This window comes from Macaca nemestrina, chromosome 11 (assembly GCF_043159975.1).
Source record: "Macaca nemestrina isolate mMacNem1 chromosome 11, mMacNem.hap1, whole genome shotgun sequence".
NCBI classification, from domain to species: Eukaryota; Metazoa; Chordata; class Mammalia; order Primates; family Cercopithecidae; genus Macaca; species Macaca nemestrina.
In genome coordinates, this window is record NC_092135.1 from 92,951,597 (window position 1) to 93,980,508 (window position 1,028,912).

A 1,028,912-nucleotide genomic window follows, 5' to 3' on the forward strand; every position below is an offset into this window, starting at 1 on the left:
ACCACGTAGACAAGACTCCTCCATGTCTTCTCTGCTTACCTTTCTAGCCCTACCTTGCTGTCTAACCACCCACACCATCCTAACAGTTAAATCTCCCTTGCTGTTTGACCCTGTTCCTGGAAGCATCTTGCCTAAATCTCTAAATGGTTATACAAATCACAACTTGTAGACAACTCGAAGACAGCAAATTCGTTTCCTCATCTCTCTCTTTAGCACAGAGCATGCTACCAAGCACATAGTGGTTTCTGAATGAATATTTGTAACATGAATAAGTGAAAAGTTACACTCAGTGTTTTTGCTTAAAACACAGGCCAGGTGCAGTGGCTTACGCCTAATCCCAGCACTTTGGGAGGTTGAGGCAGTAGTATTGCTTGAGCCCAGGAGTTTGAGACCTGACTGGGCAACATGATGAGACCCTATCTCTACAAAAGATAAAAAAGTTAGCCAGCTATGGTGGCACTCACCTGTGATCCCAGCTACCGGGGAGGCTGAGGTGGAGAGGATCACTTGAGCCCAAGAGGTCAAGACTGCAGTGAGCCATGTTCTCAACACTGCACTCCAGCCTAAATAACACAGCAAGACCCAGTCTCAAAATAAAAATTATATTTAGTCATCTTAACATAGTCAAATAAGTTTGAGGGTTTTTTTTAAACCTTTATTTAAACCTGAATTTCTAACAAAATTATGTTTTGTGAATAACAACTGTAGTTTTGCACTCTACATACAAAAGTTTTTTATTAATCATTAAATAATTTAAAAGACTTAGAAAAAGTCTAGACATAGATAATCTCAGAATCTCTTAATAATAAATTCTATCCCTTATTTTTCCAACTTCTCTTTATCTTTTAACAAGGACTGCTATATCAGCAGCAGCACACGCGCACGCGCGCGCGCACACACACACACACACACACACACACACAGAGGCACGTTTACATTTTCCTTTTTTTCCTTATTCTCCCCCCATAGAGTAAGATGTGGCTATTAGTCAATCAGTCAACCTATGAAATGCAAATAGCAGTTCACAGTGATTTTTTTCAGACTTCCTAGTCCAGGTAGCAAAAATAAGATATATTTCTCAGAGAAAAATCAAATGAACCTCATGTGAATAAATGGTTTTATTTACCATTTTCATTTAAAAAAAAAAAAACAGAAATGCTTTTAGCTGGAAAGTACTTTCTTTGACTAAGTTAGTATCATGCCAACTGACCTTTACTTTATTGTTTCACCAGCTCGCTGGCATTTTAATGTTTTGGCCTGTAATAATAGCCTTGAAGAAAGGAATGGGCTTGCTGAAACAATTTTCTCCCTAAGGATTTAAAAAGCAGTCTTTATTTTTCACATACTCAAAACAAAGTACTTAAAAAAATAAAATGGAAATACAGTCAGAGTATAAAGTGGGCTTACATATGTATTTTATCTTTAAGTACTGAATGAAAAAGAACACTGCATATAGACTTTAAATTTTTCCTTTTAAGCTTAAGTGATTTCTGGATTTAGGATCAAATGCAATATATTATAACAACATGATCTTTTCCTTGCAGCACTTTCCGGGATGAAGAATTCTAGGATAGTGCAATAACAGGTCAGACTTTTTCGTGTGTGTGTACATTTTGCTCTCTTGGAAACATCCTTCTGCCTGGCTCTAACCTGACTGTGTTTATCATCTGTCTTCAAAAACCTGACTTTCCCTGGTTCCACAATTTCCTTTGGTATAGACTTTCAGCTGTTTCCCAAATAAAAAACGAATAAAAAAGAAAATAAAAGCCTTTTCCTAGTTGCAAAACAACCTTTTCCTGCTGAGCTAACAGATTTCTCTCTCTTGTTGCAGAGAGGAAACCAAAAATACTCATAAATTCTCTATCCCCAAATGTTTGCAGATGTTCTTTTCTCAAAGATTTGTGACTGCAATAGTCTCCCCAAATTCTTTTTTATATTTTAAAATATTATATTTTTATATTTAAAATTTTTAATAACAATTCAAATAAAATGTATCAATATTAAATGTTAAACTGTTTTTGCCAATTTTTTAATTTACCAATATGTACCCATCGATAGATTACCTAAGAAAGATTTTGCTTAACATCACTGATAAAAATGACAAATTTGTTGAAAAAGATCATGTTCTTAGTAAATATTTGATCATAAGTATATTTTCTAAATAATCATGAGTGTACTATTCAATAAGACCATTTTGAGCTTTTGTGATGGATTAAATATTCAGAATATGATCTTTAGTTAACTAATCAGTAAGTACTGTGTTTTTATTTAAAAAGCATAGCATTCAAGTAACTGTCTTAGGCACAAGCTTAGAGTTTGGGTTTTTTTTTTTTAATCATAATACACAAAATTCCCGCCCAAAGAAAAGATCACACTCTATTTGTGAGATGAAATAATAAGAGAAATAGCAAATAAAATAGAACTGTCTACAGGTCCCAGCCAGACTGTACACATCACCCACATAAAAGAACAGTATAGCAAAAATAGTAAGTAAAGAAGGAATCTAAGAACGAGATTATCATGAGCCAAAGGCAATAGAGAAAGGTCATAATGAATCCCCCAACTCTTGTTGGATTCCTCCCTTCACTAGTGGTCTTTGACAAGCTTCTGGATTGTGGTTGCTCAGTTCTCATTTTTGTTTCTCTCATGACCAAAGACTAATAATTTCCCACAATTGTCAAAGCCTTTATGTTCTATTTATTCAACACCCAAACATATAGTCTCACAACCTTTTAAAGGTTTCAAATTGAAGTGATCCCCATTAACACCTTCACCAAACCCCTGATGGTCACTGTCTAGAATTTATTGTCTTTATTGAAAATATGTAATTCTATAATATCCTTCTCCTTTACCACAGTTTTCTATATCAATATCTCTCCATTTATATGCACTCCTTGACCACATCCACTTCAGCTTCTTGTTCCCCATCCGCTCACACGAATTATTTTCTTCTTTTCTCAGTGTCTGCCTGATCTTGTTTTCTTCCCCATGGCTGATGCCTTCAACTCCCCACAGTCCGGTCCTTTCTTCATGTCTCTCTTGAAAATCATCACCACTTCTTTTACTAGTCCAGGACTTAGATACCTAAGTGCTATTATAGAACATCCCCAACTCTTGTGTATTCTTAGTACTAAAAATACTGTTTAATGAAAGAACATAGACTGTGAAGAAGACAAGCAAAACGTACTTGTTTATTCCAAGCTTTGGATGGAGTGCCATGAAATTGATGTGCTCATTAACATCACAGAATAGACTTTGACTGTGACTTTTGGCAGAAAATATTCAGAGGAGCAATTGTTGCCAAATTAAAGTAGATGAGGAGATGAATCTGGGGTGGCAAATAAGTAAGAATGATCATACTATATATTTCCATGAGGACTGGCAGTGAGGAAATGAAAGATAAATTGGTAGTGAAAGAGAGAGGTGAGGTCAAGGAAATTCTTCCTGTAAATATGGGTGATATTTAACCATTCAGGATAGTGAGGAGAAGCTAATACAGAGAGAAATGTTGACAATAATGGAGAGAAAAAGCATCAATGGATATACTAAAATATCAAGTAAATTGGTACTTGAGATCAAGAGTCCAGTTAAGGAAGAATACCTTTTATTCTAGAAAACTGAGGAAAGGAGATTTTAGTAAATGAAGATTTAGAGGAGCTTTTAGATAAAAGAGATAAAGTTGAAGGCGTTCCAAGCTGAAGGTCTGGGGTGTGTGTGTGTGTGTGTGTGTGTGTGTGTGTGTGTGTGTGTGTGTCAGAGAGAGAGAACTAGAATCTAAGAGAGACAGAAAAACTGTCAAGCATCACTCAGGGTACAAATAAGACTAAAATGCACTCATTCATGGTATCAAGAATACACACAGTTGTGTGTTTTTCTGTAATAACTTTCTATGATGTATCAGGTACTGTACTAACAGCTATATTCAGGTCACTTTACTTCAACCTGCTTATGCTTCTTTCCAAACTCTTTGTTCCCACCATGTTTCCTGTGAAAAGATTCACGAGGTCCCCTCTTATCTAATGCTTTGTACCACTTCTGTAATCTTGACTGCTGGCTTGATTCAAATGTATCCTTTGGTTGCCTTGTTTCTACTAAATCTTTTAACCCATAGCCTGTACCAGCTCTGCCTCTTGAATCCTATATGACATAAGCTCATCAGATGCTCTATATCCCCTTGAAAATGAAACAGAAGAGCAATGAACATTCTTTGGGCTTTGTTTGATTTGAGTCTCTATAGCATTTGGTGCTCTAATATTTTCTATTCCTAGGTTTCATTCATCTATCCGTAGTGTCTCCCTAATGCTGATGACAGATACAAGACAGATATTATTGAAAGTCACCATCTAAGATTATCTAAAATGCCTGATTTACCTCCTCAGTAGTAAAACAGCAGAAGACTATTTGTGAATCCCACTAGCCAGAAGGGAAAGAGTTACTAATGTGCACTAAATAGTAGGATGCTTAAGATTTGAGAACACAGTAAGAAAAACATGAATGAATGAATAAAATTGAATCAAAAAATGATGAGTAGAAAACTAACAATAAAATGGTAGACTTAAATATGTCAGCTTTTTCTGTGTTTACCATCACATCCTTTAACTTAAATAGTAATCAAGGTTCAGGCATGGTATGCTAAGAAAACAACTGAAACTGAAAAATCATTAAATAGGCAAGGAACAGTGGCTAATGCCTATAATCTCAGCACTTTGGGAGGCTGAGGTAGGAGGATAACTTGAGCCCAGGAGTTCGAGGTTGCCACGAGCTATGACCATGCCACTGCACCCTAGCCTCACCAACAGAGTGAGACCCTGTCTATTAAATAAATAAATAATAGCCATTTAATTTACTTTCTCTTTATGAAATATAAACAACTTTAATAACACCAAACTCAGTAAATTGTTAATTATACAAATATTTAAAATTTATGTAATAAAAATTAGCTGACATAATCTATGAAATTTCTATGTGAGTTCCTCAAATGGAAATAGAACTGTTAGGTGGTACATCGTGTGAAGGAGGAACCTGAGGTAAATGCAAAAGAGTAAATGATGAATCAGGAAATAACTTTCTTTGGAGTTGTCTGTGTATTCATTTATTGTTATTAGGAGGAAATGTATGGCATAGCACAAGAACACACTCCTTAAAGTCAATTAGGCATGCACTGAAACTCAACTAGGACTGTTCCTAGCTGTATCACACTAAAGCAAGTTTTTCAACTTTGGTGCATTTCCTCATGTGAAAACCAGACAAATGCAATCTGTAAACCATGGATTACAATCCTTTTCACAAGGTAGTGAAGATTAAAACAAATAATATATGCATAAAGTTATTGGCACATAATTATTATTCATAGATGCAAGCTCCTTGTTCCTTTTTGCCCAGTCTAAAGTGACACTCTACCTTAATTTTTTTGGCTTTGTATTTATTGAGAAAGACAGCTGTTTTTCCTATAATTATTAGAGAAGTAACTGCCCCTCTCCACATCCTGCTCCACCCCACAACCATAGGGCTATCATGATATAGTGACTTTTACTCCCATTATTCTAATGTGTTCTTTTTTATTGTTCTATGTTGTACCTATAAATAAAGCTATTATACGTATGTTAGACTATATGATTGAATGTGTGAGGAGAGACTAAGACACAGTCAGAGACTAAAGGCAAGAAAGCCAATTAGCAATTAACCATTTTGGGGAAATAAAGATATAAATTTGTATAAGAGCAGTAGAATAAAAAGCACGTATCTTTGAATAAATACAGAACTATAAATAAAGTTTTTAAAAAATTAAGATAAGTGGTTCATCTTTATTATAAAGAGCAGCATTGGTCTATTTACCAAGTCACAGAGTCTTTACATAGATTAACATATTCTTTTAAACTCAATAAATCTTGACTATTTTGCAATTGAACAGAGAGTTTAGCACTATTATATATCCTCTCATCTAGGCATACATCTTGTATTGAAAGTTTTTTTGCTTTTTCTTTAATAATTTGTTTAATTTAAAATATAATTATTAACAGTTACTAGTATTTGATTAGTGAGTAATGATGGACAAGTCAAGGCTGTGAAAATTAGACAACATGTAAAAAAAATCTGATTAAAGGCATCAGTGGACTAACAAGGTAAAAAGTCATAAAGCTCACTATGTATGAGAAGGAAACCTAGAGTGGTGAGCCAAGTATCTGGGATCACTTTTTCAATGCCGGAATCTTTAATTACTGAAAAGACACTGAAAGGTTAAAAGCTTAGCACAGATTTTTTTTGTTAGCCTCTCAGAGGCTGACTAGAGGGAAAAATATAAAAGAGGTAGCGTTGCTAAACACTCCTCTTTTTGACACCCTGTAATAATAGTAAGAGAAAAAAACAGACCTGCCCTGTGGGACCTGCTGTCAAGTTTCAAAAATTTCCTCTTCTCAATTGGATTAAAAGCATTCAAAATTGCTGCATCTCTAAGTCATCTGCCAAAAGAAAACTCGAACTCTCTATTGACACACAAACTCTTACCTCAGTTTCAGATTATTGCTATTATATTTTATTTATAATATCTGCCACAAAATAAATAATAAGACACATGAGTAAAAAGGATAATTGCAAAACAGCAGAAGAAAAAGACATAAAAACAGAACCATACAGTATACAGATAATGGTGGTATCAAAGATTTTTAAATAACTATATGTAATATATTCAGAGATATTTTTTAAAGCTTGATAGTTTTAGCAAGCAATTTAGAGTGATTAAAACAATTGAATTAAAATTTGATAACTGAAAAATATAGTAATCAAAATTAAAAACTCAATGGATGGATTAACATCAGGTTAGACAAGGTATCTAAAGAGTGAATTAGTAACCTGGAATATAGCTCTAAAGACAATATTTACAACAGAACCCATAAAGCAAAATGGTGGGAAAAAAAGACGAAATGATAAGAAATATAAGAGCTAGAATAAGAAGTCACCGTATATGTAACTGATACCACCTAAGAGTGAAAAATCAGAAGGGTATAGAAAAAATAAATCTAATAGCTAAAAATTTTTCAAAACAACCAAAAAGCATTATGCTTCAAGCCCTAAGATTCTACAGGCACTACAAACCCCAAGCAGAGTAAATCAAAAGACATCTACAGCTAAGTATATCATAGTAAAACTGCTGAAAACCAAAGACAAAAATAAAACTTTAAAAAAGCAGCCAGAAAGGGGGGAAAAGGGCCACATAGAGCAACAACTTGATTGACAGCTGACTTCCTAACAAAAACAAAGTCAGAAGAAAATGCAATTGCATTTTCAAAATGTTGCAGGAAAATAACTGCCAGCCTAATATTCAAACACCAATACAAATATTGTTCTTGGATAAAGATAAAAAGGGGACTTTTTGCATGTACGTTTTGTACGTGTGTTTCCCAGTGGACTCACAATGTAAGAAATGTTAAAAGATCTTCAGTCAGAATGAAAATAATTCAACACTGAGATCAGTAATTAAAGAAAAAACACAAAACAATAAAAATGGTAAGTATTTAGAGAAAGCTAAATTACTCTTGACTACTTAAAACAATAATGATTTTGTGGGTTAAAACGTATGAAGAATTAGAATATGCAATTGTACTAGAAAACAATAGTGATTTTCTAATAGCTACTGTTTTCTAGCATAATTGCATGGAGTGCAACAGAAATTGTGCCAAGAGACTAATGAATAGCCACATATATTAAAAACAGGAAGAGCTGAAAGCAAATGGCCTAAATATCAAAAAGTTAATGATAAAACAGAGTTATAAATACAAACAGCATAGACAAAAGGAAATAATATGAATAATGTAGAAATTAAAGAAATTTAGGGCAAATCTACAATAGATGAAATCAGTAAAACCAAATTATGGTAATATCAATCATAAACATATATGCAAAATTTTCTAAATAAATATTAACAAACAAAATTTAGAAAAATATAGAAAAAGTTAATATACTATAACCAGTTCATATTTGGTCCTGGAATAAAAAGCTGATTTAATATTTAAAAACTACTCAATATAATTTACCCCATTAACTGAATGAAAAAGAAAGAAAATCATATAATCATCTCAATAGTTGCAGTGAAAGTATATAATAAAAAAAACATCCAATTATGATATAACCCCTCAGCAAAAGAGAAATATAAGATCGTATATTTAAATTTGTAGAGGGTGCTTACAAAAGAATCTTTACCAAACATCACATTTAGTAATAAAATGTTTACAACTTTGTCCCTAATGAAAACGATATGAGAATGTCTTCCGTCACCACCATTTTTAACATTTTACTAGAGATCCAACTAGTGCCATCAGACAGAAAAGAATTAAAATTTTATGTATTGGAAATAAAAATAAAAATTTTTTCATTATTTACAAGCAATCTGATTATATAGGAAAATTTCCCAAAGAAAATTACAATACATTATTAGAATTAATAAATGATTTTAGTAAGATCGATATTCAACAGTCAATTGTATGTCTGTAAACCAAAACAAAGATTGTAAAAAGCATTATTTATAACTCTATCAAAAATACCAAATACATATAGAACATTTTAGTTTAAAAGGTGCATAATTTCTGCATGGAAACTATAAAACATTAGATTTAAAAACTTAGGAAACCTGTTTAAAGGGATTAATAGACTTAGACATTTCACAAAATTGAATATCCAAATGGCCGAGTACAGGAATAGGTGACAAGGCTCTTTAGTAACCATGGAATAACATATACCCACCAAAAGAGATAATATTATAAAAATATGCAATAGCAAGTATTGCCGAAGCTATGGAACAATGAACCTCTGATAGACTACCGGTGATATGTAAATTGGTAAAACCACTCTGGAAAACATTTCAATGTTATTATTAAAGTTGAACATGTGCATGAACTCTTACCCAGTAATTCTACTCCTGGTTATAAACCCAACACAAATCTGTAAACATGATGAACCAAAAGACTTGTTTTAGACTGTCCACAGTATGATTGCCAAAAACTGAGAACAATCCAAAGACCAGTAACATTAGAATGCATAAGTTGTCATATATTTAACAATAAAATGGTGAGCAAAAGAAGCCAGACATAGGAGTATATGTGCAAAATTTCACATATCTAAAGTTAAAAATACACTCTGCTGTTAGGTTGGATGTGAGGACAGTGGTTACCTTTGGGGAGGATGGAGAAGGTAATGATTGAGAAGGGAAATTAAGGATATGGGGTTTGGGTTGGGCTGCCGTCAATGTTCTGTTCTAGACCTGGAAATAGTAACATATGTGTGTGATGTTTATATTCATTGGGCTATACTCATATTTTGCATCCTATTTTGCACTTATATTTCAATAAAAATTTTTAAGTTTTTAATGCTCAATAAACAATAATTCAGTTTACTTTATGTATTAGGCATACACGTTGGAAGGATAATGGTATAAATATATTAATTTAGTTTTTTAAATCCCATGGTCCTAGTACCAATAAAATCATTACATAGCAAAGCTTATAATTTTATTTTTTCAATTATTTTTAGTACCTCACGATTTGGTACCAATTAAGACTTTAAAGCATACAGAATTTCATAGATGGGGCAATCAATGAATCTCCCTGTAGCAAACTGTAGTTTGTAAAACATCATTCTAACCATAACACAAAAAGAAGGCTATTTTCTGTTTTCTGTTTTGTAGCCAAATCTATAAAAGATTTAGCTAATATTCACAGCTCTCTAGGTTATCATAAAATTACACACTTTCCCAAAAACCAGCAATTTACTGGAATCTTATGTTGTCAAATATAAAGAAAAAAATGTAAGGAAATCAGGGAGTGTTCCTGAAAAATAATCAGGACTTTAGCTTCATGTTAGATCTCTCTGAAGCTTTGGTGCCACACAGAGGAAGAAAAACACCTAGACTGATTGAGAAGACCACAAGTTGAAATCTACATAATGGAGCAGATAATTATAAACTATTTCATGTGATGTTTGTCAAAAAAGACTATGTATAAGCCAAATTCCACATCAGCCTCATTTTCATTATTGGTCAACTCTATCTATGAACTGTTTGTGTCAGTTTCCAAGGACAATTACTAAGCGCTTTCTCGAAAATGGGTGGAGTCCAACATCTGGACCACTCCTAAACTTTAAAATCATGTCCCTCCACTGATCTCTGCTTCACCATGGATTCAAAACTTTCAAAAATATTACATTGCCTTAACAATTCTGAGTTGTTTTTTCACTACCAAAGATTTTATATCCAAATATAAGGTCTTGATACAGGCCTTAGTGTTATATCATCTAGCCTGGATCTAATTAAATAATAAAAATGTTCTTTTTAAAAAAATCTTCTATTTTGTTCGTTAGCCATTTCCGACAACTTTAAAGCACCTTAAGAAGCTTAAAACTATGGTTGTTATGTACAATATTAGTAAAATTAAGGAAATTTGGAAAGGAAGCTTATTGAGGGAAGAGAATGAGTTATCCAGCTCATTACATTTTGTGCTGGTTATTCTCCATTTGTACCTCCATATCTACTCTCTGTTCTTCTCTAGCCCTACCTGTGCTCCAGGAGGAGGCTGAACGATATGATTTGCAACACTCGGTGCTCCCTTACTCTCTGATTCCTGTTAGATTTAGCTAATGAGAGGCCCAGAGGCGAGACAGTGAGAGGAAATAAGAGACCAGGTAGAAATAGAGGCCAGTATACGTTCCCCACCCCAACCTGCTTCCCACAAGTTGAACTGTAGTTTAGCAAGGGCTGCATCCTTCACCCATGACCACAGATTTTCTCAGGAAGTCCTTCTTTCATATCTTTTGTTCTCTCCAGGTTCTGGTAACCAGTCTCTTCTCCAGACATTCGGACCTTGGAGTGGTAAAGTTTCTTGATATTGTTAGTCCCTGGATGTATCACTATTTTTTAAATTTCTTTAATCTGGCCTATATTTTTGTAGATAGTTTATTCATTAAATGTCTGCAATTAACTGCCATCTGTAACCTGCCTGAACCCTTACTGATACTAAAGTGTTTTCTTTGAAATGACACAGAACATGCAAACAATGAGATGGTAGCATTTAACTAAAGATACTGCATGAGAACAATGGAGTAAATTCAAAACTGAAAATGCATATTTAGAAAAATGTCTGCACAAATGCGATAATGGAATCCACAGCAGAGGGAAAAATCTCTGAAGAGTGACATGGACAGAAAGTACAAAGTAAAGAACTAAATATAAGCCATGAGATGTATCCACATTTATTTCTATCTTCTAAGCATATAGTATGTATAGGGGTGTGTGTAATTATCTTTTCCAAACATATTTCAACAGACTGTTTGCTTTTGTCCTCATAAACCCAGCTATCTGTGTGTGTATATTTATACAACTTTGTCTGGTTAAGCATGTTCTTTTATATAAAAATAAAATAGTCTCATATAATGTGAAATAACTTGCCTAAGCATGGGAATTTATCAAGTGATCCATGATCAACTCTGGTTTTGTTTTGTTTTGTTTTGTTTTTTATTCCATTCCCACTTTTATTTTAGATTCAAGAGGTACATGTGCAGCATGGGTAAATTGTGTGTCATGGGGTTTGGTGTACAGATAATTTTGTCACCCAGGTAATCAGCATAATATCCAATAGGCAGTTCATCAGTCCTCACCCTCCTCCCACCCTCTGACTTCAAGAAGGCCCCGGTGTCTCTTGTTTCTTTCTTTGTATCAATTTGTACTCAATGTTCACCTCCCACTTATAGGTAAGAACAAGCAGTATTTGGTTTTCTCTTCCTGCATTAGTTTGCTTAGTATAATGGCCTCCAGCTGCATACATATTGTGGCAAAGAACATGATTTTGTTATGTTTTTATGGCTGTATGGTATCCCATGGTGTATATATGCCATATTTTCTTTATCCAATCCACCATCGATGGGCATTTAGGTTGATTACATGTCTTTGCTATTGTGAATAGTGCTGTGATAAACATATGTGTGTATGTATCTTTATGGTAGAATGATTTATATTCCTTTGGGTATATACCAAGCTATGGGATTACTGTGTCAAATAATAGTTTTATTTTAAGTTCCTTGAGAAATTTCCAGACTGCTTTCCACAGTGGCTGAACTAATCTACATTCCCACTAGTAGTGTATGTATTCCCTTTGCTCTGCAACCTCAACAGCATATAACATTTTTTGACTTTTTAATAATAGCTATTCTGACTAGTGTGAGATGGTATCTTGTGGTTTTGTTGCATTTTCCCAAAGATAAGTGATACTGAGCATTTTTTCATATGCTTGTTGGCCACGTGTATGTCTTCTTTTAATAAGCTTCTGTTCATGTCCTTTGTCCACTTTTTATTGTGACTGTTTGTTTTTTGCTTTTTGATTTTTTAAGTTTCTTATAGATTCTGGATATTAGACTTCTGGTGAATGCATAGTTTGCAAACATTTTCTCCCATTCTGTAGACTGTCTGTTTACTATGCTGATAGTTTCTTTTGCTCTGCAGAAGTTCTTTAGATGAATTATATCCCAATTGTCAATTTTTGTTTTTGTTGCAATTGCTTTTGGAGTCTTCATTGTGAAGTCTCCAATGTTCTGAATGGTATTTCCTAGGTTTTCTTCTAGAGTGCTTAAAGTTTGGGGTTTTACATTTAAGTCTTTAATCTATCTTGCATTGATTTTTGTACATGGTGAATAAAAGGGGTTCGGTTTCAAATCTGCATTTGGGTAGTCAGTTATCCCAGCACCATTTATTGAATAGGGAGTCCTTTCTCTATTGCTTGTTATTATGGACTTTTATCAAAGTTTTATCAAAACAGGTTTGTTTTTGTTTTGAACAGAAATAGCCCTTAAGATTACAAATAACGTTTACCCATATAAAGAAAATGTTATGGTATGGGAGGTGTTTGAAGCATTGTTTTATCTTGTTCTGTTCTGTTTGAAGCTAGGGACTAGAGTCAAAGGTAGGGAAGATGTCTGCAGGAAGTTACAGAGACCAAGATGACAAGTCAATTCATTATAGGAGTTATCACCTATTTTCAAAATTTGTCTTTCCAATGAAGTGAAAATTAGTCAATGTATTTGAGGATGCAGTTCAAATACAGAATAAAGCCAATTTAGCATGTGAGAAAAATGTGCAGTACTCTTTTCTCAATTCTCCCTGTTTTGGATTTTCAGTGGACATCTCTATCAGCGCAGGGTCTGCTGGCCTTCACATTCATTCCTTGCTCTTCTGCTGCTCTCTCAGTGTCCTAGTGGGGGCCGATCCCTGCAGTTTGCATTTACCAGGCTCCCTGTCAGAAGATTCTAGGAAATCACTAATGGGAGATTGGAACTAAGGAAGAAGAGAAAATCCAGGATGTTTTCCCTCTCTATCTGTATTAGAGTGTCTCTGGCAGATGCTGTGTTCCTTCCATGGTTTTGGCCCCTGCCAGACAAGCTCTCTATGATTCTATCTTCCACCCAATGGCCCAGTAACTGAGTTAAGTGTCTGGGCTCCAGTACCACTGTTTATTTTTGTCCCTCCAGCCCAGAGTTGGTAGCAGCTTTTGGTTCTTGCCGATCTCTGGATTGCTTCATTGTCCCTGAGTTGGCTTCTCAGTCTCTTTCATCAACTGGATAACCAGTTTCTCTCATTAAATTCCCTCTGTCTTAAATACCTAGAGTGTTTTCTATTTTCTTCATTGGTCCTTGACTAATAAATAGTCCATATTCATCTCTGTTCTATTAATTTGCACAGTTTATTCATTTTCTCCATTGATCTTTGAGATTATTCCCTGTAATGCCTGTCACAGTGCCTAGCAGAAAGTATTTCACAGATATGTAGAATTGCATTTCTGAAGAGAATTTTGTGAAGTTTACTATTTAATGGAAAATTAGAACAGAATCAGGAACCTTAATCAGAGACACAGTCTTTCACAGTAAATGTAAAAGCAGCTATTAAAATTATCCAATAATGACTTATCTCATCGTGACATTAATTGAGGGGAAGACCACAGCATAACCGACCTACTCCTACACCAAACTACCACAAATCCTTTTGGAATTAATAGCAGTCATAACCCTTGTCATGGGTGAAAATGCAGCACGCTTAAGAGAACAGTAACATAACAATTGTAATGGTCTGTAATTTATACCATGATTTGTAAAATGCAGGCATTTTGTGATGGTTTCCATGGCTACATGCATAGAGAGAAGAGTGAAATTACAGATGAAAATAAGCTATGACTGAACTGTAAAAAGTATAAAGAGTGACTCTCAGAATGAGGGGGAAATGTTTTAAAAAGTGAAGTGTTACGATTGAAGCCACATAATAAAACATGTGATTGTTATTACAACTTGACAGTGTTGTGATTAACAGGGAAATACTATCAGATAAAGTAAAAAGAAATGAGTTACTTAATGCAAGTGAAAGATAAGTCTACAATTCATAGAAAGCAATCAGAGCTAGATACTCAGCAGCACTCCCAGGTGGAAAGGCAAGCTTCCCTACTTTCAAGATTCCACCAAAGCACCCAGATTCTGATACCACTGTTCCTCTCAACTGTTCTGAAGACTTAATTCTGCAAGTGACAGCCCCATCACATTCTGTGGTGATTACTATAAACTTGGGAGAATTAAAGATTAATTCCACAGGGTCAGTTTTCCAGGATTTATTTCCATCTCATACCATCTTCACTCTAAGAAGCTTAGGCTTCAGTGCTGCCTGAATTCTTATGCTGCATAAAATAAAGATTTGAAAGATGAAATAAAAATATGCATATTAATCTAAATCAATTAAAACTTTTTAGGAGTTTTTGCTAGTTTTAATATATTAATACTAGAACAAACTTAGCAATAGATGACAATCACCATATTAAATGAGCAGCTATGAAAGAAAATTTAGAATAAGAACAGAAAATGGACAAGATAACTTTCATTTATTGTTACATGATTGATATGCAGTTATTTAAAATTTGACTCCTCATCACAAAACTCTAACCCCTAAATAGAATTTATCTTACCATACAAATAATTGAGACTATGACAAGAGAATCTAACTACATTACAAATATATGAAATGAAGAAGGTGGGAGGGAAGAGATGCTGATCTAAGTAACTTTGAAAACAGGTATAGTCTATTAAGATGAGAGCCAAAAGGAACTGCAATTAAGCATTAAACTCGAGGTGATAAAGCTGTTTCTCATGTAAATGTTAACAATTCTAATACTTCTGTACATGCATACTGGAATTCAACATGTAAGTATTGAATGGACGGTGAATGGTGAGAGCCATTTTCTTACTACTAGAGTGGGAATTTATAGATAAGCAAGTGAAGGAGGCCAGAATGATCCATGTGGTAATGGATTCCAGTTGGAGACATCAATAAGACCCATGTCTAAATTTATATGGATACAGATGGTTTATACATATATATATATAATATTTTATTATATATAATAAAAATATATATATATTTATATATGTAAAGATGTGTGTACATACATGGGCTAGTACACAAACATTTCTTGCTTTGGTCAACTGACAGTACCTAAAAAAAATAATACACCAGTAACACTGAACACCTCTAGTACATTACCCAAATCTTGGTTTCCATTATCACTGTCCAACAAAAAGAACTAGGACTTCTTAGAGAAATGGCTGATTCCAGGACTGAGATTAAAAAATATATAAAATGAACATGGAGCAACTTATAGTTCCAGAAAGTAAGAAAGTGCTCAACAAACAAGCAAAGAAACAAAAATACTACCAGATTGAGAGGGTATGTCAAAGGGGCACAGAACCCATTGAAACAGCTCCCAGGAAACAAAGCTGAAATAACTGAAGCAAGAAAAAAAATTATAAGGTAGTACTGGATTATATAGCCTAAAGTATAAAATATATATCCATTAGTGCATACTAACATAAATAAATGAATTATTGAATAAATAAATAAATGAGGGAGAGAAGCTAAAGTTTCCATACATAATAATTTCAAATATCTAAATATTTCATTCTTAAGGAAGATATTACTTCTTAAGTGTAGATTGTGCATAGTAATTTTCTTCCAAAGAGTACATAGTTTGGAAAGGGTGTAGAGAGTAGGGGAGGGAAGAATAAACTCTACAATGGAGAAACCTGAAAAGCATTACTTCCTCAGATGACTAAAGTCAATGTAAGCAGTGCTAAGTCATGTTGGTGGTATGTACCCTGGATATGATGTGATTAAAATGTCACTTTACATTTGTGATCTTCCTCCCCAAAACTCATAACCCCAGACTAATTATAAGAAAAACATCAGGTAAATTCCAGTACAGGGACATCCTAACATGTCATCAAAAACAAGTAAAATCTAAAAAACTGTCACAACCAAGAGGAGCCTAAAGGGATGTGGCAACTAAATACAATGTGGTAACCTAATGGGACCGAAACAGAAAGGAAAAAAACAAAATTAGGTTGAAAACTAATAAAAACTGAATAAACTAGAGACTTCAGTTAATAATAAGGTATCCACATTTGCTTATTAATTGATAACAAATGTATTTTACTAATGTAAAATGTTAATAAGGAAAACTGTGGGTGAGCATATATAGAAATCTTCAGTACTATCTTCTCAATTTTTCTGTAAATGTAAAACTGTTCTAAAAAGTAAAGTCTATTTAAAAAGTGGTCACCATAAATATCTCAAAATATAATCATTTTTAAGAAATACTCCACAGCATTATTTTAAATCCTAAAAATGATAAAATGCATTCAAGTATCTTTAATCCATGACACTAAAAATAATAGTATTTTATAACACTACACATTGAATTTAGATCTTCAATTTTCTAATTAACTTTTTTAATTCACTGAAGAAAAAACTCTAAGTTATGCAATGACGATGGAATGGTTTTTTTACTTAGACTCAACTTGCAGCTATGACTTTCTATCAAAGCCATCATCAAAATCAATTTATGTATTGTCATGATCACACTATAGTGTTTAAGAATGAGACTCTGAAACTGCAGTAAGTTGGCACTCTGATTGCACTACTTAATACATTAATGATCTTGGCCAAATAATTTAATTCATATGTGCTTCAGCTTTTCGGCATATAAGGTTACACTCACTGCATGAAATTGTGTGATGATTAAATGAGTTAATATACATACATCACTTAAAACAATGTCTAGCATATAGCAAATGCTCAATATGTATTAGTATTTTATTTTATTACCAAATCATCTAACACACTAGAATTTAAGCTCCATGAACTTTATGAACTCAGCTTTTTGTCTGTTAGTGTCACTGATAGTTCACATGCCTGGAATCATGCCTGGCATATGGAAGGTGTTCAATAAGTATTTGTTGAATTATCATCGCAGATCCAAATCCATATACCAAGGTACTCAATTGCATAAAAAAAAATTAGGCAGAGCATTTTAGCTGTAAAGTTTGTGAAAAAAAAAAATTCTGCTGCAGTGGGTATATAGTCAAGAAGTTAAAACAGATAGTCCCCAATTCTGCCAGTTTTTCCTCAGAGCCTCTGCAAATCGCTGTTGATAAATGGTTAGCCTTACATTTTTGTGGGAGAAACTTCTAATTAAGGAAGTAAAATCAAGCCCTTTTTTTATTCTACTTTCCTCCCTTCAAATTCACCAAAACTACCGAAAAATGAAAAAAAAAAAAAAAACCGGAACTCCCTCCGTCTTCAACAAAACAAAAGTAATGGCTGTTTACTCCAAACAACAACTCAGTGATGGCGATTAAAAAAAAAAAAAACACACACACACACACACACACTGGGAGGAGCGGACTAAAATCAGGGAGAGGCTCTGAGGGAAAAACTAGCTTAACTGAGACTGTTAAACTTCTTGACTGTTTCTAAGAGTGAGTTGGGGATGGCAAAATTTAGCCCCCCTTCCCGTTTTTTATCAACAACCTTCAATTTACATCACATTAAAAAAAAGTTTCTTTGCTTACTTTCCTTCCTTTTTCCAAGTCATTTGACAACAAAACTTTTAGTATAACAATTCTGGGGCTTCTGCTGCCTTAAAATGCAAAGTATATCTGTCAAATCCTACTGCAAATGATATTAAATTTGACATTTCACTCAAGGGACCCAGATGTTACCAACAATGACATGTTAAAATGAGGCAGGTGATCAACACCTTAAAAACTGTTACATGACTCTTAAATTCCTCGTATCCTTCCAGGTTACAGCAGGCTAAAAAAAAATAGTAAAGAAGCTCTAACCTACAAGCTAATAGAGGGTGAATGGAATTATAAAATAAAAAAAAAATCAGATTAATCAAAAAGAAAACAAAAGAAAGAACACTAGATGAACAGACAAAATAGCAAGATAGCTAATACAAACTCAAATATATGCAGCTTATAAAAGACATATATTAAATATAAGAACATAGAAAGGTTGAAAGTAAGAGAAAAGAAAATGATACACCACGCAAACACTAAGCAAATGATAGCTAGTATTTCTATATTAATGTCAAACAAAATGGACTTTTATGCAGGTGGGACTCTTAGAGACAAAGAAGAACATAACATAATGATAAAGTTGTCAAACCACCAGGAATAAAAACAGCTCTATATTTGTGTGCATTGTCAACATAAAGAAAATATAGAGACAAGAATCTCTAAATAAGACATGTTTTGTTTGTGGGTAATATATAAGAACAACTGCAATCCGGGACGTATATACAGACCAGGTGATCTCTAGTATGTCTGGAGGACAAGGGAAAAGTTAGAGTTTATTGAGGATAGAGGGGCTTACATCAGTTGTTTTGAAAGCGAGTTTTTTGGTGCTGGCAGTGTTTTAAAAGAGCTGGCAAGCTCAGATTAGCAGGTGCCAGTAGTTGTTAGACAGAATTTGTAATCTTGGAGTTATGATTAGGCCCTTTTAGTTAGGAATTGGGCTTGGGAGACAGTTTTCGAGACAGGCAAGTGTTCTTGTATGAGTGACTAGCTGTCCTTGTGCTGCCAGCTGCTATTTGGAAAGATTTCTTGTGATAGTTTCTGTTATCAGGCAAATCATCCATAAGATCCCTCCTTTCATGGCCTTTCCTGGCTCCATTTACCAGAGTTTGACACAAATGACTCTATTTTGAATCTTACAACTGTCACAATACCTTATTATATGAAAGTTTATGAAGCTAATATTATTGAAAATACAGGAGAAACAGCAATTATATTAGGAGGTCTTAATTCATTTATCTCAGAAACTGCTAGAACTAGCAGACAAAAAATCAGGTGAAAGGTATAAAATTTTAACAACACAATTTGTAACATTGACTATAGAACACTATGTAACACAGAAGAATACACATTATTTTCTGGTACTCACAGAACATTTACAAAACTTGACATTCATGTCTTTTTCGGGGACATAGATGAAGCTGGAAACCATCATTCTCAGCAAACTATGACAAGAACAGAAAACCAACCACCACCCGTTCTCACTCGTAAGTGGGAGTTGAACAATGAAAACACATGGACACAGGAAGGGGAACATCACACACCAGAACCCGTTAGGGGTTGGGAGACTAGGGGAGGGATAACATTAGGAGAAATACCTAATGTAGGTGACGGGTTGATGGGTGCAGCAAACCATCATGGAACGTGTATACCTATGTAACAAAACTGCACGTTCTGCACATGTACTCCAGAACTTAAAGTATAATTTTAAAAAATCAAACCTGAAAAAAAAAAAAAATTAAAAAACCCTGACATTATGCTGGCCATGAAAGAAGTTTTGACAAAACTCAAGGATTGGAAACACACTCTGCATGTTAACACCAAAACTTGACAAGGGCATAGGAAGAAAGACGAATTACAGGATACTCTCTCTCATAACAAGTTTGAATCAGTTTCACACTGTCTCCACATATTTTGAAGGACAGACCAGGAATTACCCTTCTACAGGACATGGAAGTCTGAACACTGTTGAGGCTTGCTACTTTACATCTAAGCCACTAGCTTTTCAATTATAGCCTGTGTCTCCTTTAAAGGCTGTGTTCCAACCTTTTGGATTATTGCTTTTTCTCTTTGTTCTCCACTCCCACCCCTAGCTTTCTGCATTCCAGAATATCTTTCTCTCTGTGTTTGCTCTCTTGCCCCTAACCTTGTGAATGTGGATGCCTTACATTCAGTGAAGGTCCAGAATGCTTCAGTGGGATTTTTCTCATTCCTTCTCTCTCACTTTCAGCCTTTTATGTAGCTGAAATTCTGGAAAGTCTCATGTGGATTTCCCTCAGCTCTCTTGACATGCCTCCAGTCTGGGAGTCTAAAGTTCCTTGGATACATTTCTCTTTATATTTCTACATGTTCCCACCATCAGAAGGAAACTGAGATTTCAGAGAAGCTCTGCATGGCTGAGAACAGACAGCTCTCCTGCTTTTTTCCCAGCCTTTGGCATACTACCCCCAAGACTGAGAGGATCACGTTGCAGTTAGAAGGCAGGTGCAGATTAGGTCTGTGTCTAGACCTTCTCATAGTTCTAATCTGTCATGCAGCCCATACGTGGTTATTACAAATCTTTTAAAATTTTTCTGGTTTCTCTTTAACCCTCTCCAAGGCAGATTTCTTCTTCAACTATCATTCCACCTGGAATGAGAGCAGTGTGGCTTTCTTCTCCCCTGCATAGTTCCTACCATTTTCTGGAATTCTATTCAGTCAGGTTTCTTCTCTTTCCAACTCTCTAACAGATTTTTTAAATGATATTATAGTTTATCTGGCTTGTTCAGTTCTTAGGCTTAGAGTGACAGAAACTTAAAAGATTTTTAACAACTCAACCAGAAGTAGAAGCAACCATCATATTCTCTTTTTATTTCAGTTTAAACTATTTTCAAATTTTCACTTGATTTCTTCTTTGACCCATTTAGTATCCAAAATTATATTATTTAATTTCCAAAATTAAGTGGATTGTCTACTATTAAAATATACAGAATATGCATGAATTTCAAGAAGTTGGATGCAAGAAGAGTTGAAGAGAAACACAGATAAAAACAGAATTTAATAAAATAGAAGAAAAACACATCAAGAAAATGAAAAGCCAGAAGTTGGTTCTCTGAAAGGACTAACGAGTTTGATAAACATCTAGTAAAATTTTAAAAAGAGAAAAAGCAGGAATATCAGGAATGAGCAAGAAGGTATTATTTAAGAGCCAAAGGAAAAAAACAAAACAGCAAAGAGATCTTAATAAAGCATTTGAAGGACTGTGCCAAACGATAGAAAACCTAGATGAATTGGACAAATTTTGGAATAACAAAACCTGCCAAAACTGACAGAAGAAAAAATGTTTAAATTGAGTAGTCTTTTATTTATTAAGGGAATTAAGTCCTTAATCAATTCTTCCAAAAAATATTTCCCAATGATTTCAGTGGATAATTTTTTTATTATTATTATACTTTAAGTTCTAGGGTACATGTACACAACGTGCAGGTTTGTTACATATGCATACATGTGCCATGTTGGTGTGCTGTACCCATTAATTCGTCATTTACATTAGGTATATCTCCTAATGCTATCCCTCCCCCCTCCCCCCATCCCACGACAGACCCTGTTGTGAGATGTTCCCCTTCCTGTGTCCAAGTGTTCTCATTGTTCATTTCCCACCTATCAGTGAAAACATGCAGTGTTTGGTTTTCTGTCTTTGCGATAGTTTGCTGAGAATGATGGTTTCCAGCTTCATCCATGTCCCCACGAAGGACATGAACTCATCCTTTTTTATGGCTGTATAGTATTCCATGGTGTATATGTGCCACATTTTCTTAATCCAGTCTATCATTGATGGACATTTGGGTTGGTTCCAAGTGTTTGATATTGTGAATAGTGCCACAATAAACATACGTGTGCATGTGTCTTTATAGCAGCACGATTTATAATCCTTTGGCCATATACCCAGTAATGGGATGGCTGGGTCAAATGGTATTTCTAGTTCTAGATCCTTGAGAGATCACCACACTGTCTTCCACAATGGTTGAACTAGTTTACAGTCCCACCAACAGTGTATCAGTGGAGAATTTTTTAAATGACTGAAAGAAAAATAGCAATTGAATATAAAGTCTTCCAAAGAATGAAAAAAAAACAAATATTAGAAAGTAGTTCTATGAAGCCAGTATAACTGGTATTGAAACCTGAAAAATGCGTTAGAAGAAAGAAGAATTATAGGACAATCTCTCTCATCAATATAAGTGAAAAAAATTTAAACATCGTATTAACAAATAAGAAACTATGAACCCCAAGGTCATGGTCTCAGGACATTGTCAGCCAGACATACAACACTTCTCTCTTAACCCAAGGTGGAGATCACATGATTCTTCATTGAAAAAAGCACAAAAAATTTTTAGAAGATCTTAATATTTCCAAACAAAAAGGCTGGCTTAATAATATAATTATACAGTAAAATCCATCAGCAGATAAGCTCTGCTATGCCAAAACTTCCATAGAGTTTTTATATATAACTTTTAAATTTAAATGAACAAGAAAAGAATCATCAGATAGAGGAGGAAAAAATCATTAAAAAGTAGAGAAAAAAACAAATCAAGAGAAATAAGGGAGAACAGAAAATGCAGTGATCAGAACAAAACTTGTTAAGGAGCTACAATTAATGTACTTGAGGAAATAACAGAATGCTGTATATGAAACAATAATATGCTATACAAAAAGGAGAAATAGTAAAGAATTTGAATGCTAAAAATATGGCAATTAAAATTTAAAAATTAATAGGAAGTTTGAAAAAGTCAGAAAAATAACAATATGAGACAAAAATTTAAAAGAAAAAGAAAATCAGAAATTTAAAGTATTAACATGGAAAGCTCAATATCTAATTAAAAATATTTATAATAAATTACTAATAAGTTGTTATTCAATAAGACAAAGAGTAGAAAGCAGGGAATTATGTCGGGAAACAATGGGAAAAAAATCTCCTAGATAAATTGCTCAGTATAATAAAGGAAAAGTTTTTTAAATCTAGAGCAAGGCTTATAACCATGGAAATGCAGAGCACAAAGGATAAAGGAAAAATATTGAGCAATTAGACAAAACAACTTAGCTCTCTTTTACTCCTGCTTAGAAAATCTACTGGAGGATGTGCTTCAAAAAAAAAGAATATGTAAACGATTAAAAAAGAAACATACGGGATCCTGTATATGTAGATGAGGGAGGAGCCCTAGAGTGATAAACACCGACCTAGGCCTTGGAAACAAACAGCTGGTCCAAACATTAGGCTATTTGTGGATGGGAAAAGGAAATCAATCATGTGATACATTTGGCCTTGTAGAAAATAATAGTAAAGGATTACAAATCTCTGCGTTGATTTGAGAATAATTTTAAAAATAAATGACAAGGTTAGGCAACTGTTAATTCTTAAAAAACTAAAAGTTGTATAAGAAAGTAAATTTAATTATAATGTGCTACTTGACTAAACTATGAACAATATGTTACTAGTTGTCATACTATATACTCTAATTCAGGATTCTAATACAGCAGTTTTTGGATGGGAAAAGCAATTACGCACATGAGATAGTCAAGAACTATGATGTGAGAATTAAATGTTCCTGAATCATAGCCACCAGTCAATACATAATGTCTGAAACACAGAAATAAATAAATAGCAACGGTGCAGGTTGGGTTCCCTGGCAAGTCAACTTTAATTAACTTGTAGCTTATTAAAGAGTGTTTTTGGGCTCCAATTTACAGATAGGAAGGAGAGGAACCACATTTGAGCAAAAGGAAAAATTAAGCAGCAATACAATTTCAATCTAATGCCTCAGCTAACTCTGCTCTGAAGATCAGATGTGCACTCAGAGCAGTTTGGAGTATCAGGTTCTTTGGAACAGTCCTGAGGATTAGGAAGAGAATAAGGCCTTTATGCCTCTCTCCACTGCTGCAGATAAAACAGTGCTTGTGGGCTAACCAGAGAAGAAGGCAATATATCCTGATATTAGTGGAGATAACTTTTAAATGAGGCAATTTCTGGAAAACAGTGGTGACTGAGGACTGTCTACCAGTGACACACCCAGCATGTGGGTAATAAGTCCTGCAATAACGAAGGGGCAGTCTGCACAACACATCGCAGTAGCCACCCCAGCAGTATAAGTGTATTACAGGCAGACCTCACTTAATTACACTTCACTTTGTTGGGCTTTGCAGATATTGCAATTTTTTTTACACATTTAAAGTTTGAGGCAACTTTTTCAAGCAAGTCTATAGGTGCCATTTTCCAAAAGCATGGACTCACTTCTTATCTCTGTGTCACATTTAGGAAATTCTCACAATATTTCAAACTTTTTCATTATTATTATTATATCTGTTGTAGTAATCTTTGATCAGTGATCTTTGATGTTACTATTGCAATTGTTCTGGGGTGACACAAACCACACCCATATAAGACAGCCAATGTAGTCAGTAAATGTTGTGTGTGTTTTGCCTGCTCCACCAACCAGACATTTCTCCATTTCTTCTCTTCTCAAACCACCCTATTTCCTGAGAAACAACTGTATTGACATTGGGCTAATTAATAATCCTAAAATGGCCTGTATGTGTTCAAGTGAATGGAAGAATCTCACATTTCTCACTTTAAATCAGAAGCCAGAATGATTTACCCTAGTGAGGAATGCATGTCAAAAGCCAAGATAGGATGATAGCTAGGCCTTTTGTGACAAATAGGACAAATAGCCAAGTTGTAAAAGCAAAGTTTTTGAAGAATATTAAAAGTGCCAGTCCAGTGAACACACAGATGAGAAGAAAGTATAACAGCCATACTGTTGATATGATGAAATGTTCATGGCCTGGATACAGCAAACCAATCACAACCTTCCCCAAAGCCAAAGCCTACTCCAGAGCAAGGCCCCAACTCTTTTTAATTCTATGAAGGCTGAGAGTGATGAGGAAGCTGCAGAAGTTGAAAGCTAATAGAGGTTGGCTCATAACAGTTAAGGAAAGAGGTCGTCTCCACAACATAAAAGTGTAAGGTGAAGGAGCAAGTGCTGATGTAGCGCCCGCAGCAAGTTGTCTAGAAGACCTCACTAACATCATTGATGAAGATGGGTGCACTAAACAACAGATGTTTAATGTAGATTAAACAGCTTGGTATTGAAGGAAGATTTCATAGACTTTCACAGTTGGAGAGAAGTCAATATCTGATTTCAAAGCTTCAAAGGACAGGCTGACTTTCTTATTAGGAGCTAATGCAGCTAATGACTTTAAGTTGAAGACACCGTTCATTTACCATTCCAAAAACCCTGGGGGCCATAAGAATTATGCTAAATCTACTCTGCCTGTGCTCTATAAGTAGAAAAAAAGCCTGAATGATAGCACATCTGTTTACAGCAGAGATGTCCAATCTTTTGGCTGCCCTGGGCCACACTGCAAGAATTGTCTTGGGTCACACATAAAATACACTAACACTAACAACAGCTGATGAGCTAAAAAAAAATCTCATAATATTTTTTAAAACTTTACGAATTTGTGTTGTGCTGCATTCAAAGCCATCCTGAGCCACATGCAGCCCATGGGGTTGTGGGTTGGACAATCTTGGTTTACAGCATGGTTTACTGAACATTTTAAGCCCACTGTTGAGACCTACTACTCAAAAATAAAAAGATTCCTTCCAAAATACTACTGTTCACTGACAATGCACCTGATCACCCAAGTGCTCTGCTGCAGAAGTACAAAGATAATAACACTGTTTTCATGCCTGCTAAAACATTATCCATTCTTCAACCTATGGATAAAAGAATAATTTCAACTTTCAAGTCTGGTTGTTTAAGAAACACATTTCCTTAGGCAATAGCTGTCTGAGGTAGTTATTCCTCTGATGAATACGGGCAAAGTAAATTGAAAACTTTCTGGAAAGAATTCACCATTCTGGATTCCATTAAGAACATTCATTCATGGAAGGAATTCAAAATAACATTAACAGGAGTTTAGAAGTTGATTCCAACCCTCATGTATTACTTTGCAGAGTTCAAGCTTCAGTAGAGGAAGTCACTGTAGATGTGGTGAAAATAGCAAAAGAACTATAATTAGAAGTGGATCCTGAAGATGTGACTAAATTGCTGCAATCTCATAACAACACTTGAATGAATGTCAACTTGCTTCTTATGAAAGTCCTTTCTTGAGATGAGAAATATTCCTAATGAAGATGCTGTAAACATTGTTGTAATGACAACAGAATATTTAGGATATCACATAAATTTAGTTCATAAAGCAGTGGCAGGGTGTAAGAGGACTGACTCTAATTTTGAAAGTTCTACTGTGTGAAAAATGCTATCAAACTGCATTGCACTCTACAGAGAAATGCTTTATGAAAGAAGAGTCAATTGATGGGGCAAACCTCATTGTTGTTTCCTTTTAAGAAATTGCCACAGCCACTGCAGTCTTCAGCAACCACCATCCTGATCAGTCAGCAGCCCTCAACATTGAGACAAGGCCCTCCACCAGCAAAACGATTACAAATCACTGAAGTCTCAGAGATTGTTAGCAATTTTTTTAGCAATAAAGTATTTCAAATTAAGGAATGTACATTATTTTTTAGACATAGTACTATTGCTCACTTAGTAGCATTAAGTGTTTATAGTGTAAACATGACTTTTATATGCACTGAGAAACCACGAAGTTTGTGTGCTCACTTTATGGTGATACTTGCATTATTGCGGTGGTCTGGAACCAAATCCACAATATCTCTGTAGTATGCCTATATTTGGAAATATTAAGTTAAGAAGCACTTAAAAGACCTGACCTAGACTCAGAGACCTAGTTGTCTCTGAGAAGCTAGTCTTATGATGTGAGGAACGGTCAAAGAGAACTGCTATGTGCCATTTTAAACCTATTGGTTTAAGAAGCCTATTGATAGCTTTTTAATTTTATTTATTAGTTGACAAAGATAAAAATAATTTTTAAAAGCAAGAGACAAAAACTATTTAAAGTAAATCTATACATATAAGAATAAATAAAAACAAAGACTTCAAATTTCTTTGTTATGTTAACATGGAGAGAATATCATTAGGTATATATGTAGGAATAAAGGTAGGCTATACATAGATATCCAATGTTTAAACATTCTATAAAGTCATTTATTATATTTTTAATTTTAAAAGATAATGAATTAATTTAATGAATAAATCAACTTGTGAAATTTTACTACTTCAAATAACTTATTGAATTGTTTATTAAAATAGACTCATCAACATTTGTTGTATCGAGTTGGATTTTCATATGGGACTGAAAAATATCTATCTATATCCATCTATCTATCTCTGTTAACACACTGCTAATCGTAAGAGATTCTGTTGGAGGCATTTATACCTCCGCCTGTCTATATTATATACATAATCTGTAACATATCACAAAAAATTAGAGATTGGATAGCTCAGCACAGGAAATCCATTTTATTTTTGCTAACATCAAGCAGTAAAACACCTCTCTGAAAAAAGCCATTACCAAAACCTCTCACTTTACTACTTAGCAAATTTTTATTCAGCTATCAAGATCAAATATAAAAGCCACTTTCTTTCCAAAGCATTCATGTACATTCCTCTCTCCTCCACCCAGATGAAATCTCTTTCACATTCATAATAAGCAGAGTATATGCTTATATTCAAAGTATCTAAAACTTGCTTGATGTATAAAATGACAGAAGTGCTTCCAAAAATATAGATTCTCCATCTCCTGCCCTAGAGGAGCTGAATTAGTACCTCTGGTGTTACGACTACCAATACGTATTTTAAGACATTTCCAAGCTGATGTGTTACAATAGGCAAATGTTGTAAACATTGCTCAAGTATAAAAAGCAAATGCTTTGAAAGATGAGAGATTTTAGTTGTAATCACAGCTAGACTCACTCGCTACATGGCACCAAACAAACATCCTCAACCTCTCAGTTTTCTCCTCTGTAAAATGGAGATAAACCTAATTTCATCAGTCAAATAATATATTAGGACCTAACACAGTTACCAGCACTAAATAGTCTCGTCTTTCTTTTTAATCCCCACTGACTCATTAAAGCACTCACCATCTTGCATTATACTCAGTTATTTATGGCTACATTTATTGGTGCCACAAGGATAGGCACCACATTTTTTATCATACCTACCAGGTACAGTAGTAGGTACATAAAACACTTTACCATGTACCAGGTACATGGTTGGTGCACAAAAACTATTTACGAAATAAATTAATTCAAGACAACCTCCTAATCGCAAATTTCAGTTCTTTCCCCCGATTTATTCCCTTATCTAATCTCTTCCACTTCTTCCCACTCTCAACAGATTGTATGTAACAAAGTATATTCCTGATAATAAAAAAAGATAAAATAATACCCTTGAAATATAAATAAAAATTAAATTGGTGATGAGAAACAGAAGAAAATTCAATTAAAACTTAAAGGGATGAAAGGAGTTTGAAATGATTCGCCATATTTTTCCTGTGCCGTAAAATGTGTGGATTTCATTGTTTTAATATGCCATATTTCTGAGAAACACAGTTCACTTAGGTTCCTAGAATAGAAATGATCATTAGTGTGAGTCTAATTTAGTTCTCGCTAAAGGTGATAAAGGCAGCTCATTTATCCTTCCTAGTAAAGAAGTCCTTTTATTGTTTCAAAGTCTTCTCATGATCTTAAAGGTGCAGCCAAATGATGGGATTCAGTGATGACATAGGGGCAGGCAAAATTAGAAAGACTATTTTTCAAGTATCACGTAATCCATTTTGGGGGAAAAATTATATTTTTCAGTAAAGTAAAAATGAACTGGTTCATTATTTAGTATTAGCAGCTGATGGATGTAGGAGGATTACTTGACAGCTAGATTTTTAATATCTAAAGATGAAAATTAAGCATTTTTATAATAATGATGTGCTTGTAAAAATGTATTTTCATAACCACCTTTCATTAGAAGTATTGTTATCTCAGGAGGCTGTTGAAGAAAAAGATCACAGAGAGCAAGACTGCAGCCTCACACTCAGAGAAAGAGCAGCACCCAAACACTGTTGCTGTCATTTCTGTAGAACCTCACTGATAAGTCATTTTCCCTGATACTTCCTCTTGGATTTGGAAGTTGCTCAGCAAAAGAGTTAATTGCTAAATGTCAGAGTAGCTTGCATGTATCAAGTACAATCTCACCATTTAAGTTAGAATTTGAACAAGTATTTAGTACCCTTCCAACCTTCTGTTACTTATGAAATAAAGATACTAATATCAATGTCATAGGATTAGTTCGAGAAGGAAGTTAGCTAATGAACTTATAGCATGTCAATGTCTGGTTATTGTCATTAATGTTAGAGTGAACTAGGTAATTCATAAATCAACATTTATATTTCTGATGGACATTTCTGGCTGTCCATATTTCCATGTACAAAACTCTTAGGTACTACTTTGTATCTTCCAAACTCTGTAATAAATTTTTATATTTATTTTTCACAACCAAGCCATGAGATACATTATCTTCACAATATAAGGGAAAAACTGAACCACAGAGAGGTGAAATATTCTGTCCAGAGGCAGCAGCTTGTAAGTGGCAAGCTGGGATTTGCACCCAGTCAGTCAGTCTGCGCTAGAGGATTTTCTCTAAACTACAACATTCACTGCACCTTGCTTAGTACAACCTGACCAAGAACAGGAAGAACCACCAACATAAACTAAATTTATACCAATTTAAAATTAGAGGAGAGAAAATCATACTGAGATGAAATAACTTCCACAAAGCTTCAAAGAAAAACTGCATCAAAGGCTTGCTTAAACTCTGATGTACCAGTGCCTTGGGTTTTTTGCACTTTCTTGCAAAGTTTGCCCTTGATTTACAAGTGAGAAATGGGAACTAACTACTCTAAAAACTCGTGTCATAAGTATCTGGCTGAACTTAAGGAGATTTTCTTTCATTTGTTTTTCCTTTTTCTGAAAAAAAAATGCTAATAGCAATAATTTTCTAAGTACTTTAAAATATATATATTTTAGTTTCCTAGCAGAATGCTATTGGAACTGAGGACTTTACCTCAAAAATTATAAGTCTAATTATGATTATAAGTAAATGTTATTTCATGACTCTGAAAATTTTATTTCTTTGCTTTGACTTCTTCGAGAACTACAGACATTTTCATTCCTACTTTACAGATAACCAAACGAGAACAGCAAGGTTAGGGAACTTGATGAAACAGTTGAATATAAAAATACTACCAGCTCTGATGTTTCTGTACCTGAAAAGGAATGACACACATAATCTCTGTGCCTTGGTTGTAGACCTCCAGGTGTGTCTAAAAGACATTTGGAATTATCTGTTCAATCTGTCTTCAAAGAATTATCTTTGCTTATGATATTTTAGCTCACAATAAAATGTAGATTTTTGATTAATTGATCAAGAAGCTCAACCAAACAAATAAGAAAAACATTCACATCTCACTTGTACAATTACAAGTGTACTTAAATGTTTTAATACAATAAATATTTCAGCAACCATAAAACAATAGAAAACCGAGAATGGAATATTTCCCAGTAAGATTGCCAGAGCTAACCTAGGATGTCCACTGGTAGTCATGGCAAACATAACCCTCAAGAATGGTAAGATTAAAAGGTATTTTTAAAAGCTATTAAATCATTCACTCAGTATTCAAACACATGCTGTTATCTAAAATAGGATTCAGGTTTAATTCCTTCTCTTCTTTCAAAATTGGATTCTATCCTATAAACTCTATCTTAAAATAATATATTTTCCTTTTTATTTCCTTTCAGTTGTCAAGACCTTCAATTCAGACACTTCACATAATTCCTCAGTGTTGGAATATTCTCCAAATTGATTCATGGTTTCCATTTCTTACCAGCATTAATCACATTATTGCTTCTTGAACATACCACTGATTTAATTAAAAACCTTCACTATTTAAGAACAGTGTTCTCCTCCTTGTATTCAATATCCTTCATAAATATTTCCAACCTGCCTTTTTTTAACCTTATCTTCACTACTCATTTAATTTTACTCTATCCAGTCAGCCCTTCATTTCTCTGGGTTCTACATCCATGGATTCAATCCACAGCAGATCAAAAATATTTTTTAAATGGATGATTGCACAATGAGATACCATATCACATCGGTCAGAATGGCTATTACTAAAAAGTCAGAAAACAACAGATGCTGACACGGCTGCAGGGGAAAGGGAATGTTTACACACTGTTGGTGGGAACATAAATTAGTTCACCCACTGTGGAAAGCAGTTTGTAGGTTTCTCAAAGACCTTAAAACAGAACTACCATTTAACCCAGCAACCTCATTACTAGGTAAACATCCAAAACAAATCATTCTTCCAAAAAGACACAGGCACTTGTATGTTTATCTCAGCACTAGTTACATTAGCAAAGATGTGGAATCAACCTAGGTGCCCATCAATGGTGGACTGAATAAAGAAAATGTAGTACATATACTCCATGGAATATTATGCAGTCATAAAAAATTGAAACCAGGTCCTTTGCAGCGATGTGGATGCAGCTGGAGGTTATTATCCTAGGCGAATTAATACAGAACATAAAATCAAATATTGCATGTTCTCAGTTACAAGTGGGAGCTAAACACTAGGCACTCATGGACATAAAAATGGCAAGAACAGATACTGGGGACTACTACAGGAAGGAGACAGGGAGGTGGGCAAGGGTTTAAAAACTATTCCATACTATGCTCACTACCTGGGTGACAAGAACATTGATACCACAAACCTCACCATCATGCAATATACTCATGTAACAAACCTGCACTTGTATCCCTAAATCAAAAATAAAAGTTGAAATTATATTTTTTAAAAAAATGAATGGATGTAATGAATGTGTACAGACCTTTTCTTGTCATTATTCTCTAAAAATTACAATATAACAACTATTTACATAGCCATTTACATTGTATTAAGTATGACAAGTAACCTAACAATAATATTATTACTGGTTATATCACAATTAAATTTTAAGTCAATTTTTAGTAAATCAATTTCTTTCTGTTGAAATTTTTAAATTGAGTCTTTTTTCTACTTCATGTTTTGTATACCTAGTAATTATCTACCCCCAAACTTTCCGCAGAAATATGTATGTGTCATCTCAGCATTGTTAAATGCATCAATCTATCTTTATTTCACCCTCAAACTTACTTGAGAACTCTAATGAATATAGAATCCTAAGTTAAAACTTATTTTGTTGAGATATTTAAAGGCATTTGGGTCTTCATCTTCTAACTTTTAGGTGTGTTCTTTATGAAGTTCAGTGACATTCTGATTGTCAGTCTATTCTGATCCCCAATCCTTGGAAAACTTTTAGGACCCTTTTTTTGAATCACTCCTATCCTGATATTTCAAGAAGTTGGGCCTTGATTTGGGCCTTTTAATTGTGGTAGGCATTTTCCATCTGTAAAATCAAGTTATGTTCTGTGAAATACTTTTGCATCATTTGTTAATAAATTTATCCCCTACTTTTTCACGGTTCTTCCATTACAAAAGTCTCATTTGAGAAATGTGGATCTCTAAATTAATCTTGCGTTTTTACCTTTTTATTTTCTATCTCTGCATCCTTTTATTTTTCTCTAGCTGATATACTCAACTATATCTTACAATCTATCTATAGGTTTTTAAAATTCAGTTCCTAATTTTTAACTTGTAAGGGCTCTTTCTTGTTCTAAGAATATTCTCTTTTTTTAAACTGAACTATTCTTGTTTTATGGGTGCAATATCTATTCCTCTCTCAGACTATCCAACACGACATTTTGGATTTTTTTCTGCTTTCTGCATTGCCTTTGTTTTCTCTGAGTTCCTTCTCATCTTACTTTCCTTACACACCCCCTTGTCTTTCATGTCATCTATTCATTAAAAGCGAAATAATAAAAATCTGATTTTTATTCAGGTTTGCTAAATAAACAAAACAATATTGAGAATAACAAAATTTAGGGGCTCATGCTTCCATTTCAAAACATATTACAAAACTACAATCATTAAAACTGTGGTACTAGCATAAGGATACGTATATAGATCATTGGAATAGAATTGAGAGTGCAGAAACAAACCCACACAGCTATAGCCAACTGATTTCAATGAGGCTGAAAGATTATCTAATAAAGAAAGAATAATCTCTTCAGCAAATGATTCTGGGACAACAGGATATCCACATGTGAAAAATAAAGTTCAACTTCTACCTCACACCACATACAAAAAAAAAAAAAATCCAAAACAGATAAATGACCTAAATAGAAGAGATAAAACTATTAAACTTTTAGAAGAAAACAAAGGGGTAAATCTTCATGATACTGGTTCTTAGATTTGACACCAAAAGCACAAACAAAAGAAGATAAAAAGATAAGTTGGACCTTGAGAAAACTGAAAATTTCTGTTCAGCAAAGGATGCTATCAAGTACATAAAAATGACAGTCAACAGAATGGGAGAAGATGTTTGTAAAAAATATATCTGATAATGGTAGTCTAGTATCAAAAATATAAAAAGGACACAACTCAATAACACACAGAAAAATAATGAATTAAAAAATGATCAAAAGACTTGAGTTGACATTATTCCAAAGACAACATATAAATGCCCAACAAATACATGAAAAGATGCTCAACATCATTAAGGTAAATCCAAGTCAAACTAATGTGATATCACTTCATACCCACTAGCATGACCATAATCAAAATACAGAAAATAGTAATTGTTGGTGATGTGGACAAATTAAAATATTACTCACACATAAAAAGGAATTAAGCACTGACACATACTACAATGAAGATGAACCTCAAAAATATTATGCTAAGTGACACAAGCCAGACACAAAAGGTCAAGTAATATGATTCCATTTATATGAAATATTCAGAATAGGTAAATCAATAAAGACAGAAAACAGTTTAGTGGTTAACAGGGATTGGGTTCCACAGGTTTCGCAGGTCTGCACATTTTGTTTTATCATTGTTTGTTAAGCTAAAAAAGTAATAAAAATATAAACATGTTCTGGAATATCTCAACTATCAGCTTTTTTTTCCTTTAAGTTTTAGGGTACATGTGCACAACGTGCAGGTTTGTTACATATGTACACATGTGCCGTGTTGGTGTGCTGCACCCATTAACTCGTCATTTACATTAGGTATTTCTCTTAATGCTATCCCTCCCCTCTCCTCCCATCCCACGACAGGCCCTGGTGTATGATGTTCCCTGCCCTGTGTCCAAGTGTTCTCATTGTTCGATTCCCACCTATGAGTGAGAACATGCGGTGTTTGGTTTTCTGTCTTTGCTATAGGTTGCTCAGCATGATGGTTTCCAGCTTCATCCACGTCCCTACAAAGGAAATGAACTCATCCTTTTTTTATGGCTGCATAGTATTCCATGGTGTATATGTGCCATATTTTCTTAATCCAGTCTATCATTGATGGACATCTGGGTTGGTTCCAAGTCTTTTCTATTGTGAATACTGCTGCAATAAACGTATGTGTGCATGCATCTTTATAGTAGCATGATTTCTATCCTTTGGGTATATACCCAGTAATGGGATCGCTGGGTCAAAAGGTATTTCTAGTTCTAGATCCCTGAGCAATCGCCACACTGTCTTCCATAATGGTTGAACTAATTTACAGTCCCACCAACAGTGTAAAACGTTCCTATTTCTCCACATCCTCTCCAGCACCTGTTGTTTCCTGACTTTTTAATGATCGCCATTCTAACAGGTGTGAGATGATATCTCATTGTGATTTTGATTTGCATTTCTCTGATGACCAGTGATGATGAGCATTTTTCACATGTCTGTTGGCTGCATAAATGTCTTCTTTTGAGAAGTGTCTGTTCATATCCTTTGTCCACTTTTTGATAGGGTTGTTTGATTTTTTTCTTGTAAATTTGTTTAAGTTCTTTGCAGATTCTGGATATTAGCCCTTTGTCAGATGGATAGATTGCAAAAATGTTCTCCCACTCTGTAGGTTCCTGTTCACTCTGATGGTAGTTTCTTTTACTGTGCAGAAGCTCTTTAGTTCAGTTACAGCCCATTTGTCTATTTCGGCTTTTGTTGCCATTGCTTTTGGTGGTTTAGTCATGAAGTCCTTGCCCATGCCCATGTTCTGAATGGTATTGCCTAGGTTTTCTTCTAGGGTTTTTATGGTTTTAGGAACTATCAGCTTTAAGCATGGAATTTCAATGCCTGGGTTTGCATTTTTTTTTTTACTAAGATTTTATTGGTATCAGGTAGTAAAAACTGTATTGTCAAGGATGATGAAAGACTCAACAAAGTAGGTTTATTAAAGATGCATTGTACATTAGCTTATGGCCAAGTCATGTCAAGGCATATTCCTGAAATAAAAATTTTCACAGTAGTTCAAAGAGAGAAGAGATCAAATCCATTCAACACTAAAGCCTCAGCACCTAATTCAAATGACTAATATAATAGCATAGAGTTCCTACAAAAATTACATCATCAGCCCATCAAATTAAGGTAGTTTATTTGGATCTTATTAGCACTGAAGTTTTGTTGGCAATTAATTTGCAAATTGATTTTGTAACTTGTAAGAACAACAAGCATAAAAATTGACGTTAGTTTTACGTACACATATTTTAAGTTAACACCTTTATAATAAAAATAACTTAAGTTTGTCCGGATAGGGGTATCTGTGAGAATTGTTTTCCACATCATCCGTTTTAATAATAAGAAGAAAAAATTTAAAGAAATTTTGATTAGGAAAATATTTTTGTTTTATGGGTTACATAAGAATAATAAATAAGTCGATGATACACACTGAATATTTACAAAGGTATGTCACAGGAAAGAAGCTGCATGATATTTTAAAGGAATTCTGCAGAGTTGCTTTATTATGCTGAAAACTGTTGTATCATTTGTACATTCCTATTAACAGGATGGGGTGCAGGGAGTAAATTTTCTGAAAAGCAAAGACTTTGTAAACTAGACAGTTTGGAATAACTACATTTGGCATTTGAGATTATTTTGGTGAAATTCATATATTTGTGCAGTTTAATTTTAATAAGAAAATATATCGGCTTCCAACTATCCTAAACGGATTTCAATTATCTTACTCTTTTTTATCTTATTTGTAAAATGTATTCAAAAAGTGCAATATTAAGTCAGTTCACAAAGACGCTAGCTTTTCAAAGCCACAAATATTGAATGTGATGCTTATTTTTGGCATATCCTGTGGAAAATACAGAGTAGAAATATTATTATGACAGCTTATATAGTTGCAAAATATTCACTGATACTGTTCTTCAGGCTTAGGTAATAACGTTCTTCTGCCATTATATTTTATAGACCTAGCATCACATCTGATTCTCTGATTTGCATATTACATGGTTAATGATCGCTGCTGGGATATTTTTAATTTATTATTTTATTATTATTTATATATAACACCTTTTCTTATTAGCTATACCTCGAATCATATGTATAAGATGAGATAATAGTATTATTCAGGTGGGTTTTCTCACACATTACACACACAAATATACTAAGTGAAATCGTGAGTTTGCTTGCAAATGTAGTGCTATTTTCCCATTTTTAAAACTTTTTGTTTTTCAGGAATGAGGGCAATAACAGGTTGCTGCATTAAAAGTATTTCATTAGATTCTAATTGTGATTAAGGAGTATATTTGCAGCTCACCTTATGGGCATAGATTAAAGATGTGAAGTAGCCCACAAGGGACCTCATTAGCATGGTGATTACAAGTTAATCAGTAATACAAAGAACAGAGAAATAATGAAACAGAAAAACAAATTTTTGATGCATTCATTATTAGATTTTCTTGGCTTTTAAAGGTTTAAAAACTATCAGGCTAATGTTTGGTGCTTTCATCTTTTTAGATTATGCTATCCTGAGGGAATAGTTCAGTGCTGCCGGGTAAAAGCACTGAGGGAGAGGCGTCATTGGGTCATTTATTTTATTTTATTTTATTTTTTCAAGACAATAAGCATTTAGTAAATGACTACTAGCAGCAAGGCACGCTACTAGGTTCTGTGATGAATACAAATGCAAGCAAGAATGAAACTTGAATATAAGAAAAACACAAACAACAAAGCAAAGTGTAAGTTCTCAGTGAAGAGAGAAAATTTTGATGGGGATATCAGAGAAGGATATGAAAAATATTAGGATTCAATCTAAATCTTGAAGAACAGGATTCTAAGTGGTAGCATAAACTGGCATTCAAGGAAGAAGAAAAAAGATAAGCAAAAACAGGGTAAAAATTGTTCATTTATGTTTGAAAAAACACAAAGTAGAACGAAATTTTTTACAGAGCAAAGTACCTATAGAACAGTGACACAGAATTGTTAAAGAAAAAATGGGCCCAGATGCAAGAAGGTACGACTAAACACAATATTAAGGAGTTTGAGTTTTTAATCTCTAAGCAGTGGGGGGTCTGTATTAGTCCATTTTCACACTGCTATAAAGAAATACCCAAGACTGGGTAATTTATAAAGGAAAGAGGTTTTAGTGACTCCCAGTTCCACATGGCTGGGGAGGCTTCGGGAAACTTACAATCATGGCGGGAGGCAAAGTGGAAGCCAGCACCTTCTTCACTAGACAGAGGAGAGAGAAGGGCAAGCAAACAAGGAAGTGCCATGCTTTTAAACCCATCAGATCTCGTGAGAACTCCCTCCCTATCATAAGAACAGCGTGGGGGAAAACTTCCCCATGATCCAATTACCTCCCTCCCTCCACACGTGAGGATTACAATTTGAGATGAGATTTGGGTGGGAACACAGGGCCAAACCATATCAGGGTCCAATAGATGAGGGGGAAAAAAATGCTCATTTTTGAAAATTCGAAAAACAGAATTAAAATATACCACCTAAAGTCATTTAAGGTTTTTTTGTTAATGGAAATGATAGATGAGCAGAGATATAAATGAATCACACTAGGGTTTTGAAAATATTCTATAAGTTGCCAATGTGAAGAATATGTTTGCTGCATGCATCTTTCTTCTCTTTTTTTCTTTGAATGAAAAACAGGCCTATGAATTTTTCATCATTTGCACGGTACCTTTTCTATATTTCCCGAGGTACTTTTGAGAGGTAACAGCGTGCTGGCAGCCCTCGCAGCCGTTGCTGGCTCTCGGCGCCTCCTAGGCCTCGGCGCCCACTCTGGCCGCGCTTGAGCCCTTCACCCCGCCGCTGCACTTGGGAGCCCCTCTCTGGGCTGGCCCAGACCGGAGCCGGCTCCCTCTGCTTGTGGGAGGCGTGGAGGGAGAGGCGCGGGCGGGAACCGGGGCCGAGGGCAGCGCTCTCGGGCCAGCGCGAGTTCCAGGTAGGCGTGGGCTCGGCGGGCCACCGCACTAGAGCGGCCGGCGGGCCGGCGCCGCCGGCCGGGGCAGTGAGGGCCTTGGCACTCGGGCCAGCAACTGCGAAGGATGCGCCGGGTTCCCCAGCAGTGCTGGCCCGCCGGCGCTGCGCTCAAATTCTCGCCAGGCCTCAGCTGCCTCCCAGCGCGGAAAGGCTGGGGACCTGCAGCCCGTCATGCCGAGCCTCCCCGAAGAGCGCCGCCCCCTGCTCCGCGGCGCCTGCTCCCATCAACCGCCAAAGGGCTGAGGAGTGCGGGCGCACCGCGCAGGACTGGCGGTCAGCTCAGCCTGCGGCCCGGTGCGGGATCCACTAAGCGAAGCCAGCTGGCTTCCTGTGTCTAGTGGGGACTTGGAGAACCTTTCTAACTCAGGGATTGTAAACGCACCAATCAGCATCCTGTGTCTAGCTCAAGGTTTGTAAATACACCAATCAGTACTCTGTATCTAGCTAATCTAGTGGGGACTTAGAGAACTTTTCTGTCCAGTACTGTCTAGTTAAAGGATTGTAAATGCACCAATCAGCACTCTGTCAAAACAGACCAATCAGTGGGATGTGGGTGGGGTCAGATAAGGGAACACAAGCAGGCTGCCCAAGCCAGCACTGGCAACCCGCTTGGGTCCCCTTCCCCAGTGTGGAAGCTTTGTTCTTTAGCTCTTTACAATAAATCTTGCTGCTGCTGACTCTGTGGGCCCACGCCACCTTTATGACCTGTAACACCACCAAGGTCTGCAGCTTCACTCCTGAAGCCAGTGAGACCACGAACCCACCAGGAAGAGCGAACAACTCCAGACGCACTGCCTTTAAGAACTGTAACACTCACTGCAAAGGTCTGCAGCTTCACTCCTGTCAGTGAGACCACGAACCCAGCAGAAGGAGGAAGCTCCAGACACATCTGAACATCTGAAGGAACAAACTCCAGACTCACCATCTTTAAGAACTACAGCACTCACCACGAGGGTCCGCAGCTTCATTCTTGAAGTCAGCGAGGCCAAGAACCCACCAATCCCGGACACACTTTTACATCCACTCCTTTGTCTTATTTCTGTAAAACATGTAGCAGGGATATTATTAGCATCATATTTTAGTGAAAATATTAAGTGACTTGTCCTAAGTCAACCAACCAGCTTGAGATAGATTCAAAATTAGAATTCAGAATTCTCAGAACATGTTTCAGTGTTCTTACCACTGTATTTATTCAAACCACCAGAATCAAGGCATGGAATAGCAGTGTTCTGTATAGTATTCCTTCACATATTCACCCACTCTTCCAGAATATTTATTAGTGTCGGATGGCAAGGTATCATGAGGATAAGAGGTAAAGAAGACATCATCTTGACTTCCAGGTTCTTAGACTTTAATGAAACATTCATAGTGAAAATAAGATGGAACATTCAGCAGAAACTTCTACTATGCATGGTACTGGCCTCCATTTTATGAAAAACTTTCTGCTGGAGAAAATTCAGAGTAGATCATTATTTCTAATTCCTCTTTGTATTCCTTGTTCATGCCAAGGAGGAGAAATGACGTCTCTAATAGGTGAGTTTTGAAAAGGTAAGGCTGAAGTCCATCCAGGCTTGTTTAGGAGCCAGTCTGCCAGGCAGTTGGGTGTACTCTGGACTGCCCTGCTATGCAGTGCCCCTTCAGGGGAAGCCTATGGTAACTCTGTTGCACTAGTGACTGGGTTAGTAAGTCTGATTGAGCGTAAAGTACTGGTAAACACACTTGGCTGTAGGTCTAAAGTCAGGCCTTCCAACTACCTTTCTCATAATGCAACTGACATCTTCACTTCCTTATGCCTCATTATGCCTATCTCAATTGGATCTATACTCAGAATGGGAAGGTAACCATGATTTAATGGCCATCTAAACATGTGTGCCTATTATCATCTTATCAACAGCCATAGAGGAATTGATTATAATCCCATTACTGTTTTCACAATGATGAAAATGAGGCATAAAAGATTAAGTAACTTATCCACATTCACACAGCTAGTTAGTGACAGAGCAGGGCCATGAGCTAATTCTCTGTAATTGGCCACACCGCAACCATAATGCAAGGTGAACAGTAACAAATTCCTTAAAAGACTCATACCATGTTATTACATATTCAATTCCATAAACAAAGATCATAATTTGTCTTTTAATAGTGGATCATCTCAAAGAAGGGGCAAAAATCCTTTTGAGAGCCATGTTGTTCATTAATATGACCCAGGAGAGTAATCTTTTAAACACAAAAAAATTATTTTATTTATGAGTCAGATGCCATAATTCACCCAATTCTGTTCTATATGACCTCACTCTCAGCTCCTATTCCAGTTTCTACTAGGTAGCACTAAATATGAATTCTAGTTAGGCCAATAAAATAATGTAGTTTCCCACGGTCTGTCGCCAATACCTAAATTACTTTTCAATAAGAAGAACCTGGTTTCTGGTTTCTCAACCAAACCGAAGACTCAGTCTAATTAGATTCAGGGAGTGTGTATTTTACCTGGAGTCTGATTATACTTGGAGATTCTCTCTCTGAGAATTAGTTAAGTACAAGAGCACCATCAAGAGATGTATGCTATAGATTCATTATTGAATACTATGGAGGAGATACAATATATCTTAATCATAATATAGCTACAATAAATATGTGAAAGACAGGCTAGAGATCTTACTCTGTATGTTAGCTTCTGTGTCAGAGAGTCCTCAAGACCACCCACAGGTTTAATGATTTGTCTCAGGATTCAGCATAAGTTGAACCCAGGATTATGATTTTTTTATAGCAAAAGGATACAAAGCAATATCAGCAAAGGAAAGAGGTAGATGCAGTGAAATCTGGAGGAAACCAGGCACAAGCTTTCAAAGGTCCTCTGCTAGTGGAATAACACAGGATGTTCTTAATTTCCCAAAAACAAGTGATGATGTATGTGAAATATTTTCAACTAGGGAAGTTCATTAGGGACTCAGTGCCCTGGGTGTTTACTAGGGGTTGGTCATATAGGCAGTTTCTGCCTGGCATATGCCAAAATTCCAAACACTTTAAAAGAAAGCAGTTGTTCAGCATAAACTATTTGTTGAAGTTTAGGCAGAACCTATTGTAAGGTTTAGGCAGAACAGTTTAGGCAGAGTAAATCACTCTTATAAGTTAATGTTGGGAAATCTAAGTTCCCAGACAGCAACCAAGGGCTACGCTTCTCTTTCTAAGAACATGAAGTCTCAGACCTGCTATGTTGAAGATTTTCTGTACAGCTTCCAATGGGGAAAGAAAAAGCATTAAAATAGAGCTCAGTGGGCACTTTATTTAGGAATCACAGACAGAGCAGAGTTTGGTCTTTTTAATTTCTGAAAAGAAGAAGAAGAAGAAGAAATCTCAAAAAGTTTTACTTTCTTTGGATTCTATTCACACTAAAAGACATTGTGTCATTGAAGAATTACACATTTTTTTTTTGTTAGGAGTTCAAAATTGTTCTCTTGACTTATGAATGGGCTAGTCCTTAAAAATAGGATGATACCAAAGGTCCATTCTCTCCTTTTTATACCAAACTACTCTTTCTTCAGCAAAGCTGTTTTGAACATCCTATTTGGTTTCCAGTTATAAAAATAATTTAACTAAATTGAAAAGGAAGAAAAAAGTCACCAGCTTTTCCATCACGCCAAGATTACCATTTTAACTCATTGGCGTGTATATTTCAGAGCTTTCTGTAAGAATATATGTGCTCATTTTCTTCTTTACAAAAAGGAATCATGCTTTCTTGACCTAACAATATGCCTTCCTTACTACTAAATATATTTCTATATGACTGTACCTTCCTTTGTACAGAGGCACTGCAGTATATTTAGCTAAGCATTGTTATTTTCACATTCATCAGTTTTACACAGTATTCTAGGTAAAATAGGCTGAGAGTAATCCTACTCTCAAGGAGATGACATTCTACTGGGGAGAGAAAGACAGAAAGAAATGAGGTAGTTACAAGAAGTAGCAAGTACTAGGAAAAAAACAGACAATGTGATAGAGTAGGGAGGAGAAACTGCTTTAACTTGAATGGCAACTGAATATCTCAGGAAGACAAAACACGTGTTTTTACACCTGAATGATGAGAATAAGGTCATCATGGGAAGATCTGGAGGGAGAGCATTTCAAGCAGAGTAACAGCCGTTGCAAAGACCTTGAGCCAAGAATAGTGGCCATATGCAGAGAAAAACATTTGGAGATTTCTGAACAAGGTAATGATGAGTTAATTTTTTTTTTTTTTTTTTTTTTTTTTTTTTTTTTTTTTTGAGACAGTCTCGCTCTGTCGCCAGGCTGGAGTGCAGTGTCTTGATCTCGGTTCACTGCAGCCTCCACCTCCCAGGTTCAAGCAACTCTCCTGCCTCAGCCTCCAGAGTAGCTGGGACTTCAGGTGTGCACCACCACGCCCAGCTAATTTTTATATTTTTAGTGGAGACAGGGTTTTGTCACGTTGGCCAGGCTTGTCTCCAACTCTTGGCCTCAAGTATTCTGCCCACCTCAGTCTCACAAAGTGCTGGGATTACAGGCATGAGCCACTGCACCCAGCTGAGTTAAACTTTTAAAAGCTCATTCTGGGTATCAAGGATCATCAATTTTAGGAAGGGAAGAGTGACATCAGAAACTGTTATAAGAATGTCAGTAAGAGGTAATGGGGTCTTAATATAGAGGTGTAATAGCAGAGACGGAATTAGCTCATCATAGTTGGAAAATGCTTTGCAGCTAGAGCAAGTGATACACTTGTTGACGCATTGGATATGAAGTGTTAGAACAAGATGTAAAGTTTGGCCCATTAATTTTTTGCTTGACCACTCATTTGAAGAAGCATTTTCATAAATTTGGAATCATGCTATTTGTCATATATAACGAAAAATATTTTTCCATCTTTATAGTTTATCCTATAATTTTGTTCATGCTGTTTTCAATATATAGTGCTGCTATATTTAATTTTATGAAGTTCAGTGAATCAATCTATTCCTTATCTTTATTTCTTTCAATAATAAGCTTATAAAGTAATTCTCTACCTCCAAAATTTGTCACCTATTATTTTCTACTGAAATTTTTTTCATTTTTACGTGTTTGTAATATAGCTAAAATATATTTGTGAGATGTGAATAATGAATATGCTTTCCTCTTCCGTGAGTGGCTGCCTAATTATCCCAACATCATTAGTTAGATAATCCATCTTTTATCCTCTGATTAAGATGCCACTTTGATACTATACTTAGCCTTATTTTATTTAGGTCTATTTCTGTACTCCATTTATCTGCCTAAACTTGGTCTAGTACCTAATTATTTTCTTAATTATTAGATTTTTATTATATACTTTAATATCTAATAAGGAAAGTCTGTCCTCATTACTCTTATTTTTCAAAATTACCTGGGTTATTCTCACATTCTTTCTTCCAGATGAACTGAGAATCATATTGTCACATTTGAGGGAAAAAAGCAGTTTAATATGTGGTAAATTACCAAGATGTCAGCTCTATATTTGATTGGAATTAATGTAAGTTTTTGGAATATGGCATGCTAAATCTAAAAAATGGCCTAATCACTTAATGAAGAAAAGAAACAATCATTATCTTCTCCTTTCTTTATGCCCTTAAGGTAAGTTCAATTTCTTGCCATTTTTAAGAAAACCAAACTTTAGACATCCATCATGTTTTGTAATAGAAATGATATTGCAAAAGTTTCTTTAATCATAAACATTTACATTTTACAGTACCACATGATTCATAGGAGAGCATTTGTACATGTTTAGCCCATTATTTTAAACTTCGAGATCACATTTTTGTTTCTTCAAAGGAAGAAAATAATCTGATGTTATTGCTTTTATCTTATATTTTAAGCCTGACCCAGAACTCAACACTTAAATACTTCCTTATTGCCAGGTATCCCATACAAACTTTTTGAGTTTTCCAAGCAAGATACTTTCTGATAATGCAATTGTATGGTTTTGATTCTGTTTTTCATATTTTAGTCTTAATTTGCCTATAAATCACACTCACTCTTTGAATATCTTATTATTCTGAATGTCTTATTACTTCCTACGTATGACAGAGACATTACTTAGAAAGTAAAAAATAGGAATGAGATTCAAAAATCTTGCTTTGATTTATTGGAGGAAATTGCAGCATCATGTATATATGCATAATTGTAGCTGTAAAACAGTTTGGCCAGCCTGAAGTAGAGTGAAGTAAGAAGTCAAAACTACAATACCAAGAAAGGGATGGAAACTTGGGTTCAGTTCAGGCTTAATAATATTAAAGAAGTTAAAATGCACTGGTGATGCTTACAAGCAGTAAGGTGTTATCTTCATACCTCCATGTTATGTTTTTATGCCAGTTGGACACAGCCGCAAGCCTCATGCTTACTGACCCATTAAAACAAACCAGAGGTATGAAATAGAGTTCAGAGCAATTGTCCATTGTTTCTCCTGCTTTTCCTGCTTCAGTCCATGCCCATCATCTACCAGACTCTTGATTTCATCTGTTATTCATTTAAAGATATAGCTCCTCCTATTTGGAGTTAGTTTCAGCAATGAGTTCCTCCAGTTTCTAAAATGTCCTGTCATTCCTCATCTTTCATCTTTGTCTTGTGCGGATGCCTTCCATTTTCCCACTCATTTCATGCAATCTCAGATAGGATTCCACATCCTGACTAACTCCTCAGAACTCAATTACTGACCCTAAGGCCTCCACCGAATGGTTATTATGAAAATTAGATGATGTAACTTTAATAAATATGAAGCATTTTTCACTATATAAAGAACATCAAAGACATTCAATTAATGGCAACTGCTACTAGATACAGTGTCTTACAGCAACCAGTTGTAAAGTAAAAGCAAACTGATGCAAGTAATTGCTTTTTTGACCAACAGCTTAAAAAATAGTTTGACTGTTTTGTTTATATTTAATTAGCTAAACATTTAGTGTCACAAACAGAATCAATATCCATGTGTGACAGCTGGTGGTCACCCTTATGTTCATTATGTTTTTATATAGGAACAATTTTCACATCTGCAGACAAAAAAGGAGCCATTAGAGAGAAAAGTTGAATCTAAGTAGGGTGAGCATATGTTCTCGTTACTTGTGACAGTACCAGTGAATACCTGTTATCCTAGCATTATTATTAATAGTGGCCAGTTTCACTCTCCATCATGGCATTATCCAATTGAATTTTCTGTGGTGATAAAAATGCTCTCTATCCAAGCTACCCAATATGGTAGCTGCTAGTCAATGTGGCTATTGAGCCTTCACAATGTGACTAATGCGACTCAATTAATTGTATTCAATTTAAATTTAATTAGCCACATGTACCTACTGGCTATTATATTGAACAGTGTAGCTCTAAAGTGTCATTGATTGGATGATATGTTCTATGGTCATACTAACGATAAAGTGTATTTGGTGAACTGAAGTCCTTAAGGCCATTAGAGGAATATAATCCAGGTGGAAGGATTAGTCTTTAAAATAAGATGTCTTCAGAAAGTGAAGAGTAGGTGTTTCGGAACCACAAATTACCACACGTCAGAGGAGAGAGCCAAAACTTCAAGGGGGAGCTAAACCATCCTAGCTGTGATAGTGGGACCTCATGTTCTTGCTATGTTCCTCATTCCTTATATGTTTCTATCATTTCTTACCTACCACAGTCCAATTCACCTCACAAGCTGCACTTTGTGTTCCTGACTAATTAACATGCAACTGGCACAAAAAGAAGTGACCTTTTCTTGACTAATTTTCTTTCTTCAATTCAACAAGAGCCTGTGAAGTACTGTGCAATTAACAAGAGTGTAGGGAGAAGTAAAGGTCTCATTTTACGGTTTAAAAAGGATTAATTTCACAAAGAGGAAACTAGTTAAAATTCTAATAGTAGTTAGTATGCATTCTGTAGCACAGAACCTAATTGAGCCATTTTCCATGTTTTACAAGAATAACAGAACAAGTGGTTGTTTAATTTTTTTCTGTATTGCATTATATTTGAATGTAGTTTTTCATTAAATCATAATTAGGAGTGACATACAGACCCAATTCATTACCATAGCACTTACTGGCACTCAACATGTGACTTGTTAATATTTGTTCTTATTTAAGGGCAAACAGAATTATTTCATTTCAGATACAAAAAGTTATTTTAAATACTTGAACAAACTGAGATTGCTCTATTATTACTTAAATTTACTTTCCTTCTGCTAAATATCCATAGAAGGAACACAAACTACAATATTAATTTGGCTTTTTTCTATTTATGTGGAGTTCCCAGGAGAATTAGCTATATATATATATATATATATGTATGTATGTATGTGTGTGTGTATATATATTATATATATATATTATTACTGCCTCTAGAAAATATGACTTTGCAGCAGAGGCGGAAAACACTTTTTGCTTTTTTATTTTTCACCTTTCTGAATCTCCAAACAGGCTAACAAAAATAATATTACTTTCAGTGTCTCTTATTTAAAAAAAAAAATACTGGGCCTAAAAACCACACAGCTGGTCTTTTCAATTTTCTTAACTACTGAATTGGATTAACTGCATGATCTGAGTCAACTGATTCTGCAGAAATCAATGGCTGAGAAGGCAAGATCTTCTCTCCGGGTTGGCCTCATTCCTAAGCCTCTGAGCATGTGATATTCACTCAGTGCACCATCAACTATTAAAATAATTGCTTTGTAAATGCCCAAGTTACAAACCTCGATGAATGATATTTGTCTCAGTAGTATCCCGTAGATGAGTAACAAATATAATTTAGAAATTTACATTAAAAATAACATTTATTAACTTTTTCTAGTTGTACTTATTATAGAAAATCTAGATGGTAGAGATATGAAGAAAATATAATCAGCATAATTCAGTCTCCTACTATTAATATTAGGATACGTATCTTTAGAATCTTTTTTCACATGTATGTATATATATATATGTATGTGGGGTGGGGGTGTGTGTGTGTGTGTGTGTGTGTATGCCCCTGTTGGGGGGTGAAGGTAGATAGAATAATGCCACCCCATCAAAGATTTCCACATCCTAATGCCTGGAACCTGCAAATAAAATAGGTTACATGACAAAGGGGAATTAACATTGCAGGTGGAATTAAGATTGCTAATCAGCTGACCTTAACATAGAGAGATCAGCCTGGATTAACTAGGTGGGCTCTGTAAAATGGTAAGAGTTCTTAAAAGTGAAAGATGAAGGCGGATGTAATGTAAGGAGGACTCAACTCATTGTTGATGGCTTTAAAAATGGAGAAAAGGGGCCAAAAGCCAAGCATTGCAGATACCCTTGCAAAGCTGAAAAAAGACTAAAACTGACCTTGACCAAATGGACCTAGTAGATATTACAAACATTCTACCAAACAACTGAAGAATATACATTTTTCTTATCTCTGCATGGAACATTCTCCAAAATAGACCATATTCTTGGTTATAAAGCAAGTCCCAATAAATTTTTTAAAAATCAAAATCATATCAAGTATCTTCTCAGACCAGAGTTGAATAAAATCAGAAGTCAATACCAAAGGAAAATCTCAAAACTACACAAAGACATGGAAACTAAATAACTTTTCCTGAACGATCTTTGGCTAAAGAATGAAACTAAGGTAGAAATCAAAATGTTTTTTGAAATGAATAAAAATAGAGACAAAACATACCAAAACCTCTAGGATACAGCAAAAGTAGTGCTAAGAAGAAACTTTATAATGTCAAATGCCTATATCCAAAAGATAGAAAGATTTCAAATTAACAACCTAACATTGCATCTCAAGGAACTGGAAATACAAGAAAAAACTAAACCCAAAGCTAGAAGAAGAAAAGAAATAACAAAGATCAGAGCAAAACAAAAGGACATTGACAGCAAAAAAAGATACAAAACAAATCAACAAAAGTTGTGTCTTTCAAGGATAAATTTATAAAATTGATAAATTAATAAAATTGATAAACTGCTAGCTAGATTAACCAAAAAAAAGAGAGAGAGAGAGAGAAAGAAAATATTCAAACAAGCACAAAGCACAATCACAAATGATAAAGGAGACATTGCAACTGACACCACTGAAATACAAAAGATTATGAGGGACTACTAGATTTTTAAATGTGTTATTCCCTACTGGAAATCCTAATGTAATCAAAGAATCTTTACACCATGCAAGTTTCACTGATGCCTAGTCTGGTCTTATTTTACAAATAATGAAACTCAGGAACACAAAATTACCGAGGTCAAATCACTATTCAGTGACCATCTCATTACAAAGATTTTGATGCTTTACGAATCTCTTTCTTCATAACGTGTTATAATAAAGAATGAAATGAAGCAAAAAAGTAATGTGAGTAAGATGCTTTGAAATATTTAAAAGAGAAAATGCTGATTTTTGTGGTCCTGAGCATAAAATCAGCTAAGGAATGTAATATGGTCATTTGATCTCATATGTAGATGGATTAAAGTGTCTGGTTGGTGGCCTAGATGTTTTGATCTGAGAATTCTAGAAAACACCTCCCCAATTCCACCTTCAGTTAACTCCTAAAACAAAACAATGATTTGAGACACTTCCAGAAATCTACATCCTACAGAAGCAATAATTCAATTATTTAGCCAATTAATTATTTGCCTTTATATTTTTGTGCCAATCTAATTATTATTTATAATAAATATTCTGTCTTCATTTGGCCATTAGTAGGTAGAGATATGTTTGTAATTTTTTTTTTTTTTTTTTTTTTGAACAGGATCTCACTCTGTCACCCAAGCTGGAGTGCGGTGGCACAATCTCAGCTCATTGCAACCTCCGACTCCTGAGCTCAAGTGATCCTCTCACCTCAGCCTCCAGAGCAGCTGGGAACACAGATGTATGCCCCAACACCTGTTTTTTGTTTTGTTTTGTTTTTGTTTTTGTTTTTGTTTTTGTACTTTTGGTAGCGATGGGGTTTCACCATGTTTCAAGTGATCCGCCTGCCTCGGCTTCCCAATATGCTGAGATTACACGCATGAGTCACTACCCCTGACCATGTTTGTAATTTCAAATGTTCCTAAAATTCATAGAAAATACATTTCATACACTGAGTCATGGGCTCAGCCAACACATTCATGTGTACACATAAAGCTCAAGTGCTTAAAACTTAGGAGTAGAAAAACAAACACCATCATTGGCAATTGTAGAATTTGACTAGTTATTGCTGCACTATGATATGTTACTGCATGCTGGTGTTATTTAAACATAATCTATAAAATACTCATAAAAGGTTTTGGAAGGTTTTTTTCAATATTAGGAAGCTAGTCAGACAAATTTTTAACATTGTTTGATACAAACACACAGAGACAGATATGTGAATAGTATATTTTTATGTAAAAATGTCAGAATATTTATATAAAATGTATATAATATAAGCCTTTATGTATATAAATAACAATAAATATATGCATGTGTTTCATGTCAAATAAGACAATGGATGTATAAAAATAACTATATAAGAATTTGATGATTAAAATTATAATCACACACACACAATAAGATTCAAATGAAATGTATTCTACTGTAGCTAATATGCCATCCCTACCAACTACTTGAGACTCTTCTATCTCAAAAGCTTAATGGCTAAACCTTAGAGATTTAATATGCCACCATGTCTTGAGAAATGAGCAAGACATGCTTGATTAGTTTCAAAATGAAGTGTGCATTTCTATGAGACTATTTAGCAGGCTGTGGCTTGCGTGTATAAAATGTCAGGATTATTAAGTTTGATATGAAGTCAGTGTCTTGGGATCAATTAATTTAAAGTTTATTAAGAAAAGAAGAAATCTATCATTAGGTATATTTTGAAACACACAAAAAGTATTGAATGAGGATGACAACATGTTTAATTCAATATGCATCTTCATAGAGGCTGTCAAATGGCTCTAAAAGATCTGATACATCATAGGTCCTATAGGTGTCTTTGTCAGCTTCGCATACCTCTTCTTTTACCACGTTGTGACAATCCAGAACACAGTTGTGTTCTGACTGCCTTGAAGTTTAATGTACTTCTATTTTGAGGCATTTACTGAATCATATTCAGAACCATGGAGCTTGAGGTATATGAGCACTATCATTTTTCTTTATTCTATTAAAAAGGTCTCTCATCTTCTTCCTATATATTTTCCCTAGCCAGAAAAGAAAATATTGCTGTCACTTTCAGTGGGGTTTGCCTTTCATCTCACAGTAGCATTTCAGGTCTCTAAGTGGTATCCAATTTATTTGTATTCCAATGCCACTTCACTGAAGCATGCCTCTCTGTCAGCTGAGCACAAGATTCAGGTGCTCCGTACTTGGAAGCCATGCTATGAACAAATTGACAATATCAACTGCAGCTAGTCGTCTTGCAAGCAATTTTCACTATCTGCAGGAGAGGAGTTCTCAAAATTATTTAGTAGCTCTACCTATAATATTTTTGAAGGTATTCCAAGATTCCTTTCCTTGACTTTCTCAAAGTATGATGTTTTTGTTTTCAATTCTCTTTTATCATATTGAAGACGCATTTTAGTATAATTTTTATTCTCCTAAAACTAGTTTTTATTTAATATCTGTTATTTAATATCTTCACATTTTTACAATTTACTATTAAGATCACACTTTAATTATTCCTTGTAATTTAAACCATATGTCAATAGGATTATTATTTCACAGTTTTATGATGTCTAAAATCTGAGGGATGGTCCGGAATTACAACATGCATAACATAGCATAGTGTAATATTACAGAACAACATATTTTCCTATTCCCTTTTTGCATCATTCACTATATACTCATTCACTTCAAAAGGATGCAATAATTACAGCTCATTGCGTGACTAGTATATTATGTGTAAAATATTCCTTCTCATTTATGCTGGATTAACTGCAAATTTTTCACTCTTTCCTTGCAATGTTCCTTTTCAGTATCTCCCATCATGACCTAGAGCCTGCTTCAGTGCTCCTTTGAATCTGGGCTGGCTTTGTGGCTTGCTTCTCACACTAAAATGCAATGAAAGTGACAGACTGCCAGGCTGCAAAAGCCTTTGTGCTCCTCCACTCTCTCGGGATTCGTACGTCTACCATGAGGTCAAGCTCAGGTTCACATTCTGGAGGATGAGATACCACTTGGAGCAGAACCATTTTTTTCAGCAGATTCATGTAAATCAACCTGTCATCACCCAACCCTAGGTGACCACAGATGATGAGTAAGCCTAGCCAAAGTCACCTGAGCCCAGTGCAGCCAACCTATAGAATCATAATAAATAATAAATAATTCAAATTTGTGTTTAGATAGAGTGCAAAAAAATGTGGCCTTACATTGGGCTAAGACACATCAAATAGACCAAAGAGAAGGCATGACTTCTAGATATTTGCAAGAAAACTAAAGACATGTCTAACCATATACTTTCATTTTCTCCATGAAAGAAGATATTTAAATTTTTATTTAATTTTCAAAATTAATATCTTGTGTTTAGGCACCACTGAGGAATTGAAGAATGCAACATAAAGAAACTAATATTTAAGCTGGGTTTTGAAGATGGAAGATCATTTATAAGACAAAGAGGGAATACAATAGTCTCAACAACAGAATGAAGCACTTGAGCAAAGGTGAAGAAGTGGGCACAGCTAGAATAAAGTTGCACATAGAGGTTAGTGGAAGAAGAGACTGAAAAATGGGTTTAGACTATATTGTAAAAGGCTTCCTCAGGCAAGTTAAGAAATTTGGGCCTAATTTTGCGGGCATGAAAGAGAATCGTTTTGATAAAGGAGTGATGATAATTTAGGAGACAGAGTGAAGAATGATTTAAATGAGGGTGATTAGATGCGGTGAAACCAGATAAGATGACTATTTTAAGTGTGCAAAGGAGATATGATGATGGCTTCAAAGGTAGTGTCAGGGAAGATGAGAAGAACTAGTTTCAATAATTTTTTCAGAGTTAAAATTACTAGAATTTAAAGACTTATTATTGATAATTTGGGTTAAGAAAGAAAGGAGGAGAAGAGAGAGCAAAACAGGCTACCATTTTCTCTAGATTTTCAGATTAAAAGATGGTGGTGGACTGTGATACTTCCACTAAAATAGAAAATATCAGAATAGCAACTTTAAGAGGAGAAATGAACTATTTTCAACATATTAATTTTAAAGTAGCTTGAGGACATACAGGTTGACATGGCAATTTTAAAAAAAAACAGATAAAGGTGAAGTTAATGAAATTACAATTGCCTATCTCTGCATTTTGATGGCAATTAAAGGCATGGAAGCCTGAAATACCCAGGGATAATGCTAGGGTGAGAAAAAAAAGAGAGTCAAAGAATTGAACTCTGGTGAATACAAAAATCTAAAAAAAAAAAAAGCAAAGGAGAAGAAGCTACTAAAGAACACTTAAAAGCAACTTTCCAATGTTTATAAAAATTTTAAGATAATAATGTCCTGGAAACTGAAGGCACAAATTCCACAAGGAGATGGTGGCGAACAGTGTCAAGTGCTAAACAAAAGATGAGTTAAGATGAGGTTCAAAAGGGCAGTCCTATTGGGAGTTAAGAGGTGACAGCAGGAAGAGCAGCTTTCTCAGGCACTAAGCATGCCCTTCTTGTTAGAAGTAGTTAATGGATAGACAGTAATTAATTTGAAAAAGCAGGGCTTAAGCTACACTGTCATACATTTCACTGAAGAACTGAAGGAGGGAGATTGGGCTTCAAGGAAAGATAGATGAAAATTGAGAACATCTGAGCTTACTTACATTCAGAAGGGAAAGGATTCTTGAAGAAAAAGACTAACCAGGTTTCAGACAGCTAATAGGATGTAGTCTCTATGGCATGAACATAGCAGCTACCTTAGAAAATAAGCAAAGGCACCTCTACCTCTGGGCCATAAGGGAAGAATGGGTGTCCCTATAAGAATGTTTACAAGAGGGAATGCAAAGTCATGGATATCCCATCTGCTAATCTTTTCTCTGTGAGGTAACAATCTATTGAGTGTGATGGCATTGAAAGCACAACAGGACTCAGAATAAAGGCTTTGGTATAGACATTATGGGAACTCAAAAGGAAGTTGAAAAGAGAAAGAAAAATGATTTCTAAACAGTGCTGATGGCTCACTAGACATTGACAAATCCTAAATTTATAGTCGTAATGATGTATAATCTGTGTGAAGTCATGGGGCAGTAGTGGAGGAAGTGGATTGTTGGATTCATTTTAGTGAAAACAGAAAAAATCGTGTGGATAAAAACACTGAAAGTCATAATGACACTGTTTTGAAGACAGACTGAACCTGGAGTGAAGCAAGAGTACAGCTTATATTTACAAAGGGGATTGAAAATGCAAGCTCAATCCTCTCGAATCCAATACTACTTCAATTCTGTTACGGTGAAAATAGCTTTTACATTGGCCTTTTCATATATAAAAAGTTACATTTTAGTTCACTTATGCCTGTTCTACTTAAAAACTCAGTTTGGTTTTTCTGTTTTGGATATTTTACTATCCTCTTTTAGTGAACATTCACAATTATAACTTACATAAAACATAATTTCCTCTGATAGTAAGGCACTATTTTATTTACCTTTCCCATGCTAAACTAAATGTCAAGCATAGTTCAGCAAAATAAATCAATAAATCTCAACAGACACAAATGCTTATTTTATTAATGCCAACTCTAACTCCAAATTAAAATCATATGAGATTGACATTGTGTACATATTTCAGATAAACTAATTTTCCTTTTTAATATCAAATACATAAGGAGAGTAATTAAAGCATTTTTTGCCCTTTTCTCCTGGTTCCATATGCATGGACTGAGAAGGAAATAATTAAAATGAATTTGCTCATCTCAAACAGACAATATAAAAATATGAGGATAGATAGACAGATGGGAAATAGATGGATAAACAGATGGCCATATCACTTTGGAAAAATAAAGTTAAAACTTGTTTGTCATTCAAATTAACAGCGAACAGCATTCTTTAAACTTGCACCTTGGATCAGAGCTAACAGTGTAAGTGCTAAACCATAGCACTATATCATGTGACCTTTAAAATAAAAACAAATACAAAGCCTATTTCAATATTTTTACTGCAGATCTCAAACAATTCAAAAGACTGCTGATACAAGTAATTTCTATGTTTATGGTAGAAAAGTAATAAAATTTTATAATTAATATATTCATAAACCAAAGATATCCAGAAATTAGTTTACCTTCCCCACTCAAGATTGAGGTTCAAGGGATAACTCTGTTTTTAAAGGGACTGAAACAACCAAATGGAACCAAGGAGTAGGGGGCAAAGTGTAAATTCAATTCCATGGATGAGCCAATGTGTGCGAACGGGAAAAATGTTGAAGGTAATTCCTAAGGAAATATAGGCTCTTAAAGCTTATTCCCAGATTTGATTAGCCTCAGAGAAGAGTCAAGGAAAGCAACACTAAAATTGAAGAGTTAGGGCCATCAGATTCCATATTTGATGGGTTATTTCCAATTGGGAAGCAGAGTCATTGACATACATTAGGATTGGTTCAGAAACTATGACAAAGCTCAGATGCAAATAGAGCAAAATACAGGCACCATAACAAGGAGAGGAAAGCCTAAGGCAAAAGAAATTAATGTCTTATATAATTTTTAAAAAAGAAATTAAGGCTTACTTGACCTTACACTACTCCATGCGTAGGTTTCAAAATATAATTCAAAAGATCATAAAAGGCCAATATAGATAACATTGTCACTAATACACTTGTGTTCTTGCTGAAGCAGTCTACAGTTGGTTAATAGAGCTCCCTAATAAAGCTTGGTAATGACTGCCAATGAAGTCATAATTTGGCCATCAGTAACCATTCTGAGCATAGTTTTCATAATCATAGACTAATACATTAGGAAAGTAGAAGATTGTATCATAATGCCTGTTGTCTTGTTAGTATCATGTAGTATCTGGAACATAGTGGATAATCAATGTAAATCTGAAAGCATAAAGTAATAAAATGAGAATATAGTTTTCATTCACTTTTAGTTTAAATATAATTTTGATTATATATCAATAATAGAAAATATTTATCAAAATTTTAACTGTAACTGTATTTATGAGGCATTAAATAACATGCCTGAGATCCACTGATAGCCAATGCAATCATAAGGACAGAAAAAAAAAACTTTAATTCAAAAAATTAAATAAAGCATTGACATTATAAGCAGAGGAGTGTTAATGGTCATTCAAGTTAGCAGGCATTAAGATACAATTAATTGTGTATCAAGTCAGTACAGTGGCCAGAGTGTTAAGAGGTATGCTCTGTAATCAGGGAGGCCTGGGTTTGAATTCCAGGTGACCATTTTACTAACTCTGCAGGTCTGGAATTTGCTTCTACCCTACTTGCAAGCTAATAAATTAGCCTGTAACAGAGACATAAGATTCCTGCATCAGAGACAAATGTCTTTGTTACAACACAGAAAGCAGTATAAGCATCAGCATATTTGCACTGGCTCCCCTTGCCCCTAAGTCCCACCAGGGCAACATAATAGAACAGGATAGAAACTACATAAGCAGCGAATTTGTGTCACAAATGAGAAAAACTGAGTTTGGGGATCCATTGGTTTTATAGCAAGAAGTAAGCAAGCCTGTTCTTTGTCCAAGTGAGAAAAGAGACATAGCTTCATCTCTCAACCATAGGAAATATTCTACTTGTCAGGGACTTAAAGTCTGGCCCACCCAGCAAGATATGTAAGAATGCAAGAGAACCAGAGTATTGTCTCTGCAAACATTATCTCACACATTTATTTATTTATTCATTCACTTTCTCTCCCTTTTCGCCTATTTTATTTTTCTTCATTATTCCTCTCATAACTTTTTTACGTTGTTTGTCTCTCTCACCAGAATAGAAGCTCTAAGAAGGCAGAATGTGTTTTCTTCACTGTTACATTGATAGAATTACTATATTTACTTGTTTTATAAAATATATATCTGTTTTATTTTTGTAATGTCAAATTTAAATATTTATCAGTTCCTAAAAGCTGGTTGCTTTTCTAGATATCAAGGATATAGCAATTAACAAGATGAAGAAGGTCCCTACTCTAACCTTCTAAATCTCTATCAGTGAAAAGTAGCCTATAATAATGCCTATCTATATGGTTATTGAGAGGATTTAATGGATAATACAAGTGAAATATTTGGTAAAATTTTGTCATATAGTATGTGCCCATGGATATTAGCAGTTATTTATTCAAATATAATGCTTCTACCATGGATAGTTTTTGCATTTCACTATTTATACTTTGAAATGTGTCACTACATATTTTAAATTTTTATTTTTAGTATTTGTTTAGAGATAAGTTCTGGCTATGTTGCCCAGGCTGGAGTGCAGTGGCTATTCACAAGCACAATCATAGCATACTATAGCCTGTGGCTCCTGGTCAAGCAGTCCTTCTTCTTTAACCTCTCCAGTGTCTGGGATTCCAGGAATGTGCCACAACACTCAGCTTACGTTTTTATATTTAAAATAAAATGTTCTAACACAGAGACTCATATAAAGCATAGTACAACACAGGATTAACTGATGTAAATATGTTACCATTTTTTCTCCAGAATATTATCAAATAAAGAAAAACATACAATTAATGTCCCTGTCTCTTTCTCTTCTCCCCTTCTCCAGAGTTAACTATGTCATTTCCATTCATGTTCTTGTACAATTGAGGATAATTTTTGTATCTTTAAATAAATGTCATCACACTGAATATACTATTTTGCAACTTTTAAAAACTTAAATTCAAACAGTATTTCCTTTAATATATCTGTCAAATCTTCTTGATTATTCCCAAATCGTCTCAATGGCATGTTTGTGAGGAGTGAAAGAGTGTGAAATGGACCTAGGTTTGTCATAATAAAAATATCTTACTAAATCCTGTGCTTTGCACTTTTAATGTCTTTTACTCTCACATATAAGTTTTACCAGTATACTAATCTTGCATTAAGAAATGGTCAGATTATAAACACTATGACTTTAAGACATTGACCTTTTAAGAAAATTTTATTTGGAACATTTTTCTTCTTATCTCTAATTCACACTTCAGAGACTGATTAAAATCTTCTTGCTAATTTCACTTGCAAACTATATCGCTATTACTGGTATTTACTGCACTTAACCTTCACCTTTCTGAAAGTAACATTAAAGTGTTATTTGCATAAATGAAAATCATTGCGTTTGAATGCTGCCCTGACTGTATATACTTTAACCACTTCTCCATAAATGACATTACAAAAACATTGTTGAGAAAATGCCATTTTAAAAGGCTATTGAAATAATTTTCCAAAATAAATAAACTACTTTTGATTTTCATGTTACAGATGGCTCTTCATACAACGTAAATTCAATGTAAATGTTTGCTGTTAGTTTTCCTACTACTCAGACTCTCACTTACTGGTGTCCTCTCTTTTAAAGACTTTATGTTTTTAGAGCAGTTTCGAGTTCACAACAAAATTGAGAGGAAGGTACAGAGATTTTCCATAGACTCCCTACTCCCACACATACGTAGCCTCCCAATTATCAACATCAACCACCAGAGGGATATATTGTTACAATTTATTAACCTACATTGGCATATCATAATCACCCAAAGTCCGTAGTTCAGGGATTATTCCTAGCATTGTATATGCTACGGGACTGGATAAATGCACAGTGCCATGTATCCACCATTAGAGTGTATCCACCATTATAGTATCATACAGAATATTATAGTTTTGCTGCCTTAAAAATCCTCTGTGTTTTGCCTGTTTATCCTTCCCTCTTACAAACCCCTGGAAACTCTTTCTTACTTTTTTCTCTCCATAGTTTTGCCTTTTCTCAAATGTTATACAAATAGAATCATACAATATACAGCTTTTTCAGATTGGCTTCTTTCACTTAGTAATATGAATTTGTTTCCATGATGTATTTTTATACCTTGATACTGCATTCTTTTTTAGTGCTGAATAATATTTCATTGTCTAGATATACTACAGTTAATTTACCTGTGCACCTACTGAAGGACATTTTGGTTGCTTCAGAGTTTTATCAATTACAAACAAAGCTGCTATAAACGTCGACGTGCAAATTATTGTGTGGACATACGTTTTCCACTCCTTTAGATAAATACCGCGGATCACAATTGCTAGATCAAATGGTAATGGTATGTTTTGTTTTGTAAGGAACTGTCAAACTATCTCCCAAAGTAGATATACCGTTTTGCATTTCCACCAGTAACAAAAGGGAGTTCCTCTTTCTCTACCTCCTCACTAGCATTTCTAGTGTTATTGTTCTGAATTTCAACCATTCTAACAGGTGCATAGTCATATCTCATTACTGTTTTAATATTCATTTCCCTGATGGCATATGATGTAGAGCATTATAATATGCTTATTAGCCATCTGTATATATTTCTTGGTGAGGTATCTGTTAAGGTATTTGACCCATTTTTAATTGAGTGTTTGTTTTCTTAATGTTGAGATTTAAGAGTTCTTTGTATATTTTGGATAACAGTCCTTTATCAGGTGTGTCTTTTAAAAATATTTTCTCCCACTCTGTGGCTTGTCTTCTCATTCTGACAGTGTCTTTTGCAGGGCAGAGATTTTTAATTTTAATGAAGTCTAGCTAATCCATCTTTCATGAATCATATTTTGATGTTGTATCTAAAAAGTCATGCTCACCATACACAAGATTTCTCCTATGTTACAGGAGTTATGAAATTTTGCATTTTACATTTAGGTCTATCATCCATTTTGAAGTTAATCTTTCTGAAAGTGTAAGATCTGTGTCTAAATTCCCTTTTTGACATGTGGATGTCCAGTTGTTCCAGCATCACTTGTTAAAATCACTACCCTTGCTCCATTGTCAAAGACTGCCTCCATTGCCTTTGCTCCTCTGTCAAAGATCTGTTGCCTATATTTATGTGAGCCTTTTTTCTAGGTTCTTAATTCTATTCCATTGCTCTATTTGTCAATTCTTTCACCAATACCACATTGTCTTAATTACTGTGGCTTTATAGTAAGTATTAAATTTGGGTAGTATCAGTCCTCCAACTTTGTTCTTCTTGAGTATTTTGTTGGCTATTATGGATCTTTTGCCTCTCCGTATAAACTTTATAGTCAGTTTATGATATCTACAATAATAATTTGCTGAGAGTTTTATTGGATTGCATTAAATCTTTAGAATAAGTTGGCGAAAATGGATGTCTTAATGATATTATGTCTTCCTATCCATTAACATGGAATACCTCTCCATTTACTTAGAGTTTCTTTGTTCTACCACCAGTTTTGTGGTTTTTTTCATATAGATCTTGTACGTATTTTGTTAAATGTATACTTCAGTGGTTCATTTTGGGTGGTGATAATATAAATGATATCGTTTTCAGTTTCGAGTTTCACTTGTTCATTGCTAATATATAAGATGGCGATTGAGTTGTACATATTAACCTAGTATCCAGCAACCTTGCTATAATCACTTATTAGTTGCAGGAATTCTTTGTCAATTTTTTTCTGATTTTCTTTATGGACAATCTCATTTGTAAAAGAGTGGTTAGGTTCCTAGAGAAACTTGAGCAGAATATTGACATGCAGAAACAACTGCCATGTTGATGGTTTCACATTCTTTAAACTGTAAGTGTGCTGTTAAAAAAAAAAAATCTCACAATGATTTGATTTACAATGCACATGTACCCTAGAACTTAAAGTATAATAATAATAATAATAAAAAGCTTTTGTACTATGTAATAATATTTTTAATGTACAGCAGCTCTTGTTTTGTTCTCTGGGTACTTCACTATTTCATGGTTACTACATCTTCTAACCTTAATTAATTAATTAATTAATTAATTTTGAGACAGGGTCTTGCTCTGTCACCCAGGCTGGAGTGCAGTGGCATGTTCATGGCCTCAAACTCCTGGGCTCGAGTGATCCTCCCACTTCAGCCTCCTGAGTAGCTGGGACCATGGTCGTGCACTACCATGCCTGGCAAATTCTTTTGAAATATATTGATAGATGCCTTACAGCCTAGTACATGGTCAATTTTTATTAAATGTTGCATGTGTTTGAAAGTAATGTTTATTCTGTTGGTAGGTAAGTTCTCCATATGTCAATTAAATAAAACTTGTTAACTCTGTTTTTCAAAAAAAAAAAAAAAAGATAAAAAGTTATTTTACTGGTGTACAGTTGAGAAATTAAATTGAAGAACTTTCTCCATAACTAGTGAGAGTATTTAAAATGTTAAGGCCATAAATTAATGTTCTGGTTGTCCCTTTTAATCATCTGCTCAAGATGCTGTTACACAGTATCATAGCTTGGGTGATTTAAACAATAGACATTTATTTCTCACAGTCCTGTATAGTGGCAAGTCCAAGATCAAGATGCTGCCTACTTAGGTTACTGGTGAAGAATCTCCTCCTGGCTTACAGATGGCCACCTTCTCACAGTATCCTTAAAGGGAGACAGAGAGAGAGAGAGAGAAAGAGAGAGATTGAGAGAAAAAATACTACTCTCTTTCTAATAAGGACACTAGGACACAAATTGCACCATGCAGGACCTACTGTCATGAACTCAGCTAACCCTAAGTAGCTTCCAAAGGCTACAACTCCAAAGACAGTCACAATGAAATGAAGGCTTCAGTAAATAAATTTTGGGTGGAGAAATAATTCAACCCATATCACCCCAAAGATATTTATATGTTATGTATGTATAACTTTCTTCACTTCTTTTTTAATACAAAACTCTTTACTTCTCATTTTTCTGTCTGTATTTGAAGACAACAAAATAACTTCTTTAAATCACTTTACTTTTAAGCATACTTAAGTTTTAAAAATAAATTTTGCTGAAAACAGTGGGTAGTAATAATAATAGTTAACATTTATTGATACTTGCCAATGGCATAGGCAGAGGCAATGTTCTAAGAGCTTTCAGGTATTGAACGTATTTAATTCTCATGAAAACTCTATCAGGTACCAATATTATTTTCATTTTACAGAAAAGAAGACTGTTTCTAAGACAGTCTAAATAGCTTGTTCAGAAACACATTAAGGGGCCAAATTTAGAAGCTATGCAGCCTGGTTCCAGATCACATACTCCTACTCATACACCTATAATGTACCTATACTGTTACAACATTAGATAATCAACACTTTGTCCTGTTTTAAGACTACAAATTTAAAGGATAATTGGAAAAGTTTCTCTTGCCTAGAGAAAAATACAATTTTTTAAGATAATGCGTCATAACTATGTGTATTATGCTTACTGAAATAGTTTATATTTGTACTTCCTTGAATCAATGTATACTAAATGTGCTTCAAAAGATATCTGTAGAAACCTGTCTCCTTAGACATCAAAGGATAGGCAATAACTGGATGTATATCTGATGGAAGTATTTTCCCTCATATTCGATTAATATTTTAAATTATGTGCTATGCTTAACTATAACATATCAAAAATAATTGAAAACTCTTTTTATTGTACAATTAATAAAATATTACAGACTTGTAAAATCTATGATAAATCATTTTTATTTACAACTGTCAGGCATTGGTGACATTTAGTAATGTAGTATGCATAACCTACAATTGCTTTTTAGTCTTTAATAGGTTAATCTCTTCTCACAGACAAATTGCAGGCACAAACTCACCTTAGCTGCTTTAGCATACTCACTTTACATTTGATTTGTCTAACTCAAAGCTCTTTACATAACAACAACAACAAAAAATCTACTCTGTGTAAATTTACTCTTCCAAGTAAAATAGTATAACAAACATATGGGTTACGTAGGCCATACCAGATGGTGTAGGCCTGTGCTCACATAGTTTGTGCATAGAGAACAAGATAAAGCACAGTGTTGTAAATCTTCATTTGTATCCTGTCTGGAACAGAAGTTTTTATTGTTCCATCAAACTGTCCAATCTATTACTAAGATCTGTCACATTTTCTTTTATAACAGTTCTTTTATTTATAGCAAAAAATTTCTACCAGTTTTCTGTCATTTGAATCCCTGCCATGTGATCCTCATGATCTGCCTTAAAAGAAGCCCACAACATTATCATTTAATTTCTTCTTCAGCCACAATTGCCATCCTATCCTAAAATCACACACCTTATTTATAGATACAGGACAACTTTTTCACCCTTGTATTTTCCCACCATAAATGTTGCTGCTTGGATTGTACTAACTAAACAATAGACAAACTACTTTTAATGTCATTGGTTCCAGATTGGGAAGTTTTCTGGGCTGTTCTTGGCAAGGATGGTGACAACAGATGCTAAAAAGCTGATATTCAGAAGCTGGACATTAGATGCTATAAGGAAAGTGCACTGAGTCTGTATCAGAAAGTGAGTATCTTGCCATGTACAGGTACCACTCCATCTGTAAGAGGAAAGAAAGGTAAACAAGACTCAATAATATCATATTCGACCAGAGTCTAAAGATATATATTTTAAATAAATTTAAATGTGGATTCATTGATAGAAAAGACTGGTCTCAAGATCTTTTCTTTCAAAAACTGTATATATGTGGCAGCAATTTAGATAGCTAAATATTAGGTAGGTTAAATTATATGATATTACCATTTTAGTAGGTCAAAAAGATCAAGTATCAGCAGTTTCATAAGGTTATGCCTAATACTGAGGTTATAAAAATACAATGACCCTAATTGTTATTGCAAATAATGAGGACCATTGTTATGCAAATAGATGGCAAAAACAGCAAGACACAGTATCTAATGTCACATCATCAAGCTCATTTGTCAGGATAAGGTGCCATGCATTACCTTATTTTTCAGCTATTGCTTACATCTCACAGTTCCCAGAAGACTGTCACAGAGAAGATTAAAAAGTGGCAATATAAATCACAACTTCTCCTATCTAATACCATAGTTTCCAAACATTATGTTGACAAATGATGAGAGTATTATAAACTCTTCAGCTCAATAATCCAACACTCCACCAGTAGTTAGCAAAAATAGGGTGAAATAAAACACATTCAGAAACAAATGCCAAGGTTAAAAATACTGCTTTCAAGTCTATAAACTTATTACATGCTATTAGAAAGTGCCAACAGTTTTCCGTTCCCAGTACTTTCATTTCACTTTAAATCGATTGGAATTACCACAATAAATCTGTGCCTTTGAGACCTCAGCATGGGAATAAGCAGTCAGATTAAACACAGTACGGTCGGCAAACTCACACAATATAATTATTTGTTCTTGTCATTCTAAACTCTTCCCTTGAATCCCCATGTCTTTCTGCAGAAAGGCCAATGATTTTTTAAAAATATCCCAATACACTGTTTCCAGTTACATTTAGAGATTTACAAGTCCCATAGCATACCTTAAAAAATAATGCCAACTTCAATGGGGAAAATACGGTCGTTAGGATATATGTTGATGAGTTGAATCAATCTAATCAATCAATCAATCAAAGGCACTCCTCCACATTTTCTCCCCGAATACAGATGTCTTTAGTTTCTTATAATAATCACTCTGTAAAATTCAGTAACTTTGAGTTTTCAGTCCTAAATTAGATAACCATCATGTTTTAAAAGATGAATTAGCTTAAAGATGCTATTAGAGTAAGGATTTAAAGAAAAATTTAAAGGATTTAAAGGAACACAGTGTTTTCAAAGCACTGCATTATGTGCTACGAAAAAAACAAAAATTATAAAACTTTTTCCCGGCCGGGCGCGGTGGCTCAAGCCTGTAATCCCAGCACTTTGGGAGGCCGAGACGGGGGGATCACGAGGTCAGGAGTTCGAGACCATCTTGGCTAACACGGTGAAACCCCGTCTCTACTAAAAAATACAAAAAACTAGCCGGGCGAGGTGGTGGGAGCCTGTAGTCCCGGCTACTCGGGAGGCTGAGGCAGGAGAATGGCGTAAAAACCCGGGAGGCGGAGCTTGCAGTGAGCTGAGATCCGGCCACTGCACTCCACCCTGGGCGACATAGCGAGACTCCGTCTCAAAAAAAAAAAAAAAAAAAAAAAAAAAAAAAAAAAACTTTTTCCCTCAAAGAGTTTACATTCTAATTTTAGAGACAAGATATGAATGTTTCTGTGGGTTTTGTTAAATAAATTTACTTTAAATGGCATGTTAAGATAGCAAGTAAGAGAAGTGTCACGAGGCAGTACATAATTGTCATACGTGTATAATACAAATGCTAATTAATGTTAGAATTCAGGGAGGGAAAGACTGCTCCAGGAAATCCCTGTGCATGAAGTGGGAGTTTTTGCTTCTTTTATAGTATCATTGGTGTTTAGATGAGGAAAAGGGAGAGCAATTGCTTTCATTCTGGGTCCTGTGGGCTTGGGCTGGTTAGATCTTGAAAATGAGAGAAAATAGAAAGCCTTTGTGTCTCCCCAAAGTTCATACGTGAGAATCCAAACCCTTGAGCATTAGGAGGTAGGACCTTTGGGAACTGATTAGATCACAAAGGTAGAGACCTCATGATGGGGATTAATGCTCTCATACAAGAGAACAGAGAGATCTGGTTAGCCCCTTCCTCTATGTAAGGACACAGCAAGAAGACACCATCTATGAACCAGACAGGGAGCCCTTTCCAGACGATGAATCTTCTGGTGCCTTGATCTTGAACTTCCCAGCCTCTAGAACTGTAAAAAATACATTTTTCTTGTTTATAAGCAATGTAGTTTATGTTATTTTGTCATAGTCGACCAAACAGACTGAAACAGTGCTCAAAGAAAATGAATAATTTGTTCAAGTTCATAAGATAAAACTTAAAATCTGGAACCTTAAGCCAAGTCTTCCTGCAGAAAGGCCAATGCTTTTTAAAAAATATCAAACCCATCCAGTTTCCAATTACATTTAGAGATTTACAGTTCCCATAGCATACCTTAAAAAATAATGCCAACTTCAATGGGGAAAATACGGTCGTTAGGATATATGTTGATGAGTTGAATCAATCTAATCAATCAGTCAATCAAAGGCATTCCTCCACATTTTCTCCCTGAATATAGATGTCTTTAGTTTCTTATAATAATCACTCTGGGCCGGGCACGGTGGCTCAAGCCTGTAATCCCAGCACTTTGGGAGGCTGAGACGGGCAGATCACGAGGTCAGGAGATCGAGACCATCCTGGCTAACACAGTGAAACCCTGTCTCTACTAAAAAATAGAAAAAACTAGCCGGGCGAGGGGGCAGGTGCCTGTAGTCCCAGCTGCTCGGGAGGCTGAGGCAGGAGAATGAGAATAGCATGAACCCAGGAGGTGGAGCTTGCAGTGAGCTAAGATCCGGCCACTGCACTCCAGCCTGGGTGACAGAGCGAGACTCCGTCTCAAAAAAAAAAAAAAAAGAAAAAAAAAAATCACTCTGTAAAATTCAGTAACTTTGAGTTTTCAGTCCTAAATTACTTAACCATCGTGTTTTAAAAGACGAATTAGCTAAAAGATGCTATTAGAATAAGGATTTAAAGAAACATATTGATTTGGGCATGCATGGGTGCGTCTTTAAAAGCTCTAATATTCTTTTGGCTTATTTAAAATAAAGTTTTATATTTAAAGACTTCCAAAGTCAGCTCTAGTTATGCCAAAAACTGTAAAATGTCTGAGATTGCATTCTCTTGTTAGTCAACAAGTCACTCTGTCGCAGTTTCATGAATGTTGTTAGAATACCTGAGACTCCTAGATGAGAAATGAACAGTTTTTTTACCCACATCAATAGCAGTAGCCACAGTGTCGGCATTTTGGGGCTGGTTGCCCAAGCCTCGACTAACACAGAGTAACGTGAAGACAGCCAGATGACACAAGCCCACGCAACGGGTTGTGTTACAGGAAAGGAACCCGAGCTTAGAGAATCAGGAGCTTTAATGACGGCAGTAATTGTGTTTATCATTTGCTCCAGAGACGTTTTTATTATACTAGATAGTAAGCATGGCTGTACTTTGATCTAAAGAGAGAGCCTGTCTTCCAAGGTACGATGCCAACATCCAGAAGAAAGGGCAGTCAAAGTTTTGCTTACAAGGTGTGCAGAACCATTAGAAACCCATGGAGAATTGTCTCTCAACAGATTGATCCACACCTGCTTCAAGCTGCCTGCTAGATTGTTCCAAAACTTTGTTTTATGAGTTGAACTGTTTAGTTAAGAATCTAACTACCTCATATGTTCCTTAGTTGCATGTAATTTTACTGGGAATGTAATTTATGTTATTCTCTCCATGGAATTTCATTGGAAAGAAAAGTCAAACTGTCAAGATAAACATGAATTTAATCTGTTTGCTGAAACTATTCCTCCTCAAAAACAGAAACATTGCGTCTTTCCTGAAAGTTCAAACCTCACTCAGGTTCTAGGGTCAACACAGTCCCACTTCAGTCCTCAAGTGATCCCATGTTGATTCAACCTTGCTACACGCTTTCTTGTTCCCTAAGATGTCGACCTTGATAACTGCACCAGTAGAACTGTTTTTCTCAGTCTGAGATTTTGTTTTGTTTCTCCAGAAACTCCAAGACCTAAGTCCTGGACTTACACCCATCTCAGTGTCTGGGTCATGCTCCAGCTGTGAGAATGTTGTAACTGACTAGTTGCCTCCATTGTCATCACGTTTATCCTACTGCCACTCTCCTTGGCCCTTTGCCCACCCTCTTTTTGGTTAATGTCTTCTGTTTGGGCATTAACCAAATTCCTTTGCACGATTTTTTTAATCACTTATTTGAGATACCAGCTTTCTACTATCACCACACTCCCCATTCATTTGTTTATTCAACAAGTAGTTCCTAAAGGACAACTAAGCTTGCAGATCTGAGCCAGGATGTGATTTTGCAATGGAATCCCAAAATACTATAACTGACTGATCCTGATTACCTGATTAGTACTGTCTATTATCTACTGCTGATGAGATTTCAAGCTCCTGCCCTGAGCAGTGTCTGTGCTCTGGGTCTGGCACTAGACCTTAAAAGTCCACTCTGAGAAATATCATGCTTTGTTAGTACCAGATCCTCCCTTAAATTCCCAATTTCTTTCATAATTTTCTGTTTGAAAGACTTTGTTTGTTCTGAACATTTTAATAGCACTGAATGTTGTAACCCTTAGTTAAATTTCTCATAACAATTTTCTTATACAACACTAAATTAGAGAAATCATGATGTCATTTGCCATACTATGCTCAGTTCACAGTTATTATAAGGTGTTGTCACCTACAAAAATCTAGCATTTCCACCTGTACAATGCAAAAAAATTGTTTTCCAATATTAAGGTCTTCTAATATTTTGAAGTTAGATTAAATTTTCATTAAGGCTTCATTCATTCTTATAAAATTCCACAAATGGAACTATCTACATCCTCATAAGTCTCCTCTTGTTTACAAAACAGTACTATATAGCTATCTGATTTAAAACCCTTTTGTTTCTTAAAACAGCTTCCCTTCTCAGGTTGTATATGTATATATTTAAGAGTGTAAGTTTGTGTGTGTGTGTTCCCTCTGATATGGGTTTATATGCTTCACTGCTAAAGTAATACTTTCCAATTTCTAATCATCTTTAAAGGAAAAAAAAGTTACTTACTTGGAAATATTCACAGTTTAGAAAAATCTGAGCCCTAAGTCTAACAAAATGTTGGACTGTAAACCCAATCACATAAAATAAACTCCAAAATACGTGCAAATATAGTCAATATATATCTAACATAGTGTGGACAGTATATACCCTCTTTATGATAGGTTATCTGATCTGCACAGGTCAATGATTAGAAAAATAAAATCCTCATCACATGAACCACAATTAAAGCTATTTTGTTTACTAGTTACAGAAATTGGCAAAGATCATCATAACCTCATGGTAGTTCAATTCTGCCAGAAAAGCACAAAGCCAAATAATCAGGAAACAATTTCTATTTTAAACCATTCAGGGTGCCAAGACAAAGTACCATAGACTGGGTGGCTTATAGACAGCAGAAATGTATTTCTCACACTTCTGGAGGCAGGAAGACCGAGATCAGGACACCAGCATGGTTGTGTTCTGGTGAAGATCCTCTTCCAGGTTTCAGACCGCCATTATCCCATTGTATACTCACATAAAGGAAGAAGGCTAGAGAGCTCTCTGTGGTCTCTTTCATAAGGACACTAACCCCATTCATGAAGGCTCCACCCTATTTTATATCCCAAAGGCCCCACATCGTAAAAACATAATATTGGGGGTTAGGATTTCAAAATATAAATTTGGATTTATATTTGGATTTTGGATTATATTTTGAAATTTGGATTTCAAAATATATATTTATTAATATAAATATAAATATAAAATTCCATTTGTGGAATTTTATAAGAATGAATTAAACAAATGCTTAATTCATTGCACATAACACTAACAGCAATTAGTTCCCTATTTTTTTTTTTTCTTTAAGACAGGGTCTCACTCTGATGCCCAGGCTGCAGTGGCAGAATCATGGCTCACTGCAGCCTTGACCTCCCAGGGTCAAGTGATCCTCTCACCTCAGCCTTCTGAGTGCTGGGACTACAAGCAAGGGCCATGACAGGCTAACCAGGTCTATTTTTGTGTTTTAAGTAGAGATGGGATTTCACTATCTTGCCCAGGCTGGTCTTGAACTACTGGGCTCAGGGGATCCAGCCACCTCAGCGTCATAAAGTGCTGAGATTACAGGCATGAGCCGTGGCACACAGCCAGTCCCATTTCTGTTAAATGGAATGCATGTCTCAGTCTTAAATTTTAACCCTATTAAAGGCACTGCCTGAAATTTATTTCTAAGAAGCTGCAAACCCTTATGATGATGGCCAAGCAAATGAAACATAACTTGTCCTGACTATTCATATTCCTTCCTCTGATTACACTTTTGTTACCACTGGACTCCTCCCAACAGAAACCACATTTTATGCATAAAAACAGTACTCTTGATTCCTTCAACTATTTTTTCCTCTTTCATGAATTTTCATAAACTACCTCAAATCTTTTGAGAAATGATAAAGTATAAATAGATGAATGGATGACCTTGAGAACAGATTCAAAATAGAATACAGAGATAAATGATATATCAATAGAATGAAGAAAGTAGATTATAGATACATAAATACAGAAATATATGAGTGACCCAGCACTATTTAATGAAAAATCTGTCCTTCCTCAATTATGTGTCAAACTACTTCTGTCATATATCAAGTATCCACGTACAGGTTTGCTTCTGAGTTCTCTATGGTGCTGCTTTGGGTCTACTTGCCTACCTCTAACTTAATCACTGTAATTTATTATATATGTTGACATCTGGTAGAGCAAATGATTTCATCATTTACTTCTTTGATATGTGTATTCTCCATTCTTGACCCTTTGCACTTATGTATAAATTTTAGAATCTGCCTTCCAACTTCTACCAAACAAAAATTTATTGAGATTTTGATTGGAATTACATTCAAGCTCTAGAATATTAAGTTTTTCAACCCATGCTCATGCCATATTTCCCTATAGAGAGCTTTCTAATTTATCTCAGTAATGTTTTATACATTGGTAGTCCCGCATACTTTTAGATAAATTTGTAACTAGGCATGTTATAGTTTTTATACTATTTGAATACCTTCTAAATTTTAGCTTCCATTTTTTGTTTGTGAAAATCAAATTGATTTTTAAATAATGCACTTGAAATCCAGAAATTTTGCTAGACTCATTAATTATAATAATTAGTTTGTGGATCCTCTTTGAATTCTTATGTAAATGATCTTGTCTACTATGAATAACATTAGTTTTGTTTCTTCTTTCTAACTGTTTTGTTTTGTTTTTCTCTTGCTCTACTGAACTGGTTAACACTTCCAATATAATGTTGTTCAGATGTAGTTAAAGATGAAACAATTTTGTAAATTATTCAATATTTTCAACATTCATTATATTATTTATTGTAAGTTTATTGTAGATATCCAATATCTCCTCCTAGTTTGCTTAGTTTCTTTTTAAAAGGATATAGAATTTTTTTCAAATGTATTTTCTGCATCAGTTGATATGATTGTATCATTTTTCTTTAATAAGCTAATCATGTTGGGGATTTTGTTAACTGATTGTCCAAAGTTAATCTATGAATGAGATCCTGGAAGAAATCCAACTTTATCACAATATATTATGCCGCTATAAAGATTGGGATTCTGTCTGCCAACACTTGCTAATTTTTTTTAGAGTTTTTTTTATCTTTGTTCCTAATGAGATTGGCCTATATAAATTATCTTTCTTGTGCTGTCCTTATCTGGTTTTGTTTTCAAGCTTATTAGTCTTATTGTATAGTTGGGAAATATTCCCAATTTTTCTTTCCTCTTGAACGGCAGAACTTATTAGAAAAGCTAATTTGACCTAGATGGTTTTTGTCAGAAAATGCTGATTACTGATTCAGTGTCCTTAATGATTAAGAATTGTCCAAGTTTCTCTTTCTGACTGATTTTTGATTAAGTATAATTTTCAAATAACTTTTGATAGATTTTTAAATTTATTGATATGTGACTAGTAATGTCCAGTCATTGCTTAGCTTCTCCAATATCCCTAATGTTGTACTTTTCTCACAGTGGATGTTGACAATTTGTGTCTTTTCTTTGCTCATTCTCATCAGAAGTTTGTCAGTGTTATTAGTCTTTTTAAAAGAGAGACTTTGGTATTACTCATTCTTACTATAACTTCTGCCTTATATTTAATATGTTCCCCCTTCCACTTTAATGAACTTAATTTATCATTCTTTTTTTTTTTTTTTTTTTTTTTTTTGAGATGGAGTTTCGCTGTTGTCACCCAGGCTGGAGTACAATGGCATGATCTTAGCTCAATGCAGCCTCCTCCTCCCGGGTTCAAGCTATTCTCCTGCCTCTGCCTCCCAAGTAGCTGGGATTACAGGCATGCACCACCACACCTGGCTAATTTTCTATTTTTTTAGTAGAGACTGGATTTCACCATGTTGACCAGGCTGGTCTCAAACTCCAGACCTCAGGTGATCTTCCCGCCTCAGCATCCCAAATTGCTGGGATTATAGGTGTGAGCCACCACACCTGGCCTTAAATTTTTAAAATGGATGCTTAGTTTAATTTTTGACCATTTTGAAGACATACATTGAAAGCTCTGAATATGTCTCTACAAATTGCTTACTTCAAGTTTTGGCATGTAGTACTTTCACTATTGTGTGGATGAAAATATTTCTGACCTTTTATTGTAATTGTTTCTTTAAACTAAAGGTTTTGACAGTTCCTAATCTATCTTGAATATTCAAAGAAGAACTTGCATTTGTCATGGGAAAAGAAGAAAATAGAAGGGCTCACCTAACGTGCCCTCATATGAATCATATTCAAGCCCTTCCTTTGTCAACTATCTCCCTCTTCAACCTACTGGGAGCTTGGATCAATGGTATTGTTTAGTTTCCATTTAGCTGCATAATAATACTAATTAACTTATTAATTAAACTCATGACTTCTCCCTCATTCCTTCTCCTATTTTATCAGCTATATTAAATGTAGAAATAACTGGTCTTACATTAAACCCAGAAGGAGAAGAAAGACAGATTAACAATAAAAAGGTCTGATAAAAATATAATTCCTTTTACTTAATGATACAAAAATTGACATAGAAATTGTATTATTTTAGTTAAGCTAGTTAATTCCTTAGAGAATTCCCAAAATCAATAATCATTTAAAAAAAGAGTGATAAATTAGATTTCACTAACATTCAAAATTTCTACTTATCCAAGTCACCATTAAGGAAATGGATAGGCAAGCCACACTGGGAGAAAAATACTCATATCTTACAAAGAACTGACTCCAAAATACATAAGAACTGTTATAAAGCAATAATCAAAAGATTAACACAAGTTAATAAATGAGCAATAAAAGCAGATACTTCACAAAAGAAAAGGTATAGTAATACCCAGAGAGAAAAATGAAAAGATGTTCAACATTATCAGGAAAAGGCAAATTAAAACCAGATAAGATTCTGCTTACCACCTACAGAAATAGTCACAATTTAAAAGGACTGACAATTATCAATTTCTGGCAAGAAAAGGGAACAAATGAACCTTCTCATACACATTGCTGATGGGGCTATAAAATGTTGCAACCACTTTGAAAGTCTGTTTGGCAATATATTTTAAAGTTAAGCACATTATTACCATACAACTCAGCAATACCACTCATAGACATTTACCCAGCAGAAATGAAAATATATGTCAAAGAAAAGACTTGAGTTGAATAATTATAACAGTTTTATTCATAATAGCCCAAAACAAAACAACCCAAATGTTCACAGAAAATAGATAAAATGTTTTATATTCATATGATGAAATATTCTTTAGCAATACAATAATATGAACTACTGATGCAAGCAACAATATGGGTTAATCTCAAAAGCATTCTGTTTAGAGAAAGAAGTCAAATTGCATACTATATGATTATGTTTATATATTCAATAAAATTCAAGAACAAGCAAAGCTAATCTATAATGATAGATGTAAAAAATAATGGTGCCCATGGGGGAAGGGCTATGGAATTAACTGGCAAGGAGTATGATAGAACAGTCTGGAAAGAGAAAAATGTTCTAAAACTTGACTGATATGTTAGTTACAAGGATGTTGGTTATAAAGGTATATATAATGGCTAACATTCAACAAATTTTATACTCAAAGTTTGTACATTCCACACTGTCGATTTTATCTCCATTTTAAAAATGAAAGTTAAAAAGTATCTTCCCCAATTTGTGTAACTATCTAAAATACGTTTTAGAAATGCGACCCAGAACATTACCTTACTAATTACTCCACTGAGTAACAATATACAACCACTGGAATCAAAGGGAGTTGTATTTTAAATCAGGCTTTGGACGTGAACAGACACTTCTCAGAAGAAGACATACATGTGCCCAAAAATCATATGAAAAAAAACTCAACATCACTGATAGAGAAATGCAAACCAAAACCACAATAAGATATCATCTAACACCAGGCATAAAGGCTATTACTAAAAATAAAAAATAATAAATGCTGGCAAGGTTGTGGAGAAAAAAGAACACTTATACACTGTTGGTGGGAGTTTAAATTAGTTCAACCGTTGTGGAAGACAGTGTGGCAATTCCCCAAAGACCTAAAAACAGAAACACAATTGAACCCAATAATCCCATTACCAGGCATATACTCAAAAGAATATAAATCATTCTAATATAAAAAGACACGCACGCATATGTTCATTGCAGCACTATCACAATGGCAAAGACATGGAGTCAACCCAAATGCCCATCAATGATAGACTGGATAAAGAAAATGTGGTACATATACACCACGGAATACTATGCAGCCATAAAAAAGAATGAGATCGTGTTCTTTTTAGGCAGATGGATGGAGCTTGGAGACCATTATCCTCAGCAAGCTAACGCAGTAACAGAAAACCAAACATCACATGTTCTCACTTATAATTGAGACCTGAATGATGAGAACAAATGAACACATAGAAGGGAACAACACACACTGGGGCTTTTCAGAGGATAGGGGCTGAGAGGACTGAGAGGATAAGGAAAAATAACTAATGGATGCTAGGCTTAATGCCTGGATGTTGAAATAATCGATACAACCAACCCCTGTGACACACCTTTACCTATGTAACAAACCTGCCCATCCTGCACATGTACTCCTGAACTTAAAATAAAAGTTAAAAAAAAAAATCAGGATATGGTACTTAAAACCCATGTCAACCCAAGCAATATTTTTGTTAAGCCATTTTATTATTGAAGTATGATTGACATACAGAAAACTGTACATATTTAATGTATACAACTTGATGAGTTTGGAAATAAGAATATACCCATGAAACCATTGCTGTAGTCTATGCCATAAACCTATGTATTGCCTCCAAAAGTTTCTTCCTGCCCTCTTTGTGTTGTGTATGTGTGTGATAAGAACACTTAACATAAAGTCTACACTCTTAGAAAATTTTAAAGTACACAGCAAAGTATGCTTAACCTCTTAAATAATAATGTTAATGTATTGTTTGTTGTAAATATTAATTAATGGTTAAATTACTAAAAAACTGGGAGGAAAACCCTTACCTATTTTTTTATTAGAGTATGACCATTATGAAAAGATGACAGTGATATGGGTATAGCAGAATCTGCTTTTTTGCCTGCCCTTGGGCTATGGTTTGAATGTCCCCTTAAAACTCAGGTTGAAATGTAATTGTCATTGTGACAGTATTGAGAGGTGGGACCTCTAAGAGGCATTAGGTGATGAGGGCTCTGTACTCAGGAATGAATTAATGCCATCATCTTGGGAGTGGGATATGAGAGCTTTGCCCCCTTTTTCTCTCTATCTCTCTTATTTGCTCTCTGACCTTGTGATGCCTTCTGCTACATTATGGTGCAGCAAGAAGGACCTCACCAGTTGTGGCCTCTCAACCTTTGAATTCCTAGCTTCCAGAACCATGAACCAAATAAACTCTTTTATTTATAAATTACTCAGTCTATGATATTTTGTTATAGGAGCAGAAAACAAACTATACCTTACTAAATTGTTCTTTGGGAATCAAATAGGACTGACTGTACCCTCCAAGCTCTAGCATGAATACTTGACCAAGACTCACTCAGTAAGAGTATTTGGAAAACTAGTCACAGTAATACATTTGTAGATGTATTCACATAGCTCAAGATAAAACTCGATACTCATACTGGCTGGAATTCTTTGGGAAAAGAAGCTTTTTTTTTTTTTCTCTAGAGGTTGCTAAGTTCATCTCTGAAAATAGTTGGGATAAACTTTCCCAAGGATAAAATCAATACAGAGGAAAGAATAAGAAATTGGAAAGCATCATTTGAGAACTTGAATCTGTTGTGTCTAGACTTCTTTTAATTTCAACCAGTTTAAGGTAGCCTACTCTCACTTACTGTCCTGATACGATAGTAAATATGATGCCATTCACACATTTAAAAGCAACATTAAAAAGTAGCAATCACCAGGCATGGTGGCTCACACCTGTAATCCCAGCACTTAAGGAGGCCGAGGTAGGTGGATCACCTGAGGTCGGGAGTTCAAGACCAACTGACCAATATGGAGAAACCCTGTCTCTATTAAGAATACAAAATTAGCCAGGTGTGGTTACCTGTAATCCCAGCTACTCGGGAGGCTGAGGCAGGAGAATCACTTGAATCCAGGAAGCAGAGGTTACAGTGAACCAAGATTGCACCATTGCACTCCTGTACTCCAGCCGGGGCAACCAGAGCAAAACTCCATTTCAAAAAAAAAAGGTAGCAATCATATTGTGCTTTACAGTTTACAAAAAAGCTTTGATATACATTTAATTTCAATCAATTCTTACAGATACTTGTTAAAGTAATTTTATAACCCATTTTAAAGTCATAATAATTGAGATCTGAGAATTTTCCAAGGCCTCATACTTTTAACTAATAAAGCAGAAACTTGAATTCCTGACTTTAAAAGCTATGCCATTTCCAAAATAAAACAGACCCTTATTAAACATATTTCACTTTATACTTTACTGAGTTATCTGTTGTTTCTCATAATAATATTATTAACTGTCTTCTATGAACTATCATGAGCTTGTCTTGGCAAGAATTCTTCAGCAACGCAGGGCCTAGTACCTTCCAACTGTAGTGATTGCTTCCACAAATCCTGTTCATATAGTCTCCTTCCATGATCTGTGAACATTTATTTTGTAGAAATCAAATTGCTATGTTATTCTTTTAGAAACCTCCTAAATATTAGTTCAGAATCCTAATATCTTTTCAAACAGTGGAACCTCCCAAATATTAGTTCAGAATCCTAATAGCTTTTCAAGAAGTGGAACCTCCAAAATATTAGTTCAGAATCCTATATCATTTTCAAGCAGTGAATCACTTTAGGTATGACTAGAATTTAGTCTCACATAGTTTTTTACTTGGTTTCTGTACATCTGTCTTTAAAATATTTTTGAATCTATGGTTAGTTTCTGAATGCACATTATTATTATTTCTAGCACCCTATCTTCTCTTGTCATTTTGTGTTAAGGCATGTTTTATCTTAACTATTACCATCATCATCATTATCATCATCATTATCAACATTATTCTAAAACAAAAACCCAGGACTCTTCTTTTTAGATGTGCACAATTTTAAAGGCCTTAAATGGATGATGGATATTTAATGCTTCCCTGTAGAGTGAATGTAGCTTATTAACACCAAGAATCTCATAAGAAAGTCAACTCTTGGTTTTACCCAGCAGATTGTTCCTACTTCCCTTTATGAAAAGATAGGTAATGGTACTTTCAAGTTTGTCAAAATAATATAAATGCTTTTCTCAATTACTTATTTTATTTCATTGGCTCTCTGCTTATCTTTGCTAAATAAAATTCAGAGAGGCCCTTTGAGACCCACTTAACCATTGCCCCTAACTTTAATGAAAGAACCCCAAAAGAGGTAACTGCTTAAAATCCACATGAGAGGCAAGCTGTTGATTGGCATCATTGATAGGTTTCAGGGATTAATTGAGCAGAAGTTCAGAATGAGGAAGTAGTATTCTGGCTCTGACTTTATGAGGTCTTCTCAGTGTGGCTTCATTATCCCAAAATGAAAGTAGAAAATCTGTTACTACTAAAAATAAATGGAGTAGATCATTTGAGGGTTTTATATAAAGAGAAAAACATGGTGAAGGGTGACAAAGGAGTTGTGTTGAGAGTTCAGGCCATCTGTGTCACTTGGCTGTAGAGTCTACAACAGTAGGCATGGCCACCGAGGACACATCAAATAGGGAAATAAGAGGAGACCTAGGAGGAAGAATAAAGCACTTCAGGAGAGTTACAAATTGTCTAGGAGCAATCCCACAACCCTGCTACCATCCATTCCCCTGCCATCACCAAGAAATGTAATCCCCATAATCATAACATGCAGTTCCCAGATTTATTTAACCAAGAATACTGAAATCTATTGCATGTGCAATAAACATACCTCAATGCTGTTTACCCTCTTCAATTGCAACTGCTATCAAAATTTAGAAAATAGACACCGTTTGGCTATGTTTCTTGTTTTTCTACTTGTTTCCAGGAAGAAACTACTCTTATTTTTGTACTTCTGTTTAAAGAACTATTTTCCACACCAGGCACACTTGGATCTTGAGCCAAATTCAGCATCAGGAAGGCTAGATCATCATGGGGTGGAGAAAGTACAGTCAGTGCTCAGGGGTGCTGGATCATGATTTCTGCCTCTAACTCTCCAGGAATCCAAATAATGACTTTTCTTCAACAAATAGTAGCCTGTCAGCCAAGGGAAGGCAGTTTCAAAAGGGGCATAAGAACAAGCAGTGTCAAATGCATCCAAGAGGATGAGTGCTGCAAATAAAGCACTGAGTTTGCAGCTAAGTAAATATAGGTGTCTACCGGTGTAATTTAATGATTTAGGGTGAGCATAGAGTACATGGGCAATGCAGCAACAGAGACCTCAACTGTAATAAACTTACTGCTTCCACTCTTGCCTAACTCCAATCCATTATCCAACCACTTCCAGAATATTCTATCTGACCACGTTATTCTCCAACTAAAAGTCTTTCAGTGGCTTCCTATTTATTACACAGCACAGTATAGATCTGTTCTTAGTGTACCTATTTATCCTTCACTCCAACTGACCCTTCAAGTGCCAGTTCTTACATAAAACTTTTCCTGAATCAGCAGGTAGATTGAAAACCCTCTTATTTGTGCTTCACTATAACCCAAGACACAATTTTCTCATATAGCTGACAACATTCAATCGTATTTATATGTTTCCATGTTCACCTATCTTCATAAACTGACTTCCTTAGGTCAAAGACAATGTCTAATACATCGTAGAAACCCAATATTTAATTGTGGAATGAATGAGAGGGAATGAGAGAGAGGAATAAAGAATAAAGATGGATGAGCTAACCCTGGAAAAAAGAATATTTGCCTCCAAACAAAAGTGAAGGAGAGGAGGACAGGTAACAGGAAACAAACTAAGGTAATGATATAATAGGAAGCCAAGCAATAAAAAAGGAATCAAATACCAACTCCATGGAAAACTAACATTTGTATAGTAAAGAAATATTGTGTACAGATAAGATGAACTTGAAGCTGGTCTAAGCAATTCTAACTCTGTGTTTATTTCCAAATTTGCCTGGAACCATGCTATCAAACCTTGGCCAGTAATGGGGTAAAATGTGCTACTCAGGGATTTATAATGTGCAGTTTGCATTCTGAAACTTCTCTGGTAGCACCCACTAGCAAGTTATCTACATTGTTCCTTGAGAATGTAGGTTGATGGTCTGTACCTGCTTGAACTAGTTACAAAGCCTGATTCAAGCTATTGACCAGTTGAGTAGGAAGATTCCTCAGGAAACTTGTGCTTGGCGGCCCTAAGACCACCATATCTCGTACACAGCTTGGCAAATCATGATCTAATGACAAAGCACATTCCATAAAACTGAGAAAGATCATGGGGACTATGTCTGGGAATCTCAAAACTCTCTAATGTTTGTCTGTATTTTCTTTCTCCTTTACCTTTATCAAAACCTAATTTAAGCATACCTTGTAGAGTCCTTTTAAAATAGTTCTCTGACCCTGTGTAATTGATGCATTTGGCACAGTGAGTCGAGTATTGAAATGACCTTTGTCTCTAATTGTAAATGTTGGCTAAGATTTTGTTTAAGGAAAAGAAAGATGAGGGAGATGATGAACTTTTGATGATAATTTGACTCCTGGGTCACTTCTGGCTTGAGTCAGGCAAATGCTGCAACCACTGATGAAAAGAGAAGCATATCAATGGAACTTGGAGGTGGTATATTCTGAACCAAGGGAAATAGCTACAAGGATTGAGAAAGAAATTCAGACAGAGGGGAAGTCAGCCAAGAATTTTGTAATTTCGATACTTTGAAAAAATGAAAGTAACAGAAAGCACTGAGGCTGCCAAGTACACCAAATAATGACTGGTGATCCTAAAGGGAAGAGAACGTGTGCCAAAAGGGAATTGGGCAGATATTTATTTTGCTCAGAATGTGACACTCTGAATGAGGATCACTAAAAAGAGTATACAGGCTGCAGGGTGAGGAAACCAAAGACAAATGAAACGGGTATTCAGTCAAAGACCTAAGTCATTTGTGGAATGTTATAAACAGCTTCCTGGGAAGCCTCTACTAAAATTATGTTTATGCATTCAGATACAAGGAGGTACTTCCCTTGCATTATACAGTGATCAATGGAAGAGAATGTTGGTCATATTCAGAATTCTCAATTAGTTGCAATTTTTACAGAGATGTGTTAGAGAGTTAAACTTGCAATCTATAGAGGTGGATAAAGGCAAAGTACATAAAATGTGTATAAATGAAAAATTAGATACTAAATAAAATAATCCTTCTAAAGCCTCTGAAATGTTGAAAATACCAGTGACTGGATTGGCTATATGATGATACTGAATTACCCCCTAATTTTATGCCTTTGACTCAAGTGATGATTGATGTTGTAATTAAAGAGCTTCCAGATGCTTGGGATCCTTATGTTACTCTACAAACAGATGAGCAGGATTCTGTAAGGGAAGATTTCATTGACCTCCTGATTCAGATTCCATAAGCAGGGCCAAATGATGGGGGGAAAATTAGGATTATTCAGAAGAAAGAGGAAAAAGGATAAAATAGGTTTTAAAACAGAAACTGGAGATATTTAAACTGGGTAGAATATAGTCACATGATTAATTTTAAAAGATATGAAAAAAGAAAAATAGATGGAGTAGCTACTAAAATTTTAATGGATCACTATAAGAGATTATATGATCAGGCTGCTTTACCAACTCCTCCATTTATCCTTGCCTTGATGAATTCTAAAAATTCTAAAAACCTAATTTTAAAAACAGAATCTGCAGTCTCTTCCAAGGCAGTGTTGTTTAAAAGAGCAGGTGTTTAAAAATAGGTTTATTCTGAATGACAAAATATCCAGGGACTGTTGGTGCAATTTCAGAGCAGGCAAGCAGTCAGTTCAGGCAGCCATAACAAAATACCATGGACTAGGGACTCAAACAACAGACATTTATTTCTCACAATTCTGGAGACTGGAAGGTTAAGATCAAGGTGCTGGCCGATGTGCTTATCTGGTGAGAGCTCTCTTCTGGCTTGCAGATGGCTGCCTTTTTGCTATATTCTCAAATGGTGACTTGAGAGAGACAGAGAGAGAAAGGAAGGAAGAGAGTAAAAGGTCTGGTCCATCTTCCTCTTCCTATAAGGACATGAATCCCATTATGGGAGCCCCACCTTCATGTCCTCATCTAAACCTAATTTTCTTCCAAAAGTCCCACCTCCAAATACTGTTGCACTGTGGGTTAGGGCTTCGACATATAACTTAGAAGGGGAAAATATTTTTTCCATAATAGTATCTAAGGCCATTTGCATTGGTATGCAAGGAAATCATTCAGGGTAGTAAAATAACATGATTGGAATTCCTAGACATTAATATACAAAATCAGGATATTCCTAAATCTGCTAATTAAAAGGTAAAAGGCAATGTAATTAATTTAGCAGGACATGGTAAAATATTCTAAAATAAAAATACGGTTCAAAGTAGGAATTAATGATTAAAGTTATGTAAGTTTATTGCATAACTACTACCAGAACATATTACTGAAATGAATATGATGTATGAATATGGGACTCTTGTCTTATCCAAACCAGTGGAAACAGACATACAAATCTGTTATTCATTCTCTTTTAATTTGGCACGGTAGACAGTAACCTTTGGAACTACCTAAATCCAGTCAAGTCATTAATATAAAGTAGTATATTAAGTTGGTGCAAAAGTTACTGTAGTTTTTGCCATTAAGAGTAATGGCAGCTGGGTGCAGTGGCTCACACCTGTAAGCACTTTGGGAGACTGAGGTGGGCAGATTACCTGAGGTCAGGAGTTCAAGACCAGCCTCAACAACATGGTGAAACCCTGTCTCTATTATAAATACAAAAAGTTAGTCGGGTAAGGTGGCATATGCCTGCAATCCCAGCTAATTGGGAGACTGAGGCACAAGAATCCTTGAACCCGGCAGGTGGAGGAGGTTGCAGTGAGCCTAGATTAGGCCACTGCACTCCATTCTGGGGCCCAGATTAAGATTCTGTCTCTCAAAAAAAAAAAAAAAAAATGAGTAATGGCAAAAACTGCAGTAACATTTTTACCAGCCTAATAGGATACCGGGAAAGGAAGTAGGGGAAAGTGAACATCAAGAAATTTTAGTTTTTATTAAAGACATCTTAGATAAAGATAAATTAGTGTCCTCAAATTATTTGCTTAATAGTACAGTATAGCATGTAAGGAAAGCTGACGGTGCCTGGAAGATAACTCAAGACTCTAGAGAACTGAGTAAAGAGTAATTGAATACCATCATTCATGCTCTATATGTTAAAAATTCAAGTTGTGAAACAACCTGAGGGAGATTGATATTCTATGATCAATTTGACCAGCGCTTCCTTTTGGATTTCTATTTTGAAAGAAAGTAAAAATCAAATGTGCATTCATGTGAAATAATCTCCAATACCTTTTTGTGCTCAGTGTGGGAATATTTAAAGTGTCTTCTTTACAGCTACAACCTGGTGGTAAGAAACATTGATTTGATTCCATCTAAACTACTGATATTCATTGCATCAATAATATAATGTTGATATCTAAATCTAGAAATCAAGCTAAGCATGACTTCCAAATGTTAATGGTATGACCACCAGGGAATAATAACTAATCCTACTGAAATATAGGTCCAGCATAACTGTTAAAATTTCTAGTAATTACATGGGGTAGAAATATTAGCATTCTTAGGATGGGCGCGGTAGCTCACGCCTGTAATCCCAGCATTTTGGGAGGCTGAGGTGGGCAGATCACCTGAGGTTGGGAGTTCAAGACTAGCCTGACCAACATGGAGAAACCCCGTCTCTACTAAAAATACAAAATTAGCTGGGCATGGTGGTGCATGCCTGTAATCCCAGCTACTCAGGAGGCTGAGGCAGGAGAATTGCTTGAACCCAGGAGGTGGAGGTTGCGGTGAGCAGAGATCACGCCATTGCACTCCAGCCTGGGCAACAAGAGCAAAACTCAAAAAATAAATAAATAAGGAAGGAAGGAAGGAAGGAAGGAAGGAAGGAAGGAAGGAAGGAAGGAAGGAAGGAAGATCAGTATTCTTCAACCAAACATAATGAATTTTTGTCTGTCTAGCTCCAAAATTAAAACAAGTCACAAAGACTGGTTTCTGAAGAAATCACATACCAAATCTGTAAATTTTATTAGCCCTTATTCACATAGTAACAAGGGAAAAAGTTGATTTAAAATAATGCTTTGAACAACATTAAGCAGTCATGGAATCTGAACTAGAATATTACCTGAGGCTGCCTCAGAAGTAGCATAGCCCACAGACAGTAGAGTCCACGGTAGAGTTAACACTTAATCTGGAAGTCAACTGCATTGCACTTTGCTGATTGTTGCTTTTTTACTGAAAAAGTAAAAGATAATTTCACTTAATAGAAGTAAGAATTATATTTCTCATGGACCTAGATAATAAAAATAACATAGTATGGATTTATACCAATTCTTAGGCATTGGCCAATGGAGTAGCTATATGGTCCAGAAAGCAGGCCTTTGATGACTAGAAGATAAGAGAAACCCCAGTGTGGTGAACTGCTATGAAAAACTTTATGGACGTGTAAGGAAACAAGGCAGGGTAGGCTGCTGCCCATTAAAAAACAAAACAAGAACAACAAATTTTGAATTCAGAATGGTACAGAAAGCAACAAGTAGTTACCGTGTGAGCTCTTGAGTATGCAAAATGATTAGTCACAGAGGTAATTGATGAATTAACAACAACAAAAAGGTGCATCCCACTCTATGCTCAGATGCTCAAAAATTGACTAATAACTGTTATGTTTTTAACATTAATTTCAGAGGCTAAAAGTAAGAATGGGTTTTCTATTGGCAAAATCCAGGCAAGCTCATAGCTGGAAAATGGATTACATTGAGTTATTGCTTATGATTTTAGGTATATACTTATGGGTCTTGACCAAAGGGATACTCATTCGAGATTTGAACATGCATACCAGGTAACTGAATCAATGTCTCTAACACTATTAGAGGCCTTGGAAAAAAATATGTGATTTCAGTTTCTGTCCCTGACTTATACATCACTAATCAAGGAACCCATTTTACTGCAAGTACAACAGCAGACTAAGACATAACATATACAATAAAATTATCATATAATTTTCCATCTACAAATTAATAAATATAGTGATAATTGGAATGTGAAAATAAAATATATGCTTATTAGAGGAGTCTGGTCAGAAACATGGCAAAACAAGAAGCTCCAGACCCTCCTTTTTCCAGCGAACATACTGATTCAACAACAATTTCCTTGTATGAACTATCCAAAGATCAGTTGAGAGGCTCCTGTGTCCTGGGCAAGCACAAAACCAGCTGCCTTAAAGATGGTTTAAATTGACTATTTATCACACCCTCTCACTGTAATTCTTTCCTCTGGCACAGCACCACATGATTGGAAATAAACTGCCAGTTCCCAGCTTCTCCCTGGGGAAGAAAGGAGACGCCTGGACTGTATACCCAATGTTCTGACTTTTCAAAGGGCTGCAGAAATGACTTGTTTATGTGTTGCCCGAACATGCAAGCTGACAAAAAAGGACCTGTTCTCCAAGACATGTCACATGTTAGATCACAAAACAAGTCTTAACAAATTTAAGAAGACTGAAGTTATATTAAATATATTTTCCAACCACAATGGCATAAAGCTAGAAATTAACAGAAAAAAACCTGGGAATTTACAATGTAAAAAGTAAACAGCATCCTCTTGACAACCCATGAGACAAAAAAGAAATCAAAAGGATAACTAGAAAATATCTTAAGACAAATGAAAATGGAAACACACCATAGCATTGAGTTTCAGGCAAAGCAATATTAAGAGGGATGTTTATAGTGATAAACACTGACATTGAAAAATAAGAAAGATATTCATCTCAATAGATGCAGAAAAAGCATTTGATAAAATTCAGTATCCCTTCATGATTAAAACCCTCGGCAAAATCAGCATAGAAGGGACATATCTTAACTCTATAAAGGCCATCTGTGACAAACCCATAGCCACCATAATACTGAATGGGAAAGGTTGAAAGCATTCCCCCTGTGAACTGGAACAAGACACGGATGCCCACTCTCACCACTTCTATTCAACATAGTACTGGAATTTCCAACCAGAGCAATCAGACAAGAGAAATAAATAAAGGGCATCCAAATCAGTAAAGAGGAAGTCAAACTGTCGCTGTTTGCTAATGATATGATTATATACCTAGAAAGCCCTAGTGACTCCTCCAAAAACCTCCTCGACCTAATAAATGAATTCAGCAAAGTTTCAGGATACAAAATTAATGTACACAAACCAATAGCTCTGCTATACACCAACAATGACCAAGCTGAGAATCAAATCAAGAACTCAACCCCTTTTACAATAGCTGCAAAAAAAAAAAGTGAAAAACTTAGGAATATACCTAACAAAGAACATGAAAGACCTCTACAAGGAAAACTACAAAACACTGCTGAAATAAATCATAGACAACACAAACAAATAGAAACACATCTCATGCTCGTGGAAGGGTAGAATCAATATTGTGAAAATGACCATACTGCCAAAAGTAATCTACAAATTCAAGGCAATTCCTATCAAAATACCACCATTATTCTTCACAGAGAAAAAAACAATCCTAAAATTCATATGGAACCAAAAAAGAGCCCACATAGCCAAAGCAAGACTAAGCAAAAAGAACAAATCTGGAGACATCACATTACCTGACTTCAAACTATACTATAACTCATCAAAACAGCATGGCACTGGTATAAAAAATAGCTACATAGACCAATGGAATGGAACAGAGAACCCAGAAATAATGCCAAATACTTAGAGCCAACTGATCTTTGACAAAGCAAACAAAAACATAAAGCGACCCAATTCAACAAATGGTGCTGGGATAATTGCCAAGGCACACGTAAAGAAATAAAACTATATTCTCATCTCTGACCTTATACAAAAATCTACTCAAGATGGATCAAGTACTTAAATCTGAGACCTGAAACCATAAAAATTCTAGAAGATTGCATCGGAAAAAAACCCTTCTAGACATTGGCTTAGACAAGGATTTCATGACCAAGAACTCAAAAGCAAATGCAACAAAAACAAAGATAAACAAATGGGACTTAAATAGTCTAAAAAGCTGCACAGCAAAAGCAACAATGAGTAGAATAAACAGACAACCCACAGAGTGGGAGAAAATCTTCACAATCTGTACCTCTGACAATCAGCTAACAATCTATATATCTGACAAAGATATCCAGAATCTACAAGGAACTCAAAAAATTAGCAAGAAAAAAAAAACAAACGATTCCATCAAAACAAACGATTCCATCAAAAAATGGGCTAAGGACTTGAAAAGACAGTTTTAAAAGAAGATATACAAGTGGCCAACAAACATATGAAAAAATGTTCAACATCACTAATTATCAGGGAAATGCAAATGCAAATCAAAACCACAATGTAATACCACCTTACTCCTGCAAGAATGGCCATAATTTAAAAAATCAAAAAATAATAGATGCTGGCATGTATATGGTGAAAAGGGAACACTTTTACACTGCTGGGGGGAAGGTAAACTGGTACAACCACTATGGAAAATTGTGGAGATTCCTTAAATAACTAAAAGTAGTGTTCTATTTCCAAGCAGCCAGTGACCAGAGCTGAGAACCTACCCCAGACCATGAGGCTCCCTGCTGAGAAAGGAAGCCAACTCACATGAGCCAACCACCATCTGCTCCCTAAAACCTATTGAAATAAAAAATATTTTTTTAAAAGAAAATATCTAAAAGTGGAAATACCCTTTGATCCAGCAATCTACCCAGATGAAGTCATTATACAAAAAAAGATAATAGTACACACATTACACAGAATGTTTATAGCAGCACAATCCACAATTGAAAAAATATGGAACCAACCGAAAAGCCCATCAGTCAAAGAGTGGATAAAGAAATTGTGGTATCTGTGTACCATGGAATACTACTCAGCCATAAAAAGGAACAAAATAATGGCATTTAAAGCAACCTGAATGGAATTGGAGACCATTACTCTAAATGAAGTAACTCAGGAATGGAAAACCAAACATCATATGTTCTCGCTTACAAGTGGGAGTTAAGCTATGAGAATGCAAAAGCATAAGAATAATGCAATAGACTTTGGGGACTCAGATGAAAGCATGGAAGGGGGTGAGAGATAAAAGACTACAAATTGGGTACCCCTATACTACTAGAGAGCTAGGTCCACCATAATATTAGATATCACCACTAAAGAATGTATTCATGTAACCAAATATCACTTGTTCCCCTAAAACCCATGGAAATAAAAAATAAAAATAAGAAAGATCTTGGCTGGACGCAGTGGCTCACACCTGTAATCTCAATACCATGGGAGGCTGAGGCAAGCAGACGTCTTGAGCCCAAGGAGTTCAAGACCAGTGTAGGCAACATAGCAAGACCTCATTTCTACAAAAAATACAAAACTAGCCAGATGTGGTAGCGTGCACCTGTAGCCCCAGCTACTCAGGAGACTGAGGTGAGATCATTTGAGCCCTGTAGGTCGAGGCTGCAGTGAGCAATGATCATGCCACTGCACTCTAGCCTCAGGGAAAGAGTGAGACCCTGTCTCAAAAATAAAAATAAAATAAGAATTATCTCAAAAAAACAACTTAACATTACACCTCAGAAAGAACAAAGTCCACAGTAAGCATAAGAAAGAAAATAATACAGTTTAGAGCAAAAATAATTAATGAATCAATGCCTGTTACATTATTAGAAGCCTTCAGAAAAAAATGCACAATTCAATTTGATTAGTTACAGCAGAAATAGAGAGAACGGAAAACAATAGAAAAAAAATCCATGAAAAAAGGAGGTGATTTTTAAAAGATCAACAACACTGACAAACCTTTAGCTAGACTAAAAAAAAAATAGAGAAGACTCAAACAAATAAAACCAGAAATGAAAGAGGAGATGTTACAGCTTATGCCACAGAAATATAAACTTGATCATAGGAGACTACTATGCACAATTAGATGCCAAAGAATTAGATAACCTAGAAGAAATGGAAAAATTTCTTTTCCATTTACAAATACATCCTACTAAGACTGTAGCATGAAAAAAGAGAAGATGTAAACAGACTTTTAGCTAGTAAGAATATTGAATCAGTAATTAAAACCCTCCCAACAAAGAAAAGCCGAGGTCCAAAATGTTTTAGTGGTGAATTCTACCCAATATTTAAGGAACTAACATTATTGTCCTCAAACTATTCCAAAAAGAGGAGGGAAAGTTTTCTAACTCATTTTATGAGGTAGCGATTACTCTGAGAACAAAGCCAGACAAAAATATTAGAAGAAAATAAAAATTATAAGCCAATATCCCTGATGAATATAGATGCAAAACCTTCAACAAACTACTATGAAATTGAATTCAATAGTACATTTAAAAGATCACAAATTAAGACAAAAATTTTATTCCTGGCACGCAAAGATGGTTGAATATATGCAAATTAATCAATGTGATATACCACATTAACAGAACAAAGGACAAAAATCACATGATCATCTCAATACATGCAGAACAAGCAATTAACAAAAGTCAATACCTTTTACAATAAAGATAACTCAACAAATTAGGAATAGAAGGATACCAACTCGAGATAACAATGATCACATATGAAAGTCCATAGCTAACATCATACTCAATAGTAAGAAACTGAAAGTTGTTTTTATAAGGTCAGAAACAAGGCAAAAATACCCAGTCTCACCACTTCTATTCAACATAGTGCTGGTAGTCCTAGCCAGAGCAATTAGGCAGGAAAAAGAAATAAAAGGCATCCACATAAGAAAGAAAGAAATAAAATTACTTCTGTTCACAGATAATATGATCTTACATGTAGAAAACCCTAAAGATTCCACACACGAAAGAAGATTGTTAGAACTAATAAATGAATTTAGAAAATTGACAGGATACAAACATCAGTTGTATTTCTATAAACCAACAACAAAAATCCAAAAAGGAAATTGAGAAAACAAACCCAATTTATAATATCATCAAAAAGAATAAAATACTTAGAAGCAAATTTAACAAAGGAAGTAAAATACTTGTATACTGAAAACTACAAGGACAATTATTTAATGGGATAGATATTGCAATTACACTGATTTGATCTTAACAAATTATATGAATATATCAAATTATCACATGTATCCCCAAAACATTTACAGCTATTGTGTGTCAATAAAAAAATAAAATAACTGTAAAATATTGATAAAATTAGACACAAATGAATGAAAAAACATCCATGTTCAAAGATCAGAAGACTGAATACTGTTACAGTATCTGTACTAACCAAATAAATATACAGGTTCAATGCAATCCTTACCAAAATCCCAATGGCATTTTTAGAAAAATAGAAGAAAAAATTCTAAATTCCATGTGGAACCAGAAAGAACCCCGAATAGCCAAAATAATTATAGGAAAGAAGAGCAAACCTGGAGGCATCACGGTTTCTGACTTCAAAACATATTACAAAATACAGTTACTAAACAGGGTGTTCCTGGCATAATAGAGTCATCTAGAACAACAGAACAGAATAGAGAGCCCAGAAATGAACCCACACTAATGCAGTCAACTGACCTTCCACAAAAATGCCACGAGTACACATGAGGAAAGGATAACTCAAGGATAATGGTGTTGGGGGAACTGGATATACACATGCAAAAGAATGAAACTGAACCCTTATCTTGCACTATAGAGAAAAATCAAATCAAAATGAATTAAAGACTTAAACATAAGACTTGAAACTGTGACACTCCTGAAAGAAAATATAGAATACAAGCTTTATGACACTGGTCTTGGCAATAATTTCTTGGCTATGACACCAAAAGCATAGGCATTTGTAGTGTTGTCCCAAATTTGAGACCACCTCAAACTGAAAAGCTTCTGCCCAGCAAAGGAAACAAGCAACAAAGTGAAAAAGCAACCTATGGAATACGAAAAAATAGTTGTAAACCCCTTATCTGATAAGAGAATAAAACTCAATATATAAGAAACTCCTAATTTAATAGCAAAAAGCCAAGTAACCCAATTCAAAAAAAATGAGCAAAGGTCTTGAATAGACAGACATTTCTCCAAAGAAGACATACAAATGGCCAAGAGGCATATGAAAAGATGCTCAACATCACTAATCATCAAGGAAATGCAAATACAAGCCACAATGAGATATCATTTTACACATTACAATGGGCATTTTCAAAAAAATAATAATAAGTGTTGGCATGGAAATGGAGAAATTGGAATCCTTGCGCTCTGTTGGGAATGTGAAATGGCATAACAGCTATGGAAAACAGCATGAAGCTTCCTCAACAATTTATAAATAAAAATACCACATGAACCAGCAATCTCATTTCTGGGTATTTATTCAAAAAGATTGGAATCCAGATCACAAAGATATATTTGCACTCTCATGCTCATTGCAGCATTACTCATAATAGCCAAGATGTGGAAGAAATCAATCAGTATCAATCAACAAATGAATGAATAAAATGTGGTATCTACACACAATAAAATTTTATTCAGCTTTAGCAAAGAAAGAAACTGCTATCACATATGATAGCATGAGTGAGTCTTAAGAATATCATGCTAAGTGAAATATTCAGTCACCAAAGGACAAATGACTGTGCGATTCCATTATATGAAGTATCTAAAGTGGTCAAACTCACAGAAGCAGAAAGTAGAAGCGTGGTTGCCATGGGATAGGAGGAGATGAAAATGAAAAGTTGCTGCTCAACAGCTACACCGTTTCAGTTATGCAACATAAAAAACTTTTAGAGATCTACTGTACAACATGGTGCTTGCCATTTTATACCCTATTGTACACTTAAAATTTTTGAGGGTGTTCTCATGTTTTGCGCTTTTTGTCACAATTTTTTAAATGTGTTTACTAAATTGGAGGATGATAATACACTGAACGAATGAATTGCAAGATCAAATGAATGTTTATTATATTTAGTATACATGAAAGTGGAATTATTATTGGATAGATAGTTGAAATAACATTGGAATACAGGGAAAAATATGGGGAAAACAGAAATTTATTGAAACGTCTTACCTATTTCTAAATTTTTTTCTTTTTCTTTGATTGATTCTGTAGTGCCAGGACCTGAATTATATTTATGAGTTCCAAAGTAAGGATCAATTATTAAATAATTTCTCCTTCTATGCCTAATCTGGGATTAACAATTACTATCTCTTTCCTACTCAGTGGACAAGATAGTCATTATAAGTTTTTACTTATGCAACACTATTTCATATGACTGGAAATGAATGAAGGGGAAAGTGCTGGTCAGACTCACATTGTTTGCCGGTTATATAGGTCAGTCTTCCTTCTGAATCTGCTAATATTACCTACAGAGGGAAGTCTGGTTGAAAATAAAATGGTAATATGAGGAAATGATTGTTGATGGAACATAAACCTATAAATGGATAATAAAGGAAAGATAAATTTACCTTGTTACTTTATACATAGGTGAGAATAAAAGAATATTATCTCTCAACAATATTAATAGATTCCCATAAAAGTGGAGCTATTTTCTGGCAGAAACCTCCTCCTTTGTTTGAAACTAAAGGTCCATGAAGGATTCAAGTGGATTTAAGAAACAAGTAATCTCAAGTTATCTATGTGATGTATCTCCATGATTTTATTGACATTAGATGATCACTTGAAATAATTCTCATGTAGCTTTATCTTCTGGTTTCCATTTTATAGGATATACTTACTAAAGAGAACAGACTACTTTTGAGAGATAACATACCGGAACATTTGCCCCCGTCCCCTAATATAATCACCACAGATTTTCAAATGAAAGCTTGTAAGATGCATAATTTATTCTGGTGATGGGAGCAATAGAAACTGGATGGTTAAATTGAGTTTTGAGAGACAATACTGATATCTTGAGACATATGTCAGCAATAGCGTCTTCATGAGATCAGTTCAGTGGAATGACAATCAAGCCCTTCTGGAGATTCTGTGAGCTACATAGTCTTCTTTAACAAACTCCCTTTTTGCTTAAATTAGGCAGAGTTGTTTTTATCACTTGAGATTAAAAACCTTGAGTATTACCAAATTATATATTTAAAGGGAGGGGGCTGTTAGGTATAGGCCCTAAAATGTGGAATTGGATGGCTACAGAAAGTATTTTGTCATTTTACAAAGACAAAACAGCAAATATAAGGTATCAGTGGTTAAAAACAATGGGCAAACTTTATGACACAGGCTGAATATACAAGTCTTTGCATAACTCTGTTCCCGCCTTACCAACCCTAAATTGGTACTAAAGGAAAGAAAGTAAATCAATCAATAAATAAAAGAATTAAATTGGCACCATACCATCCAGGCAAGAACATGGATAATCTTACTACATGACAATGAAATATTTGATTCAATGATTGCTCATACGTAAAGATACAGACATAAGGTTCAAGCAATCATAGTGGAGGCTATAAAAGCTGGGAAATCGGTAGGAAAAACACAGAACACTAGGTTTCATTTGTTATTTCTTAGAGTTTTCAGTAAAATCAATATGGCACAAGAAAGAGACAGTCTGAAGGTCATCCCTCTGGAATTAGAGAGAGAAAGGAAATACAGAAAGAAAGTTTCTTTCTTGAAATTGAGATTGGCAGGGCCAGGTAATGGGAGCAGAGAATAAAGAGGACACTTAGCAGAAGAAAAAAATTCAAAAAACTCTTAGTCTCTACTAGACAGGGAGGCAGTGGGAAGCCAGGATGCAATTCAGAGTGGGGTTTCCGAACCAAGGAAAGTGACTCAGTATCACAGGAAATGTCCATTGTAAATGCATCAGTGAAGGCAAGATCTGGGTCATTTACTACTTAACATCCCAGGAAGAAAATCCAAAGTAATGATGACATTTCTTCACTCTAAAATACTTCATACTGCTTGATTTGCATAAGAATCAAACTTATTAAGTGGCTAATCGTTGAAGTTGAATCTGAAAGAGATGACCCAGCATAGTCATGAGCTCAATCTAAGGAGCCAGACTTGATTTCAAATCATGTATGACAGTCACTTGTCTGATCTCTCTAAACTTCAGTTTTCTAATCTTTACATTAGGGGTTCTCTCTTAAAATTTATATGAGAATTAATTAAAATGAGGCACATAAACAATAAACACCTTTCCAGACACATAACAAGCACTGAATAACTATTATTATGGGTTCTTATTGCAAAACATTTAGATAGAGCATGAATCTTAAATTAAAGTTAATAAATATGGTGAAAACTGTCATTTGGAAGTTTTAAAGATATGTTCTTAACTAAAAGATTATATGATTATAGCTCTTTTCAGCTATGGCTAATAACAGAAGTTTCACAGGAACACTCCGGTAGTCAATTTAATGTTTGGATCATCATTAAATAAATAACAAAAATATGGGCTTCAAATATATGTTGTAATATCGTTTGAATATTTGTCCCCTCCAAATCTCATGTTGCAATATGATCTCCAGCATTGGAGGTGGGGCCTGGTGGGAGGTGTTTGGGTCATGGGGGCAAATCCCTCATGAATGGTTTGGTGTCATCTGGTGGTGCTGAGTGAGTTTTCACTCTGTTACATACCATGAGATTGGATTGTTAAAAAGAGCCTGGCACCTCCTCTCCTCTCACTTGCTCCCTCTCTTGTCATCTGATCCACTGGCTCCCCTTAGCGTTCTTCCATGAGCAAACACTTCCTAAGGCCTCACCAGAAGCAGATGCTGATGTCATGCTTCTTGTACAGCCTACAGAATTGTAAGCCAAATAAACTTTTCTTTATAAATTACCTAGCCTCAGGGTATTTAGCAATGCAAAATGGACTAATACAAGTAGTAACAAAGGTAATCAGGAATTTGTCACATACTAAGAAATATTCTTGAGAAAATATCCTCCTACAGGGGGCAAAACAAAACTGGATTGAGACTCTCCTCTCACAACATAATGAAGTTCATTGTTCATTTTACAAAGACAAAACAGCAAATATAAGGTATCAGCGGTTAAAAACAATGGGCAAACTTTGTGACACAGGCTGAATATACAAGTCTATGCCTAACTCTGTTCCCACCTTACCAACCCTAAATTGGTACTAAAGGAAAGAAAATAAATCAATAAAATTTTACGAATCCTGACTAATAAAATACCCATACCTCTTTCTTATATTAATTGAAGAAAAATAGATTAAATATGGGTTTTTACTCTGCAGAAAAGCAAAGAAAAGCTATCAAACATTAAAATTCCTCTCTATCACCACATGTTCTTAGTAGAGCAAGATAAACAGTTAGAGATCCTCACTTTGGTATCTCCAGGCAAGGAGAAAAACAGATGGGGAAGAAAAATCACATAAGCACCAATAAACTGTGACTCAGGAGAACTAAAGAGAATGCATAAAACAAGCTTGCTGAAGGAACAAGAAGCTAATAGATAAACTGTGTTTTTATGGAACTCTATAAAACAATGAAAGGAAACTTTACCTACATTCATTGATATAAAGGAATCCCATAAACATAATATTGAACTAAAGAAGAAAATTCATTAAGGATACATATAGTTTAATTTGATGCTTTTCAGGAGTGTGGGAATAGTTTATGATATACATACATTAAATTTTTTTACTTTAACACATACAAATGTGCATTTACTTGCCTATATGTCAATGTACAGTTTTAGATTTTTTTTTTTCTGGCATGAGTCTACAGATTAGTTCTTCACCTTTTTAATCATTGATAATATCTAATGATGAATAAAAATTTCAAAACAACTATGAAGCAAACTGGGTATATATAGACTATCAGTTAATCTGGTACGCTGTTTGAGTACAAGTCAGTTAAGTAAATGGCACACAATAAAATTGAAATTATCTGTTCATAGTAAATGAAGAGGAAAATGACAAAAATGACAAAAAATGACCAAAAAAACCTAGAAAAATGATCATCAACTGAGTGACAGAGACAATGATGATTCAATAAAAAATATTTAGCCTTCCTGCAATATTGAACTCAGAGCAGAAAAAGCATTTAAATACATAATTTTAAAACTTTTTCCTTACATAAAAATTTAAATCTTCCAATAGAAGCATATGGCAGTACATGGAAGGAAAAGCTAATATAAAATAATCAGCAGGGATTTTGAAAAGATCTTTTCAGTCATACTGAATTTCTATAACAAGAAATATTTCCTGAGACATTGAAGTAGGAAGAAAATAAAGAGTCACTTAAGAGTAAAAAATTAAGCTGGGCTCAGAAAACTACAAATAATGTAAAAGTCCAAAAAATAATACAACAAAAATGTTCACAAATTTCTATGGTGATTAAAATATGAGCCAAGAATTTTAGACCCAGCTAAATTGTCCCCCTAGAACATAGGCATTCACAGACAATAAAGAATTCAAGAAAATAACACTGACTATATATGAATATAAAACTATGAGAGAATTACATTTCAAAAATATATCAATGGTATAAAATTTGACAAGACTGTAATATAATCTTAATGTCTTTTATAATATTTTTTCTTAACTTAAAAATAGATCTTTTAGAAACTAATAATCCATATGATAGAAAACAAGCTCAGCTACTCTTTTAGTTTGTATGTTTCTTTTCCTTGTGCTAAATTCAAGCAAAATTAAAATTAACACATTTTATTGTTAAACAGTATTTGGTTGACAATAAAATCTCATTTTTGTAAAACTATTATTACTATCCAGCATTTTTTGTTACAATGCATGAAAAGAAATCTGAAATTATAATTACTTACTGTGAACTCAATTGTTATTTCTGGATGGAGAAATTTTTTTTCTGTAAAGTGTGAACTCTTTGTAATGCATTTTAATGCCTTTGTAATGTGTTTTACAAAGACAGTAACATATTCTAAAAACATGAAAGTTGAAACACAGAAAATTGTAGATGCAACTTGAAGATAACATTTGCCTAGCCACTTTGACCTTTGCTCTAACAAAATCTTTCATGTTCAGTATTACTTAGCAGACAAAAACCCTATATCTGACTGCACAGCAAACACACTATTAATTTTAAAAATAATAATAAATTAATTTTAAAAGGCAGAATGTCATGTAAGCAGCCAAACCAGCTGAAGCATCTTAGAAAAAAATTTTCCTCATTAATCCCCTGTCAAGCAAAAGTACTATTTGACTCTAGAAGAAAAGTTGGTGAAGAAAGAAAGGAAATGATTTTAAAAGACTCAAGGTTGTGCTCTCTCACGAATCATATAAATGATTATTATTCTGCATGATACAGACTCAATGACTATAAAGTGCTCTGTTAAGGACACTATTGTATTTCTCTGATGGGTACAGAATTTTCTAGTATACCTAAGGTTATAAAGTTCAGTGGGGGCCTTCTTCTAAAGCAATATATAATCTTGCATTTGAATGTTTAAAAAATAAAATTTGTCTTAAAAAAATGAAATGGTCCCTTTCATAAGTAAAAAAAAAGAAAAAAAAGAAAAAAGAAAACTAGTTTAAGCTAAAGAAAAAAAAACTTCATAATGTACACCCTGTCAAAACAAAAGCTGTAGTAGTTTCAAGTTTGAGGAAAAAAAGAACACTTTTTTATGGACGGCAATTATTCCTTCGCATCTCCAAATAAAGATAAGGCTTTCTTTTGAATGATCTGTTTATTTGTGGAGTTGAGTTAAATTTGTATTTAAATTGTTTTATTTGTAAATATAATTAAATAATGGTAAGTTCCTGAAATGAGTTACCTGGAAAATTCAGTAACCTTCAATTAAAAAAATAAAATCTTTCCAAAGAATGACACTGATGTCGTTCGGTTCTGTGTCCCCTCCCAAATCTCATCTTGAATTGTAATCCCCGTGTGTCGAGGGAGAGATCTGTAATCCCCAGGCATTGAGGGAGGGAGATGATTGGATCATGCGGGCGGTTTCTGCCATGCTATTCTCATGATAGTGAGTGAGTTCTCATGAGATCTGCTGGTTTCATAAGGGGCTCTTCTCTCTTAGCTTTCTCTTCCCTCTTGCCAGCTACCATGTAAGATGTGCCTGCTTCCCCTTCCACCATGACTGTAAGTTTACTGAGGCCTCCCCAGCCATGTGGAACTGTGAGTCAATCAAACCTCTTTCCTTCATAAATTACCCAGTCTCAGGTATAGTATCTTTATAGCAGTGCGAAAATGAACTAATACAGACACCCATCTAGATCTGAAGTCTTCATGAACCCTTACAAATCTAGTTAATATTTGACCTCTTCTGTTATCAGTCTTATTATTCCAAATATGATTTTAAATCCAGTCACATTTCCCAATCACTAGTAACACATGGTACTGTTTTTTACAAGACCCACCTAAACTTATTTCAGTTATTTCAGCGGAAAACAAAGACTTTTTGTAATATGATCTAATAATTATTTCCTTTAGTTTTTAATCATCTTGTTTTTAAAATGAATTATGTAGCAAAATATGCCTCTACCTTCTCTCTTTTCAAATAGGACCATTTCTTCTCTTTTCTGTTTCTCAGCCTATGAACTGGTTCTTCCTGAAAGGGCCATATAAAATGGAAAGAGTAAATCATTATTGTTCTTCTTGTTTTAAAGTAAGTCAATACTATTCTAATTCAAAGCTACCCGGATGGTATACCAACAAACAGCACCAATGAAATCCACCAGTTAGTATCCACAAGCAATTATAGTGATTAACCTGAATAAATTGGAATTGTAAATTGCCGTATCTAATTATTTCATATTGCTTGTTACCTATTTGGATAAAAAAGTTTCAAATGTACTTTGAGTTAGCTATTTTTCATCAAAGAATTAATTATTTATATTCTTGAATATTTAAATTGTTTCCATTTTTCGAGTAATGATTGTTTTATTAAAATAAATTCCTGAGATTTAAAATGCTTATTATTATGATATGCACATTTTTAAGACTTACATATAACCAAATATAAGACATATATATTACTCAGAAAAATAATATAGAGCTCTGATTTCTTCGAATCCTAGATAACATTGGACAGTACATAATTCTTCATCTTTAATACTATATTCAATATTTTATTATATTTAATAATACTTTAAAAATATAAAAAATATTTTTGTCAAGATTTGAGCATTCTGATATACCATAAATCTTGCTTTTGCCACTGTATTCTTTATTTTTTCTTATATAGAATTACTGTGCACATTTTGTATTTTTAATCTTGATATTTTATATTAAATTACACACCTAGGTATCTAAATAATTAGTTATTTTTATGTATATAGGTAAATGTTTTATTGTGCTTCTATTGTGTCTATAATTTACATGTTTCAAAATATATTAAAAGAAAGGGAAAAAGTTTTCTGGTGTGAGAAAAGTATAGCATCAATATGTTATACCAGGTGTGCATCAATAATATAGCTTTAATCAACTTCATGTGCTTCTTTAACTTTCAAATTTTAAATTGCACACTTATAAAGTCAGATACTGTGCTAGGAACTGGATTTAGAGCAACATCAAAAACAGGCACAGTGTCTTCCTGAACAAAGTTGGAAGAGGAAGGAAGATGTTACTCAAATAATTAGACCAATGAAAGGTAAAATGGTATTTTTGACAGATGCTACAAGTTTATACACAATTCTATGAAGATTTATAAAATGGGTATTTAACCTAGCAATTATTTCCTTTTTATTTATAAGAAACTACTATAATTTATTTTTTACCTAAAACTAAAACCTAGCCACACCTCAAATGTCTGTCTCCCATAGCAACCATCTATGAAATGATGTGGTCCATGTTTCTTACATTTTAGATATCTAGCCTGGGCAACATGGTGAGACCCCGCCTCCACAAAAAATACAAAAAATAAAATAAAGTAGCTGGGCATGCTGGCACATGCCTATGGTCCCAGCTACCCTGGAGGCTGGGGTGAGAGGATCTCTTGAGCCCTATGGAGTGGGAGGAGGTGAGGCACGTGGAGGCTGTAGTGAGCCATGATCATGCTGTTGTACTCCAACCTGGGCGATGGAGTGAAGAAAAGAAAAAGAAAAAGAAATAAAAGGAAAAAGAAAATCTTCTTAGTTCAAATCTGACCTAAGTGCAAGTGTAGCATGAAGAAGAATTTGGATAAAGAAAACAAAATGCTCCCCTGAAAGTCTGACCAAAAATATTTACATGTAAGTTGAGCACAGCCAAAAGAGAAAAATTTTCATTGAAGTAGTCGTGCAATGAATTTTCTAACACAAAAGCAATAGAATTCATATAGAGATGATCCCCAACTTATAATGGACAGACAGGATTTTTTGATTATACAATGGTGCAAAGGCAATAACACATTCAGTGGAAACCATGCTTCTAATTAGAATTTTGATTTTTTCTGGGGCTAGCAATAGGCAGTATGATAATCTACCCCAATGCTGGACAGCAGCAACCAACCACAGCTCCCAGTCAACCACAAAATTACTAGTGTTAACAACTGCTAGTCTATAGTGGACCATGTTGCCAGATGATTTTGCCCAAGTGTAGGCTAATGTAAGTGCTCCTCAGCACGTTTAAGGTAAGCTAGGCTAAGCTATGATGTTTGGTAGGCTAGGTGTATTAAATGCACTTTGGACTTACGATATTTTCAACTTACAATGGGTTCATCAGGACATTTTAACCTCATCGTAAGTTCAAGAGCATCCGTATTTGAAAGAGAAGACTTATTCAAACGTTAAAGAGTAGACAAAGTAAGGGAAAATCTTATGCAATAAAAACTACTCTCTTTAAACTCTTTTGGGAACTTAAAATGTATCAGGTATAAATTCACTACTGTAAATGTAACATCATCTTTAAAGATGATGAAAGTATTAAATGTAATGAGCAGATAATAAAACTTTGTATCTCTTTGAGATTTTATTGTTAGAGTTAAACGTAAAACAATTTCTAAAATAGACATGGTACTTTAAATATTTAAATAACTTAAAAAGATGACTAAAAAAATCATAAATGCATCCTTTTAAGCCTTTTTCTCCAATGTTACTCTTAAACTTGCAAATGAATCAGATCTCCCTATCAACCAAAACATCATAATTTAGAGCTTTTCATTTGTTTGTTTACTTTTTCCTACTTATACTACAATTTTAAAAGTTAAGTTGCTATAAGGAGTAAACCCAAAATTGAGTAGAAGAAGAAGCAGTTTCCTATTTTTCATTCAAATTCCATTCCAAGATTGGCATTCTCTGCAGTCATTCACCATCCAGGTGACTTTTATCACACGTCTCTTCCATCCCCTGGTTATGGTTCTTATCTGCATTGTCAAAGCTGGGCTTCAGGTAGATCCACGTCCAGCTCACAAGAAGGCAAGTGTGGTTGTGTACCTCCAGTGTGTTAAAACACAGACCCAAAAGTAACATAAGTTATTTCTGCTCCAGTTCCACTGAAAATAACTTAGTCACATAACCATATTGCAGGAAAGAGAGAGCTGGGAAACAGTCTCCAGCTGGTGGACAAATGCTTAACTATAACTTTATTTCTTAAAAAAAAAGGGGGGGAACATATATAGGTGCACATTTAGCAATTTCCCCCATGAAGCTCCTTTGTACTAAATGTAATCATGCTTAAAATATGTATCTATCCTCAGATAGGTTATCTTTTAAAAGAAAACACCATGATTTGCCACTTACCATCTTATTTTTGTCACCTAACATGTTCATTCATTCTATAAATACTTATTGAGGAGCTACTATATATTGGAACAGTAATAGGTGTGTAGGATATAAAACATTATATGTCAGAGTCCTAGACTTTGAGAAGTTTGCCATCTAGTTGAAATTGACATGTGCCAATTGCTGTGGCAGGTGATTTAACAAGTTTGCTATTGAAAGAGTTTAAAATATATCACTCTAACATATTAAGTATTTGGGTTAAAGGCACTTTAAAAAGTCAAATGCAAAAGGATCAATCTGACCTTTGCACTGTTTCTTAAAAGCAGAAGATGAAATTCCCATATGAAAGATGTCCTTCTATACCAGAAAGATGCAACATACTTGTCCTCAAGGACAATAAATTGAAACAGAGAATTTTGAGTAGACTTTGTGAAAAATAACTCTTACCTTATAAGTATCTCCACAATTTAGTTGCTTTTTCACAACTTACTACTCCATGTCCAATTCAGTATGTAAATAATTCAGTCTAACTTCTTTTTCAAGTTTTCATTTTTTTATGATGGCTCCCATGTCATGTAAAACTTGTACTATGCTTTTCTCCTGTTAATCTATGTTATGACGTTTTAATTCCCAAACTTAGCTGAGACCCTAAGAGAATGAAGGTGGAACTTTTCCACTCATACATTTCGTGGCAACCCAGATAGGACTCTAAAAGGCTGGGATATTGCCGTGCTTTGGAGCCTGCAGATGGGTTCCTGAGAAGACTGACAAAAGTCAGCAGAAGGTAGGAATTCTTACCAGCGTCAGCTCTCCTGGATCTCTTCTATAGTGGCCAGTTGAGAGGAAAGTATAAAATGTTTCTTTGTTCATTCTTTTCCAGATTTGGATTGGCAGGAGAAAAACATTTATAAGAATTGATCCTTTGAAATGTAGACTCTACTCAATTTGGTTCTGGGTACTCACAAATTATTCACCTACAGTCTTCCAGGAATAGTCCTTGTTTTCTTTTGTTGCTGTCTTGTTATGTGATTTGTTATAAGGAGGAAACACATAATAAAATCCTCCTTTCATCTTGAGAGCTTGGCTTTGTGACCAGTGAAAATATTCTCTCTGGTTTCTACCACCTCGGGGGGTACAGTTGTCGGGCTTGCATTGGGTGGCTTGTCAGCAGACTAGAGCCCAAAACACAATGTGTTTTTGCCTGACTATGCGAGCAATCCTTGGAGTTTGTCTTAATTGTCTCAACCCCATTGCCTTGTTAACAGTGACGGTACTCAGTTTCTGAGGCTATCATTGAGACAGCCTTTGAATCTTGAGGGGAACAAAATCTTTTGCACACTTGCGGACACACTTCTGGCATCCATGGTTAAGCCACAAAAGGCTTATTGGTTTCCAACCATAAAAATGGCTTATTGGATTTGAGTCACAAAGTAGGTATACTTTTGGAGATTTGGACTTTTGCATCTAAAAGTTTTGTTGTTGTTTGTTTTGTGGTTTTTTTAGAGCACTCTCATCCTAAACAACTATCCTATTGGTACCTATAGGAAGATTTGACTTAAAAGAAGAAAATAAGCACTTATAGAAATTAAGCTTTTTTTTTTCAGAAAAATAGGAACTAACCTAAAAGTTTTTCAGGTTCACCATAATCTGAGATAACCTTTGGTAAATAAAAAAAACTAGTTTAAGTTGTTGGTTTAATTGAAACAGGCATGTCTTCAAAGTTATCAACATTAAGTGTAATGCTGATAAAGACATACAACTTCTTCTACCTGAATTTGCTAATCAAAAAGCTTATGTATATTTAAGATTGTAAAAGTATAAATTCAACCTGAGAATAACATGTAAAATGAATAAATAAATTTCTTGATGTATGTCAAACATAGCAATAAAAAAAAAAGTTTTATTTTGTTTTGTTTCTGGAGACAGTCTCGCTCTGTCACCCAGACTGGAGTGCAATGGCACGATCTCGGCTCACTGCAACCTCCACCTCTCGGGTTCAAGCAATTCTCCTGTATCAGACTCTGGAGTAGCTGTGATTACAGCCGCCCGCCACCATGCCTAGCTAATTTTTGTATTTTTAGTAGAGATTGGGTTGTACCATGTTGGCCAGGCCGGTCTCGAACTCCTGACCTCAGGTTATCCATCTGCCTCAGCCTCCCAGAGTGCCGGGATTACAGGTGTGAGCTACCATGCCCGGCCAAAAAGAGTTTTAAAAAGTCATGTTTTGACTTTTAGTTTCCTTGCTTCTGTGATTTTTAAAATACTTGTCTGATTTATCTGCAGGCTAAAATAATTTAAGAGAATGACTAGCTTTGTTTAGTGTCTCACAAATTTTTTGGGAACTATTCACACATAAGTATTAAAACTAAGTAAATTAATAAATATAAATACAAGTGGGATAAACATTTATAAATAAAATTTGTAAGTGATTATGTTTTATAAGATATGTCTTCTTAAAAATTCAAAATCTTTTTTGGTAACTTAAAACCTTAAAGTTATACTCTGTTAAATTAAGTAATGGGTGTTTGTTGAATATCTAAATTACCTTCAAATAAGACATAATGTTGAAACATTAATTGCTAAACATAAATTTAATCTACATACTATTGCCGAAGAACAAAACTTGTTTAGATCTGTTACTAAAAATGTCCTGTGTCATATAGAAAAGTTGTGCCATGACGAAGCATATATATATATACACACACACACACACACAAACACACACATATACATATACTTTTATTTATTTATTTATTTTTGAGACGGAGTCTCCCTCTGTCACCAGGCTGGAGTACAGTGGTGCGATTTCGACTCACTGCAACCTCCACCTCCCGGGTTCAAGCGATTCTCCTGCCTCGGCCTCCAGAGTAGCTGGAACTACAGACACACGCCACCACGCCCAGCTAATTTTTGTATTTTTAGTAGAGATGGGGTTTCACCATGTCAGCCAGGATGGTCTCGATCTCTTGACCTTGTGATCTGCCCACCTCGGCCTCCCAATATTTTTAAAATTATAAAGTGGATCAGGCATGGTGGTTTACACCTGTAATCTCAGCCCTTTAGGAGGCCAAGACAAGAGAATGACTTCAGCCCAGGAGTGTGAGACAAACCTGAGCAACATAGCAAGACTCCATTTCTACAAAAAAAAATACAAAAAAAAAAGGAAAGAAACAAAAAATGAAATTATATAATAATGTATTCACAAATCTGTAAAAGACAGTTCACAACTGCTTTCTAGTTTTCTAGTTTTTACTAGAAATTGAAGTCACTAAGATTAAAAAATTCTAGTTAATATGTATAATTAAAACTACTAGAAATATTAGTGGAATCCACTCTGTATACGAAGTGCACAAGAAAAATAAGATATATCTTATACAGTTTTCCAAAAGCTATGACATATAAAAGATGTGTTTTTGTCAAAAAAAGAGTAATTTCATTTTAATTTGGAAGTTATTCAGTCTCTGTTTCAGAACGAATTGATAAATAAAGAATAAAAACTTAATGGATCTAAAAAGTTGGAAAGAGAATAGAGGAGAAAATTTTATATAATCAAGCTAACTACACTAGATAAACTTATTAGAAGGTTTTTTAAATAGCCTGAATATCATGAGCAAACTGAAGCAAAACTAGAATTTGGTCTTCTCTATTAAAAGGACAATTTTTTCTTGGAGTATTGATCTATTCTTTATATAAGATTGTAAAACTATTTTTCTTTACCTTTTAAGCAATTTTCTTAGGAAACAAAGATTTTATGTTTTGTTAAAATAATTTCCTGTGCTTTGTATTGTCCTTATTTGGTCTTTAATTACTTAAGAAAACTATGTTTTCTCAATATTAAAAGAGGTAAGCTATGTATTTACAACTATATAACTTTTCTGTGTTTGCTTCTGAAATTTTTTGTCACTTTGGTATTTGTCTTAGTTCATTTTGTGCTGCTGTAACAGAATACCACAGACTGGGTTATTTACAAACAATAGAATTTTACTTAGCTCACATTTCTGAAGGCTAAGCAGTTCAAGATCAAGGATTGCGCCTGGTGAGGGCCTTTTTGCTATTTTATAATATGGTGGAAGGCATTACATGGCAAGAGAGTGTGTATGAGTGAGGGAAGAGGGCCAAAACCATCTTTTATAAGAATGTCACTCCCAGCCGGGTGCAGTGACTCATGCCTGTAATCCCATCACTTTGGGAGGCCAAGGTGGGCAGATCACGAGGTCAGGAGTTCAAGATCAGTCTGGCCAACATGGTGAAACCCCATCTCTACTAAAAATACAAAAATTGGCCGGGCGCAGTGGCTCAAGCCTGTAATCCCAGCACTTTGGGAGGCCGAGACGAGTGGATCACGAGGTCAGGAGATCGAGACCATCCTGGCTAACACAGTGAAACCCCGTCTCTACTAAAAAAAAAAATACAAAAAACTAGCCGGGCGTGGTGGCGGGTGCCTGTAGTCCCAGCTACTTGGGAGGCTGAGGCAGGAGAATGGCGTAAACCCGGGAGGCGGAGCTTGCAGTGAGCTGAGATCCGGCCACTGCACTCCTGCCCGGGCGACAGAGCGAGACTCTGTCTCAAAAAAAAAAAAAAAAAAAAATACAAAAATTAGCCAGGTGTAGCAGTGCACACGTGTAATCCTGGGTACTCAGGAGGCTGAGACACAAGAATCGCTTGAGCCCGGAAGGCAGAGGTTGTAGTGCGCCAAGACAGTGCCATTGCACTCCAGTATGGGAGACAGAGCAAGACTCTGTCTGAAAAAAAAAAAAAAAAGAATGTCGGCCGGGCGCGGTGGCTCAAGCCTGTAATCCCAGCACTTTGGGAGGCCGAGACGGGCGGATCACAAGGTCAGGAGATTGAGACCGGCCTGGCTAATACGGTGAAACCCCGTCTCTACTAAAAAAATACAAAAAACTAGCCGGGTGAGGTGGCGGGCGCCTGTAGTCCTAGCTACTCGGGAGGCTGAGGCAGGAGAATGGCGTAGACCCGGGAGGCGGAGCTTGCAGTGAGCTGAGATGCGGCCACTGCACTCCAGCCTGGGCGACAGAGCGAGACTGTGTCTCAAAAAAAAAAAAAAGAATGTCACCCTCATCACAATGAACCTACTTACCTACTTTTGCAAAAACAATCTATTCCTCAGGGGAGAAGCCATGTGACTTAATTACCTCTTAAAGTTCTCACCACTCAACACTATTGTACATGAACTATGGGGCACATTCAAACCGTAGTAGTAGTATTTCATAATGATCCGGGATTCTATTTTAATAGAGTGTTTTAAACCTTTTGACATTTTTAAACAAACTTTTCAAATCTAAATTCTAAATTAAGTATTTTTAACCTGAAACTAACTTTCGGGTTTACCACAGGGGTTTGTGAAAGATCTCAAAAGGTCTGCTCTCTCTCCTTATTAAAAAAAGTGATACTAAACAAATTAGACTTATTTGGTATGTTAAATTATACAGGAAGCATTGTCCAAAAATTGTTGTGTAAACTTCTTTGAGTTATATTTGTATGGATATGCTATTAATATGTGTTCCAGAAACTACATGAAATTCCTAGATATCTGATACGTCCTCATATGGTTATATATATCACAATTCTGGTTACTATTTCCAAGTGCTGTATGCCACAGAAAATAACCAAATTTCCTTGTCAATGATCAACTACATTCCAGTAGTGTTTCATCTTAAAGAATATTTATGGAAAAGACTCCGAGAAGTCCTCCAGACTACAGGTTTCTAATAACCTTAAGATCACACTGGCCAGGCACGATGGCTCACGCCTGTCATCCCTGCACTTTGGGAGGCTGAGGCTGATTAATCAACAGGAGTTCAAGACCAGCCTGGCCAAAATGGTGAAACCTCGTCTCTACTAAAACTACAAAAAATTAGCTAGGCATAGTGGCAGGTGCCTGTAATCCCAGCTACTTAGGAGGCTGAGGCAGGAGAATCACTTGAACCAGGAGATGGAGGATACAGTGAGCTAAGATCGCGTGACTGCACTCCAGCCCAAGTGACACAGTGAGACTCTGTCTCAAAAAAACAAAAACAAACAAACAAACAAAAAGATCATGCCATTAGACTGGGTAAGAATGTCGAGACCTGTAATGAAGAAACTAATGGATTCATAAAATTGCTAGCCCAAGATAATCAAAACAAGAATTCATTACATAGGGCTACATAAACTGATGAGGATATTTAATGATTTTTTTTGTCTGAAATATTGCTGATTCTTTAATATTTTGTTTTCTAGATTTCAGGATACTTTTTTCTATTTTAACTATCTATAGCTTACTGTAGCTTGGTAAAATATAGCTTTGTAAACAGACTTGAAACTCTTAGTGACTCTTAATTTTCATGGCAGTATCTTTGTAAACATAGTTTCGATAAGAATTTGTTCTCTTTGTAACAGGATACAATTGGAAACACTGGTTATATTACCATGGCTTTGACTAAAATGTCATATTTTCAAGTATGATAAGACAACTTTAAGAAACTAAGTTTTACTGTATGAGGCAAATGTTTATAAAATCCTTGGGAAAACTGGTCTGATATCTGACTTAAACAGTTCCTGGTCTTACAGGTGAGTAAGGAATACCACTTCCTGGCAGGTCCAGAGACCTAAAAATATTTGAGGAATTTCAAGAGAGGAATTTGGCCGGGCGTGGTGGCTCACACCTGTAATCCCAACTCTTTGGGAGGCCAAGACGGGTGGATCACCAGGTCAGGAGATCAAGACCATCCTGGCTAACATGGTGAAACCCCATCTCTACTAAAATTTAAAAAAAAAAAAATTAGCTGGGTGTGGTGGCATGAGCTTGTAGTCCCAGCTACTCAGGAGGCTGAGGCAGGGGAATCACTTGAACCCAGGAGGTGGAGGTTGTAGTGAGCCAAGATTGCGCCACTGCACCCCAGCTTGGCAAAAAAAAAAAAAAAAAACAGAGGAATGAACCCAAGTCTCAGTCACCAAGAGTAAGTTTGACGACAAGTGCTTGACTTGGCTTCCTATTTCCAGGAGGCTTTTAATACTGTAATTTAAAATTCCTTATTGAAAGTTTCAGCAAAGCTGACTTTAACAAGGCCTATATGGTTAATCAGTATTCTTGCTGCACTTATGTCAAACATTTTTCCAGATTTTATAAACCTTGCCTTATTTGGCAAACCAATTAGTCTTATTTTAATTATGATTTATTAAAATGGAGATAATTGTGGGGAGAAATTTCTATTTTAATAAAAACTATAATGTATCCAGATGGAATGTTGAACAGCATCATGTGAAATTTTTCCTCTTCGTAAACTAGCTTCTGCCATTTTGTGCATTTCATCAATAATTAACATTTCTAATTTTTATTTCACCTTGTTTTTCTTTCTTTCTCTCTTTTTTAGATGGGGTCTTGCTATGTTGGCCAGGCTGATCTCAAACTCCTGGGCTCAAGTGATCCTCCAACTTCCACCTCTGGGGTAGCTGGAACTATGGGCACATGCCACCTCACCCAGCTTTTTCTCTCACATTGTTGACCTGAAATTACTAAAAGCTAAAATTTCCCTTTTTTGTAGCCTTGCAAACTAAAGTTGGGCAACTCCATATAGACTTCAGAAAAATCACAACAGCTTGTATATGAACGATCTTCAAGCCTGTTGCCATATGGAACACTCAGGCACCACTTAAAGACATCCAAACTAAAGATATTTCAAACCCAATATTTAGAAGTTTTTTCAACTGATTACCCCTGGATTTAAAAACTGGATAGAATTTCTCCAGTCATTAATTTTTGTTTTCTTTTATTTGCCTTAGAAATACCTCTTGTTCTCACATCATATAAAAGACGTAACTTAGATGAAAGTCCTCCTACAACATCACCTCCTAAAATGAAACACAACTTCTTAACTGGACTAAAGTATTCTCATTACTAAGAAACCGATTAAATAAGATACTGGAAAATATACTTAAGTGTATACTTTTCTGCTTGTTTCCATTTATAATTTCTTCTCCCTTTGCAGATCTCTTTATACTGAGCCACTAACCCAATTCTTCACTCCAGAGCCACCAAGTCAGGTTTTAATGTGTGAAACATATAGGAAGTTTCAGACAGGGGAATAAATGCGTTCAAAATATATCACTCTTTCGTATTAACTATTTGAGTTAAAGGCACTTAGAAAAACAGCAGGAGCAAAAAGATCACTTTGACCTTCATGCTGTTTCTTAAAAGCAGAAGAAATTCCCGTGTGAATGATGCCCTCCCTATACTAGAAAGATGCAACGATAAGAAGTCAAAATCAAAAGAATTCTTTTATATATATATACTTTAAACTCTAGGTTACATGTGCACAACATGCAGGTTTGCTACATAGGTATACATGTGCCATGTTGGTTTGCTGCACCCATCAACACATCATTTACATTAGGTATTTCTCCTAATGCTACCCTTCCCCAAGCCCACCGCCCCCTGACAGGCCTGGGTGTGTGATGTTCCCCACCCAGTGTCCAAGTGTTCTCATTGTTTAGTTCCCACCTAGGAGTGAGAACTTATGGTGTTTGGTTTTCTGTCCTTGTGATAGTTTGCTGAGAATGATGTTTCCAGCTTCATTCATGTCCCTGCAAAGGACATGAACTCATCCTTTATTATGGCTGCAATAGTATTCCACGGTGTATGTGTGCCACATTTTCTTAATCCAGGCTATCAATGATGGACATTTGAGTTGGTTCCAAGTCTTTGCTGTTGTGAAGACAGCTGCAATAAATGTACGTGTGCATATGTCTTTATAGTAGCATGATTTATAATCCTTTGGGTGTATACCCAGTAATGGGATCGCTGGGTCAAATGGTATTTCTAGTTCTATGTCCTTGCGGAATCACCACACTGTCTTCCACAATGGTTGAACCAATTTACACTCCCACCAACACTGTAAAAGTGTTCTTATTTCTCCACATCCTCTCCAGCATCTGTTTCCTGACTTTTTAATGATCACCATTCTAACTGGTGTGAGATGGTATCTCATTGTGGTTTTGATTTGCATTTCTCTGATGACCAGTAATGATGAGCATTTTTTCATGTGTCTGTTGGCTGCATAGTGTCTTCTTTTAAGAAGTGTCTTTGAGAAGTGTCCTTTGCCCACTTTTTGATGTAGTTGTTTGTTTTTTTCTTGTAAGTTTGTTTGAGTTCTTTGTAGATTCTGGATATTGGCCCTTTGTCAGATGGATAGATTGCAAAAATTTTCTCCCATTTCTCCTGTAGGTTGCCTGTTCACTCCGATGGTAGTTTCTTTTGCCGTGCAGAAGCTCCTTAGTTTAATTAGATCCCATTTGTCTATTTTGGCTTTTGTTGTCATTGCTTTTGGTGTTTTAATCATGAAATCTTTGCCCATGTCTATGTCCTGAATGGTATTGCCTAGGTTTTATTCTAGGGTTTTTATGGTTTTAGGAAGTGTAGTTGAAGTCAGGTATTGTGATGCCTCCAGCTTTGTTCCTTTTGCTTAGGATTGTCTTGGCAATGAAGGCTCTTGGTTCCATATGAACTTTAAAGTAGTTTTTTCCAATTCTGTGAAAAAAGTCATTGGTAGGTTGATGGGGATGGCATTGAATCCATAAATTAGCTTGAGCAGTATGACCATTTTCACACTATTGATTCTTCCTATGCATGAGCATGGAATGTTATTCCATTTGTTTGTGTCCTCTTTTATTTCATTGAGCAGTGGTTTGTAGTTCTCCTTGAAGAGGTCCTTCACATCCCGTGTAAGTTGGATTGCTAGGTATTTTATTCTCTTTATAGCAATTGGGAATGGGAGTTCACTCATGGCTCTGTGTTTATCTGTAATTGGTGTATAGGAATGCTTGTGATTTTTGCATATTGATTTTGTATCCTGAGACTTTGCTGAGGGTGCTTATCAACTTAAGGAGATTTTGGGCTGAGATGATGGGGTTTTCTAAATATACAATCACGTCATCTGCAAACAGGGACAATTTGACTTCCTCTTTTCCTAATTGAATACCCTTTATTTCTTTCTCTTGCTTGATTGCCCTGGCCAGAACTTCCAACACTATGTTGAATAGGAGTGGTGAGAGAGGGCATCCTTGTCATGTGCCAGTTTTCAAAGGGAATGCTTCCAGTTTTTGCCCATTCAGTATGATATTGGCTATGGGTTTGACATGGATAGCTCTTATTATTTTGAGATGCGTTCCATCAATACCTAGTTTATTGAGAGATGTTAGCATGAAGGGCTGTTGAATTTTGTCGAAGACCTTTTCTGCATCTATTCAGATAGTCATGTGGTTTTTGTCATTGGTTCTGTTTATGTGATGGATTACATTTATTGATTTGCGTACGTTCAACCAGTCTTGCAACCCAGGGATGAAGCCGACTTGATCTTGGTGGATAAGCTTTTTGATGCACTGCTGGATTTGGTTTGCCATTATTTTATTGAGGATTTTTGCATCAATGTTCATCAGGGATATTGGTCTAAAATTCTCTGATTTTAGACCAGGCTTTGGTATCAGAATGATGCTGGCATCATAAAATGAGTTGGAATAGTTTCAGAAAGAATGATACCAGCTCCTCTCTGTACCTGTGGTAGAATTCGGCTGTGAATCCGTCTGGTCCTGGACTTTTTTTGATCGGTAGGCCTCAATTTCAGAGGCAATCTTATTGGTCTATTCAGAGATTCAACTTCTTCCTGGTTTAGTCTTGGGAGGGTGTATGTGTCCAGGAATTTATCCATTTCTTCTAGATTTTCTAGTTTATTTGCGTAGAGTTGCTTATAGTATTCTCTGATGGTAGTTTGTATTTCTGTGGGATCAGTGGTGATATTCCCTTTATCATTTTTTAATGCATTTATTTGATTCTTGTCTCTTTTCTTCTTTGTTAGTCTTGCTAGTAGTCTATCAATTTTGTTGATCTTTTCCAAAAACCAGCTCCTGGATTCATTGATTTTTTGAAGGGTATTTTGTGTCTCTATCTCTTTCAGTTCTGCTCAGATATTAGTTATTTCTTGTCTTCTGCTAGCTTTTGAATTTGTTTGCTCTTGCTTTCCTAGTTCTTTCAATTGTGATGTTAGGGTGTCAATTTTAGATCTTTCCTGCTTTCTCTTGTGGACATTTATGGCTATAAATTTCCTATCTACACGTTGCTTTAAATGTGCCCAGAGATTCTGGTATGTTATGTCCTGGTTCTATTGGTTTTGAGAGGACTAGCTGGATTTCCTAGGCTGACTAAAAGTCCCTAAGCCTAGCTGGGAAGGTGACTGCATCCACCTTTAAACATGGGGCTTGGAATTTAGCTCACACCTGACCAATCAGATAGTAAAGAGAGCTCACTAAAATGTTAATTAGGCAAAAACAATAGGTAAAAAAATAGCCAATCATCTCTTGCCTGAGAGCACAGCGGGAGGGACAATGATCAGGATATAAACCCAGGCATTTGGGCCAGCAACAGCAACCCCCTTTGGGTCCCTTCCCTTCGTATAGGAGCTCTGTTTTTACTCTATTAAATCCTGCAACTGCACTCTTCTGGTCCATGTTTGTTACGGCTCAAGCTGAGTTTTTGCTCGCCATCCACCACTGCTGTTTGTCACTGTCGCAGACCCACTGCTGACTTCCATCCCTCCAGATCCAGCAGGGTGTCCGCAGTGCTCCTGATCCAGCGAGGTGCCCATTGTCGCTCCCAATTGGGCTAAAGGTTTGCCATTGCTCCTGTATGGCTAAGTGCCCAGGTTCATCCTAAATGAGCTGAACAGTAGTCACTGGGTTCCATAGTTCTCTTCCGTGACCCACGGCGTCTAATAGAGCTATAACACTTACTGCATAGCCCAAGATTCCATTCCTTGGAATCCGTGAGGCCAAGAACCCCAGGTCAGAGAACACGAGGCTTGCCACCATCTTGAAAGCAGCCCGCCACCATTTTGGAAGTGGCCCGCCACCATCTTGGGAGCTCTGGGAGCAAGGACCCTCCAGTAACAGTTTCAAAGAACATCTCTATTTCAGCCTTCATTTCATTAATTACCCAGTAGTCATTCAGGAGCAGGTTGTTCAGTTTTCATGTGGTTGTGCAATTTTGAGTGAGTTTCTTAATCCTGAGTTCTGATTTGATTGCACTGTGGTCTGAGAGACTGTTGTGATTTCTGTTCTTTTACATTTGCTGAGGAGTGCATTACTTCCAATTATGTGGTCAATTTTAGAATAAGTGCGATGTGGTGCTGAGGAGAATGTATATTCTGTTGATTTGGGGTGAAGAGTTCTGTACATGTCTATTAGGTCTGCTTGGTGCAGAGCTGAGTTCAAGTCCTGGATATCCTTATTAACCTTCTGTCTTGTTCATCTGTCTAATATTGACAGTGGGGTGTTAAAGTCTCCCATTATTATTGTGTGGGAGTCTAAGTCTCTTTGTAGATCTCTGAGGACTTGCTTTATGAATCTGGGTGCTCCTGTATTGGTTACATATATATTTAGGATAGTTAGCTCTTCTTGTTGAATTGATCCGTTTACCATTATGTAGTGGCCTTCTTTGTCTCTTTTGATCTTTGTTGATTTAAAGTCTGTTTTAGCAGAGACTAGGATTGCAACCCTTACATTTTTTTGCTTTCCATTTGCTTGGTAGATCTTCCTCTATCCCTTTATTTTGAGCCTATGTGTGTCTCTGCACATGAGATGAGTCTCCTGCATACAGCACACTGATGGGTCTTGACTCTTTATCCAATTTGCCAGTCTGTGTCTTTTAATTGGGGCATTTAGCCCATTTACATTTAAGGTTAAAATTGTTATGTGTGAGTTTGATCCTGTCATTATGATGTTAGCTGGTTATTTTGCCCATTAATTGATGCAGTTTCTTCATAGCATTGATGGTCTTTACAATTTGGCATGTTTTTGCAATGGCTGGTACTGGTTGTTCCTTTCCATGTTTAGTGCTTCCTTCAGGAGCTCTTGTAGGGCAGGCCTGGTGGTGACAAAATCTCTCAGCATTTGTTTGTCTGTGAAACATTTTATTTCTCCTTCACTTATGAAGCTTAGTTTGACTGGATATGAAATTCTAGGTTGAAAATTCTTTTCTTTAAGAATGTTGAATATTGGCCCCCACTCTCTTCTGGCTTGTAGGGTTTCTCCTGAGAGATCCACTGTTAGTCTGATGGGCTTCCCTTTGTGGGTAACCCAACCTTTCTCTCTGGCTGCTCTTCACATTTTTTCCTTCATTTCAACCTTGGTGAATCTCATAATCATGTGTCTTGGGCTGTTCTTCTCAAGGAGTATCAATCATGTGTCTTGGGTTGCTCTTCTCAAGGAGTATCTTTGTGGTGTTTTCTGTATTTCCTGGATTTGAATGTTGGCCTGTCTTGCTATGTTGGGGAAGTTCTCCTGGATAATACCCTGAAGAGTGTTTTCCAACTTGGTTCCATTCTCCCCATCACTTTCAGGTACACCAAGCAAATGTAGATTTTGTCTTTTCACATAGTCCCATATTTCTTGGAGGCTTTGTTCATTTCTTTTTACTCTTTTTTCTCCAAACTTATCTTCTAAGTTTATTTCATTAATTTGATCAATCACTGATACCCTTTCTTCCTCTTGAGCAAATTGGCTATTGAAGCTTGTGCATATATCATAAAGTTCTCGTGCCATGGTTTTCAGCTCCATCAGGCCATTTAAGGTCTTCTCTACCCTGTTTATGCTAGTCAACCATGCATCTAACCATTTTTCCAGGTTTTTAGCTTCCTTGTGATGGGTTCAAACATGTTCCTTTAGCTCAGAGAAGTTTGTTATTACTGACCTTCTGAAATCTACTTCTGTCAACTCATCAAAGTCATTCTTCACCCAGCTTTGTTCCATTGCTAGCAAGGAGCTGCAATCCTTTAGAGGAGAAGAGGCCCTCTGGTTTTCAGAATGTTCAGCTTTTCTGCTCTGGTTTCTCCTCATCTTTGTGGGTTTTATCTACCTTTGGTCTTCAATTTTTGTGGCCTACAGATAGGGTTCTGGCGCAGATGTCCTTTTTGTTGAAGTTGATGCTATTCCTTTCTGTGTATTAGTTTTCCTTCTAACAGTCAGGCCCCTCAGATGCAGGTTTGTTGGACTTTGCTGGAAGTCCACTCCAGACCCTGTTTGCCTGGATATCCCCAGTGGAGGCTGCAGAACAGCAAATATTGCAGAAGAGCAACTATTGCTGCCTGATCCTTCCTCTGGAAGCTTTGTCCAAGAGGGGCACCCACCTATATGGTGTCTCCCAGTTAGGCTACACAGGGGTGAGGGACCCACTTGAGGAGGCTCTCTGCCCTTTCTCAGAGCTCAAACACTGTGCTGGGAGAGCCACTGCTCTTTTCAGAGCTGTCAGACAGGGACATTTAAGTATGCAGAAGTTGTCTGCTGCATTTTGTTCAGCTATGCCCTTCCCACAGAGGTGAAGTCTATGGGGCAGTAGGCCTTGCTGAGCTGCAGTGGGCTCTGCCCAGTTCAAACTTCCTGGCCGCTTTGTTTACCTACTCAAGCCTCAGCAATGGCTGATGCCCCTCCCTCAGCCAGGCTGCCGACTCAAAGTTCGATCTCAGACTGCTCTGCTTGCAGTGAGCAAGGCTCTGTGGGTATGGGACCTGCTGAGCCAGGCACAGGAGAGAATCTCCTTGTCTTCCAGTTGCTAAGACCTAGGGAAAAGCACAGTATTTGGGCAAGAGTGTCCTGTTTTCTCAGGAACAGTCTGTCACGGCTTCCCTTGGCTAGGAAAGGGAAATCCCCTGACCCCTTGCACTTTCCAGCTGAGGCAATGCCCTGCCCTGCTTCAGCTCACCCTCTGTGGTCTGCACCCATTGTCCAACCAGTCCCAATGAGATGAACCAGGTACCTCAGTTGGAAACACAGAAATCACTTGTCTTCTGTGTCGATCATGCTGGGAACTAAAGACCAGAGCTGTTCCTATTCAGCCATCTTGGAATGGAGCCAAAAAGAATTCTTATGCAGACCTTGTGAAAAGTAACTCATCTTTTGAGCCTCCCCACATAAGGTAGCCACTTCTTCACAACTTGCTACTCTTTGTTCAGTTCAGTAAATAAGTAACCGACCTAACTACTACCCTGGGTCTTAAATTCCTTATAAGGGATCCTGTGCTAAAAAAACAAAAACAAAAACAAAAGTAAGTTGGTATCATGCTTTTCTCCTGTTAATCTATTTTATGTCAATTTAATCCTCAGATGCAGCTCAGATCTTAAGAGGATGGAGGTGAAAGTTTTCTACCTGTATACCATTTAATACTAGCAAAACTCTCATAACAAGTCTGTTCTCTCTTTATAAAGATTAGGAAAACTTGAGGTTGTAAAAGTTAAGTAACACAAATCTAAATGCCATAACCTAGACCTATCTTTTTTCAAAACTAGTATTATGTGCTACATATAATAGAGCTGCATTTATACACAAAAAAATTCAAATTGCCAAATAAAATATACACAAATCAGAGATCTTCCACACCATCGAATTTTGTTCATTTCAAAAAGACAAGCAGTAAAGAAGCTCATACACAGCAGATTACATCAGATAGTTGCATAGTACATATGACAATTTGCAGGAAGCTGTCCATATAAATCCATAGGTTTGTTTACTATAAACAATCTTAGGTAATTAAGTACATCCTGGTAAGGCATTCCACAAATAAGAACCTCCTGCTAGTGTAATATATATCATGAGCTTTGCCAGGATGTCTTTCATTAGCATGTTTTAAGTAGATTAGACCAGGTAACGTGCCTTCTATTTTTCTAAGGGTGACACATTCCTGAATCCAACTCAGCAAGAGAATGGGTTCGAGATTTGCTATGTTAATCATTTAATTCCCTTGGGTAGTTCTAGTTTCTTCCCTCTAAAATTTTTTTCTCCAATTCTATTTATGGTTAAATAAACTTGGTTACAGAGCTGTGAACTTCTACACAAATATAAATGTTTCCACAAACTGGTGGAAAATTATAAATTTACACAGTGGCTGACACAGCTATTTTATAACCTAATTATTCAGCCCCACCAATTTTTTTTTTTTTAATTTCAGTTTAAGGACATACTAAAAAGAGAGAGAAAGCCATTTCATGATTGTCTTCTCAGAGCAGAGCCAGAAGCTTCAAAACAAAATTTAGGGTCTCTCAAAATTTTACTGTAGCAACAAATCCAAGCAAAGCTATTCACAACTGGTATTTTTAGTGACCTGGAAAAGGGAGGTGAAGAAACGACTGTAGAAACAATGCAAATGGAAAAAGAAAGACATTTTAAAAAAAGTAAATCACTTTCTTTTAGTGCAACTAGATTCACTCAGATGGGGTCTCCAGACTTACATAAATTATTTTTCCTCATTGGTCATCATGGAGAGGTTAAGAATCTCCAGAGAGAATTAAGATGCTCTGAACTGAGACTGCATGAAGTCTACAGCTTCATTTCATCCAGCCTTGAGAGTCACTGCTGCTATATTCCAGAAAATTAATTTTACACCTAGTGATTTCCTTTGGTTTTCCCATAATGGAAAATTTTAAAGCCTACAGATCCCAGAATTTAAAGAGCTGTAGGCAGTGTTCAGTCAACTAGTTCTAACACAGCCCAAGATACCCTAAAATTAAAGGCATAAGAATGATGTTACTTGAAGCTGTGAGGGTGAAGGAACCATTTGAGGAAGAATATATAAAGGGAAGGTCAATGGGCTAAAATAAATCTCGATTAATACTTTCATTTAGGGAATAAAAAGAGTAAGAAAATCTAACATATTCACCTTTTAAAGTGTGTGTGTGTGTCCGTATGTGTGTGTGTGTGTGTGTTCAAAAAGATCGCCACAGAGGAGCTGAGGTTGTGCAGCAAAGGAAAGTAAACACGTTCAACAGTGTTATGTTTCAGAAATGTCAAGGCAAATATGGACTAAAGAGAAAAAAATTATATGTGACCATTTGTTCATTGGTGACAATAGAAAGACTTCATTAGAGTAACAGGAGAGAGAAATCAAAGTTGCCAGAAGATCAGGTGTGAGTGGATGGTCAGCACTGATGGCAAAGCATGTTGATTAATCTTTTGAAGAATACTGCAGTGAAAGGGCAGAAATCATTTTTAATTTATCCTGTTGATATTTTATTGCCCTTGTAATATACCGTAAATGATATCTAACTTGCAAATCCTATTTTCTCCTTTATAACTATTTATTAAAAAGTTAATTTTTTTCTAAAACATATATGGAATTAAAGAATGGCAACTTTTCAACAAGCTAGAATTAGTCCCTTGACTTGCACGTTTTTCAACCACACTGGCCTATTTTTAGTGTAATGAAACTAATTTACTTGTTGGGAGGTACCGAGGGATTTCACAGACCCTTTCACCTATCCATGTTATTCCCAAGCTTTGACTAAAGGAATTCAGGATCCTATTACTCTTGAGAATTATCATTATTTCTTTATTACAAAGGAGAGGAATGTAGTTACATTAGCTGATAATTTAAAACTCAAATTAACTTCATCTAACTCTTATTTGAATCTTATTCAGAAAATAATTATTTTATCCTGTATGAGAAACAAAATCTGGACTAGGAAGGTGACATAGTTTATGATGCCCTGGATTTAAACATGGAAACTAAGATAAAAGCAATGAAATGGGAAGATAAGTTTAGAGTCAGTGGAAAGGATAATTGAAAAGCTATGGATTATTGGAGAAGACTGCTGTTATTCAAACCAGACAGGAGCATAGGATCAACCAACACTGTAACAGTAGAAAAAGAGGTAATGCTGATAGCCATTATGAAGGAAAAGTGTCAGGGGGTTCAGCAATAGATTAGATAAAAAGACAAAAGAACAGCCATAGGATTATAGGATATACATTAAGGCATCTTGACCCATGAAAAGGACCAGCTTTATGACTAATCATAGCACTTCAGTCTGATGATTTAATGAAAATTTTATTCAAACTAAATGATTAGTGAAAAAATGAAACTTTCTAGTTCTACACCAGTAAGAGTTTTTATGTTCTCACATTTGCTATGTTAGAAAACATTGGGTATTTTTTATATTATTCTGTGAGTGTGTGTGTGTATGTGTGTGTGTATACACAGATATTCATAGCTTGTATACAGGCATATACATTTAAACATAGAAACTTTTGAACCTGCATCTATATTTTTAACATAGAAGTTTTGAACCCATATATACACATTTCACAGCAGTGTATAATACATCTTTCAGTAACAACAGTTCTTGTGCTTGGTAAGCACAGAAAACTTCATGTTTTTCTTGAGTTTCAAACACCATTAACTGATCACAAATAAAGAACTATACTAGTTAAAGAAGTCTACATGATTTCTATAACTGACGATATCATAGTCTGAATACCTTCCCTGACACACAAATTCAGAAGCCATGTACGGATACGGTGGTGCTATGAGATAGAAGGAACCTGGGTCCCTCAGTCACCATGTGAAGAATAGCTCCCACTCTGACCTGTATGGGGCTTAGCACGAATAATAAATTAGCATTTGTTGCACTAAGTTAGTGAGCATTTGCGGTTTGTATTATAGTAAAGCCTAGCCCACTCCAACTAATTAAAAATGGACAGACTTATCTTTTTCTAGATAAGCGAAAAAGAAAAGTCTACCCTGAAAATTCTCAGCCACAGAACTGTGCTATAAGGGGTTAGGATTCAAACCTCTGTTACTAACATTGTTCATAAAACCCCTAGCTAAGACATTAACTAAGTTTTCCCTAGTTTAGAGCACTCCTTGGATATATCATCAAAATAGGACAAACAAGGTAAGTACGGATAAAAAATAAAATAAAATAAAAACATTGCAAACATTGGTCCCAAGTCAAAACTATTACAACATATGAAGAAACAAGCAATTATGAACAAAAGCAGATAATGAAAAGCAAATTATATTCCCAATGATTTCAGTTGGGACTGAAATCAATTCACTAGGGTTTTAATGCTTGAAATGAAAAAACGCAGATGCGATGGTTCATTTCAGTTATGAATTCAACCAGATTAAGAGATACCCAGATAGTTGGTAAAGTATTATTTATGGGTACATCTGTGAGGGTGTTTCCAGAAAGATTAGCATTTGAATCAGTGTACTGAGTAAGAAAGATCTGCTGAAAATCAATGTGGGTTGGCACCATACATTTGACTGAGGGCCTCGGTAGAAGAAAAAGGCAGAGGAAAGGCAAATTCACTCTCTTCTCACTTTCCCTCTCTACCTCCTGAAGCTGAGAAATCCTTCTTTAGCCTTGGACATAAGTACTCCAGAATCACTGGCCTTTGGACTCCAGGACCTGCCAGCAGCTCCCCAGGTTCTCAGTTTTTCAGCCTCAAACTAAGAGTTACCATCAGGTTCCCTGGTTCTGAGGCTTTCAAACTTGGACTGAGCCATACCACCAGCGTCTCTGGTTCTCCAGCTTGCAGATAGCCTATGGAAATACTTCTCAACCTCCATAATCATGTGAGCCAATTCCCCTAATAAACACCCTCTTGTCTGTCTATCTATCCATCTATCTATCCATCCATCTCTCTGTCTCCTATTGGCTCTGTCTCTCTGGAGAATTCTGACTAATGCATCAGAATATAACATAAGTATGTTTTAAATTTTTGAAAGAATAAAAGGTTGAATTCAAAAATTCATAAAATATGAACTGCCTGAAACAAGTGGACAGATTTTTAGGTGAAACAAATAATATAAAATTTTAAATAGAAAATACTAATATACAAAATGGCAAGTTAAAGGATTTCTGAAAAGATTACTCATGAACAGAAAAATATATTTAAATAAATTAGGAAGACAGAGAAAGAAAAAGAAATAAAGGAGAGATAAAGAGATACAAAGGATAGATTAATGTATATATTCTTCGTTGGAATTTCAGAAGATAGTGGACAGATGAGAAAGAAGCAAGTTTGAAAGAAATGATGAATAAATTTTTCCTGAATTGACAAGCATAAATCCTCAAATAGCTCCCAAACAGAAAACCACATTTGAAAAAATCATAGTGAAAATATAAAGTGCCAAAGACAAAAAGAAGATAATAAAGCAGCCAGAGCAAAAGACAGATGGCATGCAAAGGAATGACAACAACCCTGTCTCTATTCAGTTAAGTATAAATAATAATATTTTATGAATAATCTATAAACATGGATGAAATGCAAGAATTGTTGACACTAGAAAATTTATTCAATTCGCTACATTCACAAATTTTTTTAAATATTGGATTATTTTACAGGTACATGTTAAAATGGGACACTTCTGTTTTGTGGAAGCCACAAAGGACAGGAACACAAGAGTATGTCCCATATAATTGCACATTATATCTAATCCACTCGTGCAGAATTTGCAGGAGAAAATGGTAGAAAACTAAAATTTGCAGAAGAAATGGTACAAAGCCTACTAGGAGAACCTTAGCTATAAGCTACTATAAGGATATATAAAAGGTAGCTAAAGAGTTGAACAGCTGGTTGAAAAGATTTGTAGAGAAGATTTCTTTACAGAGGGTTGTTGAAGTGCTGTGCACCTCTTCCTAACAACTGCTAAGGAAAGCAGAGAGAGGGTGCTTCAAGTCAAGAGAGATGAAATTCAAGGGAACTGCTTGATACATGTGCTGTTGGAGTTTGGAACACACAGAGAATGAGTTTCTTAAACATACCTGGAAAACATAAACATGAGAAGTTTTAGCTATAGACCCAAGGCAGCAGAGCACAGATAGGTTGGGCTGGCTTAAAAGTGGGTGGAACCGGTGTGAAATTGTCATAAGTGGGACTCTAACCAAACAGAGAAATAGACTCCTGAAAACAAAAACTGAGAGTCAGAGTCATAAATGTCAAACTGAAGGTGATATAGCCTATAACACAGGAACTGGAGTTATGTTCCAACAGGGAAAATTTCTGGATATCCCGGAAATAATCTCTAGGGGGAAAAAAAGGAGGTTTGAATGTCTGTCAAGCCCACAAATTTCTAACATGAGAGCAAGAGAATACTAGCTATTTAAACGTGTTCTCTTTTTCACCCAAATCCCTTTCTTCTAGACCTGACTTTGGAGGGTTTACAACAGCTAGTGAGCAGCGGAGGAGGCAGAGTTCCAAGGAACAAAGCTGACCATGCTCCTTACCCTACTTTAAGTTTCTATTCCCAAAACAAAACCAAATGGGAGAAAACTCTGGGAATTGGAGAAAAACAACTGGACTGGAAAAGTTCAGATTTCAGATTATTCGCACGTAGATGGTTTAACTACTAAAATGAGACTGTATCTGGGCTTAGAAGAGACTGAAGGCTCCTCCCCAATCCCCCACCTTTTACTTCCACCTTTTAAAACTAGTAGTGACAGGAAACACCTGTCTACATTATATTTCATCCAAGATCAGGAAAAGAACTAGGGCATTAAGCAGGTGTGAAGTCAGAGGAGAGAGATTAAATTAAAGCTGTTTTTATCACACTCTATCTAGTCCTGCTGCTTCTGTGGTTATAATCTCCACGTATATAGACAAAGCATTCTACAAAACTGAATACCCATTCATGCCACATAAATAAATATTTCAGTAAACTATGAATAGAAGGATATTTTCTTCCCTGAAAAAGAATATCTACCAATTACACAAGGGAAAACTCAGACTGAACGTTAACCCCCATCATTGATTATTCAATGTGGTACAGAAGGGGGTCCTAGTTCAATGAGTTTTAAAAAAAAGTAAAATACTTTATAATTATAGTCATGCACCAGATAACAATGTGTCAATCAAAAACAAGTCATATACACCACAATGGTCCCATAAGATTATAATGAGCTGAAAAATTCCTATCACTTAGTAATAGGAATTTATTTAATAATGCTGTAAGGCATTATAGTGCCATAGTATAATGCACTACTCATGTGTCTATGGTGATGCTGGTGTAAACACACCTAATGTACTGCCAGTCATATAAAACTATAGCGCATACAATTATGTTCAGTACGTAACACTTGATAGTGATAATAATAAGTGATTAAATTGCTGGTTTATGTATTTACTAAACTAACTTTTACAGGGTACTCTTTCTACTTATTTTTTTAAAAAGTTAACTGAAAAACAACCTCAGGCAGATCGTTGGGGATGTATTCCAGAAGAAAGCATTTTTATCATAGAAAATGACAGCTCCAATGCCTGCTTTTTCCCCTGAAGATCTACCAGTGGGACAAGACGTGGAGGTGGAAGACAGTGATATTAATGATCCTGACCCTGTGTAGGCCTAAGTTAAGTGTGTTTTTGTGTCTTAGTGTTTAACAAAAAATGTTTCAAAAGTAAAATAAATTGAAAATCTTAAAAATAAAAAGGTTGTAAAACGAGCATATAAAGAAAGAGAATATTTGTATATAGCTGTACAATATGTTTGTGTTTAAACTGTTATTACAAAAGAGTCAAAAGGTTAAAAATATTAAAAATTATATAAAGTAAAAAGTTACAGGTAGCTAAGTTTAATTTATTATTGAATAAAAAATATTTTCTATAAATTTAGCATAACATAAGTGTACACTGTTTATAAGGTCCACAGTCATGTACAGTAATGACCTAGGCCTTTATATTCACTCACTGCTCACTCATGGATCACCTGGAACAATATTCAGTCCTACAAGCCCCATTCATGGTAAGTGCCCTGTACAGGTGTACCATTTTTTATCTTTTATACCATATTTTTACCATACATTTTCTATGTTTAAATGTCTTAATACACAAATATTACCATAGTATTACAATTGCCTACAGTACAGTACCATGCTGTACACATTGTAGTCTAGGAGCAACATGCTATATAGCATATAGCCTAGGTGTGTAATCGGCTAAACTAGGTTTACGTACGTACAAGCTATGATGTTCACACATGGACAAAATTGCCTAACAACAAATTTCTTTGAGCATATCCTGGATGTATTTGTCAGGGTTCTCTAGAGGGACAGGACTAATAGGATAGATTTATCTATGAAGCGGGGTTTATTGAGGATAACTCACACATCACAAAGTGAAGTCCTATGATAGGCCATCTGCAAGCTAAGAAGCAAGGAAGCCAGTCCAAGTCCCAAAATCTCAAAAGTACGGAAGCCGAGAGTGCAGCCTTCAGTCTGTGGCCAAAGGCCACATCCATGAGTGAGCGGTGAGTGAATATAAAGGCCTAGGTCATTACTGTACACTACTGTGGACCTTATAAACAATGTACACTAACATTATACTAAATTTATAGAAAATAATTTTTATTCAATGATAAATTAAGCTTAGCTGGTAAACCACTGGTATAAGTCCAAGAGTCCAAAAGCTGAAGAACTTTGAGTCCGATGTTCAGGGGCAGGAAGCATCCAGCACAGGGTAAAGATGAAGGCTGGAAGACTCAGCAAGTCTAATCCTTCCACTTTCCTCTGCCTGCTGTTATCCCAGCCATGCTGGCAGCTGATTAGATGGTGCCCACACAGATCGAGTGTGGGCCTGCCTCTCTGTCAGTCCACTGACTCAAATGTTAATCTCCTTTGGCAACACCCTCACAGACACACCCAGAACTTTGCCTCCTTCAATCCAATCAAGTTGACACCCAATACTAACCGTCACACTGGACATTATGAGATGCATGACTGTATAATGATTAGAAATAAAAAACAAAATTTGAAGGTAATGATGGCCTCTATAAGAAATGTAGGAAAAACCTCTATAAATCATTTAAATGAATGAGTTCAACAAGTATGTCAGATATAAGTATACTAAAGTAATTATATTCCTATTATAAACAACAAATGGAAAACATAACTTCAGAAAGAAACTATTTACACCAGCCTAGGCAACATAGCAAGACATCATCTCTTAAAAAAAAAATTAATTAGTTGGGGCAAGGTGGCATATCCCGTAGTCCCAACTACTTGGGAGGCTGAGGCAGGAGAATTGATCAAGCCCAGGAGTTTGAGGCTGCAGTGAGCTATGGTAGATACTAAATGTTTGAGTTATATCCAAATAAAATATTTTTAAAATGAAACAAATTGCTGAACATAAATGTAATTTCATTTTGGCTCCTTAAATTTTATAGAAACACTAAATATATTTGGGTCTATTAATACACATAAAAATATGTTCTGTTAAGTGTCTCTAAAAAATATAAAATTATTCTCATCTAGAAAATACTGTTATGTGACAGACAGCTCAAAATGTCTTGCTTTCTAGGTGTTAACTAAAAATTAGGTTACCAGGAGTTAAAATTCTAAGTAACATATAAAATTGTGTATGCAAAGTGTACTGAAAAAGTGTTTTTGATAATAAAAATTAAAAGAAAAATATAACGATTTGTTTTTTATTGAGAAAAATAATTTTGTCTAATTTGCAGGTTATTTAAAAGTTATTTTGAAATATGTATTTAGAAAAAAAATAGAAACAAGATAAAAAGAAACTAGTTTAAAAAAAAAAGGAACCAGTAAGTAGGAGAGAGATGTGAAGAAAGTTACAGGTACAGAGGCATATTTTTGGTAAGAAAGGTTTCCTATGAAAAATAATCTTATGTGGTAAATTTTTTGCTAAGGTAAAAGGACTGGTTACTTAAGAAGGAGAAAATACAGGAGAAAAGAGAGTCTAAGCTTGTCATCAAAGGTTCATGCAGGTCATATAAGATTGTGAAGGATGAATTTGTAAAAAGAATTTTGTGTGTGATCAAGTTGGCTATAATTAAAAGTGAGTTATTTATGAGTCTTTCTAAAGATTGAGCTTTGATATTAAAAATACACTGATATAAATTTTCTTGTCAATTACTGATTATAATGAAATTCCACTAGATTTTTAGCCATAGTTATTCTAATGATCTAATTAAACTAAAGAGATTCTGCACAGCAAAAGAAACCATCAGCAGAGTCAACAGACAACCTATAGAATGGGAGAAAATTTCTCTAACAACCCCATTAAAAAATGGGCAAAGGACGTGAACAGACACTTTTCAGAAAAAGACATACATGCAACCAACAAGCTCAACATCATAATCATTAGAGAAAGGCAAATCAAAGCCACAATGAGATGCCATCTCTCACCAGTCAGAATGCCTATTATTAAAAAGTCAAAAAATAACAGATGCTGGCAAGATTGTGGAGAAAAAGAAACACTTAAACACTGTTGGTGGGAGTGTAAATTAGTTCAATCACCGTGGAAGACAGTGTGGTGATTCATCAAAGACCTAAACACAGAACTACCATTGAACCCAGCAATCTCATTACAGGGTATATATCCAAAGGAATATAATTCAGTATATTATACAGACACATGCACACATATGTTCATTGCAGTACTATTCACAATAGCAAAGACATAAATCAACCTAAATGCCCATCATCAATGTGATAAAAGAAAATCATTAGCCAAATTAAATTTAAAGCAGTTTAATTGAACAATGAATGATTCCTGAATTGGGCAGCCTTCCCAGCCAGAGTAGGCTCAGAGACTCCAGTGCAGCCACGTGGTGGAAGAAGATTTATGGACAGAAAAAGGAAAGTGACTTATAGAAAATGGAAATGAGGTACAGAGACAGCTGGATTGCTTACAGCTCAGCATTTACCTTATTTGAACACAGTTCTAACAGTTGGCTACATTTGATTGTCCAAAACGTGGTAATTGGCACAAGTGTAGGCTATGGTCTATTTACACTTCCACTAGTTGTAGTTCACAATGTAAAGAAAAACCTTTAGACCAAACTTAAAATATGTAAGGAGGCAGTTTTAGGCTAAACTTGATTTAACAAATGGTAGACTGTATAAAGGAGGTGTGGTACATACACCATGGAATACTATGCAGCCATAAAAAAATGAGATCATGTTCTTTGCAGGAACATGGATGGAGTTCAAGGCCATTATCCTTAGCAAACAAAAGCAGGAACAGAAAACCAAATACCATATGTTCTTACTAATAAGTGGGAGCTAAATGATGATAACACAGGAACACATAGAGGGGAAAAACACACACTGAGGTCTATCTGAGGGTGAAGATTCGGAGGAGGGAGGGGATAAGGAAAAATAATTAATGGGTACTAGGATCAATACCTGACTAAAAATAATCTGTACAACAAACCCTCATGACATAAGTTTACCTATATAACAAACCTGCACGTGTACCCCTGAACTTAAAAGTTAAATGACAAAGTAAAAATAAAACATTGATTATTTACTGTTTTCTGGATTGATGAAAATTTTTTCTTTTAAGCTATTTATTATTTAAAACAATTTAGTAAAGGGTATTTTTTGAATAAAGGTGAAAACATTTTTTCTCCCTACCTGACCCCTACAAAATTCAAAAACTATTCATGAGTGCTTCTATTTTTACAGTAATATAATTATTTGCATTTCAGATAAATAAAAATTTGTTCTCTATTTATCACAGGATACAATTGAAAACATTGGTTTTATTACCAAAGCTTCGACTGGAATATCGTATTTGAGAATGTGCATAAAATGGCTGGTTTCAAGGGTTCCCAGCCTTACAGTGAGGGAGTAAAAATTATTACTTCCTGTCAGGTCCAAGAACAACAAGGCTACAGGAAAAATCTAAACTCTGCCTTGGTTTGGCTTCCTGACCCCAAGAGGTATTTAAATCTGAGATTCCTATGTGATCGATGTGGAAATAAAAATTTACATTTCTAAAGAAAAGCTAAAATACATCTCTTATTAGATTGTGGTTCTATGAATTTTTTAAGCTCTTATTATCTACTTATAGACTAGACTAGATTCTAAATTATTCTACATTCCTTAAATCCAACATTCTTCCACAGAATGCTAAAAACAGGTACTGCTGTCTTCCTAAAGCCCTATAAGCTGAAACTAGATGAATATTAAGGAACTAATCTCACGCCTGATGTAGGGGCCATACAAAAAGTTCACCAAGCCATCCAATACCATAACAAGAAACATTCCAGCTACACATCAGGATGAGAAGTTAACATTTTCATGCTGTAGACAGTTTTTCCCAAGGCATTAGAACAAAGACTCCCTTAATATAATGAGACCCTTATCCCTTTTAATGCCTACTTTTTTTGCTTGACAGGATAATGGTCATTTGATTTATTCATTTGGTTGCCTTTAAGCCTAGGTTCATGGCTCCAAACTAATATACAAACTGGGATTGTTACATTACCATTAATTTTACTTTATTTTTTAAAATTTTGTTTCTTTTTAAATTTTTGCAGAAGTATAAATCTTAACAGAATAATGATGGCCCAGTACATTGAGATGATAGCAAAATACTATAAAACAGATGAAACTAAGCTTAATAATTGACTCCAGGTTGACTTAGCCTGACAGTCACTCCCTTCAACCTTCCCTTATTGCTCAAATGTGGCTAAAAGGGTTTTGACACCAACTTCTATTTGGCTATCACTCCCTCCAACATAGGACCAGACAGGCAACCTGGGACATATCCATCTTGGCGCTGTGTAAAACTCAAAACTCAACACAGGATGACTGATCATCAGTGCTTTCAGAAAAAGACCTCGATCAAAAGAAGAAAATGTGAAGGTTTTTGGAATCAAAATGGAATACTTATGACAAAAAAAATTTAAAAGCTCTGACAAATAGAGCCAAGGAAGACCATGAAGAGAAGATTCTCATACATGAATGCCTCATAACAAAAACTACCACAAAAGACTCTGATTGTACAAAGGCAATCACAACCTTACATAGAAAACTAATTCTGTGGAAACATCTGCCCAGCATATTGCTGTCCAGTCCCAGACTTGATGGCATCCTTGTTATTAATCCTTGAGGCCAAGGATAATTATCTCAAAAGAACTGTGTAATCCTTTTCATTTTTTCTTTAAAATCTTTATTTTCCTTTACTTCCCTAAATACACCAATAGTTTACTATGGCACGCGTATTTCCATTGCAATGCCCTAATCCCGAATAAGTATCATTTTCCGTTAGAGAGACTCTCTGTTGTTAATCAGGTTGACAAAGTTTATACATTTGAGTAGATTCAAAATTAAAATGTCTACTCATCAAAAGACACTGAAAATCAGACTTCAGAGGAGGAGGCCTAATTAACTACTACAGTTGTCTGCAAATCAGAAAGGATCCTGTGAAGTTAAGATCCAGATCCTGAGATGAGGGGTGCTGAAGGCCAGTGCCGGGCATCTAAGGCGGTAGCAATAAGGCTGGCTCTAGAGGTATAAAAACTGCAAACTGGATTCAGCCGTTGCTAATGGAGGAAACTTGCTACTGGGGCAAAGCAGAGTTGCCAAGCTAAGGTTCACTAACAAGAAACAGAAACAAACGAGGAACAGGAAGCAAAGAAAAAACAATTCCCTTCTTTCTTTAACCTTCCAGCCTCCCTCTAATGTCTCTATTGGTAAAGCCTAGTTGGGAACCATCTGGCAAAGCAAAACTGTGGCTTGTACAGTCTCAGCCCCAGCATCGTACAACAGAGTATAGAAGAATGAGAGTAAAGTGGAGAGATGACCATTGAATAACCAATACACTATTTATTTAAGGTTTAAAACCTGCCAAACAAAGCTTTTATTTCATATATATATATATATATATATATATATATATATATATATATATAGTAAAAGTATAAAGAAATGCATGAGGACAAGAAACACAAAATTCAAACAGAGACTGCCTCTGGTGGCAATAGAGAAGATGTAATCTAAAAGAGCCACACGAGTTCTTCAATTGTCCCTTTCAAGTTTTTTTTTCAAGCTGCACAGTGCTTTTGAATGTTTTGATTATATTACTCTCTAGGCATTTTGGATGTCTGGAAGATTTCATTAAAAAACCAGCCAAGGAATGAAAAGAAGGAAAACAAGAGAAGAATACACATTTATATACAATTTATTGTGAGACAGCATCTTGTCTCATGGTGAGTGTTTTGTTTACATGGTAAGGTCAAAATAAAAGTTTCCACCTCATGGTAACAACTGAAATATAGATTCAGATCATGTGAGTGTTTTGACCTGGTACTAAATGGCAGGATTTCAAATCTCCTCCAGATTGACACTTGCCCCTGGGAAGAAGGGCAAATGGTCCATGAAGTCCCCATCTGCCTGTCTGAAGAACATCTGCAGTGATGTGGGCTGTCCCAAATTATGTGGCAGTAATGCTACTAAAGGTAGAATTATCCCACCTCAGTAATAACAGTTATTGGCAGGAGAATTCTTTGAAAAGACATTTGTTTCAGGTTGTTTAAAAATGGAGCCTTAATACTCATTGAAATTTTGTATTCAATACTTGTAACTTTTATCTGACATTATATAGATTTATTTTGACAACCTATTTAGTTCTTGACAAGTCTGTTCTGCTTCCCTGTAAGTGTATTTTAAAGGTTTATGTTGAACATATTTTGTATAAATCTCATAATGATGCAAAAACAATAGGAAAACTGAGTGCATATCAAAATATGTTTGTCTTTATAAGGCAGCTTGGAACATGAATACTAATACAATTTTTAATGTTTTTATTAAAAATCAATTCAGACTTGTAGAACAAAAATTTATTGAACAACTAATATGTTCAATTCTCGAACCAAGCTTTGGGAGAGAGATACCTCCCAACACCCAGTGATCACCAAGAAAGGATAATGGTGGCTCCTAAACAGTTTAATTCCACCTGCTTCTACCCATTTTCCCTGCATATAATGTAATAAAATCTCACCATCTTCTTTACCTTCGACTGCTGCCTCACTCACCATAGACAGTGCCTAGCATATAATTGATTCTTTAAAATATTAGTTTAAATAAATAAATGAATGAATTTTGAATGTATCAAAGTTGTTAAATCCAGAAATGCTGAGGCACAGAATGAAGACTAGAAAGCGAGAGTAGGCCAGGCGCAGTGGCTCAAGCCTGTAATCCCAGCACTTTGGGAGGCCAAGGCGGGGGAATCACAAAGTCTGGAGTTTGAGAACAGCCTGACCAACATGGTGAAACCCTGTCTCTACTACAAATACAAAAATTAGCTGGGCATGGTGGCACACACCTGTAATCCCAGCTACTCAGGAGGCCGAGACAGCAGAATCACTTGAATCTGGGAGGCGGAGGTTGCAGTGAGCCGAAATTGCACCACTACACTCCAGCCTAGGCAACAGAGTGAGACTCAGTCTCAAAAAAAAAGAAAGCAAGAGTAGTAGGTGGTGGCCTAGAGGAAGAGCAGACAAGGTGGGAAAGTATATAAAGCAGAAGTGATGGAAAGTTTTCATGTTGTATTTAGCTCAGTAAGTCTCCTAATTTTCTTACTGTAGAAGCAGCAGTAAGTTTTTAAGAATTACTTTCAGCGATATGTTATCCACAATTTTCAAATTATAAAAATGACTGAGATATCTCAAAGTATATATGAAATTTTGTAGGAAAATTGTAAAAAAGATAAGCCTTTCAAGGCACACTTCACTAAATCAAATTTTCAAAGTTCTTAAAGGGAACTTCGTGAAATTTTATTTTTATTTGTTTTATTCATTTCTTTTTATCTTTCCACTTATGTAATATCATGTCAGTCACATAGGGGATATTTAATAAATATTGCTGATTCAAATGTTATTTGCTAACATTTACACACTGACTGATATTTTTGTTCGAAAATTATTTTGTCACCCTTCATCATAACAACTTCAATATTTTGATGAAAGATAACTTTTTATGTTTATACACATAGCTCTCTTTCAACTAGGATTTGTTTCAGCAATCATGCTTGGATTCTAAGTATTTCATGGAATGCAATGATTTAAAAACTTGGTAACTGGTACAAGTAATGGTCTTTCCTCACCAGCAAATTCGCATTATAAAAATTTTCTCTAGTGACAAAGGATAGTGTTTTTTGTTTTTTGTTTTTTTTTTGAGACGGAGTCTGGCTCTGTCGCCCAGGCTAGAGTGCGGTGACGTGATCTCGGCTCACTGCAAGCTCCGCCTCCCGAGTTCATGCCATTCTCCTGCCTCAGCCTCCTGAGTAGCTGGGATTACAGGCATCCGCCACCACGCCCGGCTAATTTTTCTATTTTTAGTAGAGACGGAGGGATAGTGGTTTTATATCTACTAATCGTTAGCAAATTTAGAGTCAGATTTTAAATTATTCTATTTTTTTCTAATTATTCAGCAAAGGTAAACCTAATGAATTTTTGTTAGGTTGAGACAGTATTTCAGTACACAACCAAATTATTGACTCTATATTATCTATTTCTAAATTGTTTGGGGACAGGTTTTTAGATTTATAGGTGTAGAATACACTTGGCAAAAATTTACTGTAATCCTTTATTTTATACTCTCACATCTTGAACATACTTGATGCTAGTGGGCCTTTCAACAGTAAAGATGGAGAAGAATAAAATCACAATCTGCGATATTAAATAACTACTGGGTACACTGTCAGACATTTCACTCCAGCCCTAAATCTGCTACTTACTAGCAACAAAAACCCAAATAAAGAACTTAACTTTCCAGAGTTTCAGCTTACCCTTCTACATAAGAATAGAAATATCTGGCCTATAAGACTCAGAGGAATAGGTAAGATGTTATGCATCAAGTCTGGGTAAAGTGCAAAACACTGCTTGCATTTAATTAGCATTTGATATCTTATGTAAAGATCAGAAAAAGAGGTATTAAACCAACAAAAGAAAAAGGTACTTTGTACTGAACAGCATTAGTATTACCATAATAGACCTCCCTAGCTCCTAGCCCAGTAGTCATCATACATTAAATGAATATGTGTTCAATTAATTAATTAAGCAGAAGGAACATATGTGATCATGTAGTAATAACAAGAGAAAACCTAAGACCTGAAGAACACTAAAAGAGAAGAAGGTACCATGTGGAGTATGTTCAGATTCCAGGAAACCCCTCTCTATTCTAACTACATCAGTGGTCATATAGGATAGCAAGGCATGGCATAGAGGTAAACATGTACTGTGAGATGTAATAAATACTACCACTCTGGGTGAGGAGCTCTAGGCTAAGGTATTCTATGCTCTTTTTTTTTTTTTTTGAGACGGAGTCTTGCTCTGTCGTCCAGGCTGGAGTGCAGTGGCACGATCTCGGCTCACTGCAAGCAAGCTCTGCCTCCCGGGTTCACGTCATTCTTCTGCCTCAGCCTCCCGAGTAGCTGGGACTACAGGCACCTGCCACCACGCCCAGCTTCTTCTTTTTTTTTTTTTTTCTGGTATTTTTACTAGAGATGGGGTTTCACTGTGTTAGCCAGGATGGTCTCGATCTCCTGACTTTGTGATCCACCCACCTCAGCCTCCCAAAGTGCTGGCATTACAGGTGTGAGCCACCACTCCTGGCCTCTGTGTTCTTTATCAAAGGCAAAAGCAACCTATGACTGTAATAGACACTCCTAAACTCACTGTCTGACTTATCATTTCTCCCTTCTTGGTAAAATGCCCCTGATCCACAGGAATGGATATCTAACCCTTCTAAAATACCCCATATATAGAGTGACCAACAGACCCAAACTAACCAATCAAATTCTCTTTCCTAGGAATTTGCAGTTTTTACCGACAGTCACAGAAACTAGGTGTCAATGGAACAAGATCATATTAATTCCAATGTGATAAAGGGAAGATCCACAAATTCAGTTTCAGAGATCCCCAGCACCTCCCTCGTTGTTCAAATCTTCTTAAGATTCTGTGAGAATGTGATATATAGTGTTAGATATTATCCAACTGGACTGTGTTGTGCATTCTGCTACCGAGACTGGGCCAAGTTGAGCTGTGAGCTACAATCTCTGCCAAAAGGTGATCCCAGGAGAACTACGGCTCCATGGAGAAGGGGGCCTGAAAAGGAGAAAGGATGGCTTTTGCTGAGACCATTGATAACACTAAAGACAAAGAAAAATAAAACCTACGATGGATAGGGAGAAAAATAGTAGTCTTCAATGTCATTACATAAAATAAAAAAAGCAAATGTTGTATTTTTACGGGAAATTTCTCATCTTTAATGAAGAAAGCAAGCTTACATTTAAGAAGAAAAAATGTGAATAAGGATTTAACAGTGCATTTCCTTAACCCTAGAATATCCAGGCCGTAAATATTTTCAGGACATCAAATGTGTGGGCAAGGAAGTAGGCTATTGAAACTTCAGATTGCTTTAATTTATGCTTACGAAGTTATATGTTTGTTCTCTCATGAGACTCTCAAATATGGAGGACAGTTCAGATCTAAAAGCGTTCTAATTAGTAATTTAGAATAATAACAGCCCCTTGTTATTGTTATCTAAAAGTCTCAAAATCATGGACTCATACATTGAAGACTACAGAGAGACATCCATGGCAGGAAAGTGGGATTTATTTATCACCAAATGAATTTCTATTAATTAATCCCAGTAGAAAAGTCAGGAAATACAAAATTCACAATCCTCCAGAGGCATGTTTGTTACAGGGAGAACTAACATTTTTAAACAGTTTCTGAAAACAAGATTAGCAGCTAATATCATTAATATTCTAAAAGCAGTCTTCTGAGACTCAGGATAGACAAATCATTGATTTTCACATTTATCTTTCTTGGGACTTCTGTAGCCACTTCAAGGTGTCTTCATGTAATCCACTCATACCAGAGAATGTTTTCAAGGGTATTCTAAATAATTAACCTTCTCACATTGGAGTTCAAATGTCTTTCTGTGATAAAGCAATTGAACACCTCAAAAGCATAATTACAGGTATACCCTTGAGAGTTGAGCTATATCAAGTTCTCAAAATGAGTATGGATATTAAAACTGATATAGCAGCAATTAGTTATTATGAATTTTCTCTATTACCTAGCCTGTTGGATTGTGTCAGTGAAACATAACTCTGCTTAAGAGTTCACATAATTTCTGATTGTCACTCTCAATCTTCAGTCTTGAATTTATTATAGTATTTCAAAGGCAAAGACATCAAAACTACTTTGACTTCCCCTTTTTTCCTCTCATTATTGAATCAGTTATGTGTTAATATAAGGTCACATCTAAAGTGGACTTCTTTTTTAAGAACTGATTTTTGAAGAGTAAATAATGTGTCAATTAAAAATAGTAAAAAGAAAACTTTACAGAATAAGAAATCATTTAACTATGATCAACTTATAAAAGTATGTAGATTGAATAAGCCTTAAAATGGTAGTTTTACTGTGTAAAGTAGGCAATTTTGAGTATTTACCATTAGACCAAATACCTAAAGACCTAAAAGGCCCATAAAAGTGTCCTCCATAAAAAAGCCATTCTAACCTCAATTTAAAAAGTAATGTTTTCACCACCAATACTTTAATACGTAGTCTCTAAAATGCAAAGTGAAAAGTTTCATATTATTTTTATCAAGAAAATAATCTAGTAATCAAAATTTTTTCTAAAATCTTATTCAACTAGAATAATTAGAAAGATCATTCCAATAAGAGTTGAAACCATTCTGTGAGAATGGTAATTTTAATATGCTCTGCCTCTAGCACTAGTGTGTAAGTGTATACTACAGAGTGACAGATAAGGTTTTTTAATGATATATTTTATCTGAACATTTTGGGAAGACAGCTGTCTAGTAAATAATAGACTCTATTTAGATTTTTTTAAACATCTGTTTTAAATTTTTGATTCCAGCAAAGTGATTGTCATACCCCTACTTATGATGGAAAATATATTTGTATGTGTGTGCTCCTTATGCATAAATCATTTCATGTTATAATATGTAACCACTGTCCTCAAAACTTTTCAGTGGCTTCTCGTATGCTACTAAGTTACATGAAAAGTGTTTGATCATGCTCTAGCCCTGCACTATCATGTTGGCCTCATCTTCTTCCTACGGCACCATCTATCCTTTTCCTGGCTTTCTTAGTGTGCTCCAGAGCTATTGCTCATACTATTTTCTCTTTGTGGCATGTTTTCCTACTTCTTTTGCATTTGTTTCAATGTCATCATTTTCTTTTAAAAAAGTTGTTACACATACACATCCCTCTGGTCTATTCTCCTTATCCTACTTTGTTTGTTTACTCAATCGTTTTTAAAACACTTATTATCTCCTGACATGTTTGTTTTTCTATTTTATGTCTTCTACCCATAGACTATATAGTTTTTTTAAAAAATTATCTTCTTAGTTATTATATGTCCAATGCCTGATGCAATGCCATGCACTCAATAGTTGTTCGATAATTACTTTAAATAAATAAAAGCAGCTTTTAAAATCAAACACAAATATTTTTCATGCCTGGTGTTATGACATTACAATTGTCTAAAATTCTGCTTTACTTTATCTTAATAGGCTTCAACCCACCCATAATTAATTCTTTTTACTATAGATTTTTGTTTTACTTGTAACTCTAATAAAGAAATACATAGGAGGGAAGGGCCAAGAGGGCCAACTAGAAGTAGCTGCGGTCTGCAGCTCCAACTAAGAAGAGTGAAAATGGCGGGTGAATAGTGCACCTTCAGCTGAGGTATCCAGGTTATCTCACTGGGACTGACTAGGTGGTGGGCACCACCCATGCAGACCAAGGAAAAGCAGGGTAGAGCAACAGCCCACCCAGGAGCCACACCAGGCAAGGGGGCTCAGCCAAGGGAGGTGGTGAGTGATTGTGCTATTTCACCCAAGAAACCAAACTTTTCCCATGGATCTGTACAACCCATGGATCAGGATATCCCCTCATAAGCCCATACCACTAGGGCCTTGGTTCCCAAGCACAGAGCTGTGCAGATGCTTGGATGCCACTCAGATTGCAGCAAACGGCAGCAGACTGGAGGCTGCCTAAGACGACCAAGTCCTTGGGAAAGAGGAGCGGCCCCCACCACTATGGCTCCAGTCTGCCATTTTCCCCTGCCAGCGCTAGGGAGACTGGGTGGTTTGAATCAGGAGGAATTCCTTACAGTGCAGCACAGTGGTGGTGGAAGATTGTGACCAGACTGCTTCTTTAGGTGGGACCTGGATCCATTCCTTCTCACCCAGCAGAGCCTCCCTACAGGAATTTCAGCAACTATAGGCAGGGATTTACAGACAGAACTCTGATCTCCTTGTGATGGAGTCCCTGCGGGGAGGGGTAGCGTCTGTTTCCATGGCTCAGCAGACTTAGTCTTTCCTGCTTCCTGGCTCTGAAGAGTCTGGGCAGTACGGGTGAGGGGGATTTCCCCGGTGCAGCGCACTGCTCTGCCAAAGGGCAGCCGGAGTGCTTCATTAAGTGGATCCCTGATTCCGTGCCTCCTGACTGGGTGAGACCCCCACAAAAGGCGTCACCAGACACCTTATACGGGAACATTCCCACTACCATCAGGTCAGTGCCTTTTAGAGGAAGGAACAGACAGTCATATTCGCTGTTCTGCAGCCTCCACTAGTAATACCTCCAGGTGCGGGAAGGAGCCAGGAAAATAGGGTCTGGAGTGGACCCCCAGCAAACCACAGCAGCCCTACAGAAGAGGGGTCTGCCTGTTAAAAGAAAAACAAACAAAAAGAAAGCAACAACAACAACATCAACAAAAAAGACCCCACACAAAAAACCCATCTAAAGGTCAGCAGCTTCAAAGACTGAAGGTATTTAAGCTTACAAATATAAGAAAGAATCAACAAAAAATGCTGAAGACTCAAAAAGCCAGAGTTCCTCTTCTCCAAATTATAGCAACACCTCTCCAGAAAGGGCACAGAACAGGGCGGAGGCTGAGATGGATGAACTGACAGAAGTAGGTTTCAGAAAGTGAGTGATAATGAACCTCACTGAGCTAAACGAGTATGTTCTAACCCAATGCAAAGACGCTAAGAACCATAATAAAATATTATAGGAGCTGTTAACCAGAATAACCAGTTTAAAGAGGAACATAAATGACCTGATAGGGCTGAAAAACACAACACGAGAACTTCACAATGCAACCACAAGTATCAATAGCCAAATAGATCAAGAAAGGAAAGAATCGCAGAGCTTGAGGAGTATCTTTCTGAAATAAGACAGGCAGACAAGATTAGAGAAAAAAAGAACGAAAAGAAATGAACAAAAGCTCCAGGTACTATGGGATTATGTAAAAAGACCAAACCTATAATTGATTGGGGTACCTGAAAGAGACAGGGAGAATGGAACCAAGTTGGAAAACATACTTCAGGATATCATCCAGTAGAACTTCCACAACCTAGAAAGACAGGCCAACATTCAAATTAAGGAAATCCAGAGAACTCCAGTAAGATCCTCCATGAGAAGATCACCCTCAAGACACATAATCATCAGATTCTCCAAGGTAGAAATTAGGGGAAAATGTTAAGGGCAGCCGGAGAGAAAGGCCAAATCACCTACAAAGGAAAGCCCGTAAGACTAATAGCAGACCTCTCAGTGGAAACCCTAAAGCCAGAAGAGATTGGGGGCCAATATTCAACATTCTGATTTTCTTTTTTTATTTTATTTTTTTTGAGACGGAGTCTTGCTCTGTCGCCCAGGCTGGAGTGCAGCGGCGCGATCTTGGCTCACTGCAAGCTCTGCCTCCCAGGTTCATGCCATTCTCCTGCCTCAGCCTCCTGAGTAGCTGGAACTACAGGCACCCGCCACCACACCTGGCCCATTTTTGTTTTTTGGTTTTTTTTTTAGTAGAGATGAGGTTTCACTGTGTTAGCCAGGATGGTCTCAATCACCTGACCTCGTGATACGCCCACCTAGGCCTCCCAAAGTGCTGGGATTACAGGCGTGAGTCACTGTGCCTGGCCTCAACATTCTTAAAGAAAAGAATTTCCATCCCAGAATTTCATATTGGGCCAAACTAAGCTTCTTAACTGAAGGAGAAATAAAATCCTTTTCAGACAAGCAAATGCTGAAGGAATTCATCACCATCAGGCCTGTCTTGCAAGAGCTCCTGAGGAAGTACTAAATATGGAAAGGAAAACTATTACCAGCCACTACAAAAACATGTTAAAACCTATTCCCCAGTGTGATGGTATTGCAGATGGGGACTTTGGTGATTAGATCACAAGGAGCCCTCATGAATGAAATAAGTATTCTTATAAAAGAATGACAATACCCACTTATTAAGTGGGTAGTGTCAATGGAATGAAAATATAGTAGAGGGGAAAATCAAGAATCTTCAAATGTGTTGTATTTTGGGAACTGTAACCTACAGTGTGGCTGCTGGTAGACAATTTCGTATGCAAGTCAGTAGTTCAGAGGAAATGCTAGGACTGAAAATCAAAATCTCTTTGGTCTTATGTCCAGACACACATTGCACACATGTGCAAGAGGATATGGAGCCTCTGTATTAAAAGGGTGATATTTGTGGGTGACTTCTTCTGCAATCAAAGCCGTATGCTGACCTTTTCAGACACTCCTTTCTTCTTCTTTCTATCCAATAGCACCAAAACAATGAAGGTGCGTTTGCAAAGTCCAGCTATGCCTCTCTCTCTCTGTCTCTCATCTTCTCTCTCTCTCCCTGTCTGTCTTTCATTCTCTCCCTCACATTCTCTCCCTCTTTCCCACTCCTCTTCTTGATTCCCCAGTTCCCTCCCCTCTACCTTCATTCAATTTCTTTCTATACATAGCTCAATAATAAAATCTGAACATTGGTTTTGAGCAATTTGTAAGTGAGCAGGCCTTACCCACCCACAGCCTGTTTCCATATGTAGCTATTAAACCTAACTGATTGAGGAAAAACGTGGCCACAACTAACTAGAGTTCTCTATGCTGTCACTGAGGACCCAAGAACAGTTAAGGATAAAATATTACCTTCCTCCTGTATGTCCTTTTTCCTTGTGAATATAGCACCCCCTAGGAAAGGATGACTGTGATCTAGGGTAAATTCTAGACATACTGGATGACCCAGTGTCAGCATCACTACTGATAAAGCTCAAATTTCTTCATTTAGTCTCATATTGTAACTGTCAGTTGGTTGCCTACTTTGCTAATTGACTTTCAGAACTTAATAATTAAGACATTCACTGTATATAATTTACTGTCCTTCTAGATTGTACTTTTAGGGAATATGAATACTCTGCTGATTCCCTTTAACTTGAAACAGATCCAGTCACCAGCTTGTGGGCTGCAGCACATCTCAGCTGTAGAGTTTTGTAAATGCTGTAGCAATTGAAGTGCATCTTCACTATTGAATGGCATCCCTCATCTGTAAAGTCATTTACAAACTTTAGTGATCAAGCTGTACATTTCTGAGTTGGAATTTAATCTACAGAGTCCTTTGCAAAATGAACCGAATCCTTTACTAATCATGGGCAATGGTAGAATTTATTTGGCTTGTGGAAATTTGCATTATTTGCTTGTTACACCCTTTGGTTTCTGCTGCAGACTGCTGTGTGTGCTGAGTTGCTGAAGCTGGGAAGTCACTCATCACATCCTACTCCCGAGGTAAGAGCATTTTGGTTGTGGAAGAAATGTCTTCTTAATGTGAAAATATCACTGTTCATGCATGCACATATTCTCTCTATGTCCACATGATGCCACACTTTGAGTTCTGTCTGTATACCAACTCATAAAATTCTATGAAGTTATGATGTTCCAAAACATTAAACCAAAAGCAAACATTAGTCCATTTAGCCACAGACACTGTATGACTCCCCTCAGCCTAACCACAAACACTGTTTGCATTCGATTGGTCCATGTTCCCTAAAGCTAATTAAATTGTTCCTGTGCTACATTTTACTGCTCTTACCCTAAAAACAGTATTGTCAATTAATTAAACAGTATGATATGTTTGATTATTTTAATCAACCCTACATGCCATTTTAAGATTTCTTCTCCAAAAAATATGGTTTTATTCCAACTAAAACATAGAGAATCAATGAGTCAAAATGCCGCAAATTAAAGAAATGCAAGCACAAATTTTTATTTCTGGTTAGCAACCCTAGATAATCTGCAACAGATAATTACAATACAATGAATTGGAGCATTGTTTTAAAAAACAAACTGCACTGCCTTAAAACTCTAGAAAATGCATTCTTTCATATGGCGAATGAATAAACTGTTGGAGGAAGGATTATATTCACATCCATTAGTATCTGAACTAACATCTAGACTTGTCAGGAAGATCAATATACTTGGTTTATGTTTGCATCCCAGAATAACAGGAGGGCTTTTAGCTGGATAATACCTAGAGTTTAATCCTGGTGTATCAGAAGATAAAGCACTCAATTGTCCAAGAGATTATAAAGTGTATGTATTAGTACCTTGTAGACATTAACCATATAGACATTAGACCAGATAAGAGAATATGTACAACCTTGAGGACAAAAATACAACACTGGGTCACTCATTTATGCTTGTTGAAGATTTTTCTCAAGAAAGCACATAAAAATGACTAAGGTTGCCTACGGTATGCAGGCAAGAAAATATATAGCCCAGTAATAAAGGCAGGAAATATGCTCTATATTAACAAATTCACTCCTCCATCCATAAATTGTATGCAAGGAAGATTAAATAATTCCAACATGACAGAACTTGTTAAAAATAAAATGTATATAAATCTTCACCTTCTTTTTTAAACTAATCTCCTCCGCATTTGTGCGAGAAAGACCAGGACCAACAATAATTGCCCCATTTATGGCTCTCCTACATACATGTTTCCAATTTGTCTCCTGAGCAATAAATGTTCTACAAATCAAATTAATTTATAAAAACTATTGAATATCACGATTGGATCCTTAAATGTTTTGAGGTCTGCAGACTATTGGAAAATCTATTTCTAAAAAGAACTTTTGAAGATTTTGATAAATGTATTTTTTCTTTTACTCTCATTTTGTTTTATTCCTGGGCAGATTTCTCCGGTTTACAGAACACCCCATTGATTTCAAAAGCTGCTTCACAAGGGCCTTCCTAGGAGTATTCCAATAATCTGGCAAAATGTTAAGAAGAAAGGTTTTAATTTCAAAACTGTGATTCAAATTATTTACGTTTAATCGCTTTTATAAAGCAATCATTGATATATTGTAGGTAATGAGATATTTCAGAAAAATTCAAGAGAACATTTGAAAAATGTACGGCACCTTTTATTATTTAGTTGTTTTCTAGATAATTTTTACAGTGTACACCCTAGTGGGGACATACTCACAAAATCTATCTCACTATTAGATTTTTGCCAGATACAATAGAGCAGAAAGACAGCTCAGATGGAATTGGACAGGCAGAGTAAAAACTGAAGCAAAACTATTCCAAGTTTAAAGATTTATTCACTTAACATTGAGTTCTTGCTGGGGAATAACTTGCTGATTTGCCTTGAAGTAACTACAGCTCGTCCTGAAATATGAACAACCTGCATGTCACTGGCCAATGTGACAGGCCTTTGCAGGACAATCTGTGACTGTTACAACAATCTATAGGGTTTTCTTTTTATATAAGCACTCTCTCTAATTCCTTGAGGACTACCCAGGATGATACTTAGCATTAAACTCAAGCTATATTCCTTGGTTTCCTTTCTAGCCACTAACAAGAAGGAAAAGGATGAGTGACAGCCCATGGGTTACACAGGCAAACTTACTTAAGTTAAGGTTGTAACCAGTAATTATTTATTAATTTAGACTCGGGGATCATAAAATGGGGCCATGAGGGAAAAAACTGGGTGCTTGCTTAGGATGCTTTTGCATAAGAAGATTATCCCATCATCAACACAGAAAAACACTGGGTGCCTTGGGGAGAGCTAGCCTGCTGCTTTATGTGAAGAGCATGTCCCTGGGAGATCTGGCAGTAGCCAATGGGATCAAAACAGAAATTCGGAACACAAGTGCTGGGAAATAACCCAGCAGATGACAAACAACTAAAACTCTTGTGTCATGGCTGCATTAGGTTTGCCCTGTCTTAATGTCAACTTTGCCTCCACAGCATGGCTTAGCAAAAGTGTTGAAAATTACAGCAGCCCTCTATTTGAAAACACCCCACAAAGGTCAGGAAAGACGGGGATATCTAGGCTGAAGATAATGCATTTTACAGTGGGAAGTCTTGTGGTATGCATGATTTGATTCCTTTGACCCATCATTTTAGAGTTGAAACTGATAAATTTGTTATCTTTTCATTGAGTGTCTTCTATTCACTAGTGGTGAATCCTATAATCAATGATATTATAGTTTAAAACCATTTTAAAGTATCATATTGTAGAATGGATATTCTTCACCTGGGGTTCATGAACTTGAATGAAAAAAAAATACTGACATCCTTATTTTCCCTCACCCTTACCTGACGTTTCAAATATGAATGGAAAACAAACTACATTTGTAGTAGCAGTACTTGTGACATTGTCAGCATTAGAAATAACAGGTATTTTTGTATCACATTATCGTTTTCACAGATAACACATATAACCATTACTATTTTGAATTGGTGGTTATTAGACCTACTAGGAGGTTATAGGTAATCATAGACAATAAAATGTTAATTGTGGCCAGGCACAGTGGCTCACGCCTATAATCCCAGCACTGTGGGAGGCCGAGATGGGCAGATCGCCTGAGGTCACGAGTTCAAGATCAGCCTGACCAACATGGTGAAACTCTATCTCTACTAAAAATACAAACATTAGCTGGGCATGGTGGCGGGCACCTTAATCCCAGCTACTCGGGAGGCTGAGGCAGGAGAATCGCTTGAACCCAGGAGGCAGAGGTTGCAGTGAGCCAAGATCACACCATTGCACTCCAGTCGGGGTGACAAGCGTGAGACTTCAACTCAAAAAAAAAAAAAAAAGTTAATTGTTATGATATCACAAAATGTTCATATTTTAATATAATTGTTTTAATCTTAGGTATTTTTTATAAGTTTAAAAAGATTACTCTAAGAAGGGGGTCCATAAGTATATTAGTTTTTTATGACTGCCATAACAAAGTATCACAAACTGGGTGGCTTAAACAATGGAAATTTACCTCCCAGGTCTGGAGACCAGAAACCTTAGATCACAGTGTCAGCAAGATTGGTTCCATCTGAGAACTGAGAGGGAAAAATCTGTCCAGTACCTCTTCTCTGGCTTCTTGTCGTTTTCTAGCAATATTTGGTACTTCCTGGCTTACAGAAGCATCCTTCTAATCTCTATTACCATTCTGGTCTCTGTCCGTACCTTACCATCACCTGGTATCCACCTTATTTGTATGTGTGTCTGTCTTCAAAATTCCGCTTTTTATAAAGACACTAGTATAATGGATTAGAGCCCATCCTAATGACCTCAATGTAGCTTTTATCTTCAAAAAGATCATATCTCCAAATTCTCCAAATAAGGGCACATTTGAGATCACGGAGATAAAGACTAAAATATCTTCTTGGGAGAATCATAACTCAATCCATAATAAAAGGCTTCAGCAGACTGTGAGAGCAGTCCCTGTGACAAAAAAGATTAAGAATCCTATCATAGAAGAATATTCAATGTAAGAAAATATTTTAATATATTCAAATGAGAAAAAATATAAAAACTGTAGTTTATAGTACTATTTTTCTTATGCACACATATATTTTCTTATAGTTCTTTCTTACATAAGAAAAAGGTTGGAAGACTATACATAAAAAACATATCAGCAGGTTTTCTTTCAAGAGTGAGACTGAGGATTGAGGGGATATGAGTGAGGTTTACTTTCTCCTTTGTGCTCTTCTGAAATTTTCAAATGTTCTTTATGTCAGCATTTCAAGTGATCTGTATCTCTAAAAAAGGTGTCACATAATAAAAATACCTGTAAAGGTTTTAGTTATAAAAGTATCTCTACTCTTTGAGCCTTAATTAAAACCTAAAATTCTACCTTAAGTGGTTCCATCTCTTTAAATGCATTTTACCCTAAGTACTTGGAAAACGAATACCTTTTCTCCTCATGGTTTCCAAAAGGTAGGTTTTATTAAGTATATAAAAAAATTGTTACCATTGTGATATGGTTTGGCTCTGTGTCCACACCCAAATCTCATGTTGAATTGTAATCCCCAGTGTTGGGGGAGACACCTGGTGGGAAGTGATTGGATCACGGGCGCAGATTTCCTCCTTGCTGTTCTCGTGATAGTAAGTCCTCACAAGAGCTGGTTGTTTGAAAGTGTGTAGCATGTCCCCCTTTGCTCGCTGTCTCTCTCCTGCTACCATGTGAAGACATGCTTGCTTTCCCCTTGCCCTTCTGCCATGATTGTAAGTTTCCTGAGGACTCCCCAGCCATGTCTCCTGTACAGCCTGTGGAACTGTGAGTTAATTAAACCACTTTTCTTTATAAATGACCCAGTCTCGGGTAGTTCTTTGTGGCAGTGTGAGAACGAACTAATACACAGTGTGACTATAATTGCTGCTGAGCTCTCTTACAAATGAAATAAGAAGTATACACAATTTTCAGTAAAACTGAATATATAAATATTTCTTTTAAGTGCATGTATTCAGAAATAAATCTCAAGTAAAGTCAGTAAAGAAATAATATGAAGTTTAAAAAGTGTGAAAGAGATGAGAAAACAGTAGTGATGAGTGAGGCCAGTACCTTCTGGATGTTTGAAGAATGGGACAAGAAAAGCAATTGGCTGGATTGTGCCAATAGTTATCCAAATCACCAATTTATTCTTTTTGCTTGAGAGACCTAACTATTGCATATACATAGTAAAAATAAAAAACCCGAATAGTTCAACCTTAAATAAAGCAATTTTTGATAATTATTTGAATGATTATCCTTGAAATTTTCCCCCTTGAGAAACTTCAGAGCATTGCCACAATTTTCTACTTCTCTTTGACTATAGTTACCCAATATCAATGCACATGGAAGGACATTAGGTAGCATCTAATGTGTAATCCTATACCATTATTTTAGATGAAAGAATATCAGAAATTCAAATGGAAAATGATGGAAATAGGAAAATTAGAGGAAAGGGTAAGATGGCGTCTACACGAGCAACACCTAAGTGGATTGTTTCTCAGTTGACAAAGTCCTGGCTTTGGCACCAGGGCTAGAATTCTCTTTTAAGATGCTGGAAATGACCAGACATTCTGCTCTGCTCCCAGTCCTTTAGACATAAAGGCAATCAAGTGCAATGTTGACCACTGAGGCTTTGGTAGTCAGACTTTCTGGGATTAAAACCAAGCTCTGACCTGAGGTACTTTCTTTATGTTAGTTTTTATTTATCTTCCCTGAATTTCAGTTTTCTGCTCTGTGAAACTTACACAATAGTAGCTACCACCGGGGATTATTATGCAGATCATTTGTTAGAAAATATATGCAAAGCAATTGTCTTAATCTCTGAAAAATAAGTCCCTTAATAATGTTAATGATTATTTTATTAATAATAATATTATTGTTACTACTATTGATTTTTTTAACTCCCATCAGTTCTACATAGACATTAAATTTTCATGATGGTTCACATAGTTTAGACCCATCAAGAAACCACTGGGAAATTGAAATGTCAATGTCCTACATCTACTACTGCTCATGCATTTAAAACCAATTCCTTTTGCCCCTCTATACTTTAATTGTCAATACAGAGGTGCTTATTAACACTTCTGAAGCACATTGGTATTGTGTAGTGATCCCTGTTTCTCTCTTGCTGACTCAGATTCCTCTCTTGTCTTTTCTTATCCTTTGTTCTCTCTACCTCAAAGACATCAAGAAAAAGAAATCTGGTTTCTAGTTCAGGCTTCAGCTTCTGAAGACTTGATTTGTAGTAGGAATAGAAGCAGCATGTTTTTTAACTTCTGATGACTCTTCATTTCAGAAAGCTGCTTTAAAAGATCTCAAGAGATCAATATCAGAAGTGATGGCACTTATGGTTACATTATTGGTCAGAAAACAGGAGTTATCTGTTTGTGACCATAAATCTGAAACATAAACCAGCTGGTTAAAATCACAGATCACAAGCATAAACTCTATGAAAAGGAACTTAAACAAGAATATTCTACAGTTTACCAAACATGTATTTTGGTTTATAATTTTTAAAGCATATTATAATACAGAAAAGAAATGTGAAAACATTATCTGCACAGCCACTATTTGGGGAAATTCAATAATGCAATGAAGAAAAATTAATACACTGACACATAAGCAAAGTAAATCAATCTAGATTTAAATAAGCAACATAACGAGCCAAATTCAAGATTCAAATCTATTTTAAATATTTCCAAAAGGAGGAAAAATCAAACATAAAATACATACCTGTAGTGTTGTTGGAATAAGATTACTTGTAAGATATAAAATACCATAAGTTTTGCTCCTGTCATTGCACTATTTTTCCCTGTCTACACAGTCAACATCACAATGGTGTGGCATGAGATCACAACACCCATTTACTTTAATAGTAGCTCTAAGGTGACAATAAGAATTCAAAATCCTGCTGTATATTAAACTACTTTATGAGGATGAAATCAATAAATTCACAATGTTAACATATGTTCAATACACAGGTGGAGTTTGTTAATTGCATTGTGTATGCATTCTGACTTGGTTGGGTTTACTCTAAAAATCTTGGGGAAAATTACATATATGAAGACAGAGACAATAAAGTCACCATATGAGCTGTTGTCCGTAAGGATTCTTATGTCTCTTTGAGGTTAAACATAATGTGGGTTTGCCTGCTACACATATAAATTGGTCTTTTGTTCTTTGCCTCACAAGCTAAGGGGTAAAATTCTCCATTTTTGTGCATTTATGAGGTACTTTTTTAGGAGCTCAAAAAAGTTCAAATTGAACAGTAATCATCTAATTTTGTATCTTCATGTGTACCAATTATTAGTGGAACTGGCAATAAATTTTTTGCTGAAAGCAATGTTATGCATCATGTTCTAAGCTGACTTTCTGGCACAGTATCACATGTACTATTGTAAAACAGTTTGTTCTAATCAACCTCAGCTGCAGCTACGGTGACAACATTTTGCAGAGGATGAGACTTAATTGCATGTAAGTGTCATTTTTTAAAGATCCTAGAAACAAAGAAAAAAATCTGGATTAAAAAAAATCTTGTAATAACAAGTCACTAGGAATGAGCCTTGGACCAGGAAACTGGATGAACTCTAAGGTGTCGTATCTTTAATTTGAAGAAATTACAATGCTTGAGGTGATGGATATCCCCATTCTGCATGATGTGTTTATTGTGCATTGCATGTCTGTATGAAAGCACCTCATGTACCCCATTAAAATATATACACCTACTGTGTACCCACAAAAATTAAAAATACGATTTCAAAAACGAAACTACAAATATAATCCTAAATTCTTAAAACAAAAAACAAAGCAGACAATTTTCTTAGCTGACATGCAGGAGTCTGTCTCACAGACCCTGAACCAACTACGGGTGAATAATGTACACTGACACAGATATTATGCTTTTCAGTCCAGCTGAGGGTCCAGGCCACTTACAGACTCCAAGGAGAGTGCTATAAAGAGTTGCAGCTGTGACCCACTAACTGACCCTGCCAGCATCTATTCAGCACACAGTAAATGACAAAGGCTTTGAGTCAACACCATTAGAAGGTAATCAACCTGGTCACCTTCCCTACCCCCAACCCCACCCCACCCCACCACCGCCATGCCCACCCCACCGCCCCCACAGAGCCATCCTGCCCACAAATGATCAAAGGTTAGTTTTAGGACCGCATGAGTAAACAAGTTATTTAGATAAACTCTCTACATTCCTATATATCTACTCTAAGTTATTTACTCAAGGTAAAGATTAGGCTGCTTTCAGCCATAACCCTATCCTGAGACTTTTGCAAAAACCTTCTGACCTTCCAAGAAGATTTGTTTATATCCTACAACTTCATCTTACAATTTTTCCCACCACCCTGACAGAATTCCCACACTGATAACTCTAATCTTTTAAATAATTTTATTTTTAAAACACAGGTTAAATGTTTACTAAAATAATAAAGACTATATATTTGCGTAAGTTACATAAGGCTTTAACAAAGTACGTAGGAATTTTTGCAGCTTGTTGACTCACAAAAAAAGATGGCAAAAAGAGTGAAATTTATTTTTAGTAGTCCAGCTTCCATATGTAAGATGCAACCTATTATACAGTGACATACTGGCTGTGCTTCATCAAACTGATTATATACCATTTTATGAGGATGTAATCCACTGGGATTTAAGTAGTCCAGTGTAATCAGTTATAATAAGATGGATCAGTACAGGTTGTGAAAATAAAATCCTCCAAGCAATAGATCAAGACAGATAAAGTTCTGTATGTTGAAGATCTCTGGATCGAAAGATAGCGTATAATTACAGGACTTTTATGGTTTAGTAGCAATCAGTTTTTCTATAAAGAAGTCAGCACAATAAATATTTTCTTTAGGCTCTATCCACTGGAACAGTCAGTATATTTAATAAGAAAGCAATCAAAGGTTTTCTTCTTTAAGAACTCTTCTCACTTGCTAAATCACAAGTCAATGATTTCTCCTTTTTCTTGACCCATTGTAAATCTCTCAATTTTTCTGAAAACCAAATATCATAACCCTTGCACCACCAAAATTAAAAACTTGGAATGAGAAAGTAATGGGATAGAGCTAAGATTGGATAGGAGAAAGGTTGTATGCATGTAACTCCTCTTTAGTCTTAATGGCCTCTGTGACCAACAGAGACTGGGAATGAAAGAGAACCAATGTGCTTACCTTCCCAGTTCCCTCGACTGCAAAGCAGGTGGTTCAAGAATAAAGAAAAGAGAAAATAAGTTCACAGGACCAGAGAAAGAGACCTCCCCTGCCCATATCTTCACTCTTTCTCCTCCCCTTTTCCATTTTAGTCCTAGGTTAACCAAAAGTAAATTCTACCTTGGGAAAAAATATGGATAAACTATTTTCAAAGAGTTTACAATGAGTTAAATTTTGAGAAAAAGAAGGAAATGGAAACCAATGTAACCCATAGCCTCTCTCTTCCATCTCATATTTGCCTGAAGCCTGCATCCATTTCTCTCTGTATCCAAAGTGCACTCTCCTCCTCCTCCTCTTCTTCCTCCCCTTCTTTTCCCCCTCTTCCTTATTCCCCTCCTCCGTTCCCTCCTGTTCCCTCTTCTGTTTCCCTCTTTCCTCTCCTCCTTTTGTTCCCCTTCTCTTCTCTCTCTGCCTTTTGCTCACCCTCTCCTTTTCTCCCATTGTCTTGTCTCTTCTCCTTTCTAGTATAGTCTTTACTCTCTTTTCTTGTAAACACTGTATTCTGGCATAATCTATACCAAATTAAACAATGAAACAAGATAAGGTAAAGGGACTTCATGTTTCCATATGTCAATAATTGTTAACATTTATTGAGTGTTTAATATAGCTGAGCACTCAGCAAGGCAACTTGCATGCATATTTTAACTTTAATCCTCAGAAAAATCTACAATGGTGGGTTCTACCTCTTTCCTCAGTTTTTATATTAGAAATCTAATGATAAAGAGTAATCAACTTGCCAAAGGTTACAATCCACTTAAATAAAAAATCAAATTTCAGTATTTTTACTTACCACGTGGAAATAGCTAAGAGGAATTTCACCAAATTTGGAGAAAATGATTGGGATAGTCAGACTTGAAATACAGGCACAGATCATAGAAAAAAACCCTACTTTGGGGGATCTATGGAGGCTATGGAGGATGAAATCTTCCAGAGAAGCTCTACCTGGGGTTTAAGAGGCCATAAGTGCTGTTTATAAGGGACAGGCAAATAATGATTGAAAATATGACCCGTGAATCTCAAGTCTCTCTCTCTCTCTCTCACACATACATACACACTATATATATACACACACATAAGGGCATACATATATGTGTGTGTATATACATATATATGAATTTACAAGCATTGGTATGTGAGGAAGTTGCTTCTTCTGGGTCAATTCTATAAATTGTGCTCCAGGAATAGGAAATTATGTATTAGTAGCAATAACTCTCCAGAAGCCATCTTAGGATATATACTAAATACCCAAACAATTATTCTTTCAATGATGCGGATTGCAGAATTTTGACTAGAGGGTGTTCCACAAACTCAGAGATTACCCTCCGGGTATCCGTTTGTGTTTGCTACAGGTTTGACAGACCCTGAACAGTGCCAAAATTGTTTGCTAGCAAGAACCTGTCATAATCAAGCATGCCAAGTTAATCATGAGAGAATAGAAAATGTTGTGGGTGATTAAGAACTTATTTTACAGTTGGGAAGCAAATCCAAAAAATTACAGAGGTTATCAGATGTAGACAACAGCCTCCAGAGTCTATTCAATACCAACCGCAGCAGAAATATGGTTGCCCAGTTATTACATAGTGTGTTGGAAAGAATGTAGTTTTTGGAATTAGAGAGATGTCAGTTCAGATCTCAGCTCTGCCAATGATCACTTAGCAAGAGATCATCACTACCACCTACCTTTCCACCACCTATCTCCCGTGCTGCCAGCCTTAGTTTCTAGCTCATTTTAATTTAAAATAATAAAGGCACTTTGCATCCTTTTTGTAAGGGTGTGATATCATGCATGCAAACTGTCTAGCTGAGATATACAGGCTTTTGATGTTACAACTGCTATTATTATTGTCTTTTTAAAATTGAATAGCGCTTGGTCATGTGTCAAATGAAATGTTTCTGTATCAATACAGCATCATTAATTTATATTCAAATTGCTGTTTCCTAAAACCCACCTCAACCCATTCCTAAAGTACCACTAATTCATCCCCATACTGTATTTACTGTGCACATTTTTGGTGTGTGACTATACCACTTTGTTGTAACAACCTTTTGAACTGGAATTAAAAGCAACATCCAAAATCTACACATTCATTATTCTTTGTAGCCACATGATTATATCTTTGTTCTTATATCTCCAATTCTATATTCCATCCAATATTTTTTTCATAAGTTGTATCCTTGAGAAGTTCACAAGGCCAATTTACGAGTGGAAAAATTTATTTAACAACAATTGCATTCTGTAAATGCTGATACATAGATAGATATGACTGATGTCTGAATGCATTAAAAAGAAACAAAAGTACGTTCACATTGTGTGGCAAAACATTGCTGTTTTTATTTTCCTGTAGTATAAATTCAGCGTATAGATTAATTCATTCATATAATTATATTTGCAGTTCTTTTACCTTTATTCATGGCTATAACTTTTTTTATGGGAAAGAGCACTTTGCACATCAGTATAAAATGTCTTTTGAGCACTATGGCAGAAGGTCAGAGATGATATGTGGGCCTGTGGACACTGTGAACGATCTGAGCTCTGCCAGGATAAAAAAGCTGATGCTTCGGCAATTTTACATTACAAACACCAGGAAGATTTTTAGACAATAGATCCTTGATTGCCAAGCTGCTGAAGATAGTTATTTCATCTCTGGAACATAATTGGTCTGCTGGCATTACACCCACGTTACTCGAAGAGATGAAAATAAAATTATAAAGTGCTGTGTAAAGCCTGAAATGGCCACCTTTAAGTTTGATCTTCCCCTTAATGTTATAGAGTTCATAAAATATGCATTAATTCCAGTTTTTAATAGCTTTTATCAATCCACCTTTCTTCTTCAAATAGTAGACAATGCCTAATAGATTTCTCACACTGCACTCCCAGACTCGCTATATCTTATAATTTTACTTTTTGTTTGTTTTTTTAAGCAACATTTGTTAGATAAAGCACACAAAGCAATAAACAGCTTCTCTAGTATTGGAACTAGAAAAACTAGATTCATGTTGATAAGCCAGTTCATTCACTATAAGCAGAGAGACTTTCACCAACAAAATATTGCTATTGTAATATTTTATAAGATTTAAATTTATGAAAATTGTTGAAACAACTGCTTCTAGTTTACATTTGCCTTTGCATCATATTTCTTTAATTCAAATTAAAACTTTTTAATTTTAAAAGCCTACATTTAAACATTTTTAAAAAACAGGAATTTTGTTGAGGATGACTTCCCTATTACCACCCCCTGTGAAGCTCCTGAATTTTTCTGCAGCAATTAAAGAATAACAAATGTAAAATAAATAAATTTGGTAGACCTGAATCAAACTCCCTAAAAATTGGAAACAACTTAAATATTCCCCAAATAAATGAGAGATTAAATAAACTATGGTATATTCATAACAGGCATAATTTCATAATTTAGTCATTAAAATCATAGCCTTGTAGAATAATTGATGACAAATATCTTCAGAATAACACTAAGTGAAAAAGAACACTGAGTGGGCAAATGTCTTCAGAATAAGGCTAAGTGAAAAATGGAGGCTATAAAGGAGTATAGCAGAATGATTTTAATTTTATTAAAAGTATAAATAAGTGTGTTAGCCTGTTCTCACACTACCATAAATAAATATCTGTGACTGGATAATTTATAAAGAAAAGTGGTTTAACGGCTCATGGTTCTACAGGCTGTACAGGAAGCATGACAGCTTCCAAAGAGGCCTTAGGAAACTTTTAATCATGGCAGAAGGCAAAGGGGAAGCCAGCATTTCTTTTCCTTACCCCAGAGCAGGAGGAAAGGGAGGTGCTACTCATTTTTAAACAACCAGATTGTGTGAGAACTCTATCATGAGAACAGCACCAAAGGGATGGCTCTAAACCACTCATGAGGACTTCACTCTCATGATCCTATTGCCTTCTACCAGGCCCTTCCTCCAACATTGGGAATTCCAATTCGACATGAGATTTGGGTGGGGACACAGATCCAAACCATATCAATAAGTCTATGTATGAAATATCTAGAAAAAAAATACAACAAAATCATTCCAATTTTCTTCCTTCTGTGATACAAGTCTAAGTGATTTATGTTTTCTACTTTTCTTTTTTGTTGTTGTTTTTTTGAGATGGAGTCTCACTCTGTCGCCCAGGCTGGACTGCAGTGACGCGATCTCGGCTCACTGCAAGCTCTGCCTCCCAGGTTCATGGCATTCTCCTGCCTCAGCCTCCCGAGTAGCTGGGACTACAGGTGCCCATCACCACACCCAGCTCTGTGTGTGTGTGTGTGTGTGTGTGTGTGTGTGTGTGTGTGTATTTTTAGTAGAGACGGGGTTTCACTGTGTTAGCCAGGATGGTCTCGATCTCCTGACCTTATGATCCGCCCACCTCAGCCTCCCAAAGTGCTGGGATTACAGGCGTGAACCACCGCACCTGGCCATGTTTTCTACTTTTTAACTTTCAATGTTTTTCAAATTTTTTTCATAGATACAGTTCATGTGAATCATAAAAGAATTAAAATTATTTTAATCAATAAGTTTCCTCAGATACTTATGAATTGTTAATAGTGTCACAGTGTAATCCATATTAACTGCTAATGATCATAATAAATCCTTAATTCTAAATTAAATATCAAAATGAATTTTTTAAAAAATATTTAACACAAAGAAATAAATTGTCTAAGTATATATTGAGCAACTACTAAGTAAACAGCTGGTACATAACGTGCCATGAAATGTGAAAGAAGTGAGATTGATGATCAGAGGAATCAGCATGTAAGCCATCTAAAATATAGGAGCCAGATTTCAGGACAATCATGGAAACAGAAAAATGGACTAGGGAAGAACAAGTAATGAACTATCGTGTTAGATATGGGAGCACATTCTGGTTAGATGACATTGTGGAGTTGGCTTATCCATTAAAGTACAGTAGGTGCAATGCTGGGACCCACAACAATTAAATTTCTTTTATAATGCAAAGAAAAACTAACTTCCAGGTTAAAAAACTAACTTTATGCCAACGCAATTGTAAAATATAATTTTGTGGCCCTGATTCAATGACTTGCTAAAAATTAGCATTTAAGGAAGCAATTCCAATATCTCTAGAGAACATAGATGAGAAAGTGCCTAAGCCCAGCAAGACCATATATAACTATGGTACAGCAAACTATCAATGAAATGAGAAGCCAGAAACAGAGAGCAGCTGTAAATTATAAGATCGGTAAAAGAAACAGGGTATCTTGACAAGGGATTTGACAAGTCATTGTAACATTAGATGTGGATCTGATGACAATACAGTTCTGTAGAGTTGTGGTTGCTCAACCCCAAGAGAATTCTCTGTGACTGAGTTGCAGGCATCATCCTTCAAGACCTCCTGTTCTACTTGAGTGAAGACATTCTTTTCAAAATTTCACATTGCACAAAATTGAGACAAACTACTATGCCGATTAACAGAATTAAGTTTTCAGAGTGAAAGACTGAAAATAGTGACATAAACAATTACAAATGTAACGTTCAATAAATGAATTGCAAAAGTACACAATGGAGAAACGCACATTCAAGAAGTTCTATGAAGGAGGGGTGGATAGGTGGGTAGTTCACTCTAAGACCAAGATGGGCTCGGAAAACAATGTCACTGCTGCTAAAACAAGCAAACAAGTGCAAACTTCGACTTGGACTTTGATTGAAATATAATCCCTAGATCAAGGAAAATTACTATGTTCAATTCTACATGTTATTTTTAGACGGAAGTTGCTATATTGTGACAAAGACACAAGAGATAAACAGGTTGACAAGCAGTCCATAAACCACTGTTATCTGAAGAATTGGGATATCTGGCCTGAAGAAGCAAGGGGTGTGTGTGTGTGTGTGTGTGTGTGTGTGTGTGTGTGTGTATTGACTGGGGGTGGGGCTTTGGTTGGGCTATAACGGCTGACCCTAAATGTTTGATGATGAGTTACCATGTAAAACAGGAATCATTCTTATTTTGAATAATTTCTAGAAAAAAAAAAAAAGGCTAACCACTGTAGAGGAAAGGATTTTCACTACACTATGAATGAAATATTTTCTATTAGAGTTTCCCAGTAATAAAATTCCTGGAAAAATAGTGAATTATTTTGTACTAGAAATTTGCAAGCACAAATCAGATTATTGATCAATAATGCTATAGAAGTGATTCTTGTAACAGGCATGCAGTGGGACAGGATGAGCTCTCATATTCTTTCAGGGTAGAATATTTTATTGAAGAGAGACACATACAAAAGACACAGTGAAGAAGAAAATGACAAAGGTGTGTGGGAGACCAGATACGGAAAGGCAAAGGAAAGAAATGAAAATCACAGCATGATGGTGTATGCCACACATCATAGGCTAAAATACAAGGGATACCAACTGGTGAGTTCCCCATCACACATTGTCCATGTCCTTATCCCTGTTGTACACCCAGCTCAGCCCTTTGCAGGGCACAGCTCGATGAAGCCACACCAGGGAATCAATGCAGGCTCACTGTTAAGTTAATTTATCTGCCTTCTCTTTCATGGACTGTCAGAAGCACCAAGAGCACAGCCAGAGTGTCATGAACAGGTAAACTTTATAAGCAGTCAGCTCTTCAAAATCAAATGCTCTCAGTCCAAGGCAAGGAAAAGCAGAATATACAAAAGAAAATCTGAGAATTATTATTGTGAGTTGTGGTGGATACTATTAAGCGATGCCATTTACGATCATCAAAATAATGCATAGTGTCCCCTGGAATTTATTTTCTGACATGAAAACAACTGGAGAAAACTAGGGCTTTTATCAATATCTCATTTTAAGAAATGTGGATTAAGTATAAATAATTATAGAAAGAAATCAAAAGACAATAAATCAAAGTGGAAGGCAGCTTTAGACTTTTCAGCCTTGAAGTGTAAGCCTGAATGTTCAAGTTTTATTCATTCATATGCAGTTTATATTATTAGCATTTTATTATATAAAGCTGCAAATTTGGTTTTACAGTGAAATAAATTTTTTAACACCTGTTCCCTTTTCTGTAAAATAAAAGGTTTAAGCAACATGATTGCTACAGCCCATTTCAATTCTGAAATTCAACAGTTAATAGGTTATATCTACTATTTACTATAGCCACCAGAGTAGACAATTTTGAGAGATCTTGTTCGAATTAGTCTCAAATCATTTTCAGATACTCATTAACAGACAAGAGTTTAAATAATGGAAGCTATTATTTCCCAACTACCATCAGTATGCAAATCTCAAAGAAAGATGATAGAAGCAAACAGTCTCAACTATTAGAAGCATGGCTTTCATGTCAATAGATTGAGGGTATAGAAGAAAATGTTGATGAAACCTAGAAATGCTCTTTCCACTCACACCTTACAATGGTGCTTGTGGAATTAATTTCTTTTAAGAATCAAATAGGAGCCTTTAAGTCTGATTTGCGTGATTTTCCAGCTGCCTTTCTGGGGAGCCAGGAGTTTTATTATGAAGCCTTATGGTGATCCAGAAGTTGAAGGGATAATTATTCTTGTTAAACTTCACATTGCAGTAAGATATCTTCCTAGAAATATAAGAATATGAAATAAGACTTAAAATCGGATTCTGCTATTCACAATTATGTGTGCCTTTTGACTATTTGAGCATATCCAGCATACAAAACATGCCCATTAAGTGACATAAACTTCTACACTAGCTGAGAAATATCATGGTATAAACTCTAAAAACGAAGTACATGATTGAACATTTTGGCTCAAAGCCATATGTTTCTGTGAGCTCAGAATGAAAGGTAAGATAAAAGCAAGGACTGTAAAAGTATCTAAAAATACATCATATGATACAAGATTTTCAAAATAAAATAAGACAGTTAAAAATGGTGCAGAGATCCTTAATAGCCTTCGAAGCGTACCTTAACAATAATAACTCAAATGTCCCTGAGAGAACCTGACTAACAGTTAGCAAGAAATCCCTATTAACCTTTGCAAGCTTCAGATGATGACATGCTTGCATCATTTCATGTAATAGATGAACAGGAAATCAAGCAAGACTGTTTTGGAGTAGTTGCAATATTGCAATATAAAGAATCTGCTGCAGGGTAGATGATCGACAAATGTTAAGTTTCCCTGGGAAAGCACCATCTCTAACGATTATCCTTGGATATTTCGTGAAAACAGTACATTTCTGGTAAGTCGAAAATTCAATCAGAATATTCCTCCACAGTTTAATTCTAAGCTACTCTGGTTCTGTGATATTTGATATACACCATCATTTTAAATCCAAGTCCCTTGTTCCAAAGAACCTTAAAGAGTTACTGAAATTAGAAACCTACTCACTGTTAAGATGAACAGTGGCAAACACATACTGCAGGGTCCAGAAATTATGTCTGGTGTTTCCATAGTCACAGGACTTGTTCTTCACCAAACAGTAGTTCTCAAACTTTAGTAAACATGAGAATCACTCGGAGAGTTTCTTGAAAATGGTGATGCTCTATGCTAACTCCCATTCTTTAGTAGGGCCTAGAAATCTGCATTTTAACCATCATCCGGGTATTTTGGAAACACATTTGTTCTCAGAGTATACTTGGAGAAACCATGTCCAAAAAATATGTGGCTGCTTCTCAATGAACTTTGTCTGCTAAAATGGGAGACATAGAATCTTAGCATCGATGTGATTGCCTGAGTGGATTTCAAATGCAATGGCATGCTAGTTCTGCCTTGGACAGATTTTCATAATTGAGTGGCTTAGGTGGGGACCCAATATAACTAATCTGAATGTGATTGATGCCACAGCTGATAAAGCTGAACTATACTCACTAATGCACTACACTCTGGGAGCTTCTTTATGCTGGAGGCTGGGACTGTTGCCCAGACACTGTGATTGTAATGAAGATAGGCATGGGTCTTTAATGTTTTCCACCTCCTACTCCAAATGCTGAAAAATGGTTAGTATTGAGTATTTTTATACATAGCAAGAACAAGATAGACTGAGTTGGAAATTCTAGTCCCATATATCCCACTGACAATATTCTAACATAATTTCTTTTATAATGTTCTATTAAAATGATTGATGTCAAATTAAACCTTTGGAATGGTGGCTGGCCATGTGAAAGAGTGACAGTTGGCCAGGATGCCATTATTAACATTTTGCATTCAGACTGATTTAACAACCCTGCCTTATTCGGTATTATATGTGTGCATTTACCCCAATTTGTACTTCCTAAAAAATGCTCTTCAATGAATAAATTGGCTCATGACAGCTGTTCCTTACCTTTTTCTAAATCTTATTTGTAAATAAGGCTCAGCCACCTAGCAATCAAAAGGTTGTTATAGATTACTTTGTGGAATTTTTACTGATCCAAGTTATTTCTTAAAAGAAGATTCTTCTTTTGGAAAATCATTCATTATGTATTTTCTATCTATATACCGGTCAGGCTTTAAAAACCATGTCATCCAAAATGGAGACAAAAGAAAATCAAAGAGGTAAATTGAATATGCCAAATTTTGGAGAGGAAAAACATCATTATATTCAAACCTGATGCATTTCATAACCTAAGTGGCATCCCTTAGACCTCCAGTGCACTGGCAAGCTCTGGAAACCACCTGATCCAAGCTATCAGAACACCAAAACACCTGAATGCTATGTCTAAAATTAGACTATTGAAATTCTCCCAGGATTGTCACTTTGCTTTATTACAAACACATTTTCTCTCTGGGCGGGGCGGGGCGGTGGGGGGGGGTCACAGTTGCTTTAAATGAGTAAAGAGTGCCACCAAGCGGCAGCATATGATATTCATAAATCAATTCTATTTTCCTTTAGAAAAAATATACTTTACTTTTGTTAATTGTGCTGACATTCTTAAGACAGACAGGATTACTTGCATGACTTAAAACATTTAATTTAAATGTTCAAGTTGTATCTCAGTAAAAAAGCGTATTTTGCTAGATTGATGAGCAAATTTACTATGATACATTTTTTAAACATGAAAGTTCTATCTGCAGTATTTGTAAAAAGGACAGTCATGCATTGCTTAACAATGGAGATACATTCTGAGAAATTTAGCATTAAGCAATTTTATCCTTGTGGGAACATCATAGCATGTATTTATACAAACCTGGATACTATAGTATACTACACACCTAGGCCATGTGGTATAGCCTATTGCTCCTAAGCTACAAACCTGAACAGTGTGTTACTGTACAGTGGGCAAATTGTAACATAATGGTAAGTGTTTCTGTATTTAAAAATATCTAAACAGTAAAGGTACAGAAAATAAAGTATAAAAGATATTTTTTATAAAGCACACCTCTCTAGGGCACTTACCATGAATGGAGTTTGCAAGATTGGGAGGTGCCCTGGGTGAGTCAATGAGTGAATGGTTAGTGAAGAATGGAATGTGTTAGTAATGGAATGTGAGGTCTAGGACATTCGTGTACACAACTACAGGCTTTAGAAACACTGTACACTTAGGCTACACTAAATTTATTTTAAATTCTTTCTTTCTTCAATAATAAAATAACGTTGACTTCCTGGAACTGTTTATAAACTTTTCAATTTTTTTTTTTTTTTTTTTTTTTTTTTTTTTTTACTTTTTGACTCTTGAAATAACACTTAGCTTACACACATATTGTATAGCTATACAAAAATATTTTCTTTCTTTATATTCTTATTCTATAAGCTTTTTCTATTTTAAAAATTTTTTATTTTTATTTACTTTATAAAAATTTCTGTTAAAAATTAAGACACAAACACACATATTAGCCTAAGGATCATGAACATCACTGTCTTTCCCCTCCACGTCTTGTCCCACTGGAAGGCCTTCAGGAACAATAGCAGGCATGGAGTTGCTATATCATCTCCTATGATAACAGTGCCTTCCTCTGGAATACTTTCTGAAGAACCTGTCTCAGGCTGTTTTACATTTAAATTTTTTTATAAGTAGAAGGAGTACACTCTAAGATTACAATAAAAGTATAGTACAGTAAATACATAAACCAGTAACAGTTGCTTATTATCATGATCAAGTATTATGTACTATACATAATTCTATATGCTATATTTTATACAACTGGCAGCACAGTAAATTTGTTTATACCACCATTACCACAAACATGAGAGTAATGCATTTCACCGTGACATTATGATGCCTATGACATGACTAGGTGATAGGAATTTTTCAGCTCCATTATAATCTGTAGGACCACCAACAGATATGTGGTCTATTGTTGACTGAAATGTCATTATGCGGAGCATAACTGTATTAATAAGAATCCAATTTCCAAATCTTATTAGCTATATAGTGACTATTGGTATGGAAACCTGCAGTTCCCAGACAAAACTTTTTTATTATACAAAATGTTGTTTCTGTCCACATATTTCAAGAATATCAGATCAGGGGCAAAAGGGTAATATTTTTTAAGTATGTATTTCATAATCCCAGCAATGCTGACATCTAATCCCAGCTCCAAACTGAGGGGAAATAAGATATTCTCATTATCCCAACTTCCTTTTCAAAGGACTGTGTGATTTTGTGAAAATAAAGTCCATAGATAGTCCTCTAAATCTATTAGAGTTCTTAGTTCTGCTTCTGTGTTCATGTATCCCCTCATTAAACAAACATGTACTGAGCATCTACCCTGCCAAGAACAGTGCCAAGAAGAAAATGACTAGACCAGTCCCTGTCCTAATGATAATCGTAACAAGCTGGGGTCCCTTGGTTCTGATTAGCTCTGTTGGAAACTTCAAGCTTTCTAAATCAAGACAATTGTATTTATAATAATGCATTATATTTGTGAGCATTTTCTAAAGCTTTCAGAATGATTTTGCATTTATAATTTCACTTACAGTCACAATGACTTTGACCATGTGCAATAGCTGTGAGAGCTGTTAATTATAATCCTCATATATAGTGCAGGATGTGGTTAAATGACTTACCTAAGATGTCATAGGAAGGTGGTGCCAATCTCAACATTAAAATCTTCTAACTTCCTAAACTGTGCTCTTTCTAGGAGGCATTGCTCCCTATGGGAAATACATTAAAATTAGCATGATATTTCGAGCAAGGTCATTAGCACAGGAAGTTCTACAATAATTATAATGATGCTGACACTTTGTAAAATATTTTTGGAACTCTTGTTTTAAATTTCTCTTACAAGGAATATAAGAAAATCAGTCTCATTACATATTTCATTCAACAGAGATTTACTCAGTATCTGTCACTTGCATGCACTACACTGGGTGACGTTGGGATATAAAGATGATCCGGTTGGCAAGAAATTTACAATTTAGTAGGCACAATGAGAAATGTAGCACTGGTGCTTTTTTACTTAATAGGTTTGCATGGACATTGTTTAGGCACAATGCATATTGCACTTTATTGAGTGTAAAGTGTTGTTAAACACACTATTTTATGTTCCAATAAGAGAAAATCACTGACAATTAAACTGTGATGAGTTGCTTTCCCATAATTCAAAAAAAGTTTACATTTATTTTAATAGCCATTTAGTCTTATTTTGACAGAGATCTTCTTTAACATATTAGTCCATTGCATATATAAAAAGAAAAGTATAGCAAAATAAATTGGTTAAGGCAATAATTGATAATAATCCCAACTGCTGCCTCATGGTTAGTAATTGTCAAACACCAGTGATTATTATATATTCTCCAAGTTAAGAGTTAAAATCTAAAAAAAAAAGGATTTTTAGAATCATTTAAGTGTATATTTTCTGATCAGTTTCCAAAACAGTCATTGTGTAATGGAGCTAGAACAACTCATGAAAGAAAATGATATAATGCTTTAACTCGTTTACTTTTGTCTTTGGGTGCTATTATTAATCACCACAGTAGTTAAGAGCATACATTACAGAGTCCATGAGGCCCAAGTATTGGTTCTACTGCTTACAAACTATGTAACCTTTTGGCAGATAAATGAACCTTTCTGAGCTTCAGAACCCCCACATGTAAAAATGGGAATAATGAAATAATGAAATTTAAGCATTAAATGAAATAATGTACTAACACACTTAACACATAGCCAGTAGTACTTTTATATTGGAGTATGGCTAAGCTCTGGTCATTCTTCTCAATAAAATAATGATAACTAAACTGTTGAGTGCAGGAATAGTTAAAAAGTCTGTTTTCTCCCCTCTCCAGTGATAGAATGTGCAGCATCACCCTTTCAGCTGACTCTTGAAAGTCTTGGATCCCACTTTCACCAAGGTAAGAAAAGAATTAACTGCTCTGGCTTAAAGCCATTCCTGAGTAGCTAACAATTGACAATAAGAATAAATAAACCTGAGAGAGAAATTCAGTTTCCGAATTCATCCCTTATCTTCAAACATTTAAATATTAAGAAGACTATACACAAGGATGTTTATCCCTAATATATTCATACAGTCATAATCACAGTATTCAAAAAAAAAAACTGAATTTAAACACTATCAAATAAACTACCCCAGTCAGGAGAGGTACAAAGTGAAAAAAATAAAATAAAAATATCGGAAAGCCTGCCTTTTCAGATAAGGTGAGCACCAGAATCATGATAATGAAGAACAGTTCAGGAAAAGCAAGCAAGGCAGAGAATCTAAATCAGTTGGTTACAGTGAGCTTCCGGGTGACGGATAGCCTGGCTGCTGCCTTTGCTTCCCTAGTCCACCTCTGTGAGGGGTGGAACCAAGCCAAGCCCATAAATCAGACACAGCCTGGAGGTTGGGACTTGTTAATAGAACATAAAGACAAACTTCAGAGACAACCTGCACCTCTCAACCCTCCCTAAGGCTGGCGAGGCCAAATATCCTAAGGCACTGAAAGCGTTTCTGGGTCACTTTCTAAGTAGGAAAGGAAGCTTTCATTTTAACTATTCCTCCACTGCAGATGCCTGATTACCATCATTAGCCTTTACCACATATTATATGCTTTTTTAATTTAAAATATATATAATTATAAAGAACAAACATATTTTACTAATGCAATATAAACCTTAGTATTTCTGAAAATGTATTTATTAACTATGAACACTTTCTAGTCATTTTCATTGAAAAAGAAGGCAAAATAATCCTATGGATAGGAGTAAGTAAAATGGACAAATAAACTCATATTTGTAAAGGTGTACAGTATTTATTTCCATTTCACCAGAGGAAGTAGATATGTCTGTTTCATTATTCATATGCCATGATTTTAGTTTTCCGGCTTGCTAAATATAAAGAATGTTCTAAGCCCCCAGGCAACAGATTTCAGTAAGTGATGGCTGAAATTCATTCACTGCATTACAGCAAAAAAAAAAAAAAAAATTAAATCATAGAAGATGTGAGTAACAATGTTCAGGGTTTCCTTTTCTGTGGAGCATTGTAACTACAATTCCTTTGACATCAAGAACTAGTCAGCCTTTGTGTATTATGAATGCTTATATAGCAAATTAATATGAATTTAATAAAAACAATTTTACCTATGCCTCTGTTCTCAAAGGTGAAAACCCCCTTAATAGTTGGTCTACTGTGAACCTAAATGTTGCAATAAGGTCAAAATAATAATAAAGCAATTTTCACATTAATAGTCTTCTCAATGCTAAAATCATAGTAACTCTGAATTGTTCCCATAAGAAGCTACATTAGTTTAAAATTCAAGACACAAAATCAAGCACAGTTCTTTCTGTATAGTTGTTTCTTAGTCTGTCCCTCAAGTAGCATATTTTTCATGCCCTTTTTAACTTAGACATAATGAGAAAGGCTACATGAAAATATTAAACAGATTTAAGTTTCTGATCTATTCATGGTCTTAGGTAGAAAACTTACATTTAAAATTATCAGTGAAGAATTAAAAACTATTTTATTAAGGCTATCCATTAATCCATGTCATCCTGATCTGGTCTAATTACAACAGTAAATTCTGTCCAGGCAATATTACATTTCAGCTCTGAAGAAGATTGGGAATGTCACTGATGTAGCATAAGCACATTCAAAATGGAGGGGAAATATTTCCCATAGAATGCCATTCATGATGTCCTGATCATAATATGCAGGAGCTTTTAGTTTGGTTTCAGTGTCCCCAAAACTCATTTTGGAAACTTAATTTCCAGTATGGCAATGTTGGGAGATGGAACCTGGAGTAAGTAGGCTGTAATAGGAGGCACTGGGTCATGAGTGCTGCCCTTGTGGATGGCTTGATGCCATTCTTGAAGTAGTGGGTGAGTTTTTGCTCTCTGGAGACTGTATTAGTCTCCAGAAACTAATCCACAAGAGTAGGTTTCTATTAAAAAAGGCCAGCCTCTCATGTGTGTCCCTCTCTTTGCATGCGCTTGCTTCTCCTTCCACTTTCTGCCATAAGTTTAATTCACATGAGACCCTCACCAGATAGGCTGCCCAGCTTTGGGCTTCCCAGGCTCTAGAATCATGAGCCAAATGAACTCTTTTTCTTTGCAAAATGCCCACTCTCGGGCATTCTCTTACAGGAACACAAAATGAACAAAGACAGTTTTGAAGCTTCCAAGGCAATGAGAGAAGAAAATCAGTAGTGAGAGAGAGGGTTATCAAGAAATATATGAAGGTCAATGAAGTGAAGATCATCGGGTATACGTTGGGCTGTTGTCAAAGCATTTTTGCCCTATCTGTTGTTCATTTGAAAATGGATATGACCTGATTATCTCTAATAGAAATCTCATCAAAAAATATCTTTCTTACGGGCTCCGACACAAGCCTGAAATATACAAAATGCTAACTCCTTTAGGTCAAAATATACACTATTTTTTATTTCAGCCATTATCATTTTGGTTTCCATTTGTTGATTAGATTACCAGTAACTTGATAGAGCTGCAAAATATTAGTATAGAGGTGAGGAAAACTTTGATGACAAAAGGAAGATAAAGTCTGAAAAGATATAAAGAACTTACAGAAATATCGTTGAAGAAAAATAGCAGTATTTGTGGAAGGATGGGAGCTGAGACTTGGCCTCTGAGAAGGCTGCACTGAGTACCCAGAAAGAGTACTAAGATAAAGAAAAGGACTAGTTAAAATCAGAACTGGAAGGAGGGGCGCCAAAGATCAGGTATGCCTAATTCCCCGAAGTTCTCTAAGTTTGGCCTTAACCATTAATAGAATAGATGCCAATCAATTCTGATGACTCTCAGCTCACTCTTGAAAGCAAAAACAAGAGCATATTGAAGGTATGGATGCATTATATGTATTAGAATATGATGTAAGAGACTACAATGATAATCCTAAGTTTTTACACTTAAAAATCTCTTTATTGTTTGCTGTAGTATTACAAGCCATTTAAAGGTTTGGAAAGATAGAATGATAAGATCCAAACCACAAAATAACCACCAGTGGAACTCTGATTGATTTAGATAGACATGGTAGCCACACAAATGACTGGTGGCTGTCAATCATCTAGTGAAGACCAGAAAATGTGTTTTTTGTGATCTTTTCCTCAATTTCTTCTCTCGACTCTTCCTCAGAAAGCAGCGGAACTATCTACCTAAAGGGATTTTCAAGTCAACATATGGGACTAAATAAGAAACTATACTCAGCATTTGGGAAGAGATTTAGCTAAGATGTAGGCAAGAAAGAGGGGAAAAGTGAAGGGTTCTTGGTGATATATATGGAAAAACAAGGACAAAAATTCGTGTGTGAGGCAATGGTTTTTAATTGCTTTCTAATGGCTGGACATTCATCTTATTTGATCTATATTAAAGCCAGGTGGAGAATAAAACCTGCCTGCATTAATTCTATCACCTTCCCTAATTCCTAATTGCCATTTAACCATGGGAAGCCATAAGTACCAAAAAGGGGGGCAGAGAAAGCAGAAGATATAAGGTTTTATTTTTTATGTAATATGTGCTAAAATATACGACATCAGAAATGAAAAAAAGAAAACTAAAGCTATTATGTGAAACACTAGACTGAGCAGGGATTGATTGTAGATAATTTTAATTCATTTATTCAAATACAAGTTCTTAAGACCAAAATTGAGCTCTTTTTCTGTAGGAAGCCCTGCTGGCTCCCAAAAGAGAGGTACTGTATTGAATGAAGGGACTGGGGGTTAAGTCTCACACAACTGTACAGTCTTAGCATGGGGCTGGTTTTCACGTAAGAGTACTGTGGCAAATTGATTTTCTAGAGTTTCCTACATTCTATTCCCACTAAATGGTGTTTTAGTACAGGACTGCAAGGCTTCATTTGACTTATATAAATAATTTACCAATTCCTACCTACTTGAGAGAAAGTACTCTTCAGTGAATTTAAAGGACTTGATTACTCCATCCACTTTCTGAAATTTGAAGGAATGAGGTAAAAATCACTTTGCTACCGGCCCTAGATAAGGTTTCTAAAATAACCTTCCACACAGTTCTTACTACTTTAAGCAGTATACAAAATAAATTTATGTGTTGAGGAAAAGTAGCATAACTGTTAATTCTGGGATCATCCTGGGAGGAAATCATTATAATATATGCATAACATTGTAGGATATGACCTCTTACTGAAAAACATCATTTGGTTTCTTCATTCAACATCAAAATAAGTAAGTCAGACTCCTTTTCTCTTCCTTTCTGTGAGTAACTTCTAAATGGAAAAATGGCAATCTATTTTTGTGCTGGTCATATTTGTTTTCTTTAAATCCTAGAAATAAAATGAGAGATCAATTAAGCCAAGAAACATGTAAAGTAGTGAAAAGTTATGAAGTTCTCCCATTTTTTGTTGTTAAAAAAAAGCTATATCAAAATCTGCCTTCTACCTTTTTTTCTAAAAGACTCAAAACAAATTGTGAAAGAATGTTCATTGGTACTTTATGTACTTGCTCCCTCGAAGGAAACCTCTTAAAAATAACATACTGTAATTATCTAAATCGTGGGTTCACAGAACTGTTAGGCATTTCTTCTTTCCTCCCCAACTCAACTATTCTCAACATTGCTTCTATTTCTCTCTTGAAGCTTATATAAATTGGGGGGGAAACTTTTTCATATTTTCCCAGGTGTTTCCTGAAAAAATTCTTTTCCAGAAACTATTTTGAAGCTTTCACTTTGTTTTCAAGTGTATTTATATGTTGTTTATGCACATGTTTTCTTTCACTAAATCACTAATAATCCCATCCTGGGCAGCTCAAGGTTAGCTGCCCTACTCTATTAATCTCTATAAAATTGGCTCCTACATGTGTCCAGTTTTCATGCAGGGTAAAAATAGAAATCTGTACACAGTTTTATCTTCACATCTTCTGCTTCATTTCTTGGCTATCCACTGGACTTTTTATGTTCTATAGCTTGTCCCCTGGAAATACGTTAGAAATATGTCCATATGTGTGATAATCCCTCATATATCCAAACGACTAAGCCATCTCCCTTATTTTAAACTGCAGAAAAGTTTAAAATAGTGTTTTTCAGACAGTTTGAGTAGAAAACAGAATTTTATAAGTTTACCTCTTTTGTATTCACCTTGAAATAATTAGTAATAAATAAATTCAAAAATTTAAACCTGTTCTTAATGAGTTTTAAATCATAAAGTTTTTGGTGTGATGGGGTACCCTATGCCAAAAGTTATTGATTGAAAAAAATCACCAAAGTAAAACAAAGTCAAGTACTTTATCTTTGGCAAATAGCTCTTCCCTAAGTAAAGAACAGGGCTTACAGCTCCTTATTTCAGAAATATTTTGCGTATTAGAAAATGGGGGAAACCATTGGGACAGTTTTTTAGGGCAATAGAATTAACCAGGTCACTGAATTGCTTTATTTCACAGAATTCAATGCTGGCAAAGAGGTGTCCCTTTAAAATTCCCCCTATGCCTTTCTTCAATAGTTATCATAAAGAAAGAGAACTGAAGCTTTGAGACTTTAATTTGTTCTGCTCTCCCTTTACCTTAAGCATATGAAAATGGAATTATGTTAAATACATTGTTGGGAACATGAAAGAGATCAATTTTTAACAGTCTCCAGAGTTACACTGATCCAGTGAAAATCTTCTAAGTCTTCATACTCTGCATCATGCTTTTACTGCAGCATCATTCTCTATTAATTGGAATTTGGTGTAAGGATCATCTTGGATCCCTTTTATTGTCAGATAACAAAGGGACATGAGAAGGTGATTCTTCCAAAAGGCCTTTCCACATCACTGTTCTTAGGAGTAGACTTCTAGGAAGCCCCTGGTGCAATGTCAATTTTTTAAAATCTCTTACTTTATGTTTTTCCTTTTATCTTCAAGTTTTTAAAAAAGGGTAAGTCCTTAAGTCAGTGCAAAACAGAAAATCTCTATAAAGAAGACTGTACAGTAAATTTCGGTTGATTTTGTGATCTATTTGCCACTTCTTGTGGTACTAGTAACCTATTTTTGTTCTGAGAAAGCCATCCATAATTAATCCATGCAGTGTGTGTGTGTGTGTATGTACGTGAGTTATAGAAAAAAAATTTTAATTTTGTTGGGATATTAACTTTGAATTCAGAATTACTACCTTTGTAGTTGAGTCAGAGTATCTCTAAAACACCTAAAGCAGTTGTTATTCTTATGAAGACACCAAAAGCGATATAAATACTTGTTTATAATTTTTTAATTTTTAATTTTTATGGATATGAGATATAAATACTTAATTTAAAAATCTAATTTTTTGACAATAAAGAAACCTATGTATCTACTTTTTCATTTGCAATCAAAACATTATTATAATTTTATTAATCATCCTAAAAAATCAACTTACGTTTGGTTCCTATTTTATTAATTTATTTTATTATTTTCTTTTTTCCACTTTCTTTGGTTATTCTTGATGTTCTTTTTCTAACTTTTTGACATGTCATCTTAGCTCATGGATGTTCATACTTTATTCTTTTTGTTACATTTATTCATGGCTATAAATTTCTCTCTAGCATTTCTTTATCTGAATTCCACGTTTGATAAAGGCTCTAATCCCGTGGGATGTAGGTTATAAATACATATATTTAGTTAAGATTGTCAGCAGCCTCCTTTCCAAACATACAGAAAAGGCCTGCCAAAGAATAAAGTTAATGCACAGAACAAACTAAACCCAAGAAGTCAGAAAAAGAAAACTTGACCCATGATGTCTTTGACTTTCTAGTTATATAGGAAAAAAAATTACTGTTTTGGTAAACCTTGTTGAATCAGGTTTTTGCAATTTCAAAACGAAAGAATCTCAACAAACCTGACAAAAACAAGCAATGGGGAAAGGATTCCCTATTTAATAAATGGTGTTAGGAAAACCGGTTAGCCACAGGCAGAAAACTGAAACTGGGCCCCTTTCTTACACTTCATACAAAAATTAACTCAAGATGGATTAAAGACATAAACATAAGACCTAAAACCATAAAAACCCTAGAAGAAAACCTAGGCAATACCATTCAGAACATAGGCATGGACAAAGACTTCATGATTAAAATACCAAAAGCAATGGCAACAGAAGCCAAAATTGACAAATGGGATCTAATTAAACTAAAGAGTTTCTGCACAGTAAAAGAAACTATCATCAGAGTGAGTAAGCAACCTACAGAATGGGAGAAAAATTTTGCAATCTATCCATCTGACAAAGGGCTAATATCCAGAATCTACAAGGAACTTAAACAAATTTACAAGAAAAACACAAACAACCCCATCAAAAAGTGGGTGAATGATATGAACAGACACTTCTCAAAAGAAAACATTGAAGCAGCCAACAAACATGAAAAAAAGCTCATCATCACTGGTCATTACAGAAATGCAAATCAAAACTACGATGAGATACCATCTCATGCCAGTTAGAATGGCGATCTTTAAAAAGTCAGGAAACAACAGACGCTGGAGAGGATGTGGAGACATAGGAACACTTTTACACTGTTGGTGGGAGTGTAAATAGTTCAACCATTGTGGAAGACAGTGTAGCAATTCCTCAAGGATCTAGAACCAGAAATACCATTTGACCCAGCAATCTCATTACTGGGTATATACCCAAAGGAATATAAATCATTCTATTATAAAGACACATGCACACATACGTATACTGCAGCACTATTCACAATAGCAAAGACTCGGAACCAATCCAAATGCCCATCAGTGATAGACTGGATAAAGAAAATATGGCACGTATATACCATGGAATACTATGCAGCCATTAAAAAGGATGAATTCATGCCCTTTGCAGGGACATGGATGAAGTTCGAAACCATCATTCTCAGCAAACTAAAATAGAAAGAATTTTGACTAATTCTATGTTAATGGCTGATAAACCCCACTGCACAAACTGTTTCTTGTTCCATAGCATTAGAGAACCAGGTAGCATTTGAGAACCAGGATATACGACCAGTTTCCCGAGGATACTGTTTCTACTGACAGCCTTCCTGAGCTGTGAAGTGTCATGAGCTATCACTTCTGAGAATCAACTAACTTCAGCACTCTTCTCTAAAAGTCTTGTTTTTGTATGTTTGGTTGGTTTTTCCCAAGCAATTTTTCTGTAATTTAAGTGAGCTTCTTCTATGGATATAAGAAAACTTGATTCTAGGTCAAGATTTCACTATAAAATAATTGTGGCTATATATGCATAGTTACCTAGAACATAAATTGCACACTTTCCCTCTGATTTCCATTCAATGATCATAATGACTTCATAAAAATAATTCCAAGCTGATCATAAATTATTTTCCACCATTCAAATAGCATTTTACTTAAAAGAATGATGCACAAATAGCATTTTAGTCAGGTTCCCAACAGGAAACAGATGGAACACTGAAGATAATTCACAGAGTTATCTTAACACTCAAGATAATTACATAGAGACTATTTATAAAGATATCAACAGAGTGAGGAGAGCCATAAAAGATGATTCTGTAACCAAGGTTTATTAACATCAAAGGGACAAGAGGAGGAAGCAGTTACTACAAAAGAGGAGAGAATTATGTAGGAGAGGCTACTTTGAAAGAAGCAGTTACCTTCAGTTAGAGTAATAAAAACAGTCCAAGGCACTCTTACACAGAGGAAGCCAAGGAAGTAAATTCCTTGACCTCATTCACCTACTTTCTGACAGCTTGTCATGACTTCTTATTGGTCAAACCCAACCAGAAAGGGCAATAAAGTCTGTTTCCATAATTTGTACAGCCAGTCTGGGGAAACAAATGGGGTGGGTAAAGTGTGAGAGTGGAGCTAAAGGAGTGAAGAAGTGGTAAAGAGATAAGAACATAAAAAGGAGTGTAGCTTAAAGCCTTTCTTATTAATCCTCATCTTATCAAAACTATTCAACTAATATTTTTTTCTTGGTTGGAAATTTTTTGTTTATAAAAACATAATAGGTTAGAGTATAGATAGGCTTCTGTATTAATGAAACCCCTGAAAATAATGAGTTAAAGAAGTAAGCATTGATCTCTCAGACACCTCCCAAGGTGAGTGGCCAGCTTGGGAGAGTAGCTCCACTCCATTCAGTTACCAAGGGGCCATGTTCCTTTTACCCTGGTGCTCTACCACACCCTGGGGCATAGTTCTCATCCTATGGTCAGGTTGAATCTTGAGCATGTCCATGTTCCAGCTACAGGACATGGAAAAGGGGTGAGCTCAGAGCAAGTAAGTGAGTGAGAACAGAGTGGCACACATCTCGTGCCCATATATTTCCTGCCAAGGAACTTTGTCACACAGCACTCACAGCAAAAGAACCTGGTAATGTTTTAGTTGTGTGAACATGTCCCAGGAAACAGAGAAAAATACATTTTGCAAGGTGGACAACTAACAGTATGCCTGTAGGTAAAATCCTGAGTTTTCTTTAATTTTAAGAGTTACAAGTATGGATCTTGTAACTAACAGGCTTACTTTTAAAGCTCCTTCTTCTTATAGGGGTCCCATGTTTTTTTAGCTAAAATCTACCTTTGTGAACATATTTGAATACAACCTAATAAGATTATTGTTTAATGATAGAGAATGATTTCTCAGTGTATCTCACTCAAATCATTCATTTTCAAACACATGATGGAGGACCCTCTACAGTTTTATCCCTAAATTTTTGTAATCTCAACAAATCCAAAGTTTCCTATTCCAAAAGGATATGCCTGATCTTAGCAATTAGTTCCTTTTAATGAAAATGAAAAGGGTTATGGTAAAAATCTGTAGATCTAACCAAGATATTGAATAAAACCCCATCATACTGAATAAAGTAAAACATGGGCTAGATATAATCATATTGGGATCTGAGGAATGATACAGAGGCAGACTCAGTAAATAGGCAGAAGATTCTCAGAAAAAGAGAACGAAAGTAGTACAATTCCCACAGTAAGATGAACTGTAGTCAAATATGAATTGTGAATTCTACCTGCATCTCACCAGTGCTGCCTAGAATTGTGAAATTCTTGGAGATACTCTTTTACATTTACATAATAGATTTCTCGCACTTTAATTTTAATTCTGTAGGAAGATAATTTATTCTATGTGCCCAGACTGAGATTTCTGAATCCCTTTTCTTTTTAAAACAAAGCTAGGCAGAAGGGGAAATGTCAGCCCAGTAAAATCCTTAACAATGTACCTGTTTTAGATATGTCTAAAGACCCCATGCATTGCTTTGTATATTTAAGAAAGAACTGCCTGACCTGAAGATTAAATCATATTTTCTTTTTTTTTTTTTTTTTTTTTTTTTGAGACGGAGTCTCGCTCTGTCGCCCAGGCTGGAGTGCAGTGGCGCGATCTCGGCTCACTGCAAGCTCCGCCTCCCGGGTTCACGCCATTCTCCTGCCTCAGCCTCCCGAGTAGCTGGGACTACAGGCGCCCACAACCGCGCCCGGCTAATTTTTTGTATTTTTAGTAGAGACGGGGTTTCACCGTGGTCTCGATCTCCTGACCTTGTGATCCGCCCGCCTCGGCCTCCCAAAGTGCTGGGATTACAGGCGTGAGCCACCGCGCCCGGCCTAAATCATATTTTCTAAATTATTATACAAATACCAGCATTTGACCTAGTCCCTTTAGCATAATTTTTGTATTCTTTCAAGGTTTGCTAATTAAATCATTAAAACATGGTTGATGCCATGAATTAAATCACTCTTTTTTCATTTGTACTTGTACAAATTAATTTCAAATAGAATCAAGAAAGTAAATATAGCAGTCATCTTCTGTCTTGAAAGATACACAAAATACTTGGTGGAGATTTTAATGCAGTTATTAGTATTCAACCTTCTATCAAAAAGTCTCTCTTTAAGTATCAATCTTTCGCATTTAACATTTTTTTTCAAGATTAAGAAGTTCACATTTTTAACATTTTGCACTTATTTTTGAATGGTTTCATGCAAGTCCCACATGTGAGTTTAGCAGAATTTCAATACTTTGATATTTATACAGATTTCTAAACTAACCCAGAGGTCACTTCGAATCTATCTTTCTTATGTATTTTATTGTATTTCTACTTCAGTTATTCTCTAACTATATCGCATGTTTCGAAGAATCATATTGTATAATTCAGTCACTGGACTGCTTTTACTTCTATTACCATTATCTGTCATTTGACTTGTTGAGTAACTATAATTATCATAAAGTTTTTCTTAAAACTTTTGGGCATTAAGTTTGCAACTATCAATATTGTCCAAAATCAAAGCTTTCACATGAAAAAAATTCTTTCCAAATTCGAACTTAAATATAGAAATACAAAACATAACTAAACAACAGCTTCATCTAGGGCAAACCCAGAAATACATTTAGTAAATCATGTTCAATCTTTTCAAAATTCAAAGATCTGCCCTCCTACACTCTAAAAGTGTCTGAACATTCATTTTGAAGTTATTTTTAAATGCACTCCTCCAATAAATTAAAATTCACATTATTCTACATTAAAAATATTAGGACAGCATGAAGTCATTTGTAAGACTTTTTTCAAAAAGTTAATCATAAATGCTTAAGAATAAGAATCTTTCAGGAGTCATTTAACCTACATATACACCCACCTCCACCAATTTCGGAGACAACTGTATCAAACATACCCCAGCCAGATGGAAATCTAAATCTCATAAGAAACAAATTCTATAATCCACTACTCACTGTCAGGAAATTATCCTTTATGTTTAAACTACAAAGCTCAGGCTACAGATTAAGCCTGTTTCCTCTAGTTCTATTCTTGGTGGAGGAGAAAAACAGATGGACACAGTCCCTCATGTAGTTGAAAACAATAATTAGGTCACTTCTTTCTCCAACATAAGGCAGAAAAAAAGTTCTTTGGGTATTTTTGTATGTATTTTATTTCCTAAACATGTAAGTGGAGACCTTCTGTACAAAAAAATCAGCTGGTAGGCAATGTTTGTTCTTAGGAGTCTCATCTTCTAGGTATCAGCAACCTCATGTTCCCTCCTTATTTGTCCCTGTCTGAAATACCTTAGAATCATTGCAGAAGAATATGAGATAGAAATGAGAGGAACAAGGGTTTTGTCAAACCTAACTGAGCCCAGTGCTTCATTTTGGCCTGAGAGCTTCATGGATCTGCAGTAAAGCAACAGGCATACAGCACATTGAGATACCAAGTGAAAGAGGTGCAAGTTCCTATTAAGGAGTCTGAGCAGTGAAGAATCTACATGAGCAATAATGGGAACTGCAGGTGTGCATTCAGCGTCTGGGACTTCTATTTCAAGGCAAAGTGTTTTTCATTTCAGAAAAGCTGTAAGGCAAGAATGGCCATTGGAATAAAAACTTAAATTGGGTCTAGAATGGAGAGCAATCTTAAGACCTCAGCCATATGGAGAAAGTGTAACAAAACTTGGAGAACATGGAGGTATCACCAGCTTCCTACAACCTGCATCAGAGGTTAACAGAGGACACAAGGGAGGAAGGCAGACATCAGTAGCAGAGAGCTCACATTTGTTTGTTCACAGACATTCATGCCTTGATGGAGTCAACTTGATCAAAACTTACCATGCAGGATTTCAATCTTAATTAAGAATTAAGCTTTTCAATTACATATTCATACATTTTTTAGTATTTACCACAAGTATCTACTATGGAATAGCAGTGAGAAAAACAGGGAAAAAATTCCTGCTTTATGGAGCTTACATTCTAGTGTGACAAAAAATAAACAAGATAATAAGTAAAACACATTATATAGTGATAAATGCTATAGTGAAAAAACACAACAGTATGGCATTTTATTTTTATTTTTATTTTTTTATTTATTTATTTTTGCAGTTGCAAGATTTAGTAGAGTGGAAACAGAGCTCCCATACAATGGGAGGAGATCCAAAAGGGGGTTTCCACTGCCACTTCAGATGCCTGGGTTTATATCCCAATCATTGTCCCTCCCTCTGTGCTCTCAGGCGATACATGATTTGACTATTTCTTCACCTCCTGCTTTTAGCCTAATTGGTATTTTAGCTAGCCCTCTTTACTACCAATTGGTCGGGTGTGAGCTGAGTTACAAGCCCTGTGTTTAAAGGTGGGTGCTGTCACCTTCCCCAGCTAGGCTTAGGAATTCTTAGTCAGCCTAGGAAATCCAGTTAGTCCTGTCTCTCAGTTCTCCTTCTCAATAGGAATACCCAAGTGCTGTTGGGGAGGTTGGCTGATGACCACTCTAACTGCTTCCTGCTGAATTGGGGCGTAATAGGGGACATGCAGTTGAGATTTCCTCTGGAGAGGTGCCTTCGATGTCATCAACATCGGAGCATGGGCTAGCAGGCTGGTCCAGGGGTCCAAGGTAGATCTTAGTCATGGACTGCATCTGGGGCTCCATTTGAAGAACCTTTTGTGGTTTTACAGTTTGATTCTGGAAGAGACAAACTTTGCAAGGAGGTTAAAGATACAGGGATTGAAATGTATGGCCTGAAGTGCAGGGAATTATTTCTTTGGCACACTTCACAGGCCCTTGATAGTTTTGAAAAGGCCTGGCCCAGTAAATGATTTGGCCATATGGTGGGTGCTATCAGTGTCTAAGTGAAAGGTTTGGTGAAGGGTTTTAAGTAATTTCCATTGGTTAGCTGCAGGCAAAAGTGTATTTCCTTCTTTGGCGGCTAGCCATCCTGAGGGGAGGAAACTATGTCCTTGTGAAGTTCCCCATTCTATTTATTCGGCTGAGTACTGGGGCTTGGTTTCCTGGAGGGGATTACCCCATACTACGGGTCTTTCTATAAGCATTTCTAATGGAGGGTCCTGCCTTATGGCTCTTTTGGCTTCAATATCCATTTACTGGCTCCCTTCTATTTCGCTTTCTTTTCCTTTCTGATGACCCCAGCAGTGGAAGACTGCCATCTCTTTAGGTTTCTGTACAGCCAATAATAATCTCTTAATGGCTTCCTGATGTTTGATAGGTGTTGCCTCAGAAGCTAGGAATTCCCTCTCTCTCCATATTGCTGCGTGGGCATGGAGAACTAGGTAAGCACACTTAGAGTCTGTACATATATTTACCCTTTTTCCTTCTCCTAATTCTAGTGTATAATGGCCCCTGCTTTTGCTAAGATGTCTCTCCCTAACAAAGGAGTGGGGCTGTCAGACATAAGGAAGGCATAAGAGAAGAGTAAAGTTCCCCAGTTACAACTTAGTGACTGGGAGAAGTATCTAGTGACTGCCTGTCTTAGGACCCCTGAGAGAGTGACAGATCTGGAGTACAGTTGTCTGGAACAGGAGAGTAAGACTGAGAAGACTGCCAGTGTCCAGGAGACAGTTAACTCCCTGGCCCTCAATGGTCAAGCATACCCAGGGCTCTGTGAGGGTGATGGCATGGGCTGGCGCTTGCCCCAGGCACCCTCAGTCCTGCTGCTGGATCATCTGGTTAGTGGCTTCTGACTCAGAGGACCTTCATCCCCTGGGGTAGTGGGCCTTCCAGTAATTCCCTTAACATAAGGGGTATGGATGAAGGGGTGGCTTATTTCTATTTGGACAATCTATTTTAAAGTGTCCCTGTAGACGGCACTGGAAGCAAGCCCTATTGGGCATTTGATTTGCCCAGCCTTTCCCTTTTTCAGAGCCTCCAAAGTCTGCTTGCCTGAGGGCCATGACTAAAGCGGTGGCCTTTTTTTATTTTATCTCATTTGTCCCATTCCACCTGCTCCTCCTGATCTCTACTATATAAAACCGAGGTTGCCAAGTTCAGTAGGGTTTCTAAGTTTTGCTCCCGGCCTAAGGTGGACTTTTGAAGTTTTTTCTAATATCTGCAACTGACTGAGTGATAAACGTATCCTTTAAGATTAGTTGACCTTCAATAGAGTCAGGTGACAGCGACGTATGCTTCCTCAATGCCTCCCTTACTCTCTCCAGAAAGGCAGTAGGATTTTCTTCCTTTCCCTTTGTTATAGTGGACATCACTGAATAATTTACAGGCTTCTTCACAGTTTTCCTTAGTCCTTCTGGCACACAAGTTAGCAAATGTCTGTGGCACCAATCTGCATGTTCTGATTCTGTGTCCCAGTGAGGGTCTACACTGGGAACTGCCTGCCGGCCTGTGGGGAATTGCTCTCTTTCTTCTGTTGTCATCCTATTATTGACCTGACTGAGATACCAGAGATCACCAAACTCTCAGGCTGTAGTTATGGCGGCACTTCTCTCATTTGGGGTTAGTATCTGATCTAGCAGTAACATTGTACCTCCCCATGTCAGATCAAAGGATTGTCCAAACCCTTGTAAAACATCAATATAGTCATCAGGGTTGTCTGAGAATTTACCTACGTCTATTTTAATTTGCTTCAAGTCTGAGAGGGAAAAAGGTACATACACTCTGACTGGGCCGAATTCTCCAGAACACATCTTAGTGGAGTTTTTGCCTTGGGGGGAACGTTTCCCATCTGAAAAAAGAACATAGGGATGCCAGCACCGCTAGTCATTTTCCGATGAGCATTAGTCATAGAGCATCCTCGATGGTCCTAATGCTTATTCCTTTCCAGGGTGCATAACCACCCATGAACCTCTGCTCATCAGATTAGTTATGCTCACCAATATAGCAGTCCTGCACCTGGTTTCCCGCCTTTCTTGACCACAAAGAAAGCGGTCTGGGCTGCTGGATTCTAGTGGTCCTTTACCAGCATGCCTAACTGCCTTTGCACTAATGGGTGAGTTCTAGAGCTGGGCAGGGTTCCTGAGTATTGCATAACAACCCAGCTGCCCCATCAAGATGCATTCCCATAAACAACAGTTCTTATGCAAATTTGTTTCAGAGGGGGTGTAGGTAACCTTTTGAGTCAGGATTGAGATAGAGTTTTTTGATTCTGTACGTACTTTAAGGCTTGGCTGAGTGTAAACAGCTTGCACCTTTGAGCAGACCAATTATTGGACAATTGTCTTAACTCTGCTTCTACAAGAGTTTCCCTATCAATTACTGAATACCCAATCCGTTTTTGTTTTTTTTTTTCAATCACCTGGGAGGAACCATCTATCATCCTGTCCTGAAGGGAGTTTCTCCTAGGTCTGGTCGGACTTTTGTATGGTAATTAAGATTTAAATCCGCTGTTAGGAAATCTGCTGGGTTAAGGAAATTTTCAGTGGTTAATGTTAACTCATCTTTTTCTAACAGAATAGCCCCATACTTTAAGATTTTTGAGTTAGTAAGCTACCTTTCTGCTTTTTTTACTTAGGATAGCTCTGAGGTGTGCTCACAATGAGGTTTCCTCTAAAAGTTGTTTTTCTACTTTCTTCTGCTAGCACAGCATTTGCCGCTACAGATTAAATGCATTTGGGCCATCTGTGGGTTACTGGGTTAAGGATTTTTGATAGGAAGGCTACTGATTGTCAGTGTTCTCAGTGCTTTCGGGCTACACCCTTGTTTGCACTGACAACAAGGTAGTATTGGAGTGTTACAGGATCATGGAGAAGACGTTCAATTATCCATTATAGGTTTTAAATTTACTCTGGCTTTTAAAGGAATAGGGTACACTGTTTTTTTCTTTACTACTTCTAACTCTCTGTTTCTGCCTTTCTCTTTTCCCTTTCTCTCTCTTTTCTCTCTCTCTTCCCTCTCTCTCTCTTTTCTCTTTCTTTGACTCCCTCTTTTCCTCTCTCTCTCTCTCCTCTCTCTCTTTCTCTCTCTCTTTCCCCTCTCTCTTCCCTTTTTCCCTCTTTTCTCACTCTCTTTCCTCTCTCTCTTTTTGTAGATGGATTCTGGGAACAGTGGAAGGACGTTCGCTCATTGCCCCCATTTGCCACTATAGGAACATGCGCCTCCCTATAATTTACTCAATTTGCTTTCATCCTGATCTATTATGTTGTCATAGGCCTAGTTCCAGTTGTCAAAGTACTGGGTTATCAGTCCTAAGGTCCTGGACAAGGAGCCAAGACTTGGAGATTGTATTGCAGAGGGGTAAGCTGGGTAGAAATTGGGGGAGCAGAGCATCTTACACAATGGGAGAGCAATCTTCCTAGCCATTTACAAACTTGGGGCCACAGCTCATAATAGAACTTGGGGCCCTGGCAAGGATGGTGGGGAACAGGTCCCATATAACTGCCCATGTCAAGAGCTATATACCTAAATTGGGAGGGGCACCAGGGACAAGACTCCCTGAGTTCATTGTCTAGATGCGTAAGGACACAGCGTAGAACTTCCCTAGATCCCTTTGAAGATACAACTTACTCTAATACTTGGAGAGGAAGTGAAAGTCTGAAGCATTGGTATCTAGGAGGCAGGGATCAGAGGAAGTACAATCAGAGGTAAGGAGAACTTGGGGGCTACACTTTCAAGAAAGTTGTGGTCGGGACCGAGGCAGTATGGGTCACAAAGAGAGGTAGGGGTGCACTCATGGGCCACTGTTGAGTAGAGACTTCTGTCTGCGCCATGATCTCAACTGGCCAATGCCAGGAGTTCGGGATGACAGCTTTCTGCCTCTAGTCGGCCCTCAGCTTCCCCCAGGAAACTGTGAAAGCAGAAGCTGGTTCCAGGGAGACCAACATCCCCAGTCCAGAAGGGTTGGGGGTTGTTAGAAAGCCTTTTCCCAGGAAACCTCACACCTGAATCTTAAGTCCGGCAGCCACGCTAATCATTTTTAACTGGCCGACAGGTGTTCAGTATTTTCCTGCAATTCTAAGGAAGGATAGGACAGAGTAGCAAGCGAAAGTGGTCCAATATTACTCACTGCTTTGGAGAATCCCTGTACGGGTGCCACCAAATGTTATGGGTGGGTCTTTGTGCTTAGAGCTCCCAAGATGGTGGCAGGCGCTCCCAAGATGGCAGCAAGACTTTTGTTCTCTGACCTGGGGTTCTTGGCCTCACGGATTCCAAGGAATGGAACCTTGGGCCATGTGGTAAGTGTTATAGCTCTATTAGAAACGGTGGGTCACGGAAGAGAACCGTGGAATCCAGTGACTAGTGTTCAGCTTGATTAGGATGAACTCGGGCACTTAGCCACACAGGAACAATGGCAAGCCTCTAGCCCAAACAGGAACGGCAATGGGCGCCTCGCTGGATCAGAAACGCAGCAGACACCCTGCCAGATCCAGAGGGGTGGAAGTCAATGGCAGGTCTATGATGGTGGCAAACAGCAGTGGTGGACGGTGAGCGAAAGCTCAGCTCGAGCAGGAACAAACACGGACCAGAAGAGTGTGCAGTTGCAAGATGTAATGAGTGAAAACAGAGCTCCCATACAATGGGAGGGGACCCAAAGGGGGTTTCCCAAAAGTATGGCACTTTAAGACTACACAAAACTCATATTTCACTTAAACCACAAGAATAAAGTTCCTTTAAATTCGTCATGGCAATGAACTGAATGAGGAGGAACTTAGGGAAGAGACAGACTCTATAGTGCTCCCAAAATCCCAAAATCTCAGAACATAGCCGGCCCTTACTGCTACCTTTAAAATCTAATTTCTCTATCTACCCAATTAGACTGGATTAGATCATAATAATGTATTATATGATAACTAGAAGGCTTTGAAACGATTAAATACTATACAAACAAAGCTGTAGTTTTTGTTTTTGTTTTTGTTTTTATTTTTTGAGACAGAGTCTCACTCTGTCGCCCAGGCTGGAGTGCAGTGGCACAGTCTCGGCTCACTGCAACCTCTGCCTCCTGGATTCAAGAAATTCTCTGCTTTAGCCTCCCAAGTAGCTGGGATTACAGGCACCCACCACCACGCCCGGCTAATTTTTTGTATTTTTAGTAGAGACGGGGGTTTCACCATCTTGGCCAGGCTGGTCTTGAACTCCTGACCTCGTGATCCACCCGCCTCGGCCTCCCAAAGTGCTGGGATTACAGGTGTGAGCCACCGCGCCTGGCTAGCTGTGGTTTTTTAATGCAAGACCATTATGCATTCAGGTGGAGCATTATTAACTATAATGTCCCTTGTATCAGGCTGCTGGATTGTATCTTTACCCTTTCCTGTTCAATATTTTTATCAACATCCTGGATGAAGATACAGAAAGCACGGTTATCAAATTCACAAATAACACTAAGTTGAAAGGCAGAGCTAATATGTCAGATGACAGAATTTAGATTCACAGTGATCTTGACAAGGCAGAACACCAAGATGAAACCCATAAAATAAAATAAACACACACGCTATAATTAAAAGACAAACAAATGCCCTGCATGTGTACAAGACAGAAGAGGCCAGGAAAGACAGCATTTTTATTGAGGGGTGGGGAGGGAAGAACTAGAGGCTTTAGTTGATCTCTAGTTGAACATAAGTCAATATTTTGCTACACAGCTGCACAAAAATTGTCTTAGGCTGAATAATACAGTAATATCTAAATCAGGATAGGCAATATCTATTTGGAAAAGAGTATTCATCCCTGGGTGCTATACTTAAAAGCAATATTAGAAATTTTTAAATATGCAAGGAAGGATGGCAGAGAGGAAATACAGTCCTTATACCATATAAGGAATAGGTAAAGAAATTGCTTGCTGTAGAAAGAGAGCTTACAGAAAACTAATACATACTTTCAGATATTTTAAAGGACTATTACTGGTAAGAATATCTCATCGTTTTTAAACATATTAACTGTATGATGTCAGAAAAGATCATTGGCCTTCAATGCCTCAACTTTTTAAATCTCCAAAATAGAGCTAAGATTATCAATTCTATAGGACTATTGTAAAAATTAACAATGATATCTGTAAGGTGTGTAGTACATTACATGGAACATACTTTACACTCAACGAAGGGTGGGTATTTTTACTCTCTGTTTCGCTAAAAGGCAAACTAGGGCTAATAGATGAATTAGGCAGAGCCATGCCACAAAAGAAAGAAGGACTCCTAAGATAGCTCCTTCCCTTGAATTCTCCATGAAGATGTTAAATGACTATTAGAAAATTTGGGAAGAGATCCCTTCATTGGGTGAAAGTTGCACTAGACAGTTTCTAAGTTCTCTTCACTGATTAGGTTCCTTTCCAATGTTGAGATTTTGTAGTTTTCTCTGATTTCTCACCATGCCTCCAACAGATGTATTTCTGAAGTTAATAACACTCAAACAAACCAAGATTATTTGTGCTTTACTCTGTGCCCCCCACTAAGAGGTGGCTACATTTATTATCCTCTTTTCACAAATGAGGAAACGGAGGCAGAGAGTAGCTAAGTAGTTTGACAAACTACATGCAACTAATTACTGGCAGAGTAACAGTTTGAATTCAGAACCAACTGGGTAAATTGTGACTCATCAGCCAGACTTTCTCTTTCTACCATTGTAGCAAATGGGCCCCAAGAGGTCCTGTGATGCCCTAGGGTTTGTTTAGTTATCGCCAACCTGTTCTACAAACAGATTTAATTTTTAAAGTACAGTACATTTAAAAATCACAAGGTACCACTGGTGACTGAATTGAAAAACATGTTCTACACTATCAGGAAATGTTATGTTCCATAAACATTTATTTTGTAAACTAATAAAACTCATTTCCTAAGTGCTGAAACTTCCTATTTCATCCATTTTGGATAGAACTCATCCAGTGACGAACAGCCACTTCTTGCTCTTGTTTATTCTAATTTATAGAACACACATTAACTTGTGCATCTGCCTCAAGATCATCACATCATAAATACTAGTTATTGTCCTAAGGCATCATTCATTAATGTCCTAAGGATGTATTGATAAATGCACTTGCGTCCATGTAAGCGGTTTCTAAGTGAGGGTCTGGGAGATTCTCCAAAGAGTAAATTCTATGAGTCATAGGGTCTTATCTTTGTGATAGGGTTCTGACTGCTCACAAACTTTTCTTCCTTGTTCCAGATTATTTCAGATGGATGTAGCTGCAAGATAAAAGACTTTCAGTTATGTAAGATGATGCTGCTTACTCAAAGCAAATTCCAGTGCCTATCAGATTATAAAGTGACAAAATGCAGGAACTGGTACATGGTGAGAGGCCAGAAAAAAATTAACCGAACAATGTGGTTTATGAAGCCACAGGACATTTTGTCTATTGAAAGGGCTGGATTGTTGAGAAGAAGTAGAGGGAATTTGTAGGAACAAGTAAGAAAGTTTAAAAGTAAATTAGGTTGAATGAAGTAAAATTCTATGACATCTTAAACCCTAAATCATTTTTTCTGTTTATTTGAGTAAGTTTAGTTTCTTTGTTGTTGTAATTGGTTTAAGTTTCTAGTTCTTATGTCTCTGTGTATTTAAGCTTTCAATGCAGGTGCATTTAAGCTCTCAAATGTTTATAGAATTTCCTAGCGTCCTCTTTCCTGAAATTAAAATAGCTTCCTATTCAGTTTCACAAGTATGTTGTTTTTTCTTTCCGTGGGAAGCTACAAGCTAAGACTTATTTGGAAATTTACGTTTAAAACTTAGGATAATCATCTACAAATATTTCTCTAGGAAAGAGCTTTCACCTAAGTAAATAGATTTAATGCGCCAAATCTCTAATTTGATTGACACCTCATGGTTATTTATTCCATTTGTTAATCTTTCTGCTTATCTTACTAAATATATGAATTGAAGCCTAACTACGGAACTATAACTAAAGAATAAAAATAATAAACTTTCATAGGGTAAGGTACACTTTATAATTAATGTATCGATATACAAGAACCTCTGTTCTTGTATATCTCACTCTGTTGCCCAGGCTGGAGTGCAGTGGTGCAATCTCAGCTCACTGCAACCTTCGCCCCCTGGGTTCAAGCGATTCTCCAACCTCAGCCTCCCAAGTAGCCGGGATTACAGGCGCCTGACACCGTGCCCAGCTAATTTTTGTATTTTTAGTAGAGACGGCGTTTCACCATCTTGGGCAGGCTGGTCTTGAACTCTTCACCTCGTGATCCACCGCGGCCTCACAAAGTGCTGGGATTACAGGTGTGAGCCACTGCGCCTTGCCTTCAAAATAATTATTAATTCAATAAACACTTATTGAGGACTACTACAGTTAAGCACTTTGCCAAGTGCTAAGCATACAAGGGAGTTTAGTGAAGAAATAGCATATCTCATACAACGTAGTAAGCATTTGGGTGATAGGAACCCAAAAGGAAAAGCACTTACCCAAATTAACAGAGTCAGGGAAGACCTAAAGATAGGAATTAATCACAAGAATGGAGTGGAATTAGGATAGGAGAAAGGACAAGCCAGCCAAGGAAGACAATGACGGAAGACCAAGAGGTAAGGAAGTATGAAGTATGTGTAAAAAACTGAAGTGTGGGCCGGGCGCGGTGGCTCAAGCCTGTAATCCCAGAACTTTGGGAGGCCGAGACGGGTGGATCACGAGGTCAGCAGATCGAGACCATCCTGGCTAACCCGGTGAAACCCCGTCTCTACTAAAAAATACAAAAAAAACTAGCCGGGCGAGGTGGCGGGCGCCTGTAGTCCCAGCTACTGGGGAGGCTGAGGCAGGAGAATGGCGTAAACCCGGGAGGTGGAGCTTGCAGTGAACTGAGATCCGGCCACTGCACTCCAGCCTGGGCGACATAGCGAGACTCCGTCTCAAAAAAAACAAAAAAACAAAAAAAAAACAAAAAAAAAACTGAAGTGTGGTTTATGTGTACTGTTTCCAAATGGTCTTCTCACTTCCTCCTCCATATCCCTTCTATAGCATTCCACTTCTCATTATTTCCCTGAGACATCTTTTATCAGTATCACCAATGACCTCCATAAAAGTCCAATTTTAATAGTTTTCTATTGCTGCTGCAATAAATTACCACAATTGCAGTGGTTTACAACACAAACTTATTATCTTACAGTGCTGCAGGTTAGAAGTCTGGCCTGGGTCTCACTGGGTTAAAATCAAAATGTTATCAGGTTCTCGAGGCTTTCATACCAGCAGAAACACTGCAGGTTTGCACTAAAAGAGAGAGTACAAAATGAAAGAAGGCTGTCAGACTGATACCACTCCCTGTCAAATTCTGCAGGCAAAAAACATACTGAAAACTACCCAGCTGCAAACATGTGCTACCTTCATGAAAACAGAAAGACAATGCCAAGCACGGAGCACGAGACCCAGAGGGTAGAGCTGAGAGCCACTGAATGTCTGTAACTGATATCTCATGCTTGTCCCTTCAGTGTGTTCTGAAAGCAAATAACTTGCTTCCTCTTGAGTTTCATGTCTACGGATAGAAAGGAATTGTGCCCCAGATAGATTATACTTGGAGACTTACTCATAGCTGATTCCGATGATTTAGATGATGAAATTTCACCACAGGAACCCTTACTATGCGGCACTCCACCAAAGTAATTTTACCTTCACAGCAACTGCGTACAAAGGATATTATCATTATCCCCATTTTATAGACAAGGAAACTGAGGCTTAGAGAATTTAAATAGTTTGCCCAAGATCAAGCAGGTAGTTGAGGATAGAGATGGGATTTGAAGTGAGCCCAACTCTGGAGCACAATCAAGGCTCTGCTCTCTCCCTATACCGCTGCCTTTCTTCTCCCCACCCAACCCTACCCATATTAAATGTGGGTAACTCAATAGAATTCATTAAGTTTCTTCTTCATCCCCTATCATAATACTAATGCACTAAAACAAGAAAATGTATACTGTACATGCTGTACAAGAACTACATTGAAACATACTTTTCTGCTATAAAGATAAATTTTATGTCATCTGTATTTTTCCAAAATAGCCTGGGAGACATGACTTTTGTTTTGAAATATATGTACATAATGTTCCTTCATTCTGCTCATGGGCAAACTGTGGACGTTATGGTATGCACAGTAAAATACATGCTGTATAGTAAAGGACATATTTACCGCAGATAAAAGGAAAATTCTGCCTCCCTTGGAGTTCTAAAACAGAAAGCGGTTTTTGTTTGTTTGTTTGTTTTTGTTTGGTTTTGTTTGTCTGTTTTTTGAGACAGAGTCTCACTCTGTCACCCAGGCTGGAGGGCAGTGGCGTGATCTTGGCTCAATGCAACCTCCGCCTCCCAGGTTCAAGCGATTCTCCTGCCTCAGCTTCCCAAGTAGCTGGGATTACAGGTGCCTGCCACCACACCTGGCTAATTTTTGTATTTTAGTAGAGACGGGATTTCACCATGTTGGCCAGGCTGGTCTCAAACTCCTGACGTCAGGTGATCCACCCACCTCGGCCTCCCAAAGTGCTGAGATTACAAGTGTGAGCCACGGTGCCCAGTCAGAAAGCAGTTTTTTTAGAACAGAGATTTCCCACCTTATTTCATTGATGCCTTTATGTATGCAATAAGGAAGGCACAGGTATCATTTCTCTCATGAGAATGAAAGACATTGTGTGTAGGTACAGTTTTAGAATCTCATTCTGCTCTTTGTTTTAGTTAGATCAGGGTCCTGTACAAAATACCATTACCAGTTAGCTTAAACAACAGATACTCAGTTATCACCGTTCTGGAGGCTAGAAAGTTCAAGATGAAGGTACTGGCAGATCTGGTTCCTGGTGAGGGCTCTCTTTCTGGCTTGCAGATAGCTGCCTTCTTGCTGGGTGCTCACATACCCTTTCATCAGTGCAGGCTTATGTGGAGATCTCTGTGTCTTTCTCTTCTTGTAAGGGTACTAACCCCATCATAAGGATCCCACCATCATGACCTCAAATAAACCTAGTTACCTTCCAAAGGCCTCACCTCCATATCAGGGGTTAGGACTTTAACTTACGAATTTTGGGAGTACACATTCAGTCCATAACACCCTCCTACAATGTGACTTGCATTACATTATTATGAAATTAGGAGAAAATATATTGAGTAATTATCTTCTGATTGTGTCAAAAATCTTAATCCCCTGGTAAGCAAAATATGTGAAAGACAAGTTTCAAGAACACAATTAGAAAGAATAAAGTTTATTAGATGTACAAAGGAGAGATGATGCCAGGTTTCACAGAAAGCAAGATTCATAAGCTGTGACTTGGATTTGTGGCTCTGCCTGAGATAGTCCAGCAATGCCACAGTCAACTGAAAAAAAGAAAAGATTCCTTTGAACCCAAATTATATTCACACAACATCGTTAAGTAAACTGATAGAAAATCGGTAATTACTATATTTTTAGAGGTTTCAAGAAGACTTAAGGCACAGCCACGATTAAGAGCTTATTCTGACAAGAATGTGAAAAAGAGAAATGAAAAATCCAACTCCTCAGGCCAACTCAAACTGTAGTTTTCCTCCCAAATAGCCAGAATGAAAAGAAAGGATTAAAGGGGGAAGGGAAGAATCTAACATTTACTTGAACCCATTTGGAGCATACACTTCAGTGGGTATTGTATGATATTTTATTTAATCCTCATAACAACATTGTGTGATGCAAGCTTTAGAAGTCATACATTATAAATGACAAAACATAGACTCTGAAAGTATAATTTGTCCTAGATCACATAGTGAAGTATGAGGCAGTTCTTCTGTAACTTACCTGTGTGCTCTTTCCAATGCAATACAAGTAGGAAGTAATGCAGTCTATGATCTGGGGTACACAGAAAACCACCCCAAAATTTACTGCCCACAAAAAAAGGCATGGTTTCCCAAAAATCACTCTTTATTAGTCTTTAAAGCTTTCTAGTTACCTTTTTCTAATTTGTCTGTATATTTAAAATCCAAATAGTTGAGTATTAGGCCCATGATGCACCATTAAATGAAAAAAAAAAAAAAGTTGTCAAAAATATAGAACAGACCTAAAGGAATTGTACTAACAAAGGAAAATGTAAATGCTCCAAAAATATGAGTATGATTAGGTAAATTGTAGAGAGATTCAGCTGTTAGAATAAAGACTTCTACTACCAAAAGACCAGGTTAAGCTATAATATTAAGTACAAAGATCAAGACACAAAGTAGTATGTAGAGTGTGATTACAACTATGTGAAAATGCATAGAAAATTAAAGGCTGTACATGAAGTATAAAAATAATGCACTTAATGTAACAAAATTAAGAGTAATTATTCTCTTGCTATTGTCCATATTTTCTTTAACATATTTCAATTAACTTTTGTAATTTCTTAATCAGAAATCAGTGAGCTTTTAGAAACAACATACTTAAATCAAGCCATATAATAGCTTCCTCCTTGACGACCGAAACAGTTATTTTTTGTTTTTCTTTTTCATTTTATTTCCTGCAGTGCACAGTTTCTTACACCCAGCTGATGGTCAATTTTTTTAATAGAATATAGGTTTTTAAAGGACAAAAGCAAAATATGATTCCCCCCCCCCCCCCCGGCTTAGGAAGTATTTCCTATATAGGCTTACTAATTAGAGATTTGTGTTAATGAGTTCCTCTTTTAAAATGCAAATTCATCAAATGGCTAAATGAGCATAAAGCAAGAACAGAGAACACACAAGAGGAAACATAAGCGGCTAATAAACATTCAATGAAAAGTTCAACCTCATTAATAATCAAAGAAGCCAAAATTTAAATATCAGTTTTCTTTATGAAACTTGCAAAAATTTTCATGGTAATTCTTAACACCAAATGGGGTATTAACAGGAATATAAATATATGCCTATCTCAAAAATTACTGCTAGAATTGAAAAATTGGACTAACTTTCTGAAAGCAATTTAGCAAAATGCTCCTGACCTTTGATACAAGAGTCTCATTTTTAGGAATACAGTTTAAGAAAAAAAATATAGGCCTATGTAAAAGACTTACCTTCGTGGATACTCAATTTAGCATCATAATCCCAAAACAATTTAAATAATCTAAGCCAGGTGTGGTAGTTCACCCTTGTTAATTCCAGCACTTTGGGAGTCGGAAGGTGCTGGATCATGAGATCAGGAGTTCGAGACCAGCCTGACCAACATTGTGAAATCCCCGTCTCTACTAAAAATACAAAAATCAGCCAGGTATGGTAGCACGTGCCTGTAATCCCAGCTACTCAGGAGGCTGAGGCAGTAGAATCAGTTGAACCCGGGAGGTGGAGGTTGCAGTGAGCCGAGATGGCACCACTGCACTCCAGCCTGAGCAACAGAACAAGACTCCATCTCAAAAATAAATAAATAAATAAATAATCTAAATAGCCACAATAAAGGAGAACTAAATTTTTATATATCAATTCAGTAATATACTAGTCTTTACAATAGAATTTTCAAAAAATAATTGAATATAGGAAATTCTCTTGATATAATATTAATTGGCACAAGTAGGTGCAAATTGTGCTATACATCATGACCTCACTTTTACAAGAACTTAAGCATAGGTAAAATATTGGAAGAAAGTAGCAATAATGCCTTTTCTCTGGCTGATGGTATTTAACATGATTTTTGTTGTTTTCTTGATTTTCTTATATACCCAACTGTTCTAAGAGAATGCTTGCTGTATATAATAGGCATTTTAAACATGTGTTCTACCTATTCTAGTTGCAATTTCTGGGACTGATACCAAATGAAGAAAATGTTTCTACACAAAGATATTTATACACAGCTTTATTTAAAGTAGTAAAATTGGGGGAATATCTTTAACTACCTAGTTAAAGGTAGTGTGACACAGCTATAAAACAGACCATATTGTCTTCTAAGATTCTGTTTAATTCCTTTTACTTCATGCAAATTAATCATCTTATTTTTGTGTGATAGCATGAAAGATACGCGGACAGCTAGGAAGGAACGCACGTGCAGGTGCGCGCGCGCGCGCGCGCACACACACACACACACACACACACACACACACACACTCACACACACAGAGAGACAGTGCATCTTCTCCCTAAAGAACTAAATTCAGGTTTGGAGTAGGAGACCAAGTTTTCTGTTCTTTGAGTACCAGCAGCAAAACGAACAAGATTACTTCTCTCTCTGTGAGTCTGTGCTACATTTTCTAACCACCTGAAACATAAACACATATAGGTAATAGAGAGGGAGAGTTTTAATAATATGAGAACAATTTTGACACCACAGTTAAATTTTGAAAAGCAAAGCAAAATTGTGAAATACACAGTGGAACCTCAGCTTTTTATATGCACATGAAAGTAGCCTATTGAACAGTGTTGGAATTCAGCAAGACAGAAGGATGATGCGGTTTTCTTTTCCTCCATTCTCTGCCTTCAAACTGCTCTATGGAATTTCCTTTTCCCATTCTTTAATGATATCTTGGACAAATCCTATAGCTTCCCAGTCACTTTTCAGTGTTAAAAATTTCCCTTCTAGTCTATTGGAGTTTAAAGTCTCACATTCAGTTCTGTGCTCATCTTGGCCTTTCCCCCAACTGGAGAGAATTCGGAATGGGGACCAGCAGACCCTCCATCATGCTTCCTCTCTTATTTGTTCTTTTCCTTCTAGTGCTTCCAGGAATAGGTAGGAAGAAGAACTACAGAAATAGACCAAAGGTGTACTACTAACTGGAGCCAGTCTAGCCTCTCCTAGCTACAACAGGTTCTCAGCAAGCCCTGAGGGAACCCCCTCACTAAATAGTTTACTGACATGAGAATTCATGTCAGCTTAGCTGCTTCTTAACCCCATGCCACTCCACTCCCAACTCTAGCATGCACCCGAAACTCTGCTGGTGTCCCCTTTCCAAAGGCCAGTTCTTTCAACTGACATGTGGAACAGACCACTGAAGCCCAGATACCTTCCTTGATGTTTCCTTGGCTCTCTAGAAAAGGGCATATCTGGCTGGGCAAGGTGGCTCACATCTGTAATTCCAGCAATTTAGGAGTCCGAGGAGGGCAGATCACCTGAGGTTAGGAGTTTGAGACCAGCCTGGCCAATATGATGAAAGCCTGTCTCTATTAAAAATACAAAAACTAGCCGGATGTAGTGGAAGGTGCCTGTAATCCCAGCTACTCAGAAGGCTGATGCAGTGGAATCGCTTATACCCCAGAGGCAAAGGTTGCAGAGAGCCAAGATTGCACCACTGCGCTCCAGAGCAAGACCCCGTCTCATTAAAAAAAAGAAAAGAAAAGAAAAAGAAAAAGAGAAAAGGCATAGGCATATCTTTGTTGTGGAAAACAGCTTTATCTCTCTCCCACCCACCATTGACTTCTCTCCCCTCTCCCCACTCCATAAAGGCATAGAGCGCAGGTCATTAAGTCTGGAGCATAAGCATCCAACTGAAGAATAAGATTCCTATCTCCCATTTTGTAGTGACACCCCAATGTTTAGAAGGTATTCTATTGGAAGCGTGCTATACATGATGTTCTCCTGCTCCAGATGACAGCTCACATTTCTAACAGCTTATATGGGTCCCTTGAGTATAGTACTCATATAGAGTAGGGAAAGGGTGAGCATGAAGGAAGACAGGCCAGTTCTGCCACCTATTAATAACCTCATGAAGATACAACCAATGCTTCCCGAGGCTGTCTTTAGAGTATGGATGTGCGTGCTACCTGTATGTTTCATTTTGTTTGTGGTTAGTTTGGATACTTGGTTATGTGCTTGGTTGATTGGTTTTGGGATTTAAGAAACAACTTCAAGATAACAATGCAAGATAACAATGATAAAAACATTCTGTCAGCATTCTGTGACACAGCAAAAAGACTGGAAGAAAACATCCTAATAGACTACAGTGTTATTAGTGTTTCTTACTAGGTGGAAATACTATAGTTTGTTATTACCTCCTTAGCTTCTGGATTTTTCTATTTTTTGTAAAGAGAAATGCATTAACAATCAAGAATTTTTAAAATGATATTCAGATGTAATAAATGCATGCTTTTTATATGAAAGTGATTGAATAGGCATGCTCATCTATGGTTATAAAAAGATTAGTAATGGAATAAAGTGTCTAGGCACTGGCAGATTCTTTACTGCTCAGACAAATCAAGAAATTATTCTTTTTTTAAATAATGGGTATAACCTACATTGCTACACACTCACACAAACACACATACACATTCAGAGGAGAGAATCATACTTATTCCACATAAATGTTGAGTTATGTTAAAGAACTAGGAATTCTGAGATCAATAATAAAGTTCTAAAAAAAAAGAAAGACTCTCAATTCAGACAAGACAAGGTAAATCAAATAATGGGCGAACTGGAAATGAATATCGAAACCTATTATTAGATATGTATCATATAGTCTATTTAGGTTATAAACATTATCATTTTTCATATTATTGAAGCCACCCCACTCACTTTTAACATATTCCTTATTGCCTTCATAAAATTCTAAATTTTAAAATTCCTCTAAGCATTGAAATTAGTATGCATGCCTATGCACACACATGAATACACACACACACACACACAGACTCACATATATAGGGTTCTAGTTATTCAATTGATCACAGTGTCTGGGGAACAGTACTTAATTAAGCTCACTTAAAACCAGTGCAAAATTATATATATATATATATGAAAAAATGTATGAATGGGACATCACACATACACACACACAAACACACACAGGCTCACATATGTAGGGTTCTCATTATTCAATTAATCACAGTGTCCGAGGAAAGGCACTTAGTTAAGCTCACTTAAAACCATGGCAGGCTGGGCACAGTGGCTCACGCCTGTAATCCCAGCACTTTGGGAGGCTGATGTGGGCGGATCATGAGGTCAGGAGTTTGAGACCAGCCTGGTCAACACGGTGAAACTCCGTCTCTACTAAAAATACAAAAAATTATCTGGGCGTGGTGGCAGGCAACTGTAATTCCAGCTACTTGGGAGCCTGAGGCAGGAGAATCACTTGAACCTGGGAGGCAGAGGTTGCAGTGAGTCGAGATCACACCACTGCACTCCAGCCCAGGCGACAGAGACTCCATCAAAAAAAAAAAGGGAGGCAAAATTATATATATGAAAAAAATGTATGAATGAGACTTGCCTTCACACACACACACACCTACAAGCTCACATATATAGGGTTCTCATTATTCAGTTATCTTAGTGTCCAAGGGAAAGGCGCTTAACCAAACTCACTTGAAAATCAGGGCACAATTATATATTATATGAAAAGAAAATGTATGAATGGGACTTTACTTTGAAAAATAAACATTTAAAAAAATTTTTAGCTTTATCTTCTATTTAATGAAATGGAGGTTGCATTTGCAACCATGTACCAATTCTTAGAATTTGCAAAAATAAATGAGCCCATCACTACTTTTTATTTACTGTGTTAAATTTTTCACACACAAAAATGTATAGTATGTTTTCCCCCTCAAGCTAGACTTTCACAGCAGAATTATACAAAATGGTTGTTTTCTTGCAAGATTACTTAAGGATTCATCCATTTTCCCAAAGGAGGTCTCTTAATCCTTTGAAATTCAAATCATTGTCTTTTGAAAAACCTGTCTAGTCATCATGATTGCCACTTTTCCCTTCAACTGTTAACTCATCTAACATCCTCATTTATCAACAGCTTTGCACGTGATTACAGCAGTTTTCAAGTACTATCACTTTCCACAGACTTCAGAGGTGGTTGGGAAATTTGCAATCGCATGTTGAAATTTGTTAAAATTTTATTTGCAGAAATTGGATATTTATACCTTTCTGTAATCACCTATAAAGACAACGACTAAAAAACAGTAGCATTTGGTGGATTAGGAGAAACATGTTCACGTTATGAACACTTGTATTTTCCTGACAACACTTTTATTTTTCTGACAATGATCTCCAAAAGGAGATTGGATAGTTACTGTTAGGACAGTGAAAAACCCTGTGTGTGTGTGTGTGTGTGTGTGTGTGTATGGTTGTGCATTAAATCTCTGGACCATAAGAGACTTACCTAGGAAACTTTTAGAGTTAAAAATGAGTAAAACAAGGTAAGCATCCTCTCCCATTTTCAGTCCCAAAATACCGACATAGACCGAGGAACTTAAACCAGATCTTATTGTAAAAAATCACCTCTTCCGAGAATTCAACTGCACTGATGGATATTTTAACTAGAGTAGAAAAAGGGAATCGAAATTTGAGTTAGGAATATGAGACCTTTCAGAAAAAAAAAATGAATTTTTAGAGGTCTGAAGTGTGTACATTTGGTGGATTCATGCTTTGAACAGCTAAATAAAAGCATAAATATCCTGATTAGAGAAAGTTGTAAATGTACAGAAAACAATAGTTGACCACTTTGAAATGTTGACAATATCAGTCAGAGCTGCAACACAAACATTCACACTACCTTTTTTCTTATATGGTGCTTAATTTTAATATTAATTAATGCAGTAGTATTAATTAAATGCTACTTTGTGCTAGACTATTTTAAACCATGCGATACAACCTAAAAGACAGATTTAAAGTTCTCCTGTGTAAAAAATACCGTTGCACTATTTCTAGCATTATTTTATAACTTAGTAAATCTAATCTCTTCTAAACATTTTCAGACTCCTTAAGTTACTTTTGACTTCTAGAATTTACCAGAAAATTCATTAATGAGTTCATTAATTTTTCACCAATCTATAAACATTATCACTGCCATTTTTATTAGCTAACATATAATTAACTAGGTTTGACTTTTTAATTTTAGGGACAAGTCATTTACCTATATTATCAACAGTTTTATAATAATCACTTTTTTACTCTATCAGATTTATATCCCTCATCTAGCCCAGTAATTAGGATTCCATACTTAATATCTCATGGTCATAGTGACATTTATATCTGTCTTTTTTACTCTCAGCCTTTACATACTGAGTAGCTTGTAATCTTAACTCTCTATTTTCAAGAAATCAATAGCAATAATGTGCACAAAATTGCAGTATTAAATATATTACAGGTATATCTATTAACAGAAAATTTTGATCTTCATTTTCTGACATTTAAACCACATATGTCCATTGACTATCAACTTTCTTCATGTAGTAAAATATTAAAAAATTTAATGTTACTGATTGTTGACAAATAGAAACAAGGATTAAACAATGCCATCTCTCTTGAAACAAATCTGAATTCATGGAATAGTGCTAATGTTAATTCTGCCAGCAGATTCATACACCCCTTGTGAGATATGGTTCCTCTAAAAAGTTAAAGGCCAAAAATATATAACAACAAACAGCATAGCCTCTTTTAAAAAGTTCTAGAATCTCCATAAAGTGTTTTCCTATAAATACACAACACAAATTTTAAAAAGAAAGAAGAAAATGGAGTCACCAGAGCTTTGCTTAAGCTAAGAGTTCAGTTAGCTAATTAATTCCGTTAACTTAAGCTTGACATAATACATTACTCAAAATATTTTTCTCCTTGAGATTTAAAAATTCTACAAATAAGAGTTTAAAGAGGCCAGGTGCGGTGGCTCATGCCTGTAGTCCCAGCACTTTGGGAGGTCGAGGCGGGCAGATCACGAGGTCAGGAGATGGAGACCATCCTGGCTAACACGGTGAATCCCCGTCTCTACTAAAAATACAAAAAACTAGCCACGCATGGTGGCTGTCGCCTGTAGTTCCAGCTACTCCTGAGGCTGAGGCACCAGAATGGCGTGAACCCGGTGGGTGGAGCTTGCAGTGAACCAAGATCACACCACTGGACTCCAGCCTGGGTGACAGAGCGAGACTCCATGAGACTTGCACAAAAAAAAAAAGAAAAAAAAAAAAGAGTTTAAAGAGCAATTGTCTATGTTATTTTTATTTTTTCTTTTGTTTGCAGTATTACAATCAGTATTTGCAAACAGTGTCTTTATATGAAAAGTCCAGTATAACCATACTATGCAGCCATAAAAAAGAATGAGTTCATGGATGAAGCTGGAAACCATCATTGTCAGCAAACACAAGAACAGAAAACCAAATACCACATGTTCTCATTCATAAGTGGGAGGTGAACAGTGAGAACCCATGGACACAGGGAGGGGAACATCACATACCAGGGCCTGTCAAGGGGTCGAGGGCCAGGGGTTGGAGAGCATTAGGACAAATACCTAATGCGTGTGGGGCTTAAAACCTAGATGACATATTAATGGGTGCAACATACTACCATGGCACATGTATACCTATGTAACAAACTTAGGTGTTCTGCACATGTATCCCAGAACTTAAAATAAATAAATGAATACTCCAGTATATTTTTAATGATAATCTTTCAAAACAAAAATATTTAAATGAAGGTTGGGCATGGTGACTCACACCTATGATCCCAGCACTTTGGGAGGCCAAGGCAGGAGGATCACTTGAGACCAGGAGTTTGAGACCAACCAGGGCAACATAGTAAGACCCAGTCTCTACAAAAAAATAGAAAAATTTGCCAGGTGTGGTAGCATGAGCCCGTAGTTCCAGCTACTCAAGAAGCTGAAGGAAGGGAGATCACTTGAGTATGGGAGGTGGGAGCTGAGATGACGCCATTGCACTCCAGCCTGGGTGACAAAAACAAAACAAAACAAAAAATTTTTAAATGAAATGTACTTAAATTGGGCAAAACTCATGTGAAGGCAAGAGAAATTGGTTTCTGAAGAGCTAGATGCTACATGAAAATTAGGGAGTAAAATTTGTGGTCACTGAAAAATAAGTGGTAAACACTTGAAAATAGTTTGGGAAAGTGCTCTTTGAGATTTTGCTGTAGCATTAATTTAATATGCTATGTGTTCACTTAGTGCCAATACAAACACTGTTATTATGCCTTCTGTTCAATATTTGTTAGTCTTGCAATACCTATGGCATTGCTATATTTAAAGATTACAAGATGTAGCGAAAAATAAAAGCTATACATGTGATCTGGCATATAATACAATAACACAAAACATATACAAAGAAGCATTTTTCTGCTAAAGATACTGAAGTCCATGGTTATAAGGAAAAAATTAAAAGTTAGCATATGATCTTATCTAAGAAATTCTTTAAATAGCTCATATAATGAATGTGAACAAAAATAGATCTGCTTTGAAAAAGAGAACATTCTGGACATTTTCAAGGTTTCAAGTTTAGGTAAGCAGCCATATATTTGAGAGTTTAACCAGAAATCCCAAAAGCTTTGAGGTCTGCCATATTAAATTGGAAATTCACATTAGTTTATGTTTACATGGTCCTGCTGTCAGAAAGATTTTCCAGCAACAGTACTTTTTTTCCCTAAAGAATTCTCTAAAATTTTTAAGCAGCCTTGAAAGTGGAAATTTTTAAAATTAAATAATGTGTACTAAAAAGTGAATGTGGAAACTAGAATTGTGAATGGCTCATACCTGAATATATTTTGTCACTCAAAAAATGTTAATTCAGTACCAACAAAAGGCAAAGTATAAGAATATGTAGGACACATTTATAAGAGCTTACAATTCTTTGATAAAAGATTTATACAGGCCAGGCATGGTGGCGCACACCTGTAGTCCCAGCTACTCAGGAAGATAGCTTAAGCTCAGGCATTCAAGTCCAGCCTAGGCAACAGAGCAAGACCCTGTCTCTAAAGACAAAAGCAAAATCAAACCAAAAACTTGAACAAAGATTTATACACACATACACATATTTATATATATACCTATATATAGATAGATAGAAATTATGTAAGTATATATAAACACAAGGCAAAATGAAGTGTGTTATGGACTGAAGGTTTCTGTACTCCAAAAATTCATATGTTGAAGCATTTATTCCCAGTATGGCTCCATATGGAGATAGGGTCATTAAGTATTTAAGATTAAATGAAGTCATGAGGATCTGGCCCTTATCCTACAGGATTAGTGCCCTTATAAGAAGAGATACCAGAGAGGGCACTCTCATGTGCTTGCTCGCTCTCTCTTTCCCCCACCCTTTCTGCCTCCCTCCCTTTCTGTCTCCACATGTACTCAGAGGAAAGGCATGTGAGGACACAGTGAGAAGGTGGCCATCTGTAAGCTAGGAAGACAGCCCTCATCAGAAACTGAGCCCTGAAAAAATCGAATCTGGGACTTTGGGCCTCCAGAACTGCAAGAAAATAAATTCTGTTGTTTAAGCCATGCAGTCTGTGGTATTTTGTTATGGCAGCCCGAACAGACTAAGAGAAAATGAATGCCAAAGAATAGCAGAGACAATTTGTGCTGAGTGACAACATGAGGGAAGAATGAGACCATGATGGGCATGAGGAGGGGAAGATCTTCTAAGGAAGAGGGAACCTATCTGTGCATTGATTTGGATACAGAAGATAGGTTAGTAGGAAAGTGCATGCAATTTATAAAGGTGGAAATTGAATATGTTTGGGAGACGACAAGTACCCATTAGTCCAGGGTAGATGTTGAGAGTTCAAGAACAGAAAGAAAGAAATGCAGCAGATGAAATAAACAAGCATTTCTTTTTCTATCTCATCAGACTCAACCAAAAGAATTTAGTCAGCTTAGGAGATGTTCCCTGGGTAACAAAGAAAATATCCATTTAAAAAGTATTGTGCTCAAGGGATGCCACTGTGTCTTAGGGCTGGAAAGAGTATAATGAATCTCAGACCAACTGAGTGGGTCTATTGTCCCCAAAGGACCAGGGTGAGGCAGATACTACAGAGCAGAAATCTCTCCTCACCATTGGATAGGCTACATTGTCCCAAAATTGGCAAACAACACAGTTTTCTCTTGGAGAGATGTGCTTATTTAGCTAAACCACCAGCCAAGGACACTAGCAGGGTCACAGGAAGCATGCACAGGAATTGGAGAAGCCACCTCACCCTTCCTCATGAAATAGAACCCATTATATGCCTGGAGCCTGTGAGATAGCAGAGAGGTGACCATCAACTTTAATCCAGCAGAAGTCAAAGGTCTTCCTTAAAACTGAAGATCCTGCTGCTTCCCACTGCTGTGGGAAGACTGGAGAGCTCCCAAGAGACAGATTTGTGCAGTTGCTTGAAGAGCCAGTGTAAAAGGAGAGTCCAAGGAAGGTGGAACTCTCACCTCCATGGCCACTTCCTTCTGAGAATGCCCTAACTTCGCATATAGAATCTTCATCTACAGTATTAGTCCAATCAAGGGAAAAGATGGTCAGAGAAAGGGAGAAAGAGAAAGAAGTATTCCACTGCATTTATTTCGGGGATCCATCAGAGACAAAGGGTGTTAGTTCCTCTGGTCATTACTGCCTATAACCCTAAAGTTCATGGAAGAAAACTTTGCAAGAAGGAGACACTAAGAGTAATTTTTAAATTGCAACCAAGATGTATTTTAAAGGCTATCCTTTGAGGGGAGCAGGGAATAGAGGGATGCCAACATCTCTGTTACAGTAAGTTAAACAGGCAGTATGGAAGCCAGCATTATAGCTTCTAAGCAATTAATAAGTAAACACTGCATGAAACTAACATGCTTCATTAGTAAATGCTCACAATCCCACAAAGGCATGATTAATCTTTGTTCATTTCGCCAGTCGAAGCAACATGTCTTTTTCTTAAATTCCCCTTTGTATTGCTTCTTCTAAACACAGTAGCTAACTAGAAGAGTGTCAGCTCTAATTGCATGATAGTTTGGAGCCTTCAAATCTCCCAGAGGTTAAGTAATGTAGCATAGAGCCGGTGTTATTCAAAGGGAATGTTTTAATACACTGGGAGAAATGAGGATGCAGCGGCTGTGTGAACTCTAGCCGACATGCTGCCCTGAAGAAGCACTGTATTGTCTCTAATACCTTAAGTTCAGCAGTTTTAATTCCCACCTCTGTGTGATGTTTGACAGTTCATTCATTTAGAGAGCTTTGGGAGGCACAGGTGACTGAGCTCAGATAGTTATTTTAAGGATATGTCGCTTCTGTTTATTTTTTAATGCTAAGGAGAACACACTGAGTGAGTCGGAGGAAGACCTTTTGCACACAAAAGAAACTGTTCTTTCAAAAAGGAGAATGTTTTGACATTTAAAGACTCAGCATTTCTTTGGAGATATACTTCCTCAAGGCTAAAACATTGATTGGTACTAAGTTAAACAGAGTCTAACCACATTGCACCCTCTCTGAAGGTTGGGTTTTAAAACATTCAAAGCAGTAAAGCAGGGATCTAGGTGAAAAAGCTTATTTAAGATTTCTATATTATTTGTTGCAGTGCCTTGATTATGCCTGTTTGTCTAGGCTGTAAAAGGTATTTATGAACTTCAGACTTGATGTGAATTAGAAACATTACCAAAAATTGAGGTTAATAGGACTAACAGAGACAGACGATGTTCTTTACATCAAAAGAAAATATTGAGGAAATATATTCTTTGCAACACTACCTACAGTGTTTACCCCAGCAATCACAGTGTGGTTGTTGCTCAGTTGTTGGGGAGTATGGATGTGTAAAGACTGATCGAAGAGGTAAACAGAAAGATGAGGAGATTTGTGAGACTGTGAGTGGAAGGTCAGAAACCTAGAAGAACTGAGAAGGACAAGGCAGGATGTACAGCAAACGAGGTCCAAGAGCAAATTGTGGTACATTCAAAAGCTACATTGCAAAGAAAATATGTATCTTATCAAAGTGTTCATAGAATTTTTTAAAAACATTTAAATAGCATTTAAAAACTGATGAACTTACTAATGTAGAAAGAACATTAACAAGAATAAATTAGCAATGCCTAAAATATTATTTCTTGTGCTCCAAACTAACGTTTTATATTTCAATGGAAAATGACTCATTCTGTCACATTTAAATAGCCAAATGCAACATAAAAAAATCTATTTAGAAATTATGTTGATCTTCCTAGCATATGAAAATGAACCAGGCTTCATTGAAATAGCAAAATGTCAACTGCTGTTCACCAAATCAATCCTTAAAGCCTAAACAAATCATCGCTAAGATATAAAAGGCTATTTTTTAAAATAAGTGGCTCACCATAATTTTTCTTCTTCTCTCATTTTTATACCCCATTTTCTCCCTATCACTATTTTCCTTGAGCTTTTAACCTAAAATCCACATTATATTCATCACATCCAAATAAGAAGTACATTCTGCCAAATCTTTTTTCATAATCCATATTTCTTTGTTCTCTCTTCCAGCTTCTCTTTCCACAACCTGGCTCAACTCTTTTGAATTCCCAGAATTTCTTACTTTTCCATTAGTTCTCCCTTGGAGGTTGAGAAAGTTATCAAGGGAAGATGTGGGAGAAATGTTTCTGATTCTCTGGGGAGCAGGAAGTGTGTGTATGTCCTGCACCCTCCCCCTCCAACTCCATTTCTTGAGAATCACAGCTCGTATGTTTCACACATGCAGCACTATTAATCATCTTTCTCAAGTGTCATTTTGATTATCATGCCCGTTTTTAGAAGCTTGCAGTCATTTTCAGTTGTCATCTTAGTAAAAATGAAATGGATAATCTTTTAGATTTTTAAAGAGTAATTTCTTAAATGCACAACAATGCTTGGTTATGTCAGGAATTTTAAGCAAGCCTTATTAGCACTTCTTTCATCTGAAGACATTTTTATTTTCCCTGGTAAATTAGATGCAACATCACTGAAAGTTTAGGCATTTAACTCAATTAAAACATAAATGTTAAATGCTTCCTTTATTTTAACCGAAGATGTTACAATGGAAATGTTAACTTTCCTTGATATGGAAGACATTCACAGAAAACTGGAGATTTCCTCTGAATACATAAGTATGTTTTTAAAATACTCAAATTAGTGCTGCATTGAATTACGAGCTGCCATTTCTGATAGTCACTTTGTTCTGACATTTCTACGTTAGCATATTATATTTCTGGAAAAACATAGTGTCTGGGGACAGCATCTTGTTACTGTCCATGTAAAGCATTAGGAAAAAGTTCTGCCTAAGATTTTGTTTCTTTGATTATCAATGCAATATGTTCAAAGACCCTCAGAAGAAAAAAATACTTTTTAAATATTCACTAGTCATTTTAAAATACATTTTGTATTGTAAGTGTAAATTTTGCTAATAATTTTTTTTAAATTTTGAAGCCAACATTCAATCAAATATGAAAAACTGTTATACTTGTATGATGAATTTGCTTCCTTGGTAAGAGAATAGAAAAAATAAAAAATGAGACCAGGTTCTTGAAAATGTCCTTGGACTAAATGTCTTTATCAAGGTGATCTTTCTATGATGCAAATTACACTTGTTTTTATTTGTGACTTGCTCTAGTAACCGATTGCCAAATGACAAACCACTCCGAATTTAGAAGATTAAAACAAAAATCATGTGTTTTGCTTGGAAATATGAAATGTGAGCAGGGTCAGCCCTACCTCACATGCTGCCAGCTAGGATGGCAAGAAGGCTGGGGATGACTTGGCTGGGGTTGGCATCATTCAGTGGCTCACTCACTCACATATCCAGTAGTTGATGATGGCTGTTGTTTAGATGGGGCTTAGCTGTAACTATTGGACAGAACACTTATATGTAGTCCTTGCTGTGGCTAATTAGCTTCCTCACAGCATGACAGCTGACTTCTGAGAATGCATGTCCCAAGAGAACAATGTGAATGTACACGGCATTTTTATGACCTTGCCTCTGAAGTCACATAGACATCATTCAGCCGTACTACATTGGTTACATCAGTTTCAAAGGTCTTCCCAGCTCAGAGCAAGGGGACATGGACTCTACCAACTGATGACATAATTGTCAACTTCACAGTATAGAAATTGCAAGTGAGATGAGATATGTTGTAGAAGTCATCTTTATTCTTTTTGTTTTGTTTTGTTTTGTTGAAATGGAATCTGACTCTGTTACCCAGGCTGGAGTAGTGCAGTGGCATGATCTTAGCTCACTGCAACCTCTACCTTCCAGATTCAAGTGATTCTCATGCCTCAGCCTTCCAAGTAGCTGAGATTACAGGCATGCACCACCATGCTTGTCTAATTCTTGTATTTTCAGTAAAGTTGGGGTTTCTCCATGTTGGCCAAGTTGGCCTCAAACTCCTGGCCTCAAGTGATCCGTCCACTTCGGCCTCCCAAAGTGCCCAAAGTGCCCAAAGTTCTGGGATTACAGGTGTGAGCCACTGCACCCAGCCAGGAGGCCATCTTTAGAAAAAGCAGTTCATCATATGGCTGCAACATGTGGGTAATTTCAGAAGAAGTAGCTCCCCTACAATATATGTTCCATTAAATATTTATACTTAGACTACCCTTGACAAGTATTTTCTCTCCACAACAGGAAATTGTTATGAACTTGATTTTGGGTATGATGACAGGAGCAACTTGTAGGCTGAATATTACTCAAAAGAGCCTCTCTCCTGATGAAAAGCACATTTATCAAAGTATTAGTATTTCATTCTGTCAAGAGCCTGGAGTTGACAGTCAGGCTGCTTTATCATCACTCTTTGTGGAATATACAATTAACTATTACACTTTGATTCATTCAAAAGAAATTCATTATGTGTCTACAATAAGTAACAAACTTTGGCTGGCCTAACCCTGCACCTTTAAATTGGTCAACTGACTCCTTTGACATCACACTCAACAATTTTGAACATCTTTGCCTTTTTACCCATCTTAACTATGAACATTGCCCCATTTAACATCCTATGACCTTAGCCTAAGCTCCAGACCTCTTGCTTCAGCTCTTGACTAGAGTTTCACACTCACTGCCTTCAAACCTGATGATAGAAAGGACAAGCTTTTGGATCATTTTCTTGGATATTATTATCACTTTTCTTCGGGCTGCATCCATCTCCTTCCCCGACTCCAGTCAACAGGCTCTGCCACTGCTGGTACTGCCAGCCCAGCCTCTGCAACCCTTTCTGAATGCCAGCCTATGAAGCTTCCATTTCTGGGGCTAGCAAAGCTAAAAGAATCATGCTTCCAACCATGGAGAATACAAATTTGAATTATGCAGATGCTCACCTCTAGTTAGTTTAACATCTAGTTGAAGGTGTAATATATGTAAACAACTAAATATAATGCAGAGCAGAATAAATGAGTGTTATAACAGAAATACAAACTCCTTAGCAGTATTAGAAGAATTCAGATAAACACCTGACCAAACATGCTTAATTTTCCTAAAAAAAGATCTGATGTTGACAAATTATATATCATAAATATAGCTCAGTCAACATGTACCTAATTCAATTGGCTATCCCAAAGGAAGATAGAACTACCTGTTCCTGAGTACCATAGAAAAATGGTGTCCTAGGGTGAGATATGTCTTAACAATAAATAACAGCTCCCACTATCCCCAACCTAGATTTCACTATGTCCAAGGTGGCATGGTGCAGTGTCACTTAATTTCTGGGCAAGAAGACAGGCCCCAAACATTTCAACATACTAAAGTTTGTCACTGAAAGCTCTGTTGGAGCAGAAGGAAAAAGCGTTGTGAGTTCCCAGGGACATGCTGAATACCTATGGGAACAGTTCGGACCTCATTTATACTTGAATATACACACAGTTCCAGCAGTATGTACACTCAAGTATAAATGATCTCATTTAATCATGAGATCATGAATGAGATCATTTATACTTGAATATTTGGTTATACACAGTTGGTTATACACAGTTCCAGCAGGATTCAGTGGTTACTGCCTGTGCTGTTGTGTCATACAAAGTTTTCACTTTGTTTATTTTGGATATTATTTAAATTTCCTCTTTGTGTTTCCTACAAAAATTCTAAACACTGCCTTTGATCTTTTCTTTTTATTCAGCTAGTTTGACTCCCTGAAATTCCAAGATATGTTTTGGCACAAGACAAAAAGAGCTGAATAGATTAAATATTTTTCTAATTCTTTTTTAAACTTTGAAGAAAGACAAGTTAAAAGTTATTGTCGATACCATGTGACTTAATCAAAGGTGCTGAATGTGTTTTTTATATGCACTTCAGAAGAATATTTGCTACTTATATCCTTTGAATAATATAGTTGAACCTCTTAGCTCGTTTTTCCTTTAACAAAATTGTTAAAGATCTTTTTAATGCTTTATTTTTAATTATTGGAGAAAGCCTTGAGCATTCCAAGAACGTAAGATTTAAAAATAATAATAAAGTAAGCTTCTGTTTGTAGAAGCTAACCCTTTGAATGTGGATGACTAATGTTTGGAGAATGAATAATCATTGTTCATAATTGTGGGTGGTAGTTTCTGCACAGCCTGTGGACTCGTTTGTTAATCAAAGTATAATTTTATATCTTTGTCTTATATAACTCAATATAAATTATTTGGGATATTGGAAATGTAGGTAAAATTTTAATGAACCAAATATTATTACAGGAAAGAATTCTGAATAAATAAAGCCAGTGTTTCATTGATCTTACTGCTGTCAGTTAACAGTTATTGACTCTGCCTTCTATCTCTGTAATGGTCTTTCTCTCCTGACAAATATGTGAGTGTGGACTCTTTGTACTCTGGTCTGAGAATGGAAAGGAGATGTCCTCTTCCTGCCATCCTTCTCCCCCAGACGTCTCTGCAGACAATATAGATGACTTCTATTGGCAGATTGGGCTCCTGCCTGAGCTGGACTGGGATTCTGGAGCCCTGGTTTCATGTCACTGTAAGAGCAATTTATGGAGCCTGATATGGTTTGGCTGTGTCTCCACCCAAATCACATCTTGAATTGTAGTTCCCATAATCCCCATGTGTCATAGGAGGGATCAAGTGGGAGGTAATTGAATCATGGGGGCAGGTTTTTCCTGTGTTGTTCTTGTGATAGTGAGTAAGTCTCATGAGATTTGATGGTTTTATAAAAGGCAGTTCCCCTGCACACGTTCCCTTGCCTGCTGCCTTGTAAGACATGCCTTTCATCCTCCTTCATCTTCTGCCATGATTGGGAGGCTTCTCCAGTCAGGTGGAACTCTGAGTGCATTAAACATCTTTCCTTCATAAATTACCCAGTCTCAGGTATGTCTTTATTAGCAGTGTGAAAATAGACTAATATAGAGCCTCAGTAGATCCATCCTGGTATGAAGGCCATTCATCTCTCAGACACTGGAATCAAAACTTTAAACTTCTGTTTGATATCACTTCCTAGCATTGCAATTGCCTTCTGGGACTTCAGCCAGCATGGTGGGTTCTGACACCCCACCCTCTTATACCCTCTTTTCTCTCTCCTGGGCATTTGATCTGATTTCCCCTAGGCTCAACAAAAGCCTAAGGTTGTACTGTACATGTGCCAACTTCCAGGCTCACACAACTCTCCTGACTCCGCCTCTGACCAGTGAGTTCTCCCACTACTGTGCCAACCACCACAGGTGACTTCTCTGCGGATTCAGCTTTGGATTCCATCAAGGAACCAATGATGCTCCTTTGATTACCATAAAATGGCACATAGTAGGACTCACTCAGAGGCCAGCCCCCACTTCTCAGTCCTTATTTCTTCACTTTCTCTCCTAAGAGGGTCCCAGCATATTGTCAGTTCAAACTAATTTGGTACCCACCCACCCATGGCTGAATCTATGCATGACCATTCTAAAAATAGTGTGGCAACTGCATTCCAGGGCTCAAAGACACACAGGCCCCACCTCCCTTCTCCATCAAAATGCTTTTGCTTTGAGTTGTTATTCCCTGTTTCTGCCTATTGTTTGTAACTGGATTTTGTCTCTCTGCTCAGTCCCTTTGTATTGTCTCTTCTGCCAGTCTATCTGATTTTCAATTTTAATTCTACATTTGGACTTTCTCACTAATTGCCCTCAATTCCATCCACTCACTGCAGCGTGAGGAAAGGTCGAGGACAAGCCTGACATCCCATCGTCACCCTCAGGAAGTGGTCACAGCCCAGCACCCAAGAGGAAACATGGCTGGAAGAAAAGATTGGCAACTACCCAAAACAAAATATTTTGTTTCATTTGAAGTTGACCCACTCATTCAAAACACTAATCCTTCTCCACTACCGATATACCTCTCAACCCCATTAAGGGAACCCATTTAAATTGCTGGAAGATCAACCCAAAACATATCATCATATTAAAGGAAAAATAAAAGGACATTGGTGGAAGTGATCATAGTATCTCCATATTTCCCTACTGGTTTCAAAACATTTTTTTTACATTACTAATTCACATCCACAGGATTGGAAGTATTCATTAGAATTAAGTTTAACTATGAATGCCAGACATTCCAAGATAATTTCGCTTTTGTCTAGAAGTGAGAGGTCCGGGGATATGGCCAGGGACTCAGATGCCTGTATTCTTGCTCTACCATTCTCAACATAAGATGCTCCTGCAGCGATTATCAAATCTGCATTCTGGACCTAGCTTCAAGGAATGCCAGGAAATGCAGTCTTTAAGTGCCTATGTGTCTACCTAAAAATTAAGAAGGAAAAAGATACAGATAGATATTAGGGAACAATTTGTTTCTGCTACATTGGGCATGTGATTTCTAGTAATGTGTCCATTGAAATAAAATTATGAAAAAGTGTTGGTCCCTGTTCCTCCACTGTCATGGTAACATTATGCAAATACATTTCTATGTATTTACATATTTCTATGTAATGTGCATTTCTGTAGATATATAATGATATCTGGAAAAAATCTAATGAATTTTGAAGTACTTGAATCTTTTCTAAAATGTCTGATATCTGAGCCCATTTTATGATTATAAAACAAATTTTATCAATTTTTGCTTCATTGTATAATATAAATGAAATAATACAGAAATAAAATATTTGGTTCACTTTATAAGAGGTACAGCATGAATAACCAATTAAAAGTAGTTTCCAAGGATCCTTTGCCAAAAAAAGAAACAAACAAGTAAAAATGATCCTAAGTAAAGAAAGGGAATACTTGAAAGTCTTTTTTTTTTTTTTTTTTTTTTTTTGAGTTGAAGTCTCGCTCTGTCACCCAGGCTGGAGTGCAATGGCATGATCTCAGCTCACTGGCTCACTGCAACCTCCACCTCCCAGTTTAAGCGATTCTCATGCCTCAGCCTCCCAGGTAGCTGGGATTACAGGTGCCTGCCACCACACCCGACTAATTTTTGTATTTTGGTAGAGATGGAGTTTCACCAAGTTGACCAGGCTGGTCTCAAACTCCTGACTTCAAGTGATCCACCCACCTCAGCCTCCCAAAGTGCTGGAATTACAGGAGTGAGCCAGCATGCCCAGCTGAAAGTCATCTTCATTAATACCTTTTATCTCTATTCATTTCATGAGTTTAAGATTTCATCATCAGCACTTTATTAATTCCAAAAACATAAAGCCTCTGAGGTACATATGGAAGAAATTATTAAGATATCTTACAGTTGATGAAACTAAGACTGAGAGGTAAATTATTTACATATATTACATAACTAATTGAGGATAACTGTGGGTCTAGAACCAAGGTTCTGTGACTTTTGAATCCAGTGGTATTAATTTCCTTGTTTTCAATTCCTATGTGTAACTGCATTTATTCATTCATGCATGCATGCATTCAACAATTACTTTTAAATTTTGTTCTGATAAGAGTCCCTGGAATACACCCCTTTTAGGGGGTGTAAAAACTACCAAAGGAAATACCCTTTTAAAATAAAACATTCTTCAGTCTCAGGCTCTCCCCCGAAGTGGTTGCTTACTAGATACTGATATAGATATCTATATTGACATAAAGTAGGCTGGCGCAACTTTAATATATACAGCAGGGTACATTCAGATGCCAGTACTATATTTGAAATCCAGTGTGTATTTAGTTTTAAACCTGGTATTTTTAAAAACTGATGGTTTTCTTTTACTGGGCAGCCTAGCTTCTGGAAGACCTTCACTGTGATCATAGAGTGCAGAGTCTCAGCTGTGGTTACCCAGGTGACCTGGCACCTAAGTGCCCGACCTCTCAACAATAAAAGTCAGGATTACACCCAGCTAGGCCCATGAAGCAACCACAAACTCAACTGGTTATTTTTTTTCCTAACCAGACAAGGTTAGACCAGTATTTTTGTGGACCTGTATTTTCTCAGAACATTCTCATCTTCCCCTCTCCTTCATCAGCAGATGCCAAACAATGTCAACTATATCCAGCAGTTGACACTGAAACGTCAACTATAACCAGCAACTAACTCCCTTTTGGGCCAGAGCCGATTATTACCTTTATTCTACAGCTCTGTGTCTTAATGTGAAGAAACATTCAGTGGGAAGAAAAAGAACATCCTTCTAAGCTGCACATCTAGAACGAGAACATATCCCCATTCAGAATAAACTAGTATTCAATTTCTGCCCAGCAAAGATAAAATGGAGAGCAATATATATGTATGTTTCTTACCCTCCTGAAGTTGACAATCTAAGAATCTAAAACTAAAGACAGACAAACAAGTAACTATGAAGGAAAGAAGAAAGGAGGGAAGGAAGGAAGGAAGGAAGGAAGGAAGGAAGGAAGGAAGGAAGGAAGGAAGGAAGGAAGGAAGGAAGGAAGGAAGGAAGGAAGGAAGGAAGGGACGGAGGGAGGGAGGGAGGGAGGGAGAGAGGGAGGGAGGGAAGGAGGGAGGACCAGGTTCTCAGAGGGATGGCTAGATGCACACAAGTTGCCCACAGCCAACTCAGCTGAAGATAATAATTTATTCTGATTTGCTAAGCTGGACTTTGAAAATTCAATGTGAATGAGTAACCATCCTCTAACATGTCTATTATTATGAAAGGAAAACTAACAGTTATATCCAAGAAATCTATAATATCAACCACCGGCATCTGCATTCAATGCTGACCTACTTACACTATTGGCCTTACTTACACTCTTAAAAGAGAAATTTCAAAACAGATGTGCCTTGATAATTTATTCCTTTTCAATGAAATAGATTTCAGGAACTGAATTTCAACTACAGTGTTATTGGAAAGGAGTCCTAATCCAGACCCCAAGAGAGAGTTCTTGGATCTCATGCAAGAAAGAATTCACGGTGAGTTCACAGAGCAAAGTGAAAGCAAGTTTATTAAGAAAGTAAATAGAAGGGTGGCTACTCCATAGCCCTGGGGGCTGCTGCTTAGCTATTTTTATGGTTATTTCTTATCATCTGCTAAATACGGGGTAGATTATTCATAAGTTTTCTAGGAAAGGGGCAGGTATTTCCTGGAACTGAGGGTTCCTTCCCCTTTTTAGACCATATAGGGCAACTTCCCGATGTGGCTATGGCATTTGTAAACTGTCATGGCACTGGTGGGAGTGTCTTCTAGCATGCTAATGTATTATAATTACCATATAATGAGCAGCGAGGATGACCAGAGGTCACTTTCCACACCATCTTGGTTTTGGTGGCTTTTGGCTGGCTTCTTTACTGCATCCTGTTTTATCAACAGGGTCTTTACGACCTGTATCTTGTGATACCAGTGCTGTTGACCTAGCTCATCCTGTGATTGAGAATGCCTAACCTCCTGGGAATGCAACCCATCAGGTCTCATCCTCATTTTAGCCAGCCCCTATTCAAGATGGAGTCACTCTGGTTCATTTGAACTCTGACAACACCACTAAGAATCATTATAGGGATGCTTCAGTCTTCAAATTTTTCTGAGGTAGTTTTGGATGTAGTTAGAAATTAATCCTATGAGAGGGTAATAGAAAGCCAAGGCTCAAAGTTTTGAATCATCTATGGGCCAATTGGCATCACTGTATGAACTGCATTCATAGTTTCTACCAGTTCCTGATTATAAAGGGAACCATTCATTGATTCACTCATTCATTAAATTAATATTTGAGGATCTAAGCATGTGAGAGAATAGAGGGCTGAGCAAAAATCTATCACTTCTTAAAATTTTTAAATCAGAGGCATTTGATTTCATGAAAAATTAATTACATGCCTATTGTGCATCAAGTCCTATGCATTGAGCTGATGGGCAAACCACTGATTTTAATATAATTACATATAGCTTATGATAGAGATATGCAAATGATGCTACTGAAAGGTAAAGTAAGAAGCAGGCAACTGCTCTATGAGGACACAGAAAGATTTCTGTTGCTGTTATTGTCATATATTTCTGTGTGTGTTTAATCTTGTACTGTGTTATTACATTCCAAGCACTGTACTAAGTATTTTTTGGGAATTCTGGTTTAATATTTACAGCATCCTAGGAAGTGAGCATTAATTTTCTCTACTTCAGCCTTATATGTGTAGAGGGAGGATGGGGGTGGGGAGAATGGCGGGACATTAAAGTGGCCAGGTAAGAAGAGCCAGGCAATAAAAGGTTTTATAGCGTAAGTAACTTGAAAGCAGGAACTACCAGAGAATTTTTATGCAGAATAGTAACATAGTCTCCTTTCACGTTATGAAGAGCATTCATTCAGCCTTTGCATTAGATTTGTGGGGATATGCTCTCAGGAGCTTTCTTGAAAGAAGTTCTGCTAGGTCATAAACATTAGACATTATAACAGTGTTCTCCACAGTTGTTACAGAATAAGTTACATAAAGAATCAGAGGGAGCCCTGATTAAGATGACCTTGCCAAGGCAAGGTAGCGTGCGCAACCATCATATCAATAGCTCTAGAAGCACTGTTTGAAGCCTTGGCTCATTCATTCAATGGCATTGTTTTTCTGCTGTTGGTACTTTATAGGGATGTGAAAATTAGTGATTACCTGTGGAATACATTATCAATTTCTTCCTGATAAATGTAATAAAGTTGCTCAGCTCATTCTCTGTATCCAGAGAATGAAACAGAGTTGTACCCGGGTTAAGCATTAAGTATTATAAAAGAAGAACACACACACAATCTTCTGTGAACACACACAACCTCCTGCCAACACACACAACTGGGAAGTTCTGCTTGATCTAACACATGTGGATTCTGTGTTTTATATTGTTATAATCGGAATATACTAATATCAGCTTCCCTGGACACACTGAGTAATATGCCATGGCTATAGTGGAGTGGTTATCATTCTAGCTACAGACTAGAATCTCTGAGCAGCTTTTTAAAAATATTCACTTTTAGATCTCACCTCAGACTAATTCAGAATTTTTCTAGGCCAAGCCCAGGTATTGGTATTTTTTAAAAGGTCTCCAGTTGATCTGTTATGTAACCGGGGTTGAGAACTGCAAACTCTTAGGGAATGCATAAGGCTGCATGAGTGGCTGACTGTGGTGTGGCGAATTTCAGTTCTTTCCAGGGTAAAGGGCCTCTTCAGGCCTTTGGGATTTTGAATGTAATCAAAACAAATTACTTGTTTGATTGTCTTAGCATACCTGTGAGGACGTCTGTAAAGGTGAAGTCCAAACTGATGAAGAGACTGTCAAGAAATGCTGTTGAATCTCAGGCACTATCGTTGGCCCATTTTAACAATTTTAAGGAATCAGGTTTTGAAATTTGATCCACAAAGAATTATGTATTTACTCATATATTTTACCCGCAAATAGTATATGTTACCTCCAAAAGAGCAATGCTGGCTGAATTATTCATAAAATGACCCGCTTCTCCAGGAAGCTATTAAGAGAGAGAAACCAGGGCCTTTTTCCTACACAGTGATCTCTAATAAATCAAAGTAAACACTTTGTTAATACGGCTAAATATAATAACAATACTGACAACTTTAAAAGTCAAATTATTATAGAAAACACAACTAAGTATCATATAATGCCTTTCTTATTGATCTGAGCAGTTCCAGACAACCCTTACTAAAACTCTATTTTCATTAGAAGATTTTAGGGTTATGCTTTTATTGTTTTCCACTCATCTTGAATCTTTCAAGCTGGAGATTAACTCGCTAGGGACTACTTCTGACTGTGACGCTTTTAGGACAACATAGTTCAACCACCTAGAGATTATCGACATGTCACAAGTAAGATTCTTTTCTGGGGCTGCTTTCTGGAAATGAAAGCAGTCTGTAGCGGGCTCTTCCATCCCCTGTCAGGTGAATAAGCTCAAAGGATATTTGAACCCCTTCTGCATAACAAAAGAAGATAAACATTGTAGTAGATGAGGCATAACACTATTTGCCTTTGCAAAATTACAGAATGGACTTTTCCTAATCATAAGAAACCAATTTTCCAACATCAGTCTTACAAGGGGTGGAAGCTTCTCGTTTTCAAAGGTCACCATGGCTAAGTGGTCATTTTAGAAACCAACTCTAAGACAGGCTCAGATCAATCTTTTTCAGATATAGTTTATAATCATAAAAAGATGATATTAAACCCTACACTGAAAAAAGAGACCATATCTTCCAGAACACACAATTATGAAACAACATGTACAAAACTTTTAAAGAATTTTTTCAAAAAAGGTTCAAGTACATTTATTATTTCACTTTATTTTCTGAGGATGAACTGAATTAAAATATAAAGCCTAGAAACTCAGAGTTTTGTAAAGGAGATGATCACCTCCCTGAAGAGGATCCAATATTTTCTAGTTGAGGCTATTACATAATTGCATGTTTAAAATTGCATTAGCTTTCTGTCCTTTAATTCTACTCCTTGAGTATATTTGGCATGACTATTGTTTACTCTCTTTCAACTTTACCCTATCCAAATTCATCTGTAAACATTACACTTATATGCTAAATATCAATACGCAGTTTTCTTCCTTTACTTAAAAACACACATATATCAATTTCTCTGATTATTGCAATCCTGTCTGCAGTACAGATATATTGCATGTTGTCTATAATTTCTGTTACGTGTCTGCATCTTATCACCACACAGGACTCTAAGTTCTTGGATGGCAGAGATGTATACCTTCCTGGTCTGATCAACATCCTCAAGAAAAGAAATAAATAAGCCTTCCCTTATTAAAAGTCTGCCACATTTTCTTAATATTATGGAAATCCTTCCTACAATTAAAACAGCATGTGAGTGTGTGTGTGTGTGTGTGTGTGTGTGTGTATTCTTTCAGAAACAGAAATTTCAGTGACTCAGTAATATTCAAATAACAATATAAATACTGGTTTCATTAGATCTTCAACTGTCTTCAGTGGTGCACTGTTGCAATTTGAGAATAAAAAATTGGAAAAACACTGCCGTGTCAGTTATTCCTGCTTTAACAACATCACCACTAAAAACTAGCAGACTTTTGTCATTTAATTCACTGCATAAAACCTCATGGATTAGGTGGAAAGTTACAACTTGATGGTTATTTGATGGGGGTGGGAGTGTGAGTAGAAAAAGGTTCTTTGCACTTCTTATAGATATTTTGAGTACTCTTGGATACCCTTTGTATTAGCAGCTAATCAAAATATTCTCATGGGAGGGTGCTAAAACATTTTCCTAGCAGTTTAATCTGGGTGAAATAATAATGTGTTAATACATGTTTAATAAGAACGCTAGATGTCAGTTTCTTCAAATTGGATCCTGTTCAGGGAGGTGTTGATCTACTTTAGAAAACTATGAGCTTTTGTATTATGATTCAATTGATCCACAAAGACAAAAATAAAATAATCAATGTACTTGAAAGTTTTTGAAAAAAATCTTCAAAATTTCTTACATGTTATTTCATAATTGTATGTTCTAGAATACATGATGGATATGGTTTGGCTCTGTGTCCCTACCCAAATCTCATCTCAAACTGTAATCCCTACGCGTCAGGAGAGGGACCAGGTGGGAGGTGATTGGATCACAAGGGTGGTTCCCTGTGCTGTTCCTGTGATGGTGAGTTCATTCCCATGAGAGCTGATGTTAGCGTGGCACTTCTTCATTCTCACTCACACTCTTTCCTGCCACCTGGTGAATAAGGTCCTTGCTTCCCCTTCGCCTTCTGCCATAACTGTAAGTTTTCTGAGGCCTCCCCAGCCATGTGGAATTGTGAGTCAATTAAACCTCCTCTGTTTATAAATTAACCAATCTCAGGTAGTATCTTTATAGCAGTGTGAGAATGGACTAATACAATGGTCTATGTTTTCAACTTAGGGTTTAATATGGTCTTTTTATGACTATCTATCTGAAAAAGATTTACCTAAGCCCGTGTTAGAGATGGTTTCTAAAATGACCACTTAGTCATGGTGACCTTTGAAAGTGAGAAACTTCTACTCCTTGTAAGACTGACATTGGAAAATTGGTTTCTTATGATTAGGAAAAGCCCATTCTGTAATTTTGCAAAGGCAAATAGTGTTATGCCTCATCTACTACAATGTTTATCTTCTTTTGTTATGCAGAAGGGGTTCACATATCCTTTGAGCTTATTCACCTGACGGGGGATGGAAGAGCCCGCTACAGACTGCTTTCATTTCCAGAAAGCAGTCCCAGAAAAGAATCTTATCTGTGCGATGCAGATAATCTCTAGGTGGCTGAACCATGTAATCCTTACTAAAATTTCAATGTCATTTTTCACATAAATAGGAAAAAACAATTTAAAAATTCATATGGAACGACAAAAAAAAAAAAAAAAAACAAGACAATCTTGAGGAAAAAAAAGCTAAAGACATTACACTACCTGACTTCAAACTATATTTGAAAGTTATAGTAATTGACATTTTTTGAAAAATCCTTTGTTTACACATGGTACTGGCATAAAAATAGAAACATTGACCAATGGAACAGAGTAGAGAACTCAGAAAGAAGCCCACACATTTATGGTCAATTGATTTTTAGAAACTTTTCCATAAGTTTTTTGGGCACAGGTGGTATTTGGTTACATGAGTAAGTTCTTTAGCGGTGATTTGTGAGATTTTGGTGCACCCATCACCTGAGCAGTATACACTGCACCCTATTTTTAGTCTTCTATCCCTCACCCCCTTCCTACCATTTCCCCCTAAGTCCTCAAAGTCCAATGTATCATTCTTATGCCTTTGTGTCTCACAGCTTAGCTCCCACATATCAGTGAGAACATACGATGTTTGGTTTTCCATTCCTGTGTTACTTAGTATAATAGTCTCCAATCTCATCCAGGTTGCTGCAACTGCCATTAAATCATTCCTTTCTATGGCTGAGTAGTATTACACTGTATAAATATATCACAGTTTCTTTATCCACTTGTTAATTGATGGGCATTTAGGTTGGTTCCACAATTTTGCAATTGTGAACTGTGCTGCTATAAACATGCATGTGCAAGTATCTTTTTCATATAATGACTTATTTTCCTCCGGGTAGATACTCAGTAGGGGGATTGCTGGATCAAATCATAGTTCTACTTTTAGTTTTTTAAGGAATCTCCACACTGTTTTCCATAGTGGCTGTCCTAGTTTACATTCCTACCAGCAGTGTAGAAGTGTTCCCTGTTTACCGCATCCACGCCAACATGTACTGTTTTTTTATTTGTGATTGTGGCCATTCTTGCAAGAGTAAGATGGTATGGCATTGAGGTTTTGATTTGCATTTCCCTGATGATTAGTGATGTTGAGCATTTTTTCCTATGTTTGTTGGCCATTTGTATATCTTCTTTTGAGAATTGTCTATTCATGTCCTTAATCCACTGTTTGATGGGATTGTTTGTTTTGGTCAATTGATTTTCAATGAAAGTGCCGAGAACATCATAGTAACAAAGATGAACATCACTGATCACTAGGGAAATGCACATGAAAACCATAATGAGCTACCGTCTATTACCTGTAGAATGACAATTATCAAGTGTCGGTGAGGATGTGGAGAAAAGGGAACCCTGTACAATATTAAGAGAATGTTAACTAGTACAGTCATGGAAAACTGTATGGAGGTCCTGCAAAAACTAAAAACAGAATTACCATGTGATCCAGTACCACTTCTGGGTATATATCCTAAGAACTTGACATCAATATGTTAAAGAGATATCTGCACTCCCATATTCTGCAGTATTATTTACAATAGTCAAGTTACAAAATTAACCTAAGTGTTTATCAATGGATGAATGGATAAAGAAAATGTATTACACACACACACACACACACACACAAATAAATAGACATGCATATACAATGGAATACTAGTCAGCCTTTAAAAAAAAGAAATTCTGTCATTGGCAACAACATGGATGAACCCAGAGGACATTATATCAAGTCAAATAAGTCAGGCACAGAAAGACAACAATTGCATGTTTTCACTTATATGTGGAATCTAAAATAATCAAACCCATGTAAGCGGAGAGTAGAATGGTTGGTCACCAGAGGCTGGGGGTTGGGCAGAATGGAGAGATGTTGATCAAAGAGTAGAAAGTTACAGTTAGACAGAAGGAATAAATAATAAGTATCTAAGGTAACTGAAATGTTTGTTAGTTCAATCACTTTACACTGTGTACATACATGATAACATCACGGTGTACCACAGAATTATATATGATTATAAATTGTCAATAAAAAGAAAAGAAAGAGGAAAAAGACTTATGTCTTGTATAAGCCTTTTCAACCCCTTGTGATGAGCCTGTGTAACTTCCTGTTCCCTCCCCAACCATCTGAAACAGAACAAAACACACTCCCAAGGCTGTGCAGCTCCCCGAAGGAGGGGATGCTTGTGATGTGCATCTCAGATGTGGTCACAGAGGAAAATGAGCAAGGAAGTACCTCTGAGCAGGCAAGGTCAGAGGTCACGAAGGAAGATAGATAAGGAGGAAGGAAGATCCCCCAGAGAACACAATCAGTTGCTTCCAGACAGTCTAACAAAGGAAGTTACTTACTACACTGCCAGGTAAGTGATAGATGCTTTTCTGATTCTTGCTTTTGGTGAAGAGTTGGTAGCATTAGATGTCAAGTAAACTCAGGAACCTCACTTTTGGGTACTTTCAGTTGGGAAAACATTCAATACTAAATACATTAGTAAAAAATAAATAAATAATGGGCCAGTTGCTGTGGATCATGCCTATAACCCCACTACTTTTGGAGGCCAAGGTAGGACGGTAACTTGAGCCCAGGAGTCAAGACCAGCCTGGACAACATAGCAAGATCTCATCTCTACAAATAATCTTTTAAAAAATAGCCTGGAATAGTGGTGCATTCCTATAGTCCTAGCTACTCAGGAGGCTGAGATGGGAGGATCACTTGAGCCCAGGAGGTCAAGGCTGCAGTGAGCCATGATCATGCCATTGCACTCCAGCATGGGTGACAGAGCAAGACCCTATCTCAAAAAATAAAAATAAAATAAAATAATAAAATAACCAATGTTTCGGTGTTCTAGTGTACAGACCATTACCTCCTTGATTAAATTTTTTTTTTTTTTTTTTGAGACAGGGTCTCTCTCTGTTACCCAGGCTGGAGTGCAGTGGTGCAATCTCAGGTCACTGCAAGCTCCGTCTCCCAGGTTCACGCCATTCTCCTTCCTCAGCCTCCTGAGTAGCTGGGACTACAGGCGCCTGCCACCATGCCTGGCTAATTTTTTGCATTTTTAGTAGAGATGGGGTTTCACCATGTTAGCTAGGATGGTCTCAATCTCCTGACCTCGAGATCTGCTTGCCTCAGCCTCCCAAAGTGCTGGGATTACAGGTGTGAGCCACCACACTCAGCCTAGATGCCTTTTATTTCTTTTTCTTACCTAATTGCTCTGGTAAGGACCTCCAGTATTTTATTTAATAGAACTGGTGGAAATGGACGGCCTTGTTTTGTTCCTTATCTTAGAGTAAAAGCTTTCAACTTTTCATGGTTGACTATAATGTAAGCTTTGAACTTGTTATATATGGCCTTTATTGTATTGGGGTATATTTCTTCTATATTTAATTTGTGGAGAGTGTTGAGGATGTAGAATTGTGTCAAATGCTTTTTTCTGCATCTAATGAGATGATCCTATGGTATTTGCCTTTCACTCTTTTAATGTGGTGTATCACATTTATAGATTTGTATATATTGAATTATACTTACATCCCTTGGGTAAACCCCATTTGATCAAAGTGAATAATTCTTTTAATGTGCTGTTGAATTCAGTTTGGTCACATTTTGCTGTGAACTTTTCTATCTATGTTCATCGGGAGTACCGACTTGTAATTTTCTTTTCTTGTAATGTCCTTGCCTGCCTTTGGTATCAAGGTAATGCTGGCCTCATAAAAAGAGTTCAAAAGTATACTGGTCCTTTTCAATGTTTTCAAAGAGTTTGAGAAAGACTGATATTAGTTCTTCTTTAAATGTTTGGTAGAATTTTGCCATAAAGGCATCTGGTCCTGCATTTGATTTTTGCTTTTTTGATGGGAGACTTTTTAAATTATTGATTCAAACTCCTCACTCATTATTGGTCTGTTCTTACTTTCTATTTCTTCTTGATTCAGTGTTAGTAGGTTCTGTGTGTCTAAGAATTTATCCATTTCTCTAGGCTATCCAATTTGTTGACATATAATTGTTCATAGTAATTATATTAGGCCATTCTTGCATTCCTATAAAGAAATACCTTTGAGTCATACGTTTTATGAAGAAGAAGAAGGAGGAGGAGGAGAAGGAAGAGGAGGAGGAGGAAATAATACCTGAAATAGGGTAATTTATTAAGGAAAAGGGGTTCAATTAGTTCAGGTTCTGTAGGCTGTACAGGAAACATTGCAGTATCTGCTTATGGAGAGGCCCTAGGAAGCTTTCAATTATGATGGAAGGTGAAGGGGGAGTTGGCACATCACATGGTGAAAGCAGGAGCAAGCAAGCAAGAGTGGGGAGGTGCCACACACTTTTAAACAACCAGATCTTGCAAGAACTCACTCCCTATCATGAGGCCAGTACCAAGGCGATGGTATTAAACCATTCATGAGAAATGAACCCCCATGATCTAATCACCTCTCACCAGGCCCACCTCTAACATTGGGGGTTACAATTCAACATGAGACTTGGGTAGAAACATAGATCCGAACCATATCAATAATCTTCTATGATCACTTGTGCTTCTGTAATATCAGTTGTATTGTCTCTTCTTTCATTTCTGACCTTATTTATTTGAGCCTTCTCTCTTTTTGTAGTTAATCTAGCTAAGAGTTTGTCAATTTTATTTTTTCAAAGAACCCACTCTTGCTTCCACTTATTTTTGTACTGTTTTTCTGATCCCTATTTCATTTATTTCTGCTCTGATCTTTATTTCCTGCCTTCTGCTAAATTTGGGCTTACATTGTTCTTCTTTTTCTAGTTCCTTGAGGTATAATATTGGGTTGTTTATTTGAGATCTTTCTCTTTTTTGATATAGGTATTTATTGCTATAAATCGCCCTCTCAGAACTGCTTTTGCTTCAACCCATAGGTATTTGGTATGTTTTGTTCCCATTTTCATCAGGTTCCTTGCCACTTTGGCAAGAAATTCCTTGACATTTTAGTAAAATGTCAATCTACTTCTTTCACATCAATTTCCTACGCATATGACCCACTCCAAAAATCTTACCTAGAAATATATTTTTAAGTCTAGACATTTACTCTTGCAGTTACTGGTCTCATAAAATAACTCTTTCCTTCATTTCTCTTGAAGTTATGTGCCTTAAAGCCAATGGAAGGCAATATCTAAGTCTAATTTTTGCTGCTACACAGTTTCTGGCACAGAACTCCTTTTTAAAGGGCTTGGAAACACAGCCTTCCTTGGCAGAATTGTGTTTCTTTTCATCTCTACTTGTAGACCAGCTAGTTTTAGCCTGAGTTTATCTTTTTCTTCCTCACTAAGCTTAATCATTTCTAGCTTTTGATTTAAAGTGAGACACATGTATCATTTCTAGCTTTTGATTTAAAGTGAGACACATGTAACTCTTCTTTCACTTGAACACTTAGAGACATTTTAGGTTATTAATTGGCTTAATTTCAATATTGTTTTGTTTCAGGGAATAGGAGGTCCAAGGAGATGGGAGAGAGATGGGAGAACAATCAATCAGTAGAGTAGTCAGAACACACACAATATTTATCAATTAAGTTGCTGTCTTAATTAAGGTGCACCAAAACAATTACAGTGGTAACGTCAAAGGTCACTGATAACAGTTCATCGTAACAGATGTAACAACAACAACAATAATAATAATAAACATTTTTGAAATATTGCAAGAAATTACCAAAATGTGACACAGAGGCACAATGTGAGCACATGCTGTTGGAAAAGCAAGCGACAGACTCCTTCAAAGCAGGGCTGCCTCAAATCTTCAATTTGTAAAAAGCACAATATTTGCAAAGTACTGTAAAGCAATGAGCAATATAATATGTATGTATTTCAGGTAGAACGATACTTAGCTAAAGATTAAGAGTTCAATAATATGTAAGAAGACAAAACAGTATCTATCAAATCCATAATGAAAAAAAATCCATAACGTAACAGAAGAAATGTATTTTCAAAGACTGGAAAACATTGAAACCAATACTATAGAGTCAACTCTATCTTTGAGTCATCATAAATGTATTTACGTGTATAGATTATTGATCTGGAAGAGTGATTGTATTTGAACCCATTAGTACCCAACACAAAAGACAGATCTTTTGGTAAATCTTCCATTTTTCAGCAATGTGAGATTATGTTTTCATATTTTCACATGTTATTTATGTAAAAAGGAACCATGTGAAAAAAATGCATTGGCTGCGTAAGAGAGTTTAAGGATTGAGGTCTGAAAGGGCAAAGCCATGTCAGCCATACAACCTATATTCCAGCCTCACCAACACAGCCTTAGCTTCCTTCTGCTGTCCTAGTGTGCCATTTTTGTTTGTTTGTTTGTTTGTTTTGCTTGTTTTTTTGTTTGTTTGTTTTTTGAGACAAAGTCTCACTCTGTCACCCAGGCTAGAGTGCAGTGGCACAATCACGGTTATTACAGCATCAACTTCCTGGGCTCAAGTGATCTTCTTGCCTTAACCTCCTGAGTAGCTAGGACTACAGGCCTGTGCCACCACATCCAACTAATTTTTTTTTTTTTTTTTTTTTGATAGAGATGAGATCTTCATTATGTGGCTCAGTCTAGTCTCAAACTCCTGGCCTCAGGTGATTCTCCCACCTGAGCCTCCCAGAGAGCTGGGATTCCAGGCGTGAGCTCCCCTACCCAGCCTGTCCCAGTAATTATTAATAGAGAGCTTCTATATGCTGTAAAAAGTGCCCTGGCTCAGAAAATAAAGCATATGGTCACCCTAGCTATACTCCCTTGTATAATAAATTTCTACATTGAGTTTAATTTCATGAAAAATACTGTATTTAACAACACATGCCCATTGTTTTCTATATTAGTAAGAATGTTCTCATTTGTCAAATAAATAATAATAATGCCCACAAGCTACCCATCTCAACATAGCTGAAAGAAATGTTAAATGCAAATGCATAGTCCTAATGCTATAACCTGTCTGACAGATGCCAGAGAGAATCTATTTCTATCAGATCAGCCCTTCCTCTTTATCTTTAAATGTTTTATCTTGAATTATTGCTTAAACTGCCTAAAGTCTTCTCTAAAGTAAGAAATACATTATGTCACAATATGAATAAATACTTACACAATTAAGTAAAAGATCAGAATGCAAGATTGTATATAGATTCATTATATCTGTGTTGGAGGAATTTTATGCATATAAATAAAAGCTAAGAGGAAAACATCAAAACTTTAATAACGATTGCGTTCAGAACATAAGTAATATGGTTTGGCTATGTCCCCTTCCCAATGTCAACTTGAATTGTATCTCCAGAATTCCCATGTGTTGTAGGAGGGACCCAGAGGGAGGTAATTGAATCATGGGGACAGGTCTTTCCCATGTTATTCTCATGATAGTTAATATGTCTCATGAGATCTAATGGGCTTATAAGGGGTTTCTGCTTTTGCTTCTTCCTGATTTTCTCCTGCTGTGGCCATATGAGAAGAGCCTTTTGCCTCCTGCCATGATTCTGAAGCCTCCCCAGCCATGTGGAACTGTAACTCCATTTAAACCTTTTTTTGTTCCCAGTTTTGGGTCTTTATCAGCAGCATGAAAACGAACTAATACAGTAAATTGGTACCAGGAATGGGGCGTTGCTGAAAAGATACCCAAAAACGTGGAAGCAACTTAGGAACTGGGCACAGGTTGGAACAGTTTGGAGGTTCAGAAGAAGAAAGGAAAATATGGGAAAGTTTGGAACTTCCTAGAGACTTGTTGAATGACTTTGCCCAAAATGCTGATAGCGATATGGACAATAAAATTCAGGTTGAGGTGGTGTCAGATGGAGATGAGGGACTTTTTGGAAACTGGAGTAAAGGTGACTCTTGTTATGTTTTAGCAAAGGGACTGGTGACATTTTGTCCATGCCCTAGAGATCTGTGGAACTTTGAACTTGAGAAAGATGATTCAGGGTATCTCAAGGAAGAAATTTCTAAGCAGCAAAGCATTCAAGAGGTGTCTTGGGTATTGTTAAAGACATTAAGTTTTATAAGAAAGCAGAGCACAAAAGTTTGGAAAATTTGCAGCCTGACTATGCAATAAAAAAAAAAAAAAAAATCCCATTTGCTGGGCAGGAATTCAAGCCGGCTGCAGAAATTTGCATAATAGCAAGGAGACTAATGTTAATCCCCAAGATGATGGGGAAAATGTCCCTAGGCCATGTCAGAGACATTCATGGCAGTCCCTCCCATCACAGGCCCAGAGGCCCAGGAGAAAAAGTGGTTTCATGGGCCTGGCCCAGGGTCCCCATGCTGTGTGCAGCCTAGGGACTTGGTGCCCTGTGTCCCAGTCATTCCAGCCTTGGCTGAAAGGGGCCAATGGAGAGCTCAGGCTGTGGCTTCAGAGGGTGCAAGCCCCAAGCCTCGGCAGCTTCCACGTAGTGTTGAGCCTGGGAGTGCACAGAAGTCAAGAATTGAGGTTTGGAAACCTCTGCCTAGATTTCAGAGGATTTATGGATACACCTGGATGCGCAGGCAAAAGTTTGGGGTGGGGGTAAGGCCCTCATGGAGAACCTCTGCTAAGGCAGTGCAGAAGGGAAATGTGGGGTGGGAGCCCCACATAGAGTCCCTACTGGGGCATTATATAGTGTAGCTGTGAGAAGAGGGCCACTGTCCTCCAGAACCCAGAATAGTATAGATACACTCACGGTTTGCACTGTGCACCTGAAAAAGCTGCAGACACTCAATGCCAGCTGGTGAAAGCAGCCTGGAGAAAGTCTGTACCTTGCAAAGGCACTGGGACAGAGCTGCTGAAGACCATGGGAACCCACCCCTTGCATCAGCGTGACCTGGGTGTGAGACCTGGAGTCAAAGGAGATCATTTTGGAGCTTTAAAATTTGACTGCCCTGCTGGATTTTGAATTTGCATGGGCCCTGCAACCCCTTTGTTTTGGCTAATTTCTCCCACTTGAAATGGCTGTATTTACCCAATACCTGTACCCTCATTGTATGTAGGAAGTAACTAGCTTGCTTTTAATTTTACAGGCTCATAGGCAGAAGGGACTTGCCTTGTCTCAGATGAGACTTTGGACTGTGGACTTTTGGGTTAACACTGAATGAGTTAAGACTTTGGAGGACTGTTGGGAAGGCATGATTGGTCTTTGAAATGTGAGGACATGAGATTTGGAGGGGTCAGGAGCGGAATGATATGGTTTGGCTGTGTCCACACCAAATCTTAACTTGAATTGTATCTCCCAGAATTCCCACGTGTTATGGGAGGGACCCAAGGGGATATAATTGAATTATGGGGGCTGGTAGTTCCCATGCTATTCTCGTGATAGTTAATAAGTCTCATGAGATCTGATGGGATTATCGGGGGTTTCTTCTTTTGCTTCTTCCTCATTTTCTCTTGCCACAGCCATGTAGGAAGAGTCTTTCACCTCCTGCCATGATTCTAAGGCCTCCCCAGCAATGTGGAGCTGTAACTCCAATTAAACTTTTTTTTGTTGTTCTCAGTTTCAGGTATATCAGCAGCACGAAAATGAACTAATACAACAAGATTATGAATAATGTTTTTCTACTTTTCTCTATTTTCTAAATTTTCATTTCTACTTTGTTATTAATATTAATAAAAATAAATGTGTCATGTATAATTTTTACTATTGTTAAATATTAGCAATAATCATAATAAATTATAATTCAACCATGATCTTCTTGCTTAACTTTTGTCATTTTTCTTATAGCATTCTATTCAGGGAAGCACATATATAGGGTCATTATTGAAAGTATAAATACCAAATCTTACTGCTAAATTTATCATAGAAATTGCCTCTGAGAATAAGCCTGGCACCATATATTCAATAGAACCATTGAAATACGGAAATATTTGTGTAACAACTTATAATTTTAAAAGATGAACAGAAAGAGCATTTTCTAAAAACAAAGAATATAGGTTATACAATCTGAGGTTAATAACACATCTTAATAATTAGTACCAGAGCAAAATTATTTTTTGCAAAGATTAGTGGTGATTTGTAGGGATTTAAAGATGAGCAATTTAAGATACTTAGGAATAAAACAATGGAATAAACTCCACAAATAAAGTATTAAAATGAAATCTACCTACCATACATAAAGTAGAAAGATAAGTTACAAGTTGGGAAGAAAATATTTGTAACCCAAATAAACCACAAAGGAGTAACACCAGGATATATATTTTTTAAATCCACAAACTAATCAAAAAAAGACCAAAAGCCCAATTAGGAAAGGGCAACAATGAACAGAGAATGTGAAAAAACAATTCCCTCAGTAGAAAACTATAGTAGACCTTTCAGTCTTAGTAAACACATATATAAAGACGGTCAATATCACTTATAATTAGGGAAATGCATATTAACAAACAATGAGATATCATTTATGATAATACTAACTTATCTGACAATTTTTTATATCTGACAATACTTTATGATTGAGTCTTTTTTAATTCAACTCCTCATTATCAATTGTTGGTGAGGGCATGGAACAACATGTGGGAGGGCAAACTGGTACTACTACTTACTTGGAAAGCAATTTTGGCAATACCTAGTGAAATGGAAGATATGCTCACACAACAACCAGAAAAATGGCCCCAAAAATGACTTAAAACCCTTGGTAAAATATAAGAAACATGATTTGAAAAGCATAGATGCATTCACAAGAAAAGAAGGCAAATGCTTTGGGACCAGAAAAGAAAAGGAAAAACTACAATTGTGCTATATGAGTTGTCAGTGTGGCTGTCTGGGGAGTTCTGCCAGTCCTTGTAAATGTGGACACATGGATCTTTGTGACCACAAGGGAATAGAACAAAAGGTCTTTGGTTTGAGAGAAGCTGAAATTTAGAACTGGGACTACCATCCCTCCCTCCCACAAGACACCAAAAACACTCATAAAAACATGCACGCACACATGCACACATTGACAAATGTGGTGCTTGGATGCTAGAAGCCTACACCTTCAGTGAAAGGGTGGAATAAAAATAGATCAACCCATTAGCAATGGGAAATACATAAATCGTTTGTTTTGTATGGGCTCTGTGTAGAAAATTATCTCCTCTGAGAATTTTTAACACCAGGTCTGTGCATACATAAATTTGAAATTTGAATGTACATTACCACACGGCCTGGGAGTCTCTGATTTAAGAAATTAACTCTAAAGTGGTGCAGGCTGGATGCATAGCAAAAACAAAAGCAAACTTTGCTGGAAGCAACACCCTGAATCTGTCCCAACTCCTTTTACAAAAGAACTCTTTATAAAGTTATGTATATAAAGGGAACTATAAGAGACAAACACTAACCGAGGACTAGAGGTAGCAGAGGCTGTTATTACTCCTAGCAAGAAACGGGGATGGAAGAAGGTGAATACTGGAATCTAGATGAAAATTAGGTAGGCCGGGCGTGGTGGCTCACGCCTGTAATCCCAGCACTTTGGGAGGCCGAGGTGGGCGGATCACAAGGTCAGGAGATCGAGACCATGGTGAAACCCCGTCTCTACTAAAAATAGAAAAAAAATTAGCCGGGCGCAGGGGCGGGCGCCTGTAGTCCCAGCTCCTCGGGAGGCTGAGGCAGGAGAATGGCGTGAACCCGGGAGGCGGAGCTTGCAGTGAGCCGAGATTGCGCCACTGCACTCCAGCCTGGGCGACAGAGCAAGACTCCGTCTCAAAAAAAAAAAAAAAAAAAAAAAAAAGAAAATTAGGTAAAGAAGATCATTCATTGTGAGTAGAGCAGTTGACCTTGACCTTCACTTGATAAACACGAGCACATGTGTGCTTAACAAGGACATGTTCTGCGTCACTGTTTGTAAATGCCAAAAAAAAGTATACTTTTTAAATGCCCATTTACTGGGCAAAAAATTAACAAATTGTGGTGTGGTCATTCATTGGAATACTGAATAGCACTTACAATAAATGAAAAGTACTACATTTATCAATCTGTATATATTTCAAAAAATATAACAAGTGAAATAAGTAACTTGCAAAAGATTCTTATAATAAAATAACTTTAATAATAACTTCCATATAAATTTTTAGTTTGTAAAGCAATATTTTGCTGCTTATATTTGCATACTAACTACCCACCAGCACTGCACTAGTTCATCCTCATTATGTTAGACGTAGCTGCAAGTCTATTGTGAAGTTTTTTCCAGATGCATATCATCCACACCCACCATCCTCTGAACTTGACATTTTTATCTCACTCACTTTCCCTCTCCTCTCCTCATTGCATCAGACTTACAAGGAGAAAACTATCCTCCCATCCTGCATGGCAGAAAATGTCCATTATTCCTGACTTATACAAACAACATTCAACCCCACCAGATCTAGCTTTCAGTATACTAATGGAAGCTTTCAATATTTAGAAATATTTAGAAAACCCACACTCCCTCTACAAAGCCTAACTGTGGGGTTTTTTACTTTTTGCTTTTTACTTGTACTAAACCCAGGTTCCAGAGAACTTGAAATGGTTTACAAGGAAGGGGTCTCAGAAAGTCATCAGAATTCCATTCCCTCCTCATCCAGGAGGATATATTTATTGCAGAGAAGGAATAAGGAGTGTTCCTTGAATGTTTCTTTCCTTAGCTATGGTGGGCCATCAGATAGTCCTCTGTGTCATGGTCAAAACAAATCCATCTGTTTCTGTACTTCCAAAGTTCTGGGCAATGGTGGGCTGATAGGACTTTTGTCCCATGATGAAAGATACCCTCAATGTCCGTAAAATTAGTGACTAGCTGGTAAAACATTTGTAAATCTTGTCACACTGGAAACAGGCTAGGATTTTAGAGCCAGAAAATATTATAAAATTTACCTAGTCTTATATTATCATTTACTGAAGAGTAAATTGAAGACTAGTGAGGTTTGAAAGTTCCCAGTATAACTCAGCTAGTGAGTGAGGCAGGTAAGACCAGAGACAGATCAAGAATCAAGCTGCTTAATTCCTACTCCAGTGCAATTTCCTCTGAAGGAGAAAAACTGTCTCAAACCTGGTACGAAAGCCAACCTTTTCTTCCTTTGGGGAAGAAATTAACATTTCTGGCAAAATGCTTAAGCAAATTTCTTGTGAAGTTTAATTAAAATCTTGTTATGGGACACCATTTCCTTCCCACACAGCTGTCAGTCAAGAGTGACCTTTAACCAAACTTTTTCTTTCATTTATATCTAATCCAGTGACTTCAAATTTTACTGTACATGAGAATTACCCAGGAAGGTTTTCTAATTCTCAACGTCCAGATTGAAACCCCATACTAATTAAATCAGAATGCATAGGGATAGAAGCCAGGTCTCAATATCCAATATCTTTTAAAGCTCCACTCCTAGATGGGTCCAATGTGTAATAAAGTTTGGAAACCACTGATAGAACCCAAAAATGATTAACCGTCTCTTTCTCTCTCTCTCCCTCTCTCTCTTTCTCAATTGCTCTCTTTTCTCTTTTTCTCACAAATGACTTATGAAGGATGAATCTTGGAACTGGCCTACAGGAGGCTTTTTCCCTTCCATGAATTTACTATTTTTCTAAAGTTTATCCCCCTTTGCACTGTCTTCCAAAGTTAAATGATACATTTGGATGCTTTAAAAAAGAATACATTTAAAAAAATACACACACAAAAAATCTTAAAATCTTTACATTTATATTAGGAAAATCTAAGATAATTTAGTTATTCAAGGTAAATAAAATCACGACTAGTAATTTACTGCCAGAAGAACAGTCTTTGATTAACACCAAATAACTATTTAACTAAACACTTTATGTTTCTCCCGTAATTGTGGAAGTACTTGCTTGCTCTTCATTATACAATTATTGGTTGCTAATGCTTTCACAAGCTCTAATCACTATTTTTGGCCTCTTCTCATCCATAGCTGTAGCTCTAATTGAGTTTACTAAGGAAGTACATTATGCAGTTGTCCATCATAGACTGAGGCCAATTTCCCGACTTCCTAAATAGCTAGTCACAGAACTATAATATCTGGCAGAGAATACTAGAAATCTGAAATACCTCCATTATTGAACATCTGATTTTTCTGTCAGATTAACTGTTTTTCTAAACTGTGTTTCCTATGCATTCATTAACCTGCAAGACTAAACATGTGGTTAAAGTATATGAGAGCAGTCACAACTAATATTATTGATACAGGAGAGATATTTATTGAACTTCCAATATGTACCAGGCCCTAATTAAGCACTTTATATGCCTTACCTTATTTAATCTTTACAAAAATTTTAAGAGGTATCTTATTTTATAGTGATGTAAATTGAAACTCTGGGAGATTAAGCAATGTGTCCAAGGTAGCCTGTTTGGGAGATGGCAGACGGGATTCATACTGTCAAACAATGAAAAAAATAAAAAGGCTGGCTGCCAGATTTTTTGTTGTTGTTAAATTCCAAATCTACTAACTTGCCAGAGAAGAGAACATAGGCCAATGAAAAAAAGTTACTGAGCACTTGACTGAAGGAAAAAGGTCAGAGATTTTTATTACTAGAAAGGAGGAGTTCATGGTGTTTATGCTAGTTAAGTATTAAAAATTACTCTGTATAGAATCAAATAAATACATATCATTTGTAAACAGTCTGTTAAAACAAACCCCAATTCCCACAAAGGGCTTGTATTCAGAATTTACATGTTTTTTTAAAAACTCTTAAAATTCAGTAATAAGAAAGAGCCCGGTTTTTAGAAATTAGGCAAAAGATTTAAACCAACATTTTACTAAAGCAAATATACAAATGGAAAATAAACACACGATAATACGCTCAACATCGTTTGTCTTTAGGAGAATGCAAATTAAAAGCTTAATGAGATATCACTGCAAATCAATTTGAGTAACTAAAATTCAAAAAACTACCAATACCAAGTGCTATCAAGGATGTGGAGTAAATAGAACTTTTACATATTGCTGGGGCCAGGAGAGGATACAAACTGATACAGATGTTTTGGGAAATCGTTTGACAGTTTCTTAAAAAATTAAACATACACCTATCATATGACACAGAAATCTCACTTATTTTATACAAGAAATAAAAATGTATTTCATACAAAAACCAATACATAAATATTTATGGCAGCTTTATTCATAACCTCTAAAAACAGGAAAGGAAAGGGAAGGGGAATATTTATGGCAGCTTTATTCATAACCTCCAAAAACAGGAAAGGAAGAGGAAGGGGAAATATATATCCTTCAACAGGCAAATGGATAATAAAGTGTGTTATGTGAAAGAAGCCATTTTCAAAGGCTGTATACCATAAGATTTCATATATACGACATCCAAGAAAAAACAACAGTACGGAAACAGAAAACAGACTAGTGGTCACCAAGGATTAGGGATAAGGACAGTATTTGACCACAAAAGGTCAGCAAGAAGAAACTTTAGGGAGTGATGGATTTGTTCTGTGTCCTGATTATGATGGTAATTACACAAATCTATAGAAGAGTTAAAACTCATATACACATATACACAAAGATAAGTTTATGACATGTTAGTATTTTTTTAATAAAATGAAGTATTTAGTCAGTGGGGAAAAATGTTTCATTGCTCATTTGTCAGGAAAGAGGCTTCATTTAGGTTTACTAGGATTCTGGCATACCGGAATTACACTAAGTTCATGGACATTTATTAGCTTCAGTTGTTCGGAATCAACTGTGATAAAGCCCAACAACATTCAGCTTTTATATCTCCTAGGAAAAGATCGCTGTGACTTAAAAAAAGTTATTTTTCCAGTCCTTCTTGATGTTTCTACCCCCTAAGGCAACAAAATGAACACACAAAAGATAAGCAAATCATCAGATTTTAGAGTTGCACCACCATATTGGTTTTAAGTGTCAGATTCCCAAAATTCCATTGTGTTTATTTAAGTTCTTTGAATTTTCTTTCGACGTAGAATTATCTGACATATGAACCAGCAGGATGATGGATGCCCAAAAGAACTTAAGGCCCTATTAACAAACAATAAACTGGAAAATGGCAACAACTCTAGGTACAACATAACAAATGTTTATAAAGCACCCCTTACAGTTGTTTTTTATTTGGACAAGCCCAAAAATGCAATATCCAAAGGGTTTGTTTTCCCTACCTTGGACATCAAATTGATTTGTTCTTGGATTATACATCAGGATACAAATGCAAGAGGAGTAGCCAGCACACAAATGTTACCTTATTTAGTGAGGAAATATCTAAAGTGATTCTATTATCTAGCACCTTTGTAACAAACAAGTTGAAGCTTTCAGGTTGAGTTCACATAACACACCATCTACAAAATTTCATTTGCTGTTAGTATCATTGTCAGGATAGTTTCAAATGCAGCATTTAGGAATCTCAAGCCAAAGGGGAAACCTGTGCTCTAAGCAATGGAAACCAATATCTCCAACCTCTCCAAGGAGATTGTCATGTCAACAGACAGTTAGATGAGAGAAGAATAAATCACCTTGGATACTACCAGCATAGAAATATTAAACCCTAAGTGTCATATAAACCCTTCCTATGTGGTACCCTCCTTCCTCTCTCCAAGGCCCACAAAGTGACATGATATGACTGCGGTATAAGTCCACTAAGTCACATGCACACAACTTGGAATTTTGATGAGTTCTGTCAGTATACTTCTTGGGTATCTTAAGTTACAACAGTAAAGTCTAGCTAATCCAAGCAGTGTGAAAAAAAATTTCCTTGACCAATTTGTTGAGTGAAAAAGTGTTGTTATTTACTGCGATGATATCCCATCAGCAGTATTTTACAATATATGGGTTATAAAAAAGCTATCATCTTCTATATGAGCTATTCATGGCATATTTATAAGGATTAAAGTAACACTTGGAATATATTTTGAAGTTTTTGACTTATAATTGGTTTTGGTTTTTTACAAAAGTAGTGGCTGAATATTATCAACAAGGAAGGTATAATTTTTACAGAAAGGGTTATAAATTGTGGAATAATCACAAACAAAAATGGATTTCTATGGATGAATTTTATCATAATTGCAGCAGGCAATATTTTTAGCAGAATGCCTTAATAGACAGAAACTTCCCTGGTATTCCAGAAGGATGACAAACTCAAGTTAATTAAATTTCCTGATACAACTGTGGCCTTGCTGAATCTAATGAATAGCTGTCTATATAAAGAGTTTCTCCTGGAATTAGGATGGGCAGAAAAATAAAATAATTAATTCATTATTACAAATAACGAATTAAAATGCAGGCAAGTAGTTCTATTTGTAGAACACTGATCTGAATATCAGGTTATCTGCTTTAGACTAATCTGAGTAAAGTAGAAATGAATTAAACAGTAAGGGAAGAATCTTTGAAACATCTAATACATTCTCTTGGGAGGGTAGGGGTAAAACATGAACAAATTTAAAAGATGATAGTGATGAAAACTAAAGACTGGCAATCAACAACACTACCTAGCATAGAACTCAAAAAATCTGGAACCAAGGCACACTTGGAAAGGACTCAAACATGAGGCTATACCCATGGGATTTCTGACAGAGAAACTGTCAAGGAAATTAGAGTAGCATAGGGCAACAGAGAATGGGAAGCAAACAAAATGTGCCATGTCAGGCACAGAACTCATAGAAGCTACTTGGGTGCTGAGTACAGTTAGTCCAGGATGAATCTCAAGACATAGATCTTTTGCTATCATATCCCATGATATGATATCATATCCCATGATGTAGACCAATTACTCATCCAAGCTGGAACTCATGAAGAGAAAGAAGGCATTAAAAAATAATTAAAATTACCTGATTTTTTGAAATATTATTGATCAACAAAGTATTTGCATTAATATTGTTAGACTATTTAAATAGTACTATCCAACTGCTACTTTAAAAAAAAAATTCTCTAAAAAACCGAAAATAACCATGTTCATGTATACTAAACAAAATTTTAAAAACTCATATTAGCAGGGCATGGTGGCACAGGTCTGTAGTCCCAACTATTCAGGAGGATTGCTTGAGCCCAGGAGTTTAGGCTACATGCAGTGAGCTGTGCACTCCAGCCACTGCACTCCAGCCTGGGCAACAGAATTAGACCCATCTCTAGAATAAATAAATGACTAAATAACCATTTTTTTAAATTCATATTAACTATCTGAACACCAACAAATAACAAAAGCAGAAAAATTATCATCATTTTCATCATTTTAAAAATAATATTTTTCCCTAATACCATGTCCTGGTGTTTTTCTAAGACTTCATTTTTCTGTATAATTTTATTCTTTTTCATTGTTTCATAAAACTGCCTGCATTTCCTTCAGTATTTTGGAAAATTATTGACATCTGCAATGGACACTTCTCTGTAGACCACAGGTTTTGTATAAAGAATTCTCTGGATAGGTGCCAAGATGCTTGATAAACTCAGTGTAATTTCTGCTAAACAGAGAATATTATCAATGATAATTTCTGTACTAGTGATTATTTCAATCCAAATATTTTCACAGGCACTGTCTTTTGCATCACAAAATGCTTTTCAAAGGGCTTTTCTTCAACAAATATTTTTACAAGACAAATCTTATCAAATAAGTCATCTCTCTTTACGAATCTTTTCAATGCTTTGCCAAACTTGAATGCTGCAAAATTATAGTCCTTCTCAGTTTCGTTCCATACTGGCATAAAATATAAATTTATCTAATTAAAAATAGAAGCTCCATCAAAAGATTCTTCTCACAAGTCAAGATATTTCAATATGCAGTTATAGAATTTCAAATTTAAATCTTATACCACATTTGAGATCATAAATTAATATGTTCAGTTGTGTCACTGGAAAAAGTTCAATGTCATAAGGTTTTTCAATAATTATACTTTGTTACAAGTTTCAAATGCTGAGATTTTGGAAGCTATGTTTATTACTACATTGATTAAATGTTTCAACTTAATTTGATAAAAATGCAGTAAAAACTTAGGACTTGTTTAGATTAAATTTCTTTACCATTACAGTTAGACTTAAGATGATTTACAATGAAATTCTTCAGATTTAAACATTCCTAAAATTCATTTGATAATAGACAGTAAGAAATATATGCCATCATGTTACAGTACTTTTTAAAATTCAAACTTAGCTATTTCACAAAAAATGTGCTGTTTCCTAATAATATATTAAAATATTTATAAATTCTTATAACTACAGCTTCTACTTTGAATGGTAGAATTTCAGCTCCCATTGTATAGAATATTGCATCACAACCAATCCCAGAGTACAAGTTTTAATTTAATGAGAACATTGCTTTTACCACAACCCTTTGCTCCACCAAAATATACATGAATATTACCATGAAAAACAAATGATTTTATCAACAGTGTTGACTGTTTTAACTGGATTTATGATAACAGTCATAGTCAATGCCAGTTGTTTCAGCTTTGACAAAATGAACTTCTACAGTTTTTCTTTAACTTCTATGAATTGGATGAAAATATCAAACCATTATAGGAATAAACAAACAATTTTCTATTTTAAGTATCTGATGGCAGAATATTTTTTAAAGTATTGTTTCATAGGTATACTAGAAAACAGAATCAAAAAGGAGCAAAACTAACACAGAAGAGTAGTTATTTGGTACAAATAAAGTGTTGTGCTTTCCACAGTGGTGTCCATAGACACATTCTGCAGACTTACCTATTAAATTGTGGTCTTCAGGCATAATCTTCTTAAAGGAACTATTCATTTTTGAGGCAGATGCTAATATTGTTTCAGCATGCGCTCCCCCTGCCCACCATTGGGTAGTAAATGTCCACAAATATTTTGTATTAATTACCTGTGAGAGTCAAAAATTGCACTACTGAATTTGATGTTTTACTGCACTTTTGATGATTGGAAAGTTAATAAAAATTTAAAAGTGTTACCAAATACTAAAATGTATAAATAGGTTCAGATTTATAACTCATGATAAGTGACAATACCACTGTAGGGACAGCAATCAGATCTCCAGATATTCTCTGGTACAGGGCAGCTCAGCCTCTGTTCCTCTGTACATTTTTCACACGTATCTTAAGTAAGATTCCCACTTCTCTCTGACTCCAGCAATTGGTGATACCTTCATGAATTTCATGGCATGGGCCATAGCTCAATAGGCTGCTACTTCAAGAGGCTACTTCCGACCATCACTGAGACGAGAAGGAGTGAGCTGTCCCTAATTTCGTATCCTAAGACAATCTGTTTTATCACCAAAGACCCTCCCTACTATTCTTGAATGGAAGGCATCAGATACATTGCTCCAAAAGGGTCAGGTTATTACTGCTTTTCAAATTTATTTATCACACATGTTAATGAGAACTCTGGTCACTGAACAAGTATCTGCATGACATCATAGCAAAAGCTGAAAGTACGAAATAGGATGTACGAACCTATTCCAGCTTACTTTGAGGTAAATATTAATAACATAGTTACTGCCTTTAAAAGCAAAAATCAAAGACAAATGATCAATCAGACAGACACGGGTACTACGGATGAAAACTGGGACTGACACTGATCTTATATGAGCTCTGTCATACATGTTTCATAGTCTCAAATGATGATCCTAGCAAAAAAACACTATTCAACTCATGGAAAAAGTTTCCTCATGCATCCTACAAGTGTTGTTAAGTTCCATTTTATGAGAAAAAGCTTTCTTGTTCACAGAGGTAAACATTTTGACAAGGCCATCCAGTATGGCAGTTTAAGGTTTATTGTGCCATGAAATTTTAAAATGCCCCCAAATTCTGTATTATGAGGTGGAGGTAAGTGAAGAGAGTAGCAGAAACTCGGGAACTGCTCCTTAGGTGTGCTGAATAACTGGTACATCAGATTTTCTTTTGGCAACACCTCTAAGTTACCTAGATTTCCTGAAACATTTTAAATTAACAAGTATACTCTTGCTTAAAAATTACCATCTATCAAATTTCTTTAAGTGTTTATGTTATAAAACAAAGACATTTGTCACAAAACCCTTAATGCTAATATATAATTTCATAAAAGGTTAAATGATCAAACTTTCAACTCCTAACTTGATAAGAGCTTATAATGAATCTTTAACTCACGTTACTTATACAGATCAAGATTCTGTCAAAGTAACTGACTAATGTGAGTCAATAGTTTTAGATTGAAAAAATAATGTTCCAAAACTCATATGTTTATTAAATAACAAAATGATAAGCTCCCATTATATGCAGGACCTATGCTAAGGGTTTCAGGTATATTCCCATGAATAAGATATGGTTTTATCCATGAGAGGTTTATTATCACCTTAAGAATTTATAGCAGCACTTGAAATCACCCAGGGCCCTGTTCTCACATACATTTCTTTGATCAGCATCAAAATAAAGGAGATCTACCGAGCTGTATATATGACCGGTAAATAATCTGAAATTGAAATTAAGAATACCATTCCATTCACAATAGCATACAAAAAGAATAAAACACTCGGAAATATATTTGATGAAAGAAGTATAATACTCATACACAGAAAGTTATAACACTTTGCTGAAGAGAAAATAAGTATCTAAACAAATGCAGAGACACTTCATGTTTATGGATTGGAAAACTCACTATTGTTAACATTGTAATTTTTCCCCAGATTGATCTATAGATTCAGTGTAACCTTATCAAAATTCCAGCAGTCATTTGTGTAGCAATTGACTATCAGATCCTAAAATCTATATGGCAATGCAAAGCTAGAATACCAAAATAATTTAGAAAAAGAACAAAGTTGGAGATATTTCACTTTGTAATTTCAAAACTTACTACAAAGTTATACTCATTAAGACAGTGTGATATTGGCATAAGATAGACATATATAGATAAATGGAGCAAAATTGAGAGTCCAGAAATAAATCTTTATGTACATAGCTGATAGGGTTTTTCTGTGTCCCCACCCAAATCTCATTTTGAACTGTAGTTCCCATAATTCCCACAGGTTGTGGGAGGGACCAGGTGGGAGGTAATTTAATCATGGGGCAGTTACCCTACACTGTTTTTGTGATAGTGAGTGAGTTCTCACATGTCTGGTGGTTTTATAAGGGGCTTTTCCCCCTTTTGCTCGGCACTTCTTCTCTCTCTTACCACCATGTGAAGAAGGATGTGTTTGCTTCCCCTTCTGCCATGATTGTAAGTTTCCTAAGGCCTCCCCAGCTATGCTGAACGGTGAGTCAACTAAACTTCTTTCCTTTATAAATTACCCAGTCTTGGTATGTCCTTATAGCATCGTGAGAATAGACTAATATAATAGTCAATTTAGTTTTGACAAAGGTGCCATTTTCGGTGTTTTTAAAGTGCTCATGAGTTTTCTAGGCTCAGTTTGTGTTACAAATTGAATGCAGAACCTGCCATGCTTACCTACTTTAAAAATACAGAACCCAAAATATTATGACCCCTTGAAAAGCTAATAGAATATGTTCTACTGTTCTCCTATTTAAGAATTATTCAATAAAGTCAAAGATTATTTGCACTTGGAAAGTAAATTCACTATATCACATTTTAGTTCTAAGTGTGTACAACAGATGGTTTCTTGATGCACAGCCACTTAGCCACTCACAAAATAACCTCCCTAATCCTTTTCTAAAGCACACTGATCTACCCATGGAATGCTGAGTGCTCAAAGTCTGTAAGATTCTCACATAAGCATGTGCATATCTGTGTCCATCCATTATATCACATGTTTATCCAAAGCCTGCTGTTTACTTCCATAGCATTATTGCAATTATATTATTTAATTAAATATTATCCGTGAGTCCACGAAATGGTGAAGTAATAACCGCCAAAAATTCTTTTTTCCAAAAAAGTAATGAAAATGCTAAAAAAAGATCAGAATCAAGTTTTTTATAACTCTGAAAATTAAAGTTTTACAGCAATTCAGGGTACACACCACCATGGCCAGCTTATTTATTTATTTAGAGATGCAGTTTCACCATGTTGCCCAAGCTATTCTTGAACTCCTGAACTCAAGTGATCCATCCACTTCAGCCTCCCAAAGTGCTAGGATTACAGGCATGAGCCACTACAGCTGGCCTCAAATGATCTATCTTCAAGCTCACTGATTCTTCTGTTTGATGGCGTTCGCTGTTGAAGCTCTCTGTGAAAATTTTCAGTTTAATAATTGTGTTCCTTTTTTTTTTTTTTTTCTTAGGGTCCAGCTCTTGTCACCAGGCTAGAGTGTAGTGGTGCAATCACAGCTCACTGCAGCCTCGATCTCCTGGGCTCAAGCAATCCTCCCACCTCAGCCTCCTGAATAGCTGGAAACACAGGTGCATGCTACCACACCTGGCTAATTTTCATTTTAATTTTTTGTGGAGACTTGGTTTCACTATGTTGCCCAGGCTGGTCTCAAACTCCTGGACTCAAGTGATCCAACCACCTCAGCCTCCCAAAGTGCTGGGATTACAGGTGTGAGCCACTATACCTGGCCCAATAATTGTGTTCTTTAGCTCTAGAATTTATGTTTGGTTCTTTTTATAGTTCCAATCTCTTTGTTGAAATTCTCATTTTGTTCATATCGCTTTCCTGATTTTATGTAGTTGTCTATCTGTATTCTCTTGTAGCATATTGAGCTTTTTTAAGATGATTGTTTTGAATTCTTTATCAGGAAGTTTATAAATATTCATTTCCTTAAGATTGGTAATTTTGTTCATTTGACATCACATTTCCTGTTCCTTGTAGGGATGCTTTGGTTCTGCCTGTTTGAAGAAGTTGGCATTTATTTTAATATTTGAAGACTGGTTTCATCAGGGAAAGTGCTTTCCCAGTCAGTCCACCCATAAATTCTCAGCTGGCCATCTGGTATGGTCAGTGAACAGGTTTGCTGCTAGATTCTTCAGGCAGGCTGGCCTGGTACTTGGGTCAGCAAGTCAGAAGGCCACATGCCTCGGTCCATGGGGTTTAGGTCTGGAGCCCTGGTCGATTGGGGTAGACCAAGCTCTGGAGCTTAACACCACAATGAGCTATCACTTCTCGTCTATTAGAATGGCTATTACCAAAAAATAAAATTAGAAATAACAAGAGGTAGAGAGGATGTAGAGAAAAGGGAAACATTGCACACTGTTGATGGGAATGTAAATTAGTATGTATGCCCATTATGAAAACAGTACAGAGGTTCCTCAAAAAACTGAAAGTAGAACTACCCTGTGATCCAGCTATCCCATGACTGGGCATATATCCAAAGGAAATAAAAATCAGTATGTCAAAGAGATATCTGCACTCCCGCATTCAATGCAACATTATTCACAACGGCCAATATATAAACCTAAGTATCAATCAACAAATGGATAGATTTTTTAATGTGTATATATCCACAGTGAAGGAAGTCCTTTCATTTGTGACAACATGGATTAACCTGGAGGACATTATGCCAAGTGAAATAAGCCAGGCACAGAAAGACAAATGATCTCACTTCTATGTGAAATCTAAAAGTCAAATTTATAGAAGCAGAGATTAGAGTGGTGGTTATTAGGGGCTGCAGGGGCGACTGAGGATAGAGATTGGGGAGATGTTGGCCAAAGGATTCCGAATTTCAGTTAGGAGGAATTATTTCAAAGAGATCTATTGTACCATACTACAATGACTATAGTTACTAAAAATCTACTGCATCCTCGAAAATTGCTGAGAGTAGATTTTAAATATTCTCACCACACACACACAAAATGTGAGGTAATGCATATGTTAATTATTTTGAAGTAGTCATTCCACAATGTATACATATTTTAAGACCCTATGTTGTATACCATAAAAACATACAACCTGTATTGTCTAACTAAAGATAAATTTTATTTAAAACATTTGAGAAAATGATAGACTAATCAAAAAGCTTGCAAAGAAAGGCTGGGAAGGAGATACCCATAGGGGCCTTTGAAAAGACTCCTGGGAACTAGAAGTTCATGTGCATGTGTAGGTCATCCCAATTGCCTGAACTTCTGCTGTAATTACTGCCAAACCACATCATTTTAAAATTATATGGAAGCACATATGACAATTATGTTACTTTCATCTCTCCAACATTATATTAACATCTAGTTTTTGTGTAGCACTGACTGTGCTCCAGGAGCTGTTGTAAGTGCTTTAGATGTGTTGACTTATTCTCACAGGTTAAACATTATTGTTACTCCCATTTTACATAGGAGAAAACTGAAGCTTAGAGTTTTTAAACTCCCAAGGACAAAAAGCTATGAAGTTTTGGAACTGGGATTCAAATGCCAGTCTTTCAGCTCAAAAGGCCATTCTTCTGAACACCAAGCTATATCTCCTCTAGCTTGGCCTCTAGCTTGTAGAAAGGGCAAAGGCTGTGGAGTCAAAGACTTGTGAATATGCCACTTTCTAACTTGGGGAAATCCTTTCATCCCTCTGAGGGGTCAGGCTGATGCTACCACCTATTTCATTAAGATATTACAAATATTAAATCCGAATGTGAATAGAAATACACTTTGTGCACTGAAAAATGATAATAAAAAAATTCACTCATTAAATACCCAGATCATGGGGATGGTAAGAAGAACTGCATGGTAGAGCAGAGTTAGTAAGACCTGCATTTGATTCTGACTTGAGCAGTTGCTACCTCTGAGACCTTGGGCATATCATTTCATCTGTATGGGTCTTAGTTTTGGCATATATAAACAAATGCACCTCTGGGTTCTGAGGATTAACAAGAAAAAATAAACAAAACACCTGACAAATATAGTGAACTCAATAAATACCATATCCCTTCCTATTCTCTTTCAATGTCATAAAGCAATGCCCTATTTCCACTCACTTAGCTTTTCTACCTAAACTTGTCAGCTTCTGACATAGTACATACTGATTTGTTTCTCTATTTTGTTTATTTTCTGTCACAGGTAAACCCCTTGAGAGCCAGAGCTTGTCTTTTTCTTTACTGCTGTATTCCTAACACCTAGAACACTATCTAGAAAATAGTGTTCAGTAAATATTTATTGAAGGATCCATTATTATTATTTACTATTATCATTATTATAATCAGTGTCATGGGCTATATAACTGCAATAACTTAGCACAATATGAGGCAAATGTTCATTAAGTAGTATTAAAGTGCATAGTATGCTCTCAATCCAGTTTTCTTGAAAATTAATTTTCAGACTACCTATATCAGACTCATTTTTGGTACCCGTTACATCAGAATTGCCAAATCAAAAGAGAGGTACTCCAAGAATTTAACCTTTAAATATATTTTGCCTTTTCTTCCTTTTGTTTTCTTATAATCCAGAGTCTTGTTTACCAACCACTTAAACCTTCTACTCCTTAAAGTAGTATAAAATGTTGTTATATTTGGATGAGGAGAAGATAAGGCTAAGGAGAAGATAAATTTTAAATTCAAAGGTTGACTCTGAAATTAATTTTATTTTCTTAACTATGTGCATATGAATTAAAGCCAGAAAAAAATATTTATATCCCAGTTGCCACATATTTGAAGTCCAAATATTTTATCTGGCCCAGAACATTTGTCATAATTTTTATGAAATGATTTTTCTAATTTTTGTTCTCCCTTCACTGTTTATAAGACAACCTTGGATAATATGAATTCATTAGACTTTAACATTTGTGGTCAGCTAACAAGCTACCATTCAAAATATATCTAGGAAACCAACCATATGTTACAAAGAAAGATAAACTTTCAGGCCACGCATGATGACTCATGCCTATAATCCCAGCACTTTGGGAGGCCGGGGTGGGTGCATCGCTTGAGCTCAGGAGTTTGAGACCAGCCTGGGCAACATGGTAAAACCCCATCTTTACAAAAAACACAAAAATTAGCTGAGTGTGGTGGCATGCACATGCACATCCAAATAGCTGTAGTCCCAGCTATTTGGAAGGCTGAGGTGGGAGGATCGCTTGAGCCCAGAAGACATTGCAGTGAGCAGAGATCTCACTACACTCCAGCCTGGGTGAGAGAGTGAGACCCTTTCTCAAACAAAAGAAAGAAAAATAAACTTTCACAATCAGAAAATAGAAAATACAGCATTCAAGCAACTGCCTCATTCTCATCCTAAATTATTTCACTGCACTGTGGACCTACACTAGGTTAAATATGGTTACAGTTTCAAAACTGCAGCAGCAGTCAAGGCCACCCAGCTACTCCAGAGTTCAGCCTCAGCAGGAAGGGTATTCAAAGCCACTCGCACACTAGATCTTTGGCACTAAGTACAGTGTCAGTGTAACCTCCAGTTCTTATATGTTCTGAAAGTCAGAATTTGGAAATGCTTATCTTTACGGAGATTATATCATTTACTCAACTAAATCTTAAGCACAAATAGTTTTATACTCTGATCTACCTTTTGTCTACCTGCTCTTAAAGCTGGGCAGAGGGATGAGTGAAGAGATCATGGGAACAGGTAGCCCCAAATATTAATAACACCTGGAAAAGGAACTACAGTAAGGGGAGTAGGGGGTGGTCAAGGGAAGCCCCTGCCTGACTGCTTAGCCAGTGTTTCTTCACTTTCGCTCACTGACCATAATCTTGAGGCAACACAGAAGTGAAAATCTGCAAACGATGCTGTTATATTGGAAGTTATTTCTCTAACATCAATACTTCGGGTATATCAAAAGGAATCAGCAAATGCCTTTCACAAATGGTAAAGAAAAGAGGCATCCAGAGGCAGGTGATGAAACAGATGCTTAGTCATGCCTGTGAGACAGCTGGGTGAAACATGAAGACGTCACTACTAGATGGTAAATTTTTTATTAGGACACATATATTAGAGGCCAGAATCTCTTTAAGAAAATGGGATATAGGACAATCAATATTCTACTCTGAAAAAGAAAAGACAACAACAACAACAACCTGTTCCTATGAAAGAATCATTAACTGTAACAGAACAACAGCTCTGTGACAAAGATCAAGATTTCATATCCACAGTAATGCACACACTTTCATGGTGTTCTCTGCAGCCTAAATTGTCTTTGTTCCAGTTGCTATTACTTAAATAAAGTGGTCATGGTCTCCCTCTCTCAGAAGCCACTTAGAAGCCTGCAACACTATCTTCAGCAGCCTGCCTCACCACTCCCAGAGGCAGCAAATGCCTCAACTAGGAGGATTATAGCAGCCTTTAATCTCTCTAATGACAACACTTAGACCCTAATTGTCCAGGCAAGTTATGCTACAACTGTGGGAGCAAAGGCTCCTTTTGGTCTCTTTCCTCCCAGTGTTTTCCTCAAACCAAACTGAAAGAGGAGAGCGTAGCAGTTATGCAAGGTGGACTTGCCCTGAAACAGAATAATGCCTTTCTGGGGCCATGACTGCCTTAAGGATACTTGATCACAGAATGGGAACAATTTTCTAAGTCCTGCAATTTAATCAAGCCTCATTAACCACTATATAACAGTCACCTGGCCACTGGTAACTACAACTCTTAAAATCTAGTCTTTTAAACATGCAGAACAAACATTTTTATCTAAATATGTTCTTTAAAAATATAGAGCCATAGTTTTCATAAGAGACAGGACCAGCATAAAGACAAAAAAGAAAAACATAAAGTACCATGTTTTTCAAGAAAAAAAAAAAATAATAAGGTCTGTTCCATTACATGTACAGACAAAGTGAAATTAATCAGAAAGAGAAATATCCCTGTGGGCGAGGGTGCTTGTAAGAGAATCTATAGTAACAAATTTCTTATCCCCATTTCACAGATGAGTAAAATGAGATTACACAATTTGTTCAAGGTCACATATCCTGTAGGTAAGGATTCAAATCCAAGGACTTGATTTCGAATTTCAGGACTCTCTCTCCTGAAAATGGTAGGATTTGAATTAACTTTTGAACAAGTAAAGAATTTATAAAAGTTAAGAGATTAACAGGGAAAAGAAAATAAACAGCAAAGCCACAGAAGTAGACGGGAATGTCTTGGAAGGATAAAATAAGGAGGATGGAACAACTTAAATGGAGGATTTAGCAAGAAATCAATTAGAAAACATGAGAACCGGAAGAGGACCTCGAGAGAGAAAAACAAAGAAAGTGGTAGTTTAGGGAAACTGATCTGATAGCTGTGTGTTTGAAAACAATGCCATTTGTTGAATACCTCCTATGTTTCAGACAAATATTATTTTACCCAATCTTCACAACTGATTTGGAAATACAAGTACTATTATTATTATATTATATTATTAATATGATTTCTCTTTTCCTGACAGCAAAACTTCTCTGGATGTGGAAATCCCATAGTATTTCTCTAAATCTAAGCACAAAGCTGTAATATAACCAACACTCAGATAACAGGAACCAGTAAAATAGCTTTTGTGTTCATATTTTTCAACCCAACAATGATCTTCAGAAGGAAATTCTAGACAAAAATTATTGCATTTTTAAAATATAGAGCTTAAAACATCAAATTATGTGCCATTTTAAAGAACTGTTGTTCACAAATCTACATGTATTTAGTATGCAATCACAAAACTGTGTGAACAAATTGATTTTATAAATAGAAGCTGATTAAATAGTGTAATTAGCTTGGAGTGGATAAGTACTTAATGAAGTATCTTATTCTGAGCATATTCTTTGAGGAGAAAAAACTAATTGTCATAAGAATTGAACCAAATCTTGTTCATGTTAGGTCTTAGATCAATTCAATTCAATAAATATTTATAGAAGACCTACTATGCTAAGCATTTTTTAGTCTTCGGAAGCGTCAGTCCCTCCAACAGTCCCTCCAACACTGTTTATGTTTTGTACCTTATTGGCTGCCACCCCCTTCCTGTCTTTTGCAAAGTGTGTAGACTAGGGTGTATACCTGGCTTAAGCCGATCCTTAGCTTGCCTTGTAACCTATAACAAATTATGGTCTAGCTCAAAAATAGAAGCTTTATGAATCCCCTGTTGCCTATTTGAACTAAGAGACTGCAGAAAGTTGCTCAATAGTGATGAAAGCTGAAAGACCTAGATTATGTAGTCCATCCTAGAACAGTGTGGGCATTTGTGTCACCAGATTTAGAAGAATTGCTCTGACAGAGAGAATATGAAATAGAAATGAGATAGGCCATGCATCCCCTGAGGGAGAAACAGATGAAAATGCTGTGTTTCTAATGTCTTCTCAGTCCTAGTTCCCAGGAGTCTTATACATACTCTATGCCTGTATTTAGATATCACTGGTTGTCTTTACCATAACCTCTGCTGGGTGCTTTTCAGTGTTTCTCTGTTCCCTTTCTTAGGCAAAATATCCTTGATACCTGCTGGGATTCAGCCTCTGAACTGCATTCCAAGAGTTCAAAGATAACTTGGAGAGTCCCTACTTTTAAAAATCTTGCAACCAGTTGGATAATAAATGCAGGTACATTTCAAATATAACACAAAACAGACCATCTATAAGAGTACAAATACAATAAAAGAACAAAGGAAAGAATGTCTGGTTCAAATTAGTTGTATTGAGAAGGCTTCTTGAAGAAGGTAAAATTTTTAGTGGATCTTAAATAATGTTAGAGTTTCAAAAGTAAGGAAAGGTGGAGAATTACATTCTAGTGCAAGGAAACAAACAGTGTTAGCAAACATGTTCTGAAATTACTTTACTAGGCAGTGCATGTACAATAAGAGAATTTAAGAGGAGATAAACATGGCACATGCCATAGAATTTGGAAATTATTGTGTAACCCATGGAGACTTTTATTTAGAGAAATTATGTTATTAACCTAAGGCTGTAAAAAACTTAAAATTTAGTATTTAGTATTCACTAGGAGTGGAGGAAGTCAAGATGCCAGTTATTAGGCTAACTGATTATAGTAGGCCTGATTCTAGAAGTATTTAGAAGACCTAAAAGTTATTTTCTGGATTATATGTATAAGCAAGATTCAAGGACATTTAGGACAACGTCCCACAAGTCTCAGTAAAAAGGTTGGAAAAGGAAGAGGATGTGCCAGGAGGAGAGGAAGGGCAAGGCAGTGCAATATTTAAAGTCTGTGAGAAAATGGAAACTTTGAGAATGGCAGCCAAGGACAACAGAATTGAGAAGCATAGTGAAATTAATTAGCCTTAAGGTTCCAAAGGAATTCAGTTGTAAAATAATTGCAGTGGTTTGCATTTATAGCAGAGGAACGATTTTGGAACCCACAAAAATTATCAATGTATCAGGGTGACTCAGTTTGGTTAGTGAGTAATCAGACCCATGAAAAGCAAATGACTGCACTGGCTATTTAGATCTCACTGGCTGGGCACGGTGGCTCATGCCTGTAATCCCAGCACTTTGGGAGGCGGAGGCGGGCAGATCACGAGGTCAGGAGATCGAGACCATCCTGGCTAACACGGTGAAACCTTGTCTCTACTAAAAAATACAAAAAATTAGCCAGGCATGGCGGCAGGCACCTGTAGTCCCAGTTACTCGGGAGACTGAGGCAGAACAATGTCGTGAACCCGGGAGGCAGAGCTTGCAGTGAGCCGAGATCGTGCCACTGCACTCCAGCCAGGGCGACAGAGTGAGGCTCTGTCTCAAAAATAAATATAAATATAGAACTCACCATAGCTATATTTATTGATCCTGGGAAAATCCCTGCACAACCTAACTCCTTTGAAGGGTATGAAAACCATACTATAATAAATACGAGACATTTATATTTCTGAAAAGGCAATAATGCCTTTAAAGTGAAAAGTCTTATTCTTTTTCCCCTTAGTAGACCATGAGAAATTTTATAAAAGAATTGCATATACTCTACAGTCTAAAATTTAAAATATCAACCTAGATATCATATTATTTATGAAGCAATCACTGGAAATCACTTGACCTCTTTCTGCCTTTTCCAAGTGGCTTGAACAATCTCTTGGTACATGGTAGTGCTTAACTTACTTAGAAATTATTCAACAAAGTATATTTATATGCTCTAGGCTATGAGGAGTCAGGCATTGATAAGGGAGTTAGCCATTAAAAGATACATTCCTTTATTGCTTCCTCATTCATTATTTTGTTATCAGATAAAATAGTAATCTCCTACAAAACAATCCTATGTATGAACTGAAGCATTGCTTTCTTTCAGGGGTGGAGGATGAGAGGAAGACTTGATATTTTACATTATTTGGAAAACTATGTTCACTAATTGAAAAAATTTGAACTAATATATATTGTAGATTTTTAAGAATTTGATGATCCAAGAGTATTGAATAGCCTGGGTATTTAAAATAAAAATAATGAATCAAAATAGGGAAAGAAACCCCAATCATAACAAAATTAAGGAATGGTAAAAGTCCCATACTATGAAAAATACCTGCCTACTAATCAAATAGCTTTAGCTGACTATAAATACCACAAAGTACCATATTATCTTATATGAGAGTTATATGAACATTCTGCCTGTGTTACACTTAGAAAACTGGGATGAGAAAAAGAGACTGTGAGTATTGACCATGGGCAAAGTAGAAAGCACAGTGTCAGTGGGCATACAAGTAACTTGATACAGTTAAGAGATATCAGTTTTTGAATCAGAGCTAAGCTACAAACTTCCCTTCTTGTTAGCTGCATAAAATTCAAGAAATTACTTAATCTCTCAAGTTTCCATTTCTACTTATGTAAAGTCAAAACTAGGAGTACTAATATCTATCTCACAGTGTTACTTTAAAGATCATATGAAATAGATACTGTTGAAAATTCCTAGTATAGAGTGAGTACTCAAACATATTCGTTCCCAATGTCTTACACCTACTGCATCATCACTTGGCCTTCTAGGGTCAGGCCTACATTAATCACCCTATAGAACTAGGTAATTTTAACTATGGAGAATCAACTCAAAAATTGTATATTTTCCACAAGCCCTCCTTAAAATCTATGATATGAAGTGGGCAGAGCAAGATCCATTCAGCATTGGTGGATGCTGAATGGAAGCATCCACCAATCATCCTCCCCACACAAACACCAAATTTAACAACTATCTACACCAAAAAAGCACCTTCATGAGAACAAAAAAGCAGGTGAGCAATCATAGTACCTGGTTTTAACTTTGTATCACTGTAAGAGGCACTTTAAGAGCATAAGAAAGACAGTCTTGAATTGCCAATACCAGCAGCAGTCATGTGGTACAGAGAGAGAATCTGCATTTGGAGGAGGAAGTGCACAGCAATTGTGGGACTGCACTGGAAGTCTGTGCTACCAACGCTGGACAGAACTCAGCTGGTGTCCATGGAGCGAACGTTGATACCGACCCTAGCCAGAGGGAAATCACCCAGCCCAGCAGTTGGAACTCAAGTTTTAGCAAGACTCACCACCATGGGCTAAAGGGCTCTGGAGATCTAAATAAACTTCAAAGGCTGTCTAGACCACAAGGACTACAACTCCTATGCAATTCATAGTGCTGTGCTGGGTTTGGAGCGGTGGACTTGGGGGGCAGAGGACCTAGTGAAACATCAGCCAGGGAGGCTAAGGGAGTGCATATGCCACCCCTCCCCCAACTCCATGCAGTGCAGCTCACAGCTCCCAAAGAGATCCTTCCTTCCACTTAAGGAGAGGAGAGGAAAAAGGAAAAAGGACTTTGTCTTACAACTTGGATGCTTGGTCAGCCACAGTAGGATAGAGTCCTGAGGCCCCCATTTCAGGTCCTGCTCCCGGGGAACATTTTTAGACCCACTCTGGGCCAGAAGGGAACCTGCTGCTTTGAAGGGAAGGACCCAGGCCTGGCAGGATTCATCCCCCTCTAACTAAAGAGTTTTTAGCCCTAAATAATCAGCAGCAGTAACCAGGTAGTATTACCAGGTAGTAATACATGCAATGGGCCTTTACTGAGACTCTGCGATGTCCCGGCTTCAGGTGTGACTCAGCACATTTACAGTTGTGATGCCTACAAGGAGAGACCCCTTGTGCCCAAGAAAAGCAGAGAGAAGAGTAGAGGGGACTTTGTTTTGAGCTTACATACCAGCTCAGCCACAGTGGAAAAGGGCACTGAGTGGGTTCTTGGGGTCCCCAACTGCAGGTCTTGACTCTTGGATGGCATCTCGGGACCTACCCTCGGCCAGAAGGGAACCCACTGCCCTAACGAGTGAATCCCAGGTTTGGCAGCACTCACTGCAAGCTGCTGAAAGAGCCTTTGGGCCTTAAGTGAACACTGGTGGTACTCTGGCAGTACTCCCCATGGGCCTGCGGTGGTGGTGGATACAGGGAGAGACTCCTCTGCCTGGGGAAAGGGGAGGAAAGAGTAGGAAGGACTTTGTCTCCTGGTTTTGGCACCAGCTCAGCTGCAGTAGAATAGATCACAAGATATGTTTCTAAGGTTTCCGACTCCAGACCCTGGCTACTGGACAGCATCTCTGAACCCACCTAGAGCCCAGGGGAACATGCCACCCTTAACAGAAGGATACAAGCCTGGCTGGCCTCACCACCTACTGATTGGAGAGCCCTAGAGCCTTGAGCTAAACTAAAAATAGAGCTACCATATGATCCAGCAATCTCACTGCTAGAAATATACGCAAAAGTGCCGGGCGCAGTGGCTCAAGCCTGTAATCCCAGCACTTTGGGAGGCCGAGACGGGCGGATCACGAGGTCAGGAGACCGAGACCATCCTGGCTAACACGGTGAAACCCCGTCTCTACTAAAAAATACAAAAAAACTAGCCGGGCGAGGTGGCGGGCGCCTGTAGTCCCAGCTACTTGGGAGGCTGAGGCAGGAGAATGGCGTAAACCCGGGAGGCAGAGCTTGCAGTGAGCTGAGATCTGGCCACTGCACTCCAGCCTGGGCGACAGAGCAAGACTCCATCTCAAAAAAAAAAAAAAAAAAAAAAAAAACAAAGAAGAAGAAGAAATACACCCAAAAGAAAGGAAATCAGTATATTGAAGAGATATCTGCATTCCCATGTTTATTGCAGCACTATTCACAATAGCCAAGATTTGGAAGCAACCCAAGTGTCCATCAGCAGACAAATGGATAAAGAAAATGTGGTACCTATACTTATGGCAATTTCAGCCATAAAAATGAATGAGATCCTGTCATTTGCAACAACATGAATGGAACTGAGGGATATTATGTTAAGTGAAGTAAGCCAGGCAGAGGAAGACAAGCTTCATATGGTCTCACTTATTTGTGGAAGCTAAAAATTAAAAACATTGAACTCATGCAGATAGAAAGCAGAACAACGGTCACCACAGACTGGGAATGGTAACCATCATGGGGGGCAGTGGGGGGATAGTTAATGGGCACAAAAAAATTGAATGAATGAGATCTAGTATTTGATAGCACAACAAGGTGACTAGAGTCAATAATAATTAAATTGTACATTTTTAAATAGCTAAAAGAGTATAACTACATTGTTTGTAACATAAAGTATAAATGCTTAAGGCAATGGATACCTCATTTATCCTGATGTGATTATTACAAATCCTATGCCTGCATCAAAATAGCCTACATGCACTATAAATATATACATCTGCTATAGACTCACAAAAATTGGAGATAAATTTTTTTAAATGAACTGTGATATGCAGCTACTTTGGGGCTACTTTAGATAATCAATAATGAGTTGACATTTGCAGTAGTTCAAAAGTAAGGGAAAATGATAAATAATTGTTTTTTATTGTTTTTAATTATTTAAAATCCAAGAGGTATGGGGGGATGGGAGAGGGATAGCATTAGAAGATATACCTAATGTAAATGACAAGTTAATGGGTGCATCACACCAACATGGCACATGTATACATATGTAACAAACCAGCACGTTGTGCACATGTACCCTAGAACTTAAAGTATAATTAAAAAAAAATCCAAGAGGTAGCTTTATTTTAGAGATGACTAAAATTAAATTGCTTTACAATATTCTTTTTTTTTGGGAGGGCGCGCCCCTGCCTGCTTTACTATATTCTATAGAAGATAAAGATGTGTACATTAAACTCCAACTACTTGGATAAATCCCATTTATATTTGTCCAAAATAAGAGAAATGGGCCGGGAGCGGTGGCTCACGCCTGTAATCCCAGCACTCTGGGAGGCCGAGGCGGGTGGATCACCTGAGGTCAGGAGTTCCAGACCAGCCTGGCCAGCACAGTGAAACCCCATCTCTACTAAAAATACAAAAATTAGCCAGGAATGGTGGCATCTGCCTGTAATCCCAGCTGCTCGGGAGGCTGAGGTAAGAGAATCACTTGACCCTGGGAGGCAGAGGTTGCAGTGAGCCAAGATCATACCACTGCACTCCAGCCTGGGAGACAGAGGGAGACTGCCTCAAAAAAAAAGAAAAAAAAAGGAAAAAGAAAAATGGTCAGAAAATTCCGTACATGCCTTTTTATACCTTACACTGAAAATAAACATTATTTAAAAGTGAGATACCACAACCTAACAACGTTAGGCTATGAGAAGAGCACTTACCTATAAACTCCTCCAGGTCACCCTTAATATATTTTTTTGGTTGTGGTTAATTTCAAAGATATATCTCTTTTCTGTGTGGTTTTTTTTTTTTTTTTTTTTTTTTTTTTTTTTTTTTTTTACCATACTCTCAAAAACTGAAAGTAATTGAAAGGATGTTTTTATGTATGAAACACCCTGGAGACACCTATCAGTTATGTAATTGGTCACCACATCTTGTCAACTATGGCAAACATTCTAAGTGGCAACACAGCCAGGTGTTTGCAAAGCACATGGTATTCACAATTAGAAATAATATTGTCTTGCTTCAAATTCTTATTAATGTATTATCAAGCTTTATTCTGCAAAATTGTTACATTTTATGTCAACCAAACTGATAATATTTTTTAATAAGTTGGAGTCACCATCCTCCCCCACAATCTGGAAGTTGTTTCTTAAAACTTTATGATTTTGGAAGACTTGTAAAGTCTTACAACAAAATTGTCCCTTCCTCAATATAATATCAATGGTTTTTAAATGTTTTCATTCATCCTTTGAGAATTCTTCAAGCTCTATAATTGTGTAATGGGAAAATTATATAATTTGGGGATTTCAAGTGCATATGGACATTTGGCTTAGATTTGAGTAAGAATCAACCATAGTAAATCCAAAATGGCCTCATTGAGTCCTATTATTTCCAATTAGTTTCATTCTTCCAGGACAACAAGCTGTATGCATGGACATCAGCAGCAGTTTACATATGCAAAAGAGACAAGAATGGGATAAGGGAGCACTTCAAATTACTACCAGAAAAAAATATTTCTCAAGTGTGTCCTGGTTAATAGAGAAATAATTTGCCCAAAATTATAAACAAGACATTGTTTATAATGATGGTGCCACTGCACTCCAGCCTGGGCGACAGAGAGAGAGACCTCATCTCGAAAAACTAACTAAACAATTTTTTTAAATACTCAATTCAATTCATTTCCTTCTCTCATAGTTAATAAAATAATTGCATAATAATTCCTCGATTAAAATGTTTTAGTTTTTCAATTAAAAAAAGTTTTTGCTATGACATTAGGGTCAAAATAGACAATAGAAGATATTATATTGCTAAATGGCCTATTCCTTTTGGTCTAAAATAGATTTCTGATCTTATACAGTATGCACATTGATAATGCTGAGTGTTACATATCTTAACTTTTCATTATGGAAAATTTCAAACATCAAAAAAAGTAGAGAAAATTGTCTTAATAATTCATGTATATATCAGCCAACCATTTCCAACAATTATTAACATTCTACTGTTCTAATTTATTCCTTTGTCTTTTATTGCTAAGATATTTTAAAGCAAATTCAAGAAAGCATATCATTTTACACATGAATACTTCAGTAGGTATCACTATCAAAAAAGAATTTTCAGGGCTGGGCATGGTGGCTCATACCTTTAATTTCACTTTGGGAGGCCAAAGCAGGAGGATCGCTTGAGCCCAGGAGTTTGAGACCAGCTTGGGCAACATAGGGAGACACTGTCTCTACAAAAAATTTAAAAATTAGCCAGACATGGTGACACATCCCTGTAGTCCCAGCTCCTCAAGGGGTTGAGGTGGGAGGATTGCTTAAGCCTGGGAGGTTGAGGCTACAGTGAGCCGTGGTGGCGCCCTGCACTCCAGCCTGGTCACACACACACACACACACACACACACACACACACGAAATTTAAAATGTTTCACAAGATCATTGCCACATACCCCAAAATTTATAATAATTCCTTACTATCAACAAATAACCAGCCCATGTTCAGTTACCAGAAAAATTCCTTATTGAATTTTTTGGTACAAATCAGGAATTGGGATCCAATTGGTTGACAAATCTCTTAAGGTATTTTTTTAATCTGTAAAATTCCTTCCTCCCTTTATTTATTTTTTTTAAAGCTCTTTGTTGAAGAAACTGGATCATTCATCCATAGATTTTTTTCCATTCTGCATATAGCTAATTGAATCCTAATAATGTTTAATATGTTCATCTTTCTTCTCTGTTTCCTACAAGTTGGAGTTAGAAATAAAAGCCATATTGATTGAGGTTTATTATACTAATTAATTTTTTTCTTTTGGGAAGAATATTTCATGGATGAAAGTGCTCATTGTTTTACTTCAGGAAGCCACATGCCTCAATTTCCACACTTACCATGAGATTCAGGGTGACCCACCATTATCAATTTCCCCATCACCCTTTTACATAATGACTCTAGCAGCCATTTGTGATTGTTGCCTCAATTCACTATTTTATTGGTGCTTGCAAAATGGTAATATTTAGCATTCTCTCTGCATTTGATAGCAATTTTTCTATAAATAAAAAATTATCTCATAAATTATTAGGTACCTTGAAATTCTATCCATACAGAAAAGACAGAATAAATGTCTGAATCTTTTCTTTTATGAGCTTTTAAATAAATGAGTTGATGTCCTAGCTACCTCCAAGGGTGTTCAGTAGGTTTTGTGTTTTAACTTTTATATTTATTTGCTTTTGTTTTGGATGTCATGAAGTGTTTCACTGCATTCACTGCAGTCATTATTCTCTTGCCCTCCCTTTGGCCAGTATGAGTCCTTCAGGCTGGCTCTTGTGTAAGTTTAACATGATAGTCATATGCTTGGGTAGCTTTCTCTTATCTGTTCTGTCAAGATGTCCCAGGCTCATCTTGTCCAATCCCTGCCCCAACATGCAATCAGCCATTTCTCTAAAAAGGCTTGTTCCTTTTGGTAGGAAATGGCATTTAAAAGCTTTTATGTGAGTTCTAGAGTAGCCATTGTGATTGTGTGGTCATTGCTTCTAGAGCTTTTCAGTAGACAAATCTAGAAAATATATTTTCAGATAGCGAAAAATATGTAAATTTATGCATCTCTAATTTGAATTAATAATTACAGGACTTTTTCTTAACTTCCTTGATTTTAATTTTTCTCTTTTCTCTGAATATTACGGCTCCTGACATTTGCTTGTTCTCACTTATTTGTTTTATCTTTATCTAAAAACTGTTGCAATCACAGGTGTTTTATCTTTATCACCTATTTATTTATGTATCTACTAATAATAGTTTTTATAAAGCAATGTCATCATTACTAACCACAATATCATTGAATACCATTCAATATTTCTTTGTGCTTCCCTTTGTCTTGACAATAGATCTCACTAGTAACGTAAAGTCAAAATACTTCATTTTAAAAATCACTAGAAATTATTCTTCTTTGTATAGTTCTCTGTGATCTAGACTTAGGTTCATTAGTTTGTTTTGTAGTTTACAGATTGCTTTGTTGTTTTTCTAATTATTATTTTTTAACTACTTAATATACTTATATAGTTCCTAAACCCAAACCATAAAACAAGGCACTTTAATAAAGGTCTAACCTCCATCATTATCTTGTCTCCTCTGTTCTTTCCCTATCCCTAAAGATCATCATTTTCATTACTTTTTGGTTTATCCTCGCCTTACTTCTTTTTGAAAATATTAGCAGCCAGGCACAGTGGCTCATGCCTGGTAATCCCAGTACTTTCGGAGTCTGAGATGGGCACATCACCTGAGGTCAGGAGTTGGAGACCAGCCTGGACAACATAACGAAACCCCATCTCTACTAAAAATACAAAAATTAGCCAGGTATAGTGGCAGCCGCCTGTAATCCCAGCTACTCGGGAAGCTGAGGCATGAGAATCGCTTGAATCCAGGAGGCAAAGTTTGCAGTGAGCTGAGATGGCGCAATTGCACTCCAGCCTGGGTGACAAGAGTGAAATTGAATCTCAAAAAAAAAAAAAGAAAATATTAGCAATATACACACACGCATTGTTAACACACACAAGCTAACACTTCTTGCATAAGAATAAACCTACAATACACATTTTTCTGCATCTTGTATCTTGGAGATTACTCCAGAGGTTTTTAGAAACCTACCCTATTTTATGGATGTGGCTTTCTCCTATTCCAGGGAGCTATTTTTTAAAAATAATTTTCTAATCATTTCACAAGTAGTTTATTGTTTCTTTTTTCTTTTTCTTTTCCCTTTTTTTTTTTTTTTTTTTTTTTTTGAGACTGTCTCACGCTGTCGCCCAGGCTGGAGTGCAATGGCGGCTGATGTCAGCTCACTGCAACCTCTGCCTCCCCAGTTCAAGCCATTCACTTGCCTCAGCCTCCCGAGCAGCTGGGACTACAGGTGCACACCACCACACCCAGCTAATTTTTGTTTTTTTAGTAGAGACAGGGTTTCACCATGTTGGCCAGGATGGTCTCCATCTCTTGACTTTGTGATCCGCCTACCTTGGCCTCCCAAAGTGCTGGGATTACAGGCGTGAGCCACAAAGCCCAGCCAGTAGTTCATTTCTTAAGGTTTTTTTTCATTTGCTTGTTTGTTGTTTTAGTTTATGATTCTAATTTCCCTTGAAGGTTTTAAAGTTAACTCTACTTTTCTGGAAACATACATTTCTCAAGCACAAAAAAATGGTTGACTCTCACATGAAAATGTGTATGTCCACAATGGAAAAAAAATTAAGCACATTTTTTTAAAATGAAGCAGAAATCTGTAGTTAATATTTCTCCTTTGACATTAATTGAAAAGTACCATTTACTCTGTAAATTATAGCATATGAGAAAATAAGCAGTAAATTATTGGTTTAAGGTAGCACCAAACCTTCCTTATAAGCTTTGATGGTGCTAAGAACTATATATCACAAATTTGAAAAATAAAACTTTTAAGTCAAACAATTTACTTCTTTCAACACACATCTCCATTACCTCTGCCAATACAGAAATGGCATAAGTTTAAATTCATGTGTGCAAACTCCATGAAAATGTATGTGTGTGCATTATAAAACTATATACACACACATACAAATATATATACACATCACAAGAATTTATCAAATAAACTTGTCACTGAGGCAGAATACATCGAGGATATGCAATCAAACAATTCAACAAACATATCTGGATACATTGGGCATCTCTTGTGGGTCAAGTACTCTGCTAGCCACTGGGAATACAAAGCTGAATTGGCTGCCCTGAATTTAACTTTTCTAAATTTATTTATTTAGTTTTAAAGAGCTGAAAAGAAACATAATGGGAAAATTCTAAAAGAGTGTGCTAAGGACAACAATAAAGGTTTACAAACTACAGTAGAGGCAGCACAGAGAAGTTCAAGTGATTAATTATTGAGAAAGCTTCACGACTAAGTGGCAGCTGGGTTAGTCTGTGAAGGATACATAACTCTGAGGGGGAAGGTGGGCAAAGAATTACCTAGCAAACAGAAAGGCAAACAATATTATATTATCCATTAGACATACGACCTTTCCAAGACTCAGTACCTCTTGGGGCTTTGAAAAATGACTCAAGCCTGGGTGCCAGCCCATCCCTACAAATGCACAGTTGGATTAATTTGTCTGGGATGGAGTCTGAGCATGGAAACTTTTTAAACTCTCCAAGAATTCAATATGAAATCAAAGTTAAGAATCACTGCGAGGATTGATGTGTGAACTACCCAAAAAGATTTGAACCCATAAGAATAGGACTTGATTGCTCTAGGATGAAGAAGAGATGTCCTCTTTGCTTATAAGAATCCTGTAAGTGGGGTCCAACACTATATCCTGGGTTTAGTGTTCTCAATATTTCCCTTTACTATTGTCAAAGCAGGAAACCATTGCCTTTTCCAAGGCATATCAAAATCTGCATTATAAAATTATGTCCATTGTTCTGCTTGTTTTTGTAAACATATAGAAGCAGAAATACTTTTAGCACTAATAACAAATTAGGCTTCACCTTAAACCAAAATCTAACCCAAGTGAAAGAAGATTTCCATCTTTTGGGCATTAATGCTTAATTATGCATTTCATTAAGTAAAGTTTTTACTTTAAAAGCTTCATTAGTAACAATTAGTCTTCTCTCTTTTCTAATTTATATGCACCTGTTTCTAATTACAGTGGCACTATGTCAGCCTTAGAAAATGCATTTCGAAAACTTCTTAAAATAACTTGGATATTTCTGCTTACCCAATGATATTTGTCGTCCTATTTAAGAGATAATTTCACTTTATTTTATTTCAATGCATTATCTGTACTTTTCTGGTATAATAATTTTTGTACTCTTCTAATATTCAAAAGGTAAATATGAGCATTTCTATTTTCTTCTTGTTCAGATGAAGGCATATTTCTCACTGAAAGGGTTGATCATGTCTCCATAAAAAGGAAACAAGAAACCCTGAAAACTGATTTATAATTATTAGATTTTTTTCTAATTCTCTGACCCTTAGAACTTAAACCAAAGTCACATTAACTGATATTGGAAAGTTTTTTTAGAAATCGTGACTATGCCCTCAGCAGAGGAATGGCCATAATTAATTTTCTACTCTAAATAGCATCTTAAAAAGCTGAAATCACCGAATTCTACATTATCTGTAAGGGCAAGTGGAAAGAAAAGTTTACTATAACAATCTATATTTATAATATTAATACGAAATTTTAAATATATTTTATAAATTATGGCTGACCAGTTAAATAAATTTATGTTTTAGAAACTTTCAGACTTTAAACAGAAATTAATCTTAATGAGTATTTTTTTAAAATATGATGCTTAAACATGATCATTTGACTGTTTTAGATTATGGTTATACAATAAGTAGCATTATAAGTTATAGATATCAGTGCTACTTTTGAAGAAATAATGAATTGCCTATAAGTGTAGCAAAGGAATGTCTCTTACCAGAATAAGGTATGGGGAAAAAAATCTGTCTTCAACATTTTCACTCTTCTCTTGGAGCATCTTCTTTTGCTTTGTAGCATCCTTCTTTATTCCTCCCAGACTAACACTCGAATTCCACATTCTTCCTATGTGAATTTCTGTCCCAAGTTTCCCTAGACCCAAGCACTCCTGGACCTCCTCTCTTACATAAAAACTTAGCTATTATTTTTTTCCATCTCCTCTAATCTCAATTTTCTGAAGAAGACTTGACAAACAAATTATTTTACATATATTCATGGCTAAAACTAAGTTCCATTCCAAGTACATTTATGAATTTCTGTAATTATCATCTACAGCTTCTATTTTAAAATAAGTAGGCTATCCTAATGCTGAGAATTAAAGTGATTTTGTTGGGGGGGAAAAAGTACCAGGCAAGGTGCCAAAACACCTGGCTTCACAAGTATGGGTAACTTGCTTAATCTTCTTGATCCTCAGTTTTAGCCACTGTAAAATTTAAATGATAACCACCCCATTTGTTGTGAGAATTATATGAATGGAGATAAGTAAAAGTACTTTTAAGCTTTTAATGTATACAAGTGTATTCCATGTATATGTATATCAGTATATACAGATGCACAAATATATATAATAAGATAGTAGGTATTATTTACTTAATATGTTAAAGCACATGGGCCTTTTATCCCTACCTTCTGGAACTGTCAAACAAACAAATGACCAGTAAGGATATTAGATGAAGAAAGGAAAAGAAATGACCTTTCAACAGAAAAGGATTGCTATATACCTTGGAGACTACCGCTGAGATGCTCAGAGAAATGGCTTTTAGAAAAATGGCCACCATTTCATACCTTTAGCCTTCCATGTCCGATATAGCTGAATTTGACACAGTGGGAGAATACAGAATAAAAATGACCCTGCAGGTAATTTCATCCTATTATGTTTATATGAAAGGAAGACTGTGAACTCTATGCATTTTTTTTTTCGGTATCTTTCTTACAATTTTAGTGCACTGATCAGAACCAACCTGAAGCTATGTGCTGAGGGCTGTAATTTCATAGGAAGTATTGCAGTAAAAAATGTGATGGATGTGTATCCATAAGGAGATAACTTCGGGAAAGCATCAGAAGCAAAATAAGATTGTCTTAAGTAAATCCATTTAGGACTAACCTATCATATAGATTTCAACACCATAAAATTATGGATTGGTCAAGAGGAGCTGAAAAGCTTGTAAAATATGCTGAGGAAACAAGTTCAGGCTGGTGGGTAATCTTAAAGCTGCTGAGGCAGAAAAATCATTAATTGCATTTCCTGAGTGACATTTTTGATCATCCTACCTTCTCACAGAAGAGGATTTTCTGGAAATTGAAAGGGTGTTAAGATATCAAGAAATCAGCCAAATGGAGGTGTGTTTGTCCAAAATATTGTTTTCTGTCTCTATGGCAATTAGCAATAAGAGGAGTAGTAGTAGTTATTGTTGTTGTTTTCAGAAAACAGTGTCTGAGCAATTGTTTAGGATGACCCTCATACACAGTATTTCTTGACATGACTCTTAAAGTGGATAAAAATGCATGCCAACAAGCCATAAATGTCACTGGCTACCTTTCCTTGTAAGTCTTCGGAAGAATCTTACTGATGAGAACAAGCAGTAATGGGATGCCTCAGTGAGAAAAAGAAAGAGCAGTATAATGAATGGTGGGCTTCAGGGCAAGAACAATATCAGCAGGAGATAAAGAGAAGTTGGGCAGTGTTCGGGCTGAAAAATTATTAGAGAACCAACAGACTAATCTCTGCTATTATGTTGTTGGCTGTATTAACACCACAGCTTTATCACTCCTGTTGTGATAACTACTCTGTTTTGTAGGAAGAAAGAATCTAAATACTCAGGCTCTGGTGCTGCTGAATATATGGAATGATAGCACTTTAATAGACTCATTTAGGGGATATCACTGGCCTTTCTGAAAGAGAGCTACTTCTCACCTCCTACAAGCCGTGAGATCACCTAGAAACGCTGTAGAGCTCACTGAACATCAAGTCACTGGACAGAAGAAGAGGGCACTTCTGCCTCCTTAGGAAAGAAAAGTGTATCTCTGTCTCACTTTCCTCAACGTCATCTTTTCTACCCACTGTCCCACAGATGTTTAACCTGGCTGTTCAAAAATCACTAGAGCACTTTTTTAAGAGATTATTTAAAGTTAGTTAATGTATATTTCAATATCCCAATGCTGCTTAAAATTTGATAAACGTTAGGTTCGTTTCATACATTGAGTTGGCACTAAATTTTACTTCTGTATGCCGCATTTTTATAATTTATTGATTGCATGACAAGTTCTTAGTCCATCACTTTTAAATATGAAAAGGGACTTTGCCACCTATTTAAAATTTCTAAATCACACAAATTGCTATAAACTGCAGATTTCACACTTTTCCCCACATCCATATTCCTTACTAGCTAGTCAATCTGGATAAGATAAACAATGTTGAGATAATTCAGTGTTGAAGAAAAAAGAAAGATATAGAATATTTGCTCACGATATCAAGTAGCATACTTTTGTCTACACGATTAATTCCAAAAAGATTCATTGAGCATCTTTTGACATGCTGATCTGTGCTCAAAACTATGGGAGAAACAAAGAAGAATAACAAGATAATATTCAGGTTTACTTGGTTGAAGAAGAAATGTAGATTTTATATATATATATATAAAAAGCGGTCAGGGTATAATCTCTACCTCCTACAAATAAACAAATATATTTATACGCATATAAATAATAAATATATTTAAACATTTAAATAAATTTATTTAAATATATAGGTATATATCAATATATTTAAATACATAAGTATATATTTATATGTAAATAATAAACATTTATTTACTTACAGGAAAGAGAAATTACACCCTGATTGTAAAAATTGCATTAAAGATTATAAATTAATAAAGTTTCCAAAAACGTTGATTAAATAGATATTAGATTAGTAGCTTATTGTATGTATAATATTAGAATTAAAAAGCAATATGAAATTTTTGCAAGAATTATTTTATTATTCAGGTTGCTTTCTCCTTTGCGTTATTAGAGAAAGAAGGTAAATGCGAAAGACCCTCTAGTTTTATTTTATGGTTAAGTAATGAACCCTAAAAGAATTACCATTCTGATTCAAAATGGATGTGCATTATCACATTCTCAGACTTCCAAAAGCTGTCAAGTATCTGTTTAGGACTCAGTGTATAAAAATATCAGCATTGGGAAGCCTAAAGTCAGGACAGACCCATATATGGTGAAAAAGAAGCCATAGGGGAATTGAATAGAGCTGAGAACCTAGGAGATTCTCTTAAGGCTCAGCTCCCTCAAAGGTCTAAAGCCGAAAATTACTCATGGTTTTATCTTTTTGTAAGCGGGTAGGAAATAGAGTGTGTGTTTTTGTGGAGTTTTTTTGTTGTTTGTTTTGTTTTGTTTTTGAGACAGAATCTCGCTCTGTCGCCAGGCTGGAGTGCAGTGGCTCCATCTCGGCTCACTGCAACCTCCTCCTCCCAAGTTCAAGTGCTTCTCCTGCCTCAGGCTCCCGAGTAGCTGGGAATACAGGCGCGCGCCACCACGAGGAGCTAATTTTTGTATTTTTAGTAGAGACGGGGTTTCACTATGTTGGCCAGGATGGTCTTGAACTCCTGACCTCGCGATCCGTCCGCCTCGGCCTCCCAAAGTGCTGATATTACAGACGTGAGCCACCGCGCCCAGCCTAGTGTGTGTTTTTTAAATTGCTTTCTTCTCTGAACTACTGTTTATATTATTTGTTCCTGAGTTTATATTGGCATTTATCCTCTTGCAATATTTTCCCAATTATTCTGTAAAACTCTCTTGAATCTTACAGAGCCTAGTGTATAATTATTGCTTAACAGGGAAAATACATTTTTAAAGAGATTAGAGTGGTGGTGGTGGTGTTTTCTGCTGCCTTCATTGTGTGTTATCTTTGTCTCTTTTAATCCATTGTTCAAAGATGAATTGGAATGTTTAGCATAAATACAGAGTCAACATATGCGGCTTTTGAATCACAAAGTAAAAAAGTAAAGCCCAATTTTCTCTTAGCCTTTGTTAAGAAAGGAGTTTTCTACATTTCAAAACTATTCCTTTACATATTAAGAGCCAAGGCTGGCTGAATCAAATTAAAGAGTTATGGTGTAGAAATAACGAAAAACATAGTGTAGGCTGGGCACATTGGCTCACACCTATAATTTTAGCACTTTGGGAGGCTGAGGTGGGTGGACCATTTGAGTCCAGGAGTTGGAGACCATCCTGGAAGCATGACAAAACCTCCTCTTTACAATAAAATAAAATAAAAATAAAAAAATATTTGGGCGTGGTGGCCCGTGCTTGTAGTCCTAGCTCAGGAGGCTGAGGCAGAAGGATCACCTGAGCCTGGGGGGACTGCATTGAGCTATGATTGCACCACTGCACTGCAGCCCGGGTGACAGGGTGAAACCCTGTCTAACATATGTGTATGTATGGTAAAGGAAGTTTCTACCATGAAGAGAAAATAAGAAATCTAAAATAGTAAGAATAAGAAGGATTTAGAGAGGGCCAGGTGTGGTGGCTCACGCCTGTAATCCCAGCACTTTGGGAGGCCGAGGCGGGCAGATCATGAGGTCAGGAGATCAAGACCATCCTGGCTAACACGGTGAAACCCCGTCTCTACTAAAAAATACAAAAAGTAACTGGGCGTGGCGGCAGGCACCTGTAGTCCCAGCTACTAGGGAGGCTGAGTCAGGAGAATGGCATGAACCGGCCAGGTGGAGCTTGCAGTCAGCCGAGATCGCGCCACTGCACTCCAGCCTTTGTGACAGAGCGAGATTCCGTCTCAAAAAAAAAAAAAAAGAAAGAAAAAGAAAAGAAAAGAAAGAAGGATTCAGAGAGGACAAGATAATGCAAGGGTTATTCAGGTTCTAGAAGAAGAATTTATTTTCTCTGATTCCTAGGGTCTGATCCAAAAGGAACAAGTATACAAGTATAACAATTTTAATATAGCCATAGACAGGTTTCAGAGAGAGTATGACAGCATCCAACTTGTGTTATCTCACCCAACCCTGTCCAGCACAGCAAGGCGGCAGTAGGGTAGCAAAACCTGATGGATGTAAACTACTCTAGATATGATGGTTGTTAGGTGTCAATTTGGCTAAGCTATGGTGGCCAGTTGTTTGGTCAAACACCAGTGTAGATATTGCTGTGAAGGTATTTTGCAGGCATGATTAACATTTAAATCAGTAGACTGAGTAAAGCAGATTACCTTCAGTAATATGGATGGGCCTCACCCAATTAGTTGAAAGCCTTAGGAGAAAAGACTGGGGCCCCCTATAAAGGAAGGAATTCTGCTTTCAGACTGCCTTTGGACTTGTGACCTACAACATCAGCTCTTCCTTGGGTCTCCAGATTGCTAGCTTCCCTTACAGATTTTACACTTGCCATTCCCTGTGTCATGTGAGTCAATTCCTTGAAAATAATATTTTTTTAATATATACGCACATCCTATTGATTCTGCTTTTCTAAAGAAACCCTGACTAATACGGTAAATAAGTCTAAAATATCCCCTTGAGCCCATATGGCATGAAAATGCCATGCAGGAAGCCCAGGAGTTCCTGGGTAGAGGACTAGGAGATACAGAGAGAACAGTGGACCATCTGAGACTAGAAGTCAGGAGGAGGCTTCAGAATTCAGAATACAGAAACTTCATGACCAAAGTAAATGGCAACCTTGATGGATTTCAGCAGCATCTACCCAAATGACTTCAAAAATAGCAAGTCACACCAAAGAGGACGCCTGTTCACAACACCCAACGACCAGCACAGATTAAGCATACCACAAAAATAGGGAAGACACTAAAAACAGCTCATATGCCAGTCTCCCACTCCTAGCCCTTCACAGCCAGGTCACATCAGTTTCTCACTGAGCAACGCCTCATGGGAAGGGGGATCTGGAGAGAGAAGAATAGCCCTCATATAAAATTTGTACTTTCAATTTACTATTACATAAAATACACTGGGTGAATCCTAAATAGACAACAGATCATATTAAATTCAAATCTACCTTTATTTGTCAAGATTAAGTTCATTCCTCTCCCCCATCATAAAAGTTTGGAGTCTTTAGAAATAAGGATAACTTTCATTGACCATGTACGTTGTATGTAAATTTCAACTCTGCTACATAAACTTGCTTCTTATAGAATAAAATTTTACTCATTTGAAACCAGAATTAACATCATATTTCCATAAATTAATACCCTGTTCCTCTATGAGAGAGTATTAATATTTGTATGTACATGCAAACATGTCACTGTTATTTCAAGGTAACTTTATTGATTTGGCCATTACTAACATGCTAAGGAGTTTTTTTTTCTAACAACAAAGTCAATTACATGACATCCTTTAACTCACCCTTAATATTAATTTGTTGGCTTGTTACTTGTATCTGCTTTTCTTATTTTTAACTGTCTGAAGAAAGAGATGCATATATACAGCCAGTATTTCTAAGACTCCTATTGGTAGCAGACAGATCAAACCTATCAGGCCAACCCAGGAAAGATGTCCCAGGCACAGTCACAGTTTCACATTGGCCCTGATCCCTGGAAGCTCCTTGAAAAATTTTTTTAATTCTCTCTTTAAAGGCTAGAACCAGTTAAATATGTATGAATTTGGTGTGTATTTATTAAATATGTATGTAATATGTATCTATTAAACAAAGGAGGAGTTGGCTGCTCCTGGAATAAGTATAGGGTAATCTTCCTTGACTCATAACAGTTTATCAGATTGTATTCAAGCTGTCCCAAGATAGGGACAGTCTGTGGGCAAGCCAGTGCAGGGCTCTGTGTATGTTATAAGGCAAGGGAGGTCACATGGAGAGAAAGGAAATAAATAATTCCATATATGAGGTATTTGAAGCAAATGTGTTTATGAACATTTGATCATTCAAACCCATACACATTCTTTGTTAGTTACAGGGCTATGCACCTCCATTTATTGATATACATCAAGAACCCCTTCAACATACAAAGAATGAAGACTATTCGGGAGGGTTCTAAACCTCAGTACTTCCCAGTCAGGCCAACATTCAACTCTAGATCTTCGAATCACTTTTTTTTTAATTGCTAAAATAATTCTGTGTGGTTCCTTTATGTTTTTTAGCAGACTTTATTTTTAAAGTAATGTTAAGTTCACAGCAAAATAAAGCAGAATGTACAGAGATTTCCCATCTATTTCCTGTCCCAATACATGCATAGCCTCACCCACTATCAACAACTCATACCAGAGTGGTACATTTGTTACAATCAATAAACTTACATTGACACATCACTGTTATCCGGAGACCTTAGTTTACATTACGTCTCACTCTTGGAGCTGTACATTGTATCAGTTTTGATGAATGTATAATGACATGTATCCATGACTGTATTTTCATACAGAATAATTTTGCTATCTTAAAAATCTTCTGCACTCTGCCACCTATTCATCCCTCTCTCCCCACTAACTCCCAGCAACCACTGATTTTTTTTTTTTACTGACTATAGTTCTGCCTTTTCTAAAATGACATATAGTTGAAATCATACAATATGTAGCCTTTCAGATTGACTTCTTTCACTTAGTAATATGCATTTAAGTTTCTTCCATGTCTTTTTATGATTTGATAGCTCATTTCTTTTTAGCACTGACTGGATGTACTACAGTTTATTTATCCTTCCATCTACTAAAGGACATCTTGGTTGCTTCCGAGTTTTAGCAATTATGAATAATTCTGCTATAGACATCACATGCAGGTTGATATTGTTTGAATTTGTGTCCCTACCGGAATCTCATGTTGAATTGTAAACCCCAGTGTTGGAGGAAAGGCCTGGTAGGAGGTTACTGGATAACTGGGGTGAACCCACCTCTTGGTGATCTTGTGATGGTAAGTGGGTTCTCATGAGATCTGGTTGTCTAATAAGTGTCTGGCAGTTTCCTTTGCATTCTCTGTTTCTCCTGCTGCCTTTGAAGAACATGCCTGCTTCCCCTTGCCTTCCATCATGACCATAAGTTTCCTGAGGCCTCCCCAGCCATGTTTCCTGTACAGCCTGCAGTACTGTGAGTCAATTAAACCTCTTTTCTTTATACATTTCCCAGTCTCAGGTAGTTCCTTAAAGCAATGTGAGAACAAACTAATACACAGGTTTTGGTGTAGAAATAAGTTTTTAAATCATTTGGGTAAATGCCAAAAAGGGCAATTGCTGGATCATATGGTAAGAGTATGTTTAGATTAGTAACTGCCAAATAGTATTCAAAAGCTGCTGCACCATTTTGCATTTTCACCAACAACGAATGAGAGTTCTTATTGCTCACATCCTCACCAGCATTTGCTGTTGTCAGAGTTTTGGATTTTAGTCATTCTAATAGGTGTGTAGTGGTATCTCATTTTAATTTGCAATTCCGTAATGACATTTGATATTGAGCATCTTTTCATATGCTTATTTGTCATCTGTTTATCTTCTTTGATGTGCCATCTGTTTAGCCTTTATGTTCTAAGAACAAGCCTTTCTACCCTTTTTTTTTTTTTTTTTTTTTTTTTTTTTGAGACAGAGTCTTGCTCTGTCGCACAGGCTGGAGTGCAGTGGTGCAATCTCAGCTCACTGCAACCTCTGCCTCCCAGGTTCAAGCGATTCCCCTGGCCCAGCCTCCCAAGTAGCTGGGACTATGTGCTTGTACCACCACATGGTGCACCGGATAATTTTTTGTATTTTTTTTAATAGAGACGGGGTTTCACCATGTTGGTCAGCCTGGTCTCGAACTCCCGACCTCAGGTGATCTGCCTACCTCAGCCTCCCAAAGTGCTGGGATTACAGATGTGAGCCACTGCTCCTAGACTTTCTATTCATTTTTTTAAACTTAGTATATGGAGAGGCAAATTCACCTACCTTTACAGTAGGATTGAAATAGATTTTCTTGCTATATTTCAAATATTTCTATCTTGAGATGAAACTGAAGAATTAGGGTTACTTAGGGAAAAAAATCAAATCACTCATTTATAGTCTTTCCTTTAAACATGGAGGAAAAAATAGAACTAATATTCTTCTCAGGAAGGAACCTGAACAACAATGTACTTGAAAATAATAATGCACATTTTCCAGCTGATCCAGGACATTTGCAACCTGACTTTGTCCCAGTTTCACCTCTAAAACAGTCATAGGACACAATGATTATCACCATCTTACTCTGCATGATTAATGTGGAGGACTGAGCTATTCTTTGAGTTGTCACTTTAGTTTTATGAGAGGAACCCTCACTTGTTTTGAATGCCCTTGTATTTAATCCTCATCAATTTTATGGCCAAGCAAAACAGATCAAATTTACTACACATGCTCTGATTCATGAAATTATTTAAACAACTATTAGCATTGAACCGAAAAGACTATTACTTTCTAATAACAAATTCATGTTCAAATAGGTAGTGAGTCAGGGATATTTATTTTCTGAAAATTTGTTTTATCAAAAGACAGTAATATACTACTGGGAAAAGTCGTGAGTAGCTCATTAAACAATGTTTTCGGAAAAGAATGGTTTAGAATATGAAATTGGTTGTTAATGGCTCCCAGGAAGTTAATAATCAATTTATAGGCAAGGATACTAAGTGCACTAAAAGTATCATAACATAAAAAAGTAAAGATATACATAGGCAGGATATGGTCAAAATATTCTTAAGCATCAATAATTTAGTTAAAAATTAGATTTTGCGGCCAGGCGCGGTGGCTCACACCTGTAATCCCAGTACTTTGGGAGGCCGAGGCAGGCGGATCACGAGGTCAGGAGATTGAGACCATTCTGGCTAACACAGTGAAACCCCGTCTCTACTAAAAACGCAAAAAATTAGCCGGGCGAGGTTTTGGGCGCCTGTAGTCCCAGCTACTCGGGAGACTGAGGCAGGAGAATGGTGGGAACCCGGGAGGCGGAGCTTGCAGTGAGCCGAGATCGCGCCACTGCACTCCAGCCTGGGCAACACAGCGAGACTCCGTCTCAAAAAAAAAAAAAAAAAAAAAGATTTTGCCACCTAATGCATTCTTATTTGTTGAGCAAAATATATATACTCATTCAGATAAAAAGCCTATGTTCTTTTAATCTTTTAAATTTAACGTTAATAACCAATATATGTACCTTTTGTTTTAATAGAATTCCTGAGTGTTTTAAAATGTTTTTGAAAAGTAAATATTTATATGATAGTTTTATAAAGTATACCATCAAGATAAAATGAATAACTTTAAAAGCAGATAAGATCCTGAAAGAAAAACAAAATCAAGTATGAATGTAATCACCAGGAAATAACTAAAAAGCAGAATTACCCATTTATCATGAATTACTAAATAAATAAAAGTTTTGGAATGTTTTTGGAACTGCAAGTAAATCAAAAGGTCATTTGGTCCATCTACCATTTGTGGATAAGTCTATAATTAAAAGTCATCCTAGACAAATAGTTGTCAATCATTCTTCTAAAACATGCTGGAACATTCCCTGACATCAATTCTAGGGCCCAGTGATTTATTAATTACCTCTAGAATAGTTTTCTTCTCTTTCTGCTTTTTCCTCTGGTTCACCTTCTGAAGAAATTACAAATAATCTTTCATAAACTAGACCAGTGTTTATCAAACTGTAGTCCAATCGACATTTTTACTTTAATGAAATAGAAAATACCAGAGTGCATTGTATTAGTCCATTTTTATGCTGCTAATCAAGATATACCCCAGACTGGGCAATTTACAAAAGAAAGAGGTTTAATGTATAAACAGTTCCGCGTGGTTGGGGAAGCCTCACAATCATGGCAGAAGGCAAAGAGGACCAAGTCACATCTTAAATGGATGGCAGCAGACAGAGAGAGAGCTTGTGCAGGGAAACTCCCATTTTTAAAGCCATCAGATATCATGAACTAATTCACTATCACAAGAACAGCACAGGAAAGACTTGACCCCATGATTCAATTATTTCCCACAGAGTCCCTCCCAAAACATGTGGGAATTCAAAATGAGATGTGTGTGGGAACACAACCAAACCATATCACGCATTGTGCAAGGGAAAAAACTTGATTCATGAAACTTGTTTCTGTTATTCATATATATGTATGTATGAACTGGATAATTATTTGTATACAAGTATGTGTGTGTCAAGATAAAATATATTTTTTACTAAGTATAAATGCTTAAAGAAAAACATTTGAAAAACATAGGTGTCTGTTAGAATATCAAGAATTTTTCTTTGGTCACTTTTTATTCCTTCTATAGTTGGAGAGTATTTTCTAACCACATATTTCTCCTCTGGGGAAATGATATGGTTTGTCTCTGTGTCCCTACCCAAACCTCATCTTAAATAGTAATCCCCCCATGTCACAGGAGGTACCCGGTGGGAGGTGACTGGATAATGTGGGCGGATTTCCCCTTCGCTGTTCTCAAGTTAGTGAGTGAGTTCCCCCCGAGACCTGTTTGGTAAGTGTCTGGCAGTTTCCCCTGCATTCTTTCTCTCTCCCGCTGCCCTGTGAAGAAGGTGCCTGCTTCCCCTTCACCTTCCACCCTGATTCTAAGTTTCCTGAGGCCTCCCCAGCTCTGTGGAACGTGAGTCAATTAAACCTCTTTCCTTTATAAGTTACCTAGTCCTGGGTAGTATCTTTACAGCAGTGTGAGAACAGACTAATACGGGGACTTACAAAATTGTTATTGTTCTCACAATTTACTCCTTCTTGATTGTTCAATTTTGCTTTGGAAAAATTCATAAAATATTTTCTTAGAGACTATTTTTTTACTAAATTATGTAAACCTAGATTTGTACCTCTTAGAAAATGAGACTAATTTAAAACCTTTGACATACAATTTTTGACATAACTACTACTTAGCCTTTACATCAATAAGAATAGCTCACAATGTCTGTGTGTATCAGCAAACTTTTAAATTGTTATTGGAATTGATGATATAAGCAGGAATTGTTTCTTCTGTATGTGGTACAATTGAAACCTCAATTATGGCACAATAAATATCATTGCTTTGACATGTACTACAAAAGGCATTTAAGAAAGAATTTTTCCATATTAATTTGACACAATTTTTCATTACTAGAGGCAGCAATATCAGAACTAGGAATTAGTTTCCAGCACTGATAATATGAATCTTCCCTGAAATAAAAATTAAAGAGATAAACAGGCTTGTGATAATGTTCTAAAATTCAGAACTTTCCCTAGAGAATTTTTCTTTTTAAATCAACTTTATTCATTTATAATACACATAAAGTAAAATTCCAAACATTTTAAGTGTACAGTCTGATGAATTTTGACAATGTATACACTTATGTAACCAGCACACTTTCCAGTCAATCCTTCTTCAACTATACTATATGCATCAGTAGCACTTTTGTGCCTGGCTTCTTGTGTAGTTTACCTCTTTTCATTGCTGAACAATATTCTATTATAGGGATATATCACAAATTTGTTATCTATTCACCTATTGATAAAAATTTTGGTTGTTTCTAATTTGGGGCTATTATGAATAACGCAACTATGAATATTCATGTATAAATCTTTTTGTGAATATATATTTTCATTTATCTTGGATAAATACTGAGGATTAGAATTGCTGGGTCACATGTTAAGGGTATGTTTACTTCGTAAATGACTGTCAAATTATTTTTCAAAGCAGTTGTGCTATTTTATGCTAACCAATGTATAAAAGTTTATTTGCCATCTATCTTTGTCAACACTTAGTATTTTATCTTTTAATTTTAGCTATTGTATCAGCCAGGGTTCTCCAAAGAAACAGACCAATAGGAGATTAGATAGATAGGTAGATAGGTAGGTAGATAGATAGATAGATAGATAGATAGATAGATAGATAGATAGATAGATATAATTTTAAAACTATCTATGTTGTACGTATATTGTGTGTGTAAGTTATAAGTTATAATAAGGAATTAGTTCATGCAATTATGGAGGATGAGAAGTCCTGAGATCATGGACAGATTTTCCCAGCTGGGCATTTTATGGGTTCAGTATTAAATAAAACTTGGAAAGTTTCAAATATCTGCATAATTTTCTTCATATTTGAAAGTTTTACAACTTTCAGGTGAATGCACTGAAACATTTCAGAGTAGTTTCATTCTTTTAGGCATTAAGGATTATAAACATGACCATTTAAATTTTTCCCACAACTTTTTATTGATATATTTTGGGGGTACATTGAGTATTTAATTTTGTGAACAGGATTTTCCATACAATGGAATTTTTCCATAAATGGGCACTTGTATGCCAAGAACTGTTCAAAGTGCCTGATGATTTTTAAATTATTTAATCATTTAATCATTATAACCATAGGATGTAGTTACCAATACTACCCCTATTTTACAACTGTCTGTGGCACAGACAGAAATGAATAACTTGTTCATGTTTGCACAGCTTGTAAGTAAAGAGCTGGGAAAAGAATCCAAACAGAATATTGGTTCTTCTTGGGTTCTATTGTAATTCTAATCCAATTCTGGATATTCAAAAATCATCTTTGATTAATATACCTAGGGCTTAATGTGTAATATATTTGGTCTTTGTCCTAAGTTCTACAGAGGTCTTTGTTCCAATCTGCATTCTTGACCGCTATGCTATATTACCTCTCTATAGAGTGATATGTTTTCTCTTCCTATGGGGTTTTAATTTCTGAAATTAAAAAATGGCTAATATGAGACATTGCACCTAGCTGGGTGCATGATAGGCCTTGGGAAGGGGCCAATAAGATCCTCACATATTTTTTTATTATGCCCTTATAGGAAAACATTCACTTTTTCCAAAGCAAAATAGATACACTATCATTTAGACACTATAATTTCTAGATATTGTAGAAATAGAAGAAAAATCAAAAACTATTTTTCCTGCTCTGTACTCACTACTCACACACTCAATACAACACTTCTGGCTCCAGATGTATGGGATTTCTTTCTCACACACACTGTGTGAGAAAACAATCAATCCTGCAGTAGACTCTCCGCTCAGCAGACACCATCTGGCTGTCCTTTCATTCCATTCTGACACTACCTACCTGGAGATGATGTCAAATCCTGCAGGTTGCGAGCTCAATCCCACAAGTTTATGTCCCACTTCAGATGTCAGTTGAAAGTCCCAGGTTGTTACCTATGCTTCTGAATGACCACTGGGTTCTCACAACCCCCTCCTAAGGGCTTGATTAATTTGCAAGAGTGGCTTATAACACTTTATTTACATTTACTAGTTTATTATAAAGACTATTACAGGCCAGGTGTGGTAGTTTACACCTGTAATCCCAGCACTTTGGGAGGTGGAGGCGGGTGGATCACCTGAGGTCGGGCATTCGAGACCAGCCTGACCAACATGGTAAAACCCTGTCTGTACTAAAAATACAAAAATTAGCTGGGCGTAGTGGTGCACGCCTGTGGTCCCAGCTACTCCGGAGGCTACTCAATCGCTTGAACCCGGGAGGCTGAGGTTGCAGTGAACCGAGATCGTGCCATTGCACTCCAGCCTGGGGGATGGAGAGAGATTCGTCTTAAAGGAAAAAAAAAAAAAAAAAAAAACAGGTAGCCGCCCGCCGCCAGTCACTTCGGCTGTGAAGCACTCTAGGAGCCCTCTGGGTGCAGCCCCGCCTGCCGCCCACGCTGCCGTGAAGAAGCAGTTCAACCTCATGAAGCAGGTGGCCAGCCTGACCGTGGGCGGCCTTTCAACCTAGCTCCTGCACCTAGCAGAGCCTTTCAACCCAGCTCCTGCACGCAGCGGAGGTGCAGATGTGAGCAAAGCCTCTGCAGCAGCATTTGACAGATGATGCCCCAATCCATCAGCTCCAAGTCCAACCAGGCTCCTAAGAAGCACAGCAGAGGAGCAGGGATTGGCATCTGCTCCTCTGAAACCTGAAGACTGGGTCTGCTGAGAACATCAGAGAAAGACTGTCCTTGCCATCCACACTATAGCAAACTTCAGGACCATGAACTTTGGGTTCATAATCTCACAACGGAAAAGGGTCCCTCCACACTCTTGGAACTGTACACCCATTGGAACCCTTGAGGCAAGCTAACCAGGGAAGTTTCTCCCCGGAAGAAAATGGTATCCTTGATGTGAACAGCTTTTCCCAAGATCACAGATCGAGACTTCTCTACTATCATGAGACCCTTGTTTTTGAATATTTTTCCTTGCTTATGCCTCTGTGAACAACAGAAATGGAAAAGGGGTCTGTAGTGTGCACTTCTGGGGCACGCTTTTATTTGTGAAGGATTTGGCAGCCAGCTTTATATATGGATAATCTTATACTCTGATAGATAAAAGATGAAGGCCCAATGTAGGTGAGAAACTTTAATGGTACATGCATGGCCTCATAATCAGTCAGAAACAGAATATTGGCTCATGTCTCTTAACCCACATCATGGGTTAAAGAGAACATTGCTAAGAGGTTTTCACTCTTCTAGAAGGGCATCGCTTGTTAGGTCCTTTTTCCATGATTTGGAGTAAAAGAAGCAATGATTAGAAATGTATCCCTCATGATAGGCTCTACAGCAGATTCCACTGTAAAGCCTACAGTTACATGACAGACTTTAAATTCTCCTGTGAAAGTTATGGTAGAATTGGCTGAACAGAGAAGTACCCGTGCAGCTGCTGGCACATGTAGCATGTGAAGAAATACATCAGACGAAGAGTAGAGGGATTCCGTCGTAGGAGATTAACAAAGTGATTGCTTAGTTTAGTGAGTAGAGTCTTTATCTAGCTCACTCTTTGATCTATTTGATTTCAGATGGTTTGGTTTATGCAGATCCTGGGTAAGGAGAATACTCCAAACTTGGTGTTATCTTTCTAATAGGCATTACAATAGTCTCCCTGGTGTACTGTATTCTCTCAAAGGTTTTAAGTACTTCCACGCAGCCATCTCCAGAATGTCAAATGGTCTCTCTTCAACTGAATGACAAGAGATGAAAGAAAGGTGTGACCATGAGGACACCATAACCTATGAATGACCTGCTGAGACCAGAAATACAAAATCATGGTAATTGAGAGTAGCACAAAGGCTCTAAGTTTTGGTCACACTCTTACCTAAATGAGAAACTGACCAAAAGGGAAATTTTTTAAAACAAAATTATGGGAGGCCATTGTTTTGGACTGAGTTCATGAGCTGCTCCCCAACAGACCAAACAAAACCAAAATGGAGTCCCTCATGCTAAGACTTTAAGGAAACACATAGATCCTAGAACAGACCATGGACCAGATTTTGTTTTTCTTCTTCAAATCTCCATAACAAACATTCCTCACAGCATAGGTATCCACCCTGTGAGGTTCCCATTAAATCTTTTAACCGAATTCATTTCCTCTCACCTAGAGACCATCAAGCTTCAGGACATGCTACAAGGGTTCCAGCCAGTTCCAGGTGGAGACACCACCCCTGGCCATCAAGGAGCTACCCTTCCTCCATGAGACAGAGCAGGGCAAAAGTTCCATAATCTCCAGTAGGTTGGGACTACACCCCAAGCCCGCATGAAGCAGTTACAGAAGAAAGACCATCAGTCTCTCCACCTGCCATAAAGATTTATTGGAATCCCATCTTTCAGGGAGGAAATGAGGCAGGAGAACAGGACTTGGAAGCAGGGAGCCTAAGGACTTCCTAGAACTAAATCAAATGGAAACACGTCAGCTATGACAGGAAATAGCCTCTCCATTTACATAGGGTGTACCAGAGTAAATGACTTTGTAACTTCGTCCTCTTCATTTATGTAGGATGTACACCAAGTAACCGTGGAAACCTCTAGAGGGTATTTACCCCAGAAAACTCTGTAACTTGGCCCTTGAGCCACTTGCTTGGGCCCACTTCCACCCTGTGGCATGTGCTTTCATTTTCAATAAATCTCTGCTTTTGTTGCTTTGCTTTTTCAAAAAAAAGAAAAAAGAACATTACAAAGGAAACTGGTGAACAGCAGATGGAAGAGATGCACCGGGTAAGGCATCTGGAAAGAGCTTCCATGCCTTCTCTGGGCATGCTACCTTCTAGGAACCTCCACATGTTCAGTTATCCAGAACCTCCTCAAATCTCATTCAAGCATTTTTGTAGAGCTTTATCTTTGGCCCTATCCCTCTTTTCCCCACCCTGTCACCTCATTAGTATAAACTCAGGTGTGACCAAAAGGTCTTGAAACAAAAGACACTTTTATTACTCAGGAAATTCCAAGAGTTTTAGGAAGTTTGTATAAGAACCAAATATTATAACAAAAGATGCTGCTATCACTCTTATCACTCAAAAAACAACAAGGGTTTAGAAGGTCTATATCAGGAAACCAGGACAAAAACCATACACAGTTCACATTAAACCACAGGTACATTAATCAAAGATTATTTTTTGAAAATCCAGAATTGGCATCAGACAAACAATAATTCAAAAAATTTGGAGGGGCTTCCAGATGGCTAACTGAAGGCATCTGGTACTCACCTCCTCCACAAAGAAGAACTGAAATAGCAAGCAGATAATCACACTTCAAATAGATCATCTAAGAGAGAATACTGGAATTCAACAGAAAAGTGACGGGAAACATCTAATCAAGGAAGGAGAGGAAAGCGAGGCAGCCTTCTGGGCCAGGATCAGCTGGGAGCCTGGAGGGGCTCCTGAATGCCCCACATCCCCACTGTGAACTCCTGTAATCCTAGCCATAGGAGACCCCTTCAGCCCTCATAGGCCCTGAGACTGTATAGCAAGCTGCCTGGAGACAGAGCAACTGCATCGCTGCAGAGGGGAGGCTCACACTGGGTCCCACCCCATGCCCAGTCCTAAGCAACTACAGCAAGGCACCATATTGAAAGCCCAGTCCCCACCAGACTGCTTCCTGCCCAGGAGCCCAACAGCCCCTGCCTGTTCACATCTTTGGAGCCCCATTGACATACCCCACCCACTAGCACTGCTGCATTAGGGCTGAAACACAAGTCATTGGCAAAGACCCCACTTCCCCCAGCAGCAAAGTCACTGTGCATTTTCACAGACCTGAACATAAACTCTCCCACCTTCAGCTGCCACCACTGTGGGCTGCTGCTACCAAGGCCAAAGTGCTAGTAAAGAGGGCGCTTCCCAGCTACCTGTATGACTGCTGCCACTGAAAGCAACCCCATCCTCCCAAGTAGCAGGCTGAAGCAGAGCCACTGCCACACCCAACCAAAGCACTCCACTGAGGGCTTAGGGATCACCCAACCCCTGCCTACCACAGCCAGAGACTGCATGCACCACTGTGGGAATTGAGGACAGGTCCACCCAGTCTGGCTCTATCCCTTGTCCCCCAGTGCATGGGATTGCTGTCTGAAGGCCTGGAGGCTGCCCAACCCAGTCCACCACCATTGGCACCTGAGCACTTATCCCGAGGGCCTGAGGTCAGGCCTACCTAACTTGCCACTACAACCACAGTTGGCACCCACCCACATGTACCACCTGTGAGCCTGGAAACTGGCTTGTCAAGCCTATTGCAGCCACCACCAACATCAGCACAAACCACTTGGAAGCCAGAATGTTGTCCTGCCAATGCTACTGCCATCACCCATGCCATGCTGACTACCCTCAGGACTGAAAACATGCCCACCTGGTCAGCCCACTGCTGCCGCTTCCAGTACCTGAGCAAGCTGCCTGGAGGCCTAAGAATTGGCCTGCCTGGACTTGCTAACACCAGTGCCATGTACACTGCCTTGCGGCCCAAGGACAAGTACACTTGGCCTACAGCTGCCACCATTAGGGCTCAAAGATAGGTCCACCTAGCATTTCCATTCCCAGCAAACCTTCACCACGGCCTCCACCAATAACCACGCCATAAGTCACTAGGGAAATTAGATACCACTGACGTTGAAGAAATCATGCAGAGACTACACTACTGCACACACCCAGAATCAAAGCCAAAGTGCTCTACCAAACCAATACCACAGATACATCTTCAGAAAAAAATTCTCTCCTAAGGAAGCAAATTCAACAGGTTAGAAGAAGCAACTGTAATACCAGATGTGCGCATACATGAAAAAGCAAGGAAATATGACACCTCCAAAAAAACACAATAATTATCATAAAAGATACATACAAAATCCTGGAAAAGAATTCAAAATAATGATACTAAAGAGCTAAATGAAATATAAGAGAATACAGAAAAAACATACAAAAAATCAGAAAAACAATTCATGGTATGAATGAGAAATTTACCCAAGAAATAGATATCATTAAAAAAAAAATCAAACAGAAATTCTAGAACTCAATAATTTATTAAATGAAATAGAAAACACATTTGAAAGTTTCAGTAATAGACTAGATCAAGCAGTAGAAAAAAAACAGAAATTCTAGAACTGAATAATTTATTAAATGAAATATAAAATACATTTGAAAGCTTCAATAATAGACTAGATCAAGCAGAAGAAAAAACAACAGAATTTAAAGATGTTCTTCTGAAATAAGCCAGTCAGACAAAAATAAATAACTTAAAAATAAAGAACTAAAAAGAATGAACAAAGCCTACATGACAAACAGGACACCATAAAACAGGCAAATATTTGAATTTTCAACGTCTCACAAAGCAAAGAGGAAACAAAAGAGACAGAAAATCTATTTAACAAAATAATAGCTGAAAACTACCCAAGTTTAGCAAGAGATTTAGACATCCAGGTAGGGGAAGCTCAGAGATCTCCAATTAAATACAACTCAAAAAGATCTCCTCCATGGTACATTATAGTCAAATTGTCAAAAGGAAAAGACATATAGAGAATTCTAAAAACAACAAGAGAAAAGTGTGTCATTACTTACGAGGGACCTCCCATCACAGTAACGGTGCATTTCTCAACAGAAATCTTACAGGTCATGAGAGAATGGATTAATATATTTAAAGTGCTAGAAAAAAAAACCAAACTGACAGTCACTGATAGTATACCCAGCAACATTATCCTTCATAAATAAAGAAGAAATAAAGTCTTTCCAAGACAAGCAAAAGCTGAGGAAATACATCACCCCTATATCAATCCTTCAAGAAATGCTTAGTGGAATCCTACATCTGAAAAAAAAAGGGTGATATCTACCATCATGCAAACACATGAAAGTATAAAACCCACTGGTATAGCAGAGATAAGTAAAAGAAATAAGAAATAAGAAAAAGAAAGGACATAAACGTTCCCACTACAGAAAATCACCAAGCCACTGTGATAAATAATAAGAGAGAAAGACAGAAACAAAGGATACACAAAACAGCCAGAAATCAATTAGTAAAATGACAGGAATAAGCTCTCACATAACAATATTAACCTTGAATTTAAACAGTTTAAACTTTCTACTTAAAAGATGTAGACTGGTTGAATGAATTTTTAAAAATATGACTCAACTGTATGCTGCCTACAAGAAACATCTCACCTGTGAAGACACACATAGACTGAAAATAAAGGGACAGAAAAAGATAGTTCATATAAATGGAAACCAAAAGTGAGCAGGAGTAGCTATGTTTATATAGGATGTGTTAGTCCATTCTCACACTGCTAGGAAGAAATACCCAAGACTGAGTAATTTATATAGGAAAGAGGTTTAATTGACTCATGGTTCCACATTCCTGGGGAGACCTCAGGAAACTTAGAGTCATAGTGGAAGGCAAAGGAGAAGCAGGCATCTTCTTCACAGGGCAGCAGCATGGAGTGAGTGCAAGCAGGGGAAATGCCAGATGCTTATAAAACCATCAGATCTCGTGAGAACTGACTCACTATCACAAGAACAGCATTAGGGAAACTGCCCCATTGATCCAATTACCTCCACCTGGTCTCACCCTTGACACATGGGGATTATGGAGATTACAATTCAAGGTGAGAATTGGGTGGGGCACAGCGCCAAACCATACAATTAGATAAAACAGACTTTATGTCAAAAACAGTAGAAGGAGACAAAGAAGAGATAACAGAAGGTTGGTTAATAAATAACGAGCATACAATTAGAAGCAATAAGTTCTAATGCTCAATAGCAGAGTAGTGTGACCACAGTTAACAACAATGTATTGTATTAGCTATTAGCTAGAAAAGGGGACTTGAAATGTTCCCAACACACAGAAATTATTAATACTCAAAATGATGGATATCCCAAATACCCTGATTTGATCATTACACAATATGCATGTAACAAATTATGGCCAAGCATGGTGGTTCCCGTCTGTAATCCCAGCACTTTGGGAGGTCAAGCTGGGAGGATCGCTGAGCCCAGGAGTTTGAGACCAGCCTGGACAACATAGCAAGACCTTGTCTCTACAAAAAAATACAAGAACTAGCAGGCATGATGGCATTTGCCTATAGTCCAAGCTACTCAGGAGGCTGAGGCAGGAGGGTCTCTTGAGCCCAGGAGGTCAAGGCTATAGTGAGCCAAGATCATGGCACTGCACTCCAGCCCGGGTGACAGAGTTAGATCCTGTCTCAGGGGAAAAAAAAAATCATCACATGTATTCCATAAATATGTACAAATATTTATATCAATAAAAAATAATCCAAAAAAAGTGATGTCATCAATGATCTAATCTCATCAATTTTAGGGTCTTTTTTTCTCTTCAACATTTTTAATAGAATTTTATAACCCCCAAACAATCAACTTCCATATAACTAGACAGGAAACCACCTTATACTTAACTAGTAGGTATCATAAATTCTGTTCTCTATTTCTGATTTTGATGAAGAGACTTGTCTGATTGCCATTCTCTATATGATAACTTCATATAACTGAAGTTGGTAATTAAGTTTCTCCTGAAGCCTTAATAATTATGAGTCTTGAAACTTTCTTTATAAACTCCAATTCCCAAACTTTTAGTCAGTTACTTTGTTAAGGGTTCTTGCCAAGTTATCCTCACTTTTTCATGTCTTTTAAAAATTGTTGAGATCCAAATTGGACACATTCCACTATTTATTATTAAAATGTCTTTATCATTTTATCACTCCCCCTTGTGAGTACCGGTTTTAGAGTCAGGAAACTTAGTATCTACTCCCCTTGTTCCAATGTATTAGCTGTTTTGTATTGGGTAAGTCATCTAATTTATCTTTATCCTGGTTTACTTATATGTAGGTCATAGGAATTGGACTAAAATATATTTCTTGTCTCAAGATGGTATAATTTTCTGATTTCTTTCAGTGAAACACTAACTTTTCATGGATATCTGTGTATAGCTAACTTTTTTGCATTCCCTTTTGAAAGGTTTTTTTCCTTCACAAAGCAGATTATTCTTCATTTATCCCCAGAGAGCTCAGTGTACTTATTTTTTTCAGCTTGTCAAAGTCATTCAGAATTACAGTTTTCCATTAGGTGAGGGATTCACTTAAAATATCTGCCCTTCAATTGCAACATGCAGTATCTGGGGTCGGGGAGGACTGAAATATTCCTATGTGTATTCAATCAGTTTCAAAAAATTTTACAAGATAAACTAGTATGTTAACACTTAGTCTCATAAAGGAAAGGTTTATCAGGAGAAGAAATAGGTCAAAAGGTTAGATTAATCAATCTTTACTGTTCCTCTTCCATTTTCTCCTCTTTTGATAATATTTATTTAACATCCTCTTTTACTGAGTGAGGTGCTGTGCCAATAAAGCATAACAGATGTATTTCTTATCCTTGAAGAACTCAGATCCAAAAATAGGTATCATTGAAGCAAGGAAAAGGGTAAGAAACAGACTTAAAATATGCAGAGAACAGATGACTCTTTTAAAGTATACTTACTTTTACCAATATCTGCTGATTGGACTCTAGTAGTAAAAGACTCTTCATCTCCACGGCTGACCGACCTCATGGACTTGGGCAACAATAGCTTCTGCCTCACTCAGTTCCATATGACTTTCAGGAAAGATCTTTTCTGGAGATAGACACTATTTTTACTCTTTTACCGCTACTGTTTTCTCACACCTATCTCCTCTCTATTTCCTTTTTTATCCTCCTCCCCCTGCACCCTCCCCAATATACTTACTACCCTACTTTGTATATAGATAATCCAGTTCAAGTACTTCATGTACAGTCAGCCCCATACTCTGCTTGCCAACTGAGTTTCCAAAATCAGTATCAACTTTTTTCTTAAAATTACTCTCAGGTTGGGGGCAGGGGGAGGGAGCACATTAGGACAAATACCTAATGCATGCGGGGCTTAAAACCTCGATGACGGGTTGATAGGTGCAGCAAACCACCATGGCACATGTATATCTATGTAACAAACCTGCATGCTCTGCACATGTATCCCAGAACTTAAATTTTTTTAAAAAAAAGAAAAAAAATTACTCTCAAATTCTTTCTTCCTATGGTAAAGGTGCCCTGAGAAATGATAATATCATTCAAATGTAGCATCTTTCTGTAAGGAGGCTGAGAGTTATTAGTTGTTGGAGTGAAGTATAGATATTCTTAACTTGCAGTCACACAGTGGAAGAAGGTCATGGAAACTACAAAGGAAGAGTTAGATAGTTCCTAGTAGGACTGAAATGGAAAGAGATAAATCTTAGAAATATTCTAGCAATATTTGAGAAAACGCAGTGTCCTAAGGGGTAGATGCAATGGAGGAAAGGAAGAGTAGAATAAGCAGTCTGGGGATATCCTGATGTTCTCATTTGTAACTCTAGATAAGGAACTGGACAGTTAAAGAGAAACAGCAACAGACGAACTTTAATGAGAGGGATTTGATGGTTAAATTATTAGTCACTAACTCACTCTTGATGTAAACATATAAACATCCAGCCTTCTTTCCTTTTTAAAATATGGCTAATGGTGCTCCCCTACTGAGGGAACATCAAAATAACAATAAAAATCATTGAAAAGTTACTAGTAAAATGTTCCTTAAATAATATCTTTTCTTTCCTGAATTTTTTCCAAGCTTTATTCAATTTTTTATAGATTTACTTTAACATGTGTTTTTTAACTCAGGCAGAATATAGCTATCCTATTTAGATACCTAAAGAATTTTTCCTTTGTCAGTTGAAAAATATTATTCATGCCTATAAAGTTCTAATAGTGATCATCATAATGTAAAATAGGATTTGTGCTTTTCTTCTTTTTCAAATAAAATGATATACGAGGGAAAACTCGTCATGAAAATGACAGTGAACACAAACATGACAATGGGGAGATGCTGAATCAGGTAAACCACAATATTCAATATAAACCAAATCATTTAAGAATTCCTTTTCCAGAAACGGATGCATTTAAATTGCTATTTAGGTGCTCTTACACATTGCTGTTTATAGGATATGGTTTAAATCCACTGTTCATTTAGGAACAGTTCAGTTGCTAAGGTTGTTAATGAACAAGGTATAATTTGAGCCATTCATTTAAGACACGCAAGTACTTCCAAGCAAGGGAAAAGGATCTTCCTCTCTGCAGGGGCCCATATGTAGAAAAATACTGATTTTATGTGGATTCTGGTGACAATGTTAGAGTCAATAAAAGTTTAAAGTTAAACACCTAATGGGATTTTTTTTAATTCAGTGGAAATAAAATTCAGTGCATTTGTGTTTACAGGCTTTTCCTTTTTTGCTTCGTGTTTAAAACAATGCTTCTAAAAGAGCTGAATGTTTTATTGATTAGCCAACTCAACAATTTTCTACTATGTATAAATAATTGCTAGGTGTTTCAGCAAATTCTAGGTGTAAAAGTGACTGGAGCCAACATTATTTGGTAAATCACTATAATTCCTTACTAAACATTTTTCATATTTCAATTAACTTTTTTCCTCCACTAAGTACTAAACGATGAAATAAATGTACAGTTAGAAATAGTTTTGTCATGCCTGAACATTACTATTTTATAAAGCACAATCATTTTTGGATACATAAGCTGGCAGTAAAATAATTGCATTTTGTTTTAATTGATGCTTAAGTCTCTTTAAGACCATTATTAACCTCCTTTAGAGATAAGCCAGAAAATATCTTCATATATTTTGCACTTTTCTGACACCAAGCAGTTCATTATTGTCCTAGAGGGGTAGAGGGGTGATGAGGCCCACCAAAATGTAATTCTAGGACAGATAGTCCCAATGGTCATAAAGGATGAGTATCTTAAACCATTTAATAAAACTTCTATGAAAGAAGAAAATGCTACTGAGTATCGTCATCATTTTGTAACAGCGGAGGTGGGTTTCAGACATGCTCCTTTCCTGTGTGCAAATGTGGAACATCTGTGGGAGCAAATGCCTGTGCAGGCTGTGCAAACAAAAATAGAAGGCTTTCCATTTTGAAATCTCCTTCCCGGATATTGTTGGAGATGAAAAGAAAAGCAGACCAGATCCTTTTTATGGCATTTTAAGTTGGTATTTACAGTTGCTACAAAGGATAATTATGTTTGCCCATTGTTTCAAGACAATGATCCTATTGATGATTTTTTAATGTCCCCAAGCATGACTCACCTAAGTAGATAAAAGAAAGCAGTGATGCTTTTAGCAAAGACATAGATTATATTACCTTCTGCTTAGTTCAAAGTCTCCATGATCACAGACCAGAAAGTAATTTGGAAAGGACGAACTCTACTCTCTTTCTGCTAACATAGTTAAGACTGCCATTCCAGCTGGGCATGGTGCTTCCTGCCTGTAATCCCAGCACTTTGGGAGGCCAAGGCAGAAGGATTGCTTAAGGCCAGAAGATTGAGGCTGCAGTGAGCTATAATCATGCCACTGCAGTCTAGCCTGGGCAACAGAACAAGACTCTGTCTCAAAAAAAAAAAAAAGACTGTCATTCCAGATTACTTTAAAAAACTCACTTGACTTTATTCAAGTAATAACTCGAATATTTGAGTTAGATTTGGGTCATAACAACCTTGTTTGGTTATTACAATCTTAGACTAATTCCCTTAGTCACACCAAGTTAATTTAGACTAAATAATTGAAAACAATGGAGTAAAGTACTAACTATATAGCATTTAGAATAATTCAATTTTTTTTTCTTCTCTCAGGTGTTTATGAACCAAAGAATATATCACATGTTGGGATTAGAAAATTGTACATTATGCAGTAATTCCACATAAGAATCAGAAGTCTGCAAATGTTCTTTTGGTCATTCTGGTGGAAGACAGATATATTAAATTATTCTACAATTGCCAGTTGACTGTCTCTTAAGTCCTGCTATGTTCTATTCACCATATCATGTAAAATAAACATCCCTGTTTTTGGAATTTAGCAGCTAATTATTGGGGGCTTCCTTTATCACTGAGATGTAATCCCCACATGTCAAGGAACGGAGGTGATTGAATCATGAGGGAGGTTTCCCCCAGGCTTTTCTCATGATAGTGAGTGAGTTCTCACAAGAACTGATGATTTTATAAGCATCTAGCATTTCCCCTACTTGCCACCATGTGAAGAAGGTCCTTGCTTCCTCTTCATCATCTGTCATGATTGCAAGTTTAGGCCTCTTCAGCCTAAACTCACAGTGGAACTGTGAGTCAATCAAACCTCTTTCCTTTATAAATTACCCAGTCTTGGGTATTTCTTTATAGCAGTGTGAAAACAGACTAATACATGTCACATATTAAAAACTGCACATTGTGAGCCTTATTTAGTATGTTTTATTTACAAAGTGTCGTGCCAATTACATAACTTTTTTAAATTTTTTCATCGCAAGGAAAGGAGCTATAGTGTGTTTCAGTTTAAGTGTTATTTATTATAAAGCAGCAACATTTTAATACACTGAAAAAAAAAACCGTTATAGTTGTTGAAAAGAAACTAGACCTGATTTATAAAGAGTAAGACAAAATTTTTGAGATTAGACAGAAATATTTTAAGCAGTGTGATGAAAGAATGACAACTACCATTTTTTTCCTTTTTGAAAAAAATACCACTATTGATATATTAGTGTGGTAAGGTGATTCTGTACAGAAAAGCTTGCAGTTGTCTTTAAAATTTTACTGCGTTTGTTAAACTAGAAAGCTGCTGATAGCAAATTATATGAGTTATTCTAGAATTTCCTAGCAAGAGATTACCATAGTCTAACCACAAACTGTCGTGTCAATTCCACATTTAAAAAGTAATTTTCCATGTGATATATGTAAAATTCAAAATAGTATTCACATTTGTTGAAATGTACTAAATGTTTTTGCTGAACAGAGAACTTTTAAAACCTGGAATTTTTTCTTCACATTCTTATCCTTAAATTTATAACTTTTATCTTTTCCTTCTGTTCTCTGTAAGGATGTGGGGGAAATTTTTGCTGTAAAGTTTAATGCACTTCATTGTGGTTTATGGGTGCAAAGCCTAAGTCATCAAAAGCATATTATGTAAGTCTGATTACTCTTCTTGCAAAGATCTTTTGGAATTCATCTCACACACTCTGCAATTAGAAGTAAAGATTTTAGCCTTCTTGCAAAGATCTTTTGGAATTCATTTCACACACTCTGCAATTAGAAGTAAAGATATGGATGAATATAGGGAAAACTGGCCAGGAGTGGTGACTCAGGCCTGTAATCCCAGCACTTTGAGAGGCCAAGGTGGATGGATCACTTGAGGTCAGGAGTTCGAGACCAGCCTGGCCAACATGGTGAAACCCTGTCTCTACCAAAAATACAAAAATTAGCTGGACATGGTGTTGCACACCTGTAATCCCAGCTACTTGAGAGGCTGACACAGGAGAACTGCTTGAACCCAGGAGGCAGAGGTTGCAGTGAGCCAAGATTGCACCACAGCACTCCAGTCTGTGTGACAGAGCGATACTCCATCTCAAAAAATATATATATACATAAATATATACACATACACACACACACACACACACACACACATATACATATAGGGAAAACTGAGGTTGTATCCTTGATTGTACTTACTGAATTCCAGAATTGAAATGGAAACATGTTTTTATAATTACCGTTTATTTTAGCTCTGTGTCAGTCTCTAATTGGATTTTTTATAAACAACATTCATACAGATAAAAACTTTAGAAATAAAATTAGATGTTATGGAGGATATAAAACAAGGATGCTCTGAATTTGGTCTTTGCGAAGCTCAGAGTTTAATATGGGAGATAAGATATGTAAATAACCATGAGAGAGGGATGATGGGTGTTGAGAAATGAACAGCTGGGATAATTCAGTGAAGAGGAAAACAGCTTCAGATAAGGCTTGCTGAGGAATACAGCAGAGGAGTTTTGGGAATTAGTTGGGTAGAAATAATCAGAAGGTGAAAAAAGCAAGGAAGTTCATAGTACATAAAATTATTAATAATGAAGGAGTGATCATAACATAAAATTATTAAACTTGAGAAGCTGCAGTCGCTGCTATAACCAGTCAGGGGAGACCGGCAGGCTATGATTCTGCCCTCAGCCCCTGTCTCAGGTTTGTTCATATTCTGCTCTTCCACATTTGTCTTTTCATATTTCAATAGCGAACCCCGTGAATATTGTAAATATTGGAGGCAGTCAAGGGACTCCTTTTGATGAATTTCTGCAATTTATTTTCTCTTCCATTTTTAATGAGCAGAATAACACATAAGGGAGGTTCATTTTCTAACAATGTTCATTCCACACTTGCAACCAAACTCCAAGGCAACATCTGAGAGTGAGTCCTCAATCTGGAGCACTGGAGGCTGTGCAGAAGATGAGAGGGGAAGTTGTTTTTCAGATGAGGTGCAGCTGAGCCAAGCTGACACCAGGAGAACTTCAGGTCATCCGGGATCCTCAAGCCATTTGCTGCTGAAGGATTAATGTCAACCTAGGGTCCTGGGTGGATGCCAACTAGAATGATTGCTTGGGGAAAAATTAAGTTGGATAAATTGAAAACTGCTCTTTGCCCATATATTAAACCATCTGGAAGCTCTCGCTTTTCCATATGGTTTTTGTTTCTGGGCAGCCTGATTACAGATGGATGTGTTTTTTATGATATTCACACAGAACACTGGGTAAGTAGAAAAGGTTTAGACAATTGAATTCGATTCGAAGTAGGTTGCTTCAAATGTGTAGGTGATGGAGTGAACTGCATTCCTGAGGCTTCTAAGGTAGTCATTAGCAAGCGCATTGTGGCTACCGCAGGTGAAATTTATCTCATTAATTTTAATTGGGGAAAGTCATCGTTACTTCCTTTTTCGAATGGCTACACTTCATTCCATGGTTTAATTATGTTATTAATGCATCTCACCAAAAAAGCAGTTCATCTCTTCTTGATCTCCTAATAAGCGTCGTACAACAGTTCATTCAAAACTTCCCTACTGTTTCCAAGTCCTTAATTCTTCACACTCTCTCATTCTCAACAAATGAGCTCACTTCTATTTCATGAAGGAGCTAAGAGTCCTTTGGCATAAACTTCTCTGTTCTATTCTCAGTTTTGGTTTCTAGACATCACTTCCCATTCCCTAATTTAGTCTCAGGGACAGAGGTCTTTCCTTTTTTTTTTTTTTTTTTTTTTTGAGATGGAATGTCGCTCTGTCGTGAGGCTGGAGTAGCATGATCTTGGCTCACTGCAACCTCCGCTTCCTGGGTTCAAGCGATTCTCCAGCCTCAGCTTCCCAAGTAGCTGGGACTACAGGCACATGCCACCACTCCCGGCTAATATTTTTGTATTTTTAGTAGAGACGGGGTTTTACCATGTTGGCCAGGATGGTCTTGATCTCTTGACCTCGTGATCCACCTGCCTTGGCCTCCCAAAGTGCTGGGATTACAAGCGTGAGCCACCGTGCCTGGCCTCCTTTTCTTTCTAAGGCTCACTGCTGTCTGGCTCCTTGCCTCTCTAAGCATGGCCTGAGGAGCAGAAACATCAGGCTTATCTGGGAGCTTGTTCCCACTGCAGACTCTCAGAGCCCATGCTGGACCTAGGAGTCAAAATGTGGATATTAGAAAGATCCCCAGGTGATCTGTACACACATTTAACATTTCAATGTAGAGTCTAGCCTTACATTCCCCAGGACTATTTTTCTTGTAATTATTTAATTTCATTGTAATATATCAATTTCTTCCTGTTAGCCTTTTATTAATACATGCTCATAGCTTTTCTCTATCTTGTAAGTCCTTTTTTTCTCTCACCAATTCTCACATTACACTTAAAAGATTCTTAGCATGTTCTTAATCCATGTTCTTGTTTTTCAGAGCATCCTTTCATGACAACTCCCGGTGTTTTACTTCCACATGTACCCTGGAAAGTGCCCAATGATCTCCAGCTCCCCAATTCAACAATCTAGTTTTAGTCCTCACGCCTTTACATTTTGTAGAATTTGGCATTGTTCAGCATTTTCTTAAAGTTTTCTCTTTTGGCATCTGTTACACTAGACTTTGCCCAAGGCTTTAGTCCACGGTATTGGCTTTTTCTTTCTTTCCTGTTCCCAAATGTGGTTGAAGGATTAACAGGAAAGAATGCTTAGCTATAAATGTGAGTTACCATAATCATAATAGATCCACTGCTTAATTCAGAACTGGGGCATCCCAGGGTAAAGTGAAGTGAAATCCAGGACTTGTATACATATATATATTTTTTCCTTTATTACTTCTCCCAGGAATGTATACATATTTGTTCAAAACAAAAGGAAAGGGGACTTAGGGAAAAGTCCCAGAGACTAAAAGAACTATTAGATTCTTTTGTGTACCATCTTCTAAGAGGCAAAAGTGAGCTAAACAGCTTTTAGATTTTTTTTTTCCATGATTGAGCATTTTGATATTATAACTATTCTTTTTTTTTTTTTTTTTTTTTTTTAAATGAGACAGACTCTCGCTCTGTCACCCAGGCTGGAGTGCAGTGGGGCGATCTCGGCTCACTGCAAGCTCTGCCTCCCGGGTTCACGCCATTCTCCTGCCTCAGCCTCCTGAGTAGCTGGGACTACAGGCTACTCAGGACTACCACGCCCGGCTAATGTTTTTGTATTTTTAGTAGAGACGGGGTTTCACCATGTTAGCCAGGATGGTCTCGATCCCCTGACCTCGTGATCCGCCCGCCTCGGCCTCCCAAAGTGCTGGGATTACAGGCGTGAGCCACCGCGCCTGGCCTGTAACTATTCTTGAGGGAAGTCTCTCAGATGAGTTCTCTCTCCTCCTCTATTTGATGGAAATAACTTCAGGTATCAGAAAAAGTGCACCAAAATTATACCTTCTCAAGGATAACCACAGTTAATACTTTTGGGTTCATCTTTCTAAATTTACATTCAGATAGATAGAAGATAGACATACAGATATATCTGTGTGAGTGTATAACACAAACCTTTTTTGTTACTACTTCATTTACAAAGAATGAAAGCAGATTGTTCCAATTACTTATATAGTGTTGGCCCAAGTTTCTAGGTAAAAACATATATATCTACATCACTTTTAATTGTTCAATATCATTCTGGTGAATGGCTATGACAATTTATTTCAAAGATTGTTTATCATTCTTTTCAATGTTTTTCTCTTTTAAACAATGTGTAAATGAAAATTAATATATATACCCAAAAATGAAATTTTTATATCAAGGGCTATGTATATCTCCATAGTAAATGTATATTGCCAAACTGCCAACTAATTCATAGGTCATTCACAGTGTATGTGAGTGTTTATTTCTCCTGATATTAACCAATATTTGCAGGGCCAGAATTAAGATCATATAAGTGCAGGGCTGATATTTTGTTCATTATGGATCTTTTGCATTAATTTGCATCAAAATCTTATTCATCCTGGTTACTGAGTTTTTGGCCCCTTACTAAATTTTGTGCTGGAGGCAAGTAATTTGTGTTACTCTAGTCCCCAGCCTGAATATTGGGTCTCACACTTAAAAATAAAAAAGCCAGTGGGGCACAGTGGCTTATGCCTGTAATCCTAGCACTTTGGGAGGCTGAGGCAGGTGGATTCCTTGAGCTCAAGAGTTTGAGACCAGTCTGGGCAACATAGTGAGACACTGTCTCTACAAAAAAATACAAAAATTAGGCATGGGGGTGCACACCTGTAGTCCCAGCACTTTGGGAGGCTGATATGGGAGGATCACTTGAGCCCAGGAGCTTGAGGCTGCAGTGAGCTATGATCATGCCATTGCACTCCAGCCTAGTAGACAGAATGAGACCCCATCTCTAAATAAATAAGTAAATAGTGACCCTAGTAAACACCTGAAACTGTATTTATCTGGCTCAGTTAAAATAAAAAATTATTTTAAAAATAATATAAAAAGCCAATATGACTGATATAACAGTTATTTTAGTTTATATTTTTTAATTTCTAATGAGGATAAGCAACTTTTCCCATTTAATGACAATTTCTATTTCTTCCCCTAAATTGCTTGTTTATACTCTTTGCCAACTTTTCCACGAGATGCTGTCTTTTGCTTTTTATTTGTAGAAACTCTTTCTCTGTTTATTATACAGATTTCTATAGCTTGTGGTAATTTCCCCTAGTATTTTTTTCACTTTCAATGTTTGTTTGACCTGATTGTTTTTACACAGAAGGTTGAAATTTTTCTATAGTTATGATGTGAATACTAAGACTATTTAGTATGGAATGCTAACCTTTCAGTTTTATTTCTTCAAATATTTTTTCCAAAGAGAGTTGGAAGATCAAGCCCTCCTTGCCCTTGAGGGAAATGTTAACAGTTTTTGCAATTTTAAATAATTTGGGTATTTTAAAATGTACCATCAAAGTTTATAATAACAGGAAAAGGGAAAGACAGGTGGCAGAGGAGAAGTAGAGTAGAGAAACAGGAAGTAGTGTTGGGGCTTTCCCATCCCTATAAGGAGCTTTTCAGAGGAGCTGGTTTCAGAGCTGCCTCTGGCAGCTCGCTGGTGAGGTGGCAGGATCCCAGAAGAAGGGATATGTTAAGCACCCGGGCAAAGGAGGCTGGTTCCCTATGTCCCCATGTGACACAGAAGTCATAGAGAGAGCTACCTGACTTAAAGACCATCCATGGACTTAGATATTGAGGATGGCAATGTGAGAAATTCCCTGGAAATTAAAAGCACTAATATTTGCCTCCCATCATGCCTCCCCATTCCACCTCCTAACCCATCTAATTTTCTGGCTACCATATAAGTCTCTCTAATTTCAGTGCAATCTTAGGGAAGAGTACCAACTATAATAAGGTTAGAATTAGATTAATTTAAAGGAAACAAAGTTTTATTACCTGTATACTCAAGTTTGGGCACAGATTTACACTTGCTAAATGATTACACTTAAAAATCTTTTCTTATATTTTTAATTTTTATGTAATGCCAAAAATAGGTTTTTCCACCCAAAAGTTAAAAAAAAAAATTATTCTATAATTTTTCTATTACTTTAATGGTTTTATTTTTATTCTTAAATCTTTAATTCATCTCGAGTTAATTTTAGTGTATTTTGTGTGTAGTAGGAATGTAACTTAAAAGTTGTTTCCCAAATGGTTAGCCAATTTAATTACTATCTCAACCACATATAGAATTTATAAATGGAATAAAATTAACAGTTTGGAAATGTGAAGCCAGAAGTTGTTACTTCTTTCCCTTTCTTATATTTTGTCAGTCTAGTTCCTTTCCTAACTTCCTTCGTCTTTGTCCCTTTCAGTTTATTTCACCCTGAAGCCAAAGAGAACTTTCTGAAAGGCAAATTTGCTCATGCTATAATAGTTAAGACAAATATTTAAAGGACTAAGTTGTGTAAGGAATCTACACTGTCAGGCAGAACCAGAACTCCTGGTATGAAAATTTGGTACAAATTAAAATTGTCAAACAGTGAAGTGTCCTGTCTCGTGTGGAATTAATTCCTTGTTCGTCTTTGAAAATAATTTCGAGTGGGAAGACTACTTGTCAGGAATGCTTTGGAAGAAATGATTTCAAGATTTCATAATTGTTCTAGATATATGGAGTTCTATAGAACTTAAAATATAATGGATTAAATAAAAAAACTATAATTATTGAGATATCTCCTGTTTAAACATATTCACTTTTCTTGTTACAACTGTGTAAAATACTATTTGGTCATTTTGAATGGTTGTAGAGTTTTTTTCACAGCAAGAAATTATTAGATTTGTAATAAGATTGCAGTTAAGTTCTATGTTTATTTAATGGTTTTGTAATAATGGAATTGAATTTTCTGGGCATCTAATAAATTGATTGTTTGATTGATTGACTGAGACAGGGTCTCACTCTGTGGCCCAGGCTGGAGTGCAGTAGCACAATTGCCACTCACTGCAACCTCTACCTCCTGGACTCAAGAGGTCCTCCCACCTCAGCTTCCCAAGTAGCTGGGACCACAGGTACACACCACCATTTCTGGCTAATTTTTGTATTTTTTTTAGAAATGGGGTTTCACCATCTTGCCTAGGCTGGTCTTGAACTTGTGGGATCAAGCGATTGACCCACCTAGGCCTCTCAAAGTGCTGGGGTTACAGGCATGAGCCACTGTGTCTAGCAAATTTATTTATAATTGTTTCCTTTGCTATTGGCATGGTATTTTATTGCAAAACAGTGTTCTTATTAAATGTTGACATATATTATCTATCTCAGTTTTATATATCTAATTATGATCTATTAAATAGATATATATTAACCAGAATTTGATCTTGACATAACTCATTAAAGTGATTTTTCTCTTTTAATATAGAGTGATGTTATTAGACCAAAATCTTGATTCCTTTAAAAAAATTGAGACAAAAAGGTTTACTATACTTTTTAGCAATATCTATCAGCTCAACACTGATTATCATAAGAAATGGGGCAAAGAGAGCATCAGAACTTCATGCTTTCCTGATTTAGTCTCTGAACCACAATCTAGTTAAGAGTAGAGCCGCAGGGTTACTAATATATTAGGACTAAGGTCATGGAAGGGAATCAAGTGCCTTCTGCCTTGACTTGATTATTATTAAATGTTTCCCTTCAGGAACATTACATTAATTTTCAATTTCAGAAAGAAAATTACTTTTGTAATGCTTAGAACAGAACAGTAACTAGGTTCATCTAAAACCTGGACATTTGCCAACTGCCTTGAGATATTCTTGATAGATAATTTCCTCCCCCTCCTCCCTGCATGCACTATGTTCTAATTGTCTAGTGAGTGGAAATATAATTTTGTGCTAAATGAGTTTCTGCAGATGTTATTTGGAGTACCTCTATTATCTAGCTACTAATTCACAAGGGGCTGTCTGCCTGGATAAAGGTTCTAAATGCATAGTGGTTGTGGAGTTCTGCGTATTTGCCAATAAACAAATGTTTTTAGTAACATTTCTCATTTTCTTAATGTAGAATTTTAAAATGTGATAGAGCTTAACAGACGAAGAAAGGCAACAGAGTAAAGGAACAGCTCATCCAATGAACAAATGCTTGAGGGTCTACTGAGTACCTAACACTCTCAAAACTTTTTTCTCCCAAGGATAGCACATTCATTTGTATTGTCTGCAAATTTACTCAATAAATTTTCTAGATTGCACAAAGAAAGATTAACATTTGTCAGAACGTTCCAGGCTTTAAAATTTTATATATTTGGCATATGAGCACTTTTTGTGCTTTGAAAACATTTGTGACTGTTTCAAAGAATACTATGTTCTTTGTACCACTATATACATGGTGCAAACTGTTAATTTTTTCACTTTTTCCATGTACTAGAAGATTCCCTAAATGCTACTTTATGATGAGGTTAGAGCACAGACCCTGAGAATTAACTTCATGCTACCTGAAATCGTAAAAATTGTATTATTTTTCTCCCTAGTTATACTTTGTAAGTAGTGCAAACAACACTGGTCATAAGATAGGGTTGTGTTTCCACTTGGTCTGTTTTTCGAATGTATCAAATGCTTTAATGTTAGTTTTGCCCAACCCCAATCCAATGAAATACACTCTTCAGTGTTATTCAATCCTAATGCATCTATTGCAACCTAATGCAACAGTTTGCACCATATATACAGTGGTACAAAGAACATAGTATTCTTTGAAACAGTCACAAATGTTTTCAAAGCACAAAAAGTGCTCAAAAAGTGATCTATTGCTTTGTGACAAATCACCTAAAAACTCACCTAAACAAATCACCTAAAAGTGCCTTCAAACAACCACCATTTATTATCACAGTTCTGTGAGTTGATTGGGTGGGTCTTCTGACATCTCAGCTAGGATAACTTAGCCTATCTCTCTATCTTCCAGGAAGTAGAACTGGGCTGCTTCATAAGTCTGAGTTCATATGACAGCTAGATTCAAAAGGATGAAATCAGTAGAGGTGAGACCTCTTGATGCCTTGTCTTAGAAGTCACATATTCTATTGGCCAAAGCAAATCACAAGGCCACCACAAATTTAAGGAGATGAAGAAATAGACTCTACCCCTCTTGATTGGGTGAGTAGCATTGTCACTTTCTAGGGTAATAGAAATTTGGGGCCATATTTAACCATCTTCCACCTCTGGGAAATAAGAAAGTTAATAAACATGGGTGCCATATAATCAATTACCACAAATAAATCAAAATCCCAAGAAACCAGAAAAACACAAACAATCCATTAAACAAAAAATTATTATTATTATTATTATTATTTGAAACGGAGTCTTGCTCTGTTGCTCAGGCTGGAGTGCAGTGGCGCAGTCTCAGCTCACTGCAACCTCCACCTCCCGGGTTCAAGCAATTCTCCTGCCTCGGCTTCCTGAGTAGCTGGGAGTACAGGCATGCACCACCATGCCTGGCTAATTTTTGTATTCTTAGTAGAGATGGGGTTTTCACTATGTTGGCCAGGCTAGTTTCGAACCCCTGACCTCAGGTGATCTGCCTGCCTCGGCATCCCAAAGTGCTGGGATTACAGGCATGAGCCACAGTGCCCGACTGAAACAAAAATTTTTAAATTGGCGAAATTTTAGCAGACACTTAACCAAAAAGCAGATATATAAATATGCACATATAAAGACATTCAATATTAGTCATCAGGGAAATGCAAATTAAAATTACATATATCAAAACATCACGTTGTATCCTATAAATACATACAATTGTTATTCCTTAGTGAAAAAAATTTTAAATGTTAAACCACAATGAAATAACACACCTTATTTATTCTTTCATTCATTCACTCAACTTACATGTATTTTCCCCATACCAGGCTTTGTGATAAGCAATTTTTATACAAATATGTCATGTTTCTTAAAACTCCCAATAGACTTGAAAAATTGATGACAAAACAGTAATGATTATTGTAACAGAGAATGCACAAAATGTATAAAGATACAGAGGAAGCAGTGACTAAACTTTTGGGACACTAGACAAGGAGAAGAAAATTGAGTCTTTAGATAGTCATAAAGGAAGGGTGGGAGTTGACAAGAAATATAAAGGACAACGGATATTCCAGGAAAAGAAATAAGCCTGTGGCATAGCACAGAGGCATGGCAGAGCACAGCAGGTTGGGGGAAGTATAAAGAAGCTTGGCCTGCAAGGGAAAGGAGCAAGTTTCACTGTGATTGATGGGTACGGGAGCCGTACATTAGGCAATGAGATATGATTGCCTTTCCTACTCTACTGTTTGATTCTTGGTTTCTTGGTGGGTGAACACAAACGATAACTCCTCCATCAAGATCTTTAATCTTCCCTTTCTCCCCTCCCCCCATGTAAGGAAAAAAATCCCACCTTCCCTTGATCTTCAAAAATACTATATTTGTATACTTACCACTTTTTTTTTTTTTTTTTTTTTTTTGAGATAGTCTTGCTCTGTTGCCCAGGCTGGAGTGCAATGGTACGATCTCAGCTCACCCCAAACTCCACCTCCTGAGTTCAAGCGATTCTCCTGCCTCAGCCTCCCGAGTAGCTGGGACTATAGGTGCGCACCACCGTACCTGGCTAACTTTTGTATTTTTAGTAGAAACGGGGTTTCACTATGTTGGCCAGGCTGATCTCGACCTCCTGACCTCGTGATCCACCCGCCTCAGCTTCCCAAAGTGCTGGGATTACAGGCGTGAACAACCGCGCCCAGTCACTTATTAACTTTTACCTCATATTTAGAGTATCCTCATGTCTAATCTTTTCTATTATTAGACTGATGGCCTCTGTTAACATAGGACTTAGGTCATTGCCCTTTTTCGTCAATACTTAGCAAAACAGGGTTTCCCTATGTTACACAGACTGATCTTGAACTCCTGGGCTCAGGTGATCTTCCTACCTTGGCCTCCCAAAGTGCTGTGATTACAAACATGAGCGACTGCACTCAGCCAAGATTCTTTTTTTTTTTTTTTTTTTTTTTTTTTTTTTTTTTTGAGACGGAGTCTCACTCTGTAGCCAGACTGGAGTGCAGTGGCGCAATCTCGGCTCACTGCAGCCTTCACCTCCACAGTTCAGGCAATACTGCTGCCTCAGCCTACTGAGTAGCTGGTACTGCAGGTGCGTGCCACCATGCCCGGCTCTTTTTTTTTTTTTTTTTTTTGTATTTTTAGTAGAGACAGGGTTTCACCATGTTGGCCAGGATGGTCTCGAACTCCAAACCTCATGATCCGCCCATCTAGGCCTCCCAAAGTGCTGGGATTACAGGCGTGAACCACCATGCCCAGCCAAGATTCTTTACCTCTACAGGTCACCAATAATTGCTTGTTAAATTTTTACTGAATTAATTACTTTTTGGTACAGATGCTGATATGTTAGAAAGAGAAGACCAAATACAGGATAATTTGCTGCAATTGTTTCACAGATTTTTAGTAGAAATGAAACTCAAATTGTCAATCTTATATATTGTAGGTTTTCTTTAAAATCAAGTAATTTTATGCATTTCTTAATGTTTTGCTTTTTGGTATATATTTTTAAATTTTAGAATGTTTATAATTTAAAATATGGATTCCTTTCATGCCAGATTTTAAGTTGAACTCAGCTTTCTTGGACTTACACACTAGAATTAGCTCTCAGTACTGGCTTTATGTCCTGGAATCACATTCTAGCTGTAATTCAGAAAAGATGTGTTAAATACATTAGCAATGTGACATAAGACATGCATTTATATATGCACCAATGATAAACTCTTATATTGTGACAGCTCTCACAGAATGGGCTTGGGGATAATGGGGAATAATTTGTTTCAGCATCTATTTGACCTAAGCATTATATATTAATTTTTTGGAATAAAACTACACAAAACAAGGCTTGGCTAAAGCTTCTTGGCTGGTAGAAACACAGAGATAGAGTAAAAAAACATAGAGGAGTTAATACTTAGTATATATGAGACCAGTAGCTATTAAGAACAATCTGGATTATTCAAGAAAGGAAAAGTTTTTTAATTCACAAAATTAACAAAGTTCATTGAGCATCTATTATGTGTGGCACACACAAGGGCTTTCATTATTTCGCTATATTCAGATAAAAGCTTTCACTTCCTGCTTTATATTACATGTCTGGAGAGACTTAGTTTCTACCTAGAACTAAAGAACACTTAAATAATTTATTCCTAGGTACAGAGATTTATCCTCTAACTCCTATCAATCTTTCTCCATCAATCAGGCCAGTCCCTAACTAAACAGATGGGATTTTCAGCAAGCTCTGATGGCCAGCAGGCATAGTTGAGCCAAGAATGAAAATTAATTCCATAGACAATGACCTTCTTTTGAAAATGCTTACATAGTCAAGGTTTGCATTCAATCATTCAAGGAGGATGTATTCCACTTGATTTAAAAGAGGACTTTCCTTCTATTACTATATTGCTTGCTATTGAACAGGAACTCATAGGGAGGGTATTTGTCAGAAAACAGTGTTCTCTGCCTCTTTCCAAAGAATGAGGTGCAGGTCATTTAAAATACAATTTCTTCATTTGTAAAATAGGGTAGCAACATTTATCTCTTCTCTAACTGCAATGATAGTATTTGGTACATCAAGAACCACAGTAATTTGTCATGTATTTTGAGTACAGCAGACTTAGATATCTGTAGCATGTTTCAAATTGTCTGCAATTTATATATTGCAGGTTTTCTTTAAAATCAAGTAATTTTATACATTTTTAAATGTTACAATTTATTAACTTTATTTTAGTAGATTCTGAAATAACTTTTAAAAAATATAACTCCCTTTTTACATGCAAACAAACTAAAATTCAGCAATGTTAAGAGAGTTTACCCAAGGTAACATTTCAAGTAACTGCTAGAAAAAAGATTTAGAACTGTGTGTCCTGACTTCAAATTCAGAGCTCTCTTAACTCTTCCATCTCTCCCTCTCCAGGAAATGCTATCTATTGTCACAGTGTTCTCTCCAAATTGTTCAGTGTGTCTTGTAACCTTCTTTATAAATTCTACCAGTTTCAAACTAGACTTTTCTACCTCCAGTCAACAAAAGCCTCATAACCATATCACCTTCAAGGAAATCAGTCATCTACTCCAAAAGAAACTAACTTATAACCAAAAATAGCCCTTCATGGTTTTATCAGTGATTAAAGCAATTTTTACCTAGAAACATTTAGAATCAGGCACCAAACCATACTGCTCTACTTTTTAAACAATTTTTAATGAAATAAAACCATAAATGGTATCAATATAGCCTTCCAACTTTAGCTGAATATAACAACTAAGTTGGGATCTTTTCTCAACCTACAAAAGTAATTAATTCGCCACCTGGCTTCGTGCCTCAAAAGGATTAAATATAAAACATGAAAATTGCTTTCAGTTAAGGGGCAGTGAGATGAGATCACATGAGAACTTAGTAAAAGATGCGCAAAATCAAAGACAGCACATTGGCAGCAGGTCAGGGGGACCTGTTTAAGCACAGCTACTCTCATGGTTCAAACAATTGACATTTACGTAGATTTACAAATAAGCAGGCTCAGTCAAGAAAGTGTCCCCAGGTTCTACTTTTCAGAAACTACTGGGGAGAATTGTATTTACTCCAGAGTTTTGTCCTTATTGGCCACCAACAGGTTTTTAGAACTAAGTATCATTGGTGTAAAGGAAAAGACAACACTATTCCCCATCCCCCAAATTAAAAATAACTGTAGAAGACAGGTAAATGATTCACATTCTCTAGAATCCTAAATTTCCTTTTTTAGCCCTTAAAAGGAGGATTCAGATCACATTCTTATTTGTTTCCTTCTTCCCACTGCACGTCTTGGCACATAACAGGCTTTCCAAAAAATATTTGATGTCAGAATCATCAGGGTTGTAAGCCAGAGTCATCCACAAATGAAATGTATCATTTGGTGAGCCAGTATAATAGAGTCAGGGATTAGACTCTGGAGTCAGACCGTCCAGGACAAATACTCACTCTGTTGCTTACTAGCTTTATGACCTAACTCATTATTAAAAAGGAATAAAAGTGTTAGGAATTCATTAAATAAAGCATGGTACATAATAAACTTAGTACAGTATCTAGCACATAGTAAGTGCTTAATAAACATTATCATTTACTGTTATTGTAATTGGTCTGGAATCCAGCAGGGTATTTATCAACTTTAATCATTATGTCTTTATGGCTCACAGAGAGAAATATGGGATGAATGATGGTTCTATTAGGTGAATACCAACTGGATAAGTGATGGTATGAAACATTGATGAAAAATGATTCAGGGAGTTTTCAGGAGCTATACCTCAGGGGTCTCTTTTTGGCCTCTTCTGATCAATATTTTTGTCGGTGTTTTGGTTAGTGATTTATCACATTTAAAGACTACCTAACATATCTTGTATAAAATGGCATCTAACATTACCCAATTCAGCCATTCTTAGCTTCTCTCTAAAGTATCTGTGAAAAAATAAACAAAATACCAAAAACTGAAGAGCAATGAATTGTGGAAATTTAAGAGGTGTTTGTACTATCAATACAACTTAAGAAGCTTCTACAGTAATGTATCACAGTCAATACTAGCCTAAAATATATTCATGTGATTCAATTTGATTGCCTACATGCACTCAACATTATTCTAGGATCTTGGGATTTATCAGTGAACAAAACAAATATCTCATCCAGATAGAGCATGGGGATAGAGAAAAATTAATCATAATAAATAAAATATAATATATGGTATGTTAAATTGTGTTAAGTGCTGTGAAATAAAATGGGAAGCAGAAGGAAATATTGGCAGAGGATGGGGGGTGCAGAATCAAACAGGTGGTCAGGGAAGGCCACCTCATTGAGAAGGTTAAATTTGAACCAAGGGCCAAAGAAAGCTTGAAGGGAGTGAGCAAGCTGACTGTGCAAACATCTGAGATGAGGGGGAAACATTCCAGGTAGAGAGCAGAACTGAAGTAAAGGCTCCAAGGTGGGAAGAAAGAAGGAAACAATGTCTCCTTTCACGTTTGTCCCTAAGTGGAAAAAGAAAAACTGAACAAAAGGAGTTTGTTTTGGAAAACAGGAATAATGTATATGTTGAGTAAGACAGTCAAAATGAAAAGTCAAAACAGAACAAACTGATTAAGATAAAATTTAATGGGCATAAATGTAAAGTATCCCAACTGAGTTTTTTTTTTTTTTTAAGCTATACCTAACTATAATATAGCAAAGATATAGCCTAACAACAGGATGTATCAAAGACTCTTGGGTTTTTAGCTGATTTTTAAAAGTCCAATTTGAGTCAACACTGGGAGTGGCTGCCAAAATGGCTATAATATTAAAATGTAATATCGCACACCAGGAAGTTAATATTTTGGTCCATCTACATAGTTGGTCAAATCCGGAGAGTATATTGATCAGTCTGTGTCCCACACTTAAAAATGTACTCAGAGGAATGCAAACATTGTTAGGAGACTAGTAGCCTGACATTGGAGAAAGAGATTATAAGACTAAAACTGAGAAGGTAGAAAAGGAAAAGCATGGAGTATGAATAAGAAAATGTTTAAGTAGTCATTAGTACAGACATATAACACTTTCAGCCAGTTTTTCTTGCATAACCTTCACAATTTCCAGAGCAATTATTTGTTGCTGCCTTTGTTTTTCTGGGGTTTTTGTTTTGTTCTGTTGTGTGGGTTTTTTTTATTATCTCACTTTTTAGGCCAAAAATTGAGACTTAAAAGTTTTGCACATGTGCATAAGGAGGCAAGGAGGAGGATATTTACAGTAGTATTATTTCTTATACTGAAAAATGAATAGGATCTAAAGATCCATAAGTAGAAACATAGATAAGCAGAAAGGTTAAATGAATGAACCAGATCTATATAGAGCTATACAGGTCACAAAAGGTAAGCTGAGTGAAAAAAAAAACAAGTTGCAAAATGGTATATGCAATAGGATGTCACGTATGAACATTTGCAAAACACAGATTATGTACACATTTATGTATACATCTATACATATATGCATGTATATATGTATATACATCTATACATATCTATATGTGTATATATATACACACATATATATATTTCTATGTTTGTGTTTCTTCTTTCAAGAATTGCATTCCTGTTTGTCATTTCACTGTCTCCTCTGTTCAGATCTACCTATTTGCTCTTTTCTGGGAACTTGGTGAAATCCTCATGAAGATGAGTCTTGTCCTGGGAGGAAACTAAATAGGAAGACCTATCTAGAAAAACTGTCAGCTGGATTTTCAACTTTATTTTTCTCATGTACCTTACCTATATATCTTTGCTTAGAATGCCCATTGCCATTGCCTGATAGATCCTTACCCAGTCTTTAAGATCCAATTTAAACCAATCTTCTAAAACACTTTCCTAATCACCCCTATTTAAAATTTATTTCTCCTTTCTCTTATTCTCTTAGCATCTTGCCTGACCACAATTTTAGCATGTCTTATAAAATGATTTATGTATATCTGTCTTTGCACAAAAATGACTACCCTTAGAGACCATGGCCTTTATCTTGCTTGTTATTGAATTCTTCCTTAGCATCACAGGAAGTGCTTAACAAACATTTGTTTATCTCAACTTAACCTTTAGCCTTTATTGTCTGAAGGCTTTTTGATATCTTGACACCATGTTATGGAGCCAATGACTTTGTTTTCCATTGCCCTAAAACTAGCTTTGTGATCTGTACATTAGATCTAACTAAACCCTGCATCAATTGCTTGTCCTATTCTCTACCTTGGTAGATTTCTCCTTACTTTATATACCCATCAGCTCTTTCCTGAAATAACTCTTACCTCCACTGTTCTACTCTGTGGGTGTGTGCTTGCTTCCATGTGTGTGACTCTATGTTTCTTCTTTCAAACCAATTTTAATTATTTCCAATATTGAGAACTATAAACTTGTCATCAACAGGATTGCATTACGCCTAATTTTTTCAGTTACTTCAATGCTAATAAAAATTCACTATATACATTAGCAGATAATATAGCAAGAATCAATAAACTGCTTTTAAATGGATTTTTCCAATTAATTGCAGGATTAAAAAGCTATTGGAGTTGAAAGAAGTATTACTGGAGGCTCGGAGTTTTCTGAAAGACATTCTGAATTAGCAGATAAAGTGGAGCTTTCCTAGATAGCTAATTTACAAATGAATCAAGCTGAATAATATCTAACCCCAAAAGAAATTCACTTGTGTAATATAATTCTGATTTTTAACAGATATTTTCTTAGTAACCAGAACAACCAGTTCACATTGTATTTTTCTCTCACTCTTTCTAGGTTAATTTTTGTCCTTATTGAAGCACATCCTTTAGTAGTTCTTTCAGAAAAATTTGTGGGTGGTAAACTAACATAGTCTTTTAAAAAATGATTTATTTTGCCCTCCATTTTGGATGATACTTTTGCCCAAGAATATTATTCTCCTTGCCTTGTGGCTTTTATTACTAACAGAAATCTAATGTCACTTTAATCACCATTCCTTTGGCAGTAATCTGTCTTTTCCCTCCACTTATGTTTCAACATTTTCTATTTATAATTGTTACTCTCCATTTTTACTATGTATCTCTAAGTTTAAATGTATTTTTATCACCTAGTCATTGCACATGTATTTTTATTCTAAGAACTCAGCTCTTTTCTGTCTAGCTAAATTAATAGCCCTTAGCTTCATTGTTAGAACCTGTTAGAACAACCTGGATAGCTTTCTCTATTTCTAGAAAATTATCAGAGTCATCTCTTCAAATCTAATTTTTAAAATTATCCTAGATGACTACTAAACATAAATTAGAACATATCAGTCTGATGATCTGTTGCTCTTAACTGTTCTTTCTCTTGCTCTTAACTGTTCATATCTTTAATTATTCATCTCTCTTTTCTCCATATAGTGTGCTGGGTAAATTCCTATCTATTAACCATGCCTTATCCTCTATGTAGTGTTCTGGGTAAAGTCATCAATACTATCTTCCAATTTATTCATATATATATATATATATATATATATATATATATATATATTTTTTTTTTTTTTTTTTTTTTTTTGAGATGGAGTCTCCCTCTGTCACCCAGGATGGAATGCAGTGGCACAATCTCGGCTCACTGCAACCTCCACCTCCTGGGTTCAAGCGATTCTTCTGCCTCACTCTCCTAAGTAGCTGAAGTTACAGATGTCCACCACCATGCCTGGCTAATTTTTGTATTTTTAGTAGAGATGGGGTTTCAATATGTTGGCCAGGCTAGTCTCAAACTCCTGACCTCAAGTGACCCACCCATCTCGGTCTCCCAAAGTGCTGGGATTACAGGAGTGAGCCACCTGGCCCGGCCAATTTAGAGTCTTGATATGTTTTATAATTTGGTTTGCAGATTCATTTTTAGTGGGAAGTGTTCTCCCTGTCTCCAGTCTACCCATTCTTTCCAATCTAGCAGTTTTGTGAACCCTCTGCATAACCTACTATTCAATAGTGGGAAACCAGTTTAGAAACTTTTGTTAGGGGCTTAGGGGTCCCACCTTGTGGTAATAATGAATGCATAGTTTTTCTCAGATCTTGCCTTTAAGCTAATCCAGATCCTTCTGCCTCTGCCCCAGTTTAATACAGCTCTAGGCAACTGTCATTAGCAACTCTTTATAGCCTCCTTCATAGGAAAGAGCCATGTAGCCCTTAATTTCAAGTGATATCCCTGGCTCTAGTGCTCTATCTTGTGTAAAGTTTTGTTCTTCCTGTACCTGACACCAACTCCTAAGAGTCCCACAGCTTTAGCATCTCTCAATACTTTGCCATTATGTTCTCTTTGTAGTCCATGAAACATGTCTCTTGAGCATGATTATGTCCTTTTAGTTTCTTTTTTTATGTTTCCTGTCACTTATAAGTATTTGTAGCTGGAGTCAGGGGAATGGTGCCTGATGTCTATGCCGTCATCATTTACATTCTAACTCTCCTTGAAGGAATTATGTGCATCTCACTGGAAACTTTCACTCTTTTTCTACTAGTCTAAATTGGGAATGTCACCTTACGAGATTTGAGTTCCTTCAAATGAGTCCAAGATGATGACCATTGTTCCTCAGATGGACGGAATTGGTCTGGTGCATGTTCATACACTCTTTAATCCCAGTTAAATACCTGAAAAGTATGTGTACGCTATTCTCTATTGACAATGGTGCACTAGCATCATTTCATACAATCATTTGGAACTTCCTGTCTGTTTAAATCCACTGAGTTAATAATAGATGGGTACATCCTCTCTGTCTTGAAATAACTTGACACTTCACAAGATCTGGAAAACTGATTTTCTTGAACCTTGACTGAGTGGATTGGAGTGAGCACCTGGAGGGTTAGGTTCTCCTTTGTTTTCACCTGGTGAACTGACCATTACACAAGCAATCTATTCCCTTAGTGGAAACTGCAGAATATCTATGAGGCTACTTGAAAGGGCAGAATGGACACTTATCTTCAAGCTGTAACTGTGTTACAAAAATGCTGTTTTTACTTAGGTTATATGTTTACGCTGGTAGAGTTTTGAGTAGGCTAATGGAATGTGGCTGTGAGATACAGAATGTATTATAGAAAGAGTCAGTAATTGGCTGATAACACAGCAAGCTGGTAACCCATAGCAACAATCACCATTCTCAAATAGCAGTTTCAAAAATATTTAAGAATATAACCACCACTTTTTCAATACCATTTCTCCATAATATTTATATGGATTTATTTGTATAGCAAAGATGAAAAAGAGAAGAAGGTATTAATGGAGAACAAAGAAACAGATATAAATAGAGAACAGAAACAGATAATAAAAGCTCCAGTCAAGAATCTCCCACTTTTGACTTTCAGTAGCACTTCAAGTGCATCACATAATTTCTCTGTCTACAAAGTAGAAATGCTAATATTTGCCATATCTTCAACTGGTAAATACTCTTCAAACAACTAAAATTAAGACTCAACATCAACACAGTAGAGTGCTATTTTTACTAAGATTTTTCAAAGCTTTCTACACTTTTTATTCCATTTGAAAATAATTGCTTAATTACATGAAAAGACATGAACGTCTGACCAAAATAAGATTTCACACCCTGTGGGAGAATTCACATAGAGCTGTCCCATGAATTTACAGAGGGAATAAATTGGACCTATAAACTTGGAGCCTGAGGTCAGGTTTATTCCAATCTAAAGCTTTTTCCAACTGTAAGGAAAATTTTAGCCTTGTTTTATGAGATGAAAAAGTCATCAAACATACTGCTCTTATACAACTGAGTGACTCAAAGTGCTATTTCTCTCAGCAATTATCATATGAGCTACAGGAATCAAGTGAATACAGGGGATGCTATGGGCCACTGTAAAAGGCCAGTGCTGATGTTTTAAATGAAATCACTGAGCACTGTCAACTGAAGACTCGCATTATCAACAGTGCTAGCATGTGAAAAGGCACCATGTCTCTGGCTACCTATTTGTCATCAACGTGTGTTGGGAGTGGAGGAGGATGGGTTTAGAGTGGTTGCTTTCTCCACTTTTTTTTTTTTTACCATGCTTATTTTTAAAACATCTTCAAGGGTCATTAATGATTGGTGACTGTAAATTTGCCAAATTCAGTGGTCTTTCCTCAAACCTAATCTACTGTAATGTCTCTGAAGCATAAATGACACTCGTTTCAAAACACTTAATGCACCTGACCAGTAAGGACACAGCACCTGCCAGATACTTACCTCTGATAATCCTAGATCTACTCCTATGTTCCTACTATCATCTCTATGTTGAAGACTCCCAAAACTAAATGTCTAGCCCCAACCTCTCTGCAATCTTTACATTCCCATTTCTAAAAACCCCAATCTTTAAATTTACATTTCCAAAAGCTTTCACTGAAACAACCTATCAACTCAACATGTCTCTGAACACTCCACAGGGGAACCACCCATTAACTCTCCATTTAGTAACAGTGTTAAGTCTTCATGTAGTGCTTCTTATAATCAAATCTTCCCTTCTGGTTCTTGTTTTTTTTTTTCTGTCTGTTGTTCACTACCTCCATTCAGGTCTCTGTTATTTTCACCAACACTACTACAGTCACCTCCTAACTGTTCTCAATAGCTCCTCTTTGCCAGCCTGATGAATTCAAAATCCCAGGAATATGGCTAGGATTCCCGTGTGCACACACACTTTCCCTGACTAGACTTGTCTACCTCAGCTCCTCCACACACTCTCAACATTCCTATGAAACCAAGCCACTTGTTAGTCCCTAAATCACTGATTGTCCCCTCTGACATTGCTGATGTCTATTGTTCCAGAGTTTCCATAATTGCCTCCTGTTATGGACTGAATCATGTCTCCCTGAAATTCATCTGTTGAAGCCCTAATCTCCAGTGTGACTATACTTGGTAACAGAGCCTTTAAAGAGGTAATTAAGGTTAAATAAAGTCATAAGTATTGGTCCCTTATCCAATATAACTAGTGTCTGTGTAAAAGGAAGAGACACTAGAAGTGTGCATGCACAGAAGACCGGCCATATGAGGACACAGTGAGAAGGCAGCCATAGCACAAGCCACAGAAGGAGGCTCACAAAGAAACCAAATCTGCTGGCACCCTGATCTTAGGCTTCCAGGCTCCAGAATTGTAAGAAGTAAGTTTCTGTTTTTTAAGCTACCCAGTCTGTGGTATTTTGTTTTGGAAGACCAAACAGACTCATATCCCACCTCTGCCATGAAATCCTTCTGAATGAACTGTCCCCTCTGTGGAGCCCTTTAACACTTTCTTCTGGACTGCTTTCATGGTACTCCCTTTTTTTTAAACTTGTTGTCTTACAGTAATTTTAGAAATAACAGAAAAGTTACAGAAATAGAACAGAGAGTTCTTGAACGTCCTTCATGCAGCTTCCTCTGTTAACATCTTACAAAACCAGGAAAGGAACATTCATACAATACTATCAACTACAACCTCATTCTAGTTTCACCACCTTTTTCTCTGATGTCCCTTTCTTGGTCCAGAGCAATACAGAAGCCCACATTACATTTGGTTGCCCGGCCTCCTTAGACTCCTTCACTCTGTGATACTTCCTGAGTCTCGTCTTGTTTTTCATGACCTTTACATTTCTGAAAAGTACTGGAGAGCTACTTTGTAGGCTGGCTCTCAGTTTGAGTGATGTTTTCTCATGATTCAATTGAGATTATGCACTCTTGACAAGAACACGACAGAAGTGAGGCTGTACCCTTCTCAGGATATCATAGTGATGGTGACCAGGAACATGGTGCTAATATGTCTTATTTGAGTTGATGGTAAACAGAATTCTTCACTGTATAATCACTATTTTCCTTTTATAATTAATAAAGAGCTGGTGGGAGATAATTTTAAATTATGCAAATATTCCATTTCTCATCAAACTTTTGCCCATGAATTTTAGTTTCCAACAATGAATCTTGCCTACAACAATTACTACTGCAGTGTATACCCAATGGTTATTATTTTATTTTTCTCACTTCTTTTACTTCATTAATTGGATTTCTTCTATAAGGAAGTGTTTTCCTTTCTCCTTCATTAATTTATTCAATTATTTAAATCAGTATGGACTCATGAATATTTATTTTATGAGTTATAATCCATCACTATCATTATTTACTTTGTTCCTCAAATTGTTTCAGCTCTGGCCTTTGGTTCTGGAGCTTCTTAAATTTGGCTACTTGTCCCTTTCTATCTTTAAAGCCAGCAATGGCTGATTAAGTCATTCTCACATTGCATCACTCTGACACTGACTGTCCTACCTTCCTCTTTCACTTATAATGAGTTTTATTATTACATTGGACCCACACAGATAATTGAAAAGAACCTCGATTTTAAAGTGAGCTGATCAGCAATCTCAATTCCACCTGCAACTTTAATTCCTCCTTGCCGTGTAACATAACACACTCATGGGTTCTGGAAATTAGGACATGTATATTTTGAGAGGGGTGAGCATTCATCTGTCTCCCACAACACTTATGCTTCCATTCTAATCCAACACTTCAAGGCTCACTCTATCCTTCCCCTTTCTTTATTTGAAACTTCTTACTCTGACAATGAGAAACCTGGCTCTCATTATCTATGACATATTTACTTATTTGCTCAATCCTTATACACACATTAGTTTCAGAATTGCTGCCCCATACCGTGAGAAAAAAAACTCAGTAACTATAATACAGTATTTGTGCACAGTTCTATTTGTTTAATCTCTGATATACAGCCAAAATGTTGTTTCCCAAAATTACTTAGGTTAGTCTTTCTCTTCCCTACCACCTTCAATGGGGTTACATCACTCAATCGCAGCACAATTAGGTCACTTGTTACTTCTCGTATTCCATTTGGAGGTCTCCCCACAGGAAGGTCAGTTCTAATGTATCTGTTGGGGGGAATTATATGAGGAACAAAAGGATTTTCATCCAAATACACTTTTACTAGAAAATCAGCAATGCCATATGTGCAAGCCAGGATTTCCTGTTGATAAATAAGAAACCAACTGCTCAACAACAGCTCAATAAATATGTCCTGCAGAGGTTTCAAACCAGTGGACAGCAGGCCAAATACAGCCAACAGACCATTTATTTGAAGTGCTATCTTCCAATATTAAGCCACCCTTTTTTACCTCAATAAAACCACTCATAAAATTACCAATTTTCACTCATTTCCTGAAAAATTAACATGATATTAATTGGCCCATGGTAAAAAGTAGCTGCTTCCTTCCAACAAATAATAAACTCTTTGATTTACCACCATCTTTTTATTTCCCAGGCTAGACCACTTCATTCCTGTTCTGCCTAGGCCCTATATGCATTTGAGTTTGTATCCACTGATAAAGAGTTTAGCATGGATGCTAATACAGGTGGAGAGCCCTCAAATCCAAGAAAATCAGAAATCGGAAACACTTTCAGTCCTAAGTATTTTTGAATAAGAGATACTCAATCTGCAGGTAACCAACTCAGTTTGGATTAACATTTTTAAAACGGTAGGTAATATTTGTTATTTTAGATGCCAGGAATTTTACTAAGTACTTTATATACATTACATCATTTAAAACTACAAAAAGCACTATGAATAGATAAAATCTTCCCATTTTACAAAAGAGAAAACTGAGGCCCCAAAGAAGTTAACTTGATTAAGGGCATACTGCTAAAAAGTGACACTTTGAACAGGGCTTCAAAGTACTTAAAGGTAACAGATCATGAAAAGAGGGGGAGCAATAATATAGAGATTAGAGAAGTCTGTGCATGAAAAGGTCAAAGAAAATCTAGAAAACAGAAAACTTGCAGAAAAATTAAATAGTACAGGAAAGAAAAAAAAAACAGAAGGACAGGATAATAAAGTTATAAGGACACTCAACAACAAGAGCAAAAAGGCAAGACTAGATACAAAGCACAAAGCAAAAAAGGCAAGACTAAAAAGGAAGCTAAGGAGGCAAAGACCCAAGGCAGCAGCAGCAGAGTGGGCACAGAACCACAGGCACCCTCAGCCCACACACTCACTGGACATAAAGTAATTCTCTAGCTTCCGTCACATTGCATTAAATCATTCTTGTTCAACTGATCTTCTTAGTATATCTGTTTCTAACTTCATCCACAGCAGTTGTGGATTGTCTGAAATAAATACTTTAGAATGTGGGTGAATGTCAACTGGTCCTGTTTAGCTGCCTTATATGCCTTAGTAAAATTCCGTCAGTACCATATAGAGTCCGAGTGCCAAATTGTACTCCTCAGTCATTCCCTTGAACCTATTCCCTTTTTGTTTCTAACCCTCCTGCTTCCAGTTTGTACTTACCTTTTTGTTTCATTATTGTTATTCTTTCTTTGTACTCATTAGTATGCTGCTAAAGATTTAACAGAAGTATTCAAAAGGGAAAGAGGGAGGAGGGTGAAAGAAGAAGGGAGAAAGGGAGAACAAGGAAAGAGAGAAGGAAGGGGGAACGTAGAGAAGGAAAGAAAGGAGAAAAGAAAGAAAGAAAATTTCTGGTTTGCTTGTAGCATTTGCCAATTCCCAGGGTGTAAATACTCCAGCCATGCTGATTTCAAGCTATCTTTGTGATGTCACCGAAAAAAGACTTGGGAAGAGATGTGCAGTAAAACATCACTTTATAGGATTTCCATCATACCTTACATATACAAAAGATATACTAATAGTATAGATAATAGTAAAATGTAGAGAAAGAAATAGACACCAGTTTGAAGTATTTATTATTTTGTTTTTGTATTTAATCATACTTGATATTATTTGATTTTTCATAACAGCTCTGTTTTATAGTCAGCTAACAAAATACCTGAACATTTAACGATGGGTTCTCACTAGCCAGTGTCAGCCAGCTCAAGCACATCACTGCTTATAACTTCAAACTTCTAGAGGACATGAAACACCTAGGTGGACTAAAGACCTTCTTTACTGTTTTTTACAATCAAGTTTAATTTTTTTTTTTTTTTTTTTTTTTTTTTGAGACTGAATCTCCCTCTGTCACCCAGACTGGAGTGGAGTGGTACAATCTCGGCTCACTGCAACCTCTGCCTCCTGGGTTCAAAGAATTCTCCTGCCTCAGCCTCCTGAGTAGCTGGGACTACAGGCACGCACCACCACGCCTGGCTAATTTTTGTATTTTTAGTAGAGACAGGGTTTCACCATGTTGGCCAGGCTGGTCTCAAACTCCTAACCTCACGTGATCCACCCACCTTGGCCTGCCAAAGTGCTGGGATTACAGGCGGGAGCCACCGCTCCCAGCCCTTATAATTAATTTTTGACACTGAAGATCTCCATTCTCTGAGACTGCCATAAGGAAGGAGAATTTTAATTTGTCTTTTCTTTGTACTACCTCTTCCATAGGTTGTGCCACCCGGTTCTGAGATCTTTCCAAGCACTGGAAGAGAACCGCCAGGTTCTCAGCTGTCAGTGCAAACAGGTGCCACTGACATGTCCATTGTCCTAGCTCACATAATGTCCAGGTCAGTGTCTTTCTGTTCCTCTGGGCCCTGTTTTGACACTAGAATCTTTGCCGTAGCTGCCTGCAGCTCCACGTGCCAAGTAGACTCCTCCAACCCCTCTGAGGTGACGTTTTCCAGCAGCACAGCCAGAGAACACGGTGAAGGGCCCTGCATCCAGGACCCACAATAGCTCTGTTCTTCTTTCCTGTCTCCCCATTTCCAGGAGAATTGTTTTCCACTGCGGGAAGGATATTTCTTGAAGAAAATTTCAGACTTCAAGAAAATTTGCCTATTCTGAGACTCCCTTCCCCACTGTGAAGCTGAGGTTTTTTGTTTTGTTTTTTGTTTTTTATTTTTGTTTTGTTTTTTTGAGACAGAGTCTCACTCTGTCGCCCAGGCTGGAGTGCAGTGGTGCAATCTCGGCTCACTGCAACCTCCACCTCTGGGGTTCAGGTGATTCTCCTGCCTCAGCTTCCCTAGTAGCTGGGAGGTTTTTTTGAAACAACATCAGAGAAGAAGACTCCCGTTATTGCTGTGAATTGCCCTGTCATATCCCTCCCACCCCGCCCCCGCTGAGATAACACGTACCCAGCAACTACCAGCTTAATTGGAGGAAAAGAAAAATGAGGGGAAATATAGTAAAACAATTCAGGTTAATATTTTTTAAAGGTATTACAGATTGAGCATCCCTAATATGACTATCTGAAATCTGAAATCCTCTAAAATCCAAAACTTTTAGTACACTGGCATGAGATAGTAACACTTTTGCTTTCTGATGGTTTAGTGTACACTAACTTTGCTTCATGTATAAAATTATTAAAACTTCTGTATAATATTACCTTCAGGCTATGTGTGTAAGGTATATATAAAACATACATAAATTTTATGTTTAAACTTCGGTCCTATCCTCATAATATCCCATTATATATAAGCAAATGTTCTAAAATCTGAAAAATCTGAAAATCGAAGTGCTTCTCATCCCAAGCATTTCAGATAAGGTGTACTCAATCTGCCCTCCAGACATGAACTTGCCCCTTGGCATCTTTTGCCTGGCCATGCCTCAAGTAAATACTCCTGCTGGAAGAGGCATGATAGTCAAAATGGCACCCATGCACATTCTAACATCTCTTTCTACTCCCCCTCCACCAGAACAACGAAAAGAGAGTCCTCCTTCTCTCTTCTGGAGCAGGAGAAATAGGTTTGGCTAAAAAAAAAAAAAAAAAACATGAAGTTTAGGGGAGCAGTTAAAAGAAGTATAAAGAACAAAAAGCCATACTGCTTTTCTCTCATAGTAGAAGTTTACCAATGCATACATATGGCTCTGAAACACGTACACAAAGTGACTGCTGTCATTCTCAGAGCTGGAGTGCTATCTTTGGTGTACTAGTCCCACAAAACCCACTCCCCTTCACTGCTCTTCACCCTGTGGGTTCCCCTCCATTCTCTTCCCTGATTCTTTTCTTCAAAAGCTTTCCAGCAATTTCTGGAGGGTCAATGCAGCCTCACTGAAAACCCCTGCTAAGCTTCTCTCTCTCTTCATTTTTTTTTTTTAGGGTCTCGCTCTTTTGCCCAGGCTGAGTGCAGTGGCAAAATCACGGCTAACTGCAACCTCCCCATCCCGAACTCAGGCAATCCTCCCACCTCATCCTGCAGGGTAGCTGAGACTACAGGCATGCACCACCACACCCAGCTAATTTAATTTTTTTTTTTTTTTTTTAGAAACAGGGTTTCACCATCTTGCCCAAGCTCATCTCTATTTCCTGGGCTCAAGCGATCCACTGGCCTCAGGCTCCCAAAGCGCTGAGATTATAGGCATGAGCCACTGCACCTTGCTTTCTCTTTTTTAAAATTTCAACTTTTATTTTAGATTCAGGAGTACATGTGCAGGTTTGTTACATGAGTAGATTGCATGATGCTGAGATTTAGCATACAAATGATCTTGTCTCCCAGGCGCTGAGCATAGTACACAATAGGTAATTTTTCAGCTCTTGTCCTCCTCTCCCTCTCACCACTCTAGTAGTCTGCAGTTGTTCCCATCCTTATGTCTATGTATACCCAAAGTTTAGTTCCCACTTGTAAGTAAGAACATGTGGTATTTAGTTTTCTGTTCTTACAATAATTTGCTTGGGATAATGATCTTTAGCTGCTTTGATGTTGCTGCAAAAGACATGATTTTGTTCTTTTTTATGGCTGTGTGGTATTCCATAGAGTATATATACCACATTTTCTTTATCCAATCCACTGTTGATAGGCACCTAGGTTGACTTCATGTCTTTACTATTGTGAATAATGCTGTGATGAACATACATACAATTTATTTTCCTTTGCGTATATACCCAGTAATGGGATTACTTGCTTGAATGGTAATTCTGTTTTAAGTTCTTTGAGAAATCTCCAAATTGCTTTCCACAGTGGCTGAACTAAGTTATTACATTCCTACCAACAGTGTAAAGTGTTCTCTTTTCTCTGCAGCCTAGCCAGCATCTGTTCTTTTTTGACTTTTCAATAGTAACCATTCTGACTGGTGTAAGGTGGTATCTCATTGTGGTTTGGATTTGCATTTTTCTGATGATTAGTGATGTTGAGCATTTTTTCGTGTTTGTTGGCTATGTGTATGTCTTCTTTTAAGAAATGCCTGTTTATGTCTTTTGCTCATTTTTTAATGGGGTTACTTGGTTTTTTTTCACTGAATTGTTTATGTTCCTTACAGATTCCGGATATTAGACCTTCAAATTCATAGCTTGCAAATATTTTATCCCATTCTGTAGGTTGTTTGCTTACTCTGTTGATAGTTTCTTTTGCTGTCCTGCTGAGGTTCTTATTCCAGCTATAGAAGAGCCGGGCTTGGAAGCTCCTCAGGCCAGACCCAGCAGCATAGGTCTCTCATGTTGCAAGATTACAATGCAGTGCATCTCTTGGCGTTCCTTCAGCCTCCCATGCTTCCCCCTGGCCTCTCGGGTCAGTTCACTTCAACATTTATTTCCTGAATGCCTCCCTGAAAAAGGCATTTATGCAGTCACTGAGAATACAAAGATGAATACAACACAACTGTGCTCTCTTGCTGTTCACAGCTTATAATATGGTCAGGTCTTCAGAGGAAGAAGGAAATTTCATCTGGCCTCAAATCTCAGTGATGGCGTTTGTGGGAACATAATGTCTGAAGTAAAACATAGAGAGGAAAGGCTTCCAAAAGTAATGGAGATTCACTGGAGGCTTCACAGAAAAACGGGTGGTGCAAAAAATTAGGCAAGAAGGAGAATGGGGTTAGGCCATGTGCCATCATGTTCATCATTATAGAGTGACTGGATTTGGAAAGACAGAAGAGGAGCAAGAGCCAGCATCCTCATCTTATAAACAGAAAAGCTGTCTGGGTGCGGTGGCTCACGCCTGTAATCCCAGCACTTTGGGAGGCCGAAGTGGGTAGATCAGATCAAGACCATCCTGGCTAACAGGGTGAAACCCCATCTCTACTAAAAATACAAAAAATATTAGCCGGGCGTGGTGGCAGGCACCTGTAGTCACAGCTACTTGGGAGGCTGAGGGAAGAGAATGGCGTGAACCCAGGAGGTGGAGCTTGCAGTGAGCCAAGATCATGACACTGCACTCCAGCGTGGGTGACAGAGCGAGACTCCGTCCAGAAAGAAAGCAAGAAAGAAAGGAGGGAAGGAAGGAAGGAAGGAAGGAAGGAAGGAAGGAAGGAAGGAAGGAAGGAAGGAAGGAAGGAAGGAAGGAAGGAAGGAAGGAAGGGAGGGAGGGAGAGAGGGAGGGAGGAACATAAGAACCACTAAGGACCAGGTGTTTTTCAGTGACTTACCCAAGGTCACATCCTTACTCAGGAGCAGAGTTTAGGTAATGTCCCAGGTCTTCTACTTCTAAATCCAACAATGCTCAGGGAGCTCTTCATTATCTGATCCCTGTCCACCTACCACTTTCTGTGGTGATACCCAGTCCCCAACCTTGCTGTCCTTTTTCTCCTCTGGCACATTTGTCTTCATATTTTGGGGCCTTTGCCTACACTTATCTCACTTAAAAGCCTTTCCCTCACTTAACCTTCTCCAATTCTTTTTTTTTTTTTTTTTTTTTTTTTTTTTTTTTTTTTTTTTTTGAGACTGAGTCTGGCTCTGTCGCCCAGGCTGGAGTGCAGTGGCCGGATCTCAGCTCACTGCAAGCTCCGCCTCCCGGGTTTATGCCATTCTCCTGCCTCAGCCTCCGGAGTAGCTGGGACCACAGGTGCCCGCCACCTCGCCCGGCTAGTTTTTTGTATTTTTTAGTAGAGACGGGGTTTCACCGTGTTAGCCAGGATGGTCTCGATCTCCTGACCTTGTGATCCACCCGTCTCAGCCTCCCAAAGTGCTGGGATTACAGGCTTGAGCCACCGTGCCCGGCTACCTTCTCCAATTCTGACCAAGAACTGATAACTTCCATCTCATCATTCAAGACCTTACTGAGGAATCTGCTTCTTTGGAGTCCAGTGTGTGTCCTTCTAATACTCCTTGATACGGTTTGGCTCTGTGTCCCCATCCAAATCTCATCTCGAATTGTAATCCCCACATGTCGAGGGAGAGACCTGGTGGGAGGTGATTGGATCATGGGGACAGTTTCGCCCATGCTGTTCTCATGATAGTGAGTGAATTCTCATGAGATCTGATGGTTTTATAAGGGGCTCTTCCCCCTTCACCATTCATTCTTCTCTCTCCTGCCACCTTGTGAAGAGGACATGTTTGCTTCCCTTGCGCTATGAGTGTAAGTTTCCTGAGGCTTTCCCAGCCACATGGAACTGTGAATCAATTAAATTCTTTTACAAATTACCCAGTCTTGAGTATTTCTTTATGGCAGTGTGAGGGCGGGCTAGTACAGTCCCTATCACATTTTGCTACTATTGTGTTTGGATTTGTCTCACCTCATGAACCTGAGTAAGCTTCTTGAGGGACAGGTTCAGTGTTTTGCTCATCATTAGCACAATACCTAGCATGCACGCAGCAGATACTCAGTAAATAATTGTTTACATTTAAATGACCTTTAAAATAGGGGAATCTCATTTAGCAACTTCAAAAAGGGACTATTTGTTGTACAAATAACCTATTGGCTACAAACTAACAATATAGCCAAGAAAGATGTTGGCTAGAATTGCAGCAAGTCATATGTATCACTAAAATAAAATCCAAAGCAGTATCCTCGGAGGAGCAAGACATCATCTTGGAACTACTGGCCATGCAGCAGGTAAGTGGAACATCCTCTGTACCCTCCTTCCCTGCAGCTGTCACAGTGAGTCCATGTTTCCTTGACCTTTATCCAATGTTAACAACACACATACAAAAGCAGCCCCTATTAATATAAGCAGAAGACAAGAGGGTTTTCTACTTTCCTCACTAAGGAAACCACATTTTGATAATTCTCCAGGTGGTTACAAAGAAGAACAAACTCAAGCAAGAACACTGGACTAAACTTAGTCTAAAATGCTAATTGTGGAATGAGATGGACAAAAAGAACAAAGGTCAATGGAAGAGAATTCTCAGTAGCTATAGATTATTCAAATGTACAGTACTTTTCATATTTCTCACTGAAGACTTAACACAAAAGAAATTAACAGGATCTATTTCTATTCTATGATTATGAAATTAGTACAGAAATAGTGACAAACTTTCATAGTGCATAAATCAAGAAAGATCAAAAGTATTTCTAATTCTTAATAGAAGCAAAGGCAAAAGGCCATGAGAAAAAACTCAGCAGCAAGCCCCTTATTGCCTAGATTCACCAAAAAAAAAAAAAGTACATACAGAAATTACCGTTTCTCCCTCTCCTGCCCTGTGTGAAAACTGACTTGTGTTCTTCCCCTTAAGCATCTCTTTGCCTCTCGTTATAGGTTGAATTATGTTCCTCCAAAATGTATATGTTGAAGTCCTAACCGCCAACATCTCAGAATGTGGCTTTATTTGGAGACAAGATTACCTTTGCAGAGGTAATCAAGTTAAAATGAGGTCCATATAGTGAGTCCTAATCCAATATGGTTGATGTCCTTATGAAAAGGAGAAATTTGGGCCGGGTGCGGTGGCTCACGCCTGTAATCCCAGCACTTTGGGAGGCCAAGGCAGTTGGATCACGAGGACAGGAGATCGAGACCATCCTGGCTAACATGGTGAAACCCTGTCTCTACTAAAAATACAAAAAAATTATCTGGGCATGGTGGCGGGCGCCTGTAGTCCCAGCTACTCAGGAGGCTGAGGCAGGAGAATGGCATGAGCCCCGTAGGCAGAGCTTGCAGTGAGCAGAGATCGTGCCACCGCACTCCAGCCTGGGCGATACAGTGAGACTCAGTCTCGAAAAAAAAAGAAAAGAAAAGGAGACATTTGAAGACAGACACACACTGAAGGAGAATGCCATGTGGAGACACAGAGAGAAGTTGGCAATCTACAAGCCAACGAGAGTAGCCTGGAACAGATTCTTCCATCACAGCCCTCAGAATGAATCAACCCTGACTGACTGCACCTCGACTTCAGAGTTGTAGCCTCCAGAACTGTGAGACAATATATTTGTTGTTTAAGACGCTGAGTTTATGGAGTTAATTTCTGCTTGTTACAGCAGCCCCAGGAAACTATTACACTCCACCTCAGCATTTTCCTCCAGGCATCCCTCAACCCTGTTCTTCCAACATTTCCCAAGAAAGAAATAAAAAATATTACTTCACATATGTATATTATAAATTTTGCCATTCCATTTGCCTTCTTTTAACATCAGTGGGTAATCTTACCTCACAAAGTTAGATGTAATATGGAAAAGCCTCTACAATTTTCAAACCCATAATAATCAAGTTCTATAATCACCAAAAAAGAAAAGTACAAAAGAAAACCAATGGTGAGAACTCTTATAAAGCAAGTACAAAGACAAAATTGGCTGTGCACTATCATTAACTAAAGCTATCACAGCTCCTTTGTAATCTTAAGTAGCTATTCCATGATCTTTTCACTCGCAATGATGAACCGAACTTTTGATAAAATATTTGATCTCCTTTTAGCCAAAACTCTTCTTTATAAGCCCATTTAATATTCCAGAAGGGTTTTCTTTCCTTTGAAGAAATATAAGTTTGACATTCTAAAGGCATTTGTATTTTAAAGCCTACAAAAAGATTTTTGGAGAGTACCTGGTGAAGTACTGACTTGCCCCTGTGGCTCAAAAGTTCAATTATTACAGACATTTCACTCAGAACAGCATTTCTACCTTTTAACCTTCATCTAAATAAATGTTCATTTTTATAAAAATGTTCATTTTTCTTTCACTATGATAGAGTTCAAGCCCTTGCAATATGTTTTAAAAGTTGTAGGAGGTATACAATTATACTTTTTTCCTTTATTCATGGTTTTAAACAGTTATCTATAACCCAAAATAAAATAAAACTTTCTATTTCCTGCAGATCCAAGTTTCCCAAAAAGATATCAGTAAGAATAGATTGCAATTCTCTCAGAGAATGAGTATGTATCAGGCAAACATATCTCTTTTATTGTGTTTTTCTCCTGAAACACAAGAAATAGATATCCTAATTTTGGAAAGCTCATTCCTATAAAGACATTTCTAAACTGTGAGAAAATTAGCTCAACAATGAGGAATGAAACTCTCTTCCAAAAATATTTACACAATTTACAAAGAGATGGCTAAAGCACATCTTAACAGGCAGATTGTGTTTGTTGTAGGTAGAAAGAGCTACAGAAAAGTGATTAAACATGACAAGACTCAGCTTTTAAAACCTGACTTCATTTGGCACCTAATAAAAAGAATATTGCTTACTTAATTCCTGGCATTTTTCCCATATGAGAAATAGTAAAATTCAAACGAAGTAAAAAGAATAAAGTTGACAAAGATACAGTTTGAAAATGTGGCTGAAAACAAACCAAAGGTAAAATGACCTTGACTACCCTAATAGTCAGGGTTCTTTGTACCTAACAGAAACTGACTCTGTCTAACTTAAACAGAAGGAGGATTTAGAGGAAGAATATGGTGGAGCTCAAATAATAAAACAGCCAGAAAGGACAGGAGCAGAATATTTCTAGCAATCTGGGTAGCCAGAGCTAATGGGCATTCTACCTGGACACTATCATTGTATAAATCCACTTTAACTGCTTTTCCACCAAAATTAAGTCTAGGAAAAATCTGATTAGCCTACCTTGGTTACTCACCTAGAAGAGTTAAGAACCCTTTGACCAAGGTTGCTCATAATGTGGGAGAGAGAAATTGAGAAGTGTTTAAGAGGAGAAGGAAAAATGGATATTGGGTTGCATAAGTAAGTAAATAGATAGATAAATAAATAAACATCCTCTTTAAGCTCACATCACAGTATAATACATACTCTATGTATTTTTGGAGAGAAAGTTTTTAAAACTTACATTTCACCTAGCAATGACTTTATATGAAAGGCCTAGTGAACTTTTTTAAATGTTTATTAAAACTACAATTAACCTAAGTAAAAGTTTTTGACACACTAAAAAACAGTTAACGACTGGGTGCAGTGGCTCATGCCTGTAATCCTAGTACTTTGGGAGGCAGAGGCGAAAGGATAACTTGAGCTCAGGAGTTCAAGACCAACCTGGGCAATGTGATGAGACCGCATCTTCATTTAAAATTAAATAAAAAACTAAAAACAAGAAAAAAAAAAAAAAAAAACAGTTACCTGCAGATTCTCCTATATTTGCAAGTTAGCATGAATATGTCAAGTAGTTCCTGAATGTACTTTTGAAGTTTTATAGTATAAAGAAACAGATATTTGTGCATTTTAAGAATAATACTTCAAAACTTAGGTTTTGAAATCGTGCCTTGACATTATCTCACCTTACACTGTGTGATAGTACAGGCTCTAGGACCATGGACTGTTTTCTATGAAAATATGTTTAGGACTCTTTGAGGTGTGATCCCAAGAAGGATTTAAAGCAGTAATCTGGGCTGGGCACAGTGAATTATGCCTATAATCCCAGCTCTTTTTGAGGCCAAGGCGGGAGGATCACTTGAGCCCAGGAGTCCAAAATCAGTCTGGGCAAAATGGTGGGACCCCCATCCTACCAAAATAAAAATAATAATGATACTTCAACTATGCAGACATTTCTCAAAAAAATTCATTCTCAATCTTGCCTATTTTTTAGCTAAACTTTTGCAAATACTACCTGATCAGAAAGTCTACATCTAATTTATGATTTTGAGCTTTGAAATTAGGCAGCATGAATTAGGCAGAAAAAATAAATTTGAAAAATTGTACAGCTCAGATTCTGAGGTTGATTTAGGAACTCCTATTCAGGCCATCAGATAAAGATTTTGCAGTTAACTACTAAGCCATTTAATACTTCTGTGCATGAATAAAAGTATAAACATGTAGTATTGATCTTATATTTTCAAAAACATACTAAAGGCACCGTTCAATGGAGCAGACATTTAGCAATAATCTTCTACCAAATTCTGGGGCTGAAAAGATGAATAAGACATAGGTGCTCCCCTTCCAGTCACTCAAAATTTAGAGGCCTCGTAGTATATAATTATAATTGTATATGGGAAGCAATAAAAGAATTACATACAGGATGCTGAACTAGTATATGGAAGGAACGGCTTCTTGGGAGATGGATGTTTGATTGACTTTGAAAGATGAAAAGGTAATCAGAGTGGGAAAAACTTGCCAGCCAAGAAAACAAATAATAAAGGCCTTGAAATAGTAAGAAACTTGGAGAGATACAGGAAAGGCAATAAACATGCTATTGCTAGAGCATGACTTTGAAGTGACTACAGAACTAGTAGCTAGACTCAGGGCCATATCAAAATGCTTTTTAAGCTATAATAAGGAATTTTAACTTAATCTTACAGGTCAGCGTTTCCTAAGCTATCTACCCTAAGAACAAAAAGCTCCCTTGAATTCCTATAAATGTTCATGCTCGATCCACTAAGCTCGAGAAATACTGCATACTAAAATTCTACATAGTAGACATTACAGGTAAGGGCCAACATCTATTTCACCACCTTTTCAATAAAGTTTCATTGCAGCTTGAGGAACTGATTCCCTCTCCAGAGAAGGGCCCTGATGAGTCTAAGCAAATATAATAATATATCTCCCTTGCCCAAGATTGGTTAAGGAACTGTGACCTAGGCCAATCAGCACAGGACATTCTCCTGGTGACAGTTACTGGTCCAGAGTTGGACCTAAACAATTACAGTTGACCCTGAAACAACACAGAAGTTAGAAGCACCAACCCTACACACAGACAGAAATCTGCATATTACTTTTGTCTTCCCAAAAACATAACTACTAACAGTCTACTGCTGACCAGAAGCCTTGCCAATAATACCAAGAAACTGTTATTTTTAAAAATCATAAAGAAGAGAAAATACGTCTACTACACATTAAGTGTAAGAGGATCATCATAAAGCTCTTCATCCTCATCATCTTCATGCTGAGTAGGCTGACGGGGAGGAATAGAAAGGGAAGGGGTCTGTCTTGCTGTCTCAGAGGTGGCAGATTGGGGAGGAAATTCAAGTATAAATGAATTCAAGCAGTTTGAACCTGTGTTGTTCAAGGGTCAATTGTACATCAGACTGAAGAGAAGTACTATTGTTCCATGATTGTGGAAAAAACACTCTTTCTCTCCCAGAAGGCTAAAGTGAGAATAAATATAGCTTAAATGCTGCAGGAAATGGGCAATTATCCTATGACTACAAGAACCAACCTCAGGATGATATTATAAGGATGGATGGCAGAGCGAAAGGTGAAAGAACCAGTCTTTGATGCCATCATTGAATTGCTGGATCAACCAATGCTAAAGAGAAGAATAAGACCTTGTTTATAATGTCAACGGGGTCATTCATTCTTATAGGGAAGAAGGCATATATACAGTAATCTCAAAACACTTTAAAAAGTACTATAGTAGGCCAGGCAAAGTGACCCACACATGTAATCCCAGCACTTTCGGGGCCAAGGTAGGAACATCACTTGAGCCCAGAAGCTCAAGATCAGCCTGAGCAACATAGTAAGATCCCATCTCTACAAAAAAAAAATTAATTAGCAGGGTGGGGTGGCATGCCTGTAGTCCTAGCTACTTGGGAGACTGAGGTGGGAGGATCACGCAGCTGGGAGGTCAAGGTTGCAGTGAGCCATGATCACAACACTATACTCTAACCTGGGCGACAGACCAAAAGTGTGTTTCAAAAAGAAATTAAAAAATAAAAGTAAAATAAATGAAAAGTACCATAATAGATACTAGTACAGAAATGAAAAAACAAAGAAGAGGAGACTGACTCTCCTCTTTGTTTTTTGGCTCTCCCTCTTCTTTCTAGGCAAGACCAGAAAAAGTTTTACATGCATTTCACCTAAATCTTGAGTAATGTATAGGAGTCCACAGTCTACAAATTCAATTTGTTTTCATACACTGATACATTTAGCATTTTATATTATAGCCAAACAGTCATAAAATTACGAAAAGTAAAATCATTTTTAAAATGGAGGTGCTGACAAGTTGCATATGAATTTAAAATGCATTAAACATAGTTTGTGATTTAGTCTCTTTATATGTAGTAGGATTGAAAAGGGAGTTTTCAGATCTAACAGTCTAAGAAGATATAAAACACCTAGAATAAAATAAACATTTGGAACTACCATGCATATTTTTTTCTGCATTTTAAACAACATACTGTCATTGTAAAAATCATGTGACTTTATCTCATATTTTTTCAGTTTTGCATTCATATTTTATTTTATAGATACCATTCTATACAGTGCACTTTCACTATTTGCCTGAGTTTAACACCATTTCTCAAATACCGATAGTCAATCGTGGTACAATTTAAATTGCTTGAAAAGGATTTTGTGATGGGCAATATAAAAGGCCATGACTGGGATCCTTTGAATATGCAGTCAAACATTTTAGCTCTCATTAATACAATAAGTCTTGTAATCACTGTTCAGCAAACTATATCTTTAATGTTGAGGTATCTTCCCATCAGTAAAATGTCAATTGTGCCATAAATGCCATTTGATTTGGGTTTTGTTTTTGCTTAAAAGAAAGGTATACAAATTATAATTGATGATATCCTTTATTGCATGAAAACACCAAGCCTAGCAAGCTTTGTTTCCCCACCTAATAATTTAAGTGTGTTCTTACCCAGAAACATTCTGAAGAGTTTCTCACCACATAATAAAACAAAGTGTTATATTAATCTCATGATTAGTCAAAACCAAGGAATCGGAAAAAGACAGCCTGAAAAGGAAAACCACATCAAAGTGGTTTTATTTCCAGGAAAATGATTTGATCATTTAAAATTTTTTAAACCCTTTTTCATATTTAATTGAATTTTTTAACCTAAGTTGTTGGAGATTGAAACATTCTCACCTATTTTATCTTAGCAAAATGGAGATAAATGTAAAAATGTCATGTGCATTCTTTATTTAAAATGACTCCTCTTTGTGGAATAGAGGCTTTAGACATAAAGTTCTTCATCTATAGCAATATGACTATCTTTATGCTGGAATCTTTATTCTGACAGTTTTGCAGCTGTGCAGGTTTGCAGCTTTCTGAGCTAAACTCAAGAGGCTCTGAGTCCATGCCAGCTGTCTTTCAATTTCACATCAACTCTCTTGGTGTTTTGTCAGTTTAAAGCTTTTGCAAAGTTTGCAGGGCCTGAATTCATTAGATAAGGGAAATGGGTCATCTAAATCTTACCCAACCTCAACTGTCATAGACACTCACTATTGTAAATTTCCTTCAAGATTGAATTAGAAAATAGACCCCATGGGTTTTTGTCAGTGTTGGTATTTGATGATACCCTTGTAACAGCAGCTGCTGAAACTGTGTATACTTCAATAAAAATTTCTATTTTAAATTCCCTTTCCTTCGTATTTTCTATGTAAAATTGGAAGGCAACAGCTGCAATAATAAGGGCAAAAAGGTCATTTAAAGTTCAGTTCACCAGGCACATGATAGGCAACACACTCATCACAAAGGCACTTTTTAAAAATAATTATAGTTATTAGAAACAAAATCCATCTTGTTTTTAAAGAATTCTGCAGCATCTTAAAACAGATAAGAAACAGATTGTCAGGGATAGTTAAGTTGGAACACAAAGCTTCAACCAACAAAAGGATTTGACAATTCCTCTGGGAGTGAGGAGCAGTCTTATTATCACAAGCCATCACGTTGATCTATATTTTGGTACAGTAGGATCTTAGACCTGCAGAGACCCAGCCCCTTGCCACATCTTGTTATTAGATAGAAATATTTAAGTGCATGCCCGTATTTTAAACTGAAAGGGGAAAAATAAACAAATACTACATGGAACAGAAAAAAAGTATCGATAACATTCTATAAGACTATAAATAAATGAGTGCTTCATCCCACAAAGATTAAAATCTGTATAAAATTTGCTTTCTGGAAGTAATTTCCAACATAGTGAGGAAAGAAAACATAAAGTATCAAAACAGGAGAATTTACAGAGAAACAGAAATAGCCTGCAGTAGAATTTCAGGTTATGTTAACCAAATGACATTTATTGCCGATTGCTTTTCTACAACTAAGCCATTATAGCACAGTGTGACCTAAAGCATGGTCTTCAGAATTAGAAAGAGCCACTTAGAATATATATGATCTTGGGGATGCTATTCATACTTTCTGAGCCTTAGTTGCCTTGTTTGCAAAATGGGGATAATATCCAATTCATGATGCCATGAAATATAATGCATGTCAAGTATCTGGCATATAGTTCATGAGCAAAAAATGCTAACTATTAATTTTTAATGGGCCTGTAATCCAGCATTTTGGGAGGCTGAGGCAGGTGGATCACCCCAGGAATTCGAGACCATCCCAGCCAACATGGTGAAACTCGGTCTCTACTAAAAATACAAATATCAGCTGGGTATGGTGGCAGCCACCTGTAGTCCCAGGTACTCAGGAGACTGAGGTAGAAGAATCACTTGAACCCTGGAGGCAGAGGTTGCAGTGAGCCAAGATTGTACCACTGCAGTCCAGCCTGGGTGACAGAGTGAGACACCATCTCAAAAAAAAAAAAAAAAAAAAATTGTAGTGGATGCCATAGTTTAAAAAATTTGTAAGTGTATTGTTGCTGTCTCCTTATAACCCAAAGTAATTATTAAACCTATTCCTGGGAAATTCGGGGAAACTAGAGTGTCTTTTGAAGCTCTGTTTGTGTATATCACTCATTGCCCTCTTGTGATGGGGAAGGAAAATATATGTAATGAAGAATTTAAGACCTCTAACAAGTCAGCTAGATACTTACTAGAGAGGCCCACAAGCTCTCCAATAGAGCTTTCTCCAATGATGGAAATGTTCCGTATCTGCACCATCAAATATGATAATGACTAGATAAGATGTGACTACTGAGCATGTGAAATGTGGCTAGTGCCAACTGAGTAAACAAATTTTTATTTTATTTTAAATAATTCAAACATAAATAGCCATACGTGGCTAACACTATCATATTGTATAGCACATTGACACTTTCATTAGAACTTCTTAGGGAACATAAGAGAAAAATAGATCTGAGTGAGTAAAAATTCAGCATAGATATCAAAAGGCCTGTTCCCTTAATGCAATCCCTGGATCTTTAGAAACGTCTTACTTACTGAGCAATGATGCATCAAAACTTCTGATGGAATCAGCAGGGACTTTGCCAGGTAATATGAGAGAAGTGATGAGCTACATAGATAGCTCTGCCAAAGTATGGTGGAGAGCTCTGCCCAAATATGGTGGAAACAATTGTCAGCTGCTTAATAACATGAAAAATAGCAGGACTCTTTAGACCTGCCATTGTCATAAGCTTTCCAAAGAGGTCTCCCCGACAGAACCCAATGCTGACAGGAGCCACCTCCAGCAGAATCAATGCTTGACAATAAACAAGGAGTCATTGTTAGGGTTGGTTTACAAAGACACAGTCACATCTTGGAAATCCTCATCTTCTCTGTTTTCAGTTGGATGTTATCCTTGTAGAAAAAGGACATGTGACCTAACATATGTTAGGATGTAAGCTAACATATTCATAGGTTCTAGATATTAGGACACTTTTAAGTGTCCATTATTCTGCCTAACCCTCACGAACACACAGTTCTACTGTAACAAGTAGACATGATGATGTTTTGAGTCCCCAGGTAACAATGTCAGCTTGGACCCTATTTCCAAAAATTAACAAAATATTTGAGTACTACCCTTTCCAAAAGATATGATTATCCAAGTAAATGGTCATAGGTCGCTTTGGGTAAGGAATGATGAAAGTGTTACTCTTATATGTATTATATTGCAGGATACTTCATCCTAAGACTTTGACCTCCTTTCAGTCAATGGGTTCTGGATCTACAAACTGGCTCAGGTCTGTTAACTGACCAAAAGATTATGAGGTTTCATTGCAGTGGCTGCTCTTAGCTTCCTAATCATTAATACTTGATTTCTTTTGGTTGTATAGATTGTAAAATACCATTGTTGACTACCTATCTGTTTTGCCCTTGGGAACATCATACTCTATCTCCACAGCTCACTCTAGGTCAGATGTGCTTGGCTTCCACTCTGACCTTTGATTATTGCAATAATTGTATTCACCTTGCTTCTGATAGTTAAGTGCACGACCTGACTTCTGTTACTTTGGGATTATTTCATGCTCTTTGCTAGTCATGATCCCACTTCTATAATATCTTCTACTGCCAGTCCTGGCCTACAGAAGAGTGCCACAACTGAACTCAAAACAAAGCTAGTGCCACTCTCATTACTGCAGTTCGCATCACTATGGCAAATAGCTTTTGTTTTTTTTTTTTCTTCCAGCAAGTTAAAGATGTCACCCCATTGGTTTTTTTTTGTTTGCTTGTTTTGCATCTTTTCTAGACAAGAATTATTATTTATTTTTTTTATTTTTTATTTTTATTTTTTTTGAGATGGAATCTCGCTTTGTGGCCCAGGCTGGAGTGCAGTGGCATGATCTCGGCTCACTGTAAGCTCCGCCTCCTGGGTTCACGCCAGTCTCCTGAGTAGCTGGGACTACAGGCACCGCCACCACCCCAGGCTAATTTTTTGTATTTTTAGTAGAGATGGGGTTTCACCGTGTTGGTCAGGATGGTCTCCATCTCCTGACCTCATGATCCGCCCGCCTCAGCCTCCCAAAGTGCTGGGATTACAGGTGTGAGCCACCGTGCCTGACCGAATTGTGATTTATTGTATTTGTTCTTCCCTATGTAATTTGTCTTTTTTTCTCTGTCTTCAAGAATTTCTCATCAGACTACTTCCAGTAGATTGAGTATGACATGCCTAAAGATACGTGTGTGTGTGCGTGCGTGTGTGTGTGTGTGTGTGGTTTTAATCATGCTTGGTATTCTTTGGTTTTGGTGTCTAATTGAATCTTTGCTTTAGTGTCTGTCATTAATTTGAGAAAATTATCAACTGTTGTGTGACTGTTGTGGTGGTGGTTGTTGTTATAAGGGTAGAAGCATGCTCTTTTCAAGTTTTTGTTTTGTTTTGTTTTGGACAGGATCTCACCCTGTCGCCCAGGCTGAGTGCTGTGCATGATCACAGCTCACTGCAGTCTCAACCTCCAGGGCTCACATGATCCTCCCACCTCAGCCTTCCGGGTATCTGGGACTACAGGCATGTGCCACCACACCAGGCTAATTTTTGTATTTTCAGTAGGGACAAGGTCTCACTGTGCTGCCCAGGCTGGTGTTGAAGTCCTGGGCTCAAGCAATCCGCCCACCTCAACATCCCAAAGGGCTAGGATTACAGGTGTGAGCCACCACACCTGGACCTTTTCAGCTTCTTATATGCTGAGCAGAATCCAAAATCCCTTAGTACTTTGACAAGTAAAGTCCATTCCACAGAACATAGTCAGCTGGTGGGTGGTCTAGCCTTACATAGTATATCCATTCTAAAATTCTCTGAGCTTTCTGATTGTTTTTTTCCTATGGAAGTTGTGGCATTTTTACTTTTTGCAATGTGGACCATAACATTTTCCAAGTTTCCAAGCTCCAACGCAGAGTGCTATTTCACCATCTCTTGAGGTCTTGTCAGTGTTAAACCCTGTATCATGATACAGTGATCTCATATCAGTAAAGTCTCCCTTATTCAACTTTGTCTCTTGAATTAGCACCCTTAGAATCCAGTCCCATATAGACTCTTCAGTCTCTGCCAGTGTATGTTGGCTAGATCCTGCAATTCCTTCCATCCCTTTGCTTGCTTACCGGGCTCAGCACTTCCCCAGACATTTCATGTTGTAATTTGACCCCTTGCTATTTGTCAAGAAATATAGGAAGGAAGGTAAGGGTATATTCTGGAGGAGATGGGGGGGTTGGTGTAGACACTATTTTTGCAAGGAAGAAACCTCTCTCTACATTGTCTATAAGCAACCACACCTCTCTACATTGTCTAAAAGAAGGATAAAGCCAAAGGTTTAGGAAAACATAAGAATTTTAGATTTGCAAGTGTATTGACCCAGATGTTCCTGTCAGTAATCGCACTCCTTTCCACACAGGGCTGTGGATTCTGTAAATGGACCTACCATGATTGAAAATTCAACTTTCTTTGGAGCTCTGACACAACTATAATTAAGCCCTGAGTTTAATCCTCAGCCTGTTCTGACCTCTGGCAGAAAATTAGAGTTTATGCTTCCAAGGAGGCCCTTGGGTTTTACCCTTAACCTTATAATGCTAAAAAAAATCATCCTTACCCTTTTATTCTTTTCCTGTAATGCACTGATCCACCCCAGCAATAGCCCTCTCATTCAAAAGTCTATAAATTACAATTTCACCGGAACCTCTCAAACGCCTGACCTGTCATACCTGCCAGTGTATTTCTTTTCAGCACTATCCCATTACTTTTTATCACTCATGAAAGTTTTAAAATTTACAATGCAAATTCATGCCAGCCTCTATTAGTGCTCCAACTACCAACAGTGATGGTAAACCAATTCTTAAGTCTAATTTTAGAATCTGCTTCCTAAGACCCGTGTTATTACTATACTCAGGGCAGAATTTGCTGAAGGTTGGTCATTGTTGGATTATTCTAACTTGTATCATTGCTAAAAATATATAATTTGTTGAATGTCACTAAGTGCTAGAGATGATGGTAAATGTTTTGTGTATATCAACTCTTCCTTTCAACAGTACAACACAGTTATTATTATTTTAGCTGAAGCTTAGAGAATTTAAGTCCTTTGTCCAAGTTCTCACTGTTTGTAAATTAACAGCTTCTGGGGTGATCTGTCCTCAAAATTAACGCCCTCCAAATACTGTGCCAGTGGGCCTTGTTAGAATAAAATAAACTACATGATACTATTAAGTTTATGTAATCTAAAATCTTTGTATTCTGAAAATATATTATTATTTTTACTGATGCTCAAGCCTTGATGTCTTTCTGCCCAGGCACATACCCGAGATAGATTCCAAGATGCACTAAAATATCATCCAGATACAAGATAAGTTCTGTTTAAAAAAAATACTTAATGTATTTAATAGTACTAGGAAAAGATGATGGATGGATTAAGAGCACCAAAAAAATTTTTAGAGTCCACTCATTAAAAGCCATAATTGAGGAGGGAAAGAAAGAAGGGACCACAAAAACACTCAGCCCAGATGATTAACTTTATCTCTATCTCAGCAGCACAGGAAAAAGTAGCCAAACCAAGTCAACAAGAATGCATTTCTCATGATGAAATATGTTGTTACAGACTCTGTAACATTTGGCTCTATTTTTCAGGAGGACTAGCAAAAATTTTAGCCAACCACTATACAAGTAAAAAATAAGCAAAAGAAGAACAAATATATGCTGCAAGTACTTCCAAACAACAAAACAGCTGAAAAAGTCAGGTAAAAGTGATTTTTACTCAAATTGGGTTTAACCCTGGAATGAGACTGTTGTCTCCTCTATTACAGACTGCATAGACATGCAAGCCAATGGTTTTAATTAGATTGGTGCAGTACACAGGCTGACTTCCATATCAGATCAGTTGGCTGATACCTGGTCCAGCCCAGTTATTACAAAATAAGTAGGCAGATATTATAGATTTCCTGAACAGATCAAAAATTTCTTCTGCCCCTATAAATACTGCTCTGGAAAATTACATAAAGGAGTTACTTTTATGTGGGAACAACATGTGTGTTCTCTTTCAGTATCAGAAGGCTTTATGAGAGGTGAAGCCAGCTGGACTTCCTGGGTTGAGTGGGGACTTGGAGAACTTTTCTGTCTAGCTAGAGGATTGTAAATGCACCAATCAACACTCTGTAAAAACACACCAATCAGTGCTCTGTGTCTAGCTAAAGGACTGTAAACGCACGAATCAGCACTCTGTAAAAACGCACCAATCAGCGCTCTGTGTCTAGCTAAAGGATTGTAAACGCACGAATCAGCACTCTGTAAAAACGCACCAATCAGCGCTCTGTGTCTAGCTAAAGGATTGTAAATGCACCAATCAGCACTCTGTAAAAACACACCAATCAGCGCTCTGTGTCTAGCTAAAGGATTGTAAATGCACCAATCAGCACTCTGTAAAAACACACCAATCAGTGCTCTGTGTCTAGCTAAAGGATTGTAAATGCACCAATCAGCACTCTGTAAAAACACACCAATCAGTGCTCTGTGTCTAGCTAAAGGATTATAAATGCACCAATCAGCACTCTGTAAAATGGACCAATCAGCAGGATGTGGGCAGGAGCAAATAAGGGAATAAAAGCTGGTCATTTCAGCCAGCAGCAGCAACCTGCTCAGGTCCCCTTCCACGCTGTGGAAGCTTTGTTCTTTCGTACTTCACAATAAATCTTGCTGTTGCTCACTCTTTGGGTCGGCACTACCTTTATGAGCTGTAACACTCACCATGAGGGTCTGCGGCTTCATTCCTGAAGTCAGTGAGACCACGAACCCACCGGGAGGAACAAAGAACTGTGGACACACCACCTTTAAGAGCTGTAACATTTCTCCCCTACCTTTAGGCTACTTCAATCCAACCTCATGGGATTTTTTTTTAATTAATGAAATTTGACAGTCAAGAGTCACTTTTTACTAACAGAGAAAGAGAAGTTAGAGAGGAAAGTGATTTCTGTGCTTGTGGATACAGACATTCTCCAGTCTGGCTGAAAGGTTATTTTCTTCACTTATTTTTCCTTCACTAGTCATTTTCTCCTTTCAAATAATTACATGAATAAACAAGTCATTCAGTTACAGCTTAACTCAAATTTTTATGTAATTAAAAAAATGGAATTACATGTTAAAATTCTCCTCACTGGTCTTGAAAAAGCAAACAGGATCTCTCTAGGAAATTTAGCAGTCAGCTATACATTTTTATAGCTGCAAAGATACTGGTATAATCTCTTTGGTATTACCCAAATAAGAACCATAGAGCTGAGTAATCTACAAGATTTAATTAAAAACATATTATGTCCCACTGGGACTTTTTTCCACATCACAGATGTAAGCCTTGTAAAATGCAGAGCATTTAGTAAAATTTTGGTTCAATGTTAATATCACAGTCTGTGAACCATTTTGCAAGATTTGGTCCAGACAACAATGATAATAAAGAAGACCTTCCATCTGTAATTTAACAAAGTACAAGAAATAATTACCACTAAATTGTTGTCTCAAATAAAGTACATATAAATACTGTTCAATATGTTTATTATTATATATACAGTACTTCAGGAACAATACTTTCACGAACTTAACATCTTAACATCTGAGACACTATATAAAATTGCTAAAAATCATTGAACACTGGAGAATGTATGCCCACCCACCCCCAACAGAATGATGTTCAATATTGAACAAGTGTCATATTATACAATACCATTTACCCATACTAGTTGAGAGAAGCAGAGATCATTCAAAGGACACTAGCCAAAGCCTTTATACTTAATTGTAAGGTTATTGTAAGAAGTTTCCCCATAGAATTACTTTTCTTGAAATATTCTATTTAGTTTCGAAGACGAAAATTTTTCAGACATCAATTTGATTTCACCTGTATTTCTAGTCATTCGTATAACTTTCTCTCTCAAAAAGAAAAAAAAAAAAAAAAAAAACCTTAATTTCTTTTTTATGTCAATGTTGTTCACTAGGTGTTATTAATCCTTAATGTGTTAATCATCTTCCTTAGGATAAAGTTCTCAACTCTTCGTTAGAAAAAGAGTCAGTTCTCCAATTACCAAAATTAATTCTTAGTATACAACACATTCTTAAGTCAGTTGATTTGATCTTGGAAATAATGTCCCCAGAGAAACAATCTTATAAGTGGTGGTTTTGTTCCCAGCCCAGATTATACAACCAACATAAAATGAAATTCACTACAGCATCTTTCCACCAAGTGTGGTGCTTTTTAGTGGTTAAGCACATCCGCTCCTCCAGGTAGGGGTTAGAAACACAGTTGTCCCAGCTTCATAGTGAGAGCAGAGAATTTCTGCTCTGGTCACAGTAGCTCAGAGTGGGGATCCAAGGATGTCCAGGGGCAGGCTGCTCTCCCGGGAGCTGCCCCCATGAAGGAGCTCACTGCTGGGAGCAAAGGGATCCTCAACCAAGGGCTTCACAGCTGCTTCTGCTCTGCTCCCCGTAAAGAAGGCTCTCCAAGCAGCAGCCCAGGAGACTCTTTGCAGTGAAAACTAGATCTTGTGGCTTTTCATATCAAAACTCTCCAAGGTTTCCCACCACACTTTGAAAAAAAAATTCTAAGTCCTTAACCAGACCTGCATGATCTCGCCCCTGGCTGCTTCCCTGGTCCATTTCCTGGCAGTCTTCCCCGCCTCTCCACCCCACTCACTCTGCTCCTGTCACTCTCACCTCCCTGTAATTTTTCAAACATTTCAAGCATGTGCCTACTTCAAATCCTCCATCCCTGCTGATTTCTTTACCTGGAAAGCCCTCATCTAAGAGGAGATATGGCTGACTTCCTCACCGAATCTCCATCTCTGCTCTAATGTCACCTTCTTGGAGGAAGAGATCTTCTCTGGTGGCCACAAAATAGCATTCCAGACACAATCGATTGCGCCACTTCATTTTTTATCACAGCACTTAATACTCTCAGAATCATATTATATATTTGCTTATCTTCCTTAGGATACTGTAAGACCCATTAGGGCAAGAAATTTTTTTTACCGCTTTATTTTCTTAAACAGTGCATTGCTTATAGTACACATTTCACCATATGTGTTACATAGATGAATGAGCAGTTTCACTGCTCATTCAAAGAACATTTCAAAGAAAATATTCACAAATCACAAGCCTAAAGTTAAAATTGGCCTCTATCACCTCAAAATTTACCAGCCAATCCCAGAGAATGGTTGTTGGCCATACAATAACTAAACATTTCTCTGAACAAAGAAAAGTCTGGAAAATTGACAACCAGCGATTTTTTAAATGAGAGTATGGAAACTTCTGTCTTATCACTTTGTGCCCTGATTGTAACCAGAAACGCAAATTGCTATCTAAAACTGCACTCTCCCCACTCCTATATATTTTCCAAATTGTGCATATCTATATAGTCTTCCAAAGTTCTTGGCTGAAATGGCAGTTACTTAAAGCTACTGGAATTCCCAGATGCAGCATCTTCGCCTTCATCACACTGCAGCCTTTAAGGCTTAGAGAGACACATTATTCTCAACAGGAGTGAGGACTGCTAATGGTGGAGTGACAGAATGTTAAACCTGAGACACCTAAGAAGCTATTTAATCAGCTGCCTAAATTTATATATAAGCAGATCAAGACCCAAAAACAAGAAGCCACTGATGAACATTTACTATTTCATTAAACACTTTTATAAAAAGGTTTTGTTTATAAGATATTATTTACCATTTTCCCCATTTTTGTTGATTTACAAGGGTCTTAGTTTCATGCTGCTATAACAGAATATCACAGACTGAGTAATTTATAAGGAAGAGAAATTTATTTCTCACAGTTCTGGAGGCAGGGAAGTCTAAGATCAGGGCGCCAGCATCTGATGAGGGACTTCTTACTGTGCCACCCAGGCTGAAGAAAAAAGAGAAGGCAAGAGAGAGCAAGAGGGGGCTGAACTCATCCTTTTATAAGGAATCCACTCATGTGAGAATGGCATTAATCCATTCATGAGTGCAGAGATCCCCATGATCCTAACACCATTCATTATGTCCCACCTCCTAACACCATTGAATTTGTGATCAAGTTTCTTACTTATCAACTTGTAGACACATTCAAACCATAGTAACAAGCATAAACTTGTTTTGTTTATTTTCCAGTTGTTTCTTTAATGAACAACTCTTTAGAACCTGTTGTAGTGAATGGCTGTTGATTTTTGCCTGCTTAGTAACCCTCAGTTCCTCCCCAGACACACACAACTCTAAATCACTAACTTTCCACATCTTGAGGCTAAGTCCTTGGATGGAGCTGAAACCATCCTCAGATACAGAATGCCTCCGTAGTTCTTAGTTAGTTTCATGCTGTTATAACAGAATATCACAGACTGAGTAATTTATAATGAAGAGAAATTTCTGAACAAAGAAAAGTGCCCTGATTATAACCAGAAACGCAAAAATGCTATCTACAACTGCATTCTCCCTACTCCCACATATTTTCCAAACTACAGATCTATGTAGTCTTCCAAAGCTCTTGGCTTAAATGGCAAGGTTCAGATTGGAAAATTGCCTTTGACCCTAGACTTGTTAACTAGGGAATAGACAGGAAAATAACCTCTGACCCTAGCCTGGTTAACTGGGGAATAGACTAGCCCTCTCCACAGTAAATGGTTTGTGGATGAATACTTGACCCAATTAGCACTAATTGCAGGACTCAGAAGTCCAACTTACAAGAGTCAACAAGAGAGGAAAATTCAGTGGGCCACCAGGGGGAAGCCTACTTGAAAAGTTAGCCAACACAATTAAAAGCAGAGACAAGAGATGGAATGAACTGTCCAGCTATGTCTACACCTTGATTTTTCTGTTACTTGGGTCAATACACTGAGTTGAGTTTTCTGTCACTTGCCACCAAAAGTATATGAACTAAGAAATAACTGCAGAGTGTTGTATAAATGTACAGAAGAAAACAAATACAGGGTTATAATCAGAACACACAACAATAGAGCTTTCCATATTGACTTGCCTTTAGTAAAGATGACCAGCCTTCTAAAACTGGAAGCAGTACATATATATAGTTAGTAAGTTTCTGGGCTCTGGTTTAAAGCAAGGGATCTACTGCTTGAGTTTTAATCATCTGCATTTCTTCTTCTATCCCAGTCTCTAAGAGAAATAAATACCAGTAAATTGTTCTAGAAAAAAACACCTCGTGGATCAAATTTCCATTTTTACTGGCGTATAAAAAAGTTTTTAATATAAAAAGATACTATAATTATTTAAAACTGCAGCTGCAAAAAAATTAAGGTCAATTGGAAGATTTGTTTTTATTCTTAAGGCAAATAAATAGATGACTGTAACAATTGCATACATAACTATCCACTGTTCCTGTGACCTACAAATGTAGCTACAGAAAAGGTGCTGTCCAGCATAACAGCTTTCAGTTGGGCAGAGTAATAGTGCCCAGCCAGAAAAGTTCAATTTTCCCTTCTCTGTGTGGGATCACTCACCTAATAGAGCTGGAAATAATAATAACTAGCAAAACAAAATGGAAAAGGTACACCGAGATAAGAGCTTTCCAATTTGAACCCTGTTTAAAAGGGAGGATATAGTAAAAATTCTTTTTTAGCAACCCATTTTCCCATCCCGAAGAGCTCTGGAAGGTTTAACGTGCTCTCAGTTTTCTCTGGAGGGCCACAGTCCATGAGTCATTTGGCTAAGTAATCTGTGTTCCAGACTTTTCTTTAATCAGAAGAATGTTTAGTTATTGTATGGCCAACTACTCCTATTTAGCTAACTTACCTTTTCCAGCCATTGGCTGGGAAATTGAATTCAAGCATTTATTTGAAGTCTGACTGGAGGTAGAGTCATAGTTGCTCTGATTATCCATGGCTGTGTCTACATAGAAACAAAAGTTCTGCTTGTAAACAGTAATGTAGAAAATTAAATCAACCCAAAGAGTTCAGTCGAAAAAAAATACTCTTACTTTTTTAAGTAAGTAAATTGATACCAGTGTGTTTTTACTATGAATTAGGTGGAAAGCTTCTTTACTTTATTTGTATTCTTTACTTATATTTGTTAAAACAGCAAAAATTAATGGAATGTTCTATTAATTCAGAAGTGGATTGATATAATAAAGATGTCCATTCTCCCCAAATTGATATATAGCTTTAATGTAAATCCTAACAAAATCCCAACAAGGTGTTTCATAGATACAGACAGGTTTATGCTAAAATTTATACTAAAAGGCACAGGAAGCTGAAACAATTTCAAAAAAGAAGAATAAAGTGATAGGAATCACTCCACCCACTATTACAGCTTCCTATATAGACACAGTAATCAAGATAATGTGGTGTTAGTGGAAGGATAGGTGCATAGATCCACAGAACAGAAAACCTAGAAATAGTCCCACACAAATATGTCTGACTTTTTTTTTTTTAAAGATGCAAAAGCCATCAATGGAAAAAGGATAGCCCTTTCAACAAATAGTGCTGGAGCAATTAGACATTCATAGGCAAAAAAAAACAAAAAGAATCCTCACCCTAATCTTCATAACTTTTACAGAAATCAACTCAAAATGATCATACATTTAAATGGAAAAGTAAAACGATAAAAATTTTAAGAAAAATACAGGAGAAAATATTCAGGACCGCAAGCTAAATGAAGAGTTCTCAGATTTGATACTAACAACACAATCTATTAAAGAAAAAATAAATAAATTGAGCCACATCAAAATTAAAATTTTTTGCTTGGCGAAAGTCTCTGTGAAGAATATGAAAAGACAAGCAGCAGACTAGGAAAAAGTATTTGTAAATCACATCTCACATCTCTGACAAAGGACTTGTAATATCAAATATATTTAAAATCCTCAAACTCAACAGTACTAGGTTCCACTTTGAGAATTGAAGGGCTTGAAGGACTCTTCAGACCTACTCCACAAAGAAAAACCATAACTAGTAAAATTACCAAAAAAAAAAACAAAAAACAAAAAAAAACAAAACCTCTGAGTTTCTGACATTTGAACTACAGCCCACTCTCACCATCCCCCTCCTACCTCAGTGAAACAGAAACTTCACTTCGGATGGGTACCGTCAAGTACATGTGAATCCTTCTCCCTTTATCTCCCCAGGAGGGGCAGTCCACCATCATTTCTCATCCTTTCTCCAGTTCCATGTTACAGAGGCTAAATTCCAGGTGAGTGCAGCTGAGCAGTCAGCAGCTCCCTTCCTTACCCAGCTTGTAGACTAGAGAGTCTTCCCTAGATAGGGCCCTAGATTCCAGCAAAAATACTAAGAAACTGGACCACTCGTGCATTGCTGACAGGACTGTAAAATGATATAGTCATCCTGGAAAAGAGCATGGCAGTCTCTTACAAAACTAAAGATGCACTTACCATATGAACCACAAATTGCACTCTTGGACATTTATCCCAGAGAAATGAACATTTATGTTCACACAGACCCTGTACATGAATATTCATAGCAGCTTTGTTCATAATAGACAAAAACTGGAAACCACCCAAATGTCTTTCCATGGATGAGCAGTTAAACAAATTGTGGTTCATCAAGCCATAGACTACTATTCAGTAATGGAAAGGAATTGATGCACTAATCAACTTAGATAGATCTCAAGAAAATTACACTGAGTGAAGAAAAAGCCCACTAAAAGTCCATCTTAAAAGGTTACATACTATATAATCCCATTTATATTACATTCTTGACATGACAAAATAATGGAAAGCAAATTAATGGCTGCCAAGAATTGAAGTTAGGTGGCCATGCAAGGATAGCAGGAGGGTTCCTTGCAATGGAATTCTTCTGTATATTGACTGTGGTGGTTGTCACATGAATGTACCCAGGTCATAAATTGCATAGGGCAAAATACATAGACAAAATACACAGACACCCAGCAGTGAGTGCATGGAAAGCTGGTGAAATCTGAATGTGAATGGCTTGTCTCCGCATCAGTTTCTTGTTTGTGCTTTTGTATCACAGTAATGTAGAGATTACGATAGAGGAAACTGGATGAAGGGTACATGGAATTTCTGTGTATTATTTCTTACAACTGCATGTACATCTACAATTATCAAAATTTTAAAAAAGAGTTTAATAAAAGCAAATTGATGGCACACAAAGTTGAATGATCAAAGGATTTTTAGACAAGCTCGGCTGAGCTACTCATACCATTACTACCATTTGAAACAGAAAATTGCCTTTATTTTGCCTTACTGTAGCCCTTTAAGAAATAAAAGACATGAAAAATAGTATTTGAGGGCTACTTTCTCCAGCTATGCTCTGTGACCGCTAACAGGTTGAGGAATTTGTTTTCGTTAATCATAGGTGTTGCCATAGAGGTGATTCGGTGCTGAGAAAGCATACGGTCAGTGGTGTCATGGGCGTGAACCGAGTCCTGGCTTTGTCTCCTGCACAAGCTGTGAAATAGAATATGTGACTTGCCTACTCTCAAAGTCAGACTTGTAAAATGGTGTAAGAATAATATCTAACAGAACTTTGTAAAAATTAACTGTGATTTGAAACATAAAGGTAAATAAATGGCCTTCGTAAAGGATTAAACAATTATTGCTGTGAAATTGAATGAAGCCTCTTTCACCCCACTGTGAGTTCAATAAATATTTGTTGAATTGAATTGAGAGAAGCCCCAAAGGGAGAAGCAGGTGCTGGAAGCCCTACTAGAACCCAGACTGAAATCAGGGCCAAATCTCACAGCTCAGCACAATGGGCAGCGCAGAGGAAACATGTGATAAATGTCTGCTAATGTAATTAGCTAGTGAGATAGGGGCTGGGGCAAAGACAGTGTTGAACTAGTTCACCAATTTGCTCTAGTCTTGTCTTTATCTGTGTAAGGGTAACTGATACGAAGCAATAAATTACTTAAATATGATAAAAAATGAAATAAAATAAAATAAAATAAATCTAAAAAAAAAGAAAGAAAGAAATTGAAATGAAGCCACAGTGGCACTTCAGCGCTTACCTAGCCAAATCCTGAATTTTATGGATGAGAAACCTGAGGTCAAGAAAAGTGAGTGTCTAGAGTGCCTCAGAGTAGATGTAGAGCAGCTTGTTAGATAAAGAGTGAGGGCTTTGGAAGACCAGTCCCCTTTTCATAAGAGAAAGATTTTAAACATTTGAAGGAAATCACCTACGATTCTACTTTATTTTTATCTCTTCACTGCACCTGGGAGATTCTACATATATTATTACTATTTCATAAATGAGGACAGTTTCAATTACCAAAGCAAACTGCATAGGCAAATTCTAACAATATACTCTAATTTCATATACCTTTCTTTGTCACACTGTTAGTCCCAATTTGAAAACCAGCAGTTTTTATTCCCTTCATCTCAACAAAAAAAGAGCAAAGTTCAGGATTTGTAGACATTTGTTTCTAAATTTTCTTACGAGATAATATAATCAAACACCTCGGTAAGTTTTTATTCATTAAAATACAAATTCTGTCAGCTTAGCCATGGTCTTTACCTTTGGAAAATGAACTTTTTGTTCTTTTTATGGAAAGCTGAATAGAAACGTTAGGATTTTGTTTTATAGCAGTGTTTCATTCTCCAAGTCTACTTGTCTCAAGACTTTTTATAATGCATTACAGACCTGGATTTTTCCAGTTCTCACCTGAGCCAGTAATAAGAAGTATATTTAAGAAGGTGCCTTTTTCTGAGCCCCTGGGCCAGGAATATATTCATCTTTATGTACACATGTTCTGATAACCTCATATAACTTTATGTCTTATTCTTTAACAAGTTTCTTTTGTAAGCCAGCCCTGCTGAAACAATAACCTTAAGCTCCCTAAGGGTTTCCACTACCATAATATCAGCTTTCCTGGACTTCACTGTGTCACTACAATTCCCCATGGCTATGTAATAATAAAAACTTCTACATGTACGGCACTTTAAATATTTCAAAGCGTATTAACCCGTATCGGTTTTACCCTGTGACTCCTTGCCAATGTTATTTTTTTTCTGTTTAAAAGTGAGGTTGAAAACAGAGAGGAAAGAGACTGCCTGTGTTCTTAGGGATGGAGCCTTGGACCAAACAGCAGGGGTCTTTTGGACTCTGGCTCCATTTCTTCCCTGACTGGCAGCCAGTACTCACAACTTCTTGCTCTGAGCTATCAAGAAGGCTGGATCAGTCACTTTAGAACAGACTCGACCTAGACAGTCTACCAAGGTAAAATGTTGTATCTCAGGAAACCATGGCCTCTCAGCTCCTAGGGTGTTCAATCATAAACTGAATGGCTAATTAAAGTGGATTCAGTCAAATGGGTGGTTAGACACGAAGACATGGAAGGTCATTTCTACTACTGACGTTCTGTGATTATAACAAAATACATTTTAAAGTCTAAACTACAATATCTTTTAGTAAATTGCTTTCTCATTTTCTTCTTCCTTACAGACTATGATTGTTAAAAAGTAAAAAACAACATGCAAAAAGAATTGAGTACAAAAAGCCTAATGGTGGCCAGGTGCAGTGGCGCACACCTGTAATCCCAGCATTTTGGGAGGCCAAGGCAGGTGGATCACTAGAGGCCAGGAGTTTGATAACAGCCTGGCCAACGTGGAGAAACTCCATCTCTACCAAAAAAAAATACAAAAAATAAGCTGGGTGTGATGGTGCATGCCTGTAATCCCAACTATGCAGGAGGCTGAGGCAAGAGAATCACTTGAACCCGGGAGGCAGAGGCTTCAGTGAGCAAAGATCACACTGCTGCACTCCAGCTTGGGTGACAGAGCAAGACTCTGTCTCAAAAAAAAAAAAAAAGCAGGCTGGGTGTGGTGGCTCACGCCTGTAATCCCAGCACTTTGGGAGGCCAAGGCGGGCAGATCACAAGGTCAGGAGATCAAGACCATCCTGGCAAACATGGTGAAATCCCATGTCTATTAAAAATACAGGCCGGGCGCGGTGGCTCAAGCCTGTAATCCCAGCACTTTGGGAGGCCGAGACGGGCGGATCACGAGGTCAGGAGATCGAGACCATCCTGGCTGACACCGTGAAACCCCGTTTCTACTTTAAAAATACAAAAACTAGCCGGGCGAGGTGGCGGGCGCCTGTAGTCCCAGCTACTCGGGAGGCTGAGGCAGGAGAATGGCGTGAACCCGGGAGGCGGAGCTTGCAGTGAGCCGAGATCGCGCCACTGCACTCCAGCCTGGGCGGCAGAGCGAGACTCCGTCTCAAAAAAAAAATAATAATAAAAATAAAAATAAAAAATAAAAATAAAAATACAAAAATTACTTTGGGAGGCTGAGGCAGGTGGATCACGAGGTCAGGAGATCGAGACCATCCTCCTGGCTAATACGGTGAAACCCCGTCTCTACTAAAAATACAAAAAAAAAAAAAAAATTAGCCGGGCGTGGTGGCGGGTGCCTGTAGTCCCAGCTACTCAGAGGCTGAGGCAGGAGAATGGTGTGAACTCGGGAGGCGGAGCTTGCAGTGAGCCAAGATCGCGCCACTGCACTCCAGCCCGGGCGACAGAGCAAGACTCCGTCTCAAAAAAAAAAAAAAAAAAAAAAAATTAGCTGGGCATAGTGGCACATGCCTGTAATCCCAGCTATGCGGGAGGCTGAGGCAGAAGAATCACTTGAACCCGGGAGTTGGAGGTTGCAGTGAGCCAATATCGCCACTGCAATACAGCCTGGGGACAGAGCAAGACTCCGTCTCAAAAAAAAAAAAAAAAAAAACAAAGCCTAATGACATGAAAATGTTTGTCTCAAGAATACTCTATGCCATTAATAAATTCTCTCTCTCTCTTTTTTTTTTTTTCCGAGATGTAGTCTTGCTCTGTCCCCCAGGCTGGAGTGCAGTGGCCAGATGTTAGCTCACTGCAACCTCTGCCTCCCAGGTTCAAGCGATTCTCCCACATCAGCCTCCCGAGTAGCTGCGACTACAGGCATGTGCGAGCCACCACGCCTGGCTAATTTTTGTGTTTTTAGTAGAGACGGGTTTCCTCATATTGGCCAGGCTGGTCTCAAATTCTTGACCTCAAGTGAGCTGCCCGTCTGGGCCTCCCAAAGTACTGAGATTATGGGCATGAGCCACCGGGCCTGGCCTACATTAATAAATTCTTAATAGTTTTTCCTGCTACTAGTTACTAGTTTCTCTTCTCTCCAATTGACCCTCTATATTAGTGTTGTCCATTAGAACTTCCTGTGATGATGGAAATGCTATCCAATGCAGTCACAACATCTAGCTATGAAGCTATTAAGCACATGAAATATGGCTATAGTAACGAAGTAACTCAATTTTTAATTTCATGTCATTTTAATAAATTTTAATTTAAATATCCACATATGGCTAATGGCTACCATATTTTACAGCACAACCTCATGACCATCAAAGTAATAGTCCCCAAAACAACTCTGCTGCCCTGCTTAAAAATTTCTCCCAGATCCCATTTAAGAATGAGAGGTAGCAAAATATGCCACCCCAAAATATACTACCTTGGCATAAGCATTCTTTTGAGCTTGAGGCACTTGAAAAGAAGCAGATAAAAGAAGAACTCTGACCTTCTTCTTTCTCTTAAGAGCAGAAGATGAAATTTCTATGTGAAAGATGGCCTCCCTATACCAGAAGGAAAGTAACATTCTTATCAAGGATGAGTTGAGGCCAAGAGAATTCTGTACAACCAGACCTCGCTAAAGATGTCTTATCTTCCTTTAGCCTTCCCACACAGTTTAGTCTTTATTCAACCTACTATATGAGCATTTAGGTTTTGCCACTTCTTTGGGTATTCATTTCCGTATGAGGGCTCCCATGTCATGTAAAACACATAAATACGTATGTTTTTCTCCTGCTTATGTCTTACATCAATTTAATTCTTAGGCCCAGACAAAAACTCTTAGGAGATAAAGGTGAAAGTTTGTCTCCCATACAACCACATCGCTGTTTCTCAAACTTCCCTGTCAAAATACAACTAACAGTTGAGACTGGAAAGCATATTCCTAAGTACAGAAGTTAAACTTAAAAACTGGACAAGTTGGAAATTAACTTAATGTTCTTTTTATCTTTAAAATATGTGTAAATTTTGCCATCCTCTAAGTGACATAACCAAATTTCTCTTAAGACATAAAGGTTTAAACTATCTTGCCATCATATAAAAGAACAAAAATTTCCTACGTCCTTCACTGATCAACAGGTGAGAAGCTATTGCACTAATGATACCACTAATGAAATTAACCACTAACAATTTGAGAAAATCCATCAAAATGAATGATTGTTGCTGCTGCTGAAACATACATCAGGTTTTACACCTAATCAATTTCCCTTCTGCGTATGAGTGTCATATTTTGAGAACTGAGATTCATCTAAGCATGGGATTATAATGGCAATGGTTTCGTTGTTTTTTTTTTTTTTTTTAACTTTAACAACTGTGTCAGAATAATAATTGTCAGAACGTTGCCAAAAGTGTTGGTGAATGAAAAATAGTTTTAGGTATTTGCTGGTGGATATATTTAACCTGTACCAGTTTATAAAGGAGTAAAATCTCTGCTTGCTTATGATCAATGATACAATGTGTTTTACTTTCAAAGGAAAGATTTATTAAATCATTTTTCCAGTGTATAAAGATGGCTGATGATGTCTTTATTTTACTGTAAATATAATTTTCATCATGTAAAAAATATATGCTAAACTCATTTAATAATCATTCTTTTTCAGACATGCGTGGTGGCTCACTCCTGTAATCCCAGCACTTTGGGAGGCTGAGGTGGGCAGATCACCTGAGGTTGGGAGTTCAGGACCAGCCTGACCAACATGGAGAACCCCGTCTCTACTAAAAATAAAAAATTAGCCAGGCGTGGTGGTGCATGCCTGTAATCCCAGCTACTTGGGAGGCTGAGGCAGGAGAAATGCTTGAACCCAGAAGGTGGAGGTTGCGGTGAACCGATATCACATCATTGTACTCACGCCTGGGCAACAAGAGTGAAACTCCATCTCAAAAAAGAAAAAAGAATAATTCTTTTTCAGTAAAATAAATAATACATTTGTAACATGAAAAAATTAATATAGTATTCATAGAAGAGTTCAATAAGGCCATGTTCTTTATTTTCTATAATTAAATTAAACTACTTTATGAAACCCAATTTCACTGATGGAGGAAGAGCAACGTGCATTTAAATTTGCTGATTAAACCTAATTCACATTTCCTTGCTTAAAACACTCTCTTTCATGGAAATTTTCAGTCAATTCAAAATATACCTTCCCATGAGGGCATTTTTCTTTTCCTCCTCCTTTTTCCTAAGATGGAGTCTGCATTCAAAGTAAGCTTTTCAAAGCATCATAGCAAGAAGCAGGACCTCTATATTTTATTTAACCTTGAAAAGACCATCGAGCAATTTTTCCTTTGCTTGGGAACTGTGCTTTTCATAGTGTTGTCTCTACCTACAACGTTCTTCTATTTAGCTGCAAGATTTCTTGTGATTTTTCTCCTTTGAAATGTATCTGGTTTTTTAAATATTACTACAAAGGTAATGGCTACAAGAGGCATCATGTTGTAGATTCATTTACATCTCCTCAATTGCAAGTTTCATATTTTAAACAAACATCTTATCTATATCTCTCTCTTAATCTTATCTCTTTTAATTTGGTTTTTCTGTGCATTTTCTAGCTGTGTTTGTCATGATGTTCCCACCTTCTTTGCTGCCAGTGTCAATGCCAGGGTCAGATTGCTCTAAACTTTCCTTATTACCATGAATATTTACATTGGCTTTAAGCATCCTATTTTTGTCCACTGCTCTATGTTCCTGAAACTGCCCAATGGGTTCTCCTTGCCTATTGCCCAGACAAAGCCAATTTATCAAGACAGGGGAATTGCAATAGAGAAAGAGTTTAATTCATGAAGAGCTAGCTGTGTGAGAGACTGGAGTTTTATTATTACTCAAATCAGTCTCCCAGAGAACTCAGGGACTGGCATTTTTAAGGATAATTTGGTAGGTAGCAGGCCAGTGAGTCTGGAGCACTGATTGGTTGGTTCAGAGATGAACTGATAGGGAGTTGAAGCTGTCCTTTTATGCTGACTCAGGTCCTCGGTGAAGGCCACAGGACTGTTTGTCAGGTCTCGGTGGGGACATCCCACTGTCAGAAATGCAAAAACCTGAAAAGACATCTCAAAGGTCAATCTTAGGTTCTGCAATAGTCGTGTTATCTTCAAGAGTAATTGGGGAAGTTGCATATCTTATGACCTCCAGAACAATGGCTGGTAATTATTTAGAATTCAAGCTCCTCTCATCCTTTCTTGGTAGCCTTTCATTAGTTTTACAAGAACAGTTTAATTTGGGGGAAAGGCCATTATTTAAACTATAAACTTAATTTCTCCCAAAGTTAGCTTTGCCCATGCCCAGGAATGAACAAAGATTAGCCAACCTGTGAGTTAGAGACAAGATGGAATCAGCCATGTCAGATTTCTCTCACTGTCATAATTTCCTGTTATAATTTTTGCAAAGGTGGTTTCATTCCCAATTGTTTTTATAATTTTCCATTATTACACATTTAAAATGTAAACGGACTGACAGAAAAATTATCTAAAACTTCCAAACAGTATCACTACTTCCATATTGTCAGAGAATACTGCAGGAAGTAGAGCCAAGCATACCAGTAAATCACATGTTTACAGACTAATCTTCCTTTGGCTGTAGTTCTAGAAGAAAGTTGATCAGATATGTGGACTGTTTGTGTATTTGTGTAGCAAACATTTTCAAAAAATAGTGGTAGTGACTAATAAACTGGTAAACGTGTGTTTCTCAAAAAAAAAACAAAAACAAAACAAAACAAACAAAAAAAAACCTAACTCTTGGTGAACCTTCCAGGACTCATGGAGGAGGCTCATTTTTCAGTTAACCTGTCTCATAGACTAGAATCTGCTCTATGTGGACCTGCAACATTAACCAATGTAGTAGACACTGTCAGGCTGGAGCCAAGGAAGGGCTTTTTGCCACAGCTTTTTCAGCTGTCAGGTCCTTCAGGGTCAGGCACAACTGCAAAGAGCCTCCTTGTCTAGGTCAATGCCCTTCCCAAGAAGGTCCACCTCCAATGACTGATACATGGAGGCTGGGTCATTTCAACCCCATGCAGAGCCACACTGACAGAGTATCTTTAGTTCCAAGTTTCTCCATGGAGTCTGCAGAGGCTATCACAGGGCCTGCTTTGACGCTTGGCTTCTCTCTCAGCTCAATCCTGCATCCTTTCCCTTCTTTCCACAGTAAACTTCCTACATACTAATCTCAGTCTTGGTGGCTGATTTCTGGAGAACTCAATCTGCTGCCACATAATCTCACTTTCCTGCAATATTAGTCCTGTTTCTTACAGTACTGATACCATAACAAACAATTATCTGATTTTCTAGTCATTCACTAAGCATAAAATATTACATAAACCATCTAACCTAGTGGTTCTAAATGAACCACTGGAGAGATTTTTTTTTTTTTAATATTAGGATCCAGACCAATTAACTGTGGGAATAGGCCCTAGGAATCTGTATTTTTTAAGAGCTTTCCATGGGGTTCTAAAGTGTAGCCAGGATTGAGAACACTCAATGCTTTCAGGAAAAAACATACAACTAACCAAGGGGGGAGAAAAGGATTCTGCTGCATTTGCCTGTGCTTACGTATGCTAAAACATGTTCCCACCACCTAATATGCTAGCCGATTTGCACACACACCCATCACCTCTGCTTTTGCTCATGTTCCAGTGGGTGAACTATTCGTGCTTCTGGTCAAGGCCAGCTTCTCCCTCTGTGCAATGGATCCCATCTTCTCAAGGACCTCTCTCTAGACAATGTCCCCTTCTGTTCTGCACCATTACTTTTTCTTTCTCCACTGTATTGTTTCATTAACACGCAGACAGCCAGAGATGTCTCCATTCTTTACAAAAAGAAGAATCTCAACCCCACATTCTTCTCCAGCTACTTCCAGTCTTCCAGCTACTGAGTTATGCCTCTGCTCCTTTTTCAGGCAAATGTCTTCAAAAAGTTAATTGTATATGCTTTCACCATTTCCTCACCTTCCATTCTTTCTTGAGCCTACGTTAATCAGGCCTTTATCCCAACCCTCCAACCAAAGATGCTTTTATCAAGGGTGCAGTGGTATCGACATTGCCAGACTTAGTCCGCATATTGCTAAATCTGTCACAAGCCTTTGACACAGTCCATCACTTCCTCCTTGGACACCGTCTCAAGTGTCTGGTGTCCTGAATAGCACACACCCTCTTGAGATTCTCCTCCTGCTCTAATGGTCCCAGTTCTCCTTGCTGGCTCCTCATCTTCCCAGTCACTACACATCACTTTGCTGAATGAGGGGATTATCCCAGTTTTATGGCTTTAAATATTATCTCAATGCCTGAGATACTCAAATGTATATTCCCAATGCAGACTGTTCCCTGAATTCCAAGCTTATTTACCCCAACTATCTCTTTCAATCTCCGCTTGGATATATAATTATCATGTCACACTTAGATCATGCCAGTTCTTCTCAGTCTCAGTAAATAACAACACCAACCTACTCGCTCTTGCCAATATCTTTTTTTTTTTTTTCTTTTTTCTTTTTTGAGTCAGGGTCTCACTCTGTCACTCAGGCTAGAGTGCAGTGGTGCGATCATGTCTCACTACAGCCTCACTACAGGACTCAGGTGATCCTCCCACTTCACACTCCCGAGTAGCTAGGACTACAGGCACATGCCACCATACTCGGCTAATTTTAGTATTTTTTTTGTAGAGACAGGGTTTTGTCAGGTTGCCCAGGCTGGTTTTGAACTCCTGAGTTCAAGTCATCCACCCACCTCGGCCTCCCTAAGTGCTGGGATTATAGGCATGAGTCACTGTGCTTGGCTCCAAAATCTTTAAAGCCTTTCTAAACTGTTCTCTTTGATTTCATGCCACAAAATTTGTTAGCTCCACCTTTAAAATATATTTAGATTAAGACCTCTTTTCATCACCACCCTGCTGTCACCCTAACTAAGCAACCATCATCTCTCAAAATAAATCCTAATGTCCTTTGGGCTTTCTAGGCCTACTCTTTATACAGGCTACCTGTCCAGGTGAATCTCTTCCAGCTCTCCTCCATGAATTTCTGTCTCACAGAATGCATGTACCACTGCACTTTGTAATGTCAATCTCTCCCACCAGACAATGATTAGATTCTTAGTTGTCTCTTTATCACCATTCACAGTGCACTGACTGAGCACAAATTTAAGGTTTCAATAAATGGTAAGTGAATGAATAATGAATGAATGAATGCTACAATATTACTATAATAGATAAAGAGATATATTGACCTGCTTGACAGAAAACTCGTGGCTATTATTAGCTACATTCTCTGTGCATGCTAACTGGAAAGAATTTCACACTTGCTTTAATGTATTCATTTTTCTCCTGGATTCAGTTGGTAAAATTAAATTGTCTTTCTTCTTTTCAGAGACTGATTAATTTAAACAAAAGGGCATGTGTAGTGACCCTCACAGCACACTGACCAACTTAGTCGACTCCAATAATTCAACATATACAAAGAAAGCCTGTTAAAACAAGACAGGAGTTAATGAAGCCAACAAAATTAGTTCTAAAAGTTTAGAAGGTCCCTAATAATCTATATATTGTTAAATTATTTCAAAATTGTTTATAAAGAGATTATGTAGCTGTTACATATTCCTGGATAACTTTAGTTGGCAGAATATAATCTCTCAAAAGTTTTGGCCATTTTTGTTTTTTATGTAATTCTATTTGATATTAGTTCAGAGAGGCCCAAAATTAAAATTAATGTGTATTTCCCTAATGAGAGTGACTTCATGATTTGCATTCACATTAATTTTCAACAGCCTTACTTAAAATTGTTTTGAATTAGAGTTTTGTAATTAGGACTTAACATTTAAATCATATTCAGGAGACTGTGCATATGGTTAAACAGACTGCCAGAATAAATTATGAGCTAACAAAATAGTAACCTATTACTTAAAGGCATTTGGTAAGTCATATTATATTTATCCTTTTACATCTTCTTACGAAAATATTCTCTTAGGTTTCTTAGCCACAGTTCATCCCTCTCATTTGACCCACACTTGCTCACAGTGATGTCACCTTCACCATTCCATCCCAGACCTTCAAACCTTTGTGAAATCCTGTGAGCCAATGACACAAGGGGGAAATTCAGTAAAATACTAACACATTTATGTTCCTGCCAACCTGAGGTCTGATCTCTTTTCCCCAAATCATAGCGTAGCCTCCAATAATTCATTTCCCAATTTAAAATATCACCTTCCCACAATTCTATTTAGAAATTGGCAAAAACTATAAGATTAGGTTTCTTGCCTGACAACCCTCCCATGTTCCATTCATGCCCAGCTTTTTATATCCTAGCATTGTCTGTTTACCTCTACTGCAAGATTTCACAGCCTCAACACTCCTGATATTTGGGGCCTGGTGATTGTTTGTTGTGGGGGGCTGTTGTATGCATCATAGGATGTTAGTATCCCTGAGTTGTGCCCACCAGAAATGCCAATAACAACTCCTCCCACCCCCACCCTAGTTGTAACAACCAAAAATGTTTTCAGATGGAATCAAATGTCTTCTGGGGATATAGGGGGAAGGACAAATTGCCCCAGTTGAGAACTACAGCTCTGTGATGACTGAAGTTAAAGGTTTTTCCAAATGACACAATTAGGATTCACATTCAAAGATCACTGGGATTCAAATCCACATCATCTTAATCCACAATGCATTGTCTTTCCCATAAAATGGAAATCTTGTACTAGATAGATGCCAATTTAGTCATGGCATGCTGCTGAAGATCATGAGTGTAATGACATGTGATAGTTAACTGTATGTGTCAATTTGGAGGGTGTTTTTGGATGAGATTAACATTTAAATCAGTAAACTTTAAGTAGATCGCCTTCTATAACGTGGGTGGGCCTCATTCAATCAGTTGAAAGCCTAAGAAGAACAAAAAGATTGGCCACCCCCTCAAGAAAGAAATTCTAGCAGACTCTCTTGAGATGGAAATGCACCATCAGCTCTTCTGGGTCTAAAGTCTTCTGGCCCACACTGAAGATTGTGGACTTACCAACCTCCATAATTGTATGCACCAATTCTTATAATATATAATGTATATACATACTATTGATTCAGTGTCTCTAGAGAATCCTAATGAATACATGGCATAATAGAAATAACAATATGTATGTTTTCTTGCCCTTCACACGCTCTTCCCCGAGTCAGCAGAGTCACCCGCATTGCCTTGAGAAGGGAAAGCAATATTTATTTTTGACTCCTGAATATTGTCAAAGAATCAAAAGGGAAGGTTTAAGGGAAGTAACACCCAGAGTATCTATGATAACAGAAAAATTATAAAGAAAGTAGAGAAGGTGAGAGGCGTGGGGCAAGAGACAATGGTCTGGTCCTGGTGGATCCCATGAAAAGGTGCAGAACTAATACCGAGAGCCCAAAGAACACTTGGGGGATGGTCAGTGCTTGGGAGCCAGGCCAAGGCCTGGAGGAGACCAAGTGAGGGAGCACCTTGCATCACCTGGATGATGGAGAACCACACTGACTGCAATCTGGTAATTACAGTGTGGCCATCAGCTGCCCATGTGTTGCCTGTGAATTGTGCTGCAAGACTTTTCAGAGGCCCACTCAAACTGCTCAATGTAGAAGGAACCCCTCTTTATCAATGGCCAGGGCACTTATAAGCCTCTTTGCAAACAGAGATTTGGGTTCCTGGGTACTCAGAGAAAAGGAAGGGAAAGTTGCTGCTTCGGTGAAATCAGGAATGTTCATGCTGTGCCTCCTCATGCTGAGAATGACATCTAGTGATAAAGAAAGGTCATGAGATGGGAAGTATAGTCTTTACTACGTTGAGTAGAGCAGAAAATGCTGCAAAGCTAAATATAACACAGAGATACAGGGTCACCTTTAGTGTGGCTTTTTAAGTTCTGAGAAATCAAACTTTCCTATAGCTGCTTTGTTTTAAGTCATAAATAGCTTTTCTGATTGTGTGCTCTTTTTCAAAAGAATAGAGCTCCACTTACATGCAGATAACATGCCTATATTATGACATCTACAGGTGTTGGGAGCAAGCCCCCAAAATCTGGTCATAAACTGGCCCCAAAACTGGCCATAAACAAAATCTCTGCAGCACTGTGACACGTTCATAATGGCCCTAACGCCTAAGCTGGAAGGTTGTGGGTTTACAGGAATGAGGGCAAGGAACATCTGGCCTGCCCAGGGTGGTAAACCGCTTAAAGGCATTCGTAAGCCACAAACAATAGCATGAGCGATCTATGTCTTAAGGGAGTGTTCCTGCTGCAGTTAACTAGCCCAACCTATTCTTTTAATTTGGCCCATCCCTTGGTTTCCCATAAGGGATACTTTTAGTTAATTTATTATCTATAGAAACAATGCTAATGACTGGTTTGCTGTTAATAAATATGTGGGTAAATCTCTGTTCGGGGCTCTCAGCTCTGAAGGCTGTGAGACCCCTGATTTCCCACTTCATGCCTCTCTATTTCTGTGTATGTGTCTTTAATACCATTAACACTGCTGGGTTAGGGTCTCCCCAACCGAGCTGGTCTTGGCAATAGGTTCTTAGCTTATTTGTATAAATAAAATTATTTCAGCTGGGTGTGGTGGCTCACGCCCATAATCCCAGCACTTTGCGGGGCTGAGGCGGAAGGATCACCTGAAGACCGGAGGTTGAGACCAGCCTGGCTAACATGACGAAACCCCATCTCTACTAAAAATACAAAAAATTAGCATGGCTGTGTAATCCCAGCTATTCGGGGGACTGAGACAGAAGAATCATTTAAACCCAGGGGGTGGAGTTTGCAGTGAGCTGAGATCACGCCACTGTACTCCAGCCTGGGCAACAGAGTGAGACTCTGTCTCAAAAAAAAATTTTTTTAATTATTTGTATCAATAATATATCATATGAAGTGCTCCCTTAGACAGCATATATACTAAAATTGGAACAATACAGAGAAGATTAGCATGGCCCCTGAGCAAGGATGACATGCAAATTCATGAAGCATTCCAAAAACATTTTTTTAACAATAATAATAATATATCACATGAAAATGGCTAAACATAATTCACCAATTTTGAATTATGTGTTTGGAATAATCTGACTTAAAATATAGGTTAATCTACCCTACGAGCAGACCCAGAAATTCCACTCATAAGAATGTACCCATGAGAAATGTGTATATGTGTCCACCAAAAGACATGTACAAGAAAGCACATGGCAGCTGTACTCATTAAAGCTCAAGACTGGAAACAACCCAAATAACCATCAGTGAGAGACTGAATAAACAAATATAGGTTTAGGCATACAACAGAATGCTATACAGTGCTTTAAAAGGAATGAGCTGTTTATACAACATGAGTGAATTTCAAAAACAGTGTGTTGAGTGAAGGAAGCCAGACATAAAAGTACACACTGCATGATTCCATTTACATGAATTTCAACAACAGACATGACTAATCAATGATGGTGTAAGTTAGAAGAGTGGATGACTCTGAATGCGGCAAGTATTGACTAGAAAAAGGCATTAAGCTTGCAGGAACATCTACTAAAGTGATGAAAATATTCTATATCTCAATCTGGATGGTGGTTCTCAGGTATTTACATATGAAAACTTCATCAAGCTATATACTTAATAATAGCACATATACTGAATGTATGTAATATCTTGGGTTTAAGTTATATAGAGAGACAAAGAGCTGTGCACAAAATTCACCTTAAGGAGCATCAAGGGAATAAAAAATAAAGGCAGTCATGCCCTGGTCTAAAGTATATGAAACTGAGGTACTTGCTGATTTAAAGAGTCATGTTACTACATGTTCACATGACGTTATCAGAAAAAAATATTCAAATACAGAGGCTAAATGGAAAATCATAAAGTTAGTTCTTTGAAACAGCTATTTGCTGTCCAGCTACCTCTCACATAGCGTATTAATTTTCTTTTTTCTTTTTTATTTGAGATGGTGTTTCGCTTTTTTTGCCCAGGCTGGAGTGCAATGGCGTGATCTCGGCTCATTGAAACCTCCACCTCCTGGGTTTAAGTGACTTTCCTGCCCCAGCCTCCCCAGCAGCCAAGATCACAGACATGTGCCACCACGCCCAGTTAATTTTGTATTTTTAGTAGAGACGGGGTTTCTCCATGTTGGTCAGGGTGATGTCGAACTCCCTACCTCAGGTGATCCGCCCATGTCAACCTCCTAAAGTGCTGGGATTACAGGCATGAGCCACCGCGCCCAGCCATATTAATTTTCTACGGCCATCATAACAGCTTACCACAAACTTAGCAGCTTGAAACAACAAAAATGTCTTACCTCTCAGTTTCTATAGATCAGAATGCCAGGTTGGCTCAGCTGGCTTCTCTGCTCCTAATATCACAAGGCCAAAATCAAGGTGTCAGCCCTCTGGGGTTGTGGAAAGACTCTTTCTAGGCCCATTCAGGTTACCGGCAGAATTCATTTCCTTGGGATTGTAGGTCCCTATTTCTGTGCTGGCTATCAGCTAGGGACCACCTTCAGCTCTGAAAGGTTTATATCTCTTCCTTGTTAATGGCCTCTTGCATCTCAGAGTCAGCATGGACATGTCAAATTCTTCTCGTACTTAGAGTCTCTCTGACTTCTTTTTCTGCTATGTCTCTCTGCTGCCTCTGGCCACAGAAAATCTCTGCTTTTAACAGCTCATGTGATTAGATTGGGCCCACATGGGTAATCCAGTTTAATTTCCCTATTCTAATTACATTGGCAAAGAATTTTCACAGGTTCCAAAAATTAAGGTATATACACCTTTGGGGTCCATTTTTCTGCCTATTACACATGTAGCGCTCCATTTGGTGATCCTGGATGTGTGGTAGCAGGCATTTATTTATTGATTGATGCTTAATAGTCCTTGAACAAAAGAAAGAAGAACAACTCATACATGTAGAGTCTGGTCATATTTAAGTGATGGCATCTTCATTTGAGCTATTACGACATTCTCTGAAATATAATATCTTTCCTTTTGCTACACTACTTTAACAATTCTGATCTTAGTTTGATCTTGAAGAAGCCTATTCGTAGAGAATAGCTGTTCCCCACAAAGCTACATAATTTTCTCCTACTGAAGAGTACGTTTCAGGCTGGGTACAGTGGCTCAGGTTGATAATCCCAACACTGGGAGGCCAAGACAGCAGGATCACTTGAGCTCAAGAGTTGGAGACCAACACAGTGTTATCTCATCTCTACTAAAAATAAAAAAACAAAATAGCCAGCTATGGTGGTGCACACCTGTAGTATCAGCTACTCAGGAGGCTCAGGTGGGAGAATCGCTTGAGCCCGGGAGATCGCAGCTGCAGTGAACTGTAATCACAGCACTGCACTCCAGCCTGAGCAACAGAGGCCCTGTTTCAAAAAAAAGAGTAGGTTTCAGATAAAGGTAAACCTTGAAGGCAAAGGATCAGCTGTGCACGGGTAGCCATCCTCTCCTTTCTTCCCTAGGAAGGGCACAGTCCCTGCCCCTACAGTTCCCTGTGCTGCCACTCAGGGACAGCAGCTAGGCTGGCATGGACTGTCCTAGAGAAGAAAAGTAAAGAGAAAAGAAAAGTGGCTTCCTTTTTTGAGACATGGTCTCACTCTTTTGCCCAGGTTGGAGTGCAGTGGCACAATCAGGATCAAGGCTTACTGTAACCTCAACCTCCCTGGCTCAAGCAATCCTCCCATCTCAGCCTCCCAAGTAGCTGGGACCATAGGCAAGCGCCACCATGCCCAGCTAGGTTTTTCTTATTTTTTTGTGGAGATGCAATCTCACTGTGTTGGCCAGGCTGGAAGTGTCTTACTTTAATGCAACGATATATGGAAGGTAATATATGATTCCTGGTCATCTGAACTGTCATAATTCTGAGTATGATCATAGAGTGGCACCAGAATCCACCTTAGTTGTGGCATAAGTAGACATTGCCTTGGCCACATTTCCTTCTCCCTTTCGTTGAGCCCTTTGGTATCTTTACTTTGCATAGCACATCAGAGTTTACAAACTTTTTGCTGCAGATATACTCTCATTTGGGCCTTCAAATAATCCTGTTAGGTAAACCAGGCAAGCATGATTGTCCCATATTTCATATGTGATACTAGAGGTTCAGGAGTGTTCAGTGACTCCAACGAGTTTACAGGTAGTGAGTAGCAGACCAGACTCTGTATTTAGCAGTCTTTCCACAAATAGCCTGACAACAACATCTGTACCAGCTTCCAGAATTGTCTTGCTCTTATCCCTACCCCCTTATCAAATCCCACCCTCTGAGCCTCATTCACAATCAAGTGTCAGTAACTGATTGTTCCCAGGAGTGTCTGTATTTTAATATCAGAGGAAGCAAATTCAAAGGATAAAATTGCAAATATTAACAATCAAATCAGAGAGAAATGGGTTGGAATGAGAGGGGGCACAGGAAGAATAAGCTCTTCCCAACACTCCTAAAATGACATCCAAAAGGTTCCTCCAAATGTATTTAAATGTTAAACTCAGTGCCAGACTCCACAAAAGTTAAACAAGTTAAAGCAGCTTTAGACAAATCTTATTCCAAAAATGAAATCAACACATACTAAGGGAAGGTGGGGAATTTTAGAAGAATTGGAACAAGGTTGTTATGAGGATAGAATGACAGTTGCCAAAAGAGAAAAAGGAAATAGATAATTAAAATGATCACATTGTTATGTTAAATCAGATGTATAATGTTCCATAAAGAAATGGAGAAATTAGGCTGGGCATGGTAGCTCACGCCTGTAATCCCAATACTTTGGGAGGCCAAGGTGGGTGGATCACCTGAGGTCAGGAGTTCGAGACGAGCCTGCCCAACACGGTGAAACCCCATCTCTACTAAAAATACAAAAAATTAGCTGGGCGTGGTGGTAGGCGCCTGTAATCCCAGCTGCTCGGGAGGCTGAGGCAAGAGAATCACTTGAACTCAAGAGGCAGAGGTTGCAGTGAGCCAAGATCATACCACCGCACTCCAGCCTGGGTAACAGAGTGAGACTCCATCTCAAAAAAAAAAAAAAAAAAAGAACCTTTGTCTCCACAACTCCTTATCCTAACCCAGACACTCCCTTCTATTGACTCCAGGCCTTTAGATAAATTTTTTCAACCAATTGCTAATCAGAAAATCTTTGGATCCACCTGCGACCTGGAAGCCCCCAACTGAAGTTGTCTTGCCTTTCCACAAAAACCAATGTACATCTTACATGTATTGATTGATGCCTTATGTCTCCTGAAAATGTATAAAAAACAAGGTATAGCCTGACCACCTTGGGCACATGTTCTCAGGACCTCCAAAGGCTGTGTCACAGCCAGTCCTTACCTTTGGCAAAATAAACTTCTAAACTGAATGAAGTCCAGGCATGGTGGCTCATGCCTGTAATTCCAGCCCTTTGAAAGGCTGAGGCAGGAGGACTGCATGAGCCCAGGAGTTTGAGACAAGCCTAGGCAATATAGGGAGACCTCATCTCTACAAAAAATTTAAAAATTATCTGAGCACATGTGGTGGTGCACGCCTGTGGTCCCAGCTACTCGGGAGGCTGAGGTGGGAGAATCACTTGAGCCCAGGAAGCAGAGGTTGCAGTAAACTGAGATTGTACCACTGCACTCCAGGCTGGGTGGCAGAGCAAGAACCTGTCTCAAAAACGTAAGTAAGTACATCAATTGAGATCTGTCTCAGATACTTTCTGGTTTATAACACACTACCCATAAATTATGGTTATGTATTTCTCTGTTTAAGAGGCCAAGGCAGGCGGATCACTTGAGGTCAGGAGTTCGAGAGCAGCCTGGCCAACATGGTGAAATCCCCTCTCTACCAAAAATATAAAATAAAATAAAATAAATTAGCTGGGTGTGGTGATGCAAGCCTGTAATCCCAGCTACTCAGGAGGCTGAGGCAGGAGAATTGCTTGAACCCAGGAGTTGGAGGTTGCAGTGAGCCGAAATTGTGCCACTGCACTCCAGCCTGGGTGACAGAGCAAGACTCTGACTCAAAAAACAAAAAAAGAGAACATAGTTGATCTAGGGAATTGGGAGTAGCCTCTTTCAAAAAAAAAAAAAAATACAGACAGCAAATATACCAAGTATAGAAAGGAAATGAAACAGAGTAAGGTTGGCACTTGGCTTCAGCTCCCCAGCCCACCACCCCCGCTGGTGGAACATTCTTTCATACATTCCTGCTGATCACAAAACCCACATCACCACCTCGCTGACGTTACACATGCTAACCCCAAGGCTTTAGTCATACAAAGAAAAGAATCACTCTTCTATGCTCTCATAATGTTTAACTATGCCTTTTACTTAAAGAATTCCCGGAACTGGCCTTAGGAAACCTAAATATCAAACCACAGGGCAGAATGTCAAACCTTGGGAAAGAATGATTTGTAAGCAGCGTTTTTGCCGCTGGCCAGACCACCAGGTGGCCTATTACTCAAGATAACCATCAGGACCAGATATATGGACCTGCATACCCTCCCCCACACATGCTTCTTCCAGCCCAGCCTGCATACCTTACCCCTGTGTCAATTCCCCATGCTTTGTCTGATTAAAAAGTCTCTACTAGCTTTTTTGGGGAGCCAGCTTGAGGATCCTCGTACCTCACCTCCACTGTCTCCATTGCCCTTGAGCACATAAAAGCCTTGTCTGGGAAATCTGCTTGGCCTGTGTTAAGTTTCATTACATGGGGAGCTAAGAAGCATGTGATCAGCACTATGGTCACATCCAGCAACCCAATAGAAAGGTGGTTCAAGATGGTGAATTAATCAGAATTCCCAAGAGAACTGCCTGTGTACCCACTCCTTTCTCTAAAGAGATGAAGCTCCTGGATAAGTCAATGAATGAACAGGGGATGAAAATAAGGCTGAGCAAAGTAAGATAGAGCACTAAGATGAGAGACAACTTTCTACCAAACTTCATTGATGTTGGGGAGAAATAAGAATGTGCTGGGGGACAGAGAAGGTAGTGGTGAGGAAGGAGAGGAAGGAAAGCAGCTATTTTACTCTCTTTATTTATAGAACACAGACTCCTGATTCCATCCTTCAGCCTTATCCAGACTCTCAAGCTGGGGCTCTCAAGTAGGAATAAAGTGAAAGTAGAGGACTGTCTCCTTGTTACTGAGGATGACAGCTGATTTCATGGGGAATACTCGCTAGAATTTGATTTGGAGCCAGTGATTTGACACTTTGTAGAGGTGAATTTCCTGGCTTAAGATTGATGGTAATGCTTAAGAAAGAGTGCCACCTTATCACAAAACACATCTGAGAATTGGTATTCACCTCTCCACTCTAATAAGGAAACCTAAATATTTCACATTTTTAATGCATAATGGGTGTGTGATAGTCTAGAAAAGAAAGTAGTTAAAAGTTATTGACACTGACACATATAACTCCATTTAAGTTATTCAGATATGTTTTTAAATGTCCTTAAATAATCACATGACAGACATCGTCAAACAATACGTGGGTAACTAATGACTGTGGTTTAAAATGAAATTACTACTCCAACTCCAGGATTCCATTGGCCCTTTCAGTTCCAAATGCAGACCTACTATTCATAATCCTAGCAGTGATGACAGAATAGAAATTACTTTAAAATTAGTAAGTACAATATGAAAAACACATCAATGATATTTTATTAACATAAAAAGCCTGGTCTATCATGAGCCTCTAAGCTCTGCCACCTTCAAGCCCACCTTCAGGCCCACCTTCAAGATCCTCACATCTAGTAAGAAGAAAATCAGCAAATATCTCCATTCCCCCACCACAGAGAAATAGGCATTGCATATCGTAGATGTATACACAAAATTCCTGTTTGTTTTTAGATTTAGAAATTGTCAGGGGCACTTTCATTTTACGTTTGTTTTTCATCTTGAACAAAAAGGAAACAGGGAAATAAAAGGAACACCTTTTAAAAAATATATTCCAAATTTTTATAGATGGTAAAACTAGTAACTAAAAAATTAATTAATTTTAAGTTTTGTTATGTCTGAAGAAAGCTAAGTTCAATTTCTGAACCATCATTTCTCTTCTATGCCAGTCATGCTCTCTGTCCTCTCATAATTACCCAAATATGTTTCATGGTTTTGACAACCCAAAGGTTGACATCTTAGATGGCTAATAAAACAGGATGGAGCAGGAGAGTCTGTTTCTTTTAATAGTGAATGGCTGGGAAATACATCTCAGGAATCTGCCAATTACTGTTAAGCAGAACCAAGTTTCAGTCTTACTTGAGAGGCTGTCACAAACTGATCTGTTAGAAGGCAAGTTTTTTGCTTTAAGTCTAAGGGTGAACATATTCTATTTGCATAGTTTTCTTTATCATCAAAGAAAAACAATTAACAACATAGTGCTTGAATCAACAGAATTCTTTTAGGTCTGTTTAAAGCAAAACTCACATATCTAACTTCTTTGTTGCATTCTTCAAAGAAGGAATTTTTTTTATTATTATTCTGCTTCCGTATCTCTAGAAACCATATTATTTCAAACTAGACTTTCTAAGCCATATTTCTAGCCTCACAATATATAGATTATATAAAAGATTCACACCGCAGACTGAGACTCTCATGATTACCCTTTCCTGTCTTGAAATTCACACTCCTGACATATGATGAATGCATCTTCATGAAGATATACATTTTCACGTATGCTCATGAATGACAAACACAAATGTGGCAGAGAACTAAAAACCAAAGCAGAGTTCTCAACATACAAATTCATCAATTTTGTTCATATCATTAACAAAATAATTGCTAGTTTACTTTAATAATACCTGCTATTTGTCCATTAAATCTGTCTTATTTAGGTATAAAAAAGAATTTGTTAGAAAGATTTGCAATAGTGAACTGATGGGAATGTTGAACAGCTCCAAAGGAGCTCCAGGAGTCACCAGGACACACCCTCCCTTGAATGAATTTGTTCCAATTAATTTTAGTCTTGTCTGTAATCTACTCAAGTTTCATGTTAATGGAACAAGCATCTGATTAATGTAACTGCAATCATATGCCCCACCTCACCCCATTTTTCAAAATGGAGAGAGGCTATTCCTTGAAAAGAGAAATTTAGTAATACCAAAAGTTGGAATGGATGTTAGGCAGCTGAAAACAAGGAGTGTCCACCCTGGTCCAGCCCTTTGGCTTCCCGATATCCTCATACATCCTTCTTTACATTATAGATCCAAAATGTCCCTATCCAACATTTTGTAAGTATTGCCAATAAAATTGACAAAGGACTCAACCTCTCTCCAAAGAAAGAAAACCCAAAGTTGGTCAGTTTCTGGTGAAGTTGCCAAGAGTGGCATGTGACTTGCTCTTGACCAGTCATTTAAACCGTATTTCCCTAGAAACCATGAGTGGTTCAAGGAAAGGCACAGGACCCAAGGTAGACCAATCATAGCCAGTGGGACTTCCCTTATTCCACCACTGAAGGCTTGAAATACTACCAACAACTTAATGTCTTCTTTATTTCTTAAGAAAGTTTGAAGTAAGATTTTCCCTTTTTCAAAACAGAGAGTACTAACTGCCCTTCCCTCGGCTTTCGTCAATGGGGAAAAGATTACACTGCTATTACCAAAATAATGGTGAAAGGCATACTAGGAAGCCAAAAGTCAATCAATGACCACTGCATCCCCTGTTCAAATATATTTTAACAGTTTTATTCGGGTATCATTTACCTATTATAAAATTTATCCATTTTCTGTATACAGTTCAATGAATTTTAATAAATGTGTACATTTGTGCATCTACCACCACAGTTCAGTTTTACACTTCTATCACCACAGAAAGTTTCTCTGTGCCCATTTGCCATCAGTTCCAACTACAATACCCATACCTACATAACTATTGATCTGTTTTTTGGGACACTAGTTTTGCTTTCTCTAGAAATTTCATATAAATGGAATGTTAACACCTGTCGTTCTTGTGCCTGGCTCCTTTCACTTTGCATAATGTTTTTGAGGTTCATCCATGTTGCGGTATGTATTAATAATTTATTCCTTTTTATTGCTCAGTAGAATTCAGCAAAATGGATATATCACATTTTGTTTATCCATTCATGAACTGAGGGACATTTAGATTTTTTTGACACTTCTTATTTGGCTATTTTGAATAATACAGCTATGAATATTTACATACAAGAATTTGTGGACTTAAATTTTCATTTCTTTTGGGTGGATTCTAGGAAACTATATTTTTGACTTTTAAGAAAATGCCAAATTGCTTTCCAATTCACGTTTTACATTCCCTCCAGCACTGATGAAAGTTCAAATTCCTCCACATCCTTCACAACACTTGATATTATGTCTTTTTGATTGTTGCCTTTCTAGTTGATATGTAGTGCGATCTCACTGCATTTAAATTTGCACTTCCCCGGTGATTAATAAGCATCTGTATTTGCCATTTTCATACCTTCTTTAATGATGTGTCTACTTAAATCTTTGCCCATTTTCAAACTGGGCCATTTGTTTTCTTATTTTTGTAAGAGTTCTCTATATATTCCGGATGCAAGTTTTTTATTATATATGTTATTTGCAAATATTTTCCCTGCAACCCCTAATCCTTGCCAGTCTTTCTGCCTGCTGAAAGGGATAGTTGGGAACACTGATAACAATATTTATTGAGGCAGTGTGATATAAGATGTCTTAATGCAGTCTTTCTTTTTTATCCAAAACAGACCTTTGAGGGAGCTACTCTTATCATTCCTGTATCATGAATGACAAAAGTACATTTTTAAGGAAATAAGTTGTTTGCTCAGGATCACATGGCAGGAGAAGTGAAGAGAACAGCAGGGGTTTTTTCCCTAACCCACTCCTGTATCAATCGTTGGCCAGTAAAGATAGATTTCTTGCCAAGACTCTTGACTCCCCTAGAGGTCCAAATTTACCCAAGGGAAAAAAAAAAGTGTATAGCTATAACCCTTTGATTTCTTTTGCACCCACTGGAAATTATAAAAGTTACTCAAGCAGTAAGCAACAAGCAATCCCCCATGTCACTCTAATTCCTGCCAATTGTCCATTGTATGGATGCCAGAGGCCACTGAGCAGTGGAAGTTACAGTAATAGAAGAGTGGGAGGAAATACAATTAGTCTTATGCCCCATGACAGCTAATACCAAAAACTTTACGTTATAAAAAAAATGTTAAAAGTCTACCCATAGAGCATTCAAAGAGAGTTTAAGACAAAAAGGAGCAGAAGGGTAGAGGTAGTTTCCCCCAGTTCACAGGACACTATTAGCACCTTGAGGGTTCCAATGAAGTACACAGAGGAAATGGTGGCCATGTGTTTTTAGGAGAGAATGTCCCATAAAAGTACTACCCATCGGGGAGCCCAAACAGAAGGAAAAAATAGCAGCCACTACATGGTAGCCAAACAGGCTTATTGATTAGTCTCTCTCTCTCTCTCTCTGTCACTCTCTCTCACACACACACACACACACACACACCCCCAGAGAGAGAGAGAGAGTTCTGTAATTCTGCATGCCATAGTATATATTCAGTATTGGACAGAATGATTGAATGAAACTTACAAGACCAGGAATAAAAGTGCTAATCTGGTCCTGCTACACACTATCCCTTTTACCTTTTACTCCAAGTTATTTAACACTCTCTGGGTCTCACCTTTCTATTCTCTTAAAAGAAGCAATTGGACCAGATAATATCTTAAAACTTTCACAACTCTAACCATCTCTAATGTTCAAGAGCTACCCAGTTCACACTTTGCCAAAGAAATTGTAAATTGTGATATTTCCTGTAAAAGAACCCTCTGATTCTAACCTAAAAAAAAAAAAGATCTAAAGCCTATTTCATTCTCTGAAAACGCTAAATTAATGTTTAGGATATGTCTATCATTTTTTAAAAGAAAATACCCTTCAGGCAAAAGAAAACTCCATGTCCTCATCTGTGCGCTGGCCTTCTTCAAGGCACAATGCATTCCTAACTTCTAACCTTGGAAGGGCACTTTTTTTTTTTCCTGTTGTAAGCGCTCTCTGAAGTCTTGTTTGCAGAATAATGAAGAAAACATCGCTGTCTGCAAGGCTGCTTGTCACCTTTGAATATACTCCATCAACATGCTGCCACTTCATCTTGTTTAGACTCATCGACTGCTTTATAGAAGGACACCGATGTCCACATCTATCTCCTTGAGACAGGCAAAGAAACAAATCCTTTTTCCTGTCTCAAAAAGAGCTGACAAGCTTTTAGTAGTGTTTATCTTCACTGAAGGGTGATAACCTTGAAAATGAAAGCGAAAAGAGACTGATACAATTAGGTATGTAGTCTTCTCCATACTGTATTACAATTGGTTTTCTTTTATAGTTTAACAAGTCAAAGTTTTCTATTGTCTACACTGGTTTTTCTAAAACTAAATTTAAAGTTACAATTTATTTACAAAATATCAGTGCATCATGTTGTGACTATTTTGCAAAAATGTAATTTTCCTCTTAAGCCAGAAGGGGTTAAAAATATTTCTTTTAAAGTTTTTATCCCACCATTCCTGCCATATCATCTATGCCATTTTTTTGCTCTCCCTTGACATTTCTTGACTCCATGTTATGTCGTATTCAGAGAGATTTTTCTAAAATAAATTTCCCAGATTACAGGCATATCTTACAATTCTAATTATTTACATCTTATAGACTCAAGGACAATAAAGGGTGGATTTGACACTTCATTAATAACTTGTGTATTCGAGTTTCTGTTTGTCTTAAATTGTGCCCACTCTTGAGGTTTCAACAAATATAGATACCCCTGGCAAGCTAGTAGCTTTGTAGTCCAAAAGTCATTTTGCGTGAGCAACCATGAGTCCCTTAGAAAAGAATTCATCCTGGTGTGAGTTGGTTGAAAGTAAAAAGTAAAAAAGAAGAAAGAAAAGAAAAAAAGAAAAAGAGCTCATCCTATCAGAACAAGAAATCGGACAAAAGATTTGGCCACTAGAGGAGAGTGGTGTCTCTGAGTCCAATGTCATGTCTGCTTTGTCCCCGTGGCAGCTCCCCAAGTTTTCATGTCTAAGTCACAGGGCGGAAAGAGTCCACGAGCAAAAAATCTAAGTGTAACTCAAAATAGAAGAGAGACATTCTTTCCCACTATGTGGCAGAGCAAGGCGTATCTGTGGTCTCTTGTGGGTGTCTGATTCAGCTACACAAGATCACATTGATCCCTAACAAACGACTGGAAACAGGTTGCTAAACGGGGCAGCAGCCAGCAGATAAACTCGTACCCAGCATTCACAAACCCCTCCCTGGGGACTCATCGACACACAGAAGGGTCGCTCTCATGAGACTGAAATCCTGCAAAAGCAAGAGGAAGCATCCTCTAAGGCACCACTGCTACTGTCCTCTCTCTGCTACAGCTACCTTTCCATTCTCCCACACCTCTCCCCATGGGTGTGCTTAGCCAACAAATCCAGGATCTGTGGCAGTACTGAATCATCAAGTCCCAGGGGATAATAGCCAGAAGGGGCCTTAGAGGCCAGATTGACACTCTCCTATCCCATCTCTCTGCAGCTAGTTGGTGCTGGCAAGGCTCTGAGTAGCAACAGAGTCTGTGAGTCAGCGTCCACCCACAGCTGAAGGTTGTTGCTTGTTCTCAGTGGGAGCTGAGTGTGGACAAAATATCCCTATGGGCTTAATCTGGCCTGCAGGCTGTATTTAGCCACCCCTGCTCCGGCCCTAAATTACTTCACAGTGATACAAGAATGTCTAAAAGTTACACTGCATGGTTTTGGCTTAGGACTTGATATTACATCTTAAGTGTGTTATCCTAATAAAATACAGACCATCTCATGCTTTTTATTCCATTTATACAGAGCCAATGATCTTGTGCATGGAGGTCTTTCTTTGGCCTTGATTGTTTTTTATCTTTCCATCTTCCCACCTCCACAAAATCTTTATTAAGTCTTGAAGATATGCCAGGGAGTAGCTTTGAACAGTGTAAATTATAACTTTCCCTAAAATAGCACAACCTAAAACATAAAGATCTTAAGACTCCATAACAAGGTTTTAAGATGCTTAGAACTGTAGCACTGGGCTGGTCATAGAGTAACACATCAGTAGATAATTTTTTAGTTGAATTTTGATGAATCAAATGGAATGAAGTATCTGTTTGTTGGTTTGTTTGTTAAGAGCAAGGCAGTGTCATATACTCAGAGAAGGTACTTAGAAGAAGCTTCTTTGAAGAAGTCATAGGTTCACATTCTACTTCCCTTACAAAGTGTTTAACCTTGGGAGAAAAACATAAAATGGAGATAATAAGTTATATCTCTGCAGAATGTTGTAATGATAAATTAGGTAAGTATGTCAATCATCTCATATAATGTCTGCTTCAATGGGAATTGACCATCTTTTTTAAAGTCATAAAGATTGTTCTTATGGCTATATGCAATGAGGATTAAAAGGTCAGTGTCTGTCACTTCTCTAAGCAAGTGTTGGGCAGATCAGATAAGGGATACTGTCAGGAGGTCTCTCCTGTTTAGAAAATCAATGTCAGTTATAATTTGAAAATGGAAATTCTTGAAGGCATCTGAGCACTGGATGCTGTGAAGAACTCCCAGAAATATCAAGAACTCCCCGAAATATCAATTTTCCACTTTCCTATCACAGAAAGCTCTAGGCAGTCCCTGGTTTAAACATGGCACGTACCATTTGCCCTGGAACATCTGGGAGGTGAGACTACCCCCATGTTCCAGGGTCAGATTTGGCCCACTGGACAAGTCACGACCTCTAGTCACCTGAGGCAATTCATTGTGGAGATAGCACTAGACTGACTCAGGGGTCTAAAACCATGAGATCTAGAATTGGTTCCATTCCCTTCCTAGCTGTATGGCCTGGGCAAGTTACTTAAGCTTGTTGAACCTCAGTTTCCTCATTTATGCAATGAGAACAATATCCGTTCTTCTTGCACGATTAAGCTACTGATGGTTATTGTCATTTGCTGTACCCTAGCTCCACCTATATTGCTCAGGCTTAATGAGTGTTTCTTCAGCCTTGTGTCAGGTCTCAACTTGTATTACCTCATGTAATTCTCATATCAACTTAATGAGGTAACTGTGATTCCCATTTTACAGATGAGAAAACTGAAACACTGAGGGGTTAATTAGCTTACACACTTGATTAGTGGCAGAGCAGGAATCTGACTTCAAAGCCCATGTGCCTAGCCATTATGCTAAGCTGTCTCTTAGAAACAGGTAGGTTTTGGGTGCCCAGCACTCATTTCACATGTATGTATTTAGTGCACAAGTTCCCGCCCTTGAGGACCTCATATCCAAAGTCATAGTGTAGAGACGTGCAGGGTCAGATTGCTCTTTGCATCTACCCTGGAAGATCTGAATGAACCCCGGGTCTTCAGCAAGTGGAGTAATTTCCTCTGTTAGGATGTAAGACCAAAAGAGACACACCCACAACCAGAGTCACCCATACTCAGATGGGACTAGTGATAGTCAGTCCGTCTGGCCATGTGGTGCCACTTCCTCTCTGGTTTATAAGCACTTTCCCTTCTATTTCTACTAACACGGCATTTAAAGAAAGAAACAATTGCTGTTCTTTAGTCAGAAGAAAAATTGCATTTTGTTTCGTCTGAAATAAATAAATTTAAAGCTACACTGCAGAAATAAAACCTTTAAAAATCACATCAATGATCATACATTTTTATTGGGTTTTCTTACTAATATGCATAGCACTACAGTACTTAATTGTTTCCACAGTCAGAGTCTAGAATTTTAAAACTCCTAGATAGTTATCTAATGCCATTTTACATAAAAAGATTAGACTGAAACGTTTGTCTCCTCATTTCCAGTCCTGTACCCTTTCCACTGAAAGACTGTCCTTCTTTAACTGTGTTAGTTTTAATTCCCTGCCTGAAGAAGAATTGTGTCCTTCTTTCTTCCCTTCTGCCAAATTCCTATTGATTGGCTGGTGATGAGTTTAGTAAATGCTTGATGAGAATGCCATTTAGGCCTTCAGTGTCAAGATCAAGGAAGGCTTATAAAGAGATGCCTTTCATCTTTTCCTAAAGTCAGTGCCTTAGGTAATCACTCCGTGTCCAGAGGCAATGTGTCCCCCAGATGAGGTGCCATGACTCGGGGAACTCTGACCTCAGCTTTGTCAGCTCATTAAGAATACTGTCTACCACAAAGTGACTTTTGAACACACTAAGTAGCAAGAATCAAATGGTTTCTGCAGCGACAGGGTCAGCTGGATCAGAGCCTCAGCCTTGAAATAAATCAGATATTGAAGAAGTAAACAACAAAAGAAGCTGAAGACAGACTGGATACAGACATGGCGCTTTTATCTGTCAGCCAGCAAGCCACCAACTTTCTCTTTTGCAAAGAGACATGGTGTTTCTATAGTGCCATCTTATCATACGGTGGGTTACATGCCCATCTCACTTGCTGGTTTGTCAGCTCTTGGAGAGCAAGGACACTATCATGCATATTTTTATCCCTCAGTTTGCAGCACATTCTCTTTTATATAACAGGTGTTTGATGTATGAAGAAATAAAAGAAGAAAGGAAGGAAAACTCTATGTCCTGTATCCCGAAGAAATGTATAATGAGGCTTATTGCTTTTCTCCCAGATTGTATAAAATTCAATGATCGGAAACATGCACAATTATCTTGTAGAAGAAATGGAGAAAATGGAGAATAAAAGAGGCTATTAAAGAAAGGAATTAATTTATGGCTGAGTAGGGAGGCTCACGCCTGTAATCCCAGCATTTTGGGGAGCCAAGGTGGGTGAATCGTTTGAACTTAGGAGTTTCAGTCCAGCCTGAGCAACACAGCAAAACCTCGTCTCTACAAAAAATATAAAAATTAGCCAGGCGTGGTGGCACATGCCTGTAATCCCAACTACTTGGAAGACTGGGGTGAAAGGATCACGTGGGCCCATGAGGTTGAAGCTGCAGTGAGCTGTGATAATAAATACAGAAATAAATAAAAAGAAGAAAGGAGTTAACTTTTGTTTAGGGACTACTATGCCAAACACTATAGTAGGCAATTTGTATATACCATCTTATCTAATCTTACCGTAACACCGTGAGTCAGATATTCATATTTCTCATTTTTATATGTATAGATAAAGAAACCAGGGCTCAGAAAGATGAAGTAACTTGTTCAAAGTCGGGCAGCTACTAAGTGACAGAGCTGAAATTCAAACCACCAGCTACAAGGTTCATATTCTCTTCACTTCATCAGGCTGTTTACTGTAGGCAAAAATACTATTTTACAGCCACAATTAAACAACGTTCTAGCAAACGGCATTTCTATCATTCTAGCACCACTACATTATCGCCTCTTCTTCCATTGACATATTTTTTAAGACACTAATCTGGAATTTCTTCTTCCAGTAAAGATGGACTAAGGGAGCACAAATTCCCCTGGGTGAAACGACAAAAAGAAAAACAGATAAAATATATTAAACAACAGCTCTCAAGATACTAGCATCAGACAACAAACCAAAGTGATCCCTGTGAGATAGTAAACAAATGAGGTGAACCCTGTGACAGGTGCAACTTACTGCTTTGCAGGGTTTCCAGGCCATGACACTAAGAGGAGATATCCAAGCAGAGCCCAGTGAATAACTCAGGTTGAGGAGACAGAGTTGAAAGTCCAAGAAGACCCAAGGCAGCTGGAGTTTGCAAGACAGAGTACCAGAGAAAAGAGAGCTGAGCAGAGATAAATTCCAGAGATTTGTAAAGGGTCTCCCTTAAGTATTTAGCAGAGTATTAATCAATGTAGGCATTTGAGGTAGTTACCTGGGGCCAGGAAGAAAACCACCCAAGAGGATTAAAGGAAAGAGTGTTTTAGCACTCACACAAGGTCAGAAATAACCTATTTTCCCATCCAGACTGACTGAACTTCGTATTTGTGGGGCTTTGGGTAAAAAAGTCTACTCATTAGTTAACCTTACCTCAGTAGTGGGGAATAAATAGGTGTAGACTAAACACTGTACTGGTACCACCAAAAAAGTATTAAAAACAGACTTAACAGGAGTAAATGCTTTTCAAGTAATTTAACTGCATCCTAGAACAAAAGACATGCAATTGGAGTCGCTGAAAGGAGGGTGTGAGAAAAAAAATTACAGGAGATAATGACTAAAATTGTTTCAACTTTGATGAAATGATAGACACAGGAAACTCAAAAAACTCAAGCATACAAGAAACATGAAGAAGCCAGGTGCAGTGGCTCACACTTGTAGTCCCAGCTGCTCGGGAGGCTGAGGCAGGAGGATCTCTTGAGCCTAGTAGGTTGAATCTGCAGTGAGCTGTGAATACACCACTGTAGTACTCCAGCCTGGGTGACAGAGCGAGACCCTATCAAAAAAAAAAAAAAAAAGAAGAAGAAGAAGAAGAAGAAGAAACATGAAGAAAACTACACTAAGGCACACAATAATCAAATTGCTCAAATTGCTCAAAATCAGTGATAAAGTGAAAATCTTAAAAGCAACCAGAAGGAAAAAAACACAGTATATACAGAGAAACAATGATAAGGATGACATTAGATTTAACTTCAGTAATAACGCAATCCGGAAAACAGTAGAACATTTTTAAAGTGCTGAAAGAAAAAAGCTAGAAATCTGCACTCAGTAAAAATATCTTTATAAGAATTTTTTCCTTTTTTTCCTTTTTTCCTTGAGATGAGTTCTCACTCTGTTGCCCTGGCTGTTCTTGAACTCCTGAGCTCAAACAACTCTCTGCCTTGGCCTCCTAAAGTGCTGGGTGGGATTACAGGTGTGAGCCACCGTGCCTGGCCAGGACACTTTTAGACATACGAAGCTGAAAGAGTTCATCACCAGCAAATCCACACTACAAAAAATGTTAAAGAAATTCTTCAGGCAGAAGAAAAATACCCTCTATGAAAATTTTAATCTGCACAAATTAATGAAGAGAACCAAAAATGGTAATACATGGCATGATTGTTAATTTTATGTGTCAACTTACTGGCCATGAGGTGCCCAGATTAAACATTATTCCTGGACATGTTTGTGAGGGTGTTTCTGAATGAGACTACATTTGAATCAGTGGACTTAGTAAAGTAGATTGCCCTCCCAGTGTGGATGGGCCTCATCCAATCTGTTAGGAGCCTGAATAGAATAAAATGTGGCAGAAGGGAAAATTCACCCCTTTTGCTTCCCGCCTATCTGGTTGAACTGAAACATCTCATCCCATCTTCCCTAGCACTCACATTGGGATTTACAACACCAGGTCCCTTGGTTCTCAGGCCTTTGGACTTGGACTGAATTACACCACTGCTTTCCAGGGTCTCCAGCTCATGAATGGCAGATTGTGGGACTTCTCAGCCTCCATAATCATGGGAGCCAATTTCTCATAATAAACATATTTACTATACCCTACTGGCTCTGTTTCTTTGGAGAACTCTGACCAATACACACAAGTAAATATATAAAGTATTTGTTCTTGTTATTTACATCTATTAAAAGATAGTTGACTGTTTACCCAACAGTAGTAACAATGTGTTTTGGGGTTTATAATATATGTAAAGGTAAAACGCATAATACTAACAGCATAAATGCAGGCAAGGGAGAAAAGGAAGTATACTGTTACAAATTTATTGTACTATTCATGAAGTCCTATAATACCACTTGAAGTTAAACTATAATAAGCTAAAGAAGTGGAAGCCTGGCCAGACACAGTGGCTCACGCCTGTAATCCCAGCACTTTTGGAGACCACGGTGGGATGATCACTTAAGTCCAGGAGTTCAAGACCAGTCTGGGCAACATGGTGAGACCTCATCTCTACAACAAGTAAAAAAGTTAACCAGACGTGGTGGCGCATGTCTGTAGTCCTAGCTGCTAGGGAGGCTGAGGTGGGAGAATTTCTTGACCCCAGAAGTTCAAAGCTGTAGTGAGTCATGATCATACCATTTCACTCCAGCCTGAGGAATAGAACCAGACCCTGCCTCAATTAAAAAAAAAAAAAAAAGAAAAGAAAAGGAGATGTATAAGCCCTACAAAGTTATAGAAAACACTAAAATAACAACAAAAAAAGTTATAGTGAATTCATGAGCCCAAAAAAAAGATTAAATGGTATCATACTTGCACACCAATGTTTATAGTAGCTCTATTCACAATACCCAAAAGGTAGAAACAACCCAAATTTCCATCAACAGAAGAATGGATAAACCAAATATGGTATATACATACAATGGAATATTATTCAACCTTAAAAAGGATTGCAATTCTGATACACGTTATAACATGAATGAACTTTGTCAACACTATCCTAAGTAAAATAAACCAGACAGAAGAGGACAAATATTTTATGATTCCACTTACACAAGATACATAAAATAAACAAAATTATAGAGATGGAAAGTAGAATACAGGTGTACCAGGGTTTGGGAGGAGAAGGGCATAGGGATTTATTATTTAATGGATACAGAGTTTTTATTAGGGATCATGAAAAAGTTCTGGAAATTGATAGTAATAATAGTTACACAACATTGTCAATATACTTAATGCCACTAATTGCATAGTTAAGAGTGGCTAAGATGGTAAAGTTTATGTTATGTATATTTTACTACAATAAAAAAATTTAAAAGCTATCATAAAAGATTCAATTAAAAGGCATTCATTTACATCCTATGGACTTTACCTTACTTGTGGTTTTAACTTTCCTTGATTATGCTTTTAAACTGTTTATCTTTCAATTTACAGAAATGACTTTTCCTTCTAACATCACATTCTTCAATGATGCTTATTTATTTATATTACAGCAAGGGTCACTGTGCTCCTTCCATCATTCATCTTCCATATAAACTTAGCCAAGGCCGGGAGCGGTACTCCTAGATTACAAAACTTAGAGCTCAGTCCTTTTAAACCAGGTGCCCATGCTCTCCCAACAAGGTCTCCATTTTTCAAGAGCACTGAATTGTTACTTGAAGACCCAGAATAACAGTCCACCAGCAACCAGGCAGATATTCTCTTACCATCTTCCAAATAACGTGTTTCTTTCTTTCTTTTTTTTTTTTTTTTTTTTTTTTTTTTTGGTTGAGACACCGTCTCACTCTGTCTCCTAAGCTGGAGTGCAGTACCGTGATCTCGGCTCACTGCAACCTCTGCCTCCCAAGTTCAAGCAATTCTCCTGCCTCAGCCTTCTGAGTGAGTAGCTGGGATTACAGGCACATGCCACCATGCCCAGCTAACTTTTGTATTTTTAGTAGACATGTGGTTTCACAGGCTGATCTCGAACTCCTGACCTCAAGTGATCCACCCGCCTCAGCTTCCCAAAGTGCTGGGATTACAGGCGTGAGCCACTGCGCTTGGCGCAAATAAGGTGTTTCTGATTACATCTCTTTATCCACAACGTTGCCACCTGCCCTCTACGTCCGTACCCAAGTGTGGCTAACCTTAGTGTTTCCAGTGAACCTGTTATCCACATTGCTCAGGGAGCTATCTTCAGTGATTCAGAGGTCGGTCACTTTCTTAAGAGAGGCCAAAGTAATTTTCTGCCACTCTTTTGTTAGAGAAAAGAGAGGAGGCCGGGCGCGGTGGCTCATGCCTGTAATCCCAGCACTTTGGGAGGCCGAGGTGGGCGGATCACGAGGTCAGGAGATCAAGACCGTCCTGGCTAACACAGTGAAACCCCGTCTCTACTAAAAATACAAAAAATTAGCTGGACCTGGTGGCGGGCACCTGTAGTCCCAGCTACTCGGGAGACTGAGGCAGGAGAATGGCGTGAACCCAGGAGGCGGAGCTTGCAGTGAGTCAAGATCACGCCACTGCACTCCCGCCTGGGTGATAGAACGAGACTCTGTTTCAAACAACCAGGAAAAAAAAAAAAAAGAGGAAAACACTCACACACTCACTCATGCTCTAGGTCTAATTTGGAGAAGGGTAGCCTTCTACATTTGAAAATTCTTTTCGGTCTTCCTTAATCATGAAAAGAAGAGGTATACAAACCCTTGTTTTTCTGCAACTGGCTATAATGCCTTAAGACTAAAATCAAGGCCGGGCGCGGTGGCTCAAGCCTGTAATCCCAGCACTTTGGGAGGCTGAGGCTGATGGATCACCTGAGGTCAGGAATTTGAGACCAGCCTGGCCAACATGGCGAAACCATGTCTCTACTAAAAGTACAAGCATTAGCAGGGTATGGTGACAGGTGCCTATAATCCCAGCTACTCGGGAGACTGAGGCAGTAGAATCACTTGAATCCCGGGAGGCAAAGGTTGCAGTGAGCCAAGATTATGCCATTGCACTCCAGCCTGGGCGACAAAAGCGAAATTGTGTCTGGAAAAAAAAAAAAAAAAAAGGAAAGGAAAGAAGAAAGAAAAGAAGAAGGAAGGAAGGAATGAACGAACGAACTATCCATTTGGTACTATGCTGATTACCTAGGTGACAAAATTATCAGTACACCAAATGCCCATGAAATGTAACAAACCTGCACATGTACCCATGAACCTAAAATAAAAGTTGGACAGAAAAAGAAACTATTATTCGCCTATTTTCCATGGAAAGCTATTTAACTAGAAAAACTCACCTCAGCAGCTAATTAATATATGCCATGCCAGAAACAAGAAAGTAGCAGGTGATTACCCTCCTGCTGTTACTACGGCAGATAGGCCAAATCAATTTATTTCAACAAATGTTTATAAAGTTCCTAGCATGTACCAGTACTGTACTATGCACTGGAGATACAAAGAAAGGGTTAGTCATGGGCCCTGCCAAGGAGCTTGCAATCTGGTGAGGAGTATTTGAAAGGCAGTAAGATTCGTTAAGTGTATTACAGGAGTATGGGGTATACAAAGAAGGAAGTGATTCATATCATGTAAACTTTTTTATCTCAAAAAATAACACTAAGTTATACATTAACTGGAAGAACAACAGCAATAAGAGTGTAAGCAAAAAATGAGTGTGAGGGAAAGTACATAAAACAAAGTCTTGGTGTTTTTGTATCTTTTCATCTTTTTATGTAGGTTCCTGGATTTGACTTGAAGCATACAAATGGTGATAACAAGCAAGTACATAAATAGATACACTGTATTTCATTTTTCCCAATACTTTCTAAAAACATGTTTGTGATCTTTCTTTACCTATCTTTTATCTCAACCTAGGAAAGTCTATTGAGTCAATGCAATCAAATTTGGAAGAAATTCTTGGCAACAACCCAAATTGGCAAGCAGATTAGTAGTTGGATTTTTAGTCTATGGCAATAATGAAACTGGTTGGTTCATTAAAATTGCTATACATTTTAGTGTAGAAAAATTCAGGCCGGGTGCAGTGGCTCATGCCTGTAATCCCAACACTTTGGGAGGAAAAGGTGGGCAGATCATCTGAGGTCGAGAGTTTGAAACCAGACTGACCAATGTGGAGAAACCCTGTCTCTACTAAAAATACAAAATTAGATGGGCGTGGTGACACATGCCTGTAATCCCAGCTATTCGGGAGGCTGAAGCAGGAGAATCACTTGAACCCAGGAGTTTGTGGTGAGCCGAGATCATGCCATTGCACTCCAGGCTGGGCAACAAGAGCAAAACTCTGTCTCAAAAAAAAAAAGAAAAAGAAAAAGAAAAATTTAGATTGGCTGGGCACAGTGGCTCATGCTTATAATCCCAACACTTTGAAAGGCTGAGGCAGGAGGATAACTTGAGGTCAGGAGCTTGAGACCAGCCTGGGCAACATGGTGAAACGCCATCTCTACTAAAAATACAAAAATTAGCCAAGAATGGTAGCACAGGCCTGTAATCCCAGCTACTTGGGAGGCGGAAGCAGGAGAATCACTTGAACCTGGGAGGCAGAGGTTGCAGTAAACCGAGATGGTGCCATTGCACTCCAGCCTGGGCAACAGAGCAAGACTCTGCTTCAAAAAAGAAAGAAAGAAAGAAAAATTTAAATGAATGTTTCTTATACAGTGCTGCTGGCTTTCCTTCTTAGGGTGAACAGTCTATAAATTCAATAACAAAATAACAAAGAAAAAGCTATGCTTCTTAGTTCACTGAATAAATCATTGTGATTCAAATTACAGTTTGTTTTTTGTTTTGTTTTTTATGCTGCAGAAAGAAATTCTGAACTGGCCAGAATATCGAGAAAGTTGGTTAGGGCTGGGCATGTAACCAACATGGCTCAAGCCTGTAATCCCAGGACTTTGGGAAACTGAGGCAGGAGGATTCGTCAAGCTCAAGAGTTTGAGACCAGCTTGGGCAACATAGGAAAACTCCTGTCTCTACAAAAACAAAAACAAAGTAAACCGGGTATAGTGGCAGGCACCTACGGTTGCAGCTATTCAAAAGGCTGAGGTGGGAGGATCACTTGAGCCTGGGAGATCAAGGCTGCAGTAAGCCATGATCACACCAATGCATTCCAGCCTGGGCAACAGCACGAGACCTTGTTGCAAATAAATAAATAAGTAAATAAAAATGTAAAAATAAAAGAAAGTTAGTTAAGCAAAACCATAATTGACCATAATTGACTTTTTTTGTTGTTTTTGGGACGAGGTGTCACTCTGTTGCCCAGGCTGGAGTGCAGTGGTGCCATCTTGGCTCACTGCAGCACATAACAAAAAATAAAGCAGGGGCAGGGTTCAGTGGCTCACACCTGTAATCCCAGCAATTTGTGAAGCCGAGGCAAGTACATCACTTGAGCTCAAGAGTTCAAGACCAGCCTGGCTAACATGGTGAAACCCCGTCTCTACCAAAAATACAAAAATTAACCAGGCAAGGTGATGCATGCCTGTAATCCCATCTACTCAAGAAGCTTCGGCACAAGAATCACTTGAACCTGGGAGGCAGAGGTTGCAGAGGGCCAAAATCACATCACTGCACTCCAACCTGAGTGACAGAGTGAAACTGTCTCAAGCAATTGGAAGAATAAAATTGCCTTTTACTTAGATTGAAAAAACTTTAAGAGGAGCAGATTTGAGGTTGGAAGCAGTTGGGGGTGGGATGGCATGGAGAGGAATACCAGGACCTGTTGATAGACACCAAAGTGGCTCTGTCAGTAAGAAGTTGGATATATGAGTCAAGAGTTCAGGGGAGACGGCTGGGCTGGAAATGTAAATTTGGGAGCTGTCAGCCTATAGAGTGTATTTAAAATCATGGCATTGGATGAGGTCATCTAAAGAGTAAGTATAATTAGAGAAAAGAAGAGCTCACAGAACATACCGATATTCAGAGGTCACAAAGAATGGAAAGAACCAGCAAAGAAGATTGAGAAGAAACAACCAGGGTCAATATAGGGACCTAAAGAGAGGTTTTGGGGTTTTTTATTGTGTTTGCTGTTTTAAAGGTAGGTGAAATTACAACTTGTTGATATATTTTCTCATTGCATTATAACACTTTTCAATTACAAAGTAGATTCAGATGAATTTGACTCTGTCCCCTTAGAAGTCTCTAGATGCACCAGAGTGACCTATTTGTCTCTTAGTATTCTATTTGCTTTTACATTTTGCTAATGAACTGCCTTACAGTAGTTCATAAAATAAACAACATATATTCCATTAGCTTTTTCTAAATATTTTCATATCTTGCGTGCTTTGGAATCATTAGTAAAGACTTGAAAATTAAAGGTGTGCTCTGCACATGTGTGTGTGTGAGAGAGAGAGAGATTTGAAAGCAAACTGGATATTACTTAAAGCCTAAAATGTGCAATTCATTTTGACCAAACTCCTAAAAAGAGAAATTGATCATTCAGGAAAATAATTCACCCAGAAAATAAGATTGTTTCCTTTTTATGTCATAATTTTTCTCCCTTAATCTCCCTGATCTTTCCAAATGAACACCCTCCAAAAATTAAATTTACTTTAGATATGCATAATTTCTAAGATTCTGACTCTAGTAATATTTTGCGCAGATTTTTACAAAGAATTCATTGAAATTTGTGAGTATGGATCAACTGCAGAACAAGACCCTCTTAAAAGGCTAATAAGTTTTCAACTTGACAGAATTTTGCTTAGAGAAATATATTGAGCAATGTGAACCCCAAATGTGTGTTTTTCTCTCATATACACATAAATTATACAGAGATATTGTGGGTTTGGTTCCAGACCACTCCAATAAAGTGAGTATTATAATAAAGGGAGTCATACAATATTTTGGTTTCCCACTGCATGTAAAATTTGTGTTTACACTATACTGTAGTGTATTTTTTTAAGCCAGTCAAATTCAGCAGTGGGACTTTATTCGGAGTACAAGAGCATTATGTCTTAAAAAAAAAAAAAAAGTAGAAACCTTAATTTTAAAATACATTATGGCTAAAAAATGCTAAGAATCATCTGAACCTTCAGCAAGTCATCATCTTTTGCTGGTGGAGTGTCTTGTCTTGATGTTGATGGCTGCTGACCAATCATAGTGGGTGGTGGTTGCTGAAGGTTGGGATGGCTGTAAGACAACCTAATTGTAGTAAGACAGTAATGAAGTTTGTCATATAGATTGACTCTTCCTTTCATGAAAGACTTCTCTGTGGCATGCGATGCTGTTTGACAGCATTTTAGTCACAGTAGAATTTCTTTCAAAACCGGATTCAATCCTCTCAAACCCTGCTGCTGCTTTATCAACTAAGTTTATGGGTTATTCTAAATCCTTTGTCATCATCTCAACAATGTTTACAGCATCTTCACCAGGAATAGATTTTATCTCAAGAGACCACTTACTTGGTTCATCCATAAGAAGCAGCTCTTCATCTGCTCAAGTTTTATCGTGAGACTGCAACAATTCAGTGACATCTTCAGGCTCCACTTCTAAATCTAGTTCTCTTGCTATTTCTACCACATTTACAGTTACTTACTTCACTGAATCTTGAAAACTTCAAAGTCATTCATGGGAGTGGGAATCAACTTCTTTCAAACTCCTGTTAATGTTGATGTTCTCCCATGAATCACCAATGCTCTTAATCACATCTAGAATGCTGAATCCTTCCCGGAAAGTGTTCAATATACTTTGCCCAGATCCATTAGAAGAGTCACCATCTATGGCAGCTATAGTCTCACAGAATGTATTTCTTCAAGAGTAAGACTTGAAAGTTGAAATTACTTCTTGATCCACGGGCTGCAGAATGAATGCATGAAAACAACATTTGTCTTCTTGTACATCTCCAACAGACCTTTTGGGTGACCAGGTACATTATCAATAAGCAGTAATATTTTGAAAGGAATCTTTTTTTCTGAGCAGTAGGTCTCATCACTGGGCTTAAAATATTTAGTAAACCATGCTGTAAACAGAAGTGCTGTCATCCATTTATAGAGTACAGGCAGAGTTGATTTAGCATAATTATTCAGGGGCTTAGAATTTTCAAAGTGACAAATGAGCATTGTCTTCAACTCAAAGTCACCAGCTACAATAGTCCCAAACAGGAAAGTTAGCCTATTCTTTGACACTTTGAAGACAGACATTGACTCCTCTCTAGTTATGAAAGTCCCAGACACCATCTTCTTTCAACAGAAGACTGTTCTGTCTCCATTGAAAATCTTCGGTTTAGTGTAGCCACTTCCATTATTGATCTTAATTAGATCTTCTGGATAACTTGGTGCAGCTTCTACTTTGGCACTTGCTGCTGATTCACCTTATTTATTTATTTATTTATTTATTTATTTATTTATTTATTTTTTAGATGGAGTCTTGCTCTGCCACCTAGGCTGGAGTGTATGGTGCAATCTCAGCTCACTGCAACCTCCACCTCCTGGGTTTAAGCGATTTTCCAGCCTCGGTCTCCTGAGTAGCTGGGACTACAGGTGCCTGCCATCACACCCAGCTAATATTTGTATTTTTAATAGAGGTGGGGTTTCACCATGTTGGCCAGGCTAATCTCGAACTCCTGCCCTCAGGTGATACGCCCACCTCGGCCTCCCAAAGCACTGGGATTACAGGCGTGAGCCACCGCACCCGGCCTCATCTTGTATTTTTATGTTATGGAGACGATTTCTTTCCGTAAACCTCATGGACCAACCTCTACTAACCTCAAACATTTTTTATCTGCTTCTTTACCTCTCTCAGCCTTCATAGAATTGAAGAGAGACACTTGCTCTGGATTAGGCTTTGGCTTAAGAGAATGTTGTGGCTGATCTTCTATCAAGACCACTAAAACTTTCTCCATGTCAGCAATAAGGCTGTTTCACCTTCTTATCATTCATATGTTCACTGGAGTTTCACTTTTAATTTCCTTCAAGAACTTTTCCTTTGCATTTACAACTTGGCTAACTGTTCGGAGCAAGAGGTCTAGCTTTTGGCCTCTCTTGACTTTTGGCATGCCTTCCTCACCATCCTTAAACATTTCTAGTTTTCGATTTAAAGTCAGAGATGTATGATCTTCTTTGTACTTGAACACTTAGAGGCCATCATAGGATTACTAACTGGCCTAATTTATTTTTTTCTTTTCTTTTCTTTTCTTTTCTTTTTTTTTTTTTTGAGATGGAGTCTCACTCCCATCGCCCAGGCTGGAATGTAGGGGCAGGATCTCAGCCCGCTGCAACCTGCACCTACCGGGTTCAAGCAATTCTCCTGCCTCAGCCTTCTCAATAGTTGGAATTACATGCATGCCACCATGCACAGCTAATTTTTGTATTTTTGGTACAAACAGGGTTTTGCCATGTTGGCCAGGGTGGTCTCAAACTCCTGATCTCAAGTGATCCGCCTGCTTCAGCCTCCCAAAGTGCTGGGATTATAGGTGTGAGCCACTGCACCCAGCTATAACTGGTCTAATTTCAACATTGTTCTGTCACAGAGAATGAAGAGGCCTAAGGAGAGAGTGGAAGGAAAAGGCCAGTCAGTGGAGCAGTAGAACACCTACAAGACTTTTGATTAAGCTGACCCTCATATATGGGTCTGGTTCCTGATGTCCCAAAACAATTACAATAGTAACACAAAAGATCACTGATCAAAGATCACCATATCAGATACAATAATAATGAAAAAATTTGAAATATTACAAGAATTACCAAAATTTGACACAGAAATACAAAGTGAGCATATACTGTTGGGAAAATGGTGCTACTTCCTCCACTGCATCTTGAAACCTTCAAAATCATTCATGAGTGTCGGAATCCAACCTCCTCCTATCCAACCAAACTCCTATTAATGTTGATGTTCTCCTGTGAATCACTAATGCTCTTAATGGCGTCTAGAATGGTGAATCCTTCCCACAAGATTTTCAATATACTTTGCTTTGTATGCTTTCAATATACTTTGCCAATATACTCAGCTCAGGGTTGCCACAAACCTCCAATTTGTAAAAATTACAAGGCACAACAAGCCAGGCGCAGTGGTTCACGCCTGTAATCCCAGCACTTTGGGAGGCTGAGGCAGGTAGATCATCTGAGGTCAGGAGTTCAAGACTAGCCTGGCTAACGTGGTGAAACCCCGTGTCTACTAAAAATACAAAAATTGGCTGGGCCTGGTGGCACAGGCCTGTAATCCCAGCTACTTGGGAGGCTGAGGCAGGAGAATCGCTTGAACCCAGGAGGTGGAGGTTGCAGTGAGCCAAGATCGAACCACTACACCACAGCCTGGGTGACAGAGCGAGACTCCATCTCAAACAGAAGGAAAAAAAAAAAAAGACACAATAAAGTGAAATGAAATAAAATGAGGTATGCCTGTATGTGGAATAAATCATGTCTATGTGAGTTTTGCTTTGTTTGGTGTTTGGGACTTTTTTGTTTGGTCTAAGATATTATATTTATACACTGCTATTCTGGGCCTATGGTCTCAAGAAAAATCATTGCAAACTTATTCTTTACAAGTCATGATTTAGGCTGGAAGTGGTGGTTTACACCTGTAATCTCAGCCCTTGGGGATGCCAAGGAGGGTGGATAGCTTGAGTCCAGGAGTTCAAGACCAGCCTGGTCAACATGGCAAAACCCTGTCTCTACAAAAAATACAAAAATTAGCTAGGCATGGTGGCCTGTACCTGTAGTCCCAGCTACTCAGGAGACTGAGGGGGAGGATCACCTGAGCCCCGAAGGTCAAGGCCGTAGTGAGCTGTGATCATGCCACTGCACTCCAGCTTGGGTGACACAGCGAGACTGTCTCAAAAAAGAAAAAAAGAAGTTGTGATTTATATATTATTTGTACTCAGATATCCTTAAACTCGTTTGTCTTTTAGTACAAACATTAGGGTGAGTAGTCGGAAGAAAATTATTTTAATTCATTATTGTAGGGTACAAGAGAATTTGAGAAAGGCTTCTCATTTTTCTTCTACAAGAGTTAGAGCTATCTTTTAGGGTCTTTGTTTTATTTTGCTTCTCTTTCATCTATCACTATAAATGGCAGAGAAATTCAAATGCTGGTGGCTGTTTAACTACATTTAAATAAGTAAATACACAACTGAGTTCTCATTCATAACGTGGATTATTGTCCTGTAAAATACAGAAGAGCCAGCCAGGCACAGTGGCTCACACCTTTAATCCTAGCACTTTTGGAGGCTGCAGCAGGTGGATCACCTGAGGTCAGGAGTTCAAGACCAGCCTGACCAACATGGAGAATCCCCGTCTCTACTAAAAATACAAAATTAGCCAGGCGTGGTGGCATGTGCCTGTAACCCCAGCTACTTGGGAGGCTGAGGCAGGAGAATCACTTGAACCCGGGAGGCGGAGGTTGCAGTGAGCAGAGATTGCACCATTGCACTCCAGTCTGGGAAACAAGAGCAAAACTCCATCTCAAAAAAAATAAAAAATAAAAAATACAGAAGAGCGAAAACTTGTTTCATATACCAAACTCCCAAATCTTGAGACCTCATCAAGTGTCAGAAAGTAAACTACCAGGCATTCTGCATAGCCCAGAAAAGCCACTCATAGGCCACTCTTGTCTAGAGTAGGCCTAAAAGGAGAATAAAACTTAACAAGAAAAATTCAATTAAATTTTTTCTTACAAGCTGAAACGCCTGAATAAGTTTGGGAATGTAAATGTTTCTTGATCTAAAACTCATCCATCTCCCTGAGGTCTGCTGTTCTTGAAAATCATTAAGATAAAATAGTCATTCAATAGCTCTTCCTGGGATAAACCACAGCACTGTTAATATTGCATCAATATCAATGTTACAATAATTAGATAGGTAATATTGCCTATTACTTATAGATAAAGTTTTTTATTTATAGACATCAGTTATTATATACATCTAAATGTGGGAAAGAAATTATCTGATGTAAAAAAATTAGGCATCAAGGCTTTTAAATTCAATTTCTAACCTACCACACACTGTGGCCTTGAGCAAATTACTTAACCTCCTGGTGGCTTAATTTATACATCTACAGAAGGGTAAATTACCACCTATGTTATTTACAGAGAGGATGAGGATTTACTTAACATAGTAATTAGTAGGATTCCATCATTTTGGTAAAATTCTAACTCAGCTGGAAATCTACACAGATTTAATTTATGGGAAATCTTAATACTGAAATAACTACTAATGTATTTTTTAAAGGAATTATCCAACTGTAAAATTGGCAAATGTTTCCCTTGGGCTAAACAAATGAATTTACTTTGTTGTAAACTCATCAGCTCACTGGATCAGACTATAGGACTAGAGAGTTCAAGGCCATAGGCATAGTTTCCACATTGCTCAGATACTCACACACAAACTATCTCTGCTACGACCACAGTTGTATTCCTAACCACATCTCAACCTACTGCTTTATAATACATGGCACAGGTCACCAAGGAATCTGGTTTGGCGTAAGAATGGGGATGCTTCAGTAATTCCTCTATCAGCACTATTGAAAAAAGCAATGCAAAACCCAAATCTTAGTAACTGTATAGGTCAGTAAGATCACCTTTGTTTCATTACTGAAATCTAAGCCTCAGAAACATAGAGGTTTTTGTCTGTTTTCCTTATTACCACATCTCCAGCTCCTAGAACAATGCCTGATATTTAATAAGCAATAAACACCTATTTAATAAATTAATTAATTACTCTCAATCAGGAATTTGGAGCCCTCTTTCCTTCCATTCTCAAAGGAATTATAGGATTTTCCAGAAGACAATCATTAAAAAGCCTATTTTTGGATTGTTAGGTTATATACTACAGTAAAATTGACATACATATTCAAAATATTTACAAATGAACAATGTAAGGTCAACCCAGAGGCATTTTTATTCATTATAACATCGACTTAGAGGGTGCTACTTTTAACTGTTTGCCCAAAGCCTTCCCAATTTACACCTGTTGACCAAACGTAATTATTAATAACACCTTCTTTTATTATCAGGAGGTCTTGCTTTTTTTCTGAAATGGAGTCTTGTTCTGTCACCAGGCTGGAGTACAGTGACATGATCTCCGCTCACTGCAACCTCCGCCTCCCGGGTTCAGGTGATTCTCCTGCTTCAGCCTCCCGAGTAGCTGGGACTACAGGCGCACACCACCACACCCAGCTAATTTTGTATTTTTAGTAGAGACAGGGTTTCACCATGTTGGCCAGGATGGTCTCAATCTCTTGACCTTGTGATCCGCCTGCCTCAGTCTCCCAAAGTGCTGGGATTACAGGCATGAGCCACCATGCCCCACCAACAAAATGTATGCTTAATCCTACCTACTAACCTAACTACACACCAGGAAATTGAGAACCTATTCCTTTTGCAAGTTGACTTTCTCTAAAAAAACCAAAAAGAAAAAACCTTGACATGATCCATCAGAATGTCTAACAGTAAAGACCAAAATGCACTGTGATACAGTGAAAAGAATAACAACATAGAAGTTTAAAAACTTGAAATATAGGCCGGGTGCAGTGGCTTACGCCTGTAATTCCAGCACTCTGGGAGGCAGAGGCAGGCAGATCACCTGAGGTCAGGAGCTCAAGACCAGCCTGGCCATGGTGAAACCCCGTCTCTACTAAATATACAAAAAATTAGCCAGGTGTGGTGATGCACGACTGTAATCCCAGCTACCGGGGAGGCTGAGGCAGGAGAATCGCTTGAACCCAGGAGGTGGAGGTTGTAGTGAGCTGAGATCTTGCCATTGCCTCCAGCCTGGGCAACAAGAACGAAACTCCATCTCAAAAAAAAAAAAAAAAAAAAACTTGAAATATAGTCTAAATTGTGCCCACTAATTAGCTGGGTAACTTTGGGAAAAAAATGTTTAAATGGGCCTCACTTTACCCACTGAGGAAAGCAGGATTTACTGACCTAAACAAAAAATATTTAAGAGCCTTCTAGCTCTATTATTTTCTAATTCTTCAGTTTATCTATTGCATTTTCTCCTTCATTTTTATTATTTTTTGAAATATGATTTTTGGCACATTGATTTAATTTTCTAGTGGCTAAATGATTTGAGAGATCATTTAAATTCTTTAAAAATCAGGCCAGATGCAGTGGCTCACACCCATAATTCCAGCACTTTGGGAGGCCAAGGCGGGCAGATCACTTGAGGTCAGGAGTTTGAGACCAGCCTGGCCAACATAGTGAAAGCCCATCTCTACTAAATAAATAATTTAAAAATCTAAAAAGGAGCCAGGCATGGAGGCTCACACCTGTAATCTCAGCTACTTAGGAGACAAAGGCAGGAGGATCACTTGAGTTCAGGAGTTTGAGACCAGCCTGGGCAATATAGCAAGATATCATTTCTTTAAAAAAAGAAAAAAATCAAAAAACTAAAAGGGATATAAACTTTTGATTCTAATGCTTTTTATAGCAAACATATGATTTAGAATAATTTAAATTATTACATTCAAAATATGTGTTTACTTCAAATATATTTTCAGAAACCTTAAACAATAAAAGTAAATAAATAATGCTTTTTAGTCTCATCCATCTGAAAGCAGGTAGATGGGGAGATAACTCATGACCCAGAACCCCAAGATTCTCAGGTCATGGTCACCTTTTTGCCACTCTCACCAACACCTCCAAGAAAGCAGTGGAAAAGCCTGTATGCTGACCTTGTGGTCCAAGGAGACTTAAAGTGGGATGGGGTGTTGTGGGTTGAATAGTGTCCCTAAAAACATTTGCTCAAGTCCGAACCCCTAAAACCTACAAATGAGACCTTATTTGGAAACAAATATGGGGCTCAGTGATATAATCAAGTTAAGGTGAGGTTATACTGCATTAGAGTATATTTATGGAAAGAGGTATGAACATTCTGACAATCAGTATACGCTATTGGTAGGAGTGTAAATTAGTTCAACCATTGTGGAAAGCAGTATGGCAATTCCTCAAAGAGCTAAAAGCAGAACTACCATTCTACCCAGCAATGCCATATATACCCAGAAGAATATAAATCATTCTACCATAAAGACACACACACACAAATATTTATTGCAGCACTATTCACAATAGCAAAGACATAGAATCAACCCAAATACCCATCAATGACAGATTGGATAAAGAGAATGCGTTACTTATATATCAGGGAATACTATGCAGCTGTAAAAAAAGAATGAGATCACGTCTTTGGCAGGAACATGGATGGAGCTGGAGACTATTATCCTTAGCAAACTAACGCAGGAACAGAAAACCAAATACTATATGTTCTCAATTATAAGTAGCAGCTAAATGATAAAAACTATGAACACAAAGAAGGAAGCAAAAGACACTGGGACCTACTTAAGTGGGGAGGGCATCAGGAGGGAAAGAAGCAGAAAAGATAACTATTGGGTACTTGGCCTAACACCTGGATTATCAAATAATACATACAACTCCGGTGACGTTGGTTTACCTATGTAACAAACCTTCCCATGTACCCCTCAAACCTAAAATTAAAAGTTTAAAAAAGGGGAAAATGTAGACATACACAGAGACAGGGCCATTTGATGATGGAGACAGAGATTGGAGGGTTGTAGCTGCAAGCCAAGGAATGCCAAAAATGTCAGCAAGCACCAGAAGCTAGGGGAGAGGCCCAGGTCAGTTTCTCCCTTAGGGCCTCCAAAAGGCACCAACCCTACCAACACTGATTTTAGACTCCCAGCCTCCACAACCGTGAAACAAATACTGATGTTTAAGCCACTCAGTTTGTGGTGCCTTCTTACGGCAGCCCTAGGAAACTAAAACTGGGAGCATCAAAACCGTTCCCTGCTTTATTGTGTCCTTGTCCCACAAATGAGCTTAGAAATGCCTGACTTGGCTATGTAAAAACACAGAGAACATGCCGCTTTTACGAGAGGCTGACAGCTCATGAACTGTCACAGGACAGGTGCACTTCATCAGCCTCAGCTCATGCTTTACTCATGGTCTTTGTTGGTTCCTTTGAAAGCAGGATGTGGTTTGCCCCAACTTCTCTCCTTCTTGGAACCAGCATGTAACGCATACTTGTTTTTGAGAGTTTTTTTTTTTTTTTTTTTTTTTTTTACTATTGCAGAGAAACGGGGCTTTTAAAAGAGTCAAAAGCATTTCAAAACTATGAAAATCTCCCAAATATAGAAGTGGTATATGTGGGCTTTGCTGAGATGTCATTGCAGTTTGGCCTGTTTATTGTCACCTGGTACCTGCTCCCTAAGGGTGATAGTTATTATTTGTAGAATCACTTCATGAGCCACTTCTAAAGATGCAGCTTTATTAGGCCACTGAAAATGGAAAGATGAGATACAGTCACTGATCTCACAGAAATTACACTTTAGAAGGGACAAAAGTATTTAAGCACATGAGGGCAGTAGGAGTTAAAAATTTTAAACTATATGTGGCATACTGAGGTAGCATAAGTTAGGTATCATTAATAATTTCAAGAATAAAATGATCTTGAATTGAGATTTGGAAAATGCAGATATTTTTCAAGTATGCGAGGCAAGAAAGGGCATTCCAGCATGGGCAATTGTACAGGTATGTACACACACATACACACTCACACATACATTGGCAAATTTGAGGGAACTGCAAGTACTTTATTGTGGGTAGAGTAACATAAAATAGAATTGAAAACAAGTTTTTAAAAATGAGCCTAGGCTGGGCGCGGTGGCTCAAGCTTGTAATCCCAGCACTTTGGGAGGCTGAGACGGGCGGATCACAAGGTCAGGAGATCGAGCCATCCTGGCTAACATGGTGAAATCCCGTCTCTACTAAAAATACAAAAAACTAGCCGGGCGCGGTGGCGGCGCCTGTAGTCCCAGCTACTCGGGAGGCTGAGGCAGGAGAATGGCGGGAACCCGGGGGGCGGAGCTTGCAGTGAGCCGAGATCCCGCCACTGCACTCCAGCCTGGGCGACAGAGCAAGACTCCGTCTCAAAAAAAAAATAAAAAATAAAAAAAATAAAAATGAGCCTAAGGGAATAGAATAGCAAGAGAGAAGTTTGTTCAGAAAATCACTGCATACATATATATATATACATATATATATTTTTTGAGACAGGGTCTCACTCAGTCGCCCAGGCTGGAGTGCAGTGGCAAGATCTCAGCTCACTGCAAGCTTAACCTCCCAAGCTCAAGCATTCCTGCCACCTCAGCCTCCCAAGTAAGTATCTGAGACTACTGAGACTACAGGTGTGTGACACCAAGCCCAGTTAATTTTTTTTTTTTCCTTTTTTTGTAGAGACTGGGTTTTGCCATGTTACTCAGGCTGGTCTTAAACTCCTGAGCTCAAGTGATCTGCGCACCTCAGCCTCCCAAAGTGCTAGGATTACAGGTGTGAGCCACCATACCCAGCCAGGTTTCTATAAATTTTTTTAACAGATAGCTTTCACATGTGACTCCATGCATCAGAGTAGGTAAATCAAAGAAGAGAACCTCATCAGTTAAGACTCACAATATCATAAGGTAAAAACTAATCCTTTCCTCAAAAGAATGAGAAAAATACTTACTATAATCCCACAGTGTAGTTGTGGTGGCAGAAGGAAAGACGAGAAAGGAACAGAAATGAAATAAAAATGCTCAGGAGGTAGAACACACCAGATAAAATAACTGTAGGATGGCTCATAGTTTTCCTGCCTTGGTGACAAGGAGAATGGAGACACTATAAGCTAAGATGAAGACTAAAGGCGAGAAAGACAGTGAGTTCAGTTGTGGGAATATGAACTGTTTAATACCCTATGGGGAAATACTAGTAAAGTTGTCCAGTGAGCATCGGGGATGACGAACTCAGATGACAGGCATGATTGGAATTAGAGATATCAGATAAATGAGCTTATAGTTAGAAGTTGAATCTAAAAAAAATGGATAAGCTCAGCCAAATGGGCTTGTAGACTAAGAAAAGAAGGTATGTAATGAGTGATTAAGAGCATAGTCTCTGGAGCCAAAATGCTAGCATCTGAATCATAGCTCCATTACTAGCTAGCCATGTGATCTTAGGCAAATTAACTTCTCTGTTTCAGTTCCCGCAAATATGAGGTTGTGAAAATTAACTAAGTTATTTTATGTGATATACTTAGAAGTGTGCCTGGCCAGTAGTAAACATCCAATAATCTGTAAAGAGAGAAAAAGGGGACATGGGACAAAAGAGAGGCAGAGACAGAAAAAGATTGGTGGGAAAGACAGCCAAGGAAAAAAATCCACCGAGAAGCAGTGGACAAAGAGAAGGGGGCTATAAGAAAGCCTGGAAAGTTGCTAAAGGAGAAAAGAAATTAAAACCAGCAAGGAATGTAAGAATCTCAACATGAAGTGTTGGTTCAAAAGTTGGATCTTGCTGGGTGCGGTGGCGCAAGCCTGTAATCCCAGCACTTTGAGAGGCCAAGGCAGACAAATCACTTGAGGTCAGGAGTTCGAGACCAGCCTGGCCAACATGGTGAAACCCTGTCTCTACTAAAAATAAAAAATTAGCCAGGCGTGGTGGCGTGTGCCTGTAATCCCAGCTACTCGGGAAGCTGAGGCGCAAGAACTGCTTGAACCCAGGAGGTGGAGGTTGCAGCGAGCAGAGATCTGCCCACTGCACTCTAGCCTGGGCGACAGAGTGAGACCCTGTCTCAAAAAAAAAAAAAAAAAAGACAAATGAAGAGTTCACGGGATCGGTATTTGGGTCAGTAGGAGCTCTGAGAGAGTGCAGCACAAAAGCAGAAGCAGGAGATGTGTGGGAGGCCACTGCACAACCTCCTCACTAGCTCCTGCTGTTTTTACCTACTTGTGTGTGTACCTAATAGAATTTTTCTTGATATGAAGGTGTAACATGAAGATTTAGCATTTTCTTTCAATTTAGTCAGCTTCCTGCTTTTCATGCAAATTGGTCTGGAGAGAGCGTTTTAAGTAGATAAAACAAATTCGCAAAAATTGTATTATTTTGATCACCTTCCCCAGTTCCACCACTATCAATCAACATCGCCTGCTTTTTCACTAAGAAAATGCCAAAACAAAAATATTAGAAGGTACAGTAAGAGCCTGTCTCAATAACTCTACAGCGCTGGAGCGGGAATGTCGGTGTATATGAAAATGTGTTAGGATATGTGTTTAACATGCCGATTTTCAGGCCCTGCCTTCAGAGAGATCCGGGAATCTGGATTCTAACACACCTTCCATGTGATTCTGATGCACGCAGCCTAGGAAGCTGACTTTTCAAAATAATCACTCAGAAATGTGTAAATATATTGAGTAAATACACTTTGGTTAGGAGATCAGGGATATCACAAAAGCAAGGCAAGATATTTCATGGTACTTAGTCCCACACTTAAAGTATTCCTAAACAGAAGTGTTTCTCAAGCTTTAAGGATTGTTAAAATACAGATTGCTGAGCCCCACACTATTTCTGACTCCGAAGGTCTAGAATGTGGTCAGAGAATTAGCTGTAACACGCTCGCGGGTGACCGTATGTTAAAAACTCCTGCTCTTCAGCTTCACAGAATTGTAACACAGTCCTTGGGTGTGCGTGGCCTTAGGGAAGGCGGGGAAGAGGGATGAGTTCCAGGACACCGCCCCCTCCGTCCCCCCTCCCCCGTCTCCCCCGCACCCCCACCCCCGTCCCCCACCCCGCCTCCCACACCTCCCCCACGCCTCACCCCTCCGCCAACACAACGCCAAATCCGCACACACACAAGTCCGGCAGTTGACCCTGCCCAAGCTGCGAATGTGAAAAGCTGGCCCTCCATACACGCAGGGTTCCTAGCCCACCAATGCTGTTTTCCATCCATATTTGGTTGAAAAACAATCTGCGTAAAAGTAAGCCTGCGCAGTTCAAACCCATGTTGTTCGGAGTCAACTTACTTTGCTCTCCTCTGTCAGCAACATGAAGAAAACCATGCTGGTCATTATATATATATATTTTAAAGCATTAAAAAATAGGCTGGGCATGGGGCTCACGCCTGTAATTACAGCAATTCGGGAGGCGGGGCGGGAGGATTGCTTGAGCCCAGGAGTTCCAGACCAGCCTGGGCAACATAGACACGTCTCTATTTAATTTAAAAAAAAAAAAAAAGTCATAAAAGATAAAGTAAGTCTTTGTTTGTTTTTGAGACGGAGTCTTACTCTGTCACCCAGGCTAGAATGCAATGGCATGATCTCCGCTCACCGCAACCTCCGCCTCCCGGGGTTCAAGTGATTCTCCTGCCTCAGCCACCCAAGTGGCTGGGATTAGAGGCACCCGCCACCACACCTGGCTAATTTTTATATTTTAGTAGAAATGGGGTTTCACCATATTGGCCAGGCTGGTCTTGAACTCCTGACCTCGAGTGATCCGCCGGCCTCGGCCTCCCAAAATTCTAGGATTGCTGGCGTGAGCCACCTCGCCCGGCCGAAAAATATAGTAATTCTGATCCATGGTGGCAAATATCACACAGCCTTACATACTAAAGCAGGAGAATGATTTCACACATCAATTATACCAGGTGGTCTCAAGGCCAGCCCAGGGAGGTCAAAGTGCAGACGTGCAGATTTCGCTCCTTCAACTACATCGCAGTGGTTTTGCACAGCCATCCTAAAACTTCCCTGAGAGGGTTTAAATGACACGTGTAAGGGTACTGGGTTCAGCCTTAGCAAAAGATGTTGTTTCAATTTGAGCATACGTCAGGAGAGAAATAGTTTGAGGATTATTTCTCCTCCCTAACACTTGGATGTTGTGTAAGAACTCAAAATGAAGATTCAGTTAATGATGAAAATCAGCTTACTATTCTCGTAAATGACTTATTTTCTAACTATGATTCATAATTACATACTTGCATAGCGTGTGTTCAACATGACTGTGCTGTGATTCTTTCTAGCAACTAGTTTTAAATTCCTTTAAAATGAGAAACCTGAAAATGTTTTTGGATGATGCATTTATTGTAACAAATTTAAGTGTAGGATTCCTTCATAATTGTACATTTCATCCTTTTTTTTATAGTAAGTGCTTTTTCACAAACATATATTACATGCTGACTTTCAAATAAGAAAGGCTATCACAGGAAATAATACCTGCAAGGTTTTTTCTTTTTTCTTTTTTTGAGACAGAGTTTTGCTCTTGTTGCCCAGGCTGGAATGCAACGGCACAATCTCAGCTCACTGCAACCTCTGCCTCCGGGTTCAAGCGATTCTCCTGCCTCAGTCTCCCGAGTAGCTGGGATTACAGGCACCCACTACCACACCTGGCTAATTTTTTGTATTTTTAGTAGAGACGGGGTTTCACCATGTTGGCCAAGGTGGTCTTGAACTCGTGACCTCAGGTGATCTGCCCGTCTCGCCCTCCCAAAGTGCTGGGTTTACAAGCATGAGCTACCACACCCAGCCAGGTTTTCATATTCTTGTTGGAAGAGTATTACTTTAAATGTATATGCTCAAGTGGAAATTGTTAATTATGGAAAGAACAGGTGTTTCATGAGAGAGACAACATTTACAGTCTTTAATAAATTTATAACAATTAGAAATGAAGATTTGTGACCTCAATTACATAGTCACAAATTTTTTGTAGGTGAATTTAAGGCAAACAGATTTTTTGTTTTTTGTTTTTTTTTTTTTTTGAGACGGAGTCTCGCTCTGTAGCCCAGGCTGGAGTGCAGTGGCCGGATCTCAGCTCACTGCAAGCTCCGCCTCCCGGGTTCACGCCATTCTCCGGCCTCAGCCTCCCAAGTAGCTGGGACTACAGGCGCTGCCACCTCACCCGGCTATTTTTTGTATTTCTTAGTAGAGACGGGGTTTCACCGTGTTAGCCAGGATGGTCTCGATCTCCTGACCTCGTGATCCGCCCATCTCGGCCTCCCAAAGTGCTGGGATTACAGGCTTGAGCCACCGCGCCCGGCGGCAAACAGATTTTTTTAAACAAAATTACTGGTGATGAGAGTGGAAAATAAATACCATTTTATCCCTCCACTTTCACATTGGCTTAGAGAATAAGAGAGGTTTTACCTCACAGGTGTTTTAGATGTGAACCAAGTGGTTCTGATCTGCTCACTCTAGTATAAGGATGAGATTTCTGGAACCCCATGGGTGTCCAAAGGTGCTTCTGTCAAGGGAATAATGTCCACAGTGTGAGCTGCCAAATAGCTATAGCTTTTCAAGATGCCTTCTAAGCTGCAGTAGAAGGAAAAGAGAATTCCTTCTTTCTTGGAAAAAAAAAAAAAAAAAATTGATTACCATTACAAAGAAAAACAAAAAAAAAGAAAAAAGTTGTTTTTAAAATTAAAGTAATATATATATGGTTTTTAAAGTATTAAATAAAAGAAAAATGGTTTTCCTTTTTATAACACTCTCTCCTCAGAATTAACCAAAGTTAATAGTGGTTTGGTATATATACACATAAAAATACTTTGCGTACATCCCTGGTTATACACCTTTCCTTTGTCTCATTAACACAACTGCGCTCATACTAAGAGGTGACACTGTGCTAGCAGCCCTCGCTCACTCTGGGAGCAATCTCGGCTCACTGCAAGCTCCACCTCCCGGGTTCACGCCAGTCTCCTGCCTCAGCCTCCTGAGTAGCTGGGACTACAGGTGCCCGCCACCATGCCAGGCTAATTTTTTGTATTTTTAGTAGAGATGGGGTTTCACCGTGTTAGCCAGGATGGTCTCGATTTCCTGACCTCGTGATCTGCCCACCTCAGCCTCCCAAAGTGCTGGAATTACAGGTGGTTTGCAGTTTGATAGATATTGTTAAATTGGGTTCTTAAAGAGTTGCCAAGTTTCACTCCCACTAACAGTGAATAAAAGAGCACATCTTTTATTCACTGGTTCTTTTCTTAATCATTGCTTCCAGCTACAGTAAGAGAAGGGGCATATTCCAAATACTGGCAAGAACCCATCTACTGCCTGTAGAATTCTCCACTTGTCAGTGCACCAAAGGACTTGCTGAATTCTGGTGATAACTCTCAAAGGCATCTCTCTAATTTCACTAGTCAGTTTATCATATAAATACATATTTAGCATATTTATCAAAGGATAACCACCATATGCTAGTTTCCCTAGAGCTTACTGATAATCTGGAATTTTTGCATCTGTCCTATATTTTATTTTGTCCTTGGCAAATATATAGTCCCAGTATCTGGATGCTGATAATAAATAATAATAGCTGCCTCATATTGGATGATTGCTGTAGGAACTCAGAACATATTATACACATTATCTCATTAATCATAAAGCATCCATTTAAGGATGGCATTTTCATCTGTATTTCAAAATAACATAAAGCTTGAGCCACAGACTGTTAAGAATTTCCCTTAAGGGTCTTCATGAATTAATCGGTTTTATATGTTCTGGTCTTCTGATTTGAGTTCAGCAAAGTTCATGACAGAGGCTCTCTGAGTTCTCTTCATTAAGGAAAGTCTCAATGCTTTTATAAAACCATAACAAGCAAAATGGAGCAGAGGTCTCCAGAGGCAACAGGGAAGGTTGTGAACTACTTTTCTCAAAGGATTTTGCCTTCTTCCATTAAACAATTACAAAGGAACTAAAAATCAGGCCACAGGTAGGGAAGAAATCACATTGTAGATTAAAGTTTACATTAATCTTAAGATCCAGGAGATTTTCATGGTGGTGATTTAAATGAGACAACAAAACCTATAAAATTTCATGAGACACTCTCAAGCTTTGATTAGATTGGAATAGAAGGCGATGAACTGGAAGTTTTGCTAGGTTGGTTAGACAAGATGTAGGGGAAAACCTGTTATATAGGCCATGTGAGGCCTAATAACAACCTTGGCAGAACTGTCTGACAATGACACCAAGTGAAACGTTCCATTCAGCACCACCACTGCGAAATCTAGGACTGGTTACATGGAATTCCTGGCCTGACACAGAGAGGGTTTCCTACAGAAGCCCCATGTGGGCCAAGAAAGACACTGACAGGACTCCGTAGCATTTCCTTCACGTTTATTAAATTGCCAGCTACAGGTATACTGTGGATTGTTCCATTGTTGCATTTCTATTCTTCTCTCATGAAAGTTAAGATTCTGAAGATACACAAAAAGGCGAAAATGCCTTTCACACAGGAATCCCACTCAGGGATCCTCTTCCTGTAGTTCTGTTTCAGTAAGGGCTGCCATTGCCTCTTCCTGTTAGAATTTGCAGCAGAATCCTATGGCCTGGGAGGAGGAAATGTACTATAGTGAATAGAAAAAAAATAATACAAAAGCCCATAAATAAAATCCCCTCTCTTGCTTTATAACTTCAGTCAAGAGTGACTTGTGAACTAGTAGCAGAGATCAAAAGACAGTATACAGACTTTTTTCCAGAAAGAATGCTGGGACAGAATTTTTTAGCATTTCAAACACTAAAATAGACCGAAGGAATTAAAAAAAAATAATGTGCAAACTACCGTGGGCTTCAGTTAGCAGAACTGATTTGTTTTCTATAGCAGCAAAATTAGATGTGACTATCTTCAATGCTATGAACGATGGAGCTTAGCTACATAGCTCATATTTGTGCTAATTTCAGGGCATTAAAAGGTTTTTCATTGTTTTTATTGTTTCAGGCCACTCAAAAATATGCACACTCAAGTAGCTGTACTGAAAAATTATGCCATGTTTGACAAAAAAGCTCTTATGATAACATACCATTGGTGTCTCCGACACTTGAAAGATTTCCTACACGTGAAGCAGTTGCTTTAAACACACACATGCACATACTAAGCTGTCCTCACTAAGAAGAGGCAAGGTCAGACTCCAAGGGGTTCCTGTCTCCTGTAGGGTTTGTCATTAGAGAACAAAGGCAAATTGCCAAAGCCTATGTACATGAATTTTCTGTATCCTCCTTTGTTTTGGTTATGAGGCCCAACCCAGTGATTTTACAAGATGCCTGCTGTGTTCCTGAGAAAATAAAATGTGCAAAGCACGCTTCCCTTCAGCCTGTCCATACCCATGGGAGACATCTTCAGTGATTAACTGCGGGATTCTTAACCGCTCCTCTCTCCATTCCTTCGGTAGTTTGGTGTTAATCACAACAAAGTTGTCCTTTCAAGTGAAAATGCTGGCAGGTCCCTTTAGGTTTTACTGGGCCCCAGAGACATTTGGCCTAATCTGAATCTGAAGCTTAATTTCCAAAATTTAATTGATCTGATTTTTTTTTAAGTCACTCATACTGCCAAAACTATAGATGACCTTTTTAAAGATTCTTTTAGGCAATTTCAGTGGTTTGGGAGAACATTCAGTGCGGAAATCTTTGTATTCTCTAAAACTGGGAGGCCTTTTTATAAACTTGCACAATGAAATACATTTAGCACTAGAAGGGATCTCCAAATCATCTATTATAGGCCTATTGTTTTATCAGATAAAATTTCCATGATACAATTTTTTTGTAAATATGTATATTTTGGATAAAGTAATATAAGCATATAGTTCAAATTTCAAAAGGTACAAAACACTGGACAATGAAAAATAAATGTCTCCCACTCCCAGTCACCCAGTTAGCATCTTTGGAGGGAACCACTGTCACCAGAGATAGTCTATGCATGCTATGATATCCTTTCAGCAAGAGCTTCAGACCTAGCAAGACCAAAGAGGTCATAAATGAGTTGTATTTGGAATTAACATAAAGTAATAGTAGACCCTTTAACTTCAGTCTCAACTCTCATTACGTACTAACTTGAGCAAGTTAACTAATCTCTCTTCCTCAATTTCCTCATCTGTATGATAGAACTAATGATACCCACCAGTCAGGACTGTCAAGATTATGTGAGGTAATGTACCAAAGTCCCAGATACGTATCTTAATTTTGACTATGGAAAAATGTAATCTTTTTTTTTTAATCTATCTGCATTCTAACTGTAGAGGACAACAGTTTCATTAAGGTAGGAATGAGGATAACTATACAAAATATATAATAAGGAAAAACGTGGTATGATGTCTGTTTGCATAGCACTATCAGTTTATTTTTCCCAGCCTTGATGAAGTGGATTGGCTTCTTCCTTAATCACTTTCATTTCATTAATAGTTGTCTTTAATCTTCTCCAAGAGCACATCACACAACCTGAAAGTCAGAGGCCTCCCTGAAATCCACTACTTTCAAAGATTGTATGCTGATCATATTACTGAGAGCGTTCAAGAGGAGGGAACTTATCATTGAATAAATTTCGATGATGCAACTAATGTGTGCTAGATATTCTGCTAGGTGGTACAGAACCAAGCAAAACACAGTGGAGAAGATGGTACTAACAACTGTTCTACTTAGGGAGCCAGGAAATTGAAGGGATTGCTTTGTCTCCTAAGACCTAGAAAATCATTAGTCTCACTCAAATTTAAGAGTTCATTTGTAAGAAAATCCAATCAAACAATTTAAACAGCTAAGGGAATGTACTGGCCGATGTGACTGACGAACCAAACACTGGGCAGATTTTAAGAAAACCAGTAGTCCCATAATGTCAGTCAAGACCTACTTTCTTTCCACTGCTGCACTGTCTTCTGTGATGCGGTTTTCATCTTAGGCTGAATGGTAGTCAGAAGCAACCAGAGTTACACTCTTCCTAGTTCATATCCACAAAAGCAGAGAGTACCTTTGAAGCAACTCCCATGGATCAGACAGGAATTTTCTTTTCCAAAAACTGCAGCAATTGGCCGGCATTGGTGACTCGGGCCTTTTACTCTAGCACTTTGGGAGGCTGAAGTGGGCAGAACACTTGAGCTCTGGAGTTAGAGACCAGCCTGGGCAACATAGGGAGACCCCGTATCTACAAAACATCAAAAAAATTAGCCAGGTGTGGTGGCCCCCTCCTGTGGTCCCAACTACTTGGGAGGCTGAGGTGGGAGGATCACTTGAGCCCAGGAGGTTGAGAGTGCAGTAAGCCATGATCCTGCCATTGTCCGTCAGCCTGGGTGACAGAGCAAAACCCAGTCTCAAACAAAAAGCAAAACAAAACTCCAGCAACTGTCTCCTTTATTGTCCATTAATGGTTCACATGCCTACTCTGAATCAGTCACATGGACAGAATGATGTGATAATGCTGATTAGTGTAAGACAAACAGGTTCTCTGGAGGTGGGCAATCCAACCCAAGCCATGCTCAAAAACATACTGTTTGTTTAAAGTAGAAAAGGCTCTGGATTGTGAGAAGGGATTTTACAAATGTCAGTGTGAGCTCTTGCTACTGCTTCTCTCTGCATGTCTATTCTAGGTTGCTTTTGTAGGCTGGCTCCATGTGTAAGGATTTTACTTTGGGTTCCCTCATAATTTGATGTCCATGTAGCTGAAGCTTGCCATAGAGCTCTCACACTAAATACCCATGACCCTGCAACTCCAATTCTCATCACTTACCTATGACTTTTGTGTCTCAGTGAAATTTTTTCAAACAATATCATCTAGTTGGCCTGGCCTAACCTATGGATTGGCTCTCAGAGTAGGTCTCCCCACACTGGCCCAATCATCATAACCAGGGGAGTAAGGTCATATGATATAAACATAGATGACTAGGCCCATCTGTTCAGCAGAGGAACAGATCCTTTTAGAAGAGAATGTGGGCAGAGAGGCAATTATATACATCTCTCACCAGAAAAATCCCAGGGGTGGAAATGATGGGAAGAAATAGCACCAAATTTAAAGAAAAGAGAAAAGCTGCCACTGTAATTCAAAATTAGACAATGTAACTGATCATAGATTTTTGCTATAATCGCTATTTTGGCCTTATAATCTCTGAAATTTACTTTACAGAACACTGAAACACTTCTTTGAGGATAAACATTACAGAAGAAAACAATCTTTGATCTAGAAACCTAAAAAGATATTTATGCTCATTATATCCCAGGTGCTGAAAAGTGTCAAAGCACAGCTAAATATTATGCCATTTTTGCAGACTCGGAATGAGTTTAAACACTGAAAGAGCTACCAGAATACCCCAGCAGAACATCTCAAAACAAAGCTTTCTTTCACTCTTAAGAAAATTACCAGGCCAGCACGGTGGCTCACGCCTGTAATCCCAGCACTTTGGGAGGCCGAGGTGGGCGGATCTACCTGAGGTGAGGAGTTCAAGACCAGGTTGCCCAACATGGTGAAACTCCGTCTCTACTAAAACTAAAAAAATTAGCCGGGTGTGGTGGCGGGTGCCCAGCTGCTCAGGAGACTGAAGCAGGGAGAATCGCTTGAACCCAGGAAGAGGTGGAGGTTGCAGTGAGCCGAGATTGCACCACTGCACTCCAGCCTGGGTGACAGAGCGAGACTCCATCTCAAAAAAAAAAAAAAAAAAAAAAAAAAGGAAAATTACCTATTTGCACTTCTCGATTTCCAGGAAGGTGTTAGAGATCTTCATCCCATCCCCAGCCCAAATCTAGATGTGTTCACTGCAAAGGGAGAAGTTTTTGAGTTCTCAGCAGTAGCTGTGGCTCCAAGGAAAGCAGTGTTATATCAGTATTAGAGTACACAACCAAAGCTCTGCTGGAGCAAAAGAGGAACACAGAAAGCTAGGAATAACAAATGTTTTTCTTCACTCTCATATGATTCATTCAGGCTTTCTTTGACCTACATAGCCATCTGACTGGCTACTGTTTTCTTTTCTTTCTTTTCTTTTTTTAGAGATGGGGTCTTGCTGTGTTGCCCAGGCTGGACTGAAACTCCTGGGCTCCGGTGATGCTCTCTCATGAGCTTCCCGAGCAGCTGGGACCACAGGCATACACCACTGCCCTGAACTTGATTAGGAATATTTTAAAATGTAAAATAATAGTGAAAGGATTCCCTAGTCCCCACAAACCTGGGAATGGATCGAGCTGAGGACACCAAAACTTTTTCCTGAAACATGGAAGTTGCACTGAAAGTTTTCTTGATGGTTCTAATGCATTAAGAATTAAGACTCTTGGCCGGGCGCAGTGGCTCACGCCTGTAATCCCAGCGCTTTGGGAGGCCGAGGTGGGCGGATCACGAGGTCAGGAGATCGAGATCATCCTGGCTAACAAGGTGAAACCCCTTCTCTACTAAAAATACAAAAAAAAATTAGCTGGGCATGGTGTCAGGCGCCTGTAGTCCCAGCTACTCGGGAGGCTGAAGCAGGAGAATGGCGTGAACCTGGGAGGCGGAGCTTGCAGTGAGCCGAGATTGCGCGACTGCACTCCAGCCTGGGCAACAGAAAGAGATTCCATCTCAAAAAAAGAAAAAAACAATTAAGACTCTTTGCCTAGATTACTCCCAAAATATTAAAAATAACCAAATAAAGTGGAACTAAGGAAAAATGTAAAACACATAGAGAAAATACTTTTCAAAAAATGTTATTTGACCTATGGCTCATTCTGATTTTAAAAGCAGTTAAACAAACGAAACACATCCTAGCGACGCTTATGACTGAAGAAACCATTGATACTTAAAAGAAGAGAAGACTTTAGACATAAAGGCAGAGTGGAATTTTTAAAATCAACATTTCATGCAGCAGCTCCACATGGCCTTCCCATGTCTCAATAGCTTTGATTTGTGGAAATAATGGTTATGCAATTTCCTCACATTGTGCTCCAATCACAGCATGTAAGCAACAATAAAAAGAAAACAACTAAATGTACTTGAAGCTGGAGATTTTGATAAGGTTTTCTTTTCACTTCACAAAGTTTGTTAACTGGATATTTTTCTAAGGCAACTGAAATATTCCTGCTGAGTTTCAGACAGATATACCTAAAGGCAGCAAAGTGTCTGATTTTCTTAAATGTATCTATGGCAGCAACACTAGTTAATTTAGTCATGGAAAATTAACCAAAAAGAAACTATCAGACTATAAGAATTCCACAGTTGACAGATTGTTGGTCTCTCTCTCTCTCTCTCTCTGTCTCTCTCTCTCTCTCTCTCTCTCTCTCTCTCTCTATATATATATATATATATATATATATGCCATCTGTTTACAGAAGATGAGAAATGTTGGAGAAAATTATTTCCCTTAGGGTATAATGCTATGGCCATTCAGAGAGAGGTCTCTGGTATTTTCAAGGAGGATTTGGTACAAGAACAAGACAGCATCAGGTCTGCACAGTCATTGGCTGAGAAAAACAAAGATGATTTCCTCTAGTCCATTTTAGTTTTACTCTTTGAACTTCCAAGTGTATTTATTGTTTTTATTTTTAATGTGGCACGGATTGTTTTAAGAATCAACTTGGTTCCCTTTTTTGAAGTCCTTTTTTTTTTTTTTTAGTTTGTTGAGACTGGTTTCTAAAGTGCTCCACCTCCAGTCATTAGATGGGGGGCTACAGCTTGGAGAACACACAGTTCTGAGTTCAACTGCGGACGGGATAATGAAGGGCAGCTGCAGAAGGAGGTAGAGCTGCAGATTTGGAGGTAGGTGGCAATACAGTATTTCAAAATAAAAACTACCAAGCTTCAGATCGGTGATAAATTGTCATGCACTAAGTGTACCTGGAGAAATAAAACTAATCTCTATCCATTTTAATTCTCTCAGAAGGACTTTCCCTCTTACACATAAAATCCTGGGAATTTCCCCCTCCTCATCCAGTCATCTCTAAGTGATTAATCATACATTGGTCACTCGTCACTAGATGGCATTGTGCAATGTTTCTTGACAGCAGTAACTAAATTGGTAAAGTTACAGCTTGGGCTATTTTTTTGGTATTTTCTTCTTTGGGATGGATCTAGAGAATCTAAATCTGATCCTGGATATGTCATCATCTTTATATGTTTTATGAGTTTGGCTTTGTAAAATTTGTGTCTTCTTTGACAGTCTTTTTCTTAGTATAACTTCCTAGTATACGAACCCAATAATTATTAGTCTTAAATGGACAATAAATAAATTCTTCCTCTAATTTTTCTCCAAGTCACATGTACAAAAGTTTACTTACATTTGCAGAAATAAAATAAAGCTCAACATATCTAGGATCTCTACCTAGACATGAAGGTAGAAAAAAATATATATGGAAATATGCTTTATCTAAGCATGGCCAGTTGAAATCTAGATGTGGATAAGCCATGAAGATAGAGTAATATAAAAAGATCAGTTAATGCTTTCATAAAACTGTGAAATTCACAAAGGAAATATAATAGCCATAAGTAAGTAAAACTGATATAAATATGACATGAATTAGTGGTCACAGTCTTGTACTCTTCTGGACATGACAAATAATTGTGACCATTTTTATTTGTTGTGTTCCCATAAACCTTATGGTACTGAAGAATAAATTCTAAACTTCTGTGCTATCAATAAAATAGGACACATTTTCCCAAGTTATAATTATGACTTACTGACCTGAGAATTTGTACACTTGATCTTAGCCAAAAGGCCGAGAAGCGATGAGAATTTGTAAATAAAAATGGATGATAAAATGAATTATTTGGAGTGAAGCTAGCAAGATAAATTACAGATAGATAGATAGATAGATAGATAGATAGATAGATAGATAGATAGATAGACAGATATGGTAGATAAATGCATAGCAGATAATATAGCATTTGACATTCCAAAGTTACATAAAAACTATAATATTGCTCTGCTCTTTTCATTTACTTATTTTAAAATCTGAAAAATTGTTTCTCTGTTTTAATTTGTTTTTTAATTTTTATTTCATTCATTTATCCATTCAAAACCATTAACCAAACACCAGCTTTGGATCTGTTCAATACCAGAGATGCAAAGATAAGTAGGATACCAAATTTGTCCTCAAAAAGCTTTTAGTCTTTTATGTTTAGCATCCATAAAGTAAATATCAGAATCATTCATGAAAGAAGGAGCAAGGGGGAAGGAAAGAGGGAGAGATATAATGCAAAGAGTCTTAGACAAGGAAACAAGATGCAGGCCGGGTGTGGTGGCTCACACCTGCAATCCCAGCACTTTAGGAGGCCAAGGCAGGAGTATTGCTTGAACCCAGGAGTTTGAAACCAGCGTGGGCAACATAGCGAGACCCTGTCTCAAAAAAAGAACAAAGAAAAAAAGACGCATGGTTTATGGTCACAGCTCTGCCAGTAACTCATGCTTTAACCCTGGACCTCCCTCATTGTATGTTCAAATGAATAATTTTATAGAAAAGTGCTTTGTAAACTGTAAAATGTTTTTAAAATATTAGTTTTTAAAGCTTTTTCCTATAACAAACCCAGTTTTTTTGTTTGTTTGTTTGTTTGTTTGTTTGTTTTAATAGAACTTTGATCCTTCAGGCCAGTGCATCTCCCTTTTAGTTTTCTATTTCAAAATTCCAGCTGCATACATAAAGCCCATTAAATTTCCAACTCATCTTGTAAAACAAAAATTGGACAGAAGCACCACAATCTTCTAAAGAGAAAAGGCAAAAGGCTAACCTAAATGTCCAGTGATCACATCAAACTCTAAAACGTTGAGATGCTCTGATTATCCCCTTTCCCCCTTCTACTCTGCTGATTCTTGCTTCTTCTCTTAGTTTCTGCAGGTGCAAAATGTAATTTCAAGTAAGTCTGTTACAATAAAACATGAAAGATGAAAGACCTCCATTCTGGTCCTAGGCCATTACCTCTTCCACACTTTAATGGTAGGAAAAAACCAAAAAGGGTTTGAATAGATTGCTAGATTAGGAGATTCAGTACAATATCATCTATTCTTAGACTAGCTTAATAGTTCTGCAAAATGCCTATTTTTCATTAAAGCCAGTCATACCATAATCTACAATAGATAAGTCAGAAAATGTTTTGTTTTCCACAGATTGTATACAGAAATCATTATGTAAGGAATAAGAAACCCAAATGTATTTAAGACCACAAAGAAAGATACATAGGTGGAGGAGAGCATTAGGGAAAACAGCTAATGCATGCTGGCCTTAATACCTAGGTGTTGGGTTGGTAGGTACAGCAAACCACCATGGCACATGTTTACCTATGTAACAAACCTGCACATCCTGCGTGGGTTCCTTGGAACTTAAAAAAAAATAAATTTAATTTAAATTTAAATTTAAAAACTATATATTTTTAAAAAAGAAAGATACAAAAAAAGGTGTCTTTAGTCAAGTACTTGACTGGATCTAGGTGTGTGTAGAGAACTGTTTTATCTTAATTTCCTGGTCCATTATGTCTTTTCCTGGTCCATTATGTCTTTTACTTTGTTACTGCATTAAGCTGTTTGTAGTATGATGACAGCTTACTAATAAAAAAATGATTTCTAGCGGCCTTTCTAGCGGCCTGGCACGGTGGCTCACGCCTGTAATCCCAGCACTTTGGGAGGCCAAGGCGGGCGGATCACGAGGTCCAGAGATCGAGACCATCCTGGCTAACATGGTGAAATCCCATCTCTACTAAAAATACAAAAAATTAGCTGGGCGTGGTGGCGGGCGCCTGCAGTCCCAGCTACTCTGGAGGCTGAGGCAGGAGAATGGTGTGAACCTGGGAGGTGGAGCTTGCAGTGAGCCGAGATGGCGCCACTGCACTCCAGCCTGGGCGACAGAGCAAGACTCCGTTTCAAAGAAAAAACAAAAGTGATTTCTATATTTTTAGGTTTTCAAAAATTTTTAAATTCAATTAGGTTTTTTCACCCTGCCCATCCCTCAAAATTAACTTCTAATTAAGCATTTTGGCTGAAAATGTTCCCTCAATACATTAGAATAACCCGGTTATTCCTGGGCTCAAGCTCCTGGGCTCAAGCAATTCTCCCACCTCAGCCTCCTGAGTAGCTTGGACAACAGGCATGTGCCATCACATGTGTCTAATTTTTATTTTTATTTTTATTTGTAGAATGGAGGTCTCACTATGTTGCCCAGGTTGGTCTCAAACTCCTGGGCTCAAGGGATCCTCCTGCCTTGGCCTCCCAGAAGTGCTGGGATTACAGGCCTGAGGCCTTGGGCCCAGCCTGAATGATTTGTTTCATCCTAGAGTATTTGTTTACCTTCAGACATGGGCTATGAGAAAATCTAGAGGGTTAGAAATAAATGTTTAAAGACCAAGATACTTATTTAATATATTATTTCTTTCCTGACTTTCCCTTCATTTTTCAGGTTTATGACATTTTTGTCTTTATTTAAAATATTAATTCAAGCCAACAAGTATTATAAAAATGACATATTAGTTTTTGTGCACAAAGAACAGAGGAAATGGAATTTTACTTTGCCAGTTTCAGAGACCATAGCACTCAAGCTTCTCATCATCAGTATATTTGGATGAAAAGATAGTCTTTGTCATGAAAGTATATGCACCCACATTTAGCCATGGACAAAACTTTCCTGGAAGGAAGCAGAGATTTTTTTTTTTTGTTATTATTTTGGGAAAGTGTACTGAGGCATATCTCTAAAAATAAAATAGCACTTCATCAGTACTGGTCATTTTTTAGCCACGTATGACAAATGATCACATATGCTCATAAAAATCTAAAAGGAACTGAATGTTGTTCTCTTCTGAAATGGCTAAGTATCTCTCCTTTAAACTGTATTTTAAAACAAAAACAAATTTTACCACTTTGATTGAAGAAAATGCAGGAAGCCATATGGTCCCACCCAAAGTTCCTGCATGCAAAATATCATGGGGAGGAAGGTTCAAGGTGTTTTTAAGAACATAACTTTTATGTTTCTGCCTTTTAACAATGGCACTTCCTGTTTTGTCCTCTAACTATAATGAGGCTATCAAGAAAGATTATGAACTTCTCCTTTTTGCATAGTGAATAGCATGTGTATACCATCTTACCACATGTGTAGAATTCAAACTAAGTATTGCCATTACTCAATTCTCCTGAGGTCCAACAAGTTGATCTATGGTCTCCCAACAAGGGTTGGAATATTCAGTAATTTATAGTTACCTAGTCATAAATCTGGTATTGAAGTCAACAGAATGTGCAGTATTCCTTGTCTCAAATACACATGAAGCTACATGTTGCAACTAAATGGCCCCCGTGTTTTACTAGAAGTTATTAACAACCCTTAACAGATTAGGATTCAGTGATTGCCTCCTTCTAAGGCAATTCTTTTTTCTTCTTTTTCCTTTCAAAAAAGAGAAAAAGAAAGGAAGAAAATAGGAAAAGAGGATAAAAGGAAGGAAAGAAGAAAGAAAGAAAGGAAGTGTGGAAGAGGGAGGAAAAATGAAGGAAGGAAAGAAAAGTAGAGTAGAATGGGAAGATCATGACTTCAAGTGAAAAAGAAGCTACTTTCAATAATCAGAGTAACTGTTGCTTCCCAAAATTAGAAAAAAAATGTGCTTTTAGGGCCAGGTGCGGTGGCTCATGCCTGTGATCCCAGCGCTTTGGAAGGCCAAGGCAGGCAGATCACTTGAGGCCAGGAGTTTGAGACCAGCCTGGCCAATATGTTAAAACCCCGTCTCTACTAAAAATACAAAAATTAGCTGGGCATGGTGGCGGGCACCTGTAATCCCAGCTACTCTGGAGGCTGAGGCAGGAGAATCGCTTGAACCCGGGAGACAGAAGTTGCAGTGAGCCGAGAATGCACCACTGCACTCCAGCCTGGATGACAGTGAGATTCAGTCTCAAAAATAAATAACTAAATAAATAAATAAAAATAAATTTCTTCAGGCATTTCTTATTATAATTAATGGTTTATGTTTGGTCTTTAAAAAAAAAAACGAGGCCGGGCGCGGTGGCTCAAGCCTGTAATCCCAGCACTTTGGGAGGCCGAGACGGGCGGATCACGAGGTCAGGAGATCGAGACCATCCTGGCTAACACGGTGAAACCCCGTCTCTACTAAAAATACAAAAAACTAGCCGGGCGAGGTGGCGGGCGCCTGTAGTCCCAGCTACTCCGGAGGCTGAGGCAGGAGAATGGCGTAAACCCGGGAGGCGGAGCTTGCAGTGAGCTGAGATCTGGCCACTGCACTCCAGCCCTGGTTACAGAGCAAGACTCCGTCTCAAAAAATAAAAAAAAATTAAAAAAAATAAAAAAATAAAAAACCGAAAAAAGGACATGTTTTAGACGTAGATTCCAGATCGTTACCCATACCGAATGATACTAAAACAATAACACATTTGCTAAAGCAAAAGATAAGAAAAACACAAAGAATGCTATTGGTATAGCTAATACAGTGGCAAAGTTGTTAAGACTGCTAATCCCTTTTGGAAATCTGTGCAACTTGATGAGCAGATGCAAAAAAGATAATAGTGGGAGATCTGAGATAACCAACGATAGAAAAGTCCATTTTTAGCAGAATGCATTCCGGGGCAGAAATAAGTGTAAATGCAGATTTTCTGGCATAAAAACTAAAGTGATTAGGCTTTCTTGACTAATATTTCTATGAATTTATAAAACTGAAATCAGACCAGCCTGGGCAACATAGGGAGACCTCGTTTCTACAAAAAAATTAAAAAATTAGCCAGGCCTTGTGGCATGAGGTTGTAGTCCCAGCTACTCCGTAGGCTGAGGCAGGAGGATTGCTTGAGCACAGGAGATCAAGGCTATAGTAACCCATGATTGTGCCATTGCATTCTAGCCTGGGCAGCAGAACAAGACCCTGTCTCAAAACAACAACAAACAACGAAAAAAGAAAAAAACCTGAAATCACCATAAGCAATTGTCAAAAACAATTGTTTTCTCCTTTCATAAATAGTAAACATTTTGTAAAATAATTGTGCTCTAAAAATTATCACCAGTATGGCCGGGTGCAGTGGCTCACGCCTGTAATCCCAGCACTTTGGGAGGCTAAGGTCGCCCCCCACCCCCCTGCCGCCGCTTTCTTTTAACATTATAAGCATTATATAAACATTTTAAACCAAATTACTCTTTTTGACCCAGGGTCGTGATAAGAACCATCCCGTTACAAAGTGGTGGTGTATCTATGCTTGCTTTTACTTTTTCTGGCCCCTCACAATCTCTGGCTGTTGCTTCTCTGTCGTCTCTTGGTTGTTCCTTAACAGTCTATTTTTATCTCTGTAAAATACTCACTGAAAGTACCAACCTTATTGTTACATAGTTTAAAAGAAGCCCCAGCACTAAGCCAGGCTTTCAATAACATTCCAACTTCAACAGTTCCTCCTTGCCCTCGGATATAGCTCCTTCTCACCTGTCATGGTTTTAGGAACCATTGAGCCTATAAACAAGCACATTGGTATAAGTCCATAGGCCAGGTGAAGACCTAGATGGTAAAGTACATGGGGGTTGTGACCCCACTATTGACCTCCAGGCTAATGAAGGACTGACTTAGTGAGCAGTTCCAAGACCACTGAGCTCATGGTTCCCTGTGGCTGTCTCCATTATACCTCCATCATAACCTGGGCTTCAGGAGGGGCCTCTGAATTCCCCCTTCCACATTTGGAACAGTATGAGGGATGCAGCAGAGTCCAAAAACTGAGTGACCAGCTTCAGGGTGCCAATGGGGGACGCTGACAAACCAATCACAAAGCTGGTGCCATTTGCTCTTGGGCAGGAGAGGTGAGGCCCAGGTAAGAGCGGCAGCTGGAAAGTGAAGGGCAGACCTGGCTCTCAGTAGCGGTAGGGATCAGACTCAAAGGGGCCGTCATGGGACATGCCCAGGTACAGGGCCTGCTTCTCAGTCAGCTTGGTCAGTTTCTCATTCAGCTTGCTCCAGTGGGCTTCAAGCACTGCTTCATCCAGCTTCTTGGGCCCAAAGTGAACCCTAATGGGGTACTTGTCTGGGTGAGTCCACAGCTCAATCTGTGCCATCACCTGGTTGGTGAGGGAGTTATTCATCAAAGAGCTGGGGTGGCCCATAACACAACCCAGGTTGACCAGCCGGCCCTCAGCCAGCAGGATGATGCAGCACCCGTTCTTTAACCAGGAACAGTCCACCTGGGCTTGACGTTCATCTTCCCGACAGCGTTCTTGCTGAGCCACTTGACGTCAATCTCCATGTCAAAGTGCCAGTGTTACCATGATGGCATCATCCTTCATCTGCTTAAAGTGCCAATCGAGGATGCTGTCATTACAGCCTGTGGTGGTGACAAAGATGTCCTCCTGACAGGCCTTGTCCATGGTTGTCACCTCATAGCCCTCCATGGCAGCCTGCAGTGCACTGATGGGGTCAATCTCAGTGACAATGATGTGGGCCCCAAAACCCCTGAGGGCCTGGGCACAGTCCTTACCCACATTGTCATAGCCCACTATCACTACTACCTTGCTGGCAGTCACCACATCTGTGGCCTGCATGATGCCATCTGTGAGGGACGCTGGCTTGCTCTTGGTGACAAAACTGTTCACATTGATGACAGGCACCTTCAAGATCCCATTGGCCATCATCTTGTGTAAGTCGTGGACTCCAGTCGGGGTCTCTTGGGAGATGCCTCGATGCCCAACAGGAGCTGTGGGAACTTGGTGTGGAGGAATGACATTGAGGGGCCCGTCCTTTTAGTTTGCTGCCTGCTGGATGCACCACTGCTACTCCTAGTCTGTTTCTCCCTTCCAGGCGTACACTGGAATGCCAGCCTTGGCAATGGCAGTGCCGCATGGTCCTGGGTGGAGAACAGGTTGCCGCTGGACCACTGCCCCTCAGCAGCCGGGGAGATGAGGGTCTCAATGAGGACGGCGGTCTCCACAGTCCGTGTGCAGACGGCCAGCGATGCGGGTGCCTTTCAGTGGTTTGGAGGTCGAGTACAACTCCTACCCGCACATCAGGTCCAGCATCTCATCCTCTGCAGTGTCCAGGGTCTTGTGTCCCCAGGCAGCCAGATCCGTATCAGTGACTTTGCAGGGCAGTTTGTCAGACATGCTGGAGGCGCTTCTGCATGGAGTGAGGGACACAGGCGAAGGGAGCCAGGCCTCTGACTAGGGACAGACATGGCACAGGCTGCGCCGGGCAGAGCAGTTTAGGTTTTTATATAATTTCTCATAAGTAAACAGTTCATAAATTGATACTTTTGATTCATTTACAATATCAGTCAGGTCAGAGAATTAGGGAGTAGATAAAAAATATGGATACACATATATATATATATATTTTTGAGACAGGGTCTGGTTCTGTTGCCCAAGCAGGAGTTCAGTGGCACAATCTTGGCTCACTGCAGCCTCAACTCAAGCAATCCTCCTACCTCAGCCTCCCAAGTAGCTGGAACTACAGGCATGCCACCACACCGGGCTAGTTTTTGTATTTTTTGTAGAGGGTTTACCAGAAGTAGATACATAATTTTTAAAAACCCTTTATAAACTAAATATATAATGTGACCATGATAATTCATTAAGTTCACAAGACACTCAATGCCTAGATCATTTTATCATTAGAAATTACGGCCAGGTGTGGTGGTTCACGACTGTAATCCCAGCACTTTGGGAGGCCACGTCTGAGAGGATCACTTGAGTTCAGGAGTTCAAGACCAGCCTGGGCAACAAAGTGAGACCTCTTCTCTATTAATTTTAAAGAACAAAAAAATTAAAATTAAAAAAATTAATGTTTAAATTAATTTTTAACTGGATCTCAGCAAGTCCAGTTTTAGATGATGAGAGTTATTCTGTATTTTAATTATAGTACCACTCATTAGTTAATAAATTCATTTTCCTCTTTGTTAAATAGAGATAATAGCCCCTACTTCATACGAGTGTTTGGAAGTTTAGAATGATATAACACATGTGAAATGCTTAGTGCAATGTCTGGTGTCTTACTAGTGTACAGTAAGCCTGCTATAAAATTACTAGTTTTAGGCCAGGCACAGTGGCTGATGCCTGTAATCTCAGCACTTTGGGAGGCCGAGGCAGGTGGATCACCCAAGGTAAGGGGTTCAAGACTAGCCTGGCCAACATGGTGAAACCCCATCTCTACAAAAATTAGCCAGGTATGGTGGCACATCCCTGTAGTCCCAGCTACTCGGGAGGCTGAGGCAGGAGAATTGCTTGAACCCGGGAGGCAGAGGTTGCAGTGAGCCGAGATCGTGCCATCGCACTCCACCCTGGGCAACAGAGAAAGACTCCATCTCAAAAAAATAAATAAATGAAATGACCAGTTGCGATAGTGTTACTGATGATAGTAATGATGATGCCTGTTCTACAAGGGTTCTAAACTTCCTCCAGAGGTTTCTAGTTTTACCTAAACTAAAAGGTAAGCCCCACCCTCCCCACCTCTCTTGTTCTCCCTGAGAATGCAATTTTCTTTTTTTTCTTTTTTTTTTTTTTTTTTTGAGACGGAGTCTTGCTCTGTCGCCGAGACTGGAGTGCAGTGGCCGGATCTCGGCTCACTGCAAGCTCCGCCTCTCGGGTTTACGCCATTCTCCTGCCTCAGCCTCCCGAGTAGCTGGGACTACAGGCACCCGCCACCTCGCCCGGCTATTTTTTTGTATTTTTTACTAGAGACGGGGTTTCACCGGGTTAGCCAGGATGGTCTCCATCTCCTGACCTCGTGATCCGCCCGTCTCGGCCTCCCAAAGTGCTGGGATTACAGGCTTGAGCTACCGCGCCCGGCCGAGAATGCAATTTTCATACAGAAATGACATGCTAGAATTCCAGCGTCCTGCAGAATTACAGGATGTCTACAGGACGCTGGAATTCTAACTTTATTCCTCAGTAACTCTTTCTTACTTACAATAGTTCTTTTTTTTTTTTTTTTTTTTTTTTTTTTTTGAGACAGTCTTGCTCTGTCGCCCAGGCTGGAGTGCAGTGGCTCAATCTCGGCTCACAGAAAGCTCTGCCTCCCAGGTTAATGCCATTCTCCTGCCTCAGCCTCCCTAGTAGCTGGGTCTACAGGCGCCCGCCAGCAGGCCCGGCTTATTATTATTATTATTATTATTATTATTATTATTATTTGTATTTTTAGTAGAGACGAGGTTTCACCGTGGTTGGCCAGGATGGTCTCGATCTCCTGACCTTGTGATCCGCCCGCCTCGGCCTCCCAAAGTGCTGGGATTACAGGCGTGAGCCACCGCGCACGGCATACTTACAGTAGTTCTAACATTGTTCCTCAGTAATTCTTACTTAAGGTGTGTGTAGACTTGAAGAATGACAAAGCCATCCTTGGCTTGGTGCGGTAGCTCATGCCTGTAATCCCAGCACTTTGGGAGGCTGAGACGAGCAGATCACTTGAGGTCAGAAGTTTGGGACCAGCCTGGCCAACATAGTGAAACCTTGTCTCTACTAAAAGTACAAAAATTAGCCGGGAGTGACAGGGGCCTGTAGTGCCAGCTACTTGGGAGGTTGAGACAGGAGAATCGCTTGAACCCGGGAGGCGGAGGTTGCAAGTAGGCGCCACTGCACTTTAGCCTGGGCAGCAGAGTGAGGCTCAGTAAAAATTAAAAAGAAAAGAAAAGAAAAAGCCACCCTTGAATTATTTGGAAGCTGCTTCTGAAGAGAGAGAACTCACAAAGTCAGCACTGTTTTTTATTTGACATTTGCTCATTTTGCAGTGAAAACTACACAGCAAAGTCCTTAGAATCATCACTTCAAAGGTGTAAGTTTTAACGTCAGTTAAATCTCAAGTGTAAAATTTGGCCCTACAGAGTTTGATAAAATTGTAAAATGCAGTTTGGATGTTTAGGGACAAATTATCTGTGCTAAGAAACACAGAGAGAATTAACAAGCTATAAAAATTACAATAGCTAGAAATTTGCAGTAGATTAGGATTTGATGGGGATCCATGGTGATGTTAATTAGGAACAGCAAGCCCCTCCCACAAGCTCATCACAGGAATACCTTAGATTGAGGCAGGCTCGGACCATTTTGACCTTTGATCCTATCTCTTCCTACGAAGACAGAGGGAGATTTATTTAAGGGAAAGCAACACTGGTATTCTTCTTTGGACCTAGAGCACCTTGAAGAGCTGTTGCCAGGGTAAGTCTTCTTATGCTCCACCCACCCTGGGTTTAAGGCGTATCATTACTGGGTTTAAGGCCGGGGAAAGGATATTTAGTGCCTCTCTGACGTGACTGTGTATTTCTGTACTATTTAAGCACTTGAACCTGATGTTGTGGGGCTGGCACCCAACCAAGATTCAAGGATGGTAGAGTGCTTCTGGTGTATTAATGAACTATTTTGTTGAAGATGCAAATTTCTACAGAATGGAAACTGATAATCCAAAGAAAAATTTTGTCAACTTTGAATCTAAGATTCATGTACCTTGTCCACATTCTGTCATCCAACCTCCTTTCTCGTTAGCAGAGAAATAAATCTAGGAATGACTAAATCTAGTAACAAAATAAGTGTTTGGCACATAGAAAACTAAATTACAGATATTAATATATACACAGGAGATCATTTATTTTAAGCTTAAATTATTAGATCTATGTTTTTAAAAGCAATTCAATGTGAGATGAAACAAAACTGAGGTGACTGATTTCTTTGCCATCTCTAAGCGATGTGGTGTTCCGTCTAATAGCTTATGAGTCAGTAGTGTGGTCCACATAATTTAATTGTGAGAAATCAAGTAAGACAAAGACTATAGATTTGATTTGTTCCTCTCAATGTTGCTTTCAATTATGAGGGTCTAGATTCTAGGATCATGCAGAATATTGGATATATGACACAATTCTCAGGCAACATTATTTGAGGCAATAAACAAAAGTGCAAAAATCTTGTGTCTGTTTTAACTTTCCTGATAAACTTTTTTTTTTTTTATTTTGAAACACAGTCGCTGTGTCATCCAGGCTGGAGTGCAGTGGCACAATCTTGGCTCACTGCAACCTCAGCGTACCAGGTTCAAGCAATTCTTGTGCCTCAGCCTCCCAAGTAGCTGAGACTGTAGGCACACACCACCATGCCTGGCTAATTTTTGTATTTTTATTACAGATGGGGTTTCACCATGTTTTTCAGACTGTTCGTGAACTCCTGGCCTCCCTCAAGTGATCCGTCCGCCTCAGCCTCCCAAAGTGCTGGGATTACAGGCAACTTTACATAAACTTTTGAATTCAGAGAAAAAGGAAACAATAACAAAAACATTTTAGCTCCTTCTGTGTGAAATATATAATTTTGACACAGATAGTAGTGCATATGTCTATGCTGATGGTTCATAACATCACAGTAATTTGCACAGTGGATGATACACTAAAGTCCTTTGGTTAGCAGCTTATAAATAGTTTGAGGCTTGTGTGAGGCTTGTGTGTAATTCTGTAAGAAAAAAAAAAAAGCAATTTAATCAAGAAAGATTTTCAGGCTGATAAGAAAATGGAACTAGTAAAATATTAAATCAGTAAAATGCATAAAATCGTAATGAAAAAGATATACTGCTAGCATGACCTCATGTCTTTAAAGTGATCATTAAATCCCAAATACCTAAATTACGTGATGAAGGAATATATTCAGAAAAATTAAGGGTTAAACTGAACACTAAAAATTTTTCTAGGCCAGGAGCAGTGGCTCACACCTGTAGCCCCAGCACTTAGGGAGGCCAAGGAGGCTGGATCGCTTGAGCTCAGGAGTTCAAAACCAGCTTGGGTAACCTGGTGAAACCCAGGCTCTACAGAAAGAAAAAAAAAAATTAGCTGGATGTGGTGGTGTTGGCCTGTAGTCCTACTTGGGAACCTGAGGCAGAAGGATCACTTGAGCCCAGGAGGCCGAGGTTGCAGTGAGCCGTGATCATACCACTGCACTCCAGCCTGAACAGCAGAGCCAAAACCTGTCTCAAAAAAAAATTTTTTTCTACTCTAAACGAGTCCTTTAGAAGCACTGATTCAAACTGCAAAACCCTTTTATGAAATGGTGAAACAGAATAATATTACATGAATGTAAAAGGACGTTAGGAAGGACAAGAGATGATGAAAATAAATGCAGATAAATTTCCATACAATGTAAAGTATGCACATTAAAACTTTTAAAAAGCATGTGCAGTTTTCACAGTGCTAGCCTTAAAAGTTGAAGAATCAAAGGTAATACAAAGAGAAGTTGTACAATACAGAGACAAAGCTGTGGTCATTAAATAGTACTTAATACCTTCTGGGAATCTTACATTGAACACTGAAAATGGGTAAAAAATGTTGAAATCCTGGTTTATATTATATATCCTCCACTGGAATTGCTTTGTAGTCTTAAAAAAAAAGTTAATATGTTGCACCTTGAGATTAGCTGTGGCAAGGGTATAATTTTAAAAATAAAAGAAAATTACTTACAGGCCCAGACAGTTCTGTAGGCATTTTAGGTCAGTGCCAACTTTTAAGTATACTGGGAGGTGTCCAGTCCCTGGGATAGAAGCACAGATTCCAGGCTATTGGAATGGCTGAAGTGTGAATTAACTCTGTTGGTGCAAACTCTCTTCCAGCTCAAAATATTCTCAGCTCCCCAAAGCAGCAGGCCTATCCCAAGTTTAGATTTCTGAAAACTTCTCTTTTGTAAAGTATGTTATTTATACTTCTTGTTGAATGCCTTGAAAATTTAAAAAAAACAACAAACAAACAAACAAAAAAACAGAAAACTAACAAAAAAGTATGTTATTTATTTATTTTTAATTATTAAAACAAATTTTTTTTTTTGAGAGAGTCTCCCTCTGTCTCCCAGGCTGGAATACAATGGCATAATCTCAGCTCACTGCAACCTCTGCCTCTAGGGTTCAAGAGATTCTCATGCTTCAGCCTCCCAAATAGCTGGGACCACAGGTGCACATCACCATGCCCTGCTAATTTTTTTGTATTTTTAATAGAGACGGGGTTTCGCTATGCTGACCAGGCTGGTCTTGAACTCCTGACCTCAGGTGATCCACCTGCCTCAGCCTCCCAAAGTGCTAGGATTACAGGAGTGAGCTACCATGCCCGGCCCTAAAGTATGTTATTTAGAAGGGCAAAACCTCTGGAAGAAATAATATTCTGGAAACGAAGGTCAAGAGTAGCGTTAGAGAAATTCTGGTGATTATTTATCCATTCACTGAAACAAATCGATGAAATGAGCACACTAAGTAAAACTGTGACACATCAGTACTGTAAAACTGGAAGAGTTTTGTTTTGTTTTTCTTCTGTTGTCATGGGTGATGGTGGTGGTGGTTGCATTTTTTGTCTTTGATTCAATCTTCAGGTAGTTTGTCATACAATAATTTTAATAATTAAAAAATAAATTTCAGATTTTCCTTTTTTTTTTTTTTTTTTTGAGACAATGTCTCACTCTGTCACCCAGGCTGGAGTGCAGTGGCGCGATCTCTGTTCACTGCAACCTCCACCTCCCCAGTTCAAGCAATTCTCCAGACTCAGCCTCTCCAAGTAGCTGGAATTACAGGCATGCATATCCACCTCGGCCTCTCAAAGTGCTGGGATTACAGGCATGAACCACCACGCCCGACCCAGTTTCAGATTGTCTTTATTTGACATACTATATATAGCCAAGTAGATATTTCTCAATCTTGTCTAAAACCTGTGCTGATCTAGTCTTAAATTCTCTTCTTAACCTCACACTGAGGCTTCGGCCATTAGATTATCCACTCAAGTCTCAGTTGCCTTTTTCCTTAGGATGCGATTCACATGCACCTCAGAGACCTGGAATGCCCACCTCTCAGCTTCCTTTCTCTTTGCTAATCCTCTTCAACTCTGTTTTCCATCCCCAACCTCCCATATTCCTCTTTTCTGATTACCACAAACTGTAGAACTTCTCGTTTCTCAATGTCCAACACCGAAATGTTCATGGTTTAGGAAACTGTATCCAGAAATAAAGCTGTATGTAGTAGAATTTCTCATAAGGGTACCTCAGGTAGGCAAAGCATTACTTTGTATAAGTAAATAATCCATCATTTGCTGTGAAACTCTAAGATTGAGGTTTCAAGAACTGAAGAGAGGGCTAGGTGAGCCTCAGACACAGCACTCACTACGCACAGGGCCTGAAGGGTAACAATGACCTGTAATGTCAGGCCGCTGTCAGCAGGTCCCTGATTGCAGCTGTAATACTTGCAGACCAAGAGGTATTTTGCGTCGTTTGAATCTCTAAATTTCAAAAACTACTACATGCCCCTATAAAATGGAATATTTGCAGGCTGCCCAGACCTTATAGTGTGTAGTACTTAATTCTAAAAGCCTTTCAACGGAGCCAACATTAGCATTTTATTATTTTTTTCTTATGAAAATAATAAATTAAGGCTAAACCCTGGCTTAGAGATGAACTATTTCTGGCTCACTATCCTTTGGCCAAATGCCTTAACCACTCAGCACACTTTTAGGTGTGCCAACTAAAGAGTTGGCACATCAAGGGATGGGAGAAGGGAGAAGGGCATGACTTTGCTTTTGTCTGGAAACCTGGTTTGTGTACAAATAAAACCAAAGGAAACCAATAGTGTTTGTAAATAAGGGTATATTCTGGAATTGTGTAGGAGAAAGATGAAAGCCTCTTAGATGTCAAGGAACCCTTGAACAGAAACCCTGGCATCAAAGGCTGTGCATAAGGAGTAACGGTTCAGAGTAAAGGGAAGCTTGGCAACCTACCAAACCAGCACAGTTTCTCCTTATTTTTCCTATACTTTAGACATGCAAGTGGGATAGTGTCTCTTGTGCAACTGCTAAGAGGAAGTGACCTTTGGATCGAAGGAAGTAGAAAGATTAAATCAGAAAGAATCAAGGTTCAGAGTCTGCAAAGCCATAAGCCCTCTATCTGGGCCAGCAAGGTCAGTCTCTTTTATTTTTTGTTTTGAGACAGGGTCTCACTCTGTCACCAAGGCTGGAGTACGGTGGTGCAGTCACAGCTCATTGTAGCCTCAACATCCTCGGCTCAAGTGATCCTCCCAGCTTAGCCTCCCAGCTCAGCCTCTCGCATAGCTGAGAACACAGGTGCGCTCCACCATGCCTGGCTAATTGTTTTATTTTTATTTATTTTTATTTATTGATTGATTTTTTTGAGACAGAGTCTCACTCTTGTTGCCCAGGCTGGCATGCAATGGTGCGATCTCAGCTTACCGCAACCTCCACCTCCCGGTTCAAGTGATTCTCCTGTCTCAGCCTCTCAAGTAGCTGGGATTACAGGCACATGCCACCATGCCCGGCTAATTTTGTATTTTTAGTGGAGGTGGGGGTTTCTCCATGTTGGTCAGGCTGGTCTGGAACTCCCGACCTCAGGTGATCTGCCCGTGTCAGTCTCCCAGAAGGCTGGAATTACAGGCGTGAGCCTTTATCCCAGCCTTTATTTTCATTTTTTTGTGGAGATGGGGTCTCACTGTGTTGCCCATGCTGGTCTCCAACTCCTAGGCTTGTGCCTTCACCCAAAGTGCTGGGATTATAGACATAAGCCACTATACTTGGATAGGCTTTATTCTAGCTCTGCTATGCTTTGCCTTGCTTCCTTTAGCCACTAAAGTCTTGTGGAAAAGCAATGTATATCGTCAGATTCCAAATTCTTCTCAAGTTAAGACAGCAACTTTCTGGAGTTAATGGGTTGTGCCTTCATTTGTAAATCCTTGAAGGTAGGGTGCCCAATATTGTAAAACATAACTCTAGATTTAACTTACTCATCCATTGGGTTAAAATAAAAAGTATTTAATACCAAAAATTCAAAAGCCAAGTCAAAACTATCTTTTAAAGCAAAATGCGGACTCCAGTATTTTGGCAGTTTCTTTCCTTGATTGTAGTCATTTCAAGGAGAGAGAGGTTAACCTCTTCCCCTAATCTCACCTCTTCAAAGAAAAGAAAAAAAGAAAAGAAGAAAAAAAAGAAAAAAAAGAAAAGAAAAGAAAAAAAACAGAAAAGAAAAGAAGTTGAAGCAGAAAAATTAGCGCTGATCTCATGTTAGGATTCAAAGGGCAGGATGGGGCTGTGTAATGTAGTGATGGAAATAAGATAAAACCCTTGTTACTGTTTTCCAGAAGCTAATCTGAAGGTTGCCATGGTAACTCACCAGGGTACAAGACTCTTGTGAGCTTTAGGGAACAATTTTGGGATACATTCTTGAAAGAGAATATCAATTGCTTTCATCAAATGGGTGAGAAGTGGGGCACAGTGGCGCACATCTGTAGTACCACCTAATCTGAAGGCTGAGGCAGAAGGATAGATTGAGTCCAGGGGTTCGAGACCAGCCCAGGAAACATAGCGAGATCCTGTCTCTCTCTTACACACACACACACACACACACACACACACACACACACACACACGAGTAACAGAAGAGTCTTTTGGAAGTGGATCAAAACTGATTTAAGATTTTGGTTCCAATTTTTGAAAAAGTACATGTCTTGCGAGAAAAACAACAGAAAAAAGTGAACTGGTAAGTCTTGCCAAGTCTGTAGGGGAATTCTCACACCAAATTGCAGGGCTAAAAGAAAGAACCTAAAAGTCAAAAGCAATTGGAGCTATTTGGTAATTTAAATATGTACATTCTGTAAGAATTGAAGCTATCTGCTATTAGCTTCTTTGTTGTCCTCTTGGTATTACTTATAGAAGACTCCAATTCAGTGCATTTGATCCTACTGTTTTCCTACATTCGTTTTCATTCTGAAGTCATTGTTTCTATACATATTAATCGCTTTATACTTCTTTTTCCCTTTTACAGAAAAGCTAAATGTAAAAAGGGTGTCATTGCAGCAGTTTACCAGGAACAATTATTCCTGGTAGAAACTATTTAACTAAATTCATAGGACCCTGCAACTAGATTTTTACCTTCCTTTTAATTTTATTTGAGTATGGTATTATCTAAGCTTGCCTCTTTGGCTTTTCATATTAAAGTACCACATTTCTCTGTAAGCATAAGAATCTGTACAAACAGGCTTTTTTTTTTTTTTTTTTAGCTTTTCTAGAAAATTTGGGGGGAAATGTGGAATAGAATGCAAAATTCACAACATTTGAGACAAAACATAGAACTTGAAGGAAATTTTATATTTGCGGCAGGCCGGTTTCATGACAACTATACCCTCTTAGACTTCCCTATGATTCTCACGATTAGTACTTTATGGAAAATTATTAAAAGCCACAGTTCAAACAGTCTCCTGGGGATTCCTGAGGACCAATACAAACAGTGCAATACACTGCAATATGAAAACCCCAAATTACTATTTAATTATTTAGACTTAGTTTATGACATTTTGATTGGTTTTCTTTCTTTCTCTCTTTCTTTCTTTCTCTCTCTTTCTTTCTGTCTGTCTGTCTGTCTGTCTTTCTTTCCTCTGTCTCTCTCTCTCTCTTTCTTTCTTCTTTTTTTATAGCAATTACAGGGTGGAGTATAGATTAGTGTGATTCTAAGTCAAACATCAGCAAACTACTTCCCACATACCAAATCAGGTCCATCGCCTGTTTTTCTACAACTTGCAAGCTAACAATGTTTTGTATACTTTTCAGTGGTTGAAGAAAATCAAAAGATATTTTATGACATATAAAAATTATATGGAATTTGAGTTTTAGCTATAAGTACAGTTTTATTGGAACACAGCCTTATTCATTTGTCTACACATTGTCTAGGACTGCTTGTGTGACAAGGGCAGAGTTGCGTAGGTGCCACAGAGACCATATGGCTGGCAAAGCCTAAATATTTATTACCTGGGGTGGGCGCAGTGGCTCATGCCTGTAATCCCAGCACTTTGGGAGGCCAAGGAGGGCAGATCACCTGAGGTCAGGAGTTCAAGATCACCCTGGCCAACATGGTGAAACCCCATGTCTACTAAACATACAAAAAATTAGCTGGGCATGGTGGCAGGTGCCTGTAATCCCAGCTACTCAGGAGGCTGAGGCAGGAGAATTGCTTGAACCTGAGAAGCAGTTTGCAGTGAGCTGAGATCGTGCCATCGTACTCTAGCCTGGACAACAAAGAGTTAAACTCCATCTTTTTAAAAAAAAAAAAAAAAAATATATATATATATATATATAGCTTTTTCTCTAAAGGATCAGGCTGACCCTTTAGAGAAAAAGCTAGCCGACCTCTTATCTAAATCATTATTTCCACTATTGATTGTCAAGTTACAGCCTGAGTTGTCTAAAGATAAAACATTAATCAAATTACATTAATACTCCACTAAGGAAAGCTATTCTTATGCAAGTTCATTGTCCTGATATAGAAACTGAAAGGGTAGAGACCAGAGTTGGTAGGTTTGACAAGAAGGAAGATAAGATACTGAAAGAGAAAACAAGAGTAATCTCTTCCAAAAACAATGGAAAACTTTCCAGTGATATTTGCTGATAGGTGTCCTTTTTCATATCAGAAACCAAAATGCCTTATTTTCCACAATATGTAAACTCTAAAGACACTGTCACTTAATTAGCGATTTTCTTTCAGAAGAATTAATGATCAGTATGTGCAAGTTCAAGTTCTGACCTTATTTGTCAAACTGTCTGAGGTTGAATGTTCTGGGAAAATGACAAAAGGAAGGAAGCATTTAGATATGTGTCTCCTGAGACTTAATTCATCTTTGATTAACTGAAGAAGCCATAAGAATATCTTTCTGGGTAAATAATAACCAGCTTCCTTTAAACAGAGGAAAGGTACTCTTTTGAATTAAAAATCTAGTTGTAATTCTAATTTAGCCAAGTTTATTATCTCACTATTAAGAGCCTAAAGAGTGCAGTACTTTTTCTTGGGTCCTAGGAAATCTTTAAAACAAACAAACAAACAAAACAGAACAATTGAATTTACAATTGTACCACAGCTTTATCGGAGTGCTTTTCAATTATCTCGCTGATGCACATAGTGGGTGATGTTGATAGGGGGTAAATGCTTGCTTGGGTGTGCCCAAGATTATACACAATTCCAGGAATCCCTAGTTGTATTGAAATCCCTCATTTCACACTCATAATTGTAGAATGCAAATGAATATAAGGAAAGCTATGAATCCACCCTTGTGTATGTATTAAATAAACTTCAAACATTTATGCCAATTTTACAACTTGTGAACAACAAATTACTTGACATGTCTCGTATTTTCTTCAAATTTGGTTTTGAGGTGTCTGTCTGGAGAATGACTATAAATTCTAGCCCTGCCCTGATGGGGCTTCACGGAAGGTGGTTGTGGATGCTTACAGTGTGCTTTTCACAGGATACTTCTTTATGATAGTGGACAGCCTAATGTCTAAGTGTCCAACCTCTGACCTGCTGTCCCTCTCACAGGAAACTTGTTTATATTGGCAGACAAACTTGTGGCTCTCATCTGACCTGTGTCCTGTTTAATCCTACAAGAAAGCCAATCTCTAGGAGAGCTCTGACCAGGAAAGAAGTTAGGTTCAGCTGTATCAGTCAGGTGAGACACAGAGAAGAACATTTAACAAAACACATGAAATAAAAGCAGTTTATTACTTACAGGTCCCAGAGATAAGAGGGCTGCATGCCTGGAAGGGGAAATGCAAAGTGGCGGCCCATCCAGGACACACATGCTTGATGGCGAGCAAGAGAGAGGGAGAAAGAAAGCCATGTGGGCTAAAGCCTTTATTGGGGTCCAGGGTGTTACCTGAGCAGGTTTCCAGTGGGGCGTTCTAATTGGCGAGTCTAGAGCAAGCAGGCACGAGTTCAATGGAGGCACTTGTGGACTAAGATGGTCTCTGAGGCATATCTGTGAAGTCCATGCAGGGTGTGGGGTCAGTGGGGTGAGTCAAGTAGATTGTATTTTGCTCTACCATAGGGAGGTGGACAGCAAGAGGCTGATAAGACATCTGGATCAAGCACACTGAGGAACTAGGAAGAGACAGAGAACCGAAAACTGTCAAGGATGAGGAAGCCCTGCTTCTGGTATGAGAAAACCCAACTTATACTCAAAATGGGTGTCAAGGCAACATGAAATTATAAGAATGTGCTATAACCTCACACAAACTAGTCACAACAACTCAGCTGAACGCAAATGATGACCTTAGAACACATTTAAGTTCAGCAATGTAGCTTAGCCAAAATATTGGATGGCTTGGTTCTTCAGCCCCTTTGAAGCATTCTTTGGGCAATAACTTTGGTAACGGTGGAGTTAGTTGATGGCTTCAGCGTCAGCGTCACAGTTGTTTGGTGAGATGAGGCTCCTGGTAGTGAGTTTAACGGTCTCTTATGGCTCTGCATTTGGCTCCACCTCTTACACACATAACCCCTTTGAAATCCGTTGCCCACAAGTGCTGTGGGCTGTTCAGTCCCACTGGATGCAGATACAGGTAAAGGATCGATCTTCATCTCTGTGCCATTCCCCACAAGCTGCCAATGCTTTCCAGAAATCTCACTTGCCTCACAAACTGCTGAGGGAAATATTTCATTGCATCAGAATTACTTACTTCTGTGCACACTCTGTAGCGTTTTCAAGAATGTGCTCATTTTCATTAGGCTTGAACGATGTTTTTCCAAGGTTGTACCGTCTCAGAATCTTTTGCCCTTAAATATTTAAGACAGCAGGTACTTCAGGAATGAGCATCTATCAGAATCATTTAGTATGAAAAATCATTCAATACATGGTGCCTTTGTTTAACAAGTTACAGAAATAGAAGGAAAAGTTATAGTACGATGGGCGCAGATTACAAAGATATCTGCTTTTAAAGAGAAAATGAAATGTCCTAAGTCAACACACTGGGCTTCTCAATTTCTTCTGTCTTTTACAATAGCTTCATCAGACATGAGCAGTGGAACTGACCAGCAGATCAATGGGAGCAGTACCAAGCAGCAGTAAAGTAGTACAAGGCAAGTCAGGGTAATTGTTGCAAATCTGCAAAGAGTCTTCATTCCCCAGAGAGTTAAAAGTCTAATTGCCAAAGAGAGGAATGCAGCTGTCATTTTGAAATGGAAGAACTACCCCTCAACTATTAATATGGTGGCTGGAAGTGTGTTCTGCAGAAGCTAGGGAGTCTCTCTGAATATAGGGCTTGTTGCAAAAACTGAGATTTAATTACTGTCACATCTCTAGATACTAAATTCTTACAATATAGAACCCAATTTCTGGAAATGGCCTACACTATTTGGCAGCCACAAATCCAACAGTAAGGCTGCCCACAGAGCCCTGTCTATCTGGTTGGATTTTTTCTCCATTTCTGCCTCCTAATTAGGAGATTAAAGCTTTTTTCCCCTCTTGATTTATATATGTCTTTCTTTTTTACTTTTGAACAATATCATTTCTCTTGGTTTATTTTTCTGATTCTCTTAAGTGTTTTTACCAATCAATAAAGCCTTTCAATTTGTTCCTTTTTTTTTGTTTGCTTCTTCCATTTTATTTTTTTGTGACTATGTTACTTCAATTTTAAACATGAATATGCTGCTGCTTTCAAACATCCTCTTTCGAAAGAAATGATAGGATTTTATAGATTTTCTTAGCAAGTGAGAAATCGATTTAGCAACATGTTGCAAACAAATTTTACCCTTAATTAGACTGAAGGTTTTGGTCATGTATATAGCTTCTATTTTTTTTTCAAATTGTATTATTATGATCCATTTTCTGATTCATTAATTTCTACTCTTCTTCCTTTTTCATCCTTCTGTTTACCTTAAGTTTAATTTGTTCTAGTTGCTTAATGTGAAAGCTTAGTGCATTCATTTTAAACCTTTCTTCTCTTCTAAAATATGCATTTAGTGTTATAAATTTCTCACCAAACACTGCTTTGGCAGCATACCATAACTTTTTTTTTTTTTTTTGAGATGTGGTCTTGCTGTATCACCTACTCTGGAGTGCAGTGGTGTGATCACGGCTCACCGCAGCCATGATTTCCCAGGTGTAACTGATCCTCCTACCTCCATCTCCCAAGTAGCTGGGACTACAGGCTTCTGCCACCACGCCCAGCTCATTTTTATATTTTTTGTAGAGATGGAGTTTCACTATGTTGCCCAGGTTTGTCTTGAACTCCTGGGCTCAAGTGAGCCACCCACCTCAGCCTCCAAAAGTGCTAGGATTACAGGTGTAAACGACCACACCAGGCCCAATATGTTGTATTTGAAATTTGTACTCACATCGAAGTATTTTCTTCTTATTACCATGTGCTACTTAGAAGTACATTGCTTAATTCAAATATCTGAGGATTTTCCATGCATCTTGAAAATTATTGATACCTTGTTTCTGTGGAGAAGGAAATAATTCTTATCCACTGCTAGGTTCATAGCTGAGACCCCTATAACAAAAGACATTAACAGCCAGGTGTGTTGGCAAGGCAGAGGATCCCTTGAGCCCAGGAGTTCGAAACCAGCCTGGGCTATATAGTGAGACCCTGTCCCTACAAAAAATAAAAAAATTAGCCAGGCATGGTGGTGCGTGCTGACAGTCCCAGCTACTCAGGAAGCTGAGGTGGGAGGATTGCTTGAGCCCAAGAGGTCAAGGCTGCAGTGAACCAAGATTGTACCAGTGCACTCCAGCCTGGGTGACAGAGGGAGACCCCGTCACCAAAAAGTAAAATAAAATAAAAGACATTAACGAGAACAGCATACACATTTATTTAATATAAGTGTTGGGTGACATGAGTACATTCATTACAGAAACAAGGAAACAGGGAAACCTGTATATTTTCATGCTTAGGTTTGATGAAAAGTGAACAGTGGTGGGAAAATATGATTGGAGGACAAAAGGAGTATGAACTAATATTAATAAACTAGGAGAACTTAACAAGAGAGGGCACTTGTAAAGAGAGTCTTATGACCTGCCTCAGAGGGGAAGAGCGACCGGAAGAGAAGGCTTCATGCTTCTGCTGTTTTCTCAAATGTCAAGGTACCATATTTTGGGCTAACATGTCTTGAACCCTATAATTTCCTTCTGTTATGGCCAGGAACGTCTTTTTAAAATTTTCAATTCCTACAAATTTATTGATGTATGTTTAAGTCCAAAATTTGATGTAACTTCTTGAATGTTCCATTTATACTGAAAAAATGTGAGTTATTATTTTTGGATGGAGTGTTCTATGTATGTCATCTAGTTCAAGTTGTTTGATGGTATTGATACAGTTTGTTCATTGCTGTATCCCAAGTACCTAGAACTGTAGGTTCTTTGCAAATATCTGTTGTGTGAATGAATGAATGAATGATCTATATTATGGCGATGATTTTCATTTTCACCCTTGCCCAGAGTTCTAAAGATTAGGCTGGTTGAAGAATAACTGGAATCTAACTAGTGTATCTACACTAGCACCCAAGCAATTGCATATGAGTATTAAGCTGAAAGGCCATGTAGGTTGCATTTCTAGGTCTATCACCGCAGCATTTACTGTATTTCTGATTATTTAAACTTCAAGAGATTGCTGCCTTTCAATACTGTTCTAAAAGAAAATATACCAGAGAAAAATACCTCAAATCTATATATGGCAAGTCAGTACAAATTTGATTTCATGGTAAACAGCTGAGGATGGGTAGGGACTGAGACCAGAAAAAAACAAAAAAAGCAAAAAGAGAGAGATGGCGGTGATTTTTTTTTTTTTTTTCACTTTAAGTTCTGGGATACATGTGCAGAACGTGCAAGTTTGTTAGATAGGTATACACGTGCCATGGTGCTTTGCTGCACCTATCAACCCGTCATCTGGGTTTTAAGCCCTGCATGCATCAGGAATTTGTCCTAATGCTCTCCCTCCCTTTACCCTCCACCCACTGACAGGCCCTGTTGTATAATGTTCCCCTCCCTGTGTCCATGTGTTCTCATTGTTCAATTCCCACTTATGAGTGAGAACATGTGGTGTTTGGTTTTCTGTTCCTGTGTTAGTTTGCTGAGAATGATCATTTCTAGCTTCATCCATGTCCCTGCAAAGGACAGGATCTCATTCTTTTTTATGGCTGCATGGCCCTGAAATTTTTATATCATAAGTACATCTTGAATGATTGTACATTTCTTATTGCACTCTCTCTTTACAAAACTTTTGTTTCTTTGCATAACTCTTTGCAAGAGAGCTATCAGCCATGTTTGTAGCCCAGGAATAAAAATGGTAGTACTTGCAAGAGAGATTATCAGTCTTTTTAGAATAGTCTCACCATCCCCCCACACAGTCATATTTCATGTTTATTTCTTTTTAAAATTCAGGCAAATAAAATTAGTTTTATTCTGAGATTTCTACAACACCCTTGAAATTACTATATATTAGCTTGCTAGGAAAACCAGGATTTCTGGATTGAGATTGTGACTAATTTAGAAATTTAAAATGTATTAACTAGAGTTACAATTTTTGCAGTCTTCAAATGTGGTGGGAGGGTTATATTTTTTCTTTTTTTTTTTTCTTTCCTTTTCTTTCTTTCTTTTTTTTTTTTTTTTGAGACAGAATCTCGCTCTTATCGCCCAGGCTGGAGTGCAGTGGCGCGATCTCAGCTCACTGCAACCTCCACCTCCCAGGTTCAAATGATTCTCCTCCTCAACCTCCTGAGTAGCCAGAATTACAGGCATGTGCCACCACACCCAGCTAATTTTTGTATTTTGGGTAGAGGTGGGTTTCACTATGTTGGTCAGGCTGGTCTCAAATTCCTGACCTCAGATGATCCACCCACCTCGGCCTCCCAAAGTGCTGGGATTACAGGTGTGAGCCACTGCACCTGGCCAGGGTTATATTTTTCTTAATTGGTGCATCAAAATTAATCCATGTCAAGTTTGCACACTATCGATGTCCCGCTCTGCTGTCATTTCACTTCTCTAAGAGACTAATACCTTCTTCTTTATCTTTCTTAACTTCCTCCAAGGAAACCTTGCTAGAAATCAAGTCTGGCCAGTTTTGCTAGTTCTTGCCTTAAGTATAAGTGCTATCTTTAAAATCATAGAATCCTGCATGCTAGTCTGAGATGTTTTTAATTAGGCCAAAACATGTCTTAGCCTGAGAATGTATCTGCATAATTCTAGGTTTTAATATATAAGACAGCTAGCCAAGAGAATATTATATGTGGATTTTTGTTGTTAAACCTATTGAAACTAACTTAACTGATTCTCTGTAAAAATCTTTCCCCTACCTCCTGAAATCTTTTAATTAGATACTGCTCTGAGTATGCCAACAATCGCTTGACATTCTGTTGTTTTTAGCTCATGGTTACCTACATTTCTCTCCTATTTCTTCTCTTGTTACTCCCACCACTTACTACAACCCCAAAGAGCTTCTTTGTGCCTTGTTTTATGTAATCAGGAAGAATGACTCTGCTCTGGTATGAAGGAGAATCATTCCAAATCTAACAAGAACCGTTCAGTTTTCAGAACCTGAGAAGGAGACCATTAGTCACAGTTTTGAGGGCCATCACTGCCAGAGGCCTCTTGCAGTAGCCCTTGCTGAAAGAAGGAAGGGCTTGTGTGAGGACTCAGGCAAGGGGGTGCCCAGGTTGCCCTTCCCTTGGCCAGATGTGCCCACACTGTGCCACTGAGCTAGAAAGCCAGCACAGACTCTCTGTCTTCCTTAAGATGCCAAGAGGAGGAAACACACACTTTTCCTGAAAAAAAAAAAAAAGGTGGGGGTGGTGGGTTATAGGCCAAGTGCAGTGGCTCATGCCTGTAATCCCAGCACTCTGGGAGGCCGAGGCAGGCAGATCGCCAGAGGTCAGGAATTTGAGACCAGCCTGGCCAACATGGTAAAACCCTGTCTCTACTAAAAATACAAAAATTTGCTGAGTGTGCTGGTGGGAGCCTGTAATCCCAGGTACTTGGGAGGCGGAGGCAGGAGAATTGCTTGAGCCTGAGAGGCGGAGGTTGCAGTGAGCCGAGATCGTGCCATTGCACTCCAGCCTGGGCAACAAGAGCGAGACTCTGTCTAAAAAAAAAAAAAAAAAAATGGGTTGTAAATCATGGTGCAAGTCTATAGTACTATGGGTTCTCTATAACTCCTGTACTTAGGTATTATGTTGGGTTGTCCTGGGAGGACACTTCAGTGCCAGTCTTTTTTTTTTTTTTTTTTTTGCGATGGAGTCTAGCTCTGTCTCCCAGGCTGGAGTGCAATGGCGCGATCTCGGCTCACTGCAACATCCACCTCCCAAGTTCAAGTGATTCTCCTGCCTCTTAGCCTCCTGAGTAGCTGGGATTACCCACCACACCCAGCTAATTTTTGTATTTTGGGTAGAAACGGGGTTTCACCGTGTTGACCAGGCTGGTCTTGAACCCCTGACCTCGAGTGATCCACCAGCCTTAGCCTCCCAAAGTATTGGGATTACAGGTATGAGCCACTGCACCTGGTCTGCCAGCCTTCTTTTGAAAACCTTTAACTTAGCCAGGCATCGTGGCTTATGCCTGTAATCCCTGTGCTCAAGCACTTTGGGAGGTTGACCCCAGGAGTTCAAGACCAGCCTGAGCAACATAGTGAAACCTCATCTGTTAAAGAAATGTAAAACCTGTCACTGGTTTCTGAGTATGCTTTTATTTTGAGGATGTCCAGGGCCACTGGCCAGCTCTACCTGTGTGAAGTAGAAAAAGCCACCCTTCCCCATAGGCAGGGGAATACAGTCTCATGCCAGGGCACTTGGCTTGTCTGGCGTGCTTACGTAGTAACAGCCAGCGCAAGTGTGTGTGTGGCTGCCTGGTGGCTATATCGGTGAGTGTGGCTGCAGGGTCACTATAGTTTAGGAAATAGTTTGTCCTTGATGCCTCTTGATATTACTTCCAGACAATGATAGCCAGGGAGTGCAAGGAAGTTACAGATAGATAAGGCTGGTGATTATCACAAATTCTTCAGAGAAAGGCAATAATGGGTGGAGAAAAACAAAGGCTGCTCTGATCTTTGGTGTGTCTCAGCTTAAATTTCCCTTCCTCACAGAGATCTTCTTTTGTCAACCCCCCTAGAGTGAAATGCTGGGTTTTTTTGTCTTCTTACAAGTGACACTTACTTGTATTTGTGTGGTTATCTTATTTATTAACTATCTTTTCAAATATTTCTGTGAGGTGGTTACCAATATATCCCCAACCCGTAGCTAACTACTTGACACGGAGTTGGCACTTACTAGACATTTGTCAAATGAAGAAATGTCTTTAGCAGCGTCTGGCCATGGCAAGGCGGGGAATATGAAGGGAATCTAAAATCACAAGAAGACAGAGGACGCATGACAGCCCTTGTTCAGAGGGATGCAGTCTATTTGGTTTCTCGTGCCACAGGCTTTCTTCAATCCTGTCACCTTTTTGCAGATAGGAGTTGGCGGGCAGTTGATGTTTCATTGTTTGTTTTTAGCTACCATCCACTGAGAATGTCAGGCACTGTGCTAAGGACTTCATTTACATACATTAAGTCATCCAACCTGCACAACAAGTACTCTGTGAAGTATGTTTAATCTTTATCCTATTTTACAAATAAAGAAACAGACTTGGAGGGTATGGCAGGGGTGGGGTTTGTGTGTGTGGTTATGTAACTAACACAATAAATGGCAATGCTAAGACTCAAACCCAGATCTATCTAACCCCAAATGATGCACTCTTATCTCTTCAGGTCTTGTTTACTTTGTAAAATATGTGCTTTGGTTTCAGATCCTGAATTAATGCATTCTTAAACATTATATTGCCTTCACTTTGAACAAAGTGATATGAGGCAAGAGATTCATAATGCAAATGCCTATGACCAACTTGCTTACCCTGCATCTAATGGCCCATCTACATTTGGTCTTTCTGGATTGTGACCTAATCTAGTAAGTCTTGGCCTCCATATTCATTTCCTTATTTTGCTCCCTTCATTGGTGCTCACTCCCCATATTTCAGGCAAAGAGCCACTGCACAGTGACTACAGCCCCCAGACAGATGTAGGCTGTTTTTGTAGGCTGTTTCTTACCCTAAGCCAGGAACATGGGGGTCTGGTTATGTAGTTCAACAGGGAACAATGCTTAGTCTTCCAAGTTGAGGAGTTTCTCTTTTTTTCACTTTAGAATTTAACTGGCCAGGCGTGGTGGCTCACACCTGTAATTCCAGCACTTTGAGAGGCTGAGACGAGTGGATTGCTTGAGGTCAGGAGTTCTAGATCAGCCTGGGCAACATGGCAAAACCCTGTCTCTACAAACAATATAAAAATTAGCTGAGCATGGTGGCACCTGTAGTCCCAGCTACTGGGGAGGCTGAGGTAGGAGGATCACCTGAGCCTGGGGAGGTTAAGTCTGCAGTGGACCATGATTGTGCTACTGCACTGTAGCCTGGGTCACAGAGTGAGACCCTGTCTCAAAATATATATACTCTCTCTCTATATATATATATATACTCTCTATATATACTATATATATACTCTATATATACACACACACACATATGTTTATATATTACACATATATATATTCTGCAATGAACATGGGAATGCAGATACTTCTTTTACATATTGATTTCATTTTCTTTGACTATGCACCCACCCAGTAGTGGGATTGCTGAATCATATGGTAATTCTAGTTTCAGTTTTTTGAGAAACCTCTATACTGTTTTCCATCGTGGCTGTATTCATTTACATTTCCACTATCAGCACAGCAGCATTCCCTTTTCACCACACCCTTGCCAACACTTATAATCTTTCGTCTTTTTGATAATAGCAATTCTAAAACATGTGAGGTGATATATTATTGTGGTTTTAATTTTCATTTCCCTGAGGTTTAATGATGCTGAGTATTTTTTTATGTATCTGTTGGCCATCTGCTTGTTTTCTTTTGATAAATATGTATTTTGGTCCTTTTGCTGTTTTTTTTGATTGGGTTAATTGTTTTCTTGCTACTGAGTTGTTTGAGTTAGGAGGTGGTATCTGATATCATTTCAATTAAGAATCCTTCCAGACCATACCCTCCTTGAAGGTGCCACATACAGTTGTATCAGGCTTCAGTGGTTTCTCTTTTGGGCATTACTTCTCTCTCATCCACCCTTTCATCCTAGTTTCCTTGCCAAAAGAAGAAAGAAATGGGAAGAAAAACACTTTTCTTTGTCTTCAAATGCAAAATGTACTTTTTGTCCTAGGGCCAATAAGGTCAACAAAGTAAGCATGAAATATTATACTCAGGGTAGGAGCATAATGCATGCTATGAGAAAGTGATACAAACCCTGCAAGATTTCAAAGGGATCTTTCACTGGGAGAAAAAGAAAAAAGTTGAGGTTGGGTGGGTGGGAATATGATTTAAAGAAGAGGAAAAGCCAGACTGTGTGTTGGGTGCGTTGCCAGTTTGCTATAGTCATGGTGTTGTAAAACAAATCAGTCCATAAGACCTTGTTTTATTTATTTAATCAGGTAATCACAGTGTCTCTGAAACTGTTAGATGCAAGCACAGAAATAGAAGTATTTATGAAGTCAGACTTGCAATTGCCAGGAAGTAGTAAAGAATGCCAATGTAATCTCTGCTACCTGTGTAAGTCCTAAGGGAAAGATGAGCTCATGAATGCATATATAGAGATTATTACAAGGTTGAATTAAAATACATTAAATATAGAAGTGGGTATAATCCCCTGAGGATATTCAACATAAAAAGAACAGCTGAAGAACAACCTGAAGCTTTAAAAGTAGGTGAATCTAAGATCCTCACTGGCTGGAGAAAACAGTTACTACACACCCTTCCAGGAAAACACTTTATATAAAGTTTGGTGTTTGAAAGCCTTAGCTGATCTAAGTGAATACAAATTTAAGAGAAGGGACTTGCTTTATCCTTTTATTTGTGGTCTCCACAGCCCCTGGACCTGAGAGGCTTCAATAATTGTTACCTGAGTTGGATTGAATTGAAATAAAGAAGCAAAGATCCTACATCATCTATTGAAATCTTTAAAGGGTAAGTTTCTTTTCTTTTTTTTTTTTTTAAACCATTTGTTAAATGGTAAAGTATATACTATTGGTTAAACAGTTGGACATTTCTTTTAGTATTTGATTTTTGGGTAACAATGTCTTCACTCATCCTGGAGTCAGTGCAAAGAGTGACAGACATGCCCTCCATCCACACACCAGAAGTGTCATATTTAGGGAGTGTGCCATTCAGTAAATCTTTGGTGTGTTACTAAATTGACATCAACAGGGGACTCAATGGGGACCAAAAGTAAATTTTAAAGACCTTAAAACAGAATGAAGTGGCTACCAGTTAAAAGGAAGAAATATGTAGATTCACACAAAGGAATAGAAAAAGAAAATGTGACTTAAAACTGAGAGAATGCTGAGACAATGACTAGCATTAAAAATGGAGAATCAGGAACAAGAAGGAAATTTATGTGCCCAAACAGACTGGTTTAAGAAGCATAATGTGGAGCAAAGGCTGTATGCAAAAGTAAGTCAAAATGATTGAAAAGAGATGGCCCCTCTCCAAATTCAGCCAACATAAGACATTCCTTTTGATAGAAAATGACCACTCTAAAAAATGTTGAAAGGAGAATCACAAAAGTAAACAATAAGAAAAAACATTTTAGAATAATGGAGGAAAAAAATTACAGTGCATAGGTATACATTATTAAAATTTCAGGAATGTCTATTTACTGCAATAACATATCATGAACAAAATAATGAAGACAAGGTCTTGAAAGAAAGAAATACTGGATGTTGTTTTTCTTTTTCTTATAATCTCTGGACCTAACCAAACATATATGGATGGAGGTTAACTGCTTATGAGTACATTTAGAATCACAACCAAACTCATCCTTAGATAATTCTGAAGCACAAATACAACCACCACAAACTTGAAAACCTGGATAATTCTACCGGAAAGTCAAATGAGCCTTCATTATTGAAAGAAGCCATTTTCATTCTATGAAATAATTTAAAATTCTGAGTTACTTACCCTCAGGCAAACTGAGAATTTTAATAGTAAGAAGAAAATAACAAAGCACACCACCTTGGAAATCTGCATATCTTTAACTACAAAGAATCATTGACAATACAGAAACAAAAGGCCTAGGCACAGTTCTTTGAGTGACAAATTATGATTTAATTTAAAAGTAAATAGACTAATTTCAGACTATAATTTTCATGAAAAAATAAAGCACCAAGAATTTAAATCTTTTTCAGAACTTTTCTTCCACACAAAGAAAATAAAATCAGGGAGAAGCCCAGTAAAGAAAGTTTTTAGTCAGCTTTTGGATTTTTTGGTGTAAAGAACTGGTTATGAGGGTATAAATTTACTAACAGCTGGATTTTAGTCTGCTCATTTAGGTTTCATTTTGTATAAGCAGAACATCTTGTATTTGCAGGTTTTTGTTTTTTGTTTGTTTTTCAAGTGATTCTGTATTTAGGATCAGTTAGGCCATGAAAGGCTTTATTCTTGCTTTCTTGTTAATTGTGAAATAACAAACATTAACCAATTTGCCCTTAGGCTAAAGACAAGCAAATGTAATTCCGTACCCAGCTTTAAAAATTCTTTTGGTTATGTTATCATTTGGCATTCTAACTATCCTTTTCACTGACTTTACTTTTTACTGCATCGTCTTAAATGTGTAAATTTTATTTTTTTGCATGTTTGAATCCATATTGACAGTGATGTAGATGCTTATACATGCTTTGAGAAAATTTATGTACTCTGTGTGTGTGTGTGTGTAATTTATTTTAAAAATCAACATCTATCTCGGCCGGGCGCGGTGGCTCACGCCTGTAATCCCAGCACTTTGGGAGGCCGAGGCGGGCGGATCACAAGGTCAGGAGATCGAGACCACGGTGAAACCCCGTCTCTACTAAAAATACAAAAAATTAGCCAGGCGCGGTTGTGGGCGCCTGTAGTCCCAGCTACTCAGGAGGCTGAGGCAGGAGAATGGCGTGAACCCGGGAGGCGGAGCTTGCAGTGAGCTGAGATCCGGCCACTGCACTCCAGCCTGGGCGACAGAGCGAGACTCTGTCTCAAAAAAAAAAAATAAATAAATAAAAAAAATAAAAATAAAAATCAACATCTATCTCATGTGCACCTATTTGGAAGTATGCATCTAATACATCGAGGCATACTCTGTGCTACACTAAAAGAAGAGTAATCAATCTTTGCCCTCAAGGAGGTTACCGTCTATTTTAGCTGATTTAATATATCATGTATGTTCTGTCATAGGATAAAAGAACAATTTAGCTTTGTGTGTGTTGAGTAAGAATCTTGTCTGAGCAACAGTAAGATAAAATGGTTTTGGAGTTAGGTGAATCTGAGCTTGAAACCCAGCTGTGCACACTTAGTACCTTTGTTCCTTCATTTTTTATTTTATTTTTCGAGATAGGATCTCACTCTGTCACCCAGGTTGGAGTGCAGTCGTGCGATCTTGGCTCACTGCAGCCCCAATCTCCCGGGCTCAAGCGGTCCTCTCACCTCAGCCTCCTCAGTAGCTGCAATTACAGGTGTGTGCCACCACATCTGGCTAAGTTTTTGTGGTTTTTGTAGAGATGGGTTTTTGCCATGTTGCCCAGGCTGGTCTAGAACTCTTGGGCTCAAGTGATCTACTCGCCTCAGCCTCCCAAAGTGCTGGGCTTACAGGTGTGAGCAGTCATACATACCTGGCCAACTTTTGTTCTTTCAAGTCTGAGATTTCCACTTATAAAATGAAGATACTAACTTTTAGCTTATAGAGGTGTCATGAGGGCTAAGTGCAGTAATGTATACAAAACACCTAATACATAGGCCCTAAGTTTTAAATTCTCTTACCCCATACATATTATTTAAATGAAATGTTCAGGTTTAGCATTGTCCATTATTGTCTCTATTCATTTTGGTCTAGGATTTCTAAATTGATTTCATAAAAGCAGCCAGGCCATAATTGGCAGCACTTTTGAGGGATGAATGAGACAGCGAGCTAGTGTTAACATTTCAGACAGGAGGTAGGAACGCCAGAGCATGAAGCTCAAGGCCCAAGCTGAAGCCTTCTAAGCATTCATCACCAGCCACAGCCTCTACTGTCTGAAATAACCTCCCACGGCTGGGGAGTGCCCAGTGGGAGAATAGGAGAAATGCCTTCATCGTGTGCCTAAAAAGCCTGGAAAGAAGAAAAGCAGCTATGAAGGCAGGGATCTGTTTTGCAATAGCTTTTTGAAAAAGAAGAGCACATAAATTATATCAAAAGAGTTCCACTAGAAATAAACACTACGGCTTCTTATCCTTCTACTCCCGATCTACCAGATTAAGCTGTTGGTTTTTCCCAGAAAGAACACAAAAGAAAGTCTAACCAAATGTATGTCGTTCATACCTGAATGGCACTTCTGCCCACAGTCTTCTCTCTTGTTGAGCAATATAGAAAGTGAGCTTGAGGCCAAACTGTAATTCTCTACTTGAAACCCAGATCATCGATTTCCTCTTTGTCTTCTTGGTCACTCTGCAGCCATCTCCCTCAAAAGAAAATCAGAGTACCCCCTACAACTGCTGAGGAGACACCAAGCAATTCTAAAATGTAACTGAAGTCCCCCAAACCTCCTAGTTTTGGGGGTGTTTCGTCATTCTTTAGTTTCCCTCCTATGCCTAATGAGAGAGGGAACTTTAAAAGAAAAACAAGTTGCCCATTCTTTCGTCCCCTGGGGAAGGGGTTGTTTTCTGTATTTTTTAAAGTGGGAATTCTCTTTCTTAGGAATTCCACTTTTGTTGAACCGGTTGACATTTTGGTGGCGGCTTTCTAACTTGGACTTTTTTCCCTCTACTGTGAGTTTTCTTTTAATTTCATTATTGAAATTTTAAATTGTGGAACAATCTAGATATAGGAAAGTATGCAAATCATATTATACCTCAGTGAATGTTTATGCATTGATATACCTGTATACTTCACTCAACTCAAGATCTAGCACATTTTTAGCCCGCAGAAGGCTCCTGGGGCCCTTTCCTAACCAATAACTCCTCCCTGGTAAGCTCTGCTATTACCTTCATGTGAGTGGAATCATAAACTATGTACTTTCATGTGTCAGTAATTTGTTCCTTTATAGCATAGTATTCCATTGCATGAATGTACCACAACATATCCTTCCCTTTTGATGAATCTTATGCTAAATATTGCTGTTATAGGTGAAGATGCCTTGAACATCTCCACTGTGGATTCTTAATTTTTTCATGCCACTCTCTGTAGAAATTGTGAGAAATAAAATTCTGCAAAGGGTTACATGTTCCCAGCTAATCTTGCTCCACGTTGGTTTGGTTACTTTGGCACCAGAATTTAAAGGAAGATGAAAATTCTCTGTGCATGCCCCTATAGTCCCAGCTACTCAGGAGGCTGAGGCAGGAGAATCGCTTGAACCTGGGAGACGGAGGTTGCAGTGAGCAGAGATGACGCCACTGCACTCCAGCCTGGGCAGAGCAAGACTCTGTCTCAAAACAGACAAACAAACTCCTCTGTAGTCCCACATTTTAGAAAAGAGAGAGATTACGAGGTGGCGGGCGCCTGTAGTCCCAACTACTCGGGAGGCTGAGGCGGGAGAATGGCATAAACCCAAGAGGGGGAGCTTGCAGTGAGCTGAGATCCAGCCACTGCACTCCAGCCTGGGCGACACAGCGAGACTCCGTCTCAAAAAAAAAAAAAAAAAAGAAAAAGAAAAAAAGAAAAGAGAGAGAAAGAGAGGGAGGGAGGGAGAAAAAGTGAGAGGGAGGAAGGATGAGAAAATGTATAGGCATGTTAGTACAAAACTTTAAATTCATAAATTCCCATTTTATGGAGATATCTGATCATCTTAATCTGCAATGACTAAATAAGTAATGCTTACATGATTATAGACTTCTTTTCCTCACTTTTGGAAATACTTCATGCCCTCTGGAAATTCTTTAAAAAAGCTTTGTTGTATCCCTTTAAAAAGTGATAAAATCATAGTGTCTAGTGCAAATTTTAGGGCAAAGTTCAGTAGGTAATTTGGTTGACTTTGAGTATTTTTCTCAAAGCCTTTTTTTTGTTGTTTAACTTGAAGACTTTAAACTGTTGAATGAATCTCAGGGAGGCTGAGAAACACAGTAAAATGTATCTTTAAGTATTCACTGTGGTTTGTGTGCTATGACAAGTCATCTCCATTGCTGACTCTTATCTTTTGATTCCTTATTTCATTTCCTTAAATGTCTCTGCTTTTGTTGTTACTTTATTTTGCTTCCTCAAATGCAAAGTAATTAGACATTCAAGTTTTTTGTTGAGCCCTAGAATCTATTACATTAATAAATTAACCAGTTACCTAGACATTGTCCCTTTTTTTTTTTTCTTTTTTTCTTTTTCTAATTTTTTGTAGAGATGGGGTCTCAGGCCAGGCACCATGGCTCATGCTTGTAATTCTAGCACTTTGTGAGGCCGAGGTGGGAGGATTGCCTGAACTCAGGAGTTTGAGACCAGCCTGGGCAACATGTGAAACCCCCTCTCTACTAAAATACAAAAATTTAGCTGGAAGTGGTAGTGCACACTGGTAGTCCCAGCTACCTGGGAGGCTGAGGCATGAGAATTGCTTGAACTCAGGCTGTGGAGGTTGCAGTGAGCCGAGATCATGCCACTGCACTCCAGCCTGGGCGACAGAGCAAGACTCTGTCTCAAAAGTAAAAAAAAAAAGAGATGGGGGTCTCACTGTGTTTCCCTGGCTGGTCTTGAACTCCTGGGCTCAAGCAATCCTCCTGCCTCGGCCTCCCAAAGTGCTAGGATTACAGGCCTGAGGCACTGCACCCAGCCGACACTGACCCTTTTAAATTTTTGTATATAGATCATCTAGGGAACTAGTTAAAATAATCTGTGCATAGCAAGGTATTTGCTCAGTAGTTTATTTTTTTATTACAAGATATTAATTTCTTTCATTAAGATTAAGGATAGTCTTTTAAACTGTGTGCTCATTTTGGAATGTTAGCTTATTTTTAATTGTGTTCTTGTTTGTTTACTTATAATAAAAATGCATATTCTTTATCACATCATTGTTCAATGTTTGATATCATAGTACAGTCATTTCCAATAAAGTTTATGCCAAATGAAGTTTGAGAAGCCTCATGATAAATCAAATTATATCAAGCCACAGAACCTGTTAAAAGTAGCCACTTGGTAGTGCAAAATAAATTGAAAATGTATGAAAATAGTGACAAATGGCTGTGCAAACATGGCACGCCAAGTTCTGGACATTAGCCCTTCAACCAAAAAAAAAAAAAAGGTTAATCTAAGGAAACAATATAAATGACTTTTCAATTTCTAGTTTTTAACATTCATATTAGAAGATTAAAATATGGTTCGAGTTTGTCTATGACTTTCCCTCTGGCATTTAGAGCTGGAAGAGTGAAGCTTCTATGATGAATATTTTGCCCCATCACCCAGGTACTGGAAGCAGTTTTGTTTCAAGATAGAATGGAAACTCTATAGGCCAAAGTTGAGAGGGAAAAGATAAATATTTACGTTGATGAGTGGTGACCATAGAAATACTTCTATATAATAAGCATATGGCCGGGCGCGATGGCTCATGCCTGTCTGTAATCCCAGCACTTCGGGCAGCTGAGGCAGGTGGATCACGAGACCAAGAATTCGAGACCATCCTGGCCAACATGGTGAAATCTCGTCTCTAAAAATGCAAAAATTAGCTGGGCGTGGTGGCGCACGCTTGTAATCCCAGCTACTAGAGAGACTGAGGGAGGAGAATCGCTTGAACCTGGGAGGCAGAGGTTGCCTGAGCCGAGATCCTGCCACTGCACTCCAGCCTGACGACAGAGTGAGAGACGCCATCTCGAAAATAAAAATAAGCATATAAGGGCTTGGAATTTGTTGCGTTGCTGGGAAAGACATTTTTGGCTATTTTGAGTTTTCTTGACACACATTAGCAGCTCCATCTGGGAAGTCACATTTCTCTGTCTCAACTAAATTCCAAGGCCAATTTTCAGGCTTTCCTTAAAATGTGCTTCGTATTATACTGCCAGGAAACAGTCCTCCTTTGGCTCTATAGCCCTCCCTCAGAAAGGTTGAAGTGATAAATTGTAAATTGAGATTCTATTGGTGGCGGGAACCCTAGCTAGAGCTGGTTTTGAATTCCTGCAATAGTGTTTAACCTGTTCAAGGTTCTCATTCAACATTTACAATTGGCTCAGTGTGAGGGAGAAGGAAAAACCTGTTGATACAGCTCCTTTAAGTGCTATGGGTTTCAAAACAACTCTCCAGATAGCAAGCATTCCTGTGGTGGGAGGCAGTGGCTGAGAGGAAAACCTTTCCCATTCATTCAAAGAAGGGAAAGAGACTGAACTTACCTCCCAACAGGTGAAGTTAAGCACGTCCTGTAAGTGGATTGATTTGTTGTATAAATCAAAGTTCTGTTCATAGGGACCATCAACAATGTTCTCTGACCTGGTACCCTTCTCTTCACCCACCCCACTCCTCTATCCTTCTAGTTAACTGCTGGGAAAATATTTCTCAGAGATGCCTTTCTTCCTCCTTGATGATAGTAATCGTTTTTCTCTTTTTAGCTCAAAAGGAGAATTTTTTTTTCCTTTGTCATGTCTATGTGCCTTGCCTATCTAATGTAGTACATTGTTCCTCATTTCCTTTGTTACTATGCTTGTGCATGTCTCAAAAACAAATGTGAACTTTTTGTCAAAACAAAGTGAGTGCATGCTTTATAAAATTACAAAGGGATGGTACAGCTGTTCTCTGATTATATTCTTAGAGTGTTTAAAATTTTGAAAGTGCTTAGGAGTTTCTTTTAAAAAAATCTATCAGACTTCTTACAGAAACCTATTTGGTGAAGTGTTTTATTTTTGCTCTTATGAATTGTGTACAAAAATACCTAGTGTGTTTTAGTAGTAATAATGCATAGTTTAATAAAGTGTAAGTTCAACAGATTAAAGCTTTTAGACTATCTTTTTCATTTGTAGTTAATCAATTATATTTAACCACAAGTGATTTTATATAGTATTTCAGCAGAGGTAGATAAAAACATTACCCAGTGCAACAAATTAACCTAAAAAATAATAATAGATCATATAAGGAATATAGAAGCAAGAGAAAATTGTTGCTAATATTTATTATTCTTTAAAAGCCACATCCTACTATTTTCCTTTTTAAATGTGGTAACTGTTGTCAAACTTATTAGCAATGTGGAGAAAGGAGCCTTCTGTGGTATATTTTCACCGTCCCTACCTTTGTTCTGTCTCCAATCTCAGTGGTCCTTTGGGTCCTTCGTATTCAAAGACGAAGTTACGGAGCTGTTGACAGTCTCCAGTCTCTAGTTGGATGGATGAGCTGCTCTGAGTCATCCACACTTTTATCTTGTGAGATCATTCATTCTATGAGCAATTACATCAATTTTCCAGAAGGCTGCCTGGCTAGGAATAAAGATAAAGGCCATGACTACAGAAGGAATTAAGTTAAAGGGCTTGAAATAGCATCTGATACATAGTACGAGCTTGAGAAGTATTTGCTGCTTAAAAGCCTTCAACTGTTTTCCTTTGCAGCAGTTATGTATCTAACCAGATCATGATGGAGCAAGTTTTCATTTTTGTTTGTATTGTCATTATAATCCTGGCTTTAAAAATATTGAGTGAATTTTTGGTGCCAAAATTAAGCATGTAAGCTCTACTTTTGCATTCCAAGCCCTCCAAACTTTTATAGATTCATTTCCAATATTCAATTTCCTTTACATTTTGCTTAAGGAACTTGTAGAGAAGAATTGCTCATCTGGTAGTGCTCCACAACCCCTACCCATTTTGACCAGTGTCACATACTAAACTTTGACATAAAATATTGCTGGCGGAGATGTTTTGGCATTTGGTATTAATGTTAATATCAAAAACCCCCTTCAAAAACTTCCACTCTAAAAGAACTTAAGCTTTAGACAAACTCCACTAATTCACCGTTTTCTCCCCCCACAAACTGGGAAGCCTCAGTTATCTTTTGATGACTTGAAACTGATTTCAATTATTTGTGTTATTGCCAGCAATATAAATGAAAAAAAAACAGTCAGGCATGGTGGTTCAAGACTGTTATCCCGGCACTTTGGGAGGCTGAGGTGGCAGGATCACCTGAGTCCAGGAGTTTGAGACTAACCTAGGCAACATAGCAAGACCCTGCTACAAAAAAATAAAATATTAGCCAGACATGGTGAAGCGTGCCTTATGGTCCTCGCTACTGGCGAGGCTGAGGTGGGAGGATCACCTGTGCCTAGGAGGTCAAAGCTACAGTGAGCCGTGATCCTGTCAGTATACTCAGCCCAGGGAACAGTGAGACCTTGCCTCAATAAACAACAAAAAAAGGGAAAAATAGATGGGGTCTGATTTCCCTCATAGAAGTACTAGAAAGATAATGGATAGTGAATGTTTGTTCCCTCAGAGGAGGATAAAGTTCTCTAGAGCAGAACTTCATAAACTGTAGTGTAGGTGAGAATCACTGCAGATAATGCCACAATGCAGTTTCTAATTGGGTAGGTTCAGAGTCAGGCTTGGGAATCTGCATTTTTAACAAATCTCCAGGTGATGAGGATGTTGCTGGTCCACACTGAAATCACCTGGGGCAGTTTTTGTTTGTTTTATAGAGACAGGGTCTGGCTGTTGCTGCTCGGGCTGGTTTCTAACTCCTGTCTTCAGACAATCCTCCCACCTCAACCTCCCAAAGTGCTGGGAGTACAGGTGTGAGCCACTATAACCGGCCATCTGGCCAGTTTTTTAAAAACATACAGGTGCTTAGGTTCCACTCTCACCCCATCCCACCTCCCTGGATTCTGATTTAGTTGGCTTGGGTTATGGCCTGAGTATAGGGACTTTTTAAATCTCCCAGGTGATGGTAATGTGCCATCAAGTTTAAGGACCTCTAGATTCATTTATCTCAGTTTCCACTTGGCAGTCCATTCACTTACAGACATTACTTCCCTGGCCTCTAGAGACATGTGATTTTCTGAATTAAATACCTTGCCCTTTCTTGAGGAAATCACACTAGTCTTTCAAAACCCTTTTCCAAATACCACTGCATTCTTCAGATATATAATACGTTTAAAAAATTATTCTAACATTACAAAATTCTACTTTGCTCTAAATCCTGTACAACTTTGCTTATAATTCCTACGGCAGTGACCACATTATGCTTTCTAATTATGTGTATTTATCTTAACCTCTTTGATTGATAAACTACCTAAAGGCAGAGATTATCTCACCTCTCTTTATCTTTCCTAGCAGTTTCCCCCACTCCCGACACAGTGCCCTGAGCCTGCATTTGTTCATTCAACAAACATTTGCATAGCGTCCCCATGCAAAACAGGTTGAGCTCTGGTGAGGTGTGCAAAAACAGACGCCTTCCCTCCCAGTCTTTAGGAGCTTCACATTCAGATGAGGGAGACCGATATTCACAAATGACTCACAAAAGCAAATGTAAGCTCTCAACAGAGGCATGGGGGAATGAATCTGAACTTTTCCACACTGGGGAAAAAAATTATTTTGAGGAAATCATTGGGATCTGAAGAATTTGAAACTAGGAGAAGGTGAAGAATGAGGATGAAGATCATTCAGAAAGATTAATCTGTCTATACAAATTCCCCATGTTGGGAAGGAGTGTGCACTAAACTGGAGGAAAGGCATTGTGGCTGAATTTAATCAAGAGGATTCAGGTTAAAAGATGTTTTAGAATGCCAAGGAAAGTTAAGAAATTTAGTAAATATTAATGACAGAATAATGAAACCCACAAAAGTAAAGAGTGGTATAGTAAATTTAATTATTTACTTATATAATAATTGAAGCAGGAGGCTACAGAATTGATATAGACATAGCATTTGGAATTAACAGTAAAACCGGCTGACTCGATTGCATTGATTGCTTACAGTTGGAATGTATCAGTGGCCTTAAAAATTATACATTATTCTCAGACAATATTATGATGCCTGGAAAAATCACACTGAAGTATTTTCTTTTTATCTCTTGTTTTAAGTTTTTAATTAGTAATGCATTCACAAGATGCTTTAAAGAAATTTTAAAGTTTTCAGTAAAAAATCTCTTTCCCACCCCCACCACCCATTCAGCCAGATCCCCATTGAGGTGCCAACTATTACTAGTTTCTTGTGTATCCTTTCAGTCTCCTTAAACATGTTCAAGCAAATGCATATGAGCACTGTATTCTCACCTCTGAACCATGCTTTACCCCCTTTACAATTTATTCTGTATTTCTTTTCATTTTATTAGAGAACTTCCACATTTTTTCTAATAAAAATTGCTGAATATTATTTTACTATATGGATGTATTAACTGGTATATGTTCCTTATAGTTACTGTGCTTCCAGTATTTTGCTATTGCAAGCAATGCCACAATAATTTTCCAGAAGAGAAATTGCTGAATTATGAGTATATGCATTTGTAATTTTGAGAGATATTCCTAAATTACCTTCCATATCATATTAGGATACCACTAGAAATATGCACCTCTTTTTTCCTACAGGTTCCCCAATAGTGTATGATCAATCTTTTGGGAGGGGGTTTCAGATTTTATTTTATTTTATTTTTTGAGACAGAGTCTTGCTCTGTCACCCAGGCTGGAGTGCAGTGGCACAGTCTCAGCTCACTGCAAACTCCACTGCCTGGGTTCAAGTGATTCTCCTGCCTCAGCCTCCCGAGTAACTGGGATTACAGGCACATGCCACCAGCCTGGCTAATTTTTCTATTTTCAGTAGAGACAGGTTTTCACCATGTTGGCCAGGCTGGCCTTGAACTCCTGGCCTCATGTAATCTGCCTGCGTTGGCCTCCCAAAGTGTTAGGATTACAGGCGTGAGCCACCATGCCCAGCTGGATCTAGTAAATTTTAAACTGATATTTTAATATTTTAACTTGGATTTATTTTTTATTTTATTTTATTTTTGAGACAGAGTCTCACTCTGTCACCAGGCTGGAGTACAATGATGCAATCTCGGCTCACTGCAACCTCCGCCTCCCCGATTCAAGTGATTCTTCTGCCTCAGCCTCCCGAGTAGCTGGGACTGCAGGCGTGCCCCACCACGCCTGGCTAATTTTTGTATTTTTAGTAGAGACAGGGTTTCACCATGTTGGCCAGGATGGTCTCGATCTCTTGACCTCATGATCTGCCCACTTTGGCCTCCCAAAGTACTGGGGTTACAGGCGTGAGCCACTGTGCCCGGCCTGGATTTATCTTGTTATGAGTGAAGTTGAACATCTTTTGTTAAAGAGCCATTGATGTTTTCTTTCTGTAAACTACCTGTTTTGTTGTTGTGTTGTTAGTTGTTTGCCTATTAGTTTTGTCTTATATGAAGTTTTGCTTTTGATAGTTAAACTTACCAATATTTTACATTATGATTTCAGGATTTTGAGACATAGTTACAAAGTCCTTTTTTACTCCAAGACTATAAACAAATTCTTCGACAGTACATTATAGGACATTTACAGCTCCACCTTTTTCCTTTTTTTTTTTTTTTTTGAGACGGAGTCTCGCTCTGTCTCCCAGGCTGGAGTGCAGTGGCGCGATCTCGGCTCACTGCAAGCTCCACCTCCAGGGTTCACACCATTCTCCAGCCTCAGCCTGCTGAGTAGCTGGGACTCCAGGCACCCGCCACCACACCCGGCTAATTTTTTGTATTTTTTAGTAGAGACAGGGTTTCACCGTGTTAGCCAGGATGGTCTCGATCTCCTGACCTCGTGATCCTCCCGCCTCGGCCTCCCAAAGTGCTGGGATTACAGGCGTGAGCCACTGTGCCTGGCTCACCTTTTTACTTTCAAGTATCTGATCTTTCATATATATTTGGTATATGATATAAGGCATGGATCAAAAAAAATGTTTTTGCATGCCCATTTGCTGTCCAAATATCTTTTTTAAAATTATTTTTTAAAGTTAACTGAGCCAGGCATAGTGGCTCATGCCTGTAATCCCAGCACTTTGGGAGGTGGAGGTGGGCAGATCATGAAGTCAGGAGTTCGAGGCCAGCCTGGCCAATATGGTGAAAGCCCATCTCTACTAAAAATACAAAAAATTAGCCAGGTGTGGTGGCTTGTACTTGTAGTCCCAGCTACTCGGGAGGCTGATGCAGAAGAATCGCTTGAACCTGGGAGGCAGAGGTTGCAGTGAGCCGGGATTGTGCCACTGCACTCCAGCCTTGGTGACAGAGAGATACCGTCTCAAAGAAAAAAAAAAGTTAACTGAGATGGCCGAGCATGATGGCTCATGCCTGTAATTCGAGCACTCTGGGAGGCTGAGTTGGGAAAATCACTTGAGCTCAGGAGTTCAAGACCAGCCTAGGCAACATATGAGACCTTGTCTCTTATTTTATTTTATTTTATTTTATTTTATTATTTTAATTTTACTTTATTTATTTTATTTGAGGCAGAGTCTTGCTGTCTCCCAGGCTGGAGTGCAGTGGTGCAATCTCGGCTCACTGCAAGCTCTGCCTCTAGGGTTTACGCCTTTCTCCTGCCTCAGCCTCCCAAGTAGCTGGGACTATAGGCGCCTGCCACCACGCCCGGCTAATTTTTTGTATTTTCAGTAGAGATGGGGTTTCACCATGTTAGCCAGGATGGTCTCGATCTCCAGATCTCATGATCCACCCACCTTGACCTCCCAAAGTGCTGGGATTACAGGCATGAGCCACCTCACCTGGCCTTGTCTCTATTTTAAAAAGAAAAAGAAAAAGAAGGGCTGCGTGCAGTGGCTTACGCCAGTAATCCCAGTACTTTGGGAGGCTGAGGCGGGCGGATCACCTGAGGTCAGGAGTTTGAGAACAGCCTGGCCAACATGGTGAAACCGTATCTCTACTAAAAATACAAAAATTAGCAGGGCATGGTGGCACATGCCTGTAATCCCAGCTACTCAGGAGGCTGAGGCAAGAGAATTGCTTGAGCCTGGGAGGGAGAGGTTGCAGTGATCTGAGATCATGCCATTGCACTTCAGCCTGGGCATCAGAATAAGACTCCGTCTCACTAAAAAAGATTAAAAAAACAAAAAGAAAAAAGAAAAGAGAAAAAGTTAACTGAGAGTATTGAGAAAGAAAAGCAAGATTCAAATCTATGAGATCAGTTCTAGAAAAGTAAGTCATAGAGTACCAAAGCAAATGAAGTGTTGGGGAAATTTAAATATTCAATCTGTATAGCTAGATGGATAGCAAATATTTTACAAAGGTGTTGTCATTACCTCCGCTTCATGGTAGGAATGGCCAATTTGTCATGGCACTTTTCCTTACAATATATTGTTTTATGCAGCAACTTTCAATTAATAAAAATAAGCACATTTGCCATCCTGGTGTAGAATTTGGTTTGGAAAGAATGACAGCAAGAGATATGTCTGAAATGGCAGGTGATGTCAGGGTCTTGAATGCATATTAAGCAATAGAGACAATGTGAATTTTTTTTTAAGGTAAAAAATGGCATGATAATATATGTGTTAAGAGAAAGGAAAGAGCTCAGGTGTGGTGGCTCACACCTGTAATCACAGGACTTTGAGAGTCTGAGATGGGAGGATCGCTTGAGGTCAGGAGTTCGAGACCAGCCTGGTCAACATGGTGAAACTCCATCTCTTCTAAAAATACAAAAATTAGCCGGGCATGATGGTGGGTGCCTGTAATCCCAGCTACTCAGGAGGCTGAGGCAGAATCGCTTGAAACCGGGAGGTGGAGGTTGCAGTGAGCTGAGATTGCACCATTGCACTCCAGCCTGGGCAAGACAGCAAGACTCTGTCTCAAAAAAAAAAAAAAAAAAGAAAGAAAAAGAGAGAAAGGAAAGAATAATGTATTGAATGAGAGAAAGCAAAGGCTTCTAATATGAGTAGACCAATCCAGGGTTGCTGAAGACCTAAACTCAGGTAGTAGAGTGAAATAAAGGGGAAAGGCCATCTTCAAGAGCGAACTCAACAGGACATGTCAGAATTAAACTCAGCAGGACTTGGAAACCAATTAGCTATAGGTAGTAAAAGATAATATAATAAAATTGATCGACCTCTCTAGCTTGTGCAGGTGGTGCTGCTGAGAATCCAGACTGAGGAGTTAGCAGAAGAAACAAGTTTGGGAATGGAAAGATGCTGATAAAGAGAATGAGTGTGGTTTTCAATTTCAGATATCAATACTATATTTGGAATGCTTTCATTTGCCTAACACAGGGCTGAGGTGCGATGTGCCTAGCTATGATGTGTTTAGAAATAAAGAGAAAATGTAATGCTGATGCACACAAGGAATGTACTCAAGGAAGGAAATTGCAAATGCAGAAGCTATAGAATGACAAACTAGATCTACGAATTCCCAATATAAAAGAGAACTGCCTCAGCAATGGTGAGAAAGGATGAACTTACAAATGGAGCATGTAATGAAAAAAAAAAAAAAAACAGGAAAAAAAAAAAAAACTAAACTAAAGCTGACACAAATCTGAGTAAGATGGAATAGGAAGTATGAGGTGGTCTTAGAATAATAATTTAGCATTTGCCTCCACCTGCCAGTCCCAGCATACTATGTCCAAGTGTGGCCTCCAGGACTTTATTTATTTGTTTATTTAGAGACAGAGTCTCCAGGACTTTACTATTTATTTATTTATCTCGACACAGAGTCTTGCTCCATCACCCAGACTGGAGTGCAGTGGCACAATCTTGACTCATTGAAACCTCTGCCTCCCGGGCTCAAGCGATTATCTTACCTCAGCCTCCCAAGTAGCTGGGATTACAGGCACCCACCACCATGCCCAGCTAATTTTGTATTTTTGGTAGAGACAGGATTTCACCATGTTGGCCAGGCTGGTCTCAAACTCCGGACCTCAAGTGAGCCGCCTGCCTCGGCCTCCCAAAGTGCTGGGATTATAGGCATGAGCCACCGTGCCCAGCCTGCCTCCAGGATTTTAGACATTAAAATACTGGAGAACATTCAAAGAGCAACCAAGATCATTAAAGGGTTAGAAAAATATAGCTGAAGTATAAAAGTATATTTGAGTTAGCCTGGAGAAAAGAAGAACCAATGGTGACTCCATTCACAATAAATACATGAAGGCACTGTAGAAATACTTCCCCAGAGTTCAGAGAAAGAGAAGGGATTACATTATAAACTGATATGCATGAAATATAGGGCAAAACTTCCTGAGGTGAAAGTTAAATATTAGAGTTACATTTGGTAGTTCAAGTTGTCTAGACTTTGTGAAATCTTCTGCTTGTGAATCTTTAAAGTCTGGAGAACTACACAGGAAATCCTCTATTTAGCAAGCACTCTGTAGTTAAGGATTGAAGTTCCTGATCCCCGGGAAAAGCCTACCACAAATACTACCATAAAATCCCCACTCTAAGTCATCTACACTGTCAGCGCCCCTTCAAGAGCCATTCATTCATTGAATAACTATTTATAAACACTATACGGGAGTTGTTATTTTAGATGCCAAAGATATGGAGTGAACAAAACAGAAGAAAGGAATGTATCCAATCAAAGTTCATTGAATGTTGCTCCATTTCAGATACTGAGCAACTAGCAGCTCCACTCTTGTAAAACCTACATTCTTGAAAACCTGTCTCTTGCTATAGTTCCCACTTCTTGGATCGCTCATCCATTTCCTCTCATATCTCTGCCTGACTCTGATATCTCAGAGATCAATGCAGGGGACAGAAAATCCTTGCTCCAAAAATAAGTAGAGGGTTCAAGAGTCTGGATCTAATATTTTTCAAATAGAACATAAATTTTCTATAGTTTTAATTTATCTCAAATTTATCTAAGATATGATTTATTCATTGGGTTTACTCATTTCCTTTCGACTGTCTGCTGTCTGACTGACAGTAGTGGATGAGACAGCAGGATGATCAATGATGGTGCTTTTTGGAATCATAGTGAATTATATTAATTGTTGAGACAGGCAAAATTTGAATATACATTATTTAGGTTGTTTATGTAGTACATGTAGATATACTGTGTATTTCTAGATGTTTAATAACAAAATATTTGGAAAGAAGGCTAACACAAAAGTACATGTTGAAAAATCAGCTGAATGTCCTTAAGTGCATATTTAGAATTGGAAATGTAATGCCATACTGATTGTGAGTTCTTTGATTTCTTTGAAGGAAGTGTTTGATGGAGTTTGCTTTCTTGGTACTGAATTCAGCATAGGGATAAGGACTGTTTTTATCTTTGTAGACGTCAACTGTGGTGACTTAGAAGCTGCCCGTAGAATAGGTTGTCATTTTCCTGCAAATACTTTGAAGCATCCCTGTATCATTTGATCTGATTCTCAGAAAGAAGAGCTGGCAGTGGCAGAAGATAGAATTAGGGAGGAAAGGTCCAGAGCCAGCACTGTTGGAACAGATCATTTCACTGGAAGAATTTTTACCAATTCAGAGATGTGCAAACTAATCAGAATAAATTAGTAGTAATTATAGCATGAAGTAAGCATTCTGAAATTAATTCTTTGTGTTTTTATAGAGAAGTTACCTATGATCATAATAAATACAGTGATCAACATACCACACATAGGAAATATGTTAGGTGCTTCATAAAAATTTTCCCTGTTAACTCTTCATAAACACCTTGTAAAGTAAGGCATATTTTGCAGATTAAAAAAAAACAAAAACAAACTGAGGCCCAGATGGTAAATGGTTGTGCTGGGATTTAGACTGAAGTCTGTCTGAGTCTAAGTCTGTATATTTTTCATTATATCACATCATGTCTTGCTATTGTGCCTATCGTTGTACTTTTTTAAGAAAACAAGTGATTTAGGGCTGGGTGCCATGGCTTATGCCTATAATCCCAGCATTTTGGGAAGCCGAGGTGGGTGGATTGCTTGAGCCCAGGAGTTTGAGACCAGCCTGGCCAACATGGGGAAACCGTGTCTCTACAAAAAATACAAAAAATAGTTGGGCATGGTGGTGAGTGCCTGTAGTCCCAGCTATTTGGGAGGCTGAGATGGGGGGATGGCTTGAGCCCCGGAGGTCAAGGCTGCGGTGAGCCGTGATCATGCCACTGCACTCTAGCCTGGGCGACAGGAGTGAGACCCTGTCTCTAGAAAATAAAATAAAAGAGAGAGAAGATGAAGAAAGAAAATGAGTGATTTAGAATTTACCCTTTTAAGTTCAAAGATTTCAACATTCCCGGAAGTGTTTTTGGGTTAAGAAGGCCTTCTGAAGTGAATATTTTCTGTTTGAGGCCAAAGATTAACAGCAGTTGGATGACAATACCAACACTGTTGCTAGTCAGCCATACCTTCCAGGCATAAGTAAAGGTAATTTTTTAAGGTCAGGGAGTTTAAAGAGAGCTCAAATGTTTGAAGGAGAAATAGTGGTGAATGTGATAGTGACTTGTGAATTAAAACCAAGTTTGAGGGCTGGGCACTGTAGCTCACACCTGTAATCCCAGCACTTTGGGAGGCTGAGGCAGGCAGATCACAAGGTCAGGAGTTAAAGACCAGCCTGGCTAAGATGGTGAAACCCTGTCTCTACTAAAATTACAAAAGAATTAGCCAGGCGTGCTGGCGGGCACCTGTAATCCTAGCTACTCAGGAGGCTGAGACGGACAGTTGCTTGAACCTCAGAGGCAGAGGTTGCAGTGAGCCCAGATGGTGCCACTGCACTCCAGCCTGGGCAATACAGTGAGACTCTGTCTCAAAAAAAAAAAAAAAGAACCAAGTTTGAACATCATTCATTTCTGGGCTTGAAGAATAGACAGAAAGAAGGACAACAGCTAGAGATGCCACAGAGATAATGTCACCAAGCAATGATTACCCAGGCTAAGTCAGCCACGCCTAGAGAGTATGATTGAAAGGGGTATGAGGAAAGTGAGTGTGAAAGCTTGTATGTAAATGAATCATGTCCCTTCAAAGTAAAATTTTAGATCCGTTTAATAAAAAGATCCATTGTATTCAAGGTTATCCTGCCAAATTACGCAAGGGCATGTATTTTCATGACATTATTGGTCTTATGTATGTTGTTTTCTCGATAATAGGAGTTTCCTTCCTAAGTGTAAGTAGTAATACTTAAATATTAATATTTCTGTTTTAAGATCCATTTAGAATTGCATTAGTGACCCTGTACGTTTTTATAAGAACATAGAATTTCCTTGTCCCCTACTACCTATCCTTACCCAGTGTTATATAATTTATTGTAAATAAATTGTTAATGATACATTCTTGTACTAGAAGAACACACTTTTCAGGTTCAGTATGTTTCTTTTTTTTTTTTTTTTTTTTTTTTGAGACGGAGTCTTGCTCTGTTGCCCAGACTGGAGTGCAGTGACACTATCTCGGCTCATTGCAACCTCTGCATCCTGGGTTCAAATGATTCTCCGGCCTCAGCCTCCTGGGTAGCTGGGACTACAGGAGCCCACCACCATGCCCAGCTAATTTTTTGTATTTTTAGTAGAGACGGGGTTTCACCATGTTAGCCAGGATGGTCTTGATCTCCTGACCTCGTGATCCACCGGCCTCGGCTTCCCAAAGTGCTGGGATTATAGGCGTAAGCCACTGTGCCCAGCCAGGGTTCAGTATGTTTCTTAAATAAGAGGTCACAGTAAACTAAATACTTACTATGAAACAAATAACTGGTACTGCACATTTACAATCTTAAGGAGATTTTTACCTTGAGTTCATAGCTAAAGTTTGAAGCAATCCATTGATTGGATGCTTCACCACTAAAACAGAAATTTGTCTCAGAAAAGAAAACACTTTTTGTTTTGTAAACTTCCTTATTTTTGAATTTTAAATAGAGCAAAATGAATTTACCATATTATACACTTTTATGTGTATTATTCTTTTTTCTCAGCAACTTGCTTTTTAACCCTTTGAAAATGAAAGCCTGAAAATACTGTAAATATGCTTGTAACATCACAAAAATATTCAATCTAAGTAAGGAGGTTTTTGGTCATTTGGTAAAGAAATAACAATACAATCAACTAAACAAAAAACTACACACACACACCATCTTAGATATATAGATTGGGAAAAATTAGATTAATGATTCAAAAGTTAAAGACTTGGTCATTTCCTAAAAATTTGTACTCAGGAATAAAATAAGAGAAAGATCATTTACCAGTCAAAATCTTGTGATCCCGTCAGCTGTATTTGTATATAAAGAAGGCCTCTCCGGGTGCGGTGATTCACACCTATAATTCCAACACTTTGGGAGGCCGAGGCAGGCGGATCACCTGAGGTCAGGAGTTTGAGACTAGCCTGACCAACATGGAGAAATCCCAGCTCTACTAAAAATACAAAAACTTAACTGAGTGTCTTGGCGGCCACCTGTAATCGCAGCTACTCAGGAGGCTGAGGCAGGAGAATCACTTGAACCTGGGAGATGGAGGTTGCCGTGAACTGAGATAGTACCATTGCACTCCAGCCTGGGCAACAAGAGCAAAACTCCATCTCAAATAAGAAAAAAAAAAAAAAGCCTAAAAATAAGACAAAAAAGAATCACTAAAAAATAAAAAATAACGTATAAAAAAAAGAAGAAAAAAATTAATAAAAGAAGGCCTGTTGTTTCCAGGTATTAAAGATACAAGATGGTGATTGTCCACTCAGAAGCAGGGAGCGGGAACATTGTATTCAAAAGTTAGTAAACTTCAAGCAGGGCACGGTGGTTCACTTCTGTAATCCCAGCACTTTGGGAAGCGGAGGCGGGCGGATTACCTGAGGTCAGGAGTTCGAGACCGGCCTGGCCAGCATAGCGAAACCCCATCTCTACCAAAAGTACAAATATTAGCAGGGTGTGGTGGATGGTGGGCACCTGTAATCCCAGCTACTCAGGAGCCTGAGGCACGAGAATCACTTGAACCCAGAAGGCGGAGGTTGCAGTGAGCTGAGATTGCACCACTGCACTCCAATCTGGGCAAAAAGAGCGAGACTCCGTCTCAAAAAAACAAACGAAAAAAATTTAGTAAACTTCAAAAAGGGGCCGGGCGCTGTGACTCACGCCTGTCATCCCAGCACTTTGAAAGACCAAGGCGGGTGGATCGATCATCTGACATCAGGAATTCAAGACCAGCCTGGACAACATGGTGAAAGCCCATCTCTACTAAAAATACAAAAATTACCCAGGCGTGGTGATGGGGTGCCTGTAATCCCAGCTACTTGGGAAGCCGAGGCACGAGAATCGCTTGAACTCGGGAGGTGGAGGTTGCAGTGAGCTGAAAATGTACCATTGCACTCCAGTCTGTGCGACAGAGGGATACTCTGTCTCAAAAAAAAAAAAAAAAAAAAAAAAAAAAGATTTAAAACTCTGTTGACAACTTGTTGTTTTTTTGAGATGGAGTTTTGCTCTTGTTGCCCAGACTGGAGTGCAATGGCACGATCTTGGCTCACCACCCGAGTAGCCTCTCGAGTAGCTGGAATTACAGGCATGCACCACCATGCCCGGCTAATTTTTTGTATTTTTAGTAGAGACAGGGTTTCTCCATGTTGGTCAGGCTGATCTCGAACTCCCGACCTCAGGTGATCCGCCCGCCTCGGCCTCCCAAAGTGCTGAAAATTACAGGCGTAAGCCACCGTGCCCAGCCTGACAACTTATTTTAATTAGCCAGTTATAAAAGGAGTCCATTTTCACCATTATATGTCCCCACTCTCAGTCCATTTATTAAATACCTAATTGTGTGCAAGGAATTGCTATGGAAGATGAGCCAGGAAAATGCCTGTTTAAGATAAGATCTTTGTTCATTCTGGATTGCTCAGCGACACCAGCAAGGCAGTGATACCAAAAATGGAGGAAAGCTCAGTGATGATAAACCTAACCACATTTTTTTTTTTTTTTTTGAGAACAGAGTCTCGCTCTGTTACCCGGGCAGGAGAGCAGTGGCACAATCTCCAGGGATCAAGCATTTCTCCCATGTTAGCCTCCTGAATAGCTGGGACTCCAGTTGCTTGTGCCATACCTGGCTAATTTTTGTATTTCCTGTAGAGACAGAGTTTCATCACATTGCCCATGCTGGTTTCGAGCTCCTGGGCTTAAATGATTTGCCCTCCTCGGCCTCCCAAAGTGCTGGGATTATAGCAGTGAGCCACTGTACCTGGCCGGCCAAATTTTTATCAGCAAAGAGAAGCTATTAATTTAAGTATACATGTACATTTTCCAGTTTAAAACTGGGTACTGATTTTATTTGAAAAACAGATGAGGAATCACAATCTCTTCAAAGCTGCAGGCCTCCTCTAAATGAGGCCTTCCCTTGCACTCTTAGTCTTGAGGAGATTAAAAGTATCTGAGATCTTCTTCTGTTTTATGCACTTTATTATTCCCCTACAGATAGCAGTCTTATGACCAGAAACCCTAAAATGTGTCAGATTCCCCTTGTGATAAGGTCTTGCTCAGATTCAGATAGTCAGACCCTGACAGCAATGAATTCAATTCTGTCTCGATGGTCTGACTGTATGCTAGGGCTCCTTTCCAATTCCTCTCTTTTTCTCTTGATGGCTCTGTTCCTGTAGACTTGAGATGACAGTAACAAAATTTTAATTAGACATATAATGGAGAAAATAATACAGGTACTTTTTTTCAGGGTTGTAAGATACGCGTTACTAATCTATATATTATCTTAAAAAAAAAAAACAAGACTTACGTAATTATGTGGAAATGAAAGTAGAAGAGCTTCCTTTTAAAAACCAAACCACCTATCTAGATTTGAGGGAAGACCTCAGCAGGCATTTCTATTGCAGAAGATAGGCTATAGTTAGAGTCAGCTGGAAAGTATTTGTGCAAGGTACAGATGAGGGTAAAAAGAATGTCAGGTAAAATATCATCAATGGGTAGTAATTTTCCTGAGCAAATTTCCCCAAAAGACATGATTTTTCTATATAGAGTTACTCATCTGTATCCCAGGCTCACAGACTGGCTGGCAAGTTTTATTGCCAGGAAAATTGATAAATAGTTGTAGCCTGGAGATAGTTTCTCTCCTTGCACATAAATGTCTTCCCATATCCCTTGGCTGTTTTTATCTCAAAGCATTAATCTGTATTTCTGGGGGAAAATATATTCATGATGATGCATTAGTAAATTCTCAACAGCTCAAAGATTTGCCTTAAAATTGTATTTTAAAATATTACTTTTCTGAATTAAATGAAGAGTTCACTATTACCTAGATCTGGAGTTTTGAAGCAGAGATATGCAAGTTCTAATTTGCTATAATGACTCTAGAGAGTTTCGTCCTGAGCCATTTTTCAAAACATTTTGAAACAGTAGTTCTAGAAATCTGCACTGAAACAAAACAAAATGACACCCCCATCCCCAGCCCAATGACTCACATCTACCTCAGTGATTAAAGCAAAATAGCTATAACTTCAATAATTATCCATTCTTCCATTTTAAAATGTAATAAGCTATGAAGATGCCCATTTAAATTGTGCCAAATTTATGCCATTCCATATACAAGAGGGCTGGTGATGTGATTCGAGTCACACCAGCTTCCCACCATTAGCAACACTCCCTAAAGGCAATTATCTTATCCAAATTAACATAACCCAGAAGACCTGAGTAGCTGAAAAATGAGGATGAGCGACTTCTCTTTCACTCTCCATGGAGCAACTGTGTGAGGATGAGCAACTTCTAAGGATCTGCCAGTTCTAATATGCCATATATGTTTCTTAATTTTTTTTTTTTTATTAACCCACAGTCAGACATTTTCTTGTATAATACAAAGTGAGACTAGGAAGGAATTGGAAACAAGTCAGGTAAATCTGAGGGAAGGAAGATATGCATAGTATACTGAATGGCCAGGAGCTGCACTGAGAATCTCTAAATACTGAGGGGCAGCCAAAAAGCACTGAAATGGAGGAAAAATTCCAAAGACGAGACAGGATGGCTATCTCATGCTTCCAGGAGTGTCTACTGTGTGAACAATTTATTAAGTCCTTTGGGGAAGAGATCTCTCTTTAAAGAGACATTAAAATGCTTTTTAGAAATATGGACCTCTGGTATAAGGAACAATTTACAAAGATAACCGCTTTGCATTAGATCAGCAAAATCAATGTCTTTTCTACCGTCTTTACTAATGCTACAATCAAAACATGTAAGTAACTACTTTAATGTTATAATTAAAGCATACATTGAAACAGTAAACATTTATGGACTATTCATCATCTATAAGAAAACTGTGAGAAAGATTTAATGTTCCCTCTACCCTGGGAGCTTATGAGATAACACTTGTAGGGTTGATGAATTGTCTGTACTTTGAACATATAAAATTCCCCAAAAACATTCATATATCACAGTTGGTCCATGGAGAGTGAAACAGTAAACTAAAATGCTTGAATCTTTTGCTTCTTAATTTACTTTTCCCTTAGGAAAATTTAAGATAAATGAACTTTTAACATCTGGCTAACATCTTAAATTTTTACATATATTAATGATTGTTAAATTGCTTTATCACCTTAGCAGGCTCATCTTACGTCAACCAACATCCACATCCACTTTAATTCATTACTGAGTACGTATTTAGCATATGTTATATGCCTGGCACTGTGCTAGGCACTGGGATACAGATGGAAACAAAACCCTCTGTCCTCATGAAGCGTACATTCTAGTGGAAAGCCGAATATAAAACAAATAATCACAAGTAATTGCAAATGTGATAAGCACTTTGAAGAAAAAGGATGAGGATGAATGGGAAGGTGCTCAGAAAATTTCTTTCAATAAAAATTAAAATTAAGCAGGGACCTGAAAATATGAGAAGTTAGCCTGGAAGAGATAGGGTGGACCAGTTCCTCTCATTTTCCAGGCAGAGATCTTGAATCTTCTTTACATTCTAACCCATTATTCTTAGGCAATGCTATCCAGTCCTATAGTTTCAAATGTAATCTAAAATGCTGACAATTCCAAAATGTGTTGTCTGACTCAGACTTCTCTTCAGAGCTTGACCTGCATAGTCCATTACTTACTTGGCATCTCCACTGATGTCTCTTGTGTATTAATATCTCAAACTTGAAATATCTCAATTATTAAGCCTTCATTCCTGATCGCCACTTCCAAATCTGCCCCTCCTCCAATTTTCTCCTTTTTGGTAAAAGATACCTCCATCCACATAGTTGTTCATGTCAGAAACTCAAGAGTTATCCTTGCCGGGCACGGTGGCTTACTCTTGTAATCCCAGCACTTTGGGAGGCTGAGGTGAGCGGATCACAAGGTCAGGAGATCGAGACCATCCTGGTTAACACGGTGAAACCCCGTCTCTACTAAAAATACAAAAAAAAAAAAAAAAAAAAAAAGTAGCCAGGCGTGGTGGCGGGTGTCTGTAGTCCCAGCTACTCAGGAGGCTGAGGCAGGAGAATCGCTTGAACCTGAGAGGCAGAGGTTACAGTGAGCTATCACATCACTGCACTGTAGCCTGGACGACACAGTGAGATTCCTCTAAAAAAAAAAGTGTTATCCTTGACCTTCAACCCACCCCCCCCACACACATCTTAAACAGTTTATAGCCAAGTCCCGTCAATTCTACCTCCAAAATATATCTCAAGTCTGTCTCCTCTCCTTGACACTGCTTCTACGCCAGTATATTTTGCTTGGATTACTGCAGTAGCACCAATGAACACAAACTCAATATTGTCTGAATACAACCACAGCTCTGGAGCCACAGCCGCATTCTGGAGGAGATTCTTTTATCTCAGTATATGTCATGGCAATTGCTTTGCTCTTACATTGTACAAATGATTCAGCAAAATTTCTTTTCTGACGCTTAATAAGGCTATCAATAACTTTCTTTTAAGACAATCTCGCTCTTGTCATCCAGGCTAAAGTAAAGTGGTGATTGTAGCTCACTGCAGCCTTGAATTCCTGGGATCAAGCAATCCTGCTTCAATCTCTCTAGTAGCTGGGATCACAGGTGCATGCCACCATGCCTGGCTAATCTTTTTGATTTTTTTATAGAGATGGGGGAATCTCACCATGTTGCCTAAGTTGGTTTCAAAGTCCTAGGTTCAAATGACCTGCCCACTTTGGCCTCCCAAAGTGCTGGGATTACAGGCATGAGCCACTGTGCCCTGCCAAGGCTAACTTAAAATTAATTTTTCCCTGTGGTACTGTATACAGAAACCCATTTTGTGTGTGTGTGTGTGTGTGTGTGTGTACGTGTACGGTTTGGGTTTTTTTTTTTTTTTTAATAAACTGAGACAAACTCCTGGGTTTCTGACTGACTGCATTTAAGTTGGGGTTCCCACAACCCCCTCGTAGGGTTCGATTAATTTACTGGATTGTCTCACATAACTCAGTGAAGCATGTTTGTTGGTTTATTATAAAGGATACAGATGAAGAGATGTGTAGGTGAAGGATGGGGGAATGGACGCAGGGCTTCCATGCCCTCCCTGGGCACACTACCCTCCAAGAACCTCCAAGTATTCCGCTATTCGGAAGCTCTCTGAATCCTGTCCTCTTGGTTTTTTAGGGAAGTTTCAGGACATCAGCATTCCTTTGCCCATAGGGCGGGAACCTTTCAGAGAAGGGTCTTAAGACCATTGATCAGAAAGTCAGGGAAACATTGGAGTAGAAGGAGGGCAAGAGAAGGTCAGAGGCCTGCCAGAGAGGCCTAACACACCCAACAGTGTAACAAAAGACTGCAACAAGGGCAATGGTAGTTATGAACCGGGAACCATGGACGAAAACCATTACGTATCATAACACCAAAGGCACCTAACCAAAAGGAGGAATTTGAGGGAGAAATTATTTTCACACTACTACTGGAAGAATTGAACTGGTTATTTCGCTTGACACCTGTGTTTAAAATGTCAAGTCAAATATCCCATTAAAAAATTCAATCTCTAATTAAAACACCAAACATATTTTGGCCCCAAGCTGTACAGTTATTTAAAAAATATATCAGCATTTGGCCTGGTGCGGTGGCTCATGCCTGTAATCCCAGCACTTTGGGAGGCCGAGGCAGGAGGATCACTTGAGATCAGGAGTTTGAGACCAGCCTGGCCAACATGGTGAAATCCTGTCTTTACTAAAAATACAGAAATTAGCCAGGCATGGTGGCAGGCACCTGTAATCCCAGCTACTCAGGAGGCTGAGCAGAAGAATCGATCGAACCTGGGAGGTGGAGGTTGCAATGAGCTGAGATCACGCCACTGCACTCCAGCCTGGGCGACAGAGTGAGACTCTGTTTTAAATATATATATATTCAGCTTTATGACATAGAGCTAGAGAGTTACAAACATAAAAATAAAAATAGAATATATACAGTTAGTTTTTATAACACCCTCAAAATACAGTATTACTTCAAAGTTTAAATAATTTGTACTTAAAAAAAAAAAGAGGCTGGGTGCGGTGGCTCAAGCCTGTAATCTCAGCACTTTGGGAGGCCGAGACGGGTGGATCACGAGGTCAGGAGATCAAGACCATCCTGGCTAACCCGGTGAAACCCCATCTCTACTAAAAAATACAAAAAAAAAACTAGCCGGGCGAGGTGGTGGGCGCCTGAAGTCCCAGCTACTGGAGAGGCTGAGGCAGGAGAATGGCGTAAACCCAGGAGGTGGAGCTTGCAGTGAGTTGAGATCCGGCCACTGCACTCCAGCCTGGGCTACAGAGCGAGACTCCGTCTCAAAAAAAAAAAAAAAAAAAAAAAGAAAGATCAAATTATTAAACGAAATTGTAACATAATTCATTTAACCATAACGTAGAGTTATTGATAACCTACGATTTTTTTCTGTTAGTGCTTCAAAATAGTTAAAAAAAAAAAAAAAACATGCTATTGAATGAAAATATATTAATCCTTGCTGGGTCTTTAGTTTCCAAAAAATATCCTTAAAATCAATCTCAATTTGTGATCAAGAATATTGACCAGTATATAACATCTGTGTTCATTTGCACCAGAGATGTGGGAAAAGTATTGGTATTTACACAAGATCAGTTTTATTCCATTCTAAGGTAGAAAGCAATGCAAACTTTTATGGATATGCTGATCATTATAAAGGACAAAGCAACTAGATTATATTTATGACACAGGGTGAAAAATTTCAGTAAATGCACAACTACTACTATATGTACTGTCACTTATTATCTTTATAGCACAATTGCTATAGCTGCTTTGTCTTACCACGACTGTAACTCTGGGTAACATAATATTTATTGCTGAGGCTCTCTGTTCAAGGATTTTATTTTATTTTATTTTATTTTATTTATTTATTTATTGAGACAGGATCTTGCTCTGTCATCCAGGCTGGAGTGCAGTGGCATGATGATGGCTCACTGCTGCCTCAACCTCCTGGGCTCAAGCAATCTCCCACCTCAGCCTCCCGAGTAGCTGGGGCTATAGGTGTGTGCCACAATGCCTGGCCAATTTAAAAAAAAAAATTTGTAAAGATGGGATCTCACTAAGTTGCCCAGGCTGGTCTCAAACTCTTGGACTCAAGTGATCCTCCCACCTTGGCCTCCCAAAGTTCTGGGATTATAAGCATGAGCCACCACACCCACCATCATGCCCAGCCTGTTTTGTTATTCTTATCAAAGCTCTTTCTGTGAAGTTAAATTTGAGTGGTAATGTCAAATACAAAGGTCACCAGCTCTCATTCTACTTCCCTTTTTTTGAGATGGAGTCTCCTTCTATTGCCCAGGCTGGAGTGCAGTGGTGCCATCTTGGTTCACTGCAACCTCCGCCTCCCAGGTTCAAGCGATTCTCCTGCCTCAGCCTCCTGAGTAGCTGGGACTACAGGCGCATGCCACCACGCCTGGCTAATTTTTGTATTTTTAGTAGAGACAGGGTTTCACTATGTTGACCAGGCTGGTCTCAAACTCCTCAAACTCCTGACCTCAGGTGATCCACCAGCCTTGGCCTCCCAAAGTGCTGGGATTACAGGCATAAGCCACCATGCCTTGCTCTACTTCTTTTTAAGCAATTGTAGTACCTGATCTACTGATGTGAATTAAGATTCATGGTTTCATCCATTTCTCTTAGAGTCTAGACCCATTTCTACCCATGAATTTGGTCTTTTCATCTGGTGATGAAAAGATAGCACTTATTTATTTTGAAACCTCTAAAATAATCAATTCTGATGTGGCAATTTCTACTCATTTCAGAACTCCTTTAAATTAAAATATGCAATTCAATGATATTTAATGTTTGAGTTTAAAACATCGTTGTCATTCAGTTTTAGAATTATTATACATTGGAGGAGCTGAAAGTTGATTAATAGAGATTGTTATTTTCCTAAAACCATCCTTTATACTGTGGACTAGATTCTCCTTGTAGAGATAGGAACTTGGATCTTGCAAGGCACAATTTGCTGTGAACCATTTCTGCTTTTCTGTGTGCTTGTCACACAGAGGGGAAATGGATAAGAGAACTAAAAAAATAATTTTTTCTATCACAAGACCAGTTTTTTCTCTTGTATTTCTCTGATGTAATCATTTTGTCTTCTGAATCTCACAGTGAAATGGGAAATTTTCTCTGACCCCTTCATGGGCAGGAACTAGAGTGTGGGCACTAGAACTAGTCAGCCATTTCAGTGGCAGCAGCAAACTCCACTCACTCAAACCTGTTGCATTGCGCTCAAGCCCCCGCAGCACGGAGCACGCAGGTGAGCGGGTGCAGGAGGTGAGGCTAGTGTTTTCAGCACCAGCTGGAGCAAAACTCCATGTGTTACCGAGGCAGCGTCTAAGAGGGAATACCCGTGACCCCTAAGGCCCCAGAAGAGTGGTACAGTGAGGCTCTTTTAGCTTTTGCCATCTGCGGACAGACTCAGTGGGCCCTCTGCCTTTTTGCGTGAGATAGTTGCTCTCTGCCAATGAGGGCAGAGGGTCAAGTGTGACAGCAGGCATGCTGTATGCCGAGCTCTTGTCTGGCGTCCAGGAAAAATCAGGTCACAGGAACGAATTGAAGGATAGTAAATGTGGGGGATTTTATTGCCAATAGAAGTGCCTCTCAGCGGGAAGAGGAGCTGGAAAGGGGATAGAGCAGGAAAGTGTTCCCCTGAAGTCCGGCCATCTTTGGCTGGACTCTACTCTGAAGTCCCGCTGTCGAGCTGTCCCTCTGAAGTCAAACTGCTTCGCTCCAACATTCAGCTGCTTATACTCCTCTTGATGTTTAGCTGCTTCTGCAGTCTTTATAGACACAGGGTGGGGTGGGGTGAGGCTATGGGTAGGAAAACAGAGGTATCAGTTCTCACTTTGGGTCACGGTCTCAGGCTTTTTGACTTGAGGATGGGGTTTCGCCAGGGACCCTGCCCTTTTCTGCCTAGAATTTCTCCGCCTCCTGTCCCTATCAACAGTGTGGTATAAAAAGGTTAAAGAAGAAATTCAGATTCAAAATCTTCAAACTCACATGCAGGTTTCAAAAGATAGAGCAATTTTATTTTGAAAAGAACTCTGCTGTAACCTGAAAATTTACAAACACAAATATGTTTTACTTATAAAGACCACATCCCCAACTTTGGTGGTAGAACACTGGTTGTGTTAACACAGAATAATGAATACTTTTCTATTGATCTACATAATGTGATTTCATTTCCTGACACTGGATATATGCCAAGGGTTTTGCTCCTAAACACCTGGTTACTTTCTGATCCTGATTACTATATAACAGAGGAATAATGCTTTATAGTCCTTGAATTTTTAGTGTTATAGTCTCACCCCCTTAAGAGTTCTCATTATGTTTTTATTAAAATTTAATTTTTTCTCTTTTATTTGATTTGCCTTCATATAAGCCACCTGTTTTAGTTGTTCAACTTGATGTGCCTCCTTCCAGCTACTGTGCCTTGTTAAATGACTTGTAATAATTTTATTTTGCTTGCTTATTTCAGGGCGTTTAGAATGTATCAAACTCTGGTGATCAGGATTTTGGGTCTTTTAAATATTGATGTATTACAGAAATGTAAGAATATGTATGAGTAAAGATGCTTTCAACTGTAAGGAACAAAACATTCTTCTAAAATCACTTGATAAGGAACATTTTTATCTCACATAATAAGAATTCTAGTGATAGGACAGTTTCAGTGTTGAATGATTCAGTGGTTCAACATTGACATCAGGCCAGGTGCGTGGCTCATGTCTGTAATCCCAGCACTTTGGGAGGCTGAGGTGGGTGGATCACTTGAGGTCAGGAGTTCAAGACCAGCCAGACCAACATGGTGCAATGCTGTCTCTACTAAAAATACAAAAATTGGCCAGGCATGATGGTGGGTGCCTGTAATCCTAGCCACTTGGGAGGCTAAGGCAGAAGGATTGCTTGAACCTGGGAGGTAGAAGTTGCAGTGAGCCGAGACTGCACCACTGCTACTCCAGCCTGGGCAACAGAGCAGAAGACTCTGTCTTCAAAAAACAAAAACAAAAAACAAAACAAAAGAACACTGACATCAATTTACCCAGATGTTTTTCATTTTTCCGCTTTCCCAAATTCAGTGTGTTGCAGCGTGTTGTTTGTTCTCTTGGGCAGGTTATTTCTAGGCTTCCCATATAGATGCCAAAGGCAGAAAAGAGAAATTTGTTTTCACTTCCACGTATCTTGTTAAAAGAAGAACCTTTCCTGGAGGCCCCTCTGAGTTATGGCCAGACTTGTGTCATATATCTATTCCAGAACTACCTGGTAAGTAAAATGGAATATCAATTGGCTTAACTCAGTAGTGGTCCATGGAACCTGGGAGCCCTGAGATCATTTCAGGGAGTTTGCAAGGTTAAAATCATTTCCCCTAATAATGCTAAGATATATTATTTGCCTTTTTCACTGCGTTGATGGTGCAGAAGCAGCAATAGTGGATAGCACTGCCAGTAGTTTAGCACAAATAAAAGAAGCGGCACATACTAGAAGTAGTCTTCTTCACAGGCACCATACAAAGTTTCATGTTTTCGTTGTTTGCTTGCTTTCCTGGCACATGCTGAAGTGCTTTGGTTATCTCAAGTCACAGTATTCCTTAAGTAATTGAATTGTGAGCTGAAATGATTGCTTTTTTGTGGAATCTCCCCTACCTTTTTTTTTTTTTTTTTTTTTTAACTTGAAAGGCTGGCAAAGAAAATATGGTTATTTAGACTTGGAAATTTTGCAGACATTTTCTTGAAAATGAAAAAAGTGAGCTTGTCATTTCAAGGAAAACAAAAGGCAGTATTTGTTGCAAATGATAAAAAGATTTGTCTGAGATTGGTGTTGATATTAACAAAAGTGATTTTTTTACATGGTATGATGAAATGTATTTGAAAGATCTGCATAACTCAGTGAACCAGTATGATAAATGCATGATACAAAATCACAGGTAGGTTAAAAGATCCATTCAAAATGCGTACTAGGCCAAAAGATCTAAGGGGAACAGAGTACAAAATTTCACTCATAGGTTTTCTGATTTCACTTGGTAATTAACCTTCAACAAACTACCACTTTTTTGAGTTTTAATGTAGTATTAAAAAAGAATATTCAAACTTATCTGAGATAGCTATTAAAATATTTCTTTCTCTTTCAACAACATATTTGTATGATACTCAATATATGTTTCAGTGAAGACAACAGACTAATGCAGAAGCAGATATGAGAATCCATGTCTTCTATTAGGCCAGGCTTCTTGACATTTTTTTTTCTTACTTTGAAAACTATAGTTATTTTTCTGTAAAATATTGTTGTATCATATGTAATAGGTTTATTTTTATATGAAATAGTATTTTCAAATTTTTTTATTTTTAGTTTCTAAAACGGTAATTATTGATGTGACTCACATAAACAAACACACTTTGTAGTCCTCAATAGTTTTAAATAATCACAGCACTTTGGGAGGCCAAGGTGGGAGGATCGTTTGAGCCCAGGAGTTCAAGACCAGCCTAGGCAACATGGCAAAACCCCATCTCCATAAAAAATATAAATGTATATAACATAATTTCCTCTAGTCTCAGTAAGAGCAGGATATTATTAACAAAGAAAAAGGGGAGGGAGTTGCTAATGGCTTGATGAGTCAGCAATGGTCTGCCACAGTTAAGGTGAATGAGAATTGTTCCAGTGGCATGTGGCGATCAGCAAGCTGTAACCTCTTGGAAAATGTTGAGAGAAGATTCTCAGGTCTCAGGGACAGAGGCCTCACACTGCAATGCTCCTGGGCTGCCAAATTTTAGGGGATAGCTTTCTCCATAAGCTGCGCATAGAAAGTGGACAGAGGCAGTTAGTTGGGGGATCAACTTGAGTCTCTGGTCTGCCTACCAGAAGCAATGGTGGTCTCTGCCCCAAGAGTGAGGTATTTTGGTTCTTTCCCAGGGAACACAAAACATCTCATATATTTATCTCTTACCAGGACTGTAGGGGTTCACTCAGCTTTACTGGGGCTCACTTCCAGGTTCCACAGTCAGTCAACGCTGTTTTGAATGATGGATTAGTAATTATTATTAGTAATTATGCAAATAATTTTGAAGAAAATTTGGCAGCCCAGGAGCATTGCAGTGTGAGGCCTCTGTCCCTGAGATCTGAGAATGTTCTCTCAACATTTTCCAAGAGGTTACAGCTTGCTGATTGCCACATGCCACTGGAACAATTCTCATTCACCTTAACTGTGGCAGACCATTGCTTTACAGTGACAGTAAAGGGAGCAGGTAGAAATACAGTCAAACAATATTTATATGAGATCAGAGAATAATGGTGGTCAAGAAAACAGTAACGGGTATATCTATGGTTCCTGTTGGATGAATAGAGAAGTTATAATGCTCATTCTTAACCATGATTGAGGCACAACAGGAGCCAGAGGATTTGGGTTTTAAATAAGGGTTTCTTCTTTGCACATATTGAGTTTAACATCCCTGAAGGTCTGTGTAGGTAGAAATGTCCACCAGGTAGTTGGAACTACGATTTGACCTTTAAAAAAGATTGGGCTTAGAATCTCGGAATGTGCAACATAAAGTCCATAGTTGAAGCTGTTGGAGTTGATGAGATTTCTTTCCCCATGTGAGATAATATGAAGTGATAAGACAAGTTAGTCAAAGTTAGAAACTTAGGAAATACCACTTAAGAGATGGGAAGAATAATCATCCAGTATTGGAGACTAGAAAAGGTGTTAGGAAGAAAGAGATCCTAGAGAAGATATTATCAAAGATGCTAAAGGAAGAGAGCTCCCATAAGGAGATTGTTCTCAGTACAGTACAGGATGAAAACTGTGAAAAGTCAGTAAAATTTGCCAAGTAAGGGTCAACAATAATTTTATTTATTTTCTAATTTTTTTATAAATAATAGAGACGGGACCTTGTTATGTTGTCCAGGCTGATCTCAAACTCCTGGACTCAAGCAATCCTCCTGCCTCAGCCACCCAAAGTGCTAGGATAACAGGTATGAGCTATTGTGCCCAGTCTCAAAAATAACTTAAAAAAAATAAATAAGCTACTTCTTTAAACTGCTTTTTGTTTTATTTGTTTGTTTTTGTTTTGAGGCAGTCTCACTCTGTTGCCCAGGCCGGAGTGCAATGATGCAATCTGGGCTCACTGCAGCCTCCACCTCCCAGGTTCAAGCAATTCTCCTGCCTTAGCCTCCTGAGTAGCTGGGACTACAGGTGCCCGCCACCATGCCCAGCTAATTTTTGTATTTTTTTTTTTAGTAGAGGTGGGGTTTCACCATGTTGACCAGGCTGATCTCGAACTCCTGACCTCAAGTGATCCACCCACCTCGGCCTCCCAAAGTGCTGGCATTACAGGCATGAGCCACCGTGCCCAGCCTAAAATGGTTTTAAATTTACAGAAACATTGCAAAGATAATACAGAGAGTTTCTATATACCACCCATCCAGTTTCTCTTATTATTACCATTTTCTGTTAGTATATTTGTTACAATTATGAACCAATATTGATATACATTTATTAACTAAAGACTGTAGTTTATTCAGATTTTATTAGTTTTTACCAAAGTTCATTTTTCCGTCCTAGAATCCTATCTTAAGTTACCACTTTACATTTAGTCATTATGAGTCCCTAGGCTCCTCTTGCTTATGACAGTTTCTCAAATTTTTCTTGTTTTTGGATGACCTTGGCAGTTTTTTTTTGTTTTTGTTTTTGAGACAGGGTCATGCTGGTGCCCTGGCTGGAGTGCAGTGGCACCATCGTAGCTTACTATCACCTCTAACTCCTGGGCTCAAGTGATCCTCCTGCCTCTGCCTCCTATGTAGCTGGGACAGGTGCACACCACCATGCTTGGCCAATTTTTAGATTTGTAAAGATGAGTCTTGCTATGTTGCCCAGGCTGGTGGTGAACTTCTGGCCTCAAACGATCCTTCCACCTTGGCCTCCCAAAGTGTTGCAATTACAGGCGTGAGCCACTGCATCTGACTGACTTTGACAGTTTAAGGAGGTACTGGTCAGGTATTTTGTAGAATGTCGCTGATGTTTTTCTCATGATCAGACTGGGGTTAAGGGTTTTGAGGAGGAAGACCACAGGGGTAAAGTGCCATTTTCATCACATTGTATCAGAGGTATCTCCTAGCAACATGATTTATCACTGTTGGTGTTGACCTTGATCTTTTGGCTGAGTTAGCATTTGTCAGGTTTTTCCACTTTAAAGTTACTCTTTATCCCCATTTCCAGACTGTACTTTTTCAAAGGAAGTCACTATGGATAGCCCACATTTAATGAGTGGGAAGTTATGCTCTGAATTCTTATTTTATTTTATTTTGTTTTATTTTTTTGAGATGGAATTTTGCTTTGTCACCCAGGCTGGAGCCCAGTGGTGCAATGTCTGCTCACTGCAACCTTCACCTCCTGGGTTCCAGCAATTCTCAGCCTCCCGAGTAGGTGGGATTACAGGCGAGTGTCACCACACCTGGCTACTTTTCGCATTTTTAATACAGACGGGTTTTGCCATGCTGCCCAAGCTGGTCTTGAACTCCTGACCACCCGCCTCAGCCTCCCAAAGCATTAGGATTACAGGCATAAGCCACAGTGCCCGGCTGCTCTTAATCCTTAAAGATGGAAAATCCACATAAATGATTTGGAATTCTTCTGCAGGAGATATTTGTCTGTTCTCTGCCATTGTTAATTAATTAATTAATATCAGTGTGGAGTCATGGATTTTGTTTTATAGTTTGGATTATAATCCAAAACCATTTATTTTGTTGCTCAAATTATGTCAGATTTGGCTTTTGGGAGCTGTTTCAATTGGCTCCTGTGACTCTTTCACATACCCTCATTCAATGATGACTCTTGGGAGAGCAATTTCACCACAGTGGTAAACACAGGCACAACAGTACGTTGAGAAGTAAATAAGTGTTGAAGAAGTGGAAGCACAAGGGCAGTTAAGTAGCACCTTAAATCCGGGTGAGGCTTGATATTTGTCTTTATAAGTCCTTAAGACATTTTAATCTCATAAAACACACAAAGCCCTGCCTATGTCGTGAAAAGCCCTGAAGCATTAAAAGAAAGAAAGAAAAAAAACCCTAAAAATCCCACAGTGATCAAATTGGATGAACACTGAGGACACCACTAAAAGTTTATATCTGATGAGGTTGAGCCAAAAAAAAAAAAAAAAAAAAAAAAAAGAAAAGAAAATAGTTACTGTTTGTTCTTATGGCTTTAATACTTGGCATACACTAATTTTTTTTTTTTTTAAAACAGGGAGTAATGTAAACGTTAATTATAATGTGAGTATGCCAGAATATTTGATGTACTTAAAGCTTCTCTATGAATGCCAACAGTGCAGGATTATAGGGAAAATGATTTGATTTTAGGTCTCATTTAAATTCCTGCAAAGACTTGATCTTCAGAAATGCTATAAAAATGTTTTCCAATGAATAGGTAATTTTTCTCACAGTGAATGTGTTCTAGCAGTAAAGCAATTTTAAAATATTTAGAAAACAGAAGTTGTGTTCATTTTGTTATCTGATCATTTCCTGAAATTAACTGATGAAGTTTTAAAATGTTACTGGAGGCAAAAGAAGAGAGAGAGAGTTGGGATGTTACTTGATAGGGTGTGGACAGGTTAAGGATAAAGAGAAAATATTAATTTATAACTCCTCCCACACACACTATTATCAGCTATGTTTCATGTGTTGGGTCGAGGGAAGCCATTTCCAGCAGTCATTCTAGTAGTATTCACCTAGTACCTACTTTGCACCAAGCAATGTGCCAGATGCTGAAGATAGTACATTGAACAAGGAACAGTCCCTGCTCTCAAGGAATCGGTGAGTATAGGAGACATCCTGGTGCAGGAAGGGAGTAGATAAGTGAGCCACAAATGCAGCACAGTGCAAAACTTGTGCCGTGGTGGAAGATACATGTGTAAGTGTATAGGAGGACACCTAACCAAGAGAGGGACAGGGAAGTTCATAGTGATGTATAAACTGAAACCTGAAGGACAAATAGGAGGTAATCAGAGGGTGCAAGGGGAAGGGGTGCTGAGGAGATGAGACACTTTAAGCAAGGAAAAGCATGATAGCTGAGGAAGTAACAAGTCTTTCAGTATGGCTGGATTGTAGAGTTTTAGAGTTGCATTGTTCAATAACAGTGTAATGTGAACCACATGCAATTTAAAATTTTTAGTAGTCACATTAAGAAAGTAAAATGAATCAACAGAAATTTTAATAATATTCTTGTTTAGTCCAATGTACTTAAAATCTTAGCATATAATCAATATGAAGAATTATTAATGGGACTTTTTATATTCTTTGCACTAAGTTTTAGAAATCCAACATATGTTTTATACTTATATCACATGTCAATTTAGACTAGCCAGATTTCATATGCTCAATAGCTACATGTGACTAGTGGCTACCACATCAGATAGCATAGTTCTTTTTTTTTTTTTTGAGATGGAGTCTCGCTCTGGGAGTCTTGCCCAGGCTGGAGTGCAGTGGTGCAATCTCTGCTCACTGCAGCCTCCGCATCCCAGGTTCAAGCGATTCTCCTGTCTCAGCCTCCCAAGTAGCTGAGATTACAGGCGTGCACCACCACACCTGGCTAATGTTTGTATTTTTAGTAGAGATGGGTTTTCACCATGTTGACCAGGCTGTTTTGAACTCCTGACCTCAGATGATCCACCTGCCTTGGCCTCCCAAAGTGCTGGGATTACAGCCACTGTGCCTGGCCTGATAGTTAGTTCTAGTGTGAAGTCACGAGCAATTAATCTGCAGAGATAATATGGGAGCAGATTAGGGCAGATATTGTTTGTCAGCGAAATTGTTTAACCCGAGGGTTATGGGAAGCTGTGAAAGGTCTATGCATGGGAGGATCTGATCAAATTAGTGATGACTCCAACTTTCACGGTAGAGAATGGATTATAGGTGGACTTGATCAAAAGCCAACTAGGCCATAGATGATAGTGACCTTAACCAGCGGAGTAACTGGGTGTGGTGAGAAGTAGAAGTCTGGACACAAGGAATCTGTAAGAATTGTAAGGAATCTATAACAGAATTGTAAGAGAATGGTAAATGTAAGAGGATCTGTAAGGATTGGAAGTGTGTTGAGAAGACAGGAATGCCCCTCACTTCTGCTTTCTCCGTCAAACCCCTGAGGAACACAGCAGAACCATTTTAAGAAGTAGGGGAAACAAGAGGAAGAATGGCAGGATTGAGAAACAATGTGTTCTGCTTGGGACATTTTAAATTATCTGAGTGCAATGTTTGCATGTGAAACAGAGAAATCGATGTCACCAGTATACAGACAATAACCGAAGCTCTGGGATTGGATAAAATTACCCAGGATGGGTAGATTAAACAGTATTTCTCATACCTGAATTAAAAACAAAAAGTACCTGGGAGCTGATTTAAAATGCGGATTTTTGGTCTTTATCCCCAAGTTACTGGTTCAGTAGCTGTTGGGAGAAGACTAGAAATTGCATTTTTAATAAGAGCCCCTAGGAACTGATGCAAGTGGTGCTTAAAACACTCTTTTACACACACTAGTGTAGAATAATACATAAGAGGACCCAGAAGGAGATTGCCTGCATGTATGGAAGCTTAGAGAACAAAAGCCGTTGAAGAAGTTAGGAAATGAGTCACTAGAGAGGTTAATGAAAAACCAAGAGTCCTGTCTGCTATCAAAGTAGAGAGGAGTGGCAGATTCTTATTTAAAGGGAACAAGACTGAAGGTGGGACAACTAGGTAGGTACCTTACTTGGTGGGACAATCAGCATGGGAAAAAAGCACTATTCTTTGCCTACTGTTCAAAGTGTCTGTCCTGGGGATGTCATCTCACCATACCACCAAATTTATCAAATTCCTTGAGGATTTGGAGGAAGTCACTGCCTCAGAGTAACAGAGAAATTAAATAGAAGACCAGTTGAAAGTGACAATTGGATTTAGTAACTAAGGCCATTGGGTGGCAATTTGGATGACCTGGTAGGAATGCAAGCCCAACTGCAATAGGTGAGTTGAACAAGTGGGTCAAGTTAGTGTAGAAAAGTCTTCTTGGCAGAGAAAAGGAGGAGAGAGACGGCAGAGTGCATACAAGGATGTTCACTTAGGAAATGCTAAGGGATGTGTGCCCTTCTTTCACAGTGTTCATCTTATTTCATTTCTATTGTGTAGGTTGAGTCAATACTGTGAAACCATAGAATCTCTGTCTCTGCTTCATAAACATACTTATTAAATAATTTATGTTTATATATTTAAATCAGTCAAATGATCTCCAGTCATACTGTCACTTCTACTAGTAACTGAATGGATAAACCATTTTGCAGAATAACTATAGCTGATTACTGATGGCTTGAAAGAAGTGCTAAGCTGCAGTAGTTTGGGGTTGGATGAGGGAGGTGAGAAAGGAGGAGAAACTGAAACCTTGAACCTGAATTTCTCAGTCTCCTTCTTACCTGTGCTCTACTGCCCAATAATCTGTAAATTAGCCCCAAACTGGTAAAATTCTGCCATCACTAATACCCATCACCATGGGTAACCCACAAATAAGTTGATGTATCTCTGCTAAATAAGAGGTTGTCAGAACTTCATTGTTACAGTAGTTTTGTATTTGTTGTTTCCTCCTTTCTACTCAACATCATCCCCATTACCTGGTTAATCTAAAATTGGCTGATTATCAGCCACCAAACTTGTTAGTTAACATTGTTAACTAACATTGTTAACACCACACATTGTTGAGTACTAGCTTAGATATTGCACATATGCAGTAAATATTTAAAAGATGTGTTTTGCTTTCAGTATGAATGTGGAGTGCTACAAAGTATCAAAACAAATAAAAGGAGATATAAATAGGAGTATTAGAGCTTCAGTTCTAAACAGAGTTGAACATTTAATTAGGTTAAATGTAAATTAGTTTGTTTTATTTTAAATTTCCTCCAAAGAGGATTTGTTTTGGAATGGAGCCAATTAATTTGAAAATCACATTTGTGTCTGGGTTTGGTGGCTCACGCCTGTGATCCCAGCACTTTGGGAGGCTGAAGTGGGAGGATTGCTTGAACTCAGGAGTTCAGTACCAGCCTGAACAACATAGCAAGAGCCTGTCTCAATTAAAAAAAATTTTTTTTTTGAGACAGAGTCTCGCTCTATTGCCCAGGCTGGAGTGCAGTGGCACGATCTCGGCTGACTGCAACCTCTGCCTCCCGGGTTCAAGTGATTCTCCTGCCTCAGCTTCCTGAGTATCTGGGATTACAGGCATGCGCCACCACGCCTGGCTAATTTTTGTATTTTCAGTAGAGATAGGGTTTCACCATGTTGGTCAGGCTGGTCTTGAACTCCTGACCTTGTGATCCACCTGCTTCGGCCTCCCAAAATGTTGGGATTACAGGCGTGAGCCACCAGCCCCTCAAGTAAAAATTTTAAAAAATAGCTGTGTGTGGTGGCACTCACCTGTAGTCCCAGCTATTCAGGAGGCTGAGGTGGAAGGATCACTTGGCCCCAGGAGGTCATGGCTGCGCTGAGCTTTATCGCGCCACTGCACTCCAGCCTGGGTAACAGAGAGACATCCTAAAAAAAAAAAAAAAAAAAAGGAAACGAAAGAAAATCACATTTGCATTATATTCAAGGTTTGCCCAGTTGCTCACCCATGACCCATCTAACTACTTTTATTTATTTATTTATTTATTTATTTATTTATTTATTTATTTATTTTGAGATAGAATTTCACTCTTGTTGCCCAGGTTGGAGTGCAATGGCAGGATCTTGGCTCACCACAACCTCCGCCTCCCAGGTTCAAGCTAGTCTCCTGCCTCAGTCTCCCTAGTAGCTGGGTTTTCAGGCAAGTGCCACCACACTCGGCTAATTCTGTATTTTTAATAAAGATGGGGTTTCTCCATGTTGGCCAGGCTAGTCTCGAACTCCCAATCTCAGGTGATCTTCCAGCCTCAGCCTCCCAAAGTGCTGGGATTACAGGCGTGAGCCACTGCACCCGGCCATCTAACTACTTTATTAAAAAAAAAAAAATGAGTTCCAGGCAGAGGTATAATAGCATCATACTTGCTAATGTCATTGCCTATACATTTTGGTAATCTCAAAACTGTTCCAGCTACAAAGCTACCGTTTGTATTTGAAATTCGTATTTAAAATATAGGGAGAATATTACAAACTAATTCTGGAAACATATTCTCAAAATTACATTGAAAAATTCTAGGTTTATGAAATCATTTATGTACTATAACATGGTTCAATTTGTTGAACATTATAAACATTAGATAGTATATTTGTTTAATTTGTATTTATTGCAGTGCTTGATTTTTTACTTTCATTATTCCAAACAGAAACACTACCAATTAAACTTCCCATTCCCTCTTTCTTTCCACCCAACCCTTTGGTAACCTCTATTCTACTTTCTTGTCTCTATAAATTTTCCTATTCCAAGTACCTCATAGAAGTGAAATCATATAATATCTGTGTTTTTGGGTCTGGCTTATTTCACTTAGCATAGTGTTTTTAAGGTTAATTCATGCTGTAGCATGTATTTCTATTTGAATTCCAAAGCTAATGTTAATGATTACCTTGATCAAAAAAATAAAAATTAAAATAAACAATATCTCGCAAGGTACTGAACATTCTGCAGGTATTGAAAATGAAGCTTAATGAAGCTTAATGTTCACGTTAAAGCCACAGGTAATAATTTAGAAGAGCTGGTGTTCAGATTTGATTCTATCTTTTTTTCTTTGTTTTTGAGATGGGGTCTCACTTTGTCTCAAAAAAAAAAAAAAGGCTGGAGTGCAGTGGCACAGTCACAGCTCACTGCAGCCTCGACCTCCCAGGCTCAAGCGATCTTCCCACCTCAGCTCCTGAGTAGCTGGGACTACAAGTGTGCACCACCACGCCTGGCTAATTTTTGAGTTTTTGTAGAGATGGGATTTCACCATGTTGCCCAGGCTGGTCTTGAACTCCTGGGCTCAAGCGATCCACCCACCTCAGCCTCCCAAAGTGTTGAGATTACAGATGTGAGCCAGCATACTCAACAATTCTTTTTATTTATTATTTTTTATTTACTTAAGCGTACCGTGATGTGCCCAGCAATTCTATCTTCTTGAAACTTCTCCAATTCAGCAATTTCTCTTTATCCACTGTCACTTCTCACGTGGGTTGTCCCTATCACAGCTTCCTAATTGTTTTAGTTTCCTATTGTTGCTGTAACACATTACCAGATATTTGGTGGCTTCAAACAATACAAATTTGTTATCATGCAGCTCTGTAGGTCTGACATGAATTTCATTGAGCCAAAACCAGGGTGTCAGCCGGGCCACGTTTCTTCTAGAGGCTCTAAGGAGGAATCCATTTCCTGTTTTTCTAGCTTTAGAGGCTACCCACATTCCTTAGTTCGGGGGTCCCCACCCCCTACCCCCCTCTCCCTACCCCCCTCCCCCCACCACCAACCCCCTACAGACTCAGTAAGGCCTGTGGGGCCTTTTAGGAACACTGCTGCACAGCAGGAGGTGAGCGGAGGGTGAGGGAGCACTACCGCCTGAGCTTTGCCTCCTATCAGATAAGCAGCAGCATTCAATTCTCAAGGGAGCATGAACCCTATTGTGAACAGTGCCTGTGAGGGATCTAGGTTGCACACTGCTTATAAGAATCTAATGCCTGATCATCTCAGGTGGAGCAGTTTCATCCTGAAACCATCCCCCTGCCATCTGTGGAAAAAGTGTCTTCTACGAGACGAGTCCCTGGCACCAAAAAGGTTGGGGGACCTCTACCTTACCTTGTGGCTCCCTTTACTCAGCAACATTGTATCTCTCTAAGCATCATTTCTCTTCCTTAATCCTGTCTTCCTCTGACTCTCCCCTTCTTCCCTCTTCCATTTTTAGAGTCTCTTATGATTAAATTGGGTCCATTTGGATAATTGAAACTAATGTGTTCATTTCGAGGTCAGTTGGTTAGCAACCTTAATTCCATTTCCAGCCTTTGTACCCTTTGCCATGTAATCTACATGTTCATAGGATCCAGGGATTAGCACGAGGATGTCTTTATGGGGGAGGCATTATTCTGTCTACCACACTAGTCATATGATAATATGATTTCCCTTCTTGCCTATGATCACGTCACTTGCCTACTGAAAATTCTTCAGTGGCCCTTATTGCCCTCAGGGTAGCATTCAGACTCTTTCAGATTCCTTAATGTGATACACAAAGGCTTTCCTTACCAGTCCTGTCTCATCTCTCCCAACTCCCCATGCCCAAAACACACAAGATTATGTGTTTCACTTCCCCAAACCGAAAACCAGGCATTCACTCTCATTTTCATTTGTTTGCTCTTTCCCCAGCCTTTTATCTGACTTTACTATTCATTCTTAAGTCAGACTTCAGATGTGACTTCCTTTGGGAAGCCTGAGTGTATCCCCAAATTTTGGCCTTTGCTGCCGTTGCAAGCTATACCTATATGTAACATAGCACTTGCCACACGATACTGTAATTATCTCCTTAATTACCATCCACCACCACCACCACAAGACTGCAAGCAACTTAAGGGTCAGCCTCTCATTTTGTTCACCCCTGTATCGGCGACTTAACAGAGTGGCTTGCACACAATAAAAGCACAAACTTTTCTATTTTTTAAAGCAACCCTATTAACTGAGAAGCACAAACTTTTGCTTAAAGATATATCCCTTAATATTTATGTGTCTCTTTTTCCAAGGTAGACTTGCAGAGGATGTAGAGTCATATAAATCTAAAGACTGAAAAGTAAATGTACCTTTAATCCTCCAAATGGATTTCATTTAATTAATTAATTTACTGAGGCAGGGTCCCACTCAGTCACCCAGGCTGGAATGCAGTCACACAATCATGGCTCCCTGCCGCCTCCACCTCCTGGGCTCCAGTGATCCTCTTGCTTCACCCTCCCGAGTAGTGGGACCACAGGTGTGTAACACCATGCCCATCTAATTTTTAAAACAAATTTTTTGTAGAGAAGAGGTCTCACTATGTTGTCCAGACTGGTCTTGAACTCCTGGGCTCAAGGGATCCTCCCATCTTGGCCTCCACCTATGCTGGAATTACAGGTGAGCCACTGAACCTGACCCTTATCTGGCTTCTTATATCAAGACTGTGCACAAGTCACTATTTTTGCAAGAACATCTATATCACTTCCTCTGAAAATGTTGGCAATTTAAAAAAGAAATACACAGACATGGTGGCTTATACCTGTAATTCCAACACTTTGGGAGATGGAGGTGAGCCAATTGCTTGAGCCCAGGAGTTCAAGACCAGCCTGGGCAACATGATGAAACTCTGTCTCTACAAAAAATTCAAAAATTATCCAGGCGTGGCGGCGTATGCCTGTGGTCCGAGGGACCAAAAAAACTTGAGTTTTCAAAAAAACTTGAGTTTGGGAGGGCGAGGCTGCAGTGAGCTAAGACAGTGACACTGTACTCCAGCCTGGGCAACAGAGCTAGATCCTATCTCAAAAAAATAAAAATAAAAATAGGTTGGATAATGTAAGCGTTAAGAACAGAGCCTCCAGAGCCAGCCTGGGATCCTGGCTCTGGCATATTTTATGTAACCATCTCAGTTTTCTTCATTTGTGAAATGGGCACAGTAATATCCACCTCAGAGGGTTATTGTAGAATTAAATGAGTTCCATTTAGAGCATTTAAATGGTGCCTGGCACATTTTAAATAATACAGCTTCATGTGGTTAGGGTGGGAAGGAAGATTGTAAAACATAAATGCTTAGAGAAAGCAACTGTCATTGTAATTAAAATGAAATTTGGGTGTGATGAAATTGTTGGAGGCTGTAGGTGAGATCATCTTTGAGAAAGAAAAAGCCAAGCATGATGGGTCGCTAACTACTGGGCACTGCCAGAAGCACTTCTCATGAAACATTAGGAAGTTTCCAAATCTTCTCTAAGACGTGTGCTTGAAAAAACAAACCAAAAAAAGAATGGCAACAACAACAAAAAGATGTTTGCTGGAAAGAAGAGATGGGATTCTATGAAGAATGTGAAAGTGGCTTATTGTATGAAATACAAAATATAACCCAAGCTTTACCTAGAAATAGTACAAGAAAAATTCAGAAATCCCTACAAGCTATTCTTGTTTTGACAATTCATTTCTCACCTTCCCTAATATTTAGAATTTTGCTGCATTGTTGCCGTCAAATAAAGGTAAGCAGTATTTGCTAAGACAGAACACGGGTGTCTTGATTTTAGAAGATGTACTTGATTATCTTCATAAATGTCAGGTGTGAAATTGGTCTCCTTATTAATTAAAGCCTTAGGCAAAATTTGAAATTTGATCCATGTGATGACATTTTAAAATGAATTTTAAAATGGATGTATTAATTTCAACCAGTTTAACAAATGAGCCTTTTAAAAAAAATTTACATGGTAACTTACTGTTAATTCATTTATTTCCACGTTGACAATTTTCCTTAAATTGAAGTGTAATCACCTACAAATACTTTTGAAGTTTGCCATATTCATGTGGATATTTATGTCACTTTTTTCTAATTCCTTTGGAGTAGGAGTTACGTTTTGAAAAGTCAATTTCTGCTGTGCCGGTAGAGTTGCAAACGACCTAAAATGGCTACCTACCACACCTACTGTTTTTCTTCATCTTACTATTCTGTGAGTGAATGAGCTTGCCTGGAAGCAAGATTAAGAAGTTAGCAATCTGTCTACAGTTTTTCTTCTTTCCCTTTGCACCACACTACCCTCGAGAATCTAGACAACTGTATTTTCTCTTTTCTTAGAACTTCCTCTTTAGAAAAGACCTAAAGAAAATATATTCCCACAGAGGTATAAATAGGTAATACAACTGTAGCAATTTCCCTCAGAGTCCTTTTGGTTTCAAGGCCCAGGGATGAAATGCTAACTGTGGAATTGTAGGAATTGGTAAGTACACTAAAAATACAAAAAATTAGCCGGGGGTGGTGGCGGGTGCCTGTAGTCCTAGCTACTTGGGAGGCTGAGGCAGGAGAATGGCAAGAACCCGGGAGGCGGAGCTTGCAGTGAGCCGAGATCGCGCCACTGCACTCCAGCCTGGGCGATAGAGCGAGACTCCGTCTCAAAAAAAATATAGGTTTAGAGTGAGAAGTCTTCATGGTACTATGACGTGGGCAAATGTGTGGTCAGCGTGTTAGTCTGGCTTTCGCTCTGATTTTTTTGCTTTTGTTCATTCTTCTGAGTAGGTATTTCCCTTTCTCTTGAGCCTGGTCTCATTTGTATTTTCGAAAGGACTTGCCATGGTCAATCAGAAACTTTAAGCTTCTCTGTTATTGTGTGTTTTCCAGGAGAGATGCCTAATGCTAAATGCCTTTTGTTTGTATTGCCATGGCAATAGAAACCTTTAAACTAAGGGTTCTGATTATTCTAAGGTTAGGATCATGTAGGCAAATCATAAAAAAGTTAATTTTTCTCCCCTGGGTGAGAAGTTGCTTAAATTTTTGTGTCAATTGTTTCATTTCTCCAATCTATTTTTGTCTCTGCAGATAGCCTGGAACTCAGTTTTATTGCATAAGCCTACCAATTCAGAATGATCTCAGGTGCATCAGACAAGTTTGTCCCTCACCAGAGTTGTATAGGTTTATTTCTCCCTGCTTTAGTGTGCCCACCTCAAAATGGTGGGGTCTGTGGAAGAGGATGGCCTTCTCAGATATGCAATTTTTTGCTCTTTAGAAAGGAGTTAAAAAAAAAAAAAAAATCCCAGCTACTGTGGGTGGGGAAGGCGAGGGAGGTGGGAGGTAGGAGGATTTTGCTTGAACCTGGGAGGTTGAGCCTGCAGTGAGCTGTGGTTGCACCACTGCACTCTAGCCTGGGAGACAGAATGAGACCCTGTCTCAAAAAAATTTTATTTATTTATTTATTTTTTATTTAGAAAGGAGTATAAGGGCAGCTGTGCTCCTCTAGTGAGAACTCCCATGAACTTCTCAAGGCCCATTTATCCTACCTTAGTCTTTAGAGTCTACAAAAAATGAGACGGTAGAGCCATAATTTCTCAGGGATCAGAAAAAGACTACGGCATGGGTCCAACTTCCCCATTCTGACAGTGTGTTTGCGGTGTTAGGTGTTACACAGTGCCACAGGTCTCGAATAATGGAAATAATTTGTATCCTTTAAATTTCTCTGGCATCAGTTTTAGAGCTGGAGCTTTAATCCCCAGGCTGAAATAGTCTCTAAAAATGAATAGTAGCTATTAATTTTGAGGCCTCAGTTTGGAATTTTACCTACATGTTGCTGACATCTTCCTTTCCCAAATCTCTCTCTTTTTTTTTTTTTTTTTTTTTTGAGACAGAGTCTTGCCATGTCACCCAGGCTGGAAAGCAGGGGCGTGATCTCGGCTCACTGCAAACTTCACCTCCCAGGATCAAGCGATTCTCCTTCTTCAGCCTCCTAAGTAGCTGGGATTACAGGCACGTACCACCATATCCAGCTAATTTTTGCATTTTTAGTAGAGATGGGTTTTCATCATGGTGGCCAGGCTGGTCTTGAACTCCTGACCTCAAGTGATCCACCTGCTTTGGCCTCCCAAAGTGCTGGAATTACAGGTGTGAGCCACTGCGCATGGCCCCCTTTTCCAAATCTTAACACCTGTTCTGGTACTTAATATCCCCACACCCCACCACATTGATATAGCAATATAATTTAGTCTTCCTTGTACTCCTGACTAATTTCTTCGTCAATGAAAAGAGTCAAATTCTGTAATTTATTTGAAGATATTTTTTCTGAGCCAAACATGAGTGACCAATAATGGCCTGTCACACAACTCCAGGAAATCCTTAGAATATGTGCCCAAGGTGGTAGTTGAGCAACAGCTTGGTTTTATACATTTTAGGGACACATAAGACATAATATATGTACGACGTACATTGGTTTGGCCCAGAAAAGTGGGACAACTGGAAGCAGGAGCTGGTTCCAGGTCATAGGTGGATTTGAAAATTTTCCAATTGGCAGTTGGTTGAAATAGTTTATCTAAAGACCTGGAATCAATAGGAGGAAGTGTTTGGGTTAAGATAAGGGGCCATGTATAACTTAGGGATAAGCAGTCAGAAAAGAAATAAAATTTAGCCCAGGCATGGTGGCTCATACTTGTAATACCAGCACTTTGGGAGGCCGAGGCAGGTGGATCACCTGAGGTCAGGAGTTTGAAAACAGCCTGGCCAACATGGAGAAAACCTGTCTCTCCCCCAAAATACAAAAACTAGCTGGCAGTGGTGGTGGGTGCCTGTAATCCCAGCTACTCGGGAGGCTGAGGCAGGAAAATCGCCTGAGCCTGGGAAGGCAGAGGTTGCAGTGAGCCGAGATCTCGCCACTGCACTCCGGCCTGGGCAACAGAGTGAGACTCGTCTTAAGAAAAGAAAAGAAAAAGGAATATTTTTAAAAACGGATAATGAGTTATGGAGACCAAGGTTCTTACTATGTAGATGAAGCCTCCAGGTAGCAGGCTTCAGAGAGAATAAATGGTAAATGTTTTTTATCAGACTTTAAAAGATGCCAGACTCTTAGTTAATTCTCTCCTGGATCAGGGAAGAGACTTGGAAAGGGAAGGAGATTCTCTGCAGCAGGGGTCCCCCAACCCCTAGACTGTTTCGGGTGCACGGCCTGTTAGGAACGGGGCCACAAAGCAGGAGGTGAGTGTCAGGCAGTGAGCATTACTGCCTGAGTTCCACCTCCTGTCAGATCAACGGTGGCATTAGATTCTCATAGGAGTGCAAACCCTATTGTGAACTGTGTATGTGAGGGATCTAGGTTGTGCAGTCCTTATGAGAATCTAACTAATGCCTGATAATCTGAGGTGGAACAGTTTCATCCCAAAACCGTCCCCACCCACCCCCATCTGTGGAAAAACTGTCTTCCAGGAAACCAGTCTCTGGTGCCAAAAAAGTTGGGGACTGCTGCTCTACAGAATGTAGATGTTCCCCACAAGAGACAGTTTGCAAGGCCATTTCAAAACATGTCAAAGAAATATATTTTGGAGAAAAAGTACTTTGAATTCTTTCAGAGCCTGCTATCTGTCAAGTTGGTATCTTATTGCTACAATCTCTTTCCTCAGTCCTAAGGTCTGTTTTCTTGTTAATGCTGGTCATCTGTGCCTGAATTTTTTTTTGAGATGGAGTCTTCCTCTGTTGCCCAGGCTGGAGTGCAGTGGCACAATCTTGGCTTACTGCAACCTCTGCCTCCTGGGTTCAAGCAAGTCTACCTGCCTCAACCTCCCTTGTAACTGGGATTACAGGTGCCCACCACCACACCTGGCTAATTTTTGTATTTTGAGTAGAGATGGGGTTTTGCCATGTTGGCCAGCTGGTCTTAAACTCCTGACCTCAGGTGATCCACCTGCCTTGGCCACCATAAGTGCTGGGATTACAGGTGTGAGCCACCACACCCAGCCTGAATTTTAAAGTGAGGAGAATATAATGAGGCATGTTCAACCATCCATTCCCATCATGCCCGGTACTAGTGTTTCAGGCTGACTTTGGAATGCCTTTGGCAAAGAAGAGGTGACCATTCAGTTAGTTGGGAGGCTTAAAATTTTATTTTTGGTTCATAGCCTCTCTAGGCATAGCTTTGTCTAAAGTAAACTTTTTGGCCATGTAAAAGTAATAGTTTAAACTCGAGATGAATTTAAGAAGGGGTCTTTATCATTGGTTATTACTAATCTTGAATCACAGAAAGAACAAGTGAGTTTGAAAGGCCTGATTTCTTAGAATTAGTCATGTTCTTCATAGATTTCATTAAAGACTCTTAACTTTGTTTGTATGATGACTATTTTCTCTTCTGTAAGAGGGAAACCCAGGTTTATGACATGGACTTTCTTTAGCCACTGCTAAAGATTGGGGTATGAAGTATGTTTTCTTATTTCCTCTTTTGTATTAATAGTTGGTTCTTTTCAAATCCTCTGAGGGGCAAAAAGACCCTTGGATTTACTATATCATGTCTCACAAATGTAGACTGTCACATTTGAAATTTTACATATGTGAACTAATATTGTGGCTGAAGCAGTATGAATAAGCTAAAGAATGAAAGGTAAACCATTTACACATAATTCAGTACCGCGCTTTTCCCCCAGTACTGAAAATCATTTATACTATTTTTATAGTTCAGATGAGCCTCTTTATGAATCAAGTGAGGTGACTGAAAAAAGAAAATGTCTTACACTTTGAGAAAGTTTTATGATTCTAACATATTAGAAATTCTTTACCCTAACATATTACTTGTATATAAAACTGGTAAAAATAAAACGAAATTCGTATAGTGATATTGTTGCTGTAGTGTCCATTATTTGACTCAGCAGGTGATTTTGGGTAAGCCTGCAAGTCATTTTCTGAGATTCCTTTTCTCAGTAGGAAAAGTAATATGCTAGTATGCAGATTAATCATTTATTCTATCTGATAATTTTGCTTGAAAATCTGCCCGAATCAGTGGGTATACACTTGAAGGTATATACATGTTTGGGTGAGTTTAAAAAGTGTTAGGAAACATAGTATCTATTTTCAAGTTGCTCACCACATAGTTTCCTATAGGGATGATATTTAAAATGTGTAACAATTAGTAAAGAATAGGCACCAACCAATTAAAACGGGAGTGACTAATAAGAGCTGGGTCCTAAGGGCTCTATCTTAGCCTGGTATTAACCCACTAGTTCTTAAAATGTGGAGGTCTGGGGAATCTTGAGAGGAAGGACTGGCATAGGGGTGAGAAGCATGGGGGTATACCACTCAGAGTTGCAGCTGTGAATCAACTTGCATGGAAGTATTTCAGTATTTGATTAGTTGGTTCAGCCGTACTTGTGTGTACCAGCTGAACATTATCCTTGTATATCCATAACTAAAAAAGCAGTGTAGGTGCCCTAAAATATAAGGAATGCAAGTGATATATCTTATTGATATTTGAAAGAAAGGTTATGTATGTTTTAAGGGTGTCGATAATAATGTGCTCAATAAAATAATTATGAGTCATAAACTATCAAGCTAATTTGGAAGCTGCTTATACTTTTCACACAAAGGATGTACTATCATGATTTTATGAACTTTAAGGACTTTAGTTCTAGGATGAACCTTAGAATATCTTTAAAACAATCCCCTTAATCTATCAATGAATCTGAGGACCACAGCCGTTGTCTCACATTTAGTGGCAATGGTGAGACTTGAAACTAGGACTCAGGCTTAATCTCTTTCCTCCACACGTCAGCACTTCTCCCTTTGTAAGCAGAAGTGAGGTTGATGCCCTGGCTTTGAAACAAGGAAAAGGGCATATGAGTAGTTCAGTGTTCTGAACTACGCATGGCAATCAGTAGGCATTTATTAAGCACGATTTTCGTTGTTTTGATATTTTTTGTAGAGATACAAAACAAAAAATAATCTTCTTTCATGAAGGTATAATATGCAGGTTAGCGGGACTACCTAGCCGTCCATACTGAATGGGTTTGGAAATCACAACTCTTTTCTCTACCTGCTCTGTGATACCAGGCAAGTTAAAGATTTGTGTGCCTGTTTCCTACCTCACCGTATTATGGGGATTAAATTTATATATATGTAAAACACTTGGGGAGTACTTGACACATAGTGAAGCCTGCGATTACTGCTGTTCATGGTTTTATGTTCTCTACTAGACACCAGTAAGGCACCCCCATAACTCGCTCTATTAAGTAGATTCTGGTTGGATATAGAAACCCAGGCACCCCAGGCGGAATGCAGATAAGCCTCAACATGTGGATTAAGAGCCAGGAAGCAGAGTAATGAAGCAAAAGATGTCCAGAGTCACCTTTTAAGAAAATGTGGGTTGGTGGTTGCTTAAGAGGGGAGGAGACAATTTAGATGAGAGGTATGGTGCGAGCAAAGGGCAAGAATGAGCACGGTGTAGGCACAAGTCCATGGAACTGCTTGGCCAGATCGGGATTTCTTTTCTCATAGAGTGTTAAGAAATAATAAATCAATTGAGGAGTAGAGGGGTGAAGACCTTGGAAAGTTACCAAAAGCCTCGAGAATTTGTCTAAATGCGTGACATGTTCTCAGGACTCAACTCTTTCTTTCAGGCTTGGAAGACCCGCAGTAAGTGTGGTCTAGAATTAAATGGGTGGGAGGGGAGCTAGGCAAAACACCTCGCACTTAGCACTAAATAAAGTTCGCTGTCGCCCTAAGAGATTGAAAAGGTTTCTTTAACAAAGGGGGCGGGATTAACTTAACGTAGATGTTTAACTCGTATACAGATGAACATTCCAGATGCTCACTCTGAAGCTTTTTGGCTACAGCATTTGGGTTTAGAGCTTCCATTACTCATCCGACTCGCCCAAGGCCTCAGCAACCGACGTTCTAAAGCCAGGAGAAAAGGCGAATGATAAAGGGCGCTCCACGCATGCGTTAAGAAGCTGCCCCAACTCCCCCGCGGCGTTCTTTCTTGGAACAAAACTAGCGCGGAGACACGGAACTCCGCAGTTTGCGTATACTTGAATTTCCTATTGCTCGGACGATCCGTGTGGAATCCGTGAGTAGTGCGGCTCCTTTACGCAACTGGCGTTATCCGAAGTGAATAGCTAGGTGGCGCGTGTACGCCCATAGCGTAGCACCCATAGGCGGACGGGGTGCGGCTGCGCAGGGAGCTGAGTGGCTCTTGTACGCCGCTAGCGTAGCAGGGTGTCTGACGCGCGGGTTTCTGCGACGCAGTTAGCGCAGTCGGCTTTGGTGAATACACGATTTGGTGCAGCCGGGGTTTGGTACCGAGCGGAGAGGAGATGCACACGGCACTCGAGTGTGAGGTAACTATAAAACCCCGATTTGTTTACATTCCCTCCCCCAGAACCGGCCCCGTGCGCGGCGGAGACTGCGAGTCCCGGGACGGCGCGGGGGTAGAAAGGGAGAACAGAACCGGGGAGTCGGGGCTGGGTCCCTCGGGGATGCGGGCGCTGGGGTTCCGCGGCTGCTGCAGTCCGCGGCAGCGAGCCGAAGCAGAGCGCGTGGTGGGCAGCGTGTTGGGCGTCTCGGCTCCTCGTGTGCGGTCTGGGCTGCTGCGGGCCGCGGGATCGGGAGCCGGCGGCGTCCGCTCCGCGTGCGGAGCCTCGCGCCCCCCTCACCCTCCTGTGGAGGTTGGCTGAGCCTCGCGGGCCGCGCCCGGGGTGGGGGAGTGACCGCTGGGCGGGCGGCGGCGGTTAGGGGGCTGCGCGCCGGCCGCGGATGGCGTCGCCGGCGCGGGCGGGCGAGGCTTTGGGGATCTGTAGGCAGGTCTTCGGGGGCTTGGCGACCAAGCGACCCGGTTTCTTCCTGTCTAGTCGTCCTCTCTGGTGTATAATGGGGCCAGGGGACCCCGGGATGGAGCCTCGGCGCCGCTGTTCCGGACCGAGGCTAACGGACGGCGGCGCCTCTGCTCCTACTAGTTTTCTCCCGGACCAACCGAAAAGCCGAGGCGGAGCGCGGGGTAGTGAAGATCTCGGCCTGTTGGGGGTCCCTGGAGCTGAGGGCAAGGGTGGGGCCGGGTCGGTGGGACAGGCCGGGTGGGCCGGAGGTGGCGCGGCAGCTCGGCTTTGTTCCGGAAAGCCCTTAGGTGGAGAGCGATGTGGGGCGCGGCAGGGGGAGCGTGTAGAGGAACCTTCGTGCACAGCCTCTCCGGGTCTGGAAATCTGCTGAACTCCTTGCCTCTCTTGGGGTCCCCCGAACGCCCTAGCTAAGAAGGGCGGGGGGCCTTGCCAGGGCAGGAGCGACATGACGTTCAAGGTTTTCCTGTGGCTTCTGTAAAGAAATGTTCACGTGGGAGCTTGTCCACATGGGCTGTACTAAGGATCTGGCACGAGGAAGAAATATCACTGCAGAATCTGAAGCCCTCCGTTGGAAGGGTCGTTCTCTCGAGTACCTATTCTAAATGACAGTGACACAAAACACATGTTAGAAAAAAGCAAAAAGGATGGTAGGTTATACTGGTTTTTTTAAAAAAACTTTTATTTATGCTTTTTGCTGTTAAGTCCTCTAATTTCACATTGGAACTGAGTCATTCTTGGAGCAAAACGAGTGTAATAGATTTACATTTCCTTTGTGTTTTCTTTTTCGATATGTATCTAAATTGTACATAATTAAGAACAAGCAAGTAATGGAAAAGCTGGAGATGTAGAATTTAGTTCCTTCTAACTTAGTATGCAATTGAAAGCCTCAACTCGAGACTCCTGTGTATTGTTTTATATTAGGACTCTTGTACAAATATTTGAGAACCTTAATATGAGTTAGTTACTTTTTCTAGATCTTGGGGATCCATGCCAGACAACGCACATTCTACAGACACTGGTTACTCCAGTGGCTCCTTACTGGAAACAGATACATAATATCAGTGATAAGTGCTGTGAAGAAAATAAAACAACGATGTGCTGGTAGGGATTTTTAACTTTTTTGTGTGATGAACCACAGAATGATGGTTTTAAATGTATGAAATACATAGAATTGCAACAAAAACCAGTTGGAATGAAATACTTAATGAAGATATTAAATATGACATCTATGTGTCAGTAAAGCATTAGCGAGGACTGTAAATGATCTTTAAAGAGTTTAGCTTAAATTTAATCTAAAATTCCTATCAGGTATTTCATATCGCTGTAATTTTTGCCTGCATTCGTAACTGAAGAGATTAAATTTTTTTTAATCTTTTATAAAAAAAAATAAATCTTTTTTTTTTTTCCTGACCACATTCACAAACATTCTGCGTTCTGTACATATACCCCTGGATAAGAACCCCTGTGCAAGAATGACTGGTGCTACTTCAAAAGGAGTGGTTAGGGAAGACCTCATAGGAAATGACATCAATAATATATTGCATGATAACCTATACTAGTTCTTACTGTTACCAATTTAAATTCTAACCGCTTGAAAGCTAACACGGTCCTTCCCTTTTTTTTGAGCACCTGATTTGAAGTACTTTGAGTAGGCCTCAAGTGTAGTATGCAAGTACTAATTAGGGGGTGTGCCTTTTTTCAAAAGTGATTTTTGGAGAAGATAGGATGTAGTATTATAGCAAGGATAATTCAGCATCTGGGATGATCATTTGTTTCTGATTAGAGAAATTTACCTTGTTAATACTCTGTTCACCCAACCCTTCTACCCTCAGTGTTGACCGATACTGGAAAAAAATTGAAGGCTTTGGAGTTAAATTTTAAAGGTTCAAAACCATGATCTATTAATTAGTTGGCTTACCTTGAGGAAGTTGCTAATCTTAATTTTCTGTTTGAACTTCAAGTACAAAAACCCTACTCACAGACTTAATTGTGACCATTAAATGAGATAACCAAAAGGCTGAAGATGATAGTGAATTGATTTTACCTTTTTTCTACATACAGACGTTTCAGTTCTTTCATTAGTGGTTGAAGCACTGTGTTCTTTTTCTTCCTCCACCCCCTCCTTGACTACCTCCAGAATGAGCTTTGATGGTCTCTACTGGGCCTTTGTGGGGGGGGGGTGGGTGGGGGCGGGGATACAGTTATCCTGTTGTTTTTGCTCTATTGCTTATATATAATACTCATGGATTTATTTCTGCTTCTCTTCCCTTTTCTAATTTATAATAACCTGTGCATCTTGTTTTCCCTGCCAAACTAAATTTCTTGAGGGAGTACATACTGCACAGTTTTTTTGTCATATACTGCTTATGACACATGAATATGCAGAATTTGTCATGCTCTTTAAGTTTAAAATGCTAATTGAGTGAATCAAAACTTAAATTCACCATTATGGTTAGGCTAAAAATGTCAGCTTGTATTTATATAGTGCTTACCGCAGTATTGGAAATTCCATGAGTTTTGTATCAGAAGGACGTTATTACTAGTGCATTTTAAAGTGATACTCACCAGTCATAGTTGCAAAAGTAAGTACACAATGGAAAATGGAAGAGAAATGTAGGCAATCAAAACAAAACTAGTTTTTTCCTTTATAACAGAAGTTTTATTAATTCATCTTTCATGTAAGTGTAGTTCTCATTAAAAATGCCCTAAAGCTTAAAGTTTGCAAGGCTGCCCAGCCTAACCCACAACAGTTTGATGCTGCCCCCTAGCGTTTGATTCCCTTCGCTTTTTCCTAAAATAAGATAATGTTTAAATTACAATTAGATTTACTTAGTGCTATAAATTTGGTCTATTTTAAAGTTTCCTCCGTCTACTTAGTGTTGCTAATAAGATGGACATAAGTGTTTTTTAACTGGTTAATTATGATTGCTTTTAGCCTCCAGTTTTCCAAATGGGGGTGAATTTTGGGTAAAGATAGAACAATCACAAAGTTACCTTGCTCCAAAAAAGAAATTTATGTATGGGATTGTTTTCAAAGCAGGAAGTTAGCCGTGTAAATAACAGCAATTTTATTTATTTAATCTGGGCTTCTCCTTATCTTGCATGATATAAAAATCTACTTTCTAGATTAATTTAGTTCCGTATAACTTTGTATTGCTTTGACTGAACTAATAAAGTTTGAAAAGTGTTAAATTTACATTGTGAGCTTTTTTTAAAATTTGAATTTATTTCGTACTATGACTTTTATAGAATAATTCTTAAAAACTAGTTTCAAGTTTCAAGGACCTCTTAGTAGCCACAAGATTTCCTTTTTTATATCATTAATATTTTATATGAATGCTGTAATGAAATCCAAGTATTCATTTTACACGCAGATATATACCACAATATACCACTACACAAAGGCAGTGAACACATGACATTCTACAAAATCTACAGAAAGGATTTTCTATAGTCAATGCAAACCCTAAGGTTTTAGGTTTTTTTCAGATTATTGCAATATCAGTATATCAAACTCTCTTTTTCTTTTTATTATCCTCTCTAAGTTCTATGGGTAGACCACAGGATAACTTTTAGCTTTTTCTAAAATACCCAAACATATTCTCAATAAAAAATTATTGGAATACTTAAAAGTATATTTAGTAGGTATGAAGAAATATAGAACCAAAATTGCATTTTTAAATAATAGTATGTATTTATTTAAATAGAGACAAGGGTCTTGCCATGTTGTCCAGGCTGGTCACAAATTCTTGGGCTCAGGCAGTCCTCCCATCTTGGCCTCCCAAAGTGCTGGGATTACAGGCATGAGCCACCGTGCCCAGCCAGTAATACTACATTATTTCCAAATTGACTGCTTAGGAGACCACATGCAATGTTCAGACGTGTTAAAACAGGACACAATTCATTGTATCACATCAGTAATTCTATGTCGAATACTATTTTTCTATCAGAATGTAAGGGTATTTTTGGATTGCTAGATACAAGGAATGGATATTTAATAGATTTTTACTGGTAGATTTTTTTACATTAAAAGGTATTAGAATAGGATGCTACTGGTGATACAGGTTTGCAGGCTTATACAAGTATAAGGACAAAATCTAAAATCTTGTTCAGGTAGTGTTTTCACAATCTAAAAGTAAATATTTTGTCATTACCTACTTTTATAATCATATTTTATAATTACTCAATTTTAGATACTGCTGAAAGATATCAGATAATATCCTTGTATTAATATTTCTAATCAATTTTACCCTTTTATATACTCTACTTTGGGGGACTACCCATCCCATTAAGATTTTTAGGGATTAGAAAAGTAAAAATGTTGTAGGATGTATCCTTATTAATATCATTATGTACTTTCGTAGGATGAGAAGTATTGTTATGAGAACTGTGAACTATGAAGGAGGTTAATTTTAATCCTCTATGATTAAGATTTAATCAGTGATCACTTTAGGTTTTAGATTTTCATTGAATAAAGGAAGAAAAACCTCAATCACTTTTAGTATAGTAAGAAGATCACAAAGATATGTATCCTACTGTGGTGTTCCCTTTTTTTTTTTTTTTTTTTTTGAGACTGTGTGTCTGTTCCCCAGGCTGGAGTGCAGTGGTGAGATCACAGCTCACTGCAGCCCTGACTCCTGGGCTCGGGTCATCCTCCTACTTCAGCCCTCCTAGTAGCTGGGAATACAGGAGTGTGTGCCACCATGCCTAGCTAATTTTTTTTTTTTTTGTAGAGATAGAGTTTCACCATGTTGTCCAGGCTGGTCTCAAACTCTTGGACTCAAGTGAACTACCTGCCTTGGCCTCTTGAAGTGCTGGGATTACAGGCATGAGCCACCGTGCCCAGCCTATGCTACTGCTTTAATATCTATAAAAAGAAACAATTTCAGATATGTCTTGCCTTCCCACCTCTAGACTTTTTTCTAAATTCACTTTTATATATTTGAATTTTTGAGTTTTAAAATAGTGGTTTCCCCTATAATTGTCTGCTGGATTCATACTTTTTTTTTTTTTCAAAAATGTGTAAATTAAATTCGGGTCAGCAAACTATGGGCCAAATAGCCCTGTTTCTGTAAATTGTTGGAACAAAACTTGCTTATTCATGTGTGTATTGTCTATAGATGCGTTTGTGGTAAAATAGTAGAAAAATGTTCAGTCAAATGATCAATTCATAGGTAATGTGAATTCTCAGGTGTTCTTTACCTACATAGTATGGAAGCTTTTTGTCTCTTTCCCCTTTCCATTTTTCCTCTACAGAGGGAATTATGCTTTATTACGCTTGAAGTCAGAAAAGGAATGTGAAGCCCTTGGCCTTCAACTGTGGGTTACCACATAACTGTTACACTGTTTGTACTGCTTATGTAGCTCTCTCACAGTTTACCTTTTCTAGTTGAAAAAGCTGATTGTGTCTTCCTTGTAACTCTCTGAGCAGGAAATGGATCATATTTTTATGCTGCCTATGTCTCATGTCATCTTTCCCTTCCCCTTTCCCTCCTCTCTTCTCACTCCCCTCATAAAGCAATTCAAAACTGCATGCATGCTTACAGGCCTGTGAACAAATATTTTGGTATATTAACTCAGTGCACTTCTACTGAAGATGACTCCTTACATTATTTTGCTTCACAAAATATATGTGAAGAAATATATTTTGCACTGTGTTACAGAGGAACATAGCTTCTTGATGAAAGGGGCTAGGGAAAGATTGATTTATATACTTTATTAATATAAATGAAGTAATACATGATGTGTTATTACATTATAAAATGAGATTAGTAAAACAGTATAAGAAAATTAACATGTAATAATGCGATCGTATAACATACAGCATGTATTCTATGTGTATATACGTTATAAGCCTGTGAGATCATGTTTTCTAGTCCCATGGACCTTTTTTAGAAAAGCGTATCACCTGACTTCATAATTTTTTAATGTTTGGAATATACTGTTTTTAAGATTTTGGTTTTATGGTGTTTCAAGAATATAGAAGTTATGAAACAAAAGAGAAATAAGTAAATTGTATATTAAAACAAAAAAGATTTGGGTTTTAAATTAGGATAGTCTAGTTTTTCTCTTTTTTTTTCCCCAACTTTTATTTTAGATTCAGAGGGTACATGTACAGGTTTGTTACCTGGGTATATTGTGAGCTGCTGAAGTTTGGGGCATGAATGATCCTGTCACCCAGGTACTGAGCATAGTGCCCAACAATTAGTTTTTCAGCCCTTTCCTTCCTCTTTCCATTCCATTTTTTCCTAATAAAGTGAATAATTGAATGTATATAACATCCTATGAAAGTAGTACCGTGTATATATAAAATTTATTTTTGAGCAACTAATCATGCCAGTTAAAAATTGAAAATCAGAAAGGTATGCTAAAGTTAAATCATTGAAATATATTTTTAAAAATGTTCTTTAAATTCACTGTAAATATAATTTCATGGAATATATAATTTCTAAAACAAATTCTTAAATCTTTTTCTATGAAGATTTTTGCCTAAACACAAGTACTTAAAGTTTTTTAGTTAACTGATGTGTGTGTGAAAGTGTTGGATGTCAGTACAACTGACATTTTTGTTTTTCCTAAAAAAGAAATGGACGTTAGGGGTTTTAGTTCTTTAGGAGTTGTGTTATTTTTAATTATAGCTTTTCTTTTTTTCAAAAATACACTAAAATGTGGGGAGAAAAAACTTTTAAAATTTAGCAGCAATCATAGAAGAAATTGCAAAAATCTTAAGTTTCATTGCATGTACATGAAAACATCTATACATGAAAAGGAAAACATGATCAAAATAAAAAGGAACATGATAGAACTGAAGGATTTTTGCAGAAAATGTGACTGAATCATGTTATGTAAAACTCATATATGTTGGAAAAAATATTGAGACATCAGGAATAGCTTTAAAAATATAAATTTAAAATAAGGTAAGACCTTTTATTTATTTAAAAATTTATAATAATACGGATGAGAGTGCTATAATCATACTGCTGGTGGCAGTATAACCAAGCTTAATTTCTTTAGAAATCAGTTTGGAAAGTAAGTATATGACAAAACCTGAAAAGTGTTAAAATTTTTATAGTTTTTCCCCGTATCTTGGAATTCATTTGAAGCAAGTAATCAAAGATAATAGTACAAATAGGAATTAAAATGTTTGCATATTGTGTTTAAAACTGCAAACAGGCTGGGTGCAGTGGCTCACACCTGTAATCCCAGCACTTTGGGAAGCCGGAGTGAGAGGATTACTTAAAGCCAAGAGTTCGAGACCATCCTGGGCAACGTAGGGAAACTACCATCTCTACAAAAAATATTAGCCGGGTGTGAGGTCGGGCACGGTGGCTCACACCTATAATCCCAGCACTTTGGGAGGCTGAAGGGGGTGGATCACCTGAGGTCAGGACTAGCCTGGCCAACATGGCAAAACCCCATCTCTATTAAAAAATACAAAAAATTAGCTGGGTGTGGTAGCAGGCGCCTGTAATCCCAGCTGCTTGGGAGACAGGCAGAAGAATTGCTGGAACCTGGGAGATGGAGGTTGCAGCCAGCCGAGATCGCACCATTGCACTCCAGCCTGGGCGACAGAGTGAGACTCAGTCAAAAAAATAAAATTAGCCGAGTGTGGTGGTGTGTGCCTATAGTTCCAGCTGTGTGGGAGGCTGAAGTGGGAGGATGGCTTCAGCCCAGGAATTTGAGACTTTACTGAGCTATCATTGCACCGCTGCACTACAGCCTGGGCAACAAAGTGGAAACCTGCCTCAAAAAATAAATATTTAAAAAGAAAAGCCCACAGACAAATGCTTGTGAAAATCTTAAAGCTAGAATTCATTTTCTTCCACATGTGACGTTATTTTATTGGTTTGTCAACTATAATTTGTAATTGCCAACTTTTAGATTTTTTTCAAAGTTATACATGAATATAGTTTAAAGAATCAAATAGTTGTGTGAAGTTTCTTGGGGAGAAAAATCAGTCCCTTGTCTGCTCCTTTCATGTTATGCCTAGAGAGATAAGGAACACCTTAGTTCCTTTAGTTGATTATTTTGCTATTCATTACCATGTCTCCAGATAACATGTTCATTACTTGCAGCTGATTTTCAGTTCTAACCATTATCTATTTAATGAAGAATGATTTTAGTGCTCTTTTCACTTCTCTGCATACCTTCCTATTCCCTGTACTCCAGTTTCTCAGTACAATTTTCATTGTAATTTTGGTTTAGAACAGTATTTGGTGTTACATTTTTATGCTATAAATGTTATTTTATACAATGTGCCATTGTAATAAACAGCTACTTTCCTGCACAACTTTGTTTTTTCTGGCAATGATTAGCTTGATTTTTTTTGTCCTTTTATTTAATATGCATGTATCAAAAGACCCCAACTCTGTGTTTCTGAATGTAGCTGTGTAAGAAGGGAGAATGTGGTCAAGACTATGATCAATAATTTTATGTAGTTTAAAAAAATTGATTGGACAGAAAGCTCCCATGTTGGGGAATAAGTAGCTCTGTGTTGTCAGAAACATAAAAAATGTCAATGTTATAAAAAGATTGACTTGGAGATTCTCTGATTATTTTTTCCCCCTGACCTCATGGAAAAGAAGGATCATTTTAGCTGGCAGTTTTTACAATGGCAAGCTGGTATAAAATCAAGGATTTATCACAGTGACACGACACTGAAAAAGGGAAGGGTGAGAATGCATGGAGTAATAAAGATTTGAGGTAGTGCAGCAGTAGCTATTTTTAGAATAAAGACAACTGTCAGTGATGAGTGGAAAGAGAACAACAAGCTGTTGCCAGGCTGGAGTACTGTGGTACGATCCCAGCTCACTGCAGCTTTGACCTCCCGGGCTCAAGTAATCCTCCTACCTGAGCCTCCCAGGTAGCTGGGACTACAGGCATGGGCTACCACACCTGGCTAATTTTTAAAACATTTTCTATAGAGATGGGGTTTGGCCATGTTGCTCAGGCTGGTCTGAAATTCCTGGACTCAAGCCATATGCCTGCTTTGGTCTCCCAAAGTGCTGGAATTACAGGTGTGAGCCATTCACCTGGCTGGTTAGCACAGTAAGTCTGCTTCATAATGCATGTAACTAAAATCATAAACATTTTAGTAGCTTCAGAAGACATCCCAAAGACTGCATTTACTAAAATTTACCATTTACAGAGGTAGCATTATTTACCATTTACAGAGATAGCAATATTACAGGTAGCTTTCTCCAATATGGTACCGGGTTCCCTGTAATGAAAGGTTGAAAAGCAGAAATGTAGGTAGTTGTTTTGACATTTGATGAGAAAATGTAGATTTGTACATGAATGTATAGAATACAGTAAACATAGATATGTGTTGTTGATTGATTTGATATCTTAAGGTATAAATATATTCTCTCTTAAGTTAGTGAAACAGGAGAACTGAGTTAATACCCAAGCTCAATTAGCATGCACTTAACTTTTTATATGAATGAATCTCAGTGGAAAGACTGGGTTGCCTGAATTGTGCTTTTATTTATTTATTGGAAGAGTTGCAGTGGCATTCCAAACTGTGAATATGATTTCCAGTAGATTAGATAGCAGGTGAAGTAGGGGGATGAAAAAGCAAACCATGAAGCTATAAGAGGATTTTGTGGTCCCTGCTGAGAACTCATTACTACAATACTTTTTATCCCTTGAAGAATTTTCTAATGTCAGTGAAACTAGTAAGGTGTAGTGAGTCTTTCCAACTTCTGCTCAGATCCTAGTGAATTGGGTGCGTCCTGTAATCTAGAGCAGGTCTTGGATGTGCTAATGATGCACGTGCTCTTATGATATTTTGTTAGCATTCTTTCAAAAGAGTCACAACAGAGAGAATCCTCCCTCACCACCATACTTTTTGTAATTTAAGTGAAAGATACATAATACTGCATCTAATAATGGTAATACCTTAGGTTAATATATTTAGTTGCTTTACAAAGCAGTTTCATATACGTTCATTTATTTGGTGGATAAGTGTAGGTATTATTTCCCCTGTTTTGCAGAGAGAAAACAGTGGCACGACTGGGATGAACTAGAGACAGGTTTCTGATTCCTGGTTCTGTACTGTATACAAAATACTACATTTAATGGATATATGAGAAGTAGGGACAGAACTCAATTTATATTATTATTAATAGCTTGCACTTAAATAACATTTAAATATTGCAAATAATGTAGGAAAATTAACAAATATTTTACTAAAAATATGTACATAATTTTATTCGGTTCTTATAGTTACTACAAAATAGAACAGAAATTAACAGTCCCACTTTATAAGTAGTAATAAGACTTAAAGTGGTTAAGGGACTTGCTCAAGGACTCATAGCTAATAGATGGCAGTCAGATCTCTAACATCTTTGACTTCTAGGCTGATCTGTCTTCACTATGCACTGAGTCTCATTGCTTCTCTGTTACTCTGTGTGTGCCATTACTGAATCACAGAAGGAAACTAAATTGATACTTGACTACCTACATTGTGGTCAATATAAAGTTTGATAAAGCCGTTCAGTCATTTTATAAATATCAGCTGTGTTTATATGATTGCGGCTATAAGTAAAACTGATTTCAACCATTTAAAGTAGTCCTGTAATGAAACGTTTAAAAAATGAAGTCCTTTATGAAATTAGGAAACTGTGTATACATTTATTGAATAGATTTTCACATTAAATTTACTTAAAGCATGTTATATTATCCAGGATGAGGGTTTTAGTGATTAATCTTTTGGTTTCTACCTTATTTACCTTCAGACTAGCAATCTGGAACATTGAAAAAGCTTGCTTTAAAACCTTGCTAAGCAACTTATAGTATCTTTTTCCTGTCATTATTAGCATATTGTGTGTGTTTGTGTGCATGTGCACATGTGTACACACACACGGATATGAAAGAAAGAATTGTGATACAGATACTAACTTCTCATTCTTTCATTTGGTCTTCATTTTCCTTTAAAAAAAATACTCCCTAGAGTAAAAATAGGTGTTTTTTTTGTTTTTTTTTGGTTGTTGTTTGTTTGTTTTCTGGTTGTTGGTTTTGGTTTTAGTGAAATGAATTAAGTAGATTACACACAGGTAATAAGTACTAAATTGATCAGGCTGGGTACTGTCCATCGCACCCAGCACTTTAGGTCACATCCAGCACTTTGGGAGGCTGAGGCTGGCGGATTACCTGAGGTCAGGAGTTCAGGTTGCCCTGTCTCTACTAAAAATACAAAAATTAGCCAGACAGGCACCTGTAATCCCAGCTACTCAGGAGGCTGAGGCAGGATAATTGCCTGAACCCAGGAGGCAAAGGTTGCAGTGAGCGGAGATCATGCAATTGTACTCCAGCCTGGGCAACAGCGACTCTCTCTCAAAAACAAAAAAACAAACAAAAATTACTAAGTTGATTGGCCTCTCCAGCAGTTGGAACTAGGATTATTTTAGTATTTATCTGCTATTTTTCTTACTATGTCAGACAGTCATTTTGTTAAGTAATCTAAATTTATTCACAATGTTTTGTTTTTTTTCTGTTGAGTAAGTAGTATTAAGAGACAATTTCTTTTCCCTTAAAGTCTTTGTAGTGTAATTTTAGATGATGACTTTAATAAAGATCTCAAAGTATTCTGGTTTTAAGATATACAAATATGCTCCTGTAGTAGACTAAAGAGCCCCTGTCTTTCAAGTCAGAGAAATGCCACAGCTTAATCACGTTAGATACCTTTTCTGGGTCTCAGATTCCTTACACATAACACTGTTTAGCTAAATATACCTGAGGATTTTTAAAATCTCAAACATTCTACATTTTTATTATGTTTATCTGTATGAAATAAAAGACAGTCTAAGACAAAATATCTGTAGGAGGATTTGTAATGTTAGCCATTTGTATATATTCCTACTGAACTTGTTATTTAGGTGTTTAATTTTATTTAAAAATTTTAAATTTGTAGCTTGGTATTTTACACATTTCAAAACTACAGTGCAAAGCCTATAACTAAGGTTTTTGTAGGCTGGGCATGATGGCTTACACCTGTAATCCCAGCAGTCTGGGAAGCTGAGGTGGGAGGATCCCTTGAGCCCAGGAGTTTGAGACCAGCATGGGCATCATAGTAAGATCTCATCTCTATATGAAAAATAAAAATATGGCTGGGTGCGGTGGCTCAAGCCTGTAATCCCAGCACTTTAGGAGGCCGAGACGGGCGGATCACGAGGTCAGGAGATCGAGACCATCCTGGCTAACACGGTGAAACCCCATCTCTACTAAAAAAATACAAAAAACTAGCCGGGCGAGGTGGCGGGCGCCTGTAGTCCCAGCTACTCGGGAGGCTGAGGCAGGAGAATGGTGTAAACCTGAGAGGCGGCGCTTGCAGTGAGCTGAGATCCGGCCACTGCACTCCAGCCCGGGCGACAGAGCGAGACTCCGTCTCAAAAAAAAAAAAAAAAAAAGAAAAAAGAAAAAGAAAAAGAAAAATAAATACCTTTAAAAGAGATTTTTGAGCTGGGCGCTGTGGCTCACACCTATAATCCCAGCATTGTGGGAGACCGAGGTGGGTGGATAACAAGGTCAGTAGATCGAGACCATCCTGGCCAACATGGTGAAATCCCATCTCTACTAAAAATAAAAAATTAGCTGGGCGTGGTGTCATGTGCCCGTAGTCCCAACTACTCGGGAGGCTGAGGCAGGAGAATCACTTGAACCCTGGAGGTGGAGGTTGCAGTGAGTGGAGATCACGCCACTGCCCTCAAGCCTGGTGACAGAGCAAGATTCTGTCTCTAAAATAAAGTGAAAAAGGTTTTTGTAAGCCTTTACAGGAGAAATTGCTATGGAGAATATCAACCCTAATTCTTTTTTTTTTTTTTTGACAAAAATAGTATATATTATGTACAACGTGTATTTTGAGATATGTATACATTGTGGAATGTCTAAATTGAGCTAACAAATGCATTATCTCACATACTTATCTTTTTTGTGTGTGTGGTGAGAACATTTAATAGTATAGACCATTTCACAGATTTGCATGTTATCTTTGTGCAGGGCCTGTGCTAATCTTCTCTGTATTGTTTCAATCTTGGTGTATGTGCTGCTGAAGCAAACACCCTAATTCCTTTCATTTAAGGATCTAGTTAACCTTTCTCTTAAGTATAACCATATATTTTGTTAAGCAATATCTTTTTGTTAACAAAAATGCCATTTTTTTCTGGTTAAAAAATTGATTTTCTATTACAATATTTTTAAAAGTGCATGTAAAAAACTGGTGAAATTTGAATAAGGTTTGTAGTTAATAGTATTGATGTCAGTTTCTTAGTTTTGAACATGTACTAGTTATGTTAGATGTTATTGGGAAAAATTGGGTAAAGAGTACATGGAAACTCTGAACTACTTTTACAACTTCTTGTGAATCTTAAATTATTTCAAAATAAGAAGTTGAAAAAGCACTTTTTCCTTTGAGTAGTATTAAGTATGGATGTGTTTCTAGAAATTACGTGTTACTGGTGTTACTGATTTTACTAATTGAAGGTTGGAATAAACTTCATGTGGGGAATAAAAATTAAGTTTTGGATGAAATATAACACAGCAACAGAAAAGTACCCAAATGTTAAGTGTAAAATTCAAGTAGTTTTCATGAAGTGAAGCGCAACCATGTACCCAGCACTCAGGTAAGGAAATAATACATTAATAGGAACCCAGAATTCCTCTCATGATTCTGCCCAGTCACTCCCCACACTGAAGTATAGTCACTTCACTACACATTTAGTTCTGGCTTTAGTCTTAGATACAAGAGAATATTAGTGAACTTCATTTTTTCTTTGCATCCAAAGCAAAATATTTGCATTCAAAATAGTATAATAATTAACACAATGATTAAGTTCCTAACTGTAAATTAGCCCCACTCTTAATGCAGAAATTACACAGTGATAGAATACTTACGCTTTTAACTGTGGTTATGTATTGGAAATCAACAGCAAAAGATGAAAATGAATTTTTTGTGGCACGGCTAGTTAGTTACCGGAATCCCTTTTCCCATTTCTCGTCAGTAGGCTCATCCATTGATGTCTACAACACCTAGTAGAACTCTTCAGTAGAGATAACTCAGCTGAACTGAAAAAATATTATCAATTATAAAACTAACATATTCTTAATGCATAAAACTTGGAGAACTACAAAACACAAGAGACGTTAATAGAATATTTTGGCTTGGGCAAAGCTGCGTCCTATAAATGTCAGTTTTTAGGATTGAGTGGTATGTGGGCTTGTACCATTTCCCTCATTCCTGTCTCCACCTCAGAGATCCTCTTTATGCTGTCGATGGAAAAGATTGTTAACATCTACTGGAATGCTTGGGTAACGTAAGTTGATGAGACCCTGGCCTCCTAGCCGATTGAGATCATGTGACTAACCCCTTGCCAGTGGAATGTGATGAGAAGTGATGCCTGCAACTTCTACTTCCCTTGCTGCTGAAGAAGAAACTTCTGAACCTGGACTTCCATTCTTTATCTTTCCCCGTTGGCTGGAATATCAACTGTGTAAGAATGTTATGTCTCTGAATGACTGGAGCAGAGCTGCACTCAGACCTGGAGTAGTCATCTTTTTTTTTTTTTTTTTTTAAAAGGTCCAGGTGATTTAATATGGAGTAGTCATCTTGAACTGTTTTTGAGAGAGAGAAAAACTTGCCCATTTCTTAAACCACTACCTTTTGAGAGAGGTCTCTTTGGAATCAGTAGCTGCTTAGCCTGTAATAACAAAATGCATATTTCATCTAAATGATTTTTTTTTCTTTTGAGACAGGGTCTTGCTCTGTCCCCCAGGCTAGAGGGCACAGTGTGATCTTGGCTCACTACAGCCTGGCCTTCCTGAGTTCAATCAATCCTCCCACCTTAGCCTCTTAAGTAGCTGGGAGTACAGGCATGCATCACCACACCCAGCTAATTTTTAATTTTTTTTGTAGAGATAAGATCTCAGTATGTTGCCTAGGCTGACCTCAAACTCCTGGGCTCCACAGTCCTCCTGCCTAGGCCTCCTAAAGTGCTGGGATTACAGGCATGATCCACCATGCCTGGGCTAAATGATTCTTAAGCATGCATCTGCTATAGTAGTTCTAAACTAAAGTTGCAAAGTTAGTGAATGATTTACTTTAATAATAAAAAAAAAGTAGAGGTTTAATACTACCTCATGATGTTGCTTGTATCATTGTATTCCTATAATATTCTCTTAAATGTAAGTGATTTGAGTACTCAAGATTCTTAAAATCTTTTCCATAATAGAGTATGATGTATTTAAAAAATAGAGACAAATGACGTTTTAAAGCTTGTATAAATGATCTACAGCTTTTGTGTTTCATGGAGTCATTCATTTGATGTTGTCTGATCAATATATATGAATGTCCTGTTTCCACCTCTGGTACCTATTCATTTAACAGTGAGATAACATGCATTAAAGAAATCTCATGGTATTTGCATATCAGCCAAATGAAGTAACACTCACACCTTTAATTAGCATCTTCTAGTGGAAAATCAAAGTAACTGCAGGGAGTGTAACAGGAGCTAAAGGAATATGTATCCTCCTTTGCTTAACAGTGATTGGTCTTAATCACCCATGCCTTTTCATCTTCATTAGTGTACAAGTAAAATTGATACACAGTTTAAATGGTGACTTTATCCATGAGACTAAGATTAAAAAACATCTCAAACTTAATGCTGCTTTGGAATTGTTTTATAGACTATTTTAAAAAATGCTTAACCTATATATGCCATATATGATAATTCAACTTAATTTGTTCAGATAGATCATAACATTAGGTCGACTAAAGTATTATTTTATTTATTTATTTATTTTGAGACAGCGTCTCTATTGCCCAGGTTAGAGTACAGTGGCAAGATCAGGGCTCACTGCAGCCTTGACTGCCCAAGCTCAGATGATCCTCCCACCTTGACTTCTCAAATAGCTGAGACTACAGGCACACACTACCATGCCCAACTAATTTTTTTGTATTTTTTGTAAAGAGTGGTTCTGCCATGTTGCTCAGGCTGGTCTTGAACTCTTGGGCTCAAGATCCGCCAATCTCTGCCTCCCAAAGTGATGGAATTGCAGGCGTGAGCTACAGTGCCCAGCCCAAAGTATCATTTTAGAGAAGTGGAAGTGTTTGGTAATTTATTTGTATAAATAGGCACTCTCAAATTTTGTCTAGCTTGCATCAGACTCACTAGAAAGGCTGGATAAGTCATTGCTAATTTATTTGTGTAAATAGGCACTCTTAAATTTTGTCTAGTTTGCATCAGACTCACTAGAAAGGCTGGATATGTCATTGCTGGGTCCTATCCCTAATGTTTCTGTTACAGTAGGTCTGGGTGGGATGCAGGAATTTGCCTTTCAGATTTCTAGCAAGCTTATGCTGCTCTCACAACGACAGTTTGATTAACCACTGATACAAGTTATGTAGTATCTTCAAATTTACAGAAAAGTACATAGAATAATCAAGAACCCGAATCCCATTATCTTGCTTTAACAAATATTAATGTTTTATCATATTGCTTTAGATCCCTTTCCTGTTTTTAAAGAAATAGCACACTGCAAACGCAGTTAAATCTGTGTACTTCCTCTATGAGCTGATTTCCCTCCTTCCCTTTCTGAAAAGATAATGACTCTCCAGAATGCAGTCATCCCATGTTCTCTTGCTACATGAATATATGCCCCCAAATAAGCAATTCTGCATGTTTTAAAATTGTCTGTAAATTACACAGCGTGTATCTTTTTGCAATTTTATATTTCTGAGATTTTTGCATGTTAATACACAGTCTTCATAGTCACATTTGTGACTGCAGTGTAATCTTTAATTACATAAATATATTTATTTATTCTAATGATGAGCATTTAGGTTGTAGCAGGCAAAGTAGTGGTTACACAGTTGACCACTTTTCCTTATTTTATTTTATTTTTGAGACAGAGTTTTGTTCTTGTTGCCCAGGCTGGAGTGCAATGGCATGATCTCGGCTCACTACATCCTCTGCCTCCTGAGTTCAAGCGATTCTCCTGCCTCACCCTCCTGAGTAGCTGAGATTACAGGCACCCGCCACCATGCCTGGCTAATTTTTGTGTTTTAGTAGAGATGGGGTTTCACCATGTTGGTCAGGCTGGTCTTGAACTCCTGACCTCATGTGATCCACCTGCCTCAGCCTGCCAAAGTACTGGGATTACAGGTGTGAACCACTGCAACTGGCCTGCTTTTCTTTATTTACCTCCTTTTTTCTTAAGGCCTCTTATTCCCGCATGTTCTGTGAGTATTGCCTCTCCCACATACAGTCATATGCATTGCTTAATGCTGGGTATGTTCTGAGATGCAACCTTAGGTGATTTTGTCGTTGTGTGAACATCATAGCGTATACTTAGACAAACCTAGATGGTGTAGCCTCCTTTACACCAACCTATAGAGTATAGCCTGTTGCTTCTAGGCTACAAACCTGTTTAAGATATACTGAATACTGTAGGCAGTTGTGATACAATAGTAAGTATTTGTATGTTTAAACATAGAAAAGGTAGAGTCAAAATTCAGTATAAAAGATTTTTAAAATGGTACACCAGTGTTGGGCACTAATATGAATGGAGCTTGCAGGACTGGAAGCAACTGTGAGTGAGTCAGTGAGTGGGCAGTGAGTGAATGTGAAGGCCTGGGACATTACTGTACACTACTGTAAACCAATGATTGGCTTTGGCATGGGCATGTGGTAGAGACCTAAGAGATCAAAGATAGGTAAAGAGAAATCTGAGAGAGGCTTGAGGGAAATATTTTTCTCCCTGGATAAAAAGAGATGTGAAGTTAAACCTTCCATCCAAACAGGATTTCTGTGGAAAAAAAATAAAAAAGAAATTATGTTTTAAAAAAGATAAATCTTCCAGTTTTGAATATGATTATGCAGGGTTATCTTGAGACTCTGAGAAGGCAAATTTGAGATTGCTTGGATTTTTGGTATTGTCTTAGAATCACCCATTTCTTTTGATTTCTTTTTATGTGAAAGTTTTCCTCTGTTTTAATCATTTGGTTGAGTATTCTGTCATTGCAATAGTTCACATTAGAAAAACATTTACAATCTTGTAATAAGGATTTTTTTTTTTTGAGATGGAGTCTCGCTCTGTCACCCAGTCTGGAGTGCAGTGGTGCCATCTCAGCTCACTGCAACCTCTGCCTCCCAGGTTCATGCCATTCTCTTGCCTCAGCCTCCTGAGTAACTTGTACTACAGGTGCCCGCCACCACGCCCGGCTAAGTTTTTTTGTATCTTTAGTAGAGATGGGGTTTCACCGTGTTAGCCAGGATGGACCCGATCTCCTGACCTCATGATCCGCCTGCCTCGGCCTCCCAAAGTGCTGGGATTACAGGCGTGAGCCACCGCGCCTGGCCCCAATAAGGATTCTTGAATGTGTCTTTGCATGCCTAAGCGCAAGGGTAATTAAAAGTGGAACTTGGGAGCTGTAGAGTGTGTTCATAGTTGGCTGTAATAAATGTCAAGTAGCTTTCCAAAATGGCTGTACCAATATATACTTCCACCAGAGGTAAGGTAGTTTGTTTCTTTGTATTAGACCTTTACTTAACTTCTAGTATTGTGAGATACTAATTTTTGCCTATTACCGTCTTAGAGCCTTATCTAGATTTGAATTGCCTAGATTATTAGTCATCATGTTGCTGTTTTACCAACCTGTTTTATGTTCTTTTCATAGTTGTCTATGCAGTAGTGGAGTTTTTTTTATTACTATATGGGCTTTATATACTCTGGATACTGATGTTTTATATACATTGTTTATATATACGCATTGCAAATATCTCCTAGTATATGGCTTGCTATAAGCTTTTTTGTGTTTTTTTTTCCTCCCCCGAGACAAAGTCTTGCTGTGTCACCCAGTCTGGCAGGCCAGAGTGCAGTGGCACAATCTCGGCTCACTACAACCTCCACCTCCCGGGTTCAAGTAATTCTCCTGCCTCAAGCTTTTTTTGGTAGTGTCCTTTATTATAGAGTAATTTAAAAATAATTTAATCAGAAATTTTCATCATGATATGTGCTTTGTGTCTTGCCTAAAAAAATCTTTCCTTATCCCAAAACCATAAAGACATTCTCTTACATTTTCTTCTAGAACTTGTTGATAATTTTGCTTTTCACATATAGGTTTTTAATGTTCTTGGAATTGACTTGTGTGTGTAGTGTGAGGAAGAAGCATTTTCACAATCAATATTATTGATTCTCTTTGAGAACTCTGTTCCACTCCACTGGCCTATCTACCCCCTGTGCTAGTTCTATGTTTTTTTCATTAGTATAATTTTATAAAAAGATGTCTTTAATACCTTGCTAATCTTCTGAATTATTTTGATTGTCCTTGGGTTTTTGCTTTTATGAGTTTTTGGATGTGCTTTTGAAGTCTCACCAAAACCAAACAGCTATGAGGATTTTAATTGGCATTGAATTAAATTTGTATGTACACTTGGGAAGATTTTATATACCTTATGCAATGTATCCCACCTATCATATAGATGATGTCTCTCTCCAGGTTTTGCAGTTCTTTACTGTCCTTCAGTAACATCTTAATAGATTTTTCCTTTTGATGGTTTTATGTCTTGTTCTACTTAATTCTAGAAACCATACAATTTTGTTTATAATTACATTTTTTGATTGGTTTTCAGTGAAGAAAATTTGATTTTTATAAAACTTTGTATTGAAATAGAATGTGTTCAGAAAGTACACAGAGCATAAGTGCCATGAACTGTCACAAAGTAAACATATTTACATAACTACTACTGATGTCAGGAAAGAGCAGTACACTTTGCAGTCCCCTCCACTCTGGTTTTCTCCCAATTATTACCCCCATCTTTCTTTCAAAAAGTAATCATGGCCAGGTGCGGAGGCTCACACCTCAATCTTAGCATTTTGGGAATTTGAGTTGGGAGGAGTGCTTGAGGCTAGGAGTTTGAGATCAGCCTGGACAACAGAGCAAGATCCCTGAAAGAAGAAAATTAAAACCGAGCGTGGTGGTACACACAGCTACTTGGAAGGCTAAGTGGGAAGATCGCTTGTGCCTGGGAGTTTAAGGCTCCAGTGAGCTTTGATTGCGCCACTGCACTCCAGCCTGGGTGTCAGAGTGACATCCTGTCTCAAAAAAAAAGAAAAAAAAACCCCACATAGTTTAGTTCTATTCCTTTTTACCTTTATATAAGAATTATACTGCTTTCTTTGTTGTTTGTCACTTTTTTCCCAATATTTGTGAAATTCATCTATGCATGAAGCTGTAATTTCATTTTTATTCCTGTGTGATAGATTTTTCTGTTTCATTTATCATTTTATTGTTGATGAACATTTAGGCTTTTATCAGGTGTTTTTTGTTGTTGTTGTTGTTTGTTTTTTCTTTGTTTTTTTTGACCAGAGTCTGTATTGCCCATGCTGGAGTGCAGTGGCACGATCACGGCTCACTGCAACCTCCGCCTCCTGGGTTCAAGCTATTTTCCTGTGTCAGCCTCCTGAGTAGCACGTGCCACCATGCCTGGCTGATTTTTATACTTTTAGTAACAATAGGGTTTTACCATGTTTGCTAGGCCTGTCTTAAAGTCCTGACCTCAAGTGATCCGCCTGCCTTGGCTTCCCAGTGTGTTGGGATTACAGGTGTGAGCCACCATGCCCAGCCTTTTTTAAGTTTTGACTGTGGTAAATAATGGTTATGTGAATATTCATGATGGTATTCATGTACATGGATTTCTGTTGGGCATATACCCCAGACTAAAATTGCTGTGCGAGTGCATAGGCTTATTTTCAGCTTCTGGCAGATCTTGCCAAACAGTTTTTCAGAAGATACAATCTATAATCTTACTGTCATTGTACACAAGTTCCGTTTAACTCTATATACTCTTGCCTACTTTTGATATTGGCAGTATTTTATATTTTAGTTCTTTTTATGGAGTATATAGTGGTGTCTAATTGTGATTTTAATTTGGTTTCCTGAAGACTTCTGAGCTGAACATCTTTTCATTTGGTTCTTAGCAGTTTGGCTGTTATGAAGTGCTTGTTCAAGTTACCTACTCATTTTTTCATTGGGTCGTCTTACTGTAATTTTCATTTGATGTGTAGAAGTTCCTTATATATCTTTTAATGTACATTGTGGTAGTCTTCTCCCAGTCTGCAGCCTGCCTTTTTAGTTAGGTTTTTGTTTTGGATGTCTCTTGATGAAACATAAATTCTTAATTTCAGTGTAATATATTATCAATTTTGTGTTCTGTCTCGAAGGTCTTAAAATTAGTCTTCCAAATCTTCAAGATCTGCACTTTCCAGTACAGTAGCCAGTAGCCACATGTGTCTATTGAGCACTTGAAATATAAATAGACTGAATTAGGATGTGCTGTAAGTGTAAAATACATGACAGATTTCAAAGACGTAGTATTAAAAAGAATGTAAAATATTTTAATGATTTTTATATTGATTAGATGTTGAAGTTATAATATTTTGGATATAATGGGTTAAATAGAATAGTATGAAATTAGTTTCATCTATTCTGGAAAACTTCAAAACTACGTAATTGGCTCTTATATTTCTAGATTCTTGAAGTATGCTTGTCCAATAGAACTATCTATAATGATGGACATGTTCTGTGTCTACATAGTAGACATTAGCTACATGTGGCTATTGAACAATTAAAATGTGGCCAGGGTGACTGAGAGGCTGCATTTTAAATTTAATTTTAGTTAATTTAAGTACCCATATGTGACTAGTGGCTACCATTGAACTGGACTGTTCTGGACACTTTATCATTTTAGCATTTCTTGTTTCAGATTTATGTTCACGAGCTATTAGCAATTGATTTTTGTAATAATGTGAGGTAAGGGTCAGATTTTATTTATTATTTCCTTTTGTGTGGAAACCTAATTGACCAAGCACCAAGGAAAAGACCATCCTTTCTGGTTTTTAGCTTTTGTCTTCTGTTCCTTTAGTCTATTTGTTAGTTACTGCACCAAATACCACAGCGTCTTTAATAATTCACAGAGTGAATGCTTCAATTTTGTTCCTCAAGGAACACATCTTAGCCATTCTTGGCCCTTTCTGTTTCCACATAAATATTAAAAACAGTTAATCAGTTTTCACAAAATAATTTCTGAGATTTTGACTGGGATTGTATTGGATACATAGCTTATCCAATCGTAACATGAAATAGCCATCCATTTATTTAGGTCTTTTATTTCTCCTAATAATTTTCTCTCAATAATATTTCTCTCAATAATTTCTCTCTTTTGTATGTAAAATTCTTGTATGTCTTTGGTTAGATACATTCCTAGCTATTTGCTACTGTAAATGTTACTATTTTTGAGTTTTGTTTTCTAATTATTGCTGGTATATCGGAATATAATTTATTACTGTCCTTATATGCAGTAACTGTACTAAACTAACTTACTAATTCTTAAAGATTCTTTAAGGCATGCTGCATAATTAATTCTACCATTTGTGAATAATGACAGTTTCACTTTTCTCTGATTCTTAACATATTTTATCATGAAGGAAATGGAGTAAAACTTTTTTTAGTGGATTGGCAACTTCTAGAGAATTTGTGATTGATTTGAATGTGTCTAGGTAGAAACTAATACTTGTCTGTCTCTTTAAATCTCTTTAGGAAAAATAGAAATGAAGGTACATATGCACACAAAATTTTGCCTCATTTGTTTGCTGACATTTATTTTTCATCATTGCAACCATTGCCATGAAGAACATGACCATGGCCCTGAGGCGCTTCACAGACAGCATCGTGGAATGACAGAATTGGAGCCAAGCAAATTTTCAAAGCAAGCTGCTGAAAATGAAAAAAAATACTATATTGAAAAACTTTTTGAGCGTTATGGTGAAAATGGAAGATTATCCTTTTTTGGTTTGGAGAAACTTTTAACAAACTTGGGCCTTGGAGAGAGAAAAGTAGTTGAGATTAATCATGAGGATCTTGGCCACGATCATGTTTCTCACTTAGATATTTTGGCAGTTCAAGAGGGAAAGCATTTTCACTCACATAACCACCAGCATTCCCATAATCATTTAAATTCAGAAAATCAAACTGTGACCAGTGTATCAACAAAAAGAAACCATAAATGTGATCCAGAGAAAGAGACAATTGAAGTGTCTGTAAAATCTGATGATAAACATATGCATGACCATAATCACCGCCTACGTCATCACCATCGTTTGCATCATCATCTTGATCATAACAATACTCACCATTTTCATAACGATTCCATTACTCCCAGTGAGCGTGGGGAGCCTAGCAATGAACCTTCAACAGAGACCAATAAAACCCAGGAACAATCTGATGTTAAACTACCAAAAGGAAAGAGGAAGAAAAAAGGGAGGAAAAGTAATGAAAATTCTGAGGTTATTACACCAGGTTTTCCCCCTAACCATGATCAGGGTGAACAGTATGAGCATAATCGGGTCCACAAACCTGATCGTGTACATAACCCAGGTCATTCTCATGTACATCTTCCAGAACGTAATGGTCATGATCCTGGTCATGGACACCAAGATCTTGATCCTGATAATGAAGGTGAACTTCGACATACTAGAAAGAGAGAAGCACCACATGTTAAAAATAATGCAATAATTTCTTTGAGAAAAGATCTTAATGAAGATGACCATCATCATGAAGTAAGTATAAAAAGATGTCTGATAGCTGCTTCATAATTCTCAGATAATTGTGGTGCATTTTAAAAACAGGATAAATAACAGTGGAGTATTAATCATATTTAAATGTATTTCCATATCTTTACCTATGAAACATCAGGTAATGTTCACGAACAGGATACATTAAGGAATTAAAATCAGTATAAAGATTTTTAAGCGGCTGGGTGCGGTGGCTCACACCTGTAATCCCAGCACTTTGGGAGGCTGAGGTGGGTGGATCACGAGGTCGGGAGATTGAGACCATCTTGGCTAACACGGTGAAACCCCGTCTCTACTAAAAATACAAAAAATTAGCGGGGCATGGTGGTGGGCACCTGTAATCTCAACTACTCAGGAGGCTGAGGGGGAGAATCACTTGAACCCGGGAGGCGGAGGTTGCAGTGAGCTGAGATCATGCCACTGCACTCTAGCCTGGGCGACAGAGTGAGTCTCCATCTCAAAAAAAGAAAAAAAAAAAAAGATTTTTAAAATCTGAATTTCACTTGTATTTGTTTGTTTCTTATATTCTCAAATTTGGTTTCCTCAAATCTAAATGTATTTTTAAGAAATTTTTTTTATAGTACGTATCTGAAGACTAAGCATTTTAATGTTGTTAAAAAATGTATTCCTTATGAATTGACTCTCCAAGCTAGTCTCTTACTGTTATTATTGTTAGCCACGTTCTAGGTATTTGAAAATTAAATTTTTAAAATTGTTGTTCAGTTTGTCCTCTTGGGAAGTAACTAGAACAGTTTCCAGTTCATAAGTTGTTAATTTATTGAATTAACTATTCAGTGTTTCCAAGTCATTGATGTAGCTCCAAAGTCAGGTATTTTGCACATATGGTTAGCTTGTTTTCTCTGTGTCACTTTATGGTAAGGCCTACTTACTCATGATAATTGTTTTTTTCTCAGGCCTTTCACAGACTTAGGATGAATATAAAAAGGTATAATAATAAGAAACTAATAGTAATGGGATGTCCTGTTTTCCTTTAAAAATTTTCATACTCCTGGGTACTTACACATTTGGTTGGCTCCTTGATTTTCTTTTTAACTATTCACCTTAAGCACATTCATTTTAGTTTCATTAAAGGGATGTTGATTCCTTGTTTATTCTATTTTTAGCATTCTTACTAAGTTTAGAAAAATTCGTTGAATTTGTTGTTCATATGTATAGAAAGTAGCACCATCAACTGTGGAAAATGACCACATCCTTTTCTGTCACTATCATTGACATATGTTTTATGTCTAGGTAAATATCTTTGTGTTTCTTCCCTAGATAAATCATCAGCTATTTGGTTTTCAGCAGTTATAAACACTGATTTTAAAATAACATATATCAAGATCTTAGTATGGTTTTGAAGTATGCATTCATTTTATTATTATTTTCAAAAATTTATTCTTTGTAGAGATGGAGTCTCACTATATTGCCCAGACTGGTCTCAAACTCCTGACCTCAAGCAGTTCTCCAGCCTTAAATTCCCAAAGTGCTGGGATTACAGTGCATTAATTATTATGACTTAGGATAATTATTATGACTTAAGATAATATCCTAGAATATTTTGTTGATAATTACTAGATCTTATTGTTCATTTCTTCTTTGTATCACATCCATGAGGTTTGCATCATTAGACTTGTTAATGGCATTCTGATAGGTCTGATGCATACTGGGAATCTCATGATTCTGAAATGTTCAATAATTTTAATAGATTAGTACCTTATGGTAATTAAGACCTAAGAAGATCAAAAGCAAGTGGTGCTAAATAGAAAAAAATCAAAATTAAAAAAAAACTAAGAAGAATCATTTTTGTGTGTTTATAGGTTTTTAGTTTTTCATGTTTTTTTGTGTGCCATAGATAAAACCATATAGTAAGATAGCAAGTTAATAAACAAGCATGCAACCAGAGCAGATATATGTGACAAAGGGACAGTGCCAGTCTCTTTTGCCATAATTTAGATGCTTGTTTTTAACCATATGATGGATCCACACCTGTTGGCTATTTGTTTTCTGCTTTGTTTTGTTTTTTATTATTATTTTTTCTCCTCTTTCATCAGTGTTAAGCTTACTTTTTGTTTGTTTTTAAAGTACCAGTGGATGAAGCTGCCTTTATTTTTATCTTCCGGTTTTGTTCCTGTCAACGGACATTGGGCTAGAATTTTCCAAAACAATGTGCTTTTGGAGTGCATTTGGCAATGAAAATGTCTATATTATGGTATATTTTAATATAAGCCATTAAAGTACTCTAAATCTATTTAATCTGTTCCACAGATAAGGATCTTGAGTCACCGATGATTGCAATTTGATAGGGAAATGATTTTTCTCATCATCCTACGAGAGTCTTGGGGATATAGTTGTGAGTCATCCTTATCCATGACAAAAAGTCATTATCTTTCATGTGTTGGCGTAGAAAAATTATTAAAGTCCATGAAGAGTTTTGGGTAATATAGTTGAGTGTATCCCTGTTAGAAATTCTTATTAAAAAGTTTTATTTGTAATAGATATCTATGTATTACAGATTATTTGCAAGTAATATTTAGAATATTTATTAGGCAGTAATTTATTTTTTTGCATAATCTCCTTAAAGACCCTCTTACTTAATTTGTTTTATCACTTTCTTTGCAGTGTTTGAATGTCACTCAGTTATTAAAATACTATGGTCATGGTGCCAACTCTCCCATCTCAACTGATTTATTTACATACCTTTGCCCTGCGTTGTTATATCAAATCGACAGCAGACTTTGTATTGAGCATTTTGACAAACTTTTAGTTGAAGATATAAATAAGGATAAAAACCTGGTTCCTGAAGATGAGGCAAATATAGGGGCATCAGGTAAGAGAAATTTTTAGTTTTTTCTCCTTAAAATAGTACCTGTAGTTACTTTTTAAACTGTAGTTGAATTAGAAAATAATCCTAAATTATTGGCTTTCTTTTGGTATCAGACTTTAAATATATTTTAATCAGGTTTAGATATGCATGTTTAAAAGAAACTGGGGGAAGACAGGAGGCACAATATGTTTTATTTATCTCTTTTGGCATATTACAAAGGGATATTTTGCTGTGGATGGACTACTAGATTAAAAATGATATACAGATTTGTGATAAGTTGATTATTTTTGATAAGCAAATATAAGTAATGGGACCCCTAAATAAAGTTATTTGTTCTTGTAATTACTTCACATTTATCAGGGTGCCTCTGCTGAAAAGCAAAGATGATTTAAATTTTAAAGACATAAAAAGGGAAGCTACTGTGTGTAAACTCCAGGAATGTCTGAGAAATGCCTAATAAACTTGGCACGTGAACTTTATTATGGGCATTTCTAGAGAGCTTTCAACTAGGGTAAAACCAAAACTATTTTTAAATTTCTTTTAGGCTCTTTTTTCATGGTACCCACTTGGCTCCACCTTGGTGTTCACACGTACTTCCCACTTAATATTTCAAAACTTATACTCCACACAAAATTTGTACCCCTTAATGGATCCCAAATATCATTACATTTCATTCTTTTGATAAAATCTGGAACTCTTTGACTTTCTTTTTGTCCTTTTTCTTCTTTTCATTTTTTTCCCATTCTGTAATCAGGTATGAAGTCCAGTTAAAGCTATCTCTTCAGTATCTTCTAACTCCATCCACTCTGTCATAACAATTCTGGATTTTCTTGGTTATTGGATTGTTGAAATAACTTCATAACCTTCCCTGCCTGTGTTTGTGTCCCCTTGCAAGACATTCTTAGCACTTAAACTAGATTTATCTTTCTAAAATGCAAAGAGATTCTGACACAGAGTTTTTTCTTTATAGTGATAGCTAACATTTTGTTAATACATGCTTTTAAAATCTTATTTACTTAAACACATATTGCAGACACTGTTCTAAGCTGAATTCATTTACTCCTCACAACACTTTTATGAGACAGGTAATGTTAGTCTTCCCAGTAGCTTTTCTAATATCTCAGAGCTCATAAGTGGTAGTACTGGGATTCAGTCCTGTAACTATTTTGCTATCTTATGTGCTGTTTTAAATGCATTTTTTTTTCCCACTAAGTTTTAGCAGTAATCCTGTGAGGGAGAGATTATATGATTCTTGTTTCTAAAAACAAGATAAGGAAACTGACAGAGCCCACAAACCCTAAGGTTTGTCTGATGAAACCTCTGAGTATCTAATCCCTATGACATTGTCTTCCAAATTAAGTTAGTTCTGATACCACCTTTGTGATTTTTCCCATGTATCTTCACACTACTTAATACTTTATATTTTCTCACTAATATATATTTTTTATATCTCTGGAACATGGATTTGATGTGATGTGCTAGTTATATTTTTTCTCATGCATTTTAGGAAACTGCATCATGCTGTATTGTTCAGAGCCCTTTACTTGGCCCACAAGGCTTTCCGTAATATGATCCTCCCTGTGTGTCTTGACATTCTTACCCCTCATCATTCATTTCTCTCCTCTTTTCTCAGTTCTAACGATAATAAACTACTGTTAATAGATTGTGCCATTTTTCTCCCGTCCCTCTCTCCCTCTTCACTTTCTAAACCCCCCGTGCCTGACTGACGGCTATAATTCCTCAAAGATTCAGTTCAAGTATTGGCCCCTCTGGGTAAACTTAGTGACCATACTAGGCTAAACTATGTTCCCTTCCTTGACACCTCTAGATGTCTCCCTCATAGTATAGATCTTGGGGGATCTTAATAATTAAATTAATCTGGTTTTTTTGGACTTCAGTTGCTTTAATACAGTGACTAAACCTTTTAAACTCTTATGTTGATTGAATGAATACAGTTGCTTAATATAAGTCTGTAAGCGTTCAGTTATAATCCAGGAAAGATACTTGTTGAAATGTGTCTTTGAAGATAATTATGTGACTGTATCAATCAGCCTGATATACTTTGATAATGAATGTCTTCAAAATTAGTTTTGAGAACTTTTTTTTTAACCATAAAGTAATGAAAAACTGATGGAATTACTGTGAACACAGTTCTGGATGAAATGCCAGATAGGGTGGCTTTAGAGGATACTAGTAAAATGAGCAAAATGATATGTATGAATTTGGACTTAAAACTGAATTCTGGCATAATAAAGGATTGAAAGGACAGAATTTTTAAACATTTCGTAGTGTAGGAATAAGGTAGACATCCCATTCCAATACGTAAGAATTTTATTTGCGATAAAGATACAAGTAAAAGGAAATATTATTACATAAAAAGTAAAGTCTTCTAGGCACCTACATTTCTATTTCTGATTAATATCTTTGCAGTAGGAAAATAAATTTAGACTAGACAAATGAATCATAATAATCTATGTTCTCTACTAAAAATACAAAAAATTAGCTGGGTGTGGTGGTGTGCGCCTATAGTCCCAGCTACTTGGGAGGCTGAGGCAGGAGAATTGCTTGAACCGGAGAGGCAAAGGTTGCAGTGAGCTGAGATCGCACCACTGCACTCCATCCTGGCAACAGAGTGAGACTCCATCTCAAAACAAAACAAAAACCTATGTTTATTGGGACTTTACCATGTGCTGTACTAAACATTTTTACAAGGATGTTTCTTTTAATTTATTAAACCCACTCAACAGGCACTTTACTTTTGTTTGGTGAGGAAAAGGAGGCTTAGAGAGTAAGTCAGGTAACTTGCCCAAGGTCACACAGACTGCTGCCAGGTAGCAGAGCCATGCTATGAACTATAGTATTCTCCTTCTACAACATATAATCATAACCACTGTGCTGTAATTCTTATACTTCCTGCTCTACTGTTTCCTCCTGAAAAGGTTTTGGAGAGTGCTTTGCTAGAATATAAGTGGCAGAGAAATGAGGCAAGTTTTATAGAATTATTTTTACTAGTATTTTGACAGATTTGCAAGTATTGTTTTAAGTATACATAAGTTGGTGGTTTAAAAAAATCTAAGAATGGTCTTCTTGATAAACAAGTGGGGCCCTCTGGTAAGATCAGCAAAGGCAGAGAAAGTGGGTCTTTGCACTAGATTTGAATTCTGATCTTTGAATAGATAAATTCAGCCTCTTTCTTGACTTCATGCTTATTGATCTTGGTGGATGAATAAGCGCCCTGAGAGGCCTAGTCCCTCTCAGGTGCCTGTGAATTCTCACTGTGGCAGGAGAAAGGGGAAGCTAGGTCTGAGATTAAACTTAATTAAAAATACAATAGATTTATTTGTTCCTTACAGAGAAAAATGGAGACTGAGACTGATCTAAAGTTAAAACTAATAGCTTTTTTCTTGTTTTGAAGTCTTCTGAAAAGCTTCTTGTTCTTTGTTGTTATGTTACCCGTGGATTATTATATTGCCATAGTCAATATATTCTAATGAAGCTGTTGACAGATGCTTGACTATAGTAATATTGAAAGTTACGGCTTATTCAATCTGAAAAGCCTTAGAGGAAATTGTACTTGCTTTGAAAACAAATATGTTACTAATAGTGAATATTGATTAGTTGTTTGCAGGTGGTTATTAGCATTGTCAGAAATGCAGCTTGAATTAATTATGTGCTGATAGATGTTAATAATTGTTAGAGATAATGCCCTGCTAGTAATTAGTTTTAATGACTACTGCACCATTAAGAAAGGTTAACTTGTTCTATATAAATCTCCCATAGTGGCACAGCTACTACCTCATTAACTTTGTTCAGAGACTGCTGTAAACCTAATATGCTATATACTGTGTCTGGTAGAAATCGTTTGTTTCACAAGATTGGCTCATTTAGTCATAGAGTTGACCCTAGCTTAATTACCAAGGGGGGTTGTGAATAGGCTGCTAAGCATTTTCTGTCAATTAAAATGCTGAAGCAGTGTAGAAAACTGCCATCTTGCACATGCTTTGAACCAAGTTAATTAGAAAGTTTCCACAGATGAGCGCTTCTTTTTAAAAGAATGCATTTTCTCTCTAGATAATGAGAAAGGGAGTCAGTGAATAACTAAGCTTGAAGACCTTTAGCATTTTAAGCAACCCAATTTGCAGAATAAGTGAAGCTTGATTCAGACATTTGGTGCTTTTTTATTGCATATGGTATCTTGGGTACATATAAAGAAAACATTTATTAGTGGTCTTTAATAGTTTGTATATTGTTTTATGTAAAGTTTTAAAAATATACCTTTTGTTTTGTTTTTGCTTTATACCAAATGAATTGTGATTAAAAAGCCCAACAATTTGGTTAGAAATCAAAACAATTTTACTACCATCATTGCTTTTTTTCCTACATGTGGGAAATTAGGATAGAGTTTATGTAAGCTTAAATTTAAATGTTATAAATTCTACAAATAAAGCATTTAAATAATATGGGAAAGTATTTTAGTACAGTAAGTTCAAAACAACTTCACATTTCTGCTCATAGGTCAAAAGGATTATTCCTTGGAAGATTCCAAGTTGTTAGAAGAATGAACTATCATTTGAATTTGTAGTGCTTTTAGAAAGCTGAAATTGTTTTTAAATTAATAATTCAAGATAAGAAACCATGTTTTTAATGTTGTATACTTAGGAGCTCGTAATAGTAGGACTGTTTTCCTAATGAAATAGTTGTCCAGGAATAGTTGCAATCTACAGAAAATACCTGGAAATTTTCTGATTTATCTGAAAAGGGAAATCTAGCTCTTCACTTATTTGGGACTGGCAGGAGTAAGTGACAATGTGTGTTACATGCAAAATAAATAATTAACCTTACTGCTTATGTATATTTTTAGTTGGCATTGAAATAAATATATTCTGATAATTTTATGTAGTTATAAGTTTGTTTTGTCAAGGTAGAGATACACTTTTGCCTGTTTGCCTCTATCCTAATTAGCTCAAATTTAGAAGAACTGCCATTTGGATTAATAAAGTTAGTATTCCTTCCTACTTTCATGTTTAATTGTACTTTATATTTTCTTATATATTTTCTTTTTTGTGAATCCACCTCTGTGAGGTAAACACAGGAGTCATAAATAAATCACTTGGCCAAGGATTCTCTGAAAAGACTGTGAATTAGTGGAGAAAACAGTGGATTAAAAATTAGACGACCGACTGGGAGCAGTGGCTCGCACCTGTAATCTCAGCACTTTGAGAGTCTGAGGCAAGAGGATCTCTTGAGCCAGGAGTTCTAGACTAGCCTGGGCAACATAGGGAGACCCTGTCTCTACAAATAATTTTTAAATTTTTGAAAAAATTAGCTGAGCATGTGGTGCATGCCTGTGGTCCCAACTACTTGGGAGGCAGAGGCAGAAGGATGACCTTAGCCTGGGAGATCGAGGGTGTAGTGAGCTGTGATCACACTACCGCACTCCAACCTGGATAACAGAGTGAGACCTTCTCTCAGAAAAAAAGAGGACTTTGGATTTAGTTTTAGCTTTGCCATTTTTAGCTACATAAATGTTTTTAAATTGTGGTAAAATTATATAACGTAAAATTTGCCATTTTGACAAATTTTTTTCCAGTTTTTTGAACTGTGATGAAATGCAGTAACAAAATTTATCATTTTAACAATATTTAAGTATACAGTTTGGTGATATTAAATATATTCATAATATTAAATACATTCATAATGTTACACAACCATCCATACTATTTACCTCCATAATTCTTTTCATCTTGTAAAACCAAAACTCTATACCCATTAAACAGTAACTCCTATTTCCCCCTCTCCCCAGACCCTGGGACCTATCAATCTACTGTCTTTATGTTAATGATTTTGATTAAGCATCTTATATAAATAGAACCATATATTATTTGCCTTTTTGTGACTGGCTTATTTCACTTAGCATAATGTCCTCAAGGTTCATCCATGTTGTAGCATCAGAAATTCCTTCCTGGCCAGGCACAGTGGCTCATGCCTATAATCCTAGCACTTTGGGAGGCTAAGGCGGGCAGATCACCTGAGGTCAGGAGTTCGAGACCATCCTGACCAACATGGTGAAACCTCATCTCTACTAAAAATACAAAAACTAGCTGGATGTGGTGGCGGGTGCCTGTGATCCCAGCTACTTGGGAAGTTGAGGCAGGAGAATCGTTTGAACCGGGAGGCAGAGGTTGCAATGAGCCAGTATCACACCGCTGCACTCCAGACTGGGCAACAGAGCGAGACTCTCTAAAAAAAGGAAGGAAGAAAGAAAGAAATTCCTTCATGTTTAAGGCTGAATAATATGACATTGCATGTATATACCACATTTTGCTTATGCATTTATCTGTCCATGGACAGTTGGGTTGCTTCCACATTTTAGCTAATGTGAAACATGTTGCTGTGAACATGGGCATCTCGACCCTGCTTTAAATTCTTTTGGTTATATACCCAGAAGTGGAATTGCCCTATCATATGGTAATTCCATTTTTAATTTTTTGAGGAACTGCCATACTATTTTCCATAATGGCTGTACCATTTTACATTACCCCCAAGAGTGCACAAGTCTCCCGGTTTCTCCACATCTTTGCCAACACTTTTTTCTTGATAGTAGCCAACCTAATGGTGGTGAGGTGGCATCTCATTGTAGTTCTGATTTGAATTTTCCTGAAGATTAGTGCTGTTAGGCATCTTTTCATGTGCTTATTGGCAATTTGTATATCTCCTTTCAAAAAATGCCTATTACAGTTCTTTGCCCATTTTTAAAAATCTGGTTATTCTTTTCATTGTTGAATTTTAGGAGTTCTCTATATTCTGAATATTAATCCCTCATCAGATATATGATTTGCAAATATTTTCTCCCATTTTATGCATTGCCTTGTTACTCTGTTGATAATTGTCTTTTTGTTTTTAAATTTATTTTTTATTTCAATAGGTTTTTTGGGGAACAGGTGGAGTTTGATTACATGAATAAGTTTTTTTTTTTTTTTTGAAACGGAGTCTCCCTCTGTCTCCCAGGCTGGAGTGCAGTGAGGCCATCACGTCTCTCAGCAAGCTCCGCCTCTCGGGTTCATGCCATTCTCCTGCCACGGCCTCTTCCAGTAGCTGGGACTACAGGCGCCCACCACCACGCTCGGCTAATTTTTTGTATTTTTAGTAGAGGCGGGGTTTCATTGTGGTCTCGATCTCCTGACCTCGTGATCCACCCGCCTCGGCCTCCCAAAGTCCTGGGATTACAAGCGTGAGCCACCGCACCCGGCCATGAATAAGTTCTTTAGTGGTGATTTCTGAGATTTTGGTGCACCTATCACCCAACCAGTGTATACTGTACCCAATGTGTAGTTTTATCCCTTCCCCCCCGCCGCCCCACCCTTTCCGTTGAGTCCCGGAAGTTCATTGTATCATTTTTATGCCTTGGTATCCTCATAGCTTAGCTCCCAGTTATGAGTGAGAGCGTACGATGTTTGGTGTTCAATTCCTGAGTTTCTTCACTTAGAATAATAGTCTCCAATTCCATCCAGGTTTCTGCAAATGCCATTGTTTTATTCCTTTTTATGGCTGAGTAGTATTCCATGGTACATATATGCCACATTTTCTCTATCCACTCGTTGGTTGATGGGCATTTGGGCTGGTTCCATATTTTTGGAATTGCAGGTTGTGCTGCTATAAACATGTGTCCAAGTATTTTAGTTCTATAATGACTTTTTTTCCTCTGGGTAGATACCTAGTCATGAGATTGCTGGATCAAATGGTAGATCTACTTTTAGTTTTTTAAGTAATCTCCACACTGTTTTCCATAGTGGTTGTACTAGTTTACATTCCCACCAGCAGTGTAAAAGTGTTCCCTTTTCACCACATCCATGCCAACATCTGTTATTTTTTGGTTTTTTGATTATGGCCAATCTTGCAGGAGTGAGGTGGCATCACATTGTGGTTTTGATTTGCATTTCCCTGGTACTTAGCATTGTTGATCATTTTTCCATGTTTCTTGGCCATTTGTGTATCTTCTTTTGAGAATTGTCTATTCATGCCCTGAGCCACTTTTAGATGGGATTGTTTGTTTTTCTCTTGCTGGTTTGTTTCAGTTCTTTGTAGATTCTGGATATTAGTTCCTTGTTAGATGTATAGATTGTGAAGATTTTCTCCCACTCTGTGGGTTTTCTGTTAACTCTGCTGATTATATTGTTGCTGTGCAGAAGCTTTTTAGTTTAATTAAGTACCATCTGTTGATCTTGGTTTTTATTGCATTTGCTTTTTAGGTTCTTGCCCTGAAGTCTTTGCCTAAGCCAATGTCTAGAATGGTGTTTCCAGTGTTCCACTGTTGTGGTATCAAGTCTTAGATTTAAGTCTTTGCTCCATCTTGAGTTGATTTTTTTTTTTTTATAAGGTGAGGGCTGAGGATCCAGTTTCATTCTTCTACGTATGACTTACCAATTTTCCCCGCACCATTTGTTGAATAGGGTGTCCTTTCCCCAGTTTATGTTTTTGTTGGCTTTGTTGAAGATCTGTTGGCTGTAAGTATTTGACTTTATTTCTGGGTTCTCTATTCTGTTCCATTGGTCTATGTGCCTATTTTTATACCAGTACCACGCTGCTTTGGTGACTATGGCCTTAAGCATAGTTTGAAGTCAGGTAATGCAATGCCTCCAGATTTGTTCTTTTTGCTTAGTCTTGCATTGGCCATGTAGGCTCTTTTTTGGTTCCATATGAATTTTAAGATTTTTTTTTTCTAGTTCTGTGAAGAATTATGATGGTATTTTGATAGAAATTGCACTGAATCTGTAGATTGCTTTTGGCAGTGTGGTCAGTTTCACAATATTGATTCTACCCATCCATGAGCATGGGATGTGTTTCCATTTGTTTGTGTTATCTGTGATTTCTTTCAGCACTGTTTTATAGTTTTCCTTATAGAGGTCTTTAACCTAGTTGGTTCGGTGTATTCCTAAGTTTATTTTATTTGTAGCTATTGTAAAAGTGGTTGAGTTCTTGATTTGATTCTCAGCTTGGTTGCTGTCGGTGTATAGCAGAGCTGCTGATTAATTTTGTATTCTGAAACTTTGCTGAATTCATTTACTAGTTCTGGGAGCTTTTTGGATGAGTCTTTAGGGTTTTCTAGGATACGATCATATCAGGAAACAGTGACAGTTTGACTTCCTCTTTACCAATTTGAGCACCCGTGATTTCTTTCTCTTCTCTGATTGCTCTGGCTAGGACTTCCAGTACTCTGTTGAATAGAAGTGGTGAAAGTGGCATCCTTGTCTTGTTCCAGTTCTCAGGGAATGCTTTCAACTTCTTCCCATTTAGTATAATATTAGCTGTGGGTTTGTCATAGATGGCTTTTATTACCTTAAGGTATGTCCCTTCTCAGCAAAATTGCTGAGGGTTTTAATCATAAAGGAATGCTGGCTTTTGTCAAATGCTTTTTCTGCATCTATTGAGACGATCGTGTGATTTTGTTTTTAATTTTATGTGGTGTATCACATTTATTGACTTGCAGATGTTAAACCATTCCTGCATCCCTAGTATGAAACCCACTTGATCATGGTGGATTACCGTTTTGGTATGCTGTTGGAGTCGGTTCACTAGTATTTTGTTGAGGATTTTTGCATCTGTGTTCATCAAGGATATTGGTGTGTAGTTTTCTTTTTTTGTTATGTCCTTCCCTGGTTTTGGTATTAGGGTGATACTTGCTTCATAGAATGATTTAGGGAGGATTCCCTCCTTTTGTATCCTGAGGAATAGTGTCCGTAGGATTGGTACCAATTCTTTGAATGTCTGATAGAATTCAGCTGTGAATCTGTCTGGTCCTGGACTTTTTTTTGTTGGCAGTTTCAATCTTGCTGCTTGTTATTGATGTGTTTCTATATTTTCCTGGTTTGATCTAGGAGGGTTGTATTTATCCATGAGAGGAATTTATCCATCTCATCTAGGTTTTCTGGTTTATGTGTGTGAAGGTGTTCGTAGTAGCCTTGAATCATCTTTTGTTTTTCTGTGGCATCAGGAGTAATACCTCCTGTTTCATTTCTAATTGAGCTTATTTGGATCTTCTCTCTTCTTAGTTAATCTCACTAATGGTCTATCAATTTTATTTATCTTTTCAAAAAACCAGCTTTTTGTTTCATTTATCTTTTGTATTGTTGTTTGTTTGTTTCAGTTTCATTTATTTCTACACTGATCTTTGTTATTTCTTTTCTTCTGCTGGGTTTGGGTTTGGATTGCTCTTGCTTCTCCAGTTCTATGAGGTGTGACCTTAGATTGTCTATTTGTGCTCTTTCAGACTTTTTGATGTAACAGGCATTTAATGCTATAAACTTTTAGCACTGCTTTTGCTGTGTCCCAGAAGTTTTGATAGGTTGTGTCACTATTATCGTTCAGTTCAGATAATTTTTTAATTCCATCTTGATTTCATTGTTGACACAATGACCATTCAGGAGCAGGTTATTTAATTTACTTATATTTGTATGGCTTTAAGTGTTCCTTTTGCTGTTGATTTCCAATTTTATTCCATTGTGGTCTGAGACAGTACTTGATATAATTTCCATTTTCTTAAATTTACTGAGACTTGTTTTGTGCCTTGTCATATGGTCTGTCTTGGAGAGTGTTCCATGTGCTGATGAATAGAATGTATATTCTGCAGTTGTTGAGTAGAATGTTCTGTAAATATCTGTTTTGTTCATTTGTTTTAGGGTATAGTTTGTTTCTTTGCTGACTTTCTGTCTTGATTTGTCTAGTGCTGTCAGTGGAGTATTAAAGTCAGAACTCAAGGTCTGCTGTTTAGAGTATTTTGTCCCACTGGGTGCTCCCTTGATGTGGTGTTCTCCCCCTTTCCTTAGAGGGATTGTTTTTGCTCTTCTGGGTTCAGCCATCCAGCAGAGAGCTACTGGGCTCCAGGCTGGTACTGGGGAGTGTCTGCAAAGAGACCTGTGGTGTGATCCATCTTCAGGTCTGTCAGCTGCAGATACCAGCACCTGTTCTTGAGGAGGTAGCAGGGGAGTGAAATGGACACTGAAGGTCCTTGGTTGTATTTTTGTTTGGCTTTCTGGTTTCATGTTGGTTGGCATCCAGCCGGATGTAGCACTTTCAAGAGTGCATCAGCTGTGGTTGTATAGGGAGGATCAGGCGGTGGGTGGGGCTGTAGAGCTCCCAAGAGATTCTGTGTTTTTTTTTTTTTTGCAGGACTTTTCCTTAATTCAGCCAAAGACGTGGTTCTTGTCCTTCGCTGGCCATGAAGATTTAGGCTTGCAGATGGGGTTTGAAGGGTGAGCAAAGCAGGGTTTTATTGAGTGAAAGAAAGATATGGGGAAAACAGATTCTCCGTGGGGCGGGAGTCCCTGCTAAAGTGCTTCTTGCCTTGCAGGTAGGCATCCCAGGTTCCACACAGGAAGAACAGGGGCCAGGCTTCTCCCAGCTGCAAATGGAGGCAACTTCCTGAGGCTCCACTCTGGTGCGCATTCCTCCCAGTGCGCACGCAAGCCAGTTGGAGTTTTTCCGGGGACCCACTCCCACCTGACTATCTCACTTTGTCTTTGGCAACCTGGGCAGGTAGAGAAAGACCACCAGGTAGGGGTAGGGATAGGCATGACTGAGCTCAGACTCTCTTTGGGTGGGGCTTCCTGTGGCCGCTATGGGGAATGGGGATGTGGTTCCCAGGCCAGTGGAGTTTTGTTCCCAGGGGGATTATGGCTGCCTCTGCTGAGTCACACAGGTCACCAGGAAAGTGGGGGAAAACTGAGACCTCACCACACTCCCACACAACCTGCAGTCCTAAAGGTGGGCCTCACTCCTACCATGCCCCCGGAGAAGCACCAAGTCTATTTCCAGGCAGCCAGCGAGCAGGACTGAGAACTGCCCCAGATCACCAGCCTACCCCACTGAGAAAGCAAGTGGACTCACAGTTTTTTGGTGTCTCAGGGAGCCTGTAGAGGCAATCCAGTTCCTCCAAAGGGTCCGTGAATTCTCTCAGCTTTTTTGGTATGTTGCTGTGGTAGTTCTTGGAGCAAAAGTTCACGATGTGAGTCTCCACATGCTGCTCTGCAAGCTATTCCAGCCTCCTATCCGCCATCTTAATCCGTATTTGTCTTTTGATGCACAAATTTTTTAAAATTTTTTTGAAATCCAATTTGTCTGTTTCTTTTGTTTTTGCCTGTACCTTTGGTTTTTATTTTTCAGAAATTATTGTCAAATCTAATGTTGTGAAGCTTTTGCTCGGTTTTCTTCTAAGAGTTTTATAGTTTTAGATCATATATTTAATTTAGGTATTTGATTCATTTTGAGTTAATTTTTATGTATGGTGCTATATAAGATTCCAACTGCATTCTTTTACTTGTGGATATCTGGTTTTTCTAGCACCATTTGTTGAAAAGACTGTTCTTTCTCTCATTAAATGATCTTGCACCCTCATCAAAAATTGTTTCACCATATATTTGAAGGCTTATTTCCAGGCTCTCTCTTCTATTCCATTGGTCTGTATGTCTGTTTTTATGCCGTTACTGTGCTGTTTTGATTACTGTAGCTTTGTGTAGTAAGTTTTGAAATCAGGAAGTGTGATTCTTCCAGTTTTGTTTTTGTTTTTCAAGTTTATCTTGGCTATTTTGGGTTCTTTGTGGTTTCATATGAATTTTAGGAAGTTTTTTATTTCTTAAAAAAAAACAAAACAAAACCTATCATTGAGATTTTAATAGGGATTGCATTGAATCTGTAGATCAACTTTGGCAGAATTGACATCTTAGCAATATAGTCCACCCTTAATATCTGTGGGTTCTGCATCTGCAGATTCAACCAACCCAAGGACCAAAAATATTTGGGAAAAAATTAAAAATAATACAAGAATAAAAAGTAACACAAATAAAAACAATACAGCTATTTACATAGCATTTATATTGTATTAGATATTATAAATTAGAGTTGGCCCTCGAACAACGTGGGGGATTAGCAGTGTCATTCCCCGTGTAGTTGAAAATTTATGTATAACTTTTGGCTCTCCCAAAACATAACTACTAGTAGCCTACTGTTGACCAGAAGCCTTACCAATAATACAGTCAATTTATGTCAATAGTATATCTATTATGTACTGTATATTCTTAGAATAAAATAAGCTAGAGAAAAGAAAATATATTAAGAAAATCATAAGGAATTTATGTAGGATTTATTAATTATAATGTAAGGATACACAGCAGAGAATTTATTTTAAGCAAAGTGAGAGTTTATTGGAAAAAGTATAGTAACACTTGGAAAAGGGCCAAGCAGGTGACTTGAAAAATCAAGTGCCTGTGTGGAATCTTTAGGATTTTCAGTTTATTATTCATATTAACTATTCATTAAATGAAAGTGAATCATGATGAAGGTCTTCATTCTCATCATCTTCATGTTGAGTAGGCTGAGGAAGAGGTGGAAGAGGGAGGGGATCTGTTGGTCTTAACTGTCCCAGGGGTGGCCAAAGCAGAAAAACACATGTATTAAGTGGATGCACGCTATTCAAACCCATGTTGCTCAATGGTCAGCTATAATTTAGTAATGATTTAAAATATAAGAGAGGATGTGCATAGATTAAATGCAATTATTATGCTATATTACTTAAGGCACTTGAGCATCCACAGATTTTGGTGTCTTTATGGGGGTACTGGAACTAATTTCTGCAGATACCAAGTGATGACTGTATTAAGTCTTCCAATCTGTGAACATGGGGTATGTTTTTATTATTTGTCTTCTTTAATTTCTTTCCGCAATATTTTGTAGTTTTCTTTTTTACTCTTTTTTTAAATTTAACTTTTAAGTTCACGTTACACATGCAGGTTTGTTATATAGGTAAACTTATGTCATAGGATTTTGTTGTACAGATTAGTCACCCAGGTATTAAGCTTAGTGCCCATTAGTTATTTTTCCTGATGCTGTCCCTCCCCACGTTCACTATGGAATAGGCCCCAGTGTCTGTTGTTCCCCTCTATGTGTCCATGAGTACACAGACAACCTACAGAATGGGAGAAAATTTTTGCAAAATTATGCATCTGACAAAGATCTAATATCCAGCATGTATAAGAAATTTAAACAAATTTACAAGAAAAAATGACCCCATTAAAAAGTGGGCAAAGGACATGAATAAACACTTTTCAATGGAAGACATACGTGCAGCCAACAAGCATATGAGGAAAAGCTCCATATCACTGATTGTTAGAGAAATGCAAATCAAAACCACAATGAGATACCATCTCACACCAGTCAGAATGTTTTGTAGTTTTCATTGTACAAGTCTTCTACCTCCTTGGTTAAGTTAATTGTTTTACTCTTTTTGATGCTATTGTAAGTGGATTTGTTTTCATAATTTCCTTTTCAGATTGTTCATTGTTGGTATATATAAAAATGCAACTGATTTTTGTGTTAACTTTGTATCTCGCTATTTTGCTGAATTCATTCTAATGCTTTTTTTGTGTGAAATCTTTTTTTTTTTTTTTTAAACAGCAGAGAATTTATTTTAAGAAAAGTGAGAGTTTATTAGAGTAGAGTACTTGGAAGAGGGCCAAGCAGGCAACTTTAAAAATCAAGTGCTTCTGTGGAATCTTCACGATTTCCTACGTGTAAGATCAAATCAAGTGCAAACAGATGTTAATTTTACTTACTCCTTTCCAAATTGGATGTTTTGAATTTTTTTCTTGCCTAATTGTTTGGCTAGAACTTCCAGTACTATGTTGAATAGAAGTGATGAAAGCAAGCATCCTTGCTTTATTCTTCATCTTAGAGAAAAGGCTTTGTCTTTCACCATCGAGTATGATGTTTGCTGTGAGTTTTTCATATATAGCTTTATTATGTAAGGTTTGTTGCTGTCTGTTCCTAGTTTGTTGAGTCTTGTGATCATGAGAAGATACTGAATTTTGTCATGTGCTTTTTCTGCTCATTGAGATGATCATGTGGGTGTTTTTTTCTTTATTCTGTTAATATATGTTGATTTTTATATATTGAACTTTTATTGCATTCCAGCAATAAATCCCACTTAGTCATGTTGTATAATCCTTTTAATTTGTTGCTGGATTTTGTTTGCTAGTTGTTTTTTTTTCTTTGAGAATTTTTACATCTGTGTTCATAAGGGATATTGGTCTGTAGTTGTCATTTCCTGTAGTGTCTTTGTCTGATACCTTTAGTATCAGGGTAATGCTGGCCTCATAGAATGAGTTAGAAAGTGTTACCTCCTCTTTAATTTTTTTGGGAAAAGTTTGAGAAGGTTTGGTATTAGTTCTTCTTTAAATGTTAGGTAGAATTTATCAGGTCTATTCTATTATAATCCTTTTTATTTCCTTGTAATCAGTAGTAACATCCCGGCTTTAATTTCTGAATTTAGTAATTGTATCTTCTCTCTTTTTCTTAGTCAGTCTAGCTTAAGGTTTGTCAATTTTGTGATCTTTTCCAAGAATCAACTATAGGTTTCATTGATTTTGTTTTTCTGCTCTCTATTCATTTACGTCTGCTCTAATTTTTATTATATTCTTCCTTCTGCTAGTCTTGGCTTATTTTGTTCTTCTTTTTCTAGTCCCTTAAGTGTAATGTTAAGTTTTTGGTTTGAGATGTTACTTGTTTTTTCATGTGAGTTTTAATAATTATCTGTTTTTCCCTTAGCACTAGTTTAGATGTATCCCATAAGTTTTGGTTGCGGTTTTGTTTTCATTTGTCTCAACTGTTTTCTAATGTCCCTTGTAATTGCTTCCTTGATCCAGTTGTTAAGAATATGTTGTTTAAGTTCTATAAATTTGTAAATTTTCCCATTTTACCTCAATAGTTGATTTCTAACTATTCCATTATGGTAGGAGAAGACACTTTCTATTATATTTATATTTTTAAATCTGTTAGACTCAATTTGCGACCTAATACATGGTCTATCCTGGAAAATGTTCCATGTGCACTGACGAATGTTTCTGGTGCTGTTTTGAGTAGTGTTCCTTATATGTATATTAGATCTAGTTGGTTTATTGTGTTAAGTCCTCTATTTCCTTGCCTATCTGCTGGATAGCTGTTTTATTCATTATTGAAAGTAGAGTACTGAGATCTCCAACTGTTATTGTAGAACTGTTTATTTCTCCCTTCAATTGTGACACTTTTTGTTTTGTATATTTTGATATTCTATTTTTAGTTACATAAATGTTTATAATTGTTTTATCGCCGTCCTTTGTTGTTTCTTGTAACCTTTTTTGATTTAAAAGTCTACTTTGATTTTAGTATAACCACTCCTGCTCTCTTTTGGTTACTATTTTCATAGAATATCATTTTCCATCTTTTCACTTTCAACCTGTTTGTGTCTTTGGTGTAAAGTGAGTCTCTTGTATATAACATATAGTTGACTCATGTTTTTATTCATTCTACTAATTTCTGTCAGTTCATTGGAGAGTTTAATCCATTTACATTTAAGGTAATTACTGAAAAGGAAGGACTTCTGTCAGTTTGCTATTTGTTTTTCTATATGCCTTAACGCTTTTTTTGTCCTTCATTCCTGCTGCTAATGTCTTCCATTTTATTTAGTTGACATTTTTTGATAGTGAAAAGGTTAAATTCCTTTTTCATTTCCTTTTGTGTATATTCTATAGCTGTTTTCTTGTGGTTATTATGGGGATTACATTTAGCAGCCTAAAGTTAAAACAGTCTAATTTGAATTTATATCATTTTAATTTCAGTAGCATACAAAAATTCTGCTCCTTTACAACTTCATCTCCACACCTTCCAGGTTACTGTTTAGTGTCCTTTCCCCTTGAAGTACTGTCTTATTTCTTACAGGGCAAGTCTAGTGGTAACAAACTCCCTAAGCTTTTGTTTACTTGGGAATGTCTTAGTTTCTCCCTCACTTTTGAATGTCAATTTTGCAGTATATAGGATTCTTGGTTGACAATTTTGCTTTATCGTTTGGGACTTTGAATATATCGGCCTGTTGCCTTCTGACCCACAACGTTTCTGTTGAGAAATCTGCTTGTAATCTTATTGAGAGCTTCTTATATGTGATGAGTTGCTTTTCTTGCAGCTTTCAAGAGTCTCTCTTTGTCTTTCAAGAGTTTGATTACAATGTGTCTTGGTGTGGGTCTCTTGAGTTCCTCTTATTGGAGTTCATTTAGCTTCTTGGATGTTTACATTCATGTCCTTCATCAAATTTGGGAAGTTTTTAGCCATTATTTCTTAAAATATTCTTGCTGCCCCTCCCCGCCACCCCACCACTCCCCTTCATCTTACTTGACTTCTACAGTGTATATGGATGTTGGTCTGCTTGGTGGTACCCTCCAGGTTCCATAGGCTCTGTTCATTTTTAGTCAATATTTTTTCTTTCTATTCTTCAGCATCAGTAATATCCATTGTCCTGTTTTCAAGTCCACTAATACTTCAGCCTGCTCAAATCTGCCTTTGAATCTCTCTAGTGAATTTTTCATTTCAGTTATTGCACTTTGCAGTTCCAGAGTTTCTTTTTGATTTATCTTTAGTTTTTCTACCCCTTTATTGATACATCCATTTTGTTTATACATTATCTTCTTGACTTTTTTTTTTAGCATCCTTAAGACAGTTGTTTTAAAGTCATTGTCTAGTAGATCTGCCATTAGGTCTTTTTCAGGGACAGTTTCTGTGATTCATTTTTTTTTTTTTTAAATGTGCCTTGCTTTTTTGTTTCTTTGTATGCCTTCTGGTTATTTGAAACAGGACATTTGATTCTAATAATATGCTAACTCTGGAAGTCAATTCTTCCCCTTCCCCAGGGTTTGCTATTTTCTTGTTAAATTGTATTTGTCTGTTATTAATTTGGGTTAGGGAGGGTTATTGTTTTATGCTATCCCGGTGGTATAAACATAAGATTTTCACAGGTTTTTTTTTTTTTTTTTTAAGATAGGATCTCACTTTGTCACCCAGGCTGGAGTGCAGTGGCATGATCATGGCTCACTGCAGCCTCAACCTTCTGGGCTCAGGTGATCCTTCCACCTCAACCTCCAGAGTAGCTGGAGCTACAGGCATGTGCCACCATGCCTAGCTAGTTTTCGTATTTTTAGTAGAGATGGGTTTTTGTCATGTTGCCCAGACTGGTCTTAAACTCCTGGGCTCAGGTGATCTCCCATCACAGCCTCCCAGAGTACCAGGATTATAGGCATGAGACACTACACCTAGTTTATCTTCACAGGTCCTTTCTGAGCCTGTGCCCTTCCCTAGGCATGCATGATTACTTTCTGATTTTCTCCAAATATGCAGTTATTTTTGAATTTTCCAGTATTTATTGTCTGACTCCCAAAAGGGAAAAAGGAGAAAAAAAGAAAGGAGGAAAAAGAGGTGCTGGCCTTTTAAATCACCTGGAAGACACTTTAGCCAGGAGATTTGCAAAAATGAGGAGAGGTACAGCAACATGGCCACGTGTCTCTTTGCCTGTACTTCTGTGATCAGAATCAGTGATCAGAGTACAGATCCTCAACATTTGGGGATCAAAATCCATTTTGTCTACTCTAGCTCCTGTAATTGTAGGGTCCTGTAGATTGATTCAGGACACCAGGCACAGCTTCCTTTCAAAGGACTAAGGATGGCAGATGGGTAGCTGCCACTAAACTAAGAGCTGAAATTGATCAAAATTAACCACATTTTACCATTGAGCTTTCCCCTAGAAGTTGCATGCTTTCAGTAGACTACAGAGTTCCAAAGTAGTTAACATCAGACAGATTTTGTCAGTTCATTCACAGTTTAGGGGGCATACAGATTTCTGGTGCTTCCTACTCCACAGTCTTTCCAGAATCCTCCTTTAACCATTTTTAAGTATACAGTTCATTAGCATTAATTACAGGATCTTACTATTAAGGCCATGTTTCATTTCCTTCTTTAATTTTTCAAAGAAATACTTCAGGATCCTGTACCCACTTGTTTAAAATTTCCGTGGAAAGTTCTTCTCTTGTCTGAAGCTGATCTGGGCACAGGAGTTTTGGCACCAGTTGAGTGGAAAGTTTGTTCAGCTTTAATTTTTCTGTCAGAATTGTATTAGCTCAACCAGCTGAGATGTCTGTGGAGTTGAGTATTGTTTGTGCTGTTAATTGTTGGTCCTTTTCAATTAGGGAACAAGTAAATTGATTTTTTTCATAATACGCATTTTCCATGAACTTTTTGAAGACCCTCTCCTATACTAATAAATTCCATGATGAGATAAGTTGGGAAAATGCTGCATATTGTATTCTTCTTTTAGAGATTCATATTGCTTATTAAACTGTTAGAGGCTCTGAAGGAACCTGTGTTATTCAGCATTACCAAAACTTGATTATTAAATTTCTCCTCCCTCCCCTTTGAAATACCCCCATCTCATAGAACTAATGAGCTCAGTTTGAGAAATGCTAGATTATGCAAGTTTTTTTAGCAGTATAACATGACAATAGCTAGTATCTGGCCAGTTCAAATAGCTACTCATAAGCAAATAATTTAGAACGATTTTCTTTTTAAAGGGGCAGAATAATTGGCATCTTTGAAAATATTTTTATAATTTTCAACTCTGTCATTCAAGGCAATGTATATACAAAGGAGTAATTAACTATGTTATAATATTTCCAGTTGTGCCCACTGTGTTTTATATGCAAAAACAAAGTTATCAAAAGATATAGGATCAATTTTAGTCCTAGAATTTAGGGTTTTCTTTAGTCAGTTAAAAATCTTTTGAAGGTAGTCTTTAAAATATTTTATATAGCAAACATGCTATACATATTTCCTCTAAAAGAAATAGAAAAATATTTTTAAAGAGTTAAAATGTTCAGAGTAATACAGAGACTACTTATTGATTTATTTTAAGTTTTCTTTTCATCAAAACACTATTCCACAAAAGAACTCTTTTTGTGAGACAGGGTCTGACTCTGTCGCCCAGGCTGGAGTGCGGTGGCATGATCTTGGCTCACTGCAATCTCAGCCTCCCAGGCTCAAACCATCTCACCTCAGCCTCTCAAGGAGCTTGGACTACAGGCACATGCCACCATGCCTGACTAATTTTTATATTTTTTGCAGAGATGGTGTTTTGCCATGTTGCCCAGGCTGGTCTCAAACTCCTGACCGTAATCAGCTTGTTCACCTTAACTTCCCAAAATGCTTGGATTACAGGCATAAACCAGGACCCTGAGCCATTAAAATAAATATTTTTATTGGGTAATTTTGGTGACTAATTCTAGTGCATTCTTGGCTAAAATTATTCTTATTAATAAAAATTTCTAATAACTATGAAGGGTTATCAGTTGTATTTACTCTGTATATTTTGTGTATTTGGGGTCTTGTCGGTAGTTTTGGCAGTCCCCATTCACATATATTTACATTAGTAAGTAAATACATTTTATTTTTTCTCCTAGAGTGTCTTAGAGTATGAATTACTAGCTTTTCCAAGTAGTTTAGTGCACATTTTCAAGTTATTAATTGAAGTTGCTTTTAGGCTGTTGCTTTTAGAAAAGTTGCTTCTGTATTAGATTATTGCCAAACTAATAAGGAAAAATATATTTGTAAAGGGAAAGTTATATAGTACTGTGTAAGATACAGTTTATCTTCAGGTTAGTGCTTTTGTTGCCAACTCACTTTGTCCCATGTGGTTACTGTAAGTTCCCTGTCCTTTTTATCTCTTTTTTTCTTCAATATGATTGGATCTAGAGAGCTGCAGTAGTTTTGACAAACCATTTTTGATTTAGCTGACCAGTAACTTTATTGCCTGTAAGACCTCGTATCTAAAATTTATACCTATGACCACTTCTCTGACTTATTTCATTAAGTTCTTCCACTGATTTTATTTTTCCTGTCTATAAACAGGGGACTAACAAACTAGCCTGGTGATCATCATTAAGTTAGTCTGTAAACCTTATTTGAGCATATATTTTTTCTTTCTAGAATAAGATTTTTGACTTCAGTTTCCCGTGGTTTGTCATCACAACAATAGTTAGTTAGAGCAATCACTACCGAACCCCCGCCCCTGTGTTTTTTGTTTTTGTTTTTGTTTTTGAGATAGGGTCTTACATTGCCACCCATGCTGGAATGCAGTGGCGCAGTCTCAGCTCACTGCAACCTCCGCTGCCCAAGCTCAAGCGATCCTTCCGCTTCAGCCTCCCAAGTAGCTGGGGCTACAGGTGTGTGCCACCTCGCTTGGTTAATTTTTGTATTTTTAGTCGATATGGGGTTTCACCGTGTTGCTCAGGCTGGCTCAAACTCCTGGACTCAAACTATCTGCCTGCCTTGGCCTCCCAAAGTGCTGTTTACAAGCATGAGCCACGACGCCGGGCCGCAATCCTCCTCATCCTTTCTTTCCACTAATCAGGATATATTATTTTTGTAGCAAATATGTGATCCTGGTTCCTCAAGAATTGAGTTCCTGCTCCTTCCTTAATCCAACATCCTTACAAGGATTGAAGCCATTGAATCCAAGTCTAGTGGATAGATCTTCAGCCCTCTAATACTGGTTGTTTTGAATCTTACTTTGCCTCTGAGGTTACCTATATTTATGTGATAGTAATTATCGTTTAAGATACAGGGTAAGCCACAGAGCTTCCATTAGTGATAGATGATCTATTGTTTTAATTCAGTGAGATAATTGAGCTAATGAGTATTGACTATAGTGTTAACATTATTGGATATTGTGAATACAATGCCCATTGGATAAAACAGTTTTATTGATAAAGTTCAGCATTTAGTGGGACATTTAGTATCATCTCCCTGTCTTTTCCTCATTGTTGAAAATTTTGAGTTATTTTGATGAAGAGATGCATTTTTTCAATGTTATATCACAGACTTAATATAAAGTCTTTCTGCAGATTTATAGTCCTCTTAGATTTGATTTGAAAAATAGTATTTTAGATTAAAATCTTTATAAAATTATTGCTCTTCAGTGAGATTTTCTGTAGATAGATCTTAAAATAAGCAGAATTTTAAAAACTAATAACATTTCTATTTCATTTTAGGCCAGTAATAGAAATTGTAATGAAAATGTCCAGCCCCCAAACCACTGGCATATATTTCTGATGTCTTACCTGTTTGTGAATGACCTAAAGACATGTATACGGAATTCCCCTTCCCCACCATACCTATTTTTAAGTCATACTGTGAAAACATTTCTCTTGTGTTCTGAGCCAGTTAAAATTATATAGTGACTTTTTTTTAAGTGGTAGATTGTTACAGAAACCCAAATTGGAGGAATGGGAGTTTGGAACCAGGTGTAGAGAAAAAAAAATCAAGAAAAATAGGACTGAATTTACCTTTGTAACAATAAAGTTACCAGTAATGAGACTTTTTTGTTATCATATGAACATATTTCCATTTGGGGCTATGTTACATTTCTTAAACTCTGTATTAGAAAGATTTACAAAGATTATAACACATTAAATAGATACTTGGCTTTTTTAATGTCTCAGGTGAGTTTTATAATTATATTCTTTAAATAAACAGCTTTATTATTGTGGCTCTGCCTTTATACTTTTTTTATTTTATTTTTATTTATAAATTTATAAATTTTTATTTTTATTTATTATTTTAAATTTTTATTTTTATTTATAAATTTTATTTAGAAATTTTTATTTATACTTTAGCTATTAAGTGAATCACAGCCTTCAGTCATTTTAAGTCACCTGGTTCTAATCTCGTGGGCCATTGAAAGTACTATGTATAATTTGATCTGAGTTTCTTAATTCTTTTTAAAAATGTTTAAGTTAGTTATGTGTCATATTTTTGTTTTGTTTTTAAACAATGCCATAAAGCTTTCATAGTCTGGGTAAAATAGTCTACCTTCTATGATTCATGTATCTTATGTTTTTATTCTTTTTGGTAGTCTGTTGTTTTAAATTGTCATGCTAATGTTGACTCTTAATTTCTTTTCTACAGCCTGGATTTGTGGTATCATTTCTATCACTGTCATTAGCCTGCTTTCCTTGCTAGGCGTTATCTTGGTTCCTATCATTAACCAAGGATGCTTCAAATTTCTTCTTACATTCCTTGTTGCGTTAGCTGTAGGAACAATGAGTGGAGACGCCCTTCTTCATCTACTGCCCCATGTAAGAAATGTTTTTAATCTTTTTAAAAATTTAAAATAAAAATATTTAAACTGAAAGGTCCTTCATTAGCAAGCTATAGCACAGTAATCTGGTATTTGTATTGTTTCATTTGATTATAGGATGAAGTATTTTTTCTCTGTTTTCAGAGTTTTAATAGCAATTTTTTAAAATAAATTGAATCATTAGGTCAACTTTGCTTTCAGTAGTCTTTATAAAAATCTCTTTGAATTAAAATTTGCAATATCAGTAGCAGTGAGTGGTCTTTTTAAATCTGTGTAGCGTATCAGGTAAGCGTTTAAGAGAAATACAAAAGATGTTGTAATGATTATGTCTATAGCTGGTATGCCATCAGCATCTTTGAGCAGAAGTAGGCAGATACACTCAGTGTGCTGTTTTACAGTTAGCTCTTTACACGTGGGGGCATTTATCTTTTCACCTGGCATACCACTCCTTTTCTTCTCTTTGGGGACACTTCTGATTAATTATATGATCACAAACCCATATTCCTAGTACCATGCTTATCAACCTTTTTACAAGTTGCTCTCTATAACCTATCAATAGTTAGGTAGATAACTGTCTACCACCAGCTAAGAGTATTTAATTCACTCTTACTATTTTTACTTCAAATTATGAAAACAATGGGAATTTTTCTTTTCCAAATATAATATTGAAGTATTGAGTATTTTCCTTCTAGAGAATTTGGGAGACAGGATTGTATTTGTGGTGTTGTGTATATCGCCTCTTTTGTGCACTCTTGGCTGAGAATTCCAGATTTAGTATCTACAGCAATGTGTGACATTGCTTTTTTTTTTAATTAATAAATGAGTTAATGAATCTTAAGGCTGCAAGTATGAATTTTTTTGTTTCACCATTTCTACTAGCCATCAAGAATAACAATAGTTTCCTTTAGAACTGGGCCTAGTAAGAGTTACTGAAGTGAGAACAGTATTTAAGTGCTGTTTAACTTGTTTTTGTGTTAAGAAGGGTTAACTAAACCTAGCTGTTACCTTTTTGAGTGGTCTGATATCCTCTGAGAGGTTTAGGTATCTCTTTGGTTGACCACTAGTTAACAGGAAAAGAATACAAATAAATTTTAGAAGGAAGAAAGATACTTAAGTGCAGTTATCTAACTTATGTTCTATAAGATTACTATTGTGATACTTGTACATTTCATAATGTTGAAACGTAACTTTTTCTATACATACATTTATGATTGCTAAAGCTTTAAAATATAGAAAATTGCGTATTTAAGGATACCCTCTTGCTGACTTTCCACAGTATATCCAGAGATAGTGACCTTATTACCTCTGAAATAATTTATGAGAAGAAATTTATGAAATAATCTGTACAACTCCCCCGACATAAGTTGACCTATATAACAAACCTGTACTTAAAATAAAAGTTAAAAGAAAAAAATATGTAACAATCAGTTTAAGATAGAATTAGATTACACGGAATCACAAGTGACTGCTGGTGAATTAGTTTGTGTGTTTTGTTTCATTTTTACTAAATACTTGGCATGTAAGTAAATCGTGTTCACTTCAATTTACAAAGAACCCGTCACTCCCTATTATTATTTCTGGCTTGATTCTCTAACTATAGTATGTATCTTATTATTATATTCATTTGAGTTGGTGGTCTTTGAGTTACTATAAAATGTAGTAGTATTCTGGACAACTGAGAAAAGCAAATTAAATGGAAGACTAAGTGAGATATTACCGAGGGGAGCACTTTAAAACTTGAGAGGTATTTTTTCTGTGTTGTTTAGGAGATTATAATTTCAAAATTTTAAAAAGCATTTCAATTACTTGTTTAGAAGTTTTATTTGTTTTTATTAATAGTCTCAGGGTGGACATGATCACAGTCACCAACACGCACATGGGCATGGACATTCTCATGGACATGAATCGAAGAAGTTTTTGGAAGAATATGATGCTGTATTGAAAGGACTTGTTGCTCTAGGAGGCATTTACTTGCTATTTATCATTGAACACTGCATTAGAATGTTTAAGCACTACAAACAACAAAGAGTAAGTATTTTTTATTTATTTCATTTTATACCATAAAACTCAAAACAAAAATTATCCTTTCTGGGTATATGCTTTCCTTAATTATGATGTTGGTGTCAGTTTTGTAATAGCTAATCTTTAGAGTAAAAAGCTGACTTTGATTTTTTAAAATTAAACATATGGTGGTGGTTATTTGTTTTTTTTGAGACAGAGTCTCCCTCTGTCATCCAGGCTGGAATGCAGTGTTATGATCATGGCTCACTGTAACCTAGACCTCCTGGGCTCAGGTGATCCTTTTGCCCCCGCCTCCCGAGTAGCTGGGACCATAGGCACATGCCACCATGCCCAGCTAACTTTTATGTGTGTATGTATGTATGTATGTGTGTATTTATTTATTTTGAGACAGATTCTCGCTCTGTTGCCCAGGCTAGAATGCAGTGACATGATCTCCACTCACAGCAACCTCCACCTCTTAGGTTCAAGCAATTCTTGTGCCTTGGCCTCCTGAGTGGGTAGGACCACAGCTACACACAACCATGCCTGGCTAGTTTTTGTATTTTTGGTGGAGATGGGGTTTTGCCATGTTGGCCAGGGTGGTCTCAAATTCCTGGCTTCAAGTGATCCACCTGCCTTAGCCTCCCAAACTGCTGGGATTACAGATGTGAGCCACCACGCCTGGTGCCCTCTAACTATTAAAAATTATTTGTAGAGACAGAGTTCTCAGTAAGTTGCCAGGCTGGTCTTGAACTCCTGGGTTCAAGTTCAAAGAGTTGGGATTACAGACATGAGGCACCACACCTGACATGACTTTGATCTTTGCCATTTTTTGTTATTATACATTTATTTTGGCATTTATAATCAAGATACGGCAGTCTCAGTTTCAGTTATTTTGTGTTACATCATACCTAATTGACTTAAATAGGATGGCAAAAGGTATTTTCCAATTATGTTTATTATAAAAATGCAAAATTATGTAAAGAGAAGCAAGTTTCATCAGTCTTCTTAGGCAATATTTTTAATCATAAGTGACTTTTATTGTAGTATTTTTTAATGAAAATGTTTTCACATAATACATTTCTTTATCAGAAGTGCCTCACCAATGATGGTACTGGAGGTAAGAGGTCAGATTAAGGGGGCTTTGTAGGAAGAAAATAAAATGAAATGATGGAAATGGTGACTCTTTTCAAGAATGATGCACCGCTTTGGAGATGATGCTTGATGCTTGGTTGAACTGTTGCTTAAATACTCTTGATTGTGATGCAGCTGTCTGTTTTACCTCACATTTATGAGAATAAGACAAATATCTAAGAAGAATTATCCTCCAAGAAAGTAAATTCAAGGCTGCTACCATTCACTATGATTTATAATCCTCCCTATTCTCTTCAGTTCACATCTGCCTTTTAAAGCTGTGTCCTGAATACATCTCACTAACATGTTTGTGATACTAACACTGATCATCTTCAGTGTATTCTGTTTAAGTAAAGCTTTCCACAAAAAAAAAGAATTGGAAACTTCGTTTTGTTATTAATTCCAGGTATCTTTTTTGGGATGGTCAAGATCTTAAAGATGTGCAGTCTACTCTTAAGATACAATTTTATGCTATTTTTGTTTCTGTTTTGTTTGCATATGTATGTGTTTTGTATATATTCCTTTCGTGATTTGGAACAGATCTCTGAACTGCGATTCATGGGAGTGATTCTGGTTTACATAAAACTTATTTGTGTGACTATGACTCATTCCTCATGATTTCCAGTAGTTATCTAAATCATGAGAAAGAAATCTTACTTCTCATCTGTGTTTTCATATCTTATTTCAAATTGTATATTTTAGTTATATTTAGTCAGGACATCATCACATTGGTTTGCCTCCAAGGGAGAGGTGATTAAGATAGTGAGCCTAGAAAAGAAGAATGATAAAAGGAAATGGGAAAGTTCAACTTAGAGAAAAGTAAAAGAGAGCTAACAGTATTTAGATTTGAAGGGGCTTGTGGAAGGTGAAGTAATTAATTCTGATGGACAAGTAGAGAATAAAATATGGTGGGAGGGATGCCAACGCAGAAGGTGCTGGAGGGAAACAAGAGTTGGCTAGGTAGATAACTGCAAAATAATTTGAAAGAGGTAGTGGGACTTGAATGAGGGTCATGGCAGAAGAAATGGGAGGGGGGTGGAAAAGATGATTAAGGGAATTATTTAGATGAGAGAATCAAGAAGACTTCCTAGTTGATTAGATGTAAGACATATAAGTATTTAAAAGTTCATCACTACAATAAATTAGGTATTGCAAAGTTTGTAAAGAAGTTTTAGAATTGCCAATTGAGCATCTCTAATGTGACAATCTAAGATCTGAAATGCTCCAGTGAGCATTCCCTTTGACCGTCACGTCGGTACTCAAGTTTCAGATTTTGGAACATTTCAGATATCAGATAAATAAGTTTTTTGTTTTTTATAATTTGATCTTTTTTATCTCATTTTGAACCTAAAGTTACCAGTACTTATACATTTGTTTTTGCAAAGAAAACTGATATAAGAATGAAGTCACCAAACCATGACAGCTTTTTTGTAAATTTGAATTTGTAGGAAGTAAAACACTGGAAGGAACACCTTGGATATAGGGAGTGTACTCTAAATATTCAATAGTATGTAATTCTCAACTATATCAGAGAAGGGAAACTGGCCCGATAGGGCATCTGCTTTATGGTACATAGGACAATAACCTAAGATGAAAAGGTTATGGCATTCTTTTGAAGAAAGGGAATTAGTGATATTTGAGTAGAATAGATATTTGACAGTCTGTACAGAATAATCAACTGTTTCAGCTTTCAAACCACAAGTTAAATAATACACTAGATGTTGACTTGTTTCAGCAAATTGGGGGCCTTGAGGGTAATGATTTGCAAGCTTCTAAGAAAGTGGACAATCAGAACTAAAGCAATTAAACAAAATCTCAGCTTGTGTTTTCATTTTATTTAATTTCTATATCCTTCTCATTGATTTTTGTACTATTGTTGGCTCCTCCTTCCTTTTTTTTCCCTTAACTCATGGTTGCCATTTTTTTTCTTCGCTTTAGGACTTGTCCATATCATTATTTTCCTGTGAATGTCTTAACTTTTCCCAGTTTCTGTTGGCTTAGTGGCTTCCATTAACCATTACTTCTCTTATTCTCTGTACCAGGATTCAAATGGGGAATTCTGCTCTACTTGCCATTTGCTAGAGTCATTAACACTATCACATTAAAATTCGGCAGCCCACTGGATTAGGATGAGTAGGGCTGGAAAGTCCAAGAATACTTCATTCCCTGTCTGCACCTTAGTGCTTCTCCACATGGCTTCTCTTCCTAGGAGAGACCAGTCTTCTTCATAGGATAGTGGCTGGCTTCCCTGAGCAAAAGCAAAAGCTTCCAGATCTCTATAAAGCTAGTTCTGGATGTGGCACAGCGTCATTTCTCCTGCATTCTGTTGATCAAAACAAGTCAAAAGGCTAGCCAGAATTCCAGGGCGGGGGGTAGATTCCAGGTCCTCATGGGTGGAGCAGAATGCTCCTACAGGGAGGGAGGAAATTGATAGTGGCCATCTTTGAGATTACCTCATGCTCTACTAGCCATGCAAGCTTACTTATGCAGCAGTTAGAAGACTTAAACATCTGAAACATAGTTAATAGCCTATAAACAAAACCAACAAGAAGAAAATGCCATGCCAGTCAATAAGCATCTCCCAGAGAAAACTTTTATTTCAACACTGCTCTAGAGTAATTATTTGCTTTCTTAAATTAACATACATTAGAAGCAGAAATTTAAGTTGAAAGAGTTGTTAGTGGTAGTTACATTGATAAACGAAGAAAGCAGTAAAAGCCAGACTGTGAAGACATACGATAAGAAAAATGTAAACCTAAACAATGAAGTACAATAATTAGTATTTGTAACTAATTAAGGACAGATTAAATTGTGTTCTCCATCTAATTCCAAGGTGGTAAGAAAGGATGCTTGTCTTTACTCTAAGACTAGTAAGAGTCACTTACTGTGATAGATCCTTTCATACATCACCTCATTTAATCCTCATAAGAATGTTATTTTTATTTTTACAGATGAATATTCTTATGTTCAGTAAATTTAACAAACTTGCCCAAGTGTCAGATGGAAACTACAAACTTAAGATGCTCACTCAAATTTGACTCTCTTCTTTATGTCACATTCAGGGAAATATAGATTGCATTAAATATGAACGAAATTCAAACGAATAAGCTTTAGTTTTTTGGAACTTTCTGTTACCTTACACTTTTGGATAAGAGAGATTTTGCACATATTATACACATTTCATTTGTTGCATCTAATAATTCAGTACTGTGTATGCTCTCTTAACTTCAAAGGAGATGAATGGAACCTCTTAGTTGAATATTTAAAAAAATACAAATTTAGTTGGATTTTTCGTCTGTGGATTGCTTTACTCCCAGAAAATTTTTTTCACTCCCCTTTAAAATAATTTACATACAAAGTTAACACCATTTTTACCTTTAGGTGTTAATGGTTAATGAGTCAATACTGTTGCTAATTGTGTCCTCGCATTTTATACTAATATCAGATACTTTTTTTTTTTTTAGGGAAAACAGAAATGGTTTATGAAACAGAACACAGAAGAATCAGCTATTGGAAGAAAACTTTCAGATCACAAGTTAAACAATACACCAGATTCTGACTGGCTTCAACTCAAGCCTCTTGCCGGTAGACAGCAATTCTGACTCAAGACAAACTTTTTTCTTTTTCTTTTTTCATTCAAATTTACATTTAATTTCTATTTACATTCATTCAATCTAAAATTAAATAATACAGTAAACTAAATACAAGATGAAAAGCAGAAAAGGTGTTACCCTCATAGCACTCCTAAAAAGGCGGATGAATAATTTATTTACCGATAGATGCAAAGCCAACTTGGGATAGGAGAAACAATAGTTTTAAGAGCAAACACATAGATGAACCCATCTTTCAGATGTTATTCTAGATAATCCACTGAGATAATACTTGTGCTATAATGATAAGAATTACACAAGAAAAAGTACTGTATTAATCAGCAACAGACCACAGGTTATGTGTAACAAAGATTTTTGAGATGGAGTCTCGCTCTGTCGCCCAGGATGGAGTGCAGTGGCGCCATCTCGGCTCACTGCAAGCTCTGCCTCCCAGGTTCACCCATTCTCCTGCCTCAGCCTCCTGAGTAGCTGGGAGTACAGGCGCCCACCACCATGCCTGGCTATTGTTTTTTTTTTTTTTTTTTTTTTTTGTATTTTTAGTAGCGACGGGGTTTCACCGTGTTAGCCAGGGTGGTCTTGATCTCCTGACCTCGCAATCCACTCGCCTCAGCCTCCCAGAGTGCTGGGATTACAGGAGTGAGCCACTGCGCCCGGCCGACAAATACTTTTATGATAGTTTGTCTAGCTTGCTAGTGTCTCCTCCTGTGAAAAAAGGTAGATGTTTGGACATTGATGTTTTTGAGAAATTAACCATTTTCGAAACCTCAAAATCTGTTCTTCATCAATTCAACATTTCTTAGGGAATGATCTTAGATCTAGCCCTTTTAAGCTAGGAGCCATATGATTAAATATTCGAAATAGGTCCTACATTAAATATGTGATCCAAGGCTCAGAATATTAATACTATCTAAGATACATCTTGTTTATAATCATTTATTACCTGTGGTAAAGAATGTTGAATTTATGGAGTATCATAGATGCATTCTCTACCCCTCCCCCTCAAATTATCTTCTGTCTCAAAAAATAGTATGGAAAAATCCCTCTTGAAGGATTCAAATTAGTTAAAACCATAGAAGGGGAAAAACAACAAAATTTTCCTAAAAATCTGTTTCAAGTTCAGTATTTAATACTTTACATTAATAATCACTGCTGGTTTATAAATCCCAATTTAGTTATTCTGTAATGCTACAAACCTTATAATCAAATTAGTAAACTTCAATGATTATATTTTAATTAAAAAACAGCATATGTAAAATAAAAATGTATCCTATAATAACTGATTTTAAAGAAAATAATCAAGTGATGAAAAAAGCACTTAATCTCTTTCATATTCTTACCTGGTTTAATCATAAAGAACTCTCTTAGAAACTCAAGACTAGTGGCTGGGTGCAGTGGCTCACGCGTGTAATCCCAGCACTTTGGGAGGCCAAGGTGGGCTGATGAAGAGGTTGGGAGTTCAAGACCAGTCTGACCAATATGGTGAAACTCTGTCTCTACTAAAAATACAAAAATTAGCTGGGTGTGGTGGTATGCACCTGTAGTCCCAGTTACTCAGATGGCTGAGGCAGGAGAATCGCTTGAACCTGGGAGGCAGAGGTTGCAGTGAGCCAAGATCGTGCCATTGCACTCCAGCCTGGGTGACGAAAGAAACTCAAGACTAGTAATATCGACATCATCTTTTAAACTAGGATTGAATTTTTACAAATAAATATAAATAAGCAATATTGCATAAGTGTGTGCTTTCTATGACACTAATGTGACACTTGACATGTTTTCACAGTCATAGTAAGGATATCCATTTATGAAATACAAGTTCTCAATAAACTTTCCACAGCATGGGAAATAAATTTCACTTAATGAATGGGAAGTCAGAAAAATTGATGTATTTGTGTGGCTGGCAGGCATGCAATTAATGCTTTTTATGCAGAAAAGTTGCAGTGTTTGCCACTATTGCTGGCAGTACTAATTATGAAAACAGTTTAACTGGGGTGGTTATACCAGCCGGTCACAGTGTGCATGTTACTAGTAAATAGGACTGAGGAGGAATATTTTGGTAAATTTCACTGGAATTTGGTCAGGCAGTCAACACTACAGTTAGTAAATACATTTGAAAACAAGTGTCAGAGTATTACAAGCCATTTACTGTCTGAAAGAATGCCTGTACATACCAGCATAGCTTTTTGGGTTTTGGCTTTTCAGACATCACAAATTGTCAGAGAACAAGGATCTGCACTTTAAGTACAATTCTGCTCTTTATCATTATTGTAGCTTCTAATTTACCAGCTACAGTTAATAAAGTTCTCAGTAGGCTGCTGCAATAAGGGAGGAGGGGTCTAGAGGGAGTGATTTTTTTTTAAAAGACGCTTTCAATCCGAAGATGAACTTTTATCGAGCTTATATCTTCATGCTTTCCAATTTTTCTCCTCACTTTGCCTGCTTTTGATTTCAGTTCGCTCCCACTGACCTCATCTGGAGCATCTTTTGAATCTCCCGCCAAACCAGTTTCTTCTTTGTGTGTGTTTGTTTTGTTTTGTTTTGCTTATTTTTTTACTGGACTCCAGAAATCATTTTTCTATTAGAATGGCTTCTAAATAATTTTAGGGAAATATATTTATTTAAGATTTCTAAAAGACATTCATTTAAGAAATGTTCATTGCACTGCTATTTTGTCTAGGTTTAAATTAGCAAATATCCATGCATTTAAATGTTGATAAAGCATATCCTTTGCTGTAAATACAGGAACTGATGACTCAGTTGTTTCTGAAGATCGACTGAATGAAACTGAACTGACAGATTTAGAAGGCCAACAAGAATCCCCTCCTAAAAATTACCTTTGTATAGAAGAGGAGAAAATCATAGACCATTCTCACAGTGATGGATTACATACCATTCATGAGCATGATCTCCATGCTGCTGCACATAACCACCACGGCGAGAACAAAACTGTACTGAGGAAGCATAATCACCAGTGGCACCACAAGCATTCTCATCATTCCCATGGTCCCTGTCATTCTGGATCCGATCTGAAAGAAACAGGAATAGCTAATATAGCCTGGATGGTGATCATGGGGGACGGCATCCACAACTTCAGTGATGGGCTCGCAATTGGTAAGTGGACTGGAAACCACTGTCTGTTCTAATCTTATGGATTATAATATGTATGATTAAATTTGGCTGGAGCTTAACAAATATACTGTTATGTATCACTCTGGTAAGTTGATTTTCCCAAAGGCTACAGTTTTGTGTTCAGTTGTTACATTTGGAGGTGTGAGGGTATAATTTAGTGGGGTTTTTTTGAACATGTAAACAAATGTCTGTAGTATATTTGTTTAATAACTTGATTTCTCAAAGTACAGTTACCATATTGAAAAAGCTGCTTAACATTATATTTTCAAATGCATTTACATGTCCCTGAAAGAGAACAGTTTAATTTCAATCTTAGGTTTAATAAATTTTCCGTATCTTTGAAAAGGCAAAAAAAAAAAAAAAAAAAATTTACAACATTGAAAATCCATTGTACTAAATTCAAATATATTAGTATCTTGCTAAAGTAAACTGATATTACCAGTTAAAGAGAACATTAAGTGTGATCAATACATTATTTTCTTTGAGATCCAGACTCTGTTAGCACCCAGAAGTAAGCTTTGGTTTCTTTCAGAAAGCAGAGACAATGTTTTTGAATTTACAGTAACTGTTTTTTTTGTTTTGTTTTTGTTTTTTTAATAGAGACAGAGTCTAGCTATGCTTCCCAGGCTGGTCTTGAACTCCTGACCTCAAGCAATCCTTCTGCCTCAGCCTCCCAAAGTGCTAGGATTACAGGCATGAGCCACCATGTTCAGCCTATAGTAGCTGTTAATACTAAAGAATAAATAATTCTGCTTGTAGACCTAAATGCATTTATACGTCTGACCTCAGTCCTCAACACTACCAGACAAGTAATACTTTGTGCCATTTATTTTCTAGGTCTAGAAAAGTTTTGATAAGGATATTAGCCATTTAAATCCTTATAAAGATCAATGTGAGAGAGCAAGTACAATCTTAGACTTATAAGACTTAAAGTTGACCATCAAACTACTACTTTGAAGCTCGGAAAATTGTTACTATCCCTGAGATATTAGTGAGTTGGAAGGCTACAAAAATAGAGAATTAAATTCAATATGGAATATTGCTTTTATTGAATAGCTATTTCTCTAGTTGTCACATACCTATTATACCCCACTATATGTTCAAAAACTATAGTGTGTAAGATAAGTGAGTCGCTCATATATTAAGAAATTAATTTAGATAGGCAAAGGAAACTGCATCTGTCATTAATGAAAATGTGAAGAGTTAAGATCAGCAAAGCTCACTTGTTTTTTTTCTTATCTTCCTCAGGTGCAGCTTTCAGTGCTGGATTGACGGGAGGAATCAGTACTTCTATAGCTGTCTTCTGTCATGAACTGCCACATGAATTAGGTAATATAACCTTAAAAATTTTACCAGATTTCATCAAATGTAAGACTTCCTTAATTGAAATTGCATTCAAATTTCAGAGATGTTCAAGCATAAAAAATGGCTGATGGCAACTATAGTGTCACTAATTGTAAGATATTTCATGATGTTAAAATATGAAAAATATGCTTCTTAAGATTGATGAAATGTTCATTTCTGTGTGGTTTCCTTTGCATTCAATAACATAGTTATGCTATTATAATGAAGATTATAGATTATGACTGGTTCACTAAGTATAACTTTTAAAAAGAAATATTTCTTAATTTAAATGCCACATTTTGCCGTTAATCTACTTTTATTTCATATACCATGTAGACTATATTTTTAAAAGAATCAGGGTAAAGTTTGCAATTACATAATTGAAAGTTTTCCTAGATGTACCTAAGGCAGTCTTTCTTCATAAATAATGGAAAGTTATTATTGATGTTCAAAAAAGTTACCTGGATGGTTATTAAAGATAGGGTTGCGTTCTTAACTCTGTTACTAACCAGCACTGAGGTTTTAGAGTAATCATTTATTTCCAAAGCTCTTATTTTATCTATGAAGTAAGAAGGTTGGATGATTTCTCTTTTCATTTTATATATTTTAATATTATAATCTTAATACCCAAAAATCTAGTATGTGTTTCTTACGTGATTTTGGTAGGATAGAGCTGAATACTCAAAAAGTAATCTTTGAAAACCTGTATTTTTATTTTTTCATTTTAAAAAATGTTTTCTTCTTTATCGATACACTTTCAACTATAGTAATCATATATATTATGTTGGACTTGATTCTTTTTTTTTCCGAATGCATTTCCCATTTGCCCTTAGAAATGAATGCTAGAAATGAGCTGCACTTTTTTTTTTTTCTACAAGAGAAATGGGTTACATTCTGCTCACTTTGATTCCCTCTCCTTATACATCCCCTATGTTTCTTACCTTATGTTACTTCTTACTATGTTTTAAAACTCTCCATCCCAATTACGATGAGTTAATTTAATATATGGCTTCTGCCCAGTACTCAGAAATGTGCTTTCACCACATTTTATGTATTTAGCACCTACTATTGGACACAGCACATGGCCTTTAATTTCCTCCTGTCACAGATAGTAAGTAGTGCATTGAACATCTCTAGACTTGGTACCTGTCGACTCCTCTGAGATATATACTCAGAAACAGAATTGACAGGTCTAGGGTATGCATGCTAAAGCAGTATGATTTCCAAACAGCGATACCTGAAAGTTCTTGTTGCCACAACCCTCCCAACACTTGGCATTAACTCACTTTCTTTTTTTTTTTTTTTCTTTGAGACAGAATCTTGCTCTGCTGCCCAAGCTGGAGTGTGGTGGCATGATCTCAACTCACTTCAGCCACTGTCCCCCGGGTTCGAGTGATTCTCATGCCTCAGCCTCCCAAGTAGCTGGGACTACAGGCGTGTGCCACCACACCTGGTTCTTTTTTTTTTTTTTTTTTTTTTTGAGACAGAGTTTTGCTCTTGTTGCCCAGGATGGAGTACAATGGTGTGATCTTGGCTCACCCCAACCTCCACCTCCCGGGTTCAAGCAATTTTCCTGCCTCAGCCTCCCGAGTAGCTGGGATTATAGGCTTGTGCCACCATGCCTGGCTAATTTTGTATTTTTAGTAGAGACAGGGTTTCTCCATGTTGGTCAGGCTGGTCTCGAACTCCCAACCTCGGGTGATCTGCCTGCCTCGGCCTCCCAGAGTCCTGGAATTACAGGCATGAGCCACTGTGCCCGGCCATAATTTTTGTATTTTTAGTAGAGACAGGGTTTCACCATGTTGGCCAGGCTGGTTTTGAACTCCTGACCTCAAGTGATCTGCCTGCCTCAGCCTCCCAAGGTGCTGAGTTTACAGGTGTGAGCCACTGCACCTGGCCTTAACTTTCTCTGTTTTACCAAGGTAATGGATGTAAACCATTTCTTTTTTATTTTAGTTGGTATTTATTGGTTTACCAATTTAGTTTCTCTCCACATGCAGTAGTGCTTTGGGTTTTCCTCTTTTATAAATTAGAAAACAGTAGCTTAAGATGTAAATAGTCATTCACATGCAAAATATCTGAGGGAAATGGAGATGGCATTAATTTGAAAGAAAAAAATACTAATGTCACCTTTTGAATATGCAAGGGATTTGTTCATGTGTTTTCTAATTTAATTTTTCTGAAAACTCACCTGGCTATGAAATGTCTGTCATTTGTGCATAATTGTCTTGATTTGTAGTATTTGCTTATTTTTAATATAACTTACCATATGATTTTCTTGAAAAATCAGTAACTTCTTACATAAAGCAGTAAAAATATATTAGTGCATACTTGGTGCTGATTCCTTGGGGCTTGATTCTGCATGGTTTCATTTACCTTGCCAACTTCAGACACATAATCTTATCTCTTGTTCATGCCCATTATCCTTTATCCAGACCAAGTCATCACTGCCTTTGTGGTGTTTTGCTTAGACAGTTTCCATAGTCTTTGTATCTCGGGTTTTATTCTGTTGTAGTATATCATTGCCAGATATATCTGTTTAAATGTGATGTTTTCATATAATTAAAGTCTTTCAGTAACTTTCCTGACATATAAAATAGAGCTGGACTTTATTAGTCACATTTTTTTTCCTCCTGTAACAGGGTCTCCCTCTGTTGCCTAGGCTGCAGTGCAGTGGCGTGATCACGGCTCAATGCAGCCTTGACCTCCTGGGCTCAAATGATCCTCCTACCTCAGCGTCCTGAGTAGTTGGGACTACAGGCAAGCACCACCATGCCCAGCTAATTTTTGTATTTTTGATAGATAGGGTGTTGTCATGTTGCCCAAGCTGGTCTTGAACTCCTGGGCTCAAGTGATCCACCTCCCTCAACCTCCTAAAGTGCTGGAATTACAGGTGTGAGCCACCATGCCCAGCTATGAGTCACGCTTTCAATGACCTTCACTTCTCTCTACCTACCTTTTTGGTGTTACCTGCAGTACATCCTGTTACATGTTTTTCATTTCAACTAAACGCAATTCACCAAATGTGTAGTGTGGGTGCCTGAATCTGTTTCTTTGTTTATACCATTCTCCTACATGGCTGGCTCAAATACTTCTGTTCCTAGTTTATCATGTTAAGAACTTTCAACTTCATTACTGTCTTTTACCTCATGCCTTGGATTACTGTTTCCTCTAAATTTTTTTGTTTGCTTTCTCGGGGTCCTTTGCCCATTTTCTTGTTAGATGCCCAAGTTCTTAAACTGTAGTTTTTTAATGCATAGATACTATGTCTTATACTCTTCTCTATCACATACTGCTGTTAGTCTATCACATACTGCTTTTAGTCTAACTCCACAAATCAAAGCTATCAGTTTTTATATATGAGTAACATGTTGCCTCATATTTAATCTTTCACTAAAAAAAACCACTATTTTTAGTAATAGACTTGGATAATCATGCATATACCTCCATAATGTACTAGAAAAGCCTCTAACTTTCCTTCCTGTTCATCTACCCACTACCCGATGAATGGCGTGTCAGGCTACCTCAAGTTTAAATGTGGTTTTGTCAAATTGCCCTAACCTTGAAGTATTCACTCAGACACAGAATTGAGAACAAGTTGGAGATTAAGGATGGTGACCTTCTTACCACTTCTTTTTCTGTCTGCAATTTCTCATTGAAGGCGTGACACACAAGGGCTGATAACCACGTGTAGGACAAATGCATTATATACATTAATGGCTAGGTAAACCCTTGATACTCAATGCGGAGCTCTGGTAAAAAACTGGAGCGGAGAACTCTGCTTGGGCCAGGACCCCCTAGTGAGTCATTCAGACCTCAGATGTCTACCTGTTTTATCCCAGAAATCAGAGGTTGAGATGTTGCTACTGCTGTGAGAGGAAATGTCAAGCCAGAGTATACTGAATTTTGCCAGAGGGAAACGAGTAGGCTTTCAGAAAAATGTGCATTTTTCCTAATGTTAAATTGACATAAACTGTACCGTACTCTAGCTGGATAGGCTACTAGGGAAGAAACAGTGTAAAGAAATGGCCCAGCTTCTTCTTCTGGAGGTGACAGAAAGGCCTCTGGTCCTTGTATCTATCAACAAGTTAAGAAGTGGTCTAGGGACCATAAATAAAGGAAGTAAGAATATGATTGTGGAGCCTAGTTTTTGTCTTAAGGCACAGCAAAGGGCACTTTTGTACAATAGGACCAGGTCAGTGTTCCTACTCTGACCAGATCATCTACTCTTAGTCGGAGAGAAACAAGATGTGGAGAAGGGCATACACGGTTCTTCCTCAGAACTCCCAAGCACAGGGAAAGTCATTCCTCTGTGGGTTGAGTTAGAAGCACGGCAGATAGAGCCAGGGAGAAGTCCACTCCCCACTTTCTAGGTTAAGATGTTGAAAAGGCAGTATAGTATGTCATATTTCAGGATAATCTATTTGATCTAAAACCTAATTTTACCCTGTTACATTTTTTATTATGAATTCTTAAAACGATTCTGAGATTTCCATACTGATCTCAGACCCTTGGAGGAAAAACATGTTTTCAAATTACATTGCAATACACTGGAGACTGACCCTCAGTTGGTCAGTAATTCCAAGTTCTAGTGTTCTATTTCTGAGCAGATTGCTGTTTCTCCAGTGGTATATTCACTGAGACACATAATTGAAAATGAGTTGTTTTGGAGATTAATGATGGTTACCTTCTTACCACTTACCCCTTTTTCTCTCTGCAGTTTCTGCACGTGTGTTTTGTAGTTATGTTTAGAAATGTGATATGTAAAAACATATCCCTAGAACCATAGAATAACATATAGTTCAGGGAGTTTGACGCTAAGAGACATGAAGAAATTGAAAGCATTTGAGGAAATAGCAAACTCACATCTCATTTTGTGTTTGCTCTCTGGTGTGGTAATGGGTTAAATTGCCTGAATTATTAAGTCATTACTCTGTTTTCTGTGTTTGCCAAACTTATGTAGCTGAATTTAAGTTACAATACTACTTTGTCTTATCTCTTCACTTTTTTCCACCTTCCTTCAATAAGGAACTGTATAAGCATTTGAAGAATAATTTACATAAAAGCCTGTAGTAGGAGGAGGCCATCTATAGGGGATATAATATTGGGGACCATCGGGGGCAGGAGGAAGACAGCCGCTTCCAGGTTTGAGCTTAGGACGGATCAACCACTTGGGTGTCATCTGTACTCTCAGAACAGCCCCCGGGTCTTGGAGTCCACGAGGGTTTCACAAACTCCTGCCTGAATTCTGAGACTCCACAGAGAGGCTTTTGACTGTGGATAGATACAGAATTCTTCTTGTGGATGTTGGGATATGAGTGGGTCACCTTCCATTTTGACATCTTGGTCTGTCACAATTTCCCAAACATTCTTCTTGATGTTGAGTAATGTGTTTCAACTTCAAGGAAATAACATTTTAATAAATAAATATAGCCATGGGGCAAGGGTTAGAAAACTTAGCTGTTGGGTACTGGGTACTATTGTGTAGTATACCAGGGTGATCATTCAATCATACCCCCACACCTCAGCATCACATAATATACCTCTAACAATCCTGTACATGTACCTCATGCTTCTAAAATGAAAGTTGAACAAGAAAAAATATGTAGCCATATTACTAAGACTCAATTAAGAGAGGTTATAGTGTTGTACATTTTTCCTTTCCTCTCAAATTAAGGATTACATAGAAATTTAAAATGAGATTTTCATAATATGTTAAACTGTCCGTGGGAAATTGAACATTCATTGTATACATTTATGTAGAATTTTAACATGTATACAACTATTATTTAAGACAAGAATAAAGAACCTTAAAATATACACGTTTTTAAAAATCCTCAATAGTGGATGTTAACAGATGTTAACATCTATAGCATTGGATCTCATTAGTTTAACAGCTTTGGCAGGCACACCTCATTCATTGTGCTAATGATATCCTTTGTCAGCAGGAAGGAAAGAATATTGATTTATCAAAAGATGAATAGATTTGCATGTTTAGTATAAATCTCTGCTGTGAGGATTCCTTTGACTTAGTTTTAAAATGTTTATACAGGTTCTTACTGAGAAGGGAAATGAGGAAAAAGGGAAAAACATGCTGATACCTTTGAGAATTTATAACTTGAGATAAGACTACAACCAAGATAGATTTGAAAATAAAATAATTCACTTGATACAAAGATAATTATACAAAAATCATTTGTATTGCTATATACTAGCAATCAACAGTTGAAAATTAAAATTTTATAATAGTATCAAAAACGTGTAATATTTAGCTTAACTCTAACAATATGTGTAGACCTACAAATCATCAATAAAAGAAACCAAAGGAGACTTCAATGAAGAGCTATACCAGGTTCAGGGACCAGAAGACTATTGTTAAGATGTTAATTTTTTCCTATAGACACAGTGAATGCTCAGTAAAAAATCCAGCAGGCTTTTTTGCAGAGATGAACAAGCTTTTTAAAAATTTTATATGGAAAGGGGAAGGAACTTAAATAGCCGTAGAATTTTGGAAAAGGGCAGCCAAGTTGATTTAAGATTTACTATAAAGCCACGGTAATCAAAACAGTTGGAATTGGTGAAAGAGTAGACACATAAATCAGTGGAACAAAGCAAAGAGTCCTCATATATATGGCAATTTATTTTCAACAGAAATACAAAGAAAATTCCATGTTGAAAGGATGGGATAGTATTTTCAACAAATGGCACTGTAACAATTGGACATCTACGTGCAATTAAAAAAAAAGGAAGAAAGAAAAATACCTTTGACCCATATCTCACTATAGAAAAAAAAATGAACTCAAAATAGATAATCTAAATGGAGACTCTTAAAAATAGAAGAAAATATAGAATATCTCTGTGTCTTTGGGTTAGGCAAAGTATTCTTAGATACAGCACTAAGAGCTTGCACCATTAAGGAAAATAGTCATAAAATACACTTCTTACAAATTAAAAACTCTTCACAAAAGACAGTTAACAAAAAGGCAAGCCACAAACTGGGACAAAATATTTGGACAATACATACCTGACAGAAGACTTCAATCACAGGAAGACAAACAGCCCAACAAAATAAAATAGACAAAAAGACTTGAACAACATTTCACTGAAGAAAGTACACAGATGAGATTTTAGATGCTGGATTTCAAATTATGGGCTGACTAGGATGTGGAACAGCTAGAGCTCCTATACATTGCTGACGGGGATGCAATTTCTTATAAAATTAGAAATATGCTTAACTGTATGGCCCAGTGACCCCACTTAATAGGTGTCTGGCCAAGAGAAACGAAAACTTATGTTGACACAAAAAGCCTGTTTATGAATGTGTGCAGTGTCTTTTGCCGTAATTACCAAAAACTGTAAACAACCTAAATGTTCTTTGCTGGTGAATGTAGATAAATAAACTGTGGTTCATCTGTGGAATACTACTGAGCAATAAAATAATTTTCTGATATACACAGTAACACGAATGAGTCTTACATGCATTATTCTAAGTGAACAAAATCTAAACTTGAAAGACTACATACTGTGTGCTTCTATTTAGATGATGTTCTGGTAAAGGCAAAATCATAGGAACAGAAAGCAGATTGTTGTTTGCCTAAGGGCGAGTGGCCTAACAAAATTTTGGAAGGGTAATTAAACAGTTCTAGAGTTTAATGGTGTTTATAGCTATAGGGTGTATGTGTTTGTCCAAATTCATAGAAGTCTACATTTTTTAAAAATGAAATAATTGTATAATTATACCATAATTTTTAAAAGTATTAAATGAAAATAGTTCGCCTTGAATCTTGATTAGTTAATTCATGCTGTTTGGTTGTTACTTAGGAAGGAACTAAACCATCTTGCTATCCAGTAATATTAGAGAAGGCAACAAAGTTGATCTATTTTGTACCCATGACACCGTTGTTCATTGAGTATTAAATAATGCTCATTTTTAAATGCATTACTAAATTATAAAAGAAAGCAATGCATTTTGTAACCTAAAAGACACTTCTGTAGTCTGTTTTATATAACCTGCTAAATGAAATTGCCTCTCTAGCACAGTTGGTGTGTGATTTATTGAAAACAAGGAGAAGAAATTTGTTAGGGAAGTTAGGGAGCTCTTTCCACAGAGAAAAAGCTGAGAAAGACTGGAGAAAATTAAACAGAACTCCAGGAGAGAGAAGAGATAAAAGATGATATTAAATCCAGGTCTCAGCAGGAGAATTAACGTATTTAGGATCAGAGGAGAAAAGATGTAAGGAGAAGAGCATTAGGTGAAAACTGGACAATTACAACTTAGAAACCATTGGTAAATAATCTCCTGAGGTACATTATCTTAACTTTCCAAAATGACGCCGCAGTGTTTACTTTGTAGCAATTTGTTGGAAGGTAGAAATATACCTTGCAGTAATTTCTTTATTGTTAACTTCTTGTTGTAGACTATGACCTTGTAACCATGAGAGGTATAGAAGAACAGATCATGTATCTTTAGATACGTAGCTGTTAAGATCCTTTCTTAAGGGAAAGAAACAAACCCAGTCAGTATTCTGTATAGCACCTTGCATATGCTGAGTGTTCAATAATTGATTAGATGTTTGTTCATGTAGTAAGTGAAACGAAATTATTATAGTAAGTAAAGCTAATAATGGGTTTTTTCCTTTCATACCTCTTCAAGGTGTAACAACAAGCTATTGCTTTTGACCCATTAGCTTCAATACTGTTATCTCTAGCATCATTTTGCCCTTCTACTGACACTTCTCTGAGCAATATTTTTTTTCCCCTAATGTTTCAACTTCATTTTTTTTCGTAGGCAGGAGTCAAGCTTGCAGATAATGTTCCAGCTTTAGACAGATGAATAAGAAAAGTGCCTTTCTTCTTATTTAGAGGGAGGGGGTGGCGGGAGGAGAGTCCATTGAGGATCCTTAGAAAAAGCATTTCAGTATTTTCCCTTCTGTGAGCTTTTGTCTTACATCAGCTCTGTGGTTATGGATGATTTCAGAGTTACCAGTGTCACCATTCTTCATCATCACAGTTAGAAACAGACTTTGGAGCATGGCTTAATAAGAACCTGGATTTGCTCTGTTTTCAGCATTGTTGATGCTCTTCGGAGCCTCAGCCAGACATTTATGTGCATCATTGTAGAATCATGGAAAAGTGGTAGGAAGTGGTAGGAAGTGGCTCTTTATTCTTACTACATTTTTAGAATTTTCAGGATGAAAGTTTAATTTTTCTTTCTGGGGAAAAAAATAAATAAATGTAACCATAGCATAAAATATACTTAAAGCACCTGTTATCTCTGTTCTTCCTTAGGCCATTTCCCTTTGAAGAAAGGGTAGAAGTTCAAGCAGGGAGGTCTTGATTGTTGGTTACAAGAAAAGCGGTGACTGTGTTTTTTTCTTTTGTAAAAATTTTACATTTAAGTTATACAGTAGAATTGACTTTTTGTGAGTACAGTTCTTTGAATTTTAACATATATATAGATTTCTGTAATCACTGCCACCATCAGCATCAGAGTAGCTTTGTCACCCCCAACAACCCCTGTCCTGTGCTCTTCCTTTAGAGTCAGCTTTCCACCATCCCCTGGTAACCACTAATTGTTCTTTATTATTACCGTTTTGTCTGTTTCAGAATAGATATATAACCTTTCGGGTGGTCCTCTTTCAGTATTATGCCTTTGAGATTCATCCAAGTTTTTGCATGCATTATGGTTTCATAAGTAAAATATTTTATATATCACATAAAGTATTTTTATTAAAAGTGTGTATCTTTTTAGTGCTGATTTTAGTCGTTTTTCTCCATTCAGATTTGTGTTGTAAATCCTGTGGTTTTAAAACATTCCCATTGTTTCTTAATTGCAGGTGATTTTGCAGTTCTTCTTAAAGCAGGCATGACTGTAAAGCAAGCAATTGTATACAACCTCCTGTCTGCCATGATGGCTTACATAGGCATGCTCATAGGCACAGCTGTTGGTCAGTATGCCAATAACATCACACTTTGGATCTTTGCAGTCACTGCAGGCATGTTCCTCTATGTAGCCTTGGTGGATATGGTAAGATATTTTTTTTTTTTTTTTGTGGTACTAAATCTGCAAATGAAAGAAATCCTTGGAAGTGGTTTGAAGCCAAACTATTTTTAAAAATATAACTCATTTTAAAGGCATAATATCCTAAATAATCTCTTAAGGAAAGACATTTATTTAAGTAGGAGGTTTCCTTTTATGGAAACCAGTTGAGTTGCTGAAAATGTCTGTCCAAATGATGTTACTATTTAAATAATCATTAGTAGTAGAGTTATAATTACAGAATTATTATACTACTTTGAAGACTTTTTGTAATACTGGGGTAAAAGTGTTTTATTTTTGTTAGCAAAATTAATTTTTTGAGCTTGTTTTGTGGCAAACAGGAGAGAAGTACTATTCCTGTTAGGTAAGCCAATCTTCTGGAAGGAAGTGGTATGTATTCCATAGGGTTTATATAATTTCTCTTATTTCTAAATTTAGCTTAAAGTTCAATGTAAATGCTAACAATTTGTTTTATTTTGATTCCACTTTAATACCCCAAATATGTTTGTATATTTATAGAACTAGCAATTAGGTTTTTTTGTTTGTTTGACCAGATATGATGTTTACTTTTTTTTTTTCTGGTAAGATCATCACAGTCTTATTTCAAAATTATGCAGCCATTTTTTTTTTCTTTTTACAAGATAGGGTCTTGCTCTGTTGCCCAGTCTGGAGTACAATGGCATGGTAACTCCTGGGCTCAAGCAGTTCTCCTGCCTCAGCCCCTGAGTAGCTAGGACTATACGTGACTGCCACCACATCCAGCAAAAAAAAAAAAAAAAAAAAGTGTATATATATGTGTGTGTGTGTGTGTGTGTGTATATATATATATATATATATATATATATTTATTTATACAGATAGGGTCTTGCTGTGTTGACCAGGCTGGTCTCAAACTCCTGGACTCAAGCATTCCTCCTGCTTCAGCCTCTCAAAGTGCTGGGATTACAAGTGTGAGCCACCACACCCAGCCCAGCCTAAATTTTTAATCACAGAATTAATGCCTGTTTATCGTAGAAGGTTTCGAAAATGTAAACAATTGTTTCTTTTTGTTTACAAAATTACCTAGGAATAGTCATCTTCCCTGCTGACTTTTAATATCTCATTTCCTATTCTCACCCTCGGCTGATAACCTTGCTTCTGATTTCATGGGGAACACTGAAACCATCAATCCACAAGTTCTCATCATCACTTCTGCTTATCTTGCTGTATCTATGCCTATTTACATTCTTTCCTGTTACCAAAAGGAAACTTCTTAGCTGGTGGTCCTGCAAACTGTTCCCTAGAACTGATCCCCTTTTGCTAACTCCCTTAAATTCTCCTTTCTCTTTCCCACATCATTTCCCTGCTTCTGCTGGATTATTTCTATTAGCCTATAAGCTTCATATTACTTCTCCCTTCTTAACAAGTTTGGGGACCTCTCTTAGTTCCAACTTCCCCTTCAGCTGTCACCCTATTGCTGCTCTCTTTTAGAACATTTTCATTGGTTTGGTTTGTTTGGTTGGTTTTGTTTTGGGTTATTTTTTGAGACAGGGTCTCACTCTGTTACCCAGACTGGAATGCAACGGTGCAATCATAGCTCATTGCAGCCTCGACTCCCCAGGTTCAAGTGATCCTCCTGCCTCTACCTCCTGAGTAACTGGGACCACAGGTGCACACCACCATGCCTAATTTTTTTTTTTTTTTTTTAGACATGGAGTCTCACTATCTTGCCCAGGCTGGTCTTGAATGCCTGGCCTCAAACAATGCTCCAGCCTCAGCCTTCCAAAGTGCTGAGATCATAGGTATGAGCCATCATGCCATGCCCATTGTTTATTTTTAAATTTTTCTCTGTTTTTGAGCCAAACCTAATGAGGTTTTCCCCCGACTTTTCTGCCAGAACTGCTTTTGTCAAATTAACCATTGACCATGGCATCGCTAAGTCTACTAGTCATTTTCCAGTCTTCATTTTTCTTGTCATAACAGCAGAACTTGACAGTTGGTCATTCTCTTTTCTTTGAAATGCTTTTATGTCAGTAGGCTTATGTTTCTTTGTTTATTTGTTGTGAGACAGTCTTGCTGTGCTGCCCAGGCTGGAGTGTAGTGGCATGATCTCAGCTCCCTACAACCTCCACCTCCTGGGTTCAGCGATTTTCCTGCCCCAGCCGCCCAAGTAGGGGCGATGACAGGCATGTGCCATCACGCCCAGTCTTTTGTCAGTAGGTTTCTATAACACCACAATTTCCTGGCCTTTTCTCCACCTTGCTGGCTTTTCTCAGACTCTATACTGGATCCTCCTCTTCTCCCCCTGCATCTAAATGTTGGCAAAAGACATAAGTAATTTTATCTAATTTCCTGGCTTTAAATATTTATTGGCTGATGATTCCTAAATTCGTATCTTTAGTATAGGCCTTTCCTTTAACTCCAGACTAATCCAAGTGTACTTGAATGTCTACAAGGCATTGTGCACTTGGCATGTTCAGAACAGCTCTTGACATTGCCAGCACTACTCCTTGACCAGCCTGTTTTGTAGAATTCTCTGTCTCAGAAATGATGATACTTCTGTTCTTCTAGTTGCTCAAAAAACCTGAGTGTTATCCTTTGACTCAACTTTTTGCCCTCCCACATCTTGTTTGCCAGAAAGCCCTGAGACCTCTTTCGCCTAACCACCTGTACCCTCATCATTTTCATCCAAGCCACCACCATCTTTCTCTTTTTAACTGCTCTCCCTGCTCTGCCCTTGCCCTGCCTTCCAACTCTGTATCAGCTCAACTAGAGTGATCCTTTTAAGTCATAGATCACATCATCCCATTTGTATGCTTCACATTGTGGTTTTTCATCCCATTCAGGGTAAAAGTCCTAAAGTTCTTTCTTTGACTTGCAAAGTTTTTCATCATCCTTGAACATTTCCACTCCCTTGTCCTCCTCAGTTTTCCTATCCTTACTTCAAATCCTCCCACTCTCCCCAAGGGACACTTTGCGTCAGGGCTGTGGCACCTGCTGATTACCCCTCCGGAATAGTTTTCCTGCAGACATCCTCATGGCTAGCTCCTGCTTAGGAGGCATCTTATCTAAAATTTAAATCTCCCCTTCAACATTTCATATCCTCTATCCCTGCTTTACTTTTTCTCCACTGTACGTGTATCTCAACCTATTAACGCCATTTTACTTATTTATTGTGTTCCTTGTCTTCCCCACTAAGATGTCAGCTCTGGGAGGACAGGCATTTTTGTCTTACTTTATATACTACTGGAAATTTAGTTTATAGTTAGTATTCCCTTTCATCTGTAACACTAGAAATTTACAGATACAAGAAGAATGAGTCTTTACAGAAAGGATTTATAGTTTAACGCAGAAGAAAAGTAGTCATTAATTACAGTTATTTTCATACATGTTATGATAGAGTTTTGCACCATGTTTGTGGAACTACAGAGAGGCCGGCAAAAAAGATGGGGAATAGAAAGTTTTTCTGTCAAAAAATCCGAGCTGAGTTCTAAAGAATGGAGTTTATTAGAAGCAAGGGGAAGGGTCGTATGAGGAAGCTGAATGATTTATAACATCATTCCTTTGAACAGTAAGTCTGTAGCTAGGACTATATTCTGAGGAAATAACATGACTACTACTGATAAACAAACAAATATAAAACCTCACTACTTGGTTCTTTGCAGTAGTATTTATAATGTCATAATTATATTGGAAACACTCTAAATGTTCAAGAGAAAGGGAAGAAACCATCCACATATATTTTGTGAGATTTTAATGACACAGAAATTGGGTATTTTCTAATGTTAAAGTAGGAAAAAATGGATCCACATTGTCATCAGGTAGGTGTTGGCCATATCCTGACAGTCACACAACAGGCCATACCAAAAAGATGGGAGTTTATCTTGTAAACTTTGGAGAGCCATTAAAAAGTGTAAGCAGTAGAGTGACATGATCACATTTTTGTTTCAGAAAGACCACTTTGGCACTGTGGAGGAAGACTTTTATTGATTTAAAGCCATTCAATAAGATATCAACAGTACCAGAAGTTTTAGTTTGAGATACCTATAGGATATCCAGGTAGAAGTATCCAGTTGTAGAGGACTTTGAGTGGTGCTGTTTATCAATCAGTATTGAAGCATTTTGTATAATATTTTAAACAAGTATGGCCATACCCATAGGTGTTGATTGACTCTTAGCTGTGGTTGTGACAAACAGTGTGGGTGTTGACATTCAGGTTAGAATTAAATGTGGCAAAGCTATAGTTCCTATTCTAGTTGGTATGTATATATATCTAGTGGGCATATTTCTGTAAAACATCCTGCATATTGTTTATGCTTAAGTATTTAAGGAAAGTCATAATGAAAAATCTTTGTAACAATAAAAACTTGGGGGAAGGAGGAAAAAGGATAGAATAAAATAGTCTTCTTACTAGAACCATATGTAGGAAGCTGTCAGTTTGAAGGGCCAGATAGTAAATGGTTTAGGCTTTGGGGACCATATGGTTTCTGTCACAGTTATTCAGCTCTGCCATTGTAGTGAGTGGTTCCTGTGACAGCGCCTCTGCTGTTGTAGCACAAAGGCTGCCACAGACAATGTGTAAATGAATAGGCATGGCCAGATTCAGTATGGTTTGCCAACTCTTAGACCATTAGTTGATTTGATAAAGTGATTTTGTGAATGGTTTGGACAAGAAAATAATCTTTACTAGCTATTATATACCATTTCTGTAGACTTTTAAACAGAATTTATGATAGCATGCTGTAGGTCTTAAATATGACCTTTAGAAGATGGCTAAAATATACCGTAGCACCGTCAGAGCATGGTGGTTGGATTAATTGTACCCATTATTTAATAACAAATAATGATGTTTCTTCCTAGACAGGAAGAAGTATGAATTAAGAATTACGTGACTTAACACTAGATTTCTCCTCCCTAAACCCCAAAGCACCAAGATACTGTTTTGGAGTAAAACGTAGTGTCCCAGAGAGTAGCATATCAGTGTCATCTTTCTGTAGATATTGATTGCACATTTGAACTATGTTTGCAGAAAAGTGAAAGTAAAAATTGGAAGTAGCAATTCTTTCACAATTTTAGATTAGGTTTGGGTGGAAAGAATGTATGCCTATAATGATGCAAATGTATTTCTTCCACAAATCTTATTTACTTAGACAAATTAGAGGAATTTAATTTTTATATTTTGAATCTACAGATTACTCTTAGATGTAGTAGTATGTGGTATGCTTTAGAAATTGAAGTATATAAACTTTTCTTTTTTTTTTTGAGACGGAGTTTTGCTCTTGTTGCCCAGGATGGAGTACAGTGGTGCAATCTCACCTCCACCTCCTGGGTTCAAGCAATTCTCCTGCCTCAGCCTCCCAGGATTACAGGCATGCACCACCACACCCAGCTAATTTTGTATTTTTGATAGAGATGGGGTTACTCCATGTTGGTCAGGCTGGTCTCAAACTCCCAACCTCAGTTGATCTGCCTGCCTTGGCCTCCCAAAGTGCTGGGATTACAGGCATGAGCCACCACGCCCAGCCGTGTATAAACTTTTCAAAGCACTATGCCTTCAAAGATGTGACAATTTTCAGAATTTTGACATTTTATCCATATTAAGAGAATAGAGTACACTGTGAGGGCAGTGTGTATGACTTGGTACTAGTTATGCTGGATAGCTCTGCTAGGTTATTTTCTGTGTCTGTTACTGGAATGAAAGCAGTGGCTTAAGGGCATAGAATGGCGATTTGGATTTGTCCCCAAGCATCTCTTTGCTGTCATGTGCAGTGGGAAGTGAGAATTTCAAGTGGAAAAGAGTGAAGAAGTGAAACCATTTTGAATTAGTTATTTCCCAAAAGAATCTTCCTTTTTTTAAATTTTTATTTTTATTTTTATTTTTTTTGAGATGGAGTTTTGCTCTGTTGCCCAGGCTGGAGTGCAGTGGTGTGATCTCGGCTCACTGCAACCTCTGCCTTCTGGGTTCAAATCATTCTCCTGCCTCAGCCTCCCGAGTAGCTGGGACTACATGTGCGCCCCACCACGCCTGGCTAATTTTTCTATTTTTATGGGTTTCACCATATTGGCCAGGCTAGTCTCGAACTCCTGACCGCATGATCCGCCCACCTCGGCCTTCCAAAGTGCTGGGATTTCCAGGCATGAGCCACCATGCCCAGCTCAAGAATCTTTCTTAGTGAGTTTAAGATACATTAGTAAATGTGGGAATTGTGGTGATCTTTTTTTCTGAGTGTCTTATTGGTAATAAGTTGCTTTTATACTTTAGCATAAAGTAAAATGTCAGAATTTATAAGGTCATTGGATAGTAACTGGTTGAAAAATGACTAATGTGTATATTTTAAGTGTTTGTTGTGGGGGATGATGATGAGGAGGGAACAGAGTTAGTATTTCCTTAATGACTAGCGAAAGCATAAAATTTCTTCAGTATTTGACTAAAATACATCTGGTGGGTAGCATTGTGTTCAATAAAATAATTATTTTGTCTGTAGTTACACTTTAGTGATTTATTTTCTTAAGTAGGAAAATGGTTTTAAAAACTTTTGAGCAGAAGTATTATACAAAGTTTAATGTGAAGATTTGTTTTTCTAGCTTCCAGAAATGTTGCATGGTGATGGTGACAATGAAGAACATGGCTTTTGTCCTGTGGGGCAATTCATCCTTCAGAATTTAGGATTGCTGTTTGGATTTGCCATTATGCTGGTGATTGCCCTCTATGAAGACAAAATTGTGTTTGACATCCAGTTTTGACCTTTCCCAGTAATCACTGTTGATTACGAGAACGTTACCATGCAGCTTTGCATCTGTTCCTTGTACTGTATGCACGTTGCTCAAAGGAAAGTCAGTGGCTTGCACTACTTACAAGTTTCGTAGATTTGAGCCTAACCACAAAAGGCCGGTGCTTAGTACTGTTTTCCCTGCACGTAGGGGTCTTTTAAAAATAAAAAGCTTGTGATAAAGAGAGGAGAATATGGGACTCCATGAACCAGTGTTGATGTTTGATTAAGACTTTTCACAAAATAATCATATAAAACACTAGTCTCTTTATTAGTAGAAACTTCTGTGGCTATGCAGAAATAGAGATCGAACCAAAAAAAATCATTTAACTTTAAAAATATTTTAAATGGACTTTGGGGAGACATTTTTTGTGTGTTTTAAGAATGAATTGTAGTGTTCTTTAATTCAGCTACATATATACATGTGGTGATAGGGATCAACTTGACACAGCTTTGAAGCTGCATAAAGTAGACATAGGAACTAGAGGAAAGCTCAGGCTGCATTAGAGTATGAATTTAGCATTGGGAAAAGCCCTTATTCTTGAATCTAGAGTTACTATTTTTGTATATATTTGCATAGTGTTTAAACCTGCAGCCTAAACTACTGAAATTTGTGATTGTATGTTTGTGTGAGCTTCGGTTTAATGAAAGATTCATAATGGTTCTTTGTATTATTATAATACTTGGTGTTGGGGTGTTCTTTCTGTTTTGTTTTGTTTTTTACTTTAATTTTGTTTTTGTTTTGTTTTGTTTTGTTTTGGTAGGGGGAGGTGAGGGTTTGGAGCATGTGGTCAATGTTCTCTTTTTAAACAATTGTAACTCTCTAGAAAATATCAAAGAAATGAACCAAACATGGTTTAAATAGTTGATTTTCCTATTTTAACAGTACCAACTAGTTAATTGGGAAATGTAAGTTCTGAATGTTCACGTTGCTTTACCAGTTTGGCATTGGAACCAAGAGCATATGCCGTGGCTGGCTACAAGGTCATAAAGCAGAAAATCAAAGTTTACCATGTCTGTAATCTGTACCTGAAGTGTCAATTTAGAACAGTGACTAGGATAAACTCCGTTATTGCCATGGCTGTCATGGTACCCAAGTGACTTGGAAGACACATTTAAATTACTCAGCTGAAATCACCTGATCATCTTGTGCCAAGATATGCTGTTGGTGCCTGATAGAGGTTAGTCTCTTTTTTAGGTGCCCTGTTCTCCTAACGTTAATTGTGAATGATTTGTGAGAAGTGCAAGCCATGTTTATCCTGAAATTTTACTTAATAATTTGTATTACTAGTCATATGCATGTAGCTTTCTGTTTACATCCTATGCCACATGGTCTTCATTTATGCCAGGTAAACTGTATTTGAACTATGTGCAGCTAGCTTTGTTTTAATCTGCTTGGCAACCAGTGTAGCTGCTGTAACAATCTTATTGTTCAAATATATAAGAGCCAAACTCTTTTCCATTCCATCTAAAATATTTTCATTTAGTACTCTTCTTTCCTCCTACTCTATGAACTTTAAAACAAAAACAAAACTGAGAGCAGCACATGCATCCAGGTATTTACAGATTATTGCCAGTGTTTCTTCTGTATGCTGTAAGCAAGGGAGCTTAGGTGTTCTTTAATTTATGCTTGAATCTGAAAAATTATTTCTGACTTACTCCATGGCCTCCTTATAATAAGTAGAAGTTTTATACATAGATTATTTTCAGCACTGGGCACTGAATTAGGACAGTCCTCATCTCATTGCTTGGCCCTTCAAGCAACCTAGCTAAAAGGTGCTGATATTTTATTTAGTACTGCCAACTTCAAGTGATTCATGTATCTTGATTTCTGAACCAAGATACATTTATAGTTCATTTTTGGGTTTTTATACCCAAATAGGATTCTGCATTCCAGCATTAAATCTGCTTCATTTTAGAACTTTTATAAAAGCAACAGCTGGAATATACTCCCAGTTTTAAAATACCTGATTTAAAGCAAGTGGGTTATGCTGAAGTATATAAAGTTTTATATTCTCTCAAATATTGTATTATCTTTATTTGCCAGATTTTACAAATCTTTTAAGAGGGCTGTAACAGTTGCTGCTAGTATTAGGGTTCCACCAGTATTTAGTTTTCACATCATTCTAATGTATAGTTTCAAGTCTTACTAGACAATCTGAATTCCACTACATTTCTGTTGGCTCCAACATTCCTTTTAGCTTGACCAGTCTAATTTAAAGTGTGTTTGTTGGAGGTCATTAATGTTACTTGTACAATGCTGTCACTGTGTGACATCCATATGAATTTTGGTATATATCACATTGCATTCAATCAGCTGTGATTATGCTTAGAAATACTATAGTAACTAGATGCAGTGTGAATTTTTTCCATTAACAAACAATAAAAGTCAGTGGCTTAAATGTGATTATGGTCCTGCAAGGTGATTCTTGCTAAAATATCTAAAACTTTTGTTTTGTTTTAACTGAATCATTTTTTTGTAACTTAAAAAGCTGGAAAATATCAAATGCTGTTTTTTTTTTCATTGTCAACAGTGGTGTGTCATTTTATGTATGTTCCTAATGCTTATGGAACTCCTCCAAAATAAAGTTACTCAGAGAGAGCAAATATGCCAATGTGTTTTCTTTAGTCTTTATTTCAGAACATTTCCTTACATTTAAGTATGAATCATATTAAGTTTATCTGCATTTGCTCATAAGTAAATTCATAATTATAACTTTAGTCAAATGTATTTAAACCAAAAAAAAAATGTTTAAGTAGTAAAATATGCTTCCTACTCAGCCATCCAACAAGAAATAGGAACAAGGAAATGACGTCTTCTGGTTATGAATTAAGTTGACATAACAGTGCCACACCTCGTCCAATCCAGTGTTCCTTGGGTTGGTCAGAGGGAAGAGTCATGGCAATCACAAAATTTGTGGAATGGCCAGTGGTGGATAATGTTCCTCTCCTCTCACTTGTCTTATACAATGGAGCAACATAACTTGGCCGTTTCGGAATATCTGCCCTCTTACAGGGCTTTAGCCACATCTGGAAGAAAATACATAACATCTCTTTAAGTCAAGGCTGTTAAATATACATGTATTTGAGCCTACTATCGTAGTCTCAGAGTAAGGTTATGTATGCAAATTTCTGTGGCCCAAACAGATTTATTTTCACCAGCGGTGCTGTGATTGCTCAGAACATTTTATAGAACTCTCATAACTGAGACAAAATAGTTTTCGCCTACTCTGTCTAAAAGCATATTTTCTAACTATTCCTCTCTCAACCACAATTACCTGGGAAATGACTTTTAGTACTTACAATGATAAAAAAAAAAAAAAAAAAAACCCAGACATACTTTCAAAGGAGAGAATTGCCACACTGATACTCAGAATCATGTGCCTTTATATTAATTGAAAGCCAGTCCCAAAAAAATGCTGAAGGGATTTTTATCAACAACTGTATGACTAGAAAACCTTCCCATTTTAGGAGACTATTATAAAGGAGATACTATATATATTATGCTGTTTAAAATATAATTGCATTCCTTTATAACCACAATCTATACCCCATTCTTTTTAGTCATTAACCAAGTTCCTACAATTTATTATTGGACCTCACCAGTCTTAAAAATAAGATTTTGAGGCAATTTGATCTTTGAATGTAAGAGTAAGAACAAACCATGTTCATAAAGATATTTTAGAATTTAATTCAATTTATTTTTCTGGAGTAGAAGTAATAGCAATCCTCGAGATGATAGGACTTGACAGCCCCAATGTTCAGACCCCTCTTTTAGGTTTCTCTGGTCAAAACACAGATTGTTCAAGGAGCTTATAAGGATGCGAGTTTCTCTATTTCTCCCACTTAATTGTGGAATCCAGATTTTCATAAGGGGGGATCCCACAAGGCAGTTTCTGAAATATTAACTACAACATAAGACTCAAAGCACTCTTCCGAACTCAGATTTCATTTCAACCCCAGGGGATTTTTCTAATGAGAATTTTTATTTCTAAGTAGCTCCTTATTCAGGAGAACCATTATCAGTTTATATATTAATTTATTTTTGCACACACTGCAAGCTACTTAAGAGTTTCCATGTGAAAGACTCAATTTCGATCAGCTCCTGAAATTGCATTTACTTGTCCTTGCAACTTTCAATTTGGGTCTTGTATTTTAAACTTTTGTGCCCATGGCATTTTAAAATATATGACAGCTTTCTCACAATTGGCTGTCAGTTGACCCCTCACTGATCCTGTTACAGCTGCTCTGAAGGGCTTTTTACCTGTCTTTGAGCTGCTGCCAGAATCCTGCAAACAGAATTCACATAAATCCCACTGCCTATATTTTATCACAGCATCCCAGACCTACCCTTCAAACTGCTGTTTTCTTAAGCCATTTTCTCATGATGCAGTTATAGAGGGAAGCTTAATTATATTTTATAAAGCTTAATCTGCCAATGCTGGAGATAGGTGCCTAGGAAATGTAGCTTTTTAAATTGATGGTTTTCAAAATCTTTTAATATGCAAGTTTCACATTTTCAAGTCAAAGTGTACGAAAAAATATATAATGAACACGTGTGTGAATGTATATACAGTTGACCTCACTATTTGTGGATTCCACATTTCCAAATTTGCCTGCTCACCAAAGTTTATTACTAATCCTAAAATCAGTTGGCAGCATTGTCATGCTCCTTGGTGGACATTTGCAGAGCATTAAAGATTTGTGTCATCCAACACACTTTCCCAGCTCAGGTTGAACCAGGTGAGAGGCTCTGCTTTCTTGTTTCACCTCATAACCGTAAACTAGTATCCTTTTTCATGGCCTATTTAGTACCAGAGTTTTCACATTTCTGTGTTTTTGTTGGCGATTTCACTGTTTAAAATGACCCCCATGTGTAACGCAGTGCTGTTTTTTTTTGTTTTTTTTGAGACGGAGTTTCGCTCTTGTTGCCCAGGGTGGAGTGCAGTGGTGTGATCTCAGCTCACCGCAGCCTCCACCTCCTGGGTTCAAGCGATTCTCCTCCCTCAGCCTCCCAAGTAGCTGGGATTACAGGCACCTGCTACCACGCCCGGCTAATTTTTGTATTTTTAGTATAGACAGGGTTTCACCATGTTCGTCAGGCTGGTCTCGAATGCCCAACCTCAGGTGATCCACCCGCCTCAGCCTCCCAAAGTGCTGAGCGACCGCGCCCGGCCAATGCTAAGTGCAAGAAGGCTGATACGCCTCGTAGAGAAAATATTAGCTCATGTCTCAACGAAGCTCATAGAATTTTGTCCGTGAGTTAATGTTAATGACTCAACATTGTATATTAAATAAGGTGTCTTTAAACAGACACAAATAAGGTTATTTATTGATCAGCTAACAAAAATGTTGTGACCAAAGAAATAACCCTGTATTTATTTCCCCAGGAGCAATGGTTCAGTAGTTGCTAATTCAATGTTGGAAGCAACTTTATACAACGTAATTCCCATGAATAACAAGAATTGACTGTATATGTGTTTGTTTATATATATACATATGCACACGCATATATACATACAAGATGGGGTCTATTTTATATATAAAATATGTATAAAATAATTCCACATGTATATATAATTAGAATTTACTAACCACAGGCACTGTATCATAAAGAATTTTGGGATGCGATTCTGCAAGTTTCTTGATCTTTCTATTCCAGGAAGCTCCATCCAGAAATAATCCATGAATGAAAACACCTAAATATAAAAGAAACACATTAATATAACACTTTATATATGCATTTTGATTGAGTTCTGAATCTGAAATTTCTAATGTAAGTACTATGCAGGTGATACTAGATTTGCAGCCTAAGACTTGTTCTCCAATGAAAGCAATCTCCTGAGTGTTTTAACATCCATATTTCAAGAACATTGAAACTTTGCCTAGTGAAATAATGCAATAGTAAAATTAGGTGTGGAAGACGAAAGAGGAAAGAAATTTTAAATGAGTCTATGGGAAGTTCTCAGTGTGTGTGAACGTTACCAAATTTACATTGTTAATTAGTCAATAATTATACTGTGTTTTCAGAAGCTGTGAAATCTAGGGGGAAAAATAGTTCTTAATAAAGGTAATAGGGATCGAGTGGTGGCCAGTGGGCAGCATATGAACAAAGTACCCTTCTGTAGATCTCTAATGTCGTAAGAATTAAATTGCTCCTCCCCTTTTAGAATTTATTCTTACTGCCAAGAGCTCTCCTTAGTCTGTTGATGATGAAAGACACGTGATGAACTCTCTCTAGAAAGTGATGTTGTACACTAACAGCTAAAGAGTACAAATTAGGCAATCAGTGAAACATGAGTTACTTTCTTTGGCTTTACATTTTTGTAGAGTTGTATATGAAAATCTACTTCAGCAGTGCTGTCCAATAGGACTTTTTGCAATGATGGAAATGTTCTATGTGTTGTCCCATATGGTAGCCACTAGCTACAAGAGGCTGGTATTAGTAAGTTGAACACTTGAAATGTGGCTGGTGTGACCAAATAACTGAATTTTAAATTTTATTTTAATTATAGTTAAATTTAAATGGCCACATGTGGATAGTTTAATGATGGAGTTGGGGAAAGACCCTTTCTCTTCTCTGGGTTTTAACTGATGGGAAGAATACGTTGGAATACAGTATCAGTTCTATTAATTGACAAAGCACTTGTCCAATAACTGCCAATGTATAACTCTGGTAAAGCTGGATTGCAAAATGGACCTTGAGCCCGGGGCAATGGAGGGGTGGACCTGCGTGAGGGAAGAGATGGGTCTGTAGAGCGCATTCTGCGTCTTTACCTCTGTGGCCAGCTCTAAGGCCAGTCCACCAGTCACCAAAACAGGTGGGGATAGGGCAAAGAAGGAGAACTTTATAGTATGAAATACAATGGAAAAGAAAGAGAACCTATACACAGGTCCAAGTGAGCTATTTAATACCCTCCCTGGTATTAAATACCCTCCCTGACTGACTCGAAAGCATAGCCCAATAAATTTCTGCCTCTAACCAATCAGACTAGTTATTCCTCATTTGGGAAGAGTGATAATATCATAGAAAGTAAACCAAAGAGTTCATGTCAACACCTAGAAAAGTGGTGATAGGGATAAAAGTTCTTTCCAACCCATCAATTGTATAGGAAATAAGGTGAGAATCTTTAAATACATTTTTATTTCTCATGGCTAGTAAGGACCATGAAGATACAGATATATAGAATATATAGAAAATGACAGATGTTAACAGGTCCTTGTTCATAGCTGTCCTGCTCTATGAGTGATGCCCTTTGCCATCTGTGAGATGTCATCAGCACATAGTGTCAGCTACAGTTTTTCCAGTTCCCCTCTCGTTCACTATTTTCTGCCTCCCTTCATGCTATGCAATGCTGTCAACTGGTGACTGAGTCACCTAGTAGTACCTAGCAATTCAGATCAGAGGAAGCTTAGGTAGTTGCATCTATAATATAGGATCCTGTAACGATTAATATTGTCAACTTGATTGGATTGAAGGATGCAAAGTATTGTTCCTGGGTGTGTCTGTGAGGATGTTGCCAAAGGAGATTAACATTTGAGTCAATTGAACTGGGAGAGGCAGACCCACCCTCAATGTGGGTGGACACCATCTAATCAGCTTCCAGCGCAGCTAGAATAAAACAGGCAGAAGTTGGAAAGAGCAGACTTGCTAAGCCTTCCAGCCTTCATCTTTCTCCCATGCTGGATGCTTCCCACCCTCAAACATCAGCCTCCAAGTTCTCTGGGTTTTGGACTCCTGGACTTACTCTAGTGGTTTGCCAGGGGCTCTTGGGCCTGTGGCCACAGACTGAAGGCTGCACTGTCTGCTTCCCTACTTTTGAGGTTTTGGGACTCAGACTGACTGATCCACTACTGGCTTCCTTGCCCCTTAACTTGCATACAGCCTATCCCGTGGGACTTTACCTTGTGATCGTGTGAGTCAATTCTCCTTAATAAACTCCCTCCCATATATACATATATCCTATTAGTTCTGTCCCTCTAGAGAACCCTCACTAATACAGATTTCAAATACTAAAAAACTTTCAGCAGCATTGTAGCCTTTAGGTGCCCCTTTTCATTGTATTTTAATTTAATCTTAGGTATATAAGGATGACATCTTTATGAGGCCCAGAACCTAGAAACAGGAACATACAAAAATATCTATAAAGTATGGTGAAGGGGTAGAGATTGGAAAAAAAAGAAACTTGGCTTCTATCCCAAGCTGTTCTCAGGTGTGATTTATGTCCCTCCCACTAGGGTCCTATGAGAAATTGATTCCTTGGGGAAAAACCCATTTATCTAAATCATTCCATGGATTCTCTTTTTCTTTCTGATAATTAGCTAAGTAAGAAGGAAAAAACTAGGATGACAAAAAGGCTAATTTGTGGATATGTATGCTTATTGGTGAAATGCATATGTGTGTGTTGGTAAGTGTATAAAATAATAAAGTTTGAGATTTTGCAGAAATCTATCAGCTATTATAAATTAAGCCTGGGCCAACACTGTGGTAGTCAGTAAAACAGTTTAATTAGCTGATGACTGCTCTTCAGTGTATGATCTTGGAACACTAAATGGGCTTTATGGATCCTTTAATAAGTTGTGCTTTATTTTTACTCCACTGTTTTCAAGATAGTTTTGGATTTTTAATACTTGATCTTCTTTAATAAGAGCTTCTGTGGATTAAATTAGTAAATCAATGTAAAAAGAAATATCAGCTACCCTGTAGAATAATTATGTTCAGTATATAATAACGGGCAACACAATAGTTTAATCTTGGGTATTAGCTAGTTCAGAAGCTTCTGGCAATGCTTATAAATTCAGTCTTTTAGCTGAGTTCAAAAACATAAAACCCTTAAAAGATATCATCAGTGCTGCTCAAACTTCAACCCAAATGCCACCTTCTGCCTATTATAATAATATGAAAAGAACTAGAAAAAAATTCATGCATCTAAATTAAATACTTAAGAAGTAACCATCACTCCTTTAAGAAAACATTCCTTGAGAAATGTGATGTTTTCAAACTTCTACCAAAATACTCAGTAGCTAAGCATGAGAGCCAGATGACCTGAGTCTGAATCTCAACTCTGTCCATTATTAGCTGTGAGACCTACAGCAAGTTACTTAACCCCCCTGAGCCTTAGTTTCCACCTTGTCTAATGGCGGTAATAGTAGTATCTGAGCCATAGGGGTACTGTGAGGATTCAGTGTAATGGACTGGGCATTCTCTGGATCCCAGCAGTGGTACAGAGCAGCCCCACGGTAAGTATCCGTGCCCTTTCCTTGATTTGCTTTTACCCAACTTAAACATTCCTTTCCTCCATTGCCAAATACTTAATTTGAGCCAAATTATTTATCCTTCTGGTATGTTGCTAAATTTATCTAACTATACTTTTAATTTTATGAGGGCAGGGGCTCAAACTCATATTTATTAGTGTATTTTATGACATGTAATATAGTGAGCTGTATGGGAAAAAATTTTGTTAAAGCTTATATTCAATAAATAACTTAGCAGAAGGTTGTTAAATTTCCTTCTGTATTTGTTTTATTTATTTATTTTAAAAGCCTCTAGTGGGATAAAGTTTCTTTTGAGTATGTTAAGAATAAAGAGATTTTGAACAAATGGTCAGATTAATGGTAGGTTAGGCATCTGTCACTGAAAAATATTATTTCTAAGATATCATATGTCCCAATCATTCTTTATTCCTTGCATTCATTGTTCTTAAATGTGTTTCTGCAATAAAACTGTTTAAGTATTAGAGAGTGGAATAAAAGGTATCTTTAAAAGGTTGGGTTCGAGTCCATACATTTTTAGTGGATTCCAGTAGCATAATTTTTGGAATTTCCCCAGCAGCATTTGAGGGCCCTTTATGTGCTAGACACTGAGAGGCACTCAAGAAAGAATGGTGCAGACAAACAAGGTCACTGCTCTTCTGGTATCTGTACTGTAGTGAGGGACAGAGATATAAAGAAACAAACACATAAAATCATTACAGTCTGATGCTTTGAAGTTAATAAGCAGAGTTGCAAGAGGGGATAATAAGGTGAAATGGGCGGCTCCAACAGATGAAAGTGGTGTTCCCAAGATCCCAAAAGAAAAGAATGTGAGCTGTTCTAGAAACTGTCAGGAGGTTAGTGTGACCTGAGCATAATGGCACATGATGAGCTTGTATGGGTGGGTGGTGGCTAGAACACGCCAGGCCTCATTGTCACCATAAGGGGTCTGGATTTTATTCAAACCACAAAGGGAAAAAACGTATTTAGTTGTCTGGGTTTTCAATGGAGACCAAAAGCTGATATAATCTATTTTCATTTTTTAAAAAATTCTGTGGCTTCTATACAAATTAAAGGCAATAAGTGGGTAATGACAGTAGGGAGACAGGATAAAGGCTAGAGGAGAAGGCAAGATAAAAAAGGTGGTGGGGCCAGGTGCAGTGGCTCACGCCTGTAATCCCGGCACTTTGGGAGCCCAAGATGAGTGGATTCCTTGAGCTCAGGAGGCCAAGAACAGCCTGGACAACACAGGGAGACCCTGTCTATACAAAAAATGAAAAAATTAGCTGGGCATGGTGGCGCACGCCTCTGGTCCCAGGTACTCAGGAGGCTGAGTGGGAGGATCACTTGGGCCCAGGAGGTCAAGGCTGCAGTAAGTCAAGATCACACCACTGCACTGTAGCCGGGGTGACAAAGTGAGACCCTGTCTCAAAAAAAATAAAAAAGTTGTGCTGACAGTAGGATGATAGGTGAGCAACTGCCCTTGATATGAACAGATGAGGGAGCAGAAGAATGAAGAATTCCTGGGTTTCTGTCTGGATGGTGGTGCCATTTATGGAAATGTCTCATTTTACATATTCAGGAGATACCAAAGTGGAGATTTCAGGTTGGCAATTGGGTATGGAGGTCTGATCTTAGAGGAAAGATCTAGATTGAAGATTCAGAGATTTACATTTGGAGGACTTAAGCAGAGTTAATGTTTAAAAGATACAAAAAAGAATAAGGTCACTTGGGGCTAGGATGCTATCAGAAAAAAGAAAGTCCCAGGACTGAGTCCTTGGAAACTGTAATATTAGGGGAGCCTAAACCAGCCAACCTGCATGAATGTGGCCAATGAGATAAGGAAAATCAGGAGAGGGTGATGTCCTGGAAACAGAGAAGCATGTCTCTAGAAAGATGAAGATGGCAAGTGGTAAAAATCACTAAGAAATTAAGATGAAGACAGAAGAGAATTCATGGGATTTGTCAACATGGAAGCCATCGCTAACTCTGAAAAGAACAGCATCAGTTGATTAGAAAGGATGAAAGGTAGACAACAAATAGGAAGTGAGAACCTGCAGACAGCATGTAAAGACAATTCTTTTGAGAAAGTTTGCTATAATGGTAGCGGAGATCCGGGACAGCAGCTGAGGGGGATGTAGAAAGACAATTGAAATGGTTGATTTAAGATGAGAGATTCTAGAGCATGTTGTAGGTTGACAGGAATTATTTATTAATGAGAGAAATCATTTATTCCTGAAAGAGAGGGCACAATTAAAGGAGCAAAGCCCTTGAGAAGGAAAAAGAAAATGGGATCTAGATTCCTCAAGGGTACAGACGTTGACAAATGCAGTGAGTCAGTGGTGCTAAAAGCTCTCTTCAGATGGCTTTTAATTTTTTTCCATGAAGGATAAGGTGAGATGTGGGAGCAGAAGGAAGGGCAAAGAGGGCATAAGTGGTTGTTTTGACAGGAGGAAAGCAGACATCCCCGGGAATAGTAGTGGGATTGCTTCATAGTGTTACAAACCATCTTGAGATTTGTGACATCAATTTAAAATAAAACTTCTTGGCACACTAATGTGATTATCATACACTGTTGTGATTACATATCTACTTGTTAGTGTCTTCCACCACAGTATAAATTAGTTGAGGGACAAGATCCTAAACTGTACCCTGTTGATATCTCCAGTGCCTGACAGAAGAGTGAGCCAGTGAATCCATCATTCAGTGATGAATAAGGAAGTTGTCTTCAACACATTAGTTAAAGCAGTACACATTAACAGTCACTTAGAGATTAATGTCATTTATATAAAGACAATTTTGGTAAAATTCTGTAATCTGTAGCATTTAAAAAATAACATTTAAAATAGTGGTCTTGTCCACTAAATTTGAAATAAAACATCAGGGTAGCCATAAAGTGTAGACAATCATTGAGAAAATAAAGATTTCCTCACAATCCTTCAACCACAAAGCAAATGTTTCTATTAGGTGTAAGTTTTGGAATGGTAAGCTCCAAGTTTTGGAATGACATATATATAACAGGAAAGAATACATATTTTAGGATTCTACAAAGGTATACACTTCAAGGGACCAGGAAAAACCTTCTTTTCTTTTTTTTTTTTTTTTTTTTGAGATGGAGTCTCGCTCTGCCGCCCAGGTTGGAGTACAGTGGCCGGATCTCAGCTCACTGCAAGCTCCGCCTCCCAGGTTTACGCCATTCTCCTGCCTCAGTCTCCCGAGTAGCTGGGACTACAGGCGCCCGCCACCTCGCCCGGCTAGTTTTTTTTGTATTTTTAGTAGAGACGGGGTTTCACCGTGTTAGCCAGGATGGTCTCGATCTCCTGACCTCGTGATCCGCCCGTCTCGGCCTCCCAAAGTGCTGGGATTACAGGCTTGAGCCACCGCGCCCGGCCTAAAACCTTCTTTTCAATGCTGTACATGTCAAGTCCCCACAGTCAACATAAGATTATGGCTGATTATCCCATGTGCTGTTAATTTGATGATTACCTTCTTAATACTTTAGGAATAACTTCTAACTTATAAAATTTTGCAAAAAAGTATAAACGACATATATTCTTTACCCAGATTCATCTGCTGTTATCATTTTCCTCCCTTATTTGCTTGATCATTCCCCCTTACTCCTTCTCTCTCTCTTTCCCCCTGGCTCACTCATTTGCTCTTTGTATCTCAATAATTTTTTTCTCCAGCATTTAGGGTAAATTACATTCATGTTTATTACTTTTTTAACAGCTGAGGAAAGTAAGCTAGAATGTCATGTTTTTGTTCAGTGCCCAGATATGAGCCGACTTATTCTGTCACTCACTCACCATCCTCAGGAGGATGCTTGTATTCTTTGTCTTCCATCACTTCATAGTCAAACCCAAGAAGATCAATAGGAATTGTGTATTTCCTGGCGTAGTTCTGCTGGGCACCAGTCAGGAAGGCTTGTGTGAAGAAGAAGCCAGAAAGCCAGAAGACTGGAGGAGGACCAACCTCGTACCATTGCTAGGGTGTAAAACACAAGTGGGCTAACAGTAGCGCCTTTCAACTTTTTTTTTTTTTTTTTGAGACAGTCTCACTCTGGTTGCCCAGGCAGGGCTCAGGCGAGCCTCTCACCTCAGCCTCCCAAGTAGCTGGGAATACAGGCACACACCACCACACCTGGCTAATTTTTCTGTGTTTTTAGTTGAGAAGGGGTTTTGCTATTTTGCCCAGGCTGGTCTTGAACTCCTAGACTCAAGCAATATGCCTTCCTCAGCCTCCCAGAGTGCTGGGATTACAGGCGTGAGCCACCACACCTAGAGAGCCTTTCAACTTCTGAATACAACACTACTTAATAAAATTTATCCAAAGACACTTATTATCTTTTAGATGAACTAATAAATGACCTCTGGGTAATAACAAGCCATACTCGCAAGGTTTAAAAACAGGTGGCATATTCGGTGTTTGTCCTGACTTCAATTTCATACCTATCATATCAGCTTGGAAATTACAATGTGCATTAATGCAAACAAATGTCTGTTTTATACGTCATTCTTTCAGAAAGGCTCCCTACAATACTGAATATCTGATATGCATTGTTACACAATATATCATGTTATATAGTTGAACGGAAGAAGAGATCCCCATAAAGTCTGGTCTGATGGTTCTGGTTTTTTTTTCACTTTTTTTCTCTCTCTAATTAGTCATTAGTACCCAACAGAAGGTTGTTTTGGAAGTTTTTCTTCCTACTTCACTAAAACACAGTAAAATTCAACATATAGGAACACAATATTGTATAAGAAATTCCTGGAAGAAGCAGGGTAGTGAGACCTTAAGGCCTTTAGAAATATCAAGATACTTTAATTCTCTGTTCATAACATATATTCTAATGGTAAGTCAGTTGAATACCAACTTTAACTAGATAGTAAATTAGAGAAGCAAATCTGAAGACATGAGTTTGAAAAGCTTTTCCCTATAAGAGCCCAAGGTATAACTTCAAAAACAATCTTAGTTCCTTAGTATTGACTGTAGCAAACAAAGGGCCTGTATTATCAAAAGGGAGTTTAACCATTTTATCCCTGCAGAAATTTCTTCATAGGCAGTTTTTGACACATTATATACAGAATCTAGGAAATGAATCCATATTTCTAAAAGGTACAATTGTTAATAAGAACATAGTTAAGCACCAATATTACCAGACAATTAGTAGATAGGCTTCTGCCCACTCAACATTTCTAAGACAATTAGCCTTTGAGGTCATTACTGACTTGGGCTGAACCAGCAATCTAGTGATTTCACGACCTAGAAAAGTGCTGGGCAATGAAGCTCTAATACCCCTCACTGGTCGCTTGACTGGCTTTCTAAGATGTTCTGCTGTAGGTATCTATTTTAATGTTAAATACTTAGTGGAAAAACCAACATAGCTAGATGTTTTCTCCCTTCATTTAGTACTAGCTTTTTGACAGTTCGGTGTAGCAGTTACATACATTACATGAAATATTAAGTAGTGCTGAGTTGTGCTTGGGAGGCACAGAAAAACTAGAGAGAAATACCCATTACAGTAAGCATTCTGAAGAAGAAAATGAAACCAGGAGAAACTTAACAATATACGGTCATTCGGATGAACTTACCTGCAAGAATTTTAGTCTTGCAAGGAAGTCATTCACATAGCTGCCAAGTGGTTTAAGGCTTGGGTAGGATTTACGCATCCACATTTCTGGAATTTTGACATTCAAAATGCTGCTAACCACTTCTTCAAGATCTGTAGACATGACTACAAGCCCCTGAAACACATTTAACCTTGGTTAATATAATAGTATAGATTATGATAGACTATAAGCAACCACCTTTTAAATACCTCCTTCACAATTATCCTCTGTTTACATTGTGATTAGTTAAGGTTGAGTCATACAGGAAAAAAAAAAAGTGAAGATATTTGTTTTTGCTTACAAGTAGGCCACGCAGTCTGAATTATTCCTTAGAAAAATATCAACAATTTTAATCTAACCAATTTTTTTTTTTTCTTTTTTGAGATGGGATCTTCCTCTATTGGCCAGGCTGGAGTGCAGTGGTGGGATCATGGCTCACTGCAACCTCGACCTTCTGGGCTCAACTAATCCTTCCACCTCAGGCTCCCAAGAAACTGGGACTACAGACATGCATCACCACACCCAACTGATTTTTTACTTTTAAAATTGTTTTGTATAGGAAGCCAGGCAAGGTGGCTCATGCCTGTAATCCTAGCACTTTGGGGCCGAGGCAGGTGAATCACTTGAGCTCAGGAGTTCAAGACTAGACTGGGCCACATGGCGAAACCTCATCTCTACAAAAAAATACAAAAATTTTCTGGGCGTGGTGGTGCACGCCTGTAGTCCCAGTGACTTCGGGGGCTGAGGCAAGAGGATCAGTTGAACCTGGGAGGTCGAGGCTGCAGTGAGCCAAGATTGTGCCACTGCACTCCAGCCTGGGTGACAAAGTGAGACCCTGTCTCAAAAAAAAAGTTGTAGAGATGGCGGTCTCACTATATTGCCCATGCCAGTCTCAAACTCCTGGCCTCAAGCAATCCTCCTGTCTTGACCTCCCAAAGTGCTAGGATTATAAGCATGAGCCACTGCACCTGCACCTGAACTAACTAAATTTTAATAGAAAAATCTTAATCAATACTTGGCTACTCACCAGCTATTAAATCACAGACTAACCTTGACTTAGTTTACTGTCTATTAAGTGGATAAGTAATACAGCTCTATACTGCATTCTGAAAATGCATGGTGCTAAATATAACATTAGAAAAATTACATAAAATACTTTGAAAAGTTAAAATGTCCTGGAATTGAATTATGACGTCTGGTTGACCATTTCCCATTTTGAATGACTGATGCACAGATGTTAAAACTTTGAAGGCCCTGAAAATTCCTATTTGACTTTTAACTGGGCCAGTTGCTATTATTCATTTCTGTCTTTCCTATAGTTGAAAATATTCCAACTAACATAGGGAGAAGATTTGGAAGTAAATTTGATGTACTAAATATACAGATTTCATTTGCCTTCTTCTCAAAACCTCACTAAAACAGCAGTAAAGGAATTTACTTTTTAAAGACATAAGCCCCCAAGTGTGGAAACAAAGAGGGGAAGGGAAAATGACAACACAATTGTGGGAGTTAGAAAACATATGGACCACTGGTAGTAGACTTAGCATACAGAAGAAACCTGATCCTAAATTGGCAGGGGGAAAAGCTAAGAATCAACCAGACATACACTGCACAATACCCCTAAATCTTGGGAATGAAGGTCCTAGATACTTCTGAAAGTGGGGCAAGTAGGGCAGTGTTAAAGATCATTAAAACTTGGCTTAAAAAACAGAATTCTAGATCTTCTCCCCCACCCCACAAACTACGCATTGCCTACCTTGAATACAGCCTGGAGAGGAAAATGCAGAAATCCCTAGAGTGGGAAATGCCAGGCCCTGTTAGGGCCAAAGTTACCACGCTGAAATCAGGGGGATTAAGTGAATGCATGAATACTGGATGCTCAGATTCCCTGGGGCTTCTTTTCCCTTTTAATTCCTAGAATACTAGAGCCAGCCCTTTATCTTCCAGGAAGGACACAGGAAGAAGCAGGTCAAGAAGAAATACATAATCAAGCTGAATGTTTCTTAAACGAACAGCCTAGCCAGGTAACCTACATTGAAGACCACAGTCAACCATCACCAGTATTCTTATTGTGTTCATTCAACATGATAATGTCCCATTCTTTCTTTTTTTTTTTTTTTTTTTTGAGACGGAGTCTCGCTCTGTAGCCCAGGCTGGAGTGCAGTGGCCGGATCTCAGCTCACTGCAAGCTCCACCTCCCGGGTTCATGCCATTCTCCGGCCTCAGCCTCCCAAGTAGCTGGGACTACAGGCGCCCGCCACCTCGCCCGGCTAGTTTTTTGTATTTCTTAGTAGAGACGGGGTTTCACCGTGTTAGCCAGGATGGTCTCGATCTCCTGACCTCATGATCCACCTGTCTCGGCCTCCCAAAGTGCTGGGATTACAGGCTTGAAGCAGACAACCTCAAATTATCAGATACCAGAAGAGGCTTCTAACATGTAAAGTTTTTCAATTATGCATTCAACTTCTAAACATAAAAAAGATTATTCCGATTTTTATTTCTTCTTGTATCAATTTGGTAACATATGTTTTCGCAAGAATTTGTCTATTTCATTTACATTTTAAAATGTATTTACATTTTAAATGTATTGGCATTGGAATGTTTGAGAAGGGAGGCAGAGCAAGATGGCCAATAGAAGCCTCCACAAATCATCCTCCCTGCAGGAACACCAAATCTAACAGCTATCTACACAAAAAAGCAACTTCATAAGAACCAAAAATCAGGTGAATGACCACAGTACCCAGTTTTAACTTTTAGTCACTGAAAGAGGCACTGAAGAGGGCAGGAAAGACAGTCTGGAATTGCTGATGCCACCCCTCCTCCATCAGCCGGCAATGGCGGTATGGCACTGAGAATCTGTCGCTTGTGGGAGGGATGGCACAGTGATTGAGACTGTGCTGGAACTCAGTGCCTTCTTGTCACAGAAGATAGCAACACCAGGAAGAGCTCAGCTGATGCCTGTGAAAGAAGCATTTAGGGCTGGGCACAGTGGCTCACACCTGTAATCCCTGTAATCCCAGCACTTTGGGAGGCCGAGGTGGGCGGATCACCTGAGGTTGGGAGTTCGACACCAGCCTGACCAACATGGAGAAACTCCGTCTCTATTAAAAATACAAAATTAGCCGGCTGTGGTGGCACATGCCTGTAATCCCAGCTGTTCGGGAGACTGAGGCAGGAGAATTGCTTGAACCCAGGAGGCGGAGGTTGCAGTGAGCCGGAGATCGCACCATTGCACTCCAGCCTGGGCAACAAGAGTGAAACTCCGTCTCAAAAAAAAAAAAAAAAAAAAAAAAAGCATTTAGACCAACCGTAACTACAGGGGAAACACACACCCCAGCGGTTGGAACTTGAGTTTCAGCAAGGCTTGCCACCACCAGCTACAGTGCTCTGGGGTTCTAAATAAACTTGAAAGGCAGCCTAGGCCACAGGGACTACAATTCCTAGGTAAGGCCTAGTCCTGTGCTAGACTCAGAGCTAGGGGCTTGTGGGGCATGCCATCCAGTGAGACACCTGCCAGGGTGGCTAACAGAGTGCTTGCGCCGCCCCTCTCCCAATCCCAGGCAGCACAGCTTGCAGCTGCAGGAGAGACTACTTCCTACTGCTTGAGGAGAGGACAGGGAAGAGTAAAGAGGACTTTGTCTTGCAACTTGGGGGCCAGTTCAGCCACAGTAGGATGGGGCACCGGAAACAGTCCTGGGGCCCACATTCTAAGCCCTGACTCCTGGACAATATTTCTAGACACATATTGGGTCACAAAGGAACCTTGCACTCTTGAAGAGAAGTGCCCACTCCTGGCGGGATTCATCACCTGCTGGCTAAGGAGCTCTTGGGCCGTGAATAATAAGCAGCAGTAGCCAGGTAGTACACACCATGGGCCTTGAGACTCAGCGCCATGCTGGCTTCAGGTGTGACCCTGCACATTCCCACCTTGGTGGCTACCAAGAGATTCTTTTTTGAGGAAAGCACAGGGAAGAGTAAAGGGGGTTTTGACTTGCAGCTTAGGTACCAGCTTGACTCCTACAGTGGGGTATACACCAAGAGGGCTCCTAGGGTCCCTGATTCCAGGCCTTGGTTCCTGGATGGCCTTTCTGGAAAGGAGTTTAAGACTAGCCTGGGCAACATGGTGAAACACTGTCTCTACAAAAAATACAAAAATTAGCTGGGTGTTGGTGGTGCAGGTCTTTAGTCCCAGCTACCTGGGGAACTGAGGCAAGGGGATCACTTGAACCTGGGAGGGTGAGGCTGCAGTGAGCCAAGATTGTGCCACTGCACTCCAGCCTGGGTGACAAAGTGAGACCCTGTCTAAAAAAAAAAAAAAAAAAATTATAGAGATGATGTCTCACTATGTTGACCATGCTGCTCTCCAACTCCTGGCCTCAAGCAATCCTCCTGTCTCGGCCTCCCAAAGTGCTGGGATTATAGGCGTGAGCCACTGCACCTGCACCTGATCTAACCAAATTTTAATAGAAAAATCTTCTTAATCAATACTTGGCTACTTGGTAGCTATTAAATCACAGACTAACTTTGACCGGCAACATTCACCACAAGGTGGCTGAAGACCCCTTGGGCCTTGAGTGAAGATCAGCAGCAGCCTGGCAGTACTCCCTGTGAACCTGTGGTGATGGTAGCTACAGGGGGAGGCTCCTCTGCCTGTGGAAAGGGGAAAGAAGACAACACAACTGGGTTTGAGAATAGCTTTGTCTTATGGTTTGGGTGCCAGCTCAGCAGCAGTAGAACAGAGCACCAGGTGAAGTATTAAGGTTTCAGGCTGTAGGCTCTGACTCCGAGGCAGCATCTCTGGACTGGTCCAGGGCCCAGGGGAACTGACTGCTGTGAAAGGAAGGACATAAGCCTGGCTGGCTTTGCCACCTGCTGATTGTAGAGCCCCAGGGCCTTGAGCAAACATAGACAGTAGCCAGGGAGTGGTTACAACAGGCTTTGGATGAGACCACTGCTATGCTGGTTTCAGGTCTGACCCAGCACAGTCTCAATGTTGGTGGCCATATGGGTGCTTTTGGCATCCCTCCCCAAGCTTCAAGCAGCTCAGCACAGAGAGAGAGAGAGTCTATGTGTTTATGAGAAACAAAGAGAAGAGAACAAGACTCTTTCCTTTATAATTTAGAGAAATCTTCTGAACCTTATCCAAGACCACCAAGGCAGTATCTCCATGAGTCTGAAACAGCTACAGTGTTACTGGGCTTCTAGTGCCCCCTAAAGCAGATACAGCTGCAGTGACCAAAAACTTAGATCACAACATCCAAGTCCCTTCAAATATCTGGAGAGCCTTCCCAAGAAGCATGGGTACAAACAAGCCCAGACTGCAAAGACTACAGTAAATACTTATCAGTGCCCACATACTGACAAACATCCACAAGCATCAAGACCATCTAGGATAATGAATAGTGTCTGGGTAGCAAAAAATAAAATAAAATAAAAAATAAGACCATATAGAAAACATGACCTTACCAAATAAACTAAATAAGGCACCAGTGACTAATCCTAGAGATACAGAGATATGTGACCTTTCAGACGGAGAATTCAAATAACCGTTTTGAGGAAATGCAAAAAAAGATTCCAAATAACACCGAGAAGGAATCCAGAATCCTATGAGATAAATTTAACAAAGAGATTGAGATTTTTAAAAAGAAGCAGAAATTCTGGAGCTAAAAAATGCAATTATTATGCTGAATAATGCATCAGAGTCTCTTAACAGCAGAACTAATCAAGCAGAAGAAACAACTAGTTAGCTAGAAGACAGGCTATTTGAAAATACACAGTAAGATGAGATAAAAGAAAAAAGAAGAAAGCACACCTACAAGATCTAGAAAATAGCCTTAAAAGGGCAAATCTAACACTTACTGGCCTTAAAGAAGAGGTAAAGAGAGATATATATGGGAAGAAAGTTTATTCAAGCAGTAGTAACAAAGGACTTCCTAAACCTAGAGAATGATATCAATATTCAAGTACAAAAAGGTTATAGAACACCAAGCAGATTTAAGCCAAAAAAGACTACTTCAAGGCATTTAACAATCAAACTCCCAAAGGTAAAAAAAATAAAGAAAGGATCCTAAAAACAGTAAGATAAAAGAAACAACATACAATGGAACTCCAATATGTCTGGCAGCAGACTTTTCAGTGGAAACCTTACAGGCCAGGAGAGAGTGGCATGGCATATTTAAAGTGCTGAAGGAACAAAACTTTTACCCTAGAATAGTATAACTGGTGAAAATATCCTTCAAATATAAAGGAGAAATAAAGAGACTTTCCCAAACAAACAAAAGCTGAGGGATTTCATCCACACTAGACTTGTTCTATAAGAAATACTAAAGGGTGTTCTACAACCTGAAAGAAAAGGATGTAAACGAGCAATAAGAAATTATCTGAAGGTATAAAACTCAGAGTAATACTAAGTTCACAGAAAAACTGAATATTGTAACACTGTAAGTGTGGTGTGTATACTACTCATATCTTGAGGAGAAAGACTAAAAGATGAACAAATCAAAAATAATAACTACAACAACTTTTCAAGATACAGACAGTATAATAGGATATAAATAGGAAAAACAAAAAGTTAAAAAGCAGGAGGGATGAAGGTAAAGTGTAGAGTTTTTATTAGGTTTCTCTTTGCTTGTTTCTTTGTTTATGCAATCAGTTTTAAATTGTCATCAGTTTAAAATAATGGGTTACAAGATATTATCTGCAAGCCTCATGGTAACTTCTAATCAAAAAACATATAATAAATCCACAAAAAATAAAAAGCAAGAAGTTGAAACATACTACCAGAGAAAAATCACCTTCACTAAGAGAAGGAGAGGAAGGAAAGGAAGAGAAAACCAGAAAATAACAAAACGGTGGGAGTAAGTACTTACTTATCAATAATGTTGAATGTAAATGGACTAAACTTTTCAATCAAAACACATAGAGTGGCTGAATGAATTTTTTTAAAAAACAAGACCCACTGATCTGTTGCCCATAAGAAATACACTTCACCTACAAAGATACATATAGACTGAAAATAAAAGAATAAAGATATTCCATGCCAATACAAACCATAAAAGAGCAGGAGTAGCTATACTTATATCAGACAAAGTAGATTTCAAAGCAAAAACTACAAAAACAGACCAAGAAAGCCATTATATAATGATAAAGTGGTCAATTCAACAAGAGGATATAACAATTTTAAATACATATGCATCCAACACTGAAAAACCAAGATAAAGCAACTATTACAGTCAAAGAGAGACATAGACACCAATAAAAATAGTAGCTGGAGACTTCAACACTCTACTTTTAGCATTGGACAGACCATCCAGACAGAAAATCAACAAAGAAACATCAGACTTAAACTGCACCGCAGATCAAATGGTCCTAATAGATATTTACAGAACATCTCATCCAGTAGCTGCAGAATACACATGCTTCTTACTCAGCACATGGATCATTCACATGTTAAGCCACAAAAAAAGTTTCAAAATATCCAAAAAATGAAATAATATCAAGTATCCTCTCTGACTACATGGAATAAAGCAAGAAATCAATTACAAGAGGAATTTTGGAAACTATACAAATACATGGAAATTAAACAATATTCTCCTGAAGACCAGTGAATCAATGAAGAAATTAAAAAGGAAATTGAAAATTTTCTTGAAACACGTGATAATGGAAACACAACATGCAAAAACCTACAGGATACAGTGAAAACAGTAGTGAGGTGGATGTTTATAGTTATAAGTGCCTACATCAAAAAAGTAGAAAAACTTCAAATAAACTCCCTAATGATATATCTTAAAGAACTAGCGAAGAAAGAGCAAATAAACCCAAAATTAATATAAGAAAAGAAATAATAAAAATCAGAGCAGAAAAAATGAAATGGAGAAAGTAGATAATCAACAAAATGAAAAGTTGGTTTTATGAAAAGATAAACAAAATCAACAAACCTTCAGACACATTAAGAAAATAAAAGAGAGAAGACCAAAATAAATAAAATCAGAGATGAAAAAGGAGACATTACAATAGATGCCACGTAAATTCAAAGGATCATTAGTGCTTACTATTAGCAATTTATTATACCAATAAACTGGAAAACCTAGAAGAAATGGAGAAATTCCTAGAAACATACAACCTACCAGGATTGGATCATGAGGATATCTAAAACCTGAACAGACCAATAACAAGTAATAAGATTAAAACCATAATAAAGGGTCTCCCAGCAAAGAAAACCCAGGACCTGATAGCTTCAGTACTGAATTCTACCAAACATTTAAAGAAGAATTAGTACCAATCCTACTCAAGCTATTCTGAAAAACAGAGGTGGAGGGAATACTTACAAACTTATTCCATGAGACCTGTATTACTTTTACCAAAACCAGACAAAGACATATCAAACAAAGAAAACTACAGGAAAAAAAAAATCTACAGGCCAATATCCCTGATGAACACTGATGCAAAAATCTTGAACAAAATACTAGCAAACTAAATTCAATAATACATTCATCATGACCAAGTGGCATTTATCCCAAGAATGCAAGAATGATTCAACATACACAAATTAGTCAATGTGATACATCATATCAACAGAATGAAGGACAAAACTATATAATAATTTCAATTTATGCTGAAAAAGCATTTGATAAAATTCAACATCACTTAATGATTTAAAAATACTTAAAAACTGGGTATAGAAGGAACATACATCAACTTATTAAAAGTCATATATGACAGACCCACAGCTAGTATCATACTCCATGGAGAAAAGCTGATAGCCTTTCCTCTTAGATGTGGAACATAACAAGGATGTCCACTTTCACAACTGTTATCAACATAGTACTGGAAGTCCTAGTTAGAGAAATCAGACAAGGGAAAGAAATAAAGCACATCCAAATCAGAAAGGAAGAAATCAAATTATCCTTGTGTGCAGTTGATATGATCTTATATTTGGAAAAACCTAAAGACTCCACCAAAAATACTATTAGAATTGATAAACAAATTCAGTAAAGTTACAGGATATAAAATCAACATACAAAAATTAGTAGCATCTCTATATGCCAAGAGTGAACAATCTGAAAAAGAAATCAAGAAGCAATCCCATTTACAATAGCTACAAAAAGATAAAATACGTAGGACTTAACCAAAGAAGTAAGAAGACCTCTATGATAAAAACTATAAAACGCTGGTGAAAGAAATTGAAGAGGACACAATAAAATGGAAAGATATTCCATGTCAATAGATTGGAAGAATCAATATTGTTAAAATGTTCATCCTGCCAAAAGCAGTCTACAGATTCAGTGCAACCCCCATCAAAATACCTATGACATTCTTTATAGAAATAGAAAAAAAGTCCTAATATTTATATGGAACCACATAAGACCCAGAATAGCCAAAGCTATCCTGAGTAAAATGATCAAAACTGGAGGAATCACATTATCTGATTTCAAATTATACTACAGAGCTATAATAAACAAAACAGCATGGTACTGGCATAAAAACAGACACACAGCCCAACAGAACAGAAAGGAGAACTATAGATAAATCCATACATCTACAGCTTACTCATTTTTGACAAAGTTGCCAAGAACATACTTTAGGGAAAACACAGTCTCTTCAATAAATGGTGCTGGGAAATCTGGATATTCATATGCAGAAAAGTAAAACCAGACCCCCATCTTGCCATATTAAAAAAATTAAAATAGATTAAAGGCTTAAATCTACGACCTCAAACTATGAATCTACTGTGAAGAAACACTGAAGAAACTCTCCAGGATTTTGGATTGGGTAAAGATTCCTTGAGTAATACTCCACAAGCACAGGCAAACAAAGCAAAAGTAGACAAATGGGATCACACCAGTTAAAAAGCTTGTACGCAGCAAAAAAAGCAATCAATAAAATGAATAGAAAACCCACAGAATGGGAGAAAATATTTGCAAACTACCTGTATGATAAGGGATTGAGAACCAGAATATATAAGGTGGTCAAACAACTCTGTGGGAAAAACTCTAATAATCCAATTTTAAAATGGGTAAAATATCTGAATAGACATTTCTCAAAAGAAGACATACAAATGGCAAACAGGCATATGGAAAGGTGCTCAATGTCACTGATCATCAGAGAAACCCAAATCAAAACTGTAATAAGATATCATCTCACCTGAGTTAAAATGGCTTATATCCAAAAGACAGGCAGTAACAAATGCAGGTGAGAATGTGGAGAAAAGGGAACGCTTGTACACTGTTGGTGAGGATGTGAATTAGTACAACCACTGTGGAGAAGAGTTTGGAGGTTCCTCAAAAAACTAAAACGAGAGCTACCGTACGATCCAGCAATCCTACTGCCAGGTATGTATCCAAAAGAAAGGAAATCAGTATATTGAAGATATATCTGCACTCCCATGTTTATAGAAGCACTACTCACAATAGCCAAGATATGAAAGCAACCTGTGTCCATCAACAAAGGAACAGATAAAGAAAACATGGTACTTACACACAACAGTGTACTATTCAGTCATAAAAAATAATGAGATCCTGTCATTTGCAACAAAATGGATGGAACTGGAGATCATTATATTAAGCGAAAAAAGACAGGCCCTAAACGACAAACTTTGCATGCTCTCATTTAATTTGTGGGAGTTATTTTTTTTTTTTTTTTGAGACAGAGTCTTGCTCTGTCACCCAGGCTGGAGTGCAGTCGCACAATCTTGGCTCACTGCGACCTCCGCCTTCCTGGTTCAAGCAATCCGCCTGCCTCAGCCTCCCAAATAGCTGGGATTACAGGCATCTCCCACCATGCTTGGCCAATTTTTGTATTTTTAGTACAGACGGGGTTTCGCCCTGTTGGCCATGCTGGTCTCAAACTCCTGACCTCAGGTGATCCACTGGCCTCCACTTCCCAAAGTGCTGGGATTACAGGCATGAGCTGCCGTGCACGGGCCACGGAAGCTAAATATTAAAACAATTGAACTCATGGAGTTAGAGAGTAGAATGATGGCTACCAGATGCTGGATAGTAGTGGTAGTAGGGTTAATAGTAGGGATGGTTAACGAATATTTTAAAGAATGAAGGAGATCTAGTATTGGATGGCACAACAGAGTAACTACAGTCAGTAACTTAAGTGCACATTTAAAAATAACTAAAAGAGAGTAATTCATTGTTTATAACACAAAGGATCTATGTTTGAGGTGATCGATACCCCATTTACCCTGATGTGATTATTATTCATTGTATGCCTATATGAAAATATCTCATGTATCCCATAAATATATACATCTACTATATAGCCACAAAAATAAGAAATAAATAAGCAAAATGTATTGGCATAATGTTTCCATGATGTCATCTTCAGATCTCTTATAGTGTCTATTTTGATGACTTCATTTCCATTGTTGATATTAGTTTTTGGTTACTTCTCTTTTTGCTTTGTTGCTTCTATTAGTCTTAAAATAATGACCATTTGGCTTTGTTGAGTCTATTATGTTTGTTTTCTATTTCATTAATTTGTTTTTATTTTATTATGCTTTTTGTTTTTCTAACATATATTTGAAGCTGCGTTCTCCAATTTTTGGCATGTTTATATTTGTTCACTCTAATTTAATAGAAATTATTATTAAATTTTCATTTAAATTTTTTAAGCTGTGAGTTATTAAGAAGTATTTTACTGAATTTCCAAATATATGGATATTTCTCATTGTGCTTTTGTTATTCATTTCTAGCTTAATTCTTCTCTGATCAGAGAATATAGACTGATGATCTCAGACCTTTTAATTTATTGAGACTTGTTTTATGGTTTTTATATAGTCAATATTTGTAAATGTTCCATGTTGATTCGAAAAGAAAAGTATATTATACTCTTGTGGGAGTCAGTGTTCCATATACACCAATTAGCTCAACTTGTAAATGGAGTTGTTCAACACTTCTATACCTTTACTCCTCCTCAAAATTTCCTCCTTTTTTTTTGTTCAGTTTTAGCATTTAAAATTTATTTATTCTAGTACTGGACTTACAGCATATCCTTTTTCTTATCTCTTAAGCCAAATAATTCACTTCTTTTTAATCTTTCTTGTTTAATAATTAAATTAAAAATAAAGTTAATACTATACATTTTCTTGGGTATAACTTCAGCTTTATCCCATAATTATAATGTGTAATTTCTTTTGTTCATTGTTTTACTTTTTAAAAACTTCCAATTAGTTTTTTATTTCATTTAAAAAGTAACACAGGACATTTTATAAAATGATTGCTCTGTATTCTTAAAAAATGTCAATATTATCAAACATAAAGAAAGGCTGAGAAACTGTCTTGGAATAAAGAAGGTAAAGAAACATGGCAACCGAATGAAATGTTTGATCCTGGTCTGAAATCTGTGTCAGAATAGATTTCGCTAGAAAAGACAGAATTTGCATGATTGAAAAATAGAAATGTTTGATTGCTGATTAGATAAAAATATTATATTTAGGTTTTTATTCTTAAATTTGATAATTGTATTATGATATTATAAAAAGTATTCTTGTTTTTAGAAAGTATACCTTAAAGTATTGAGATAAAGGGGTATAAGCAACCACTATTCTCAAATAATTCAGAAAACATTTATATATGGGTATATATATATCTTTATATATATTATATATCTTTAATGTATATTATAAATATATATGTCTTTTATATAGAGAGAAGCAGAGGGTAAATGATAAGGCAAATATGGCAAATTCAGGAGAATATAATTTTACAGAGAATATGCATATTTTTAAGAACTCACAAATTGAGTCAAACAATACATAAAGTTATACACCTTTTTTCATTTATCAATATGTCTTGGCATCTTTCCACATCGGCAACTATAAAACTATCTCACTCTTAATTGATGGGCATTTCATATAACCACTGGATAATATTTAAGGTTAATCACTTATTGAAACAATGCAGTGCTGACCATTCCTGTGCTTATAGCTTTGCATATATGTGCACATATAAACATATATATATTTAGGATAAAGAAGATTTAACATTTCTACTGGTATTACCAAGTTGTACTTTAAAGAGGTTCAACAATTTACATTTCCAATAACACAGATGAGAATTCCCGATGACTGACCTGCCAGCAGCGAATACTGTTAAGTATTTAAATATTTGCTGTAATCCTGGGTCAACTAAAATTGAATCCTTCTATAATTGCAATTCTTTGACATTTTTATAATATTGAACTTTTAAGTTTTAGTAGAACTTTGATCTTTTACAAATATATAGGTTCAACATGTTTGCTGAATTTATTGTCATAATTTACTTTTGTGTAACTGTAAGAAATAGATTTTGTCTTATGTATTAGATATTGTCATTAAAAATACACCTGGTTTTAGCATTATACTAGAGAATGTGATATAAAATTGTCCCAGTTAGATTGTGTCATTTCACTGAGATATTGGAAAAAGAAATAAGTTTAATATAAGGACTTACATTGCTACATTGGCCACAGATATCATGTCAAGTTAGGTTTTTCAAATTTGAAACATTTTCTTCCTCAAATTAGTGAAATATGAAGAGAAAGATGAAAGAACAGCATGAGAAAGGGCATTATAAGTAGTTCATATGAGTTGCGGGAAAGAAATTGATGCTTCAAAGTAATCTATGCTTGTGGAGAATAAAGCAACTCCATCTTGGATGCCAATCTGCCATGTTGGCATCTCATTAACCCCTGTGTTGAGAATGCCTTTAAGATTTCTACTTTATCCACTGTTACCATAAATCCTACCCTTAGGTCAAAACAACCTTGATATTAAACTGTGCCACTGGGCAGATTCACATAGCATTATTGCTTTCCCTGAGGGATCATCTTCAATTGTCCTACACATTCCTTCCCCATGATGCATCAGCCCTGGGTCTAGGGGGTAAAGCTGTAAGGACCCACCATCCCCTCTCACGGCTGCCTGAACATTATGACTTCTGTTCGTAAGTCACTATTAAATGTTCCTTTCTGAGAAACTGGATTTGTTCAGCTTCTTTCTTTGCCCTCTCAGTTTCTCGGCCTTTGTGGATAGGTTTGCATAGACTTGCTTGCCACCGAAAAATGCTCATCAGTACTACCAAAATATTTGAGATAATTTATACATTTTATTTTCAAATATAATCAACGTGATGCAGACTCTGAAATTTATCTCCAGACTTGACTTCCCTCTTGAACTCTAAATCAGGTATCTAACAACTCGACCTTCCCATTGAGTCTACCAGGCATTTCAAAATTAATATGACCAAAATATAATTCTTGATTTTTTACATCAAATCTGTTCCTTGCCCAGACTTTGCACTTGCTTAGGCCAAACATTTAGGAGTTATCATTGACTACTCTCTTGCTCACACCCACATTAATTTTCAGCCAGCCTAGTAGACTCTTCTTTCAGTAATACTCATAAGCAGCCACCTCCCTCTGCCTCCAATGCTACTACAAGAGACCAGTTCAGCTGGATTTCTCAGTCGTATCATTGGTCTCTGTCTGTATTGCTGTAATCCTTTCAGCAGTGATTAGAGCAAATTTTTAAAAATGCAAAATGGGTCATTTCACTTCAATGCTTAAAACCCTCTGAAGGCTTCTCTTTATATTTATACTTTAAAATAAAACAAAATTTCAGATCCTAACTATGGCTAACACCATCACAATCCAGCCTCTGGTGTCTTCTCTCTAGTAGTAGTGTCTGTCTCATGCTCACTCTACTCTAGCCAATCAGACCTCTTACTTGTGTTCCTGGACCAAGCCCAGCTTGTTTTCTCTTGACTTTACACTTGTGTTATACCCTCTGCCTGAAATGCTCTTCCCTGAAACGTTCCATGGATTGCCCCTTAACATAATTTAGGTCTCTCTCCAAGAGTCATTCCTCAGAGGGACTTGACCCAACCTAAGAGAACTTCTCACCTATCATTCTCTACTTCCTAATCTTGTTTAATTTTTCTCCATAAAACTTATCACTTACCAAAATTTATATGTATTTGTTTACTTTTATTTTGACACAGGGTCTCACTCTGTTGCCTCGGCTGGGTAGGATCGTAGCCTACTGCAGCCTTAACCTCCCAGGCTCCAGCGATCCTCCTGTCTCAGCCTCCTGAGTAGCATGTACCACCATGCCCAGCATTTTTTTGTTTGTTTGTTTTTCAGAAGAGACAAGGTCTTGCTGTGTTGCCAAGGAAGTTCTCAAACTCCTGAGCTCAAGCAATCCTCCCACTGTGCCCTCCCAAAGTACTAGGATTACAGGCATGAGCCACCACACTTGGCCAGTTTATTTTTCAGTTTGCCTCCCTCACTAAAATTTGAGCTTGGGCCAGGAGTTGGTGGCTCACACCTATAATCCCTGCACTTTGGGAGGCCAAGGCAGGAGTATCACTTGAGCCCAGGAGTTCAAAACCAGCCTGAGCAGGATGGCAAGACCCTATCTCTCTAAAATAAAATAAAATAAAATAAAATAAAATAAAATAAAATACAATACAATAAAATAAATAAAATAAAATAAAATAAAATAAAATAAAAATAAAATAAAATAAAATAAAATAAATTAGCCAGGTTTGGTGGCTCACACCTCTAGTCCCAGCTACTCAGGAAGGTTAGGCAAATGAATTCTTGAGCCCAGGGGTTCAAGGCTGCAGTGAGCAGTAATCACATCACTATACTCCAGCCTGGGTGAGACCCCATCTCTAAAAAAATAATAATAATAAATGAAAAAATGTGCTTTATGAGGGCAAGGGCTCATTCCTTACCACATTGTGTCTCCTTAGCATATATCCAATCCAGGGTCCTATCCCTATCTAACATCCTCTATACTTGTTTCCCTGTTTATTAACTCTCACTCTCAGAAGTCTATAAGCTCCTCAAGGGCAAGAATTATTTTCTAACCTTATCTATCCCCAGAACCCAAAATAGTGCTTACACAGTATTTGTGCTAAACAAATATTTGCTAAATAAATGAATGCTATATATAATTTAATGGGTTTTTTGGGTGTTTTTCACCTTACCTTGATTGCTTTTTGAATATTTATGCATGAATCTCTTATGGTCTTCAGTAACCTATTGAACCGTCCCATCTCTTGGACAAGTACAGTATTCATGCTCTGAGTATAAGTTGTTGGGTATCTCCTCATGGCAGCCTCGACGTCGAAGTTGTTTGGAAGTTTGCCCAAGATGTCACTAGCAACCTCATTCACTACTTCATCTGATGATTTTGCACCAGCACCTGCTGAACGAGACTATGAAGAATCCAAACTATAACTCAAAAATCCTCATAAAGGTCTAAGAATAGCAGAATATGAAAAATCCTAAGGTAAATCTTTATAAGAAAGAACATTGCTCTCTATTTTATCCATGATCCCTCTCCACACAAAATTTATTAAAGTGATGATAACAGGCAGGGGGATGGATTTTCAAGGGAAAACTATTATTAGAGAGGAGGAAGAAGGGCATGTAATGTGTTCAGAGGCAAACGAGGATCTGCAGAAAGCAAATAAGCTGTACGCTTGGCTGCCTGGGTACAGGGGGAGTTGCAGATGCTGCAGATAGTGGAAGAAAAAGCATTGCATTGGTGGAGTGGCCAAGCGATGGTGGGCATTAAAACCCAGATGGGGGAAATCTCATCTTGCTTTGAGAAAGCAGGCCACAAAATATATTTGCTAATAACTCTGGTGTCTACTGGTTGCCAAAAGCAGAGATATAGTTTTCCCCTTGAACCAGGAGAACAAAGAAAATAAGCTCATCTCCTCCAAGCAGCTGGAAGAGTTATGGAGGAAAGACAGACTTTAGTGATTCACGTTGGAAGCAAGGAAGGAGAATTTCAGTTCCATTTTTGTTTTTTATATTTATGGTGGCATTGTGTAAATAAATCCATATTTTCTGAAAAAAAAATTAAATCCTCAGGACAAATGAATATGGGGTGTGTGTTGAGAGAAAACAAGTACTATTAGAATACAAATAAATATATCTCATGTTTTACCAGTCCAAGGAAATTGTGTTTAGTCTTTTTTTTTAGATTTTGTTTCCTGGTTTCTATACTATAAATATTAGTATACTCAAAATTGATTCTGAAAATATTAACTATTTTCTTTTTTTAATATTAATTATTTTTACCTAAGTTTCTACTCTGACTTTTTTTTTTTTTTTTTTTTTTTGAGATGGAGTCTCACTCTGTTGCCCAGGCTGGAGTGCAGTGGCACGATTCCCATTCACTGCAACCTCTGCCTCCCGGGTTAAAGCACTTCTCCTGCTTCGGTCTCCCAAATAGCTGGGATTATAGGCACCAGCTACCACACCTGGCTAATTTTTGTATTTTTAGTAGAGATAGGGTTTCACCATGTTGGCCAGGCTGGTCTCAAACTCCTGGCCTCAGGTGATCTGCCTGCCTCGGCCTCCCAAAGTGCTGGGATTATAGGTGTGAGCCACCGCACCCGGCCTCTACTGTGACTTTTAACACTACTTACCACACAGCACCATAATATCCTATACAGTTACACAACAAAATAATTACATGTTGGTACGTTTTAATTATGTGCTATTAAAAAAAAGAGATTCTCATATAATAATCCTTTATTATGATTCCATAGTACCAGGTTTACAACAAAATATAAAAAAAAATCATAGAAAACAAAAAGTGAGTATTTGGCTAAAACTAATGAAATATCTAATTCCATTATATTTAAAGAATCATATGCTGATTTCCAGTAGTATTTTGGTGTGCATAAAAGGCAGTAAAAACTCATTAAAATATTCCCATATTCTAACAAGAGCTGTGCCTCTGCAAAAAAGCCAAATCCAGGTCTATAGTTCTTCAAAAAATGTAAAAAAATGATTTAGTAACACAAACATTCCCTTTCCTTATTTCTCACACACAAAGATCACATGATTGGGTAATAGGTTTTTGAAAGTAATATCCAACTGATACTGAGAATTAAGAGCAATTGGGTCCTATTTATTTATAATTATTTATCTTAGCTTTTTCCTCTTTACCATCTTTCTTTAGAGTTATCACAAATAACATTTGGAATCTTCTAAGGGTTATTTTCCTCTGAAAGATAAGTGGAATTCATTTTCAGAGACATCAGAAAGTTTAACCTTTTCAGAGATCCTAGACTGTTATCTAGTTTTATAATATTCTCAGTTGAAACAATTTTCCTATTCTAAATAGTGTGTGGCCATTAACCACAAACAAAGGAGCTCTGCACAAGCAAACTTCTTCGCTCTGATAGCTTCCTCTTTTATTTCTTCCAAGATAAATTAGTTAAATACAAAAAGTCTTGTCATCATTAACTCGCTCTCCAGGCTCTGCAGTTCTGGTCTCTTTACCTCTGAACTGTGATAAACCCAATCTAGAATCACTGAACCACTGCTTACCCACTACTGTAACAGTATTTGCCAACCTGAGTTTGAGGATTAAACATATGTTTAATTATATGCTGAAAAGATACCCCTTGTGTATTTAAACGTATTTGTTTGGTTCGGAGTCATTTTCTGTTGGAATGACCCCACTGTTTTACGTATGCTGTAATGTGGCACTCCTCATCAAGTTTAAGTAAAGCCAAAGGACACTGTAAATGTCCTGCTGTCAGACTGTTGTGTATTACATGCAATCTAATGCTCCTAAAGAGCTACTCATTCATGTTTGCACATATACTTTTATGCCCAGGCAATAACTGATTTTAGTGCTATCAATATCTAAAATAGATGTAAAAACAGTCTTTGTTCCTTTTCCCTTATTAGAAAATGTCATAGTAGAGTAGACCAGAGATAGGAGTTGCATGGACTCTTCCGTTTGTAATAGCACACCACATTATCCTTCTAATTTTTAGCTTTTTAAGAATCTCTGGCTATCTGCCTTCTAGTTCTCATCCCACTTTCAGAATCTGGAAAGAGAATATGGCATAGTGGTTTAGAACACAAGATTCCGAAGCCAAACTGGTAGGAGCCAGACTGCTTGGTTTTGAGTCCTGATTTGAAATCATACTAGCTGACTTTGGGCAAACTACTTAATCTTTCTGTGCCTCACTTTTCTCACTGTAAAATGGGAATAGTCATAGTTAGACCCTACTTCATAGGATTGTCATTAGCATTGCATTGTTATACATAATAGCACTTAGAACAGCACTAGCACAGAGTAAGCACTATACAAAAGTATTAACTGTTGTCATTTTTACTCTGAGATGCCATAAAAAAAGATTAGTTACAATTCAGCTAATAGGATAACTTGCATGACTGATTATTCTTCCTTAATTCATCAAAATTTTATTGAATCATTATGGGTACTCTTGCCATTTGGACTAATTTCCTTTCAAAAACAAATTAAATTAACAACGGAGCATATTTTTAAAAGGAATAACAATACAAGATAGCTTCCTCTTTTATTTCTTCCAAGATAAATTAGTTAAATACAAAAAGTCTTGTCCTCATTAACTCGCCCTCCAAGCTCTGCAGTTCTGGTATCTCTACCTCTGAATTGTGATAAACCCAATCTCTCTCTTAATAGACAAGCAAGATTAGCAAATGTTTTTCCTTAAAATGTACTGACCTGTGTTCATGGCAGCTAAATTTTGGTGTCTTTGCAGATTGCTTTCCCACACCCCAATACGCTTGCACTCTCCAGGAGAGCTGCGCCTACAAATTCTTCTCCTACCCTTTTAAATTCATTTTGTACTTACTATTGCAACCATATTTTAAATGTTATACTAATTTAAATCTGATAAAATATTAGTGTGAATGAAACTGTGTCCATGTAAATCAGGTTAAATGTTCTAGAACAACTGTTGAAATACTAGGGGACTGGAAAATAAAATAGGTAAAATTTTAGATGAATTCTCTCATCAAACTGCTTCCCAAGTATCTTTGAAATTCTTCTTCCTCTTTAAATACATTTAAAAAGGACATAATGTATGATGTATTTAGGTAGGGCAAGAAAGGCAAAATGAAACTCCTAGAAGCAGAATGATACTTAAAGAATATGTTTTGGTTCCCAAAAAAAGATTGATGAAAAAAAAAAAAAACTCACAATTTCATGTACTTAGTGTTCAAATCCTTATTTAAGTTATGTATTTTTGTCTTTTCCTTTAAATGTTTCTCCACTTGAACAGAATTGTGTAAGGAAGCCTGTTCAGTGTTGGCACATGTGCCTGGGAAGCATCCTTCCCAGGCCTCAGAAGCTAGCTCCTATACAGATCACACACCTGGGTAAGAAGAATGTTATCAAATAGCAGTTGAGTTTCTGACTGATCCTTAGTGATATCTGCATTGGCATTCATCCCAAAGATTTCTGGTGCTGGGGTCAGTGGCAGAGTCTTTGTGTATTCGATGTAGCTTTTGTGCTGCAGAGATGAATAACGAGAAGTCAGGAGGTTAGAAATCAATTACATTCTAGAACTTTTCGCAGAAAAGAGGCAGTTTTCAATACTCAAGTTATTGACTGGAAAGGCCTGTGACACTGGACATTGAGTGCTTTCACTTTCTTTCAGCCTGGGCCAAAGTTTAAAAAAAAAATATGAGCAGCCAGGTGCGATGGCTCACGCCTATAATCTCAGCACTTTGGGAGGCCAAGGTGGGTGGATTATCTGAGGTCTAGAGTTTGAGACCAGCCTAACCAACATGCAGAAACCCTGTCTCTACTAAAAATACAAAATTAGCCAGGCATGGTGGCACACGCCTGTGATCCCAACTACTCAGGAGGCTGAGACAGGAGAATCACTTGAACCCGGGAGACAGAGGTTGTGGTGAGCCGAGATTGCGCCATTACACTCCAGCCTGGGCAAGAAGAGCAAAACTCCATCTCAAGAAAAAAAAAAAAAAAAAAAAAAAGGAAAAAAAAAAAAAGAACATATTTACAGAGAAAAAGTACCATTCAATTGGAATGGGTTTTTAATGGGGGAGGGGAATCCTGGTAACTTCATTTAGAAATTACCTACAGAGAAGTCTTTGTGTCACATTTTGCTGATGACTATTCTTAACTTATCACAATAAAAGTATTTCTTTCTGATTTACTCTGTTTATTCTGCTTACTCTTACTATAAAAAATCCACTCAATTCAAAAAAGTAAAAATTATTTAAAATTCTATTATTCTGAGATAATCACCGTTATCATTATACTTCTTTTTATGCATACACACATATTTTACATTTAAACGGACTTCTATTAAAATTTCATACCTTCCTTGATGCTCATATAATCATATACAAACATCCACACACACACATGGCAAAGGGGGTTTGGTCATGGATGGCTTTATGATTTGTGTCACTTTACAAACACCTTACTTCATCTTGCTGTTTTCTCACTTGGCAATTCATCATGGGAGATCCTGTTACCCCAGCTCCCATGCTGACTTGCTGTACCCAATCAGTGACCTAGGCTTTGGGAGTGATTTTTCCCTTTATCTATACCTACATCTGCCCTTGGCGAGCATTAATCCTAGTGGAACATGAGGTTAGGGTTGGGGGGTTACAGTATGTGTTTCTGTTGCTTGTGTTTAACTTTCAATACATGCCCTTTGACTTCTGGGAATAAAATGAGAACCAACTTGATTGTCCTAGCAATCTCTAGAAATCCACTGTGATCATCAAACGCAGTGGACAGGACTGGAGAAGAGCAGAAGGGAATCTTGGTCTTGTGCTGCAGGTGGTTCTGTGACTCGCTGCCACCTTCTTACCTGTGTGGCCTTGGGCAAATTATTCTACTGTAATGAACCTGCTTTCTCATTTGTAAAAGGGATAAAATAATAATACCAATGTTAATTTGATGCTTTAGTGAGATAATTACTTGCAACTAACTTCCAAATAATTATAAAAATTAACTATTACTGCTAATAATATTTTGCTAATACTATCTCTTATGTATTTTCATTTTAATTTGGGACAATGTCTTTTTAGCCCAAGAACTGCTTATGATGGCAGAACTTCAGGTCACTGAAAAAGCGTGAGACACATTTCTGATACTTCTTACATTACAGTGAACAGGTACAGTTAGTACTGTACCTATACAGTACTAACTCCACCTATAGCATGAGCTTTGTTTTATCCCATGTGACTGAAGAAAGCACAGACAAGGGTAACAAAAAAACAAGGCCTGCAGCAAAATCACCATTTGAAAAATATCATCACTACCAAAATAATTTCATGTCTTACTGCTTTTAGTTTTTTTGAAGGGCATACTTACATCACCAGAAGGAGGAACAAAATAGATGCCACTTGAGTCGAATTTATAGTCTGAATTTTCAACTAATTCGGGATTGAAGAATTTGTTTAGAATGCTGCGCAGCGTGCGCCGGTCCCAGTCATCAGTCACTCTGCCTCCATAATTGCATTCGCCGGTCATGTACCGGAGAGCCTCATACGGCAGTTCCTAAAATAGAGAGCGCGTGTTGGTCAACCAGTTATCAGTAGCATGTTATACAGAATCGTGTTTCTTGTTTTTTCCCATTATTAAATCAAACATCTTACAAAAAGTTCGCATTAACACAACTTCCCTTAGTATGCTTCCCTGCTAATTGTTTCCATGTTTCCCAGGGCCGTTCACTTCTTTTCTGGCTTTTTATTTCCATCCAGTCAATGCTGACAATGGAACTCCTCTATTAACTTGTGAATTTATTGTCTATTCAACCAAAATTATTTCAACACTGTGTGCCAGATACAAATGAATTAGATCATAATGTCATCTGTGAAAACTTTGTACAGCTCAGTAACATGCAAAGCAGATACAGTATAATTCAGAGGGCTGGGCATGGTGGCTCACACTTGTAATCCCAGCACTTCGAGAGGCCAAGGCGGGAGAATCACTTGAGCCCAGTAGTTTGAGAACAGTCTGGGCAACATGGGGAGACCCTGTCCCTACCAAAAAAAAAAAAAAAAAAAAAATTAACCGGGTATGGTAGCACATGCCTATAGTCCCAACTAGGGATAGGGCTGAGGTAGGAGGATCGAAGCTGCAGTGAACGATAATCGTGCCACTACTCTCCAGCCTGGATGACAGAGCAAGACCCTGTCTGAAAACAAAACAAAACAAAACAAATATATATATATATATATACACACATATAATATATATAAAACTTAGAGATCAGCAGTGTTACTTCACCACCTTTCAATATCCATATATATTTGACAATTTGAATCATATAATATATATATAATTGTACACTTTTTTTCTTTTTGAGATGGAGTTTCACTCTTTTTGCCCAGGTTGGAGTGCAATGGCACGATCTCGGCTCACTGCAACCTCCACCTCCTGGGTTCAAGCGATTCTCCTGCTACAGCCTCCCGAGTAGCTGGGACTACAGGAGCCCGCCACCATGCCCGGCTAATTTTTTACATTTTTAGTAGAGACAGAATTTCACTGTGTTAGCCAAGATGGTCTCGATTTCCTGACCTCCTGATCTGCCCACCTTGGCCTCCTAAAGTGCTGAGATCACAGGCATGAGCCACAGAGCCCGGCCAAACCGTATACTTTTTTTCACAAATTCTTACATAATTTCTTTTACAATTTCATAAAACATTCTTTGAAAATACTATTTCAATAGCTGTTTTCTAATATTAAACACTTTTGTTGCTTCTAATTTTTTAATGTGCTGAATTTTGTTCATTAAATACACATTTCTTAAAATTTCTAATGATTCTTCAGTCTAGATTCCTGAAAAGGAAATTACTATTTTCTTTCCAAAGAAAGAAGCTTATAAAAAGCAATTTATAAACGTTACCAGTCTGCTTTTCCAAAAAGCTGAAGCATTTGTAGCAGCCAGTCTTTAAATCTTTGCTAATATGGTAGGTCAATAATATTATTTTAATTTGCATTTCTAGAGTAACAGTGAGGTCCACAATTATTTCATATGTTTAATACATTTGTTGTTCTTTTTAAACTAGCCTCCTATCTATTTTTCCTATTAAAGTATTGTAGGTTTTTTTTGTTGTTGTTAGTTTTTTGTTTTTTGAGTCAGAGTCTTGCTCTATCACCTAGGTTGGAGTGCAGCAGTATGATCAGGGCTCACTGTCTCCACTTCCAGGGTTAAAGAGATCCTCCTACCTCAGCCTCTCAAATAGCTGAGACTTCAGGCATATGCCACCATGCCCGGCTAATTTTTGTACTTTATGTAATGGTGGGGTTTCACCATGTTGCCCAGGCTGGCCTCGAACTCCTGGGCTCAGGCAATCCACTGTCTCAGCCTCCCAAAGTGCTGGGATTACAGGCATGAACCACTGCATCCTGCCCTATTAAAGTTTTAATAGTACTTCTTTGTATATACTCTTTTATAAACTGACTTACTTTTCAAATTTGTGGAAATAATTTTTCTACTTAGTTTTAAAAAGTATTTTATTATGTTCTTTAGTATATAGAATTTTTAACATTAATGCAATGGTGTTGATTTTTCACATTGCAATTTATTTTATCCTGAGCATAAATATTTACACACCCACCAGCAGTAGAGAAAATTCTATTTTTCACTACTCTCAAGAAAACAGAGTATTATCATTTAGGAAAAAAACTGACAATAAAACAATATAATTATTTTTAATTCTGATTTTGACATTGGCACTTTCAAAATTCTTATTCACCATTTGTATTCTTTATTTTATAAATTATTCACTCTGATCTTTTATGTTTTTCTAATTTGAATGACTATCTTCTTTTTCTTATTCAAAAGCTCTTTGTAAAGATTGAATCAGTCTTTCAGACAAAATTTTAAATACTTTATCCATTTTTATTTATCTTTTACTTCTACAAAGTTTATAATATTTTAATATAGCAATATTTTAAAATATTTTATGCTAGGCCAGGCGCGGTGGCTCATACTTGTAATCCCAGCACTTTGGGAGGCCGAGGCAGGTGGATCACTTGAGGTCAGGAGTTTGATAACAGCCTGGCCAACATGGTGAAACCCCATCTCTACTAAAAATACAAAAATTAGCTGGATGTGGTGGCACGCACCTGTAACCCCAGCTACTCAGGAGGCTGAGAAATAAGAATCGCTTGAACCTTGGAGGCGGAGGTTGCAGTGAGCCGAGATCATGCCATTGCACTCCAGCCTGGGCAATAGGGCAAGACTCTGTCTCAAAATATATATATATTTCAAAAAATATATTTTTTATACTAAAATATAGTAATCTCTTGAGAACGTTTTCATCATTTTTGTGCTTTCTATGTCCTCCTTACAGTTACCTACTAAAATCTAAAGTGCATAGATCCAACATTCTAGTGATTCCACTTTGAGCAATCCTTTCAAGTAGAAACAGTAGCACTAGGGTAAGTAGTAGTGATTAGAGAGGGGAAATTTATTGAATTAGATGCTGGAAATTATAAGGCTTGTTATTTGGTAGAACTGGAACTTAAGGCAGTGAATTTAGGAGAACACGTGTCAGTGACAAAGCCCTTGTGAAAAAACCAAATCGAATCAGGAAGCATTGCAGAACATTTATGAGCTTCCAACTGCAAATGTGAGCGGAGTTTGATGAGATACACACACTGCCTGGGCTTGCGCTGTTGACAGACCCTCACCCCATAAAAATGAAATATAATAAGAAAATGAAATTTAGTAAGAAAACTCATATGCAAATCAAATAAGTAGTAAATGCGGTAGAGGTGGATCAGCTAGCCCCTGAGAAGGCTTTGTGATGTAGACAGATGAGATGTGGAGGAGGAGAATTTCATAAGGGTTAATCTTGGCCAACATGCCCCTGAGAGTCCATAAGGTAAATGCTATCTGTTGTTTCTCTCAGAAGTTCGGTCAAATCCAGGGCCAATTAAATCGAGGAGTGTTTTCCGCAGGGGTGGGTGGTTGGTGGGCATGTAGATTACTAAAGTTTCTAGAAATAGTGGCAGTTTGCTGCTTGGATTGCTTCCCTGTTCCTTGTTACAAGAGGGTTGAGACAATGAGCAGCGGGAGAGAGTAGGTGAAAACAGGGCTTGAAGTCAACAACTAGTGTTCATGGTTATATAAGAAGTTCATTTTAACCTTAATTAGCAAAAAACAAAAAGAAAATAAAATCTTAATTATCAAAAAAGGGGAAATGCTGTGTAAGCGGTCATTAAAATGAAGATCTCTATCTACTTTGAAAGTTATCCACAACATATGTAGGTAAAAAAAAAAAAAGTAAGCTGAAGATAAATATGTACACTATAATAATGTTTTTGAGAAAAAATTATGTGTGTATTGTGTTTATATATGTGTATCTATATATGAACAGGAAAATATCCAGGCACATATGCCCCAGGATGTGAAAATGGTTGCCTCGGGGATCTGTTAGGGTCACAATGAGGGGTGAGAGGTGGGTCTTACACACACACACACACACACACACACACACACACACACACACACCCCTACCAAAACAAGAATGACAAAGCAACTGCCCATCTGCCAAGTAGATAATATATATCCACCTAAATTTTCTTCATTTATACTTTTAATTTTTTCTATTTAGTCTTTTTTGATCCAACAGAAATTATATATGAAGAATCTACTTTAGCAAATAACCAATTATTCTAACTTCACTTGTCAAATACCTCTTCCGTTTTCTAATGTCGATTGTTCAAGAAGGAGTGTATTAGACTTAATAATATCAAAGTGAGCTATGAATCCACATTCCGCAAAGAATCCCTCTTTAACTCTTGATGATTATATGTGACTCAAGAATAGCAGTTTTGTCAAGTGGGCCATATAATTACTATGCTGGAGGAATGTAAGCACTTGCTGACTTGTCATTTAATAGAAGGAACCACTTTGGTCAGTGAAACATGTCATTTAAAGACTCCCGAAGAAAGTGAAATAGATCATACTTGTACCACATAATTATTTATCATTTTTTATTTAATACATTTAAATATCATATTCTTTCACTATAAATGAATTAAAGAAACACAGAAAAACATGTGCAAATTAGCCATTTTTTTAAAAAAAAATTGTATTGTTTCTGCAAAGTCCTGAAAGTTAGATGGAGTTCAGCATTTAAAGAGATGTAACACTTTTGAAATTACTGTTACAAATCCAACAGGCACTTAATTTATTCTCTCCAGCATTTAACAGGACGAACTATTCTTGAAACTCTTTATTTACTCAGATTGCTCACTCCTGTTTTTTTCCTGGCTGCACCATCTGCCCTCCATGTCTTCTGTTCTCTCTCCTACCAATGTTTTTTGGTGCTCACCAACATATAATCTGTGTTCTCTTCTTTTTCTACAGCACAAGGCCTCCCCTTTAAATCTATTTTCAGGCTTCTCCTAACACTTGAATAATCTATAAATCTCTATTTTGTGCTCTCCCTTCCCTTGAGTTTTATATCTATATGCCAAGAGCCTAAAAGACATTTTTACCTGGATATCCCCTCACCCATCTGCTCTATACCTATTAATGCCTGGTTCTATTCCCTGTCTGGATTAATGAATGAAAACAACACCAATCCACACCAGAAAACTCACATCAACCAAGGCTTCTCCCTCTCCCTTTACCATTGAATATCTAAGTCATTTCAATCATTTCCCCTACATATCCATTGTATCTCTACCATGTTCCCTAATCTTGCTCAAATGATTTCATTTAGGCTCTTATCGTTACCCACCTGGGTTATCATGATAGTCTCCTGTATTACTTTCCTATGACACCAATAGGTGGCTTAAAATAATAGAAATTTATTTTCTAACAGTGCTGGAGTCTACAACTCTGAAATCAAGGGACTGGCAGGGCCACACTCTCTCTCAAGCCTCTATAAGGATCTTTCCCAGCCTCCTCTAGCTGTAGCTCCAGATGTTCCTTGGCTTGTGGCAGCACAACTCCAATCTCTGCCTCTGTCTTCACATGGCTGTCTTCCTCTCTGTGTGTGTTCAGATTTCTCTCTTTTTATAATGACACTAGTCATATTAGCTTAACAGCCCACCCTACTCCCATATGACCACATTATAACTTAACTAATTATACCTCAATGACCCCATCTCAAAATAATGTCACATTCTGAATTACCATGGATTAAGACTTCAACATGTCTTTTATAGGGACACAGTTCAACTCCTAGCATCTCCTAAAACCAGTCTGCCAGCTAAGTCTCTCTAATCCACTCTCCATTCTGTTGCAAGAGTGATATTTCTAAAAGGCAAAAATAGTCTCCAAAAAGCACACCAATAACAATAGAATAACCACCAAATTAGTTTGCATGGCATAATGTTCCAAATCACTCATAGGTAACCAAAGTTTTTCACTGATTTGTACTTTTTTTTAAAGACTATTTTTAAAGAATAGTTTTAGGCTCAAAGCAAAATGGAGCAAAAGGTATAGGGATTTCCCACATATTCCCTTGTCCCCATACATGCATAGCCTCCTCCAGTATCAACATTCATGACCAGAGTGGCACATGTGTTACAAATGATGAGCCTACACTGTCACATCATTCATTAGGACTCAAAGTCCACAGCTGACATTAGGGTTCATTCTATGGATTTGGTGTTGTACATTCTATGGATTTGGACAGTTTCATAATGTTGTGTATATATCATTATAGTATCATATAGATATTTGTGCTGCCCTAAATAAAAATTATCTGTGTTCTACCTATTCATCTTTCTTTCCTACCTAAGCCTTGGGAACCAATAATCATTTTACTGTCTCCACAATTTTGCCTTTTCCAGAATGTCATATAGCTGAAATGACAGACTACATAGCCGTTTCAGACTATATTCTCCCACTTAGCAATATGCATTTAAGTTTCCTCCATGTCATTTTATGGCTTAATAGCTCATTTCTTTTTAGCACGGAATAATATCCCATTGTCTGAATGTATCACAGTTTATCCATTCACCTACTAAAGGACAACCTGGTTGCTTCCAAGTTTTGCCAATTATGAATAAAGCTCTACACATGCCTATATGCAGGTTTTTGTGTGGACCTAAGTTTTCAACTGCACTGGGAAAATAGAAAGGAACATGATTGCTGGATCATATGGTAAAAGGATGTTTAGTTTTATAAGAAACTGCTAAAGTATCTTCCACAGTGGCTGTACCCACACCAGCAGTTAATGAGAGTTCCTGCTGCTCCACACCCTTGTTAGCATTTAGTGGTGTCAATGTTCCAGATTTTGGTCATTCCAATAGATGTGTAATGGTCTCTCGTTGTTTTAGTTTGTATTTCTCTGATGACATATAATGTGGGGAGCATCTTTCATATGCTTATTTGTCATATTGTATATATGTATTAGTGAGATGTCTGTTAAGATCTTTGACCCCTTTTTAAATCTGGTATTTTGTTTCCTTATTGTTGACTTTTAAGAGTTTGTTGGATATTTTGGATAATAGTCCTTTATCGGATATGTCTTTTGCAAACATTTTCTCTCAGTCTGTGTTTTTTCATTTTTGTTTTTGTTTTTTGTTCGTTTGTTTCTTTTGTTTTTTTTTTAAAACGGGGTCTTGTTTAGCTAGGACTTGTATTAACTAGGACTTCTAGAACAATGTCAAAAAGCAACAGTGAGAAAGGATATCATTGCCTTGTTCCTGATCTTGGTGGGAAAACTTCTAGTTTTTCACCATTTAAGTACAATTAGCTGTAGGTTTTTTGTATATTTGTTTAATCAAGTTGAGGATGCTCCCCTCCATTCCTAGTTTACTGAGAGGTTTTTTGTTGTTGTTGTTCTTGTTGTTGTTGTTTTGCTCTGTTTTGTTTTAAATCATGAATGAGTTGGATTTTTTCAGATGTTTTTTCTGCATCTATTGATATGATCATGTGATTTTTCTTCGTCAGCCTTTGAATTCATTAACTTAATTTGTAATATAAACCAGCCTTGCATACCTGCATACTTTTAACTGACTCTTCACTATAGAATATAATATTTTAAACTAGAACACACCCTACAAGTGTTCAGAACAAACTGTTAAATGGAAGAGCTTCTCATCCTTTTTTTTTTTTTTTTTGTATTGAAAAGTGTAATTATAGCTTGAATACTTCCTCAGGCTCTGTATCACTGCATTTTTGCTGCCTTATTAGTGTATTTTTTGCACAAATGTTACTACAAGAAAATAGCTCATTAAATTTATGATTCTTTTGAATGTTTTGTCAAATTTAGATTCTGCAAAATTGAAGGCTTTCTGAATTCATTCTATAGAACAGGAATTTGTCTGATGAAACACAGAAGCTCAAATAAAAGATTCTTCACATAAGGTTAGATACAGTATCTGAACTCTCAGTATTTATTTTGTTCAGTTTCTTCTTTACTTTTGTAGAGATAGAATCCAATGCCTTTCTGTTTGTAAGCCTTTTTAAAAAGTCATAATTTACTAAACGTTTCAAAAACTAAAACTTTTTAATACTCAATTGATGAAATGATTTAGTTATAGATTTCAAACTAAATTTGAACAAAATTACCAAAATTTAGAGGACTAGCTTTCAGAAAAAGGCTTCATATTTTTATAGGACATTTAGGTTTATTTATCAAGTGCTTCTTAAAAGGTACAGGCATGTCGAAAATCCCATTAATAAGTAGCAAAGAGAGAAAGGGTACTGCCATGCTGCGTGCGTATGAGTACATCAGAATTGGAGAGGCTGAAATATGGTTGATGTGACAAGATTAGGCTCTTTGGCTTCTTTCCAGAATCTATACTCCAGGTTAACACCAATGGCTTAAATAGATTTTTTTTCCCTTACAAATGGTCCAAACTTTGGAATAATGGTATAATGACATTTTCCTAAAAATAAAGTCATACTCCACAAAAGAAGAAAACTGGTCTGTTTGTTTTTTACATTTTGGAACCCGGTTGACTAATAGTCTTCTCAAGTCCTTTTCAAAATAAGTATATTATCATCATTTTTGGATCTCCCAAAGTGTTTATGTAATCAAAATAAATGATATAACATGGGTTTCTAATAGACAAACTGATGTCCTAACTACCTAGCATAGCAGTTATAATATCCTAGGATAATAAAGTACTACTTAATAAGCTGTTGGGAACTACTCTCCTATTCATTTTGTAAGAATAGAAATTAATCAGAAGTGCCCACTTACTGTAGCACACTTATAGCATGATAAAGAACAACATAGGTAATGTCCTTGCTGTGATTTTTACGATACCTCATACTGGTTCAGGAACATGTGGAGTTGCTGTACACTGATTCTCAGATCAGTCTCATTGAATTCATAAGGAATATTCCAACCTAGGGGTCCAAATTTCCGTCTTTCTTGTACCAAAGCATGAAAGAAACACAGGCCATAAAGCAATTTCTTGAATTCCTCCTGTAATGAGAAGAAATGATGCCACATCATTATTTTCTTCATATATTGCATTATATTTACCATATTTTAAAATGAAAGCAAATTATTTTCACTTGTAAATAGCATAGGGATATATTCATCCCAAATTATAATTATAACAGAATTAAGTATGTTTCTACAGCTCTTCATGCAAAGCATATCTATCTGTGTACATGGTCACATAGCTACGCACACATAGCTATGCACCCCAGGTTTTTAGGAAGCATGGGAGGCTCATCTAACTTAATCCTGTGTTACAGATTTTGGAGGTCTTTACTAAAGCATCATAAGGCAACACTTAACAATTCCAATGTGTGCTCCCAGATCGCCATGGAGAAATGTCAAAGGATGTAATTCGAACTGATTAGAGATCTCTAAAACCCACAAGGAGAATAGGAAACAGGGAAGATAGAACTAGAAAGAGGATTTGTGAAGAGATTTCCTGGGAGGGAACAGCTGTCATGCTGGGAGTCCCCTTCCCCTAACTCCCAGTGGGGAGGGTTGTGTGGGGTCTACCCTCTAAGTTCAAGTTAGTGAGAAGGAATTGATGGGGCCACATGGAGAGCTGACACATGTTCCCTGCAGTTGGGGCAGGGTGGAAAGCAGGGAGAGGATGGGCCCTCTCCTCCTACAGTGGGCCCATCCAGTGGGAATCTCAAGGAGTAGACAGGGAGTGTGGGCTGAGAATGGGAGCGGGGGGTCATTTTAAAGGTTCCCTGGTCAAGAACACTTCTGCCACAGGATGAGGACACCCCAAGGGTAAGAGCCTGTATGAAGGGAGTGCTGGAGAACCAGAAGCTGAGGAGAATTTGGAGCAGCCATCTCAAGTAGAGGCACTGCCAAAGGTGACAGAGTCACAGTCACAGGAGTCCAGCAGGGGAGCCGAAGGAGAACCCATGAAAACACTCACAAGAGATTTCACAAAGAGCTCAAGAGTCAGCTTTAAAAGATTTGTCAAGTCCAGAGAGCTGTAGGCAATAGCAGCCCCCATCAGGAATTTCTGCCTCTCCCAGCCTTACCCTCACACACACTTGCTGCTGAGCAGTCTGCATCAGCAGCTATCAAGTGCAGGAGGAGTCACACAAAGAAAGATGCCAACTCCATCTTCCCCCAAGGACAGGAATTCCACCAACTACAGGCCCAAGGTGAGACACTGAGAAGTGGAAACCTAGATTTTGAATAAAAGTTGAAGTAATGATCAATATATTACATCACACTTCTTGGTTTTTGAATCAAGGCTGGCTTTGCAATTTAAAATGACTATAGAACACTTTACTACCTAACAGTAATCAGAAAAGTCACAGAAATGACCTCTTATACAAGAGCAGGGGAAGGGTTTCCCTCATAGGATAAAATTGAAAGGGAGAGTGGGAGACAAAAGAAAAAGTAGCATAAATTTAACCACAGAGGTTAAACATGCTGGGCTAATTCTGGACTATTTTCAATATATTAGAGAATTGAGCAAATCAGTAAACGTGCTGATATGTTGAAAGCCAGGCGTCTCATTGCAGAAGAAAGGACATACAAATATGGAATGAGAAAAAGCAAAAAAGATATCTGAGAAGAGTGACTGAAATTGGAGGCATTAGTATGAATTCATCACTTATAAAATATGTATGTAGTATTTATGTGCACATGAACTTGTCTACATGCATGTGTATGTATATTTCTATATTTGCATGTAGGTGTGCATGTATATTTGTACATTTGTGTATGTGTGTACATGTGTATACTTCTAAGTTCTCTCCACTGAAAGCGTCAAGAAAATACAGACAATGCAGTAGCAATAAGCTCCTCTAACACCCAAACCATGCTCTCTAATGCCATTATCCATTAAAAGGAAACGGGATTCTTCAGAAAACTGGCTGATTCCAGAGCTGGGGAAAGATAGGTATACCATGAGCCTGGAACATCTTATGTCAGAAAGTAAGAGGTACTACTGCTACTAATCATCAGATAATAGAATATTTTTTTAAAAAATATGGAACCTATACCAAGTACAGAGGAAGCAGTTTGAATGAGCCCTAATTGACCAACTCTGGAACAATCTGAGCACCAAAAGACTCAAGTATAGCAATGAAAATACTTAATGTACCATTGAGGGGAAAAAAAAAGCCTAGGAATTCATAGTCCGTGCCAATTAATGGATACACAAATGGCGGAGAAGGGAGAACTGTCGCTTATAGTAGAGTGCCAAGTGTTGAATGTGGAAGGGAGCACGCGGGTGGGAAATAATATTTTTACAATCGTCACAGGAATAACTGGATCGGGTAAGAATCATTAATGATTACTAAGTCTGGGTTAGGACTGGATTTTGAGGAGGAATGGGATATTTTCATGGTGCTAAAGTATCTCCCCCACAGACTGATTATTCGTGGCAAAGGGGAAAGCAGTTATTATACAGTGAGGAAATAAGGCAATACTTTGTGTTGGTGATCAGAATTAGTATCATCAATGAAGGACAAATGGCATCATGTGCCTCCAGATGTGATCTCTGAGCATACAGCATCACCTATGGAATATCTTGGCTAAAAATGAATCACCTGAATCTAATTATGAGAAAACATTAAAAAAAATCAAAATGAGAAATTTATTAAAAACCAGAGAGGAAGTCCTAGCCATAGTAAACAGGCAATAGAAAAAAATAAGACATCCAAATAGAAAAAGAAGAAGACAAACTCTTCTCTCTCTTTGCTGACAATATGATTCTATACCTGGAAAACACCAAAGACTCTGTCAAAAGACTCTTAGAACTGATAAATGACTTCAGTAAAGTTTCAGAATACGAAATCAATGTACAAAAATGAGCAGAATTTCCATACACCAATAATGTTCAAGCTGAAAACCAAATCAAGGACACAATCCCATTTATAATAGCTGCCTTCCATCCCACACAATACCTAGGAATACATTTAACTAAGGAGGTGAAAAATCTCTACAAGGAGAACCACAAAACACTGCTGAAAGAAATCACAGGTGACTCAAACAAATGGAAAAACTCCACGCTCATGGACTGGAAGAATCAATACTCTAAAATGGCCATACACCCCAAAGCAATATACACACTCAACACCATTCTTATCAAACTATCAATGTCATTTTTCACAGAATTAGAAAAAACTAATTCTACAACTCATAAAGAACCAAAAACAGCTTGAATAGCCAAAGCAATCCTAAGCAAAAAGAACAATACCAGAGTCATCATATTACCCAACTTTAAATTATACTACAAGGTTACAGTAACCAAAACAGCATGGTACTGGTTAAAAAGAAAAAGAAAAAGAAAAACAGACACATAGACCAATGGAAAAGAATAGCAAACCCAGAAATAAAGCTGCACACCTACAGCCATCTACTCTTTGACAAAATAAGTTGACAAAAATAAGCAATGGAGAAAAGACTCCCTATTCAATAAATGGTACTAGGATAGCTGGCTAGCCATATGCAGAAGAATGAAACTGGATCCCTACATTTCACCATATTCAAAAATTAACTCAAAATGAATTAAAGACTTAAATGTAAAAATTCAAACTATAAAAATCCTAGAAGAAAACGGAGGAAATACCCTTCTCAAAACTGGCCTTAGAAAATAATTTTTGGCTAAGTCCTCAAAAGCAATTGCAACAAAAACAAAAATTGACAAGTGGGACCTAATTAAACTAAAGAGCTTCTGCACAGCAAAAGAAACTATCAACAGAATAAAAAGATAACCTTCAGAATGGGAGAAAATATTTTGCAAACTATGCATCTGACAAAGGTCTAAAATGTCCAGAATCTATAAGGAACTTAAACAATTTAGCAAGCAATAAACAAATAACCCCATTAAAATGGGCAGAAGACATGAACAGATACTTCTTGAAAGAAGACATACAAGTGGCCAAGAAACATATAAAAAAGTGCTCCACATCACTAATCATCAGAGAAATGTAAATCAAAACCACCATGAGATACCATCTTATACCAGTCAGAATGGCTGTTACTAAAAAGTCAAAACACAATGGATGCTGATGAGGCTGCAGAGAAAAGGGAATGCTTATACACTGTTGGTAGGAATGTAAATTAATTTAGCCACTGTGGAAAGCAGTTTGGAGATTTCTTAAATAACTTAAAACAGAACTACCACTCCACCAAACAATCCCATTACTGCGTGTATATCCAGAGAAGATAAATCATTCTGCTCAAAAGACACATGAACTCATATGTTCTCAGCACTAATTGCAATAGCAAAGACATGGAATCAACCTTAGAGTATATCAGTGTGGACTGGATTAAGAAAATGTAGTACTTATACACTGTGGCATACTATGCAGGCATAAAAAAGAATGAAGTCATGCTCCTTGCAGCAACATGGATGCAGCTGGAGGCCATTATCCTAAGCTAGTTAATGCAGGAGCAGAAAACCAAATACTGCATCTTCTCACTTATAAGTAGGAGCTAAACATCGGGGAAGACAGACACAAAGAAGGAAACAATAGGCCAGGTGCAGTGGCTCATTCCTGTAATCCCAGAACTTTGGGAGGCCAAGGAGGGCAGACCACTTAGGTCAGGTGCTTGAGACCAGCCCGGCCAACATGGTGAAACCCCGTCTCTGCCAAAAAATACAAAAATTAGCCAGGTGTGGTGGTGTGTGCGTGTAGTCCCACCTACTCATGAGGCTGAGGTGGGATAATCATTTGAGCCTGAGAAGTGGAGGTTGCAGTGAGCTGTGATTGAGCCACTGCACTCCAATCTGGGCAATAGAGTCAGACCCTGTCTCAAAAGAAAGAAAAGAAAGAAAAGAAAGAAAGGAAGAAAGGAAGAAAGAAAGGAAGAAAGGAAGAAAGAAAGGAAGAAAGGAAGAAAGAAAGGAAGAAAGGAAGAAAGCAAGCAAGCAAGCAAGCAAGCAAGCAAGACTGGAGACTACTAAGGGGAAAGGGAGTGAGGGGGCAAGGGCTGAAAAATGGTTGGGTACTATGCTCACTACCTGGGTGACAGGATCATTCATATCCCAAACCTCAGCATCACTCAATATACCCATGTAACAAACCTGTAAATGTTTCCCCTGAATCTAAAATAAAAGTTGAAAGTACAAAAAAAAAAAAAAATACACACACACATACATTAAAAAAAAAAGGAGGAGATGACTTCTTCAGAGATATCAATGTCATAAAAGACAAAGAAAGGCTGGGGAAATGTGCCAGATTAAAAAAGATGAGGCAACTAATACTAAACCAATGCTGTCATGGACAGGAAAATGCTCTAATGGACATTACTGCATCAACTGACAAAACTGAAACACAAATGATAGATTAAATAACAGCATATCCTTCTTAAACTTACTAAAAGTAATAACTATACCAGAATAAGATAATATCCCTATTCTTACAAAATTTACACCAAAAAATGTAATGATAAAGGGCCATGATATATCTAACTTATCTAATTTACATGTACCTGATGTGGGGGCGGTGGAGAAATGGTGAGGGGAAGGGGGAGAGAGAGGAAACACAAATGATGAAGCAAAAGGAATAAAATGTTAACAGGAAATGAATATGGGTAAAAAGTGTAGGATGCTCCTTGTACTATTGTTATTTGTTTATTTAGAAATAGGGTCTTCTTGCTCTGTCACCCAGGCTGGAGTGCAGTGGGGTGATCATGGCTCACTGCAGCCTTAAACTCCTGGGCTCCCTCCCTCCTCAGCCTCTTGAGTAGCTGGACTATAGGTGTGTGCCACCAGGCCTGGTTAATTTTTTATTTCTATTTTTTATAGAGCTATGGGTCTCACTATATTGTCCAGGCTGACCACAAACTCCTGGCCTCAAACCATCCTCTTGCCTCAGCCTCCCAAGGCACTGGGATTACAGGTGTGAGCCATCATGCCTGGCCCTTGTACTATTTTTTTGCTTGTAATTTTTCTGTAAGATTAAAATTATTTTCAAATAAAAAGTTAAAACAAAAATTATGATGTGCTGCTTTGGCATTTAATGAGACTTTGGTTTTGGTTTGGGCTGTGTTTCATAAATTCCTGGACCTCCACTATATGCGACTACTGCTGGAGAGACCTTTTGATCTAGAAGAAAGGGAGGGTTTGAGTTAAATTTTGCAAAGAGGCTCTGTCTAGTCCATCACATGCAGAAATGCCCTCACCACCTATCTGGGAGTAACCTGCTCTCTCTGGGCCTAATCAATGCAAAAGCTAGTCCTATGGCAGGTCTTAGAAGCTTAAGAGGTGGTTTGACTTACGTTTAAATATAGGCCCCCCCCTTTTTTTAGTACCCAAGACTTTTGTTTAATGAAAGTACTTCTTTATTTTTAATGTTTTCTTTTGATGTGCATTTAAAACAAATTCAGACATCAAGTGTGTGAGCTTTTTAACAGCAAAAACTTACGAAGGTTCATAACCCCTCTTAAAAAGAAACTCTTCCATTTTTAATTATGGCAAAACGCTGTGAAACAATTTTAGGTCACAGACATTCACATACACAATTCTAATCATGAAAGCAGTGGGTGGTTTCCCTGCTTGCCTGGTGACGCTAAAAAAGACGCTTATGAGTCCCATCAATCAAGGAGTAAAATCATTTTGGCTCTCATTATAGTTATATGAAGGAAATATTTTCATGTTTTAATTTAGAGACATGGCTCCAAATAGCACAAGGCTCAGTTAATATCCTGAAACAAGATTCTCCAACCTTGCAGATTTGTACTGGGAATGTCTTACAGCTGACTTTCTAAATAGAAAGCTACATTATTAATGACACCCCATAAGATCTCAGCTGAGCAGGAATGAGGCTGGTGCTAAAATTAAAATAAAATATTAATAAAATTGACTTCAGCACAGTCAATAATCAGTTATCAAAACCTACTGCACTGCGGTGCGGGAGGCCTATTTAATTTTTAGTTTTACTCAGTGCACACATCCATGATCACCAGGGGCCACTTGAACTGCTTTACAGGACCGAGGTAACAAGACTTAACCATTACTAACAGGCTTTTTGCAGCTGCCAAAGAACTCTGGATCAGAGATCGGGTCCATGAGGTATGATCGAATGATATTAGCCCGTAAACCTTTTGGTGCTTCATTGGTCATTTTCACTCCATTCTGCAGTACTGACACAGGGAAATTTGGAGATGGGTAACTTGTCAGCCACATTCGGAAATCTGGATGTGTTGACTCTGGGCTTAACTCCTGTAAGAAAATAAATCAGATACAAAAGGGTAAATAAAACCCAAAGAAAATCTCAAGAGCATACATATGAAGGATGAGTTGGAAGGGGGAGGAAGTATTTTTACAAAGTAGAAATGTAACTGCTACAATTTTCGGCAAAAGCTTTAAAATCTGATTCTGCTCCTAAAACAATAATGCATAGTTGAGAAGGCCCAGTGTGCTATCATTCTCCTTGGTAACATTAATTCATATGACTATAAAGTTTACAAAAGTGCTATATAATTCAGAGTTGGTCCAAATAACTAAGACATTCCCAAAACTCTTGTATGTGCACTGATGTTGCTGAAATATTTACAGAAATAATTCTCTGTCCCAGGGCTAGATTAAGACTAATCCATTTTTCTTGCTGTAGCCAGGTTGTTAGAATACACAACGCACTCAGATAAGTCAATATTAAACCAAGCAGAGATTAGATGAGAGAGAGTATTTTAAAGGTGAGAAAAACTGGGATAGTCTGAAACATCAAAACTTAGTACTAATCGCTCTATTTATTCAAGGGGATGGTCACACCTGGACTGCCAAGGGTAACAAAACACTCAATTAGCACCATTGCAAGGCCGTATAGGGCCTAGGAAGAATTATCATGGACCTTTCCCTCCCTTCCTGTCCAGTCCCACTTCCTACTGCTACCTCCCCCACTTGTCCATGTCAGTGTTATCTATGTTTCTTGAAACGGCAAATCTTTATCGGTAAAAAAAAAAAAAAACCCTGAGCATTCCTATGGTGAAGGGGTGGATAAGGAAGGAGGCATAGATGTCTATGTTTTTAATAATAATATGGTGGGTGAAAGCACCATTCTTTTTCTCCTACCAGCTGCCCTATGGTCTAGTGACTTCAGTAACATGATTAATGGGAATCTGAGCCAATCCATCAGGGACAGATATCTCTCTTACAGGACTCTGTGATGGGTATATATAATACAATTCAACAGGTCATGAGAACAGTCTGGAGACAGATGAATCATAAGCAGACAGGCACAAATATAAAACCTCTGATAGGCCAGGCATGATGGCTCACACCTGTAATCCCAACTCTTTGAGGGGCAAGACGGGCAGATCACCTGAGCTCAAGAGTTTGAGACCAGCCTGGACAAGATGGTGAAACCCTGTCTCTACTAAAAATACAAAAATTTAGCTGTCCATGATGGGGAGGGCGCCTGTAATCCTAGCTACTCAGGAGGAGGAGGCACCAGAATCGCTTGAACCTGGGAGGCGGAGGTTGCAGAGAGCCGATATCGTGCCACAGAACTCCAGCCTGGGTGAGAGATTGAGACTTCATCTCAAAACAACAACAACAACAACACACCTCTGATACAAGGCGTGAAGCATGAGGAGATGTTGTAAGGCAAATGGTAAAAAGAATAGTTTTTCAGGCAGAAATTATATCAACTATGATGGCCTATATTCTTGAGAAAGTGCGCTGCACCAATAAAAGTGAAAGCAGTTCAAAAGTCTGGAGCATAGAAGTCACGATGAAAGTGGCCTGAGAAGAAACTGGAGAAGTAGGCAAAGGTCAGGTTCTGAAGGGTGCTGTAGGTCATGTTGGGGGTTTGAACTTTGTTGTGCGTGCCTTGGGAGGCCATCAAAAAGAGTCAGGCAGTGAAGCAATATCCATTCACTAATTCAATAAATATCTACCGATTGTATCCTATGCACCTCACTGTTCAAGGTGCTGGAGGGAAAGCAGAGGATACAACAGATAAAGACAAAGTCACTGTCTTCATGATGCTTACATTCTAGTGGGAGACATGGCCAGAACAAACTGGCACTAAGTGACATAAAGAAAAAACAAAGCCAGATGGGTGGATGGTGCAACTTCTATCACCACCATGGTTATTTAGGAGGGAATTAGGAGTGGGCTAGAGTCACGGGTAATTCCAGAGGATTCATTTTCACTGCATTTGTTGAGATCAAGTGCCAGGCTTTCTGTTTACTCAGTTGAGCTACAGGGAGTTTTTTTCCTGGAATTTCTGCCAACCAGAACAGGGAAGTCCCATGACCCACTGCAAGGTGGGTGGGAACAGTGCCCTTTTGGTTTCAGATTGTTCTACTGTGGCAGGGTAACTGGCCAACTGGGAGAGAAATAAAGAAAAGTGACATTCTGAAGCCTTTGAGTTTAGAGTGCCACATGAATTTCACCTTGAACAGTCCTCCTTGGTTACTTTAGGCCATTGTTATAAAAAGGAAGTTGATACGTGTCTACCCTGTGATTTACTCTCCTCCTCGAGCCTGCTGCTCGGGATTGAGGGTATTTCCATCTCACTGGACGAGCCCTTGTCCCCATTAAGAGGGATTTGCCAAGGCCTGGCTATGTTCTCACCTCTGTTCCTCCAGATCTGGTTTTCAATGTGAGCCTCTCTCTCCTGGAATCCAGTCAAAGCACTAACCTGCAACTCTCCAAATTAGAGAGGAATGGAGCTACCTGAATGTTATGTATATTACTAATTAGATTCAGGGAATACAATCTAATAAGTATAAACTTGCATTTTTACCTCACAGACTTTCTCAAGGGTTGGCATCCAAGACGTGGCAAGGTGACAATTCTGAAGAACAACCCAGGTTCCTTCCTTGACAGCTTTTTCTAACATCTTCATAGCAATGGGCCCTTGGCCTTGACCAAGAGATAAAGAGCTAAGTTTTGATCCCCCATACCCCTGTGTACAAGAATAGTAAAGATGTTATTTAAAATCACATTTTAAGAAACATCAATATTGTTATTTTAAAAAATGTTAACATTAACTATATTACAATTTAATTGGGTCACATGTCTCAAAAAGTCAAACACATGCATCCCTGAAAACCTCTCTTTGACAAAGAATCTTATAAACACTTAGGTAAAAAGCAAGTCAATTCGTGTAGGAAACAGTCATGGCAATAAATGGAAAATTCTGTAGTCTTTGGTTGTTGATAGAAGGGATAGAAAGAATAAATTAAATAGACTGTTAACATAAGGAGGAAGTGAAAGGCACTGGCAGTCTTGCAGTAACTCCTAAAATTCAAAGCTGAAAAGAAAACTAAAAAGAGACAGATGAACTTGTCCTGTTTCCTCCGGATCTTTGAATAACTATATTTTAGTTATTTTGGCTACTGTATAAAAGAGAATTTTAAAAATTGTCACTGATTCCCATGTCAGTTTCTTTAGAGAATTCTGTGGGAATGTTTTCCTGTATTCAGTTCTACTGTATTCCAATTCGTCCATGGCTTCTGGGTCTCATTTCTGGGGTAGTTATCACCAGACTGCCCCTTTAGAAGAGGCCTGAATATGGAAGAGTGGGGTCTCAGTCCCTCCCGAATGCCCATGGCTTACTGTCACTAGCTAGCTGGTAGAGGCAGCAGAAAACAAAGTAGAGCTGGATCCTGCTGTTTCTGGAAGAAGTGGAGACAGCAAGTGAAGAGAATGCGCGGAGCAGGACCCACATAGGAGCCAGAGAAAAATCTTATATACAATGTGAGGAGAGATACAAAGAGCAGCTCGGAGGGGCTCAAAGGGTCGTCAAGCTTGTGTTGATTAGGAGAGGTGAGTCCTACATAAAAGTGAACACCTCCGCCACTCCCACTCTACTCCTACCCACCATTGCTCTTCCTGGACTTTCAATAGCCACCCCCCCTTACTAGTGGCCTCCTTCCATTCTGCACCACCCAAATAAATTCTTCAGGCTCCAACTAGGATGAACGTTATAAATTATAGGTCAGATCATGTCAGTTTGCTGCTTAAAACCCTACTCCTCCATCTTCCCATCTTACTCAATGTCCTTAATGTGGCCTACAGAGACCCTACATGATCTGGTTCTTCACATATCTCAGAGCTCATCTCCTCCAATCACCACAGCCACATTCCAAGCCTTCTTCAACAAATAGAAAGTACTGTGCTAAGCTATCTACTCTTCTGTATATAAGAATTACGCTCATGCAAAAATATGTAATTCAAAAATCTGGAGGAAATAGGACAAGTTCACCTATTTCTAGTTTTCTTTTCAGCTTTAGATTTTAGGAGTTGCTACAACGCAGTCAGTCCTTTTTATTTCCTCCTTATGTTAAAAGTCTTCTTCAGTTTTTTTCTATGCCTTATATCAATTTTTTTGGCCTAGTAAATTTTTTTTAACCTCTCAGCTACGTGGCCTTTGAGGAGATACTTAACCTCTCCATGCTTTAGTGTTCCTATCTGTATAATAAAGATACCACCATCTACCTTATAGGGTTGTAGAACATGTATGTAACAAGGTCTAGCAAAGTCAACAGTATACATTAAGCACTCAATACAAGTGGTGGTGGTGGTGGTGGTTTTAGAAATATCAGTAGCATTACCACACTGTGTTATTTTAATTGTACCAAATGGGAAAAAATTCAACTCAGGAAATGCCCAATCATCTGTTTATCATTTTCTTGTTCTAGACCATATGATGTAAGAACATTTGTACTGAATTCATTTGAATTAATTTTAAGGACAGACAAGGCATGTAAATAGTAGAACATATTTTAATCTAATACAGTGACCACAATGTACAATTGTTTTGGAAAGTCAACGAAGGTCCCCCTTTAGAGAGTGGCAGAGGGGTGGGATCAGAAAAAGTACACCCCTGTGGTCACTGTCCAGGCTTGAATTTATGAAATCAACTCAAGTTCATATACTGGTGCAAATAATGCCAAAGAGTTTCCTGTCCCCCCACCCCAAATAAAAGTAAATGCCCCTTAAATCCCAATTCTGGTTTTAATTAGATTTTAATTTGGATAAGGAGTTCTTTTTTAGTGTCAGTGCTGCCATTTTAGTATCATTTTCTTGGGATTCTGTCAACCTTTGATAACTTTCAAAGGTTAAGTGACAAATTTCTACCTTTCCCACATCCTTAAAAATTTCAATTATAAGCAAGTATTGCTTTTTAAAAATAATATTCGATAACTTCATCTATTGTAAGGTACCTGGTCATCGGCAAATTTTAGAAGGGCAGCCATGGGATCTGCTCCAGGAGAGAGCACGAAAATCAGTGGTGCACAGCAGTTACTGTCTCCAAATGCCTTGGCTAAATCAAAGGGGGGTGGTTCAATGAATGGACGCCCCAATCTGTTGATTATAAATTCTTGCAACATTGGAATAACCTAGAAAGAGACAAGGATATAGTTGGAAGAATATTTGAAATCTGCCTAAAACCATTAAAAATTTAGATTCAAAAGTGTTTTAAAACAAAGTACCCTAGCTCTATTAGTTTAGGTATTCATTAATGGTGGGGAGTCCAAGGCATCAATGTTTATATAAATGCCTTTTAGATAGGAAATATCATAAAATATTTAGATAATAAAAGGTTAGTGGTAATTGACATAAACATTCAAAGACTTTTTTGGTCCCCTTGAAATGAATGTTCAAGACATAGTGGTTGAAGAAGAAACCTGACCTCTTAAGTTATAAAACACTAATTATGTTTCAAAAATTCACAACTCAAAAGTAGAAATTGTAGTGTAAGTTGTGCAAAATTTCCCCACATCATCAAGAAAGAATTGATGTCAGTGTGGAAAAGAAGGAGAAGGAAAGGAAGAGCTCTGTTCAAGAGAAGCAAACCATACACCCAAGAAACCAAACAAAACTATGTTGTGTAGAATTTCTGACAGCATGTCTGAGAATTTTCTGGGAGCCTGTTTGAGAAACAGCAGAACTCTGCAGCTTGGTGTCTCTGCTAATTGGTCCTTTCAGGCCTTGATGCGGGGGTGGAACTGCATTAATCAGTATGACTGATGTACAGCCTCGGGTACATCATTCCTGCTTTCTGACGAAGGGTCTACACCAAGCCGTTTATGATGGATCTATTCTCATGATCCTCACACCTCCCATTAGGCCTCGCCTCCCAACACCGCCACATTTGGGATTAGATTTCAAGGTGAGTTTTGATGCGGACAAACTCAAAGCACACCAATAATTAAACAAATTGCGTTCATCATGTTGTCCATATGTATATTTGTAGCTGCTATTTATTTTCAAACTGAATATAAATTCCTATCATGGCAAGTGGATGTGTGATAAAAAAGATATATATTTATTACTCTAAAGTAGCTACTTTAAAGAAGTTATTTGGTATTTCAACACTCTAACATGATATTGTTAATTCAGCTTGGTTGTCTTCTACGCAAAAAAGAAAATTCAATATATAGCAAAGCAAAGAAGGCCTAAAAATGCTTCTCCCTGAACAGGGGATTAAATGCTATATTAGTAAAATGTAAGGGATCTTTTTCTACTTCACTTTTCAAGGGTGCGTCTGCAATGCTTCTGATAAAGTCAAGCAGGAGACATTGTCACCTGGCTCCCATGTTCATGCCTCACTCACATCAAACAAAGATTTTGACACCTTCATTAAGTTTGGCAGAAATTGAAACAATGTTGTTAACTACTCAGCATAAAACTACTCTATTTTCCTGGAAAAAAATCAACTGATACCTACTTTTACTCATTAAAAAAGTCTCGAAATGAAAGGGAAAAGTAAACCTAGGAACAAAACACAAGAGAAAGTAATGTGGGAGAGAAGAATCCACTCATGTTTCAATTTTCTCCTTTGTTTTTTTCAAATCTGTACTCCCTTTACTACTATGCTTATCTTTTCCCATATCCAGTACTTCCGTGCTGACAAAACAAATGGAATGAAGCGAAGAATTAGTCAATACGAAGTTAAGACACGCTTTGGGTGTCTGCTTCCCCTTTGACCTTCTGCCATGCTGTGACATTGCACAAAAGCCCTCATCAGAAGCCGAGCAGATGCCGATGCCAAGCTTCTTGCACCTCTCAGCCTGGAGAACCATGAGTTCTAATCTCTCTTCTTTATAAGTCACTAAGCCTTAGGTTGTCTGTTATAGCAACACAAAACAGACTAAAACAATTATCTAATTTCAATTTCTCATCTATTAACTACCAAAAGTACCTTTTTTCCTGCTCTGAAGTATATATATATGCACAAAATTGTCATAAATATTTGTTGTTTGTTTAATAACAAATTCTTGCAAATGAATGGATTGCCCCTTCACAGAATATTGTGAACGCTACCTTATAGTTTAAAATTAAACTCCTAGTAGATAAGGGACTACAAAAGCATACCAATTTCAGAAGGCAACAGCGGTATCTCAAGAGAAGGAGTAATGGAAAGATTTTTTGAAGGCCCCAGCATCACCTCGACTGAATAGCTGCTTAGATACAAGAATGGAATTGTGTATATATACAACACACTGCACTATGTTGACAGTTCCATCAGCCTGCAACTTTTCTCAACTTGAAGCAAACTGCAGGAGCAATGTGCAGGTGCCAAGTATCTCAAAACGATGGTCTACTCTGGAAAACATTGCAAATATTTCCAAACGTCGATTTTATAGTCTATGGAACATTTATTTACACAAGATCTTAAATAAAAATAACTGACATGTCACAATGCCTTCTAAAAAGTGTCAGTCCTAGTGCATGTGTGACTGAGATACTGAGGGTGTTAGGGTGGGGAGCTGAGAGCCAATGAAGGAATATCTGTGTTAGAGATTAGATTATTTTTAATCCCTCCAATATTTCTCTAGATTCATTCAAACATGGAAAATGTATAGATGCAACAACACATCTATAAATGCCTGATAGCATGGACTTACCTAAGAGGATGGCTTATATACTGTTTGTGCAAAATAAACATCTGTTGAATGAATAAATTGATAAAAAGCTCAGGATGCCTACTTTTGTGAAAGTGGAGTTCTAATTACAAAAATATTAAACAAAAATCACAGAATAATTCATCTATACATAAAGTTTCATTTATAGATGTTATTTTATGTTTCAGGTTTTTTTTTTCTTCTTTAATATCTGTATAAATTTCAGCCAGGCATGGTGGCTCACACCTGTGATCCCAGTACTTTGGGAGGCTGAGGCAGATGGATCACCTGAGGGCAGGAGTTCGAGACCAGCCTGGCCAACGTGGTAAAACCCCGTCTCTACTAAAAATACGGGTATGGTGGCGCGTGCCTGTAATCCCAGCTATGCAGGAAGCTGAGACACAAGAATCACTTGAACCCAGGTGATGGAGGTTGCAGTGAGTCGAGACTGTACCACTGCACTCCAGCCTGGGCAACAAGAATGAAACTCCATCTCAAAAAAAAAATTTTTTTTTAAATTAGCTGGGCATGGTGGTGCATGTCTGTAATCTCAGCTACTCAGGAGGCCAAGACATGAGAATCACTTGAACCCAGGAGGTGGAGGTTGCAGGGAGAGGAGATGGCGCCACTGTATTCCAGCCTGAGTGACAGAGAGACTCTGTCTCAAAACAAAAAAAAAAAAGAAAAGAAAAACAAGAAAACAAAAACTTTGTATAAATGTATAGGGTGCAAGTGTAATTTTTTACATGCACAGATTGTTTTGTGGTAAGGTCAGGGCTTTTAGGGTATCCATTACCCAGATAATGTACCTTGTACCCCTTAAGCAATCTCTGGTCATCCACCCCGCCACACCCTTCACTCTTCTGAGTCTCCTCTTTTTATCATTCTACACTCTATATCCAGATATACACATCATTTAGCTCTCACTTATAAGCGAGAACATTCAGTATTTGTCTTTCTGTGTCTGACTTATTTCACATATGGTAAATGTTTCAGATAATTTGAATGGTCACAGATGTCAAACTTACTGCAGGAAAATGAAAAATATCCTAATTGTCTGTCCCAGGCCTTGGCCTTGCCCTTTTCTTTATTATTATTTTCCTATAGCTGGTCTTTTCTCGATAGATTTTTTAAAAATTAACAAAAAAAAAAAAACCCAGTTTCTCCGTAATCTCTTTCCTCTCAAGGCTAACTTCATGAAATTATAGTTTTGCAAACAAAATGAAAAGAACACGAGTTTTAAGTGCATGGTTTTACTTGAAGCAAGTCTGAATTATAAATGGCCTCACTGCTGTGAGTGGTTCAAACTGGTGTCAGTCACTTTGCACAGGCAAATGTGTCTGGCAGAATGTCATTCTTCTTTCTGTCTGCTGGCACTGGAGGATCAAGTTAGGGGTGCTCACCTGAGAGTGATCAGAGACACACTGCAGTGTTTCACTCTTAATGTTGAAGCTGAACAAAACTTACTTGCTCCCAAGACTGAAGTGTAACTCCCGAGGTAAATGAACCTGTGTTAACTATTCAGTTTGCAAGGCAACAGAATTGGGTTTGCCTCTTCAATCTCATTATGCCAGCGTTAGGTTTGTAAAATGAAATCTGTCAGTAACAAAACTTACAGACTAATTTAGGCAACCATTCTCCCAAAGGCAGGAAAGAAGTTTGTGGTCTTCTATGTATGTTTTGCTATTTATTGCAAGTTCCTACTGGATTTATCTGAGGCCAGAGAAACATATTAACTTACATTTGACAAGTTTCTTATTGAAAGCTGATTAATTTGCTGTTCGTTTACTGTTTAGAAGGATAGAACTGTGGCCAGAAGCTTTTCATTTTGTAAATGGACTCAAAACATTCCACACCTCAGGATTTATCCATTTGATGTTTCTTTTGTCAATAAAACACTATAAACTATTAAATTCTAAAGGAAGTGCAAGCCCATCTCATTTTTTTCTACTGGTGATTTAGTGAGAAGCTTTTACATTTTTTCAAACCGGAGCATTAGAGGGCCTGCCATTTGTGGCTTCTTACCACTGAGTGAGGCTGGTTTTGAGGGGAGAGGGGGGAAAGGAGATCCCCCCAAATTGTGCTCATGGAGCGTACTGTAAACTAGAGATCAACTAATTGCTGATTTTCCTGGATGTCTGTGGCTATACAGATTATCTCTTAGAGATGACAAACAGATAAGCTCTTATAGAGTACTAGCTCAGATACCAGCCCCATACAGCACTCTTCCTCTCCCTGATATTCTACTACTATTCTTCTTTGGAAAACCATTCTTTTAAAAGCATAATAGCTTTTAAAGAACCAGAAATATTGGTGAGTAGTATTGTCTACATACTTATCTATCTAGCCAAGTAAAATTGGGAAACTAGACGAGATTTTTAAATATATATGAAGATGTTACAAGACAGAGGGCTAAAGTATTAGGCAAAGTAGCTGAGAGAAGTATAAAACCATAAATTTAACCCCCACTGATTTAAAAACAAACAAAAAACATACAAACCAACCTGTGCCCCCTCCACCAAAAAAAACCCTCAGCTTGACTATGTAACTTCCCACCTCCCTCGATTATACTTTAAAAAGAGAGTGACTGTAGAAAGAGATACTTGATCTTATTAATAGCTCCATGTATTTTCAGATTAAAGTGTCAAATTTTTAAAAACATAGAATTGGGGGAAAATATTTGCAGACGAAACTGCTGCAATTAGAAAATGGCTTATTAATCACTTTTAATTATACTTAACATAAAACATGAACCTTTTTTTAATATTGAGGGGGGAAGGTCAGTGGTACATCCAGAGCCATTATAGTATAACAGTCTTTATCTAGCTTAGGAAACAAAGTGGAAAACCGAAAATGTTAATAAAATATTTTAGAGCAGGGAGCCACATTAAACAAGAGTGTGAAGCATCTCATATTCTCCCATATTTAATATGTGAAGTGAAAACTTGTGAGGCTTAACAATAGCATTTTCATGGAGATTGAATTTTTTAAAAGGGCTACCAAGGGGTAGGATGTTTCACCAGGGTCATAAAGAATGCTAAACCACTGTAGTTACTTCCAGCATCTGAGAGCAGGGTAGCAGAGTGACTTTCGTGGACCCAAGGTACTTCATAGGCCCCTTTCTCCATTAAAAAAACAAAATGAAAAATTATATTTTACCATTGTTGGTATAAAGACAAATATAATACACACTGGATTATATTCTTCTGATTTTAAAAGAAACTACAACATTTTCATAGACCCCCTAGAAGTATTCTGGTTCCCAAGCACTGTGCCTCCTCTGCCTGATGGATACTTGGGCCTTGGCTAAGAACAGACTGCCACATCATGAAAGAATTACATGTGTTCAGTGAACAGAGTGGGGCTCACAGAGGAAAAAATGTCCCTACCCCATGTTATCACTGATGTGTATTTTTAAAAAATTAATACATTGCTTTGACAATCTAAGTTCTGCTTTATATTTTTCTTTTGGTTAGGATGGAGACATTGTCTCCTATTCCTTAACAGCTGAAACTGAATATAATAAGTTTTGAAATATTTATGTCAAACTTTTATTTCAGTGGTAATAATGGACAACTAGGATATTTTCTCAATTTTTTCCAACATAGCTAATGTCTATTTTTTTTTAGAGTATATTGATATCTTTGTGGATATTGGTCAATATTCACAGGTGAATTTTTTTATCTAATACAAATGAGGATGTCAATGAATACTGACATTTGCTAATATAACAGGTCTGCTGATTCACTGGTTATATAATTTATTATTTAAAGAAGTTAAAAGTAACAATATTGATATTTTCCTTTGTTGTCAATAATGACAAATGTCTTAAATTCAAATTCCAACAAAAAACTATACGTAAGGATAGCACTTGAGAAGTCCAGAGATTCTAGTCTATCAGCTTGATGTTAACCTCATTAACTAATTTCACTCAAGTATTAACAGTAAAAATGAGACTACAAACATGCAAAGGGAGTAGATTGTGAGTACTGAGAACCATAAATTAAAAACAAATAATCACAAAATGAATAAAATTATACAATATAATCCAATTAGTTACTAATTTAGGATGGTTTTAGAAAAATATACAAACTTTTTGAAAAAATGTCTGCATTAGAAATAAGTGGGATTATTTCCTGCAGGCTCCTCTACCTCCCCCATGATGAATATATAAGGAAATGCACATTTGGATGGACTGAGCAGGCATAAGGCTTTGGAATCGTTGAGCTGTTTTCAAAGCCCACATTTACCTTGTCTGGCCTCAAGCAACGAATAATAAGCATCCTTTGAAACTCATTTGCTTTATCTTCCCATTCTTCAGGGAAAACCTCATGGTGTGGTTCCTAAAATTACAGTGTAAATAATTCAGTGTTATTTTGGGGATTATAAAGAGAACAATATTTTCACTTATAAACCAACTTTTAGAAAAAATATATAAATGAAATCAAGAATGCTTGTCTAAATTTTACTATTTAGTGTAAAGATGGGACAAGGTTATAAAATAAATAATGAGAAGAAAAGTTAATATACTTTAAAAGGAATCAAAGCAAGGACATGAACTAAACAGGTTAATGTTGACATGAACACTAATAAACAGACAAAAAGGTCCCTATTATGAAAAAAGTAAAAGTGCATATGCTAGTATTTTCCCTTTATTTCTCCAAACACTGGAATTTTCTTTTCTTTTTTTTTTTTTTTTAAGACAGAGTCTTGCTCTATCACCCAGGCTGGAGTACAGTGACATGATCTTGGCTCACTGCAACCTCAGCCTCCTGGGTTCAAGCAATTCTGCCTCAGCCTCCCGAGTAACTGGGATTACAGTGGTGCACCACCACACCCAGCTAATTTTTTTAGTAGAAATGGGGTTTCACCATGTTGGCCAGGCTGGTCTTGAACTCCTGACCTCAAGTGATCCACCTGTCTTGGCCTCCCAAAGTGCTGGGATTACAGGCATGAGCCACTGCTCCCAGCTGAAACAAAGACATTTTTAAAAACCTACCCACTTCTCTCATCATCTATTTATAAAAATAAATAAATATTTCAAAACAAGTAAAAAGGGTATTGTACTGAAATTTATTGTATTATTTGTTTAGTTTTTAAAAAATGTTTTGTTTTACAAAGAGAGACTTGAGAATGTGTGTAATGAAGAAGCCAATTGAGAGCTATTAAAAAATCACAAGAAGAAAGCCATCAGGATACCAGGAGGCGTAAACCTTGGTGGGGAAAAAAGGAGACATGTGTACCTGTGAAACTTTAGGAGAAGCTATGTGGTATCTCCAATTAGAAATCTTCATGCTTCAATACAGTAATAAAATTTTAATTTTAAATTAGTTGAGGTACTCACAACACATACTTGTCTCTAGAAAACATTTTTATTATGAACAAGGAGACATCCAAAAGAGATCACTTCCAGATATTTGAATTCATGTGAAGACATAATCTCACTATCACATATAATACAACAAATAGCTGACAAAATAAAATATAGGTTAACCAAACAAAACATACTCTCCACATATCTAGCTTCCTCTCCTCCAACCTCTCCCAAGCAGAGCTCTTGCATATTAAACTCATGGAAAGCAGGAAGTCAAGAGGGTAGAAACAAAGGAATAGAAACAATTAACTGGAAATTGGAAAAATACTAGCCCTTGTGCTAAAGAAAAATTGAGAGAAAGCAACAATTGCTATATATCCCAGATGGGAAATTGTGAATATTATGTCTGTGTCAATTATAATACTCCCCGGTTAGTAAAACAAGGTCTCATGAAAATTGTTTTAGAACTACTGTACAAGCTTTTCCTTTTCTCAAATGACACACACAAAAAATTTTATTAGCTTGTATCCTGCATTGAGAAAATCTAAACAATAGCTGTTCCATACATTTTAACTCATCTGCTATTAGGATTGCCAAAATCTACATTGATAATGAATAAAAACCCGGCATGGAAATTCAACAAGAATATTTTCAAGAACCATGCAGCATTCTTGCATCTTAATACCTTTCAAGGAGTTTGAATGAAGTTCAAACAGAACCACTGACTTAGAAGGGCGGGTAGCATAAATCAAAGTTTGCATTCTAACATGTGACCAGTTGTTTAAAGCTTATTTAAATCTTGCCTTTATGAAAAGATATTTAATATTCTTTTCTCCATTTAAAAACACTGGAATAAGCAAGAGGGTTAAAACATACCAAACTATCATATACTTTCTTCCATCCATCCTTTAAGTGCATAAACTCTCTACGAATGGTTTTGAAGGCAGGCAAATCATCTAATCGACATATTTCATCCCAGGATTTCTGAGGAAGCCATGTACAAGGGTTGGCATAAGGATTATCCAGTCCAATGCCACCAGTTAGCAGAAATCTCCACTCAGCTTTATTAATCTTTGGAAAACAAAGCAGCATGAAGAGTCAGAAATGAGTTCATCATAAACTAGTAAGCTTACCACCGTTATAAAAGAGTTGAGTGCTGACTTGCAAGTTTCAGATGTGGTCTCTATGAAATTCTATAGCTAGTGATATAGCTCAATATTTATTCATAAGAATTTCTCATGACAGTATACTCATGATAACCAGTTTTCAAAATAGTTCCATTTTAAATAGTTACTTTTTGACAATTTTACTCCAGAATTACTTGTCTAAATGTGAAAATCTGAATACGTTCTATTCGAATACATGTTTTCCAAAATGACTGTCTAGAGTCCTATTGGCTCTAGAAATTGTAGAAAGGCAGAAACCCACCAATGTGTCATGTTTTCAACTATTTTCCATAAAGTATAATGAGTTACTGGTATACATCTTTTGCAAGAAATACAATAAAGCCTTTATTTCTTCAAAATTCAACCATCACCATATGAAATCCATAAATCTTAAACACGTAAGTGTATAAAATAGTGACTTTACACAGATTTCAGTAACTTGCACAAGTCTTTAAAAACATTTACACTACTACCTGGTGTAAATGTATCAATATTAACTAAATTTATATGCATAGTTCTGTGAAAATCTAATATAATCAATTTATTTTAAAACACACAAAAATTTAATAGTAACATAATGAATTCTGTGCTTAATTTATATCTCACTTCTGCAAAATTTATTCTCCTGATCACATCTTGCCTTAACTATAATAATAAACAGTATTATTGTTTAACTACTTACAATCTTTTTATATATGCTCCCACACAAATAAATTAATGAATCAGTGTTATTAAGGGTTTTTTCTTACAAATGAAAACAGTACTGACCAAACGCTCATGCAGCAGGAGATTTACAGTTAGACAAAAGGAAAAGAGCAGCTTATCCTTTTCAAAGAGTGACCGGCAGACATTAACATACAGTGAATAAGTAAAGTGATCCTTGAGAATCTGAAGCCTAAGGGTCAACAGAAAATAAAGGAAATAAATAAAAATGTACTTTAAAGGTAATGGGCTTAAGAAAAGCCATTGTACACCATTTACATGTATGTTCTTCTGATAAACTTTCTGGTCAATTACCCCCAAAACAATCAAGAATCCTCATTAACTGGGTGCCCCAAGTTGAGAGCTACACAATGGACTTCAGTCCAAATGCATTTTACTGTGGACTGAATTTTTTTTTAAACTTAATCTTCCTCTTGGAAAAAAGTTAGTGGATGGTATATTAATTTGTGAGATTAAAAAGTTTACAGACTTTTTATCTACAAAGCATTTCTGGGTGTAAAATTTGACCTCTTTATAACAAATAATTTCAAATGTTTTATATTATATATTAAATGAACAATCTAAAATTAGTAGCTTCTTTATTAAATTAACATTAAGTTTAGTGTTGTGCTACTCATTATAAATTCATAAAAGCTGAAGAAATTACAAAACTTGGCAAACTCCCTTTTTATTTGCTAGAGGCAAAACATGAAAATATGAATAATCACAAGATTTCCTTTTTATTATTTATCTATTTATTTATTTTTGAGACAGGGTCTCTCTCTGTCACCCAGGTTGGAGTACAGTGATGCAATCTTGGCTCACTGTGACCTCTGCCTCCCGGGCTCAAGCCATCCTCCTGCCTCAGCCTCCCGAGTAGCTGGGACTACAGGCGTGCACAACCATGCCTGGCTAATTTTGGCAATGTCCTGACTGATATTCTAGGCTGTCAATCATCCTACCTTTTTTTTTTTTTTCCACTTTTCCTTACCTGCCTATTTTCTTAACTATTTTATCCCCTGCAGCATTCCCATAAAGAGAATTACAACAAATGAATATATCTTATTTTTAGTTGGGAACTTCAAAAAAGATTTTTGTAGAGAAAGGCTTGGCAATAGTTGCTAAAATACAGTCAAATTCTTAGAACATTTAAAATAAACATACTATTCTGTCCCCATTATTATGCTAATAGGTTGTCTTTTCATGCATGGCACTGAATTTGTCTCACTTGTAGCAGTACCATACAATTAATACAGGGTGACTCACATTTGGTCTTTTTAGAGTAAAATAAAATTTTCTGCACTTTAAAACAAGTCTCTTCTTGTAGACAGATTGAAGGGAAAATTATAAAGGTTAATCATATTATAAGTTCAGGTTCAATCACTAGTAAAAATGGACATATAATATATTTTAATAACCTTTTAAGGTGAAAAAGAAGATTAAAATTATCATTCTAATGCTGGTGAGTGATACAGTGATATAGGATCATTCATGTTCCTCTGATGGGGCTGTGTGTTTGAATCATCTTCCAGGAAAGGAATTTATATCAGGAATCTGCAAGAAGTGAACACCTTTGTCCTAAATTTGGGATTTTAGCCTAAGAAAATAAGCAATGATGCAGACACTTATATTTACTGCAGCATTACTTACAATACAAAAGCTGGAGACTACTTAGAAGTGTTTTTTGTTTGTTTGACAGGGTCTCACTGTATCATCCAGGCTGGATTGCAGTGGTACGATCATAACTCACTGTAACCTTGAACTCCCAGGCTCAAGTGGTCCTCATGCTTCAGCCTCCCAGGTAGCTGGGACTACAAGTGCATGTCACCACTCCAGGCTAATTTTTGCATTTTTTGTAGAGACAGGGTTTTGCCATGTCACTCAGGCTGGTATTGAACACTTGGGCTCAAGCAATCTGCCCCCCTCAGCTTCCCAGAGTGCTGGGATTACAGGTGTAAGACACCCCACCCAGCCAAAAGTCTTATAATATGAAAATTATGGTACATTGATACAATGGCATGTATATTGTGCAACTCCTAAAACTTATGTTTCCGAAGAATACTTAATAACATGAGAGAATGGTCTTGATAGAAGTGGGGAAAAAAAAAAAAACTGTGTACGTAATTATCAAATTGCCTTTGCAAAATTATGACAGTAAGAGAAATCTGAAATAGCTGACTCCATCTTGCTTCTAGCCTCACAGGCTGGCTGTCTTGGCTCATTCCTGGGTATGGGCCAAGCTAACTTTGGAAGAAATTTAGTTTACTAGCCATGATTCCAGAGGTGGTAAGATTTGCAACTTCCCCAATCACTCCTGTAAATAACATCACTATTGTAGAACCTAAGATTGACCTTTTGGGATGTCTTTTCAGCCTTTGCATTTTTGACTATTGGATGGCCTCACCTAGACCAGCAAGTCCTCTGGCGGCCCCCACCCAGAAGCAGACTCAGGGAGGACTGTTTTCCTTGCTGACTTCCTATGATTGCATTTCCAACCAAACAGCATGCCCTCCTCCCTAACACCCTGCCCACCAAACTATCCTTGAAAAGCCCTAGCCTCCGAATTTTCAAGAGATTAATTTGAGTAATAATTCCATCTTTCGCGTGGTGTGGCCAGCTTCACATCAGTTAAACTCTTTACCACAATGTCATGGTCTCAGTGGGTTGATTTTCTATGTGCGGCAGGCAGGAAGAACCCACTGGGCTGTTACAATTACATGTATATGCATATTTGTACAGCAATAGATTGATTCCAGGACATTTAACAAAACTACATCCTAGTTAGATTTTGTTTCTCTATTTATGTTATTTTTGTTTTATTTTGTTTTGTTTGCTATATAAAGTTATTTATTCTGTTACATAAATTGTAACGCATTAAAATCTTATAAATAACAGATGATCCAAGTTATTATGGCAATTGCATAGTATATAACATACTAGTTATAACATAATATATTCTTGGTACCATATAATAATCACTACCAGAGGACAAACAAGAATGAAATACGTTTATATCCCTAAATAAAAAGAAACGAGAAATAATTTTAGACCCATATTAAGATTCTAAAACAATCAAGTTGGCTAGTGTTAATAGTCACATGCTTTCTATGCTTTTGGTAGAACTATAGTCCAATAACTGCCTGAAGTCTACCAGTTATTTGGTGTCTATCAATGACTGGCAGAAAAACAAATCATTCCTGTGAGAACTCCTCTTTTTCATTTCTGATTTGGGAGCTAGCTTCCTAATTGGAAACTCTTAGTTTACTTTAACAACAACAAAAAAAGATTAAACAGGACTGACCAAAGTTTCTCTCTTGGTACAATGCTTTGGAAAACTAACGGCAGTATTTACTAAAAGGGAATATATGCATGCCCTGTGATCATCAGTTTCATTCCTGTATATATACCCACCAAAGACAGGTACATATCAGCACCAAAAGCCATGAACAGGAATGTTCAAGGAAGCAAAATTTCATAGTAGCCCCCAAGTTAGAAGCCACCCAAATATCCTCAACAGTAGAATGGATACATGATTTGTGTTACAGTTTTAGGACAAGCAAAAATTAAAAATAAGAGACTCAATTCTTTCTGTCGAAAATAAGGAGAGAGATTTTCCTTCCCTCCTTTTTTTCTTAGATAATTTAGAAAACCTAAAATTATAGGTACTTTCTCCTCACACTGAAATTTATATACACCCTTTGGAAAACTAGTCAGACCTTTGTCAGTTTTACGACCCAGTGATTTCTTTCTCAAAAACCCAGAAGCCATTTCTTTGAAATGTAAACATCAAGGGAGATAGCCCACTTGTCTCCAATTCGCTGCAGAAGGGTAGGAGCCTAACTGCAGTTAAGCTTATCTCAAATTGCAAAACTACCTCCTGTCACACAGATATGAAAAGTTTGGTTTTCCTCTGGATAAAGCCAATTTGCTAACACAGATGGTCACTTCAATTGCCAAGTAAAGTTAGGATGAACTAAGTGTGATGTAATGGGTTTTATCTGCTTCGATAATTAAGGGGGTGAGATTCCTCTCTGTCTTTGCAATCTCTTTGTGATTGCCTGTGATTATGTGTTATGTTCCATTTAATGTTTATTCAACAATAAAACTATTTTTTTTTCTCTACTGTCTTTGAGGAGAGAGTTTCTGGGTTGGGAGAAGATGTAGTTTTTAATTATACTTCCCCGACAATAGAAAACTAACTAAGTAAAACACTGTACTAGACAAAACAATGTGCATTAATTTCACAAGCATGGTGCTGAGTGCAAGATATCAGACACAAAAAAAGCACACACTGTGTGATTCTATTTATATGAAGTTCTAAAACTGGCAAAAACTAACCTGTGGTGTTGGAAGTCAGGACAGTGGTCACCTTGGGGGAGAGGGTTAGTGATCAGGAGCGGACACTTCTGGGCTGTTGATAATGTTCTGTGTTTTGAGTTAGGTGCTAGTTACACAGGTTTGCTCACTTATGAGAATTCATTGGGCAAATACTTCTGATTTCTGCATGTTTCTTCATGTGTATTGATAACTTCAATAAAAGTTTTAACATCTATTTTCTCTATTTACCTTTTGGTTCCAAAATTATACTTTTAGTATTACTGCAGACATACATATGATTTTCATTGTTTTGAAATTAAAGAAGTTTAACTAAAAAGAAAAGGCCACATTTTGTTTTCTAAATCTCATCCAAATCACACATCTGGGTAAAAAGGGTTTGCTTTTCCTTACATCTTAAGGAACAAAAGCACAGTAATGAAGAAACAAATTCCATACTTCGGATGAGTTCTAACTTGATATAATAAGAGACAATAAAGGACCCGTCATTATTTTTAAAGCATAGAATTGTTTTAATTTTTAAAGCTTATATGAAAAATGTCTTTAAATGGCAGACCAAAGAAATTTTCTTCTCTAGACTCCAGAAAATACCTTGATTTTAAGCTAATTAAGAGAGTAACATTCTAGTGGTTATTCTTTTATGCAAGGTAGAAATTAAGACCAGTAGTGAAAAGCAGAACATTATTTATTGTGTGGCTATAATGTGATTAGCACTGTAGTAACTGTTGGAGATGGGGTCTCACTCCCACTGCCCAGGCTGAAGTGTGGTGGCACAATCACGACTCACTGCAGCCTCAACCTCCTGGGCTCACGTAATCCTCCCACCTCAGCCTCCCCAGTAGCTGGGACTACAGGCCCACACCACCATGCCCAGTTAAATTTTTGTATTTTTTGTAGAGACGGGGTTTTGCCATGTTGTCCAGGCTGGTCTCAAACTCCTGGGCTCATGCAAGCTGCTCACCTTGGCCTCCCAAAGTGCTGGGATTACAGGTGTGAGCCACCATGCCCAGGCTGGGGATAATTTTATTTTTTTTATTCTTGTCTTATGGAACTCAGAATCTAGTATGAAAACCAGACATGCATGTTTAATTAACTAACTTATAATGCAAACACCTGGGAACTTTTCTAAGAAAGATCACTTAAAATTTTTTTATTTCTGTAATCCTTGCTAAACTTGAAAATTTCAGAACTGGAAGAAATAAACTAAACATTTTCAAATATCATAAAGATGAATAAACTCTATCATTATGCAATGCATTTCTTCCAAATAAATAACCTACTCCCTCCCTTTCTCAATGGCAGATATCTATATATCGATATATATTTTTGGCCAAGCCCAAAGTGTCAGACTCATACCTTTATTAGTCTCGTATTCAAACCTGTAAAATAATAAATCTTACTAACAAAAAACTGCTAAGTCTAAGAACACTCAAAATTTTAGACCTCTACTATGATAAAGGAATTAAATTCAGATTAAAGTAAGATTAACATTTTGGATTGCTAAACATAATTCTTAGCTGTGAGTGATAAATTGAGTTTCCCTTGTGGGTCTAAACAGTCAAGAAACTGAAGTATCTAGGTTCATATTTATCAAGAAGGTTATAAAAGGTAAAAGTTGTAATTAATTACTTTTTTTAATTACACATTAAACTCTATTAAAAACATGTTTTAATACCAAACTGAAAATTATCTGATTTTTAAAAATCAAATGAAATTTAATTCTCTTGTAGATTTAAGTCAGGTCTTAATTCCATTACTTATTGTAATAGCCAACAGTAATATAAAGTATTTTATGTGAATAAGAAAAATAGAAAAGAAGCTCTATTACCACAAATAATCACAACAAGCTTTGGGATTTTTTTACCCTAGCATTTGACAAATTTTACAGATGTGTATATTAAAATGTGAATTTGCAACTTTTAGAATGCCAGTTCGTACAGAATAGGAGTCATATTTTTAAAAAGTATTAACTACTCTTTCCATACTTCCATTCATAAATATATTTTGCAAATGAAAAATGAAGGTAAATGTTTTCTCTTTCTAGAATTACATTATAATCCTAGATCTCTGTAAACAGTTTCTTGGCAGACTGAATTTGGACACATCTGTTCAATTTCTAACCCTCGAATTTATTTCTGGTACAATGATTAATCAAGTTCATTTTAGGTAAGTGGCTGTAATGCTTGTACCATTCTGAGACAACAATGGAGGCCACAAATTACTCTCTAATTTCATGCATTAATTAGTTAATATTAATTAGTATTTCCTTTACATACCTTTTTGCCAAAATTTCTGATTTCTCTGAATTTTCAATAGACAGGATAAAAAGGTTAATAAACCAGGTCAGTGAATACTGGTACATGGGCTCAATGTTGGCTAAGTCAGCAAGAGAAAAAAACAGGATGGAAGAGTGGATGGCAATAGGACGATAGCCCATGCGGGTGGCATCAATCTTTTTCTCTGTCTCTTCGGCTACTTCCTGCTTCTGAGAAATCTCATTAGCCAAAGCCTTGGAGGAAGATAATATCTTAATAGCAGTTTCATCTTCTAATATATTGCCTTCCGAAGATGAAAGAACTTCTAAAATCTTGTCTTCTATTTCTTTTAACTGCCTGGAATAAAACACAATTTTCTTAGAAGAAAAAGAAATCATTTAAAATCATTTCACGTATATGTTCTTTTATAAGAAACAAAGAACTTGTAACCTAAAGAAATGCATCACTTTGTGACAAATATCTGTAATGGTGATGCCTTATAATTAATTTCCTATCTCGCAAAATGTCACAAAGATGGGCCTTTCTGCTCCAGTTCCCTTTTTAATGATCATTTATGGGCTAACTAGAGAGAAATACGGCAAGCCAATTTACTCTGCCATCAAGGATCTCAGTTCGGAGTGAACAGAAAGCAGCACTCTGTTTATTTTCTGAAATTTTACATGACTTATACAGCTTTACTCTTTCTACCTATGATATAGATGTTATGAGCAGAAAGTGGGATGCAACATATTCTATTCATTTATACCATGCTCCAGTAAAAACAGGTTACCTCAGTTACACAGTGACTACTAAAACTCTTGTGCTAAAACTTTGTGGAATATTTGAAAATACCCTGCCCTGACTTCTGGCAGGCCTTCTAGCTCTTTCAGTGCCTAAGAACTTGCATGTCAAAATATCCTCAGTAATGCAGTTTTCTAAATTAACATAGAGGTATAATTCCTCATATTTTCCTGTTACACTTTCGCTTGCAGTATTCCTAATAAATCTAACAAAAGAGATCTGTAAAATGTATTTTAATTCATTCTAGTGATCTCGAAACAAATAAGAATAGTTCTGTTTATGATATTTAAAACCTTTTGTTTTCAGCTCCTTGTAATATCAAGGCTTGCTTTTCTTCTTCAAGGTCTGGCCTTTCTCGTGCCACCACAATTCCCAGAAGCTGATCTTGCATTCCCTCTGGGGTTATCATGAAGTTTAATAATGTTACCTATAAATGAAAAAATATACAAAAATTATATCATTATTTCTGTTAAAAACGCCTCTGCTTTTATGTGTCAAGTTCTGACCTTAAAATAGACTTCATTTACTATATATGGTAGTACTTGTAAAGGTGTAATTTGTAGAGACTATGATTAACGACATAGGCAAACATGATTGTTGGATTTAAAACCCACTCAGTTTCTCATAGTCAGAAATCTAATAACTCAAAGAGTTTGTTTGGTGATCAACTTATTCTCATTTCAAACTAGTCCAATTTCTGAGAACTCTTTAACAGCAAAATTCATTAGAATCAAGTTGGAAGCTATCTTTCATTTCAGTTGATCAGAGCAGCCGTGGCATAATATATGGTTCAAAGCCTGGCTCTAGAATCATAATAGTTGGAGCAGCTGATTTACATTTTAAGGATTCTAGTGGTGTCAAAAGTAAAGGAAATCTTACAAAGTGAGATAAGAGAAAAGGGAACACTGTAATTATTTGTCATGGGTGAAGCATTTTTACAATCTGATAATCAGCCACTATTGTGAACTAAGGAATTTACATTTTCATGGTGTCCATCAAGACTGTCTGCTAACAACTGCTTCATCTGGGGACGTAATTGCTCTTACAGGCAGGTCTCTCTTCATTGCCCACATCTCCTGGTTCTTTCCCATAAACATGCAAACATGCTCAGGTTTCTTCTTTTAAAAAGCAAACAACAAACAAATCATTCTATTGCTCCCACAATCCTTTCCAGGTATGGAATAACCTCTCTTTGGGCTTTCACAATGACACTTATTGAAAATGTTATCTATATGTATTTTCTGCCTCCACTTCATTTCATAATACAGCCCTCCACAATCTGCTCCCTGCCCTGCCTCTGTACACCCATCCACACACACTGCAATAAACCATAGTAACTTCCTGGCTCTGGTCACCAATGAACCCATAAGTCAATAAACACTGTCTTGACGTTGGCTTCGTTTGAAATCCTCACCTTTTATTTTTTATTTTTTCATGTATACAGTAGTCTACCTGACCTAATGTCTTGAATCACATCTATGTTTTTTTTTAAGTCAGATGGCTCTTTATCACTATGTATCACCAATTTTTTTAATTTTTAATTTTTGTGGATACATAATAGTTGTATATATTGCACCTATGCCTTAAGCATCACCTCCTACTACTCCCATTCACATGCCTTTCATTTTAGCTGCATAGAACTGATTGTGGAATCCCATACACATTGTCTATGAAGTGCCTCCATGTGCTTCAGTGTTTGCTCTACTTGGATGCCCTTCCCCTTGTTATCCACCAGATTAGCTCCTATTCATCTGTCAGTGTGCAGATCAAGTGTTAGCTCCTCTTGGACACTTTCCCAGACAATGTGTTCTACCCCAATCACCACCCCAGGCTACTTTCTGTACTTCCTCATAGGGGTCTTAACTCCTTATAGCACACATTACACTGTATGCAATCAAGGGCATACACAACTCTCTCCTAGACCAGAATGAAAGTAACTTTAGCACACGGGTCATCTCTTATTTGACTTCATGGTTTTATTGTTTGGCACAAAGTCATGCTCCCTACAAACTTATTGAATGAACAATCAGAATGCCCACATTCCCCGTTCATGGAGTTGCTCTCTGCTACTTCTATTTCCTAAAATTTTAGTCACTTGATGATTCTCCCCTAAGGCATTTTATATAAAATAATAGCTACCATGAGTCAGGCTCTATGATATAAAGAAGAGTAAGATACAGTCTGGTCGCTGCCCTCAAAAAGTTTTCATTGAGTTGAGCAAACAGAAGAACAAAGAACATACAATGGGATAAGGACTCTGAGAGTGGTAAGCTTGCAACGCACGCTACAGGAGCACAGAGAGCACCCAACCCAGATGAGGGAGGCAAAGAGGGCTTCCCCCAAGCAAAGGACACCTGAGCTAAAACTTAAGAGTGATTGGCAGTTAGTCAAGAGATAGAAGAGGGCAACATTCTACACGGCAGAAGATTTCCACTTTGGATGCTGATTGGAATGTACTGCAAAATTTAAAAACCAGCAGCGTCTGGGTCTTGTGTCCAGAGAGTTTGGTTTAATTGGTCTAGAGTTTGGCTTGAGTATTTGAAGTTTTAAAAGCTCTCCAGGTGATTTCAATGTTCAGCCAGGATTGAGAACAATTGCTCTTGGCAAACAAAACAGTATAGACAAAGCAGCAGAGAAAGGCAAAGCACGTTTAGAGGAATCCATTCTACCACTGGAGAGTGTGCAGGTAGGACCCAAGGAGCACTCTTCGTCTACTACCTGTAACTGAAGGCAAACATTTTCTACCACATGTGTCAGAATTCAATGTGTGCAGTCGGCAATATTAGAAATACTTGTTTTTTAACACAGGAACAGAAAACCAAACACCGCATGTTCTCACTCATAAGTGTGAGTTGAATAATGAGAACACATGGACACAGGGAGGGGGACATCACACACTGGGGCCTGTTGGGGGCTGTGAGGCAAGGGGAGGGAGAATGTTAGGACAAATACCTGATGTATGGGGGGTTTAAAACCTAGATGAGTTGATAGGTACAGCAAACCACCATAGCACATGTTTACCTATGTAACAAACCTGCATGTTCTGCACATGTATCCCAGAACTTAAAGTAAAATTTAAAAAAATAAAAAAGAAATACTTGTTTTTTACCCTTGAAAATTCTACAAAAATTTCACCAACTACCACAGATCATCAGAGGTGACTCAGTGTTTGCTCCTGATTTCCTCGTTTCCCTAATGAAAGGAGGTTCCTTAATAGGAAGTACTTTCCCAAACCCAGGTACCACCACCACATTCTATATGGTAGTGACAATTTTGTCCAAAACTTTTAAATACATTTTTGATCACGACCTAACCTAAATTGTAGCAGCTAAAAAAAGGCATTTTGGCATACCGAAATCTGAGGGTTTTTAAAAATTAGAATGTTAAGGCCGGGCGTGGTAGCTCAAGCCTGTAATCCCAGCACTTTGGGAAGCCGAGACGGGTGGATCACGAGGTCAGGAGATCGAGACCACCCTGGCTAACACGGTGAAACCCCGTCTCTACTAAAAAATACAAAAAACTAGCCGGGCGAGGTGGCGGGCGCCTGTAGTCCCAGCTACTCGGCAGGCTGAGGCAGTGTAAACTGAGAATGGTGTAAACCTGAGAGGCGGAGCTTGCAGTGAGCTGCGACCTACTGCCTGGGTGACAGAGCAAGACTCCGTCTCAAAAAAAAAAAAAAATTAGAATTTTAATTTGAATTTTAAAACACGTGAACTAGTAGAGAAGAAACAACTCCATGGACAAACTACCTACATGTAGCAGGTTATAATCAACCAAACCCAATATAGGCAGCTTATTCAAAAGACGTATTTGTGAAGCAAAAGTGTTGTTCTTGTTTTTATGTTTTATTCTTCTCAAGGCTCTGCTGGTCTATGAAGTACCTTATGTGGATTAGAAAAAGATGTCATCTGCATGCAGAATCAGCCCACACCAGGCCAATGCCTAGGCACCCTGGGGCTAGATCTCAGCCCTCTTCAACTCCACCTTGCTTTCATGTACAGACTGCACAACCCTAGAAGCAGCCATCACTCTCCCTCCTAAAGACAAGCAGTGTTTCCCAACTGGTGGGAAGGTTATTAAAAAAAAAAAAAAGAGTCAAAAATGTTATTTTTCTAATCTTAATGACTTTTTAAAGCACCTTTGGAGGTGTTGCCTGATTTATAAATTGTTTGCATTGCCAAGGCGCAAAGGTTTTCCTTTCTTACAAACTAAAAATAAGTAATGGTGTTACTGAGGTTGCTGTTCTCTCTACTTTTCGTTTTTGTCTTTTCATCTGCTGTTTCCTGGTGGGCGGGTCTATGCATACCTACCCCTGACATCAGCAGAAGCTGAGGCTGAAGAAAGAGGCTGATGCATCCAACTTCTTAGAAAGAAACATCTAATAGGGACTTAACAAACAGAAGCCTTGTCTGTGTCCTGGGTGGCAGCGAGACAAGTCGGTGGATCCCTGTGCCATTACCCACGAGACCCAGGGCTCGTATACCACAGGAGAAGTGATTTAGAAGGGATGTGTAGAATAATTGAAGGTTGTTTGACGGAAGGGCAGGACGCACGGTAAGTACCTGCTCTTACATGAGGCACAGTAGATAAACTGGAAATCTTAGACCTTTCCCAGAACAGGGGTAAATCAGAAGTCAACTTGGTGGATTAGCTTCCAAGATGGAGTTGCTTGAGCCTCCACATGTCCATATTCCCAGCTCCTGCTACTGGGTGGGAGATATCGTGTTTCCCTGCTTTTATTTATAAGAAAACACTTCCTCTGCAGGGACAGAGTAATTTTATTTTTGTAAGAAAATGTCCTACCTGTGGCCAATAAGTATAAAACAGCTTCTTGCAAAACCCCTAGGAAGGCGACTCCCTCCTTCCGCCCACACCTAGGCACCTCCTCAATGGGATATTATCTGGGTTAAACACTTTTCCCCAACGTGTCCCATGGCAGACCATGGAGGCCACTAACTACACACTACATGGATATAATCATAAATTTATATGAGATAAGCAATTTTTAAAACTCATTAAATGTTATGGAATTCTCCACTGCTTTGCCATTTATTCATGGAAAAAGGATAAAGCTTTCAAGATATTTTCCCTATTGGCATGAGAAACCAAGTCCACAAGTTACATTTGCTTTAATCCAAAAACCATAGGCACAGTGGTAGCAAAATGCATGTTTTACAACTTTCACTTCACTGTGTTCAGACACAAGGAGGTTTCCATTCATATTCCATTAATGTTGGGTCTTTTCACATCAAGACTTTTCAAATGAAGTCATTTGTTCTCAAATAAACATTTAAGACCATAAACTATGCTTTCATAATTTTATTTTCATTTAGACTCAAAAGGATTATACCAGCACGACACCATCACGTGGGTGCTTTTGAAAGCAAAAGGTACATAAAAGATCCTAAAAGTGGGATCCGGAGGAAGTATTATAATTTGTAAATGAAAGCAAGTAACTGCCTCACTACGTTTTCTAGTCCCTGTTTAATCAATCCCAGCAATTCAAAATAATAAAGCAATAAGACACTCTAGGGATCTTAAGGGTTTTGATACTGAATCATAGGTCAGTTTCCTCCCCACAGCGCTTTATGACTCCTACCATAACCAGTTATTAGTGAACTAAGAATTGTTTATGTTATGTTCAATAGTTCCACATATTTTACTGAACAGTTAAAAACGTTTTCCATGTCACTTACTTAAACATTTTTCTCTAACACAGCTCTGGGATTTTATCATTTCCTCTTTGCTTTCTTCTTTTTCACTTATATTTAAATGTTAAATAATATTGCTAATAAGTAACACTCTAACTATCTATTGGCTTTATTCTAAGCATTTTACACAGATTAATTTATTTAATTCACATCACTCTATGAGATAGATACTTTTATTATTCCCATTTGACAGATGAGAGAATTGAGGCACAGAGAGGTTAAATGAAATGTCCCCAATCACACACCTGGCAAGTAGCACCTGAATCTATGGCCTTAACTACTACTGCATATTCCCTTCCCTAGCGGGTAAATACATAGTAGGTATTTTAAAGTGTTTAAAGAATATTGGATTTTAATTAATTAAAAATAGCCAAGAATTTCCATATTTTAACATTCTGTTTTTAAAATTAAGCTCAAGGGTCACTCCATTTTCCACTAGTCTTCCTGACATCCCTGAATGTCCACCCTAAGTATATCCTCAACTCTGAGCTCCCAGGACACACTGCAGCTCCGCCGTGTCTTCCTAGTCACACAATTTAGTCACTTTGCATATACATTATTTATAAGATAGACCTCTGGAGAGCAGGGATCATGTTTGTTCATCTTGGAGGGAATAAATTACACCATCTCGATCCTTTCTCTGCAGAAAGATGCCTATGTTAATTTAAATATTTCCAATAAAGGCAAGTATTTGAATTCACTACATAACTCTTGCCTCTCTATATAACTTTCAAAATCTAAATAAGCATTTCTTAATGTCTTCTCCTGCTTGCTTCTGTAAATGAAAGCAATCCTTCACTCACTCACTCACTCCACAAACATTTAATGAATGCCAACCAAGGCTAAGAAGTAGGACTAAAAACAGAATAAGTTGTAGCCCATAAACCTAGGAGCTCAGTTGCAGATCAACATCTCAGGACATTTTAGTCACTGACTAAAACTTAAAGCTAAATTTACTCTTTAAAGGAAATTTTAGTATTCTAAAAGAACAGTGATTGAAAATAGTTCTTCTAAGTAATTACATAAAATCAGATAGCAGCAACCTTAGTCTGAGAAAGAAAAATGGAGTTCTGTTTCTGAATTTCAATTTCAATAATTAGCATATTATCATTTATTACAAAGAAAGAATGTGGGTATATGTCTTCTATTTTTAACAATGAAAATCTAAGAATCATATCCATTGTAGAAATTTGATTCTGATGACCTTTTTTTTTTTTTTTTTTTTCACAGCATACTGAAGGTTCCTTTATTACTTACGTGTACTCACCAAAGCAACATTTGGAAATTATTATAGCAATAATTTCAGGAAACACCAAAATAAGGCAAAATCCATTTTTCTCAGGAAGACTTGTTCTTCTTATGATTCAGGAGGAATATATAGTCACTAATTACAAAATCTGATAAAGAAATATTCATTTCATATACTGGCCTTTACTGATGTTTCAGGAAGATAATGAGGATTTCTTAACTTGGTAGTAATATAGAAGCGGAAGTCAGGTGCATATTCAATTGTGGAGTCCCCAAGCCGGATACATGTACTCCCACCCTGCTTAAAGGTTTGTTTTAGTAGAAGAGGTTCCAAAATAGGATCTAGTTCTTCGCCAACATTTTCTAGCAACACTGGAGTAAAATCAGAAAAGATTTCATGTTATTTTAAATATTGACTATAAACATTCAACCCTCCAAGTGCTTCCAGCCTTATAGATAAATTCTGTTCCTAGATACCTACAAAATTATTTGTGTCTTCTGAAAAGTATAAAGACATAATGCCATAAAAATAGCTACATTCTGTGGGAAGGACTTAAGTGGTGGGTCTACCTAGTCATCCTGCCTTCTTCCCTTCTCCTGAGTCATAGTCCTGCCAGGTGCACGCTGCCTGCCCTGGGGTTCACTAGGTGTCTAGGTATTATGGCAGTAAAGTTTATCCATCTGAGACACCAGAGAAAAGGCATTTCCAGTTGTAGTTATTTAAACTGTTACTGTATTTTTAATTATTAAAAATGCTTATTGTAGAACATCTGCAAAGTACAGGAAGGAAGGTATAAATAAGAAATGGAAAACTGCTCCTAATTAGATTTGCTTAATTACTGTCTCTACTTCTCCCTAATATTTTAATAATTGACTCATACAGCATATAGACTGATAGAAAAATGACACGAAGGCCAGGCACGGTAGCTCATGCCTGTAATTCCAGCACTTTGAGAGGATTGCTTGAGTCCAGGAGTTCAAGACCAGCCTAGGCAACATGGCAAGATCCTGTCTACAAAGTCTCTACAAAGAAAATACAAGAATTAACCAGGTGGCAGCTACTTGGGAGGCTGAGCTGGGAGGATTGTATGAGCCTGGGAGGTCAAGGCTGCAGTTAGCCATAATCAAGCTATTGCCCTCCAGCTTGGGCCACAGAGCAATATCCTGTCTCAAACATAAAAAAGGAAAAAAAGAAAAATGACACAAATTACACATAGTATAACTCTTGAATATAAAACTATTATCTCTAGTGTTATTTATCTTTCTCCATACACAGTTGAGACTAAACATATTGAATTTTGCATCCTAATTATTTTTTTTGACTTACAGCATAAATGTTTCGCCATGTTATTGAAAACTCTAATAAGCATGCTTGTAATTACTGCATAATAGTGTATCATATTAGTGTTCTCTTTTTTAAACCAGTGTTCTATTATTAGATATTTGGATTGTTTCTTGTTCTGAATATTATAACAAGCACTGTGTTAAAAGAACTACATTTCAGAATATTTTCCTCTGATACCATTCTAGAACGGGAATCCCTGGATCAAAGATCAGTGACATTGTTAAGGCTATTGATATCTTTGCTGAGTTAAAGTCTTACATTTTGGTGTATGGGGTGCTATCATAGCCAAATTTGGATGATGGCATCTTGTAGACGTCCCTCAAGGGATGGGTGTGCAATCTGGAGGGGAAGAAATGGGCTCAGGGTGCTGGGGTGACAGGTATTTGGATCTCAATTGCCATGAAAATGCAGACATATTTTCTCCTTCCCACAGGCTACTCCTGGCTAAATGAATTCCTAAAATTGTCTTCTTGGTGATTTGCTCTGTTGCTGAGATCTCAGCCAAGGCAGGCATGTCAGGTTATTTTTAAACTCATTTTTATTTTCTACTTGCATAAAAGGATTATTTTTCATTGTTAAATAATATGAATGCATCATAATGTATTAAATGTTAATTTTCTATTGTTTAGATTGCTTCTACTTTTACACTATTATTAATAATGCCACAGTGAACATCTTTAGGAATAAACCTTTGTGTTCATCTCTAATTATTTAATCAGGCTGGAGCCCTAGAAGTAGAATTAATGGTCAACAGTTATGAACATTTTAAAAGCTATTTGTATTCCAAGTTACTTTCCTGAAAAGCTGTAGAGATTTCAGAGTTGCAATGAGCACTCATTGTGTCATTTGTTTTTAAACCTATTTTTACAAAATATCACTGTATTTACAAATGCTGGACACCATGCTGGCATTGTATTTTCTTGTCATCCTCATAACTTCAAAAAGCATGTTTTGCAGATGAAATAGGACAGGCAATCAAAAATAAATTTTTCAGTTAAATCAGCTAGTAAATGACAAAGCAAAGCAGGGACTTGAAACTGGCTGTCTGACTCCTTTGTCACTCTCTTAACCACTATACCATACTGTCAGCATTCAATAATATATTTGTGACTTTTATTATTGATAGGTAAAAAATACTGTTAAATTTCTATTTTTGGCAGGGTGTTTTTAGCTGTTCTTTGGCTAACTATATTTTTTTTCTGGAAACTGTATACTAACATACTTGACCTTTTTTTCATTGTAGGATATATTATTTACAATTGGGTTCAGTGACAAGCATCAGAAAACCCAAAATGATAGCAATGACAACAAGGAGAAATTTATGTCTCATATACAGGAGAGCCCAAGATAGTCAGCTCAAAGCTGAAAGGAGGTTGTATCTAAATAGTGAGGGATTCAAGATCCTGCCATCTTGCACCTTTACTATTCTTGGCACATGGCTTTGATCTCTTTGGCTGATATGGCCTTTTAAACCACATCCACATTCCAACCATCAGAAAAAAAAAGAAGAAATATCCTTTCAGGGTGTTTCCTGGGAGTCACAAATGGCACTTCCACACTCATCTTTTTGGCCAGAATACGGTAATTTGACCAAACCCAACCACAGTCATATGGCCATATATAACCACAACAGAGGTTAGGAATTAAGTTCTTTAGTCTGGATGCAATGTTCTCATGTAACACAGGGGTGCTGATACTAAAGACAAAGGTGAGTGGACGGCAGGAACAATCAGCACTCATTGCCACATGTGCTACTTTAAAAACTTTATCTGTATTTTAAAACACTGTTTTAGCAAATATTTCCCCCAGTTTTCAACTTGTTCTTATTTATTTATTTATTTGAGATGGGGTCTCACTGTGTTGCCCAGGCTGGAGTGCAGTGTGGCACAATCTCAGCTCACTGCAACCTCTACCTCCTGGGCTCAGGCCATCTTCCCACCTCAGCCTCCTGGGTAGCTGGGACTACAGGTGGGTACCATCACACCCAGATAATGTTTTGTATTTTTGGTAAAGATAGGGCTTCACCATGTGGCCCAGGCTGGTCTTAAACTCGTGAACTCAATCAATCTGCCTACCTCAGCCTCCCAAAGTGCTGGGATTACAGGTGTGAACTATTGCCCCCAGCCTATTTTATTTTTTTGAGACAGGGTCTAGCTGTGTCTCCCAGGCTGGAGTGTAGTGGTGTGATCACAGTTCACTGTAGCCTCAACCTCCAGGCTCAGGCAGTCCTCCCACCTCAACCTCGCATAGCTGGAACTGCAGGCATGCACCACCAGGCCCAGCTAATTTTTTTTTTTAAAGATGGGGTCTTGCTATGTTGCCCAGACTGGTCTCAAACTCCTGGGCTCAACCAGTCCTCCCACCTCAGACACTCAAAGTGCTAGGATTACAGGCATGAGCCACTGTACCTGACCTTCCACTTGCTTTTAAATTTGCTTATATTTCTTCTTATAATTTAAGTTTTTGTTGTAGAAATTTTCAAGCCTTTCTCAAAATAAAGAGAATGGTATATAATTGGTACCTGATATACCTACCAATCACCCTGCTTTAAGCCTTGTAAATTTGGCCAGTCTAGTTTCATCCATTCCTTATCTAACCTGGATTATTTATAAACAAATCCTAGACATCATAAAACTTCAGCTGCAAGAATCTCTTGAAGCTAAGAACTGTTTAAAAATTGATACACCTTAAAAATTTAATAATTCACAGTTTTGTCAAATATCAAGGCAGAAAACATAATTCCCCATTGTCTTAAGGTATTTGGCTTATACTGTTATGGCTTAAATTAAGATACAAATAAATTTCATAGGTTGAAACTTTTTCTTTTCAAATATTTTTTCCAGGACGGGCGTGGTGGCTCACACCTGTAATTCCAGCATTTTGGGAGGCCGAGGTGGGTGGATCACAAGGTCAGGAGATCGAGACCATCCTGGCTAACATGGTGAAACCCCATCTCTACTAAAAATACAAAAAAATTAGTTGGGTGTGGTGGTGGGTTGCTCTAGTCCCAGCTACTCGGAAGGCTAAGGCAGGAGAACGGCATGAACCCAGGAGGTGGAGCTTGCAGTGAGCTGAGATCGTGCCACTGCACTCCAGCCTGGGTGACAGATACATACAAAATATATATATAAAATATATTTATATATATTTATACATATAACATAAAAAATACATATAAATATATACTATATATATAAACATATATAAACATATATAATATATATAACATATATACAAATATATATATAACATATATTTTTTTCCATTGTATATTTGCTTAGGACGTCCTTTCCCATCAAAGGACTATGTTTCCTTTTAGCATTTGTCTTCTTTTTTCTTTCATATTTAATTTTTAAACTCATCTGGAACATATTTTGATGTGAAGTGAAACTCTGACCTAAAATGTTTTTCCACAAAGCCAATTTTCCTAATACTACTTGCTGGTGTGTTGTATCATTTTTCTGTTGGTTTATAATGCTTAATTTATAGTGCATCAAAGGCTTACATATATTAGGGTTCATCCCAGAGCTTATTCCAGTTAATTCAAAACTTACTCTTCTGAATGTTTTGTGGCTCATTACTCTTTTTTCTTCTAGGTTAAGTATTATTTTCTAAACATTTATTTCTGAAAGTTTACATCTTTACACTTTCAGTTTTCCCGTCAGAGAAAAAGAGCTGTCGTACTCAAGCCTTCTCTTGTTTTTCTGAAAAGTTTTGTCTTTTTCTCACTTTTTATTGTTAAAATTACTCTAGGTTTTTATTTTGTTGTTTTGTTTTGCTTTGTTTCTATTCACTGGTTGACTATAATAACTACCCACCTATTTTGGTTCTCAGTTGTTACTGATTTAATATTCTTTTTGGAATATATCTATTCCACTGAATTTTTAAATCCTGATACCTTTCAGTTAATTATCTTTAGTTGTCTAGATGAGGTATATTGTTTATAAATATGATAATGATAATTTTGTTTCTTTTTTTTGTTTTTGTTCAATATATCTGGCCCTACTGAATCAATTGTTTCTTCCTTTAAATGTTATAGCAGCTTCATTGTTTCTTGTTTTATTGAATTGAAAACAACTTTCCTAACAATGTTAAACAATAAAAGTGATAACAGATATCAACTTTTCATTTTCACTCTTACATGATCATATTTTTAAAATCTAATTTGCTCAACCATTTTAAATCAAAATTCTGTTTAAGAAAGATAATGTTTCAGTTTTGCTTACTGCCTCAACATTTATCAATATTAATTTTTTGCATAAAATCTGATATTTAATGTTGGCTAAAAATAACTATATATTTTCATCCCCTACTCACCCTAACATTTTTCCTAGTTTGAAATGTAATTAAGAGTGTCTATATTAATATATGCAAGTATAATTTTTGAAGCTAAAATATACATTATGAAACTTAAATATTACAGACTTGAACATTTATTGTCTTATTGCTAGAATCAAGTCTTAATCCTGTTAGGAAGGATATTTGTAGTGTCTTGATTTCAAAGAAATATATCCTTAGTACTGAATGTTTATTATATTATACATCTCACTGGAAAATTAAAAGCATTTTAAATTTAAAAAGAGAAAAAAATGTATAGGTACGTGAATTACCCAGAATGCTCTCTTTAATTTCGCCATTTTATTTTGACTTCTTTAACTTTTAATTAGATCAAAATATATACCATGTTGAAATTATAGGAGCAAATTCAAGAGACAGACTTCTCTTCATGTTTCTATCATCAAGATAAACAATTTGCTGGTTTATGTTAAAACCTCATTTCTCATTCTCAAGTGCCAGACATTACAATATGTGCAAAGCTTATGGGAAACCAAGACTACCAAGACTAGGAATCCAAGCACACAGCCACTAATATTTTTGAGTAAGGCAGATCATCATCTCACTCAAAAAACAAACAGTTATCTTTAGCAACAGAAACATAACAAGAATTAAATGTTCTTTTCAAATTTCTCTTGCATGTAGGACATTAAATAATGTCGATTTTTTAGTTATGAATTATCTACATTATCCCACGTGAGACCTCAAATTAACAGAAAAAATTCTTCTTCTACAACTTATGTTCAACTCTGTAGAATATTTTATCAAAAGAAGACTCAACAATTACTGAGCACCTATCAGGTCCCCTTAAACAGCTTGTAGTAGAGAAACAAATGGTTATGCACACAAAATAAAGGCAATCATGGAAATTCATGAAAGTTTCAGTGTTGGTACTTCATTGGAGGGGTCGAGATGTCACAGAAAAAGAAGTATTTGAGCTGTATCTTAAAGGACGGAAATTAAAGGAATCCACCAGATAGATGGAAGAGCAAAAACAAGCTAAGAGACTGAAACGATGCCATGTTGTTTTAATACTGGCTGCTCCCAAGTACCCTGCACTCCCATCTTCTAATCCTCATTTTGTCTGTAATCTCTTTCTGCCCCTTTAACCTATAAGCTTCATGAAAGTAAAGACTGAGTCTGTCTTATTCATGATGTTTTTAGTACCTACCACACTACCTGGTACATGGTAGTTGCAAAATAAATGTTAATTAAATGAATGAATGGACAAATAAATGAGCAAATGAAAGAAACATTAAACCAGAGGTAGTTTTGTATCCCTGGTTTGTTATACACAAGGGGGAAAGACAGTAAAGTGCTGGGAGATAAGAAAAGTAAGGAAGGCTCAGATATGATAAATTCTGCTGTCGATATAAAGGTTTTTTTGTTTTGTTTTGTTTACAGATTCAATGGAAAGTCATTAAAATATCTTCTCTACAAATTGATTTCTTTATCAGCAATCTTTGTATGATTAGTATTTTATGCACACCTTATCCATGGGTATAGCTAATACAGATGTACCTTTATCTTCTAGAACGCTGGCTTTCAAACTTTTTTTTTTTTTTAAGAAGCAGAATACTTCTTTTCAAAGAGGATCTTATCATAAACTGCAACATAAAAAAGAAATGTGAGACCTGCTCTGGTTGAAGTAGAGGCAGGTAGTTGAAGCAGACAGCTGAAGCAGGCAAAAACTTCTGCCTGCTCAACCCAGGCCGCCTGAGAGGGACAATAGATCAAAAGCCACTGTCCCTGAAGAGGCCAATATTTAAAGATAACTCCTTAAATGGAAGAGTCTTTATGTTGTCAATGTATAACAGTAACCAATTCTTTTACTTGATGGTTAAATATAGAAATAGCTTTAGAATCTGACATCTATCTCTCCTTCCATTAAGAGATTAAAACTTTTCACTCTTCTCTGATGACTAACCTTAGAAAGCATTGTAAATAATCATTTAAAAAGTATTTTATTCCAAAAAGTAGGTTAAATCAACTGAAAGAAAATCTTGCTTGTGTAACACAGTAAGCACCAGTCACAGGCAGAAGACTTAGGGACTAGTTTCAGCACTCCTCTTAACTGGCTTAATTAGTATATAGTATGGTGATATGATACACACATAAATAGAAAGGGGACATCCATCACTAACCCTTACTGGGACCAGTCTAGTTAAGGGGTAATTACCTTGATTAAGCCATTTAATTAACATTCTCTAATACCTCACTTAACTTGTCAATAAAATGAAGTGGCTGGAATTACCCCTGGATTTCCTTTTTTAAAATTATTGTTGTTATTATTTTATTATAAGTTCTAGGGTACATGTGCACAACGTGCAGGTTTGTTACATATGTATACATGTGCCATGTTGGTGTGCTGCACCCATTAACTCGTCATTTACATTAGGTATATCTGCTAATGCTATCCCTCCCCCCTCCCCCCATCCAACAACAGGCCCCAGTGTGTGATGTTCCCCTTCCTGGGTCCAAGTGTTCTCATTGTTCAATTCCCACCTATGAGTGAGAACATGTGGTGTTTGGTTTTTTGTCCTTGCTATAGTTTGCTGAGAATGATGGTTTCCAGCTTCATCCATGTCCCTACAAAGGACATGAACTCATCCCTTTTTATGGCTGCATAATATTCCATGGTGTATATGTGCCACATTTTCTTAATCCAGTCTATCATTGATGGACATTTGGGTTGGTTCCAAGTCTTTGCTATTGTGAATAGTGCTGCAATAAACATACATGTGCATGTGTCTTTATAGTAGCATGATTTATAATCCTTTGGGTATATACCCAGTAATGGGATGGCTGGGTCAAATGGTATTTCTAGTTCAAGATCCTTGAGGAATCGCCACACTGTCTTCCACAATGGTTGAACTAGTTTACAGTCCCACCAATGGTATAAAAGTGTTCTATTTCTCCACATCCTCTCCAGCACCTGTTGTTTCCTGACTTTTTTTTTTTTTTGAGAGGGAGTCTCGCTCTGCCGCCCAGGCTGGAGTGCAGTGGCCGGATCTCAGCTCACTGCAAGCTCCGCCTCCCGGGTTCACGCCATTCTCCTGCCTCAGCCTCCGGAGTAGCTGGGACTACAGGCTCCCGCCACTGCGCCCGGCTAGTTTTTTGTATTTTTTTTAGTAGAGACGGCGTTTCACCGTGTTAGCCAGGATGGTCTCGATCTCCTGACCTCGTGATCCGCCCATCTCGGCCTCCCAAAGTGCTGGGATTACAGGCTTGAGCCACCGCGCCCGGCCTGTTTCCTGACTTTTTAATGATCACCATTCTAACTGCTGTGAGATGATGGTATCTCATTTACCACTGGATTTCAAACTTTTCTGGCCACAACTCAAAGTAGGAAATACATTTTAAATATTGACTAAGTACATATATATGCATATAAAATTTAAACAAAAAATTTCATGACATAATGCTTACCTTTATACTATGCCTTGCAGCCTACTATATTCTATTCCTTCCTATTGCATCTTATTAACAAAATATTGGTGATGACCCACTAAATTGGTTATCTCTCCCATGGTTGTGACCCATACTTTGGAAAACACTAAACTGATAATCTCTATGGCCCTTTTGGGTCTAAAATTACGGAATTCTAACATCAAGATTTGTGACTGACATCACAGAAATCTCCAGAATGTCAAGCATATGGTAGATGCTCAATTATCATAATTGTCTTTTACAGTGACAAGGAAATTATTTGAATATTTAAATTAACCTAAGTAATTTTAATTACTTAATGTTTTGGGTTTTTTTTTTCTTTCTTTCTTTCTTTTTTTTTTTTTGAGACAGGATCTCACTCTGTTGCCCAGGTTGGAGTGCAGTAGTGCTATCATAGCTCACTGCAGCCTTGACCTCTTGGGCTTAAGCGATTATCCCACCTCAGCCTCCTGAGTAGCTGGGACCACAGGCACATAGCACCACGCCCAGCTAATATTTGTATTTTTTGTAAAGATAGGTCTCACTATGTTGCCCAAGTTAGCCTCAAACTCCTGGGTTCAAGTAATCCTCCCATCTCAGCCTCCTAAAGTGCTGAGACTACAGGCATGAGCTACTGTGTCCAGCCTACTTAAAATATTTAAGGTGCCAGTTCCTTCAAGACATCTTCCCCGATTCCTCTGAATTTCTACAGTACATCATCTGTGCCTTTCTTATTATATCATACTAAAATATGATACACGTAAATCATACAGTAAATGTTCAACAAAAAACATAAATTGATCAACAGACACTGCCGTTAAGTATCCAACACACATAATTTATTTCTTCTTCATTCTATATGGTTAAAATATAGATGGGGAAACTGAGTCTCAGGAAGGTCACTGAAGCAAACACTGAGTGACAGAGGCAAGTACTCTGAATCCAAGGCCAGTTCCCTACCCATTAACTACATTGATCCCAATAAGAATTAGTGATAACCACTTTCTAATTTTATTACAGTGATGCGCGCACACACACACACACATATCTATCTGATCTCACTGTTAAACAGGCAAAATATTTAGTAGTAGAGATCATGTTCCCCTCTTCTATGTAACTCCTATATTACATTCTATATGCTAAGAACACCAAATGAATGAAATACCATGTGTGCATGTGTCTATGTGTCTATTACATAAACACAAAATTTCATAGGTAGACTTAGACTGTCTTCATTTCATACTTATTCTAATAGAGCCTTAAACTATAATTAATATTTTAAAACGAACTCCCTCTTAATATGCACAAATAAGGTGTCCATAAGACTACCTGGAATATTTATTATGATTCTTTTATATTATATTATGTCTAATAACAAGTGAGACTTGCTGCACCATCCCAGAGCTAAATAGATTGTAGTTTCCTAAGTGTTTACCTTTATTTGGTCATATAGTCAAAATTTGATGGGCTACATGAATTTAAAGCATGACTAATAACCCCAATTTACTAAAATCAGTTTTCTGTTTTTTTTGCTTTGATAAATGTGACATCTGCATGAAGGTTGTATTGAAAAATCTTTGTCATGTTTATAATCTCTCTATTTTAGATGGCAGATAATAACCAAGCACATAAAATCTGTACTCTCCTCTCTGCCACTTCTTTTTTTGTTTTGTTTTGAGATGGAGTCTCACTCTGTTGCCCAGGCTGGAGTGCAGTGGCACTCTCTTGGCTCACTGCAACCACCACCTCCCAGGTTCAAGCGATTCTCCTGCCTTAGCTTCCTGAGTAGCTGGGATTACAGGCATCCGCCAGCATGCCTGGCTAATGTTTGTGTTTTTAGTAAAAACAGGGTTTCACCATGTTGGCCAGGCTGGTCTTGAACTCCTGACCTCAGGTGATCCACCCGCCTCAGCCTCCCAAAGTGCTGGGATTACAGGTGTGAGCCGTGACCCGTCTCGCCTCTCTGCCACTTCTATAGGGTAAGTTGAGAGAGGAATGCATAAATAACTGAACTAGTGTTGTGTTAAAATACTATTGGCATATATCAAGTGGCCCTTTTAAATGCAGAATTGGAGACATAATGAGAACTAAAGGGAAACAACAGACAAAAATTAAAAGTTAAATTAGGGGAAGCATCACAAATGAATCTTGAGACAAAGAAAATCTCCTAACCTTCTGGGAGGTTTATAATCTTTAAAATTCTCATTTGATTAATTATCATTAAATAATGAAAAATGTTAACCAAGTCGCTGTTTAAGATGAGTCTGGGCCAGGCGTGGTGGCTAATGCCTTTAATCCCAATGCTTTAGGAGGCCAAGGAAGGCAGTTCGCTTGAGCCCAGGAGTTTGAGACCAGCCTAGGCAACATGGCAAAACCCCATCTCTACAAAAAATAAAAAAATTAGCCAGGTGTAGGGGCGTGTGCCTGTACTCTCAGCTACTTGGTAGGCTTAGGTGGGAGGATCGCTTGAAACAATCTATATAGTTTTGGGTTAATTGTTCCCTCCCCAGGCAGTTCTGTAATGTGTCTTAGTTATTCAACTACATACCAGGAGTACCAAACTGGATGCAATTTTCCAGAGTCCTGACATAGTCTGGTTCACTAAGTTTAATCACATAAAGACTATTGGCTTTTTCCATGTTCTTGATCCATTTATTAGCCTGACCTTGAGGATCTATCATCAGAGGCCACCTTCTTGCATTCCTGAAAAGGAGGAGAAAGATGATGCTGGTCAAGCCATGATTTGTTTTTACACTATTTAATCATGTTCACATCACAGGTCACTTTTTAAAAGTTTGCCCTTTATTGTAATATTTTACTTTTTAACTTATGAGAAACTATGTTCTTAAAACAGAGACATGTAGATTGAGTGGGTTACGTGAATGGCAACTACAGAAACCATCCTGCGAAGTTAATACAAGTTAGTATACTCTTTTTGGAAAATTACAATTTCTAAATGTTAAATTACACTTTTGAAAATATTTGCTGTTCTTGCTAATTATGTCACAGTGACAACCATCAAGAGGACTGTGTTGGAAATAAGGAAACTCCAGCTCTTCACTAAGCCCTCCCATTAATGAATCATGTGACCTTGGGTAAGTCACTTTGCTTCCTTAGTTTCCACCTGCTATCATTTGTACAATAGGGAAAGAGGTTTGGAATATTATATCTCAAAATCTAGACCATTAAAGAAATAACGGCCTAACAAAAAGGTAAAAAGCATAATTTTATATCATCTAAACTTCATAATATCCAGGGACACTTAAGTGTTAACACAATTGTTGACCCAATCTTGGTTTCAAACACTTGTGTATTTAGTGTCATATATGTAGTTCATTACGTATTTGCTTTACGATAAGAACAAGGGCAATACCCCAGGAGGAACCCAGTTTATTTTCCAGAGTGTAGTGAACAGATGAGTTCATCAGTATCTACCATTACCATATGATATCCAACCACATAGCTTTCTACCTTGTGTGAAATGTAATTGGCAATAAAATCACTATTCTTTTTCTTTCTCTTAGAAGTTTCAATCAACACAAGCTATAATCCTGACCAGTTTTCTAAAGATACTGCCACGCCCTTCAAAAGTGAGCACAGCATGGGAAGTATGACATTTCAATGAAATCAAGTGAAAAAACAAAAAACGAAAGTGAGCAGAGCAAATTCATTTAGGGCATTAGAACAGCAATAGGAGAATATAAAAGATGACTGAGGCAAAAAAATTGAAAAAAAAAAAAGGTAGGGGGGTAAAACAGGGTAACATATTAAATTCACTCTCATTATAACATGAAATTGGAACATCAATGGATAACTTGTCCCCCAAAATAAAAGAACATATTTTTATCAGTTATTAGTTAGAGCTTGGTATAAATTAACATGTAGCTTAGGCCGGGCTTGGTAGCTCACACCTGTAATACCAGCACTTTGGGAGGCCGAGGCGGGAGGATCACAAGATCAGGAGATCGAGACGATCCTGACCAACATGGTGAAACTCCGTCTCTACTAAAAATACAAAGATTAGCTGGGTGTGGTGGTGCGTGCCTGTAATCCCAGCTACTCAGGAGGCTCAGTCAGGAGAATCGCTTGAACCAGGGAGTCGGAAGTTGCAGTGAGCCGAGATCTCACCACAGCACTCCAGCCTAGCGACAGAGAGAGACTCTGTCTCAAAAAAAAAAAGGAGCTTAGATAAAAAAGAAAACAGTCTTCTTATCCTCCAATGTGAGCATTATCCTTGTGTCACTCTGGCTGCCATAACAGTATACCACTGACTGACTGGCTTAAACAACAGAATTGATTTTCTCACAGTTCTGGACCCTGAAAGTCCAAGACTAAGGTTTCAGCAGGTTTGGTTTCTGCAGAGCCTCTCTGCTTGACTTGCAGAGAAGTACCTTCTTGCTGTGTCCTATATGGCCTTTGCTGCATGCAAGATGTTCTGGTACTGCTCCCTCTTCTTACAAGGACACCAGTACTATTTGATGAGGGCTCCCCCTTATGATCTCATTTAACCTTAGTTACCTCGTTAAGGGACCTATGTTCTGAGCCAGCATAGTGGCTCACACTTGTAATCCCAGTGCTTTGGGAGGCTGAGGTGGACAGATCACTTAAGCCCAGGAGTTCAAGTCCAGCATGGGCAGCATAGCAAAACCCCATCTCTACAAAAAAGCAATTAGCCCGGCATGGTGGTGTGCACTTCTAGTCCCAGCTACTTGGGAGGCTGAAGTGCGAGGATCACTTGAGTTTGCAGTGAGCCAGGATTGCATCACTGCACTCCAGCCTGGGTGACAGAGTGAGACCGTGTGTTTAAAAAAAAAAAAAAAAAAGGACTTATATCCAAATACAGTCACGTTGGGAGTTATGGCTCCAACGTAAAAATTTGGTGGGGCAGCATAATTCAGTCTATGACATTAATTATGTAAGAAAAGACATCAAAAGAGTAATGTAACATCTTGGATGCAATTAACTAATGAAAAATCACTCTAAAGAGAGTGAGAGAAGGGAAATTAGATGTGTGAATGTTAAACAGCATTTATGTTTTCCTAAATAAATTGAATTACTCACTCTTGTATCACTTGCACATTTTTTAGCCACAATACCTATGTTCATCCTGTTTATTTGTCCAAAATGCACTTCTCCCCCATCTTTTCCCGTTTAAGTCCTACTCATGTTTGAACATCAGCTCAAAAGCTATGTAGTCCACAAAGCCTCTCTCCATCTCTTTTCTCTCTGAACTTCTTTAGCAATTCATCCATGTTATATTTATGGTACTTGCATATAATGGTAATATTATATTATGGTAATTCTATAATTCCTTAGCTGCATCATCCAACTCAATTGTTTATTCCTTCAAAGGAAGGGTCCGTGCTCATTCTTTATTCTTTTTTTTCCTAGATCAAATAAAGGTTGCATGTGATAATCCACTGATACAGAAATAGTAAAGTCATGGGGCAAACACCATACAAATTAAATAATTCTAAAACTTGAAATTCTCTAAGACATTATCCCTGCACAGAAAATACTTGCCCAATGAGCAGCATTTCAAAACCAGAGGAAAGGACATCTGATGCTAACCGAGACGGACTAGGCTTTTTACAGCCTATTTCCTTCACTGATTACATCTAAAAATGTTGAACAAAATACAAAAAACAACTACTTACAGATTCTAAAAGGTAAATAACAACAAATGAAGGGGAGGAAAATCCTAACTTGAGGAATTATCGGTAATGGGGTAGTGAGTTTTCTAAGTTTTTTCTTTCTTTCTATTTTCTGGCTTAGTGGGGGAACTGTGGAGCAGGCACAGGTAGCAACAACTCAAAATAGATAACTGAAAAAATGATCATATGTGAACCACACAGCATGGGCATAAATCCATGTTTTATTTCATGTTTCGTTTTTTCTTTATTCTCTTTTGTCTCTACCCCAAGGTTAACCCTACTCACAGAGCTGTATTATCACAACAGAAGAAGCAGTGGTGCAGTTACCCAAAACACTGAGCAAAAAAACCTGTCTTTCTGGACAGAAGTAAAAAAAGAGATCCCTGTTGTGCACAGAATGTAAGGGAAATCCAAATATTTTTCTGTCTTTTTTCTTACCACTTTGCCCCCAATGTTGGCATGAAATTGTGCAATAGCAAGGGAAGAGAAAACTCTGAAGGAACTTCATCATTTGGCCATTAAAAAAGTATACAAAAAGGTGCCCCTGGGATATGGAAAGTGGGGTAGGGGTGGGAGAAATTCTGAGGAGAAAAGACCTGAAGCTGTGCATGCATGGAACACATCTAAAGAAGCACATCAGAGGCTTTAAACAATATCATAAATCCTAGTCCATTTAACTCCTCAGTAATGAATGCCGAGGAGTAGATTCAAACAGTATAGTGAAGGCTTACAAATCTGAACTGACATCGCAACATCACCCACAGAAAGACAGCTAAGAGACTGCTAAACCAAAAAAATCAATCTTTTCCAGAAGATTTTGACAGGACCCAGAGTCTCATATTCAAAATTTCTGGAATGCAATCCAAAATTACTCAACACACAAAGAATAAGGATGTGGTTAATTCTCAAAGAAACAGACAGATTTGAAATTACCAGAAAAAAAACTTTAAAGCAGATATAACCATACTCCATGAGATAAAGGTGAATATTTTTGAAATAAACGGAGACATTCTCAGAAGCAAAAGAAAACCCAAAAAACGATTATGAGAACCAAATGGAAATTTTAGAACTGAAAAACATAGTATCTGAAATGAAAAGTCCCATACTATGGGCTCAATAGCAGAACAGAGATAACAGAAGAGTCAGTGAAGTTGAAGATAGATGAATATATATGGTCCAATTTGATCAACAAAGGGAGACACTATCAGATTGGATAAAACTATATGATCCAACTGTTAGCTATCTATAAGATAGCCACTTTAAATATAATAATATAGTTATATTAAAAGTAAAATGATGGTAAAAGATATACCATGAAAACACTAATCAAAAGAAAGCTGTACTGGCAATAGTAATGTCAGAAAAAATAGACTTCAGAACAAGAAAACTATCAAGGATAAAGGGGGACATATGCAACGACAAAAGGGTCAATTCATCAAGAAGACATAATAGTCTTTAATGTGTATGCCTCTAACAACAGAGCTCCAAAATAAATAAAGCTAAAACTGGTAAGACTGAAGAGAGAACAAGTAGACAGAAAACTAGCAAGGATATTGAAGCCATGAACAACAGTATCAAACAAATCAACCTAACCAACTTGCAAAATGCCCTTCACTCAATAATAGTCAGGACATTTTTTTCCGAGTGCACATGGAACATTACAAATATAGACAAGATTTATGCCATAAAACAAACCTTAAAAAATTTTAAACAACTGGAATCATACAATGATAGTCTGAAAATAACAAATAAATTTGAAATTAAAAACAGTACCAAAAATACCCTAAAAGTCTCCAAGTATTTGGAAATTAAAAAATATATTTCTGAAAAATCCATGAATCAAAGAGGAAATTTCAAAAAAAATTAGAAAATACTTTAAAGGAAATGAAAATTAAAATAAAACAACAAAATCTGTGCTATATAGCTAAAGCAATACTCAATGTGAAACGTATAGCATTAAATCCATGGATTAGAAAGGAAAAATCTAGAATCAATAACCTTCCACCTTAGGAAACCAGAGACATAAAAGCAATTTATGCCTAAAGCAAACAGAAGCAAAGAAATAATAAATATTAGAGAAGAAATCAGTAATGCCAAAAACAAAAAAAGAATGGAGAAAAACAATGCAACCAAAGGCTTGCTCCTACATAGGATCAACAAAATTTATCAAACTCTAGCCAGATTGACCAAGAAAATAGAAAGAATACACAAATTATCAATATCAGAAGTGATAGGTGAGATTATCATTACAGACTCTATAGACATTAAATAAATATTAAAGAAATACTATAAACAACTCTCTGTTCATACATTTAACAGCTTAGATGAAACTGAGCAATTTCTGAAAAGACAGAAACTGCCAAAACTCAGGAAGAAACAGATCTCCTGGATAGACCTGTTACTATTTTAAAAATTGAATTTATAGATAAAATCTTTCAACAATATAAAAATTCCAGGCACAGATAATTTCTTTGGTCATTTCCGTAAAACATTTAAGAAAGAAATAATTCTAATTCTACATGATCTTTTCCACAAAATAGGAAAGAAGACGTCCCAATTCCTTTTATGAGGCCAGCATTACTCTGAAACCAAAACCATACAGACATCACAACAAAATAAAACACAGATCAATATACCTCATGAATGTTAATGCAAAACTCTTCAAATCACATTAGCAAATTGAATCCAAAAATATATAAATAGGAGAATACATTATGACCAAGTAGAGTTTAATCTGGAAAAGCAAGGCTAGTTCAACATTCAAAAATCAATCAGTATAATTTACCATTTTAACAGACTAAACATAAAAAAACTGTAGGATCAACTCAATAGATGCAGAAAAAACATTTCACCAAATTTAACATCCATTAATGCTAAAAACTATCAGCAAACTAGGAACAGAAGGGAGTCTCTTTCACATGATACAAAGGAGGTACAAAAACCTACAGCTAATATCACATGTGATAGTAAAAAACTGATTCTCTCTAAGATTAGGTAAAAGGCAACAGCGTCCGATTTCATCAACCCTGTTCATCATTATGCTGGAAGCCCTTGTCAGTGCAATAAGCTAAGAAAAAGAAATAAAAGGCATACAGATTAGAAAGTAGTAAGTTAAACTGTCACTAATTGCAGACAGCATGATTGTCTATATATAAAATATTCCAATAAATCTATATAAAATATCCTAGAACTAATAAATGAGTTTATTAAAGCTATAGGGTAAAAAGTCAATATTCAAAAATAAACTGCTTTCCTAATGAACAGTTGAACACAATCTTTTAAGTACCACACAGAAATAAAAGAAATACTGTATATAAATCTAACAACAAAACACTGACGAAAGAAATCAAAGAAGACCTAAGTACATAAAGAAATACACTGTGTTCATATATTAGAAAACATACTAAGTTGTTAATCATTCTCAAATTGATCTTAGATTCAATTAGTACCAATACAAATCCCAGGAAGATTTTGTGTAGCCATTTAAAAATTGATTCAAACATTTATATTTAGAGGTAACAACTAGATAAGACAATTTTGAAAAAGAAGAACAAATGTGAAAGATATACTACCTGATTTTGAGGCTTAATATGCTTCAATAATCAAAGAAATATGGTATTTACATCAAAATGAACAGGTCAATGGATCAGAGAACTCAGTAACAAACCCACAATGATTTTCAACAAAGATGTAAAGCCAACCTGATTTTAAAAAGGATAATATTTTCAACAAATTGTGCTGGAACAATTATATTTTCTCTCTCTCTCTTTTTCTCTTTCCTCTCTCCCCTCACCCCCAACCCTCTCTCCTCATATTGTGTGTGTGCAGTTATACACAAACAAATCTTTTGTTGTTCCATATCCAGCTAATAACTATATCAAACTTATTTTCCCCAGACAACAGTCTTAATGTAACAACTTTTTTATTCAAAGACAGGATGTTTGTGACTTCAGCTTATATTCAATTTTAAAGATCTGGGCTTCCATAGAATAACATATTAGACGAATAAAATTTTAAAGGAGACATTCTTCAATGTAGATAAAAAAGAAAATACTAGTTTATAAAATGCACCAATAATTGTGGAAAGCTGTATGCAACAAACTCATTTAAATAGCTTCACCCCTGGATGAATACAAATTCTGAATTCAAAATGAACAAGCACTATATTTACTTGCTTACTTCTTCTCCATTATTATTTTGTTTTTTTTTTTTTAACAAGAAAATGTTTTTCTCCACATAATCTCTCTCTCTCTCTTACTTCCACCATCAAACATTCTTGAATCTACAAAGGCTTTAAAATCAGTGGTTCCCAAATGGAAATTGAATTTTTATAGCACTCAATGTTCCAAGTTTTGACAGTGTGTATTCTTTTGTTACTGTCTAGAGAGGATCGTTATTTGGTGCTTTTGTGGGCTTTTTGAAAACACAGACTTCTAACAGTAAAAATACATGTTCACAGCAGTTGCACAGACCACAGATTTTGAATATAAAGCAGCAGTACATTTCAGAGTTTTGATATTTTCTTTTTTACACACACATAAATTCATAAAAACAGACAAGGAAAGGTGTTATTCTTCTCAGTTATTATTGCTACTGAATTAAACCTAATATATCTCTCTCCTATAGAAATGAAAACTTACTTCTTTAAAAAGCAGAGTTATATCAGATACAGGTCTGATCTACTTACCAAGCTGTTAAACAATCTTAATCCTTTACCCGTGAAATGTTCAGATACAATCTAATTGTATTTAATGTTATCACTAACCTTTGAAATTCTAATTAGCCAGGGACCTTTAGGTGTCAACAGCCCCAAAAGTTAATTATATTCTAACTTGCCCAAATTTATAGATTCTTCCAGGTTTCCTAAATAATCATCTCCTCACTCAGCTGAGATAATATGTGAAAAGCACTTAGCACAGGATTAGGTCCTCTGTGAGTTCCCAATATTAGATATTACCATTGTCAAGCAAGACTTTCGGGGAATGGAAGAGGGCACTGCACAGGTAAAGAAGATACTTAGCTAATACTTCAAAGTGATCACTTTAAACCTGTTTACTGAAAGCTCTCCGTATAAGATTACCAAAAAATATTTTGAAAAGAAGCCAAGAATGAAAATTGTTAATATTTTCTTTAGTATAGTTGCTACCATAACTTTTTGCTAATATTTCAACATTTTTACAAATGAATAGCAAAGATGTAGGCATTATGACTCATTAACATCATTTTTTATCTCTGTCCCTCCCAAAATGTGAGTGTGTCGTCTTGAAAAATAATCACTGAACAGTTTAGAATCTTATGTGCAGATATATCCATCAACAGTTCTATTTTTTTGAAATATGACTAGACCCAAAAATAAGGGTATGTTTACTTGCTAGAAAACAAGATGCAATTTGTCCTCTGATGATGGATATAGTGGTTAGAGATGTCCTCCTAGGCAGAACCATGATATATAAATTGCAAATCAAAACAATGACTACCACTTCAGTAACTACTAACATGTAGGACATGACCAGCTACGTTCATAAGAGCTTGAGAAGAGCCAAAGCTCTTTTCTGAGATAAAAACAATAACAAAAGCAGCAAAAATTTGACTATTTTCATGCTGTAGCTAATTGGTCCAGCTAGGTAAAAGTGAAAGTAAAAGTTAGACTTCCAAAATTTCAGAAATCTCCCACCTGTGTCAATCTGTAAGGTATATTCTAACGCTAAACATCAGCACAAACTGCCTGTATGCCACATGTTAAGTAATTCAACAATGAGCTGCTTTTCTGTACTTGGTAAAAGGCACTTAAAAATCTGCTAAAATCTTGGCCGGGCGCGGTGGCTCAAGCCTGTAATCCCAGCACTTTGGGAGGCCGAGACGGGCGGATCACGAGGTCAGGAGATCGAGACCATCCTGGCTAACACGGTGAAACCCCGTCTCTACTAAAAAATACAAAAAACTAGCCGGGCGAGGTGGCGGGTGCCTGTAGTCCCAGCTACTCGGGAGGCTGAGGCAGGAGAATGGCGTGAACCCGGGAGGCGGAGCTTGCAGTGAGCTGAGATCCGGCCACTGCACTCCAGCCTGGACCACAAAGCGAGACTCCGTCTCAAAAAAAAAAAAAAAAAAAAAAAAAAAAAAAAAATCTGCTAAAATCTTTATTTTAGCAGCCAGCTAATGCACATATTTATCATTGATCTAGATTATCTATTTTCTCCTTTGATTAATTTAGATTATTGGATTAGAGTACCCAGTATTTTAGTTCCCCAAAGTAAAGCTTTGTAATCTTTTCTTTAAATAAACAAAATAAATTTAACTTTAGCTCCTGAAAAAGTTGGTCTCTCTAACTACAGTTTACTTGGTTAAAAAACAAGAACTATGCGATACAACTTTTTCTTTTTGCTTTAGTTATCAGAAAGCTTTGTACTTAATTCAGGGCCCAGCTATAGGAATTAGCTTGTCTCCAATTCTAACAGTAACTACTCCTTAACTTCCCCTAGTGGTCTCATCAGATTTTATCTTGTTTTGTATTATAATCATATTGCACATACCTCAAATTCTTGTAGAACATTTAGTAAATGAATGCTAAAGAAATCCATATGTCAGGATAATTTATTGAAAAATAAATGTGTTCACCAGAGTTTTAATTTGTAAACTGATTTTCATAAATACTATATACATAAAATTTAGGAATAACTAGCCTCCACATTTAGTGTTTACTTCTATTTTAAAAGTTCACATGCCTCAACCATTTTTACTTTAAAAAGTACCATCATATTCCTACTTTTTCATAGTAACCTAACAACTAGTCAAAACAGTCATGTAACACACAGAATTTCCTACTGATAGTAGGAAATATCTGTGCTATTGTTAACATGCTAAAACTCCGAGAAAACTGGCCAAGTGAAAAAAGGCTCATGGTAATGTGAACTTGGAAATAACACAAGATTGTCCTCACACTGTGACAGGCTGAAGTCCTTGGTTTCTGGGAGGTGAGACCTGGATGAGAGGGTGAGGTAGACAAGCCTTTAATAGTCTCCCAGCCCAGTCTACACAGGTTTTCTCTACTAACCAGGAAATTACAGGTATAGTGGCTACTATTCCCTATCAGTGTAGGACCCAGAAATACATCTATCTAATTTAAAGCAGTCCCACACTAGGGATTAAGAGAATTTGGAACACCCTGCCCAATCAACCGCCAATGGCATGCTAATGCACATTTCATTAATCTCCAATAACAAAACCCTGTATTTTATGGAAATGAAAATTTTGGACTTCCCTTACTTAAGGCAGGGTTTTGCTCTATTTGCTAAAAATTAATGTTTAAAAATTAAGTAAAAGTCATCTGGTTGGTTTGTTTACTACAGTGTCTAATATTCAACTATTATAATATTAATAAGAGAAGGAAGTGATTACTCATATTTAATTTTACTAGTTAAGTAATTTTTTTAATACTGTAAAAGTTTGCTACCTAAAATTGTTAGAAGGAACACAGATAAATCTACTGATTATTTAATAAAGACCATTTATGAGAAAAAATTTTTCTTACATTATGATTATCCCATTATCAATGGAAAATGAGTCAGAAGGTAATCCAGCAATATTCCAAGTTCGAATTGTCACAGCTTCTCCCAGGGTACCCATAAGAGAGCAATCATCTGAGCAGGGGATATCTCTTCCTTTGCACAAAGTTGTCCACTCTTTAGTTTGGTTCTTTAGAATATACACAGAAAGATAAAGAAATGAGACTAGAGGTTATCAAAAGCATGCTTTATAATTCCTCAATTTACACTGTATTCATTGAGTCAACAAACCATTGTGGAAACTCTACCTCAAAAATGGTTTGTGTTTCTCAGATTCTTATTTCAAATAAAATTCTAATTGAGAAGGTCAGCTATGTACTCAACATATTCAATATTAAGATAAAGTCTAGATTAAGCACTTAAGTCACAATTTTGTATCTGGAAAAAATGATTACCAATTGTTATTATAAAGATTCATTTTCAAAGCTACTCCTATCAAATTACCAATCACATTTTTCACAGAAGTTGGAAACAGTATTCTAAAATTCATATGTAACCAATAAAGAGCCCGAATAGCCAAAGCTATCCTTAGCAGAAAGAACAAAGCCAGAGGCATCACATTATCTGACGTTGAACTATACTACAAGGCTCCAATAACCAAAACAGCATGATACTGGTGCAAAAACATAGACCAATGGAACAGTATAGAGAGCACAGAAATAAAGCTGTACACCTACAAGCCTCTGATCTTTGACACAGTCGACAAAAATAAGTAATGGGGAAAGGACCCCCTATTCAATAAATGGTGCTAGGATAACTGGCTAGCCATATGCAGAGGACTGAAATTGGACCCCTTCATTACACCATACACAAAAATCAACTCAAGATGAAATAAAGACTTAAATGTAAAACCTAAAACTATAAAACCTTAGAAGAAAACCTAGGAAATACCATTCTAGACATAGGCCCTGGCAAAGATTTAATGGCAAGGATGCCAAAAACAGTTGCAACAAAAACAAAAATTGACAAATAGGACCTAATTAAACTAAAGAGCTTCTTCAGCAAAATAAACTATCAGCAGAGTAAACAGACAAACTACAGAATGGGGAGAAATATTTGCAAACTATGCATCTGACAAAGGTCTATATATCTAGAATCTATAAAGAACTTAAACAAATTAACAAGCAAATAAAACAACCCCATTAAAAAGTAGGCAAAGGACACGAACAGACACTTCTCAACAGAAGACATACATGCAGTCAGAAGGATATGAAAAAATGCTGAACATCACTAGTCATTAGAGAAATATAAATCCAAACCACAATGAGATACCATCTCACAGCAATCAGAATGGCTTTTGTTAAAAGGGAAAAAACAACAGATGCTGGCAAGGTCGCAGAGAAACGGGACTGCTTATACACAGCTGGTGGGAATGTAAATTAGTTCAGCCATTGTGCAGAGCAGTGTGGTGATTTCTCAAAGAACCCAGAACTATTATTCAACCCAGCAACCCCATTACTGGGTATACGCCCAAAGAAATATAAATTGTTCTACCATAAAGACACATGCATGCTGTGATGGTTAATACTGAGTGTCAACTTGATTGGATTGAAGGATGCAAAGTATTGATCCTGGGTGTGTCTCTGAGGATGTTGTCAAAGGAGATTAACATTTGAGTCAGTCGGCTGGGAAAGGCAGACCCACCCTTAATCTGGGTAGGCACCATCTAATCCACTGCCAACAGAGCCAGGATATAAAGCAGGCAGAAAAAAGTGAAAAGGCTAGACTGGCTTAGCCTTTCAGCCTACATCTTTCTCCCATGCTGGATGTTTCCTGCCCTCAAACGTCAGACTCCAAGTTCTTCAGTTTTGGAACTCAGACTGGCTTTCTCCCTCCTCAGCTTGCAGACGGCCTATCGTGGGACCTTGTGATCCTGTGAATTAATACTACTTAATAAACTCCCATATATATATACACACACATATGTGTGTATTTATCCTATTAGTTCTGTCCTTTTAGAGAATCCTATTAGTTCTGTTCCTCTAGTAGTTAATACCACTTAACAAACTCATATATATATGTATATATATCCTATTAGTTCTGTCCCTCTAGAGAATCCTGATAGATATGTGTATGTTCATCGCAGCACTATTCACAATAGCGAAAACATAGAATCAACTCAAATGGTACATATACACCGTGGAATACTATGCAGCCATAAAAAGAGTAAGATCATGTCCTCTGCAGCAACATGGATGGAACTAGAGACCATTAACCTAAGCAAACTAATGCAGGAAAAGAAAACCAAATACTGCATGTTCTCACTTATAAGTGGGAGCTAAATGATGAGAAGGCATGGACACAAAGAAGGGAGCAATAGACACTGGGGCCTACTTGAGGGTGGAGGGTGGGAGAAGGGTGAAGATTGAAAAACTACCTACTAGATACTATACTTATCACCTGGGTGATGACATAATTTGTACACCAAACCCTGGGGACACACAATTTACTTATGTAAAAAACCTGCACATGTACCCCTGAACCTAAAAGTTTTTTTTTTTTTTTTTTTTTTTTTTTTTAAAGCTTCACTTTACAAAGTAGTTGGGACCACCACATTTTTTCTAAGTATTTTCTTTATGTTACAAATATCTAGCACATACAATATTATAGTAGAAAAGTAAATCCATTTGGAACCAGTAGGAGAGATGGAAAACATTTACTTCTGACTCACATGCCTTGTCAGTGGCTACGGCAAGGCATTTCAGTGCCAGTAAGGATCAGGGTACATACTGCAGTTTGTGAGACTCTACCTGGAGGACAGTCTGTAGGATGCACAGGAACCCAGGAGGGGTACTACAAGCCAAGGTTTGTGTTCAGAAAGTCAGAAGTCAACATCCAAGTTGAGTTTATAAATCAAAGATTTCAGAAATGGTGAAAGACAGAACTGGAGAGAAAGGAGTTAGGAGAAGGCAAGGGGAAGGTGGGTATGTATGGTACTGGTACCAGCCTCTGGGTTGATGAGGGTGCTGGGTTCTCAAAGGTGGCGCTGGCTGAGAGGCCATGCTGGGCATTGCCATCACCCTCAGGCTCCTGCTGAGTAGGTTGGACCAACATTCCTTGAGGTTTGCACAAGAAAGGGCATCACAGTTTTGGGGGACTTGATGACATTCATGACCTTGATAAGCCTGTTAATATTATGTAGAATTCCCCACAACTGGATCTGTATGATGTTCCATCATAATTCAGGTTATGCATCTTTGGCAGAAATATCACAGAAATCATGTGCTCTTCTCATTGCATCCATCAGATGGCACACAATTTCAAATTGTTCATTTACTGATGACACTAATTTTTATCACTTGATTAAAGTGTTGTCTGCCAGGCTTCTGTGTCATAATTATATGAGCTTATGTGTGATTATAGATTCTTCAGATGGTGGGATGCAACGCAAAGACACTCAGATAAATGAAAGGCAGAACTCTGTTAGTTATAGCTCCAAATGAGAGAAGGCTGCGCACAGGGCCACACAGGGTGTTGCCAGGAGACAGAGTAGCATCAAGCCAGAGCTGTGGGAGTTAGTTTATATGTGGTAAATGGGATGGAATTAGCTGGGTTTCACAGGTTTCCTGGGGACTGGGTATTTTGAATCATTCTGTGGTTGCAAGGAAGAAGGGGCTGTCCTTGGTATCTGGGGGCCTTTGGAAGCTATCTATTGTAACCCAGGAGTGTTTGAGCCTAATAAAGAAAATGGCTGGGGTGAGGGCTTAGCAAACTACTGACAAGAAAGAATTCTGAGTTTTTAACTATTATTTAAAATGGTTAAGACAGCATTTGTGAAATATTATATTATAACCTCCCCACTGTTAAATTGCTCTTTTCCATATTCCTTTTGCAGGTAATAAGCATTCTGTAGGGAGATATTTTGTAACCATGAAAATGCCCTGTTTTTGTCAAACATTCAATTTTTTCATTATTAATTTATGTCAGCATAGATTCATCTTTTTCATATTTTATCCAATGAGTTATAATATATTCCTGCCACTATTTATTGTGATGCTGAAATTGTTCAAGTTTGGACAGTGGGAACACTCTTAAGCTAAATTCTGTGTCCTTTTGACATAGCCCCATCCTTCTCTGGGTACTTCCTTACTCAAAAAAGACATTTCAGTTTTATCTTATAGTGAAGTCCAAGATAGCCACAGATAATCTTCCTCCTTTAAGCTCAGCTGACTAGCAACCATAATTCCATCTGCAAAGTCCCTTTGCCATGTAACGTGGCATAGTTACAGGTATAACACTTGGAGGTGAAGATCATAGGGGCCCAGATTCTCCCTATCATAAGTACTTAATAAATATCGCCTGGCTATTTGATTTGGTTGTTGATACAAGGAACAGATGGTAAAGCTATGTAGGGAGGAGGGACAGATAGCATTTCCAGTTTGAGTTGTATACACAGTTGCTTCTGGCATGTTTTATTTTTTATTTATTTATTTATTTTAATTTTATTTTGAGATGGAATCTCACTCTGTCACCCAGGCTGGAGTGCAGTGGCAAGATTTTGGCTCACTGCAACCTCTGCCTCCTGGGCTCAAGCAATCCTCCCACCTCAGCCTCCAAGTAGGACTGGGACTACAGGCACACACCACCATGCCCGGATAATTTCTTATATTTTTTGTAGAGACAAGGTTGTACTATGTTCCCTAGGCTGGTCTCAAACTCCTGAACTCAAGCAATCTGCCCACCTCAGCCTCCCAAACTGCTGGGATTACAGGTGTAAGCCAGCTCACCCAGCACTACTGGCATGTTTTGTTCTATTTGTTTCCAGGCTGCAGGTTGGCCTACGGACATTTTGGAGAGGTCTGCAAGCTTTCTTGGATCTAGCCTGATGCTGGAGTAGGCATGCTAGCCTGTGACATAGGGAAGAAGTAGAGGAAATAGAAGCAGTATTTTCTGCAGAATGCTCTGTTCAGAGTTGACAGGTATAGTATGTTACCACAGACGAATTCTGGATTAGCAATTTAAGAGGCCTAGTTACATGTTTATAAGGGTGTAATATCAGAGAACAACCAAAATGAGCATGGAGGACTCTGAACAAGCATCTCAAAATTCAAGCCAATGGCCTTGGCTGGTAAGCAGGTGATGGTGGATTTGCTGGCATAAGGTCATGATAAAAAAAAAAAAAAGGGAGATAGAGAGATGTTAGAAATGGAAAACTGGCCATTAAGAGTGTCATCTTGGTGAAAATACCCAACACCATTAAAATAGTTTCAACTTTGGTTATTGGCAGATAAAGTTCAATTAGAAGGTTCAAATTAATTCAAATCCAGGGCTTGTATGTTCCTAACAGCACTGTAGGATTCTGTTTTGGGAATTGGCACAGGCATTGTAATTGAGTGCTGTGGGCCCAGTTACCCTGGAAGAATTGGAGTTTCCTATGTTTTATTTATAAAAAGTGCCAGGAACTCTATAAAAGAGTTGATAAATAATTGATGACTACTCATATTCAAGTTTGGAGGGGAAATGCAGATATTTATTGAGGGCCCTTGATATCTAGAGACTTGAAACCCTTTGATGTCAGAAAAGGACCAAATTTTGTAGGCCTTTTAGTTTGGGTTCCCTGAAGCAGACTGTGGGATGAAGATTCCTATGAGGTGACATGCTGAGGAAAGGATGCAGGAGGAAGCATGACAAGAAGGAGTAGAAGCCAATAAAGGACCAGCCTAAGTTCTGCAGCGGGTGGCCTCATTAGATGCCACAGGGAACCTCCACAGTGTAAGCTATTCCTTGGAGCTGTCCCAACCAGAGGGAAGGGAGAGAGACTCCCATGCTCCCTTCAATTATTCATTAAGGGCTGCTCAAGAGGCAATTACAATCCCAGGCACTTCTTGCTCTCCAAACATTGGGTAAAGTGGGTTCTAGGAACCCAAGGGAAGGCTGACAGAAAGAGCCACAGGTGCTAGTTGTTGAGTGTGAACGCACACAGAAGCCAGGAAGGGCTCTGGCCAGAGTCCTGATGTTTGCCATCCAACCCTTACACTGAGAACTGAATGAGACAGTTTTGATGAGAAATAAACTGCTCGCTGTTTTGACCTGAGAGAAACAGATAAAAGAGTGAAGATGACAAAATGGGACTCAGAGACTTAATCCACAGGAATTCCTTCCTGTGATGTGAGAGTGACATGAGAGAATTGTTAAGGAAAGTAAAAACTTAGGTTGATCTAGTGAAGCAAAGAAGGAATAAAATTGCCTTCAATCCTTCACAGAGATGAGGTGGCATGGGATGAAGTGACTACTTGAATCAAGGGTTTGGACAGTGAATGAGTTCACAGAAGGCACTCTGAGCTTTGGCATGTCTTGTATCTAAGTTGAATGTGGCTTTGTGTCTGTCAGTAAATTTCCAAAGTCTCAGTTCAGGTGCTTAAGACACCCTTGAAGCATTTGTGTGGTGGTCTGACTAGCAGCCCCCCATTCTGATAGTAGCCAGGTGATGATGGCAAAGTCTGAAGATGCAGTCCCTTGGAGTGAGTCTGTCAGAGGAGGCCTGGTTGGGAGGATGATACATCTAGCTCTCCAAACACTGGGTAAAGTGGATTCTGCTACTGCACGAGGTAGTGCTAATACACTTTCTGCTGAGCTCTGGAATACTAGACAGGAGCCAGTGCAGTTACCGAGGGGTGAGCTCTGAACCAGCAGGGAAAGGTAGGGGTGGCTGAAGCCACTCCTTTTATTGTTCAAAATGTCAATGTAGGAGAGTAGGAAGAGTGCTAAATTAGGATGCAGGTAACCACCAAGTGCTAAAGACAGACGCACCCACTAGGTGAGGGTTTTAAACATTTAGTTAAAAACACCACCACCAATTAAAGTATAACAGTGGCACCAAGAGTCAACCCTCCTCAGGAGACAGTGTTGAAATTAAATGAGGCTCAACTGAGACCATGTGCAAGCCAATGCTCAGTGAAATTATAAAGCCCTACACAAAGGAGGCTTAATATGTACTGTTTCTCGTTTGACACCAAAAACTATTGCCAAACGTTCTGAATTCCTCTCTTCTTCTATTCTCATTATCATCCCCCCCCATTTTTTCTTTCAGTTATCTTAATTTTTCTAAATCTCTCTGCCCGCTTTGATAGGGCCATGACCCCGGTTGGATTCCAGTTCCATTTTTCTAAAAAGAGCTGAAGAGTATGCTGGGTCTCTCATTCAGTAAAAACTAAAAAGTGGAAGAGAAAAGCAGGAAGAATAATTAGGATTAACTCCTAGGGCTAGGTGTTGGGCCATGGAGAAGAAAGAGGCAGAATCAGTCAGAGAGGTGGGAAGCAAGGCAGGGAACGTGGTGTTTGTTTTCTAAGGAACAAAGCCACTTATCAACAGGGTTTTAGGCAGGCTCACCTTTTCCTCCCCTCAAGTTTCATTCTCTGAAAAGATTTTGAAATGGCTTGTTATTGAGACTGATAGGAAACAGCTGATGAAGTACACACACACACACACTCACACACACACACACACACATACACTCACACACACACACACACACACACATACACTCACACACACACACACACACACACACACACACACACAGAGAGAGAGAGAGAGAGAGAGTCCTGATACCTTTTTACAGTACTTGCTTAGGAACTGAGATTTTATCAGTATAGGGTACCATTTTCCCATTACTTTAAAAAAAAAATTTTTTTATTTTTAATCAGGCGGCCCCAAACTAGAATAGGTTCAGAGACTCCCCATTTTCACATTACATTTTAAAGTAGATATTTTTGTTTTTAAAACAATTAGATTTTTGAAGAGTGTATTACATGGCGCCTTTTGGCTAACCAGCTAATTTATATAATAACTAAAATACACAAGTAGAAATCATGTAAAAATATCTTCCTCACTATACTTATCAAAAAACTGAAACCAAAGTAAAACAAAACCTCGAAGGGTAATACTGGCTGTGATGGGCAGAGGGTCAGGAAGAGATGGAGTAGCGTCCCTTACCTGTCTATAGGTGGATGTGAAGGCTCCGAGGTAAGCAACCACTCCTGAGGAAATGAGGATATCCCCGGTCAAGTTGATGTACAGCTGCCCTAGCTCCAGAGCTGTGTGGCTCCATCGAGTTTTCTCACCTCCAAGGCCTCCAATCAACTGTTCAGCTCGTTCTAATTTTTTGCTGCACAGGTCAACCTCAAAAATAAAAGTGAGCTTTTATCAGTATTTACAAGTACAATAAGTTTAAAATTCTGCAAGATTTTACCCTCAGAAGTAAATTATTATTAATATTATGATATATTTATTATTATTATTATTTTTGAGACAGAGTCTTGCTCTGTGGCCCAGGCTGGAGTGCAGTGGCACAATCTCAGCTCACTGCAAGCTCTGCCTCCCAGGTTCACATCATTCTCCTGTCTCAGCCTCCCAAGTAGCTGGGACTACAGGTGCTTGCCACCACACCCGGGTAATTTTTTTGTATTTTTAGTAGAGACAGGTTTTCACTGTGTTAGCCAGGATGCTCTCGATCTCCTGACCTTGTGATCCACCCGCCTCGGCCTCCCAAAGTGCTGGGACTACAGGAGTGAGCCACCGCGCCCGGCGTAAATTATTAGTTTTAATTAGACTTCTGCCTGGGATTTCCTATATCACTATGATATAGTAAAGTCCATGCTATTTTAGAATTTGTAAATATAAAGTGTCTAATTCATGAAATTAATAATGAATGAATATTTATCACATAATGCAAAGAACAGCTCTATTTAAGGAAATGACATACAGTACAGGATACTGAAAGTTAATTAATAAAGACATTCTTCTGCAAATATAGATGTTTTCCCTCCATTTTAAATATCTAGATGCATTTTATTTTAAATATTCCACAAACGTTTTCCCCTCATTTAACTTATGGTTGATTTTATCATGGTCTTAAAGGTTAAATATTTAAAAGATTTAATAATTTATCATTATTTACAAAGGACAATTTTCAGGTTGTTAAACGGTGTCACTCAGGCACTTGTAATTCAGCTTAAATTACGACATCAATCAATAACTGAGAGCCTATTTGGTACATAAGACTGTCAACCAAATATGATTATATGTAATTAAGCAATGTGATAAAAAAGAGATAATTACGAAGGTGCAAACTTGGTGAAAAGTTATTTCAGTTCACACAATAGCAGTATTCCAGCAGAATATGTGAATTATTTTTATTAAATTTTTAAGTGCCTTAACATCATTATTCTTGGAAGAAGATGAGATTAAATGAAGCTTATCATGATGTTAAAAAATAATTTACATGAAAAGAGAAATTCAACAATCAACAAAAGCAAAGACATTTAGGTTATTCTGGAATAAGAATTTGGCTTATGCTTTTTACTAATGTTACTAACATTTATATTAAGTCAATGATTTTAGATTAAAAGATGCATGATTCTGTATCAGTTTATCTACAGATAGGTTTGAAAAAAGCAAAGCAAATGATATGTAATTGTAGTATGTGTGATACTTCCTAAATTTAATTTTTTTCCTTTTAATTTTCCCTCTTTAAATGTCTTTTGTCTTTCTAGTTTCTTTCCTCACCTATTCTTCTTTCAACAATGTTTATGATAAACTGAATCAGGTCTTAGACTATGACAAAGTTGCCATCAGAAACTACTAAGTAAAAATATTTTAGCTAAAATTTTGCCTCCAAAAGCACATGTTTAATACACATAAATGCATATGTTCATTTCATATTACCGTAAGTTTCTAACATTTTATTATAAAAAATAAAATTTTCAAACATATAGGAGAGTTGAAAAATGTTTAAAGAGGGCAACTGCATAACCATTTATTGATTATATTATTTAAACTAAAACTGATCATTCAAAAATCATGCCATAATAGGTTACACTTCTAAAGATTAGCATAATGTCTTACATTTGTGCAAATATAGAATACAGGATAGATACTATAGAAAGACAAAGTCTGGTGTTCTGGAAAGAGTACAGCTATTACAGTCAGGCTGCCTGAGTTCAGGTCTTAGACTTAATGCTCAGAAGCTGGGTTGACAATGGACAAGTTGCTTGATCTTTCTGTTCTGTACTTTCTTCAAAATGCTACACAATGATTACTTCCCTCAAGAGGTTATTGTGAGAATAAATGGTATAATATGTAATGTTCTTGGAACAACAGGCCCTTGTACATAATAAGCATTCAATAAATGTTGACCGTTATAAAATATTATGACCTTTTTCTGGACCGTAATCAGACTTTAGCAGTTAATTTTTCCAAATGGTATCACTAATTGAGAGTAATATTTTTAGTCTTGAAAACATTTTTAGTAGATACTGTATGGCTCTGAGTATTGAGTTCTAATTTCTGCTCTGCCATACAACCTAAATCACTTAACATTTTGGTTCTCAATTTCCTTACTTGCAAAGTGAAAAATGATTAAATAATCTAGCTCAATATTCTAGTAATCTAAGCTAGACAGACTGGCATATATATATATATTTTGGAAAAGCCCAGAGAATAAATATTTTCGTTTTCGTGAGCCAAGCAGCAGAATTGAGGATATTTATGTATTACATGGGTACTTATACGGCCACTAATATGTAATTATTTTAAAATGTCAAAACTATTATTAGCTCGTGGGCCATACAAAAACAGGCGAGGGGCAGATGTGGCCTGCGGGCCATAGTTTGCCAATCCCTGACCAGGAAAGAAACAGGACTGGTGTGTTACATGCTAGTATGAACATCATTCTTAGTTACGATAATTGAGAATTTGTCCATCTTTTTCTGTATCAGCACATACCTGGTTTTCCAGGTCAGCCTTCTTTTGTTTATTTAATTCAAGTGTGTCTTGAAGCCTGGCCAGCTTGTCCTGAACTTCCTTAAGGGCTGCCTGCTTCTTTCTAAGACCATCCATGGCAACTTTAAGCTCCCCTTCAGCTGCAGCCAGTTTTATCTTTTTGGGAGCTACTATTTTTGCCACTCTGCAAAAAGTAAAATTGAAAAATTAAATATTCATTTAATATTCCAGTACACTTTCTACCACTGAATTTACTTTTCTAATATCCTTACTGTGACTCAAAACACTTCTTTATGCAAAAATCTAAACTGATTTCTATATTCCATGTTTTATCTAAGAATCATCCAAGCTTGATCCTGGACATAAGAAATGGCCATTAAAATAGACATCAAATATACATAGTGTTTTAAAATAATACTTTTACTCAAAAAAAAAAACATTTTGCCAGTATGAATTTTGATAACTTTCTGAAAGAAAAGTAGGATATTCAAGTAGACTATTACAATGTTAGTAGAAGCCTAATTGCAATGACAAAAGTTAGTTTTGATGAGGAAAAAGTGAGGTATCTTTTATCTTTGTCATTTTACTTAAAAAAATCCTCAAATCCTAGAATACATCCTCAACCAAAAACCATTATCCTATAAATATGTATGTGGTAATAAAAGGAATTATATAGGAAAAAGGATGGATCTAAATTCTCTCCCTAGTATCTGGAAAACGGAGTCAGTCATGTTATTTAACAAACATTAAATGAATCATTAACTAATATATCATGGTCTGAAACATATATAGCACTACTATATATGTAGAATGATTAAAATTGGATATGAGTTTGAAAAACATCCTGTGACAGTTGTTTTTTTGAAAAAACAATAATTACTCTGCTTTGTGTATGATATAACCGGTTCTCATATAATCACCAAAAAAGACTCCTTATTTCACAATAATACATATTATGCCAGCAGTTTTTAAAGTGTGGTCCAAGGACCCCTGGGGATCTTGACAACACTTGCCCCTTTAGGGAGCTCATAAGGTCTTCCCTTGTCCAACTAAACCTCTGTGTGATGGTGGATTTTCTTTAATTGCAATCAAAACAACATATTGCAACAGAATGAGCGAAGAAGCAGATTTTGGTGTCTGGCTATCTTACATTAGACCACACATTAAAGAGACTTGTAAAGGTATAATAAAATATCACTCTTATCATTGTTTTTTCTTCTATTTTTTAAAGAAAAACATATGAATTTATAAAAAATAAAAATAAGTCACTTATATTAACACGTAACATTTTTATTGCTTTTCAAAATGAATTAACAAACACTTTAAAAATTTTCCATTTTAATTTCTAATATGGTAAATAAACAAAAATCTTTTTGGGGTCTTCAATACTTTTAAGAGTATAAACGGTTCCTGAGTCCAAAAAGTTTAAGAACCACTGTATTATACTATTAGTTGGCATAATCTTGCCTCCAGTAAATATGCAAACACAAAGTAGATTCAGACAGGATTTTCCAAGGAGCCTCTCTCACTTACATAACTTTTAAATTTCATATTGTCTAACTGACCAAAAGTGAAGATAAAACATACTAGCCGGGTTTCTTTGTATCAGCACTTACTTATCGTATGAATCCATTGCTATGACCCACTTGCACAGACCTTCGGCCGCTGTAGAAGCATTTCTGATTTTTTCTGGTACAAAATCTGGATTTGGAATATAATTTTTTCTTATGATATTCATATAAGCTGGAGGAATATTGTCCTTGTCATATTCATGAAGTGACTGTAGAAACCTCATGTCACCAAGAAGTCTCTTAGCTGGGCCCCAGAAATCCTCAATTTTTTTCCCTGAACCTGTTGGGTCAGGGATTTTGTCAGCTTTGATTCCTTTCAAGATGCATATAGCTTCCATAACAAGCTTGACACCAGCAGGAGGACTCTTCATGGATTTTACCACTGTAATATCCTTGAAATAACAACATGTTAATTATTTTAAAAGACATGTTTGTTTACACAGTAATTGTAATTGGTTCCTATTTTCAAACTAAGCATACAGAAACTCATTGTGTTCACTGGGTAGAAACGGTGACAGTAATAGAACTGCACTGACACTCTTCTCCCGAGTCCCACCCAAAAGTTTAGCCAAAATTCTCTGCACTATTTATTTTAAAAATCAACCTTCATCTTTCTAAATTTATAAAACACATTATTTTACGTATCCCTCCCAAAAAATTACTGACAAAATTAACACAATACTTTATCACATGCTCTATAAGATGCATCCCAATGACAAGAGTGTCTAAATATGAAAAAGGTACCCCTTAGAACCAAAATATAATCTCAAGTCTTATGCCTTTGTTAATTACTGTAGTGCAAAGATGTATGAAGTTCTTGAAATAACTGTTGCTTTACGGTAAGTTATAACATCTAGCAGCTTTCTTCCATTTCAAAGGTGTTTTTGCATGCACATGCATTTCTTTTTCAGGTCAATTAGGGAATTCTTTTGCCAATTTCAAAATGATTTCAGCTTCATTAAATTTGCAGGTTAATTCAGAGAGACAAACTAGACTAGAACACAATGCTAATTTCTTTCTTGGGCTGTGATGACATGTATCCTAGAAAGTGTATGGCGAAGCTCTTACCTGTGCAGTAAGAGTATCAAGGGCAGCCAACGCTGACTCTAATATTGGCAAGGCACCTGCCAGGTCAGCATCACACTCATCTTTGATGGCTTTGGAAGCCATAGCTTGTTCATTTGCTATTGTTTCATCAGCTTTCACTATTTTTTCAGTTTTGGCAACTTCTATAGACTCTTTCTCAATCATTATCATCATTTCATCAACCTCTTTGCTAGCAACTTTTAATTGAGGTTGTAGTGCCTCCAACTCCATCTGCATTGTGGCTACTTGAGATGAAGCAGAATCCAGTTTCTCCAAACCCACTTCATATCTCTTTTTCATTTTCATTACTTCACTGAAAGGAAATAGATAAAACAAAGTTAATCATGAGGCTCTGCATCCTACATTAAGGAAAAACCTAAGTGTTTTTGAGCTTGCTAGGCTTTTTCAAGACATAACTACAGGAGTGGTCTAAAAGATTTTCATATATATGACAATCTGTCAAAACATGAAACCTAGAACATTGGATTTGTGCACGATTAAGAGCAGACAGCATGTTTTATTCATTTTTGTGTTTTCAGTACCTATACGTTATCAAGGCATACAACAGAAATTCAAAAGAATAAATGCACTGGAGATGAGGCAAGGAGTATCCTATATCAAAATGAATGATGTACCTCTAAAGTTGGTAAGTTGATTCCAGCAACACTACTGCTGCTTTAAACCTTTTTATGATCACTTATTTTAAACACATTTCAGTGCTCAAAATATATTACTCTGAATGTTTCCAAACGTGAAAAAATGATTTTAACATGTATTATACATCTTGAAAGAGAGATTTGTTTTATTAAAAGTAACAAATAGAGCAGATCATAAAGCTCAATATCCTGTTTGGTGCAAAACGATTACAAAGTAATAACACATGATTAGAAATAATGTAATACTTTAGCATATTTTAAAAGTTAAATATTGTAATGTGTTTAAAAATTTAATCTGCATTTATTTGCAAATATATATGAATTTCTCTCTAAAGAAAACTCTTCTTTATAATTTCATTTTAAAATACTTGATATACCATAATGTCTCCAAGTAAAAAAAGGACATGCTTTTAAAATCCCCTTCAAAAAATAGACTGGAGTAGTAAGGAATTGGCTTGAGCTGGAAAAGGTAACCTGGAGAACACCGAAAAGATTGCAATTTTTGTTTTAAAAAAATTCATAAGTTAGAGCATGCCATGTTTTTGTCACATGTCAAATTCCGTCTGAGCAAAGTATTCGGGAGTAATGGGCACAGAGGGCACCTGGGCACAGAGGGCGCCAAGCGTATGGCACTGTATTATTGTGAGTCTCGTTTCAGCTGAAACCTTGTGCAACGAGCATGGGGAAGGTCTCATTCCTGCCAGCCTGAGACAGTTTCAATATTGTGGCTAATCCCAAGTGACGCTTTGCTAGCTTAACCACAGATTTCCTGCCAGGTAACCTGAAAACTTTCTTCTAGGTTACAGCACTACCTTGCTATTGGGACCTGAAGGCTTTAGCTATTATGGGAATAATCATCATAGGGTAGGAATTCTAGTTGAGGTAAAGGAGAAATTAGTATCTTTTTTTTTTTTTCATTTGCAAGGAATTTTGAAAAGAAAAAATTTGAAAATGGAAAATTTGAAAGGCAAATAAGAATATTTGAAAATATCTTAAAAACTATGACTCTTTCAACCTGTAAGTTTGAACTTATAACCTCGTAACTTTAAAACTTATAACCAATAAGTTTAAATTCTTCCTATAAGTTTGTATCTCGTTTTTATAATCCTTCTTTTTGTTAGGGTGGCCTTACTATTGTGAGTGCACAGTCAAACAAAAGCCACAAGTGATATCCAAAATTTAATCAATCTCCAAGAGCTTTTGATCCTCCTGGATAAGAAAATATGAAAAACAGCAAGATTCCATTATGTTAAAGATCATAAGCTCGACACAGGAAGACAATTATCTTGAGAGCCAAAGAAATAATGAATTCCAGCCAAGCTATGCAGCAGTCACGGTGGGCGCTACAGATTTCACTAGGTAGTTGACAAACTCCTAAAAGTATGATTCAAACACAGGGTAGTAGACCACAGTGACTACGACAGTCCTGGTTGGGAGGGCACAGCCACAGTCACTATGAATACAGATGAGGAGTGTCATATCCACATCCAGGTAGCATGCTGCCCAGTATGAGAAAAGGTCCTTCAAAATGCTTGAGATAGTAGGTTAACCACAGGAAGATTTAGAATTAACCATAGAAATATATACAAAAATCAAACTCATAGTATTCATATTTTTATATTATCTATGCACATTTGTTGTTTTATGTATTCTTTTTAATCTTTAAAAGAATTTGGTCTGTTCGATTCATAGAGCAGGCTTGAGCTTCCAATACAAATCATGTATCTGAGCAGTAAATTTACATCTGTTTTTAAGTAAAAATCATATTAATTTGTAGATAATATTCAAACATTTAAAAGTAATTAAGGCTTACCATATGTATATGTTTAAAATACTAGACTTATAAATTATTTAAGTATCTAGTAATGTTTGATTTGTCAAATCAGAACTTGAAAGGGAAATATAAATACCATATTAAAAATTGTATTTAAAAAAGCTTTTGAATGGAGCCACACATTAATCCAAGGTCCCCTTTAAAGGTAACCACTAAAATGTTCCAAACTTCCTACTTTCTACCTTAATGTTATAATGTTTTTAAATTTTATAATATACATACTGAATTTTAATTTTTGGAACAAAAGAAATATTTGAATAAACTTTTATGCACACACAAGTCACCCTCCAGAACATTTAAAAAACTCACATTGACACTTTCTATAGCAGGTAAGTTCACTGATGTTTATATTGATGTTTTCAAATGAGAGCTTATTAGAGAGTGACTGTCCCTCCCTAGAGTCTCAGCTCTTCAGTATCCAAACAGAGGGTTTAACTATTACCTAATTATTTATCAGAGAAAAATCACTCTCTAGTAGTGTTTACTCAATATTGGTTGGAATATTGAGTTGGAATGTCTTCATTCTTCCAAGAGTGATTATGCATCTACGATGTGCTAGGCAATGTACCCATATGAGAAGGACAAGACCCCTCCCTAAACTCAAAATGTTTGTGGATTAAATCATTTAAAGATGTAACAAAACTCACAGTATATTTCTATGAAATAAATCTCTATTACATCATATTTATGTCATTTTTGCACACATAAGTATTTTTAATTTGCCCTAGCTTACTTAGAAACATGAAATTCGATTTTTACCTTCTTTTCTTTTCTAACAACAGTTTGAAGGTGGAGATTAATTCAAGGTAAGAGGTAGGAGTCACATAATTGTATCTTTGAAGTTCAACAAAGAAAGATGTGGATAAATCTATAGTAGAAGTGTGGAAGCTTTTACACATGTCGATACAGCCGTCTCTTATTTCCTCTGACATTTCAATTTCTTCCAAGAATCGTGAGGCAACTGCCTGGAGTGCATCTTCAGGCCATGACTAAATGTAAGATAAATGCTTTAGCACTTTATTAAGATTACGAATCTGGATCTGTTACTACTGCAGCCCTTTACAACTTAGGGATGTTGGGGGTGAAGGGGAATAGTGTGAGGGACGGTGTGGGGGAGACAATTTCATAAGGAACTTTCCCGAGGACTTGCATACTTAGGGCAGGGAGCCAGGAGCTAGTTAGTGCATATAACATTCACTGTCTGTGGTTTGTTCTGAGATTAGAGAAATTGTTCATGAGTGTTGCAGGAGAAAGAAAAGGCAAATGAACTAAATTTATGGAAAGTCTATTTCTGTATGCATTTTACTGGTACCGTCTCATTTAATTATCCTAACATTTCCCTGAGAATGATGTAGGCATCATTCCTGAAACAGCTTCCAAACCCTTTCTCTTCTTCCTTTATCCACCTCAATCATCCCAATTCAAGCCTCCACTATCATCTGCCTGGAAGATTCCAATAGCATCCTAACTGCTCGTATTCTCTACATAGCTGCAAGAGTGTTCTTTTCAAAATATAAATCAGCTCATGTCACACTCCCCAATTTATAACCATTCAAAGACTTCCTAGAATTCTTAAAATCCAAACCAACTTGCCAATCTCTATTTGATTTGGCCCTTCCCAAATTTCTGACCTGTTATACCACTTCTGCCCACAGTTCCTGTGCTCCTGTCACACTGATTTTCTGCCATCCTCTCCTTCCTTCTGTCTAGACACTTGACTTCACTGGTTTATCCTCTCTGCCCAGATCTCAGTACTGACACTTTTTTGTCTTTCCAGTTTCCTCTTCAAACCCATAATTGGTCCCTTATTTTAAAAGCATTTACCTATAATCCCAGCACTTTGGGAGGGCAAGGCAGGCAGATCACCTGAGGTCAGGAGTTCGAGACCAACTTGGCCAACATGGTGAAACCCCGTCTCTACTAAAAATACAAAAATTAGCCAGGATTGGTGGCGGGCGTCTGTAATCCCAGCTACTCGGGAGGCTGAGGCAGGAGAATTGCTTGAACCTGGCAGGCAGAGGTTGCAGTGAGCCAAGATTGTGCCACTGCACTCCAGCCTGGGTGACAAGAGTGAGACTGCGTCTCAAAACAACAAACACAACAACAAAGCATTTACTCCCGATTTGCTAGCCTGTCTAATGAAATTCTGTTTTGCTTATTTGTCTGTAGACAAGAAGCCCAAGGAGAGCAGAGGTCTTGTCTATTTCATGTGCTTCATCTCCAGCTTTTAGATTAAGACTTGCTACAAAGCAAAACAGAATTCAATAAATGTTTTGCATGAAATAATTAATTTTACTAGGAAGTGGAGGTACAGAGAGGTTCTGTAAACTTTCCAAGGTCATAAATGCTTATCTGTTAAATCCCCCTCACGGGATCTCAGCCACAGCCCACAGATTTCTTACTACACAGGTAGAGAATGCATTGTGATATGCTGTTAAAGCCAGAATTACTGTTCACATCTAGCTAGGTACTCTCCCTTTGCTACTCCCCTTCCCACCCCTCCTCCGTACCCCCATCCATTCGCTGCCTTTTTCTGCTCTGCTCGTACTTCCCAGTACGAAGTCCACCACAAAAAAAGGTCACTGGCTTTCTTCCTCTTAACTTCTTTGGGTTTAGCTAATGGGAAGAGAGTGGGGGCAGGGTGGAAGAAGGGAGACATATGGGTATTTTGATCCTCCCTTCCTTTCCAGCTGTAGCTGAGTTCTAGGTTTCTGGTTCCTATTCCTGTTGGGCAGTCTTATATCCACAGCTCTAAGCTCTGACTTCCAGTAACACTCTTCCCTTCCTCTGCCCTTTTACACGAGGGCATAGTAACGCTTCCTACTATTGCTCCACCCACCACTTCCTGAGTGTTCCAACATCCCCTCTTGGTTCCCTTAACCCTGCCTACACCTCTGTGAATGGCTCCTTCATTATGCTTTCTCCAGTGAAGGGTTCAAGTGTGCTCTGTGTTTCCTGTCAGGACTCTGATACACAATTTTATCATAATACTTCCTATAATATACTGAAGTTAGTGATCACATATACTCTTAATAAATACTTTTCTATTATAATTTCTTGAATTTTAATTTCATAAAATATAACTGATCAGAAGATTTTGCTGAACTACATTTTGGGGTAAACTATGGGTTAGGAGTCTATAAAATAAGTCATGATGAGGGTGGAAATCAACATTTCTAGAAGTCTGTCTAAAATATACATGACAATACCTGAAACCAGTCAATGGTACAGCAGTTAACAAGAGCAGGGAACTTTCTAAGACGATTTCGAAATGCATCTCCAATGGGACTCATGGCAAGGACCACATGCAGTTGGTTGCGGCAACGATCAATAAACATGTTGAAAAGGGCTATGGGGCTGCCATCTGTTTGCTTGGTTTTATCCCGCTGGCGATCTAACTGACGCATCTTATCACATATCTCTTGTTTCTCATCTAATGCAAAGAGATTTGGAATCTCCCCAGCGTTTAGCAGATTATTGACATCTTCCAGAAAAGACTCTTTTTTAATTTGAGTATCTGTAAACAGGAAGACACCCTGCATCTCACCTTCTGCACATTTCCTTAAGATCACTTTTAAATCTTCATGCCATTCAGTAGTATCATACCCCTTAGAGATTTCAACTTGGAAAACAGAATAGTCAGCCATGTGGGCAGCTAATCTGGTGACAGATTGCCTTCCACTCCCTCCAACCCCTACTAGGAGAGCATGGCTGCGAGGTTGCTTCAGGATCCTGGAAATTCTGCTGATGTGCTCTATGGCAAATCGAAACAAGACGAGATTCATGGGTTTTTTGCTTATATTGTTGTATTCTTCTAGGTGAATTTCTACTATCATTCGAAGATTATCCACATCTGCGATTTCTCTGTAGTTGGTATCCTCCCTCTTGGGATCATGGAAATCACAAAACATTAAGCTGCGTAAGTCATCTTCTTCTACTATGCCATCATTATCAAAATCCAAACGTTGAAAAAGCTCATGAAAATCTTCATACATGTAGTTTCTCAAAATTTCTTGAATGTAGTTGACGAGCCAGCTTCTGTCTGCATTGTCCAGAAGGCGGTCATAATACACTCGAAGGACCTGTATAACAATTAAAAAGCAGCTTTAGGAATTTCCTTCTGATTTTTAAAAAAGTGTTATTATTTCTATGCTAATCTCAAGTAATAAAAAATATTAGAAAATTTTTGCGGGTTTTATTAAAAGTATATCCAAATATTCAGGACTGATTCATAATAATGTTATTTTAAATGTTAATTTTAGCTCTATATTTAGAATAATAAGGTTATATTCAGTTATCAATCAATGAAAGGTAATTTTGGGGGTGGTAGAAGTAGATGTAGAGATGCTGAGAGACTTAAGGCCTTTAGAAGTTAGTGACTGCCTTTGCTGGCTGCTCAGATGTGGATAGCAGAGCTGGGCACCAGTACCCAGGGGGTACCCAACTCCTTTCCAGTGATGTTTCCTTTTTCTAGGATAGATAACATTTTGAAAATTATTGACAAATCAATAGTTTTTGCTTTTGTTTCTGTTTTTCATAAAGCACATTTTCTAGAATAGGAAATGTCTTGGGTAGAGGGAGAGTTGTTTGGGGTATCTGTTAATTATTTTTGTTTTAAGTCGTTACAGAGAGCAATCTACTAAAATAAATCTCTGGTTATATGCACATGTTATGGGACTGCAAGAACTATCAGGCTTGCTACATGTAACTACTGTTTTCTTAAAGCAGTGTAAGTGTCCCAGGGGTACAGTCTATTTAGGACTGAATTGTGTCCCCACAAAATTCTTATGTTGAAGCCATAACTCTCAATGTGACTGGATTTGGGGATAGGGCCTTAAAGGAGGCAATTAAGGTTAAATGAGGTCATAGGCGTAGGACCCTAATCTTATAGGATAGTGTCCTCATAAGAAAAGGAAGAGGCATTAAAGTGCACGCTCTCTCTGGTTCTTGTTTCTGTTGGGCAGCCCTTATATGCACAAAGGAAGGGCCATGTGAGGACACAGAGACAAGGTGGCTTTAGCAAGTCAGCGTGAGAAAATAAATTTCTGTTGTTTAAGCCACTTAGTCTGTATTATTTTGTTAATGGCCGACTAATACATATATGCTATACATAATGCATATTTCGTCAGTGGAACGTTGGATCCTTACTCTGCTTTACCATTTTGAGTAAATCACTGAAAATGTCTGCATCAGCTTCTTCACCTATAAAATAGAAGTAGTATTACCTACCTCGCAAATCTCATAGATTTGGAGAAAAAGTAATATGACAACATATGTGAAAACACTATAGAATTCAAATAGATAATCACTGCAAATTGCCCTAGCATTAGGCTAATCACAGTGTTCAGGAATCTTGGTTTTAGTGTATTGATTGTTATCAAATTGATGAATTCATAGTGTTATACTTTTTTTTTTTCACTAATAGTGTCTGCATAAGCAAATGGTATTATTTAAACTTCCTTCATATTCCAACCAGTTCAAAAGTTATTTCTCTGTGAGACAATCTAATTTCCCAATACATGCCAATAGCCAATCTTTGAACTGAGGTACTTAAGACCTCAGACAATATTCCTAAATTAAGTCAACTTCATGTATCAGGATCAATGCCTAAGCATGAAACAAGTATATTATTATCTAGCTGGCAGTTTAGCAAGAACCTACAGCAGCATTTCTCAAAGACAGTCAACACATCTGCATTAAAATAATCTGGGGTACTTATTCAAAATGCAAATTCCTGGGCCCCACAGTGGATCTGTTGACTTAAAAACACGGATGGTGATTCCTGGGAATATCTTTCCATTTCTTTTTGTTTTTTGTTTTTCCTTATATAAGGTACAGATATGGTTTGGCTGTGTTCCCACCTAAATCTCATCTTGAATTCCCACGTGTTGTGGGAGGGACCTGGTGGGAGGCAATTGAATCATGGGGTGGGTCTTTCCCGTGCTGTTCTTGTGACAGTGAATAAGTCTCACGAGACCTGATGGTTTTAAAAAGGGGAGTTTCCCTGCACAATCTCTCTTCTCTTGTTTGCCACCATGTGAGAGGTGCCTTTCACCTCCCACCATGATTGTGAGGCATCTCTAGACACATGGAACTGTAAGTTCAATAAACCTCTTTCTCTTGTAAATTGCCCAGTCTTGGTTATGTCTTTATCAGCAGCATGAAAATGGACTAATACAGGTACAACAATCTTAAGTGTACAGCTCAAAGAATTTTTGCACACAGATACACATCCATGAAACCACCACCAAGATCAAGATATAAAATTTCCAGCACCTTAGTAAGCTCCCTCATGCTCACTCCTGTTGATCTCTGCTTTCCTCCCTCCCCAACAGGGAACCATTATTCTATCACCACCTCTCACATTTTAAAAAGTTGACACTTAAAACTTTCTATTATAAATCTAAATTGCTGCAAAGGATATAATTTCTGGCATATTTATATTGTAATTTGTGCTTTGAATTTATTTACCTCAAAGTCTTGATTACAGACTTTTAAAATTGAGAAATAATTCATGGGCCATAAAATTCATTCTTTAAAAGAATACAAAATCAGAATATTCACAAAGTTGTGCAATCATCACAACTATCTCCCTCCAGAACTTTATCATCACCCCAAAAAGAAACCTGATACCCAATAGAGGCTACTTCTCATTACCACCAGCCCTGGCCAACACTAATCTACTTACTGTCTCTATGGAACTTGCTTATTCTGGTTATATGATGTAAATGAATTATATCATATGTGACCTTTTGTGTATGGACTTTGTAACTTAGCACAATGTTTCTAGGTTCATCTATGTTGTAGGATATATGAGTATTTGTTTTTAGGACTGAATAAAATTCCACAGTGTATATTTACAACACTTTGTCCACTTATCAGCTGACGGATATTTGGGTTGTTTCTACTTTTTGGCTATTATAAATAATTCTGCTAATAATATTCATGTACAAATCTTCACGTGGACATGTATCAGTTCTTTGGGTCCATAGTTAGGAGTGGAATTGCTAGGTCATATGGTAACTCTATGTTTTAACCTTTTGATGACCTACCAAACTGTTTTCTATATTACATTACTGCCAGCTATGTATGAGGGGGTTCCAGTTCTTCCACATGCTCACCAATACTGTTTTATTATTTATCTTTTTTATTACAGCCATCCTATTGAGTATGAACGGTACTTAATGGCAGTTTTGATTTGTATTTCCCTAATGACTAATCATGTCCTTATTGGCCATTCATATATCATCTTTGCAGCGATGTCTTTGAATCATTTGCCCACTTTTAAATTGGGTTATTAGCCTTTTATTGTTGAGTTATAATAGTTCTTAAGGTATTCTGGATACTAGACACTTAACAGTTTATATGATTTGCAGGTATTTTATTCCATTCTCTATATTTTCATTTTTTTCATGGTACTTTTTGAAGCATAAAATTTTTTAATTTTGATGAAACACATTCATCTATTTTGGGGGGTCTTGTTTTTGCAGAATATCTGTATTTAACAAGCAAACCAGGTGATATGTGCATTAACTAACATCTGAGAGCCGTGGAGAAGCCAAAGGGAATGAGTTGTAAGTCAGTTTTATACCTTAGAAACCATTTAGTGAAATTATATAAGGTTATCTAGTATGATAATGATGTCTGGAAAGGAAAAAGACATGTAAAGTAGTCTCTAACATATAGTAAATCCTGAAGAAATCTTTTCTGAGTGAACAGAAATAAAGCACAAATTAGTGTTGAGTTCAACCATTGCAGGGCTTTTTCTTAGTTCAGCTAAAGGTAGGGTCCTTGTCACACAGCCACAAAAATTTCGCCTCGCAGACTATTTGAATGTTCAGTAAAACAGGGTTTTGCTGAGTGAAAATGAAGAAAAGGGGGAAACAGGGACTCTCCACAAGGCCAGAGTCCCTGCTACAGTGCTTCCCGCCCTGCAGATTGAATCCCAGGTTCCATCCAGGAAGAAGAGGGGCCAGGCTCCTCCCCACTGCAAACAGCATGAACTTCTGTGGCTCCACCCCAGTGCCCCGGCTGGCTGGAGGTTCTCTGGGGATCCCTTCCCACCTGTTGTCTCACAATTACCTCATATTTTTAAAGATATTGAGAATAATGTACCAAACATCCTACTTGGCACTGCAGTAAGAAAAAAAAAAAAAGAGAGAAATCTCTGCTCTCATGGGGCTTGCCTGCTATCTGAGGGAGATGAACAATACATATAATGAATGAATTCTACAACATGTTGGACATTGAAAAATATTATAGAAAGAAGTAAAATAGGACAGGATACAAAAGACTGGAACTACTAGGATAGGGGAGGGGACACAGGCTGTGGTATTAAAAAGCTTCAACTAGAAGGAGGAAGTTGATCAAAGGCAGGGAGGGAGCTATTCCAGAGCATCGATATCTGGAGGAAATATTGCAGGCAGAGAGAATAGCCAGGAGGCCTGTACTGCTGGTGAAAGGGGGATGAGGATGAGAGCAGGAGGCAGCCTGAGGGGAACAGGCTAAGAGGAACACATCCCAGGTACTATGGGCCACTGGACTTCTATTCTAAATTCCTCTGAATGAAGTGGGTGCTAATACAAGGTTTTGAGCTGAGGACTAAATTCATTATGTTTTATGTAGGCGTGTATAAATATGAAGTAGTCAACCTCATTAAATGCCCAAAGAGCTCAATAACCATTATCAAAACTCAATAATCTGACATCTAAAGCAGCATAGAATCTAAGAAACTCTTAAAAGTAATTATGTCTAACACATATACAATAGCACAGACAACCTATTCCCATGATTGGAAGAAAGCACTGGCCTGTATAATCCCAGGTGACAAAACGTGTCACGTGTAGCAAGCTTGCCTGCCTTCCTCTCTTGAGACACTCGTTCATTCGCCAATATCTATTGAGGGTTTTCTGTGTGCCAGGCACTGGGAAAAGCAGTGCAAAAATAAAATCGCCATTCTCCTAAAGTTTCTATTATTGTAAAGACAATAAGTAAGCCCAAAATTTAGAAGGTGTCAGGTGATGTTCAATGTTATGAAGAACAAAACAAGGTAAGCAGTAAGAAGCCAAGGGGGTAGGGATGGCCCAAAGCAAGCCTGCATGACAAGGTGGGTATTTCAGCAAAAATCTGAAGGAAGTAAGTGGGCAAGCCTGCAGATAACAGAGAAAGAGTGTTCTAGGCAGAAGGAATATCAAGGGAAAAGTTCCTGAGGTGGTGGATGCCAAATGCTTCCTCGTGAGTTAGATTCACCCATGACAAAATGCTGCCTTCAGCAATGCATTCTGCTATGGTTTCAATGTTTATGTTCCCCCTACATTTATATGTTGAAATCCTCACCCCCAGGGTGATAGTACTGAGGTGTGGGGACTCTGGGAGGTAATTAGGTCATGGGGCAGAACCCTCATGAATGGAATTAGTGCCTTTATAAAGGAGGCCAGAGAGCCCCTCGCCCCTTCCACCACTTGAGGACGTGGTGAGAAGGCACCATCTATAACTAGAAAACAGTCCCTCACCAGACATGAAATCTGCCAGCGCCTTGATCTTGAACTTCCCAGCCTCCAGAACTGTGAGAAATTAATTTCAGTTTGTTGACAAGCCACCCAGTTTAAGGTACTTTTTATAACAGCCTGAATGGACTAAGGCATGCTCCTTGAATGAATTCAGCATCATCTTCCCTGTTCACTTCCCCTACACTCTCCAGCTCTTAGTACATTTCTAATATCCATGTGGCCCCCAAACACAAGCCTGCATCCATATCCCGGGATGTGGGTCCCACTCAGGCAATTAGGTAACCTGCTGTGGAGTGCTATAAGAATCTCAATATCATCCTTTCCAAATAATCACTTTTGGAGACCTTGTTGTGGCCAAAATTTCTAAGTGGAATGGATCTTCACCTGGATGTATATTTGAATGTGTGATGATTTAGGAATTCAAAATGTATATCTAAAAAGTCCAGAGAAACCGGATTTTTAAAAGACCTTTTGAAATTTACGTCTCTGTAGTACATGGTTTTAACACAGTAGCATATTCTCGTGCTCTATGTTTCTTAACTGCATTATCAAAATTAAAATAAGGGTCTTGCTCTGTCACCCAGGCTGAAGTGCAGTGGTGCCATCATAGCTCACTGCACCCTCAAACTCCTGAATTCAAGCAATCCTCCCGCCTCAGCCTCCTAAAGTGTTGGGATTACAGGCATGAGCCACTGTGCCCGGTCTCCTCCACCAGTTTTTATAAGAACATGCTCATCCACATACCTATTCCCAAGAGAGCTTAAATACATTTTTATATAGTTTCTATGCTCTCAAGAATTTGCTTTGCAATTCTTTTGGCATCTAGTAATACTATACAAATAAGTAATGTAAAAAAAAAAAACCCACATTCATTTCTTATAAAAACAACTCCTTAAAAAGTGTTCCATTTCAAATTTATTTGAAGCCAAACTAACCAGGATTAAACTACTTAAGGGAAACTGGCTCAAAGTGACACCTACTTGGAAATATTCTATAAATCAACAGAAATTCCTAAATCTGCATATGGGAGATAAAGCATTTTAAACATCATAAAATATCTCAGTGTTAAATATTTTAAAAATTTTTCTTGAGCATTGGCCTTCAAAATGCCAAATAACTGAATACATTTCAGCAATATAAATTGCAGAATATTTCTTTTCACCCAGTTGTTGGCATGGTAAATCTTTGTTTCTCACATAATCCCATTTCAATAACAGGAAAATTTACCTCATGAACCCAAAGACGTTTAATCACTCCTGTGGTTTCTGTTGTTTCTGGTCTTGACAAACAAACACCTTGAATGACACGGGAGAAATCACGGAGGTTGAACAAGTAGTGAGATTTAGCTGGAGTAGGCAAGAGATTCTTCATTGCTTCTTTATACAGAGTCATTGTGCCATTTACAATTTGTGTGGTCAAATCTAGAAATTCATCTGGAAATTTATAACTTAAAATGTTTTAAAATAAAAAGAAAGGAAAATGTTAGCAATTATATAATTATGAGACATGAAGGCTACTTAGCAGGACCAACATAAAATTTTAATTTTGATTAAATCAATGTCATTTATAAAATTACCATATCTTGTTATAATAATAATACTAATAGATTTTTACTCCTTTTAAAGCTATTTTCTATGTACTATTTTATGTTATGTCCAAAAGAACCCTGTGAAATGAGCAGGGCCAGTTTAATGGACTTAAAAGCACTTAAGTAAGTGAACAGAAGAGACAGCCAAGGAACCCAGATTATGTAATTCCCAAATCCACTAGACAAGCATTTCCTGACCTCTTTCATTCCCTGGCATTCTCAACTGCATATAAGTATAATCCATAAGGAACACTGGTGAAACAGGTATTTTCGGAGGAAAAAAAGGAAGAAAATTAAAATATGTAAAAAAAAAAAAGGAAAAGAGAAAAAAAGGAAAGTAAAACAGTGAGCCAAGACAAAGGGCATGATTAGGGTATAAAGAACATAGAGAACTAATTTTCATTTAGAAAGATTGCCTATATTTAACTTCTGGTTTGTCAAGGAGCCAGCTGTTTACTCCATCACTGGATAAGGCAAGGAATGACAATTTCTTGAGAATGGACATGGGGACACAGACAGACTTCTCCTGCCCAGGTCAGCTTGGCTCCCTGATATCTGTGCATCTTGTGGAGTAGCAGAATCTCTGCAGCTAGGCAGCTCCAAGGCAATACTTCTCAGAGTTGGACACGAATGCCCCTGCAGAACTCGAGTTCTACTAGAGGGCATCAAAGTCACAGCATAAACCTGGTACATCTTTCCAGCAGTAATTGAACTCAGTGGTGAAAATTCAAAATAATAACTCAAACATGAACATATTATATAGCAGAATGGTCAGACCTCTTTGTTTTATGCTCCCACACTGGGAGGTGGAGGGGACAGAGGCAAACAATGTTGTCTGTTACCTTTTCCTTATCTAGGAATGCTCTTGCTCTTTGAAATACGCTACTTAATATTGGTATGTTTCTAAAATATTTTATACCTCCTAATTAAAACAAAACAAATTTTTGATTACTTACCAGATTTTTAAATGCCAAGTTAAGATTCTAGAGAAGATTGTATACATGGATTTATCACTAAACTCATTGATTGTTATAATATTGAAATGTCGCATGTATCGAGGAGTTACTGGATTTCGACCACCACCTAAATATTAAAAAGTATAACTCTTAATAATGTTACTAGTATACACAAGAGTATTTTCTCAAATATTTTATAGTTTAAAGTAACTTGAAAGATGGAAAAATTCACAGCACATGAAGTTAAGAGCAATCAATTGTTTGGATAACCCTGACATCAAAACTATTTTTCCCTCAAACTCAAGATGTTACTTTTCTAGGTGAATTATCTGAATGAGTTCAACTAATTAGACATAATCTTGGGTCAAAACTATACTACCAAGGGAAATCAGACCAGGCAGAAAAAGCCACAGGCCGTGTTCTCCATGGTTTACAGCTTAAAGCAGTAAATGGTAAACATCCTCAATACAATATTAAGATGTGATATTATATAATATTAATATAACCCTGGTGAATCTGACTGACCAAAGTTTAGGGCACTTCCCCTAAGGCTGGAATTCAGCACAACCATGACATATAGCCAAATTCTTTCCCCACATCTTGAAGTGAATTTACCCAAGACTAGTCTATACAGCTCATACAGTGACTTCACTGGCTGCTTGCATCTTTAAAAATTGGGGGATTTTTTCCATAAAATAATGAAAGATTCCTTTGAGCTTATATATTTATTTTGGAAAATGTAAAAGAGTTTAAGGAGATGGTGAAAGGGCTGCAGAAGAGAAGATGGTAAGGTCATCTATCCCAGCTCTGTCTCCAACCCTTCCAGAGAATGTTCAGAATTGTGGTATTTTTAGAAAATAGAAATGGGGTCCAAAAGGAAAAGATACCACAAGGTTTCAGCATACTCTTCTTACCAGTGCCTGAAGAGGCAGGGAAAAGTGGACATGTGAGTATAAATGCCTGGCTTGGGGTGGTGGGGGAGAGACAAAGTAGAACTGAAGTCTGAGACCCAGGAGCAATACGGTCTTTTATTAAAAAGAAAAAGAAAAGAAAAACAGCCTGAGCATAATAATAACAAGCCCCCAAGCCCTGTCTCCACAAAATAAAAAACAAAATTAGCCAGGCATGGTGGTGCATGCCTGTAGTCCTGGCTGCTCAGGAGGCTGAGGTGAGAGGATCACTTGAGCCCAGGAGTTTGAGGCTGCCGTGGGCTATGATCACACCACTGCACCCCACCTAAGCAACAGAGTGAGACCCTGTCTCAAAAACAAACAAACAGAAAGTGTTCAAAATGGCCCAGGGAATGTGTTGAGAGCAATTACTGACTCAGAGCAAACTGCATTACAGGTTAGATAAAGGTCAGGGTTAGGGAGCAAATACCAGAGAGATTCCCTGAAGTGGTATATCAACACAAGCAACATTTTGAAAAATAGAATACTGGCTTGAGGTCAGGAAGGAAACAGTTAAAGATGTCTGGTTAGTAAATCAAGACATTTTAGACATCTCAGCATTAAAAAGCAAATTTCCTCTACATAGAGATTCCTTTGCATATAAATTTATCTTGTAAAATTTAAAGGATCTTTTGGCCATTCCCTACTTAAATTCTTCTCAGCAGCCTGTTTAAATACAGAGACTGACTTGAATGGGACTTGATTGGGGTAGAAGGAAGATGATTTCTGAAGCAGGGACCATTCCATACAGTTGAAGCATTAAGGAATGACACAGAGGAAGATGAGCTGCCCCAGGAGGATGTGAGTTCTCAGAAAGCAGAAACAGGAAATTGGAAGCAAACTTCCAGAAGGTGGGAGAAAAAAGGATTTGGAAGAGTTCCAGAAGGTGGGAGAAAGAAGTTCCAGAAGGTGGGAGAAAAAAAGATTTGGAAGAGTTGGTAGGTGCATAGCCTATCCAAGGTCACCCACTTTGAGTTGGTCATGTGATACACTCTGTTACGTCACAGTAGATACACATAGAAAACATATACACAAAACATTGGGACTCAAAAGAGGTTTTTTCCAGTTTTTTCTTTAGCTATCGCTAGAGTGATTTTTTCATCTTAATAATCCAAACTCAAAAAATGTACCTGGAGGTCCCATAGCACACATGATCTGAATGTCCACTAGTTTAATCATGGAACAATCTTTTAGGTCATACCAGTTCCAGTGATCTAACCACTGTCTAAGTAACTCAATGGGAGGCTGAGCCCCATATACCTCCCGAGCAGGCATATTGACATCATCTACAAAGACAACCTGAGAAGAAGAAGAGAAGAGGTATAGAAAATATTAACATCTCAACATAGCGTCCTATTGTGTAAACAATATTGAGGCAAATACTTAGCTATCTACTTGCAGAGTACATATGGGGAAGTGATGGTTTCTTTTCTAAACAAGGATAATATCCTTAGCTTCCATGCTTTTAGCATTCATATTCCTCAAGAAATAAGGAGACATTCTCATTACTAATCTTCATAGGTTAATAGCTTAGGACTTATTAGTCCTCTGATACAATTTGTTTCTCAATACACTGCATATTTTTTCCTTGTACTACACTTCAATTCATGAAAATAGATGAGAAAAGTGTGATTAGGGTGAGAAGGATGTTCTTTGCAGAGGAACACAGGTAAATCTATTGTGAGGTGGGTTGCTGAAGGTCTACAAAAGCAAGCAGCAAAGACTGCTGAATAAAAATGTCAGTGAAAAAATTAGGAAGGTAGATAATTTCTCAGATAAATATTCTACCTTCAACTCAAAGGGCAACTCCTTGTTTTAAACATCAAGCTGTCTACTGCACATACAAATATAACTACATTTTTAGGAGAACCTTTTAATCCAAATTTGTGACATAAAAAAACTATACAAAAAGATGTCTATCCCCAGGTTATTTGGTTTCCTTGTTCCAACTGCAGCAATGTATATGAATAGGCCCGGGTGCTGTACAAGGAGTCATTACCATTCTCTTGCCCAAAGGAGGACCAAAAACTCCCTTTCTTCTCTTGTCCAATTTTGACATGATAATATTCTGAGTTTGAGCTGCTGTAGTTTGTGCCGAGAAGTTAATTAGCAGAGGTTTGTAGACTTCCTTATTTAGTTGATTTAAAAGAAAATTCTATATAACAAAATAATAAAATGAGCCATAGTTGGAATTATGTTTTGACATTTCAGAATAAACACTAAGCATCATTACTGATAGACTCAAATTTAACCTTAAGTGCCATATCACTGTACAAATAGATGGAATCAGTAGGAATAACAGTTACCATGCCAATGGAGTGTCTCCATCTGTCCACCCCTTGCATGTGCCTTCTCTGGTTTTCACAGCTACCAGAGAGTACACATTCCTCCTTAACGTGGAGTCACAGAGACTCAGAGGTTAGGAAACCTGCCTAAGTTCTCCGTGATGGGCAAGAATTCAGACTGCCATTTGTCTCTCTCCAGATGAATATTCTTTTTCATATATCCTATTATCTTTCCACTTACATACAAACCTCTTTCTGTAAGTTAGAAAGCTTAAAAATATAACTATTTTCAAAATGGAATTCACTGGGAAGCAGGTGGAATTACAATGGTTCTTAAGCAAGATGTATGCCAGGGACGGGACATACCAGAATTCCCTGAGGAGCTCTTCAAAATAAAATTGCCTCTCCTCACTCTTTCTTTCCCTTCTCTCCCTTAAGAGTTCTGTATAGGGCACAATCCCTTGCCAATTAAAGGCCAATTTATTAGAAAAAAATACTAAGTAAATCACATATTTTCTTAATGAACAGTAATAGCTATCACATGCACGTATGAGTATAGGAAGGGAAACAGTGAAGTTTTTTGCCGTTCTAAACTTTACTTGCATTAAATGCTTGCAGCATTCAGCTTTATAATTAAGATACTAAATTATTAACCCAAAATATCAAATGGTAAAATATCTCAAGCAAGTCCTCTTTTCATGATGTGATTATATACTAAACATTACCATAATTAAGCTAATGGAAATTTTGAAAGCATACTTTGGAATATTAATCTATTCATCAAGGCAACACATATTTTAAAAAGGACTTATGATGTTCTCATTAATGACTACATTTAGCACACATGCCAGGAGTACCAGGAGGCAGAACAAATAGAGAAAATAAGGAAGACGCAGGGTAACAAGCTGGTCAGAGATTCTGGAGGAAGGCTAACTTTTAATCCTCCCATCCCAGCCCAGCAGGAGCTACCTTTTTAAATTTAAAATTGTTTTCCTTTTCACAGAATGAGCACATTCTAAAATGGAAGCTCTTTAAAATCTTTGAAGACTTTGTGTTCTTACCTGTGATTGCCAGTTAGAATAGCAAAAACTGGGAATGGGGAAGTTTAGAATAAAAGTAGGAATATATTTTTGTGACTTTTATGATTAAAATTTCTTTTATGATTGTATAATTATAATGTAAGTGATAGATTATTTCAAGAGGAATAATAGTTTGAAAACAAGTTATTCTATTTATGTAAACAACTCCCTATTCTGAGCAACAACTACAATGAAGGAATGACATGTCTGAGTAAAGCAAATTTATACAAGTTTTTAAAAATTATTGCTTAAGACTCTAAAAAATTATTTCACTTTGCTTGCCTACATGATGTACAATGTAAATACTATATTATAATATATTTTTATTAGCTAACAATGGTAGTCAAATGGTAGGTAATCAATACATTTTTGTTGGATTGATGGATGAACTAAATGAAACAAGCGTGAAAATAAAGGGTGGGTGTGGTGGCTCCAGCCTGTAATCCCAGCACTTTGGGAGGCCAGGTCAGGAGGACTGCTTGAGCCCAGGAGTTGGAGATCAGCCTCAGCCACATAGCAAGATCCCACTTCTACAAAAAAAATTATATGGGTGTGGTGGTGCATGCCTGTAGTCCCAGCTACTTGGGAGGCTGAAATGGGGGTATCACTTGAGCCCAGGAGGTCAAGGCTGCAGTGAGCTGTGATTGTGCCACTGCATTACAGCCTAGGGGATAGAGCAAGACCCTGTCTCTCAAAAATAAATAAAATAATGAAAATAAGAATGCAACACATACATAAGCCATGGCACGAACAGTTTGGCAGTGAGCATGGAGGCCATCTAAAAACAGAACTAAATCTAACCATCATAAGCATAAATAGTTTTAAAACCAAAATCCAAACGTAATTAATATTAAAAAAAACTTCCAAAAGAGTTGCTGCATAATATTAATTTGGCAAAAACAAACTGAGGTTTTAAAACATCTCTGTCTTACCAGAAGATGGTGAAAGGTATTGGTGACAAATAGCAATATTTCACTATTCCTCATTAACTGGGTAGGGGAAGGAGGTCAATGGATACTGTCATTCATAGTATTGATAATTTAAAACTGAATTTAGAAAAAAATTACAGGCTTTAGAAAAAATCCTTAGTTTTTTTTTGTTGTAAAGTGTTGTTTTAACTTACGTTTTTAAGTAATCTTTAATTAGATACTACTTTTTTTCATCATTTATTTAAAATATAAGTAGACATGCAATAATTTGAAGAGAAAATCACTTCAAATTGTAAATTTTATGTTTAATTCTTTCAACCAGATGAAATATATGTATAAAATTTTATGAAGCAGTTTATATAAATAAATTCTTAATGAAATTACTATAGGGAAATTAAAATTATGTAGCATTGTTTTAAAATATTTTCTTTCACAGAAGAATAAATTTCAGAGACTTTAGCTGTATATTTGTATTATTTACAATACAACTAACAATTAATTGGGGCAATGAAATCCCCCTGAAGGGCATGGCAGACAATAACCTTTATGAGGAACAACTTAATATTCATCAAAAAATCAACAATTCCATGTCCAGGAATCTTAGGACATTTTCCTAAACAAATAAGCAAAAATAAGAACAAAGACTTAGCTATAAAAACGTTAATTACAATCTTCTTTCTTTCTTTTTTAAAATTTTTTTTGAGACAGACTCTCACACTGTCGCCCAGGCTGGAGTGCGGTGGCACGATCTTGGCTGACTGCAAGCTCCACCTGGCAGGTTCAAGCGATTCTCCTGCCTCAGCCTCCCAGGTAGCTGGGACTACAGGCGCCCGCCACCACGCCCAGCTACTTTTTTTGTTTGTTTTTGTATTTTTAGGAGAGATAGGGTTTCACCATGTTAGCCAGGATGGTCTCGCTCTCCTAACGTGATCCCCCTGCCTCGGCCTCCCAAAGTGCTGGGATTACAGGCGTGAGCCACCGTGCCCGGCCTGCAATCTTATTTCTAAAGCAAAATGTTAGGAAAATTGGGGATTTGAATCAATTATTATAAAATTATAGAATCAAATACTACAATACCCTTAAAATCATCTTGTAGAAGAATAATGAAATTGAAAAAGATTTACAATATTAGTTTTAAAAGCAGATTACAACATTAAGTTCCTAAGTTTGTGAAAAGTAATGTTTTTATGCCTAGGCACTTTATTGCCTGGGCTGAAATTGATGAAGGTATAAATGACAAAAGGCTTGTATTTTCCTCTAACCACTGCCTTCAATCATGTTAAGTCTCCATTCCCTGACCCGTGGTGATATCTTAGATAAATCTCTCAGCTTTCTGTACACTTCTAGTTTTTTTAGTTTTTTTTTTTTAATCCAGGCCAAAAACACTCCTTGATTTAAATTCTCAGTGAAAATGTATCTCTCCCTCCTCTTGGATACTCCCATACATGCAAGCATTTAGTTTATGAGAGATGTCATTCCAATCTTTTATGAAAGAGATTATTCAATAAACACTAGGATGGCTATGTAACTATATTGCCAAATACATTTCAGAAAGATTGTAAGATGTAATGTTAAAGTCAATAAAGAACTAGAAACAGGTGCTGTGGGAGAATGTGAATTAACTGGAACCTACAATCAAAGAGCGGCCCTCAAAAGTATCTTCATTCTCCTTCACAGGCTGCATAAAGCTCCTGAGACTGTGGTATTTTCTATTACAGCATCTAGCATTATCTTAACTAACAGACAACAATTCCAGACATCATTAAGGAAAATCAGTCTTGTTACTACATAATAATCCTTCAGATATAAAATAACTTAGAAGATATCAAGCGTAACTAAAACACACTTTTCAAGAGGTATGAAATTCTCATGTGGAACAAACAACTCTTATTAAAATACCAAAATAAATGGGACAACAATTTAATGGTGTAAAATGGCATCATATCATTAATCAACTTTCAAAAATAAATAGGCAATTATCACTTCTTGGTCTTTTGGCTAAAATAAAGTATAAAATAACTAGGCAATTTTTCAAAAATTCTCTGCAGTTCAAACATCAAAGTACTTGAGTATTTAAAAAAAATTATTTGTCTACTATTTCAAAAATTAACATTTTTAGGAAGATTATGCACAGTTTAATATGTAGATTTCTGCGGTACTTACAATAATGTAAACACTTTTCCCAGTTCCTGTTGGTCCTACAAATATTGAAGGTTTTTGATGGGTGGTCAGCAATTCCATTAATGCAGAGTATCGAATTGTGTCCAGAGTTGGCACAATGATTTCATTAAACATTACATCTTTAGGAATTGGAGGAGCGTCTTTCAACTTCTTTATCCATGGTTCCCATTTTCCTATTCCCTGTTTATAATAAACAACCAAGTAATGAATATTATAAAATACTTTAAAAAGCTCTATACTCCTGTGCCATTGTAGAAAAGACTAAGACCAACAAACTCCAATACGTATACATTTGTTTTATCTTTTAAGAGACAATACTCAGTTTGAAGGTTAAATTGTATGTATAAATTAAGGAGAAACTAGCTTTTACATGAATACAAATGAAATAGCAATGCTGTGGTTTTTTGATGTTCTGAAACCACTGCTTATGCCAACCCAATGATCAATTATTGCGGCCAAATGTCAGATTATTTAATGGCATTGAGAAAATTAAACTAACCAATGAGCTAAAGAGTAAAGAGTAAAGAACTTCATTCAATAAATGTTAACCAGTATAGAATTTTTTCTCCCTAGAAGATACGCTGCATATTGCTTGCCTTTCATAACAGTATTTATAACATTAGTTTATCATTGTAGGCAAAATTTCTTTTTAAAAAATGTACAGTAAAAAAATACATAAAATTTACCCTTAACTATTTTTAAGTGAACAGTTCAGTAGTGTTAACTATGTTCACATTGCTGTGTAACAGATCTCTAGAACAGCAAGATTTCTTTATATGAGATTATTATTATGAGTTATCATTATGCCATATCTTTGCATCCAATTAGCTTGAAAACTAAAATTTTAATTTGCTATGACCGTGTTTATAACCAAAACATTCAAGAATATCATGTTAACTCTGTCTTCTTAGAAAAACGCCACCACCCTTCCTGAAGAATAAAATCTAAATTCTTCGTCATTCAAAGTACATCAGAATTCGGACCCATCCTTCCTTCACAACCAGGCCTCACTGAGGCACCTGCTGGTCCCCCGCCCCCGCCACTTCCTTGGGCCTGAGCTTTGATGCATGGCACTCCTTGGGCCAGAATGACACATGACTGTCATCTGAAGAGGTTATGAACTCACTGAGGGCAGCACTGTGCTTTATTCATTCTTGTATCTTCAGGTAGAAGGCTGTGTGTACAGCACAGAATTTTTTTTAGGGGGGTGTTAAATTCACATCAGTCTGAAAATTGTATTATAAAGAAATATTTCTAGAACAAATGAAGAAAATAATGCCTTTCCCAAATTCTTGTTAATCTTTTCAAACATGTGTCTTTTGATACCATATAGGAAAGGAACCATTAAGAATCAGAAAACCTGACCGGGCGCAGTGGCTCAGGCCTGTAATCCCAGCACTTTCGGAGGCCGAGGTAGGCGGATCACGAGGTCAGGAGATCAAGACCATCCTGGCTAACACGGTGAAACCCCGTCTCTACTGAAAATACAAAAAATTAGCTGGGCGTGGTGGCGGGCGCCTGTAGTCCCAGCTACTCAGGAGGCTGAGGCAGGAGAATGGCGTGAAACCGGGAGGTGGCGCTTGCAGTGAGCCGAGATCGCGACACTGCACTCCAGCCTGGGCGACACAGTGAGACTCAGTCTCAAAAAAAAAAAAAAAAAAAAAAAAAAAAAAAAGAATCAGGTTGTGTGATCCTGGGACTATCACATTAAATCTTAAATCTCTGAGCCCCATTTCCTCAATGGCAAAACTTGCAAAATAATCTCATCCTTCCCACCTCACCAAAGTGTTGGAAAATGAAATGGAAATAATTGCAGAAAGCTTAATAAACTGTAAACTACCCTGAAAATGCAGGGTATTATCAGTAATTTGAAATTAAATAAAGTAAAAAATATGTGTTGGGCATAGTCTCGCCTTCTGGGGTGACGTAGCAATACATTGCAAGAACCATAAAAATTCAAAAAGCAATACAGTAATGCCTTTTCTAGAAATTTATCTTAAGGATATAATCAGATATGTACCCAATGACTTGTATCTAAGAATATTTACCAAAGTAGTACTTATAAAAGTGAGAATCTGAAAACAACAAAACCAGTCCAATGTCCAAGGGCAGGAAATTGACTTTAGAAAGCAAGTTTACTGAAGAAACATTAGTGAAATGGAAAGCTTTTCTCATTATTAAGAAAACAAGAAGGATATAAAGCTGCCCATTGGGAATGTGATATGATCCCAATTTTACTTAAATCTGTATATATTTAAATAATATATATTCCTAAACTTGGTCCTCAGTACAATACTTGTGGGAGTTGTTATACAAAAACAACCACCACCCAAGTTTTATTTTCAATCCGTTTGGGAAGCACTGAATTAAGATTACACCAGCTGGATTCCTACAGGACTTCTTAGTGCCTAATATACTAACATGCACCATGAACCTCTAACAGCCGTCCTTAAACAGTATGTGCCTGCTGTGATTCTATTTAATGAGTGCAACTGGTCCATTAGATATTATTATCTCATAGTATCATTGGAAAGAACTATGTTCAGAGAAATCAACTAGTCCATGGCTATCCAGAAAGAAAGTGACTTTACTAGGACTCAAACCTAGAGCTGTCTGAATTCAAGCCAGTGCATCTTCCTCTATTCTATGCTGTCTCTTAAGGTAAACTGTGATGACGAAGGTGGCCACAGAGCCATTATATGCTGTGTGTCAGAGAGGGGACTCTGCCAGGCTAGCAGCTACAAATCTTGCTTCAGAACTCTTACCTCAGTGACAAATTGATAATCATAAATTGTCCCTTTTTCAGGAAATGTGACCGTTAGTGCTTTTGAGGATGTTTGCTCAGTACCACTCTGTAATTTAAACGTATTTCGAGTTCGTTCTGAAATTGGACCTTCCATAAGTTCTCGAAGAATCTTATTAAATTTCAACCGATCATCATCTGTACAAGAAGCACCAATGGACCAGATCAATGAAAACAGAAAAATGCCCTGCATTGGAGAGATGAGAAGATTAAGAACAATTAAAGAATAATTTTAATCTGTCCTTGAGGCTTACATATCAGATCAGTCAGATTAGTATCTCTGAAAGGAAACACGTAAGCTCAGATATATTAGTAGGTCATCTTAGGATTTTGTAATCATAAGGGTTTTAAAAAATCAAATCGCACGTCTTATAAAATCGTAGAGAAGATAATACAAAATAAAGAATACATTCTGGCCATAGTGAAACTTCAGAATGATTAATCTAGTAAATCTCATATTTTCAACACATGACAGTAGCTTGATATTAAAAGGAACATAGAAATAACTTACTATTAAGGTATTAAGGCACACTTTAATAAAGCAAATAACATACATATCCATTTTCTATTTAAATTTTGATATGGTGGGTTTACTTTAAGTAGAACAAATTTAAATTATTTTATTTGTAATATCTGAGCATTAAGTGTCTAAACTAGAATTGCAATTCTGCAAGCAAAAGATACTAGCTTTCTTCTTTCCAGACTCAAAAAGAGGAAACAGGGTACAAGACAAGACCCACCAATAAGGTAGGAAGCCTGTTTGCTTGTTTTAAAACAAGGTCTTTTGTTAAATACAAAGTCAAGAGATTCTGGACTATGCTCATGAAAATTCTGGACTCTACTTCAACCCTATTCACCTACTCCTAGTTTACTCACAGACTTTCTCTCCAGAAACCATTCAACACTAAGTTAAAACTTAATTCATTTCAAAACATATAAGTTAAGCAAGTACCATAGTGACCATGGTAGAAGTGCTACCATGAGTAGTGTAGTAATATTTTCATTAAAAAATCCAAAGTCTACTGATATTTTTATTCCCATTTTAAAAATCGGTTTATTGATTACCTATATATTTTCTTGCTTTCCTTAATCCAAATATATATTTATATACTCACACATATGTATACAAATAATTTATATCTCATGAGAAAAGGAAGAAAAATCAAGGAAAAAAAAGCAATAAATTATTATAATTTGGAAAGGAAGTAAATCTCATTGCCAGAATGGTCACTGACATTTTGGGAATGGATCATTTCTAAGGCTGGTCAAACGACCTGAGATTTCAGTAGCAGATCTGAGGTGATCAGTTGGCTCCGCCCAAACCTCATGACGTACCATGACTGCCAGGCAAGAAGCTTCCCCACCAGCACTCAGAATCTGGGGCCTGGCTCTTTGCTCACTCTTCAGCTACCGCCCATCGACTAGTCTCCAACTTCAGGGGCAAAATGAGTTTCATAAATTAGGAAGCTTTGGGGAAAGCAGTAGATACCTGTCTTTCTGTAGCAGGATACAGAAGGCAATGGACCTTACCTCAAGCAAAGAGTAAGTTTCTCGATCACTTCTCTCCTTTAGTTTGACTTCATCAGCAAAATCATCCATAAAACAGTCTATTAGATTCATTAAGGATCGGACCAAGTTTGCGTCGGAAGTAGGAGATAATTCCTGAAAAGTCAGTAAGAAAAAGTCTAAACAATTTAAATTAGGTACTAGCTAAACTATCCCCAGCTAATATTTATTAAGCTCATTTAATGTTAACCATAGCAATAATTTTAAATTCATACTATCTATGAGTAGGTACTCCTATTACAATTCACTTGGGAGAAATGGATGTTACATTTAGGTAGTGTGCACTCTTTAACTTTTCGTATCGATTCTCAAATTTTAAAAAATTGCTGTTACATATGTAGTTAATTTAAGATATGGATTCCAAGGTATATTAATTTTATAAACAAAAACACTAAAAAAATTTCATAGAAGGCAGTTAATTTGTATATCTAAAATGCTTAATAAGTAAAATCAATTTTAGAGCATATTTATAAGCCACAGCAATCCTCATAGTAAACTCATTACTATGAAGTACAATTCCAAGGCTTGGAACCCTCAAAAACCTTGCTGGAGTGCTGAAATTGTCATGCACTTTACTTTTCTGCTTGTCACCATGAGAGTTTATAAAATAAATGAAATAACGTGTAATGCTCCTAGAACCATGCAGCATATAGCAAGTTCTCATAGGCGTTTGTCTTCTCCCCATGCAGCTCTCTTCCAATTGCCAAAGTCACAGTGTTTGGTGATTAACAAGTAAAAATTAACTCTCTGAAACAGACTCCCTGAAGATTAGAAGCAGGTGACTTCATGTTCAGCTGCCACCCCATTAGAAACATCAGAAATGACAGCTGAGTTTCTAAGTGTGGGATTAAGTATTACTGATGCAACACTAAAATACAAATAGTTATCATTACAAATAAAACAGATAATTATTGCTACATAGTAAATAACAGGCATTCAAAATTTCTTCAAGAGATAACAGAAGTGCACAGTACATTTTAAAAAGCTTGCATTATAAGTTTCATGCTTTCCTATAGAAAGGATGTTTCGGTTATATAGAAAATTTGTTTATTATTTGTATTATCTAAATTCTCTGACAATGCCAGAATAAAAGTCATAAAGGCCCTGAAGCTTATTTTATTATGACCCCAGTTCATACATGTTTAATTGTTTTTGAAACACGATTACTTCATATCTACAACATATTTCAGTTACAGCCAAACTTCTTGAAAGCCGTATGGAAGACACATCACTTCCTTCAGATGTTCTTCCCTCTTTCCTCTCTCTTGTCTAAATCACTGATGTACCTGTGATTCTATCCCTTGCTCTCTTCTTTTTTTCTCTGCAATTTTTCTTTAGGTAATCTATATTAACGTGGTTTTAAACTCCATTTTCCAAATCTGTTCCTTGAGCTAAACTTCTGCTTCAAGACTTTTTGTTATATCTTCAACAGTAAGAGTACTATCAACCCTATTTCCCTACATTTGCTCCTGGGCCAAAGTCATTCTAAAAGACCTTTGGTCAGCATCTCCCAAAGCAGAAATTAAACATTCTTGCTCTGTAATTTCCAGCTGGAGAGAGTTCAACTCTCAGAGGCAGGAGACTCCCATTTCCTTGTCATTTTCCTCCCTTCTACCACCCCCCCCGCAATTCCCTTCCCCTCCCCAGTGTGTACTGAAAGAAAGAAAAATGAATTTGCCTACTTTAGGACTTCTTTCCAGTCCTTCTACCATGGACTGACTGGCTTATTTTAGGAACTTTGGATAATAAAGACTATTGTAACAATGGAAATTATTTAAAATGCAATAGCCCATCAGAAAAAAGAAAAAACATTTTGACATGGTTATGTGGGCCTTTGAGTTCTCTTTTTTCAGAGAGAGAGAAAAGAGTAGCATCAATACACCTCATTTAAAATATTTTTAGTGAATTGTATGAATTCTAATTTAAATTTTTAACTTAATCAGAAAAATGTTTTGATTTAATATCTCTTAGCTGATAATAAAAACAGACATTAAAATTGATATGTAAGTCTAATTTGAGTTTTCCATTTATTTTTTAATCTTAAAATTCTCATTTCTCTTACCTTTGTATGCTTTCTAATAAATTCAATCGAAACAGGGACCATTCTGTCAAATAAGCTCATTATAAATTCCTTTTGAATAACACTGACTGACGCAGGTAACATATTCACCCAAGATAACATCAGTGGTCTCCAGCCTAACATTTGAGGCTCCATGTAAATCATGCCACACCTGGAAACCTGGAAAGCCATAAGTGGTTACCATCAAGGGAATGCTTATAAAATAAATATGATTTGGCACCTCTGTTTCTTACAATCTTCAGCAAAGTCTTGGAGGAGGGGAAAGCTTATATTATATTATTTCATGATCTCGATTTTTGTGTCTAACTTTACCAAATAGTCCTAAACCAAGAGGAAAACATCCTGACCACTAAATTTGTCAAGGTAAGTCAACAGATGTATCTGTACTTTGAGAATCAAAGATTGCTCTTAAAAGAAATTCTGCTCATATTTTTTGTTTAAAGTCAAAGGTACTAAGCAAATACATGCATTCATAATACCTTATAATTTATAAAAAGATGTCAAAACGGAGAACTTACAGTTGCAGGGGAAGCAACTTCTAAATCCATTGGCTCAAAAATTAGATTCATTTGTGGTGACATTTGAATAATCTCCCCACTCATGAGACATAGCTTCTTGTTGTCATCCAACACAGTGTTCATATTCTCAATCCACACTGCATCTACTGGGCCATCAAAAATTAACCATTTCCTATCTGGAGTCTGTTTCATGCACATGTGAACAGAGGGCAAAAATATAATGATGATAGTATAAGGAAACAGTCCAATATTATTTCAAAATTTTAAAATATAAGTACTAGGATTAATTTCATCATGAAAATGTAAAGGCACTTTTTGAATAAAGATTACTACGTGTGTGTGTGTATGTATGTGCACGCACGCATGTATATAATACGTATCACTAAAGAAGCCTATACTATATATGCCATGGACAAGACAAAAATAAGTCATCTTTCCTTAAGATTGAATCTTTTTCAGTCTCTTCCTTCCTCCCTTGCTTTCTCTTTCTTTTCTTTTCTTTTTCTTTCTTTTTTCCTTTCCTTTCCCTGTCTTTATTTTTTTTTAATTTTTAATTTTTAAAAAAATTTTTCAGGGTCTCACTCTGTTGCCTAGGCTGGAGAGCAGAGTGGCATGATCATGGCTCATTGCAGTTTCTGCCTCCCAGGCTCAAGCAATCCTCCCACCTCAGCTCCCAAATACCGAGGACCACAAGTGCGCACCACCACACCCAGCTAAATTTTGTATTTCTTGTGGGGTTTCACTATGTTGCCCAGGCTGGTCTTGAACTCCTGAGCTCCAACTGCCTTGGTTCCCCAAAGTACTGGGATTACAGGCATGAGCCACTGCACCTGGCCCTTGATCAATGTTTCTGAACTCAAATATATTAACATGTTTTAGAAAGTAATATAAGTAAAAAATATATAAGTGTCAGGAAAAACAAAATTATTCAGATTATCTGACTCTATATAGTATAATGTTTATGCAAGTTAATTGCCCTTGTGTGCTAAACCAAATTTCTTATCCCCTTCACTGAATGAATTCACACACATACATACATGTGTACACACTCCCCTTGGGCTGAACTCTCCCCTGATGGTATAGAAAATTACAACCAATATAACATTCACAGTCCTACAATGATGTAATAAATAGGAAAATATTTACACATTGTCCAGAATATAGTAAATGCTCAACAGATATGAAAGAGTAGCCAGGTATTAGCTAGAGTGTACAAAGATGGATTCTCCTTTTCAGATCCTTATAATTCAAGCTTTTTTGTATACACCAATGATTCCTCTCTTTTCCTTCAGCAAATATGAGTTCAAGTTGAAGTAGTGAAGGATTTGAATCCTTAGCACATTCTCAGTCCCTACAGCCAACTGCATTAATCTATAAGACAATGGGTCTCTCTCAGGCTCAAGCCACCCCACACCCACATTCAGAGGCTAGTTCTAGCTGTGTTCAGGAAGGAAGCAAGGAAGAGCCACAGCTTGGTGATCATCTTGAGATCAACTTCCTCTTCTGCTGTGGGCTTCCCATGCCTGTTATGCATCACTTTGAGTAACACTACCATGCAATGGCGAGACCTTGGGCTTCACAGTCCCAAGGACCTCACTTCTCATTTGACTCTACTGCTTATGAGCTGTGGACTTCAGGTGAAGTACTTAAACTCCCTGAGACTCAGTATTTGTGGGACATAGCTTCCTGAAAAATGTAATGTAAGCTGTAAGTATAAAATAGAGGTATGTCAAGATTATTTCTGTGTAAATAATGTAACTGCGTATATTATCTAGTGACTTCATCTCTTACTCTTAGCCAGAGTGCCTCCACTGTGGCAAGAGAGGACCTAAGAAGCCACATCAAGGGTTCCATGCCTCTGTCTGCTTCACCTGTGCCCACAATTTCTTTTATCCTTGAAATTACTATTAACACTTGACTTTGGGCAAGATCTCTGCCGCATGAGAGTCAGTTCTTAACGTCACTCATTGCCTAAGGTCTTTCCAGCAAAAGGGCAGAGCTGAGATTTCACATTTTATCCATTATTACCTGATTCATGAGTCATGCTGTGCTAGGTCCTTAAGTGGGTAGACAGCATCAAGTTTAAAATGTATGGTAGTCAGAAGAAAGAAAACACTTATAAAAAAAATGATTTGATAAACAAATTAAAGGTCCTGAGCCTAGGCCCCTTTTCCTACACTACCAGCTTTAGCAAGCGGTCTCCCATATAATCACACTCTCTGCAGAACCTGCTAAAATATGGCAACCCTGGAGGGTCCCATGCCCACGGAGCCTCCCTCATTGCTAGCACAGCAGTCTGAGATCTAACTACAAGGTGGCAGCGAGGCTGGGGGAGGGGCACCCACCATTGCTGAGGCTTAAGTAGGTAAACAAAGCCTCCAGGAAGCTCGAACTGGGTGGAGCCCACCGCAGCTCAAGGAGGCCTGTCTGTCTCTGTAGACTCCACCTCTGGGTGGAGTCTGACAGCTGTCTGACAGCTTTGAAGAGAGCAGCAGATCTTCCAGCACGGAGGTTGAGATCTGAGAACAGACAGACTGCCTGCTCAAGGGGGTCCCTGACCCCTGAGTAGCCTAACCGGGAGACATCCCCCGCTAGGTGCAGACCAACACCTAATACCTCACACAGCAGGGTACACCCCTGAGACGAAGCTTCCAGAGCAAGAATCAGACAGCAACACTTGCTGTTCAGCAATATTCTATCTTCTGCAGCCTCTATTGCTAATACCCAGGCAAACAGGGTCTGGAGTGGACCTCAAGCAATCTCCAACAGACCTACTGTTAGAAGGAAAACTAACAAACAGAAAGGATACCCACACCAAAACGCCATCAGTACGTCACCAGCATCAAAGACCAAAGGCAGATAAAACCACAAAGATGGGGAAAAAGCAGGGCAGAAAAGCTGGAAATTCAAAAAATCAGAGCGCATCTCCCCCTCCAAAGGAACACAGCTCATTGCCAGCAACAGAACAAAGCTGGATGGAGAATAACTTTGACGAGTTGAGAGGAGAAGGCTTCAGTCGATCAAACTTCTCAGAGCTAAAGGAACTACGTACCCAGAGCAAAGAAACTAAAAATCTTGAAAAAAGAATGGAAGAATGGATAACTAGAATAATCAATGCAGAGAAGGCCATAAACGAACTGACAGAGATAACCATGACACGAGAAATACGTGACAAATGCACAAGCTTCAGTAACTGACTCGATCAACTGGAAGAAAGAGTATCAATGATTGAAGATCAAATGAATGAAATGAAGCAAGAAGAGAAGTCTAGAGAAAGAAAATGAAAAAGAAATGAACAAAGCCTCCAAGAAATATGGCATTATGTGAAAAGACCAAATCTATATCTGATTGCTGTGCCTGAAAGTGAGGGGGAAAATGGAACCAAGTTGGAAAACACTCTTCAGGATATCATCCAGGAGACCTTCCACAACCTAGTAAGGCAGGCCAACATTCAAATTCAGGAAATACAAAGAACGCCACAAAGATACTCCTTGAGAAGAGCAACTCCAAGACACATAATTGTCAGATTCACCAAAGTTGAAATGAAGGAAAAAATGTTAAGGGCAGCCAGAGAGAAAGGTCGGGTTACCCACAAAGGGAAGCCCATCAGACTAACAGCAGATCTCTCGGCAGAAACTCTACAAGCCAGAAGAGACTGGGGGCCAATATTCAACATTCTTAAAGAAAAGAATTTTCAACCCAGAATTTCATATCCAGCCAAACTAAGCTTCATAAGTGAAGGAGAAATAAAATCCCTTACAGACAAGAAAATGCTTAGAGATTTTGTCACCACCAGGCCGGCCCTACAAGAGATCCTGAAGGAAGCACTAAACATGGAAAGGAACAACCAGTACCAGCCATTGCAAAAACATGCCAAAATGTAAAGACCATCGAGGCTAGGAAGAAACTGCATCAACTAACGAGCAAAATAACCACCTAATATCACAATGACAGGATCAAGTTCACACATAACAATATTAACCTTAAGTGTAAATGGACTAAATAGTCCAATTAAAAGACACAGACTGGCAAATTGGATAAAGAGTCAAGACCCATCACTTTGCTGTATTCAGGAGACCCATCTCACTTGCAGAGACATACATAGGCTCAAAATAAAGGGATGGAGGAAGATCTACCAAGCAAATGGAGAACAAAAAAAAGCAGGGGTTGCAATCCTAGTCTCTGATAAAACGGACTTTAAACCAACAAAGATCAAAAGAGACAAAGGCCATTACATAATGGTAAAGGGATCAATTCAACAGGAAGAGCTTACTGTCCTAAATAAATATGCGCCCAATACAGGAGCACCCAGATTCATAAAGCAAGCCCTTACAGATTTACAAAGAGACTTAGACTCCCATACAATAATAATGGGAGACTTTAACACCCCACTGTCAACATTAGACAGATCAATGAGACAGAAAGTTAACAAGGATATCCAGGAATTGAACTCAACTCTGCACCAAGGGGCCCTAAAAGACATCTACAGAACTCTCCAACCCAAATCAACAGAATATACATTCTTCTCAGCACCACGTCGCACTTATTCCAAAGTTGAGCACATAGTTGGAACTAAAGCACTCCTCAGCAAATGTAAAAGAACAGAAATTATAACAAACTGTCTCTCAGACCACAGTGCAATCAAACTAGAACTCAGGACTAAGAAAATCAATCAAAACCACTCAACTACATGGAAACTGAACAACCTGCTCCTGAATGACTACTGGGTACATAACAAAATGAAGGCAGAAATAAAGATGTTCTTTGAAACCAATGAGAACAAAGATACAACATACCAGAATCTCTGGGACACATTTAAAGCAGTGTGGAGAGGGAAATTTATAGCACTAAATGCCCACAAGAGAAAGCAGGAAAGATCTAAAATTGACACCCTAACATCACAATTAAAAGAACTAGAGAAGCAAGAGCAAACACATTCAAAAGCTAGCAGAAGGCAAGAAATAATTAAGATCAGAGCAGAACTGAAGGAGATAGAGACAAAAAAAATCATCCAAAAAATCAATGAATCCAGGAGTTGGTTTTTTGAAAAGAACAACAAAATTGACAGACCACTAGCAAGACTAATAAAGAAGAAAAGAGAGAAGAATCAAATAGATGCAATAAAAAATGATAAAAGGGATATCACCACCAACCCCACAGAAATACAAACTACCATCAGAGAATACTATAAACACCTCTACGCAAATAAACTAGAAAACCTAGAAGAAATGGATAATTTCCTGGACACTTACACTCTCACAAGACTAAACCAGGAAGAAGTTGAATCCCTGAATAGACCAATAGCAGGCTCTGAAATTGAGGAAATAATTCATAGCCTACCAACCAAAAAAAGTCCAGGATCAGACGGATTCACAGCCAAATTCTACCAGAGGTACAAGGAGGAGCTGGTACCATTCCTTCTGAAACTCTTCCAATCAATAGAAAAAGAGGGAATCCTCCGTAACTCATTTTATGAGGCCAACATCATCCTGATACCAAAGCCTGGCAGAGACACAACAAAAAAAGAGAATTTTAGACCAATATCCCCGATGAACATCGATGCAAAAATCCTCAATAAAATACTGGCAAACTGAATCCAGCAGCACATCTAAAAGCTTATCCACCATGATCAAGTGGGCTTCACCCCTGCGATGCAAGGCTGCTTCAATATATGCAAATCAGTAAACATAATCCATCATATAAACAGAACCAAAGACAAAAACCACATGATTATCTCAATAGATGCAGAAAAGGCCTTTGACAAAATTCAACAGCCCTTCATGCTAAAATTTCTCAATAAATTCGGTATTGATGGAACATATCTCAAAATAATAAGAGCTATTTATGACAAACCCACAGCCAATAGCATACTGAACGGGCAAAACCTGGAAGCATTCCCCTTGAAAACTGGCACAAGACAGGGATGCCCTCTCTCACCATTCCTATTCAACATAGTGTTGGAAGTTCTGGCCAGGGCAATCAGGCAAGAGAAAGAAATAAAGGGTATTCAGTTAGGAAAAGAGGAAGTCAAATTGTCCCTGTTTGCAGACGACATGACTATATATTTAGAAAACCCCATCATCTCAGCCCAAAATCTCCTTAAGCTGGTAAGCAAATTCAGCAAAGTCTCAGGATACAAAATCAATGTGCAAAAATCACAAGCATTCTTATACACCAGTAACAGACATACAGAGAGCCAAATCATGAATGAACTTCCTCTCACAATTGCTTCAAAGAGAATAAAATACCTAGGAATCCAATTTACAAGGGATGTGAAGGACCTCTTCAAGGAGAACTACAAACTACTGATCAACAAAATAAAAGAGGACACAAACAAATGGAAGAACATACCACGCTCATGGATAGGAAGAATCAATATCGTGAAAATGGCCATACTGCCCAAGGTAATTTATAGATTCAACGCCATTCCCATCAAGCTACCAATGACTTTCTTCACAGAATTGGAAAAAACTGCTTCAAAGTTCATATGGAACCAAAAAAGAGCCCGCATTGCCAAGACGATCCTAAGTCAAAAGAACAAAGCTGGAGGCATCACACTACCTGACTTCAAACTATACTACAAGGCTACAGTAACCAAAACAGCATAGACCAATGGAACAGAACAGAGCCCTCAGAAATAATACCACACATCTACAGCCATCTGATCTTTGACAAACCTGACAAAAACAAGAAATGGGGAAAGGATTTCCTATTTAATAAATGGTGCTGTGAAAATTGGCTAGCCATAAGTAGAAAGCTGAAACTGGATCCTTTCCTTACTCCTTATACGAAAATTAATTCAAGATGGATAAGAGACTTAAATGTTAGACCTAAAACCATAAAAACCCTAGAAGAAAACCTAGGTAATAGCATTCAGGACACAGGCATGGGCAAGGACTTCATGTCTTAAACACCAAAAGCAATGGCAACAAAAGCCAAAATTGACAAATGGGATCTAATTAAACTAAAGAGCTTCTGCACAGCAAAATAAACTACCATCGGAGTGAACAGGCAATCTACAGAATGGGAGAAAATTTTGCAATCTACTCATCTGACAAAGGGGCTAATATCCAGAACCTAAAAGAACTCAAACAAATTTACAAGAAAAAAACAAACAACCCTATCAAAAAGTGGGCAAAGGGTATGAACAGACATTTCTCAAAAGAAGACATTCATACAGCCAACAGGTACATGAAAAAATGCTCGTCATCACTGGCCATCAGAGAAATGCAAATCAAAACCACAATGAGATACCATCTCACACCAGTTAGAATGGCAATCATTAAGAAGTCAGGAAACAACAGGTGCTGGAGAGGATGTGGAGAAATAGGAACACTTTTACACTGTTGGTGGGACTGTAAACTGGTTCAACCATTGTGGGAAACAGTGTGGTGATTCCTCAAGGATCTAGAACTAGAAATACCATATGACCCAGCCATCCCATTACTGGGGATATACCCAAAGGATTATAAATCATGCTGCTATAAAGACACATGCACACATATGTTTATTGCGGCACTATTCACAATAGCAAAGACTTGGAATCAACCCAAATGTCCATCAGTGACAGACTGGATTAAGAAAATGTGGCACATATACACCATGGAATACTATGCAGCCATAAAAAAGGATGAGTTTGTGTCCTTTGTAGGGACATGGATGCAGCTGGAAACCATCATTCTCAGCAAACTATCGCAAGAACCGAAAATCAAACACCCAAACACCGCATGTTCTCACTCATAGGTGGGAATTGAACAATGAGATCACTTGGACTCTGGAAGGGGAACATCACACATCAGGGCCTATTATGGGGAGGGGGGAGGGGGGAGGGATTGCATTGGGAGTTATACCTGATGTAAATGACGAGTTGATGGGTGCTGATGAGTTGATGGGTGCAGCACACCAACATGGCACAAGTATACATATGTAACAAACCTGCATGTTGTGCACATGTACCCTAGAACTTAAAGTACAATAAAAAAATAAATAAATAAAATAAAATATGGCAACCAAGTTAACATGCATTGGTCTGTGGATTCTTTTCATGAGGGTGGGCAGCAGAATAAGCCAGGAGTAGGTAAGTGCCCACTCTCCATTCACAGCCAGTGGCAACCGGCATTCCACTTACCTCCTCTGCTTTCCACAAGGCAGTCATTGTCTTCCTAATATGCTAAAGGAAAAGTGTGGGAACTTTAAGACATCATTTTGCAAAGGTGTGCAATTTCTTCTCTAAGCATTGGTGTGTATCTAACAATTAGCGGGCATGACAATAGCAGCAGCCCAAAGAGTGGGTGAAGGAAGAACATTACTGAAGAGGCAAAAGGATCAAGTCATTCAGATGTTCTCATTTCTAGTTCATCTCACTTCAGAGAAAATAACCAGAAATACTTTGCCCTGTCCTTTTGTTTTTCCTGCCCTCTCTTCTGTATGCCTCCAGGGCAAAGGAGCTTGGTCTCTGGCATTTTTGTAGGTGCTGACATTTTATTTTTTCACAGAAATACTGCTAGAATATCCAGTACTGTGTTTTAAATAAATATCTTAATTTATATATACAATTAGTTTGCTTGGAAAAAAGAAATTTGTCAGAAATAAATATCTTAACCTTTTAAGATATGCATGTGAAAATGTTAGAACTTACCACTGAAGAAGCAAATGCTCTAAAACTGACAGCAAGGACCCCATCGGACCATTCATGGGACACTAAATCAAACTGTCCGTACAGTTGGCCCATGGTGACAGACTTAGGATTTAAAACAGTTATTTGAACTCTGTTTTCTTCCATTAGCCCCTTAATGAAAAAAAAAAATCAAACATTTTTTATGCAAAGAATACTGTCTTTATTCATAGAAAACATTATTGTGTATATAGAAAATCCTAAGGAATCTACAAAGAAAGTGTCAGAAGTAAGTAGTGAATTTGACAAGGTTCCAGCATACAAGGTCAATATATAAAATCAATTGTATTATCTACACACAATGCTAATGAACAACTGAAAAATAAAATTTAAAAAACATTCACAATAGTATTTAAAAGCTCACGACATACTTAGGGAGAAATTAGCAAATGTTGTGCAAATCTATATTTCCTAAACTACAAAATAGGCTGGCAAATTCTCCTGTAAAGGATAAGATGGTAAATATTACAGGCTTTGCAAGTTTCATATGGTCCGCCACATATTCTTCTATGTTTTTCTTTTTTTTTAATTAACAAATGTTTAAAATGTTAACACTATTCTAAGTTTATTGGCATTCCAAAAAAAGGCTTGGGGCTGAATTTGGCCCATGTACTGTAATTTGCTGACTGCTACAAAACAACCTCTGAGAGAAAATTAAAAGATCTAAATACAGAGAAATAGCTATTTCTTGTGGAGTGAAAAAGTTGAGTTTGATAAATTGTCAATTTTACCCAAAACCCTGAAAGCTGGTCTATGGCATTATAAGAGACATTAATGCCCTTTGGACATAAACTTTTAAGCTTTTTTTTTTTTTTTTTTTTTTTTTAATTAATTGGCTTTTTAAAAAAAGGCTTACAGAAAAATTCAGCAGAAAGTACAAAGATTCCAGATACTCTCTCCACCACCCAGACACAACAGTTTTCCTTATTATTAACATCCTGAATTGGTGTGGTAAATTGTTACGGCTGATGAATTCATATTAATGTATTACTATTAACTAAAGTCCACAGTTTACACTAAACGTTCACTCTTTGTGTTGCATAATTATACGGGTTTTGCCAAGTGTGTGGTATCATTATCCCCCATTATAGTACCAAACAGAACACTTTAACTCCCCTAAAAATCCTCTGTGCTCCACCTATTGGCAATCATTTATTTTTTATACATAAAAACATAACAAGTTCAACTCTTTCTAACATTGCCTTCTGCCTGGCACTCCCGAGCTTGGGACACAAACTACCAAACGGGGGAAAAAAAATGGTGAGAATATTAAGCTTTTTTTTTTTTCTTTTTCTTTTGAGACAGGCTCTCACTCTGTCACCCAGGCTGGAGTGCAGTGGCGCAATCTCGGCTCACTGCAGCCTCCGCCTCCTGGGCTCAAGTGGTCCTCTCTGAACCTCAGCCTCCTGAGTAGCTGGGACTATACGTGGCACACGTCACCACACCCAGCTAAGTTTTTGGGCTTTTTAAAAGTAGGAACAGGGTTTCACCATTTTATCCAGGCTGGTCTAGAACTCCTGGGCTCAAGTGATCTGCCTGTCTTGGCCTCCCAAAGGGCCAAGATTACAGGAAAGAGCCACCACTCCCAGAAGAATAGTAATCTTCTGGCTCTGTTGCCCAGGCTGGAGTGCAGTGGCACGATCTTAGCCCACTGCAAGCTCCGCCTCCTGGGTTCACGACGTTCTCCTGCCTCAGCCTCCTGAGTAGCTGGGACTACAGGCGCCCGCCACCATGTCCAGCTAATTTTTGTATTTTTAGTAGAGACGGGGTTTCACCGTGTTAGCCAGGATGGTCTCAATCTCCTGACCTTGTGATCCGCCCACCTCAGCCTCCCAAACTGCTGGGATTACAGGCGTGAGCCACTGCGCCTGGCCCAGAATAGTTATCTTAAAACAATAAAACAAGTTCAATATCTTTGCTTTCTTTTGTGTACTCAGGAAGGCGATAACAATGTATCTTCCTAAATTAAGAAGTATAGGAAATCTCTATTATCTTCTTAATCAGAACAAAGTTGCTGTCACCAAAGAAAAGTTTTTATCCTAAACGGAGCAAGGCTAGTGTGAAGCTATAGCTTGCTTATGGTGGCTAAGGAAGACTGCCCTATGACATAATCACAATGTCACCCTTAGAATTCCCTGAAAATGAGCCATTTAGACTTTACAAGTGGACCGGAATACATGCTCACATCTTCATCTCCTACTCTGAGCAGTGACCTGTTGGGTTCTTTTGGAGACTTTATTTTATATATGTACACATATAAAAGATCAGTTCCTATGACAATAAAATAACAAAACAGGAAAAATACAAATGAGCAATAAACAAGATAAAGAATGCAGAAGACAAGTAAGAAGTGAAAAACTGGAAGAAAAAACAGAAGGGAAGTAAAGAAACAAAATAGCATGGAAGTGTAAAAGCAGAAGAAACAGATGGCAGGAATAAGTAGCATATCAGTCTGGACAATCAATACAAATGATTTTAAACTTATCTTTGAAAAGATAAAGACCACGGACCTGCAGAAAACAAAAATCAAGCTATTTATTCTCTATAGAAAGTAAATCACAGTGACACCCAAGGATATAATTAATGACATGGGCAAATATACATACAGGGAGAAAGTAGGGGTAGCAATATTGAAATTAGACAAAGTAGATCACAACAAATAACAGAAAAGTAAGTAATTTTATATTGATTGAAGGGGAGACTCCTCAAGTAAAGATACAATCATCACAAATCTCATACAGGATATGAACACTGAAATTTATAAAGTGAAAACTATTTGAAATATCTATAAGGAGAGGTAAACAAAAATACAGTATTAGTTGAAGAATTTAAAACAGCCCCATTCCTTCAGCATTTCAAAGTCAATCAAAATGTGATGTGTATAAGAATTCTGAATGAGTCATTATATATGTGTGCATATATGCACACACACACACATTTCAGTTCAATACCACTAGCAGCCAATAACAGAAGCTTGCATTACAAATCTATCTAGAAAATAAAAAAGACTCCTCTGAAAGTAGTACAGGAAAACCTTCAAATTTTTCTGTTTTCAGACTTTTTTTCTACAAGAGACATGTATTACTTTAATAATTTTTTAAAAAAAGAAATAAAAGGTTGAAAGCAAGTTTGCAGCATACCCTTCATATGAACTTCCTATTTGCTTCATTTTACTTTTCTAAAACTTTATTTTCTCTTTGACTCATTTTTCTCATGATTTTAAGTTGCCACATTGAAAGCATCTTTTAAAATAATGGTACATTCTGCCTTGCACAAAGTCAATTATAAATAAATTAATGCATTAATAATATACTTACCTTTTCACATATATCATTTAGTGCTCCAGCTAAGACGCGGTATGCACTAGTTTTTCCTCCAAATGGTTCTCCAACAATCATGAAACCATGACGCACAATCATCATTTCATATACTTGAAGAATCTTCTCGGAAAAGAATGTGGTCATTTGCAAATTCATGGAGGCACAGTTGTCTTTGATAGCTGCCAGCAAATCATTATAATCTGGTTTTGGTAATTTTACCCCAGGAAACAAATCCGAAGTAATTCCCTGATGATAGATGATTTCAAGGATTTACATTTTATATTTATATTAAGTACACATATTTTGTATTGATGGAAATAGGGCCATTAGATAATAATAGTGCAACAATTTTTTTAACAGCTTTATAGAGGAATAGTTCACATACACAAACCTGTATTTTTTCTTTTTTTTTTTTTTAATTTTTAAATTGTGATCCTTACATGTTCGTTTTGCGAACAGTTTTTGTTTTGGTTTCGTTTGTTTGAGACAGGGTCTGGCTCTGTCGCCCAGGCTGGAGTGCAGTGGCACGATCATGGCTCACTGCAGCCTCCACCTCCCACGCTCAAACCACATCCTACGTCAGCCTCCTGGGTAGCTGGGACTATAGGTCGCAGTATTTTAAAGTATAAAATTTCATAAGTAGAACTGTCAAAATAAATAACCAAGATAATTAACATATCCGTCACTCCCCAAAAGTTTCCTGTAATCTTTTGTAATCCTCCTTCCCTCCTCTCCTTGTTGCCTCCTACCCCCATCCCCAGATTGCCACTTATCTGTTTTTGGTTACTATTTTTATTTGCATTGTCTAGACTTTAACATAAATGAAATTAGACCACATGCATACTACTTTTTCCTTCTGGCTTCTTTCACATGGCACAAATATTTTGAGATTCATACATGTCACAGCAGGTATCAATAGTTTATTCTTTTTTTTTTTTTTTTTTGCTGAGTGATATTTCATTGCAACAAAGTGCTACAGTTTTTAAATCCATTCACTTATTGACACACATTTTCATTGTTCCAGCTTTAGGCTATTACAAATAAAGTGACTACAAACATTTGTGTATGACTTTGTATGAACAAATGCTTTCATTTCCCTTGGGTGAATACTGAGACATGGAACACCTGAATATGGTGGATAGGTGTTGAACATTTTAAGAAACTGCTTAACTGTTTTCTAAAGTGGTTGTACTATGTCATGTTCCTCCAGTCATGTATGAGTTCCAATATTAGGTATGATCCATCTTAAATTTTAACATGCTGTGTAGTGATATTTTGTTACGGTTTCAATTTGTGTTTTCCAGTGAGTAACTTCTTTACCTGTGCTTAGGCCAAATGTTTATATTTTTCCTAATCTGCAGCTTGTCTTTCATTTTCTTATGTGTCTTTCAAAGAGCAGTTTTTTTTTTTCCATTTTGTCTATGTATTCTTTTATGGATTGTGTTGTTGGTATTGTACTTAAGTAATCTTTGTCTAACACAAAGTCACAAAGGTTTTCTGCTAGAAATTTTAGAGCTTTAGGTTTTACATTTAGTTTCATGTTATTTTTAAGTTAAAAAGTTGGACTCCTGACTTCTAGTTCAAAAATGGCAGCGTAGAAGCAAGTTGACTTCACTCCTCACCGCCACTTGAGAAATACTGCTTAATAAATATTTGCTGAATGAATATACAACTGCATGACAATACATCTAGTGAGGTATATTTCCATATTCTGAAAATAAACATAGCTTTTACTCCTGGAAAATCTGTACAGTGCACTAGTACTAAACAAATTGAGGGAAAACTTTAGTGAGAAAATCTGAACTCTTTCCTTGTTAATTTGCTCCATAATGTATTTGCATGTCAACTCTAAATACTAAGTAAAGCTCTTTTCAGAATGATGAGACATGCATGGTTGCCATCAGTAGCTAATGACACTGGCCAATACTAGCAACAGCATCTCTTCTCCCCTTCCCCATGACATAACAGTATCTTCAGTGCTAGGAAAACTGGATAAGTATATGCAGAAGAATGAAACTAGATTCCTGTATCTGGAAATATGTAACATACTGCTAGCTAACTGCCTGAATTCCAAGACAGTGCAAGTTAGTCCAACATCTAACATTTAGGAGGAGCTCACTACCCCTCTGAGTTCTTCTACTTGGTATGGAGAAGAGGAAAAGAATGACACCAAAGGATATTATGAAAACTTTAATCATTATTCTAATACTTCCTCTCAATACTCACAATCTTAAATTATAACAAGATTATTAAGCTTAGTTCTTATCATGAAAAACAATTTCATAAAAGTCATCTCATTCTTTTAAGGAAATTAAGCATATTTATCTATTTTATTTCTTCAGTCATTAGTTGAAAAAACATTTACTATTATTGATACTGTGCTAGGGATTCAGTGGTGTGTTAGACCAATTATTTTTCTTTACGGAGCCTACATTCTAGTGGAATATAAAGCAAATATTTTGTAACTTTCGTGTGCTCATTATTTTCTGCAGTAACAAACTTAAAAATACTATTTTAAAATCCCAAGTTGTTGAAAGTTCTCAAAGTGACAAAGCTAGCTAACCACACTTCAAATAAAATATGGAATTATCTATGTTTCTCTGCACTGTGTCATTTTTTTCCATAGTGGGAGCTTCACAACCTTAGACATGTGATAAATACATTATTATAAGAGTTTTGATACATTGGGATAATGAATGTTCTTACCTCAAAGAGTGGTAAATCATGGGATAAAAATTTTGGCAGATTTACATCAATGATAGATCTAAGCAGCAAAATTTCTTCATTTTCATTTGGATATTTCAGCTAAAAAAAAACCACACTCATGAGGATATCTGCATCTGCTAACAGCACCCAACCCCTTCGTGTTCACATACACACAAACATACAGACCCTGTACTCAATTTAAACAAATGCAGCTCTTCTTTCATTATATTGAATTGTTATCCATTTTAGAAACTGACATTTAAACTTGTTGTATTTTTTTTACTAGTTTATAATAAAAACCCAGGTTAAACTACCTACCTTTTCACAGATATGCTAAGAGGTACTAACATGAATTAAATATAGTTTGGCAGCTGCCATCCCTTGTATTGGGTAGAGCTTGCTTGTTCTCTACATGTATTCACGACTAGCAGTATATTGGTTGAATGAAAATTATTAAAAGTGGGCAATCATTTTGAAAAGATGCATTTAAATTAAAACATATAAACATTCACTCATTTGCCCATATTTTGATGCCAAGGCCTTTTCTCTGAGTATAGAGTTAGGCACCATTTTTTTTTCCAAAAGCCACATCAATAACACATCATCTACTCTATCTTGCTGTGTTCTGTTTTTGTTTTTTAAAGAGGTTACTGCTCTTCATAGATACTTATAATACAATTTAAGTATATCAGCCTGATACATTTTTAATTTTTCTTCAGTTTTATACACATTTCTTATCAACATCTTATTCAAAGTCAAAATTTCAGCATTTTATCTTTATTGAATCTTTCTTAAATATGAACTTAGCTTTCACAGAAAAAAAATTCCTTCTTTTTATGCTTATATATAATCAGTTTTCCCACCACGCAGTTAGATGACATAGTAACAGTAATGTATCCAAGTGGCTTCAAAAAGGTTCAAGAAAAAGCAAACCGGCTCTGAGTAAGGAATGCAGCTCATCTGATAGAAGCGGAAGTGGAAGGAAGGGCAGGGGATGCTGCTGGCTGCACGCCCAGAATGCCACGTGTTAGCAAGTTCCACACAGAGAGTGGAGAGGGCTGGTGTCACATGCTAAGTTAGTTTAATAAAGTGTGTTTAAGAAACTCACATTAGATTCCAAAACATTTGTGGTATACCCAAAGTGTACTACAAATCTGGCTGAACTCTGAACGTGTTACTCATACCTATAGCAATGTTCACATGAATTAACAAAAATCCAAACTCAGAATTATTTCTTCCACCTTTAATACATTATTCAACATCTCACTCCAAAGCTTCTCCTACCACCATGCATATAATTTTCCAGAACCCTCTCCCTTTTCTCTAGAATCTCTCTGCCTAATAAATGCCATGTTGCTACTTAATTAGCTTCAGCCTTACAAAGTGTGTGATGCCTGGCAGTCAGAGTCAGTCTCTGAGTCTCGAGTTCTTCAATGACGGAGCATGTCCTGTTGATCTGGATTTTGTTTTTGGATCAATCTAACTGTACATAAATTATGAAGTGTCAGAGTCTCTTTTGTTCTTTGAGAGGCTATTATTTTAAAGCAAATGCTTAAATTGTTTCTTGCTATAACAGAAACAAGCTTCAAAATATTCAGGCCAAAACATTCAACAAGTCTATATTAGCTTTGAAAAAGAATGATAGGATGTATTTGCAGGATTCCTTTGCTGCATAACTTTAATAGCTCAATTCCATAGTCAAGATTTCAGTGATGACATACACTAGGACAATGCATTATCCTTCCCATTATCTGACCACAATCTAATCCTGACATGCCAACTTAATACAAATTGTTGCCTCTAGTCCCTTTTATTTACTGCGAAAAACAATGACTTGAAGTTATGTCAGGCTAATGTGAAATAGAATATCACTACTATATATCAGAATTCTTGATAACGTTATTATGGAAGATAAAAATGCATCCTATTGTTCTTAATCACATAGGATATAATTTAAAATCTGTATCTTCTACAAATCATGAATGTGAAAAATTTGAAGCTCCAAGGTCACATTTTGCATTTTGCTATTAACTAAGCCTATCTTGATTTCATAAAGAACTAATGTACAGTTATATTTCATGGTTCTACAATATACTCTCAATGAAAAGTCAACCAAAGCTTAAAGTATTTGGGCTTTCATATATTACAGTTACAATTTAGACTATTTTGAAGGTAAACATCATACTGCAAATCTATTACTGCTAGTCCACAGTTGGCTGCAATTGTGTAATTATAGTAAGTGACAATATTTAGAGTCTTTTGTGGATATTTATTAATTATACTTATTTCATTTAATGCTATATTTGTTTATACATTTATATAGACTGAGAGCATTCAAAACATTTCTCAGGAGTAAGCAATTTTATTCCTTGGTAGTATCTCATTAATGAAACAGAACTCAAATCACTAAGAATTACATGTGTAAGGTTTTACAAATCATTATAAAATTTCTTTTTTCATGTGTACAAGATAATATATTTTTGGTGTAATAATTGATTTTTTTCAATCAATTAATGAAACCAACAAGTTATTGGAACTCTGTGAAGATCCATTAGGCTGGAAATTTACAAATAGGAAATTTACAAGTAAGAAATATTTGTGTTCTCTACCTTCAGATTCCCAGCAGCAGTAAGAACTGACTTCACGGCTCTCATTCCATAGTCGTAGTGATGTTGAGATGACAACTGTTCTGAACACAAGCGATACGTAGCCACAATTTTTACTGACAGTGGCCGAGCAGTGACAAACCCACAGGAGTACAGGACTATTTCAGCAATCATGGCATAATCAGGCACCATCATTGCTACTGTGCGAAAGAGAGCCTATGGGTATGTAGAAAAGTTACTTTTAAAAGGATCATCGTAAAATAAGCTAGGCCCAGAAAGATAAATACCACACACATGTTCTCACTAATATGTGGAAGCTAACAAAGTTTGTCTCCTAAAAGTAGAGAGTAAAATAGTGGTAACTAGAGGCTGGGAAAGGTGAGGTGGGGCAATAGGGAGAGGCTGGTTAACAAATGCAAAATTTCAGGTACATAAAAGAAATAAATTCTAGCGTACTATAGCACTGTGGGGTGATTATAGTTAAAAATAATTTATTCTATATTTTTAAATAGCTAAAAGAGAAGAATTTGAATGTTTCCAACACAAAGAAATAAATATTTGAGGTGACAGATACACTATACCCTGATTTGATCATTACACATCATTTACATGCATCAAAATATCACTCTCTACTCAATAAATATACACAATTATTATATGTCAATTAAGAATAATTTTAAAAGGCAAAAATGTGTAAAGAGTTCACAAAATTAAAAAGACCACTGTAAAGATAATCATGCTCTTTATTTCATAATGTTATGACTTTATACCTTTTCTACAATAGCTTTACATTTTAATGTTCATAGTCCATTAATAATAATGTATTGTATTCTTGAAATTTGCTAAGAGAGTAGACCTTAAATGTTAAGATCTACTTAACAGAAAGAAAATAGAAAAAGTATATACATGAGGTGGTGGGTAAGTTGATTGGCTTGATTAGGGGTATTGTTACACAATGTATATGTATAGCAAAACATTGCATTGTATACCTTAAATATGTATGATGTTTATTTGTCAATCATACCTCAATAAAAACATCATTGACCTGGAAGTTTAAAAAGTAAACAAATAAACAGACAAATTCCTGGCTTCTAAAAATATAAAATAAAATAAATTTTAATGTTCAAATCATATAGATAAAAAGCAACTTAAAAAATCAAATTTCTGTTGTGGTTATATAATAAATATATCATTAGCTTTTTGTATCAATTCTCTTTCACCTAAGTGTTCAATTTCAATTTCAAATACATTATATTCTTCATGGGAAGCAACATGTTACGGAACCTCAGACTCTCCCAGGATGTTCAAATTTGGGTTTCTCATCTGGGCTGCTGAGTGTCCCCCTGTTGGGAAAGTGGGCTTCAAGCAAGGCTCTACGGGGATCTACTTAATTGTATAATCTAGAGTTTACCAGATTATGTTAGTGTTAGATAAATGATCCATTTTGAGATATTTTAAACTTTTTTGGATCTGAAGTCACAGTGTCAGTCTTTCAGCAAGCATAATAAAGGAAAGAAAACTGGAAATAAGTAATAGATAATTATTAATAGAGATAAATCAATTTTACAAATTGTAAAGATAACTTTTTCTCATGATATTTAAAATACTGAGATTATATGATGTTATATGATGGTAAGTAAACAGAACCTCAGTATTTAAAATACTGAGCTTATATGATGTTATATGATGGTAAGTAAAAGAATAAATAAGAATTTAGGTGTAGAATATTAGTGTGTATGAGGACTCATTTCAACAGCTTATGTATTAAAACATGACTGGCTTGTACAAAATATGGAAAACAATAATATTCTAAGGAAAAAAGAAGTTATTCTAGTGAATGACAATCGTAGTCAGTTCATAAATACATTCTGGGAATTAGTTGAATTACCAAAAACTCGGTAGAAAGAAAATAAGAACATCTTGCTTAAATGATCTGTTATAACTCTTCTAAGTTGAGAACAATTCAAAAATTTGTATCAAGTAAGATCCTTCTAATGTGTTGTGTTAATTACTAGCTAGAGGCTATAGTGCTGCTATTTTATCAATAAGGTTACCATTAAAGAATGGAAAGAATAAAATGTTTAAAAAATTTGAGCAAATAACTTGAAATAAAAATGCTTAAGCAAGTGTTCGAACCACTACACACATGAGGAAAAAAAGAGCACGAGAATTGCTATACACTTGGTATCTCTTTTAAGGGGTAGGTTCTCAACAACGACTTTTTTAAAGAATAAAAGAGAGAATGACTGAATTAACGAATCAGTCAGCCAGTCAACGGGGTTAGGGTGATAAAGTTTTTCTACAATATCCCAAATTACTACTAGTTTGAGGTCAACATTCAGGACTGTGTGTTATAGGTTTCCCTTTGACCACCCTAGTTACTTCACAAATATCCTATTCACCTCTTAGCACTGTTAGTCATATGGTTGTGGAAAATGGTGAAGCAGACATATTTCTGATTAGCAGAACAAAAAATAAAGTGAAGTAAAGAAGTGTCAAGGGGTATCATGATATTCCATTTATTAGGATGATCTTAACACAATGAAAAGCATCCTGAATGAAATATTTTTTAAGCCTAAACCAGTGATTCCCAAACAGGTTGTGCAGCACACAGATATACTGTAGTTTGATTTTGGATATACCAGAAATAATCTGTTGGTAATAACAGTAAGTTTGAAGATAATTTAGTGCTTTGTTAAAAAAATTAAATTGGATTCTAGCTTAACCAGTGACATAGTTTGTTGAGTGTGAAAACAAAGAGGGTACAGATCCAGGTAACATGCCAAGACTTGAGTAAATTCCAGTGCATGTAATCGATGTGAACATAATCTTCATGTTTATCTCAACAAAAACAAATGATCAAGAATAGCTGTTCTACTGCTTCTGCTCTACTGGTGGAAGAAGGAGGGTGGTACATAAGGAAATGTGTATACTTTCTGGAGCATGCTTTCAAAAGACTACATATTGGTACAATAGAAAAAATTCAAGCAATAACTTTTTACCATTTATTTTTAAGAAATTGCAAATCGATTTTAAAAATATTTTGATCTGTTCAGGAACAAGCTTGATTTTAGTTGAATGAAATGGAGGACTTAGGATCTACTTTGTTTTTTTCTCCTCAATACTATTAGTGTTTCATCCTACATATACTCTGAAAAGCTATGTATCACTTCATTGGCTTTGTGACACTAGGAGATCTAGAATGTGTCTATTTTACAGTGGCTTCTAGAAAACTATTCTACACTTGATCTTAGCCAAAAGGCCGAGAAGTGATCTAGCCAACTATTCTAAAATGATCATTGACTACTGATTCTTCAGAATAGTTTAAATCTAAAATATAGCTTCCCTAAAGTGAAGATGTATTTAAGAAACTGCTTTATTATGCAGATTGTCTAAATGTAACAGGATGTCAAAATGGGACTCTTTCCGCATGATATGACACATCAGTTACTACAGTGAGTATGATCTTCTCAACATACAAAATTTACAAAGGAAATGTCTACAACCTCGAACCCTCTCATCTACTGGTAGATGACAAAATATTTGAGAGAGGAAGGAGTTGTGAAAATATTTCTTTTGAAGGGAGCTGTCGTTATGCTCTGAGTTCCCACAACCCTCCTCACTACACCCAAGTTCTGTGAGAGCTTGGTAGATATTCCTGCATTTTGGGAGATATGGACTGGTGCCTGACTCATGTCTGAAAAAGGATAGTGACCTGTGGTAGCAGGATTAATACCCAGGGGTTGTTGGGAAAAGGATTTATGAGTGGTACACAACAAAGAAGGCCCACACTGAAGCTCTGTAAGTCCTGCCCTACATACCTCCTGGCAGAGTGAGAGCTCTCCAACAGTGAAGTTTACATGGAGTCGACCACAGAGATCCAGGCAGAGAGAAGGCAATGACAACTGGAGAAACAGAATCCATCACTCAAGCCTCAGGAATTACAAGTAGACTCCTCCTAATGGAAGAGTCCCTGAAGAACCCACGGACATGCACATTATAGGATTCAGCTATAAACCTCAGCCAAGTCCAGGGACTTCACCCAGAAGGTCAGATCTGAATTGTATATATATTTAGTGTTCACTGCTAGTTTAAAGGATGAGCATTAATTTGTCAGACAGTAAAGTGGCGGCCTAGCGGAGCACTTGAGAGAGAAAACAGCATGTAGAAAGGCAAGGGACCTTCAGAGGCTAGTGAGGCCCAGTGCAACAGACAGAGGCAGGGAAATGGCAGGATAGATGTAACTGAGTCCTCATGCCAAGGCTCTTATAGATTGTACTAAGAAATCTGAACTTTAGTCCACAAAAGGAGCCCAGAAGTTTTTTAAAGTTGAAGATTATATGATTCGATTTCTTTTGACAGACAACACCGGTAGCACTGTGATGGGGAATTCATTAGAGTGAATTTCAATAGAGAAGAAATTGATGCCAAGTCAACTATTGCAATGAGACACATGGGAGAAGAAAGAAGGCAGGGAGCAGCAAGGTGTGGCAAGGGGACCAGGTCGGTGCAGCAGGGATTGTAGGAGTTGTGTGAAATGGAAACCCTGGGCTTGGTGACTGACTGAATCACCAGGTGAAGAAGATGGAGTTGTTGAGAATGATTCTGAAGACTGGTAATGATACTTTCTGGGCCCCATCAGGTTTTTATTATTTTTTAAGGAATATGCAACTCTTCCATTTCAGACTTGTTAGGTATTTGGTATTTCCATATATACTTGAAAACAGATGCACTGTAGAAGCTTGAACCAACAAGGCTGCACAACAGGAGAAGCTATCAGAATTGAGAACAGCTTTTGGCCTCATGTAGAAGGAAAATACATTATCCCCGAGAACTACCAGGTAAGTATGTTAGCACTATTTCAACCTGCACAGTAAATAAAACTGTGGAAAGGTCTGCAGAGGGCATTAACAAATTCAACCAATAATGGCTCCCAGCTTTCTATAACAAGTTACTCAGAGATTTTTGCTTTTCCTACCTTTGCAAATTTATGCATTCAGATTGATCCTACCAAATAAAAGAGCAACATAGTGAACAAATAAAAGAACTGCAACAACAACAACAAAAAGCTTTCCAAAAGAAAATGCCAAATAAAACTTGTAAAATGCTTCTTAGATAGAAGAGGATTTACCGTTTTTCATTTGTTAATCATGCCTTCCTTCACTGAGGCAAAATACTAAAACATAAGACTTAACATATAAAGGGGCATGAAATGGAAATACAAAAACACTTGGCAGCAATTAGTCATATCAAGTCTTTTTGGTGGAAAAGAAAAACTGCTCATTTAGTCTGGGAAGCTGTCAGTCTAAGCAGGTGAAGTGTGGAAGTAATATAGGATATAGTCAGGAGATTTGGTTTTGGATCCACAATTACTATTGCATTATTCTTCAACACTGCTGTCTGTATATGTGCCATACATATGCAATTCATCAGAAAAGGATATAAAATTGTTAACCAAAATATGGGGAAAATATTTTACTAATAATCAAATAAAATGGTGTTTGTTTTTTTTTTTAAAGTCTGGTCAATTCAAGAAAGTGTTTTGTTCTTTTTCATTAAAAAATTAATGCTGGGTGTCAATGAAAATTGAGAATTGATACGGGATGAAAATCACTTCAACCTGTCTTGAAGCACAATTTAGCAACAAATACCTTGGTCCTATGACTCCATCTAAAGAAATATTTCAAAATAGAGAAAAGCCTTTAGTAAAAACTACTCATCGTGATATTATTTATAACACAGGAAAACTGAAAGCAAACTGAATGTCCAAAAGTAAGCTACAGTTTGGTAAATGTATTAATAGTTTGAATTATGCTTATAAAGATGGGAACATGTTCATGTTATAATATTAACATGAAAAAAACCCACCCAGCATACACAATAGTGTGCTTCCAGCATTGTAAAAAGGCATTTAAATTAGGGGGACACAATATATAGTAAGCAGTAGAATGGGTACCCCATTAGTAGTTTTCTATATTTTGTAATTTTTCACAGTTAGCACTATTTTAAAAATAAATATTTTCGGAATTGTTCCTGGTGTGGATATTTACTCTATAAAGATGCTCAAAGCTTTAAAAATTGCTTTCTAAAACAATTTTCTAAAATATTATAACTAAAACAAAATATTTTACATAAACTCGAGGATAGCATATTCTTTCTTTTCACACACACACACACACACTTTTTAAATATTTTATTTATTTTATTATTTTTTTTAAGAGACAAAGTCTCACTATGCCCAGGCTGGTCTGAAACACCTGAGCTCAAGTGAGCCTCCCACCACCTCATCCTCCCAAAGTGCTAGGATGATAGGCGTGAGCCACCACACCGGGCCCTTTTCATACATTAACTTTGTAAATTATAGAGAAGAAACAGATTATATAGTAACTCCTTCCATACCTTCAGGTTATCTGGCAGTTCTGATCGCCCAGCATACCCAGGGTTCATTGTTATAAAGACAGCACACGTGGGGTCAAGTTTTAGTTCAGTTCCTTCAAACATCAGTATATCAGTACCTGCATTAATACCTGTAGGTAATCAGGAATTAAAGGACTTAGTAACACCGCATATAAACATGAGCTGTGCCATTCATTACCTCTCATATTTCTTTTATTTTCACATAATGCAAAGACAAACTAGTCCATTACCTCTTTGGATAGTAAGAATTTGTTGAGCAACCACAGAGAGTACTTCCAAATCAATTCTGTTAAACTCATCAAAGCAAGCCCAGGCTCCACATGATAACAGTCCCTATGAGAAAAGAGTAATGAAAATTTTTGACTTTATCTGATTCAATATTGCATTGAAATGTTGTATTTTCACCTGATCTTTTCTAGGATTTAATATCCTGTCAAGGAAATTGCTTATTCGCCTTTATCTTTAAAGACAGCTGATTTTTTCATTACCAATTCATTATACTGCATGAATAAAAGAGTTTGATCAATTGGAAAATTTTCCAATTAACATTTTTCTCCTTTCTGCATTTTTTTTTAGCATTTAGACATACACCTATAATCTCAAAGCCTTTCCTGCTTTTTATTTACAAGTTGATTTTATTTGCTTACTCCACATGGATTTTATAGCATAGGTTATAATAACCATTTAAATAAGATGACTTCTGTTGTGAATGAGACTGCCTTGTGGTTTGAGCACCTTAATAGCCAACTACCATAGTTTAAGGCCCTGGTTTACAGTCCTAACCCACAGCTACCTCACAGATATGTACTATTTTATCATAAGGAAAAACTGGAAAATCAAGCATAAGTAGTTTCATCTGAATTCAGATTTACTTTTAAAAACATCAAACGATTCAACAAATATGTACTGAACATATATTTTATAGATTGTGTGTGTGCGCATGCAAGCACACACGTGCATGTGTTACATCAAGTACATTGTATGTGCCAACCGTGACTCATAGCACTTTGTTTGTATCTTTTATGCAAGGACACTTTTAAGGCTATACCATATGAGATGTTAAATAATTAGCACAAAGCCACACAGATTATAGCAGCTGACCTTGGATTTTTACACATTTCATTCTTCTGAACCACACTGGATTGTACACGACTTCTATGCATGTCAAAGAATAGTACATTCTCATTAGTTGGAGAAGACTCTATAAATGACTTTGACCTCTTATGCATGACAACAAATCACAGAGAATAGAATGCTTTGGAAGTCATATTCAAGCGTTATATAAATTTTGAGAGTCTTGATAATAAAAATCATGCCTTTCTAATATTCTACCCCCATTATCCAGCACAATCCCAACACAAAGAAGCTATTTACAAATACTTACAAATAAGCAAATTTAATATAAGTTTATGACTCTAAATAAAATAATTAAGATAGTCATTACATAGATTCAAAAACTGAGCAATATACACCAACATTTCTTTAGACATTTAAGAATGCAATGGCTATTCAAATTGCATGTAGAATTCTTTAGTTTTGTTATTTTTTCTTTTATATATCTATTTTTATTTGTACAAATTTATGGAGTATGTGTGCAATTTTGTTACATGCATAGATTGCATAGCGACTAAGTCACTATGCAATCTGGTATCCATCACTTGAATAACATACACTGGCATCATACCATTTTGCTTTCCATACCATTTTATGGTATCCATCACCTGTATAACATACACTGCATCTATGAAGTAATCTCTCATCACACACCTCTCCCACCTTCTCATCCTTCAATTTCTATCATTCTACTCTCTACACAGCCATGTGTACAGATTTCTTAGCACCCACTTATGAGTGAGAACATGGGATATTTGACTTTCTGTGCCTGGCTTGTTTCATTTAAGATAATGACTTCTAGTTCCATCCAGGTTGCTGCAAAAGACATGATTTCATTCTTTTTTATGGCTGAATAGTATTTCATTGTATAGATGTAATCCATTTTCTTTATCCATTTCTCCACTGAAGGACACTTAGTTTGATTCCGTATCTTTGGTATTGGGAATAGTGCTCATTTCAACGAAGTTGTAAATCATTACAAAGAATGAATTAAAATGTTAGTTGGTCATTTAAATGTTTTCTTGATATTTTATTAATTACAATTTTGAGCTTTTAAACGTTCTAATTCTAATTGTTTCAGTATCACAAATGTAGAATAATCAAACTCCAGATCAGTCATATTCTAGCCAGGAACAGTTTACAGCATGAGTTAGGGGTGGTATATTCTATTTTGCTAGTTTTTAAATCTTTTTTAAAGTTAACTTTTTCTGGAGAAAATTTAGAAAAGTAAATATTCTAGAATCTTTATTTTATTTATTTATTTATTTTTGGAAAATCACTCCTTTCTCTTTATTAAAGAAACTTAGAAAGAGACCAGACCTGCCAATCAAGGGGTGAGGTACTGGCCAGGAAGGTGGAGTGGGGCTCAGGCCCTGGGGATTTCAAGTGCAGACCAATGGACTGGGAGGGGCCAAGGAGACCAGATTCTGGCAGCAGCTAAGGAGGTGCCCAAGGGCACTTTCAGGCACTGGGGCCATCAGCTGGTTCTGTGGGCAGGGGTTGGGGGTTGGGATGCAGGGTAGTTTGGGCTGGCCTGGAATCTCTCTGAGTCCACCCTGCCTTGTCTACCTAGATCATCCACTGGTCCTGATCCTGTTGGTTGCCTTCCATGTCCACCTCATTGACCTCTCCGTCATCAGGCGACTCATTGTAGTCATTCATCTCGTCCATGTCCTGCATGTCCTCATCATCCTCTGAGTCCTCTTCACTATCCTCATCGTCTTCATCATCCTCTTCTTCCTCGTCATCACAGTGCTCTGAGGCTGGCTTGCCAAGAGGAACCAGGTTGTTGTCTTTCTCTGCCATGCTTTGGAGCCAGGCCTGATGCTGCTGTTCCTGCTGCTGCAGCTCTGTCTCTTCCACACAGGGTCGATCCAGATTAAACCACAGTGTCTCAGTCACACGAGGGAAGAGTGAGGGGAACAAAGTGGACATGGCTCCTAGATAGCTGTTTGACCTTGGCTGAGTCACTTAACCTCTCTGGGCCTCAATGTCTTCATCGTGCCGGGAGGCTGCAGCCGGCGGTGACCCGGAAGCGCGTCACTCAGCCTGAGCGGAAGAACCCCTCCAGAATCTTTAAAATGTGCTTTGCATATACATGGACACAAAGAAAAGAACAATGGACACTGGGTCCCATTTGAGGGTGGAGGGTGGGAGGAGGGTGAGGATTGAAAAACTACCTATTGGCTATTATGATGATTATCTGGGTGACAAAATTATCTGCACACCAGATAAACTCTCGCAACACACAATCTGCCCATGTAACAAACCTGCACCTGTACCCCTGGAATCTAAAATAAAAATTGGAAATAAAAATAAAATAAAATGTGCTTTGAAAAATTACAGAAAAATATAAATAAATATATAATTTCCAGTGGATCATTTTGTGTTCAGTTGTGTCACCTAACATTTTAAGGAATGACAGGCTATAGCCACAAGCTGCTGAAATGATCAGATGTTTACAGGTTTATAGGCAGGGACTTGGTATCTCTAATTCCACCTTTTGAAGCTCATGGACTGACAAGAGTAAGAATCTAACTTAGAATTAAAAAAAAGTAATACACTGATTTGATCTTTATAAATTATTAAATTATCACATGTAACCTGAAAATATGTACATCTATAATGCATAAATAAAAATAAATTTTTAAAAAGAAAAACAAATAATAAAACTTAAGATTTCAAGTTCACTGAAATGATTGATTAGAATATGTCTATAAAAGTAAATTACTGACTCTAAATAACGTCTCAATAACAAGATCAACAGGTTAAAGATGTCTTTAGAATCCCACAACCTTTACACGATGCAATCGTTCTCAAACTCTTATCTGCTCCAACGTATTTAAGGGACACCACTTACTCCAACCAATAATAATGATTTGTTACAGTAGGGACTGGAGAGGGAAGTAGAGCTTCTCTGCAAATAGGGTTTGGCTATAACCTTACTTCCTTTAAGAATTATTGAGATAGTGCTTCAATTTTTACTTTTACTTAAGTTACAGTAAACCTTTTACTTGTATTCAATTATGTTGCATCATAAATGGCCATCTCTGATCAGTTATCCTGTTGTAAAGAAATGAGGAGTTCCCTTTTGCAGCCATCACCGAAGCGGGAGCGGCCAAAATGAAGTTTAATCCCTTTGTGACTTCCAACTGAAGCAAGAATCGCAAAAGGCATTTCAATGCACCTTCCCACATTCGCAGGAAGATTATGTCTTCCCCTCTTTCCAAAGAGCTGAGACAGAAGTACAATGTGCGATCCATGCCCATCCGAAAGGATGATGAAGTTCAGGTTGTACGAGGACACTATAAAGGTCAGCAAATTGGCAAAGTAGTCCAGGTTTACAGGAAGAAGTATGTTATCAACATTGAACGGGTGCAGCGGGAAAAGGCTAATGGCACAACGGTCCACGTAGGCATTCACCCCAGCAAGGTGGTTATCACTAGGCTAAAACTGCATAAAGACCGCAAAAAGATCCTTGAACGGAAAGCCAAATCTCGCCAAGTAGGAAAGGAAAAGGGCAAATACAAGGAAGAAACAATTGAGAAGATGCAGGAATGAAGTAATCTTATATAAAAGCTTTGATTAAAACTTGAAACAAAGAAAAAAAAAAAAAAGAACTGAGGAGTTAATTCAAACCTTAAAGAATTTTCCCAAAGCCAAATAATCCAACCCATCAGAGCAGTTGAAAACAACACATTGTTTGGCTACAGCTTTTGCCAAATCCTTGGTAGTTTCAGTCTTCCCAGTGCCAGCTGGACCCTCAGGTGCTCCTCCAAGGTGCAAATGAAGGGCTCCAAATAAGGTTCTGAAACATATGAAATAGACATTCTTTGTAGAATAATGTGATTGTTTTCCATGCACATGCCAAGAAGAGAAAAAGGTTACATTGAGAACCAAACCTCCAACTTCCTCTTTGATTTCTTCCTTCCCAGTAACCTCTGAAAATCCCTGATAGTTCATTATTTTGTCTGTTATTATATTTTATTTCTGAATAGCTATATATATGCCACATTGAGAACAAATTCACTTTTGAAATTTAATGTTGACTTCTGGCCAATATGAGAATTCAGCTGACCTTGAATCCCCCAATTCTCCAACTATAAGCACATGGAAATATTACAGAAAAGAAAACAAATAATAATTTAAAACACATGGCCAGTTTTGAAAGAATGAAAAGAAAATTACCAATGAAGAAGGAATGCAAAGCTGGAGAATTAGACATTAAAAGATTGTTTTGGGATCGGTATATAAATAAATGCGTATATTTATGCTCAGATAGAAACAGAAAATAAACCCTCAGAAGTGAGCAACGTGGGGAGCTGGCATGGATCCACCTGTATAAATCTAGAAGTCTTGAAAGGCTGCCTTGTCTCTAAATGCAAACTAAAATCACTCCAGCAACTTACTGGAGAGAGACAAACAAGAGTCAATTACGGAAGAGACAAGGAAGCCTACCCTTTATGCAGGGCCTGATGAAAAGCTTGTATCGTTCGTGCAGGGAAAGAGGTCCAAGTTTCTACTAGTCATGGGTACATTAATCCAAAATGGTAACATTTTCTTCTGAACCAGAAAAAACTCTAGAGTCCTCCTCAGAGATAAATATGAAACTGCTCCTTATGGACACCTCCACAGGTGACAACATGCAAGCCTGGGGAAACAATCACTATTAAAACGAGCTCACAGTTCAAACAGGAGAGAGAGATCAGAGTTAGGAGACAGACTTGCTGTGGCAAAAGCAGATGGACAAAGAGTGTTATTATATAAATGGCGTCCTACCCTCTATGGTATCCTGGTGGCCTGTTAAATGAGATTTTAAATATAAAGCAACAGATACCAAAAAATTGTGAGAGAAAAACAGAAGCCAATTTTATAAATGAGACAATTTGAAACTCTAGCAATAAAAATATAATTTAAAAACTCAGTGAATAAGTTAAATAGCAGAATAAACATAAAGAAACAGAAAATTATGCACTAAAAATTACTCAAAGAGATACAGAGACTGAATGTAAGCAAAGTTAAGAGAAATAGGAGGAAGAAAATGGGGAAGAAGCAAAATTTAAACAGCAATGGCTGATAATTTTTCAGAATTCAAGAAAAACATGAATGGAAAAAGGCCCAAATAGGATAAATAAAAACTAATCTACATCTAGTAACATTACAATGAACATCAACAATAAAGAGAAATCTTAAAAACTGTAACAGAGAGAAGAAAATTACCTACAAAAGAATAACGGGGACTTAGCAGCAGTAGTAATGGATGCCAGGAGAAGAACGAGTTTTAAGGGCTGAGGGAACACTGTTCATCTACACTTCTATACCTAGCTAATCTGTCATTTAATAATTGAGCAAAGACACACAAGGAAGCATTTTTAGACAAAGACTGATAGAGCTCATTACTTGCAAAGCCTCCCTGGAACAATTACTAGAAGACATTGCCTAGTAAGGGGAAGAAAATTAAAACAAAAGTAAGGCAAAGCAAGAAGCACTGGTGAGTAAAGAAAATGATAAAACATTTTTGGTAAACCTGTATATTAATAGTAAAAAATATGTAACACTCTATTTAATAGGGTTCTTTCTTGGAATTTTGACTAAAGCCCCAAGCTGAGAACAATAAGTACCAGCTCATCTTATCTTATAGATGGTGAAGTTGGTTTGGAACATTAGCATATAAAAATTAGATAAGAAGACCGTAAGTGAGTGATCAGGAGTGAGGACTTCTTTAGAAAGAATCATTTGTGTGTTGTGTTTTTTACCTCTCTCTGTATGGTGGAAGAAAGAGCAGCACTTTTCCCTCTCCCAAGCTAACTGAGGGGCCTTTGAGACTACTCAGAAAGCTCGACACACCATCCACCCCCTGAATTTTCTAGAGCACAGAAACTGAGTGCTGACTCACAACCAAAAACATTTCAAGCTGAAAAGATGCCTGCAGCTTCTCCTGATGGCAGAATGGGAGAAAAGAAACAGAGAGATGTGTTCCCACTGCTGGCAAAACAAACGTGTGTCTATCACCTGGCCAGGTCCAGATCCCAAGAGCCAGATTTGAGTCACACTGAATGGGACCCTATGCAGGAGGCCCATCTGAAACAGGAGAAAATCCCCAAAAGAGGGTCTGCGTGTGGTGAGCCTCAGAGGCTGAAGCAAAAGCCACCAGCGGCCAGCCCGAGAAGGCATTTTCCAAAAGTGGGAGAATCCAGTCACTTCAGGGGCTTTAAGGAACCCGCATAAACATCCCTTGGAAGATCCGGCACATCTGGGCTTGTGCCATCACCAAGACATCACTAAACAGCCAAGAGATAGTTGTCACACAAGACACTTGTCACATATAAACCTAGTTCTCTGTTTCTGTTTTCTCCCCTTCAACCTCTAATACTGGGCGAAGCAAAAGATAAGCTATTGAGAGATGAAACCAAGGATAGGGATAAAAGTAGCTAAAAACTGACCACATCTATTTTCCAAATTCAGGCTCTCAGCCTGAGTCAGACTTGAGCTGAGGGAGAAGGAAGCTTTAAATTGGATGGGAGCTATTATTAATTTTGATATTAGACGTAAGTGGACTTTTATTATTTTAAAAAATGATATTTATAATTAATATTTTAGAGTGACCAGAAAAGCTAGGGAATCTACCCTAGATTTCATTCAGGAATGAGAAATATTTATATAATAGAGCAACTTTAAAAGAACAGTAATAAGAAAGAATAAAATTGCTTTCTGCTTGCATCCTAAAACTGGTTTATTCAATAGACTAGTTAAAATGACTAATTTTCAGGAAAGAAATTTAAAAACAAAGTTTAATTTAGTATTTGACAATAATTTGGAATATAAGAGATAGGAACCTGAAGTTAAAGTAAAGACATTTTATTATTCAGAAAGAGAATAGAGATATTTATTAACTTTAGGCTTTATTAAGCGAAACAGGCATTCGTTAAATGTAAGATAACCTTTAAGAGAATAGAAACAGCACCCTATATCATAGCCCATATCATATCCCATGTTATATCCATATCAAATGAGATAAATTAATAAAGAAAACTCAATCACATTACAGGCGTGCACCACCATGCCCCACTAATTTTTGTATTTTTAGTAGAGACAGGTTTTCACCATGTTGGCCAGGCTAGTCTCAAACCCCTAACCTCAGGTAATCCTAACCTCAGTCTTCCATAGTGCTGGGTTTACAGGTGTAAGCCACCATACCTGGCCAAAACATTGACAATTCTAATCATTCTCTAGGAAACAATATAATTTAAAACTGCTTTTCAGTTTATGGATATTCAATACATTTTATTAAATACCTGCTTTATGCCAGGAAATGAGTTGGTGCTGGGGGGGGGGAGAAAAATAGGACACAATCTTTGTAGTCTATGAAAAGACTACAATAAAGAATATCAGATATATCAAATATATTTTCAATCCGTTATGATGAGTGCTATGACAGAAGAAGATACATGCTGCTTCTGTCTCAGTGATGCTTCTTCTGAAGATACATGCTTCTTCATTCTCAGTGACGAGAATCACTGAGGACAGATTCTTAATGTAGGGAATGTCAGAGAAAAGCTACCCATAAAAGATGATGTTCCAAAGGATTAAGTAGGAGTTAATTGTATTTATTGAGGAACAAAAGAAAGGGAGAGAATTTGCCAGGAAAACGAGAGGCTGTGTGCACAGGTAGTGAGTGAAGAAGTAGAATGGTATGCATAAGAAAGAGTTTGGTGTTACTGGAATATTGAGTTCAATAGACAGATTATATTGCACCTCATATGCTATATTAGAACTTAAAAAACTTAAAAAATTGGGAAGATATTAAGCAGCTAATAGGATGGTGCTATTAGAGCCAGGAGAAGAAAACAGTGTTGAGCAGAATCTTTCTATCCTTCCTCTCTTCTTGACTATATCAACCATATGAAGGAAACTTATACCCAAACTTCTAATTTCTCACTCCATCCATATTGTACTTAGGAGGTCAATTCCTGGCATGAGTGGTACCCTGTTTAAGCAGTGGTTGGAGTCACTGTGTGGCTCTCATTCCCCATCTGCAACTGGATGAATTGGACCCACTATACTTGGATTCAGTTCTTCAGCCATATGGAAAGCAAGCTTAGCTTTAAGGAGGAGGAAATAGCCATCTTCAAGCTAGGCTACATTCTTCGATCCAGATTATACATGAGAGCTCTGAATTGAGGATCAGATAATTGCTCAGCCACTTACAAACTAAGACTTTATTTTTCATTACTTTAGCTCTTTAGGTGCTCTGAAAGGAAGAAAAATGTAGATTCCAAATTCCTAACACATATTTAAGAAACATTTCTAAAATAAAATCAGATATTTGACAAAGGAACAAGGGCAATTTTATGGAGAACAGATAGTCTTTTCAACAAATGGTGGTGAAACAACTGGAAAAAGTGAATCTAAACACAAAATTAATTCAAAATGGATCACAGACTTAAATGTAAAACTTAAAACTGTACAAGTTTAACAGGTATATGATCTCCTAGGGACATTCAGCTGGTAAGGGAAGCACACCTCAAGTAAGCATGGGTACAACTCCAGTAAACACACTGCACATGCTCCCCTCCCAAGTGCTGGCAGGCCACTGCACAGGTGGACAGCCCACTCCAAGAGAAGAATCATGGGAGAAAGAACACAAGACCACAGAGGCACGTCAAGTCAGAAGGTCAAACCGTGCACCTGTCTTTCAAGTTGCCCACTTGGCCCTCTTCCAAGTGTACTTTCCTTCCTCTTGTTTCTGCTCTAGAGCTTTTAAATAAACTTTTACTCCTGTTCTAAAACTTGCCTCAGTTTCTCTTTCTGCCTTATGCCCTTCCATCAAATTCTTTCTTCTGAGGAGGCAGGAATTGAGGTTGCTTCAGACCTGCGTGGATTCACCACCAGTAACATGGTGTCTTTATAATGGCTCACTACAGCCTCAACTCCTGGGCTCAAGTGATCCTCCTGCCTCAGCCTTCAATGTAGCTAGGACTAAAGGTGTGCACCACCATACTTGGCCATTTTTGTTTTGTTTTGTTTGTTAGTTAATTTTTTGTAGAGATGGGAGTTTTGCTATGTTGCCCAGACTGGTCTTGAATTCTTGGTGTCAAGTGATCCTCCTCCTTTGGCCTCCCAAAGTGCTGGGATTATAGGTGTGAGCTACTGCACTCAGTCAAAAGATAGTATTTAGACAATAAAAACACAAGCTACATACTGGAAGGAAATATTTGCAGAAATGCATATCAGATAAAGGACTTGTATTCAAAACATACAAAGAACACTTAAAACTTGACAAAAGAAAAATAACCCAATTACAAAATGGACAAAAGATCTGAACAAACACCTCACCAAAAGAGATATCCATATAAAAATAAGCATATGAAAAGATGCTCAACATCATATATCATTAGGAAACTGCAAAAAAGCAAAATGAGATGCAACTACACACCTATTAGAATGACTAAAATCAAAAGCATTGACAACACCAAATGCTGGCAAGATGTGGAATAACAGAGATTCTCATTCATTGCTGGTGGCAATGCAAATGGAGTTCCAAAGTACAGCCACTTTGGGAGGCAATCTAGCAGTTTCTCACAAAGCTAAACATAGGCTTAGTGCATGATCCAGCAATCATGCTTCTAGTTATTTACCCAAATGAGTTTAAAACTTATGTCCACCCAAAAACCTGCACAAGAATATTTGCAGCAGCTTTATTTATAATCACTGAAATTTGGAAGCAACCAAGATGTCCTTCAACAGGTGAACAGATAAACTGTGTTACACCCATATAATAGAGTATTATTCATCAATAAAAATAAATGTGTTATCAAGCTGCAAAAAGACATGGAGGAACCTTAAATGCACATTGCTAAGTGAAAAGAGACAGTATATATAATTTCAGGTACTATATGACACTTTGGAATAGATATATGACAAAAATGGTCAGTGATCGCCAGAGATTCTGGGGGAGGGGAGGAGGAAATTATATGTGGAGCATGGGGGCATTTTTAGGGCAGTAAAATTATTCTTTAGTAGTGGATATATGACATTATGCATTTGTCAAAATCCACAGAACTCTACAACACAGTGGACCCTGATATAAATTGTATAAATTGTGAACTTTAGTTAACAGGCATGTATCAATATTGGTTTATCAATTGTAACAAATGTACCATACTAATGAGGGATGTTGGGCCAGGCACAGTGGCTCAAATGTGTAATCCCAGCACTTTGGGAGGCTGAGGCAGGCGGATCACGAGGTCAGGAGATCAAGATGATCCTGGCCAACATGGTGAAACTCCGTCTCTACTAAAAATACAAAAATTAGCTGGGGATGGTGGCATGTGCCTGTAATCCCAGCTACTCAGGAGGCTGAGGCAGGAGAATCGCTTGAACCAGGGAGTCGGAGGTTGCAGTGAGCTGAGATCGTGTCACTGCACTCCAGCTTGGCAACAGAGCGAGACTTTGTCTCAAAAAAAAAAAAAAAGAAAGATGTTAATGGGAGAAACTGTGTAGGACAGAGAGAGGTTAAGAATTCTCTGTACTTTCTGCATAATTTTTTTGTAAATCTAAAATTACTCTTTAAAGAGTCTTTTTTAAACAGAGTGTCACTCTGTCACCCAGGCTGGAGTGCAGTGGCACAATCTCGGCTCACTGCAGCCTCCACCTCCTGGGTTCAAGTGATTCTCCTACCTCAGCCTCCTGAATAGCTGGGACTACAGCCACACACCACCCCACCCAGCTAATTTTTATATTTTTAGTAGAGATGGGTTTTCGCCATGTTGGCCAGACTGGTCTCGAATTCCTGGGCTCAAATGATCCACTCACCTTATCCTCCCAAAATGCTGGGATTACAGGCATAAGCCACCACACCAGGCCAAAACGTCTGCTTTTTTAAAGGAAGAGAATTAAATAAATACATTTAATTCAATTAAATCAGTAGGACTTACTGTGTGCCTACGTGTGAAGAACTGAGAAAGAGTTGAGGACAAAGCTAGGTATTTGTAGAGATGACTGGGTTGATAAATAGCCACTGCCATTTCCTGAGATGGGACTAGGGGAGGCTGAGTGAATTTAGGAGGTAAAATGGTACATTTGCTTTTAGAAGAAATGTAAATGTAAGTACATCTGAGGTATCAAATGGAAATATCAAGTAGACTTGTGTATAGCAAGCTTATAGGAGAGACTAGGGCCAGAGGTACAGATATGGGGTCTTCAAGATGTAGGCCATTAAAGCATGGGACTGGATGAGAACATTCAGGAAACCACAAAGCATGAAACAAATCACTACATGAAAAAACTCTTGAAAATTCAGCGTTTCTAGCCTATTCTCATGAATCAATATTGTGATACTGACCATACTGCCAAAAGCAATCTACAGATTCAATGCAATTCCCACATCAAAATACCATGGTCATATTTCACAGAACTAGAATAAACAATCCTAAAATTCATATGGAAGCAAAAAAAACGATGCCTAGTCAAAGCAAAACTAAGCAAAAAGAACAAATCTGGAGGTATCACATTACCCAACTTCAAACTACACTATAAGGCTATAGTTACCAAAACAGCATGGTACTAGTATAAAAATAGGCACATAGGCACATAGACCAATGGAACAGAACAGAGAACCCAGAAATAAAACCAAATACTTACAGCCAACTGATCTTCAACAAAGCCAACAAAAACGTAAAGTGGGGGAAAGGACACGCTATTCAACAAATGGTGTTGGGATAACTGGCAAGCAATATTTAGAAGAATGAAATTGGATCCTCAGCTCTCACCTTATACAAAAATCAACTCAAGATGGATCAAAGACTTAAATCTAAGACCTGAAACCATAAAAATTCTATAAGATAACATTGGAAAAATCCTTCTAGACATTGGCTTAGGCAAAGAGTTCATGACTAGGAACCCAAAAGCAAATGCAACAAAAACAAAGATAAATAGATGGGACTTAATTAAACTAAAAAGCTTCTGCACAGCAAAAGAAAAAATCAGCAGAGTAAACAGACCAACCCACAGAGTAGGAGAAAATATTTGCAAACTATGCATCTGACAAAGGACTAATATGCAGAATCTATGAGGAACTCAAATCTGCAAGAAAAAAACAACTAATTCCCCCAAAATTGGGTTAAAGACATGAATAGACAATTCTCAAAAGAAGATATACAAATGGCCAAAAATCATATGAAAAAATGCTCAACATTACTAATGATCAGGGAAAGGTAAATCAAAACCACAATGTGATACCACTTTATTCCTGCAAGAATGGTCATAATTTTAAAATAAAAAAAATAGATGTTGGCGTGGATGTGGTGAAAAGGGAACACTTTTACATCATTGGTAGGGATGTAAACTAGTACAACCACTATGGAAAACAGTGTGGAGATTCCTTAAAGAACTAAAAGTAGATCTAACATTTGATGCAGCAATCCCACTCCTGGGTATCTACCCAGAGGAAAAGAAGTCATTGTATGGCAAAGACACTTGCATGCAAATGTTTATAGCAGCACAATTTGCAATTGCAAACATATGGAACCAGCCCAAATGCCCATCAATCAACAAGTGGATAAAGAAAATGTGATGTATATGTGTATACACACACACGCGCACACACACACACACGCGCACGTACACACACACCCCCCATGGAATATTATTCAGCCATAAAAAGGAAGGAAATGATAACATTCACAGCAACCTGGATGGAGCTGGAGACTGTTATTCTAAGTCAAGTAACTCAGGAATGGAAAACCAAACATCATATGTTCTCACTTATAAGTGGGAGTTAAGCTATGAGGACAAAAAGGCCTAAGAATGGCACAAGCGACTTTAGGGACTTGGGGAAAAGGGTGGGAGTGGGATGCGGGATAAAATATTACACATTGGGTACAGTGTACATTGCTCAAGTGATGGGTGCACCAAATCTCAGAAATCACCACTAAAGAATTTATCCATGTAACCAAACACCACCTGTTCCCCATAAACCTATTGAAATAATAAAAATATAAATTTTAAAAAGAAAATTCAGTGTTTCAAGGGAACAATAAATGACTCAAATGATCCAAGAAAAAGAAAGTTTCAGGAAGAAAGGAGGGATGGACAGTGTCAACAACAAGTGACACCTACTAATACTTAGAGCCCTAGTATTGAGTGGAGGAAGCCAGCAGAGAAAGAGAAATGAAGACAAACCTAAGAGGAAAATTAAGGGTCTAGGAAAAAATAACACAGGCTAAATTAACAGTATGGAAGACAATTTGGTATTTTAAATAAATCAGTGGTATAGGGATGAGTGAAAGTTATTTCCAATACATCCTTAAATTAAAGGGTTTACCTGTAACATCTATCCGTGAGTGGTGTAATAACCAGCCTAGGGGAATTACCCAGATATTCATATCCATATCGCAAACCAGCATTGATCATTTTTGTTTCTAAATGATTTTCCTAGGATAAATGAGATAAAATAAGTTAGTTTAAACAACAAAATTGTAAATAATACGAAATCTCAAGCTCTTTAATAAGTAATAACCATAATATAGACATCTTCAAAATTCACTTTTCAGGTGTCATTTGATTCCATGGCAGAATTAAATATCTAGTTTCCATGGATGAATAATTGAAGTCACTGGTTTTAATTTTTCCCATAAAATATTTTAGTATTTGTCCCTTACCTCTTCCATATTTTTAATCATTGTGTGTTAACAATAGAGGGGATATTACTCATCATTTAACAGATGAGGAAACTGATGCTTAAAGAGAATAAGTAACTTCCCCAACGTTATACATTTGGGAATGGGAGGATCTGGTATCTGAAATGATTCCACCATCTGAGCTTCTAGCTCAGTACTAAATACACTGCCCCTCAATTTGTTTCCCAGGACGCTAGTTCTTACCTCTTCTCTCCTCCCACCCCATACCCCCCAAGACTTCCACAAAAGCCTATATGATGAAAACTATGCATCTGTCTCTGCCTATACCCAATAGGCCCTATCTTGCCCACTTTACTAACTGTTCCTGCCCTGCTTGCATTCTCCATTATGATTACCATCACCATCCACCTGGATGCCCTGGCAAAAACCATGTTTCTGCCTTCTTCAATTGATCAATTAGAGGAATCTTTTTTTTTTTTTTTTCTGAGACAGGGTCTCACTCTGTCGCCCAGGCTGGAGTGCAATGGCGCAATCTCAGCTCACTGCAACCTCTGCCTCCTGGGTCCAAGCAATTCTCCTACCTCAGTCCTCAAGTAGCTGGGAATACAGGCACGCCCCACCATATGCCCAGTTAATTTTTGTATTTTTAGTAGAGATGGGGTTTTACCATCTTGGCCAGGCTGGTCTTGAACTCCTGACCTTAAGTGATCTGCCTGCCTTGGCCTCCCAAAGTGCTGGGATTACAGGTGTGAGCCACCATGCCCAGCAATAAGAGGAAACATTAATGACTAAATCAGACTGAAAAAGTTTGATTCATACATCCTTTAGATGCATCAAGAACCTAAAAACACAATTTTAAACTGACTAGTCCCAACATTTTGCAGATCCAGCAAGCCTAGCAATTCATTTAAAATGAGTAAGTTTTGATAATTACTCATGATTTTCATGTATCTATATATGTATATATGTTTATATATAACTATACATTTGGATATAGATAAGGACACAGATATCAATACAGATGATATAGTTATCAGCACCTTAATCTTCAAGCTAAAGAAATGCTTATTTGGGTATAGTGTGCCATCAGCAAAAGATTCCAGGTTACCGCTACTATTTCCTATGTGAGCAAGCAGGCACAAATTTAAAATTACGAGCTGAAATTGCTGTGTAATGTAACATTCAGTGATATCACTTACTTGCCAATAGTACCTAAGCTGACTTAACCATTCAAAGTCAGAGTCATCACTAATATTTTTTTTTACAAGTGATGAGAGGACATCTCTAGCATGGACATCCAGTACCACAAGTGCTCCCAGAGTTACACGATTCTGCTTGGACAATTTGCCACGCACCAAAGTGACAATATCATCAATTTGTCTGTTACATGTTGTCAAGTATTGCTCAAGAGCCTGAAAGAAAATAAGATATGATTTCCCAATGTGATGAAAAGTATTTTGAACAAAACATTCTGAACTAGTATATATACAGATTATTCTCTGCATTTTGATCACAACTCTCCATGTAACACAATTTAAAAATAATTTGTTTTTCTTACTACAAAGATACCAGGTGAACAAGCCCAATCAGGTATAATGGATATACGTAATTTGTGTCTACTCATTATCCTTTCCTTTTCTATTTCTTCTCTATTCTCCGTGGTTTTGTTGGAGCTATCAATCATATTGCCCACTCTCCATGGCAATATGAAGGAGGGAATGTGTGACTAAACCAGAACCAATCATAGTTCTTCCTGGGGACTGCTATATAGATTGAGAGAAAAGTGCTCTTTGCTAGGCTTGGGAGGCTGTGGATATGCCAATCTAAAGTAACTACAAGCTGTCTTCTGCTCTACAGAATAAAGCCTACCAGAGCCAACAGAGATAGAGAGCAACAACAATAGAGACAGACACCATGGCTGGGAGTGGTGGCTCACACCTACAATCCTAGTACTTTGGGAGGCCGAGGCGGGCAGATCACCTGAGGTCAGGAGTTTGAGACCAGCCTGGCCAACATGGTGAAACCCCGTCTCTACCAAAAATATGAAAAGTTAGCTGGGCGTGGTGGCGTTTGCCTATAATCCCAGCTACTCGGGAGGCTGAAGCAGGAGAATAGCTTGAACCTGGGAGGTGGAGGTTGCAGCGGGCCAAGATCATGCCACTGCACTCCAGCCTAGGTGACAGAGCAAGACTCCATCTCAAAAAAAAAAAAAAAAAAAGAAAAAGAGAGAGAGAGAGAACAAGAGAGAGACCACAGCACAATGCAGCTCTGAGGCCCTGATTCCGACTGCTCCTGTTTAGATCCTACGAGTCCCTCTAGTACTCTCACATAAGCTTTCTGAAAGGGGTTTGTGCTTCTTGAAATATAAAGATGCTAATAAACAAAACATTGAACATTTTAGTTTATAATAAGCTAATGCCAGTTCTGAAGACGAGGCTTGCTTCTCTTTTCTGATGGGTAAATCTAATGAGTAAGTTAAAAAAGAGAAGAGGACTTACGACAAAAATAAAATTACAGTCAACAAAAACCACTGTGCTTAAGAGAAGTATCAATATGCTCCAGTGGCTGCTTTTCCTACTCTAAAAACATTTAATAACACTGTACACCAAGGAGTTTATTTCACTCTGTTACAGCCATTGCTAAGTGGCAGCAAGGAAACTGAAAGTGAGGGTTCCCAAGAATGAGAAGAAGTTTAAAAGACAGAGATGAGGACTGCAAGTTGTTTCTCCAAGGGGCACTTTTCTTGTTTCCTGAAATACTTCATCGTTTTTTATTATTATTTTTAAGAAGGATCATTCTTCAAAGGTTTGGTGCCTAAACACTATTTCATTTCTATATGGTTAATTTGCTATTAATTTTCTTCTTCAGTAGCAAAAAATAAACTTCTGTCCCACCCATGTTCAACCACAAGCAGGGAGATCCCAGGAGGCTGCACGTCCCTTGGTGGCCCACCTTGGAGAAATCCCTCTGAGTGTGGTGGTTGGTGAGTGGTAGCTTAAAAGTAGAAAGACAAAATGAATTCTCTGGACTCACTGAGGAAAAAAGAAAAATACACATGGGGAGAGACATCCAAGGGCCCAAAAGGAAACCCAGGGGCTTACTGCTATTAGGGATACTCTTATGCCCCAGTGCCCTGCTTTTCACAAAGAAAGACCTTTTCCTGAAAACTCTTGACTTCCTGTCCTATACCCTATTCCTTCTTGTAGAGGAGAAGTAGGTGACCTGTTGGTAAGTTGGAGCAAATTAAACATGTGTCACTCAGTCCCTTACTCTTTGGAATCTGTCTGTCTACAGAGAACATGCATCCTTCTCAAAACCCTGTTCAACAATACCTTAAAGTTAAAGACATTTCAAATTCCATGTCAAAAACGTATTTAAAAACCACGATTTTATTTTTTTTTATTTATTATTTATTTATTTATTTTATTATACTTTAAGTTCTAGATTACATGTGTACAACGTGCAGGCTTGTTACATATGTATACATGTGCCATGTTGGTGTGCTGCACCCACTAACTTGTCATTTACATTAGCTATATCTCCTAATGCTATCCCTCCGCCCGACCCCCTCCCCACAATAGGCCCCGGTGTGTGATGTTCCCCTTTCTGTGTCCAAGTGGTCTCATTGTTCAATTCCCACCTATGAGTGAGAACATGGCAGTGTTTGGTTTTCTGTTCTTGTGATAGTTTGCTGAGAATGATGGTTTCCAGCTTCATCCATGTCCCTACAAAGGACACGAACTCATCCTTTTTTATGGCTGCATAGTATTCCATGGTGCATATGTGCCATATTTTCTTAATCCAGTCTGTCACTGATGGACATTTGGGTTGATTCCAAGTCTTTGCTATTGTGAATAGTGCCACAATAAACATACGTATGCATGTGTCTTTATAGCAGCATGATTTATAATCCTTTGGGTATATCCCCAGTAAAGGGATGGCTGGGTCAAACGGTATTTCTAGTTCTAGATCCTTAAGGAATCACACTGTTTTCCACAATGGTTGAACTAGTTTACAGTCCCACCAACAGTGTAAAAGTGTTCCTATTTCTCCACATCCTCTCCAGCACTTGTTGTTTCCTAACTTTTTAATGATCACCACTCTAACTGGTGTGAGATGGTATCTCATTGTGGTTTTGATTTGCATTTCTCTGATGACTAGTGATGATGAGCATTTTTTCTTGTGTCTGTTGGCTACAAAAATGTCTTCTTTTGAGAAGTGTCTGTTCATATCCTTTGCCCACTTTCTGATGGGGTTGTTTTTTTCTTTTAAATTTGTTTGAGTTCTTTGTAGGTTCTGGATATTAGCCCCTTTGTCAGATGAGTAGATTGCAAAAATTTTCTCCCATTCTGTAGGTTGTCTGCTCACTCTGATGGTAGTTTCTTTTGCTGTGCAGAAGCTCTTTAGTTTAATTGGATCCCATTTGTCAGTTTTGGCTTTTGTTGCCATTGCTTTTGGTGTTTTAGACATGAAGTCCTTGCCCATGCCTATATCCTGAATGGTATTGTCTAGGTTTTTTTCTCGGGTTTTTATAATTTTAGGTCTAACGTTTAAGTCTCTAATCCATCTTGAATTAATTTTCATATAAGGAGTATGGAAAGGATCCAGTTTCAGCTTTCTACTTACGGCTGGCCATAAAAATCATGATTTTAAACTACAGATCTATAACTGCTAGGTTCCAGTAGACCCCTCAGTCAACTGAAAGTTGAGTCACTTAAAATCCTGTCTCAATGATAGAACTGTTACAATGAATGTAGTTTTAGTTTTTCATTAACAATTACATTCTAATTAATGTTAAATTAATATATCCAATTATATTATTTACATATTTAATACTAAGCATCACTTAAAATATTCATAATTATTATGTATTCAAAATCAATACATTTGAAATAAAAACAGTCACAGTAAGTCAACCGGAGCCTTATCTATATAGGGTAGTTTTACTCAAGGTATAAAAGAGAATACTGTTACTTTATTTCCTGCTAATCTTTATGAGTTTCTTAGTCCTATTATCACTCTATTTTTAAAGGCATAAAAATGTGTATAATAACAAGATTGAGGTTCAAGTATCATTGACTTTTATATGCTGTGAGTAAACGTGATTTAAAGAATAATTTTGAAATTATTGGTATAAATTTTTCCTACATATTTGTTATGTGCAATTTTTATTTAAAAAATCAGTAATTTGGCTTGCAGCATAAAGTAGATTTTTAAGTGAATTGTATTTATTTCAGTTTTTAAAATAAGTGTATTCTGGCAATAATAAACTATTGAAAAAATGCTTTTAAAAAAAATCTGAGGGTTAATAAAAGCTTACCTTTATCCCCACTGGAATAGCTGTTTGTACTTCTTTTGTCCAAAAGATTTGGGATACACAGAGAACAGTCTGTCCAGGCCAATCCCTTACCCAGTTAATTCGTTCATCTTTTGTATAGGCAAAAATTGCATCTCCAATTACCTAATCAAAAAAGAATATGCTAAATATTAACCATTTCCTGAACAAGTTATACAACTGAGAGTTAAACTCCTAAACTAGATTAACTCATACTGCTCAATTTTTTACAACATTCTTAGACATTTATGCAAGACTCACTTAAACCATACGATTGTAACTATTTATATTCAAGCTTAATCACATTCCTGTGAGCAAGGCAAACATATTATATAACATTTTATTTTCGTGATGTACTATCAATTTGTGTGAACCACATGGTATCAAATATTCATTTGAACAATTTTAGCCAAAGACATCCTAGATACATTTGGATTGAACAAGCATGAGCAATTTTATTGCAAAATACAAATTCAAATAATTCCAAAATGAGATCCATCAAATTTATAGATGATTTTCTTTTAATTTAATCTGATCTCCACTCAGCCATATGCATGTATCCATGCACACCCGGGCATCGCACAATCTTTCTCAAGTTACTCCTGTGTTTCCAGGCCTCACTCCCTCTCAATCCTGTAGTTTGAAGCCCAAGGCGATGACGACAGAGACAGATGTACAATTTATTCATGGAGAGTTGAGGGCTGTAAAGTCAGGAAGTCTAATTTTGTACTTCACTACCTATGTTCGGTGGACTGATATATCTACTTTTCCACCAGTCATCGGTGGGAAACACACTAATCTGTTACATTCATCAACCAGAAATAGTGATGTCTGTGAGGTGATATGTACTTTAATGTTTGAATCAGAAGAGATTTCTTAGATTTTTCTGAGAAATATCTCAGGATGGTTAAACCATTCTGGATTTCTAGTCTTGCTGGGATATTTATAGAATGGAACAATGATAAAGGGCAGAGTGCTGGGTATTGATAATAAAGACATTTTTAAGAGCAGAAGAAGCCACGGAAAGGGCAGGTGAAAATGGACACCTGGGGGATGAGAGAAGCAAAATAAATAAATAAATAAATAAAATAGAAAGGTGCAGCAGAGAAATGCCAAGAAGATGGAGTAAAAATGTGCTCTAAGAGGACACTGTGGGGAGAACAAGAGAAAGACATTGAAATCTGGATCACAAAAAGGGATTTCTATATAGTTAGATGAGGAGAAATATGATTATATAAAGTTCCACAATATTGTAAGTAAAGTCTATCATTATATCTATGTTTACCATATTATATATGATATAGATATATAGAATAATATATACATGTAGTAGCCTTTCAAGCATGCAAATACACATAGCACAACACAGTAACACACATATCTCCTATTTGTAGAGTTGTATACTGCACTTGCTTGCATATTTTGTCAACACAAACTTACACGGGAAGATTTTTAAAAGATACTTATTTTCTACATCATTTTTTTAAACTTTATTTTTTGTATTTTTCAACTTTTATTTTAGATAGAGGGGTATATGTGCAGGTTTGTTACATGGGTGTATTGCAACCAGGTACTGAGCATAGTACCCAATAGTAAGTTTTTAATCCTATGCTCCCCTTTCTTCTCTCCCCATCTAGAGGTCTACAGTATCTATTGTTGCCATGTTTATGTACATGTGTGCTCAAAGTTTAGCTCCCACTTATAAGTGAGAACATGTGGTATTTGGTTTTCCGTTCCAGTGTTAATTTGTTTAGGATTAAGGCCTCCAGCTCCATCTATGTTGCTACAAAGGACATGATTCCATTCTTTTTTACGCCAGCATATCCTATACAACTTCTTGCCACCCTATGTTAATACTCTGAAATGGCAACCAAAATATTTTCTCCAAGTACTTAGACAATCAAAATTAAAAGAGTAATTGAAATATTACCAGATATACATAAAATAATGACTTATTACTCTATACTACATCAATTAGCAAATCATATAAGACAATTCAATGCTGCTAAAGAGTGACCGAACTGGAATGTATTAATATTGCTAATGGCTTCAAAAACAGTAATGCTATTTCTCAATATTTGTCAAGGCCTATGAAAACACATCTTCTTTGGCCCAGTAAACCTACACATGGGACGTTATCATACAAAAATTAAAATTCAAAAACACCAGATATAAGCATAAGTACATTCATTGTAATATAACTCATAATAGGGAAAAAATCAGACCTGTCCAAAAGATTTTACATTTTCTGGAAAATATTGGGTAGGCAAGCATTAAAGCCATATTTAAGAGAAAGAAACATTAAGAGAAAGAAACCGTGGTAACATTGAACATCTAGATTCCAATGAATTTTTCCAACACATTTGTGGGAGAGTCTGACACATTAATTTAAATATTAATTAACTGGAAGTCCTAGACAGAGCCATCAGGCAACAGAAGGAAATAAAAGGTGTCCAAATAGGAAAAGAAGAACTCAATCAATCTCTCTGTACCGGCAATATGATTCTATACCTAGACAACCTTAAAGGCCCCACCAAAAGACTCCTGAAGCAGATAAATGACTTCAGTAAAGTTTCAGGAAATAAAATCGATGTACAAAATTGGTAACATTTCTATACCCCAATAATGTTCAAGCTGAGAGCCAAATCAAGAATGCAATCCCATTCACAATAGCCACACAAAAAAATAAAATACCTAGGAATTCATCTAACCAAGGAGGTGAAAGATCTCTACAAGGAGAACTACAAAACACTACTGAAAGAAATCACAGATGACACGAACAAATAGAAAGATACTCCATGCTCATGGATTAGAAAAATCAGTATCATTAAAATGGTCATATTGGTGGTTCCAAGATGGCTGAATAGGAACAGCTCCAGTCTACAGCTCCCAGCATGAGCAATGCAGAAGATGGGTGATTTCTGCATTTCCAACTGAGGTACCAGGTTCATCTTACTGGGGTTTGTTAGACAGTGGGTGTAGGACAGTGGGTGCAGCCCACTGAGTGTGAGCCGAAGCAGGGTGAGGCACTGCCTCACCCGGGAAGCACAAGAGATCAGGGAATTCCCTTTTGCAGCCAAGGGAAGCTGTGACAGATGGCACCTGGAAAATTGGGTCACTCCCACCCTAATACTGCGCTTTTCCAATGGTCTTAGCAAACGGCACACCAGGAGATTATATCTCACGCCTGGCTCGGAGAGTCCCACGCCCACGAAGCCTTGCTCATTGCTAGCACAGCAGTCTGGGATCCAACAGCAAGGAAGGCAGCAGCAAGGCTCGGGGAGGGGCGCCCGCCATTGCTGAGGCTTGAGTAGGTAAACAAAGCAGCCACAAAGCTTGAACTGGGTGGAGCCCACCACAGCTCAAGGAGGCATGCCTGCCTTTGTAGACTTCACCTCTGGGGGCAGGGCATAGCTGAACAAAAGGCAGCAGAAACCTCTGCAGACCTAAATGTCCCTATCTGACAGCTTGGAAGAGAGTAGTGGTTCTCCCAGCACGGAGTTTGAGATCTGAGAACCGACAGACTGCCTCCTCAAGTGGGTCCCTGACCCCCAAGTAGCCTAACTGGGAGGCACCCATCAGTAGGGGCAGACTGACACCTCACATGGCCAGGTACCCCTCTGAAATGAAGCTTCTAGAGGAACGATTAGGCAGCAACATTTACTGTTTAGCAATATTCGCTGTTCTGCAGCCTCCGCTGCTGATACCCAGGCAAAGAGGGTTGGGAGTGGACCTCAAGCAAACTCCAACAGACCTGCAGCTGAGGGTCCTGACTGTTAGAAGGAAAACTAACAAACAGAAAGGACATCCACACCAAAACTCCATCTGTACGTCACCATCATCAAAGACCAAGATAGATAAAACCATAAAGATGGGGAAAAACAGTGCAGAAAAGCTGAAAATTCTCAATATCAGAGCACCTCTCCCCCTCCTTGCCAGCAACGGAACAAAGCTGGACGGAGAATTACTTTGATGAGTTGAGAGAACAAGGCTTCAGAGGATCAAACTTCTCTGAGCTAAAGGAGGAAGTTCAAACCCATTGCAAAGAAGCCAAAAACCTTGAAAAAAGATGAGATGAATGGCTAACTAGAATAACCAGTGTAGAGAAGTCCTTAAACGACCTGATGGAGCTGAAAACTGTGGCACGAGAACTACATGACGAATGCACAAGCTTCAGTAGCCAATTCGATCAACTGGAAGAAACAGTATCAGTGATTGAAGATCAAATGAATAAAATGAAGCAAGAAGAGAAATTTAGAGAAAAAAGAGTAAAAAGAAAGGAACAAAGCCTCCAAGAAATATGGGACTATGTGAAAAGACCAAATCTATGACTGGTGTATCTGAAAGTGATGGGGACAATGGAACGAAGTTGGAAAACACTCTGCAGGATATTATCCAGGAGAATCTCCCCCATCTACCAAGGCAAGCCAACATTCAAATTCAGGAAATACAGAGAAGGCCATAAAGATACTCCTTGAGAGAAGCAACTCCAAGACACATAATTGTCATATTCACCAAAGTTGAAATGAAGGAAAAAATGTTAGGGCAGCCAGAGAGAAAGGTTGGGTTACCCATAAAGAGAAGCCCATCAGACTAACAGCAGATCTCTCAGCAGAAACTCTACAAGTCAGAAGAGAATGGGGGCCAATATTCAACATTCTTGAACAAAAGAATTTTCAACCCAGAATTTCATATCCAGACAAACTAAGCTTCATAAGTGAAGGAAAAATAAAATTCTTTTCTCAAATGCCGAGAGATTTTGTCACCACCAGGCTTGCCTTACTAGAGCTCCTGAAGGAAGCACTAAACATAGAAAGGAATAACTGGTACCAACCACTGCAAAACCTGCCAAATTGTAAAGACCATCGATGCTAGGAAGAAACTGCATCAACTAACGGGCAAAATCACCAGCTAACATCATAATGACAGGATCAAGTTCACACATAATAATATTAACCTTAAATGTAAATGGGGAAAGACACAGACTGGCAAATTGGATAAAGAGTCAAGACCTATCACTTTGATGTATTCAGGAGACCCATCTCATGTGCAGAGACACACATAGGCTCAAAATAAAGGGATGGAGGAAGATCAACCAAGCAAATGGAAAACAAAAAAAGGCAGAGGTTGCAATCCTAGTCTCTGATAAAACAGACTTTAAACCAACAAAGATCAAAAGAGATGAAGAAGACCATTACATAATGGTAACAGGATCAATTCAACAAGAAGAGCTAACTATCCTAAATATATATCTACCCAACACAGGAGCAACCAGCTGCATAAAGCAAGCCCTTAAAGACTTACAAAGAGACTTAGACTTCCACACAATAATGATGGGAGACTTTAACACCCCACTGTCAACATTAGACAGATCAATGAGACAGAAAGTTAACAAGGATATCCAGGAATTGAACCTCAGCTCTGCACCAAGTGGACCTAATAGACGTCTACAGAACTCTCCACCCCAAATCAACAGAATATACATTCTGTCAGCACCAATCACACTTATTCCAAAATTGAGCACATAGTTGGAAGTAAAGCACTCCTCAGCAAATGTAAAAGAACAGAAATTATAACAAACTGTTTCTCAGACCACAGTGCAATCAAACTAGAACTCAGGATTAAGAAAATCAATCAAAACCACTCAACTACATGGAAACTGAACAACCTATTCCTGAATAATTACTGGGTACATAACAAAATGAAGGCAGAAATAAAGATGTTCTTTGAAACCAATGAGAACCAAGATACAACATACCAGAATCTCTGGGACACATTTAAAGCAGTAGAGGGAAATTTATACCACAAAATGCCCACAAGAGAAAGTAGGAAAGATCTAAAATTGACATCCTAACATCACAATTAAAAGAACTAGAGAAGCAAGAGCAAACATATTCAAAAGCTAGCAGAAGGCAAGAAATAACTAAGATCAGAGCAGAACTGAAGGAGATAGAGACACAAAAAAACCTCCAAAAAATCAATGAATCCAGGAGCTGGTTTTTTGAAAAGATCAACAAAATTGATAGACTGTTAGCAAGACTATTAAGAAGAAAAGAGAGAAGAATCAAATAGATGCAATAAAAAATGATAAGGGGGATATCACCACCGACCCCACAGAAATACAAATTAAAAGAACTAGAGAAGCAACAAAAGCCAAAACTGACAAATGGGATCCAATTAAACTAAAGAGCTTCTGCACAGCAAAAGAAACTACCATCAGAGTGAGCAGACAACCTACAGAATGGGAGAAAATTTTTGCAATCTACTCATCTGACAAAGGGGCTAATATCCAGAACCTACAAAGAACTCAAACAAATTTAAAAGAAAAAAACAACCCCATCAGAAAGTGGGCAAAGGATATGAACAGACACTTCTCAAAAGAAGACATTTTTGTAGCCAACAGACACAAGAAAAAATGCTCATCATCACTAGTCATCAGAGAAATGCAAATCAAAACCACAATGAGATACCATCTCACACCAGTTAGAGTGGTGATCATTAAAAAGTTAGGAAACAACAAGTGCTGGAGAGGATGTGGAGAAATAGGAACACTTTTACACTGTTGGTGGGACTGTAAACTAGTTCAACCATTGTGGAAAACAGTGTGATTCCTTAAGGATCTAGAACTAGAAATACCGTTTGACCCAGCCATCCCTTTACTGGGGATATACCCAAAGGATTATAAATCATGCTGCTATAAAGACACATGCATACGTATGTTTATTGTGGCACTATTCACAATAGCAAAGACTTGGAATCAACCCAAATGTCCATCAGTGACAGACTGGATTAAGAAAATATGGCACATATGCACCATGGAATACTATGCAGCCATAAAAAAGGATGAGTTCGTGTCCTTTGTAGGGACATGGATGAAGCTGGAAACCATCATTCTCAGCAAACTATCACAAGAACAGAAAACCAAACACTGCCATGTTCTCACTCATAGGTGGGAATTGAACAATGAGACCACTTGGACACAGAAAGGGGAACATCACACACCGGGGCCTATTGTGGGGAGGGGGTCGGGCGGAGGGATAGCATTAGGAGATATAGCTAATGTAAATGACAAGTTAGTGGGTGCAGCACACCAACATGGCACATGTATACATATGTAACAAGCCTGCACGTTGTACACATGTAATCTAGAACTTAAAGTATAATAAAATAAATAAATAAATAATAAATAAAAAAAAATAAAATCGTGGTTTTTAAATACGTTTTTGACATGGAATTTGAAATGTCTTTAACTTTAAGGTATTGTTGAACAGGGTTTTGAGAAGGATGCATGTTCTCTGTAGACAGACAGATTCCAAAGAGTAAGGGACTGAGTGACACATGTTTAATTTGCTCCAACTTACCAACAGGTCACCTACTTCTCCTCTACAAGAAGGAATAGGGTATAGGACAGGAAGTCAAGAGTTTTCAGGAAAAGGTCTTTCTTTGTGAAAAGCAGGGCACTGGGGCATAAGAGTATCCCTAATAGCAGTAAGCCCCTGGGTTTCCTTTTGGGCCCTTGGATGTCTCTCCCCATGTGTATTTTTCTTTTTTCCTCAGTGAGTCCAGAGAATTCATTTTGTCTTTCTACTTTTAAGCTACCACTCACCAACCACCACACTCAGAGGGATTTCTCCAAGGTGGGCCACCAAGGGACGTGCAGCCTCCTGGGATCTCCCTGCTTGTGGTTGAACATGGGTGGGACAGAAGTTTATTTTTTGCTACTGAAGAAGAAAATTAATAGCAAATTAACCATATAGAAATGAAATAGTGTTTAGGCACCAAACCTTTGAAGAATGATCCTTCTTAAAAATAATAATAAAAAACGATGAAGTATTTCAGGAAACAAGAAAAGTGCCCCTTGGAGAAACAACTTGCAGTCCTCATCTCTGTCTTTTAAACTTCTTCTCATTCTTGGGAACCCTCACTTTCAGTTTCCTTGCTGCCACTTAGCAATGGCTGTAACAGAGTGAAATAAACTCCTTGGTGTACAGTGTTATTAAATGTTTTTAGAGTAGGAAAAGCAGCCACTGGAGCATATTGATACTTCTCTTAAGCACAGTGGTTTTTGTTGACTGTAATTTTATTTTTGTCGTAAGTCCTCTTCTCTTTTTTAACTTACTCATTAGATTTACCCATCAGAAAAGAGAAGCAAGCCTCGTCTTCAGAACTGGCATTAGCTTATTATAAACTAAAATGTTCAATGTTTTGTTTATTAGCATCTTTATATTTCAAGAAGCACAAACCCCTTTCAGAAAGCTTATGTGAGAGTACTAGAGGGACTCGTAGGATCTAAACAGGAGCAGTCGGAATCAGGGCCTCAGAGCTGCATTGTGCTGTGGTCTCTCTCTTGTTCTCTCTCTCTCTCTTTTTCTTTTTTTTTTTTTTTTTTTGAGATGGAGTCTTGCTCTGTCACCTAGGCTGGAGTGCAGTGGCATGATCTTGGCCCGCTGCAACCTCCACCTCCCAGGTTCAAGCTATTCTCCTGCTTCAGCCTCCCGAGTAGCTGGGATTATAGGCAAACGCCACCACGCCCAGCTAACTTTTCATATTTTTGGTAGAGACGGGGTTTCACCATGTTGGCCAGGCTGGTCTCAAACTCCTGACCTCAGGTGATCTGCCCGCCTCGGCCTCCCAAAGTACTAGGATTGTAGGTGTGAGCCACCACTCCCAGCCATGGTGTCTGTCTCTATTGTTGTTGCTCTCTATCTCTGTTGGCTCTGGTAGGCTTTATTCTGTAGAGCAGAAGACAGCTTGTAGTTACTTTAGATTGGCATATCCACAGCCTCCCAAGCCTAGCAAAGAGCACTTTTCTCTCAATCTATATAGCAGTCCCCAGGAAGAACTATGATTGGTTCTGGTTTAGTCACACATTCCCTCCTTCATATTGCCATGGAGAGTGGGCAATATGATTGATAGCTCCAACAAAACCACGGAGAATAGAGAAGAAATAGAAAAGGAAAGGATAATGAGTAGACACAAATTACGTATATCCATTATACCTGATTGGGCTTGTTCACCTGGTATCTTTGTAGTAAGAAAAACAAATTATTTTTAAATTGTGTTACATGGAGAGTTGTGATCAAAATGCAGAGAATAATCTGTATATATACTAGTTCAGAATGTTTTGTTCAAAATACTTTTCATCACATTGGGAAATCATATCTTATTTTCTTTCAGGCTCTTGAGCAATACTTGACAACATGTAACAGACAAATTGATGATATTGTCACTTTGGAGCGTGGCAAATTGTCCAAGCAGAATCGTGTAACTCTGGGAGCACTTGTGGTACTGGATGTCCATGCTAGAGATGTCCTCTCATCACTTGTAAAAAAAAATATTAGTGATGACTCTGACTTTGAATGGTTAAGTCAGCTTAGGTACTATTGGCAAGTAAGTGATATCACTGAATGTTACATTACACAGCAATTTCAGCTCGTAATTTTAAATTTGTGCTTGCTTGCTCACATAGTATATATCCAAAAGAAAATAAATTGTTCTACCAAAAAAGACACATATACTCATATGTTCACTGGAGCAGTACTAAAAATAGCAAAGACATGGAATCAACCTAGGTGCCATCAATGGTGGACTGGATTAAGAAAATGTGGTAAATATACACCATATAATACTATGCAGCCACAAAAATAATGAAATTATGTTCTTTGCAGCAACATGGATGCAGCTGGAGACCATTATCCTAAATGAATTAATACAGGAACAGAAAATCAAATACACATGTTCCCACTTACAGGTAAGTGGAAACTCAACCTTAGGTACTCATGGTCATAGATGGGAATGGCAACAATAGACACTGGGGACTACCACAAGGAGGAGGAAGAGGGGGCACAGGGTTCATATACTAACTATTGGGTACTATGCTCAGTACCTTGGTGATGGGATCAATTACTCCCCAAACCTCAGAATCACACAATATATCTATGTAACAAACCTGCACATGTACCTCTGAATCTAAAAGTTGATATTTTTAAAAAATTAAATTAATTAATTAATTATCCTCCCTTTCTGTTCCTTTGCTCCATCATGATTTTTATTCTTGACTAAAAACTTGAATGCTAAGCTCACATTATAGTAAAAAAAAAAAAAAAACGGAGTGCTCAATCTTTATTTATTGGTGTGCCTTGAAATTCTCTATTAGTAAAAATAATCACAAATGATTGAGCTGACAATACGTTTTATGAAATGTGAAAAATATGAAGTTGCTATTAATTTGTAGGAAGTATACATTATTTTCTAACATTTTGTATGCATTTCATACATATACTGAACAAAAAGATTCATACATGTCAAAGAGATTGATGTGATCATGTACAGAGGTGCTTCCAAGGCAAGACTAAAGATAGATTGCATAGAACAAAGTGTATCTAATTAATGATGAAAGCACTAGCATGTGGCCGCAAGAAATGAGCAGATGCATTACTCAAACCCAAGTGTTCTGTAGTATGGATGGTATTTTGTTCCACTTTTCTAATGAGTCACTACAAAATTACTATCATAGACCATCTCTTTGCCTTCAAGTTATCTATCACATTTGAATGGTAATTCCATGCCTCCATTTCTGTTTCAATAACAGTACAAAATAGTATATTTCTAATAACATTCATATTCTAGCATCCTTTTCTAAAAATCGTAAGTATAATTGGCTACCTTGTGGATGGAGTTAATCATAACTCTCTCTAATTCAACCAACCACTTCTCCACTTGACCTCTGGCTTTGGCTGTTGAAATGATCTCTATGAGTTCCACAACCTCTCCTTCGCTGCTCTTCATGTGAGTAATGTCTAAAGTTTCTGTAAATTCTACCTTTGCAATTCCTTCAAAACATTTCTTCAAGTGGGGTTGCACCCTGTCAGGAAAAATATTTTTAAGAGAATTAACCAAGTTAAAACAATTCCTTACATTCCAGTGTTCCTCATGCAGCAATCTTCGTTTAAAGTTCATAAATGTGTAGTGTTAGACCTGTGCTAGGTGCTGCTGGGAATGAAATGCTGTGCAAAAACCAGAAACCCCCAAAACAAACAAACAAAAAAAAACAAGCTCTGCCTACCTGGATTATATAGTCCATGGAGATGTCAGTATTAACTGAATAATCACAAAACATCTGTAAAATCACAATTACAGTAAGAGCTACAGAGACAACCACAAGGCTTTGTCTTCAACAGAATGAATTAAAAGATGCTAAAGGTAACAAAAGGAGAAAACCAATCTTGACTAACAGATAAATACATGAATCTGAAGAATCTTCAAATGCACAAAAGTAGTCATTTCAACTGGGATCTTCAGAGACTGCTTGAAAATTGTGGACTACCTTTAGTAACTTAGGTACTTTACAGTTTACTAAGTCAACTGCATTGACAGTATCCAACTATTAGTCTATTCAATGTAATACAGATGGGACTGACACAACTCATTTTTGGCACACTACCAATAACCCGTCACATTGATCTTTCAAATGGGCAAAAAGAAGCAGAGTATAAAAACTCAGATAGAAATCTGAGCCTAAATTTACCTTTCGTTTAGATTACATATCCCCTACTTTGAAGGCACAAGATACAAAATTAACAAATTTGTTTAACAAATATCTATTCACTGTTTACTTTATATCAGATGGTCTTCTAAGGATTGAGCAGCGGGAAAAAAACAGTCAAAAAATCTCTACCATGGTGGAGCTTATATTCTGCTAGAGGAAGACATGCCATTAACAAATAGGTAAATTATAGAGTATGCCAGATGATAACAAGTATGCAGATGGAAAATGAGGCAACGAAAATAAGTCCAGGAAAGAGGGCAAGTTGAGCATGGAGGGAGCTGCCTCTTTAAATATGGTGGTCAGGGAGGACCTCTCTGAATGACAGATGTTTAGGCAGATTTCCACAAAGACTTACAGGAGGTAAAGGAAGAAGTGTGATGGACATTTGGGTAAGGAGCATCCCAGGCAAGGGAACAGTACACTGAAAAAGGAGGCTGTCCCTTTTACTGGGGAATTGCAAAAAAGCTGGTGGACTGCAGGCAGAGTGAGCAAGAAGACTAGTAGGTGATGAATAGGAAGGATAACAGGGGAAAGATAATCTGTGTGGGACATCACAAACCATTGTGAGGGCACTGGCTTTTATTCTGAATGTGCTGTGAAAGAGTCGTGTTCTGAAAAATCTGTAAGATGTGGTAAGTTAAGAAATCTGGCCAGGCGCGGTGGCCCACAACTGTAATCCCAGCACTTTGGGAGGCTGAGGTGGGTGGATCACTGGAGGTCAGGAGTTCAAGACCAGCCTGGCCAACTTGGTGAAACCCCCGTCTCTACTAAAAATACCAAAATTAGCTGGGCATGGTGGCACATGCCTGTAATCCCAGCTCCTCCAGAAGCTGAGGCAGGAGAATTACTTGAACATGGAAGGCGGAGGTTGCAGTGAGCCAAGGTGGCGCCATTGCACTCCAGCCTGGGAAAGAAGAGTGAAACTCCATCTCAAAAACAAACAAACAAACAAACAAAAGAAAATGACTCCATGGTTCATTCAGTGATACTACTTACATTTTTAATAATTATCCAAAGTTGATTATACAATACTTGGAACATTCTTGTAGAAAAATTATTATATAAACATGATTATATATATTTATGTTCTACTTTGTTCTAAAAATTAAGTTTAAGTGGATAAATTTAGTCATGTATTCTACATGTAAATTACTTACCTAGTGGGGTCTTTAGTCTCAGATAGTATCTCAAGAAGTTCATCATTGGACAAAAAAAAGAATCTGGGGAAAAAGAGGCGTTTCTTTTCCAAATATTCATTAAGTCCTTTAAGAATGAGCTCTAAAAGTTCATTAGACTTTTTCAGCCTTTCCAGCATTCTGTCAATGGTTACAACTGTCAGAACATGTTTATCCTAAAAATAAAAATAAAAAACACTCAATTCAAAAATATTAGATACTAACTTCATTTATATTCATATTGTATTTGAGATTATATGTTTGTAATCAAACAAAGGTTTTATAAATTTTAAGGGGAGTATGTGTTTTTTAAAAGTAGTCTTGCATGTTCTAAGTCTACTTGGCCTCTCTCTTTGATTCTATAAAAGTCACATCGATTTAATCCTCAGCCCTGTTCATAATTTCTCCCTCTAAGTTGAGAAGTGTAAGAAACAGAAAACGAGTGAGAGAGAGAACACTGCCTGAACTCACAAGAAGGACAGTGGAAACAAACTGGTATGAGATATTTTCTTTTGTCTTTTATTCTTTGAGGAAAAGAATTCTAAACAGTAAGTCATGATTATAAGTATTATTTTGAATTTTGTTATGAATAATAATAAAATAACAGAATCCCTGTTTTATAACTATAGAGAAAAAAGTAAGGGTTGAGGAAAGAAAGAAGAAAGGTTTCTAAGAAGATCTTACACTGTAAACAATGACCCCTGAAACTACTTTATAACACTTCTTGCTGAAGGACTCAAGTTCAAGGTGTGCTCTTCCTGAACTCTCTAAAGACAGACTGTTCCACCTTTAAGGCAAGGTGAACATTCTCACTAGAAAGTGTCACTGTGAGCTGTTTGCTTTACAGTGATTCAAACACAATCAAATATTTTTAAAAGAGCTTTATCCTGTGTATTCAAAATAAGAATTATAACCAAAAGCTGATCTTAAAGAACTCATATTTTTAAAAAAGTAAATAGAGTTTATGGATTTCTCAAAATATCCACACAGTAACCACTGAGTTTATGAAAATCTTTAGAAGTGCATATAAAAATACAGCCTAGATATAGCTGAAATAGAATTATTTTTACTTTTTTTTCTGTAACACATGGTTGATGTCATCTGGGTCTATTGTTGGTCTTATAATTCCAAAGTCAGTGTTCACTATTGACACCATTGACAATGTAAGGAAAGTTCTTTACTGAATAAGCTTGAAGGTGTTGAAAAAAGCAAAAAAGGTGCTAACACAATAAAGATTTCAATCGTCAAGTAGCACATCTCATGAAAACACACCATTTATTAATGTAACAGGGCATTTTAGAAAATTTATATGAAATTAAATCAAGAGAATATTACTAAAAACTAAATATTAAATTTCAAGATTAACTAATTAGATATTTTTGGTATTTAGCCATGACTGAGAGATAACAAAAAATGTAAGCAGTAAATTTTTTCATATAGGAATTTCATTCAATTGCAGGAGTCTCTAAAGTATGTTTTTGTTAACATACTTTGAATGTGTCTGAAAAGGAAAAATACAATTTTCTGCTTTTTTTGGATTATAACAATGCAATTTAGAAACAGCAATTTAATCAAACAAAATAATTATCATTATTACTTGTTTTCTCAATAAAACATGAATATATAAATCATGTAATATAATTAGATCAGCTTATCTTTAAAGGTGCATAATTTTTAAAAGGAATTTTATTATGCTTCCTTTTTTACGTTTCAAATAGACATTCACACACACACACACACACACAAACACACACAGCATAACAGACTCAGGCCATCTTGTCCGCCTAAATCCAAATATCAAAATAGTGTTCTTAGAGTGCCACCTTCTGGAAAAGTATGCCTGTATTTGTTGGGGGAAAAAAGCTGAATTGTGGCTAATAAATAAAACTCCTTTCACATATGAACAGTATTTGTTATTCTCAACCAAAAAATTTATTGCAATGTTTCCATTCTTAATCGAAGATTTGAAAGCTAAAAAGTTCAGTTATTTAAACCAGTATATTCCTTTTGCTAAATATTATAATTGCCAAAATAACAAACAAACAAACAACAAATCATGGGAAGAGCATTCAGGTAAATTTTTTTTTATTTTTGAGTTTCCAGGGTCAAACTATTTAACCAGATTAGCTTAATAACTCTGAACCAAATATGCTACATTTTGTACCTCATACAAATATGAACTTAGGCAATAATCTATGTATCTTTGTATATGGATTTAAGATTTTAAAATAAAAGTAATCATCTTATGACTGACAACTCAACTACCTTCAGTCTCTCCCAGTGAGAAGACAAACATAATAAAGACTGTATCAGATAAAGAAAGGGGCCCAAGTTGAACAGACCTGGTGTCTGTCCCACACTGTATTCCTTACTACCTGTGCAACTTTTGCTTAATCTGAGTCCCTTTTTTATTATCCTGAAAATGGGGATAAGAGCCCTCTCTCAAAATTGGTATGAGGACTAAATTAGATAATGTATTTCAAGTGACTAATATGGTACCTAAAACACACATACTTGAAGCGACCCTTTTATTCCCCCTTTCCTTCTCCTCACCCCAAAATTGTCTCTTGGAGAGAGTGGGGGTGGGGACTGACCCTAGGGAAAGGGGAAAATGAAGCATTTACATCACTCCATGTTTTATGGAGTTAAAATGAACATTGTATAATCTTCCATCCTTCAAGAAAGATATTTTTCATAGTAAAATAACACTGACTTTAAATTCCTCTAAGGATTGCCATAAAATCCTGGTACAGAGTCAGCATTCCATGAATGAATGCTTGAGCATTCCATGTTAAGTGCTTGAGTGAATGCAAGTTGAGCTACACCTAGGCTCATACAGGGAAACTCAAGGAATGTACAAGTCTCCATGTCATAGAAGGCTGGTATACTTCATAGCCACGTCCTCAGAATATAGCAGAATAAGATGTAACAGGAAGCTACTAGAAATTTGAATCTTAGTGACTTGACACTTTAATTACTTTCTGTCTCCTGCAGGGGAAGAAATGAATTATTAATTGTCATTTTTTTGGTTAAAAGAACACTGACAATTTTTAAGTGTCTTCTTTTACTTCACAACCACCCACCAATCTCATCAGCTCTAGTGACGATCTACTAGGTTTACATTTCTAAACGAAACGAATGTGATATCAGGGGCCCGAAACTTTGAGTATATAGAGAGCTTTCTCATTTCTGCTACTAGGAAGCTTCATAGAAAATACGGTTTTGTCACTGCTCAAGGAAATAAGAGAGAACACAAACAAATGGAAAAAAAATTCCATGCTCATGGATAGGAAGAATCAATATCATGAAACCGGCCATATTGCCCAAAGTAATTTATAGATTCAATGCTATTCTCATCAAGCTATCATTGACCTTCTTTGCAGAATTAGAAGAAACTACTTTAAATTTCATATGGAACCAAAAAAGTGCCTGTATAGCCAAGACAATCCTAAGCAAAAAGAACAAAGCTGGAGGCATTGTGCTACCTGACTTCAAACTATACTACAAGGCTACAGTAACCAAAACAGCATGGTGCTGGTACCAAAACAGACACATAGACCAATGGAACAGAACAGAGACCTCAGAAATAACATCACACATACTACCATCTGATCTTTGACAAACCTGACAAAAACAAGCAATTGGGGAAAAAAATCCCTATTTAACAAATGGTGCTGGGAAAACTGGCTAGCCATATGCAGAAAACAGAAACTGGACCCCTTCCTTGCACCTTACACAAAAATTAACTCAAGATTCGTTAAAGACTTAATTATAAAACCTAAAACCATAAAAACCCTAGAAAAAGAAAACTTAGGCAATACCATTCAGGACATAGGCATGGGCAAAGACTTCATGGCTACAACACCAAAAGCAATGACAACAAAAGCCACAATTGACAAATGGGATCTAATTAAACTAAAGAGCTTCTGCACAGTAAAATAAACTATCATCAGAGTAAACAGGCAACCTACAGAATGGGAGAAAATTTTTGTAATCTATCCATTTGACAAAGGGTTAATATCCACAATCTACAAGGAACTTAAGCCAATTTAAAAAAAAAAAACCAAGCCCATCAAAAAGTGGGTGAAGGATATGAACATACACTTCTCAAAAGAAGACATTTATGTGGCCAAGAAACATATGAAAGAAAGCTCATTATCACTGGTCATTACAGAAATGCAAATCAAAACCACAATGAGATACCATCTCACACCAGTTAGAATGGCAATCATTAATAAGTCAGGAAACAACAGATGCTGGAGAGGATGAGAAAAAATAGGAACACTTTTACACTGTTTGTGGGAGTGTAAATTAGTTCAACCACTGTGGAAGACAGTGTGGCGATTCCTCAAGGATCTAAGACCAGAAATACCATTTGACCCAGCAATCCCATTACTGGGTATATACTGAAAGGATTATAAATCATTTTGCTATAAAGACACATGCACACCTATGTTTATTGCAGCACTACTTACAATAGCAAAGGCTTGGAACCAACCCAAATGCCCATCAATGATAGACTGGATAAAGAAAATGTGGCACATATACACCATGGAATACTATGCAGCCATTAAAAAAATGAGTTCACGTCCTTTGCAGGGACATGGATAAAGCTGGAAGCCATCCTTCTCAGCAAACACAGGAACAGAAAACTAAACACAGTATGTTCTCGCTCATAAATAGGAGTCAACCAATGAGAACATGTGGACACAGGGAGGGAAATATCACACACTGGGGCCTGTCGGGTGTTGGGGGGCAAGAGGAGGGAGAGCATTGGGACAAATACCTAATGCATGCAGGGCTTAAAACCGAGATGACAGGTTGATAGGTGTAGCAAACCACCATGACACATGTATACCTAGGTAACAAACCTGCACGTTCTGCACATGTATCCCCTAACTTAAAGCAAAATAAAAAATAATAAAAAATAAAAAAGAGATAATGCTGTTTTGTACACTTAATGGAATTAAGCTCAAGCCTGCTTAGCAAATTTCTGGAAGTGTAAATTTCCTAATGCAAAATCCCTGGACAACAGAAAATTGATAAGATCCTCATTAAACCTTTTGCACTTTAAGAAAGGAAATGTAGGTTGACAGAGTATAACTTTAAACCCCTTACAATTTTAAGATTCCTTGACATCATCAGGAGCAGAAATTCTTTCACTTAGATTCAATGTATTTCTAGGATTAATCTAAATCTCAGGGCCCATTTGCCTAAAATTGAATTTTCAGAAGTTTTCCAGAATAAACTCTGAATTCTTAGAATTAACAATAATTCAAGCATCCATCTCAATTATTGATTTACTCATTTAACAAACATTTACCAAGGGCTAATACACATTAGTGACTTTTCTCAGTGCTTGGGTGACAACAGTGGACAAAACAAAGATCCCAGCCTCCATGGGGGAGACAGACAATAAATAATAAACATCATATTGATAAATTATATAGTAAGGTAGATGATAGATGCTACAAAAAAGAAAGAAGTGATAAGGAGTGCCAAAAAAGTCAAAGGTGGGTTAATTTAAAATAGGATGTTCAATGTGAGTCTCATTATAAAGGTAATATTTGAGAAAATACATCAAGGAAGCAAAGCATCAGTACTGCAGATATTTAGAGGTAGCACATTCCAGGAAGAGGGTCCAACCAGTGCAAAGGCCCTCGGGTAGAGTGTGTTTGTTATTTGAGAAGAAGGAAGGGTGGGGAGGAAGAAGAAGAAGGAGAAGAGGAAGAAAGAGGAAGATGAAGAGGAGGAAGAGGAAAAAGGAAGAAGAGGAAGAGGAGGAGGAAGGAGGAAGAAGAGGAGGTAGCCAGTGTGGCTGGAATAGAGTAAGTAAAGTGAAAAGTTGTAAAAACAGAGAGGTAAAAGGGTGGAATGAGCAGATCAAGAACTTCCCATTTAATGAAACCATTAATATGTCCCTCATATAGAAGTATTTCTCCCCTGGACACTGAGATTACTTAATCTAGTTAGGATAATCTCTACTAGATTTCATCTAGAAAAGCCAAAAGTTGAGAAGTAAAATTGTTGTGAGTAGATTATGCAGTTAATTGGTGAGACATGTCACTTCCATTTTTACTCCTTAATTCCCATATCCATGTACTCTGCCTATGAGAGAAACCACATGCCTGGAGCAGACAGAACGGCATCCCAAACTCCTAGAACTGCATCCCAAACTCTAGAACTGCATCCCAAACTCCTATTATGTATACTCTAGAACTGCATCCCAAACTCCTATTATCTTCCAACAGTGATATGGTTTGGTGTCCCCACCCAAATATCACCTTGAATTGTAATAATCCCTATGTGTCATAAGAGGGACCTGGTGGGAGGTAATTGAATCATTGGGGTGGGTTTTTCCTGTGCTGTTCTCATGATAGTGAATAAGTCTCATGAGATCTGATGGTTTTATAAAGGGGAGTTTCCCTGCACATGCTCTTTCGCCTGCCGCCATGTAAGATGTGACTTTGCTTCTCATTTACTTTCCACCATGATTGTGAGGCCTCCCCAGCCATGTGGAACTGTAAGTCAATTAAACCTCTTTCCTTTCTAAATTACTTGGTCTCAGGCATGTCTTTATGAGCAGCATGAGAACAGATGAACACACACAAATAAATTAATCTTCAATATAAGCCAATTCACTTTGTTTAAGGTCAATATTCATAGTAGGACTTTTACTATTATTGATGTCAGTCAACTGTCTTATTTCCCTTGTAATGTGAATTCCTTAGCATGTTGTGTGGAAACTGTGATAATGAGTAAGTCATTCAGTAAGTCAATGAATGACAATATTGGCAGAAACTTGGTGTGGGAAAACAAAAATTCATTTGGTGCAGACACAACACTGCTGGCTTCCATACTGAAAGAGGGCTAATGTAATATTCAATTCCCTCTAAATGGCTGCTGTATCAGAAGCATTATGTTAATTTCCACTGTTGGCAGCTTGAGCACTCAGCAGTGTTGGTGAGGGGTAGTCTGCGATAGTAATTCCTTCCGTAATTCCCACCCCTGCCATCATGACTTCTTCATTTATAGCTACAGTAGCCATGTATCCCAGTTCGATGAAGATAGTTCTGGTTCATGCTTGCTTTCCCAGATTATTAATTGCTTTAACTCTCAAATGTTCTCCAATTTGGACAATATATTAAACGATTATTCCATTTCATAGCTCACTGTGCACATAGTGGCATATGCTGGTTGACATGTACAGACTAGGTCAACTGGTCGACCATATAATTAAGTTCCTCCTTTTGCAGCTGCACCTGTTACTAAGCAATCACATGGAACACAAATATGCTCATTTAGGTATATTCTCTGATACCTTACATACCTCTTCGCCAGTATTTCTTGTTCCCAACCCTTCAAACTTGTTTCTAAGTCCTTGATTATGCAGCAAAACTGTTTGCTACTGACCATCATCAATGTAAATTCATACTTCTGACCAAGCACTCTTTCCAAGGAAAGTTAAAAAAAAAAAAAAACCTATTGAAGTTATGCCCATGAGAAGAATTTCCTTCCTACTGTTCTCTAAGTCCACCCCTAAGTAGGGTTATAATTTCCACTTCTGGATGGTGCAAGCATATGCAGCACAAACATCTTCAAGCAACTCTATAACTTCTTTAAATCCAATCAAGGATTTTCTACCATTTCAATCTAATTGAGACAGGCCATTACAGAAGCCAGGTTTGGTCAATAAAACAAGTAAACAGAACCACTCACAGCTCCTTGACTAGCATGTTGAAACAGGATCTCTGGTAAGTGCACCCACACCAACACATTTGACCACATCTAACTTCTTTCCTCCCTACACAAGCACCATTACAATATATTGCCACTTATATTTATCTACACCTCTGCCAAGGCTTCCGGCAAGAGAGGCTAAACAGAGTTTGAGGGTCAGAGTACCCAGAGTCGATTACATCCAAGTGTCCCCATTTTCAGTTCTCACCATCCCACGCTTTCCAATATAATTAAACTATCTTTCACATAACAGATCTAGAAAGGCCATGAATTAAATTACATTGAAATTTGGTGACCTATTGAATCAGATTCTATAACTAATTTTTTGCTATATCAAATTTGTAGCTATGAGAAATAAAAGGTACTTTTAGGAAATCACAAAAGTTTCTTAGTTGTCTGACCACATCTTGAGCAGAGAATTTAAAACTGCAAATTATACCATGTCTTTAATTTCTCTAGTGCCTTTTAAAGAATTCAGCCCATTTCACCTCCCTGGTACTTCAAATTCTTATTCTATTGACCTATTCCAGCAGCCTCACGGTCCACCAAACACTTCCCTATAAAACAGATTGTTCATTCTGGAAGTCTAAGAACATAATTGATTGAGTGATTTTTATACGGCATACCAGACACTACTAGTGTCCTATTTTCAAGCAATAACTAGATCTTCACTACTCTAAGACCCAAGTGGATCATAAACAATCCTAGATCTCATACTTGAGGTTCTGGTATAGTTTATTCAAGTTCAGTGTAGAACCCTTCTATATATTAAACAAAAAGGAATTTAATACAGGGAATAAAGTGATTGCAAAATCACTGGAAAGCCTAGGGGAGCATACTTCCAGGACAGACTACTAAAACACAACAACTGACTTTTCAGGATTTACTACTTCTGTCCCAATCAGGACTAAAGGATAACACCACTGGAAATACTGAGTTCAAGAACCCATCATGGAGGCTCTGATGCTAGAGATCAGTGGGCGGGATCAGGAGGCCACCATTATCACTGCCTCATAATACCTATAAAACTGGTAACCAGATGATAAAGTCCTGTTGGAAAAAAAAGTCATGTGTTCATGATCTGGCTTGACAGCAGAAATAGCTAAAATGACAGAAAGACGGTCACTTTCACTTTTTCCATCCAAATCCCAAATGAGTGTATCTAATTGAAAAGATCTAATTCACTTCCAGAAAGTCAGATGTAGAGAGCCTGGGAGATGATCTTTTCTGCTTTTCAGCCCACTAGATAGAGGTGAAATGCTTGTTGCCAAATGATATTTACTACAGTAAAGAAAACAAGGAAAATAAAGAATGAGTACAAAGTTTTTGGCAATAGAAAGAACAGTGCTTGTATTTATTGAGATGGGGTTAGACTAGAAATGGAAAATGTTTGGGAAGAAATTTAAGAGTGTTTTCGTCTGCTTTGCATGAAATACAAAAGACTTGGATGGGTCAAAAACCAAGTTTGGGGGTGAAATGCAGCATGCAGAGAGGGATTATCCACTTATTTCATCCCCATCTGGTGGGCAATTAACTAGTTCCCATCCCCTGAATCTTAGGAAGGGGGGCCCCAGAGAGTCCCTAAAACATTTTTTAAGTGCCTGAAAGGAGAGAAGGCTGACATCTTTCCTAGCTGGAGGTCTGGTCAGTCACCAGGTGTGCTGACCTGCTCCAATGCCACTAGAGCAGGAAACTGACTCTGGGAGCAGATGGTGTGGTGGAACGGCCAGTGAAGAAGGGGCAAGAACTATGTGCTCAAGGTTACAAAGTGGGTACAGAAGATGAATCGTGCCCTTCTGCAGACCCCAATTTTGGGCTATGGCAGGCAGATGAAAATTTTTTTTCCCATAACCTAATCTTAAAAGTAAGCTGGCATATGAAATTAAAGGCTGAAGATTTGTGAAATACTGCTACAGTATGGGGTAAAGAGACATACACATAAAAAATATGTGGCAAAATACACCATCACAAGGTCAGTCTGAAAATGTAGCCACATCTCCCAGACAATGACCAAACCTAGGGGAGATATTCAAGATGAAGTCCCTCAGCGGCCAAACCTGTGTTGGAATCTTCACCTGTCTACCCTGGGTTAATCTGTGCTCATTACATATCCACAACTCTCCAAAGCGCTAGACCAGTTGTGAAGACCAACAGAAAAGGCACAGGGCCTCCACATCACTGATAGGAGGTTATCTGCCTTATGACCACCGACAAAAAAAACAACAGCCCGGCTGGGCGCGGTGGCTCAAGCCTGTAATCCCAGCACTTTGGGAGGCCGAGGCGGGCGGATCACAAGGTCAGGAGATCGAGACCACAGTGAAACCCCGTCTCTACTAAAAATACAAAAAATTAGCCGGGCGCGGTGGCGGGCGCCTGTAGTCCCAGCTACTCAGGAGGCTGAGGCAGGAGAATGGCGGGAACCCGGGAGGCGGAGCTTGCAGTGAGCCGAGATCGCGCCACTGCACTCCAGCCTGGGCAACAGCGTGAGACTCCGTCTCAAAAAAAAAAAAAAAAAAAAAAAAAAAAAAAAAAAAAAAAAAAAAAAACACCAGCCCATTTTGCAGGATCAGGTAGATCAGAAAATGTTCTTTTACTCTCTCTCACTCTTTCTTCCTCTCTCTCTCTCCCTCTCCCTCTTACTGTCTCTCTCCCCATCCCTCCCTTCCTCCTCCTCTTCACCTGGTCCTTGTCCCAACCCCACATGAGAAGCACAGGAGGAGAGAAGTAGAGTGGGAGAGCAGTCTCCATATCTCCCCGCCCCTGGAACTTCAGGTTTACCTGCATTGTGGGGAAGAGGAGAGCTCAGAGTAGAACAGAAGACTGAGGTTTTGAAACAGGTACAACTAAGTCTTCATAGACAAAACTCTCTTAATAAGCAAAAGTGACTGAAAAATTCTGGAATTAGATTGAAAGATCAATAAGGGAGCCTCTCCGAGTAAGAAAGGGCACTGGTTGAGTATAGCTGGTAGCATGAATTATAAGATTATTTCATGTTTACACCTCAAGGAAACCAAGACATCTCAATATAGCCAATTTTTTATTTATTTATATATATATATATATATATATATGAAGTATTATATACAACATAGATATAGCTGGACAATATATATATATTATATATATAAAGTGTGTATATATATTTTATATATATATATAAAGTGTGTGTGTGTATATATGTATAAAATAGTATTTTTAGTAGAGACAGGGTTTCACCATGTTGACTAGGCTAGTCTCAAACTCCTGACCTCAGGTAATCCACCGCCTTGGCCTCCCAGAGTGCTGGGATTACAGGCGTGAGCCACATGTCTTCTTTTTTAAAATTATTATTATACTTTAAGTTCTGGGATACATGTGCAGAACGTGCAGGTTTGTTACATAGGTATATATGTGCCATGGTGGTTTGCTGCACCTATCAATCCATCATCTACATTAGGTATTTCTCCTAATGCTATCTCTCCCCTAGCCCCCAATCCCCCAACAGGCCCCGGTGTGTGATGTTCCCCTCCCTGTGTCCATGTGTTCTCATTTTTCAACTCCCATTTATGAGAACATGTGGTGTTTGGTTTTCTGTTCCTGTGTTAGTTTGCTGAAAATGATAGTTTCCAGTTTCATTCATGTCCCTGTAAAGGACATGAACTCATCATTTTTTATGGCTGCATAGTATTCCATGGTGTATATGTGCCACATTTTCTTTATCCAGTCTATCATTGATGGACATTTGGGTTGGTTCCAAGTCTTTGCTATTGTGAACAGTGCTGCAGTAAACATAGGTGTGCATGTGTCTTTATAGCAAAATGATTTATAATCCTTTCGGTACATACCCAGTAATGGGATTGCTGGGTCAAATGGTATTTCTGGTCTTAGATCCTTGAGGAATCGCCACACTGTTTTCCACAATAGTTGAACTAATTTACACTCCCACCAGCAGTGTAAAAGCGTTCCTATTTCTCTACAGCCTCTCCAGCATTGTTGTTTCCTGATTTTTTAATGATCACCATTCTAACTGGTGTGAGATGGTATCTCATTGTGGTTTTGATTCGCATTTCTCTAACAACCAGTGATAATGAGCTTTCTTTTCATATGTTTGTTGGCTGCATAAATGTCTTCTTTTGAGAAGTGTCTGTTCACATTCCTTGCCCACTTTCTGATGGGGTTGTTTTTTTTCTTGTAAATTGGCTTAAGTTCCTTGTAGATTCTGGATATTAGCCCTTTGTCAGATGGACAGATTGCAAAAATTTTCTCACATTCTGTAGGTTGCCTGTTCCCTCTGATGGTAGTTTATTTTGCTGTGCAGAAGCTCTTTAATTAGATCCCATTTGTCAATTTTGGCTTTTGTTGACATTGCTTTTGGTGTTTTAGTCATGAAGTCCTTGCCCATGCCTATGTCCTGAATAGTATTGCCTAGGTTTTCTTCTAGGGCTTTTATGGTTTTAGGTCTTATGTTTAAGTCTTTAATCCATCTTGAGTTAATTTTTGTATAAGGTGTAAGGAAGGGGTCCAGTTTCTGTTTTCTGCATGTGGCTAGCCAGTTTTCCCAACACCATTTATTAAATTGGGAATCCTTTCCTCACTGCTCGTTTTTGTCAGGTTTGTCAAAGATCAGATGGTTGTAGATGTGTGGTGTGATTTCTGAGGTCTCTATTCTGTTCCACTGGTCTAGATCTCTGTTTTGGTAGCAGTACCATGCTGTTTTGATTACTGTAGCCTTCTAGCATAGTTTGAAGTCAGGTAGTGTGATGCCTCTTGCTTTGTTCTTTTTGATTAGGATTGTCTTGGCTATAAGGATTCTTTTTTGGTTCCATACGAAATTTAAAGTGGTTTTTTCTAATTCTTGAAGAAAGTCAATGGTAGCTTGATGAGAACAGCATTGACTCTATTAATCACTTTGGGCAGTAGGGCCATTTTCACGATACTGATTCTTCCTATCCATGAGCATGGAATGTTTTTCCATTTGTTTGTGTCTTCTCTTACTTCCTTGAGCAGTGGTTTGTAGTTTTCCTTGAAGAGGTCCTTCACATCCCTTGTAAGTTGTATTCTTAGGTATTTTATTCTCTTTGTAGCAATTGTGAATGGGAGTTCACTCATGATTTGGCTGTTTGTCTATTATTGGTATATAGGAATGCTTGTGATTTCTGCACATTGATTTTTTATCCTGAGACTTTTCTGAAGTTGCTTATCAGCTTAAGGAGATTTGGGGCTGAGACGATGGATTTTTCTAAATATACAATCATGTCATCTGCAAACAGAGACAATCTGACTTCCTCTTTCCTATTTGAATACTATGGATTGATTGATTGATTGATTGAGATGGAGTCTCACTCCATCGCCCTGGCTGGAGTGCAGTGGCACAACATCAGTTCACTGCAACCTCTGCCTCCTGGGTTCAAGCAATTCTCCTGTCTTAGCCTCCTGAAGAGCTGGGACTACAGTCACGCGCCACCACACCTGGTTAATTTTTGTATTTTTAGTAGAGATGGAGTTTCACTTTGTTGGTCAGGCTGGTCTCAAACTCCTGACCACAGGTGATCCACCCGCCTCAGCCTCCCAAAGTGCTGAGATTACAGGCATGAGCCACTGCGCCTGGCTTACTCTTTATTTCTTTCTCTTGCCTGATTACCCTGGCCAGAACTTCCAGTCCTATGTTGAATAGGAGTGGTGAGAGAGGGCATATTTGTCTTGTGCTGGTTTTCAAAGGGAATGCTTCCAGGTTTTGCCCATTCAGTATGATATTGGCTGTGGGTTTGTCATAAATATCTTATTATTTTGAAATACGTTCCATCAATACTTAGTTTATTGAGAGTTTTTAGCATAAAGTCGTGTTGAATTTTACCAAAGGCCTTTTCTGCATCTATTGAGATAATCATGTGGTTTTTGTCTTTGGTTCTGTTTATGTGATGGATTACGTTTACTGGTTTGTATATGTTGAATCAGCCTTTCATCCCCGGGATGAAACTGACTTGATCATGGTGGATAAGCTTTTTGATGTGCTGCTGGATTCAGTTTGCTAGTATTTTATTGAGGATTTTCGTATCAATGTTCATCAGGGATATTGGCCTGAAATTTTCTTTTTTTGTTGTGTCTCTGCCAGGTCTTGGTATCAGGATGATGCTGGCCTCATAAAATGGGTTAGTGGGGAGTCCCTCTTTTACTATTCTTTGGAATAGTTTCAAAAGGAGTGGTACCAGCTCCTCTTTGCACTCCTCTGGTAGAATTCGGTTGTGAATCTCTCTGGTCCTGGGCTTTTTTTGGTTAATAGGCTATTAATTACTGCCTCAATTTCAGAACTTGTTATTAGTCTATTCAGGGATTCAACTTCTTCCTGGTTTAGTTTTGGGATGGTGTATGTGTCCAGGAATTTATCCATTTCTTCTAGGTTTTGTAGTTTATTTGTGTAGAGGTATTTATAGTATTCTCTGTGACGGTAGCTTGTATTTCTGTGGGGCCAGTGATGATATCCCCTTTATCATTTCTTTTATTGTATCTATTTATTCTTCTCTCTTTTCTTCTTCATCAATCTGGCTAGCAATCTATTTTGTTAATCTTTTAAAAAAACTAGCTCCTGGCTGGGCGTGGTGGCTCACGCCTGTAATCCCAGCACTTCGGGAGGCCAAGGCAGGCAGATCACAAGGTCAAGAGATGGAGACCATCCTGGCTAACATGGTGAAACCCTGTCTCTACTAAAAATACAAAAACAAAATTAGCCAGGCATGGTGGCAGGTGCCTGTAGTCCCAGCTACTCGGGAGGCTAAGGCAGGAGAATGGTGTGAACCCAGGAGGCGGAGCTTGCAGCGAGCCGAGATCACGCCACTGTACTCCAGCCTAGGTGACAGAGTGAGAGTCTCTCAAAAAAAACAAAACAAAACAAAACAAACAAACACACACACACACAAAACCAGCTCCTGGATTCATTTTGATTTTTTTGAAGGATTTTTTGTGTCTCTATCTCCTTCAGTTCTGCTCTAAGTTATTTCTTGTCTTCTGCTAGCTTTTGAATTAGTTTGCTCTTGGTTCTCTAGTTCTTTAAATTGTGATGTTAGGGTGTCAATTTTAGATCTTTCCCATGTTCTCCTGTGGGCATTTAGTGGTATAAATTTCCCTCTAAACACTACTTTACCTGTATCCCAGGGATTCTGGTATGTTGTGTCTTTGTTCTCATTGGCTTCAAATAACTCATTTATTTCTGCCTTAATTATTTACCCAGTAGTCATTCAGGAGCAGGTTGTTCAGTTTCCATGTAGTTGTGTGGTTGTGAGTGAGTTTCTTAATCCTGAGTTCTGATTTGATTGCACCATGGTCTGAGAGACTGTTATGATTTCTGTTCTTTTGCATTTGCTGAGGAGTGTTTTACTTCCAATTATGTGGTCAAATGTAGAGTAAGTGTGATGTGGTACTGAGAAGAATGCATATTCTGTTGATTTGGGGCAGAGAGTTCTGTAGATGTCTATTAGGTCTGCTTGGTCCAGAGCTGGGTTGAAGTCCTGAATATCCTTGTTAATTTTTTGTCTTGTTGATCTGTCTAATATGGTGGGGTGTTAAACTCTCCCACTATTATTGTGTGGGAGTCCAAGTCTCTTTTTAGGTCTCTAAGAACTTGCTTTATGAATCTGGGTGCTTCTATATTGGGCACACATATATTTAGGATAGTTAGCTCTTCTTGTTGCATTGATCCCTTTACCATTATGTAATGCCCTTCTTTGTCTCTTTCAATCTTTGTTGGTTTAAAGTCTGTTTTATCAGAGACTAGGATTGCAACCTCTGCTTTTTTTTTCTATTTGCTTGGTAAATATTCCTCCATCCCTTTATTTTGAGCCTATGTGTGTGTTTGCACATGAGATGGGTCTCCTGAATATACCACACCAATGGGTGTTGACTCTTTATCCAATGTGCCAGTCTGTTTCTTTTAATTGGGGCATTTAGCCCGCTTACATTTAAGGTTAATATTGTTATGTGTGAATTTGATCCTGTCATTACGATTCTAGCTGGTTATTCGGCTGTTAGTTGATGCAGTTTCTTCGTAGTGTCGATGATCTTTACAATCTGGTATGTTTTTGCAGTGGCTGATATTAGTTGTTTCTTTCCACGTTTAGTGCTTCCTTCAGGAGCTCTAGTAAGGCAGGCCTGGTGGTGACAAAATCTCTCACCATTTGCTTGTCTGTAAAGGATTTTATTTATCCTTCACTTATGAAGCTTAGCTTGGCTGGATATAAAATTCTAGGTTGAAAATTCTTTCCTTTAAGAATGTTGTATATTGGTCCCTACTCTCTTCTGGCTTGGAGGGTTTCTGCAGAGAGATCTGCTGTCAGTTCAAGGGGCTTCCCTTTGTGGTTAACCCGACCTTTCTCTCTGGCTGCCCTTAACATTTTTTCCTTCATTTCAACCGTGATGAATCTGATGATTATGTGTCTTGGGGTTGCTTTTCTCAAGGAGTATCTTTGTGGTGTTCTCTGTATTTCCTGAATTTGAATGTTGGCCTGTCTTGCTAGGTTGGGGAAGTTCTCCTGGATAATATCCTGAAGACTGTTTTCCAACTTGGTTCCATTCTCCCCATCACTTTCAGGTACACCAATCAAACGTGTAGGTTTGGTCTTTTCACGTAGTCCATATTTCTTGAAGGCTTTGTTCTCTCCTTTTCATTCTTTTTCTCTAATCTTGTCTTCACGCTTTATTTCATTAAGTTGCTCTTCAATCTCTGACATCCTTTCTTCCACTTGATCAATTTGGCTATTGATACTTCTGTATGCTTCACGAAGTTCTTGTGCTGTGTTTTTCAGCTCCATCAGGTCATTTATGTTCTTCTCTACACTGGTTATTCTAGTTAGCAATTCGTCTAACCTTTTTTCAAGGTTCTTAGTTTCCTTGCATTGGGTTAGAACATGCTCCTTTAGCTTGGAGGAGTTTATTACCTACCTTCTGAAGCCTACTTCTGTCAATTTGTGAAACTCATTCTCGGTCCAGTGTTGTTCCCTTGCTGGCAAGGAGTTGTAATCCTTTGGAGGAGAAGAGGTATTCTGGTTTTTGGAATTTTCAGCCCTTTTGCACTGGTTTTTTCTCATATTCGTGGGTTTATCTGCCTTTGACCTTTGATCGTTGATGCTGGTGACCTTCGGATAGGGTTTTTGTGTGGATGCCCTCTTTGTTGATGTTGATGCTATTCCTTTCTGTTTGTTGGTTTTCCTTCTAATAGTCAGGGCCATCTGCTGCAGGTCTGCTGGAGTTTGCTGAAGTTCAACTCCAGACTTTGTTTGCCTGGGTATCACCAGCAGAGGCTGCAAAACAGCAAAGATTGCTGCCTATTCCTTCCTCTGGAAGCTTCGTCCCAGAGGGGCACCTGCCAGATGCCAGCCAGATGGAGCTCTCCTGTATGGGGTGTCTGTTGACGCCTGTTGGGAGGTATCTCCCAGTCAGGAGGCACAGGGGTTAGGGGCCCACTTGAGAAGGCAGTCTGTCCCTTAGCAGAGCTCAAGCGCTGTGCTGGGTGATCCACTGCTCTCTTCAGAGCCAGCAGGCAGGAAAGTTTAAGTCTGCTGAAGCTGTGCCCACAGCCACCCCTTCCCATGGGTGCTCTGTCCCAGGGAGACAGGAGTTTTATCTATAAGCTCCTGACTGGGGTTGCTGCGTTTCTTTCAGAGATGCCCTGCCCAGAGAGGAGGAATCTACAGAGACAGTCTGGCTACAGCGGCCATGCCGAACCACAGTGGGCTCTACCCAGTTGGAACTTCCCAGCAGCTTTGTTTACACTGTAAGCCAGTTACATTAACAATAGTATTTATGTCCCATTTTTAGCCTCTGAGGTTTTTAAAAGAACGTTTATTAGGAACTCCTAAGAATGAAGGCAATAACCTTATGTACCAAGCAATTAATCCAGTGGCCTCTACTATACACATCATCTCATTAGACTTCCTAAGAGAATATGGGTATATGTTTATTTTCAGCTCTTTGGAGAGCATGAGCCAAAGCTTCCCTGAATACTAATATATGGAGAAAGAGAAAATGCAAAGCAGATGAGAAAGACAATCAAGTCTTAAGCAAAAGTAAATGAAGAGTTACTCTCCCCTCCCCAACAGAAAATACCTATTTATTTAGAAATGAGGGTAAGTGGCCGGGCGCGGTGGCTCACGCCTGTAATCCCAGCACTTTGGGAGGCCAAGGTGGGCGTATCACGACGTCAGGAGATCGAGACCATCCTGGCGAACACAGTGAAACCCCGCCTCTACTGAAAATACAAAAAAATTAGCCGGGCATGGTGGCTGGTGCCTGTAGTCCCAGCTTCTAGGGAGGTTGAGGCAGGAGAATGGCGTTAACCTGGGAGGCGGCGGAGCTTGCAGTGAGTGGAGATCGTGCCACTGCACTCCAGCCTGGGTGACAGAGTAAGACTCCGTCTCAAAAAAAAAAAAAAAAAGAAATGAGGGTAAGTAATGTTTTTGTTTGTTTCCAGTGGTTTTATAGGATAAAAATATGCCTCCATTATTTACAAGGCCCAACATAGCTGCCCTTTCAAGCACCTGAGATATCTATAAAATTTCATAGCAATATGGAATTTTGAAGAGTATTTTGATTACATATTAAAAAGACTTTAATTTCTTAAATATATTAACTAAAAGAATACAAGTATCTACTTTTTGCTTTTTGCCCTTTTTTATTATTATACTTTAAGTTTTAGTGTACACGTGCACAACACACAGGTTTGTTACATATGTATACATGTGCCATGTTGGTGTGCTGTACCCATTAACTCGTCATTTACATTACCTATATCTCCTAATGCTATCCCTTCCCTCGACCCTCTCCCCACAATAGGCCCTGGTGTGTGATGTTCCCCTTCCTGTGTCCAAGTGATCTCATTGTTCAATTCCCACCTATGAGTGAGAACATGTGGTGTTTGGTTTTCTGTTCTTGAGATAGTTTGCTGAGAATGATAGTTTCCAGCTGCATCCATGTCCCTACAAAGGACATGAACTCATCCTTTTATATGGCTGCATAGTATTCCATAGTGTATATGTGCCACATTTTCTTAATCCAGTCTGTCATTGATGGACATTTGGGATGATTCCAAGTCTTTGCTATTGTGAATAGTGCTGCAATAAACATATGTGTGCATGTGTCTTTATAGCAGCATGATTTATAATCCTTTGGGTGTACACCCAGTAATGGGATGGCTGGGTCAAATGGTATTTCTAGTTCTAGATCCTTGAGGAATCGCCACACTGTTTTCCACAATGGTTGAACTAGTTTACAGTCCCACCAACAGTGTAAAAGTGTTCCTATTTCTCCACATCCTCTCCAGCACCCGTTGTTTCCTGATTTTGTAATGATTGCCATTCTAACTGGTGTGAGATGGTATCTCATTGTGGTTTTCATTTGCATTTCTCTGATGGCCAGTAATGATGAGCATTTTTTCACGTGTCTGTTGGCTGTATGAATGTCTTCTTTTGAGAAGTATCTGTTCATATTCTTTGCCCACTTTTTGAGGGGGTTGTTTTTTTCTTGTAAATTTGTTTGAGTTCTTTGTAGGTTCTGGATATTAGCCCTTTGTCAGATGAGTACATTGCAAAAATTTTTCTCCCATTCTGTAGGTTGCCTGTTCACTCTGATGGTAGTTTCTTTTGCTGTGCAGAAGCTCTTTAGTTTAATTAGATCCCATTTGTCAATTTTGGTTTTTGTTGCCGTTGCTTTTGGTGTTTTAGAAATGAAGTCCTTGCCCATGTCTGTGTCCTGAATGGTATTACCTAGGTTTTTTTCTAGGGTTTTTATGGTTTTAGGTCTAACATTTAAGTCTCAGCCATCTGGAATTAATTTTCATATAAGGAGTAAGGAAAGGATCCAGTTTCAGCTTTCTACTTATGGCTAGCCAATTTTCCCAGTACCATTTATTAAATAGGGAATCCTTTCCCTGTTTCTTGTTTTTGTCAGGTTTGTAAAGACCAGATGGTTGTAGATGTGTGGTATTATTTCTGAGGACTCTGTTCTGTTCCATTGGTCTATATCTCTGTTTTGGTACCAGTACCATGCTGTTTTGGTTACTGTAGCCTTGTAGTATAGCTTGAAGTCAGGTAGCGTGATGCCTCCAGCTTTGTTCTTTGGCTAAGGATTGTCTTGGCAATGTGGGCTCTTTTTTGGTTCCATATGAACTTTAAAGTAGTTTTTTCCAATTCTGTGAAGAAAGTCATTGGTAGCTTAATGGGGATGGCATTGAATCTATAAATTACCTTGAGCAGTATGGCCATTTTCATAATAGTGATTCTTCCTATCCATGAGCATGGTATGTTCTTCATTTGTTTGTGTCCTCTTTTATTTCACTGAGCAGTGGTTTGTAGTTCTCCTTGAAGAGGTCCTTTACTTCCCTTGTAAGTTGGATTCCTAGGTATTTTATTCTCTTTGAAGCTATTGTGAATGGGAGTTCATTCATGATTTGGCTCTCTGTTTGTCTGTTACTGGTGTATAAGAATGCTTGCGATTTTTGCACATTGATTTTGTATCCTAAGACTTTGCTGAAGTTGCTTATCAGCTTACGGAGATCTTGGGTTGAGACAATGGGGTTTTCTAAATATATAATCATGTCATCTGCAAACAGAGACAATTTGACTTCTTCTTTTCCTAACTGAATACTCTTTATTTCTTTCTCTTGCCTGATTGCCCTGGCCAGAACTTCCAACACTATATTGAATAGGAGTGGTGAGAGAGGGCATCCCTGTCTTGTGCCAGTTTTCAAAGGGAATGCTTCCAGTTTTTGCCCATTCGGTATGCTATTGGCTGTGGGTTTGTCATAAATAGCTCTTATTATTTTGAGATATGTTCCATCAATACCGAATTTATTGAGAGTTTTTAGCATGAAGGGCTGTTGAATTTTGTCAAAGGCCTTTTCTGCATCTATTGAGATAATCATGTGGTTTTTGTCTTGGGTCTGATTATATTCTGGATTACGTTTACTGATTTCCATATGTTGAACCAGCCTTGCATCCCAGGGATGAAGCCCACTTGATCATGGTGGATAAGCTTCTTGATGTTCTGCTGGATTCAGTTTGCCAGTATTTTATTGAAGATTTTTGCATCTTCAATATGTTCATCAGGGATATTGGTCTAAAATTCTCTTTTTTTATTGTATCTCTGCCAGGCTTTGGTATCAGGATGATGTTGGCCTCATAAAATGAGTTAGGGAGGATTCCCTCTTTTTCTATTGATTGGAATAGCAGAAGGAATGGTACTAGCTCCTTCTTGTACCTCTGGTAGAATTCGGCTGTGAATCTGTCTGTCTGGTCCTGGACTTTATTTGGTTGGTAGGCTATTAATTATTGCCTCAATTTCAGAGCCTGCTATTGGTCTATTCAGGGATTCAACTTCTTCCTGGCTTAGTCTTGGGAGACTGTAAGTGTCCAGGAAATTATCCATTTCTTCTAGGTTTTCTAGTTTATTTGCACAGAGGTGTTTATAGTATTCTCTGATGGTAGTTTGTATTTCTGTGGGATTGGTGGTGATATCCCCTTTATCATTTTTTATTGCATCTATTTGATTCTTCTCTCTTTTCTTAATTGTCTTGTTAAAAGTCTACCAATTTTATTGATCTTTTCAAAAAACCAGCTCCTGGATTCATTGATTTTTTTGAAGGGTTTTTTGTGTCTCTATCTCCTTCAGTTCTGCTCTGATCTCAGTTATTTCTTGCCTTCTGCTAACTTTTGAATGTATTTGCTCTTGCTTCTCTAGTTCTTTTAATTGTGATGTTAGGGTGTCAATTTTAGATCTGTCCTGCTTTCTCTTGTGGGCATTTAGTGCTATAAATTTCCCTCTACACATTGCTTTAAATGTGTCCCAGAGATTCTGGTATGTTGTATCTTTGTTCTCATTGGTTTCAAAGAACATCTTTATTTCTGCCTTCATTTTGTTATGTACCCAGTAGCCATTCAGGAGCAGGCTGGTCAGTTTCCAAGCAGTTGAGCAGTTTTGATTGAGTTTCTTAGTCCTTAGTTCTAGTTTGATTGCACTGTGGTCTGAGAGACAGTTTGTTATAATTTCTGTTTTTTTACATTTGCTGAGGAGTGCTTTACCTCCAACTATGTGCTCAATTTTGGAATAAGTGTGATATGGTGCTGAGAAGAATGTATATTCTGTTGATTTGGGGTGGAGAGTTCTGTAGATGTCTTTTAGGGCCCCTTGGTGCAGAGTTGAGTTCAATTCCTGGATATCCTTGTTAACTTTCTGTCTCGTTGATCTGTCTAATGTTAACAGTGGGGTGTTAAAGTCTCCCATTATTATTGCATGGGAGTCTAAGTCTCTTTGTAAGTCTCTAAGGACCTGCTTTATGAATCTGGGTGCTCCTGTATTGGGTGCATATATATTTAGGATAGTTAGCTCTTCTTGTTGCATTGATCCCTTTACCATTATGTAATGGCCTTCTTTGTCTCTTTTGATCTTTGTTGGTTTAAAGTCTGTTTTATCAGAGACTAGGATTGCAACCCCTGCTTTTTTTTTGTTCTCCATTTGCTGGTCGATCTTCCTCCATCCCTTTATTTTGAGCCTATGTGTGTGTTTGCACATGAGATGGGTCTCCTGAATACAGCACACTGATGGGTCTGACTCTTTATCCAATTTGCCAGTCTGTGCCTTTTAATTGGACCATTTAGCCCATTTACATTTAAGGTTAATATTGTTATGTGTGAACTTGATCCTGTCATTATGATGTTAGCTGGTTATTCTGCTCATTAGTTGATGCAGTTTCTTCCTAGCATCGATGGTCTTTACATTTTGGCATGCTTTTGCAGTGGCTGGTACCAGTTATTCCTTTTGATGTTTACTGCATCCCTTATGCAGCCTTGCTGCTGCCTTGCAGTTAGATCTCAGACTGCTGTGCTCTCAAGGAAGGAGGCTCCGTGGGCATGGTACCCTCCAGGCCAGGTGTGGGATTAAATCTCCTGGTGTGCCGTTTGCTAAGACCCTCGGTAAAGTGCAATATTAGGGTGGGAGTTACCCAATTTTCCAGGTGTTGTGTGGCTCAGTTTCCCTTGGCTAGGGAAAAGAATTCCCTTGCCCCTTGAGCTTCCCAGGTGAGGTGATGCCTCGCCCTGTTTCAGCTCTCGCTGGTCGGGCTGCACCTGCTGATCAGCACCAACTGTCCGACATGCCCCAGTGAGATGAACCTGCTATCTCAGTTGAAAATGCAGAAATCACCCGTCTTCTGTGTTGCTCACGCTGGGAGCTGGAGGCTGGAGCTGTTCCTATTTGGCCATCTTGGGCACCCCCCGTCTCTACTACTTTTTGCTTTTTTAAACAACAAAAAAATTCTCCTTCATCACCTTCCTAACGAAAATATATCCATATTATGAGGATTTTGCACCGCCATAAGGAAACTATATATAAAAGACTGAATTTCTGACATAAATTAATTAGAGATGATTGTGTTACAAAGCAACTTACTAATGGGTTCTTTAAATATGGAATTAATTCCAGTGTGATTAATTTTACAAAGGTTTGGTTTATAAAAAGATTTATTTCAGGTACTATTATATAAACGAGGTAAAGATTAAATAAATAAAACCATGTCCATCTTTCTGAATATTTTCCTATCAAATCATATAGTTGACGTCAATACAGTATTATCAACATTTTGGATTATAGTAACAGCTCTTAAAGTTTAAATAACAATAAAGATATGCATATTTCTATTTCAGGGTAGGATATTTTTAAGATAATACTTATCCTACCTTATAGTATTATATTTTATCAAAATACCAATGCAGAAGTTTATATTCATTTAATGATATGATTTAATAACTAACTTTTTTCTATTTTAATATTTAATGACACACAACCATGCTTCTGAGGCAGTAAATAAATGCATTCTGCTAGCCACAGTGGCTCATGCCTGTAATCCCAGCACTTTGGAAGGCCGAGATGGGTGGATCACTTGAGGTCAAGAGATCAAGACCAGCCTGACCAACATGGTGAAACCCCGTCTCTACCAAAAATAGAAAAATTAGCTGGGCATGGTGGCACATGACTGTAATCTCAGTTACTCGAGAGGCTGAGGCAGGAGAATCACTTGAGCCTGGGAGGCAAAGGTTGCAGTTAGCCTAGATTGCACCACTGCACTCCAGCCTGGGTGACAGGGCGAGACTCCATCTCAAAAAAAAAAAAAAAAAAAAAAAAAAAAAAGTCCTCTGAATTGAACACAAAAGGTACTTTTTTTTAGTGTTACCAGTTTTTATTAAATTCTCTCTTTAGTTTAAATTGTAAGTTCTCCTCCACAGTATTTGTGTATTTTTCTTTCTTTACTGTATCTTATTTGCATTTATTGAACTTTTTAGATATATTTATCTTTGCAACTCATCTGTTTTTAGGTCCCTACCAGAAAAATGTGTTGAGTCGTTGGCATACTGACATTTGTGCACCACAGTGAGTTTCAGTGGGTTGTATTCCATAACAAGACAGCCACAGAATAGACGGAGTCAGCAAGTACCTCGTACAGTGTCTTCCTATCAGAGTATCAGATAAGAATCAATAATAGAACCAAAGGTTGTTAAACAATGCAAATTTCAATTTGGACTTCAAGGAGTAATCAGGACAAAATATCTACTTTTGCTTGCAACATTTTCTGCTCCTGGCATTCTAAAATAATAGCTGAAAAGACAATGTACATGTGAAACAGATAATGGCTTATTGGAAACAATAATGGTTTATATGGATTTCTGAAAACACAAATCATGTCACTTCAACCAAATAATGGCATTTTTGGAGATTTTTTCACCTACCTGCATGACAGTTCTCATTATATCTCTCCATGTCTTATCCACAGCTGTAAATCGTCTCCCTTCCTCAGGCATCTGAGACATAATGTCTGGAGAACTGAAAATGGGCTCCAGATACAGCCACGTGGCTTGGACCTTGAGCCATTCATCCAGAATCTCCTGAAGCAGTAGGAGCTTGCCCTCCCATTCTCTGAGAAGCAAAACACAGTGGCTCTTATTGACAGCAAACCAAGCAAATGTTTCAAATGACAAAATTCAAAACGACAACTAGACTGTCAATCTTGTATATAATGTTATACAACTGTATATAACCTTGTATATAATGTATATAATATTCCAATTTCCATTCATCTAGTTGCATTTAAAGATAAATCACTAGATTTGTTCTATAAAATATGTTTAAAGATAATAATATAACACTTATGCTTATACAGATATACATGTTAAGATATACTTATCTACTGTTGGGCTGGTTTCTGTATACAGAAATAAACCTTTCTGCTATCTAGTTATTTCTATCATAGAAATAAACCTTTCTGCTATCTAGTTATTTCTATCATAGAAATAAACCTTTCTGCTATCTAGTTCCATGACTAGAGAGTACAAATTGAAAAATGAGATTTTATTGACAGTAAAGGTATTCCTAATCAAGGATACTCTGAGCTTCTGAGGAAAGATAGTTACATCCAATACTCCTTTCCTTCAACGCTCTTTTTTCCCCCTTAATTTGGGCCCCTTATTTCTAGAATAAAGCCTTTATTTCTAAAATATAGTTGACCTTTCAACAACACAGGTTTCAACTGTGTAGGTCCACTTTTACACGGATTTTTTTCAATAAAGGTTACATGGACTTTGCCTGATTCTCCTGTCTCCCCTTCCACCCTCTCCACCTCTTCTGCTTCTGCCATCCCTGAGACAACAAGACCAATCCCTCCTCTTCCTCCTCCTCCTCCTCCTCAGTATACTCAACATGAAGATGACGAGGATGAAGATCTTCATGATGACCCACTGCCACTTAATGAATAGTAAATATATTTTTCTCATGATTTTCTTAACATTTCCTTTTCTCCAGCTTACTTTATTATAAGAATATAGTATATAATACATGTAACATTCAAAGTATGCATTATGTTATTTGTAAGGTTTCTGGTTAACAGTAGGCTATTTGTAGTTAAGGTTTTGAGGAGTCAAAAGTTTTATGCAGATTTTCAACTGCGTGGGGATTCAGCACCCCTAAAACCCTAAATTGTTCAAGGGTCAACTGTATTTCAATTTATAAAATGTAACTGGCATTTAAAGAAAAATCTACATACTCCAAAATAGTGTAGCATTCATGAGAAGGTGGAATATTTAAATTTACAATAGGTTATCAGTTCGTTTCTAAATATAGAGAATACACATAATGATTTAATTTCCTCAAGAATAAATATAATTACTCCATAAACTAATAATTTTACAAGCACAGTTCTGAGGTCTCTATGTGTTTACTCCATCATCATGTCAACTCTATGAGGTAGGGTCATCGTAACATCTGTTTATCAATGGAGAGACTAAGGCACATAGAGGCAACTGCCAGGCTCAAGTTTAGCCAGAAAATAAACAATAGAGCCAAGATTTGAACTCAGACATTTGTAATTACTCTGCTATCAGAGATAACATAGTCATAAGGAAGAATGATTTATTAATAGCAACAGAACTTCGCTTGAATCCGGGAGGTGGAGGTTGCAGGGAGCTGAGATCGCGCCACTGCACTCCAGCCTGGGCAACAGAGCAAGACTCCATCTCAAATTAATTAATTAATTTAATAGCAACAGAACTTAGATGTGGCGTAGTCTTACGTATATTAACATATTACTCATCTTTTAAGCAGTGTTCTGTGATTTTAGATCTTTAAAACAAACAAATGTTAATGAGTTTGCCAACTAACCAGGGATTTTCAGATGTCTTTCTAAAATATTTTTATTTCAATGCTTATCAGTGAATTTGTTTAACTTCTTTGCACAAAAAAAAACCTGAATGCTTCTGTTTTCTTTTGTTGTTCTTCCTCTTTTTCTATCTAATTTTTGTCTGATTCAGAAAATTTCCAAGTAGGTAATGATATCATGCATAGTCCCTTAAAATGGAATCTAGATGTACCACTTTCAGAGTAGTTCAAAAATTCTTGTCTTAATGTGCATTCTGGAGCAAGCTGGCAGGAGGCAGAATGACCAGAGAATGAGCCAAGGCCAGTCAGAACATGCCCAAGCATATGACAACACCTAAGTCACCATAGGCAGATACTACCAAGCTGTTAGCATTCCCTTGCCATGAAAATCCACTGAAGACAGTAGTCTGATTTTGATGGGCTCTGTTTTTTAAAGGTAATATATAGCCTGCTTAATGTAAATTACAAAAACTGGAAACATTGACAGCTAGGCTTACTTTAATTGGCTGTGTATGATGCTTAAAAGTCCCAAACTAAAATTATAGTTTCATTCTTTTTCACTTATTTGCCATCCTTCATGCATATGAGTAGAAATTACAATAGATATTCAGCAATCCTCTATGACAAGCTAATATATTTTAAAAATAAAATTATCTTTAGTTCACAGATACAAAATTACTTTTTGAGAGTTAAAAAATAAGATCATATTGTAGGCAATAAAAACAAGTATCTGGATGTTGACTGTCCACTGTCTTTGTTATGAGTATAGAAGTTAATAAACCATTAAGATGATAGCAAAGAATGAGCAATCTTCCAATAGCAATGAAGCCATTGATTATATCTTTAAATATTTAAAGATCTTAAATATTTAGTATTAAATGCTAAGTATGAAATGCAGAATCAATTCTCAAAAGAAATAAAATATTAAGCATGAGATATTAAGTGTGAAATAATTCTCAAAGGAGCTTTACATTAAATACAAGTGATTTTGGTAACAGAGCATAAACATTGCCATATAAATGTCACTTTACCTCATTTGTTTTTCATAAGGCTTAATGAAAGGAGATCCTCGCATAGTTTGTGTTTTAACAATATGGTCATCCAACAACATCTGAATGTCATCAACTGATGCCAAAATAAATGTCCCAGTTTCTCTATAAGAATGGATGACAAATTCCATTGCATCCCATTCAGTAATCATCTTCTCCATCGCCTTTTCAAGAGAATATTCTTTGCTAGCTGCTTCGCTAATACCTTCAAATCTGTCTAGATATGGTTCCAGATTCATGTCTAAAAAGGAGAAGACCGTGGAGTCATCTGATGGCTGCAAAGGGTAACCAACAACGGCAGACATGGCCTCCCAGTGCCTGGGGCGCAAACCAGGATTACAGATCACTTGAATGAGAGGAATGTGCTGCTTGAAATCTTCCACCTTTGATCTTACTTTTTTTGTCATTGCCAATGCATATGGAGAATCATGAAAGGTTTTCTCCAGTTTATATAATCCTCTCCAGTAATTTCCAATATCTGCTTCTACTTGGTCTGGATTCACTTTGTGATATGGCCCTTCAGTCCATGTTCTATATTTGCTGCTAAATTCGACAGCAGTTTCGTAAAGACGAAGATAAGGGTTCAAGCCATCTTGGATTTTTTTACGTTGAGGATATACAGATGGTAGCCAACCAAATGCTTCCTCTTCAGCATTAAACTGCTCAATCTGAAAGGACAGGTATTGAATATATTAGTTATTTTGAAAGTGAATGATACTGCAAATTAAGTTTTATTAAGTATCTATTTCAAATGTGAGCCAAAAAAACCTTACTAAACCCTGAAGTTAAACTTCAATAATCTAGAAAAACTGAGCAGCAATCTCATTTTCCTATTTAATTTCTTTTTTCAATTGACAAAAATGTATATATTTATGGTACACAACATGTTTTGAGAAAATGTATATATTATGGAATGGGTAAATAAAACCAATTAACATATACTACCTCACACACTTTTTTTGGTAAAGAGAACACTACACAATCTACTCTCTTAGCAATGTTCAAGTATATAATACGTTGCTATTAGCTGTAGTCATCAATTTGTACAATAGATACCTTAAACGTATTCCTCCTAAAATTTTTTATCCTTTGACCAACATCTTCCCCAATCCCCACTGCCCACCAGCCCCAGCCCCACCCCTGTAGGCATCATTCTACTCTCTGCTTCTATGAGTTTGATTTTTTTTAGATCCACTATAACTGAGATACTGTGGTATTTGTCTTTCTCTTCCTAGCATATTTGATGTAAGTGCTCCAGGTTTATCCATGTTGTTACAAATGACAGGATTTCCCGTTTTTTTCCCCTCTAAGGCTGAATAGCATTCCCCTATTTCTATTTTATTACAGTTTTCAGAGAACAATGTCTGGTTATGTTAGTTAAAAGAGTTAATACACATTTACATATATAAAGAAAAAGTTGTCTGTTCAGACACATTGAGGATACAGCATCATTCTTTAGTTAATAAGAACTAAAGTACTTTTTAATATACACAGCATTGTGTTAGGTACTGTGGAAAACAGAAAAAAGTATTATATTGTAAAATACTAACTCCAAGGAGTTAGTAATCCAGCTCAGGGGAAAAGATATACATAGGTGAAAATTTAACTAATTTTTCAATAATAATAATATAAAGCAATAAATAGAAAAGATATCTCAGAGAAATAACTATTTAAAATCAATAAAATATAATATAAAATGCTAACACCCAGAGTTGAGAGAGAGTGCTGAAATACTGCAGACACAGATGTTTCTGTAAAGAAAATGAAGCTCGAGTTCAGTCTTGAACACTTACTCTTAGTTTAGTTGTGAAGTATGTGAGGACATGGACAGTTGAGAAGAGCACTGGAAAGTGTTCATTAGCTAGATACATCGGTTATGAGGTTACTTAAAATTTCAGTGGCCTCAGTTTTTAAAAAATATTTGTGGGTACACAGAAGTAGGTGTATATACTTATGGTATACATGAGATATTTTGATAGAGGTATACAATGCCTAATAATCACATGTTAAATGGGGTATCCATCCCCCAAACATTTATCCTGCATGTTATAAACAATCCAATTATACACTTTTGGTTGTTTGTTTCTGAGACAGTCTCACTCTGTCACCCAGGCTGGAGTGTAGTGCCAAGATATTGGCTCACCGCAGCCTCAACTTCCTGGGCTCAAATGATCCTCCCACCTCAGCCTCCCAAACAGCTGGGACTACAGGCACGTGCCACCATGCCTGGCCAATTTTTGTAATTTTAGTGGAGATAGGTTTTCGCCATGTTGCTCAGGTTAGTCTCAAATTCCTTGGCTCAAGTGATCTGCCTGCCTTGGCCTACCAAAGTGATGGGATTAGAAGTGTAAGCCACCATGCCTGGCCCTGCTTTGGTTATTTTTAAATGTGCAATTAAATTATTATTGACAAATACCAGATCTTATTTATTCTTACTATTTTTTGTACTCACTAAACTTTCCCACTTACCTCCTACCCCACCACGACCCTTCCCAGCTTTTGGTAACCATCCTTCTACTCTCTTTCTCCATGAATTCAATGTTTAACTTTTTAGCTCACACAAGTTAAGTGGGAACATGCAAAGTTTGTCTTTCTGTGCCCGGCATATATCACTTAATATAATGACTTCCAGTTCCATCAATATTGTTGCAAATGACAGAATCTCATTATCTGTTATGGTTGAATAGTACTCCATTGTGTACAGATACCACATTTTCTTTGGTTTTTTAAATTAACTTATTTTTATTTTTTTAAATTATACTTTATGTTCTAGGGTACATGTGCACAATGTGCAGGTTTGTTACATATGTATACATGTGCCATATTGGAGTGCTGCACCCATTAATTTATCATTTACATTAGGTATATCTCCTAATGCTATCCCTCCCCACTACCCCCACCCCACAACAGTCCCCGGTGTGTGATGTTCCCCTTCCTGGGTCCAAGTGTTCTCATTGTTCAACTCCCATCTATGAGTGAGAACATGTGGAGTTTGATTTTCTGTTCTTGTAATAGTTTGCTGAGAATGATAGTTTCCAGCTGCATCCATATCCCTACAAAGGACATGAACTCATCCTTTTTTATGGCTGCATAGTATTCCATGGTGTATATGCACCACATTTTCTTAATCCAGTCTGTCATTGATGGACATTTGGGTTGATTCCAAGTCTTTGCTATTGTGAATAGTGTCACAATAAACATACATGTGCATGTGTCTTTATAGCAGCATGATTTATAATCCTTTGGGTGTACACCCAGTAATGGGATGGCTGGGTCAAATGGTATTTCTAGTTCTAGATCCTTGAGGAATCGCCACACTGTTTTCCACAATGGTTGAACTAGTTTACAGTCCCACCAACAGTGTAAAAGTGTTCCTATTTCTCCACATCCTCTCCAGCACCCGTTGTTTCCTGATTTTGTAATGATTGCCATTCTAACTGGTGTGAGATGGTATCTCATTGTGGTTTTAATTTGCATTTCTCTGATGACAAGTGATGATGAGCGTTTTTTCATGTGTCTGTTGGCTGTATGAATGTCTTCTTTTTCAGAAGTGTCTGCTCATATTCTTTGCCCACTTTTTGAGGGGGTTGTTTTTTTCTTGTAAATTTGTTTGAGTTCTTTGTAGGTTCTGGATACTAGCCTTTTGTCAGATGAGTAGATTGCAAAAATTTTTCTCCCATTCTGTAGGTTACCTGTTCACTCTGATGGTAGTTTCTTTTGCTGTGCAGAAGCTCTTAGTTTAAGTGGATCCCATTTGTCAATTTTGGCTTTTCTTGCCATTGGTTTTGGTGTTTTAGACATGAAGTCCTTGCCCATGCCTATGTCCTGAATGGTATTGCCTAGGTCTTCTTCTAGGGTTTTTATGCTTTTAGGTCTAACATTTAAGTCTCTAAGCCATCTTGAATTAATTTTTGTATAAGGTATAAGGAAGGGTTCCAGTTTCAGCTTTCTACTTATGGCTAGCCAGTTTTCCCAGCACCATTTATTAAATAGGAAATCCTTTTCCCATTTCTTGTTTTTGTCAGGTTTGTCATGATCAGATGGTTGTAGATGTGTGGTATTATTTCTGAGGGCTCTGTTCTGTTCCATTGGTCTACATGTCTGTTTTGGTACCAGTACCATGCTGTTTTGGTTACTATAACCTCGTAGTATAGCTTGAAGTCAGGTAGCGTGATGCCTCCAGCTTTGTTCTTTGGCTTAGGATTGTCTTGGCAATGTGGGCTCTTTTTTGGTTCCATATGAACTTTAAAGTAGTTTTTTATAATTCTGTGAAGAAAGTCATTGGTAGCTTAATGGGGATGGCATTGAATCTATAAATTACCTTGGGCAGTATGGCCATTTTCACGATATTGATTCTTCCTATCCATGAGCATGGAATGTTCTTCCATTTGTTTGTGTCCTCTTTTATTTTATTGAGCAGTGGTTTGTAGTTCTCCTTGAAGAGGTCCTTCACATCCCTTGTAAATTGGATTCCTAGGTATTTTATTCTCTTTAAAGCAATTGTGAGAGGAAGTTCATTCATGATTTGGCTCTCTGTTTGTCTGTTATTGGTGTATACGAATGCTTGTGATTTTTGCACATTGATTTTGTATCCTGAGACTTTGCTGAAGTTGCTTATCAGCTTAAGGAGATTTTGGGCTGAGATGATGGGGTTTTCTAAATATACAATCATGTCACCTGCAAACAGGGACAATTTGACTTCCTCTTTTCCTAATTGAAAACCCTTTATTTCTTTCTCTTGCCTGATTGCCCTGGCCAGAACTTCCAACACTATGTTGAATAGGAGTGGTGAGAGAGGGCATCCCTGTCTTGTGCCAGTTTTCAAGGGGAATGCTTCCAGGTTTTGCCCATTCGGTATGCTATTGGCTGTGGGTTTGTCATAAATAGCTCTTATTATTTTGAGATATGTTCCATCAATACCGAATTTATTGAGAGTTTTTAGCATGAAGGGCTGTTGAATTTTGTCAAAGGCCTTTTCTGCATCTATTGTGATAATCATGTGGTTTTTGTCTTTGGTTCTGTTTATATGATGGATTATGTTTACTGATTTCCGTATGTTGAACCAGCCTTGCATCCCAGGGGTGAAGCCCACTTGATCAAGGTGGATAAGCTTTTCGATGTGCTGCTGGATTCAGTTTGCCAGTATTTTATTGAGGATTTTTGCATCGATGTTCATCAGGGATATTGGTCTAAAATTCTCTTTTTTTGTTGTGTCTCTGCCAGGCTTTGGTGTCAGGATGATGTTGGCCTCATAAAATGAGTTAGGGAGGATTCCCTCTTTTTCTATTGATTGGAATAGTTTCAGAAGGAATCGTACCAGCTCCTCCCTGTACCTCTGGTAGAATTCAGCTGTGAATCCGGCTGGTCCTGGACTTTGTTTGGTTAATAGGCTATTAATTATTGCCTCAATTTCAGAGCCTGTTATTGGTCTACTCAGGGATTCAACTTTTTCCTCCTTTAGTCTTGGGAGGGTGTATGTGTCCAGGAATTTATCCATTTCTTCTAGGTTTTCTAGTTTATTTGCATAGAGGTGTTTATAGTATTCTCTGATGGTAGTTTGTATTTCTGTGGGATTGGTGATGATATCCCCTTTATCACTTTTTATTGCATCTATTTGATTCTTCTCTCTTTTCTTCTTTATTAGTCTTGCTAACAGTCTATCGATTTTGTTGATCTTTTCAAAAAACCAGCTCCTCGATTCATTGATTTTTTGAAGGGTTTTTTGTCTCTATTTCCTTCAGTTCTGCTCTGATCTTAGTTATTTCTTGCCTTCTGCTAGCTTTTAAATGTGTTTGCTCTTGCTTCTCTAGTTCTTTTAATTGTGATGTTAGAGTGTCAATTTTAGATCTGTCCTGCTTTCTCTTGTGTGCATTTAGTGCTATAAATTTCCCTCTCCACACTGCTTTAAATGTGTCCCAGAGATTCTGGTATGTTGTATCTTTGTTCTCATTGGTTTCAAAGAACATCTTTATTTCTGCCTTCATTTTGTTATGTACCCAGTAGTCATTCAGGAGCAGGTTGTTCAGTTTGCATGTAGTTGAGCGGTTTTGATTGCGTTTCTTCATCCTGAGTTCTAGTTTGATTGCACTGTGGTTGAAAGACAGTATGTTATAATTTCTGTTCTTTTACATTTGCTGAGGAGTGCTTTACTTTCACTTATGTAGTCAATTTTCGAATAAGTGTGATGTAGTGCTGAGAAAAATGTATGCTCTGTTGATTTGGGGTGGAGAGATCTGTAGATGTCTATTAGGTCCACTTGGTGCAGAGTTGAGTTCAATTCCTGGATATCCTTGTTAACTGTCTCATTGATCTGTCTAATGTTGACAGTGGGGTGTTAAAGTCTCCCATTATTATTGTATGGGAGTCTAAGTCTCTTTGTAAGTCTCTAAGGACTTGCTTTATGAATCTGGGTGCTCCTGTATTGGGTGCTTATATATTTAGGATAGTTAGCTCTTCTTGTTGCATTGATCCCTTTACCATTATGTAATGGCCTTCTTTGTCTCTTTTGATCTTTGTTGGTTTAAAGTCTGTTTTATCAGAGACTAGGATTGCAACCCCTGCCTTTTTTTGTTTTCCACTTGCTTGGTCGATCTTCCTCCATCCTTTTGAGCCTATGTGTGTCTCTGAATGCGAGATGGGTCTCCTGAATACAGCACACTGATGGGTCTTGACTCTTTATCCAATTTGCCAGTCTGTGTCTTTTAATTGGACCATTTAGCCCATTTACATTTAAGGTTAATATTGTTATGTGTGATCTTGACCCTCTCATTATGATGTTAGCTGGTTATTCTGCTCATTAGTTGATGCAGTGTCTTCCTAGCATCGATGGTCTTTACATTTTGGCATGTTTTTGCAGTGGCTGGTACCAGTTATTCCTTTCCATGTTTAGTGCTTCCTTCAGGAGCTCTTGTAGGGCAGGCCTGTTGGTGACAAAATCTCTCAGCATTTGCTTGTCTGTAAAGGATTTTATTTCTCCTTCAATTATGAAAGTTAGTTTGTCTGGATATGAAATTCTGGGTTGAAAATTCTTTTAAGAAAGTTGAATATTGGCCCCCACTCTCTTCTGGCTTGTAGAGTTTCTGCTGAGAGATCCGCTGTTAGTCTGATGGGCTTCCCTTTGTGGGTAACCTGACCTTTCTCTCTGGCCATCCTTGACATTTTTTCCTTCATTTCAACTTTGGTGAATCTGACAATTACATATCTTGGAGTTGCTCTTCTTGAGGAGTATCTTTGTGGCGTTCTTTGTATTTCCTGAATTTGAATGTTGGCCTGCCTTGCTAGGTTGGGGAAGTTCTCCTGGATAATATCCTGCAGAGTGTTTTCCAACTTTGTTCCATTCTCCCCATCACTTTCAGGTACACAAATCAGACGTAGATTTGGTATTTTCACATAGTCCCATATTTCTTGGAGGCTCTGTTCGTTTCTTTTTGCTCTTTTTTCTCTAAACTTCTCTTCTCACTTCATTTCATTCATTTGATCTTCAATCACTGATACCCTTTGTTCCAGTTGATAGAATCGGCTGCTGAAGCTTGTGCATTCGTTATGTAGTTCTCATGCCATGGTTTTCAGCTCCATCAGGTCGTTTAAGGACTTCTCTACACTGGTTATTCTAGTTAGCCATGAGTCTAATCTTTTTTCAAGGTTTTTAGTTTCTTTGTGCTGGGTTTGTACTTCCTCTTTTAGCTCAGAGAAGTTTGATCCTCTGAAGCCTTCTTCTCTCAACTCATCAAAGTCATTCTCCATCCAGCTTTGTTCTGTTGCTGGAGAGGAGCTGCGTTCCTTTGGAGGGGGAGAGGCGCTCTGATATTTAGAGTTTTCAGCTTTTCTGCACTGCTTTTTCCCCATCTTTGTGGTTTTATCTACCTTTGGTCTTTGATGATGGTGATGTACAGATGGGGTTTTGGTGTGGATGTCCTTTCCATTTGTTAGTTTTCCTTCTAACAGTTAGGCCCCTCAGCTGCAGGTCTGTTGGAGTTTGCTTGAGGTCAACTCCAGACCCTGTTTGCCTGTGTATCAGCAGCGGAGGTTCAGTTGGAAATGCAGAAATCACCTGTCTTCTGTGTCGCTCATGCTGGGAGCTGCAGGCTGGAGCTGTTCCTATTTGACCACCTTGGCACCACCCCCAGATACCACATTTTCTTTATCCACTCATCTCTTGCTGGACACTTAGGCTTCCAAATCATGGCTATTGTGAACAGTGCTGCAACAAACATGGGAGTGCAGATATCTCTTTGATATCTTGATTTCCTTTCTTTGGGATATATACCAGCAGCGGAATTGCTGGATGATATGGTAACTCTAGTTTTAGTTTTTTAAGGAAGCTGCAAACTGTTCTCCATAGTGGTTGTACTAACTTACTTTCCCACCAACAGTGTATGACAGTTTCCTCTTCTCTACATCTTTGACAGCAGTTGTTGCCTGTCTTTTGAATAAAAGCCATTTTAACTGAAGTGAGATGATATCTCATTGTAGTTTTGATTTGCATGTCTCTGATGATCAGTGATGGTGAGCACCTTTTCAAATGCCTATTTGCCATTCATGTGTCTTCTTTTGTGAAACATCTCTTCAGATCTTTTGCCTATTTTAAATTCAGGTTATTAGAGATTTTCTAACGGAGTTATATGATCTCTTTATGTATTCCAGTTATTAATCCTTCATCGGATGGGTAGTTTGCAGATATTTTCTCCCATGCTCTGGGTTGTCTTTTCATGTTGTTGATTGTTTCCTTTGTTGTGTGGAAGCTTTTTAACTGGATGTGATCCCATTTGTCCACTTTTGCTTTGTTTGCCTATGCTTGAGGAGTATTACTCAACAAATTTTTGCCCAGTCCAAATTCCTGGAGAGTTTTCTCCAGTGTTTCCTTGTAGCAGCTTCATAGTTTGAGGTCTTAGATTTAAGTCTTTAATCCATTTTGATTTGATTTTTGTATATGGTGAGAGATAGGGGTCTAGTTTCATTCTTCTGTATATGAATATCCAGTTGTCCCAGCACCATTTGTTGAAGAAACTGTCTTTTTCCCAATGTATGTTCTTGGCATTTTTCTCTAAAATGAGTTTACTGTAGATTTATGAATTTGTTTCTGGGCTCTCCATTCTGTTCCATTGGTCTATGTGTCTGTTTTTCCGCCAGTACCGTACTGTTTTGGTTACTAAAGGTCTGAATTCTAATTTGAAACCAGGTAATGTGATTCCATCAGTTTTGTTATTTTTGCTCAAGATAGCTTTGGCTATTCTGAGTTTTTTTTGTGGCTCCACAAAAATTGTAGAACTGTGGGGATGGGCAGGAGACAAAAAAAAATTAGGATTGTTTTTATTAGTTGTGAGGAATCTCATTGGCATTTTGTTAGTGATTGCATTAAATATGTAGATTGCTTTGGGTAGTATGAACATTTTAACAATATTGATTCTTCAAATCCATGAACATGAAATATTCCTTTTTCTGTGTCCCCTTCCATTTCTTTCATCAATATTTTATACTTTTCATTGCAGAGACCTGTGGCTTCTTTGGCTAAATTAATTATTAGGTATTTAATTTTATTTGAGACTATTGTAAATGGGACTACTTTCTTGATTTCTTTTTCAGATTGTCCACCTTTGGCATATATAAATGCCACTGATTTTTGTATGTTAATTTTGTATCCCGTAACTTGTTTATCAGCTCTAATAGTTTTTTTTTTTTTTTTTTTTTTTTTTTTGGAGGAGTCTTTATGTTTTCCCAGCTATGAGATCATATTGGCCAGGCGTGGTGGCTCACGCATGTAATCCCAGCACTTTGGGAGCCTGAGGCGGGCAAATCATGAGGTCAAGAGTTCAAGATCAGCCTGGCTAACATGGTGACACCCCATCTCTACTAAAAATACAAAAAAAAAATAAAAGATTAGCCGGGCATGGTGGTGTGCATCTGTAGTCCTAGCTACTCGCGAGGCTGAGGCAGATGAATCGCTTGAACCCAGGTGGCGGAAGTTGCAGTGAGCCAAGATCGCGCCACTGCACTCCAGCCTGGTCAACAGAGTGAGACTCTGTCTCAAAAAAAAGAAAAAATCATCAAGGAAAATATGACTTCTTCCTTTCCAATTTGGATGCCCTTTATTTCTTTCTCTCATCAGACTGCTGTAGCTAGAACTTCCAGCACTATGTTGACTAACAGTGGTGAAAGTGAGCATCCTTGATGTGTTCCAGATTTTAGATGAAAGGCTTTCAGTTTTTCCCTATTCAGTAAGATACTAGCTGTGGGTCTGCCTTTTATGGCTTTTATTACATTGAGGTATGTTCCTTCAATAGCCAGTTTTTTGAGGGTTTTCATCAGGAAGTGACGTTGAATTTTATTAAATGCTTTTTCAGTATCAATTGAAAAGATCATATTATTTTTGTCCTTCATTCTCTTTATATGATGCATCAAACTGATTGATATGTTTATGTTGAACCATCCTTACATCCCAGGGATAAATTCCACTTGATCATGATGAATGATGTTTTTAATGCATTGTTGAATTCAGTTTGCTAGTATTTTGTTGAGGATTTTTGCCTCAATATTCATCAGGGATATTGGCCTAAAGTTTTCTTTTTTTGACGTGTCTTTGTCTAGTTTTGGTATCAAGGTAATACTGACCTCATAGAATAGGTTTGGAAGTATTCTCTCTTCCTATATTTTTCAGAATAGTTTGAGTAGGATTGGCATTAGTTCTTTTGTAAATGTTGGCTAGAATTTAGCAGTGAAGCCATTGGGTCCTGGGCTTTCCTTTGCTGGGAGACTTTTTATTATGCATTCTATCTTGTTCTTGTTGGTCTGTTCAGGTTTTTGATTGTTTCATGGTTCAATCTTGGTACTTTGTGTGTATCTAGGAATGTAAGCATTTCCTCCAGATTCTCCTATTTATTGGCATACAGTTGCTTATAGTAGCCACTATTGATCCTTAGAATTTCTACAGAATTATTTGTAATGTCTCCTCTTTCATTTCTGATTTTACTCATTTGGGTCTTCTCTCTACGTCTTAGGTAGTCTAGCTAAATGTTTATCAATTTTATTTTTTCAAAAACCAACTTTTCATATCATTAATCTTTATTGTTTTCTTCATTGCAATTTTTTTGTTTCTGCTCTGATGTTTATTATTTCTTTTCTCTACTGATTTTGGGTTTGGTTTACTCTTGCTTTTCTAGTTCCTTAAGGTGCATAATTAGGTTTTTTTGGTGTAGGCAGTTATATCTATAAATTTCCCCTTAGCACTGTTTTCACTAGATCCCATATGTTTTGGTATACTATGTTTCCATTATCATTTGTTTCAAGAAATTTTCAATTTCCTCTTAATTTTTTCATTGACCCCCTGGTCATTCAGGAGCATACTGCTTTATTCCTATGTGTTTGTATAGTTTCCAAAATTCTTGTTATTAATTTCTAGTTTTATTCCACTGTGGTCAGAGAAGATGCTTGATATTATTTCCTTTTTAAAAAATGTTTTAAACCTTGTTTTGTGACCTAACATATGGTCTATCCTTGAGGATTATCCATATGCTGAGAAGAATTCGCATTCTGCAGCTGTTGGATGAAATGTTCTGTAAATATTTATTATGTTCATTTGGTCTACAGCATAACTTTGATGTTTCTTTGCTAGTTTTCTGTCTGGGACATCTGTCCAGTGCCAAAAGTGAAGTGGTTAAGTCTCCAGTTATTATTGTATTGACGTCTATTTCTCTCTTTAGCTATAATATTTTTTGCTTGATATATCTGGGCACTCCAGTGCTTCTTGCATATAAATTATAATTGTCATATCCTCTTGCTGAATTGGCCCTTGTATCATGATATAATGACTTTCTTTGTGTCTTCTCACAGTTTTTGTCTTGAAGTCTATTTTGCCTGATATAAGCATAGCTACTCCTGGTAATTTTTTGTTTCCATTGGCATGGAATATATACTTTTTTTATCCTTTTATTTTCAGTCTATGTGTGACTTTATAGGTAAAGTGTGTTTCTTGAAGGCAACAGACCATTGGGTCTTGCTTCTCCTTAAAAAAAAAAAAATACATTCATCCATGCTATGTCTTTTGATTAGTTAGTCCATTTACATTCAATATTATTATTGATAAGTAAGGAGTTACTTCTGCCATTTTGTTTTATGTTTTCTGGTTGTTTTGTGGTCTTCTCTTCCTTTCCTTCCTTCCTGTCTTCCTTTTAGTGAAGGTGATTTTCTCTGGTGGTATGTTTTAATTTCTTGCTTTTCATTTTTTGTGTATCTGTTGTATATAGTTTTTATTTTGGATTACCATGAAGCTTGAAAATAATATCTTATAACCCATGATTTTAAACTGAAGACAACACTGATTGCATAAACAAGCAAAAAGAAAACTAATTAAAAAATCTACACTTTGACTTCATCCTCCTGCCTTTTACTTTTTTTGTTTCTCTTTATATCTTTTTGTACTGTTTATATCTTGAAAAGTAGTTGTATTTATTATTTTTGATGGGCTCATAGTTTTTCTACTTAAGACATGAGTAGTTTACATACCACAATTACAGTATTATAATAGTCTATTTTTCTGTGTGCTTATCATTACCAGTGAGTTCTGTGCCTTCAGATGATTTCTTATTGCTCATCCTGTTCTTTCAGATTTGAAAACTATGTTTGGCATCTCCTGTAGGATAGGTCTGGTGGTGATGAAATCTCTCAGCTTTTGTTTGTCTGGAAAAATCTCTCTTGCTAGTTCATGTTTGAAGGATATTTTCATGAGATATACTAAGTGTTTTCTTTCAGCACTTTAAATATGTCATGCCACTATCCTGGCCTGTAAGGTTCCCACTGAAAAGCCTGCAGTCAGACATGTTGAAGCTCCATTGTGTGCTATTTGTTTCTTTTCTCTTGCTGCTTTTAGGCTCCTTTATTTTTTACCTTGGAAGTTTGATTATTAAATGCCTTGAGGTAGTCTTCTTTGGGTTAAATTTGCTTGGTGTTCTAAAACCTTGGACTTGAATATTGGTATCTTTCTCCAGGTTTGGTGTTCTATTCTACTGCAGCTAAGCTTGAACCCAAACCACAAGACAAAATCCTTCCCACCCTTCCCTCCTCTTTCCACAAGTGGAAGAGCCTCTCCTGCTGCTGCCACCACTGGCCCATGGGGAGTTCTGCCAGGCCACCACCAATGTTCACTTAAGGCTCAGGCACTCCCCAGTCAGCTTGTGGTGAATACTGCCAGGCCTGGGACTCGCCCTTCAGGGCAGTGGGCGCCCCTCTGGCCCATGGCAGGTCCAGAAATACTGTCGAAGGGCCTAAGCCTGGACTTGGGGGCCCCAAGGTCCCACTTGGTTCTCTACCCCACTATGGCTGAGATGCTACCCAAAGCCAGCATGTATCAGAGTCTCACCTAACACCCATAGCATACTACCTGGATATCACTATTAGTTAGTTATTCAGGGTCTAAGGGCTCTTTGGTCAGCAGGTGATGAATCTTGCCAGAATTGTGTCCTTCCCTTCAAGGCAACGGGTTCTCTTCCAGCCCAGGGTATGTCTACATATGTCATCTGGGAGCTAAGGCCTGAAATGGGGGCCTCACAACCCTGCATGTTGCCCTGCCCTGCTGTGGCTGAGCTAGTATCCAAGATGCAAGACAAAGCTGTCTTTTCTCTTCTCCCTACTCTCCTCAAGCAGAAGGAAGGAGTCACCTGCATTGGTGTGAGCTACACTGCTTAGGGTTGGGAGAGGCACGGCATAAGCACTTCCTCAGCCATCCTGTCTGGTGTCTAGCTTAGGTCACATGTTGCCCCAGTTCACCAGCTCTAAGCCCAGGACAGCATCAGGGCTTGCTTAAGAATTGCAGTCCTTGTAACCTAGACTGTCTTTTAAATTCACTTAGGACTCCAGAGCACTTTAGCCCACAGTGGCATGGCCTGCTGAGAAATTCAAGTTCTGATAACTGGGATTGGTGCTTCTCCTCTGACTATGTCTGGTCCAAATGCTCTCTGTGTGGGTAGGTGCCAGCTGAGGTCAGAACAGTTTTGGCTTTCTGCTGCAACAGTGCAGCACTGAGTTCAATGTAAAGTCCCCCAGTCACTATGCTGTCCCTCCCCTACATGTACAGTTTCTCTCTCTGCACCACATGGGTACTACTGGGGAATGGGGAGGGGCAGCATCAGGGTTTCAAAACTGTTTTTCCTGTTTTCAATGCCTCTTTCAGTGATACAAAGTTAAAACCAGGTAATGTGATTGTTCACCTGATTTTTGGTTCTTATGACGGTGCTTTTCTGTGTGCAGATAATTGTTAAAACTTGGTTTCCTGTGGGTGATGGGGGGAGCTATCAGTGGAGGCTTCTATTCAGCCATCTTGTTCCAACTCAGTGGCCTTGGTTTAAAATAACTAGAGTTTTTGTTTTCTCCACGTGTTGACATATTTGTGATTATTATAAAACACTTAATTATCTGAACTGATAAGATATTAAGATCTTTCAATGTAAGAAAAATGATAGAACATCATAGTTAATAGTATGTTTTCATTCTCCTTTTCATATAAAATACAATTAAACTCTGTAAATATCTTATATGGCAGAGGGTATGGTTCTTTCTCCTCCAGCTTCCTCTAATGAAAAAGCTGATTTCTGAAATAGTAGTATTGGGAACAAAATTGCTTGGTGAGAGAAAATAATGGACATAATTTTAAAACACGGCCACTGAATCTAAGTTATCCTCTATGAAGATGGAAGAACTAAACAGTAACCAGGTACTATAATTTGCCTGCCTCTGCTCAAAACTATGGACTCCTAACTATCATAGTAGAACTATGATGCAAATAATTAAATGATGCAAAGCAAAGGTTAAAAAGAAGATTGAGGTATAACTCCATCTTTAACACAGAAAAAAATGTATCGCTACCAACAGAAAACAGCAATACTGCTACGCCTTGAAGCATGTCTATAAAATCTATTTGTGTCATTCTATTATCCTCTAATTAAATGTGGTTAAATGGTTTTATTTGAATCTATTTCTTGAAGGTGAATAACTAAAAGAAATTCAATGCTTTTAAAATTGAACTAATTCATCTTTTTAAGAATTTTTGAATTATACCTTATCTGCAGCTAAATCCAACTTTCCATTCAGTATTTGAGCCTTTTTTAGGTACCGCTGAACATCCTGAAGATCTCCAAATGAAAAAAATTCTTCTGATTGTTTAGCATAACTCTCCAGTTCCTCCACAAACCGTTCACACCGTAACTAATGAAAACAATTTGTTGTTAATATTCTTAAAAGTTAAAACCCTTTGGTGTCAAAAAATTTAAACTTTGTAGGAGTTACCAGAATTATTATTATTATATTTTGTCACTGGTAAAACAAAAAGGGATGATCTGGAAAATGACTGAGATCTAAAATATGCAGAATTTTAAAATTTTTAAATTAATGGATTTAGATTCCTGTAACTCACGGATTAGAAAAAGTCAAGTCTGTATTATCTATGTAAGAAGTTCTAGCTAATAAAATGAATAAAAATGTTAGACAGTGGTGATCTTTAATATGCTGAAGAATTTATGCAAACAAATAATTTATCAGCATTTGAAAAATCTCTTAATAACCAAGAATGGGACTAAAAGAAAATTTCAATTTTTACCTATGCTATTTTTATAAACAACTGAAAAAACAGAATTCCCTTAATTGTGCTCTGATATCATTTCAGTTAGCAATACTAAAGCAAGATATTCCAAGGTTATTTTTCTTGTCCCATGGGCTCTCTTCACAAGAAACATGTAAGGTAAATAAATCCAGATTTAAACACTTAAAAACTATAGTGTTCTAATATAAGATAGGTGTGTATGTTTTAAGTAAAAAAGCCTTATTACATAATTGGAATTGGTAAGGCATTCGAAATTAAAGGGCTCTAAAAAATAGCTCAATAAAATATTCCAAAAATTTAGGTTATTCAAAAATAGATTTTCTATTTTATAGATGATCTAGGCTGATTTCTGTCCTCTTTTCTCTAGTTTCCTGGCAAACTTATTGCTTTGGCCCAGTAGGGGAGGCAAACTGAGAGGAAAAGTTCATCAACAGTATGTATAGCTTGTGATTTAAAACACAGCATAAATCATTCTAGGCCACTTAGCAATTTTCTAAGAGTCTATTATATTGAAAATTAAACATCTAATATTTACTACTCATGATGTTTTCTGTGGTTTTAAAATTTGATATAGCCTTAATGTAAAACTAAAACATAAACTACAGTTTAAAATGAAGAGTTTTTTTAAGCCTATGAATTATTCTCCGAACAACATATTTTGCCAATTAACTATATTTGCTATACATATAATAGAAAGACAGCATGGCTTGCTATTAAAGGACATCTGTACTGGCTGGCCTGAACAAGTCTCTTGATCTTTGGGAAACTTACTCTTTCATCTGTAAAATGAGACTGTAAATATTAAGTCATTTACCAGGACAGTAGCTATGGAATGCTCACAGCATTTCTGTGTGTCAGTCACTGTGCTGAGCAGTGGATATAAATGGAGAAAGGTAACAATGAAACAGCCCTGCTCTCAAGGAGCTGATGGTCCCATCAGGAGGCAGACTTACAAATACTAACTTAACGATCAGATAATTGTCCAATGGAGATGGGGTCAAAGTGAGAGCACAGGAGAGGAGAAGCAGCACTGAGGTCTGCTGAGAGGGCTTCTCAGAAAAATGAATAGAGTGTGCTAGACAAACAGGCACGTGTGGGGCAGGGGTGTCCTCGGAATGATGGGGAGAATGTGGAGGAGACAAGAAGTATAGGACAGCAGACACCTAGAAGTTGACAGGGTTACTGAAAAGTCATGAGCAAGGAGTGGGGAGAAGTAGGCAAGGAAGCTGGACAGGGAAATGGGCAAATCACAAACCATCTTATATGGAAGACCACCCCCCACCCCCCATCCCCCAAAAAAGCTGGAGTTATTGAATGTTAAAGTGACAATTCTGGGCACAATGCTTAGGAGAGTGAGCAATTATGAGGTATGAAAGCACATTTCATTAAGGGAGCTTTGACATTCAAACCATTTTTTAAAACTGAAAATAGTACTATAAACTATATAAGATAAATACTATTTTTATTAACTATCACGTATGTACAATATATTCCATTTTTTATGTTACCTTGAAAAATCAAGAAATGACTGCATATTGATCAATATACTACTGACTCCTTAATCATCCAATAAGCATTATAAAAGATCCAATGTATTACTGTCTCCCACTAACATTTATAATATGAGATTATAACATTGGAGCATGAGAAAGCTAAAAGTATGCACTCTGAAATAAAATAATTGACAATGTTACGTAAAAAGATAAAAATAAAACATTTCCAGAAAATGAAAATAAAATATCTAAGATGCCAACCTTCAGACCTTCTTGATACTGTTCTATTTTCTCTTTAATGATTTTCCTGTGTTCTTCAAAAATTTCTCCCATCCTTCCATACCACTGGAAAACACTGTTATTTAGCCTAATGTCTGCTGGAGAAAAGTTGACGTACTCGATGAGGAAGGCAAGGCAGTTTTTGGAATCCACTAATCTCTGTTCTAGTTCAATCATATCAGTTACCTCCACTTTCTGAATGTAAGCCTGAGGGAAAACAAAAATTATAGGTGGCATTTTAACGAACAGCTCATGTCACAAAACAGCCTGTGGAAATACACTGCATAACTATGCACAGACTTACTAGAAGTCAACATTTTTGGTTCAAAATCAGGGACTACAGCATAGTTTCATTCTTATCCCTCCAAAATATCTCACTAAAATGACAACAACAAAAAAAGAAAATGCTTAACAACACATGGAAAACCAGGGAGGAGGGCTGTGGGTTCACAGAAGATAGATATGAAACAGATACTGAGTGATGACTTATTCTTTCAGAATAACATTTTATGGGCACCTGCTATGGGCCTCACATTGTGCCAGGTGCTGGCAATACAGTGTGAGGAAAGACAGACATGGGCTCTGCCCTCCCTGAGTTTGCAGTCTAGTTGGGGAGTCTGTTTTTATCCAAATAACCACCAGAACAAATGTAAAACTTCAAGCTTGCAACAGAGACAACTGCTGCAAAGGCACGCTGCTCAGAGCATATCATAAGGATGTGAAGTAGTGAGAGGTGGAGGGTAGTTCCCATATCTTGGAGAAGCACAAATAGAAGGAAATGAGAGAATGAAACAAGTGGAGAGGGATGCATGTGGAGGGAACATGGGCCCAGTGGCAAGAAGGAGCAGGGGTAAGGGGCTGAGGGGTCAGCAGGGCTGCAGCAGAGTGGTAGGGCAGCAGACAGATGGCTTCGTTACATTTATCCCAGGACTGAATACTCAAGGACAACCAAAATTTTTTTGTTAGTTCCAGTCCCACGGTACCAATACTTCTGGACTACCATTCAAGGTAGTAAGAGCTCCTTTGTGTTATGGAATGAAATTCTTGTTTTATGGGTATCGGGCAGGTGGGAATGTGATAACCTAAACATGGATGCACTTTCACTTCACTCTGAATGCCACTTTTTCCTCTTTCTCTGAATTGTTTTGACCTATAAAGTTTTTTTTTTTTCTGAGCTGGAGTCTCACTCTGTCATCCAGGCTGGAGTGCAGTGGCACAATCTCGGCTGACTGCAACCTCAGCCTCCCACGTTCAAGCGATTCTCCTGCCTCAGCCGCCTAAGTAGCTGGGATTCAAGCATGGGCTAGGTTTTTGTTGTTGTTTTTCTCGTAGAGACGGGGTTTCACCATGTTGCACAGGCTGATCTCAAACTCCTAATCTCAGGTGATCTGTCCACCTTAGCCTCCCAAAATGCTGGAATTACAGGCATGAGCCACCATGGCTGACCCTTCCTTTATATTTTTAAGAAAATATTAAAAATCGGCTGGGCATGGTGGCTCATGCCTGTAACCCATGCCTGTAAACCTAGAGGTCTAGACAGGTGGATCACCTGAGGTCAGGAGTTCAAAACATGGTGAATCCCAGTCTCTACTAAAAATACAAAAAAAATTGGCTGGGTGTGGTGACAGGTGCCAGTAATCCAGCTACTTAGGAGGCTGAGGCAGGCGAATTGCTTGAACCCAGGAGGTAGTGGTTGCACTGAGCCAAGATCACACCACTGCACTCCAGCCTGGGTGACGGAATGAGACATGTCTCAAGAAAGAAGGGAAAGGGGAAGGAGAAGGGGAAGGGAAAGGGGAAGGGGAAGGGGAAGGAGAAGAGGAAGGGAAAGGGGAAGGGGAAGGGGAAGGGAAAGGAGAAGAGGAAGGGAAAGGAGAAGAGGAAGGGAAAGGGGAAGGCGAAGGGAAAGGGGAAGGGAAAGGGGAAGGGAAAGGGGAAGGGAAAGGGGAAGGGAAAGGGGAAGGGGAAGGGAAAGGGGAAGGGGAAGGGAAAGGGGAAGGAGAAGAGGAAGGGAAAGGGGAAGGGGAAGGGAAAGGGCAAGGGCAAGGGCAAGCACAGGGAAGGGAAGGGAAGGGAAAGGGAAGAAGGAAAGGGAAGAAAGGGAGAAGGAAGGAAATGATGAAGACCTAACAATGTTTTTGAAGGAGAAAGTTGCTTAGAAATTGTTAGTGGCTCACACCTGTAATCCCAGCACTTTGGGAGGCCAAGATGGGTGGATCACGAGGTCAGGAGATGGAGACCATCCTGACTAACACGGTGAAACCTCGTCTCTACTAAAAATACAAAAAAACTAGCTGGGAATGGTGGCGGGCGCCTGTAGTCCCAGCTACTCGGGAGGTTGAGGCAAGAGAATGGTGTGAACCCAGGAGGCGGAGCTTGCAGTGAGTGTAGACTGTGCCACTGCACTCCTACTTGGGCAACAGAGTGAGACTCCATCTCAAAAAAAAAAAAATAGAAATTGTTCATTGATATATTATTCTAATTAGACTAAATGTTTTTATGATGTAAATCCAAACCAACAGGATGCAAACCATGGTGGTTTCCACAAGTAACAAAATGTCTAACTGAAAATACATTTTTGATAATTTAATCAGCTTTCTATGTAGTCAAATGACTGGATTTTTATTTCCCCTTACCAATACCAAAGGACTGATTTCTGTACTGAATAAATTCACCTGCTGCTTTGCCCTTGTGGAAATAATCTTTTTTAAACATAGAAATATTTGAAATATCAGGCAATGTTATGTATAGTAGAAATTCACAATAAATAACCCCCAAATTCCTAAATATTTCCAGTAATGGCTAGGAGGATAAATAAATGACACTCTCCATATTCAATATTCATTTTTCCAAAGGAATTTTCCTTTAATGAACAGGAATTTACAACTTAACTCTCCAACTACATTTATAATCATCCATAATCAAAGAATCACTTGCTGTTCAACAAAAATATAAAATATAAAAATGTTCTAAAAAGAATATATATAGGCATGTGTGTATATTTTACACACATACACACACAGTCACATATGAAGGATCTCAATCCAAGTACAAACACTTTTAAAAGGACAGAACTCCCTTAGAGACTGATATGTAAACATTGGTTTTAATGATTTTAACAAATTTTCATTTAAGTGAATAATTTTTTTTTTTTTTTTTTTTTTTTTTGAGACGGAGTCTCGCTCTGTCGCCCAGGCTGGAGTGCAGTGGCTGGATCTCAGCTCACTGCAAGCTCCGCCTCGCGGGTTTACGCCATTCTCCTGCCTCAGCCTCCCGGGTAGCTGAGACCACAGACGCCCGCCACCTCGCCTGGCTAGTTTTTTGTATTTTTTAGTAGAGACGGGGTTTCACCGTGTTAGCCAGGATGGTCTTGATCTCCTGACTTCGTGATCCGCCCGTCTCGGCCTCCCAAAGTGCTGGGATTACAGGCTTGAGCCACCATGCCCGGCCTTAAGTGAATAATTTAAAAAAATACATATGTAATCACTTTAACTCTTTTTTATAATTTCCTGTGTATGGAAAGTTTTGAATGATTTTTACGTTTTGCTGGGCGCACTTAAATATTTTAAAATTAGGATCGAGGCAGAGAAAGATGGCTGAATAGAAGCTTCCACTGATCGTTCTCCCCATAGAAATACCAACTTTAACAACTATCTAAACCCAAAAGCACCTTCATGAAAACCAAACATCAAGTGAATGATCAGAGTACCTGGTATAACTTCGTATCACTGAAAGAGGCACTGAAGAGGGTGGGAAAGATAGTCTTGAATTGTGGATGCCATCCCTGTCCCAGCCCCCAGCATCAGCTTCGAGGCACCGAGAATCTGTGTTCTCAGGGAGCGAGAGTGGGACTTTGTGTTGGAACTCGGTGCTGCCAACATGGGCAGACCTCAGCCAATGTCCATGGAGGGACCACTTAGACCAGCCCTAGCCAGAAGGAAATCACCCATTCCAGACATTACAACCAGAGTTTTGGCAAATCTTGCTGCCATGGGCTAGTGCTCTGAGGCCCTAAACAACTTGAAAGGCAGTCTAGACCACAAGAACTGCAACTCCTAGGCAAGTTTTAGTGCTGTGTGGGGTCAGAGCCAGTGGGCTTGGGGAGCACATGACCTAGTGATATAACAGCCACAGCAGCTCAAGAAGTGGTTGCGCCATCCCTCCCCCAACCCCAGGCAGCACAGCTCACGGCTCCAAAGAAGATCCCTTCATTCCACTTGAGGAGAGGAGAGAAAAGAGTAAAGAGGACATTGCAACTTGGATACCAGCTCAGCCACAGTAGGATAAGGCACTGGGTAGAGTCATGAGGCCCCCATCCCAGGCCCTAGCTCCTGGAAGACACTTCTAGACACACATGGGCCAGAAGAAAACCCACTGGCTTGAAGGGAGGGATGCAGTCCTGGCAGAATTCATCACCTGCTGACTAAAGAGCCCTTGGGCACTGAATAATCAGGAGCAGTAGCCAGTTAGGAAACACTCTGGGCCTTGGAAGAGACTCTGAGATGTCCTGGCTTCAGGTGTGATCTGGCATATTCACAACTGTAGTGGCTACCAGGAGAGACTCCTTCTGCTTAAGAAAAGCAGAGGGAAGAGTAAAGAGGACTCTGTCTTGCAGTTTAAATACCTTGGCCTTGCAGTTCGGCCACAGTGTGGTAGAGTATGAAGTGGGATCTTGGGGTCCCCAATTCCAGGCCTTGGCTGTTAGAAGGAATTTCTGGACCTATCTTCGGCCAGAGGGGAGCCCTATTTTGTGAAAGTGGGTCCTAGGTTTAGCAACATGCACCGCAACCTGACTCAAGAGCCCTTGGGCCTTAAGTGAACATTGGCTATGGCCTGGCAATACTCCCCAAGGACCTGTGGTGGTGGACATAAGAGTCTCCTCTACTTACCAAAAGGGGAGGGAAGAGTGGGAAGGACTTCGTCTCGTGGTCTGATGCCAGTTCAGCTGCAATAGAGTACCACATAGATTCCTAAGGTTTCCCACTCCAGGCCCTGGCTCCCAGGCAGCATCTCAGGGACACTCGGGGCTGGGGCCACTCACTGACCTGAAGGGAAGAACACATGCCTGGATGGCTTTACCATCTGCTAATTGTAGAGCCCTAGTGCCTTGAATGAACACAGGCAATAGCAAGGCAGAGGTTACCATGGGCCTTAAATGAGAACCAGTGTTGTGCTGGCTTCAGTTCTGATCAAGCACAGTCCCAGTGGTGATGGTCACAAGGGCGTTTGTGTCACCCCTCCCCCAGTTCCAGGCAGGTTAGCAGACACACACATACCCCCCGCCACCCGCCACAAACACACACACAGAGAGAGAGAGAGAGAGAGAGAGAGACTGACTCTCTAATTATTTGACAGAAATTAAGAGAATAAGCGTCTCTGCCTGGTAATCAATACAAGTCTTCCAGATTTTATCCAAGACCACCAAGGCAGTACCTCTACAAGGCAATGAGATCCACAGTGTCACTGGGCTTGAGGTATCCCTTAATGCAGATACAGAAGAAGTGACCACAAACTTAGATCACAACATTCAAGTCCCTTCAAATACCTGGAAAGTCTTCTCAAGAAGGATGGGTACAAACAAGGCCAGAATGCTAAGAGTACAATTCCTAACTCTTCAATGCCCAGACACCAGTGGACATCCACAAGCATCAAGACCGTCCAAGAAAACATAACCTCATCAAACAACCTAAATAAGGCACCAAAGAGATAAACCCAAAGAGATAGAGATATGTGACATTTCAGACAGGCAATTCAAAATACCTGTTTTCAGGCAACTTTGAAATTCAAGATAACTCCGAGAAGGAATTCAGAATCTCATCATATAAATTTAACAAGGAATCTGAAATAATTAAAAATAAGAAGAAATTCTGGGGTTGAAAATGCAATTGACATACCAAAGAATGCATCAGACTCTTAACAGCAGAGTTGATCAAACAGAAGAAAGAATTAGTGAGCCTGAAGATAGGCTATCTAAAAATACACAGAGGAGACAAAAGAAAAAAGGATAAAAAAAGAATGAAGTCACGTATAGGATCTGGAAAATAGCCTCAAAAGGGCAAATCTAAGAGTTATTGACCTTAAAGAAGAGGTAGAGAGAGCAATATAGGTAAAAGCGTATTCAAAAGGATAATAACAGAAAAGTTTCCAAACCTAGAGAAAAATATGAATATTTCTGAACAAGAAGGTTACAGAACACCACGCAGATTTGACCCAATAAAGACTACCTCAAAGCATTTAAAAACCAAACTCCCAAAGGTCAAAAATAAAGGATCCTAAAAACAGCAAGAGAAAATAACCCACAATGGAGCTCCAACACGTCTGACTGCAGACTTTTCAGTGAGAACCTTACCAGCCAGCAAAGAGTGGCATGACATGTTTAAAGTGCTGAAGGAAAAAGAACTTGTACCCTACAATAGTAAATCTGGTGAAAATATCCTTCAAACATAAAGGGGAAAGAAGAACTTTCCCAGACAAACAAAAGCTGAGGGATTTCATCAACACCAGACCTGTCCTACAGGGAATATTAAAAGGAGTTCTTCAATCTGAAAGCAAAGGACAATAATGGACAATAATAAATCATCTGAAGGTACAAAACTCATCAATTATGGTAAATAAACAGAAAAACACAGACTATTATAACACTGTAATTGTGGCATGTAAACTCTGTCTCTCTCTCTCTCTCTCTATATATATATATATGTGTATATATATATGTTAAGTAGAAAGACAGAAAGATGAACTGGTAAAAAATAACTGCAACAACTTTTCCAGACAGATAGTACAATAAGATATAAGCAGAAACAACAAAATGTTAAAAAGCAGGGGGCTACAGTCAAAACATAGATTTTTAAATTAATTTTCTTTTTGCTTGCTTATTTGTTTATGCAATCAGTGTTGTCAACAATTTAAAATAATAAATTATAAGATATTATTTGCAAACTTTATGGTAACCTCAAATCAAAAAACATACAACAGACATGTGGAAAATGAAAAGCAGGAAGCTAAAACATACCACCAGAGAAAATCACCCTCACTAAAAAGAAGACAGAAAGGAGAAAAAGAAGGAAGAGAAGACTGCAAAACAACCAGAAAACAAATGACAAAATGGCAGGAGTCTATCCTTACTTATCAATCAAAATTATCAGTAACAACAATAACATCAAATGTAAATGGACTAAACTCTCCAATCAAAAGACAGAGCCTTGCTGAAGGGATAATAAAACAAGACCCAGTGATCTTTCACCTACAAGAAACACACTTCACCTACAAAGACACACATAGCCTGGCAATAAAGAGATGGAAAAAAATATTCCATGCGAATGAAAACCAAAAGAGACCCGGAATAGCTACACTTATATCAGAAAAAGTAGATTTCAAGATAAAAGCTATTAAAAGAGACAAAGAAGGTCATTGTATAATGACACAGGGGCCAATTCAGCCAGAGGATATAACAATTGAAGATATATATGCACCCAACACTGGAGCACCAGGTATATTAAGCAAATATGATTAGGGCTAAAGAGAGACATAAACCTCAATACAATAATAACTGGAGACTTAAATACCCCATTTCAACATTCATACAAAGCATGTCATACAAAAAAAAAACCATATGCCATATGTCATACAAAAAAAGATCATTCATACAAAAAAATTAACAAAGAATCATCAGATTTAATCTGCACCATAGACCAAATGGACCTAACAGATATTTACAGAACATTTCATCCAATGGCTGCAGAATATACATCCTTCTCTGCAGCTTATGGATCATTCTCAAGGACAGGCCATATATTAGATGCCAAAACAAATCTTAAAACATTCAAAAAATTGAAATAATATCAAGCATAGTCTCTGACCACAATGGAATAAAACAAGAAATCAATAACAAGAGGAATTTTGGAAACTACACAAACAGATGGAAATTAAGCAATATGCTCCTGAATGATTAGTGAGTCAATGAAGAAATTAGGAAGGAAACTGAAAAAATTTCTTGGAGGAAATGATAATGGAAATACAACATAACAAAACCTATGGGATACAGCAAAAGCATCACAAAGAGGGAATTTTATAGCTACAAGTGGCTAAATTAAAAGTAGAAAAACTTCAAATAACCCACTGATTTAAATAATTCTAAAAGCAAGCACAAATCAAACCCAAAATTAGTATAAGAAAATAATAAACATCAGAGCAGAAATAAATGAAATTGAAATAAAGAATACCAAAAAAATGAATTGAAAAGTTGGTTTTATGAAAAGCTAAACAACACTGACATACTTTTAGCCAGACGAAGAAAAAAAGAGAGAAGACTCAAATAAATAAAATCAGAGATGAAAAAGAAGACATGACAATCAAAACCACAGAAATTCAAAGGATCATTAGAGGCTACTACAGACAACTACATGCCAATAAATTGGAAAACCTAGAAGAAATGGACAAATTCCCAGACACATATAAACTACCAAGATTGAACCACAAAGAAATACAAAACCTGAACAGACCAACAGATAACAAAATCAAGTAAAAAGATCAAATCCATAATAAAAAGTGTCCCAACAAGGAAAAGCCCAAGACCTGATGCCTTCACTGCTGAATTCTACCAAACCTTCCTACTCAAACTAGCCAAAAAAAAAAAAAAAAAAAAAAAAAAACTAGAGGAGGGGTGCTATGGCTTGGCTGTCTCCTCACCCAAATCTCATCTTGAATTGTAGTTCCCATAATCGCCATGCATCATGGGAGGGACCCAGTGGGAGGTAATTGAATTACGGGGGCAGTTATCCTCAGGCTGTTCTGGTGATGAGTGAGTTCTCTCTCAAGAGATCTGATGGTTTTATAAGGGGCTTTTCCACCGTGCTTCATTCATTCTTTGCCTTCTTGCTGCCATGTTTGCTTTCCCTTCTGCCATGATTATAAGTTTTCTGAGGCCTCCCCAGCCTTGCAGAACTGTGAGTCAATTAAACCTCTTTCCTTTATAAATCACCCAGTCTCAGTTATTTCTTCATATCAGCATGAGAACTAATGCAAAGAGGAAATACTTTCAAGCTAATTCTATGAGGCCAGTATTACTCTGACACCAAAACTAGACAAAGATACATCAAAAAAAGAGAAAACTTTAAGATAATATCTCTGATGAATATTGATGCAAAAGTCCTTGACAAAATACTAGCAAACTGAATTCAACCACACATTAAAAAGGCCATTCACCACGACCAGGTGGGATTTATCCCAGGGATGCAAGGATGATCCAACATATGCAAATTAATGTGATACATCATATCAACAGAATGAAAGATAGATTTCATATGACCATTTTGATTGATGCTAAAAAAGCATTTTATAAAATTCAGCATTGCTTTATGATAAAAACCCTCAAAAATTGTGCACAGGAGGACACAATAAAAATCACAGGACAGACTCACAGCCAGTATCATACTGAATGGGGAAAAACTGAAAGCTTTTCCTCTAAAATTTGGAACACAACAAGTATGCCAATTTTCACCACTGTGATTCAACACAGTACTGGAAATCCTAGCTAGAGCAATCAGATAAGAGAAAGAAGTAAAAGTCATCCAAATTAGAAAGAAAGAAGTCAAAGTATCCTTGTTTGCAGATAATATATTATATTTGAAAAATCCTACAGACTCCACCAAGAAACTATTAGAACTGATAAATTTGGTAAAGTTGCAGGATACAAAATTACATACAGAAATCAGTAGCATTTACATTTATGTATGCCAAAGGTGGGACAATCTGAAAGAGAAATCAAGAAAGTAATCCCATTTACAATAGCCACAAATAAAATTAAATACCCAGGATTAACCAAAGAAGTGAAAGATCTCTATAGTGAAAATTAAAACACAATGATGAAGGAAATTAAAGATGACACCAAAAACAGAAAGATATTCCATGGTCATAAATTAGAAGACTACAATATTGTTAAAATGTCCATACTACCCCCAAAGCAATGTCAATGTCAATAACATTCCTCAGAAATAGAAAAAAAAAAAATCTTAAAATTTATATGAAACCACAAAAAACTCAGAATAGCCAAAGCTTTCCAGAGCAAAAAGAACAAAACTGGAGGAATCACATTACCTGATTAGAAATTATACTACATAGCTATAGTAACCAAAATAGCATGGTACTGGCAGAAAAACAGACACACGGACTATTGGAAGAGAATGGAGAATACAGAAACAAATTCATAAATCTACAGTGAACTCATTTTCGAGAAAACTGCCAAGAACATACCTTGGGACAAGGACAGTCTCTTCAATAAATGGTACTGAGCAAACTGGATATTAATATGCAGAAGAATGAAACTAGACCTCTGTATCTCAGCATATACAAAAATCAAATCAAAATGGATTAAAGACTTAAATCTAAGACCTCAAACTATGAAACTGCTGCAAGGAAACATTGGAGAAACTTTCCAGGAACTTGGACTGGGCAAATATTTCTTGAGTAATATCCCACAAGCACAGGCAAACAAAGCAAAATTGGACAAATGGGATCACATCCAGTTAAAAAGCTTCTGCATGGCAAAGGAAACAATCAACAACATGAGGAGACAACCCAGAGCATGGAAGAAAATATTTGCAAACTACCCATCTGATGAGGGATTAACAACCGGAACTATACTATTGCAGCACTATTCAAGGAGCTCAAACAACTCTATAGAAAAATCTCTAATAATCTGATGAAAAAGTTGGCAAATTATCTGAATAGATATTTCTCAAAAGAAGACATACAAATGGCAAACAGGCATATGGAAAGCTGCTCAACATCACTGATCATCAGAGAAATGCAAATCAAAACTACGATGACATATCATTTCACTCCAGTTAAAATGGCTTTTATCCAAAAGACAGGCAATAACAAAGGCTGCTGAGAATGCAGAGAAAAGGGAACCCTCTTACATTGGTGGTGGGAATGTAAATTAGTACAACCACTATGGAGAACAGTTTGGAGGTTTCCTGAAGAACTAAAACTAAAGCTACCATATGATCCAGCAATCCCACTGCTGGTATATACCCCAACAAAGGGAAATCAGTATATTGAAGAGATATCTGAACTCCCATGTTTCTTGCAGCGCTATTCACAATACCCAAGATTTGGAAGCAGTGTAAGTGTCCATCAACAGATGAATAGAAAAAGAAAATGTGGGCCGGGCGCGGTGGCTCACGCCTGTAATCCCAGCACTTTGGGAGGCCGAGGCGGGCGGATCACAAGGTCAGGAGATCGAGACCACGGTGAAACCCCGTCTCTACTAAAAATACAAAAAATTAGCCGGGCGCGGTTGTGGGCGCCTGTAGTCCCAGCTACTCGGGAGGCTGAGGCAGGAGAATGGCGTGAACCCGGGAGGCGGAGCTTGCAGTGAGCCGAGATCGCGCCACTGCACTCCAGCCTGGGCTGGGCGACAGAGCCAGACTCCGTCTCGGAAAAAAAAAAAAAAAGAAAAAGAAAATGTGGTACACAATGCAGTACTATTCAGTTACAAAAAAGAATGAGATTCTGTCATTAGCAATAACATGGATGGAACTGAAGGTCATTATGTGAAATAAGTCAGGCACAGAAAGACAAACGTTGCATGTTCTCACTTATTTGTGATAGCTAAAAATTAGAACAATTGAACTAATGGAGGTAGAGAATAGAAGGATGGCTACCAGAGTCTATAAGGGTAGGGGGTGGATGTGGGGGATGTGGTGATGGTTAGTGGGTACAAAAATATATTAATATTTTGAAAGAATGAAAAAGATCTAGTATTTGACAGCAGAACAGGATGACTATAGTCAATAATTTAATTGTACACTTTGAAATAGCTAAAAGTATATAATTGGATTGCTTGAAACACAAAGGATAGATGCTTGAGGTGCCGGATACTCCATTTACCCTGATGTGACTATTATGCATTGTAAGCCTACATCAAAATATCTCATATTCCCCATAAATATATACACCTACTATGTACCCATGAAAATTAAAAATAAAACAAAATTTAAAAGGATTTTTTGAATAATAGAAAATGAAAAAATACCACAAAAACTTAATGTTATAAGCATGAAAAGTAAACAAGATGAAATGGCCATTAGCTAGTTGTTTAACATTATTTTATTTGCCATTAGGTGGTCTTCTGTATTAATCCATTTTGTGTTGCTATGAAGGAATGCCTGAGGCTGGGTACATTTATAAAGAAAATAAGATTTTTGGCTGACAGTTCTGCTGCCTGTACAAGAAGCATGGTGCCAGCATCTGCTTCTGGTCAGGGCCTCAGGAAGCTTTTACTCATGGTAGAAGGCAAAGGGTAATGTGACACATGGCAAAAGGGGGAGCAGAAGAGAAAGGAGGGGGTGCCAGCCTCTTTTTAATAATCAGATCTCAAGAAAACTAATCTAGCAAGAAGTCACTCATTACCATCAGGAAGGCACCAAGCTGTTCATGAGGAATCTACCAAAAACCTCCTATTAGGCCCCACCTCCAATACTGGGGATCATGTTTCAACATAAGATGTGGAGGGGACAAGCATTCAAACCATATCAACTTCAAACATAGAAGTAACATGAGAAATGATGAAAGTGAGACTTACCTAATATTTTCAGTGTCACAAATTCTATGCACAAAATATACTTTTAACAAACTACCACAGAAAAGCTTAATATAAACAAAATACAGCTTTTATAAAAAATAAAATGTCACTTAAGGCTTAAATATTTGTTAAAATAAATGAAAAGTGATTACACAGCTCAGGCTGCCCAGGACAGTCCTGGTTTGTGCCTGTTAGCATGGCAATAATTGTTGTGTGTTCTCAAAAATAACCTGATAGATAATTGCATTAATTGTTCCAATACTTCACTTCTCCAGTGTCAATGCCCTGTAGGGTCCTCTCAATCAGACTTGTTTTGGTCAATGAGATGTTAGCTAATGTGACACAAGCAGAGTCTTGAAAAGCACTTGTACAATTGAATTTGCTTGTATGTCTGTACCATGACATGAGAACACACCCAGATGAGCCTGCTCTGTCTTGAGGGACAAGTAGAGCCAAGTCAACCTGCTGAAGGATAGTAGACTGGTCAACCCAACTGAGTGAGTGACCCTACAGGGTGACCCCATGGAGACCAGAAGAACCAAGCAGGAGCATCTAGCCTAAATTACCAAACTGCAAACTCATGAGCTAAGTATTTTGAAAGTCATTATTACTTTTTATTTATTATTATTATTATTTTTTGAGACAGAGTCTTGCTGTGTTGCCAGGCTGGAGTGCAGTGGCACAATCTCGACTCACTGCAACCTCTGCCTCCCAGGTTCAAGCAATTCTCCTGCCTCAGCCTCCCGAGTAGCTGGGACTATAGGCACACCCCAGCATGCCCAGCTAATTGAAAGTTATTATTATTTTTAATCTGTCTTAACTTTTGGAGTGATTTATTACTCTACATTATTGTGTCAATAATTAATTGATACACACACAATTATGGAGAAGCTATAAAAAATACCTTCATTTCCATTAGTTCTGCTGTATTTGGAGGAGTGCTAAGAGCTTTTTCAGCTATCCTCTCAAATTCATCGCATAATCTGAAACACCAAGCAAAACCAATCTTACATATTTATGGTTAAATGTAATTCCAAAATATATTCCTGTATACTGTTTAAATATTCCATTGCATGAAAAATAAAAACTATAACTTAGCTATATGACATCTAATAATTAAAAGCAAATTTGCATACATTTACTTATCCAGTGCACATTTAATGATCTATTACATTTTCAACTATAATATTGTGACAGCGATACATAAATGAATCAGATAGCATAATGGCCCTCAAGCAACTCACAATACAGTAAGGGAGATAGGACTGTGAACAATCATTTCCAACCTGAGCTTTAAGGGCTCTAACGGAGTTGAGATGGCACAAAGAAAGTAGTACAAAGGAAAGGAATGATTAACTATACTTAGAGGGATTGTTTAAAATAGGCCTGTGTGCTCAGAAACTTCCAGTAATATGCAAATATTTCCTACTGATTTGGGTTGCTGCCAATATAAATCATGAACTTATTTTGGCATAGAGAAAAAAAAGTAGCAAGAGCTAAGGGAGTTCAAATGAAATAAGCAGAACAATTCTTCAGTAAGATTGGCTGAAAGGTGAAGGAGACAGGAACAGCATCGGATAATGGGTTAAAGTCTGGGGCTGGGACATGAAAGAGGGCCTCCAACATGTTTGTAACCTTCAGAGAGAAAATCAACAGGTAAGAAGAGGTTCAAAATAAGGAATATAGAAGAGATGACTGAAGGAGCCAGGTTCAGAGGCTTTGAAAGCAATGGCGCTGAGCTCCTAGGCAGAGAGAAAAACTGAACGGTGCGACAGACTCCTGCCCTCTGAGTATGTGGAGACAGGCTTTCTGGAGAGGTGAGTCAAACCATGCAGGGGCAAGAATTAGAAGGCATTCATATCTAATGGCTCCTTTAATAGTCCTGATATGTCCTCTGTCCATCCTAGGGAGTCTGGTGAGAGGCAAGAGGCATAATTAGGAGACAATGGGAAAAAGTAGAACTGGCACAAGCTCCAAGAGCATTAAGAGGCAGGGGAAGTAGCTATGAAATTAAAATAAATATTTCACCCAGCATGAACAGCAATAATGAGAAGACACTTTCACTATTCTTCCAGTTCTTTTAGAGGAAATGGTGCTTTAAGCTGAAAATATGATCTGGTTCCTAGATAAGGTACTCAAGTCCTAGTCCTCTTTCACACGGTGCCTTTATCCCCAGCCTTGCCTTTCACCTCTCTTCCCTCACGCTATGAAATCAATGCAAACCACTCCTAGTTCTTGGAATATACCCTGCCATTTTCACACCTCACTACCCTCTACATATTGCCTTCTTTTCCTGGAATTCTTTCACCCACACTGTACACCTGATGGACTCCCACTCATCCTTCAAAATAAAATTCACACGTCAGTTCCTCTTTGCAGCCTTCCCTGATTCTCCCCCTCCCCCAAACTCCATCTTGGGAGGAAATTAATTCTGTCCTCTCTGTTCTACCTTGTGGCTCATGACAGTATTTACTGCATGGTACTGTAATTTACTGGTTTGTATGTCTATTTCTCCATCTACATTGTAACTTCCTTCAGCAGTTTTATTCACGTTTAGAGCCTTAGAGCCTAAGTGGCTAATCTTGTGCCTAACACAAGATAGGTAAATAAAACTTCCTTCAGGCTTCTTATACAGCTTGAAAGAAATATTTTTAATGATCTATTTTTTTCTCTGATACCATAATCATAAAATATATCCTGATCATTTGGAGTTTTTCAACCATGTAACTGATGCCAGTCGAGAGATTCCCAGAGCAACATTACACTTTTCTGCTTCTTGTCTTAAAGAAACAGCTATTCTGCTTTATACACTAGTATTCTGTGAGTTTTCTTCACATGGGTCAGTTTTCCCAAAAATCCCTAGGTTAGTCAGCAAATGAATTTCCAGATAAAAGAAAAAGTTACCATGGCCCTCAAGAGTAATTATAGGAAGATGAAGTTTCAAATGTGATGGTCCCTTAGGACCCGTAACAACTACTATGTAAATCTACTTTGAAACACACTTTGCATATTGATTACACAAATATAAAACTCTGAAGTTAGATAATGTCCACTTCACTTGTGCAAAAGAAATACCAATACATTTTAATACCACCTTAACTCAGAAAATTGGGAAGGCATATTTGTGGTGAAAAAAATACTACTAATAATAATTACATCACAAAGTGACACTTAAAACCAAGTAGAAATAAGTTTAGCATAATCATTTCTTTTGGATCATTTATGACATTGCTCTAATCCATTATTTTAATTGAGTGACAGCTGATTCTATTAAACATCCCCTCCCAAAAAATAAAAAAATCAGTATCACATAAATACCTTGTATTTACTTCCTGATGATCTCTGAACATTTTAGCTAGAAGTTTCCCACAAATAATATCTGCTCGCTTCACCAAAGCTCTGATTAATTCCTCACAGTGCATTTCAAACATTCCTAAACGAATAGTCTGCAAAAGATTAAAAGTTTAATCAACATAAGAAATAAAACAAATAGATTTTCATATTTTGCCATTCTCATAATTTTTATTTTTGTGTGATATAACAGGATTAAGATTTTTAAAAAACATATAATTCAGGGAGGGTTTTCTGAATAATACATTTGTATTATACAACTATCTTCTGGGTAAATATCCTTGAAAAGTTTATTATCTTGGAAACCAATTCAATCTCAAGACAATAATAGTAATAATTTTGGTGAATTGAATTACTATATTGCTAAATAAATAATGTAGGTTTCAAACGTTATAGTTGCTCTGTACAAAAAAAATGCATGTTCATAGTAGAAAATTTAGAAAATGTAAACAGGGACAAAAAAGAAAATTTTAAGTTACTGGTATTCTAAACAGAACCACATTTCGGTGTAATTACCATATTTTCCACAGGATTTATAAACATTAAGGCAAACATCAAATAGGTTCTTGGAATTGTAGGGACAGGGCAAATTATATAAAATACCTGTCAGAGTTGTGGTAGCAGAGTCTCAGCTACATGAACACAAGAACTGCATTTTGCCTAGCTTCTTATACCCAGGGCTTATCACAATGCTGGAGACACATCAGAAGCTCCATAAGTATTTTTCCTGTTGATGGTAATGTTCTAATTCTTTCACTGTGTTCTAAAAATACACCCTAATGAAACTAGGGAAAAGATACCAGAGAGAGATAACAGTTGTAGAAAACTGGAGTTATTTACCTTTATGGATGTGTATTGTATTTCCTCTATTAGTTTCTGGTATTTGCGAATTTCATCTATTATTTTTTCATAACTATGATTTTCTGCGAGGAAGTTATCAACATCTTGCTCAGCTTTTCTGGTAATTAAAAAGTCATACTTGTCATAGAGTCTGAGGTGCTCGGTGGGTGCCACACTCTCTTTCATAATAACTTCCTTGATCTTTTCTTTGTGAGCATCTACAATTTCATTCAGAATTATGGGCTTCAAGGTTGTTGGTTTAGACTTACTTTCCTAAACAAGGGGGTAAAAATAATAGTATCTAAAATATCTTAAAGTAACTATATCATTTATCTTTGTACAAATGCCAATCTTACAATATTTCCTGTCTTTTTATTCACAAGGTTGTTTTCAATCTCTAATCTATAGAAAGAGATTAGACTAATTGCAGCAGTGTTTTAAAATTTAGGGTTCATACAATTTTTTGTTTTCTTTAAGGCTACCTAGTTGTGTTTTGTTTTTCTGTATGGATGAAAGAACAGTCACTTGAAAATATATACAAAATAATATTTAGAATAAAAAAAACAGAAAATATGCATTTTTAAGTTTTCTTTTTAATTGACATCATTATACATATTTATGGAATACAATGTGATGCTTTGACACATGTATACATTGTGTATTGATCAAATCAACGTAATTCGTAAATCCATCACCTCAAACATTTCTCATTTCTTTGTAGTAAAAACATTCAAAATCCTCCCTTCTAGCTATTTTGAGATATATAATGCACTATTGTTAACTACAGTTACCCTAATGTGCAATAGAACACCAGAACTTATTCCTCCCATCTAACTGTAACTTTGTACCCAATTACCAACCTGTCCCCATCTCCCCCATTCCTTGCTACCCTTCCTAGCCTCTGGTAACCACTATTCTACCTTTTTATTTCTAAGAGATTAATTTTCTCAGATTCAACATATAAGTGAGATCATTCAGTTTTTGTCTTTCTGTGTGGCTTATTTCACTTAACATAATGCCCTCCAGGGTCGTTCATATAATTGCAAATGACAGGATTTCCTTCTTTTTAATAGCTGAATAGTATTCTACTCTGTGTGTGTGTGTGTGTGTGTGTGTGTATCACATTTTATCCATTCATCCACAGATGGACACTTAAGTCAATTCCATATCTCGGTTATTATGAATACAGATGTAATAAACATGGGAATGCAGATACCTCTTCAACATACTGATTTCCTTTCCTTTAGCATATACACCCAACAGCGGGATTGCTGTATCATACGGTACAAAAATTTGTACTACCTGCAATTTTTTGAGGAATCTCCTTACTGTTTTCTATACTGGCTGCACTAGTTTACATTCCCACCAACAGTGTGCATGGGTTCCCTTTTCTCTACATCCTTGTGAACACATCATCCTTTGTCTTTTCAAAAATAGCTATTCTAACTAGAGTGAGGTGACATCTCATTGTAGTTTCTATTTGTATTTATCTGATAATTCGAGATGTAGAATAGTTTTTAATATACCTGTTGGCCATCTATTTGTATATCTTCTTGTGATAAATGTCTTAGGTTTTCCATCAATAAATACAATTATTTGTGGTTTTGCTATTGAGTTCCTTTTATATTCTGAATATTAACCTGTCAGACATTGATATAGTTTGAATATATGTCCCCGCCAAATCTCCTGTTGAATTGTAATCCCCAGTGTTGCAGGTCGGGCCTGGTGGGAGGTGTCTGGGTCATGGGAGTGGATTCCTCATGGTTTGGTTCTGCCCTTGCCATAGCAAACAAGTTCTCATGAGATCTGATCATTTAAAAGCGTGTGGTAACTCTCCACCCCAGTCTCTCTTGCTCCTGCTCCTGCCATGTGAGACAACTGTTCCCACTTCACCTTTCATCATGTCCATAAGCTTCCTGAGGCCTCCCCAGAAACAGATGCAAGCACTATGCTTACCATACAGCTTGCAGCATCATAAGCCAATTAAACCTCTTTTCTTATAAATTATCCAGTCTCAGGTATCTCTTTATAGCAATGCAAGAATTACCTGTCACAGATGTACAGTTTGCAAATTTTTTATCCCATTATGTGTGCTCTTTATTCATTGCTTCCTTTGTGCAGAAACTTTTTGGTTTGATGTTATCCCATTTGTCAATTTTTATTTTTGTTGCCTGTGTTTTTGAGGTCTTATCCAAAAAATCCCTGTCCAGATCAATGTTATAAAGCATTTCCCCTATATTTCCTTCTAGTAGTTTCATAGTTTTGAGTGTTACGTTTAGGTCTTTAATCCACTTTGAGGTGATTTTTATATCTGGTGAGAGACAGGGGTCTAGTTTGATTTTTCTGTATGTGGATATCCAATTTTTCCAGCACCATTTATTGAAGAGGCTATCCCTTTCCCAACGTATGCTCTTGGTGCCTTTGACAAAAATCAGTTACTGGCTGGACATGGCGGCTCACACTTGTAATCTCAGCACTTTGGGAGGCCAAGGCAGGCAGATCACTTGAGCCCAGGTGTTTAAGACCAGTCTGAGCAACAAGGTGAAACCCCATCTCCACAAATAACACAAAAAATTTGTGGTAGTGTAAATCTGTAGTCCCAGCTACTCCAAAGGTACTGAGGTGAGAGAATCACCTGAGCCCAGGAGATCAAGGCTGCAGCGAGCCATGACCATACCACTCCACTCCAACCTGGGCAACAGAGTAAGACCCTGTCTTGAAAAAAAAAAGTTATTGTAGAAGTGTGGATTTATTTCTAGGTTATGCTGTTCCATTGGTCTATATGTTTGTTTTTATGCCAGTACTATGATGTTTTGGTTACTATAGCTTTGTAGTGTACGTGTGTGTGTGTATATATATATTTAAATATGTAAAATTATTTTATTGATACTTTACCATACATTTTTTCAAATTACACCCATTTGAAGTGATCACAGCTAGGGAACAGGTCACCCCGTAACAAATCTATTGACGAAATTCATCACAAAAGCTTTTTCTTGGTTGTTTTGTACATTACATTACATATTTTCTTTTTCAAACTAGCATACAACACAAAGCTAAACTGACTCATAGTTTGCCTACTCCCAATTTTGGGAGAAATATTTCCTTTCTACCAAATCATGTACCCTGTAGGAAAATAAATTCCTGCATGCTGACAATTGCCACCCAACTTTCTCTGCAAGGAACCTTCCTTCAAATCCCTCCTTCTCATACACATGAGTTGTCATGCACATAGTGAATTCTTATTTTCTTTTTCCTGAAAGCTTAAGCTGTAAATACTGCAATTTTATTTACAGATCTACACATAAACAAAAGTGAAAACAAGAACCACAACAAAAACAAAACAAAATAACAAAAAAAATTACAAACCAGCTAGAAAATATTCTGGCAGTGTTTACAAATTAGTTGCTACTTTTGTACAAAATTGCTAAACAATAAAAATGTGAGAAAACTACATATCAACTTCAATAAAACAAGTGCTATGCACAACCCTGTACATACAAACACACACCTAACACTGCCATGCTAATGTGTTGCCCTTTATACATTTTATTTTCTGAGGCTCATGCAGTCATAATTTGCACACTTGTAACTTTCAGCCATATAATATGTGAGCTTTAATAGCAGCAACCGATGGTACCAGGAAACCTGCATACTTAGAACTTAAAGTAATGCAAAAACTGTGGTACTTACTAACTCACTCTGTGTGCTCAGATGCTAAGTCAAAAAGAAAATGACTAATGCAAGAATACAGTATGAACATCTAATTAATGTATACCAGTTAAGCCCAGCAACTGGAAAAATCTTTTTTCCTTTTTCTTTTTTTTTTTGAGACGGAGTCTCGCTCTGTCGCCCAGGCTGGAGTGCTGTGGCCGGATCTCAGCTTACTGCAAGCTCCGCCTCCCGGGTTCCCGCCATTCTCCTGCCTCAGCCTCCCGAGTAGCTGGGACTACAGGCGCCCGCCACCTCGCCCGGCTAGTTTTTTGTATTTTTTAGTAGAGACAGGGTTTCACCGTGTTAGCCAGGATGGTCTCGATCTCCTGACCTCGTGATCCGCCCGTCTCGGCCTCCCAAAGTGCTGGGATTACAGGCTTGAGCCACCGCGCCCGGCCCTGGAAAAATCTTATACATGAAGAAACTTTTAAGATTTACTAGGATTCCTTTAGTTTTTAAAACAATAAATATGGCATTACCTTCCAAAAATTTCAACAAAACACACAATAACCTAGCCAGGTGAGTTCAGTCTTTAGATGTTGGAAAAAATCAGCTTTCTGCAGCTGGTAAAGATAATTACACAAAGCTGAAAGTAGAGGCAGCTAACCAGATGACATAGATATGGGAAATGGGGAAAAGCTTGACATAAATGGTTTCCCAAAAAGGAAAAAAAACCACAGTGCATTTCCAGTAGACAACACAAAGCTCCCTCTCCCTCCCCCACCCCCATGCTTCCTCTCAGACCACACCGATGTTTTGTACCAAGTCCAGTGTGTGTGAAGGGAGGAGACCACAGATGGAAGCTGAAGAAGAAATAGGCAGATAGTCTTCACCTTTGTTTTTTCCCCAAACATACACCCATGCATACCCACACAAAGAGTTTAAAGCACTAGTGTCATATGTCTCGACCCCAAAACCACTTTGCATATTGTAGAAATCTACCTGGAATAAACTGGCTGGGACTTTTGTGTTTGGTTTGTTTGTTTGTTTTTATTTCCTAAGGGATATTTTCAATTCAATTAAGCATGTATGAGTCGAGTGCCTACTGTGTGCCTGCCACTGAGTCAGGCACATAGCATTTCAATTTAACTGTTCATTTTGAGGTTTGTTCTTTATCTGACTCCCTCATTCCCACAGTCCTTAGTATCCAAAAAATGGATTGAAGATACTGTGCTGTATTCTCAGTGGGAGATGGCCATTGCCTCCTGCCAATGGGAAAGCTATTCTTCAACATAACTGGTAGGATTTGCAGCTGACACAAACCCTCCAACTTGGGACACCATTCCTAAAGAGTAAAGCGGAAATGCCCTGGCATTCTTTTGCTCCGTTTTCTACATCCTGGCTTTCCATGGTCCAACTCATTCCTTCATAGAGGAAGGGGAACATGGTCTAGCCAGAATGATTACAGTCCCTGACACAGTGGGAGCCCCCTGTTCCTGCCAGCTTAAGAAAATCCTACTCACACAATAGGGATGTCTTTCTCCCTAGAGACCTCTCCAGCTGACCCTATCCTGAGAAGTTGTCTCCGAGTGCAGCATTAAGAGAGTCCTTTCCCAGTAATAGGGGTGTGGGAAGCCCAAGGATTAAGGGATCCATGCTTGCTGCTCCTTGGGACTGTTACATCATTTGACGTGGTTCTCCTTTCCAATGGGTCACTCATGTCAGCAAGCCCCAGGACTAACTTGCTCCAAGCTGGGAGTGGAAGTAAGATGGGACAATGCTTCTTGCAGAGCCTGATAAACCTTAGATCACACAGGTTTAGATGTTCTAATCAGTAGAGGTTCTGTCCCTCTGCTTATGTAATGTCAATTTGTAAAATTTCCTTCAAAGTAAGCAATTAAATTGAAATGGTGATGAATACCACAGGAATACATAAATGGCAGCTAAAAAATAAAAAGTCTAAAACAATCCACAAAGAACTAAGTAGGCATTTGCTACAAATCAACTGGAAAGTCACAAATATGCTAGGGATAGGGGAGTGGGCATAGTTTATGGAGATAGAAAAATCCACAACAGCTTAGAGTGGCAGAACTCTATGAGTCTTCTGTAACTGCAACAAGTATATTTCAAAACAGATTCTTCATCCTAAAGGCTATGGAGGTTTTAAGGGTTTTGAGGAAGTTTTATGTCCCATACTACTGGGACACAGAGTCCAGAGCTTAAATTGAATTTAAATATTCCTAAGAAGAGCAGAAGTCCATTTCATACTTTTGCAGGACTTCACGTTTGCATTTGGTGCAGTTCTATTCCATATTAGCATACCCCAAAGGCATACATTCTGTGGAGAAGGGACAGCTTGAAATGCTATTAAGGAAGATCTTTGTTCATCAGTGGGCCAGGTGGCCAGACCCCATTCTACAGCCCATCTGTCAGGCACAGCAAGCAAATCCGCGAAGAAGGAAGGGAGGAAGAAAAAGTTAGAGCGAGAAACACCTGATTGCACATTTTTTCACTTGCTTACTTATCCAGGAGACCATGAAGCCTGGAGCAAAGCAGGGTTTTCCCAAGGGAGCCTGCAACTGTGCATTTAGACAAGTTGTTTATTTTTAAAAATTCATTAAAATGTCAGCTTTCTTCAGAAGTCTGTAGTTAACTTCATGATAATTTCTTGGAGGAAGAGGGTAGGAAGGGACCACACTGTATGACAGATGTTCTGGTCCCATGATAAAAATTTATTGATTTGTAAGAAGGCACATGAAGCATAATCAACCATACTCGAAGTCTTCCACCAGTGGAAGCTTTTCCAAATCATCAGCATCAAAGAGATCACTGATGCCTTCCCTCCTCCCCAAGGCTCAGGAGACAGTCCTCTTGCAGCAGGGGAAGCAGTGAGTTCACAAACAGTCCTTCTAGGTTAGAAGGAATTTGGTTCACAGTCTGCTGTAAAAAGTTGGCTGAGGAGGCCAAGGGAGAAAGGTTTACTATAGAAATTGACCAATTGCTATGTCCTGAGTTGGCTGAATCCAAGTCTTTGGAATTGAGTTTAGAGATATTCCCATTGTGGTCTTGGTTGTTTGTTTTCACTGGATTGTGTGTTTCCATCTCTTCTGGACAGGAGTAAACCTCAACGGGTCCTTGGGTACTTGCCAAATATATTTGTAGGCTCTCTATTGAGTCAAGGCTTTCAAGTCTTGTTTCTGGAGAGGCTTTAACAATTTATAACGGTTTGGTCTTTAAGGCCACTAAGTTTTCAAATGTCTTGATATGTAACATAAACTAACCTTTGGTTATCTGAATCTGTGGTCAATAGTTTGAGGTCCAGGGTGCAGCTCTGGATCAGTTCATCTAATTTTTTCTCTTCCTGACTCAGCTTGGTTGCTTCTTTTGACAGGCCTTGACACTGGACCAGCATGCCCTCATCCTCAGACAGACAGCAGCTCACTGCATGTTTTTCTTCTTCTTTTTTTTTTTTTTTTTTTTTTTAAGACAGAGTCTTGCTCTGTTGCCAAGCTGGAGTGCAGTGGCATGATCTCGGCTCACTGCAACCTCCACTTCCCGAGATCAAGCGATTCTCCTGCCTCAACCTCCAGAGCGGCTGGGACTACAGGCACACACCACCACGCCCAGCTAATTTTTGTCTTTTCAGCAGATACAGGGTTTCCCCATGTTGGCCAGGATGGTCTCGATCTCTTGACTTTGTGATCTGCCCACCTCAGCCTCCCAAAGTGCTGGGATTACAGGCATGAGCCACCACACCTGGCTGTTTTTAGACTTCTTAATGAAGGAGATGCTTTGAATGTTAGTGATACCATAAGTCCTTCTCTTTTGAACTTTTAGCACTTCTTCTGCCTTGTTCAAATCCAAGACCCCATGGAGAGACTGACTCAGGATCTGAATGAACTTCTTGTTGAGCAGACCAAGGGATGTATCATATGGCGTTTTTCTGAGGGAGATTTTTGGAGTTTTAGGACTATCTGGACTTCATAGAGCAGCTCTTCTTTTGCCTTCAGGGGTTTTGAAACCATCTAATAGGTACTGTGAGCACCTTCCCTAGCTCTAGGCTTCACTTTGCCTGCTGCTGTAAAGGCATTTCCGAAACCAGCCTGGCTCAGCAGGGGGAGATGGGAGGTCAGGTAGAGAGGGGACCTGGAGGGTCAAACAGACCAGTGGTGTGGGGGTGAAGGCGGTCACCAGTGGGGGAAGTAGGGAGAGAAGAGGAAGGGTGGTGGTGGTGGTGCTGGGCAGATGTGACGGCGCTGGGACTGTCCCAGGCCAGGGAGCCGGTGTGCAGAAGGAAGTGGTTCCCTAACTCTCCAGGATCCCTTCCGCCTCCTGCTTGTAGTCTATTTTGAAGTAAGGTAGTGTGATGCCTCCAACTTTGTTCTTTTTGCTCAAGATTGCTTTGGCATTCAGGGTCTTTTGTGATTTCATATGAATTTTAATATTTTTTTTTCTACTTCTGGGAAGAATGTCATTGGTATTTTGATAGAGATTGCATTAAATCTGGAGATCACTTTGGGTAGTATGGACATTTTTACATAGTTAATTATTTCCATTTATGAACACAGAAAAAGCCACACTTTGTGCAATCGTATATGCTAGCTTTATAAGGCAGTGCTTGCATTGTTCATTGTTGACAGAAAATACACTAGAGTTCAATGTCATATCATAATCTTTAAACACAATACTTTTTCACATTGAGGGGAAATCTATCTAGATCAAAGAAAGTTTACTTATTCACTGACCTTTGACCTTTGATTCTGTGAACAGCAACTAGAGCAGACGAAAATCCTTAGCTGCAAAATGTGCATTCTGCTTTCAGGATTACAATAATTGTAGACAAGGATGGACCAGACAATAATTTTAAATAAGCAAACAAACCTTAACAGTTTATCTCCTTTTCTTTCCATTTTAGAGGACAAGTAAATATGCCCACATGGTTTATTATCTGAACTAACCTAATCTTTTTTTTTTTTTTTTTTGAGACAGGGTCTCACTCTTTCACCTAGGCTGGAGTGCAGTGGCACTATCTCGGCTCACTGCAACCTCTGCCTCCTGGGTTCAAGTGATTCTCCTGCCTCAGCCTCCCGAGTAGCTGGAATTATAGGTGCCCACCACCACGCCCGGCTGATTTTTGTAGTTTTAGTACAGACGGGGTTTCACCATGTTGGCCAGGCTGATCTCAAACTCCTGACCTTAGGTGATCCACCCACCTTGCCCTCCCAAAGTACTGGGATTACAGGCGTGAGCCACCATGCTCGTCCCCAACTTACTTTTAAATATACATATGCTCTACCTGTTGTCCAGATTTTATTTATATTGTAACAAAACAAAATCACGTCTGCAGTGGACATTCTACAACATTCAAATTGATGGTATCAAAGGCTTCTTTAGGCAACTGGGTAATTTTCTCAGTTATCCAGGGGGCATTTGCCTACTATTCCCCCAGTGGGCACTTCAGGAAATCATCTTGCTTAGAACTAGATACTTCATGAGAACATCAGTGAATCCCACCACCGTTTCACCCCTGGGCTCGTTAGATACTTGGTATCATCTTTTTGCAAAACAGAAATTTTTAAGATAAAGCAATCTATATAATGTACTGTGTGCAATGTAAAATTACTTGATCTCATGTGAAGATAACTAATATTCACTATAGGCTGTTTCTTAAATTTATTAACAGCCTACCTAATTTGTAAAGCCTATAGGCCTACCTTTCTAAACAGAATTGAATACTAGGACTTCAAAACTATTTTAAAAAGTATAATTTTGGGGCCAGGCATGGTGGCTCATGCCTGTAATCCCAGCACTTTTGGAGGCCGAGGCGGGCCGACCACGAGGTCAAGAGATCCAGACCCATCCTGGCCAACATGGTGAAACTCCGTTTCTACTAAAAATACAAAAATTAGATGGGCATGGTGGTGGGTGCCTGTCATCCCACTTACTCACAGGGAGGCTGAGGCAGGAGAACCGCTTGAACCTGGGAGGCGGAGCTTTGCAGTGAGCTGAGATCATGCCACTGCACTCCAGCCTGGGCAACAGAGCCAGATGGAGTCATTCATTTTGATATGAATCTAATCATCTCGTATTAACATTCATGAGAAATGATATTTTGTATGAGACACCTCCAGATGTTCTAAAGCACATCAAATTAGATCAGGAGATAGTGATATGCTTGGACTCATGGTGCATTAACCCATTGCAGGTTTACCTTCCATGAAAAAAAAAAGTGTATTTTAGTTCACTTTCAATATCTACCAAAGGTTATGATAAGAAACAGCTACATGAATTCCATTTCTGCAATTGTTGTCAAAGATCACTGAGACTATGTTCAATTATCCTACTCACGATACCCTACATCTCACTTGTAGGGCATCATCTAGGCATATTTTACTAGTACTGATTTCTGAGTACTGACTCCATCATTATGAATCTGTATCTCTGGGGCAAGGGACAATGGTAAGTGGTGATGGTGATTCCTGGAATTTGGATCACTCGTATACCAAACCTCAATGACATGCAATTTACCCATGTAACAAACGTACACAAGTACCTCTGAACCTAAAATAAAAGTTGAAAAATAAAATGTGTTACCAGATGATGGTGATCCATAGGGTTTCAGGACCATTACCCATGAATGATGACAACTGTAGGCTTTATCTCTCAAAATTTGATACCATGAAAAACATCTCTCTTCCTGAAAAGTTTCAATTAACTGTTCTAATCATAATTAAAATTTGTCATACTTTCCTTTAGAAACCAGGAAGCTTGGGGCCATATTTTATAACCATAAAATCATAGCAACTGCATTCATTTTGATAATTATAAAAGTTACTTTTCTTCACTTGACCTTTGTCTACTAATTCTTTTCTTGTTAACTTGTTAAATTTGTCTTGTTTCATAAGTTACTTCAAATCATTCTTGAAAAAGTCAGGGTACAAACAGCATAGAAAAGAATGCAATAGATGAACTAGAATTACACAAAAGACAAAGTAAGCAGTATGTTTCTCGAGAGACTTCTATTTATGGTAATATGAGGAATAGATATCCAGAAAACAACTACTCAATTCAAAACACATAAATATGCCAGGAGAATAAAGCTGAGTTTATCTTTTATAATGTATAGCTAAGGAAATAACAAAAAAATAATAATAATAAAGTCTAAGTGACCAAAATAAGAGAAAGCATGAGTTGAGAGGTCATTATGTGCAGAAGTGAGCAGCTGCCCTGGGGACTCTACTGATCCTTGGTGTTCTAAGCTTTGCTTTAATGAGTTTCTGGCAAGGTGGATGCATGGGAGGGGCTGCCAGGAAACAAAGCCTCAAGCTTGAGCAAAGTTGGAAGTCATCATTGGCATCCCCACTTAAAGCCAAGAACACTGAAGGGTGACACAATCTTAAAATGAGAGTTCTGAGGAGACGAAACTTCAGAATGCTGAAAGGTGACAGATCTTTGAATACAAGAAAAATAAAAATGTCCTGGTTTTGCTTTGATTCTCTGTAGAGGAAAAAAACAAAAGATGGTTGCCTTAAGAATCTGTAACCACAAGTCTATTTTCACACAGATTTGAGTGAATATTTGCACAACCAGTATTGTCCTTGAAATCATTAAGCAAGAATTCATCTAAAAACGGTCCTTGGTCTGCAAGGGCCTGGGGAGCACCTGTCACAAGAATATGGAAACTCCAAACGAATCAACTTGAACCAAGGCCTCAAAGACTTTTTTCATAAACTTCTTACAAGCATAAGTATAATAATACAGGAAAAATACCCAGAGAAATATACCACCAGGAGCAGGAGTCAGCAAACAGCAGAATCAGATCAGCAAAAACTGTGGATACTGGTAGTATCTCACACAGAGTATTAAAAATATTTAATCTGTGTAAACGGAAGTAAAAGCTTAATGAATACATCACTACATATAAAACACTATCAAAAATGACTAGGCCTATTTGAAAAGAACCTAATGGATTCCTGAAAAATAAAAATAGAATAATAAAAAAATTGGAAACTCAAAGAAAAGGATAATATCCTCAAAATGGATAATTTCATATAATGTTAAGTGAAATAAGCAAAACACCGATTACTTATAAGATGCTTCCACTTATACAAAGACATGCAAAAACTAAACATAAATTGTTTAGTAATAAACAGACAAGTAGTAAGTCTATTTTTCAAAATTAAGAACAAAAACTCCAAACTTCAAGATAGTGATTCTTTTGCTAGAAGATAGAAAGATAAGGATGTAAACAAGGAGCAAAGGGGAAGAGCTTAAAGGTACCAGCAATATTCTATCCCTCAAGATGGGCTGTGCCTATTTAGGTGTTAACTTTATTGCTACTGAAGCCTTTACACACTAGTTTCCTGCACTCTTCTATATACAGCAAATATGTATAAGTTATTTTAAAAATAGAAAAATAAGGAGAACACTTCTGATTGGACTTACAAAACAAGAAAACATTACAAGTTGAAGAATTTTCAGACATGCTTATTTCATATACTAGATTCCAATAACTATTGTGGAAATGTCGTAGATTAGATCATGAGTTGAAAATACAAAGGAGCTCACTACTACAGAAAAAGGTGTATGAGGGGAGTAATAAATTCGAGGGCAGTTTTACAGAGCTGGAAAAGCATAAGGAGGCCTACAGCAAGGCAGGAGTTTACAGGAAATGGCAGGAGAGCTAAAGTAAACACTCAATGGCTGCTTCAAACCTGATCACAACTTTAATTCCTTCTCCTCAGAAAGTTTTCAGCTAAGTCCAAAGGAAGACTAGACTAGGAAAGTAGGTATATTTTAAGAGAAACCATTTGGAAAATGGTAGTTTTTTAGCAACACTTTCTTATAAGCCAATATTATTATATTCTGTGAAGCAGAGGATACCTGTCTACAACTTTCAGAACTTACTTGAAATGAATATCATTATGCAAATTCAAGCAATCTTAATATCCTTGTTACTTACCCACTTGGAATATAATTTTGTCTCAACTCTTGGCACAAAACCGACAGCTTTAATCATGACATCATAAACATTTAGAAAGATATCTATATAGTCACTAAACTCAGGTTCAAACTTAATGGTGTCATTATCAAGAATCAGCCTCATGATGAAACCTGGATGTTCAAAAGCTCTAACAGAATCCTGCAAAAAAATTAAAAAATTTACATACATAAATATGTATGAATTGTGATAGACTAAGTAGTACACCAGTCCCAATTAGAATACATGGGAACCCACACTTCCTCTTATGACCCAGACAGTTAAGCCAAGGAAGACCTCTAATAAAAAAAGCAAGAGTGATTCTGAGCTACAGTTGATGGTATCCAGTATCCATTGGGCCTACAGGTCAACTACAGGGTCAAAGTCCCAGAAAAACAAGTGTACATAGCTGTGGAGTTCTAGAATCATACAAGATAGAGCCCAAGAGGAGAACACTTCAATTCCAAGGCCCTGCTCATACTGTAACAGGACCTCCTTCCAGAGACAGAAAAGCTTCTTTTTTGCTAAAGTTACCTCATGGTAACTTTCTCCAGCCTTCATGACCCAAATTTCCCAATTATGTGAATTTTCACTTATTTTCACTAATCTTCACCTCTAGTCATGATAATCATATATCCTAAACATGCAAATTGACATTAACTTTTTTTTTTGAGACAGGGTCTTGCTCTGTTGTCCAGGCTGGAGTGCAATGGCACAATCTTGGCTCGCTGCAGCCTCAAATTCCTGGACCCAAGTGCTCCTCTCACCTCAGCCTCTTGAGTAGTGGGGACTACAGACATGTGCCACCATGCCTGGCTGATTTTTTTTTTAAGATAAACGTAATAGGTCTAAAGATGTACTTTCTGCTCTCTCACTGATAAGGGTATTATTTTCCTCTCTGAAATAATTAAAACTAAATACATTCGTAAATACATATTGGTGAACTGAACCATACTTACTGGTGGTTGTGCAATTAAGTCCGTGAAATCTTGCATGGAGACTAAAGTGAGGTCCTGCAGCTGTAAAGTCATAAGTGCAGCAGCACAGTTGAAAAAAGATTCCAATTTGGCACTGCTGTCACCAGTTGGCAATTGCTTTTTTTTATTACCTTGGTAATAAATATTCTGCACTTCTGGAAACCACCTTGAAAGAACAAAAGACTTTTAAAAGTCAATGCTTTCAGTGAATTACTCCTTTTATATTAAGCATTAATAGTAATTTCTGGACATCTAAAGGTCTTCATAGAGGAGTATATTGCTAAATGATATTACCCACTGTCCGAAATGTAAGTGCTAAAATATTTCACTTCTAGGAAAAGAAATTTTAAATCTTAGCCAACAGAAAATTACTCAGTGATGTGATGCTGTAAGAAAGACATAATTCTAACTCCTGGAACTATGGCCCCTGACTTTTTGAAGAAATATACAACTAACTTTACTGGATATTACAAAATACTCCTCTCCAGTCTCCTAAATGTTATCTAGAAAATATATTTGTTAGTTTAAAGTTAAAATGTGAATAACTGATTAACCAAGGGAGGGCTTATACCATGTTCAATACTCTTGGTTGTTTCATGCTATTCTATCTGTTTACAGTTACTTGAAAACAATTTACAAATCAACAAAATCAGGTATTTATTTTCTCATTCCCCTTAATGTGATACACTGAAAGACCGTCTGATGTAAAACAAAGTTTCAAATGTGTATGTGTCCTTCTAATAAAAGGATAACAGTGTAATTTCATATATAGGTACATAATGATGATAACAAGCAAAGTTTTCAACTTATAAAACCACTCTCCAACACTACAGAATTTTAAAATGTTATCTTTTTTCATAAGAGATAATGAATTTTTTAAATAGTCAATATAATTTCAGGAGTTTCCTGAATGTTCCAAGAGAGAAAATCTAAATTTGAAATATATTTATTCATCCTTTTAACAAGTATGTGTTGAGTGTTTACTACACACTAGGAATAGCGTTGTAGAAGATATAAAAAATATGGTATCAGCCGGGCATGGTGGCTCACATCTGTAGTCTCACCACTTTGGGAGGCCAAGGTGGGTGGATCACCTGAGGTCAGGAGTTCAAGACCAGCCTGGCCAACATGGTGAAACCCCGTCTCTACCAAAAACACAAAAATTGGCTGGGTGTGGTGGTGGGTGCCTGTAATCCCAGCTACTTGGGAGGCTGAGGAAGGAGAATTGCTTGAACCTGGGAGGCAGAGGTTGCAGTGAGCCGAGATGGTGCCACTGCACTCCAGCCTGGTGACAAGAGTGAAACTCCATCTCAAAAAGGAAAGAAAAAAGAAAAAAAAACATGGTATCATGGCAATGTGTCATAACAGAAAAAAAGATCTAAAATAAAAGGATAGAGAGATAATTTTCCATTTAAATAATGAAGAGGGGTTTCATAGTGAAAATGGCAAGTTCAGCAAAAAAATAAAAAGACAGAAAAGAGAATGAGGAAGGCCCTGAAAGATTCAAAGTGGAAGAATTATAAAGAAAAATAAATGGAGATGGTAGGGTTATCAGATCATTTCAGTGTCTCAAATAGACAATAGAATACAAAACAGGAAGAAATATATGAGGGAAGATCCAGTTCAGGCAAGAGATGAAATAAGTTTAGGTCTGTAGAACTGGAAAGAGGACAAATATGACGTATTTTAAAAAGTATTCAATTGTTCATTCTCTCAAAAATATTTATATGACTCCCTATTATGTATGAAACATTTGGGGTACAAAAGATTTCTTAATTCCCAAAGTGCTTATATCAGTGAAGGAAAAGAGGCACATACATAAATAAATATTATTTTTAAAAAGGACTTAGAAGAGAACAAAGTGCTGGAGGCATTCATAAGGAAGAGATTGCTTTTGATGTGATAACAGTAAAAATTTCATGAAAGAAGGGTCATTTAGGCTGGTTATTAAAGGATAGAAGAGAGTCTTCTCCAGTAATGACCTGCATCAAACATTGTAAATAGTGTAAACCACAACAGTCTGCTGATAGTGTGCAAGAAGTCCTCATTCCATTTTAATCTCTTAACCTCTAATTCAATCTTTATAATTAGGCAAACAAAGATGACAATGCTGAGACCCAGAGTTTCAAGTTTTCATAGCACTCCCATCTCACAAATGAAAACAAATAAGGAGTAACTAATTACTTTAAAAATCAGTAATTGGTAAAAAGGGAGAACAAAGAGCCTTCAGACTTAGTCTACAGATTTTTAACAGTGGTAAGGTGTGGTTACAGACTAGTCATAGAAGTTATATTCTGTTTTATTTAACATGATTATTTCTACAGGCATGATCCAAGGTGAAAGTCTTTTCAGAACTGAGGATGGAAAAGACAAGTTAGATCGATATTGCAGAAAACCTTTAAAGGCATATTAAGAAATACGGAGTTCCTTTCTCAACAAAAGGGAGGCACTGAACTGGGGAATATTTTAAGAATCATCCGGCAATGGTTTACAGGCCAGGCTTGAAAAAGAAAGATACCAGAGACAAAGTAATATGGCAGTTATTCAGATTTTGCAATAGGCTATATGGAAGGTTAAGAGGGCCAGCCAAGGGTAGTAGTCCTGGGGATTAAGAGGAAGGGATGCACATGCAAGTTGCTTCTGAGAGTAGATAAAAAATAGTTGATGGTCATAAAATAAGTCTCCACAAATGTAAAAGGTACAAAATCATTAATCAATAACAGAAGGACACTTAGAAATTCACAAATATGTCTAAAGTAAACAACACATTTCTAAATAGTCAATGACTCAAAGAAGAAATCATAAGGGAAATTAGAAAACAAGATGAATGGAATGCAGGGAATTCCATACCATAACTCAGGGAATGCAGCAAAATCAGTGATTAGAGGGAAATTTTTAGCTGTAAACACCTACATCAAAAACAAGGGAAGGCTGGGCATGGTGGCTTATGCCTGTAATCCCAGCACTTTGGGAGGCTAAGGTGGGAGGATCTCTTGAGTCCAGGAGTTCAAGAACAGCCTGGACAACATGATAAGGGTCTGTCCTGTCTCTACACACACACACACACACACACACACACACACACACACACACACACACAAATATTTAGCTAGGCATGGTGACATGCGCCTGTGTTCCCAGCTACACAGGAGGCTGAGGTGGAAGGATGGTTTGGGCCCAGAAGGTCAAGGATGCAGTGAGCCATGTTCATGCAACAGCACTCCTGCCCGGGAAACAGCATGAGGCCTTGTGCCAAAATAAAAAATAAATAAATAAATAAATAAATAAATAAATAAATAAATAAAGGGCTGGGCGCGGTGGCTCACACCTGTAATCCCAGCACTTTGGGAGGCCAAGGCAGGCGGATCACAAGGTCAGGAGATCAAGACCATCCTGGCTAACACACTGAAACCCCATCTCTACTAAAAATACAAAAACAAAATTAGTTGGGCATGGTGGCAGGCATCTGTAGTCCCAGCTACTCAGGAGGCTGAGATGGGAAAATGACGCGAACCCTGGAGGCAGAGCTTGCAGTGAACAGAGATCCCGCCACTGCACTCCAGCCTGGGTGACAGGGCAAGACTCCATCTCAGAAAAAAAAAAAAAAAAGAAAATATAAAAAGAAGAGAAAACTAAACTCAAAACAAGAAGAAGGAAAAGGGAGGAAATAAAGAGGTGAGTCCAAACAAAAAAATACTGAATAGAAAAATAGAGAAAAATCAACAAACCTAAAGTTGGTTGTTTAAAAAGATCAACAAAACTCATGAACTTATAGCTAAGCTAATCAAGAAAAAAGAGCAAAGACTCAAATTGTTAAAATCAGGAATAAAAGAGGAGACATTAATACTTACATTACAGAAATACAAAGAATTAAAAGGGAATATAATACACAATTGTTTCCCAACAAATTTGATAACCTAGAAAAAAATGGACAAATTCTACAAAGACAAACACTACTAAATCTGGCTTAAAAAGAAATAGAAAATATCAATAAACCTGTAGCAAGTAAAAGAGATCAAATTAATATTAATAATTTACAAACTTTGCAGGAAAAAAAGGCCAGGACTAGATGGCTTCACTGGTAGTTCTAACAAGCATTTAAAAAATTAACACCAAACCAAATGTTTGGTTTGTAAAGAATTCACAAACCAAAAAGGAAAAGAGAAAAGAACACCTTCTTACTCATTCTATAAGGTGAGTATTACTATAATACCAACTACAAAGATATAACACACATGTACACAAAAACTACAGACCAATATCTCTTATGAATAAAAACATAAAAATCCTCAACAAAATACTAGAAATCCAAGTCCAGAAGCACATAAAAAGGATTATATGATCACATGTGATGGCTCATGCCTATAATCCCAACACTTTGGGAGGCTGAGTCAGGAGGATTGCTTGAGTCCAGGAGTTTGAGACCAGCCTGGGCAACACAGTGAGACCTTGTCTCTACAAAAATGAATAAAATTAGCTGGGCACATGCCTGTAGTCCCAGCTACTCAGGAGGCTAAAGCATGAAAAACACTTGAACCCGGGAAGCAGAGGCTGCAGTGAGCCAGGATCGCACCACTGCACTCCTGCCTGGGTGACAGAGCAAGGCCCTGTCTCCAGAAAAAAAAAAAACCAACAACAGGATTATCTCCATTCCATGAGCAGGTAGAATCTACCTCAGGAATTCGAGGTTGGTTCAATACATGAAAACCAATGTAATATACCATATTAATAGAATGAAAGGGAAAATCCCATGATTATCTCAATAGATTCAAAAAGCATTTATAAAATCTAATACTGCATGATAAAAAAAAAAACATGTCTGCTCTTGCTGCTTCTATTCAGCATTGCACTGGAGGGTCTAACCAGGGGAATTAGCTAAGAAAAGGAAAAAAAAAAAATAACCAGATAGGAAAGGAAGAAGTAAACTGTCTCTAATTGCAGATGATATGATCTTATATATAGAAAGCCATAAAGAATCCACACACAAAAACCATTAAAGCTAATAAATAAGTTTAGTAAGGTTGTAGAATACAAGATCTATATGTAAAATTCAGTTGTATTTCTACACACCAGCAATAAATAATCTGAAGATGAAATTGAGACGTCCATTCCATTTACATAGCATCAAGAAGAATAAAATACTTAGAAAAAAATTAAACCAAAAAATGTAAATACATTTTTGTATTTACATTTGGTATTTCGAGAGAACTAAATAAATGGAAAGACATCCTGTGTTCATGAATTGAAAGACTTAACATTATTCAGATGTCAATACTCCCAAAATTAATGCACAGATTTAATGCATTCCCTATTAAAATGCCAATGGCATTTTTTAAAAAACGGACAAGTTGATACTAAAATGCATATAAAATACAAAGGACTCAGAACAACAACAATTCTTCAACTCAGAAAAATAAGAACGAAATTGGATGACCCACACTTCCTTATCTCAAAACTTACTACAAAACGGTTTGGTACTGGCATAAAGACAAATAGGCCAATGAAACAGAATAGAGAGCCCAGAAATAAATCCTCACATATATGCTCAAATGATTTTCAGCAAAGGTGCTAAGACAACTCAATGAGAAGAGTCTTGCAAAATGGTGCTCAGACTACCAGGTATCCATATGCAAAATAATGAATTTGGGCTCCTATCTCAGACCACGTGTAAGTTAAAATGAATTTGGTTTGTAAAGGTCAAAAAGGCCTAACTGTAGGAGCTAAAACTATAGAACGATTAGTTCTGTTTACCACACAGGTAAACAGGTAAATCTTGGTGGCTTTGGATATGATACTGATATGGTTTAGCTGTGTCTCCACCCAAATCTCACCTTGAATTGTAATAATCTCCATGTGTCAAAGCTGAGGCCAGTGGAGATAACTGAATCATGGGGGCAGTTTCTCCCATACTCTTCTTGTGGTTGTGAATAAGTCTCGTGAGATTTGATGGTTTTAAAAATGGGAGTTCCCCTACACATGCCCTCTTGCCTGTCGCCATGTAGGACAGGGCTTTGCTCCTTGTTCACCTTCCACCATGATTGTGAGGCCTCCCCAGCCATGTGGAACTGTGAGCCAATTTAACCTCTTTCCTTTATAAATTACCCAGTTTCAGGTATGTCTTTATTAACAGTGTGAGAACAGATTAATACAGATACCAAAAGGCACAAGCAACCAAAGAAAAAACATAAATCAGAATTCATCAAAATCAAAAATATTTGTGCTTCAAAGGACACTATCAATAGAAATATTTGCAAATCATATAATTGATAAGAATCTAGTATCCAGAATATACAAAGAACTCTTAAACCTCGACAACAAAATATCAGATATTTTACATGTCAATAATAAAAATCAGACAACCCAGTACAAAATGAGCAAAGGGTTTGAATAGACATTTTCCAAAAACGACAAATAGACAATAAGCCCATAAACAGATACTCAACATTATTGGTCATTAGGGAAATGCAAGTCAAAATCACAGTGAGATACAACTTCATAACCATGAGGGTGGCTACAAGCAGAGAGATAGACAATAACAAGTGTTGGAGAGTATGTGTAGCAATTGGAACCCTCATAAATTATTAGGAATGTGAAATCTTATAGTCACTTTGGAAAACAGTGCAAGTGTTCCTCAAAAAGTTAGAATTACCATATAACCTAGCAATTTCACTCCTAGGTATACAGTCAAGAGAACTTAAAAATGTATTTATACAAAATAAGTTGTTCATAGCAAAAACAGCCAAAAAGTGGAAACAACCCAAATGTCCATCACCTGATGACTGGATAAATAAAATGTCTTATATCTATACAATGAAATATCATTTGGCCATGAGAAGACATGACATACTGATACATGCTATAATATGAATGAACTTTGAAAACGTTATGCTTCCTGTAAGAAGCCAGGCATAAATGACCATATATGAATACATATATGAACTTTGAAAACATTATGCTTCCTGTAAGAAGCCAGGCAAAATGACCATTTCATACTGAGATGAAATGTCCAGAGTAGGGAAATTCACAGGGACAAAAAATATATTAGTATAGTTACCAGGCACCTTTGGGTGGAAGAATGGGAAATGACTGCTAACAGGTACAGAGTTTCTTTCTAGGGAGCATTAAGTCATTCTTGTGTTGCTATAAAGAAATATCTGAGACTGGGTAATTTATAAAGAAAAGAGGTTTAACTGGCTCATGATTCTACAGGCTGCACCAGCATGGTTCTAGCATCTGATTCCAGTGAAGTCCTCAGGAACATTATAATTACGGCGGAAGGTGAAGGGGGAGCAGTCATGTCACATGGCCAGAGCCAGTGCAAGAGAGCAAGGAGGAAGGTGCCACACATTTTAAACAACCAGATCTTGTGTGAACTCAGAGCAAGAACTCACTTACTATCACGAGGACAGAACCAAGATATTCATGAGTGATCTGCCCCTATGACCAAAACACCTCCCACCAGGCCACACCTCCAACACTGGGGATTACGTTTCAATATGGGATTTGGAGGGGACAAGCATCCAAACTATATTGCATGGTGAAAATGAAAATGTTCTGGAATTAGGGGTGATGGTTGCACAACCTCGCAAGTATATTATCAGCTACTGAACTGTACACATTAAAGTAGTGAATTTTATGGTAAATGAATTATTTCTCAATAAAAAGGAATAGCAATACATTGGGTATCCCTGGAAGCAGAGCTAAAATTTCATGCTTTCCTACATGAAATTTCAAAAGAGAACAAAAAAGTCCCAAGGTTTTCAACTTGGCCTCATAATGGTTCACAACAGGAAGAGTAGCAGATTTGGAAGGAGAATAAGCATTGCTAGGGACATGCTGAGATCCATGACATTCAACTAAAGATATTCACTGTTACATTGGGTCTGAGCAAAGACGTGTTGAGGAATACCTAAAAGCACAGGCAAGAAAGGCAAAAATTAACAAACAGGATAACATCAAGATAAAAAGCTTTGCATAGCAAAGGAAACTATCTAGACAGAGTAAAGAGACAACCTACAGAATGGGAAAAAAATGTCTGCGAATTATTCATTGTACAAAGGATTAATAACCAGAATACATAGAGAACTCAAACAACTCAACAGCAAAAATCCAAATAATCTCACTAAAAATGGGCAAATTGATCTAAATAAACATTTCCCAAAATAAAACGTACAAATAGCCAACAGGTATACGAAGAATGCCCAACATTCCTATTCATCAAGGAAATGCAAATCAAAAGCACACCGAGATATCATCTCACTCCAGTTAAAATGGCTACTATTAAAGTACAAAAAATAATAGATGCTGGCAAGGATGCAGAGAAAGAATTCTTTCCTTCCTTCCTCCCTCCGTCCATCCCTCCCTCTCTGCTTTCTCTCTCTCTTTCTCTCTTTCTTTTTTTCTTGAGCCAGAGTCTCGCTTAGTCACCCAGGCTTGAGTGCAGTGGTGTGATCTTGGCTCACTGCAACCTCTGCCTCCCAGGTTCAAGCGATTCTTCCACCTCAGCCTCCCAAGTAGCTGGGATTACAGGTGTGCGCCACCACACCCTGCTAATTTTTGTATTTTTAGTAGAGATAGGGTTTCACCATGTTGATTGGTGGTTTCAAACTCCCAACCTCAAGTGATCCACCCACCTCAGTCTCCCGAAGTGCTGCGATTGTAGGTGTGAGCCACCATCCCTGGCAAAAAGGGGAACTTTCATACACTGTTGGGAACACAAATTTGTGCATCCACTATAGACAACACTATGGAGGTTCTCAAAAAACTAAAATTACAACTACCATGTAATTCAGCAATTCCACTGCTGGGTATATACCCCAAAGAAAGGAAATCAATATATCAAAGAGATAGCTGCACTCCCATGTTTATTGCAGCACTATTCGCAATAGCCAAAATACAGAATCAACCTGGGCCCATCAGTGGGTGAATAGATAAAGAAAATATAGCGTGTGTATGTGTGTTTGTGTATAGTATATAAAATGTAAATAAAATACAAAATGTATATAAAATATAGTATATAAAATGTAGTTTATATATACAATGGAATATTATTCAGTCATAAAAATTAATATAATCCTGTCATTTGCAGCAACATGGATGAGCCTGTAGGACATCGTGTTAATTGAAATAAGTCAGGTACATAAAGATAAATATCACATGCTCTTATTCATATGTGGAAGCTAAAAAAAAATTGATGTCATGGAGGTTGTAAGTAGAATGGTGGTTAAGAGAAGCTAGGAAGGGCAGGGATGGGATGGAGGATAAAGAGAGATTGGTTAATAGGCACAAAAATACAGTTGATAGAAGGAATAAGTTCTGGTGTTTGATAGCAATGTAATGTGACTATAGCTAACAAGAATTTATAGTATATTCCAAAATAGCTAGAAGAGAAGATTTGCAATGCTCCCAACACAAAGAAATGATAAATGTTTGAGGTGATGGATATGCTAATTACCCTAATTGAATCATTATGCATTGTATGAATGCATCAAAATATTCCATTAATATATGTACCCTATACATATGTGCAATTATTATGTATCAATTTTAAAAATTGGTAAGACAGGCCTAAAGCTCAGAATACAAAATCTTGAGGCAGATGAAATCATGAAATTGTTAAGAGAATATAAAGAAGAGAGATAACAACAAAGATCTGGGGAACCCTACTTGTAGGGAATAATAATAAGTAAAGCCAGAAAAAGATAAATGGAAGAAGAACTAGAAAAACACAGCAGGCCGGGCGCGGTGGCTCACGCCTGTAATCCCTGCACTTTGGGAGGCCGAGGCGGGCGGATCACGAGGTCAGTAGATCCAGACCATCCTCGCGGTGGCGGGCGCCTGTAGTCCCAGCTACTCCGGAGGCTGAGGCAGGAGAATGGCGCGAACCCGGGAGGCGGAGCTTGCAGTGAGCCGAGATGGTGCCACTGCACTCCAGCCTGGGCGACAGAGTGAAGACTCCGCCTCAAAAAAAAAAAAAAAAAAAAAAAAAAAAAGAAAAACACAGCAGCACAGAAAAGCGGGTTTCCAGAAGTCTGGGTGATAAACCACACACTGTGAGTAAAAGTGGAAGATGAGGATGACGAAAAGGCATTTGGGTTTGGGGTAGAAGTCATAATTAATCATTTGCTAATTGTTTCTCCTCTGTGAGCTGATGCTCTGCCTTTTGGTCATGATAAACACTTTCTGGCTCACTACTTAAAGTATAGTCAGAGAGTTCTTCCCTGAGAATCAATCAGGAAGCATCAAGAGATACAGCTAATCAATCTGCATTTCTCAGCAAAAAATAATTCAACAAAGGTTTGTACTCTACTCTGTAATTTGACACCCACTGAACTAAAATTTACAGTGGTAATGTATTCCTAGGGTAGAACCCAGAAGTTACAGATCTAGATAATTTATTTGTATCCTGTACTTAAGAGGTCACTTTCTTCTCTGTAATTAATTATGGGTTTTCATTTTATCACCTCTTAACTCTGTTTTTACAGTAACTAAATACTAATATAAAATAGAGGGCTAGAGTTTTTTTCAGGTAATATCAGACAAAGAATTTTATTCTAACACATTGGAGAAGAAAGCAAGATAATGGAAATATTTTATCTCAAATTATGAAGATATCTTTCTAAGTAACTTCTAAAAATCATGAAGCTATGCTAGCAGTTTTATGTTCTCTGCTATCTTAAATTTGACCTAATTCTAATGTCCTGTTTACAATAACTTAATGACCCATGAGAGAAAGAATTTTCCTAAGTTGTTTCAAAGCATACCATCTGGTTGCCAGATTATGAATTATCATATGTGGCTATTCCATTCTGAAAATCCAATCCATGGAGATATTCAATTATCATTTGATAGGTCTGCCTTCCAGTGACATTTTTAAATTCATTTAAATGATATACATTCCCCACCTAATCATTATTTAAACTCTTCTGCTTTCCTCATCCAAAAACAAAATGAAAGGAGGTACCGAGCCTAGCATGTATTAACAGTAGATGACAAATAAATATCTGGTGAATAATGAGTAGGTAACCATTCTCTCATGGTATTCAGCACCCCTCTCAAAGGATAGGTACAAACCAGACATTTAGAAAAAAGTAACCATTTGTCATGAACATTTTAGTTTCTGCACAATCTATGCCGTGTAGAACATCTGGACAAATATTACAGACTAAGATAATTAAACATATTATATTTAAATCATGTAGAAATGATTTAAAACATATTAAAATTGGATCTTCTAAAAGCAGTTAAAATGCAGTAGTCCACCATCATATTTTTAAACTTATGCTTTCCTACATGAAATTTCAAACCTTTACATTTTAAGTAGAGTCTCTTTGGCAGATTCCATGTGTCTCATGATAATGTTCTGAAAACTTGACAGCTCTAATGCATCCTGGCGATTATGAAATTCTTTGATATCAACTAAACGTAATTTTCTGCAAGAGATAAAATAAACAGTAATTTAACAATGACTTTTTTGGTATTTAATATTTTATTAATTGGTCCCTTCTTAAAAATATCATATTCCTAGGTTTAATCATTAAAAAATTGTGTTCCATATAATTAAATGTTAAAGAACATGAGATATTCTAATTTTAAAAATAATTCATATAATTAAATTCAATAGGAACACAACAAAATATGTAACTTCACTGTGAAGTAGAAGAAAGTTGCAATAACTGGGATATGAAGAATAGTTCAAACTGCTTTTGCTTTTAAACTGTAATAATTTAAACAGGAAAAGAGGGAGGGCTCAATGCTTCTAGGATCCACTGCTCTGAAAAAAAATTGCAGCCTCTCTGAAAAGAAAGTGGCCCTCATTTCAGGCAGCCATGGGGTGAAGGAGTCTCACATCTAATCAAGAACCTTTCGAGCCTGTCTGATTTTTTAAAGAATACAGGGATTACGGGAGTCAACAACTTTCAATACAAACCCTCTTTTGACTACAATGTTATAGATCTTTGTTATACACATGGTTTACTCATCTAAGTATTTTCTCTGTCAGGTTAACAAAAATGAAAGATAATATTAGCATTAGTGTCATTGTGTTCTTAAAAAAAATCACATTTAATGTTTCCTTAACGACCAATGTAAAATACTGGTTAGTAAACAAAACACATTTCAAATCTATTTCCTTACATTTCTTCCACAAGCAAAAATTCATCTGAGTTATAATATACTCCATACATGACATTGATAACAATTAGGCACAAAGTAGGTATAACCCTTGCTAGAGAACCAATGTGTTATTCTGCATAATTGAGCAATGTAATGTTTTAAATAAAATATGTCTAAAATATAGCATAATAGTACATAGTAAACATAATCTGATCTCTTTAGCTTCCTAGTTAATGCTTTCAACATTATTTTACATTTTAAAATTGCAGCTGTAATCAGGATGCAGATGCCTGTGGTGTGAGATAGCACTGAATAAGTAGTAGTTGCAAGGGCACAAGCTCTGGAATTCACCTTGCCTTTGAGCCACCACACCAATTTTCCTTAGTTTCTTCGTATTCGATTTGAAACAGAATTCGAGGCACAGAGTACCATCTTTGATGTTTTGAGATTTTTACACAGTACAATAATTTCCCCATGAAATCTCTCCAAATAACATTGCCCATCTGGTCAACAGGATGAACTGTTAAGAAAACAGGAAAAATACTACCAGACACTGTTCTTGCTTTCTCAGGATGGTCCCTACAATAACCCAGCAGTGGAACAAGAGTTTAAATCATTGGTTTAAGACAATAGAAAGGATCAGGAAAAAAGATACTACTCACTATGTGTTAGCTTCAATCTGGTTAGCAGAAGGAAATGCAAGTCTCTTTAAAAGTTTCATGATGATGAGTCTTCTAATCACCAAAATAACTTCTTGATTTCAATTTTATATTAGTAGAACCAAATAGCTTCAAATCACCCAGACCATGAAACTCAGGATTGTCTCTGAACTCTTCCTATAAATCTTCCCATATCCAATCAGAAGTGAATTTCTGTAGACCCATCTGTCGGTCACATATCCCTCCTACCCTCACAACTGTCACTTAATGCTCACCCCAAGCTGAAACCCACCCTGACCCGTGGCTCTGTCACTGATTTTCAGGCAGGAGGAATTTCAATAGTCCTGGCCCAATACTCTGGACTCAGCATCAAGTCAGTCTCTACCTTTGTTCTCTGGTTCTCAAAACTAATCTTCTCTCTTCTTACCAAGACCAAGTTTCCCACAGAAATCTCACTCGAACTATCTACATTTCTTGGTTGTCCCATAAAATTTTCCCTTTCTTAGGAACATGTTTTGCTTTTGCCAGTCCTCCTTTTTTGTAACTTTCAAAGTAGCACACTATAGGCAGTGTCCTGCACTTGCTTTTTTCACTTAATTATCTTCTCCTGGAGACTTTTTCATATTAACACATCGAGATTTTTCTCACTCATATTTTATAACTACATAATACTCCATTGTGTATAGTATAACTTATTTAACTAGACTATCAATGGATGCTGGCTTGTTTCCAGTCTCTTATAAACAAATACCATAAATAGCATTATAACTATATAACTTCTTGCATTCTCGGGTACATCTGTACAATACTTATCCAAAAGTGAAATTGCTGGATTCAAGTGTTACCTGCAATTTGTAATTTTGATAGGTATGGCTGGGATTCCCTCAAAAGGGAGCCCATTTCTTCAAGCCTTACTAACAAAATGGGCTATCAAATTTTGTAATTTGTGGGGAAAATGGTTTCTCAGTATAGTTTCAATTTCAATCTCTTTACATTTCTTGTATTATGAGTTAGGTTAAGCATCTTTTTAACATGTTTAAAAATTATTTCATTTGTATCCTGTGTGCTGTATGGTAAATCGATTATACTGTTCTGATCTAGTAATTTTTTTCCTACCTAGATTCGTCTTTGTCAAATAATAAATTTTTAAAAGCCATTTCATCTTTTAAAATGAGCTTAACTTTCTTAGACACTTTAACTTTCTTAGACACATTCAACTATGATGATTTATATTACACTGTAATTTCTACATTCTCTTGTGATCTTCATATATGCACTATTTTACAACCAAAAATATTTGTTGTGTAGGGTATGACTGCATTTCAAAGCCTATCTATGACATTAAGGGGGTTCTGTAAGTGTAAATACCAGTAACATGAATTTCAACATCTTTTCTAGAGAGCATCTTATCAAGTTTCCAAACTCATGCGTTTTAGAGTCACTCAGACAAGTTTTTGCATTAACATTCCCCGACCCACTGCCACACATAGAGATGTCATATATTTTCAAGGTCTGCTGAGATTCAGGGTAAATGACTGCCACGGGAAGCATGCCCTTCATATTCAATGCTGCCTACTACTCTGAGAGGCAGCCCTTGTTGACTGTTCCCCCACTCTTAATACTCACACACAGAATAAAAACAACCTAGGCTTTCGAGGGCAACATAGGAGCTTGTGGAGCTTTCTTTTCACCCACAGACTGCAAGGCTTCTTTCCCATTTGTCTTTATCATGGATGCCTTGAAGTTTGCTTCAGTTGCTGCTAACATCTCTGTCACCACAACCTGGAGCCTAATTTTGGACACATACACTTTTTATTGTTTTTTAAATTTCAGCTTTGTTACTTTTTCTTCCCCCTTTTCATTTTCTTATCTCTTGCCTCCTGAAATCATCTAACAGACTAAGTCTAGCATTTTATGGACAATAGTAGGTCATGGAGTCGCATCCTTCAGTGTCCAGCTCAGTGTGTTGTGAAAATGAATATAAAAGAAAACAACTTGTGGTGGTGTTTTGAAAATGAAATGTACTAATGTATGGAAACATAATTTGTGAAAGTGATACACATGACCTCATGACTGCAAGCAAAATTAGATCATGGGCGTTGTCAGCTGGAAGAGGTATTTGAGCTCCAGTATTCAAAAGAAAAGAAATGAAAAAAACATGGGGCAATGAAGTAGACTCTACCTACTTAGTATAAGTCAAATTAAGCAGACAAAGAAATCCATACTGTACAATGGAAAGATGGAAGAATGTATTTCCTAGAAGTATGTATTCTGAAAGCTAAAGCCAGTTTTAAGGATCCTAGCCCATTCTCTGAAGTCACCAGAGGCCCCTGAAGTATGTAGAAGGTCAGAATACGTGTTAGAAACCCTGTATAATCCCATCACATTCTGCAGACCTGGGTTCATTCAGCAAAGTAAGCCAAGTCTGTAAGTTCAGAGAGGTCCACAGTGTGCAACTGAAAATGAAGAGGGGAGGGAAAAATAAACTCAAATAATTGACCCACATGGAGGACGCAGAGCTTCCTAGTAAGGCACTGGAGTGAAACTTCATGCCCAAGTTTTCCTCCCAAAAGGGAATCACTCAAAATTTATAAAGAAATTCTGCTATAAAGAAGAAATGAGAGGGAATTCTGTAAACCGAAAATCTACATAAAAAGTACAAACTCTTACTGACATATATACACAAGATTGAATATTGAAAGATACGTAGGATATGAGCAAAAGTGCTTTTTTTTTTTTTTTTTTTTTTTTTTGAGTTGGAGTCTCACTGTGTCACCCAAGCTGGAGTGCAGTGGCGTGATCTCAGCGATCTCGGCTCACTGCGACCTCTGCCTTCTGGTTCAAGCAATTCTCCTGCCTCAGCCTCCCGAGTAGCTGGGATTACAGGCACCTGCCACCACACCTAGCTAATTTTTGTATTTCTAGTAGAGACGAGGTTTCACCATCTTGGGCAGGCTGGTCTTGAACTCCTGACCTTGTGATCCACCCGCCTCGTCTTCCCAATGTGCTAGGAGTACAGGCGTGGGCCACAACACCCAGCCTCAAAGTGCTTCTTAATTTAATGACACATGTATATTTTCTAAAATTAATATAAAAACTTAATATATTCCAATCAGAACATCGACAATTTTTCTGTCTTTCCATCTTTCTTTTGAATTAAATAAAATAGGCTAAAACCTAATAAGGAAAAGTAAATGTTTAAAAAATAGACAAGAAGAGTATAAAAAATAGAGTTGGGATTCCTCTCACCAAATATAAGTACATACCACAGAGTCACCCACTGTACTTGTACAGAAAGAGATTCAAAGATGACAGGAAAAAAATTAAGTGTCAAAGGAAACTATAAACTCAGTCAACGGACAAATTATAAACCTGAGTTTTAGCAGTTGTTTTATTTGTTTCAGGTACTAGACACAGAAGTAAAACCTCTATTATTCTAAGAGGTTATCAAATTGATAAGAAAAGAGGAAGAACCAACAAAACATTGACAAAGATATAAGTAGAGAATTCAAAAATTCAAATAACTAACAAATACATAAAAAGATGTTCAAATTCCCTAGTAGTCTAGCAAAGGAAAATGGAAGTAATGGTGATATAGCATTTTATATTGATTGACAAATAGTGTAATACACAGTTAGAATTTTAGGGAAAGAAGTTCTCATTTACTGTTGGTAAAAATGTAAAGTATCAAACATTTCTGGGAAAAAATCCGGCAAAATATACTAAAATAAAAACATAAATATGCTATGATCTAGATACCCACTTTTGTGACTCTATCCCATGTAAACAGAGGGACCAGTGAATAGTAACACATGTACAACGTTATTTCCTGATGCATTATTCATAGTATCAGAAACTGAAGCAAAATGAATGTCCTTGGAATTCAAAGTAATTCAAGATAACACAGAAAAGGAATTCAGAATTCTATAAGATAAATTTAACAAAGAGATCGAAATAATTAAAACAAATAAAGCAGAAATTCTGGAGTTGAAAAACACAATTGACATGGCAAAGAATGCATCGGAGTCCATTAACAGCAGAATTGGGTTAATGGGTACAAGAAAATATATAGTTAGAATGAATGAGACCTAGTATTTGATAGCACAACAGGAGGACTATAGTCAATAATATTTTAATTGTACATTTAAAAATAACTAAATGAGTATAACTGGATTGTTTGTAACACAAAGGAAAAATGCTTGAGGGGACGGACACCAAACTTTCCATAGTGTGATTATTCCTCATTGCATGCCTCTCCCAAAATATCTCATGTACCCTATAAATATATACATCTACTATGTACTCAAAACATTAAAAATTTTAACATTTTAGAAAAGCAATGTTCACTTTTTGCTCTATATACTATGTTGTTTATTTAAAACCATGTTTGAATACTTACGTTAAAATGGTAATGTTTTACTTTGCAGTTAAAATAGTAAAAGAAATAATTAAGACATAGTAAAACAACTTCCCTCTATATTTTAAAAACCTCTGTAAGGCTACATATACTCACTTAAAATTGCTGTGCCACAAATCTAGTACAGCCAGCATTGTGGGGTTCATTGCATTTAAGTGATCCTTAATATAACTGCTTGCAGCTAAAAAAGATTTCCTCCAAGGTTTTGGCAGAATTTCCATTCTGAAAATGAAGAAAATATTCAGTTACATTATTTCAAAGTCAAAAGAAAGTATTTTTATAGTAACTGTACATTTTGGGTAATAATGGTTTAATTTTAATAAAATATGTGCTGTATCCCTCATGATAATAACAAAACAAGCAATTATGTTTTAAAATATATAAAGATCATATGTTTTATGGTTTAGTGCAATTTGACTATAAAAATTAATGATTCTGAAATTAGATTTAAATCTTTAATACAAAAGGTAACTAATTTTTATCCCCAAATACTTGATCTTATTGAATCCACAAATAATTTACAATGAACAAATGAAAACAGCAGCCAGCTATCTCTCATAAACATCTTCAAATATTCTTTACTAATTTCAGGACATACATTAAAATTTTCCCTTTATTTATTTTTAAAATTCCTCCTTTATTTTTATTTTTAAAACATTTTAAGGATATAGTCCAACCTTCCTATAGAAATCCCCTTGAACTTTACCCCCGTTAATATGTAAACATCATTTACAAATCACAAACACTAATATTCTTATTTGAAGACACATTTACAGTTAACCCTTGAATAACACAGGTTTGAACTGTGCACATTCACTTACATGTGGATTTTCTTCCACTTCTACCACCCGCTCCCCCTACAGCAAGACCAATCTCCCTCTCCCTTTCCCTCCTGCTGCTCCCCCTCCTTCTTTCCCTCCTTCTTCCCCTCCTCCTCCTCCTCCTCTATCACTACCACCATGGAAAGATTACAAGGACGAAGACCTTTAAGATGATCCACTTCTACTTTATGAATAGTAAACACATTTTCTCTTTCTTATGATTTTCTTAATAAAATTTTCTTTTCTCTAGCTTATTTTATTGTAAGAATTAAGTATATAATACATATAACACATAAAATATGTGTTAATTGGCTGTTTATGTTATCAGTAAGGCTTCCAGTGAACAGTAGGTTATTAATAGTTAATCTTTGGGGAAGTCAAAACTTACATGTGGTATAGGGGCTCAGTGGCCCTTACCCCCGTGTTAAAGATCAACTGTATTCTGTAACTCTTAAGACTTTAATAATCATCTTTTATATATTGAATTGTGCCATCTTCATCTTTCAGAACATATTTAAACATTTATATTTTATGTGTATGTAGTAAGTTTAATTCAATTTTTCATGTGTGAGTGACTGTATTGCCTTTGCAATTATAAAGGATGATTTTTGTCTTTCCCAGGAGAAAAGTTTTCTCCATAGAGGATATGGAAAAATGGGTACATAACTTTTTGTGTGTGTATGTGTGGAATGGGAAATAATTTGGGGCTTTTAAAATTTTTTTAATTTTATTTATTATTTTTTGAGATGGAATCTCACTCTGTCACCCAGGCTGGAGTGCAGTGGCACAATCTCAGCTCACTGTAACCTCCACTTCCTGGGTTCAAGCAATTCTCTTGCCTCAGCCTCCTGAGTAGCTGGGATTACAAGCACGCGCCACCATGCCCGGCTAACTTCTGTATTTTCAGTAGAGACAGGGTTTCACCACGTTGGCCAGAACTGGTCTCAAACTCCTGACCTCAAGTGATCTGCTCTTCTCAGCCTCCTAAAGTGCTGGAATTACAGGTGTGAGCCACTGCACTTACAGGCATTTTTAAATGATATAAAAGAAAATAAAACTGAAGTAGTTATTTAATCATATAAGTTCAATCCTTCAAACTATTTAAGAGATTTATTCCTACATGTTAATTATTATTAGAGAAAATATACAGCAAGGAGATATTCCCATTATGTGTTCTATATTTCCATCCATATAACAAATTGAAATATGTTCTATAAATATATATATTCTGCAATGTTCCCAATGTTCCCAAAAATCAAACTTTTATGCCCCTACCATATCTGAAGTCTATGCTAGTTGCTATGGGGATTAAAAAAACCTATATCATATTCTTTCCACCAAGTACTCACGTTTTAACCATCTTAGTTTCCATCTGTCTATGTCTAGTCATCTACCTATTGATCCATCAACTCACAAATGTAACATTAGGCTTAAATACATAAATAAACAAAGAGCATAAGAACAAGTAGTTGTATAGAGGCTTACAATGGAGATATTGCAGGTTTGGTTCAAGACCACCCCCATAAGGCAAATATTGCAATTAAGTACATCACACAAATTTTTGGTTTTCCAGTGCATATAAAACTTATGTTTATGCTATATTGTAGTCTATTAAGCAGGCAATGGCATTGTATCTTTAAAACAAAATGTAGGGCCAGGCACAGTGGCTCACACCTGTAATCCCAGCACTTTGGGAGGCCAAGGTGGGAGGATTTCTTGAGCCCAGGAGTTCAAGACCAGCCTGAGCAACATAGGGAGATTGCATCTCTTAAAAAAAAAAAAATTAAATTAGCTGGGCATAGTGATATGCGCTTATGATCCCAACTACTTGGGAAACTGATGTGGGAGGATCACTTGGGCCTGGGAGGTTAAGGCTGCACTGAACTGTGATCATGCCACTGCACTCCAACCTGGGAAACAGAGAAACTTTATCTCAAGAAAATTACAAATGCAAAAATAAGCCAGGAGTGGTGGCTCACACCTGTAATCCCAGCACTGTGGGAGGCTGAGGCAGGTGAATCACTTGAGGTCAGGAGTTCGAGATAAGCCTGGCCAACATGGTTAAACCCAGTCTCTTCTAAAAATACAAAAATTAGCTGGGCGTGGTGGTGCACACCTGTAATACCAGCTACTCAGAAGACTGAGGCAGTAGAATCGCTTGAACCCCAGAGGCAGAGGTTGCAGTGAGCCAAGATCACACCACTGCACTCCAGCCTGGGCAACAGAGTGAGACCATGTCTCAAAAAAAAAAAAAAAAAAGTATACACTTTAATTTTAAAATACTTTATTGCCACAAAATACTAACAATCATCTGTCTTTTGCGAGTCATAATCTTTTTGCTGGTGGAGGGTCTTAATGGCTTCTAACTAACCAAGCTGTGACAATTTTTAAAAAATAAGACAGCAATGACATCTGCCACATAATCAATTGACTCTTCTCTTCATGAAAGATTTCTCTGTAGCATTCAATGATATTCGAAAGCATTGCACCCAACTAGAACTTCTTTCAAAACTGGAATCAATCCTCTCAAACTCTGATGCTGCCTTATCAAGTAAGCTTACATAACATTCTAAACCCTTTGTTGTCATTTCAGTGTTCACAGCATCTTCACCAGGAGTAGAATCCATCTTAAGAAACCACTTTTTTTATTCATCCATAAGAAGCAACTCCTCATCTGTTCAAGTTTTATCATGAGATGGCAGCAATTCAGTCACATCTTCAGGCTCCACTTCTCATTCTTGTTCTCTGTCTTCCAACACATCTGCAGACTTCCTCCACTGAAGTCTTGAGCCACTCAAAGTCATCCATAAGGGTTGAACTTCCTCCAAACTTCTGCTCATGTTGATTTTTTTACCACCTTGTATGAATCACAAATGTTCTTTACGGCATCTACAACAGTGAATCTCTTCCAGAAAGTTTTCAATTCTCTTTGCCAAGATCCCTCAGAGAAATCACTATAGTAGATATAGCCTTTCAAAATTTTTTCTATAATTTCAACTTTTATTTTAGATTCAGGGGGTATAAGTGCAGGTTTGTTACACGGGCATACTGTGTGATGCTGAGGTTTGGGGAACAATTGATCCCAACACCCAGGTACCAGCACAGTCCCTGCTGTAGTTTGTATATACCCTCCAAATCTCATGTTGAAATGTAATCACCAATGTTGGAGGTGGGGCCTGTTGGGAGGTAACTGGGTCATGGGGACAGGTTTCACATGAATGGTTTAGCATCATCCTCTTGGCACTGTCCTCGCAATAGTGAGTTCTCACGAGATCTGGGTGTTTAAAAGTGTGTGGCATCTTCCCTCTCACTCTTTGTTGATCTTGCTCTCACCATGTGATCCCACTTTGCCTTCTGCCATGATTGTAAGCTTCCCAAGGCCTCCCCAGATGTCAAGCAGGTGCCAGCACCATACTTCCTGTAAAACCCGAACAACTGTGAGCCAATTAAACCTCTTTTCTTTATAAATCACCCAGTCTCAGATACCTCTTTATAGCAACACAAGAACAGCCTAACGCAGAACCCAACAGTTAATTTTTCAACCCTTGCTCCATTATGGAGATAGCTTCTTTTCTTAAACCTCATGAAGCAACCTCTGTTACCTTCAAACATTTCTTCTGCAGCTTCCTTACCTTTCTCAGCCTTCACAGAACTGAAGAGAGTTAGGGCGTTGCTCTGGATTAGGTTCTGGCTTAAGGAAATGTCATGGCTGGTTTGATCTTCTTCCAGACCATTTCCTCCATATCAGCAATAAGGCTGTTTCACTTTCTTGTCGGTCATGTGTTCACTGGAGTAGCACTTTTAATTTCCTTTGCATTCACAACCTGGCTACCTGGTACAAGAGGCATAGCTTTGGCCTATTTTGGCTTTCAACATGTCTTCCTCACTAAGCTTAATCATTTCTAGCTTTTGATTTAAAGTGACAGATGTGCGACTCAGAGGCCATCGTGGGTTACTTGGCCTAATTTCAATATTGTTCTGTCTCAGGGAATTAGGGAGGCCTTAGGAGAGGAAGAGAAATGGGGGAGTGACTGGTTGGTGGAGGAGTCAGAACACACACAACATTTACTGACATCATTTGCCATCTTACATGGGTGCAGTTTGTGGCTTTCCAAGACAATTATAACAGTAACATCAAAGATTATCGATCACAGATCACCATAACAGATATAATAATAATGGAAAAAGCTTAAAATATTGTAAGAATTACCAAAACTGACAGAGAGACACAAAGTGAGCACAGGCTGTTAGAAAAATGATGCCAATAGACTTGCCTGACAAAGACCTTCAGCTCCAAAAAAACCTCACAAACCTCCTATTTGCAAAAAACACAGTAGCTGTGAAGTGCAATAAAGCAAAGTGCAATAAGATGAGGCATGCCTGTATATGAAATATATACATACACACACATTTATTTATATATAAATTATAAACATACATTCAAGAAAATACAATCGGTGTATAAATATATAAACATATACAGAAATGGTCACATAATCAACATCTTAGAGGAATCTGATCACTTACTCAGCACGATGGGCTGGAAGTTCATCTGTCTTCTTATCATCTTCTTTCTCTCGAGGATCTTTTAAAACGAAATCAACTAAAAGAAAATTTTAAAATTCTGATAGATAACCTTATATTAACTGTAGTATATTTCCAAGCAATTGCAATGCTAGTTCTATTAAAATTAACTGTTTAAATTATATTAAAGTTGCTTAATAATGAGCATCTATGAACGGAAGAAAAATTTTAAAATCTTACAAGAAAATGTATCATGTCTGTGTCTTTGAGGATATATGTTCCCTTTCTTAACAGAATGTGTCCCTCCTCTTTCATTTGAAAGGAATACTTGCTCCTAATGTTACATTTTCCCTTATAGCTATTCCATCAGAAATATTCTTGTTGAATTGAAGGTCAACAATACAGGGTAGTAGTAGTAGTAGTTCTATTCACTGAGAAAAGGTACGTACAGTTGGCCCTCTGTATCTGCAGGTTCTGCACCCATGGATTCAACCAACCATGAATCAAAAATATTCAGAAAAAATAACAGACAACAATAAAAAATGACACAAAAATATACCGTGCAACAATGACTTACATAGCATGTACACTGTATGAGGTGGTATAAGAAATCTGGAGATGATTTAAAGCATATGGGAGGATGTACATAGGTTATATGCAAATACTATGCCATTTTATAACAGGGACTTGAGCATCTGCAGATTTTGGTATCTGCTGGGGAGGGGAGGGTCCTGGAACCAATCTCCTATGGATACCAAGGAACAACAGTATTGCTTTGTTTCTCTTTTAAGCTGCAGAAGAGCATAAAACAGTCTTGTTATAAAATCAGTAAAGTCAGCTACCTCGCTTCTGTCTTCTACGGTCTTTAATTCACATTTAATTCGAATTCTTCTGCCTGTCTTTCAAGATGCTCTAATATGCAAATCATATGTATGACCCCCTTCCCCACACTCCTTCCGAGACTCTCCTTTACCTTTAAGTGCTCTAAAAAGGCACATAAGGCCCTTCAGATTCTGTGCCCTTCCCCAAATGCAGCCTATGCTTTAGCTTCAGAACTGACAAGCCCCAAAGAGGCTCTCATGCACATCTGCTATCATGGCCAAGCATGTTCCCTGCTAGACTGTTGCTCATCCTTCAAGACTTAGTTTAGGTTCCTCCAGAGTCCTTCCTCACAAGTCAGAGATGACCTCTTCTCCCTTACCTTCTGTTTCTTCCCTTACCTTCTGTTACCTCCTTATCTTCTGTTTCTCTCCTCTTTGGACTTACTACTTTGCTGTATTATTTAGTTATTTGTCTATCTCCCTCATTACACTATGAACTCTGAGGGCAGGGATTAGGCTCTTTCTTTTTATATTACCAGGATACTCCATAGAAGTCACAAATACAATGAATGTCCTCCACCAAGAAGGGTCCCCCACATTACTCCAAAGCATTATTATTTCTCCAACTTTGAACACAGTATCTGTCATACTATGTTTACTATCACAACCAACTGGAGACGCTTTTTAAGAAGTACAGATTCCAAGGCTCTGCCTCCAGGGATTTTAATTCAGTTGGGGCCAGAAGTCAGTATTTTTAAAATGGTTCCGATAATCAGTCAGTCTTAGGATCTATTTGTCTGTACCATGGGTCAACAAATTATTTATGTAAAGGGTTAGACTGTAACTATTTTCAACTTTGTGGGCTACAAGGCCTCTGTCACAACTTCTCAATTTTGCTCTTGTAGCTCAAAAGCAGCCAGATTCATAGACAACATGCAAATGAATTAGTGTGGCTATGTTCCAATAAAACTTTATTTATGAAAACAGGCAGTGGCCAGATTTGCCTGTGAGCTATAGTTTGTCAGCCTTTGGTCTACTGCAACAACTTAGTATTAATCACATTCTAATTTATGACATCAGTAATATTAATGTTCATTGTTAATGCTTACACTTTTAAGTAATTATTTAAATATGTATGTCTTGTCTCATGTCTACACCAAAAGATCCTGGAATGAAGAGACCATCTTAAAGGGAGAGGCTATCTCCTAAATGCCTAATGCCTTGCATAAATTAGATGCTCCCAAAATATCTTGAGGGCTTGAAATTAATACTTTATAATTTTCTTCAGTGCTATCCTTTGTGGTGGGGATATATCCCTACAAATAGAAATAGAATTTTTTTTGTAATACCTCATTAATGAATTTGCCTAAGATCTTAAGTAATAGCAATGTAAGAAATGGCATAATTATAATATTGTGAATAGTTTCAAGTATAGGTATTAATTTTTAATACAAAACATACAAAAATTATCTTTAATGAGACATATTCAAATTAAAAATCAAAGCATAATACCAATTTACCTATGGATTTCTTTACACTAAGAAGATAATCCTCTCTCATTTCATCAGATAATGTAGCTATGCTGTCAGTGAAGACTTTCAGATGTTGTGGAACTAAACCCAGTACATGTTCTAGCCAAGAATCTTCCATCGGGGCTACATGGTCTGTATCAATTCCATGGTGAATATAATAGTAATATCTCTACAAAAAAAAGATAAGAAAAATGTAAATGTATAACAAAAGAAGTATGTTTATCAAAAATAAAACTACTGAGCAAAATTCAAGTTTTAGGAGAACAAAGTATTTATAAAGGATAAAAAAGTATTTGGTACAATTCACACAGGCATTATTTGATATCTCCTAAATGTTACAAATATGTATTTTCATGACAACTAAAACTCTTATCTCAGTTTATAACTATACTGTAAAACACCAAGTTATATTACCAAATATATGATGTACTTAACAGAGTCCATGCTGAATTAGTGTTTTGTAAATTTTTTAAATGTGTTGTTAGTTTTTGTCCTTTTATTATTATCAGAAGAGATCTTAAAAGCTCTAAGCAAATCAATATCTCTATATATTCACTCCAGAAATATTATACAATAGGATTTAGGACATTTCCAACTGGCCTACTAATATTCCATACTATAATTTTATAGCTGCTATTGGATATGTTCATAAAATATTCATTTTAAAACAAGTCATTATTTCTATAATAACGAACATTTAACTTCAATATATGTTCACAAATTTTTACATATCACTTATTAGAAAAAATTTAAATGTCAAAATATCTTTTAATTAGTAGTGTTAAGTCTTTGATATTTACATTTTTTAAAATTATTATGTATTTAAAATACTTGAATAATTACTATTTCTAAAGTAAGTTAATATGCCTTGTAAAATATACATTATATAATTATTATAGGATAATTTCTCAGAAAAAAATTAAGGCACATGAAGCTATACATGACTGAGGCTGGCTTTAATATGGAGAGCAGATAGACTTGAAATTTTTTTAAACTGTGGTCTTAGGTAGCAAGGAAGAAAATGATTTATTCTATAAATCCCACAGAGCCTTTTTATAGGACTCTGTATTTATTCCTATGTCCACAGAGTTTCACAAAGGAGGAGCACAGAGTGTTCTCAAAAGTATAAAATTATCTTCAAGTGTTTCTTTCATTTTCAATTATACTGACAAAAGAAATGGCCTGTTACCAAGATGTCTTTCTCTATAGCAGAAGTGGTCGGTTTTGGAATTGTACTTCCATCAGGGACAGCTGAGTCTAAGTCAGCACCTTGTTGCCTAAGAAAACGATAAACATACTATTCAAAAGTAGATAAGGGATAGTTAGAACATAAAACAATGGATATAAGAACACCAGGACTATTTTCTATTAAATCATAAGGAAAAATGAATTGTTGAACATTTTACAAACAGTATACATATTTGTTTGGTGCTATATTCCTCTCCAAATACTTTATTCATAGAGAGATAATTATATTGGAAGTTATTTGCAAGACCTATTCAGAAATCACACCCTTCTCACTGGCCTTTACTTATTCTTCCTCATTACTCAAGAATCGAGCTCTCTCTTCTTTGAACTTATAAAGGAACACTCTTGCATTATTCCTAAAATATGTATGGTTATTTATAAATATGAGTTTTAAAAAGAGCACTGATGAAAAGTACTTCAAACACAGTTTTGCAGAAGACACAGACACATTCTTCAAAAGGCCATTTCTCAGATTTCTATAGACATACAAGTTAGCAATCAGTGACATGGAAGCTCTTATGTGCCTATGTATTTATTATTGGGTATGTGTTCATATAACACAATACTGTTTCTAACTATAATTCAATTCAAAATATATGCCAAAGATGAGCCACATTTTGTGACATGCTCTGGGGCTACACTGGGCAGAAAGGCATAGTTCACATTTTCAGAAAAATAAGTTGTTCTGGGATAGCTCTACCTCTTTATAATTGACCGTATCATTCTCTGGATCTCAACTTCATCTAAGATAGATACAGGTCACTGATGCTGTATAACTAAACACACCTTCCCACTAACTGCCCAGTGAGGGAAGACTAGAGGTTTATTGAGTATATCTGAGATACCCTACCAAAGTGGGTACCCAGAAGAGATCTTCTAACTTATTTATCTTTTGCAAATCCAGGAATCCAGTGTTTTGTGAATTGTACATATTCTTTTCAATTATATGGACAAGATAAAAGAGTCAAGGCTTTGGGTAATGTCTCAGTTTAATTCAATACATAGCTAGTGCTCAATAAATGTTTGTTAAGTGAGAGAATGCAAGTATGAAAGTAGTAGAAATCCTCAAAGTATTTAGTATATGGAGAGAAAACGGTTGATATTCTAACTACAAACATCTGCAGATTCATTCATCTGCAGATGGACAGTCAGGTTGATTACATAACTCAGCTATTATAAACAGTGTTGAAATGAACATGGGCATGCAGATATCTCTTGAACATACTAATTTCAAATCTTTTGGGTAACTACCCAAAAATGAGATTGCTAAATCATATGGTAATTCTATTATTAGTTTTTTGACGAATATTTGTACAGTTTTCCATAATGGCTGTACTAATTTACATTCCCATCAAGAGTGTACAAGAGTTCCTTTTCTCCACAAAGTGTCTTAAAAACCTACAACTAACATTTCACATTAATGTGAAAATCTGAATGCTTTCTCCCTTAGACTAAGAATTCCACTCTCACCAATTATTTTCAATAATATATCAGAGGACCTAATAAGTGCAAAAAGAATATAAAAAGAAAAGCATCCAAGTTGGAAATGAAGATGTAAAATTGTTTTACTTGCATACGGCATGATCGTATGTATAGGAAATTCTAAGGAACTTTTAAAAGCTCTAAAATAAGTTTAGTAAGGTCTCAAAATGTAAGGTCAACAAGCAAAAATCAATTGATTTTTCTATATACTGGCAAAGACTAACCAGAAAATAAAATTCAATAATTTCATTCACAATAAAATTTTTTAGTGGGATTACAATTTTAAAAAGAAGGGTAAGATTTCTACACATAAATATGTAAAAAGCGCTGAGAGCAACTGAAGATCTAAATAAGTGGAGAGAAATAACATGTTCATGGACTAGGCAACTCAATATTATTGAAATGGCAATTCTCCAAAAATTGATTCATAGACTCAATGCAATGCTTTCTAAATCCCCGTAAGCATTTTTCCTTTACAAACTCTGACAAGCTGATGCCTAATTGTACATAGAAATGCAAAAGACCTAAAACACTCAAAACAATTTTGAAAAAGAAGAATAAATTTTGAGGGCTTAAACTATCTAATTTCAAAACTTACTATGAAGCTAAAGTAATCAAGACAAGTATGGTACTGGTGTAAAAATAAACATATAGATCAATGGAACAAAAATAGCCCCTCATATATGGTCAAATTATTTTCCACAAGTATGCCAAGGTAATTCAAGGGATTAGGGGTTGAAACATTTGAACATTTATATGCCAAAAACATTGAACCTCAAACCATACCTCACACCATAGACAAAAATGAAGTTGAAATGCATCATGCATGTAAATGCAAGAGTTAAAATTATTTTTAAAAACTTAAGCCAGGCACAGTGGCTCATGCCTGTAATCCCAGCACTTTGGGAGGCCAAGGCAAGTGGATCACCCAAGGTCAGGAGTTTGAGACCAGCCTGACCAACATGGGAAAATCCCATCTCTACTAAAAATACAAAAATTAGCTGGTTGTGGGAGTGCACACCCTTAATCCCAGGTACTTAAGAGGCTGAGGTAGGAAAATGCTTGAACCTGGGAGGCGGAGGTTGCAGTGAGCCAAGATCACGCCACTGCACTCCAGCCTGGGTGACAAAGCAAGACTCCATCTCAAAAAAACCTATAAGGCTTCCAGAAGAAAATATAGGAGGAAATCTTTGAGAATTTGTATTAGGAAAAGACTCTTATATAACTCCAAAAGTATGAACAACAAAAGGAAAATTGATAAATTATATCTTAACAAAATGTAAAACTTTTTCTTTTCAAAAACCATTGATATAACCTGCAACCACTGTTGCATCACCTTCTACTGTATTAAGTCTGATGGGTCTTTCCACCACCTTTAAGGCACTTTGGATTTGTTGGAGGAAGAAAACTGAATGAACAAAGGAGAAGAGAGGATGACAGAAGACTGTCATGTTTACTGCCAAACTGCTCTTAAGGATGATTGTGTGAAGTAGCTGAAGAGAGGCACCCAGTGCCTGTCTTCTCTATAAAGAAGAACCAAAACAGCAAGTACATAAGCACACATCAAGTAGAGCATCTAGGGGAGAACACTGGAATCCAGCAGAGAAAAAATAGGGACCCTCTGAGACATGGAAAGCTCAAGATGGCAATGTAGAGAGGAAAGTAAGGCAGTAGGCCAGTTCAGCCCACAGCCAGGAGGAATGCTCCATTGCAGGAAAAATGTAAGTGAGATATTTCCCAGCTGTCCACATTTCCACCAAAGAAACCTGCAGTCCTAGACACAGAAAAGCCTGTTGGCTCTCAGGATCCCTGAGCCTAGTATAGGGTGCTGCATGGAGCACCCACAACTGCATTGTTCCAGAGAGGGAACTCGGGCTAAATCCCATTTCTGAAACCCAATCTGCTATAGCACTGCACCATTTTGAGAGCACAGCCAACACCACAGGATTACACCCTGCCCAGGGCACAATAGTACCTACATCTCTACATTCTTTTTTTTTTTTTTTTCCCAGACAGAGTTTCACTCTTGTTGCCCAGGCTGGAGTGCAATGGCGTGATCTCAGCTCACTGAAACCTCCACCTCCCAAGTTCAAGCAATTCTCCTGCCTCAGCCTCCCAAGCAGCTGGGACTACAGGTGCCCACCACCATGCCCAGCTAATTTTTTTGTATTTTTAGTAGGGACAGGGTTTTACCATGTTAGCCAGGCTGGTCTCGAACTCCTGACCTCAGGTGATCTGCCTGCCTTGGCCTCTCAAAGTTCTGGGATTACAGGCATGAGCCATCGTGCCTGGCCTCCACATTCTTAAGGCCCCACTGACATCCCCCTACATCCACCCAGAGGGCTACAATAGCATGGCATCGGCTGAACCCAGTGGGCAGCCATAGCACCAGCACCCAAGTTCATGCAGTGTCCTACTACCCAAGGAAGAGGCAGTCCAGCACATCAAGGAGGCTTCCCCCAGGGTACTGGGAACCAAAGTGTGTACTCCCCAGAGCCTAAAAGCAGTCTACCTGGGGCCACTGCCACCAACAATGACCCTGCCCCCTTATCAGCAGGGCCACTGTGTGTCCCACCTCAGGGTCCAGGGACCAGCCTGCCCACCCCACTGCTGACACTGCCAGTGCCCACCTGCCCCACCCTGGACCTTTCAAGCTGGCCAATACTCTGGGTGTGATCCACTCTAGCACTCAAGGACCAACCTGCCTTCACTATTGCAGGCATCTGTGCAACCTGTCTGGGTCCCAAAGAGCAGATCTCCTTGCCTACTAGTGCCCACATGCTCTGCCTAGAGACCTAAGGACTGCCTTCCCAGGGCTCAACACTGCCAGTGTCCATGCATGCCACCCAGGAAACCAAGGACCAGTCCACCTGGCCCACTGCCACCATTGCCAGCACCCACACACCCCTCCTGGGACCCAGATACTACCCTCCATGAGTCATACCACATCCCCTGCCAGTGCTGCCATGCACCTCCTAGGGACCTAAGGACTAGCCCACCTGGTGTCCCTGTCCTTAGCAAAGCCTCATCACAGCCTCCACAAACACCCACAGCCTAGCCACTAACTAATTTGCAGACACCATTGATATCAAATACAATCAAAGTAATCACATGAACATTACACTATGGTGTCCACCCAGAACCAAAGCCAAAGCACCCTACCCAGTTAACATATTGATACATTCACAAGAAAAGGTATTTTCCTATGGAAGCTATTTCATAAAATTGGAAGAAGTGACAGTTATAGCAGATGCACAGACATCAACATAAGGACAACAGAAACATGGAAAAAATCAAGGAAACACAACACCTTCAAAAGAACACAATATTTCTCTACCAACAGGCCCCAAACAAAACGAAATCTAAAAAGCGCCTGAAAAGAAATTCAAAATAATGATCTCAAGAAAACTCAGCAAGATACAAGAGAACACATATAAACAATACAAACAAATCAGAAAAATTCATAATCTGAATTAGAAATTTAATGAAGAGATAGATGTCATAAAAAAAAGAATCAAACAGAAATCCTGAAACTGAAGAATTCAACAGACAAAATAAAAATAAAATCAGGAGTTTCCAAAATGGACTAGATCAAGTAGAAGAAAGAATTTTTTAACTTGAAGACAGGTATTCTGAAATAACCCATTGAGACAAAAAAAAAAAAAAAACGAATCAAAAAGAATGAAGGAAGCCTGAGGAGCATATGGGACACCATCAAGCAAACAAATATTGAAATTTGGCGAGTTTCAGAAGAAGAAAAGATGGGGCAACGCATAGAAAATTAATTTAATGAAATAATAACTGAAAACTTCCAAAGTCTTAGAAGAGATGTAAACATCTAGAAATACAAAACTCAGAAAGATCCTCAAATAGATTCAATCCAAAAAGTTCCTCTCTGAGGCACAACGTATATAGTTAATCTGTCAAAAGTCAAAGACAAAGAATTCCAAAAACAGCACAAGAAAACTTGTTGTAAAATTTTCTTGTCAAGTGAGACATAAGGGAATTGTCAACAGAAAAACAGCATATTTATCAGCAGAAACCTTAAAGACCAAGATAGAATGAGACTATATTTTCAAAGTGCTAAAAGAAAAAAAAATGTCAACCAAGAATACTATACTTAGCAAAGCTATCCTTCAGAAGTAAGGAGAAATAAGGACTTTCCCTAACAAATAAAAACTGAGCAAATTCATCACCACTAAACAGGTCCTATAGGATATGGTTAAGGGAGACCTGTATCTGGAAGCAAAAGCATGACATCTATCATCACAAAAACACACTAAAGCATAAAATTCACTAGAAGAGCAGACACACAAATGAGAAAAAGGAATGGAGCATTATTATTAAAGAAGAACACCAAATCACAAAGGTAAGCAGTAAGACGAGAACAAAGGCCATATAAAACAACCAGAAAACAATCATTAAAATGACAGGAGTAAGCCCTCACCTATTAATAACAACCTTTAATATATATAAACAGTTTAAATTTCCCTAATTAAAAGATACAGACCAGCTGAGTTGATTAAAAAAACAAAACCCAACTATATGCTGCTGACAAGAAATTCATTTCACCTCTAAAGGCACACATATAGACTAAAAGTGAAGATATTCCATGCAAATGGGAACCAAAAACAGGTTTGGAATTTGCATGGTATATCTTCACTTTTAGTCTATGTGTGTCTTTACAGATGAAGTAGTAACTATACTTCTATCAGACAAAATAGACTTTAAGTCAAAAAAACACAAAAAGAGATAAAGGAGGTCATTATATAATGAAAAGGGATCAATTCACCAAGTAGATCTAATTATAAATATATACTCACTCAATACTGGAGCATTCAGATATATAAAGAAAATATTATTAAAGTTAAGGAGAGACATAGACCCCAACACAATAATAGAAAGGAACTTTAATTCCCCACTTTCAGCATTGGACAGATCATCTAGATAGTAAATCAACAAAGAAACACTGAACCTAAACTGCACTATAGACCAAATGGACCTAATAGACATTTACCAAATGTTCCTTTCAATAGCTACAAAATATGCATTCTTCTGATCAGTGCATGGAACATACTCCAGGTTAGACCACATGTTAGACACAAAACAAGTCTCAGTAAATGTAACAAAATCAAATCAGACACAATGAAGTAAAACTAGAAACCAATAGCAAGAAGAACTTTAGAAACAGTACAAATACAGGGACATTAAATACTAAGCTCATGAAGAACCACTGGATCAATGAAAAAATTAAGATGGAAATAAAAAATTTCTTGAAACAAATAAAAATGAAAACATAGTATACCAAAACCTATGGAATACAGCAAAAGCAATGCTAAAAGGGAAGTTTACAGTAAGAAACCTGTAAAAAACAGATTTCAAATAAACAACATGAAAACATATCTTAAGGAAATAGAAAAGCAAGAGCAAATCAAATCCAAAATTAGTAGAAGAAATAATAAAGACCAGAGTTGAACTAAATCAAAGAGACCAAAATCTAGGTGCAGTGGTTCCTGCCTGTAATCCCAGCACTTTGGGAAGCCAAGGTAGCTGGATCACTTGAGGCCAGGAGTTAGAGACCAGCCTGGCCAACATGGCAAAACCCTGTTTCTACTAAAAATAGAAAAAATTAGTTGGGGGTGGTGGTGTGTGCCTGTAATCTCAGCTACTTAGGAGGTTGAGGCATGAGAAGCACTTGAACCTGGGAGGTGGAGGTTGAAGTGAGCCTAGGTTACATCACTGTACCCAACAGAGTGAGATTCTGCATCAAAAAAAAAAAAGAGACAAAAAAAGTTTTTAAAATTTAGTTTTTTAAGAAGCTGAATAAAACTGACAAACCACTAACTAGACTAAGAAAAAATCATTAGAGACTATTATGATTGACAACTACACAATAAATTCAAAAACCTAGAAAAAATAGACACATCCCTAGACACATATAACCTACCAATATTGAACCAGGGAAGAAATAGAAAATCTGCACAGACAAATAATGAGTAATGAGATTGAATCAAGTAATAAAAAGTCTCCCCAAAAAGAAAAGCCCAACACTGGTTAACTTTACTGCTGAATTCTATGAAAATTTTAAAGTACTAACACCAATTCTTCTCAAACTATTCCAAAAACTTGAAGCAAAAGGAATTTTTCCTAACTCATTCTACAAGGCAAGCATTACCTTGATACCAAAACCAGATAAGGATACAACAAAAGGAGAAAACTACAGGTCAATATTCCTAATGAACAGAGACACAAAAATCCTCACCAAAATACTAAAACCAAATCCAATAATACATCAAAAAGATAATATACCAAAATCAAGGGGGATTTATTCTAGAAATGCAAGGATGGTTCAACATTCATAAATCAATATATGTGATACACCACATCAACCAAAGAAAGAGAAACCATACAATCATCTTAATAGATGTGGAAAAGGCATTTGATAAAATTCAACATGCCCTCATGAAAAAACTCTCAACAACCTTGGTACAGAAGGAACATACCACAAAACAATAAAGACCATATATGACAAATCCGCAGCTTTCATCACACTAAATGGGGATAAATTAAAACAGTTTTCTCTAAGATCTGGAACAAGACAAGGTTGCCACTTTCACTACTTTTATTCAACATTGTACCAGAAGTCTTAGCCACAGCAATTACACAAGATAAAGAAAGGACATCCTAACTGGAAAGGTAGAAGTCAAATTGTTCTTGTTTGCAAATGACATGATCTTGTATTTAGAAAGAAAAAAAAGGACTCCACCCAAAAATTATTAGAACTAATAAATGAATTCAGCAAAGTTGCAAGATACATAATCAACATACAAAACTCAGGAGCATTTCAATACACCAACAGCAAACATTCAGAAAAAGAAAGCAATCCAATTTATAACAGCTAAGAAACTAATTACCTAAGAAGAAATTTAATCAAAAAGTGAAAGATACCCACAATGAAAAATATGAGACACTGAAAAAAACAAATTGAAGAAAATCCATTAAAAAATGCAAAGCAGGCTGGGCGCGGTGGCTCAAGCCTGTAATCCCAGCACTTTGGGAGGCCGAGACGGGCGGATCACGAGGCCAGGAGATCAAGACCATCCTGGCTAACACGGTGAAACCCCGTCTCTACTAAAAAATACCAAAAAACACTAGCCGGGCGAGGTGGCGGGCACCTGTAGTCCCAGCTACTCAGGAGGCTGAAGCAGGAGAATGGCATAAACCCGGGAGGCGGAGCTTGCAGTGAGCTGAGATCCAGCCACTGCACTCCAGCCTGGGCAACAGAGTGAGACTCCATCTCAAAAAAAAAAAAAAAAAAAAAATGCAAAGCAATCAGGGATTGAAAACATTATTATTGTTAAAATGGCCATACTGCCCAAAGCAATCTAGACATTCAATACACTCCCTATCAAAATACCAATAACACTCTTCACAGACACAGAAAAAAAATTCTAAAATTTATATGGAACCACAAAAGACCCCAAATAGCTGTAATCCTTAACAACAACAACAAGACCAAAAATGGAAGAGTCACACTACCAAACTTGAAAATACAGTACAAAGCTATAGTAACCAACACAGCATAATGCTGACATAAAAACAGACACTTAGACCTATGGAAAAGAATAGAGAAAGCATAAATAAATCCATGCATTTATATTTAACTCATTTTTGACAAAGGTGCCAAGAACATACATTGAGGAAAGGACAGCCTCTTCAATAAATGGTGCTGGGGAAACTGAGTATCCATATGCAGAAAAATAAAACTAGACCCCTATCTCTCACCATCTACAAAAATAAAATGAAAATGGATTAAAGACTTAAATCTAAGACCTGAAACTATGAAAGTACTAGAAGAAAACATTGTTAAAATGCTTCAGGAGATTGGTCTGGGCAAAGGTTTTTTGGGGTAAGACCTCAAAAGCATAAGCAACAAAAGAAAAAAACAAGATTATACCAAGCTAAAAATGTTTGCATAGCAAAAGAAACAATCAACAGAATGAAAAGACAACCCACAGAATGGGAGAAAATATTTGCCAACTATGCATAGACAAGGGATAAGGGATTAATAACCAGAATATACAAGGAACTCAACTCAACAAATAATAATAATAATAATGATTTGATTAAAAATGGGCAAATGATCTGAATAGATATTTCTCCAAAGAAGACGTACAAATGGCCAACAGATATGTGAAAACCTGCTCAACATCTCTAATCATCAGGGAAATGCAAAGCAAAACCACAATGAGATATTTTCTTACCCCAGTTAAAATGGCTATTATCGAAAAGACAAAAAATAACAGACGCGGGCAAGGATGTAGAGAAAGAGAATTCACACACATTGCTGGTGGTAATGTAAATTAATACAGCCAATAGAGAAAACAGTATGGAAGTTCCTTTAAAAACTAAACATAGAATTATTAGGTTGTTGCAAAAGTAATTACAGAACGCTATATGATCCAGAAATCCTATTGCTGGATATATATTCAAAATAAAGAAAATAAGTATATCAAACAGTTATCTGCACAAAGAAATAATAAATATTTGAGGGGACAGATATGCCAATTACCCTCATTTTCAATATATGTATACATATATTGAAATATTACATGTATCCCATAAATATATAAAATTTTTATGTACCAATAGTGTGAAAAGCTAAGGCACAAACTGGGAGAAAATATTTGCAAAAGATACCTGAAATGGGCTTGTAAAGGAAATGTATAAAGAACTCTTCCAATGAAATGACCAGCAGCAAACTACCCAATAAAAAATGGGCCAAATATTTAAATAGTCACTTCATCAAAGAAGATACATGAATGCCAAACAAGCACAAAAAATGATACCCAATATTAGCCATTAGGGAAATCAACTTAAAGCCATAATAAGATACAACACATCTACTAGAATGGCTACAGTGTCAAAACAAAATAAAATAAAAACAAAGTGTGGGCAAGGTAGAGAAACTAGAAACTTCTTTGTATGTTGTTTGTAGGAATATAAAATGTACAGCACCTTGGAAAACAATTTAGCACATCTTAAAAAGTTGAATATATACCTACTATACAACTCTTCATTCTATACCCAGCTATCTGCCCAGGAGAAATGAAAATGTATGTTCACAAGAAGACATGCATGCAAATGTTCACAGCAGCATCATTCATACTAGTCAAAACCCAAACACAATAAACGCCATGAATAAACCTCAGAAATAAATATATTATTGCAGTTATATGAAGTTTTAGAAAAGGTAAAGGTATATAGAGAGAAAGAAGACTAGTGATTGCCTGGGGCAACCAGTGGGCAAGAGGATTAATTGAAATGGGCAAGTGGAAACTTTTGTAAATGACAAAAGTATTCTAAAACTAGATTTTGGTGAAAGTTGTGCAACTACAGAAATTCACTAAAACTCACTAAATTTTACATTTTACATAGATTAATTTAGTGGTATGTGAATTAACTCTCAATAAAGCCTTTTTTTTAAAAAAGGGAAAAAAATCCTGTGAGGCTTTGAAAATAAAATGTTCCCCCCCAAAAAACTTAGAGAGAACAAAGACAGATTACTAACAAAATAATGACAAATAAAGTCACATAGAGTTCTCGTCAACAATACATGCCAAAACATAATGGTTATCTCTCACCTTATACAAAAATCAACTCAAGATGGATCAAAGACTTAAATCTAAGATCTGAAACCATAAAAATTCTAGAAGATTACATCAGAAAAACTTCTGGATATTAGCTGAGGCAAAGAGTTCATGACCAAGAATCCAAAAGTACATGCAACAAAAACAAAGATAAATATATGGGACATAATTAAACTAAAAAGCTTCTGCACAATAAAAGAAATAATCAGCAGAGTAAACAGACAACCCACAGAGTGGGAGAATAAATTCACAAACTATGCATCTGACAGAGGACTAACATCCAGAATCTATAAGGAACTCAAAATATCAGGAAGAAAAAAACAAATCCCATCAAAAGTGGGCAAAAGACATGAATAGACAATTTTCAAAACAAGATATACAAATGGCCAACAAACATGAAAAAATGCTCAACATCCCTAATTATCGGGGAAATGCAAATCAAAACCACAATGCAATACCACCTTACTCCTGCAAGAATGGCCATCATTTAAAAATCAAAAAATAATAGATGTTGGCATGGATGTGTTGAAAAGGGAACACTTTTACACTGCTAGTAGGAATGTAAACTACTGCAACCACTATAGAAAACAGTATGGAGATTCCTTAAAGAACTAAAGATAGAACTATCATTTGATGAAGCAATCCCACCACTGGGTATCTACCCAGAGGAAAAGAAGTCATTATACGAAAAAGACACTCACACACACACGTTTATAGCAGCAAAATTCACAATTGTAAAAATATGGAAAAAGCCTAAATGCTCATCAATGAGTGGATAAAGAAAATGTTATACATACATACATACACACATACACACACACGCGCACACACGCACCATGGACTACTACTCAGTCATAAAAAGGAATAAAATAACAGCATTCACAGCAACGTGGATGGAGTTGGTGACCATTATTCTTAGTGAAGTAACTCAGGAATAGAAACTCAAACACTGAATGTTCTCATTCATATATGGGAGCTAAGCTATGAGGATGCAAAGGCATAGGAATGATATAATGGACTCTGGAGACTCAAGGGGGAAGGGGTGCAGGGGAGTGAGGGATAAAAGACTACACATGGGGTACAGGGTACACTGTTTAGATGATGGGTGCACCAAAATCTCAGAAAACACCACTAACGAATTTATCCATGTAACCAACCACCACCTGTTTCCCCAAAACCTATTGAAATGATAATTTTTAAAAAGATAATCATTAATATTTTTCAATCTATCATTTCCCAGATGTGCAGGGGGAAAACCGCTACTATTCTTTAATTCTACAGTCAACTTAACCATTAATTCAAGAAAAAGGGATGAAATTCAGACCTTTATAGACATGAAAATCTAGAGTTTACTACTCATTATTCTCATTAAAAGAACTACTGGCCAGACACAGTGGCTCACACCTACAATCCCAGCACTCTGAGAGGTTGAGGTAGGGGATCACTTGAGCCCAGGAGTTTGAGACCAGCCTGGGCAGCATGGTGCAACCCCATCTCTACAAAAAATAATAATAATACAAAAAATTAGCCAGGCGTGGTGGCATGTGCCTGTAGTCAGCAGGCTGAGGTGGGAGAAACATCTGAGCCCAGGGTCTGGAGTGAGCCATGATCATGCCACTGCACTCCAGCCTGGGCAAGAGGGTGAGATTCTGTCTCAAAAAAGAAAGAGAAAGAGAGAGAGAGAAGAAAGAGAGGGAGGGAAGAAAAAGAAGAAGGGAAGGGAAGGAAAAGGAAAGAGGGAGGAGAAAGAAAAGAAAAGAGGGAAGGAAGGAAGGGAGGGAGGGAGGGAGGAAGGGAGGGAGGGAGGGAGGAAGGTGGAAAGAAAGAGTAAACTACTAAGAGACAACTTCAGCAAGAAAGAAAATGAACCCAGAAATGAGAAGTGGAATGCAAAAGCAACTTTCTAAAAAATTAGAAATCATGTTAGTAAATCTAAGTAAGTGTTAACTTAAAAAAAAAGAGAGAGAATATGGATACTTAAGGACTTGGTGGAATTAAAATATTAAACAATAATCACATAGAAAATATAAAGGAAAGCTCAGAGCTAAATTAAATCATTTTAAGGTTTTTGTGTGTTATTCAGAAGAAAGACAGAAAACAATGAATTTTCAACTTTAAGAAATATAAATTAAATATGTAGTTTTAAATGTTAAGGTAACCATTAAAAGAAGAGAAATATATTTCATAGCTTTTAAACCAATAAAAATGAAGGAAGAATAGAGAAAATTCAATAGAAAGCAGAAAAAGAGAAAAAAATAAGCAAAAGCAACATATGATAAATAGAATACATAAAATATATTGGTAGAAGTCCACATATATAAGAAATATCAATAAATACAAATGGGATTAAACAAGCAATTAAAGTGCAGAAATCTAAGATTGAATTTCAGTAAGTTCATCTATATCCTGTTTATAAAAGGCACAACTAAAAAATGACAAAAAATGGTTAAAATAGACTTCTGTTTCTTACAACACAGCAACAAATAAAACCTCCCAATACAACTGTATAAATACTGGATAATATATCACAAAGCTTCTTTTTAATGTATAGCTGAGCTTACAAGAAAGGAACAGAATACTCAGGAGGGAAAAAAAATTAAGTAGCCAGGCAGGGCCATCCTAAGGCTATGGGTGCCCTTATGGGGGCAGGGCCTTGGATTTTCATGCCCATCTGGGGAAGAAGATGATGCCATAGGCCTGAGTGAAATGGGGAATTCCAACTGAAATCCCGTATACAGCTGAAACAAGATCTGCCCTATCCTCAAATAAGGGAGGACTAAAAATAACAGGCACAGGAAGTTGTGTCAAGAAAGCTTATCTTTCTTGGCCAGGGCTCTAAGTAGGAAAAAAAAAAAAAAAAATTCTTCTAAAACTTCGTAACCAGAGTTCTACCCTCCATTGATTTGGGTGTTGATGATACTGCTTGTGTGATCTGAGAGTGCTTAAGTCAGGAAAGCAATATAAGTGGAGAAAGCTAGTAACATCCTAGTGGCACCTGGCAAAAGCAAACTTAAAGTCACTCTAGAAGAGGCACATATGCTCAACCCAGCTGCATGGGACTCCGGCACACTCTTCTTTACCCTTGTAAGCACTCAGTACCCACGTCCTCCCTTCAAGATGACCATCTAGCCAGTAAAGTCCCACATGGAACAGTAGAACAGGGTCCTGCGGGTGAGTTACTTATCACAATGGGTCATGAAACCCCATTTGTCCCACAAATTGTGTACACCCTGAGAATCACAATGAAACTAAAGAGAATTCTAAGCAACTAGCACAAAGCTGTGTGGAAATAAGGCAAAAAGGAACTGGTGACTTGAGTCTTCCTTGTTCTTTGTGAACTGTCCTGAAACAGTGAGACCCAGATAAGACCAGGCCTTGCACACACTGCTGACCATTTCACCCCAATTCCTTCTTTATACAAGGAGAATCACAATGCCAGAAAAGTCACCCCCATCACCTGAGCAGACGAGACTGGGGAAAAAAAAACCTGCTAGAATCCTCCACTGGCTACCATGGCTAAAATGAGAACTCCCAGAAATTCAGCCAACATCAAGTATTAACATTGCTACCTTTACAACTCATGATATTTAAAAGTGGAACACACTTAATAGGGCTAAACTCAGTCTCTTTCATTCATTATTTATACTCTGACCTCATTCCAACAAGCCTTTGAGGCACCCTTAGAGACGCATAGAATTCTAATATTCTTAGGTTAAACAGTTGCCAGCGGCTCCAATGTGGATAACACATACTGGTTAGCTTATGGAACTTACATAATGACGTTAACAAGAGTACTTCTAAAGTTTTCTCGTTCTTTATGTGGAGATTTGCCCTTTGATTTGGAAGTAGATGGTCCAGCATAACTGTCATCAACTTGGTGGGGTAATTTGCCCTTTTTTCCAAAACGTTCCATGTATTCAGCTTAAATTAAAAAAAAAAAAAAAGCATGATTATTCATCTAAAAGGTAAGCTAAAGCATTTTACATGCTTAAAATAAGATGCTAAATAATCTTTAAAGAAAAAATTACATTCTCAAGTAATCCTAAGTATAATTTTTTTTTTTTTACTATCAGGAAGTTAAACTACTCCTCTTTGTATCATCATAACTAGAAACGTCTGTTTCAAGAATATTCCACTGATTTATATCCTGATTAATATAGTAAAAAAATTTTCTATTATATTTACATATAATTCTCTAAAAGTGAAGACTAAAATTACGATAAAAACATGATACAAAACTATTTGAGAAACTTTAAAGAACCATGACAAAAAAAGTTAACATTAACTGTAATCAATCTGATAAACACTATATTTAATGAGTCAAATTAATAAAAACATTAAAATGACTAATTTGGAAGTAATGGTCATAATTTATTAAAATCCACAAAAAAATTTAAAATATATATAATTTATTAAAATCTCTCTTAGAAAAATCTCAGTCTTTTATGTGGAGGCAAATTCTGACCAAATAAACAAAAGTTTTAGTATCAACATCCCAATTCCTAAAATATCAGCTCTTAGAGCATTTACAACAGCCTAAAATAACTAAGAACTAAAATCAATTATTTTCTGAGGGAAGATGTTTGGGAAAATTTTTTTCTACTTGACATTAATGTCATTTAGGTTTTGTAATCCTATTACACTATTAACTAAATATTGTCTGGTCTCTCTCTCTATAAATTATCCTTAAATCTAATTTAGAATATTGAAGTTCTTACCATAGGACTGCTCATTTTTAACACTAAATGGTTCTGAACTCTCATCATCCTGCTTTATACTCAAATGGAACGATGGAGCTGCCTGCTGCCAGTGGGGCTTTGTACTCACCTAAAATATAAAAGTTAAATAGCATAAACAAACAATATCAGAAAAAACCTTTTTCCATGAAATGCGCGAGTGTTTATAAACACAGACATTTTCTCAAACAGATCAGAACATCTGGATAGAAAACACTCAATAGCAGATCTTATTCAAGCCTGTGAATGGTCATGGTGTGCACCATGTGGGGGACATTAGCAAAAGTCCTGCTGCTGGTTGGATGTGAATGTCTGTTACCTAAAACCAGGGTCTTCATTCTAGAGCATCTGCTCCTCATCCCCAGATATTGTCAAGTGTCTTTAAACCTTCTATTTTAATGAGAGGTGCTCTCTGCTGGTCTCCTCTGCATTCCAGCTCCAAAAGGTCTTCCTGTTCTCATGGCTGTAAACCACCCTAGATTGCTCTGGCAACTCACAAATGTATTCCATTGTTTAAAGCAGCGGTGACAAATTACTATACATACACAATTTTAGCAGATGTCATAAAAAGGGAGAAGGCTAATGATGATAGGTTCTTGGCACTCAGGCTCCATGCTGGGAAACGACAGTGTGTGGTGGGGACTGTGGCAGAGGAGAGAGCACCTTCATCTTCTAAAAACGCAATGACTAATTCGCTCAAGCCAATTATTGCAATACCAGAACACAAACCTACTGTTGTTGAAGCCTATGGTTCTTCAATAAACCCAGAGAGTCGGATTTTAAAGTACAATCTATCTATTTTTAACACAATTTAATCTGTCTCTCCCTTTCAAATCCAAACCAACTTGAAAGTCCATGTCTGTACTGGCTTCTCCTTCTGCCTAGTTTTACTCTCCCTAATCTCTTATTTCCACCTCCCAAATAAACTACCTGCACACAAGTACCTCTTTAGGTACCTCTTACACAGAAAAATAGGATAAGAAAACATGTAAGACAGTGCTCTTCCATTTTTCCACCCGCCCTTCCCATTTCTCAACTCTCGTATTGCTCCATAAAAGTTTTAAAACTCATAAAAGTACTACGAGGAGTTGTACAGAAAGGGTGAGAATCAGGTCACCAGCTCCCAGAGGCTGGGAACCACTAGTGCCAGGTCATCCTTGATTTCAACTACAGGGGTCACCTCTAGAAGCCTGAAGTCTGTAATGAAAATCACTCTAGGTCATAATTACTGCTGGAGAAATTCTATCCAGGTGCAAACCTTAATACTGTATTCAAATAAAGTAGTTTTTTAAAAAATTCATAGCTTATTTTCTAAATATCTGTTGAAAATATGATCTCCCTTAAAACACATAAGACCCAAAGAATGCTGAGGAAAAATTGCAAGACACGGCCAAATATGAATGCAAAACCAGGTTAAATTAGTCAATAAAAGATTTTACATGATTATATACTTCACCGACAAGCAAGAACTGTCATTCCTCTCAGCCACAGATACTCGATAAGTAAATTTAAATTAAGTTTATATTTCTACATCTGTAAACTAACAATCCACAACAAACTAAAAAATGTCTATTGTTTCAGTTTTTTAATCTTTTACACTAGAAAATTTAAGAGGGATTTTGCAGAGCTAGAAAAACATGCTATGGCTCAATTCTGCAGACATTTTACAATAATTTAGCATTATCAACAAAAGTATATTTTCAATTAAAATTTGTATTTTTAAATGTTCAATATAATTAATCTAACAATGTTAGTCCAAGTTTCCTAAGTGAAACTGTCCTTCATTTCAAATTATCAGGAATCTTCTCTGCAGGAAGCAACACAAATTCAATATTACAGTTTGTTCTCAGCTTTTAAAATATCTTTCAAAGCAAATAATGCTTTGGATAAACCTTGAAGACATTATGTTAAGTGAAATAAGCCAGAATAAAAGGACCAATATTGCATGATTCCACTTATATGAAATACCTAGAGTAGTCAAATACATAGAGACAAGAAGTAGAATGGTGGTTTGCCAGGAGCTGGGGGAGGGGAAAATGGGAAGTTATTGTTTAATGGACAGGGTTTGTTTAGTTAGATGAAAAGAGTTCTGGAGATGAGGGGTAGTAATGATTATACAACAATGTGAATGTACTAAATGCCACTGAATACTTAAAAATGGTTAAAATGGTCAATTTTATGTTATGTATATTTTATCAATTTTTAAAAAATAGTAATATTTGCATTGACCCTCCCCTTAACTTTCAGGAGTCACAAGAGTGTAACTTGGTGGCATTAAACTCCACATAATTACTAGACAATAAATTTTATTACATTAAAATCTAACTTGTACAGGGCTTTATCAACTGAAAACACCTATTAACTGCCTCTTCCACAAGACAATGACACTTTATAGTCAAAATAATGAAAAAAGATTCCAAGATCTAAGAAATACTTTGTAGCATGGCATTTTTCTGCTGAAGGAGCCATCTCCTTGAAGATAATCAGATCAACTCAGCTCATTTTCAAACTCAAACTGAGGCTCAAGAGATAAGTGACTCCCCAAAGGGCACAGAGCCATTAGAGGCAAAGCTTTACCCCAAGCCGTTTTTTATTTACTCCAATGCTGATACTCCTTCTGCTAACCCATCTTGGCAAGTCGTTCATTCAGAATACTGAAATATTCTACACATAAAGGTAATTATAGCTTATGGTTACTTTACTAAGATAGTTATTTGTCCTAATAGGCACACCTCATAGAATTTCTCCATCAGAAGAGAATCAAGTGGAGCAGGAATTCACTTACTTATTTTCAGGTTAGAAATCTAATAGACATTTTTTGAAGCACAAAAATTCAATGAGAATATATTTGGATAAGTTACCCTAGACAGCTGTGGTAAAGCTCTTGCTGGTGCCTTGAACTTTTCTTTGCTGGCTGATTTCTCCTGTGTGAAAAATATGAGGGGAAAAAAGTGTTTACTCTGTTAGTGCTAAAATTGATTCACTAAACCAAATTTTACTATTTAAAAAGTACATATTATCCAACATATTCAAAGATATACTTTACTGCTTTTAAAATTCTCAGGTTTGTCTCAGAATTATTTTCTTTAGAGCAAGAAAATAAAGGAAAATTATATTCAGCAATATTTATCAGAAAGCTTTAAAAAGTATGCAAAACCTTTTATGTATCACATCTTCTGAGAAGTTATCTGATCCTGGTTAGTGTCAAGGACTTATACAACTTTACCTCTCCTCTCTATCACTAAAATATTTCTGTCCTTATTGACAGAACAAAATGGTCCACTTCCTAAGGTGAATATGTGTTCAGGTTAATGCACCCTCCAATAGCCATAAATCACACTTGTGCTTTTTAGCATTAACTTTCAGAGAAAAGTGTTGCTATCTCTTTTGCAGCAGAGAAAAATTCTATGGTAGGAGTTTCATCTAGGTGAGAGGAAACATTTGTTGAGTTGAAAATGTCAATTTTGGGCAAGGTGTGGTGGCTCACGCCTATAATCCCAGCACTTTGGGAGGCCGAGGTGAGTGGATCACTTGAGGTCAGGAGTTCGAGACCAGCCTGGCCAATATGGTGAAACCCTGTCTATACTAAAAATACAAAAATGAGCCAGGCGTGATGGTGCACACCTGTAGTCCTAGCTACTTGAGAGGTTGAGGCAAGAGAATCACTTGAACCTGGGAGGCAGAGGTTGGAATGAGCCAAGATCACACCACCACACCCTAGCCTGGGCAACAGAGTGAGATCCTATCTCAAAAAAAAAAAAAAAAAAGAAAAGAAAAGAAAAAGAAAACAAAACAACAATTTTGATCCACAAAGCAGATAATATGAGTTGTGCTTTTGGCCAGTTGTCAATTTATTGCCTCTCAGCTCCAGCTCCAAATCTACCCTTTTCGCCCTCTTTTGGGAAATCTGACAGAACCCTAAAATGTTTCTCCTTTGATAACCAGCATAATATCATGAAGGGTACTAAAGGGTTACAGTAAGAGGAAGCAGCTTTCTTCCTGGTTCCAGTGCTTTTTCTCATGGCTCCCATGGTGTGGCTGCCAGCAGTCAGCATCCTCATCCATAGGCACCTTCCCTGCCTGTGGTGCGAGGCTGACCCAGAGGCAGACACCCGCCAGCAAGTTTCACTGGCATCCTGGTGGGTGATGTGAAAGTTTTCAGGCTCAAAATGGAGTCACTGTGTCAAACCTGACAAAATGGAGCCAAAAAGATCACAAAGAGAGGGTTCTCTTATACAATTTGCCTAAACAGAAGCTATCACAAGGACAGCTAGTAGCAGAAGGACAGCTAGCTGCATATACAAGAACAATCGCCCGATACACTATCTCATAAGCCCAATCCAAAACTGCAAGGGCCTAACTATCACTCCAAGATCACAAGTTCTACCTAGGAACTACTGACACTCACCAATCAAAACTCGCCAGCTCTTGTAAGTGTGCTTCCATCTAGGAGAGGATGTGGAGCAGGGTATTCTAAGAACGTTTCAAAAAGAAAAAGGGTGGAAGCTAAGCCTTAAAGCACACCTGGATCTCCACAGAGAAGAACAGCAAAAAGCTTACTGAAGTCAGAGGGTGCATCAAGAATTGGAGTCTAAATGTCAATGGCAGGCTTTGAGGCTGCGTTGGAGTGGATGGGGAAGGTAATCCATTCCCTAATTCAACAACGGTTTACCAGCTCCTACCATGTGCTGGGCTCTACTTAAGATACTTAGTCTATAGTCGTGGAAAGGACTAAGTCCCTCCGCTTATGGAGTACACATTCTAGAGGAGGTACAGACAGTTATTTCCGAACAGATCCATAATGTAACCTCAGAAAGTAGTATGTACAATGAAGAATAATAAAACAGTGTGAAAGGATAGAGAGGGAAGGAGTGGAAAAGTGCTAGGTTAGACGGAGTTGTGAGAGCTTCTCTGCAAAGGTTAGGTTTGAGTAGGAACCTGAATAAAAGGTAAAGGAAGAACAAACTAGAGCTAGACAAGTGGGTGCTGTTATATTATGGAGGACATGGGTTTCAGGGCTTGACTGGCCAGGCTGGCAATAGAGAGCCATTGCAGTCTCCTTTTAGGGTGACCTTTAGTCTCAGTTTGCTGAAGACAGGCCCAGTTTACACCTTTAGTCTCAGTTTGCCCAAGCATAAATAGTAGAACTTTCACTCTCAATGGCATCTCAGTTTAAATGACAAATTATATTGCTATCCTGTTTATGATGCAGAGACATACAAAAGGCTATTTCATAAATGGTTCTGATGATAGGAACAGGATACATGAGAAGCAGGGGACTAGAGTCAGCAGTGAGGCTAGTTTAGTAGCTTTTTAAGAATGACACAGGCAACAGGAGACATGGGCCTGGATTTACAGAAAATGTTGGTAACAAAAGGTCACCTCTACCTGTCTAAGGCATTGCTCTGATCATACTGCTCTCCTGTTCAGAAACATTTTCAAGCCCCCTATTGAAGTAGGCACAACTCTTCTTGGTTTCCAAAGCCCTCCTCAATATACTCCAAACTATTTTCCAGCCTCTCTTAGCTACTTTGTAGTCATGCGATTTGTGTGGCCAGTGAAATGTGAGCACAACAGGAAACACAGTTAAGAGCTAGAGGGACAGGCAGTTAAGAGCTGGTGTGCCTCCTCCATCACTATCTCACACCCATGGAGCCCATGTGTTCCCACTGGCATAGCTATAAGATGGAGCACTACCTGACCCCCGTCAGACTTCATGTGAGCAAAGCCTAATCTTTGCTGGGTTAAGTCTCTGAGATTTCCACTTCCATTTGTTTTGTCAGCTAGTATTAATTACCCTATCAGAGCCACCAATAGGTTCCAAAATATCTCCCCATTAAAATCTAGCCCTTTAAGATCAAAATCGAAAAAGTTTACATTTCATTTCTTAACTCCAACTGTTAAGTATACTCTCCTTTGAAGATGCATAGAATTCTTTATTGTTTAAATTATTTTTGGTCAGACATGATGGCTCATGCCTGTAATCCTAGCTCTTTGGGAGGCAGAAGGGAGCGGATTGCTTGAGCTCAGGAGTTCAAGACAAGCCTGGGCAACATGGTGAAACCCCATCTCTACCAAAAAAGAGACACAAAAATAACCGGGATATGGTGGTGCATGCCTGTGGTCCCGGTTACTCAGGAGGCTGAGGAGGGAGGATCGCTTGAGCACAGGAAGTGGAGGTTGCAGTGAGCCAAGAATGCACTATTGCACTCCAGCCTTGGCAACAGAGAGAGACCCTATCTTTAAATAAACTATATATATTCTGAATTATGAATTATGTGTACACCTACCTCTACTGTTCTCCTAACCCCTCACCCCACCCCACCTCCACCTACTAAATCAGTCTTATAGAGATGAGTGACTGTGGTTTGGCTGTGTCCCAACCCAAATCTCATCTTGAGTTATAGTTCCCATAATCCCTATGTGTCATGGGATGGACCTGGTGGGAGATAATTGAATCATGGGGGCAGTTTCCCCCATGCTAGTCTTGTGATAGTAAGTTCTCACAAGATCTGATGGTTTTATAACGGGCTTCCCCTTCTTGGCTCTCATTCTTCTCCCTCTTATCTCCTGCCACCATGTGAAGAAGAAAGTTGCTTCCCCTTCCACCATGTTTGTAAGTTTCCTGAGATCTCCCCAGCCATATGGAACTGTGAATCAACTAAAGCTCTTTTCTTCATAAATTACCCAGTCTCGGGTATTTCTTCATAGCAGCATGAGAAGGAACTAATACAATGGAAAAACTGACTTTAAAGTCATTTTAGCTTTATCTTAGAAAATTATAAAATGGTGAGGCTGGGCACAATGGCTTACAGCTGTAATCCCAGTACTTTTGGAAAACCAAGGCAGGAGGATCACTTGAGCCCAGGAGCTCAAAACCAGCCTGGGCAACATGGTGAAACCCTGTCTCTACTAAAAATACAAAAATTAGCTGGGCGTGGTGACCCATGCCTGTGGTCCCAGCTACTGGTAAGGCTCATGTAAGCCCAGGAGGTGGAGGCTACAGTGAGCCATTATCACACCACTGCACTCCAGCCTGGACAACACGGCAAGACCCTGTCTCAAAAAAAATTACAAAATGGTTAACCATGCCCTAAGAAAAGAATAACTAAAGATAAAAGAAAGGAAAGGAAAAGAAAGCAAAGAGTGCAATGAGCTTCAGATAGTACTTTCTGAAATACAAGCACCTGATTAGGGGAATGTTTCACACATATACAATGCTGTAATCCAAATGGTTCTGGTTTCTACAATTGCCATTGGGCTACACAAAGGGAAGGGAAATATGAGCACAACATTTTCAAGCTAACAGGTGCAATAGGTGTTCTCAGAGTTGAAGCCTTCCCTTTGGGGAGAATGAGGGTGTGGCAAAGGCCTGAGAAGAATGCAGTTATAGATGACAGAGAGGAACCACTCTGGGATGTCTAGTCCAAGTGCCCTGGAATTTTCACATCAGGGACAGAGGTAATCTGAATGACATCTATTGTACTGGAGTCACTACAAATATCCAAAACACCCTATGTAACCCAAGCCTCCTATACAACCACCCCATCACTGCCACCACCCTGACTTTTTAAGATCTCTGCATCGTCCATTCTGTTGCTGAGCTATTTCTCCAAGTCTCATCACCACTCTAGGTGAAGAAAGGTAGTGAGGACTTTAATGTTTCCTTCTTACATTGCAGTGCAGAATATGTATCTCATAGAACATCTTACAAATAGTGCTTCTCTAGCTAACCAAGACAAGGAGCCACACATGTGTCAGAAAATCATCTGGCAAATGATGCCTCACATCCTGCTGGCCTCACTTTGGATTCCAGATATGGCTGCAGTAAAGTTCTGTACTAACTTCTCATACAAGAAAATATCTTTTGCAGCCGGGCACAGTGGCTCATGCCTGTAATCCCAGCACTTTGGGAGGCCGAGGGGGGCGGATTACCTGAGGTCAGGAGTTCGAGACCAGCCTGGCCAACATGGTGAAACCCCGTCTCTACTAAAAATACAAAAATTAGCCAGGCATGGTGGCATACGCCTATAACCCCAGCTACTCGGGAGGCTGAGGTAGGAGAATTGCTTGAGCCCGGGAGGTGGAGGTTGCAGTGAGCCGAGATCATGCCACTGCACTCCAGCCTGGCCGAGAGAGTGAGACTCTGTCTGAAAAAAAAAAAAAAAAAGAAAAGAAAAGAAAGAAAAAAGAAAAAGTCTTTTCCGTTCTGCAGTGGGAATCCTCTAATGCTATAGTATGGGACTCTAGAAAGAGCCCACTCTGCTCACACACATGAGCAACCAGAGAGGATGGGACTCAACATCCCCAGGAACAATCTTTCACCAATACAGGATGAAAGATGACAGATAAATGCTATTCCTTGACCCTCCTCAGGTGATCAATTCCAGGAAGCATTCTATAAGCTCAAAGGTCATGGCAGGACATACCAGTTGCCTACTGATAGCCCATGGTTGTATGGCTTTTCCTTCTTCCTAGTTTTACTCTCCTCAATCTCTTATTATTGCTTCTCAAATACACTACGTGCCCACAAGCCCTTGTTTCAGATACCTCGTGCACAGGAAAATAGGCTAGGAAAACATGTAAGTCAGTGCTCTTTCATTTCCATCTGCCCTTTCATTGTCCAACTCTAATCTTGTTCCATAAAAGATTGAAGACTCATGGGAGGGATATGAATGAGGTGTACAGAAAGGGTGAGAATCAGGTCACCAGATCACAGGGGCTGAGAGCCACCAGTGCCGGTTTCAACTACAGCGTTCACCTCTAGAAGCCTGAAGGTCTATAATGAAAATCACTCTACGTCTTAATTACTGCTGGAGAACTTATACCCACACTCTACGTCTTAATTACTGCTGGAGAACTTATACCCAGGAACAAACTTTAATATTCAAATAAAAATTTTTTAATGAACGAATGTTTTTAAATATCTCTTTAAAAATCTTGGCCGGGCGCGGTGGCTCAAGCCTGTAATCCCAGCACTTTGGGAGGCCGAGACGGGCGGATCACGAGGTCAGGAGATCAACACCATCCTGGTTAACATGGTGAAACCCTATCTCTACTAAAAAAAAAAAAAAAAATACAAAAAAACTAGCTGGGCGAGGTGGCGGGCACCTGTAGTCCCAGCTACTCGGGAGGCTGAGGCAGGAGAATGGCGTAAACCCGGGAGGCGGAGCTTGCAGTGAGCCGAGATCCGGCCACTGCACTCCAGCCTGAGCGACAGAACAAGACTCCGTCTCATAAAAAACAAAAAATCTAATTTCTTTAAAAGACATAAAACAAGGATACGGAAGGAAAATTACAAGAGCCAGTCAAATACGAGCACAATATAAGGTTTTAAATCAGCCAACAAAAGCATTTTAGACAATTACATGCCTTGCTGGCTAGAAGAGATTATTCAACTCAGCCACTGAATATTTACTCAGCAAGTACATTTAAATTTAACACACCAAAAAAACTAATACCATTTTTTTCAATTTTAAAATTTGTCAAATTTTTTAAAAGAGAAAATATCTATTATTTCAGATTTACTTATAAACTAGAAACAAGATAAATACTTATTTGCAGAACTAAGAAAAAGCTTTGATTGTATTTTGTAGAAACTTTTGGTAATCTTGGTATTATCAGTACAAATAGGTACACAATTAAAACATGTACTTTGAAATGTCCAAGATCATACACTTATAATTTTCATCCACATTTTTTAATTTCAAAATATTAGGAATCATCTCTGCATAAAGCAGTCCAGATTCCATTACACAGTTTATGCTGCGCTCTCAAAATATGTTTCAAAACAAATAATATTTGAATTGAAACTCCACTTAAACTCAACTGTAGAAGTTATAATAGTTATAATAGTTTAACTCAACAGCATTAAGATCAACATACCTAGACAGCAAATTTTATTCTGTAAAATCTAACCTGTACCCAACCATTCTGTACATACTTGAAAATTACAACCTATAGTTATTTTATTGATATTATTCTTTCTAAGCTATGTACCTCATAGAATTTCTCCATCAGAAAAGAATCAAATGGAATTTAACATTGTATAAAATTTAAAATCAGAAATTCAGTAACTTACTTTCAAGTTTGAAAAGTAGTAAACAAACATTATTATAAAAGAATAGAGTATGATGGTATATTGGTAAATTACCATAGACAGCTGTGGTAGAAATCTTACTGGTATCTTGGATTTTTCTTTGCTGGACGATTTATCCTGTATGAAAAACATGAAAAAACAAAACTGTTTACTCCGTTAATGCTAAAATTGATTCACTCAACCAAATTTTACAGTGTTTATTATGAGCACACATCATCCAAAATATTCTAAAACATATTGTACAAATGGCATGATCTTGTATACAGAAAATGTTAAATGATTCATCAAAAAATATTAAAACTAGTCAATGAGTTCTTGTATCTAGCTAGGTTGCAGGACACAAGATCAATGCACAAAAGTCAAATGAATGTAGGATGTGCCAGGAGGGCAATGCATCCCAATTCCACAGGGAGAGGGCATGGAAGTTCTGCACCCAGGACCCTCCCAGGCCTCTCCGTATGTGTCTCTTCATGTGGTTTTTCCTGATGTATATCCCTTATAATAAAACAGTAATCATAAGTATTTTAAAAATCAATTGTATTTAATACAAAATTGAAATTAAGAGACGATTCCATTTACAATTGCAGGAAATGGAATAAAAGACTTAAGAATACATTTAACAAAAGAAGTGTAAGACCTATACAATGAAACCATAAAACATTATTGAAAATAATTAAAGTTCTTAATAAATAAAAGGACAACCCATGTTCATGATTGGGAGACTAATATTGTTAAGATGCAATACACCCTGAAAATATTCTACAGATTGAACAAAATCCCTATCAAAATCCCAGCTTCCTTTTTTGTAGAAATTAACACATTGATCATAAAATTAACATGGAAATGTAACAAGAATAATCAATCAATCTTGAAAAAGAGGAACAAATTTGGCAGACTCACACTTTCAGATTTTACAACTTACTACAAAACTACAGTAATAAAGACTGCATTGTTCTAGAATAAGGATAAACAGAAATCAAGGAAATAGGAGTTCAGAAATAAACCCAAACATTTATGGGCAATTGATTTTTCATGAGGGTTCCAAGACAATTTAATGGGGAATTGGGCATATCTTCTGGGAGTCTGTCTGAATCTAATTTATTCAAAACTTACTTGGCCCCACCTCCCTTCTCTATAACTAAAACTTCATTTTTTTTCCTAGAATGGTCTACTTCCTAAGGTGAATATGTATTCTGGTTTTTCTCCCCCGGCAAGTTGCTGTAAGTAACATTTGAACCTCTTAACAGTAACCTTAAGAGAAAAGTGCTAACCTCCTTTGCAGTAGAGAATAATTCCATGGTAGAAGTTTCATCTAGGTGAGAGGAAGCATTTGTAGAAAATGACAATCTGATCTATCAAGCAGATAACATGAGTTGTGCTTCTGGCTAGTTGTCAATTTATTGCCTCTCAGCTCCAAATCTGCCTTTTTTGCCCTCCTTTGGGATATGTAACAGGACATTATAACATTTCTCCTTTGATAACCAGCATATTGTTATGGGTGCCAAGAAGCACTGTAAGAGGAAGAGGTTTCTTTCTGATTCCACTGTTTTTTCTCATAGCTCCCATGGTGTGGCTGCCAGCAGTCAGCATCCTTGTCAATCTATGGTGTGAGGCTGACTCAGAGGCAGACACCCTCCAGCAAGTTTCACCAGCATCCCGGTGGGCAGCTTTCTACAAGTTTCACTTACATCACAGAGGGAAGACTTCCTTTCAAACTTTCAGGATCCCAGCAGGTGGTTTTCACCTCCTAGCCCAGACCTGCATCTCCTCAGCAAATATTTTTTGCATCCACTGGGCCACAGTCACACTTTCTCCCATGAGGTCTTAAATCTAAAGGCTTTGGGAAAGGGATGGCTCTTCTCTTTGAGCAGAGAGTCTCTGCTCCCTTAACATTCTGGTTAATATTAAAACTATGTTTCTGGCAGGGTACAGTGGCTCATGCCTGTAATCCCAGCTCTTTGGGAGGCCAAGGTGGGCAGATCATGAGGTCAGGAGATCGAGATCATCCTGGCTAACACGGTGAAACCCCGTCTGTACTAAAAATACCCAAGGAAAAAAAAAAATTTAGCCAGGCCTGGTGGCGGGCACCTGTAGTCCCAGCTACTCAGGAGGCTGAGGCAGGAGAATGGTGTGAACCTGGGAGGGGGAGCTTGCAGTGAGCCGAGATTGTGCCACTGCACTCCAGCCTGGGCGAAAGAGAGAGACTGCATCTCAAAACAAACAAACAAACAACAACAAAAACTATGTTTCCATTAAATAAAGAGAGATGGCTTGTAGCAGAGTATTCAAAAAAATACTTCACTCACGGTCTGTCCGTTATCCCCTAAACTCTCTTTTCCAAAATAATGAGGTTTATTTTCAATGTACATGTCCTCCATTCATAGATAATCTCTCTTTTCTCAGTCTAAAGATTTTCTGCTTATCTCTGGTGTTGTTTCCCCTATAAAAGCCGGGGTGGTATTTACTGTTATTTCTATTACTTGGCTTTTACTACATTTTTCACTACAACATCTTCCAAGTTTGTTCCTTGAGCACTCTCCCTTAGACCTAGATGGAGTGGCTGCTCCTTAGATCTGCTATTCCTCTCTTCTTTAGAGCTGTGCTGTCCTATGCACTAGATCCCTATAGCTACTGATCACTTGAAATGTGGCCCTTCTGAAGTGAGCTGTGTTGAAATGTAGATTATGAAGACTTACCACAAAAAAACAAAACATGCAAATTATTCCATTATATTAGTTTGCTAGGGCTCCCATAACAAAGTACACAGACTGGGTGACTTAACAGAAATATGTTTTCTCAAAGTTTGAGATCCAGGTGTCAACAGGGTTGGTGCTTTCTGAGGTCTCACTCTTTGTCAAGATGGCCATCTTTTCCCTATGTCTTCATATCATCTTCCCTCTGTCATGTCAAATTTCTTTTTTTATAAGGATACCAGTCATTTTGGATTAGAGCCTACCATCACCAGCTCAGTTTAACTTAATCATCTCTCTAAGGGCTCTATGTACAAATACAGTCATATTCTGACATACAGCAGGTAAAAATTTCAACGTATGAATTGGGGGGACACCATTTAACCCATAATACTCATTATTAATTTTTTACATTGGTTATAGTACACTTTATATTTATTTCATTGAGTGCCAAGTGTTGTTCTAGGACATCTATATCTCATTTAATTTTCTTAAAAACTCTATAAAATAAGTAGTGTTGTACCACTTTTGTGCCTATTGTATAGATGAGGACTTCATTTATAATGTAGTCTCTGCTCTCACAAAATAAACATTCTGGTTAATATTAAAACTATGTTTCCATTCAATAAAGAGAGATAGCTTGGAGCAGAGTATTCAAAAAATACTCCACTTACAGTCTGTCCATTATCTCCCAAACTCTCTTTTCCAAAGTAATGAGGTTTATTTTCAATGTACATGTCCTCCATTCATAGATAATCTCTCTTTTTTCTCTCTCAGTCTAAAGATTTTCTGCTTATCTCTGCTGTTGTTTCCCCTATAAAGGCGGAGGTGGTATTTACTTTTATTTCTATTACTTGGCCTTTAATACATTTTTTCACTCAACTACTAAAGGACATTGTTTTTGCAGCAGCAATTTGAAATTCTCTCTCTCTCTAATGTGCCTTTTGTTCTCTATTATTTTCACTTGTATGCAAACATGTTAAAATCCCATCTGAAAAAGTATCAGCCTTAATCCTATATTCCCTCTAGCAATTGCCCGATTTTTCTGCTCCCAAATTCTCCAGAATGTTCTCCAGTGAAGTATTTAATCCTTGCACACCACTCTCATCAAGAGGTCTGATTACCTCCACAATGCCAAGTCCTGTGGTAAATTCTCAGGCCTCACTTTACTCAATCTTTTAACAGTATTTTGACACAGTTGATCACTGTCTCCTTCTTGTATACTGTCTTCACTCAATTTCCAGAATGATTATATTTTTTATGCTCTTCCTAACTTCCTAATGAACACTTTTAAATTTTTCATTGCCAATTCCTTCTCATTTTTTTAAGTTCATTTTTTAATTTACAAATAAAAATTGTATACATTTATGGTGTACAATGTGGTGTTTTGATATACATATAAATCATAGAATGGCTAAATCAAGCTAATTAACATGTGCATTACCTCACATACTTACTTTTTGTGGTATGAGCACTTAAAATCTACTCTAATAGCAATTTTCAAGGATATATTTTTATGAAGTCTAGTCATCATGATGTATAATAGACCTCTTGATCTTATTTCTCCTGTTCCTTCTCATGTTCTGATCTTCGTGTGACAGACGTCCCTCAGTCCTCAGGTATGTTTCCTTTCTAATTGATCCGATCCAGTCCAAATATTTTAAATATTATCCATATACTGGAATCTCCCAAATTTATCTCCCCAGGATTAACCTTTACCCTGAGGTCCCCATTCCTATATTTGATTTTTGCTATCTCCACTCAGAGGTCAAATAGACACCTCTAACTTAACGTGTCCAAAATATTACTTGATCAATAAATTCCCACAAACCCTACCAGAACTTCCCCATATTTTATTAAACTCAGTAAATGGCATCACTATTAACACCATTATTTAAGCTAAAATCCCTGGTACCATCCTTCATTCCTCCCTTTTTCTCATATCATACATTTAATTCATTAGCAAACCCTCTGAGCTTTACCTACAATATATATCCTGGATCTAACATCTCACAATATCCATTATTATTATAAGCATGGTCTAAGGAACTGGAAAGAAAGCAGAGAGTGGAAAGAGAGATCAGGTGGAGAAAAAGAAAGAATGGGGGATGAAGGAAAGGACAAAGAATCTTGATTATATCGTGTGTCTGTTACATACCTGAATCTATTCTGATGTCCATTCTCTTAGACTTCCCAGTTCAGCAAACCAAAAAAAAAAAAATCTGTTTTATTTTTTGGAGTTTGAGTTCCACTGTACTTACTTGCAATAAGAAAAAAAGCTTCTACTCTTAGTCATCAGTCTCAATGACTTAAAAATATACATGTGACTAAATCTACCTAACAGCCTAGTCTCTCAGTTGCTTAACCTCCTCATCTGTAACCTTGTCTTCTGCTTCATCTCTGCCAACCACTTTCATGGCAACCCCTCTAGGATCTTATCATTAAATATGGCAGCTCTTGTGAAATCTTGATTTTAAAACATTCTTTTCTCTGATCACCACATCCTTTGCTCCCAGCAAGTATGATCTGACGCTCTCCTGTATTTCTTTGTTTTGATTGAGACCTCTAATATCAAAGCTCCTTCTCAGTATCTATCTCCCTCTTATCTTCTCTTCCTCCTTGCCCAGTTTAGATTCTACAGTCCATAGTCACAACTACACCCTATCAAATACCCTCAACTCCCTCTGGTACATACTTAACTAAACCATAATCCCATTGGAATTCAACTACTTACCTTCTCTATGCTTGTAGCCAAGTAGGTATATACTGCTCGAGGAAAATCACATCTCCAGTCCCACCGGATTCACTTTGAGTGCATGATTACTAATCTCTGACATTCAAAACTTTTGAGATTTTCTAATAAATTTGGTGTCCTAAGTTTTGTAATGACCTGTCTCCAGAGTTTCTCACACATCATCATTTTAATACTTGAGAATGCCTCCATCTCCCTGTAACTAAGTCTACAGACCTACTTACAATCACACCTTTATTGTTCTTCTATCCTTCATCTACAAGCAGTTGGGGACACCATCGCACCTACGATCACAGACCAATCCCTCCATCTCCTTTCACTTTATTGAAGACAGTGCTTTTCTGATAATCCCTTCTTCCTTGAATTAGCAATGCCTCCCTTTATACTACAGAACTCCCATCAACATTGAAATAAAGAATGTTCATTTTTATTTTTGTTTTTATGTTACATTTAATCAGCATCTGCTGTTAATGGCAGCATGGTTTAGTTTTTGTTTTTTGTTTGTTTGACACAGAGTCTCATTCTGTCTCCCAGGCTGGAATGCAGTGGCGCAATCTTGGCTCACTGCCATCTCCACCACCTGGGTTCAAGCCATTCTCCTGCCTCAGCCTCCCGAGCAGCTAGGATTACAGGTGTGTGCCACCACACCAGCTAACTTTTGTATTTTGAGTAGAGATGGGGTTTCGCTATGTTGGCCAGGCTGGTCTCGAACTGCTGACCTCAGGTGATCCGCCTGCTTCAGCCTCCCAAAGTGCTGGGATTACAGGCATGAGTCACCGCGCCTGACCAGTTTGGTTCTTTTAAGACACTTTCCTCCTAGGATCTACAGTTTGCTTCTATTATCCACTACAGAAGGCCTGTGCTGATACTGCGATTGGATCGTTAATTCTTGCCATCATGTGACCTGCTGCCACTAGAACTGCAGAATGTTTCTAACTAGTTCAACATATTGGGTATCAGGGAGCGGCTTCCTCTGACTCCCAGGTTGTAGGAATTTCTTAATTCTGGAGATGTTGCTGATTCCTGTTTAAATTGCCTTCAGCAGAGGGAAGTCAGAAAGAACAGAAGCACTGAGTTCTTCTACCATTAAAACAGCTTCTAACAGTTGTATGTCTGCCCAATTGAATTTGTTGCCAACGAGAAGATCCTCTCCATGTTCTTTCAAAATATTTTCAAAGATGGCCGAGTACTGGGTTTTAGCTTTCTTCATGACTGAGCAAGGTTCTCCTCTTTTTCCTCAGTGGGCCAATGCCATCATCATCATCAGGTCCAGGGTGCCCTCAGCACACATGTTCATCCCGACTCTCTCCTTCAGGTCCTTCCCACAGACATTGTACTTAGCAGCAAGGTAGCTGAGGATGGCTGTAGTCAGTGTCAGCATCATTCCATCAATTTCAACCAAAGGCACTTGGCAGAAAGCAGGTGTCTATCCTTCTGCAACTTTTCATATTATTATCTTGTTTCAATAAATTCCTCTTCAAACTCTATTCCAGCTGCAGCCAGCAGCCAGAGGACTGACTCCATCCTGCCCCTGACACCAAAGTAGTAGAGCTTGGGTTTGGCTGCCATGACTCCTGGCTCAGGGTTTTCTGTTCAGCTATCTGGAAGCTCCAAGAATGTTTATTTTTAAAAAGAAAAGAGGCTGGGTGCAGTGGCTCATGCCTGTAATCGCAGCACTTTGGGACGCTGAGGCAGGCGGATCATAAGGTCAGTAGTTTGAGACCAGCCTGGTCAATATGATGAAACCCCATCTCTACTAAAAATACAAAACTTAGCTGAGCATAGTGGCAGGCACCTGTAGTCCCAGCTACTCAAGAGGCTGAGGTAGGAGGATGGCGTGAACCCAGGAGGTGGAGGATGCAGTGAGCCAAGATCACACCACTGCACTCCAGCCTGGGTGACAGAGCGAGATTCCATCTCAAAATAAATAAATAAATAAATAAATAAATAAATAAATAAATAAATAGAAAAGGAAAACCTTCTTTGATTGTGCTTTCCACTCCAATTATCACCCAATTAATTTATCTGTTTCCTGTACCAAGATTGTGCACACTATCTATATTTACTCACGTCTCATTCTCTTTAAAATTAGGAAATATTTCAAACATACAGAAAATATCATGAACACTTGTGTATCTTCAACCCAATTCTTTGCCATCCTGGAATTTTGTGTTTATCATTCCTAAGCAAATTTTTACTACACTTATTACTACATATGATTGTCAAACAACCTAAGATTGTTACTGCATGTTTTTAATTTTATATAAATGCCATCACACACAATTTGTATCCTTCTGCAACATGCTATTTTTTAATATTGTTTTTGAAATTTATCCCCATTAATACACATTTCTCAATGATTTTCACAGCTGTATAGTATTCTGTGAGCATAGTACAATGTATCCATTCCATTCCCTAGCAAATGAACATTTAACTTATTTCCAATGTTTCTCTATTACAAAAGATGTCTCAGCGAACTCCTTGGGCATGTATTTTAGTATAAACACACACAATTAGGCATGTATCTCATATATACACACATATATGTGTGTGTATATATAACATAAATATATATGTGGATCTCTGTTTTTGTCCCATTAATTCCATTGGTTTATTATCTGTAAAAAAAAAAAAAAACCCAATTATTATATTGCCTAACTTACTATGATTCCTGATAGGTCTTGAAATCTGTAGGGCAATTCCCTCCACTTTACTGTTCTTAAAAATTATCATAAACAATCTTGACCTTTTCCTACCATGTGAAATTTAGGATCTACATTGCATAAACTTTTTAGGACAATGACAGGAACACAATGAATACTGAGTCTTCTCTCTTTTGAGCACAATATTTTTTTTTTTTTTTTTTTTTTGAGACGGAGTCTCACGCTGTTGCCCAGGCTGGAGTGCAGTGGCGCGATCTCGGCTCACTGCAAGCTCCGCCTCCCGGGTTCCCGCCATTCTCCTGCCTCAGCCTCCTGAGTAGCTGGGACTACAGGCGCCCGCCACCGCGCCCGGCTAATTTTTTGTATTTTTAGTAGAGACGGGGTTTCACTGTGGTCTTGATCTCCTGACCTTGTGATCCGCCCGCCTCGGCCTCCCAAAGTGCTGGGATTACAGGCTTGAGCCACCGCGCCCGGCGAGCACAATATATTTTTTTTACTTATTCAGATTCTGGGAGCATATCCTTCAGAAACATTTTGTAGTAGTCTTCATAAGGGTGTCATATGTCTTTTCTAGATTTATTCTTAGGTATAAATATTTTAAATGAAAAATTCATCTTAGGACCTCAACAACTGTTAATCCAACTGATTTATGGACAGGGAACTGTCTATGAAGATTGCATCCATTTATAATAATATCTGTGATGGTTGTACTCTGCCTCAGATCAAGTCTTTACCCTCTTCTTCCTGCTCTGTGCGTGGGAGGTTGAATTCTACAGATGGACATCATCTGTGCCCTCAGTTCTCTGACTTCTGATAGGGATTAACCAGAAAAGTCACCAGGAGGAGACTGAAGAGCAGGAGGACAGAAAGTTTAGGATATTTGTTTCCCAGTCTTTCCTATTCTCTGTAGTTCTGATAGTGGCTGAATTCTTCCAGACCTCAGCTCCTGTCAGGAAGCTACCATTCAAAGTATCTAGCACTCATCAGGGTCTGAGAATAATGTTCAGTTTCAATGACCAATCAGGCCTAACCATGGTAATGGCATCCTACTGTCCTACTGCTGTTAATCCTTGAGTGTCTCTTTATCCCTCGTGGTCCCCTTAACCTTACCGACACCTCTACAAATGGTCTTTTTATAATCGTTCTTCAGTTAAGTCCTTTTGAGTATGCCATCTGTCTTCTGTTAGGATTCTGACTAATATAATTTTACATTCTAAACTTAAAATTGCTAAAGAGTCTAGGTCTTCCTTAAATAGTTCGGCTTTGCATTTTGTTTTTACTTCGCTGATTTTCACCTACTTGACTACTGGAAGAGATGTCATAAACTTGGTATAGCTCAAATATTAACTATCCTGATCAAATGACTAGAATCTATAAATGTGTCTGGTTAAATCAACAAAAACCTCTCAAAATTTAGTAGTACTGATTTAAATATAGTTGTCAATTGTCACATGTTTGAGTTGTGGTTGTTAAAGTTATCACCCCGCTGTTGGTCTCATATCCAACTTTTTTCATTCTTTCCCCTTTTTAAGCAATGACACTTTAAAAACATGATGAAGGAAAACGGAATGAGCATAACATCGTATAAACACAAATTACTTGATTCCATAACTAGAAAAAGTGCTGGGGTAGAAAAAGACCGACAGCTTTTTCCTCTTTTCTGCCCACAATCTGTAGTATATCTGTGGGGAGCTTCCTGGTCTTTGAATATTTGTGCTTTTAAACCTCTGAAAGTTTTTCAACTGATACTAAAAATGCCTTTTAAAGTTTTAACTCATTTTAAAAATGAAATGAGCAATTGCAAAAGATTTATATTTCTTCTAAATACCTAATTTAAGAGAAAAGCCCAAACTGCTATTCCTGAAAAATTCCATGTCACTCTCAACCTTCCACTAATGAGATGAATATGTTAAAATCTCCTTCAGCAAATACGATTTTACCACCTGCTCACTTTCTCAAACTGAATGAATATACAAGTAAATGTCACATAAAAAATGGCATTTCCAAAAGTTTAATCCATTCTGTTTGTTTTAGGTTAAAATATAAAAACTTTCATCCTTCCAAAGGAAAACTACACTCTAAATTAGCATAAATGAAAGTCTCAAGATTAGTTTTTAAATTACAAATCAACCAAAACAGTGATAGAGGGCCCTCTGCTGTTCAAAAACAGTAAGTGGAAAATGGAAATCATGTCCATTATTTTAAGATCCCGCTGCCTCTTCAGTAAATCACAACCTTTCAGGAGGGGGAGTGAGAGACTAGGGTGTCATTTCCCAACACTGCTTTTATAAAAATGAAGTAAAATTTAGAACTTAACGGCTGATTGGTTTTTAGTGGATATTTTTTAGTTGTAGATGGGTAAGTTAGGGGAATTGTGAAAAATAGCCATTGAGAAATACCATTGGAAATGTGATAGAAGTGTATTTTAAACTCTAACAATGTAGGATATGGTTCAAGATCTGACCAAAGACTAAATTTGGGCAAGAAGCAAAGAAGCTGCTCAATATATAATAATGGTGACGATAACAAATGTTATTAAATCTGATCACATTAATATCACGTAGAAAAAAATTACTAGTAAGATGTATTAAACAATTGCTCAGTGTTTTTGGTTACTTGTATCTGAATTCTTTGTTTTTTGCTTGCTCATTTACTCTTTTATTATTAATACCAATACTAATCATACTTCAGCATATGAACCAAAGTGTCCATTTCTCAGTTCTTAAGTTACACTTATTTTTTTAAAAAAAGGCTCAAACCAAATTTTCTTGGGCATTTCAGGTATTAATTACTTATTTGATTAATTAACCAATTAGGATCTTCACATAATTCTGTGAGTAATGTACAACTCAATGGATAGGAGACTAAATCCGTCTTAATACCGTTTCCACAGTAAATTCTAACACTACCGAAAAAAGCATTATAAAGCAATTAAAAAGAAATAATTATAGTTTAATATTGTTTAAAAGCTAAATGAAATTTTTCAGGCTTAAAAACAACTGTTTTTCTTCCACGAAGTTTATAGGGTCTTTTTCCTTATTCATCACTACGTAGAAAGCTAGGGTTGTTTTCTAGTTAGCCAGAATAATGCCCACGCTTAACATCTTCTCATGCTGTGCTGATATTAAGACGATTGACCATCGTTCTGCCTTTCTTTCTGTTAGTTGCTCTTAAGTCAATAAAGAAAGAATTCTTAGAAGAAAAAGGAGAGAAAGAGAAAGAAAAAAGAGAAAGAAAAGCAGCTACTGCAAAATATATATTTTATCACATACTATGGAATATCATCTTAAGAAGTGCCATTTGTCACTTACCAAGGCCTTTCATGTATAGTATAATACTGTTATGGTATGGGATGGTCTCTTATTTGAAATTGACAACAACCTCAGAAAGAAGAAAAGTTGTTCTGGTGTCTGGTGTTTCCCCCGCTCTGCGTAAGAGGTGGGAGAATCAAGGTTTAGAAAGACTAGGAGATTTGCCCAAAGTCACACGGCTAGGAATTGGCTTCGATTCCCACCCTAGAACCCAAACCCGTGGCAACTCCTCGCATAGCCGCCTCTCACCCAAGCACACTTCTATTAGCATTCTGGGGGTGCTCTGGGCTGTGGCTCCCCCTGCTGGCGCGCCACTGGGCTGCTAGGTTTGGTGGTTATGACGACCAAGGGCGAATAGCTGGGAAGGGAACGTATAAGGGCATTCGCGGAAAGCGCTCAGAAACCCAGGCCATAAGTGGAGTGAAGGAAGCTGTACACCGTGGAGTCACAGCTGGGGAGTTTGGTGGGCAGGACGGGCTTCCACCACTTCTGAAACTCCTGGGAAGCGTCGCGGCGGCGGCAAGCCTGGCAAAGAGCAGCCCTCTCACCTGCTCACTGCTCATGGCTGTGAGGACGCGCTGGCCTCACCGGCGCTTCTGGGTCGCTCCTGCCGCAGCACCCCCTAGAACGATAGAGGCGGCACGCCGGGACCTGCCGACGGTCTCAGCTCCCTCTGCGCCAGGGCCGTCTAGCGTCCAGGCAGCCTTTGTTGCTAAGCAACAGGCCCGCGCAGGTTCCATTTCCGGTTATCTGTTGCTTCTGGGGCTGGACCCGGAAGCTGGCGCGCGCTCCCGCAAGAGGAGCTTTCCGGGGCGCCCCTGCTAGGGTGGTGAGGTCTAAGGTGTGCGTTGAACAACCAAGGACACTGGGTGGGTCCCTCCAATATCCTCTGATTACTGAAGTGGATCCTCACACTTCCGCACCCTCCTTCTAACTGAGCTGGGTGCCCGGGACCGCTGCCTTAACCCCTCAGAGGTCTCGGAGAAACACCGGAATGAAATGATTACAAATTTCATTGCTAATGTGGGCGAGTGGAATAATGCGAACAAAGCATGCAAAGGCAGGAGCCAGTAAACACCTTTCATCATTCATGTGCTTCCAACCCCTGTGCTGTTGACTCTTCTCACACTCTAGAAAACTATCCTTTGGAAGAATACCAGTAAAGGAAACTTCCAACAATTCTTGAAACCAACATTCACAGATGGTTTACTACATGAAAAGTGGTGTGCTAAGCCCAAATGTGACCAAGACATAATTCTTTAGCCACAGGCTAGGGGGGTGTCCAAGCAAGCACTTAGCATGTAGTGGAGACGGTGCTAGGAATGGCAGTCCTCAGGGAGAACATAAAGCACCAGCTATTTTTCTCACGGAGGGTATGGAAGGGATGTGGAAGCTGAAATGTGAAGGAAGAAGAAATGCCAGGCGAAGAATGCCAGGCAAAAAGCAGGTCACATACAAAGACCTGAGACAAGAGAGCATAGCTATTGGAAGTAGTGAAAATGGTTCTGAAAGGTTGACGGAGTAGCTTTGGGTAAAGGGGATTGGAGCCAGTCTAGAGATGAAGCTGAGGTGATAAGCAGGTGGTATATCTTAAAGGACCCTATAAAAGGGCAGGAGTTTGGATGTCAAAAGCAACTGACCTCCACTGAAAAGTTTTATGCTAAGAAATGGCACAATTCCATCCTGAAATTAACGAGGAACCTCAAGTGGTCATAAATAGACAAAACAATCTTGAAATTGAAGAATACAGTTGGAGTACTCACACTTCTTTTTTTTTTTTTTTTTTTTTTGAGACGGAGTCTTGCTCTGTCGCTCGGGCTGGAGTGCAGTGGCCGGATCTCAGCTCACTGCAAGCTCCGCCTCCCGGGTTCACGCCATTCTCCTGCCTCAGCCTCCCGGGTAGCTGGGACTACAGGCGCCCGCCACCTCGCCCAGCTAGTTTTTTGTATTTTTTAGTAGAGACGGGGTTTCACCGTGTTAGCCAGGATGGTCTCAATCTCCTGACCTCCTGATCTCCTGATCTGCCCCTCTTGGCCTCCCAAAGTGCTGGGATTACAGGCTTGAGCCACCGCGCCCGGCCTCACATTTCTTGATTTCAGAACTTACTACAAAACTATAGTGACCTTAACAATTTATTTTCAACAAATGATGTTGGGAAAACTAAATGTCCATATGTGGAAAAAATGCAGTTGGACCTTTACCTAAAATCATTATATACAAAATTATCTCAAAATTGATCAAAGATGTAACTGTAAGGTCTTAAACTATAAAACTCTTAGAAGAAAACTTAGAAGAACTGCTTCACGACACTGGATTTGGCAGTGATTTCTTGGACATGACACCAAAACGACAAAGAAAAAATAGACAATTCGGTTGCATCAGAATAAAAAACCTTTGTGCATCAAAGAATACTCTCATCAGTAAAAAGACAGTCCACACAGGCCGGGTGCGGTGGCTCACGCCTGTAATCCCAGCACTTTGGAAGGCCAAGGCGGGTGGATCACGAAGTCAGGAGATCGAGACCATTCTGCCTAACACGGTGAAACCCCATCTCTACTAAAAATACAACAACAACAACAACAACAACAAATAGCCAGGCGCGGTGGTGGGCACCTGTAGTGCCAGCTACTCAGGAGGCTGAGGCAGGAGAATGGCATGAACCTGGGAGGGGGAGGTTGCAGTGAGCTGAGATCGTGCACTGCATTCCAGCCTGGGCAATAGAGTGAGACTCCATCTCAAAAAAAAAAAAAATCCACAGAATGGAAGCAAATATTTGCAAATCTGATGAAGGATTAATGTACAGAATATTAACAAGTGTTAATGAGGATGTAGAGAAATTGGAACTCTTGTGCACCACTGCTGAGAATGTAAAATGGTGCAGCTGGTATGGAAAATAGTATGGCAGTTCCTCCAAAAATTAAAATAGAAATACCTTATGATCCAACAATTCCACTTCTGGTACAAATCCAAAGAAGTGAAAGCTGGGACACAAACATATATATATGCTCATATTTATAGCAGCATTATTCACAATAGTCAAAAGGTGAAGCAACCCAAATGTCCCTTGATAGACAAATGCATAAACAAAATGTAGCATATACATTCAGCCTTTTAAAAAGGAAGGAAATTCTGACACATTGCCACATCTCTACATCTGCTACAACATAGATAAAACTTGAAGACATTATGACAACTGAAATTGGCCAGTCACAAAATAAAAAAAATACGGTATGATTCCACTCATCTGAGATAGGTAGAGTAACCAAATGTATATAGAAAGAAATTAGAATGGTGGTTGCCAGGGACTGGAAGAGGGAGGGCCAAGAAAGGGAATGAGGGAATTAATGTTTAATGGGTACAGAGTTTCAATTATGCAAGATGAAAAAAAAATTGAAGATGAATGGTGGTGATGGTTGTACCACAATGTGAATGGACTTCATGCTGCTGAATCGTACACTTGACAATGATTAGAATGGTAAATTTTATGCTATGTATGTTTTACCATAATTTTAGAAATTTGTTATAAATATCCTTAAAATAAGAGGAGGAAAACTGAAGCCAAAAATAAAAAAGGAAAAATGACAGGAACATATTCCCATTTTACAGAAACCACCCTAATTTCAGCATGGTAGAAGGATAGGAGGTAGGTGGGACTGGCAGAGAGACCTGTTAGAAGACTATTACAAGAGTACAGTGAGGGATGAGGATGGCTGGAATTGAGCCAATGACAGTAGGAATGGAGCAGATACATTCAAGAGATATGCGGGAGATGACTTCATTAAGTAGTAGATGTTTAAAGTAAAAGTAGGTTGAGGATCATTTTACTGCTTTGGATACCTGAATGGATGGTGGTATTATTCACTGAGTAAAAAAAAGGAGAAGAATAAACAGGCTTTACAGAGAAAGTGATGAGTCCAGCATTGGGCACGTTGAGTGTGAGATAGCTATAGGACATGGAAGTGTGTATATGGCTGGTAGACATTGCACATATTGGTCAGAGCTCAGAAGATAATTCCTGGGCTAAGGACATGGATCTGAAGCTAACATATAAATGACATCTGAATCCATGAGCATACATGAAATGGTTTGAGGAGTGTGTAGGGACAGAACAGCAAGGAACCTAGTAAAGAAAAAACTAAAACCTAAACACTAACAATCTTTATGAACTGGATAGAGGGGGATCCTGCAAAGAAAACTGAGAAAAAGTTAGCTAGAGATAACAGGGAACTCAGAGTATAGAATCATAGAAACCAAGAAAAACAATATTTCAGGAAAAAGAATATAGAGAACAGTATCAAAAGCTGCTGACAATATGTAATCTAAGGATTTAAAGGTATCCATTGGATAGAGTGCCAAATAAGTCATTGGTGAATGTGGCAAAGGAGTTTCAGTACAATGCAGTGGGAGGATTTGGGGCCAGATTCCAGAGGCTGAAGAGTGAAAGGAGGGAGACCACCAGAATAGACAATCTTCAGAAAGTTTAGGTTATGAACAAGAGAGAGAGACTGGGGACTAAAAGGATTCAGGGAGAGAGGCACTATATTTTTTCAAATAGGAAAGTTTTGTTTGTGTTTAAATGCAAATAGGAAGGGAGAAGATGAAGATAGAGAAAAAAGTAAAAAGAGATAGGATTAATTTCAGACGGAGAGATCTTGTAAGAACACCTTGTAAAAGGAAGGAGGAGGAAGGATGAGTGGAAATATGGGTGTTTAAAGCTTGCTTGTGTGTAGTTGGGGACATTTCTCCCCCCCCCAAAAAAATGAATTTTATTTTCTCTGTGGTATAGAAAGCAAAATCACCTTCCAAGAATGAAAGGAAAGGTAGGAGGCAGGGGATGGTCAAAAATTTGAGGAGGAAGAAGTTTCAATAACTATGTGGCAGAAATGGAGAGAGAACAAAAGTGATTAAATAGAGGAAAAGCTCAGCTGAAATTGAAGCCTCTGAATCAGTGCCAGCGACAATCCACTTGGCTCTGCACCCCTTTCCAAAGGTCTTCAACAGACCAGACTTAGGTTCACAGAAGACAAACACACAGTGTCTTTCCCAGGCTGGTATAACAGGAGGACAGAGCAAGAGAATGAAGAATCTGATAAGAGTGAAGTTGAAATAAAAAATCACAGAAACTAAAATAATGAGTAGAGGAAGAAAGGACTGTTAAATACGGAGAAAGGGAATGGGATGAAGAGGGTCTCAGAGAGGGTGACATAGTGGGAGAAACTAACTCTCAAAACACAAAGTGAAGGAGTGAGGGTATTGTCTCTGTGATTTCAGGAGTGGAGCAATTCCAGGTGTTGAGAATGTCCCCAGTGTGCCCACAGAAGTGGGGACTGAAGTGAAGGACTTTGCCATGGAAGGTCAAGGAACTAAGTTCCTCAAGCTATGGCTGTTCCCATGGATGCTGAAGTAGCAGAGTGGAGGGGAGAACTGTGAGCCAATGTCTTCAACAAATGAAGCTGAGTCAAGGAGAGGAGATGCTATGAGCCTAAGATTCGTAGGAATTCATAGTGGAAAACAGAAGATAAATGTTGCAGACCCCATCTCCCAAATTTGAAAGAATGGAAAAGCCTACACAGAAACAGGCTCGAGGGAGAGACAAATTTCATTAAAGACCTGGAGATAAGAATAGAGTTCTGAGAATGGGTTGAAGCCCTAGTTTTGTTTCATAGCCTAAGGGTACAGTGATAAGATTTGAAAGCCAGTAAAGTACTAGGGGGTTCAGAAGCAGAAAGCACTTAGAAAGAGTACAAGAAAAAAACAAGATTGCCTCAAGGGTTTATTCTATAGGCAATAACCAACAGATATAAAGGTGTACTAGGTTTAGTGGCTGCCAACCTGATGCCAAAAGAACTAGTCCCAGCAGTTCCCAGATGTTTAGAAGGAGTTTCAGATTCTTGGCAAAAGTTCAAGGTTAACTGGATTGCTTCATGGAGGGTCATAGTCCACATGAGCAGGCCAGGAGACATTGAGGGATTCACAGCAGCAGCACAAGACAGAGATGAGCCTAAACATTAGTCATCCACCTTCCACTCTTTACCATCTGCCAGCTTTCCTTTTTCAATCCTCTATCTCACTGTCCATTCACTTCAATCTCAAAAGCCATCGTTGAAATATAGAAACATCAGGCTCTTCCGACTTGCTACATTGCCTCCGCTAGGCCGCCGTATATAGCTCCCCTGGAGTCAACCTCTGATTTGCAGAATCCTGTTTCTAAATTTGTCTTTGGGTGGGTATCTTGCCAGAATTATGGAAGGAAAGTACTTTTTAAAAAATTGGCAAGGACAATTCCTTTGTATTTGTCAGTTATCGTGATCCCTGTCAAGCAAGAAGAATGTGGCTCTCAGGACTGAGTTCTTAGAGTAATTCTCACAATAATCAGTAATGTCACCAATTCTACTGAGTGCTGAGATGGGAGAACTAAGCAAACTAATCTCTGTCACCACTGTTCAGGTTAAGACCAGCTCAAAATCCTGACAAGAATCAATCTAGTTCTCAAAATGTTCTGAATGAAGTTTTTGTTTAGACATGTTGGACCACTGTAGCTCACAAATTATAAAAAGGAAATTTATCAGACTTGTTATTTGTCTCTTGAAAGATCCTCTTTTGCACTTAGTGCTTGATTTGGGTAAAGCTGTCTGTATGCTTTTGTTTTACTAATCTATAAATATGGAAGCCCTTTTTAAAAGAAGGTATCTGGGGACTAAAACTGGTTCCTCCATTTAACCAAATGTGAAAGATCAAATAAAGAAAAGAAATTGACTTGCTGATATTTCGGTTCCCTGAGCTTGAACTTCAGTTACATTTACGATCTTGTGTTTTCTCTCATGGTTTGGATGTTTTTTGCTAAAATGATTTGATTAGACATGAACCAAATGTTTGCTTAGGAATCTTATACCCAAACTTGTGCTGATTCTAAGGGAATTTTTTACAAGACTATGTTTTATTTTCCTTTAAAATATATTATGTAAGTTTATGCAGCTGCTGAGTTCTGACTTTTTATGTTGTTATTTGTTACTACTTATTTTTTTTACCTCCTAGTTTTGAAACTGTAGCATGTGTGGAAGGAAGCAAGGAGTACTGGAGCTTATTTTACATCCTCCTTTGAGGCAGTGTGGCAGCTTTTTTGTTACCTTAGGATGGAGTATAAGGTTGGGAAAATCAAATGTACAACTTAAAAGAGTCCAGAATCTGTTTTTGTTTGTTTTGTCATGCTTCTTTGTGAACTGATACTTGTCCTCATTATCCTCATCTTGCTCGGTCAACTAATATTTCCTACCTGCAGTAGGCCAGACACCATTCTAGGCACGGGAGATACAGAGAGCAGCCAAGATCCCAGTTTCTGTTCTAGGAAAGAGAAATGGAAAATTAGTGAGAAAAAATAAGTAAATTAATAAATGAATAATTTGAGTTAGTAAAAAGTCCAAAAAGAAAATGAAACAAGGTAATAGGAGAGACTGTTATCAATGAACACATCTTCCAGGAGACATTTGAGCTGGGATCTGAATGACAAAAATGAGCCACCCATTCAAATATTTTGGAAATGAGTTTCCCAGGAAGTAAGGAGCAGCTAGATCAAAGGTCCAAGTAAGGGAATGAGCTTGAAAAGTCCAAAGACCTGAAGAAGGCCAGGAACATAGTGAGGAAGGATGTTATTTTAATTACATGGAGAAATCATAAACTGAAACAGAGCAAAAGTGGTAGCAGGAAAGCCAATTAAGAGCCTACTGGAATAGGCTTGGGAAATAGCAATGATGGCTTAAACTAGGAGGAGGCAATGGAGATGGAGAGCAGAGGACAAATCAGGGATATATTTTGGAAGAAAATCTAACAGGACTTGCTCGACTAGATGTAAGGGAGGAGAATAAGGTAAAATTACTCCTAGGGGTTTTTTTTGCCTGAGCCTCTTGGTGGATGGTTGTGCCTTAAAATGAGGAAGGCCAGGAAGCGGGAAGACATGTTGGAAGGTGAAAGAAAATTTAAAACTCATCTGGGCACGTTGGCTCATGCCTGTAATCCCAGCACTTTGGGAGGCTATTATGGGTAGATCACCTGAGGTCAGGAGTTCTAGACCAGCCTGGCCAACATGCTACAAAAATTAGCTGGGTGTCGTGGTGTAAGCCTGTAAATTCCAGCTACTTGGGAGGCTGAGGTATGAGAATCACTTGAATCCAGGAGGCAGAGGCTGCAGTGAGCTGAGGTCGCCTCACTGTACTCCAGCCTGTGTAACAGTGCAAGACTGTCAAAAAAAAAAAAAAAAAAAAAAAAGGAAAGGAAAGGAGAGGGGAGGGGAGGAGAGGGAAGAAGGAAGAGGGAAGGGGAAGGGGGAGAGGGAGAGGGAGGGGGAGGGGAGGGGAGGGGGAAAGGAGGGCAAAGGAAGGAAGGAAAGAAGGAAATAAAATATAAAATTCAGTTGTTTTGTAGTGGTGATTTGAGATTTTAGTACACCCGTCACCTGAGCAGTGTACACTGTACTCAATATGTAGTTTTTTATCCTTCACCCCCTCCCAACTTCCACCCTGAGTCCCCAGAGTCCATCATTCTTATGCCTTTGCATCCTCATAGCTTAGCTCCCACTTACAAGTGAGAACATACAGTATTTGGTTTTCCATTTCTGAGTTACTTCACTTAGAATAATGGCCTCCAGATCCATCCAAGTTGCTGCAAAAGACATTATTTTATTCCTTTTTTATGGCTGAGAAGCATTCATGGTGTATATATACCACATCTTCTTTATCCACTCATTGGTTGATGGGCACTTATGTTGGCTCCATATTCTTGCAACTGTGAATTGTACTGCTATGAACGTGGGTGTGCTTGTGTCTTTTTTATTTAATGACTTTTTTTCCTTTGGGTAGATACCCAGTAGTGGGACAGCTAGATCGAATGATAGTTCTGTTACCGGGGATTCTGCCTTGGGATGGATCCTTTAACCAAGATCAGCAGAGCTGGAACTCTAGCCCAGCAATCTCAGTTCTTGTGATAGTGAGCAAAGAAATGCAAACTGACACCAAAGTGCAAGCTCAAAGCAAAGTTTTTTAAAGCACAGTAATACGCTCTCAAAGGGAGAGTGGGCCAACTTATGCAAAGTGAAATCAGCCCCTCTTTGCAGAGCTCAGGGTGCTTTTATGGGGTTTGTGGGGAGGAGTTGAGGTTTGGGCTGTATTTGAGTGACAGGATGACGTCATTTGATTGGCAGTTTATGGTTACATAGATGAAGTTAAACAGAATGTTTTGCCCGAACTTTCATTAAGAAAAGCCCACTCAGGGGGGCAAAACCACATGTAAATTTTACTATAATGACTGTATAATAAGGATGGGGTTACCTAGGGTTATGGCCTAAATCAAGCTTGTCCAAATGCAGCCCAGGACAGCTCTGATTTGGAAATTTTTTTTTTTTTTTTTTTTTTTTTTTTTTTGCTCATCAGCTATTGTTAGTGTTAGTGTTAGTGTATTTTATGCATGGCCTGAGACAATTCTTCCAGTGTGGCCCAGGGAAGCCAAAAGCTTGGAAAACCCCTGGCCTAGATGGACTGGGCATGCGCCATGTTAGGGAATTTTTATCTGTGCCGCAGTTTTTCTTTCCCCAGGATGTGCTGGCCATAGACTTTACCACAAATTCTGTCCATTAGGGTGGAGTTAAGGTGATTTGAGGGCTGAACTTAGGTGGGCCAGGGCCTGTCTTAGTGACACCCTTCTGCTTTCTTCTCTCACCTCCTCCCAGCTGCTAATGTCTAACTATCTACCTAACAGCTCTACTTTTAGCTCTTTAAGGCATCTCCATACTGTTTTCCGTAATGGTGGTACTAATTTACATTCCCACAAGCAGTGTAAAAGTGTTCCCTTTTCACCACATCCACACCAACATCTATTGTTTTTTGACTTTTTAATTATGGCTGTTCTTGTAGGAGTGAGGTGGTATCACATTGTGGTTTTAATTTGCATTTCCCTCATGGTTAGTGATGTGTAGCATTTTTTCATGTTTTTATTGACTGTATATCTTTTTTTGAGAACTGTCTAATTCATATGCTTTGCCCATTTTTTGGTGGGAGTATTTCTTAAAAACTCAGTATTAAGCATGTTAAGTTTCAGTTGCCTAGTAGGCATCCAGGTGAGATGTTGAGGAGGCAGGAAACCATCCTGGTCTGGGTGCGGCTCCTGTCAGGGTATAGACTCAAAGTTCATCTAAATATAGATGGCCATTGAAGCCATGAGATGAGATGAGATCATCAAATGAGAGAGAATAAATAAAAAAAGAAAGAAAGGTGGTTTAAGAACCAAGCCCTGGGGGCTCTTGTTTTCTTTTTCTTGAAACTTGAAATTTAAAAATTACATATTTTGTCAACCCTTTATCAAAGAGTTATGCAAGTACAAAGTTAGAGTTATAATAGATAACTAAGATATAAAAGAACCCTACAAAATGTGGTTGACAGTTCATGCATGTGGTATTTGTTTGTGAAAACCCTGAGCTATGTATGGACCAATTCCCATTAAAACAAATAATGATGTTGCTTTATTACCACACATTGACCTTCGGCTAATCACAACCAGCTCTGAAAAAATACAAATGACTGCATTAGTTTCTTTGAACACTAGAGGGAGATAAAGTCACCTGTAAATCAGGAAAAGAGAAAAATCCTTACTTTTTTCCTATAGAACTACTCTTACCACAGAATCATAGAGTATTTTAAAGTTTGATATTTTTTATAATCATCAAGAAATATCGTCACGTATTATAAGACTGGAACAAGCCGGGCACGGTGGGTCACTCCTGTAATCCCAGCACTTTGGGAGGCCGAGGTGGGCAGATCACGTGAGCTCAGGAGTTGGAGACCAGCCTGGGCAACATGGTGAGATACTGTCTCTACAAAAAATACAAAAATTAGCCAGCCATGGTGGCATGCACCTGTAGTCTCAGCTACTGGGAGGCTGGGGTGGGAGGATTGCTTAGGCCCAGGAAGTTGAGGCTGCAGTGAGCTGTGATCATACCACTGCACTCCAGCCTGGGCAACCGAAGGAGATCCTGTCTCCAAAACAAAAAACACTGGAACAAATTATGTACGTTTAGAAAGTAGCCTGATTTATTTTTTAAACCAGGTTTTGCTAAAAGGCTTTTATATATGCTAATAACGTGCTATGTTTTCAGGTGAGACCTTAGTCATTTTTATCTTGGGCAATGCGAAGCAACAGCATATAAACCAGCTAATTTTTATTTGAAGAAACAACTCTTCCTTCCTTGGAATTCCGGTAATAGGCTTACCGTAAGCCAAGTGTCAAAAGAATTGCCTCTCGACCTTATGTCTGTGGACTTTGAGAATGTGCTGTACTTCATCACGTTCCATGGTTTTCAGGTGGTTTAAAGGTCATGGGCACAGAGTTCATTCTGGACTTTTCATTTGCCCAATAAAATGCTTTTCAACTTTGCTAAGTAATCACATAGATATGTAGTGTTTTCATGATTGCCTGGGGCAACTAGAAAACTTTCTCTTTATTTACTTTGGTAATCTTTCTTAAAACATGCTTAAAAAAAAAAAAAAGTCCTTTTTTCCAATCAAAGATTGAGTGTGAGCCCTGTCCAACAGTTCCTAGCCTACCAAATACTTTATTTGACCTTGTAACTAATAAGTTCTCTTTTCCATAACCTCAACACTAAAGTGCTTCTGATAACTAAAGAGAAAAAATATATTTTCTATCTCTAGGGGAGGATTATGGTGTAGAAAAAGAGGCTGTTTTCTGGAATCAGAGTTGGTATAAATCCTGACTTTGTCTCTACTGGTTGGTGAAAGTGAAGAAGTTACTTTGCATCTGTAAATGACCATTTTTCTTTTCTCTAAATTGGAATTGCAACCTTTTAAAATTGTTGTGAGCATTAATTCAGATAATTATGAGAAGCATCTAGCTTAGTTCCTAGCACAAAGCAGATATTCCAACTTCCCTGTGCCTTCCTCTTTCCTTCTATCTGAAATACCTTATATTATAAAATGGTTTTATAAATCATATGCTCATAGATTATGTGTTCTGAAGTTATTTGCCAAGTGCTGGTGATAAGTGCAAACGTGACCTGGGTCACATTTGTAAGGCAGACTTGCAAGAGTACATGTGGTCAGAGCTGTATTGCCCTATGCTCTACACAACTCTATACCACTAGGCTAGGTATAGAATCTCACGCAGTTCCTACATGGTCCATGATCAGCTACTCTTGAATATGGGCTTGGAAGCAGGGAGAGGGGCACTGTAAGTCAGGTAAGGGCTCTTGTCCCAGAAGAGAATAACTTCCGTTTTCCCTCCATAAATGTAAATTCTACCTCCCCACCCCCATAAAGGTCCAGTTCAAATTCTCCTTTCCCCAAAAGGCATTCCCAGCCTAACTGAAATCACCTTTACAAACACCTATAACATTTATCCAATTCAATCATCTGACAACACGTTCTTTTCATTTCTACTTAATCATTTCATTTACCTGTGTCTCTCCAACTAGGTAGGTTTTTAAAGCAGAAGTCATGCCCTATTTGATAGTTTTTCACTTTAGCACATTTCACAATGCTCCACTTGAAGTAGACATTCAATACATACTTCAGTGTAACTCCATGGCAGTTTTCCTTCAATTTATTTCGCTGCATGAAGTTTGACAACAGAACTCATCAAGGGTATAAGTGTGTAGATATAGATTGAATTATTTTGCTGATAGCATCTGAAAATTACCTTTTTCCTTAAAATTGTAGATTATTTAAAAGAAAGAACTAAAATATATAACATATTAGGCTTCTATTTGTGTGGCTTACTCTGGTACTCATGCCATAGTTTTGTGTGTTTCACCATCCAGATCAAGGCCATGGTTTTTGCTGAGTTTCACTTTCAGTTGGAACCAATTACAGTTGCCATGAAGTAATGGCCATCAACTACGATATAATGTAGCAAAGAGTATATGATAAATATTCATCACCAGTAGATCATTTTTTCTTTGAAAATCCCTTAGTCAAATCTTATTATTGGTCATGAAATGTGTGCATGATAATTTGACATCTGTAAATATAACTCCATTTTTATGATACAGAGAACTGAAGCGGAAATTGAAGTTTTATTATTTATCATTCAAACTGCAGAATGAAAGTGTGCTGAAGCTGGAATTTGAATGTATCCTTCCTCATGAAGGATAAAAAATTAAACAGGAAATGGATGACCTGTTTCCCGAGTGTCAAACTACAACACAGAAAAGTAATAACCCTGGCCAGCCGTGGTAGCCCACGCCTGTAATCCCAGCACTTTGGGAGGCCAAGGTGGGTGAGTCACTTGAGGTCAGGAGTTCAAGACCAGCCTGGCCAACATGGTGAAACCCCGTTTCTACTAAAAATACAAAAATTAGCCAGGCGTGGTGGTGTGTGCCTGTAGTCCCAGCTACTTGGGAGGCTGAGGCAGGAGAATGACTTGAATCTGGGAAGTGGAGGTTTCAGTGAGCGGAGATCGTGCCACGGCACTCCAGACTGAGCAAATGAATGAGACTGTCTCAAGAAAAAAATAAAAGTAATAATCCTAAATTCTTACTGCTTGTTAGCAGCTCTGTGACCCACTTGCAGTGTGACTCCACTCTGCAGTGGACCCAGTTTTCCCTAAGGAGCACCTAGGCAAGGTTGCATGTTCTTCAAGAAGACAATACAGGACTATACTTTCAAATAGTAAAAATTATAATGAAACAACATTCTTTTCAAAATAATTGCCTGGTAATATATTTTCAAAAGAATACTCAGGTAAGAGGATCTTAGATCACTGTAGTCTCAAACACCTAAATTCAAGCCATCCTCCCACATCAGCCTCCTGGGTAGTTGGGATTACAGGTGTGCACCACCACACCAGGCTATGGCTATAAGTTTAAAATAAAAAATATATGCAGAAAAGAATATGGAAATAGACTCCTTCCCTTCTGCTTTTAATCATTCACAAGTTTCTTAGCTGCTAACATATATGCTGAATCAACATTTTTTTTTTCTAATTCTACATCATTTTCTCCTTCCTTTCAAATCCCAAATCCTCAAGTGAGTGGTCATTACCCACTTAGAATCTATTTCCCCACCATTTGATCTCTTTGGAAACCCTCTATAACCTGGCTTCTATTTCCAGAGTCCACAGAAATAACTTATTATTAATGTCATTGACCCCCTTCTAATTTTTCTTAACTACTATTCAGAAGCTGATGTTGTCACCTCCTTAAAATTACTCCTTTCTGGTCATGATTGTCTAGCCTCATTCCCTTAGTTCTCTCACACTTTTCTGGCTCTTCTTCCATCCCTGTTCCTCCCTTTCCAGATATCCCTTAAAGGCCTGGGGGAACCCTCTCCCTTCAGTTCTCAGCCAAGTGCTTATCTACTCTCAAAGTTTCATTTCTCACCTTGATGCTTGTGGTTCCTGAGTTTGTGTTCCCTGCTATGTTCTCTCTCACTTGGATGCCTTTCTCTTATGTCCAATTACCCCCATGATGTTTTCCTCTAATTACCTTACTGTCCAAAACTACAGGTCCAAGACTGCTCTTTCCTCCCCATATTTTAAATTTCACCTTCAGTCTCACCAGTATTCTAAGCTCAATATCTTGGATTCATCTTGTTTTTCTCTGTTTTTCAAATTCAACTCCAGTCATGATATGGTTTGGCTCTGTGTCCCCACCCAAATCTCATCTTGAATCATATTTCCATAATTTTCACATATTCTGTGAGGGAGCTGGTGGGAGATGATTTGAGTCATGGGGACAGTTTCCCCATACTGTTCTCATGGAGTGAATAAGTCTCACAAGATCTGATGGGTTTATCAGGGGTTTCTTCTTCTTTTTCTCCTTCCTCATTTTCCTCTTGCCACCACCATGTAAGAAGTGCCTTTAGCCTCCCACCATGGTTGTGAGGTCTCCCCAGCCATGTGGAACTGTAAGTTCAATTAAACCTCTTTTTCTTCCCAGTCCCGGGTATATCTTTAATCAGCAGTGTGAAAACAGACGAATACAGTAAATTGGTACCTAGAGTGGGGTCTTGCCAAAAAGATACCAGAAATGTGGAAGTGATTTTGGAACTGAGTAATAGGCAGAGGTTGGAACAGTTTGGAGGGCTCAGAAGAAGACAGGAAAATTGGGAAAGTTTGGAACCTCCTAGAGATTTGTTGAATGACTATCACAGAAATGCTGATAGTAATATGAACAATAAGGTCCAGGCTGAGTTGGTCTAATGGAGATGAAGAACTTTTGGGAACTGGAGCAAAGGTGATTCTTGTTATGTTTTAGCAAAGAGACTGGTGGCATTTTGCCCTGCCCTAGAGATTTGCAGAATTTTGAACTTGAGATGATTTAGGGTATTTGGCGAAGAAATTTCTAAACAGCAAAGCATTAAAAAGGTGACTTGGGTGCTGTTAAAAGCATTCCATTTTAAAAGGGAAACAGCATAAACGTTCAGAAAATTTGCAGCCTGACAATACAGTAGAAAAGAAAAATCCATTTTTTGAAGAGAAATTCAAGCAGGCTGTAGAAATTTGCACAAGTAACAAGGAGTCAAATGTTAATCCCCAAGACAATGGAGAAATTGTCTCCGGGGCATGTCATAAGTCTCCATGGCAGCCCCTCCCATCACAGACCCGGAAGTCTAGGAGGAAAAAATGGTTTCATGGACTGGGCCCAGGGTCCCATGCTGTGTGCAGCCTAGAAACTTGGTACCCTGTGTTCCAGTCGCTCCAGCTGTTGCTAAAAGGGGCCAAGGTACAGCTCAGCCTCTGGTTTCAGAGAGTGCAAGCCTCCAACCTTGGCAGCTTCCACATGGTGTTGAGCCTGCAGGTGTACAGAAGTCAAGAATTGAGTCTTGGGAACCTCCACCCAGAATTCAGGTGTATGGAAATGTCTGGATGCCCAGACAGAGTTTGCTGCAGAGGTGGAGCCCTCATGGGGAACCTTTGCTAGGGCAGTGTGGAAGGGAAATGTGGGGTTGGAGCCCCCCAACACAGAATTCCTACTGGGGCACCACCTAGTGGTGCTATGAAAAGAGGGCCACCATCCTTGAGACCCCAGAATGCTAGATCCACCGACAACGTGCACTGTATGCCTGGAAAAGCTGCAGACACTCAACACCAGCCCATGAAAGCAGCCAGGAGGGGGGCTTTACCCTGCAAAGCCACAGGGGCAGACTGCTCAAGACTATGAGGACCCACCTCTTGCATCAGCGTGACCTGGATGTGAGACCTGGAGTCAAAGGAGATCATTTTGGAGCTTTAAAATTTTACTGCCCTGCTGGATTTTGGACTTCCATGGGCCCTGTAACCCCTTTGTTTTGTTCAATTTCTCCCATTTAGAGTGGCTGTATTTACCCAATACCTGTACCCGCATTGTATCTAGGAAGTAACTAGCTTGCTTTTGATTTTACAGGCTCATAGGCAGAAGGGACTTGCCTTGTCTCAGATGATGAGACTTTGGACTGTGGACTTTTGGGTTAATGCCAAAATGAGTTAAGACTTTGGGGGACTGTTGGGAAGGCATGATTGGTTTTCAGATGCGAGGACATGAGATTTGGTGGGGGAGTGCCAGTGGCAGAATAATATGGTTTGGTTCTGTGTCCCCACCCAAATCTCATCTTGAATTGTACTCCCATAATTCCCATGTATTGTGGGAGGGACCTGGTGGGAGATAATTTGAATCATGGGGGCAGTTTCTCCCATACTGTTCTTGTGGTAGTAAGTAAGTCTCACGAGATCTGATGGTTTTATCAGGGGTTTCCGCTTTTGCATCTTCCTTATTTTTCTCTTTCCGCTGCCATTTAAGAAGTCCCTTTCATCTCCTGCCATGATTTTGCAGCATCCCTAACCAGCTGGAACTGTAAGTCCTATTAACCTCTTTTTCTTCACAGTCCTGAGTATGTCTTTATCAGCAACATGAAAAAACAGACTAATACAAGTCATTAGTTCCTGATACTACTTTTTCATAGAAATGTCTTACAGATCATCCTTTCTTTCTAGTCCTATGCCACTTTTTAAATGTAGGCTCTGGACACCTAAATAATTGTATGGGCCTTTCTATCTTTTTGTTGTTGTTGTTGTTGTCCCCAGTCTATCCAATATACAGATTTAAATGCAGAAAATGATAATACAGAATGACTCCATCTAAGGTTTGGTGTGATCAAACCCTGTCTCAGAAGACTATCCATCAAGTCCTTCCTTGTCACCAACCAAGCTTTATCTCCCACAAACGTCTTCTATATGCAGTCTCTGTATTACTTACCATAGAACCAACTCCTCAGATTTTGATCCTCCACATTTTGACTGAATTTACTTTTTTTTTTTTTTTTTTTTTTTTTTTTTGAGACAGAGTCTCCCTGTGTTACACAGGCTGGAGTGCAGTGGCATGATCTTGGCTCACTGCTACCTCCACCTCCTGGGTTCAAGCGATTCTCCTGCCTCAGCATCCCTAGTAGCTGGGACTAGAGGCACCTGCCACCACACCCAGCTAATTTTTGTATTTTTAGTAGAGATGGGTTTCACCATGTTGGCCAGGCTGTTCTTGAACTCCTGACCTCAAAAGATCTGCCCACCTCAGTGATCTGCCCACCTTGGCTTCCCAAAGTGCTGGGATTATAGGCATGAACCAGCGCACCCAGGTGACCGAGTTTACTTTTACTTTTCCTCTGTATTTTTCTTTGTCTAATTTTATCACAACCCAACTTAAAGGCACTCTATCAATTAAGCTTTTACTCAACCATCCAACAGAGGTCTATTCTTTTTTTAACAAGAATTCACATAGTATAGCCCTCCAATGTAATGTATTAACCATCACAGTTTGCATGGATACTACTCTCCTTTTCCTTTTCTTATTTTCTTTTTCCATTTTTACTTATTCTTTAAGTTCTAGTTCAAAGATCATCTTCTGTACAAGGTCTTATCTCATCATCTCAGGCACTGGAGTCCCCCAAAAGTGCCTGGCATAGTTTTAGACATGTAATTGAAAAGATGTAAAAATATTCCAATTTTGTTCTATTTTTAAAAAAAAAGAATGACCTCAATGAAATTAATTGCCTTCTCAGACCCAAAGGGTACATACATAAATTAACAGGGAAAGATGATATTTTTCTAGGTTAAGCCATTGGTATTATTAGAAGAAGAAATAAGTAGAAATGAACTCCCAGAGCTATTCTGTTTTCAGTGGAATTAAGCAATAGCTTATCTCTAGAGCCTGAGATACTATCACTATCATCTATATAATAATCATTACTTTTGTTTTTATAACCTTTTCTCTAATTATAAAAATAATGAATTGATACTGTAACAATGGATATAGATCAATATACATTTTTCAAAACCATAGAATGTACAACCCAAAGTGTAAACATTAATGTAAACCATAGACTTTAGTTAATAATGTATCCATGTTTGCTCATTAGGGTAACAGCTATATGACACTAACACTAGTATTATTGATAATGGAATCTGGGGTGAGGGAAAGTGAAGGGGAATATGGGAACTCTCTGTACTTTCCGCTTAATTTTTCTGGAAACCTAAAACTGTTCAAAAAATAAAATATATTAATTAAAAATAACACGTTTATAAAATGTGGGTGATAATGATGTGCCAATATAGGTTGATCAATTGTAACAAACATGCCACTCTGTGGGCAGTGTTGATAATGGGGAGCTGTGCTTGTGGGTGGTAGGAGGTGGTGGTGCATATGGAAGTCTGTGCACCGTCTGTTCAATTTTGCTGTGCTTTAAATTTCTTTATCTTGATGTAAATAAAATTTCTAAGCTTTCCTTCGACTTGAACTTCTGCAGCCTGAATAAACTCATTTTGTTTTTGTTTTCTTTTTCCCCCGAGACAGGCTCTCACTCTGCCGCTCAGGCTGCAGTGCAGTGGTGTGATCATAGCTCACTGCAGCTTGACCTCCTGGGCTCAAGTGATTCTCCAGCCTCCACCTCCTGAGTAGCTGGGATCACAGGTGTGTGCCACCATGCCCAGCTAATATTTTTATTTTCTGTAGAGATGAGGTCCCCCAGTGTTGCCCAGCAAACTCCTGGCCTCAAGCAAGTCTCCTGCCTTGGCCTCCCAAAATGCTGAGATTACAGGTGTAAGCCACTGTGGCAGGCCTAAACTCATTTCTTTTACTACTTTTGAAACTTATATCATTATTTTTTTCTTGGTATTTACCTCTGAGATCTTAATATCGTTTTCTCAGGATGCTTTAGAACAAGTAATGTATAATATCTTCTGACTTTCCATATCATAATTTCTTCACACAGTTCTTCACACAGAATTCTTTTTCTTGTACTAGGGTTCCTTTTCTGAACACATTAGATTATTAGCCACGAATAGTTTTTTTGTTTTGTTTTGTTTCGTTTTTGAGACGGAGTCTTGCTTTGTTGCCCAGGCTGGAGTGCAGTGGCACAATCTCGACTCACTGCAACCTCCACCTTCTGGGTTCAAACAATTCTCCTGCCTCAGCCTCCCAAGTGACTGGGACTACAGTTGCATGCCACCACACCTGGCTAATTTTTGTATTTTTAGTAGAGACAAGGTTTCACCATACTGGTCAGGTGGTCTTGAACTCCTGACCTCAGATGATCCACCTGCCTCGACCTCCCAAAGTGTTGGGATTGCAGGCGTGAGCCACTGCACCCAGCCAGGTGGTAAGTTCTTTTTTTTTTTTTTTTTTCCTGTGAATAGGTTTAAAATTTAAAGCAGTATGCATTCTGTTATATAGCACATTGATGATTAATAAGAACATATATCAAATTATTCCCACAAATCTAAGATATTTTTCCACTTGATGCATAATTTCCATAACATATGATATGTTCCTGGCTTTACTCCTTGGATTTATTTAAGCCAGATTCCTGAGGTTGGAGGCTGGCTAGAAATAGCACTATACAGATTCTGTCTGTAAGAACATCAGACAGCATATCTGAAGTGATACACATGGACTGAAGTGGTCTAAGTGATGGGCCGAAAGTGTCCATTAGTTCTGGCTTGTATTGTTACTGAGAAGTGTCAACCTAAAGTAAAAAAACTGAGGACAGATTAATAAAGAGTTTATTTAAGCCAAGTTTGAGCACTGCAACCCAGGAGCACAGGGATTCAAGTTGTTCTGAATATATGCTCTGGTTAGCAGCAGTTACAGCAATTACAAGTGGAGATATATATATATATATATATATATATATATATATATATATATATATATATATATATATATATATATATATATATATATTTCTAGAGACAGGGTCTGGCTCTGTTGCCCAGACTGAAGTACAGTGGTGCAGTCATAGCTCACTGCAGCCTTGACCTCATGGGCTCAAGGGATCCCTGTGCCTCAGCCTCCTGAGTCGCTAAGACAACAGACACAAACGTGCCACCATGCCTAGTCAGGAACAAAATACCTTTAAACAGTCATGCCTGAACATGGGTGCAGGAAGGGTTTGGGATGTGTGGCTGAAGTCCCATACTCCTGTCTCTCTGGGCCTGATGAATTGTGCACACCTCACAGAGCTCAGACTGCTCTGAGCTGTATTTTTCTCAGAAGTCAGCAATTATTCTTGATATTGTTTACCTATATGTAATGTGCCTTTTTTCTGGTTGCTTTTAATATTTTCTCTTTATCATTGACTTTTAGCAGTTTGATTATGAGATGATGCAGTTTTGTGTTCATCTTGCTTCGTATTCATCAATGTTATTGGGTTATATTTTTCATTCAATTTGGAAAATATTATACCAGTATTTCTTTAAATGTATCTCTGCTCCATTCTGTTCCTTCTCTCTTCCTCTTGATTATCTATTTATCTATCTATCTATCTATCTATCTATCTATCTATCTATCTATCTATCCATCCATCCATCCATCCATCCATCCATCCATCCATCCATCCATCCATCCATCCATCCAAAGAGAGAGAGAAAGAGAGACTACATATGTTTCACAGGTCACTGAGGCTTCATTCACTTTTTTTTCAATCTTTACCCTCCCTGCTTCAGTTTTTCCATAGTTCTCATGGCCTGTCTTCAAGTTTTTGCTTCAGTAATGGTAAACCTATCTTGTGATGTTTTCATTTTATATGCCGTATTTTTCAGTTTTATCATTTCTATTTGCTTCTTTTTTAAATACTTCATTTCTCTGTTGAATACTCTGTTTTCTCAATATGTTCATATTTTTCTTTAAATATTTGAATATCTTTATAATAGTGGTTCTAAAATCCTATCTACTAATTTCACCATCACGGTTATTTCTTGTTCTGTTTCTATAGGCAGATTTATTTTCTCCTACTGAATATTTGGGATTGGCATACTTGGCAGTTAGCACAACCTCACATTGGGCTATCATAGTGTAGAAGGCCAGGTGGAAGCATCTAGAACTTTCCCCACCCCCAGCCAAGAAGGAATATCAAAACCAGTATTACGTCCTGGGTTAGGGAAACAGTATGGAAGCAGATGGCAGAAATTAGTGTCATTCATAAGTATCTGAGGGGCGGCCAGACGGGGTGGCTCATACCTGTAATCCCAGCACTTTAAAAGGTCGAGGCGGGCAAATCACTTGAGGTCAGGTGTTCGAGACCAGCCTCACCAACATGTGAAAACCTGTCTCTACTAAAAAATACAACAGTTAGCTGGGCGTGATGGTGCGTGCCTTTAGTCCCAGCTACTCGGGAGGCTGAGGCACGAGAATCGCTTGAACCCGGGAGGCGGCAGTAAGGCAGGATCGCACCACTGCACTCCAGCCTGGATGACAGAGCGAGACTCTGTCTCTCTCTCTCTCTCTCACTCACACACACACACACACACACACACACACACAGTATCTAAAGGGAAAATACTTTTGTCAGGGCTCACATTAAGAATTCCATTGAATTATAGGCTACGCCTTCTGCCTTAGTACTTAGGCGAAAGTGAGATGTGTGAAGATTCAAATGAGGAGCATAAATACAGTTACAGAAAGTATTGAGACATAAGAAAATATAAATAACTTTGTGTCCACATGTTTAAAAACCTAATGATATGAACAAATTCCTAGAAAATATAACTTAGCAAAACAGACTCAAGAATAAATAGAACATCTGAATGCTCTTACAATCATTTTTGCAATTGAATTGGTTGTTAAAAGTTTAACCAAATCTGCCTCCATATGTATTTTAAGTTCAGCCTAAAGGTTTATCTGTATGTAGTAAACTGTAACCTAACTGGATGTGTAAATAAATTGTATCCTACTCTTGTGTTCAACTGCCAAGCTGTAGTCAATCTGACTGTTCCTGTACCTCTCTTCCATTTTCTGTATATAACTTTCCTTTTACTGTCCATAAATATTTTTCAACCAAACAGCAGCACTGGAGTCTCTCTGAACCTATTCTGGGTCGGGGCTGCCTGATTTGTGAATTATTCTTTGCTGTATTAAATCCCATTAAATTTAATTTGTTTAAAGTTTTTCTTTTAACATGGTAATTAAGACACTTCTCAAAAGTAAACTCCAGCTCAGAAAGTTCTATATGTGAATTCAATGAAACATTCAAGGAACATACAGTTCTATTCTTAAACAAGCTCTTTCTAAGACTAGAAAAAGAGAAAATATCCCAAACTAATTTAACAAGCCCAGTTGAACCTTGCTAACAAAATTAGACAATGACAATATGAACAAGGAAAACTATAGGCCATTTTTACGGTAAGAAAACCCAAAACAAGTATACCAAATCAAATGGTATATAAAATATAAGCAGTTAAAGAATGAAAGAACTGTTTATGATTTTTAAAAATATACGAATATAATTTACCTTTTGATTATTGTATAATATAAAACGTATTTGTCTTTGTCCCAGATTACTAGCACAGAGCTCCTAAAACCCTTGGATTTTCCTGAGGGACAGAGTGTCTTTTGTTATTCATAACGAGCTTGTTTCCGTCATACCTGAGTTCATGCTGAGGTGACTCAAGGCAGGGCCCCTTGATAGCTTCAGGACAGGAGTTTATCATCGGAAAGACAAAGCTTGGGATCAGAGTGTTAGAACTTTCAGCCTTACACACTCACCCACTCAGCCACTTTTGGGGAGGAGAGGGAGGCTGGAGATTGTTGAATCACCACTGGCCAGTGATTTAGTCAATCATGTATACGTAATGAAACCTTGATTAAACACTCTGAACAAGAGGCTCTGGAAGCCTCCAGGTGGGAGAACACATCAGTGTGCTGGGATGGTGGTACACGTAGAGCACATGGAAGCTCCGTGTCTTCCCCGCCCCCACCTACACACACTCAATACTCAATTTCTGAATTGTATTCTCTATAATAAAACCGTAATCATAATTATAAAGCTTTCCTAAGTTCTGTGAGTCATTCTAGTGAATTATTAAACCAAAGTGGAGGTTGTAGGGAGCCCCACATGGATAGCTGGTCAGTCAGAAGTATGCATAGCCTCCAGATCTTACCAATGGTGTCTGAAATGAGGGTGGTCTTGTGGGACTGAGCCCTTAACCTGTGGAATCTGCACTCATTCTGGGTTGTGTCAGAACTGAACTACATTGTAGGACACCCAGTTGCTGTCAGAGAATCAGGGAATGATTGGAAAGACACATCACTGGTTAACAAATTAAGAAAAATTACGTGATCATCACAAAAAGGACAATAAGAAAATACGTGGCAGATCCTTTAGGGCTGACCTTGCCAAGCAGCTTGCCCAGATCCCGTATTGTGTACATAGTGGACCACAACCTTGGGTTACAGGTGAACCAAGTCCGTGAAGGGCTTCTGAAAGCCAGAGCCCCTAAGCTAACTTCTCTAACTTCAAGCCGACTCATCCATTTTTTTCTACTACTGTGTATGATTATGATTTTCTACATGTGCTACCATGTGAAAGTCACAGATTTTTAAAAGTAAATGATCTTCACTCAAAGAGGTAACTCTTTTGTCCTGTTGTTCTACCCCCTAATAATTGCTTATGTAAAATCTATTGGTTTCATTTGACTAGAGCTTATCTATTTAAAACTTTTTAAACCTGTAATTACTACGAGTTTCTCTTTTCTTCTCTCCATGTCCCCAGTTAATGTGACACAAGAATCATGGGTAAAAGTACCCCAAACTTCCCTTGATTGGGCTGAATCCAGGTCAAGATTGAGGAAGTTGAGTATTAGCATGTCTATTTGACTATTTATATAGTCAAACCCTGCAAAATAATTGTTTTCAGTAATCAGACTGATATTTTTATCTCCATTGGTTTGAGTGCTACAGAACCTAAGAGGGAAAGAACTATTTTCCTTATTGATCTTTTAATATGCCAATACATATGATTTTTAAAATAAAGAATTATTCTGACTTAAAATAAATAGATGAGACAAAAAGAAATGCAGGTTCTCCAATAATTTGCAAACGATTCACCTATTGCAAACGTTTCCATCAATAGCCCCCTCTTCTGCTCTTATTCTCTCTAAATTCTGTTGGAAAATCTCCTTGAAAACTCTTTCATTTACCAACTCCAAGCTAAGCCTCCTGCCCTCCTCTCTTCGGCCTTATACTGACCTGTGGCCAGTGTCAGATGGGCCCCTTAGAGCAAAGCTTTTTGCTCTTCCTTCACCCTCTCCACTGTCTTCATGCACTGTCCATGTGGAATCTTTCTTTCTTAAACGACTTAAATAATGACTTGCCCCATTAACTGAAGTCATGGTTGGTGAGTTTTCAGCCTCCATTTTTTTTTTTCAGTTTTTCCATTCCTGTTGGCCAGGAGCGCCTTCCAGAAATCAACACATCATGCCTCTGTTCTGAAACAGGCATCTTCCAGGTAACCCTCAAATAGAACATATTTTGAAGAATTGCAGGCTCATTTCAGTTAGCATGGCATTGAGCAAGCAATTCTCTTTCTACCCTCTTTAGAGGTGTTTATTCAGTGGCTCCTGTCTGTGAAGGGTGTCTTCAATCTGCATTCTGAAGGAAAGACTCTCCACCAGCCATATTTTTGCCAATGCTTGTCCCATTCTTTCTTCCTTGCCACTCCTCCAAAACACACACATACATTCTATACCTCTACTAGCACCCACTATAATCACTGTTTCTACATTCACAGATGCAAAATGCCTTTAGGTTCAGAGATGGTTAGCATTTTCTTTTTGTCACAAAATCTCCGTAGGTTGCCTTTTTGGATTTTTAGTAATAATCTTACATAGAATATACTTACATAGGACATGGTTCCTAGCCAAAGACATCCAAAAGGTTTGCTGAAAAACATGTCTTGTTGGGTCAGCCTTTATTAAATCCTCCCCAGGAGCTGATATTTTGGAAACAAAATATTACTGGTAAAGAGAAGCATGTGAAGTTTCCAAAAGCAAAAGCGTCTGTAACCAATGAACAGATACAATTTCAAGGCCTGTACAGTAAAGCAGCTGTTAGATGATTTACTGGAAAATTCCTCCAAAACATAATAGAGGCTGCCCACTACAAAGGAAATAGTTTTCCTTCAAGTGCATAATATTAAAGTTCAATATGTTATGTACTCAAATTACCTCTCTATTAAAATCTGGGGTTTTCATGATAACCTCCACCATGGGGACTTGATTCTCATTCCATCCCAATGAAAAGCCAGGACAGCACTGGTTGGTGTGAGATTCATGAGGTGAGTTCTAAACTCCAGAGACTCATTCCTTTTGTGCAGCTTCCAATATCAATAACACAGGATAGGACTTCATTTCCCAGGCATATAAGTGACTCACACTAAACTAGGCAAATCCGATAACCTCTCACTTTCGTCTACAGAAATGATCATATAGCTGCCAGTGGGGCTCCATGTGATTTTTCGAGGCGGTGAGCACAATTGCAAAGCAATACTTGCAGGAATCATAGAGGGAGAGAACGATTGTTTCCAGCACCTCCCTTATCTCACTACATGGATGAACACTGCATAGAGGGACATTCTCAGATGCCACAGCACCTGAGTGTTTTGGTAAAGTCCTGATGGAGACCAGGGAAGGTGGCAAGAGAGTGAGGTGTGCAGCACACAGCACAGGCACTGCTCCACAGCACCAGAGATCTGGGGGCACACGTGGAACCAAATGGGTCAAAAAAAAAAAAGTCTTCATAGTCCTCAAGCCAATAATTCTCCATTTAACCTCATTTTTGACTCTGCCAACTCCCATATTAGGAGTTATCAGAAACCTTTAGGGAAAGATTTGTTAAGCGTTACAGAATTAGAGCAAGGAAGGAGGAATATGTTTCTAGTGTTCTATACCACTGTAGGACTACTACAGTTAACAACAATATGTAGTTTCAAATAGAAGGAAGGATATTGAATGTTCCCAACACAAAAAAATGATAAATGTTTGAGATGATGGATATGCTAATTACCCTGATCTAATCATCATACATTATATGTATCAAAACATCATTATATACCCCATGAACATGTACAATTATTATGCATAAATTAAGAAGGAAAGAAATCTCTTGGACTCCCTGTAATGCTGTATTTATGCACAGAACACATTCTGACTCAAACTAGAAGATGGAGCTCTCCACCTGTACAAAGGGCACTATTGCACTTCCTAGGGGTATGGACTAGAGCCTCTGATCTACACAGGAAAAGTAGAAATGGCAGTCAAGAGCCACACTGATGCAAGCTGAAGTCAAAACAAGAGGTGTTCCCTGCCACTTGTCTCTTATTATTTTGAATATGCCAACTAATTGCAGCCCACCCATCCACCCCTCCTTGTGCCAGAGGTGTGGGCTAAGCCATTGCTGCAGAAGCCCTCCTCAGCAGACAGCTGTTTATCTGGTCATTGATCAACGGTAAGGAGGCTGCTCCTACCTTTGTTTGGATGTTCAGAGAGCAAGAGGAGACCCTTGGTTCCAATATGTATATCTATTTGATTAAACCTTCAGGCTAAACAATCCTGTTTTTCCTAATGAACATGGAAATGGTCAAATGTCCACAGGAACATTGGTACAGGAAGAGTATGTTCAATAATCATGAGACATGAGTCAAATGTTCAGAGTGTGATTTTGACATGAACCTTTATTGTGGGAGAGGGAGGGAGGATTGAGCTATCTGAGAATCAGTTCTGGCCAAGTCCCTTGAGCCTGCTTGGGTGTGAAGGTTTCCGTTCTTTTGTCAACAACTCAGCTCTACTCTGTTCAGGGAAGATAACATGCTTTACTCTTAGTGAAATAGGTTATTTTGGGGGAAATACGTGGAAAGTTACTTTTTAAGAAATTCCAGTAAATATGAAAGGCTCCTATCTGAAGATGCACATTTGGCTTGTTGTGAGAATTTTTTCCTTACTTATGAAAAAATTCTTGTCTTCAAATTTGTCTGGAACTGTTTACTACATTGCCCTTTTGAGTTGCACCAATAAGAAGGGCGTCAAACACTGTTTCCAATAATACTCTGCTCAGTCATGGTGATAGTATGCCCCTGCCTCCCATGCTGCCACACCAGTCCCAGCAGAGGAGCACCTGTGAAGTCTGTTCTGCATCACAGCAGTAAGCAGTCACAGGGCCTATTAGTTACACACAGCAGGAGAGACCTTGGGGTCAGCGTTAGAGTTATGTTTTTCATATGCATGCTAGACAGCTTACATTCTGCACTCTGGTGGCATGCACATGTCCTGGAGAGTAAGGCTCCTTTGCTTCCCTCACTTTTCTGTTGCTAGTAGACCCCAGGCTTTGTTCAGGGATCAGGCAACACTATGCTTATGGTAGTTAGGCTCAGGCTCAGAGAGGAGTCATGGATCATCCATTCCCCTTTGCCTGTGAATGGTGTAGGGATCATGCCAAAAAAAGAAACACTGCTTAGGGGCTTTGGAAAAAGTATTTTCTTCCTAGAAAAAGAAATCTTGGTATGACTGAGCTGATAAATCAATCCACCCTGCAACCCTAATTTTGGACTTCTTGTTTGGAGAGATAATAAATTCCTTATTGTTTACAACCCATTGGATATAGTGAAAATTGCACCAAAAAGCATCCTAACTGGTCCTCAGGGGTAGGAACCTGAATCTATTTCAACTTCTGGAAGACTGTTATGAGCCACAGACTGTCAACTCCTACACGAGCTGAGAAAACAAGCATCCATGGTAAACTGGGGGCATTGAAGAAATCGCAGTTGAATTTGCTCACCTGTAAAATGGGAATATCAGCAGTAACAATGTCAAAGTTTCATCCTGATGATTAATTTAACCCAGGCAAAGCTCTTAAAGCAGTGCCTAGCACATAGTAAAGACACAATTTAATCGTCAAGTGTTATTATAGAGATGAGGCAAGAAGGATTGGTCATTTGGGGCTAAATTAGAGACACCAACTAGGAACAAAGATACTCACTTGCAAAGAGAAAGATGATGGCAGACACCTGGCATGGCCGGCTAGTAGTAAAGTAATATAGAGGAGATCATAATTACAGTTGATCAGGGCTTTTTCTTCACGTTCATTCCTTTTGCATGAACACAATTTCCTCCATACCCATGGTTTACCATTAATGCTTATGTTTTCAACTTATATAGGAGTTGATAGTTTCAAGCTTATAATACTCTTCCAGAAATTGAAAGTAAATTCAGGTTCTTACCCCTGAGGACCAGTTAGGATGGCTTTTTGGTGCAATTTTCACTATATCTAATGGGGTTTAAACAATAAGGAATTTATCATCTCTCTATACAAGAAGTCCAAAATTAGGGTTGCAGGGTGGGTTGATTTAGCTGCTCAGTCATATCAAGCTTTCTTTTACTAGGAAGAAAAACCATTTTCCCAAAGCCCCATGTACTCCCCCTAAGTACATGGGTGAGCTGGGTGTGACTGCAGCTCTCATCCAGAGTTTGTCTCTAGGATTGGTTTAGTTCACCTGGTGTGATAGACTGAATAATGAATGACTATTCTTCCCAAAGATGTCCATGTCCTAATCCTTGGAACCTATGAAAATATTAATTTAGTTCAATGACAAAAGGGACTTAGCACATGTGATTACATTAGGGATCGGATCGAGAGATTATCCTGAATTATCCAGGAGAGCCCAAGATCCTTATAAAAAGGAGGAAAGTCAACAGTAGGAGATGTGATGATGGAAGCCACAGACTAGAGTGATGTGAGGAAGGGGCCACAAGCGAAGGAATATAGGCAGTCTCTAGAATCTGAAAAAGGCATGGAAACAGATTCTCCCTGAAGCATCCAGAAGGAACACAGCCCTGCCTACAGACGAACTTTAAACTTCTGACCCCTGAACTGTCAAAGAATACATCTGCGTTGTTTTAGGCCACTAAGTTTGTGATAATTTGTTACACCTGCAACAGGAAATTAATATACCTGACTAACCAGCTGAGACATACTCCCTAACTCCCTTTGTTAGTTTGTATGTTTCTGCTGCAAATAACAGAAGACTGAACTCAAAATGGTTTCTACAGTGAAGGGATCTATTGTCTCACATATTTAAGAAAAAGAGTAACAGAGTCAGGATGTTACAAGTTGGTTCATTCAACAGCTCAATGACATCATCGAAGATCCAGGATTTTTTTTCCCCAAATCCTTGCTCTGTTTTTTTCAGTACAAACGTTTACCTTTTTGGGTTGGCCCACTGATGGTCAAATGCGGTTGCTGCAGTTACACTCATGGTCAAAAGTGGTTACTGCAGTTCTGAGCACTATATCTTTACACGTTAATGTCTAAAAGTTGGAAGAGAAAACCTCCTCTTTCCTGTGTCGTTTTTAAAGTACCAGGAATATTTCCCAAGAAGTCTCCCAGTAGGCTTTGCTTCTCATAGCATTAGCAAGAATGGAGTCATTCAGCCATTTCTAAACCAGTTGCTGAAAGAGGCATAGAATCAAGATTCACCTCCTGGGACAACTGAAGGTCTGACCTCTTTTGAAAGATGTGCTGGCCTAGTTCCTGGGTTGTGTTAGTGAGTAAGAAGAGGGGAGAAGGATAGCACAATTAGCAAATAGCAATGTCTGTTATACACCCTCCTCAAGGTTCCTTGTGAGCAGTCAACCTTACCAGACAGAACAATCTTCCAAGGTAAATGAGGGCTCTTTTAGGCAAGGTGTGCAAATGTCTATAATTCTTATTCTTTTTGCTCAGAATCTTCTGACTACTGAAACATTCATTTAATTTATATTTTTATTTGCATAGGGTAAGCCTTAAATAAATGTTTACTGAACTCGGGGTCAATGTTTGCGCCTCCAGTGATATTATAGTTTGGTTCTCAACCATGTGGGCTGATATTTACAATCTGTTGGAGATTTCATGAGGCATAGATATATAAAAATAAAAGTACTAACTTTCATATAACATTTTCTTTGTGCCTGTCATACTAAGAAGTTTACATAATTCATTTAACCTTAGCTATAGGAAGTGCTACTGTTTTTAATTCCCATTTTATAGGTGAAGAAATTTAGGCACAGAGAGGAAAACCATTGCTAATCCACAAATTCCTAAAGCAAAACAATTTTCATCATAGCAATATGTTGTTTTAATTATGGATATATTTAAATGGATGAAATGTCTAGAAGGAAAATATTGGTAATTTATCTGGATGACTCCAAATAAATATTTGATATGGTAACAGGAAAAGAGCAATTAGAGAGCCGCCCCTTACCATTGCTTAACCTTTCCCATAGGGGTGGCTCTCTAATTATATTTCTTAAGACAGTGATAACAATTTAGGAAATACATGCCTGATACATGATAAAAACTGCAGGGGGATTTTATCCAAAAAATTATTTTAGGTATAAAATTAAATAATATAAAGAGCACTCAAACCTAAATAAACGGCCGACAAAAACAAAATGATAAATAATGTGTATGTGGGAAAGAAACCAACAGAAAAAGATAAACTATAGATTGTGGCATAAAACTCTGATATCAACTAGAGGGAAAATGTGAGATTTCAAGTAGTTGACTTGGAATCAAAATCCTGTGGCTTTCCCTAGTTGGAGACCAACATTTTTACTGTTTGTATAACTATGTTGACTATTCTCTACATTAACCTCTTCTTTCAAAAGTATATATGGAATATTGTGCTATAACCATTCTACACTTGTAAGCCTAGACTATGTTTTGGCTAGTGGACTTTCCCAATCACTAGTTATCCATTTTACTGCTATTGGTTTTATACAGTCTATTGTATACAACTATTGTTTAATTTTATACAATACTCTACAATACAGCCTATTGTATAAAACTATTTATCTATTGGTTTAATAAAGCCAAATGTTTTCATCAATCATTTCATAAATGTAGGGATAGTAATAAACTTCATGTTAAATTTATTGACTCCTTCTAGGAGAGACAATTATGCCTGAAAATGCTGGTATCATTATGCTGCTTGGCACTGTAAAGGAAATTGAGATGGTTTTAAATAATCTACTGAACAGTAGGAATTTCTATACTGAGTAAATAAAGATTTTTTTAAAAAAATTCCCCTCATCTGAGTTCTATTAGAACTAAACTATATGATACAAAGTAAACCAAGGAATGCCTTCAGGAACACAAAATCCTGAAACACATAAAGGGAAATAAAAGGCTAATTTATGGTAAAATACAAAGCATAAAACACAAAAGTTCCTAAAGCAAAACAATTTTCATCACAGCAGTACATTGTTTTAATTACGGCTACATTTAAACAGATGAAATGTCTAGAAAGAAAATATTGGTAATTTATCTGGATGGCTCCAAATAAATATTTGATGTGGTACCAGGAAAAGAGTAATGATCCAGATTTTCTTCTTTTCAGAACTTGACTCTAAAACTGTTCTTGTTATAACTATTTCCAAAAGGAGTTGAATAAAATAGTTCACTGATAATTACGAATGTACTTCCTCTTTGCATTTAGTTTTCCCAGGCTGATTTATTCTTGCCAAGCAGTTCTGAACACATGATTTCCTCTGAATCTCTAGATTTTAAATTGACATTTCTATGGAATGTTGAATCATTGCGGGTAGAGTTTTAATTAGTCTCAGGCCTTTGGAAACCAATTTGGCAGAATACACAAGAGTCCTACAATGTTTTGGTATCTGACCCAATGGTTCTGATTGCGGAAGTCACTTTCAGGAAATAAGACAAAATTCAGAAAATATATTTATGTTCAATAATGTTTGTTCATGTGGTAATTATACTAGCCAAGACAAGAAATAATCTAAACAGCCAGTAATGGCAAGATAGTTAAGCAAATTATGATACAACCACTGAATGAGATGTTACTGTTTGCAACAGTTATGATAAAATGAGAAAATTCTTAAATATGACAAGTGCAGGGACATGTAGATGGCAAAAGGCAAAATTGCATTTGGCATTTGATCTTACTTCAGCCATATAAAACAATATGGTTGAATTTTAGTATCTCGATAACATATTAAAACTGCCTGTTGATAGTTCGGAAAAAAGCTAAGCTAAATATATTATTTAGGCGCATATACACATACATGTGTGTTTGCAGGTGTACATGTGTGCATTATGAAACTAAAAAAAGGAATGAGAAACACAAAATTGGGGATAACAGTCACCTCAGGCAGAAAGGCACAGGATCAGGAGGCACCAGGGAAAACAAGTACAGGAGACATAAACATTTTACTTTTGGACAGGGCAGAGGGTCTTTGTTATTATGTCATTTCATGATGAATAAACAATGAAGAATGGCCATGCATGGACCAGTGATTAATATGTGCCATAAACCAATAATTCTGATTCATTCCATTTTCACCATTATTAAAATAGGAGATTATGAGTGACTTTTTTCGCATTATACATACATTTCTACAATTTCTGAATTTCTTTTTTTTTTCTTTTTGAGACAGAGTCTCGCTCTTTCCCCCAGGCTGGAGTGAAGTGGCGTAATCTCGACTCATTGCAACCTCTGCCCCCCAGGTTTAAGCAATTCTCCTGCCTCAGCCTCCTGAGTAGCTAGGACTACAGGTGCACACAACCACCCCTGGCTAATTTTTTTGTATTTTTAGTAGAGACGGGGTTTTACCGTGTTGCCCAGGCTAGTCTCAAACTCCTGAGCTCAGGCAATCCACCCACCTCGGCCTCCCAAAGTGCTGGGATTACAGGCGTGAGCCACCGCACCCGGCCAATTTCTAAATTTCTCTAGTTAGTTTTATACTTTTAAAATGTAAAAACAATAAACTGATCTAGAAAGCTTGCAGATTAAAAATAAATTCAATAGATATGTTATACCTGCGTCTGGATAAGCCAGACTTACCCAATTAAGGTGAGGCAATTGAATGGAAAGCTAGAGGTTAATTAAGACTAAACTGAAAACAGTTAGTGGTTATATTATCCAGGCCTGATTTTATTTTCTTAGTCCTGATTAGTCTTCTCTGAGTATCTGACCAAACTGAGCCTTAAGGTAACAAACTCAAAGTATTATATTTTCTTATAATAATCATAACAGCTAACATTGATTTAATAATTAATTTTACTATGTGACAGGTACTGTGCTAATATTTTTCATCCATGGTCAGATTTAACACTCACACTAAACATATAATATTATCCAAATTTGACAGATGAGAAAACTGAGGCACAAAGATAGGTGCCTTGCCCAAAGATCACACCAGCAGTAAATAAAGGAGCTCAAAATTGGAGCTTAATATGGATCAACCCTCCTGCTGAGGAAATCAAAAAGCTTTGTCCAATGTTCATCTCAATAAATACTCAGTTACCAAAGTGGAAGTGTAATAAGCCTGAGAGGGGAGCCTAGGATTCGGCTGTTAGAACCCTGTGTGAGGGTAGATTTAGGGCATAGGCTCTCAGGGTATGGGTCAGGAGACCAAAATTGGAGAAGTACAGATCCTATTAGTTCGTTCTCATGCTGCTATAAAGAACTGCCCAAGACTGGGTAACTTATAAGGAAAAGAAGTTTCATGGACTCACAGTTCCACATGGCTGGGGAGGCCTCAGGAAATTTACATTCATGGCAGAAGGCACCGCTTTACAGGGTTGCAGGAGAGAGAATGAGCACCAGCAGTGGAAATGCCAGATGCTTATAAAACCATCAGATCTCGTGAGAACTCAGTCACTGTCACGAGAACAGCATGGGGGAAACCAGCCCCATGATTCAATTACTTCCCACTCCGTCCCTCCCAGGACACGTGGTGATTATGGGAATTCAAGATGAGATTTGGCTGGGGACACAGCTGAACCGTATCACTAGGATATAATATATCTCAAGGATATATTGGCAGAATAATATATAGTGCTTTGAGCATAGGATCAAGGGCTATAACTGCTTAGGTTTATATACTGGCTTCACCATCTTTTAGCTCTGTGACCTAGGAAAGATACTGGAGTTCTCTGTGTTTCAGTTCCTGTAACTGTAAAGTTGGGATAATAGTAGTACCTACCTCAGAGTCATTGTGTGTATTCAATGAGTTAATCTATGGCAAACACTTAGAATGATGCTTGGCACATAGCACTTACTAAATGTTAACTATTATAATTTTAGCGTACATTTTCACAGTTCTTGATCTTTATTCTCTTTCTCTCTCACCATCGCCACCTCTGTTCCCCACCTCATTGCACAGTCATAGGTTGCTCTGAATTACTTGGGAAATGAAACAAAGTATACAGAATGGAAAATAACCTTTATAATATTATTAAATTACTTTCATGATATGGAGTAGACTCAAAAATGCAGAAACAGGTATTTTTTGTATTTAAAACACCATAATTTTCTTTCTATGAATAGCATCTTTGCATTCAAGTGTTAGCTCTATCATTAACTATATAATCTTGAGAAAGTCTCCACTCAGCCTCAGTCTTCTCACTTCATAGATAGAGGTGACAATGCCAGGACTGCCTCCTGAATGCTTTATTCTGGAGTGCTTTGGCAGGTTTCTTCTTTCATTCCATGATCCACATTTACATTTAGTGAGTACCTGCTTTGTGCCAGACTCGTGTTGGAGGCCTGACATGCAAAGTATCTGTTACTTTGAGTAATTCATGCTGGAGGAACATGCAGTCCTAGACTGGTGTGGGGGTGTGTGTGTGTGTGTGTGAGAGAGAGAGAGAGAGAGTGTGTGTGTGTGTGTGTGTGACATGAATGCATGTGCAGGGGTGATGAGGCAAGGTACGGGGTATGGATATTCCAACTGCAAATAACAATTTTCAAATTCTGAAAAATACACGAACCACAAAGAGGAGACTAATTGCTGGATTTATCTTGGCCATTCAGGAACAGGCTCCTTTCATTCTGCATGAAACATATCATGTTTCCATGGCGTTTTCTTTTTACCTGTAATTGCCCACATATGAAATATTTGTTTTGCATTTGTGTTGGATCTTTTACGATTCAACAAATCTTTAATCCAGCTTCTCAGGACAGAACATTTGTTATTGTTTGGCAGAAATTTTCTCACTTTTCATGTTCAATTATTCAGTTAGTTAGATAGAAAATAATGATATTACTACCCTTTCATGCTTATCCCTTGACATTTTCCATAAATAGAAACTTTGTTCATTGGCTAGAATCCTGTTTAATACTATCAAATGTCAAAGGCAGGATTTAGTATACTAGTCTCTTTGGAGAAAAGAATGTAGGTCTCTAATTCAATTACAAATGAAACTGAATTTGATAGCCCCAGACTACCTGCCAATAATATTTCTGTAGCCACAAATAACCTCTCAACTCAGCATTTTAGTTTTTGGTCAGGTTAGAAAAAGTTCTACTTTGGGTCATGTTAGTCATTAGTTTGCACATTTCTTCAAATGTTCATTTAGTACCCACCATGTGTATATCCATTCAGCAGAAAAGCCCACCAAGCTACCCAAGGCCATACCTAGATGGCATCAACATTAAGCTACCCTACCAACGCAAAAGGCTACGGTTTTGGCATCTAAATAAAGGAAGAAGACTCCAGAAAAAAGCCTAAACTTTTTTTTTGACCTATCATCAGGATATTTGGTATTGCTTAAACTGAGCCAAAAATATTTTAAAATCTTGCTTCTCAAAATGTAATTCGAGAAGAAATACAAATGACTAATAAACCACAAAAAGATGCCTGGTCTCACAGTGATAAAAGAAATGAAAAATAAAGCAAGACAAAATACTATTTTATCCTATTAAATTGGTAATGACTTGAAAATTGGTAATATCCAATGTTAACAAGGGTGGAGAAACAGGCACTCTTACTTAGCCAGTGGGCCTTAATATGGTATGATTTTTCCACTACAGATAGATCAAAAAGCTGAAAAAAAAAAAAGTATTTTTTTCCCAGAAGGAAAAAATCCTAATATGTATCCTTTGACCTTGAAATTCTACTTGTAAGGAATTATCTTAAGAAAATAATCATAAATGTACACAAATGTTTGCCTTCAAGGATAATTGCTGCTCTGTTTTCAACAATTAGTTTAGTTTAAAAAATGAAACATGCAACAATGAGGAATTGGTTAAACAAAGGATACTATACCCATACAATGTAATGTATGTAATCATTAAAAATAATGTTATGTTAGAATGTTTTGTGACAAGAATATATTTGTTTTTTTCTTTTTCTCTTTTATTTGTTTATTTATTTTGAGACAGAGTTTCACTCTGTCACCCAGGCTGGAAAGCAGTGGTGTGAACTTGGCACACTGCAACCTTCGCTCCCAGGCTTCAAGCCATTCTCCTGCCTCGGCCTCCTGAGTAACTGGGACTACAGGCCCGTGCCACCACACTGGGCTAATTTTTGTATTTTTAGTAGGGACAGGGTTTCACCATGTTGGCCAGCCTGTTGTTGGACTCCTGACCTCCAGTGATCCACCCGCCTTGGCCTCCCAAACTGCTGGGATTACAGTCATGAGCCACTGTGCCTGGCCATATTTATGATATGTTAAGTAAAAGAAAGAGATGAACCAACATGTTAGCAGTGATTATCACTAAATATATGAATCTAAGTTGATTTTTAAATTTTTTTCATTTTTTGTTTTTCTGTATTTTATGTGGTAAATGCATTTACCACTTTAATAAAAATACTTACAAAATATAATGTAATACTTTTAAGAAAAACATTTATGAAATATAATATAATGCTTTTTAAACTCCTATAAACTTCTAAATGCTATTAAAGCAAACAGATACTGGCATTCACCTTACAATCCCTGTTAGAATAACTTTGTTAAAATTTATATTCTGCTAGTTTTGTCAATTGAGCTCCAAATAATATAGAACGTAATATTTGTTGAAAACACTGTAAACACATAGAATTCTAGTGCCCCTTGTTAAACATTTTGTATAATACATGAAGTGGTTATGCACTATTTCAATGGACAGCTGAGATTTGCAAACTTGCACTCCTGTCCATAGGAAGCACATGGAAATAACAGGAACTAATGACAGATGTAGGTACTTTTGTAGTTGAATCCAAAATAACAGAGGTAGAAAGCAAACCCTCTTGCTATCCAGGGTGGCCTGCATTAAATTCCTGCCTCTGTCCTTCACTGACTGTTGTATAGACTGAATTTTGTCTCTCCCCCAATATTCATGTGTTGAAGCTCCCAGGGTGATGATATTTGGAGGTGGGGTCTTGGTAATTAGATCATGAAGGTAGAACCCTCATGAATGGGATCAGTGCCCTTGTAAGAAGAGACAGGAAAGAGATGAGCTCTCTGTTCACCATAGGAGGATACAAGAAGGCGTCTGTTTGCCAGTCAGGAACAGAATCGGCCAGCACTTGGATCTTGAACATTCAGCCTACAGAACTGTGAGAAATAAATTTCTATTGTTTAAGCCACTCAGATTACGGTATTTTGTTAGAGCAATACAAACTGACTAAGACAGCTATGTTACCTTCGCTGACTCATTTAACTCCAGTAAAACAGAGATAATGATATTTACCTCTGCCTGTTGTTTTAGATTTAAATGAAAACTGGAGCGACAAGGGTAGAACTTACCTTGTACCTGGCAAATAAATACTCAATAAGCTTTAGCTATTATTAGCATCAATAAGTTCATCACATGACTGGTGCATTTGAAACCTGCTCAGTCCTATGCGGCTGATGTCAAATAGCAAGATTAGTCAACAACCTCCCACGTTCCTCAATGTTCCCCAAGGAATAAAAAGTGCAAGAAATTGAATTTGCAAATGCCCTTGCATTCCTACTTTATTTTCCTGTGTGTGTATGTGTGTGTGTGTGTGTGTTTGCCTTAAGGAATTTTTTGTTTTAAAAAATGGAGTAGAAGAAAACAGGAGCTGTACACCATAGTTAATATTGCAAAGCCTTGGAGAGTAATATATTCACTGCTTTGTGACCCAGAGCCCAGCAGGGGTTACGGCTTCAGAGTATTCACTTTGATTTGCATAATTCTTTTTCCTCCTTTAAAGTTATTTATTTATTTATTTATTTATTTATTTATTATTGTAAAATCTTTTAAGTCTCTGGATGGGTGAAAATCTGAACAAATTGGTAAACATTCCTGAAGTCCAGCAAAGAGTCTTCTCAATACAAGGAAATGTTGTAAATTATTCAGTGCACTGGGGATAGGGAACAATGACCATTTAATGTGGTGAAATAATTAACCTGCTAAAACAATGAGCGCTCACAGGAAAAATGCAGAAAAAGTTTACTTAAAAGAGGAAAACATTAGTGAGTTCTCTGTCACCTTCCAGTAGAATCAGTAATTGAAAACTCTAGCTCCAGGTCCAAAAGTAAAACCTCACAGTCCTGTACAAGGCAGAGGAAAAAAAGTTGTTTACTTCCTGAAACACACAAAAGCTCGTTTTTCAGATCTTAAAAAGAGATATAATTTAGAAAAGGGATAACCACAAACAACACTTTCTGCTGAGAACAAAAACCAAAGAAAAAAAATATTTATGGACATTCCCAAGAAACCGCTATGGCAAATCTCATTGGAACTTTAATTCATGTGGAGGCTTTGAAACATCAGCACACAGCAGGAAATGAAAGGGCACTTTTCCCTCTATCCATACCTCTAGAAATTGCAAAGAACGCCCTTATTTTTAGTAAAATTACTATCACATTTACAAGCAGCAGTTCTGGATGTGTGTCCTCAGCTCTGTGCCAGTATCAGTGTGTCACTGTGGCTCCAAATCCACCAGAACATTTTGTTTTTCAAAAGCAGTTTTGCCTGAAAATACATTCACGTGGAGAGTAAGGAATGAGAGCTGTAGTGAATAATGAGAACTCGGGGTCTGAGAACAAGAGAAATCTGCAAGAGGTCTCCATGAGTATGTTATGAAGAAAAGATCTTTTTTAGCTCCCGGTGAATTCCTCAGCAATTAGTGGTTTCTCTTGAAATGATAGCAGTTGCGAGAACTGAGGCCAGAGAGCCATTGCTTGTCTACATCATGGGAATATCCTTGGCCTCTGAGAAAAACAAGCTGCATGGAGTTATTGTGGCATGAAATATGTTTTTCAAAGCCTTATGGGCCTCTTTTTAATAATATATGAAGCAAGCAGACAAATAATCAAAGTAAACAAAGAAAATTCGTCGTTAATTAGGATTTCATAGATATTGCAAAATCGAGAGGGGCGTTCATACTGTAAGATATTGTTTCCAAGCAGGGAAACGTGTCTCAGTGTGCCTAACTACCCTCCAAGAAGTCACTGAAACATTTGGACAAATAAAATCCAAGATAAATGGTTGTGGGATGTTGCAGGTAAAAATCACCCTAATTTGGGGGGATTACTCAAAAAAGATATAACAGAAAGCCCTGAAATACTTCTAAAATCATCATATTTCCTTAAAGACAATCTATTATTTTCATTTTGCACTTTTTGTGCTATTCCTAAGACAGCTTTGCCACCCTCTCCCATCAAACGCCTGATTATAAAAGATAGGCATGTTCATCAGAGACAACTGGAAAGAATTAAAAAAAAAAAAAAGTCACCTATCATTCCACTGCCCAGGTGCTGACATAAGTAACATACTGACATATTGTCTTCTTTTTAATTTTTATTTTACATTAAGTTCTGGGATACACATGCAGAACGTGCAGGTTTGTTACATAGGTATACATGTGCCATGGTGGTTTGCTGCACCCATCAACCCATCATCTAGGTTTCAAGCCCCACATGCATTAGATATTTGTCCTAATGCTCTCCCTTCCCTTGCTCCCCATCCCCCAACAGACCCCAGTGTGTGATGCTCCCCTCCCTGTATCCATGTGTGTTCCCATTGTTCAGCTCCCACTTATGAGTGAGAACATGCAGTGTTTGATTTCCTGTTCCTGTGTTAGTTTGCTCAGAATGATGGTTTTCAGCTTCAACCATGTCCCTGCAAAGGACATAAACTCATTCTTTTTTTATGGCAGTGGATACTGGCATGTTTTTATTTCTTGATATTTTTCTACATGATTTTAAAAACTTAGCTGAGATTGTACTGCATAAGTGAAGTTTTTTCACTTAATGTATCACAGAAATTCTCGGAAGTCATGGAGAACATAGTTGCCATTTTGAAGGCATAATCATGCTTCATTACCCAAATACACCATATCGGGCTTAACTGTTTTCTCTCTTTTGTATTTCTGTACACTGTTGGAATGTTTTATTATTGCAATTAATGAGAAACCATCCCTGTTAAAGTATGAAAGAATTTTACCTTTATTTATTTCTGTGACTATGTGTACATCTCAATTTTGAGTGCCGACATCAGACATTCTGATTTATCTAATATTTGTTTTCTTTGATGTAGTTCCTCGAAAATTAAGGAGACTTATCTGTATCTAGAGCATACAAAGAACTCCTACAATTCAATCATAAAAATACAGGCCTGGTACAGTGGCTTACACCTATAATCTCAGTAGTTTGGGAGTTGAGGCACGAGGATCACTTGAGCCCAGGAGTTCAAGACTGGCCTAGGCAACATAGTGAGACCCTATCTCTACAAAAGACAAAAAAGTATCCGGCTATGGTGGTACACACCTGTAGTTCCAGCTACTCAGGAGGTTGAAGTGGGAGGACTGCTTGAGCCCAGGAGGTTGAGGCTGCAGTGATCTACGATGTGCCACTGCACTCCACAGCCTGGGTAACAGAGTGAGATCCAGCCTCAAAATAAATAAATAATTAAAAACAAATTTTTTCTAAAAAGACAAATCATTCCATTTTAAAGTAGGCAAAATAGGCCAGGTGCCATGGCTCACACATGTAATCTCAGCATTTTGGGAGGCTGAGGTTGGGGGATCACTTGAGCCTAGGAGTTTGAGACCAGCCTTGGCAATATAGTGAGACCTTGTCTCTACAAAAGCTAAAATTAAAAAAATTAGCCAGGCATGGTGGTATGCACATGTAGTCCCAACTACTTGGGAGGCTGAGGTGGGAAGATTGTTTGAGCCCAGATATTCAGGGCTGCAGTTTCTAGCCTGAGAAACAGAGCAAGACACTGCCTCAAAAAAAAAAAAAAAAAAAAAAAAAAAGAGAAGGAAAAAAATCTGTCTTTACAAGACAGTTTTCAGACATTACAAATAAAGAATTATAGAAGACTCATTTTATACCAATTTCTGCTCCACATATAGTAAATTGTGTGTGAATATAGACAATCTGCACACCTATTTGTATAGTACAAACGGCATACCAGGAAACATTGTAGTGAATTGTTCATGTTTCTCTCTTCTATTTAGCAAATACTACATTCTGTTAATGCAGCAAATATTGTAATTTAGAGTACTCTATTTTAACTTTAATTGACTTCATGAATGATACATTTTTAATTATTTAATATTTATTTTTAATTTTATTTATTTATTTATTTGAGACAGGGTTTTACCTTTTTGCCCAGGCTGGAGTGCAGTGGAGTAATCACAGATCATGGCTTCCTTGACATCCTAGGCACAAGGGATCCTCCTGCCTCAGCCTCCTGAGTACCTAGGACCACAGGCACGCACCACCCCTTACAGCTAATTTGTTATTTTTACTTTTTGTAGAGATGGAGTCTTTCTGTGTTGCCCAGGCTGGTCTTAAACTCCTGAGCTCAAGTGATCCTCCTTCCCTTGGCTTCCCATGCTGGGAGGGGCATGAGCCACCATCTCCAGCTACATTTTTGGTTTTTTAAACAAACATATGAAAATTTAAAATTTTACTCCAAACTTTTTTTTTAAAATACAGATTATGCAGATTCCAATCATTTTCTCCTAGTTTAAAAATTTCTTCTTAGAAAATGTAATTAATATTTGGTGTGATAGGAAAGGCAAAGCCTTTTGAAGTCAGGTAAACTTGAGCTCAAATCCCAGCTTAGGGTAATTAATTAGGTAACTTTGAAAAGTTGTCTAACCTCTCTGAGACTCAGTTTTCTGACCTACAAAATAAGGATAATATTTGATTTGCAGGGTTGTTGAGATTAAATGAAACATCTTGAATAAAAGAGCCACATATAATTCCTGATTCATAATGGGCCCTTGAAAACTTGATTCTTTCTCTTTTAATTTATATATCATATGTCTCAGAATATAAACATACTCACAGGAACTATTTCTATATAGACACACACACACACCCCCCATTTCATAAAAACGTATATTGTAAACAACTTCTGAAATTAAATTGACTACTTAGATGCAATATCGTGGGATTATTTCTAATGTTGTTCAAGGGTACTGGAGCCCAGCCAAAATAATTAAATCTCTAGCAAATTTAGTAATAAAAAAAGTCCCTAGCCATTGGCCATTGTAATTATTCTATTTCTGGGAAGAAAGGGGACAGGTTTATTTGTAGTATCCCATGCTTAATCATTAGTATTAAATGAATTAGTACCAGAACGAATCAAAGAAGCAAACAGCTGATTACGGCTGCTTTGTAAAAGAAAGAAGTAGTTGATGTTCACACAGGTTAAAGCAGCCAAAAAGGCCTCTAAATAAATGGCCAAGCTCTTTTTCTCCTTTTAAACTTGTTTTCTAAGGTCTTTAGTTTGTGATTACTTAGATATTCACTTATTTCAGAGGACTTTTTGTGCAAATCCCAATTTAAAACTCAATCACGTTCTTATTAAATTGGGCTAACGACTGCTTTCAAAAGAAGAAACAAACTACAATAATTTATCTACAGAATTTGACTTTCTATGATTATACAGGCAATTAATTCAATTATAAAAATGACAAAATTTAGTCATAAAATGATCCAGGCTGAAATGAGAAAAGATCATGAAGCCTCATAGATTTATTCATGATTATTGATATATATACATGGTAAGGAAGGATTGTGATATGCATTATAGAACACGGATAATCTATGTTTTGTTAATTCCATAATTCTGTCATACTTTTCCCCACATATATTTTGCAACCATTGTTTGTTATTCAGTATAGCTGGAGCGACTGTCCACTTGGAACTGTGTCTGTAATTGGTGACCTAGTTGCATTTTACAATCTGGCTAGAAATATCAGTATAATTAGCATATATCTTTCCTTTGGCCTTTCAAAGGGGTATTGCCATCACTAAATTTAAATTCCAGTGGTGAAACCACAGAGAGTGGAATCCTAGCAACTAATTATAAAATAATCCATTTTTTGCTTATTCTGGGAGTTGACCACAGCATAGGGTTGGCACAGGACCTAAACGTGAGAGACAATTCATCTGACTCGACCACACTTGCACCTACCCTGTCCATTGGAGGCATTCTCGAAAATTTTCTTTAGTAATCTAGTTTATTTTATTTTATTTTTGAGACAGGGTTTCACTTTGTCATTCAGGCTGGAGAGCAGTGGCATGATCTCAGTTCATCTCAGCCTTGACCTCCTGGGCTCAAGTGATCCTCCCACCAAAGTCCCACAAGTATCTAAGACTACAGGCATGCGCCACCACACCCAGCTAATTTTGTATTTCTTGTAGAGACGTGGTTTCACCATGTTGCCCAGGCTGGTCTTGAACTCCTGGACTCAAGTGATCCACCAGACTTGGCCTCCCAAAGTGTTGGGATTACAGGTGTGAGCCTCTGCACCCAGCCCCTTTAGTAAGGTGTTTTACAGGGAAGGACTTTTCAACAAGCTGGATGATTGGTTTGTTTCCTGCAAGAAAAACTTACATTACCATCTAAAAAGATGGAAAAGTGCATGCGTGTGTGTGTGTGTGTGTGTGTGTGTGTGTGTGTGTGTGTAAATTATATGGGAAAATTTTGGAACTTCCCTATTCTCACTAGAAAGCTTTGATAGATAAACAAGTCATAAGATATGGAAAGACCCTTATTTTCAGGTATGGAAAATATTGCAAAAGAGGTAAATTGATAGAGTTAAAAGAGGCATGAGAGTGCAATCTCCTGGTTCTGGAAGCCAAGGCATGGCCAAGCTGAGTCCCCAGCAGAAGGCCTTGACAATGACTTTGTACCAAGAAATGCAAGCTTTAAGATATTGAGGGCCCATGAGAACCAGAGCATGTTGTATTGGAACCTACTGCTGCTTTCTAACAAGGGTATGAAGCTTGCAGTGCTACGAAGACAATTACTGAAATGGTCTTACTTGGATCAGTAATTTCTAAGAGCCTGGCCTTCCCAGGCCCTTCTGCAGTACAAGAACTGATGGCTTCCCACAAAATAACTTGAATTCAATTCTGGGATAAGCCAGATCTTTGGAGATTATTGGACCACATTGCTTTGACAGCTAGTACCTTGTTTTCCAAATAAGTGTCCTGATTAATACTTAAAAAGATGTCAGTATGGTTGAAGTAATTATGAAACACATTACATATTGCCATCCTCATTTGAGGATTTCTTGTGTAAAAGTCTCTAAAGGATCCTGCAGTAAAAATGCACATTTAACACTGTTAAATATGGTGTTCCCAAAACATAATTGGGCACAGTATGCTTAGTACCACATACCTTTGCCACATTATGAGGAATGTGAGTTTGGGAAACATGGATAATTATGTCAGTTAAGATGCTTTCAGCTTCTCATAATAGAAAACACAAAAGAAAATAGGTTAATCTAATAGATCTTTATTTTGATCATATACTGAAAAGTCAAGAAGGAGATGACTGCTGTTATTGCTCCAGTGACTTATGTGGGTCAATAATGTCAGGGCCAGCATCTCTAACATTGCCTTGTCCCTGAGGACAAGGTGAGGAGGTATAAGGCTGCCAGCAGCATTTCTGCTTTTCATCAAGGAATCAAAAGCCTTTCAGAAGCCACCCACCAGACTTCCAGTTCATCCCTAACTCCAGCTGAGCTGGAATAGCCTCTAGAGTGGAGGCAGGCAAGGGAGAAAGATCTTGGCTATGACTGGTGAGTTGGCCAACCTACAGTGCCCTTAGCAATGGTAGAATTACCTTCAGGGACTTGTATTGTGGTTTTATACTTTCAGCTTCCACCAAGAGACATGGTTAGAACTAGTTACTTGAAATCTACTGCTTTTATAGTGAAAAACGTTCGGTTCATGCCGTTGTTGTCCAAAATAAAAGAATAGCTGTAATAAGACCCACATGAGATACTCTTCTCAGGCACAATGCTATCTTCCCCGTCCCATGCTCATTCCAGAGGCAATGTTAACCCCTACACAACTTTTGGTTCTATCTTAGCCCTGGAAGCCACATTCTTGGTGTTGGACGGTTCTCTACAAGGTCCTGTGATGTTCTCAACATGTACGAGGGAACTGGGCAAGGTTCTCGCCACTGCTCTAAAATCCAGAGATTGATCTCTCCTTATTTGTTTCTGAGCTTTTTCTATTCTTTTTAAACTGTATTTTTCCCAATAGATTAAAGTATTTGCAAATAAAAGCCCCAGAGGAAAGCTTCAAGTTTTTCCCCCCATTTTGAGTAAAATAATATATGTCCCCTGATGTAAAGACAGACAGCCTTCTGATGGAAAAGGGAAAATACAGGCAGATATGATAAATTAGTATCACAAAGATTGCTTGGCTCCAACGATTATTCAATAAGCTCTTTAATCATAAATGAAAATATTTGGTATTTAATGTCTGTCTCCCCTGATAGATTATAAGCTCTATAGTATTAACACACACTGTTCAAGGACTATACTGTCTCTCACCTTTTGCCAAATTTTTTCTCTTCAAGCCACACCCACCTTCATCTTCTTCACTCTCAGCAGAAGACTGGCTGCAATCTTCTTAGTAAAGGAGAAACTGATTAGCCCTCTACTTCACATCTCTATTATCATCCACCTTCTTTTTCTTCATTTTTGTCCATGAGAAGAAAAATATTCTTCCTTCCTCTACCCAAGGCTGACCCCTCCATTTTTTGCTTGTGGTCTCATCACTTTTTCTGTTTTTTTCTTTTTCTGTTTTATTTATTTATGTGTTTCTTTTAATTTAATTTTATTTTATTGAGACAGAATTTCACTTGTCACCAAGGCTGGAATGCAATAGCGTGATCTCGGCTCATCACAACCTCCACCACCTGGGGTTCAAGCAATTCTCCTGCCTCAGCCTCCTGAGTAGCTGGGATAACAGGCACCCACCATTATGCCTGGCTAATTTTTGTGCTTTTAGTAGAAACGGGGTTTCATCATGTTGGCTAGGGCGGTCTCAAACTCCTGGCCTCAGGTGATCCACCCGCTTTGGCCTCCCAAAATGTTGGGATTACAGATGTGAGCCACTGCGCCTGACCCTTTTCTTTTTTAGAGGCAGGGTCTTGTTCTGTCACTGGGGTGGAGTGTAGTGGTGCAGTTAAGCTCACTAAACCCTCAAATTCCTGGGCTCAAGCAATCCTTCCACCTAAGCCTCCCAACTAGCTGGGCCTACAGGTGTGCACCACCATGCAGAGTTAATTATTTTATTTTTGTAGAAATGGGGTCTAGCCTGTTGCTCAGGCTGGTCCTAAACTCTGGGCTCAAGTGATCCTCCCACCCTGGCCTCCTAAAGCGCTAGAATTATAGGTGTGAACCACCACACCTGGCTGTCCAGCATTTTCTATCACTGATCATCTTGCCCTCTCATGCACTTCAACTGCTGCTTCCATGTGGACCCCTATCTCTTTGTCCACAAAGATTTTAAAGTCCTCCCCATCCTAAAACATTTTTAAAACACTCTTTAAACTATGCTTCTCTTCCTCTTCTCCCAGATTTCTTGAAAGAATAATCTGTACTTGTGGTCTCTTCTTTCACATTTTCTTAACCACTTGCAAACTCACCATTCGAGTGAAATTGTTATATCTAATGATCATCTATCAGTCCTCTTCCTCTTGGAAGTCTGTTAGACAAAGTTAATTCAGATGAGACTTGTTTCTCCCTTAGCTTATGACACTGTACTGCCTTGTCTCCTTCTGGCCTCTCTTTCCATCTTAATTATGCTCGTGCTAGGATAACTAGTTAAACCATCATTGCAATAATCTAGATTGAGGTTAAGAAACTAAATGTCCTTATGTCTGTTTTTGTAAATTAAGTTTTATTGGAACATCCTTTGTTTGCATATTGTCTATGGTTGCTTTTGCGCTCCAGCCGCAGAGTTGAGTAGTGACAGGGTCTAGCTTGGAAAGCCTGTAAAATTTAATAACTGGCTCTTTATAGAAAAAGTCTGCTAACCCCTTTCTAGATGATCTAGACAATCTAGATCTAGACGAAAGACTGTCTACTAGCAGGAATCAAGAGGGGATTGCTATAAAATATTTTAAGGAAATATAAGTGATAGAAGTTAACAACTAATTGGAAAGGGTGCTGTAAGAAAACACAAACTTTTTAACGACATGTAGAGATTTCCAGTTGATGTGTGGGTGAATAGTACTATGTTAACTAAGGAAGGTAACATGGAGCAGGAAGTTTGGGTGAGGAGGTGATACCGAAAGGGAGAATATGATCATAATTTTACGCAGAGCTATTTTATGTCTGGAGTTACTTGTATCATATCTAAACCTCAGAATCGAGGAATAAGATCTGGGTGAAGGTGAAAAATTTGGGGATGCATACATGTCAGAATAAGAAAATATGGAACCTCAAAGGGAAGTGTTTATAATTTAAAAGTTCCAACACAGACCAATTTCTCTTTCCTACAGATTAAACAATTGTCAAGATCTGCACACCATTTATCTCTCATCACACCTCATATCCTTTACCTGGTAATTCTATTATGTACAGTTGACCCTTGTTACTCCTATGAATCAACTGTTTTTCCATATCTGTGAATTTACCTACTTGCCAAAATTTATTGGAGCTCCAAAATCAACCTGTATGGTTCTTTTATGGTCATTTGCCGACATATTCAGAGTGGTAAAGAAATTCAAGTCATCAGACACAACTCATTCTGAGGCTGAGCAAGATGACATTCTGCCTTCTTGTTTCAGCTCTCATACTATGAAACAAACGCCCTTCCGTGGGCAATTTAGTGCTCTTCTTCTTTTTTTTTTTTTTCCCCCCACATTTTGATGCTTTTAATTAGTGATTTCACTATTTAAAATGACCCCGAAGTATAGTACTGAAGTTCTGCATAGTGGTCCTATGCACAAGAGGACTCTACTGTGACTTACAGAGAAAGTGAAGCAGTCTGGTTGTCTGGGGTAAATACCAAGGTTCTTGGTCTCACGGCCAAGGAAATTGAGGTCGTGGACACACACACACAGAGTTAGATTGGAGCAGGAGTTTAATAGGCAAAAGGAAAGAACAGCTCTCTGTCACAGAGAGAGGGGTCCCGAGAGGGTTGCCAGGTTGTAGTAAAAATGTCAGGGTTTTTATACATGGACTAGTGAGAAGGGGGGCATCTTATCTTCCTAGGGCCCGAAAATTTTGGTTGGGACCAGGTTTGCTATCTGCATAGAGCAGAGTTTCTATCAGCCCTTACCCAATTCCTTCACCACATGGGCAGACTTTTAGTCTGTGTTGCTGAGTGCTGCTTTGTGTCGCTTATTTGGGAGGGAGAGTTTCTGTATCTGTTCCCAGACATTTTCTTGCAGCTGCAGACATTCCCCAACAACGACCGCTTCTAGCTTCGCTATCTTACTATGCCTAAAGGGAAAGGAATGTGTTTATTAAGGCCCACTGTTTTTACTGGGGCCCACTGTATGAGTGTGACGTTTGGTGATAACCCAGGAGACTCGCCCCCTCCTTCTGTGCCCGAGTTGTTTATCTGTGTTTTACAACCTGATCTTCTCATCTGTCCAGGTGCACCCCGAGTTTTTCCCAAGGCTGTTTTATTTTTCGCCTGTTGCTGTGTGACTTTTCAGGCAGGCTGCTGCAGTCTAAATTTTTCCAATGATGTTTCCTTTCCTTCTCCCTCATTCCCCTCCTCAGGAGAGGAAACCCTAACTGCTGTTAGGCAGATTGGGCGTTAATCTTTCTGGTTACTTCCTGCTGGAGAGGCGGGTTGTGTGTGAAACAGCAGCTAGGATTCCTCCAGGGGCTGGTTTAAGGGTCCTCAGATGAAAGGCACGTTTATGCATGATTCCATTTGCATTACCACTTGGAGCTTGATAGCCTCTAGGCAAAAAGAAATAATTTGGGTTATTAGGAGACAAGGAGGTTAAGGGTAAGCTTAAAAATCTTGAGGCTGCTGACGCTCCCTGATAACTGGTGGCTATAGTTATGCCTGTTAAGATTTGGGTGTATGGGCTGGGCCCGGTGACTCAGGCCTGTAATCCCAGCACTTTGGGAGGCCGAGGCGGGTGGATCACGAGGTCAAGAGATCGAGACCATCCTAGCCAACATGGTAAAACCCTGTCTCTACTAAAAAAAAACTAAAATAAAATAAAAATAAAAAATAAAAAGATTAGCTGTGTGTGGTGGCACATGCCTGTAGCCCCAGCTACTCGGGAGGCTGAGGCGGGAGAATCACTTGAACCTGGGAGGCAGAGGTTGCAATGAGCCAAGATCTAGCCACTGCACTCCAGCCTGGCAACAGAGCAAAACTCCATCTCAAAAAAACAACCAAACAAGAAACAAACAAACAAAGATTTGGGTGTATGGGACTTGGCTTTGTGCTTTGTTCAACTTTCTTGATTTTATCCTTCCAAAAAGATTTTTGGGTTATGGGCACCCTATTTATTCTTGTTTCCCAGCAGGATCTGCAGGATAATTGCTTAGAACTGGAATATTGATCCAGAATTTTACATTACCCATTCCTTTTTGTCTCCTTTGAGCCACATCTGGAGATTGGTGGTTGGCTCAAAGGAATAAGCATGGTTAGTTTAAAACATAGGCAAAAACTTAAAAACAACTAATGAGACTAGAAGTTAATAATAGATTCATGATAAGTTTGGAACATATTTTCCCTCTTCCAGTCCTCATACCTGTTAAAAACAAATTATGATAGCACTGTCATTTGCAAAATAGACTTTAGTTTTAAATTTGGTTTGATTATTTGCATAAAGTGCAACAAGAATAACTATTTTTACATAGTTTTTTTTTTTTAATTAATTTTTTTTTTTTTTGGAGATGGAATCTCACTCTGTCGCCCAGGCTGGAGTGCGGTGGTGCAATCCTGGCTCACTGAAACCTCTGCCTCCCAGGTTCAAGCAATTCTCCTGCCTCATCCTCCCAAGTAGTTGGCATTACAGGCGCCTGCCATCATGCCCAGCTAATTCTGTATTTTTAGTAGAGACAGGGTTTCACCATGTTAGCCAGGCTGATGTCGAACTCCCGACCTCAGGTGATCCACTCACCTCGGCTCTCTGGGATTACAAGCATAAGCCACTGCGCCCAGCCACATAGGCCTTTTAGATTGGCTTTGATGGAACTTTATTCCATAAGGAATCTTAGATAAGACTTTCTAAAGCCCAGCCCAGACATGTGTTTGTACCTTCAAATACCTGTGAGTTGGGTAAACTTCCTTCTTGAGGTTCCAAGAGCATGGAGTTCCTAGGCCTGTTAGAAAGTGACATTCTTTTTTTAAATTTTTTTTAAATTATACTTTAAGTTCTAGGGTACATGTGCACAACGTGCAGGTTTGTTACATATGTATACATGTGCCATGTTGGTGTGCTGCACCCATTAACTCTTCATCTACTTTAGGTGTATCTCCTAATGCTATCCCTCCCCCCTCCCCCACCCCACAACAGGCCCTGGTGTGTGATGTTCCCCTTCCTGTGTCCAGTGACATTCTTTACTCACGGCAGGTTAGGAATCCTGTATGGAGATGGTGTAGTCAAGGAATGAGGCCAGTTTCCCAAGGGGCTTTTATTGGTTCTGCAAGTCAAGCCTGACTTCTTAGAGGGAAACACACCCTTCCAATCAAAGCCTTGGTAAAACAACCAGTTTTTCCAATTGTGTCCAGTTGCAAAATGAAATGAATTCTTATTGCACTGATGCAAACAACTATATTGTTACAACCAGTTTTTGAATTCTGGAGGAACCAGGCAGAGAGAAACAAACATGCTTGAAACTTTGTTTACAGGAGTATACTTTACTTAGTTGTTAAAGGCTGTAGCTAGCTCAAGACAAGTTTCCTTGACTTTGAAAAATAAAATAAGGATCAGCAATGTTCCAAGAATAAATCAAGAATATTGCTTTAGTTTTCTATTAGTTCAGTCTGATCAGTTAACTCTTTTTCTGCTTGATATTTGTAAATGTTTCAGCTTTTTATGAATTCTGTACATTTTTGTTTGTTGTTATCAGAAACCTGTATTTAAGAGCACCTGTTAAAGTTCCACAACTGATTATAAACCTTTTTTCTTAGGAAGAAGAAGATAAAACAAGACAACAATTCCCCATAAATGACAAAATGTCCAGGGTGGTTACAGTCAAGAACATGCTTGACAAATTTGGTTATTTCCATGGCTTACAATAACCCAACATAACAAACTTAATTGTGATTAATAGCACATATTCAGACATTAGAACCTTGGACATCCCATACAGTTTTGGAACATATGTTGATATTATTCCCTAAAATATAACCTGAAGAGTATTAAACATCATTTTGGCAATTCTATGTGCCAAACATGTTACAATTCTGTTTACCAGATGTTCCAGATGCTCCAGGGCTCTCTGCAGCAGCCAAAAGACAGGGGTCAGGAAAGACAACCTTGAGACTAAAGTTTGATGTTGGGAAGCCTGTTAAATATATTTTAAATTTAAAACACTTGATATTATGAAATAGAATTTTAGATTACCATAAGTTATTTGTTTTGCCAAAATGGGGAGTCAAAAATTTGAAAGAGCAAAAACCATTCATCAGCTTTTTCTATTACATGAAAATCCTATTCAAGAGAGAAAGTTAAATTTCACTCTTGCATTAGTTTGCTATTAATATTAACCCTAATTTTTAATGAACCCTTATAGACAATACTACTTAATCTTAACCAGTTTGACCATGAGGTGACATTTTTACACACCTGTTATAACCCTTGACAAGTTTTGCTGAAGAACGGATTGGCATCCAAGAAAACCTTGTTGCACTTTTATTTCAGTGTTTAATTTACAGAAAAAAAATCATATAATACCCTTTTGAATTTAGTAAATATGTTCACACACAGAGTTTCCTTTGCAAGATTAATTTTTATAATCTTTTTACAATTTGCTTAAACCTTCTACTTTATTTTAATTTAAGCCAATCCTTTGTTTCTAGGCAAAATGTACATTTTTATGCCTTCTTATAATCTTTAACTAGAAATATCTTTTACTGCTTTTTTTTTGTTTTTAACACATCTTGCATGCAATTCCATGTTCAGTAATTTCAATTACATGGCACAATGGTAATTCTTAGCAATTTTTAACTGTAATGTAAAACCTGGTAGGTTGTTTTCATTATGTACTAGATGCAGACAAAGTTTGATTCCTTTCCACGTAGTTAGGGGCATAGTTACTTCCGTATGTTCCCAGGCCTTACCAATTGTGAAGCAGGCAAGCTGACAGTTTTTAAAGGCTAAAGAAGCAGTTTACAATCTTAAAACATTTAGCAAATCTGGTATCTGACCTGTGTAATTTAGACCACATTTTTACACCTTGAAGACATTTATATTTTACCAATAATTCCTAATACTTTTTTTATTTTTAAAGATTAAAGTCACATGAACTGAAAGGTACCACAGCTTTTACTTTTTCCTTAAAAAATTTGATTTAAGTGCTTATTTTTCTTAAGCCAATCAGAGCTCTTTTTAAAAAGACATTACACACATAACACATATGTAATCACACAGACAAACAGCAGAAGATCCAGTAGTTATACGATTAACATTTGCCAATTTCCTAGTTGGATTATTGGCCACTGGGTGAGGCCCTTTAAGAACAGCACTAGGAATACAATTTCCAGGACCTAATAAATAGGTATAGACAGAAGACAAAGACAGATTTTTGAGAGGTACTTATTCACCTCTAGTTTCAGGAGTTCCATGAGGAAAACGGAGATTTTTCCCAAAATGGGATTTGTGTCACCTTTTCTGTTTTCCCAAGAAGTCCCAGGCTACCAGAAGTTATTCTAGGGTCTTTCATGTGTGCACCAGGAGGGGCAACATATAGTGAAAAAAGTAATTCAGTCGGCTGAGAAAAAAACCTTTTCCAGGAAAACAAGATTTATGAAGAGAAAAACATAAAGGCCTTTTAAATATACCCATAGCTTGGATATCCACTTTCAATTAAGCTGAACACTCTTTAAGACAATCCTTTTTCTTAATTAAAACTTTACAGAGAATGTGAACAGTGATTCTTGCCATTTTTTCCCCTAGTTTGCACCACTACCTGTTTACAATCATGTTTATGTTCTCCAGTTTTCTTCGGGAGAAAGTGGCTCAGGCAAGAGCAGGTTTTCAACTGGCCTGCAGATCCTTTTGGCAGCAAGGATTGATACATAAGTGGGCAATTGTCTGTTACCCAGAGCCCTTCCTTAGAGGACAGCAGTGCTGCTATATTGTGGGGGGTTAAACAGTTATATTATTCCCTGTGGTTAACCTAGTGGCCTCTGGCACCAGCAAAGCCACCACTGTAACTGCTTGGAGGCAGGCTGACAATCCTTTAGCCGCCAAGTTAGGTTCCTTGCTTCAGTAACCCACTGGCTGTTGAGCTGGACGTCAAGCCTTAGTTAAAACTTCCAGGGCCATTTCCTTCCTTTTTAATACCTAGAGACTGAATGCTTTCCCTATGGGAAGACTGAGGGCTAGTGTTTTAAGTAAGGATTGCTTTAGCTAGTTAAAGGCTTTTTTGAGCCTCAGGTTTCCAAAGGGGGTGGGGGCAAGTTTTAACTGTTTGAGTTTCTCTTATGAGGTGGTATAAAGGGTGAGCCATTTCCCTGTACCCAGGTACTCACAGACTGCAAAATTCAGTAATGATGAATAAACCCCCTTAACTATTAAAGGAAATGGGCTTAATCCTTCCCTCACCTGGTGCTCTGGTTCCTTCTGATAAGATTAGACCTAGGTACTTTACTGAAGTTTGACAGAACTAAGCTTTAGATTTTGAGACCCTACACTCCCTTTCTAAGAAATTGAAGAGAGCCTCAGGGCCTTTCTGAGACTTCTTTGATTGGGACACAGAGGAGAATGGCATTTATACACTGCAAAGTTTTAACTTCAGGGTGAGAAAAACTAGGAAGATCTTTAGACAGACACTGTTTCAGCAACTTTCTTTTGATATCAGGGGCTACCTAAGTAATGAACTTGTTTCTTATGGAATTGGGAGACAGGGAGGTATATTTTATTAAAGCTTCTCTCAGCCTTTCCAAAAAGGCGGAGGGGTTCTCATCTGGTTTCTGGTTCAGCAAGGACAGTTTAGGGTAATTAAGAGGTTTTGTTCTGGTTCTTTGCAAGCCTTTTAAAATGCACATTAGAAAGTGTTTTCTTAGCCATTCGTTTGTGGGATCACTAGGGCTCCATTTACGGGTTTTAAAGGGGCACTCTTTCTATTGAGAATGGGGATCCTGTCTCTCTTTAGACATTTTCCTTTCAAGAATTTTAGACTGCCAGCCTGGCCAACATGGTGAAACCTCATCTCTACTAAAAATACAAAAAACTAGCTGGACGTGGTGACACACACCTGTAATCCTGGCTACTCGGGAGGCTGAGGCAGGAGAATTGCTTGAACCCGGGTGGTGGAGGTTGCAGTGAGCCAAGATGGCACCACTGCACTCCAGCCTGGGCAACAGAGTGAGACTTGGTCCAAAAAAAAAAAAAGAACTTTAGACCAGCTATAGGAGATATGCTGTTTATCTCTGAATGTTTTTGCTGCCTATAATGCTTTTCTGTGACAGAGTTTGGCTTAAAGGTAGCACAGCATCTCTCTCTATGTTAGATTAAACACTTGGGTTAAAGTTTGGAAAGCCTCTATATACCTATCAGGGTCATCAGAAAATCTGCCCAAGCTGCCCAAGTGTCCCTTTATTTCCCTAAGGTCCTGTAATGAGAAGGGAGCATGTACCCTAGTGGTACCCCTTCCATCTGGCATTTCTTGTAGGGGTAGGGTGAAACTGGGGCAATGGGGAGTTTCAGAGATGGTGGAGCTAGAGGAGCTGATGGCACAATTGGAGGGGTCCCTGGATAAGGGAAACTGGAAGGACTGGGTCACTTAGAAGCCACCTCCAATGGTTCCTCTAAAACCTGCTCTTCTGACTTAGGGGAACTACTCTCCACAGACCTGCCTGATATGATTGCTAAGAGGGCTGAGTCAATTGTGCAATACTTGCAAAGGTCTGGGTTGTCTCGCAGGGCAGAGAAAGCCTGTACATAGGGGACCTTGGGCCATTTGCCCTTCTGTCTACAGAAAAGATCTAATTGTTGAATAAGATTAAAGTCAAGGCTTCATTTGGCTGACCGGGTCTGTTCATTCTTGAGATGGTAAGAAGGGGATGCCCTTGGGCAAAAGAAAATGAGTGTTGGGGTCAAAGGGTTCAAAATGCACTCCAGAGGAGTGCAGGCTGAAGATAGCTTGCTACCCATCCTAGAAAAGAGACAAGAGAAGAGGCATTCCTCAGTCTCCTTGTTCTTTTTGGTATGACCCAAGGTAGAGGGGAAGACAGTGGGAACGTCCCCCTGACTGTTCTCCCTCCTTGGTCACTGGGTCCCAGCACTGTGTGTGCCACCCAGTGGTTGCAGGCATGATCCTCAAACCATGGTCCCAGAGGAGCTAAATAATGGGGATAGTCACACATACCCATGTAGCCTTAGTCCCCTGCCTAGTGACTGTCCTTTGATCTCCCAGACTTGTGTGACCTGTGTGGCTCCTTGATGGATGAGTCTTGGGAGAGATTATGTAACAGTTGCATTTGAGCAAGGCCCTTTAATGGAGGGAGTGTACTGGACTGAGCTTTATACTCTGCTATTATGGACCAGACTAGAGAATGTATTCTTAGGTGGTGGTTCTAGTTAACTTCCAGACATAAAATCCCCTTTCTATTTAGATGCCATTCTAGTTGTAGGCAGAATAGGTGTCTCAAGAGAACATAAGGGTCAATTGGTGGCCTTCCTGTTAATGGAGAGTATTGAGACTAAAATTTGGTTTTGGAGGACATTTTTCTCCTCACTCCTGAAAGCAGAGATCTCCTGCTTGCAGAGGGGGCATAACGTTTGGTCTCTAGCAGATGTGAAAAAGAGAAGAACTGGAAAACTAGAGGCGTTTGGCAAAGGGCATACAGGTCACCCAGGGAGAGGATTCTCATTCCACTAGGTGGCTATGTAAGCCTCGAAATACCAGGCAGTAACTTTGCCTCCATATGCCCTCTAAACAAAGGACAGAGAGTGAAGTCTGACATGTGGCAAGTTGTTCCCATAGCATACCTCCTAGCAGGAGAAAGTTAATTTGTCTCATAGAGGGGCTATCCAGTCTGACTGGGCAGTATTAGCTCCTCATGTGGGAAAGGAAACAGCCCGGATGGAAAGAGAGATGTTCACTGGCAGGGTGTGACCTCCTACCCAACCCCAGGAAGTGCTGTCATTAGGAGTTAAGTAGTCTTTGAGATGTGGATTATGAAGTCCTCCTGTCTGTAGAAAGTCACAAAAACAGCAATCCTTTGACCTGCATTCCTGGTTGCTAAGGTGCTTGCTAAACTTGCCTAATTGAATTACTTCCCCAGGATGTAAAAACCCCTGCAGCAGTGCATACAGAGAGAGCATAAGAGACACAGTGACTGTGGAAAGGAAAGGAGAAAACTAAAGTTTACATAGGAAAGCTTGGTGATCCTATGGCCAACACCTGGTTGGGCAATCAGAGGCTGGGGTCAGTCCAGGAGTAACCATGGTCAGAAATTCTCAGTTGCTCCAGGACCTCTTCCAGCCCCATGCAACAGCAAAATTCTCTGTGACAGAAAACTGGTTTGGACAGAGCCAACATTCCCAGCACCCTGAGGGCACTGGGGATGGACAAGTCCTCCCCTGCAAGCCTGACATTTGAATCTTTAAGACCAGCAGCTAGCCCTTGTGGCTCATTAATCAGCAGACAGATGCCTCGTTTTTTGATAGTTCTTTGAGAGAATAAAAACTGAGGATGAGAAGCCTCGGAAGTGAAAGTAGAGAGTCTGCTACCTTACCCTTCTGATGAATTCACTTTCAAAGCCTGGGTGAGCCCCCAAAAAGCAGCAGCCTCATTATCTGGGGTAAATACCAAGGTTCTTGGTCTCACGGCCAAGGAAATTGAGGTTGCAGACAAACCCACACAGACACTGGAGCAAGAGTTTAATAGGCAAAAGGAAAGAACAGCTGTCAGAGAGGGGTCCCCAGCGGGTTTCCAGTAAAAATGTCACGGTTTTTATACATGGGCTAGTGAGGAAGGGGGCATCTTATCTTCCTAGGGCCTGAAGCTTTCGTTGGGACCAGGTGTGCTATCTGCATAGAGCAGAGTTTCTATCAGCCTTTACCCAATTCCTTGATCACTTAGGCAGACTCTTAATCTGTTACTGTGTGCTGCTTTGTGTCACTTATTTGGGAGGGAGAGTTTCCTGCGTTCCCAGACATTTTCTTGCAGCTGCAGACATCCCCCACCAACATCCACTTCTGGCTTCCCTATCTTAGTGTGCCTAAAGGAAAGGAGTGTGCTTATTAAGGCCCACTGTTTTTACTGGGGCCCACTGTATGTGTGAAGTTTGGTGTTACCCAGGAGACTTGCCCCCTCCTTCTGTGCCCGAGTTGCTTATCTGTGTTTTACAGCCTGATCTTCTTACCTGTCCATGTGCAGCCTGAGTTTTTCCCAAGGTTGTTTTATTTTTTGCCTATTGCTGTGTGACTTTTCAGGCAGGCTGCTTCTGCAGTCTGAATTTTTCCAATCATTTTTCCTTTCCTTCTCCCTCAAAAACACATTAGGTAAGTTCATTCAGGCATGAATTACAGTGCTATTGCCTGTTAGTTCAATGTTAATGAACCAACAATATATATTAAATGAAGTACGATTAAATAGAAATACACAAAATTATGTATTGATCAATTGTTTAAAATGCTATGAACAGAGCCTTGCAGGAACCTAACTCTGTATTTCCCCAAGGAGCAATGATTAGTAACTAAAGTGTGGGAACTTTATAGAACATAACTACCATGCATAATGAGAACTGACTGTTCCTTAGTCTACAACCAGATTATAAATATCTTGAAGAATCCCTCATTCATGTTTTGTGTAACATGTAGTGCACTGTAGTGCAACATGTAGTACAGTTAAATTCATTCATTGACATTTTCTAAAAATTATTCCTTGATGCCAGTGAATAATTGTTTTCAGATTTACATGCCTTTACAGATATGTTTATTAGACACAAAGAGGGTTCATAGATGACCTATGTCAAAGGATAGAACATCCAGACATACTTTCAAGAACAATAGATTTAGAAATGCTTTGAAATAAATGACAACCACAGATATAAAAAAGTGCTTTTTAATTTTTAGCCAGAATGATCAAGTTGATGTAGTTTTCTTACTGGAATACTCATAATAATGTCTGTCTATATGCCTCAAGCAATATTATTATTTAATAAACCATGGCAGGGAAGTTGTAATTTATGTAAAATTTACAATTATTCTTTAAACTACTTTTATAAAATTATAAACTGATAATAATCCCCACAAACTGAAGTCAAATAATTTTACTCCTACTTGAAATTAAAGTAGTTTATACAACAATGAATAAGGACAAGATATCAAACTGAAAATTCAAAAATAAACAGAAGAAATGTAAACAGTTATAAAATATCAATATTTATAAATGTTGCTTAGAGGAAGGCTATTCAAAGCATGGCCCATTAACTATTTGTGAGCTGTCCAGAATGAAAGAGGCTTGTGCCAGAATGAAAATCAATTACATCACTAATCATACTGGCTCAGTTGACTTTTTAAAAATAACAAGATGTCTTTAATAAAGGAAGCAATGTGTTGATTTATATTCTGGCACAAGTACCTTATCTCATTACTGACTAGAGCAGGGGTCCCCAACCCCAGGCCATGATTGGCCTGCACAGAAAGTGGGGGGCAGGGGGGCGATGCCAAGCATTACCGCCTGAGCTCAGCTTCCTGTTAGATTAGCCATGGCATTAGATTCTCAAAGGAGCTCGAATCATATTGTGAACCGCACATGCAAGGGATCTAGGTTGCATGCTCCTTACAAGAATCTAATGATAAATGTAATGCACTTTAATCATCTTGAAACCATCCCCCTATCCCCCCAGTCCTGTGGAAAAACTGTCTTCCACAAAACCTGTCCCTAGTGCCAAAAAGGTTGGGGATCGCTGGACTAGAGAACAGTTAACGGCTTACTTCCTTTAAAGTGCCATTACAATTTCACTGCTCAGAGCTAGGTTTTTTATTGTAGGGAAAATAATTAAAATGACAATTGTAATTGCCATGTATATATCATCTATTTAAAAATCCTATCTATTTAGGGATCCTACCCAAAAAGCAAATTAAACTTTAAAATATCACAATATAACACTTATCTTTGCATGTGTTCAAGTGTTACTGACATCTGTCCACTCATAGGGGCTCTCTAGATTCCTACTTCAGAGAAATACATTATGCTTTTCAATCTTGGGAGAAAAAGAGTAAGAACTGAATCATTTGCTAAAAAGCTCTTAAATGATTGGTTTATTTTCATATTTCAATCAATAAAATTATTTAAATTCACACCTTTGTAAAAAGACTGGATTTTTATATCTTTGTGCAACCACTAGTTGCTTTTCTACTATAAAACTTAATGTTAGGAAAAAAGGCATGGAAATTTACAACTCTGTATTCTACTAATTAAAGGTAGATGTAAACTATTTTAAGATTTTCAGAGAAAGAGAAAGTTGGTATAAAGTGTCTTTTTACAAATGAGCTTATAATTTAAAATTCAAATATTTCTTGATTTTTGGGGGGATGGCATAATTCCTCTAAAAATTAAAAATACAATATGGTCTTCAGAAACATAATCATTTCCTCATTATCCAATGACTTACTAAGCTTTACTTGCATTATCTTAATACCAAAGGCAAGTAAATGGACAATCAACAATTTAGAAACAACTCATCAGTTTTAGATATACAAGGGCTCAATTTAGATTATATGATGTCTGGTTTGTTGGACCAACAAACTACATAAAGAATTTAAATGTCATAAGAAGAGAATATAAAGTCATATAAAGAATATAAATGTCATAATTTATATGTCATAAGAAGAGAGCTCCTGGGCGGGCGTGCTGGCTCACGCCTGTAATCCCAGCACATTGGGAGGCCGAGGCGGGTGGATCACTTGAAGTCAGGAGTTTGTAACCAGCCTGGACAACATGGTGAAACCCCATCTCTACTAAAAATACAAAAATTAGCTGGGCATGGTGGCATGTGCCTGTAATCCCAGCTACTCAGGAGGCTGAGACAGGAGAATTGCTCAAACCTGGGAGGCGGAGGTTGCCGTGAACTGAGATCATGCCACTGCACTCCAACCTGAGCGACAGAGCGAAACTCCGTCTCAAAAACAACAACAACAACAACAAACAAAACTTTGGCACCTGAGTTGAGCACAATATACCACAGCAAAGAATCTTGAAAACTGTCTAAAGAATGTATTGTATCTATCTATAGATATATACATACACCTATACATACACAAATGTGCACACATATACAAGTAGAAAAAACTTTTCCTTAACAAATGCCAAAGATGTTAAAGAAATTCACCATGTGGTCAAATAAAGTGACCTGACAGTTATTCAAAACGGTTTTAAGTTATTATTAAAGAATTTGGAAACTTACCAAAATTTTGAGAAGTTAAAGGTCTAAAGGGGGAACACCACGTTGTTGTTACTGTTTGTCAAAATATTTCTTTTGATACAGCAACACGGTCATGAGATCACAGTTAACTTGATAACAGACCAATATAACAGTCATCAGGTGAAAATTCATAAAAGATTACCCAAAAAGGACTAAGTGTCCCCATCATTAGGGCTGGATATAGTCTCTAGCCATAAGCAAACATTTTGCTCTCCCTAGTCTATTTCTTGCATTTGTCCCAGCAAAAGACCACAATGAGGGGCCACTCTGCAGATGGCTTTAAGCTGAGCCTCCTCACTCACTAGGAATTTCACACAAGAACTTCAGACGAGCCTAACGTCATGTTTTATGATCACATTAGTCTTGCTACTGCTGACTCTGGCACTGTGTTAATAGACCTACCGGTGCTGTAATTTTTTAAGCACACTTTTAGAACTCTGAATGACTGACTTGTATTCTAAGATACAGAAGACATCTAAAATTCAGTAAGCTGTCTGAGTGTGTCAACATTTTCTTCTATATTCAATTAGTAAATATGTTTGCCTAAAAATAGAGAATATTTAACTTTACCTAAGTATCTTCTACCTAGAAATTCTGGAGGTTTAAAAAACTCTACACTTGCATACCAAATATCTCCATCCAGACCTTATCAGATCTCAAGTAGGTTGGGAGGAGGAAAAAGACATTTGCGTTAAAATGAAGCCATGCTACTCTTTTCTCTGCTCCAACTTGTAAAGAATATCCCTGATCAGGTTTCTAACTCCCTCTTTGCTCTGGTTAAAGGATCTCTCTCATATAACAGACCATAGAGAATGAAAATCTTATGCAGTTTCAAAATATTTGTAATTGAAAAACATTTTCAATTGTAAAATGTCTCTTGAGCATCTATAAAGTAGAAATTACTTTGGCTTAAACTTCATAATGCTTTCCTAAACAAATTATGTTGATAAGGCATGGTATAAGAGTCACCTTAGAGAGAGAACCCCTTAAAGTCCAATGTCTTGCGTTCAGTTTATACCAACCATAATAAAACTGAAGCCACTTTTTTGTTGATATGCAAAACATTGTGATAAGTTCATTTGAACTTATTTCATTAACATGTAAACTCACATACATGTACAATTTTACTTTTTGTCATATATTTAAATATTTTCTTATCTGCAGAGCTATCTCAGGATATGAAACCATAACATGCTAGCAACTAGTAATTTAACATTAAAACACTCCCTAAATTATTCTATGCAAAAGTGCATTTACAATATAAACATGTCATATATGAAGCTACAAACCATAATCTCACTGGAGTGGATATAAAATTTCAAATTCAGTCCAAATGAGTCAAAGAAAAAAGTGCTAACACAGCAAATCTGAAACAAGTTCATGGGGATTGGGTAATGAGTCATCGAAACGAAATCTTTTGGAAACCATGCTGCTATCCTCTGGGATATTCTCTTTGTCTTCTCTGTCACCACAGGTTCCATTACAGGAGGATTTAGAAGTCTTGTCTTCAGAGGACCTTATAGAATGATCCTGAATTTGAGAGGAACTGGAAGTTTCTTCAGGGTGAAACAAGTTTTCAAAGTCCCACTGCTGTAGCCAAGAATGAGAAAGGCATATCTCTGCTGTTGGTCTTTTCCTTTGAAAGAAAGCAGAAAGGGAAAATTGAGAATTAAAAATCAAATTGAAAATGTCTTCAGTTGGATAGATTATAGACATATTTTTTAATTATTGTGAAAACAAAACATACTCATAATATAAAATCCAAATAGTACAGAAGAGAATAATAATGATAATAGCAGCTAACTTTTACTGAATGCTTAGTTATATGCCAGGGACTATTCTATATGCTTCAAATACTCATTCAACAATCACAAGAAACTAACGAAATGGGTACTATTATTCCCCTCATTTAACAAATATGCAAAGTAGGGTACCAGGAGGCTTGAAATTTACCCCAAATCTCCTAACCTGTAAATGGTTAAGTGGAACTTTGACTCTAGCGTCTGTGCTTTTAAGCATTACACCATATTATCTCTCATGAAGGTAAAAAGTAAAATTATTTTGTTTTTTCATTCCCCCATCCCACCTCCAGATATTTTTTCTACATATATGTCCATATACATACACACACACACAGACGGCTTCACATACTCCGTTTCTGCAATTGGCTTTCTTCACTCGCTCAATAATGCATTTCAAGCATTTTTTCACATCAGTACAGAGTTAACATATTTATTAACAGCTGTATTATTTAGTACTCTTCCATATGGATACACCATAATTTATTTAACCAGATGCCCATTGAAGCTTCCAGCATTTTGCTATCATAAATATGCTGCAATGAATATTGAGAAAATGTTTTTTGGGAGCTTCTCTAATTATTTTCATAGGATGAGTTACTAATAAAGTTACATATTTTGAAAGATGGTGTTTAACTGCTCTCCAAATAATTTTTTTTTTTTTTTTTTGCAATGGAGTCTCACTCTGTCACCCAGGCTGGAGTGCAATGGTGCGATCTCAGCTCACTGCAACACCTGCCTTCCAGATTCAAGCAATTCTCCTCCCTCAGCCTCCTGAGTAGCTGGAACTATAGGCGCACGCCACCATGCCCAGCTAACATTTTGTATTTTTAGTAGAGATGGGGTTTCACCATATTGGCCAGGCTGGTCTCGAACTCCTGACCTCATAATCTGGCCACTGTGGCCTCCCAAAGTGCTGGGAATAGAGGCATGAGCCACCATGCCCAGCTGACTCGCTTCTTTTGTAAGGCTGTCAAAGGGCATCCAATCCTTCAAGATTTCACAATCAGTAAATGATACTTGTTATGTAAGTAAAATTATTTATAAATCATTTACAATAAAGTCTTATAACCAGCCATGTGTACTGTAAATTTCTATGTCTGATTATTTTAGGTAATTTCAGAGATTAGTAGTGGGTTGTGAGAGAAATAACTCAAATCTTTTCTTCACTTCAAAATCCCCTGTTGTATATTTTGTATCTGAAGTTATGTATTTGTTAATGATTGCTCATACCACCTCTCTCTTCATTTTACCTAGAACTTGAGCATACTTCTAATAATTTTATACTATTTTAGAATATACTTTTCTTGATAGGCATATATTATTTATTTTGTAATAGTATTTAAACAAATCTGTAATCATATTTAAACAAATTATTACTTACTCTGGATTTTTTACTAAAAGGCTCTGAATAAAATCTGTGGCCAGCTGTGAAACTGATGAAAAAGTTTCTTCTGAATAATCAACATTAACTTGAGAAATATTGAGGTATGTTTCTTGATTATCTTCTCCCACAAACGGTGATGTGTGAGTTAACAACATATATGCTATTATACCAATATTCCTGAAAAACAAGGGAGGGGAACTTAAAATGTATATTAATTTTTAAACATTTATATAAAGTATAATCGACATTCAACATACTCCTCTCCTCAAAACTGGTACGGTTAAACTACAGACTTACATTGCTTTTCAAAGTTCCTATATTATTAAAACTAAAATAATGATCTCAAAGTGTGCCTCACAGAAAGAGAATACAAGGGAATGCACGTGTTATATAAATACAATGTATTCAATAAATATTATTATTGCTACCATCTATCCTTCACACAGATACCTGCTGTGGAATACACGAAGCTGCTGCAGCATTTCCTAAATGGTTTCCAATGGCAAAGTAATGACTTGTAAGATGTAAAGAGAGGTTCTGCGCAAATAGAGGCTGCAAGTTTGGCGAAGCACAAAGCTGGGCAGGCAAATTTTTTCACTGTAAACATTTTAAAATCTGTAAATATGTTAATGGCAAGTCTGGTGCCCAGGAGCCAGAAAAAGACAATATAGTACATGTTTCACCAACTTATTTAGCCATATAATCTTTTTTCCTGGGCAAACGCATGAGCAGTTCCACAGAACACAGAAAAGGTCTAAACCTTCCTCCTGGTCTGTGGAGTCAGTCCCCTTTGCGGTCTCAACTGAAGCTCCAGTATCAGTTCTGGTTCTATTCCCTATCATATTCTCTCTTTGCTAGCCACAAAAACTCACAATTTCCCAGAGATGTACTCTCATAAAAGTACATTTTTGGGTGGGCCTGACCTCATTATTCTGCTTAACAAATACCTTCTTCTAGCTTTTTTTTTTTTGGTCACCCAGGCTGGAGTACAATAGCATGATCTCGGCTCACTGCAACCTCTGCCTCCCCAGTTCAATTGATTCTCCTGCCTCAGCCTCCTGAGTAGCTGGGATTACAGATACACGCCACCACATCTGGCTAATTTTCATATTTTTAGTAGAGATGGGGCTTTGCTATGTTGGCCGGACTGGTCTCGAACTCCTGACCTGATGATCTGCCTGCCTTGGCCTCCCAAAGTGCTGGGATTACAGGTGTTAAACCACCACTCCTGGCCAACTCTTTTAGACCTAGATCAGATGTCTCCCTTCATGAGGTGGAGCCCAGCAATGGACTGTCTGCTGCTGCTTCTATGCTTATTAAGCATTTCACCTTTATCCTAAAACACGTAGCACTGTACTGCAGTTATTTTGTTCTTTTACTCAACTGAGTTTTCATCACAGAGAGAGATTTTCCTATTTATTTCCATACTTTTGGCTCAGAACTTAAGTATTATTTAAAAAGAATGGATACGTAAATATTTTCCTGTAGCATAATAATGATATTCAAATAAAATCTTTTGAAGAAAGCCTTATTATTTACTCTTGGAGTCAAAGAATCTCAGAATATACATTTCCCAACTTTCCATAAAGAAGTATTTAGGTAACTAACAAAATCTTACCACATATCTGTTGCTGTGGTAATGGGATCATAGTTCAGGATTTCTGGAGCTGAAAGAGAAGATAAAATTTAAATTCAATACTGACAAATTTTAAAACAAGAAAATCACTTTATATTACATTATAACTGGGACCAGGCATGATGGCTCATGCCTGTAATCTCAGCACTTTGAGAGGACAAGGCAGGTGGATCACCTGAGGTCACAGTCAAGACCAGCCTGGCTAACATGGTGAAACCTTGCTTCTACTCAAAATACAAAAATTAACCAGGTGTGATGGCACATGCCTGTAATCCCAGCTATTCAGGAGGCTGAGGCAGGAGAATCCCTTGAACCAGGAAGGCACAGGTTGCAGTAAGCTGAGATCCCACCACTGCACTCTAGCCTGGGCAACAGAGTGAGACTCCATCTCGGGGGAAAAAAAAAAATTATAACTGGATTTAATTTTGGAAAGTCTAGTGACATAAGATGATAGAAATTTAGCACAGTATTAATTATCTTGTGATTGGACATTTAAACATCCCTAATATTGAGTAAATTATATGATCAGATGGTTCAAAAACACGGATACTATTCTTGGAGTATCTAGTGGCTAGGTAGTTAAACTCATTAAGTTTAATCTCAGAAAAAACAATTATAAAAAAGTAAAATGTTAGAAGCTAGAATTTAAAAAATAATTTAGTTTTATTACTTTGGAATTAATTTGCATTATTTTATTAGACTAATTTAGGTTTTTCTTTTGGGGTAATAGAATCATGTGCATCTGCAATGACATTATGAGCAAAGTTTGTTGCTCAGAAATGCTAGATTTTTTTTTTCTTTTTTTGAGACGGAGTTTCGCTCTTATTGCCCAGGCTAGAGTACAAATGGCATGATCTCAGCTCACTGCAACCTCCGCCTCTTGGATTCAAGCGATTCTCCTGCCTCAGCTCCCCAAGTAGGTGGGACTACAGACATGCGCCACCATGCCTGGCTAATTTTATATTTTTAGTAGAGACAGGGTTTCAACATGTTGGTCAGGCTGGTCTCGAACTCCTGACTTCAAGTGATCCACTCACCTTGGCCTCCCAAAGTGCTGGGATTATAGGTGTGAGCCACCGTACCTGGCCAGAAATGCTAGATTTTCAAGTGGATTAAACATTCCTCTTAAATTATCAAGGACCTAATTTCCAAAGTGATTAATTTTCTGCTGTCTTCACTTGCCAAAAAAAGTGCAAAATAAATTCTCTATGCTTTCTAAACATTACCATATTATTTCAAATTAGTAGAGTTCAAACTAGGATTTATGAGTGAAAAATAAGTTTGTTTCATAATACGGTTTCATAATTTCTCCAAAGAGAAACTGTTTCCTAAAGCCTAACATTTTTATTAATAAAGCCTTTAAATCATATACAGTCAGCTTCTGTTAAACCACCTACAACATTTTCACATACGTCTGTGAGCTGTGTTACCAATAATTACATTAATTTATTCTAGGACCCCAGTTAGCATTCAAAAGTTAGTAATTTTCTCTGTTTTTTATTTTTGGAAAAGACAGCTGCCTAGCTGAGTCACATCTGTTCTGTTTAACTGTATCTTTTCAATGTCCACAGGGGACGTCAGTATGAACAACAAACAAAAAAAGGTAAAAAGATTGTAAGTTAAAATACTTCAAATTTATATGCTGCTTCATATAACTTAAAAACCTTTCATATGCATAATCTAATTTGTTGATTTCATACAATATACCCAGATTACCTAATCAAAGGTTCTTTTTGGCACTCTTCAAAACCCTACTTTCACAATCCTATGCAAAACCTTATATTTTAAAGCAGCAGCAATAAAAATGGGGAGGCCGGCTAACAATTCCTGTAAGTTTAAACTGAAGATATCTGTATTGCGAACAGCTCTGGAATTGGGACCAGAGAGAAATAGAAGTGAGATCTAGCCAACAGCCAGGCATCAAAGACAATCATGGGCCACTTGACTGTTGCATTTTTTCTTTTTCCATTTTTCTCTTTTTCCCTAACTTCCCTCTTACTCGTTTCTTTTTTCCTTATGTACAAAGCCTTTATACACAAATGTTCAACTTGTACACTTACATATTCAGTGTCCCCTGAATTGCTGTACATGTTTCATACTTTTATTCAATACATTTCATTTAAATGTGTCGTAACCAAGTTTTAATGTATCAAAATACTTGAACCAATTAAATCCTATTAACTGAATCGAATTACATGCTCTAAAATATAGTTGTACAGAGGTATCATTTACTTAATAAATTTCAAAATGGCATAGAAAATAAAAGGAAATTCTTACCTAAATATTCTGGTGTTCCCATGATTTCCCGAAGTTCACACGCATTCCCTATTTTTCGAGACATTCCAAAATCTACTATTTTAATGTCGCCAAGAGGGTATATGCTGCTCAGTAATATATTCTGTGGCTAAATAAAGTACAACAAAAACATGATAAGTAATATACAATAAAAGCATACTAGTCTCAGATGGGAGGTATATTAAGTGGAATCATCACTTGAGTCATGAGTCAATATAATTTGAGTATATTGAGTCATGCATCAAACATTTACTGACTTACTACTTTGGAGGAGCTATTATTCAATGATGCATAAAGCCAAAACCACACCCAAAAAGGATTCTAGGTTTGAAGAAAAAAGAAGTTACATGGAAAGATTAAGATATAGAATACTCAGTAATAAAAAGACTACCTCATTCTGTCAATAAGAAATTCCAAGAAGGCTTTGCAGTACAGATGATGCTTAAGCTGAGAAAGAGTATGCTGGTTAGAAAGGTGCTCTGGGTAGCTGGGTGTGTGAGGTGCATGGTTATTACACCCATTTTACAGTAGAAACAAGTACAATTAGGTTAACAAACTTGAATATGAGTAAGAATCTTCATTCTTAGCCAATACCATCCTGTATTGTAGCTTCATGCAGAATACTTGGGGCCAGAATGCAAATAAATAAATAAATTCTAAAGAATTGAAAAAAAAAAAAAAAAAAAGAACAGAAAGGTGCTCTAGGGAGCAGCACTAAAGAAGGCATGAAGGAATGAGCATGTAAACATTTCCAGAAACGAAAAATGGTTCAGTACAATGTGATGATTCTGGATGAGCCGGGTCTGACTGTTCCCTGGCTTTAGCTTAGACAGTAAGAGGCATAGTACACCTCACCCACTGCCTCCTAGAACCACGTGACTTTGCTTTACTACTATCGCAGGCCCACGGCCTATTACAAAGTTCCCTGCTGCTGTCATAACCCGTACCTTTGCCAAGGTGCTGCTCCCAAAATCTGTGCAAAGAATTATAACAGTCACTTAATTTTGGGACAATCTCATGCTTGTTTATTATTAAAGCACAGAGCCTATTACAGGAGAAAAGGTAAAGGTAATTAGTTCTGTTGTTGTCAATCACAGGTTTATATGCCATCCCGGACTTCAAGGGCTATGCGATGCTATGTAATGTACTTGGGTTGATGTTAGCAGGAAAATGACCCAACAGGAAGCTGGTGGGAGCATGATTATCTTGGCATTTACTATGTTGCTTCTTTTCCAATATTTTATCAGTTGGGGAAATAGCAGGGATATTAGATGGTAAATACTGTCCCCCTGGCTCCATAGTGGGGCCCAAAACAGAACTACAGGGTTTTATCTTTTGAAGAAGCGGTAAGAGGATTTGGAAATTAAGAGAGAGGCCTGGGCTGTAGGTGGAGATTTTTGAATTATTATTATTATTAAAGTGGTAGTAGAAGCCAAAGGATCATGCAAGGAGACCACATAAAAATAGAAGAATCTAATGCTTAAGAAATGAGAGACAGACTGATTCAGATCTTAAGGTCCTTGTGTGGCTATGGAGGAAGGATAAGGAAAAAGGATAACAACATGAGAGATGGAGAAGGAGAAAAGGATAACATGAGAGATGGAGATCAGAGACTAGAGGTTCAGGGTTTGGGTAAACAGCCTGAATGATCTGGAAGGAGCCAAAAGACTGAAAATCTCAAGACAAAAATGAATGAAAATAATAGCAGCAAATGAATAAGGATTAGCAGGATTTATTTTCAGGGATGGAGATTACATAATTGAGCATTTCAGAGATAGACGGCATTTTAAAATAAGAAGGTCCAGGATGTGGTTGCAAGAGTGGGATGGAATGGAATAATAATTCCATCTAATGTAGGATTAGAACACAGGAATGATGCATTTTAAGAGCCCAGTAAATTGAGCTGCTCACACATGCAGTCTTCTCCTTTCTGCCAATATAAAATTAAGGCCATGTAGCACACAGGTAAGCAAAGAGCACACCAGTGCAGTCTCGACAACCAGGAACCAACCATTGTTTCCTGTTAATACCAGTTTGCAATTGCGCATACTAAGAGCAGAAGAACAACACAGATGTTGCATTACTTTAAATCACATGTTACGTTACCTTTAAATCGAGGTGTACAATGTTATTCTGATGTAGATAATAAACTCCTTCAAGTATTTGTTTCACGAGTCTGATAACATCATTTTCAGAAACCATTTCAGCCAACTCAGGTAAACACAGGTTGAAAATTTCTCCACCTGCAGCACTGAAATAAAATTCAAAGAACAGAGACTTGAAAATTCATTCACCTGAACACTTTTAAATATTTTGTACCTGTTAAGTAAAAGACATACAACTATATAAATGTTAATACACTACACTTAAAGACAGGGCAGAGAAGTGAGAGATCTTTAAGAAAAAAATAAGTGACGATGGCTGGGCGCAGTGGCTCATGCCTGTAATCCCAGCACTTTGGGAGACTGAGACAGGCGGATCACTGAAGGTTGGAAGTTCGAGACCAGCATGGCCAACATGGTGAAATATCTCTACTAAAAGCACAAAAATTAGCCAGGCATGGTGGCAGGTGCCTGTAATCTTAGCTACTTGGGAAGCTGAGGCAGGAAAATCACTTGAACCTGGGAGGCAAAGGTTGCAGTGAGCCAAGATGGCACCACTGCACTCCAGCCTGAGCTACAGAGCAATACTCTGTCTCAAAACAGAAAAGAAAAGAAAAGAAGCGATGTGACTTCTTTTTCAAATTCTGGGTACTAATACTTGAATATTAATAAATAAAACTGAATTGCTTTATGACCCAATAATGTTGCAGCCTGCCTTCACTGCAATAAAGATAAAAAAAAAAGTAGCTCTTTATGCTCTTCTCATATATATACATCTATATGTATTCATACATATATATGTTTTCATATACATGAATTCTTAGATACATATCATCTATTTTGAGCCTCATGACAAACATGTGAGGTACATGGTTATTACACTCATTTTACATTAGAAACAAGTATAATTAGGTTAACAAATGTGAATATGAGTAAGAATCTTCATTCTTAGCCAATACCATCCTGTATTGTAGCTTCATGCAGAATACTTGGGGCCAGAATGCAAATAAATAAATAAATAAATAAATTCTAAAGAACTGAAATTTAAAGAATACTGAAAAAGGCACAGTGAAAAATTCCTAGGTTTGGAATGAATTATTGAAACATAAATCCTAACTCTTCTATTTACCTGCAATAAATATAACTTAGGGTCAGTTACTTATGGTCATCCATAAAGCAGAAATATCAATAAAATCAACAGGTTTTTTGGGGGGAGGATTAAATCTAAATAAGATAAAATTGGTCAGTCAGATCATGCAAAAACATTTATACAGTTATTCGTCAAATTTGTAAGGTATATTTGGGAATACGCAAGTATATTCTATTTGAAAAATAGGAACTCACTCTAGAAAATACTATTACTATATTTTTACTTCTTTGGTTCACTGCTACAACCACATCAAGAACAGTATCTAGCATGCACTGCAGTAGGTGGTCAGTAATGTTTGTTGAATGAATGAATGATGGAATGGGTGGTGATTCTTTAGAGGAGTTGAAACTGGGGATTCAGAGGTCTCAGTGACTGCCAAGAGGAAGAAATATGTCATAAGTGTTGGGAACCATAAGAAGAAAAAATAATGGTGGGCTCAAATTTGAGTCCCAAGTTGAAAGTCACAAGGACTGACATTCACACTGCAGATATAATTTGCAATTGAGCAATCTAAACACAGTAAGCCAGTTAGAAGCCACAAAGATTTGCTGCTTTACACTTTCTGACTTTGCAGAAAAAAAACTGTAGGACAGCTTATAGGGAATACACATGAAAGCTCCAATCACATATATGTCACTTTAACCCCATTACAGCCACCAAAACTCGTTGTAAATTCATGAGATATATATATATATATATATATATATATATATATATATATATATATATTTTTTTTTTTTTTTTTTTTTTTTCCGAGACGGAGTCTCACTCTGTTGCCAGGCTGGAGTGCAGTGGCGCCATCTCGGCTCACTGCAACCTCCGCCTCCTGGGTTCAGGAGATTCTCCTGCTTCAGCCTCCCGAGTAGCTGGGACTATGGGCACATGCCACCATGCCCAGCTAATTTTTGTATTTTTAGTAGAGAGGGGGGTTTCACAATGTTGGCCAGGATGGTCTCGATCTCTTGACCTCATGATCTGCCCATCTTGGCCTCCCAAAGTGTTGGGATTACAGGAGTGAGCCATCGTGCCTGGCCGAGACATTAATTTTAATATCTGCCTCAACATATCATGATAAAGATAATCTGAGTAATGAAAAGTGTAGTTTGCTGTTAAATTTACAGTAGTAAACTCCAAAATAAGGTATAGAAAGACAATTTTGGGAATTCACTTTTTTTAATCTAAAAAAAGAAATAATCTTTGAGAATAATTAATATACAGACTGCCTAGAGGCCCTTGGTCTGCATGTCAGAGTGGGAACCCAGGCACAGACTGGCAGTGACATCATCACTCCTTCCCTTTCCGGTTATATTGTTTAGTTTCAATGATACAAATCCTCTCAAAATAGAAAGTGGTCTAAATACATTCCTGCAAAGACACTCAAAATAGTATTACAAATAATATTATATTAGGTAATAGTACTAATGCAATCATAAGCAAAGAAGAAAATGAAGAAAGAACCCTTTAGATTCTCTTAGAATATATTTTTTGTTATGTACTTTATAAGATATAAATACTAATAATCTAGTCCTATCTTATAAAAATCAGACCAAATAACTTGAAATGATTAGAAAACAGTATCAAATATGAATTTACATATCTACACCCACTAAATATATAAAAAATAGATGTGTATTCTTCATATGTACAGCAACATAAATTGTTTAGGTAAGAAATTTAATCTTGAATACTTTATGATTATTTACCAACCTTTTATATTACAAATTCGCTAAAGTTACTTCAATAACCAGAACACTCCTCCAATTCTAAACTTAAAAACAAAATACAAGAAAGTAAAGTGAAAGTAAGGAAAGCGATTCCTAGTGCCTAGGAATAGACAGGATAGTACGGAGCATACAGGAGTGCCTACTGAAATCAAGACTGCCCGGGTTTCATTCTAGCTCTGTCACTAACCAGGCTAGGTGAACTGGGACAAAATGTGCCTCTGTTTATGTACTGTAATGTGAATAATATAATAGCTCCTACTTCGTGGTCTAAGAATTAAATTAGCTAATGCACATAAAGTATTGAGCACAAAAGATCCTAGAAGAATTAAAGCAGATCACTTCAATAAATACTTATCACAGTGTCTGACACATGGTAAATATTCAATAGACAGCAGTTTTTTTCTTTTCTTTTTTTTTTTAGACTGAGTCTTGCTCTGTTGCCCAGGCTGAGTGCAGTAGCACAATCTTGACTCACCACAACCTCCACCTCCTGGGTTCAAGAGATTCTCCTGTCTCAGCCTCCCAAGTGGCTAGGACTCCAGGTGCATGGTACCACACTCGGCTAATTTTTTGTATTTTTAGTACAGACGGGGTTTCACCGTGTTAGCCAGGATGGTTTCGATCTACTGACCTCGTGATCCACCCACCTTGGCCTCCCAAAGTGCTGGGATTACAGGCGTGAGCCACCGCGCCCAGCCAATATCAGCTATTATTATAATGAACCAACAAACATTAATTGCAAATCTAGCCAATGTCTTGCCTTTCCGAATTTTGGGGCTTTTTGTTGAACTCTGATTTTGAAGGAAAGTTTTAAAGTCTTTGCTAAATGAAAATCTATTTTTAGAAACACTATATGGTACATATAAAGATGCACACACTATATTCTTAAGTGAAAAAAGAGGGTTACAATAGAATATGCCCATAGATCAAACTTTTGTCTCTAAAAGTACATATGCACAGACCAAAAAATGACAATAATTTTTAAATACAGGAACATACCATAAAGTAACCATCATTTACATGTGATTTCTCTTTTCTATATCTCCTAAATTTAACACAATGAATAGGTATTACTTTTATAATCAGGGAAAGTATCCTCAGAATTTTTTGCCTGTTTGTTTTAATAATGAGATCAAATAAAATACTATGATCGTCAGCCAATCACACTGTTGCTTTTAGTTTGACAAGCTGACCAATGTCTTTCGTAGAACTGCCATTTCTCACACAACAGAGGAACATAGGTGGAGCTACAGAAAATAGGAAAATTAGGAAGAGTTAAGAGGAGGGAAAGAACAGATAACACAAGAAGCAAATTGCAGAAGTTAGCAGAAATTGGAAAAAGAAACAGAAGCAGTGAGTGGCAAACAAGACTTTTGTTAAGGAAACCACCCTGAGCAGTCACCCAGAGCAGTGCCTAAAAAAAAAAAAAGAAAAAAGAAAAGAAAAAGAAAAAATATCTACAGTCAGAAAAGCTACCTATATCATTATCATTGACCTGGGAGCTACAATCAGGTGACTTCTACTCTTTCTCTCTAACAACAGTTTGCCCCTTGCAGGGATATCAACAAAAAAATTTAGAAATTCAGCATCTGTGTTCACTCGCTAATGCATGTATACATGTGTTATGTGTAAGAATATGTGATAACAGTACTCTAGCACAGGTTATACAGTCAGGAAAACCTATGTGCTATATGTTATCTAGATCTACATCTGTTTTTTATAGGGAACAGCAAGTAGAGAAACTCTTTTAGAAATATTCCTACAACATAAAGTTAATATATGAAAGATTAAAATCAGAATATTTTCCTATCAAAAATGATAGATTTCTGTGAGTTACAGAGAGCCAAGAATTTCAGGAAAACAAAGTAATATCTCAATTATCCATAAAATGCAAATCAAGTCATATAGCTTTGAAAAACCATGGTAAAGATTTTTAAAATAAGCATTTATTTCTAGTGATCAAAATGAACTTGTTTTAAAATCTGAATATTAAGAGTCTCTTTAAAATTCTATTCCTATGCTAATGGAAGAAATACAGTCCACGGGATTTTAGAGTGGAAAGACATTAGAGTATTAACTAGACATATGATGTGAATACCAATCTCCCTTTTGGGAGGATTGTTTTAAAAATCAAATGAGAATACAGATAATGTGCCTATCACAGTGCCTGCCAGAGTGTAAATGTTCAACATACGTTATGTGTAAAATTGTTAAGATCATATTAAAATGTTATTTCTCTGGTGATTAAGATCATTCCAGAAGGTAAGGCTTTTTTTGTTATGTTTTGTTTGTTTTGTTATAGTCTCCATCCTTTTCTGCTGGGTATTTAGTATTTACTTAGAGATGTTTAGTAGACAAAATTTCTTGACAAAAAGAAAATAGCATTCTCACATAATCTCAGAGTTGTCTCTGACTGAACTGTAAGTTCCCCTTTTGATCTTCCCTATTTCTAGGACAATGTTTTTGTTCTGTGCTCTCCAAAAGGTAAGTACTTTTTTTTTTTTTTTTTTTGAGACGTGTCTCGCTCTGTTGCCCAGGCTGGGGTGCAATGGTGCAATCTCAGCTCACTGCAGTCTCTGCCTCCCAGGTTCACACCATTCTCCTGCCTCAGCCTCCAGAGTAGCTGGGACTACAGGCACCCACCACCATGCCTGGCTAATTTTTGTATTTTTAGTAGAGATGGGGTTTCACCGTGTTATAGCCAGGAGGGACTCGATCTCCTGACCTCGAGATCCACCCACCTCGGCCTCCCAAAGTGCTGGAATTACAGGTGTGAGCCACCGTGCCCGACCAAAGTTAAGTATTTTTTATAACCAACTTTAATTTGCTCAAAATGCAGCATTAAAAACGTAATATGTCCAATTAGATAATACCTTCCTTCCAGAAGTTTTTTAAAAAGCTTTTTAAAATGTATAGCTATATTTTATTTAATTCTACAAATATGCTTTAAAGACACTTGGTATGGTAAAGTCTTTGTCTCATGGATGGTGGTGATGGAATGACTCAATTATCCTCAAATTTTTCTCCATATGTATAAATAAATCTAATACTACCTTCCAGAAAAGTAAGATTTATATTACTTTCTGAAAAAATGAAAGGCTAAAACAATCATGTAGACTTCATAACTGGCAATGAAATACTTTCCTATGAACTATGTATTAAAATAAAAAATGAAAGATTTTAATAATCATTAAAAGTGACAAGCAGGTTGCAAGAATGAGATTAATTCACAAAAGTAAACTGATTCAAAAAATAGGTTAGGCAGAGGCAAAACAAAACACAAAAGCAAAAAGAGGCTATAGTTGTTCCAAAAGAAAGTTCTAGATTGATTCATATAATTAGCAAATGTAACAAATCAAAAAAGCTTTTTTTTTTTTTGAGACAAAGTCTCGCTCTGTTGCCCAGGCTGGAGTGCAGTGGTGCAATCTCGGCTCACTGCAACCTCTGCCTCCCAGGTTCAAGCAATTCTCCTGCCTCAGCTTCCCAAGTAGCTGGGACTACAGGCGTGCGCCAACATGCCCGGCTAATTTTTTGTAGTTTTTAGTAGAGATGGGGTTTCACCATGTTAGCCAGAATGGTCTGGATCTGCTGACCTTGTGATCCCCCTGCCTCGGCCTCCCAAAGTGCTGGGATTACAGGTGTGAGCCACCGTGCCTGGCCAAAAATGTACCTTTTAAAAGTGACTGTGTGCTGCTCATATGGAAGGAAATTTGACAACATCTAATACAACTACATATGCATTTACTCTTTGACCAGCAATCATTCTTCTAGGAATTTACTCTAAAGCTACATCTCCATAATAATTCCCATTCACAGAAGGTCGACTGACTAAAGCAAGATCCAACCATACAACAGAGTACTATGCGGCCATTTAAGAAATCAGCCATAATAATAGTTAAAAAGATGCCTATGAACTAATGTAGAATGATTTCTGGAATATATTCTTAAGTAAACAAAAATACAAGGTGTAAAGGAGTATATCTAATATACTACCTTTTCTGTAAGTAAGAATAGTCAATATATACAAGTTTGCTTAAATTTGCAAGAAGAAACACATAAAGAATGAGCCAGAATGAATACATGTGGTTACCTATAAAGGTTACCTATAAAGGTTCAGTTGGAAGAGAGCAGAAGGTTCTTCCATCACTTCTCACATTCTATATGGCATCTCCCCTCTCTCACAGTGAAAACCCAGGTTCTCAGCAATACTTGCTCATTCACTTTATCCAACAATACGTACAAAACAGTTTTAGTGTAACAATACTTATACTACTACCAACAGCAAACTACTTAGTACAACTGGTGGACTTGAATTGGAGCTATGAGACTAAATTCATGATTTTGAAAAAATATGACTTCCTAACACTATCCTTAGAAAAGGCCTAAAAATTATGATACTCCGTTAAAAGTGAGCATGTCCAACACCCGTATTTGGTTTCTAAATGCTATTCCCCACTTAAAAGAACCAGAACTTCTCAGACAGATGGCTAATTACAGGTCTGGGGCAGGGAAGATAACAAGATGACCCTGGAAATCTTGGTGTGCATAAAGCAAGGGAGTCCTCAAACACTAATGAGATTATATCAAAAGGACATAGGAAGTAGCTTGAAAGGGAACCACTGATAAGCTTGGGACAATTTGCGCATGAAAAAAAGACAGTGGCAGAAACTGATTAGAACTCATTAATTAAAACATAATGGGTTATTTTCCATTAACGTCATGTGTTAGATTAATTTTTAAAAAACATGAAATCCACTGAAATATTAAAAAGTGGGAAAGGGAAATCACTAGATGAAAAGTTGTTAAAGAAGATAATATTGGCCAAGTGTGGTGGCTCATGCCTGTAATCCCAGCACTTTGGGAGGCCGAGGTGGGCAGATCACGAGGTCAGGAAATGGGGACCATATTGGCCAACATGGTGAAACCCTGTCTCTACTAACATACAAAAAATTAGCTGGGCGTGGTGGCACATGCCTGTAATCCCAGCTACTTGGGAGGCTGAGGCAGGGAAATTGCTTGAACCCAGGAGGCGAAGGTTGCAGTGGGCTGAGATTGCACCACTGCACTCCAGCCTGGCAACAGAGCAAGACTCCATAAAAAAAAAAAAAAAAAAAAGGTAATATTCACATGGTCTATAAATATCACAACACAGATTAATTAAAAGGGGAAAATGTTCCTTTACAATAAGGAGAGCTAGAAGACTACATCTTAAGCATGTTCAAAATTAGCAAAATCAGTAATAAAACAACCTGACTTTATTGCCACCTGATGTGATACAATACACATCATCACCCACACCAAATACTTCAGCATAAAAAGGAATATCATAATACCCACAACTTTCAAATGGTTCAGTAAATGTGGCAAAATGCCAACAACTGGTGAATAAAAGTGAAGATTATAAGGATGTTAATTGTACTATTTTTTTCAACTTTTCTATATATTTGAAATTTTGTAAAATAAGAGTTGGGGAAGAAAAAGTGTTTAGGATGATTTGAGGACAGAATTGACTGGGTGATAGTTATTAAAGATTCAGGCCAGGCGCAGTGGCTCATGCCTGTAATCCCAGGACTTTGGGAGGCCGAGGTGGGTGGATCAAGAGGTCAGGAGATCGAGACCATCCTGGCTAACATGGTGAAACCCTGTCTCTACTAAAAATACAAAAAAAATTAGCCGGGCGTGGTGGTGGGTGCCTGTAGTCCCAGCTACTTGGGAGGCTGAGGCAGGAGAACGGTGTGAACCCGGGAGGCGGAGCTTGTAGTGAGCCGAGATCACGCCACTGCACTCCAGCCTGGGTGACAGAGCAAGACTCTGTCTCAAAACAAAAACAAAAACAAAAACAAAAACAAGATTCCACCATTTTATTTTCACCATATAAAAATTATGCCACACTACTAAAACAACTAAACCTGATTAAATGTTTACCTTCAACTGAGACTACTAAATGTGACAATGCCAGCCCAAAAGCAGAAGGCATAGTAACGAAGCCGAAGTCCTAGCAATAAATTTTGGTGGGTCTTAGTCACTCTGGTAAGAAATTTAACACATTGATCTACTTAAACATTTTCTGAGTGCTTGCTGCATTTCAGCCAGAGGTATAGAGATCAGTAAGTTCTCCCAGTTGACTGGGTAAGGTACCTGGGTCAATTTTCCGGAGTATGAACAAGGTCCATCCATAAAATGTCTCAAATCTTTCCGATGTATTTTGTCGCTGCTGTTTGGATGAACCCCCAAAAGAGGATTTTATGAAAGTAATCAATGTTCTTATGTATATTCATCCTCTAAACCTAGTATTCTACTACTGTTTTTGACAAATGTTAGCTACTTTTGACACACTTCAAACATGCAGATGTTATGCAAGTAGGTAACTTTTCAAAGGTCAGCTGAAGAATCTTTGACAAAAGTAATTATAAAATGTATAAAAAATGAAATCATATTGCTAGTATCTTGGCCTTTTCTGCAATTCTAATTTATTTTGAAAGTGCTATATAACATGCCTTAATACGGTTCTGGGAAATGTACACAGTATTCATTCTTAAATGAACTACTTGTCAGTTGAACATTTTGCAAAATCTTCATTTTCATTCACAAGTTGATTCCAGCCAATCTATTTTGTGGAACAAAAACATTAATTTTAAAATAACTAAATACAAAAATAAGGTTAATATACCTTTAAATTTAAAAAGGCAATGATGCAAGTTAGTTACTAAAAAGAATTACTATAGTTAGCAATACGTTTTTTTACTAAAATAAACATTTACCTCTTCGTAGTTTACCATAAAATAGATTCACCTTATTAAAAACTATTGGCACCTAAGGCATACCAAACATAAATCTAGCTGATCTCTTCCAATTGTCGCAGATGTTCAAACGCATTTTACATACTCAGAATAAACGTGTCAGACAACCATGCAGCAAAGGCACTCTGTAAGAGTCACGTGTCAATATACTCGGTAACAAACCAGTTACCTTAACAATCCTCTACCCCTATCACCTGGTGAACTGTACAATACTGGGGTGTTCTCACTTTTTCACAGACTTGTGGCAAGAGATATATTTATTTCTTATTGCTACAACTAACATAGTGCTTTACACATTACACATACTAAATGTATTTCTTTAACAAACAATGTACTAAGCATAGTTTTATGCCGTTTAACTTTCCATTCTCCTTATTTTCTTGAAGGTATTTTTCAAATAGATGAAGAAAATATACAAATTACTTCAATTCTATCTGCCCATCAGATTGTGTTCCAGAAAAATTTAATCAATCAGCCATTAACAAAATAATGTATATTCCCTTCTCCACAGTCCTCAAATGTTGTGTGTGTCATTTGTTTATTCTGTGCTGTTAGTTTTTGTGTATGTGATTGAGGTTGTACATTTAGTCTTATGAAAATATCTGAATATAAATTAGGTCCCTTTTACATTTTATTAACAGGAATCTTTACAAGTTCTTGTCACACTTTTATCATTCCTATTCTTGATATTTTAATCATCTTATCATACCAATTAAAATAGGTACCATTTAGTATATACTTACTATTCCAATATCAAAATGATTTCATTTGTATTTTCATAGACCTCATGAAGATTAATAACTCGGGGACAAGACTTTGCCAATTCAAGCACAGCAATCTCGTGTAAAATCTCTGCTCGACAATCCTGTCCTCTTCTTCTCTTTTTGAGAAATTTTGCAGCATATTCTTGGCCAGTAGATTTTGATATACATTGTCTAACCACAGCAAATTTTCCTCTGGGGGAAGATGAGAACAATCAATTTTAATTTTTCTGCAGAGAACAAAGTTAGTATATTACAGATTCTGTTATACCTCCAACTTAAAGTCAATTCTTTGAAATATCTGTGCAATTAGGAACTTATCTTTGTTCTCTAAATTGAATCAAGTATCGTATGTACTTTTATAAAATGTATAGTGCTATCACTTAACAACAGGGTAAGACAGAATTATATTTATTCTTCACTATTAAAATGATACATTATCTTGGGAGGACAAGGCAGGCAGATCACTTGAGGTCAGGAGTTCAAGACCAGCCTGGCCAACATGGCAAAACCCTGTCTCTACTAAAAATACAAAAATTAGCCAGCCGTTGTGGCGCATGCCTGTAATCCCAGCTATGCAGGAGGTTGAGGCAGGAGAATCTATTGAACCCAGAAGGCAGAAGTTGCAGTGAGCCAAGATCACGCCACTGTACTCTAGCCTGGGTGACAGAGTGAGACTGTCTCAAAAAAAAAAAAAAAAAAAAGATACATTATCATTGCAGGGAAATAATCTCATTTGCATACCAACTCAATGCCATGCTCTGCTCTTGGTATAAATTATTGTGTTTAAGTATCACAACAATCCTATATAATAAACGCTCTCCTGTTCTTCACACCTCAGAGAAGATATGTAATTTAGTCAAGGTAAAGATTTAAACTCAGGTCTATTTCCAAAAACTGTACCCTTCATAGGGTATCACATTAACTCTGTAATTAGAATAGCTTACCTTCAATTATAAGAAATTAAAGTGAATGCAAAAAATGGGTATTTGACTTATTTAATTTTATTAGTAATTTTTCCTTTTAACACAATCAATGTTTACCACCGTCGAAACTTTCTATCACAATTGTCAATTGTTTTAGCAATATATCTCTTAGTAATGCTCAGTAGTCTTTGAAGCCTGTAACAGGTAACTAAGGTATATGTGTCCCTCAGAAAATATTCAAAGATACTTCATGATAAACTAAGAAAATAGTGGTTATCAACAGCTAGTACAAGCACACCCATTAAGGTCATGTTTATCATTTTAGAAAGAAGTATGCTTTTAGCTCTCTCCAATGGCAGTGCTTAGTAACCTCTGCCAAAATTTAAAGACACCGAAAATTCATTTCTATCGGCATATGTGTGTACTGTAAGTCTACATTGCCCAAAATTTATTTTCACAATGGCCTAAAGCTATTCTGAGTCATGGATTATTTTGGGAAACTAATAAAAGCTATTCTATTGACTGCCTACCCAGAAAAATGTACACAAGCCCTTAAATAGGAAATTTTACATATAATTCCAGAGGGTTTTCAGATCCTAAAGCCCATCCATAAACCTTGTAAGGCTGAGTATATGGGATCTGAAATTAAGAACCTCTACCTTAAATTTTGAATTACTCTCTGGTTTCTGATACTAACAAATCAGGTATAAATAAAAGATCTTCAGGAAGCAATGTTTGCTCCAGAACTCCTCTTGCCCCAATTCCCTTCAATATATTTCTAACACAGTCTATCAGACTCTTAGCATGGAAAACAAAACTTGGTGTTTAGGGGGTACTGGGTGGAAACTGTGGGACTAAGTTGCTTGACTGTATTTTACTAGCTATTTGCGAAGGTCAAGATAACAAAGATTCCTACTTTTTATTACCCAAATTTCCTCAAAATTGGTGCTAACGAAAAGTACTGGAAATCAAACTATAATTTCACTCTTCTACATTTATCAAAATATATTAATATATCAACTAAATAAATCTGCATATAAAAACCTGATTCTTTGAAAGCAGTTTTAAGATTTGAGAATGTTTAACTATAAAATATTTTTTCATGGTATGCAGAAGGAATACAAATTGATGGGTTTCAATGAGCACACACACACAAAAATTAGTCCCTTTACTTTATATTCAATCCATTGGTGTTTCATATGTTTTATCCTGGATAAACTCAGTCAGAATAAGATTAAACACCTCATCAAAGGTCATAAATGGAATCGGAGCCCCAAGAATAAACTGTGAAATGTGAATTCCTAATTTTCTGTTCTAATCACTATAAAACAATTCCTCCCTTTAAAATAATTTTGTTGGGCCGGGCACGGTGGCTCACGCCTGTAATCCCAGCACTGTGGGAGGCTGAGGTGCGCAGATTCCGAGGTCAGGAGATCAAGACCATCCTGACTAACACAGTGAAATCCCATCTCTACTAAAAATACAAAAAATTAGCCGGGCCTGGTGGCATGTGCCTGTAATCCCAGCTACTCAGGAACCTGAGGCAGGAGAATCACTTGAATACAGGAGATGGAGGTTGCAGTGAGCCGAGATCGCATCACTGCACTCCAGCCTGGGGGACAGAGCAAGACTCTGTCTCAAAAAAAAAAAAAAAAAAATTGTTAAAGAAATGTAACTCACTTGCTTCTATCAATTCTTACTTAGATTTCGAAGCAAAAACTTGTCTAAAACAGGAAGGAAATTTTGGGTTTTATAAAAAAATTCACTTGTAAAATTTAGGAAACAGAAACCAGTTAGCCAAGAAAACTGGGCATCTGAAAAAACAGTTTAAAGTAGCGCTTGTGACAATTCAGTTCTGCAATAATTTTATTATTTATTATATCTACAAGCCAGAATTCTCCCAGAAACAAAGAACAAAATTAAATAACACTTCTTATCTAATCGTTCCAGGTATTACCAAGAGGGTTTTTTGTTTGTTTGTTTGTTTTTGAGATAGGGTCTCAACTCTATCACCCAGGCTGGAGTGCAGTGTTAGGATCTCAGCTCACCGCAGCCTCAACCTCCCAGGCTCAGAAGATCCTCTTACTTCAGCCTCCTGTGTAGCTGGGACCACAGGCACGCACCACCACTCCTGGCTAATTTTTTACATAATTTGTACAGACAGTATCTCTCCCTAGGTTGCCCAGGCTGGTTTCAAACTCCTGGGCTCAAGCGATTCTCCTGCCTCAGCCTCCCAAAGTGTTGAAATTTTACAGGCATGAGCCACTGCACCCGGCCCAAGAGGCCTTCCTAAGCAAGTATAGCACTCATTAATCCAGGGCAAAGGTGACCACATGATGTGGATAATGATTTATTTATTTGTCAACATTCACCACTAAGTAAAAGCTCCATGAAGGCAGGGACCATGTCTGTCTTAATTATTACAGTAATTATAAAATCTACAGTTCATTAACATATAATAGGAAGTGAAATATCTGTTGAATGAATGCCAGAAATATGTATCCACTATAATACCACATACTGTGCTATTCTGTATCCTGTACTTAAAGTGTTTGTATTTCTTAAAAGTTTGAGATTCCAATAAAATTATATATATATGTGTGTGTGTGTGTATATTATATATTCATTTATATGCTATGAAGGTAGATATTTTTACCATAACTATCAGATGACTTAGGAAAAAAACCCAAATATTTGTTTTCTGTTCTAAAATGCTAATTATAGTTTAAAAGTATAAAAAATGATCTTTAAAATATGTTTCTATATCAAATGTAATTGAAACATTTAAGAAAAGTTAAAGCATTTAAAAATAATCCTTAAGTCATACCCTAAAAAGGCAAGGCTAACTAGATTTTCCAGCAGTGAAAAGGTCTAGTAGTTACCCTTCTGCATTCCCCTTCTGCATTCTAGAATACACAATAAAATGTGAAAGGAGTCGGGAGGGTAAGCCACAAAGGAAGCTGACGTTTATTTCTGAATCTGCCTCACCCTTCTAACCACAAGAAGTCCTATGAAACCTTTGCCTCAGTTGGGGGAGGGGTAGAAAAAACTTACCCAACATGTTAAAAACCAGGAACAATGCAAGTTTTTTGAGAATAGTAAAAAATGAACTGTTAACTTTTACATAATTTCCTTTAGTTTGCTAAAGGAAAATGAATTATTAAACACTAACACTCTGAAATTAAAAAGTTGATTTAGAAAGGTAACTTTCAAAATGTGCAAACCTCAGAAGAAATGATTATGATTCTAATTTCCATTTCACAAAAGTATAGGTTATTAAAATTGGTAACAATATTGAAAGAACTTTCAGTACCTTCTTGGCAGATGAAAAGTCATGATTTCTAATTTATCAAGATCTAATAATTAAACATATCAATATCTACCATGTGACTCATTAGCCCATATCAATTCAAAAGAAAGATGTTACTTGGTCTCTTTCATAAAGATATTTTAAAATGGGAATTTAGCAATCAATCTAAATTTGTTTTAATCAAATTCTATCATGAGTTTTTGATCTAAAATTCTAAAAACTATGCCTAATTCAACTTTATTTATGCTGGCACTTCATTTATAAAGCAATTTAGAATTATTAGTATTGTCCTCAAAGTTTAAATTGTCCAAAGCACTCAAAGGAAAAACACTTTATAGACTTTTTAGCTCCTATAAGGTCCTCAATTTTGAAAAGTTAATTTAAAAAATGTAAGTAAATTTACTCATCAAATACTAACTCAGAAAAATAGAAAAGAAATTGCCTTTTGTTGTGTATACTCTTCAAGACCTTGCATAATATTCACTTCCCCGTCGCTGAAGCATTCAAACTGAGGCTGGATAACAGTTTGCTGGGGGAAATTATAGGAAAAATTGCTGCACTGCATACAAACATTGTATTAGTAAGACCATGGACCACTGAAGTCTTTCCAATGCAGAGATTCTATGGTTCTATGCAAGATACAGGAAACTTAAAAAAAAAAAAGAAAAAAAAACCTTTCTTCTTCCTATTATAATGCAAAGTGAAGTAATTAAGATTTAGAACAATTTCTTAAAAACATTTTAAAAGGTTCTAAAAACTATATCTTGTAATACACCATTAAAACACCCAAATATTTTGCACATTAAATTAGTATGCCAGGTATTATGAAATGTGCTTTTATATTTAATTCTTGGTCAATAAGTTAGATATTATAATTCTTTTTTTTTTTTTTTTTTGAGACAAAGTCTCACAGTGTTGCCCAAGCTGTAGTGCAGTAGTGTGATATTGGCTCACTGCAACCTTCACCTGCTGGGTCCGAGTGATTCTCCTGCCTCAGCCTCCCCAGTAGCTGGGACTACAAGCACACACAATCATGCCTGGCTAATTTTGTATTTTCAGTAGAGACAGGGTTTCACTATGTTGGCCAGGCTGGTCTCGAACTCCTGACCTCATGATCCACCCGCCTCAGCCTCCCAAAGTGCTGGGATTACAGGCGTGAGTCACCACGCCTCGCCAGATATTACAATTCTTATTTTGCAAAAGAAAGGCTGCATCCAACATCTGCAACGTGAAAAAGCCAGGACTTGCCTCTGCCCATAAGGTAAAAGGCCACCAAGAATGAAACTACTTTTCATGATTCAGTCAACTTTTCTTTTCACATTGAGATTTTCAAAGATAAAAATCAATCACACTGTTTTGCTGCACATTTATCAACACAAACATGGACTTAGTAAACCATTTAACATACGACAAAACATCTACCTGCAGAACTAAAATCAAACTGAAGATACATAATGATCACCATCTTCCAACCCTTCATGAAGCACCTTTAATTTAAAGCTCAAAAGATGCTGAATGTATAACTTAAATAACTTGGTATATCTTTTATAACTTTACATATATTAAAATGGTAGTACAGAATGGTTTCATAATATCATGTCACTCTTGGTCATACAGAGTTTATACACTGGTTAAGGGAAAATAATTTGTAAAGGCTTTTACTTATAAAACACTCATTTGTTGTGACATAGAATCAGACTATGAAATATGAATTCATTCTTTCTGTTCAACTTAGGAGATGGGGGAGAATCTCCCTATTCTTTTTTTTTTTTTTTTTTTTTTTTAAGCCAAACACAATATCCTAGGAATTTAAAAAAATATTTCATTTAACAAAAACTTACAGAGCATTGTACTAGGCACTTTACAAATATTAACTAACTTAATTCTCATAACAACCATATAAGATAGACACAATTACCTTCACCCCTACTTTTCAGATGAGGAAACGACAGCACTAAGAGGTACAGTAGGCAGGGCGCAGGGGCTCACACCTGTTATCTCAGCACTTCGGGAGGCCATGGCCAGAGGATTGCTTGAACCCAGGAGCTGCAGACCAGTCTGGGCAACATGGCGAAACCCTGTCTCTACAAAAAACCAGCCCAGTGTGGTGGTGTGTGCCTGTCGTCCCAGCTACTTAGGAGGCTGAGGTGGGAGATCCCTTGAGCCCAGGAGACAGGAGGTTGCAGTGAGCCAAGAACATGTCACTGCACCCCAGCTTGAGCAACAGAGTGAGATCCCGCCACAAATAAAAATTAAAAAAAAGAGGTACAGTTATTTAGTTGAAGTTACACATCTAGTAAATAGTGGAGTCCAGACTTGAACTCAGCAGTCCACTATGCTGAGCTGCCTCTTCCCCTGCACAGCCTCACATAAGGACAGAGACCTCCTATCAGAGGCTCTGAGGCTAGGTAGGATGTATGATGTAAGTTCACTAAACCCTCCTCAGATTTGGTTTTCAAGTCAGTTAAGACTAGACCCTAGGTAATAGCAACAGAGATGACAGCTTTCCTTCCTAATCATTGTTAAATAATGATCCCAAAGTGAGTTTTATAGAATTATAAAAACACAAATCCAAAATTTGAATTTAGATGGCATACACATCATATGGTTTTCTTACCTCCCTAGCTCTTTAGATGTAAGCATATAGAAATTATTAAAGTTTTCCATTTTCATTGGAGTTTGAGGAGTTGTAGTTAGCAGGCCTGAAATACTTCGGCAATCAAATCTCCTCCTCGACATGTTAGGTGATTCCTAGGTCTGCTTCTTTAGTCACTTATTTTTACCTATGCAAAAAAAGAGAAGACAGAGAAAAGATGTTATCTCGGGCAGGATGTGCATTACATTACACAGCTCCAAATATAGCTATAAAATACAACTAAAAAAAAAAAAAAAAAAAAGATTTAAAGAGCACATTCTACCCAGGAGGAAAAAACAAAAAGTACACACATAACCCAGTAACACTGTGGCACTTGAACAAAGTTACTGACTTCATTTCAGAATAAAACTACTGTGAAAGTTCTCTCAATTAAAAAAAAATAGTTATGATAAAATTATAACACCAACAATCACTTAGTTTCATCATAAAACTCCATTCTTTAAAGTTATAGAGGCTTCAGCTGGACACGGTGGTGCACGCCTGTAATCCCAGCACTTTGGGAGGCTGAGGCAGGAGGATCACTTGAGGCCAGAAGTTCAAGACCAGGCCGGGCACGGTGGCTCAAGCCTGTAATCCCAGCACTTTGGGAGGCCGAGGCGGGTGGATCACGAGGTCAGGAGATCGAGACTATCCTGGCTAACATGGTGAAACCCCGTCTCTACTAAAAATACAAAAAAAAAAAAAACTAGCCGGGCGTGGTGGCGGGCGCCTGTAGTCTCAGCTACTTGGGAGGCTGAGGCGGGAGAATGGCGTGAACCCGGGAGGCGGAGCTTGCAGTGAGCCGAGATCACGCCACTGCACTCCAGCCTGGGAGACACAGTGAGACTCCGTCTCAAAAAAAAAAAAAAAAAAAAAAAAAAAAAAAAAAGAAGTTCAAGACCAGTGCTGGCAACACAGCAAGACTCCATCTCTATGAAAATATTTAAACATTAACTTGGTGTAGTGGCTCGCACCTGTAGTCCCAGCTGCTTGGGAGGCTGAGGCAGAAGCATCACTTGAGCCCAGAAGTTTGAGGTTGCAGTGAGCTATGAATGTGCTACTGCAGTTCAGTTTGGGCAACAGAGCGAGACCTTATCTCATAAATAAATAAATAAATAAAGTTATAGGCTTCACATAATAGGTAATTTAATACAACAAGGTAATAATTATTCATTTTAAACTTATTTTCACATGGCTAAAGAAATTTGGTGGTAAATGCACTGTGAGTTATATTACTGATGTGAAGGACTACAAGAAACAGAACTTTTTCCATGGATTGGCTAGTTTCAGTACTAAACTCAGAAACTCTCAAAGGTCTTACGAGTCCCTCCTTTGACAGCACCTAGCACAGAGCCTGCTATGTATGAAGTGCTCAATAATTTTGTTGGAGGAGTGACTAATCTATACATAAAGCTTTATTCTGAAGTTCTGTATCTGAAGCTCATATATGTATCTGGAAATTTTTGATGTTTACATGCATTCAGTGTTATCAAAACTATTATGTTAATTGCATTCATAAAACAATAACAGATACTATATTTCAAGACACTTATGACTTACTGCTATGCCTACTTAATAAAATATCAAGTATTATTCTTTTAGCACCCTCCTGCTAAGCATTTGTTCCTTCTCTGCCACCTTTATTTCCTATTTTCTACTTACATGTACTGTTCTTTATCTTCCTAAATTCAAATGCCAACTATATTCTACTTAGCCAAAAAGCAGTGTCATTAGAGTTCAGTGTTTTCAGTTTCTACATTTTCTCTTTTTGGTGTTCTATGAATGCGTCACTGCAGTTCAGCCTGGGTGACAGATGGAGACCTTGTCTCAAAAAATTAAATTAAATTAAAATTACAGCTTTCACACAACTAGATAGTAAAATTGTTGTCTCTACATCTCTTAGTCTTTGGGGAAACAAAGCTCTAACCAGTTTTGGGGTACATCTCTAGGAGGGTCATAATGTAGCATTCTGAGAATAACCTTTAGACTGAAAGACACCTGGGTCTGAATTCCATTCATCCATCATACCAGCTATGAGACCTTAATTAAATTATTTAACTTTGTTATTGTTATGGGCTGAATTGTGTCCTCCCCCAAATTCCTAAGTTGAAAAACCCTAACCCCTGTATCTCATAATGTTACTACCTTTGGAGATGGGGCCTTTAAAAAGGCGATTAAGTTAAAATGAGGTCATTAAAGTGGACCAGTTAGGACACAGACACACACAGGAAAGACTATGTGAACACACTAGGAGAAGACCGCCATCTACAAGACAAGAGGGCAGGCCTCAGAAGAAACCAACCCCGCACACACCCTGATCCCAGATTTCTAGCCTCCAGAATTGTTGAGAAAATACACTTCTGTTAAGTCACCTGATCTGTGGCAACACAGTTATTTAAAAAGAAAACAAAACATGTAATATTTCAAATATAAGACAAGGAACACCATATATAAACATTTACTTTCCAATCTTATTACTTGGTCATATTTCATTTAAATTAAGAATAAAACATGTTAGACACAGCCCCTTTTTTCCACCCCCAGTTTACACTCCCACTAGCACTGGATGGGACAGTTTATCACTACTTTGACAATACTTGCCCAATTCAGACTTTTAATTTTGGCTATTCTAGCGTGATGAAGGTGAAATGGAATTTTGTTGCGATTTACTTCGCATTTCCCTGTTTATTCGTGAAGAAAGTTTCGACTGTGCTGCCTCTAAAGTATGGATGATAAAAGAATGACAAAAGAATCTATCTTCCAGTGCTGCAAGGATTAAAACGTAAAATATGCTGAACTCACGTCCACTGACACAGGTACAATGCAAGTCACCAGGGCATATCATTATTGTTCCACAAAACAAAATTAACATTCTACCCAAAAATACTTTCCCTGCAGTTCTCTGCCATTGTTGAATAGCTGTACCATTTCCATGTACAAAATTCTCATCCCAACATAGTCTAAACTTAATTCTTAAAAGCATTTTTGTTTTCTGTTTTAACTATTTGTGTATCTTCTTAGTTCTGATAGTGCTGAGTTTCACTGATTTTTTCCCATTGTTCTGAAAGATCAATATGGGTACCAATTTCCTCATAAGTTCATCTATTTATTGGAAATACACCTACATCATAAGCTGCTTTAGGCATCCATTAAGCATTTCTTAAATTCATTTTCCTTTTATTTACTGCATAGGAACCAATTGTCAGAGCCAAGATATTTTTCGCTTTCCTCTCCTTTAGCCAATTTTGCATATAGTGGAGCATGAATGTCACCTTTGTCCACCAAGCTCTCCACAAACATCTGGTTGCCCTTCATATAAGGTACATGCAGGTTATCAGTCAGTTCTCTGTCGCTCCTTCTTGTATCTTCCTAAATTTCCCACCAAATTCTCTTTAACTCCAACAATTCTCAGGCCTTTTCTTGTCTTCTACCACACTTCATATACCTATAACTGATTCTAAATTACCAATACGTCTCACTCCATTTGAAGTCCATTTCATAACATTTTATCAGGTTATACCGGTTAAAAAAAATCTTAAGGGATCTGGTAAGTAAATTTATATGCATGTGTATACACGTTTATAGGCACGATTAGATCCTATAAAAAGTGTAATAGAAGGTAAGACACAATTAAGCTTTTAATCACATAGTGCTACTAAAAATAATGGTATCTCACTTATTTTTAAAGATTTTTTTCATTAATTCTCATTATAATAATTGCCATAAGAATTTAGAAGTAGATCAGTGAAGGAAGGAAAAGAAGCAAATGTTAGGCTTGACCTGGGCCTTCACTTACTTGAATGCAGAAAGCAAGTGTGACGTGAACAAAAGCAAGACTATGTCTACAAACCTCTAGCTCTATTTTTAAAAGTATTTATCATGATATTTATTTCAAAATTATCAAATAAGTTTTTAAAAAATAGAGTATATAATAATAAAGACATTTAGAAAATCAAATTGTCTGTTTTGATTCCTTCATTAGCTCCCCAGTAGAAGCAGCTTTCAAGTACTTACAGCATGACACATAAAGGCCTCTGAGGCCAAGTATACACCAGCTACATTTCCTGAGGCACTCATATTTCATATTTTGTCACCACATCTTTGTTATACTTCTTTGCTTGAAAAAGCCTTTCTACTTTCCTTAAATGGCTAACTCTTCTTACACATCCTTCATAACTCAACACAGAATGGCCTCTCCCCCAGGAAGCTTTGCCTAAAAACCACAGGTTGATTTAAATGCTTCTCCTTTATGCTTCAAATAAGAGGACCCTTGGCATACTTCCTTACCTCAAAATGTAACATGTTAGATTACAGTTCTGTTTAGTGTTTAAAGGGCAGCATCCTTTTACTTTTGTGCCTAAGCAACCAGCATGGTATCTGCCACCCGGTAGGAATTTAAAAAATGTTTGATAAACTGAATTGTCAGAATCATCAGATAGAGCAAAAAGAAACTGTACGTACATCTCATGTCTTTGAGGGATTAGGAGAACTTGAGATCCATCTTGAATTTACAGTACTGGACCTCTGAATGCAGCTAGTCTCTGCTTAATTCAGTATTTGGACAAATAAAGTAACTATTTTAAATTGCACTTACAAAATGTCAGTTCTAAACAGGTAGCCACAAAGTCTGGAAACACAGATAAACTGATTTTGTCATATACTATAACGAAATGCCAATAGACCTTTTGTTTTTCCACTGTTTCCAGACAAGGCGGCTACTTGTTTTTAATACAAGCTATTAATACAAATACCTAGTGCAGTTAAGAACATCACTCTTTTAGGAGCCACCACAAATCAGGAAATTCAGGTAAGTGTCCTATCAAGATTTATCACTGATAAGTCTAGATCTTCACGAAGTAAATTGGAAAGGCGATAGGAAGCAAAGTAAGCCCCAAGATTGTAAGGGAAGCAACTCCTTTCTACATAGGCGTTTAAGGCATTTACTGCTAGCAAGCTTTCCCTAGGAAACCGAAAAAGAGATTTAGCGTCCATCAAAAGTAAAGGAAGAACTTTCACCTGGTGTGGCAGAAGTATTTGTTTTTAATTAGTCACTGATTAGAAGTATTGGTATCAAGACGGAAATTATGATGATTTTCAATTTCAAGGAAGAGATTCCTTATGTGTATTCTGCTAACAGGTTTTGTTTTTAAAAATATTTTGAACAGAAAATATAATTCATAAATTTAATCCTCTAAAAATCACAATAGAAAGTCAGTTAAATTAACTCTAATCCAACTATTCTAGTATATACTATCCACCAAGGGCTGAAGAGTCAGGCAATGACTCCTAGGCCTGATTCTGTGCCAAGACCCTAAGGCCTAATGCTGTGTCTTCCCACCTCCAGAAAAAGAATTAAACCCTGTAATTGTGAACCAGGACAAGACGTTGAAAAACGGAAATAAGAGTGGGTGATGCGGGGGTGGGCAACAAATGCATGGTGCTTGTCATTCACAAGATGGAAAATTAGGTTTCTGTTGTAAAATATTGTTTACTTAACAGCACCGCTGAAGTACTATTTATTCAGTAACTATTACAATGCAAAATGGAATCTGATCCTTTAAGAATTAAAGAGGAAATTACCATCTCACTGTTAAAAATTTTCAATGCTTAGAGTATCACTACACACTCTTTTGGAGTAACTGCAAAGGGTCAGGGATGAACCAAAATATAATGCATATAAATATTAAAAGAAACTAATATACATCTTTTAAATGGCACTGAAGTTTGAGGTTAAATGTTCTGGGAAAAGGATAATAAAAAACTTTTAATTAAGTATGCCTTGAAAATTGCAACATTACAACATAGATAAAAATACGTGTTTGTAACTTTGTAAGAACATTTAATTGAAATATTCAAAGAAATAGCCTTTGATAACAGTCCACCATAGAATACAAACTACAGTACTTAAACATAAAATCACTGAATTTTGTCATCAATATGATGAAAAACTAAAGCAACTGACATTTGAAGTTTTCCTAAGTGGAAAGGTAGTAGATAAATGATTGCTAATGTTTTTGACAAAACAAATACCCATACAGTGCAAAAGATTTCTTTACAAAAAGAAGAATCAATCAGTATCCTTGAAAAGTAGTAAGCCTAGGAATACCATTCTTTTTTATTTTATTTTATTTGAGACAGAGTCTCGCTCTGTCGCCCAGGCTGGAGTGCAGTGGCACGATCTCCGCTCACTGCAACCTCCGCTTCCCGGGTCAAGCAACTCTTCTGCCTCAGTCTCCTGAGTAGCTGGGACTACAGGCACGCGCCACAATGCCCAGCTAATTTTTGTATTTTTAGTACAGACGGGGTTTCACCATATTGGTCAGGCTGGTCTCGAACTCCTGACCTCATGATCCGCGCGCCTCGGCCTCCCAAAGTGCTGGGATTACAGGCGTGAGCCACTGCGCCCGGCCAGAATACTATTCTTAACTGACAATCTTACACACAGAAAATGTGAATTACAATATACTATGCATGCAATTTGGGGACAATTTAAGGATTAAGTGAAAGTGTCATTAACTGATTTCCTTGATTTCTGGTGTCTCTAAAATTAAAACAAAAATATTTTGATAAGGAAATTCTCCCTTATAATTATCAAAGAGCTTTAAAACATGTTAAAATGTTCACTTAACAGCAGTAAAACAGTGCAAGCTTAAAAATAAAATTATCTGACTAGAAACGTCCGCCATAAAAATGCTTGTATCTTCTTCAAATTTGTTACTCATATGCTAATACAGCGATTAGTCAAGCCTCCTACTTCCTAAAAACGGATTCTATCTTAACCAAATTGTAATTCACCAATCAATGATCCCAAGATAAACTGCAACCATTCTATCCACACACAAAAAAGGATGGTCTCCAATTACAGAAATTCTACTTTTAAAAAGTCTTGCCAGGTAAGCAAATATATTTCACCTCAATTTTGGATCCCTACTTTAGAAAAAAGTGATCTAAAATGTACAATATGTATCTCAAAAATAAAACATCTATTCATGCCTCCAATTATTAAGATGCTAGAAAAAAATTTAATTGAGCATCTGCTCCGAGGAGGAGGATCCGAGGGATATGAGTGTAAAACTTTTGCACTGCTTCTATGGACCAGTTTTTTTTTTTTTTTTTTAATACACAATCCTACGGGTATACGGTCTAATATTTATAAAATAAGCACTTGTTGAAAATTACTTCTGAGCAGTTCACCATAAAACTAAAAAAGTGTTATCAATGAGAAAGTAAGTTTATTATATTTTCCTTTAATAAAATTGTGCTGCTGGGTTCAAAAACGCTGCCACTCATTTCTACAGGGCAACGCTGTCTCCGCGCAGACATTCTCATAGACTTGAAAACGTAAAGTGGCCACACGTCACACACGTCAAACGTCCCTGGCAAGGTTCAGCTTATCATTAGCACCACAGATGTAAACATTACGTCGACAAAACAATCGGTGAATGTGATACACAGTCCTCATGTGTTTAAATATTAGTGAAATCTGATCAGTATTATGGTTTTAAAAACGTATTTTGTTTCTTAACTCCAATTTCCAAATTGATGTCAGAGTGCCTCTAGTCCAGACAGAAACTAATGCCAGCTACCAGCTGCTATAAAGCCTCTTTCAACTTTGTCTCTACTCCCTCGGAGGGAATTCAAATGAAACGCTTTTCCCTACAATAAAACAAAGAGCCTGGGTAAATGTCAAAAATCGTTGGCATCCAGTAGTCGTATAGTTTGAGGATGAGTCGTGCACACTAAGTGGGTTACAAGGCATCAAAGTGAAAATCAGATCGCTGAAAAAATCACAGAAACAGCTGTAGCCCATCTTGCTCTCTCGCTGGTTTTGAAACACTGTTCCCAAGCAGTAACTGAAAACGTCCCACAAGATGAGCACGAACTTTCTCTAGACTAAAGACAGCTGGGAGCTGGACGCGACCACGAGTTCGATGGGAACGCACCCCGTGCCCACGCCGCAGCTGGGACTCGGGAGAGGCAAGGGTGACCGCGTGGCCGTGCTGTGGAAGGGACCAGCGCGGGCCCGCCACGAAGGCGGCCCTGCCTGGCGCGACCCGGGGAGAGCCCGGGCCGGCCGGGTGGAGGGCACACGGGGACACACGGACACGCACAGACACAGACACGCGCCCGGGCTGAGGAGGGTGGTGGGAGGACCGCCGGCCGCTCCCGGCGCCGAACCACAGGGAACCACTCCAGCCCCAAAGCGGAGAGGCGCCAGCAGCAATCGGCTACCTGAGCGGCGACGGAGTCTGAGCCCCTCTCAGCCAAGCCGGGGATCCGAAGGGATCCTGGAACCCCCCGCACCGCCTAAACGCTCCTCGGCTCCTCCTTCCTCACGTTCCAGGTCTCTGCACCGAGGGGGCTGGTTCCGTCGCAGCCCCGAGCCCACCCGCCAATCCCGCAGGACACTGACCGCTCCGGCCGCTGCAGGTTCTCCTGGGACTGCCCCCACGAGGGGGCCGCTGTCCCGCCCCACGCCGGGGGCCGCCACAGGACGAGTTCTCTAGCTCCAGCCGGGCGAGGCGCCAGGGAGCCCCGAACGTGGCAGGACCCACTTTTACTTTTCCAGACAAGGGCCGACGGTTGTGACTTGGCTTTCCGTGAAGTGACTCCCGGCGACGGCAGCGGAGTGAACTACCGAAGCTTGCAGTTGAGGTTTGAAAACTGCAGCCGCGTCTGGAGCATCGCCGTTCGCCAGATCCCTCCCCCTAGGTCGGGAGAGCCAATCGGAGCGCGTGCGGAGGGTGGGTCTGTCACGTGACGGGAGGGGCGGGGGACCGGCTGGGGGCGCGTGTACGGGGCGGGGCCCGGCGGTGAGAGGGTGCGGCTCCGGGCCGGCCCCAGGCGGGCCCCAGGCGGGGCGGGGAGGCGCAGCGGCGTGGCGGCGCAGGTGGGACGCACCGGGGTTGCCGAGAGGGAGGGGCGGAGGGGCGGCGCTGCAGAGGAGGCATGTAGGGCTGGAGCTCCTGCTGGGTGCACTCCTTCCTACCTTCAGAGAGGTCAGTCGAGAGGTGTGAATATCCGGAGACCCGGGAGAAGGAAGCCGCAAAATCCCAGCTGCCTGCAACTAGTTACCAAACTTTAGTGCCTACCAAAGACCTATTTTCTGACTCTTCCTGGGAATCTTCCTTAGGACCTGAACCTGCCTTCTAAGTGGAGAACCCAGTTTTCTTCAACTTGGCAGAGGTTCCTCGGAGCGTCAACATCAGTTGGGGATTTATGGAACCCGGCCCCCACTGCTAAAGTCTGCTGTCGCGAATGGTGTCCCTTCTGAGGCACTGACTGAAGGCAATGTAGGGAGGGTCCCAATAGGCTGAATAACCGATTTTGCATATATGGTGCCAAGGAAAAAGATGAAAGCCCTCAGCAACGTACTCAAGATCTGTTACCCTTTGAAGACAGTGGAAATTTTCAAAGTTCTGTGCAAGACACAAATGTTTTACATAGATACATAATCCTAGTTTATATGTATAGGATACACACATACTCATACATATATGGGATTAGTTATGTAATCTAGGATTGCTTTCAGAGGACATTTAAGATAACTGCAGAAAACCCTTCCTTGGGAAAAGATACTGGGAGTGGAGTCGTGCTCTTGCTTTCAAAAGACTTAATGCTCAGTTAACATATAAAGGACAGGTTTTCTTGTTCTATCCCACCAAGCCAAGCAAATTCCTATGAAGCTAGCTGTTTCCCTTTCCCACTGCATTTTCCCCAAGAAAAAGGTATCGAATACATCACAGCCCTTTTTATGAAGTCTGTTTGTTGTTACTTACCAAAACTCATCCCGGTTTAATAATGTCTTGCCCCTAAACCTTGTCAAATGAAGAATATTGCTTCCATCTATCTAATGTCTCGTTGCTAACAATTGGGCTGACTAGAGAAGCCTAAAGTTAGGATGAAAATAGACAAAATGCCACACACTGGAATTAACTTTTCTGGGGTCTAAGAATCCGTAAGCAATGAGACTGTTTCCATCTTTTCTTTCATGAACATAGGTGTTGCATTCCAGAGGTCTCAGCACCAGTACCAAAACTAGTAACCTCATGGTGGTCACAGGATTACATCATGATGGTGGGTTTTGGGGTTGTGTGTTTAACTTTGGACCTCCTTAATTTCAACATTTCATCAATTGCCAGCTTTTGGCAACCTTCTCACACTCACCCCATCCTCCCTGTCACGAATCCAGTCCCACATCACTTCACACCTAGACACAGACTTTTCTCTCTCTGGCACCACTGTAAGCCAGTCCTCTTGGTCACAATACCGCTGCTGTAATCAGCCAGCCTCCTAGGGATATTGTCATGTCTTGCATTTTCCTGCTTCTGCCTTAGCTCCAGCTTATCACCATCCTCCTCATCCACACCTGTTCATCAGTTTCTGACTTTAAGAAGGTTACCCTCTTCGGGAATCAGAACTCTGCTGATTCCTACTTTCTCTTCCCAGCCTGATCACCTCTGCCTTATGTTCTTTGGTGCAGGGCTGATAGTTTGTGTTTCTTTTATGACCCTAAATAGGTTGTTAACCCTTGTGCCTGATGTCAGATTTGTTAACTAGGATTTATCACACTATCCCACGGACATTCAACTGCACTTACTTGGTCTCAGGCACTGTGGTTCAAGAAACAAGGAATTCATGGTGCTGAGGAGGAGACAGTACATCTGTGGCCTTGCAGGAAAATTCAGAAGTCAACACATTCCTCCATCCACCTCATTTACCTAAACTCATTCGTAACCATGTCAGAGATTATGTTCTTGCTCTCATTCCCTCAAGTAGGAAATCTCCAGGTGAGCTGATGTTCATTCTGTGGTCATTGCCTCTGACCACACAGTTCATTAAGTTGACCTTCCTTGAATGACACAGTCTGACCATGGATGGTGGTTGTTATGGGCTCAGTTGTGTTCTTTTCCAGTTCATACGTTGAAATTCTAACCCTCAGGAACTCAGAGTATGACCGTATGTGGAGATAGGGCCTTTAAAGAAGTAATTAAGGTAAAACGAGATGAGTGGCCCCTGATCCAAGATGACCGTGTCCTGATAAGAATAAATTAGGACACATACAACACTGACTAAGGGTCAACCCTGTGAGGACATAACAAGAAGGTGGCCATTTGCAAAGCAAGCAGAGAGGTCTCAGAAGAAACAAGACCTGCTGATATCTTGATCAAGGGCCTCTAGCCTCCAGAACTGTCTGTTGTTAAAGCCGTCTGCTCTGTGGTATTTGTTATGACAGCCCGAGCAAACAAATGCAGTGGTCCTCCCGGATCACTCCAGGTTAGTAATCACACACTGACTAGGAGTGATCCTTCCCAGTCACCGCAAGTGGCTTACCACATGTGGCCAGGGCAGGTGATCCTCTCTGGTAATGGCAAGACACTTACCATATTCTGTCCAGGGAAGGGACCTTCCCCAGTCACACCAAGTCAGTCACCTCATACTGACCACATAATGATCAGGAAAGTGACTCTCACTGATTCCATGTTTACTCCCTATAGATGCAGAAAAGGAGGGTTTTGCACAGAGAAGAAGGCCTCAAACTCAAAACTCTAGCCACTGACACACCCTCCTTCTGAAGAATTTATGTGGAAAAGGCAGAACAAGCTCTATTACCTGTCTAGAACTGAATACACCAGAAACCTGTGGCCAGGCTAAAGGTAGCCAGACACAGTCAAGGCCAACAGCCTCTGAAGGGGTGTGGCTCAACCCCCCACCCAACAGGGGTGCTCACTGAATGGAGACAGGCTCCTCCAAACAGATCCCCTCTCTGGAGGTAGGAATGGTGAGTGTACTCAGATGGAGATGTCACAGTGCATTTACCCATGGTACCTACAACAAATTGCAATTTTGAAAGCACTGAGAACGAGAGACTCTAAGAGACCTCACATTCCCTGACTCTCTTGAAACACTATTAGCAAAGGTAATTGGGGCATGTTTTGTCTGATGAGAATAATAACTCAGACTGGTACAAGTGTCTTCCTTAAAGGGTGACACAGTTTTCCTCTCCAAAACATCCATGTTCAACTAGGGCCAGTATGCCAATCCAACCACTCACTGCAGTTTATAGCGTATAACCTGTCCTGTAAAAGCTACCCAGAAGAAATGCCATGCACATTGGTGAATGTTCTAGTAGTCATATTTTTAAAAGTAAATAGATAAAATTAATTTTAACATTTTATTTAACCCAGTATTTCTAAAACATTGTCATTTCAACATGTAATCAACATAATTATTGAGACTTCCTTTATTTTAAAATAATATTTATAGTAAAATAAAAATTATTTTACTTCCTTTTTTAATATTGTCTTAAATTTGGTGTGTATTTTATACTTACAGCATGTCCCAATTTGTATGCCAAATTTTCATCGGAAACACTTAATCTGTATTTAGATTTCACAAAATTTACTGTTGCAAAAAGCAGATTCACATTCCTAAGTTGTTTTGAACATACTAAAGTTTCTCACACCAGGTGCGGTGGCTCACGTCTGTAATCCTAGCACTTTGGGAGTCCAAGGCGGGTGGATCATTTGAGGTCAGGAGTTCAAGACCAGCCTGGCCAACATGGTGAAACCCCGTCTCTACTAAAAATACAAAAATTAGTCAGGCATGTTGGCAGCTTCCTATGATCCCAGCAACTTGGTAGGCTGAGGCAGGAGAATCACTTGAACCCAGGAGGCAGAGGTTGCAGTCGGCCGAGATCGTGTGCCACTGCACTCCAGCTTAGGCGACAAAGCGAGACTCTGTCTCAAAAATAAATAAAGTTTTTCAATAACTAAATAGGGTATCAGTTTCTTACTCTAAATTTAATGACAATGAAATAAAATTGAAAATTTAGTCATGTTAGCCACATCTCAAGTGTTCCATGGCCACGTGTGGCTACTAAGTTAGGCAGTGTAGGTCTAAAGGGCTAGAAACGTGCCTTCTAATTGTGTCTAAATTTCCAGTGCTAGAGACAATCAGAGCAGTCTAGAGCTAGAAAAGTTCTTGCAGTTCAGTAACCCAACTCCCTTGTGTTAAAAGGGAAGAAACCTACAATGAGAGAAGTTGAGGGACTTGCAAAAGATCACACACCTAAACTAAGTGGTGCATATCCGAACAATAATTTAGGTCTCCTGACTCTTAATCCTAAGATATTATTTAAGCCTCTTCACATCAGACATACTTCAGTTTAAAGTAATTTTTAAATTTATCTGAATCATCACTCCCATGATACAGGCAAGAGAAAGCAAACCTGTATCCCAACTGCATTCTCATAACCTGATAAAAGCACACCCTACAATATTTAAGGCACCCTGCTTCCACTCTGTCATGGGGTCCATGTGGTTTCATCTATCAGCCCTCTTACCTCAATGCGTCACCGCTTCCTCTCTTTGGAGCCACCTGGCCGAACATCGCTGCCGCCCACCCCCAGAGCATCCGGCCACATTTTTCTGTCTGCAGTTTTCCTATCCCAGCTGTCTACCACACTTTGTTTAAGGTTGTGCTTCAGAGAATCCTTTATATTTGCAAACCAAAATATTCAGTAGAAACTACAGCAAAGTTGTAGAAGAGCTGCTATGCTCCAGCCACAAACACACCAGGCTCTAAAGTTCTACCTCGTGAGAAGCTGTGAGAGAGAAAGAGAAGATATATGTGTGGTTAAGTGTGTGACATCAGACAGCTCTGCCTTCAAGTCCCAGTTCTGCCCATTCCTTGTTGTGTGACTTTGGGCAATCCTCAGTTTTCTCATCTGTAAAATGGGGATAATAATAATAGCTACCTCCTTGAGATTGAAATGGGATAATGCATACTAAGAATAGTGCCTAACAAGAGTAAACCCTTGGTTCCATTCCTATAAGCTATTATTATTTACCAGTGGTTTGCCAGCTCCCCATGTGCACTACTGCGCCCTGTGACTAGTAAGATGCTCAAGACATTGTGGGTCCTATGTAAATATTTGTCAAATGGCTTTATAAGATACTTTTGATTTTCCTCAAATCTTATGGTTGATGTTAGTAGGGATCATTGGGGAAAAAAAAGTCATTGGAAAGGAAAGGGGAGAGGGAGGTGACTGCTTTTCCTTTCAGTATCTATCTGGTGGAGACACCCAAGTTCAGAATGAAGCTCTAAGGTCAACAAATGGTGGCGTCCAAGGACCCGTGTGAGATAAAGAAATTAGTCACTAGTGTTTAAAGGAAATAAATATCAAGTGGTGCAAAGAAATAAATATAGGGTATAAATATAGGATGCCATCTATTTGATTTGAGTAGATAACGCCTGTGAGCTCTCCGTAATAAATCTCTTCCTTTTTCACTTTGCTAAGAAACTTCCTCTACCAACTGCATATACCATGAATGACAACCTGCTATCACATTCTCCAGGGTACATGGCAGGTACCCTTCCAGAAACCCTTCACTGAGTGAGTCTTCTTACAGCAGGCAGTAGCAGATATAGATAAGGCAGAACCAACTTTTAATCCCCAGCAACTCCCTTGTTAGGAGTGGTCTCTGTGTCAACTGGTGTAAGGTGATAGCATGAACATTGAGAAGGCCAATCTACTCTGAAAGTTGAGCCATTTTGTGGCATAAAAGCATTAGTAATGTGGGAAATGGTACTATTCCTGATTATCACAGCATTCCTGACATTGAGAATATTCAAAGATTCTTGAGTCTTTTTAGTAGTTGGCCTTTCCTTTAGATTTATAGAGCAGCATTTCATGGCTTCACTTTTTACTGAAGAAGCAGTAAGTTCAGAGCTGTTCAGAACCTTTAGAAGGTCACAGATTATGAGAGAATGGTTCTGTAATTTACCAGCTGTGAGATCTTGAGCAGGTTAGAAAATCTCTATGCCTCTGTTTTTCAACTATAAAATGGAGATAATATACTTGCCTCATAGTGTACATGGCAACAACAGCTCATAAATAATGAGACTGGCACTGTTCTAAATGTGTTGCTTATGTTAATTCATCTAATCCTCACATCCTCCTATGAGTTACAGTGCTATACCTTCCTCTTTTAAAGATAAGAAAACTGGCCGGACCTGGTGGCTCATGCCTGTAATCCCAGCACTTTGGGAGGCTGAGGCGGGTGGATCACAAGGTCAGGAGATCGAGACCATCCTGGCTAATACGGTGAAACTCCGTCCCTACTAAAAAAAAAAAAAAAAAAAAAAAAAAATTAGCCAGACGTGGTGGCGGGCACCTGTAGTCAGCTACTTGGGAGGCTGAGGCAGGAGAATGGCGTGAACCCGGGAGGCAGAGCTTGCAGTGAGCCGAGATTGTGCCACTACACTCCAGCCTGGGCGACAGAGTGAGATTCCGTCTCAAAAAAAAAAAAAAAAAAAGATAAGAAAACTAAGGGACATGGAAGTTATATACTTGCTTGCAGTCATCCAAGCAGTGATGAGTAGAGCCAGGATTCAAGTCCATCCTCTACTACACAGGCTTTTTTTTTTTTTTTCGAGACAGAGTCTCACTCTGTCACCCAGGCTGGAGTGCAGTGGCGTGATCTCAGCTCACTGCAACCTCTGCCCCCCAGGCTCAAGTGATTCTCATGCCTCAGCCTCCTGAGTAGCTGGGACTACAGGCATGTGCTCCACATCCAGCTACTTTTTTGTGTGTGTGTGTGTGTGTGTGTGTGTGTGTGTGTGTGTGTGAAGATGGCGTTTCGCCATTTGCCCAGGCTGGTCTCGAACTCCTGAGTTCAGGCAATCCACCTTCCTCCAGCCTCCCAAAGTGTCAGGATTACAGGCGTAAGCCACTGCACTCAGCCTACACAGACTTTTACTGTGGATATTTAATAACTAGCTACTAACAAAAGAGCACACTTTCTTGGGTGTTTTATTCATCTAGTTCCTGGCGTCCTTGTTCTTTTCAGCCTTTTGTTTCTTCTCATATCCACCATTCCAAAATTGCTTTATTGTTAAAATAACTTTACAAGTATATAAAACATGCAAAAAGAGAGGGCTAAAATGATCCTTATGTAATGGATCAGAGTTAGAGACATCTGGTTGAAACTCCTGTTTAGCTTAATATAGATATAGATATTTACATATAGAAATATTTGTAAGTTATGTATATATACATAGGTTTATATACACATGTATAGCTCCTTGCTCTGTCAACTGAGGGTGCCTAAAAAGTAATGACACCTCAGAAACAACAGCATACTTAGCACACTAATATCATTCTCCAAGAAAAGGAATCAAAGCTCTTCGGAGAAATGGCTGCTTCTATGACTGAGGATGGAAATATACAGATGGGCCTGAAGTATCTTGTAGACCAGAAAGAAGGAAGTGCAAGCAAACACCACCATGCAATTATGGGGGCATTCAAAGGGAAGGGACCCAGGAGCCAACTACAGGGCTCACAATGGCCAAAGCTAGGACAATTTGAGCAACACAAGAAATAAAGCAGTAGTAGACTATAACCCAAAGTATAAAATAAATATCTATGAATTCATACTGATATAAATAAATGGTTGAAATAGGCAAATCTTCCATACAGAAGAAATATGAATAATTTATGCAGATACTCCACCCTCAAGTCGGTGGATCATAACTCCCTACTCCTTAAGTGTGGGCTGCCGATAGTGACTTTCTTCCAAAGACTGAAATACAGGAAGAGATGGGGAGAAAGGAACTTTAGGGTGGAGAAACCTGATGAAACCCACCTCAAGCCAGATGATCAAGGTTAAGGTCAGTAGTCATAAGTCATAAGTCATGATGTTGTGTACCCTTAATATAACGTGATAAGAATGATACTTTGCCTGTGTAGTCTTCCTCCTAAAAAGCCATAACCCCAGTGCAACCATGAGAAAATCATTCGACAAATCCCAGTTGAGGAACATTCTGTAAAATGCCTGACCTATACTCGTCAAAACTGTCAAGGCCATCCAAAACAAGGGAAGTCTGAGAAATAGTTACAGCCAAGAGGGACCTGAGGAGATGCTATGACTGAGTGTAGTGGTATCCTGGGTGGGAACCTGGAATAGAAAAATGATGTTAGGCAAAAACTAAGGAAATCTTTATTGAATAATAATGTATTAATATTGGTTTATCAGTTGTGACAAATGCACCCTTGCTAATGTAAGATCCTATAATAAAAAGGGAAATTGGTTGGGTGTGAATCTAAAACTGTTCTAAAATGAAAGGCTTTGTTTAGAAAAATGAATGAGTCTGCTATTGCTTTAAATATTCAAATTTAGAGAATGTAGAACTAATCAAATAATCAAAATATAGTCCTGCTATTATTTTTGCAATCTGTTCAGAACACCATCCTGTTAGCAATTTGATGCAGGTTCAATCCAATATCAATCTCCAATCAAGATTTCCAAGTCAGATAAAAGTATATGCAATAGGAATCCAGAAAAAGATCCAGAAAATTGTGTTTTGATATCATGTATATCATCTGATTTTAATCACAAAGTGAATCTTTCATGTAGCATATTGCCCAGGCTGGTCTTGAACTCCTAAGCTCACTTGATCTGCCTGTCTTGGCCTCCCAAAGTGCTGGGATTACAGGCATAAGCCACTGTGTTTGGCCTCTCCTTTAATTTCTAATATGGTAAATATTGACCATATTAACCGTGTCCTATGGGCCATACTTACTAGATTATCATATTTACTGTATTTATCATTACTTATCTACATAGATATAACCTGCATCAACCAAAACTCTTTGAGGTCCTGAGTAATATTTGAGTGTAGAAAGTTTGAGAACCAAACAGCTTGAGAACTGCTATTCTCATCATAGTGACCAGTTTGCTCTTTCAAGACTGGGACATTTGTTACTCTATGGCCACCCTGAATTTAGAGAATTCCTCATCTTTTGAGTCCATGACAGTGAAAGTGACAAATATACTCCTTGCAGCTTGGGAGGAACAATTACCTTAGGTTCTATCAACCAATCACACATACACACTTGAACCTTTGAATCTGGCGCTAGTAAGTCTGGGCCATGAAGAATGCTGAGACAGAAGGAGGGGTAGCAGAGCGAGCAGGCCCTGGAAACAGCAGGTCTAGTGGCATCTCCAGTGTCCACGGCACAAGCTGCGGTGTAGAATCCTAAATTTGGGCAATAGTGTCATCATCTTCCCCTGAACAATCCACAGACATGACTTTGGATGTTTTTCCTAGTTATCTTGTCCTGACTTTGGTTCTCCAGCCTGGATCTCCTCTCTATGAACAATACATTCTTTTTCAGCTTCAGATATCCAGAGATGTTTAGTTGCTTGCAATTAAGAACTCTGACTGGTCCTATGAAAAACCGATTTCTTAGTTAGCTTCTATGGTTATATATTTTGACCACTTTTACATTAATCAGCCTTTCTGAAATTCTACAAATAAACCATGGCTAACCAAAATGAAAAGAAAGCAAAATAAATGACCCTTTGTTTTATCTGCCACAGAAAACAAACAACAGCCAGGCACGGTGGCTCATGCCTGTAATCCCAGCATGTTGAGAGACTGAGGCAGGAGGATCACTTGAGGCCAGGAGTTTGAGACCAGCCTGGGCAACATCGCAAAACTCTGTCTCTACAAAATAAATAAATAAATAAATAAATAAATAAATAAATAAATAAATTAGGTAGGCATGGTGGCATGCACCTGTAGTCCTAGCTACTCAGGACGCTGAAGAAGGGGGAATGCTTGAGCTCTGAAGTTCAAAGTTGCAGTGAGCTATAGTTGTGCCATTGCACTCCAGCCTGGGCAACTCTGTTTAAAAAAAAAAGAAAAAGAAAAAAAAAAAAAAACAACACCACAAATAAATTAAAACATCTAGCTTTTTGAAAGATGAAAAAAAATGTTGGCATTCTACTCTGACTATAAACTTTTACTTAGACTTTGGAATTGTGATCCAACTTTCAACAAGCAGAGTGTAAGATTTTCATTGTATTACTTCCCAGCTATGCAATTTCTATAAAATGGGCAAGAGACTCTGAAGAGAATGCCTGGTGATGCCATGCCATGTGCTTAGTTCATTATAAATCATTTCAAGTACCTCCAGCCTCTCTGAGCCAATCAAAACAGAAATGTTCTAACGCATTTGAGAGAATCTTATTTTATAGAGTGCTTAAGAGAGGCATGAAAAGCATACTAGATTTCAAATGTACCAAATTATCCAGAAAGGATTTTGGAACTGGTTCCTATTAGGTTACTTTCATTATTATTTAATACGACATATAAAATATAACACTTTTCTGTTTGAGCTGCTAGTGCCTGGAATGCTTCTGCCTTCTACAATTTCGCAAGCAAATTTTAACACATTTCTATTCTAGTCTAGTTACTACCTTATTGCTAGACATCAAAGGTGAAAAGTGTGCAGGTCAGTTGGGCCCTTCAGATCTTTCCATTTCATGCTAACTCAAATTATTAGGGACTTAAATTAATTTTGACTAGAAAAAGCATCTTCTTCTACAATTGAAATACTACCACAGATGAAGGATTCTTCGAAGCAGCGTCTTGAAATAATTTAGGGAAAACATACAAGGAGAGCAACCCATTGCTATTTCCTCTCATCTCCAATTTCCACAGTTAACTTCTCAGGAGAAAGGCTTGTGTATAGTAGAAATCCATAGACAAGCATAAATTAGTACACCCCACCTTGAGAAATTTAAAAACCGGCACGTGGAATGACCAATGTTAACCTATTTCTTGCAAGCCTAAACTATGGACACACCTTTTTAAATTTGAGATTTTTGAGCACTTGACAGATGATTATCTTGGTCTACTTGAGAGACGTTCCATAGGCATAAAATCAGTTGTCTTTGTTTCTTCCTGTCTCTCACCCAGGCCTTTTTTTTTTTCTTCCTGCTAAGAACAGGAAATTGCAGAAATAAAGATTTGATCAGTTCCCATTAATTCAGTGAACTTTGTTTCGTTTAACCTAAGCTAACAGCACATTAATAATTTGCTCAAATCATACAAATTATCAGAATAGGCTAGTTTTGTATATAATTATCTCAATCACCAGTCCTCGCGTTCTTCTTCTCATTAAGCCTGTCTCTGAGGAGGCTGTCCGTTCACAGTAAAAATAGGCAGTACCTTTGAGACACTTTCTGTTACTCATTGACCTAGAAAAATCCCCTGCTAGTAGCTCAGTCCTGAGCAGGTCTGAACGCTTCTGGGTCAATCACACATGCTGAATATGGCACAGGATATATTAATATGAATAACACTTGATGTCTGTACAGCATTTTAGTCAATATAGAGCTTTCACATGCAATGACTTATCTGAGCCTCAACAGTCTAGGGATTACTGTTAGCAAAGCCAGTGCTATCCCATTTTACAGATGAGAACAGAGGTCATGAGAGTGACTTGTCCATCAGAGGTCAGGGCTCAGTCTAGGGCTGAAGACTGTGAGCCCTTCTCAGTGACTCCTAACAGAGAAGACTCGCCAGAGAGCACACTTACCCGAGACGTGCTTTCTCTTCTCACTCACCCCACCCCTTGTCTGAAGCATTATAGGAGCCCTGTGACAGACCAGCTGCGAACAATGCAGAAGAAAGGGAAACATAATTTGTCTGGAGGACCCAAAGTCCAGATGGCAAGCCAGACCGAGCCCCACGACTGTCTTACCTGCAGGTGTGTGCAGCACCAGAAGCCCCAAAACGGTGTTCACATGTCCCCACCTGGCTGGGCCACACTCACTCCCTGCTGCGGCCCAGATTGCCTGAGGAGGTTTCACGTGGGGATTTAGGAAAATTAAGAATGATTTACCACCTAAAGTAATAAGATTTAGCACAGAACTAAGAATTGCAAACCAAGAGCTAAGGTTAGAGGAAGATATTTAAGAGAAAGAAATGCACTTGCTGTTTTTAAAAGTTGATATTTCTGTAGTAAGAATGAAGAACTACGAGTACAAATAATTGTTTTTACAGTGAAATGACACAGAGGAATGTTCTAAGTAAAGCGGGGCAATACATTTATACGTAAGATGCAATGTGTTCGTCATTTTATTTAATTCTTGGAACGGAACCTTGAATCGTTATTCTCACTTCTCACATGAGGAAACTCAGGCTTACCGAGTTTGAGTGACTTACTTAAGGCCATATAGGGAGTGAGTGAAGACAAAATTTGAACTCAGACTACAAATCCCATTTCTTTTCAGGATACTGCACTACAATCTAAGTACAGCTTACCTGGTCTCATTTTTATTTTCCATTATGTCCCATCTCTGTAACTCATTATTCAAATAAGTTTATATTATTATAGTGGGAACCTACTTATCTGGTTGTCTAACTTCTAAGGAACAGGAAGTAGGCCAAAACTCTTCTGAGAAACATAATAGATGTTACAGCGTTCACATGTGAGAAGATTCTCCTTGGCAGTCATTCTGTCTTTCAAGTATACTCTGTAATTATTTTGGATGTTTATAGGACTGCAATGATAGGATACTGCAGGAGCTTTCCCTCTGATCTTCCAATGACTGGCTGCTTTTCCAACTTCAGTTCTCATCTTAAATGTTACATCCTCTGAGAGGCTTTCTCCACCCCTTGCTGCTCCCTGTTCTTTATAGCACTTTTTATAACAATTGGTAATTATGGACTTATTTGTTTATTGCCTGTCTTCCCCATAACATTGTAAACTCCCCAAAGGCAGGAAACATGGCTGTTTATTCAGCAGTGTTTCCCAGCACTTATGGTACCTGGCACAAAGTAGCCACTCAGTAAGTGTTCATGGGATGGATGGATGGATGGACAAATGGACCTGTGGAAATAGGTGGTTTGGTCGTCTGACCTAGGGAAGACCGGATTGCGTTTTGAGCTAGGAGCTCAATCACCCTTTCCATATAAATAACCTTGAGATTTGGTGGCCTCCCAAAGACAATAGACAGGAACTATGAAGCCAGTCCACTGGGACAGGAGGAGGAAGGAAAGTAACATCTACTGAACCCTTAACAAGTACAAAGCAATGAACTATTAACAGTAATGGTGTCTGGATGTGGTGGCTCAGTGGTGGCTCACGCCTGTAATCCCAGCACTTTGGGAGGTTGAAGCAAGTGGATCACAAGGTCAGAAGTTCAAGACCTGCCTGGCCAAGATGGTGAAACCCTGTCTTTACTAAAAATACAAAAATTAGCCAGGTGTGGTAGCAGGTGCCTGTAATCCCAGCTACTTGGGAGGCTGAGGCAGGAGAATCACTTGAAACTCAGGTGGCAGAGGTTGCAGTGAGCCGAGATCGTGCCACTGCACTCCAGCCTGGGTGATAGAGTGAGACTCCGTCTCAAAAAAAAAAAAAAAAGAAGTAACGACAAAACCCGCAATTACTCTTGCACCAACCTAATAGCTATACATGGACGTATTTAACATAAAAAGCACTGCAGGAGAAAGAAATCACCCCCATTTTACAAATGAAAAAAGTGAGACTTACACTGGTGAGGTTGCCCAAGGTCACCCAACAAAGTGGCAGAACCAGGATATGAAGTGCAGAACCAGGATACGAAGTTAATCTGTCACTTTGAAGACCATGCTTTTTTTATATATATAAAGCAAATTTGGCCAGGCACAATGACTCATGCCTGTAATCTCAGAACTTTGGGAGGCCAAGGTGAGAGGATCGCTTGAGCTCAGGAGTTCAAGACCAGCGTAGGTAACATGGCAAAAACCCCATCTCTACAAAAAATACAAAAATTAACTGGGCATGGAGGTGTACCTGTGGTCCCAGCTACTCAGGAGGCAGAGTTGAGAGGATCACTTGAGCCTAGGAGGTCAAGGCTACAGTGAGCCATGATCATACCACTGTACTCCAGCATGGGTGACAGAGTGAAATCTTGTCTCAAAAAGAAGCAAATTTACTTTAAAACATGTTTTCCTTTTTTTATTGACCCATAACTTACATACAAGAAGTGCTTATATTTTAAGCGTGCAGTTGATAACAAATATGTATACACCCTTGTACCACCACCCAGATCAAGAAATAGTACATTTCTAACTACGGAGAAGTCCTCCCCAATTCCAGTATCTCCATGGTAAGCACAGTTTTGACTTCTATCATCAACGGCTCCTGTTGCCTGTTTTTAAAGTTCACATGATGGAACCTTAATAGTATGCCCTCTTTGTGTTAGGACTTTTTCTTTTTTTAGACAGAGTCTCACTGTGCTGCCCAGGCTGGAGTGCAGTGGTGCTATATCAGCTCACTGCAAGCTCCGCTTCTTGGGTTCAAGCGATTCACCTGCCTCAGCCTCTCAAGTAGCTGGGACTACAGAAGCCCGCCACCATGCCCAGCTTTTTTTAAATTTAATTTTATATAATTTTTTGTATTTTTAGTAAAGACGGGGTTTCACTATGTTGACCAGGCTGGTCTTGAACTCCTAACCTCATGATCCGCCTGCCTCAGCCTCCCAAAGTGCTGGGATTACAGGCGTGAGCCACTGTGCCTGGCTGTGTTAGGACTCTTTTGTCTGTGGATTCATCTATGTTGTTGCTTGCAGCAGCAATTGATCTTTTTCATCACCGACTTATATTACCGTGAATTACTATAATCGCAATCTGTTCTACTATTGACAGACATTTGCACTGTTTTCAGTTTTATTAATAAAGTGCTATGAAAGTTCTTGAACATTTGTTTTGGTGGACATAAGCACTCATTTCTGTTGGGTACACACTCGGAAATTGGAGTTGCTAGTTATGGTGTGCATATATTTGGCTGTAGTTGATGCTGCTAAACAGTTTATCAAAGTGATTACATCAATTTACACTCCTACCAGTCATGCAGAGAATTCCCATTGCTCCATATCCTTGACAGGTGTTACTATCATCAGTTCTTTTCATTTGAGTTGCTCTGGTGAAGGTAAACCATGCTCTTATAAACTATGAATGGCACCTTAGAATGAGTTATAAGCCCTCAGAAAAGGAAAGACCAAGAGTTTGCTTCTGGATCTTACATGAATCTGACTTGATACTACTCCCTGGTCTCAATAAAATGAGGCTTACATTTCTGGCCACCTACTAGGTGAAGGGGAGTCTCCCCAAAGAATAGAAACAGACTAACAACTGGCTCACAAATGCGATTAAGGCAAATAGAGAAATGGGTCAGAGCCAAGGGCAAGACTTTCACCTCTATGGTCAGAACCACAGAGACCTCCAACAGAGGGGTGAATAAAGCCTCGTCAAAGTCAGTCCACCTTTTGAACTGGACTATTAGAGCAGAACTAGTTTGAACTTAGTAAGGAAGTGCTTGCCTCATGTAGAGGGTCAGACAACTGTCACTACAGTTATTGTATTTTGAGCACTTTGTATGTGCTACACACAGTGCTTTTCGCTTTATAGAATGTAATAGTTAGGACTGTTGGGTTGTAAATAACAGAATCCAACCTAATTTTTAAAATATTTATTTTTATTTCCAGGATACATGTGCAAGATGTGCAGGTTACATAGGTAGACATGTGGCATGGTGGTTTGCTACACCTGTCAATCCATCACCCAGGTATTAAGCCCAACATGCATCAGCTGTTTTTCCTAATGCTCACCCTTCCCCGACCCTACCTCCTGACAGGCCCCAATGTGTGTTGTTCCCCTCCCTATGTCCACGTGTTCTCATTGTTCAGCTCCCACTTGTAAGTGAGAACATGTGGTGTTAAGTTTTTTGTCCCTGCATTAGTTTGCTGAGGATAATGGCTTCCAGGTCCATCCACGTCCCTGTAAAGGACATGATCTCATTCTTTTTTTATGGCTGCATAGTATTCCATGGTGTATATGAACCATATTTTTCTTATCCAGTCTATCATTGATGAACATTTGGGTTGATTCCATGTTTTTGCTATTGTGAATAGTGCTGCAATGAACATATGCATGCATTTATCTTTGTAACAGAATGATTTACACTCCTTTGGGTATATACCCAGTAATGGGATTGCTGGGTCAAATGGTATTTCTGGCTCTAGATCTTTGAGGAATCACCACACCATCTTCCACAATGGTTGAACTAATTTACATTCCCACCAACAGTGTAAAAGCGTTACTATTTCCCCACAACTTTGCCAGTTTCTCTTGTTTCTTGACTTTTTAATAATTGCCATTCTGACTGGCATGAGATGGTATCTCACTGTAGTTTTGATTTGCATTTCTCTAATGATCAGTGATGTTGAGCTTTTTTTCATATGTTTGTTGGCTGCATGAATGTCTTCTTTTGAGAAGTGTCTGCTCATGTCCTTTGCCTACATTTTAATGGGGTTGTTTGTTTCTTGTAAATTTGTTTAAGTTCCTTGTAGATTCTGGATATTAGACCCTTGTCAGATGGATAGATTGCAAAAATTTTCTCCAACTCTGGACCGACCTGCTTATTAATAAAGGTTAATTTCCTTAAAGGACAGCTATTCTGAGATTCTCCTTCTCTTTATATAAATGTGGTAAAATTTATTCCTTGTTATGCAATAATGATGGGTGGATGATAATTGCTGCTTGTTATTGGTAAATGTTCCTTTTAACTATACGTATAGTTTGTAACACTAGGCCATTCCCCTGTTCCCACCAATCAATATTTTTCTTTTGAAGTGTGTGTGGGGCTGAATTTTGCTGCTACATGGCAAGCAGGTGAGAAAGTTACTGTTTCACACTGTTCTCTAATACATGTGCACTTTCATCCTGTATCCAAGAATAGCCCTCAGGTTCTTGTCAGCAACATCCTCTCTATTCATGTAGTCAAAGGTTAGGTGAGTTTGTGTATCTGATTTCTCAGCATATCACTAATTTAAGGCAGCAAAGTAGAGAATGGGGAGGGGCTACTTGAGTCAAAATGAAATTTTAGTGAATCAGAAAGGAGAATTAGAAAGGTATTCATGGTAAAGCATAGTCTGGACCATTTAATTTAGGGATAAAACATCCCTAAAATGTTAGGAATATCTACCCAACAATTTACAGCATAATATTGTTTGTTGTCTATAAGGGTGACCCTAAGTCATCACAAATACATTTTCTCCAGTGTGTCCTATTTAAGATCATAGAAATTTGTATATCTTTTAAAAGATGCCCATAAGAAGAGTTAAAATGTTTAGGTTTTTCACACTTAGAGAGTTATAATAAGCTGTAAAAGCCTTTTATGTGGAATAATTTAGTTATTGGCAATAGAAGATAAGTGAAGGTATTACTCTAAGAAGTAAAAAGAGAAATAGATGTATGATCGATTACTTGACAAACAGTGTCATGTGTGGCTTGAATGGTGAATTTAGTTGACTACTTAGTGTGAAACTGCTTCTTTAGATTTCTGCACACCCATTTGTGTAATGAGTTAGCTAATCCAGAACATTTCTAGGCATGGCACCATAGTAGCTGGTTTCCAAGTCTCTGGCACTTTATTCACTTTATTAGGTGGATTCTGTCACTGAAGTATTTCTCTGTAACCAATAATTCTCTTTTCTTCTTCTTCTTCCTTCTTTCTTTTCTTCCTTCTTTCTTCTTTCTTTCTTCTTTCCTCCTCCTCCTCCTTCTTTATTTAAAAAAACTTTTAATACAAAATATCAGATTTAATATCTATAACACAATTATATTGCTTAGGATGAAAACATTGCTTACCTATCAAGCAAATATTCTTCCCATTGCGTGGGAGGCAAGAATTCTGCCACTGAACCAGCAATGCTTCCTCATATTCTTCTCATTTCTTGGTGTTTATGCAGTTGTCTGTGCTCATTGTTAATAGTTGCTATTTGGTTGCAGTTAAAGATTGGCCTGTGGTTACCCTATGAGTAAAGAACCATTAATGAAGTGATTTGGGGGGCTGTGTTACATATTCTGCTTTTAGGGCTAATTTTAAAATTAGCTATTAAATTTTAAATACTTTAATTTTTAAAAATTGTTTTAGATTTATAGAAAAATTGAGAAAATAGGAGAGAGTTTCTATATACCTCACACCAGTTTCCCTTGCCAACATCTTACATTAGTATGGTACAATAGTTATGATTAAGAAATCAATACATTTTTATTAACTAAAGTCCATACATTATTCAAATTTCTTTTGTATTTACCCAGTGTTATCTTTCTGTTCTAGGATCCTATCCAGGACACCACATTCCACTTAGTCATCATATCTCATTAGACTCCTCTTGGCTGTGATCATTTTTCACACTTTTCTTGGTTTTGATGACTTTGACAGCTTTGAAGAGCACTGGGGAGATATTTTGTAGACTGTCCCTCTATTAGAGATTGTCTGATGATTTTCCCGTGGTTAGATTGGGATTATGTATTTTGGGAAGAAAGACCACAGAGATAAAGTGTCATTTTTATCACATCATATCAAAGGCACACACTATTCACGTAATTTATAACTGTTGATGTTGAACTTAAGCATCTTGGCTGAGGTAGTGTTTCTCAGGTTTCTTCACTGTAAAGTAACTTTTCTCCCCTTTCCTCCTTCGTTTGCTGTACTCTTTGGAAAGAAGTCAGTATGGGTAGCCCCCACTTAAGAGTGGAGTATCTACATAAATTATTTGGAATTCTTCTGCCCAGATTTGTCTCTTCATTTGTTAATTATTCAATCAATTATTTATCAGTATGAACTTAGTTATTTTATACTACTTTATTTTGTTGTCCAAACTGTTCCAGCTTTGGCCACTGGAGCTCTTTTAGTTAGCTCCTCACTTCCCTTTGATGGACTTTCATGGTGGTTTTTGGTTTTATTTTTAAAAATTACTTCATTTTCTAGCACTACAAGATGCTCTAGGCTTACCTTGTGTATTTCCTAGAAGCGGTCATTTCTCCAAGGAGTAGGGCTAATTTTGATATACGATTTTATGTCTTAAGTAAAAAAGGCTTAGCTAAGGACAGGTTCAAAGTCAGTTAGAAAACATTTGCTAACGTGCACTTGCACAACCATTACCACACCTAAACTCTGCGGCAGGATGAAAAAGATAGGTACATACACTCCAGCCAACACATTATTGGTATTCCTGCTTGGTTCTAAGTTTCAGGCAGCCTGTTATCTTCATTCCTCCTTAAACATTATTATGAGTGACATAACAGACAGGCTAATTGCAGATGAGAGCAAAACAAACCCAAACATTTTCGCTCCAAATTATCAGTACTATAGTGTGAGAAGAGACTCATGATATATACATTGCTTTTCAAACCAGTGGTACACACATCTCAGGGTACAAAGCAGCAAGTCAAGGAAAAGGCAAAATCAAAGTAGTATCTTAGCGTATCATCCAATGTCTTTAATACTTAGGGTTACTTAATAATAACAAATTGTTATTAAAGCTAAAGGGGTAAAATTCTATTTTCAGATTGAAACCAAGTTTGACATATGAAAAATTTAAATTTACTTAAAAATAAATGAAACACGAATAATTTTATATTGGTGGAGCTAGCTACCTGTTCATATTTGAAGGGTCCTTTATTATTATTGGTGATTTGATCAAAGTTTAAGAAATGCTGATATGGAGTAATAGTAAATTAGCACTAATTGGTTAATAATCTTTAGCTAACAGTTAAAAATGGCTTGTTTTGTTCTGGAAAGCCAACCATTCAAGACTAGAATTGGCCCCTAAGGGAAATGTATGGCTCCTCTTCATTCTCCCTCACTTCCTCCCAGAGGAGAAGCACTGTTCTAGTTAGGACAGGTTCAAGAATCCAGAGTTGTGTTCTTGGGGATTTGATCACTTCAGATTTCTCTTGAATTTCTAGGCCATGAGGCGGGAGTGCAGGGAAGCTGCCCATCCTTAGGCAAGTCTGACCATCTCTTCTGGGCCCCCCACCCCCATTTTTCTGGACCCATCAGAAGGACCTGGACTCTTTTCATTCAGGGTTCCTTTGCCCCAGGAAGACCTGAAGTGGGCAATCTGGACCACAGCTGCTTTAAGTATTAGAAAATATATTATCCTACTTCTCATTATATGCTGGCTTTCTCTTTCTGGAATTTGCCCTTCCCTTGAAATAAGATGTAGAAAGTCAAGCTGTGAATGTGGGGTTTAGGAAAAAACAAGCAGCCTCTTGGCCTCTTTTGGGCCTTGGTCTATGTGAACTGCTATAACAGAATACCAGAGACTGGGGAGTTTATAAACAACATAAATTTATCTCTTACAGTCCTGCAGTTCAAGATCAAGGCTCTGGCAGATTTGGAGTCTGGTAAGGGCTGGCTTCCTGGTTCTTAGATTGCTGTCTTTTCACTGTGTTTTCACATGGCAGAAGGAATCTATGGGGTTTCTTTTATGAGGGTACTAATCCCATTCATGAGAGTTCCACCTTCAGGACCTAGTCACCTCTCAAAGGCCCCATCTCTAAACACTATCACATTAGAAATTAGGTTTTAACATACAGATTTTGAGGGGACACAAACATTCATTGTAAAGCATTCAGTCTTCTTAGACCTTAGTCTACTTATACTTAAAAGATGTGCTTCATATGGTTTAATTCAATTCTAAAGAGATTAATTTGGATGTTGGGACAAAAGCCTCATAGTAGTAAAAAGTAGGTCTTTACTTGGCTATGAAATCAGGAATTTAATTTGGGGGCAGGAGCAGGGAGAGGGATGTGTTGACGAGGTTCAAGAATTTGGACTTGGGTCCATTTTCCATGTCAAATGAAAACCAACCTAGATACGAATTATTATACTAGCCAAGGGGTGGTATTCTGTGTAGCAAGGGTGGTATTTAATCACATTATAAATTGTCAGAAAATATATATTGTTCCAATAATTTATACTTTGGAAAAGTTCTAGCTTTTTTTTTTTTTTTTTTTTTTTTTTTTTTGAGATGGAGTTTTACTCTTTATTGCCCAGGTTGGAGTGCAGTGGCACCATCTCGGCTCACTGCAACCTCTGCCTCCTGGGTTCAAGTGATTCTCCTGCCTCAGCCTCCCGAGTAGCTGGGATTACAGGCGCCAGCCACCACACCCAGCCAATTTTTCTATTTTTAGTAGAGATGGGGTTTCACTATGCTGGCCAGGCTGGTCTCGAACTCCTGACCTCAGGCGATCCACCTGCCTCGGCCTCCCAAAGAGCTGGGATTACAGGAGTGAGCCACTGCTCCTGGCCCCTAGTTTTTCCTGTCTAAATGAAAAACCAGTGATTAAACATCTTTTGGAAGCATCTACCCATACAAGGATTTGAATATAATAGGACAAATAAAGTGCGTGAAACTCATGTGTATCAAGGTAAACATTATATCTTTATCAGATATTCTCATTTCTTTATTCTTATGATTCCAAAGTTTACTTTGGTTGACAAACGAGGTATCTTATTTAGAAGGAAAAAAAAAGGCAATTAATGGTTAAACATTTTTGAGCAAGAAAAGGAGAAAAGTATGAAGATACTTCAACTTCGTACTTAAACTTAACTTCATACTTAAACCAGAATGTCTTTAACTGGTTTAAGTATGAAATAAAGAACAGTATGAAAGACTTCCTGGGATGGCAGATAGTGGGAATTATCCATTATTATTTATTACTAAACTCTCACTAATTAAATGGGGTTCAGGATTAAAGGAAATCATGAAGGCAGATATATTTATCATTCTAAAAACACATTGAGGTCAAAGGATATAGAGAGATGTCATGGCACAAAAACCAGGAAGTCAGTGCTGTGAATCAGTATCTTGCTCTTCCCCCTTCAATAACAATGTCAGACTTCAGTCAGTGATAGCAGATGAATCTTCTGCTTTAAACGCTCTCATGTGACATACGAAATTCATTTCTAGTGTAGAATATGTAATAAGAAGCTTAATGACACATGTATTCCATGAAATCTTGACAGGGCTCCTCTTAACTCATATGAATGAACACAAGTTGGTTTTCACAAGTTAATTCATAAAAATTAACATGAATTGGTAAATACATTTTTAAGGGCATCCCTTAGTGATTGACTGCCCTCATAGTTTGTGTGTGTATATATACACATATATATGGCCATATATATATATGCACCTTTCTCCCTTCCCCATCTCTTTTTATTAACTGCCGTGTTTTAGTAACATTTTATGTATCTGGTCAATTTACACCACTAGTCAACTAAATATAAAAGATAATGTTATCCATTAAAACAAGGGTTCCAAACTAGTGACGTGCAGGGCAAATCAATCTGTAGATATATTTGGTTTGATCCACTCAGTTCTAAAAAGATCTGGAAATAGCACACAAAAATTTGAGTTTGTGGCTTTCCCTTGATATATCAGATCTTTTAACACTAGACTGGAATTTCATGTGGCTAGGATTTGCTGGAGCAAAATATTAGAATGTCCCTTTAGGTAAGCCCTACCACTCTGTGTTGCTTCCACCTAGCCAATTTCACTCGTTAAATACCTATCTGGTCCCTGTAGGCATATGCACATGCAACCCCTAGATTAAATTGATGTGCGTGGTAATGGTGGTGGCAGCAGTGGTGTGCATATGTGTTTATAAATTAAACATTCAATTAAGATGGCTTAACAAATAGTCTCAACCCATGTGAGTTAAGGAATTATGATTTGTGTTATAATTCATTCCTTTAACATTAACAGCCCATCAAATAGTAAAATATTCTTGTAGGGATAAACATAATAGATTCCAAACAATATAAACAAATATGTTATTAATCAATAATAAAAATATAAATAAAAATAAACACAATATTGTAAATACTATGAAAACAGAACTTCCCATATTTATAGAGCTGCAAACTAACGCCATGAAATCTTTATCTCTACTTCTATTCTCCTCCCTTCTGAGTTTTCCCTCCCCAAAAGTATTACAGAAAAGTCATAACCTATTTTTCTTAAAGAAGATTTATTTTGGATTAAGTGATTTCATGATGCAACATGGTTTTAAACAAAAATAGAGATCAGTATGAAAATAAAACAAATTGTACACATTAAAATATCTTTCCCTCAAAGCATTTCGGAATCATAAAAAATACAACAAAAGAGTCAGGGGTTCAGTTGAGAATAAGAATACAGACTTCCCAGAAAATAAACAACTAGTCCCAGTTTAGAGTCCTAGGCCCCATATAGTACCACCCAGATACCATTTCTAGGATGTCAACAATCTGCCTGATTTACTTTGAAAAAAAAATTACATATAAGGTGGAGAGCTGTATAACCCTAATGCTAACAGCAAGCATCTCCCATTATTATTCTCCATTAACAGTCACATTAAATAAATATGAAGCTTAAATCAATGCAAAAACTGAAATACCACTATTAACTGTGACACACTGTGTGGTGAACGTAATGACTGAGGTTGGTGAAGAGAAATTAAAAGATTAAAAAAAATACACCACCTGTGTTCTACTGAAATCTTAGAAATAATTTTTTTACAGAGCCTTAATATTAAAAAGTAATCATTATTATAAAATTAGATTAATACTTTCAGTAAGAGGCGAGAGAGATGCATGTATTTTTATTCATTTATTTTGGAATGCCTGCATCCCTATTATAAATACATGTAATTTTAAGCACTTTCCAACATATTAACAGCCCCAAATTTTACTTATGCTATCATATAAAGAAAAATAGGTTGTAATTACATCTTTTAGAGCATTAGGGTCCTAAAACAACATCCCATTCTGTGTTAATTTCTGGTTAATCCTTCCAAGATAATTCTTGAACATCATCCATTCTTTTTTACGAAGGTGATAGTAATCAGAAGTTGACTGATGGTTCCCTACCTGCATCAGTAAGAGCTGATTCAGTTTGAATCACACAACATGGCTATCCACACTCCTCAGGTTGTAATATCTTAAAAGTCGGACAGAAAGATATCACCTGCCCAAGGGCACTAGACATAAAAATCACATACATAAGTTTAATTTTCCTGTGTTCCCCAGAAACCATACAACCAGGGCCATCTTATTCTGCTGAGCTGTTCAATTACGAAAGCCAAATAAGCAACTTTGCAGATAAAATCTAAGCAAATGTATTTTCGGTCTTAACTTCCTGACTTGGAAACACTGATTCAGTCTCCATTTGCAATCTCACTCTTAGGATTTCGCTTTCCAGATTAACAGAGAGCATTTATCTTTAAAAATCATGAAAATGTCTCAAATGCTACTCTAATGTCAAGGGATGTCTGCTAAAAAAACAAATAAGTATAATGAAGTAAAAGCACGCTTTCTTTTATTTCATACATGGTGTTCAATAATAGTAACAATAATTCTTAAATGAAAAAAAATCCACAACATAATTTCATGCTAAATTGTTGAATCTCCTGATTAAGCTGTGGTTAGCTTTAATACTATGGGACTAAATTCCATTTTGCAATACAGAAAATGTTAAATTACTGAAGCTATAAAATGAGAGTATTTCTCATCAAGTAGATCAAACTGTGCTTTCATCGGGGAGCATAGCTTTCTTCTTCTCAGCCAGAAACCAGATTGAAGTATGTTCCTACCCCCACCAGCAAGCCCTGAGATGATTCGTCCATCGTTGTTTTAACTTTCCCTCCGCTGCACTCCTGTCCTAACCATCCTTTTGCTCCTTCTGGCCCGGATGGCTATGATATGGACAGCACACACACGCCCCTCCTTCCTGCCAGCTCCTTGGAATGGAGTTACCACTCTGAATCTTGACAGTTGATCAGTAATTAGCATTACATTCTTGGGGGGCGGCACAACTGCTGGACTCCTCTTTCCTTTTTATTTTTATCACCCTTTCGGTGGGCAGCAGCTGGCCTTAAGCCACAATTCAGAAAGCTTTAATGTCTTTGGCATTCCTTTGCATCCATACTAGACAAACAAATTAATTTAGAAAACACAAATGAACAGAAAGAAACTAAGTTTTGGAAAATTACAGTCTAAAAGTGACATTCTCATTAAACTCACTACGGTAAGATGGAAGTAAAATGGCTAAGGTCCAGAGTGCTGTCCCTCACCGACTAAATCAGAAAGCAGATAAAACAGCAAGGCCCAGTGGCTCATGTCTGTAATCCCAGCACTTTGGGAGGCCAAGGTGGGAGGACTGCTTGAGCTCAGGAGTTCAAGGCCAGCCTGGGCAATGTGGCAAAACCCTGTGTCTACAAAAAATACAAAAATATTAGCTGGGCATGGTGGTGCATGCCTGTAGGCCCAGCTACTTGGAGGCTGAGGTGGGAGGCTGGCTTGAGCCTGGGAGGCAGAGGTTGCAGTGAGCCAAGATCATGCCACTGCACTCCAGCATGTGTGACAGCCAGACCTTATCACAAATAAACAAACAAAACAAACGAAAACAACTGCCAGCACGGTGGCTCACACCTGTAATTACTCCTAGCACTTTGAGAGGCCAAGGCTGGTGGATCACTTGAGCTCAGGAGTTTGAGACCAGCCTGGGCAACATACTGAGACTTTGTCTCTACAAAAATACAAAAATTAGCTGGGTGTGGTGGTGTGCGCCTGCAGTCCCAGTTACTCAGGAGGCTGAGGTGGGAGGATCGCTTGAGCCTGGGAGGTGGAGGTTACAGTGAGCTTACGTTGTGCCACTGCACTCCAGCCTAGGTGACAGAGCCAGACCGTCTCAAACAAACAAACAAAAAAGCAAAAGACCCTGAAACTCAGACTCAGTTTGGAGATTAGACCACATTCTTCTTATGCATGTCTTTATTATGCAGGGTTACAGATACCTCTTAATAATGGCATTGCATCGTTTCACATAAATACGGAGTTTCCTGAATAAGGCTAAATTGAACAGACTCCCATCTTCATTATAAGATATTTGCCTTGTTAGAAGTGGTCAAATCATAAATAAAATTTGTGTAGAAAGTCAGGAAAAAAGTCACTAGGATGAATGTGAGGAGGATGGGAGGAAAAGAGAAGTTGCAGTGGATCCTTCTTGGATATCACTGGAATTCAGCTATCAGGGCTTACTAGATCCATCCCTATTAAAAATTAAAAAATAAAATAAGGCTTCTGATTAGTGTTTTCCATTATCTTGTTTCCAAATAATACTTGAGAAAAGTAAACGACTATTCTGTATAAATCCATCAAAAGCAATCACATTTTGCCTTCTGTTTTTTAAATTTCTCATGTCAAGTCATGAAATGCAAATAAGTCTATGGGGAAAATTTTTCCATGAATATACTAATTTCTTCATGGACTATACAGAAGGTGTCACATTTTAAATGTGTCTGTTTAAGGAAGCATCTTGGAAACCTCACTGAATGTGGAATATACTGTACAAACATTAGTCTCCACATTTCTCAAGATGAAACACAGAATTGTGACTATGAAGTAATGAAACTGATGCCACAAGCCATCCATGAAAATCAGCCTCAACCCAGATGGAACATGATGCTTGTACCCTACAAAGTGCATGAGGAGCTAAATGGACGATGTACCTGAAAGCACTTTGAAACTATAAAGCACTATGCAAGCATATTCTACCATTACTTTCAAACACTTGAATGCATTTTTACCATTTCTGATTGTTGCACAGGTAAAACAGATTTTCCTTTATTTATTGCAGAATTTCTGCTAAATTATAAACACAATATATGCTAGAAAATTGGGATCATACTTCTTTGGCCAAGATCCATTCATTTTGTGCACAAGAAAAATGTTTTGACCCCAGAAGTGGTTTGGGCTCAGGCATTGGGATTTTTCACACTGAAAATCAATGGTACATTGTAGAATAGATGAAGGGAAACAACCTGACTTAATGTTGGCATTTCGTTGATAATTTGAAAATCCTTGAGTTGCTCCTTCACAGATCAGCTCCCTACACACTTTACACTCTCGTTGTGTAAGTGCATCCTGGCTTCAACACTTGACCAGTATTGACACACTATTACTTGCCATTACTTCCCAATAGAAACAGCATTGATATAATTTTTTTTTAACCACACTATCATCTATATATGAAGCCATTATTGAATCTCCCAGGTGGAAAAAGCTGTTATCTTCTCTCTTCATTCCTTGATTGTAGAACTTACCAAATTTTATTAAAAACACTTTTTTGAACCTTGGGGTCTACTCTACACCACTGTGAACTGAGCTTTTCAAGGGCAGATTTAGACTCTTGTAGCTCCATCGTCAAGCAAACATCAAACTGGCACAGAGGGAATGCCAGTGATGTGCTTGTTCCCTCATCTAAGAGACGTTCTGCATACATATATGATGTATTAAGAGTGTCTTCTATAGTATAAAGAGCATCACTTAAAACAAGACCAGAAAGCCTAGTGATCTGGGCTCACAGTCCAGAAGAAAATATTTATGGATATTTCTAATTGTAGAGTATATGAAAGTCTAATTTATTCTGTGGAAATGTTATTTAATATTTTATATAGTTATTACTGGCTGTTTTGTTTTACTAAGAAAGAATAATAGATAAGTTAGCATGGTGTTCTGATATGCTAAGTACATCTTTGATAATTCCGAATCTGAGAACAGTATCAACTAGATGATTATACTAATTAAGAATGTCTACATACATTAAAGTGTACTGTTATTTGGGAAAAAGTTGGATGCCTTAATAAAGAAATAGATTTGTTAGAAATAATTAAGGAGATACATTTTATTTCAAATCTCTTTTACCTAATAATATGAAATATCATAACTAAATGTCTCAAACCAAACTGAATGCTAGCATGGTCTTTGAATGTATTTTTGAAAGAAATGCAACCTTTATCTGCTGCTTAGAGAATGCCAGCCCTGAAACATCTTATATACCATCAAAGATGTGACCTTAAAAAAAAGTGTGTTATACTACTTTTCCTTATCATGAAAAGAATACAAACAAGTGAAAACAGTTTGCAAAATTAAATATATACTTGTATTCATGATCAATAAGTACAAACTAACATTTCCAGTTAAAATTTTTTCTTTTTTTCTCTTCCAATTATAGTATACAGAGAGCTCTTCCTTTCTTATTTCCAGGTTTCTATAACCCTTTTTCAGAACATTTCTTCACACTGCAGTGCGTGCCTTTGGTGCAGGAGTGTAACGTAAGTGCTATTCCTCTTGAGGGTCCCAATAGTAAACATAGCTTAACTCACAGGAGAGCAATCAGTTCTTACAAAACACCTATGAAAACTATGCATATGACCTCTATAAAATGTAAGATTGCCAACATCCCATAATAGGAATTCCATGGCTGCTTATAAATATAGATCTCAAAGAAATGTTTGGGCAATGCCTGTAAACCCATAGGCTGGCAAACCATATGTTAATCCAATGCTTTTATGACCCCCAATTTAACTTCACTCTGTTGAAAATCTGATTAGTCAAGAAATAAACAAAGATGTGGAGTAATCCCAAAAACAATTAAAATGAAGAATACCTTCTCATAAAATTAAGCAGAAGTAAGACTAGTGATGTCATGCAGTTTTGGAGATGCCATAGAAAAACTGTTTCTTAATATTAATAAGAAAATTATGCATCAGTGAAAATGCAGGCTTAGAAATATAGTTCTGAGTTTCAATTTGTGATGTCTTCACTGATGAGGGAAAATGGAATTCTTATTACTGATCTCTTCAGTGTTGCTGATGGCTCCTTAACTGAGCTTAGTGTTTAATGATGCTGTACAAATAAAAAGCAGTGGGGGAAATACGAAATATCTGTATTAAATGCCATCCTGTAAAGTATTTGATGGATGGAAGAGAGTCTAATGCATTTTAAATAAATGCATATCATACTATCACATATAGTGAATCTTAAAAAATTATTACTTAGATGCACAGTCCTTGTAGTGGTAGACACGGCACTGTGAAGGAAGTTTGATTTAGAAGCTATTTTCTATTATACTTCTCAAGTGATGGAGTTGCTGTTAGTCATATTGTAATGTCCTTTCACCTTTGGTACATTCAGTGCAAAATATTTGGGGGATTTTTTTTTACCTTTATAAAAATAAAAGGCCCTTTTGTTTCCTTGAGAGTGCTTAAAAGGATACATATTAGCATGATGCCCGAGTATGCATGGAACATGAAAATGGAACGAGTGATACATACAGTATGATAGGTAGGTTCTTATATACATCTTAAAGAACAGAAACATAATGAACCTACAAAAAATAAACAGAACTCACTGTGTACTTTTTCCTGATATGCTGTGATTAATTGCTAGTTATTTTAAAATTGTTTT

General features: G+C 37.6%; 3 protein-coding genes, 2 long non-coding RNA genes, 1 other non-coding gene and 7 pseudogenes across 15 annotated transcripts; 5 read left to right on the plus strand and 8 right to left on the minus strand.

The window, feature by feature from the left end:
- Window positions 1-39,189: 39,189 nt before the first annotated feature.
- LOC105468180 (uncharacterized) lies at window positions 39,190-62,528 on the plus strand. 2 transcript variants are annotated; one of them, XR_011609940.1, is made up of 4 exons: window positions 39,190-39,770; window positions 43,635-43,832; window positions 51,679-51,852; window positions 62,398-62,528. It is a non-coding gene; the product is annotated as an uncharacterized lncRNA (long non-coding RNA). The 2 variants fall into 2 exon arrangements; XR_979345.2 differs by having other exon boundaries at window positions 39,190-39,549.
- A 257,655-nt stretch (window positions 62,529-320,183) lies between these two features.
- On the plus strand, window positions 320,184-337,584 carry LOC105468179 (uncharacterized). Of its 2 annotated transcripts, XR_979344.3 has the most exons (5): window positions 320,184-320,375; window positions 320,618-320,731; window positions 328,703-328,812; window positions 336,155-336,219; window positions 337,365-337,584. It is a non-coding gene; the product is annotated as an uncharacterized lncRNA (long non-coding RNA). The 2 variants fall into 2 exon arrangements; XR_011609602.1 differs by lacking the exon at window positions 320,184-320,375 and having other exon boundaries at window positions 320,498-320,731.
- Window positions 337,585-350,960: 13,376 nt separating this feature from the next.
- On the plus strand, window positions 350,961-351,073 carry LOC112424358 (U6 spliceosomal RNA; annotated as a pseudogene).
- A 48,276-nt stretch (window positions 351,074-399,349) lies between these two features.
- On the plus strand, window positions 399,350-563,892 carry LOC105468176 (solute carrier family 39 member 10). 6 transcript variants are annotated; one of them, XM_071073107.1, is made up of 11 exons: window positions 399,350-399,433; window positions 430,295-430,392; window positions 506,439-507,457; window positions 510,095-510,302; window positions 533,106-533,275; window positions 535,117-535,305; window positions 539,877-539,997; window positions 542,763-543,131; window positions 544,398-544,478; window positions 554,330-554,520; window positions 561,097-561,938. In XM_071073107.1, exons 3-11 carry the CDS (start codon window positions 506,450-506,452, stop codon window positions 561,253-561,255), a joined length of 2,496 nt encoding a protein of 831 aa, XP_070929208.1. In that variant the 5' UTR covers window positions 399,350-399,433; window positions 430,295-430,392; window positions 506,439-506,449; the 3' UTR covers window positions 561,256-561,938. The 6 variants fall into 6 exon arrangements, with proteins under 6 accessions (XP_070929208.1, XP_070929210.1, XP_070929209.1 ...); XM_071073109.1 differs by lacking the exon at window positions 399,350-399,433 and adding an exon at window positions 428,282-428,298; XM_071073108.1 differs by lacking the exons at window positions 399,350-399,433; window positions 430,295-430,392 and adding an exon at window positions 461,867-461,889.
- LOC112424389 (U2 spliceosomal RNA) lies at window positions 400,251-400,401 on the minus strand (annotated as a pseudogene).
- On the minus strand, window positions 406,200-407,842 carry LOC105468177 (adenosylhomocysteinase-like; annotated as a pseudogene).
- On the minus strand, window positions 496,799-496,905 carry LOC112424362 (U6 spliceosomal RNA). The gene has a single exon (XR_003015109.1). It is a non-coding gene; the product is annotated as a U6 spliceosomal RNA (small nuclear RNA).
- Window positions 563,893-563,898: 6 nt separating the features above from the next.
- LOC105468290 (dynein axonemal heavy chain 7) lies at window positions 563,899-904,280 on the minus strand. 3 transcript variants are annotated; one of them, XM_071073105.1, is made up of 67 exons: window positions 904,123-904,280; window positions 903,575-903,690; window positions 897,007-897,037; window positions 892,213-892,275; window positions 884,921-884,983; window positions 882,042-882,150; window positions 881,097-881,244; window positions 866,133-866,220; window positions 864,932-865,112; window positions 862,594-862,669; window positions 857,342-857,467; window positions 851,368-851,487; window positions 840,038-840,221; window positions 839,061-839,240; window positions 826,445-826,717; window positions 825,572-825,699; window positions 823,158-823,236; window positions 809,650-809,874; window positions 807,355-807,501; window positions 792,292-792,977; window positions 789,340-789,526; window positions 764,840-765,033; window positions 762,800-762,998; window positions 752,120-752,260; window positions 747,999-748,211; window positions 746,484-746,593; window positions 736,799-736,967; window positions 732,277-732,379; window positions 732,029-732,156; window positions 725,633-725,845; window positions 723,024-723,122; window positions 720,315-720,563; window positions 716,962-717,111; window positions 708,324-708,506; window positions 707,788-707,964; window positions 705,690-705,821; window positions 704,122-704,346; window positions 701,339-701,536; window positions 696,882-697,037; window positions 696,013-696,181; window positions 693,933-694,059; window positions 692,616-692,835; window positions 685,089-685,961; window positions 682,639-682,868; window positions 679,372-679,702; window positions 678,349-678,695; window positions 676,736-676,916; window positions 673,946-674,131; window positions 665,977-666,140; window positions 655,343-655,497; window positions 643,867-644,057; window positions 637,020-637,153; window positions 635,947-636,282; window positions 629,402-629,528; window positions 628,344-628,538; window positions 626,404-626,496; window positions 619,469-619,645; window positions 617,044-617,205; window positions 614,313-614,513; window positions 607,169-607,330; window positions 598,290-598,475; window positions 596,311-596,448; window positions 592,123-592,353; window positions 576,125-576,277; window positions 574,340-574,517; window positions 566,877-566,980; window positions 563,899-564,311 (listed from the first exon to the last, which is right to left on the minus strand). In XM_071073105.1, exons 4-67 carry the CDS (start codon window positions 892,213-892,215, stop codon window positions 564,105-564,107), a joined length of 12,000 nt encoding a protein of 3,999 aa, XP_070929206.1. In that variant the 5' UTR covers window positions 892,216-892,275; window positions 897,007-897,037; window positions 903,575-903,690; window positions 904,123-904,280; the 3' UTR covers window positions 563,899-564,104. The 3 variants fall into 3 exon arrangements, with proteins under 3 accessions (XP_070929206.1, XP_070929207.1, XP_070929205.1); XM_071073106.1 differs by lacking the exon at window positions 897,007-897,037; XM_071073104.1 differs by lacking the exons at window positions 897,007-897,037; window positions 903,575-903,690.
- On the minus strand, window positions 734,357-735,238 carry LOC105468174 (anaphase-promoting complex subunit 15 pseudogene; annotated as a pseudogene).
- Window positions 736,283-736,754, plus strand: LOC105468175 (large ribosomal subunit protein uL24-like; annotated as a pseudogene).
- LOC105468276 (transcription factor E2F3-like) lies at window positions 830,551-834,188 on the minus strand (annotated as a pseudogene).
- LOC139357176 (glutathione S-transferase A4 pseudogene) lies at window positions 897,046-899,329 on the minus strand (annotated as a pseudogene).
- A 57,799-nt stretch (window positions 904,281-962,079) lies between the features above and the next one.
- LOC105468173 (serine/threonine kinase 17b) lies at window positions 962,080-999,654 on the minus strand. Its single transcript, XM_011718224.2, has 8 exons — window positions 999,399-999,654; window positions 990,968-991,133; window positions 984,097-984,309; window positions 973,684-973,828; window positions 971,560-971,686; window positions 969,265-969,313; window positions 967,644-967,823; window positions 962,080-966,096 (listed from the first exon to the last, which is right to left on the minus strand). The coding sequence occupies exons 2-8, from the start codon at window positions 991,087-991,089 to the stop codon at window positions 965,814-965,816; spliced, it is 1,119 nt and encodes a 372-aa protein (XP_011716526.1). The 5' UTR covers window positions 991,090-991,133; window positions 999,399-999,654; the 3' UTR covers window positions 962,080-965,813.
- Window positions 999,655-1,028,912: the final 29,258 nt, after the last annotated feature.

What these genes read in the sequence shown, in the direction of transcription:
- LOC105468176 (XM_011718226.3), top strand. Translation starts at nt 484,467, where the DNA reads ATGTTAGAAAAAAGCAAAAAGGATG. An exon ending in AGCACTACAAACAACAAAGA is followed by an intron (nt 535,306 to 539,876) that starts GTAAGTATTTTT and finishes TTTTTTTTTTAG; the next exon opens with GGAAAACAGAAATGGTTTAT. An exon ending in ATGTAGCCTTGGTGGATATG is followed by an intron (nt 554,521 to 561,096) that starts GTAAGATATTTT and finishes TTGTTTTTCTAG; the next exon opens with CTTCCAGAAATGTTGCATGG.
- LOC105468290 (XM_071073104.1), bottom strand. An exon ending in TAGTGTAAAGAAATCCATAG is followed by an intron (nt 862,670 to 864,931) that starts GTAAATTGGTAT and finishes ATTTTCTTTTAG; the next exon opens with TTGATTTCGTTTTAAAAGAT. An exon ending in AACGTCTTTGGGTTCATGAG is followed by an intron (nt 685,962 to 692,615) that starts GTAAATTTTCCT and finishes ATTGTTATACAG; the next exon opens with GTCCTTCGAGTGTATTATGA.
- LOC105468173 (XM_011718224.2), bottom strand. Translation starts at nt 991,089, where the DNA reads ATGTCGAGGAGGAGATTTGATTGCCGAAGTATTTCAGGCCTGCTAACT. An exon ending in ACATCTAAAGAGCTAGGGAG is followed by an intron (nt 984,310 to 990,967) that starts GTAAGAAAACCA and finishes ATCTTCCCCCAG; the next exon opens with AGGAAAATTTGCTGTGGTTA. An exon ending in ACCACAGCAACAGATATGTG is followed by an intron (nt 967,824 to 969,264) that starts GTAAGATTTTGT and finishes CTTGTTTTTCAG; the next exon opens with GAATATTGGTATAATAGCAT.